The sequence below is a fragment of the Netta rufina genome (genome assembly GCF_964035555.1).
Source record: "Netta rufina genome assembly, chromosome: 4".
Taxonomy (NCBI): Eukaryota; Metazoa; Chordata; class Aves; order Anseriformes; family Anatidae; genus Netta; species Netta rufina.
In genome coordinates, this window is record NC_140127.1 from 10,929,288 (window position 1) to 11,993,138 (window position 1,063,851).

At 37.4% G+C, this 1,063,851-nt stretch overlaps 4 protein-coding genes across 4 annotated transcripts; 2 read left to right on the forward strand and 2 right to left on the reverse strand.

Annotated features, from left to right (window-relative positions):
* Nucleotides 1-40,565: 40,565 nt before the first annotated feature.
* Nucleotides 40,566-620,869, reverse strand: CCSER1 (coiled-coil serine rich protein 1; the record flags this gene model as incomplete). Its single annotated transcript, XM_084286653.1, has 9 exons — nt 40,566-41,048; nt 265,318-265,395; nt 310,726-310,809; nt 361,239-361,316; nt 412,757-412,967; nt 504,761-504,881; nt 558,386-558,479; nt 616,780-616,967; nt 619,549-620,869. 9 exons carry the CDS (start codon nt 620,867-620,869, stop codon nt 40,566-40,568), a joined length of 2,658 nt encoding a protein of 885 aa, XP_084142779.1.
* A 134,870-nt stretch (nt 620,870-755,739) lies between these two features.
* MMRN1 (multimerin 1) lies at nt 755,740-798,878 on the reverse strand (the record flags this gene model as incomplete). The annotated part of the gene is made up of 8 exons (XM_084285745.1): nt 755,740-756,161; nt 757,315-757,456; nt 766,947-768,931; nt 774,002-774,175; nt 776,940-777,038; nt 782,297-782,403; nt 784,874-784,993; nt 798,325-798,878. The coding sequence occupies 8 exons, from the start codon at nt 798,876-798,878 to the stop codon at nt 755,740-755,742; spliced, it is 3,603 nt and encodes a 1,200-aa protein (XP_084141871.1).
* Nucleotides 798,879-824,751: 25,873 nt separating this feature from the next.
* SNCA (synuclein alpha) lies at nt 824,752-894,054 on the forward strand. The gene is made up of 6 exons (XM_084285700.1): nt 824,752-824,860; nt 826,588-826,733; nt 833,265-833,306; nt 842,401-842,546; nt 892,354-892,443; nt 893,995-894,054. The coding sequence occupies exons 2-6, from the start codon at nt 826,613-826,615 to the stop codon at nt 894,025-894,027; spliced, it is 432 nt and encodes a 143-aa protein (XP_084141826.1). The 5' UTR covers nt 824,752-824,860; nt 826,588-826,612; the 3' UTR covers nt 894,028-894,054.
* A 131,585-nt stretch (nt 894,055-1,025,639) lies between these two features.
* On the forward strand, nt 1,025,640-1,027,913 carry GPRIN3 (GPRIN family member 3; the record flags this gene model as incomplete). The annotated part of the gene is made up of 1 exon (XM_084286025.1): nt 1,025,640-1,027,913. The coding sequence occupies one exon, from the start codon at nt 1,025,640-1,025,642 to the stop codon at nt 1,027,911-1,027,913; it is 2,274 nt and encodes a 757-aa protein (XP_084142151.1).
* Nucleotides 1,027,914-1,063,851: the final 35,938 nt, after the last annotated feature.

Here is a 1,063,851-nt window from a genome sequence, read left to right on the forward strand (position 1 = left end):
AAGAGTTGGACTTGATGATCCTTAAGGGTCCCTTCCAACTCAGGATATTCTATGATTCTATGATTCTAATTTACGTACTTCCCAGATAAATGACAGACAAATTATATATGACACATTTAGAGGTTGGTGTTGCCAGTAACAATAGCAAATATCTGTTTCAATAACTGAGACAATAAAATAGGTCAGAAAAGAGGGCATAGACTTTATCCAGTCTTCCAAGAAGGAAAAGGCAAGAAAAAAATTCCCAGTTGAAGTCACTGGTCTTTGACTTCTAACCAGGTATAAGTAAGTATAGCTCCTTGAAAGGACATAAATGACATGAATTTCATGTAAGCTCATTCTTGCCTTTTTTTTTTTTTTTTAGGTTAATCCAGCGACTCTAAGGTTAAATCATTTTTTTTTTTTAGGTATTGGTGGCTTAATATTTAAAAATATCTGTCTTACAGTTTTAAAATGGAGTAGTCTTATTTCACACAGGCACACTGCAAATTATGTGAATTTCACTTGTTATCAGTTTAGCTGTTATATTTTATGTGACATGCTGTCAGATGCCTTCCAGATTTTGAATATACACTGTCTACCATGCCAACTGTCATGTCTGTGATACTTCGAAAGAGCTAAGATTTCTCACAAATGCTTCAGCCTCTAGCCTCGGTGATCAAATCTCAAGATGCAAATCTGGAATACCTAGACATCTATATCTGGGATTTTTTGATTTTTCCTTCATGATGAAAAATTCCGGTCTTTTTATGTTGACTGAAAATATTTCAGACTAAAAAAAATCCCCCATATTACATACCAGAGTCTCACCATATAATTGAATGTGATTGATCTTCTGCCAAGGCCTGAAATAGCAGAAGAACTGCCTGCAGACATGTTTCACAATTTCTGTTGGTAAAGCACTTCACTCAGAACAGTTTCCTATTTTTGTGTGTCAAAACTTCATTATCAAGTTGTGAAAAAAAAAGAGAAAAAGAGTCTGATTCTTATATTAATAACAAAGTAAACAATTTGATCAAGACTGCAGTGCAGATCTGTCACCTACCTCATTACAATCTCAAATTTTTGCTAAATTAACTATAATTTGCTTTGGTGTTTTCTTACTCAGTTTTCTTCTTCTGCCAGTAAATTCATGGGTACTAGGGTGGCTTCAGGAGAATCAATGTCTTCTGAATGTGTAGTTGTTTCCTGAACAGAGCCAAAGCCAAGCCCCCCACATTGGATAGCTATGTTTCAGTTTACTTTTAATTCATGAACAATAATGTTATTATTAGTTCCGTCTCCCTTGTCCCCTCTTCTCCCCAGCACTGCCACTGCCACTTTCATCTTGAATTCTGAGCATGCAGGACAAATCTGGAATGCAGACACTGGTATGTAGTGGGCATACAACTCTAATTTGTGCTGTTCTATCCTGGAAATTTTAACCAAGAACTTTATATTCCAAACAAATCCTGTTAAATTGTTATATTCTACCCCTTATTGAAATGAACAACCTGAAACTGATCAAAGAAAGGGAAGAAGGATGCAGGTTTTCATTATGTGTGCCAATACTGAACAGGTATATAACACAAAATATTTTTAAAGTCAGTTTTGCACACCTACTCCTCAGTTCCAGTCACCCTCCTCCTCTTTTCCCAATAATCCAAACAAATAACCTACAATAGTATGGTGATTTTTAATGTTTTACAAGAAGGTTGGTTTATTTGACCTTGGTGCAAAACGAAGCAAACAAGGTGTTCCTAATGTCTTAATGAAGTATAACATACTGAAGAGCAGATGAATGCCCAATCCCAGTTCAATGTGAAGTTTTTCTTCAAACAACAAAACCTCAGATTATTTTTTTTTTAAAGAAAAACCACTGACACCACTTATGTAGAGCTATTGATACACTACTCCTGAACACATCTCCATAATCTTGTCATTTCCTTCTCATATCTGGAAAAAAATAAAACAAAACAAAAAACAAACAAACAAACAAACAAACATAAGCCTATGTCTATATCTTCACACTCTCTTATAAGATATTCTTTTTAGCCTGTAAGTGGCTAAGCCATAAACATCTGAGTAATGGGATTCAGAATACAAAGGCCACTAAAGTAGAAATGAATCTCAATCTTAGTGGTGTGAACAGGACCTACTATTATAATGAATCAAGGCAGTAATCCAGATAGTTTGAGAGTAACATGCCTTGCAGGTTTTGGATCATTTAATGAGGCCTATCATGTCTTTTCTATGCTTGAAATTTAAAGAGAATTATTCAACAATTTATAAGTGGGGATTTTAACTATTTCTAAAACCTCACTGCTGAATGTAATTTTATCATTATCCAAATTTATATTGTAAAATATCCTATTTTTTGTGAGACTTCTGCTACTATAATGGAACAAATCATGCTAGCTTTTCATTGCTATTACAGACATACACATGGATGAAGCAGGAAAAACAACATATTAGAAGCCAATTCTTAGAAAGACTTGTGAAAACTTATTCTAATGAGAGGAGAGCTTAAAGCACATTTTTACATCGATACATTGCACTTGAGGGAAGGCAAAACGACCAATTTTGTCTACACTTAATAACAGGTATTTGGATCTCAGTAGATCTGTATTCACTTGTTTAAAGGTTATATATACCAATTTGCATCCTAGAAATTACAGTGCACAAGATATAATTTCCCTTAAGTAGAGTAGATAAGTGGAGGATAAAAACTTTCTTTCTTACTACAGTATTCTTTATTTGACCTAATGTACATAAAAACAGCATAGATGAAGTTTTTTGCTACTTGCCATGGCCTCTGTTGTTGTCACTACTTCTGTTTCAAGGGCCTATTCTTGACTACATTGGATTTGCTAATACTCTACATTACTTGCTGCAGAGGCTTTTTTTTTTTTTTTTCCCTCACATCAATCCACATTCAGTTAATTTTATCCACAAGCTATAAAAAAATCAGGTGGGTCACAGAGATTTCTTTTACTTGGGTAGCACAGATAGAAACAAGTATAACACAAGTCCAAAAAATTCAAGGCCCTAGCTTCTCTTTATAAAAAATTCTAATTTGTAGTCCAGATCTCCTATCATGCATCTTTCCAAATTAAATTGTTACTTGTTTTTTAAGGGAAAAAATGTATAGAAAGTTCCTTATATGCTGCATAAGGACATTTGCCAGCTTGCACATTTCATAATGTCAGTACAACTCTTCATTAGGCTGTGAAATAGTAGCCTTAAATTAACAAATGGTTATCAGATGAGCTCCTGACTGAATTTTGTTTTATTATCAGTTAACTGATGAAAAATTCCAGTAGGCTTTGACTTCTGTTTCATTTGGTCTTTAGAGAGTTTGTTTCCTAGAAGCTATAAAATGACTCCATAAAATGTAAGCAGAATAAAGAAGGAATTCCTAATACATGCTATAACAAGAGATTTTGCTATTGCTTGCCTCTGTTGTGTACTGCAATAATTCAAAGCATTATTATATTGTATAGGTGGTTGGATTTCTTTGGTTACACACTTAGAAGAAAGAGGAAAAAAAAAAAAAGTTTTCTAGGGTAGTCAAAGGATAAGAAAAATAATAGTTCTAGCTTACTGTAGGGAAAACTGAGGTAGCAAATTGAAGAAGAATACCCTTTAAGACTTCAAGGAAATTCTACTTTTTGAAATAAATGACTTCACTACAGTAGGGGCTCAGAAGCCTTTAGAGTTTAGAAGAAGGTTATTTACTGTTGTCACTGCATTGCCACAACTACTAGACATCTCCCAATCTTTAAAGTCATGCAAGTGTGTGGGTGACTTCCACAGCAGACAAAGGACGTAATAAAAGATAAGAGAGGATGTAATAAAAGATAAGATATCTTGACAAGGTATAACAGATCTTTACCCTCAATTGTAATAATGACAAAAAAAAAAAAAAAAAAAAAACCACGCAACCCAACCAAACATCGAAATTTGTTAAAGTAGTTTGTTGGTTGAATAGGGTTTTTTTTAGGTAATATTTCATTAATTAAATCATTGTCTGGGCTTATATATTTAGTTAGGATCCAGTCCTTCTTCAATTTAGTCGGTAGCCGAGTAGAGTAAGCTGCACCTGGCCTTTTGATTTTGTAAGCGTACTTGAAAATTTATTTCTATTTTTATGTTTTTAGGTCAGCTGATTTGGACCCGATATATATATATATATATATGTGTGTGTGTGTGTGTGTGTGTGTGTGTGTGTGTGTGTGTATGGGTGTATAATATATATATGTATAATATATATATATGCACACATATATTTTCAAAGAGATATGATAATCTAAACAGTGATCCACACTCTGAATGGAAAAAGGAAAAATATATATAGTTAACTATAATTATATAGTTAAAATATATATAGTTAACTATATATATTTTTTAAAGTGTGTGTGTATATAAGCATGATATACATCACCATTCACAGCTAAAACTTATTTTCTGTTGAAGCACCTATAACAATTCATGAATACTACTGAACAAAGATCTTGTGTACACACAGTTAGCATGACCAGTTCAATTTGTGAAAGTTACTCCAAAGTCAACTGAAACAAGTAAAAATTCAGATTTTGACTTATATGAAAAAGACCTAATGACATTTCAAGTTCGTTTGTATTACATATAAAGGAAATACATATGCATGTGTGCAAGAGATGCTGAGGATAAGCGCTCATTGTAAAATGAGTATTTATTCCTTGTAGAACATTTATTTTGTTGATCTTAAAGACTTCTAAAATAACATATCCAACTCAATAAAGTGAAACATAGCACTTGAACATTGTAATTAAAATACTTGAGAAGTGCTAGAGGATTTTTTAACATAAGCATATTTAGACAGAAAAGCAATAGGAAAATGGTCACAAGAAATAAGGAGAAGTTTAACAATTTATTCAATAGTTGTCTTCTTTATAGACTGTGAGGAAGGATTGTCTACAAAGAATATAAATAAAGAAAATCAAGGGTCTCAAAATGCGTATGAAGAAAATTTCATCTCATCAAATAATGACCTTGTTTTTAAGTGATGAAAATGATAATGAATCCATTAGTAGTTCTGCTCTTAGGATTAGTAATGAAGATGGTGATTGTGAATGCAGTGTAGAAGAAATATTTCCATTCTACATGGACAATGATATAAACAACAGGTAAATGAGAGTTAACTAAGAAAGGCAAGAAGAAAAAAGATAAATGCTTATAACAAAGGAGTGACAGAAACTCCAAACACGTGAAAAATTTTAAAGCAGAATGTAGTATTATTAGCACCAAAATTGAAAGCTACACAAAGCAGATTAAATAACACATGAAAAATATGTAAGCAAACCTATCTTTTCTTATCTCAATTTGACTATTGCAACATTTTCTGAATGTCATCTATATGCTTTTAAATAAACCATGAACTCATAGGCTTTGCCTTTGAGTGTACCAGCGACATTGTTCCATATACCATGTTTTGATTTTTTTCATCTATTGGGTCTAAGAGGATACATAAGAAAATTATTTCCAAAGGAATGATGCATGAATTACCATTTTTTCTTTAGTAGTTATGTTTTCTTGAATTAACAGCTGGCATTTCCAAATCTATCCCGGGAGAATTTATATGTGTTTTTTTTTATTATAGCATTAAAAAAATAATAATAAAAAAAGATTTTGGAAAATGCATTATCTTTTTTTTTTCTTTTTTTTTTTCTTTTTTTTTTTTTTTTTTGTCCTGTAATAGAAAAGGTAATTTGTCTCTGCTGTAATTTAGAAGTTCCCTAAGTTCCCACAGCCAAAATCTGTTTACTGATCTAGACCTAGTTCCCCCACAGTGCTGTGCTGGGAAGCAAAAAGCTTGTTCTATGAGGTTTATTTTCTTACAAGGTATAAACACCAGATGATTAGGTCCTTCTTCATCCTTTCATTTGCAATTGAATGATTTAGATCAGTGACCCACTACTTCATTCAATCACCTGTTCAAATTGCCTCAAATTTATGCTGTTTTTTTCCTTTAAGTTCCTCTAAGGTGTCTTGGTCTTTTTACTCTTATATATATTGATCGATCAATTTAAAGAAATTTCAGCAACGTATTTATAATAAACTATGTTGCTTTCATTTTGTTACTATAACTATGGACTATTACACTACTGAAGCCAAAAATGTTTGGATTTTAATTTAATCAAAAAAAAAAATAAAAATCTTCCCCTCCTTGAAGCAGCTCTGGTCTGTGCATTTCAGGTTTATAATAATCTTATACGAAGTAATATTGCTCTGTTTCCCTAATGTATAAAGCAGACTACTTTGGGCTCATGTCTAGAATTTCAGACAGGAATAAGCATTCATTCTCAGAAAGCATTGTTATTATGTGATATATGGAAGAGTCAACCCTGCCCAAAGTACAGTGCCTTCTTCATTATTAGGTTTCATTACAGTTAAAGTCTACATAGCCAGCTTATGACATTTTGGAGGACGAGAGTAAATCAAGGTGTAGACTATGAAGTAAAATATTTATTTTACTTTTTTTTTTTTTTTTTTTTAGTAAGAAAAATGTTTTTTCTGCCATAAGAAATGTTAGGTGAATTTGATTACATGCATATCTATTTTGGTGAATAGATGCAGACTTCAATGTAATCATCTCAGAAAATGAATTAATATTTATTAATCAAAAAGGATTCTGTATATTAAATATGCATATCCCAACGTGGAATGTAGACTATCTGAGGCATGATGGCTGCAAGACTGGCTGCAACATGTTTCGTTCTGGCTAAAACAATCAGGCAGCTGGAGCTTATTCAATCTCAACACATTCACAGAAAACTGCTGGGCATTCTGCTCTTCTATAAAAAACATAAATCACTATTTCATAAATAAGTGACAGTGAATAAAATTAGCTGATGTTCTATATCTAGAAACATCCTCAGCAATCCATTATTCATTTACTGATACTATGGAAAGAACCTTTGGTACAGTTCATTTAAATTGACTTTCCATTTCTTACACAAATACAATAAAGGACTCACAATGCTTTAAAAATACCTTATATGCAGTATTCTAGTATTCTGTACAATTGACAGAAGCATATCCCTAGGTGAATAAAATGAGTGTAATATTCAAAATAATTTTAATGATACTGTCTCAAATCAACAATGGCAAGTTCAAGCAGAATCAGTTATAATGTAATAGGAGGCTCTACGTGGAAAACAGTCTAGAAAAACATCACTTAGAAGGCTTTTTTTTTTTTAATGGAATAGACATAAGAAAAAATAAGAGTTTTATCTGCAGAAGTATGCACTGAAGTGGCATCATGTCAGGGTATGTGAAGTAATTTCTACTTCTACTGTATCTCTATGCCCTTCACATGCACTGGTTAGCCACTGAAGTACTATTGTAGGCTTTAGATTTTGTTCTCTGCCCTTATTTTGAGTATCAGAAGTGTTACCACCAATGCCAGGCCCTGAAATCTATGCAACTCTTTTCTTCTGCAGTCTCCTTAGCCATCAACCCTTTTTCTTGGACCAGGACAGAGAAGAGAAACTGAAAAGCAACTGCATCTGCAACAGCTACATAAAAGTTCCTAGTTCCATATTAAAAAGAGCAAGTTGGTTATAGATGAGAAGAAATGGTTAGCTGAAGAGGCAAGAAACAGCCCTAGAAGATACAAATGTTCTCTTGTTCTTTCTCTGCAATAGTGTCTTAAACTTTTCCCTGCAATTTTTAAATCCATACCTTGTGTATTCAAACAAACTTCTGTCACTTACAAACTCTGGGAGAAACCCTGTGTTAACTTGACCAAGTCTCTTTCACATAACATCGTGTTTGCTTCTGTTCCCCACACCCTAAGTTCATTCAGCAGTTACTTCTACATGAAACCTGGACATTTTAATGCATACAATATCACTTTGTGGTTGTATGACCATAATCTCAGGAGTGCATGTCAAAAGCAATGACATCTCCAATTTCATCTAGTCACCCTATTTTTGAAGCAGGTTAACAACCTTTCAAATATATGCATGAGTTTTTGAAGAATTTATGAGCAATTTACAGGCACGGTATAAAGATGCCACTACTTAAGCGTTTATCTAGCTTTCAATTATGTGCACGTCTGAGGTGAGTTTATTGCGCATTAGGTAAGTAAAACAATTTTTGATTACAGAATGGTCTAAATACACAGAAATACCATGCTCTGGTATACTTGTATTCTGAGTCTCTTTTTTCTCTCCTCATACTTCCTTCTCACAAGAAGTGTGATAGAGTTTATTTCTTTGTATTTCCACATCTGCTATTTGTGAACATTCAGTTCTTCATTTGAACATATTCTCTTAAGGTTCCTAGTACATAATTGATAATTCCAGAAATAATTGAGCATATTTATAATTATCTCAAATTACTTTTACTTTAGCAAACTGTACTAATTAAAACCTTGCCACGGCAGTTGGCAAAATATACAGTAATAAATATTTCTTCTCAAATGTTGTACGACTGAACTTGTTAATCAATATCTAGTGAGAATCAGTTCATTCCAGTCCTGCAAACAGGGAAATCCTCTTAAAAGATTACCTCTTAAAATATTATCTCGGAATATAGAATGACTATTAGATAAATAGTGTTCATGCCTCAGAAATCAAACACAAACAATGCCATTAAAATACTTAGAGAAGTAATAGTATCTCTTCTGAATACACATTACAAGGAACAAAATTAAACACTTTAATACAAAAGATGAAATATAGCAAGTGATTACTGTATTCCCCCTGAGTTTTGTGAAATAAATTTTCATCAAATTGCAACTCCAAAACCACAAATGTACCTAGGAGCCCTCTGTCCCTCTGAACTGTTCTCTTTTCTTCCCTTGGCTTTGAGTTTGTTCTCTCACTTTCACTATTTTATTGTTTTTGTTGTGTTTCTTTTTTTTTTTTTTTTTTTTTGTGTGTGTGTGTGTGGTGGTTGTTTTTTCTTTTTGTTTTCCCTATGCCTATTGGGCTTCCCTTTCAACAATCCACTTTTTCACCTCTTTTCGTGCCCCAAACTACTCAGTTACTTTCTTCCTGGTTCTTACATACTCCTACTTTTCCTTAAGGATGCTTTTTAGCACGAAAAACCTACATGAACAGAGAATTGAGAAGGCCTATGGACAAGTTATTTCTCATTCACGCTATGTGTCATCCTCTGATTTAGATTAGATACTTCAAGCACTTTAGCCTTACTTTAGTTTTTCAGAAAAGGCAAGAAGTTCTTTCTTTTTCATGGTTCTTCCCCTTGTACTCAGGTAATTTTTAATGATATATAATAATTCACATGTTTAAATTTCTACATTCTGTGTGGTGATGGCAAATAAATACAAAGCTATATCAAATAAAGAACTTGGCAGACACAGCTAGCGTACATGTCACACCCATATTTCTTGCTTTCACCTCTTAAAACTGTGTACTTTCCTTTGATGGGCAGCCTTGGTAGTAAATATGTGCATTGAATATAAGAAAAAAAATAAACACCTTAAAACCATTAAAAAGTCTTAGCATATAACTTCCTTAAAAACAAACAAACACACAAACCAACTACAAGCCATATGTCAGCTTGCTCACTCACTGGGTTTAAAATTTTCACCAACATGTTAAAAATGAAGTTTCACTTAAAACTGAGTAGAATATCATCATCCTATTCTGTTGTGAAATTTATGCAGTGAAAATGGATTGGAAGAAACCTAGAAGTTATATAAAAATAAAATATTTCCTAGCTTAAATATAGTAAAGTCCACAGATTAGTTTCCCTTCCAAGAAATATGATTTGTATTAATATATTACTTCATTCCATTCACTCACCATGAAACAAACAAATAAACAAACAAATGCCATTATATATCAGAATATGTTTAATTACATATTCTAAGGGCATGTATAAGTATTTCTGTACTGGACTTCAGAGGCATAAACGTCAAAAACAAAACAAAGCAATTTCACTATTGCTGCATACTTAACAAGTAATAATTTGATAACAAATACTAAAGACATCACTTTTTGTGATTTTTTTCCTATTTTTTTCTGCATTATATTTTCATTTCTATCTTCAGAGGCATTCAGAACAGCAGCAAAGGAAGAAGTATGAATCCTAACAGAGAGTTTCTTCAGAACAGGAACTAGTAGGCAGACTGAGGCAACTGACTAAATGGAGATGTAAAAACAATGCATAGAAGAAAACGCAGCCAGATCACAAACACAAGAATTACAGAAGATAGCTCACAGGACAGCCACACGTTTCATATTTTGTGGGATGAATGACTGCAGGGTGAGTGAGCTGGTTTAGGGAACATCAGTTTTGTGTAGGAAGAGTAGTGTTCCATCGTAATAACAAGAGTGGGAGGACTGAACAATGGGGTCCCTGGCAATGAACCTCAGTCAGTGGTGTCTGAAACCTGTAGGAAAAAGTAGCATTGTGCCTTAATGCAAGCAGGAGAAATACAGTAAGAGGTAATCCATTCCATAAAATACCACAGAATTAGTGTGAGTTCAAATTTTTTATATTCTGTGTTTAAAGACTTGAAGAGCAACATGTAATAATTCAACTATGATCAGAAAATAAAAAGTGCAGAAGTTTTAAACAGCTGATTTTGTGCAAGAAACCAAGGAAACTAACACTGCACATTTATCAAAGATCATCCTTGTGAATATAGGGAGAGGGAAAAAATGAAAATAAAGCAGGAATTCAACTGCGAATGAGGCCTATTTAAAAAAAAGAAGTGCTTTCCATTATGGCAAATATTAATGTGATCATGCACAGAACCTAAGCTCAAGTAGTTCATATGAAAATAACATGTTCATGTGCTACTGCATTTTGTTTTTACAAATCTTTACCCACAATGAAACAAACAAACAAAACAACTAGGGCGTATAGAAAGAAATGATTACATCATTCATCAAAAGCAGATCTCCAACAAAGATAAGTTATCACTGGGGGAGGGAAATCTGATGAGAATAAAGATGACTGGTAGCGAGGTAACATTTAGACTGGGATTAATGTTGGTTCTCCTTCAAACATCAGCTATAAATAAGAAAAACATTGGAAACCAAAGCATGTATGTTTCTGTGCATGACATTGGAATTGGAACTTATACTTTACTGAGGAACAACCAAAGTGGGATTGGAGGGAGGAGAACAGACAGTAGCCGGACTAAAATCTGAACCTAAATAAATTGACATAAACTGTGAGATTTCTATCTTCTTCACCTTGATCAATATTATTCTATTAGCTTTACTATTACTTATGACTAAGTGGTGGCATTGCTGAACCTCTGATATTTCTACTTTCTTATGAATTCAGAGTTATCCACTATTCTTTTTATTATATTTATATATAAGTCAGAACATAGACCTTAAACAATTTTGTTATGTAATGATGTTTAGCTGCAAGATATTTTTGTAGCATAAATGAAATTGATGGTCTTGTTTGAACTCCAGATTACATTTATTGCAATAGTTGCTAATTCATATATGAGGGAGGCACCACAAATCTTCAAATATTTTCAGGTTTGTGTACCATCTCTTTCATTCCTCTTTCTGTAATACTATCTCCATCTGTCTTTTTAATTCCCACCATCACCACCACCCCACACTTGTGCACTTACTAAAGGTAAAAATATTGTTCAGTGGAGTATATTATAAATATACTTTTCTGTTACATGATTAATTTGTAGCTACATTTTCTAACCAAAAACAAACAAACAAACAAACTCCAAAATTATAGGTAACCAAAGACAACACATTAGATTAACATAAGATTCTACCTAAACAAAATTTGACATTTTAAAATGAAACTTTCCAATGACCAACTTCCACTGTCTATTAATAACTAATTTCTGTCAGACATAATTTCATCTGAAATGAATGGAGAAGAGATTTGAGTTTTTAGTAGATGCTTTTCTCTAACCGCTGATTATAAACGAGATAGACATATACATGCATGATGGCAACGTGGACTTAGAGCATACAAATATTTATTATTAATTGGAGTAACAGCCTGCCATGTGACACTAAAATTTTAACCTTAATGGAGAAGGTTAATTGAAATTATATATATATATATATATATATATATATATATATATGTCCAATCCTCTAAACTAAAAACGTCATTATACATATACATATTAACGTTTTTAGTTTAGAGAATTGGACAGTGCTCCCTTGTGTTTGGCTTTAAGCCTTCTGGAAGACTGAAAGTTAATTTACATATTTCTAAAACACAGATTTTGTAGAAGACCTATGATGCACATAAAGAAATAGAGCAGTGATACTGATACATTTTTTGACTTTCCTTTCCTCTCCCCTAAAAATCACGCATACCAGAAGAGAAGCAAAACATTATAAGCAGCTCTCAAACAACTAAACAAAATTAAAAACTGCTTAATACAAAGTTATGGAGTTATAAGACATATGTGCCAAGTGAAAGGCTCAATACGGTCAACAACAACAACAAATTCTATTCCACCATTTTTTTCCTTCCATTCATCTGAACACTTGCTTCAGTTGTCCAAGTCTGGCACTTTCTTTAATGAGTTGGATTGGCTTATGGAAGTGACAAAAAAAGTAATTGAGATAAAGTTCATATTTCCTGCAGGTTTATTGAGCAGAACCAGCTGATCAAGAGATGTGTTGGTGAAAGCCAATAAATGAAAATGTTTGGGACCTTGGAATATTTAGATTGTCCCTTTTTGACAGCACTGAGTTTGTTTCAGCCATCTCATAAACATCTTTCAAGATTAAACATGAGGGCTTGCCACCCTCACCTTTAGCCATATGGCCTGCTAACAGATACTTTCTTGACATCTCTCCCTCAGGATTTCCGTCTTTCTGTCTAATAAGAGCCTCTTCTTCAGTTGTATCCATTGGAGAAAACCACCACTTATCAGATCGTGTTTTATAGTTTTCTGAATGCCTCCAGGGGCTATAAATAGACTTGGTAACTGTCACTCTGAAGTTTATTTATCATCTGAAGATTATTTACCTTTAATTTACAAGAATCTTTCAAATTGTCTAATGGAAACATAATTGTCTCACTCTTCTGAAGGTGTGAATGTCCTTTCTTTAGACAGATATTATCTCACATACTTGGCTGCCTAATTAACAAATCTCCTGCTTCTGACTTTGAAGCAATGACTCATCCTGAGTATACAGTTTAATTCAGAGTGAAGTGACTCCATCTACTGAACCTGCTGTCAATACAGTAACAAACATTTGATACTAATATCTAAGAGCAATTACTCTTTTTATTGAAACTTCATTTAAATCATAATTTATACTAAGTGATAATTTATGCTGAATTAATAAGGGGTTAATAACTAACACTAAAATAGCCTAAGAATACCAAAATAGACGCATTTTATGTAATTCTTCTGTGGATTACTCTCCCAATTATGTCTGTTGCCTGTGTATCTTTCTACGCAGAGTTGACTAGAAAGAATACTTGATTGAATATCATGCCTTTTCCATACTGTAATATGTATTATGAACACTATTACAGATTACACTGTGAATGTCTGAGCTTAACAGTCTTACAATTTTTTCAAAACAACAACAAAACAAACAAAACAAAACAACATACAAACAAAAACAAACAATCAAACAAAAAAAAAACAACGTAATGATGAGCAACCGCAATTTCTTTTATTAGCAAAAGAAATTCCAAGTGCTTGGCAAAGCAGTAGTGACATTGACAATCATTGCTGTGTTTAGGCCCATTCTCATGTGCCTCGAGGTAGAATCAAAACTATCTATTACTAGCATTCTTAGAACTTCTGCAGAGTCTTTGATGGTGATAGCTTCCTCTGCTCTTACCATAATAAATTTATTCGTGAAAGTAGTGCTTTGGGGAAGAAAAAAAGAAAAACACAACAGTATGTAGAAAAAAATCCTCTTCTCCTTTGGGGCACCACAAATTTGCTAGTTATCTTTTCTCACCAAGCAATTCACAATCTTTATAGAGACATCAGTTCTTTTGGTAGAGGAATAGGAGAAGTTCTATGTAGTTTCTTGTTAAAGGAACATGGAAATTGTATGAATAAAAACTACAAACTCTGAGTCTATTAAAAACAAAACATTTGCAAAGAGCCCTAGTGCCATCTAATACATATATTATAGGGATGTATATCATTTCAGTGGACTCCAGGTGATACACTGAACTTTGCAGAAAACTTCCCTATGTAAAAACATCCTTTTCTGGTCTCCAGTTGGAATACACACACAAACACAAGCACATCAGTTGTAAACAGGCATCCAAGAGCATGGGTCTGAAATAAGCTTAGTAGAGTAGTGTTTAAGAAGTAGGACTTACTTTGATATATTTTCACGACTTAATTCGTATAAACCAAGCAATTATCAAAGCTCAGATTCCAACATCTTTTTTCATAAAATAATCCTGTTTTAATATTTGGAGAGTAAGGTACACAAGAATGTGCATTCAGGTGCAGTAGACATATTACCATCACTGCTATACTCTCAGTGTCTTATCAGATAACTATAAGAAAAAGCCACGGAAATGGCACTAAAGATGTTCTTAAAAATATTTCATTAAATAGCACTATGAAGGAAGAAGTCTTCTGCAACTAGGTGCAAACTCTTAGTTAAAGTTCACTGTAATATAAATCATAGAATATCCTGAATTGGAAGGGACACATAAGGATCATCAAGTCCAACTCCTGGCTCCACAAAGCTCTACCCAAAAATGAGAATTCAGACCATATGACTAAGAGCACAGTCCAAACACTGCTTAAACTCCAACAGGTTTGGTGCCATGACTAGGGAGCCTGCTTCAGTGGGTGACCACCCTCTCGGTGAAGAACCTTTTCCTGATATCCAACCTGAACCTCCCCTGTCACAGCTTGACTCCATTCCCTCACGTCCTATCGCTGGTCACCAGAGAGAATAGATTGGTGCCTGCCCCTCCACTCTCCCTCGTGATGAAGCTGCAGGCCGTGATGAGGTCTCCCCTCAGCCTCCTCATTTCCAGGCTGAACAAATCAAGTAACCTCAGCCACTCCTCATACATCTTCCCCTCTAGGCCCTTCACCATCTTTGTGGTGAAGTACCCTGCTTTTCTATTCTCTTTTTATTCAAAATAAGATCCAGAGGTGAATAGGTTTAATGCTCATAGACCTGAAAAATTTGTGTTCATAGATCACTTTTGGGTGATTTACAGCTATTGTTGATTTAACTTATATACAGGCATCTTTAAGGGGGTGAATATGATTTATCTTGTCTGACTTCCCCTCCTGAGGTTCACTTTTGCATCAAATTGAACTTTACCTCAGACTAAATAGCATTGGTTTTGCTAGCACAGCTTTTCAGACCAGTAAAAGAAGCAGTCTGCTGGATGCCTGCCACTCCTTAGATTTGGCCTTTCCAGAACTGTCTGGAAAGTTAAAGTTGGTAACAGTACAAACTTTTACCGTCACAGATATGTAGCCCTAATGTTAACATCCTAGTCCACAAAGAATACTGCAAGTATATCAAGACATGCCACACTTAATCAGAGGTTTTCCGTAATCTCCTGAACTTGACACACTTCTAGTTTTCTGTAAGTGAAAAGTAGCTTCTGCCGTTAAAAATCAGTTTACATTTTACTTTTAATTAAAACCATGCAACAGCATCTGTCTTTACTAATAAAAACCTTTTTAAAAGGTGTATTTCAATTATGACTATCTTGCTCAGGGGCTGACCCTGTTCCTATAGAGTATCTCCTGGATGTCCCTGAAACAATGCTTTTCTGAAGGAGCCAGTTAAATATGATCAGTCCTAAATAACTGTGTGAAGTGTGGAGCTTTCACTGAAGTCAGGAAGAGAGGAGTTAGCCTCTTCCAGGGTCTGGCTCTGAGTCATTGTTCTCTCCAGAGACCAAACAAAATAAACCCTCGAGGCATGGGAATTAATCAAAAAAGCAGTTTGCTCTCCATATCCCTTTGTGTTTCCATCACACTCTTGGAGTGCTTCTGATTTCCCAGATGGCTAGCTTCATGTTCAATTTGCATGTTGGAAGTTGGGTAAGGTGTTTTTTTTTTTTTTTTTTTTTTTTTTTTTTAACTTTGTGTCAGAAAGGTGACCTTAAGTTCCTCCCACAAATATGTGCTCATTATAACCGTCCCACTGAAGATATTCTCTCCTACATTCACATATTTCTTGGACTCCTTCCAGGTATTAAACTTTTTTAAGTTAAAGGCATTACTTTCCATGTCTATGTAAGACCACAATGGAGATTTCAATATATGATTGGGTACCATTTTTTTTTGCTGATCAGACCTCATTCCATGAGATTTGTCATTTATGTCTATATCATTACACAAGGAAGCTCCCTAAGGCCAACTTCCTTAACTGTTGCTGAACTTAAGCTTTCTACACCTCTGTTAACAGCTTGCTTTTGTCTCAAGTCAATCAATGTTCAGTATTCCATACCTTTATTTCCCATTTTATTCTGAACAAAGTTATTTAAGAAATTAATCCTTTCTTTTTGTATTACTCTGCTTTGACAGCTTCTGGTCAGTAATATATATCTATTAAAAACAAACAAAAAAAAACACCTCATACTTATAGTGTCTATAGTGTATACATAATTTGTTTGCCAAGAGGTATTACAAGCTTGTGTTTCAGTTGAGTTCCTCTAAACAAAAGGAATTCCCTTTCTGGGCATGAAATACGAGTATCTATTTAGATTGTTTGTCAGAGTTGTGCATTCATTCTCCTAATTTGGCATTTGATCTAAACAGTTATGAATTGTTTTGTAATCATTCTAATATGTGTTGTCCTTCTTTATTCTCCACTTGTTATTGTAACCTGAATAAATTGAGATGATACTCTTCAAAACTATCAAACCATGAGCTTTGCGGTTCAGGCTTCTTGGTAATCCATTCTGGTATACCTTTTAAAAGGTACAAAATGCACATTTGTGCACAGTCCAATAAATTTTCCTCTTACTTGCCAGAATTTCAGTGCATGACTTCAACAATTACTGATTACTAACGAGATCTGAAGACAAGGCTTCTGGATAGGCTTCTGAAAGGCTTCTTTCCAACATAAGTATTTTTCCCTCATGTTGCCTGGACTCGAGGTTAGTCAAAGAAATTCAGTTCCAACAAGATTATATTTTCATTTCAGGTCAGAATGCATTCCTGTTCCCAACTTCTCTATTTCATTCTTTTGCCTTTAGTTGCTTATTGCATTGCATTCCACAGCACTTGTAAACTAATATATAGATCAAATGCTTGTAAAATTAGGTTAAGTAAATCTAATGGTAAAGATGAGGTTCAGAAAGACTGCTGGAATAACTAGCTCTGGATACTGACAGTGAAAAATCCAGATTCATTATTTTGGTCGGAGGCTAGAAGATCAAAGGATTTCTCTTTTTGCCTGTTTCTACAATAAAGTGTGTAAATTCTTTACAAATACAAGCCTTGTACTATTACCTCCAGTCTACTGCTTCTTTAGCAACCTCTTAAATATCAAACTAGTTCTACTGATTTATGAATTGCTCACCAACAAGGCGTTCTTCAGAAATATCTATCTAGTCTAGTAACCAACACAACAGATTTTGGATCATTTCCAAGTCTGTTCCCTACTATTTACACTTCAGATGATCTGGCTGACTCTGCTCGGAAACTTCCAGAACGTATCTAATCCAGTCATTCTTTACAAGTCCTGAAGTGTATGTTTTGGTAAGTGGAAAAGAGACTTTCCCGTTGAAATGGGAACTTTCTGTTTTCGTTTCTGTGAAATGAGACTTTCTAATGCCCCCAAGGAGCAGAAAGACTAGACATAATGGAAACATTATTCAAGATGTGTGTTGGGGTGAGGGTTGGAGTGTGTGTTGGGAGGTGACGTCCCAAATAGGTGGAAAGGAACTTGGTTGGACTTTTAGATCACATTTAGCAATATTAGATGTAAATTATACCTTGTCTATGACAATAGCCAGAAGCTGGTTCATAGGAAACAGTAAGAGTCAGGTCATGAATTTGGTGAATCTTTACGTGGCATAAAAGCCTCACTGACAGATTAGGGACTTTGTAAGCATGGTCTAGTAGACCAGAGGGATGTGTTTTCTATTAATCAGTCTAATCCCAATCTGTATTCATTTAGAGTGTTGGCAAGCCTGCTTGGAAAGCAAACAAACAAATAAAAAGACCTCACAAGTTTGTGCGCTTCACTCCTGTAAAATGTTTCCAATATATCCAGATACAAGCTGAGTATTTTGAGTCATGAGTAAAAAAAAAAAAATCTGATCAAATAACTTAACCTCACAATGTACATCAATAGAACTGATGTTAATTGATACATACATTAGCGATTATTTTTTCAATTCCATGGATTCCTTGTAAGTATAAAGAATCTGAAGTATGCTACGGTGGTTTACAGATCCTCAATAAAGAACAATTTCTCCTCCAAGGTGCTCTTATTTTGATTTCCTTCAACACTCTTTTAGTCATTATGGGAAAGAGGGAAAACATATTGACAGTCAGTTAAGTTATTAGCCCTTGTCCCACGTTTTACGTCAGACTCAACCCTGGGTAGGCAAGGCTGCCTTTACAGCACGCGTCCACAGGAAAGCCTCCCAGGACCAGGAGAAAGACCAGGGTCCAGGCCATCTCTACAGGTGATAGCCAGCACTGCCAGAGCAAGACAGGTGGCAGTTTTTTTCAGGACTCACATTGAACTCCAGGAATGAAACCTGAGATTAAAGTTCAAAGCAATTACTAAGTGAACATAGCTCAAATTTGTCTTGAATTGTGACAAGGGTAAATTAGCTTAGCCCAGTTTAAGGCTTCACTGTTCCTTACTGAAAAATCAAAGCAACAAAAAATCCATCCAAAAAGATGCATGACTTTTTTAATGAAGAACGATCTTCTACTTCAGCAAGTAGTAGAGGTGGGAGCACATGCCATCCGGGAACCATAGCTATCAGAGATAAATGTCATGCTCCCAATGGAATAAAACAACTCATCATGGATTATCATTTCAAGCAGGTGTTCAGCATTCAGCTGTGTTTGTGCAAATGAGTCCTGCCCTCTGCATGTATTGAGCCTGCTGGGAAATCAGTAAGCAAGTTCTGCTGACTTTACAATAGGAGTATTTCTTTACTACATCTGGGATCAAGTAGCTGGAAATGACAACAATCTAAAATACAAGTTGAATTTACCCTCCTACAACAGCTTAAACACGTATGTAAGTAAAAGCTAATTCCTGGAACAGTCTGAAGAAATTAAAGTGAACTAAATAGTAGACTTTTGACCTTAAACAGGATAAAAGCAAAATTAAAACTTTTTTTTTTTTTTTTTTTTTCAAAATGACCATCCATACAAAGGATTATGGAAGGATGCACTTATTTATCAAAAGTACTGGGTAGTGACATACAGGAAAAACAGACCATACCAAATTAATGTATTGGAATAAAACTGTTATGAACTAAGCATAAGAAAAAAAAAAAAAAAAAAAAAAAAGAAACATACACATACACCCACCAGTGCTACAGCCAGCCCTGAAGAAGAGATCCTTCTTCTGAGAGCACTTTGTATGTTGTATGCGTGTTAATGAGTAAAGGTCATACTGCTTTTAACTAGGACCACTGTTAATGTCCTGCATTAGGCTTAAAACAGCTATAGATCATACGACTTTATGATCATACAGATCATAAGACTTTCCAAAAAAAAATTACCAATATGAAATAGGTAAATGAATTCCTGCTGAACAGACATATATATATATATCTTACAAATGTTTTTATAGTTTAAGGTGGTGTCAAAAAACCCCTGAGCCCTCTACAGTAAAAATGTATCTTTTCCTCAGGTGCCTTACTAACAAAAAGAACCCTTTGATAGCTTTTGTGAAAACATGATATATTTCCCTACCTGCATTTCTAACAGAAAAGAAAAACAAGACAGAAATGGGTCAGAACTAAAATACATATATTATAACAGGTACAGATTTTCTTAAATACAAGGAAAACTCCGCAGGCTTACACATTTTAGGATATCCTGGTGTGAATCAATTTACAGGTATCTGAGTGCATGAAAATAACAAACACTAACCACACAAATACTGAAAAAAAAGCCATGTGTTGAATTCTTGAATAAAAATAGAGTGAACCTGCTCTACTCTTACTGAAAAGAATTTTCAGAATTCACCTTTGCTGTTCTGTATAGGTACACTTGACAATGAAAGAAAGATCTAAATCATCCCAAAATGAATAGACAGACCAGCTGGACAGCACCATGGGCAAGCATAATTTCTGTAAAATAGTGTACTCAAGTAGCAGAGACAATTCCAAGTATTTTGTCATAATATTCACGGACAGGGGAAGAAAAAGGAGAAAGAAACTTCATGAGACAAATTCCAATGTCCCTGTGCCCCCCCTCACAAAGAGGCTCTCATTTTTCCATTGCAGGAGACAAGCCATTTGTTTTTTATTATAAACTTAAAATTGTGATAATAGTATGTTAGTATACAAAACCAATGAAAAAATCCTTCATAACACTTCACTACTTTTATAACAAAAGTTTTATTATTAAGCACTGCTAAGATGTCATTATTTTTATTTAAATCTTAGATACTCGTCTACTAAAAGGTTGAAGGCAATATTAAGATCATTTGGACTCATTTTTCTTGCACTGCTTTGTGCATTGGAGGTTTTTTTTTTTTTTTTTTTTTTTTTTTTTTGTTTGTTTTGTTTTGTTTTGTTTTTTTAAAGTAACATGCCTGTATGTAGGGATTAATACTTCATTGGAAAGCTGCCTCTAAACCTGTTAAAACTTATATAGTTTTGTTTTCTAGCCACTTTTCATTTGCAATGAATTTTAGTAAGTTTTTATTCAGTTTTGTTATGGACTAAAAAGCAAAATAAAATTCAAATTCTGATGTTAAGACAAATTAAAGGAATTGTAGTTCATCTGATTCCCTAAACACTGAACAGTGATACCTTAGGTCTCACTTCAGTACTGCATATTTATGTATTATGTCATGTAGCTGATGGAATTCAAAGCGTTAAAAGTGACTTGCAGAGTTTTGGCCATTCAGATGAGAAGCAAGCTCACATTCATCTGATTAGAACTAGATTTGACTTGTTACTTGTGACAAAAAAAAATAAATATTTTAAAAGCATCAAATCATGACCCTGAGCTACACCCTGGAATACACTTCAAACCCATGAGAAACTGAAGGAAACATTGATAATGTTTCTAGTAAATTCAAGTTCTAAGACATCATATGGGCTCCAATGATTACAAGAACTCACTGAAAAAAACATCCAAGCTACTTAATCAAAGCTAAGTTGTAGGTGCTTTGGTTCCCCTCATCTAGCATGAACTTGTAGAGGTTGTTCTCACAGACACTCTTAACCTGATAGTCTTTTATTGTTATTTTCTATTTCGTTTTTATTTGAACATGAGCAAAGCCACCAAGATATAGGCATTCTTACTCTCAAGTTGCAGGATATCCCTGTGTTCAAATAAAAGTAAGGCTTTTTTTTTTTTCCTTTTTTTTTTTTTTTTTTTTTTTTTCTAACCAATGCAAGCCTTTTGTAAGAAGGACTAATGAAATTTCTCTGGACTACGATAAACAGTGCATCCCGGTTTTACACAAAAACCAGGGATGAGGGAAGAGACAGTCGTATTCCACCCCCAACAATAACATCAAAACATCCAAACCGAAACTCCTTGTCTGTAATACAATTAAAAAAATATATATATATATTGGGGCAGAGAGGACACGAGATGGATGCTTCCCCTTGACAAACGGCACCAGCTTATGGAGTTTTTTTGCTCAACTTATTCCTTAAACAAACTTCACTATTTCCCCCACTCCTGTATTACAACTCACTCCAGCCTGTTTTCTAGCTCATCCTAAAAAAAAAAAAAAAAAAAAAAAAAAAAGGACAAAGCCTGAGGAAAAGATAATCCTATCACAGCAGGCATTTACAACATTTTTGATAGCTAGAACTTGAATTACTAAACAAATAAATGGTGAATTTCATTAAATGGCCTTATTATTCATTAAACGTTTCCCAAGAGTTAGAATACAAATAGAGTACAAGATCTTATTTGTAAGGATTACATGCCAGTATATTAAGGAAGAAATTTTGCCCTGTAAACTTTTACTATTTATCAAAGATGTGGTATATTTTGAATATTTCTTTTGTTTAGCATGCAGAAAATTTATGTTTATGTGTTTTTAAAAAGGCTTGATTAGCAAGTTTAGCAGTGGTTTTAAACAAAAATCATTCTTAGGTTTTCAGTTTTAGCCATCTGATTAAGCAATAACATAGCCAAGAAACTCAATGCAATATAATGTAGCATACTGTAAACAAAGTACTGTTTGCTGGATTTTTTTTTCCTCTAAGTCAAATTTTATAAATTGTAGAGAAAGATAGTTTAAATATGTTATATTTTGATTAGTAATGAAAGTACCTTCACCATGTTAATCTTCCACATACCATACTAATAGAATCATAGAATAACCATAAAGTTGGAAGAGACCCACAACTGATGCAGAACAGAGAGCATGCTATAAGAACTAAGAAATGTGTAATCCTTTGATTAAAAAAAGAATGGACATCTCAAAGCTGAAGCCTTTCATGAATTAGATGACACAGCACATGTCAATGCCTTAAATGCATTTACCTAAATAAATAAGCAAAAAGAGACAGACCATAACATATTATTACACATTCTTAAATCTTTGGCTTCACTCTGAGGAAAGGTCTCTAGACTGTCCAGAAAAGCAACCATTTTTCCTAAAAATGTGTAACAGAAGAGCAATGGCTGCAGCATCTGGCTACAGAATCCATTTCAGTGGTCCTAATTTATCAAGGAAATCACAATTTTTATTAGAAAATAAATGTGAGGCCAAAGGGCCCAGATATCTTCAACACTTACGTAAGAGATTGCCTGATATATGTCCTGAAGGATATTTTGCTATTAGTACCAAGTAGCAGCATGATTACTTAGCTAGACCAAAGTCAGGCACAGATGCAGCTGCCAGTCCTTCAGCATGTTCCAGTATGTTACAGGGTATTAACAGAGTACAGGAAAAGAAGTGGCTGTAATGGGGAATCTTTTCTAGGCACTGCTAAGTCATATCATTCTCTCATATACAAAAAAAACTGCTCAGAGAGTTTCAGCCTGCCCCATACCATCCACTACCACTGATAATGGTGATGTTAACTCATGGTGTACAAGAGGTGGTGATCAATCAATTCTGTACACCTGCTTTATGCTGTAGGGCAGCATTTCTGACAAGAATTCAAAATAATACTTCTGCAGTCATTTTTCTGACCCTCAAGCATTAATAGACTAACCCTGGTTGTCCTGTAAATTGATTATTTAAACTCTAAGTTACAAAATACATGTTAGTATGACTTTTTCTTTTAGAGTTCAAGGTGGACTTTTTTGCCCACCTACCCCCTACAAATAAATAAATGAATAACTAAATAGCTTACTTTCCTAGTGTGTCCTATGTATCATGGACATCACTTTCTAATTTTTTTTATATATGTACAAGTTCCTGAGCAATTTAGTTAATCCACACAGGTGAAAAACAAGTAGTTACTTCTCCACCCACCCTGACTTCCTCAGAGCACAACTTTCAAGTATTACAGATATTACCAGTACCATTTTTAATGACAGATGGAAATTGACATTATTTCTGTGAATATTTAAAATATCTTAAGCATTTTATAATTAATATTTAGCTGCTTTATAAATATTTCAGGTAATTTGCTAACTCAGTTGGCTGTATGTCCACAGCAAGTAAAATAAAGAATCAACATCCTCTATGGCATGCCTCCCAAACAGAAAGTGACTGTGGCTCTTGTTTTCCGATGTGTCATATTTTAATTAAACATATGTAAAGCCTACATAGTGATATATTTACCTCATCACCAGAATGTTTTATACTGATAAACATAGCACAGTTTCACTGATGCAGCATAAAATGCTTTTGTGGGCTAAAGGCTTGACGTTTGTGAAGTTATGCTACACATGGAGGCAAGGTTTGGGAAGTGCACAGAATCTGCAGCAATATTTCTTTATGCCAGCAGACAGAAGGTTAAAGCCACCTGACCAAATTAGACATCCATATGGCAACTCTGAATAATGCGATGTGACCCACTGGCCACATGCCCATACTGCTGTGGATCAGTCTGTGGCTATTTCAGAAAGCAGAATTTGAAATGATCCCACATCATTGTGGGATAGTGGCATTTTGGCAAGGTCAGGACTTGTACTGGGTAAGGGCATGTATGGGTAAGGGCATGTGTGCTATATATGCTCCTGTGGGTTCAGTACCTGTTTATTCATTCCCGTATCTGTAAGCTGCAGTGTAGAGATCTGCTCCACTGTGGTACCCAAGGCCAGAAGGAGAAGGGAACAGCCTGTTCCACCATGGTCATCTCCACAGGTCAACGGAGAACTTCAGCTCCAGCACCAGGAGCACCTCCTCCCCTTCTTTCTTCACTGACCTTCATGTCTACAAGGCTGTTTCTCATTCCTTGCTCTCCCAGCTGCTGTTGTCACAGCAGATTTTTTTTCCTTTCTGAAATATCCACACCCAGAGGTGCAAAAAAAAACACAGTTTATTGGCTCAGCTCTGGCCAACAGCAGGTTCCTTTGAAGCTGGCTGGAACCAGCCCTAATCTAACGTGGGGCAGCTGCTGGTCTCTTCTCACTGAGGCCACGCCTACAGCGCCAGCTACCAAAACCTTGCTAGATAAACCCAATACAGGTTTACAGCACAATCCTGGAGTTTATATGTAGGCAACTTCTTGAAAGGCTTTAGACCCATAGCAATGCATTCTCAAAACATTGGTTTGTGATGAAGCAGGCTGGTCTAGAAATGTACATTTTTGAATTCTTAAGAAAGAAAGAACATCCCTCAGTGGGACAGTCTGGCATTAACAGCTGGCCGTTTAAACATAAGCAGTTTAACTCTAAAGTATGGGTAAAGAATAATTTGATTCAGTTTGCATCTGTTGCCACAAGTGTAAAATAGTTTGAACATTTTTTTCTGGTACTTGGTACAGAATATGGAGCACTTGAGGTCTTCCCAAAATACAAAAATATTATTGAGCACGGTAAGTGCTCTAAACTAACTGTAGAGTATTTAGCTTGGCTATACAAAGGCTGGGTGTTTGGGATCTTACAGGAGTCTTGAGGAACACCTGTTGCCATCAGTGCCTGAAGTTTCCAGGTGTACCCTTGTGAGAGGTGAAGGAGTTCAAAACTGGAGACCTGAGATAATGCAAGACACTGAAGAGGGGATGTCTTAGCATTAAATGTGGAAGAGAGAAAAGATCCATGGCAAAAACAGCTCTTGGGTCTCGTGTCTATCAGCAATTTCTGTCCAACATCTTTGTTTTGCAGACCATTTGGACCGTATGATTAAAGCCCCTATAAGAACCAACATCCAGGATCGTGAGGCTACTTCCAGCTGCTTGTAGAAAGCCTCACTGACCTCCACCTGATCTGGTGACCTGTAGTACACCCCCACAACAGTGTCACCCATACCAGCCTGCCTCTTAATTCTCACCCACAATTCTCACACAATGACAGTAACAGAATAATAGTCCTCTGGTTTAATGAGCTGCGGCAGAGCCTTCCTAACTTCTCTGACACGCGCTCCAGGAAGATGACACACTTCTTTGGAGAGGTTATCCGGATGGCAAACAGGAGCCTTGGTGCCTCCCAGCAAGGAGTCCCCAGTCACTAAGACTCTGCCCTTTTTTTGTGGCACTGGTTTGGGTACAGTGCCTCGACGGGCCCTGCTCCCTGTGCTTGGTACTTCCCTCAACCTTGACATGCTTTTTGGGGCCTGGGTTCTGGCTGCTCTCCAGACCCTCATCCTTTTCCTGCCCAAGAGCCTCAAATCTATTGCCCAGGGACACCATGGGGGTTGGTGGCACTGTGAGTGTTGGGGGCAGATGCTTTCTTCTGCTTTGAGCAGGGACGAGGGTCCAGCCTCTTTCCTATTGTGGGCTGTCAAGCCCTCTGTCCTGCATGTGAGCAGCTGGATCAGGTACTACTATCCTTTGCAGGGACCTAGGAGGGGGCTGCTGGGCCTCAGTATGGGTAGGTTGACACCCCCTATCTGTCTCCCTCAGAGACTCCCAGGAGCCCCTCAGGATTTCTCCCTCAAGCAGTTCCTTGAGCAGGGCACACCTGCACCCATAAAAGCCCTCTCTTCCCTCAGGACCCAGGGCGGCCTCCAGATTCCAGAGCACCCCACAGTTTTCAGTCTGGACTGCCACTTCACCCCTCAGGGGATCCACATGGGTGCCCACACGAGCCCAGAGAGGCCGTGTCCCCTCAGCTTGGGTTGCTGCCTCGGCCCAGCCGCTGCGATGGGTGCCCACCACAGTGACTTATAACTTTTAAGAGGCAGAGTTCCCAAGGGAGAGGAAGAGAAAGGGAAGTGGGAAAGGGAGGAGAGGATCCTCTCTGCACTCCTCCCTGCCCTGTGCAAACTGCATGTGCTAACTGCGCTCCGTAGGGACTGCTTTTACATAGCCAGGGGGTTGGCTGCCTCAGAGAGTGGCTGCAAAATGCCGGCGATGCCCGATATAAACGCCCCGCTCCTGCCACCGCTGGCTCCGCCCGCGCCTCGTCAGCCTCCCTCGCGAGGGCTGCGGGCTCCTGACGGCTCCTTCAGCTGTCTCGAGTGGTGTCGATGACAGAAAAAAAACTCTGCCCGCCTCGATCCCCCGCTCCGCTGCAGAACACGTCTGCCCCGGGGCCGATCGCCTCGGCGAGTGGCTGCGAAATGGCGGCGACGGCCGACTTAAAAGAGCTGTGCTGGACTTCGTTCTCACCATAAGGAGGGGCTGGTGGGGAATCTAAAGCTCTAGGGCAGCTTTGGTCGCAGTCACCATGAAATGGTGCCGGTTTGCATTCAGAGGGCAGTAAGGAGTGAGCACAGCAAGCTTGCTACCCTAGGCTTTGTGAGAGAAAAAATTGCCCTCTCCAGGGATCTGCTTGTAAGAGTACCTTCAGACAATCCCTGGAGGTATGAGGAGTCCAAGAAAGATTATTAATATTCAAGTATCACCTCCTTCAAACTCAGGAGCGATGCATCCCAACAAAGAGGCCTGCAGGGATGAACAAGGAGCTCCTAGACAAACGTGCACACAAATAAATAAGCCTACAGAGGGTGAAAGAAGGACAGGTAGCCTGGGAGGAATAAAGAGAAATTCTACAAGAAGCCAGGGATCAGGTTAGGAAAACCAAAGTCCATTTAGAATTAAATTTGGCCAGGAACATTAAGGACAATAAGAAAGACTTACATAGGAACACTGGTGATAAAAAGAAGACTAGGGAAATTGTGGGCCCTCTCCAGAAGGGAACAGGAGACCTGGTTACCAGAGATACAGGGAAAGTTGAGGTACTCAATGACTTTTTTGCCTCAGTCTCCACTGGCAAGAGCTCTAGTCACATAGCCCAAGTCCCAGAAGGCAAAGGCAGGGACTGGAAGAATGAAGAACCACCCAGTGTAGAACACAATCAGGTTCAAGGCCATCAAAGGAACCTGAACAAATCCATGGGACCTGATGAGATACATCCACAGGCCCTGAGGGAATTAGCAGATGAAGTTGCTAAGCCCCTGTCCATCATATTTGAGAAGTTGTGGCAGTCTGGTGAAGTTCCCACTGACTGGAAGAGAGGACACATAACCCCCATTTTTAAAAAGGGGAAAAAAGGAAGACCCAGGGACATCCAGGCCAGTCAGTCTCACTTCTATGCCTGGCAAGATCATGGAGCAGATCGTCCTGGAAACAGTGCTGAGGCATATGGAAAGTAAGGAGGTGATTGGTAACAGCCAACATGGCTTCACTAAGGATTTGTCATGCCTGACAAACCTGGTGGCCTTTGATGATGAGGTTACAGCACTGGTGGACAGAACTGCTGATGTCGTCTACCTGGAGTTGTGCAAAGTATCTGACACTGCCACCATGATATCCTTGTTTCTAAAACACAGGGACATGGATCTGATGGATGGACCACTTGGTCGTAAGGAATTGGCTGGATGGTCATACTCAAAGAGCGGCAGTCAGTGGCTCAAGATGGAAGGTCCAAGTGGAAATTGGTGATGAGTGGTGTTCCTCAGAGGTCAGTACTGGGACCAGTGCTCTTTAACATCTTTGTTGGTTACATGGAGGGTGGGATCCAGTGCACCCTCAGCATGTTTGATGATGACACCAAGCTGTGTGGTGTGGTCAACACACTGGAGGGAAGAGATGCCAAGGGATATCCTCCAGAGGGACACAGACAAGCTTCAGAGGTGGGCCTGTGCTAACCTCATGAAGGTCAACAAGGACAAGTGCAGGGTCATGCAGCTGGGCTGGGACAATCCCAAGCACAAATATAGGTTGGACACAGAATGGGTTAAAAACAGGTCTGATGAAAATGTCATGGGTTGTCGGTTGGTAAGAAGCTCAACATAAGCTAGCAATATGCATTTGCAGCCCAGAAAGCTAACTGTATCCTGAGCTGTATCAAAAAAAGTGTAGCCAGCAGGTTGACGGAATTGATTCTCCCCCTCTACTCTGCTCTTGAGAGACCCCATCTGGAAGACTGTGTTCAGCTCTGGGGCCCCCAGCACAATAAGGACAGCATAAGGAAACATTAGAACAAGCCCAGAGGAGGGCCATGAATATGACCGGAGGGCTTTTCCTATGACCTTCACTTTTCCTATGAAGATAGTCCTGAGGGAATTGGGGTTGTTTATCCTGAACAAGAGAAGGCTCTAGGGAGACCTTATAGTCGCCTTCCAATACCTAAAGTGGGCCTACAGGAAAGCTGGGGAGGGACTCTTTGTCAGGGGGTGGAGTGATAAGACGAGGGGGAATGCCTTTAAACTAAAAGAGGGTAGATTTAGGTTAGATATAAGGAAGATATTCTTAACTGTGGGGGAATTAGAATTCATTATATGATTTTATGAAGTATTCTTTTGTGTTTTTCCTGATTTTGGATCTAAAATTGATCCGCTTGTTTTCAATTATTGAGTCATAGAAGAGCTGCTGTGAAGAAGCAGCTCTTCTGCATTCTTAGTGGTGTGTTTCCTTCTTCTCTTAAACTTCTTCCTACACAATTTACCATTTTTCAGGCTTTCTTTGAGCTAATTCATCATACAGTTTGCATCGTCTCCCCAGAAAATATACTTCCTCTAGATTCTTCTGTGTTTTTACTTAAGGAGGAACCTTGACATCAATAACTTCCTTTTAAATTCAGCCCTTTCTGAGGTCTGGTATTTATCTCAGGACCTGATACTTAAATCAGGCACAGGTGAAACTCAGTTCAAGAAGCTATCTTAAAGGACTCTGAATACCTTACATTACAGATCAAAATTTGTAACAACTGCAAAAGAGAATACAAAAAGTTAAGAAAGAAAAGAGAAAAGAAGAGAGAAAGGAAAGAATGATTAAAACAACAGAATTAATTTAAAGCAGAGCCTCGGTCTAGCTGGTGTAGCTAATAAGAGTGCGCATCTATATTATGCAGCACATCAGAGGTAGATGTGTGAGATGTATGCGTATTACTCTAAAATAGAATTGTGCATAACATCAGTTTGCTTAAAAGAGTGTCGCATGTAAATTCAATTATACTCACAGATAAGTTTACTTGAAGTCAGTCAGTACATGGAAGAGTTTTTATGGATCATAAAACTTAATTCTTAGATAAAGTAGTTCATGTTTGCCATTAAGAAAGGTGAATTGAAGGAACAATGCTGATTATTAGAGCTTTTTCAACACTTGAAATATGTTAGAGATTAATTTCCTATAATTAACAGATATTAGTGTTTTTATTTATTTTATTTTATTTTTTTAACCTGAAACGAAAAATTATAATTTACCTCATTCTCCTCCATGTGGTTTCCTCCAGCAACAATATCCATCATGTTTTTGAAGTTATTATAAAATAAAACATTACAAATAATAATGCTTTCCAATTTTTATTGTTTCCATTGCTTTTATTGCTTTTATTGCAAATGTTGCAAGTATGGTGCTGTATAACTGCAACAGAATGGTGATCTGTTTGCATCTCCCAGAGTATCTCCCAAAAATCATAATTTGAACTTCACATTAGGCAGTGAAACAACTAACAAATGACTTTGCTGCTTACAGAATACTGTTTCACTCTGAGTCATCAGTAGTTTTTGAGGTATTTATGTGTTCAGGAATAAATTCCTGTCCTGTTGTTCCTCATAAAAAATGAGCATTTAGAGGGAAGTAAGGAAACATCTGTAATATATAACCACTGAAAATTTCTCAGTCATTTTATAGACAATCACCATACAAAAGCTAAGCTGTCCATCATTTTGGCAACACAGCTAATCCTCCTCAAGCTTCAAAGAAGTGTTGTCACTTAGGGAAGTTTCCTTATTTCCTAAACATTCTGTATGACCTGTGCAAATTTCAAAGAAACTTCCTTCCAATTCAATTTAATTTGATTTTCATTTCATTGATTAGAAGACTAAATATACTGTAATTTAAATTCACAGGGAAATACCATCATTGAGTATAGATATGGACTGGTATAACGCTATCAGAGGTTAGAAAGTATTCTTCTACTGATATTTTTCCTTTGAAGATATTTACATATATTTTATATATATATATATGCATATATATATATATGTAAAATTTTAGGCTTCGTATTCCAGAAAGGCACTTAAATGCTAGAAGCATCACTATGTACACCACTGAGATGGAGCGGATACTGAACAATGTATGGTAATTAACAAAAAGTTTAGAGTAGGAGATATATTTTAGCATTATTACTGACAGAGTAATAGACATATAAATACTGTGAAATGAGGTACAACTATTTCTGGATGCAGAATTGGAGACCAGGCTGAGTCTTTCACAGTTGAGACTGAAAATTGCTTGCTGTTGGTCGTGTAAAATAAAGCCAAATAAACCTGCTGTACTGAGAGTCCAGTGTGTAGGAATTACTCACATGCAGAAATAAGCTGAAGTAGCATTTTTGCTGGCCACTAGATTATCAATTATTGCAGGATCATCAATCTTCTTGCTCTTCGTACTTTACTTATTAATAGAACACTGTTAGCAATGACAAATATTTTACAGCCTTGCGAATGTGATAATTTGCCTATTTCTTTATATATTTGAATCAAAGCAATAATAATGATTTTGGCCTTTGAAGGTTAAGAGAATTGTTTAAATATGCTACAGGGAAAATGAAGCAAAGTGGAGGACTATGTTATAACATCCTTACTTGAAACACTGTTATGGACAATAAGCAAACATACCTGCAATATAAGCAAAAGAATATAACACAACAAGAAGTTGCAGAGAAGAAATAAAATAAAATCAAGCCTTATTTGATTATGAAGATGAAAATTTTATAATAAGAACAATTGGGAAATGGTGTTGGGAACTGAGAACAGTTCTGGATGAAAAAACTACTTCAATACTCAGGAAATAGTATAGTAAAGAATTTACAAAATGCCAGGACAAAATGGAAAATTCCGGTGGTTTTACCAGTATTAGCACCGTAGATTTTTTAATTTTTGTATATGCCTTTTTGATTGTGTATAAAGTTCTGAAGATGTGCTTGCACTTGTGAGTTAGAGTAGTATCAAACAGCTTTAAAGTACAATTATCATCAAGTGATTAAAGAGATTAGGGGATAAATAATACAAGTCTTATTTATAACAGATTGCTAATAACTGCATTAAGATTCTAAAGTGTTTGTGTTTATTAACGTGCAACATGTATTTCACCAACAAAAGTATGAAGAAAAGTCAAATAAGTGTAAGATAGATACTTCAAAGAAAAACAACACAGGATCATCATAGAATAACACGATTTTTATTAACCAATTTGTATTTTTGGAAAAATAAAAGAAAGAAAAATTGTAAGAGCCCTTTATGTTCACTTCAGATATGGAAGTATCTGAATTTGCACCTCTACACAGGTTTAAACTTAGAAGTCCATATAAATATTGAAAAATAATATATATTTTTTTCCATCAAATGTAAAAGTAAAGATGCCAACTAGAAATAAGAACAAATATTCATTAAATGATATCAGTAAAATCCCATAGTACTGTTTAATGAAGTGCTATAACTCTTCGAAGTTTCGAAGTAACCCACAGAAATTATATCCTCAGTAATCTGATAAAAAAAAATAAAATAAAAAAATAAACAAACAAACAAAAAAAAACCAGAATGCAAACAGAATGCTGCTTGATATTCTTCAGAGGCAACAGTGTTTGTATCCAAAGGTGACATGTTTTTTGTTTTTTTCAGTTAGTGCACAAAAATTGAATCTGAAAATGTCCATGACAAAGCCTCAAAACTATTTTTAAAAACACAGAATTAAAAAAAAGAAAATCAGAGAAGAAACTGACACTAAAATCAAAGGTTAGAGTTATGCCTTGAACATTTTTGAATATTAAATAATATCTACTTGTTAAATAAGAATTAGAATTTAACTAATTTATGGCTTTGTAGGCTACACACAAAAAAATTACTAATAGACTTGTCCAATCAGATCTTAGATATGTTTTACAACTTTCTTTGAACTTAATTGGTAGTTACTGTAGGGCTAGATATCTTCGCTACTGTAAATTCTACTCCAAGACTGATCTAAAGTTCTTTTTTCAAGTCTGTTATCTCTTAGAAAAAAAAATATTTATTTCAAAATTACTTACAAAAAGTTACATTTAAAATCATCAGTGTGAAATCCTAGATTTCTTAACAGTAAAAAGTCTTCCACTGCCTCATGTAGAACTATTATTTTTTCTATGTTCTTCAACAGTGCATTATTTATATTTTATTTATAATATTTGTCAATATTTTCCTCTATTTCTCATCTTTGTTGCTACTTCAAAGCACCTTATTCAAAAGCACCTTATTCATGTAATACCAATGTTTTTGTCAATTACATTAAAAATTGTTTACAATGTTATGTAACGATTTGATTGTTGTTGAATTTAAATGGCTACTTGCATCATATAATGCAAAAATCAATGTCTAGTCCTTCAATTTTTTTAGTGGTCAGAAGTTTTAAAAAAATTAGACAATAACATAACTAATTTTAATACACAAAGTAGAACACCATATTTTAATAAAATTGCCTAAAAATATCTTATGATCATTGTCAGTATTAAAGAACATTCATAATTTTCAGAATCGCTCAGCTTTGGCCTAATTTTAATTCTCTCCAAATTAGTTGAAAGTCACATAGGCCAAACACCTTATATGGAGATATTTGTGTAAAATTTTCTCAAAAAAAATCATGGTCTTTCACTGGAAAGTAAAAAAAAATAAAAAATAAAACAAAACAAACAAACAAAAAACACACTACAAAACCAAACATGATGCTATTAACTAACTGCAGTTCTTTGACATTTGGTCTGGGTCATCTTCAATGTTTCCTCATTAGTTAGAGAACACCAGTACCTAGTATAAGGGTGCTACCATGTTTGCATGAAATACGATTATACAAATCTGCTTCAGATAGTTAGAAATGACTACACAAAGTGCAAGGCTTTAGAGATAGATCTTTTAGAGATAGACACTCTTTTTTCTTCTATTTTTTTTTTCCATGTTAAACTGCAATTGTGTTGTTCTGCTTACACTTCAGACCAATATAACACCGTAGTAATAAAATGATGTAAATTCTCTTGGATGTTATTAAATCAAAGTATGGAAGTACCTTGAACCATACTTTGTGGTGTTGAGTAATCAACTCCTTCTATTCCAAGAGGTTAATTGCCTAAATATTACTTCAGTATATTTAACAGAAAACAGCTATCAGAACAGAATAAAAGCTATAAATCTGTCACCTTTTACCCTTCCATCAGATTTTTCCCAGCTACAAAACATCTGTTCTCCACTTACATGGATTTTTATATACTGTTGAGCCTCTTACTTAAACAATGTCAGATGCATCACTGATTAAGAACTTCGATTTCTTATATTTTTCTTGTAATTATCTGTACACACAATGTGAAGAATGTGCACAAAACCCTTTTCTTTTTTTTTCTTTTTTTCTTTTTTTTATTTTTTTTTTTTACTTTTAACCATGAGAAACAAATAGATTAAAAAAATAAAAAATAAATAATGATTTGGAAAACAAAGACTGATGGTATAGCTGGACAAGGAACTTAAGCAGGAAGGCTGGTTTGTATCTTTTATAATTGAAAAAGTAGGGTTTTGATGAGTATTTATATATATATATCATATATATATATATATAATATATACATATATATATATGATATATATATATATCACATATATATATTTATATATCATATATATATATATATAAACCAAAAAAACAAAAAACTATGTAGATGTCATACCTTTCAAACAATAAATATGAATGAAATTATTTAAGTTAGACAAAAACATTATTTGTTTGTTACCTTTTCAAAGAATCAGAATTTGGTTGTTTTATGTTGATGGGATTGTTCACATGCTTAAACTTAACTAGAGAATTCTGAACCCTGTTGAAATTAAGTTTAGGTAAGAAAAAAGAATGCAGGCTACTTTGTAATTCACGTTAAGCCCTCATATAAAGTGCATTGACATAATGGAAAAATAAATATAAATTAAAATTCTACTATACTACTACCATTGTTACAGACATTAAAAAAATACCCTATCAGAGCTTCTTCAATGTGATAAAAACAGTCTCAAATCAGTATTTTACTATACAGGTGCTTAAATAAGTTTGAGATGCTTTTTGGTTAGATTAAATATCTTAGTGATCAGATAAAAGAATCTAGAGGAGGCGTTTTAAAGCAGAAATGGTACTGTGGTGTAGCTTGTCTACATAGTCAGCCTATGTACATACTAAAAGCTATTGTTTCTGAATTCCAGAGAGGCACAGCAAGGGTGGCAATATAAAATACAAGGCAGTATTATTTGTACACTAGAAAAACCTTCTCTGTGGAGTATTTTATCCTCTGTAACTTCTATAGGGATTTGGGAAAACAACAGATACGACATTTGTCACATCCATCAGACTCTCACAAATCTTTCCTTGTTCAGAACAATCTGAAAATCTTTCCTAGTTCAGATCAATCTGAAAAGGTTTTCCATCCCAAGGGATCACATAGATCACACAGGTAAGTTTATTTTTGCTCTGCTTTCATAAGGACAGGATTACTGCTACAGAAATCTTCAGAAGTCTTCTCTGTGCTTTAAGCACAGGACTGAGGGCAAAAAATAATAACAAGTAAGATTTGCTGGTATTGAATGCAACAAAAATGGCACATCCAAAATATTTTACAGCACTACAAAATGCAACTGGCAACTGTGGCTACTGAGAATTTATAAGAAATTTATGGTTATAAAAGTTATTTTTTTTTTCCTTTAAATACTGAGGAATATTTTAAGTATATTCAAACAAAAATTAAACAAATATTTCCAAAATAGATCAATGTTTCCTTACCATTACCTTTGCAACAACTGAAAATCCTTGAAGTTCACACTGATAATTAAATCTAGGCCGTTGTCTTAAACTGCAAATCTGAGCCTCTTAGAGGACAGACTTCCACCATCTTTTATACTGTAAGGAGTTAGTATCATATTCATCACGGTGTGTACACTCTTACAACTTGGACAGAAAATCAGCAATGAAGCAAGATCTGAACAGCTAATGTTGAAAGCAGCACATGGCATTTTTATCTTTAAGTTGGTTGGCTAAATACCAGCAAAACTCATTCTGCAGCTGCTGAAATTTCCAAACAATCTTAAGAATGCCTTATGTAGGATACATTAGAGTAAAGGCAGTTTAAAGGCAGTTATGGCCCTGCATGATTTAAGTATGTTCTTCTCCTGAGGGATCTCTGCCAACTTCTTGCTGACTGTGGAAGATACAAATGCCTCCCAGAAGAATGCTGGATGTTTCTCCAAGATGGGAGAAGGCCTCCACCATTTTCCTCAGCGTACTTTCTCGCTGCATTGTCTGTTTTATCTAGCACAGGCTTCAAACAATAATTTCTCTGCCAGAAATAAATAAATAAATAAATAAAATCATCTGTAGCGAGGCTGAAGGAGGAGAGGCTATAGGACATGTTTCATTAACACACTAAGATACAGACCTCATGGTTCCAAACAACTCCAAATGTCTGTAAGAAGACTCCACTGGATTTTTTGCTCCAGGTATTTATTTCAAAGTTTTGTTAGAAGTCACTGTTACTGTACTGCATTTAATTTATGATTTATGGAGATACATGAGGAGTTTTATAGGATTTTTTTTCCCCTAATGTGAAGGAAGAAAAAAAGGACAATTGCTCTAGATTGTGACTTGGTGTTTTAGTTATGTCAAGTCTTTTCTCATCCTTTTCTGTAAAACAGAAAAGATTTCAAAACTCAGAGATCGCCTTTTGCATAAACTAAGACAAGGTGGGCTGAAGTACACAATCCCAATCATCAGATGATGCAACTCAGTGTAGTCTAACAGAAGTCAATGATCAAACCAATGGAGACATGGTATAACTGTTGTCATATAAATGACAGTACTGATTTCTGGATAGCCTATTTTTATTAGTTTGCAGTGTATCCTGTATATTTAATAGTATCAAGTGAATCAGTAAGTGCAGCCAGAATTCGCTACTTCCAATTGGCTTTCAAGAAAGGGAAAATTATCAATTTTTAGGCAGTGAATGGAATGCACTTGTGGGACCAATGTGAATATCCTAGGTAAACTTTCAAATGCTTCAAACCCCGTGTGAAAAATTTTAGTCTGGAAATGCATTCTTCAAAAGAGGGAAGGGAAGGGAAGGGAAGGGAAGGGGAGGGGAGGGGAGGGGAGGGAAGGGAAGGGAAGGGAAGGGAAGGGAAGGGAAGGAAGGGAAGGGAAGGGAAGGGAAGGGAAGGGAAGGGAAGGGAAGGGAAGGGAAGGGAAGGGAAGGGAAGGGAAGGGAAGGGAAGGGAAGGGAAGGGAAGGGAAGGGAAGGGAAGGGAAGGGAAGGGAAGGGAAGGGAAGGGAAGGGAAGGGAAGGGAAGGGAAGGGAAGGGAAGGGAAGGGAAGGGAAGGGAAGGGAAGGGAAGGGAAGGGAAGGGAAGGGAAGGGAAGGGAAGGGAAGGGAAGGGAAGGGAAGGGAAGGGAACCCTTATAACGTTTTCATGGATGTGTGTATTTTGGAATTAAAAGCAATGAAGTTAAATGTAACAGTCTGGGTTTTAAAAAGGGAACCTATTCCATCTGTTTAATTTTGTATATAGAGGGATGAGCTATCTTTAAAAAGCAGCAGAAATTTATCTTACAGAATGTTTTCAAATGCTGTCAAATAGCCTAAATAAGAGTCAGGTTTCTGGAAAATCTTCTCCTTCCAATATATGCAAGCACAGTTTTTACTTCATTCATGTGCACAGGGTATACCAAAAATCCCTTCCTGTATGTTACTTTATGCTATTAATGCATCCTGTAGAATGAACTTATTCTAGTAGGGGAAGTAAGGATAATTACAGAGACAGTATACCATTCCAGATGTGGCTGTATTAAATTATTAAAAAAATATTTAGGGCACATACAATGTTACTTGTGCCAAGTAACTGTTTTGAAAAATGGGACACTGATTCAAATGGAAACAGCTTTTCTTTGGAGATTTCCTCCTCCTTAAAATGCCCTCTATAACACCAAAAAATATGGAAGTAACAAGACAAAATATTCAGTAAAAATTTTACAGTTATGGTTTGTATACAGAAGTATATTAGAAAAAACAAAAACAAAAAAAAAACACCTTCTGTGACAAAAATAACTTTTTTTTTTTTTTTTTTTTTTCCCCCCTAGTGTCATGTCTTTGGGTATGTACAGCCTTGGAGAAATGTATAAATCATTTTGTACATGAAACTCTTAAAAAACTAGAGATTTTTAGTACAAAGGAATCAATTCACTGAAAGAATGTCCACATGCTGTCACTTTATAATTTACTATATATACAAGAGGATCAAACAAAGGACCTCTGTTTTACAGTTGCTGCTGTACTGTACATTAACATGTGGCTAATACCCTTCTCTGGGTGTGATTTACACTTAGCATTACAAATAATATAACAACGCTGAAAATACTGATACAAAACAGCTTCAAGATGACATTTTAAAAATATCCCTTGCTTTAATTGAACTGTTTTCTCCAGATTTTTTTTTTTTTAAGTTTCAGATTTATAAAAGATTTTCCAAGAAAATAGTAATGTTTAAAATGTGTTTCTTGTTTTTTTTTTTTTTTTTTTTTTCCTTTTGAAATGTATAGTTGGATTTTTTTTTAATAAATTGTAATCCAAAAGTCCATTTTCCAGAAAAAAAAAAAAAAAAAAAAAACACCAACAACTATAGATACAGTAAGTAAGTTAAAATTGAAAAGGTTATGTTTTTTGTTTTTGTGTTTTTGTTTTTAAATGCACTTATAGTACATTTGTATCATAGGGAAAAAAAACCCTTATTACAGTGTATGTTAATTTATTTACAGATCTGAAATATAATTGCATACATCAGCTCTTGGGATGAACAAGACTGAAGTGTATTGTTAATAATAAACAACTGTACTTTTAATCTACCATAACCTTAAAGGATTGCTCAGATGAAAACACAATTCTGAATAGTGACATTCTGTTATTACTATATATATATATTTTTTGGTAGAATTTAAACTATGAGTTTCAGTGCAGGCCTGGGAGTCTTGAATACCCATAGTTCATTTGATCAAACTGTTTTTGCATATTTATTTTTTATTTTTTTTAAGTTTTGGCAGTAGCAACACACACCCACATGTATAAAAACATGAACACTTTTGGCAAATGTTTATATTGATTCGTATGTATCCAGCTCTGGACACACAAAATTACCCCCATATCATATGTAGACAAAACCTGCTCTCTTCAACATCAGATGATGTCATCAAATTTACTCTAACCAAATTAAAATCCTCAATAAATATAGTCCTAAAAGTTCAGACTGCTAAAATGGCTTTGCAGAGAATCTGTCAAGTTCATAATCTAATTGTTTCTTAATCTAACCAATTGTTGTATTCATCTGAATATTAACTAGTTAAGCAGATGTTTTTAAAACTAGTTAAAATATATGCTGTTAATTCATTTTATATGCCCTATGGGATTTACCTTTAAAAGTTACAGCATTATTAGTGGTTACAGAAGCTCCATTTTTCATTGTATGCTACTTCAGTTGTCACACTAGTTTGTTTCTTTGTGTGGGAACGTGCCATACTCTTGCCTTTCATTATTCATCGCCAGTTAAAGACAGAGGTGACTTTTATCTGATCTGCCTCTATCATACTTGAACATGCCAGATTATTTAAAAGCAACTAACTATACATGCTAGTATCATTCAAACAGATTACCTTCTGGAGGTTGCAAACTAAGTGTCAAGTTTAGTAAATGCCACATGTTTAGAACATCTTGTTTGAGATGCCTGTTTTCAATCCCTATGAAAGGGGAAAACAGGATCTTCTGGTATTGAAAAGTCTTCAGGTTCCGTAGCATGATCAGATGAATTCACATTCCCTTGAGACCAGCATGCTGCATGTCAGGTAGCATTAGATTCATCTCACTTGCATGTAATATATCAAGATGAGCAAACCTGCTGAGTTGGTATAAACTAGGTCATTAAGTGCAGATATGGTCTACAAATATCACAATTTACACAGGTAATTTGGACTGGGTAATAAGACAATTTCTCTTAACTTAGTCTTTCACCTTTTGTTTGATCATTTTTGTTTTTGTTTTGTTTTTCTGTTTTTGTTTTGGCAAGTGAAATGAAATTATATGATGCATTTTATATACATAGACTGTCAAATTGTGTCATGAGTGACAATGTCTGCAGAGCACAATCATCACCACAATGTGACATGTCTCCATAGAACAAAAAAGTAGAACAAATTTAGCCAGAAAAGGGCAGGGAGAAGGAAAGGAAAATCAAGAAATCAAGCTGCCATCCTCAGAATGTATTCCAATTATTCTGATTCAAACATCCAGCGAGCCTCTATGATTTCCTGTTAGAGGAAGAAAATCAGTTACTTCCTCTACTTATGGCATGAGGCATTCGTAAAATACATACAGCAAGAAGTGGTAACACACCTCTACAAGTGAGTAAATTTTATTGTAGTTTTAAGAGGAGGGTGGTCCTCAGAGATTTCTGACTGTTTCCCTAGTCCATATGAATTTCAAGAGGATTTACTAATTATGTACCTATTCATTCCTCACATCTACTTTAACAGTAACATTATTAAACATACATAGTATTAAGATCACCTTCTAGAACTTCAGGTTGTGTTGGTGGCTTATAAAGACAAAAGAAAAAAATACTTAGCCAATTTTGGACTATCAGTGCCAGGCAAATGATCCCATTTATTCTACCAATAGCGACTTTTGTGTGACAAATCAATCTAGTTATTTAACAATCTAATTCATCCGTATGCTACAGTCCTAGATGGGAAAGTATGAAACCTATACACAATGTTAATTTTTAGTTTATTTTTTTTTTTTATTTCAGCAGATGAAAACTTAAGACTGAGCTGTAGGTGAGCTTATGTTTCCTTTCAGTTGACACTCTTTCCATGGCAAGAATACACTGTTACCCATCTTGTTGACCTAAAGTCTGCAGCTCTGCTGTGTGCAAATTGTGGTGGAGGAAAACATTTTTTCTGCTGTACATGTGTAAAGAGATGGGTCCCCTTGGAGGCTGGCCAAGTCTCCCTGTGAAAGTGGTATGTTGCCGAGGTACAGCAGTTTGGTCTTTTGGAGCTCCTGAGAAGAGTGGGTAGCTGTCTGTCTTGGATGCTGGCTTTGCTGTGCTTGGTGTCGTGGTGGCCAAACCGTTCTGGGTGACCTCTGAAGTGAGGGTTTCATATGTGCCTCTAGTATGCTTGATGACTTCCACTATCTCCTTCTCTTTCAGGAGGTTGCTCAGACACAAATTAGACAGCTGACAGCTTTTGCTTTCATAGGTTGTTGCTCGGTTGCCTGAGTATCTAAAAGGGTCCTCTGTGGGAGTATGTACTGACTTTCTGTCCCTTGTGCTGAGATTTTGGTTCACCATTCTGTTTGGATATGTAACCTGTGGCAAAACAAACAAACAAAAGCCAGAAGTTTTAGCAACAGAACATATTAGCAGGAAAACAGCAGACGGTATATAAAAGACTCCTTATTACATATGTACAGAGGATGGGGCTGGAGAATTAAAATGAAAGATGAATCTCAAATACCGATAAAACTCCCAAAACATTGTTAGCATAAAATGGATGAAGTATTAATTTGTATTTAAAAACAACAACAACAGAAACACTGAAAAAAACTTATTAGATGTAAGGGTCTGGGGTAATTCCTTAAAAAATAGTTGAAATCAGAAAGTATTTTTTTTTTCCAGAACAATATAAAAGGATAATAAAGTTCTATGAACTGCTAACAGATTTTCAAAAGCATTTTATGTGATGAAACAAGAACTTTTATTGAATAGAGTTCAACACTTAATACTCTCAAATTATTAGAAAATGTTAATAATGTGTTTTAAGAATATCTTCATGCCTCATTTAAGCCCAGCTTTCCATGTCTGTTGAATCTAGGTGTTTCACAGTGTACTTAGCGTTAAATACATGTCGAAATGCTCTGCCAGAGCAGAACAGTAATTTTATACCAGCTGCCTGAAAAAAATACAGTGTAAGGATTCCAGAGTGTTAGTAAATTTTGATTAGCTGTGTGAGCATACAGGCATTTACATTTGTGTAAATAAAGGTGCTTTATCTATCCATGGTAAAGCAAATTACTATAGACTTCTGGTGTGCATATAGTGTGATGCTTCATTTTGATGTGCAGAACACCTGGCCTGAGAGGTTATGATTAGCCTGTGAGACCACATTTAATCCTTCTTCCACACATTTAGCAAACATTTGCATTGTCTGCTAAACAAATAGTTTAGACAAATTTGCATTGTCTAAACTAAAATAAAGTGTTGAGGGGAAAATATTAGTACAGTCAGAGCAAGATTTTGTCTGTTCTATGACAGGCTGTAATAGGCAAGTTCACTGGGAGATATGTTTCTGGCTGAGGAATTACACTAGCCAAGTATTGAATGTTCAGAAGTCTAGTGCCTAGAACCTGAGCTTTGAGTCTACATGACTTCATAAGAAAGCTTCATAAGAGATCTTTATAAATTGTTGCAAAGCATATATGACACCTTTTTGCAAAACAAAGCTTAAATATTTGGAAATGAGTTTCAAAAATCGTTAATGCAATCTACTTAAAATCTGTGTTATCTCTGCAATTATGTGAGGAAATAGTACTTTATTTTCTATGTTATTTTGGAATATGTGTTTTCCCTTGTCTTATCCCTGCCATGCTTTCTGTTGAAAGCACCAACTTCTGCCATTCATTTGAAAAAATAAATAAATAAATAAAATCTATATTATACCATGCAGTTTTTCTGCAACAGAACTCTAAGAAGACATAGTCACAGTTTCTAGACTTTTACATTGCTATATGCAGTATATATATATGTGTGTATATATATAAAATAAAGCAGAGGGAATCAAAAATACTCCCAAATCTTACAACAATATTTTGCTAAAAAACATTTCAGGATGTTTCCATGATTCCATTGGGAACATATGTATTGTTTTGGGACAATCTATATCATTTTGCATGCATGTCTTTTTTAAGCAACGCATAAGATTAATAGTTAATAGTAATGGCTTACAATTCTTTTTTTCTTTTTTTTTTAATGTGTGTGTAGTCAGGTTAATGGTCATGCTTCTATGCAGATTCATATGTAGGTTTGGATACAAGTACAAGTATTGCAGCACATTTTAGACATCAGAGTTGGTAGTTCTAGAAAAAAAAAATGGACTGGTGTAACATTTTTATTACTTTATTCAGTGCTGATTGTGCCTTGACTCATAAATGGGAGTAGAACACCTATAAAAAATATTGCTTAAGTTTTCATGCCTGCAGCCCATAGATGTTGAGAAGAAATTCAGTTTAATTTCTAGGGAGTCACTGCCAGGAAGACCTATCTGTAAGTTTAATCACTTATTTATTTATTTATTAATAAAAAATAAATAAAATCTTCCTACTGTGACAAGGGACTCAAATTCAATACCCTGCCAAAAATATATATTTAATATAATACTTATGTAAAAATATAATACTTGTGGTAAGAGAATGTTTCTGGAGTTACCATGTCTCACCCTATGCTTTTTGACAACCTAAAAATCGATGTTTCATTCCACAACAGCCATAAATATCCTAAGATTACCAATATGTCTGTTTGCACTTAAAATTACTAAATAAATTTAATGAAAATAAAAGAAAGTATTTCAAGCTTTTTTTATTCATTTTTTTTCTCATTTCAAGCATTTCCTTCATTTTTCTTAAATAATAATAATAAGAAAAACAACAACAACAACAAAGAAGCAAATGAACAATCAAACAAAACCTTTAGGAACTGCTGATGTAAATTAAAGTATTTAAATTGTTCCCTGAGGGAAGGAATCTTCTATGATATAAGAATAATCAAAGTTATAGAAAATATGAATACTCCATTGTACCATACCATAGTACCATAGTACTGGGAGGAGCTTCATGACGGGACATCTAGTCTGTTCTACACTTCTGGTCAGGATCAGCTTATCGCCATGCTGTTCCTGATAGAATTGCTATTTCATCTTTAAATAACTCTTTGTCTTTGAAGAATGCTGTCAAGCTACCCCTTACTCTTTGCTCTAGAACTTAAAATATCACATTGATTTTTTTTTTTCCTCATCTTTTAGATCTGAGTCATTTTCACTTGCCTTTTCTGTAGTAATTCTTTTCAGTAATTCCACGTTTTTTTTGTTTGTTTGTTTGTTTGTTTGTTTTTGTTTTTTTTTGTTTTCTTTTTTTTCTTGAAGTACATGGCTCAAGAGTATAGTACTTAAGGTAATTCCCTGGTCATCTGGCTGTCCACAATAGTTCCAAAACTTTTGTCTATAAAACCATTACAAAGTTCTTCAGCTGATTATTGTCAGATAGCCTATTTCCTCATTTGTCTTTGCTGAATTTTTTCGTTTTCCCTCTGACTTTTAATACATCAAGTTCAATCTGACTTCCAATTTTATCAATTAACACATTTTATTTCCCACCCAACTTCAGGTCATCTGTAAATTTAATAAATTTTTTCTCTAGTCCATAATCCAGATAGTAAATGAATATTACAGGACACTATAAAACCCTACTTAGTATAGCCTTCTGTTTTTGCACTGGGCCGTTGGTAAGTAATATCCAAGGATGGTTTTGCAGTTTGTTCTATATTTGTTTCATTTAGTTTGCATGGTATGTTTATAAAACAGTGTCAAAAGCCTTAAAAAAGTCTAAAAGCAAGAAATCTGATATCTACAGCTTTTCTTCTAGCCAGAAGGCCTGTTACTGTTCTATTAAATGAAATTAGATTGGTTTGGCAATTGATTTGATTTGTAATCCATGTTGGCTCTTGTTCATGTCGTTTTCTTCTCTGTGCTTAAAATTGTTTCATTATTTGCCTTTTTTTTTTTTTTTTCTTTGAGAATTGAAGTTAAACTGATGGAAAACATTACAGTACATTTAAGATGAATCATAACCTTGCCCAAACACTGACAAAAATAGACACTAATACTGCATTGATCTGCTTTAATAAAAATGCCTCAACTTTTCATGGTAGTGCATACTGCTCAGTGAAATGTCTAAGATTAAGTGCTTCCCTTTCTTACAGCTTCTATTGAAGTGCCCATGAAAGCATAATTTATCTGTTTAATAAGCAACTATCCCTTTAGTCCTCATTCAACGAGATTACTCAGTCAAAACCAATACAACCTGTGAATAATCAGAGTTTAAGCATTTTACTGCAGATGGTTGCATCCATGGATACTGAGGCCACTTCTAGTGATAAACAAGAAAATTGCTGGAGGTCTTGGATATGAGATGTCTTATAGTCTTAAGAATGGCTTAGCAGTTATTTTTGTCTCTTGATGGTGAAGAAGAAGAAAAAAGAAGAAGAGGAAGAGAAAGAAGTGGAAGAAGAAGAGGAAGAAGAGGAAGAAGAAGGAGGAGAAGGAGAAGCAGTGTAGGGAAATGATTATTATGAGTTATATTTACCATCAAGGTATGTTCTAAAATTAATACAGAGCAACCAATTGGTTTTGAAAATGAGTGCAGAAATATGTTCAAAGAAAGGCATATTATTGAACCTGGGTACCAGTAAAAGGTACAAGACATGATTACATTGTTTTGATCTAAATTACAGTATTAATCTAAATGAAATGCTCTATTGTGAATATCTGACACTATGGTGTCTCTTTCCTCTTCCTTCTCAGGGTTATATTTAACATATTTTCATTTTAGAAAACACATACTGGGTTTGTAAGTCTCCAAAATTTTGGCTTCAAGATGTTGGCTAATGGAGGGGTCACAGTGTGTGTGTATGTAACAACATGTCTAATAATTTGTATGTGGTTGGGGAAGGTCTTTCTCAGCTTTGTGAAGATGGAACTTGATGAAATTCCTCTTGTATTGAACAATTAAACAAAAAATGTGGTGACAAATTGAGAGATAATTTACCTAAATTTTAAAGCATCGATTGAAATTTACAATAAATCAACAGAATTGTATAACATTGGTTTGACTCTGTCTCCAGCAATAGGACAGAGGTTGTTAACAAGGTAAGACAGATTCATTCTATCAGATCTATAACTACCCACAGAATGAAGAGAGATTTTAATAGGAACATTGACAAAAAAACACTGGCATTGTTATTGACACTGAAGAACAGTTTCTGATCAGGAAAAGAGAGAACATTAGTCTGCTATTAGTCTCAAAAATATGACAGTAAAAAGAATGCAACAACATCCAATCATGCTTTGAAATTCTTGCATGTTTTCCTTTACTATCATTCAAACATTTATAAAAAAAATCAAAACTATGTATATAGTGGAAAATAATAGCCTATTCATTTTCTGAGTTCAGACTTGTAAGAATCTAATCCAACTGAGTTTTCTTACTGGTCTATTTTACAGTTATTCAGAATCCTCATAATCTATGCAGAATAAGAAAAAATATCCCAAAAAGAAAAAAAAAAATAAAACACTTTAGGAAAAAAAAATTGAAGTTTCATTTTTAACCTATTTCTCCTGTAAAAGTGTTATGCAAAATTCTCTGCTTTAGACTTGCAGGTACAAATGCATTCCATGAGCATTAGACATGAGTGAGCAAAGCCACAGTCCCAGCACATCTGTTTGCCAGTTTGAAGGCTGAGTTCTTGTCCAAAACTGAAGGTGGCTTCATGCCAAGTATGTTCCAGTCTAGCTTATAGCAGCTGCAAGGCTGCTGTAAACTGCTGCTTGGCAGTGCACCAAGAAGCTGATCTGCCAGCTGATGACTGCTGAGGCCAAAAAAAAATAAAATAAAATAAAAAAAAAAAATTAAAAAATCCATTCGTCTCTATCAGTAGCTTAGCTAGAACCACCAACTTCTCTGCTCCAGAAATCCCCAAAGGCCAACCTCTGCCTTCTCTGCCTAATGGTGGACCCAAGAAATAGGCTACAATTAGGATGCAAATGTGGCTCTGAAATTTATTTCAAAAGTTACACATACAGGGAATAAAGTAAAAGCCTCCCTTGATGCTTCAAATATGCCAAAATAAAACAATGTCTTAAACTAAGAGTTTTAAACATCTGAATTTCCTGATCAGATACATCCAAAAAAAGTGCATGCTCCCTTGCGTAAGGAGTCTATTTCTCTAAAATAAAACAAAACAAAATAAATGGATTTACAATACAATAAAATTTTGATAGATCTGAATCATGATCAACCCTGCATTAAAGTACATGAAAATGAGAAAGGTCCAAGTATTCTAGGTTTGATCATTTCACACTGATGCTAAATCCATGGAGACCGGGAACCCCAAACTGTAAATTAACGTTCTTAAGATGTTTGCTCAATAAGTTGTTTTGAGGGTTGCTCTGTGTAATTGTCACTCTGGCAGCCTTTTCTTATATTAAAAAGAAGAAAACAAATACAAAACCAAAAACCCTCAGCAACCCACTTTAAAGTAATGAAAATTGACTACCCTTATAGAAAACTCCAGAATGGGACATGTTATTAAAAAAACACTGCAGCCATTCATCACTTTCCATTTCCAAACCCAGCAAGTGAAATATGACAATAGTTAATGACAAGACAACATTGCTGCAGGACATTTGAGAATGGATTTTGCTGCTGAATGTCTTATGATGAAGCACCGATATAAAATGACAGAAAAAGATGTGAATTAAAAAAAACACCCCCCAAAAGTGAAGATTTTTAAGATGCCAATGCCCAGAGGCAACCCGGAGTCTTAAATGCCTATAATTCTTCCAAGTAGAGCAACTTTGTTAAATACACCATTCTGACAGCAGACAGAGAGTAAAAACACACAGAACCCTCTCAACAGTGCACCCAGTCTATCCTGACAACCAACTAACAACACTGCATTTGAAGAACAAGGTTTTACCACCCTAAAGGATTTTTGCTTTCAGAGGTGTTAAAAGAAGTGTACTCTAGGGAGAGTAATTATTCTGACAGGAGCCTATAGACTTTCTGGACTCTCTCAAGATTTCTACCACTTCCTCCTCTTGTGTTTGTGAGTACACAAGGAATGCAAAATGTAGTATTAACTACATGGCCCAGCAGAGCTCACTTGTCCCTTGTCAGGTCTCAGTTGAAGTGACTTCAGCACCTTTTGCAGGACTGTCTCCCTTCCCAGCTTAGGCCCAGATTCATAAAATAGAAAGCAACATAAAGAAGATAAAAACAACAACCAACCAACCAACCAACCAACCAACCAACCAACAACAACAACAACAACAAAAAAAAACAACAAACCAAACACTATACTTCTCCAAAGTATGGAAAAGATGAAGCCCTGAATCATGTGTTTGAATTTATAACCCTTCAGATGCCTTTTGTAGTTTTGACAGTTTATGTAAGTGCAGATCTAATTTACCAAAACACAGTTTAACTCAGTATTTTGGTATGCCACATCTGTCACTATGTCAGTTCTTTAATTTCTCCACCTCCTCACTATTGTGCTCGCAGCTTCCAGGCTAGAGATGATCCAATATGAAATGTGATTTTGTTGCAGTAGGTAATTGTTCTTCATTCAAGTCTCTCAAAAAGCACTTTTTCTTACTGATTTCAGCAGCACCTAAACCATAACTGCAGCTGTTAAACCCAGATCTGCACCTATTGATCAACTGATGCTGCCTTCTGGCAACATGTGATACATGAAAGAAGCAAAGCCCAGCGTGTCAAAATAAGGAATGGACTTGTATCAACAGGCAATGAGCAAGAACCAGCTCCTGATCAATTTGCAGGTTCTGCTGCCATCAGTTACAGAATGAATGCAGTCAACATAGATCAGAAGCATTTCTCTTTCTCCCTTTCAGCCTTCTGAAATCTTTATTTACTTACTGAAGGCAACAATTAAGATGCAGGCTAAAATGCACATCTCTTTCCTGTAACGCCCTTTTAATCAACAGTCCAGTTGAATACAAGTGACCTGGAGTGTTCAGCTAATGTCCTGGAAAGATTTTCTGATAGCAACAGTGTGGTAAGTACCCCACAGAGGGCTGAATTAAGATGCTCATCTTTTTAATGCATGGAATTATCCTTGAAAATTTCCATTCGTATAACTAATAAAACACAGTTATGTCATCAAGGTGTAAAAGGACGTAATTATTTTATAAAGTGGGAAGAAAACAGTAAAGAATTTCCAATTAATCTCCAGTAATTTGCAGTAACTCACTACTCTGCATTCTCAATACTGCATTTATAGGGCTAACTGAAAGATTTTTTTCTTTACTAAAGCTAATAGAAATTTTTACGTATTACAGCTGTTTATGATACCTTTCAAATTAAACATTTGGAACTTTGGAGCCATTCACCATTGTTAGTCATTCTTCCACAGAGATACAAAATTCATTTAGATACAGAGTACCCCTTGTCACAGTCTATGGCTTAAAATTCAGGTAACTATAAAAATTCAAATGAGAAACTACTAAGTAGTAAAGGTGTTCCAACAACATGACTACAGAACAGTAGGACATACTATGTAAAGTAACAAATCTTATCTAAGACCTCCTCAAGATCAGGAAGACAGTCTAGAGAAAGCAATTTTTACCAGACAGACTTTTCTTATTTTGGACCTTGGGACAAATTGTGATGAAGTGTAAGAAAGATGCAATGGACTCTTACTCCTGGTTTAAAAATATTTTAAATGCCTAATTGTGGAAACATCCCATGTTTAGCAAAAACAACTCCCCCAACCAACACCCCCACTTCCAGCAACTCTTATATAACTGTTCTCTCTTCTGAGTTCACCCAAGAGTTTGTCTTTGACACTTTGTTTTTTGTTCTCTAAATTACTTCCTTACTGATCTCCTGCCCCTTTATTCCTGATCTCCAACCCCTTCAGCTTCAATGGAAATTCAAGGTGACAGAATAGGCCCTGTGCTCACCCAGCACTTCGGGTCTCATTATCTTTGTCCAGACCAAGAAATAAGGGTCACTTGTGCCATGCTTTTAGCTACAGTGGTATAGAAAATCATAGGCTCTATCCTTGAGATCTTTTTGCATAACTGCAACCTAAGTGAATAGATAGCAAATGGAGACGTGAATCCATGGGAACACCAGGGGCATTTTAAGAGACCATATTTCATCCAGTATGAACAGTGAAGCATGACACAAAGGTCCCAAGGAAACAAGAGAGCTTGCTCTGGAATTACAAGCAGGAAACCTGCACAAGTGCTAATTAGCCCTTCTGAAGGATAGTGCTACTTAGCTGACATTTCTTGCTGTGCTGACACATTGTTCTGGCTTTGCAAGTGGAACCAGTATTTCTGCACAGTATTTGATGTCCCGTGTAGACATAATATGTTGTTCTAGGATCACCACCTTGTGCCTTATACATTTTTTATGACCAGCTGCCTGAAATTATGAAGTCCATTTCTAACCTCAAGTCCAGAATATGGTTACTAAAACCTGATTATTATATCTGTAGATCACCTGAATTAAAACTGACTTGTCAGTGGCAATGTTCATATACTTTTTTTATACATTTAGTTTTCACTATAAATATAAGTTAATATTTTTATAGTTATTTATTTTGCTACTCTAACATCACCTTCCTATACTTCCAGAAATTCCATTTGTAAAATGAAGCTCACATGACTATGCATTCAGTGAAATAAGATATCAGAATATAGTTGTCTTATAAGTAATAGACTCAAAAAGCTTTAAAGATACAATGTTAAATTGCATATATACTATATAGCTATGTACCTGTAGCATACCTTTAGGAAAGGAAAGAATAAATAAAATGTTCACATTGCTTATAAATACTCAGTTAAAAAGTGGAGGTATTTATTACACTTATAGAATGATAATCCTAAACATTTCAGCATATGAGGCTTTTGCTTTATCAGCTGGACTCAAATCTTTATCATGCCTCTGTATATTTTTGTTGTTCTACCTTCTAATTGTATACACTTATAAGGACTTTCCTGTACAATTTCAATGGATGAATGCCAGAAATCAGATATCTGCTGAAAATCTGCCTTCTGAAAAAGGCATTGTTTGCTTTTTCAAAAAAGCCAAACAAATAAATAATCAACAAAAAGAGGTTAATTGTACTTAGCCAATATCAATTTACATTCTTGTACAGTAATAATAATAATTATAATAATAATAAAATAATCTTCCATTAAAGTGAATTTCATATATTTCAGTAAGGTATATTTCATATACCTTACTTTTGACAGAAATAAGGACTCATAAGAACAAGGGAAATGCATACACTGTCAAATGGTGTTCAGCTACTGCCATATGCCAGTGACACTATCCCTCAGCTCAATATACAGTCTGCAAAGGAGAAATCAAAGGACTAAAAAAAGGGCAGATCGTATCCTGATTACAAGAAAAGAAAACCTAATTATCCTTTAATTGACTTGACTCTTTATTTTTATGACAAGATTACTGAGAGACAGACATCCCTGAAGAGAAAGAGAAAATAGTCTTTATATATATATATAGGAGGGCACCTGTTCTAGGAATGAAAGACCACAGAATAGACAGATTTCTTTTACTGCTAAAGTAAATTTCCACAGTTATTTTTTGTGGTTATACAAAAACATCATAACATACCTATAATGAATCCCTACACTTAACTAGTAATTCAACACCAGTAATTCAAAATTAGAGATGACAGCCATTATTATTATTGTTATTGTTTTTATTATTATTTTCTGTTAAAGCAACTGACTCAAGAATGTATTGGCTTTGTCAGTACGGAACTGGTGTATATAAACTCTGTTCTCTGATCTCCACCTGTCATTATCAAACATATTTACAGTAAGGAAGTCTTGTCAGATAAAGGAAGGGTACACACAGCCAAGAAATATAAATAGTTGTAGGAGAGATGTGACCTCCATAAGGAAGTCATATAACTGGTTTACCAGAAAAAGATGTTACTCTAACAAACAGTGTAGTTGAATGCTATAATTTTTCTCACATTCTAAAAAATTACAGAAACCAATCTCTTATCATTTCAAAATTGTTTAAAGTTGGTGGTGATGGAAAATTTCCTTTAATGCATAATTTCATACTAATCACATAGAAAAGATATTCCAATATATAAAATAACCCCATTAGTTCAGCTCTTTTAAAAACATCTAGTATATCATGGTGTTCATTACAACATGTACGGCTTACTCTTTTGTACTTGCTTTACTCTAACAAGGTAAAACTATTTCATACATCCCATGTATTTTAAGGCCATCAAAAAACATTACAATCATCTTGTGTGATCTTCTGTGCAGTAGGAGCTATATATTTCTCTTCTTGAAATCAAGGAACGCCAAAAAGATGTTAGAATTAAAGTATAACTTAAAAGATGTGAAGTAATTGAGGATGTATTTTAATTCTTCATCATCCAATAAAATCTTTTTCAAGCACTGCATTCCAGGTCCTCACTGGATAAATCACTGAATTACCTTTATCTATTTCTGCTTCTTTATTACCTACCATAAGGAAGTTTAGCAAGATTGTATTTCATATTATACCTCCAACTTTCTGCGATAATGCACATAGGGAAGCATTTACCTACTTCCTCTTGTAACATAACTTTTCCCCATAAATGTAGAAGTTTACATTTCATTTCCTTTATTGCCCATACCACAGGTCTTTCACTTTAAAAAAGTAATAAGGATGATTTTCTAACTTGTGTTTGTATGTTTTTCAGCTGTAAATTCATGTCATGTTGCTGACTTATCAGTTGCTGCATAATAGCTGCTAAAGTGGTCAAATTTTAGGCTTTTTTGTCAATTAGACATCAGCTTATCTGTTAACCCCACTGTTTACTATCCTATTTCATTAAGCACAATTTTAATGGAATCCCTAATGTTTGAAATATTTAAGTGAAATCACTATCCCATTGAATCCACTAGCAAAACTTCCACAGGCCAGGAATGAATACACACATGTGCCTGAAAGCTATTTACTGCTGTACACATTAGTGTTTTTTTTGTTTTTTTTTTTTTTTTGTTTTGTTTTTTTGTTTGTTTTTTTTTTTTTTCTTGTCTGACCACCTCATGCTTTTGTGTTTTGACAACCTTTTATCTTTTCCTCCCTCAAAGTTAAGGATTACTCCCTTAAAAATTACTTTAAATAACTCATAACCAATTTAATATGTTTAAACGTATTCAGTAAAACACTGTTTTGCAAAAAGAAGTCTTTTAAATACATTTTAAGAAAAAATAATGAAATATTTATCCTGATTAGCAGTCTTTAAAGACAAAAATCTGTTTTGCTGGAGTTGAATGTCAAAGAGACATTTTTGAAATACAAGGCATTTTGCTAATGTGGCATTCAAATGAGAGACAAATGAGAAGCAAAAGGCTTAATGAGATGGGCTTTAGGAAGTTACATACACATAAAGACTGCAGCTCACTTTCTACCTCTTTTTATCTAAACCCCACAGCCAGGGCTGCAGCTCTGAAGTATGTTGACCCACTGCATTGGTTGTAAATGGGAGCAGAAGAGCTTACAGCCAAATACGGCAAGGAAAACAAATTTCTCCTCATGTTGAGGTCTTCAGCCACCCCAAGACTTGGTACATGGCTTGCTGCCATGCTGTTCCAGCAACAGGTAGCTCTCCGGTCAGTCTTGAGATCTCCATCCCGTCTTTCTGTTTTAAGTTTAAATCCCCACTAAACTCCTCTATTCTGTAACATTGAGTGTTTTCCACGATTAGCCAAACCAGCACTGTTTTTGAAAAATATGTTTAATCTATAAAAAAAAATCACTAAGTTTACTCCAGAGGTAAAGAACCTGCTATTTGTTGAGAGGCTCCAACACTAATATTGGCTAAAAATTTAGCAAATGTAGCAAAAAAGGCACTATGCTTAAAACTCATGAGAGCTGGAGGACAGCAAAGCATTGCATAGACAATAAAGCTGTCTTGGACCATTCACTGAAAGATAAAAGATGACCAGTGTTTGAAATTCATGAAGGAGGACAATGTGCACACACGCACACCCACACCCTGATTGTGGATAAAAGATAGCTTCACTGACATCCTCTAAATCATAAAGGCTTGAAAAGCACACACAGGCAACTTCGCTAACTATCCCAAGTGCACGTTCAAAGTGAACTATGTAGGCTGTGCTTATAGTGCATCCTAGGTGGTCATTATTTGGGAAAGGATATCTTACAAGTTTCCCCTATAACCTCTGAATTCTTGCCTCTCAGCTGCTAGCAAACCTCTTCCATCACTTTCATAAACCTTGCAGGAAACAGTGAATACTATCATAACTCAGATCTGCTCTGCTGCCTCCAGGCATCCAGCTACCGCATGCCGTCTACCTTTCCAGTCTCTCAAACACAGTCTCTGTTATGGTCTGGAAGTTGCTTAAATGCCAGTTTGGCAGTTTCTTTTTCTGGTCCCAAAGTAAAGGGCTTTCTTATCTGTGAAAGAAGATTAAGGAGGGTATCCTGGAGTAAAAAAAGTATACTGACGCTATTTGTGCCTATGCTGCTAGACGTGCTGAAAAAGTGCTCTTTTCTCATTAGGAAAATCAAGCAAAATTTTTGAAAACTCCAGTTCACAAACATTTCCAGGCCAATCAAGTCTAAAAATAATATTGAGTTCTTCTTGGGCATTAGAGCAAAACTGAGCATATTCATCCTAACGTATAGCTAATTTACTGCTGCCAGGATAGTCCTGAAATTACATTTCCCTGCAACTGGCTGAACAATTCCATGCAGAACCACTGCTAACCTCCGGAAAATGCAAACAGTAGGACACATGCCAACTGCTACCTGCCACATGAAATAAACAGCACAAAGCCACCCCATCAAAGCAGTTCACCTTTCAGACCAAACAGGTTAACAGCTGACTTGTGGCTTTTCAGGCAGAAATAGTTACACACCTCTCAGCAAACTCCCATGATGATACACTGCCTCTGTGGCAGTGGGGAAGTACATCAAATGCTGGAGCTCTATCACCAAACATGATTGCTCCAAACCTGCAACAAAGCCCACTTTTTTCAACCACTCAGCAGTTGTTTCTTAGTGCACAGTATGTTGCTGCTTTGAGAAAATTCATGCTCAAACAGCAACTCTCTTTCTTCTTTCTCCTCCATGTCCTCTTTTTGCACTTACTCTTTTTCTTCGAGGTGCATCTACAAGGAAGAGGAGAATATAACAGCTGCTGCTATTCCAAAAATTGATTTGTTGAACAATCACAGTAACAATAAGTCAAAAAATGCCAACAGGAACTGTTGAATATGCCTGACTGCCAAGCTGCAGTGCAGAGAACTGCTGCTTCCCTGAGCTTTGAAGAATTCGAACAGTGGTGCCAGAAGAGCTACTAGAAGATTACTGAAGGAGGATCTTAACTTTTCAGACTAATGTCCATTAAAAGCATGTGTTAGAAAATAAATAGGATGTGGCTGCTATATGGAAAGTAAAGCACTCTCCTTTTAGTATCTGAAGATGAATGTTGAAAATGAAGTTGAGTACAAAGCTTTAAAAGGGAAGAAAAATATGCCTATGCAAAAAATCAAAATGCTTTTAAATAGCAGAAATGTATGTTCTCCTGAATTCACAGAAATTATGTAATTGAAAAAAATAGTCCACATTCAACACCTTTAATTTCAGCATGGAGCACCATTGCTTTGAAATCTTAATAGTGGATTTAACAAAATTTATGCTATAAATTGAACAAATACAGTTACTGGAATCTATAAACTGGATGTCTCATTTTGAATTCTCGATATTAAATGTCCTCCTGAAAGCTTTGATAAGGGCATCTAATCTTTTCTTATTTATTTTACCTTGTAACAATCACTAAGCTTTATCCAAATAGGATTTAAATCTCACAATATCTTCTTAAAATAAGATCAAGCAGGCTTGTATATCTATGTAGAGGAATATAAAACTAGAAGTATCTACTGTATAAACATAGTGTTTTTTTGTTTGTTTGGTTTCTGTAACACATATATATATTATATGGAAAAATAATTGTTATTTAAGATCCTATTTCATGAGAAAAATATTTCTACTTTCTTTCACAAAGCATTTGATATTAAATCCTTTTTAAATAATTTTCCAAAAATAAATCTCACAAATGCAAAATAACATGCATGTATAGATATTAACATAGATATAATTAGATATATAGGTATAGATATAATTAGGATATTATAGTATTAAGTATAATACTATAATTAGTATTAGATATAATATAATATAATAGTATTAGATATAATACTACAATTAGCATTAGATATAATAGAAATAGATATAATTAGATATATATAAATATATATATATAATTCCATATCCACAAGAAATGTTAGGACATGTCGGATCAGACTAAATTCATGTGTATGTACATATTTGAATTTGCATATATGACCTCATGAAAATATAGATGTCCCAGTCATGAAACCTTTACTTTGCACAGGTAATATTCCCACAATGTCCCTGGAAACATTGACATGGTGTATGGGCTGAATTTATATAGCTTTTGTAGGGGTGAAGTAAAAAGCATACTAAATCTAAGTAGTCCAAAATGCCATAAACAATAGCTATTATACTTCACACCTTTCTCTTAGGAAAAGAAATACCTTGTAATTTGCTAAGCTCTTCTCATTTAATTCTTAGCATTTATGGCTATTGCTAGCAGAAAGCAATAAGAACTTGACTTTTTAGCATCTAAAATGCTAGATCAGAAAAGGACATACAAAAGAAAAATACGTGCTACTCTCCATTTGTACTGTGTCAGCAAAACCTTAAATTAGGTTTTCTCAGTAGAATTTGCTAATTATAGGTGATTTCCAGTGCTTACAAATTGCCTGGGGAAGTCAAGGAAATAACGTATAAGAATAAGATAATTTATAGGGGTGTGGTATTAAAGAAAAGTATGATGAAAAGTATAATATCTTGCCAATATTTTAAACCTGAATTATAGCAAATGCACAGCATTCCAAAGCCTAGTTTAGAAATGTCCTCTGTTTAACAGCTGTGACTCTATTCAGATTGCATTCTGCTGGTTAACTGTGATCATTATTGTTTCTGTCTCCAATACAGAGGAGCAAGATGTCTACTTTGTAGGTACCTCAAGCTCGTACTAAAAACTGACTTTCACACAGCATTATTCAAACTTCTTTCAAAACTTTTTTTTGGCTAGACAATGGGAAATGAAAGTGAGATATGCAAAACAGTTTGGTGGGCATCCATCTGCTCCTCTGCTTAAGTGCCAGAATTGTCCCCGCATCTAACCATAGCCTTCACTCCTAGTGTAAAGTCACTGTCACCTCCACCCAGTTTGCCTGGCTTCAGTATTTGCTGCATTCCTCTCTGAGACTTGTTCCTAGTCCTGATCCAGCAAAGTGGAAGCAGATGCAAATATTGGCTAAATTTTCAACATTTTCACAAGCTCACCATCTATTATTATTTTTTAATGGAATTTCACTGGTTTATTATGATAAAGCCATACACATACATGTACACGTCTTAGGTCTTAATAGGCCATAAAATGAAACACTTCACCACAGTAAATTTTCTTGTCTTTAAAAAAAAAAAAAAAAAAAAAAAAAGAGAAAGAGGTAGAGAGAAAACAATCAAAACCTAAAACATATAAACTGAACATAATGCTTTAAAATAAACATATTTGCATGGGGTTTGCATGAGTCACACATCATCTCAACATGCTAAATGGCCAATTGACTTCCAGTCTGAGATCAGATTTGTTCAAAAGTAGGCAAAATACATTACTCTGTAAGGTGGGGGGCTGTTTGTTTTTGTTTTTCTAAAATAAAAACAACTACCTGAAAACATGTAATGTTCTTATATTTTCCAGGTTTAAATAAGAAAATGTGAAGTCAAAATTTATAACTAAATTTAAGAGACAAAATTCTTCAGTGAAGGTAGCTATGAAAATATATTGACCATCAGGGGACAAGAAAAGAAATTTTTTGGACACATTATGGAAGTGTCAACTGCAAGGGTGGTATCAGGAATAAAGGACTGAATGTCTCATATCTCAGCAGTTCAGCTTTGGTCATTTTTACTATTTCATTTTTTTTGCAATTTTTTTCCTCCACATGCAACCCTTTATAAGATCACTTCACAAACATGAATACAATTATTCTTATGACAATCAAAGGAGAAAAGGCAGAATTATGAGCTTATAGGACATGATAGACAAAGGATTAGTAACTCCTTAATTTTATACAAGGATCTTTTGATTCCAGGATTTGCTCTGTTTTTCTGGATTCCAGTCCAGAAGAATACAGTTGTCTCACTTTTGCTCCCTGAAGAAGATACTCACTTTTACACAAAGCCAATTTTTTATATTTGTACATATGTTTATTTTATATGATATGTTTACATTTTTTTTAAATGTAAATGTAAAAAATTTAAATTAAATGTAAATTTAAATGTAAAAAACAAATTTTTACATATGTTTATTTTATATGATATGTTTACATTTATGTATTTTATATGATACGTTTACATTTATTTTTATGTTTATATGATATGTTTATGATATGATATATTTATCATTTGTTATTGCAAAAAAAAAAAATAAATATATATATATATAAATGCTTTCATACTGCCATATCTGACTTCCTGGTTTATCTGTTTTGGTTTACCTAGTTTATCAGTTTTATTTGTTTGTTTGTTTAGGGGGTGGGGTGGGGAATATTCGCATTCCTTATAATGCAAATAGTTGTATGAAGTGATACAATGACTCGGACAAAGACTTTTTCACAAATATATATATGTTTATTCAACCTTCTTGTCTGAGAAATAAACTAAATTTCCTCCTCTGTCAGGAAAAAAATATATATATGGAGATTTTAAATCTAGACAAATGATTGCAGATGGTGATGTAAAACCATACAGAAGATGAATGGTAATTTAGCTATAGATAAATTTTATCCCTGGAAACAGAGCTTATCAAAAATTTAAGTCTTTTGTATACAATTATGCTAGCTGCTTACAAAGAGCAGTTGTTCATTAGATCTATTTCTGTAATCAAGCATCTACCTACATGACTCTTACTGAAGGTTTGGGGCTTGAAGTAATAAACCTAAAAGTCTTTATTATTATCATCATTATTATTACTTATTTTTTATACTTCCCCTCCTGATATCTTTTGGGTAGTGGAATATATGAGAGCTGCCAACTCCCAGAAGTATCAAGTATTGAGTGAAAATTTATTATCCCTACCTTTATACATAGCATATTAGATTACTTAAAAATAAGAAATTATTTTTTCTCTCAATTACATATAGTGAAATGTACAAATTCAGATTTTAGATGCAGATATTTTAAGGAATATCAGTAAGTACGCACTGTAGATTTTGAGTTTTTGAGCCAGATAGCAAAGCAGAAATCCTTGTTCACCTCCTACATTCTCCATTGTGATGGAAACTCAGATACTCTGCAGTGAGGAAATTACCACAATGGAGGAATTCTCTGCATTTTTATTTCAAGTCTCTGAACTCTGCACATAAGGCAACAGACTGGTTTACTGAGGTTGTTAAGAACACTTACATGCAGATATATATATTCCATATATTATCCTCTTTCCACTGTACATATTACAATCAAAACAATCTTACCAGCTTATTTGAATGTCACATGTTTAAGCTATGCATTTTCTGATAACCTTCTTGTCTGAGAAATAAACTAAAGCTCTCTGAAGTTTGGTGTAGATCTCAATCAATGGTCTGAGCAGATTTGTTAAAAAATTCTTTAATCCTTCTCTTCTAATGATTCCTATAATCTCAAACTACCTCCTCTTTTATTCAGGAATGCCTTTCTGTCTGAAATGGGTAACTTCTGAACTCTCCCCCCCCAGCACTGCTAACTATGCACACATTAACGTTAAAAAAAAATAATAAATAATCTAATTTAAATTTTCAGGTGCAGTTATATTAAGCTCTTAAGTCAATTCTTAGGCTCATACTCTGCCCTTAAATAATCCAACTCAGTAGTTTCTTACTAAAGAATTGGCAAACTGACCCACTCTCTACAGAGGGCTCTGTATTAGGCCCTTAGAAATTGGAAATTATTTCTGTATTTTTAAGTGTGTAAGGAGTCCCAGAGCACATTCGGTACCAGCTGGAAAGAAGATTCCTAAAAACTATATTAGTATGTAAGATATTTCAAAAGAGATGTTCATTTTTCTTCTATGATCCTGCAGTGATATCTCCTAAGTCAGATGGAGTGCATACCTATAAATAATAACCAAAATATCAAGCTTCAGTATTCTTGACAAAATATGCCATTTTCATGCAGCAGGACAGCAAGCTGAATTTGAGTGGAAATAATGTCTGTAGTAAAAAACATTATATTAAAGTAGCAAAACCTCAAAAGTTTCTTCTAATGATTGAGGTTTGAGCTTTGCCATATGAAAGCTCTAAATTAAAGTTTTGTACTAAGCATCAAGGAGTTTCTGGGGAAGTTATAAAGGATTTCCTGCAATTTCAGTAAGTTTGTGTAACCCAGCTGAACCTTTTTAAAAGGGAGATCATGGTATTTAGTCTTTTTGAAAAATCACAATAAATTGGAATTTAGTATTTAAATCCAATTCAGTTTGGAGACTAAGTCCTGGGGACTCTAACTAAACATTATTATTTTTTTTGTAATGTAATTTCCTTTTGTTGTTCCTGGAGCTAATTAATTTGCAACATAAAAGCATTTTAATTTTCTTAAATTTATTCACAAAGCTGCTTGTTCACATTTAACCTAATTCAATCCTTGTGGAAGAAAATGGAAAAAACTTCAATTGATTTTGCGGTGCTTTGGGTCAGGACCCAAGTGGGTTGCTGTAATTCTTTTGTCTTTGTTTCTTCCTTCTCTTTCAGCACAGACAAAAATGGAACAGGAAAAGATTGTGTGTAATGTAGAGCACAACAGTCTGTTAGATTCAATATAAATTTGAGATCACCATTTCAATGAAAACTGTTGCAGTTCTCTTAATTTACAGCCAACTGGTTTACAAACCAGTATTTTACTGACAGGTTTACAAGGTGTTGTTTTGTTGGCATATCATAATGTCTTTAAAATTAGATACCTTTAGAGGTTTCACATCTTAAAACTCTTGATCATGTTACCAAGATAGAGATATCTAACTACTTCAGAGGTTGGTAAAGCTAGAAAGAACTGCCTGTCCTAAGTCTGCAACAATTTGATGTATGAGTAGTGAAAAACTTAGCCACCAATTCCCTGTCATTCATTTTCCAGGGGAAGGAAAGTTGTTTAGAGCAGGAAGAATGGTGGAGAGATAATAATGCTTAAGGCTGTTTTCAATTGTATAAATTGAATTAAAATATGTGCATGTAGAAGATTTAAGCGGTAAGGTACTATGATTTCTGAAAAACACACATACACACACACACCCCTTCAAAGAATACATTTAACTTTGCCTTTACATTGAGTTTTAAATTTGTCAAGTTTTATAAATATTCTAAGGTCAGAAATAAATGTTGCTTTCCTCTATGAATCCAGGCATCTCCTTTTTAAATTATAGAGCTCTGGACCGCAGACTGAACACATTAAATTAGCTGGATAGCACTGATGGAGAATTCCCAGTGGTTATCTTAACACTCCTATTTCATTCTTTCCGTCAATTTTTAGGCACATAGTCTTTGTTTGTATTGCACATGCTTTTTAATTATGACTATGATTTGGCTGAAACTTGAGGGTGATTTCATGAGAGAGTTCTGCCAGTGTCTGCTTTTGCAGAAGGCTGGCAAATGTCAGAAATGCTCCAGGAAGAGGCCACGTGCTGTAGGACCTGAATAGGCTGGAACTTCATGGCACTCACACACAATGCAGAACTGAGAGCAGCCTTCCTGTTGCTGACACCAGATTGCTGTGGTCTCAGCAAGAAATTTGGCTCTGAAATTGCTCAAATCACAAAATGCTCGAAAATAGTACTGAAACTCTGGAAAAGAGGGAAAAAATGTAGAGGGACAACTGAAATGTGGTAGCAATCCCATGACAAACAGAAGCATATGATTAGTTATTTTTTCAAGTATATAAAAATTATCATCAAACTGTTTGAAATACCAATTTAGTTAGCACTATACTGCATTACAGAATGAAACTTTCTAAGTTCCATTTATAATAAAGCTATAGAATATTTTCAGCCCATTTCTTTCTCAGCAAGTGTACAAAGTGTCATGTTCTGTTGATAAGGATGCCGTACAGCAGCTTCCTCAATGGTCCTTGAAAGAAAACAACATGGATTTTAATGACAGAGTTTATATAAATTTTTACTGTAATTTTTACAGAGAAAAACAACAAACCTGTCATGTTGTGGGTGTCAGGATCAAATACAGATCAAAACTTTCTCAAAAACTGAGAGCTTTGGGCTCATATATCACTCATAGTATTCATTATGGAAAGCAGTATTCGCATTTCCTGTTTGACATCACAGTTTAGATTAGTGAGAGGAAAGATTGAAACAGAGCCTTTGTATTTTCAAAGGAACATGAAGACAGATTATAACTTACAGTAACTTATTTTGCTACTTTCTTAATTTTGTTCAGTCAAGCAATAATGAGAAACATATTGTAATTCTTATAACTAATCAATATTCTGTAATGATCTTGTGCAGAAAACCTCTTAATAAGAAAAAGTCCCAGTTAGCTTATGTTGCTTAGTAAAACGGTCAATCTAAACAATGCACACTATTTTCCATTTGTAGTCTTATAATAATGCATTACTAACAAAGCATCAGTAAAGATTACATTACATTGTGTTCTGCAGTATAATTAGGGAACATTTGTCTTTGAATCAGCAAAACCCAGTTTTTCTGCTTTCCACTGGCTGATGAATTTTTTTCTACCTGAGAAGGCAACACCAATGTGAAGCCTAAAGGATACCAAACTGGTGGCACCTCTCAGAAAACATAATTAAGAAAGGGGAATAAAACAACAGTCAGGCAGAGGAGTGGGGGAAAAAGCATGAAACAAAGGAGAGAACATCATGGTCAGAACAGGAGGTGCTGCAGTCAATGGAGCAGAGATTTCCCTGCAGCCCATGGAGAGACCACAGTGGAGAGAGATAACCAACCTACAGCAAACATGGAGAGGATCCTACACCAGAGCAGGGGGATATTTTCCGAATTAACCATGGCCTGTGGGGAACGCACAATGGTGCGGGAAAAGAGTGTGAGATGGAAGGAGGGGCAGGGAGAAACCACTACAGAACCACTATAGATCATATTCCCCCCACCCCACCACTCTCCTTTGCTGCTTGAGGCAGAGTGGGGTGTGTAGAGGAGTCAGGAGTTAAGTAGTGGAGTTCAAACTGTGAAATGTGAGGGGAGAGGAAAGGTGTTGTCTTAATGATTGTCTTTTAATTTCTCACTACCCAAATCTATTTTAATTGGCGATGCATTAAATTAATTTTTCCCGTGTCAAGTCTGTTTCGCCTGTGACTCGAACTGGTACGCTATTTCCCTATCCTAATCTTGACCCAGAAGTTTTCTCATCCTGTTTTCTCTGATGTCCCACTGAGAAGAAGTGAGTGAGCAGCTGTGTGGGCATTTGGATGTTAGGCAAGGTTAACTCTCCACAGCATCTTGAGGCAATAATATGAATTAAAAATATTTGCCTTTAATTGCTTTCCTAAATTCTCATGAACGTAAGGCTGGTAGCTGACTACATCACCTAAATGAGCATAAGATAAACTCTTCAGCCACGGAAGAAGTATCAAAGATTTTACGTAGTATTATAGAGAAATATGATGTATTTTTTACATCACAAACATGCAAAAGACAAAGTGTACCTATATAAATATACACCATATACTTCCATAATGGTAATTGTCAAAAGGAGAGAAATATAACATAAATGTCTAAATAGCTCAACTTCTAACCTACGTTATGTGTGTATCACTAATGTCATCAGACTAATAATATGCAAAAGAATTCCTAAATTAAAAAAAAGAAGCTCTGATTAGAAATGTCAAAACCTCCAAGAATTTCATAACTATAACTTTTTATGGTACTTTCATATATTTTGTATTATAAATGACAATTTGCCTAAAATAGTAAGATGATTCAATCAAATGTTAAATCCAGGCCACCAAAACTTAAAAAAAATTATATTATTTGATACAAAATTCAATATCTTCCCTGGAGGAAAAAAAAAAAAAAAAAAGAAAGAAAGAGGAAGTCACATAAAGAAAAATATATAGTATTATTATTAAATATTAAATAATTTATTAATAATTCAACAGAACTTTTTTCCATCCCTATGCCTCTTCATAAATCCATAAGTGAATATGCTTTGCTATTTACACAATGCTCAAAAATATTCTAAAAGTTGATCTTTGATCATGTTGATCACTTGCAATGAATAATGAGATGGGGTTTTGGTACATCTATAAATTCTATTTCTTTTACTTGAACTTAGTTAAAATGTTCAGAGAATGAACTGACTCAGTACTCTTCAAAACAGAAAAGATCAGTTGACTATCAGCACAAAATAGGTATTCCTTTACAGGAATTAAAGCATACTTCTCTGAAACATATTACTTATAGATTTAGTATCAGTGTCATTTAGTACAACCTAAAGTGCATTCTTAGCACCACAACTGACAAATTAATGTCTTTTAAGTTTGGTTGTATCATTCTAAATCTCACAGTTTCCTTGCCTTATTGGTGTGAAAAATAAATTAAAAAATAAGCTTACCATAAGGCTTCCATTCCTGACTTGGTGTTTTTTTTTTTATTTATTTTTATTTTTATTTTTATTTTTATTTTTATTTATTTCTTTTTTATTTTAGAAGAAAGAAATGTTGCAGCAATTCATTTAAGTATTGTGTATAGGTATTTGCGTTCCAGATTTGTTGCCTCAATAACGTATATTTTACTTTGATTTTCGGTTTTTCTTTCTCAATCTGAAAAGCAGTTTCAGTGCTCAGTGGATATGAAAATGATTCATAATGGAGAGGAGAACACTCTTGGGATATGAAATGCTTCAGGGGAAAAAATGCATGTACATGCAAAAAGTAAATAAATTCCCTTCACTACCCTTCAATTTGAATTTGTGTAAATATCCGCAACCTGCTCTGTCAATACTAATGTTCAGAACATGTATTAGACACGTGACACAGAAAAGAATGAACCCAAAGAAAACTCATTAAAAAATCTATTCTTCAGTCTAGACCAAAGAAAATCAAGCAATGACTTTCTTTTTAACAAAGTCATTCTCATGGTTCTCTGGTGGCTTCTTATTCCAGTGAGTGGTTTTCTAATCCAAAAAAATAACCAGACTATGGCTAAAACTCTAAAACTTTTTTTTTTTTTTTTTTTAATATCAGGCTAAAGAAATAACAGATGCAGCATTACAGAACTCTTTGCAGGTTCTACATCACAACATCTAATGACATAATACTCATGAAAAATAAACCTAAAATTGATGAAAATATAGAATAATTAATTCGCGTTAGTTTGCCACATATGATTTAAGCACAGTTTTCATGTGATTGTATGGGCTTTATAATCACTTAAATAGAATATACTTGTGTCTTTTTCAGATTAATGACAGGACTACACAGATTCTTAAGGCAAACTTTTGCTAAATTAATTCAGTTTATTAGGACCATACACCTGATATTAAGAGCGCATATATATAAGGTGCATATATAAGATATATAAGATATGATGCAACTTGACACTCAAAATCTTATGCATAAATCTTAGAGCTTCCTCAATACTTCCAACTCTGTTACACTCTGTAAAAGTTATTATTACCAAAGTATTTAAGAACTCAAAAAGACTAGCATAACTTCATATGTATTGTTTACATATATGTATGCATTAAAAATCAGTGCATGATCGTATTTGATTGTTTCTTTATTCCCCTTTCCGTTCTTATTTTATGAAACTCTTGGTGTCTTCTAATGAAAAATACTAGAGGATATACAGTTGATAAGATGCTCTAAAGGATAATCCTTATTTGTTTACTGCCTTCATGACACCCACGATAGAATATACGTCAAAGTACTGTGGATCTGTCACTTTGCTGTTTCATGTCTTGCAAATATACTTAAGGCTATGAAACTGCAGGCATACAAAAATGCATTTTAAAATTCCACCACTACTAATCTTAGCAATTCTCACAACATAAAAAACTTGAATAACTAATGCTTTACCTTTGTGGTGTCATTTGCTGAAATAACGAATATAAATACTTGTACTCCTGCTATGTGTCAAATATTTTAAATGTCCTTATACCTAGGAATTAAGTGAGCCTGTAAAATTTTAATGAAGGCTATACTGTGGAGCTACAAATATAGGTATAAGGACTTCAAAGGACAAATTAATCAAGGATTGCCATAAATATAAATTTTCTCGTTTTTATAGTAGGCATAAGGAAGCAGTAGTAGTTTTTCATAAGTAGGCAGAATCACAGCTATTAGACTATTTTATTTACATTGATAAAATTAATGTATTTTATTTTTTGATTGTCCTTTTTTTTTTCCAAAGTTTGCATTTTAATGCAATTATAAAATTTCTCTTTTTTTTTTTTTTTTTTTTTTTTTGTAACATTGATGTTAACTTGCTGCACTAAAACTTTAGCAAACTAAATTATATAAAATTTCAGCTTGTTGATTAAATAGATGTGGGCAACAAATTATGTTGCTGATATTACCTTTAAAATACATATAGTTTTGTTCCAAGTCATCCATTCAATGTAAAAGTTAGTTAAAAAGTTTGTCTAGTTTCTGAATTTTTAAAAGATATTTTTCAGAATTCTTGTGACTTTTTCAACTATACAGATTTGACAACAGCAATCTCCTTACAGAATTGAGATCCGTCATTTTTGCCAAAAACTTCTGCTTAGCAAAATTGAATTTTGACCTTTAAGGGCACTGAGAAATATTGCCATAGAGACCACCTATTTTTAGAAAGAATGATCAAATGTATAAGAGCTCTGCACTTGCTTTTTCTTGATCTGTATCTGCATTATGTGGAGAATAACATTTTGGAAGCCGAAAGGGAAATGCTGCTGGTATTGATGGCATTGAATATTGAGAGGAAAAAAAATAAATAAATCAAAAAGGGGAGGTAACTACTGTGGAACAATAGAATGGAAGAGAGGGATGCAATTCTTTGCGTTTCAATTTTAAAGGCACACTTTTGTCTCCTCACTAGTTTTAACAATATTACTTTCCTCAGGTGCAGAATTCTGATCTTTGCAGTTAAAATTCAACTCATTCTAATTCCATATTTCCAACCATTCATTTGAAGGAAAAGAATATGAATACTATTCCTTGAGTGGTAAACCAGTGGAATCTTTGCCATCATTTTCTGCTTTTATTTATTTATTTATTTACATTTTCCGTGTAATTTCTTTTCATCAGCTTTTCTGGCATCCATTCCACTGGAGTTTGATGGAGGAATGACACAAAAGACTTAGTAAGTATTAATAAGGAAACCTGTAGTGCTTGCAACCCCTGCAGTTTGAGACTTGCACAGCATAATTAATTATAAGCAGTTGGGCATTGCAACATGCCCCCTGTTGCCCTGGTTGGTTTAGCTTTGTGTTATGAGGATTTTCTGCAGCTCAAAATCTCCTCTAAGCTGATTTGTCTAACTACTCTTTTGCTTTTGGATGAAAAGTGATTTTCAACCATCTACACCATAAAAGTGTACATTTTACACTTTCTCTTCTCCTGTAAACAAAGAACACCAACAACACCAAGAAAAAATGATGCACAGGATAGAAAGACAATTAAATAAATCAGAAATTTCTTTTCATGTTTTATTCACTTAATAGAATGATGACGTATTAAATGCCAGCTGTGTCACATGATTGGTCTGAAAAATAAAAGCTTTCGAAAGTCTCATGGAATAATGAATCAGATCTATCTGTTCTAATATAAAGGTCTTTTAAAGAAAAACCCAAACCTTCCCATTTCATATTTTGTATTATTTGTCACCCACATATGTGGCATATTAACATCTATTTCTTGATGGAGCTAAGTATATAGAAAGACAGACTGGTATAGTGGCCCATAGCAACACAGATCTGAATTACTACTAATGTGATTTATCGTCCATGGTCTAAAATAATTCTAAGTTACTATATTCAGAGCTGCATTTACTTACTGTTGTTTTTAACCACCACGTGAATTACCTTTTGGTGTCTGAGATAATTCATAGACCAATAATAATTTTATTGTGCTTATCCTCTCATGCAAAAATCATTTTACAGTCATTTTGACTCAATGTCATTTTACTGGCTGTGAGTAAGTAAGTGTGTGTCATGAATTCAATGAGATCCAGTATACAGTAAGGTGTTACTTGATGTAAACAGAATAATACGATCTAGCTCCAGATTTTCATAGTTTCTGGTATATGTTTTAATCATCAAGATTGGATTTTTGTCTTCTGTTGCTCCTCTCTTAGTTAATATAAGAAAGTGCATAGGTCTTGCTAAGGTGGCAGGCATGGAGGATGACACAACTTATAATGAAACATTCAAGCATATCATGATGCACTTTAGTTAGAAGGACATCTAACATTGTTAATCACAGAAAAGTAAATTAATGGAAACAAAAGCATGACAAGACTGTAACCACTCTTTTACGCTGAAGAGCTGAGCTTTTAGGATCATAAATGGTCATTCTAAGGAAAATATTCAAAATACATGTATGTCAGTCTGCAAGCATCTCCTATCTAGAATCAGGTACTATCGAAAATACATTGGTTCAGAGAAGGTGTTCAGAAAATGTGATTTTTGATTAAAAACCTTTTCTACTGTAAAAGAGAAGGATTTCATCTGTGACGTATACCAGCTATTATGCAGATAATACAATCCATTACCCTTAGAGCTCTGGAATATAGACCTTCTCCGTGAAGATCAGTGTGACAGCAAGTTTTCACCAGATATACTGCACAGAACATCAAATTGTGCAGCACAGATTCTATGTTTTCCATATAGCAATAGCTGCATTTTGTTCTTAAAATATCATATAAAATGCACACTGCTGTTGCCAAGTGCTGTTCATAAATTCACAGAAGTGTTTTTTTCTTGGAGTGTCCTTTAAAATGTGTAAATTTGGGGCAAACATTAACAAATGCTGTATTTCTCATAAAACTAATCTACAGGATTAGCAGACATTGCATGTTTCAAAGGGACTCTGTGATAAAAGATAGATTCAGAGAATAAAGACACAAGCAGAATGTTATGAAAACATGTTATTAAGAAGGAAGACGTTAAAAATGATTGCAGGAAAAACAACAACAACAACCACCAACAAATGTCCATTTTAAGAGTGATAAGACTGTTTGTCTTAAATCTGGGATTAAACATAAAACGTCTTTAATAACAAATTATTATTACTATTATTATTATTATTGTGTGAAAATCTCATGCTAGTTTAGGGTTTTCATATACAAACTTTCAACTCAATTCAAAAATTGAGCTCAGAAATTTAACTCAAACCAAGTCTTGTTCTCCAATGGATTTGTGTTAAAAGATGGGAAACAGATACAGCAGTTCAAAGGCAGTATTTTGTTGCAGAGGCATAGCTGTGGGGAATGGGTATTCAGAAGATAAACAATGGACTGTAATGAAGACCAAATGTAATGCCTTAGCATCTTTGCATCTTGATTAACCATGACATCTTTGGCAGAAACCAAATCTTGTAATGATTCCTGTTGGTAACCTCTTCAGGTTCCAGCTTCACTCAGAACTATTATAATGCAATTTTACTTATATACCATACTTCTTTTAACATTATCTTTCCTCCCTCAAATAAATCCCCACTTATGTCAAGCTGCTGAGTTGCATAATGTTAGTTGGAAACCCTTTATGTAGTTTTTATAGTGACTTTTATAATATCCCCCCATTTTTCCTGATTTGTTGTGTCTTACAAGTTAACACATGCCTTGTTTACTTTTAGTCTTTGGAAAACTTATTTGTTTTTGCAGCATTAGTTCTTTTTAAACAAATGATTAGCTCTTAAGATTAAATATATACACAAATATTTGCTATCAGGTATTTACTACTGCAAATAAGGAACATTTCAAGTAAAAGCTAGACAAAATAAACACTGAGTATTAGTTACCGCCACTTCTTTATCTGTCTTTATCTTAGTTATTTTAATTAAATTGAAGTTTAGACAAAAGTCTATTAAGTACAGCTTGTTTGTTTGATTTATTTATTTTTAATTGCCCACATGGGTCATTTATTCCAGGTATCCCTTGCCATTATTATTATGAAATTTTAATTTTTGCTTGATATATATGATATGATGCTATTTAATAATGACTTAGTTCTAATCTAGAAAAACACTTAAGCAACATCCTTAATTTTAAGCATTTTAACAACTGTTTTTCACTTTAGGAAAACTACTTATGTGTTTAAGATTACAACAGAAATAGGATTAGATGAACTGGGAACTTCCCAGTCTGAAACTGGGAGAAGAACTCATGACAACAGCCTTGCAGAGAAAGACTTGGGAATCCTAGTGGAAGAAAAGCTTGACATGAGCCAGTAGGGCACCCTTGCAGCCCAGAATGCATCCTAGGCTGCATCAACAGAGGATTGGCCAACAGGTGGAGGGAAGGGATTGTCTTCCTCTACTCTGCCCTTGTAAGGCCCCACTTGGAGTACTTCATTCAGGTCTGGGGCACAAGGAGACTGATTTGTTAGAATGGGTCAAGAGGAGGGCTACGAAGATGATCAATGGGCCGGAGCACCTCTCCTATGAAAAAAAGGCTGAGAGAGCTGTGACTGCTCAGCCTTAAGAAGAGGAGGCTCTGGGATGACCTTATTTCAGTATTCAGTACTTAGAGGGGGTTTATAGAAAGGATGGGTAGCAACTTTTCTCTCAGTCAGATAAGGGAGGACAAGGGGGAATGGTTTTAAACTAAAAGAGGGGATAAACTAAAGGAGGGGATATTTAGATTAGAGGTTAGGAGGAAATTATTCACTCAGAGGGTGGTGAGGCACTAGAACAGGTTGTCCATAGAAGTCATAGGTGCCCCATCCCATCAAGACCAGGATGAGGCCCTGGGCAACCTGATCTGTTGGGTGGCATCCCTGCCCATGACAGGGGGATTGGAACTAGATGAACTTTAATGTCCCTTTCAACCTGAGCCATTCTATGATTCTACTTTCATACAATTTTTCTTGACAGAGAACATATGCCCTTCCTCAACTACTCAACTACATGGACCAGTTTTTAAAATTTTAACTTCTGCTATTGCTCCTCATTGATAGAGAAAAAAGATCAGAAAAAAAAATATTTATATAAATATATACACACACACATATATAAAAAGATTGTCTAATAATCATCACTACGCTGAATTACCCCATTTAGGGAGAGAATTCAAGTCTCCCTAAATTAAACTTCTGTCAGTGACAGCTCATAAAGAAGGCAAAGTCCTTTGATTCCTCAGTAATATAGGAAAAGAAGCGTGCAATTTCCTGACCTTCATATCAATGTTTTGTTAATCTGTTTGTATGAATTGATAACTGGCTGAATTTCATGCTAGATAAGTTAGTGGAAAAATAGACCCAAATCAAAAGTACTAAAACTCTGTTAACATTTCCTTGTATAATAAACCATTTACTTATCATGTCAAAACAGTTCACCTATGGATTTTTTCATTCCCTGGATATTTATTGGTCTGCATGTAGATTATGCAGGGGCATTTTCATGTCCTACTCAAAAGAGAAGAATGTACTGCAGCAATTTCTGTATCTAATGATTGCAGTAGGTGTACCATTATTGTGCCCTCTGGCATTTTTAAAAGCTGCTGTTACTAGTAACCTAAACTCTCTTATACATTACTGGAAAGGAGCTACAAGAAGGCGACATAGCTTTTTTAATGCTACTACAAAGTGAAACAAAGCACAAAGGAAGGCAGCGGAAGATAAGATTCCAAGCCCCATTAATAGCCAGATTATTTTTGTAATAAAGACAGTGGAAGCCTGTAAAAACAATGGGGTCCCTCGTTCAAAGAGCTATTTTCAAGAGAGTTTAATTAAAAACTGTCTAACATGCTCTGCTTTAAACACAGCTTTGATTTGTTTCAACTTTAGCAGCACAGCATTCACCTATGGCATAACTTTTTTTTTTCTTTTTTTTTTTTAAATAGAAGATTAGCTCCAAATGATGTGGTAAAATCCACGATTACAGTGCTCTTTTCAGAGACACAGAGAAATTTCAGACCAAAGCTCCTTCCATTGTGATCTTGTTATCCTTTCAAAGTCTAGAACCACTAGCTCAAAAACAAGTAGGAGAACTGAAAAAAATGTTCTCCACCACTGAAATGTTCATTACTGCACACAATACCTTACCTAACTTTTTGTTTAGCATACCTACTACCTTCTGTTTGGACCATAGCTTACACATTTATATGCTGAAGAGCTTTTGCCAGACACCCTTGTTTCCTTACTAAAGACAACCCTTGTCATTATTTAAATCAAATAAATTAATTAAAGGTAGAACAATGAAAGGCCATTATAACTAACTTTACAGTAAATAATGATTGCTGTGATGTAATGGCTCCACTGATCAAGACCATTATGACAAATGAACTCACTTCCAAAAACACTAAAGAAAGGGCACACATTTTTTGTTGCATTGTTCAAAGAGTCACTGGAAAATATGAAACTGTAGTGTAACACCTGTCTTGCTTACTGCATCATATTTTCTCCTTCCTAATGTATTAAAAATATATTCATCAGTGTTGTCCATTCCTCAATGAAAATATGGCCTCTCTTTTCCCTATCATTTTGAAAGAAAGATCCAAGCAAAAAGGGGATAAAATTATTAGTTATATGGAAATATTTAAACTATAAATCTGTCATAATTCAGAAATGTTAATTCACTCCTTCCCGTATTCTCCCATTCTCTCACAAGCCATACCTTTTCAGAGCTTGTCAAATCATCCTTTTATTCTCTAAAAGTATTCTGGAACAATACCTTTTGATGATAGTGACATTTAGTAATGACTGTAAAGCTGATAAACTGATTACTGTGTTGCTATCATGTTCTGTTCTCCTCCCTCACTTCTGGGAAGTGGAAAATCTAGTACCTGCACAGCAATAAGTAGTCCTTCTAGTCTGCACTGTAATATCAGTTTCAGTAAAACTAAACCAATTGCAAACTGAAAGAAAAAAGAGGCCATCAAGAACAGTTGTTTCTTGTCCATACAAAAGTACACTCATGCCTTCATTACATCAATGAAAATATTGCACCACTAATATTGTATTTCATGAGCAAACAATTCAAATCTGATTCTGCTATTTACAATTTACACGTTGGTTGTCTTTGTTCACAAGGAACTGCTCCTTTTAATGCTGGAACTTTCCACTAGCTACAGTTTGTGTACCTGTGAAGATTTAAGTCTCTTCTACCTTTTATGCAGTTGTCTATCTTCTTATCTATGACAACTATGACAACTATTCTTAAACCAGATAGAGCAATTAGCAAGCCAACTACTGTTGATTTCTGCCAAAAGACTGTTGATGTTCTATTCACAAATTCACCCTTTTTTCTTCCACTAAACTTAAGTTTCATTTTGTTCATAGTGAAAGAGGTATAGTAGATTGTAACCTAAGTTTTAAAGACAAATTAAATGTGTCAATAAAAACTGTCCAAAAGGACATATGTTATGTTTATGTTTATTAGGTAAACATTAGAAATTAGAAATCTTATTATGAAAATGCAGGCAGAAGGAGAAGCTGACTCAACCAGAGCAGTCTTCAAGGCAGTAGATTATCTCAGAACAGAACAAATTAATCCTAACTCCTGTTGTTTCCAAACTGTTACATAATGCACTGGTTGAGCTGTACATTCAAAGTGTTTGATTAATGGATGCATATGCAGGAATACTTAATGAAATATTCACTTTGCTTCATCTGGGTGAAGGCATTTGTATTTTGGCTGCTTGAACTTTCTTCCTCCATGGAGCACAAGGCAGGTGGGTGAGAAAAAAGCTGTGGCACTACTTGGCATTGTCCTCTTGTGTATCAGAAGACAGCGTTTCTCATAAGCACTTCTAAAAGCCTAACTCCACAGTCTTCTTAGTCAGTGAAAACCTCCACTTTCTAATGAAAGCACAATGATTTCTATCAGCTACAAGTCCACTCCAATACATTCAAATAGAAACAGAAGGCGGAAAAAGAAAAAGGAAAAAAAAAAAAAAAAAAAAAAAAAAAGCCTGTACCTGCTAATGGTAGGAATCCTAATTAGTATGAGATTTCTGTGTAACATGAAACTGTATCATTTATGGGCTCACAAAAGTTAACATATTATATTTTGTGTCATACGTTTACTAGAAAAGAAGATCCTATTTTACACTTTTTGACACCTTTAATTCTTATTTCTGTAGCAATATTGACTTTAGTGATATAACATACAGCTATTCAGGATATTGAAACTGGTGCTTTCTCAGAGCATCATACATCTCAGAGAAGTTCTAGTTATACACTTTAGCAGTTCCTCTACTCAAAAAAAAAAAAAAAAAAAAAATCTATAAAATTGTACAATGTAATTTTGATCAATTTTGCACTTAATAAATTATAGTAAATGTTCTACTTCTTTCTCATTTGAACAAAACCAGAAAAGGAGTATGTACTTTCCATGATGAAGGTGATGTGTCCATCTGAGCATCAAGCAGTCAAAAACACAAATTTCACACACACTGTAGGCTCTGAAGAGAAAACAGACCATATAGTCCTGTATATGGTCAGACATAGTGCACCTGTGTGCACTATGTCTGACCATTTCAGTTCAGCTTTTGGAAATTCTTTCCACTTTGCAGAAAAGGAAACTTGCTTGTTTCCCTTTCTATAATAAAAGTATTGGTGCTTTTAGGTTAAACTGATAGCTTTTCCCCTCAAGACAATTTCCCCTTGACAAATAAACAAAATATCTTCTGTTCCTTAGAACTCAGCTCTGCGTGTTAGAAAAAAAAATATACATATTTAAGCCTCTCTGTTTATACAAAACTGGCCCAATCAAGAAAGATGATGCCAATGCACAAACATACCGAGTAAAACCTTAAGTGACTTTATGCTGCTGGTTTTATATATCACTTTCACCGTATACCTGGAGAGAATTGGACAACACCTACTTCTCATGCACCTACTTCTTCATGTTCTTGAAGAACATGAAGAACAGATGACTTTTGAATTCCAACTCTGTTCAATTGCAAGAAGTTATTCTCTTTATCATACAATGACAAGAACTGTCCGGAAGATTTTCAGTATTATATTCCAGAAAGCCAGAATATAGAGATGCATTACACAGCTAACAACAAAGAATAAGAGTCTGATTTATCAGAGGACTTAGATATCTTTGATAAGGGAACAGCAGAGAAATGGGGACAGAAAATAATCCATATGGATGGTGGCTGAATATGCTTTAGACGGCAAGTTAGTTACAGGGATAGATTGTTGGCCTTATTCTCAGCAGAAAGAACAACTGCACTACAAAATGACTGTGCTAATAAAAAAGTATATTCAAAGATTGAAATGATCGTAGTGTAAAATTTAAATTATCCAGAGCAATAGAGCCTAGATTGCATCTATTTGAAGTAATAAGACCAGAGGGCACAATATGCTAGACTATCTAGAATGTGACTAAATTCAACATATACATCAAATTGCAAGTGAACAGCAAGAAAGTGACAGAATAGGTGTGACTACAGGCAGAGAAGAATCTTTCAGCAGCACAATTTTAATTAAAAAAGAAGTTAACTTAGGAATAAGAGAATTACTGACAAGGTTGGGTGCAGTTAAATCCATAAAATTGCCCCTACAAAAGTAAACAGAATGAGGCAGAAAAGTGAGAATAAGTGAAAAGGAAGGAATTGAGAATGATTAAGTGAACTTAAAGATAGTATTGACATTGATTATAGGAGCTGGAAAGTAAATAATACATTGCTGCAATGCCACAAGTCTGTGACATTTGGCTGCAAAGGCAGATTGACAAAAGGATTGAGAAAAAGTCTTACTGGAATGTATAAATATCAATAAAGGAGGCTGAGTGAAAGATACACAATCATAAATTAAATTAGAATCTCAGCATGGATAAGGAGGAATAGAAACAGTCAATGAAATAAATATAGCACAGAAAATGAAGATGAATTGCTGGCAAGTCTTTTAAATACATGAGGTATGAGCAGCTTGATAAAGAAACAATTGGACCATTAAGGGACATGAGTGATAACATGGTAAGAGATGAAGTGAAGTTCCTAAGAGGTTGCATGATTTCTGAAAACCAAAGGTTGTGCCTCAGAGAGAGATTTTTCTGATATAGATGTACTTTATTTACTAGTTTGATTACTGTAGTGTAAAAGAACACTTGAAACTTGGGCAAGACTACAGGTGCAGAGTAAATAATAACCTGGAATCAATTAAATAGTTCAGTGTGCTGATAACTGTGACCTGAAAGATACCCTCAAGCAATTAGAAGGGTGCAGGTCTAGAAATTCATGAGGGAAATAGGTAAACCATCTTCATTTGAAAGATGGTTTTGCCATTCACAGGACATTGAACAAGTTCTAGGAGATGGCCAGTATATCCCCATAGGTAAGAAAAACTGCAACAAGATCAAAGAACAATTCTGTCTTCAATTGGAATACACACTGCTGAGAGAAATGAATTATATACAACACTCAGTGAAGTCAGGGCCAGTTAGCCCAGATTCACAAAAAGAGGATCGCACCTGTCAGACATGCTTGAGTTCCTTCAAGCACATTATTGAACTGGAAGGAAAAACTGTGAACTAATGGGTACAATTTGTATGAAACGAAAATCAGGCTCCCACTGTAAAACTCATGTCTGCAGTGAGGTATGATTGCTCATGTTAGAGTGTCACAAGCAGAAAAGAATTATTAAAATGAATTAAGTCCTACTTACAATAGAAATCTTAGCAAAAATAAATTATTAGAAGTGGATAAAGATAATAGGTGGACCTACTTGTGCAACACAGTTCATATATGTGGGTCTGGGTTTTATTCCTTAAATATGAGTGACCTGGGAGATGACACAATTTCCAAATACCATGGAACAAAGCAAATAATTTCAAGAAGGGGATGCAGTGTCTTCATCAGCAAGAAGAGGTTACAAGGTGGACTGAAAATCTCTCTAAAACTGTGTTAATATGCAGATGATAAGTCTCACAATAAAATTTGCAGTAAATTGAAAATTATAACTGGACTACTACAAGCAAAAAAGAAAGAAAGTGACTTATGTAGGAACAGCAAAAGCCACTCTCAAAACAAAACATAGGTAAAATTGCTAAGGAGATGATTTTCTTCCTGCCAATTACAAAAGAGAAAACACCTACAGATACATACACCTCAAATCATTAGAATTATTCCCAGCTCATGCAAGTGCTACTGAGAGAATTCGGTCCTTTCTATAAAGCTCTTGTGAAACAGTTAACTGAAAAGTTGTGCTGAGTCTGCCTTGTTTTAACATATGCAAGCTACTTTTAAATTATTTAGAATAAGCATTAGTAGTTACAAAGCCACTATTTTCCTTAATCACAAGGAAACTTGTTCCCATTCATTAATATTATCATTACAAACACGGCCATTGAAGTTATGTTCATATTTTAGAGACATGAACAGCCAAGGGTTAAGACTCCCGAGACTATTTTTCAAATCTGGTCCATAAGTTTTAAATCACATTATGATTCAAATTCATTTCAACCACTGCAAATTTTTCAGTGCTTTATAGACTAGAGAGGAAAAAAATATTAATAGTAACAAAAGGGAAAAAAAAAAAAGAAAAAAGAGAGAGAGAAAGCTGTGGATCAATTTTTTAAGAACAGAGCTTCAGATACTATATTAAAAGAATCACTTCTTTTAAGGTTCTCAAATATATTTAAGAAACATTCCTTGGCAGCCTGAAGTCCCGTATCATCAAATAAGCCACATCTTTTATTTCTGTATTACTGTGTCCAAAGCACTTTTGAGAAAGGTTGTTATCTCAGGCTACCTGGCAAGAATGTTACCCAGGGTTTTCCTTCTCATTACATCTTTACAGGGTTTTCCTTTTCATTACATGTGGTAATAATTTTTGTAACATTCGTCATTAGAAAATCAAATGCAGCCCCATCAAAATAAACTGCTTTTAGGAAAATAGATTAATTACTTAATTTTAAAACCTAAAAAGTATAAATAAACTTCCGTTTCCTGATAATGTATTTTTTTTTTCAGATAATGTAATTCTGATCATTTAAACCATCATTTGGTTCAATCATCTTTTTTTGATTGCTGTAAAAGATGTATGTGTAACACTACATTAACGATTCTAGTGTAACACCAATGTGAAATAACTTTTTTTTTTTCTTTATGATTAAGCATATTCAGAAGTTTTGTTCCTTACAAAATTTAACATTATTCTTCCAATCTGGAATGGAAAGTAAAGTTTTCTGCATTTGACATTCCAGGTCATTCATACCCATGAACTTTGCTGCACAGTAGCAAAACTCTACATCACTGGCTTTCATGAAACTAGGATTTTATTGAATTATTCAAAGTACATTTTCATGTAGTCATGCTGGAAAACATTCAATCTTAAGAGTAAAATGAATGCTAAAATGCTTCTACTGAAAATATGCGGTATGACAAACAGATCAGGAACATGCTTGTGTTTTCTACTATATGTGGTGTTTCCCTTCTTGTGTCTTTTAGGTCACCTGAGTGTATCAAGAAATATGGCAATTACCAGCTTCTTCATCTTTTCTGTATGAACACTGCAACATTTCATCGCTGTTTACAGTTACAATAATTGAATATAATGAGACTTCACATATCATTCCCACATAGTTTTATAGTTACTCTCTCTCTCTCTCTCTATATATATATATATTCAAGAATATCATCGGCTTTAGAGCAAGTAAAGCTTTACTTCCCTTTTGAGAGAGAAACAGCTTTGATATATACAGTTCATCACTCCTCATCTGTACAAGCCTAGAGAGAAGTATCATTTTGCAGATTATCACCCAGTTAGAACAAGGAAGGAGAAAGTGTAATGTATCACAAATTATAAAATATAATTAAAGATTGCAAAGAAGAAACATCATTAAAATTATGTCAGCCTTCTGTAAAAAAAAAAAAAAAAAAAGAAAGAAAAGAAAAGAAAAGAAAAGAAAAGAAAAGAAAAGAAAAGAAAAGAAAAGAAAAGAAAAGAAAAGAAAAGAAAAGAAAAGAAAAGAAAAGAAAAGAAAAGAAAAGAAAAGAAAAGAAAAGAAAAGAAAAGAAAAAAGGTTCCCATTAATTACAATGAGACAGAGGAAAGAGAATGGCAAGTAACAAACTTATCTTTAGATGCTGCGATTAATTTCACCCATAAAACTGTCAGTACACCATGGCACATATAAATTCCACAAATATGATTTGGATGCCTTTGCAACGACTGCAGTCATGAATAATGTGAACACTATGTATCCTGGGGCCGCATAAGAAAATTGAAGCCTAAGGTCACAAGTTATAACTGCAGAGCAAGTACTAGTGGTATTTGCATAAATGCTAAAAAGAGTAGACTGACTTTGAGCCAGTGGTGAAAAGACTGAAACGAACATAGAGAAGAATCCCTGTAATAGGTAAAAATCTCTTTTCTGGCACAAAACAAGCCATCACATACATTATTGTATGTGATGCAAGCCATCACATACATTATTGTTACATTATTATATTATATTACATATTACATTACATTACAGTATTATATTACACATAACCTACTCCTATAGCAGCTGCTTTTAAATTTGAAGCAGATGACTACCAAACTAGAAGAAATGTATAGAAGGATGTTATGTAAGGATGAGTGCATACATCAAGCTTCTTTTCTTCCAGGAGGGAGGTGATCAGAAGAATTTCTTTTGAACTTGCTATGAAAAAATATTGTGAAGATTTACAAGTAACTACAAAAAGAAAAAAAAATAGGAAAATGAAACACTTAAATATGTTAAAGCATTTCTGAGAGAAAATGCTTCAAATAATTCTTTTAAATGTTGTACCACAAAAGCTGTCAAAACCTTGTCACCCTTCACTTTGATTTCATTTTTTCTACCTAGTTAAACTTTTGTTAGGAAGCCTTAACTTTTCTAATTTGCCACAATAATTTCAAAACACATCAAAAATTTAGCCGTACACTCTGGTAAACTGAGCATAAATTGAATGGAAATTTTTGAACACTGTATATTTATCTTTAAGGAAGCCTTATTTATCTGAGAAACTTTAGCCATGATGGTCCCTATCAGAGACAATACTCATCTTTCAACCTTGGAAAACAACAAAAAAAGTTGTTTAAATTTAAAACCAAACAAAACAACCCCACATATCACTTCAGAAGAAGATAACATTCAGGCACGTCTTTTGTTCAGCATGAAGTATTTGTTCCAAGAATAGCAGACTGTCAAGTAGCTCCAATTCAAGACAAAACAGATTTGAATCTCTGTATTAAAAAGAACATGAACTCCCATATCTAAGCAAGGGCTCTAACCACTGAGCTATACAATTTCTGAGATAAGTTTAATCATTTTCTCTTTATTTATTTATTTTTTTTTTAAACAAACAAAATACCACCATCATTTCTAACAACAAAAATACAACATGTGTATGTACTGGAATAAGGACTGAAATATAGGCATTGTTTTCCCAAGTGATCACTGCCACTTATATACCATCTTTTTCCTTCTTCCATGAGCAATAAACTAAACAAAATAAAACAAACAACAACCAAACAAACAAAACAATCATGCTTGAAACTACAGAAAAGAATCAACAGCAAAGCCTGAAAACAATGCAACCCATGATATTTTATGACTCTATGAATAGGATCTGATTTTAAATCTCTTCAATCAAGAAAAAAAAAAAAAAATCAGTCTGGATGCTCATTGCCTATGTTATACATTGGCTAAACTGCTTAATGTCCTCCTGCTTTCTGTCACTATGGCCCCACATTTCTATTGCTCTGTTTTTACGTATATATATAAAATCCTCAAACAAAACCAAAAACAACATCCTGTCTTAAATAAGCTTAAGATTTGTTTTTAATTTAAATAATTTCAAGGGTTTATTTCATGAAAAATATTAATTTTCATTGGATTAAAAAAAAAAAAAAAAGGAAAAAGCTTTCTTGCAGAAGAAGGAGAAAAAAAAAATACACTCTAGGCAACAAGGGCAAATGAGAAGGCAGCAAAAGAATTTCTGGAGTGATTATAAGGACATGCTTTTACAGCATAAAAATCCATACTGCTACAGAGGTATATCAGACGACACAAGCGCCCACAGAAAATAAGTATACAAACATATGAGATTTTAAATAGTTTTTCAGAGTAAGGAATAATTTAGCAAAATTACAAAATCCAGTCCTTATTTTTAAAGCAGTGAATAATTTAATGTTTCACTTCCATGTGATTATTCTCAAGTCCCAAAACACCGATCTCTCCCAAACAAGCTTTTATCTCAAATCAAAAATAATATGTATCAAACTTGCTTCTACAAACAGTTTAAATGGAACCCAAACTGTGATACACAGTGGACTTGTCTGTTCCCAATTTTTCTCTCCCAAAAACTCAAAACGATTTTCAGAAAATCTTCTATTTATTTATTTTTAATGAGCATGAAAGTGCTCATAGATGCTCCTTTAGAAGACTTTTCTAACTCAGAGATCTGAAGGGAGGTAATTACAATTCTCTAAGCTGGGATAATACTAAAGATAATATAATCACTGATAACATAATTCTCCAGATAACATAATCACTAGATAATAATCACTGCTAGAGCCGCCTCCCACATAGTTATTCTGAGAAAGACCTGTCAACATGGGACAATCTGCAGCACTCCTGTACTCCACACATCTTAATATTCCCCAGGGAAACAAGTGGCAACACTTGTTTCCCTGATGAGTACTCATCAGTACTACATATCTTCTACATACCTCCACAGCCCAGAGATGAGGTGCTGAAGAAGATGCCAGTGTGGTGAAGATGTAACAATACACATTTTTAAATGCAGTGCATACAGAGTATTGCTGTAGGGTGTCATATTTCTCATCTCACAATTTTTCTAAATTTCAATAAATTCTATAAAATTTTTGAATCTCTCCATACTGGCATCCTTTTATCTCCTCTGATCTGAGGAATGATACTAGTGCAACTAATCATTTGCCCAGCAAACACTGTTTTTGCTATATCAAGATATATGGCTGCCAAAAAGCTTTGCTTTTCTACAACTAGTGTGAGTATGGTATGCCAGTAAGATGAGTTACATAAATTAGGGCTAGATACATTACAAAACTGCTCCACCAGAAGACCTGAGTTAATTTGGGATAACTTCCTCAGCACAAGTGATTTCAAATCCTTTCTCTCTTCCTACCCCTCCTCTTTTTAGTCTATCTATAGGTTGACATGAAGATCTTTTTATTAGATAAATAATAGAAATAAATGAAACAAAACAAAATGGATGTATGTAAAGAAGGACTGGTGGGATATGTAGTGGTAGGGTCTTAGTCCAAACAACCATGAAATGGTAGAGTTCTCTATTCTTGGTGAAATCAGGGGGGGGGTCAGTAAAACTGCTACCTTGGACTTCCAGAGGGCAGACTTCAAACTGTTCAGGACACTGGTAGGGAGGGTCCCTTGGGAATCAGTCTTGAAGGGCCAGGAGGTCCAGGAAGGACAGACACTCCTCAAGAAGGAAGTCTGAAAGGTACAGGAGCAGGCTGTCCCTGTGTTCTCTAAGATGAGCTGGCATGGAAGAAGATAAGCATGGCTGAACAGGGAAATTTTGCTGACTATCCAGGAGAAAAAGAGTTTATGTCAGGTGGAAGAAGGGACAGGCAACTCAAGGAGAGTGCAAGGAAGTTGCAAGCATATGCAGAGAAAAAAATCAGGAAGGCCGAAACCCACCACATGCTCAGCTTGGCCACAATGGTAAAGGATAACAAAAAGTATTTTTACAAATATATTAATGGCAAGAGGAGGGCCAAGGAGAATCTCCATCCTTTACTGGACGCAGTGGGGAACATGAATACTAAGGATAAGGAAACGGCTGAGGTTCGTAATGTCTTCTTTACAACTGTCTTTACTAGCCAGACCACTTACCCTTGGAGTACTCAGCCTCCTGACTTGGAAGTCTGGGACAGGGAGCAGAAGAAATCCCCCACAGTTCAGGTAGAAACACTTAGAGACCTGCTGCTCCACCTGGACTGTCACAACTCCATGGGGCTAGATGGGATTCACCTGAGGGTGCTGAGGAAGCTGACAGATGTGATTGCTGGGCCATTTTCCATCATCTCTCAGCAGTTGGGGTCATGCAGGGAGGTCCCAGATGACTGGAGACTTGCTAATGTGATGCTCATCTATGAGAAGGGTCCAAAGGAGGACCTGGCGAACTATGAGCCTGACCTGTGCAAGGTCAAGCAGCTGATTTTTATGCTCCTAGACTAATACATATTCATTACTACTTCTAAAAAAAATATATTATTAAAATTAGCTTCCAGGGTGCAGTCCCTCCTACTGGAGCATGCGCAGTCTCCTCTGGGGTCTCTTCTGGGGGTCTCTAGGGGTCTTTCATGCTGAAGGCTCGTAGTCTTCCTCTCCCCCTTTGTACTTACTGGGCACCATACCAAGTTTACAGAACATCCTCTTCAAGTCTTGTCTCCCAGCCGTCCTTCAGCTTCTTTCTCCTTCCTCTTTATCTCTCGGCCCCCCCTAACCAGATACCAAAGATCCACATAGTATCCCATAACAGTCACCAGTTGTTATCAGTTGTTCTGAAACTCCCAGACACACGAGTAATTAAAACATTCTTCCCCAGCCATTCACAGACACATCTATAGCAGTGTTAGAAATAGAAGTCCGGAATAACAAAAGCAAACAGGTTCATAAATTTGAGAAGTGATAAATTGACTAGAATGAGGGGGAGACTGGGACACACTGCAGCTGTGGTTCAAGAATTGAATTGCCAGTGCAGGGCCCAGAGGCAGACAGGATTCAAACGATTCAAACAGAATTGTTCTTTATGGACACGAATTGTTAAAACATTCCTCACACAATCATGCAGCATATTTGGGACAATGTGGGATCAGGCCCAGTCAGCATGGGTTCATGAAATGCAAGTCCTGCCTGACCAACCTCATCGCCTTCTATGACTGGGTGACCAGCCTGGTGGATGAAGGAAAGGCTATTGATGTAGTCTGCCTAGACTTCAGGAAGGCCTTTGACACAGTCTCACACAGTGTTCTCCTGGAGGAGCTGGCAGCCCATGGCTAGGACAGGTACGCTCTTTGCTGGGTTAAAAACTGGCTGGATGGCTGGGCCCAGAGAGTGGTGGTGAATGGGGTGAAATCCAGCTGGCCACCGGTCGCCAGAGGTGTTCCTAAGGGGTTGGTTTTGGGGCCCATCCTCTTTAATATCTTTATTGACGATTTGGATGAGGGAATTGAGTGCATCCTTAGTAAGTTTGCAGAACACATCAAGCTGGGGGGAAGTGTCAATCTGCTGGAGGGTAGGAAGGCCCTGCAGAGGGATTTGGACAGGATGGGTCAATGGGCAGAGGCCAATGGGTTGAGGTTCAAGATGACTAAGTGCTAGGGCCTGTACTTTGGCCACAACAACCTCATGAAGTGCTACAAGCTTGGGAGAGAGCAGCTGGAAAGCTGTGCAGAGGAAAAGGATCTGAGGGCGCTAATTGATGCTTGCCCGAACATGAGCCAGCAGTGTGCCCAGGTAGCCAAGAAGGCCAACGGCATCCTGGCTTGTGTCAGGAATGGTGCAGCCAGCAGGACCAGGGAGGTGATCGTCCCCCTGTACTGTGCTCTGGTGAGGCCGCACCTCGAGTACTGTGTTCAGCTTTGGACCCATCAGTATAAGAAGGACATCAAGGCCCTGGAACATGTCCACAGAAGGGCTATGAAGCTGGTGCAGGGCCTGGAACACAAGCGGCTGAGGGAACTGGGGTTGTTTAGTCTGGAGAAGAGTAGAGGAGACCTTATTGCTCTCTACAACTACCTGAAAGGAAGGTGTGAGGAGCTGGAAGTTGGTTTATTCTCACAGGTAACCAGGGATAGGACTAGAGGTGGCCAGTAGATAGGACTCAAGTTGTGGCAAGAGAGGTTTAAGTTGGAAATGAGGAGACAATTCTTCTCAGAAAGAGTACTTAGGCATTGGAGTGAGTTGCCCAGGGAGGTGGTAGAGTCACCATCCCTGGGGTGTTGAAAGAAAGGTTGGACCTGGCACTTAGGGACATGGTTTAATGGGTGACATTGGTTGTAGGGTGATAGTTGGACCAGATGATTCTGTAGGTCTTTTCCAACCCTAATGATTCTATGATTCTATGTGTCTGAGGACAACAGGCATAGTGGAGTACCACAGCAGTTATAACTGCTATCATCATTTAAAAAGACAGCTCTCTAAGTCAGGGAGCTGTTGTAGGTAATTAAACTTGAAAATTAAAAAGTGTCTTCAATTACTATTAACTCTTAAATATGTTTTAACAGTGAGTACAAAATATAGACATTTACAAGTAACAAAAGTAATCAAAAGCTTATCAGTGTAACTGAAATTAACTCCCCTTTTTACCAGAGTGTACTCAGCATATTCCAGTGTTCCCTACAAGAGCAGCCCTTCATCATGTTAAATGTACTTTTACAATGCTCTTATCACAGCAGTATCCATCCATATTTACATTTTGTTTCAGTAAAAATCTGCTCTCCTGGAAAAAAATAGAAGGCATCCCTTTACTCTCTGTGGTGCTTTATAACAGTTATGTTTTAAGTAGTTTAGTAAGAACTTCTCTCCTGTTTTTGACTACATGAAGATATCTGCAAGAGCTAATAAAACCTCGAAACAGCAAACATAATCTTAAATTTAATACTAACTTACCAGTACAGGGATAATGTCATATGAAGCTCCTCTGCTTCAACAGAAAGAGATTACAACATTCATCATCTGACAGAGCCTTGTTTCTTCATGCTCTTATGTGGTCTTCATGGCACTGAGATACGAGTGACTAACATGTTGCACAATAGTGTTTGTCAAAGGATAAATTTTGGCTCAAGTATTAATGTATTTGGTTTTGTGTTAAGAAAACAGCAACAACAACAACAAAAGCTAAAGAAACAGTATCCTCTTACGGAGCTGTAAACTGAGAATCACAGATTCATAGAAAAGCTAGGGTTAGAAGGGACCTTGAAGATTATCTAGTTCCAATCCCCCTGCCACAGACAGGGATGGCACCCACTAGATCAGGTTGCCCAGGGCCTTATCCAACCTGGTCTTGACCACCTCCAGGGATGGGGCATCTACAACCTCTCTGAGCAACCTGTTCCAGTGACTCACCACCCTCTGAAGAATGAATAGTTGTCCCAGTCCACTTCTATGGAAAAAATAAAAAAAGGAGCTTTCCAATTAGAAGAGAGAACTTCCCTAATGCATACCTGTTTTTCTAATATTAAATCTGAGCATTTCAGTGACAACATGAACAGATAGACCTCCAAACGCATCCACCAAGGACATCTCAGTATTCATCTTTTTACCATCTGATAATACATGCACTTCAGCTATGGCAGGTGGAATGCATGATGCATGATTTCATACATAGTTCAAAGCCTTGTTGTGCTTCTATGCACCCTTTTTCTATTCATAGAATGACAGAATGGCTTGGGTTGGAAATGATCTTAAAGACCATCTAATTCCATCCCCCCTGCCATAAGCAGGGATGCCACACACTAGATTGGGTTGCCCAGGGCCTCATCAAACCTGGCTTTGAATAATTCCAGGGATGGGACATTCACAACTTCCATGGGCATCCTGTTCCAGTGTCTCACCATCCTCCTAACCTCTAAATCTCTGCTCTTTTAGTTTAAAACCATTCCCACTTGTCCTATCATTATCTGACTGAGAAAAAGTTGCTCTCCATCTCTTTTTATAAGCCCCCTTTAAGTACTGAATACTGAAATGAGGTCACCCCAGAGCCTTCTCTTCTTAAGGGTGAGCAGCCACAGCTCGCTCAGCCTTTCTTCATAGGAGAGGTGCTTCAGACCTCTCATCAACTTTGTGGCTCTATTCACACTATAAAAATAAAATGGTAGAGAAGACCATCCCATTAAGGATACAAGTAACAATTATGCAGCTACTGATCACATCTTTGAGCTGAGAACATCTTATAGTCCAATGTCTAGTAAATAATAATGTTTTCCTGCTATCATCTTTAATTCAAGTAACTCTCAAAAGCTGAAATTATTTTCTAGCAGAGTTCTGCCTACCTAAAAGACTTTTCTTTAAAATGCAAGTTTCCATGAGGCACTCTGAAAGTGTTTTTTACCCAAACAATGCTATAAACTAAATCTTCATTTTATTGCTGTGCTGGTACAGCTTTGTAGTTGGGTATAGCTAAAAAATTGAGGACAACACTTGGTTGTAGTCATTTTAGCCATCTCCAAGGTAATGAAGGCACCTGTTATGACAGAAGCTTTTTGCTGTGTGTTTTTTTTATTTTTTTATTTTTTCCTTTAAAAATTGTGAGATAAACACTGCATTCAAAAATACTTAAATTCACTGTCACACAGTATGATGAATCTCATTTTGACTGTTTTCAGTATAACCATATCAGCATTTGCCAATGAACAATACTACATTTGGTGGAGGACTGCTAAAGGCCTAGCATCAAGGAAGTTCTAAAACTCCCCAACATTAAACAGCAGTTTTACAGCAACAGATTTTTTTTCTTATTTTTAGCTTCAAAAATACATTCATATCAATTATTGTCAACATTTTTCACATTCCACTAGATTTGAAGTGCCTATAAAAATATGTTTTGGCAAATCATTGATTTATTTATTTTCTCTTTGCATTTTTCTGGACTTCTTTCAATCGCAGAAAAAATTCCATTTGTTTGTCCATGTTATCACCTATGCCGGTAACACGGAAATCTTATTCCAGTTTTGTGAGTCTGACACTTTTTACTAATGTTAATTGACCTAAACAAAGGAAAAGGCAGTAGCTTATAGCACCTGTTACAGATACTAATAATGGACAGATACTAATAATGGACATCATATTCTCATAACCTCATATATCCCCTTCTTTAAGAAGAAAGACTTAAAAATTGAAGTATTTGACTTAAGTCAAATTCATTTGACTTCATTTACATCTATTGGCTTTGCATTATGTAGTAACAAGAACAACAGGAAGCACTAAATGAAATGAAATCTGTTAAAGTTTAAATGAGTTTGTAATGAGTTTGTCACTCTTTTTTTTTTTTTTTTTTTTTTGGAAGACAACAAGAAGATCACCTAAGGGGTTGGTCAGGCTGGGTTTTTGTTGGCTTTATTACCCAGCAGATGGAACAGCAAATGTGTGACATACGGAGACAGCTATCTTCTATGCCAGTTTGTTAAACAGATTGTCTTCATCATCTGACCACCGTTAGAAAGGCAATTGAAAACCACAGGCTTCTTGCTTCTCCATAATGAATGTTAAAAATGCAAATATGGAGACATTTCTCACCCTTCAAATTGACTGTCAAATCCACACACAGTGAAAACTCTACATACATGTAAGCTTAGGTAGGCCAGTACCATCAACAATCCCCATCCTGAAACTCCTTCATGGGATCTGGTGAGAATTTACATGCTAAGAACTGGTCTTCAGTACTCTTCACATACATATACAGTGGAAAAAAGAAAGAAAAACAAAAAAAAAGAGAGAGAACCTGGTCCATATACAAGGTTTCTGTGTTGGGAAGTCAGTGAAAGCATTTCCAATGCATTATATGTGCTGATAATCACTTAGAGTGCCACACTGAGGGTTTCTGTGCATGAAGTGTGCTGCACTAAAACCCATCATTCTTATTATTCTATTATTGTTTGTAATATATCTATGTATTCTCATACACGCATATATTGTCTTTCAGTGTGTGCAGTCACTGTGATCATATGCAATAAATGTAACAAGGCAATATAAACATGATCAAATATTTTGATGCACTATATCTATACACAGTCTCATTTGCAATGTATTAAAACAGTATTGCAGTATATTTAGACTAGAAAATAGGAGAAAGAAATTCTGGCACTATTTTCCAAGCAGTGCAGCAAGGCAAGAATTTTTTTTTTTTTTTTAAGCTAGAACTTGAAAAACTTACAGGAAGGACTTCAAGAAAAGACCAAGAATTCCACAACATAAGTTAAAAAAAAAAAAAAAAAAAAAAAAAAAAAGTAATATGAGCTCACAGTTGTCTGAAGTGTTGACAACTCTGAAGGACAGCGAACAGTCATGAAGTGAACAGTCATGAAGGCAGTGTTGGAACTTTATGGCCTTCACTAGCCTTTTTCAGGGCACAGCATTCAGTAATGCATATATTCATTTTTGATCCTGTGTACCTATGCAATGTAATTATGGTTGTGCTGTTGCTGAAATTTATATTTACATACTTTGAAAAAGGGAAGGGAAGGGAAGGGAAGGGAAGGGAAGGGAAGGGAAGGGAAGGGAAGGGAAGGGAAGGGAAGGGAAGGGAAGGGAAGGGAAGGGAAGGGAAGGGAAGGGAAGGGAAGGGAAGGGAAGGGAAGGGAAGGGAAGGGAAGGGAAGGGAAGGGAAGGGAAGGGAAGGGAAGGGAAGGGAAGGGAAGGGAAGGGAAGGGAAGGGAAGGGAAGGGAAGGGAAGGGAAGGGAAGGGAAGGGAAGGGAAGGGAAGGGAAGGGAAGGGGAGTTTTCCTCATTAAGCACATTTTGTCTCCAAAGCTTCCTATTCCCATTAATCCAAGCTCAAGGAACTGACAGCAGCAAGTCCTGTGAGGTAAAAATGCACATATATGCTCCAAAAGGTACTTGGAAATATTAGTGTGAAAGAGATGAAACATTCCTGTGAGTCTACAGAAATCTCTCAATGCATATTTTGCTTAGCATGTGAACAGTTGTGATAAATTTTAAATCAAGAGCATAACACTTCCTCTCCCTTGGGGAATCTGAAAAGATAGCATGGCTTCAAACACTAGCAAAGTGAGCTACACACAGCTAACAGTCACTTAGATCACAGATGAACATAATGCTGGTTTAAGTGTCAGATGTATTATACTGAGAAATGTACCATTTCTTTCTAGCAACATTAAGCTAGGAATACAAGCAATTAGCAGAACAACTGCTAGAATCACGCTGTCTTACCATTTACATTAATATAGCCCAACACAGTTACATCCTGTGCCACTGGAAGGCATGCATTAATTTCGACTTCTACCCATTCACTTCACTCGTGCTCCTAGATTATATTATGATTTATTATTATTTTAATTCAGTACCATTCCCACATTGCTTGCTTTGGTAGATTATTTAACTGTGACTAGGCCTTGAGAAAAAAAGGGAAAAAAAAAAAGGAAAAGAAAAAAAACAGTTTAATTTGCCAGTTTGAAACCTACTGTTTTTAAAGATCTTTTCTTTAAGCTGTTTTCTGATTCCTCACAATATTTTGATACAATAAAGTGTGACTAGTTTGCCTTTAGAGAAGGGAAAAAAAGACAGAGAGACTTAGTGAGTGTCTCAAGGCGCTATCAATGGCAAAGAATTAATAAGAATTACGGTTAATGAGTATTTTGGAAGCTTTTTTCAAAGAAAAAGCTTTTTTGTTTTGTTTTGTTTAAAGAAAATACAATAATAATAATAATAAAGTATTTGCTTCCTGTGATTTTTTCTTGGGAAACTGAAAGCAAGAATTTTTTTGGGGACTACCGTGTGCCTTTGCTTTTCAGCTGAAATACTTTTTTGTTGTTAATGTTTTAATGAAGTGACACAATTTTCTGCTGTGTAATCAATATGGAGATATTTTCTGCCAAACTATGTTTAGATTTGCAGTTCCAGACCCCAGCTTCAGCTGCGTATTTGCAAGTCTTAAAGTAGAGATGCTTCAGTAAGATGCACAAACACATCAGCCACCCAAATACCTTCTCTTTCAAATATTAACCGATCACTTGTTTTCACCTATTTCTATGCTTGAGTGGAAACACCATTTGAAAACAACCTGTAAAAGAGCTCAGTAAATATAACAGGTGAACAAAAAAGCCTGGTGAAACCAATAACAGACTGCTAGGCTTGATGTGCACACTAAGAGAACCTCCTGTGTGCTCTTAGAAATTGCTGCATAGCAATTGGATCTCCTTGAAATAAAGGAAGTCAAAGAAAGACAGATATCCTTCTTAAGGATACAACAGAGAGAAAAATAAATATTATATGTACTGTTAGTTTTGATCCCAGTAGCCCAGTCTAGAGAAGTATGGAAAAATGGCAGTTAAATGCCATTTCTTATTTTGACTTCTTGTGCTGAACATTTCTTTTAATTCTTCTCCTGTGTTTAAAACCATTATAACTCCACCTCATTCAGATTCAAATCAGAAATCCCTAGTGCAGTTAGGACACAGCTTATTTCTCAGGTTCATTTCTACTGAGTTTCTTAGAATTATTTTGTAACATGATATTTACAACATAAAGATATAATAATCTAAAATATTATCAACTTCATAAAGAATTATGTTCATCAAAAAGAAGAACCAGTGGAGATCCCCAAGATTTGCATGAACAGTTTAAAGCATCTCAAAGACAGAAGAGGAAACCCAAAGGTAGAATGATTGTATTAATCTAGTATCCTAAATACAGGTAAATTCTAAGGTCATTTAACATACCTCAAAACATATCTTTTTCTTTTCTTTTCTTTTTTTTTTTTTTTTTTTTTTTTGGTATTCGTATGTAGAATCAGAAGTACTGCTTTGAGCAGCTCCCTTAATTGATATTGAAAACACTTGCTGACGGCTAGATTTTCAAAGAAGCCTGATTATGAATGTATCCAAATATCATGCAATAAATACAAACCGGGCACCCAAATTTCATGGGTTCTTTCAAAAAATTTTGTTAGAAAATTGAAACAGGAAGATTTGGATGATACAACTTACAAACTTTTTTTTTTTTTATAATGCTGTTCAGTGACTTGCATAAAAGTGGAGCAGTAGTAGAGCTCACTTGGAACATTAGAAGTTGAGTCAAACAGCGTATGCAGGAAGAAACCAGGTTACTCATCAGGGGGAAAAAAAAACTGTTTCTTCTGGTACCCTAATTTAGTAGAGGCCCCAGCAGGGAATATTTATTACTTCAAATGCATACTATTTTCTTGGAAGGAAATAAGGACACACTTTGTAACTTATATGGTAGATAGTGAAATACACCAGGTATTTGCCCCTCACTTTAACTGCAATACCTTTAATTTTAACTGTAAGTTATTGTTTCCGTCATAAAAGATGACCCATGCCAATTAACACAGCTGCAAGAAAACCTATTCTTGCTTAGAAGCTGGAAACATATGCTATGACAGAAGGATTTACATTTATGTTATGATGCTGCAAAGAACATACCCTTTTTCTAATTAGAATTTGAATTGTCTTTTTCCTCTTTAAAATTCCATTCTATGTGATATTTGCCAGTGTATTAACATGTGAAACTATAAATCACTCAGTCCACTCATGGACACACAACCCACCTCCTCCTCAAACCATACTTAAAGGATTCAGCAGAGGCTCAAATCTGGTCTTAAAGACATGGTTAGATGATTAGTGGTTAGTGATTTCAGTAGGAGCTGATTTAGGACAGTGTTGAACAAATTTGGAAATCTGACCTCAATTATTCATTATGAGACTCATTCAAAATTGTTATAGAAAAAAATCAAAAGCAAGAAAAATAAAATCTCATGGGTTTTGTTTAACTCCCATTGCACCTGCTAATGAATCTTCTGAATTGATATGCTTCTCTCAATACTGTTGATTTGACGTCTGCTCCTGTTGGACTAAGTCATTGTATCTTTCATCTGATTGTGGGCAGAATTTCACTCCACACCAACTAGTTACACAGATTTGATCTTTAGTGCCTGTATCTGTTTCCTGATAATATTTACCCTTCGCAAGCCCACTAAGGGTGGTAGGCACCAATATATACGTTTATGGATCTTTCCTTTCTAAGAAGCTTTTTAATATAAACCAATACACAAATGGTCTAATGGCAGTCCTAATTTGCTCTTGTACTCTGTCATACAGAGATTTCTCATCAATTTATCAGATTCATACCCTTCATCCCACTCACAAGCTGCCCACTTGTTACAGTAAATCATTGAATAAACCTAAAATTTGCTGTATCTGTTTTGCTGTGTAAAACATACTAGTTTAGAGACAATCTCCTATTTTAATAGAATTCTGATGAGTGCTTGAAAACTTGTTGAGGATAAGAGATGCTTTACTGACTCAGTTGATACCTTTACTTGCTTAATAACAATAAAATCCCATCAAAGACTGGTATAAAGGCCAAAAATAAACTATTGTAATGGGAACAGAAGTAACAGTTTGTTGACAAATACACACTTTAAAATATGTGAGGATATAATGACCTGCCACTGTAGTCATTTCAGTTTTGAATGAAGCTGCTACCATGAGCTGGTAATTCATGCTGTCCATGGGAACAGTGTTCAGAAATGATACTAATTTTGAAACATGCTGTTCTGTATCACTTATTTTAGAAGTGTTGTTTTTTCCATTGTTCATAATGACACATTATTTATTAAGTGTAATTTCTTAAATACCTCTTTCAAATCTGCTATTTAGTCTGGTTACCAACTGCACTGATAGAAGGTATAACGAAAATTCTCATGTGTGAGATACAAGTAAAGGAACCTATATTATGTATTGCCTTCCTCACAGATCAGAAAAACTATTTCAGATTCTTAAATTAGGAAGAAAATAATACGCTCAAAGTTCATTTGCATATGGAAACCAGCTTCTTGCTGTCCACAGTGACCATGCCACATGCTTCCTAACCACAGTGCTGTATCTGTGCTCTGGGGTTAACATTGTAGAAGATGCAGCACTGAGCACTGCTCTTGGTTTTCTGTGGAAGTGTGCTCACTGTTACAGGGACGTCACATTACTGTGTTACTAAAAGGTGCATCTCCTGTAGTAGCTGTGTCAGCATAGGTATGGCTATCAGCGACCACAATAATGGGTAACACAGCAGAGAGGTAAAGTGTATGGGAAAAGCCAGGCTAGTCAAAGTACATAAGCATGATTGCATTACTGGAAGTTAAATGTACAAATGTTGTAAACACAAAAAGCTTCAGAGAAAGAGAAAAAAAAAAAAAGTGAAACAAGGTGAAAAACAGGAATATAAATGGAATTCATGTACTCACTGAAGAGATTCATGTGACTCAACACATCCATAATAATTTTTTTTCTTTTTCTCACTGGCATATTTCTCACTGACCCATGTTCAGGATCTGCATTAAGGTCAGTAACAGTACACAAATCACAAGAAGTGAGGAGATCATTATCATAATGTTGTTCCCTGAAAAGCCAGTATTATTTAGAGGATAATCATTTTAAATAACTCTTTGAACAGAGATTTCATTATACTTCCATTGACGTCATTAAACAAAAAATGGCTAAAAAGATCAATCATACAAAAACATAATAGTAGCAGCCAGTGTAAAAACCTTGCAAATTTATTTTTATTACTGTATCAATTTGCTTCCTATGATTTCCTCTATCTCTGGCAGAATAAAGAATGACAGTAAATTGACTATTTACAGTTATTAAAATTGTGACTTCCATCTGCTAAAATTTGGAATTGCTGTCCCAACAACTTGCATGCTTGACGAGATATGAACAGTAGAATACAATTAGGTAGTTTAAGTGATGTATAAAAAGCCACTTTGTTCTAAAACACATGTATGCTTCCTTTTACTACTATGCCATCCTGACAGTATGTGCTAGGTACATAGAAAATCAGAAGATTTGAAAATTCTTGATACATTATCTGGAATATATCTCTTCCACTTTAGAAAGCTCTAGAGGAGTATCTCAGCACAGCCATCCACAAATGAGTGCATAGTCAGGATAAGCAGCAAGCAAGCTTTAATGATGTATAGTATTTAGACAATGATACTAAGCGTCTGGGCAAAATAACTAAGACTATAGCTGTTCCCATTTTTAGCCTATGGTATCTAAATAATAATAAAAAATTTAGATATGCTTACATGACACCTTATAGTACCATGTTCCCATTTTTTACGTAGTCCTATTCTTTCTTTATAGATATACTAATAGTAATTTAATTATCAACTGCAATATATATGACACACTCACTGTGGAGAAGTGAAGCTCTCGATGAAAATACAGCCAGCAAACCGGAGCATTCAGCCATGTTCAGGCACATCAACTGCACTTCATTTCTAAATGAGTGCATCTAAATTTGTGAACTAATATACTAAATAAACAAAGCTTCACACTTGTAGCTTCATACTTTACCTGCATGAGTATTTCCAATTAGAAAAACCTTAAGAAATTAAATCTCTTGGGGCTTACTGGGAGACATTGCTCTGCTAGCATTTCAATTTTAATTGTGCTTTAGAAAAGATTTTTCCTACAACTTTTGTAAATAATTTTTTTACATGGAAGAGAGGGAACATAAACTTATATTTAAATACACCTTGAGGTCTAGCAAATAATTTAGCAACAGAAGTCAGATGGCAGCACTGAGACAAAAACAAACAAAAACAACAACAACCATGGCTTCTCACAAATCTACAGACATTATAGTCAGCTCATCATTCGTAACCAGAGGTTTTGTTTATTTAGAAGAATCAAATCCATTTTCATATCATTATATATAGAAAAAAGAAAACCAACATAATTTTAATTTATACTTTGAGTGCTTCTTCAGATTTTCTCTTCAATCAATGTTAAAATTTATTTTTCATGAAGAGCACTTTTGTCTTTTTCTCTTGAGCAACTCCAACTTTACATTTGTCTGATAAGCTGGTAACTGAGCAAAATCAGAAATAATTTTATTTAAATTCCAACAGAATTTCAGCTTCAGAAGAGTCCAAATGATTGCTTCCTTGAAAAAAAAAAAAAAAAAAAAGAATAGCAAGCAAGCCCAGAGGTAATAAGTCCTTAAATAATCTTTTCCACTGTACAAGTATATCCCTCACTTATTCAACCACTGCAAAACATCACTCCTAATTAAGGCAAGGATGTTGAATATGCCTTATTATTCACTGAGGAAAATGAACCCTTCCATTTGTAATAATTTCAAATGGCTGTGGTTAATCCTCTCATCCACCTTCCTAGAAGAATGAAACTTGAACTCAACCTAGACTGCTAAATCCCACTAACTGCAAGGACACCGAGGTTCCTAAATATTTCTGGAACCTGAGAAGAAATTTTTCCTTTCTGGTGTAAAACTAGAAATGACTATCTTGACCACATTGAGGAATGAACCAGTTTTCACAGCATGCTTAGTAAAACAGTGCTCAATTTTCCAACGAGGGTAACTCTTCGTACAGAATAAGGTTAAAAAAACATTGTTTCCCCTGCTGAACCTCCAGTTATTTAGTACATAAATAGCTTTGAGTGACCTAAAGAATGTGAATTAACAACTTACAAGAACAGTTGACATAGGTACTGTGTTTGTTCAGATTTCGTCACCATGAGAAACTTAGAAGCACATGTGGGTGACTATATGACATCTGCCTGACTACTTGTCAATAACAGGCTTCCCACTGTTATATATATCTTATATATCATAAGTATACACACATGGAACTGAATGGTTCAATTTTTTACCAAAATATATGCTTTTCTTAGGTACATGTGCAGTGCTCATGGCCTTTAAAGATAGCATTTACAGTCCTATACAACTTCATTATATTTTTGTACTCTCAGCAACACATTGGCAAACGCAGTTTTAGTACAGAAGGGTTTACCCTGAAGAAAATATATAGGCTCCTTTTATCAATCTACTTTAGCTTAGGAAGTATGGGAAGGTCTTATTACATACATGTGAGTTTTGGTAAAGCAATTTGTACAGATATGTCCTTTCTTTGTTATTTATTTATGCTTGAATGTATCTTCAGAAAGTCCAAACATGAAATTAGAACTGTACAGCAAGTCAGAATTTATTGATATGACTCTGCTCTGAGAGCTCAATAGGTGTGCAGCAAAGCAAGAAGGGTAAAGGGGCTGAATTATTCATTGAACCTTTAAGCATCAACAAATAACACAGTGAAGAATGCCTGTTTTGCAAACAGTAGATGTGAGGTGTACACATAAAAGAAAACAGATGCTCCAGAAACTGTGTTATAAAGACATTACAGAACCTGCTTTTTATTAGTAATTATGTGGGAAAAGAACACTAGCAAGTTATTTACAGGAGGTGTGTAGTGCAATTTTATTATTATTATTAATTTATTTTACTTTGCATCTTGAACACTGCTTCTACTGTATCAGCCTAAAGAGAAAAGAAAAACTGATAAAACAAGTTGATAAAAAGGAAAAGACTATTTGCTATAAAGCAATTATAGTGATGGAATAAAGCAGTTGTTAGTAGAACAAATCTGCTACAAGAAATTAAACTATGTGAACTAGACTGAAAGAGTTATATTTATAAAACATATAGTATAATACAAGCAAGTTACTAGTTTAAAGTTTCAGTTTTCATTCTTAATTCTACCTCTTTTGGTTCCTCCAAAACACATTACACAGCTACAAATATGCCTTCCTGACTGCACTCCCTCAGCTTGTCACTGTTGTCAAAAAAGATTGCAGACAGAGCAGAGGCAGCAGGAATAAATGTGTGCCTTGGGTTTAATGATTGCAGCTCCCAGTCTGTATTAGAACAAAAATGACTAATTGGAGAGGGGACCACAAGCTAGGCATGCCTTTCTGTCTGCTGCTCCTGCTGTGGTGTTACTAACCCTGCCACAGGGGGAGGAACAGGTGTTGGTGGTGTATTAAACTGCAATAACTATAGCCAAAGGAATAATGCTGATGTTTGACACTATATATATGTCACTGAAGGCAGCTTTGGGCAAAAGCAGCTTCAAGCCCTATTCTGACACAGGCAGACAGATCTAGCCAGTCTGAAATTCAGGAGAAATACCCATGAAGTGGTATTTTGGATACGTCACATTAGATCATGTATTGAAAGGACCTTTAAGACACACAGCATTTTTTTTCTTTTCCAAAAAAACCCTTCACAAACTAGCTACAAACAGCATTTTCAAAAACACCTCCTCTATTTCAGCATGGCACAGCTTCCCTCCTGTGACACTGATTATTTCCTTAGTAAGTCATCAACTATAAACATCCACTTTCTCTTTTCCTATGCCAGGCCCACGTATCACCAAAAAGTACTAGGCAGTTTATAGTTTGAAGCTCTAAAAGAGGAATGCAAGGTTGTGATGCTTTCTTCTTTTGTTTCCTAATAACACATGTACACCTTATATGAAAATAAATTATCTTTCTTGTTTTGAAGTTTGTACAAAATAAATAGCTTTTCCAAAGAACGGAAGAATTCAATTGTACTTCTACTTTAATTAACTGCAGCAATTATTTATTATTTTGCTGTACTACAAAGAATGAGATCTATGTATGAAATCAAAGCCATGTAAAATAAAGCTTTAAATTTAAGTTAGCATTATTTCATCAGTGCAAGATTTGTAAACTCCTTGATACCAACATGAAAAGAAACAGCTGACTCTTACAGACAGATTCTGTGAATGAAAATAGTACATATACATCTCAAGCAAAACCGGAGTACTGTTGTGGTAGGACTTGTGTAAGTCATGGCAAGGAGCCATCCTTATCTGAATAAGTTCCAGTTTGGTAGCCAAGACAATACAAAGATGTGAAAGTGTAAACCAAAGTCAGAAAGCAAATCAGGAGTAAAAGAGTCCAATATGACCTTCAGTCTAAAATTTCTAATTATGAAATTCAGATATTTAAAGCTGAATTCCAAACAATTAACCAGACAACTTCTTCCACTCAGAGAGAAGTGGAAGTCAACCCAGAGAGGAGAGAATTCTCAACATTTCTCAAAATTTACTGTAGAAAATCCTCCAAAACTTCAAAGGAGTAAAAAGAATAAGAAAAAAATTACATGCGGCAAATCATTCACTGCCAGAGATGTCTATCAAAGGGATCACTCTTAAAGCTCCAGATGGCAGATCTCCTACAGGAAGCAGCTGGACCTTTGGCAGCATTTCCTTACAAGTGCCAATGGCTAAGTCCGTCTGTGGTAATTCAGGGCCACCATGGGAGCCTTATGCTGACATTACTTCAGCTGTACAAGCTAAGCCTTTGTTCTTCAGTGGACCAGAGAGGGCAGCCAAACCCACTGCTTTATCACGTACCACCCACCATGCCAGAGATGCTCTCTTCTCTGTGAGGGAGCATGCAGCTGTACCATGTGCTTTGAACTGCTTTCAACATAACCACTAAAGTGCAATGGTAAATTTGATTTATTAGTTGCAGTTCTTCAAGAACTGGTATGTATTACTGCCCATGCAAAATACAAACCTATGGTACTAGGGTCCGTAAGAATTATAGTATGTCATCTTTATCAGGGAGTGTAGTGATAGGACAAGGAGTAATGGCTTTAAAGAAACAAAAAAAGTAAAGTAAAGTAAAAGTAAAGTAAAAGTAAAGTAAAAGTAAAGTAAAAGTAAAGTAAAAGTAAAGTAAAAGTAAAGTAAAAGTAAAGTAAAAGTAAAAGTGATAGATTTAGATTAAATCTTAGGAAGAATTTTTTTATTGTAAGGGTGGTGAGGGAGAAGTTGTGGATGCTCCTTTCTCTAGAAGTGTTTAAGACCAGGTTGGACAGGGCTTTGAGCAACGAGGAAAATAGTTCTATGCAAAAGGTATTAATAAAAAAGACATTAAATTCACCTTAAAATAACCTGTTTGATAAAAGAAATCCACCTCATTTTCACAGTAAAAATTAATCGAGATGAAGATTTACAGAGTTTCATTCACTGGTAAAACATTATTTCATTACATCAATAAACTTGGTCTAACAAAATGAGCACATGTACATTTATTAGTTAAACTAACAGAGAGACAGGATACTACAGTACAGTTGTCAGCCTGTAAAATTCACAGATTAGTATTCTCTCATTAAAAATAAGAGCACTTATACTGAGTAATTGCTCTTATTTTTCTATGAGAAACTCTAGGGGAAGCTGTGGGACTGTATAGAGAATGCAAACAGTAAAAAATTAATTACACTATGAATGGCAGCCTTTTCAATTGTAGGCAATGTTTACCTTTATTGATATGACCAGCCAATACTATAGAGTATCACTGTCAGATAGTCAATTGCCTTATAAATGATTCTAATATACTAGCTGGCAACACAGCAGGTTTTCAGGTCATAAGAAGAAATTCATTAGTAATACCATTAATACTTACTCACTGAACAGTGAGTTTGTAATTATATAAGGTAACAAGAGTCCTACAAAATGGATAGGTTGATAAAGGAGAAACAGGTGTGTTGCAACACAAGAGTTCAAATAATCAAAATAATCAGAGTCCATGATACAAATGCATTTGGTAGACCACAAAACATTAGCTCCTAAAATAATCATTACAACAACTGCAGCATGATAATGTGGAACATTTTCAGACCCACAACTCCTTTACAATCTATCTACCTATTATGTCTAAATAACTAAATAAAACCAGCTTATTCTTGGATGTTATTTTTAATAGTTTAATTTTCTTGATGTGTTTTCAAATGAGAAAGATAAAGAATGGAAAAGCAAATTGCTCTTTAGTCATTTAACATAGGAGTGGAAGAAGTAAGTTGGCTCTAAAAGAGATTTTGCAAACTACGAGAAGTGGCTTGGAAAAGTTGTGATCCCAGCTAATAGAACTAATGCATTCAGCCACTTGTGAAATTTTACAGGTTTATTCTGTTAAAAAGCAAGAACGAAATAATGCAAGAGTAACAATACCTTGTGAACTAAAGCTGGAAAATGGTTCATGGAGTCCCTGGGACCAGAAGCCTAAGACTTGCACTGTGCTTTTGTTATGTCAGCATACATGACTGTTTACTGTTCGTGGCTACTGCATTTAATCACGGCTCTTTCACAGAGACAAAAAAAGAGGCATACAGTTCCACATACCCCCTCTGAAAAATCTATTCATATAAATTCTTTTTAATTCTTTATAAATTCATATAAATTCTTTTTATTTACCATAGAAGGCTTCCCCAGAAGCAGGATTAAAGCTTTCTGTCCTGAGCTCAGATCACACTTCCCCTTTGTAAATAGCTGATCTGAATTGCAATACTTATACAGGAAAAGATTTTCAAAGAAATACACATTATTTTTTTTTAAATGCTGTACACAGAAGTAATGATTCCTATCTCTCATTGCAGATGCTGCTTGATAAAGACTGTACTTGTGAACTACTTTCTTTTTTTTTTTTTTTTTTTTTTTTTTAAATAAGGTTGCGGGGAAATTGAAAACTGAATGCAAAAAGTCTTCAAAGCTTTTCAGAATATTTTGCAAGACTTCTGTTTACTGTATTGCTGATACAGATTTAGAGCCACTTAGGGAGCTCAATTTTCAAGAAGAATTTCACAGGCTGTACCTGTTCCCAGCAGGCCTGCAGGCTGTGGAAAGCCAATCCCGTAGACACCTCAGAACTTCTGCCTAGATTGGTGTGAAAAAGAAGCTTTTTTTTTTTTTTTTTTTTTTTTTTTTTTTTTTTTTTCTTTGAGAGAGAATACTACACAGGACTACTTCTGCTTTTTTTGCTTAAATGATCAAAATCATGTTTTCACAGAATGGCTGAGGTTGGAAGGAACCTCTGGGGGTAATGTGGTCCAACCCTGATCAAGTGGGACGCCCAGAGCAGGTTGCCCAGGACCATGTCCAAGCAGCTTTTGAAGATCTCCATGGGGGCAGACTCTACAACCTTGCTGGGCAATGTGTGCCCAGTGCTTCATCAACCACACAGAGAAGAAGTGCTACCTGATGTTTAGACTGAACCTCTTGTGTTCCAGTTTGTGCTCATCACATCACAGAGGTGAAAGCCAAGAGATAGCCAAAGCTGTCACAACAACTGTCATAAGTAGTGACATAATAAATAAGTTAATATAAATAAGTAGTGACATAAATAACGTAAGTTATTTATCGTTTGGAAGCACTGGTACACTGCTGAGGAGATGCAGCCTCCTAATGCCGCTTTCTGAAGCCACTCCAAATTAACAACTCTTGGGTCTAAAACCACACGTGATATTGGGGAGTAACTGGATGAAAAGTAACAAGGAAAGGAACTAATTTTTTCAACCTCTGAAATGCTTTCTTTTCTCTTGGTACCCTGTAAACCCAATAAATGCGTGCTGAACGGCACATGAAGCTGACATTTTCTGAGAACAAAATGCACAGACTTTGTTTTCCTGTTTTGCAAATTCATCAGATTTTGATAGCATGGCTGTAATCAATCCTAGACTTGGAATATCTCAGATGATGAAATTCTGGGTGCAGATGTGTCACTTGGCATTTTCACTAAAAAGGTCTATCAATAACACTAGTGAAAATTTTGGAGAAATTGTGTTAGAGTGAGAATATATTTTCTAAAATGTTGCAAGCACTAGGAAAGCACACAGTAAAGAAAAGCTTGAGATACACATAAGTATGCCACATTTCAAAAGTTTTATTACATATATATCACAATATAACTTACAGCTGCAAACGCCATATAAAATATATTGCTTTGTGGTTACTGTGTGATTATTATTATTATTATTATTTTGTCACAATTTATGAGCAAGTGCTAGAGAGGAGACAAGAAAATGTAGCTCAAAAGAGTTTAGTCATGATCCTCCAAAGCACAAGTGATGAAATGATTAGTATCAGCATTATGATGTTATAAATACTTCTTAATTAGTAGAAGATAAAAAAGCAAGTTCCATCGTTCAAAGTAATAACAAGGACCAAGGGAGCCTTTACTCCTACTTCCTTGTAGAGAGACACAGTAGCATGACAATTTGGCCCTTAATTTCAGGAACAAACTACTGTTTTCTCCTAGTTTCATTCCACTGGTCCAGAGGGCTTTTCTATAAAGGTTAGAGATGAAACAGATGGAGATGAAAATAAAAAATATAAATATAAATATAAATATAAAATATAAAAATCCTTCTGATCATGAGTATAATCAAGGTAGAACTCAACTGTAGAAAACCTTGAAAGGAATTAAAATGTTATAATGAGATTTCCTCCCCACACTCCCACCCCTCCTTATACAATAGTGGGTAATCCTCTGAATTACATGCCTCCTTTTACATTTAGTTATAAATTACATAGTTAAAATATTGATATAGCCAGACCTGGTTAATTCAAGATGGTTTTGCTTCTCGTTAAGATTTAACAGAGGCTGAAGTATTTCTCATATAATGTCACTCAGATTTTGTGAAAAAGGGAATACAGCAAGCATGAGTTGGGCTGGGATACAACAGCAAGTGAATTACATTAGAAATAAAGAGAATATTTGATGTGGAGAAAACATTTTGCTCTTGTACTGTGATGGTAAGGGATGGAAACAAAGCCTGCCAAATATCCAGTGTTTACATATGAGTAAGCCTTGGGTAGCCCCTTCTCATCTGTCACCTTCTTTGCTTGGCAGATGCCACCAGCATTTATCAGACCACCTCCCTGCACACCAGGCACATCTCATCATGCAGCTACAACCTGCAGGGCTGCCGGTTGCCACTTCAGCTATCCATCAGAGCTATATGGGGAGCCTAGACTGTGCAAATGGGCAATGTGATAAATCTACATGCACTTTTAAATCTATTGTGAAATGAAAGAGTAGTTCAGAGTAACTGCATTAAAACAACACTTTACAAAGTCATCACTTTGTAGAGCAGCAGTGTATACACTGTGGCTTTAGATCAATACAGAATCCAACTGTATTTAACCCAGAAGAAAAGCCAGCATGCAATAATGGTTACAAGAATAATAAATGTGTTTTTGAGAAGTGTTGAGAAGAAGTGACTTCTTTCCAGGCAACTGCTATTTGTCTGCACTATTGGAGAGTAATAGCAGCAAAATATCTTTTCATTCAGAAGTTCAATGAAGAAAAACATGCAAAAACATTTAAGAGCTCAGATCTTGTCCCTGGATATTCAGCAGAAGCATTACTGCGATGATGGTTGCTATTTACTATCAGAAAATTGCCCTAAAAAACTTAGACTAAATGACAAGATAGAAGAATTTAAGAAAAAAATATCAGGTTCTTCTTTCAACAGGGTACAAGTTCCCAATAATGAATAAAGATATTCAAAAGAAAATCCTTTGTTACAAAATATCTTGGATAGAAAACCCAAAAACCTTCAGAGAAAAAAATAGATATCCAACTACATTTCTGTAATATTGCATTTCTTGAAAATAAATAAATACATAAAATCTATAAATACAAATCAAGTATTAAAAACTGTAGGAAAGAGAACCTATTGGTCCACTTTGTGACCATGCATAATTACCACAACATAGTTGTAAATCCATGGGAAAATCAAGACAAGAATGATAAATATTCTTAATAGTGTTATGATTATAGTAACATGATGATGATGAAATTACAGAGCAAAACTCAAAATAGTATCTTTATCAATAGGCAAGTGGGAACTCCAGAAATATTTATTTAGGAATAACTTAGTACACTTATTTAGAAACAAAATTAGGGAGACTAACTTGTCTTAGTATTTCTGAAATCTTGGAAAAGATCTCTCCTTTGGGGTTCCAGAAACAAGAGTCAAACATGCAGAAAGTTTCACACACAATGCTTTAGAATGAGAAAATCTCTTTACCACACCTAAGTTTACCTGATACGTGCAGTTACAGATCCACTGTAGAAAGAATATATGTACATTTGGAATATCAGAGAATTTCTCAAATGAAATGACACAGCACTGCAAAGACAGACAGACTTACTGTCCAGCAGGAAAATAATTCTGCTTCCTCTCTGCAATGACAAAAACAGAATTTTCCTAATCATACATTTACCCTTAAACTATCATGTGGTGTTTTTACTATCAGAGAGGAGGAACAAATCCTCCCATATCATCAGAAAACACCGTCCATCTGACTACTAATTAAAGAGCAGATAAATGTCTCCTTTTTACTATACATCAGAAACGGAGTTGCTCAAATGTAAAAATCAAAGAATATAACTCATGTTCAGCATATTAAATCCAACTACCTTTGAAGGCATTTCCAGGTCTTACAGCAAAATTTAAATAAAACTTTTCAACCTGCTCCACAAAAGGAGCTCAATATATCTCCATCATATTCAAGTGTGGCAGCACTGCATATCTCTAAAGAAGCCAAGTGAGATAGAAACTAAAATTTGAGTAATTCCTCCATAAGAAAAAGATACACTGCTGCCATGGTTTAATTGCAATGAACTTAAGAAAATTTTATGGTGATATGATACTTTTTCCTTGCACTGCCACTTATGACAAACTCAGTGTGTATAAATAGTAAATAAATCACAGGTCTCCATTGTTTATCATGCAGCAACCTGGAACTGCCTTTTCTGCAATCAACAGAAAACTAGCTGAAATATTCACAAATGTCCTAGTTTACACACTACAACTACAGTGTGTAACTACAACTGCAACTGGGCTCTGCTGGTCTTGCACAGAAGATGCTTGAGGAACTTTGAAGAATGGTACCCTCAGCAAGGCACCATCAGAGGAATGATGTTCTCCAGGAACTGCCTCGTTGCAGTTCCTTTTGCTTCACTGGGCAATGGCATTTTTTACCAAAACGCAAATGGTAAGTTTAGGTAATGGTAAGTTTATGTTTGCACATTAAGAAATGTGCAAACATACTTCCTACTGTATGCTAAGTGGTATGAATGTATGTACATAGTAGAGGACAAGCAGTCTAAATCTTAGTTATAATACATTGATTACATGTCCTTACAGGACAGAGTCTCCAGCTTCAAACTGCCTTTTTTTTTTTCTTTCACTTTTTTTTTTTCCCCCCAGTTATTATTATTTAATCAAACCTTATTTTTACAAAGTAATTAAAGATAGGCAGAAAAGGCAACCTCTCAGTTCTGAAAAAGAGAGAGAAATGTGTTTGTAGCTGATGAGTAATGAAGGAGATTTGCCAAAGTATCGGAAAGCACTAAAATTTCAGGGTCATCTGTAGGAAGTTGTTGGCATGATAAATCTCATAAAGACAGTGATGTTACAGGACTAGCATTGAATGAGATGGCAAAATTAAGCTTCTTTCAAATTCAACCTGATTAGCCCAAAGATGGCTAAAAAGAAGGACTAGATTTTTTTGCAGGATTTACTAAATCAAAATGACAAGATGCGACTGAAAAAGTGTCTTCCAGAAATAATCTAGCATAACTTTTCCTTCTTTCCTTTTCTTTCTTTCAAGCTGGTGTAAGCTTGGTGCTATCTGCTAGTTCCTTTCCAAATCCTTGACTCTCAGCTCCTGGTCAGATAGGTTGTAGCTCTGTGACTGTTTTTAACAAGCATGAGGACTTTCAGACCACATTGTAAAAAAAAACTTGGTAAATACTTGAGTCCATCACTATATTTTATCTGAAATGCACGACGCAGAAGAAAAGTTATTTTTAACTACATAGTAAACAAATGTTGTTACACTTGCATTGTGCCAGTTAAGGTCAAGCAATGCTTGAACCCACCTGAGGCTTGCTGTGTTAAATGAATGCGTCAAGATTATTCAAATCAAACAGTGAGATTATACTCCATTGGCATTTTACTTGATATAACTTTGATCAGATACTACGAGGTCGACACACACCACTACAGTTTTCTGTCTATATAGAAGTTGACAGTTCAGAATCTGCTTGGGCAGGGATGTTTATCCAGGCTTCAGCCACTTTACTTAAGGAATTTTCCTTCACTGGTTGTTACTGTCCCCAAAGTGCTTGGTTTTGCATCTTCCAGAGACAAGGAAGTGCAGATGAAGAATGATTCACCATTTAGTTTCCCCCAAAGGGCTTAGTGTGATGAGACATGTAGAAGCACTAATAGACTGTGAAACAAGTGTGGGCTAAACTAATTGAATAGTATTGATCTACTTGTGCCAGGGAGATTATTATGCATGTTTACTTGCCTAGACACAAAGACATCATGATACAGAAGATTTCAGGTGCAGTGTGTGAATCAGGAAGAAATTCAACCCTCCAACCCACTCTCAACATTGCATTCAGCAACTCTGTTGCAGCAATACTTAACACACACACTGCATAGCCTGATTTATCTTCAGTTTCACAAATATTAGCTAATTAATCTTTCACCATTGTAGTTTCACTCCACAGCACATCTTAATTTTTCTTTATAATTGAAGCTAAAGACTTAGCTGGCACAGAACTATACACTATTTCTGAGGAGAGAGCTCCATGACCTCATCCTACTTAATTTGTATCATACCTGAGCTAAAAACTTTTAAAACGGATAGAAGAAATGTGCATATTTATAAAATGACCTGCAATTACTTTTCTGATTATGATTTAAAATAAAATGCATGCTCACAACCATAACAGTCAGTAATGCTGTTTTACTGGAAGTTTAATGAGGGATTTGTGGTTGAAGTTGTTACTTTTGAATTGCAGCTGGTTGAAGTGCTAAAATGTCAAGCACTGACTGATTGCTGCCTAATTACAGACCCATAAACAACTTTATATGGTTACACAATTGCTTCCTGAGGTCTTCACTGTGTTGCCATCAAGACTAATTTCAAGCAAGGTGCTTAACTCATGCACTACATTTTATTTATTCTTTTGTTGTTGTTGTTGTTGGACATTTTGATATATTTGCCAGTTAAAACACAGATAAAGCTTCCCCAGTAATCCTCACAACAAAATCTTCATTTTTTGCCTCTAAAATTATTATTATTTTTTTTTTTTTAACTATTTTTTATTTCTGGTTCCAGTTGTTATTGTAGTAGAAAACTGCATCAAGAGACACTTCAGTTTTCTGAAGAACTTGGTTGACTGAATAGCTTAAAAAGTTGCTGAGTATTTGAAACAAGTAGCCACTGTCACTGCAGTCAATACATGACAGTGTCCCATAAATCTACAGCTTTTATTTTAAGTCATCACAGTTCAGTAAATCTTTAAAATTATACCCCCCATTAGGCTGCATTACAACTCTGATAAGAAAACACAACTGGTGCTAACTACTGAACCTACACAGACAGATTTGTATGGAGTAGTTATGCCTACAGTGCTGTCACAACATTCCTATTTCAGTCTTATTCAATCTATTTTAATACTGGTAGCTTGGCTAAAGTCTCGTTTAGAGCTGACTGTCATTTTCTCTAAATCAATTATCTCTGTGGTACTTGGTACAATCTTACTCTATGTTTGTATACACAAATTAAAGGATTCCTCCCCCTCTCCCATCTGAAGATGTTAAAAAAAAAAAAAAGATGCTGTTTTTCTGACTGGCCATGAAACTGGATAAACAAGTCTCCCATCTGTCTGTCCTTTGGGTGTTCATCCACATCTTCAGGAATGTCAAAATTTCTCTCTTCCTGAGTTGAGAGAACTGAGTTTTGCAATTTATGGTACAGCTGTTCTGTTAACTAAATCCCTGATGTGCTATTGATTAAAAATAAACTTCAAATTTATTTAAAAAATGAACCCATTCTGTTTGTGCTGCTTCTATGAAATACAAAACAAGTATGAAAAATGATTCCAAAAAGCATTGTATGGGCATGTTTGACAGTGCAACAGCATCTTTTTTATATCAAAATGAACAAGCCTTCTGACTAATATTTTCTACTATGGTAAATGATAGAGTTATGCATTTATCATTGACCATTGTAGAAATTTACCGTTGCTTATATCTTCATTTGAAAGGTTATGTACATAATACCCTTCGTACTCAAAACTTCCTCCACTGGCCAGAGAATGCAGAAAACTGTTACTCCTATAATAAGATGCTCAACTGAGGGGTTAAAATAATCTGTAGAAGTATTTAAATGGCACATCTCTTTTTCTTCAGATTAGTGATATTAAATCCTAGTTTCTGTTCATCCAGCAATGGATATTAAAACAAAACAAAACAAAAACACACACCACACACAACCTGAAAGCTTACCATTATTATGGATGATAACGCTATCACAGATTCAGGTTACATACTGTATTTTACTTTTTAATATGAATGTTTTAAATCACCCAGGCTATGATTCCTGGGACTCCAACATTTTGAATAAAATGTGAATTTGTGAGCTCAAATTCTTTCTTTCCTTCATCTATTGCTTCACTCTCTTCTCAACTTTTGCAGTTTTTCCTTCCTGCTTACAGTGATTTCCTTGACAGTAACTAAAATCACTGACCTCTAAACATGCTGCTGAAATTTCTATAAAGCTGGATTTTCTTAAGTTAGTATATAAATATCATCTTTATGATCTGCATATATGCTTTTCAAATTCAAAGAAACAATGTGATTTTTTTTTTCTGAAGAGTACTGTGATAACCCTTTTCTCAAATATTGTCATCATAGCACCCTAGCACTTATCTGCTGCTGAGTAATGTACCATAGCATGATGTAATAAAACGTTTTGTTGCAAAAACAATGTTCTTCAAGAGTGCTACACAAGATAATTTTACTTACAAATATCATTTTAGAGTACCCAAACTCAGAATTAATTTTGCTCCCATTTTCTTTCTCTTCCTGTTCTTCTTTTCTCTTCCTGTTCCATTCTGCACCTGCCTTCAAGTTAAGAAACTACCAAGAATTCAGGCAAGTAAATGATGGACAAGGCAACAATTCATTTTCAAATGATTGGCCCTGGAGAAAAATCCATACCTCTTAATCAGGCACCTGGATTCCTTATTTATTACTTAAAAGAGTGCTTAGTAAACGGCCTGCTGAAGGACATAATTCATGCTACGGGGGAGAGAATAAAAGTTTGAATAACAGTATGGGTGTTCTGATCTTTGATACTACATAAAAAAACCCTCAACATACTTAAACCCATGATTTAATTGCATCTTTGTGTTTCTGATGATTACAAACTGTTTTCATTCTATAGTGGTTACTTGGATTACCAGTAATAACTTTCGCTGCATAGTGCTTGTTCTCAATCATATTCCTCAGTTCATTTCGGTATATTTTTCCTCATCTACTGACAAATCCATTTGATTGCATTTGAAAGTTTGATGTCTTATAGATTTCTCACCAACCTGTTGTTTATTTGAAGCAAGTGCTATATGTCTGAGCAGACGTGTCCCCCTAATGCGTACTATTATGTTAGTACCTATATGTACTATTTCCTTCTGTTTTAGAAATATGCATTAACATAGTTTAAGAAAAAAAGAAGTCTTAGTCAAGCTAGTTAAAGTACACATTTTTTTCTGGATTAAATATATGAAAACAAACAAGAATATGTTTAAGATTGATAGAAGATATTCTATTCTAAGATATTAAGATAGAAGAAATTAAGTTATCTATAATTGCTATTTTGAAAAATCACGTGATTTAAAAACCACCTGTGAACCACAGAGATACAAGCAAACAACTTCGGGGGAAAGCTTTTCATGTGCTCCTAAGCAGCATTTATATTGACAATTAGAATGTCAGAGTGGTGTCAAGAAAACACTGAAAAGATCAGAAATGGAGGTTATATGAGAAGCAGCAAAAGGCAAGGCTTTGTGCCTTGATGCATCTTTAAAATCTTTAAAATCTTTAACAGAAAATTGGGAACCCGCAACTGTAGCCAGTTTCAAAGGCCCATCAGCACTGTGTGAACTCTGAGTGGTGAGCATGAAACGTGTTGCACTCTCCCTGAATAAAGTTTTATTTATCTCGATCCTGCCTAGAGTCACTGCCTTCTTCAGGAAATTACTTGAAATTACAAACCACTATCACAAATAATAGTGGCACTATTGTTGTCTTAAAATATTAATTATTACTGAAAGCCAGAATGTCCCACTGAGGAACAGGAGACCTGGGGCCTTGAATGCAGACATCTTTGCCCATACTTTAAGACCTCAGGGGGGTATCACACATATGGAACTGCTGTTCTCCAGTGGAAAAAATCTCAATGGCTAATTAGCAATATGCATTAAAAAAATTGTGGCAAAGGCAAGTTTTGGAACTAGTAATTGGTAGGCTATCTTGCTTTGATTTGCAGTTATATTGCATGACAGATGTGGCTGGAAAGAAGAAAAATTCAATGCCTGAATCTATTGTAGCATCCTCTTATATAGCTCAGACAAGTGGAAATAGAAATAAAGTGATTATCCCAATTATCAAAGGCTTACAGGAATATATTGAACCATAAGAAATTTACCCTCATTTAATCAATTGCTTGAAATTAAAACTGTAGGAAGCAGGAAGAGAGTCAAAAGCTGCATCAAGTTCATCCAACCTAACTGCAGCAGTGTACTGAGCAAATGGGGACACATTTCTCTTCCCAGTCTGTGTTGACAAACACCAATTAAGATCTCCAAAGGACCTGGATTAGACTTAAAAACAACAACAGTGACATTTAAATTGACTTTGAATATCATTTATCTATTGTTTAGATTTACAGAAACACAGTGCCCTTTGCTTCTATCCTCTGGCATTTGTCCATTGAAGTACTGTGCCAGAAGTGAATTGTTCAATTTAAATCTGAAACAAAAGGGATTGGTTCTCTGAGTTACAAAAATTAATCTTTTTAAAAGATGATACTTGTTAATAAAGGACCTTGCTGTGATTCAGTGTCTGTGTTTAATTCCATTAAGCATTCATATTCCCAGTGCATTTCAAGTTTGCCCACAAGCACATTTTCACTGAAACCTCAGTATTTTTGTTTATAAAATTAAAATACAAATAGATTTCATTTATTGTTTTTGCACAAAATTACACATGTGTAGATTTTTAGTTGTTTCATGAGTGAAACTTGAGATATTTCCTTTAACTTAAGTCTTTGGGGGCCTGGGTTTTGTCTGTCAGATTTTTAATGATTTGAGAGAAAAATATGTTGTAAACTCACAATTTCATCATGGGATAACGTGTATATAACCTGAAATATGAGCAATACAGTGTTTAGTGAAAAATAATAATATTAACTCTATGGCATTTCGGTTTCATGAAAATATTTGTATTTCCTACATGTCTCAAAAATCAAATAAAAGAAGCATGGGTAAAAACAAAAAGAAATTATATGCCAATAGTCACATCCATATAATCTCAGTGAGGTAATTCAAATTGCCAAGATGTGATTGAAGAACAAGAATTTGAAAGTGAAAATAAATATAAACAGAAAACAAAGTTCAGTTACATTGACAAATACTACCACTTGCATGTCCTCATTAATTATTACATACAAAAAGTGCTAATGTCTAATTATCCTATTCTATGAATTCATTTAAGGGATATTTATGATAAATAATACAATACTAACTAAAGTAATCAGAGAATGCTTAAATAATCAGGGCTGGATTTTAAATAACAATAAAAACTTTTCATTTTCAAACTCTCTGCAAATTCACCATCAATACAGAATAATCATGCTTCCGTGTGAATTACCTAGGTTTTATTAGCACCTCTGCAAACAAAGGTTCTGTATGTTTTCAGACTATTCCCAGAAGCAAACTACAGGCCTATGTATTTCATTTAGATCCCCTTCTTCCCCTCAATTATCATATATCTTCACTTTCAAAATGACTCTCAATGCCTCAAATTTACTGAACTTTGACCAACAGACTAAAGGTTACACTAAAAAAGCTGCTGGAATAATATAGTCCTCATAAATCAAAAAGGCAGGAGCTTGAACTTCAAGAGTGATCTTGAGACTGCAAAAACCTAGTAAAAGTGGAATGTATAAATTCAGAAGCAGATTTAAATCTTGGTATTAGTAGGACATACTGTGTAGATATGTTACTGAAATAGTGTTTATAATGCAAAATTGTCTCTATTAATTTGAAACCAAGAATGCTGCAAAACCACTGGGCAAGCCTACCAGCGGGGTTAGACTCAGTCATTCAACTATTAGTCCATCCATTAAATCTACATCCAGTTACCTCACGTTTCCAGTTCTTTCTTCTCTAAGAAGCTCACTGTTCAAAACAGATCGATTTTTAATTATTTTAAATCAAATCCCATTTGTGCTTTTTCAAAATATAATTCTACAGTAGGTAACATAACAAAGCTATAACCCCATGTGATTACCATAACTGAGCCATGATCCTTATACATTAGCTTAATTGAGGCAATTAATATCTAATTTTAAATCCCTCATCTTTTACTTCACTAATAAGTAGGGAAAATCCATTAAGGTAATATAATTATACAGGTTGGAACATAACAGGAAAGAAATGATAGTTCATTTAGGTTTGACCTCTCAGTAATATACCTTGGAGACTGCATGCTATGAAGCCACAGCTTGCAACTCTTTAAGACCACATCTTATTTATGTTAATATACACCGTCAATACCTCTGTGTAAACTTGGGAATAAGGTATGGAGATCATCTTCACAAGTTCAAATATTAGCACTCAATACAAGAAAAAATTGTGCATATAAATCCAGCTTTCCAAAGTATTACTTTAAAAAGAAGTTTTGCCACTTCCTTTTTTTGAATAATATCTGACATCATTTTACAGTCTGAAGTTGAGGGGAAAGACAAAACACCTCCTTTAGCAAAAGAAGAGCTTACACAGAAAATTAATTATGTTTTCATTAGTGAAAATGCTTATGCTGTTCAATAGTTGTTTCAGAGACACTGCTACAACTGAAGAGCCTAGAAATGGTCACACAGAATAAAGTTTTTTTTTTTGTTTTTGTTTTTTGTTTGTTTGTTTGTTTGTTTTTTCCTCTCATTCTAAACAGTTATATTTCTAGGTACACTGCAGCTTACGGAATTATCAGGACTGTAAATTGTTTCAAGACAAATCTTAAATAGAAGAGACCTGCAACTCAAATGGTGAACAAGATGTATCATCATCAGAATCAGCTGAATTATACTCATTTTCATCAGCTCCAGAATTGGTACCTTGCATTTAAAGAGGACATTTGTGTGAAGGATAATGTATAGAAATACATTATTAATGTTTAACATGTGTATGTATAAAAATGCATAAGCTTATGAACTCACATTCACACTTATTTTTCTGAAAAAGAAGTTGCAAGACATAGTTTTCCACCATCACCAACAGTAGCTTATTTTCTTTGATGAAATTTTTCTTTAATGAAATTTTAGTCTGCCAATGCCAAAGTGTAAAATATATGGACTAATCAACCTACAAGCCAGTGATGTTCAGAAACATATTAGGAAATTAGAAAAATATGCATCTAAGTGAGCAGCTTTAGGTTCTTGCTCCCTTCTCAAAACCAAAAGAAAATCAGCTAGCCATATACCAATCTGTGCATAATATGTTTCTGAAGGCCACATCAATATTGATGAATTATGGTTTGGATACATAGAACTAGAACGATAAAGAACAATAAAAGTACATGTTTATTCATTGGTGTTTACCATTGCAAGGGTGGAAACTACAACTGAGCATCAAGCGTATATTCTGTTCACAAACACAATAAAATCTAAGTGATGCAGTTTAGGGGTTCTTCAAAACGAAAACCCATATAAAATATTAATCCACTCAAAATATTATGGGATTGAGGCTATGACCTAAGAATAATAATAAAGCTGTAGAGTATTGCTTTCTAAGCCACTAGGAAAGACAGAAACTCTTTGTTCCAGAGCATTAGATAAAATGTTAAAAAAAAAAAAAAAAAAAAAAAAAAAGGAAAAAAAAATCCTGTATGAATGCTAATTCAAATCTAATGGCAAAAGAAGAGAAGAAGAAAAGATGTTAATCTAAAGGAGTCTTGCTATGACAATGCACAACACAGAAAAGGTTTGAAAACACACATACATGTTTCCAGAGAAACGTAGCACTGTACCTGCTGATGTAGGGAATTTCCTTCACACAGTGGTAATGATTACACACACTGTAATCGAGAACGCAAGACATGATGAGGGATAGATAGAAGAAAAAAAAAAAGAGAACGAATGAGAATGGTGTCAGAACACATGAAATGAAGACAAACAACTAGAAAACTTCATGGCGATACTGAAGGACCCCTTCAACTTCACATAGTTCACAGAGTTTTGAAAACTCTGAACTAAGCTGATCACAGCCCATACTTTTGCAGATCTCACTCTAACACTTGTTTGCTTTATGTTTATAACCGTAGTAAAGAGAGACTGGTCTTCTGTGAATATAACATTTCAGCTGATACTATTGTCTGTTATTGGAGTATTACAAGCTGTGGTAACAAATCCCACCACTGTCACCAAAACCTTTTTTTTGTTGTTGTCGTCATCAAGTGTTTGAACCAATACATTGCATTAGGTTATGAACACATGGAGTGAGATGTTTAACACTTTTGCAGTCACTGAAGAGGAATGTCAATTGAATTGCTATGAGAAAACCCATCTAACATTTATCTTAAAATTCCAGACAAGGAACAGATAAATGTTTTTCCTCTTTAGTCCCAGTATTGACAGACAACCTCCACCTGAAAATGACCTAGTGTAGGCAGGGGGAGCAAGGATGGGAGGCAAAGGGAGGGGACCTCTGAAGTCAGGCAAGGCCTAAGCAGAAGCAAGACTGTTCACAACTCCCATACACAACCTTTCAAATGATATACAGTTAACCTCCAATCTTAATCACTCATTTTCATATATTGTTTTAATTACCTGTGTTAAAAAAGCAAAACAAAACAAAACAGAACCATAGGATTCACAATTTTTAAGTTACATTGGTTAATTTAAATAGTAAACCCAATTGCCAAGGTGTTATCAGAGAGAGGAACACCTCTCTGATGAGGACATGCTGAGGGAGTTGTGATTGTTCAGCCTGGAAAACAGAAGGTCCAGGATGACCTTACAGCAGACTGCCAGCACCTAAAGGGGGCCTAAAGGAAAGCTGGGTCTTTGTCGGTGAGTGTAGTGTTAGGACAAGGAATAGTGGCTTTAAATTGCAAAAAGTGGTAGAGTTAGATTAGATCATAGAAATAAATTCTTTACTGTGAGCTTGGTGAGGCACTGGAACAGGTTGTACAGAGAAACTGTGGATGCTCCCTCCATGGAAGTGTTTTAGGCCAGGTTGGATGGGATTTTGAGCAACCAGGTTGGATGGTGTTTTGAGCAACCAGGTCTAGAAGGTATCCCTGTGCATGGCAGAGGGGTTGGGACTAAATGACCGACCTGTAGGGTCCCTTCCAACCCCAGCCATTCTATGATTCTGAGCTTTATAAGATCACTGCTAAAAGCCATCCATAAAAAGAGATGTAAAATAAATTATATGTAAGGAACAGCTCTTAGTATTATTATTATTATTTTATTTTTTTTTTCTACATTTATACGTTTCTTTAACGATAAATAGCCAGCTTGTTAACTGTGGAGGGAGGGAGTGTTGCATTTTTACCTGCAATGCCCTCTTCTGCATAGGAACTAGGCAAAATGAAAGAAGATGGACTGAATTTCTGGACTCACAATAAGAGATACTTCTAAAAGAACTGAGATCCTAGCATGTTTTTGGTATTTAGAATACAACTTCATTAGAAACAACAGAAAAGATGTAAATATTACTTGGTTTCCTGAATCTTTGAATAATCTTTTCTTGTTCTGACCTTTTCATTTTCTTATAGAGGAAAATATTAGCCTAGGTATTGTTTAAAAAAATGCTAGTACATGTCCACAAAATAATAATTCATTGAATTGGGATTGCTTTGGTTACCATTATTGCCTATATAGCATCTGTTTATATCATACGTTATTGTATGTGTGTGTACTGTATGCATAGTATAAGGGACATGCTTTAGAGATAGGACTCAGTAAGAGAGGTTGATGGTTGGATTTGATGATGTGAAGATCTTCTCTAGCCTAGATGATTCTATAAACTGTTTACTTTTACATATTGTATATTCTATGTATGCACATATCATGTATGTATCTTCTGAGCAGTACTTAATTTGGAGATCAATGTAAAACTTTTGACGTGTATCCTTTAAGCTGACAAGCAAGGGAAAAATAAATTCAGTTAAACAATTCTATTTACTAAGAACTAAGTTTGTATCTACTTTATCCTACACATTTTATTTATTCATTTTAAGGAAACCATCTTTTAAGTACTATGTAGGGCTTTTGGTTCATGTATTTTACTGGTGTAGTTTGAACAGCATAACAAATGAAGCTGAGAAACCAAACACAACTTAAGTAACCATTTAATGATGAAAAACAGCATCATATTTTCCTGTTATTCAGCTGATTTATGTGAAAAATCATTAATACTATTTTCAAAATAATTTAAATTATGTTCTAAATCAGTAATAATTAGATGATAAACTGAAATCCCATGTTTCAAAGCAAAATTGCTCTATACTGTGCAGCCTGACTGCTGGCTCAAAGAAGAGAAATGCTGGAATTGCCGCAAGTTGGCTCTTCTATGTAACCATTCTCCTTAGTGCATCATCATAGCTTTCAATTACAGAGAAAATAGGTCTAAAAATAAAACACAGATATAAAACATAGATGCACACAGAAGTTTTGTTCTAAAGTCACATATAAATCAAAGAGCTGAAGGCCACAGCAATACATGAAGTTCAAAGCCGTAGAAAGAAACAGCAGTTGAATCCACCGGTACAGGCAGCAAAGTTCCGACATTATCCCACCTTTCCAAGCAGTTTCATTAAAATTTTAAAATTTATCAGTAGTTTCAGTTACAGATTTTGCTAAATTTTAGTACAGATAGTATATCAAGAAAGCCACGGTTAACTGACGGAAGATAAACACCTTCCAATACTAACTGGATATTGTTAAGGACTGAAAGAAAATCTTAAACAAATGGTGCTTAACCAAGATGCCTGTAATTGAAACACCATAAATCCTTTTCGAAAAGTCTACCAAGGACTGACAGACGAAAACCCTCATCATGAATAAAAATAATTCTAGTTGCAAAACACCAGAACCAAGATTCAAATTCAGCAGCTTCATAGCACAGGTTGTCCCACTGAAACCACCCAATACTCTGTCCCAGCTCATTTGACTACAACCTGTACTTGATGCAAGCACAGATGGACTCACAGTTTTTTAAAGACACATGCACATTCACAGCCCTAGGTTTTGGGTTTCACCTTAGATTTTTTTTTTTAACATTTTATTAAAATGATGAGACTGGGGAATAATTTAAAGAAGTGTCCATTGATCCCCCTACTCTTTCATCTTTTTCATGGGGACCGATATATCTGTATTCCCACATGGATATGTCAGTGCTCTAAAGGGGCTGGCACATTGCTTTGTCTGTCACTGGAGACGTTGTGCCACTTAAGCAGTGTTTTTAGTAATCAGAAGGAAGACTTGGAAGTCAGTTATTACTCTCTCCGTGCTGTCCTACAAAGTCTTGGGACAAATTGTAGTAACCGTTGAGATGGGCAAATAGTCTCATTAAGGTGGTGAGCATATTAATTTTAAGCTGACTCCCAGTTATGTACTGTGAGTATAAGTTAATAAATAACTGCTTTATAAACCTAGGTTGTGTATATACTGTGTACATAAATATTTTTTAAGAAGTTTGTAAATCTATGTGACCCCCTAAAAAGACACAAAGCAATCCGCCGCCTTTAATAAAATCATTTTTAACTGAAACAAAAACAAATACATCTACCACCAAAATTTATGTAAATTCAGTGCTCCCCTATTTTATTTTTTTTTTCATTGAACTATTTTTCTGGAAATATGAGATGGATTTCTGAAGTTTGTTTTTTTTTTTTTTTTTCTTGTGATGCCCTTCAATTTTGTCAGGCAGCAGTGCTCTGTGTTCAGTGCATCAAGTGACAATGTCTTTCATTGAATGGATCAACTCTGTTATTTCATGCCACTTCCTGTTCCTTTACACTGATTTCCACCTGTTTGCCTATGAATTACTTCAGAATCCTTGCACTGTACCCTACTTTGTAAACTACTTTTCACAGTTAAAATCATAAAAAGTGTTTTTCTCAAAAAAAAAAAAAAAAAAAAAAAAGAGGCTCTTTCCTGTTTTGGGAATTATTCTTTTCCTTCTTTAATCATGGTATGTCTAATTTGAGTGGTTCACAATTACCTTGGCTAATTCTCTTTTTTGGGGAAGAAAAACATTTTTTGTCTGCAAACGGCGAATAACCACTTGGAAAACTTTAAGAATTATATATAAATTATAGATAAAATAAATGTTATTAAAGAATTCCTTGATATAAATAGATTTCCTGACACTTTATAATAACCTAAAAATAAAAGATACAACCCTAAAGAATTATGTAATATATGATAAAACAATTAATCTCTCTCCAATGGAGCGTGTATAATAAGTCTTTTGGAATGAAAGGGAATACTTATGGTTATTTCTATTATGGTTATCCAGCATCCAAGTACTATGCATTAAATCACTTGTCAACAAATTTTATATGGCACTGTAAGAGTGTAAGAGAGATCGAGATTTATAGGAAGACTGGGAAAATACATCAGTAAACTCTCACTTTCTGTGCTATCTATGAAGATAGCACAGAGGCGGAAAGATAAGGAAAGGAATTTATGAATGTTTTGAATGCTTGGGGTAAGTGTCAGGACACAATTTAACAGAGGTAGACTCATGAGGGTTTGAATCCAACCTTGAGAATGAGGCTTTTGCATTTAATTCTCAAAGCAAGGGATCAAGAATTCCAGGACAATAACTTCTCATATATATCATGCTCAAGCACCTTACACCATGAGTAGACATACTGATTTTGATTAATCAATCCATTTACTTACAGTCATTTTGCTGACTGGAAAAAGGTTCCTTTCCAAATGAATTATTTCCTCATTTTATTTTGTATTAAATAAAATTAAGTAGGAATGCTTCGGGTATCACAGAGATTCATGCGCAAGATACCCTGTACTTAAGCACAGTCACATACTCAGCAAAACACAGCAGTCATCCAACTGTCCTGTAAAACAAGAGTTGGATGCCTTGGTACATTCAACAAATTGCAAGAGAAGCAAGCAGTCATTGTCATTTATACACGACTTTGCAAGCACCTGCATCCAACATCTTCTACAGGACCCTGTTGGAAGCCACAGGGTCTGCTGACATTACTGTATTAAAACCATATCTGAAATTTAAAGCTTTCTTAGCTGCTTCAACATGATAGTGACTAACATTTCTCTGGAGTTGTTCTGGCTGAAGAAAGAACATCCCTTTATTTCCTCCTGAAACCTCAAAGCTACTACCTAAATTCATAGGGACACTGCAGAAGCTTTTCAAGAGAATGAATTATTTTGCACAGACTTATAGGAATTTCTTTTCACCAGAATTATCCTCTCCACCCACTTAACACTAGTACATACTTTTCTACTGAAATTCCTGGTTACAGAAGAACCCACCACATCAGACTGAATGTCTGAGCTTCTGAGAGGTAACTTCACCTGAAGCAAGGGATGTTCACCATCTCAGTATACCTTGAAAAATTGGTCCTTTCAAGATTTTTGTATTTTTTGTTATAAAGAAAATTTCTAATTGGGACTGATTAATGTAATGGGGGCACAAGGGATCTTAATGGACAAATGTTGTACATATAACTTGTAAATGTGTCTACAAATTCAGCTAGCAACAATTATTTAATCATCTCTAGTACATGATCTTGCTTTATTACTGTGCTAATGAGTTGAGCAGAAGTAAATAAAAAAAAGTTATTGCTCAGAAATAATGTTTCACATCTCTCTCTGAGGATGCTGATCAGACAAGAAAAAAGTTCTTTCTTTGAACATTTTATTTAACTTACGTAATTCCTACTGGAAAGCTCTCCCCTTCCTATATTTATTCAACCTTACTACAGCATGAAGTCCTAGTTATGATTTTTAAGTTATGATTTTTTTTCAGGACTTTTGATATTGTATTGGTCATTGATCTTGCATTATTCATACGTAATAAGATTGAGGTATAAGAACATATAACTTTGATGTCTATAATTATGAAAAAAAGAGCAAGAAGAGAAGAAGAAGCTGAGAGCCTCACTGACAAAACTGAAAAGATTTTTTTTTTCTTGCAGATACCTTCCAAAAGATCATAAAATAACATTCAGAACAATTATCAATACAGAAGCATCATACATTTCAATTTACATGTGTATACCCCAAATTCTCCACTGGGGAGGTCAGAACGTGCCAATTAATTGAATCTGGAAAACTACATGGTTTTATGTACTACATCATGCTCTATTATTAGCCTAGTGGTTTTACTGATCTAAAATGTCGTAAAGGGAATGTTTGCTTTGTTACTGATATATATATGCATACTCACACTTATGATTTACCCTCCAAGTTTGGGCTTAAGCAAAAGCAATCTGGGGTTGCAAAGTCTTTTGACTTGTTTCTTTTAGTTGAAAAGAGTCAAGGTCTTTTATTTCATAATATGTAGCAGAGATTTGCAAAAGTGCAGGTACAAATTTGAGCCCTTATTTTGAGTTTTCCTACTGAAAATCATCTGTGAATTATGGCAATATGTACTTTGCACCATCTTCCTAGTTCTTCTGTTCAGACTCACAGCTAAGCAGAAGAGTTTGCAACGTCAAAGTTACAGAAACAGGCAATGTCCAAGAGTTTGAACTAAATAGCATTTCCATCCTCAATGATGCTGACAGTTTATGAGCTGTGGCACACACAGAATATCCTGCACACCTAAGAGCATGCTCAGCAGTATTATTTTAAAAGCATGCTAGATGTACAGCCTCAGTGTTATGGAAGCCATGGAAACCCTGTCATATAGCTGATCCCTTTGAGCAGGCAAAAATCTCACACAGAAAAAACAAAATACCCAAGTCCATACAACTCTTCCATCACTGGAAATGTGCAAGACTATGATGGATGGGGCTTTGGGAAACATGATCTAGTGGAAAGTGTTCCTGCCAAGGGCAGGGGGGTTGAAACTAGATGATCTCTAAGGTCCCTTCCAACCCAAAACATTCCATAATTCTACAGTTCTATTAAGTTCCTATGAAATAACAGCTTGACATCTACATTTCATTCCATAACTCTTAAGGTCTTCATGAAATTGAAACAATTATTATAAATACTTTTAATTTGCCAAATGCTCATCTGGAATACGATGAACAGAAGTATACAGAATAACACTATTTTTAATGTAAAAGCTTGAACATAACCTGGTATGACTATTTGACGAATATACCCAAAGTACTTTGAAGTTCACTGCCTTCATCTACTTGCAAATCCACTTCCTTCTTCAAGCCCAAGGTGGTGAGTGTGAATCTACTCTATATATCTCAAATAAATATTTGATGTAATCAGGTGCTAAGGTGGTTAAAGCATAAAATCCAAACTGTTACAATTGAATCATAGAATCATAGAATCATAGAATATCCTGAGTTGGAAGGGACCCTTAAGGATCATCAAGTCCAACTCTTGACACCGCACAGGTCTACCCAAAAGTTCAGACCATGTGACTAAGTGCACAGTCCAATCTCTTCTTAAATTCAGCCAGGCTCGGTGCAGTGACCACTTCCCTGGGGAGCCTGTTCCAGTGTGCAACCACCCTCTCTGTGAAGAACCCCCTCCTGACGTCCAGCCTAAATTTCCCCTGCCTCAGCTTAACCCCGTTCCCGCGGGTCCTGTCACTAGTGTTAATGGAGAAAAGGTCTCCTGCCTCTCGACACCCCCTTACGAGGAAGTTGTAGACTGTGATGAGGTCTCCCCTCAGCCTCCTCTTCTCCAGGCTGAACAGGCCCAGTGACCTCAGCCATTCCTCATACGTCTTCCCCTCCAGGCCTTTCACCATCTTCGTAGCCCTCCTCTGGACACTTTCCAACAGTTTCATGTCCTTTTTATACTGTGGTGCCCAGAACTGCACACAGTACTCAAGGTGAGGCCGCACCAGCGCAGAGTAGAGCGGGACAATCACCTCCCTTGACCTACTAGCGATGCCGTGCTTGATGCACCCCAGGACACGGTTGGCCCTCCTGGCTGCCAGGGCACACTGCTGGCTCATATTCAACTTGCTGTCTACCACGACCCCCAGATCCCACTCTTCCAGGCTGCTCTCCAGCGTCTCATCGCCCAGCCTGTACATGCAGCCAGGGTTTCCCCGTCCCAGGTGCAGGACCCGGCACTTACTCTTATTGAACTTCATGCGGTTGGTGATCGCCCAGCTCTCCAACCTGTCCAGATCCCTCTGTAAGGCCTTTACGCCCTCATTTGAGTCCACAACTCCTCCAAGTTTGGTGTCATCAGCAAACTTGCTCAAAATACCCTCTATTCCTACATCCAGATCGTTTATAAAAATATTGAAAAGTACCGGCCCTAAAATGGAGCCTTGAGGGACCCCACTGGTGACCGCCCGCCAGCCTGACGCAGCCCCATTTACCATAACCCTTTGGGCCAAGCCCGTTAGCCAATTGCTCACCCATCGTATGATGTTTTTATTTAGCTGTATGGTGGACATTTTGTCCAGTAGGATCCTATGGGAAACCGTGTCAAAAGCCTTGCTGAAGTCCAAAAAAATCACATCAGCTGGTTTCCCTTGGTCCACCATACGGGTGATCTTATCATAAAAGGAAATCAGGTTAGTTAGGCAGGACCTACCCTTCACAAACCCATGCTGGCTGGGACCAATGACTGCTCTGTCCCCCAGGTGCGCCTCAATAAGTCCGAGAACCAACTTCTCCATGATTTTACCAGGCACTGACGTGAGACTGACAGGCCTGTAATTGCTAGGGTCTTCTTTCTGACCCTTCTTGAAAATTGGCACAACATTTGCCAGCTTCCAGTCTACCGGGACCTCTCCAAATTCCCAGGATCGTTGAAAAATAATTGAAAGAGGTTCCGCGATGACATCCGCCAGCTCTTTCAGCACCCGGGGATGAATCCCATCCGGACCCATGGACTTGTAGGGATCCAGGTGGAGTAGCAAATCCCGCACACGTTCAGGGTCAGTTGGGAGTTTGTCATCCCCACCGTCCCGGCCCTCCAGCTCAGGGCACCCTGGGTCCCGAAGCCCATCATCGGCATTGAAGACAGAGGCAAAGAAGGCGTTAAGCGTCTCTGCTTTGCCTATGTCATCGTCTGTGAGGAGACCTTCCCTATCAAGGAGCGGCCCTATGTATTCTTTAGTTCTCCTTTTTCCATTTACATATCTAAAAAAACCCTTTTTATTTTCTCTCACAGACACAGCCAGCTTCAACTCTAGCTGTGCTTTGGCCACTCGAACTTTCTCCCTACAAACACGAACAGCATCCCTGTATTCCTGTATTCTTTCCATGACGCCTGGCCCTCCTTCCAGTAGCGAAACACTCTCTGTTTCCGCCTAATCTCCATTAGAACATTCCTGGTCAGCCACGCCGGCCTCCTTCCCCACCTGCCTGACTTGCGATATTTTGGAATTGCCTGATCTTGTGCTCCTAGGAGGCATCGCTTAAAGAGTGACCAGCACTGGTGGACATCGAGGCCTTCAAGAGCAGTTTCCCAGGGGACCTTGCTGACTAGTTCCCTGAGCAGCCTGAAGTCCGCTTTCCCCATATCTAGGGATGAGGTTTTGGTGGCACTTTTCCTTCTGTCACCATAAATATTGAACTCAACCACTTCATGGTCGCTATGGCCGAGGCGGCCACCAATCACCACATCTCCCACCAGACCCTCTCTGTTTACTAGCAACAGGTCTAGGAGGGCACCTTTCCTAGTTGGCTCCGTTAGCACCTGCACCAAGAAGTTATCATCTAGGTGCTTCATGAACCTCCTGGACTTGCTCATGTCAGCTGTGTGGCACTCCCAGTTAACGTCCGGCAAGTTGAAGTCCCCCATAAGGACAAGGGGAGTTAATCTCGAGGCCTCTCTTAGTTCTGTAAAGAATAATTTATTGGCGCTATCGTCCTGGCCAGGCGGTCTGTAATAGACTCCCACAACGACATCCCCTTTATTCGTTCGTCCCTTGATCCTTACCCAGAGGCTCTCAACTTTGCCATCGCCGACCTGAAGTTCCACACAGTCCAGCCCCTGCTTCACATACATCGCCACCCCACCACCTCGCCTACCCTGCCTGTCCCTCCTGAAGAGCCTGTAACCATCTATCGCAACACCCCAGTCACAGGACTCGTCCCACCAGGTTTCGCTTATGCCGATGATGTCGTAGTTGCGGGACTGGGCCAGGACTTCTAGCTCATCTATTTTATTCCTCATACTGCGTGCGTTCGTGTAAAAGCATTTCAAGTGCGTCTCCTAATTGAGAGAACATTGTTACACCTTTAGTTAGTACCTCCCATACTTTTTCTTTACTCATATACTAGAAGCTTTCTTAAAGATGGCATATCTAACTATACAAACAATAACCTTTATCTTCTGTTGAGAAAAATGAAAATGTGCATCTACATCTAGTTAAAATCCCTATGAGAAACAACCTAACCTTTTGACATGAGAGGTCTGTCATGACAAAACATTTATTTGGTGAGAAGTAGTAATTCTTTTTGAGAATTTTTCTAATTTTTCTAACCCAACAAACTTTCTCTTTTAAGCTGACTTTTCACATATGAAGGAAAAATGTCAACTATCTTTGCAATGTTAAGAGGCTTCTTTTATTATCTTTCTTTTTACTATTGCTTTGGATGTCTCTTCACAATCTGGAACTCTGCTTTTAAGATCAGGGAGTATTGTATTTCTTACGGAGATAGCAATATTGAAAAGGTACCTGCTGCAAAGCTGTTAATCTAAAAAGGTAGTAAATTAGACGGTAAATAATTTTCATAAGAAAACTGGTTTAAAGTTAAGAATACAATATAGACATTCCAGACGCATGAATAAGGTAACTTCCGCCAGTACCAAAGCAATTGAATTTGCACAGTAACAGTCAGAGACAAAACAATTGTGCTACTAGACCTTATACTATACAATTTTCACATATGCAGTCACAAAAATGCTAAAATTTGCAGGCCTAAGAGCTGTGTGTCATTTCAAGACTTTGGTTTGGGTTTTCAATGGTCAATTTTTATGAAGTAACACCACAGCTGTACTCCACTTCAATTTGTACTTCGTATTTGCAAAAAACAAAATTATAAAAAATTGAGATTTATTCAAAACTGGAGAAAGGTTCAAAATGCAGAGTTCAAAATCTAGAATGAATGACTTCAAGTGATAAGGGATGGAGGCACAGGACTAAATTCAGTTTTGACTCAGATGTACATACAGAAATATGATAAAGTTAGAATACTCATATGTTAGCTTTTCCAAAATTTGAGGAGCCTTCAAGTATTTTAACAGTTTTGTCTGTCAGCCAGAATTGCCTAAGTTACATCCAGAAAGCTTCTGCCAAGGTCCTGGCACCATCTGCTATCCCCTGAAGTACAGCCAAGATATCACATTATATAATTTCAGGTGAAAGTGGCATATGAAACTGGATCACTAGTGTGACTTTCAACTTTGCTGAACTACACTTCAGGAGGGATTGGTGGATTTCTGAATTTCAGAAATTTCACCAGTTAATTAGATACTCTCCATCCTTCAATAACAATCCTCAGCCAGGCAGACCTGCCATTTTACACCAGACTTCCTCTCATTTTCAAATACAAAAAAATAGGATGGTCCCAAGAGTACTGATCCCTAGACAGAGCTAGGGGTGGCAGTACAACTGCAAGGTCATACCCACGCTCTCCAAAGAATACATGGTTAAGAAGCAGCATTTATTGATTATAAGATTTTCCACAGCATAAGGTTTGTAAAATTTTGAAAGGAAAAAACATTCTTGCACTAAATTACAGGGTGTACAGAAAGAAGGGATTCACTCCACTGTAAAAACTGAATTGTAAATTTGAATCATGGGATGGAACTGCAGAATAAATTATTTTCAAAAAAATTTTTCCCCCTCTCGCTCTCAACACTGTGCTTTAATGAGTTAAAGAAATGTTGGTTGTATATTAGTGGTTTTTTTGTTTGTTTGTTTGTTTTTTCTTCCCCCCCAGGCTGGTAGTTGTTGAAGCTTTTCTCTAAATAGAGAAAATGTTGTATTCAAATTCTGTCATTGCTTCTTTGTACAAAGTGGATAAACACAAAGAAAGAAATGAAGAAATATCAAGCTCAACCCTTGTTACTATTTTCTCAAACAAATAGAAAAGGAATGAATAGTCACAAGCTTGTAATGTCTCCCTAGCTTACAGGTTAGTTTGAAAAGACTGCTTTCCCAATGCTGTATAATTTATTACTACAGTAACAAATACATATTTTCACTTAGATGCTTCTGAGGTGAACAAGTAAGAAGCTGACGTGCCAAGATAACTGATATAGGTTGTGTAGTACATGGTATTCAAAATTCTCTTCCTAGGCTATCAATCTAAGCATAATAGCATGTTTTAAAAACATGCACACTTGGAAAATTCCTCTGATAACAATAGTATCCCAAATGTTTATATGCAGCAAAGATGCTTTTTCTGACAAAGATGGCTGGTTACACAAAAGCATAAAGAAAAAATTTCCCTGTAATATAAGTATCTTTGATGATTTACTGATTCAAAAACTAGCTTAAAAGTGGTTTTGAAAATTTAGAAAAGTTTTCATTCAGGAAAAAAAAAGGTTACATATTATCAAGCCATATTTCATTCTGTACATTTTTTTTTTTTTTTTTAGAAAAAAAATATTAATTTTGGAAGATTTTATAAAAACAGTTTTAAACCTTAGTTTAACAATTAACACATCAAGAGAAAAATATAATAAGGATATTTTTAGCCTGTCAGACCACTTGTGTTCACTTTTGTTTTTTTGATAGCTTGTTTCTGATAATTTTTGGACAGCAACAGTAATAAGAGAATCAAGGCTACAGGAAAACTTAATATTGCCTGCCTTTAAATTACATCATATATGTTTGTTTTATTACTATTACAATTTCATAGTCATTTATGGGATGGGACTGAAAATTAAGATCAAGTTTTAAGTTCTAAAATAAGAGTCTAAAACTGATTAATCTAATTCTTTTTGTTAAGCAAAAATTAATTCGCATGTACTTTTTTTTTTTTTTAAGAAAAAGCAGGTTTTGTTTAAAATATATTACTTATTAGAGAAATAATTACAATATTTTTGTAGTTTAGACCTCAATAAACCTACCTCAGCCATGTAACTAAAATGTTAAAATTGAAAGCTAAAATGTTGTCATATAAAACAAATATGCTATTTGTTTTAGTTATTTTTAAATATAAAGCTAAAATATAAATATTTATTGATATAGTCTTCAGAGTAGCTCATGTTTGGTACTCTCACCTTTTTCAGTCTACAAGTCTTTCAAAACTTCAAAACTTGCAACAAGCTTTTGAATCTAAATTCTTTGAGATAAACTGAAAAACTCCCATAGAAGTTTTGAATCCTGCAGGGAAAACAAACAAACAAATAAACAAACAAACAAAAAAACCCCACAGTTTTTCAAGAACTGTAAAAAGAACATTTAAGAATATTTAAAGTAATTTCTCTTTCACTTTTGTGGTCTCAAAATAGCAAAACCCTCTGACTTAAGGGAGAAATAAAAACCATCAAAAAGAATTATGTCCAAGATCAGGTATTTTCACGTTTGTGATTGCCTCAATGCAGGCATCCAAATAAAGCAAAAAAGCTTGACATTGCTTTTCCAATTTGTACAAAGAAGCATTAACAGAATTTGAATATAATAATTTCTCTAATTAGTGAAAAAGCTTCGATACCTACCAGCCTGGAAAAACTAATATACAAGGAACCAAGAACTGCAGCACCAAGTCCATGATCTCTGATACTAATACATCACATACCGTTTTAAAGGCCTCTATGGAGCCATAAAACCTCATAAAAATATGTTCATTAGAATTTTCATATTGTATGTGACCAATACAATATGTTGATAGCCTTAAATTCTGAAGTATTTCAAAGAACTACAGCACTGCTTCTCTCAGATGAGAGCAACACACCTCTCCCGCACAAGGTAATGATCAGACCCCTTTCAAGAGCAGCAACCCATTTTATTGGTGTAAGAACATGTCTCAGCAGAAGTAGGTTTTCTTTTTGAAAGACACACAAAATCCACCTCCATACCAAAACCAAACAGATAAGTAGTCCAATAAATTGGAGTATTAAATTAAGAAAGGGCTGGACAAGGAAGGACATCTTGGAGAAAAGTGGGGGTAGAAATAACAGGATAGTGTCTGCCTAAAGGATGTGAGGGATGAAATAGCTAAATTACTACTTGCAGTATATATTTTCATGCTTAAAACAGACTTAGCATCTAAAGACTAAATGATAAATGTGATCTCAATGGAGAAAAAAAAAGTCACAGATATGGATACCTTCAGATCTTGTTAATGTCTTACTAGGCACGTGCTTCAAGACAGAAAGTCTAGAATTGGTGTACATCAGAATAAGTGTTTTCTACTTGAGAGCAGTTGGCTGGCTGACAGTTTGATACTGTGTTATTCGGGGCATATAGGGCAAAGGCTGACTGTTAAGAACTGCAGGCCATTATAAGACTGAGTGGATGGACAAAAAGTGGCCAGAGTGAGATCATCTCTGTATCATGATATGTGGCTCTGTGGTACATCAGTTCAGCACTCAGCAGCACTCAAGAAAGTAAACGGTACATTGGAAATTTTAGAAAGAAAATCCAAAGGGTAACAAGTACTATCAAAAGTATGGAAAAGTTTCCTGTACAAGGAGGCTAAATCAAGGAATACTGACTGCTAAGACAATACATGACTTTAAATAACATCAGGTTGTCACACCCGCACTGTAAATAAGAATCGTGATATGACTAATTTTCTGTGTGTGCATTTTAGCTAAAGAATTGTAAGCTCTGTTTCATAGCCTGAGTGAACTCTTCATTCAATTATATTCTTCAGTATAATTACGTTCTTCTGTTGGTTGCGTGTGTGAAAATACCCTGTCCTTTTCCTACACATGACTAAGCATACATGTATGAAAGAGGTAGTTACTTTTAGCTATTCTTACAAAAAAAAATAATCTGTTGTACTTAAAAGAGATGAATTTTAATCAAGATACAATAATGTCAAACAATTACTTTTCCAAGAAAAAACAAGATTAATTTCCCATTAAACTATCGATTCATAAAGTTGTGATTAATGAACAAACATCTTGGTTTTCTGAGATAAAACTAATGAATCATTTTGCCATCCTCAGTATTCTAAACTATTAATATTTAATTGTGATTTCAGCTTGTTTTTCTTGTTTAGGATTGAAAGAGAAACAGAACATGAACAAGTACTAAAGATGTGCAGGCACATTATTCATAGCAAAGAAAAATTAAAGTAATAGGGGAAGAAAGGACTGTGAATTGGCTCATGCATTAATAATGTGGAATGCTGCCAATCTAAGTAAGTAATGCTCAGTACAAAAAAATGGGCAAGACCACATGTGATTCAAGACACCACACTACAAAGCTGTGCCACTTTAATCTCTGCTTCTGTGTGGAATGCTAACAACTCTGAAAGCAATGTTGACTAACAGAATATTTCTGTCGTGGTCTTTTATCTGTCTTATAAAGTTTATGATAAAAAGACTCCTCAGTTTTCTGGCCTTATAATTAAAAAGGTGGTGGAAATGTTAGAACAGAGGATTATTTGAATGAAAGGATGGACAGTCTATCTAAAGCATCATTAACTTCTGTGGGCTGCCTTTGGTGCTCCATCACTGAGGTATCTTGCATTTTGAGCAGGTCAAGGAGAATACTCCTATCCCACAAATGTAAATTTGTCAGTGCCTCACTAAAGGGAGACACTAGTGAGTGTCTCCACCTCATTAACTCAATTTTAAATATATTGTGGGTATATATATATATATTTTTTTTTTTTTCCCCTGATGAAACTGCATGTCCTCTGCATGTATAGCAGGCTAAAAGCAGTCATGGTTCATGTACACATACTTACAGCTTTATTTGACTTAAAAATGCCGTATTGTCCAGACTCCCTCTCTAGTGATAATAAACTATTAGGAAGCACAGGAGAAGAAAAATTACTCCAAGGACTTGAGAAAATATGTAGGCAGAACCACCACAGGCCAGCAAATACTTTGGTGAATAACCTTTCACTTTCCTCTCCAAGAGACAGAAAATTAGCATGTATAAAACATTCGAAGGCATTGCTTCACTCTACCATGACCTATATAGAACATTTGAAAAATCTGCTCTGAAATCTACTGTAAAGAGCCTGACAGGAATGAAAGATGTTATCAGGTGGATCATGAAGACACAAGGAGTATTAGATCATTCATACAACCAGTATGTTAATAAAATAACATTAAATTTCTGCACATGAAGCTGCCATGAATACCTGCAAAGTAAGTGTAATTATCCACCAACACACCTGTTACATCACCCTTTGGGGTGTCTCTTAAATCTGTCCTAAACACTCCACAGTGTCAGTTTCCGGTTTGTTTTTGCTCTTTCCACCAAAGCTCACTGATATATATCACTGCCTCCCCTATTTAGAGCATTACAACATGAACCACACATATAAAATATTATTTGTGTATAAGAAGTATCTTATCAATTATCAAAAGCTTATAGTGATCAAATTCTATTACTAAAACATAAATGAACTTCTGGAACCAAACCAAATAATTAATTATGTTTGAACAATGATTTATTTATTTTTAGCATCTTCCATTGCCCATAAAAATATCGATGGTAATATTGAAACTTGAAATAAAGGTACAGTTTTACAAGTTGTATGAAAGGAAGCCTCCAAAGAGTAAGCCTTGGGGATTACTGTTTCTACCTGTTTCTGTGGTTCACTTATGTGATAGGTACTCAGAACTGTAATTACTGATATTTTCCTACCCTCAGGCCTATTCGAAATACCAAATTGCTCTGCGGCACTGGAGAGAAGAAAGAATTAAAATCCCTGTTTCAAGTTTTAAGGTAGCTATACAAGTTATGGGTTACTTTTTTTTTTTTTTTTTTTTTTTCCCCTAACTTGTAGTGAAGAATCTATACACTGGTAACTTGTGATAACTGTGATAATAGCACAAGTATGACTATGACCAGATTCATTCTCTGTCCTACGGTTACCTGGCTTTTTTTTTTTTTTTTTTTTTTTTTTTTTTTTTAAGTGAAAGGGGAAAAAGCATACCCCTATTGAAAAAACTTAATTATAAAACATACTCCATTATGCATTTGAGATAATAGAACTGTGTCAGACTTTTCACAGGTGGGTTTGTTCAAATTGGTGCCTGTAGAATACAGTACAGCAGCATCTGCTTTATATTTCCCCACCACATTATTCAAGACAGGTATATATTCTAAAAATAATCACAATAGAAGGAATTGCATTATGATCACATTAACAAAGGTTCAAGTAAAAGTTCAGTTACCTGTAATTTATAGCACAAACATTCACTAACTAATACAGACTGGTACATGTTGGTAATCTCCAACAGGTGAAATATGCTCATAGTTACATATGTGCTTATTTGTGTATAAGCATGTGCCTGTGCAGCTATCCATCTGTGCAAGCAGGGGAAGGAAATGTTACTTCAGAAATCTGATATAGTGGATTCAACATAGGTATTTCCAATTGGTTCTTATTAGGTAGCCTACAATTATTCGCACAAAGCAGGAACACAAAAAAAAAAAAAAAAAAAAAAAAAGTATGATAAAACTATGTGTATCTACACACCAAAAGGACATAAAATGCATCACAGAAAGTAATCAAGTCATGAAGAAATATGAGATACCTATACAGAATGCTTTCACAGCCTGGACTTCTGCGTGCCAGAAAATATTGCGTCTCCATAATCCTCTTTTAAGGCTACATAAATAGAAAGGTTGTTTTTATGGTCTTTTTTCACCCTGATATGGAAGAATTATTTATATTTTAAGCTGCAAAACTCATTACTCATTCTGTATAATCAGGTAAGTTTTATAACAATTTATTACCATAACTAATAAGTATTTTCAATATTTTATATGAAATTTATTATACTCATCCCGAAAAGTAATGGATTTTTTTTAACAAATCAAAGAAGTGCTGTCACTGAAAATTATTGGTTTGCAAATGCAATCATTACTTTATCACATTACTTTTTGCATTTACGATCAAGCTATTATATTGTTTTCAAATAAAATCCTTACACAAAAGTTCTCAACTCCCAGGCAAAAATAAATTAATAAAGTTAGTATTCCAGCAAGGCTTCGGAGCACCTGTATATTAACCAGCAAACACAGATGGACTCAGGCTCTGAAGTATTTGCTATATTTGTTAGCTGTGTTCCTAAAATGCAACAAATTTGAATGTTTATGTAAAACTTGTCTGCATAGCTTGTGTGACTGTTTCATGGCTTGAGTGTTTATATATATATGATTTTTTTCAGACTATATATTTATTTATTAGAGAAGTTAGCATCCAGAATTTGACTGGAGTGTTTGCAGCATACATTCATTAAAGGAAAGATACTGTAAGCTAAGTTAAACTAAGGTTTGTAACCTTTAAATCCATGTTCTCATTTTAAACACATAAATGAATAAATGAATGGATTTATGAAGAGTTGCTTCCGGTGAATGCATCAGGGCCAAAATAATTGAACTTTTTCTTTACCTCTGATGTTGTTTTATGTACGCAGTTGATAGGGACTAATTTTTCTGTCTGGACAGACCAGACAGAAAAAGGCAAAGTCTCTCAAATACATAGCTGCAAAACAGAAAACCATTGCATTTAGAGGTGATTTTTTTCTAGCCTTAGAAACTACAGGTGATTCCAGGATTTCTGAGAAACCTGATTCTAGCTCTCTCAAATTTATGTGAAAGTTCAAGAGGCTTCTAATAAATAAAATACATACTGGTATTGCAGCCTTATCTTCTGCAGGGGGAAGGTCATGTACTTCTCACGTATGTCTATCCAGTAGATTGATTGGATCAAACACACAGTGAATCAAACATCCAGTGGATTGTTTGATTTTTAACATGTACTTTAGCGAAATATTTTCATGGGATACAAGCTTTTTTGAAGAATGCTACACTTTGGAATATCATTTAATCTATAACAACTGCAGTTTCATTAAATGCACAGTTATATAAAAACTTTCACCAAATGGTTGATAAGGTAAAAAATTAAAAGACAGATTAGAATGATGTTTTCTTTTTTGTTTCTCATCATTTATTACAATACAGTATCTCATCTCCAAATCTTTAGTTTTATTTTGCAGTGAAATGTTTTTACTTTCTTAACACTACCATCACCCACAGTAATTTTTTTATTTAAAGTGTAATGAAAAGCTTCATCTCAAAGGCCACAAATAATTTTCACAGGAGTGTACTGAAAGTTAGATAATGCAAAATTATTATTGCTTTACAACTCTTATTCCTTTGCTAGGCAGACACAGTCCTCCATGTGCGTCAAGGTAGTACCTTAAAGCAAAACAGCTCATCCCTGGAGTCCAGGTGTGCTATTTATCCCTGCTTTCTTTTTTCATGTTCTTGGTCTCCCAAAGACAAAGTCTGGCACGATGCATATTCTTAAGGTGCCTACTACCATGACTTAACACTTCAGTGTACAGTTGAACAAGTTTATGAGCTGTATTATTTCTGGAAGTGGGAAATTTCTTAGAGCTGACTCAGGCACCGGTTCCCACAACACCTTACCCACCCTTCGTGTGTGGTTTATTTTATTCACTGGTTGCCATCAAATCAACGGGTTATATTTTGCCTGGAAACAACTTTTCCCTAGAACTCTAGGCCACAAAGCAACAAATTTTAATAATGTAATTAAGAAAAATATGGGATAAAGGAAAAAATATTAGGATTCTTATGCACTGCGGGTACATATGAAGCTGCAGAACTACATCCTACAGCACAGAAGGAGCAGTGCATGCTGGATACATTTATTCATCTATCCTATGGATGGTCTAACTGACTATCTAACTAATCATTCTAGGACGTAAGGAATATTCCAAGCTCTTCAGGCTTAACTGGAGATGTATAATCCTTCATAGGAATAGCTTGGTGAAAGGAGAGATTTATGAATCACATTACCACGATCAGTCTAGAAGTAAATATTCTTTACAAATCAAGCTCTTTGCTGCATTCACTGTCTGAGAAATCAGCACTGATAAAATCTACTACAAAAAAGGAATTAAAATGGCAGTATTTAAGCCCTTGCTTTATAAACTGACATTTGTGGACAGTGAAAAATGTCTTAAACTTCAGATGCCATTCATATTTTTGCTGTGCTACTTTGTACTTAAAAAAATACACAGCTCTAAGCAAATAAATGCACAATTAATACTGAGTACTTTGTGTTCTAGAAGTGCTATCTATGAAACACTCCTACAGGGAAGCAGGTAGTATGTTTCTAAGAGCCACCTGAATAATACGTAAGCATTTAATGTAATACACAATTAGTGAATGTACACCCTAGATGCCACATACTAGTCTACCTTAGCAGCAATACTAGAAGTGATTTAACAGTTAACTTCAAGCACCAGAAATGTTCAATCTTCAAGGAAATCTTTCCAGAGTCATGTTTGCTGTATTTCAAGCAACTCCCTTTACTTGCAAAGCTCATCATCAACAGCATATTCTGTGAGGACTAACACACCTCAAAGATAGGTAGGCCATGATTTCTTATATGTGCACAGCTTGTTGACCCATTTCCACAGTCATTGCAGTAAATACTTCCCAGACATTTCTCTTCCTTTTTCTCCCAGGAGATCCTCATATATACATAATATAATGATTTTCTTGTCTCCATAGTTAATGGAGACATACAATATTTTTTTGCCTATCTTCTCCTTAGATGCTACATCTTATCACATTTCTGCTACTAACATCTCCTGTATCATGGTAATACCAGTTTCCTTTCTACACACAAACTGATAAATGTCTACATGTACAACCAACATATTGGTTGGTTTCAGTTAATATTTTCATTTTTGAAATCTGCTGTGTCTGTGGAGCCTTCCATAGATTTAGAACGCTGTTGTTGAATACAATACCACCTTGATTCAAACAGGGACTAAATGCCAACCTCTGTTTCCCTTCAAAAACTAGTATTCAGTAAAGGTGTAATTTTAATGCTTAGGTTGATATTTAAAAGGGCAAATTCCCCTGAGAGATTGTCTTTCTGCTTTTCAGCATTAAAATCAATATTGTCAGCAATCTGTATTGCTTTCCACAGATGAAGAACACAGCCTTTTTTCAACTAAGTTCACTGCAGGATCAAATGATTGGCATAGACTTTGAAGCCTATGAGCAGTTGAATAACGCTATCTGAATATCACTTAATAACTGTATTATATCAGAACCTGCAATTTTCTTATATTAAAGTTCATACATCACATGCAATGTTGTTCCTCAGACACTGAGGCTTTCTAAATATAAAACAGTTATTTCCTAGGTGGCGATATAAAAAAAAAAAAAAAAAAAAAAAAGACACTTTTGTGTTCTTAAAAAACAAAGTATTTTACTTTAAACATTTTCCCTATATTCTATTTCCTCTTGTATTTATACCTTTTATGATAAAGAGTGCAAACAGCTTCCTTTTTAATAAACAGACTATTCCAGGACCACCTTCTGTGAGACACTACATCACTTGAACTTCACTCAAAGGTTTTGTGAGAGGTTTAGTTAATTATTACAATAAATGGAATCTAAAACTTCACAGATTCATTCAACTTCACAGACTATTCAAGATATTTTATAGCCTGTCATAGGACTTAAGTTCATGCCTTAAGGAGTTTCTGCTTTAAATCAACATGACAGAATACACAATGCAAACAAGAGAACAGGTGAATGACTAGAAGTATTACTATGTTTTTTGAGGACTATTCTGTCTGAGTTTATCAATCAATTCAATTTCTTGTTTTTCACAAAAGGAAAATGGAGGAAGAAATGGTGCACATTTACTAATGTAAACCTAAAATTAACTAATGCAACCTAAAACTGAGAATTCTGCTATTTAAAGAACCTGAAAGAGGAAGACACATGGAAGTTAGTTCACCATGCTCTATTACATCCTATCTGTGCTTTTGTACCATTTGCCTCACTCAGACATAACACAATGACTTAGGGTAGGAAGAAAATTTTGTCTTGTTTGGTAGAGTTGCACAAAAATAATAAAACTATGATCCATCTTTTAAGTCTTATAAGTAACAAGATGAGTTGGAGTCTGTCAGTAAATAGTTAACACTGGCCTTAAGGAACCAGAAGAGCTTCACAGGCAGGAGATAGCACTCATCTAGACCAGTCCAAACAATAGTATATGAGCATAAATCTATGCTTGTTCCAGGTCTTAATATCTGCCTGGTGTCTCGGTCTCAGAAGACAGCCCTCACAGCAGTGCTCAGTTCCCAAATAACAGCTCCAACTAAGATACTGTAGGAAATAAACAGGCATAGGAATGGAATGTTTCTAAAATGCATTAAAAGTGCAAATCCGAACCAATCTTCAGGTAGTGCAAAGATGACACAATCCAGTTACACTGAAATAAAGGAATCCATTAATTTTTCCATATATTACCATTCTTCATTCTTTAATACTGTGTATGATGGAAATCTTGTGTTGGTATTTATCACATTGAGAAGGAAATCTCTCTTGAGAATATAAAATGCTCTGGTTTGGAAGTTTCAATATTTTATCAAGAAAACTCTAAAAACACTGAATCCTCAGGTGAACTAGTTGAACTTCAATGACAACAAGAAATATTATTTCCACCAAAGCTATAAGTCTGCTTTACAAAATCCATGTATCTATAATGCATCATGTAAGATTTCATCGTATGCAATGTGTCTATTGCTTATACATACACTGTATGTGGGCTGTGTTATCTCAGACAGATCTGTGCTGAAGATATGAAATATGGTCTTCCATCTTTTTTCTCCCTTTTCATACTGTTAGACGACCACAGGTTAATGTATGTTTAATGGCATCCTACTATATCAAGTGATTTATAAGGGAGTGAGAAAGTACCTAAATTATTTCTCATGACAACAGACATTCAAGAGTAGTCATAGACACACTTTTCAGCCTCACCTTGGGCTGGGCACAATCTAGTAACACAATGTGAAGGTTTTAAGCCTCATCTATAATTGCGCTGAAATTATTTTATATAAGATGTGCTACCTTTCATACTTTAAAGAAAGTACAGCTCTAGTTTGTGTAAAATCTGTGCAGCTCTCCAGCTGAATCAGAAGGATAAGAATACTTTTAAAGTATCTATCCTTCAATCTAGCTGTTCAGAGAGAGAGAATAGACCTTGCTGAAAGTAGTCATTAAATAAACTGCATATTAATAGCAAACCTATAAATTGTAATTTAAATATAATCATAAGCCTATTCCAACTTTACAAAAAGATAACAATGTCTAATCATGATAACTATTATGAACCACAGTTGGTCCCATGCAGGTAGGTTATTGGAAACCTATAAAGTATGTATTTATAAATGTCAAGCATCACAAAATGACTCCCACAAATGAAAACAATCAAGGTAAAATTATAACTGCCAAAAATTAAAATACCCTGGTAAACTTAAAATCATTAATATCAGTGGATGAAATGCTAACATTATTAATCAGTGGACTAGCATTTCAGTGTCCAGAAAAGGCAATAGAACTAATCAAACTTTCTCATTCAGAAAATTATAGTTTATATTTCTATTCACTTCAGTCTAAAATGAGCTTATAATATTTAAAGTGAAATTAAAATCTGAGGCTACCTAAAAAACAAAAGTTAAGTGAAAAAAAAGCTGTTAAAAAGATTTCCTGAAGCACAAAGACACATTTGATGATCCTTAAGGGTCCCTTCCAACTCAGGATATTCTATGATTCTATGATTCTATGATTTAATACATTTGATGTCATGATCTCAGGGTAAAATTATAATGCAAAATTTTATAATGTGAATCACCCAAAGCCTTTGCAAATTGTGTCTTGGAAATATGATTATAACATATCTTTCTGGTTTTACAGATTGGCATTTGTACCACTGATTTCAGTTCATAATGGAGAACCATGTGATGTATTTCATGTTTTCCTTCAAAGGTTCTATTACATGCAATTATGTTTACCTATGAGAACTTGTTTATCATGGCTGATATCGAGGAGAAAAAAATCTTGTGACAAGGTGAAATAATCCCATTTTTACATAAGCCTAGGGAGGTCCCCTTTATAAATTTGGCCCTAAAATATCTTAAGTGGAAGACTGAAATGTAAAAATACAGATTTATTTCCTGCAACGATAATATACAGGGTTGTCAGCATTCACATGCAAAAATAGTTCTCAGGGGAACTTCTATAAAAAAAGAATAAGAGGTGATTCTGATGCCTGTCTTCATGCTTGCAGTACCTGCATCCCAGTATGTAGGTTTCAAGTTGACTGTATGAGCTATAGATACACTTCTTAAGCTACTTGAGCAGAACTCAAATTTGCTTAAATCTTGGTAAATGTAGTGAGACAGCTAGCTGACTGCAGCATGAAGTTAAAAAAAGGACTGTAATTATTTTTTTTTTTTAAAAGGAAAATGGTCACGTGCCCTGCTTTATAACCTCATCAGCTGTTTCCACAAGGCAGAGGATTTGACTTTACAGGACAAGACAGCTGTGGATCCAAAAGTACATCCACACAGATCTTGACTGAAGAGAATGAAAAGTGGCATTTTGCCTCTTTTCTTCCCTTTCAACTCAACCAAAAGGGCAAACCCTAACTTATTTCAATGCACTGAACTATATCAAGACGAACTTAATGCCAAGAGCCTAAACCTGTTGTTTTTGAGACATCAGCAAAAAAAAATAAATCATAATAAAGCAGTTCCATCTCTTATTTTAGTATTTTAAATGGGAAATGGAAATTAATTTATAGTAAAAAGTAAGCTTATCAAGACGGGCAAGTTTTTCTTCTGAAGCCATAGAGGTTGTCATGATTATGAGAATGAGAGTAAATAGATATTAACTTCCCTCATGACTTTTCTCATTGTTTTAATTAATTACATTTCTTCTCAGTGCACCCTACCAGGAAACACAAATGATAATGAGAACTTGGAAAGTTATTTCTTTAACAAAACATACTCTAACATGTACACTTCTTAAGCTGTAGAAGCTGATGTCATTCTGATTTTTCAACTTTATTTTCACTATTGATACAGAATGTTTAGCACATTATATGCAATATCTTTGAATGCATTAATGTCAAAGTGTACCAGAAAGGGAGTAAAAACAGCGATTGTGTCATTTTGAAAGCACTTGGTAAGGCTAGAAGGGTGATAGAGAGGGGAAGTAAATGGTCAAACTACCCAACGAATATTTTGCATTCTAATTTTTTTTATCTTCCTTACTTTTCCTCTTATAAGGTCATTGGCCCAATATTTCTCAATTTTCTGCTCAGACAGAACTACTTCAAAAATCATCTTCCATTAAGTTTTAATATGTATTTTGTTCCAGACTTCTCTCATTCAAATTCAAGTGAATATTTTATCACAAAATAGATGCTTTACTCCAAACAAAACTCTTTTGAGGACTCACATAAATATGTATTACAAATCTAAATGAAAAGCTCTGCTACCACACTAAGTACCAAAAGCAATAGTCTCACATTTCGAGTTATTTTAATTCTTATAATAGTGCTTCCATATATTCAAAAAAGCTTATTAGGAGTAAAATTACTCATTGCACTGTTTCTAACTGCAGTAGATGATTTCATCAATATATACTTTGTAACAAGCTACGCATTTATATAGCAATTCAACACTAAATGCTATTGCGTTATGTGCTCTGGTAGAGCAACATACCTTTTAGAGATTCTGAACATGTCTTCAGAAGACTGCAGAAGCAACAGGTCCCCAAAACAGGTCATGTAGGTCATGTATATATATATATATACACACACACACACACTTAAGCCACCTCAAATTACTGGGGAAAAAAAAAGTACTAAACAAAACAGAAATCTTACTGGATCATTCTAAGAACTATTTTCTACTTCAACTTTATTTTGTGGGCATATTTTCACAGACAAACCCTATTCACAGTCTATATACTGGTTGCCAACTATTTATTTATTTATTATTTATTTCAATACTACAATAGAGAGAAAATGTTTCAGAAAATCCTTCTATTCTTTGTTACATAATCCTGATGAATTAACTGAGGAGCCAAGAAAAGACATCAATAACATGATGGCAAAGCTGTAAGTTAGTTTTAAATGCAATTATTTAAATATACTTTGGCCAATGATGTCAAAGTAAATATATTTTCTTCAATAATATTTTCTTTAGCTTTAAAATGGCTCCAGATAGCTGTCAGTGCCCTTTCACAAAGGGGTCACTGTTAACTTAAGATTTAGCCAGAGAAACAAAAGGGTGTAAGAAAAGAAAGAAGTATCTAAACTGCAATTATTTCTTACTTCAACTTTAGATAGGCAGAAAATATCACTTGATTTTAAACATTTTTTTAAGTCATTTTCCTAATTTTACTTAGAGCTGCTGTATTTTTCTCAACCAAGATCAACTTGATTGGCTGAAACAGATCAGAATATACTTCGGAATTAAACTAAGCAGTACAAAAGCAGTGTTTTTTTCATGTAATTGCAGTATGACAAGTTCAGAGTTTTGAGGAAGACATCTGGTATATGTTCTTATTGAGATACTACTAACATAACGAAGCTTCTAACTTCGGAATTTTCATCAGCATTAGAAAGGTGATCCCAATTCTGAGATGAACCCTTTGTAACTTCAGTATTTATTCTGTTGGTAGCCTCCTACCTCAAAACCATTCAGCTATTTGCTAGGTAATGCTTTTTAACAAGAACAAAAGTTAGAGTTCAGTATGTTTGGTTTATTGGCAATAAAGGCATAGGACTACTTTATAATATGAAGAGGTCTGTTTGTTTTCCCCATATATATATATATATATATAATTGAAACTAGTCTAAAATCTATAAATAACGTCAGCAAATGAACATAGGCATTTAGGAATTAACATGACTAGAATATCAAGGGACTAGCCTAAAAATGTTCATTATTCCCCTCAAATAAGCATATTATTCTGTAAGCAAGTAATTTACAAAATCTGAGCAAATCCGTATGGACCATATATAAAAGGAATTATTATTTTCCGACTTGGTTATTTAATTTTTCTAATTTTATACCCCTCACCTACTTCACCCGGAAGTATGCACTTACAAACTATGGCTTATCTATTGGTTCATAAACAAAGTAGAGCTAGTGCCTAAAATCTGAGCAGAAGACTTCACACTGATTTTGCTCATCTGACTCCAGACTTTCTTTTATGAAGTAACTTTCCTTTTTTCTTCAAAACTTAGTGTAACCAGGCATTAAACTATACTTCTTCCACAACCTAGCTCTCACTAGGAGATACCTGTGAAGAAGTGATGCAAGATTGTGTTGTTCAACAAGTTGTAACATAGCATAAAATATAACTACACGGCTGCAGGACGCCATGGCAAAAAGATGACACACTGCATTTTGCATTTCCTGACTTTTTGATCCAGATTCCAGGGAAGCTGAGTAGTTATTTCACACCACACACTTGGCAAAATCCACTTGTACTAACTAGAGCCATACTGCCAATGATGAAATCAGTTAAGCACAGCATAGTCCCTGAGGTGTCATTGATTCTTCTCCAAGAAGTATTAAACAAAAAAACACAATAGGAAAAAGGGAAATTGCCTAGGGTGGGACTCCACATCATAAGCAATCACATAATTTATATCAATTATATATATGATATATATATATATATATATATATATATCAATCTAGCTCATCTTATTTAGGCTTTCATAGGTCACTGGGTCGTGATTCCTTTTTGCACCTTCCCAGAGGGAAGTTCTCAGGTTCTTTTCTAGCAAAAGAAAATTTGGCCACCTAAATCTGGATGTGGTAAAAGCAGTTTTGTAGAATCTCTTGGCATTTTATGTCAAATAAATACAGGGAAGTATAACAGTTCTTCTTCACAACTGAAACTAAAACTAGACCTCATACCTGCTAAGAGCCTTATTTGGATAGTGAGGGTCAGCATATGTGAATTCTTTAATGGGATCAGAATGTTAATTGCTACATGCTGAAATTACTTGATTTCAGTTACTTAAATATAATATCCATCAAAAATAAATTACAGTACTTAAATTGCTTTCTGCCTGTTGTTTTTCAAATGAAAAAAAAAAAAAAAAGCAGTCTTTGATTAGTTAGTTACAAAATAAATATTCAATATGAAAAATTACTTCATGTTTTCATTTCTTGGTGTTCCATCTAATTTAGGAAACAGAGTAACAGGTGTACTTGAAAAACTACAACACAATAGTCCCTCATTCTGTAATTATTTAATTAACTATTTTCAGCGAAGTAGTTTCCATGACATTCTAAGTTCATTAGGTAATCACATTACTACCTTGCTTTCCACAATGGTTCCTTTAGTACATTATACCACAATGCAAATGCGAAGGCAGAATCTGCAGCAACACACAGTACGTTCAGGGCAATGAAACATATTTGATATACTGAAGTACTCAGACTCAGTAGTTTTCCTTCTAAAATCAATCAATACTGCAGGGTATTTTTCATTCTATTGTTTTATTCCATATAACTTATTGTATAAAGTGCATTTATTTTAGTTCTGAAGTCAACTGTAACATATCCAGATGTGATACTCATTTTAGTATGTGGCTGTTTGTCAGTCTCTTTAAAAATATTTGAGATACTTATACTACCATAAACATAATATTTAGTATCGTGTTGAATAAACAATAAAAGGGATTGTGTTTGCAACCAAAGGCAGATTAGACACTTCACAAAGATGAATAGAATGATGACTTCTCAGAGCTCCTTTCATATTCAACCTGGGCATCTTACTGAAATGTATGTATTTTGATAAAGCTTTCAGCTATTAGTGGCTCCATTGCTCCTAATGGATCCTTTGGATGTACCAGTCACTGGGAAGTTTGAAAGCAGGAAGCAAGATCTTTCAAGTGTTTATAAGCATTTTATAAGAAAATTACTTCCCTGTCACAGGAGGTCCTCCTAAACGACATGGAGCTACCCCCAGCCCTGGTACTACTGCTGTGTGGGCCACCCTGAGGCAAGACAACACAAAATCCCTCACAGCGTGGACACACTGCCACCTCCACTTCAGAAACCCAGATATATTTAAACGTACACAAGAATGGCGTCATTTTGTTCAATCACACTTGTGAAGTTAAGCACAAGTTAGTGCCTGCCTGGTTAAAAGTTATGGACAAAAGAAATCTTTACCATCTTTTCCACAATACAGCTCAATTTTATTCTTTGAAATTTCCTGGCCAATGTGAATAAGATAAACAGAACCCTTTATCTCAGCTTTCTCTCACTGAACACAATATATGTCCCCATGTCATTGCCCAGGAAAGGGGTGAGATGGTCAATGAAGACAACAAAACTGTACAACAGTCTGTACAACTAGACTGTAACTTTGCTTACAGCCATAAACCAGCAAACAAGAATATTATCCGGTGTGCAGAAACAACCACAGACACCATAGTTGAGGACTGTCATATCAGACCAGACAGGAGACATAGTTCATAGAGTCATAGAATGAATCACAGAATCATTAAGGTTGGAAAAGACCTCCAAAATCATCTGGTCTAACCATCACCCTACCACCAATATCACCAACTAAACCATGTCCCTAAGCACCATGTCCAACCTTTCCTTAAACACCCCCAGGGACGGGGAATCCACCACCTCCCTGGGCAACTCACTCCAATGCCTAACTACTCTTTCTGAGAAGAAACATCTCCTCAGATCCAACCTAAAACTCCCCTGGCACAGCTTGAGAACATTCCCTCTTGTCCTATTACTAGTCACCTGTGAGAAGAAACCAACTCCCAGCTCCTCACACCTTCCTTTCAGGCAGTTGTAGAGAGCAATAAGGTCTCCCCTGATCCTCCTCTTCTCTAGACTAAACAGACCCAGTTCACTCAGCTGCTCCTCACAGGACTTGTGCTCCAGGCCCTTCACCAGCTTCATAGCCCTTCTCTGGGCACGCTTCAGGGGCACAATGTCCTTCTTGCAGTGAGGGGCCCAAAACTGAACACAGCACTTGAGGTGCAGCCTCACCAGAGCAGAGTACAGGGGGACGATCACTTCCCTGGTCCTGCTGGCTGCACTATTCCTTGTACAAGCCAGCATGCTGTTGGCCTTCTTGGCCACCCAGGCCCACTGCTGGCTCATGGTCAGGTGAGTACTGACAAACACCCTCAGATCCTTTTCCTCTGCACAGCTTTCCAGCTGCTCTCTCCCAGGCTTGTAGCACTTCATGAGGTTGTTGTGGCCAAAGTACAGGCCCTAGCACTTAGCCATGTTGAACCTCAACCCATTGGCCTCTGCCCATTGACCCATCCTGTCCAGGTCCCTCTGCATGGCCTTCCTACCCACTTCCCCCCAGCTTGATGTCTTCTGCAAACATACTGAGGGTGCACTCAATTCCCTCATCCAAATCATCAATAATGATATGAAAGAGGATCGGCCCCAAAACCAACCCCTTAGGAACACTGCTGGTGATCGGTGGCCAGCTAGATTTCACCCCATTCACCACCACTCTCTGGGCCCAGCCATCCAGCCAGTTTTTAACCAAGCAAAGAGCGTACCTGTCCTAGCCATGGGCTGCCAGCTCCTCCAGAACACTGTGTGAGACTGTGTCAAAGGCCTTCCTGAAGTCTAGGCAGACTACGTCAATAGCCTTTCCTTCATCCACCAGGCTGGTCACCCAGTCATTGAAGATGATGAGGTTGGTCAGGCAGGACTTGCATTTCATAAGCCCACGCTGACTGGGCCTAATCTCCACATTGTCCCACACATGCTGCGTGATTGCATTCAAGACAACCTGTTCCATCACCTTTCCTGGCACCAAGGTCAGACTGACAGGCCTGTAATTCCCGGGGACACTGTTCTCCTTAGGACCCTTCTCATAGATGGGCATCCCATTAGCAAGTCTCCAGTCATCTGGGACCTCTCCAGGTGATCATGACCACCAATAGATGATGGAAAGTGGCCCAGCAATCACATGTTAGGTCCCTCAGCACCCTCAGGTGGATCCCATCTGGCCACATGGAGTTGTGACAGTCCAGGTGGAGCAGCAGGTCTCTAAGTGTTTCCACCTGAACTGTGGGGGATTTCTTCTGCTCCCTGTCCCCAGAGGCTGAGTACTCCAAGGGTAAATGGTCTGGCTAGTAAAGACAGATGTAAAGAAGACATTACGAACCTCAGCCTTTTCTTTATCCTTAGTAGTCACGTTCCCCCCTGCGTCCAGTAAAGGATGGAGATTCTCCTTGGCCCTCCTCTTGCCATTAATATATTTGTAAAAACATTTTTTTTCCCTTTACTGTAGTGGCCAGGTTGAGCTTGTGTTTGTCTTTGGCCTTTCTGATTTTTCTCCCTGCATATGCTGGCAATTTCATTGTACTCTCCCAAAGTTGTTGGTCACTTCTTTCACTGGATGTAAACAATGTTTTTCTTCTGGATACTCATCAAAACTTCCCTGTTCAGCCAGGATAGTCTTCTTCCCTGCCGGTTCATCTTACTGCACAGCATGCTCCATACAGAATTACCCAAAGTGATTCTAGTAACGAGATTCTGTTCTAGTAACAAGAACAGACCAAGTATTTCCCAGTAGTATTATGTCTCTTCTCAGTATCCACAGATATATATATATACTAAAAGAAACTATGAATAAATTAAATAATTATAATAAATAACTATGAATAATGAATTAAATAATTTATTCATAGTTTCTTTTCACATAATTATTAATGCTAGAGGAGATCTAACACAGTCAGACATGACAGGTTGCTTTCAAGGAACAATCCACCAACAAACAGGAACACCTGAATTACAGGAGGAGGAAAGACTGAAAATGCTGACATGCTGTGGACTGTCCAGTACATAAAGATATGAGTTGGGCAAGCTGATCTAGCCTCAGCCTGACTGGTAGGAACACCAAAAGATATGAATTTATACCCCTGGATTACTTCTGTATCTAGCTAGTGAACTATGTGTCTTTTTTACTCCTGTCTATGCTTGTCTACCATACACTTATGTTTGCCTGGATGATGACATTTTTTCTTCAGTTTCTACAAGTTGTTTCTACAATTGCACTGGGAGACATGTTTCAGTTTGCTTAAGGCCCTGATCCCTTAATTTCAATGTATAAACATATACATAGAAAAACAAAAGCATTCCAGGGGTAACAATGAAAATCTGATGAGAAAAATATTAAACGCTGCTATAAATGTGAATTTATGTAGACAGTCACTATTCTAGCATATGAAGGTCTCTGTTAACCTTTCATACAATTTTAATTTAAAGGAATATTGTGTCATTTTATGAGTGAAGGAAAAGGAAACTCAATTACATGCACAATATTAGCATTTCTACTTTCTGTTTTTCCCATCCAAGTCTGAAGTAGCTTCTAGAATTAATTCAAGAGATCTGGCATAACACTGTGGTAGAACAAGAACAGTGACCACGTGACCCCAAAAGGTAAACAGAAAAATTATTTCAACTACAGGATTACTATTCAGTTTCTTCAGCTAGCTTGTTAGCACAGAGGATAAGATTTTAATTGTCAAGACTTGTAATTCTAAAACAAGTAATAAAATCCTAGCATATATTTATCATATGTGATAGAATTTATTTTTACAGCATTAATTTTTATGTTTATTTTCTTTGGAAGTATAAACTCTTAAAATCCAGGCAATGAGATATGCAGGCAAATGTAAAAAACAAACAAACAACAGTCATTCTTAAAATAAAATTCTGAAAGTAATAAACTTTATATAATATACTATTTTAACAACAAAACTAATGCAATTATTAGCATTTTGGAGAGAAATGATGTAAAAATGACTATTTTTTTTTATAGAAAAGCTGAACAAGGTTTTGTAGTGAGTGCTGCTTTTATTTTATTTTCTTATAATAAGCACTTGTAATGTGCAGAAAACATTCAGCACATATTTATCTCCCCAAAATAGTTGACTAAGTACATAAAAACCTCTCATTCTCTGTCTGTGTGTTTAAGTGTCAGTAGTATGACCAAATGACAACAGTGAATTGGCATTTATAGAAGAGTAAAGCAGTATATATTTTCCAGATGTTATAAAAGAGTGAATGAAAAGGAGGAAAAGCTAATCAGAAAATAACTGAAAGAGGAATGAACTTGAATAAACTGACTTGATACACTCATGTAAAGTATTATATACATTGCTATTTTAAGTTGCATAATATAATTTTTTTAAATTTTTATTTTTTAATAAACTATATTGCATTGTTTGTATTTGTAGTTTGTATGGGTGAGCTTGTATTATCCACGAATTATCCACGAATAATTCATGCATTAGCATCTTTGTCACATAAAAAAAAAAAAGGGTAATTCTAAATAGTGTTCTGTGTAGCATATAAAATCCATAGATTTCATAGGACAATGACTAAATGAACAAAATAAATGGAAAATTAGAAGGAATGACAGAATGAATAATTTGTCTAGCTTCTCTCTATAAGTATACATATTGTGTTATGTTATATGAGGGATAAAGGCAAAAGGTGCAAGCATATGTGTCACATGTGGTTTTCATTTCAACCTTTAACTTTTCCATCATCTGAAATAAAGTGCCTATCAGTATGCTTTTTCCTATGTTGATAAAATGCAGAAGTGATTGCAATGCTTAATGCAAGTGCACATAATCTTAGAAGGGATATCTGGGAACAATCATGCCTTCTGCAGCGGCAGTTCATTTAAAGTAGCATTTTTTTTGTCTATCCCATGGATTTAAACACAGTACAGAAAACAGTTAATAGTTTAATACCCATATCAGAAGAAAACACATCAAATGGCATCATTCGTAAATGAGCCTATCCACATCTGTAGTTAATGCCAAAGAAAAACATGTTCATATCTCTAGTTATATATTCAACAATCACTAGACTGCCAATAAATGCAGTTTCATAGGATTTCTTCACTGTTTAACAGACTCTAATGGAAATGGCTTGAAAACTTATTACTATTGACTTGGCTATTAAGCCATTCAGTAATTTAAATAACCGTCTTCACCAGTCCCAAATTACATTAATCTCATGAAGATAGAATTATCAACCAAAACAAAAAAAAAAAAATAGTTTTTTGATTTAACTGTGCTTGAAATAAAAGCAGTATCTATTACAATGATGAATTTAAAACCAAATACAGCCTCCATGATTGTAAACACTGAATGTCACCAAAGGTGACTAAGATAAACATGCATAGGCCGTAAATCTTCATCATAAAAAGAGGTTGCAATTCCTTATATTGTTAAATGACAGGATTACACATATTCTAAAACTGGAGAGAATGGCTGAATGTTTGATTTAGTTTAAATTTTGCCTGAGACCACTTTGCTTAAACTCGTTCCAACATCCACAAGAGGAATAGTACTTGAAGTCACGAAATCTCTGAAACTCAAAGGTCCTGACATAGAACATTTTAGCTGTACGTTTTACATTCTTTCAGCAGATGATGTCCATTGTTCATGCTCAACATAATTCAACCTTTCTCTATAGCAGTTTCTTTCATTGGAAGATTAAGATTAAATTTAAGATTATCTTGAACTCCAATATAATCTATTACCCTACTGTATTCATTAATGAGTTAAAGCATAGATTTTCTGCAAGTCTTTTTTCTTCCTTTTTCTGACACTCTCCATATATAAGCACTTAACAACAATTGAGTCACCAGGATCTTTATAATAACTGAACAACTACTCTGTCAGTATGATTTCCCCACCCCCACCCCGGAATATTTAACAATGGGCATGCATTGCTATAATTATAGCAGAGTAGGTGGTCATATGGAGAAAGAGAATGTTTTGCCTGGGAAAGAGTTCAGGAACAGCAGAAATATTACAGCGCTCAGAAGAAATACTGGATGAGGGATGTTACTCTGCAGACAAAGCATAAACTAATACACACGTATACTGACAATTCATTACAGTTCTAAAAATAATTTTAGAAGTATCACTGTCATCTTTTAGATAATTCACTAATAGTAAATAGGATTACTTTGACAGGTGATTTATTCAGAATAAATGAATTACTAGGTTAACTTCTGATGGAGAGCTATCAGAGATTCAATTTCAGTACTCAAAATAGAGTTAGGTAAATAATGGACACTTTAGTTTGAACCCTGCATGAAAAAAATTAAGATCAATCAGAAATATTTTGTTAAGCCTAAAATGAAATATTACTTAATTCAAGAATCATTTATCATATTAACTTTATTTTTAGGTTAAAATATGCATCGATCTTAAGAAAAGTCAATCTCATTTGCAAAAATTGAAACTAATCTCTAACTTCTTAAAAAAAAACAACCACCAAAAGCAGACTATAGTGGCAACTGAAGTGTCTTCAGCAGATTTACTGCACATGAATTTGCAAACACAAATTAAACTCTAAAGAAAAATACAGTTTCAGAGGACTGAGATTTTCCCTTCTTTTGGTCCCCACCAGTGTTGTGTTCCCCCCCTCCCCCAGTTACAGAATCAGAGAACCAGAAGCTGGAAGGTTCCTCTGGAGGCCATCTTGACTTGCCACTTTTCTACAGAAAAGTAGAATTTCATATAGAAATTATTTTAAAACACAATAAATAATATTTTACAAATGTTTTGTAGAAACTTGACAGAATATCCAAAAATATGCAATTACAGCTATTTGAAGCAGTTCAAAGTATTTGAGGTAATTCAAGAAGCTCAGAGAAGCACACTTTCTTTTTAAAATTTTGTAGTGCAAGTACAGCACAAGCACTTTATTAGCTTATTTCTTCTGCACTCTACTTTCCTTGATCAAGTCCATGAATGTAAAGCAGGAAAGGACAACTGATTATATGTGAATTTGGTGACTCTCAACCTGATAAACTATTTATTTCACAGAATCACAGACCATTTAGGTTGGAAGAGACCTCCAAGATCACCTATTCCAACCTATGACATAACATTAACAAATCCTCCACTAAACTATATCACTAAGCTCTACATCTAAACATCTTTGAAAGACTTCCAGGGATGGTGACTCAACCACTTCCCTGGGCAGCCCATTTCAATGCCTCACAACCCTTTCCGTAAAGAAGTTCTTCTTAATATCCAACCTAAACCTGCCCTGGTGCAACTTCAGCCCATTCCCTACCCCCAGTACCCTTGGGTGGATCCTCATCTTTTTCCTCATCTCTTCTCACTAAGTTTCCTCCCACATTCAGTAAAGGATGGAGATTCTCCTTAGACTTCCTTTTTTTTTTTTTTTTTCTTTTCTTTATTTTTATAACAACATTTTTGTTATCTTTAACAGCAGTAGCCAGATTGAGCTCCAGCTGAGCTTTGGCCTTTCTAATTTTGTCCCTTCACAGCCTCACAACATCCTTATAGTCCTCCTGAGTGGCCTGCCCTCTTTTCAAAATGTCATAAACCCTCTTTTTCTTCCTGAGCTCTCGCCACAGCTCTCTGTTCAACGAGGTGGTTCTTCTTCCACGCTGGCTCATCTTCTGGGGATGGTCTGTTCCTGAGCCTTCAAAATTTCCTACTTGAAGAATGCCCAGACTTCCTGGACTCCTCTGCCCTTCAGGACTGCCTCCCAAGGGACTCTGCCAACCAGTGTCATGAACGGCTCAAAATCTGCCCTCTGGAAATCCAAGATAGCAGTTTTACTGATCCCCCTCCTGACCTGGCCAAGAATAGAGAACTCTACCATATTGTGGTCACTCTGCCCAAGACAGCTCCCGACTACCCAGTCCTTTTCTGTTTGTGAACAGCAGGTCTAGCGGGGCACCCCCACTGGTAGGCTCACTAACCAGCTGTGTCAGGAAGCTATGTTCCACATGACCCAAGAGCCTCCTAGACTGCTTCTTCTGAGACATATTGTATTTCCAGGAGATATCTGGGAAGTGGAAGTCCCCCACAAGAAGAAGTGCTGGCAATTGCATGACTTCTGCCAGCTGCTTGTAGAATACCTCATCTGTCTCCTCGTTCTGGTTTGGTGGTCTATAACAAACCCCCTCCAGGATGCCTTGCTGGCCTTCCCTCTGATTCTAACCCATAGGGACTCCACTTTATCATTCCCAGCCTTGAGTTCTACTACATCAAAACACTGAGAGCTATGCTGCCGCCCCTTCTGTGCTACCCGTCTCTTCTGAAGAGCCTATAGCTTTTCATTGTAGCACTCCAGTCATGGGAGTGGTCCCACCACATTTTACTGATGGCAACCAAGTCATAGCTTGCCTGTCACAGCTCCTCCGGTTTGTTGCTGCATGCATTAGTATAGACGCACTTCAGTTTGGCCATCACCTTCTCCCTTGGCCCTGACATTGTTCCCCTGGCTCATCTCTAACAAGCCTCATTTCATCCTTTTCCCCCTTCTTACCTAGTTTAAAGCCCTCTCAATCAGCCCTGCCAGCTCCTGCGCCAGGATCGGTTTTCCCCTTAGAGATAGATGGGACTCATCTGCAGCTATCAAGCTAGGGCCGAGTAAAGTGCCCTGTGGTCAAAACAAACAAACAAAAAATAAAAAAAAATCTGTGTTGGCACCAGCCTCTGAGCTGTGTGGTTACCAGGTGAGCTTTCTGGATCTTCTCTGTACCCCTCCTTGCCACTGAAGGGATAGAGGAAAACATCTGTACTTCCACTCCATCTACTAATCTTCCAAGTCCCCTGAAGTCCCTTTTGATAGCCTTCAGGCTTCTCTCAGCAATTTCATCACTGCCAGCCTGGACTGTCAATAGAGGATAGTAATCAGAGGGGCGATCCAGGTTGGGAAGGTTTCAGGCAATGTCCCTGACCTGGGCCCCAGGGAGGCAGCTGACTTCACTACGGGTAGGGTCAGGCTGACATATAGGGCCCTCTGTTCCACTGAGAAGGGAGTTGCCTACAACGAGTACCCTTCTTTCTTTCTTTGTGGAGGTAGTCTTGAGGCGTGGAGTTGATTTCCTCACCCTAGGCAACCTCCTGGGGGGACTTTGGACCTCATCCTCACTCACCAGTCTTTCAAGCTCCAAGGCCTCAAACCTTTTGTGTAAGGGCACCTGGGAAGGTGAGGATGGTAGGGAGGGGGGTTTCCTGTGATGCTGAGCAGGGACCTGTTTCCATTCCTCCTCATCTCCTAGGTCCCCTCCATCTGTGTGACAAGGCAGGGGGTCCACCACTATTAGGGATTTCTTACCCTGGTGCCTTTCCTTCAGGCCTTGCAGGGAGTTGCTCCACCAGTCTATCTCCTGCTCACACTCCCTGGTAGCCCTCAACCTCTCTACCTCCTCCTCGAGCTCTGCCACCAGGCTGACCAGGTCATCCACTTGCTCACATCTCACACACATGGTGTCTCTACCACCCTCAGATGTCAGCAACAGGCTCAGGCACTCCCTGCATCCAGAGACCTGGACTGCTGCATTTTTGAGCAGGCAGTCAGTCTGGGTCACCACAGACTTTCTGGAAAGAGCTTTCTGCCTAGTGCAGACCATGGCTGGTTTTAGCTACAGGTAGACAGCCAGTAGATGAGCTATTCCCCTGAGGGGGAAGGGATGCTCAGCCCTGCCTGGGCACATTGCCGTACCATGTCCTGACTGATGCACTGTGCTGCGGGCCACTTGCACTCCTTAGGGTCTGCCTTTGTACTGGAGGCAGGGAACGGACACCTCTGCTAGCTACACCCATGCCTCACTGGCCCCTTTCATGAGGGCTGCTGGGCCCTGGCAGCCCCTTGGCTGCCTCGAGTGGCCTCGGAGCAGGAAAAACCCCTCACAGGCCGAGATCCCCCTGCTCTACTGCAGAATGTGTCTGCCCCAGAGCCAATCGCTTAAGTGATTTCATATGTCCATGATGAAAGACTACAGAGCAGCAAGTTTGCAGATGATGCAAAATTGGGAGGAGTGGCTGATACCCGAAAGGGCTGTGCTGCCACTCAGAGGGACCTCGACAGGCTGTAGCATTAGGTAGAGAGGAACCTCATGAAGTTCAGCAAAGGCAAATGAAGGGTCCTGCACCAAGGCTGGAATAACCCCATACACCTGTACAGGTTGTGGGCTGACCTGCTGTAAAGCAGCCCTGTGGAGAAGAACCTGGGGGTCATGATGGACAGCAGGTTAACCACAAGTGAGCAATGTGCCCTTGTGGCCAAGAAGGCCAATGGGACCCTGGGGTGCATTAGGAAGAATGTTGACAGCAGGTTGAGGGATCTGATCCTGCCCCTCTACTCAGCACTGGTGAGGCATCACCTGAAGTACTGTGTCCAGTTCTGGCTCCCCAGTATAAGAGGAAAATGGAGCTCCTAGAGTGAGTCAGAGGAGGGCTATAAAGATCGTTATTATATTGAAATTTTGAAAACTCAGTTTTTCTAAATTCCTCAATTCTCCTAGGTACAAAAACACATGCCACTGTGTAATACCCATCTTTGGGAGTTCTGCACTAGTACAATCTGCACTAGTACAATCTAAATGCAATATATATATATATATATATATTTTTTTTTTTTTGAGATATCCTGCCTTCTTTTTAAGAATGCAATTAAGAAACAAAGACAATTAAAAAACACATGCTGATCTATAATATAAAAACTTTTCATTTTTGTTCTCTATCTAAGCTCCGTGTTCTTTCTTTTTTTTTTTTTTTTCTTGTTTTGAATGGGTTCCAAATTTGCCTAAATGAATTCTCCAGTCCCTAATGTTTTAAAATAATCACTTTTTAAAAACTTTCACTATGCTAATGTTTGTTTCCATGGAAACAGAACTGAAAGCAGAAGCTGCCATTAAAAGAACTAGAATTCTCTCCCACAAATGAAAGACTTAAAAATAATAATATATTAATAAAACTATTGTCAGAATATATATTTTATAATTTTGAAAAATGGAGTCTAATCTTACATCCAGTAAAGTTAACAGGACTATAACTTCTGATTACAATAGAATAGGCCTAAATACCTAAGAATGTATTACTGAGTTAAAAAATCTGATCAAAAGCCTATTTTGTTAAATTGATAACTTCCTAATGAATTTTTAAATTAAATTTACCAGGTGACTGCCAGGTGAAACCATTTTTAGAAATACTGCAATGATGAATTATTATATAAAAATATAAAACAATAGATACTAATTAATATTCCTATTTACATAATTGATTTTTTATTACTCTTGATTCATTTTTAGAGAATGGGTTGAACGATTGAAAATCTTTTACAGTTATTCAGATAACTCCAGATATACAGTAAGTGAAACTGTGGACATCACCCTGGCATAAACCTAAACTTCTATAGAATTAAGAACCTACATATTTAATGGCAATTAAAGAGTTTGCATTTTTCCTAACAAAATTTGTTTTAAGTGCATGTTTCTGCATACCCTGTAAACATTTAGACATATCTTGCAATAAAACAAACATGTTAGAAAATCAGAAAATCTCTCTTTTTTAGGCATTAGTTTGACATATTACTTACAACTCTTGAATCCACATATTTTGTGCACTGTACAAGAACTGACTGCCAGTACTTTTCTATGAGAATCTATTTTCACTAGTAGATTAACTTAAGTTTCTGCAAGAAGATGTTTTAAATCTTCTAATCTGAAAATTCTACATTTATCATTACCTACTTAGGTTGTTCTCTGTATTAGAAAACCACTCCCAAGAAAAAGGTTTCTTCCTCCACAATGCACTATAACACAAGTAAACAGTTATCTTCTCAGCGTCATACCTATCTTCCTCATTTTCTCCATCTGGCTGACCAAAGAAATCATCAGCATCTTTGAAATATCTTGACAGTAGGCAAGTATATCACTGAGATTGTTTCACAGCTTGGATTATCTGTTCTAAGAATTTAACTCTTTTATTTTCTATTCTACATATTTTCTGCTGTAATTTATGCTTTAAAAATGCACCACAGGTGAATTTAAAACACTGAACTATTTATGTTTGCTCTAAGTAACTCGAGTTGTGAGATTAGAACATTAAAATGCTATTTATAAAGTAGCAAAGTATTTTTCTTCCTTTAGTTTTTATGTTAGTGCTTTCTAACAGGATACTCTGCTTTGTATGAAATCCCCTGCCTAAAGGTTAGTTTAATTGTGTAAGGTTTTGGCATTTTTTTATCATTAGATGGTATGAAATTCTTTGGATGTTATATGGCTATTTCAAGTGTCTGATCCAATTTGTTCTGTCTGTAAAGTTGATTGTCAGGTACCACATAACAGTATTGATTTTTGTTGAGATTCTACTGTCTTTCAGCAACATCTATTACAGCAAGGCTCTCTCTATGACTGGATATTCCTTCTCACTGATTTCTTCTTCCAGGTAGTGGAAGGTAATCAAATGCTCCATATTTGTCATTCCCCAAATTACATGTAAATTATAATACATTTTCTTAAAATGTGCTGCCATTGTTGCCTCTGTGACAACACACTGAAGAAAGGAAAAAGCTTCTGTGCACTGGGAGAATGAAGTGAGGAACTGAGAGAGAAAGAGCCTATTAGACACCGAGGTCAGTGCAGAGGGAAGGCAGGAGGTGCTCCGGGTACTGGAGCAGAAGTTCCCCTGTGGCCTGTGGAGAGGCATGGTGGAACAGGCTGTGCACCTGCAACCCATGGTATACTACATCAGAGCAGATCTCTTTGCTGCAGCCTGTGGAAGACCCCATGGTGGAGCAGGTGGATGTGGCCTGGAGGAGGCCACAGTCCATGTAAAGCCCTCATGGCAGCAGACTCCAGGCCAGAGCTGCAGCATGTGGAGAGGAACCCCCTCAGGAGCAGCAGGCCTAATAGAGCTGCCACCCATGGAGGACCCATACTGGGGAAGTCCATTCCTGAAGGATGGATCCCATGGTATGGAACCATATTGGAACAATTCTTGAAGAGCTGCTGCCTGTAGGAAGCAGCTTGGGAATGACAGCATCCTGTTGGAGGGACCTAAAACTGGAGCAGTGGAAGAGAGTGAAGATGAAGAAGCAGCAGATGATGAATGCTATGGACTGATCTCAACCCCCATTCCCTGTTCTGCACTGGAGAAGGAAGTGGATTTTTTTAGTTTGCTTTTAGTTTCTCTCACCACTAGTCTGTTGATGGTAATAGGCAATAAATTATACTAATCTCCCTACACTGAGTCTGTTTTGCCTGTGCATGATCTTCTGGCCTTATGCCAAACTTATCTAAACCTTTTGTCTCTTTATCTCAACCCTTAAGCTATTTTTCTTTTTAATATATATTCTCCCCTTGTTTCTCTGAGGAAGGTGATTGAGAGAGCAGTGTGGTGGAGGTTAGTTAGCCATCAGTTTCAAACCACCACAGCCATGTAGTGATAGGACACAATATGAAACCTTTTCTCTTGTTGAACAATTATATCAGTCTTTTGCCCCAAAATATTGAACTTCATTTTGTTTTGATACAGCATTTTATTTAGTTGTAATTGTATTTTGTAAATCTGTATTTTGCTTTCATGTCAGTGGTTCTCAAATGAACATTATACAATAATAGTATAGTTATCATTAGGATCCTCTGATGACATCTATATTCATTTTGGACTCCCCATTCACTTTATCCTATGTCTTTTCATCTTATTTTGTTACTACATACAGACCTTCTGAGACAGTTTAGACTGTATTTATTCCTTATTATTCCTTTATTCCCACTTATGTTGGTGTCTCACAGTCTATAGTACTTGAAATGGCAAGGTTTTATCTTTTGTTAAGGAGTCTTAACTCCCACATTGGATTTTTTTAAGTTATCTATTTATTCTTTGTCTGAGAGCCAGAATGTTGAAATATCCCATCAAAAAAAGCATGTTTTTTTTTGAAAATACTGTTTAAACAGCATCTTATTTTCGACCACTCATTACTTTGCCACATTTTGCCAGCAGCTTCTCTTGATTGCAGGCCACAAGAGGAAATGTCATAACACAGCACTACTGCAAATGATACTTGATGTCTTTGACATCTGATACCCAGAAGTGCATGACTTCCCAGTGACTTGCAACATTACCACTTAGTGGTGTGTCATCTACCCTGCCTACATGTGAGGTGATGTGGTTACAAGTCTCTGGCAATCTAAAACATCTTGGATCAAATTAATCTTGTTTATTCTATTGCAGAGGAATAATTGAAAGATCATTCATAACATCAATTAAAACAAAACAACAACAACAAAAACATAGCCTACTTTTAAATTTCTGCATACTAACACACTATTTTTTCAGTAGCATTGCTACTGAATGTGCTCTGGATTCTCAGACACTGTTCTGGATTCTCAGACATTCTCATTTCCCATTTTTCTAAGTAGAACAGAGTAATGTTCAACACTTTGCAAAGACCAGAAAAAATTGCCACCAATGGCTTGAGGATGAGTTTTGCCACAATATATTCAAAGTTCTGCATCATTATTGCCTTCTATTAAACATAAAAGCAGAAAATAGCTATCTGAAATAACATTTATTCTTCATTTATTCATGTGTTTCTTTTTCTTCTAATTGCTTCCCAGTCTACCTACTATCACATTCGATATAAGCAATTCTAAACTTACATCTTTCATCTCACCATTTTGGCGATGTTAGTTTTACCCTTATTTCATATATTGATCTTATTTCATAAGACTTTAATCACTCTTTCTTACCTATCTAACCATATATTTAACCCAAAGATTATCCATTACTCTTCATTTACTTTGTAGTTCTACATCTTTATTCCTATGTAAACCTTACCCTGACTTTGCCAGATAAAATACTTTCTGCCCTTCCCACATCTTCCCTTATGTTCAAGTCTCAGACACTTCATTGTGACGTACCATCATTCAAGCTCAAACAGGGATAACATGCAAGGAAGTAAGCTGTCAACTGTGATACAATACACACATTAGTATTTATAGCTAAGCATGTTGAAGCATGTTACCATGTAGGTGTGTTTCCAAAGTCTTCACCAATTTTGTTAGTCATGAAAAGCAGTAGTGAATTAGCCTAAATGAAGGTAAGCCAGACAGCAGTTTCCACCATATGTGGAAAGTAACCATAATAGGAGCACAATTATATTTAATGAACAGTATTTCACCTTGATATTTATATTTTTTTTCTCCCCTGAGATATGTCCCATAAAATAGATCTTAGACATTTGCACAAAAGAATGGACAGTGATACACAGATCATATTTTCCATTACCTTTGCAAGACCCACACTTATAGACAGATATTGTATGTTTTTCTATGAATACACAAGAGCAGCATTGGTGAATTTATGCAAGCAACACATTTCAAGACTGCCAACAATGAAGCATCATTCAAACTGCACTGTATTTTATGAATAAACCTGTAATGTTATATTATGATGAATCTATTTGACATTCAGTGGTGTGATGCAGTGCATAATAATTATAATAATGCAGGGCATGGCTGTAGATTATTATATGCACATGGAAGACACCAGTGTCTTTAGGATGGACATTTAACTCAAGCTAGGAGCAGAGACAGAAATAGACTCAAGGAATTCAAGGAAAGTCCTCATCTCAAAGTCTGATGGTATTGTGAGCATCTACATGTTCAATATACACAGACATGATTAAGCCAGCAGAGAGATCATCTTGACTTAGCATGTAGATTTTCCTTTTAAGAAAAATGATACAGACATTACATCTGTGATTTCTTGTGTTGCTTTTTTGGGAGGAACTAGGGGATTTTTTATTTTTATTTTTTTTCAAAGGACCTATTGATCTATTGTCAATACTTATAATGGATTTAAGAAAATATTGAAGGAAATCCCTCCAAAAAAGTCCCTGGCTTTGGGGACTGACTTGTTCTTCATATTAATTAGAAGAAAAGTCTTATAAGAAACAAAGCTGGTCTTAGTAACACCTGACTTACACCACGTTGCTTGATTTTCCATTTCTTATTTTTTTTTGAGATCCAGATTTCTTTTGTATTTGTTTACACAATTGAGAGATCAATTTGAAGAATGAAAAGAGATATCCTTTGGTTTTAACAATGCTGCTAATTACAAAGACATAATCTGGGGATATTATTTATATTCCCCTCCAGACTTTGAGCCATTATGTTATTTTCTTCCTTTCTTACAACTCTATAGTGCACATCACAGTCGCAATTAATGACGTGCTGGACAAAACAAAGAGAAAAAAATAAAAAGGGGGTGGTCAGTATAAGCCGTTAGCTACAAACACATTACAGGCAATATACAACACCAATGGTTGAATATTGACCTTAGGGCATTAACTCTATATCAGCATGCCATGCTACAGCACATGAACACATAGTCATCTTTACAACACAGAGCAGAATTTAAGAGACTCACATAATTGCCTGCGAGAAGGTACAGGAGCACTTCCAAATGCTGTGCCCTGTAAACAAAACACATTTTTTGGCTTTTTCTTTTCCTTTCTTTCAATTTTTTTATTTTTTATTTTTTGGAGCAAAGGATGTCAGTTTAACAGTGGTAGCAAATGAAAAAAAATGACACACAAAGAAAATGAAGGCACCGAAACAAAATAGAGACTGTTTCGATAGAGGAGCTTGTTATTACTAAAGAACTGCAGTTCCTATTTTCAGACAAACATACATTATAGTGGAGAACGCTCTTTAGTAATCCACCCATCAGTGGCCACAATGTGCCAGTAAGAGAGAAAAAAGAGAGAAGGAGAAATAGAGAGAAGGTAAGAAAAAAGTATCAGTGTAAGACAGGCATGCTCACACTTGTCAGTAATTAATTTTGATGGAGAGGACAATATATGGAGCATATATTAGAATGGATTATTTTACAAAAATAAGAAGATTCAATTACACCAATGTCTTAGCTGATACCGTCACTGTTTGAATGTAAAATATGTTTCAAACAGGTAGGAGAGAGAGTGCAGTGCAGTTTGGTTCCTGTCACTTCCTCCTCATATTCTCTCTATAATTATGTAACAAGTACTCACTAGGCACGTTTGATGACAGTTGATAGGAAGCAGGTTTATTAAATCCCTGATCAATATTTGCAGTGTGCTCTTTCAGTAGAGAGATTTATCTTTTCTGTATCATGCCAGTAATTGCCACATAGCTCTGAAATACCAGCTGTGCACATAAAGAAAATACAAATCAAAGGCCAAGCAAGTCATATTGGTTGGGATGTGTAGGTAAGCCTCTATCCCCTGTGATCCCCTACCCACCAAAACTCCATAAAACAAGCCCAGAAAAAAAGTAGAGAAAGAGACTGTAAAAAGGACTAGGTAAAAAGAAACTAGTGTATAACAACGGTGGAGCAGCATTAAGATAAACAATGTTGTCTCATTCTGAATCTAGATCATAAGCCAAGGCTTTGCTTTGAGTTTGTGTCCAAGGTTATGCTCATCTCCCAGTGTAAATGGACACTGATTTGGACTGAGTAGTTGAGGGTGAATAGTAACAGAAATATTTAGGTTGCACTTATTGTCTGAAAAAATAAAATTAAAAATAAATCAAACACATACACTTTATGAAACTGGACTGGAGAGTGACTTCCTTCGAAATAATTTCACTTCCACCATCCTTTTGAATTCCAGGCTGAGAAGTGATTTACCAGGCATTTGGATAGTGCTAGGCATTTGTTTCTTAAGGTCACTTTATTTTTTAGGTCTTGTAAAATTGTTTTTTCCTTTACCTATGTGCATACATATGTGTATCTAGCAAGCCCCACAAAGAAACCATCTGTTTCTCTGTGTTCCTCATACCATGTTATTTAATGAAAACCAGAATCACAAGAATTATTCATCATTTAAGCTGCTGTGGCTGTGCTACTGAGACAACAGCTTGCAACACATGGGCCATATGCAATGCTGTGTAGCTCTGCAGAAGCCATTTATCTCACTACAACCTGAATATGTCACTCCGTGACTAACTCCTTCCTTCAACTTTAGGAAGAGGTAACAGTCATCAAAACAAGGGGACAAGCTGGGGTCAACTCATGATAGTGAGGCAAAAGCACTCTAGCTTCCTTGTTTTTAGTGCTCCCCATGGTCTTTATGAAATGAAATACATGCTAAGATAACATAGATTCATCTAAGGCAAAGCAGAAGCTTTGAAGAATAGACTGTCTATTACTGTCTAATAATATATTTCTAATGACATAATTCTCCTGAAAAGAAAAATGCCAATGATTTTGAGTGCATTACATTTTCGTATTTCTGATTTCCAGAGTAAATAGCTCTGCAGGCGGAAAGACCAGGAGGAAAAGGCCCAGACCAGAGCTTATCTTTTTCCCCATTTCCTCCTTCAGAAATAAATGTTGTCCTTCAGTACAATCCAGCACAATAAGGTGCATTTTTGAACCCAAGACAAGTTAAAGACATTCTGCATGGCAAATCCAAACTCTGCTGGCACTCTTACTAGTTCAACAGTTTTAAACAGATATAGCTTCTTTTTCCATCCTCTCTGTGCATTAATGCCTTTTTTTTTTTTTTTTTTCTCAGTCCAAAGGTGTCTAGGCTTCTGTGATATCTTTAGGGGTGAATACCATATTAAGTTTTCCAAGTTCCCTATGATTCCTAGAAATGCAGAACCTTATGTAGCGACAAGATAAGGTTATTAATAGTGTAGAGGCATTGCAGACGAGTTACCTTGTTACTAATTCAACGATTTATAAAAATTGGTACACTCATTTAATGTTTCTAAGTAGCTGACCTTTCCCTATCTTTTTGCTGTTTAATTTTAATTAAGAGATCACTTACAGAATAAACTTCTCAAAGTACAGTTCTTAGTTTACTGCAAAATTTGAATTTGGATTCTGATTGGGATCATCTTTTAATACTGTTGCACACTTGAATAGGAGGACAGTGATGTGTGTTAAGCTTTTCCATGAATTCTAAATATATATTCTTCATTTACATTTAAAATCCTTTTAAGTTATTTTAAAGTGTACACGAAACATAACTGGCATTTTCTAAACCTTTATTATGGAAATGCACAGAACAGAGGTGTAGGTTCTAAGAGGTGTAGTTTCACAGGATCACTGTGCAAACGTTTTATTTTATTTGTTTTGGTTGAAAACTCCCTATAACAGCTCAAGGTCATTTAATTTTTAAATGTTAAAATCCCAGCCATTCTATATTATCACCAATGAGAAGAAGAGAAATAATTTTCACTGTATCATTTTTATTGTATTTTCTACTGTTTCTAACCAATTAGTTCTGAAGACCTTTTTTACTTAACAAATATAAAATAAATCTGTCTCTGCTGATTCACTTCACAGAATCGCAGAATAGGTTAGAAGGGACTTCTGGAGGTCATCTAGTCCAACCCCACTACTCAAGCAGGTTGTCCAGGACCATGACCAGGTGACTTTTGAAGATCTCCAAGGAGGAAGTCTCCACCATCCCTCTGAGCAACCTGTGCTAGTGCTTCACCACCCACACAGTTAATTTTTCCAGGTGTATTCTTGATATTGCTAAGTACATTATGTTTTCAACAATACTGAAATAGTTTAATGAGTACAGAAAGCTACAGTTCCTCATTAGCGATTTAATGTGCCAGTGTAGTGAAAGTGAAAACTAAGCTTGTGATCAAAGAGTTCCTGGAGGGAGGGTTTAAATATAAACAGCCCTTACATTTCACCTTTGAAAATGCAGGTGAGGAGAATACAGTCATCAATATCTGAAAAGTTAGAGTTCTGCAGCCAAGAAAGAATTAGTCAAGATCCGGAAGCCACTACAAGTGAATCTCTCAGGGTGCCTCATTTACAACACCTGGTCTCTTCAGTGGAACAATGAGGGAAATACACTTTTAAGGACTTCTTTGCACATCACCACAGAAGAATGAGAAAATACACCTACTCAGGATTTGGTTCCTGCCTCCTTCTTACATCTTATGCTTTATAGCAAAAGAAAAGACAAGGAAAGGTGAGGAAAGGAAATTGTGAGGAAAGGAAATGTGAGGAAAAATAAGGGAGAGGAGGGGAGGGGAAAGAAAGGGAAGGGGAAACAGAAAGGGAAGGCAAGGCAGTTTCTCACTGGTCTAGCCTGTTTGTAATAAATAATAAATTATATCAATCTCCCTATGCTGAGTCTGTTTTGCTTGTGATTATAATTGTTCAGTAATCTCCCTGTCCTTATCTCAACCCCTGAGTCCTTTCCATCCTATTTTCTCCCCCTTCTCCTTTGAGTGAGGGGAGTGAGGGGAGTTGCAGTGGAGTTCAGCTTCCCAGCTGTGTAAAACTGACACACAGGACATGGTCATTCAGCAATTTTGCCTTTCAGATTTATACATTTTTGATGGAAAAACTTTCTCTTTGTCAGGTGTCCTATTTTTGTGTAAGCTGATTCAATGCAACTACATTTATTAGGATTGTTCTGCCCAGTTTTCTACCTGAATTTCCATAATCAATATACTGCCTTTCAATTTTCACTCTGTCTCTCATTTAAACAAATTCTAAAATAAAATTTTAAGTGCTGACACCACTTCTACTCAGAGCTCACCCCCACTGTATAGACAAAATAAGACTTCAGGCTCCTTTTGACAAGTCAAAGAAATGAACAGTTGAATACACAGAGGTCTGGAGTTTGATAGTTTTAGAAGAGTAATCAACTGCATAAATGTACATGAAAAATGGTACTCAAAGCAGTCATATTAAAGAGGAAGGCTGAGGTGTTAAAGCAAAACACACGAAGAAGAATTCTTATTCTTTTTAGAAAGAGATTAGAAAATGCTAAATAAATAGTTTTCACATGCAATTGTTTATATCTTAATGTCTTTGATAGCATTATCCAACTTCAATAACAGCCAACATTCAGTCTTTACAATCCTTCTGATGAAAATCTGCATATCATTTGTGTTTTTTCCATTTATTAGATTTCAGATTATAATGTGTGTTGACTCAAAAAAAGAAACTATAAAAATATTTTGGTTCTACAGTGGGCTGAAATACAACATGGCCTTCACACAACTCCAAAATATTTACAGCTATGTGTAATTAAAGGTAACAGCAAATAATTTATTTTATTATTATTATTTTTTAGTGAAAGCTATGCCAGGCATGAACAAAATTACTAAAAGAAACAGCCTCAAGAGTGAATGCTGCTCCATAGTCTATAGATATAGTAATATAAATATGTTTCTCCTCCAAACATTTTTCAAACTTAAATTATAGCTCATTAAGGAAGACATATTTCCATCTTAAAGTTATCAGTAAATATTTTACTAGCAGTCTCTTGGCACATTTTCAACTCTGAATCAACATGTACACGCACTTGTCAGCAATCTGTTTCCACATGTAAGTGAAAGATCCTAAAATATACTTTAACACCACAGTTAGGATTGCAATCTCATAAGGCCAAACTAAGCATGCTACATTAGATCTAGTTACAACACTCAGACTAGGTAGTAACAGTCTTTCTGTGTACCTACAGTCCCTTATGTGATAGCAATACAATAATTTTTTTCAAATAAATAATCCAACTAATGCTACAGGACAGCTATATTTGGATGCTTTACTGCAACTACCTCACTAGCAACAACAACAATCTGCTCTGATTGCTTAGGTAGAAATTTCCGATGGATAATTTGTGAATTCCTGCATACTTCTACATCTGCTGAAATACTGTTCTGATTTAAAAAACACACATTTGTAAATGTAATAATAATAAAAATAAATAGAAAAATAGTAATTCATTTGCCCACATCTCATTCACATCAGTGATATTATGTTACATTAATTTTTTATTCACAGCATGACCTGATGTGTCTGATTCTTTATCCTCTCAGGGACTTAAGAAAACTTGAATTTAGCTATCCCTGCCTCCACACTTGTACAAGTTGTTTTAAAGCCTTCCTGCTTTGCACATTTAAGGCTTTCATGAGCTTGATCTTAGAGGCCTCTTAGGCATTATTGCCTACAATATCTTTCATTTATAGCAAATTAACTGTACTAACTGCAATAAAAGTATTTCTATTAGGGGGCTATGTGCTAGAAATTCAGGCTCAAACTGTTGGACAGTCTCAGTAGTTAGACAACTTCCACTACTTCTTTTGTTCTCATCAACCTCCTGTTCTTGCCAAAAGTCACCCTGCAGCTGACAGTCTTATCTGAGCTGATACAAAGTATATAGGTCCTCTTACCTGCAGTGATTTTTTTTATAAGTATGTTATCCAGTTCTGAATAGCAATGTTCAGTCGTTGTTTGCACATAATAGATCCCATTAAAACAAAACAAAACAAAACAAACAAACAAACAAAAGAGTCCATTGCATTATATACCAAGTCAGTTTGGCATACATTTTAAGGACAGTTCAAAACCTACTACGTGGTAAATTGTTACATACTTAAAAAATAATAATAATTAAAAAGTCACAGATAAACAAACAAACAAAAAGAACCATAGAAGTTTATTTAAGGTCTGAAAAATACTTTCTGCTTTTACATTTAATTAAGTACTGAAGGTGGCTTAAAGAGTAATGGGTACCTCACCACCTCTCAGAGTGTGTTAACTTTGCAAGTTGGGTGGATATCGTTTCTGATCTGAACCATTTGGCTCAACCCCTTTGGGTGAAGCCAATACAGTTCAACCATACACATAATGATTCTGAGTTATGGCTACGCATTTTTTTTTATCCCTAGGTCTACTTCCTGCTTTAACGATAAGAAAACTTCATTTGATTCAAAAGGACACAAAAAGGCAAATGATTCTGTTTGTGTAGTTCTTTTTCCTTTCCATTTTTAGTTGCTGTTTCTTCTGTCTACACAACTCTGTGTTCAGAATATACACATAACACTTCAAAAGATGCATATGTAGTTGTACGCACATCCTATCAATTGAGTATCACAGAATAAGTATTCATTGTGTTTGAAGGAGACCTAAGTTGATCACCTAGTTCCCCCTCCTGCTCAAAGCCAGGTCAGCAACAAATTCTAACTTAATCCACCCTTAAATTAAAAATTCAATATTGAAAAAGAGACCATAGATTATATCTAGATCAGAATATAATGCTGCAGTAAATGCTTGTACAAAATGAAACCGAATCACCAGGGAATCACATTCCAATTTTAATTTAGAGTCAGAACATAAAGCTAGAACATGCATTTATGGCCACCTTTGCACTAGAGCTCATTTATCTCGAAACAAAAACAAAAACAAAAATAAACAAACAACAACAACAAAAAGCAACAATCCAGTTCTTTCTTAAAAAATATTAATGGTTAAAAAGAAATATATGTCAATGAACAATGAAAGTGTGAAACTCATACATTTCTCCCTACTGCAAACTGCAAATTTATTCACATAGATAGAAAGTGCAGACCTGTAACATTTGCTTTGCCATATTAAATAAATACTCCTACAATTCTGTAAGGTATTTTCTGTAGTAGTGCCAGTCTGAAATATTCATATAAGGATGAATATGAAGTTTTAATATTTTTGTACAAATCACCATAAAGGTAATTACCACTGTATGTTTTGATGTGATTAATTATAGTTCTGACCAAAAGCCACTGGAAATCTTTCACATCCTGAAGTTCTTTCTCCTTGGGAAACTCAAATACATTATGGAGTCTTATATTACTTGCCCCCACAAATTCAGCCACAAGGAAACCTATTTGAGAAAGATTTCACTGCTGAGGTCTATGTTAATTTCTATCACTTTCAGACAGAAGACTTCTTTTCATCCTGTTGATTCAACTTTGCTTCAAAAACAAATTAAAATACACATAAAACACACACCACACAAGAAATAACACAATTCTGCATAAACCTTATTTTTATTTTACACTCAGTGTGACTAGCTATAAGAAATTAACTTCAAATAATATGTCTGTTAATCTCTTACTTGCTCTGCTCCTGTCTATTTGCTGTCTATTCTTTTCCCTTTAAAATAAAATATTTTTTTATTTTTAGTTAGTTAGATAAGCATCATGGCAGTTGAACCTTACAAATTGGACAGAAAAGAAAACAGAACATGTCACAAAATTTTCATTTTAGAGATTCCCATCTCTAAACCATTATCTGGTTGTGTTTGTGGATCAAAATCCACTTCTTTCAGAATTTAAGTTTGGAATTATACAATAAAATATGATACTTTGTTGAACAGATGGTTTATCATGGAAGCTTGTTATTAGATTTGCTGACTTATTCTTTTGTTTTGTCTTAATTTGACTTATGCTCACCGAAGTGAAATTGCATTTAAGGTCTTTTGGCACGTAATAAATCATGTTTTTACAGTAGCCCTTCAGCACAGTGTTTAAATAGCATCTTAACTGTTGAAGGAATTTACTGCAAGAACAACATAACATTATGTATGGTTGTAGGGAATCACTCTGTTAGTAACCTGAATGGTGTTACTAACTGAGTATTTCTGTTTGTACTTGATTTTATATTTTCTTCAGTCATGAGTGCTGGCACACCTTCCAGAAATAGTCTCTCTATTCCATTTAGTTCTGTCCCTTCCTCAAAATTCACCTACAAATAATCTGTTGAACTGTAGTGGGTTTAAATGGCAAGGTTTTGGTAGCAGGGGGCAAAGGGGTGGCTTCTGCAAGAAGAATCCAGAAACAGCCCCATGCTGGCTATAGCTGAGCCAATAAGCAATGTTGTTTGCCCCTCTGTGAAAGCAGATTTTAAGAAGTGAAAAACAAACAAACAAACAAAAACAAACACAAAAACAACAACAATGAAAAAAACACTGCTGTGGAACAGCAGCTGGGAGAGAGAGGGGTGAGAAACAGCCTTACAGATACCAAGGTCAGTGAAGAAGAGTGGGGAAGAGGTGCTCCAGGCACCAGAGCAGAACTTCCCCTGCAGCCTGTGGTGAGGCCCATGGTGAAGCAGGCTGTCCCCCTGCAGTGCATGGAGTACCACGGTGGAGCAGGTTTCCATGCTGCAGCCTGTGGAAAGGAGCCCACACAGGAGCAGGCAACTTGGCAGGAGCTGCTGCTCGTGGGGGACCCATGTTGGAGCAGTTTGCTCCTGATGGATGGACCCTGTGGTATGGACCTGTATATGGAGCAGTTCTTGAAGAGCTGCTGCCTGTGGGAAGCTCCCACAGGATCAGTTCAGGAAGGACAGCATCCCGTGGGAGGGGTCCCATGTTGGAACAGAGGAAGAGAATGACTGAGAAAGAGCAGTGAAGACGAAGTGCCATAGACTGACTGCAAACCCCATTTCCCCTGTTCCCCTGTGCTGCTTGGAGCAAGGAGGTGGAAGAGGGTGGATGGGGGAAAATGTTTTTGGTTTCTTTCCTTTGTTTCTCACTTCTCTAGCTTGTTAGTAATAGGCAGTAAATCTTACTGTCTCCTTACTCTGAGTCTGTTTTGCCCATCATGATAACTGTTGAGTAATCTCCCCATCCTTATCTCACACCTTGAGCCCTTTGCTTCGTATTTTCTCCCCCTTTCCCTTTGAGGAGGGGGAGTGAGAGAGAGGTTGTGGTGGAGCTCGGCTGCCCACCTAAGTAAAATCACCACATGAACAAAAGTGAATGCCTTGTAACTACATTAACACATTCTGAATGCAGCTCAGTTCCTTACCTTTGTTCTTTGCAGATGCCATGACATTTTGTTAATGGATATTTCCCTAAGAACACAATGTTGCATGCCCCACAGAAAGGGTATGTGGCATAGCAAAACCTAAATTGTTTTCAAACACTTCTTTCTTCCCATACTCTGCAATGGAACTAATATTTTTATAAAGACTTCTTTTATAAAGAAGTCTTTTAACTAGTTGGTGCATTAAAATTTATTACTATAATTAGATTTGCCAGTAGTGTATAAGCCATAATAAATTCCAACTTTATACTGAGTGGCTATGAGAAAAAAAAATGTGTTTTACTAAGTAGCTTCATCAATGAAGCATAAAACAAGAAAGAAAAATAGGGGCAAGAGAAACTAAAATGAAACAAATAAACAAATGGGTAAAAGTCCATAGGCTAAATGTCTGCTTCTCTTGTTAGAATCATCAACAATGGCAAGATCAAGAAAGTCTCAGCTGCAGCATATGTACCAGTTTAGTAGCTGTGTGGAAATGACTTCTTATACACAGCTCCAAATTAGATTAAAAATAAGTCAGGTGACTTTTCTACTTTGAACTCTAAGCCTCTGAATAAATTTTGGTTTTAGTCTTTGGGATCTTCAAAATTCTCACCTGATTAGAACTGATTTACAGCAATATCTGACCCAGCTTTGTTCATTTGGAGAAACATTCAAGCTGTGTCTAAGTCTTCTAACTGAAATTTCATAACCCCTCAAATCACAGATATAAATCTGCTTATTTACTGTATCATTGATGGTAATCACCATGACTTTTTCTTATTATTCAATATTGTGATTTTTTCTTTTTACATAGTCTGGAGGCTAACACATTTAGTTACTGTCAAAAACAAGGAAAACAGCCATTACAAACTCTTGATGGCAGTAAAAACTGACCTAGAGTGATAGTTGTTATAATAATGACAAGCATGGGTTTCAAAGTATTTCTCCTTTCCCCTTAGAGGACAAGTAAGGAAGTATTACCAAGAGCATAAAGTTTATATACAGCAACTTGTCTATGGACTGAGGGCACTTCTGTCTCTTATTTCAACAAACATTTAAACTGACAATTAAACTCCTTTACTTTTGCAAATGCTCTATGAATTACAACTCAAAAGTTCTTGTACGAGCACCAAGAGAGTATTTCTGTTCCTGCCAAGAAACTCATACATCTGAGTATTTGTTGTCAGAGTACTCATCTCGTTAAAAAAAAGAGTTAAACTGTCATAAATAAAAGTAAGTATTACAAATGCAAAAGCTATTAAAAAAGCTTTCCAGGTGTGATAACAAACATAACATTCAACAATCAAAACCTCATTTACAGTTTGTCCACTGCCTGAACAACACACCTCCAAATAAAGATCCCATCATTATTAAAGTGCTTTTATTTTTTATTTCATTTATTTTTTTATTTTTAAATAAAAGCCATATGATCAAAATGGTTTATTTCACCACCAAAATGTATAATTGAGAATAAAAATCTTTTCGCAATTTTATGGCTCACACCACTTTAGCATCCTGACATACAAGCACATAATTACCTTCCAGCGAAAAGAAGTACAGCTCTAAATGTACTTCCCAAGTAAGTTAAAATCTTTGAGATATTTCACTTGTATATGTTCACAGTGTTGCTTATGTACCCAAAACTCGCATTTTTATTTTTTTTTCTCCAGTGTACACTCACACTGCCTTCCTCAGTTAGACATAGAGCAAAGAAATATTCCACACTACCCTTGCTTCAAGAAACTCTTCAGCTACTTTTTCAGAAACTTGGAAATACTCTAATAAAGAAACAACAGAGAATGGATACTGAAAAGATAATACCTGTCAAGGAACCACAGTTGAGCAATTGTTCTTTCCCCTTTACATGGTACCTACAGCCACAAAAGGAAGAATGAATGGGAAGGCTTTGAAGGCAAACTATGCAATTCCTAAATACCAGTGTTGCAAAAAGTGTAGAAGGGAATTGAAAATAAATAACTAAGGAAAAAAATAAAAAGAAAGAAAAAAAAAAAAAAAAAAAGGAGATTTGAAACTGTTGTTCATTTTCTAAGCCTGCTAGCCTCCAGGACTTCAAAATCTTCTGGAAAAAAAGGCTTGGCAGAAAAATAAGAAAATGAAAATTGCATAGCAAGCTCTACTTTTCAAAGCCCAAAAAGTGAATTAGATGCTTAAAGTATGAAAATATTCCAGACTGCAGCATGACAGTGGAGCTTCATTCTACTGTGAAGCAGATGCAAAGGAGCACTCAAAGGAAAACATAAATCGCCCAGAAAATAAGTGTTACATTGTACATGGACAGTGCATTGCAGTTTGCTGACTCAAGCCCCAATAAATATTTTCCTACAGGAAATGAAGGAAAAAGCACATGATGCATCAAGGAAAAATAACTTCAAATGTTTTGGAGATCCAAAATGAAACACATTTATAAGCAACAATGCATTCACAATTGGAAAGGAGATGAATCCAGCTACAAAACAGTCTGAAAAGTGCATAATTTTTTTGACCCTGCTGTCATCCACACAGTCAAAACAGAAATGAAGAAAGAAAAATCTGGGCTATAGCTCAGAATGTCACCTGTTCCCTGTTCTCTTGTGCTTTAGCAACACAGGTGAGACCACCAGACTCAGATCCTGTAGACTCAGGCCCAGGAAGAACCTGGTTTATGCCCAGAGCCATAGACATAGAAGGTTAATGCACTAACTCACAACAAAGGCTCACCATTTTGACAGAAATCTTCACATGCCTCATTTGAATAGCTTTGTGTCTAGCTAAGCTAGTGCTACTTAAAATGTGCCAAAACCAATTAGCAAATAAAGATGTTGCTATAGCAACAGCATCTAATTTTCCAATTAGTAATAATTGCTGAAACACCTGCCATAACACACAAATACACTTGGATTGGAGGTCTCTGAAACAAACTTTAAAGTTTTTTTAATTGACCTTTGCCAGGATAATGAAAAAAAAAAAGTGCCAATTCTATTTTTCCTGCTGTAATACAAATAGACAAAATAGTGTTTATTTTTAAAATAGCCCAAAGAATGTATCCCAAAGTCTTAAATTCAGTAAGTGTTCTGTGCTTAGAGATTCCCAGGCAAGAAAAATTCCAGATGGCAGTCAGTTATGATGAAAAGCAGTAAAATAAATACAATATTGAAATACCACCTGTAGGATACAAATGGTCTAATTCACAGAGGAAAAGACAAAGAACATATTAGTGCTACAATGAGATCTGGAAAGATACGAATGATCATATTTAACCTAGGCAAGTTTGGATTTTTGAACATGAACTTTTGTGCCTAATTCTGAGTAAATCTTTACTGTCTATCTCCAATCCAAAATGAAAATGGGACTTACATTTACTTTGCATCCCACCCTGAACATTTTTTGCACCCTCTCAGAGCAGCCACTATCCAGCCACAAATTGGAAAGTATCTGAAGTCAGTCAGCTGATGTTTATTTCCATTCTTGGAAAACACCAGTGGTCTTCATGTATTTAAATTTCCGTATTTCAAATGTTTACCCTTATCCCCCACCCACGTAGCAGCATCATATAGCTCTCCAGCACTTCTAAAAGCTGATTTTTGAAATATTACTTTATTTTCCCCATTTTTTCATGTGATCCATCTGTCTACATAGACTTATATGTGATCACCTTCCTACATACGTTCTCATAGACACTGAATTTAGAATAATGTGAACAATGTAATGGAAACAAATGGCCATAATACACTGACATTTGTAAATAATTTCTGAAACACACGTAAATATGGAGAACATGCAACCATTGAGGAAAAAGGAGAAATGTATGTGTTCTTATTATTTCCCACACAAAACTGTTCCCTGACTGTTTTTTAAACATCAAAAACAACATTAACTCTATGATCAAGCTGTAGCAGGTTTCAAAGAGGTTGTTGGGAAAAGAATGTGTACTTCGCACTTTTTCTCCTCTCTAATGAAATGATCTTACAATAGCAGATCATTTTATATTGGTCAGCATATTAATTCATGTTGTAAAAGACCAGCCATCCATTAGTTCCCTGCCTGTAAAAGCTTAAAATCACAACTAAGGTTTCTCCTGTAGGCCTTTTCTAAAGTCCTAATTAAAGTGAATATGAACAGTTCATCAGGTTTCAGAATAAATGTAGCAAAGGCTGCCCAGGGAAGTGGTGGAGTCACCATCCCTGGAAGTCTTCAAAAGACGTTTAGATGTAGAGCTTAGGGAAATGGTTTAGTGTGGACTGTTAGTGTTAGGTCAGAGGTTGGACTCGATGATCTTGAGGTCTCTTCCAACCTAGAAAATTCTGTGTGATTCTGTGAAATTCCCAAATGGTCAAGCCCAGCCGTGCTTTCAGAAATACCAACAGCAGCAACTGCAGCAAATAGATGTTGTTGTTTCACAAAGTCAAGATAAGTTTCAACAAACATTTTAGGACATGACTCAAAAAACTATGTTGCTTATAACACAGCAGAGTCTTGAATTGCTTTTTGATTTGAATAGAAAAAGAGCAGAACAGTGGTAAAGACAAATCTACGCTTCTAGTGATGTACACTGCTCACTGTATTTACATCCTTTTGGACCACCACCACCATATATATATTTATGTATATATATATAGTATGGATATTTTTGACTGACAGAGGATAAGTTGCTCTTTAGTGTTTAAAAATAATAATAATAATTTAGTACTTAAAATTCAAATATTTGACATGGAAAAATAAACAGAAGTTTATTTTACCTGTCTACTAGAGTAGACAGCTAAATGGGGGAAAATACGAATGTTTTAATACACAATTACCCAGTTGATTTCTTACAAAAGATTTATTTAAGTTATGTATTAGTGCTTCAGAATTTTAGTGCAGTCTTAACTTAATTAATTTATATAAAATCACTGTTCTTGCCCTGTTATTATTCCTGAACACCAAAGGATAAAAGGACTTATCTAAAAATTACTATTTCATTAAGTAATTCACTTCACCTCTGATAGGTGATGTGTCAGTGACAAACACAATTTGAGAGAATATAGTTTGTGATAAATGTGAAAAATTAACTATGTCCAAACTCTGAATGCTTTAAAAAAAAAAAAAAAAAAAAAAAAAGGCTTCCTTTATACACTCAAATCATATTAAGACATAAGATGCCATGGAATATAGTAGAAATCTTCCCATTGAAAGGAAAACAAAATTGTATCGAGGTTGAAGAATTTTCTTCTAAGAATTCTAAGAATTTTCTTGCTCCATTTAAAAAGACAGAAATGAAAAGGCAGACATTGTTTCCTTTTTATTTTATAATCTGGATGAAAATTAAGGGTTCCTATATACAGTATGAGTTTATATACTCTGTTTTTATTTATGTATTTATTTATTTTAGCCCCTGCCAAACTGTTTTTTTATCCTGAAGCCTCTTCCTAGGTTTTCTATAAGCCATAAGAACATATAAGGTAAAAAAAAAAAAAAAAAAAAGAAAAAAAAAAGGGCAAAAAAAAATCACCGTCACCAAATACATATATATATAAAAATTAAAATCAACAACAGCCAACTAACCAAAAGCACAATATTTGTTCCCTATTTGTTATACAGCAAACTGAATCTTCTAGTCTGTAATTCAAGTTTATGACCAGCTTTTTGTATAAGGCCTTCCTCCTGTAGGAGAACAGGTGTGCTTGAAACACTAGGAGAACTCCTTCAACTAAAGTCTTGTAGTAGGCTTAAAAATAATTGTATTGATGACATTATTTTTGGTCATAAAATAATATAAATAGTTTCTGAATCTTCACACAACATGCACATATATGACAACTTGTTTACAAGCACTGGTAATCTCACTGACACTGATAAAATTATTCATGTTTTGAAAATTAAGTGATTAAGGATATTCCTAAACTTTTTCCTGGGCTGCACTTTTAGGTATTAGGCTTAACAGACTGCACATGGTTTCACATGATGGTGTATGATTCAAAACAAAAAGTGAAGTATAACATTTCTCTCTGGTCCTTTACAGCTTCTTAGTCTTTCAGGGGGACAGTTATGAATCCCAGTCTCTGGAAATGCTCAGGCTAGCATGAGAATTAGAGGAAGTGGAAGATAGCAATTACTTCATAAAAGGACAGATCTACATAGAATCAATGATGGGCTATACTGCAGGGAATGAGCAGAGTTAAGATTTGTATTGTGAATTAAAATTTAATGAATCCCCAGGCAAGTTTTATCAAAGAAACTAAAGGAAAGGCAAAAAGAAAAAGAAGGCTGCTTGATCATGGATTAGCTAAATGAAAATACTATGTAAGTTAAAAATAAAATACATCTAAGTGAAAGTGACCTTGAACATCTAGCTACAGTACTAATCATCAGGAGGTAAAATACTCTGTTATTTCAGGGTAACGATGAATTGATTGCCATGAAAAGAAATGTTGTAAGACTTTCAAAAACACACTGGTACTTTTGTAATATTCATTTTATACATTTTTCTAATTCGCAGAGATTGCAAAATATGCAAAAAAATATTTTTTTCTTTATGAAAATGTTAAAAAGCAGAACATCTTTCTAAAACAACTAAAATAATCAATTAAGTGTATAATTCTTTTTCAGCAGAAGAACATCGTCTTTCCTTATACCTCTCCTAGAGACAGTAATCTAAGATTAGAATGGTACCATAATCACATCCAGTACACAAATATAACTATCAAACATAATTATCTAAATGATAGTATGTGTTTACTGCACCATGTTTGTTTTTTTTTTCTTTTTTTTTCTTTTTTTTTTTTCCTTTGATAAGTATGCCAAAGGAACTGTTTTTCAGGGCATTGCAAATAGAAATTATGGACTGATGCAGATATATTATAGGCATAAAATGTTTATTTGTATAAACATTTTAATCAGTCTGTCACAAAAGTGGTTCCATTTCTGATTTCCGACTGATGATAATTTTAAAGGTAATTGAAGGCAAATTATTTGTAGAGCTGGGAACTAGACTTTCCAACCCATATAATAAATTTTCAGAACATTTTTCAACACTTCATGTTATATATTAGACATAAATTGCCATAAAGTACAGTGGGGAATGTTCCATTCCCAACAAATTGAACTCATCCGTGCAAGATATAATTATAGGCCCAAACTCAAGTACCAAAATTGCTGATTAAGCATGCACCTACCAAAGAGAAAAAGCATGATCCAGTGTCTTCTGAAAGATCAAACATTGCCCATTCCACAAAATAATAGTAAAAATGGCAATTTTATTCTGTTTAAGAGACAAAATGTTCTCCTCTGTGAAACTGCAGGACAGAAGAGTTTCTGTGGAAAGCTAGGTATTTCACAAGACCCAATTCCTGTAATTAGGGTTTTAGTCAAAGGTGATGTGAGAGGCAGTAAGCAAAAAGACTTGTCCCCGTGACTTGATAAAAGCCATAGGAACATATCTAACTGTACTCAAGCCCAGTAACAGGAAACTAGGTCCACCCCTGTGTTCCTTTATTCTGTTCATTATTTATCCCTTCTATTCATTTATTCTGTGATATACTTGGCACCGGTAAGAATCTAATTTTAAGGTACATAAATATTTTCAGAAACAATATTTTCAGAAATATTTGGAAAACAAACAAACAAACAAAAACTTATTTTTGTCAACAGCAAAATTTCTATTTCTGTGTGACCAATGCATTGTTTTCACATACTTCTCCAGACAGTGGTAAAGTTTTCTATCAGTGTCATGTCAAGTTAGAAAATATGCAAACCTGCTAGACTTCACATATGACAGTGAGCAAACCACACAGCTGCTATCCATTTCACCATTTGCAATGCGTCTGTAATAAGTATGGCTAATGTAGACTGCCATAGAATAACTGCAGTTCTTGATTTTGCCTTGTAAAAGGCAACAGTACAAACCCCAAATTATGAACATTGTAGTCCCATGCTAATAGGCAGGAGAAACTGGAAGATGATTGTCTACTTTTATAAGCATTGATTTTTATAGGGTACATATCACTTTATTACTTTGACACTCATTAAATATGGAGTTTCATAAGCAATTAACAAACCAAATACAAGAACAAATGGACCTTATATAAATGCCAGTAGCAGGCCTGATTTAAAGGTCAAAATGAAAGAAAGGCTAAATGTCAGAGACTCCTGAGTGCTTACAAATATTTAGAGGAAGCCTTTCTTTTAGTAACATATTCTCAATGTAAGAGAGTTCGTAGTTAATTATATACCTCAATGAACAATCTCCATGGATTTATAAATTCTACAAAAGAAAAAATAAATAAATTGCATGAGGCTCTTTTAGTGCATAGTATATTGCAGGAAACTGTAAAGAATAGCTAAGCACCCTCCTGCACATATCGAATGACTTTTGGAGCTTCTCTTGAAAACAAATGTAGTTCAGTAACTAATTATTTGTCACCAGCAATCTGGAAACCCCCACAGAGAAGCCAAAATAATGTCTGTGCAGTGCATAGATCTGCCTGTATAGGCATTTCCTGTATTTGCAGCCACAACTCCATTCTACAAGACACAGCTTATAATAAATTGTCATATTTTTTATTTGTAACCCCTCTATGGTTCTTTTCTCTCATTTGCTTATTAGTAATAATAAAGATACTTAGCTCTTAAAGATATTTAGCTCACTGGAACAGATTTCCCAGAGAGGTTGTGAATGTCCCATTCCTGGAGGTGTTTGAGACCAGATTAGATGAGGCCCTGAGAAACCTGATCTAGTGGGTGGTGCCCTTCCCTATGCAAGGGGGTTGGAATGGGATAAACTTTAAGGTTTATCCTTAAAGTTTTAAGGTTTATCCAACCTGAGCCATTCTATGATTCTTTGATTGATTCTGTTACACAGTGAAATGTTTACTAGAAGTCTTAAAATATCCAGCAGATCTCTCACAGCCTCTCTCTACACTACCCCATCCTGATGACCAGAAGCTGCTGACGAAAGGGCTTGTTTTTGTGCCATGGACCTGGGTTATCTAATCCACCAGATTATCTTGCTTTTATGTGACTTCTGGTGACATCACCAGACAAGGATATTCTTCATAGAGCTATTGCATACTGTATATGGCATGTCACCTACCTATCCTTTAACTACAAGTTCATTATTTACAAGAGTAGAAGACTGCTGATAGTCACTCCTAATAGCCAGCTAATAAGAAAAAAAATCAGGTCTTCTCCATCATGGGACTGTCATTATTAATAACAGTAGAGAATGGAGTAAACCACTGGAGATTGCCAAAGCAACTGTTAAAAGGGAAAAGAGAAAAATTAGTGAACAGATTTTTCTATCTTTTTGTATTTTTTCATGGAAACTAAGGTATAAATCAACATGGTCATTATTTTTACAACAGATTATTGTTCTTACAACAGATTAGTTTTAAAGTCTGCTGAAATTCACTCCAATCTCCACTCTGTTCCAGGTCACCACTATGCCCACTACATCATTTAAATCATGGGTGTCTATTGCCACTGAAAGCTGAGACACAATTTGATAGGGAGCAGAAGAAAAAGCAAGGAATAATAACATTTTAGAACAGCTTTTTCAGAGGAGAAATCATAATTTGATGCTTCTTCATACTGGCAAATGCAAAACACACTTACTGCAAAACATCAGAAGGGTTGCTGTAACTACCATACTGATCATAAAAAATAACAGCAACGTTGACATATACCTTTGTATGATGAGGCAATGATCAATGGTGTTTGCCACCTCATGGACAAAATGTAAAATACAGGCAGTGTTTATTCATGACTGGCAGCAACTGAAGGAGTGATTAGGGGCTTTCAGATGAACATTTGTGCTGTTCAGCTGAACAGGATTTGTAGTCTTCCATAATAGTCGTGAATACTGACTGCAACTATGTGTACTTAGATCTAGTATTTTCAACCCCCTTCTAAATAGAGGAAACTTATATCTTTGTTTCAAAGGACAAGGTATAGTAATATGAAACCACACACACACACAAAAAAGTAGAGGGATCACTTTCTAGCCTCCTGGATCACATATTTTTCTAATGTGCAAGTTTACTTACATACTGCTCAAGAAAAGAAAAAAATAATCTTCCATACTAAGACAGAAATTTTGTTTGTTTGTAAATAACTTCACAGCTCATCACAAATGACTTTTACCAGACAAGCTGACATATACGATTATTGAAAATCGGGAGAGAGCACGTGAGAGGAGTTCCTCTACGCCAACATTTAGTAGTATTTTTTCTTTCAATTTAACATCACATGAAAGGCATCAATCAACAAGCTCTGAATTCCTTACACTTGTTCTAAAACATTCCAAAACCTGGTCTGCTGCTTCTCATTCTGGTCACTATGACTGTGTAGGAAATGCATGTTCACCATCTTGCTCTTCTTCTCAGTCTGTGACTAGTCTGGTTGAAAAACCCACCCCAGCTGGGAACTTGTGCCATTTGTATTAAGAAAGGAGTTAACTTTGAAGGCCAACTGGAACTATTTGAATGCTAGTGCTGTTAAACTACCAGAGGAAATACAATGACTCAACCTGGGTCATTAAAAATTCATTATTTAGAAAAACAGATCAGATGGATTTGGTGTTAAATCTCAGGACCAATGCACACATAGAATAAGAACCAACAATACATTCAAAAATATATCCTATGAAGAATAATAAACCTCACAGTTTCAGGGGGATGAACCAGATGGTTTCAGTACTCCCTGTCTTATAGGGTTCTCTTCTGAATAACTGAGTGAGCATATCTCATTTTGTACACTAACTATTATTTTAGTTTGCATAAAAACTGGAGTAAGAGAACTGAGAGTAAGAGAATGTAAAGTGACACCTGTTCTTGGTAACTTAGTTAGAGTTACTCACTTCTAAACTTTTTACTGAGTATTTCCATTTGCCCTAATCAATGCTTAGAGGAGGAAGTCAGATGCTAAAGTCTGTTCTAGTCAAGTATAGACCAAGGCCTCTTCAAATGAACAGAGGAGTAACTGCACTTAACAAACATGGTATAAAAATACGAAATCTAGTGTCAGACAAACTGTCTGTCCATAACATATACTGAAAACATAAATCAACGGAATAAAAAATAAATAAATAAATAAAAACTCCACAAAACTTTTCTCCTCACTTCTATGTTTTGAGAGTTCACTGTACTAGGTTATACAATACTTTTGGCATGTTACAGAAGTTTGGAGATGGTTAGTGTGCTGAACAGCTGACCTTTCAAGTTAGAGGTCGTGGTTTTACCTCTTCAGATTCTGATGCACAAGTCAGATTTCCTTTTAACAATTAACTGATAAAAACAAAACCATGTCTCTGTGCTAAACTTAAAACACTGGATATTACATTCAGAACATTAGTGTAGTTTTTCTTCATTTTTTCAGTCTTTCAGGATTTTAAGTACAGTGTTTAATCAATAGAAAAACATTCCTTGAAGAGAGGGAGACCGAATAATAGTAAAACAAAAGTGTTTATGAGGCTTCAAAACATCAGTCTGCATCAGTGCTCTCCTGAATAGAGTATATACAGACTTTAATTTGTAGCAAGGTGGTGGAACTCACATACCTTTGATAAATCATTTCTTCCTTCCTTCTATATAAAAAGAAAACCAAGAGAATAAATATGATATATTTCACACATTACTTTAAAAGCCAGTTTTATGAAACCCATCAAGAAGGAAGATGAAACAAAGCTCTGAGACCTCTTTCCAAACGCGTCTCACCAAATTGAACTAAACTCCTGCAAGCAAGTAAGTTCTAGTGGGAGCACCATGTAGACAATTTCTGTTTCTCTTCTTATGTTCCTCATTTAAGGTGAGCTTATTAATGTTGATACAGAAACCCCCATAGAAACTTCAGTTCCTATGGGTTTTGGAGCAGATCCAATCTATTGGTTATTAATCTTACTTTCCTCCCTGTTTTCCCACTTGCTTTGGATATCCTATGAACCACCTCATTAAAAGACAAAATGAAAACACACCAGATTTATGTAAATAAGTGCAGTTTCTTAGTATTTTTTTCTTCTCAGAATGGAATACAAGAAGTTGGCTGGCTTTTATGCCAATTGTGTTTACGTTATTTTGTAATTTCATTACAGCTGCTGTTTACAGGTAAGTTACTATTAAATCACTAAGACTTTTAAAAGTAACAAAACACACAAGTGTAACTACAATGACCAGCAAAAACTTTTCAAATTCCATGAAACTGCAGGTGGAGAAGTCTCTTCACATAAAGCTAAGCTCTAGACACATATCCCAGTGTCTAGAGCTTAGACACTTAGAACTTGTCCATATTCCCGCCTCTAGACCACTATTCATGGAAGAAAATGGTCATTAGTCCATCCTGTTTTTCTGCAACCACCAGGTTACCAGCATTAAAAGTTTCTCCTCTGTCCTCAACCTCAGCCCTCAGATCTTGGCTGAACTGAGAATTCCCTCTTTTTCAGTCTTCACATACCTTAAGCAGACTTAACACTCTCTTCTACCCTACCAGAAAGACTGGAATGGGCAGCCTCTCCTCATCCACTATAAAATTTACTTTGATCTTGTTCTTAAACTCTCTGCTTCAAAACCTATAAATGACTTGGCTTTCTCTTTCTTCCAGTCTCCATTTTTTCTGTTAACTTTCTTGCTAACATTTTTGTTTGTTTTTCTGCCTGATTTATCCACAACCTGAATCCTTTCTGCATTGCTGAGTTTCTACAAGCAATCTAGCTCAAATCTGAGGACATTTCAGGCTTCCTGAAAAGTTTATCTGGATACCTTTCTAGATGTATGGGGACTGGGTAGCTACTTCTGTTAAAAGACATCTGTCAAGTCAAAGACAAGAACTCCCTTTTCTCCACAAAGTTCTTGAAAAAGTTGCCAACTTTGTCATGAGTTATGGCGCTTAGCTTAAAGCTAAGCTTTGGATGATGAAATATGGGAAATCTACTACAGCAAAGATAGGAAGGATCTTTCTTTCTGTAGCACTAATGATTATAGTGACAGAGTGACCACTCCCCCCCCCCCCCCACTTACTGGAACTACTGATTATAAAAATCATAAAAATCAGCATGATAAAAATGAATTAATCTGGGCAGCATTTTTTTTCCAAAGGAGTTTCTAGCACATTAGTACAAAAATAGGAAAAAGAAGATCACAGTCACAAGTGATCAGCCTTTACTGGGAAGCTGTTAGAAATAATTGTCCATTTTGCAAAGAAATCTAAATCAAATGCTTCCTCATGCACTGAAAAAAATACACTAATACCAGGCCTGAAGAATATATCTCCTTTCCATTTCTGAAACTCTCTAACACACTCTGCAGGTCACAAGGCATCATGTCGAGTTTCAATCTTGCTGGAACAGAGGAAAGCATATCAGGACCTAATGGACATGGAAGTACACTGTAAAAGCTTTTTGAGATTCAAACAAAAAGGAGAAAAGCTTAAAAGGAACAAACAAAAAAAAAACACTTTTTCATCAGGCATAATTCAAGAGTTTGGACTTCAAAGAACAGACAAACAATCAGCTCATGCAGAAATTTAAACAGTTTCAGTAGTTTAAAGAAATTGCCATGTGGACTTGGGGGTGCTGGTGGTTGAAAAGCCCCCTGTGGTCTGGCAATGTGTGCTTGCAGCCCAGAAAGCCAATTGTATCCTGGGCTGCATCAGATCATGGCCAGCAGGTTGAGGGAGGTGATTCTTCCCCTCTGCTCCATTCAGGAGACCTCACCTGGAGTAATTCATTCATCTCTGGGGCCCACAGCATAAGAAAGATATAGACCAGTTGGAGAAGAGGGCCATGAAGATGATCAGAGGGCTGGAGCACCTCTCCTATGAAGAAAGGCTGAGAAAGATAGGATTATTTAACCAAGAGAAGAGCTCCAGGAATACCTTATAGCAGTCTTCCAGTATTTAAAGGGGGCCTGCAGGAAAGCTGGAGAGAGACTCTTTATCAGGGGCTGTAGTGAGAGGACAAGGAGTGATGATTCTTACATAAGAAAGAGTAGGTTTAAATATAAGAAAGACATTCTTCACTGTGAGGATGGTGAGGCACTGGAACAGGTTACCCAAAGAAGTTGTGAACACCCAATCCCTGGAAGTGTTCAAGGCCAGGCTGGATGGAGTTTTGGCAGAGAGGTTAAAACTAGATTTAAGGTTCCTTCCAACCCAAACCAGTCTATGATTCCATAATTTTATGAAACACATTATTTTACTGTTAGGTTGGAATAATGGATTTCTTGTCCATTGCTGTGTCTCTCTCCTTGTCTCAGAGAAGCTCTAGGATGTTGAGTGAGGGGTGGATCAGTGCAGAACAGGCACAAAGGCACTCAGCAGAGCACAAAAAGAAGAAGGAGGAATAGGAACATGATTCTCCAATGGCAAAGCACAGAGTACTGCCAGTGGACAAGGGAACAGTTCCTGCAAAAATGTGAAAAGCCAACTACATCACTCCACAATGTTTGCAATGACACTTGCATTGGCCTGCATTCCTTTTACCCCACCAGGGCATCTTAGCTCTGGTAATGACCTTCTTTGCTTGCAATATATTCCACTAGTGTCAACATCCCTGTAAACAAACTGGTTAGTAAAGGAGGAAACACAAAGATACGCAGCACAGTATTGCTGATTTACTGCAATCACATGATTTAAAGGTAGATGTAATAGGGTCAGTGGGCAGGGGCAGCAAATTTAACAACACTGGGAGGGGTGAATGAACTTTCTGAAAGAGCTGTAATACTCACATTGATTTAAAACATTCCTGCGATGTAAACAAAGTCTACAATTACATCTGTAAGTTCCAGTAGTAGTTAGCTAAACATGTACTGCTAAACAGGTACTCGTAAGTGTAGATGTGAAATTTAAGACAATGGGCTACACCTTTGAATGAGCTCTCTTACCCCTGATGGCTGTATCCTTGTACTCTATAAAGCTGCTCTTCATTTAAGTGACAACTTTTCTACATCTCAACAGGAGTGATCCTTCAGGAATAGGGAGTAAAAAAGTTAAAATATTTTCAACTTCCTTACTAGTAATGGGGAAAAAAAAAATATAAGGGTTTATTTTACATTTTCAGCTTATTCAGGTCCTGAAATGTAAGTTGTGCTTTAAGCAGCTATTCACTTCCCTTATACTGAAAAACCAAGTTTTACAGACTGGATACTGAACAACCAAGTTTTACAGACTGGATGGTATCCCATTCACCCTTAATGATTTGTGTTTCAGGAGTACAAATTTCAAAATGTTCACAACCAATTATAAAGGTAATTTATAAACTTTATTTTGGGGGGAGGAGGTGCATGACATGTTCTAGCTATAAGGATTGCTCTTTTCATCAAATATATCTTGAAGAGACTTGCTAAACTTTGTCTTCCCCAGTGATTTCATTCAAGATCCCAACAGCCAAAATCTGTTATAAAAAAAGCAGGCACCCTCACATAACAGGATTCCTTTTCAAAAACTTGTTCCATACATATATTTCTCCCAGAAATGAAACCCTGGGCATGATGTTTCATTTATAATTTCAGAGATTATTTCATCTTGTCTTGGTGCCTGGTTAAAAAAAAAAAAAAAAAAAAAAAAAAAAAAAAAGTAAGATTGATATACTGGAAAGTTTGATTCAACCTTAAATACTGAGAGCTACTGCTGCATTATACAATCAAGATAGATAACTGGGTATATAAGTACTGAAAAAAATGCAAACAGGCTTATAGGAACTGAGCCAAACAATAATGTTGAAATAATGAAATCTAAGTCTTGCTGAATTACTGGAAAGAATAGAAAACTTATCTTTATGAAAACAAAATAAATCTAGATAGTAAAGATTATAAATAAAAATCATTAAAGGTGCCTTAATTCTTTTTTTCTAATGTTCAACAGTTTTATGATGTATATGTAATCATTTAAGAACATAATATTGGGATGTTTAAATTTAAACAGCACACCACATACAAATCTTGTCATAATTATTTCCTGTTCCCTCCAAGACCATCACACCTACATCTTCTGAATACATAAACAACTAAAATGTTACTTTTTCAAATGAAAGAAATAATTTGATTGCTAAAAGATTGTGTAAAAGTAACGAAAGTAAATTTTTTCATGGAAGCTTTTTAGGATATCTTATTTATTATATATTATGTAACTAGCATACTTAATTATGTTGGCAATCATTTAAGTAGGAGTGATCTAATCAGCTCAGTGATTATATTCTCTAATAACCATGACTTTGTTTGTTTGTTTCAGCATGTTTTCAGTATCAACTTGTGATGCATAACTCCTCCAGAGAAACCTTTACAGAAGTAAGGAACCAGCTGGCTAAAAGTTACTTTCTACTAAGCGATTATTTACATCAAACAACTAGGAACTATAATGTAAATAGTATTTCAGGCATCTAACTTCCTACATAGAATTACACATACACACAAGACCACAACACGCTCCAGATTATTTTTTTACAAGGAAAACCATTAGTGTCCATCCACAAAGTTAATTTCCTTATACAGCAGTAACGTTGGCAAGGCCGAGCACAACCTCTGTTTGGAAGTACTTCCTTATTCTTTAGTCATGCTGTCCAGTGCCAAATCTCATGGATGCTGGGGAAACTTAATGCTTACTGGGCTATACAGGGTTCACACATGCCATAGTTCCACCCTTTACTAGGCATAAAGAATTTGCAAACGTTATTGTGCTTTAAATGCATTGAGCTTTACACATGGAAAATCACAACTACGGCATTTCTTGAATATAGTTTATTTCTAAGAAATTTTCAGGTTCGACAGGGGACACAAAAACAAAATCAAAGAGCAATGTCTTGTTTTGACTATTTATTAGTCAAACAGACAAACGGGTGTGTGATTTAGCAGTTACATGGTTGCATAAGCATGCATTTAAACACACATTCAATTCAAAACCTCTACCCTCTGGGAATCTGTGCCCTAGTTTTCCTGGGAGCCTATGGTAGCGTATGCCAAATTTGAAATGGAAATATTTTCCTAATCAGCTAAATCTGAGTCAAAATGTCAACACAGCTTAGCCCCATGTCAATGCCACTCACAATCTCTGAAATGGTCATAATGCATACTTGTGCAGGGCGAGGGATTCCAGGAATGGCCACAATGAATACTTGTGTGATGTGAGGGACTCCAAACATCAACAGTTGGAATGGTATCCTAACAACTATCATAAAGCAGACAATATATACACACACCTTCCCCTGGGATGTGTCGATCCAAGCCCTTTGGGAAAGCAATCTCAAGGGCAGAAGCCTTTGTGACCTCCCAAAGGCTGCTTTTGACATTCTTGTCCCATTAAATGTCACTATGAGATCCTAATTCCTCTTGGGATGCAGTTAATCGTCACAGTAGCAGCTTTTCCATTATAGTTGTAGCAAATTAAAGCCAGCCAACTCATCTACCTTGACTAAAATACACAATCTACATAACATTTTCAAGGGGCAGACACAATACTTAACAGGAATTTCTCAATTGTGCTGAAGAGGAGGCCAATGACAACATCTGAACTTGGGGATGGTCTCACACTGAATGTACCAAGCTCCTCAGCATCTCTAGTCAGTGATATTGTCAGCTACTGATTTTTGCCCAGTTAAAATAGAGCAGCCATTATTAACTCTATCATCCTAATCACTTATATTGTATTAAAAAAATAAATTTGTTGTTAAAATAGAGTATTACACAAGAAAGCAAGGTCTTTACTCAGCATATAGACACTGACTGCTAAAAAAAGTGGTGATTAAAAAAAAGTGTGTTCATTTTTAAACAGTTATTGTCTTCAGCAGTTACTGTCTTCACCAAGTTATACAGATGAGGAGAAAAAAACTGAAGCCTTAAAGCTTAAAACTAAAGTCTTAAAGCTAGCAGATCTTCAGACATTACTAGGTCTATACAAATTTACGCCAGCAGTGTGCCTTACCCTTTATTAGGACACTACTATTCTTTTTATGCTACCAATGCACAATATCAGCATTAATTTCAGATAATTTTTCTACTCTGGAAAAATGCTGCATACATTCAGTGTGTATGAATATACGCGTATACACTTATCAATTATGCTATAAAGACACAATAGAAAAACTTGTATTGTGGTCAATCTACTCCTTTTGTAAACCACACCTCTTTTGATTTATTTGGCTGTTTAGTCAAGGGAAAGCAGACTGAGTACAGTAAAATTGCATTACTTGATCATCTTGGACTGCATCTACATACATATAGTTTGTATGTAAGAAACCACAAATCACAGGAGGCTATGCCATTTACCTAACCTGACATTTTTGCACTTTGTATATATTTTGTTGAAAATTGACTTTTGTGGGGAGATTTCTCAAGGCAATCCCCCAGAACCTCACTGCAGAAGCTGGTGCTGAGAGCAGGCAAGCAGCTCTATTAGTGACAATGAATACTGTTTCACTGGTTAATCATCAGGGACTGTTTGAACAGAGGGACATCTGGTGCACCTCTCCACAGAGACTAAACAAATCATTTCTAATATCCCTCCTGTATATCAGGGTCTGGGCTTCATCCCGTGTTAATTTGAAATTTTACTGAGCATTCCATCATTCCCACAATACCCTGTTGCTAAAACACTGAGCTTTACATTTATTCCAGCAGAGAGAATAAAAAAGCAACTGTAACCAGAAGAGTTTTAAACTGCTAGAAGGAAAAAAAAAAAGAAAAAAGTTTTATTTACTTTTTTTTTTTTAATTCTTTTTTTTGTTTGTTTGTTTTTTTTAAGTAGCACACGGCTAGATCTTTGGTATTGTTTTTAAGAATACATTTGTGGTATTTGGCAGAGCTACTGATATTGGGTAATGAGTAGTTTGAAGAATATACAGAATGAAATGTGGCAACACAAAACAGACACAACTTGAGATAATAGAAAGGGTGAAATGAAAAATGATACTCTTAGAAGTACCAGTTCTATAAAGTTTCAAACAATCAATTTTACTTATCCAAATGAATAAAACAATTCTATAAGCAAGGCAATTACTTATTTCTCTTTGTACTCTTTTTTCCTGTACAGGAAAAAAAAAAAAAAAAAAAAAAAAGAACTAGGCAAAAACATTGTTTTTGCATTGAGAAAATAAATGTGTAGTTTCATATGGGAAAAGGCTTTTGAGCCTACCATCTACTACCATTTTTTTTTTATTTTTATTTTTATTTTTATTTATTTTTATTTTTATTTTTATTTTTATTTTTATTTTTATTTTTATTTTTATTGTTCTGCTCTCACTTTTAATCTAAACATTTTAATGTCAATGAGTAAGAGCATCTTAGGTCTTCCACCAAGAGATCTTGGTAATTGAAATACACAGACAGAAATTTGATTAGGATTAAAATCCATTAAGATTTACTTGAAAGGTGAAGAGGTAAAAAGAAAAAAAAATACTCTGAGAAGTATATCACATGGCATCTGTGTCAAGCAGGGTAAGAAAAATGACTATATTACCAAGCTGTGATATGCAGACCATCATAAACTAATTTGAGATTCTATCTCCCACTTTTATCTGTTAGCATGTCCTGTTTTTCAAGGAATAACCTAATACAATACAAGTAATTTAGAGCTAATTAACTGTAAAAGCATTTGAATGGATTATCACTTCAACAAAGAAACCAAGTCATAGTCAGGGACTCTTTCATCATAGAGCAATATTACTACTACACATCTTCGGAGGTACATTGCATTTTAACATCTCTGTATGTATTTCAGCCCTAGGACAATAGCTTTATAATTTTTATAATTATATTCAAATTATATTTTCAAGTTGTTTTCATATACTGACAACGTTTTTGAAAAAAATAGGGGTGGGGGTGGAGGTGTTGATGATTTTGAAATGTTACTATTCTTTAATAGGAATTACGTGATGGTACAGAAACAGGCCAAGGGTATTAATAAACCCTCCACTGAATTCCAAATTTGTGGCTAAAACATCATTCAGTAAACAAAACTTTCAAGCATTTCTGAAAAACAGATTTTTGCTCCCAATCTAAACTGGAATCAACCTGGACGGTTTAAATATGGAAGAGTTGGTCAGTGAAGCCTCTACACTTGGTTTGTGGGCACATGTCCGATGCCCATTTTTTTTTAGTACTGGGAACAAGAAGTAACGATGATAATGATAAAATTTTAAGCTATCAAGATAATTACTTTTGGCAAAAACTTCTGTTGTAGCCCACAATATTCAATAAATTCCAATTACTTTTCAGGAGAAAGAAAAAGCATAATTCTGTTGCTGCAGTGACAATACACAAATATGTGATTTATCTAAGCTGGAATATTAAGTAGTGCTATGTTAGAACTGAAAAATGTATGAAAATAGCAATTATTATAATAAAACATGATATTTTTGTAACAGCCACACTGAGTTCAGTGTAAACTTTGTGACCAATTTTTTAGGCGAACCAGGGCTGGACATTCGTGTTTGAAAAGTTGTTGCATTCAGTAATTCCCGATGCTATTAAGGATTAAGTGTGACCAAGTGAAACAAGACCTAACATAAAAATCCTGATGACTCAAAAAGATTTTGTTATTATTGTTGTTATTAGTATCATATGAATTATTAATGTTTTTATGGTGCAAAACATCTAATGGAGACAAAGCAATTAAAAAGTATAATTGGCCTTTTTATCTACAGCCTAACACCTGCAATATCATAAAAGTAAACTGATCCAGGCAAAGCCCTACATTCACCTTGAAGAGGCCTAACCATTAAGTTATGCAAATATTACTGAACACAATTCAATCTCTTACTCATAATTCAGACTGAGAAGAACGAACAAAAGCCATAATATTATGATACTAAGATTCCAAAGTTGAAAAGATAAACTTAATTTACTCAGCAACACCACAGATTCTGTATATTTAATAACAGACATTAGAGAACCTGCCAACGTCTGCCAAGTGATATATTAAGCAGAAAATTGGTCAAGTTAAGAATACTAAGGGTTTGTTATTCAACCTTTGAAATGTCAGTATTACTGGAAAGTATTTATACACAGATAAATATAAACACGCCCAAATCGGCCTATGTAAGTGCCATACCAGTACTTGTCAGACCAGCTAATATTTTCGTGTCTGTACTGTCTACAAGAAGAAATGATTCACACCATTGTATTTATATTTCTATGGGTTTACATCTATAGCTTATTCACACATTATAAACATAAGGATGATTGCCAATAAACATTTTTTTCTGTCTATGCAATTATACCTCACATTATTTTTACATTATTTCTATTTATATATATACACACTCTAGACTATAAAAGTATATACATATAGGTATTACAAATAGAAATATGTTCATAGACAGTATGTCTTTATGTATTGTTGCTAATTCAGAGTGGGCCAGATCTCAGATAGTGTAGACAAGCAGAAATTTCTTAGAAGACTCATCAACTCTATTATCAAATTTGTGTCAATTACACCTTTAAATTATATTTTAATTTGGGAAACTCACAGAACAGTCACTGGCTATGGGACTACCTTGGACTATCTTGAAAAAGTAGAGCTGGTAGACAAGCATAATCTTTTTGTAAATATTTGTGATATCAGTTACTTCTCAAAAAAAAAAAAATCCATCCTGAAATCTTGGCATACCTAAATGAGTGACAGATTGTCTTCAAATCTTTAACTGTTATTAACATTATTTCTGTATATGTCTAAGCTAATTATACATCATTATGACCTAAAAGCTTTTGAACAGAACCATTTAAGTTCAATTTCTATAACTGGTAATGTCTTGGTTAGTAAGTTTCAGTAATGAGGGGTCACATTATTTTGAATTGGAAGTGTGTGGAAAGAAATGCAAAGACAGAGTCTTTAGCACAGAGGTATTTCATACAACTCTTTTACAGCTGTAAAACTGCAGCTATTTCAGCCACACTTTAAATTGTTTTATGTATTGGATACATACATATTGAAATACTTCATGCTATTGAGATATATATTAACATTTATATTGACTTTTAAAAATACCTGTATATACTTGGGAGCAATAAATATGAAAAAAAAAAAAAAAAAAGGCTTTTCTAAGATCATCCAACCTCATCTCAAAAAACAAAGTTTCCATTTCCCAGGGCTTTCTAAACAGCATCACAGAAAATGAAATTATATGGCTGTATTTCCTCTGACATAATCAGCCTACTAGTCATAGCAAGCATGATTCATTTAACAGGTGGTCTTTACCAGACTGAGAAACAAGAGGCCTAAACAAGTTAAATGGCATAATAATTGTGTGTAGGATTTTATCTCCTAGCTAGATGCATTTTTTTATTATTATTATTATTTTTTATTTTTTTAATCATCTGGAAGAGATCTATATGCATGATGACCTCAGACCTGGTACCACAAGCTGGTCATCTGGCTTGACATTTCATTTGCAATAAATGTTACATATTTCTGTAAAAGACCTTCTCATGGCCTCTGAATGTGGTTTCTGACATTACCATATAGATTGAGATATAAATATAAATGAACAAATGCAAATTTTTTGACTGGAATTCTATTATTTGTTTGGACAATTTGGATTTTGAAGGAATTACATTTCAAACCACAGTAAACTTATTCTGATGACCTTTTGGATACTAAAGTGATAGTAAAAATATAGCATTATAGATGCAATAACCTAAACAAACAGGTTCTTTCTCTGAAACTGTGACTAATTCTTTTATTCATAGATTCATACAATTCAGAGAAATTTAAACTCTTTTAAAACAAATCAAAGTTCTGAAAGGTAACTGAACAACTAGCTTGCTGATTTGTTCATTCAAAATGGGTTCAGTGTCCACTAGAGTATTTTTGAAATCCACTGAGAATGATATCAATGATATTGAAATCCACTGGAAGTGATTTGATTATTATTATTATTTTAAATGCTTCTTTATGAATAGTGTTAAGTTTTTGGTTAAGCCAAGATAAAAATGAATATTATTTCAATTACTGTTTCTTTTCTTCTACCATCTACAAATAAACAGAAGTATGCATAGTTCTGGAATGTTGACAGGATTTTCAGAAGACAGGCCTCTTTTTAAGTTAATGTTCCGTCCTTGGAGCATTAAACACTATCCATGGTTTCTAACTGACTGTCACAGCAATATTTTTTATACTCTGTGATGTCTTAGCACTACAGCATAGAACATAATGTAAGGGAAAAAAATACTAGGGAAGGTGTATGCTAGTATAGGAGCAGGTTTTTTAAGGGGCAGCTACATGAAATATGTAACAGAAGTAGAGACAAAAGTGAAGATGATACACTGACAAATTGCTTAGGCAAAATCCAAGCTACCACAGAAATGAAATTCCTTTGAAGCCTGAACTTGTGCTGAATATCTTGCTACATAATGATCATCAACTTAATTCTTTCCTCCCCTTAGGATGTAGTGTTGCTGTAGAATGGAGAGGCATTTTACCAATGTCAACACTTTGGAGGACCCACAGCTTTTTTTTTTTTTTTTTTTAAGCCTGTCAAGATATGCATTAAAAGTGAAAATGTGTTTTGTTTATGATGTAGAAAATATTCTGGTAGAGAGATGTACTTTAAGTTGTGTGTGCTCAGACCTTCAACTCATAAAACAGTGTAGCTTTAGTGAGTGAAATGGGGCAATGTTATGTTACAGTAGAGAAATACCTGCCTGTGAACTGTTAGGTTTTCTTGTTTCCTATTTCTTGAAAATGAGAACAAGAAGTAAGATTAAAGCGTGAACACTGGTGTGATGTAGCCTTACACCTCCCAGTTTTGCCACCATCTTTGGTCCTGTGTTGGTTACCAATTTACCTCCTTAGAGTAAGAGGGCATCCACAGAGCATCCAACACACGAAAATATAAGTCATTTACCTCCTAACAGGACCCAGTGATCTGCATCCAAACAGCAGTAGTCGGTTGTGAGGAGAACATAAAATGCATTTATTAATAAACTATTGAAGTTTATTCTGTCAGGGGCAGAAAGCCACTCATCTGATTTTATAATGCTAGACAAGAAACATTTTCTAAGTTGCCAGGTTCTGAAAAATGTCTTCTGAAGCCACAGGGAAGGTACTTCACAGACAGAAGATATGTCAACTACATCTGCCCACTCCTGGGAGATTACAAGAGTGCAGATAATATGTAAATAAATAAGAAGCAACTAAAAAGGTATCAAACTGGTCTGAATAAATCTACAGAAGCCGAATGCTCATTCCAGTAGCATACTTTGTGAGGTTGTGACTGCTGGAGAAACCAAACAACCTTATATTAGCCTTAGGAAAATACTTTAAAGTGCCTTTCCTAGGGGAAATAGTATTTGGGGGTTGATGAAAACCATGAAACAAAACCTGTTATAATAGGTTAACTAACTGGCTATATTTTTTCCAGAAGGCTTATTCCACCTGAAACTTACTCCTACATGAAACTTTCTCTGATATAATCCCATCTTCAACCATCAATTATACTTATCATTTTAAACAGATTAATTTAACTATATACATTTTTCATTTGAGCTTTCTACATCTGCAATGATTTTAAAGGTCCCTTCTTCTAAAAGTCTAGATCTGCAAAGGGTGGAACTGCATCCATTCTAACTGGCACTATATTTTACAGATCACCTGTAAAAATTTAACTATTGCTTGACATGACTTTTCTGATTTTCTGTGGCACATCTGCATGGACAGAAATTGGATTTAGATTAGTTAACAACAGGTTACAATAGTACTTCAGGAATATAGTTTATTTGAAAGAAGGAGGCCATCAAAAGCTACTAAAGCTACTAGTATGCTTAGCAGCTCACCCTCTTGGTATCGAGACTGGTGGCAACTCAAACAATAATCAAGGGATAATGTACACAGACTCTTTCATCACAAATGCTGGATTAGTACACATTTGCATTTCAAGAATTCTGTGTATTTTATTATTCTTTGAAAAACAACAGAAAAGAGAGTTGCTAAGAAATATGAAGCGTTATTTCATGAGCTGTAATGTTAGACAAAGCATCAAAGAACTTCATTTCCAAAACTGAACTCAACTCTTAAGAGGAGAATTATTAATCTATATGGCATTCATCTTTTACTATTGCTGCGACATCGTGCTAGCAGATTTTAGGAAGGGTGAGGAATGACTATTGAAACTGGGAAAATGCATTCATTTTGAAGTCTAAATTTGGAAGAAGTTGAGCAAATAGGTGAGACCATGGAACAGCCTTTAAAAATTCTTACATGTAAATAACTATCTCATTTTACATGGCAAAGTTTGGACCAGCTCTTCAAGGCCCTATAGCATTAGAAACGGGATAACACCAGCCACAGAAAGTTGACTAACTTTCTGTAATCTCACTACTTAACTAACTTTATGTAGTGAGATTTTACCATCACATGGCAAGCCTTCTAAGGAAGAAAAAGTGTGTATGTGTGCGTGTATGACATTTTGGGTGCTGTCACAATAAGAACATTGGATTCTCAAAGAATTTTTTATGTGATCTAAGTGGCAGGTTGAACTACCTTCTGGGGAAAAGGAAATCTATGCTTTAAAAGCTTAATATTTGCTTAAACAGTGATAACATCAACAGGATGTGAGCTTTGATTCTGAAAACAGATTGCAACTGCTTCAAGAATAAACATCTTGGCTTCATCTCAAAACTCACCTGTCAAAGTCTGATAACATTTAGAGAAACACGCATTGTATTCTATTAATCACATTCATAATTTTTATTCTGTCAGAAGGCACCATGTACATGATAGCTTTTAGTTTCTCCTAGAGTGGGATAGCTTGCTATGCATTTGACAACTGCAACAGGATATTGCTTATCTTCCCCTTTTTCCCCCCTTCCTTTCCCTTTCATACGTTAACAAAGAATATGGGACAAAAAAAAAAAAGTTATTTGAGACATTGTACCTCAATGCACCACTTGCAGGACAAAGGACTATGCAATTTCATGTAGAAATTGAGTGGAGAATTTGCATCCTGATGGGGCTTCCATTACTGTTACATTTTTCTTCTGATTTCTTTCACAGGCCTGTTTGTATCTGGTGGACTGTCAGCTGATAATATATTTCAATTCTCCAGTTTGGTTTCTTGCAAAAATATTACTCTGCTCTTTGTTTATGATTCCTGTCTTATTTTCTTATAAGGTCTTCCATGTAAATGCACAACGATACTAAACCATAATGGGACTGCCTAAACTCATTTCCTCAGGTTAAATTGCATCAGCACAAGGTAGTTTTACAGGCAAAAGAAAATATTATGGCATGTCTTACTGGCATACAGGCCACTGCTTTGACGTCCTAAAAAGGCATTTCCTTATAATGACTACTATGGCAAAATATATTTGCTAAAATAAGTAGAAAAAAAAAAAAAAGATCAGTGACTAAGTGATCGTCATTGTTTCAAGTGACTGTTTCTACCCACTATTGGATAGAAATACAAATACATATAAAAGTCCTATTAGAAAATGAAAGGTTTTTGCTAGTTTTACTTCTATTTATTTGCTACAGAAAAGGAAGGAATAATCCCTTAAAATTTTGAAGAGGGTCTGAGAAAGATTAAAGCAGTGAGGAATTTCTTAAATAGATTCTTATTTTATTCTTGCACAGTATCTAAAAGTAATAAATAAATAAATAAATAAATAAAATCTATCATGAAATTTGAGCTCAATTTGACAGTACAGTTCCTACGGAAATGAATAGCTAATATTATAGGAAATCTAAAGCCCTGGCAACCAGGGGGAGAGTGTAAGCATAACCAGCAGTGCAGCAGAATCTGGAATTGCAGAATCTGGAATCACAGAACTGATTCAAGTAGCAATTGGATTTCTTCAAGTAGCAATTTGGATTTCTTTCTTTCCGAGGATTTCTTTGAATATGTATTGGTTTCTTTAACTAAAGCATCCATTAAGGTAGTGAATAAATATATAGCTGGCCTGGGAAAACCAGAAGGTTTATGTATTAAACAAAAGGTTTAAAATTCACATAGGAAGTCCTAGAAAAAAAAAAAAAAAAACAAAACAAAGTGTTCCTAAATCATACTACCACAACTGTTCCTAAGTCCTAACTCCCAGAGAAAGTTACTGGGATTTGGCTGTAATATAAACTGATAACTTAAATTGCCTCAGCACTGGCTTATTCTCTTAAGTAATTACAGCAAACTGAAGCACCCTTTAGTGCTTCTCAAATAAGAAAATGTTTAGACTCAGTGATTCTATTCATATTCAATATAAACAGACTTGAATTGGAAATAATTCCTGAATATTTTATTATTTTTATGGATATCTCATTTAGTAAATACAAATGTGATCTACTGTCCTTCCTTAAAAAAAAAAAAAAAAAAAAAAAAAAGTTTTTAACCATATATTAAAGGAGTACTAAGAGGTAAGAGTACTTCTAGCTTGCCTCCATTTTGATGCCAAATAGTAGTAAATTTATAAGCACTGTAGAATATGCAGAACACTCACTACCTTTTTGGTATACACACACGCACGAGAATCAAACACACACACACACACAAATAAATCCTTTAGGCTGGGAAACAATACATAGGAATCTATACCCACAGCATAGAGGTAACATAGAGGTAACAGTGAAGGTTTCAAAAGGCTATATTTCAAAAATACATTTGCCTATAGGCTCCATATAACTGTGAAAAAAAAAGCAAGCAAGCAAACAAAAACCTTCTTAACAGAACATAATGTTTAATTTCAAGCCTTCTACTTCATCTAAGTTATTTACTAACGTACTACTCTTTCCTATTCCTTTGCCTCGTGAATTGTTTTGAATCTGTTTCAGAATGGCACTGGATTTTCAAGTCCTCTAACTTTTTCAGTTTCACTATAATCTCCTCAAAAAATAAGTAGTAGAAAAAAAGTATGATCATCCTCAGGAGAAAGGCAGTAGGGAGAAAAGAACAGAACTAATTGAGGTTATATGAGAAGCTGGCTGCTACCCAAGAATTCTACCAGCTGAACCACTGCATTAATTGATTGGCTTGAGTTCCTATTATATATTGCTTCAGAATTATACTGCCCTATTAGGTTCATTATCTAATATTCCAACTACACCTTACATTTTTGTACAGTCCTCAGCAGTGAATTCCAAGAACTAATTAGACAGTCAACTTGAATGCTTGTTGATATTTTTCATAACTTTTAACACATTTATTTCTGTTATTTTGCCGCTGTCTTAACTAAAAATCCCTTTTAATTCCTCCCTCCTTTCCAATTTGAAGAAACATGGTGGGAGGATGGCATATGACTGACATAAAAATATTTTGACAGAGTCTATGAATAATTCATTACTTCTTGGTCAACCATTCAAAATTACATTTCCAAGCTAATTGTCACTAACTTTTGGGATTTTATTGGAAAAACACTCAGATTAGAAACGTGCTCAATTATGAGATGCAGACATGGCAATTGTTAGCTACACAACAATATAATACACGTCTGTAAACAGTGACTGGAACTTTCTTGGATTGTGTTTGCTGTAGTAACAGCTCAGCAGCACACTTTTCCACTCCTCAAATAGATGCCTGTTAAATAATGTTTTAGTTCAGCATCTGGCCAGAAGTCAGATGCAATGTGTTAGTCTGTAAGGGCCACATGGTTACAAATGCATTTCCAAATGCTTGCTGACAATATGGCAAATGTCTCAAGTCTGTTAGCTACCTCTATCACAGAACATGAAGGCTCCTAACGGCAGTGGGAATGTAAGGTAAATGAAAACTGTCAATTCAAAATGACTTTTTCTTTTATAAATTAAATGCTGTATGAATTAATGGATTGGTGCTTGTTGTGTTCTTCTACACTTAGTCAACAGCTATACATCTGAGTTCTGGGCTGCAGGCAGACTGAGAGCAGTACAACAGGGAAGGGTTAAAAAAGAAGGATAGGAAAGAAAAAGGAAAAAAAAAAAAAAAAAAAAGTATTGTCTCCTTGCCTTGTTGCAACAGTCAGTCTTCAAAAATACTGAGTGTAACCCTTTTCCTACTAAGGTGCCTGCTGTACACTAGTCCTAATAGAAGACGTGTACCAGAATAAAACCTGAGTTGAATACACATTGTGGCCTAAAACACTAAAAACAACAGTGACAGACAATCCAGAGAATAAAGAAAAATACATAATGTAGAAATCAGAGTCCTGGCAGAGTTAAAATCTTGATTTTTAAGATAGCAAATCTAAACCCAATCAGCAGATCTGATGTGGTTCCAGACACAACACTGTGTGACAGAGCAGCTCAGAAATCCTGAGGCACATCAGTATGTTGATTATGGTAGTAGCTTATAGTCTAGCAGTGTGAGCAGGGGGCAATAAGGTGTCGAGCCCCCAAGAGTTTGCTCAGTACATTGTAACTGGAGTTACCCCATCCACAAAGCAGACCTTAAGAAAAGAATGATCCCAAAAATCTACAAGAATAGAACAGGTATTTTGATGAAAAGCCTTACTGGTCAAATGAAAACAGAAGTTCCTATCTTTTTTTCCAAGACTGGCTGATATTTTGCTCATCCTAGCGTGGTAGCACTTAGAATTAGAACATGGTGTCTTCTGTTAGGATGTCTATACATTAAGGGGGAAGGAAAAAACTTTGTTCTAAAATGAATTAAGTCAGGCAGGTATGTACAGGGGTGACACCTCAAGCATACTTGAGGTTGGAAAGGTTGGAAATTTAAGTAACAAAAAATGTAAAACCAAGGACTTTGTTATGCTTTACTCACGTACCAGGTCCAAGCACACAAGCCAAGAAATGAAGCATAATTTGTTTTCTGATACAAATTCTATATAGAAATTCATCACTCTGCAGCAGTCTCTTGCACTGTTGTGGCTTGTCTCTTTGCTAGTTTAAACTGCACTCTACTGCTAAGAGGAGAAAAGAAGCTGAAGCACTGGAGTAAATGCCAAAGATTAACTTAAAAATTAACAAACCAGCATTTGTAGCACTGTATAACAGCAAAGTGAATAATTCTATAAGGAACTTGCAGGAAAATATCAGTAAGAGAAATGCAGATCCTTCCAGGCTAGTAGTTTGTGACCCCCAGGGATAAGGGGGTCAAGTTATGGCATTGATGAGGGAAGAAATGAGTGGATTGGGCTAGGGGTGCTTCAGACTCTGAAATATGAAATCTCAAAAAATGAGAAAAATATGCTTGCTTGGATGTTTATCAAGAAACACAGCTGTCTGTTACAAATTTGAAAGAAAATAAGGCCAAAACGCTCAATTTTTATTTTTATTTTTTTTACCTTGTGCCATTTAGTCTGTATTTTGAGCTGAACTACTTTCAGGGGCCTTGAAAGGAAGAATACATCATGACTAGGACATACTTGGAAAACTCAAGGGAAATACTAGAGCTAAATAGAGCTAAATACTTGGTTTCCACCTTGAAAGAGCTGCAGAAGGCCACTCCTGCTGTCAGGAGTATGTGTGGAACAGACATTCAAAGGGATCTAAAGCAGCAGCTCATCTGAGGACTCCCAGGACTCCACATTGTACATACATAATGACTGAAGATAATTAGTCCATTGATCTCAGTTCAAAATGTCAAAAAAAAAAAAAAAAAAAAAAAAAAAAGTTTACTGTGAGATTTAGAAAATGCACATTAAAAAACATGTAGCTAAATTCGTTTTTTTTTGACACTGGATCCTACTGCACTTGGGTTGGGTTTACTCAAAGCCAAGCAACTTATCTTATTCATGACTTGCTTTGTGTCAATTCTTACCTAAGGTCAAGGCTAGCTTCTCAGATAGACATAGCAGGTAACAATCTAACAGGAAATGAAAACAGCAGAAGAGGCTAGACACGCTACCCTAGACACGCTAAACCTGCACAGATCAGATACAAACTACCTGAACCACCTTGCAAGCTGAGTAACAGACAGAGAGACCTCTTCTGCCTGTTCTTTTTATCTAGATGCTACAGCTGCCTTCACCCTTGCTACTCCTAGTAGAAATAGGCCATGACCGCCTTCACTTCAGCTACATCTTCTAAGTGAGAAAGTGATTTCAGTTCTAGTCTTAAGGAAGCAAACCCAGCTTTGTCTACATTGCTGGAAAGTCTTGAACCAGCTTTGGCAATAACCATTTTCCCCCAAACCAAAAACTAACTTGGTATCCTGTTGCAGTTGTACACTGTTTACAGCTGAAGCTCTAGGAGCCTATTTTGGTCATCCTCTTGTGTTTTACCTTTTTTTTAAAAAACAAAACAAAACAAAACAAAACAAAAACACAATGTATAACAGAAATGTAAAGGAGTGAAAATAATGTAAGAGAAGAAAAAATAACTTCAGTTCAAAATTCCAAGACATAATTGAATCGAAAATATTTTGTACATTATTCTTCTCATAACGTGGAGATGACACCAAGAGGCTGAACTACTTCATGGCTTTCTTCCTCCTTTCTGATCTGCAGTTGTGCTGGCATTACCACAAGGTCTATCCTATTTCAGCATCACACAGCATTTCCCCTAATCACTCTGTCCCACCCCCCACCAGTATTTCCATGGTGGGATACAGAGGCAAGGGAGCCTGAAGATGTGACTAGTCTATGTTAGTAGTTAAGACACAAGCAATCAGCCATCACAGGAACTGCTGGTGGGAAAAGAGCCCATGCAGATTACTGTTCTTCCACTGGTTGTCTCACTTAAGCTGTGACAGATGAAAAGCTCTGCAAACATCTGGCTCTAAAATGTAATGTTATTGGAAACTTCTGCTACAAGACATATGCAGAGAGTAAACAAATTAATGAAACCAGTGCTAAGCCGCAGGGACCATGTTTCCTCTGCAGTGTAAGTTGTGTTACCATTAATTAATAAATTGTAATACTTGCCTCCTGTATATCACCTCTCATCAGACATCATTTTCTTCACATGCATTATTCAAGTTCCACAACAAACTCAGAGTCCAGACTATTTAATTTTCAGTTTGTTTGACACAGCAAACTGATCTGACCATTTCCACAACCAGTTTCTAATGACACTCTTATTTGGTCACAAATTTTATTTGTTTTGTGTGAGAGCAGTGTAAATGAATGTAGAACTCTCTTGTGTATTGGTGGGAGATATTAATAGAATTCAAAGGGAAAAAAAAATCTCTTGAAGTATGTCTTCAGCAGTAGACAACAATAAAATTGCAGTATTGAAGATAAGAATCCAAAACCAAGAAAATGACAGCAGTTAACCATGGAGGCAGAGATGGACAAAAGAAACTTTCTACATATAAATGATGACTTTCTACATATAAATGATTACTTATCCATAGCTAACATCAATATAGTAACTTTTTCATGATCTTAAATAAACAAATATTTTTACTTCAAATAAAGAAAAATACTTTGAAAAACCTTTGAAAAAGCTTAGTAATGTAACTATGTGATCGGAATAGCTATTGCTAAAATTGTCCATTTCTATTAGATAAGGTACAAAACATCCAAATGCAAAAGGATTTCTCATGCATAATGAGAAATAATGGGATTTTTTTTTTTCTTTCCCAGAAGTTTGGTTATGCCTGAAAAGCAGCATCCATGAGTATTAGAGTCAGAGTATTAGATGACTATATTCTGATATTTCAGCAAAAGAGAAAAATAACTAAATTTTAAATTTGCTATTTTTTACCTCATGTTCCTTCCATATGCATATAAATATTATTATGTACTATCTACATAATACATTTAAATACTGAATTAAATACTACGATAGTCCTTATTTTCTGAAAAAGAAAAAAAAAATGAAAACAATGAAATTTTTCTACTATGTTATATAAAAAGTAACAAGTACTAAAAATGAATCACTGTATTGAGAGAATATTCAGGATTGAGACAAATATGTACGTGTAAAAAGTAAAAATGTACTGACTGAGGCACTTAATTATTCCTCTACATTCGGTTATAGAGTAATCACTTTGTATTGAGAGAATATTGTGGATTAAGATGAGTCTCTATGTAAACATAAAAAGTAAAAATGTACTGACTTGGGCATTTATTGATTTCTATACATTCAGTTACAGAGATTAGTAATTTAATACTGACTTGGATATATTTGTTTTAATTTAGACTTAGAAATTTCAGTAAACCTCACAAGTCTTGGTCAGCTACTATAAAAACTGATATAAAATGTACTGGACTGAGAAAACATGCAAGTATCCTGTTGATATTTTCTCCCTAAATTATGGCAATTACATGAAGAATGCATTGTTAAAAGGATGCCAATTTGAATGCTAGCTCCACTTGAAAAACATGTCAAAGTGCTGACTATTTTTACATAGCTTCAAAGAAAAATAAACTGTATGAGTTAACTTCTCATGCTCTTATCTGATGATTTCCATACTTAACTAGAGTTATTCCCCACAGTGAGACAACCGTTGTGTGCAGAAGGCTAACATGAAGGCTATACTTGCTTTTATCAGAGACCTATCGGAATCTGATGCTACAAAGAATGAAATATCTCAAGACAAAATTTAAGATACTATCATGGTAACCCATGAATGAACTATTCTCTACCCATGGAAAGACAAAACAGAAGCTTGTTAAAGGGTGGTGGGAGATATAAAGCAAAAATGATACAACGACCTTAGAATTTATGAAGGACTTTCACATTTACAGAGGTTTTTGGGGAGAAGGGGTGGTTTTCACTATGCAACAGCTAGAAAGTCAGTGTCAGTCTGCAGTTATCTGTAAGTCTCCAGGACACAAAGTAGAACTACACTAAAGAAATTCTTCTGTTAACCCCAACTTCTTGCTTGTGTGAAGAACAGAACTGAAATAAAACTCAGTATCCATACCAAAACTGAATGGAAAATAGAGATACTGATTTTAGGGCTTACAGTACTACAGTGAAAGCCTTTCACATTTCTAGGAAGGACACTATTCAACCAGCTCACAGATAATATGAAGACATAGAGAAACCTTTATTACTCCCAAAGTACCTGTATAATTATTATTTTTTGTCTTAGAAAGCAGAAGATCACTTTGCTTAGGACTGTAATGTAGCATAGTTCATCTTAAAATTACATTACACATAGGTATATAAAAACACATTATCTGTATATATTTTTCTAGACCAGGACAATACACCTAAATGAAAAATTGCGACAGTGAAGAAGCTGAGATAATGATTACATAGGTCAATTTTTATAGTGAGTTTTTAATTTTTTGTATCACAACAAATGCTATTAAATCCTTTTGTATTTGCATAGTAAAAAAAAACAAAAAAAAAAAAAAATCAAGAAGCAACAAGTATATAACAATGCAGCTTACTAATTTGTTGCTAAGGGAAAAAGTCTTAGCCAAAAGGGAGAAAAAATGGCTTAACCTGACAAGAGACATGAGACTTAAATCATCCATTTAAAAACAGTTCCGATTGACACCATTGGCTAGATTTTACTTTTTGCCACACAATGCCTTCTCTTACAACACTATTTACAAAATTGCGGCTGAGGCACTGTATGGGAAAGTCTGCTAATGACTAATTAAAGGGATAGCTTGTCAGAGGTGCCTCAATGACAGTTTGACCTGCCTCCCCCATTTTTATACTTCCCACAAACAAGTTGCTGCTTTTCTGATTTGTGTCATAACCATCATATCATTTAAATATAATTATATATGAAAGAAAATAATCTTTCCACAGCACGCATAAAGAAAGCATAAATATTAAAAAAAGCAGATGATTGCAAATGACTTGAAACAGCAAGTGATTAAGCTTAATGCTTGTAATTTAAAAGGCACAGGCAAAGCACATACACTTAGACACTTACAGAGCTCTCTTGAGCAAGTACAAGCCAAGATGGCTCCCTAGATAATTTTAGTGTGATCTGCCTTACAAAGAGCACTACAGAAGAGGAGGAAAGAAAAATATAAGAAAAATCCTTGCCTCCTATATTGGCCAAATTCTGATGGCATAATTTCATGAGAACTACCTGAATACCATCAGAAGCAATAAAAAACAGCTTTGAACTGACTATATGATAAATGTTTGTTTCAGGTGAGACTGTTATTTGAATATGTTTAAGCAGTACCTGCACTGAATTCTATATGCTGTTATACAGTAAAATATATCTAAAGCCATACATACCCCTGAGAGTAAGAACAATAGATTTGTTGTTAATGCAGAATATGATTTCATACATCACTGTGCATATTCAGTGTTCAGTATAGCTTTCTGTTGGCATTATTCTTTTTATTTACATTTCCTACTTTTTTCTTTACTTGCAATATCAAGGTGTATTAAGTGAATGTGGTTTGCATACAGTACAGCAGTAGTGCAGCACTTGCTATCTTGCTTTTCCCTAATCATTGGCTGCAGGTGGTCAGATCCCTCACTTGGTCCCAGCAGAATACTGTGGCAAAAGTGCTAGAAGTCACAACAATTAGTCACAGTCTGACAAGAGCAAAAGATGCATTTGTTTCATGACACCTTATTAATTAATTTATTTTTTCCTTAAGGGAAAGCTTGCTTCCAAACAAACTCCAAAAAATAAAAACTAAAAAAAAATCTCTGCATTTGGGAATTAGTTGGTTAGTTGGTTATTCACAAGCACACTTTTAGAAATAAACTGATCCAGCTGCAAAAAAGAACAGGAGAAAGCCCAGTGGCACAACAGGGCATGGATCTGAAACTGAGATTTACTACTTCAGCTCAACTTGTCAATTATTTCTGAAATAAGAAATTATAATAGAGAATGTACCTTGTTTACAGTGCGTATTTATTCAATAGAGAAGACAGCATAAATGTGTGTGTTTAATTGACCGTGCAGAAGTCTAAAAATAAACAAATAAAATGTTTTTTAAAAAAGCAATTTTTTTTCTGAGTAGCTTCCTCTGAATGAGCTCTGTGAGCTCAGATGGCTCAGTGTGTAAACGTTGAAGGTTTGAATCAAAATAAGTTTCTCTTTAATGATTAGATTGTAGGTTTAGACATACATGTATGTGAAAGTCAACAGGTTTGATTCAAAGTGCTTTGATTCAGTTTTTACATCCTTATTACTAGGTTAATAATGAGTTGTTCTCCTTAATACTGATCTAACTAGGTGTCTATGCAGAAGAGCTGAAATGGCCTCATTAGTGGTAGAAAGAAGCCAACCTACTACTGCAGTAAAGTCAGAAAGTATTCTTCTGAATTACAAATTATGCATATAGTTGAAATTAGCTCGGGTAATTGTCCATTTTATCCTTTGAATGTATTCACCTCTTGACTGGCAAGTCTGAGTGAAAATGTGCTCTATCATGGACCCTCCTGACTTGCACTAGTGTGGTTCTTAACCTTCTTTGGCCAAAGGCATCTACTGGTCTACTGGAGAATGAGTCACCTCTTTGGGTTGATGGTCTTTAAGGCTGGTGGCATATGTGAAATAGAAGATCATGGCTCCCTACTCAAACTTAACTGGCTGGCTTTTATATGGTAACCTCTCTCTCCTGTGCTTGACATTTTCCTTTTACTGAGTACTTGAGAGTACTCCTGATATCCGGTATCAGGAAGAGTCAAAGAAAGCAGTAAAATTGCCAAAAACATTGTCACTGATATCTATGTGCACAAAGAGATGAATATTATCTGTTAATACCAAATAGCCTTTAGGCATAAAAAATCAATTTTTCTTTTATTAAATAAGCCCTGCTTTGCCTAATTATCGTTATCTTTCTTAAACATCTGTCCAACTGAGGAACAGCAACAACACTGTGGAAAAATGAAGCACTGAACTACCAGACCAACATCAAGTACGGACAGATTTGGGGGCATCAGGAGCCCACAAAACTTGAACTGAGTTCACCTACAGTTTTGTAAGGCAGGACCTGATCCAGAACACAGAGGGGTAGATGCAGATGTCAACACGTTTCACATGAAGGCCTGCAATCTCAAAGTCATTCTCAAGCTGTCACTAATATAAATATAGGAAGAACCACGTGGATTTCTGAGATCATGTATACTTATTTAGAAGAGTTCAGAAAAAAGCAAAGCCCAGCTACAATCACAAGTAAAGCATCAATCAAAAGTTAAAAGAGGAGAAAGCAGCAAGTGGGCCACCATAATGTTAGTGGTTTAAACTGGGTCACCCACGTGGCAACTGAGGAACAAGTTGGTATGCTGCAGGCATTATTGTAGTGAAAAAGAGAGACTCAGTGCAAGCTACCTATCTTGCATGGGAATATCCATCCTAGAGGCCTCGATAATAGCAGGAAAGAAACCTGGAAGTATTTTTGCTAGCTCTCTTCTGGAATGGCTACAACTAAACAGTTACTGGACAGAATTTTTATTTTTATTTTCTATTATTCGAAAAAATCTTTTTTAGTAACATATGCTAATGCACAGGATAAAACATAGGTTGAGTTTATAGTTCTATATATTGCTCTAGTTGCTGAACATTTTCGTACATAAAAGCTTTTTCAAGTACTAAGTTTTAAACTACCTGGGCTTATATTTCCCAGGCCTCAAGATGATTTGTTAAAAACTTTAAGTTAAAATAAGTTGGCTAAATTTGAAAATGGTATCAAAGCAAAAATCTCTAGATTAGAGTTCCCAAACCAACATAATTCACTTCAAAGTTTTAGGGCCTCACAGTTAGGACTTAAGAAAGTCCTCTTGGTTTCTTGGATACACCCTTTGCCTCTTCTCATGGAAATTTGCCCTAGCTTGGGCAAATTGCAAGCCATTTTCATGCAGCTTAATGGAAGAAACATTGATATTTGGCCTCTACATTTATTTATAAGCACAAAATAAGCCCTACCTTCTCATGTCCCAGATATGACTCCATTGCCACAGGCAACCAAGCAGGACATCACTGGCACTTATTCTTCCCACCAGATGTCCAGGTTTCCTTCTGCAGTTCTTAATGTGCTGCCAACATTCCCCCCAACAATTATCCTCTTATTCTGCAGATGCTCACACAGTGGGGAAAGCAAAAAGTATTTCATTTAAAGACTAGGAATTGAAGGGAATGCCAGAAGACAGGCCACAGGACCCAGAGAGTCAGAAAACAGAGACACAGAGAAAGGGCAAGAAAAAAAAAAATAAAAAATGTGCAGACACAGTAGATAAGGATGAAAGAAATCAAAGAAATCAGAATCAGACTAAAGCCACAAAGATGAAAGAAGACGAAAAGAAGAGCCTACTACTATTCTATTCCCTATTCTGGGACAAAGAAGTGTCAGCAATCACCTGTGAAATTTCCTTATTCCAAGCAAATCTGTACCTTTGTTCATTGGTTAAATAAGAAGTTTTACCAGAAATCACTGAAGTTACAAAGGCAAACATGGAGAGAGGAGACACTGAATTTCAGGTTCTTGGTGTAGCCTGAATGTACAGCACAACTGGGTGAATTATTGCAGAACCTGATAAGCATGTATCTTTCCTTATAGCTTCTGTTTCAATCATTGGCCAGGGTAGATACTTCTTATTGAATTATCACGTCCATGCATTACATGAACCTTCTATCTAGACATATATTTGATTTGATAAGCAGAAACTGGAAGATGTGAAAGGAATGAGACAAAGAACTGCAAGAACAGAAAAACTAGTATAACTTACTAAAGAGTAACTATAGGAAATCTTATCCCTGCTTCCACCATCAAGTTTCTAATTAAGTGCAGTGACACCAACACGCCCTGAAGTTTTCACAGATATCCACTAGATTGTATATCCTACATTTTCAGGATTAGTTGAGACATTCAGGATTGCAAACTAAGTCAGTTGGGTCCATACTTTGAAAACTTTAAAACTAAGAAAAAAGAATACGCCAAAAATGTTTGCATACAAAACATGCATTTTTCACAATTTGAAGTGTTAGCATCTGTTAGAATCTGTAATAATCTTTCAGTTCAGCTGCTGAAATGCAATTTCTGAGCACATTAACACAGTAAACATAATAATGTGCCATTAGCCTTTTTAACCCAGGCATATTAATTAGATATACTTGCATATTCTAATAACGTGCCCTAATACAATCATCATTATATTCCATCACTAAAATCTACAGACAAGAATTTAAGCTAGTACCTAAGAACAAAGAAAAAACAAAACAAAACAAAACAAAAGTTTACCATCATGAAACAACAACAATTCTTTCCATTTGTACCAGGTTTCTGAATGTATATGGCATATTTCTACCTAAGATTTTCAAAGCGCTGCTTCTGAGGCCTCAGAATGGAAATGAAGTGATTGTTTTTTTTGGGGGGAAACCTCAAGTTTCATGAAAACCAGCACACTTTCAGGACTGTTTAGGAGAGGAAAAAGCCATCATAATCTGATTAGAAATTTAGTGAGATTATGTATGCACAAAAACATATTATTTCTATTTATGTGAGAAAAAAAGAGAAGAGATACATCTTAACACACATTGGAATGGGTTGCCCAGGGAGGTGGTGGCATCACCATCCCTGGGGGTGTTTAAGGAAAGGTTGGACCTGGTGCTTAGGGACATTGTTTAGTAGCGGTGGTAGTGGTGGTAGGGGGATGGTTGGACCAGATGATCTTGGAGGTCTTTTCCAGCCTTAATGATTGAATGATTAACACTGATACGTATCAAAGAAATATAATGAAATTTTCATTTACTTGTGTCTTTCCAAAAAAATTATCAAGAATTATATCATACATCCATCTGAAATTTCTGCTAAAGAACAAAATGACAATACAATTAATAGCTGTTCTAGCTGTCATAAACTGATTTTCAAATTGCCTTTTGTGGCATCAGCATCAAAATCTCTCTATATTCTCCAAGAACTATCTAGAAGGGCAAATAACTCAAGAATTTAAAACATATCACATGTCACTGATTAATTACAAAATGTCAGAGGTTCCCAGCTCACGTTTATTACTCTGGCTATGTAGAGTGTCACCTGCCTGTGAACAAGAACTGGAAAATAATGAATTTTCTCTCTGTTCTAGTGAAGGAAGATGAAGATGGAATATATGTTTAACTGCAGATGGTCAAGAGAAGGAAAAAAAGACAAGAAGAAATAACTAATGAAGCAACATAAAAAACAATCCAGCTCTAATGGTTAATGTTATATGAATGACTGTTAAATCCATAGTTTTTCTACAAATCCTACCAGAAAACTTTCAATTTTGAACATAGTGCTAAATGAAAATAATCATTTTTTCCCGCTTTTTGCAACCACATCAAATTGAAAATTATAGCAATATATAATATACATTATATAATATATATATTATTGTAATATAATATATAATATTATGTATATACATATATATTGTGGTTTTTTTTAGCACTATTTTTCAACAAATTAGTAAATTCATCTTGAATTTCAATCACACGCCGCTTAAGGTGCTGGAAAAGAAAACCAAAGACATGCATAAAACATTAATACTTAAAACTGTAGGATGACAACAAAATGTCACAATATAGTTAACATGAATTATTATCTAGTTATAAAAATGCCTAAGTTCATGGCATTACAAGATCAGAGTGCTTTTAAGTTTGATCTGAGGCAGTAATTCACATCTCTAAAATCATCTGCCTTGAAGAGCAAATCTTATGTGATCCAGTAGCCTCTTTTCAAGACTGTCTGCTTTAGTTGACCACAGCTCATCAAAGTTTGTACTTCATGTAACAGAAAGTACTTTCTGAGTGGAAGAGAAGAGGGAGGGTACTACCACCAGAGAGCAGGACAAATGGGCACAAGACCAGGAAAAGAACAGCAGAAAGGCATGGTGGTGAGTTATACCTCCAAAAAGGAGATAAAAGCTACAGAAAAACTGGTTTAAAATTTGATGGCTGTGAATCAGTTTCAACTGACAAAAATAAAAACATTAAAATCATGCTGTTGTTAGGAGAATAACTCACTGTATCAATGACTGTATTGGTGTGGAAAGTCACAGCACCCCAAAGAAGTTAACCAAGGTAAAAACCATGTATATAATAAACAATACAAAGGAAAATGAGTAGGAGGATGTAAACAGAAATTGTATTTTCCTGTTTCACAGTGCTATATATTGCACAGAGGAAACAAATCCAAGTGTTATGTACTCATGCACCAATACATGTGCCCCTACTTCAGTATGTTACAGTGATGCTAGGTGCTGAAACGTGTGCATTACTATGATCTGGTTCACATGTGACTATGGTGATTTTGGCTCTGAGGCTGGTAATCCTACTGTATATTTCTCCCATGTCCATTGCCTGTTAAAGGTCAAAGCAATACATATGATACTTAGAGTGATATACAAGCATATACAAGTGAATTTTCTGCTCTCTTCTTTTAAATAAGAAACATACACTGTGCTCTTCTTCACATATATATTCTCTTCCTAACAGCCACTAGAGTGCACGTGGCTGCTTCTACCACAAAAGAAGCAAGGACAGACACTCCAGTCCCCATTCTTCCTTTTGTATTTCCTCTGCTTTCATCCCAAATGAAGAAAAATATTCTGTTCCAAAAGGGTGCTCCTGGGCATGTAATTTCAATGTCCTTTCTCACTTCTGAAACCTTCCATTCTAAGCATAAGGGACAAAGCACTGATGGTGGATGCAATGCTATTACCTTTCAATCTATGAAACATGGGGTATCATCTACAATGTCAGTATAGTATAATTATGTGCTAAAATCCTAAAGCAGATAAACATGGGAATACTAAGCTAATCAGTGACAGAAAGCCATGTAAAAGTACCAGTTGGGCCACAAAACTTTATTTCCTTTTCTATATTTTAATGTCCCAAGAATCTGCCCAATTTCTGTAATTGCCACAGTGTTTTAATCATGGCAAACACGACGTTAGGTAAAGAAAGGTCCATGCAAATATTGTGAGCTTGCACTTTTACTGTTTTTGTCATAATCTTTTTTTTTTCCTTAAAAATATATTGCTTTTCCCTAAGTTTGAAATATTGTACTGTTTAAAGCTGTACTTATGTTTAAAGTGTATCATTTTCCATTACAGAGTAGAGGAACAGCTATCTAAAATGTAAAGTAGCTGTGTCTTTTTTTTTTTTTTTTTTTTCATATTTAGCTTGATTTGATACAGCAAAAAATGATTATTAAAACAATGGATAATCCCAAACCATAACATATTTTGAATTTCATTATTCTCACTCGAGGAATACCAAATGTTTTGCAAATAGTTAAATAGTTCATGCAAGTCTTTTTTTTTTACAGTGAAACATCTCTTCAAAGTACATGTACCAGCCTTTTTTTTTTTTTTTTTTTTTTTTTCCCCATCACTGGAAAGGAACACAGAGAATTTCTCTTTTGCATCAGCTCTCAGGATCAAATTGAAACGTCTGCTACCCTTGCTGAATGGGGATGGGTGTTGGTTTTAACTTTGAAATCTGGGTCTAAAGACTAAAAAGGTATTCCTTTGGCTGGGCTGAATTACTTACAGCACTTATGCTGTAACTTACAGATGATACTTCAAAGATATATATCTTAGGCCAGAATCTACAAGCTTCCAGGGAAATTTTCAGCTTAACCCATCTGAGTGTGTCATTAGCATTGCACTGAAAAAAAGTCAGATTATTAAGTGCAATAGACCTGAATAGAATTTTCTAAGCAAAAACATTGGGCTTATATCCTGTCGATTACCAGAGAAAGGTATGAGTTTCAAAGAAAGCATGACTGCTTAAATATAAATTTTATTATTTTGAACAAGATATATTAATATATCTTTTATTTAATTATTAATAAATAATTAATAGTTAATAAAGTAATAAAAAATTAATAAATTGAATATCTCAATATATTACATTTGCTTGCAATCATCACTTCTCTTGGAAAATCCAAGTACTGCCAAATTGTATCTTAAAGGACTAAAAAGAGAAAATCCTACAAATTAATTTTTTTTTAAGTTACTCTTCTAGGTTCTACATAATGACAGTTCATATAAGAAATATTACAGAGCCTGCACCTCAGCTTAAGTAGCTTTATCTATTAAAATCAATTATTTTCAGCTCTGTCACTTGTTGAGGTCTCATCTTAAGGGCTGTTACTGCTGGTAAGCAAATAGTATAAGGAAGTATTTCAGTCAAGACTTACTCTGAATATTAAGAATAAGGAACTTCTGGAAAAAAAAAAAATCCTGTTAAACCCTAAGTAATCTTTCTACTGTCCTACTGACCCTGCCAATATAATTCATTCTCCTAATGACAGTACTTAAGGATGAATGTCAGTGATATGAAAACAATTAAGTGGTTTTCCCTATAGCTCTCTCTCATAGCTCTTTAATTCTGTCCTCTCTTCTCGTTTTGGTAATGTTAGTCAAAAAATATATCTGCTTTACTAAATGACTTGAGCTCTGAATATCTGCTGAGATTTATCACAAGAGCCAGTGCTTGAACTTAAAACTTTAATGGTGCTCTTACAGTCTTATAATTCAGAGATAATTTCATTGAAGGTAATTTGCTAAGATCAATCTGATCTAAAAAAAGATGGGGAGGAAGAAAAAATAAAATGAAATCAGCAAGTAATGTACCGATGAGATACCCTTTATGAGAACACCTTTCATTAACGCAAATTTCTAATTAACCATTGAACACTTGCAAATCATGGACACTGAACACTTACAAATGAATTAATGAGAAAAAAAAAAAAAAAAGAAAAAGAAAAAAACACAAACACTGAGCTTGCCACAGAGATCATATCTATTCATCTATTAGTTTGTGTAATTTGACCTATTGTACTATATGCAGATTTGACCTGTTATACTACGTGCAGATGCTTCTGTGTATGTAGTAACCAAAAACTGATCGTCAAGCATCACCAAAGGTTTGCATTCTCATCTATCATTTTTTATGTCTGCATTAATTTTCTTCTCTAAATTATCCCTCTGTGTTTACTCTAAGATATGCATAATATCTTCCAAGTTGAAACAAGCTTAGCAGCATCCCTGCTGGTTTAGCCAGAGGCAGGCTTTGTTCCTGCTCACCTGGCAGAGCTGTACTGATGCCTATGCCTCAGGTAATGTGCAAATTGTACACTCTGTGGAGTTTGTGAAGGATACTGTAACCCAGATTATTACATGGTCAATCATTCCCCAGTACTCATCTCAAAAATGCTTGGTGTATCAGTTTTCTGCTATTACTTTATTTTGTTTTGACAACTGTAGCATAGATTTTACCCTGTATTTCCTCTATTGCGCTGCCTAAAAACAAAATTGCTTAATATTGAATCTTGACTTATACTGAAATTCTGAAATTCTAAATAGGAAAAGAGAAGTATTCAGAAACCTGTACTGGGCTGAAGAGAGAATAAAGGTGCACTGCCTGAGCAGAAGAACAGAACTAAAGCTTCTACAAACGTGACACATCTCACTGCACACATCAAACGTGGAACACAGACTCCTGCTACATCCACATAAGGAGGAGAGTGGAGAATAATATTTCTGCTCACTCTTAGAGAATCCCTAGATCAAATGAATTTTTTTCATCTCTTATCTGGACGGACTTTAGCAGAAGGGCAGCTGGCTATAGGAACTAACACTGGAAAAGTCTATGGAGTTTCACAGTCTGCCCACTGTTTTCTGGCCCCACAGAGCAAAAACAAGAGCCCAGAGATATCCCTTATACCCAATATGCTCCAGCTGTGGAGGCTTTTTGCATGCTTGCACTATGGATAAACATACTTGTAAACTTTGATTTTTCATATAATAACTAATTTTTTATTTAAAGAATTGAAAATGAGATACATTTTATAACTACAAACTTGTCATTATAGAAAGTGTGGCATTTTTCCTAAGGGAACGAAAGTTGATGTGTGCTGTTATGAATGAAGCACCCAGCTGTTAAGACTAGGGATGTTTTAATCCTATCTTGATTATTTTTTTAAACTTTAGGAGAGAATGGGTGGCAGAGTGATTTGCAACAAGGTTAACTTCATAAACCTATTTGCTCCTCTCTCTTCGTAACCCTGCTGGAAGCTCCTTCCCCACATACATCCATCCCAGGGGTTTAACAGTTTTCATAACAAGGACTCAAGCTCTGATGAGGCCCACCTACATAACCTTGTCTCAGAGAGCCACAAAAGAGCTGTTATAAAATCTGTAGAAAAGTAAAAAATACAGCCTGAGGGCAGACTTGTTGAGATGGGATTGTTAGTGGCTTTGTGTTTCAAGAGGCAAAACAGCAGCTCCCCACAGGGCAGCTGGGTCTGGCTGGGATGGAACCCATACAGAACTGCACTTTGTATTTGTGACTACAAGTGTTGATATTACCCAGTGTTTGGGCTATTTTGAGTAGTGACAAGGCTTTCTCTCCACTCCCATCCCATCAAGGAGGCTGAAGGTGCACAAGAAGTTAGCAGGGGACACGGCCAAGGCAGCTGACCCAAACGGACCAAAGGGATATATCCCATATGGCAGCATACCTTGCAATAGAAGCTCAGTGTAAGGAGGAAGTTTGTGATTGTGGCATCTGTCATCCCAAGCAACGGTTACATGTCCCGAGGCCCTGCTTCCCAGGAAAGTGGCTGGACATCTGCCTGCCAAGACGATAAATTCTTCTTTCTTTGCATGTGTGTTCATCTTTCCTTTTCCCTGTCAACCTGTTATTATCTTGATTGTTTCACTTTCCTCCTATTTTCTCCCAGTCCCACAGGAGAGGGGAGTGAGTAGGAGGCTGGGTGGGCAGTAGCAAGGGTCAACCTGCCACAAAAAGTATAAAATCCCAAAGTGAAAAAACAAACAAACAAACAAAGTAGTCTTATTTAGCTTGGGAACTAGTCAGGAAATGTCAGATCTGTTTATCTGTGCCAGTGGAGCTGGTGGGATAGGGCAACTCAACAACCTGAAGACAGCTGTCTGCAATCCAGACAGCTGAGCAAGCTCAGCCTTCCCTCCCTGCTTGATGCCTCCTGGCCAGCAAAATCTCTTTGGATGCTTTACTAGCAGTGGTGAAATTAAAAGCTCACTGAATCCTAGATGTTTTTGTATCTGTGTTAGCCAGTAAATATTTGCTTTAGATTTTAAGTTTTGTCTATCCTGGTTTCAGAATACTCTCTTCTAAAGATATTTGAACAAAATGACACATGCTGGTACATAAATCTCTGCTATTTTGACAAACTACAGGCAAAAATAATAATAATAAAAAAAAATCACACACATACAGGTGCTATGCAGTATAATTTGATCTATTTTTTTTTTTGCTGTTCTTTGCAGGCAGTAGCTACTGGGGGTTCTAGTTACTCAACAAACTAAATGGCCAAGTTACACACTTTCAGAGTAATCGATTAATAAACTGTATGACATTGTTTGCTGCAGGTCTTCTGTGATTGGAGTAATACACAAATTATTTAAGAATGTACCTAGCCCAAGCCTGATGACGATACTCTACAACTCTTAGCCTAATCAAACTACTCAACTTACTATCTCAGTAACAAAGCACCAACAGTGAAACAGAAAAACAAATTTTTCTTTTATGTCAATGTTTGTTTTAAGTCAGCTGAGAACCTCTTAATGAAGGGAAAAACAAAATAAACAACAACAACAAAACAAAAAACCAAAACACACACACAAAAACAAAACAAAACAAAACAAAACACAGAAGAAGCTTAAGCTGGGTAGGCAAAGCTCAGGACTCAAAACTTCCCTGGAAAAAAGAGCAGCTCCAATCTGCTCTATTGAGATACATACCACCCACACTCCAGAGGAGTCCTCTGGGACACAGCTACAGGATACTCAGAGGCAAATCCCAGTTTCTCCTGAGAGATCATTGAATATGCAAACTAATATTCATTAGAACAGAGAGTTGAATCTTATCTCCTGCTTTTAAGTGACTACTGTAAAAAGCAGTACCAGTTTCAAGTTATTAGCCTTTTTTCTTCCCAAGACTGGAGTTTGTGTCTGATTTACTCACTTGTAAGAGATCCATTTATTCTCCTGAGGCCATGGAAAGCTTCTGGCATGAAGAGAGCATGAGAGAAAGGTTTGACGAAGGCAGTAGTAGAAGAAAACTATTTTGCAGTTGAGATTTTTAAATCTTTCTATGGATTTGGACACAATTCCTGTTATTTTTTACAGCTTCTTAATGAAAATATTAGTTTAATCTCTTTGGAAAAACATTGTGTAATTTTCTATATATGCAGTTTGCACCATTCAATGAAGCTGAGTTCTCATAGGAGAAACAGTACTGTGATAAGCAAAGGAACGCACAGGAATTTACTTCCTGATTTATCCATATACTTTCTGTGCAAGCTTCTTGCATTTAGTCTGAACATAAATTTATATCTTCCCTTTTATAGATTGCAAATTTAAGCAAGGATATATTTTCATTTTCTCTAGACTACATATAGTCTATATAGTCTTTATATAGGCTTATAAAAGAAAAATCAGTATCTCACAAGGACTGTATTCAGCAGTCTAATAAGGCACTCAGGTTTATGGTAATGAAACAGGTAAGTTATACCACTATATAAACGACACAATTTTAACAAATTACATTTAAAGATATAATGACTAATAACAGAATTCCACTCAAATACTTAAGACATTATTGGTAATACTTTATATGGATATATCTTCATACTTAGAAGTTATAAGGCAAGGAATATTGAAAGCATAATTTAATGTTATTAAAATTGATACAGTAACAAGTCAATGTACTATTCTCCACTTTTAAAATAAATTATATTTTAATTGTTTCTTCTTAATTTACATTTGTACTCAGCATGCTATGTTCAAAGTTTGATATGCTGTCTAGTAATCTATCTGCCAATCTGTTGGCATGTTAACCAGTTAGCTAAATAGCATATTATTGCCTGCTTTTATTTTCAGGCATACCTCAGCTGTTGTCATTTCCTCCACTAAGCAAACATAACTTCTCTTTGCAGTGACATGGCCGGCAATTACCTTCTAAACATCTGGTAGTAGATACTTAGGAATGTACCTTAGGAAGTAGCTGCAGTTTGAACTAGAGTAAATCAGTGCACTATAGTAGGCAATTATTGCAAAAAACCTCTGAGTTTAAAACTTAAAATCTATGATGTGATAGCTTGCCCAAGTGTCAGGCCAGAGTCACATGCTGTTCAGCTCAAGATTTCTAGCAGGTTTGCACCTGCAGAACATCTAGATGGCAAGCTACAAACCAACTTAATGTATAGCTCAGCCAGTGTCCCAAAAGGAAATCTATCGGTAGATCTTGCATACATCAGGACACGAGAAACTGAGGCTTCCCATATAAAGACTTGTCCCCAGTTAATCCATCTTTTGGATATCAGGCCTACAATGCCACCCTCTGTGCATAGGCATTAAAGGTCACACTGCCAGAAATCAGAATTATGAATTACGGCTGGTTTATGTTATCAGTAAGCTACATCTGACTGATGGTCATTCCTGGATGAACTTCAATTTCCCATAATTGAGTCTCATATCTTCATCAGAGTTAGTGTTCCAGTGTCAGACTTCATAAATTATTTTAGCACCTTTCATTTTGCAGACTTCTTTTTAACAGATCTTTTAACATGGCAGCTCTAAATTACAATGGAGAAACTAAACTTTGTGAGTAGCAAAACATGTCTGGCTTTTGCCATTTTACTGCCTTGTTTTTTTTTTTTTTTTTTTTTTTTTTTTTTCCCAGATAAAGATATGACTGTGTAGAGCATACATGAGTCTGAATCTTGTGAAAAGCATCAATATAATACATACAATATAAAGGTGGTCTAAATGTGCTACAAGTCTTACACAGTCAGGATTCCTAAAGCTTTCTGCACAACCACAGGTAAGCTATATATCTTGAAAGTAGAAAGTCTTGTAGATACTTCCTAAAGGATCTTAATCATTGCATAAGAGTTGTGAAACCTGTAGGATTTCTGTATATCTAACGGTCTAGTCAGAACAGAAATCCTAAGTAAACACGCAAGGCTCTTGAAATCCTATCCAACCAAATTTTGGAAAGGGAAGAACCCTCCCTCCTCCTCTGACAAGATTGGGTAACCTCAATATTCCATGCTAAGAGAGCATCAGTTGTTAGAAACAATGATGAAGGGCCAAGACCTTGGAGATATGGAAGCACTCACATTCAATGTGGACCACCTTGTCAAAGGCTGCCTGTTACCAGACATGTTGCACTTCTCAGAAGTTTAGGAAACAAAGTCAGCAGAACTGTCAGCAAATTCCTGATTGCATTGTCAGAAAAGAGAAGTATTTAGAAATAAGTTTTAAAAGTGCAATGATAAAAGCAAACATTGCAGGAATTCTAATCTTCTGTTTCCCCTGTATGGAATGAACTAGACCTTCATGCCTTTATTCTATTTTCCTATATTCTGTCATTTTAAATAGAAATTAAACAATAGGGTAAATGGAAAGATGTATTCACAGGTGAAATGCTTTCATTAATTTATTTTCCCAATCTAATTAAAAAATCACTCTGAAACAATTAAAAGTCATGAGGACATTATGGATAATATCAAAGGAAATTTTAATTAAAATAGAAACACATTTGTGATATTGACAAATATCACAGTTTTATTTATATTTACAGTTTTGGCTGTAAAAAAACAAACCAAACCAACACTACAAAACACATTTATGTGCTAGTCTCACATGTGTTTTGTTCTCATGTTGTGATATGTCCTTATTGTGACTTGATCATCTCAAGAGTCTTTTCTAAACAATTCTATGATTTTATGTTGACTAAAAACCACCCCTATAACAATTATTTCCTTTATATCTACATTAGTAGTGGAGAGTAATTCTTTGCTCTGAAAGTTGGACCTAATTAAAATTTCAGAGAGGCCTGTGCACATGACTTTTACATATTCTTTTAAAAATTCTCTGTGTCCTGAACTATTTATGTCCTTTCTTCAAATGATATTTTGAGTTACCTGTACAGCTACATTTATGTAGTTGCCAAGATACGAACCACAAAGCCTTCACTAATACCAAAAAAAAAGATGGTCAGACCAGGGAGAGGAAGCATCTATAATAGCTTGTTAAGTCTATATTATATTTTGAACTGAAGTGAATTTTGTAACTGAAACACTTTGAACAAGAGGTTGTAACTAACCTCCAACAAAACAATGTCAGTCCATCTTTCAACTCAACATCTTTCACAGTATTTCAACTGTGAAAACAGAATCTAGTAAGTATCATAAGCCTATTCAGAAGAGTTTCAAATCCATATTAAGAACTTACCCACTTTCCCTAAAGCTATTGAAGTTCTTCTCCAGAACCATCTTCACCTCACCTTCAAGGCACTTGAATAAATTTATCAGAAAAAAAGTCATGACAAGCAGCACATGCATAGCTTAATGATAGCACTCCCATTACAGTGAAGAATGCTATAATGTCAGTTCCTGTGTTCTCACTGCTCCAAATCTATCAATCAGAGCTGTCTGGTCCATCACATAAACTAGGGCATAATTTAATCGGTCTATGCTTATGAAAAATAGACTACGATATTACCCACTTCTTCCACTGTCATATTTAAAGCAAATGGACTATAAATAAAAATAAATAAATAAAACAAAAATTAAAAAAGTGAAGACACTTATTATAAATTTTTAGTTTCTACTACAATACCTAATAAACAAAAAAGAAAGAAAAAGAAAGGAAATGTAGATTTTTTCACTGCATATTTGAAGATGAACTAGAACAACTTTAAACAATCTAAGCTCAGGAAGCACCAATTTTTAAAAAATATTACTGAACTGATTGGTATGATTTTTTTTTTATTTTTTTATTTATTTTTTTTATATTGTATGTCTGTATATGGAGAAGTTCCACTAAGAATAACATAAGGAGGATTCCCATTACACTGCATATTAAGACACAGTGTTTAGATGCTACATACAATACTGTATTTCAAAATAATTTCAAAAACAAATAAGTTTGCTAATAAAACAAAAATCTTTTGCCCAACAATGAAATAAAAGATTGTTTCACTTCTGTGTAATTTCAGATTGCAGTGCAATTTTTCATGACACTATCACACTCAGCCCACAGAAAAATATCACATCTCATTAAAGCAAATTACAGAAGATAAACAAGAAATCCAAATAATGGAAGAAGGAATCACTAACATACCATTTTCAGCAATTTAGATAACAAGGCCCAGAAATACTAAATCATTGACTAATGTCACACAGCAAGCCCACGGCAAATCTCAGATGTTACCACAGATATATCAGATCCTAGGTTGGTATACTACATTGTTCAGCCTGTACAGTATTTTAGATATTGCTTACCCTGCTTTGCTTGAATACTTTATTTCTTTTTGTTTTAAAAACACCTGTTTCAGGAAAACACTATTTTCACTTCAACTGATCACAGCTAGAACCTGTTCAGGAAAGGGTTTTATTAAACGACTCTAGGTGCGAAATATAGACATATATTTATTTATTCACCCTGTCCAATATGATCTTGTTAACTTTCTGTTTAAACAGGCAGACAAGAACTGTTCATATTTGTTACTCAGTGGGTAAAAGAGAAGAATGTTAACTTCTGCCAAATTTTTGCAAGTGTTATGAATTTACAACAGCTCAGAAGTATATACGTTTGAATACCTAATTTAAAAATAATGTTTTCTTTTGTTCCACACAATATCTTTTCCATTAAAAAAGTAAAAATTTGATGTCACAGTGTGAAAATAAAAATACAACAGACTGACTTTTGTAATCTATTATGTGCGACACTTACATGCTCATGATGAAAGCTTCAAACCACTGTTTGCATACACTTTAATTTTTCATGAATAGACAATGACTTATAGGTCTTGTCTGCAAGCAAGACCAATTCTGATAATTCTGAGCCAGAAATATTACCTAAATGAACTGACAAGGTACTGAGATGTTCCTTGTTTCTCCTCCCAATTTATCTTGAAAACAAAATCCTTTTTATCTTTCTCCACCATCACAACAACAAAGAAATTGGAGAGTTTATCTATAGCTTACTCTACAACTCCTTCTGCAATCAATATCAAACTTTCCACATGTCAGTTATATGAACAGATTCAGCAATTTTGAAAATGGCAGTGAAATGGCATTTCACTAACTTTAACTATATATATATATATATATATATAGTCAAACTTAGCTTTTAACTTGCATTTTTTGCTGTCAACATTAAACAGGCAAACACCAATGTAGGTAATGGATGAACCAACAAACAAACAAACACATACAAGCCAAACTAAACCAAAAACTAATCTGACAATGAATGTAATGTGTGAATGGATAACTAAAAGTTTTGATTCCACTCAGAGAAACACATAACAAGACTGATTTTTATATTTATGAATGCTATATTAAATTCTTCTATATGTAAAAACAATTTTTTAGGTAAGAATGGAGAATACAATTCACAAAGAAACACACTATTGTATAATGAGCTTTTCTGTATTCTTTCAGCGTTTTAAGTTTTACTTATTACAAATGCAGTTCTTTAAATACATATATATATGTATTTCTTAATAGAAATACTTCTTTGTTTTTAATAGTGTGAAGCATTCCCAAGATTCAGCTCACATTCCTGGGAGGGGGAGAGAGAGGGGGGGGAAAGAAAAAGATGGCAGGTAGAAATCCTTTCTGTATGTTGCTTACATTATAGAACATGAGAACAGCATGATGCAGGTTGCTTTGCTTAGGAATGAATCAATATTGGCCGGTGTGTGAGACCAATATATTGAGGTCATATTTATTGACTCATTCTTCTTTCTATCCTTACACAGCCATACCGTTTGCTGGTGCATCACAGCGAATTTATTTGTAAGGCAGATGCTGATAGCAGCAGCAGATTTCAACTTAAGCACAAGGTAACTGTTAAAGTAGCATTGTTCACCCTGGAAGGTGCCTTTGGCTGTGTCACCCTCCCTCCTACATCAACACCCACATAGTCTAAAGGCACTTCTATCTGCTTAATTTCCAGACAATCTAGTTTCTAAGATCATAGGCTAGAGAAAAGGCATGTGGCACATGGCATGTCTTACACTAGTTGCTTGCTTTTAGTTAATATGGAGGGATTACACATTTTGTAGTAGTTACATTTATATTTGTAATATTTAAAGATAACTATTTAATGGCCTAAGACAGCTAACAAGTAAGGTTGTGTCAAAACACAGCGACACCCACAAACAAAGCTACCAAACCTGGGCTGTGATTTTATATGCTCAAAGCCCAGAAAACTGGATAACCAATTCAAAAGCATGTTGATGACAGGGGAATATATATCTTACTGCCATTTTATAAAATACAGTGGCCATAATTTAAAACTATTTTGGCTACTGAAACTCAATGGAAAATTGACAAAAATGGAACAACTCAGTTCCATTGGGTTCCGCTGAATCCCAGTTCTCTTATGGCTTTGGTACAGCAGCAAAACACCACAACGTCCTGCACTGCCACTAATCAGAAGAACTATCAAGATAGCAGCAGCTCTCAACCTGTCTTCTAAGCCAAATTTGTACCAAGGGAGTTTGCTGGCAAAAACTTAAGAACCAGAGGAGGTTATATAATAGAGGACTGGGAACTTTAGACTATTACTGAACTAATTGTCAGACACTAGCACCACAAATCAGCAGTTGGATATATACATACATACATATATACATACATTATATATATATAAATATAGTGAACTGAGAATTACAACTAGTGACATTTGCCCTTTGTTTCAGCTAGAGATGGATGCTTGGCTGGTCCTATACAGGGTGACAGAGACAGCAACCCTAGATGCTGTCTTATTTGCTATATGTTAAAAGTTTATTAACTTGTGTTTACACAGATCTACAGCATACATGCATAGTAATGTTTGCCAGATAATCTTCTCCCTGCAGAAGCCTGTTGCTGTAGCAACCAATTGTAACAGCCACGATGCCAAAGCGACCGACCGTGCTGTACATTGCACACAACACAAAACAGTTCCAGGACAACAAAGTTAAAATTAAAGAACAAATCTGGATGTAGCACTGCTGGATGGAGTATTTAACTGAAGTACTTAAATCCACCAAGAATGAGTCTCTTATTACAGGCAAGAATATCAGAAGTTCCTTAACCCCAACTACAAAATGTAGCCCTGAATCCATCAGGCATGGGCTTATCACTTCAGTGATTTGTTTCAATTCCTTTGGCACCTACATGCTGTTTTGCAGCCAGGTTTTCAATGATCTTGATTATGTCATATTTATTGCATATTTCCAATGTTAGGTTTGAATATTGACTAGAACAATTTTCAGATAATGAAGTACAGTCTTAATTTGTACATTAATAAAACAACTGCAGTAAAACTCTAGCATGTTCTGGTGACTGGCATCAGTATACATGTAATTCAGATCATAAATAATATATCTTCCACTTATTAGCCAGTAAAATTACAATAATTTTCTAAGCATTTCTCGAGGTTGGTAAACTTGCATAAAAAAGGCCGTCTAAAGCAGTTTCTCCTTACAAATCATGACTTTGGATACTGCACTATGTTACTACGATACTATGATACTGACATAGTTGTCCTCTCTTGTTCAATTTGCATATGGAGGTTCTTTTTATGTTCTTTGTTTGTTTGTTTCTTTTGAGTTTTCTCAGTATCTCCCACTGATCACAATATTCAAGAGATGATTGCATATGCTTACACACTCAGGCAGATGCATGCATATGTACTTCTGAAACCATATTCTCTGTCTGCATTTATGTATGTACATATATGTTTAATGCGAAATATTCACACGTATAAGACAGGGATGAAAACACATACCAACATAGTACTGTGAGCACAAAGCACAATAATAGGGTTAAGACTTTAGTAAATTCTAATAGGTTTATAAGAAACATGCAGAAGAAAATATATATGTATTTGAATTGTAAGGTGTTAAATTGTTAAATGACTACATTGAATGTAATATGATCAAATATCTTTATTTAAAAAAAAAAAAAACAACAAACAGTAATATAAAACTTTAGATATATTTCCCTATGCAAGTGAGAGAAGAAATATGTTTCCATGTGCAAGTGAGAAGATACATCAGGATTATATCTAGCATTGCACCAGTGTCAACATCTGTACATACATTTTTAAATCAATATTTTAATAACATTAAAATCCTGATTAATTAAAATAGCACTGCTCAGTTGTTTGCCTTTTTTTTTTTTTTTTTTTTTTTCCTGAATTAGGTTACCAAAACTGCTTCTCAAACATCATTCCTAATATCTTGTTCAAATCTCTATAGAAAGGGCACTGCTCATTGAGAAATGGTGTCAGATCTGCACTGTCAAAGTTATTCACAGAGGACACATTTTACCATCCCATAATGTTTCTAAAACCTTTTGAAACATTTCTGTGGTCTCAAAGATTTCCCTTGATGCCCTGTAAACAAAAGGTCAGATCTGCATTTATCCAGGTCACACAGTTATTGCAGATTTATCACTGCAATATCTGTAGATATGGCATGGGCAAGCAAGCTGGAGCATTCTATTTCATCTCAAGCAGTTGTGGCCTCCAGCTTCTATTTTGCCTTTTTTTTTTTTTTTTTTTTTTTCTTGTCTGAGCAGAACTGAAAACAAGACTTGCTAGAACTTTTATGATGTGGTTGATATGTGGTTGATGTGGTTTTTTGTTTGCTTGCTTATAAAACCAAAGACATTCAAATAAAAAATTAGAGATTAAAAAAAAAAATAAAAAATCATGTACAGCAAATTTTGATTCTTTTGCTAGGCTTGTTGGATTAGCAGGCTTGAAATAAACTAGTTACCTCAAGATATATTTTTGGCACAGAAAGTAGCCCTGATTATCAAGCATTAAAGAAGCAGTAACTGTTTAAACACCACATGCAAGCCTTTGCATCGCATAGTACAGTTATTCTAAATCAAATATCAAAGAAACAATATTTGTACTTTCCCATTTGTTTATTTTGGGCATTTGACAGTACTTTCTGTGAAGTTTGTTTTCTCTGCAGTGTCAATTTTCTCTGGTGCCTGTACTGGCAGTGATCACCAGGCATAAGCGAAGTACCAGAAGCTATTTTTAAGTTTGTCTTCCATCCCTCTCCCTGCTTCTCTTAATTGGCTAAGTTCAGGTCCACATTTTTCCTTTAAGCTAGAAATTGCTTGAGCTGTTAGTGTTAGGTTTTAGCAACAGATGGTACACTTCCCTCTGAGTTAATTCTGAACCAGTATTCAGGGTTGAGATTGCTAGAGGTGTTATCTTTCAGCTGAGATCCTCATTTTACACCAATCCAAAGCCTACATTAAAGAAGAAGTTGTTAAGCTGTGTTGTGGCATTACTTTGTTACCAAAATGCTGAATATACAACAGTGAAACAGGGTATTAAATGAAGAACTATTTACTATTTTTCATTGCGTAAAATATACTCTCCCAAATTCTCTTACAAACTATTCCCAAATTTCTGCAAGTTCTTGTAATGCCACTGAACTCCAGTTTTCCTCAACCTGGAGTGCAGATTAAAGTACATAATAAATAAATATATATTACTATTATTAATAATAATAATAATGATGATGATGATGATGATGATAATAAAAGGGGAATAACTAATGGAATAGGGAAAAAGATGAAAGGTGTCTATGTAACAAAACATCCATAATGGACAAAGCTGTAGAGAAGGTTAAGACAACTTGGCTAAGCTGTCTTTTAACAGTTTCCTGTTAAAAGGAGAACAGTGATAGGGTTAAAAGGAGACAGTTCTTGGCCAATAAAAATGGGCAGAGCAATGCAGGAGTTCAAGGAATCCTGACAGGATGAGTATAACAATGAAAGAAAGATGCAATGAGAAGGACAGAAAGAAGAAAATTGTCTACTACAGGAAAATGCCGCTAGACCAAACTGTAAAACTGAGATTTGATGTTAGGAAATTCAAAAACTCTAGAAACATGTTGGCAATTTAGCACATGGACACAACAAATACATATTTTTAATTTAACATATTCTTACAGTAACTCCAGTATTAGCACCATGGGTGATGAATCTATTACAAATATGGAAATAAAGGGAAAATGAAAGGAAATGATCTTAGCTGTAAGTGCTCTTGATTCCTTGCATGAAGAGCGAAATTCAATTTAAATGTTTCCTGGGGCAGAGAAAAATTAAAAGAAATTTAATGGTACTCTACAGGCACAAAGAATGTTTCATAGGGTTTGTCTATGGTTATCATAGCTAAAGGCAAAATAACATATTAAGTTTGAGTGAAGGTTTGAATCATATGTTGATCAGCTGTTCTTACTTCTTCCTGTTGCATAAATAAATTCCATCACATCAATGAGTAAAGAGTAGTAACTGTAATGAGTCCTGTAGTAGTAACTGTAATGAGTCCTGTAGTACAGTACTACAGTAGTAACTGTAATGAGTCCTACTACTTTGACCTCCAACCAAAAATTCTATATTTAGGTATGAAAAAGTTAGAAAACCTGTGGTGTTTTTTTGTTGTTATTTGCTTTGTTTTGGTTTTCTTCCCCCAAGGGATTCTGTGGATGCTTAATTTGCAGAGATCTTTAACCTAGCAGTATCTGAATTCTATTAAAGGTGATCTTGTTTGCCCTTAAGCTACTGTCTTTTGAGCATATTGACCTCTATCCTTATTTATATCCAATACTTTCACACTAGCATAACATCACACAAAATTTATTTTCTAAGGAACCCTCAAATTTGTCTGCTGACTACAGTAATTTAAAATTTAAATTCAAACACTTATTCCCATTAATTAAATTTGTGGAGCAACTGGGAACTCTTAAATCACATATGGCGTGATGAATAACCTTTCCATTAAACATTATTCTCTGGTCTCCTTTACACTTTTCAACCCAAAATCACCATATCATCACTACTCCTTTCAGCAGTTATTCTCTTCATCTCTCTCCTTTCTTCCCTCCCCTGTTCATATATCCTGTAATTAATGTACTAATTCTGCCCTTTTTCTACACCACCCATAATTCAGAGAAATACCCCAAAAAAGAAAAACAAACAAACAAACAAACATTTTTTGTTTGATGTTAGAGTGGATCTGATTATTAGCTTTTTCTCTCTCTGGCAAGGCTTAGTATTTTCTGAGGGGAATAACGTCTATATATTAGTTGTCATTTTGTGATATAAACTGTTAAAATAGCAATGTTCATATTTTTGGTATAAAAGTGACCAATCCAATCATTGTCAAAAACACAGATTATAATCATAGCATTATGGAAATGTATATACTGTGAAATATCTTGTATAATTGTTCCTTGTACATGGAGAAGATTTAAGAATTATCATGGCTTCACTTACACCAAATTTTAAAGTTCATTTCTCAGTTCAGACATTAGACTGCATGCCAGCCAACTTTTGTCAGATAAACAACACAAACCTTAAAAGGATAACGTTTTCAGCTCCAGGTGTCAGGTCTTTCAAGCCTGATAATCTCTCCTCTCTGTATGTTGACCTTTTACGTCTAAAGTCATTAGGAGAAGTTCTGAATATGTAGGCGGAGCAAAAGACTAACTTTGACAACAATGCACTGCTTAACAACAGTTTTGTCTACAATATGTGCTTAAAGACAATTTTGTGCAATAATCTAATTCACCCTGCATATAGCTCAGGCCCAATCTTAAATGGAGTCTTTCCAGGACCAGACTCATCTTCTTCTATGGGTGTTTAGAATTTATTTGCCGGAATACATTTATTCCATAAAATAAAATAAAATAAAATAAAATAAAATAAAATAAAATAAAATAAAATAAAATAAAATAAAATAAAATAAAATAAAATAAAATAAAATAAATCATTGCAATGCTTAGAATATACATTAAACAAGTTATGTTAAAGCATAAAACTTACTTCCCAAAACTCATACACCATAAATCGAGTCTAGACTTAAATTTAACTACTCCTATGAAAGTATTCCCCTCTTCACTGTTTGACAAAGGAGTGCATCCCACAGTACTTAGATTCAGGAATGTATGTACCTGAAGAAAAATACAACAGCTAAGCAGGTATGTTTGGACTCCAATGTCCAAAGAAGAACCTTTTGTGGATCTCCATTCTGGTCTCCTACGTCTCAAGTGGCTCATGTTAAGCATCTGTCTATCTGACTACTGTGGCACAGGACTCAACAGTGCAAATAGTTGATACATAAGGATGTGAACCTCTGGAATTTTCAGTTAAGGGTTGATTAGTCAAGTCTACGGAGTGATTTGAGATTTTTCAATAGAAGATAAAAGGAAACACTTGCATTCATTATACTGATGCATAAATGCAAATGTGCTTAATGAGAATAAATACATATTACATATTTACAAAACTGGAAAAGTTCTTATATTGGAGCCTTCTGATAAGTATGAATGTAAGCATGCACACATGATTTTATGATGATGGCCCTAGGGAAACTGTAACAAATGGGTATTAAGAAGTAAATAGAAGTAAATAGTAAATAGAAGTATATGATGATGAAAACTTTTAAACATTATCCCATGTAATAGTGTTTTTGCTGTGTTTTATTTTTTTCTTCTTTTCCTTCCCCCCCCCCCTTTTTTTTCCTCTGCTTCTATGCTAAGTTATGGCACTTAGAAATTGAAACTTGTTTTGTAGTTTGACCTCTAAAGAGTCAAAACCTCAATTCCTTTAATTGTTATTTGTCACCGTGGGAACCAACCTGGCTTGCAAAGGAGGCCAGGTGAATCCCCAAGGTTTAGTGTTCTGTTTCATTTCGATACTCAGTCACTAACTGTGAGACCATTTGGCAGCAGCAGTCTATAAGCCTTCAAATAATCAGTTTTTGCTAAGATAGGTGGAGATAGCAGGAAGAACATAATATGGAAGACTATACCCAACCAGACAAACAAACAAACCCAACAAAATCACACTTCTGCAATGTGTCCCACTTAGAAACACTTGAAGAGAACTTTGTCAGCTAAGTTTGTATCTCTATATATGCTTTTATTACAATTAAAAGCAGGACAAGAGAAGGAAAAACCTTTCAGAACTTGGATGTGTAAAAAACACCATAAAAATGTGTAAACTGGGATGTGTAAAAAACACCATAAAAGGGAAGGAGTAAAGACAGCTCACTGCTAATGTTCTTCTGTATTTTAAGACTACAATTAAAAGGTGACTTATGCAATGGCAAATTCAAAAGACTAATTTACTTATCTTCTAAAATGAGCAGTAACTTGCATTCAAAATATCAATTTGCTTCCAAAACCCAGTGTTCAAACAGAGGTAACTTATCAGTAAGTATATTCATGGTAAAACCTGCCAGATTTTGTCTGTTTTTTATTAGTTTATTTGGAGACGGAGTGGGGTTTAAAGCATGTAAGATTCTTGCTATACTCTGCAGTCTTTCAGGATGTTACAGTCATAATTACATTCTATTTACATATTGGAAATGGAAGCAGTATTACAACCAGAAACTCTCTAGGCCCATATCAGTTACAAAAATTTATAACCAGAAAGTATAACTTTAAGCAACTCTTCCTTTGATAACAAATATCTCATCTAATTTATTCACAGTATCATAGAATCAGTTAGGTTGGAAAAGACTCTTAAGATCATCTAGTTCAACCATTAGCCAGCACTGCCAAGTCCACCATTAAACCATGTCCCTAAGCTCTACATCTACAAGTTTTTTGAAGACCTCAAGGGATGGTGACTCAACTACTTCCCAGGGCAGCCTGTTTCAATATTTCAGAACTCTTTCAGTGAAGAAATTTTTCCTAGTATCCAACCTAAACCTCCCCTGGTGCAGCTCAAGGTCATTTCCTCTTGTATCACTTGGTGCTTGGGAGAAAAGCCAATTGCCACCTTGATACAAACTCCTTTAAGATAATTGTAGAGTGTGATAAGGTCTCTCCTGAGCCTCCTTTTCTCCAGGCTATTGCTCCAGCATGAGCAAAACAACAGGTCTGTTCATGGATTTGTGATTCAATCTTGCTTTAAAGATGGTTATTTACCTACAACAATGTTAAATAAGAGTAGGCTCACACAGGGCTACACAAGTCAGGGTAACACAGGCTTCTGGTACAGGTCCACACAGAGGTCTCCTCCAAATGCATAAAATCATATTTATGCAGCCATTCCCACAAACATAAAAAGAATCTGTTTGCAAAGAAACGTATTCCTTTACTAAAATAGCTGATGGGCCAGGGATTAAATTTTGTCAGCTTTATGGTAGTTGTTTAGTGTTGATACTGTGCGAGTTCAGTTTTGGTAGATTCTGTTCTACTGAAGTGGAACCAAACAGCAGTTATTCCAAGGGGCAATATGAGCAGAGCTTGGCAGGTCTGTACTATGTTCTTCCAGAGATCACAAATACACTTAAATGTATTTTACATATGCATTTTGATTTGAGTCTGCTTTGTTTCCCATGCATCCCAGTTTCATAACCTCTTATTTAAATACAAATTCCTAGATTTCTGCATCAAGAAACATTAATATACTGTATTTTGTATAACACCCTTTAAAACAAAACAAAAGAAAAAACACCAATAGGTTGAGGTAACAGCTGTAAACTAGTGTGTTTCCGCCATACACTATATGGTCACAATAACATGGCTCTGGTGTAAAGGAACAGAGAAAGATGTTCCTGTTCCCCTTTTTAAATGCAGTAATACAAGAATTTAAGATGCTCTGGAGCATCATTTTAGAAGTTGGAACTGCAAAGAAACTTCATGTCCACTGGTCTGCAGGAGGAGGGTGGGGAGAAGTTTGCAGCAGCTTGCATTAGCATTGCAGAGATTCTCCAGCAGAAACAGCCTACTTTGCATGCTAAAAGCAAAGCGCAGGATAGCAAACAACCTGGAATTTATGCAGCTAAAAGCCAAAAGCCAAAAAGCCTTGAGGAAGTTTTATAATCACAACCTTATCAACTGACAGACACGATTTTATGAGAAATATCTGTGTAGGTGTGTATGGTTTCCAAAGAGAAAATAATGCAAGCCATTAAATATACTCTAGAAGAACTATACTATGCAGTTTGCAGAAAGCAGGTAATTTTAAAACAAGGTACTAATATAGTGAGTTGAGTTTCAAATAAGGTAATCTAATTTCTTCTCTCCTACATACATGAAAAAAATATTATAACTAGAAATATGCATACAAGTCTGACATTGTACTATAATGAGATATTAAATAATCAGTTATATTTTAGTATTCATTTTGTTGTAAGCATGTAAAAATAAGTACCAGTGTACAAGAGCTTTTCTATGCATGAAGCTTATGAAAAAACAGTAAGATCTGTGCCTGTACATTGGCAGCAAAACTGGGGAACAAAAGACATTTTAAATTGTTTACCTGTTTTAGGAAGCACACAAAGTTTGATGCTGGGGAAAAAAAAAAGTGCACATCTTACATACTTAAAGGACAACATTAGACATTTATCTCATTAACATAATGTATTTTTTTATCTCAAGTACACTCTAAGCATTTCTTTTTTTTTTTTTTCTTTTTTTTTTTTTTTTAATTAAATTAATCTCTTCACTTCCAGGAGTTTGGTTGAATTTCTGTTGTTATTGAGCAGATGCAACATTTATTTAAAAAAAAAAAAAAGTTTTAACTATGTTCAACTATCTTATCTTTCCTCTGCATTGAAACAAATGATCTAACCCTTAGCTACACAGCAGCTGGGATTTACTTTTCTAAACAGAAATTTTATGCTGGCAGCATCAGTTCTGCTTCATTTGTGATAGACCCTCAGATTTTTTTTGTGTGTGTGAAAACAAATAGAAAGGGAACACCTGGTAGCTGTCATGTCAAAATCATGTATTTCAACCCATGGCACCCTCCATACCTAGGGACTTCTTGCATAATGACATGGTAACTCTTCAGTTCTAGCCTTCTACCTCAAGAGCTTTGTTATAGAGACTGTTGCTCATAATTTACATAAATTCTAGGCAATTATTTCACCACTGTTATATTCAGGGATTTTCATCCAGTAACAAGTGCAAAAATAATAATAATAAAAAAATCATTCTATTGAGCCAGATGTTTGCAAATCTTGAAAAACTTTGTCTCATCTCTTAATTTTTCTCTTTACAAAGCTTTCAAAAACCATTTTAGAACATATTACTACCTATAACTTCTTGCCTCACAAAATACTTCCCCCCCCCCCCCCCCCACATAAATAAATAAATAAATAAATAAATAAATAAATAAAAGATTCTCCTGGTCAACAAATGCAAGTGAATTTCCCCAGAATTAGGACTACCACAAGTGCACAAGTGAGTGATGTTCCAGAGTTCAACAGTATGCCTCATGTTAGTCTCTTCATTTCCTGGATTCTCAATCTTATGATTTTACTCTTCATTTTCCTCCTTTTGTTATTCCACCCAGGATACATTTACTTTAGCAACCTAGAGAGTTCCTCTTCATTTCAGTGTTGTCTGATATATCACCAGCACATTCCCTCCAGTGCTTTCTTGATCTGATGTTAATGCAACATAACAGAATAAATGTATCTGTACTTCCCTCCTCGCTCCAGTATGTATGACTTTCTTAATCCAAAATGCAATACACAATATGAAATACTGCTTCTCCTAACTCATTTCTCAGTACTATAACCACTCTCCCTCCTGTGTTGGGTCTGTCTGAGCTGGAGTCACCTTTCCCTGCAGCAGCCCACACAGTGCTGTACTCTGCACTCGTAGCTGGAACAGCACCGATATCACTCCAGTGTTGTGTCTATTGCTGCGTAGTGCTGGCACAGCATCAGGACTCCTTCCAAGCCCCCAAGAGCCAGCAGGATGGGGGTGGGCAAGTGATGGGGAGGGGACATTGCCGGGGCAGCTGACCTAAACCAACCAAAGGGATATTCCATAACACCTGATGTCACACTCAGCAATAAAAGGGGGGGCTCTCGTGGGGGAGGGGGCTGTTCCTCCTGAACAACCACTATGCGTTTGAGGCCCTGCTTCCCAGGACGTGGCTGAACACCGCTCGTTGATGGGAAGTAGAGAATAATTTTTTTCTCTCTCTCTGTGCTTCCGCACAGATTGTTTCTTTTGTTTCTGTTTTTCCTCCCCATTCCCTTTCCCTTTAATTAAACCTTTCTCATCTCAAACCTCAAGTTCTCTGTGTTGTATTTTCTCCCCCTTCCTCTTTGAGGAGAGGGGGAGTGAGAGAGCGGTTGTGGTGGAGCTCGGCTGCTCACCTGAGTAAAACCACCACACCTCCTCAAAATATCTCTTCAGGCACAAAAGCAACATTTACCTGACTCCCTGGCAAAAAGTCAGGCGATTATTTAACTGTCCTTATTATTCTGTATTATTTTACCAGAAGGAATTAAAAAACAAACAAAACCTCTACCAACCCTTACGTGAACTACCCAACTTAACGTTATTGCATAAACACTGAAAGTAAATAAATCAATTAAATCTTCCATTCAGAAGACGAAAAATTTGGCTATTGTTCTTCACCTGTGGAGAATCTCACATTGAGACTACGCTTTGGGTTATACTGTGCATACAGAAAAATAAAGCTAACCATAAGAGGATGAAGTGAAACTTCCTTCCATCACCATTACTGCACAGAATTAATCATTTATTTCAAGCATTAAATGTTTAAAGGCCAAAAACATATTCCTTTCTTACTTGTTTAGACACTGCCTCCAAGGAACCTTATTTTACTCCATTAATTAGTCAGGAACCCTACTTGGGGTACCAACAAGTAGGATTTGTATCCTTTCACATACAAATGGTTTTGACATTTTCTCCTGATCTAAGTACAACCCCCAGGTGCAGACAGATGGAGAAATCTTGCGTTTTGTAAAGTGTTTTGTTGTCTGTATCACCCTGTAATGTGTTTTCTGAGGAAAGCCAATACAGAAGAACTAAGAAAGGGTTTCTTCCCTTCTCCACAAGATCACAAACACATGTCAAATGATCAGTCTTTACTGAACAGGCTGCTTTGACTTAATTAATTATTAATCGAACATCCTCCAGAATTGCTTCATATCAATGCTATTTTTAAGTAGCAAAATTTCCTGTGGCAGAGTGGTACAAGAGATGGTGTTTGGTTAAATTACAGAAGCATTTTAATTTAAAACAAAAAAGAAATGTATAGAGTGCAACATTCTACACTAAAAATACCCATGGCTCATGAATAGATACATGATCTGACATGAGATTTATCTGCACATATGAAGATTGAGTAACACAGATGGGATTATCCTCGTCTGCACAGTTAACTCTGAATTAAGAGAAAAAAACAACTACTATTATTTTTGTTTTATTTGGAATACTTTCTGACATGTGCCAGTCATTATTTACTTTGGCACAATGTAACTTGCATTTTTAACAAGCTAAAAAAAAAGGGAACATCAATTAGAAAGGATATAGTCATGCTATGCATAGTCATTCATGAGAAGTTTAAGTGCATGTCAGCGAAGAAAATCAAAGCAAGCATGGAAGTCACTAGATTTATAGTAGCATAATCTTTGTTTCACAGACAGCTAAACATGTCTTTTTCCACACTTTTTTAAAGCTGTCAGTATGGATCTGTGCTCTTTAGGTGTGACTCACTGCCAGTCTCATTAGTTGTTTTTTATTTTGTTGTTTGTTTGTTTTTTTGTAAGAATTCAGTTCCCTCCACCAGATTAAACTAACTTTATGTAACTTTCATTAAGCATCCTTTACATGATCTTTACATGATTATGAAAGACTAGTTTGATTATAGGATGAAAAACAGCAAACATCACACAACGTGTAAGCTAGAGGTAAGAATTTATAAGAAATGAAGCCTACCATAACCTCTTCATCTGTCACTGATCTCAGATGACTATTTTCTCTCTGCCACTATTTAGACACTTGTAACAGTGTTTGTCTGTTCCATATTAACTTTTTTTTTTTTTTTTCAGCTAACTCTTACTTCTGGAAATCCCTTCCATGTTTTGCTTCACAATACAAGTGAAGCACTTGTATTCAAGCGTAACACATGCTTCATTCTTACAAGTGATTTCCTCTCCAGGGTAAATAAAATCCCCATATTGACAACATATGTTAAAAATACTGGTTAAAAAATATAAATGCATCAAATCTTTTCCCCAGCTAAAAGTATCATCAAATTGGATTAGGAAAGAACATGTTAAGTCACCGAAATCAATACTTTAATACTTTTCTGATCTGTGATACCTTGGTTACAAACTTTGGAGAGCAGCAACTACCTCTGTTTTTTTTCACTTTCCTTTACATAAATTAATGAAGCATTAATTCAATCCAATAATATGCCACATAATTTATCATGTAAATATATTATTAATTAATCAAAATAAATGAAAATAATTACATGGCAGCTATCATGCATATGTATTTTAGGCTTTAATCCTCAAATGGGGATGAATAAAAAGCAAAAGTGTGATGTGGTTTGCAAATAACAGTGTTTATACAACAGTTTATATTGCCATCTTCAAAACAGAACTACTTTGAATTGCTAGCTTGTGAAGTGCTAGCTTTCCTTATTACCCTGTTGTAAAAAATCTTGAATAATAATAATAATGTTTCCTAGTTTACAACTAGTATACATGAATTAATTTTGAAACAGGTCTGAAATGAAAGAATTGACTATTTTACTGCCTACACTTCCATTTTCAATTTTGCATGATACAGTCCTTTATAAACACAAAGTGTTTGTGATGCAAGGAATATGCATGTGCTTATGGACAAAATTCCTTGCAGATACACCTCCCTCCCAATAGGACAGATGCATGCGTGAAAGCAACTGGGTGATAGACCAAATATGAGCAAGAAGGACAGACTAAAAATCTCATATTGGAAAGTCTCTTGAAAATAAAGGAAATTCCTTCACATCCCATCAAGTGAAATACAGTTTTATGGATCTTCACAGTCTCCTGTCCTTGTTCTTCCCTTACAGTCAGCAATTGAACATTAGCTGGCAGAGGCTGGCACTGACAGAGCAATGCAGAGATTTATATCTGACCTCCCTTCAGTTCTTTTCCGTCTTCACAGTTTTAATCAGCAGCACCCATGCTCACAAATTTTCAAAAATCAGTCCTTCTCCATCTCCATTGCCTGTACATTATTTTCCCATGTTTACAGCTCAAGTATAAATATCATAAACATTCTGCCACCCAAAAACCACACGGAACCATACCAACTTTGCACTATGGGTGAGAAGGAGCACTGAGGGTTTTCATCTGCTAACACAGTGTGATCTGAAGCACAATGAATATGGAGAAACTGAAGGGAAAGAATAAGTAGCTAATTCCATTTTATCAATAATTTCCGTATTAAACAAGTAACGCAAAAAATGCTCAGCCTTCCCACAAAGCTTATGAATCAGCTGGTCATTTGTGTTGGTTGCTGGCATACTAGTCAAGTAATGAACTCTCCCTACTTTAAAAAAACATTGTATTATTATTATTATTATTTTCTGATTTACAGTAATTGTAAAGTAAGCCTTGCTCTTAGTTAGTGTGGTGTCTGGAACTTTAACTTCTACCTACGGCTAATAACCATTTCTATCACATTAACAATGTGTATTAAAGACTCTTAGATGCTTAAATGGTTTGTTGTAATACTTTAAAAGCATTTGTCCTAGACCAAACTCCATCTTCCCAGAGCTAATAACATCATTTTCAAGTCTTTTGAAAGACAATGCACATCACATTCACCAAGATCAGAGACTACTGTCTTTATTTTCTATGCACAGAGAACTGTTGATTTGCATGAAGGCAAATATATATATATATATATATATATTTAGTAGTATAATAGTGTAATATATATATATATATTACACTATTAATATATTTATATATATATATATATATTACACTATTATACTACTAAATGTGGCTTCTGTAGTGGAAATAATTTAAATAAATAACTGACATCTATAAACAGTGTTTGTATGTGGTAAATTTTGTATATTTCATAGTTGCTACAGTTGTAGTTCATTCCTAACCCTTCTCTAATGGTAATTTTGTATTGAATTCTGTTTTATTATTTGAAATCAATTCATGAAATGGGATGAAACATAATGAAATAAAGATCCCTTTCCAATAACACACTGAAGGAACGCTACTTTGATAAATTTTTGTTTTTGACACATCACTGAAAGCATATTTAACAATACAATGAAAGGACAGATTTGGACATGCAATTATATGGATGATGATGATGGTCCTTATTATTATAAAAGGGAGAGACCTCTGGATGCAAGATGCATCTGTTTCTTACTGTGTATCACAGGAGGCTTGGTAGTCCCATAGGAGGTGATGTTGAGAATTGCAACAAGACATTGGTTTTGATGGATGTACTGTAGTGACAAACCTAGGCCACCCCTCCCTAAGGAAAAGATGTGACAAGGAAATCATGGAAACAACAACATTACTGGAAAGGGACCCTGAGCAGGATTCAGGTTCAAACAGGCTGGACTCCGGCTACAAGCCGAACACACACATGAACACATTTTACAAGAAATTAAAATAAATATCTTCTATTTTCATCATTACTGCCCAATAAACTCTACTTTTTATTACATACAGCTTCTAGCTAAATGGTGTGCAAAAACATGGCTTCTCACTTGAAATAGGAGAGCTTAAATCTGTTTAATAGCCTTTAAAACTTTATGATAGGTATTAAGTTAGAAAGTACTTACAAAGTTTTAAAATTCTGACAAAGTCAGATATAACTGAAGCACAACTTAAAAAATTGACCAGTCATTATATTTGTTGCTGTTTTTTTAAGGACTGGAATTTTTTTTAAAAGTCATATATAAAATTTTCAGCACTGTACACCCAGGCTAACATTCTAGCAGTGTTTTACACATACATATTGCAAGTCTTCTTGGACCTTAAGGCTGGGAGGACACAGTGGTTATACAGTGAGCATGTAAACAGCTATTACTGTCTCAAATGTGCAGTGAGAAAAGCATTTGTAATTCATTAAATTTCTTTATTGATAAATACCAAATAATAATACCGACTAAAACAACAACAACAAAAATGAATAATACAAACAAACAAACAAATAAATAAAAACAATTCAGCCTGGAGAAGAGGAGGCTCAGGAGCAACCTTATCGCACTCTGCATGTACATTAAAGGAGGTTGTAGCAAGGTGGGGGTTGGTCTATTCTTCCACGTGCCTGGTGACAGGACGAGGGGGAATGGGCTAAAGTTGTGCCAGGGGAGGTTTAGGTTGGATGTTAGGAAGAACTTCTTTACCGAAAGGGTTGTTAGGCATTGGAATGGGCTGCCCAGGGTAGTGGTGGAGTCACCATCCCTGGAGGTCTTTAAAAGACATTTAGATGTAGTGCTTAGTGATATGGTTTAGTGGAGGACTGGTTAGTGTTTGGTCAGAGGTTGGACTTGATGATCTTGAAGGTCTCTTCCAACCTAGACAATTCTGTGATTCTGTGAATCTACTGTTGGTGCAAATCTACAAGCTATGGTCAAATCTACATATTTCAACTCCAACTACATTTTGTGGACAGAAGTTCACAGTATGAAATTAGAAGGTAAAAAAAATGCAGTGCATGAAAGAAAGTGAAATACAGATCTTTTGCCTTCTTTGGGTAGTACACCTTGATTAATTGTCAAATAAAGTAAATGGGACAGCAGATGCTTCTCTCTTAGGAGCTGAGTAACATTTTAAAGTATTTTGGCTATATCCCTAGCTCTGCTATAAATTTCCCCTCTTGTCGTAGGATGGACAGTCTAGCATCTAGCATCCAACTCAACAAAACTCCAAAGACTACGGGTGCTTCTGTTTGACTTTTGTTTCTAGTACATTAACAAAGCTTACAAATATTAAATAAGTCACTGAATTACAGTCTCTGTTTATCTGAGACTTCTCCTACCTCTATGGGCTTCTTATGGACCTTCCTAAATGAGCAAGAATATGTGTATGCTCTCAACTCATTTAAGTTTTTGTTAATACATAACTAAATAATCAAATACCTTTGAGAAATAAATATATTTAAAATGTACCTACAAGAGGGAGAAATAGTTAACAGTTACAACTATAGTAAGATGCAGCTGCTAAAAACAGCAGAAAAGGGAAATATATATTTTTTTAAATAAATAAATAAAGGATTTATGCATAGATGCAGGACGGAGGGAACCTACTTGTTTATATGACTTAGATTTATTCAGGGGCAAAAAAGGTGCAACAAATTCTGGGAACTTTATTGGTAACATGTACCATACTTACAGAGAAAATAAGCTTTTGAGTGAGGTTCTTCAGCTTCCTGTATTTTCTTAGGTAAATAGGTAAATACTTGGTTTATTACTGTTAAGACGGGGGGGGAGGAAAAAAAAAAAGCTAATGCCACAGACTCAAGAAATAATTGCACATGACTGTTTTATCTGCTAAAACAACAGCTCACTTGTCTATTATGGTAATTAATTGGCATGTAATCTCTTTATGCATAAAATAAAAAATAGAGTAGTTTAGACTATTGAGTCTTATCAATTGAACTTTTTGAGTTAATGGGAAAAATAAAGAGCTTAAAATGTACACTAATGTAAATATAATTTATAAATATATAAAGCCTTCATAGAGATGGTCAGGAAACTTATGTGCTTTTTTTTTTTTCCTAGTATTACTTTGAGTCAATACAAAAAACAACACTGTCTTTATTAATGGTACATTTAAACAGGATAAATTGGGATAAATTTGGATTTTTTTAAATTGTTTTCTACCTAGGTGCTTCTAAAATGTTTAATGTTCATGAGTCACTTAAAAAGATGTAAAAACTCTGAATTACTGATGCTCTTTATGTATTTATTACATTCAATAAGCAATACAATCAAACTGGTAAATCATGTCAGAAAGCTTAATGACAAAATTAAACTAACATGGCTTGAGAGTATCACTAGATGAGTCACAACCAATGATAAACCGTAAATAATAGTGATCATAATAGAATTTCATCCTGTGTTGATGAGAAGCCAATTCTAGCAGTGTCTGAAAGAATGTTAAAATTTCAGTAGAGTTCTAAAAGTAGTCTTAAATTGAAGAAATCATTAATTAAACCTGCAAAAGATGCAATATGTGGGAAGATAGCTAAGTGCTAGATAGATGAAATCTATCATCAGCTAATGAAGCTTCAATAAAAATTCTGATATTGGGCTATGCTCTTGACTAGGATTCTCCTAGTATTTCCTTTAAGGAATGAGCAGAGACTCAATCCACAGACCCAATGCTAACAAATGAGCCAAAATTGCTCTTTCATATGGTTAATCTTTCTTATTTAAATATTTGTTTTTGTTATTTACAGAAAACTAGTTACTGGAATTAGGTAAACAAATTACTGCAAGAGGGAAAATAATTCTAACAATAATTTCTAAATATCTGTTGTCTGTTTATGGTGGAGTTTCACTGTCATGAAAATAACAGTATATAACATTTCTTAGCTTTTATTGTATGTTAATGTTTCTTTCTCTTTTATGGTGCAAGTCTGATTTTATAGGACATTACCATCCTGTGTTGCAAGAATAGCAACCAGATCTTCACCAATCCCCCACAGTGCCTCACATAAAGCTGCATATTTCATCATATCTTACTTGCCATTCATGCCCACCCACATGAGACACATTACTCCAAAGATTATAGCATTGCTATTCTGATGATACCTAGATTTATTTCTCCATTAAATATTAATGATGCAGGATCCTGGCATAAATTTAGAGTGCATTTTTAGATGCACTAACCTGAAGGTAGTTATGAAATGGATCTATTTTTTTGCAATACAAATTTCATACTGTCAATATACAGTTAACTGCTACTATTTTATCTTGTCATCTCAAATAATTACCCCCCGACCCCCCGAATTTCTATTTGTATTTTTAGATAATTCTAGTAACCCTGTAAATCAGCAGAAAAAAAAAGTAACTGAAAATACATTAAAAAAATTAATACTTCTGTAACAAGTACACAGAAATGAGTTGTGTACAGTTAGTTATGTTGAGGCTAGTACTCATGTTGTCACACTAATTCTTTCTTATCTTTCAATAACATAACTGGACTTTAGATAAGCACTAACATAAGATGGCAATTCTTTATCAAAAAAAAAAAAAAAAAAAAACTTTTGCAGAAGAAAACTTTAGCAATTAAATTAAAATTGAAACCTCAGACTCAATCAGCTACCCAAAGGACTAACTAGTACATTACTTTCCAGTCCTCTACCATTGAGCACAGCAGGAGAGACACAAGATACGTAAAAGCAGCACAAGCTGGTTTTGGATATATTAATTTCTAGCACTGTCAGTAGGGGACACTTGTTAAGATAATTCCTGTTATCTATCATTCAGCACATCTCTCTCAATTTAGCAACCTGTTGCCTCAGCAAAATGTTTTGCTGGCAGTTCACAGGCTCACATTCCCAATGTAGCTCATGCTCTCCACCATCTGATCAGTATCAATCTGAAAAAGTAGAGGTCATTGCAAAGCAAACAGTAAACAATGAAAAAAAGCAAAGAAAAGGAAATATGAGGTTATTGCCTTACACAGCATTTTAATTTGTATATATATATTTATGTCCCAAAAATATTGATGCAGAGGTCAGCTTTGGAATCACTGCATTTCCTGATGAAACAGGACGTTTCTTTTTGTATGCTACTATTAATACATGTATATACACTTAATATACACTTAATGTAAAGTTACGTTTCTCATTATACTGTCTGTTACATTAAGATATGCACTACAACAAATATTTGTTTGAAACACACAGATATAAGTATTTTTCTTTCTGATAGGAAGCCATGCTTTCCTTGGAATTAAATCCTCTTCTGATCTCTATACAATGTCTTCTTGAAAGGAACAAGGCAATAAGAAGCGCATGCAGGCTTTAGGTTTACAGTGCTTCTATTTGACTGGTGCAATAGTAGTATAAACTAGTCAGGGAAGCTGTGATCTGAGTTGGGCATGTCTGAAGATAATGAATCCTTCTACACTTCAAAGGAAAAAAGGAAACCCCAAATAACCCCACAAAACAGCCAGATGGCTCACTTAGAAAATTAAAGGAAGCATCTTGATATCTTTACAAGGTAACCCAAAACAGTGTCTATCTGCAACCAGAAAGTACTCAATTGACACACAATTCCAATTGATACTTTACAAAAACAAAATGGTACACCCTTAAATCAAATTCAAAAGGACCAGAATGTAAAAGTGCAATCCAATGGACTGATCATACAAAAATACAGCAGGACTCACTGGTTACAAGTCCTGTCTTTTTGAGATGTATTTCTCTATTTTGAGTTATTTTTCTCTATTTTTTTTCTTTAAAGCTTGATACGTTAGCTCAACCTTGCTATATATTAGTAGTAGGTTATGTCAACCCACAGGGAAAATGAGACATAGTGCATACCAAGAATGATTAATTTGGAAACATCTTAAGGCTCATATTGTAAGTTGCTGCTCCATATTTTGTGATGCTTTAATCAAAATAACAGTTTAAATAGGTAATTTTAAAACCCTTAGATGCTAATAACAATTTGATTAGCTAATGGCTTTCATATTTGTACTGGGTCTGTCTGGGATGGAGTTAACTTTCCCTGCAGCAGCCCATACAGTGCTGTGCTCTGCATTTGGAGCTAGAACAGCACTGGTATTACACCAGTGTTGTGTCTGCTGCACAGCAGTGCTGGCACAGCATCACGATGTGATTTTTTTTTTTTTTTTAAAAAAAGGAAAAGAAAAAAGGACAGTGTTGTCTTTAAGTTTACTCTTCTATAAATATTCCTAAATTTTATAAAAGCCTTCTCACATGCAAAGTTTGCTTTACAGTAGACCACTTCTGGCAGCGGTCATTCCACTAACCACCCCCAGAGCCAGCAGGCTGGGGATGGGCAAGAGGTGAGGAAGGAACATCACCAGGGCAGCTGACCTAAACCAATCAAAGGGATATTCCATGCCATATGGTGTCACACTCAGCAATAAAATGTGGAAAAAGGAAGAAGAGGTGAGGGGTGGGCTCTCGTGAAAACGTCTGTCCTCCCAAACATCAGCTATGCGCACCGAGGCCCTGCCTCAAGGATGTGGTCAAGCATTGCTCATTGGTGGGAAGTAGAGAGTAATTTCTTTTCTCTACACTTTCACACAGCCTTTGCTTGTCTGTTTTTTGTTTGTTTTTCCCTCTCCCCCTTTCCTTTTTTTCCTTTAGTTAAGTTATTTGATTAATAATAATTTTCCCTTAATAATTATTTTTCCTTAAATTAAATTATCCCTATCTCAACCCATGACTTGTTTCTTTCCTTTTCTTCTTCCCCTCCTCTTTTGAGAAGGAGGAGTGAGAGAGTGGTTGTGGTAGAGTTCAGCTGCCTAGCAAGGTAAAACCACCACAGTATTATAAACACTTCTTTTTATGTAAAATATGGACATCCAGCCATTGCACTTTTTACCTCTACTGAACATACATAAATCAATAATGCAGCATTTCAAATTTTATGCAAATAACAAAAGCTGGTACCATTTTCTAATAAAGAATAAATCTTGACATTCAAAAATTCAAAGCACTTCAGAAAATGGCAAATGAGGAAACTGAGGTACAAAAGGAAAAATAGCATATGTGAGATCATGCAGCAGCAGCACCATAAAGTCAGAAAACAGTTTTTCTTCCAACAAATTCAGAAGCTTTGGTGCTAAACAATGCTTGTGAGACAAATGCAAGTACAAAAAGGTAAAGGGAATGCCAGAATAATTCTCAATACACTAAGTGACATTACAGCTACGTATACAGAATAAGATGGCAATGACAATGAAAAAGCAAAAATACCAGTATTAAGATATCACTGATATATTGCTCCCTTCAGTGTCATAAGATTTATGACAGCATTTTATCTTCAACAAGTACCTAATTAACATGTAGAACTACTTCTACGTTTTTCCAAAAGCTATAAACTGATTCGGGTAGTAATTCTGTGAAGACAGTAAAATGAAAATGTTCATATACATGGTGCTTTGGTAATAGGACTTACAAAGCAGGCATGGACTATTTCTTTTTGTATAAGCTAATATAGACTTCTGTATCTTTTTGAGATGGAGTGAAATGCTCTTTATAAGACTGAGCTTCAATTGTACTATCCCAGTAAGTGTTTCTCCTCCTCCTAATCATGCTGTACATAGTTTTATTTTTTTACTTTATTTTCTGTTAGTTTGTTGTTTTTTAATTGATAGTGGTGTGCAAGGATTGTTTTTAAGCATCAAATTTATCAGAGAATAACTTTTAATGTTTGCATGTCTTTGAAATATCAAGCCATCATACTGTACCTTCTAGAGTTGTCCAAAACCAGACAAACTGGTCCAAAAACAGACAAGTAATCTTCTTGAAGGTATTTACATAATTTATTACATCGTCATCAAGAATGTGGGACATTAATTGCTCGTGTGTCAACTGCTCACCATTTGTAGCATGGCTCTCTAGGAACAAGCAACTTGCAACATTTTCTGTCAAGGCAGATCTGTAGCAGCACGAAACAAATTCTCTGACCAATCTAGGTATACCAACAGGTTTCTCCAAGACGTGCCACAGATGAAAGAATTCTGCTTATGATTAACCACCTGGAAAACTTCACATTAGAAGTGTTTAGAATTTGATACAAGATGAAGATCCCAAGCCCTTCACAGAATCATTAGTGCTCACCTGAGCTCAGGTGGCCTAGTGAGATGAATAACCTTACTACATCAGACAAATCCTATACACAGAATAAGGGAGAAGGTATAACCTGTTTTTAACAAATCTATTTGATAAAAATGTCAAAGTAGTAACCACAACCACCACATGTCTGGTCTCAATCAAGATCTTGTAACATACAGGTAATAATAACTAATTTAGAGAGCAATACACAATATTCTCTAAGGATCATTTTATACATTGCAACTCCACTGCATAGATTACTTGGCAAGCAAACAACAAGGGAGCAGGTGTTCAAAAATCTTGTACCAGGCTAGACAAACTTAGGAAGGAGACATCAGTTTCTCAATGTTTCTCCACTGGGATCTATCTCCACCTATCTCTTGTGTGTGCAAGTCATACCCACAGAAGTTGGATATGAATACTTTCACCACCTCTTCCTCATCTCTTTAATGTTTTTCATGGCTTTAGGTTACTGTTGGTTAGTTTATTTAAGGTTACTTTAGGTTACAACCAAAGCTAAATTTGCATAGCACACCAACACTAAATTTATGTGCCTTTTGCTAGTCACCTGTGAAAACATGATGAAATTCCTGTACTCTCCAAGAGTCATAGAAGCAAATGGAAGCAGAGATAAATATATTTACCACTGAATCTTCTAAAGGTCTTCCAGCTTATTAAGATAACATGGTATTGGTTGTTCACTTTGAGCACTCAGGATGCATCAACTGAAAAGATGCATCTTTTCATCTACTGTTACCTGAAGTAACAGCAGAAGGTTACGTCATGCATTTATCTACCTATACTTAGGAAAACTAGGCTTCAGTATATCCTCTTTCATGGAAATCCTCAACACATCATGACATTTCATTAAAGAGTCCATAGCACCTTGATAAGTCACCTCTTAGCTGAAACTATGCTGTCATCATGAATTGTATACTACAAAGAAGAATTAAAAAAAAAAAAAAAAGAAAAAAAAAAAAAGTGAGGTTTATACGTAACAAGGAGATCCAAACCTTGAAACTGCCAGTACTATAATTTAACAGCCACACCAGGTTGTTAGGAAACTAAAATAAAAAATCCCTTTCTGTAACTGTAAGTAACACTTTCCAAATGTTTTTAAACTTTCCTCTTGCACCATAATGACTAGGATATGGTATCTTACACCCTGGCATATCAAAGGCTAAGGCTGAAGCTACGTCCATAGAAGACTTCAGATCCATTTAGAGATACTCTTTAAATTCAGCAGTGGTGCTGATATCTGTGTTATTGACATACAAAACACCTTGATTAACCAATTCCCACCACAGAAAACCAGATATTACTGTCACTTACAGGCATAAAAAATATTTGCAAGTTGTATTGATTCATTAATCCTTTCTTCCCACATTTATTAAACCATCATCCCATAAGATCTAGTAACAGTTGATTGAATAGCTGTCAACAAGAGAGAAATGAACATTTGGAGCTAACATACTACATAAACATCTCACTCCTATACTTATGGGTTTGCAGGATGTTAGATTAAGGATGGAGCTCCAAGACACTTCAGTTCAGTTTAGGGAATAAATTTAATGATGGGTGCTTCTGAAAATGTTAAGATAAATTTGTCTGAATTAAATATTGATGAGTAGATGCATCTATCTTTTGCCAGTCTTCCACTAATAGCAATGAGTTTTCCTAGCAAACATTAAACTACCTCTTTCAATAGCTTCAGGGTTTCAGCACTATGGTACATATAGTAACTGAACTATTTTTAATAATCCAGTTAAAAACACAGTTCACAAAATTAGTAGTGTTGCTTTATTTCTAAAAGCAAGTCTATCAACTAACTACAATGTGCAACTCTGAGGTTGATTATTTAAGGATTTAAAACATTAGGCAGTGTCATGGTTTTTATTTATTTATGGCTGGGATAAGAGTTAATTTTCTTCATAGGGGCTTGTATGGTGCTGTATTTTGGATTTTTTAAGAGAACAGTGGTGACAAACCGATGTCTTTAGTTGTTGCACAGAAGTTGCTTACACAAAGACTTTCCTACTTCTCATGCTGTTTTGCCAGTAAGGAGGCTGAAGGGTGCACAAGAAGCTAGGAGGGGACACAGCCAGAATAGCTGACCCAGACTCACCAAAGAGATATTCCACACCATATGATATCATGCTTAACAATAAAAGCTGAGGTAAAGAAGGAGAAAGAGGGAAATGTTTGAAGTGATGGCATTTGTCTTCCCAAGAAACTGTTGGGTGTAGTGAGCCCTGCTTTCCTGAAAGAAACATCTGCCTTACAATGGGAAGTAGTGAATGAATTCCATGTTTCGCTTTGTTCCCTCCCCACCCCACCCACCCTGCTTCCTTTGAAGTTTCAAAGATTGATTTATCTCTGGTCTTGAAATGCATTCCCCAAAACACTGCAGCACACTCAGGAGATCAAACCAGTATTAAATGGATAATAAGGATTACTTTGTGTGCTTTGCCAATAAACTTCTGATTCACCTGTGTGTATATATATATACAAACTAAGGTGATTTCTTATTGAAATTAATCCAGTACATACAGCCATCACATCACGATTGTATCTGAACTTTCAAAAGGAGCAAGAAATAATGGAAAATGTAGGGAGTGGAAAATGAAGCAATCCAGGTTCTGGCAATAATTCCCTCCCTGCAGATAACTCATATTGCCACTACAATAATTCTGCTTTCTTAAGGCCTTGAAAAAGATGAAGCATTTAAATGTGACATTCAAGGGTCATGGGAACTCTAGTGAATATCCCAAATGAGGACATATACAGGGAGACTCAAACCAGACTCAAATCACCTCACCAGTGATTGCTTCTGGCTCTCTTAAGGCCCTGGCAGACATTATTACATACATTACCATTAGATCACATCTTGTGGACAGTTTTGGAAGTTTAACAGCAACATTATTTTAAGAAAAACATTACACAAATTACATTGTTTAAACTTTTAAAATTAAGGATAAATAAGGACCTAATAAAGAGCTGTAATTTGTTTAAATTAGATACCAGTGAAATGGATGGTGTTGTATTTAACATATGATACATTGCGATTTTGAAGATCTTTTTCCAGAAAGCCTTTAAACAGACAAACATACACTAATTTTAGGGTAATAATTGTTCAGTACCTAAAATCATATTTCCACATATGAATAAGAATAAATTAATATAAGAATAAATACGAATGAATAATAATGTCCTGGGCTGTTTCCAAGCTAGGACTTTGAGGAAATTATATTTTATATGTGAGGTAGGCAACTGCACAGAAAAAAATGCAGAAACTTCGGTGATACAACAGTACCACAACATGTGAGGTTGGATTAACATGCTTTCAGTAGACCTGAAGAATTAATATCAGGTGAAGAAGCAAAGGGCTTAATTTCACAGAACATGAAATGAGGGAAGAAACAGCCTATGGAAAGTAAAAATGTGTAGCTAGTAATAGCTACTAATGAAAACTTGCAAGCAGTGGATCAGTTCAAGTTTTCTGAAATAAATGCTATTTTAAAAATGCAATTATTTTGTCAGTATAGTTGTGACAATGTGCCTTTTAAGAAGTAATCTGTTAAAACCAAAATTACCTTGTAATTCTGAATCAGCTTGTAAACCAGCTGTAGTTTTCCTGGGTGCATTAGAAGAAATTTACTGTTCTCACTTGTCCTTGAAATGGATAGTAGAATGCAACTTACTTGTGTAAGTCACCTATAACAGAAAAGTATTCCCATACTTTTTTTTTCTTTTTTTTTTTTTTTTTTTGAGAAAAATGAGTCACTTCTCATATTCTGTTGGTGCAACAGTAAAGCGTTTTTGTAGCAAAATAGTTCCTTTAAATTGTTTAGAATGCAGGACCATTCTTGCTGCTTCAGTTTCAGTAATTTTTCTGTTGCATACAAGTTTAGTAAGGATTAACAGAAACTTTCTCTTCTTCTGACCCCAAAATGCATTACATCAAAAATTTTAAGAAGTAGAAAAATGCCTATTAAAATGCCTTAATAGTCTAAGTTGGATGAAGCACTATTAAGAAATCAAACCTGCTAAATCAGTTTGATCAGTTATCAGGTAAATCTCAGTAAATAAACACCTATGAACTTTTGCTGTTCTCTAGTAAATTCTTATTTTTCCCCAATAAGAATTATATTGTTTAACATCTGTAGACTCACTTGAAAATGAAAACCTCTCAGAAGATCTTCCCAGAGGCTTTTGTCAAGGAATTTATAAATAAATGATAAACCTACAGAAAGAAATCTGTCCATTAAACTGGTGCATATAAATTTTGATTCAGGGGAATGTGTAAAACCTGAAAAATAATAATTGAGTTGTCATCCTAGAAAAATTCTTTTTCAGAATTTTAGATTGCCCATCAAAGTGCAAAAGAAATATATTTCACTGCATATCTTGAGATACTTATTATTACACAACAAATTTCTTATATTGATAATTAAGCCACATATTATTTGTACACCATGATCAACTTTATTAGATGTTAAGCTTGCTAAGAAGAAAAAAGTATTTATCAAAATGACAAAAAATAAATAAAATAAAAACAAAAACAAAACAAAATCCAGAATCTCAACTAATTTATAACTTCAAAAGATGAATCTAGATTCAGAATCTGTTTTAAGATGTGTATTAGGAACCTGTGCCAAAAACTGTGTATTTTTTCCCTCTCTGTTCACAGAGCATCACGTTAAGTAATAAGAACAAAACCTGTTTGCAAACATAAATACAATGAAGCAGTACTTAATTAGTATATGTAAATGTATGTTTAAAATTAAAACTTCTATTTATACAAATTTAGAGATTATATTCTGTGTAATTAGGTGTAAATTTTAAGGACATGTATTAATCATAATTTGTCTTTGCAAATAGGATTAATTAGTGTTTGTAATAGCATACACAAGTGGAGATTAACTGTGAATAACACTTGCTCAAGTAATTGAATAAATGAAATTAGCATAACTTTTATCTGGGGGGAGAAGGGGAATGATAACAAGAGAGCTGTACTTCAACATAATTTTTGAAACTTTTGTAGTAAATGAAAATACACAAAGACACAGATCATGCCCATGTAAAAGACGCTGAAAATATTGCTTTGATGGACCTGTTTGCTTTGGTGTAGTGTTATTGGTATGCACAGATCAGGATCCCAAAGTTCAGTGTGCTAAAACATGAGACAAACAAGAAAACCAGACAGAATATTTACATCTTTTCTGCCTCAAAAATGATAAATACCCACAGTTCTGTAAAAAAACTGGATGTGATCAGATAATTATACTGAAAAAGTCATATGAAACCACACAGCCAAAGCCAAAACTATTTTCTGATAAAGTAGTGCCATATTGTACTATATGTAGACTTAAAATTTTATTGTCTTCATCAAGCACCTTGTAGATAGAAAAAATCAGTTTCATTTTACAAAGGAAATAAGATTTTCTAAACACCGAATACTCAGAGCCCCCTGCTCTCTCCAGTCACAAGGAATATTATTAATAATAAAAATAACTAATACCTATCTATCTCTTCCTAAATTCTTTGGATGGTAGCCTTTAAAGCCCAGAAAGGGTAACAAGGCATAACTCTGGTAATTTTTAAATTTGGATAGTTAGATAGAAAGAGGAAGCAATTGCTGTCCCCCTAGTTCTCAGATTTTTTATTTTTTTTTTTTTTTTATTTTTTCCAATCTTGATACATATGTTCTTATGAACTTTGCAAAAATAAATAAATAAATAAATCATGCTATCCCGTTTAGGCCATACAAATAACTGAACAAAATATTCAAATTTAGATTCCATTATGAAAAAAAAAAAAAAAGGATAGGTTCTCAACTCTGACACACTTCACAGCAACCTACTTGTACCTTTCAAAGGCAAAAAAGATTTCTATTTAAGCAATGGTGAAAGCCTCTTACAGGCAAATACAGCAGAAAATACTTACCAGGACATAACAATTTCATGCATTCATACAAAGTTACACAGCAATAAATACTAATTAGCACAATACAATTTTCACCATATTTAACTATAAAACGTTCACACTGGAAACCTCCATTATGCTAACTGAAAATACAACGATGAAAAAAAAATCACTACTGAAAAAGAACGTTCTTAAAAATAAACAAAAAAAACACGACAATACTATAATTATTATTATTTCTTCTACAAATCCTTAGGTCTCATATTTGCATCCAAATTTGCATTTGCATATTTGCAGAAGTTGTGACTGGGGCATTTACATTAAGAAAATATTTAAAATTACAACAGTTACCTTGATCCAAATCTAAAAAATATATTTAGTTTTTTGGAGGATGTTGAGCGCATCTGGAACTTAAATACTTGTAGGTATTTGGACTGATGTAGTATAAAAATTAACATACTAGGAGTTTTTTTTTGTAGGTTCCAGGTTTCTGCACAATCTTCAGTGAAGATGAGGATTCCTGTACCAATTTAACACTGCTCACCAACAAATGTCATGCTGATTGTTTTTAGAAACCAGTTTAATTACTTATGAAGATGCTGTTAAAGGCTTTTTGTTTGTTTGTGTTGTTGAACAGAGGCCCCAGATTTTAAGTATTCAATTACTGCAACCTTTGATTTGATCAGAGAAAGCTAATTATTTTCAAACAAGAACACTGCAGTAAGATATTAAGCTATGGAAGTTAATGTTTGTTGCATCAAGTAACTTAACCCTTTTGAAAATGTAGTATTATTAACACATATGGAAATAAGCACCTGGGATACCACGTTAGCATTATACTAGCATTTATGGTCCTTTGATAATCTATGTTGTGATTTGAGTTCTGTTGCCATTTACAGATAGTGATGAAATTATAATCCTTCTATATAAAGAATCAAAGAATCATTGAATAGCTTGGGTTGGAAGGAACTTTAAAGATCATCTAGTTTTAACTCCCCGCCAATGGGCAGGGATGTCACCCACTAGATCAGGTTGTCCAGGGTTTCATCCAACCTGGTCTTTGGCATTTCCAAGCATGTGGCATCCACAACTTCTCTGGGCAACCTGTTCCAGAGCCTTACCACCTTCTGAGTGAAGTATTTCCTCTTAATGTCTAATCTAAGTCTCCCCTCTTTTAGTTTATAACTATCATTGTCTGTCATTATCCACCTGAGCAAAACATTGCTCTCTTTCATTTTTATAAGACCCCTTTAAGTACTGAAAGGCTGCAGTGAGGTCACCCTGGAACCTTCCCTTCTTCAGGCTGAACATCCCCAGTGTTGACCTAGACTTCTGCCTTGGGAGAGGTAGAAGGATGAATAATTGTCCTATGCTAGGGGATGTTTCCCCACTAGCTATCTGAAACATCATTCTTGCACATACACATTGTAGAGCAAATCTATGTAAGTATGGGTTACAGAATAATGTCACGTTTGTGTTTTTATTTAATAAGTTATGGCAATGTGCTCTAGCAACAAGCAAACAAACAAATAAATTAAATCATTGTGTGAAAAGGAACCTAAATACTAAGAAAATGAGCAGAAGAGATATTGTGTTCTAATGGGCTCACCCTAATGCCTTCAGGATAGTTCAATACAACATTCTGGCATTCGAAATTGAACATGGAGGTTGTATCAGGGTGTTCACACTTCTTTGTTTTTCAATCAAGAGAGAGCTTCCTCTGGCTATAGATATTGAGCTGTACGCTGTAAATATTTCTGTAGAAGTTTTCTCTGAGTCTGCTGGATAAGAAAATCTAAAGTAGCAACATGCCAACCCTGGGCAAGAATTCTCTAGACAAAAGAATAGATAGTGATTTCTCTAACCTTAAGATACTGACCTTTAAAAAAAGCCTTGTGTGAAAAGGGGGAGAAATCCTGCCATGCAAAATCTTTAGTTAGTATGCTTTTTCGGGTTTATTCAATAATATTTGTATTTCATCTTGCCAGTGGTCTACCCAAATTAATTCAAGAATAAGCTGTGTATTTCACAAGCTCATGGCTTCAAGTCTCTGAAAATGTTTTTTATGCTCATGCAGAAATACTGGTACTAATAATAGATTAATTAAATTTATCAAGGGTAAAGCAGAGCATTAAAATCATTACTTACAACCAAAGAGTGATGGAAAGCAACAGTTGGAACAACACAGGACAGAAACAATGCTGAAATAAGTGTCTTAAGTAGAAGGAAAGCTGTCCAACATCATCAAAATATTAAAACTTTATTCTAACAGTAATTCACCTAGAGTTTCAGAAGTAAATTTTAAGAATTGTTTGCATACTTGCCTACAATAACAAGGATTATTTGTACTAAAGTGTGCAAATTAGTATTACAACAGTGGAATACATCATGTCAATGACCTCTCTGCACACTTGTATGCTATGATCTTTCACCAATGTGTGGTATGAAAAACATAAAAAAACCATTGTGTTTAGCCAGAAAAGTGGCAAGACCTACTGAAATTCATTGCATTATGAAATATAACATAATGCAAAACACTACTGAAAAGTAAGCTTTGTGGCAGACTAAGAAGTTTTCTGTAGATGCCCAAAAAAATGTGTAAGTATTTTAATTAAATCTTACATCTGCATTGTCAACTGAAAATAGCTGTTTTGTAGGCAGTCCAAGATCCATGTTAACAGCATACAGTAAAGCTCTCTTGATATTTGCCAATCAGAATCTGTTATGAATAGTTCAAGAAAACTGAAGTTTGCAAATTTCTTAATTGATACAAAACAGAATAAAACAATACAAATTTCTAGACATGTAAAGAGGTATCTAAAATGACCTTAATATCCAAATAATTCACAATAGCTTTATTTTCTTTGTGCAGGTTTTCATAATTGCAGCTAGCATCATTCTCAACTACAGGAAAAGGAAAAATATCATGTCCTACTCCCTAGAAACTATTCGGTATACGCCACCACCATATAAATGGTGGTATACACCACCACGAAGTAAATGTAAAAAAAAAAAGCTCTTCCATACTAGCAGTATTAAATGCTTTCTTGTGACTTGTTCTTTGGCAATTGCCAAAGACAGCCTTTGTACATGACAACAGCCAACTAGCAGTTTGCTCAGACACCACTACATTCTCTGAAGCAACATAGTAAGCCCCTCCATTTTAAAGCCCAACTAAAGAACAGGAAAGCTCTAATGACTCTGACTTCATAGCCCTACCGTGAGTTTACTGATATGCTCTAGTTGCAGAGTCCCACTAACAGTATTGCCTGTGGCTTCAGCTCTTATGTTCAGTTTTGCAATTCAGAAATGTTCTTGCATAAAAACAATGTGCTCACTTCTATTTACTACAATGATTAGAAATTCCTGGAATTATTTTGTTATACAAAACTATGTAAACAATCTTAGGTACACAACTAACATGTTAGCTACTGTTTCTCTAGTAAGCACCTCCTGGCTTCTGGAGATAGTCTCACAAGCCTCCAAAAAATCTTGTGAAAGCAGGAGTATGAGCAAATACGGAACAAACTCTGATCAGTTCATGTTAGTCTCAGGATTTTTGTTCACTTTCTGCAATTATGCAAGTTTTTTTTTCAGGGTATTTGGATGCTTGCAAAATACACAGAATCTTAAAAGTAAACTCCACTGGAGCCAGAAAGGCTCCACTTTCCTATTGAACCAGTCCTTTTGCAAACTTGCACTCTAATGGGGGAAACTTGTATTTCTTCATTTTGTCTTTCAATTTGGCCTGACATTAATATTTTCTTCTCTATCATTTAAACAACTGGAAGAAGAAGTACAGATGTACACAGATACACAAATGTATTCAGATGTACACTTTTAAATAACTGCACATTGGTAAACTCATATCTCCGATGTCTGAACTTAAAATTGTTTCATATACTTTAGGTGTGAAGATCCTACTGCCTCTGTGTGTTCATCATCTGCCCCCCTTATCCAGTTGTGGTTTGCTCTTGTTCGCTTAAAACCATAATATTTTGTCAGTGAAGGTGTTGGTATTTCTCCCCAAATATAGGTTAGTTTGTATGCATTATTACACAATATAGATCGAATCCTCTTATTTTAGTATCAAACACAAAGCTATAACTTAATTTCATCGTGATAGTCAACATTAGCAGCACTACCAAGTTTCTTCTGAATGTTTTTAGATGAATAAAAATCTCCCTGAAAGTAACGAAGCTGGTACTATACACAAGGTTGTAACATGATCTATGCACTTGCAACTTCAGCATCCATTGTGCACACACAAAATACATCTTTGCAAGTTTTTTAGGCAGTGCATTTGCTAATTAAAAACAAAACAAACAAACAAACAAAAAACCACTTTTTTCTTTTATTACTGTTACCCATATTCCGTTTTCAATTTAATACATTTTTGTACACTACAAAAGAAATGTGTTATTGTTCCCCAAATGTCATTTCTCATCCTTTCCCATCATCATGCTTCTTCTTGCTGCTTTATCATTAATGCTATTATTCTACTCTTAAGTAGAATTTTCCATTACTAATAATGAATAAATGAATGAGATGAACTAGAAAAGCACTGTATTGAAATAAAGGCATAGTACACAGCCTGGTTGCAGTTCTCACTGCATTTCTGTTGAGAAAATACTAGTAATAGAGTAGTAATATACATGACATTTTCTGTTTCTGTTATTGGTGTGTAACATAGGTTATACATTGTATGCTAAGGTTATCCTTCTAAACTCTTGAAGTTTATACAAAGGTCTAAATCATACTGAAGAATTTAAACTATAGTACAAATGACCAAATCATATATAAACACCTAAAAAGTTAGCACTGCATAAATTCAGCTCCAGAAGATATACCACAGGCATCCTAACTAAAAGCAGACTTTCCAACCCTGCCACTATGCACATATTACCTAACTACCTATGTTCTCAAACAGTCCCAGTGATTACGTTTCTTAATAGACATGTTGTACACTCTTTTTATTGGCACAAATGCGTATTGAGTTACAGCAGAATAATTTAGGTGCCAGCATTTACACTGTTCTTCAGGTTCCCATGTTTAATTGCTTCAGATTAGGTGGCTTTGTTTAAATAACAAACCAACCAACCAAACAACACCACAAAAAACAAATGACCACACACACTAAAAAATGAAACAATCTCCCTTCAGTTTAAGCAGCACATATCCTTTTTTTCATATGTATCCCACCCCAGGTTTTTGGAGATTTGTCTGTCTCCAATTGCTTGTCACTCTTAAAATTACTCTTGGTCCTTCTCAAATTCTCAACGTCTACCACAGAATATTTGCTCAAACTGTATCATTTTTGCACCCATGCATGTTTGTTTTGGTTTGTTTTTACATCCAGTGACACAATATCCACTTTTATCCCCCTCACACTATCTCAAACAGCACTACACACAGACCTTTGGAAATCCCTGGAGAAAAGTGCAGAAACTAAATTCAGGTTATTTGATACCTCTTGCAAAACATTAATTGGAAAAAGAAGGTGTGACTTGTAAATGTCAATGCTCACTATGAGAATAAAGTATTTTGCCAATAATATTTTAAAATTGTATATCTATAAACACCCAGTTGCCATTGCTTGTAACAAGCAATGTTTATTTATTTTTATTTATTTTATTTATCTTTTTATTTATTTTTATTTTTTTGTCTGGCCCTCCTAAAGATTTGCTTTAGCTTCTAAGAGCAATTATCTGATGAGCAGGTTATTATTATTACTTTTTCATAATCAGTTGTTTATCTTTGCAGCTAATAGTAGATGCTACGCCACACAAATGTACATTTATATCTTGCAGACACCAGCAACAAACACTTTTTCAGTGAAGAATGATCTTTAAACAAAAAGGAAACCAAAACATGTATAGGCATGGGTGACAGCTAATGCATTAAAAGCACAGACGCTGGATGATACCAGATGCCCCAGGGCTATGAACAACTCGGCAGCACTAGTTACTCACCATCAAAGGAAGGAAACCTTTGGAGCACAGTAAAACCGGTTGCAAAGATAACGTCATGTGGATAACGTCATAACAGAGACGTCATGTGGACTTGCAGATCAATGAGAAAAAGCAAGGTGTAGAACATGTTAGCAAACATATAAGAGAGATCCCAAGAGGACCCCCAAAAAGTGGAGTAGGAAAGAAATCAATGTTAACATCAGAGTCCTGACAAGGATCTGTGATACCGGATTTGCTGTAATGGTACCACTCACATGACCGACATGGAGCTATTGACCTTTATATCAAGAGAAGCTGTGCAATAGTGGGCATTACAAAAAAAGTTGTAGGTACTAGTATTTTTGTGTATATTTAATTTTATCTGTTTATAATTTGAAGCAGACATGTTAGTATCATTGTAACTGTAGTAATAAAAATAAAAAATATTTTATTAAATTGTTAAGACTTTAATTAGACTAACAAGGTTCTTGTCCATGCATATGAAGTGTGGGTTTTGCTCATGAAAAGATTTTGAATGTAACAGCCTGGTGTGAACTCTTACCAAACTACTCTGCAAGGTGGCAAAAATCATAAATGGATTAACTGCATATTTTCCATATTCAGTATTATTACAGCACTTGCTAAAATAGTTGTTTTCCTCACTACCATACATTCAAAAGAATTAATTGGTAGAGCAATTAAGACTTATTAGATTGTTTTATGTTTTCACACTAGAATTACTGCCTTGTCAACTATTTTTTGGTCTTCATCATAAGCATAAAATCTGAATACAACTTCTGTACTGGTAACTGCTACCAAGTAAAGAGAAAATCCACTGTATAGAGATATTCTAATAAGTTCTCCATTCACAGTAATTTATAAAACAAGTGACTTTTGTATGTTTATGACCTTAATAGATACTTTGATTTTTTCTCCCTGAAGTCTAAATATCTACTTATCTATCATGACTTTTTTCCAGGCCATTGGAATGACATGTGAGCAAAAAAACAACCCCAAGTAATTTTTTATTGGTTCATATGGTTAAGACTAGGGAAAAAAAAAAAAAAAAAAAAAAAAAAAAAAAAAAAAAAAAAGAAACGTAAAACTAAAACAAATTAAGAAAAGGGTAGTGGAAATTATGAGTAATTTCCTGGAAAAGTTAAAATCCCAACTCATGCTCATTATCACCAAAGTCATAGGACTGTGCTCAGTTTTGCAATGAAGTGACAGCTGCTAGCAACACCTCTACCACAAGAAAGTTTTAGAAATAGCTAGTATTTTACGTACACTTTTATAAACACTCAGGAGAAACAGGTACAAAGACTGATCATTTAGGAAGCAAAACTAGTTTTTCTTTCTTGCCTGAATCCTGAAATTATTTTTTTTCTTCTACGCTTCTTCTTTCACTGCCTTATGCAGTTTTTTTCACAACTTTCTTCATTCCCTAGATCTATTTCTTTAAGCAGCATACTAATCTCTCTGCCAAAGCACCACAATGAAAAATGCTTTCCCTATCCTCTTCCAGATAACGTTATCCTACACAGACTGAAAATATTAGCATAATAAAGACAGTGATGAAAAAAAAAGAGAAAGCATGACAAACAGCAAAAGGTAGGCAATTCTATGCTGAAAGATTATTAGAAGGATTCTCAAGTACCAAGGAAGAGAAGGAAGAATGGCAACAGATAAAGTTCAATAAGGAAGGTGAAATTCAAAAAGGGTAATATGTACATGTTTATTTCAGTTGTTTCTGTAAAGTATTTGCTACTTCTGACAAACAGAAAAAGAACTATGCAATTATATACACAAAAACTTCTCAGGAAAACTGACTGAAAGAATGAGAGCATGCTGAAGACTGCTGTTGTAAACAAAAGAAGATGAAATACGATTGGTAAATCGTAGCACCATGTTGAGTGGTACCATAATAAGCCAAGACAATGAAACATCACTTGTGAAGGTCTGTTCACTTTAAAGAGTTACAGGACTTTTTTAGTTACTTGATTTTATTTTCAGTTCAGATCCATTTCAGAATAACCGGTGAAATGTTACTTTTAAATGACAGTAATAGGGCTGCAGAAATTAAAGCCAAGGATGTTGAACAGTTGCTCAGGTTGAATAAATGTTCCTACTATACACTACGTGGCCTGATCAAAATGGCACAGTAAGAAGACTGAAGTATTACCTCTTGTTTGTACAAGAACATATTAGTAGGAAAGGTTTAAGCATACTGCTGGCACAGTTGCCTTCTTATCTTACCTGGTAAAGGTGGGTGAATGAAGTACATCCTCAGGTGAATTAAGTCAATCAGGGGTAAGGCAACACTGAAAGAAGTGGTGACAGGGTTTGTGCCAAACCCTCCATTTTGCTTCTCATTTCTTGAATAATAAGACCATAATCCAGCGATGACTTTTTTTTTTTTTTTTTTTTTTTTTTTTTTTTCCGAACTGCTCTAAGTAACACCTTCATGTCCAGGAAATACAATTTTTTTTTTTTTTGCTCACATGCAATGGTGGTGTCTTAGCAACAACTCTTAGAAGCCAAAGTACTCAAAAAATAACATAAAGAGTAGAGTAAAGCTGTGATTCAAATGGATTCAAAAATCACAGTGGATCAGCTCTCATTTCCTAGGATAAAGATGAGTAAGTTCTAACCTTATAAAAGGTTAAGAAATCCCCTGCACAGATGTCTCTTGAATCTCACATGTAAATTACAAATATGAATTCATCAAACAGAGCAAATACTGAAAGGCACTGACCCTGTATTTACAAACAGTGCAAAGGTATTATTACTGGAAGACAAAAATATAAGGTTGCAATACTAATAGTTTCCTTAGGTTTCCACATCTTGATGTATTTTCCAATCTCAGAGAGAAGCATCACTGAAGTATTTTCTTACTTGTTGTGAATCACCAATGGATGATTAAAGTACGTACAATAAGAATAAATGATTTTATTTCTGATAATAACTTCATGATATATTACTAATAATTTACTCATTAATACATTTAATAACGCATATATTGCTGACAAAAGAGTGATGTTTGGCTGTTGATAATGTAAATACAAAGTAATCCGATTTTGCCAATAATGGTAACTTGCAGCTCATTTCATATACAGCAGTATTTAATTAAATCCATAAGTGTGGAGTGTCCAGATGTTGTTTTTTTTTTTTTTTTTTTAATTTAATAATGATGGAACCAATGAGATGCTGATAGGTTTGTAAACTAAGCCTTCAGAACATGAAGAATTCCACAGGGCCTTTAAAAAAATAAAAAGAAGAAAAAGAAAAAAGAAAAGAAAAATGAAATGAAATCTTAAAGATGAATGGCTTGATGGCAACACAAAGTTATATGAACATTGCTCATTTCTGTTGTAAGCCAGTATGCAGGCAGCATGTAATAATAAAGTTTCTTTCACACCAATGATCAACATAACAATGAGTTAAATGACAATGCACACAAAAATGGAAATACAAATCTTCAGCTTGTGTACGACAGGACTAGTTAGAAAATATTTACAACAGATGCCATGTTTGTACAGGAAAAAGGTCACCAGAATGATACAGTTTATGCTAATAGAAGGAATCTATATGCAGCATGCACACATGAAAATATTTCCACATTATGTTAGAACTGTGTGAGTACTTCATTCTGCATTAAAAAACACTCATTTTAAACTCAGTAATATGTAAATAAAGTAAAATAAAGTAAAATTAAATTAAATTAAAACAAAACAAAATATATATTCTTAAAAATACATTGCTTTATAATACTGTGGTTATCCACTGTTAATTTCTGAAGCTTGCTCACTGATCTTTTCTTCCAGCTTTTATTCATTTTAATATATTTTTAAGAAAACATGCTCAAAAACAATTTCAAAACATTGCTATGTTAGAGAATTTCCATTTTACTAAGTACCAAATTCATTTACTTTTGATAAACTATTAAATTTTGAAATCAACTTTCCCTTTCTCATTTTACCTTTCTTTTTCACCAGTCATTATTTATAAAAGAACAAAATTCAAAAGCTTTCAGTGCTACTAAGATATTCCCAAACCATTCTCTGGCCTTATAAATAGGACACTAATAGTATTCAACGTAGTGCATGAACAAAATCAGTAAAGCATGACTTACTGAGATAAAGATGGCTTTTTTTTAAATTTTAACCAAGTAAAAACTATTGAAAGGTCTCATTTTTTAGTGTCCTACTAATCTCATTAGTGTAATAGAAGAAGCTTGTGACAGAGAAATACAGAGTAAGTAGGAAGATAGAAAAGTAAAAAGTCAAGAATATCTTATTACACTTATTACAGATGTATTACAGAAAGACTATGTTTTAAAAGATGCAGACACTACAGTATTATTCTAATTTTGGTCTACGAGGAGACTCCACTACTATATCAAGCCATGTTTTACAACAGATATTACAACTGATTTTATTTGTACAGAAACCAAGTTGAATTTCACAAATCACAACTGAAGAGCATTTTCACTTACTGAGCAACACTACATAATGCAAAGTAAACTAGTTAGTGGAAGCCTCTCTGATTTCCACACTGCAAGTCACCGTTTCTGTCCCAAAACCCAGTTTACTTTTAAACTAATAAATGTAACTACCCTTATCAAAACTCACAGAGCAAATAACCTAGGCTTTGATGGTTAGGCAATACGTTTGGAAAGGTTTGGTGGGAAGCAATCATTAAGAACAACAACAACAAAAAAGTTTCAGCAAAATATTTTGCAATCACCGGACGGAAAGTTTGAAATAATTTGCAGGAATAGGACAGCCTAGAACACATTTTGCCTAGAAGTTTTGGAATGGTGTACTGAAAATGGGGAAATGAAATGAGAAGATGAGAAAATGACTGATGGAGGAAGTTGTGGGAAATGAATATGCACTGTAAGAACAACTTATCCTTTTTTGGTTAGGTACACAGGAGTACAAGCAAAGCAAAGACTGAAATGCTTAACCACAGATCTGATTTCCAAGTGAACTTATTTTTTGAAGAATTGTTTTAGAGGTATATTAGGCATGATTTTGCATTATCTCACCATATAATTTAGAAAACAAACCCCAAGAGATAAAATAAGAAATAAGTAGAGAAAAGGTAGTAGTAACATACAATAGCAGATGGACATCAGTTTCCCAGGCTAAAAGAAAAAAGAAAAAAAGAAAAAGCAGAAGCATGATGATTTTTTGGTTTAGGTGGGATAATGAAATCCATTTCACACTGTAACAAACTATATGATACTGTGGACTACATATACATATTTAGATATATTCGGATTAAACTAGAGGATTTAAGTACATCAGTATTCTCTTCCCTTCCTAAAGGAGAAAACATAATGCATTGTAGTTCCTCACAGTATTCATAAAGCCTGGAAGCCAGAGAAGACAAGCAGGATTGGTAGGAGGTGGAGTGGAAGTTATAGCATCCAGATCTATATCTTCCACCCCCTCCTAGTGAAACAAAGAGGTTCTGTAGAGAGAGGTGCCCAAGTTTTGAGAGGGAAATGGCGTCCAAGGTGACGTAGAACAAGCTACAAGACAAATACCCTGAAAATGTATTAGTATGGACACCTATTAATTTTAATTTTGCATGGTAGTACAGGGTTTTGGAGTTAGTCTCTGCTTGTGTATCAGCCAGCACTGCTGTAAACATATGCAAATCAAATAGTAAGCAGACTCGTAGCAATAACATGCAAGTTTGTTGTCTGAGACTCTAGAAGCACAAGACAAAATGTCAGGTGATCACTAAGCTGGAATGGATACTCAATAAATGGGGAACGAGTTAAGAACCAGTCTAAAACCTGCTTACATCAGTTTCAGCATGAGAGAGAAAGCACAGAACAGCAGTTCAGGGTTGTGAAATCTGTAATATCAGCAATAAAGAAAACATAGAAAAGGCACTTTAGAAATCATGCCAACCCCTAGAAACTTCTAATCTAGATATATCAAAATTAAAGACAAATAATTTTCATCCAAAACCCGATAGACTGATCATGAGCTGCAATTCTTTTTCTGACTGAAATAGAGAACTGTACTGTGATTGTTTGATTCTGCTTTCAGGACACATTTTAAGGAAAACTCATTTGCAACAGCACATGCTTGCGTGCTTATGTGATGCCAGCATGATACTTAGGACTATTTCTTTAGCTCCATTACTAGAATTGTATCAGTTAACATGATATTGTAATCAGCCACAATGTTAGTTCTAAAGTAACTCGATTGGCATGTAAGAAATTATTTGTTACAATTGTTTAAGAAACTTCATCATTTTGCAGTCTCCCACATTAATCTGTTGTGCACATGGCTCTTTCTGCAAGACTCCCAAAAAGTTTTAAATGATTCTTAGTTCACATACTTTAAGAAATATTAATTTTAGGACTACTTACATAGAAATTCCTTGTCATTCTGCACTAGAAAGCAATTAACTTTCTATGAAACCTGGATTATTTTCTCATGTCTTTCCATGATACACATGGCAGCTAGCTTGATATTTTACTTTCAATGTAGTCAAGTAGCATAGTGGTTAAGCAAATGTTAAACATTAACTTAAGGATTTCAGAAATACTACAGTCTGAAGTATATTTTGTGTTTACAACATCAGTGAAATAATGCTATTATTGATAATATATTTATCTATCACTCGTTTTTGAAGTTGTATTAAGGGTTAAAATATTTGACTTTTTTGATTGCTTGTTTTGCTTTACAGTAGAGAATCTGTAGTGATGAGGGAATGAACTTAATTTTTCTGCTTACCTGTTGAACTACGTATCTTTAGTATTCAATGTATGCTGTGCTCAGAATGTGTGACCAATGTGCTGAAGATTCTCTCTTGCATTCTCTTTTGCATTTGACTATTTAATCTAATTTCACATTAGCACAGTACTCTTGTAGTTACACGTACACAAATCCTAGATAAAATGATGTACGGATACCACTTGCCAGGGTTACGTTTTGGTTTTGAAAATTTCATATACAAGCAAAGAATACCAATGTAATTGCTGCTTGGCTACAATGTAAACACAGCTGAACTAATTACCTGTAATAAACTACCTTTGAAGGAAAGCTGCATGATCTAACAAACGAATGAGCAAAAGTTTATAACACTAGTATTATGAAAAGTGTTAAAATTATTTATTTGTACATTCTTCTTCATTCTTGCATGGCTTGAATTCCCTTAATCATGGTCATAGTAAGCATGACTCATTCCTGTAGACCAGTTCAACTTTCTCTGTAATCTATTCCCAGTAACACAATTTCTGCAAGTGTTCTCTACAAGATATGTATGTGTTAATACAAAAATATTCCACATATCCTTTTGTTCTTCTGTTCCTGTGTACTATATAAGAAAACATACGATTTCAGCCATGACATGACAGAGACAATGTACTAGGGAAGGTTGAAAAATGTTTCACTACTGTTTAAAAGAATACTGCTAAAGAAAAGGATTTGTATTGTTATTGTTGTTATCTTCAATACTCAGACCTCATCTAGAAAACTGTATCTGTCTGGGGGAGGGTGGGGCATCTAATTTTACCACAGAATCAGCAACCCACTACCAACAGAAAAAATCCCCTCCTCCACAGGAAAAAAAATAAATTACTGGAAAAAGAAGAAAAACTCAGTTAACAGCATTAATCACTGCAGCATATTTGGTTTAGGGCAGGGTAGGGATAACAAACAAATGCATAAATCATAACTGTTAAATATATACATATATATATATATATATCCTAGAAATTGGTCACTGTCATTTGTAATCAAAGACTTTTACTTAACATCTGAGCTCTTGTTAGTACAGTAGCTATTAAGGATGAGGTACAGAATTATAACATTAACAGTTTTGAAGGTATTTCTGAATATTATGGGATTTTCACCATCAGTAGATACACCTCACAGTTTCAGTATGGCCAAATGACATTGTTGCTATTTCACAGATGAATACAGCAGAATACAAGAATGCAACAGAATACACAGGCTCATGTTCTGCAACCTATGCACAAGAAATCAGTGGAGGTAGGTACATTTAATAAAATATTGACATGTGCTCTACATGAAAAAATACTTAGAAGAAAGAAAACAAAAAGCCCACAAGTGTTAAAAGTAATATACACAAAAATAGTAATTAGTAAATATTTTTGTGCAAACTATTTTACTTACAATAATAATAATAAATCATACTCCTTGTTTGAATCAACTTTAAAAAAAATAAAAAAAAAGAAAAGCATACTTGGCTTCAATAACATTTCTGATTAAAATGTGAAAATCTTACTTTTTTTTTTTTTTTATCATCTTCACAAGTCTATCTGAAGACTTGGAAGACAAAAACTTTAATGCTCCACTGATATAAAAAAAAAAAAAAAAAAAAAAAAAAAACACAAAAAACATGCTGAAAGAAAGGTTTCAAAACCTGCTTTGATTCCAGTGTTTCTTTTATAAACTGGAAGCAGCATGTTGATATACATCAGTGCAGAAACACAGCCTTAGTTTGCAGAACAGTCTTTGGTGAGAAGTACTGTTAGATTCTACTCAAATGATAGAACAAAAGAACTGTCAATATACAACATTCTGGCATTTTTAATCACACATTATTTATGAATAATGAACAAGTAAATTTCTCACATATATTCAACTGATCTCCCAAAAAAAAAAAAAAAAAGATAACATTAAAAAAAAAAAAAAGCTGACAAAAATGTTTTCTACTATGTTCTTATGGTCTTCCATGGGGGTAAAAAGTATCATTTCACTTTCCAGCAGAAATTTTGAGTGACGCTCTACAAGAAATATAACTTTAACAATACTTGTCATTATTAGACCTCTTCCATTATCTTCCAAAATTCAAATTTTGTTTGGATAGCATATGGTGATTATAAACATAATAACCTAATTAATTTGTTAATAAGTGTGTAAATGACTGTTGACACTGAAAAAAATTACAATCCATTAATACATATCCTCTGCATTCATTTAAGCTAATTCTGAGCTGTTTGTAAAGCATAAAATTAACAGGGTATCGGTATGCTGGCAGGTAGCTGCAATTATCTTCTCATGCTGCAGAAGCCATTTAAAAATCATTTAAGAGCAAAGGATGAATGGTGTTCCAGTAAATCCCATTAAATCAGTGCACAGACACAACAGCAGCAGAAGCAAACAGGCTGATAGAACTGTGAAAACCCATAAAGATGAAAAAGAAAAAGGACTGCTCAATACAGCTACTTACATCATGGCCTACAAGTTCTGTCTGCGTGGATTTATCTGCTTGGGAAACAAAAGCCTTCTGCAAACACTGAGCCTTTTCCTGTAAAACAAAATAACATATCACAGGTGAGTCATCTTTTTGCTCACTGAGCTTTGCAGCTATCAAATAAGTACAAAACTCATGCACGGCCAGCTGTTCAGAAATGAATTTTACTAGGACACTATTCTGACTGTAAGGTTTATTTCCTTACTAGTATTTCCTACATTAACGTATCTTCCTCTTAAATAGACAGGAAAGTCCAACTCTGCAGAAGAGCTTCATCCACAGGAAGGATGTGGAAGAAGAAGAAATTGTCAGATTGTGAAGAGCCACTCCTGAGAAAACAGCCAAGAGTTGGTTGAGAGCCTGTGGGTAAAAATTAAGGACTGGACCAACAAAGGATGTCTTGTGGCTGGGGTCTGCTACAGGCCACCTAATCAGTGGGAGCCTGTGGATGAGGCCTTCTTGCTCCAACTTCAAGAAGCTTCTCGCTCACAGGCTCTCATCCCTCCTGGGAGATTTCAATCACCTGGATATTTGCTAGGAAAGCCATGTGGCAGGCAGTAAGCAATCCAGGAGACTCCTGGAGTCCACTGATAGTAACTTCCTCTTCCAGGTGTTAGACAAACATACCAGAGGAGAAGCATTACTGGGCTTGGTGCTCACCAATGTGGAAGAGCTCCTTGAAGAGGTTAAGACTGGAGGAAGTCTGGAGTTTAAGACTGGAGGAAGAAACTGTCATTTTTTTTTTCTCAAGGAAATTATACAACGAAAAAGTTGTAAATACATAGAATAAGGTAAGAAAAGGCACACAAGAGGGTAAGGTTTCATGAACACAGAATGCTAAAAGTCCTTTAGCGCACTGATTTATATTTTCTTATCTACCAAATCAGTTTTATTTTTCAGGTATACCCATAAAAAAATACTTAACTCATTTTATATGCAAATTCCTCAAGATCTACAAAAATATGTTTTCGTATGCTGTTGTTCCTGTAATATTAGTAAAACTAAATCTATGTAAATTGAAATTCAGTCTAAATGAATCTTGAGTTGAATGACACTCAGGTTTTACTTCAATAAAGATATAGAAACCTTACTATTTTCAGCTACTGTGTGTTGTTTTTCAAAAGTACCTATATATTTTTAAAATCAAATGTTGTTAATTTCAAGGCAGGACACACACCACTAAATTGAGTGAATTTTCACCCAAAGCTTGTAAATATCAGGAAGACAACTTCAAAATGGTCCTGTCTCTGGCATCTCAACTCTTCAAAAATAAATAAATAAATAAATAAATGAGTAAAAATCAGACCAAACACTTCACTGCACTGTGTTTCGTAGTGGTCCAGTGAAAGAAATCTCTCTAAAGACCAAAAAGGGACTTAATAATTTGTTTTTGAGATTCTTTCAGATTTTTAAGATCTTGTCTACAAACTACATGTAGGTGCATTTTTTAAATAGAGCATAAATGAACAGTTTTTCTTAACCATTCTGCATGTTGTCTTTCCTTCTTATTAAAATATATAGCATTAAGAGTACACTTGTATGGTGACAGGACTAACAGCACAAAAATTCTCCTTCACTGTGTTCATCCTAACTAATTAAAATAGGCAAGAAGAACTGTTGGAAGTTTTGAAGTCACATAGCAACTCCACAACACCACCATCAGCACTGATCATAAAAATGCCCTCTCATGAGTTTGTGCTTGTATTTTGTATTTTATGTTCACAGTAAGTTACTGAGAGGTGCTGTAATAGGAAGATAGGAGGCACCAGATGATCACAAGCATGTAAAAATATTCTATGTAAGAAAAATAAATAAATAAAAAATAAAGAAGGCAGACAAACGGATGTAAATAAAGAGAGAGACAAAACAGCAGTATTCCTTGAATTGTAATAAGGTGCCAAAGTGTTGACCAAAACAAGTTTAGTTCCAGAAAGACAACAAATAAGGAAGACTACTGCAGTCAGAATGATGGTAAAGACAGTCATTTGCATTAGAAACAGACAAGGAAAACAAAGTCACCCAGTGTGATTCTCAAGATTTATATATCCCCTAAATGTGCATGATTTACAACGTGTCAGCAAAAGCTACCTTGAGAATTTTTGGACTCATTACCCTGCTTTGCTATCACTACTGGAAGAAAAATAGAAAAGAATACAACTAAGGCCTACCCAAAACAAACCTCAGCACCTACATTAAAAGTTCTGCAGACAGGACTGGCAGGAGTTTTTCTGACACATGTCAGCAAGAGTTTTTCTGACATGATGACACATATATCATCAGACATCTCTTACTTACCTCACTTCTCTACTAACATGATTGTGAATTGAACTATCAGTTCACAAAGTACTTCATCCTAATATGAGATGATAGACATTAGAAGTAGCAATGCCTCAGAAGAAATTGTAAAAAGTGCACAAACCAAAGCCTGTCAAATCCTTTTAACATTTGTACATACCAGAATTGCCTTGCACACTACAAAAACTACATTTTTTATTGTTACAGTTTGGGCTTTGATATCTATCTATCTATCTATCTATCTATCTATCTAATTTTAACCTGCATGCTACAATATAAGTCAAGTAGCATAAAGCACTAATGGAACTACTCTTATTGCTAATGTTTTATTGTCAATATTCCACAGCAGAGGAATATGTGCATCAAACTGTACTTTAAATGTTACATACACACAGAAACTACCCAGGTCCAGTTTAAAGCTACATTCCCAACAAATCCACATGGAGTTACAAATATTCCGCATTGTTTGAACCACTGACCCCTCCCCCCCCGAGTTGTTTAGCCAATATCCCTTAATTAAGAGTAAATACATGAATATTGATGGTTTAAATTTGTCCAACTTAAATGAATACTGAACAAAACCTTTTTTTTTTTTTTTTTCTTTTTTTTTTTTTCTGAGGGTGGAAGTTTCACAGCCAAATTTGCATTCCAAACATGAACAAAAGTGGAATGTCAGCTGGGATACTGAAAAGCAGCATTTGGGGGCTACTTTAATTGTTTGGAATGGGAACTTCCAGAGTAAAAGTTGTGCTTAGCCTTCACAACTGCAAGACAGGTACTTGAGAAAGAGTAGAGTGAGTTACTAGCAGAATATTTATATTTAGAGAGTCAGTGCAGGCTAATACATCTCAAAACATTACTAGCTTTTTACTACATTTCTCCTCCAAGAAGGAAAATGCTAAAACAATTTTCATAGCTTTGATTGCGACTGGGTTAAAATTCTCATATCTAATTCCGTATCAGTGAAAGCATGGTGACCACTTGTGGCGTTTTGCTTAATTGCAAATTCCAAAATAAAATTTACCTTGAACAGACCACAATTTACCATACCGCCTGTTTTAGATGAATTAGAAGTTTGTTAATCCATACAGCTGTGGCTTTCCTCACTAAGTAAACTATTTCGTCCAGTTGGTAACATACTAAATGACTTCTTTTACCAAATACATTTTTTTCTAAAAGCTGCTCCACCTTTGTTGTCACCCAGATTAAAAGAATATTTATATATAAAAGTCCACAATTAACCATTTTGAATTCAAATCACTTCATCCTCAGATGACTCAACCTCTTTCTCTTATAGCCTGTACAGATTATTTTACTGCTTTATGAAGACAAATATGTTTCATTTGGGTTTACTCTCAGCATACAGCCAATGCATCAGCATTGCAGTCAGATTTACAATTTACATGCAATTGCTTCCCTTGCTTCAGGCATTTACCCCACTGCGAATAACAACTTATGTTTGTCAGGGAACCTGGGGACAAAAGCTTTCTTCAAAAGACTTACAAAATGCACAGCCTGTTAATTCTGATGTGCTGTGAGATTAAACTTAATCAACAGCAGCAGGAAGGCAGTGAGAGCAAAGGGATAACAAGCAGCACAAAAAACTGCTCTCCAACATCTATTCTGTTTAATTTACAAACTACAATAAGCAACAGAATTGGCTATATGATAGCTATTTCCACAGAAACTCAGTCCCTTTGGGCTCGAGTCTCAAGTTTGGAACAAAATATAACAAACAATGCATTGTTCTAGTGATCAGCCAAAGTACAGATGAATCACATCATGCTTGAAAGTGCTCTGTGAAGCCCATCAATCTTTCAAGCACAGTCAAAAAAAAGTGTTTAGAGGAAGTGTGGTCAAATAGTCTACACAAAGACAACATTTGGAGAGACCGATTGAACTAAGGTGCTGAAAAACAACAATAAAAATAGAAGCATTATTCTATAGTTACAGCAGTGGATGGGTACAATCATCCACGAGGGCATGAGCTCATCATCCAGGAGAAAAAAAATGAGGGATAACTTGGTGGAAATGCATACCAGCATGCAGAAATAGAGGTTTCATGGTGTCTTATAGTATTGTCAAATCAACAAAAATGACAAAGACCAAAGCAACATGGAATTTCAATGAATGTTTCATAGTTTTCACACATATTATTTTTCACACATAGCACTTACACAAACCAAAATAGTTTTTCAGTTACTGTAACATATTTTTATTTTAGGTTATTTTATTTTATTTGTAAAACACAAATGCAAAGTCCTATGTATGTGTTAAGTACATTTTCTGGAATGAAATTTGATCTCCATTTAACTTTCAAAACATAGTGTCCAGGTGTGAAGCAAGAAACACTAAGACAAGCCAGTCTCCAGGTAGTTTGAACTGCTTTAATAATTAGTGAAAAGTCTGAGACAAAAAAAAAAAAAAGTGCACCTTAGCACCTTCAAAGAGTTATCACAGAATCATAGAATATCCTGAGTTGGAAGGGACCCTTAAGGATCATCAAGTCCAACTCTTAATATAGTTATTATGTTAATTTTATGAAGTAATGTTAATATTATGAAGTGACTATATTTTTAAAAGATAACAATATTTAGGAAGATATCAAATCTTAATATAGTTATAGGCTTCGCTATAGTCATGCTAGCTACTCTTACAGTAATGCAAAAGTTTACTAGATCCTAGCTTGAGGGGGTTATTGCTGCTGTGGTTTTTGTTTTTTTTGTTTGTTTGTTTGTTTTTTAAGTTTTTAAAACCTCATAATCCAAGTATTTTCTTAAACTTTCTATCTCCAATCTCTACAAGCAAAAAATCATCTTTGTATTGCTAAGTGCTGCACAACCTTACCAAAAAATCAAGACTTCACACATTGAGAGCACAGGCTATCAAAAACCAGAACCAATCCACCAAAACCAGAAAAAAATCAATCAAAAACAAACAAACTGTGAACACATTATGCCACTGAGCTGATGAATGCCAGGGACAGAACTAGAACTTAAAAATCTGAATCTTCCAACTCCCATTTCTTTAAGTGGACCACTCAGTGTCCTAAACATTATTACCCTTATCATTTCTATATATATTACAAAATTAAAAGCAAATGTTTGCAGGGACATGAGACTACCACAGAATTTCAGGGTAAGTATTTTGCAAACACTGAGCTTTTCACTTTATATTTTTAAAGCATCTTTTGAAGATGCTTTAAGATACAACATTACATATACTGACAGATTATTTGTTTATGCTATGTTAAAAAAAAAAAAAAATAGCATTGCCATTCTTAACAGGGGATTTTTATTTTTTTCTTACATCAAAAAATGTGTCTTGATAAATTGTTTCCTATTTCTTCAGTTGCATCATCAGAAAGTAAATGACTCAATTTCTAGGTGTTATTACAATTTGTAATTTATATTTTAAAGCAATAACTAATTATTGTGTATTACAACTATTCTCACATTCAGTAAAGTTGTATAGCAATTACTCATTTTATTATTGCTTACATTTCCCAAAAGAAATCAGTACTGCTAAATTCATGCACACACAACCCTTGAAGTATTAGAACTTCCAGTCATCATGTCTCTAAAAGTAATTAAAAAAAAATAATAATTACAAATCACACATTCATATATGGCCCAAACATGTCCATGCATGCTTTACATAATTTAATATAATGAAAAATTTATATGGTCACATTCTATGAATAAGATGCTTCAAGAAGTGATGCCAGTCTTTAACAAAAACTGAGAAAACTATTGGAAGGGAAAAAAAAGAACAAGCAGTAATGCAGTTAAAAACCTCTAAAAAGTGGATATATCAAGCATAGCCATTCATGCAGAAATCAACTCTGCAAGTAAAGTTTTGAACTTTTTTATAAACGTTGTTAGTCTCATTGTTTTACAGTTCCATCCAGATGTCTAGGAGATGGGATGTCATCCCATGTCCTATACCAGCTCATCTAATAAAGAATGAGTTCTCTGTCAGCCCACATGTCTTTAGACTATCATAGCTACATCACCACTAGTACCACTGAGAGAAAGTTTTGTCCCAAAACACATCCAACAAACAAGCTAAGGAGACAACATAATCTCAAGTTTTATAAAACAAAAATCATGATACAGGGACATTAGACCTTAGAGCAGTAAACCAAAACAAATATTAAGCATCCATCTAGCACTATTGACTTGATCTTCCTACACATATTTAAAGAAAAATAGTCAATACGTTTTCAAGGTCATGTGTAAAAGCATCTGCAGAGTTATGGAGTGATTTATAGCTCCATGCTCCAAGTCTTATGTCCCATGCACAAAATCAGTCTTCCTCTTGCCATAAGGCTTCAAAATATTTGTATTAGATATGAATTTTATGTTCAGTTATCTTCTAAAAGTCCATGACAATGAACAGTATTCAGTAACATGCAAGGTTAGGGCGAAGCTCGAAATCACATTCAGTTTCAATGATCAAACTTGCAAACATTTGAGTGATAATATTTCAACATATTTCTAAATGGGCATCACAGGGCAGTGATATTACAGATCTCACTTAACTGCATAGAGTTAAATAACCACCACTGAAGATGTGAAATTGGTTACTGTTCTTTCACACAGCCATTCATTGTATCAGTTGTAAAGCACTTGATCACCAAGTCTAATATGGTTTTACCTCATTTAAGGTACACTTGTCCTAAGTTTACTAGCTGGAAATGAAACAAGCATGTAAAGTGGAAAATATTAAAAACGAGACAACAATAATTACATTTCTTGTAAGGCAAGCAAATTCGTGTTCAAGATTTTTAGAAATTTGCATGTTAGCAAAATAGTATCCTAAACCTTACATAAAGATATAAACTTAAAGATAAGTTCTGCATGGGTACAAGAATAGAATTTCAGAGCCTGTTCATGATTTTTTTTTTTGGTTACCAGCAGAAGGCATTGAAAGAAAACTCAGTTGGTTAAACAAGGACAATACGAACTAACATCAGTATGAAAATTCTGTAGCAATAACTGCAACACATTTAATATGAAGTACTACTTAGGGAAGTTATTTTATTAACTTTTTAAATTATCAAAGTACTCATTTACTTTTCTTCATGTTTTTCTTCCTTACAATGTTAAATACTGTTATGCACTTTGTCCTTTAGACCTCTAAGTGGAGATATTTCAGTACGTTGTTCATCAAACATTTCTGGTGTTTCCTGTTTCCTTCAGGATATCGGTGTGATGTGATTAATATCAGTGCTAGTCACTTAGTGCATAGATTTAATGGCACGTGCATTAGTCAGAGTGCAGAAATCAGTAACTCAGCACATTACAAATTGCAACTAATGTATATCGAAGGCTTCTGGCATTAATTAAACCTCACACAGCTAAGTGTTTACAGTAATTTTACAGATTGCTGTCCTGAGTAAAGAGATTCAAGACTGCAGCATTAACAGTGTACACTATAAACATATCAAAGCATCATACTCAATTAGTTCCAGTGACTTTTACACAGGGCAGATTTTGACCACTGTTGGTCAAAACAGAAAAAAAAATATCATAAAAATAAAATTTTTACTGCCACCATGGAAATCAAGAAGAACATATACTAATCTTTCCAATAAATAAGACCTTGGTTTTATTAATTTATTTGAAAAATGTATGACCTGTATATCACGAGAAATATATCCAGCAATACTGAAAACAAGCCACAGCTGCCTGTTTTTGAGTTGTTTCCTCTGTGCTACTATATCAATTACTCGATATTTTATTTGTACATCTCAGCAAATAGTTTGCACAGAACTTGGTTTGCACAGAGCTTAGCTTTACTGCTGATATGTGACACGATTTTGTCCTGCACTCATATGCAGACTATTACGCATGCACTAGAAGTGATCACACTGTCTGCCATCCTCAATAACAATTTTTGATTACAGTGATCAATACCAACTTGTCTAAGCAACAGAGGTGCTAATGAAATAAACTTTCTCTAAGTTTAATTACTGGACAGACGTGAAGGACCTAAAGTCAGCAAGGGGCTTCATCATGAGAATCAGGCTTTCTGCAAGGTCAGCCAGATGTGCACCCAGAAGACACAGTTGCTGAGCTACTTTTACTGAAAAAGTCTTAGTCACTAAAACCAGGCTCACAGATGCACTGCAAAGTTGTTTTTTGTTTGTTTGTTTGTTTTCAGTCAATTACTTGCATAAGCAAGTACCAAAAGGCACTTTCACTCTGTGTGAACCTGCTGTCAGGTGAAGCCACAGCATAGATTTTGCCAGCAATTGACACTGGAATGTTATTAAGATATACACTTTTTATTGTGAATTTAGGTTCATCACTCATGCCCTATGCTCTCATCTGTTCACCTTAACTGAGACACAGAAAATTAAAGGCAAAGTAACTTATATTTAAATTGATCAAACAAAACCAACATACTTTAATATGCATTATCCAAATACTTTTTTCCCACATCTATCCAAGGCCCAAAAATAATGCTCAGCAGCTTTTTGCTACTCTGCCAAAGCACAATAGTTTTGATAAGGCAACAAGATTTCAGTTTTCACTTTTACAATACAAAAGCATTCCAAAGCAGCCTGTGTATTTTCTATAATACTTGTCAGACTTTGACATAGCAATATTACAGAACAAGATGTAAGAGAAACGTGTCAAGTCTGCTTTTTTCCCAAACATTTCTTTAATTCATTCAGAAACTTTACCAGTGATTGGAGTTTGACTTCATGAAATTTTAAGACTTAAGAATTCTACAGCAAATTATTGTCATACTGGAACCAAGCTGTGCATTTACAGCACTGAAGTTTTGATTTCAATTGATGAAAGTAATGAAAGCCATAGCAAAATATTTTCATCACCATATTTTTTTTTTCTTTTCCAAGCCTCTACAAAAGATACTAAGAATTCTTATACTGTACATAGAACGCAGCCATTACAATCTAGTTTTTGTTATGATGAACATGCACAAAGAAGCAATAGCACCAAGAATCTGAAACATTTATAATACTTACAAAATAGTAAAGAATAAGATCTTGAGGAAAGAGCATTGAAACAAGATTTCTCATTTTTTTCTTCCTTTTAAAAATGTAACTTAAGGAAACAGTGACTAGAACTCCATTTCATACTGATATATATCATCTGCAAAACACGTTGCAATGGTCCCCAGATTACTGCTGTAATGGGACCACAAAGACAACTTAGAATCATGACCATAAGCAGCTGCAACATAAAACTGCTCAAAGAGGAGATATAACAACCCAAATTATGATCTATTCATAAAAGCACAATTCCATTACACAATTCTGAAGAGACACCCTGATACTATTTTATATAGCTTTTCAGGCAAAAGCAAAATAAATTCTAATTTTGCCTCAGAAAATGAGAAGTGAAAAAGAGATGAAGGAAAACCTATGGCACTTTAAAAACAGTAATAGTCAGTTTATACCATAATATCAATTCATTGTGCCAAATAAACCTCTTTATTGGCTCATAATCAGCTTGTTGGTACACCATTGTTGATAAAACTGTTTTGCTAAATTTTTTTAGTGTTCCTCAGTCCTGTCCCACTGCTGTCTTAGGTCATAATGCATACCTACCATCAAAAAAGAGTTTGTTTGCAAACACTGCCTTTACGCAAGTCAGCATTTCCTAGGAAGATGCCTCATTTCTCAACAGATAACAAATGCTATAACAGTATCTTGTGAAGATACAGAAGAGAAGATTTGGAATTCTATCTGTTGGCTAAAGACCAGGGCCTTCCTCTGATCTTTAGCTGTAAACAAGGGATTTCAAATTGTTGGTATATTAGAAGATGTAATGAATGGCTGAAGTAGAAAATGAAGGCATAAAGCTACTAGCACCCCAAAATCTCACAAGTTTGAGGGGGGATTGGATAAATGAGCAGTAGAGGTCTTTGAAGGGTTATGGAATAAACAGGCAACAAGAGGTTCAGGACATCCCTTGAACTGCAAAGTGATAGACTGGAAAGATCATTGAGGAAAATATCACATGCTTTCACAGTGCCAGCTTTTCTCTAAGCAGCTGCTTGTGGCCACCACTGGAGACAGACTGAAGGGCTTGCACAGCTTTTCTAACTTCATATCCTAAAGAATAAAACAAGCCCACTCCACTTCACAGAACAGTAGTATCAACCTCCCAGGCACATACAGTTTTCAAACAACAAGAAAACTGTTTGTCTTTACTTTTGGTCCAGTTACTTCTCATTTCTTAATAAGAGAAAAATACTTTGTGTAGGTTTTTCCCCCTTTCTTCAGTGAAGCTTGTAGTACTAGGAGCTAAGAATAAAATAAAAATGAGCAAAAGCTACTAAATGGCACATCCTAGGGAGAACTGTATAGATAATTAAAGCAAGATCAAACAAAATAAGTGTTCTCTGTGATTACACATTACAGTAATATTTGCCCATGTGGTCTAACAATAGTATGTATTTTCAAACTGGGTATTATACAGATATAGTGGTATCCACTTTGAAAAATAAGCCTTGTGTACGTTTTTCACATGTAAATTCAAAAATCCAAACCTGACTGTACTTTGAAGATTCAGGATCCAGAGTTTAAATCAGAAATACTTAAAGATATATTAAAAAAAAAACAACAAAGACCAATGTGGCAGAGAAGGGTAACATAATCTATAGGTCTTTTTCAACCTGAATAATTCTATGATTTATATGACTAAGTGACAGGGTGTAGATGGGAAGTAAACTTCAGTAACCAAAATTAATAGAGAGTGTACAAGAAAGGTACTAAGTGAATGTTACAGCCCATGGCTGATGTTACCAAGGCACAATGATGTCACATTTTAAAATGCCTCCACCAAAACAAAACAGTATCAGTTAGCTCATTGGATGGTTTGATCTTTAGTTACAAATATTTAGCAACTGCGCAGCATTGTCCAGGGACTAAGCACTGGTTAGAATTTTTAAGACGTGAGAAACACTTTAAAAAGAAAAAAAAAAAAAAAAAGGAACAAACAATCAAAAAATCCTACCATCTTCTTTTTTACCTGTTACATTGTACCCTCAACTACGTTCCATATGTCAGCTCTCAATTTTTAAAATCTCAAAGTAGATAACTGAAGTTATACAGCATGCTAAAGAAACAAGTGTCTTATTAATCTTGAAGAAAGATGAGACCAACAAGAGCCTCTGAAGTTCATCCAAAAGCTAGTGCAGAAGTATTTTAGAGTTCAGTTGTGAGACCTTCAGGTAGAGTAACAACCTGTTTCTCTACACCATACTGCTGCTATGTACACATATTCTTTCCTTTTTTGTACCCTTCTGTGAACCTTTCTTTTCCTGCTATAAATGACTAAGAAATTTCATTTTTCTCTGTTAGCAAGATACTTCGCTTTTCCCTTTAAACTTCAGCTTCTAAATGATGACTTAAATCCAAGGACCCTCCTCATTACAGGAATTTCAGTTTCAGAGTCAGTCACAACAAATTGGTTGCTAAAGTGCCAGGCTGGGTAACCTCTTCAGAGTTCTTACTGAAGTAGTAAAGATGTCACAGGAAGAACAAAAATAGAACTCAATTCATGACAAAAATTACCTTTGAACTGAAACTTCCACAGCCTTAGAACATCCTGACACATGGGAATACAAGATACACATAGCTTCTTGGTAATCCTCTTTACCATGTTTTTTTTGTTTGTTTGTTTACTTTCCCAAAGCAATGGCAACACCTGTTTTCTCCATCACAGAAAAGCTTGTTGACTGTATACATTTACCTGTACATTTTGACTGTATACACTATATCATATCCTAAATGTGCATCTCAATTTTTAGGTCAAGACCAGCAGTCCTCCAGAGGGTGAGGTGATACCCCTCAGTTTCTGCCTGATCTTTCAACCACTTCCAACAAACCAAGTCATGTAGAACAAGAGCTCTTCCATCTGGCAGAACTACAGGCAGCTACACTGCAACCAACAACCCATCTGCAACTAGATCTTTTTCTGTACCGAGGACTCCACAAAATCACCAAGAATACAGAACTCCCCAGTCACATTCACAGCAGAGCAGGATAGCCTTTACTACACTCTATCAGTCTTCATCCTACTTCCTTATGTCCCCAGAACACCTCTGAACTCAGCAAAGCAGTTCACACAGAACCAAAAAATATAAAAGGACTATTTTCTTAAGAAAAAATCACTAATTATATATACATATTTATATATGTATACATTTACACAGGTGAAAATGTTCCTCCCTCTGACGGTGGGTTACTTCCTTCCTGTTGCTCCCACTTAAAGAGAAAAACACTCCTGAACTTCCAGTCCAAATCGGTTTTAACTACAAAGGCATTGTTAGAGAATACAGTTGCACATGCATTGCTGCACTCTGTAAGATTACTACCTTTTTTAAGTTTTGCAGCCTTCTCACATGATGCTTTTTAAAAAGTATTATTGTTATTATTATTGGTCACTAATTACTCAGCTAAGGTGAGCCAGCAAGAGATGCACTCTGCAGTTCAAGTGCTTCTGGACAAGTGGAGTGAAATTTTGAGTGTATAATTAGGACAAAAATGTATTGCTGCACTGTGCTTTTACTGGTAGATGCAAGAAGTTTGGAAAACTTAGTTGCAGGGTCCAAAGAGACATAGAAGAAGCTTATGTGAATGCAACAGTCAATATCACAACAGTCTCAACTACATTATATCTGGTATAACGTAAGTATATCTTTTCACTCTACAAAAAGCCCAATGATTTTGTATTTAGTTTAACACACAATTTTAGTAATAAGATATTAGTAAAAAAAAAAATAAAATAATGTTCTGAATCACATTTCATGACTTGATTCTCTCTCTCCAGGGGAATCTTTAAATTGGACATAATAAGAGATTCAAGGTCAAAAGGGAGAAGGAGAGTCATGCTGTACCATACTTCTCTCATGCACCCTTTCCTCTTGTATTTTCATTCATTTTGCAGATCAAAAAGGAAGTCACCAGAAATTCAGTGTTCTATACCAATGATTCTTACCAAATTGCCTTGCAGTACAGGTCACATAGTTCATATACTCCCCACTGTTCTGTCTGCTCTTCAGTTTCAACTGACTGCTTTACACAGATGGCTACTTAATCCATCTCTGAACTTCTGTTCCCTACAGTTACTGAGTGTAGTATCAGGATGCTACTTTTCAAAGAACAATAATTCTGATTTCCCCAAGTTTACATAACAATCTGCTAGGTTTGCATATCCAATTTATCACTTCATTCCTTGTCTAGAAAGGATGCTTCAAAATCACCCTTTTAGACTTATTTTACAGATGTGAACAATGAACAGAAATTTCACTGCATTTCAGTCATAAACCCAAATGATGGAATACTTCATTGCAATACTAAATAATAAATATCTGTAGAAAATCCATAGAAAAACATTAACATCTCCCTGTCTATTTGAACAAATAATATTATTTATGCAATTCATAATTCCACGAAATTGGTTGTCTAGACTTTGTAAAGTACTGTGAAACTCTTTCATACCAATGTGTTAGCAGATACGCCTTAAAATTACTCTGGGACATGTGGAAAATCAGGCACAGCCAGCCACTAGTTCACATGCAATGTCCCAGTAAATCAGGTACCAAAGAAGAAATAGTAAAATAGAGTTCATTCATATTATACAAAGTTGTCGGAAGACTGATTTTGTATGTGATACAATTTTTCCATTATTACAGATAGAGATCACTGCTTTTAAATCTAGTTTGCTTTTTAATTGAACACTACCTTATAAATAATTGTCTAAGTTGTGCTTTCCCTTGGAAATAGCTTCTCAGTAGCATATTTCTTACCAGATATTTTGTCTTGGAACTTTTTTTAAAAAAAATGCTTAAAGTGTTATAAAAAAATAATCCATATAAAATATAGATTTTTAACTTTTTCCTTTATTTCTAAGGTCTCCATCCTTTCTGCAGTGACTTCTGGTAGGAAGGTGGAAATTTCTAAGGGGTAGACAAACTATTCCAAGGACATATCACCATGTTTAGATCAGGAAGAAACACATTTTGTGTCTGGCTAAAAAAAAAACAAAATCTGAATCATGCACAAACACTGGCTAAATTAAAAGCAATAAAATCTCTTCAGAACATTAATTCCTCTCTCTTTTGAGGACTGGGGTGGGGAGAGAGGATGCAGGAAGTAGGTCGCTGGAAATACTACCACTGCCAGCAGGAATACAAGCAGAAATGAAGGCAATCCTCACTACAGTAATTTCAACAGGAGTGATTTATTTTGCAGCCTACGTTTTCTTTCAAGGTTTTGAAATTATATTTCCATAATTTAGTCACATAAACAATATTTTGATTTAGGTATTTCTCTCTAATTCTGTCCCGTAAAAAAAAGACATCTGAATATTTGCTTCTCAGTGGTAACAGCTTGCTTTGCCCAGTGGCAAAACTAAGTGATAATAGGATATCCTTGCTTTCAGATTTTTATTATTATTTTTAAGAATAGAACAGAATAGAGTAGTTCAACTGGAAGGAACCTATACAGATCATCAAGTCCAAGTGCCTGACCACTTCAGGGCTAACCAAAAGTTAAAGCATATTATTAAGGGCATTACTGAAATGTCTCTCAAAAACTGACAGGCTTGAGTTGTTAACCATCTTGCTAGGCAGCTTGATCCAGTGTTTGACTACCCTCACCATAAAGAAATTTTTCGTAACGTCCAGTCTGAACATCCTCTGTGCAGCTTTGTGCTGTTTCTGCACATCCTGTCATCAGTTACCAGCATGAAGAGACTGGCACATCCCTCTCTGCTTCCCCTTCTCAGGAAGCTGTGGCGAGCAATAAGATCAATTCTTAGCCTTCTCTTTGGTTGACTCCACCACCTCCCTGGGCAACCTATTCCAAAGCCTAACCACTCCTTCTGAGAAGAAATTTCTTCTAATATTCAACCTGAACCTCCCCTGGCACAACTTGAAGACATTCCCTCTTGTCCTATCACTAGTTATCTGTGAGAAGAGGCCGACCCCTAGCTCTCTTTCAGGTGATTGTAGGGTCTCCTCTTCGCCAGACAAAACAACCCCAGTTCCCCCCGATGCTCCTCACACGCCTTGTGCTCCAGGCCCTTCACCAGCTTCATAACACTTCTCTGGGCATGCTCCAGGGCTTTGATGTCCTTCTTGCAGTGAGGGGACCAAAGCTGAACACAGTAATTGAGGTGCGACCTCAGCACAGCTGAGTACAGGGGGACAATCACCTCCCTGGTCCTGCTGGCAGCACTATTCCTGATACAAGCCAGGATGCCGTTGGCCTTCTTGACCACCTGGGCAAATTGCTGGCTCATGTTCAGGCGAGCATCAACCAACACCCCCAGATCCTTTTCCTCTGCACAGCTTTCCAGCCACTCTGCCCCAAGCCTGTAGTGCTGCATGGGGTTGCTGTGACCAAAATGCAGGACCTGGCAATTGGTTTTGCTGAACTTCATCCCATAATGGTGGCAACCTTTTAAATACAAACTTTTTTTTTTTTTCTCCTGATTCCATTTCCCTATTACTGAATCAAGGCTGTTCTCAATCATACTTCCCCATGGCTAACAGAAATTTATTATGCACAGACTAAGAGATGGGTTTTTAAAGAATTAAAAATATTTTTTTTTATGAAGTACTGTCAGCTAAACTATTTTCTTGAATGGGATGCCCAGCACTATATTTTTCCAAAGTAGCCACAGCTGCACCAAATTTTTTAAAACATTTCATTGAGTAGATGACACGTTCTTATGAATGCACTTACTGATATATTTTTAATAGAATGCAAATCTGGAGATAAGTTACTAAGCCCATAAACAACCCCTTTTTCAAATGCTGTAAGTACCCAGTGATTTGTATTAACTTCTGTAAGAAAACAAAATTTTTATTGTATTTGAAGACTCGTACAGTTTTCTAAGTAAGAAACTAGAAGCCTAAACCTAATAAGAAAAAATAAAAAATAAAAAAAAAAGCTCACACTGAGTCTCCAAAACTTGGCTCTATGATAAATTCATGCCTTTAAACCAAAACAGAGGAGAAACGCGAGTTAAGTACTTTATTTTCTATAGCATCAGATTAAAATAACATTTACATATTTGCAGCAGAAACATACTGTCACCAACTGAATTAAGTTTTCAAAAACCAATGAGCAACAATTGTTGCTGTCAACTTGTCAAGTAAAATGAAATTAAATGAAAACTTGCATTAGCACAGAAGTGGAGGGATTCAAAAAAAAAAAAAACAAACAACAAAACAAACATGAATATGAGAAATTTAGTTGTGGGAAGTGAAGGATATTTTTGAAAATATTATGAAAGTTGTATCATGGAGATTTGAGAACAGGTGCTTTGTGAAAAAAAAACTAATTCCAGTGAACATAACAGTCTGTTTATTTTTATTTATGTAAATATTTTGCAGATATTATTACAGATACATAACTTTTCTTTTACGGAGCAAAGTCAATCAAGTAATTACTTAAGTTAATGAACGTACCTTCTACTTCTTATTAACACAGTAACTTTCAATTAAGTTCTCCATAATTAAAATGGGAGAAAGAAAATGTTTTAATGTAGTACTGCCTTAGATTATTAATTCTTATTGTGGCAGAAAGTCATGAATCTACAAAGGCTAAAGCCAATCTTATGATAAATCCAATACTGAATTAGCACCGTATTTCATCTTGGGTGTCATAACGTGAATCCAGAAGTTATCAAATGAAATCACTACAACATCATTGGATTTTCAGGTGAAACACAGAAAAAGTAACACTTATTTTCACACAGGTGACAAAGTATTTCAAGGATCATGTTCCTAACTCCACATCAATATTAATGTGAAAGGACAAATTTGCATGCATTTGCAATAAGAAAGGCCTTATTTTATAATCAGAGGGTCTTAGTCTCTCAGTAATTATTGCTGCTATGTTTAAGTACCCACTGTTAATAATCTAACCACATTTTAATGTTTAATTAATGTTTTAATTTTAATGTTTCTTAAGATCTGTATACGATTGTGTATATTTGGGGAAAAACAGAAACCACACTTAGTTTTTCAAGGACAGAGAAATAGGTAAAAAGAAATCAAGTACAGAATTAACAAAGCAAAATGCAGTTTTAATTTTACAGGAATAAAAACTAAAATGAATGACTAAGTATCTGGAAATTCAGGCAACCATGGAAGATGGTAAAGGAGCAGATATAGCCGTTGCTTAATAACTGATTATATAAGGATATTCTACCAATATCACTATCTGCTAACAGCAGAAAGGCTATTATCAACAGTATTTGTATGGACGATATTTTGTAATAGAGAGTTGCTCCATGAACTGTGATATTTCAACAGATCAGCAGAGGTACTACAAATCGAAGACCACTGACAACTTCGATCAGAAGACCATATGATGAAAAAGACACGATTAAAATCTTGAGGTCTGGTGAAGATTTTAAAAAATCTGAATGAATATACATCTACAAGAAACAGAAAATCTGCAACACAAATGACAGCACCCATTTTTGTCTCAGACAAGCAGTGTAGTAACCAAAAACAAAACAGAAGAAAACAAAACAATATAAGCAAGCAAACTGAACCAATAGATTTCTGCAAGTTTTTATTCAATCTAAAGACCTCATAAAGCTTATTCCTTCTCATTATCATAGGTATTAATCAGATCAAACTCCTGAAGCACATAGAAATTAGAATTACCTACTGCTCAAGTAAGTGAAAACTGCTGGGCCATGTTTTTCAGTTCTGTATAGAGATATGAATACAAAGTACAGTTGCAGACAAATAACCACCTATGTGGATTTTGGGTGCCTATGGAAATGAAAAACCACAAACCAAACCAAAATCAATACAGCAACCTACAGAGTGGGTTTATATGGCAAGATTTTGGTAGCAGGGGGCCATAGGGGTGGCTTCTGTGAGAAGAATCCAGAAGCTGCCCCACATTAGATAAGGGCCCCACCAGTGGCCAGAGCTGGGCCAAAAAGAGATGTTGTTTGCACCTCTGTGAGAACAGATTTAAGAAAGGAAAAGGAAAAAAAAAAAAAAAAAAAAAAAAAAAAAAAAAAAAAAAAAGCTGCACAACAGCAGCTGGGAGAGAGAGAGGAGTGAGAAACAGCTTTGAAGACACCAAGGTCAGTGAAGAAAGAGAGCAGGAGGCACTCCAGGTACTGGAGCAGAAGTTCCACTGCAGCCTGTGGAGAGGACCATGGTAAAGCAGGTTGTCCCCCTGCAGCCCATGTAGTATCACTGTGGAATAAGCTTCCATGCTGCAGCCTGTGGAGGAGGCCTGAGGGAGGCTGCCGTCTGTGGAGGACCCCTGCTGGACCAGACTCTGGGCCAGAGCTGCAGCCCATGGAGAGGAGCCCATGCAGGAGCAGGGGGTCTGGCAGGAGCTGCTGCCCGTGGGGGACTAGGTTGGAGCAGATTGCTCCTGATGGATGGACCCTGTGGTATAGAGCCATATCTGGAGCAGCTCTTGAAGAGCTGCTGCCTGTGGGAAGGACGGCATCCCGTGGGAGGGACCCCCATGTGGAGCAGGGAAAGAGAGTGACCGAGAAGTGCTATAGACTGACCGCAACCCCCATTCCCCTGCACTGCTTGGGGGGAGGAGGTGGAAGAGGATGGATGGGGGGGAAGGTGTTCTTGGTTTCTTTCCTTCACTTCTCATTTCTCTAGCCTGTTAGTAATAGGCAATAATTTTTTTTTTTTTTTTTTTTTGTTGTCTCCCTATCTGAGTCATAATAATTGTTGAGCAATCTCCCCATCTTTATCTCAATGCTTGAGCCCTTTGCATTGTATTTCCTCTCCCTTTCCCCTTGAGGAGGGGGAATGAGAGAGTGGCTGAGGTGGAGCTTGGCTGCCCACCTGAATAAAACCATCACACAGAGAATTCTGAATTCGAGTTCAAAGTTTTCTATTACATCATTAAGAATTTTGAACACTCATACTAAATAAATAGGAATCAGCAGCAACCTATTTAAGTTACGGATCTTCTTGAATAGAAAAGATGCACTTTCTCAGTCAACATGAAATACAGCTACAGACTAGGTATCTCTAAGTTTCTCTTGTTTGACTAAGAAATTCGTTATACATGTATGTGGATGAGATAGCCATACTGAATAAAATGTTCTTAAGAAAAAAAATGTTTAATAGGATAAACTGATTACAGATAGAGACTATAAATTACATGAAATTCATTTTATATGTGGAAGAATCCAACAGATCTGGTTATCCAGATATTCATTATTTAATTTCTTTCTGAAAATTCAAGACAGCTATGTTGTTTTGGACTTCCTTATTATACCAGATTATTTTTAAACCAAACTGATTCAACATCTTTTGCTAATCTGTTCTATTCTGTCAAATTTCATTCCACTAAACAAAGTTGCACAGAATACATTTAATATATCCAAATAAAGAAAATTTGCAAATCACTAGGCACCATGTGCATTGACCTTCGCTCTTCCTCTGAATTTGCAGTATGGTTCATTTTAGTCAAGCTGTTGAAACATTTGTGCTATAATGCATTAAATTAAGGCAACCAGCTGTGATGTTTAATTTAAGCTAAAAGTTTATGATCTACAAATATACAATACCTTAGGGAATAACTGATATTTCATGTTACTAAACTAAATGCAGTTAAAAAAAAAATAATAATAAAATAACAACATGGTTACAAAGTTCCCCACATTTTACTTGGAACATATTTAGTCATTTAAGCTTTGGGTCTTTAAAGAGCACAAGCATTCTGTCAAAAATGTATATTATAGAGAATAAATGAGCTACCTTTTCTACCCTTCTCTGAATGAACAGATCTGATGCCTTCTGGTCTAATGTGCTGTTATACTGTTCCTATATTTTAGCCTTCATTATGTGCAATGGAGTTTCTCCATTTGTGAGAAAGCCAGAATTAGAAAAAGTCTTTTTTTTTTTTTTTTTTTTTTTCCTGTAATGCACCATTTTTAGCAGATATTTTGTCCAAATAGATATGGTATGTAGAGCTGAATAATAATTGGAACAAAAACAAAAACAATTTTCACAGATACAGTACATAGAGTTAAATAATTGGAACAAAACCAACCAAACAAGCAATTTTCTTTAACTATCAAACAGTCTTAAAGGAAATTTCCCTTCAACAATGTCTAAACCATTATACTGTTCTTGTCAAAGGTAATGTGTAACAGTAGAAAGATATAGCACTTTATGAATGATTGAGTAATGATGCCTTTGGAATGTTCTGAGAAGAGTATATAGAAGAGAATAAAACTAAGATACGGCTCTATATCAGATGCAACAAGTATGAAAACTAAAGTAATGGAAGTTGAAACTTCAGGTTATTGTTCTAGAATAGGAACAGTCCGGAACAAAGTCAGCAAGACTACTGATACATGGCAAAAAACATTGTCCATATTAACTAGCGGAATACTATGTTCATGAATGGACAACTGTTATTCTAAAAAGTGCAAGCTACAGATGTGATCGTTAATATAAAAAGAATACATAAAACATATATTCCAACTAATAGGATGCATCAATAACTCTTACTTAGTATGTGCCTCCAGTAAATTAGAAAGCTGATTTTCACTGATACCAAGCTGTTCAAGGAGAACTCTTTACATTTTCTTGGTTACACCTGAATTTATCCTCCTTAAGAGCCAAAACACCGACACAACATCAGCAAAACAGTAGATGGGATCTTTGTGCTTACTGCAAACCTTCCAGTCACAAGCAATGTCATGGGCAGAGAGTAAAAGGCTGTGCTGTAAGGGACAAAGCTCCACCAGAAGGGTAAAATGAAGCCCTTCACATTTGTAGCACAGGATATACATTAAGAAGGCAGCTATTGAAAAAGGAACTTTATTAAATCAAGAATTTTGTAGTTTTATTCTACTTTTCTTAGTGCATCTTCCCTTATTGGAAAGGAGAATAATTCTACTACAACAAAATCTCTCTCAGAGATTTTGCTTCTACTGAAAGACTTTTTTTTTTTTTTTTTGACAAACAGAATTCTCATTATTATTTTGACAAATAATGAGAAGATCTCCAGCTTTAATATCCAGGAGCTTCCCCAAATTTTAAATAAATTTAATTAAAAAAATATATATTCTATTTCTCTAAAATCATTTTAATCACCAGTCTCCTTTCCTACCATATTTCAATTATTCATGATTGCTGTTGGCAATTTCATCAGTCAAAGAACCGAGAAAGCGAACTATTTGAAAGGCGATTACTACTGCTTTGGTGATAAAAACTATAGAGATCTAGAGAAGGATGAAAGCAAGCCCAGAATCAACTGTTTTCAACTGCATTTTGATATTCATGCAATCAGATGAGATATTTTGGAAAATTTTGAGATTATTTTGGAAAACTGGAGATTACCTGATACCACATACATTTATGCTTTCTACAATATACATTTCAAAATCTTTCAGATTTAACAGGAAAAACAAAATCAACAACAGCAAACAAAAAACCTTAAAACAACTACAATAACAAAACCAACAACTTTAAAGTGAAATACTTGTGCTGAGTACTTGTCTGGATCTTCAGTAACATAATAATGAAGTGACAATCACTTAAACACTTGTATAAAAGTTCATGTAAACCATATAGTATTTGTATAATTTCAAGCAGACACTTTAATTCCACAGTAAAGAACAGAAATTATGAAAAAAGAAAGTACTACGTGGATGGAAGACCTTTGAAGGCAGAGCCCTAATATTTACAATCTTCAACTGGCTACAGTCTTTCTTTCAACCAGACACTAGTTACAACCAAGACAGGAATAAAAACAACACCCCAAAAAATCCTATAAAATAAAGGTCCATGATAATGGTACTTAAACGCAAAATCCTTGACAGAATTCCTTTGTTTGCCAACCAATTACTGAAGTCAGAATTTTATGTTACTCTGGTAACAGTGAATTAGATCTAGTGCCTGTAAAAGTAGGCTTTAAATCCTGTTACAAGAAATCACAACATCAAGAGTTCCAAAAAGCAGAAAAAGAATCTATAATTTAAGGTTTGCAAGGGAAAATAAATAAATATTAAAAAAAAAAAAAAGGCAAAAGTGAATCGAGTAACTTTTCTTCTGCTTTTAACTAGTTAATGATTAGTATTTCATTTGCAGTAACACTTTGCTTAATGTAAATACCAGCAAAAATTACTGAAATAACTCAATTTTATTTTTTTTCCCTAAGAACTCCGAGACTTTCCCTGAGACTTCCTAAAGACAATGAAGTCTTTAAAATTCAACCATAGCATTTTCCACGGAGCACCAAGAATGATTTCAGACTGCTGAAAATTCAATGATTTTTCTAGCATTTTCCTCTAAAGACACCAGAATAAAAGTAATAATAAAAAGGTAAAATGTAAGTATGCTGAGAAAACAGCTTACTTTATTTCCATGCTGGTACTTCAGATGTGCAAGATTGCTGCTTATAGAGCTGAACTCCTGCTACTAGGAATAGAAAGTGTTCTTTCAGTTAGTGGCTTCCAATCCATGAATAGAACCTCTAACTCTGAGTACAATTGAGTTTGTACGAGTATTATTTCTTTATTATTCCAGGTTAGCAAAGTAATAAAGCTCATGTTGAACAATGAATATATACCAGAATCTTACTTAAATTTCCTTTTCAAGTTGACCTCATCTTTTTCCCAATCTACACTGAGCATCAAGCCTCGTGGAACTTAATGGGATAAGCATTTTAAAATGGAAAACTGTCTTTCTCGTATAAAAATTATACATGTAGCACATAACTTCAGAAGTTTTCATTAAAAATATTTTTTTTTTTGGTGGACTTTAAATAGCATTTGAAGATGCATTTTGCAAGGCTGATGTAGTGTGTAAAATAGTATTTTCTATCAGAAACTTAGAATATTGATAGATGTACATACAGAAGACTGGAGGATGATATGGAATATACAGAATCATATATTCACAGAATGATTTGGGTTGGAAGTGACCTTAAAGATCATCTAATTTCAATTCTCCTGCCATGGGCAGGGACACTTTCCACTAAACCAGGTTGTTCTAAACTCCGTCCAACTAGGCCTTAAACACTTGCAGGGACAGAGACTTCACAAATTCTCTGGGCAAACATAGGCCTTCAAGGGTCTTGGTATATGTCCAGAACTACTGTGATAATTTATTTTCTATTTTCTCTTGTGGAACAAAACCAACAAGAACAACTACAACAACTATGAAACAATAAAGTTTTCTGGGAAAAATGCATCTTCTGCAACTTCTATAATAATTTAAAGCATTACTTAGCTTCTAACAAATAATTGTCATATTCTGAATTCAGCACTAAAACAGCTTGCTGACTAGAGGTTTTCCGAATGCTATCATGTAATACATAAATTTTGTACTTTTCCACCTTCTATTTCACTTTTACTTTCTAGAAGGACAATGGTTTTCATAATTTAAAGAATTTCCTACAAATTCATGTTAACTAAGTGTGTGTGTGTAACTTTTTCTTTTCCTACTAGTTTCCATTTTTCACAAATCAATTTGAATAAAATTCCTTGTATTCTGTTTTGATAATTATTAAATATTACCACTTAAGATTTGACCTCCCCTTTTTGGAGGAGAATGAAGCAGGAGAAAGAAGGTGGTAGAGGTGATAGTTTCCTCTAATCAGAAAAGATCTGATTAGAGGAAAATCATATCTGTTTTATCAGACCTCTAATCATATCTTTTTTATATGAAATGGCAGGGATATTTCAGGAAAATATAAGTTCTGGTAATACTAAGAAGTGCATAAACAAAGATTTTAGAGTAAACCAAAGTGAAAAATATTTAATCTTCTCACCATGGGCTATATTATACTCAGGACTAAAGTGACTTGTACTCATAATTCATGGAATCTCTTTCTAAAACACATTAGTGCTATGTTCTAAGAAGTCTTACTTTCTATACAGTTATGTTTGTTTTTTTCCATAAATCTCAAGAAACAAATAATTCCTAATAATGTAAAACTGGCCAACAGACTTTCTAAACACACACACATACTTACACGCACAGATTTGCAGCTTTAGAACTGTACTGCGCAGAACAAATTCCTGTAAGGAAACTCCTTTTTAATCATATAGTTTCAGGACACTGTCAAGTGCTGAAGTACTGAAGCAGTTTGCACATTCAATAAGAAATCAAGTCCCATAGAAATATTGATCCTTCTCTCTTTCAAAATACAAGCTTTGCTTATCATTAGACTTCTATTTCAGTTCAAGGGTTAATCAAACTACTTTTTAATTACAAGAAAGACTACTGTTATGTGAGTATGGATGTTTTTGTTGTTTTTTTTTTTTTGAAGAGAAGTGTTGTCATCACTGCAAGTTTTGTTTTAATGTTTGAAAACCCCCTTTCAAAGTCATTTATTACAAGCCACTGCAAAGTGGTTTGCCAAACAAAAACACATGGCCAAACATATAAAACACCTATCCTTCATAAGAAAAAAGATTTGAAGACTTCAGTACACTCTAGTGGCCAGCCTTTCTCACTTGCTCTTTCTGTAGTTCAAGGAGACCAAGAAAGCTCTAGGAAGGAGTGAGAAACAGCTCCTTGATCCATTAGGGACCACCTGGGAGACCTCCAGAGGGCTTCTTGGGAAGAGGGTAAAAGAAGACACAGCACCTGATACGAGTAATATTGTTTTGCATACACGACATTGTCACTGCAAAATGTAATAAACATTTCTAAGCACAGCATCATCAGCCTATAAGAGACATATCACAGTGAATTGCTAATGCTGATATTTCATTCTCATCTGCAGATCTGGAGGAAGATTAAAAATGCATTGGGAGAACATATGAATACTTATGAGACATGTTAGTACATATCATTACCCGTAGAGTCAGTGTTAATTTCTTAATTCCATATTAATAGAAGCAAGGAAATGGAAAGCGACAAAAATTAGTCATGCTGAATATTGATAGTCTTTTGGGTAGGAATATAAAGCAATATTTAAAGCATTTGCATATATATACAAATAAATAAATAATCGGTATCTAGGTTAACAGTATATTAAAAAGAAGGATTAAAAATGAATGAACTAATCAGATTTTTTTTACAGTTTATAAAATATGGATAACTGCAATATTTTAGGAAATTTACTTTGCTCATATTTAATTCTATTATGCTCAAGATCTAGAAATATATTATCTACAGTCAATATAATTTTTTTTTTTTTTCCTTTTTGTCTTACATACAATAAACAGTGAAAATACTAGAGGAATTTGATTTGTAGTTCAGTCTGCTAGACAGAGTACAGCTTTGCTTTTCTCTTATTTGGCCTCTGTGAAGATCAGTGTGTTTAACTAAACCACTGACATCTCTAAATACCCAATGACTTTGCTAATGTCCTGTCTTTACAGACTTACTGGACAGATATGTAGTGGGGTACAACACAACCAGTCTTTGGAATTGCACTCTGCAATGAGACTTTCTGAAGCCAAAATACAACACATCGTACTATTTCAGATAATGCCTCTGTGAAGAAAGTCCAGATGTTTACGAACACATGGAATTGAGAGAATAGGGAAACAATTTCCAAGCACTTCAGGAATACATCTGGAAAAAAAAAAGATGAATCAAAAAATAACCAGTTCATCTCAGACAATACTGGAAACCTTGAAAGGTGCCCTCAATGAAAATATGTTTTCTTCAGTATGCAGAGCATTAAAGAAACTCTGTAACTTGAAGACTTCTCTTAACCATAGGAGAAGAATCTTGATATATGACTTGTCTGAATACAAATTTTAGAAAGATTGGCAACCTATAGATATCTATGTCATACTGATATAAAAGAGTAGCACTGCTCTGCATGTCAGTGAAAAGAGACAGTTTATTACTACTTAGAAATCTGATGTTTATGTTAGAGTGATGGATGAGTTCCACATCACCCTATGAGGCATCCTTGTCTGTCCTTACTCTTCTCTCCCAAACCCCCAATGTACGGCTGTTCATTTACACTGCATCTCTTACATCCCATCTAGCACTTACATGGCCACACAATGAGCTGGATCAGCTCTTTGATACAAGAGTACACAGTATTTACTATTGTTGTATCAGTTTTCCATTATACTCGCATTGACAGTATTCAGTCATTAGAAAAATGCAAAAAGCAACAGTGCAGTATTTGTCCTTTCTTACTGTCTTTTCCAAGGTATCTGCTACTGACTGCTAGTGGAGACAGGACACTGTATGAGACCAACCTTTCAGTTGAACCAAATGATGACTGTTCTCAGATTTTTATAAGTTATTGTTCTTATATCCTTTTGGTTTTATGATCTGACTGAGAAAGGTGCAAGCATTAGAAGGGAGCAGGCGCTATAGCTTACAATGAAATTTCAGGGAAACTAAGGCCTATTTCTGACCAAGAACTTAAACATATGTTTAATTGGAAGGTTACGCATAATTAAAATTAGAAGAAAAGCACAGTACATATTTAAATCACGTGAAATGCTCAAGTGCTTTGCTGCAGTAGCAAATGACCCAGAGAAAGGTATGGGACTGCTCATAAGCTTCCTTAGTTTTCAGTTTTAGCTTAACATCTGGTTTATTATAAAGAAGAGTTTTTGCATACAATCGACTCTGTCATTATCTTAGACGTTGGATGTTGCTTTAACATACTTACAATATCAGTAATGCTTTTTGAAAATAAACTCCAATAATTTCTGACATTTCTGTGATAAAGTAGAGAGCACCAAAGTCATTAAATGAGAATATGATTATTTTGGTTGAATATGGTTAACATAGTCATTTCACAGATGTCAGTGTACAAATAGTGTTGAGTTATTCATCTGGTATTTTATATGTAGCTTATAATATGAAAAAAAGAAGTCTTATTTTCATTCCATGACAAATGTGTTTGGAAGCAGGTACTTCCTTTTTGGAAGAGAAATAAGCCAATACAACAAAACGTTTGCTTTTTGTTGTATGTTACAAAGCAGGCTATTTTGCTTTCTCCATGTGGATAATGAGACCTAAAATGTCAAAATGTTATTTCTCTTTAAGTTACAAGAAAGTATGAAAGTTGCGGAGATGTAAGAAATTTAAGTATCCAGAAACACGCCTGTTAGATAACTTCCTTGTGTTTCTCTACTTACCTCTCAGTGGCAAAATATATTTGCTGTCTTATTCATAATTTCATAAACTACCCTTCCCCACATTGCAGTAACCTTGTTATCCCTATAAGATAATAAGGACATGTTTTAATACCTCCCTAGAAAAATCAGTTTGATGAAATTTAATTCCTTGCTCCAGATACTATTTGGTAATTTATTAAACTTCCAAAATTAGTAAGTCTTTAATATGGTGACTGAAAGAGATATAGCACACCTTGACCAAAATACTTTGAATTCTGATGTTTCAGCTCCTTAGAATAGAGGCTGTTCATTACTGCACATCTGCACTCTAATACAGCTAGTATCTACTCTCAGATAGTCCCTCTCTATTGAAGTAAGGTAAATAAATAATAATCAAGTCTTCTGTGGAAAAAAAATGGCAAAAGTAACATCAGGTGCTTGTATAACCACTCTAAACATTTCTGGAAAAAAAATATTATTAATGTGTTTATTTTGATTAAAAAGAGCTACATGTATTCATATTGTTCAGTAAATAAGAAAATGTATAGTTTTATAATAGATTTCATTTCAGAATTTGTTTCCCAAGAGCTGAAACAAGGAAAAAAAAAAAAAAAGCATTCATCTTTGCAAACCACAGTCAAGAATGATCCTCATAGCATTAAATACTTAACAGTCACAGAATAACCCAAAATATTTTTTGCTGATATCAAAAGACACTAACAAAAGCTGTATACCTTGAATGAAACATATCATCTTCAGAACCATAAAACAGAAACATCTGAACAACTGATCAACTATACCTTGATTTCCAATATATTCTTTCCCTTATTTGACTGTAGATGAACTAAATTAGTTGCCATGCATAGTTTTTCCACAATAGTTTTTTGCACAGAGTATGTGAAAAGGTCTTAAACTGCTATGACATTTTATCACAAAAACTATCCTTAAAAATATGTCTTCTTTTCCAGTGCTACTAAATGTTCTTCCTCTTTGAACTGGCAGCAAATAGCCACTGAAAGAATTTAATTCCTATATAAGAATTTAATTCCTATAAAGAATTTAATTCCTGTATTCTGTGATATATTCAGACTAATTTCTTGTAACAAGGAAATTCCTCTTCATACACAAAAAAACAGTAACATTATTGGGAAAAGAACCAATTTTAAAATGTTCTACTTCTTTTGCTTGCTTTGTTAGTTATCATCTCCCCCTGAAATCCCATTTGCAGTCTGGAAGTAGGAACATAGAAGATCCAAGACAGTGTGAAGAGTTCAGCAGCTTTTCAGTAGCAACTAACTAACCTGTTCCTCAGAGATGGTGTTTTAGTTAGGAAAGCAGTTTTTTACCGAAGCAGATGGACCTGCATACTGTGCATCATGGCCTTTGCTATGACTTCATTTACACTGATAAATAAGCCAACTGGTTAATTTGGGTGGCTGACATTGATACAGCTCACAGTACCATGAGAGAAGCAGTCAGCCCTTGCTGACAGAACCTGCATGTATGCATATTATGCATACTTGGAATATAAAGTAACATCAGTTAATTTTACATCATATATTAGTTTGCTGCTGTAGGTAGAAGTCAGATGTACTCAGCAGATCCAGTATCCTTTAGAGACTTCTGCACACTCACAGTGCAATAAGAACTCTGCTGCGAACACCATTCCACTCAAAAAGCAAGCTCTGCTGGCATAAGAGATTTTGACTGAAGGTAAATGGATCCAAATTAGGATTTCTGTTATATAAAATTAAGTTTAATAATTTTATAGAGAAGAGAAACTGTAGGAGCACAACAAAGTTTCAAAGCAACAATACCCTCTGAATTGCAAAACACATCTCAGAGGGTTTAAGGGTACATCAATTTGGACTTTAGTTCACCGTACTAGATGAGTAGACCTGTACAAGCATGAAGTTAAACATTGCAGTCTAATGCAGTTTTTATTCTTTAACTCCATAATCATGGTCTTTTGACTTGTGGAGTTTGGTCATAAATATCTCCAGTAATCTCCAGATATGGCTATAGTTTAATAATATTTCTTTATAATGCTTTCTACACTAATAAAGAAAAATAAATGCATTTGTGAGCATTAAAGAAAACATTTATGAAATTATCTCAAAAATAAGACTCTAATGTTTTACACATTAAATTAACTGTTGGAACAGTGTGAGGATAGTCGGCTCTGCTTAGTAACAAGTGGCTAAATGGAAAATGTCACTTAATGGGAAGACAATTTTCTATCCCACTAACTCATTTTGCAGTAATTCAGTACCACTGTATATATTTAATATCAATTGTCATTAACAATATCCCATTTAATGTCAGTTGAAAAATCATAAGTTTCCTGCTTGTGGTAGTACTTAATGCTAGGTATTATATGCTACAGAGATATCTTTTTCAGCCTCTCAGTAAAACGTAGAGTCTATTCATGATTTCATAGAAGTTTTTTAATTTCAGTGAAATACTATTTGAAACAACAACTTCAAAGGACAGGACTGAGAAAAGCAATATATGATGATAATGCCTCTGTAACTATATTTCTAGTTCAAGAGCTGGCAATTAGTAATCCTGTATCACAGCAAAAATAAATACATAAATAAATAAATCCTATAACAATTACTTAATATTTTATCTGGTTCCCTAGCCAGTCTTCAGCAAATTCCACCACAGAACCACACTCTTCAGCTACTTGTTCACCCCTATCTCCCTGCATAAAAGCACTAGAATTCAGTAGATTTCTCTTTCTCTACTTGTAAAATAAGAATACTTTTTTCCTTTTTAGTGTTTAAGATGCGGAGTGAGTTTGCGCTACCAACCCATGCCATAGGTAAGAAAAAAGCTGGAAAATCTGCAATTCTTTCAAGGTGCTGTATGTTCAGCTTACTCAAATGTGCATAATTTAAATATTTTTAAAGTAGCCAGTTTCAAGAAAAATGAAATATTGAGAAAACATACCATTGAGTTAGCAGCATCCAACACATGGGGAACAGAGAGAAAACTTTATTTTTTCCTTAACCTTTTGTAAAAAGAAATAACTCACAACTACATGAACCCACCAGCACCATCACCTTTAAATGATAACAATATGACAGTTTGAAGACTGAACCTATTTCATTTAATTTTATAAAGGCTAATATGAATTCTCATATGTGTATTTCAAATATATTTCTGTGTTCTTAAAGCACATAAGAAATGAAATGACTGTGTTTTGAAGCCTTTCCCAAAACATGTCCTCCTAAGACTATCACTAAGGTCTATGTGTAAAAAATATACGTAGGTCTTCCAGTGACACCGCATTTTGTAATGAACTGTGTCCTAAGACAAGTGATTTCATTTTCTTCATAATCAAATGTTTCTAATGGTTGAGAAAATGTTAAGCTAAATCCTTGACCATGCTCCAGAGCATGACTTCCCATTTCAGAACTGTGAATCATGCAGGAAGACCAAAACTTTGACTCCATCACCTCTCTGGGAAATCTTTGCTAGTTTTCTGTCAAATGTACAGTAAAGAAGTGCTGCCCGATGTTCAAACAGAAGCTCTTGTGTTTCAGTTCGTGCCTATTGCTTCTTGTCCTGGCACAGGGCACCACTGAAAAGTTCCTGGCTCTGTCTTCTTCACCCCTCTTCCCCCCCCCCTTTCAGGAATTTATACACATTGATAAGATCCTCTGTGAGTTTTCTCTTCTCCAGGCTGAATAGTCCCAGCTCTCTCAGGCTCTTCTCACAGGATATGTGCTCTAATCCATTAACCATCTTGGTGACCCTCTGTTGAACCAGTATATTCAGGTCTTAAAGAGATTGCTCAGTTAGCAAGTCAAAGACCGAAGATGGCATTTACACTTGGATGTCCCAATCCCTAATATAAGTATCCCCAATCAAAACTAAGCAATGCTTGGTTATTCAAGGTCTTGGTTTAATTTATTGTTTCTGCTTAAGATCTGAACATATGTATTCTCCAATTTATACTAAACAGTAATTTATTCTACACACAGCATCACTTTTGGAATTAAACATCATTCAGTATAAACACAGAAATCAGAATTTGGCTCCAAGTTTTGAGAAATGTAAACAAAACAAAGATACAGAAGATCTATTTAATCAATGTACACAGAGGAAATGCACAATGAGAAACAACACTGATACTGATAGAAGGCAGAGCTATTTGAATGAAATGGAGTTTAAATGGGAGCAGAGCCCCATCATTACCACAAAATAGCAGTATAAATCTTTTCCACAGCAAATTTCTCTTCTTTGTATCTGTAATCACACAGGAAAAATCTGACCTAATCAAAGAGAATTTTTGTCATCAACTTCTAGAAGTGACTGGTATCTCCTGTTGGAAACTGTAGAACTACTGAGGTTTTTAATATGATGAATCATTCCAAAATAATCAGAGAGAATTGAATGAATTCTGTGCTAGTTCATTGATTAACAGCAAAATTTTATGCTATCACCCCATATTCAAGGTCCCATTCTCTCCTTAGATATACACTGATGATATCACAACAGCATGAACGCAAGAATAATGCAGCTAGCTGAATTTTTATAAACTGATTAGGTGCTGTAAGGAAGGAATATTTATATATTTATTTTTTTTTTTCTTTCAGGGATTTACAGTCAATGAAAAGCGGCAAAACATGGAGTTAATTTCAACTACCTCTTACAGAAAGAAGAAAACTTTAGAACACCAACAGAGCATTTTATAACCTTTATTTCTTCAAATATAGAAGAGAAAAATACTTTCACTGCTTACTGAATTTATACATCATGTGATAAAGTTATGCAAATAATCCATTTCAGTTCACCGTAAAAACTAAAACCAACCACATATGAGACTATATCTAAGTGGCTTATCTAAGAAGCATTTGAGTACATCCAATTCATATCATAGCCCCAGGAGAAAAATCATAATTTTTTAGTCTTTTGACAGAAGAAGTGCATTTTCACTTTATTCTATGATACATGCTTCCAAATGTAAGACCATATCCATACCATTTAGTTCACAAAACAAGTCACCAAAATCTGAACCAGACAAGGGATGTATGCACATCGACATTTGAGTTCAGACAGGGTTTCAAAATAAAAATTCCCAATTAAATGAGAACTCCCAATGTGGTTTATACCAGTTAATGGACCCTCAGCATATGAACTCAGCTCCTGTCAGATAAAACTGAATTAAAATATGTTTTTGAGGAACACACTTGGTGCTCGTCAACTCTTAATGAGGGCCCAGTCCAGAGGATGAGATTTAGGAGTAAACCCTCAGGACACTGCAGGTGGATACGGGATCAACAGAACCAGCTGTTAACAAATTTCAGATCCATTCATACTGAGTCACAGAATCACAGTTCACAGAATTTCTAGGTTGGAAGAGACCTCAAGATCACCTAGTCCAACCTCTGACCTAACGCTAACAGTCCCCACTAAACCATATCCCTAAGCTCTACATCTAAACATCTTTTAAAGACTTCCAGGGATGGTGACTCCACCACTTCCCTGGGCAGCCTGTTCCAGTGCCTCACAACCCTTTCGGTAAAGAAGTTCTTCCTAATATCTAACCTAAAACTCCCCTGGCGCAACTTTAGCCCATTCCCCCTCGTCCTGTCACTAGGCACGTGGGAGAACAGGCCAACCCCCACCTCACTACAGCCTCCTTTAAGGTATCTGTAGAGAGCAAAATGCTCTGATGCTGGTAAATGCTACTTTGTAGTACAGAAACAAACATTTACAGACTCATAACAAACATTTAAAGACTCATGACATAAGCAATACAGACAACTTATCAGGCTACAAATCACTGTTCTAATAACACAGAATTTTACTGTTAATCAATGAACTAGCACAGACTGAGAAAAAATAAAAATAAATAGTGATGTTGAAGTTAATTCTGAAAATTTCAAAGAACTTTAAACTGAAAAAAAAAAAGTTTTTTTTTTTTTTAATTTGAATTTAACCCAATTTCTGGCTGATAAATTATTTCTGTCCTGAAACAAGACAAGTTTGAATCTACATATTTCCCTTTTTGAGATCTTCAGGACAATTTTAACAGAAAGTTAACTGTGTGTTAATTTAGTCATAAAAGTGAAATCAAAGGTTCTTAAAACCACTAGATCTGCATTGCTGACCTGGAGGTACTCTTCTGGATTTTCATCTGAGCAAATTCAAAAGCTAACCTTGCTCTCACAGATGTTCTAAAAGAAAAGTTCATTTAAGAAAAAAGTTGCTTGTTGTGTAATGGATGGCCTTACAGAAGAATCTCAATACTCCATCAGTTCTTCCCAGTCCTACTTGAAATGAAAATGAGCTCTTCCAAAAACCCAACAAACAAAAACACAAATATTTTTCAATAAATATTATTTGCTACATAAAGGGTTGCACAGAAATTTTTTAGAATCTATGTATCTTGACAGCAGGGAGATAAAACATCAATTTCACTTCTAGAATTCAGCTGTAGAAAAGTACTAAACCCTTGTGGGACTGCACGCAAAAAGCCTAGTGCTGCCGAGCTTTCACCCCTATTGAAGTTCATACAGTGGTTTAAGTGTAATATAATACCATTATATTTAATGGTATTTTAAAAGAATGGTCTGAATGACATGGTATATTCAACTATACTCTTTTTTTTTTTTTTTTTTTTTTTTTTTTACAAAAATGAATAAAAATTTGTGTTAAATAGACTGCAGGGGCATCTCAGATGATCATTTGGAACTCTGTCTTCTAAAGCTTAAAGGGTAATGTACTGTTTTAAACCCCTGTGACACCACGTCGCACATCTCTCCATACTGAGCTAGCTTTATATCTCTCTGGGTACTCATTACAATATATTCTGTATATATACACAAAACACCCTGTCTGTTAAAGTATAAAATTGCACTTTGCTCTTGGTGTTTAACTGTCTCTGCCCCAAGAGGAAATACATATATTTCTTTCTTTCTTTGACAGTAAAATTGTAGACTACCAAATTCATAAATATAATGATACAGTTTTGGCAGGGTGAGACTCGTTTGGATGACCATGAAAAGTGAGAGATACAAAAGAGCATAAACTCTTTTTTTCTTTCATTCTCGTTCATCTCCCCTATGCCTGGGTAGACATAATACAGAAGTATATATACAACTATAATATCCCATCATCAAGAGAGTCAGCAATAAAAGGGGTGTCCAATTACTTTTCTCAGAAACAAATTACCTACTCTACTTAGGTTTTTGCTAACTCCTCTGTCAAAAGTCACATATTCTGACTTGATAAAACATTTTTTCAGAACAACAGAAACATACTTGCAAGCTGATGCAAGTGCCTGAATAAACACTGGAAGTCATTTACTACCTAAGTTTTGCTAGAGCTTAAATGTTTTTTAATGCACTTCTGATTCCTCTGGGTGACAAAAATATTACAGGATTCACAGCACTTGCAGTGAAACCTCCAACAGATGACTGTGAACAGAAATGAAAGTTTCTCTAGGATTCAAGCACATTTTTTTTTTTTTTTCAAATCTTCCCTAACGGCCATCTATCATTCTGGTTGATTTTGTGATTGTAATTTCATAGCTTCTATCATGTACTTCAGTTACCATAAACCAAAAAAGTTTCACAGAACAAGAAGGATTACTAACCTTCCAAATAATACTATTCTTTCTTCATTTTTACCATGTGAACACTGTTGTTATTTCACTTCAGAATGATTTTTTTTAAATTTTCTACACAAATAAAGGTGGGGGGAGTTGTGCATGTGAGATGGCAAAAAAAATATATATATTTTTTTTTTTTTTTCCCAGGCTGCTGTTAGACGTACAACCTCTTTCTTTTGCTTATGTTTCAGGAAGTCACAGCACTAATCATAGGAAGACACACAACTTAGGTAACATTAGCCTTTTTGCGCTTCCCTGTTTACAGTTCAGTACACAAATCTTCCTTAAATTAAAGTGCACAATCTGATCTAACAAACAACAAAGTAAGCTTCAAACAATCTTTATATGTCAAGTATTACAATAATATACCTGTCTATCAAAGCATGTTATTAAGTAAATTAAACATTCTATTATTCTACAAAATGGATACTTACACTCCTCCCCTCTAGGCATTCCATGACAGGACATGCTGTAAATCAGCAAGGCTCATCAGCACATCAAGTAGCTACACTTTTGTGCATCAGCTAAAGACATAGGTCTTATTGACAGATAAATCATGAGAGGAAACGAGAGCTTTCCTTCCTCTTCTCATTTCACATGGAAGTTTTGCACAGAAAAAGGGTATATCAACTCTGATTTCAGTCTCAAATATGTTCAGTCTTGCACTGAAAAATTAATAGGTTTTTGCTTTGCCATGGAGAGGATATTTGTTAACTGTAGTTTGAAGAGAAGAATGGAGTTAAAAGTTATAGTACAATGTAGAAACTACAACGTTTCATTGAGTGCCTACAGGGTTATGGAATGTTATTATTCTATGTTGTATTTACTCATGTAAGTGTATACAAGTACAAAGACTCTAACACTAAAAAACACAAAAAATATTCCAACAATTAATATAACTATGAAAAATAGATGAGAAAATCCTAACAAAATGTAAAATAACTGGGGTGGAAACTTCCTTAATATTCTTCACTTGTGAAGAATATTCACTTCCTTAATATTCTTAGTATTTTTATCAGAAGATTAAAAAAAAAAAAAAAAGTTCAGTAATAACAATATATGTGAAAAAAAGCCTTCTTGCTGGATACTACTTAAAATTTTCTGGCTAAGCAAAATGGTCCACATTTTAAGAGCCAAAAAAATCAAAAGAAACACACACATGCTACTAACTCCGATTTGACAATTAAAGATTAAATAGTACTAGTGAAGATGTCTCAACAAGCTACTGCAGGATAGAAGGCAAGGCATCATTCTAGTGATTCTGAACTGAAGGGAGATAAAAGCAAACATCTTTGTCCCTTAGGAACTGAATTCCATTTCCATAAATCAAAGAAGATGCATTAAAGAAGATGCAAAAAAATAAATTCTATGGAATGCCAGAAACTGATCTAGTCTTGCTTACTCACAGTGGCTAGTAAGGATCATTTGCATAGCAAGTTCTGTAAGCTGAGTACATCTATGTTTGCAGTGGTCTTAGAAAATAGGCCTATTGACAATATAAAAAATCCCCCATCCTCTTTATAAAACCCTTCCTTCAAAATCTATAGCTCTGCTTTTGCAAGTAGTATAATAAATATGCATCTCAGCTGAGCAACAATGAGCTCTCCCACTGCTTTAGATCATCCTTTAATTGCACCATTTTTTATTTTTCCAGCCTATTAACCTGAACTCCTCCAGATAAACAGCAAATATGCTGATACAAGTTCACAACACAACAGTATATTTATTCCTTTTCGTCACCATCAGGATTAGTACAATACATACACTTGTTCTTTCCAAAACTGTAATGAGACAGAACACTGTTGCACAACTAGCAATGTTTGGTGAAACACTCGTTTGTAAGCTGGAGCACAAATAACACACTGAGAAAGTCTGGCCATAGTCAGTGAATTCTGATAAATAATACAGCCTGCTAACTCTATTACTCTTCTGGTAAATCATGAGAGCTCCCTTTGAGAAAAACAATATAATCTGTAAGTCAAATTGGGAAACGTAAGACAAATGTCATGCATTATTGCCAGAAAACTCCGAAATATGTTAAGTACATTTCAAACATATTGAATAATTCATAAACAATAGCTCCAGAAAAAAAAAAAAAAAATCACTTTATATTCTGCGCTGAACAAAGACTGGTAAGCACCAGTTTATTGCTTTTTATTATATTAGGTATCCAAAGCAACCCAATGAGAAAATACTCAGAATTTAATATCCCAGGGGAAAATAAATAAATAAATAAAATAAATGTATAATGTGTGAGATTAAGTCAATTTAGTATTAACCAGCAACTTATTTTCTTTTCCTTGTGATTTAAAAGTAGTATGTGGTTAAAAGCTAGTAAGATCTTTGTCTTTAATTTGATTTTCTGATGATGACCATATATTACCTTATTTTCTTCTAAATCAAGGTATAAAGGAGTATAACAGCTCATCTAGTTAAATGATCAAAGAAACTAAAATATGAAAGGACATTACTTAAGTAATATATTTTTAAAAATAATTTATCAATGAAAGTACAATTTGTAAGCTAACTTTCTGGTATGAGTCTAGTCAGGTTTTTGTGTATAGTCTTGTAATATGCTTCCTTCCTGAAGGGTGATGAATCATGGAATGGCTCGGGTTGGAGGGGACCCCAAAGATAATCTAATTCCAACCCCCTTGTCATAGGCAGGGATGCCACCCACTAGATCAGGTTGGCCAAGACCCCATCCAGCCTGGCCTTGAACACCTTCAGGGATGGGGCATCCAAAGCATTTGGATAGTCTGTCACACCAAAACTCCAGTTTAAATGCTTTGCCACAGAATCCATCCCCTTCTGGGACAGTGCCAAAGGCACTGCAGCTGAACATTGGCCAGAATACTGAGCTTGAAAATAGTAGAACCAGAAACTGGAAACAGGCATCAAGTCCACCTTCTCAAACTGTGGATGAAATATGCACGGGACAACAAAATAATTGTACATTGTGCATTGTTTTTTATAGAAAGGAAGAGGGAACAATATTTCAAAAGACAAAGGAAGATGAAGGAAATCAAAATAGCAGAAACAAGACCTAAAATTGCAAATGTAGAACACAAACGTAGAAGAGCTGGATGGAAGAAAGAGACTTGGAACTGCATCCAAAGCCTACCTCTTTCTGACACAAAAACTGTCAGATTTCTACTGTGCACAAGAAAATCACATTTTATATAAAATCTGCTAAAAATATAGCACCAATTCCAGGACATATGTAAAACCAGCATCCTTTTCTTCCATCCTAGCAAAAATAACACAGGACATCTAAGGTGTTGATTAGCTGCTCAAATCCAGTCAATCAACAATACTTTATTCCATTCACTCACTTCTGCCAAGCATTGGAAAATGTCATGGGAAAATTTCATCTCTTGCCTGCTATCCTTCCTGGTCTCTAAATCAAATCAACCTTAAGCAGCCAGGAAAAGAACAGTTTTGCTATCCAAAAACTGGAAGAAAGAACATAAATTTTTTCCTAATTTCATAGTTAACACTTCACATGGATCAAACAGGTAAGCAGCAGTAATATCCTTCTGTGAAAGTTACAGTAAAACTCCACATACATATTACAGCTCTAATGCCGCTTAAAATCATTGCAGAACTTGTCTTAAAGAAACCAGAGCACTTGAAGAGGGGTGTTCATTTATGGACATAAAATTATGTAACGGACATTTATATGTCCATTAAAATACGTTAAGTCTTAAAATGCATGAATATACTGTGAGTGAAGGAAAAAATATTCAGCTAATTTATAGAAAAATTGAGGAGGAAAACAGCACAGTTCTCTTACAGCACTTCACTAGAACTTTAACAAAGTAATATTTTTGCTGTTAAAAAACAGCATTCTTCATTTGTGATGTTTGCTATACCAATTTGTATGCTCAGACATTTCCATGAATCATGCCCAGCATGGCAAGAAAAACTGGACAAGACACTAATTTATAACTGAAGAAGAAATAAACCCGTTTCTTATATTAGGTCTCTAGTGAATTGCACAGACAGACACCCTACATCGTCAAAAGCAAAAATATTTCCTCAGACAGAAAATTAGTTACTGAAAGAAACGGCAGTACCAGCTGATTCATTAAGCATTTCTGTGCAACACGGAGAATAAAGCACGTATTAATCTGAAACTCATCCACATCAGATGGCTGCAGTAAGAACATGTCACACAGATGCCTTTAGCAACATACAGAAGCTGTTAACATACAAATTTAACTGCTTATCTTAAGCAAAACAAGCTTTCCAGCATACATGTATTTGTTTTTAAGCAACATTACTTCTCTCTTCACTCCTATATATACAAATAACTTAATAGCATGTCAATGGATGATACCAACAGAAAACTATCTTGTAAACATTCATGTAACTCAAATAAGTAATGCTTTGAGAATGTATCTAATATCAGGAATATATGGCTATTTCAAGCAACAGGAAATTTCTGTGTTTTTAGTACCCTTGGCGTCAAAATATTAGTTATTCTGGAGTGGAAAGTAACTACCAAGAAACATACTGAGTAATAGAGACAGTATGTGTGTGCTGTACATTTTGATTAAGTGACCAAAACTATACAAAAATGACACTGGTGCTTTGCTGCCTTCCTCATATCTTTCATTTCTAGTATTTACAATGCTATATTGATTTAGCTTTATTTCAATTACCCACTAAGTATTGGTACAAATCCTGTTTTGCAGGACCAAAACTCCCTTTGCAAATCTTAAATGAGGAATGTTCCAGTCAGCTCCCCGTGCTCAGCCTGCAGAGCTTGGAGGACACCAGATAACACTCTAGTTCAATTGTGACATAGTTGTAGAATAAGACAAGCACAAAGTAACATGTTGCTACATAGGAAATATAATCTAATACTCACCATTCATTCAAGGTGAAATTTGAATCTCTAAAAATATGTTAGTTAAAAGCATAACATATTCCTCTTAGGCATACATAAAGATGATGGATTGCAACATATAAAGCATCACATCTCCAAGAAGCTGCCATTTCTGTTTGTCCTAAAATTAACCAGTAGCTATGTATTGCAATATATCTTGGTATTTTCTTGATAGCTGGTTCATGTAAATTGGTAAAAAAAAAAAAAAAAAAAAAAAAAAAAAAAAAAAAAAGGAAGTGAAACAGAGACCTACTTTGTCCTATACAAACCCAAAACTGAAGATCTCAGCGATCTCAGAGTAAAGTCAGGTCATATTTGCCTGCTTTTACTAAAAGGCCCATCAGTAAAATGCTGCATGTTTCAACGCTGGCAGTCTACAAGGGATGCTGTGTCAAAGATAAGCATATGTGGTGCATTATTATTAAAGGAACAAAAAGCTTTGTGTCTCAAGGGAGACTTAGGACAACTTTTTGTATTTCGGATTTGCTCATTTCTACAACATCCTTTTTATGACTTCAGGAGCAGCATTTCAGCAATATCTGGAAGACACTACTCTACATAAACGACATAATCATTTATTTATGCCAAACACCACAATATGACAATTGTTAGTGATAAGGATTTAAACTAACATGCGGAATTGCCTTCTCAAGTGTCAAGGAATATTAAAGATCATATCTTACTGGAAGCTTCTCATCGAAGGGACTGCCACAGACAAAGAATTGGAGGCTAATCCCCATTGTGTGTCATAGGATATTGCCACTTTCACACTCTGCGTCTGCCTTGTACAACTGATTCAGAGAGTAATTACAGCAGAGATAAGTCTTTTCCGGAATATACACAATTAATTCTCTTCTAAAAAGGGGGAAAGAAGCCTGACACTTCAATAACGTTTAAATACATCTAATCTCTTCCTGTTCTGCTCCTAGTATTTCCTAAATATGAGGAAGAAAGAAGATTTGAAAGTATTTAACAACTGTCTGTTCTTATGTAAATCACCCATGGATGTGTAATATCCCATCAGAAAACAGCCAACATGAAATAATACTACAAACCAGTAGAACATAAAGTGAGTGGGTAACCAGTACAAAGATGAACCTAGAATGTCACTTTTTTTTAATACGTAAGGACAATTATTCTTTACAAATAAGGTTATCTCGCTTCTTTAAAATTTGAGGAGTATATTTTTAAGTTTATAAAATAGATTGAACTAATCAAAATTTCTCCATTTTGCCAACAATTCCAAAAATTGTATTCACCATGAGTTCATTTTTTTTTTTTTTGCAAATTGATTTCCATTAATTTTGCCAAATCTCATTCTCAGCCTGTCAAAACAAGTTGTGATTCCAGTACTGCACATTCCAATGCATCTATATTGGCAGAACTATATTCTGAAGTGATTTTTACACTTAAACACAGTGTCCTTCAAAAACCATTTGTCAAGAGTATTCAAGTGCATCTCAGGCTTTCTGTAACACTTCAAACTTGGATAAGTCATATTTAGGATCCTTCAAAACCACAGCAACTGACTAATTGCCCATTATTGAAATCAGACCACAGAAAAGAACTAAGTTTGCCATCATTCTGCACTTCAGGATTATACAAGTTATACTTAGGAAAAGCAAAACAAATCAAAAAAAAAAAAAAAACGAAAAAAAAAAAAAACAACACACAAACACAAAGACAGAACAAAACAAACAACATCTATGATTCTATGATTCAAAAAAACACACACATGGCTTAACATAGATTTTAGACATGAAGACTGAACTCGTTTACAATTTGCAAAGATAAAAGAAAAAAATACATGTTTTGTTTTGGTGATTCTACAGTACATGGAACTAAAGCATTAATCTCTACAGTTTAAGGTAAAGCTCAATTAGCTATCACTGTGCCTAGCTAGTCCATAAATGTAAAAAAACTCCTTTTTACATTTGATAAGGAGCCAAAAAAAAACAAACATTTGATAAAGAGGCAACTCCACAGCAGAAAACTACCTCCAACTGCTGAGCTATAAAAAAGATTCATTACCTGACTTGACTTTGCCTCTTGCTCTACTCAGAATTCACACAAACTGCCCCACTACATTTTTTATTTCAATGGGACAACATGCATGACTCAAGTTACACAAGGACATTAAGGGTGAAAGGATAATGATGTTAGCAGTCATTTTTCAGTGTTAATGTTTCTGTACCAATGACAACGGTAAAATAAATATTACTGTAGGCAGCACTCAGTTATTTTTGTCACTATACCATGAAAATATTTTCTATTTGAAGTAGTTCTAAGTTATCAAACCAAACCAGGAAGAAAGATTTATTTTTAAAAAAATATATATAGAGAGATGCATATTCAATGTAGAGATGAATGGGAAACAGCTGATGTTTCACACATTTTCGTGTGCCCAGTGGAAACAGAGACTTCCATTTGGTTTGTATATTTTAGGTAAAAGGAAAAAAAAGAAAGTGCAAGTAAATAACTCCTTGTCATGAACCTACATGATGAACTCAATTTCTTTGATCTTCTGGATAAGAGGTCATTTTCACCAATGAGTACAGCACTGAGAGAAAGCCAAAGCTCTGAACCCAAATTTTAAGTTCACCATCTTCTAGGAGCTTTAGAGCAGTTTTGGGTGCCAGACATGTTGAAGGCCACTCTCCTCCAGCTCCTGAAGCAAGTATTTTTAAGGACATAATACGAGAACAGAGGAAGCAATTCCACTGCTCTGCCTACATATATTTATTTCATCAAAGACAGAAAGACACTTTTGGTTAATAAGAGCTACGGTGCAAAATTGTCCTTAAAAGAAAACAAAGCATTTGAAGAACTATGACTTATCTACTATAGCAGGTTGTTGTTTTTACAACTTTTAAATTTCCATATTCAGAATGACAGTGTTCTGAACTCTAAATACAAGGATAAAAATGATAGTTAACCACCAGTTGCCATGCCAGAAACATACTGTAGACAAATGAAAATGTACAATTTTATCAGCCAATAATTTCCATTCTACATTTTTTGTCTAGACATACTAATACTGACCATTTTACAAACATATAAATCACTGTGGGATTTACAGAACATTAAAGCATCTTTTGGCAAATTTTATATAAGCAAAGAAAATATTTTTATCAGAATTTTATAGCAAAAAGAATTTATAGCTGCTTCAGGCACCTCAGTAACAAGGAGCAAACTGCAGAAGGCTCCTCTTGGGAAAGCAGAGAAATGCAAAAAGGGGATTGTGACAACCATATGATGCCCAAAGTGGGTTATTGAGCCTTGCAGGTGTGCCACAGGGTGGAAGGTGAATCTGGGATGAGCAGCTGGGGCTTACCCTACCCAGCCCCACAAAAAGCCCCAAAGCAAACTGAAGTCCTCTGCTGCTTTTCAGAGGACTTCAAGATGCATTCTTAGCCTCATACAGGCTTGCTTAGGAAATGGTTTAGCAGGTAGTAGTGTGATGGTTGGACCAGATGATCTTGAAGGTCTTTTCCAACCTTTATGATTCTATGATCAGGGACACACTTGGCGATAACTTTAAGTACAGACTTTTTGGACAGTGAGACTTTTTGGATGCTTAAGATCAAAACTATGTTGGAAAGAGCTGCTCCAGAACCACTTAACATTAAAGAAGCCTAAGCTGACTGGGTGCCTCCCCTGTTTGATTGCTGAAGTCCTTCAACAAGTAAGTAGACTTTAGTGTAGTGATTCCACAGATGCTGACAAAGCAATAGTCACTTTGATCCAGAAGATTGCCAAAAAAGTTAAGTTTTGGCACAAGTTCTAAGTGTGTTTTTAGTGAGCTTTTATACTAGTCTGTCATTTAAATTCTAGCTGCTCTAGAAAATTCTGGCAGCTCTTACAACTGGTAAGAGGGGACAAAAAAACCCACACGCCTTCACAAGCAAAGCCCCCAACCTTTTGCAGATATATAGGATTGCAGGAGAAATTGAAAATAAATAAATAAATACACAGACGGCCAAAGCCAAGATGCTGACTCCATGATTATGCATCTGACACAAAAAAATCCCTTTCTCCCTCCAATTCTCTGGACATCTCCTACACTGTTTTATTTTATTTTATTTTAAAGTAGAGTATAAACCTTAAATGTAGCTTTATCTCCCAATCATGCTATATTTAATAGCAGTAAATGAGATATGTTGAATCCTTTCAAAATTACATGTCAAATCACTAAATGTGGTCTCAAGACTCTCACTTGTACTCTCCATTTTTTTGTTTTCTTTTTTAAACCCTAAAGTGTCAAAACTGAAGTCTGTTAAACATAGATTAAATACATAATAATCACTTTTACTCAAGGAAATCCTTATTTCATGACCCTAGGCAGACAAACTTTTCTGCCTCTTATGCCTTCAGAAGAACTGAAATCCCTATGGACCTTTTTTCCACAACTGGCAATATACACAGGTGAACTTTGACAACAGATACAGCAACAGGTAACTACAGCTCACTGTATCAACACGGGATAATTTAAAACTGACAAAGTTGTTGACCAGTTAATAGCATATGTTTTGAGCTAGGCTGATATAAAATTAATGCTCCAAGACTGTGCAGAAGCTTGATGTTTCCAATGTCTCATTTTGTCATTTAATTTTAGATAATAATTGCATAATACATCATTTTTTAATGTAGCCAAATATGAAACAAAGAATATTGATGACCTGTATTTATTTTGCAGATGTTACTATAACAAAGGAATCTTTCATTCTTTAGCAGCATTATATTACTCAATGCTAAACTTAGTTGTTTGTGCTGATGTAAAAACATATTATTTTTTGTTAGTATTTAAAAGATGCAGTGCAACTTTGCCACAGTCACAGGGCTAGAATTTCTGACCTCTTGTTTGAGCCTGACATTGTGTAGTGGGTTTACGTGGCAAGGTTTTGGTAGCAGAGGGCCATAGGGGCAGCTTCTGTTTTACCTCACTCAGCCACTTAAGGCTATTCTGCCTCATCTTAAAGTGTTAGTACTCAAGACTTGGTAGCTCGTATAAGATCAGCAAGCATAAGAATTCATTATTTTATTTAAATTAAAAATACATCTACTTAAGCTGGAAAAAAAAAATCTACCGGACAGTCTTGTAGACATGAAACAGCTCATTATTCCGTTAGTATTCATAATTTACCAGGAAATGTGCTAGACCCTTCAAGATTTCTGGCATATGCATACAGTACTGTGCTACTTCTCTGCCACTAATACTCTAAGACAACTTTAATACTATGATACTGTAAGACAACTGTCAATATAATCTTTTAAAAGAAACTTCTACTAGCAGTGCATCTAGATAGTAGCCAATTCAGAGGCTGTCAAGTCCCTAAAACCATTCAGTCAGTGCTCTCACAGTGTTAATCTGAATAGTTAACATAGCCTTAAGCTTGTTATTTTGCAGCTGGTGTGAAATTGTATTTCTTTTGTTTCTGGTCTTGAATAACATTATCAGACAAATGAACTTAAAAAAATAAAATAATAATAATAGTTTTCCCTCTTACCAACTCTTCGCGAAGTTGGGCTATGAGTTCGTCTCTCTCCTTCAGCTGCAACTTCAGCACCGAACATTCATCTTTAATTCCATCCTACAAAAAATATTAAAAGAGATGTTATAATAGGTTTAATGCTTTTACTTGGTCTTGACAAGAAAAGGCTGAGATGATTCACATAGTGTGAGATGATTACATTCAGGTAATGAAACTCAATTCTCCTTTGTCATCTGTTGTATTTTCAATAACACATTCTAAAGTTGTAGCATAAACAAATTAATGCATCCAAAGACATTACACAAAAATGTGAATAGTTCCCTGCACAGAAGTCCATTTCATTATTTTCTGATTATTCAAAGCCCTTTTTATTGAAGATCCCATCAGGTCATTCCCTTTCAGTTAAGGAATATCTACAAAATGTCATAATTTTTCTCATACAAAAGAACATTAGAGAAGTATCATTTCTGAAGCATTATTGTGGAGTTTATGATCTTGGAGAGGGCAAAAAAGAAATTAAAAAAGACATGCACAGGAAAAGTAAAGCTCCCTTCTCATGCATACCTCTTTTTTTCCCCCACATCATTCAAAACAACAGCAATTCTGATATTAGATGAGCAGAGAAAAAAAAACATTTTCCACTTAGTACTTAGTGATATAACCACTGACAACACCTCAATTTGATGTGCATGAAAATGAACCTAGTAGCTAAACTGTAGCCAAATCCAGATCCATGAGGCAGTCTGCAAACAATTCCATTGCAGTCTGCAGTTTTTGCAGCTTGCAAAAAATCTCCAGGCAATTTTGAGAATTCATGCAAATCTAAACACCTTTGGAGAAGAAATGTCTATCACATTTTTGTGTGTTGTTCTAGCAAACACCCAAGAGGAGAAACCCAAATTAAATTTCTGAAGTGTTGAAGACTAAAAACCCAACAAACTAACCAGTCCAAAAAAATACACATATATCATAATAATTGGTCTTACAACTATAAATGGAGAACTGCATCCTTATACCTTTCTAGTTCAAAGACTTATTTAAAACATTTATGAAATTTGCTGGTTTCTATTATTTTTGCCAAAGCAAAACAAAACAAAAGCAAGCCATAAGCCAAAGAAAACTTCTGGGAACTAACATATGTGTGTGTATATATATACAAACATTTATGTGTGTATATATACATAAATATATATATACACACACACACCACAGTTCTGTCCTTAGTTTAAGAGTATTCCAGTTTAAATGCATAACATTGTCAAGAGCACAAAATAAACATAAAAATGGTAACAAAAGAGTTGTCTCAGTAGTTCTCAATAAAGAGCAGGCTTAATGGGGAAAAATATATACAGGTATATATATTTTTATATATATGTGGCATGGCATGTCTGGCTGGTGATCCCTGTGTCAAGTGAGGTTGGGAAATTCTAACATATATTGCTTCTTGACAACTGAAGGGCAAATATATATTGATTTAAAAAACACCACTTAACCCTGCTTTGTACCCAGATTCCTGACCACAAACATCTTAACTGCAGAATCATTGTCAACAAAACGGATATTTCATCTGCCACCCAAGCATCTCAGAAAAGAATTTCTTGCAATTTGCTGTACATCAATTTGCATATGTATGCAAGTTACCCAGAACAGGCTAATAAAAGGCAAGCGCTAGCAATTCCCAGATTTTTATGTCACTGTTTAGTAAAATAAGTACTAATAAACAATCCACACCACACAGGGTTTGCAAGAAGCTAAGAGCTCTTTCTTACTGAACAGAGTGTAGAATCAAGATTTTGTAAACCTATTTGGCTGCACAGTATTTTTGTAGGCATCATTCGTTCTCAAAATGTAAGACAAAAGAGAAGAAAAATGCTGCTTGGTGCTTCTATGTATCTATTATATTTTGAAGACATTCCTACTATAATACCAACTGACAACAGGAATACAAGAAACACAGTATCATCCAGGAATAAAAGAGAAAAAAAGTAGAGCAGATTGCAGAAAGGCTTGGGTAATTTCAGTATCCCATATATCTGTCTGAATGTATTAGTAACAGAAGAACAAAACGCAATGGAACCAACTATCTGTTGCCACGACAATGACTACAGTTCTTCCAGAAAGCAACTTTTGAGAGCTAGAAAAGAAGAGAAGGCTCCACAATCACATTCTGTATAAGGACCATAAAATATTTCAATGAAGGATTGTATGGAGGATACCAACAAAATAACATATATTTGCAACATTTGGCGGCATGAAAAGCTGGTAGAATGCTGCATTATTTATTAGTCTAGAGGGCAAGCAGCAATGCATATCAAATTGTGTGAATTTGGAAACAGATTACCTTTACTCTCTGGTAATATTTCATTATCCACTGTGAAACTGTAGTACATTACAAGGCAGTCAAGGAAAGGCCAACACATTTGTTGAGGAAAGCTTCTCAAACTGAATGAGGAATAAAAGACACACTCCAATAGGAATTTATTGTAAAAATTAAACTACTTAAGAACCAGAGTACCCTTCTAAAGAACTGTCACAAAAGCAGACATTACAGAGGAATGGACTTGGAAAGGATCATCTGTTGTTAGTAGAGAGTGCAACCACTGCATTATCAGTCTATGCCGTAGTTATGGAGTCAAAAGAAATATCTCCCCCAATACAGTAGAGTATTAAAATATATGTATATATAAAATATATATAAAAAATGAGTACTGTAGGACTATATCATTCAGACTTTATTCAGACATACAAGATGCTTTGTCCATGTATTCCTATGTTTAGAAAAATAATCTTGCCTATAATGCTGGTTATTATAATGCTAATTATGATAATGTATGCAAAATATTTCTCACCTCATAGCATCCCTTATAGTATTTATAGAGCCTAAGAGAATAACAAATTTACATATAAGTGTACCTTAGTTCAAGTGCCAACCAGAATCAATTAAGAGATCAAACATTTAAAATTCTGCTAAGTAACAGTTACCATTTCTTAGCATTTACTATATCAACATCCCTGGACACTGTAGTTTCTTACCTTTCTGCGAAAAGATTTTAGAACTGTATATTTTATCAAGAATTCCAGACCAATGAGAACGTGGATGACATGAAAATATTAGTTACCATTCCAAATCATTTCATCATATATTCCATGCATGTGTTCATAAACTGTCTCACTACATTTTAGGCTTTTGAGGGTATTTTATTGAGTTTAATAAATTATGTACTACATATTAAAAACAGTATTACATACTATAATCTTATTCTCTTTTATAAATTTTCTTTATACTATTTTGAGGAAAAAAAAAAAAAAGAAAAAAAAAAAAAGGATAAGGTATCTGCTCTCCCATATAGTAAGCATGTTCATAACAGAGACTTTTCCAAAACTGCAAATACGTGATAAAAAGCAAAGTCAATTAACAGCTGGTTCTGAAAAAGCACTGTTAGACTGTAGGGGACACAGCATGCTCTGTAAATGAAGTGCTTTGTCTTCAAACTATTTTCTTTTGTTAAATTAAGGTAATCAAAGAAAAAAAAAAGTTTTTAGTCTGAATTTCAGCTCTCACCTTCTCAGCTCTTACAGAACTGGCTTCCAAGTATACTTCACACACACACACACACACACACACAAAAAAAAAAAAAAGCAAAATCTTCTCAGAAGAGCATCAGTCATATTTTTTGATTACATTCTCCGATACTGTTAAAAAAAATAAAAAATCCAGGATTTAGTTTATATTCAGTATGGATCTACTGTTGTAATTGTATGTGATTACTGTTGTAATTGTATGGTCAGGATGCTCTTCAAATCACCATCTTTTTACCTCTTCAGATTATCAGCCTTTCACTTATTTTCAGTCTTACTTTATGACAGCAATTGGTATGTCTCAGTGCTAGCATTCTCCTAGTTTAGTTTAATTCTGTCCATCTGGAAAACTGCTAAACATAATAGCAAACTTGTTTCTCATCAGATCAGGTCACAGGATGACAAACTGTACTGCACGTGTGAAGACAGCTGCAGTAGGTTACACATAAGTGCCAGAAAGCAAAATAATTTCCATTTTGAAAACTTTATACCTCTTCATTCTTAGGAGCCAATGGGCATATTGTACTTGTGGAAATCACAAAGTGCTATAAACAGAACTAAACAAGTATTATGGAAGATAAATGTAATGCAATCTGACTTCGATACAAAATGAATATGCTGCCAAAATAGCACTATAAAATTAGAATATTATAAAACTCATTTGATAAATGTGCTAGATTTCAGCTAAGTAGAAACTTAACCAACTTAGGGTCATACAAAAAATTAACAACTACTTAGCTTGTAGTTTCTTAAGAAAAATATCATCCTAAGTGGAACAATCCAAACTAAGAAATTTAGAACTGAGTGCCAGGTCCAGAAAGCTACATAAAGGCCGTGACAATTGAAGCTTCTTCTAAGTTATGCAGCAGACTCATACAGCAAATTCAGTGTTTCTGAATAACTATCAAGACCATTCAGAGAAAACACTGGTTACTTTAACATTAAGAGGATTTTTATGACAGCAGTATAGGAGTCTAGATTATGTACAGGGTTAGGGATGTCTTATGGTCCACTTTATACCACTTTGCATCTGAAAAGCAGCAATTACTTTTGAAGATCTTACCTGAAATTTGTAGAAAAGTACCATGTTGTATTTAGAAACTGAGATCCTACTTGTTTTAACATGTAGCATGTTTAAGGGGATGGGGAGCAGGATGTGGCCCTCACTATCCATGAAGAACTGGTTGGTGACCTGCTACGGCACTTGGATGTGCACAAGTCGACGGGGCCGGATGGGATCCACCCAAGGGTACTGAGAGAACTGGCAGAGGAGCTGGCCAAGTCACTGTCCATCATTTATCAGCAGTCCTGGCGATCGGGGGAGGTCCCAGTTGACTGGCAGCTAGCAAATGTGACGCCCATCTACAAGAAGGGCCGGAGGGCAGACCCGGGAAACTACAGGCCTGTCAGTTTGACCTCAGTGCCAGGGAAGCTCATGGAGCAGATCTTCCTGAGAGTCATCACACAGCACTTGCAGGGCAAGCAGGCAATCAGGCCTAGTCAGCATGGCTTTATGAAAGGCAGATCCTGCTTGACGAACCTGATCTCCTTCTATGACAAAGTGACGCGCTGGGTGGATGAGGGAAAGGCTGTGGACGTGGTCTACCTTGACTTCAGCAAGGCTTTTGACACCATCTCCCACAGCATTCTCCTCAAGAAACTGGCTGCTCTTGGCTTGGATTGGCACACGCTTCGTTGGGTTAGAAACTGGCTGGATAGCCAGGCCCAAAGAGTCGTGGTGAATGGAGCCAAGTCCAGTTGGAGGCCAGTCACTAGTGGAGTCCCCCAGGGCTCGGTGCTGGGGCCGGTCCTCTTTAATATCTTCATTGATGATCTGGACGAGGGCGTCGAGTGCACCCTCAGTAAGTTCGCAGATGACACCAAGTTAGGTGCGTGTGTTGATCTGCTTGAGGGTAGGAAAGCTCTGCAGGAGGATCTGGATAGGCTGCACCGATGGGCTGAGGTCAACTGCATGAAATTCAACAAGGCCAAGTGCCGGGTCCAGCACCTGGGGCGCAATAACCCCAAGCAGAGCTACAGGCTGGGAGAGGAATGGTTGGAGAGCTGCCAGGCAGAGAAGGACCTGGGAGTGATGGTGGATAGTCGGCTGAATATGAGCCAGCAGTGTGCTCAGGTGGCCAAGAAGGCCAACGGCATCCTGGCTTGTATCAGGAACAGTGTGACCAGCAGGGCTAGGGAGGTGATCGTCCCCCTGTACTCGGCTCTGGTGAGGCCGCACCTCGAGTACTGTGTTCAGTTTTGGGCCCCTCGCTACAAGAAGGACATCGAGGTGCTTGAGCGGGTGCAGAGAAGGGCGACGAAGCTGGTGAGGGGCCTGGAGAACAACTCCTACGAGGAGCGGCTGAGGGAGCTGGGCTTGTTCAGCCTGGAGAAGAGGAGGCTCAGGGGCGACCTTATCGCTCTCTACAGGTACCTCAAGGGAGGCTGTAGTGAGGTGGGGGTTGGCCTGTTCTCCTACGTGCCTGGTGACAGGACGAGGGGGAATGGGCTTAAGTTGAGCCAGGGGAGTTTTAGGTTAGATGTTAGGAAGAATTTCTTTACCAAAAGGGTTGTTAGGCATTGGAACAGGCTGCCCAGGGAAGTGGTGGAGTCACCATCCCTGGAAGTCTTCAAAAGACGTTTAGATGTAGAGCTTAGGGATATGGTTTAGTGGGGACTGTTAGCGTTAGGTCAGAGGTTGGACTCGATGATCTTGAGGTCTCTTCCAACCTAGAAATTCTGTGATTCTGTGATATGTCAAGATGTTGTTTTATTAACAAGAAAAAATATGTTTTTTTGGGATTAGTCTAGTAAGTAGAGTTCTGGATATTGCAGTTTGTGGTTTCAAAAGAGTCCTGTCCCATCCCCTCAGGTAATTGTTTTATTGGTTGCAATTGTTTATTGTTTTTTGTTGTTGTTGTTGTTTATTGCTGTTGTTATTTTTTTTTTTTTTTAAGATTATTTAAGTGTCATGAAGCAGAGAACCTGAGACTGTATTATTTGTTGAAGACATTTCAAAAGGTCCACCTTTGAGATGGCCCCTACATATATTTATACCAGAGTGTATTTATATCATGATATCTATGTACATATACAGTTCATTTTCCAGTGTTATTTTATTTTTTCCTTTCTAATTCACTCTAGCTCTATGCATTGTATCCATTTATATCTGTCATATCAATTCCTTTCAGTCCCTCTAAGAGAGGAATGAATTGTCTGGCTGCAATTCTTCACATATGCAAAGCACATTGAATGTGCTTCTTTGGCTTGTTTTTTATTTTGGCACTCAGTGCCAGGGCAGTTAGCCTTGGCAGGAGTCCTGACAACTCATAGCAGGCCATGGCCATACTTACTCGCCTGTTTCTCCCTTCACATGGCTGTACCAGCTGTTGCTCAGGCACAGCAAAAGGCTAAAGGCAAGTCCACACCTCAGGAATTCCCGTTAAAGCAGAACACAACAACTTGAAGTGATCCCCTGAGGCCACCCTGGCTCGATACCAGCAGTCTCACTATGGTGTATCTTTCCTTGTCCAGGATGGGAAAAAAATAAAAAATAAAAAATCATTTCAGAAGTTTTGGAATGAAAACATTTGGATGATGTGGTCGTATCAGAAACAAATGTTGTTTTGTACATCATCTTTTAATGCAACTACAGCATTCAAATGACTCTTCTATATAAGCAGCTCTACATTTCATTTACTGATCATGAAATCAAATGGAGTCTGAGGTGCACCCAAAAATGATAAATAAGGGTTATTAACAGTCATAAAGCATTCTGTGATTCTCTATTATATTCTACTTAAGTACAGTTACAAAGAATATGCGATCAAATATTTTACTGGAAGAATTTAGGATATATACATTAATTTGAATACTAGAATAGAATTGGTATTTTACTATGAAGGTAACAATCGAAAAGACTATGCAGGCTATGCTACTTTAGACTCAGATATTTATGAATATGGAGCTAAATAAACAATGTTTTCTTCACAGTGATCCAATTGTCGGTGAACTGTGAATTACAGATTGAGCAAATTAATGCTATTTTTGCTTCAGCTGAATTTTACTCTCTGCAGCAGTGAAAATAAACAGCATGGAGTTTAAAGGAATGCAATTTGATTAATAAACTGCAAAACATAAAACTGAATGATCATACCAGGTCAAGCTCAAGATACATCCAACCACCAGAAATCATGAACAGCAGCCAGGAGTGGAAATGTGTAACTGCATATAATGTATTTTTCCTGATATAACCACTCCATTTACTCTCTCCTTCTGGCTCTTCCTGAGCTAGCATGCTTCTTCACAGTACCATGCCTCTTTTGGTAATACACTCTAAATAAATCATACATTCACGAAAACAGACAAACCATAATAAGAAGACCCAAACCCCAAGTTTTCCTTTGGTTTCAAAGCTGCTGCTGAACAATGTCATTGTTTCCGTCATAAGAAAATAAGCATTTCTTATTCATGTTCCCCATGTCTTCCTTGGTTTTATATGACTACATGTTAACTGCACAACTTTTGTCATCTGTTTCAAGCTCAGGAATTGCTGTCTATATAACCTCACTTCTTATAATAGCCACCCTGTATCCCTGATCAAAAACTGTGATCCACCTTTTCTATTATTCACTAGACCTGGGTCATCTGAAGCACTCAAGCAGGGGGTAAACACATCCATTCACACAATTGCATTTTCTATTTTGTTTCATATTCCTTTCCAAATAATTGTTTTGAGTAACTCTTAAGGGACCAGATATATAGAAAATCCCTGTCTTCTATATTTTCTGTAGAAAGGGGAAAAAAATCAGTTGTGCACCCCTTCACAAACCTAGAATCAAAGTCACAAACTTAACAATAAACAGCATTTGGGAGCTTTGTCCATGTACTTAATTCACCAAGAGCCCTGCCTGTACTATTAATCATAGAATGGTTTGGATTGGAAGGGTCCTTAAAGATTATCAATTTCCAACTCCCCTGCCATGAGCAGGGACACCTACCACTAGACTAGGTCACTACAAGTGACCTCTAACCTGGTTTTGAACACCTCCAGGGATGGGGCATCCACAGCTTCTCTGGGCAACCTGTTCCAGTGCCTTACCACCCTCACAGTAAAATATATATATATATATATTCCTTATATCTAATCTAAATCTTCCTCCCTTTTAGTTTTAAACCATTATTCCTTGCCCTATCACTACATTCCCTAACAAAGAGCCCCTCTCCAGCTTTCCTGTAGGCCCCATTTAGGTACGAGAAGACCACCATTAGGTATCCTCAGAGCCTTCTTTTCTCCAGCCTGAACAACTACAACTCCTTCAGCCTGTCTTCATAGGAGACGTGCTCTAGCCATCTGATCATGGCCCTCCTCTGAACTTGTTCTAGTATGTCCATGTCCAGAATTATTCTTCCACATGCATTTTCATTTGTGTCTACTGACATTCAGTTTCAATTGCTTTTCATCTTTGAATCGTTTGGTGTGATGAAATCTTTCTGTAATACTTCATTTTAATTCTGATTATTCTTGATCCTTCTTGAAGTGTAATTCTTCCTTTAATAAGTACCTATTTATTCACACCTTTGGTACTTTACACCTAATTTCCCATTAATCCAAGAGAAGACTTTCCACCTCATCCTCTTATTTCTTCAAAAACAAAAACAAAAACAAAAACAAAACCTTGATGAAGGGCCTTGTTGAAATTTTTGAAATGGAGTTAACCACACAAACCAGATCATTCTAATTCACTCACTGACAGCTCTTTCTAAGGTACAATTAAAATCTCAAACTATCAGGTCTCCTCTTCCCCGTATTTTAATATTCATTCATAACCAATCCAGATGTATTTTCTATGTCAGTTTCTAGTAATTGGTCCCATAACAAAGTCAGATTAAAAGCCCTTAAAACAAACAAACAAAACAGTCAGCTTATGTCCATCTATCATTTTTCTGTGATGAAGACTGAAGCAATAGGTAATGGGCAAGAGTTAGTAGTTAGACATTCTTATTTCACTTTCTTCAGCTATCTTGAATGAGTAACTAGTAAGAGAGATTACTTACTCTATATTATTCCATTTTATTCTCACTTATCTTCAGCTCACACTGCAAGACTCATTCCTCAGATTTGAACCTCCAGTACTGCTGGTGTATCCACTTATGTGGAAACAAATGCAGATCATGTATTTACCTCTTTTTTACAATAGCCTTATTTGCCAAGAATGCTGTGTTACACAATTACCTTTCAGCCTTGCACACCCACTGAAAGACCTCATGACATTTATGAATTTGATACAACTTTTATAATCAGGGTGTTGATTTTATTTTTTGTTTTGTTTGTTTTAGTATGTTGGCTTTGCTTATTACATATTTACATTAGATATACCAAAGTTCACGCAAAAGAAAATGAATGACAAGCTTCTAAATCGGAAATGAAATAAAACAGGTTTGGACGATTTTCAGTCCATACTACTAATATATAGTTCATAAAGGACTGAAGGGAGATTTATATATAAATGCATATACATATATTTATTTATTTTCCTTAAAGCAGTATAGAAGAGTTCTGAATAAATTATAAACATTAAGTTGAGGAATTGAGTATTCTCCTGTCAACTCTTACTATCATCAGGGAAAAATGTCCCATTCATATTGAATTTTTTGCTGTAGTATTAAATCATCAAAACCTTTCATACTCTTACATGCAAATAACCTTAAATATGTAATATATATATTGACTGATTTATGTCAAAGATTACCCAGAAGACTTATAGCCCTCTACAGACATAATTTCATTCACAATTGAAATGCAAGCACATCTCAATTTCATTCTGCCAAGCAGCATGATAAAACCATTTAGACCAAGAAGTAAAAATATCTGCTAACTGCCATGTTTTCATAAAAATGTCTTTATCGGCATGCCCATAAATACAGTTCTTCATACACACTGAATAATGCTGTAGGCAAAGCCTCATTTCTCTAAATTGAAGAAGATGAATCCAAATCAGATCCTGCCTCCACTGAAAGCAAATCAATACCTAAGTTCCTTCCAAATCCAACACTACAAAGGGCACTGAGCTGAACTCTCCCCTCAACACATTGTAGTCTTCTGCTATTGGCTTGAAAATGAGGCACTATTTCTGTTATTTTTATGTTGAGTTCACATTTATGCTTTAAATTGTTCTGCCTCATACTCCTTGGAATCAAATGAAAGTTTTAGACAGGAAGACCTTAAAAAATAGTGACTTCAGCCAAAAGACATGGTATTTTTGTATGTTTTTTAGTTCTTTTTAAAGCTAAATCAAGACTTTCTTCGGGATCTGAATAAAAATGTTTGTTGGTTGACCAAGATGACTAAGGAAAGAAACAAATGAATAAACTTCTACAACTTCTGAACACACAGGAATTCACAAAAGTAAACTGAATGAACACTACCCAGAGAATAAGTTTTGGCTGCCACAATATAAGAAGGATATAAAACTATTAGAGCTCATCCAAAGAATGTCAACAAAGATAGTGAAAGCTCTAGAGGGGAAGGTGTATGAGGAGCTGCTGAAGTCATCATAGATGACTTGTGTTGTTCAGTTTTGAGGAGACAGAGGGGAGGCCTCATGGCAGCCTGCATTTAGAAAATGACTTTAAAAGAAAAAAATAATAGTAAAAAAATATTAAAGCAAAGCACAGTATACTTGCTGACCCTCAGCCCGCTCCAGCGTGGGCACATTCCACAGTAGAGCAGGGGTTTGCAGCATACAGGGGGGTTTCCTGAGCTGGGGAAGCCCCAGGGAAGCGGCCGACGAAATGTGGCTGGGGCTTGAAGTAACAGCACCCGTCTCACTCCCCAAAAAGTAGCTCCTAGGAGGGCACAAGCAACCAGGCACACGGTGCAGCAGTTTACATGTGAGGACTATTCTATTAACCAAGTGGGAGGCGTGAAGTATACTTTAACCCCAGAACCGGGCTCTGTTCTCTGACCATCTGTACAGGCCTAAGGCACTCACCCTACCTGATCTTCAAGGCAAAATGATGGATGCTCATCTCAAGGAAAAGGCTGTGGCTCTGTCTGGGTGGCCTGCACAATCTAACCCAACAGTGGCTGATGCCTCCACCCAGACAGAGTTACTGAGGGGTGAGGCCGCAGTGCAGACTTCAGACAGTAGAAAGTACCCTTTCCCTGGGGCAGGGACAAGTGGAAGACCTGCCTGTAATGGGTGTGCCCAGGTGAAAGAGATCACCTCCTGCACCAGGTGGCTGAGCTGCAGGAGACAGTGAGAAGGCTGCTGCTTCAGGGAGGCCAAAATTTTTTTGGCTTTTCTTTATAAAGCCAATAGCTAGGCTTTTCACTTACATAAAGGAAACTTCAGAGTAATGAAAAGACGTCATTTTCAATATGTATCTTATCAGAAGGATGATTAGCTGTGTTTAATTTTTTTTAATAAGATATAAACTAGATATTAAAACTATTAATGCTACTCCTGAATAGTGTGATGCTTTCAATGAAATATTTTGCTTCTTTTTTTTTCCTCTTCATGTGGTTACATCCCCATCAGCTCCTTGCGTTTTCTTCCAATAAACTTATGGGGAAATGGGGAAAACAGGAATAATTACGTGAGACCTTTAGAATACTTGCATTTCTAGAAGAGAACTCTGTTCCGTATTGACTTTAAGTTAGGAGGTCACAGAAATAAATAAATAAATAAATAAAAAGCTTTACTAGACTATACATTCAGTGCAACTGCTTCACAAAGTCCACACCCAATTACTTATTGATCTTAAATGGAAATGCATTTTCCATTTAAGAATAAACTTTTGTTCAACTAATGTGACATTCTTTGTGAGGTTTTACACAGTGAAATCAATTTTTAAATACCAATGTTTTTGCATACCGGTACAGTATCTAATTTCTGGACTGAAATAACAATCATTGCAAAAAGGAGACATCGTTATTTATTAAGTTTTTAAGCAAAACCAAAATAAAAATGGTTTTGTCAAATAACTGAAAGACAAAATCAAGCTATCAGAAAACTGTTGTGATGCCACACAAGATAATTACAAAAAACATGGGAAAAAATAAACCCCCAGACAATACAATGCCAAATAGAAATACCTACTGAGTTTGGCTAACACAGAAGACAGTACAGTCCAATTGGTATGCATTCATTGGCATAATCAACTTACTAATACATCTCTGCTGTTCCTTTTTGAGCTACTATGTATAGAGATATATCACTGCATTAAGCCACATAGAAATAGACTTCTATGCATTAATTTAAAAAAATATAGAAAGTTTTTTTTTTTTTTCCTATTACTTCTCTCCCTCTACATAGCACATTTTAAATCTGAGTATTTCAAGTATACAAATCTTTCAGAGTAACCTAAAAAAATATTGTTAATTTCCTAAAAAGTAACTAAAAATGTGTTTAGGAGCATTCTGTATATTTGGTGGATATTGTCTGTAAAAATTTCCTCTGTAAAAAGAAAGATACAAAACCCCTAATAATGGCAAGATACCACGGGAAAGGCTAATGGCCACGAAACAAAGAAATTCTCTTTATTTCTTTCTTTCTATTTGAGTGTCACATTAGTCAACTTTTTTTTTTTTTTTTTTTTTTTTTTTAATACTGAATCAAATTGGAGATTTTATAACAACATATCTGCTACTTCTCAAGCAGCCTACTGTTTTTCTTTCTACAGAAAAGTGAAGCAAAGCCTCAGTAGTTTACATAAAATGAACTCCTATTTCAAATGCATTATTACAGCTTCTTAATTACAATCTAGAAAGGAGTGCTGAGTCTGTGGTGGAGAAGACACCAACAGAAATTCGCTGTTGAGTACTGCTCCTGCTTGTGCTTTGGAACAGCATATTTGCTTTACTTCCTCTGTATAAACTGGAAACATACACTTTTTGGAACTTCTTTTATTAAAACACATGTAATGACTTAAAGTAAACTGAAGATTAATTTTTGTGGCAATAACATTGAAATTCAACACTCTGGGAGTAGAATCAAATCCTAGAAAAAATAGTGAACTCCAGGGGACAACTGTGATTAGCTATTACTAGACTTGATCTTTTAAAGATGAGGAAAATTACATGAGGAAATCTATGAAAACCAGGTGGTACTTCTGCATGGATATTCGTATGAATCATCTCTTTCCACTCCTAAGTCTTACCATTTAATTGTCTAACATTTGTTATTATGGAATTGGGAATTGTAACCTCACAACCCCTTTTCTGCTCATTTTGAACATAGAAAAATACCAAGGAAATTAGCCAAAACTGAGCTTGATATTATTTTCTTTAGGCAGTTTCCCAAAGATCTTCAAGTTATCAAAACATTATCTGTAAGTCACATTTTAAAGTGAATTGTGTGTGCCACAGAGGCATCAATCATCCTGTCATTTGCAGCCCAATATTACACATAGTTAAGTTGTTGCATGATTCTTCCTCTGCCCCTGTTACAAGGACTTAGCTATTTACCCCTTACTATTTCGTTTATTGAAAAGCATATTCCACTTGCAGTAGACCTCTGTCTCCTGTTTTCTTTTTTTTGTTTGTTTGTTTGTGTGTGTTTGGGTTGTGTTACTTTTTTTTTTTGTTTTGTTTTTGTTTCAAAGAAGGGAAAATGGGTGCTTTTTTTCAGTGTCCATTTCTTCTGGGCTAGAGTTCTTTCCCAACATATCCACAGAGAAGCCTAGCCAATACATGTGGCAAGTGAGAAGAGAGAGATTAATGAGCTCATTATAATTCATTGAAGAGTGATGTGGGGATGACTGCCCACTTCAATTAGTTTTATTACTGTAGGAAATTGTTTCATATGCCAAGCTCATCACCAAGCATGCCTGGAAAACATTAGAGTAGTAATCAGACTTGATACAAGAACTTTTCATTAGCCTGTAAGGCTAAGGGCACATATAATGACAAGGAAGGTATTAAAAAGGTGGGCATGAGAGTGGCTAGCATGCAATAATTTATCATGTCTGATAAACAGCACAATGGCAATCTTAAGTTAAAAATTTGGTAGAACAGCTGTGTTGCTACAGCACATCATGTACTCTTCCTGTAATCATGACATTAGCTGACAGTATTAGACTTAGAAGGATTAATAGGTCAGGTTTACTCAGACAATAAATCCTAGTGCAAATTAACTATGACTCAAATATTCTAATGAAAATGTTAATCAGTAACTCGGATTTTTACAGAACTATCCTCTTTTCCCAATCATCCCAAAAATTAACAAATGCATTTCTACGTATTTCTTGACAATTGGAAGTTGCAAAAAGACACACAAATTTAAAAGTGCTAAAAAGTTTAAGCATTAATTGTGTAAATGTATTGTGTTTTGTAGCTTTATGAAAGAAAACTGCAAGCACAAAAATCAGTCTTTTAAAATATCTCAGGGAAAATAACTTAAAATTGGTGTTAAACTAATATTATGTAACTGCCAATAAATAAAGCATACTTAGTAAAGAGAATGAAGCTTTTCTGAGAATTTGAACAGTAATGCAGATAGAAAGAGAGGGGAAAAAAAAAAAAAAAAAAAAGAAAAAAGAAATGTGCCTACTGACATACAGCATTTTCCTACCTCATTTCTCTCTAAAAATAAATTAAAATTCCCAAATGTGAGAATTCTTTTTGCTCCTCAGCCTACCCTGACAAACACAGATTTATAAATGATAAGGCTTTGAGTTAAAAGGCAAGATAACTTTCTTGCTAAACAAAACCATGAAACCAAATAGGTCTTACTCTGGGGCAGAAATAACTTCTTAATACATTGAAAAACTTTTCAGGCAAACAAATATAAAATAGCTTTTACATTAACTTTGTGTTATCAAATGCAATTATACTTCAAGTTCAGGGAAAAATCAATTCAAAGTAGCAAGACAGAGCTGCTCTGACACATCTCTTTTATGCTACTGCCTTATTTGAGATTTGATTCTTAATGCCAGTTCTACTCCACAGCTCCCAGAAAACTGCAAATAAGTATGTGATACAAGTGAGAACAAGGTGAGATGACAGTAATTTGGCAGCCTCCAAAATGTGTGCAGAATGATCAGCCTTCATGGATTAGCTAAACTGCAGCTACCTTTATATATATTTATATATATATGTAATATATATATTTATATATTTATATATATTTATTTATATACATAAATAATTGTGATGCTGAGCAAATTTTACTTGAACAGATTTATTTATTTATTTTTTTTTTGTATCTTTCATTGCTGAAACTACTCTTTTTTATTATTATTTTTTTTTTTTTCAGCTCTCATAAACCCACAATGTACAGTCATCAGATCTCTATCAGATCCTCCCATCCGTATCTGAAGGTGTGTGTTTTGTTTTGTTTCTCTTTTTGCTATTTCACACCTTAAGCTGTAGAAAATCAGTTCAAGATGGATTAGGTACTCCAGTTCAGTTGATAAGAATATTGTTTTGCCTCAAAAAGATAATAATTCAAAAGAGAAAAAAAAAAAGTGCAAATACTAACTTAATCGGAAATGTTAGTACTAATCATGCCTGAAAAAACACCCCCAAAATTCCTCTGTTTCAATGACTGAGAGTAGATGCAGTCATCTTATCAGTGAATATTCTCCATTTTGGCAATATTGGCTCACCCTATCCACTCTTATGTACTTAGAAAGCTTTAAGGAATATGAAATCCTAGGCTTAGAACCAGTGTAGCTAGGGAAAACTATGCAGCTCTTAATTATGCCTGACCTAGGAGTAATGCAAGGATAAGGGGGATCATGAGGTGTGGGAGTGACCCAGTAACAAGCAAAAGAGACTAGTTACGGCAACAAATGGAAGATAAAAACTTCCAGGTTTTATTCTGAGATTTTTCATCCTGTTTTGTGTTCAACTACCACTTCTGTAAGATCATAACAACAACATATGTCAAATGATTCTGTAAGATTTGTTTCAGTACCACGGTCCACAGTGCAGTGGCAAGGAATACCTTTAAGGTAACAGCAAGCAGGACTTTCACAGAAGACATCTGATAAAGCTACATGTGTTGGCACTCTTTCTGTTTCTTTTCGTTAGCCCTTCATTAGTAATATTTACATGTATCATACTGATGACAAGAAAAAAAATAAAAACAAAAATAAATCAGCCAGATTCTGCTGCCCTAAGTCATGTTTGACAATGTCATACTCAACTAAGAAACAGTTTGGCTGCTTGCCAAGGGGAATAGTGCAAAATTCATATAAAGAAATAAGGGGCCAATAGGGGCTAATGACATCTATTTTCTCACCAACCTCAAAATAACAATGTTGCTCTACTGTGTAATCAGAATGAAACTCTCTTTCACACTAGAAAATTCACATGTAACCAAGGATTTGCTTGCAAAATTTGAGAAAGAACAGCTTTGAAGTAGTGTATATTTGGAGTGGCTGAATACCACAAGGCACGAAAATGTAATGTGCTTGAGAATTAAGATAACTTCAGAAGCAGCTGTTATTTTACATTTTTTAATTGCAGCATATATTGGGGGTAAGACGGGGGCAAAGGAAGAAGAAAGAATTATCACATTATGCTACTCCAAAACCACCTGAAAATTACCTTAAGATGAAAAATATTCCTATCACTAAAGTTAGGCACAGTCATAATTTGCCACATGCTGTCATAATTTTCCATACTTCAAGTTTCTCAATAGTATGTCATATTAATGATCATCCATTGCCTATCACTGACCAATTTACAGTCCTAACACTGTCATTTTACATGAATAGGATTTCACAGAATCATCTAGGTAGGAAGAGACCTCCAAGATCACCTACTCCAGCCTCTGACCTAATGCTAACAAGTCCTCCACTAAAACATATCCCTAAGCTCTACATCTAAATATCTTGTAAAGACCTCCAGGGATGGTGACTCAACCACTTCCCTGGGCAGCCTATTCCAATGCCTAACAACCCTTTCAGTAAAGAATATATATTCCCCTAAGATTCATTTTAAAACAGATACCTAATTGCTGATAAGCCACAGAGCCTGATACTACTGAAAAATATATTCAACATACAACAACTAATCAGGAATGCAGCATTTAGGGTGATTTACTGCTGCTTAGAATAAGAAAGTATAATTAAAATAAGGTACTCATGATTGTTTTAAATTGAAATACAGAGATCAGACCATAAACCATTTTAGTAACGGCTAAGACATCTTCAATGTGAATATGTGGTAAGCCTTTTACGTAAAAAAAAAAAAAAAAAAAAAAAAAAATGTAATCCTTTCTTTGGTGGGACTCTGGAAGATTGAACAGTGCTGTTAAGCTAATTTCCATTTCTCTCCATCCAGATTCACTATTATTATACCTTTTCTGTTTAGATGTTTTGTAAATTGCTATGATGTACACCATAAAGACATAGTAGGAAAATAATTTATTTGTGAAGGGAATAATTTCAAAATCCTCACTGAACTGATCTTTGAATCTGTACATGGCGCTAATGTTGTTCCCTGTCATCACTGAATGTTTGTATCAGTTTGGCTGTAGAAAAAGTACAGTCACACTTCTATCACTCACTGTCAGCTGTTAGTACTAACAACAAAAGCTGTTGATGAAGTACTTGGCCAAATAAATGATTTTTTTTTTCTTTCTGAAAAATGAATAGCAATAGGATTCTTCAGATATTCAGAATTATACTATCATATACATACAGAACCATATAAGCTACACTTTCAAAATAAACTTACAATTTTCGTTCCTTCAGTTCTAGGGTACCTGATATGAAAATCCAAGCAGAGTTCCAGTCTAAAGAAAACACTCATAACCAGCCTTTCTACCTCCTGCACAATGTGAGTAAGCAGGAGTCAGCTAAAGTTATGTCATCTTTTGCTGTTTAGACAAAGTGCATTAATCTAGCCTATTATTCTGTAAAATATATATCCTTGTTTATTTGTTTGAAGAAACACAATCCACTTCTTTTAAAACAAATTATATGTGAAATCACAAAGCAAATTTTCCTGTATCTCAAGTTTTATTAAACTTTAATACCCAATTGCAATGGTTTTTAAATATGGTAATAGAATCTTTCAGTATGTTATTAGCGCTTCATTCACTGTAGTCAATTTCATTATATTTTCTCAGGCGTGTTCTTTTGAAATCTATATTAGAAAACAGGTTATCAACCATAGTGTTCTCCTCTCCTGAAAATGAGACCTACATTTTTCATCAGTATAACCTGCTCATGGCAAATGACTCCTTAGTTATCCAAATAGTACCTCTTATCTGTACCAATCTGTGTGTCAAATTTAGCCTTTGAGGCTCCCACTTCAAAAGACAGGCAAGACCTTAGCCATTTACTTTTGTTTAAAGGAAAGATGTTCTTTCTATCATACTCTTCCTACTTCCTACTCTTTCTACATACATTGAAAAAAAAAAAAAAAGAAAAAAAAAAGAAAAAAAAAAGTAAGAATTAAGCAACAGGTCCTTCAAAAAAAGACAAATATTAAAAACCACTTCTTTATGTATTTTAACTAAAAAGCACTACTACTATGGACCCTAACTTTGCTGGCACATAAATGTTTAAAAACTGTTAGCAGTGACTACACTCACACAAGTACAGCTAATTATGTGCTTTCATACTTAAAAGTTATTTCTCTTCTTGCTCAATTCAAATTTTATACAACAACTACCTTATGTCAGCAAGTTTGAAAGTGAAAAACAAGTATTTCCTTCTCAGTTAAGTTTTTCAATCGGAGCTTAAATTAAAACCTAAGGGGAGTTGATAGATCCCAGGGCTAACACCAGCTGACTGACACTAAGTACTGATACACTTCCTGAGAGTGTATCTGCTGTTGTCAATGCTTCAAACACTTGTCATTCAAAGATCTTTAGCCTGACAGAAAGGCAAGCAGAATTTAGACCTAAGTGTTCTTTGTCAGCTGCTGCTATATTTATGTACCCTTGGCATTCACTATGTCCTATAAAAGTCAGATGCTATTTCCTGAAAATACAAAATGGCTGATTTTGCAATAAATGAGCAGAAGTAAAAAATAAAAATGAAACTAATAATAATTGAAGAAAAATATCTACTAGAATTAGTAGAGAAAATCAGATGAGTGTGCGACTACTGTGGAAATACAGATGGTTTCATCTGATTTCCCCCATCCTCTCCCCAGGAAATTTAGGCATGTGAAATAGGGTTTTCATAAGTACAAGTATAGAACGTCACAAAAAATTGTGTAGTCCTGGAGACCCTGTCCTTCAGCACCTTTCAGATTGTGGACGAGAAACTTAATTAAGGCTATAAACTTGGGACAGAGATGACTTCCATATCTATCTATATGATTAAACACATGCCTTAATGAGGTCCTGATCTTTAATAATGGTATTAAGCACTCTATTTCATGGGTTAAAACTTTCAAGCAAACTTCACAATTTACTGTCATTGTTCACTGAATGACTCATTTCCACAGCAAGTTTTCATCATACTAAAAGCCGCTTCCAAAGATTATCTTCTGTATGCTATTGGAGACGCACTGCCTTGTTTCTTTTGTCTGCCAAATATATTATAAAAACTCATGGAAAATACTATGAACAACATTACAACAAATCTGTAGTCTGTAACCAAAAAGACAGTTACCTCCTCCAACTCTAAACAAAATTGCAAAACATAGAAAATTTACTGTCACTTCAATAAGTAATACAGAACCAAACAAAGGTCACGGACTCCATCTTCTTGTTGTTGCAAACTTTACAACTTTCAAAGCTAGACAAGTTTGCCTGTATGTTTAACAGATACAGCTTCACCCAATACGGAGCAGCACAACCTTCCTTCTATCTATGCTGAAGCTGATCCTGTGCAGGTGAACACTGCATTATCACTTACAAAAGAAAATAATTATTTTAACAGAACATTTATCCTCTGCCATTAAAAAACAGTTGCCGCAATACCTCTGTAACTAGATTCTCATCCTCTATATGTTTCCACAGCTGTGGGATTTGACCTACGCGTTTTCCCAGGAGCTGTTTTTGACTTCACAGTCACTGAGAGTCTGCACAAGGAAAGACAGGCTTAGTACTTACTACAGCATTATGAAAATTAATGGGACTATGCAAACTGGTAAGCCTGTGTTAAACACCTATGGGAGTGAGCAGTAATTTTTTATACCCTGCAGAGAGATGAGATTAGACTTCAGAGAACGGAAAAAGCCAGACTGAATTTGCAGAGATGTCAAATAGACTGAAAACCCTAGAGCAGAACTTCTCCATTAAAACATAGATGAAACAGATTTTCTTGATTCAATAGAAAGAAGCAATTTATGAAAGAAACACGATGGTATATGATGCTATAAAGATCAATTTGGGTAACCCCTCTTTTGCTCTCTACAAGACTAACGTGTCTTCTGCTAGGGATTTTATTGCTGTATTTATTTATTTATTTATTTACTCTCTTTATTTCTACTTTTTAAATTCCTGGTATGCAGCCAAACATATCAACAAAAGGATTAAATTATTACATTCCACAGAAGGCAGGAGATGGATTACTTACTGTTTAACCCTAAAAATCTGAACTTACTTTGGTCACGTACAACTTGTAATAAACAATAGCAAAACAGATACAGTAATATAAATAATGGCATATTGTATATAAATAGAATATAATTTTCTTGTACAAGAACCTAAAATTCTATGATTCTCTAAAAATGAATGCTTTATCAAATGTCCAAACTTTTGATGGGCAAGTAATTTGCTGAGAGACTGGCTGCAGTATTAATCTTTCATTCTTGCCTTCAAAAGAAAGGCAATCCTGTAGAAATCATCTAGAAGAAATAATGGCCTACAGAATGAAGTCAGAGTTACATCAAGAAATGCCCACGGTTGGAAAATTCTGAGTATTCAATAATTTTTAAAGAGGCAAGCCCAGCAAAAATCTGCTGTTCCAGCAGGAAAAAAAATACTCAAATCAGTGAAAAGTCAGCAAAGAGAATTTTGATGTTACAGATCATAAGAGATGAGACTTTAATGGAGGGGAAAAAAAAAAAAAAAAAAAAAAAAAAAGGATCTGGACCTGGTGTCTGGTCAGGAACATAACCTAAGCATCATTTTGCATGGGGGGAAGCGGAAAATTACAGATACAGAGAATAATGAGCCAGAACTAACAAGGCAGCATGAGGAGGTGAGGAGGCCAAACTTCTGGATGCTGAATGAAAAGTGTGGGGTTTGACAGAAGGGCAGATATGCCTAATACTTTTTATTCTTTCTTTTTTTTTTTTTTTTTCCTAGACAATACTATGATCACTATACATTATTTCTGTTTCACATTCAGTCTCCGGATTCAGATAAAAGCCCACACATGGCTGGCAAGGCACTTCTTCACCTATACCTCTTCAGTTCAGCCCATGTCTTAAAATAGCCATGCATTGTGCTCGTTCTTCTAAGACAGAAAGAATGGATCACCATTTCATATCAGCCTCCTTAGTGAAGATTTCATAAATGTTTTATAACTTTATGTTGTACTTATTTTAGTATCAACAGAATGATAATGAATCACATAATGAATGTGATTTAATGGAGGGATATGTATATCTTGAGACAGATTTGACAGAAAATAATATAAATCTACTCTAAGCTTCATATAATAATTGAAATGAAATACCAGATGGTATTACTTTTGTACTGACAAAAACATTCTGCCTGTGCTTCATGACACAATAATAATCTTCATGATTGAAAATAAATTAAGATATAGATTACATTTCTTTTTCTTTTTAATGCAGGTTAAACTATTGTAGGAATGGATCTGGCTTATTTTTAAGACAGAATGCCCAAAGAGCCATGTTGCTAATCACAGAAGTACTGAGATTCCAAACCTAAGAACCAAAAAAGGAATCACACCTCATTTTATTCCCTTCTCAAGCTTTCTACTGCTCTAAGTCAAATCACAGTCTCAGGATGGTATGGCTTATTCTCACCACTGTATGCAGCTATATCATTATATCAGTAGGCAGAAATACCTTCTCCTCTCCAACCATTCAAAATAGTTTTAAACTGTAAGGCATTCCTTTCTATTTCAGTTTTTCAATTGCTCACCAACATTTTGATAAAATCTAGACATTTTTAAAAGCACAGGATAAAACAATTGATGGATTACATTTTTAATGGTAAAAATCTGTTCATCAAAGATGTTTCCTAGTTAGGTCAATCAATAGCTTAAGTTCATATTTTGCAGAAGGAAAAAAGTTAAAGGACAACTAATTCTGCAAAGGACTGTTTATAATGTATACAAATAAACTAAAACACTTAAATGCAACAAATAAACTAAAACACTTAAATGCAACAAAAATACAAAATATTCATCTTATCTTTGGGGAACTGGCTTTTATTCAGGCTTCTGGGGAGTATGGTAGGATTATTCTTATAGCATATATGGGCTGGAAAAGCCCATAAACTGCTATTGAACTCAAATTATATATTCTAGAGCTGAGAATTATATAACAAAGCCCACTGGGAACTTTCTGGGGGGACTGGAGAGCCAGGTGAGGTAATGCTATCTCCAGAGCAGAACCTCCAGGGAGGGTGATGAAATGGACCACAGCCAGGAAAAACATACAGGTATGTTTTTGTAAAGGGTGGAGAGGTGGAAGAAGACATTAATTCAAAGGGTGGCTTCCCCCTTCAGAAGAGGACTAGCTAGGTAGCGCATAACCCAGTACTAAAAGGAAACACTATTATTACTCTGTCCAGAAAGAAAAGCAATTTGAAAGTTTCGTAAAACAGAAATAACCCAGCAAATGGAAAGTTGGGGATGCTACATGCCTTTCTTTTGAGGGTTTCCAGATCTCTAAGCCCACAAGAGGTTAGAGATCAGCTTCCTGGTTCCAGCCACACAAAAAAATGCAGTAACTTCTACTGTAGTGAAAAGGATAAGAGATTTACAAATATCTTGAATTTGTCTGCAGAAGGAAGGAGGCCAACAAAACTTTTGGTGTTTCACCATGGACATAGGAGGGAAAATGTGATTTTAACTTGTGACTCTCAAGGTATCTGTTGTCAGAGTGTGAGGAGGATTCAGGGACTAAACCATGCTAAGGGTGGAGTGTGTTTCTATAAGCCTTCAGGGAAGATATTATGCAGACTGAGTGGAGTGACATGTCACAGTGAAGGATACTCTGGATTACACCCTACTATGATCAGACAGAAAATATGACAAATAATTTTTAAAAGTTACAAGCTCATGGTCAGACAAAAAATTTGGTTTTCCATTATTTGAACTACAGCTAAACTGTTTTTAAAAGTGCACATAAAATAAATAAATCAGCTGTGTAATAAAATACTCTAAATTAAATATATGTATATATAATTTCAACATTCCAAAAAACATTAATGAATAAAACCTCAGGTAATAAAACCATAATAAATGCAAGAGTGAAATAGAAAGATGCCAGTATGCCATAAGTGAACAAATGCAGATTTGATATAATTTTGAAAAAAAAAAAAAAAACTTGGTAATAAATAAATAAATAAATAAATCAGAAGACTTTCTTAGTAAAAGTTACCTGACTAATCAGGATGAAATGAAGACAATTTATGCTCATTTAGACTGACAAGTCAAGCACTTTCTGAATGTAATGTTTAGTTTGTGAAATCTTTAGAAATTAATCATGATTTGGCAGACCTTTTACCTGTATAACTATGTTCCCAGTGCGTAAAATACATGTCATACATCACTCAAATTAAATAATATCGTATCCCCCCAAAAAACTACTAATCACATTGCTTTTCACTAATTGAAAAATGTATGTATCTTTTTTGAAATATTAGGTTGCAGCTGTACTCCTATCATAAAGGTTAAATAAATGTCTTGCATTTGTTTATTTGTTTATTTGTAGACAAATAGGATGGTTTTTATATTTATCAAATATTCCTTTGGGGATCACAGGTGTGTGCTTTCTTTTAGCAGCTATTCATAACTGCACACTTCCTTGGCAGATGTACAATATAGTTGCCATGTTATGGCTATACATTTTGAAATATCAAGTTTGTTAAAACGATTTCCTTACGTATCTGAATACATGAATACATGATCCCACTTTAGCTGCTTCTTTCATTTTCTTTTTTTTTTTTTTTTAATAGTTTGTATCCTAGATATATGTTTTTATACTGTTTGTGCCCTTTACACTATCATGTATGATTAGCCACAATTTCTTCTCAATTGGGCATGATAATATGATGAAAAAATGCTAGATAATCACTGTTTTTTAAGGAAGTAATTGCTTACAATCAGAATATTGCTGTTATAATAAATGCAAAAAAAAATTTCAGTTGCCAAATTGTACAATTGCTAGTGAATTCTACTTTTATGCATTATGTCTCTTAGGACTCTTCCGCTAGGAGGGACCCTTGTTCATTATGGCTTTCATTTTCAAGGGCACACTTGGATTCTATTTCTCCAGCACTGGAAAATATTGCTCAACACAAGCACATTTACAAAGATAGGCACACGCTTACATTAGACCTACATTTTAAGACCATAAAAGGAAGTTGTTGCAGTTGAAGTCACATTTTTCAAAATATGTATTAATTCAAAAAGTGTAGTATGTCATAGTGTCTTCAAAGACTTTGTGCAAAAAAACCTTATCCTTTCAAGCAAAACATCAGACGTATAGAAGTCATCTTTCATGAAAATTAAAGGATACTTGATTTATACGTTTGGGAAAACTGCTATAAAAATCACTATTTTGATGAAAACATCAAGGTTGTATGGACATTTCTAGCAACCTCTTGTATTTCTCGTACTGATAAATTCATACAGTAAAAAGTTGAAAATGTTTTACATATCGTGGTGAAAATATATATGAAATAGGCTTAAACAAGTTTTCCAAACAAATGAGTCAGTTTTATTGCAGTACTTCTTTAGAAATCTATTTTATGTCCTAAAATAAGTAGCCACCTTGAATATGTATTTGGTTCTACACTTTACAAACAGCGGATAATAGTTAAACTATTTCTTTTGACAAACCTTTTTCACCACTGTGTTGTGTAAATCGTGTGACTACTTTTTCTAATATAGACTCACTTTATATAAAATACCTACCATAACTACAGTCAGTTTTCTTCTATTTTAATTATCATTTATGACATGGCACAATGAATACTTTAAAGTGATACTAAGCAATTCTGCACAAATAGATCAGTAATAAGTTTTGCAGTAAATATTACATATACATTGGAAGCACTTGACAATATGTTTGCAGACCTGCCCATGAAGAAAAAGGTATATACCAACTAAAATTTAATAACTCTTGATGTTTTAATTTTCAGCTCCCTAGCTTGATTTCTAATTTTCAAACATTAAATTCCTGTACAAAGCTTCATTATGTACCAGAGCAGGCACTAATTGTTCTGAAGAGAAGCATTTCTATTTTGCACAGGAAATGCTTACAGTGGCTTTTAAGTAAATTTTGATTCTTAAAAGACCTGAGCTGAAGAAAGTGTTGTTGTTTTACACTTAAAATATCACTTTTTCATATCCTACGCAAAATAGGAAAAAATGAAATGCTTATATCAATGGGCACTTTTGAGAACCGTAGCTAAGAACAGATGATTTTAAATAACGTGTATTCACTACATCTGGAAAAGCTATGTTTAAGGAAAAAAAAAAAAATCATCTCCTTCCTGAAAGCAGCAAACTCTATCTACATGCTTTTGCATTACAGACACTCAGAAAAGGGTGGTGGTGATGAATTGAAAAACCAACCATTTCTTTTACTTCTAACAAGCCTGAAACTTCAGTTTCAGCTATACACTCATGGCGAATCTTCACACTGAATGACATGCTTGACTCTAAGCATTTTTTTAATCCTCAGTCCCTCAGCCCCTTTCTTCCCCCATGGAAAACCTAATGATGGAGAATTATGTTTTCAAGTTAGAAAATAATTTACTGATTTTCATTTGATTAGACAGAATGCTTTTTTTTTTTTTTTAGACACTGCTGATGCATCTTTTTTTTGCATATGCAGAATTTCACAGTTCAAGTGCAATGTTTTCCCAAGAGCAAGAGAAAATGAATGTTCCTTCAGAAGCTTACTGTAAAAGCTCCTGAAAGGAACTTTTGATTTTCTGAAGAATTAAATAAGAGACACAAAGAAAAATCTTTACCTTCCTATTATAGACAAAATACCCCCAATATGTTTTAGTTTGATTGGACAAAGAGCAGAGGAGGTGTTATTTGAAGTCACTCTTCATCAGCAAGATTTAGTAAATGCAAGGGCATTGCTACTATAATGGAAAGACACAATTTTTCCTCCACTAACATCACCACAAAATATAGAATTGAAAAAGGCAGCTGAAAACACACAGTTAATCTAGCCAGGTAAAACTTAGCAGTTAACCAAAACCCTCACTTCAAGTAATCTTTGTCCTTTAATTTGATCGTTTAGATCAGGGTTAGCCATTGGTTCTTGAAATGACATTCTGTTCAGGTGAATGTTGAGCAACCTGTCATTTCCCAAAGTGAAAGTGAATAGGTGGCATATCCCAACTGATTGGGAAAATACTGTTAGGTATGGAACTCATCAGTGAGAGAACCTGTAACTCAGGGAGGTTACAGAGACCCTATTCAAAACTCTGCCTAGGAGTGTTTTCCTTATGTTCCTAGTGCAGGTGCATTTCCAATGTAGTCAAGACCTTTTCCACAAAAAAAATTAGCAGAGTAACACTGCCTCCACGTGACTCCTGTAAGGGATACTGTCCTTCAACCCACCCAGTAGTCTCTTACTAGCCCTGTCCTCAAAAGCATTCCTAACACAGGCTAGCACAACCCATTCTTCCACCATGCAGAGAAATAACATAGCCAAGCATTTCCAATCCTTCCCATCCATATAACAGTAGCACACACAGTCACAACATAAGGGCACTAGGTTTCTCCAGATCTAGTCCTTGCTGCCTGAAGGGGTTCTAGCCCAGCCCAGCATCTTCCAGACACTATACGACAGAACTGGGAGAAGGCAATTTGGCAATAGAAAGCCTGTTGGTTTCCAGTAAGGCCTAAATTTTACATCAGAAAAGTAAACTTGCTCCAGAGAGTCCAACAGATATATGTTAAACTAGTGTTATTAAGCAGTTAGTCCATACCATTTCCATTCAGATTGGCCAATTGGCTAGAGAAGCAGCAAACTCACAGCCTCTCTTCTTCTATCTCCATTTATACTGTCTTGCAGATGTGTGGCTTACCTACTCTTGGGGGACTATTTCTAATTTAGACATATTCTGCTACTCTTTGCCACGTGGCTTTTCTGCAACTTATTAGCACTCTGCCTTTCTCAGAAAAATGTTTGACTTGTGAAGTGTATCATCATATACCAGTAAGCTTTCCGTTACAACACATTTAAAGTTTTCTTTTTCTCTCCAACTTGCTCATTGCTCTACGAAAATTTAATTTTGGCTGATTAACTGAAACATTGTTATCATGCTCTAATAACTACAGAAATCTCATGGATATATTTAGGAGCAAGAAATTAGTGTTGCTGTAACAGAATTAGAATGTGAATCTAGCCGTCTTCACAGGCAGTTTCATCTAACTGTCTAGTCATGTTCTATTCTTGTTTTTCATACAGGAATTATAACTGATCTTCCTCTAACTTTCAAGTGAATTATCAGCTCTAAGCTTATTTTCTACTGAAAATGTCCAAAATAGGACTAAGTCTTACTAAGGACTCGGGGTTTTTAAAATGAAATAATTGGAGAGATGAAACCATATGTCATCCTTACTATCATATTACTACTTTTTTACCCCACTGTGTCAGTCTGCCGTATGTTCCTAGCCTCTCATCAATTTGGGTAGCAGAAAAATGGAGGGATGAAAACAGCAATTTTCTTAATGTCGTAAATGACATTTTCATTATTATTTCAATTTCATTATCTGCTAATCAAGAAGTTACTGTTGGTTTCCTCTCGTAATATGAAGTGAGGTGAAGAGATTTGGAAAGAGAGGAAAACTGCTAATGAAATATGGCTTTGAATTCAACATTCTAAACAACAAAGACTAGTCCTAAATTTTCAGACTTTATGTACATAATCTATTAGATGACTACTAATAGATTAATATACAAAATTTTAAGGTTGGCAGCCTTTTCAAAACTGATTAATCTTATGTTATTTACAGCAGCACTCCTGATCCCATCTTAATTGCTAGGGAACAATGCTATTCACAGAGGAACGTAATTTTCATTGAAGCTGTCAAACAGGCATGTCATCATATGCATGAGATTAAAGAACTAGAGCAAGATGGTTCCAGCATGTTTCCTGTAATGTAAGGTGTCAGTCCTTCTCAATCTCTCTTATACTCATGGCAGGGAATTAAGACTAATTAAGACATAGCTGTATTAGGCAAGACATCACCCATCCCCTTCATGCATACCGGATCTAATCTTACCAATTTGATGGGATAACCTCAGACCTGCCTAAAAGTAGAAATTACATCATAACATTCATAACAGTGAGTCAGATGTCAGTGTGGACTACTTGATGTGGATTAATAGTTTTATTCCCAATTAGCACTCCCATGGTTTTTGGTACGTAGCCTGCAGTATCATGTTCACTGCCTTATTCTTATGTATTTTAGCATCTAGAGCATTTGCAAGAATTAATATTTTGCACATCTACCACAGCTGCCTACTGAGAATGTGCAAACCACTTCAAAGGATTAATAAAATTAGTCTCACTATACCACTAAAAAGAATAAATGTACTGTGGCAGTTCTGCAGCTAGAATTCAAATCACTGACGTTATTTCTCCTAGGAAAAGTATGCAGATTCTAGGACAGAAGTCTATATTCTCTGATATCCACTTTCCTCCCTTAAACCCAAGGCCATCTTTCCCAATAAAGAAACTACTGAAAAAGCACATGGCAACAACTATTTGCAATTTAAGCACATCATTATGAACCACAAATGGAAATTCCCACCCCTGAAATCTGCTCCCTTTTGTCCACCAAGGAATAGGAAAAAGAAAAAAAAAAAAAAAAAAAGCTACTTTTGAAAAAAAAAAATCACAGGTAAAAGCAGTGCCTTCCTCTGCCACCTTCCTTCACTTGTTAAGAAGCTTTGATTGACATTTGCTATTTTTTTCTCCCTTTTTTTTTTATTGACCTTTTCACTTCAGAAATAAAGGACAAGGGAAGGATGAGTAGGCTGATGGCATTGAGACCTACACAGATGCAGCTCTGAACAAGAGCAGGTGTAAATTAAAAAAAAAAGAAAAAAAAGTATGTTTACAGTAAGTATTTCTGTAAGAAATATGTACCTGCGTTTCTGTGTAGATATATATATCGGGCCAAAATCAGTTCTCAAGTGAGCTTGCAAGTGAACTTGGTAGTACAATAAACTTTATATTAAGCTCACTGTAAACTCCATAAGAAGGTCTGCCTCACAAATCCCAAAGGTGTTCTAAATAAATAAATAAATTTATTAAAAAAAAAAAAAAAAAGAAGAAGAAGATGACTTTTCAAATAGAGAAAACTCTATTTTTCTAGAGTTTTCTAGCAAAGAAAATTGCAGTCACCACTGAGCTATCCCTGTACACTGAACTTTGCTGGTCTGGCTTCAGCCCCTCCTCACATGAGCTTTGCCCCAGGGTCAGGGGACACAGGACTCCCTTTGGGTACCTGAGGGGTCCAGCTGCCTGCCCTCACCACAGCAGCTGCTCCATTAGTAAGTTCTTCACTTAGTCTTCAGGTCCCTGCATTCCCCTCCCCTGCCTGAACCTCCTTGCCCTGGTGCAGGCTTGCTAGCTCTCCCAAAGGCAGCGGTAATCTCCCCTTGTCTCCAGGATGGGTACTTCTCAACAGGAGACTTTGGTAGAACTTGTTCTACTTGCTCCAGCAGAAAAAAGCATCAATCACCTCATACAACACTCTCTCCTACTCTGCATGAGTAAATTGTATTTACTTTGTGACAGTGGTGAAAAGCTGAACTCTTTCTATTCCAGTCCTGCCACCCGTGACACTTCTCAGGTAAATCTTCTGAAGCTTCTCTTTATGTACTGAAGTCACATTATCTGAGAAACTATGTACTCATTGCTGGCATCTCTGATCTCTTTTGATTAGAAGGCTAGCAGCATCATATTCTAGTTGAAGCTGGATGCTTACACGTTCTTGACCAGACCAGAACATTGTCACACATAGGCTTACTGAAAGCCATATCATTCAGATAAGTTTGCTCGTGCTTGTTACACAAAGAAAAAAAAAAGTTTTGACTAAAAATGTACTTTACTGTACTTACTATACATCATGCACAATTTGTCTTGGAATTAATGTTCAATTAACAATTTACTAGGATGAGCTGGTTCTGCATCAAAGTCTTAGCCCTTTCTCTACCCTAGCTCTTGTTTCTCACCTGTATGCAAACTAGCCAAGTCAAACCAAAATGAGGTGTGATGGCAGAAGAGAAGTGAGACTGGTAATGTGACTGCTTCTTCTGGCATCTTGAAATTGTACCAAATTCAAAAAAGATTAAGCCTCAGCTAAAGAAACGCTGAGTTGTAAAGTGGAGGATCCTGAGATGTGGATTTTCTTTCTGTCACTGACACCTTCTTTAAGTCACAGAGAACTCTCTGCTGAAATTTTCTCTTTTGTTCTGTTACTTTACATTGAAAATTTTTGATTTTTTTTTTTTTTTTTTTTTTTTTTAATTGAAGAAGAATAGTCTACTTGTTAACAAAAAGAACTAGGGCAGCTCACACTTACTGGTTGGTTTATGACCTTGAGAAATCGACCCAACAATTCCATGCCTGTGTAACACAGCGTAGCCCTGCCAATCTGTACTATATATACATTGTTACAGTGACTTTTTCTTTTAAAATACTCTTAAGAATTTCACACATGTAATGAAGATTGACAAGCATAAGATTCATTCTGCAGGTCATCTGCTACATAAGTATTTTACATTCCCACTCAGAACAACTTTTTTTTTTTTTTGGTTAAAACAAGGTCATTTCAGATTATCAAATTCTATTCCAAATTATCAACTCTTTTCAGTACAAATTAGAATTAATGGTATCAAACCATGATCTTCACATTTACTTATTCTTATATACTTATTCACAGTGTTTTTCACACAGCTCAAAAATACAACGAAGAAAGCTGCCCTATTCCACTTCTGTGGGAAAACAGCATAGGTCTTTTACAAAACTAGGGATCCTTGCTTACATATAAAACATCCACTGTTGAACAGAGCTCATTAGAGAGTCACACAGCATGGAATATCACAGAGTGGGCCTGTATCTGTTAAGTTCATGAAGATTAAAAAAAATATAAAAAACGAGTTCAAGTATAGTAAATCCAACCTTATAATATTTTTAAAAAGTTTTAACCTAATAACTATTGAAATAAAAGTTCCAGAACTACATGGTATGAAATTTTATTTGATTCAGGTATGCAAGAATTCTGTTGCTCTACGTTATGTATTTTTACTTTTCCTGAATAATTCTCATTCATTGGCAATTCATTAGATACAGTCCCCCAACAAGGAAAGTAAGATAGTAAGTTAAACCAAATGGGACTGTACAGCATACAAAAGAAAAATCAGAAATGACAGAAATGAACTTTTATGTAACACCTGTTCAGTATCATGTTAGCTAATGTAACTTGACAATATGTCTTTTCTCCTAGCGAGAGATATACTCATATACTCATCCCATCTCATACGTCCATTAGCTTCTTTTCGCTTATATACTTGTTCCTTATAACAATCCCACCTGGCATATAAAAACAGCTGATACTTAAAAACAAAAAATACACCAGATTTTATGCAAATTTGTTATGCTTTCTGTATCTTTTTTTAAGATAAGGAATGAAACTATTTGCAACATGTCCTTTTCAACTGAATTTTAAAATGTCAGTGGGCATCCTCAGCTGACTCTTCATAGTGAGATGATAGCGGTTACACAAATACATACATATGTATATGCCATGCATATATTATCTGTACAAATCTATCATTCTTCTAGGTACATACATTTTACTAGAGCTGCAACACTGTCATCCCTAAGGAACTAACTTGGCTTTTGTACTACTATAGCTCTTTTGGGGTCATCTTATCCATCAAACTTTTATTCAGTGCTTTTAAATATTTTCACAGCTAAAGATGCATCTTAAATGTAACTTCTGTAAGGCGTTTCTTTGAAGTATGTTGCATCCCTTCTGTATTGCTTATCCACCATTATAACTGTAAATATTAATTTTCATGCCAAAGGGGTTTAATATCAGAAACAGCTATCACAATTTGTCAAGAAAATTAAGTGTGTTCTTTGCTGAGCAAAGTTCAACCATCTCTGCAGGAGATTCCTAGAACAACACTTTGTGGCCAAAAGAATTGAAGTCACAAATATAATCAGCTCTCCTGAAAACAAACAAAGCAAAGCAAAACAAAACAAAACAAAAAAGCCTCCAAAGCTCTTACTTTTAAAAATTCAATTACTGAAAAAAATGGAAAGGAATAAGAGCCAATCAACAAGAAGCTGATACGACAGTAAAATCTTGTCTGATGCTCATATTTTTCTTGACATTCTTTTGCAACATCTCTATTCATATTAGCAGTGTTTATGTCACATCATATACTGTACAAACATTTTAATTTAAAAGTGGGATTAACATCAACTGTCACACTGCAGACAATATTTAAGTCCTTTTGTAGGTATAATATTTATAGAGGAGAGATTTGCTGGTGTTAGCCATGTGATATTTCTGTGTGCAATAATTTTGTTCTGTACAAGTTAATTTCACAGAGACAAAACTGAGTCAAGAGAGTGATAAGATGAACATGCTGTTATTTAAGACTACGCAGGAAAAAACAGATGGAAAGAGCCAACTGATAAACTGAACTCATGCAGGGCAAAGAAAATATGGCTTCTGTTGATTTAACCTAACAATTGGCAAATTCCACTAAGCATTTTGATTGTAAACATTTTGGTTATGCTGCCAAATGCTTGGTTCTGCTGAAAAGTACAATGCTGCATTATTCACAGTAAGGCAGAATTTTTTTTTTTTTTTTTTTTTTTTTTACCCCTGCAACACCCCTGCACCAAGGAATTAAGATGTTACTTCAATCATTTAAAGAAAATGTACTTTCCTAACCCAAAGGATTCATAGGCTTAAGATGATTAAAGGATGACCTAAGTTGATCTTACAAAAACTACATCTAAACTGTAAAATAAACAAATAAATAAATACATAAAAATTCAGGATAACAGGTTGGTATGGCTGAAAAGTATGCAGTGCAGCTTATGTATATTGTATATCTCCAGGGATATCTTTTTCAGCTGAATGATGAATTTTGTGGCAGCACTCTGTAAATTTTGTAATGTAGAAAAGTCAGGTTAAAAGTCTCTCTTCTATATTAACCTGCCTTCAATATAATTTAATGCAGGTACAAAGTAGAACATCAGTCACCTTGATTAGGATGGTCATTTTAATTAATACTTCAGACACTGTTCCAAACTGTAGGTCAGTGGTGCCCCAAAGTGCACATTTATGCTTTGAAAGGGATCTGGGGAAGCATCACTCCTTTATCACACAGGACAGAACTGAGTAGTCCATCTGACATTATCTGTCCTTCTGTCCCTCCCCAACTCCAGCCATCAGAAGTGGACACCTTTGGGATTACTGACAGCTCGGAAATGCTCGAAGTGCAGGTCTCAGGCTTCCTTTCACTCTTGCTGTTTGAAATAACAAGCCCCAAGCCTCTAGGCTGTAAGAGCCTACAGAATCACCATTCCAAGCTCTCACAATAAAGCAGGCGCTTCATTTGCCTCTCATCTTGTGTTTGACTTGTCACATCACTCTTTCTTGACTATTTGTTTCTCTACCATTAGGCTTGCACTGACATTCAATACTACCTTTGTTTGCACTCCTATCTTTCTTATTTTTTTCCCTGACAAACCTCCTACAGTCAGAGAATACAAGTACCTGACAAAGCGATCGGCTGCACTCAAGTTCACAACATCATGTCTAGTTATATTTTTTCACCCTGCCAATACAGCCTGAAGGGATGAAGCTGCTGCAATTGGACAGTTAAACAGCAACCTCTTTAGATACATCACAAAAGAACATTTCATGCACTTTAAATCATAATCATAAGCCAATTTAACTTAATCTGTTCCCTGGTGAGGCATGTGCTTGCTTAAATTCAGTTAGTTTTGCCTTTTTGGACCCTTATGGGAATACACTTTTAAGTTAACTGCATCATGAAGATTGCCTGTGCTGTTGTGTTGAATGATTCATGGGGGTGCTAGACATTCTTGTGAGCAGGTGAGCGATTATGATTTCCATAAACCAAAAAGAAAAAAAAAAAAGCAAAAAGCATATGAAAATATCAGAGAAACAGAGTTGAGTAGAATTGGGCTCTTATACTTCATTTATACATCTGTTCATTTATACATCTATGACTAATTTTTTTTTAGCAAGTGTCTGCAAGTTATATTTCCTCACTATTTTTTAAGCCCTTTGTGTACAGACTCACAGAAGAGAAACAAATTACAGTGGAAAAAAGGTGAAACATCTCCATATCACATGGGAAGGACTACGTAGAGAGAAAATAATAAATAACTGTACAAAGGAATATTAACCACTTTACATTTCCTATCAAATAACATGATGTAAGCTTGAAATATACATTTTTAGAGTTATCTTTCCATCCCTATAAACAAATAATTTGTAACGCTATACAGAGAACTGACCCATCACAGTACCAGTCAACTCTCTGTTTAATACCATATTGAATGGAAAGTTATCTTAAAATATAATAAATATTCCTTAGGTACCACTTTTCTATTTAAACTAAAATTACAATTTCCCACATGTGCTTGTAACCAGGGAGATCTGTTGGCACAGCCAGCTTGGCTCCCTGGTTTGGCCAGCAAAGGAGCTGCAGAATCTTTCTTTGGAGCAAGATCAGCCCTTTGAGTAAAGCACAAGAATAACTTACAGCTGGAACTTGAATGCAGGAAATACAGAATCTCTTCCCCACCCTGAGACCAAGACTGTGGGTAATACCAGAAATACAATGGAAACTCTCTCAATGAAAGAAATAGAATAATAATGCCTACAGGAGTTGTATGGGAGTGCTGTGAGGATTAGTGTTTGCAAGATCATCAGCACCTCAGAACAAATTAATATTTATGATGATCAGTCCCCTCAAATTTACATTTTGAAACATGCCCGGACAGTATGTGTGTAGCATATATATGCTTGTGGTACAAAAAAAAAAAATAATAAATATGACAGCTTCATAACATTTGCTATTTTTTTCCAATTAATTTCATTTACTCTAAGGACATTTTTCTGTCTAAGAGGTACATACTGCTTTATAAAATGCATTAAACAATAATAGTGTTGTTTTAATTTATGGACAGTGTTTGTTTGTTGTTTTTTTCTTGTCATGATAATGAATTATCATTTTGCTATCAATTTTGCATGCATGCTCACACATCACCAAGAATAATTATAGAAATCAAATGAAGGCTAGTGGAATGAACCATTTTGAAGTTGTGGAGGGTGAAAAAACATTCAGAAGAAGAAAATAAAGCAGAAGGCTTAAAGGATTAGTAACCTAAAGGCCTGTATGCATTATTAATTCAAAAAGTATGGCAATAAACATAAAATATACAAAGTTGTAATGTAGGAGTGTCCTGAAGAATATACCACAGCACAAAACAAAATAATGATGATACCAAGAAGACACAAGTACCATTCTGGTCACTTTTAATTATGACACATACCTACTATCACAGCTAAAAGTCTTTGCTGCTTATTATTAGGGATGTGCAAATTATATGACTTATGATCTGCTTGTTTCCTGCCTGTGCAGAACAGGAGAACACCTGAAATACTTGAAATTTCCATGGACAGAAAAAGCATTTCTCATCCAAATTTAACTCCGTATTGATTTGATAAATGGAACCCAAGTGTTCTAGTTCAACACTCTCCTTTCTTATCCACAAAACCCTTGCTGGTAGTGTGCTGCTCCATCAGCAGAGCACAGTATGGGCAGAGCAGCAAACGTACATCCAGAATTGTGTATAGTAAGAAACTGTCCTACTGAGCTTTCAGATACAGGAACATTTACTGTCTGTACAAAGAGACTGAAAAGTTGATCAAGCAAAGAAAACTGACCTAAAAAAAAAGCCAAATAATCACACACAAATGGTAACAAGCTAACATTACATGGAAGTAATCTCATTTTACAGATTGATTTCAATTTGCAGATTGAAATCAATATTGGGAGTAGGAAGAATTAGGCCCATTTTCTTCAGACTTTTTTTTTTTTTTTTTTTTTTTTACAGAGTTAGTCTTTCATTAGTGTCAAACTCAACACAGAGAAACCAGTATGAAAATTCTTTTATCCATGCACAAGTCATAATTTTCCCACCAAATCAAATACTACCATAACCTCATCCCACTTTCCAGTCGCAACACAAGCATGAAAACAACATTCAGTATCTTCAGTTTCTCCTCATTCTAGTAAAAAAAAAAAAAAAAAAAAAAAAAAAGGGGGGGGGAATTAGTTTTTTTTTGTTTTGTTTTGTTTTTTTGTCAGTCATAGATTCTTTTACACTGACATTGCAAATTAGCTCACTAATGTTCTAGTATCTTTCTAAATCAAATATTTAATGCCACCAGTTTTCTTCCTATTTCTCTCTCATATATTTATCGTACCTATATTTTTTTTAGAAGATATGAAATTATATTTGGTAGATTTTTGCTCAGTGAAGGTTTCCCAGGAATTTTAAATTTAATGTAGTCATAGCAGTCTATGAAAGAGTTGTGGCTTTCAGTATTTTAGTGAAAGATAAAGGAAAAAAAAAAAAAAAAGAAAAGAAAATTCAGCAACAGAATTTGCTTGTGAAAGCGTGAAAGCTCGTTATTTAATTGACTTTGAAACCAACTCTATTCTTCAAATCTAGTCTTCCCTATGTTCAGTTTTAGATACTTTTTTTTTTTTTTTCCCCCTGAACCTTACACCTTACTACTACATGAAAGAAGATCATAGAATCACAGAATATCATAGAATAACATCAACTGGCTTCCCTTGGTCAACTAGATGGGTGACTTTGTCATAAAAGGAATTTGTTAAGTTTGTTAAGCAGGATTTTCCCCTTGTGAGCCCATGTAAGCTATAACCACATTGTCCATCAGGTGTTTTTTCAATGACTCCCAGTATTGTCTTCTTACCAGGCACTGAAGTAAAACTGATTTATTTAGGTCAACTGGATATTTAGGCATCCTGTTAGAAGCACCAGAAACCAAGATTCAGTCTGTATGTGGGGGATTATGTGCTTCTCCTTTTCACATAAATCATAGAATCTTAGAATCATAGAATATCCTGAGTTGGAAGGGACCCTTAAGGGTCATCAAGTCCAACTCTGGACACCGCACAGGTCTACCCAAAAGTTCAGACCATGTGACTAAGTGCACAGTCCAATCTCTTCTTAAATTCAGACAGGCTCGGTGCAGTGACCACTTCCCTGGGGAGCCTGTTCCAGTGTGCAACCACCCTCTCTGTGAAGAACCCCCTCCTGATATCAAGCCTAAATTTCCCCTGCCTCAGCTTAACCCCGTTCCCGCGGGTCCTGTCACTGGTGTTAATGGAGAAAAGGTCTCCTGCCTCTTGACACCCCCTCACGAGGAAGTTGTAGACTGTGATGAGGTCCCCCCTCAGCCTCCTCTTCTCCAGGCTGAACAGGCCCAGTGACCTCAGCCGTTCTTCGTACGTCTTCCCCTCCAGGCCTTTCACCATCTTCGTAGCCCTCCTCTGGACACTTTCCAACAGTTTCATGTCCTTTTTATACTGTGGTGCCCAGAACTGCACACAGTACTCAAGGTGAGGCCGCACCAGCGCAGAGTAGAGCGGGACAATCACCTCCCTTGACCTACTAGCGATGCCGTGCTTGATGCACCCCAGGACACGATTGGCCCTCCTGGCTGCCAGGGCACACTGCTGGCTCATATTCAACTTGCTGTCTACCACGACCCCCAGATCCCACTCTTCTAGGCTGCTCTCCAGCGTCTCATCGCCCAGTCTGTACGTGCAGCCAGGGTTTCCCCGTCCCAGGTGCAGGACCCGGCACTTGCTCTTATTGAACTTCATGCGGTTGGTGATCGCCCAGCTCTCCAACCTATCCAGATCCCTCTGCAAGGCCTTTACGCCCTCATTCGAGTCCACAACTCCTCCAAGTTTGGTGTCATCAGCAAACTTGCTCAAAATACCTTCTATTCCCACATCCAGATCGTTTATAAAAATATTGAAAAGTACCGGCCCTAAAATGGAGCCTTGAGGGACCCCACTGGTGACCGCCCGCCAGCCTGACGCAGCCCCATTTACCATAACCCTTTGGGCCCTGCCTGTTAGCCAATTGCTCACCCATCGTATGATGTTTTTATTTAGCTGTATGGTGGACATTTTGTCCAGTAGGATCCTATGCGAAACCGTGTCAAAAGCCTTGCTGAAGTCCAAAAAAATCACATCAGCTGGTTTCCCTTGGTCCACCATACGGGTGATCTTATCATAAAAGGAAATCAGGTTAGTTAGGCAGGACCTACCCTTCACAAACCCATGCTGGCTGGGACCAATGACTGCTTTGTCCCCCAGGTGCACCTCAATAAGTTTGAGAACCATCTTCTCCATGATTTTACCAGGCACTAACGTGAGACTGACAGGCCTGTAATTGCTAGGGTCTTCTTTCTGACCCTTCTTGAAAATCGGCACATTTGCCAGCTTCCAGTCTACCGGGACCTCTCCAAATTCCCAGGATCGTTGAAAAATAATTGAGAGAGGTTCCGCGATGACGTCCGCCAGCTCTTTCAGCACCCGGGGATCCGGGGATGAATCCCATCCGGACCCATGGACTTGTAGCGATCCAGGTGGAGTAGCAAATCCCGCACACGTTCAGGGTCAGTTGGGAGTTTGTCATCCCCACCGTCCTGGTCCTCCAGCTCAGGGCACCCTGGGTCCCAAAGCCCATCATCGGCATTAAAGACAGAGGCAAAGAAGGCGTTAAGCATCTCTGCTTTGCCTATGTCATTGTCTGTGAGGAGACCTTCCCTATCAAGGAGCGGCCCTATGTATTCTTTAGTTCTCCTAAAATATGAAATTTGTCTCTGTTTTGGAAGGATCCTGCAATGTGGAGGAAAAAAATCAACCACATTTGCTCATTCCTTTCGTGCTTTCTGAAGACATCCAGAAATGAAACAATTCTAGCAAACAGTAATGTTGATTTCAAGCAAGAGAGATCGTCAGACACCACTGGAACAGAACCATTAGGGGATGAAAACAGTGTTCTAAAGTGAAATTTATCAAATTATGATGATCGGGCCTGTACAATACTACTACCTACAAGAGTAAAGAACTGTCCTGGAGGTACAGGAAGTTTCTGTTATTCCTGATTCTTAATCAGGAACCACAGGAATTATGCTGCTGACAGTGATGAACTTAATTACCTGCTGTCTAGGAACTGAACTGAACTACTCAGCATCAAGGAAAAAGGATTTCTCCCAGCTCCTTTAAATCCCCAGTTCTGTACTTAAGGATACCTATCAAGGCATTGTTCATGTATCTGGATCTGCAATGCCTTGCCCTTAATCCTATCAAAATTTAGGATTATTTGATGTCAACGTTCATTGTCCTCTGCTCGTACTGTGCTTTTCCCCAAGATCAAAAGTGTCAGGAATTAACTGCAAAACTGGATCTAGTTAAGTGAAATTATGATTTAATCACATGCAAAGCTGCCTTTTCTGAGAGCAAACAAACACTGAGTTTCACAGATGCAGATATGGAATAAGATAAATCCACTAACCATTTTACACCTAAGAGAACTTTTTTTTCCACTGTGCACTCATTAAACCAATCTTTTAGAACTCCTCTTTCTAATTCTAAAATCTGTTATAAGACTACACATAATAGTGCACAGGTGTTCACTTCAGAGCAGTGTAAATTTAAAATACTTCAAAAACATTATCCAAAACAAATTGTGTTCCTCATTCTCATTTATAGAATTAATCTTGGTTTGAAGTTGTCATTTCTAAGAGGTAAGACAAGTTTCTGTTCCTCTTTTCATTAACTCCCCTTGAATTTCTGACAGATGATCTACTGACTGTTCTGTTCATTTTTCATTTGGTCAGAATCAAATTACTAAGTCTGCATAAGGGCTTTTTAGTCCTCCCATTGCCAACTCCTTCAGCCATGAAGGCACTATTTTTGGTGATTTTTTTTTCAACTGCAATTTATAGGCTTCAAGTGTTTATAGAATCTAAAAATTAAAATATTTGTTAAAAGCGTAAGTTATCAGTAATGTACATGAAGTAGAAATGCCATTTTATTCTTTCACAAAGGGGAAAACTGATTTTTTGCTCAAAAGTTAGAAGGGCTTAGTGAAAAAGCTTTAAAGTAGATTTGAAGGGAGAAAGGGATAATACCAGGCTTGCTGATGATAAGCCATAGGATGGCATGCCAATATTCAACAGACAATATGCCAGCATGGTCCTTCAATCTGCTCCATGACATGAGGGATACAGTGGAGCACGTTTGAAATGTTTCTACACCAATGCACACAGCATGAGGAATAAGCAAGAGGAGGTAGAAGCTTCAGCTCAATAACAGAGCCATGACACGATAGGCTTAAGCAAAACTTGATGGGAAGTCCTGCGAGTGGTGTACTGTGATGGATGGTTCTAGGCCCTTCAGAAGGGACAGACAGGGCGGTGCTGTATGTAAGGGAGAGGTACGATAGTTTTGGGAATACGAAACAGCTGATAAAAACAGGTCCAGGAAATTCCTGAGGCATGTTAATGATAGCTTCTTGGTACAGGTACTATGGGAGCTGACTAGGAAAGGTGCCGTCCTAGATTTTTTGCTTGTAAACAGAGAAGGTCTTGTGGGTGCAGTGGTGATTAGTGGTCATCCTGGCCACAGTAGCCATGAAGTAATCGAGTTTAAAATCTTTGGTAATAGGTAGAAAACTGCCACCAAAACTTCAACTCTGGATTTGGGGATAGCACAATTCAGGCTGCTGAGGGAACTAGTTAGTGAAGTCCCTTGGGATTCTGCTTTTGAAGGTCTTAGGGTACATCAGTGCTGGTCACTTTTTAAATGCTTGCTCCTCCTAAGAGCACAGGAGAAGGCTATTCTGAAATGCCACAAGCTGAGCAGGCAGGGCAGAAGGCCAATTTGGCTGAGCTGGGATGACCTTCTACAAAGATAGGGAATGGTCTAGAGAGCAAGAAGTATGAGAAGGGTCTGAGGTTACTTGGTTTGTTCATCTTAGAGAAGAGACTGAGGGGAGACCTCATGGCAGCCTACAGTTTCCTCACGAGGGGGAGCAGAACAGGAGGTACTGAGCTCTGCTCTCTGGTGACAACAGCAGGACCTGAAGGAAAGTCATGAAGCTGCATCAGTGAAGATTCAGATTGGATATCAGGAAAAGATTCTCCACTGTGAGGGTGGTTTGGCACTGGAACAGGCTGCCCATGGAAGTCGTCAAGGTATCAGTTCTGCTGGAGTACAAGAAGCATTTGTGTAACACTGTCAGACACGTCGTCTAATTTTTGGGTAGTCCTGCATGAAGCCAGGAGTAGGACTTCCCTGTGATCCTTGTGGGACCCTTCCAATGCAGGATTGTTTATGATTCTGTATTTCCCACACTGTTAATGCAACACACCAACAGCCTAAAGGGTATAGCCTTTTGACATTTTAAAGAGAAATAAATGACAATTGCTCTCCACTGCCTCCATCCCCAATACTCTTCAGCAGTCCCACTGATGTCTTATAAATAAAGAAGCCCAAATAGTTTTCTTATCCTACATATGTCAGGAGATATAGTTTTCCTAGACTACTAGAATAATCTGTTTCACTCCAACATATTTAAGAACTCTTTAAGAGATTAACATCCTTTTACTTATCCTATGCTTTTAGGATTTAGGGACAAAAGGAAACTTGAGGTATGAAAAGGTCACTGACATTTATTTCATTTATAGATAATTATCAACTTATTGAACTGTACTGGAAAAAAGGAGAAGGGCATAGAATAAATGGAATGAAGATAATACAGTTTAAAATCAGGGTACATCTCACATTTCAGAAACAAAAAACTTACCCCAGTTATACTATAACCATGTTATATTTCCAATATTTAAATATCGATTTTTTTTTTTTTGTTAATACTAATACTGAACTAGTACGAACACGACCCAGCCATGCACAGGGTTGGTGGAGAAGCAAAGAGTATTTGGAAAAGTCACAACCAAAAATTGCAAATCACATGGTTCAGTGGTACCACATGATAAAGTTCTCCTATATAGTTTCCTCGGGAAAATTAAATAACCCAACATAGACACTAGACTCAAACGCAAGATTAGAGATTATGAAGAGATACAGAACAAACAAAGGAACAGACCCAAAAGTGAGAACAGCAACATAAACATACAAAAGAAAAGGGAGAGGGGAAGAAAAAAAAAAAAAAGCATTCATCACATTGCAGTATATATATATATATATATATATATATATATACACGTATATATATATATATATATATATATATATATATATACACGTATATATATATATATATATATATATATATATATATATATTGCCTGCTCTACCAGGGAGGCAGCTGAAGGAAAGCCAGAATATAGCTGGGTTTCTTAAGTAGCACAAGGTGTTTATATTTCAGCAATTTAAATTTGCCCTTAATTTCAGGTGATTAAAATTAACAATATATCCCACTCTCTGTAATGGCTGTCTAAATTGCCTACTGAAATATCTGTCTTTTTAAGTTCTATGAGAGCGTTTTTGACACCAGTCGTTTATTTTTAGTGTTGTACTTTTCAGACATCCAACTTGATAAGAATTTCAAAATGACAACCCTGTAATTCCCCCAGTAAAGAATTATGTTTGAAAACTTGCCAGTGGGTCATTATTGTTACTAATTTAGATTGTGGGAATGTTTATACCCATTTTAATAGAACAATCAAATAAGTTTTTACCGGATGTTTTTCATTAGGAAATTTATTTGACAAAGCAATAACTTTTCTCAGACACATGTTGGTTTCCATGCAAGTCTCTTACAGAGGTTTTAGGATTGGAAAATACAATCAGTAGCCAGGAAAAAAAAAAAAAGAAAAAAAAAAAAAAAAAAAGAAAGAAAAGAGGGAGAAACCACCAGCTACTGTTAAAATACTCATCTGAGATGTTCAAATGTTGTTTTCAAGTCCATGAGCTTGTTTAATTTATTTTAGGGAGAAAATGTCTGTTGAATCCAATATATATCAGAAACTGTAAATTTCAATAAATGTATTCTGCTATTTTCAATAGTCCTAAATTTTAGTTACAATGAAGGAAATATATGGAAACACTCCAGTTTTCTCTCATTGATCTCATTGATGACAATACAACTCCAAAAATTTTTTGCTCTCCCATGGAGAGTCAAGAAAATTTTTCTACATTGTCTTAGTGATAACATGTTTTCAGCAACCTGTAATATTACAGATATTATGACTTTCTGATCTTTTTTGATCTTTTTTACTCAGCAGGAATCTTACCCTGTAGGTATGTATCAGAATTCAATATACGATAGCATATCTACCCGAAGGAATAAATCTGAATTGACCTATTATTTACCCTTGTAGTACTAAACATATTCATTTTCATGGTTTACTGGAAATACTGTTAACTAAAAAAAAATAACGATGATCATTCTGCATGCCTATGGTTGAAATATCATTCTAGTGGTTGAATCATTATTTGCATTTCTGGTAGCTTTTGGAGATTTCAGTAAGAAATATCCTATTTCTATATGTGGCTGGCAGAGAAAATAATTGACGATGCATTAAGAGCATCAGTTGTGACATAGCCAATGTTTATCAATGCTTTGAAATCTTGCACTGACCCTCATTTTATGAAGAAAATTTTGATAAATTAAGGAAAAAGTACTAAAAAAAAACCTAACACGTTCACAAAATTTGGGAAAGAAAGGCAGTTATGATCAAGGCATAGATAGAAGGAAGAGGAAAGAGATCTGGCAATACAGGTGCAGTTCCTAGTTTCATTTACAATTCTTTCAGTCATTATATTGGTGACACTAGGAAATTATTTATGTTGCATGAATGTTGAATGATTAAATCACATAGAGTATTCCTGAAGTTGTACAGCAGTATCTTCAGATCATACAGTACCTTCCATAACCCCTCCTTTCTAAAACTGCAAACTCCTACACTGAGCAGGGCAGCAGACGTAAGAACTGGGCTAGAAGGAGTGAAGTTGTACCTTCATTGCCCTTCATTCAAGTTGCCTGGGATAGAAGGGGAGTGTGCCAGGGAAGGTGTGTTTTTTTTTTTTTTTTTTTTTTTTTTTCCTATATCTTTGTCTACTTTTAACATTGATTGGCAATAAATTAAATAAATATCTCCCAGGTCAAGTTTGTTTTGCCCAAGACAGTAATTGAAGAGATCTTCCTGACCTTATCTTGACCTACAAGTTTTTCACCTCATTTTCTCCATCTGTTCTGCTGAGGAAGGGAATTGAGACAGTGGCTGGGTGGACACCTGGCAACCAGCCAAGGTCAACCCATCACACTCAGAAATTTTAAGTTACAATTGGAACCTTTTGTCAAAGGCAAAAAGCCATTTGATAATCTGAGCTACACAAATAAGACATGAGGAGACTTATAGAGAGGGAGTACCAATACAGGAAATAAAAGCAAAGAGTAGGAGGAATTAATCTACTGAAGATGAGAGACTGGTTTAAAATAAACCAGAGATCAGGGCATACAGATTGGGGGAGGTGGGATTGAGTGAGTCACGCTTTTATAATTCTCTTTACTTTAGTAGAAATACTGAAAACAGTTTTGTAACAGAAGAAAAACAAAACAAATAAACAAACAAACAAAAAGCAAAAGCAAATACCTAGATGCTTCAAAGCTCCCATTGCTGCTCAAAGGAGACAGAAACTCAGAGAGGGGGGTAGAACAAGAGGGACACGAGCTAATAGTCTCCAGCCCATGACTAAGAGTTACTGAAACCTGTTTTGTATCCGCTCATGAGTCATAACGCCCATGTGATTATTTCTAAATGTGATTTGAAAATGAAAAGAAACGATACATTAAAATGGTATTTTCCAAAGTGCCAGCAAATACTAAAAATATTGGAAACTGTATTTAAGGCAGAGTGCTTAAAGGGGTCTGTGTCAACTAGCATAGCCTTATGAAGTATAAACCCAATTTGTTGTCAACTTTGCTGACTAACTTCAGATTAGGACAAGACCTTATTCTACAGCTAGACAAGTCACACGCTGAAAGATAAATTAATTTGCATAAGAGGTGAATCTTATGGTGACTGTCTGATTATTCCAAACATCTGCACTAAAAATATTAGTCTGATAACTGACAGGAAATAAATTGTACCTCCTGATAGAGTTGTATACACAAATATCACAAGGTGCAAGAGTCATGCCCATTATTTCAAAGATCTGGGTCACAGAGCCTCTAGAGCTGTGGGACGATTGGATGAATTATAGCATTGACCTAATTTAACATCGACCTGTACCTTACCAGACCTACAGCAATGGTAACTGCTAAGGATTGTTAGCTTTTACTACTCATGTTGGCACTTCCATTTCTTACTCAGGGAATTAGGTTCAAGAATATTAATTACAGAAATCACAATGCTTTAAGATGATAAATGCTGAAGAAAATTCTCAGCTTCCTAAAAGCAAAAAGTACGTTTTTGTTTTGTTTTGTTTTTTTCTTATGTTTAATGTCAATTAGTAAAGCATGGTTGAGATTAATTGTGGAATTCAAATACAATTAAACATTTCTATAATAATTATTATGGTTAGCATTTGCAGTGTGGTTGTGGCTAATAACCAGTGAGACTGTTGCTCTTAATAACAGATGTTTAATAAGGCATTATAAGATATCTTATGGACTAAAGGGCTGTCTTCTTAAAAGTTCATGCCACTATACTGCAGAATATTATTAAAATAATGAAATATTTTTAGAATATTTTTAAAATAATGAAATACAATTATAAAAAAGCATGATATAGTGACTAGGAGAAAGAAACAGGTTCTCAAAAGTGGATGACACATTGCTTTGTAAGCTAACCTTTCAGAAATACCTCCCCTCCTTCACTGGTTTTCAAAATGAAAGGCAGCATTATTTTTAATTACAGATTATGAACACAGATATAAGTAGTCATAATTAAAAGTCTCTCACATTTGAGCCAGCTACAGTATTGTTGCTATAGCATAGAAGGACACTTGAGTTAAGGTTGCATGACAAATATCATTCTGTTCTGCTGGATTTCAGATTCTTAACTTGGAAATTTTTCAACTGTGACATCACTTCTTTTTTTTTTTTTTTTTTTTTTTTTTCCCCAAGGTAAGGTTCTAATTCTTCAAGGAATATTATAGAGCAACAGAAGGATAAAACCCTGTTCAAAGAAAGATAATTCCCTACTACAATGTTTAAGTACAAAACCACCAACAACAAAAAATATGTTCTTTTGTGAGAGAATAAACTTTTCTCATAATATAGGGAAAGATTTGTGGGTTTTTGTTTTGTTTTTTAATAACTTTAACCACAGAAGACAGCAAAGGATTGAAAGCTGAAATTTCACATCAAAATAACCCTCACAGAAAAGAGGTAACTTTGAGTGTTTCATCAAAAAATGGTTTAGAAAAGCTTTCCAAAAACACACTGTATGCATGCATGTCTGAACAGAATTTTTCTCTAAGCTTTTAAAAGAGCACAGCTATGGAAGGCTGCTCCAAATGCAAGTGTGTCACTAACTAAACAGGGAGAAAGAAATCTGAAGCCACAAGAAGAATTGGCTGTACTTTTGGCAACTGTGCAAAGTTGCTCTTTCCTCAAGCAAAAACAGCTTCCATTAGTATATCACTATTTGCAACAGTTACGGAGTGAAGGCTGCTGAATGGCATTTAAAATACTTTTATGTTTTCATTTTCTCAGGGGGTTAGGTTTAAATAGTGATGGGGTTGGCTAGTTTTATTTCTTACTCATATTCTTTCTATTCCTTTTGATACATATCACTTACACTCCTCCATTGGTACTTAACACGAACATAACAATTATCCTTTACAACTAATGGTATACAACGGATACAGGTGGAGCATCTGCTACTGTACTGGAAAAGACTTCCCTCTAAGTATTTCAGAGTATGGTCTCACATGGTTTGGATCTTTCTGGCAGTATTGCATGTCATAGCATGCACAATGTAATGTGAAAACAGTACCTGAGTTCACTGTCACTAGAACTGAGTTGCAACATGCAAGCACTCCCATGGGCATCATGCTTCCCACTTTCCTTGGATTAAATTCAATATCTTAAAATGTTTTTGAAGAAGCTTAAGTCCTCCTTCATATTTATAGAGCACATATCCTGTTGGTTTAAAAATCATAAGCATCTGCTTTGGTAAAGTTGGATGTAATAAGGGTATGATGGCAGGATTTGCATTCTTTCTTTATACAGAAATGCAATCTTTCAAAGATAAATGGATAAAATCCAAGAAGGGACAGTTCTCCTTCTTGCTATAGAAGCAGGTACGATTGAGAATAGGGGCTTGGATTCTTTTCACAGTCTAATACAAAAGCTCATTAGCGTAGAGATCTTCAACTAGCCCAAAGATATGCAGAGTTTATACTGCCCTGCTTCATTACACCTGTGTTTTCAGAATCACAGAATGGATTTTTTGTTTGTTTGTTTGTTTTTAATCTTTTCATTTCATACAGCAAGAAGTTGGGAAGGGTTATTATCATGTTGCTAAGGGAAATGCATCACCCTATCATCAAAGGCCAATATTACAGACTGACGTTTTTTGGAAAAGCTTATGGCTTGTAAAACCAGTCATTCATATTACTACTGGAGCAATATCGCTCTTCTGGAGTGAGCCAGGAAGGAATAACAGAAACAGTTACATTTTAAATTACTTTTACTTCTATTTAAAGGCATTGGCTTTGAGATGTATTTGACTTTCTCTTAGTCTGGCCTGCAATTCACTTAAATTCCATAGGAAAATGTAAAATGTATCCCATTTTGAAAATTGATTTAAAATTAAAGAATAAATAAAGCTTTCTGACACTTTTTTTTCCCTTTCTTGTTTCTTGTAACATTTTCTAATGTAAAAAATGGAAGGGGACTTTTAATATGTAGAAATGCCTTATTTTTTATTAGAGCAACTATTCCACTTCAAAGAAGCCATTTACAACCCATTTTCAGCTATACAAGCATGATTTCCTCTAAAAGCAAATAAAGGCACTATGATGTATTTGTCAGAAATCTCCTGATGCGAACAGACCAATGCTGCCTTACTTCAGCTGAGAATTTAAACATGAGAGTTTACTATTTCAGTCTAGATTTTCTTACCTCTTACAGCTTTATATAAGTTGAACAGCCCCTTACTCTGTCTGTGAAGTATCTTACAGATTTCCCAGGCAGAGGGAGAAATGATAACTACAGGATCTGCCTTAGAACGCTCAGCACTTTTCAATGTATTTTTCATGTGATTTCTCAAGGGGAAAAAAAAAAAAAAAAAAAGTATGCACTCTAGTATCTTGGCAACAAGAGACTCAATTTCAGCCAAATCTGACTGAGAGACAAGGATCTTGAAAATATTGAACACTTGAAGAAGAGGGAAAAATCTGTGGATAGTTGGCCACGAAGACCCCATGTGTATACCTACTGATTAAACCACTGAGCAAGCTTAACCTTTCCAGTAACAGGATTCATCTGACTAGCTAGTTGGTTATGAATATTAACTCTTCCAAAAACACAGAAAAAAAAATGGGAAAAACGGGGGGAGGGAGGAACTTGAAAAGAGATATGGGAAACTGAGTGGGCATAGCAACTGGAAGTAGGACATTAAGGGGACAGTGCAGGTGAGACAGGTCATAAGAAATGAGAAGAACTTTTATTTTTTTTTATTTTTATGGGCCTGGGCAGGCTGGGAGGAAGCTGGTATTTCCTGCACTGGAGATGTGTGCTGGAGAGGCACACATCCAAGATTATGAAAATTGATTAATTCAACTTCCTCAGTCTTAATTCAGTGTCATCACAAAGACATTGTAGACAGCTCAAGCTACTACCTGCTCTTATCCAGTAGGGAGGAACTTACTGGAGATATGGGAAATTTTGAAAGGGATGCTTTTTTAAATGTAGCTTTGACCATTATATGCCACACATTTGAGACACTGGTGCTGAAAACCCAAGTCCCCTCTTCCTTGTCTCAGTCAAAAACTGGCAATGAAACCACTTGGCTTGCAGCAGCAGCACTGCTCTGAACACATGGGTAGCCTCAGAAGATCTTGTACAGAGTCAGGCTCTGTCTAAAGCCATTTCATGTCCCTGGGCTGCTGGATACCAAAGAAGTGAAATGGAAAAATGACACAGGGCACCTTTTCCTCACAGCTGAAACCTTACAAAGCTGTGGATATTACCCCCTCATTTATTATTAAAATTAACTAAAATTACAAGCCTGTGGCTTACACTGGATTTACACTGAAACTGTACATTGAGGTATCTTTAACATCTCTTGTATCTTTGCAGTAATTGTTTCTTTAAAACATGTAGTTCAAATGCAATACAAAAGAGAAATGTGTTAAAGAAAATGAGATACACACATATATAGAAATGCATATATCAGAATGAATCACTAGCAGATGAGACGTATAAAAATATAGTCTTCTTTTTCTTAAACAACAGTTAATAGCTGTAGCCTCTTTTGTTACTGGAAGAATAATCCTCTCAAAACCAAGAATATTTTCTTCTAGTTACTTATTAAAATTTGCATGGTATTGTGATACATAAGACCTGACATCTGCTTACATCAGAGTAATTTAAAAAAAGGGAAGCAGTAGTAATAGCACTTTATAGTGCATCAGATAGCATGGACAGCCAAAGTGCAAATACAGTATTTATTATAAAATGAATTAACTGTACCTTGAAGAGTAACGGCTCCTCAGGAAGAGGGCTAACAGGGAGTGAGGTGGTGCTACTAGCCGGACTCATGTCTGTACTCTGAAAGAAAAGCATACATGAGTTTGCATTTGCAGTAGAATGTTGGAGACACCTTCTTGTATTTGGGGGAAAAAAAGAGCTCAAAAACAGCACTGAAAATCCAACAGAACAAGATTGACAAATCTTGTCAATTCTCGTCTGTACTATATTTATCAATAATTAGTTAAAAAAATTAAGTATTTCACAAATGGGTAAGTACTGAATATTTCATTTTGAATTAACACTCCATTCAAAGACTGAGCCACATGCACAAATATGCAAACATAACGCATCTACAAAAGAAAATATGAGATCACAGAATCACAGAATTTCTAGGTTGGATGATATATGAGAACAAAAAATGCTTTCATACAAAACAAACAACAATATACAATATATTTTATTTATTTAATTCAATGGTCTGATACTAAAGGTAAAATTACCATGAAAATATATTGCAGGAAAGTATTTGAATCGATGTTTTTTGTTTTTTAAAAAAAAGATCCCTTTCACATGAGTAAATATATCTTATAACTGAGCACTAATATACGAAAAGGAACCGTGAACAGCAATGTTAATAACTAGTATAAGTCATTATACCTCAATTGATGTATCAGGACAAAACGACTAAAAGACTGATATAAAAACCCAGTCTTATTTGGGTGATATTTTAGTAACCTGTTGGCTAACATAGTCATCATTTTTTATAGATGAGACAGGTGTGAAAATAAGTGACTGTGGAAACTCTTTTGAATTTGGAATGGTAATAATGACAGAAGAACAAAATCTAATTTAAGAAAATGCACATATGATACAAGAGTGTTCTGGAGAACAGTAGAATATATAATACTTCTTGTGAAACAAATTCTTGATTGCTAAAATGAAAGGAAAAACTTTAATAAGAAACAAAAAAAAAAAAAAAAAAAAGGACAAAAAAGAAAAGATGCAATAGAGACTACAAAAAACATATTTCCACGGGCAGCCAGAAAAATATATATTTTTTCACACTGTGGCTTTGCAAGGCACGATGATTTAATGAATTCAGCTTATGCAATTAGTTAATCATGTATCTGGTTTCACATCACTATAAATCTATGATGGGACTCTTTTGATAAGCACAAATTCTGCAAGTGAAGAACACACCTGTGAAGTTATAACTGTGTAGGAATCAGAAAAATTGTATGCAGAGATACTGTATTTTATTCAACCAACTGGTAAAGGATGAAAAATTAACAAAATTTTGGATACCAAATCCCTATGTTAGATCTGAAATAGAAAGCACAAACTTCAAAGTTAATACCTATTGAGAAAATCATGTAGTTTAATTAGGTCTGTGTCAGTTATACTATGCCTAAAAGAAAAGACAACAGTTGTTGAATAAAAGGGATATAAGTAAAGAAGGAAAGATACTATCTCTTAAGAGAAATATCTCTTAAGAGAAATAAGAGACTATTTCTTAAGAGAAATAATCACATGGTGATTATTCATAAAAGAGAGAGAGACACACTTTAAAATCTGTGCAACACACAAGAGGTTTTTGGGGAATGAGGAAGATTATAACACATCAGAAAGCCAGTATATTTGCTGAATCCATTGCTTTGGTTTCAGTAAAGTTACAAATATTAACACTTAGACTCCTGCCCTTGATCATCAAGGAAAATGACTGACAATATTTACTAAACAGAAAGGAAGCATGGCTCTTTTAGATTAAATTCAAAGTGCAGTCAAAACTAGAGACCTCCTCCTTGAGAATGTTCTGTCTTAAAGACAGACAGTTCAGCTAAGGACAGCTTGTCTTTTAATTTACACAGAATTGGAAAAAAAAAAAAAAAAAAAAAAAGTAGCTGTTTTCCAAACTAAATCAAGCACACTAATTTCCAATTAGAAGTGAGCAGAAAGACAGTCCAATCTTTTAAACAAACATTGAAACAGTCTCAGTATGAAAATCTGCAAAACAGATTGGTCCCCATACTCTACACGAGCTGCAAATTCTTCACCGATAGCTGGAATCTAAGCAAGGTCAAAAAACACCAAGGATGCCAAGGTGGCTTTGACAAGAATTCTCAGGACACGTCCACATGGTGGCCTCAGGGGAACGTCAGTTCCTCCTGCTGACTGGACACAAGCCAGCCCAGGTCTGGACACCATGTTGATGTGGCACCATGCCTGCACTAACAGGGCTGCCACGAGGCAGGTTACATTAGTATGGGCATAGTGACTTATATAGCTCCTGAACTGCAGCTGCTTTGAGTTCGGCCAGTTTGGAGCACTGTCAGAAGAGCCTGTGTGTGACTGCAGCTGTCCACGTTTACGTACCCTCAGTGACCCCTACAGCAACTTCAGTTATTTTCCTCTCTAAGGAATGCAGAACAGCCTCTCTGTCAGTGCAAATTAATTAAATCCAGCGGCATTAACACAGTTTGTTATAGCAGAGAATCGAGTGAGACAGCATCAAAATTGTTGTTGTTTCTTGAGCTATTAAAATGAAACAAAGCAAAACAACACACTTCCAAAATAATCACTGCTTTGAGAGGTGTTGTCAGCTTGTCCTCCTGAAGGGAAACATTAACCATTTCAAAACATGTAACACCTCCCACTTAAATTTGCTGACCATGGGGTATTTCTCTTAATCACACTTTGCAGTCTAAAGCTTCTCATAACCAAAAAAAACTACAACTGTGAGGAATTCATCCAATGAAGACCTTTAATATGACATTTCCTAAGCCCATTCTGTTCTCATAAAAGCAGGCTGTCTGTCTTAATTTTGATATATTTCATGTATAAATCAAGAAGAAAATGCTACACCATTTGGATATAGTAATGTCTTCTAAGTCAGAGTAGATATTAAACATCATTTGTATCATAATTACATGTATTAGGCAAAATCAGGGAAATTAGGACATTTTCTAATTTTGCAGTACCTTGCTCTGCAACCATAACATTCTTTATATACACTTTCAATGCACTGCATAACCACACAGATTTTGCAGACTTATCCTTTTCCCTTTACTGCTGGAAACTCCTGATTATCCTGGATGGCACGGAATTTTGCAAACCTTTAAATACCTAAACTCCATTTTTTAACAGATAGATATCTGAATATCAAGCAATTCAACTATTTCTCAAAAGAACAGCTAAGAAAAGTGTCTTGCCTGTGTCAAAAACAGTCTCATGATCTTTCAGTGTTTTTACACAATTTTTAATTTGGAGCAGGGTGTTAAAATCCAGCAAATGGATAACAATTTTGCTAACTGTTCCACATTTTCAGTGATCAATGCCATGCTTTCTTCCTATTACTTGAGCTGTAAATATATATCATCCTCATTGTGCAAGTGAACAGGCAGCCCAGAGTCACCGCTAGGCTGTGTTAATCATTTATGTCCAGAGATAAATATTCAAAAAAGTGATTAACTCTCAGGAAATTTCTTGAGAATGAAGCAAACAAAGGAAGAAAAGAAGTCTATGAGAACAAACATTTCCCACGTGTGTGTCTTGTTTGGTGACTGAGGGTTGGGATCCTCTTGAGGACAGAATCACACCAGTTTAGCTAGATGAAAGAAGCTCTATGGATCTGCTTTGAAGTAGTTGCAAGCTTGGCATTGTTTTGGTTTCTTCTACTTGTGTTTACCTGTCTCAAAGTACAGCGTTTCATAATAATGTATACTGGTTCTCTAAGAGAATGCAGACAATATTTTTCAAGCAATACAGTAGATCAAGAATATACAAATGCACATTATTAAGACCACGCTCTTTTAAAATCAATAGTCATCCTTAAGTCTTCAGTAATTGTTCTTTAAATGAAAATAGATTCACCTCACCACATAAACTGGGACTTTTCTCACTATAGAACCTTGTATTTAATCTGATCTTCTCTAGCAAGAGGCCTGTGTATCAACCTTAGTTAATTGTACCATAAAATATGGATCGTGCGCTATATATCACTCACAGACAGAAGCCAATTTAATTTGCTACAAGTGTTTTTCTACAAGGGTAAACACCACAAGGATAGTTGGCAGGCATTGACTTCTCTGGAGATCACTATCGTAATTTATTGATCCAAGAAGTTAATACTGACAGAGAAAACCTTCAGTGGATATTACAGCTAGAGACTAAATAAATCTTTATAATAACATATAAAAAGAATAGACAATGTGTGTACTTTATAGTTTTTGCTAAGGCTTAGTGCATGAGTGTTGATCTTACTTTTGGGATGATAGTTTTAGTTGTAATATGAATTATGCCACAAAGTATAATTTTATAATCTAGAAGTTGAGTACAAGTAGGAAATTAAATAAGTGCAGCAAGCAAGCTCAGCAGTGACATTTTGATATACTGAAGATAATCAAAGGGCTGTAAATAGATTTATTACTGGATCTACACAATATATCAGTATGAAATATTATGCTTAAATATTATTATCCTGTTATACCAAGGAGAGTGAAAAAAGAAAGGGAAGTGATTTTCTCAAAGGTAGAAACGAAAGTCAAGAATTCACAAGTCCAAGTACTCTGGTTTTTCACTCAGAGTGCGCAGGGTTTCCCTATGTGCTTTTGGACTGGTGTGACTTCTGTAGTTTCTATATTATTTAACACCATGAAGAGGTGGGTTTTGTTTATTTGTTTGATACACACACTTCCTGCAAGTAAAATTGCTTCAAACCATCAAAGCCAGCAAAATTAAAATTGGTTTTGGTAAGAAAAAATATCAGACACATTAAATGACCTTTCAACTTTTACCTCCCACCATCTTAGATTAATTTTCCCTCACATTTCTTATCTCACTCACTGACAAAGAATGGAAATGCCTACTTAAAATGCATTAGATCTACTTTCTAACACATTTGAATAAAATCCAGGTGGTTATTTATAATTGTATTTCACATGTTTTTTGTTTAGTTAATTGTTCTTACTGATTACTAATACTTGCAGTTATCAACTGAGACATTTGATTATTGTTTTCATGTTTGTTATTGTTTTAATTTATCTGGCACATTCTCTACTGTTTGCTACCCCCATAGCTTTGAAGGCTGCAAGTGTCTTGTGTCTCTGTCCCATGTTCTCTTAGCTCCCATCCCTGGGGAGAATCATAAACTACAGCTAATACCATTTTTTTGCGACTTCTTTTTATCCTAGTAAGTGAGGTGTGGATAGACAAACAAGTTTTTATTGGTTGAATTATGTAGTGATTTTCTACCTGCACTTTGGATACAGGCAGACAGATTAGGCTCAATTCCTCTTACAACCTAAGCAAAGGTAATCAGCTAAAATGTGAAGTGCTAGTGGGAAATTTCCCCTCATTTAAGATAAGATGCTGAATTATCACCTAACAACATTTGTATGTCTAGTACTGTTTATTTTAGAAATAAAGACGTTAAATATGATATTGTGCACATTAATTTTCTTAAACAAGGAGGGAGTAGGATGAAAGATATTTTGTTGACTGCTATTTATTGCTATGTTAAAAATATAGCTAGAAAGACCTAATATGCTTTGAGCCTATTAATTAGGCTAAATTAATTATACCAGCCAGTAACATAAACAGTAGATAACCAGCCCATAGTTGCAGGGCTACAGGCTACAGTGGTTAAAATAGCTTAGAATCAGATTAAACTTTCACATTATTTAATTTATATTTAATTTACTCAAAATATTTACATTTACTTCGGTATATCCACATTCCTTACATTAAATGCAGAAGTATAAAAACACTGAAGTACTGAGAGCAAGTTTCTATTATTATGTTTTCCAGTTGCTAGAAGAGGAAATGAAAATACCTAACATCTAAAACATCTGGCAGCTGGCACAAGGAAAACACCTTCTTACACATGCACTTAAATTTGTAAACAAAGTAGGAAGCTGAACTAAGTGTCTAAATAGAAGGTCAAGAATTGAAGGCTGCTGGCTTACAATTGAGTACCTGCAGGGGAAAAAAGCTCTCTTTTTATAAACACATTTCATTTTTCCTAATTAAAAAATAATAATAATAATAATAATAATACATACCACTACATAACTAATAGAGTTACATATTAACAAATATCCCCTCCTTAGTTCTCTTTACTTCCACCTTGATTTTTCATTGCTCATCCTTCCCAATTGTTTTTATTTCCTCCAAAATACCCCTAATAAACAGGAATATGAGTTTCATTGGCCAGGTAACTTCTTGGAACCTAGAGGTTAGGTGAACTGTCCAATTTTATGTTCATTAATTCACAGGGGAAAAACATATTCCCTAAATAGTGAATATTTCCTCAACATCAACCTAAACATCAAATTTATTCCTAGTTCATATCGAAAAACCCTGTTCAGTTCCATCCGCAGGTAGAATGCCATTTTGAAAGTAATTTGGACAATGATTTGACGGTTAACATGTCTTTATATTGAGAGCTGCAGGATCATTAATGATTGTCACTGCATGAGCTGGGAATGTTACTATGACATATTATATTAAATGCAACTCAAGTCATATTTTTATCCTAATGAATAAGGTGAATAGAGGGTTGCTTCCACAGACATAAATGTTTCGTTGACAACACAGTGGAGAACTGATTTCTTTTAGCAAAACTCTACTCCCCCTCCAGTTTCTATTGTTTCTTTCTTACTTCATTGATGATACTATCCAGCCTTGACATTTTGTTATTGTATATTCTTCTCTAATAATATCATATAACATCAGCTTTTTCTGCTCTTTCAGCAGTCGATTGAAAGAGCCAAGTACTCTCCAGGGATTTTAATCTGCAGGCTGCCTATTTCAATTTCTTTCTTTCTTTGCAGAAGACCCTTCAGGTACATATACAAGCTTTTTGGCTCTAACTGCATTCAGTTTTGCAGCAAATATGAAGGTTGTTTCACATAATGGCGTCAGTGATGTTTTATTTTCCCTTGAGTCCTAGAAACATTTTCTTTCTCCAAAACCTGCATCACAGCCCTAAGTGTAACTAGTAGTCCATACTAAAGCCATTGCCTGGATCTTGAAGAAACAAGTCTGCATCCAGTCGTGGAAGACCATACCAGCACAGTATGTCTGCCTGGGGCGTAGAGAATAGTCAGACTTGTTAGTGTCACTGGCACCAGCCTTGGGCAAAGGGGAATGGAGCAGCTTGTTCATGTTATCTCTTACAAAAACTTTGTGGAGGGAAGTCTGCAAGCTTGGTGTCAGAGGTTGCTGGAGGAGGGAGTTGTGTTGGTGGCAGAATAGAGTCTTGAAGGCCACGGTGCCCAACTGAAACCTTTTGCTTCATTATGTGTAAAAACAGATATTAAAGTTCACACCCTTGAACATGATAATGAGCTTACAGAAGTACATGCAAAACATATGACTACAATACTTAATTCTTCACCCAAATCATGCTAAATGTCACCCCAGAAAGGGAACAGATAAGGCTGGGATATAAAAAAGGAAAAGAAGGAAAAAAGAGAAGAAGCTGAAGCTAGAGTGAGGAAAAAAGAGGTAGGACGAGGAAGGAACGAAGAAATTGGAAACCTAGAAGAAGTTTCTCTTTCTCCTCCACCCAGACAGGGAAGCTTTCTTAGTATAAGCTCTGTGCCTTCACCCTTCAGTAAGGAATACCGAGGATAGCATTTTGCTAGCAATAATATCATATATTTACGCTATTGTAGTAATGTATTTATCAACAATTCCAAATCTGTTATATCTATTGCCTTATTAAATACATTCAACTTTGTGAAACTGTCTCAGTGAAAGTCCTAGCAGGCCTCTCAAATCGGCAAGGTTGGACTGCAATTGCTTTCAACTTTGTGAAGCTATTTCAGTGAAAGCTGTTAGAAGGGCTCTGAAACAGGCAAATGTTGAACTATAAATACTTTCAACTTTGTAAGACTGACTCAGTGAAAGCCCTTAGCAGGACTCTGAGACAGGCAAGACTGTGATAAATTTAACGTGACATGGGGCTCTCTCAAGTTCCTACTACTTCGCTGCATACAGGCCTGTCATTTCTCTGCACTAAGTAAAAAATGCTTAGAAAAGAAGTAATCAAACTGAGAAGTATCAAATTTGATAACAATCACCTCTTCCTTTTCTTTCCATTACATATTCATGCATATTTTGCATCATTACCATGTCATAACCTTTTGGGACAAAGATAGAAGGTGGAGCCAATAAGGAGCAGATCACAGCATTATAGAATCAGAGAAAAGTTTAGATTGGAAGGGAACTTAAAGATCATCAGTGACCGAGAAGGAGCAGCGAAGACAAAGTGCTATAGACTGACCTCAACCCCCGTATTCCTCTATTTCCCCGTGCTGCTCGGGAGAATGACATAGAAGAAGGTCAAGTAGGGGAAGGTGTTTTTAGCTTTTGTTTTGTTTTTGTCTTTTTCAGTTTCTCATTGCTCTAGTTTGTTAGCAATAGATAATAACTTACATTAATCTCCCCATACTGTGTTTGTTTTGATGTGACAATAGCTGTCAAGTGATGTCCCTGTCCTTATCTCAATCGTTGTGCTCTTTACATCATATTTTCTTCCTCTTTGCCTTTGAGGAGTCGTCGTGAGAGAGTGGTTATGGTGGAGCTCAAATGGCCAAGTGAGTAAAACCACCACACATTTAAAAAACATATAATTTTTTAATCTGAACTTAAATAAAGCCAGCTTGATTTTCATTAATAATTTGATGCTCAATTGTTTTCCACCTTTGGTTTTCATTGCAAGCATCAAGAACAATGTTGCCAGACTTTTGCACTGGTGTTTCTAATGCAAGGTTATATTTAATTTTTCTGCCTCTCTTGGAAAAGATTCAGATTCCTTGAATTGCTATGCATTTCACTTCAAACAAGCCACTTTGCACTTTCTAAATGTTGTGACTGCAATTATTCTCACTTCTTCATCAGTTCTCCAAAGGGTTTTTAAAATTTCAGTATGGAACCACTTCTGACAGGGTATTTTAACTTATTTAGATGCAGAGGCTTCATTCTCAGAACTGTCTTGAATTCCCCAATAACAACTTAAAGGAAACATCTTAAACATCTGTACATCTGCTGCTAAATCAAGGGAGTCAGATTATTTTCTCCACTGCAAGGAAAGAAGTGAGTGACATTTAACAATCTGAAGTATGGTTTCCCTGGCTACAATGCTTCTTCTGTATGATTTTGTAGAAATATAAAGTAAATGTTTACTAAGTAAGTTTCACCATGTTATTTACTTCACAGTGTCTGTAACAGTAAAGTTCTCTAATGTTTTCAGCAAGTTGAATACTTTTGTGTAATGAGGCAATCTTTCTGCTCTTGAAATGAAGAATTTCTGATTATCATTGACACGGTTTCAAAGCACGCTGAGCCTGGTTTTTGGCTCAGCGAACAGCTTTCAGAGTGGAGTCTGGCAAAGCAGAACAAGTACTCTTTGATTTTGTTAATATATGGGACACCAAGTTTCTTCTACCTTTTGACAGCAGCTGTAATTCTCAAGAGAAAGATTAAGAAGAGGAAGGCACAACACAACATTCAACTCCCACCCTGGCAGAGGCTTCAACGGAAATCATCCCTTCTGCACAGTCTCCACAATCTTTCTAGCTCTACTTGCTTTTCTTTACTTCTCTAGTCAAATATCTGCTCCTCTTCCCACCAGTATCTCACACAGTATCTTCTGTTTACAGTGATTCCCCCTCCCACATACATCCCATCACTACCACTACTCCTTTTATTCTGATCCAAACCAGAAAATCTTCCCACTTTGTCCTCTCCTTTGGCCTATGCCCACATCCTTCAACCCATATATATAGGCTGATATATATATATATACAAACATGCAAAAATTAAATGAAAATATCTCTATGTAATTGCTGTGATGCAATAGACATACAATTGGTTTGCTACTGAAAAAAAGATATGATGAAGCTAGTCAAATACCACACATCCAAAAAGTGTCAGGTTAACCTCTATTGGGCATAGCATCTCAGCCCCTAGCTCTGTACAATTTTGGGGAGGTTACAGTGCATTGCTTAAGAAATTGATGCAGCTTCCAAAGGAACAATGGATTTGAAGTTGCCTGTACTAGTACTTAGGCAATGTGTTATTTTTAGAGTCCTCACCTTTGTATTTTGTTTTCATTTTTGTGTTTATTAGTGGAATTATATATTAAACTTGCTGGGATATCTGAATAGCATTTTATAAAGCTATTAGCAATAAAATATTCCTTTTTCATTTATATTATGTCCACGAATACAAATGAGTATAATTTCTTTCTACCCTTCAACATTAATAGGGAAACCAGAGAGAAATTGAACACACCTTTCACATTCATCTAACTACAATAAAACACAAACAGCTTTTCAGATGAAAAATACTTTTTAAAAATAAATACTGTCTGTTTTCTTTGGAAGTGTTGTTATATCTCCACTATTTTGTGTATATATTTATTTATTTTGCAGTTGGGTAATTCTACAAAATGAGTTTAAGGTACTAGGCTCAGTCACCATGTGATAAATTGATATTCCTTGAAGTAGCTCTGGTAGAACTGTTACAAAAAGAAATCAGCAAGAATCAAAACAAATAAGTAGACATGTCAGCAAACTCCCAGGTTCATGCTACGAGATAGGAGTTTATTCATATTCATGTTAGGCTATAAAGCCACTGTCACCCTGGTTTATCTGACGGCAATCTAAGTGGCTCCATTGAGCTTCTTTCATCTGCTACTTTTTCCATCCCCCTGCTTACACCACTACAATTTTAGTCCTCAGCAGCTGTCACTGCTTACAAGAATTTCTGCAGGCTCTGTGATGGTAAAAACAAAAGTTTTCTTGGCATCATAGCTGCATCTTTCACTCCTCAGCACCACAGAGGTGATGGCAGGTGCTAACACCCCTTGGCTGCTGCAGGGAGGCTTTGTGGTTGTCACTCTCTCAGCTGCTTCCAGAGGCAAGCTTGCAAAGAGTGAACGACATGTGACTTTGTAGTCCTAGTCATGAGCTATCATCTGAGTTACAGGCAGAAGTTAGTTCTCCAACATCTTCCTAAAACTGGAAAGGCTGTTACATGTGGTGAGAACGGATTTTTTTTTTTTTTTTTTTGTAGCGCGTTTGCAGTAGAACTCAGGAAATAAACAGACAAAATATAATAAACTTTTAGCACATACAGTGCACATGCAAAAACATGTTTGTGATATACTGTGGTTTCAACAGAAGAAATCAACACTGGTGGAATGCTAAAATCAGTATGACCCATGTCTGTATATTATACTTTTTAATTAATGGCCATACTTTTTTTTTTTCTTAAACCACAAGTCCAGCCTCAGTCAGTGGACACGATGACAGCTTTTAAAAACTGCTCATGTTTTATTTATTTTACCATACCACATTCATATTGCAACACTGGGATGTTGCTAAGGGCCTCGAAGCTGACCACAGATGATCAGAAGAAAATTCTGCTGTCACGTTTCATTCCTTTCTAGCATGATGACTCCATTTCTTTCACTCAGTTATGTGTCTCCTTCAGTGGTATAAAGCCTAATTGGTTTCTGTATCAGAAGGGCAATGGGTAAGTGCCTGGAAGCAGTTTTAACTCTCATTATAGCCGGAGCTGTCCCTGAGACATCAAGTTTAGCATCAGGAGTGCTGGGAATCCGTATCATTTATTTGTTGCTATTCTAACTGCAAGGTCTAAAGGAAAAAAAAAATACACAGAGAAGCAATCTAGTAATTCATTACCCAATTCCCTATTTATTCTGTAACTGAAACATCATTTCACCAATCTGCATTAAAATAAAGCAGGATTCTTAAAAGTAACACAAAATTTCAATCCTAACTAATCAGATGTCAAATTCAACTAAGCAAACTTCATCCAGCTGATAAGCTATGAACCTTTTAACATACTGTAATCAGTACCAATACCTGAGATTAACCATAAACCACAGTCAAGTAGAGCTGGCAAGCAAAATGCATGCAAATACGGGTTTTGTTGTTATTGTTGTTGTTGCTTTGTATTGTTTCCCCCCAGATAAGTATATCAGGACTTAAAAACAACAAAATCTTGCTAAGGTAATCAGATGCTAATTTACAGTGACTAACAATTATGATTTATAAATTCTATGTCTGATCTATCATTTTTGAAAAGCCAAGTGTTATGCTTTTTCAATAAGCACATTCAATTATTCAGAAACTCTACACAATCACAGGAATAACCCTATTAAGCTTAACAACCAATAATTGCAGAATAAATGGAAAAGGTATCCAAAGGGTCATTTGTTGACTTGCAATACATAGCCTGTTATATTTGCACTCAGAAATATGATGTTTGCATAATCAGCAGCATCATTTACATCACAGCCAAACATTTCAATAGAGAACTCTTCCACTAAATGTTGAATAGGTTTGTTAAGGTCAAATTATGAGAATCAACAGAAGGGCTCATACAAAAGGCTCATACAGAGTATTATGCCAAATTAGGTCATTTGGAGGACTGGTCTTTGTATTTATCTATGTTTCTGTAAAGTTGCATGTAAAAAGGTAGCCATGGGGCTACATTCTCTTACTAATAACTGATTATTTCCAGTCTAAATATTCATAAGCAATTTTGGTAAGAAAAGAAAGATTTTGCTTGAACATAGGCTTCCATGTAATTCCAAATCTTCAGAAAGCCAAGCATGGACCTTCAACAGATTTCAACAGCAGTGATTTATACTCAACAGTCACAGATTTAAGTGATTGATGCCCCTGTTTTCAAAGTCATTTCAATCAGATGAAGTGAACAGCCTGCACTGAGCATTATACATAACTACATAAGTTAGGAATATGTAAAGAATATATATAGAAGTTATAAGAAAGAAGGGCCTGAAGTGGTGAACAGATATGAAGAATCATAAAGTGTAATCTATGGAATCAACACCAATGGGAAACGCAAAAGAAACATTAAGTTGGGGAAAAAAATGTAAAAATGCATGAGCATAAAAATAGCATTAATAACTTCATTTCCATTTTGAGCAGTATGATCACTTCAGCAATCTCATTTTAATACACTTATAATTAAAGTTGATTAATGGTTTATAGTAGGAAAATAATAAGAACTTCAATTGTCGTGATCATTTTAATATTTTCCAAGAGAAACAGGGCCTTCTCCCTCTTCCTGTCTTTTAAATCTCTGCTTGGGGTGCACAAATTTAAAGTTCAAGCATTTGTATAAGCTCGAAATTAACCTGTGAGCCAATGTTATCCAGTTCCTCCAGCACTGAATTGTCTTCTCTCCTGTGGATTGTCAACGAGGGGAGCTACTGCACAGGAAGTTAGGATGTGGACTCACATGGTAAATAACCCATTTTGGACTGACTTGTTACTCTTTCCCTAATCACCCGTGTGGAATATAAAACACTACTTTGAAATTGAAGGAAACCCATTGCTTGGTAAATGCAAATTGTTACTGTGCAGTAAATTTCTTCAAGATTTTCTCACTCTCTATAAAGAAAAATAGGAAAACTGGAGATTTCAAAGGTCAAAACCATCATCATGCAATTCTCCAGCTAAGAGTACTGTACTCTTAACAACTCTGCTTAAAGCCTCCTGAGTGATTGTTATCAGGATAATTTCTAAAAATAGCATCAATTGCTAAATGCTTGGAGGAAAGAGAACAGGGTATGATTGCTGAAAAACAAGCATGACAAAAATGAATGTCTCTTTTGTGCTTATTTTGACACTAGCCTTTAAGCATTTGACTTATTTCAGTTACCTATGCAAAGATACACCACTCATTTGATTTGCTTTGTGGAAATATGGCATCTCAGTTTTCTTGGTAATAAGTAGATTAAATAAAATTTAACAGTACGTCAAATAATAAAAAATACGATTCTGTGTTGCTATAGGAATCTGAAAAATGCACATCTCAGATTTCAATTGTATGTTGGATATTAAGAGTAATTTACACAAAGTACAGTATGAATTTTCATGCCTGACAAATTCATAAGTATAATCTTAAATAACTTATATTATTAAAAAAAAAAAAAAAAAAAAAAAGAACAAGAAAAAGCATCTCTACAGCTCTATATTCAATCAGGAGCTAGAATACCTAGCTGATTAATAATGCTAACTCTAAAGATCTCTGGTTTGCTCATGTTTTATGAAGAATTCTTTATGAAGAATGTTTGGCTTCTATTGTTGCACGGCTGCCTTGTGAAAAGAAATATCTTTCCAGAGGTATTCTTGAAGGCCACCAGACAAGAACAGATATATTTTGTTGCTGGTTGCCAAGGGATACAGAAGATCATTCTACATGATTTTCACACAGTGAATCATCATTGCATCTAAAAAATGGTGTTGGCAGGAATTTCTATCACAGAGATGTGGATGAGTCTTTCTGTCATCTTCAGTGATTCTGTGGTGAGCTACAATCCTGATGTAAGATGAGATACTTGTGGTTTGTTTGCATTTGGTTTATTATGCCTTTTTCAACAATTGTCATATCCCTGTGGGCATTACAAGGTGCTTGTTGCCATTGATACCTAGCAAAAACTCATATACATAGTTACAAAGCGGGTGAAAGTCTAAAAATACTTATTTGGAATAATTCACTAGCTACTCAATTCTTTAAGTATGTATAAATTCAGAGTAAGATCAAGTATAACTAAAATATCTGTGGTGTATCAACAACAGTTTTGGTACCCAATACAAAATATTGTATATTTTATTTTAAGAAAGAAGAATTAATAGATTCCTATATGGAAACATTAAAGAGACAATCTCTATTACGGCATCAGTTCAGATGATACCTGAACTGCTTGCTGTGAGTGTGCCCTTCCAATGAAGAATCACTCAGAGGAACTGGGAACTAAGTTATTTTACTGGAAGGGATGAGAAATCAGGAAGTCGAATGCATTCATATCATTTGTAAATCATCTGGTTTATAATAAATCTCAATGTGGAAAAAAATATTTTCTAAAAGATCAAAAAGCAAATGAAGTCACAGTTTGAGACCAAGGAATATCCTAGATCATAACAGAGAACACAAGCCATGATAGTTATTTGTACAGGTATTCATGTCCTTCGCAAAATTACCCAACTTAAAGCATAAAACTAAAAAGCACACGTATTAGGTAAAAGAGTTCTTTGATATCTTGCAACATAATACCAAACTTGCATTAGACAAGTTCTCAACATTTAATTTACATGGTTTTGTTCTAACAGCTGAAGGAAAGCCTGTAAACTAAAAATCTTACAAATGCTGAGAGATTTCAATTTGTCTTAGTGATTTGGCAGGTACACAATTGAAGTTACTCACATGTCTGCACTTAATTGTTTGCAAGACTAGGCCTCTGGGTACACACAATGCAGCTTGTAATGACACCTACAGGCAGCCTGCTTAATGTTTTTCATTATAAAGAATTCCCGTGACCTTTTCTTCAAAGCTTTCATGCACACCCTCTTCTCTGCAGGTCTTTTATATTTAGTGCAGAAAACAGCCTTGAACTGAAGAAGTGACTTTTCTTTGTCTCAAGAAATCTTGCTGAGGTAAAAAAGCATTTAGAAGTACAATTTTGCTACACTTCTTTGCATTTCTTGGGAAAATGTCAGCAGTCTACCTAAAACAGTAACCCATAAAAAAAAACAGAAAAGCAAATTACTTAGCCCATAATACTGCTAAAGTACTGTTGGGTGCTACTCACTCCACAAGAGAATAGCTGTGAGCTGTCAGCGAGAAGAACTCGTCAATTTGTTGTGTGAAGACCCATATTCTGAAAGCAAGGAAAAAAGGGTATCTGCACGCATCGCCAACGCTGCTACAATCACTGCCATGATTTTTGGGATTATAAATATTTTTAGAATTTCTGAAAAAAATCTATGCAAAATACTGCATGCATGCCCCTATGCATATATGCACAAACTAGCACCATGTACACCTCCTACCTCAACTATACACCTCTCTGTACAATGGGTAAATACTACAAAAGCAGCATCTGCTTTTAGGATCACCCCAATGGAACATGAAGAAGCATGGATTTGTTTTTAAACTAATACTGTTACTTTCTAGGCTTTTTTTTTTTTTTTTTTTTCCTTTTATGCACAATACTTTTCCCAATGTGGAAAAAATACTTTATTGAGATTTCTGTTAAGATATGAAAAAGAAGAGTCATTCCCAAAAGTTAAAAATTCTCATTTTAAAAAGCATCTCCTGGGAGGCAACAATGATTTTAAAACTTAAACAATGAGAGCTTCTACATACACTCTAGTTACAATTTCAATATCTGTACAGTCCAATGTATATGCTAACATGCTATTGTATAGTAGCAAGAAAGAGTTTTCTGTTTTATCTAAAATTTGTTCTATCAGTGAAATGATAATCTGATTTGCTTAACCACATGAAGCAGTGATACAATTTATGGCAGGAAACAAAATTTTTTTCACCTGAATAGAACTATATAGATAAATTCCTGGAAGCAGAAGAAAAATCCTTACACTGTAGATGCACCAAAGATACCATACCTAGAAGATATGGGCTGGCAAGTAATCTGTGTTACCTCGAACCGTAGCAGCATAGACTTAAAAGGAAAATATTCAGAACAGTTGTTCTGTGTTAAAAGGCATAACTGTTCAGGCTCTAACTGTACATGCTGACTGCTGATGTAGCTGACTTAATTACAAACGTGGACACCTCCTGTGAGAAAGCAGAAAGGAGATCCAGGAAATACATAGGAATCACACACAACACGTACAAGAAGATTATAAAAGCAGAAGTGCTCCACTGTATCTGTCAGCAGTTATTTATCCTTCTGTTATGGGATATATAATCCCTTTTCTTATGCACATCTGGGAACTTAGGAAGCAATTCTCTGAAGATGAATGCTACGGCAGTTCGTCATCAGTTGGTATAGAGAGACATCAATACTGCCTTGAACTAGAGACTGTAGTTTGAAAGGCAGCACTGGAAAAAGAGGCAGCAGTACACTGGCATTCCCCTGTGCCTCAATAGTGGTGACTCTCAGATCAAGAGCAGCAAAAACTTCTGTCCTACCCCTGCTCTTTTCATACAAAGACACCATTACACACACACACGCACACACTTGAAAGTTACACCTCAACTAACTGACAATGTTCCTTCAATGTCAAAATTCTGGTGAAATAATTAGACTAGGCCTGAAAGATCTCACAAGAGATAGACAAATGTTGCAAATACATAGAAAACAACCATACTGCTCTGTTATTATAGTTTAACGTTATTCAGCAAAGCCATTAACAGGCTCATTTATTCCGGACTGTAATTATTCATCCCTTGGTCTTGTAATACCTGAAACAGGTTGGTTATTTCATTACTTTTTCGGGATGAAATTGGTTACTACCAAGCCTTGTCTGCTGATCTGAATCCAGATGGTGATATTTATTGCAAGCTCAGGCTCTCAGGTGTGTGCTGGCTAGAAAGCTTTACCTGTTCACAGTATTTCTGGCTCCCAAGTTACAAGCTTTCTGGAAGCATCCTTGAGGACAGGGTGAGATACCAGGGGACAAAAAGGAAGCCTTCACCAGAGGAGTGATGGAGACTGATGGAGGTTTTTGGAGACAGACCCCAGCTCAAGGTGGCTTACAGCCTTGTTTACACAGACAGACTTAGCTTCCAACTTAGCAATGAAATGTACTTGCTAGGGGAATGGTTTCATATATACCATGGTTTCTATATGTAACAGAAGGGGCTAGAGAGAGTTATTCATACCAATCTCATCATGGGGACAATAATTTATTTTATTTTTGTAATTAATACTGCATGTTGCCCACCCTGACCACCCTCCTCAACATTAACTTTCCTTCTGCTACAAACAGCAGTATGGCACCACTCATAGTGAATACATATATATTTATATATATAAAGAACAACCTAAAACCTCTATGTAGCATGTTAAAAACACTATACTTATGCTTGCTTTCTTTAAAGCATAAACGGAAGTTGCTTTCCCTTCACAATGTATGCAGGTGGAAAATATAGTAATAGTGCATCTAATTCTCACATTCCAAATGCAGAACCTCTTCTCAGAGGTTGTATTGGCATCCTCCTCCAAAATCAGATACGCACCAGCAAATACATGAATGTTTTCAGCAAAGCATTTCTACAGTTCTGCAAGTAGCAACGTAAAGTAAATCAGGACACAATATAATGTTGCTTTATAGCTTGCATATAAACCTTTTATTTCCTCTCAAAAACACTCTTCTGTCTCTCCCTTCTTTCCCCAGAGACATTTGCTACAGTATCTTTAGCATCTCCACAAAGATTGGGCAAGAAAATATTCCATTTATGCATGGTGTTGCATACATCTACTTAAGTACAAATGTTTTTTGAACTGGTACATATAACAAATATGAGGACTCAAATACAGATTTATTTTGGTATGGTTTGTATTTAACTGCCTTGCAATGACTACTGTATTTCATCAAAAAGTATCCAAGAGGAACTGCCTCCTCAAGTGGTAGTAACAGGGAATAAAAGACACTTGTAAAGCATTGCAATGGACTGCAATCAATATTTAAGTATACATATAATTTTTCCTGCCTTTTTTTTTTTTATTCTTACCTAGAAGGCTACCCAGAAGTTACATGGCTTTATTAAGAACCGAAAGAAGCCAAGGAGAAAAAACAAAACAAAACGTTAATCCAGTAAGTCTTCATTGCAAGGAGTCTCAAGCAAACCAGCACAAGTCATAGATTTTGGAGGATGGTTTGGTGCTCTACTGTTTTTGCCCCACAGGATTTGTTAGGAGCAAAGATCAATATGAAAGTGGGTAAGTAAGAAGCAAACAGAGGCCAACTATTTTGACTAATTCCTATAGTACATTTGAGCAGCTCTTCAGATCTGCTAAAGGAAGATTTAGGCTCAAGTATCAATTACATACTGTAGATTCAAGCACTCTTGGCTGAGTGCTAGGGAAATGAGGAGAGTATGCCAGATGCACTACTATCCTAATCAATGCAGATCAACTCAAATAAACTGAATAACAGCTGCTTATGCCAAAACTGAATTCAGCCAACATCTTCAGACTGCTTCTTAGCTTACTGGAACTTATTGGTTCTTGTCTGTAAACATTTGAGAAAGTCAAAACCAATAACCCTTATCCTACTTGCTATCTGACTGATTAAGACAGGGCTATCTGAGCTACAAAAAGTAGAGAGATATTTAAGCCTAAGACCAATTAATTCTTTTTCATAACAATCTATGGCACTAAAATGCAAATAGTAAATAAATGGTCCCAAAGTTAAAGACTCTATGGCTGGTCCAGGTGCTAATCTGCTATTTGCCAGTATTTCAAATCCGAGCTTCACCCATGCCATCTTTTCTCACTCTTACCTACTTCAATCACTTGCTCACAGACCATAAGCAAAGAGTTTACAAAGAAAAAAGAAAAAAAAAAAAAAAAGAAAAAAACAGTAAGAGCAATGCAAACACATTGCTGTAGTATAAACACTTTCTTGTTGAAAAATATATATTTCACAGGGGTTACAGGCTAAAGTAGGAAACAAACAATTAAGGAGAATTAAAGCAAAAAAATGAGTGAGTGGAGAAAATGGGAAACATAGCAGTAGTAAACATCAGCTACACAGGTACCACAATGATACACTTTCATATCCTACTACCTCTATCAGACATTTTCTGACTGGGATGTTTTGTAATGAATTTCAAAAATTCAAATGTAATAACTAAAGTAACTGTAGGTACTCTCTGAGTAGAAAACACAAGTCACTGAAATATCTACCCCAGAAGTGCCAAGGAGAAAACAGAACCAAGGAGAGGGGGATTATAAAGGTCTACATCCCCTTCACCTCTTGATCAGGTCACAAACCATTTTGAAAGATCAGTTGCTAGGAAAAGTTAATGATACACTGCATTTTTCTGCACCATACATGCTGGAGAAATTTTATGGACAGATAAATTTTGAGATCCCAGACTCAAAGACATAACCTCAGAGCAGTAAATAAGGACCATGCTGATGTTCATCTCAGCAAATCTATGCACTCATCATGAAGTGTGCAGCCTCTACCTTGTAAAGGGTGATTAGTTAGCTTAAGCTCTTTTCAAATTAATGGTGCATAACATCACAATCACACTAGTTTTCTCAGGCTTTGGCATGACATTCTGCATGGTTCCTCCCAGAGTTTCAAAGTCTTTCCTCCAGCACTCATTTCCTGTAAATTATGAAACTCCTGCTCTTTTCTCCTGAGGCAGTCAGAGCTATGTTCCAACCATTTTGGCTCATCAAGGCAGCAGAGCCTTTCTTTCTCACTCTCATTCAGTTTTTTTGTTTGTTTGTTTGTTTTTTAAGATATACTTTCTTTTTTAAACATTAACAGCACTAAACCATTGGAGCAGAACCTACTGGGGTCCCTTCTCTTTAATATCTTTATTGATGATCTGGATGAGGGGATCAAGCGCACCCTTATTAAGTTTGCGGACGACACCAAGTTAGGTGTCAATCTGCTCAAGGGCAGAAAGGCTCCGCAGGAGAATCTGGATAGGCTGGATCGATAGGCTGAGGCCAACTGTATGAGGTTCAACAAGGCCAAGTGCTGGGTCCAACCTAGATGATTCTGTGATACTCATACAGGCCAATTAAAAACATAATATACAAATACATAGCATCATATAAAAACTATTAATTCTTTTAACTTCTTGACTTGATTCAATTAGATCTCAAAACCAAGTACTGACACAAAAGGAAAAATGTAAATACCTTATGTTATGGGAAATTCTGATGTTCTAGAGCCTGTTGCTCCTCTGCTTTCAACTGTTGATGCTGTTCTTAGGGATATATTAAAATTGTGAATTTCAATGATGGCCTGAGAAGAATATGTGTTTGGGTTTCAAGTGTCTTTGGCACAAATCAAAAGCACAAATATTTCACTTAGAAGTGATGCTTTTAGTCAGAGCTTTTGTGAAAAATTTGAAAAAAAAAAAACAAAAAACAAAAAACAAAACCACAAAAAAAAAAAAAAACTCCTTTCCCAGTCATGTCAAACCCATTTAAAAACTTCCGTTTTATCAAAACACCCCAGTAAACAGCTGGCATTAATTGTAGAACTAAACGCAGTGCAATTCAGCAAACATGTATGCACAAGTGCCATATCAAATTAAGCATAAACCCATTCTTGCGAGTCTTTAATCTAGGGCTCTACACAAGCTATTCTATCATTGTCTCCAGATTAGGGATACTCTTGGTACAAAATCAAGTGCATTGTCTTTTGCCCTGTCATATAAATGGCCTCTGTGACCACAGAACACTATACAAGGCTGGTATGCTCATGCAACCACAATGCTGTTTGAAACACCAAGGAAAATTGGGTCTTTTTTAAAAAACAAAAATATAACGAGTTTGATTTTCCATGAATTCTACCTAGAAAGAGCACAACAGGATGTCTGAATCTTGCTGTTTCACTCCCAGACTGACTGCAATCTCTACAAAATTTAACAATGCATTCTTACAGAAGAAGGGGAAAAGACAGAGAGACAGTTAGAATTATAAGAAGGAAAGGAAAATAAAGAAGGAAATAAAGTTCCAGAAATTTCATAGCATCAAGGAAAGTTCCTTATGAAAATAGTAGGCTTACAGAAGGGAGGAGAACATTAATAATTTTCAAGAACTTTGCTCCCAACTATTTGTAGATGTTATTATTTTTATTAAGTCTTTCCTTCTGTTGTACATCTCAATATTTATTACTGCACTATGCCAGAAAAATATCTCGTTTAAAAACTTATGGGGAAGTATAAAATTGTTCTGTGCCATGGAGAGATTGCAATAGGCCCTCTTTATCTGGATAGATATTTCACAAAAGCTCCACACAGCAGGTGTCTGCTTTCAACATTTAACACAGAATCATGGAATCACAGAACAGTTTGGGTAGGGGAGGACCTTAAAGACCATCTAGCTCCAACCTCCTGCCATGTGCAGGGACACTTTCCACTAGATCAGGTTGTCCAAATCCCCATCCACCATGGATTTAGATATCTAATCTAAATCTTCCCTCTTTTAGTTTAAAACCATTACTCCTTGTTCTGTCACTACACTCCCTGACAGAGTCCCAGCTTTCCTGTAGACCTCCCTTTAAGTACTGAAAGGCTGCTACAAGGTCTCTTCTCCAGTAACTCCAACTCTCTTAACCTGTCTTCATAGGAATGGTGAGCCCTCTGACCATCTTCATAGCTCTCCTCTGGAGACCCACCCTAACAGCTCTATGTGTGTCGTGTGCTGGGAACCCTGGAGCTGAATGCAGCACTCCAGGTGGGATCTCAGGAGTAGAGGGGGAGAATCACCTGCCTTGACCTGCTGTCATGCTTCTTATAATACAGCCCAGAATATAGTTAGCTTTCTGGACTGCAAGTGCACACTGCCAGTAGATAGCAACAAAATAAGATTTGGAAGGAACTATGCCCAAAGTGGATGCAATGCCAAGCATCATTCCAAGGGAGAGTATCTAGACAGATGGCCAATTGTACTTAAGTGAAATGGACTGTCAATGTGAAGCTATGAAGAGGAGCATAAAAATCATATATATAAAATTTCAAAGACATAAAATGCTGCTCCTCATTAAATTAAAAAAGGCACTATTTAAGGAGCATAACATAATATGTGAAAACGGAATGTTAAAACCATCACGTTTAGAAAATCAAAGTGCAAAAAAGTGGGTGTCATCAACTGGATCAAACTCATTTTCACCAGGATACTTGAAGACATCACTCTTTAATTTTAATATAAGAACTAAGGGTCTCAAATGCATTTTGAGAAGGTTCTCTTGTTATGTGCATTGGAAAAACATTAAGGACTGTATAACAGACCACATTATTATAAGAGGTCTATAGAAGTAGAAAGAAAAGATCAGGATATACAGAAGTCAGACATAAACTTGAAAACACAAAGATGGAACAGGAATGATGCCTTTAAATCCTGGTTTTCATTTAAAAATCCCTTTTTTTCTTTTTGATGAAAATTTGAGTGAAATAAACCTCCTACCTTTTCCATCAGAACTATACTAGCAAATATTAGCACTTAAATTTTAGTTAATTTTACAGGTACAAGCCCAGGATCTGTGTTTTCAAACAACTGCAGTCTACACACAATTTATGGAATATTATACAATCATTACAAAAATACATTATCAAAATGCAAGACTGCATGCATTTTTATTGCATGACAACATGGAATGTTATGTTATGCAACTTCTGCAACTCATATATCCAAAGAATAATGGCAAGAAGCTAATATATAATGTGACATTGTCTTGACTCCAACTTAAAAGAAAAATGAACATTCTAGTTCAATTTTTCTCTTACATTTCCACATCGCATTTATAATCTCTCTTTACTAATAAATCTGTTAATGCCATACTTCTGCTACACATTGCATATCCTAGGATATATAGCTTATGGTTATAATTTTTAGTTGTTCTGTTCAAACACGATACAGTCAGAATACTTCCCATATTTTACTATTTATAGAAGTAGACCCCAATTCCTAGGCAGGTCAGCTCTCATTTCCTCTCACTCTTGAACTGTGAAAAGTTCTGGGAAGAAGTATGTGGAGTGAATGATGTAATTGTAGTTAGACTACTTATTTTTCCTTTAAGAATCCAAATATGCTCAAATTGTATAGCAGTGTAACTCTGACTGTGCAAATGCCCCTAACGTTCTTTAACTTGCCTAATGAAAATGCCTTATCTTCACCAGAACTCTCATTTGGAGAAAAGGCAGAATTTTCCAAGAGAGCAAAGTGGATTTTTCTTTCAGCAACAGTAATCTTTTCCAGTGGACATCTAACAATGCTTATTTTCATGGTGAAGGACGCTGACCACAACCAGTAACATAATACATAGTTATCCCCACTTCTGTCTGTTTTTGTATCAGGCATGTAAATGCCTACGAGTTATGGGACAAACTGAGTACCTTTGGCAGATTTATATGCATATTATTTTATCTTCCTCCTCCCAGTCAACTAAATTCTGTACAAACTATTCAGTCCTTTGGGTTGTCCGTTTAGTAAAACGTGCATTACCACTACATCAAAAATAAAGCTCATGACCAAATCTCTGCTGGAAAATGCACATTGTGAAGTATTTTTCACTTCTTTAGGAACCTGAAATTCAATTTCAGTGACCAAGGTAGTGCTTCAGACTAGAAGAGACAGTAATTCTGCTAGAACTGATGAAACTGCCAAATGAATGAACATATCAGCTTGAGGCATCAGTCCTTAGGTGGAAGATAATGAAGTCAAGATCTTGACTTAAGTATTAGACTACATTCATAATACATAACCTGTGGTTTCCTAAGTGTCAAGGGAAAAAACCAGAAGGTGAAGCTAACTTTTATTTTATTTTTCTGGTATCCCTGTTTAGGAAACAAGAAACTCTTAAAATCCAGTTCTTAGAAGAGCAATTGTAAGTTTTATTATTATTATTCATCTCTCTAAAAAAGATGAATGTTTATTAACTCCCAGTGATGATATATTAACTTTTTACTTTGAGCTTGCTGTTTTCTACATTAGTCTAGCACAGTGAAAGAAAACTCTCTCTGCAATGCATCAGATGACTTCAGTATTTTCATGGTAACATTTCTTGTTAAATTAGTCATTCCTAAGAACGTAATTTACATAAAAAGCACAGAGATGATTTCTGGACCCAGAACCAAAACCAAAGTGTTTTTTATTTTTTTTCTTAGACAAGTGCTGAACAATGATAAATGCAAAATCATGCGCACTGTTACTCATACACTGCTTGGTGGGTTCCCCCCACCCCGAACTAATAAATACTCCTAGGTATAAGGAAGAAATTCTTTACTATGAGGGTTGTGAGGCACTGGAACAGGTTGCCCAAGAAGCTGTGGATGCCCCGTCCCTGGAAGTTTTCAAGGCCAGGTTGGACGGAGCTTTGAGCAACCTGGTCTAATGGAAGGTGTCCCTGTCCACAGGATTGGTGCTGGAACTAGTTGATCATTAAAGGTCCCTTTCAACCCAAGCTGTTCTATGATTCTGTGATTCCACTAGAATCTTGGCTAGTTCTTTTGCACAAATGAACAACATTGAAGGGACGAATAGAGAACCTTCAGAGATCTCTTACTTAATTGCAAGAAGTGGCTCTGATTTTCACTGGGTACTGAAAGTAGTGATTGTAGGCCTCAAGCACCCCTCTGCTAAAATTTTCCCTGGTTGTTTACTAAAAAGATCATCAGTGGGTTTGTTATGGTGTCCAAGGTTATTGTTGTTTGGTAAACGCGACCAAAACAAACATCTATGAGACAGACCCTTGAGTATAGTTAGATGAGCATGGGATTAATGCTTCAACCTTGAGATGTCCTTGCACATGCATTCTGGCAACTGCATAACATCGCAGAGAATATTTGCCAGACTCTGGTTTTGTATTTCAGCAACAGCATTCCTAAGCCCTTTTTATAGGATTTAAGTTTCTTCAAATCTGAACCGTTAACAGTTCTGCATGATCAGTCAGATCTAGATTTACAAAAACAGAAGCACTTACACCTATATGAATATATCTGCAAATGGTGAAATATATACGTGAATGTCAGTGCCTACCCAAACAAAGATTCTTGCTTTTCCACTCGACTAGTAAACTGTTCTAGCCATTTGGCAGGGCACATGTTTAGTTCAAAATACGCCTGTATAATCCAAACTCAAATATGTAATAAAAAGAACAGTTTAGTAATATTCCCAGCTACAAAGTTACCCACTTAAAATGGATAACTGAGATTTTCTAATACACCCGCGATGCAGGAAACAGTGTAGATCCTGTCCTGTAGTGGATTTTATAAGAACAAGAGTAACTTTGTGTGCATGCATGTGCACATACACAAACACACACTTGAATGCTGGTACACATGTTGTATACATATATAGTATATATATACACAGAGATGCACATACTTAAGTTTCAAATATATATTTCGTATTTTACTGAAAGGGTTGTTATGCATTGGAAGGGGCTGCCCAGGGAAGTGGTTGAGTCACCATCCCTGGAGGTCTTTACGAGACGTTTAGATGTAGAGCTTAGTGACATGGTTTAGCAGAGGACTGGTTAGTGTTAGGTCAGAAGTTGGACTCGGTGATCTTGGAGGTCTCTTCCTACCTATATGATTCTGTGATCTTTGAAATACACAACACAAGGAAATCAAAAATTAGTTTTCCTTTAGTCTAACTTAATTTACAAACTTGAACTGTTTCTTGGTTTTGAAATTAAATATGATAACCTTAAATGACGCTGGTCAACAACAGTTACATATTACACTGCTTTGAAGTCAACCAATTATAACTCAAAATAAATTAAATTTCTGCTTTGGATTTTTGATTCAACCTAATGAAATTTATATTAAAAATAATTTATTGAAGGGCCAGTAGATGGGTTACTATAAATAAGTGTCTGCTGACAGACCTGCATCAAATTTCTTTTTGTTTTAATACAGACACATTTTGCTTGCACTCTTTTGTTGAATAGTCAGCGATAGCTGTGATAGGTCTTAATCCTATACTCTTTAAAAACAAAAGATGAAGTCAAGATAAATCTTCATTCTAAAAGTAGCTGATGACTACATCATATTCATATCATTCACATATGCCATGGCAAAAAAAGAACTTCAACACAGTATCTCACAATCCTGGAGGGGCATGCTGAGGCAGAGTCTTCTCCATGACACATGGCACCATGACTCACATGGCACCAACAGAATATGGAGCCCTGTTTGCTCAGTGTTGCAAACCTATGATGGCTTGTAAACCCAAATTTCTAGAATTGTTGCCATTTTGACAGGTCAGTTCAGCAGGAATCAAGCATTCTTCCAGTCACCAGGGTAGCCTGGGACAAGAGCAAGGCATTTTCCAAGCTTGATGAATCATTAGGCTCTACAGAATACAAGACTGCAAAAATCACTTTTATACAATGCCTGGCAAAAGAGAAAGACCTCCAAATCTACCTGCCTTTTTTTGCAGGGCACTTGCATAACACTTTATAATTCCTGAAATAAGTAATAATTATTTCAGAAAGAAATGAGAAACATTTCAGTATTTCTGTAAAAGGAAGAGCCACTTTTACCAAGAATATTAGCATCACATTAAAGAATGTTTTCCATTACCTTCAAAAATAAACCTCAAGATAGAGAAGATGGATTTTGGCTTCTTCCTTGTATATACTACTATAAACAGAGACAGGCTTGGATAAATTTTTCCTGATATGCTGGTGGGTTTCACAACCCACATGTAACTCCCTTCCATTCCAGGTAAATAACCATCAATTCAGTGTCAGTACTTTACAGATATGCAATACTAACAAATACTTAATCCTGAAGTGCAATCACTACTGTGATTGCAGTGTTGTCATATTTTGACATCTGCAGAAAGCACTCTGAATTTTTGAGAGATGGGTAGATTTATCTGTGCTAACATATTCCTCTTAATTTCAGACAATTTTTTCCTAAAAAAAGATATTTCACTACTGACATTTCTAAACCATGCTAAAGAAGGAATGTAGGTAAAAGAAAATATAAAACTCCAGATAGATAATTACATTGATAAGCTCCCCTTCCTTCTTTTGCTGTATTACGTTAATTCCTACTGGCTGAAGTTAAAACAAGACGTTTACACTACTAATGTTCATATAAAGTAAGTGGGCAGACTTTTCCTGCCTGAATTCATAAACTGAGGTTTCCGTTCAAGAACACGTGTAAATTACTAATATCACTCCTTCTTAGATGAACAAATTAAATCTAAGCCGATGCTTGTAACCTGTTGACTTCCAAAAGACTTTAAAATGTACTTACACACTACTTCAAGCAACATTATTTTCCAGAATTGCATGGAACATGCATGGAGCCATGAAGCTGGCACAGGACATTTAATTTACCTCAGTGGTGTTATAAATGATGATCTAAACAACTCTGTGAATTCCACAGAAGAAATCTGAAAATAAACAAGGGTTTGAGTAGCAATTGCAAGTCTGCTCACTATTACCATTGCTTTGACCTTATATCTTCCCATCTCAAAAAGACAGAGAAAGACTGTTTAAAGTTAAAATCAGTGTAACACTGCTTTGGCTAGCAGTAATTTAAACAATGAACTAAAAAGCATTTTGGAGGGTCTAAGGAAGATCTTAATTCTGTATTAATCAGATTTTATTTTCAACAGAAAAACAGAAATTAAAAAGCAAGTTCCTGCCTTTCTGTCACATGTATAATGCAGGAAGGTGAACTATTAGATCAGAAATAAAAATGGTAACAGAAATAGATAAGATTAGAAACAACTACACATATTATTCAGATGAACTACTGAAAGATTCTCCCTCTGAACAATTGGATGGTCTGGCTTGAACCAGCTGTTGTCGTACTACCCAATGTTAATAGTACACACTTACTCTAATCGGCCAATGCCATCTGGCTGCTAATAGAGGTTAGAGGAGAGCACTGCTGTTTTTTTTTAACAAGCAGACACAAGGTGAGCTGGCATCATGAGTTGCAGAGCCTGATCCAAGCCCTGTGCCCACTCTTCCATGGAAGAGACAGGCTTTGACTTCAGAGTTGGAACGTATACTCAGAGAGGCTGAACTAGGAACAATTTTCAGATCAACATTCAAGCTACTGCATAATTCAAGATTGGATTTAGGAGACTGCTTTGGATTAATTTCTCAGAATAAATTTAAATGAAGTATTTGCACAAGTGCAACTATTTTGCTTTATATTACTCAGATAAATAATCATGAGAGGTCCTCAAAATAACTCAATATTGAATTCTTTCCATAAAACTATTTTAATCAAATCATTCAGTATTTAGAAAGACTATGAAAGCACAGAGATTTAAAAGACAAGGAGAGAGTGAGACAGACAACATGAGTTCATAGGCAGCTGCTGACAATCTAGACCTACACATCCTATAAAATTAGCAAAAAGATACTGTTTCCTTTTGGATATATGTTTGGATATAAAACATGTATGAATTACATTTGCCCTTTCAGAATTCTAATTTTAGACTTCTATATGGCAGGACAAGTTATCAATAACAAGACAACGCACATGAAAAGCTTTTCGAGCATGAAAACCGTATCTGTTATTTTAGACTTTTCTGTTGAAAAACATTTTTTGTCTTTCTTCCAAATGCTATTCAATGACACACTTGCACTCAAAAATATAAAACATTTTCACTCTTTTAGCAATCCGAAATGAATACACAAGGCCTCTGTTGTTCACAAGATGAAAAGTGAAGGTATACAACAAGAAACAGTTTCAGGACTTATTGACAAGCAACACTAAAACCATGATTTCATAATTTTCCCGAACTGCAAAGGTGTATGCTAAGCAAAAGACATCTAACCTATTATTGTGCCACACTGAATGATAGCAAAGGGCATTCGGGCAAGCTGAACATGAAACACATCCTTCATTTCAGCAGACAAGCCCTGTTTAGTAAAGAAGATGTGCTATCCTAGCATAGCACTAAAAATGAATGAAAATGATACTTATTTTTCAGGATCAAGAATAAAAGATGCCATCACAGAAACACATCATTTTCTAATTTAAAGTAATTTATACCCATAGCATTGGGATGGAGGATAAAAAAAGCTTTACTGTACAAATACACAGGGAAATGTCATTGCTGAATGCTTCAAATTTGACTTGACTTATGGCTAAACACTCAATTATCTTCCAGGAGTCTCTATCCTGAAATATTCAGAAGCAAATTACTCAAGATATCCATCTTGCTTACACGGGTAGTATGAGTTGCAAGAGATCTAGTTTAAAAGAAAACAAAACAACAAAACCACTTTGGGAATTGACCTGAATAAAGTTAAAACTCATAATCTGCATCCCTACAGGAAGCACTACTCCCCTCAGGATATTAATTCTTCCCTAATAACTTTTTTGTATGGCACGAATCCAGATTTCCTCATTGAAAGAGAGCATTTTGAATAAGAGAAATTTGCCAGCAGATGTACCAGTATTCAGACTCCTACAAATAACATATTAACATGTCTTACATCATGGTATGATGCTTTCTTGCTGTGGTACTTTTACACCGCTGACCCGCTGACTAGCTAAGCTCCACTACACCACTTTCTGACTCTGCCTCCTCAAAAGAACAGGTGGACAAAATACGGTGAAAAAAGACTTATGGTTTGAGATAAGGACAGGCAGATCACTCACCAATTAATGTCACAGGCAAAACAGACTCAGCACAGAGAGATAAATGTAATTTATTGCCTATTACTAACAAAAGACTAGAGCAACAAGAAATGAAAACTAAAAAACACCTTCCCCCCTCCACCACCCTCTTCCAAACCCTCTCTCTGCTGAGCACAGAGGAACAGGGAATGGGGGCTGTGATCAGTCCATAATGCTTTGTCTCCACCACTCTTTCATTTTAACTCTCTCACCTTGCTCCAGCATTGTCTCCTTCCATAAGGAGGCAGCTTCTGGACTTCTGTGATTCTCAGAAAGGCCACCCCTGCAGCCCCTCTGCTACCAAGACCTTGCCACATAAACCCAATACACTTGCTAAGCTGAGGTGTCCAGAGGAGGGAAAGCTGCCTCAAACTCACTCTGGATAGCACCAATGGTCAGGAATACAAACCCATTCCAGCTCACAGACAGCTATTAACCTATGAAACTATGAACCTTCACAAAATGCAACTGGTTGGCTTAAAACCACTAACTCACTTAAAAAAAAAAAAAAAAAAAAAAAGACACGTGTTTCAGAGGTAATAGGCAGAGGATGGTACAAGCCAATTTACTTCTACTTGGATTTTGTTTTGATTTATCAATTGTAACTTTTGGCCCGGTTTCTGGCCTTTACCCAGGACAGAGAAATGTAAGCTATTTTAGACATAATGTTACTTTGCACTACAGGCAATTAGCAATGCCAAGAGGCCACCAGAGAGCTGCATATGATGAAAGTAATTGCTAATGGGAAATCCTGGATAGTTTTTGATCTTGTTACTTTTTTTCTTTTTTGTAATATCCTGAAAAGATCACACAGCTGGGACAACATTGTTTCCTCAGAAGGAAATAAGGCAATTTGCTCACTGTGGAATTAATAGCTTTAGAGGTTAAAGAGTTTATAAACAAGAACATTAAAAAGATCTTGGTACCCATACATAGGAGATTGTTGAACTTGAAATTTCGTAGGCTTTATGTCCGTTGCCAAAAAAAAATACGAGTTTTGGAGAAGGGGAGTCAGTAACATACGCTGCTTGCATCCTGCAGAAGCGTAGACCAACATGAGGTGGAGAACACCTGTGCCTTCCGCATAACACTAGCCATCCCAGATGATAAAAAGAACCAAATTGAAGTACCTGCAATGAGTTCATACAATTCATTCTTATCTTCCTTTTCAAAAATGAGAAGGGAAGTTCTTTAAAAGAATATAGCATTACAACCCTTTGACTGCACTGCAATCACTCTTGCTCAGCCCCCAGATTACTGTGAGCTCACCTGGAGCAGCCTATACTTCATGTTGGTGCTAAAGCCACCTCTGAACCTCTTCAAAGTTTCAAGCAGCTTTTGAAGCTCATGCTGTGTTTAATAGTGTGGCAGCTATGTTACAAGATACTTCAAGTTTAGAACAAGGTCCACTGCATCTATACAAGTTGCAGTCACTGCACTGAAGATATATCCCATGTCTGTTCCTTTCCAGTTTAATGTTGACAGCTCTTGTAGATGGGTTTGTAATTTTTCTGTGCAGAGAGAGCTGCCCTGAGGAGGTTGTGTTGCCTATGCAGAAGGCAGGATTAACTGGCTGAAAGCAGTGCTCCTTCACTTGGCATTCAGAGAAACTGATAGAAACTTGTATTAGGCAAAAAAAAAACACATGGAATTCTAACAAGAATGACCTTCCTTGGGTAACCACCAGGAACACTCCAAGACTCACTGGATCTTGTCAACAGGTTCAGTGATAAATATGTATTCACAGAAATCACTATGTCCACACGGATGGATAATACTTTACTTCAGCTGCCTATTACACAAAACGTATTTCAACATCCTCTTGCAGAGCCTCAATAAAAGGAGCATCAAATGGAAGGTTTAATTTTTCATCATAGTATGAACACTCATTCCTGAGGGAGTACTCTCTGCAAAGGCAGGTGGATTGTACAGCCAGAAAAATGCCACAGACCTATGCCTTGTAATGAAATCAAACAGCTCACTAAATCTAATACACACTCTTGTTGAAATTGGAGCTTCAAAAGCAAAAGCCCACAACTTCAGAGATTAAACCTAGCAGATAAGCACTGATGGTGCTGATGTACTATTTTAGTGTCACTTTTGCCTCACATAAGAATTTTCTTCTGAAAAATACAGCCGAACTGTGTGGGCTTGATACTGGCATTAAGTCTTGTAACTGCATTATTTTACTGCAGGCTTAACAATGCTGAAAAATGGTAATTTAAGCTTTTAGGTAGGGATACTTGCACATAAGCTGCATTTTATTTATTTATTTTTTTTAAGTCTATTCCAGATTTAGAAAGAAAACAACAATGATGGTAGCATAAGATAAAACAATTCTCTTTTAATTTTCACACAAGAAAACAGGGTATATACTTCCACATTATTAGCCTTACAACAGCAGAAATAGAACAAACATTACGCCAGCTAAATATTCTGTCACTCCCTACAAAAATTGAATCATGGTTAGGTTGCAGTTGTCTTGACCCATTTGGTCTCAGGTTTGGGATTCTGAGGCTGCCTAAATATATAATACATATACACCTATAGATGTGAATACTATAAGATGTATTACGTGACATTCAACACCTACAGTAAAGCAACTGAATCAAGCCTTTTCAGTCTTAAAAAATGTTTATTTTATACCTTGTTAGTGTATATAACTTTGAAGGGTATAGTTTATGATATGGTGAAAATTTGCAAGAACCTTTGTAGCAAGGAGGTGTTCTTCACCTATGACTCCCTGCACTTGGAGGGAGGCTTTGCCAGCTCAGAAGGTGCATCAAAGAAGGTCTCATCAAAACTGAAACAACATGGGAAACTATGACACTGCTGACCTTTAAAAGAAGTCTTAAGAATAGTTAATCAAAAAGAATAATCCTTACAGAGGCTTATATTACATTATTCATCATTTCTTTATCTTTATCTCTGTTGTTTTTTTTTGTTTGTTTGTTTTTGTTTTCTTCTTGCTGTGTAGAGAATTATGAAAATTGAGTACAAAATTTTATCTTACTCACACTCTCTCTTCATTCCTTATATGCAGACATGCAGGGCCCACTTTACGCTCCAGAAGCCACTGGAAGACGAGAGGATCAGCTCTACGGCGGACACATTCCACAACAGAGCAGGGGATAGCATCGTGCAGGGGGTTCCCTACGTCAAGGGCCCTCGAGGCAGCTGAAGGAGCCGCCAGGACTCGGCATACCTCGTGAGGGTGGCTGACAAAGCACGGGCAGAGCCAGGAGTGTCCCCCTCTATCATACAAAGGCAGCCCCAGGGAAGCATGATGCATATACAACTGTGCATGTAGGAATAGCAGAGTACCTGTCCCTGATCAGGACAACAGCTCACCTAACAACTACCTCCTAGACAGCAAACCCAGCCACGGTCTCCACCAAGCCGGAAGCTCTCACCAAAATAACTGTGGCAACCCAGACTAACTGCCTATCCCAAAATGCATCTGTTCAGGTGGCCAGCTGCAGGGAGTGCCTGAACCTGTTGCTGCCAATGAAGGGTGGCAGAGATACCACCTGTGTGAGGTGTGAGCAGGTGGGGAATCTGACTAGACTGGTGGCAGAGAAAATCAGAAAGGCCAAAGCCCAGCACAAGCTCAATCTGGATGCTATGGTAAAAGATAACTAAAAGTGTTTTTACAAATATATTAATATATAATATATTGGCAAGAGGAGAACCAAAGAGAATTTCCATCCTTTGCTGGATGCAGGGGGAACATGACTACTGAGGATAAGAAAAAGGCTGAGGTTCTTTATGCCTTCTTTGCATCTGTCTTTATTAGCCAGACCACTTATCCTCAGGGTGCTCAGCCTCCTGAACTGGAAGTCTGGGACAGGGAGCAGAAGAACGCCCACCCCTCCCCACAGTTCAGGTGGAAACAGTTAGAGACCTTCTGCTCCAGCTGGACTGTCACAAGTCCATGTGGCCAGATGGGATCCACCTGAGGGTGCTGAGGGTGTTGGTGCATGTGATTGCTGGGCCACTCTCCCTCATCAGTCAACCATTATTTTCATCTGGAGAGGTCCCAGATGACTGGAGACTAGCTAATGTGACACCCATTTGTAAGAAGGGTCATAAGGAGGACCCAAGAAACTACAGGCCTCTCAGCCTGACCTTGGTGCCAGGAAAGGTGATGGAACAGGTCATTCTGAGTGCAATCACAAAGCATGTTGAAAGCAACCTGGAGACCAGGCCCAGCCAGCATGGGTTCATGAAAAGAAAGTCCTGCCTGACCAACCTGTAGTGGGTATATGTGGAAAGGTTTTTGTAGTGAGGGGCTGCAGGGTTGCCCACTGTGAAGAGAGTCTAGCAGCTTCCCCATGTAAGGTAAGGGTGAGAGGGTGAGTTTCAGCCCGCTCTGAAGGGACCTGCTGCTGCCCTGAGCTGAACCAATAAGTGATGTTGTTTGAGCCTCTGTGAGAGCATAGAGAGCATATTTAAGCAAGGGGGGTGGGGGGGAAGCTGAACAATAGCAGGGGTATGGACCCATATTTGGAGCAGTTCTCGAAGAGCTGCTGCCAGTGGGAAGCCCACACAGGATCAGTTTGGGAAGGATGGCATCGCATGGGAAGGACCCCACACTGGAGCAAGAACAGAGAGTGACTGAGAAGGAACGGTGGAGGAAAAACATTATAAACTGACTGCAGCCCCTATTTCCCCATTCCATTGTGCTGCTCAGGGGGAGGAGGTGGAAGAAGATGGTTGGAGGAAGGTGTTTTTAGTTTCTCACTTTCATTTCTCACTTCTCTAGCTTATTAGTAATAGGCAATAAATTTTACTAATCTTCTTATGCTGAGTCTGGAAATTAGGAGACATTTCTTCTCAGAAAGAGTGGTTAGGCTTTGGAATAGGTTGCCCAGGAAGGTGGTGGAGTCACCATCCCTGGGGGTGTTTAAGGAAGGGTTGGACGTGGTGCTTAGGGACATGGTTTAGTGGGTGACATAGGTGGTAGGGGGAAGGGTTAGACCAGATCATCTTGGAGGTCTTTTCTAACCTTAACAATTCTATGATTTCTAGAAGAAGTTTAACGTGCTGAACCAACAAAATGTTTGCTCAACTTTATATAATCATGGCTACAGCAAACCAGGGTTAATACCACCCAAATCTTTCAGAGTTCTAGCAGTAGCTAGAACAAGTACAATCAGTACCAGTACAGCATTTCTTAGAGATGAATAAAGTCAAACTGCCTCTGTCACTCAGTTTTATATGAAATCTTTTACTTACGGAACTCAAATTAGAAAGCTTGAGGAAGCACAACACCATCCCTAACATTGTGTTTCTCAGAACTCATGAATATATATTCAAATATATTTTGTCTGAATATAAACAAACCATTCCATGGAAGTCATTTAATTTCAAGTTCCTCTTACACCTTAATACTGTTTTGAAAAATCTTTCATCTCTTGTATTCTTATTTTCTTCCCCTGTACATAGAAAGCGCTTCAGGAAGGATGGCTTTTATTACTTACAGCCAGATACTGATGGACATATTTAATTTTCCATTTTCCACAGCTTATACTCCTATCCACCACCTGTAACAGTTGTTTCCCCCTCACATACACTTGAGTATTTTCCTCTCCGTTTTCTCCAATAGACGGAAACTATAGTTTACCATATTGAAAAGTGAACCCAAAGGTCCCCACATCTTTGGAAGATTCTTCCCAGTAAAGGAAGTAGCTATAAGAAAATCATTTACTTTTCTTGAACTTACCATTAAGAACAGCCAAAGATCTAATTGTAACCATAAAAAAAAAAAAAAAAAAAAGTTTGTATTCCATCTCCTAGCACAATTTTGATGTAGTATCAAAATTAAATATCCTTTCAACAATCTCTCCTATTGTCTGCCAGACAGCAGTACACATTATCTATTCCCTATCCTCCCTCACTGTACTACTTTATTAATGTGAACTCAAGGTCTCCTGCCCTCTTTCATAATTTCTAATTACCTATAGGCAATATTATAAGGAATGTCCATTAGCATAAAGATTATTTTGGCAAAATGAGACACATTTTAAGGCTATCAATCTTCCTGCAGAATGAAAAAGATGTATTTTGTGTCCTCTAGGTCTTTTATTAGAACTTTTTAAAAGTGGTATTCCATTCAAAGAGGTTAGCTTCACTATATTCTGTTTTAATTTTATTCCCAGCTATTTTTATTCCACTAAGTTCCAATTTAAAGTTTAAGAATTCCATCATGTGTAATGACTGACAAATTTTCAAAAAGATAATTTAATCTTCCCCTATGTTCAGCAACAGTGTTTAGTTTGGTCTGTCATGATGTGAAACTTCCTTGGCTCTGCAATCTGCAAATGCACTTCTAAGTAACAAAAAAAGTCTGTACAAGCATCAAGCAGGAAACATGTTCATCATTCAAAAGGGCTTGTCATTTGAAAATATAAGTAGGATGAATGTAATTCATAAATTCTAGTCCTCTTTTTAGGAAGAACTGTCTAGTTGTCTGTTTTAGCTTATGTAGTCTTCAATATTTAAAGCTAAATGTACACGTGACGAATCTCAGATTATCATTCACAGAGGCACTGTAAAAACTCACAAGTATTTTTATATTATGCATTCACAGGTAAATTCAAAAAAGCAGACTTTCATCGTCTATGTGTTTGCAAGTGACCTGCATGCTAGAAAATGCTGCCTAATTTGAACTTAAAGGCAGGTTGTACATGGAATCCTCAGAAGGAAGTCAGATTTTGCTGGTGCACTCTCAGTCATGTAGAAGAATAAATTATTTCCCCCTACAACCTTACTCGTCCTACCCAGAAATTGTTCTGATCTAATGACTCCCTTGGTGGCTGCCCAGTGAATTCTCCCTTCCTGCCAAAGTGGTGTTGAAGCCATATATCAAAAGAAGGCAGAACTTTAGTTACACCGATTTGAAGTCAGAGCAGCAGAACAGGCACAAGATAGGAAATGAGATTCTCTCTATGAAGAACTGGAGTAGTTTTCCTTCTCTTCCCTGACCTTCCCTAGACCAAAAGGAGAGTAAGGCAGGAAACAAGACATCATTTCTTTCTTAGGTTTCCTCTAAGAGAAGCAGTTACCAGCTGCTCATGTTGACATGTGCTGAAAGACTGACTATCCCAATTGATCTTCCATAGTCTGAGTATAGAGCAAAATATATTTTATATGAGAGAATGAGAAAGCACCAGATTTAAATCTCCTGGGTTTCTATCATACTTTTCAGAGTGAAAAACTAAAGCTACAGGAAACATTTGTCAGAATTTTTGAAACAAAGAAGCAGCAGCACAGTGGAAGAAGCTCTTGCCATCTTGTATATTGTTTCTAAAACAACAGCTTCTACTCCCTGAAGACATTTTATACTGAACATAGTTTAACAGCTGTTAAGCAGGTAAACCTGTCTACTTAAAATGTTTCTTGGAAGTTTTGCACAACTTGGTCAACTCCCACACATATTTCATAAAAAATAAATCTATTCCCACCAAGAAATCAGCTCAAAAGTAATCTCAGAAGCCTTTAGTCCTTTGCCTACTATATATTTTTGTCTTTCTTGTTTCCCAAGCTGTGTTTTTCTTTTCTTTTCAGATCTATTACTTCTTCTTATCAGCATCTGATTAAACCACCCTGCTGAAAAACTAACAGTACAAAAAGACAAATAAACATCTGCATTTTTTTTCAGATAGTGCTAAAATTCCTGCAGATGGTTATGTAATGTTTTCATCTACAGCTGTAAATTTAGTCAGATTATATACACCAACCCTTATCTCACTTTTACTGGAACTTCAGACAACCTTCTTTCTATTTCCAAAAATCATTTTACATGTATGCACACACTAGCTATCTTTAAAATTACACTTTTTGTCTTCAGAGGCAATTAATATGGTAATTTGTATTATATATAAAAAACCTACATGAATATTTTAGGAATATGACATTCAAAACCTAAAATTGTAAAGATTTTATAGGGTGCAATATTGTTAGGCATACAAACATGCACATGTCCTGAGCACAGAGCTGTATGTCCTTAGAGATTGATCTGTTTTTGACTTTTGACAATCAGTGAAGTTGAAAATACAACAAAAACAGTGTACAGGGTTCCTCAGTAAATGCTAAGTTTTTAACAGGTCTTTCAAATCATAAAACAAACAAACAAACAAACAAAAAAAACGCAGTTCCTGTAGAGTTTTTTGTTTGTTTGTTTGTTTTTTGGCAGATAAACCCGAACAGCCTAACAAAGGTTTAATCATTCTACATTAAACTCTATAGAATTTATTAAACAGGAGACAAAAGACTCTTTTGGAGTCTTCTCTAAATTGTTGCCTAAAAAGGTTAATGGAAAGACTTGAACTGACCTTTTATGTACCACACAGTCTGAAAAAGATGGACATTTCAAAAAACAATATGCATATGCAGAGCAAGAGGCCAGTGGTATACAGCAGCAGAAATTTTGACATATTAGTTCACCTCTGCATAAAGCAAATAAAAAGGAAAATACCAGTATTTTGCAGCGTTCACAAAATATTCCCAAATTTTGACGTCTAGCATGATTCATGTAAAAAAAAAAAAAAAAAAAAAAAAAAGGAACAGTTAAAGCACAAATGTAAGATGCAGATCAAGAACAGCACTATCCATACTTCTGAAAACAGACTTAATATGCCTTTTATCCAAAATGGCATCTGGAATACAAGGGTGCACTAGAAGTACAAGTGGGTAAGTGGGTGAGGAACCTTTTGAACAAATGTAACTTCAGGGATTGATCTGGCTTGAGAAAATCTTAAAATTGCATTAAAGCATGACAATAGTTATTTTAGTTATAGTTAAAAAATATTTTGATAAATAGTACTAGCTTGAGCTAACTTGTATTGCTCCAATTCTGTGCTACACAGTTGCAGTAACAGTTTTTTTTAATTTTCGCAGCCGAGGATTTTTTATAGTCTACTCAAAGACAACACAACTGCAACGGGCAGACTTTCAAAATAAAACTAATGACTGCACTATTCACTGCTAGCATGCAAAGAATGAAGTTACAAACAAACAGCACCGTGCAGGGACGCAGAAGATTCTCGTCGCCCAAAACAGCCTTGTGTGTGTCAAGCTGTTGAGATGCCTCGCTCTCAAAATTTAAACTACTGTAAAATTTAAACTTCAATGCTTTTTAAAAGTAGTTTTCAGGAGGGGAGAGAAAGTGTTTAGTAGCTCAGTGACTGTAATTGTAAATTAATAGTCATAATTTTCTTTCAGGCTACTGCAACAGAAGTTAAAGCACCACGGTAACTGTCTTAAGTTCATTATCTAATGTTACTGAAATCCAAGTTGATTCAAAAACATTCTCTTCTAGACACTCTATGTGGAGAAAAGCCAATGTGTATTTGCTTTAGATACAAGAATGAAAGTGGGCACCCCAGTTATTTCATGTCATGGTCCAGCTTGGATGGTTGATCCAAGTGGGCTCTCTAGGCCTTCTAGATGGTCAGTGCACAGGGCGGGCCTCCATATGCTGTGCACTCATTACTTTACAACTTGCTAGTTCAAGTTGTCAGATTGCCTTCAAGCTCTGTTTCAAGAAGGCCTGTACATCATTCTACAGTGGAGCTGCTACATGTTGGACTTCAGCAGAAAACGGGAAGTCAGACATCCAAGACAAGAACTATGCTAGTGATTATTTAATTACGTATGCTGTAAAACCATGACATGAAGCAGACTGCTGTTTGAAGCTGAGAATAATACTGACTTCTTGTTTGCAGTGAAAATTAAGATGATTTTCTTTTTAAATGAGTCCATGTAATATCAGGAAAAAAAAAAAAGTTGCTTCCTTTGTCTTGTTAAAATAATAAATCCAGTTTTCATTAATGTAATTTTAACTTCAGCTGTACTTTGCCAATCACAATATGAAACTTAACACTTCTTTGTTACAAACAGCCTTTCTGCTCATAGGCAGTGGTACATAACATGTACCTCTATCTGCCAATGTTACAAGCTATCAATGCACTCTGCTGGCTAAACACAGCTCTGCCTTAAAACCTAATATAGGAAGAAAAAAATTAATAATCTTGCTCTATGTTAATTCTCATGATTTTATTACTAGCACACTCCTAACTTGTAATAAATCCTGTATGTTACATAAATGTTTGTTGTTGGTTCTCCCCTCTACACACTTCTAAAATATTTTTCCTTCAAACAGTTGAGTCCATTTGTTGGCTTTAGTGGCTAGGAACAAGAAAGGCATGAATAATATCATGGGCCAAAGCACACTTTCCGAATTCCCACTGTACGCTTTTTCCTATGCTTTTTACTTCATTTTTAATTCATTTTCGGTACTATGCAGCCAATCTGACATGAAGACCATAGTAAAAGTCCCAGGTGTCACAATGGTTTTTTACTACTAGAATAGAGACCATTAGTGTAAAATTCCTGCTAATCTGCATGAGAGCAGATTTTCAGTGTAATTGTTTTGCTTGCTTTGGGTTTCTTGTTTTATTTTCCTAAGTGCCTTGGCACACCTGGGTCAAGGTACAGGGCAGGCAAACTTGCACTGCATTTGAGTACTGCAGATTTTGATTACTTAATGGCTTGAGGAAAACTTTTGCACATTAACTGCAAATCTGAGGATGAACTGGACAAATTATACATTGTACGTTGCTCACTTTGCTACATCAGTACATACCTCACTGAAACCCAGTATTTTACAGGAGATAACTTGAGAATTTCAGCAGTCAGTATATAAATAGTTTGGAGCAAAAGTGTTTGCTCCAAAAGCTGCCTGGAAGAGTAGTTAACCCATACTTTTGTTCTGCTTTCTGTTACAGCTGGAGCTCAAATTTTTACATCAGAAGATAGCATTTAAGAGAAAAAAAATAGTTCTCAACACTGGGAGTGTTTAGGGAGTAATTAGGGCAGCAAAGCAGAGAGAGGTTCAACTCTTACAAGATGCAATGTTGCCTTGTAACAAAAAAAAAAAAAAAAAAAGACTAAGATAAAAAGCTCAGCTAATAGATCTTATTACATGAGTTCATAAAAAAAAATTGCTAAAACATGCACACAGAAAACACAGCAAGAGCAGTAAGAGAGATGACAAGATGATCCAGAAACAAGTAATAAAGCGTATTTGTTCTTAGAAAGAAGGGAGAAGTTGTTAATCTTAGTGAAATGGGATTCTTGTAGCACTGGCAAAGTTACTGTCAGGATAAATTACTTGCTTCAGCAAACAGCAAATAGAGAAGCAAGCCTGTCATAGCGCCAGGCTAGCTCAAACAACAGCCCTTCCAGAGAAGCATTTATATTGCCCATATTGAGTTCTTAATTCATGGTTTTTCTCCTGTTCCCATTTTTTTTGTCTTTGCTTCCTTTGTGCAACCATATGTCAGAGCATGACAAGAATTTGAAATTTTACATTAAAACAAAGATGGATGCATTGAAGGGTTTTTTAGGTGTAACTTGCAAAGAATGACTTTCTAAATAACATATATGAATAAAGCTATTAATCACTGTTGGTACTGCACTTTCCCAAAAGCAGATATGAGTGACAAATACATTTATGACTGTGAAGCTTTTGATTATTCTGACATGTTGAAACAGCTTTAGAATAATACATATTTTCAGTTGCTGGCATTTCAAAAAGGATCATTTATATCTTTATTCTATAGAAAATGGAACAAAACTCTGAATTGTTAATGTGGCACAGGCAAAACTAAATGAGATCTTAAAAAATTCATCATGAGAATTATATGTTCTTGAACACTAGAATAGATGAATATATGTATAGTGATACATATATTTATATAATGGTCCTGTTAAAAGAACTAATGAGAAAAATGCAAATAAGCTTTGACTTTAAAGACCTGGGATGATTCTGCCACCATACTACACGGGCAAGGTGACTTCTCCAATTCTGATGGAAAAATCTTCTGTGAGACTATTAAGCCATCAAACTATCATAATCTCAATTGTTTTCCAGTAGCATCCATAAGACCATGCTATATTTTAGCTATCTGTACACATGAACATACCATTTTAAATACTATAGAGAATACTTAATTATGTTATGACAACAAAATAGGTCCAAACATAGTGCAAGTTTGTTTAAGGATACAATTCAAACAACTTCATTATTTCTATCTCTAAAAGCTTGTTAAGATATTAAAAAATGCTTCTCTAAGATCCTCTAAAATATTCCTATTCCTATGGGGATGTATGTAAAACAAATACGGAGGAAGGAAACTGAACAACATCAAAATAATGAGAAGAATATTGTATACTAATTCCAACACTAGCATATAACTGTACGCTAATTCTTACTAATTCTGTCCAATTAAATGATACATAATATAAGTCCCAAAGTGTATATGAGAAAAGTGAAGTGATTATGAGAAAAATAATCTATCCAAATAATACCACATAATAAACTTGGGATATAAATATTAAATAATTATATTTAGATTTAATATATTGCCCAAATAAATTGCTCAAGATATACTTATGAAGCCAACACTGTCAAAACATAACAGCATCTCAAAAAAAAACAAACGACATAACTAAGAAACATATAATTCACATGAATAAGAAAATAATATATAAGTCCATATTAATTACAAAAAACAGTCCAATAACAGACAAAATGAGTAGGAAAGATCAGTATCTAAACAGCCTGCTAAGAAAAACAGATTTTAAAAACATTTTATATTTGGAATAATATAATTTTAGTGTCGCAACAGTTTTTAGAAGCAAAATTCAGTATTAAAAAAAAAAAAAGTTCAAAATTACTCATGAGCTATTTTTAAGAACAGAGTATAATCAATTTATTCTACACACATTCTGAATTTCTTCTGTTGCTTGCTCATTATTTAGCATTACACTTTTCAGTATTTGCAGATATATCAGAAAACATAACTGGTGTTATCAACTCCATTGCCATGGAGGGTCAGGTGGGATTTAGCTGACTGACCTGCAACAATTTGATCAAAACCAAGTACTAAATAGGAAAATGGATTCTTTTTTGTAGCTTTATAATTTTATGGCCTTCAGCCACAATTTCATCACAGAAAATTGCACAGAACTGCTGATGTTGGGACATTACATATTAACAGTGTTGCTATTTTTCATGCTTCTCTGCAAGGTGCTGCCAATATTTGCCTGTTGAGGAGGCTGTGGCAGAGTACTATGCAGATCCATGCCAAACTCAAGCCCACCAAAGTGCCATATGAAAATGTTTCATTCAGGGAATCACTAGAGTAGCTTAATGTCAAAACCCAAGAAAGAAGCTAATCACTTGCCTGCTGAATACATGGAGTAGATACGTACACACCAACATGATCTGTACATGTGGGAAGACAAGGTATTTCACGGTGAATTACTTTCTGGCTTTAATAAATCTCTGGAACATAGACAAAAGTAGTCTACAAGGATTAAGCCACTAGGTCATCAGTGGAACAAACAGAATATAAAGGGGGAAGAGGAATTTTCAGTATTAAAGAGTAAAGTATTTATTTGAAACTGGTCTGAAATGTGGCTCAAAAGCAATCTGAATGTGGCCTGCAAAAGGACTTTGTAGTGAGTGCGAGTGTGAGCAATGGCATGAACTGGTAACTGAGCTGGATTATTTCAGAATAGCTTTTCATTGAGCTGAGACTGGTGTGGCTCTGCAGAATCCCAGAGCTGTTTGCCAGTCCCAGCCTGTAACCTCACACGCAGGAGTGTCAGCAAATGAACACAATCTGCTGTACTTTACAGCACTTGCTGCAAAGTACAAAGATACAGGCACATAGAATAGTCTTCTCAGCCCTTCATCTTTAAATTAATTCCCCAAATTGCTCAACTTCGACCACATGAGGCCTTCTAAGTAAGCAAGCATGCCTTGATTTGTGAGGTAAATGTTTATTCCAAGTACCATGAAATAATAGTTAATAATTTTGAGAAATTTTCAACTTTGCACACAATGAAACCTGCATTGTTTGCACTTAAATAGTCTAATGGTCCTCTTGCACATTTTTTTTTTTTTTATCATTTGAACTAAGGCTTATTCAGCTAAGAAACATACGCAATACGACTGAGACTGGAATTACAGTACTATTTCAAAGTATCATATGTTGGACACAGCACATATCAATGTTGGAGATAGTATTTGCTCTACATAACTTGCCTTAAAATTATAAGAGCAAAAAAAAATTTTCTGTTTTCTTGTACATTGAGGATGTTTAGCAAAGTAAACAATACTGGCAATGTATTTGTACTAGGGTATTCTGCTCTTTCTTTGCAAGCAGCTGGGCAAGGGTGTCCAAGGATATTTTCAAGTTAAAAAGCAATTTAATGTGATGAAGTTAAATCCTACTACTAAATCTGGTACATTTTTGTTATTAGTTATTTAAATCTATGGGTATATGCAATGTCAATATACCATGAAATGAAGGAATTACCAATTTCCAGCATGAATTACTTGATAAAGGAGACTGCACTGAATGCATATGTTGAACAAATTTGTAATGCTATACTGGTTAATTACAAACTTATCTAAAGGAAGAAAACCTGAAGTATTTTATAGTGTATTAGGCTTGCAATTGCTTCCTAAGTGGCTAACAATATTAGCAAACAATGCATTTCACAGTGGACTGTAGCAAATATTTTAATGTCTTTAAAAAACATAGTGCAAGGCCTATCCGATATTGCTTGGTAATTGGGTTGCAAAATATTGCAAACCACACTTTGCTATCTTAGTGTTTTCCATTCGTAGACTGGAAGTGCAGCACAGAAGAGAACTCTATAATTATGCTTATTTTACTGACAAGGTGAAAGATGCATGAGAAGTAATGTAGTCAGTGATACCTGACAAGCTAATTGCGGACTGAGTGGTCTGACTCTGTCCCCTTTCTCAGGGAACTGTCATGGCCTGTCTCACAATGATTCTGACATAATTTTCCAGAGTTCTCTTTTTTTTTTTTCAAACACAATCTAAAAACACTGCATTGGATGCATTAAGTTTTAATGACAGTCACAGACAGCTGCAATTCCCCTTAGTAAAATGAATGATTAATTAGTAAAACACAATATGCAATATATGTCCAGAGTGACTTATTCCTGTTGTTAATTGTAGCAATTAGCTTCAATTTCTAAAGCCCCACTGCCTGCATGGTGTTTTACAGAGCTGTTAAAAACTCATGGGTACTGCGCTGAACAATTTATTCTCCAAACGACACAAACAGATTGACAACACATCTTAATTTTCTAGATTAGCAGCAATCACTTTTGATAGCCTCATAAAAATATATAGAAGTGGAATTATATAGTGATAATCTATATATTTCATAAAGAATTTAAGGACATGTGGAAAAAAGCTTAAATGTAGACATGATTTTCTTTATGCTAGGATATTCAGTTTCAGCCCAAATTGATCAACAAGCTCAACATCTAAACTTTGAACAGCAACCCATTACCACTGAATAAATGGATTCCTTCCCAAAATAGCTTTATTTTTTCTACTATGTTTATTTCAGCATACAGACCCTCTCTTGCCAGGCACAAGCCCAAAATAGCTCTCTTCATATGTCTGTGACTGAAATGTTCTACAAATGACTTCAGCAAAAGCAAAGCCCTTAAATGTTCTCTCAATTAGCCAGCATCTGACAATCTCTCTGCTAGCTATATCTCAAACCATTAAAAAGTTAATAGATATAACTTCAGTCTTACCTGGAAGAGCTCAGGAAAACCCATATACTGTTTGGGAAAGAGGCATTCATTATTGTTGACAGCAATAACTGAGAAAGAACCTATGCTCTTATTTTTACAGGCTCACTGATTATATGCAATCAATTAATGGCCAGAAATGTAATAAAAAATAAAAATGGCCAGAAATGTAATAAAACTTAGGAAATATAGCACAGTATATGGAAAAGACAGTGACACAGATTCTGTGTTGGAGGTGAGTTCAGAGCAGAGAAGCTCATTTGAGGTCAGAAAGTAAATAAATCGTTCCCTAGGAGAGGACAGATCTACCAGTTTCATATATATGATTCCCCATCTTTCTTGTATGATTTTTTGTTTTGTTTTCTGAATGAGAGGAGCTATTACTTAATTAAGCCCAAAACCACATAGATCTGAAGGAAAAAAAAATACAGTTCAATAAACATAAGTGAGGTGAAGAGAAAAAGGAGACCAAGATCTTTCTGTGGGCTACACAGCAGCCTATACTGTCTTATATACTGAAGAGGTTTTTTTTAATCAACCTGCCTGTCACGCTAACCTCTGGTAGTGCTTTTTCAAAAATCATCTCTAACTTTGCAGATCATAGGTCTTGTCTGGCCCATTCACAGAATCACAGAATCACAGAATTTCTAGGTTGGAAGAGATTCATTGCAAAATTCTGTCAGAAATAGAACATACATGGGACAAAGCTACAGAACAGATTCAAAAATATTTTCTGAACTAATTTCTGGTGGATCACTGAGTTTCCCATGTGCTAGTCTGCCTTCAGTTTTGTTCACTGAGGTTCTCAAAACATTAGAGGACAATCTGTTGTATGAGACATGTATGGCCAAAGCTATTAAGAACCAAAACCAGACAATTCCAAGACTTTTTCAGTACAAGTGAAATGGTAATTAATTCATTTATTTTAACAATCATTCATTAGTCTTTTACTAAATACATTTCCTAATAACATTCTCAATCTTGCACGTTACTGTCATGTCTTCAATTTCCCTTTTCATGATAAGGCTAAAAACAAGCTAAATTTACAGCTTAATAAATCTGCAGCACAGGACAACATACATTGCATTCAGTTTTTCCATATAAATTCCTCAATTACAAGCAACTGCAACAACAAAAAAAAATTACATATCACTCTACCTAGTATTATATTTTGGCAGATCATAATTAAGTTGTTTCTTAGAAGTGGTGTGTAGTGCTTTAAAATAAGGCTTATTTTGAATAGCAGGGCTAGTATTTTAATTCAATTAATGTGTTATTGTTTTATAAAGAGGTATACACTACTCCGATTTGTTTTTCTACAGATAACATCAGCTATGAAATGGAAAAAGTGCAGCTTTTTTTCCAATCACTTGTATAATTTTCCCCATGTAGATTGTATGTTTTCTATATTTTTAGAAGTGGATGAAAACATGTGACATCTTATTAATTTTAAAAATCATTATAGTTATTTTATACTGTTACAGGCATAAAATATTTTGTTTCTATACCACATAAATCTACCAGAGGCTATGTTTGACATAGTCTAAAAATACAAGAGAGTTCAACAGTAAGGAACACATTTTTCTTTTATGTGTTTTAATTCCATACAGCTGTGTTTGATTTACACATAATATTGGTCGGGGCAGAAGTAGAATTCCTAAGAAAAAGAAATTACATCTAGTTACAATAGAAATAGGATACCTTCTCCATGGAAACTGCCTGCCAAATATGCTCAGATCAATTATTTATCAGATGCTTCATAAAATATTTCAATTTTATGGAATTATATTTTCCTAGAGTTTTTCACTCAAAATTTAAAAGTGACATAAATGTATAAATGTCCATACTTCTGAAGATAATCATTTCACTCGATTACCAAATTTTTAATACTTTTCAAGGTCATCTTCTCTTTGTTCACACCATCCATACTACGCTACTTAGAATCATTTAGGTTAGAAAAGACCTCTAAGATCATCAAGGCCTAATGTTAACCTAGTGCTGCTAAATCTACCACTAAACTGCATCCCTAAACACCACATCTATACATCTTTTTGATACCTCCAGGGATGGTGCCTCATCTACTTCCCTGGACAGCCTGTTCCAACACCTCACAACCCTTTCAGTGATTTTTTTTTTCCCCCCTAATATCCAACCAAAACATATCCTGGTGCAAATCAGGGCCATTTCCTCTTGTCCTGTTGTTTGTTGCTGGGAGAAGAGACCAACCCCCAACTTGCTACAACCTCCTTTGAGGTAGCTGTAGAGCAAGATCAGGTCTCCCCTGAGCCTCCTTTTCCCTAGGCTAAACAACCTCAGCTCCCTCAACCACTCCTCATAAGAGGAGTTCTCTAGACACTTCACCTGCTTTGTTGCCCTTCTTTGGGCATCCACTACACCTTGATGTCTGTGTTGTAGCAAGTACAACACAGTACTCAAGGTGTAGCCTCAGCAGAGCCAAATACAGGGGAACAATCACTTCGCTGGTTCTGCTGGCCACGCTATTTCTGATACAAACCAGGATGCTGTTGGCCTTCTTGGCCACCTGAGCACACTGCTGGCTCATATTCAGCCACCTATCGACCAATACCCCCAGGTCTCTTTTCTCCAGACAGCTTTCTAGCCACTCTTCCCACAGTCTGTAGCATTGCATGACATTGTTGTGCCCCAAGTGTAGGAGCCAGCACTTCACCTTGTTGAACCTCATGCACTTCGCCTCAGCCTATCGGTCCAGCCTATCCAGATCCCTCAGCAGAACCCTCCTACCCTCAAGCAGATCAACCTTCTTGCCCAACTTGGTGTCATCTGCAAATTTAGTGAGGGTGCACTTACTCCCCTCATCCAGATCATTGATAAAGATATTGAAGATAAGTGGCCCCAGTACTGAGCCCCTCTTGTAACTGGCTTCCAAGTGGATTTAACTACATTCACCACAACCTTTTGGGCCTGACTGCCCAGCCAGTTCCTCACCCAGTGAAGCATAAACCTGTCCAAGCCATGAGCATTGAGTTTCTCCAGAAGAATGCTGTGGGAAACAGCAAGATTAAGAGGAAGAGGAGGGCACACCCTGCAACCTGATGCCTGTGTAGCAGCACATTTCCCCTGGAGCTCTGCCTGACCTGCTGCAGCAGTTGTGGTGGGTGCAGAGCTGCAAGGCCATGGCCTTCTGCTGAGTGTATACCATTGCTCCCCGGTTGAGCTGGCCAAGCTTGTGCACTCCCTGTGTTCTCCCACACGAATTGCCCTGCAAACTGCCACACTACTCAGTATTATGATTCAGTATTATATTACTTATGATCTTTTGAATAATAACCCATTTTTGGTTTATTTCCTAGTATTTCAATGTGTTTAAGAGACTGTTTGAGAATATTTTCTTGTTACTGCTCTTTTGAACTCCTGCATTTATACCATGGATGAAGCCCATTGTGGACAGGTTTGCTAACTCCTTCATATACATAGGAAGTCTGAGTAGTTAAGGAACAAACTTGAAAAATTATTTTTTCTTTTAAGAATTAGTATGTGGTTTTATTAGCAGAACTGGGATACTGCTGTAAAAATCAAGAATCATTTCTCATTTAGGGCTACTAGAATTACATACCTGCACCATTTTACAGCATTTTCCAATATCATTGCTATTATGCATGTCAATCACTTAAAAAAAAAAACAAAACACTACTCAAGGCAGCAAAAAGTTTTAAATAATCATCAGCTGGGTGATTTATTTCTAACCAAATAATATTTTGGTTCAGCTTTGGAACAATGTCTGCTACTAGTGGGATATTCTACCTCAAAAGTGCTGAAAAAACAGGGAGATAAATTGCAGCACATATTTACTATATATGCACAGCAAATAATACCCAACTGTTAGAATTTTTTAAAGAAGTTGTTTTGATTTCATAAGGAAGGCAACACAAAAAGAGAAGGGACAGAATTATACTGTCACAGTCAGATGGGGAGACAGAAATTATACGGTACTAAGGAAGAAGTGAGAGTAATGTAATGAATAATAAGAAGAAATAAAATCAATATGAGTTACTTCAGAAGGTGTTAGTAACAGGGTCATATTAAATACCTTGCGTTCCTTTTGTGGAAATCAAATGGTGAATGCATTTAAACACAAAGTACTATAACGTACAATATATCACCATGCAGAATATCATAGTAGGGTCATACAAAAGTGTAATGGAATTTCTAAGTTAAAAAAATAAATGTTTATCCTTACCTTTATGGTAAAAAAGAATGGTTTTGAGCAAAACATAGAAGTAACAGAGCATGCTTCCAATGCTTAAGTGCAAATGATGCATTATGTAATATAATCCTTAGTATTTATTTGCATTTTTAATGCAGTTACAAATCCTGCTCAGTGGACAAGAACTTCTAAATCCACTCTCCTGACATCACATAAGCAGGAAGTGATAGAGAATTAATTATTTCTGTTCTGTGTTCAGCAAAACAGAAGTCCATTAAGAAGCATAATGGCGTAAAGCTCCATGTGAAGCAAACTGGAAGGTATGGGTCTCAACATCCAGAAAAAAAAATTAAAAAAAATGGACAACTATCATGGCTAAACCCTTAATAAACCTTCTCAGACAAGACTGCAGTTGGTTGACCTTATATACAGATGATCTAGAAATGAGCAGTAAAAACAAACAAACAAACAAACAAACAAACAAAAAAAACACTTGCTAAGGCCTTATTTAAATATCTCAGTCAATTAAATGGTATTTTATGGCATTTTACCATAGGAAAAAGTTATAAGGGAAATTCTGATTATATCTTAGGGAAAAAAACTGCAACAACATAGTTAAATATTGGCCTGGATGCCCCCAAGAGAAGTTCCCTGAAAGCCCTCCCAGTAAGATACTGAAAACTTAAGTGGACAAGGAAGGCCCTGAACAACCTGTTCTAAATTGGCCTTTCTTTGAGCAGGGGAGCTAAACCTCCAGAGAGTCCTCTAAACCTAAACTATTCTACAATTCTATGAACTATATAGATAAAAGCAAAAACAACAACAAAAATAATTCTTGTAGATCTCAAAGAACAAGCATGCTCTACTGTACTGACACCAAGATGAAAACTTTTCATAAATTTATCTGAGTCATAGTTCCATAGCTGGAAACTGTCAAAAAAAAAAAATCAAAGCAACACCAGCAGTCTATAGGAGAGGCAGAAGAATATAGCAGGACAGGAAAAGCACTCTTAAAGTTGTTATAATGGACTAAGAAATCTGACTTCATCCATCATTTACAAACCCAATAGTTGAATCTTTAATTTTAATACTCCCAGTTAGGTCTCTTTTTCCTTTTGCATCTCTCCTCTGAATAAATTGCATGGGACTTCATACTATTTGAGAAACTTGTGGAAAAAAAAAAAAAAAAAGCCACAAAATAGGAGGGGAAGACAATACAATTTATTTTGAACTAAAGTAGTCCATCTCCCTTGCCCCCTTTTTAGTGAAAGCTCAAAATCAGCTTTTTTCTCTGCACACCAAGATGGCAGTGTCCGTTAAACTCTGCTATGGTATAAACTTTCTGACCTTAGCAATGTTGGGGCAGGACTATTTACATTTCTGAATCAATTCCATAAATTCAAGACATATTAAAAGACATCAAGTTCATAAACTTTTCTGACCCTCTTCTGCTATCTGGCTCATTAATACTGAAAGCTATTAATTTATCAAATGAGTGGGTGATTACCTCCTGAAGAACCCTCTTCATTTTCAGTAGCAATGTCTTTACAGCTGTGCAATCTTGAAGCATCAGTCTGAAGGGCAAAGATTCAATGCCTCCGCCTTCTTCCAGACCAGTAAAAGGCCACTCCATGGATGGGCTGCCAGCCAGCTGGCTAACACGTGGGTACCTGGCTTCTCCTTGGTCTACCTCCTTTGACAGCTTCAGAGATAGGTTCCTTACAAGAGAAAACAGAGAGATCAACACTGAAATGTGAATGGTGAAAAAGAAAACACTACAGTTTTCAGCTTTTCCTTCATTTGAGAATAAAGACATCACTTTTTGAGCCTGCTAGCATGAATGGCTTTTTTAATATACATATGGCCATATGGCGTTAGCAATAAAATATGCATTTAGAAATTTACCATTTTCTCCAGGAATTGAAATCACGCTCTATTCTATGCCCTTCAGAAGAAAGGCATTTTCTTGAAACAAAATATCCTATGGGCAAGACCATGGCTCTATTATATTTCAGTTCTCCTTTACAAAAAAAGTAATCACATAATCTGTATGCACTTTGAAAAGCTAAATCACATTCTTTCATACCAAAAAAAAAGACAAAAAAAAAAAAAAACTCCTTTCTAGGCTACCCAGTGGTATAAGATGAACACATTATTATGTAAACTGGAATTTGAAACATAATTATTCTGTACACACTCTGACATTTAGTTATCATTGAAGCTAATTAAACTGAACACGACACAAAATAATGTTAATTGTGGTTGAGAATCCATTCAAGACAACAGAAAGACTCTGAAAGATTTAGAGGTAAAGGAATAATAGTATTTTGCTTTTTGCACCTGAAATCCTGTTCTGCATACATACAATCATCCTTTAATATCTGTAAGAATTTCCTATGCTGGAGCAAGTCTAGCAGAGACCAACAAGATGCTGAGAGAACTGGAGCATACAACATATGAGTAGAGGCTGTTCAGTCTTCCAAAGAGTGTCACAGACTCAATCAGCCCAAATCAGTCACAATTAGCTAGAAGTTTAACAGCACAGTAGCAAAATAATTTTAAAAGAGATTACTTGGCATTTTGATGGAATATAATGTTCCATCCACTAAGGGAAAATCATTCAAGTTTTTTTTAATTTTTATTTCTTTTTCAGGCATGAAATCAACCACAGTTATAACATTGCACCAATTTTACTTTCAACCAGTAGGAAAAGGACAAACCTGAAAAGAAAATAAATCTGTGAATATGGCTGCATTGTGCAATAATGTTATATTAATTACTACTAAATTACAAAAGGGTTGTAATAGCGGTGCATGACACCTATATTCATACTAAATTAATTCACTATAATTAAAAATTTTAGCATATGTGGTAAAGAAAAAGACAGCTATTATTAATTTAATGTATAGTTCCAATTTTCTGTTCCATTTGAATTTTCATGTAACACAGAACTAATTCTGAATTTTAAGTACTTGCATATTTTTGAAGAAGTAAGATATTTTTCCAAGTGTGATTTTCTTTAAAGTTTACTACAGGTTTCATTATAACCATATGCAAAAAGAGATTAACACGATTTCTCAGAACAAAGAATTCCCAAAGCCATACAACAAATGTGAAATGATGCTACTAGAGCTATCTTTTAATAGATGGTTTATTTTTGTATTTTGCAAGCTATGTAATGTGCAGTAGGGACAATGTGTTAGATCCGGAAATACACGAGAAATCATAGATATGGACAGGTGGTCGTGATGGCCAACAGAAATTAAATTTTCAAATCTAGGCTTTTCAAGACTAATAAAAGAATTAAATTACACTATTTTAATTTTAAAAATACATTGAAACAACTTTTAGTGTAATATTTTGCCTTTTAAAGTAACAGTCTGAAGTAGACAGTAAAGACATTTGATTGGAGGATATTAAGCTATTACTGATTCATAGCTTTTATTAAAGAAGACAAGGGTATAAATTATGCAAACAAAAATCACCTCTTAACCAAAGTTTCACAACATAAGGCACCTTTAAAGGTTCATAAGAGAAAAGCCGTGTCCAATCTATTGGAAGCTATGCTGGAGTAAGATTTATGTAGCCAGAAAATCTCATTATTTAATTTGAGCAAAACAAAACAACAAGGTCTTCTTTTTCCTTTTTTCCAGGGCTCACTGTCTGGGAGATTAAATATTGCTTATAATATTCTGCATCTTCACTTTGTGAGTCCCACAACAATTTTGGCATCATGCTCCTGAAGGGGCATCTTATGTGGATAACATTCTGACACTGAGAAAGGACCAACTGAGAGATAAAGCCTCCCAGAAGGAGTCTTCTACAGCTACATAATGTCATCAGGGAAGAGAAAAGAATCTGGCATCAACAGCAATACCCAGCTCCCTCTGTGACTAGATAAACCAACAGTACTCTTAGAGAACTATCATCCTCTGCTATGTGGAAAAGATATAGTATAAATCTTAATTTCAACTTCACTGAATTGTATGTTGACATCAAAGTGCTCAACACACAAAATTACTGTCTCTTCAAATACAGAACATTGTACTAAAGTATGAAAAGCACCATAGTAACACATTACCACTCACAACAATAAGAATTTAAAATCTAACTCAGTTGCTACTGGAAAATTGCTACTCAGAGTCTGCATACAGTAAGTGCTCGCATTGCATGGTAACTCTGAACTCTAACTACCTGAAGAGAATATAACTGATCTTTGACAGAAAAACTCTTCACAGTCTGATATAATCCCTATACTTGCTGCAGGAAAAAGCTAATTTTCAATTCATTCTATAACTGATACTTCATCAAGTCCATTATTAACAATGTCCAGGTGGTCTATTACAGTATTATTATGGTAATCCACTGCAATTCATCTCAAAGCAGCAGCAGAGATTTAGCAGGAAGAAGTTCTTACTAAAAATAGAAGTTTCCCCTTACCAGTAAAACACCTATGCCTCTGAAGTTGAAAAAGTGACTAGATCCTTGACCAGCAGTGGAAAAACCATGTACAGATTGTCAATCCCCTCTGCCTTCCAAAAAAAAGTGTTTAAAAACACCTCAGGTAAATGTTATCTGTTACAAACTTCTAGACCATGGATGAAAATCCTTAGAAGCTCATTTTTTTATGATTGAAGACAATGCATTTCATTTAAATGACAGTTTGTTTCTATAAAATTTTTAAAATAAAACATTTCACAAAAGTTAATTTTGTCACTATTGAATACAGTGCCTCTGTCTGAGCTCTAAGTTTGCCTGTCATACACATTTAGGTTATGCCTTTCCTAGTTAATGAAACTGTACCAGAAAACGTTCCTAGGCACTGAAAGTCAACAGTTCTGTCACTGTTAAAACACTTCTGAAATGGTTTGACCCAAGCCAAAAATCACTCTTTCAAATGACTCCCTGCCATGGTTTGGTTGCCAGTAAAGTTACTTTGGAAGGAGGCACTCCATTCTGGAGGATGCTAGTGGTACAAATGTGTACTGAAGAATATGTAGATTATGCATGTAGATGTTCTTCAGTGCACATCTGTCTTGAAACCCAGATAGACTTCTGGTCAAGAGAAGAGGCAGCCTTCTTCAGAGAAGTCTTGTATAAACTGTGGAGAGAGTGGCAAATCACAACTGAGAAGAGTGGTAGGAAGCTGCTCTTAATTTCCTTCCAGGTGTTATAGACTTCACTTCCCCTAACAAGTGCTAACAAATGATTCTCATGCTCTGATAATGATCAGATAAAGCCTGAAAGATGGCATACTAAAACTCTGCCCAGTCCTTTAGATCAATGTCATAGGATAATAGGGTAAATCAAATTGCACAAGCAGGGTATACCTGAAGCCTGTGGAATACAGCAGCATGTTATATCTAAGGGAACCACAACTGATAACTGAGAAAAGTAAGCTTAGTGTCAGTAGAATAAATGTCATTATAAGGTCTGAAAAGTCAGAAAAAAATGTTACAATTTCGTAAACATAAAAAAGGGTGAAAACCTGTGCAACTAGGTAGCATTTGGGGCCTATTGGCTTGTTTCTATTTTATCTGGACACACCCACTGAATACCATGAATACATATTTTTTTCATTTTGAATACATAAAAAATCAGAAGCTACAATATCCACATTTAGCAAAATGGCAATGTCACTAAGACAAAGCAGTTCTATTTGAAAAGCAATCTTTATTGAAATAGTGAGAGAGCACTAAAATAATCAATCAGTGATTCTTAGCATTTAAATAGCCTCCATAAATCCAGTGTAACTGCATGTTAACTGAGAACGAGGTAATATTGTGCAGCCCTTTTCAAAACTTCTTTCCCTTACGAAGGTAAAACAAGAAATTTCTTACTCTAAAGCATCTTTAAAGGGTTTTTACTGTAAAAGGAAAAGACACACAGATTTGCAACTTGAGCTAGTTTGAGTTATTTTTCCCTTCTTACTGGTCCACAAATCAATGATTTGAAGAGCTTATGGTAATTTGAACTTCACTTACATAAAGATCCCCAGATTATGTGGAATTTAATCTTCTTAGTTTTCATCAGCAGTGCCCAGGATGTTGCTAGTGCAGAATTAGCCTAAACTAATACAATTGGTCCCACAGAGTCTGCACTTCTTGATACCAGCTTAACAGAAGAGAGAACATGTAACTCTGTGGGTATCAGGAAGGCTCTACAAGCCAAGCAAAAAAACTCAGCCTCTACTGGAAGTACTGAAGATACCTTCTCTCCTCCCTGAGAGCATATCTTCTAAAGTAGCTACTTAGAGAAAGCCTTAAATAATTTATTTTTCAGTTTTGAATGTGCAACAGCAAATATTCATGTATATATACATATGATGTGCTTACATAAGGTGTATAGTTATAAAATTTATACTTCATTCATGAAGATTGTATGAAGTGTGATGAATATTTCAGAAAAACACAAAAACACCTACCTCACTTATTTGTTTAAAATTTGGCCCACCAGGAAACATTTATTCTTTTATACCAGAAAGATGCTATCAGTTTGATACATAGATTACATCAGAAATTATCCTTTTTTTTTTTTTTTTTTCCATACAGACACAGATAGTCTTCCAACCACACTTTTTCTCCTATCCATTCTTTTTTCTCACCAACTATAAATGAGGTATCCTCTTTTAGAAAAATAAAGGTCCCTTAGCTGAATCACATAAGACAAATAAGAACAATTATATTTGACTTTTAGAGAAAAATCTGCCTACCTCAACCACTTCCAAAACAGAGTTCAAGGAACTCTCTGGCACTCTTACTTACAATGATGTACATTACTTTCAAGTCCTACAGTCACCAGAGCGTGAATCTTAGACTCTGAGTAATCTCTTACTAATCTCACTATCCCAAACACTTAACAACTGAAATGTACAGATTCATATTTGTAAAAATGAAAGGCCCTACCCCATATTTAGCAAAACCAAGGCACGGACTTTTAAAGGCATGTGTCTAAATATTCCAATAGGCATATCAAATAGTTTACTGTTAGGGGCCTAAATATTCTCAAACTTGGATCAAGGAGTTTGACAGCAACCAAAACAGAAATATTTGGCTAATTACCTATATTAGTGTTCTTTGGCATCAAGTCTTTATACCTCTCTCTGTCTAGCCTCCTCACCCAATTTCTCAATGCTATATTTGTTCTTCAAAAAGTTCTGTTACTTCAAAACTTATAGGGATGACATCTGAGAAAATTAAACTGCACCATGTCATAAGGTACACGTTGTTTGTCATTTTACAGCTTTTAGAATGATGTATCATTTACTGGTACTCTGATACGATGATTTTTCAAGGTCAGCCTTTTGGAAAAATGATGTTCAGGATCTGTCATTATCAAACTATGCACCCTCACATATGTGCACACACACTGTAATGGCTAGTGCTGCTATAAGTTACCAGACTGTCAGACTTTTCTATTACAGCCCCTTTCCTTTCAAAGGTTTATATCACAGCCATAAAGATTTCCTTTGGGCTAGAACTCAGCAATCATGAAATACAGAATCAAATTTAAAAAAAAAAAAAAAAAAAAAAAAAGGGAGGGGAGGGGGATTCCATTTTCAGCTGCTGCTAAAAGTACAGCTCGTAAGGGCACATCAAGCATTTCTTTTCTTTTTCTACAGGAGTCAAGGGCTCTGTTTATATTGCTTGATCTCTAGCACACAAAAACATAACACTTGAGATTTTGGTCCTCTTCTTCCTTCTGGAATCTGTTATGAAAATTTAAATATGATAAAAATAAGATAATGTAATACAATACAGTAATCAGATAATGTCCAAACAAATGGCTACTTGGAAAAGACCAGTGGGACTTTCTTAATTTCAAGTGGTAGGAGTGCAGTAGTAAGTAGCCCATTACAACAAATAAAATAAAATAAAATAAAATAAAATAAAATAAAATAAAATAAAATAAAATAAAATAAAATAAAATAAAATAAGTGTATCTCTGCACTGACAGTTCTGCAAAATTTGCGTCTTTTTATTTTTAACAGTTCAGCAGGTGATCATTATTTGAGCTATTTTACCACTGGTCTACATAATAAAAAGTGCAGCTTACGTACAAAAGCAAGCAGTAATTTGTATTACATCTTTCACCAGCACATAAGCAAAACAAGATTTACCTTTTATCTGACTAAGGATAAATCTATCTGCAGTCTTTGCAGAGTTTGTAAACATTGCGTACTTCTGACTAGACACTCTCAGCATAGCTAAAGCTAAAGGCACTTGGAGTCTTCTCCAAATCTCACTCCAAACGTGCTCCACACAGTTGATTCACTCAGCTGACCTGGGACTAGAATGACACAATATATGAAAGAAGTTTACAAGTGTGCCAGGCAAATTTCTACAATATTGGAGAGAAGGAGAAAAGTACATCTGTTCTGACATTGCCACTTTTTGATTAAAATGTTTCTCCTCATCTTTGCTCTCTGCTCTAAATGCTTTGGATCTGCTTTGAGAAACCATGCAAATATAACATAAAACTTTAAAGTCCTGGTGAGGCCAAAAATACATACAAAAAAAAAAAAAAAAGAAAAAAAAAATGTGCTCTGTAGAAAGATATACATGTAGTATCACTAGTAGAGATTTCAGTGGGGAGACAAGTATGGTAACAGGTTAAATCTACTAAAAGACAAAAGCACAGCAGGGTTTACAACAATTGTTTGTTTAGTGCCAGGCTGAATTCACATACATGAGTCAGACAGGTAACACAGACTTCCAGTGAAAACAGAAAATTAAGTAGAAAATGCATATACTTTAGAAAGAAGCCATTTTCTTCAAGTCCTGTTTAACTTGGTTTTCAAGTGTTTGGGAAGCACCTAAGCACATTACTATTGTGTAAACCAAGATGCTATTTTTTGATGAAGCTATTAAGCATAAAGAGCACTTTTGTGAAGTAAGAAGGCAATTCATTATACCTTGAGTTGGTTGAACGGTTCACCTGAGATGTATAACAGTCAGTTTTAAGGATGTAATTAATATTTACTAAAATAACCCAAGTATTTCAGTACACTTCTAGCATTCTGCTTGCTTTCCTCACATCCCAGCCCCTTCAGAGGTGCCTTCATAGTGAGCAGGTGATTAACGGAATTCTTCCTGAACTCGGTCCAGTTACTGAATCGCCCTGGCTTCAGACTACACCAGGACTTGCGAACAGACAGAGGTCATAGTCACGCTATAGATTATCATGCTATAGTCACATGTTCCTCCACTAGAAAAATGCATACGCCTGGAAGACTGAATCACAGCTGAGCGCTGGAGACTAGAAGGAAGAGGACCAAGAGGGGACCTTAGCTGTTAGACTTAAGGAATTCCTGGTATGATGATTAGGTAGTTACAAATCTGTGAGTTCAAGAAATTCCAACTAGTAGTCCTAAACTTCATTATTAGCTCTTTGTTTTCACATAGTCCCCAAAACAATAAGTAATTATTAACACAGCTATGTGTGCATGTCCATATATTTGCTTGTTTTACATTATCACAAAGTTGTTGAACATCTAATGAAGAATACTGTTTTCAAGTGAGAAATTATAAAGAAATCTCCTTTAGTCTATTCGCTGATGTGAATCGCTGTTTCATGATTAACAGCTTCTGACAGAGTAAGACGGTGTCCCACATTGTCCCACAGTTAAATAACATTAAATTTCTGGATTCAAATCAACTAAAAACTAAATTAAGCATATAGAACACAAGAAATAAACTTCCTTTTAGAGTAACTGGCTATAAGCTATCTGAGATCTGTACTTCCAGCAGTATGAGCTAACTGTTGTTTGGATCTTGTCTATGAAGAGTGCCAGCTAAGAAAGGGGAAGTTAAATAGTTCCTATCCAGGTATATGTTACCTTAAAACATATGCAGGAAACAGGGAGTTTCTGCAGCACAGAGGTACCAGGAACCACATGTCTTCCAAATCTTCCTTTTCTCCCCTGAACACTACACAGCTCAACACATTGACTTGCAAAATACCACTGGCATAGAGGCTGATAAATTGAGAACAAATTCCCAGCTGTATGTGGGAATGAAAGCTTGTAAATTGTGGGATCTCTCAAACATTATTTCCTTGTGAGTGTCTCAAACTACTGGAGGGTTTGTATCCATTCAGGCAGGTTTCACTTAGGAGGCAGGTGTTGCAGTGTGTGCACTTGGATTTTAATTAGGGAAATTAAACCCCTCTAAAAGCACATGCTCAGTTGTATTTATTTTTTTAAGAAAGACATTAGAAACAAAACAAAAAGAAAGCAATAAACTAATTAATGTGTAAATTAACCTAATTGCTTTGTTCTTACATGATATAATGAATCACATAGTGCCACAGCAAAAACATGTTATTTTACCATGAAGTGAAACTATCCCACCTACAGGAGACTTCTCAGATTTTGGTTAGCATTTGGTTTAGGCCCGAAGCTCAGATCTATGAATTATATTTAAATATGTCTACATATTTCTTTGTACTCCAGCACATAGAAGAAAGCAGAATGCAAAAACTAAATAATAGCACTGAGCTGTTTGTTGCTTGCCTTATTTTTGTTGGTGCATTGTTACTTGATCAGTAAGTGCTTATGCCCCATCAGAAACTTTATCCTCTCTACAATGCTTCACCTCTCTTTCTGTAAGAGGAAATTAGGCCCCATGCCTTTTAAATTTGTTTTTTAATTTGTCACATTAAAATTAAGTGCTCATTTCAGTTGTTTATTCTGTGGTTGTTACATTCTCAATTTCTGGGACTCTGCTTGAATTACCTGAGTATCTGGAGTTACTATAATTGCTTCTAATTTGCAATGCCAGGCTAGTTTAAGGTTGAGAATAACATGAAGAGCACTTCTGTGCAAAACTATGCAAGTTTTGAAAGAGAGCATCTCATTCAAAACATACGGCCTATGATTTGATTTTCATGTCTCATGTCTGAATTCTTTGGCCTGCACATATTTGAATTTTGAGCACAAAATGAAAGTAGTATTTTGAACACAGTTTATTTCAACCTAACAATAATGTTATAACCTGTATCTTTAACACATTCAAAATTCAAACAAATATGTTAATTTAAAAAAAACAAAACAAAACAAAACATTTTGAAGTGTGCTTCAAGAAATTTATTAAAGTATTAGAAGGATTATTACTTTATCATAAAATTCAGAGCACTTCATCTGTGAAACATTAAATATACATCATATAAAAAGTAAGTAATATTATTATTAGTTACTAACTTTGCAAAATCTTTGTCATAAGTGCATTGATAAGAACATGCAGTCCTAGTAATTGTTGGAGCATATGTTAAAACTTACTGCCCAATGCTCCATCTAAACAGCTCTTTATTCTCAAGACACTTAGCAATACCACTGTAGCTTTTTTTTTTTTTTAAGAAGATTAAAAAAAAGTGGCATGAAATGTCAATTTCTGTCCTGTATTGCTGATTATACATACAGTTCATACAGTTTGATCTAAGCACAACCTATGGATTTTGAAAGCAGAAGACAAGGAACTCAAACGAGATGCCTGTACACATACAGACATTTTACAGCCTTCGCATTTTAGCATCGCTTGACTTATGAATCTGATTCTTTTGTGTTGCTAATGCAAGACCACATTCCTTGCTTTGCTTTCAGGACTGGAAATTCATCAGAGACTTGCATCAACATACATATTACTGTTCTGAGCGTCATTCTGTGTATGTGACACACAAACACTTATAAACTTTTTAGGGCATGCACGCTTGGGATGGTGTTGTGAAATGGGATATGGGATGCTTGCATTAGAGAACAGAGAAAAAAGAAAATAAAAGGGATTATTTAGGACAGGGTAATGGATGAAAAACAAGAATTTTATTAACAAAATAGTTGTTTTGGGTTTTGGCCTTTGGTTCAATAAAACAAGTTCTCCTTGTGCATTTGAACAAGCAATGAGACATTCTGAGAGCAACTGAGAAACAAACAACATGCTTAGCAATACAGACACTTTCTCTAGGCATAAACATAATCAGTTTGGGGGTTCTCTGTTTCAAGACTAATGTCACAACTTCAGTACAACCTGCGTCAGAACATATAGTGTTCAGAAGCGCACTGTGTGGCATTTGGATGGGTGTCCTTTGAAGGACTGCATAGAAGGTGTCAATACCAAGCTCCTCGAGCCCATAGCTCTGTTTCTAGCATGGGCCAATGGGAATGTTATCTCATCTTCTCTTTTGTGCACACTGAAGGGTGCTTGACATTTAAAACCAGATAACACTGGCTGGTAGCAAAGGGGAAGGTTTCTATTCACTCTAAGCTGCATAAACACTGATCACTATCTTCGTTCAATTGTCTTTGAAACAAAGCCCTGAATGCAAACAACTCCTATGTCCAAAAAAGAAAATGGTATAAGTTTTCCTCACTGCTGTGACATCTCCCAAGAGATACAAACTCATGCTGGTGAATACAGTGAAGAGCATTGGTCAAAAAGGGAAAAGTTCATTTTTTCTGACAAGACTGACAAATACTATAATGCTGTTTTTCACCTGTTTTGTGGGAATTGATAGAGAAAAATGAGGCAGATAACAAATTTACTCTTAAAAAATCTTGATATTACAAAACCCTAGGGAAGTTAGTACCATTCATTTTAAACCCACAATACTTAGGCCCCTCAAATAGAAATACTGTTCCTTCAGGTCTGCATCTAGCCATTTAAGGAACTTTTATGCCACATAACTAAAAATCTCTTTTATCGGATAAAATATCAAGCTGATGCAAATACTGGTCAAAGCTCCAGGCAGACAAGAGGGCACAAAGGACCTGTCACACGAACAGTTTGTATTGTTACTTGTTCCTTGGAGTAGCCAGGAATTGTTTACTTCCCTTTTGCTCAGCTTTATTATTTTTCAACACAGTGAAACAAAACCTCACAGTGCCCAGATCTGGTTCATCTATGGATGACCTTAGTTCATTTACAGATCCCTGGTACCTCGAATGTTTAGGTATCACTTTTCAGTCCTATTTCATCTCTCAAATGTCAAACAAAAAGATTTATTTTTTTTTTTTTCTTAAGAAATTTGACCAATTGAAATTACTTGAACTAAAACTTCGAATGTCTGAATGGGTAGTGTGATGTGTTGTGCTAGGTAGTAAATAGATCTACTCCTTTAAGTTAGATGGAACCATAGGATTTCATATTAAGTCTACAGAAAACATCACCCTCAAAATCTTTACTCAATGGTATATTGTGCAAAGTATCCACAGTTTGGGAAATATTTCTGTGGAATGACAATACAGAAAGGAGGACCTGCCTAAATCACCTTCCTGAAGACAAAACGAAACTATCAGTCCCACTCCTATAATTGCATGACTGGACCTGTCAAGTATAATTTTTTTCGTTTGCTACAGACGATTCCATACTGTTACGAATAGTCTACAATGTAATAAAGAAGAGTATGGGACATCTCTCATTGGTCTTTTTGATTCCATATCTTCTTTAGTTTCAAAGCATCCCTTCTCCAGCATTCTGCATACCTGTATCCTCCACTCTAACTCCTGGCAGCAACCTGTCAAAACTACAGAGGTGTTTACACAGGAGAAGGTGATTATCTCCCTTTATTATCACCCAAGATATTAACTTTCTTCTCCTGGAATAATTTATGCAGCCAGTATACTAAATAGGTATAACTAAGTATAGATAAGCTAAGCTGAAAACAGGCTGATCTAGAAGAACCTTTGACTTCATACCTTTGTCATTGGTATGAAGGTGTCAACAGAACTCCAGGCACAACCTACAGGCATTTCTCCTGCCCAACAGGACCACTGTCTATCTTTTGCTGAATTAACTTTTCAGCTTGGCCAGGGTCAGATAGCAAAACACAATGCTTGCCAGCAAAATCTGGCAGCATGCAATTAAATATTTTTTTTCAAAATGAATATTAAAAATGCATGGCAGTTGGTGGTTTTGTCATTCTGTGAATATCTGGTACATACTTGCTCTTTTATGCTTGATTTTGTCACTGAAAACAATTGGATCCTTGGACAGGTTCACTGTTTATTACAGTACACAAGTTAAACAAAATGCATAAACCTACTTGCTGTTGAAATACCAGTTTCTCTTCCTAGAGTAGAAAAAAAAATCTTTAAGTTTTTGAACACTACATTGCCTGACTTAAAGAAGAACTTCAGACACATACTTATCAAATACAAATAATATCTGGGGCTACTGTTCAAAAATGAGGAGCATCTGGACTTCTAATAACTTAATATAGGCAAGAATTCTACTTTACATCCCAGGTTAGGGTGGGATATTTTATCCTTATACTAAAATATTGAAATGTGAAAAGTACTGAGTCTCTCATTAACACTAGTGCCTACATAAGCAGTAACTTTCATGGCAGTTATACATACAAATGTTGGTCATAACACATAAAATATATCCTAAGAAGTTTTTAGAGAGGATGTGAAATAACGAAGGATAAAATTATATGGAAGTACTGTTGAAGGTTGTCATCATCCCAGCATGGGGGACACTATTTCACCTGTGTTCCAGCAGTCTATCTCTGTGCACATTCATTCATGTTCCAACTCAGCAGCACATCAAAAGCAATTTCATATTCTGCTGAGGCATTTCAGAGCTTATCACAGTTCCCGTGTAACTTCAACTGCGATCTCTCCTGACTCTCTCCACTGAATTTCAGATTTTAATATCTAAGTGGAAAAAAATCCATTTTCAGTTAGCTTTCCTCAAGTATTTGAAGGTTACAAAGCAGAGTCAAAGCAGGAGACTTGAAAAAAGAGCTACTTTCTTCTACTAAAAAAGCCATGAGGAGTAGGGGCAGCACTAGGGTCCATCCCTACTAGCATGTTAGTGGATCAGCTCAGTCAAGTATTTCTGAATTGTTTTCCTCTTCTGTAAAAGGCAGACAGCCCCAGGAGATGTGCCATCACCGAAGTCAACACCAGAGCACGCCTGAACCAGAAATATTCTGTGCCTGCACAGTGGCCTCAGGGCTGGGGAAGGCAGAGAAAGGGTGAATCCATCCCAGCTAAAAACCATACGAGTTCCCTGGGCTCTAGGATTGAATTAATTCTGACATATTTTTGAACAGATATTCTGAAGCTCTAGAGGAGTGTTCCTGCTAAATGTTTTCATTGCCTCCCTTTATCCAATGGTTACAGAAGTTCTGATAAACATTTAGATGCATAACAGAAAGATCTTCATGTAGCAGAGCACTGGGATCTATCTGGGGTGATGAAAGGGAACTTTTAGGGGGATAACCAATGTTCATTTATGTTAAGGTATGGGGTTTATCTCATCCTTCTGCAACATCTCAACAATTGGTATTCATTACATGAGGTAATTAACACTGTTTTTTGACTGATCCTGTACATGTATAAATTGCACTTAGGTGGTTAAAAACAGTAGGAAGCTCTGAGCCACTTCCAGGAACAATGCAACGAATCAGCCAAAAACATGCAGAACTGGTGAATAGGCACAGCATCAAAAAATACTCCTTTCCTCAAGGACTTGTATGTGAAGGCAGAAGATACAGAAAAGTTATCACCTTATTTTGTGCTGCAAATCCCCCAAACTACCCTTCCAAATACATTCCAGTAATGCCAAAGAGATGGCAAGGAGTGATTCCAGTGGTTCCAGGTGAACACATGCTGGCTAAAAGCCTTATTCATTTGTTTCCTTGATCCTTTCAAAGGTATTTCAAGAACTCTTTACCATTCAACTGTTTTCACTTTTGTATGCTGCCTCCTTTGCACTTGTTTTCAAGAGATGAAACCTTGCAAATAGACAAAAGAGATAGGAAGAGGTTTCTGCATTAAAAATCCCTGGGGCAGTAGAGTCATAAGGAAGTATAAATATTGTTCAAAGATGTTAGTGACCTTTTTTCCTGCTCTTTAGACAGTTACTTGGAAACAAAGGGGAACATTAAAGCCTGTTCTTCCATTTTCATATTCTTTCCAGACTTGTGATGACAAGACTTGTTATTGCTCTGAAAATCCTACCAAACACCAAAACCCAAGAGCCACACCATATCATTTCACTACTTGCAACTGTTTCCTAGTTGATATAAGGACTGGAAAGACAAATAAACATCATTATGACAGGCATGTCATAATGAAGCAGAGCATAGAAGCTGAAACACCTTCACTTAAGCACTAAAAAAAAAAATAAATACATGATAAACAATTCATGGAAAAGAAAATCAATAGCTGAAATGTGAAATTTACAATACAAGCAATTTGAGTCTAGCTTACAGAATGACAGGTCTGAAGACCAACAAAAAGAAATTGTAAATATGTACAATACATCAACTACCCAGTGATGTGAGGCAGCTGGACAGACATTCATATTTATGCTTTATCTATTCACATATGATCGCCTAAAATCCTCAAAGAAAGAATGATGATTATGCTTTACAAGCTGCATGTCCAGATCCTGTAGTTCAAGCACATGTATGTGGCAGGATAAAGCAGACTAAACATAAGTATTTGGAACTCAGCTTCAGTTTAGCACCATCTCGGTTTTACAGTAAACCCAAGAAGCCCAAGTGAGAGGAACTGCAGTGCAAGTACACAGCTTCAGGCAAGTCCTGACTGATAGTCGACGAACCCAAACAGGAAAGATAAGCAGTGTGCTTGGATGGTGAAGTACTGTCACCTGCATACTGATGGATCAGGCATAGACTGATTATGTTTCTCAACAAAGTTCATTTGAGGCTTGGTGTCAGACCTTGAAAATGAAACCAAAGCGTTTCAATAAGACAATTGGGTTAATTACTGAAAACTGGTTCACACAATTATTAGTGCTCATTTGTGCTTGTAGTTGAAACCAAAAAGGGGAGAGTTTAACTTGTGTGTACATATATATATATATATTATATATATAATTATATTATATATACACACACTTTTTCATCCATTCAGGAAAGAAAAGACAGAAAAAGGAAGAATAGTTCTTATTAGCACTGATTTATCTGGACTCATTGCTTTTGCAAAACTATTATTCTTAGATTTACTTGAGTTCATTATAAATCCTAGACATTTTCCAAAATTAATAAGTACTAAAAAAAAAAAAAAAACAATTGGGTACTATACTCAAAAAAAAAAAAAAAAAAAAAAAAAAAAAAACATGATATAGGTAAATCATAGAGGTTTTTTCCAGCCTGAATGGTTCTAAGATCATCTAGTCCAACCTTTCACAATGGAGATCTGAACTACACTAGGGATTAGTCCCTTTGCTAAGCTGTTAGTTAAGGTTTTTCTAACACGTCTCTTCTCCAGGTAAGGACTGCTATGATGCTTCTTCCTTGAGGAAGCAGCCTTTGGGAAAAGGTAAATTTTACTTCAGTCTAGCTTTAAACACCTTGCCTGGGCTACAGTGTTTAAAAGTGGGTCCTGGAATCACAGACTGAAACTCTCACCCTTCATGCTAATTAATTTTTAGTAAAAAAAAAAAAAATAAATATATATATTTATATATATATATATATGTGTGCTTAGGTCTAAGTATTTATAAGAATGCAAATACTAAGTTCATCCTTCTGCCTGTGAAGTTTATCAAAACACAGTCTCTCGGACTCACTCTTTCCCCAGTGACCTGCATAATAACTTGCTACTTGCATAGTATAAATAATAGTACGTATGCAACTCTTACAATGTTCTCAATTCAAGAAACAAAGCATTTGACACATTAAAAGTATACTACTGACTTAATATTTATCATGCATAGTACCTTCCCTATCCTTCCTTTGTTGTCATTTTTCTTATTACAGCCATTGCATTAATCTTCTAGATACGCTGTGATATTTTAACACATATCCAGAAACACTGAATTATACGTTTATTTTCTTTAAATACATTCCTGTATAGTAAAAACAAACAAAAACAACAAAAGATGGAGTACAAGTTGTACATCTATTCTGCATGGGCAAACTAGTAGAAGTAGCCAATTAAGTAAGGAGATTTTTTTTTTTTTTTTTTTTGAAATAGAAATAATATAGGGAGAAGAGAAGAAATATATGGAGTAATAACCTCAGAAAATTCAGTAAGTAGCTAATTCCTATGGCAGTTCTAATTGCATTATCATTAAAATATCTTAATTTCCTGAAGAAATTAATGGCAGACCACAGTGTCTGACATTAGAGACCCAGAAATTACATTTACACCTGTCTTTTAAATCTTTGTAGAGAAGATATTTGGATAAAAGCAATAATATGAGCTACTCTATACAATCTCATTCTGAACAAAATACAATGATTTTATTTCACTTAATGTGAAAATCCTTCCTAACTGTTAATGTTTTCATAAAGAGTTCAGTCTCCACAGTCAGAAAAATTTAAACCCCAGAGGGAACTTTGAAGCATAAACAGGATTAAGATTTCTTGATGCTTTCTATATAATACATTTCATACCCCTAAGATGAAAAATTTCAGTGAACAGTTCCCATAAGCCTTTTCTATGCAGATGCTTTTCCTTTTTATCCCAAAGCACAAATACAGTATAAATAGCAATGACAGAGTTTCAGCCTTCCTAATGTTGGTTTATAAAATAAATATTAAAGATCACATAAATGCACACTTCCCATTATAATAATGTACAGCAGACAGCAGGCTTTGGTTCACTCCCTATGGAAAATGTGCTAAACATGCTCTTCTGTATAAAGTACATAGTTGAGAAATTCAAATTGTGAAATCTTTGTTCTCCTGAATGTAAATTGCCTGCTCAGTACTGTGAGCCAGGAGGGCTTGCAATGCCAAAAGGAAAGCAGTCAGGAGGAAAAAGAAACAGCAGGAAGTGGGATGTGAATTTGGTGTTACTCTAAAATGCATAGAATATATTTAAAATATGAAAATTGATGAAACACTCAACTGCATAAGCTACTGCAGCAGCTACCAGAAATGGCAAGTGTCCCTGGAACTGGGGAAAGCTTGGCAAAATTGCTGCAATTCTCCCCAAGTGAGGCTCACAGGGCAATAACTATGCTTATTTGCTGGCAGAATACAAGGAATGGCTGCCTCCTGGTAATCTCCTTGCCTCCTTCAGAAATGCTCCATGAACAAGCATGGTCAACTATCTTTGTATGAAATACTTCCACCAGAACCCATTCTGATGGGACAGATTTCTCCCTAATCTGCACAACAGTTTGAGCTTAAAAGGGTTTAGCAAAATAAAAAATGAAACTTAAAATTTAAGGAAGGAACAGTAGTTGAGAAAAATGCCCATTTTATCTTGTAAAACAAACAAACAAACAAGCAACCAACCAAATAAATCTACTATTTAATTGGAAAAAAAAATAAAATTAAAAAATCAAGGTGATTCATGAATGGAAATTTCCCATTTTGATAGCTATAGCAGATCTGACAGTCTGGTATTCTTTGTTGTCATCATTGCCCTGGTGACAAGGTACTGCGACCACAGTTTGACTGAAACAAATTTCCACTTTAGATGTAAGGCCACAGGAGCAAGCAAAGAAAGCTCTTCAGAGCTTTCAACTCCTTGCTCAGCTTTATGTCATGTTCCTTGCAAAAAGAGACATGTTGTTTTCTTTCCTGGAAGAGAATGCTGGCATTTCCTAAATTGAAAGGTCTCCTTGATCATAGAAACATTTTTAGAGGGGATTTACCCCTACCAGGCTGACATTTTTGTTAATGGCATGGATATTACTTATATGACACAGAAATCCTAGCTGAAACACAGTCATTCAAGTGTTTAGCTGGAGTACTTTAAAATCTGGTGATCTTTGTTTCACAACTGTCAAAAACATTCCAGATGTATCTGGTATAAATTGGAGTACTTAAAAAAAAAAAAAAAAAAAAAAAAAAAAAGGGTATTTGACAGGTATTTGACAAAAGTATCTAGAGCATTTGCAAGAATGGACTTATTTAACTTTTTTTTTCATTAAGTAATTGTCATCATGTATGAAAAACACATAGAAGAACGACCGAGAAGAAGGAAACAAGTTGGTCAGAACAGAATCTGTATCAGCAGGATTTGTGTTTTGCTTTCAGCAGGAAAGCAAAAAGCTCCATTCATTAAGGAGCGAAACAAAAATAGGAAAAATAAATAAACTCTGAGCAATAGGCACAGGCCACACATGCTAACTTTGTGTATTTTAAAATTGAAGATATTTTTGCATGGAAAGGCATGGCTAAAATTGTAATTGCTCACAGAATTCGCTGAATAAACTCTCATGATGATATTTTTTCACTCAAGAAAACAGCTTACTAGTACTTAATATTTCTCAAAAAAAAAAAAAAAAGAGAGGGGGGGAGTGAAAGACAAAAAACTTCGCATCCTCTCCCCACTTCTTCAACAGTGTGAATTCACACTCCAAACTGTGTGGCTGTTTATTGTATACATGATAAATGAATAATTGAACCCTCTGTGCTGTACAGTAAAATGTAATTTTCTTTTAAGTAAGAACCCTTATAAAGCCACTTCACACACCTCTGGACATGCAGTAAAATCAAATTTTATAATGCAAGAAGCAAAATTCTACCCAAGCTTTATCCATGTAAAAACTGTGAATACAGTGGTTGATTTTCAAATCCAAACATATTTTGCCAAGAGCAAGAATGCCAGTCCTAATACTTTTTCATTATGAATGAGTTTATGTATTTGAGTTCTAGATTAACCCTCATGTCTTCAGATGCCCCATCTTATTTCTGAATAGATAAATGCATACATCAGTGATTATTATTACCTCTGAGAGACATAATAATTTCAGGAAATGAACCATTAAATTAGAATTTTTAATGCATTTTTTTTGCAAAATTTCCATGCAGCTGGTTTGGTGTGAAATGATGCGTAATGCTCCAAGAATAAAAATAAAAAGGATCCATTTATACTACATATCAGGAAGGGCAATTTGCTCAAATTTCTAACAATGAAAAAGTAAGAAATTGAGCATTTACTCAAAAACAGACAGAAACATATAAAATCTATCCATATAACATATAAAATCTATTTGGAGTACGTCCAAAGAAGGGCAACAAAGCTGGTGAAGGGTCTAGAGAACAAGTCTTGCGAGGAATGGCTGAGGGAACTGGGCTTATTTAGCCAAGAGAAAGGGAGGTTCTGGGGAGACGGTATCACTCTCTATAACTACCTCAAAGGAGGTTGTAGTAAGGGAAAATTTATGTTGGATATTAGGAAACACTTCTTCACTGAAAGTGTTGTGAAGCATTGGAACAGGCTGCTCAGGGAAGCAGTTGAGTCACCATCTCTGGAGGTATTCAAAAGACGTGTAGATGTGGTGCTTAGGGACATGGTTTAGTGGTAGGTTAACATTTGGACTCAGTTATCTTAGAGGAATTTTCCAACCTAAATCATTCTATAATTCTAGGAGAAAAAAGAGGTGACTCATTAAGATTGTAGATGTTTGAACTAGCTCTCTTCAGGAGTATCATTTGTTGGCAGTTATCTTTAAAAAAAAAAAAAAAAAAAAAAAAGTGTAGATTTTTTTTTGAAGTTATTTAAAAATAATTTTAGAAAGTTTCTTGTATGTGTATGAATTAAGATGAAATTGTTCCAATAAGAAGTTTGGAATTGATTTGTTTTTAACAAGCCAAAACGACAGCTTCAAAATTACTACATCTCTTTTTCCTGTAAATTTAGTTTTATTTTTCCAAGGAGCTTACTAGACCCTGGTTTGAAAGAGATCATAGGAAGGACGTAGCCGAAAGAACTCCAATGAGAGACAGTAAATCACTCACATCCTGTTTCCCATTTTGACACTTCTGAGAAAGGAATGAAAGAAAATGAGTTTGTGCTAGAGAAGAATTTAACCCTTAGCCTTATCTTTTAAAATCCATTTCTAGTCTTAGTTCCATAGTTTTTAATTAATCACCTCTTCTTTAAAGCTTTTTTGCTTTTTTTTTTTTTTTAGCTTTCTTTTCTTTTCCTTCTTCTATGTTCTCTACTTTCATCCATATCCTTTTGATTTCTTGCTTCATTTCACTTTCCTAGCTCTACCTAATCGTACTTCACATCATCCCTTATATTACCTGTCTTTATCTTGTGCCATCTGATGTCTTTCAAGAAAAAACATAAAGCAGCCTAAATGCCTGCCATTAGAAAGTCACTGGTCTTTCAGATGTGCTACCAGGTCTTTGACATTATCCTAGGCCAGACTGTGTCTACAACACCTATCATTTTTATGACCTTTCTTTTCACCTCCAGCTGCTACACTTCTCATACCTACAGCTTTCTATTTAAAAGTGCATAAATGCCTTTTAATTCAAGTTTGAATCCTCTCCTTTCATCATTGCACCCACTCCAACAAGTATCATATCCTCCTGCTTAGATACCAGCTGTGAAGTGTCTGCCCTGTTATACATGTAAATAAGCTCTGGTTACCTTACCATACAGTCCTAATTTAATTTTTCTCCTTCAGCCACCACACAGGCTATGGTATTCCATATTTTAAAAGGAATGTATATCATTTAATGTGACATCTCTCTTGATGGCTTGCTATTTGCTACATAGTACAGTAAAAAAGCTCTTCTTCATACCTCTTAGAGACCCAGGCATGACAGTGGAACTCCTGACCAACATCTCCATTCTACCTCCTCCTCTTTCTTAAGGGGAATTCTACCAAATTCCCCTTACCAAAGGCTTTTTATCAGACTTTTTTTTTTTTTTTCTTCTCACAGATGACAACTATATTCATCACAAGAAGCTGTCTTCCACTTTTTTTTTCTTAAATACCAAAATGTGCACAGTGCTCAAGCCTGGAGACATGTGCCCAGAAAAAACAGAAGTACCTTTCAGCCTGGGAGCTCTGGCCAGCAGGATTCCTCAGGGACATAAATGTTTTAAGATCAATTTAGATAACAGTTCTATATTAATTTTAAATAATTACTTTATCTGCAGCTAATTTTTACAACTGCACTGAGAAAGAACATCAATTTAAGACTGATTTGTGACTGTCTTGTAACCAGTGCTCCCCAATGTTCCCCAGTGAGATGTTTTCAGATAAAAAAAAAAAAAAAAAAAAAAAGAAAGACCAATCATTTTGGTCTGATGCCAGTTCAAAATTCTAACAGTGATATTTACTGCAACATTTAGCTAATCTTTAGCTTCTAGCTGTTTGTTGATCAAGTCCTCTTACTTTTCTGGTTTATATATCAGTATCAATAATGTCAGAGAGTAGAGATTTTACAGAGCTTCAATAAAAAGTGCTTTCTAACATTACCTTGCAAGTTCACATTTCAGAAAGTTCAGCAATTTATCTTGAAATAGAAAAACTAATCTAAACAAAGAAACCTACACATTAGTTTATAAAGAGATGCCTACAATAATACAATTACTGAAAAAAAAAAAAAAAAAAAAAAAAGAAATATCAGAAGTAGGTTTCTATATGCAGTAAAATAGCAGAAGTTTCAACAGGCTTTTCCTACCAGTATTTTAAAGACATCTACTATGTTTGATTACATATGTATTGTTAATGTATTAATAAGAGTTAAAATTTACACAACTACTCCCTTCCCAGGAGAAAAAAACATTCTCCTATTGTTCAGTTTAAAGTTTTAAATGTCCTGTCTTGAAATAGAAACTTTTGTGTAATTAAGCAATGGGTACATGGTGGAAACAAGGAAGACAAAATAACAACAACAAAAACATATATTGCTGAAAGTCGTTTTGTAGTAATACTGTAATTCAGGAAAACAAAACAAACAAACAAAAAAAAGACCCCTCATTAACACTCTTTCTTTCCAATAAGGTTTACACTACCAAACAGATGATTGAATTAAATTCCAGGCTATGTTCCAACAGGACTATGGTCTCACAGCAGAATTCAATTAGCTATTCACTAAGGATTCTTTTTTGATTTTTGACCTTTGTTTCTTTTTTTCTTTTTCCTTCTTGAATGGCATGTCATGGATGCTTAATATTTTTTACCACCACCACCTAAAGGATTATGAATCATAGCCAGTAAATTAACTCTGTAAGTGAAAGTTTTGCCCTAGAATTATCACAATTTTTCTCCTAATATATATATACACACATATATATATATTTTTTTTCATTTCATTAATATTTAGTATTTCTTCTAGGGCAGCTCAGTGAGTTGTGAGCTGCAGGCAGAAGCCCATTTAGGGAGGTATTGAACACATACCAAAAAAAAAAAAAAAAAAAAAAAAAAAAAAAAAAAAAAAACTGAACATGTAGTCTTTTAGTCATAAGTAATATTAATTGATCTTTCTTGATTCAACCTGACTTACCGAACAGATAGCTTCTTTGATTTTTAACTTGACCTTTTTTGTTTTTTCTCAGTATAAAATTCACTATCACTTATAAATCCTGCATCCTTTTAAGGGTTACTCAGGAGAAACACATGAGAGTGCACCAAAAGGCAGACTCCATGAGATGATGTGGGCAAATTAGGATGCTATGATCTAGCATCCAATCTGATTGGCATTAGTCTTCAGCAGAAAACAGACACTTCTAGATGAACCAGAATAAAAATAAAAAAGAAGGGTGATAATTATTGTTAATAAAACCAAAGCATCTGGGACACCAACAGTTATAAAAACTTCTTCTAAAGCTCAGCTATCATTGTATTTCCCTCTTAACTTCCTGTTAACACAAAAGGGGATGATTTTCAAAGGCTACAACTAATTCTTATTAAAAATGGAAATGAGTTATGCAAATGTCTTTAAAGATTTCTTTTAGTTGTCAGTGTGTAAAACTGTAAATCCCCGTAAAAGGACTAATGCAGTAGTGCAAAACAGTTCTTTGCTTTACTTTGCAAATGACAAACCACTATTTCTCAAGCTGTGCAGAGGCAAAGGATCTGGGGATGTTTGTCAGTGCTCACCTGAACATGAGCCGACAATGTGCCCAGGTGGCCAAGAAGGCCAACAGCATCCTGGCCTGTATCACAAATAGTGCAGCCAGCAGGAACAGGGAGGTGATCGTCCCCCTGTACTTGGCTCTGGTGAGGCTGCACCTCAAGCACTCAGCTTTGGGCCCCTCACTACAAGAAAGACATGGAGGCCCTGGAGTGTGTCTAGAGAAAAGCTGCAAAGCTCTTGAAGAGCCTGGAGCAGAAGTCCTGTGAGGAGCAGCTGGGGGAACCAAAGAGGAGTCTCAAGGGAGACCTTGTTGCTCTCTACAACTACCTGAAAGGAAGGTGTGGGGAGCTGGGGATTAGACTCTTCTCACAGACGACTAGTGATAGGACAAGAAGGAATGGCCTCAAGTTGTGTGAGGGGAGGTTGAGGTTGGAAATAAGGAGAAATTTCCTCTCATAAATAGCAGTCAAGCATTGGAAAGGGTGATCATCACAGAGGCGGTGGAGTCCCCTAAGGGTGTTTAAGGAAGGGTTGGACATGGAGCCTAGGGACGTGGTTTAGTGGGTGACAGTGGTGGGAGGAAGATGGTCGGACCAAATGATCTTGGAGGTCTTTTCTAAGTTTAATGATTTTATAATTCTATGGTGTGTAATTCTGAACAGAAGCAATTTCTTGCTGTTGATTTGAAACAGCTATAATGAATTAGAAAGATGGCTCTTAAAACATGCAATCACAGATTGTAACCTCATTATTATAAACCTAATCAACCTGTTCTAGCCTTCCAGTTGTTTTTAGTAATCTGTTCACATGAGACTAGTTGTTTCACTCTTTTGTATTGTGGCTAACTCAGAATTGTGTCAAATATATCATGAACTTCAGTCAGAAGTAATTCCACTGAGGTTTATCTGGATAGATATTATGTCATATGCCAGTAATATACATCTTACAGATTTCATCACATACTTGTGGCTTTTCAAAATTGCAGCACACACGCACACACAAATAAAACAATGTAATGATTTCTCTTCTTGCAAATTCTATTAAGACTCCTTATACAGGAAAATCAGACATGGTAGTAACACACCAGTTACTGAGTTCAAGTCTCTGCTATAACTGGCAATTCAAACAGTGAACAAAAAACAGCTGCACTAAGTATGGGGTAAAGGCAGACTTTTAACAACCACTATGTGCAATTATAGTCTTGCTGTGCTGGGTTCCCTAGTACTCAACTGGGCTGTGACTACTGATGTGGCACAGCACATTCTCTTAACATTACCTTTCACACATCGGTTGAAAGGCACAGATAACTTCCATTACATATTATCAACACAATCTGTTCCCCTCCTGTCACTGGTCAAGAAGCTGGGTTTTCACCAAATGACATGCAAACAATATTTAGTTTTTCATATGTAATGTAGTTTATCAAAGTCTATAGTCTAGAATGAAGGCCATGTATTTATTTTCTGCAGGGCACTCTTACGTCAACGGACATGACCATTGTCAAGCTGGGCAATGCTTCCAACAATATTTAGTATATAATACAATTCATTCAACACACCTAGGTGTGGTATGTAATGTTTAGAAGTTCTAGAAACGTGGGGTGGTTTTACCATGCTAGGCAGCTGAACACCCCAACTGCTCTCTCACTCCCCCCCCCTTAAAGGAGGAGGGGAACAAGTAATGGAAAGAACAACTCACGAGTTGATATAAGGATAATTTAATTAAAGGGAAAAAAAATAATTATTAAGGAAAGATTAATAACTAAACAATCTAACTAAAGGGGAAAAAAAGGAAAAGGGGGAAAGGGAAAAAAGGAAAAAAAGAAAAGTAAAGGCTATGTGGAAGTGCAGAGGAAAGAAATTACTCTCTACTTCCCACAAATGGGCTTGACCACGTCCTTGAAGCAGGGCCTCAATGCATGTAGCCAGTGTTTGGGAGGACAGACGTTTTCACAATGAGAGCCCACCCCTCCCCTCTTCTTCCTTTTTCCACCTTTTACTGCTGAGTGTGACATCACATGGTATGGAATATCCCTTTGGTTGGTTTAGGACAGCTGCTCTGGTGTTGTTTCTTTCTCATTTTTTTGCCCACCCCCTAGGAGAGTTAGAGAGAGTCCTGATGCTGTGCCAACACTGCTCAGCAGCAGACACAACAATCATGTGATACCAGTGCCGTTCTAGCTACAAACGCAGAGAACAGCACTGTATGGGCTGCTGCAAGGAAAGTTAACATCCCAGCCAGACAAAAGGAGATTGTTTTAATTTTATCTTACACTGATTACGGCTGCGAGGAGTTACTGTCTTTTGTCATGTGTGATAAGGGGGAAAATGTAGGTTCAAACATTGACTGTCTACTTACCAATCTATTTATAGTGAATGGAAAAGAGTTACTAGCCAGTAGCACAAAGAATAAAATTCAACTACAGAAAATTAATGACATTAAAACTGACTGGGAAAACAAATGAGATTAAAGCCAGAAAGGGTCTTGCACTTATTACAGAGCTCACTTTTGATTTCAAGTGCCATATGGTACAAAAAGTGCTCTTCTACTATTTCTTAAATAGCATCAAGTGCCTTTCTACAATGGACTTAAACAGCAAGCAATCCTAAAAGAAGCACCATGTGAATTTCATCAACAGTCCATGAGAAAATAGCACTGAATAGTAACATAAGAACCAATATTATAGAATAGTTTAAGTTCTTCAGCTGCTTATCAGGAAGTAATAAAAATTTGAATTAAACTGCCTGACACTATTTCTGACTCATGCCTGTATGACAACACAAACGAAAACCCTTCAAAATGCAAGCTTAATGCCCATCTAATTTAGACTAATTTTTTCATAATCTTACACAAACAACACTAATTAAGCCAAATGGCTGAATCATGATTCATTTTCATTTTAAAAAATCTTCATGTAAATGATGATATAAAGGCAAATGTTTCACAGCTAGAAATCTATGGTGGCATATCATTTTTATTAGCACAGTAAAAGGCTATAGTCATGTTATCCGTGTATAAAATGGTGATCTCCTTTTTAATGTCCATCTGCCCCTCCCCCTCCTATTATGAACCAGGCAAATCAGTATTTTGCTAGCTTTTGGACAATCAATAACTTTCTTTAGCTCAAAAATTTTTATTTACTGTCCTGGCACCCCTATAAACACTCCAGGAGCAGTTACAGGTTAGCATTTTGAATATTGTGGAGACTATTTATTTATCCACCTTATTGTTCACTTGTGTGCTCTTAAAGAATTTGTGTGCTGTTACTAAGGTACAATGAACCAAAAAATCAGCTTATCAAAATTAAACTATATAATAACACGTATCTGAAGCATCTGGCAGAACAAAGGGAAGAGAAGAGTTTTTATTGCTCAAGTGACTCAACACTTGGTTCTCCATGTCTGGAGTTGATGCTTTGTTCCTTTTCTGTGTGGTGGGAAGGGTGATGATGCCATCAGCCACATGGACAGCATCACACCACTGAGGTCTCCATCCACACAGCAGGACAACTCTCCAGAAGATGATTTAAACTCTTCCCTCCTCCAGCTACTCCTCTGGTACTTATTAGCTCTGTCAATCCAGCTACAGAAACTAGACAGGTTTCACCTGATCTGTAGCTACAAGACTACAAGACATGTCATGGCAACTTTTGGCCCCATTGCTTCAGGATTTTTTTTCTGTGACAGCAATGACCAGAAGAGAAATTATATTAGAAAAGATGAATAACACAGGCAATATGCCATAAGCTACTCTGCAGAAGACATGGCACTACTATTCCTGTGTGATCACCAACAAAAGGTCAGAAAATGTAATGCTAAAATTAAACCACTATTTCGATTTGCTATTAGTAAAATCATTGCTTTAGGAAAGTAATGAAGGCACAAGCATTCAAACGAATGATAAATAATGATGGCTTTGCAAAGCTGGGATCACTCTGTTCCATCTGTCCGGGGGTGAACTCAAAGAGGACACATTTTACTTTCCAAGACAGGATTAACAGCCTGGAAAGCACCATATGGATTTTGGCATTCCTGGTTTAAAAACAACAAACAAACAAACAATTTTAAGTGCGTAAAGTGTTAGAAAGAAAGTTTTTTTTTTTTTTTTTTTTTTTTTTTGGTGAAAAGGTATGCCTTGTTTATAGTAGCAAAGTTATTGCACGTTATTCTGAAAGAGCCCCAAATTTTTCTGCTACTCTTTTGACTTTTGTGAGCCTTACAGAGTTTGTAAACAAACAACCAACTATTATTTTTTAATATGTGGTTAAGGTTTGGTTAAGATTTTCATTAACTTTGTAAATAAAAATAATCTAAAGACATTTGTCTTTAGCACTTCATTTTTATTGAAATTCAAAATGCTAAATACCTATATGTTATACAAAGACTGAACATTAAGGGCTGAATGTAGCAAGATGAGCATAAAAAATGATATTTAGAACCCAGGATTAAGGAATTGTAGTAAAAAGAAGCAACGATTTATGCTTGTGAATTTTCTTTTCTAGGTCCAAGAAAAAAAATCAAAAATTATTCCAGGCCACAATACTCAAATGCATAATTATTTCTTCTTCTTTCCAAAGAGTAAAACATACATTCCAAAAGTTCCAAAGCTAGTAAAACATACATTTTTTGTTCCAGTGCACCTCCAGAAATAGTAGAATAAAATATATAACATTTGAAGCAATTCATGTAATGAATTCACGTAATGTATTATAATGGATGCTATTATATGCTATACTCAATTAGAGTACAGAATAGAAAGCACTTCATTTTGTTTATTATTTATAAAGACAATGAAATTAAAAAAAATGCTGAACATCACAAATAAATGTAAAATGAGTGCAAATAGCAAAATTTTCATTCTATAAGCAATAACAACACTCACATTGAAAATGGTAAACTCCAGTATAATTTGCATTCTTTTCTTTTGGCTTTCTTATTCAGACAAACTGTCTTTTAAAAATAAAACAGAAGTTATATATATAAACGTCTCTCTTCATTAGAGCTTGTACAGAAATGATAATTATATCACAAAGATTCTTGTTTCCACAGCTTAAAAAGTTCTTGGTGTTGTCGAGCACTTAGAACATTGATGTCAGGCTGCCTAACTTCTTCATAAAGGGAGATTAAGCACAGTTTCCTGATTATAAGTATTAATATGAAAAAAATTGTATGTAAAAGTAAAATGACCAACATCCTTTCCTGTTCGTTAAACATAATGATGACTTTGGCATCCTCATGCACTTCCAATACTTCGTATTTTCTACTGCTAGCATTCCTTGCCCCGAGATAGCCCATCAACATAGCAAAATAAATACCAGAGAAATCTTCACTATTCATTTTGCTGCCAAATAAATTTGCTAATCTAGAGAAATCTTGCTATAAAATAGTTTTTAGAATAAAGTATGACATATGCTGCCTAGGAGAACTAACTAGACAAGAAAAACCAGGCTAAAGTGAAAGAGAGACAAGGAAAGCTAATTGCCTCTTTTTCGTTTCTTTTTTTTTTTTTTTTTTCTTTGTAGGTTGACATTAAATAAGCTTTGGGAGCTAGATATTAAAATAAAAATTTAACGAGGAAATGTATTCTTCACTGAATTCAAATGAACAAAGCCCATTGCTAATATAAACCACTAGTCGTAGTGTATATCAAAAAGGTGAGTTTTAATAATTTAAGATAATTTTTTTCTTCCTGTTCTTTAGAAACAAACAACAAAAAAAAAAGAGACTGAAGGTAAGACTACAAATGTGAATTTTAAACTTTTAACATTTTTCTAAATTGGCCACTTTGGACACATAGAAATCTTTAGTTTGAAACTGATATAAAGAAAAATGAGTTTCTTTTCCTCAAAATGGTAGCACAGACAATCTTTATTTAGTGATAAGTATCTTGAAGAGTTGAAATTAATAAAAAAGCTTAAACCAATCCTGTTTTTTGAGTTACTATATATAGTATGTAATGCCTCAAACTTCAGATAAAATCATAATAAAGCTCTAAGAGACAAAGACAAGAAATTCTGTTTGGTAGGAGCAGTCTAGCAGTCTTACTTTATTTTCTTGGATGAGTACCTGTAGTACTACAGTTCTTATCTCTTAGTTTTATTCATGTTGGACATACTAAAAAATAAAGATGATACACAATAAAAAAAGCAGATAACTAAACCAAATAAAGCAAGGTATAGAATTGCAGGCAATGAGTTAGTGAAATTAAAATCTCATCAAGCTCTTTAATCCATGCAAGATATCATCAACATATACACCTAAAATACTTCAGGTATTTTTAGGTATTCGTTAGGGAGTATATTTTGATGTACTTCAGGTATATTACAAAAAAAAAAAAATCACAGAATCATCTAGGTTGGAAGAGAGCTCCAAGATCACCTAGTCCAACCTCTGATCTAACACTAACAAGTCCTCCACTAAACCATATAACTAAGCTCTACATCTAAACGTCTTTTGAAGACCTCCAGGGATGGTGACTCCACCACTTCACTGGGCAGCCCGTTCCAGTGCCTAACAACCCTTTCAATAAAGAAGTTCTTCCTAACATCTAACCTAAAACTCCCCTGGCGCAGCTTAAGCCCATTCCCCCTCGTCCTGTCACCAGGCACGTGGGAGAACAGGCCAACCCCCACCTCGCTACAGCCTCCTTTAAGGTATCTGTAGAGAGCGATAAGGTCACCCCTGAGCCTCCTTTTCTCCAGGCTGAACAAGCCCAGCTCCCTCAGCCGCTCCTCGTAGCACTTGTTCTCCAGGCCCCTCACCAGCTTCGTCGCCCTTCTCTGGACTTGCTCCAGCACCTCGATGTCCTTCTTGTAGCGAGGGGCCCAAAACTGAACACAGTACTTGAGGTGCGGCCTCACCAGAGCCGAGTACAGGGGGACGATCACCTCCCTAGCCCTGCTGGCCGCATTGCTTCTTATACAAGCCAGGATGCTGTTGGCCTTCTTGGCCACCTGAGCACACTGCTGGCTTATATTCAGCCGACTATCCACCATCACTCCCAGGTCCTTCTCTGCCTGGCAGCTCTCCAACCACTCATCTCCCAGCCTGTAGCTCTGCTTGGGGTTATTGCGCCCCAGGTGCTGGACCCAGCACTTGGCCTTGTTAAACTTCATACAGTTGGCCTCAGCCCATCGGTGCAGCCTATCCAGATCCTCCTGCAGAGCCTTCCTACCCTCGAGCAGATCAACACATGCACCTAGCTTGGTGTCATCTGCAGACTTACTGAGGGTGCACTCAATGCCCTCATCCAGATCACCGATGAAGTTATTAAAGAGGACCGGCCCCAGTACTGAGCCCTGGGGGACTCCACTAGTGACTGGCCTCAAACTGGACTTGACTCCATTCACCATGACTCTTTGCGCCTGGCTACCCAGCCAGTTTCTAACCCAACAAAGCGTGTGCCAATCCAAGCCAAGAACGGACAGTTTCTTGAGGAGAATGCTGTGGAAAATGGTGTCAAAAGCCTTGGTCAAAAGGTAGACCACGTCCACAGCCTTTCCCTCATCCACGAAGCGCGTCACTTTGTCATAGAAAGAGCGCAGGTTCATCAAGCAGGACCTGCCTTTCATAAACCCATGCTGACTGGGCCTGATCGCCTGCTTGCCCTGCAAGTACCCCATGATGACACTCATCAGCTTAAAAAACATACTTAGAATGAGACAACTGCACAAAAGAGAAGCTGTAAAATGTGTTCATTGTCAGTATGAAATCAGAAGCAATTTCTAGCACCAAAATACAACTTCAATCTTATGAATTTCAATTTTCCCCTATGTCTTATAAAGGTTGAGTTGACTTGGATTTTTTTTTTCCCTAAGTATTATTCTGCTTTCACAATCATATATTGGAAAAAAATAAATTCCTGAGAGATTAATTATAGCAAAATTATTTCCTCAGCATAGGAAGGAATAAGAATGGAATATAAACCTAGGATTTTTGTACATGCTTCTTTTTCCTGGCAGTACACTGATTTTAGATTTTAGTTTAAATCAGCATTAGCTAGTCCTAGCTGTTTTAAATTAGACTTTTCAGACTATACCTCCTGGCAATTTGCAAAAATTCATCCTAATGGCTTTTATAAAAATTAACATATAAGTCTATGTCTGTTTTTAAGCATGTGTGGCACTGACTACAGCTTAAAGGAACTTAGTCCTTGATGTATTAAGAAGCCATGGGGTACAGGGATCTTAACATCACATCCTTTCTTACTTTTAGATATCTGCTATCAGTTTCAAACATAAATATTCATTTTGTGAGCTTTTTTTTTTTTTTTTTCAATCTTTTTTTTGTTTGTTTTTGTTTTCATGATATTTTAGTGTCTCTGTATTATTTCAGAATGTATCACCTATCAGTCGCTTCTAGGGAAAGAAAATAAATTCTCAGGTGCTTACAGTCATAGAGACTGCTGACACCTTGGTCTGTTTACAAACATTAATTATCCTTGTCCATTCACTTATAATTCCCTTTGAAAATATAAAAGACATTCTCAAGACAAAATGAAGACATTTTGTCTAAACAGTTATATTTCACCTTTGAACTTTTTCAGTATATTTGAACTGAAATATTTTCAGTACATGAACTCATTCAGAACATTTTCAGAACCTTTGAACAACAATTACTCAGCAGACGCATAGTAATATTTTTATTTATTTATTTATTTTTTTTTTTAGCAATTCTGTCATTAAACTTTATACCACATCACTGGAAATGGGAATTATGTTATCATTTCAATGAAACCCACCAAGTAGGTGGTGTTTGCAAATTACATGGACCTTCACTAGATCCAGAATATTACAGTCCAAAGAACAGTAAAAAGCCTTCAGAATAATGATATCATTAAATGGCTTCTCTGCCAAAAGCTACCTAGCTTTTTCAAAGAGCAAGACCCAATTCAAGAACTATCAAATGCAAATGGAGGAGGGTCTGAAGTCCACTTAAAACTCTCGAAGTCATAAGCAGGTCTTTTAACTCAGCTATCAATGGGAAATTTTTAATGCAACAGGATTGTACTCAAGTTGCTCTAGAAACTGTAATTTAGGTGTTTTGTTTTGCAATTTTTGTCTCTACATTTTTAATGTGGCACTGGAAAAATAAAAAAATAATCTTTTGCCATCATGTATTTTTTGCTTTACATTTTTACACAGTGAAATCCACAGAATAAAACCTCAATAACAACACCTCTTCATATCTCTAAGGTTCACTTGTCAAGGCTGTGGTCATATTTTTCAGCTTTTTCAAAAACTCCAGCTGAAGCATTTTTCCTGTGTGACCTCCCAGTTTCAGCTGAAGTTCTTCAGATTATTATTTATAGCAACAGGTTTCCCAAAGTGAATGAAGTTTGATATGATGAGAGGGAAATTTTTCTTCAAATGCAAATGTTCTTTATATTCTTCCTCTGAATGGCAGATGCAGAGGCAAAATAGCATAAATTATGATTGACCTCAGCAGGAATAATTTATGCTCCTGAGCTACTGTGTGTGTGTAGCCAGGAGGGAACTGTCTGACTGTATGAATTTTTACACATCTTTCTGCTAATTTACAGATCCAGGGTAAAATCAAATGCTTAAGAACATCATAAATATTTGTGGCACTTTCTAAAGGACTTTGGGTTCATAAACCAATACATTGATTACACTGATCCATAAAAGCATTCCCTTCATCTCTGACAGATACGATCTTCATTTTATTGAAGTTCTTCAGAGCACCATAAGAGAAGACGGAACGCCATTCTCGTGGTATGAAATGTGTGTCTCAGTGCAACAAAAGATAAGCTACATGCTGACCTTTTCCAAGACACAAAGAATCTGTAATCACTAGTGTTAAATATGGGAAAATAGTAGGGGTATATATTATCTCTGATCCACTTCAGTTATCAGAAGTTTCATCTACGTATAGATTTCCATCTGTTAACGGTACTAAGTTTTATCTTTTTTCATCTTTCCATCTTCCAGAAACCATTGTATTTTTAACAATCACTAAAAATATCTGTCCTAACAATTATGATTAAATCTTCTAATGAATAATGAGGAACATCTTGAAAAGCAACATCAGACTCTCATGGTTTTGTTAGCTAAACTCCATAAATTTTGATTTCAAGAGGCTGATTTAACATTACCAAAAATTTGGACATTTACTTCAAAACACAACACATTAAAAAGATCTATATATAGGAGCGTTGCCACAAAACTTTCCCATGGATGACAAATTGTGTTTTCTGCCATCTTCTTGCAGATACCCTATTAGGGGAATCATCTTGAAAGAAGCCCCAAACACCAACAACGAGAACTTAAATGCCCATGGTGGATATGTTTTTTAGTTTTACATTTTAGTTTTCAGACTTTTTTTTTTTTTTTGAATCATCTATGTTACATTTAATTTACTCTGCAATTTACAAAGAAAGGCTGTAGTGTTCAGAATACAGCAAATGTCTAACAAATACATAATTAAAAAGAAAATAAACATGTTTGCTGTTTTTGTCTTTTTTTTTTCAGTACCTTTAAAAATGACCTGAAAAAGTGCCTTTAAAATACGACCTGTAGTCATATTATGTTAAAACATTTCAGAAAAACATTATTTTGAACTGCCATATTAAAACCACTGAAATGAAATCCCAAGAGTATTTAGATTTTTGTTGACTCTGTTGCTCGTAGTATTCTCTTAACACCTTGAAGTTAATACTGTTTCCTTCCATTTTAACACTCATGTTTTAGCACTTTAACAAACATTTCCCTACTCCTACACTGGCTGTGTAGTGGAGCAGAATCCATCAGTATTGTAGAAAAAGGAAATAGTTAATTTTAAACTGAATCAGATGAGAAATGTGGGAAGGTATCATACAAACAACACTCCAATCACCACATTAGATTAGCAGGATAATGCAATGCCAGTCTACATTCATTTTGTAGTCACAGGGTAATTATACAACATACTACAATGATCCCACAAAGAGACACATTACTGGAGCCAAGGTTATTATAAGAAATAGTAGCATGTGGTTGTGGGAACGTAAGGTGAAACAAGTTAATAACTTTCTATTATCTACTGGTAAAGCTGCTACCTCCTTATGTGGAAATAAATGACCTGAGAAAAAAGTTAAATTAAACTACTGATAATTTATGTGAGGTAGCAAAAGAGTACAGATGGTGACCCTTAGCTGCACATACCACGGTAACAACAAAAATCAGCTCCTCCTATTTGGAAGACACTCATTTAGATAGCATCTTTTGTGAAATTCATGCTAAGGTAGAAAACACTTTAAATCATTAGAGGAACATGAAATACTGGTACACATCAGCTGACAGAGAAATCCATGAGGTTCTATGCCTCTGTTCCAAAGCCTAATTGTATGAACTTATATAGAGCAGTTTGAAGTCCCTCCGCCATCCCTCCACAGCCTGACAGTTTTGACCTACATGTTTTTTACTCTTCCTCATGATTCAACCACAATGCTACAGGGAATCTTTCAGGAAGTGTTGGATGCTCCACTGGTTTTCTGACCATTTTAAATAGAAGAGCTTGAACAGATGGCAATGAAATATTCTCACAATACTGACTTAAGTCAAGAAGCTCTCCTTGGATGTCAGGTTTCACGTTCACTATGCCAGAAGGACTGAAATAGAGGCTTCCGGTTAGAGGCTAGTTTCCAGAGCACTGACTTCCACAAGTCTGTGATTCATCTTTTCCAAAATTTTCTGTCAGGTCAGTTATGGCCTTTTGTTCAGCAAAAAAACGGTATGTACAAATGGAGAAATATTATCTGACTGTCAAAACACTGGATAAAGAAACTGTTAGAAATACATCTGTCAAGTTTAAAGAGATGGTAGTAAGAAAGAATCAAGTGAAACTGCTCCTTAGTATTTTGTCAGTGGCTCTTTGAAAGAACACATCTAGCATATTCATACCAGCTGGTTCCACAGGTGAGGAAGTCAGGGCAATGTCAATTCTGTGAATCTCAAAGGAAATGAAAAACAAGCCAGATGTAGAGCAATTCCTGTCAAAACTAACTGGCTTTGAGCATGCCCAGAGGCATAAACTTGAGTACCACAAATTTGACAAAGATTTTGTGAATGCTAGAAGTGCCTGAAAGTCCTATTTACATTCTGTAAAAATATTCATCATAGATCTCCCCAGTCACTGTCTCAATTTGATTAACAGAGGGGATTTCTTCCTATCCTTTTTTTTTTTCCTGACTGGTATCATAAATACTATTCCTACTATTTATCACATAAATCCTATTTATTCAGTTCTGTGGATGGTTTGTAAATTCTGTAGAAAAGCAATAGCTCTCTTCTATGTTCTGCATGACTCTACAAAATAGTATTCACACAAATGGAAGTGATGTTAAATATCCTTAAACTCTGAAAAGTATCGGCAATAGATTTCCAATAGAGTATGAATTTTTTTTTTCCTGAAACATTCACCAAATACTGTTCAAACATCTCTAGACTTCACAGTTGAAAGCCTGAAGAGACTGCAATTCATCTTCTATCCTTTGTCATGTAGGCCAACTTAAAACAGATTCATTCCTTTCACACTAGTCTGAAAAAATTACTCGTCTTAGAAGCAACATGGCATTAATACATCACTGTATAACTATGCAACTAACACAAAGGTTTTACTGTGGAATTACTTCACAGAAATGAAATCTTGGCTATGTATACGTAAGTCAAGTTTTAAACTAGGTAAATACAGAGCTTAGCATGGGCTGCAAAACACCAAAACTGAGTAAATACCTAGGGAAATTTATTTAACAGAATGAACTGGAGAAATCAGTTTTGAAAAGAAAATGGACCATGCACACAACACCAGATGGAGCTAATATGGGAGGTATATTTCCTCTCCCCAGTGTGAGACCCCAGGTGTTACCCCTGATGCTAGCCAGACAGCTAGCAGTCACTGAGCTGAGTGGTTTGCAGCTAGCCCAAGGACACCTGCTCAAGCTGCAGCCACAGAATACATCCTCCTTATTGCAAACTCTTTAGATGAAATGCTCTATCTTTTACACTCATTTCATACTAGCACAGCTAGGTTATCTCTGATAAGGAGCTCTGTGAATGACCTGTTACAGTAAAAGAACAAAAAAAATTGTCCTCAGACTGAAAGAAATACAAGTCATCATTTCCAAATGACAGCGGTTGCAGAGATCGTGTATTTACTTTCCAAGAGCATAGAAAAAGTCAAAAAGTAAATCTTCAAGAAGCTACATCCTAGGTTAAAAAAGGCTCCCCCTTGATAAACATTATTATGTGACCGATAACAGCCCTAAGGCAAATGGCATACTATCGTGATATCAACAATTAAGGACTCCAGAAATCAGCGGAAAAGGTTAAGTGAAACCTAAATACATTATTAAATAAGCATTTGTATTTTAAAGAACCATGAACAGGTATTTTCGTTCTTCCTAATATTCCTGAAGAAGTGTGTACAGAAGAACTGGCTTGTCCATAGTCTGAGAAATCTGGTTTGAGAACGAGGTACATAACCTTTGCCTTCTATTTCCAGTACTGGCAGGAGCTCTCCATGAAAACCAAACAGAACATTTAACCTGAACATTATCACTGATTCAATGGTTAACACATAGTCTTCTCTCAAGGCTTTCACAATGTAAAATAAATAAATAAATAAATAAAAATAGAGCTCTATGTCCTTGTCAAGAAAGTAACCTAGATTGCTGCTGCAAAAGTAGGTAATTAGGTTGATACTGTATCTGCTTAAACTTACATCCTTCTGTCAAAATGTATATACTTGTTTACATGAACTTAATTCCTTCTTTCTCAACTTGCCCTAATGCCAAATGACTAGGTGATAGTATCTACAAATTAATCTAGCACTAAGACAACTGTGTTAAAACCTCATCACCTATAGTGTGGAAGTTTTCTGTGATGTTGCTGGGATCATCTGCCAGGAAAGCTGCTCTAAGTTTTCCAGTCCAAACTGAATTTTTTATGTCAAGCTTTTTGAACCTTAAAAATGACATCTACTAAATGAGTTGACATGTTCCGAAAAAGATTTTCAAATACATTCAGAAAATATTGTAAAAGAATAATACTTGTAAAGGAGTTAATTTCCAGCGTTTAGAAAACCCTTACGATCAACTAATTCTTTCCATCACAGATGTATTCTCCCTTCTGAATGAATTGCCATATACCTCTCCCTAATCTTCTTCATGTTCACAGCACCTTTAGACACCAAGTCCTTGTTCTCAAAGACAGAACAATACATCTTCCTCATGTACATTCTAATAACACCAGGCTTAAAAAAAATAAAGTAAAATAAAATAAAATAATGATAACAAACAACTTACCTGCTTTTTTTTTTTTTTTTTTAAATCATTATTACTTTCTCTATTGTATGGTTTTAAACACATACAAACTACAAAGCTAATATTAATTTGAGTAATCTTATTTTATTAAACTCACTACTCTTCTACTCTTCTGAGTCCATGCTTTTTGTCTTTTGGGAACAGTGAAAGAGAAATTAGCAATTATGGTAGCATTTCCTCTCAAATACAGAGTATGACACTACACATCATTAGGATTGCCAAATACAGATGCTTCTTAGAACTTACTAGCTGAGGGATTCTGAAAACAAACAAATGACAACAACAAACAACCTTTGAGTTTCTACATATCACTATATTCAATTATAAAATAACAATCAAGCCCAATTTAATGGTGTCTAGAGATCTATGAAGATAAATGGACCAATCTCCTTTTGCAACTCTATAAAAGTTGATGAGGTAACTACAGTTAAGTGAGATATGGTTCAGTCTTGCTGCAGGGATTTTGCCACTGGAACATTGTCTCATTTAAGCACTCAAGCCTAATAACTTGATACAACTTGATAGTACTTGATATTAAAGCATTTACAGAGGGAAAAAGCATTGAGGAGTGGCCTAAAATACTTAAAATACTGTTTTAACTATCACTCTGTTTACACAGTAGACATACCAAGCATACAAATAGGAAGATAAAAAGTAAGATGTACAATAGTTAACATGAAAACCCAAATTAGATTGCCTTATCTCTCCCTAAAAATTATCATCATTTCCATTACTATTGTGGTTTCTTGGTTTCTTTTTTTTTTTTTTTTTTTTTTCTCTGAAGTAATGATGCGTTAGTACTATACTCTGAAAACTCTCATTGCTGGGATATAAGTAGTAACAATACCACCAGAATTCAAATTTGTGTTACCCGTTGAAATCCCATACCTTTTCCATTTTTTCCCCCTCACGCTTCCAGATTTTCATCAGCATGTTTAACTGCATATTTATAGCCTAAGTCCTTTCAAAAAGGAAAATCACAATCATTTCTTTGGCTACACGGGCTAGTTGAAAACAGACGTAGGCTTGTTGACAGTGTGCCCAGTCTATATTCAGATGATGTTCTATAGTCAGGCCTTTCAACAGTTTTATTGGTAAAAATGATTACTAGTTGTGAACAAAACTACAACATAACACTTTGTGATTGGTGTCTTGACATTTTCCAACTCACTACTCTCCATAAGCCCCAAATGATTCACAAAAATCAATGGCTACTGGCAGAACAATACTTCACATAGGTGACAGGCGACAGGCAGTGTAATGTTATTGTTTTTAAAACCTGTGTGGCTGAACAGATTGTGTTACTTCTGTATTTTTAGGCAGATATGGCTTTTAATACATAGAAGTGTACATGGAACCATACAGATAAACAAATAGTTGTTGAATCAATGAGATTATAGTTCAGTGCATGTATACCGCCAGAGAAATAACAAGGAAAATGTACTTGACACTAGAGAAAATAAGGCTGTTCAAATGCATGAACACATCACTACTTTGTTATGTATTCCAGTTCTCTTCAGGAAAAAGACTCAAACAAATTTCAGGTAAAAATGTATATTTTAAAGTGAATGTTGGCTTTCATGTGAGACAATGGGTTATCTTGTTTTTATAATCATATCCCAACATGAAACCTAGCATCCATCAAGAAAAGTACAGGTTACTTATGAGATCATTTCTGGCAAAAGCTAAGCCCCTGTTCTAAGATATTTATATAAGTATATTTTTGCACTTTTATGCTTGTAGTACATAAATTCAACCATGTTATTTGTCACAAATACAGACTAGAAGAGGTAGAAATTAGCTGAAGTTTAAAAAGACAGAAATACAATGTATTGGAGAACAGCAACATTTTTAAAAATAGTAATTTCATAAATAATTGAAGAAAAATTGCTAAGATGGAGACGATAGAGTAAGATAACAGTCTGACTGACATTAGTAACTCAAAACTAACAAAGAATTCACATAGGCTCTGATATTCCAGGATTCCATACCAGCTTCTGCTGTTTTCATTTGGAGCCAAATGCCTAATCCTCTTACTGCTTCTAAAATACCTGTCAATTATAATATAAAACAAAACTAGTTTCCAGACTTGAATGGAATCCTACCTCAACCGTTCTTGCTATTTCCCATATTTCCAGGGCATGTATCAACATATCAGTGACTAAGTTCTAGCTGGTAGCAGCATTTTTAAAAAACATGAGCATGAAAGAGTTGTTTCAAAATTCAGTCACTGACACAGGTGGGAGGAAGTCTATGCTGCAAAGTCCTTGGTTTTAGAGACAAAGGGAAAAGGAAGTAAAAGTATGCTTACGCAATGAGGCAACCAAAGCAGATAACTGATTCAGTACTACATTCACTGATTCTGGAAAGTTATTACAGAAATATAGACAAAAGTGCTTTTTGTTTGCTTCTCTTGTTTATTTTTTATTTTCTAGAAATTTGTGTTTTCTTTGTATTTAATCACCTACAAAAAATAACTTCTTTATGTTTAGGATCTTAATATGTTTAATTAAGTACTGTATTCTATAATTTTAAAACAATTAGATGATGAGAGAGAATTAGAACGTGTGTAAAATACTCCTGGAAACTAGGATTATTACTAAAAAGTGCTTGAAGAATTTTAACCCTTGACACCATTACTAGTGACCTGCAACCTCTCCTGGTGCTTTCTCCCTTAGTATGCTAATTATATTGCTAAGTATCTTCAAGCCCTTCACATTGCACATTTTACCCCAGATAAGGTCCAAGCTTCCTAATACTTGAAATAAATGTTTACCTGTTTCACACAAGGCTTCATTACATAAAGAAAAGCGATTTTATCCATCTGGGATGAAGTAGCAAATTTGTTAATTATGAGTGACATATTATTTCATAGCCCTAATATTCCTAGAGAAAGACTTCCTGAATGAAATTCTTGTGCTTACTTTTTGGAAGAGGTCAGACATCATGACCTGCTGATCCCAGCCTGCTAGAAGAATCTATGAATTATTAAATATCATTACTATATGACCAGAATGGATATTTTCATTATTTGTATGGTTGGCCTTACCTTATTTTGTAAACTACAGTAAGAGTGAAAATCAACACATCGGGGTTTTATATCAGCATGAGTAGAAACAAAATAAAACAATAATCTGTAAACTGGAAGAAAAGCAGATTGGTTGGCAGGTTTTTGATCTAGAAGAAAATTGTGCTGTATTTTGAGGTTTTAACCTCTAATATAAAATTTCATCAATATTCAGTAATCTTGTATGTACACAGGAAAAAGGTCTCCAAATGGTTTAATTTATGAAAGACTTTTCTATTTGGTTTTCATGAAGTAGAGAACGAAGTATTAAAAAGAAACAGGAAAACTATTTCTTAACTTACTGTGGTGGTTTTACCGTGCTGGGCAGCTAAACCCCACAACCGCTCTCTCACTCCCCCTCCTTTAGATAAGGAGGGGGAGAAGTAAAGCAAAGAACAACTCACGGGTTGAGATAAGGATGATTTAATTAAAGGGAAATAATTATAATAATTAAATAAAGACTACCATGAACTAAACAATTTAACTAAGGGGAAATAAAAGGGAAAGGGGAAAAAGGGAGGAAAACAAACAAACAAAATAAATGAAAGCGATATGGAAGTGCAGAGGAAAGAAATTACTCTCTACTTCCCACAAATGAGCGATGATTGACCACGTCCTTGAAGCAAGGCCTCAACGCACGCAGCCGGTGTTCGAGAGGAGGACCGACGTCTTCTCAATGAGAGCCCACCCCTCCCCTCTTCTTCCTGTTTCCACCTTTTATTGCTGAGTGTGACACCACATGGTATGGAATATCCCTTTGATTGGTTTAGGTCAGCTGCCCTAGTGATGTTTCTCTCCTCACTTTTTTGCCCACCCCCTAGGAGGGTTAGAGAAAGGCCCAATGCTGTGCCACTGCTGCTCAGCAGTAGACACAACACTGGTGTGATAACACTGCTGTTCCAGCTACAAGTACAGAGTACGGCACTGAATGGGCTGCTGCCGGGAAAGTTAACATTCCAGCCAGACCCAGTACACTTACAAGCTATAGCTAAGACTTTCCTATGAAAATTATTTAAGTGTACACTGATTTATTTATATGACTAAATCCCTCTCATGTTTCATAAGAATATGACCTTATTTCTAGTGAAGAAGTAGAAATATATATAGTAGTTGTGTCATTCTACTGATGTTTAGTTACAGATATTTTCAAGAAGAAAATAGGGAAATTCTTTCTTCTCAGAGTTTCCTTCTCTCTGTGACATATTTATTAAGAAATTTTGATTGAATCCAAATGCGTTCAGTGCTTGTAGCCCTCACTGACCTCTGCAAAAGGCTACAGACCTTTTCAACAGCAATGACTTCAATAGTTTATAACAGATCTCATTTGCAATTTTGGCAAATTCCCTTCAAGCCACTGACTCGAATTTGTGTTTGGTCTCTCCCAAATAAATTGGGAAGTTTCTGTTCTAGTCTGTACCTGTGGTCTGATTCTCGCTTTGGCAGCACATATACTAAAATTGGAACGATACAGAGTACGGCACTGTATGGGCTGCTGCCGGGAAAGTTAACATTCCAGCCAGACCCAGTACACTATTTAGATAAAAGAAAACAAAGTGCCAAGCACAACTACAAAACTGTAGCTTTAATTTCTTGCAGTGCAACTGAAGCCCCCAGGGCTTACTCCTCAGCAAAGAGTACTGGATTCTGCAAATGAATCCAGCTGGAACTGCCTAATAGCACAAATAGTAGGAGATCATTAAGCCCTCAGCAGCCTTACACGGATTTTGAAAACTGTGGCAAGCAAATAGGAACCCAAAAGACTTCATCATTCAGGGAATGTCGGGATAAAGTACTGGGCACTTTCCAGGGCTTCTCCACACACATATGTATCTTAGAGGTATAAAACTACACCAAAGATATATGTATGTAACCATTCCACAGAGATGCATAGTTTCTCCGCATGCATGCGAAGCTGTGCTCTGACAAAACTTAATAAACACAAGTTTAACATTGACCTGGTCTGGCTCATTCACTGGAGCAAAAACAAGATCTGTATCATATTTTTGGGAAGAGTGCTGTCAGTATTTTGATCAGATTCCAATATCTTCAGAAACTTCTTCACTGCACAAGAATGCAGATTTGCTCACACTGCACAAGACTGCTCAGTAAGCAGACATGTAATAACAGTTCTCTGAGAGCTGTTAAGTGAAAATTGATTTGTCTAAAAATACTATTTTGATGAGGTAATCGGTCTCAGATTATTAATATACAATAATGTCAATATACAATAATAATACTTCACTCCTTACATTTATAAATATTACTTCTGTAAATATTTCTTCCATAAGGACTAAAATCTCAATAGTGTTAATGTATGCTGTTAAAATAAAATATACTAGGGTGTGAATTTTACTGCTTCGTTCCACCTCAGTTGATATAAGCACAATCCGCATAATTGTCTCACCTCAAGACCCAGTATATTTATGAAACAAAGTAGAATTACTTTGCAAACTTGTCTTTTTGCAAAGAAAATTGACAGCATTTTACGATTATTAGACTTAGTCACCTCCCTATTGAAACAGTATCTATATTACTTTATTTACATAATCCATTACAGCATTGAACTTTCCTCAGCACAAGCAGCACGAAGTCTATTTAAACCTCCCACTCTTTCCAGCCATTTCAAGCACGTCTGCTGTTATTTCATGAATAGTGCATGATTTATCATTTCTAGTTTAGGCAAAGCACTATTTAACACGGTATGTCAGAATAAGCTCTATTCTGCATGCCATTACTTCCAAATATTTTTCCCATCTCTTTTACTAGTTGGTCATAATGGGTTTTCTTGCTTCTATTTCACTTTCATATTGTGTTTTGTTTTTGTGTGTGGATATCTTCAATATTACTAAGCAATCACTTATTTCCCACCACCTTTAAGAGGGTACTGAAGTCATACTCCATACTCACATCCAGATTAGCTTTTCATCTGAATGTTCATCCTTTTGTTCAGCATTAACCTGTGAAGCACCAAGGCCCAAAAAGCCTCTAAAATTTAAAAAGGGCACAATATGTTACTCTATGCTATTGTAGCCCAATGCATCTTATGTATCTTAATATTTATTTCCTTCATATGACAGATGAATGAACAGTGGAAAAAAAGAAAAAAATAAAATCTTTCAACTAATCTAACTGCAACTCTACCCTTAACATAAAAGTAATAAAATTCCTTTATGAAATAGCATTTGCCTAGGTCAACTAATTGACAAAGATAAATTTTATTTATTTATTTAAAGCAAACTCCAAATTCTTTAAATCTCATTTTAGCAGCAGCAAACCAAAGACTTGTGGCAAGGGCCAAGGGGAGATCCCAAATCACCATCTGTACTTACATATGCCAACAAGTCCTCCCCAGGATATATTACTTGTACATTTTTAGTGAAATGTTCTTTCAATGATATAGTTTACATTTCTTCTAGGTTCAGACCACATAGCCTATCAATTTATTTCCCCCTCAAATTTGCTTCTTAATAAATTTCAACAGTAATGTACTCAGGTTTAATACCATTGAATAATACAAATACTACGTTGAAAAGATGGCTTAATACATAAAGCCATGTCCACAGTGTGTCAAGTAAGAGGCTGGTGTGGCTGATTACAGCACACACAACGACAGTACCTGCAGTATCTTCTGTAACAACTAATGAAATATAATAATTCCAATCTTGGAGGAAAAAAAAAAAAAGTTGCTAATTTGTTCCCTGCCTCTCCCCCCCCCCCCCCTTTTTTTTTTTTTTGGCCAATACAAGTTGGGGGATTTTCTGACAGTAGCTTGTGGATTAAGCAACATCAATACTTTTGAGGGAATAATTCTCATGCATATTTTCCCAGCTGGCTGTTGGCCTGGCACTAGGCTCTTGTTTCAGGAGCAGTGGTAGGTGTCTAAAAAATCCAGGAAACAGATTTATGGAAAGGATCAAAACACATTTCTGCGACACTAAAAGATGCTATAACAGAAATTCATATGCACTTTGCATACACTAGTTAATAAATATAGATTATATACATGCATAAACTCAAACAGACATATATAAAAATTCATTTCATTGAACACAAGCCAATAATTTAACTCAAATGTTTTTAGAAGCCTGGCCCTACTGAACACAGTAAGATTTTGCCATTATCTCTCCTGAATTAAGGATGCACCCAACAGCTATTTAATAAATACCATTGTTCCCTCTGTGTTTCTAATTAAGGCTTTCATCATAATGCTCACAGATTTCATATTTCAAACTGTATGTATAGACTTAAATTAAAACTAGACAAAGTTGTAATTCAATGAAATTGTTAATGTATATCTTATTGAACACAAGGCACAGAGTTCACAGGGTCAGTGACAGAAGGTATATTTGAACAGTGAGACACAATGTTAATATAGTCCTAGTGGAGGATTTACCCAGATAACTTAAAATACCACTCTGCATACCAGGGCAGCTCACTATCCAGTTTGTAAGTAAATCTCTTTGTGAAAGAGACTTCCACTCCAATATATGTTTTGTACTGCCATCCTACAGAGTGTAACTTTCACACTTCTCTTGTTTCATGAATTTTAAGCTTCAAATGACAAGAGAAACCTCTCTAGGAAAAGTAAAAATTACTTTCATATGCTTTTTGCTACTTCCTTTCACTTAAGTCCTGTATTTTCTGTGTGTTTGCTGCTGTGATTGTCTTTCCCTTTTTTGTTCTTGCTCTTTTCCTTAGCAATTACAATCATTCCATTGTTTAAAAAAATAATAATAATAATAAAAATTTCCTATTTTATCAAACATGTATTTCATCTCAAATATATAAGATGAAAGAAAAGTCTCTATGCAGACTTGTGAAACTTCCTCAAAGATTTTTAGCTTTTTATGAGTGCCTAATATTTTTAACCTTCGTAGCCTATAATAAACCGATCACATACAACAGATGCTGAGTTTTCATTAAATTCATCTCATCAATTAGAAATTAGATTAAAAGTATAGCATTGCTTCTCCTGGTCATCCTTTTGCACTTCAGTTTTGAGGCACAGACTAATCTTTTACTAGTCTGAAGACTTTTATTAGGATTTTTTTTTATTATTATTATTAACACAAAGCTTTGAGGATGTTTTAAGAGAAGAAATCCTGCTGGGCTTGGAAGCAAGAAAATTAGAGAAGTTAGGAAATCCCTTAATGTGAATGAACATAGATCATCTGCCTTCAGTCACAATTCCTGACAGGAATCAACCACCAAATGAACATTCCTGCTCCTGATAAACTCCGTTTTTTTAATTCAGAACTGGAGTCTTCAGAGCTATTGAAGACTAGGCTAACTTCCAAGTAACTATCCTATTAAATCTGGCTGAATCCAGTCAATTGCATAACAATCTTCAACTTGGCCATCCTCAGATCTTAAAACTGGAGTTTATACTGCAGAGAGCATGAGCTGAGTTAGCAAACACTCACTCAGGGATCCTTGTCCCCAAAGGGAGGAATTAAGAAACTTTCTTGTCTCATGACCTAACATTTCATCTTCTGGCATGCAAGAAAAGGGTAGAATGTGGCATAGAGGCACAAACTGAAGAGGTATAAGATGAAATAAGTCTACAAGCACAGGAGGCTCATGGTAGTTCTCCTGTGCTTTCTTTGACTTACAGTGAGATTAACAGAGAAAAATAAATAAATTAAACTTAGTGTTGTTTTATTGTACCTCTTTAAAAAAAAACAACATAGTAAAATATTTTTATTTTTTACAGCGTCTGATAATTATTACATTAACATTCCCCTGAATTTTGCTTTTATTTTCAACAAGCAAGAGAACAACAATATTGTTAAACTGGAATACAATTTTAAGATACAATGAACACAATGGTCTACCTCAAAACCTCTTCATATGAGATACTGGTAACTGAATTTGTTTTCCCATGAGTTGCAGATTGGGGTTGTTTCTGAATTCTCACAAGTATGTTACATGATGTATATTCAACCCAGCTATCTGATGGACATAACATCGTGCTATGGTTGATTGCAAAGGCAGGCAATGTATTGTACTCCTTACCGAAGCCATTAATCTTTATTAGGCAAACAGTCCCTCAAAAAATGTGCTTTTTATGCTCATTAGAAAACTTAGAGAATGTAAGATTAACACAGCAGCGTCTCATGGTCATTAGTAATGACTTAAAGGCTCATTTTACTTTATTAGACAAAACTGTGCAAAAATTATTCTGGTTTCAAAGGGATAAAGTACTAGGGGAGGAAAAAAACATCAAGTTAGTTGTTTGTTTGTTTTTGTTCAATTTTGTACATTTTACATGAACCCATCTTGACTAGACACACATTCCCCCCCCCCCCCCCCCTTTTTTTCCTACTGAAAATTGCATTTGTAGGTGGTAGAAAAGGGTGAAAATGTGAACATGAGAACTTCTGGACCTTTGACAAAAACTAAATCACCCAGAACACAGAAGAGTTACAATACTTACACATATAAGAGGAGCTACGTCCTCCTATACCAGCCAAGAGAACTTAGGGGTAGACAATGTAGTTTTATAAAGTATATTTTGGCAACGACAGTCTGAGCAAAGCTGCGAAATCTTCCATATCTATGTCTCTTCCAACACTTACCAAATGCAATACTTAGAATCAAATAGCAAAAAAAATAAGATGCAGACACCACGCAATGCAGACCCACCCATGATCCATTATACTTGCATATGACACTACTGAGCTCCTTTAAAAATACAAATACTTGAGAAAAAAAATAAAAATAAAAAAGTAATTACTCCTAAGTAACCCACATCACAGATAGCCAGAAACTGTGGTTTAGAAGAAATCAAAGAGCAAGATAGGGGGGGCATGGTTATGCAGCTATGGAAGATGGGTGATGGAATGTTAAGAGACAGAAGGCTCTCAAACTTTCTTTTTCAGAAGTTGAGCTGAGTTAATCATCATTTGTTAAACACAGAACCTATGAATAAAGTACAGAAAGCAGTACATATTAATTTTAATCAGAAATTTTAGAATCATTAGTATTTATCAGATAGTTACAAAAAAACAGATGGTATGTATGCCAGTAGAGGCATGTAAAAATACACATGGAAGTAATAACTGTTAGTTTTTACATTTAGTAAACTACATTATAGCTATACTTTCTCCAACACCTTTTTAGAAAAACAAATTCTTTCTTAATATACTAGTATGTTAGGTAAACTCTTACCTAAAGCTCACAGATTTTGTGACAGACCTTAGGTACCTTTAGGACAGACCTTTAGGACAAGCAAAAGAAGAGCAAGCAAAGTTTCGGAGTAAACAAGATTCAGTAAGTTGGTCATTAATTCCACAAAACTTGTGAAAAATTACCTCCTTACACACACTAAACTCTTTAAGTCTATTATCTCTCTAACCTTGCAAGAACTAACTATAAACTAAAAAAAAAAAAAAAGCAATATATCTTTTGCAAACAAAAGAAATAAAGTTTATATTTAATCAACATGTCTAATCCATGTTCAGAAGAAGCTTATGAAAGCTGCATAAAAACCCTTACAAACTAGTCTTAAAAACTAGCCTGTCTGCGAAAATGAGATCAAGTCATCATTTGGGCTAGATAGAGAAGCTAACAGTAAGAAACTAGGAGTTACAGGTATTAATAGAAATAAAATAGGGAAAAAGAATATCAAAATCTTGAAGAGAAAACCATCTCCTGACTAGGGTCTTCTGATATATTGTCACAGCATGTTGAAATCATCAAAAGAAGCTGCACACTTTCATTGCTGTAAAGGAGGCCATATTCAACACCACTTCATTAGCTCCAGCAGTCGAAACTCCACATGGTATGATTTAGTCAGTCACAAACTTAATATTATCCCAAAGCAATTGATTACCATTGGGTCTGGTCTCAGTCCAGAGCTATTAATAGGCTTCACACATTAATCCAATTTAGTTTCTTGTGTCATGTAGAGTTTAGGTTAATATAACTTCATAGTTTAATAAAAAAAAAAAAAAATGAAATATTAAGGCAGCAGAGAAACTTTACAATAAAGAGAAAATACTGAGTCAGCCAAAAATGGTGTTAAAGGGGATTTTTTTATTTTATTTTATTTTTTTTTTTACTGTCTTGAATCAAGGAATTACCATCACATTAGGCAACTACACCTGCTCAAAAAAAAAAAAAGTATTTGTACCTCCTGATACACAACTGTTCTTAATTTAGCACTGTCAAACCACCCTGCAGTAACAGAGCTTTCTGGCAGTGTTAATGCATCTGAATGGAGGTCCTGTGAAACTCCAACTAAAAGGTAAGTCATAAAAGTGAGTGTACATCTCAGAGTGATCAATTAACTGGTACAGCAAAGAAATTCCTGATGAGCTGGGTCAGGAATGCATCCGAAGAAAGTCAAAGAAATACAGGGAGAAAGATTGTGACGTTTGGCACATTAATTTATGTGCCATAAATTAAGCTTAATTTTCATGTACTTCCACACTTAAATTATTTATATATATATATATTTTTAATAAAGACAAAAATAAATATTTGAATTTGATCTGGAAGTTCTGTGAATGAAAGTTTTCAAGCTATTTTGCTAATATCAAGAATTTCACATCTGCAGACACAGCATACTGAAACTGAGAATGTAAGCCTTCAGAAGCTACATGATGTTGGAGGAAAAGAAGAATTCTTGAATGAAAACTGACTGTCGTAAAAACTCTAAAGCATTGAATAATGCATAGGTTGCCCACAGAAGTTGTGGATGCCCCATCCCTGGAAGTGTTTAAGGCCAGGTTGGATGGGACTTTGAGCAATCTGGTCTACTGGAGGGTGTCCCTGCCCCCGGCAGGGGACTTGGAATTAGGTGATGTTTAAGGTCCCTTCCAACCCAAACCATTCTGTGATTCTATGAGCCATGTCTAACTCATGCCAATATGAGTTGCCAACTCGTCTGAGCTGTCTTCAGACAAAATTTTAAGGAGACAATATGGGGCCTCCAAACAGACTCCAGCCTCTACTTAAGAAACAGCAGAAACAGGGCTACCATTTCTGAAAGACAGAGCTATGCCTTAGACCTTTAGATCTTATACATCTGTATATAACATACAGATGTATCTGATTGAATAGGTTAATGGGAAGAGAGAGAGAGGATTGCCCTGGCAACAAAAACTCAAGATAAATCACCTGAAACCAGTACAATATCCTTCCTACATAAAGGAAGGACCTGATCAAATAAGCTTACATATGTGGATATGCCTACACACACATATGTTACAATTTTGAAAATGCAATCTAGGAATTAAATGTGCAGCAAAGAATTTGGCTCTTTATTGCAGATTTGTAACTCTTAATCTATTAAAATCAAAGCATAAAAATGTTACTCAATTTATCTCCTCAGTCTTCATTTAGCAGAAAAGATTAAAAAAAAAAAAAAAACTAATTTTACTTGGATGCAAACAGATTAAATAAATGGGGAGAGGAGAGGCAGGAATAGTCTGAGTCAATTTTATTGGACTTCTCTTTTCCAAAAAAAATACTATGAATAGCCTGTTCTTATAATTAAAAAAAAAAAAAAAAAAAAAAAAAGTAAATTGGAAGTAGTTGTTCTTACTAAAATTGCATTTTATTTTTAAGTCAAGAAACCATTAAAAGCTCGAAACAGAAGCAAATATTTTTGAGGACACGCAGCTTACTCTTGTTTCCAAATCTGCCAATAAAAGCTGTAATTCCAAATTGGAAGAAAATAGTTTTAAATTGCCAAGTAACCAAAGCATAATCATGCAATTGTGTTATACCCAAGCTTTCTGAACCATTTATTCAAATGCTGTAAGCTGACTATGTTGAGTGTTGTGGAAAATGGTGAGAGTTAGGTGACTTAAGCATTTAGAACAGCATTTTTTCAGGGCAAATAACATTGATAGAACTGTCCAAGTAAGGAACAGCTACATCAGCCCATAATAGGGAAGTTATAAGACTACTATTTGAAAGAAATCTTCATTTATGAACTCTCAGTTTAAGTATATGCAATGGAAGAAAAAAAACAACTAAATTTATTGTTTTTAAATGTAGAGCAGATCCAGAAAAAGAGCTAACAATCTGACAGGTCACTATTCTAAATCTACAACACTCAGTCTTAATACATGTATAATAAGAAACCTTTGCGTCTGTCTTTACCACAGCTCTTTATCCAGTCATTTTTGCTTTAAACACTGATAAGGATTAAATAACAAAAAACAATGTTAATATTGTCAGAGTGGAAGTAAAATCCCAAGTTTTCTGAATTTAACTGGGACAAAGATTTAAGAAAAAAATGATTCCTCCCTTTTCTGAATGTTGGAAAGCCTTTTACTGGAAAACAAGTCTAAGTATTGGGCCAGCCTGTGCCCAGTATGACACCAACTTTGGTGAAAATTCTTCATCTGTGTGGCGAATGCTGCAGGCTGAAAAGCATAAATTTGAACACCACTGGCAAGGCACAGGAACATTTCCTTCCATGCTCAATAAACAAACTCATTTAGTGGTGTGAAGGTCCATAATACTGCTGACATACCCTTTAACATTGTGTGATTGTCAATATAAGGTGACAGAACCTATTTACTATGGGATTCTCAGGCTTTTTCTTCAACCTAATTAAGAAATGCCACCCACTAAGGTCTTGAAATGTTTATTTTCATTGATGACTGGATTTTCCAGACCTATTCTCTATCTGAAACTTCTAATTGCCAAGAGTCAGCCAGCAATTCAGCATTAAATTAACACTGGTGACCTGTATATACAAAAGCCTGTAAATATGTAAAATGATACACCTTAGCCCATTACAGTCTCCTGGGTAGGAACAAAACACTACACAGACTCAACTATGAAAAATGAAAGCATAGATTTAGACGGATGTGAAACTGTCTTGTGCTGGAGGAGAAACATTTGGAAGCTCCCTGTTAGAACTGTGCCAACAGTTATGCAGGAATGCCTACAGTCAAGTTTACTGCCTTTCTAGATGTTGTTAAAACCATCTTTTTCAGGAATGATAATCCCACAGAGGCATCAAGAATTGTTCTAGAAAGTGAGTGTTATACCACTGATAAAGTGATCGTGCCAACTAGCACATATTTTCACCGTGTTCCCAGACTGTCCCTCAAGGCTGCACATCTCTCTGTGGCCCAACTGACTGATTTTTGCTAGAACCAGAATTTAGTACTTAGTTTCCATCCAGAGTGACAAGATATTTATCACAATGCTGTTCAGGAAGCACTTCTTTACTGTGCAAGTGACTAAGTACTAGGACAGGTTGTCCTGAGAGGTTGTAGAGTCTTTTTCCTTTGAGATCTTCCAAAGCCATGGTCCTGAACTATCTGGGGCTTTAACTGGCTGTGATTCTCAGTCTGTCTAGCTTCTTTCGAAGGGTGTGAGCACAGCTGGTAATCCTGAATCATTTTGGATTTCATTTCAGAGAGTTACAGTTACAGAAAGCTGTTCCTCTAAAAATGTTACCCTAAAATGTATAATTTTCCTTTTAATTATGGGGGGAAAAAAAAAAAAAAATCCCTCAATGCAACTACTGAAGTCAACTTCTTTATCTTGCTTTACACATTTGCTTTCCAGCTTCAATTTGATTTATCGGGTTTGTTACTAAAGATTGTCACAAATGAGAAACTAAAGCAATTGGACCCTATTTGCATCAAAACAACTTCATTATGGAAGCATGAAGCTTAACTTGATAGCTTTCCTATCACTGATGCAATTGTTAGAAGGGGAGGGGGCTGGGAGAGACAATGAGGGAAGGGAAAAAAAAGTATAAGAAAGTACAATGTCTATAAGCTTGACGGGCGTAAATGCACTTCTCACTTTCTTCCTGCTGTGTTAGATGAAAACTCTTGTTTTCATCTAAGCTACAGAATATTTCAGAGAATCTAATGTGATCTGACAGCCTGTCTTCTATTGTGTCATTATATATAAAAGAGAGGGGAAAAAAAAGCCCACAGACACTCTATTACCTATCCTATTTTCAGGAAGTTTTATTTTTCTCATTTTCAAATCTAATACATAACAGAGGCATTCACTGAAAAGAATGCTTAATAATTTCTACTTTGCATCATGGTATTTCCTGAAACCCATCCTTTAGCAATTACAGATTTCTGGTGCAGCAGGTAATCATTGTACAGTTCTGAAGCACTGAGCCTTCTTTAGAGCTTATATACAGGCGTCTTGCTATCACGTGAAAGAATCACTCAGATCATTAAACAAAAACGCCTCACAAATATGTACACCCGCAGCTTGCCACAGTACTGTTCCCATGGACTGCCTTGTTAGAGAATGATTTCATAAACCAAAGTGCTCTGCTGAATACATCCTTCCTTCCACCTTACATGTTTCTAGTTGTCAAATAGAGACAAAAGCACTTCAAGTGATGTGGAGCACAGTGATAGACACCTGCAAACACATACGACTGAAGAGAACAATTTGACAAGTGGTTGAGAAACTAGCTGATTAAGTTTCCTGGGGCATAGGGGAAACTTTTAAATACTTTGGTGCCTAAAGAAGACTGGTCCAAGGTCAAAATTCAGAAGTCATCCTAACTCCTTGCTCACACTGAGAAAAGACAGTATTTTACAAGTGCTAATCTTTAAAAATCTGCTTTTTTAATGGATCTAATTTCCACACACGTTCAATAAGAATGACCAGACAAACTTAAAACTTTGAAGATGGGGAGGATATTCTGCCATTTCCAGAAGTACTTCAGTAGGGTAGTGATGACGTTTACTCACACCTAGAAGCTTGGTTGCTTTTGCAACCTCTCATTGCCCATAACACACATACAATGAAGTATGCACTCTAACCATACACCCTAAAGTGTCTTACATAACTGTAAGAATGAATTAGGATCTAGTATATGTCTGCACTGTGTACTTTGTTGTGTGCAAAGAAACCAAAGGTGGTATGAAACAGCTCAATTATTTTAAGTAGACTAATTTATTGTTTCTTTTACTTTCAGGCATTTCTGAAAACATTACCTTTAGCAACTGTAAAATATACTTTTTTATTTTAAAATCTGATTTTAAAATCGTTTTAGGAAACGATACGATTTTTACATCAACTAAAAAGAGATTTTTACATTAGAATCGTCCGTAATTGAGTTTGCAAGCAAACAATTCCCTTTTTGCCAGAAAACGATGCTAAATACAAAGAACACAAAATTAGACTAGGTTTCACACACAATACCTGCATGTAATGTACATCTGAAGCCAAACTAAGATGAATAAGAAAAAGATCTATGAATTTAATATAGTTTTCACTAACACTACATAAAAAGCAACCCTACTGTCATAAACAGTCTGTGTTACCTAGCGTACTTGTTCATCAAGACATGCTCAACAGCTACCCCTCTTTTTGAATACTGCTCTTTCAAAGATCTATTTCACTTAACACCAAGCACTGGTAAGAGTTGTCACAACATAACATATTAACTTCACAAACTGTTGTTCCTAAAAAACCTGTTAGATAGCATTATTAAACAGCATTTTGATTTTTTTTTTTTTTCTCCAAAAAGCTACAGCACTGAATACAAGCTGTTTCTCTGAACACAGCAAGCTGATTTGAATATATTTCAGCCTCCCACAAAAGGCTGGATATTTTGCCCATTTGCCAGCTTAAAATTTTGCCTTCAGTAGATCTTCAGATCTACTAAATTAAGTTCTTAAAAGCACAGATTTTTTTCAGACTGCCCACAGTGATTCATTTCATCTCCCACCAAAGATAGAAATAAATCATAAAAATTGAGCAAATACATACTGTAGCTGACATAGTGACTATATCCAGACTGGTTACCATTGAGGTTTTTTCCACAATTCTTTTGTTAGGTTTTGAAGGATACAGGAAACAGTAACTGCTCATGCATTTTTTGATTCTTTATTTTTTCCTTTTTTTTTTTTTTTTTTTTTTTAAACAAACTGTACCTTAGCACTACCCTCTTCTCAATCTTCCTTTTCCACTTATACAAAACAATCTTTCTGCTTTTTCTTCCATCCCTCATCCCAAATGGATCTTGGACATCCCCTTATATTTCATGTCTCGTTAGTGATGGAAAATGAATTGGCTCCTGGTATGGATTTGTTATTACATCATGCTTGTATTCAAAACCAAAAATAAAGAAACAAATGACTCCCCATGAGAAGTCATCTGAGACTTAGTGTTTTAATATTTATTAGCAAACACTATAAATTCCCCCCAATTATAGGGTTTAATAAGGAGTCTATGAAATCTCACTTTATCACATTATAATTATAACCTTGGAACTTTTATATATGTATGTATATTTATACACACAAATTATGAGACACCATAACTGTAAAAAAAAATCTAAGAAAAAAAATGCAAACCTCATCTAAGGTAGTCAAAGTTTATTCATGTAAGTGGGGATTCAATATAGTTTGTCAGTATCTAAAAAGTACAGTAATTCTTGTCATATCGAGTTATTAGTCTGCCAGTCAGGTCTGATTTATTTTGAATTTTTTAAAACATATATATATATATATTTTTTTTTTCCCTTGGACAGCTATCTATGTGCAATACGTATGCACTTGCATAGTGACAAAACTGTAAAGAGCAAAGGATGAAATACCCAGACCACACTTTGAAACAAGGAAGTGACATTAGAACATATTTTTTGTGAGGAATTTGGGCACTAACCTGTCTTTACTCTTTAAAATATGCTGTACTAGTTTGAGATTTTCAACCTGCAAGCACAGAAGATACATTAACACAGTAAAAGGAATATAGGCAGCAATGAAAGGAGTAAGGACAACTCGGCAAAGCAGCACACATTTTGAACCCAGGATATTAATTTCCTACAGTTAAACCTGTGATTCTAAAAACACTTGGCAAAACCATTCTTTGATGTTCTTCAGATAGCTCATTTAAAATGTACTTTTCACAAACATGAAGCAAGAAAAAACAAGCCAAATATGTCAAGTAAATTATGCAGAGTGATCCAGCCACTTGTGGTGAGATCTGGAAGACACTTAAAGGTTTTGACACTGAACATGGTAACAGATGCTGAGAACCTAGTTCCTGGGGCAGAAACCACAGGCCTCAGGCGCCTGAAGTTATTATAAAGTGGGTGGAGAAAAAGAAGTTGCCTAAAAGTAGACTAGACTCAGAACAGGAACCCCTAAGTAACCCATGTGAAATCCTCAACGCAGAAAAACATCTCAAATCTTTTCCATTTATAGTGACTAAATCAGATGGCAGAGACATACAAAACCATATTTTTGTATGTCAACGCAACTGACGTACGTATTTTTGTATGTAATACAATCCACAGCTACTATAGTACAGTTACAGCCACCAGATTGCAACTCACATTCTGTTTACTGTATTTAAGCATCTAAACCAGTAGAACATGCTTCACCATTCATTTTGCAAAAATAAGTGCAAGCCAGCAAAAGTAAATGAGAATACAGCTGTTTTCCTGTCCTGGTGCAATTTTCTTATGTACCAATACAGCGGGCTCTGGCTAGATTAAAAGCAGCTTTGCAGAAAAGGACTTCAGGGTCCTGGTGGACAGCAAGTGAACATCAGTCAGATCATGCCCAGCAGTGATGAAGATGGCCAGCTACATACTAGGCTGAAATAGTGAAGCCAGCAGGTTGAGGGAAATGATTCAAACTCTGTTTGGCACTGGTGAGACCACCACAGTGGTACTATTCCTAACTTGGGCCTGCTACTGTAAGAAAGACAGATATACTGAAATCAATGCACCAGATGGCCTTATCAAGAGAAGCTGAGAGAACAGGGCTTCTTCACCCTTAGAAAGTCTTATTACCCTCTAAAACTACATAATGCCAAGTGCAAGGAATATAGAACACACAGCAACATGCAGACGCAGAAGATGATATCTTCTAATTAGATATGGAAAAAGTCTTGTGGGAGTGGTCAAACACTAGAAGAGGGCCTTAGACAGGCTTTCAGACCTCCATCTTTGGAGATATTCACAACTCAAATGGACAAGGCTCCAACTGGACCTGCGCGGAGCAAAGGGTTGGAATACAAAGCTCCAGAGATCCCTTCCCACCTAAATTGTTCTATGACTGACCCCAGTGATAACTGTTCACATTCAGTATATGAATTATACTAAGTATATGTTCATATATTCATATAATATTCATATGCTGCTCACCCTGCCATTTCTCTCTTTTCCTTATTGACTTGCATCTCATAATTTCTACAGTCCAAGTACATAAAAATAGATCAAAATTATGGGATAACCATTCATTAGCTTACATTCCACAGAGGAACTGGTGAGGAAGAAGACCAGCCTGGCTGAACAGAGAAATGTGGCTACAGCTTAGGGAAAAACAAGATGGTTTATGATCTTTGGAAAAGAGAGCAGGACACTCAGATAGATTGTAAGGATGTTGTAAGGATGTCTAGGGACAAAATTAGAAAGGCCAAAGCTCATCTGGAGCTCAATCTGGCTACTGTTGCTGAAGACAATGGAAAATGTATTTATAAATATATTAACACAAAAAGGAGGACTAAGGAGAATCTCCAGCCTTTACTGGATGTGGGGAGGAAAGTTAGTGACAAGAGATAAGGAAAAGGCTGAGGTGCTTAATGCCTTCTTTTCCAAAATCTTTAGTGGCAAGACTAGTTGTTCTCTGGGTACCCAGTACCCTGAACTGGTGGAAGGGGATGGGAAGCACGATGTGGCCCTCACTATCCACGAGGAAATGGTTGGTGACCTGCTACAACACTTAGGTGTAAGCAAGTCAATGGGGCTGAATGGGATCTACCCGAGGGTGCTGAGAAACTGGTGGAAGAGCTGACCAAGCCCCTTTCCATCATTTATCAGCAGTCCTGGCTGTCAGGAAAGGTCCCAGTCGATTGGCGACTAGCAAAATCCCTTTTGGCCCCTATAAGAAGGGCCAAAAGATAGACCCCGGAAACTATAGGCCTGTTAGTTTGATCTCAGTGCAGATTATCTTGAGTGTCACCACGCAGCACTTGCAGGGCAACCAGGCGATCAGGCCCAGTCAGCATGGGTTTATGAAAGGCAGGTCCTGCTTGACGAACCTGGTCTCCTTCTATGAGGAAGTGCCATGCTTGGTGGATGAGGGAAAGGCTGTGGATGTGGTCTACCTTGATTTCAAGGAAGGCTTTTGACACCATTTTCCACAGCATTCTCCTAAAAAAACTGTCCGCTCTTGGCTTGGACTAGCGTAGGCTTTGTTGGGTTAGAAACTGGCTGGGTAGCCATTCTTGCAATAAGCTTACTAATGCTCCAGCTGGTATCAAGGACAGAACCACCACTGATTCCAAGCAACTGCTGCCAGGGGAATATCATAAAATCTTCCATGAGCATACATACACACACACACACACACAAAAAAAAAAAAAAAAAAAAAAAGTGATTTTCTTCGCTTTTCTTTGCGCACAATATAGTCTTTGCTTCTAAATCTCCTTTCAAGTGAGTTTAATGGAAAGAATGCTCAACAAAAAGAGTAAACACTTAGTGCAGCTCACAGAAATCAAAATTTACCACATTATATGGCAACAAGTATCCAAGTACAAGAAAAACAACTTAAAAATCCATAAATCCATGTCTAAACTGGACATTGCTTAACATCTCAAGCAGACAAAGGAAACCTTACCTAGCTCATGATGGTGAAGTCAATGAAAGACAAACCTAGATTCTGCTTCACACCTGTAAATGCTGTAATTTATTAACTTAGGTCCTTACATCATGACTCTCTCTCATTAGCCAGAAATTGTAGTCATATGAACCTTAGAAATCAATCATGTTGTTATTAGCAAGACAACTATGCTCACCTGAGAACTGTAAAATACTGACAAACAAAATACATTTTTATTTTAAATAAATGGAGGGAAAAAAATCAAATAGAAAAGTAAATCGATATGTCACATAAGCCAGCAGAGTAGATATAACAATTTATTTCACAGTTTTGCTTGGTAACTAATGACTTCTTTTAACACCCATAGGTTTTGCAATTTGTGACTCAAAGGCTTTCTGCACTACTGTCAACCAAGACTCAATAATTTAGCATTGGTTTGTCATATGACTCTGACAAGTAATGTTTGATCTTCATCATCCTGTCATATGATGCCAAGTGACATGATAAATTGGCAATAATACGCTAAAATGTAAGACATGAAAACATTTCCCTCTATCTTTAGTCTGTATGACCTTTAACATTACAGGGCACAAGATGTAATCTAAAAATATGGAAAAAAGAAAATGGAAACAAGAATACAGCTACAGATTCAAATCATAGTTGATGACAAAGACTGAGATACTTCCTCCAGCACAGGGCTCTTACCCAATATTGAAGTGAAACTCCACACGGGGACCAAACCAAAATATGTGAAAGAGTTCTGAATTTTTATTCAGACTAACGAGTTCTCCACTGGTAATGCCAATGCATTTAGAAACTTCTCAACTCAGTTCTTAGTTTCTAGATCTCTTTTACCTGCCCCCTCCCCCCCCCAAAAAAAAAAAAAATAAAAAATCTATGCTTCGCTGCAGAGACTCCTCTCCTTTATTAAATGTTTGTTTGTTTTTTAGATTTATAAAATGCCTTTTCCTACAGAAGATAAAATCCAGGATATTAGAAAAGCACATATATTTTAATTGAGCTAAATTTTATGCTATGGTGGCTTTGCAAGATAACAGACTGTTGAAGATTTATAGGAGGCGATGACAACCCTTTTCTTTAAATTATTGTGGAAGATTAGAATTTCCACTTGAGTATTTCTATTTCATAGTCTACATTCAGTGCCTCTACCTAATTACTCAAACAACTGATGCATATCATGCAACAGAGATGTACACCTCCACGAATCATTGGTTACATATACAACCTAACACATAGCGAGCTCAAAATGAATTTAAACAAAATTGTTAAAACATGTGCCATTTTATGTGTGATGGCAACATCATAGCAAACCACATTAAACTGGTATTGAAACGGATGCATTAAAAACAGTTCAGACAGAATTACCTAACTGGATGCTTACAGTGCTTGTGTAGAGCTAATCCAGGCACGGCAAAAAATTATTCATTTCATCTGAGCAGCTAAGCATATTGGCAATATAATGAGGAAGCTCAGCTAGTAGGCTAGTTAGCATTCCTTCCTTGAAGCACTGAAACTCCTATTAAAGTTGTACACTAGAAGACTTAAAAAAAAAATATATATATATATATATATAAAAAAATCTGATCCTAAATCTAAGTACCTTATGATTAACTGGTGCTTGGTATGGAAGGCACTGTAAAATCATCAGCTGCACTAGCACAGAAGACAAAATCTTAAAAATAAATAAATTAAAAGAAACCCACAGCAAGAGTGACCACATTTAGTAGAGAGCTGCATGCAGAAGCAAAAGGTCAAATACAATATTCTCCTATACCTTTCATGTGACAATAATAGCTGTTTTTAGGATGCTATTGCTTCTTGTAAGGCACAATAACACTGACCTAAGGCCCCATATTTTAAGAATGCAATTCTTGTATCAAAGACTGTCTTTCTCAGTGAGCACTTTTGAGCAGCATTTTATTAATTCACTATCACTTTGTAAAGCATTGGTCACAGACAAAAGGAGTTTGTAGAGGGTGTAAACTTGCTGGAGAAAAAAAAAAAAAAAAAAAAGAAAACATAGGTTTGTCAATAAGAAAGCTAATTCATTATGTCATCTTAGACTATGATTATTGAATGAGCAATCTTTCTCTTCAATATTCAGCAAATATTTTATAAGAATCCTAATCAGGACAGCACCTCAGCTAAAATAGCTTGGTATCATCTCCTCAACTCATAGATAGTCACATCATTATGTGATTTGAATTTGTATGTTTTAGTGATATGAAAACATTTTCTCTGGTAGAGAATCCCCCCAGGGAATGCATTCACTGGCATTCCAGACTAACAGTGCCAGAGGTCAGACTCCAACACAGCCACCCAGAGTTGCTGAAGCTTTTAATGTTCCACCCGTTTTTGACTGAATAACTGTTAAATGAATCACTTACACGCTAGCTGAAAAAAAAAAAAAAAAAAAAAAAAAAAAAAGTAGTACTGTCACAACATTAGTTTTGTAGGGTCAACTGATAATTAGGAGAAAGTGAGAAAGAAAATAAGAGACCCAAAAGCATCTAAATTTCTAAAACTTCAGCTGCTTACTTACACCTTTGTAAAGCTAAAAAAAAAAATCAACATAAGATGATTTTTTTTTTTTGTTTAAGACTCATGCTGGTGCTTTCTGTCTCAGTAAGTGCCAGAAACACCAACAAAAAAAGAAAAAAAAAAAGGAAAAAAAGCCCTTCTTGCATTTTGGCTTTTCAATTTTTCCTGGCCAGAAATCAACAAAACATGGCACAGAGCAGTCTCATATTTTCAAAAAAAAAAAAAAAAAAAAAAAAAAAAGAATTAATTTTTCCTCAATAAAACATGACAGGGATAGGATATTCCTTTCGCTATATGAAACACCTGTTAAATAAAGGTATCTAGTGTTAGGATGAGGAATTCCTCAAGTGGAATGGGATTGTAGGAAAACAAAAAAAAAAAGAAGGAAAAGAGAAAGAATTACACCACTCCATTTCTAATAGGTAAATCTTCAACAGCTGTGCCAACCTCCCATCTGTTGTAATAGACTCAGTTTTATGTGCAGTCTGGCCACTGTGTGCACTTTAGGAAAAAGGGAGGGGGTTGGGAAAAAAAAAAAAAAAAAAAAAAAAAGCCAGAATGGTTAAATATCAGTTTGACTTTATAAGGAATTATCATTTATAAGTAGGACAAGAAATTGTAATTGCATTATCTGCTATGCAACTGTATCCAGTTTTGCATTTATCTTGTTCTTTCTGCAACGAGCAGGCAGACTTTCATGTTTCAATAACAGACTCATAAAAAGTGCCTGATGGACTGCAGAAGGTATTTCTACTGCCCTAAAAAATTACGTAAATCAAATACTGCGTAATTGCCACTTTCCAGCTAAATACTATTATAAATAATTGTTTGCACGGCCTTATCATTTTTTCTGCCTGTCGACTACTGATAAAGATTCACTCCCTAAATCATTTTAATTTCCTTTTAGTTGTCAGAAAGGAGGTTTAATATGGTGATAAAGAAATATCTGGAAAAAAAAAGTGTTTTACTTTTTAAGAGTTGTATAATTTTGTGTAGTTGTTTCAAAAGCAATGTACTATCATTTTTTTTGGTTCATGCCCAATGACACCAATTTGTTGTGACATATGATATTCTCGTAGAAAGCTTTGAATATAAATATTTTGATTAAATTTTGTAATGTGGCATACATTAGCATAATGCCTTTTGTTCTGAGTACCTGAAAACTCAGGTTCTGTCAGAGACACATAAGTATTCCTGCATTTTCACCTAGTATCACAATACTAATGACTAGCAAAATTGTGCTCACTGGTCTAGTTTCACTCCTACATTCTCATATGACATTATTCAGATGGCAATAACTGACAGAGTAAAAGCTGATATTTTTTTCATCATCTAAAAATATATTATTTTTAAATTTACAAATCGAACCACAAGAAATGAATTCCACCATCCAATTTTATCTGCTAATTACACATAAAAATAGTGGACCCATCAAACTGTGGTTACCAAGAATTAATGCACACAAATATGGAATTAGTTGAGTTTTTGGCAGGAAGACATATATTTTTATATGTAAATAATACCTTTGAGCTACGATCGTATTTGGCAGCACCAAAATGGCATATGCAGTTGCTCAAGTCAACAGATTTTCTTCAAGAGCTATGCTGCTGATGTTTACTATTCAACTTTACGGAGATTAATTTCACAAAAACAGAGTTTTAATGTTGCAATATCCCTAGGGGTATGCAGTCATCAGTTTGCATAATGGTATTTTAGTAGGTAAAAGAATACCTCAAAGAGTCTTACAAAGAAACAAATACCACTTTTGCATGCAAAAGCAAACAAACAAACAAAAAATTTGGAGTATATTCATATGTATTTCTTTCCCTTTCAAGGGGCTGAAAGATTTCCACGTTCTACACTATATTTTAACATACTACCACAAGAAGCAAAAGGGACAACATTATTATTTGTTATGGTGTCAATTTAAATAACAAAAATAATAATAAAAATCACTCTGACAGCAGCATGAATGTTATTCATGCTGTAAAAGGATTGCTAACAATTAAAATGCTCTTTCAAACAAATACTTTGGTCAGATTTGCCTTCAAGAATAACCTTGTGTTTGGAAAAAGAAAAAATTAAAATGGCTGGCTAAGTCATTGCATCCCCTGTTATTCCAATGATTCACCACAGTTCCATATCATAATCCTTTGGGAAAGGTCTTCTTGAAACAATACGTTAAAGAAGAACCAGTTCCTGAACACTTATAACATTCTGTGATTTCAAATGTCCCAAAGGTACTTACCTCTTTATGTTTAAGTATCCAAAGGCTGAACAAAATAAAATAAAAGCTATCATAATGTCAAATTATTATAAGGAAAGCAAGAAGAAAGACAGCAAAACTTTTTAAATAACACGTTTTAAGAAGCTAGCTAGTCCTGATGTTCACAGTATCCATCTGTCAATAATAAGGCATAGGTACTGTGGACTAATTAAATGTTAATGAAATGTAAATAATCTGCTGGTCTCAAAGCATTAGCTAAGGAGCAGTAACTGCACAACAGCTGCTGCAGCTCACCAAAAGTGCTCATGTCAGCACCTCAAACAACATCTAAAATCTGGCTTCAAAACATCTGAATGAAATAATAATGACTTTTTCAAATAACTCACTGCAGAGGACTTGCAATTATTTCTGCTTGAGACAGAGGTGAAAGGTCCAAGTGATAGCAACAAAAGCTGAAGAGTTTCACTGAGGAATACAATTAGATAGATTTTTTCATCTACCGTTTTGTTGAAGTCTTTTTCAGTAAAGCACTGTGGTTGTAAAAGCAGTACTGCATGAAGATGTTAATGATATTGAAAAAAAGAAATTTATTCCAGAAATATTAATGTTAGATACAAAAAAAAATTGACTCCTCATCCACAGCATCATGGACAAAGGAGTGAAGCAGGTGAAGTTAAGACTTAAGCTCACTTCCCATTCAAAGCCTGAATTTTATTCTCAAAATTTTTGACTGGCCTCCAACTGAATTTAATTCTATTCATCTCAAGTCTTTAAGCCTGGCCACCCAGATAGCTTTTAACCCAAAAAAGCTAGAAACTTCCTCCTTGCCAGAAAGAAGGCTTACAGTTTGTGGGGACCCATCTGGGGAAGACAGAAAAGACTGGCACAGTGAGTGAAATCTCACACATGGGGCATACAGGAAGCTCAGTCAAGGCTTGAGGTAGAACACAGAAAGTGGTATAAGAGAAGGAAACACAGCACACCTTAACCATAGAAAGCATTTTAAAAGGCTAACACATTTGAATTGTATTCCTAAAATGGAAATTCTACTTAGGAATGGCAGAAGCGTTCCCTCAGTTCAGGTTGCATGCATACTCTTACAGCCTCTTTACAAAAATGTATTCTTTACAAGCATTACAAAAATATACCTGAAAACTAGAAAGGATTATAGATTGCTGACTTCTAGAGACCTAAGAAACCTATAAATATGTTGCTTTTATATCAAGAGAGCAGGATTTCTATCCCATACCAAAACCCATTCACCCAGAAAGACACAAGCCATTATTGCAAAGACATAATATTTTTAAGAGGTACTGCAAAAAAACTCTACAAATTCAGAGCAACAATACAGAAATGTTCTTTGATGAATGCCAACAAAGTCCATCAGACATACAAAATATGATTCTGAAACTATATGGGAAATGTTTTATTCTGCTCTTGAGTAATTTGGCATGTCTTCAGCAAGAAAGAATGTTGCTGGAAATTGAGAAACCTGATAATCAGTATGCTAGTCACGTTCATCTGCTTAAAATAACACAAAGGAAAATTAAACAAACTATAATGCTACAAAGAGATAGCATCAGAACTAATTCTGAACCTCAGTTTCTTTTGTGTTCTGGAATCAGGGGAGTGTTTGTTAAAAATAAGCAAAACAAAAAAAAAAAAATAAACAGAAAGAATAATTCAATTTACTGCAGACATGGCACATTGATGTCTGCGAAGTCCCTTTATACTAGGTGCATAAACACCTACATTTGCCATAACAAGTCTACACTTCTGTGTTCAGAAAAAAAAAAAATCAGTCCTGTTTTTGAACTAATAGTTAAGAAATTTCCAGCAACATTTGGAAAATATGAGTTTTTTTCAGGTCCTTGGCTAAGATTAGTACACACATCAGACACTGTCTGTGTACGCATGGTGTGTCTATCCTAAGAAATATGGTCGCCATTTCAATTAACTGAAATAGCCTTTAGTGTGAAACCCATTGAGCAAATAAAATCAAAGGAACTCTGAGCAGGATGGGAAGGGGGGAATGTCACATCTTATTGAAACTGCAAGGAGAATAAGCTAGGCACTACACAACTAAACATAATGAAACTTGGCCAGAATAGAAGAGCTAGGGGATCTTCAATGACCACAAATAGTCAGAATCATGATTTTACATCACGCTTTACAACCCAGCAGCACATCATGACTCTGGGTCCCTAAGATTTCAGTTTGAAATGAAGTAAATACTACCCGCTAGCTCACTGGTATCAATCTCCTTTTTCTTTAGCCTTACCTAACTTACATTTCCTAACAGAATTATTTCAAGTCAAACAAGATAGTATTTTTAGTCATTGTGCAGAAAAAAAAAAAAAAAAAAAGCAGAAGGAAGTCTTGCTTATCTGTGCTTTATATTACACCTTCTTATGTAGTCCTAAAAAACTTTATTAGGTGATATATGCACTCCAGATTTCAAAATGTGTCCTGGTTTTGGCTGGGATAGAGTTAATTTTCTTATATGGTGCTGTGTTTGTTTGTTAGGTCAAGAACAATGCTGATAACACACTGATGTTTTAGTTGTTACAGAGCAACAGTGTTTACACTAAGTCAAGAACTTCTTAGCTCCTCATACCACCCTGCCTGTAAAGAGGCTGGCGGTGAAGCAGGAGCTGGGAAGGGACAGTACCAGTTTGTTGACCCAAACTGGCCAAGGGAAGATTTCATTCCCTGGGGTGTCATGCTCAACAATTAATGTGTGGGGAGATGGCCGTGGTGGGGAGGCCACTGCTCAGGGTCTGGCTGGGCATCAGTCAGCAGGTGCTGAGCATTGTGCATCACTTGTTTTGAATATTCTTTTATTATTATTATTTTCCTTTCCCATCCTATTAAACTGTCTTTATCTCAACCCATGAGCTTTATCTTTTTTGCCAGTTGTCTCTCCCATCCCACTGGGGTGAAGTGAGCAAACGGCTGTGTGGTGCTTAGCTGCCAGCTGAGTTAAGGCAAAACAGTGACAGAAATGGAAAACAATGAAATGCTACTGTCATTTCCAAAGTTTTCCTACTAACTTGGAGAAAACACAAAGAGGTTTCAAGTTTCAAGCTTCCTTTTTTTTTTCTTTTAGATCATATCTTTACTCCTTTGATAAGTCATAATGCTTTTATAACTTGCTTCTTTTGTATTTTGAATCTTTATATTTTAATCTTTTATATTTCACTTCTTAAGCTCTTGTCCACATGCAGTGAGGCAATTAAGGAGGATTTTTTTGTGTGTGAGCAAGTGCAAATAGGTTTGAAAAGAGTCTCTCATACCACCGATTTCTCTGATGGAAGACAGGTTTGAGAATATATCAGAATGATTAAGTGAGTAACATTAAAAAAAAAAAAAGATACACATCACAGTTACTTCTGCAAAGCCGCAGCAAGAAAGGAGGCAATAACCACATTAAAATTTAAGTCTGTCTAAATTTCTCTGAAAACCCTAGAGGTTTTATTAACCTTTTTAATCAAAGCAACCAATAGGGAGAGTTGCAGACATGATGGGTTTGGAGTTTCCATATATTTTCTCTAAGCATTATGACAATATGAGAACTCTCAAAATTAGAAACTGACTTTTTACCTTGTATGCTTTTTACCTCTCAGCTGCACTCTGACCTCAGGCTTTGATAATTCTTTTTGCAATTAAATGAATGGGGCATATTCCTAAATCTTAATATGTTGTCTCCTCATTAATAAATACAAAAATACTTTCTGCTTCAGAGTATACATGAAAAGCAGGCCTTCAAAAGCAGCATTGGAGTAGAGTAGAAGCCCCCTTAAGGACTATTTAAGTATCACATTCATCCTGACAAAACAGCTAAAAGACATATTTAACTGACGAACCATCATTTCAAGCTTCATCTATATGTAGCAGTACAGAAATTTTGAATGTGAACACAGAATAGTTGTAAGCAGTATGGATAAAATAAATTTGAAAACACAGTGGAAAAGGTCAGTGTTCTCTGCAGCACTTCTGCTACTCTAATTGCTGCTCGTTCCTTCATGCAAGAAATAGAAAGTTACTGAGTCTGCACTCTGTCTCCAAAATTTCTTTTTATAAGCATGTTTCTAAAAAAAAAAAAAAAAAAAACAAACAAACCCTTTTCCCCTTCTTTGCCCACATTGTGGGGTTTTCAGTTTGTATTCTTAGGTGCATTTCACAGGTGTATCTTCTGTTCAGAGACAAAACAGTTCCTGATATTCAGACAGTACCATGAAGTGACATGAGGTTAGGAGCAAGAAGAGAACTGTAGACTCAACCTGTAACTCGGACACAAAACTGATGTTTTATGGCTTAGAGCACTGTACAAAATTTGCAGTATCATGTGAACAGATACTAAACAGGTATTTAAAAAACCTACAGAAGGCAGGTAGTTGTTTACTCAAAATATCTCTCCATTTGTTGATACACTGCACTTAAACTACAAAAGGATTTTAATCAGTTCAAGTGAATAATGATAATGAAAATGCTACTGAACTATGGGAATCCCCCAGCTCTTACAGTATTTTTCATTTTCTTCCTTTTTGTAAGACTTGAGTAGCTGAAGAGTCTTTAAAAAATGACAGACATTCAATACCCATTTATTTTCCAGCATTAAAGTTTATATCTTTCTCTCTTCCTGTTAAGAACTACATGGCAACACAAAGGAGAATACTGTAAGCAAACTGTTTAAATTCCAGCATACTGTGAGATTAATAAACCACAGAAATCTGGCATTACCACAGATGCAAAGCGTTAATTGCCTTCAGACAAAGCTTTAAAAAACACACTCCATAAGAGTGTACACAAAAAACTTCATCTTATTTGGGGGAAGGGAGCAAGATGAACTGTACACTTGAAAAGTACCTGCAGTTCCTGAAATCTACCTTATCTGTACAACGTAATTTATTTTTATTTTTGTCATTTAAAATAATTATAGCAGAAATAATTACAGAAAAGAAACAGCATGTCCACATCAGTAGAGTCAGGATTTGCAAAGCTGATCCTGAGACCACTCCCACAGCTCTGCCAGCATGCCCACTGCATTGCAACATACTGCTGTGCTGTCCTCCAGAGTCTCCAGCACTGCAGCAAAGCAGCTATCGCAACTACTCTCATCCACTTGCCCATGGCACATGTTGAAGGATGTAGATGCTACATTTTTAGTGGCCCTACCCCTTCCAGATGGTTGCTGCCCAGTACAATTTGTTTACTCTTTTTCTCTGGGAATCTTTTCTACAACTTGGCAAGGAAGGCAGCTCTAAATCAAACTCCTGTCATGAACTGAGACTGCACCTCAGAGAAGAGAGAGTTTAAGGTTTCATTTACTATATTTGCAAACATGAAAACCAGTATGTTAAGCCTGAAGTGAAACTCCATCATTGGAATTCTTTGTGAGTTGTGACAATATGCACCTGTAAATTGGGATTAAATGTAATCACTGACATTTCTTCTCAGAAAGAGCAGTCAGGCATTGGAATGGGTTGTCCAGTGAGGTTGTGGAGTCCCCGTCCCTGAGGGTGTTTAAGGAAAGGTTGGATGTGGTGCTTAGGGACATGGTTTAGTGGGTGACGTTGGTGGTAGGGGGATGGTTGGACCAGATGATCTTGAAGGTCTTTTCCAACCTTAATGATTCTAAGGAGATGACCTGTATTCATTCAGTTCACCTCACTCCCCTGTAAGAAAATATACACCAGAATAAACAGATAGAGCAGTACCAGAACAGAGAACAAGATGCTGCTCTAACATCAGTTCTGAAACACACAATGCTTTCAAAGGACAGGATGTTGATTGAGAAGTTCTGGACTGATGCACAAGCGTCATACTCTGCAGATATGTACATTAGCCTCCTGAATGGGTAATCTGGGTATTTGTAACATATGTGTATGTAAATACCTGCTATACAATCTTAAATTTTAGTTATGTGTCATGGACAGATTAGGTGGAGCTGAGAGGCAGGGCTGGAAGCGTGAAGTTGGACAAATAGGTATCTGTATCTTCAGTATCTGTACACTGGTTTCTAGCACACTTGGGATAAGGAGTCTGGAAACAGAAACCAGGGCCAGTGTCATCACAACATGTTTCAAAAACTAGTCAATATGAAAACAAGCTAATTCTCATCTGCAACAGTGTTTTACTGTCTGGGGTAAAGATCAGTTATGTACTTGCAGTAAGAAGACTGCTTGAGAACAGTCACGTTAAAAGCAGCAGATATTGGGGGACTCAGGATATATTTTATGATAAAGCTTGGGTCCTTTCATTCACTTTTGCTTGCCCAGTTCATGATAAAGACTATCAATTGGTCATGGCATTGTGCATGTACTTTAATGTTCACTAAAGTAATATTAAGTTCTCTGGTAATACCATATTTTTCCATTTACTGAATTTTGTAATACTGCAGAAATACCTTAATATATTACACCAATACAAATTTAAAAGCAGTAAAGTGTTTCAGTAAGAAAATGAAGCTTCTTGCCCAACTGCAGATTTGACAGTGAAAAAAAGTAATGGTTTATTTATCTTGTCTGATGTTAATCTTTGTTGGTATTCCCTAAAGTCAAATATATCCATATGAGCTAATGTTTTTTATATGAAATTATGATTATTGCACAAGAGATGATGTTTTACATTACTTTTATGAAGGGGAAAAAAGAAGCTAATTTTTATCAGACACTGAAATGGATCTTCAACAGTTTCCACTGCACTGCATATATCTGAACAAAAGCAGAACTTTTAGTAAGGATTTTTACTAGTGTAGGCATCTGTATCCTTGGCATCTAAAAAGGCAGAAACGGTTCTTCCTGTGATGCATCTTCTCATAATACACATAAAAGTTCTTTTTAAGTATATGCAAATTTGGAGATATTAACTTTACATTACATGTTAGTTACACAGAATCGTAGACTATCCTGAGTTGGAAGTAACCTACAAGTATCATCAATTCTTACTTCTGGCTCCACCCAGGACCACTGAAAAGTCAACTTGTGTGTCTGAAAGTGCCATCTAAATGCTTCTGGAACTCCGACTGGCTTGGTGCTGTGACCACTCTTATCCCAGTGTCCAACCACCCTCTGGGTGCAGCACCTTTCCCTAACCCCCAGCGTGACCCTCCCCTGTCCCAGTTCCATGTCGTTCCCTCGGGTCTTGGCGCTGTCCCTAGAGAGCAGAGTTCAGAGCTCATCAGGGATCTGCAGGCCACCATGAGGCATCCCCTCAGTCTGCTTGAGGCTGAACAAACCAAGGGATCTCAGCCACTCCTCATGTCTTCCCCTCTAGACCTTTCACCATCCTACATCCTAAACAACAACAAAATACAGTTTTCAAGAGATACTATCTGCTTACATGGCTCAACCTCTTTTTGACTTTGAATGTCTAAAGTATATTTCACCCTGCCTGGAAAAAAAAAAAAAAAAATCCTGGAGAAAAGGACAAGGTTTTTCTCTGGAGCAACATCAGGTTATACATCTGGTAATCTGAAACTCGATCATCAAAATTCTGTTGATGGACTCAGCAACCAGAAAACACATGTACAAGATCATGAAAACAGAAAAGCAAGCTAAAGACATTACATCATAACAACTAACTTTCATTAGCAGGACAGGGGGCACTAAACAACATCTGAAAGAAGCTTTTTTCTTTCCCCCAGTATAACATTTTTGTCGGTGTTATATACCATCTAAAAACCCTATGCAAAACTAATGAGTTTTTTTAGATTTTGCTGTGTTGGCAAATGACTTCTCTTCTCTTGAGATCTTGCACACCAGTGCATACTAACAATGCTAAAATCTTTCAAAAGGAACATTTTAACAACTCTTTTCTTGCTTAGTGATATAATCCATGCAAGACTTTTCTTTAATGTGTTTATAATAAAATGCTCACAACAGTGAGAAAATTGAGATTTAAAGCAATATTGTTGGACTTCAAACAGCATGAGTTCACTGGAATACACTGAAATAGTATCTTAACACAAGCACATTGTTTCAGTTCCAACTTAAAAACAAAACAAAACAAAACAAAACTAGTTTCCAGAGTGCAAGTAACAGTAAGTTTTTTTTTTTTTTTTTTTTCTGTTTGGATTTATAAAAGAGAGAGAAAGAAAAAAAGAAAAAACAAAAACAAGAAGTATAGGTAAGTTAAGTATGACATTACAGCAACGTTCTATACCATAAGCAATCAGCAAAATCAATGTTCTGGTATCTTTTCTTTTGCCCCCCAAAACCCATTTCAATACTGTAAATGAAATTATACATTTGTATTTCCTTGTTGAAGAATCATTTCAGCAAATACTACTTGTGCAATTACTTTCAAGCACATTGGACATTAACTGGAGCTTTGATTATGTTGTCAACACAGAACCCAGCCACAACAAGAATTAGTAGAAGTGATAGGTCTACCTTTCACTAAACACTGCGAAGGCAGTTCTATAGCTATAGCTGCTGTACCATCTCATTTTACATTTTATAAACCCAAACACAGACAAAAGTGAAATATATTCCAGAGGAAGCTGAGAAAAGAAAAAGCATCCATGTCCCACCCCACCCCTTCAAAATCCCTAAACTTACAGTGATTTCTCCACGGTTACTTCAGTAAATTAAATATGCTATGGAGTTCAGCAAATTAAATGATTGATAGCCTAACAACTAAAGGCGGTTCTCCGGCCTAATAACAAACCATCTCTACTGGGATTGCATTTTGGTTTTGTCAAACATACTGCATACAAATGTAGAATAGGAAACTTCCAACCACAGAATGTGGCTTTTTAGCAACTCTTAAAAAAACAAAACAAAAAAAAAACACCACCACCACCAATTTAATGCTGCTTAAATACCTTTCACTGATAAAGTCTTTTATTATCTGACTGATAGGATGTCATAGAAGTTTCCATAGAGGAAACCTGGAAGAATTACCCACAACATTGAGGGTGCAGATTAATTTCTGTATTATTTGAGCTCAGCATGAATAAATACTCCTCATGTTATTTTCTTGGGATATGCAGATTATGAGACTTCAAAATCAAAGCTGGTGTTTGTTCTGAAAAAAAAACAAAAAAAAAAAACAAAAAAAAACTCTTCCTTGAACCGACTGAAAAAAATGCATTATTTTGGTTAAAAGTATCATTACTTTTAAGAAAAAGATGACATCACATTCCCCGTCAGTAGAAAAGTAGCATATATATGCTTCTATAAGCCATATATGCAATCAGCGAGTTTCAAAGAATGTCTTGTCCACAAACTAAAACAGATATTAAAAAAAAGAGATACTAAGCTTTTAAAACCTTAGGAACATCTAGTAGAGTTTTAAATGCTTATCTCAAAATGAGCTAATACAAAAGTATTCTGTCTTTGACTGATGCCTTTTTTTCCAGAGCCATTCTTTTCTACAATATGTTTTATTAATTTTTGAAATTCATTGGTACAAGAAACTACAATGCATCATTAATTAAAGCCATCCATATAATTTATTTCCAGTGTAAATGAAGCTCTAGCATTATGCGTCTAACAATGCCTCTGGCTCCTTAGATCCCCCAAAGAACGGCTATTCTGCTGCTTAACTAGGTTTCTCATTCCTACATTGTACTAAATAAAGATTAGATCTGTTTTGCACTAAGACCACTACATTTAATTAAGCATAAATGGTTCTTGCTTTGCCCACAGTTATGCATGGGTAATTCTCATTCAGCTGAGCCACTGATTTCATCTCCCATTGACCAATTCCTTTTTTTTTTTTTTTTTTTTAAATCTAAAGAGCAGAACAATGGCCAACAGTTCCAAGTCCATTTGAGGTGAAGGTAAACTTAATGTGCAATGATTATGAACATTATACTTCAGACAAGATTTTGATCTAGAGAATCTAAAAGACACTTGGGAATTTTGATGTAATAATATTTTTTAAAGTGAAGAATTTGATTCCATAAAAGCTTTACTTGATGGTACCCCTAAATTATCAGTTCACTTTCAAGAGTAATTATAAAAAGCAAATAAATTATTAGTATCTTTTTTGAAAAAACTAAAAAAGTGAAGGCTTCATCTATAATAGCAAATACATGTGCAGCTTCTAAGCTTCTACATTACAGAATTATATCTATACAGTACGATTCTGGCCTGACTTGACTCAACACTTGTGTGGTTCTCTTCCAGACAGTGGCACAAACTATCAGCTATGGGAATGCTGTGTTAAGATGGTTCTGATCAGCTCATATAAAACCAACAAATACTTTCAAACTAGAAATCAGCTGGTAGATTAGGAAATAAGTGCAAATAAGACAACTCAGCAGCTACATGAGGAGTCTGCTTTTACTGATTTTTCTTTTCAGATGTCCTCACCTGTTTGCAGCCTGTATATTGGAATTCCTAGTGAGTTGAGACTTGTTTTAATGACTTTTCCTAAGGAATTGAGATTTGTTTTACTAATTGTCACAGAAGCATGAGTTTTACTTAGGAAAAGTAACGGAAAGATGTGAAAAACATGAAATTTGTTGGTCATTCTGTTTTGTTCTTCAACAGTGCCAACTCTGACAGGGACAGCTTCATACAAACTTCCACTTCTTACTAGCTCTACTGCAGCATGCTCTATTTTCTACATCATTTCTGTGCAACTCAAAAATGCTCTGGTAGACTTCAAGGCTGCAGCTGTAACCTCTTTCCTTGCTGGAAGGTTTCTGTGCAATGCTAAAGTACAATGATCAAGGTTTGCAACCTGCAAAAGGTGACAATAGCCTGGCAAAGCTACTATGCAAGGTGTAAAGCAACCATTTGATTCAACTAGAACGCCAGGAGTAATGTATTTGTTTTTTTCAAGGTTTGGGATCATTATCTATCACAAATGCTTAGGATCCAGATGAAGCATTCCATTTGGAAGAAGTCAGACCTTACATATCTAATAACTAATACTTTGTTAGAACCCCATTACCATGAAAGATTTCATCCTTACCTACTGAAATCACTATGGATAGCAAATGTATTTATAAGTATCATTAATATCTAAAGTGCATTTTAAATGTACATGTAATGAAGGACAGAAAAGGTAAGAGATCACCAAATTTCTTTTTAATAGCTGAAACTGTGCAAGAGTTTCTATTCTACAGTCTTTGCCTCAAAAGTAATAAATAATTTAAATTATTCAAAATAAAAATTAAGTCCCTTCTTTGTAAGGACACAACTTTCACCTCTGAATTACAGCTGTTTGTTGTCTCCTCCCATTGAATAGCTGAAAAAAATCTGACTAGTTTTGATGGAAATAAGAATTCTTTTATCTTTAATGTTTTTTTTTTTCAGTTTACAGTACTTATGTTCCTAAAGTTCTTTAAACATTGCTATGAAAAAAATATTTACATTTCACAAGACTATATAATCTGTTTGTTTTATGGAACGAACACTGGATAAAACTGCATAAGCTTGCCACAAAGACTATACAGAGGCTTAAAATTCAATGGACAAGTCATTTGCTTAAATTTGAATAAGTATGCAGATCTTCATAGCACTGTAGCTGAATTTTAAAAATATATTAACTTCATTACAGCACTTACAGACTTCAGATAAAAGTTCATTTATGTTAAGTCACATTTTCTGCTAAACTCAAACACCAGAATTTGTGTGTTTCAAAAAATGGGAAGAAAGAAAAGGTCCCAATTTTATGATCTCATATATGTATAAGGACAGGCATCCTCTACTAGTAGAGAAGGTAGTCAGAGCAGCAGACTTGGGCAGTACAAATTACTGGACAAAAGCATTTGGCATAATACAAGACATGGCATTTTAATCATTTATTGTTTTTAATGACAGGAAATTAAAGTCCACAAAGCAAATCTCAACTGTTAAACTGCTTTACCTATCTACACTGTATTGGCATTAACGTAAGAAATGTGAAGGGAGACTGTGATTAGTCTTCTGAAGACAATGTTACAGCTGCCGCAGTTTATAATTATTGATCTACGTAACTAATGATTATAAATTGCTTTTAACTACCTTAGTCTATCACTACCTAGAGGAATTAGCAACCTTAGGATAGGTATCATCTACAGTCAAAGTTTCCCTAAAAGTCTCGTCTGACCCAAGGTTTTCTATTATTTTAGTTTTGGCAGATTAATAATGCCATTGTGAACTAAATTTTAAAAAAATAGTCTTTGACCAATATGTGATGTGATGTGCTCACATAGCCAAGAGTCTGCATCCAAGGTGACAGCTATTTAGAATACATGAATTTTTTATAGGTGTGCTTGAATGAACAAGTTTATCCCTGTATCATCAATATACAATAGGATTCATAACCCCAAGAAACCTGAGGAGTAGACACCAAGATAGCAATGCTTTCTGCTCATCAGCATTCACAGAATAGACCGGGTGCATGTTTTCATTTTCAACAGCAGTTCTAATCACAAAGTACACAAGCCCATTACAAAAGACTGTCCTAATGTAAGCAAGTTCAAATTCAAGATTAGGCAGCTCACAAAATGTAGTAGCTGTATTGAAATGGACTGCAGCTAACCCCTCCTGTAGCAAAAGCATGATTGAACAGAGATAAGCATGTGTTCTTACATTCACTGTCAACAATGAAGAACATTCTGCGAGATATAAAACACCCAGCTTCATCCCTCTGATGTCAATAAAAAAAATCTATAGAAAGTGGACTACAATGTCAAAGAGAAATGCAGATTGTACTCGAAAAAAAAAAAAAACATCCAGAAAACACTGAACTATATCAACTAAAAAAAAAAAATAAATTAATCTGCCATTATTCCCAGAGAACTAGCTGACAGTAAGAAACTATGTACTTATGCCAACAGTGCTATGCAAACACACTTCCACCACATCAGGCAGTATTCCATTCAAGCTAAAATATTGTTTTTCAGTAAAACTAATGAGAGAAAATGAAAACACTAACTTTGTTATTTTTAGGGTTTAATGAAGGCTGATCAACACCTGTTTTAGGTTTCTTGTCATGGCACTGTATTGAACCACTGACACCTACATGCATAGCTGCAACTATTAATTCTTTGAGAAATATCTCTGTAGCTTCACTGTTACGAGGCATGACATCAAGCCATAGAACTGCCTTGATCAACCTGATTTATTCGCAAGGTACATAGGAATCCAGTACAGATGGCACAGGCATCCCATTTTATGTGCCATCTCTCTCCCCATTACAGGAATGAAAACAAAGCAAAAGAGTAGATGAGTATTATTTCTGCATTATCAGGAGCAATCTGAGCCTGTGTCATTTTGTTTTTATTCTGGTATAAGAAAAACATAGGAAACATGACTAAACGGTGCATAAATATAAACCTTCTGAAAGTCTGTTTTGCCTTGTACTTTGCAAATGTCTCTTCAGAAAACAGGTGAAGGTGGCAAATCAGGCCAATGCCATACTAATACTAATGGATGCAAGGCTGCTTTTACTTCATAGAAAATAAACTAATCATTCTATGATGATACATGGACTGCCCATATCACTGGAGTACCCAATCCTTCTTGATGGCTAAACTCAAGTTACTTGCGCAAATTCTAGTGAGAAAAACAAGCTATAAAAACATACTCATGTTTTTGTCAAAAGCCCGACTTTTTTTTTTTTTTTTTTTTGACAAAAAGGTCATCAAAAGACAAAAAGACAAAGAGGTCATCTTTGAAGCAGCTGTCAAAAAGTGAAATAAAAAAAAGACCTTGATTTCTTTCAATGCTACGAAAGGTATTTTCCTACCAGAGGACATACACCAGGAAAAGCTGCCCGTTCTTCCCAGATCTGTACAAACTCTCGCACAGACTGGCTGAGCAGTGCCTGTACTTGCTTTGCTTTCTGGCTACCAGTGACACTACCAGCCTATGTGATGTGAAACAGGGCTCAAGCAAGGAAGTATTTCAAAGAAGTGATGCTAAGCCGTAAACTTATTTCAGTTCTGTTAGCAATTTTGTCTTCAGGGAGCACAACAAATTTGTTTAAATTCCTATTGAAGGCAATTTCATGAGCTTTTCAGTACTGCTTCAAACAGGCTCAGGATGGTAAGGAGGCAGCATGTAATTATCATGGCAGCTACACGTTTGGAGCCAAGTGATGCTTGGTGGAAATTTGAGAAAGATTCATAAAGGGCTACTAGTGGTGATCAGGACAAAACTATCTATACCACAACTTACTACCTTCGCAAATCATCTTTATGGAGAAGGATGTCAGGGTCAGGAGTAACTGACATAATGATGCAGAAGCACTTCCCAGAACACAGAAACCTTTTTTCTCATATACAACTGTAACAAAATGCTTATGTCAGTATCATAAGAAATATTACATACTATACAAAAGAGTTAAGATGTTTACCTGTATCTTCAATAACACTGAATATTTATTTCTCAACTTACTGTATTCTTACTTCTGTAAGAAAAACAAGCATGCTGTACAGTACTTCACACTGAAAGGTATCCTTTTTCAATCCACAAGCAAGCACAAAAGGTTAGATGACATTTAGAACAGTTAATGTAACTGCTGGCTTGTAGTTCAATGTCAACACATTCCAATATCTACACTTGTAAAGATAAATGCAAAACCAATACATTATTGTTTAGCACATATTTAAATTATGGTTGATAATACATCTTCTGGGCATTTTCTTTTAAAAGACAGAATCTTCTCCTTTTAAAATCATGAAAGTAATGATTGGCTTCAGCTAGTTTCTCACTCTCAGGGACCAAATTTCAGATGTTCCCAACTCTAGCAGATTGTACTAGAGTCAGTACAGATCTCAACATTACTGATGATCAATTTTTTCAAGCAAATCTTTCTACATAGAACACACAAATTCTTTGATTTATATCAACCATAAAAGACACTTTAAATGCTTTGATTTATTATTTGCTCTACTGCAAACTTGATGCTGTAAGTACCCTCCTTTATTTCCTTTTCTTTAAGCAAATACCAAAATTAATGTACAGATGATGCGAAGAACCAAAAAGATAATAGAAATAAGAGAACATAAAAATACTAATAAATAATGGGCTAACACCTAGTTTAGCAATATTATTAAGCATGATATGCAGAATGTGGCTGTGCAATCTATTTTGAAAAAAACTTGAGCTTCAGTAAAATGCAAAACTGATAATTTTTTTCTTTTTTCTTCCTCCTCCAAATAATACATTATTTCCAGGTTAAGTGAATAAAGTCAAAATATGCCAAAGAAAGTATGAAACTATGGTTCAGATGCCTTAAACTAGATTATGTTTACGAGATAGGATTAGATCTTTTGTAAATAGACAATGGCTTCAGAAAGAAAATAATTTAAACCTGTTCCTTTTGCAAAGCATTAGTGAATGTAAAGTGCTTTTTGCTACACAACTCAAAATCCCAAACTCCAACAACCAGTGGCAAAAGAACAGGAAGATGGAAAAAACAAGTGCCATATTTTAGATAGATATTTGAAAGCTTTTGGTTCAAACATTTCGTATTATTTAATCTTTTCCTTGGAAACCTTTCATAGCTTCTTTGACTAAGAACGTGATTTCTCTTGTACACACATAGTGGTTTGCAATGCTGAAAAACCTTTAACTGTTCCCATAGTAACTAAATCCATTCTATTATATGTATTTAATTGTTGCTTTTTCAAGTACAATCTATTATAGTAGCTGGAGTCAGTGTGTTCTGTTGACATCTAAATATGGATTCCCCAAAGTTTATCAGCCATTCATTACAAATCTAAGTTTGTGTTCAATAATTTGGAATTTAAAGTATTCAGTACATTTTGCTACGTACTATCAGGTTAAAAAAATAAGCCATCAATAAGTATATACATAGTACAGAGTTGGAAGCATTAAATATCACAGGTGAAATTTTTAATTTAAAAAAAGAATAAACAAGCATCAGTAGAGCCAATATGAAAAGTCCCTACGTGAAAGGGCATATGACTCTTTTCTGAGACTTTCTGAACTATGTCTAAGCTTTGTAATTCATTCTTGCAACAGACTTGTACTGAATTCCAAGTTCTCTATATGTATTTCTGTTCAAAGACGATAAAGAAAAAATGAAATCTTTGAGAAACATACAAAATTTCTGTGAGGATAAATTAACAATGATGATTTGCCTTCTTACTCTTTCTTAAATAAAATGACCCGCTGCATTTCAGCACTGTATTTATTCTCTGGATTTTAGTGGTGGTATACAATTTTAAAATGCAACAGAGTTAAAGGATAGAGAACTTGAAAACCACTACAAATAGTATTTATTACATATCATAGTTTCATTACTCCATTTCAATTCCATCTGATATTAAAATATATTAAACATATTTTTATGTATATTTTCTCCTATAACGCCAGCACATAATTGAAAAAGTAAACTGGTAATGTTTTTTCCTTCCTCCTCCAAATAATACATTATTTCCAGGTTAAGTGAATAAAGTCAAAAGTATGCCAAAGAAAGTGAGGATGAAGGAAGCTTCAGAAGCAACTGCTTCTGAACAGTTGTACTTTCTCCCTGACCCATAAATGATGTTTTCAAGCTTCTCCATTAGTTATCCCTAACAGACTGTAATGTTCCTTGGACAAGAAACAAGGGTGGCTTTTATTTAGCTACGAAGAAAAAAGCTCATTTTAGAGTTCTGTAATACATTTTTCTCTATTGATATTTAATTATCAACTCTGACAATGTTTCCCTTGGCCTTATCTCCAAAAATGTTTAGGTAGACTACCTATTTTTTTCCAGTCAAAAATATTAATCCCTCTTATATTCAGATCCAGGTAAGGATTAGAAAAATAAAGTTATAAGATTAGATTAAAATATGATTACAAAGTTATGGCTCAAAGTACAGCCTCATTAATAGGGTCACCTAAGAAATCCTACTGCAGAACAAAGTAACTTGGAATTACTGTTCTACTTGTTCTTCTGGCAAAAAAAGGCAGGTTTCGCCTGTTTTGGCTTTATACTGTGAGCACGACACTTTTAGATTGATGAAATCAGAATTACATGACATTACTGAAAATACAGGAATGCCTTTTGTTCTCACACTCCTCATTCCTGGTGGTTTTGTAGCTCTGAGTTGAGGTCTCTGCCACCTGTGCTCCTAGTACTGCCAGGAGAGATGACTCCTTTTCAATTTAGTATCTTCCAAAGCAGTAAGCTCAGCACATACTAAAACTGTATACAAAGATGCATATTGTATTAAAGGACACAATAAAAAGCTGGAGGAGCAGGTCAGTACAACAAAGTTAAATGAACATGAAAATACTTCCAGGTAAACACCCTATAAGCTTCCTGTATACACAAATAAGTATTTTTACCAACACTGCACATAAGCATGAATGATTAACACATGCAAAAGTTTACCTGAAAACTACCTCTCTTCTTTTTCCCCTGCCTGTTCTTCCCTTGATTTTTACCTCAATAGCTCACTCTCTGTTATCTCTTTTATCTGTGTTTCTTTCATCCTCCTTGTCTTGTTCATCCCAGGAATCCTCCTGGGATCTGGGGGATTTGCTGAACATAGGAAACAGCCAATCTTGGAGTTAAAAAATGGAGAGAACTACAGGTTAATTTGCAACCTATGTCATACTTTGATGAATGCGTTTCCAAAAACCCCACCTCTTCTGTCGAACCTATGTATGCTTCTTTTTAGTCAGCTGTTTTAATTTGTACAGGTCAAAACATGGAGCTCTGTGAGACCTACAAAGGTCTGTATATTATTTAACCCCACTGCATTAATGCAATACCTAACATGACAGCTAGAACAAGTGCAAATAAATATTTACATCTTGCAACTTGTAAATATAATTAACTAAGTAGTTCAACACAGAAAGAAGCAGTTCTGGCACAAGCACTGGCCTCTTTTTCTTTCCCTGCTTCTATCTTTTTGGGAGGTTTATCAAAGTTGTGCACAGATGTTGTGAGCTGCTGTGATGTAATCTCTAAATCTGGATTATTAATAGGTAGATGTATTTCCAATACATACTGTTACATATTTAATCAATGTTGTAGCAGCAGCAAATAGTTTTGATTTGTAACAAAAACTATATACTACTTCATTGTGTAGCAATAAAGAGAAGATTTAAATACCAAAAGCAAAGCAAGTTGCAGTCATCTTTTGAGCAAAATCCTACAATATCCATAAAGAACTCGTAAACGGACCAGGTGCAGGAAACACATGAAATACTTACAGGTGTGATATGGGAAAAGAAAAAAGAACTTTCCCTCACAAACTTCAGTGAGGTGTTCTACAGTGGCTACTGCTGATAAAAAGAAGCCTGAGCAAGTAACCTCCTCATATATCTCAGCTGAATCCTGGTCCCAGAGCACACAAGGATGTAATCACATTTATACTCATTCCATATCTGTATGGATAACTTTGACAGCATCCAGCTAAAGTAAATTAACTGTTGCTTGCTACAATATTTTGTTTTTCAACTTCATTTCATTGTAGTTTCAAACTTCTGTCTCAAACAATCCACGTGCACTAACACTTCATGTGTTCTAACAGGTTAAAGCAGTAGCCTTTCACTTATCTCCTTTCTTCCTTCATCCTCATTTCCCAGCCATCCACCTCTGCTATTAGTAAATCCATAGAAGTAAATCACAATGTACTCAATTCTCAGTGTAAAACAGAGGTTTACATAAAACAGGGTCACAAAAATCCCTACTCCCAGAGATATTCTTAAGTACATGAAAATGCAAACACAGAAATAAGAGGGATATTGTCTCCATATCTTCCTTACCTCCAGGAAAAATAAATAAGAACAAAAGAAACAAACAAACCAAGGAGCTGGAGTTAAACATAAGGAGATTCTTAAAATTATTTCTACACTTTCCCTAATAACTCTTTTTACTCCACAAAACAGAACAAATCTTGCTCTTTAGTAATACTAGTATTGAGATTATGCACACTTCTGTAGCACCTCTTCCCACTTCGTTTTGTGAAATAAAAAGTGAAATCCCAGTGATGGTATGCTAAATGTACTATGCGGGTATACAGAGTTCTCATGTAATTTTCATATAATTCTTTCCCTGTACAACATTTCTGTATTTTAAAGCAGTGTGCTCATTGAATTGAGTTTACTCCAGCAGTATTCCTATTTAAGTCATGATAAGGTGACTCTCATTAGAGAAATATGTGCTAACAAAGGCGAATGCCACTGTAAGGATAATGCTTTTAGGAATGCTCTACAAAATACGTGGTTTAGAAAACCTCTCAATAAAACCAGTAATATCACCATCACAAGGCTATTGCTTTTCACTGATCACATTGAAAAGAACACCTGATAATATTTTCACTGGAAGTGTACAATGAGCTATAAAACTAAAAGCATAGTCCAATAGCTATACCACAAAATCAGAACTGTAGACCTACCTAGTTTTCCTCCTAATATTTCTCCTCTTTTCCCAATGTCTTCCAGGAAGAGTAAGAATTTACCAAAATACACTGTTCTTTGTTATGCTTCAGAGATATTATGAAATTACTGTGAAAGTGAAACAAATACATTACTGACACATAACCTGTTTTTTTTTTTTCCTAGTTTTAATCTACAATGCATTTGTCTAACCAAATTAAGTACTTCACAGTCTTAGCATTACATGTGCAAACGTATTTCCTTCATATTTGTTTTCCATTTTATGATACTTTAATTGTTCACAAGTAATAACATACTTGATTAATTTTTACATTTGAGCTGCAATTATGCTTTGAAATCTAATTTGTAAGAACCAGGGTTGTACTTTAATACAAGCAGCACAGGCTTCTAAATTACAAAACAAATTATCCTCTTGGTCCCTTCTCCCCTGCCATCACCCACCACCACCTCACACTCTTCAGCATTTACAGAACATTACCTCAAAGTGATGTTTCTGCTGCACAGAAGTATGGGCCCAAAACTGCCTTAAATTTCTAGCAAGATTATAAAACTCACACAATCACCAGCTGTGGCTCAAAAATTACTTTAATTACAGCTTTGCAACAGCAGATGCTTTTACACACTAGAAAGTACAATTCTGTTTCTGGAGTGCTTATCTAATGCTATGTACTTCCAGTTAATTTTGTGCAAACTTAGGTCAAAGAAGTCAAGTTCAACAAACATTTTTGCCCCAATTTTAAAGCAATGTAACTTCTGTAAAATCTTGGACATTTCAGACATACTAGTGTATAAGAAAAGGGAAAGAATGGGCACAGTTGGCACAACTTGAGACCATTCCCTCTATTCCTGTCTATTTATCCAGAAGAGGCTGACCCCCAGCTCCCCTTCAGGTAGCTGTAGAGAGCAATGAGTTCTCCCCTGAGCCTCCTCTTCTCCAGACCAAACACCCCCAGCTCCCTCAGCCACTCCTCACAGGACTCGTGTCCCAGGCCCTTCAACAGCTTCATAGCCCTTCTCTGGACATGCTCCAGAGCCCCAATGTCCTTCCTGTAGTGAGGGGCCCAAAGCTGAACACAGTGCTCGAGGTGCAGCCTCACCAGAGCAGAGTACAGGGGGATGATCACCTCCCTGCTCCTGCTGGCTGCACTATTTATGATACAGGCCAGGATGCTGTTGGCCTTCTTGGCCACCTGGGCACACTGCTGGCTCAAGGTCAGGTGAGCATCAATCAGCAACCCCAAGCCCTTTTCCTCTACACAGCTTTTGTTGTAACCAAACGGCAGGCCTTGGCACTTAGCCATAGTGAACTTCATCCCATTGGCCTTTGCCCATCCACCCAACCTGTCCAGGTCCCTCTGCAGGGCCTTCCTACCCTCTGGCAGATCAACACTTCCCTTCAGCTTGGTGTCTTCTGCAAACTTACTAAGGATGCACTCAATTCCTCATCCAAATCATCAACAGATATCACCAACACTCTGGGCCCAGCCGTCCAGCCAGTTTTTAACCAAGCAAAGAGCATACCTGTCCTAGCCATGGGCTGCCAGCTCCTCCAGGAGAACACTGTGGGAGACTGTGTCAAATGCCTTCCTGAAGTCTAGGCAGACTATGTCAATAGCCTTTCCCTCATCCATCAGGCTGGTCACCCAGTCATTGAAGACAATGAGGTTGGTAAGGCAGGACTTGCCTTTTATGAGCCCATGCTGACTGGGCCTGATCACCAGGTTGTCCCACACATGCCACGTGGTTGCATTCAAGACAACCTGTTCCATCACCTTTCCTGGCACCAAGGTCAGACTGACAGGCCTGTAGTTCCCTGGGTCCTCCTTAGGACCCTTCTTATAGATGGGCATCCCATTAGCAAGTCTCCAGTTATCTGGGACCTCTCCAGGTGATCACCAACAGATGATGGAAAGTGGCTCAGCAATCACATCCACCTGCTCCCTCAGCACCCTCAAGTGGATCCCATCTGGCCACATGGACTTGTGACAGTCCAGGTGGAGCAGCAGATCTTTAAATGTTTCCACCTGAACTTTGTGTGTATGGGGGGGGGCAGTGTTCTTCTGCTCCCTGTCCTAGACTTCCAGGTCAGGAGGCTGAGTACCCTGACAATAAATGGTCTGGCTAGTAAAGACAGATGTAAAGAAGGCATTAAGAACTTCAGCCTCATGTCAGTAACACTTTAAAGTACACACTCTAAATACCCTTTAAGCACAGACACAGGTTGCTCAGAGATGTTGATCTCCTTGGAGATCTTTAAAAGCCATTTGAATATGGTCCTGGGCCACTTTTTCTAGGCAGTCCTGCTTGAGCAGGGGGTTGGACAAGTATTTACCTCTGGAGGTCATCTGATCTGAATTAATTTTCAGTTGATCTTTTCTATGAGTAGTTGGTTGCTATGACTGAGAAGGAACATGAAAAGTGCTGATACACCCACTCTGTAACCAGATACAAAGTTTCTGCCATATTTGCTTTGCAGTACAATTTTATTTCATTTGCATAACCATTAGTTATTTTGTAATTGTACAAGATCCTTCTCGTTTTGGCAGTGGCAGGACACATAGAAAACAGTAGAAGCTTCAGAATTTGATATGTTATCACTTTTTATTTGAAGAAAGCCAAAAGAGGTTACCTGTCTGAGCAGCCTAGTGAAAACAAAATGTCATGTAGGAGTTTTAGCTAGCTGGGGTTATGGAATAGCAGACAATAGAAGAAATGTAAATATTCTGCTTTTTCTATTTTCTGAAATGGGAAACATTTCAGAAATGAGTTATTTTGCTCTACTTATGTACTCATTTTCCCATAATGTGGAAAAAGCAATAGAAGATATAAAGTGAGTCCACAGAACTGTTGTGGCCATGGGTTATGGTTTGTTTTCCCAATGTTTTATTGCAGAGGGATAGAGAATCAGAATAATTAAAAATGAGCTCTTAATCAAACATAACAGTTTAAAAGTGCCTTTTAAACAGGAGTTAGTTTGTTGTTTTTTACCCTGATTATGTTTTTATTATTTATGAATCCCTTCCAAAGTGAATATAGCCGGTTATATATTTTTAGTATGCTTTTCTCATCAGTATAAAAACTGAAGATTCAAAGATCTAGCAAAAAAAAATTTCCAAGAAATATTTGCTTTTTCAAAAAAAAAAAAAAAAAAATATTATTTCTCTAAGCGTATGTTTATTAAAGGAAACCAATATCCATTACTATGAAAAATGCAGTCCATCTATTTTTCACCTACGACATACAAAAATCTTCTGAAGAATATCTAACATTCAAAACCCATGTGCTCACTAGGGTCTTACAGTAAATCAAAGATTCTACCTTACTTCTGCTGTTACCTTCCTAGACACCCTTTACAGGTGGCCTGTCATAAAACTGAGACAGGCAGCACTTGTAACTATTTTCCACAGATATAAGAAGGAAACAGCACTGAAATTTCCGGTCTTGTGAGACATTATTGTATTTGAGCCATCCTTACATCTATACGAAGAACTGCACACCCACCAGCAAAAAACTGTAAACCATGTGGGCTGCACAGTCCTGTGAAGAGCACATGTGGCAGGGAGGAAGAGTGATGGCTGAGTTCCCCAGGAGTGCAGGGAGTAGATGCAGTGTGAAAAAGCAGAGGAAGCAGCCCATGCAGGAGATGCGTAGGAACTGGAAACATGAGGAGATCCTCATGTGCACACTCCTGACCCCTGAGGAGATAGGTTCTGGCCTTAGACCTTTGAACACAGCCCTTGCTGTTTTCCCAAGAAGGACCTCCTTCCACCTCATGTGTGTGAATCAGTTCTGAGAATGCATTTGGCCCTTGCAGAAACATCAGCAATTCCTACCAGTTCAGGAATTAATTTTGATGATGCATTTGACTATTGATGGCACGTGCATATTGTACTACAAATTCTTTCCACAATTTTGAAGTACTTGTTCTGAAGAAATTTATATAAATCCAACCTCCCCTACCTCTTACATATCACAAAAATGCTATGCTGGGTAGTATACTCTAGTTCATCTGACGTGTCTTTTGCTGCTTCTCAACTGAGTTGGAACCACAGCTTGAAAACCAATATATTTCCAGAGCAACAAGAGTCGCCCATATACTATTTGTATTATGCAAGGAATGATGTTTGCTTTCAGAGTGCATCATCACAGTTATCCAGGGAACTGAAATAGTTCAATCATCTTTTATCTGATTGTCCAAATGAGTCTGAAAAGCATTCATTTTTCACATTATCAAAACATGCCTTCTTGAATGGGGTGTCATACCAGATACAAATCTTGCAGTGGGGTATCACAGCCTGACAGCAGAAGACCGCTCTTCATGTCACCACTTAGGACCGGGGGAAAGCACAGAGGGGAAAGCAACACTGACACTTTGAGGGGAAAAAAATTCTTCACACAGACTTATCTAAACTAGAAAAAAACAAACAACAAAAAACAACAAACAAACAAACAAACAAAAACAAAACACAAACCTGCAAGTGAAAGAAATGGACAGTAGAATAGGAACATTTTCTTTCCAACTCCTTTTGAAAGGAATTGGGCAAGGCTACAAGAGTCAGAAAGGACCAGCAGCATCTTCACAAGAAACAATGACATTTTTGCTATTTGAAGATTGTAGAGAGGAATAAAAAAAACAACTCCTAAATTTAGTAAGCAAATGCAGGATAGACATAGACCAAAACCTTCTGAGATGTCAAACTAAATATCTGTACTAAACAGTGCAGTACGATACAGCCCTAAAGCTACAGTCCTCTACCTTACCTATCAGTAAGCACCCAACTAGTCACTGTGACTACCAGGAACCTACTCCTGGGATTTGAAATTGAACTCATACATAAGAATCTTGCTCAGGTAAGCAAAGTTGCAAAGTACAAATTAAACAGCTTTGGAACAGGTAATGTTAGAAAGCCTCACTACATAGGCCCATTCATACATTTATCAGAAGAAAAATTTGACTTGATTATTAAGAGCTTAAAAAACTGCCAAAGGAGCTGTAGCATTTACCAGGCATCTGCAACCTAAGGTAATGTCCCATAAAGTTCTGGAATTATTTCTGATATGGCAAACAGTTGGCACGTTACTATGGCTGCTTCATAACAATGGGGTCTGTAGCTCCAAAAAAAAATTAACTGAAATAATATCTTCAAAGAAAAATCAGAATCAGAAATGTGGCAAAAGATGTAGTAGAAATGAGCTTTATGCAGCTTTAAATTATCAAGCTCTGATGGTCACATTTTGTCATTGCTATTCTGGACTCCAGTGCCGTCATATGCAAAATATCAACTTTAAAAGTACATTAAAGTACATAATCACCCACTTAACAAAAATGAAAAATTAAATACCTGAAATTTCACTGTACTTTTTTCAAGCAATAGTAGCACATGAATGGTTTTCTCAGTGTTTAGATATAAACAGCCTGCAGCAGCAAAACAGTCTGCTCAGAGAGACATATGCCTAAGCAACTTCTTTTTTTCCACACTGTTCCTTGTAGTGTGAGCTTTCAGTTGATAATTTGATCACAGAAGTTGAAGCTTAAGTGGGTTTAAAGCATAAATTCAGTTCTCTAGCCTTGCTTTCTTTCCCATGCTTGTAAGAACTTGAAATGGAAGAGATAATTCCTTTTGTCATTGTTCTGCCTCAACAGTTGATTTATTTATATTTGAATTCAGATAGGAAGAACTAAAATTAAGACTACATAAACAGAATGAACTGCTCAAATTGTTTCTAGCATCTGTGCACCTTCAAGAGCAAGTGACTGATTTGCCACAAAAGCAACATCAAGAGGCCTTGATCACTTGAACTGTTGACAGCATGGGTTTTCTAAGTCTTGTATTTCTACAAAAGAAAATAAAATTAGTGCAATATCCCAGACGAAGTGGAGGCCACAAAGGACACAGTAAGGTACAGCTCACATTCTTTAGTTTTAATCCTGACCCCACACTGACATTCAGACTATACATTTCTTACAAGTCACAGTCTGTTGTGGAGTGGCAGGGCAAAAGCTAAAAAGCGGGGCTCTTGCTACTGCTAGCAGAACAAAAGTATACTTCGCTGAGTGCAGAAAATTTCTTGTCACTTTGACATCACAAAGGATGTCACTTCCAAGCTGCTCGAGATATGATATTTCCTTGGCCAGAGTCTTCTCCACTCTTTTTGCATCTGCGTTCTTACAGAGGTGGGGATTTTGCCCCCCACAGTACACGATCCCCTAGCTGTCATTAAAAATCTGCTTCCTGATTAAATATTTTACAATTTGAAGAAAAATACGGGGGAAAAAATGACCTCTAATCCTCTGATCCTGATATCTATTCACTGACACTTCGAAGAATCATTAAATTTTGCTACTACCATTTCTGGCATGATACTTTGCTGCTTACAGTAAAAATACATTAAGCAAATACAGTGCATTATTTAAAGCCACAAAACAGCTTTTTTTCTAAGATGAAACATCATTAGTCAAATATTATATGATTCACACTAAAGGCATTTTTCCTTCACCCACGCATCACAGTTTCTTGTGTCCTGAAGGTCTTGCATATAGTTCCACTGGGGTTTATAGTATAATTGTATTTAGTAATTAGTAACTGTTTATTATCAGTAATGTGTACTTTGTGTGTCTTGGATTGCTTTCATATGTAGTTCTAAACATACTCTGTGCAAGGCCCTAAACTAAGAAATGTTTTCTTTACAGGAATTATTCTTACAGAGTAGACCACTGCTTACCCCCTGTGATACTCAGTTTTGAGACACACAAGTCAAAACAACTGAGGTTCACAAAGGTAAGCATAAAAATCAAAGCATTTATGTTATTTTCAGTAAAGGTAATTTACAAATACCTGTAATTATAGTTCACCTGTGCAGATCAGACCGCACATGGAGTCTGTGCTAAAGTCAAGGGAACTGAAGGTGTGTCAAAGGCTTTTCCTTGCTTGATATTTACAATGCATAAAAACAGATGGCACTGGGGTATATAGAGACAGGAGCTGGGGTCTCTTTTGCTTCAGTTAAAACTGGGTATGGGGACAAAGATCTCCATGTAGAAAGCACAAGGTGAAAAGAAAAGCGAATGTGAAGCTGATGCTTCACAATGCTTGAGATGTCCTTGAAGCAGCATGCTTTTATCCCCCTGTAATTATTTTGAAATTTTATAGACCAACAGTTTACATAATTCCTGTTCTAACAACATGAAAAAGTTTTCCAGAAAGTTGTTTTGGTTTCATTTCCATTATATTTGTAATAAATGTTGGTTTAAAGATACTAATGCAGTGATGCTGTTCCATGTAAAAAAGTTCAAATATATGTAATCTGTCTAAGCAAAAACTTCTTTCTTTTTGAAAGAATGACAGAGCTACAAGTCATATTTTAAGACATGCAAATTGGAAGAGCAGCAGAGGCTAGTGCATATTTTTGAGACCACTGCATACATAAGAGAAGTATGATTTCAGTCTAAGTACTTAAATGATATCACTAGTCAGGTTGAAAAGCAAAAATAAATAAATAAAAAAACAACAACAACAAATAGAAAACAGGTTAATACACTTACTAATATCAATAAGGCAAAGGGAAAAACTATGTAAGAGATGGCATCATAAAACTTTCAAGTACATGTTAACCACAAACAAGACCTTACTTTGAATTTATAAGGAATTATGACATGCTGAAATTGCTGATAGTGGAGGGAAAAAGGAAATCAAACAACACTAAAGGATCACTTTTTAATGGACAGAAAGCAAAAATGGACTCTGGATTTCAGTGTAGCATTTTGTGGTATATTCCCTTCCCAATCCCTTAGTATTTAGAAAGCCATGACTGAAACATCAAATCAAACCGATGCTACCAGTATTTTGAACATCAATTCACTGTAAAAATACCAAGATGACAGACAATGTGCTGCATTAAATTTTTAAGTAAAGGTAGACTAGGAAGAAATGGTTTTCTGGCCAGATTGGAAAAGAGGCCACTGTCAGATACAGACTAAAGACACAGATCTGTACCAAGACTAGACTGACATGGGGAAAACAGACTTTACACTTCCTATTATCAGAACTAATAACAGATGAGATAGTACATATTTATTTTAATCTGGCTCAAAGTATTTGTACCTACATTTCAGGTATAATATATATTTTTTATTATTTTGTTTTATTTTATTTTTTGTGGTGGTGTGATGGGTACTCAGCTGAGCAGCCAGTCTCTACCACGCCTGCTCTCTTACTTCCCCTCCTCAAAAGAAGGTGTGTGGGGGAGGGGGGGGGAGGAGGGAGAAGAAAGCATGCTGCAAAGAAAAATAAAAGGTTCACAAACTGCGATAAGGATAATTTAATTAAAGGGGAAAGGAAGAGGGAAAAAAAAAAAAAAAAAAAGTAAAGGCCACGCAGAAGCAGAGAAAGAGAAAAATACATATATTCTCTACTTCTCATCAACAAGCAATGTTCAGCCACATCCTGAGAAGCAGGGCCTCGATATGCACAGCAGTTGTTTGGAAGGACAGGTGTCTTCATAATGAGAGCTCTCCCTCCTCTCCCCTTTTCCCACCCTTTATTGCTGAGTGTGACATCATATGGTATGGAACATCCCTTTGGTCTGGTTAGGTCAGCTGCCCTGGTGATGTTTCCTCTCCACTTCTCACCCACTCCCAGCCTGCTGGCTCTTGGCAGGGGGCTGGGGAGTAGGGGAGGCATTTGGAGGGTGCTGAGCCAGCTCTGCTCGCTGCTCATCGAAAGACAAAACACTGGTATGATAGCAATGCTGTTCTAGCTACAAGTGCAGAGTACAGCACTGTAAGCGCTGCTGCAGGGAAAGTTAATTCCATCCCAGCCAGACCCAGTACAGGCAGGGGTAAGTGTGTGTTTCATTTTCTTACAGTAATAGGTGTGCAAGATAGTTCTTCATAGAAATAAACCAACAGATAGACAATTTCAAAGCTAAACTTGCTTATACCCAGAGAAGCTGAGAACAAAGCATGAATTGTAAGGATCAATAATGACCTCATATTATCCATTTTCATACTTTTAATTACCTTCTACAATTTAAAAATGCATGGACCCCAACTTCATGTTGTGATTACTGTTTTCATGTTGTGATTTCTGTTATGTTTTCATTCTCCAAGAACTCAGTTGTTAAGGAACAACCATCCTGTCTGATATTGCAAGACAAGTGTTCCTACACATGCACTGGCTATGATTCTCATCTAAGGCAAGATATCAAATTACACTCTATTTAAGTTAATAGAATTTCTTTGGAAGACTACCATCCCACTTTTGAAGATGCCATCATATGTTATAACACAGCAATAAAAATAGTCACTGAAAAATACTGAAATATCTCAAATGAGCAGAGCATTTCAAAATTATGTTCTTTCTAAAAAGCAACTGCTGACTAAAAACATTATGCAAGAATGAAAGAACTATTTAAATAAAAGGAATCGCTCTATTAAGCCTGTTAAAAAGTCAATTTCTCAGAGTATAAATGCCCATTCTCTCTGTATACCTCATTACCAAAAGCCTTGGGAAAAAAAAAAAAAAAAAAAAGGCTAATGAGCAAAAGAAACAGCTTAGCCTCAGGCCAAGTTCTGCTTTTGGAAATGCAGATGTAACCCCTTGTGAAACAGAAAGGAGGTGTATATGCATATCCATGAGAATGAATCTGGCCTGATGTTTACACTGTATTTGTAAAAAATCATGTTATTTGAATAACTCACTGTTTAGACACATCAGGCATTATTGTCCGTTCTTTTTTGCTTGTATCCACTGTCGTCTCTACAGGGGTAAGTACTACAGCAGCACATGAGACTATTGACTGGTATGAGTCTTCCCGGCAAACTGCAAAGATAAAAATTTCAGTGTTAATCTCAGTGTATATTTTAAATGTTTAAATAAATATATATATATTATAATCAAGTCATATCGTGATAAAGAAAAATGCAAATGATTCTCCAAACTTCGATGCTGTCATTTGAAAACTTAATTGTTTCCTAACTGTTTGCTTGGCACTTTTATTTGCCATGGGTTGATATGTCCATCACCATTCTAAGTTTCACCTAGCACAAGATGTCACTCTGCTCTATCTCATTGGCTGGCTGAGTCCTTAAAAGGATCAATATGTCCTAGCATCATATCTTGCACTTCTTTTTTTCTTCACAAATCAAAAACCAGAGTGGAGATTAAGGAGGATTTTCAAATAAACCTCCCATCTTTAAAAAATTTAGACTTTGTAATAAACTATTTTTGAGAAACTGGTGATTTTTTGTACTCAACCATTACATCCCACACTTTAATCCAAAAACGCCAAATCCAAATGGTCTAGGAGTAATATATGATATTTTGATTCATGTGTTTTTCCATTAATACAAATTATTTATGCATTATTGTGCTTGTTGATATGACTCATGATATTTAGAGCTAGAATAATGATTATGTATTTCAGCTGAACATCTGGCTCAATTAACACTGATGAATGAATACTAGAAGTACCTGACCTCCAAACGGATAGCTGTATTTAAGTTATACATATTCTAAAATCTCAATTGCAAGTGTCACGAGTAATTTAGCACCTTGGCAGCCACTACTCATTGCTACTTGTTTTGAAGGTATAGAGTTTCAGCACAGCCAAGGTATACTTTTATGAGCCCAAACCACACACATATATATTTATGGTACTGTTATATGTCATATGTAAGTTAGAGGAAACATGGTAATTCATCTTTTAAGAAGAAAGTCACATGATATTTTATATGTTTAACATAGGAATTATTTTATAGGGTGTACATGCGCACATACACGGCCAATAACATACATGGTCACAAATTCTCAAGAATTCAAAGCTAGAAAGAACCTATTTTACAACTACAAACATTTGTGCAAGGTTGTGATAGCTGGGGATATTGAATGGTGACATCAATGGACAACTTGTTTCTGATGACATGCTAACCTTCTGTCCTCCACAATCATATGCTTCCTCAGACAACATACCTTTTGCAAAACTTATACTTACAAGAGAAGTAAAACTGGAGTAAAACTTCATTCATGTTGCCTTGACTGGATGCCAATCCAGAACAACTAATTATGGCATTTTACCCTGAGTTTTACTCAAATTACATTCAGCATGAACTCGATGTGCATGCCCAAAACATACCCTGGAGCAGTACCTGGTACTTTAAGGCAGGTAGGGAGTAGATTTTTAAGAACAGGGCAGACCATGCTTGGATATTTGCACAAAGGTCCGAAATGTCCCAAGGGCTTCTAGTTTTCAGAGCAATTCTGAGCCATTTAGCAAACAGCACATACATCCTGAGTATGGTCTGATTCCAGGAAGAAAATATTTTTGTGGGGTGCATGTAATCACATTTAATACATTTTATGCTCTCCAGGACTGTTTATGCATATATGTTTAATTATTAATGTGCAAGTTGTCCATGGATAGACGCATTAGATGACCAGGATTGAAACATTACCTTCTTTGTTTTGGAACCAGTGTTACTCACAACACAGTTGTTATCACAAACATCCATCTCCTAAACACGGTCATACCCACAGACAACTTGCTATATTGCCTACATATACACAAGTGGGATATACATTAGTTTCCTACATACAAAATGAAGGAGGGAAATAATGTAAAATACGCTGAACTAGAGAGACAAAGTAAGAAGAAAACCATTTTTTTTCTCATTTTTTATCCTACTATGTTGATACCATCTACCAAGTGATTTTTATCATACTGTTGCCTCACTCCAGTTGCAGGGAATGTTGAGGAGAGAAAAATAAAGAGGCAACAGATCAACTACCTGGCTCTGAGCCTGTGGTGGTTTTACTCAGGTGGGCAGCCAAGTTCCACCATGGCCGCTCTCTCACTCCCTGTCCTCAAAGAGGAATGGGGAGAAAATACAGTACAAAGGGTTGAGATAAGGATAGGGAGATCATTAAACAATTATCGTGACAGGCGAAACAGACTCAGAGTAGAGAGAGAGACAGATTTATTGTCTATTACTAACAAGCTAGAGAAACAAGGGAAAGAAACCAAAAACACCTTCCCCCATCCACCCTCTTCTACCTCCTTCCCCCCTGAGTGGTGCAGGGGAACAGGGACATGTGGATTGTGGTCAGTCTGTAGCACTTCGTCTCCACCACTTCTTCATGGTCACTCTCTGCCCCTGCATCGCGGGGTCCCTCCCACTGGATGCCGTCCTTCCCGATCTGAGTCTGTGGGGGCTTCCCACAAGCAGCAGCTCTTCCAGAACTGTTCCAGATATGGGTCCGTACCACGAGGTCCATCCCTCAGGAGCAAACTGCTCCAACCTGGCTCCCCCACGGGCAGCAGCTCCTGCCAGGTCACCTGCTCCTGCGTGGTCTCCACTCCACAGGTACAGGTCCAGCCCGGAATCTGTTCCGGCAGGGGTCTTCCACAGGCCGCAGCCTCCATCAGTGCAGGTCCATCTGCTCCACCGTGGTCTCCTCCATGAGCTGCAGTGCGGAACCCTGCTCCCCCATGGTACTCCATGGGCTGCAGGGGTACATCCTGCTTCACCATGGTCCTCACCACAGGCCGCAGGGGACTTCTGCTCCGGTTCCTGGAGCACCTCTCCCCCTCCTTCTTCACTGACCTTGGCTCCTGCAAGGCTGTTTCTCACTCTTCTCACTCTCTCCCAGCTGCTGCGTGGCAGCATTTTTTTCCCTTTCTTAAAACTGCTCTCACAGAGGTGCAAACAACATCGCTTATTGGCTCGGCTCTGGTCAGCAGTGGGGCCCTCACCTGACATGGGGCAACTTCTAGATTCTTCTCACAGAAGTCACCCCTATGCTCCCCTGCTACCAAAACCCTGCCACATAAACCCACGACAGAGCCTCATGTCACTGGCAGAATTATTATTTTTTTTTAAATCATGGGTCATTTTATACGACACTAGGCCTGCTGGCAACAGACAGGCTTTACTTGTCTCAAAAGGGGAAAAGGACCTTTGCTCAGGAGGCAGCAGGGCCTTTAAAGGCCTTTAAACTAAAAAAATACATAAAGCGTCTTTAAGACCTAAAAGGTCTTTAAACTAGATTTGAAGGGGGAAAGGGATAAAATCAGGCTTGCTAGAGATAAGCCTGAGGGCAGTAAGCCAGTGGTTGTGGAATGCTGGGCTAGCAAAGTCCCTTGGCCTGACACCTCAGTAGAGATAGGGGATGGAGAGCCAGGCAACAGCAAAGGCACAAAGGATATTGAGGGGCTAGAAATCATGTAAGTGCCTGAGGAAGGTCACAAAGGAATTAGGGCTTCTCCTCCAAAAAAGGTGACAGGATTGCTAGGCCAACTGAAGTGCATCTACACCAATGCATGCAGCATGGGCAAGAAACAAGAGGAGCTGGAAGCCACTGCACAGCAGGAGGGCTAAGACATAGTTGCCATCACAGAAACATGGTGGGATGACTCACATGACTGGAGTGCTGCAATGGATGTCTACAAACTCTTCAGAAGGGACAGGCTAGGAAGGAGAAGTGGTGGGGTAGTTCTGTATGTTAAGGAGTGTTTCGATTGTCTAGAGCTTAATACTGGTGACAACGTGTTTGAGTGTTTATAGAAAAGAATCAGGGGGAAGGCCAACGAGGCAGATGTCACAGTGAGACTTATTCACCAACCAACCGGGATGAAGAGGAAGATGAAATATTCTATATCCAAGCTGGTGAAGGGTCTGGAGAGCTCCTCTTATGAGGAGAAGTTGAGGGAACTGAGATTATTTAGCCAAGAGAAAAGGAGACTCAGGGGAGACCTTATCGTTACATTCTCTACAACTGCATCAAAGGGTTGTGAGGCATTAGAACAGGCTGTCCAGGGAAGTAATTGACTCACCATCCCTGGAGGTATTCAAAAAACGTGTAGATGTGGTCTTACGGACATGGTTTAGTGGTAGATGTGGCAGTACTAGGTTAACATTTGGACTTGATGATCTTAGAGGTCTTTTCCAAAATAAATGATTCTGTGATTCTGTACAACCAGCAGGCAATGTATTGGCAAGGTGCAATATGGTAGACACCAAGTAATGTATGAAGTAGTATCTTCTACCTACAATCAATTACTAAATATGTTCAAGGACATTTATATCTATTTAACTCTTGATTTAGAGTTGAGGAAATGTAAAAACGTAGCTTTATGAAAGGGTGGTATTGAAATTCAGGACCTGCATTTTAACCTGCTGATAAAAAGGGGGAGTAAAGGATGAAGCAAATGTAATTGTTTTTCTTTAGAAGAAAAATTGTGATATCACTTAACTATCTAGTCATTAATTTAGAACTTGCAAAAGTTACGAAAGCATCACAGAGTAGGATCATCCACTGTCCATCAAAGCAGTTAACAAAGAAAAATAAAACAGAAAACCCCAAGTAACAAAGATGACACCACTAGTCTCCTATCCTTTATAAAAATTTCATGAATGAATAACATTCTGAAATTTCTTTTGTTTAGTAATTAATGCTACATAGGGATTGTATAATCCCCTGATTTACAGCTGAAGAAAAACCCAGGTCATCTGGTGATCCATGTTCATGGAGTTAATTATCCTCCCATTCTAAACAGAGATATACTTTGGTATGGCTTTTGAAAACCACTGTGATTCCTCTCTTTTATCTCAAGACTCTGTGCACACAGTTATAAGTCATTATGGGAATAGTATAATTAACTAAAATGTCATGAAATAGTGACAGTATTTAATTTTTATCTACTGGAGTGCATTCTCTTATTATCTGTTCATAATGTTCATTAAAATAATGACAATGTGCTTGAATGCAGACTAACTCATTTTTGACACTGATAGGGATTGGCACACTTTTACTTAAGGAAACCATTTCCATGTGTCACTTCAAACTTCTCTTAAGTGTAGCTTCTTTCCTACCAGTTTATTTTCCTATGTACCGATGGGCTACATTATGCCCCAAAAAGACAATTAGTGATTTCTATATATTCTCTCTTCATTAATCTGAATCTCTTAGAGTCCCCAAATACTACAAGCCTCAGAATATCAACCCAATACACTAAAGGATTACCCTTTCTAATCGTAAATACTCTCAAGTGTCCAACGGTTATTTCAACAACCAGACAGAGCTTTAGAAATTTACCCATGCCACATAAATTGTCAAGAAAAACAGAGAAAAGTATTTTTTTTTTAAATTATCAGAGTCTATATTTTGCTGCCCCAGTCTACTACATTATTCCTGAAGTGAGTGTGAGAGTTAATTCTTCCTCTAGCACTACAGCTAATGGACAAAAAAGGAAAATGGGTACTTTTAATGTGGGAATGGTGCATGTATGTAGCTGGTTCCTGCATCTTTTAATTTGTATTTTCTAATCATTACTTTTTCATCATTTTCAATAGTATTGATGATGCTTAAATTTGACTGTTTTTTTTTTTTTTTTTTTTTTTTTAACTGAGGATTTTTCCAGGTAATTTTACTTGTATTCTTGGGTATTGAGTAGGAAGTTTCCATAACTCCTGCTTATAGTCATTCATCTTGTTCTCCAATTTTCCCTAACTCTTTGCTGTATAAAACCAAGCAGTTTTCTTCAGCCTATGAATAAAAACTATGCCCCTTGCCTATAGTATGTAGTAAGTGAAGTGAAACATGCTTAATCAAATCACAAATATTAAAATGATAATACAAGTGCCTCTGCGTTTATCAGACATTCCCAAAGCAGATTATGTTCTATGTGCATGTTCTGTGTACTCTATAGGATGTCTGTCAGCGTTCAGCACTTTACTTTTCAGCTGCTACAAAAGATACTGAAGTGGTAATAAAAATGGCCTTCTGAGGCTGAGCTGCTGCTACATTTGTATATGTCACCCTAAAACCAAAGCCCAGCTTCCTTGTTCACAGTGGGCAATAGTTTGCTCCACAGATGACATAAACAAAATAAAAAATATATACAATGTGCATACATCTGCCAATAAGACACTGGAAAATTTAAGTTATCATTTTTTTGTAATTAACAGTGGCTTCATTGGAGAAAAGTTGGTGATGCATTCATTACCTCTAGCTTGACCAGATTATTATGAAACCTCAATTTTACTTTACTCAATTTTCAGGGGAGGAAAAATAACTACTGTTTTGTTTCCAAACTATTTCTACAATAAAGTAGCAACCTCAGATTCACAGAAGCAAAAAATGGTTGAGGTTGAGGTTGGAAGGGATCTCTGGAAGTCATCTGGCCTTCTCTAGGCTGAACAATCCCATTTCTTTCATAGGAGAAATATTCCAATCCCTTCATCATCTTAGTAGACATTTAGTAGGCTCTGTTTAGTATTTCCATGTCTCTCTTGTGCTGAGGAGCCCAGAACTGGTCCCAGCACTCCAGGTGTGGCCTAACCAGTGCTAAGTAGAGGCGAAGGATCAGCTTCCTTGACCTGCTGGCAACACTGCTCCTGATAAAATCCAGAATACCATTGGCATTCTTTACCACAAGGGCACATTCCTAGGTCATATTGGTGTCCACAAGGATCTCCAGGGCCTTCTCTGCAAAGAGACCTTCCAGCTGACTGGCCCCTAGCATGCACTGGTGCCTTTTTTTTTTTTCTCCATAACTCCCAGGGTTGATTCTCCCCAGGTGCATGATTTGTCACTTCCCCTTGTTGAACTTCATAAGATTCCTCTCAGCCCATTGTTTCTCCAGCCTGTCCAGGTCCCTCTGGATGACAGCAAGACCCTCTGGCTTATCACCACTCTCTCCCAGTTGCGTGCCATCAGCACATTTGCTGAAGGTACACATTGCCCCAATCACCCAGCACATTAATGAAGACGTTAAAAAGAACTGGACCCAGTTTTGACCCCCTTGGTACCCTGCTAGCTACTGGCCTCCAATGAGACTTTCTGACATTGATCACCACCCTCTGGGACTGGCCAGTTCTCAGTCCACCTCACTGTCTGCTCATCCAGCCCATACGTCAACAGCTTCCCTCTGAGAGAGCATTAAAAACCTTACTGAAGTCAAGGTACACAATTTCCACTACTCCAATAAAGAAAAATTCTCCACATATGTGCTGCATTTTTACATTGGCACATAAATTTTAATTATATATTTTACACAGAGGTTCATTATCACATTTTTTGCTGCATACCTCTGAAACTGGAAAAAATGGTACAAGAAATCAGCATGAAGACAATCAGATAGCTTCATACTATCTGGAGCAATTCCTTTAACTTTAATAAACTAATATTAAGTCAGAATGTGTTATATGGTGAACATCTGCTGAAAAAAATAGGTAATTCACATGCAAGTGAGATGGTATTTTCTAGTACCACTACATCTGCTTTATTCACAATTCAACTATTAAAAGAGACAGACAATAATAGTGAATAGTGAATAGCCAGACAACAGTGAAATAATACAATTGGGGAACATCTTTACTATTTAGTATCTTTAACTAACATATTTCGCTTAAAGAAATAAAAGGTACATGATGACTGTAAATCTTATAAGACAACTCTACAGAAAAAGAAAAAAAAAATGGTTTAGTTTCATATAATACTGTTCTAAGAAATCAGTACTGCCTTCAAACGTACATAAGTCCTCCCTGGATTCTTCAATTTATACTTCAACACACTGTTTTCTTCCATTGCCAAATGTTTTTAAAGTCCCTCTTCTATTAATCACTAGCAGTGTTTGCTTTGACTGATCCTAGCTGGTTTAAACAGTCCCAGAACATCACTTACTATCAAAATATTTTTATTTTTTTTTTCATCTGGAGAAGAAAAACAAACTTTTTTTCCTTGATTATTTCTTTTGAGAACAATGAGAATGACTATTTTTAAGCAGTTTTCTTCTACTTTTCTTCTACTTTTGACCAACCAGTAAAAAAAAAAAAAAAAATTCCCCCAAAGTAGCCTTCAACAGCTACTAAATATAATATATATCTCTTGAGAACAAAAAGATATTAAGGTCTAGGGGTTTCATTTCCAGCAACTATTCAAACACTAATTAATTGTCCTTTTTTATTATTATTATTTTTCTCCTAAAGAGAGTAGAGAGAAAATCTGGCTATTAATACTGACTATGAAAAATAAGTCTCCCTTCTCCCTTGACACAAGATATAAGAGAATGTTTGATGAAATTAACAGTAAGTACTACCTGTTTAGAGAAGACAGAAGGGAATCGTTTATATGCAGCGTGCAATGAAGCGTAAGGCATTCATGATGCAGGACTTAAAAAAACCTCTAAAGTATTTCTGGATTTAAGAGCTAGACACTTATTCTGACAATTCAAGTATTTATACATGCAACTATAAAGTTTAGAAGAATCATCTGAAATCATTCAATAAACAGATCAGGTCTGGAAACAAGTGCTATTTTACAGAAAGAAAACATCTGCTTTGGTAAAACACCAAGCAACCTGCCAGGAGCAGGTACATACAAAGCGGTACATACATTCCCCTGAAATGTAAATTACAGATTCCAGTGTAAGAGACAGGGGACTGAAACATAGAGGAGCAACATCTGTATCCAAAGTATCTAATTGCACATTCCTTTTAACCACCAAAAGCCAGAAAATATGTTCTAATTACTGTAGAGCACCAACTCCCAGTGCAGGCATTTGCATTTTAGCATACTGTTTCTTTAGCTTAGCTTTGCCATGATGAGGCTCAGGAAATGAGCTGAGGTGCTCTGATCAAAGGGTAAGGAAGAACTGCAAGACCCCACCTATGTGTAGGTTCTTCAGATAAAGCAAATATGGGAGGACAAAGAATCATGATATACTCCTTCCAGGTTTTGCTAAAAAATGAACAAAAGCAAATAAACAAGCCAACAACCAAACAAAAAGGAAATAGAGTGGCTACTATAAATTTCCTCAGCAACTTAGTCCACTTTGGAGGACGAATGAAGAGCTGAGGGAAGAGCATTTAAAAGAGGAGCATTTAAAACCTGAAACTCAAGCTAATTTCCCATGAAAACTGCTGACTCTATAAATAGTTTATAAGAGAAGGTCTTTAAATGCAGTCTATTAGTTGTGGTGAATCCAGTAACAATATGGTTAGCCACTTTACTATCACCCTTCTCACCGCACAGATGTGTCCACTCATCTTCTCAATCTGTTCAGTGGGCTCAAAGAAAGAACCATTATTCAGGCCTATTTCTTTGCCAACTCCAAACATCACTGGCATTACAACAAAACCATGCATATGATTTCATTTTCACACCGCCCATACGTTTCTTACCCTCAGAAACACAACAAAATATTTTATTTCTTTAGTTTTTAACCTTTAAGCATTTAACCTTTAAGGTTCTCAGTCTACTTAAAGCAACACAAAAGGTCAAGGTACTTTGTGTGAAAGCCATTTTTGCCCCCAAACCCCATATATATATATATAAGAAATTAAAAACAAACAAACAAACAAACAAAAAACATAATAATAATAAAAAAGCTTAATTTTGCTGCTTCTTGATTCTGGATTTGACGATGGCATTTGGGAAAAGAAACTAAATGGATCTCTATTTTGTTATTAGTTCTACACTTATTCTAGTGCCTCTTGTCCCTTAGAAACAGCCGCGTTTCAAAATATTGGCCAGATGAATACTTTAGAGAATGAGACTATATGTTCACAGTCCCCAACGGTCTTACTGTAATAATTCCGCAATAAAACCACAGGCCCAATTCTTAAACACAGTGCAGTCACAATAAGAAATTTTGTAATAGAGACAATTACAGGGCCATTACAGGCAAATGAATTACATTCTACCAGGTTCGTATGTGTCCTTGCTCTTTTGTGGTATTCACAAAGGCTGCATATACCTATCTGCTTTGTGCTATCTATACTGGCACCCAGTTGTGAAGGTTACATAGCACAGCATTAATCAGAAGCCAGGGAATTCTTCTAAGACACTACAGCAGTGCTCTAGTGATTATCTGCATCCTTGCATTTGTAGCCCAAGTTTGTTTATTGTTACAAGCCACTGTAATAATAGGGTAATAGCCATATATGATATTTGTGCCTTCTGACTCATTCTCTGTGCATAAGAAATTAAACTATAAGAAGCAGCTAATATTGCTTCAGTTGATGCTAATGTTTAGAATGCTTCTTTTACTGTCAATATTTTGTGGAAGGCCATGTCCATGGTCACCTACGGACCTTGCTGAAATAGTAAGTGACTGATATGATAATCACCTATGTAACGGTGACACTGATGGCCAACTTCCCATATATTCCCTGTTAAGCACATTGCATTGACAGAATGATTGTAGTCTGGTCTCTCTTTTAAGAAGTAAAGTGCAGCACCTTCACTCCTATTTCAGTCTTCTCAAGCATCCTCCTTGAGCTTACAATGACTTGCAGACTTGCTTAACCAGAGGGGTTCTGTCTGTATTTACTAAATCCTTCTCAACGTTATGAATTTGTTCCATTACTTCTGCACTTGCACAATTTTTACCAACCACAACATCATGTACAATTCCAAAGCTGAACTATAGGTTACATGAAGGAATTTCTAAAGTCCATTTTAAACTTGCCACCAACTACCTACCTTTGACTTCCTCAGTGTTAGTATTGGAGAAGACAATGCATAGTTCCTCCCTTCACTTTCCACTCATGATTTCAAACACTTCTTTTGGATGCTTTGCTAGTCTTCTCTTTTACAGGCTGCAGAATCCGAGTCTGCTCCCACATAAAATCTGTTCTGTATGCCTGACCACCTTGTTACCCTCTCTGCAAACAACAATCTTTTGTGGTAAACCCTGCCATGATGGATCACTGTAGCAGCACTGGGAGAAACTATAATAGTATTCACAGGAAATAAAGTATGCTAGTTTTTCAACTGTGGCTACTCCATACCTAAAACATTTAAAGTAGACCTATTTATGCTTGAGGCTGCTTCTAAAATATTTCTTTATTCATAGTGAATTACTTAAAGCTAATATTGTTCCACACATCCTACACAGGAATTGAAAAAAAAAATCTTCAGAGTATAAAATAAAAGCATATTCTATTTTCAGTAGGTTGTTATTACTTCTCAGTATCAAAAAGCAGTGTTTTAGTGCAACATTAGGAGGTTTAAAACAGCAACCAAATTTCATTAGCTTTTGGCTAATCAGTCAGAATGATGTCACACGCTTATATTTTTAGCACTGCAGTATGTGACTTTTTGTGACATGGACATGAAGAAAAAGCATGTGTATAAGTGAGTAAAAGGTTGCAATGAAACACTAATGATCTGAGCCCAAATAATAATGTCTAATTCTGACAAATTGCAGGAAGTTGCGTAATTGGAAGGTATGAATATCCATTTAAAAAAAAAAGGAGAGGCTTAGTCATTCAGTCTAGGAGGTACGGTAATAATCAAGATGTGGTCCAAATAAGTGCAATGGTTTATTTATGGAGAGACTTTGAACATAACTGGTTAAATACTTTTTCTATAGAGAACAGTAAAACCTTTGTAAAATATATATGTATAGGTAGACATATGTGCATTTAAATACAATGCCTTTAAGAGGCTATTATGCTAAACTTAGATAAAATATAGGAATGCAAGTTAGTGGGAACTTGAATAAATGAGAACACCACAATAACTAAAAACTGTAATTTCCTAAAAGCTATCTTACTGAGTCATTCTAAATGAATAATTTGTATATATGTATATATATATATGGTATATATATGGTAATAGTTGGCAATGAATCACATTTCCTGATAATAATATCAAAGATTAAAGATATGAACCCAGGATCCAACATGCTGGAGTTACCAAACATAATGAATATGTGCCTGCCCAATGTGCTGCTCTAAGTGACTACGGACAGGTTTATGGGGCAAAAGATATTCACCCAGACCTCCTCTGATGGTAGAACATTCATGGTGCTTGGCCTATAAACAAGTCTGAAGAAAAATATACATTTACATGGCATCAGAAAGAGCAAAGTATTAGCTCTGAGATCTGTTTTTAGAGCTAAGCAAAGACTATGAAGGGATGAAAATAATTTAAAGTCTCACAGAATCACAGAATCACAGAATTTCTAGGTTGGAAGAGACCTCAAGATCATCGAGTCCAACCTCTGACCTAACACTAACAGTCCCCACTAAACCATATCCCTAAGCTAAGCTCCTATCCTGCCAAGAGGACAGGACTCACACATACTGCCTGATAACCTCTAAAATGAAAAACATCCATCTATTTCAAAATACTAACTCAAAGAATTCAAACAACATGACCTGGGATCCAACATGATCTTCCAGCCCCATCAGCAGGTCTGATGAGGACTGCTGGCTATGAGTGATCAGTGAGCAGGACTGGTAACTGCAGCACAAGGTCTAAAATGATCATTTCACTAGAAACTTTCATGTATTAGGCCCTCAGGAAGTACAGGATACAATGGATTTAGGCCAGGATCCCACCTACTATTGGGTTTCTGCAGCTTAAAAGAGTCATTTCATGCCAGCTGAGCTCATTCATGCCTGTGAGAGCACATTCAGCCTGTGGCAAACATAGGACAAAGCATCACCACATCTGACATCTCAGTCAAGAGGCTTAAGTTAATGGTCTTTACCTTGCAGCTATCAATGGCAAATTCATCTGGCTCATCAGCTGAAACAACAGATGAAGCTGCAGGAACCCTATGAATAAATTGAACCTGCAGATGCTATATGACGCAGAGTGCCCTCAGCCTCCTTGGTCCTTTATGGTAAACATTGTGACTGCAAAGGAGAAAGCTGCCTGCAAGAGTCAACCAGTGGCTAACACCAGGAAATAAGACAGAAAAACACCACAGTTGTGGATGGCACAAGAAAAATGGATAGCCAAAGCATCTGCTTTTCCAGAAGGAATGGAAAAAAGATACTATAAAAAGTGCCAATTTTATATGGAAGCATAAAGCCACACTCTGGTAATTGTCACAAGATACTAGAAACTGGGAAACCCTTGCCTCTTTTTTTTTTTTTTTTTCCAAAGAACACAGAGAAAACCCTAACAGTGTTTTTACCAGCCATAAGTACCAGCTGCTTCCATTTTCAGATTAAAAAAAAAAAAAAAAAAAAAAAAAAAGATGGTTTCACTTCAGTTTTGTGATCACTTCTGGGTTTGAGCTTTTATGTAAGCTGTGTGATGCCTTCAAGAAAAGAAGAAGAGAAGCAGGAGCAGCTGGTATCTTGAAAGGAGGAATATGAAAAGACCTGCAGGGCTTTTCTGTAGGCACAATAAAAGCCCCTGAAGGAACGTCTACTCTAACAACAATATCCTTGACTGTCACTTACCACAAGTAAAACTGTCAAAGCTCCACAGTAAGCATTTTTAGGAGCATAGTCTCTTGGCTTCACCTATCATTCTTGTTCTTGCTGAAATAAAGACTGACAAGGCAAGCAAGATTAATTTACTGTTGTTTGTATGGAAGGGCTGTTGTCACAAGAAATTAAACAATTAATACACAAATAAACTTCTACAAGCCCAATTTCCCAAGATAAGTTATTAAATAAAGCCACAATGTCAGTTCTACTTTCAGTTTCAAAAAACAAAAGCTCACCAGGAAAATGATGTGAGATACTTTTGTTTCACAAGAGTACAAGGCTGTTTGGCTTTCTGTTATAACCGTATCAGTACCTGCTAGCAGAAATGTAGGTATAACTGCCAGTAGAGCTGTACATCTTCCAAGTCGCAAAATGACAGCCCTTGACAACCTCTGTGACAAGCAACCCAGTGAGCAGCCCCCATAGCAGCACATTTGTCATAGCTACACCAAACTTACTCATTCTTTCACAGGAGCCACCCCTATGCTATGTATCGGAAATTTACATCAGACATGGAAACAAGTGGAGGATCCATAATGAAAATGCCCTTGCTTTTCTCACAGTATATATCTTCCACATTTCTTATAAAGTGCAAAGAAAATATTTCACACCTTTCCCCTCTCGAAGGTGGATTTTTTTGTTTTGTTTTGTTTTTGTTTTTTATTCTTGAGGGTGTAAATTTACTAGATTTCACAGCCAAATGAAACTATTACGGTCATCTGATCTGGCATGTGGCACAAGCACATGCTTTGGTTCTTCCAAAAGTGCGGTGTTATAGACCTGATGTTAAACTTTGAACAGAAGAGCTCAGTGCTGTGCCAGGTTTGCAAGTGATTTGCTGAGTTCTTCCAATTAACAGTCAAAATAACAGCATATTTTTTCCAATTGATTTTCAGAAGTACAGAATGCTAGCCAAACATCAATGAAGGAGATAAAGCATATGCCAAGCAAAATATATGCATCCATCTGAAAAGCAATAAAACAATTGATTATTCCACTAACTTTTTCACTTCCTCAAAAAATCTTAAATATTAAAACAAAAAAAGAAAAAAAAAGAAAAAAAGCAACCCTAATGCTTGAAGTCTAAGCAAGTTTTGAGGGCAATATATTGCACTTTAAATACAAGTAAATTGAAATATAAATAGATTACTGCTATGCTATAACTACTACACTAAAAAGGGTCAGGGTCAAAAATGACAAACAGGACAGGCAGGTCTTGAAAAGACATTAAACAAGAGGATTCTAACAAACCATGTTTGAATAGAGCCAAATGCAAGATAATAACCCTAGAAACAAAGAATGCAGATTATCGTTAGACCACCGAAGTAGCATTTTGGATCATAGCAAAACAGCAATGTGTTGCCTTTGCAAAAATGCCCAGCTCAAACTTGGTTCTACATAAGTGGCACTGAGGTCAGGTTCAACTTGGTTACCATCTCACCTTCTCATCCTGTGTGGCAAAAAGTCCCAAGCAAATTGAAAACCTCCTTGAATAAGACAAGAAGGTGTAACATAAACATAAATCCAGTGGATGTCTGTCTTTAGATAAGTTTAAAATTAAGACAAATACCTTTTTGAAATATGTGTGTTACGTATGTATTTCAAGGTTCATTACAAGTACAACTATGCAAAGTATAATCACTTTGCTGTTTAGGCGACGAAACATGATGAACTGAGCCTTTATTTAACTACAAAAGTCATAGTAGTTGGTTGCTCAAGGTCGCACAGCAAGCATGTGACACAGCTGCTTCAGATAACCTGACCTGTAAGCCACTTTCTAATTATTTGAGCAGTGAAATAACTTTAGGATGTTCAGAAGTATCTTGGAGGATGTTTTCCGTAAGAAAATTATCAAAATCATTTTTCTTTTTCTTGCCATTTTCAGATCTGATACATAATTTTACATTGCAGCCCCATAGAGCTGGCTGACGTCATAAAAGAACCATGTATTAGAAAATAAAAAATAAAGACCCATGTTTTTAATTTCTTTAAAATACATTTTCCTCTGCATGGGTTGTAACTGCTCAGCATGTTATCTGTACTCTGGTCTGTTATCTGACCATTAGATTGGCACAGACATGAAATGCAACTGAAACACTTCAGAGCAGGCTACCACAGGACAACGAAGCACCATGCAGATAGACTGGTTCTGGAAGCAGAATAGCCAGAACTCAACCCAGGCTTGCCTTAGATATGCTCTACTATCTTGTTAAACATCAGAAAATTCAGCAATAGGGAGTAATTCAAAATTCCTAACGAGTTCTCTTCTTTTGGGTTAAACATGAAGTTCATCACATACTCACTGTTACAAACCTACAAAACCCATGCAAGACCCAAACCCTTTACAAATTAATCAGTCTTTTCAGATTGTACTAGTCATAGCTACTTCAAAGCAAAGATTGAACAAATAAACCACTTTCCTCCTATTGGCAAGCAATGATTTTGAGACTTGATAATAAGGCAATATACATTTGTATATTATCTCTCTACCTTGATTAAGAACCTTTCCTCTGGTTTTGACTCTAAAAAGGAAAGAGTGCCATTTAGTGGCCAGGTAGATTTACTGCACCTTTTAAACAATGCATACTGGGCACTGGTAATAACATCAGTGAGAGAATTACAAATGCTAAGTAATACCGTTATTAATATTGTTGTTATTACTTGATGAAATATTGTAAATGTGTTTGGAAGGGAAGGATGATGTTTTATTTAAAGCATGACTTGGAACGTGAACTTAATCTTTTTGTGCCTTGGCTGCCCTGATAAGGAAGAACTCTGTGTGCTTTCTCCTACACCCCACCAAACGATAATCTAGGCTATAAATTTTGTGAATACAAAAGAGGATACTGGGAAATTCTGTAGGTACTGGCAGGAAGATAACTTGAAAATCTGTTTCAGAGAATGAGTCATTATGTTATAAAATGGCATAAGATGCACAGGAAATAGGAGTAAAACACATTACTGATTTCCACAGGATAACTCCATCTGTAAATAAAAAGTAAATGTCCAAATTCATTGCACATTTGGACTGGAGTTTTCTTTGGATTCATCAAGCTCAGGATTTCTGAACCAAGGTGAACCAGTTAAACAGAAGCAAAAAGATGAAAGCTCAATTCTCAAATTGCACCATTTGTCAAAGCAGATGAAGAGCGTTCATGAATATGGAAGACTGGTTGTGCATCTGTGAACGCAGCAGAATCTGGCCTAATGACTATTTAAATAGTGAGAACACATTCACAGCCTTACGTTCCATCTTCCCTTGGGAAATCTTCGATCTTTACTTCAGATGTCATGTCGGAAGCATCCACGGAACTAGTCAAGTACAACAGATCCTTTCAAAAATTAGCATACAGTGAAAATGGGCTGGATTTCTAGATGTATCTGAAAATGAAGACGAACCACTTTTCTTGTAATATGCAGTGATTTTGGACACATCTTTTACCTGTAAACAAATACCAGAGAATCTGGTCTTATATAAAATCATCTATATCTACTAGTGTCCACCACTTACATCCAAGGGACACTGGTCTCCTTTTCTATATATTTATGTAGATTGTCACTAAAGGATGTCACAGACAAACACCACACATACATTCATACACAAACATCCAGGTTCTGCAAAAATTGCAACCTACACCGCAAAGGTGGATAAATTAGCTTCCAAGCTGCTAAAATGCAGTAGGCGTAATGGCACTGTTCCATTCTCATCCAAATGTCAATAGCCTTCACCTCCACAACCTAATTTAAAATACTAGCATTCATTGGAAGAAGTCCCACCAACTTTGAGTGTACTCTAGACACCAGGGCACAAAGGTTATCCTTGTCTTCAAGGGGAGAGTGACTAATATGATTTACAATGTGCTTTTTTTTTAAAATGCATTTACTTGCACTTTGTTGTGCATGACCACCAACCCTGGAACTTCCTTCTTAGTAGTTCTTAAAGCTGCTGTGTATAAGAAGGTAATTTACTTCACTCTCTAGTGAACAATTATACTCTTAGCTGATTGGAATTTAAGAGCAGGCCTAAGATTAATACTTGACATTTGTTGAAAGCCCTCCAATTTAAAAACATGAATTAATTGGAAGTTACCCAATATTTTAAATATCACATGTATTAATGAAAATATAATTTCACTTCTGAAAAAAAGCTTAGATATGAATTTTATGTAATGCATTTAATCTACAGTTACTATTCAAAATATAATGATCCAATAATTGAAGGAAACATACTTAATACATCATTATCCTTAAAATCACCTCTCATAACTGTCTTACATAATTAATTTGTTGTTTCATTGGTGGCATTTGAGCCTGCTAAGTGCTTTACGCACTCGATAGCATGAAAATGGAGGAAAAACAACTATCTAAAGTAATGTTATTGCATATGAAAGAATAATCCTCCATTTCAGTTGAAATATCTTTCCAGAGTTCTGCAGTAAATACAAATAAAGCAACACTCTTCAGATGTGAGATGGCATGCATTAAAAGTGTTAAAGTTGCTATGCTCAGGCCATCAGCACCATTTTAGAATTAAAAAGCAGGCAGTGCATATTCTAATTAAAAAAACTTTCTCACAATATACTTTTAGTTTTCCTTTTAGTTTCCTTTAACATGATCAATTTCTCTTTACTAAGGCACTACAGCTTTGGTTTTAGACATACTGTCTAATATAACAATATAAAGCATAAAATACTGTTATGCTTTCCCTGGGATTCCCCCAACTGCAATCCCCTAGGATTAAACACTTGACCAAATTTTCATTTGAACACCACTCCCTGTTTGCCTTTGGATAACTGTAAAAGAAACGTGGACAGCAATGATTACATAAAGAACTGCTATCCACAGATGAAAAATGCTATAAAAGAGTAATATATTAAAATTTGATATTGAGACTACTTCTGATTTCTGGACATCTATTTTGATTTTTAGATCTACTAATGGGTTTGTTGCTCAAATGTGTTTTTAATATGAAGCAATATATTAAACATTTTACAACCTGTCAATGTGGAGCCAGAAGAGAGACTGTTCAATTTAACTACCAAATGATTCCCAGAGCTGTACTGTCAATATTAATGATGTCGGGCCACAAACATGAAAGAAAGGAATGATTACTTACTTTACAGAACCATGATTCCTTGTGATAGAGTAGGAAGCACAGATTGCACAGTAAGGTATGGTTCACTGCAGCTTCAGATTGGATATACTTAGACCTCCATGCCTCCCAAGCAAGGTCAAAAATGGCAGAAGGACCAGAAATCCTCCTCAGTCCTTGAAATTCAGAGATGTAACAAGTAGCTGAAGACTGACAACTATGTTTGAGAGTTGGGACAATTGTGGGATCAAGGCTGACCATGAAAATCTCAAAGACATACAATAGCTGTGGGGTACACAAAACCCTCCTTCCTCAGATACCTATTTTAGCTATTCTACTTACTAAAAAAAGCAGCTGACAAGAGGTGTCTTTTCGGGATGGTAGAATTCAAGATTTCTGAGTGCATCAGTCAGAAATAACAGCCCTCAGCTTGGTGTCTGACCTAGCATCTAAAGCCTAAGGTGTGGGTAGTTTGAAGCAATTCTGTGGGTCACAATTATGTTGCTCTTTGCATTTTTCTGATGTTGGCATAGTCCTGAAGGAGTTAGAGGAAGCACTTTGCATTCTACTTTCAAGAACATGTTGAGAGCAAGAGGAAAGCAAGTAATCCAGAAGAAAGCTGTGAGATACGAGAGTCTCCACTTCAGTACACTGCATGCACAAATGGCATAAAGTTTAAACCATCCAGCTATGCCTTTAAAATACAAGGAAACACATTGAAAAGTTGTATACAAACTGCATCTAATGTAAAACGTTATATGAAATCCAAGATACAGCTACTGTGCTCAGCTGCTGTTCTTAATAGAAGTTTCCCACAACTCACAGAGGAAGATGTGGAGCTTGCTGTGGAAGCTAGCAGGGATGAGGTCCCTGTGCTGATGTACAGAGAGCTGTACAATCAGTTACCCCACATATTAGTTCTGTTCCATCCCTTTTGTTATGGATTATCTAACTTAAAGAAGTCAGGAATATAAAGAGAATGAAGAAATATTTCTAAATATACTAATAAAAAGCGATTTGAAGTTCAGCTCACAGAAATGTATTAGGCAATTGCCAGGTTCTACACTGTTGGTATAAGGCTCAGAAAACAAGGGAGGTAATGACCATCTTGTTTTTTATAGTATTCACAGGACAACGAAATGTCACAAGAAATGTCTGGGGGCTAAGACACTGCTACTGATAACAATCTGGTCACGTGCATTTGCACTGACATGCAGATATATCTCCAGTGGCACATTACTGAAAGACAGCAAACTACAACCATCTTTTATGGTAACATACAAACACTGATACTTACACAACGTCTCTCAAATGAGTAAATGGGAGAAATGATGAACTGGTTTAAGAGAGATTTTCTAAGAGCGAGAGGTCCTTTGATTGGCTCCACAGTAAATGTTGTCTCAGCAAACAAGCCTCAAGAACCTAATGGGTTAGTGCTGTCTTCCAGTCTCTAGCTTCTTTGAAATCTAAGCAGGAATGGTGTTTTGATTGCTAGAGCTACTGAAAACAAGGGCAGGAATTCCTCTTGACGCACTGTCCAATTTTCTAGTGAATATAAGGCACCAAAATAAACACTTTGTTTTCATAAGTGCCATCTCAAACAAGTAACACTTTCATCTTTAGAAACTGAATGTTCTTTCTTTTAGAAAAGTAGTTCATTTATTCATTTACAGAGATTTGCTAGTGTTAGTTTAGACTCATACTAAGAAACAGAGAAAAGTCTACAGACAGGATTTCAATGCTACCAAATATATTTCTGAAGGCTGAACTGCTTCTGCCAGACTTAACCCAGACTTAACCCAGCATAAATCCCAGAAAACAACAAGGACTGAAAGGGACAGCAGGACCGACCATGTGCTGTAGTAACATTCAGTTGGATGTGCAGTGCCTGGGCTTTGGGAGAAACTTCCACGTCTAACACCCAATCCTGCTGGCAGGTGAGATGGGTGGACACAGTGCTAACAAGAGGTAAAGCAAGGGTGGGTATAGGAATAAATCCAGCTCCCAGCTTATCCCTAGCCCCACGAGCCAGCTGCCAGAGCCATGGTGACACGGGCTACAGGAAATTTCTCTGCACAGTTGAACAAAGGTAAATAAGGGGTCAGCTATTACTTTAAGTTTACAGTACTTCCCGAGGCACCTCTGGAAGAAATACAAGTGCTGAGCCACTTTATTACACATAGCTTCAAGTGAAGGCTCAGTCTGGCTCCTGTTTGTTTTCACAGGCTTATCTGTGACTGTGAGTGAAGTCAGAAAATATATGACTTCAGTGTATCAACAAAACTGGAAGGCAAGGGCAAAATACAAAATCTGCATTTTAAAACTCTCAGCACTTTTAGGCTAAATTATTTTTGACTATTTGAAGTTCACCCAAGTTGGTTGAGATGCCTGACAGCAGAGTCCTGTGTCTTGACTAAGGTCTGGGTGTTGACATAGCATGAATGACAACAGTAAACAGAATTTTATGCTTATCAGCACTACCTTTTTGTTGCTAATGATGGATGCGAAGCAAAAATTTAGCAAGCTGCTAGAAAAGCATATGGAAGATGTTTATCTATTTAATAATGTTTAATTTAGTAATACTTAATAGTTATGACATGTTTAAACTCCTGTAAGTTTATAGAAGTTCTACCTAACAAAAAAAAAAAAAAAGGATATGAAAGCTTTTTCTAAAGTAAGAACATCTGGAAATTGTACATGCAGTCTACACCCATGCATGCATATCATGACTTGAAGGCTAATATTGGGCACTCCTGTCTCCTGTTAACAGTGTATTATAGATGCTACCCCACACCTTAGAGTAATAAATATGCTGAACAGAAAACTAACAGCCCAGTTAACCTCTTCTTAATAATAAAGGGCTAAGGAGAAATAAGTATATGAGAAATCTCACAACTGTGAAGGAGCCTGTTGGGAAAAGGCTCTAATTCATATCTTGTACGTTATTTAGAATACTTAACAAAAAGAAAGTCATTTATTCCATAAATCACGTGATTCTCTCCTTCTTTCCCATACATAATCAGCTCTATAGCTAAATGAACTCACAACTTTCAAAACACCAGATGCTTTGGGCAGTGGTCTGTCTCCTTTTAGATTGTATTTCTGTGTACCAAAGTAGGCAACATCTTATTCCTTTTCAAAACAGATTTCCTCAAATTGCAGTGCTGCACTTCTTTTTTTGTTCCTCTCTCTACAAAATAGAAGGACCTATTCCCCTCTCAGACAAGGGAAGTCTTGATTTTTAGGAAAGTATGACTGCCTTTTTAAAACAGACTTTCTAATCTCTCACTGAGAAAAAAAAAAAAGAAAAAAAAAAAAGTCAAGGGCTGAAATCAATTTAGATGGAATCTCTTAGAAATGTTTCTACAGAGAAAATAAAAGTACTTCCTATGTTACAAGCTCAGTTTGCAGGTAAACTACTACCATGCTGTTAAACAGGTATTTCACAGTTTTGATTATGGAGCTCCATTCCCTTGAGAAGTATTTTCACAGTTTAGTTACTATTGTTATAGTATGAGAACACTGAAGTCCCATGTAGTGGAAGTCACCCTTGAATATAATTTGCAGGAATGAATTGTCATGTGTGTGAATTAGTAATGTTATTAAGACAGGAGTATTTAAACAAACGTATTCAACTTCACAAATTTTGCAGAGCAAAATTTACATTAGCACAGCCCCAGCTTTGCATTTTAAAGAACCAAGAAATCAATGAAGAAGCAAGCAGTCCACTTGAGTGGCTTACACTGTGTATTAAGGTGCACATTCAAGTGGGCAGCTATTTCAGAAAGCTCCATATCCCATTCAAATCAAGTGCAAAAGCTTAGTAGTAGTAACACAGCAAAGAGCGCACAGAACATGCATATATTGCATTTTATACACTGAATAATAATACGCTAGCAAATACACATTTCTGTAGAGGGCTGTGGTCTACTTTTCTATCTGAACATGAAGAACAGTTTGTAAAACCTCAAAAAATTAGCCGTTTATTTTCCTTGTGCCTTTGAAATTAATTTAATATTCAGTTAATTCATAAACCAGCTCTCGGGGCCCATAGCTAATCAGCACAGTTACTGCTAATGTCAAAAAGAATTTGGACTAACTAAGAAGAAATAGATATTCCCACCTTAAAATTTAATTCTTTTTCTAATCTTCTAAATGTCTTATATAGGCTTCAGATATGTACCACTGCCTCTTTGATAGAGCATGCACATACTACAGAGACCTCACATTGTAACAAAAATCCCACATGTTCTAGAAAAGGCGTAAACAGGGCCATGATCCTGAAATATAACAGGAATGATTACAGAGTTATACTTCATCGAAGAATTTGCTATTTAAGAATCTGATTATTGTTTATTAATTAGTTGACAGATAGAGAGGGATTATCATTCAATTTCTCAGTGACTTGTTTTGATGATTTTTTTTTCTTTTCACAATATGACCAAATCTGTTGTTGCTCTAAATGCAATACTCTTTTTTATTTCTGTTTTCAGTGGCATAGGTTTTTTTAGGTGTACTGATAAACATTCATATTAAAAAGTGAAAAGCGCAGCCTATATAGACATAATGACCTTGTTACCAGGTTACTAATTACTGCTGAAATTAATACTATATAAAATTTTAAAATAATTATATAATAAGCTGGAAAAGATTAAACTTGCTGACTTTAATAAAGTCAATAAATAAACCCAAGCAGAATTGTGCTGCCTGTAACACAGAATCACAGATCAAGTACAAAAACAATTCAACATGCCAACTGCATGATTTGGATGCTGGCCTCAGAGTACATATGAACAACAACTTTCATGGAGGGGCTGGAGAAAAAAGTGGTCATGAGAGTACAGAAGTATAGGATAGTTTCTCTAAATTTTGTAAAATATCATCATACAATTGAACGATAAAAGCTTTTCCCTAACACCTGTGAATACAATCGGAGTACAGAAAATTGTATGAGGGATGAATTTGGCATTTTGTGCTGTTATCTTAATCACAGAATCACAGAATTTCAAGGTTGGAAGAGACCTCAAGATCATCGAGTCCAACCTCTGACCTAAAAATGTTTTCAAGTAAATAAAATATTGAACTATACTTAGTCTTACTATAAAGGAAAAAAAAAAAAAAAAAAAAAAAAGTTTCTCCTCTCTATTGCTAAGGTCACCCAGGTAATAAAAAAAAAGAATGGATAAGAATAGAAATTGTCCTAATCCATACAAGAAACTATCGTTTTCATTATAATATCTATATACAAGAATTCCCTATACTTCAAAATCAATTTTTATGAAATAAATAATCATCTCTACTGTATTATAGTGTGTCATCCTTATCATCCCACATGCAGGTAGACTATAATCATAGGTAAAGTCAGAAATATTTAAGTAAAGTCAGAAAATAATTAAGAATTCCCAATTTTTCCCAAAGCATGCTGCTGCAGTACTTTTTCCTTGTGGCCTTAATTCACAGATTCCTTTAAAGCCCTTTATAGCCACTGAATCACCACTTTGTTTTTTTATCTATATATTTCCAAGCAATCCTCATAGTTGAAAATCTGTATTTGCACTATCATAAAAAATATTCCTTGATTAAGAACTGTTTTCAAACAGTTTTTTAAGCTCTAAGCATTTTTAAAAATACTTAAGCAAATGAGATATCACAGTTAACGTGAAAGTATATTTTGAAAGTATATTTTGAATGAACAGTCTCTTTCTGACAAAATTGGAGTGCAGATGAAGATGCTAGTCATAACAGAAAATGGATGGATTCCTAAATCCATCACTGCTGAAATCAGAACAAAGACCACAGTCCAAGAAGAGACACTGCATCTCACTGGAAGTCAAAAGGAAAACCCTGAAGTAACTATGTGATTTTATAAAATAAGACTGAGGTCAATTAGATCTTGCAGTGCTTACTACAACAATGTCTTTAAAAACCTGGATGGAGACCCTCAGCTGAGGAACACTGGAATAACTCAAAATGACCACTGACATCTTACACACAAGCGTTGCACAACATTGCTGTTTAATTGATCCTCTTGATAGCTTGGGAACAAAAGTGGTATAAAACATCCATGTACTGGAAGCAGAAATAGCCTATATAGCTAAAGCAGAGATGTGCAATAATACATTACAATGTACAATACAATAATCTCCGCGCAAGGTCAACATTTCTTCACAGATATATGAAATTGGAGAAGGAGAGGTCACCCTTTATTTGGGTGATTCTCTTACTACTATGCGTGTTTGGAAAGTAAATGCTAATTTTAGTTTTAACAACTTCTGAAGCCACCATTTATTACCCAGCTCTGCAAAGAAAAGCTAACACCTTAAAATGTTATAGCATTAATTATGCATAAAAATCACTACACAAAGGACACACAGTTAATTTTTAATCATTAATTAATTGTTTGCTGTTTTCATTACAAAGACTCAAGGCTTAATTAAGTACCACAGGAATAGTCTTTCATGTTTTCTGACAGCTACTGTCATAGATGAAAGTGTTCAGAGACTTTTTTTCTCCTCCTCCCAATTAGGCTTACATCCTCTACAGCCACCATGCCAATACAAGGCACTTAACGAAGTGTATGAAGAACCACCACACTGAGCAACATATGACAGAGAAAGCTACCTGCAGCTGACCACTTGTAGTGGGTTTACGTGGCAAGGTTTTGGTAGCAGGGAGCCATAGGGGTGGTTTCTGTGAGAAAGATCTAGAAGCTGCCCCATGTTTGGGAAGGGCCCCATTGTTTTCCAGATCCGAGCCAATAAGCGATGTTGTTTTGTGCCTCTGTGAGAGCATATTTAAGACAGGGAAAAAATGCTGCGCCACACAGCAGCCGGGAGAGTCAAGGGAGTGAGGCACAGCACCAAGGTCAGTGTAGAAGGAGGGGGGAGAGGTGCTCCAGGCGCCGGAGCAGAAGTCCCCTGTGGCCTGTGGTGAGGACCATGGTGAAGCAGGATGTCCCCCTGCAGCCCATGGAGTACCACGGTGGAGCAGGGTTCCACGCTGCAGCCCGTGGAGGAGACCACGGTGGAGCAGGTGGCCCTGCACCGACGGAGGCTGCCGCCTGTGGAAGACCCCTGCTGGAGCAGATTCCGGGCTGGACCTGTAGCCCGTGGAGAGGAGCCCACGCAGGAGCAGGTGACCCGGCAGGAGCTGCTGCCCGTGGGGGAGCCAGGTTGGAGCAGTTTTCTCCTGAGGGATGGACCCCGTGGTACGGACCCATATCTGGAGCAGTTCTGAAAGAGCTGCTGCCTGTGGGAAGCCCACGCCGGATCAGTTCATCAGGGACTGCATTCCGTGGGTGGGACCCCACAGCACAGGGGACAAGAGTGACCGAGAAGGAGCGGCAGAGAAGAAGTGCTGTAGACTGACCATAACCCCCATTCCCCGTTCCCCTGCGCCGCTCGGGGGGAGGAGGTGGAAGAGGGTGGATGGGGGGTGAAGGTGCTTTTGGGTTTTTTTCCTTTGTTTTCTCACTTCTCTTGCTTGTTAGTTGTAGGCAATAAATCTTACTATCTCCTTATGCCGAGTCTGTTTTGCCCGTTACAATAATTATTGCGTGATTTTCTCGTCCTTATCTCAATCCTTGAGCCCTTTTCACATATTTTCTCCCCATTCCTCTTTGAGGAGGGGGAGTGAGAGAGCGGCTGTGGTGGAGCTCGGCTGCCCACTCGAGCGGAACCGCGACACCACTCACCACCAGAGCTCTTCCCTTAAAAATTCCCAGTATTCACTCAAAACATTACACACCATTGTAACACTGTGCTGCACGTAGCTATACCCCTCATTTTCTATCTTTTACAGTTAAAGTATATTGAATTTGGAGATCTGGGCACTGCCAGAAACTCACTGCACTGCACTGTTCAGGTAATGTATTAAAAGAAAAAAAAAAAGTTACAACTTCTCTTACTAAAGAGTACACGATAAAACTATGCCAAACAGCTATACATGAAAGACAACAACAACAGAAGTGGTAATTAATTTAAAATAAAACAATAAAAAAACTGTGAAACTAAGGTAAGATTGTCCCTGTATGACATTGGTTATGTGCCAACCATTTCCAAACCAATATACTTAACCTGGTACAATTTGTCATACAAGCGGCATGATACAGTCTCAAATAAAACTTTTCTCTTTAACTAAAAATTTCATACAGGCAGTTAACAAATACAATTCTCTTGCTCTGGATCATCTGGAAGGAATATTATGTCCCTATTTTGCTTTTCCACACTGTAGTTGCCTATGTGAATTCTTCAGCTGTATCTAGATCTTTTCTTACAGTAAAATTACAAAAGCAGACATATGTTAAAGAGAGGGAATTGTTTCCTCATTTGGATGTTATTACCTATTTTATGTTTTATTTTATCATTTCCAAGCAGCAGAGAACTGTAAGGATCATGGCAAACAAATCAAAATGATGATTTCTAACACAGAGGCTGCTCAGTCAAAAGACCATTAACTGACATAGTACTGAATGAACAATTACTTGATGAACATACGATTGTGATGTGCATGGGCCCAGATGGGTAATTTGCACAACTTCACAACTTAGCTATGGATCTTCACCATTTCCTCTACAAGAGTGATGATGTTTCTGATCTTTAATATGCTCTTCTAGGGTCTCTGTCTTCACGAGACCAGCAGGCAGATGCAGGAGTCTATGCTTTCCACCAGTTTCTAGACGGTCGGTTGAGTTCTGTTACTATTTATTTTCCATGCAAACATGGAACACTTTGGGAAATATGCCTCACTGAGTAACAGCAAGAATGATAAAAACAAGTCTTTGTTTAAAACAACACGAGCACCAAAAACAAACTATTGGAATCGATGCTCTTAAAGTTTATGTTTAGGCACCTGCACTTGAGCACTGATGAATATAGAAACCAAAAGACTAAGAGACAATATTCAAATTAAAGTGCAAATTTAACTGCCCAAGGCCAAGCCACTTGCCTTCTCTGAGAGTTCTATTTAAACACCAACAGATATGTATTTGTATTATTATATTTGTATTATTTATGGGACTGACATTACTGAAAGCATCATCTCAGAATGACACTATACAGAATAGTCTCATGAGGCCCTGGATTTATTCTCAAAATGATTCTAGAGCAAATATGCTCCATTTATTACTAAAACTTTTTTTCTTCTCCCTTGTGGCAACATTAGAATGCTTAACATAGTCTCTGGGTTTCTTTTTAGGCTAATGAATAATCGTTAATAAAAATCAGAAGCAGCTCACAGTTCTGCTGATTGAAAAAAATGTTGATTACAACCAAGAAGAATTTTTTTTTATTTTCCTTTCTAAACTCTTTCCTCCACCAATGAAGCTAAAGATCAAACAAAGTTTTACAAATCTGGACATTTAGTTTTGGAAAAAAAAGTGAGCAGATCAAAATCAGAATACTCTACTAAAACTACTTTACTGAATGAGAAAGTATTTTATCTAGCCATTTTCCTTATGAAAATAAATAAAACATATTGCTTCCTAGAAGTCAAGAAAGAAAAGGAATATCATGTGGTAATTCCTTACTTTTCTGAACAATATCTCTGTAACAATGAGGTTTAAACTAACAGCTGATTAGTAATATGGCAGTTTCAAGATCACCTATTTTACTTGTTTTACATTATGTAAAAAACAGTTTAAATATCAATGTTTCCTAGATTAGGTAAAAGAAAAAAACATTATTTTTTTTAATTATTTTTTCCTCTCTCTAGGTGTATGTGTGGGATTTCCAAGTAATATGAATACCCCTATGAGTTCTAAATAAGTATCTGATACAGATAATCATTAAAACCCACATTTTTGATTAAGAATTAGGGTCACAGATGTAAGAAACACAACAGTGGAATTCTAGACATGCCTGTTGATTCCCTCATCTCACTGTCTACATACCTTCTGCATCACTTCAGGCACCATCTGGATCAATGAATGCTAGATAGAAATCAAAATAAGGAAAACTCCAAAATTTGGAAAACTCTCAGGGCAGCAGGCCATGGTCTCATAAATGAGTTAATGCAAAGCTAATTGGAAATACACCACAGGTAACCACCTGTATTGGCAGGAGAAAGGAAGAAAACAAGCAAAAATAGGCCAGATGAGGTAAATAGCTCTTCCCATCTGTAACTTCTGTGTTATTCAGCCCTACCAGGTAAACTGAATGCGTCTGGTGAAGTGACTAGCAGTAAAAGAGGTAAAGTTGGCATGTAATATTTCAACAATAAACTTTAGGGTTATTAGGGTTATTTGCCTACTGCTGTCAACATGCAGTTTATGATAGTTGGAGCAATCATGACACATTCTTTTTCAAATACATTAGCATTCGCTGCAGGTATTTGGAAACAACCTAGTAAGATGTGGCTTGTTAGGCATAGCTGGAGATTGAGTTTCTCTCATATTTAGGAAGTAATCTCTGTAGCTGTTCAAGTTAGCAACTTAATTTGCTTTGAATTTAAAAATTAAAATTAATGGAAAAAAAAAAAAACACTTTCAGCTCAATTTCAGGATAATGAACAAAAGCTGCATACATAAACAACAAAAGTGGTCTACATTTCAACATTGCACAGTGATCTTAATTCTACAACAGCTCTTCAAATGGAATTCCCATTTCAGTCAATTATAGACTGTTTACTCCATTGCTTTTTGATTCTTCAAACACCACTGGGTTTAATTAATTAAACAAATAGGCAACAGTTTGATTAATCAAGCACATATGCATAAGCCATTGAAAAATGAGGATCAAGGAAACTTTCCTAGCAACTTGAAGAGGCTTTGTGATCAGGCTCTGTAAGGTCACATAAATAATGGTCCACCAGAAAAACAAATAAATACAAGATAAAGAAGGAAACAAAGATTCTGAAGGCATGTATTCAAATGATGCTATCAGTAAGTGACTTCCTGTTAGACATGTCAGCTGGTTTCTGATGTGCTCCTGAGCACTGGAAACTAAGTTGTATCTAAATAACATACACTTTTAAATGCCTTTGTGATTTCTGAACCACAGAATCATCACAGAATGATTCGGGTTGGAAAGGACCTTAAATATTACCTAATTCCAACCCCCCTACCATGGGCAGGGACACTGCCTACCAGACCAGGTTGCTCGAAGCCCCATCCAACCTGGCCTTGAACATCTCCAGGGATGGGGCATCCACAGCTTATCTGGGCAACCTGTTCTACTGCCTCACCACCCTCAGAGTAAAGATTTTTTTCCTTAAATGTAATCTAAATCTACACTCTTTTAGTTTAAAGCCATTTCCCCTTGCCCTCTCACTCCACTCCCTGACAAAGAGCCCCTCCCCAGCTTTTCTGTTAGGCCCCCTTTAGGCACTGGAAGGCTGTTGTAAGGTCTCCCCAAAGCCTTCTCTTCTCCATGCTGAACTCCAGCTCTCTCAGCCTGTCTTCATAGGAGAGGTGTTTTAAACTAAAAATGTTAGTGGCTTTAAACTAAAAGAGGGTAGATTTAGATTACATTTAAGGAAGAAATTCACACACACTTCTGAGTGTGGTGAGGCACTGGCACAGGTTGCCCAGAGAAGCTGTGGATGCCCCATCCCTGGAGGTGTTCAAGGCCAGGCTGAATGGGGCTTTGATCATCCTGGTCTGGAAGGCAATGTCCCTGCCCATGGCAGGGGGGGTGGAATTAGGTAATATTTAAGGTCCTTTCCAACCCAAGCCATTCTGTGATGATTCTAGGATCTCCTGAACTATGTTTTAAGGAAAACTGCCATTGATCTTGATTTGTCTTAGACTGCTGTGTTGTAAACCACAGAGGCTCAGGAACTGATTCACTGACAGCTCAGACATCTGAGCAGAGAGCACAGGCTTAGCAGCAGGACAGTTTTCAGTAACAACTAAATCACAGAGTAGAGCAATGATTCTAAGTAGCTAGCTAGTAGTAAAATATATAGAGAATGTTAATATATAAGGATGTTTCCATGCCCTTCTATGTCTTCAAATATATGCAGTTTCTGCAAGTCAGATGGGCAACCAAGGCAGAGTCTTTGTGAGGAGATACTGGAATTAAAAACAAATAGATGTCTCCCAGCAGAAGTGAGATTGCAATTACAAAGTACCAAAAGAAAAACTGAAATAACAGCATGCTTTAAAAATTCTAAATACAAGCCATGGTGTAAGAGCAACATGGAAGGAGAAAAAAAAAAAAAAAAAAAAAAAAAAGGACAAAAAAGGAAAAAAACCTCTGAAAATTGAGAATTACAGTACACCAAAATGACTGACACTAATTATTGACAATGATATGAAACTGCAATGCATGAAGATATATTCATCCTACAAAAATTTTTCACACAACATAATTAGGCTACATTCATATATCAATAATTGACAACACTTATTTCTTCCAGCTAAGTGACTTTAAATGACTTCATATGAAACACAATGAATGTAGGTTACTATGGTGATCAGTTTAATTCAGGAATAATTGGCTTATATTTTAAACAAACATATTCAATTCTTCAACCTGAGGCTCAGAAAAGATTTAGTAACAGCTTTGAACTTCAGTTTTCCTGCTTAAAGCCTATGATGTACTTAAGAAACTACAACCTCCTTAAAGTGAACAATGCATTTATGATGATCAGACTACAATATTGAATTACGTATAAAACCATACTGTTCTGCCCTTGACTTCTGTGCAGAGATAATATGTGAAACTTATCACAAAAAGTATCGTGCCATTTGCCTGTAAATTGACAAGACTGCATTTAACAAACTAATTTTCAGGCGTGGTATTTCAGGCTGTCATCTCCCCATCACAACATAGTCCATATTAGGCCAGACCATTACTCAGATGAAAAACCACATGAAGAGCAGGAAACGCCTATGGCTTAGGGATTGATTCTGTTGCCTTGACAAGACCAATGGCTCTCTGTCTCAATATTGTGCAATAGGATATTATGCCTTTTCATATATATGGCATAGGAAGACAGATGCTTTGGTCATTAACATAAGCCCAGCACTACTGATTTATTCCAGAACTGAAGTGATTTATACTGGCTTATAAAATCTGTGTTTATTGGCCAGATGAAAGATGTCAAAATATTTTTTGCACAAATAGGGAGGATCCATTATGTGTCCTTTCAAGATTTTTGTACTTATTTTTGAACCCAGAAGAAACTATTTTTCCACTTCTCCACATAAACTGAAGTTAGCAGTACAATAACTAATAATTTCTATAGTGGAAGCCTCTAAATGCAAATACTAGTGGATACCAGGAAACAGTACAGAGGAGACAGTCATAACCACAGGATCCAAAAAAAAACACTAAACAATCTAGCTTACAATTGGATATAGGACATACCCATTCAGTGCAGATGATGCAAATGGCTCAATTTTTCATCTTGGTGTTGTTTTTGTTTGTTTGTTTTTGCTTTGCCGTTTATTTTATTTTATTATTTTATTATTATTATTTTATTTTATTTTACTTCATTTTTCTAAGAATACATTTAGTGATATAATTCCATTAATGTTGTCTGTAATGGTATAGAATGTTTGGAGATTCTTCACGATAGATGGCTTTGGTTAAAATATGGATGCATGTACAGAATAAATACTTGTGAACTAAATACATTTTATACACTGATACAACAGGCTTTGTGAGAGCACACATAAATTTGCCAAAGCAGAACAGCAGTGCAGAGCACTGGAGCCCTTGGATCAGCACCTTCTTCAGTGCAGGCTGAATTACACAGCCTGAGGATGCAGCTCTTGAGGATCCTCATTGCTGAAATTTCAGATCAGAAACTCCTGTTTGCTTTTATTCACTGTCAATCAAGATCCTCATAGAGAGTTTTGTTTCCTCATCATCACTTAAAACTTTCTATTTTATTAGAAGTAAACATCACTTGCAGAATTACAGCAGAAAAAAAAAATAAAAATAACAAAACCTTTCTTAACAATCAAGTTAATATCAGAATCTTATTTGCAAAACACTTACCGTAACTTATTGAACTGCAGAACATGTTATAGCACTCAGAATCACGTTATATAAATATCATTGAAATAAAGAATGCATCCCAACAGGATCTTTATGAGACAGTTAAATACTAATGAGTAAATAAAATAGAGTAGGTATCTTGCAAAGAATTAAATAGATCATCTGTTGTACATATACAAGCAGGCCTCAACCTTCCTGAATCCGGACTACATTCTTTTCCTGTAAACTGTTTGATTTATTTCTGCTTGTACAGAGTAAGGCTGCAATTCCATTACAGTTTCTGGGAAAAATATAAAACATACCAGAAGAGAAGCTGTTCAGAATACAATAGACAAACATATAAGCTGTTCAGAATACAATAGACAAACATAAGCTAATGGTGGTTTAATTTAGGATATTTATCAGGTAAAAGCAGTTAAAAATATGTTCATTTTTATTTGTTAATGTTTACACTGCATCTACCTGTATCTTGTTAAAATAAATAAATAAATAAAATAAAATAAAATAAAAATCCATAATCTACATACATAATATATAAGATACATATAATATGCTTATTATATTTAAAGACAGAGATTTATCTCCTTCTCACCTAGTCTTTCCTTTCTTCCTCCTCAACAAGCAGAAACCCAACAAACAAACCTACAACATTTTTGTGTCGGTCTAATTATTGATTTCTGGGCTGAAGGTACTGCAGGGAATCCACAAATATGTATGATGCCCTTGAGTGCTAGATGCACTGTTAGAATCTCTCTGAATTATGTGAAAGATATATGAGATCTCACATTACCAGACAGTCTCCTACTGGGTACAAATGCGAAGAGGAACACGAATCAAAGTCACTCTCTCCAAAGTCACTGGAAGTAAAATTCTTTCATCTGACTCAGTAGTCAACTATTTAAAATGATGGTACTTGACAGAATTAAACCTCTCAATGATATCTGGCATCCATTTATTTTAGTTTATGTAAAAGAATACATCTGTCAGGAAACTGGCTAGCCTACACTAAAAAACACAAACCCATGAAATTCAGGTTATCCTTGAACCTCTCCTGTTTCATTAGTTTTGAATCAACTCTAATATCATAAATCACTATGCAATAGACCACGGAGGAAAGTGTGAGACAATAATATAATTAAACAATTTTGCATTTGAAAAATGGAGGAAAAATAGGTCTTTACCAATGTATTTGCCAAGTATATTTTGAAAAGCAAAATGTAATTCTGCATTTATTTGGAAAGTAAAACCAAATTCCTAACAAATATATTTATTTAAAGCAGATCTGCTTATAAAATTATATTGTTAACACATTTTTGCTGCTCTCAAAGCCAATATGCATATAAGAAAGTTTATCACTACCTTACCAATCTGAGATTTTTTAAACCAAAAATGTTGGAAAACATCATCAAATATAAATAATGTATTTAATAACATTTTCCCTTTTAAACTACATCTCAAGTATTCAGCACATGATAGGGGCATTAAGAGATCCTTAGACCACAACCACAAAATCCCATTTTCGGTATCAATAAGAGCAAACTAACTCCTTGTAAGATGAGTGAAATTTAAGGTTACTTCTCAGTTAGAAATTCTAAAAGACTCTGGCATGGTGAACGAGAATGTCCTTTTAAAAACGTGGGTTGTGTCACCCACAAAGTATGTGAACTGCTTTTGTCCCATTTTGAACCCCATTTTCAAATGATAAAATGTACAAGCAATAATCAATCAGTAGTGACTCAGCAGTGTTGCTTTGCTGCCACCTGAAGAATTAAGAAAATAAAGACTTTACAGTGTTTTCAGCTTACAAGAAGGTTTGTTTCTGTAATACTATACTACTATCTCACATGAACTTAAGTCTTCTCAGGATAATACATTTTATTTTTTCAGAGTAAATCCCAATTAGGAAAAAGGATTTAAAAAAAAAAAAAAAAAAAAAAGGAGACGGTCTGAGGGTATACAATAAATATAGTGCAATTCTCCCTATGCTATTTACTGGGGAAATAGTAATTACACCTTTTAAGTTACTATGCTATATTCCAAGGTGGAACACTGCAAATATCAGATAAATATTTCTACCTCCTGTCCTCTGCTCAAGTAACACACTGACTATTATATTTTAAACACTTAGGTAAGCTAAAAAAGTGTGAAAAGTTATCAGTTTATTCTTGCAATCTGGACAGCTATACTACACAGAATGTTACATATGAATAGCAAGAAAAAATAAATAAATAAATACTGAGTTTGTTAAAGAGCAGAAGGCCAAGTCTGGCTGCATACTGAGTGGAGTATGAAAACCTGCATCAGCACATGAGAAATTACAGCTCACCACATTGTTGACAATCAAAAGAACAATGGCTTCACAGATTTACTTCTCCTGTAAACAGGCTTTATCTAAGCCACTTTATTTCTACATCCATACGCACCCCATTTACTACATGTAGGAATGCACTGCAGCATATTTATCAGATAAAGAAAATACAGACAGTATTTGGATTTTTTGCCAAATCATGACATCTGATACTTAAATAGTGAGTGCTCCGTAACTCCATAAAACCACTCTAATCAGTATGCAACATCTCTATCAATGAGGTGATTACTTGTTCCCTAACCAGCAGGGCAAGGAGCAGAGGTTAAAGCACTTACTGGCACAGACCACATACTCAGGCAGGAGGTAAGGTGCCATTAGAAGTCAATATATATGGCCTCCCCCTGTTAAGACAGAATTGCTTTTCCAGAAATTGTGATTTGACTTTACAACACAAAAGCTCTTTCAAAATAACTCAAAAACTACAGATCCCAGGTGTGAATCAAGGGTGACCTGTCAGCTACCTCATACAGAAGAGACCTCGCAGTCCCTTTCTGTGACACGTTCCTGTTGCCGCCCTATCTACTGCAGAGACAGAAGTGACATCACAGTCACTTCCACAGTCAAATTCAGGAGATCCTGAGATAGATGTGTCGACTTTCTTGTTCCCACAGGACTAGGGCTCACCTTTCTGGGTTAGAAATTAGCAAAGGCTTAATGGGAAACTTTGGTGTTCTTCTGTGGGTCTGTGGTTAGGGTATGGGCAAGCTCTGTGGTTTAGGGCTTTTTTTAGGTCTGCCAAGAACTTGTCTAGGGTTAAATAGAGCATTTTAATGCTATACATATATATATACACACACACACATATATATATGGTTGTATTATATATATATAATGCTATATATGTGCTATATTTTTATGTATATATAGCATTAAAATACAGCATTTATATACATATATATATATATATATATATATATATATATATATATATATGTCAGAACAAAACCGTGACATCATGCTCTTTGGTTTAGAAGGAAAAATCAAATATCTTCCTTAAGGATTGCTCTACTCAGACCAGTGCAGATTTGTATGAACCTGCTTGTATGATCAAGGTTAGAAAGAAGGACAAAGCTTCAGTTCATATGAAACCTAGACTGCAGCACCTTCTAGACAGAGTTGAAGCAGTATCAGTGGAACTGACTATGAGAGGAATTGACGTGGCCTAACAATTTCTCCTGTTAGACAGAGAATATTCAGACACTGTATTCATGGAAGAGAAACAAAATGAATTTATTTAAGAAGAGAGATAGTGAGGGAGCTAATCTCCTTCTAAGAGTTTCTGCTTTATTAAAGAACCAATCTCACTTCACTTCTTAAACAGGAGCCTAGCAGGTTAAAAGGCATGCTGAGATTTTAAATGAACTTCATCTAAATGAATCTTAAATAAGTTATTTTTGTTGTGAGTTTTCTCTCTCCCCCTACATAAATGTTTTAAAATCTCTTCAGACTACTGAGTGTAGAAAATTAGCAGGGATTAAAAAAAATAAAAAATCCATTAAAAATATATTTATTAGGAGTAAAATGTTTGTATTACCTATTACATTGCTTGAATGATTAAGAATGAGTCAGGACTGATTCTCTCATCATTTTGGGAAAACAGCAGAGTTTGTGCAGACTAATCCTCACCTTCCAAAGGATTTCTTTTTTTTCTTGAAAAGACATTAACATTTTAATTTAAATAAGCATACTGTGTTTTCCTACCAACTTCAATTTTCCTTGCAATATATACAACAACAAACAATTGTAGTATCTTCTGGTCCTTTTCTTACATTTCCATGCCTGGAAACTACATGAAATTAAGCAGCTGGATGGCATCGCTAAATTTATTTTTGGGAAAATAATAATTAATCATTTAATATGACTTTTTGCTCTTCTAACCTACACTGCTATTACTACCAAAATTTGGCAAAAATTAGTGTTTACATTTGCTATCTCTAACCATGTCTTCCTCAGCCAGACAACACAGTTTGGTCATGCACTACACCTATCAGCAATACCGTACTCATAGTTGTAGCCACATCATCATTGTATTTAAAACAAATAATGGCAACTAAATAACTACAAGATTCTGTCTCACAGGGTTACTATATGATATGAGTCCAAGCTATTAGGCCAAGGACACTTATGAATAAGCTTAAATCTAAGTAGTATGATCTCACTGACTTCAGATAGATAGTTACGTGTCTTAGGCTTAATACATGCTTAATGCCCCACTAAGAAGCTTTCAAAGCAAATTCTGTTCAGGACAGAATAATGACTGCTTCCCAAAGGAAAGATGCATTTTTTTCTACATACCCTGTGACACAACAGCAACATTTTTTCCATAAAACAGTGAACATGCATATGTACTAAACGAGTAAGGTCATAGAAGAGATCTGAATGTATAATGAACTTATAAAAAATAATAAATAAAAGTACAAGTGGTAAACGTAAAACGTGCTGAATCATCCTGGATACAGATCGGAATATGAATGAACCAGCACACACAGTGACCTAAATCCTGATGAGATACCAAAATTTCAAATATATTTTAGCAGCAATAAATATATAGACAGTTCATTCCCACACATAATTAAAATGGAGGCTGATCTCCAAGGGGTTCTGCCAACTCCAGCATGCCTAACCTATAATTTATAAATAAAACTAGCTTTATTAAATAATCATGGTGAATCTATTCCACAATACAAGAAACAAAATAGTCTACTGGGAAATAGGATTCTTCATTATTGTATCAGTAAAAATCTTGCAAACCTAGCTAATGTCTCAGTTGTGTAGACTTTTAAGCTTACACAGCGGCAAGAATTACAGTCATTGACTTACAGCTTCAAAAGAGAGTATTTAATGAATACACTTTTACCTGAAATGAAGAACTAATGGAAGGTTGAAAGATACAGGTTGTCTGTATCATATATCAATATGCAACTTGAACAAGAATGTAAAGCAGAAAGATGCCCATTAAAACACATTTCTTTTTAGTAGAAAGCAAACAGAACTAGGTCAAGAGAAAGACCAAAGATGAAGAACTAAGATTTTTGCATGACGCCTCCAAAATGAACTGCATCTAGAAAAGAAGAAACTCATTTTATAGGCTAATGTAGCTATCATAATAAATCCAATTGACATCCATGATAAGATGCTCCTATATATTCCAAGAAAGGACAAAAAGCTGATTAAGAAATAAGAGAGAAATGACACGCTACATATGAGTTAGAGGGTGATAAAAGCAAATCAACCTCACTTATATTAAGAAGGTTACATGACCAAAAGTGTCTTTTTTTTTTTTTTTTTTTTTTTAAACAGTTTCAAGATCTTGGAAATATAAATTATCACAGTGGAAGAAAGTTTCACCTTTTCAGTCAGCTCCTCTGACCCCACAGTGTTCCCACTGCCACCCTTCTATCACCTGCCACTGAGCTCACAAAATCACAGAATCATCTACGTTGGAAGAGAGCTCCAAGATCACCTAGTCCAACCTCTGACCTAACACTAACAAGTCCTCCACTAAACCATACAACTAAGCTCTACATCTAAACGTCTTTTGAAGACCTCCAGGGATGGTGACTCCACCACTTCCCTGGGCAGCCTGTTCCAATGTCTAACAACCCTTTCGGTAAAGAAGTTCTTCCTAACATCCAACCTAAAACTCCCCTGGCGCAACTTAAGCCCATTCCCCCTCGTCCTGTCACCAGGCACGTGGGAGAAAAGGCCAACCCCCACCTCGCTACAGCCTCCTTTAAGGTATCTGTAGAGAGCGATAAGGTCGCCCCTGAGCCTCCTCTTCTCCAGGCTGAAAAAGGCCAGCTCCCTCAGCCGCTCCTCATAGGACTTATTCTCCAGGCCCCTCACCAGCTTCATCGCCCTTCTCTGGACCCGCTCAAGCACCTCGATGTCCTTCTTGTAGCGAGGGGTCCAAAACTGAACACAGTACTCGAGGTGCGGCCTCACCAGAGCCGAGTACAGGGGGACGATCACCTCCCTAGCCCTGCTGGTCACACTGTTCCTGATACAAGCCAGGATGCCGTTGGCCTTCTTGGCCACCTGAGCACACTGCTGGCTCATATTCAGCCGACTATCCACCATCACTCCCAGGTCCTTCTCTGCCTGGCAGCTCTCCAACCACTCATCTCCCAGCCTGTAGCTCTGCTTGGGGTTATTGCGCCCCAGGTGGAGGACCCGGCACTTGGCCTTGTTAAACTTCATGCAGTTGACCTCAGCCCATTGGTGCAGCCTATCCAGATCCTCCTGCAGAGCCTTCCTACCCTCAAGCAGATCAACACATGCACCTAGCTTGGTGTCATCTGCAAACTTACTAAGGGTGCATCTCTCATTACAAAGTTGACCCCTGCATCCAGTAAACGATGGAGATTCTCCTTAGTCCTCTGTTTGGCATTGATGTATTTGTATCAACAATATTAGTGACATGGTTTAGTGGAGGACTTGTTAGTGTTAGGTCAGAGGTTGGACTTGATGATCTAGAGGTCTCTTCCAACCTAGAAATTCTGTGATTCTGTGAAATGCCAGGACTTTTCAACTAGGATGGAGAGAGGTTTGACAACTCCATCAGCCAGTTCCCTCAAGACCCTGGGGTTCATGTCATCAGGTCCCATAGACCTGTCCCTGCTGAGATCCATCAGGAGGTCTTGAACCTGCTCTTTACTTACAGTGGGTGGGACTTTGATCTCCCAGCCTCCACCTATGGGTTCAGGGCCATGAAAGACTTGGGAAGCCTGTCTACCAGTGCAGATGGAGGCAAAGAAATTGCTGAGTACCTCAGCCTTCTCCACGACTGTTGTTACCAATCACTCAGCTAGAGAAACCCATTCCTAGGAGAAGAATTTAGCCACCTATAATCGCTTACACACTCCTATTTTCACCCCTCCCTCGGACTATTTTCACAAATGTTAGAGGTGCATGGTGGCCCTCGGGGACTCCTGTCACTCCAGCGCAGCAGATCGAAGGCAGCTGGGTCCTCTCTTGTGCTCTTCCTCGAGGCTCTGTGCAGAAGGGATGGCACCTCTGGCACAAGGGCTGGGGGATGGGAGAGAAACATACACACACAACCCCTGAGAATTAGCAACAGAGTGGTTTATTGGTGGGACGTCTTGCAGGTAGGCATGTCCATGGTGTTTGGGGGCTCCATCACAAGCTAATGCTTGCGATGGAGCCGGCGCGACGACGAGTAGGGGACTAGGCGGGCACTCTTGCGACGCTCCTTGTGCGCTTGGAGAGTAGAGAGCAAGGACGCGCCGCGGGGGTCCCAGCTCAGTTCTGGCGGAGGTGGATCCACCTCCATCGGCTCCTCCATGTCTCCTGGCGGATCCAGCTCCATCGGCTCCACAGTGTTGGGCAGAAGGCAAAGCCAGTCCTTGCCTGGGACTGCCCAAACAGGCTGTCGTCCACTTGGCATGTTTTCAGGCCAGGGAGCAGATCCAGGGGCTCGTCCGCTTGCACTCCTTGGTGCAGTGCCTCCGTTGGCTTGATTTTCCTGTGCGCCACCACTGCCGGCATCTGATCTGTGGCCATGGCTGGGTCCTGCACTGGTTTCCCTGGGGTAGGAACGCCTGTGCTCCCCGTGTCTGTCTGCCCGATAGTCCTCCATTTGCCCCTTGCCACTGTGGTGGCTGTGGGAAGGTCCAGGGCCCCTGTCGCTGTGTGGTGGAGGGGATGGCCTGTTCCTCGCATCGCTGCGGTGCCAGTGGTACCGCCGGTAGGTGTCTGGGCTTGCTCGATGGGCACGCCTCTGCTCCGTGTGGCTGGCTGGCTGATGTTCCTGCCTTCGCCTTGTGCCATCGTGGCGTGAGCTGGAAGACCCATTCCCCGAGTCGCTGTCTTGTCTAGGGGAAGGGCGACTCACGGCTTGGACTTGCTGGTGTCGAAGCCTGTCCTTGCTTGGTCCTGGCTGCACGCGATGCCTTCGCTCAGGAGACCTTTCGGGCTGGGGTGCCGAGCCACGGGGTCGTTCACTTGCATGCCGAGGTCCCGTGCCACTGGGAGGTGGATTTGCTTTTGTGGCTCCAATGTTGCCGTCAGGTTTCTGGCCATACCTGGATCCCGCACTGTGCTGGGGACTCTGGGCACGCCTCTGCTCCATGTGGCTGTCTGCCCAATGGACGTGCCTTTGCCCCTTGCCACTGTGGCGGCTCTGGGAAGGTCCAGGCCCCCTGTCGCTGTGTGGTGGAGGGGATGGCCTCTTCCCCGCATCACTGCGGTGCCCATTGTGACGCTGATAGGAGTCTGGGCTTGCTCCATGGGTGTGCCTCTTCTCCGTGTGGCTGCCTGCCCGATGTTCCTGCCTTCGCCCCATCCCGTCGTTGGGTGAATTGGAAGGCCCATGGCCCAAGTCGCTGTCTCGTTTAGGAGAGGAAAGGCGCACGGCTTGGCCTTGCTGAAGTTTGAGCCTGTCCTTGACGAGTCCTGGCTCTATGTGATGCCTTTTTTCTGTGCATTTTCTCGGCTGGGGTGCTGAGCCATGCGGTGGTTCATTTTCACGCCCAGGTCCTGTTCCACTCTGCACCTCATTTCCATTTCTGGGCCCCACGATGCCGTCTTCTTTCTGGCCGTGCTTGGGCCCCATGCTGCGTTGCGCGTTGTTGTTGCGCCCGCGCTCCTGGCGGCGGTCTGGCCGCTGGTCCTGCCGGTTCCTCACGCCGCCATTTGGACTGGAAGAAGGCCCAGGCCCCCTGTCACTGTGTGGCTGGGGGGCCGGCCTGTTCCTCACATCCTTGCGGTACCCATGGTACCGCTTCAGGGTGTTGGTGGGCTGGGTGCCAGAGCTGCCTTGGGCACTGGTGTCTGTCGTGCTGCCGGCGCTCTGCCTCCACCCGTAACTCTCCTCCATCTCCTTCTCCTTAACAGCTGCCTTCGTTGCTGGTGATCACTGGGCCTGCAACGCTGCCCGCTCACACCAACGAGGGCCGCCTCTCGCCTTGCTGCTTTGGCTCTTCCTCCTGCCGCCAATGCCGGCTCTCAGAGGGCCTCGAAGCTCAGCGAGTGCCGGGCCAGCGGCGGGGGTCCGCTTTTATAGGGCCTGCAGCAAGGGCGGGGCAGTGGTAGCCACTGTGACCTCAGCAAGCCTCTGTGATGCAGGGGCCCGTGCGTGGCCAATTTGGGGTGGCTGAGGGCCCCTTGTGTGGGGCTGGCTCCCCCGGGCCATTTGGCTTGCCAGAGAGAAAGGCTGCCCCTCGGCCACAGGGATTGCCCTCCACCTCGCATCCTGTGCCCTGGGTTTATTTTGAACGCTGCTTTTTATGGAATTTCATTCTATTGTTTACAGAAAAGAACAGAAGCACGGTGCATCTTCAGCCCCAATGCCCATGTGTGCTTTATCCTCTGAGTGAAGAACTTCTTCCTCACGTGGCATCTAGTCTAAATCTCCCCTCCACTCAATGCCCTCATCCAGATCATTGATAAAGATATTAAAGAGGATTGGCCCCAGTACTGAGCCCTGGGGGACTCCACCAGTGACTGGCCTCCAACTGGATTTAATTCCATTTACCATGAGCTGATTCAATGGCTCATTATTCTGGAATTCCAGGAGGAGAAATCCTCAGGAACTTTTCTAGCAGGTTATGTAAGAATGAATAATATTGTGAGACTAGATATACCATGCAACACACCTCTCTATCACTTGTTATCCATATTCCCTTTGCTGTGGGGAGAGCAGCACACAAAGGATGCTTGTATTACAGCTAGCTCCTATTTATGCTCTCTGCAGTCTGAAGAACATATTCCTGGATTTCATTCAACTTGACTTCTTTTCAGACTAGAGGCATGGAATAATACTTCTGTTGATATCTGACGGCCAGGAGAGTTTGGTAAATTCTTTGAAGTCACTTGCTGTATATCATTCTAAACCAAATTTAAAACAACTTCATTCCAGACTATTCTATTTTTCCCAGACCTTCAAGGTGAGATTTTCCTGCACCATTTTTCCTTCTATTTCTATTTCTTCCTTTTCATCTTTCTACTTACCACTACCATTTACTACATGTGATAACTCAGGGTCCAAAGATTACTGTATGAGATTCCACAAAAGTAGTCAATACAAGCCTATGCATTTTGCATCAGACCTCCTTCTGCAGCCAAAATGAACTTTTCCAGATGCACAGTGATAGAGTCGCTAGTTTCTTCATGAGTAACTCCAGATAGCTTTGCAAAACCCAGTATCTGAACACATGCATGCTACATTTGCAAGCTGATGGCCTTAGACCAGAATTCCACAGAATCAGGAGCTCTTTGCATTTAATCTAATACACACTGAAAATAAGATGGTTAAAAAATGTATGTATGTCATTCTAGTCTAAAAACATAATTTACAACAAATACATGGTGTCAGGAATGTTACAGTAAGAAGCTAAAGGAACACCGTTTCCTGCAAGCACAATCCTGGAGGAAATAAATAAATAAATAAATAAATAAAATCCAAATAAAGTCAGAGAAGAAAAGATGGAGTATGGAAGAAAACAATGAAATTGAGCCTTAAAGTTATTCCATGTTTTATTCATGGAAAAAATGTATTAGAAATACAGAGAGTTGTCAAAACTATTTTCTGTGAAATTAGCAGTTTAGGGGAAAAAGCACAAAAATAATATTACAACACAGCTGTACTTTCTTTTTATCTACTGCCTCATTTTCAACCTCTAAATAAGTGTATTTTTATGGTAAATTGCATTTTTTTTTATATATATATAAAGAACAACTGTGAGAAAAACAATTGGTCAAGTCAGGAAGATCTTCAACTGGTTAATCATCTTGCTTGGGCTTTTGACAGTTAGCAAAATCACAATCATTATAATAAAGAGAATTTTGCCACTAGCAGTTTTTTTCCATGGAGATTTCTCTGGTCTCAGTGCCTCTGTAGTTTCGATATTTGTAAAGATACTCCTTTAATCTTAATTTCTAAAAAGAATATATGAATTGTGTTTGCAGTGCTGAAAATATTCGGACAGGAAAAAAAAAAAAAAAGAATGAGTATCTTACCCTTCCTGCAACCAAAAAGGACTACACTTATTTACTGACAATTTTCTATTTTATTTCTCACCCTTGCAGATTCAGCAGTTACCATGTGAAAATAAATAAATAAAATACCAAACAAATAAATGAATAAAACCACATGACACTGTTTCTGAAAAGTTGGGAGTTTTTTTTTGTTTGTTTGTTGGCCTGTTTGTTTTTTTCCTGAAGACTTCGTACTGTAAGAGGAACTCAGCATGTGAAACACTGAAATGCCCCAAAGAAATGCCCTTGGATTTTCAGATGTGTTACGCATGTCCACACTGCCTCCCGCACAGGCACACAGCAGCACTGGCTGAGGGATGTGGTACAGGACTATATTCAAAGAGAAAAAAAAAAAAAAAAAAAAAAAAAAAAAGAAGAAGAAGAAAAAGAAGAAAGAGAAGAAAAAGAAAGAGAAGAAGAAGAAGAAAACCGTGCTCTTATATTAGGTTCTCATCACATTTCTATTTTGGCAAGAGTCATTCTTTGTAAACTTACAAAGTGGGACAGAAAAAACAGCACTTAACATACTGCTTACACTTTACCATCTAAAAATGTAGAATTGCTTAAATAAGACAGTATGCTTTGATTTGTCATCATGTTTATTATTGCATTTATTTTCTGCCTGCAGATACTATTAAGGAAGATGTTTCATCTCAATATATGTATAAAATCAAAGGAACGAAGGAAGGCAGTATGACTAATTTAATTACTTTCCTGGTTCTTTCAATAAATGATGGCTGAGCATAGCAATATGAATAAGGATTTGTAACTAAATATCACACTGTAATTATGAAAGAGCAGGAAATTGAGATACAGATTCTGATTCTAATTGCTTCATGATAACCATTTAAATGCATCTCACTCAGAGTACTCTTTCATGACCCTGGAGTTCAGGACTCTGCTCTTTCACCTTTCTTGTCTATTTATGAGGCAAAAAGCTCTTGGCATCTAAATTATCGGTGTGGTTTCTGTGATGATGATCTTCTAACTGTTCCATTTAGGTGAATATTATTTACAAGCACTTATCATTATTAAAATTTGTATGAGATAGAAAGGAACTTAACTTACATTTACTACTTGGAAATATCAGTTCTTTACCCCTCTTTACACTGATGGGGAAAAAAAAATAAAATTGAAAAATAGTATTTCTTCAGAAAAACGATTATTTTCAATGATCTACTTTAAGTGCTCAGCACAGGCCAGATCTCTATAATATCTCAGAAGCACAGCAAAATGCCTATACCTATATGCCTCCCATAGAACTAGGCACATTTGCACCTCAACATTCAGATGAAACACACTGAAAGAGTTTTAGGATAATGTTAAATGGACAAAAATTTATGCTGTGATTTTTTTCCTCAATTAAAATTGAATGACTTCATTCATTTACATAAATAACGGAACAGAAACAGGACTCTCAATTCAGCACTTTTTTCCAGAACACGGATGAGGGTGCTCCGGGATGATGGTAGATTAACTTTACCTTAGTCTATGATTTCTATCTATAGTTGCATTCTAATTTAGTACTAACTTCTCTAGCGCTTTTTTCTTCCTCTCCTTACTGTCAATAAGTTAAGCTTTAGGACTCCTAATAACACCATTAGCCACAAGCATGTAATGGTTATTTTTAACTAACACAAATATGCCCTTCTAATTTGATAATACTACCTACTCTTTCATTGTAAAGCCCATAAAATACATTTCCTATGTGCCTGGTGCTCCTTCAGAAGCTATAGATCACAGTTAAAGAAGTTTAGAAGACAATTTTTGTTTCATTTCCCTGGATACCTGAAGTTACTCCATTATTGTGTCAGATTTATTAAACAATGCTTCAGGGCAAAATGTATAGACAGCTTTGTAGAAAAGGTTGTTCCAAAAATACAAAAATCCCTCTAACTCATCTAGCTATGGAGAAACTAGTTGCAGTCCTTTCTCAAATAGCAGGATGAAACTCTCCACTACATACATGTAAGCCATGCTGAAAGCTGAACATTCGATGTTACATGTGTCATCCAGCAGATTGAAGTCCTGACTCATGCTATGCTTCCTTCACAAGTTTCCTGGACAAATAGCATGCTTCTATTCAGGGCATTCTTCCCTTGCAAAATTAAAAACTAACAAGAACTTATCCTTTTAATTAGGCTATCTTTATAATGATATAATGAAGGAAGTGAAGTCACCTATTAGTTTTTGTCATGTTTATTATTAGTACTGATTATCTTTTTATTACCATCTTGTCTAAAATCTCTCATGACAATGGAAAGTGCTACTAAGTTAAATAACCCAAGAACCTAAATTTATCAGATGCAGAGGTCTTTGTTAATTTACTCTCACCATTTTTATTTTGTTCAAAACCTGTAAATATAAACTACAATATGATTACACACAGGAATTGCAAGCAGAAAATGGAAATGATGGTGTCCTAGTTTAACCTATGCAATGTATACATCTCTAAAGGGTGTCATTAGAGAATGATGAAGCTTTCAAAAGATCTCAAGGTGTTGGGTACCCAATTCTGATTAAAAATCAAAATACGTCACTGTTTTTATACATTGAGAGATAATTTGTTGCCAGTGGTATATCCATGAATATTGAGACAGAGGGAAAGAGAGAGAGAAAGAACATTTCCTATTCTATATTTAAAACACAGATTTAAAACACTGCAAAATTTATTTTCCTTAAAAGAACAAGAATGGATTACACAAAAGCTCTTTGTCAGACACTCAGAGACAGTAACTTCTCATTGGGAGCAGTACATCTGCTTCACTATCAATCTTTGGAAAAACATCCAACAAGTGTTATTTGCCCCTTTTGAGATTCTGTGTTGGTGTCAAGCACCAGTAAGACAGCAGCTAATTAGACAGCAGCTGAGGCAGTGCCAGAGCCCACACTCCTTCATAGCAAACAGTGATGACTTCAGGCTTCTGATCCTTCACTTGGCTGAGGACTGGCCTCAAAGGCACACTGTAACCTGCCACGTTCAAAGCAAAACACTTAGCTACTGCTGTTGGTTTCAGTGAATCAGAGCTGATGCACAGTAGCCAAGGAACAGGCAGTTGGCATTTTGTAGACAAGATGAACAGCATATTTTTCTATTCCTTTATTATATTTAGAAGATACTTCACATTCACTATGAAGCACATTTATAGTTTACAGTTTGTAACTATCTATGCTAATGACCTACTACCTGCATTGAATTTTTCTGTACTTTTTAATATCATCTGCATTTCCTCCACTCGTGGTCAAAAACAAACAAACAAATAATCAAACAAACAGATAAAACCAAAGGGAACAATCTGAACTTAAAGTTCCGATGAGCAATCCTATCCTCCATTAGAATTAATAAAAATAATTTAATTAATTAATTAATTTAATTGACATAGTAGTAGCTCCAAACCAGCCACAGAATTTTCATACAGGTTGTTCATCACATTTAGAGTAACTCAGCAACTACCTCATATCACTCTGTCATTACATCAGCTCTTAGGTTTGGCAGAGTACTGATGGCAATTGGCCTGCACGCTATCTGGATATAAAAGAAAAACCATAAAAATTCCATTTATGTTTTTTAATTTCCACAAAAACAAGCAAATTGCATTTTTGTTGGAGACATTGCTAATAAATAACATAATTATGTTACTAATAGATCATGATCTGGTATGGTGACAGCAATTTGACATTTAAAATAAACATGTTTATGTTGTGCATTCATTTCAAAAACCAATATGCTGTTTCTACCTTATCCTCAGAAGTCTGCAAAACTGAATCTGCCAAATTCATAACTATAACTATATATAAAAATTGATATATGTATATAATTGTTTTCTATGTACACAATGTTACTATGAACACTAACTATTTGTGTTGTGATGGAGTACTCCAACCCAGCCCTCTATGGTTTGGACCTCACTAGCGTGCATCAAATAAAGATCATCTAATAAGAATATGTATCAAAGGTAGAGCCCGTTGGTTCTAATCATCTCACTGATATGTGATTCTTCCTACTCAACAATTCTAGTGATAAACAGCATTGTCCTGCAGCATTACATTTTAGACACAAATAGTATATATGTAATAATTTTTTTTATGCTTTATTGGATCTACAGGAACACGTTACATTGTAAGAGAGATTGCTACATCAGAACTTCACAAGCTCATTCTTTATATTTATATTAATACAAAACTACACGAAGAGTAGGCCCTTCTTTCTGAATACCAACTAATAATATCTGTATATAGAGAGAGATATAGATATATATAAGGCACATCTCTGTCACTGCCACCATTTCAGACATTATTTGTCAAGTCATGTTTTCATGTATGTTGGATCATTGCTTTATAGATGAGGCTGAGGTATTAAATCCAAAATGGCTAAAGCTCTGACTGAAGACAAATCTCTTCCGAAACTTGTACCAAACTACATTATTCAAATCTATTCAGCAAACATTCAAGTAGCAACATGATAGATGCAGCAGGCCAACCTGGGTACACAGCTAATCAATATTGCATTTTTGAACAGCCATTGCATACTTCGGAGCCCTATGTGGAGATGTGGCATGTGTGTGCTTAATACCCAGTACTGTGAGGGCTCCCAACAACTTCAGCTGGGCTGCTCACTGCAAATCCCAGGTGTGCACATATATCTTTGTCTAAAGATGTAGCAGGGCCAGTTTTCTGACACCTATGGCAAATAGTTAAGAAATTACACAAGACCCTGCATAACTATGCGTTTGTGAATTCTTAGAAAAGGCTACTATTTACTGCAGTCATATTTGAACAACACAGCTAAACAGATAACACCAAATATTTTTTTTTCAATAGGCTACGCACAACATAAGCACACAACTCATCCGCGTGAATGTGTATTGCTTTCATAAATTCTCCACTGCTTATATCACTGAAAATAAAGGTCTTCATTATATATTTGAGTAATCAATACTTGTAAGTTATGTTTCACCAGGGAAAACAAAAATAAGTAAGGTTAAATTAATGCTGTCACTTTCTATAAACAGGTCATGGTTTCCTGCTATAGAAACTGCTAACTTCATTAGTTTACAACAGGAAATCAACACTGGAGCATATTTTAAAAGTCTAATTTACTTAGAGTAATAAAAAGCCCCCCTCAAGGCTCATCATGTATGTCATATTATGCTTAGCTTTAAACACCCTAGCTAGAGAACTGTATGGAAAAATCTCAGCAAATCAAGTTGATTAATATTCTGCATTTGTATGCAGTAATGCTCTCCACTCACTAAGTATACATAAATATTATTTTATTAGATTTGAAAGCAATTGTGTTAGGTGGGATAATAGAAAGTCTCTATTTTACATTATCTTTCTCAGCAATATAGTCTTAAAAACAAAAGGAAAAGAAGGAAATTACTACACTAAACTCACTAAAGGAAAGGTCAGAAATTAAGGATTCCAGACTTGTAAAGCCATGCTTAGACTCGCAGAGGACAGAATTCTCCATTCAATGTAGGAACATCTACACTAGGTTTGCAGGGATCTCCTTATCTTCAATCATATGGTTAGATAAAAAGCTAGGGATAGTTTGCAATTTCTAGTAGTCATCACAGTTCACAGCACCTTTCTGAAGGAACTCCATTTCATGAGGCTGCTGCTGGAGGGCAACCAGAGAACAGAACAAGAACACAAGCACAAATTTAATTGGAGTAATAAAAAAAATAAATAAATAATTGAAAGCAAACAAAAGAAGCGGCAAAAGATCTTGGCCTCTACATTTCTACCTTTCTAATTCTACATTATTACACATTAATTAACTACTAATTACACTAATTAATACACAGTGCTACTTTTTGGAGCAATGTTCCCTTGCCTGTCAACTGGCTTCTAGTTCCTGTTTTAAAATTCACTCCTTAATACACATTTCTCCCAGAAAATCTTCCAGCAGAGTTTCATTTTTCTATTCAAAATCAGACACCAAAATTAAAGGAGATCAACACATCATAATTGTTTCATTAAATTCTCAACTTACTGTCAACTTTGGTAGAAAAATCAGAAAGACGTATCCTCAGCCTATACTACTATACACCCTAACAAATACTATTCCTTTCAACCACAGCAGATAAACAACAGAAATCATTGCAAATCTGATTTTAACTAATATATTTTTAAAACTCTGGGGCTCCTAATGACAGTTAAGAGACTTTCTCAATTCGCCATTAACCAGCTCATCAACTGTATTTACACTAAGTGTGGCATTTCAATTGAGGATTGCTATGCTTCAATGTTAGAGCCTGCTGCATATAGCCTCCTAACCAAGGAACATTTTTTGGATATTCAAGTCAAGATGTCATGCTAGCGCTTATAACCATGTAATTTGTCATTTTTGAGATTTTTTTTAGGCTCTTGAAGAATAGGAACTTGCCCGATTCATTAGTTATCCCTCAGTAAGAACAGAAGAACTGAATTCTTTTCCAATTACACCTCTTCATATTTCAACATATTTATTAAATTACCAAGCAGAGCTTCTCTTGGAACATTTCCCATTATAGTAATTCCCCACAGATTTTCTTATAAGGAGACAAAGTGCAGTGTTGGGGCACAAGTAAATTGTAAGATGGCTGTAGGACTGATGGCTCTAACCTAATAAATGTTATTATCAGAATTATCATGTAGAACATAATAGGATATTTTTGCAGTACAATCACGCTAGTGTTGGTAAGTTTGATTTCCTGAAGACAACGTGAAGATTTTCATGCAAAAAGCAGCACATATTTCTCTATTTTCATGTCATATTTTTATACTAATCAACACTCTCATTTTTATAACAGATCTAAAAGCACTTGCATTAACTTCCAGCTGACTACACCTACAGTACAATACACGTGAATGTCACACATACAGAGCAACTTAGGGAACTTGTTATGAATATAAATAAATATTGCTACAAAACTGTTTAAATACATAAAGCTTATGCAGTGCAGGGATAAAGCCTATGTATGATGTACATACCAACAGGAAAAATGAGGTTCACAAATCTTCATGGCTGGGATTGTCTTCAATGACTTTTGGCAAAGGCCATAAGCAAGCCATTGCCTTAAAGAAGCTTTTACAAAAAGCCCAACAAATCAACTACTCACAAATACATGGAAAATTATTTACTCTGGTTTTCAGAAGAGTTACATGCTGAAAGAATTAAAATAACCCCTTGCATTAAATAAATCCTATTAGAATAAAAAAAAAAATCAAATACTGGTTTATCTTCAGCATGGTATCTGTGTATCATGTCTCCCTGTGATTCTATGAAAAGGGCAAGATTAAAGATCTTTCAGAAAATATATATTTTATCTGCTATCTTCTAAAAAAAAAAAAGTCTTGAAAATATATTATAATGTATTTGAATTGAAAAAGAATGCTATTTACGTATCAATGGAGATGGCTACTGGGATAAAACAAACAAACAAACAAGGCCAAAACAAACAAACAAAAGTCTGATATGGTATTACTAACGGGAATTCTGGCTGAAAAGATTTTATCCTGGAAGTAGGCCAAAGCTTAAGATAGCAGCCAGAACAGCAACCTGTCAAAAATGTTTAGATGGCTTTAGATGGCAGCATCTAACTTCAGGACTTTAAGTACTTCAGTAGTAAGCTGATAAAAGTCTCTGAAAATCAATCCATATTACAATGAGAAAAGACTTAAGACAATGACTTTTAAGCAAACACATATAACTATCTTGTGCCAGATCCTAACCCAGTATAAACAAAGACATCTTCTTTATCTGGTGAAATTCGTTCACCTTATACTGTTGATCTCTTCTTCCAATTCTTTCTTCTAACTGAACTATTGAATAAAACAAGTGATAACTAGGCCAATCCTAAATTTTCTGCAGCTAGCACCACCACCAGACAGACAAATCACCAAGCAAATGCTATTAAGAGAAACACCTTTGTGTTTAAAGATGACGTATATACTGCAACAAACATGTCTCTACATTACTGCTCAGAACAGAAATGGCTACCATTTTTCAAAGGCCTATGTAGATCTTTCCATTTTAAAGGCATCTCATTTGCTCCGGATAATGAGCCAAGAGTAGAAAGATTGTGTGTCATATCACATCTCCATCTTAATTACTTTTCCACAAAGAGAATGTAAAATAGGCATTATAATCCTAGCTTTTCCAGAACCTGCTACAAGTCTTTTTAATAATACACTGGGCATAACTTTTCCGTCACCATTAATTCAGTTCTTTAAAATATCAAAAAAAAAAAAAAAAAAAAAAAAGGAGGAAAACACACATGAGGCAAAGCACAACATGTTAGGAAATTTTATTTATGGAAAATGATTCTGCCAGTTAATTTGTTTCCAACAGGCCCAGGGAATAAGCAAGTCTAAACAATACAATTTCTTATAAAAAGCAAGGCTGGTCTCTGGAAATTTTTGACCCATGTTTTTTCACCCATGAGTTGACTTTCTGCAACCACTTAGCAGTGTTATTCATTATTGGTTTAAAAGGACCTTTCTGTGCAGTTAATTTATTGTACCCTCCAGCTTCCTAGCTCTTGACGATTTAGGAAACTATGATCATACACATTGCTGTTATAGCCCTCCATACTCTCTGGCAACTTTGCTTTCTACCAAATGCAATGGAGCTCATGTTTTATTCTAAAGGTAGGTGTGCAAACAGGTTTAAAATGGTATAACACAATGGTTAAATACAAACTTCAAGAATTATCATACAGAGAACAATGGAAACAGGAGCGTAATTCAAGCAGCAATGGTTTCTCTGTACTCGTTTGCTGCGTAAATTTTCATCAAAGGAGGGAGCAGAACTTAAAATAATACACACCTGCAGGGACATCTGTCATAAACCCACATCCACATGAGTCTTTATGAATGGGCAGTGTCGGTATATCCATGTGTGGATGAAGTAGTAAAGGGTCAGAAAAAAGCATGTGAAAGAGATAGTCAGAGATATTCCTACTTATAAGCATCCTTGTGATTATTAGAGTATCAAAAATATATATCAAGTCATAACAGAGTACAAATTCAGACCTCTACCTCTGATTAAGTATAAATTTCGCACACTTTACACTTCTCTTGAGTCCTTTGGAGCAAGCAGGACTTCTACTGTTTTTGGGAAAAGGAATGCAGGATTCCCCACTGCAGGTGTCATGGCTTGGGTAATCCTATTGTAAAATTATTCTGAATACACTGTAAGTTCACCTTGGCTATTGTGATTAATCAATGCAGTGCAACAGTGCCTTAACCAGCCATGAGTACATACCAACCATGAGTGAAAGATTCGAGTTGAACTCATGCCTGAAGACATGGAAGTCTTGTTTATTTGAAGCATCTTATTCTAGCACACACAAAATCAGGTTGCAGTTACATCAGAATGGTAACTGCCTGGTGGAAGAAGTCATTCTAAATATCTAGAAAATCAAATGGGTCAGCTCTTGGTGCTGTGCAGATGGAATTCTGTATCTATAAAAATGTCTTCCCTTTGATAACCCACCCATATGAAGACCGAATGCAGTATGTGAGAGCATCTTCCTAGCAAACAGCACAAGCATTTAGAAATCGTACTAAGAAATGCATACTGCTCTTCCCTTCTAAGAAAATGACTCTTCACTATTTCCAAGTAATTGTACTGAACTCATTTTCATCATATTTCTAAAATAATAGTCTCCTTGAAGATAGTCAGTATTTATCTGTCTTACCGGAACGATGGTGTTGTTGTTCTTCTACAAACTCCAAGTCAAGCATTAGGTCATCTTCATCCAACTCACAGGAACCCAAGTTATTCAAAACATCCTAATACATATTAAATTAAAAACAAACAACAAAAGAAAAATAAGCATTTAGACAAATGGGTTAACCAAACTCTTCTACACAACAGAATGAAGAGTCAGACCTGGAAAATATGTTTAAGTTGCTACAGGAAGTTTTTCTATTAACATTGGACTAGTGAGAAAATGTATGTAATAACCATCCAAGTAGGCCATGTATTTGTTATGTAAGTAGGACATGTATTTGTCACCATTCCCTGTTTTACAGGATCTTCAACATTTAACTGAAAAAAAAAAAAAAGTAATGCTGTCTGTATTACTATTTTTTTTAAACTGTTCAATGATACCTTTTGCATTTTCCCAAGTTTAAACATAACTTTTTGTGAAGCATAAATGTTATTTTTAGCACAATATACAATTATCACTATCTGTTTTTCATTACATTTTGGCATTGTCTGCCAATATTATCGGAACAGAGATTTACTATTCTATTTATCCAAGACATAAAGAGATACAAGTTCAGAATAAACAGCAAATTCAGACATGAGCAATCAATTCATGAATTTTAAGTATTCATATGGGTAGTATAGAATTACAATGACAGAGAAGAAAGCCTGACTGTAAGGTGTAGCTGCTTAGGTCCCTATTCCCTCTTTGTAATTCATTTTGTTTGCTAAGTTTCAAACACAGACAGGTAAGGGAGGCTTATATAATTCAATCTTTGGAATTTGTTTATTATTTTTAAATGGGGTTGGGTGTCTAAAATTAAAAGAAACTCAAGTTTAGTTTCTTTGCACTACACATTTCTCTCCAGGATTTGCTTCTTGGAAGGTAAAGTAAGTGATTGTGCCTCAGGTAGACATCTTTACTCTGTGAGCTTATATTCCATCAGTATCACTGTTCAGGTTTCATTTGTGGTCACGAAATGGCATTCAGTTTGGCCTCAATAAAGGCCTGTTCGGACAATCATTACTTGCAGCCATCCACAAGACAACAATCGGTCTCTAAGTAGGTGACCCACAAACGTAGACAGCTCCATACAGGGAGCCCTGGCTGAAGACAGCCTCTGCTCTCACCACTCAGAGAGGAACAAAGCGAACTGCTGGTAGCATGGCTGCAGGCAACCCACACCAGGACAGTTCACCTATTTATTGTTCTCCATTCCTATGCTCACCACAGGCAATTATGGAAAACAAAGAGAGGAGGCGATTGTTTTCTCTAGTCTCTACCAATTTAAAGATGCTATGCTCAACAGATGAAAATAGAGTTAGTAGTATCACATACAGTCAGGTAAGCATTTCTTCTGACATGATAATATCATGACATTCATAATCTTCTCCACAGTTCCAATGTCTAATCAAAAATACACATATTCTCCAGATAGTATTTTGTTTGAAAATCTACAAATCTACAACAGGCATGATCCGTAGCCTATTCCCCAGAGAAAAAAATCAGTAGACACCCCCCCCCCCCCTTTAATATGTTGGCACCCCAGACATCCCTTATGCTGCCCACTCAAATTTAAACCAAGGGACACTGGATTTCAGCATGCAAGAAGCCATGAATCAACCTGTTTGGGGGGCTAGAGATTGCTATAGAAATCTGCTGTAAAGAAAGCAGAAAAATATAAGAGTAGTATACCTCAGACTAGTAAAAGCCCTTCCTGACCTCACTTCCAACAGTATTTTTTTTTATGTTCCTTCTAATTCTTTCAAGTATTTTTCCCTCCATAAGAGATGTCAATTCTTATTCACACTCAAAGCTTACACTTATTCAACTCTCAAGTAATGATTTCTTTAAATTCTGTTTTCCACTATTTCAGAAACAGTGCACAGGCAACATAATAACTGTTTTTGCTTTCTTTCCCTAGCTTACTGCTAGCATGAGAATACCTCTTCTGAGATGCAGAACCCATTGTTAATGCTGTTATTGCATTTATAAATGCCGAGCACAGAAAGTGAGAATTATCAAGTGGAGAAACTTCCATACAAAGGAAAACACCCATCACATGTGACTACAGTCACATCAAGCACAGAACATCTTAATCCCTTTATCTTAACATTCAAAATTTAACTCAGAGATCTGCTAGCCAACCTTCTTCATAGTAACTATTTCTTTTCCTCAAGGTGACAAAACGTAGATATTCAATAATCAAATCATTTCTTACCATAGAAAACAAAAGCATACTAATGAAAATGCAGTATGCAGATGCATTGTATCAGGTTATGGTATCTGATACCTGCGTAGATACATACTTATCTAGTCTGCATTTATGTTAACATAGAACAAAAACCCAAAGTAAAACCAGTTTTCTGATATTAAAAATAAAATAATTAAAAAAAAAAAAAAACTGTCTTTTCTATTAAATGAAAGTGGGAGAACACCTATTGCTCAATGTTATAGATAACCACAAAATTAAATAACTTTTGAATCACTGTTGGAGCAAATGAAATACCAAAGACTACAAATCTCATTTAGGGCTTATGCAGATCCGTTAGCAGCTAAGTATCTTTCAAAATAGCAACAAGACACTACGAAAATTTGTTTTCTTTTCTTTTTCATATATTCCAAGAGACATGACTTAACCATCTGTCCAACTGTTTTTACAAGCTGTCTTCCAAAAGGAGAATCAAGGATTATAGCAAGGTAAGATCAGAAAAAAATTAATGAAATGGTGTCTAAACAAATTAAGAGCTTTTTCTTCTATTTTGAAATTCCATTTTTAAATTTAGACATTATTAGGCACTCAAGGTTCACCAAAATGATGTATTAAACAACTCAGAGAAGGTAAAACATATCTTGTTATATTGTTTTATTACTTAATAAAAGCATTCCAGTGAAAAGGTCCAGAACAATCCCTGCAATTTTTAAGCAGTATCTAAAAGTTTTTCATGCCAGTACTGGTTAAACGTAGAAAGCAAGTAGCACAAAGGTTTTTTCTTTAAGTTGGAAATATTGTTCATATTACAGTTGACCAACTGAACCCATATTGATATTAATGCTAAACATCCTTTGAGGAACCATAACAATAGCAATGAGCATGATTTCAAGGTAGTTCAGTATCTCCTACTCCTTGTGCATCATCATGCGTCATCAAAAGTCTTGTGAGATTGCCTGCAATTTCCTCGCAGTTACTGCAGAAATGTAGTCATTCACAGGCCTTGTCTTCTAAGCTGAAGAAACTCCACTGAGTAAGATGGACTAAAAATAAAATGTTGTGTACAAGTCTCCTCCTGTATAAAATTGCCTTTCAGGAAGGCCCTTGCTTCCAGTAACCTTCAGAGCAGAGAAAAATCATGCCCCATCTATCTGTTCTTGTCCTTGACTGGGAAGTTCTTCCATGTCCTGCAAGGCTGGTGTGTACCCTGCTCCTTACAGCGACATCTCTGCTTATCCACCTGATGTCTTCCCCATGCAGCTGTAACCCCCTTGTCTCCCCTTTCCTAAGCCTCTCTGACTGTGCCAACAACAGTAGACAAGATAAAAGTAATAAAGTTTTATTCTGATACTTATTTTTCTCAGAATTAACTAAACAAACAAACAAACACTCTTTCCTCAGGAGTTTGCTTGTTCTTTATAAAAGAACAATTCACAAAACTGGGAACAAACAAAGCAGCTGCTACCCACCACCACAGGAACGAACACTTGCCACGGTGAGCTTCTCTATCTGCTAGATGTGTCAACTCTGCCAGTTTAGTGGCTTCCTTCTTGTTATCCACCACTGAGGAGGAACATTTGCTTGCAAGGAATCACTCCCCAGAGGCAAAAGAGGTATAAACAAACTCATGAATGCATAAAAGCACATCCAAGCAGAGGAGCATTGGTAAAGTTCCAACTTCTGTCTTCACAGTAATATTTTCTGTAAATATATAGATATAAAACATAATAGAAGGTCCCTGGAAGGATCTGCTTAATGCCACAGTTCAGCAGTACTGCTCTGAGACATGCCAATGTATTCCACTCCTATGCCTCCTAGCTAGGAGTTTCATCACTCCTTGCAACTCCTTTGTTGATATGACAATTGGTAACATCTGTAATTTCTTAAGCTTAATACCTTTTGACCCTCTCCCTGCTCTCCCCCTCACTACTGCTACTACACTCTTTGAAGAGCAAGGCAATTAAATTAAAAAAACAAAACAAAACAAAAAAAAAAAAAAGAAAAATAATTAAAGAGGGACTGAGAAAATAAAAGAGAGAGATGAAGCCCTAAACCAGCATTCAAAGAGAATAGTTTTAAGGCATTGTTACATAAAGAAACGAACATTTCCATCAAGGTTCCAAGGAAAGGTTTGTTGTCTATTTATGGTGACATATTTATTTGTTCCAGAAGGTAAATCATTTAGCAAGGGCAGAAGCTCTGCAGCAAAACCTTCTTATTTAGTTTGTAATAGCCCCTTTATAAGCCCTGAGACATATTTCCTACTTCTGTGTCTGCTTCCCACTTGACTTCTAGCCCCATTCTGCCTTTAAAATGGATCAGGAAATCACATGGTGGTGTTTTTTTCCTTCCAATTTATCTAACCATTTTGTATACCTCAGCGTCTCTCCCTCTGTGGTGGTTGCATTAACAACTACAACACACCCCTGCATCAACGCAGGCTGATCAGCCACTGTGGAGGCAGCACTCAGCAGCATCTGCTTCCTTGAGCAGAACCTGTATGCAAAGCTCAGTATAAAGTAACTTTGAGCGCATCTCCATCCAGAGTCTTTACACGCTCTTTTTGTTACAGCACTCAAGTGTATCTATTCTGACCTCCATCGCTGTTATTTTAATAGACCAATACCTAAGATGCAGAAACCCAAAGGGAAGTTGGAATTTTCTTAGTTGGAAGAAGAGTAGAGAGAAATGGACCAACGGTATCTGAGAGAAGGTCAGGGTATACTGAAATTACCATTTGCCCATCTCTCAGGTGTCATTTTTCCAGTTTTCCTGTTTAAGACATGCTTCAGCCCCAGTTTCCATACTTTTCTAACTTTGACATGGTGAAATACTATGGCTATGCAAACAAGTTTATATTTAAACAAGAATTTAACAATTATATTTAAAATATTAATAATGTGGAAGAAAAAACAGTAACTTGTACACTGTTTCAGACTGCTTTTGATAAATGTAACAGTACATTTGTTCTTTGATGGCTGTAGCAGAACACAGCATTAACCCAAGAATATTTCAGTAGAATATTTCAGTAACTTTTCAGTAAGTATTTTTGCATTGAAAATTCTTTCATCAAAACAAAAGGCGTTTAGCTACAGTTTTCCATCCAACTATTAGGTATCTTACTCAAAGCTCATTGGCACCAGTGGGATTCAGTTTAGTTTTAACTTGGTCCAGATGTTCTTAATAAAGAAATAGGACTTCAAACTAGTTTAATTATAAAAGATATGCAGTAGTTTGTACAGATATAGCTCAGGAATAACTGAAACATTCCGGGAGTAGAAACATACTAGAAATATAAGTCCCATCCAGTAAGTTTACCCAGGATTGCTGAAGGAGGCTACCTACCTATCATAGTTCCTTCCCTATTTCTGTCTTTCTTCCTAGTTTTCTTTCTTGTATTCACTCCAAGGAAATCTTAAGTGTAATATATGTGTTCTTGGTCCTTTTCCAAAACAGTAAAGCATTTCAATGTTTTTAGCCCTACTCCAACCTAGAGTCTACAACTTTTAGAAAGTTTGAAAGCTGCAATAAATAAGAAGAGATTTAGTAATAAGTACATATTAAATTCCCAACATAACAGGTCTCACTTCTACTGTTAGGCTTAATTAAACAACAAAAACCAAATAACATTTTCTTTATGAAACCCCTTTTATTGTTGTTTATTATTATTATTACTCCAAATAACCAGTTTAAACATATAAATAGCTAGTAAAATTACTGCTTGTGGAATTAAACTATACTCATTTAAAAACTGACTACCCTGATATTCAAAAATGACAATAAGACATACATATGAATACACAAATGTACTAAAGCATATTATTTCATCAAACAATGCAATTCAGTTCCAAAATGGACCTTACAAAATCATATAAATTGCACAACGTATATAAACAAGGTAGGGCAAATCCATACAGAACTGAACATTAACAACTAATATTTGAATAATTGCTAATTTAGTAATTCAGTATATTAACTAATATACTGAACTCTCTAGGCTCTAGGTGTGAAATCTGCTCATTTAAAAAATCCAGAAATCAATGGAACCAAATCTAAAAAATCATTTATTTATGTTTACACACATTTTTATTCTTGACTTCCCTCTCAGACACCATTGAAATAATAAAGTAATAGCAATGTCCTAACTGCAGCTGACACAGGTTCTCTGCCATTACCAGCATCTTCAGAGAGTTGCATGCATTATTTTGTAATTTTATTTTAATTAACATGCAGTCCATAGTCAATATGGTGTTCAATAGCTTGTGTTTCCTTTCATTTTCTGTGCTGGTATCTTGAGGGAGATTCAGCTCTGACAACTTTTTTGTGTTTAAGCAAAGGGATGTAGGCTGTTCTCTGATCAGTACTTTTGTATATTCACACAAATGTTGCCACTGGGACCTGGCATTTTCCCATGGTTTTCACAGTTCTATTACACAGGTGCCAGAGATTTCCATTTCATTACAGTACGGTGATATTCCAACAAAATCTTGACTATTGCTTGGAGATTGTTCAAGACCTTTGAGATCTTGAGGTCCAGTAAGCAACTTAATGCTGCTACAAGACTGAAGTGCTTACATGTTCACAGTTACTCAGTTCATAGATATTTGTCAGACAAATATGGCTGAAGATGCCACCCACAGAAGTCACTGAATGCTAACTTGGGCAATACACACAATGATACAACCTTACTATCATGAGCTTGAATATACTGAATACATTTTGTTAACGTTGCTTTTGATTAAGCTTTGCATCTGTATTCCTGAAGAACAAACATGAGACCAAGACCTGCATTCATTTCTGTGTGTGCCTATGTAAAATACTGCTACCAGAATCCAAACCAAGAAGAGGAGCTTTGGTCATGGGAGTACCACTCTGAAACATAGTTCTGCAGCAGCAGCTACATCCTATATGGACATACATGTATTTTAGAAAATTCCTAAAATCCAGGAGAGTAACTTTTAAAACTTTTTTTTTTCCTGATACAATAGCCCATGTCTCATTTTCATAAGTGATTATGTGAGAATCACTGGAATTTCAAAGATAGTTTAGAACTACAAGAATGAAAACCACTTTTCAAAAAATACTTTGAGTTCTGTTTTGTTTTCCTGTCTCCCTGTGTTGGCCATCTTTCTGAATCATACTCTTCTGTGCTATTGTTCTTAGCCATTTTCTGAACACAGGTTTTCAAATCTTATTGTCTGTTTTTTTGTGTGTGTGTTGTTTTTTTTTTGTTTTGTTTTGTTTTCCAAAATATAAGGGCTTACTGCTCATGCCTCCCAGTACAAATGAGGCACTAAATGTGGTTTATTAAATTCCTCTTTGGAAGAAAAATAGCCTGTTATTATATCTATAGTACTATTTTTGTATTTAATATTATAGATTCCTTTTTTTTTCCCTCCGTAGAAATACATGTGGAAGGCTATTTGAGATCAATGCTTTTGAAAGAACACAAAGAAAACACACTCTAGGGAGAATAATTTGATTCTTTTGTAAGAACATATGTATGGCAATTCACCTGTATCTGCTCAGGGTCACTGCATATCTGATGCCGGAAAAGATCAGAATTAAATATTTCAAGTCTCAAATGATTTCTAGAGATTGCCAAAAGATATCACTTCATCAAAATTGTACTCTGCAAAGAAATGTGGTGTACAATCAGCATAAGAATGAAAACTCTGAGATATACTCAAGGAAATGAAAGACCTTGAGCTATTTAAAGTAATGTTAACTCCTAGAACCGTACCTGAATAATTCATGGACATAATGAAGTATTTCGCCTTCTGCACTCTCCCACATACTTCAAAAGGAAAATGAAAATACATGAAGCCTTGCAAACAGAAACCCTGCCAATGGTATAAACGTCTCTGCATCAAGTGTAAAGTTTCTGGGTAACTTTCATATACCAAGAGCAGCTTAAAAGTATTCTTTTCTTCTGAATAGCACCACCCAAAACGCTTATTATTCCCTAGTCACATATATGAGAGACATTAGAAAAGGTAAAAAAAAAAAAAAAATACATCTTGTAATGGTTGGCAAGAACACTCTTTTTGTAGCTAATGTGGAAATTCACTTATAATATAGATGAATGTGCCCTTCAGACCCAAAGACAGAGGATTATCAGTGGAGAAAATTGTCCAAGTACAGAGCTCAGATCCATTGTACTGCTCCTCAAAATATTTTTTGCACACAGTTCTGGCTGTGCAAGGGAAGCATACCATCTTCCATCCTACTCTTGTTTCTGCCCTTTTGATTCTCTTTGTGCATTAAATCAATGTCTGTAATGATGCTCCTTTTGCCTGATCGATTATAACTAATAACTAATGGACTCTCCTAACTTCTCAGTTTGCACTGACCCATATGGGGTTCACTACTGCAATACAGTCTTCCTGCTGAAGCCACAGAAATATAACACAACACAAAGCTTGAGCACCTCTGGTGGCAGGAGCTGACAGTGCTCCTGTCAGGCCATACACTGTGGAGTCAATCAGGATCAAACCAGAGGGAAGTGACATCTGCCTTCAGAAGTTCATGGGTGAAAGAGTGAGCAAATAACATGTTGATATACAGCACCAACAGTCACTCTACAGTATTAACCAACTTTCCTGTCATTAGAGAAGCACATACATGAACCATATTTCAGGGTACTGTGATGTGACCAGCACCTTCCTCGCCCTCCCATCATACACCTGCAGCTCTTCTTCCTGCATAGCACCTGGAGCTGCTGCCAGCCCACCTAAACACATTTTCTGCTGCTTGGTCATCCAAATGCTACAGTACTGCTGAGGATAATGTGCAGATGAAAGCCAGAAGTGGATGACCATACTACAGTACTGATCACAATGAAGCAGTGTTATCTGCCTCTACAAGAATACTTTTGAACACCAGTGGATTCACCTTTGCACATGTAACCAATTATACAATTAGTATTTTACTTGCACTCATATATATATATATACAAAAATAGAGAGGCAATGACCAGTGCATATGATTTTTGTAACACCATAACACCACTAAGAGTGTAATTAATAAGAGTGCATAAGTAACTTATAATGAACACATCAAGCAAAGGTATATAAATAATAAACATATAAGTAATAATCAACTCCAAATATTCAGAGACTTGTGGCATAGTTGCACAAACAGTGTACAGCAAAACACACAACCAGCTTGTAAGATAACAACAGAGGAGGCAGAACAGGCAGGAAAGGTGTGTGATGGAACAGGGCAAGTCCTGGTTCCAAAAATAAGATGACCTATGGGAGAGGCAGGCAAGGTCCTCACCCCTTCTTTTCAGAGAGGAGGCTGAGAAGCACAAAACCACCAAGGATAAGCAAGGTATGAGTGTGTATGTGGAAAGAAGAAGCTGCACACTTAGGTTCCAGTTTCCAACATCAGAGAACACAGGAGCTCGGTTGCCGCTGCCTCAGTAAGGGAGGTGCCAAGGACCATAACCATCACCAGTACCCACACCCTGGCAAAACTGGACTCATTTGCCAGTGTCTAAACAGCCCCCTTATAGCAACCTCTAATTCCCAAACTTGCAAACATGTATGTAAAGGTTCGTATACCCATTTGCAACACATGAGCTAGCTGCACAGGCAAACAGCTCTTAGAGAATCAGGAGGGAACAGATGCCCTCAGCCTTTAAAATTTACTATTTTTTATGATTCTGCTAAAGTATTCAAATGAATCCATCTTCAAGTCAACTACTAGATAAGAATCAGTTCTTAACAAAGCAGCACTCACTTAACATTGAATTAACTGTCAAGCAGTAGAATATCAAAGCAAAAGCCACATTTAAAATGTGTACATGCTTCTGTGCACCAGAAAGCTTGAGATTTGAGTCTGTGAATAAAAGAAAAAGAAAACAAAAACATTTCAGTCAGAGGCACTTTTTTGCTTGTTTGCCATTTTTTTTCCAAATAATTCTGAAGTGCTGAGGTTCACTTTCATTGTATCATGACAACAGGATTTTCTGCATTTGAAAGAAAAAAGGTGTGAACATTTTTCATACATCAATCTCTAATTTTCACTAACAGAACTCTAGAAAAAAAAAATCTTTTGTTGAGAAAGGATAAAAATGCATTCAAAGAAATGCAATAAAGCTTAAAATGACCAAATAAAGCCTTAATAGATTTTTTTTCCCCAGTCATACACACACATGCTTTTCTCTCAGCAGATGGATACATCTGCAGCACATAATTTGCTTTGTGGATTAGTTACTGCTTTTACAGCTTTTGTAATAGGCAAAGCACTATGCGAGCATTCTAGTACAGTCATTATCATCATATAGCTTTGGGAAAGTTTTCTACATCTCCTGTGCCAGATTTTTGTGCCAGACACAGAGAAAGCTCCTTAGGTATCTCTGTCCTGCATTTACATAGAACACAATTCAGACTGTTCTGTATTTGCATGCACTTAAGGGATGTGTGTTCAACAGGTCATTCAATGCATGGATTGGTCAGGTAAAACACTAAAAACATTGAAATTAAACACATAACTTACGGCTAAACCTTCTGGCAACTAGAGACTTCTCGCTCTGTCCTGACAACACCCAAGTCAATGCTTCAGCCAACATCTAAATAGTCAAAAATCAAATGTAATCAATCTTGGAATTAATTTTTGGCTTTTCTTTGCCAGTAGTATGCAGAGGGGAAAAAAAAAAAAAAAAAAAAAAAAAAAAAAAAAAAGGATGTAACCACATTACTAGTGAGGAGTTGTCCTCCCTAAAATAGAAACATTTAAATTCATGGGATACAAGAGGCAGAACCTAAGCATTACAATCCTGATAATCCACCACTGCTCACCACTGCTCGGAAAGGCAAACCTTGGCAATTTCTTTAGAGAATGTTGTTCTTCTGACAAAACACAAAATAACAATTCCCCCTCTGCCACCATCCCTGTATGGACAGTGGAATTTAAACCCCATTTCTCCAAACAAAACCAACATTGCTTACAATGTGTTTTCAGTATTTCTGAAAAGCAATGCAGAAAAAGGTATATGCAAAGGTATAGCAAGCTCAAGATTTGATCTGTTATTCTTGCACGTAATCTTCCCACAAAATGTCACCGTTCTAGTTGTGTCATCACAACTCTACTTGTGATGGAGTCAGGAATTTTGGATGCTAAATGAAGATAACCCATTTTATAGCTTGAGCATTAATTTATTTCTCATAAAAGACTATAATCTTGCCACGTATGAAAAACTCAAAAATCTCCTAAACATATGTTTAAATAAATATTTTTTTTCCAGTAACATGAAAATGTTACTTTTTTCCTCACAATACAAGCCAATTCGAGACTGAATCTTCTGTTTCTAATTCTAATTTGTAGCCTGTAATATTGGTGATAAATCACTAAAAACTGAGCCCTTTAAATCAAACCACAAGTGACCCTTTGCTATGGCATCATTAATGCAATAACATAATAGATATGCTATTGCTAATATTATTTGAATTCTTTCTGTTTCCATGGTAACTTTGGCCTACAGCTGCTCTGGTAAACAGGGTTTTAAATCATTCTTTGAGAAAGGCTTCTGCTGAAATGTCATTTTTCCGCTACCGAATATTTTCCCCAGTTTCTTTGTTCTGTTCTTTTTCACAAAGAAAAACTGTAAAGGCAATTACTGACTTTTTTTTTAGTTATTGCAGTTGAATGGGTAGTGAAGTGGGAACTTGAGGAAGCAAGGCATCCTATAACAAGATTCACCTAACATCAGATCAAAATGTAATATTCCACCTTGGAAAGGTACCTAAATCTCAGAGAGACTAAGAAACATGTCCCCTTGTCGGACATACTGCAATGCATAGATTTTACAGGCTTTGTTACTACTCCTCTGTACTTTTAAAATTTTAATGCTTAAAAGGACTCTCTCAGTACCTGTGTGCACATTTTCTTCTAACAAACATCTAGCTCCCTAAACATTAGAATGGAAGAAAAACATGAATACCTACAGAATGAGTGTAAAGCCTTTCCCCATGATTTATACAAGTGTTTAAATTGAATGGGTAAGGCTGGTTTGCCATGCATGTGCAGCTTAAGGAACAGAAAACTATAAGAGTATCAGTCACCTGGCTTTTATATCTGAATTCACAAATGGCCAAACCAGTAGATTCAGCTGCCAGACACCTTGCCAACCAAAACTACAGAAAACTTACAGAACCTGGCTGTGTCATAGTATTTGCCCCTACAAATTTGCTGATGAAGTCAGCATACAATTAGCTTTCTAGAAAATACACACTGGGCTTGCCACAAAGCAAAACACAAAACCTATTCTTCGTTCTGCTTATGGGTCTTTTACCTGCAATTCTATTTCCATTTATTTCTCCTCATTGTGTGGCTTTGCAGTTTAAATGGCATCTGCAAGATTTCTCCGACGGTGCCCATTCTTCTCATAAACTTAACAGAAATACTGTGCATATAATATAAAATGGCAATGAAACAGCATATTCTAGGTTTAAAAGGACAATGAATGAAAATATGCACTCACTTAATAAGCAAATCACTTATTCATTGAAGGCTCTCTGGATTGCCATTAAATATCATGTATCAAATCATAGAATTCTTCATCTTAAGCACACAAGTGTGCTATTTGAACAAATGGAGATGGACTGCTTATTACACTAACTGACAAGTTAGATGTCAGACCTTAGAAATTTAGGAAAGGCTTAGCTTTACTAGAAAGTACTCCAAAGCCCTTTGCCACTAATCAACATTTATGCATCTTCAGCACAGAAAGCAATTGAAACTCTTTGAGGTCACGGTGACACTGTCAGAAACTTTCTCAAATCATTACCAAAAAGGACTGTCATTATAATGATTTTCACTTGCCATTAATTCCCAGCTGCCTAATTTAGTAGGGTAGAAAGCAGTCCCCCCAGTACTAATTGGAATAAATTTTTAATTTAATAGTCTAATGCATTCCAGTTTTTTTCTCCTTTCAGTGAATCAATGCTCTCATTATTTGTTAGTAGCTAGGCAATGAATACATACTGTTGAGAGGCCTAAGATGACAGCTTCTTGGTCAAAAGTCTAAGTTTAAAAACAATCAGCAATACATACAGTATAGAGTAGGTTTCTTTAGAACAGTTATTATTTTCTTTTAGAAAGGGGTGAAATACAGTCTTCTGTTTTGAATAGAATAGCAGTATGTATAGGTTCAGTTAAAATAATGCTGTTGTTTCATTCCCACTCCAAATAGCAAAGACAAAAATTGCAGACTTGCTCAACATTAAGGACAGATTTTTAACCTATAATGTGAATAAATAGAATCCTCAAGTAATAAGCTTCAGCAAGGCCATTGCAACAAACTCACCTGGAGAATACTTACTAAGACAAGATAGGTTGGAAGAGACCTCAAGATCGTCGAGTCCAACCTCTGATCTAACACTAACAGTCCCCACTAAACCATATCCATGAGCTCTACATCTAAACATCTTTTAAAGACTTCCAGGGATGGTGACTCCACCACTTCCCTGGGCAGCCTGTTCCAATGCCTCACAACCCTTTCAGTAAAGAAGTTCTTCCTAACATCCAACCTAAAACTCCTCTGGCGCAACTTAAGCCCATTCCCCCTCATCCTGTCACCAGGCACGTGGGAGAACAGGCCAACCCCCACCTCGCTACAGCCTCCCTTGAGGTACCTATAGAGAGCGATAAGGTCGCCCCTGAGCCTCCTTTTCTCCAGGCTGAACAAGCCCAGCTCCCTCAGCCGCTCCTCGTAGGACTTGTTCTCCAGGCCCCTCACCAGCTTCATCGCCCTTCTCTGCACCCACTCAAGCACCTCGATGTCCTTCTTGTAGCGAGGGGCCCAAAACTGAACACAGTACTCGAGGTGCGGCCTCACCAGAGCTGAGTACAGGGGGACGATCACCTCCCTAGCCCTGCTGGTCACACTGTTCCTGATACAAGCCAGGATGCCGTTGGCCTTCTTGGCCACCGGAGCACACTGCTGGCTCATATTCAGCCAACTATCCACCATCACTCCCAGGTCCTTCTCTGCCTGGCAGCTTTCCAACCACTCATCTCCCAGCCTGTAGCTCTGCTTGGGGTTATTGCGCCCCAGGTGCTGGACCTGGCACTTGGCCTTATTAAACTTCATGCAGTTGACCTCAGCCCATCGGTGCAGCCTATCCAGATCCTCCTGCAGAGCCTTCCTACCCTCAAGCAGATCGACACATGCACCTAGCTTGGTGTCATCTGCAAACTTACTGAGGGTGCACTCAATGCCCTCGTCCAGATCATCAATGAAGATATTAAAAAGGACTGGCCCCAGCACCGAGCCCTGGGGGACGCCACTAGTGACTGGCCTCCAACTGGACTTGGCTCCATTCACCACGACTCTTCGGGCCCGGCTATCCAGCCAGTTTCTAACCCAACGAAGCGTGCGCCAGTCCAAGCCAAGAGCAGCCAGTTTCTTGAGGAGAATGCTGTGGGAGACGGTGTCAAAAGCCTTGCTGAAGTCAAGGTAGACCACATCCACAGCCTTTCCCTCATCCACCCAGTGCGTCACTTTGTCATAGAAGGAGATCAGGTTCGTCAAGCAGGATCTGCCTTTCATAAACCCATGCTGACTGGGCCTGATTGCCTGCTTGCCCTGCAAGTGCTGCGTGATGACTCTCAAGAGAATCTGCTCCATGAGCTTCCCTGGCACTGAGGTCAAACTGACAGGCCTGTAGTTTCCCGGGTCTGCCCTCCGGCCCTTCTTGTAGATGAGCGTCACGTTTGCTAGCTGCCAGTCAACTGGGACCTCCCCCGATAGCCAGGACTGCTGATAAATGATGGTAAGCGGCTTGGCCGGTTCCTCTGCCAGTTCTCTCGGTACCCTTGGGTGGATCCCATCCGGCCCCATCGACTTGTGCACATCCAAGTGCCCTAGCAGGTCGCCATCCATTTCTTCGTGGATACTGAGGGCCACATTCTGCTCCCCATCCCCTTCCGCCAGCTCAGGGTACTGGCTATCCAGAGAACAACCACCATTGCTGCTAAAGACTGGGGCAAAGAAGGCATTAAGCACCTCCGCCTTTTCCTCATCTCTCATTACAAAGTTGACCCCTGCATCCAGTAAAGGATGGAGATTCTCCTTAGTCCTCTGTTTGGCATTGATGTATTTGTATCAACAATATTAGTGATATGGTTTAGTGGAGGACTTGTTAGTGTTAGGTCAGAGGTTGGACTTGATGATCTAGAGGTCTCTTCCAACCTAGAAATTCTGTGATTCTGTGAAATGCCAGGACTTTTCAACTAGGATGGAGAGAGGTTTGACAACTCCATCAGCCAGTTCCCTCAAGACCCTGGGGTTCATGTCATCAGGTCCCATAGACCTGTCCCTGCTGAGATCCATCAGGAGGTCTTGAACCTGCTCTTTACTTACAGTGGGTGGGACTTTGATCTCCCAGCCTCCACCTATGGGTTCAGGGCCATGAAAGACTTGGGAAGCCTGTCTACCAGTGCAGATGGAGGCAAAGAAATTGCTGAGTACCTCAGCCTTCTCCACGACTGTTGTTACCAATCACTCAGCTAGAGAAACCCATTCCTAGGAGAAGAATTTAGCCACCTATAATCGCTTACACACTCCTATTTTCACCCCTCCCTCGGACTATTTTCACAAATGTTAGAGGTGCATGGTGGCCCTCGGGGACTCCTGTCACTCCAGCGCAGCAGATCGAAGGCAGCTGGGTCCTCTCTTGTGCTCTTCCTCGAGGCTCTGTGCAGAAGGGATGGCACCTCTGGCACAAGGGCTGGGGGATGGGAGAGAAACATACACACACAACCCCTGAGAATTAGCAACAGAGTGGTTTATTGGTGGGACGTCTTGCAGGTAGGCATGTCCATGGTGTTTGGGGGCTCCATCACAAGCTAATGCTTGCGATGGAGCCGGCGCGACGACGAGTAGGGGACTAGGCGGGCACTCTTGCGACGCTCCTTGTGCGCTTGGAGAGTAGAGAGCAAGGACGCGCCGCGGGGGTCCCAGCTCAGTTCTGGTGGAGGTGGATCCACCTCCATCGGCTCCTCCACGTCTCCTGGCGGATCCAGCTCCATCGGCTCCACAGTGTTGGGCAGAAGGCAAAGCCAGTCCTTGCCTGGGACTGCCCAAACGGGCTGTCGTCCACTTGGCATGTTTTCAGGCCAGGGAGCAGATCCAGGGGCTCGTCCGCTTGCACTCCTTGGTGCAGTGCCTCCGTTGGCTTGATTTTCCTGTGCGCCACCACTGCCGGCATCTGATCTGTGGCCATGGCTGGGTCCTGCACTGGTTTCCCTGGGGTAGGAACGCCTGTGCTCCCCGTGTCTGTCTGCCCGATAGTCCTCCATTTGCCCCTTGCCACTGTGGTGGCTGTGGGAAGGTCCAGGGCCCCTGTCGCTGCGTGGTGGAGGGGATGGCCTGTTCCTCGCATCGCTGCGGTGCCAGTGGTACCGCCGGTAGGTGTCTGGGCTTGCTCGATGGGCACGCCTCTGCTCCGTGTGGCTGGCTGGCTGATGTTCCTGCCTTCGCCTTGTGCCATCGTGGCGTGAGCTGGAAGACCCATTCCCCGAGTCGCTGTCTTGTCTAGGGGAAGGGCGACTCACGGCTTGGACTTGCTGGTGTCGAAGCCTGTCCTTGCTTGGTCCTGGCTGCACGCGATGCCTTCGCTCAGGAGACCTTTCGGGCTGGGGTGCCGAGCCACGGGGTCGTTCACTTGCATGCCGAGGTCCCGTGCCACTGGGAGGTGGATTTGCTTTTGTGGCTCCAAATTTGCCGTCAGGTTTCTGGCCATGCCTGGATCCCGCACTGTGCTGGGGACTCTGGGCACGCCTCTGCTCCATGTGGCTGTCTGCCCAATGGACGTGCCTTTGCCCCTTGCCACTGTGGCGGCTCTGGGAAGGTCCAGGCCCCCTGTCGCTGTGTGGTGGAGGGGATGGCCTCTTCCCCGCATCACTGCGGTGCCCATTGTGACGCTGATAGGAGTCTGGGCTTGCTCCATGGGTGTGCCTCTTCTCCGTGTGGCTGCCTGCCCGATGTTCCTGCCTTCGCCCCATCCCGTCGTTGGGTGAATTGGAAGGCCCATGGCCCAAGTCGCTGTCTCGTTTAGGAGAGGAAAGGTGCACGGCTTGGCCTTGCTGAAGTTTGAGCCTGTCCTTGACGAGTCCTGGCTCTATGTGATGCCTTTTTTCCGTGCACTTTCTCGGCTGGGGTGCTGAGCCATGCGGTGGTTCATTTTCACGCCCAGGTCCTGTTCCACTCTGCGCCTCATTTCCATTTCTGGGCCCCACGATGCCGTCTTCTTTCTGGCCGTGCTTGGGCCCCATGCTGCATTGCGCGTTGTTGTTGCGCCCGCGCTCCTGGCGGCGGTCTGGCCGCTGGTCCTGCCGGTTCCTCACGCCGCCATTTGGACTGGAAGAAGGCCCAGGCCCCCTGTCACTGTGTGGCTGGGGGGCTGGCCTGTTCATCACATCCTTGCGGTACCCATGGTACCGCTTCAGGGTGTTGGTGGGCTGGGTGCCAGAGCTGCCTTGGGCACTGGTGTCTGTCGTGCTGCCGGCGCTCTGCCTCCGCCCGTAACTCTCCTCCATCTCCTTCTCCTTAACAGCTGCCTTCGTTGCTGGTGATCACTGGGCCTGCAACGCTGCCCGCTCACACCAACGAGGGCTGCCTCTCGCCTTGCTGCTTTGGCTCTTCCTCCTGCCGCCAATGCCGGCTCTCAGAGGGCCTCGAAGCTCAGCGAGTGCCGGGCCAGCGGCGGGGGTCCGCTTTTATAGGGCCTGCAGCAAGGGCAGGGCAGTGGTAGCCACTGTGACCTCAACAAGCCTCTGTGATGCAGGGGCCCGTGCGTGGCCAGTTTGGGGTGGCTGAGGGCCCCTTGTGTGGGGCTGGTTCCCCCGGGCCATTTGGCTTGCCAGAGAGAAAGGCTGCCTCTCGGCCACAGGGATTGCCCTCCACCTCGCATCCTGTGCCCTGGGTTTATTTTGAACGCTGCTTTTTATGGAATTTCATTCTATTGTTTACGGAAAAGAACAGAAGCACGGTGCATCTTCAGCCCCAATGCCCATGTGTGCTTTATCCTCTGAGTGAAGAACTTCTTCCTCACATGGCATCTAGTCTAAATCTCCCCTCCATTTGTTCAAAGCCATTATTCCTTGTTCCATCACTACCCTCCCTGATAGAGCCCCTCTCCTGCTTTCTCTTAGGCCACTTTTATGGGTTAGGTTAGGTGGCAGAACTACAGGACATTGCAAATTGCGGCCTTATCTGCCTTGTTCCACATGACATTTTCCAGCTCAGGCCCTAGCCTCTCATCAGTGTAACACAGAATCACAATATCATTAGGGTTGGAAAAGACCTCCAAGATCATCTGTTCCAACCATCACCCAACCACCAATGTCACCCACTAAAGCATGTCCCTGTGCACCAGGTCCAACTTTTCCTTGAACACCCTCAGCGACAGTGACTTGACCGCTTCCCTGGGCAGCCTGTCCCAGTGCTTGTCTGCTCTTGCTGAGAAGAAATGTCTCCTAATTGTTTTAATTGTTGAAGAGTAGTGCTCTTTGTTCAATTCTTTGTTTTAATCGTTGAAGGGTAGGGCATGATGTTTCCATTTTTCCATCAGCAGGGACATTGCCCAAATTCTGCCAGTTTTTGCCCAAATTGCCGGTTTTCTCCTCACGAAACTGGCTGCTCATGGCTTGGACTGGCATACACTTCGTTGGGTTAGAAACTGGCTGGATAGCCGGGCCCAAAGAGTCGTGGTAAATGGAGTCAAATCCAGCTGGAGGCTGGTCACTAGTGGAGTCCCCCAGTGCTCAGTACTGGGGCCGGTCCTCTTTAATATCTTTATTGATGATCTGGGTGAGAGCTGAAACTTGAAATTGAAGTATTACATTAAAAAAAAAACTGTCTTAGGATGGCAGATTGCCTTTATTTTCAAATGTTTACTAGAACAAGGAAGTACTTGTAATATACTTCTAAATACAGCACTTCTATAGTACTTGTACTATACTGACATCAGTGCCAGTAGAACTACTTGATTTTCTCCTGTGCTGTGATTATCACTCAGATTCAAAGCTTGCTTCATCTAACAGATTCTAATAAAGCTTAAATATAAGGATTAGCTGACATCTTCACATATCCAAAGCAGGGTGACATGTTCTTTCTTGGTCAATATCCCTATTTTTAAGATGATACTCCTCATGTAAGAGTGTTCTAAAGCAGCTGTTGCTTTTAGCATAAAATACGAGGAAAATATAAAGGTAGAGATGTTTTAGAGATATGCAGTAGGATCTACATAAAGATTAGATACTACTGGATGTGTGAAGCAAAAGATGTCTGACCAGATTATCAATGCCCATACGTTCTACAGTCTTAATTCTGTATGTATAGACTGGATTATGCCAAAAAATAGATAAGGTTTTCTTTCTGCTTATTGGTACAATAAAGTAAATATAATAACTGTAATAAAGCCAATGTGTGTAAATACTGGACTAGTGTTCAGTCCTATTCAGTAATATTATTTCCAGCGCTTCTGTGGAAGTGAGCATATACTTTCATAGATGACAACTCATTAGCCTACTTTCCTAAAGGTTGATCCCATTGCGTAAGCGCATTTTGTTGTTGTTGTTCTTCTCCCAGGAATCTCTGAATCTCTTTACCTACATCAACTAAATTGGATCGGAAGGTGGCAGTCTTAAAGGCAAAATGCTGAAACTGAAGACAGCAGATATTTGGATGAAAGAGTGAGATTGCTGCAGTGCACCTGCTAGGAGTAAAACTGTGGTACAAACTCACACATTACAGAACTAGTTATGAAATAGTCCTTGATTACAGAAAAAATTTCAGATGAACCGTACATCTTTCTTTGATACTGACATTGATTAATCTGTCCCAAGACAAAAATCCATTTGCAGTCAGGTTCTCCTTTCTCAAAGATGTACATGTGCTTGCTATACAATTAAATAGTATTATGGAATTATTTTCCATATATTAATTAATACAGACCAATTCAACATCCTGTTGCTTTTAGGAGATAAATCAGAGAGAGGTGAAATTACTCCACAGACTGAGACTCTGGCTTCCACTCCAGCCTCATGTAGCCACACCAGGCTATTGTTTAATCTCATCATAGTGTTATTTGAGTAAACTTTCACCTGGTGGGACTAACTATAAATAAATAAATATAGAGAGAGATAAATTACAAAAGAGAGAAGGAAAAAGAGATCGATTTCTTTAAATTGCCAGAGACTCTTAGACAGGTTTGTCTGTGTTGCGATATTAGCTGCTGAACCCCATATGCTTTCTTATACCTCCTGAAACAATGAGTATGTACTGCCATAATCATGTGTAGACTGCTACTAACAGAAATGAGAGGATTTTCTTCCTTACTATTGCATTCTAACAGCTCTCCAGATAGGTGAGAACCCCAAATTGTTAGAAAACTATACACAGATTATCATACTCAGAGATTCTCTGTAATAAAGGTTATGTGTAAACACTGTGACTGTATTATAAAGGCACAATGATTGACACTGACTGAGGAACAGACATGGTCCTTTGGTACAGTCAAACTGATGTTTTGATGAAGACCAGCTTGTTTGCTTCAGCAACACCCATCACCACAAACACACAATTTCAGTATCTTCCTCCCTGCTCTGACTCACTGTGAAGGGCAACAGCCAGATAATAAAAGGTATAAGGAATAGCAAGGCCTGAGAGAAGGCCAGTTAGTTAGGACTTCAACCTCCTGAAATAGCTGTCTAGCTAAATAGCATAGACACAATACACTATTGACCAATTGGCAATGATTTAGGAGTGCAAGAGGCAGACTTTTGCAAGTTCTGGGCCAGGATACAACAATAGCAATGAAAAACAAACAAACAAACAAACAAAAACTACTCTCACAAGTATGAGCAAGATAAACCAATTTCTGTTTTCATCTGTTCTTTTAGGGATGAGAAAGGAAACAAAAATTAAAACTCTATATTCCCATTCTACTGGTGACTATCTGGGTAAGACTTCATTACTGCTGCAATGAGATTACACTGTTTCAGTTCCAGTTCTGTACTTCAGCCTCAAGATAACTGCTTTCTACAGTAAATAATTTTACAGCATGTACTTTTGTTTTTAAGATGATGCTTCTGACTATCACAGAAGTATGAAACGCAAAGATGTAATAGTTTTGTTGTTTTCCTTTCCCTCAGGATACACATGAAGCCAGGACTGAAAAATTTGAAAACACAGTGTATCAAGGAAAAGTCTGACGTTCTGATCCCTTGGGAAAAGCCCATTTTAATCTGTATGAAAGTAAACATGAAATAAATTTATTTTAAAAAAATGAATAAAAAATTGTGTGCAGAAAGATGTTATCATTATCTACAATAGAGTTCTTCACACACCAATCATGAACAGAGTGGTAACTGTTCATCTACATGATTTTCCATGCATTTTTCCATGCACTATCTAAAAAAAAAAAAAAAAAAGTAAAATATAACACTACAGATTCTTTGCCATTTTTAAATATTAAACAGAGAAAGGCTACCTATAAACATGTATTTGTCAAGAGCAAAATGGTTCTTTAAAATTAGCTATCATTACTATTTTATACAGTTACACTAGTTGACCCATGGTTTCTGGGCCATAATTAACCCAGCACTCAGACTTACAAAAATATGCTTGCATGGACCAAAGTAGCATCCTTCATATGCTCTACTTCCTGTATAGGATGGAATAAATGTCCAAGGAAAAGTAGATTTCATGCCTTTTGGAAGAAAAGCACATGATAACCTTTTACTCACTGACACACAGCTTAAAAAAAGGCCCGAAGCTGCTTGGAAGGGCATTTGCAGGGGAATTCAAGCCAGTGTATAATTTTCTTTGATACATATATTGCAAAAACCTTCTGAATTACTACAGATTATATTAAACTTGTATCTTTATCTAGTTTGGATATGAAATAAGAAAAACTTGTCAACTGGTTATATTTTGCTTTAATGTATTGAGTTTGACAAAGCTATAAACTAGGACTTAGGTATTAAACCCAAGCAGCAGCATAATCTAAAGGAACACCAGTCAACTGAGAAACTGTTAGTTTTGATACCTTTCTGTACATTCTGCTTCATTACCTCACATAATCTCTTCAACCTGAAAGTAGTTTCCTCTCATACTTCTTGTCTGTCTAGCTCATTCAAATAGTAACTCTCAGATTGCAGAGTAATAACTCTGCAAGTGACTTCACATTGACATTCAGATGGAGATTTAGCAGGGACAACTGAGATCAGCAACCCCAACTCTCTGCTCCAGCAGTCCTCCAATTTATTACGGTGTTACAACAACACGTGGGACAAGCAATCCATTCTGAACTTCCACAAATTACCACTAGGAGGGTCAAAATACATCTATTTTAGTTAGTTAATCTCAGCAGTCTGTGATACAAATGTTTATGACCCAGGAGCAGTCACGTCAAAGTCTGCTTTCCCAGCCAGAAAAGGAGCCAGGTGGAAAGCAGAGGGATGAAACTGCTTCAGACTTAATAGCTTATTTCACTTGCAGCTTTCTACGTCTATGCAGAATGCCAAGTTTTACTTCTGATTGGCTGCTTTATGCAAGTGTTCATATGATAAAATAACACAAATAAGGTCAAATCTGCCTAATACTATGCAAAGTACTATGAATAGTACTTCATAAAATATTATATGAAGAAAATTCACAAGACATCTTTACTTTCTTTCTTGCAGGGTAAATTTAGCTTATGAATTTAGCTCATGAAATTTAGCTCTTTCATTCGCAGACAGTGTCTATGTGCTATTATATAATTCTTTCCTGGAATGCCTTGAGACAACAGCAACAATACACTAGGATTTTATTGTTCCTTCCAGGTACTATTTGCATTTCTACTGAGCAACAACTTTGAATGCATGACAAATCCAGTTATAAAACATGTATGTTAAACTTCACACTGATGAAGGACTTTTGTATCATATTTTAATGAGAACATTATGGGATAATATGCTTTAAAATGGGTTTGGACAAATTACAGTGTAGTAAAAATAAACGGAAGTTTTGTTTTGTTTTTGACAGGTGAAAAAAATAAGAGAAGTTGTCTTTTTCTTCACTTAGCCTTCATACCCTCTTTGGAGCTCACCTCATATCAGAATTACATTGCTGCAGCTCCTTCCTCTGCTGGATAGTCTGCAGAGTTTGAGTAACTCAAAAAGTGACAAATTTCTTTTCCACCCTCTTGCTGCTTACAGAGGCAGAAGGAAAGGGTGCTGAGCTGGCCTGTCAATCACTGCGTTTAGAAGGCATTTCTCTGCCTCACCAGGTGAACTGCTCAGACTACCACAGTGCCTTTGGGTTTCACCTCCCTCTGCAACACACACCACGACTCTGAAGTTCAAGCCTGATGCCTGACCGTATTGAGGTGTAACATAAGGATTTGACTGGTCAGAGTAATTTATCTGTCAGGCTTGTTTACTCGTGAGTGATCTCAGGTACTTCTACTCTCAAGGACAACACACTGCATATTTCATAACTTCACAGGTTTACTGCTTTCTGGCTCTGACAATAATATCAGCAGTAATAAAAGCTAAAAGAGTCTTTCCTGTCATGGGCCTCAAATGGTGAGAAACAATAGTATTTCACTTGCTTTTCTCCCCATGCCATGAAACATTTTTCTATGATACAGTGTGTTATGCTTCTACCAAATGCTTCCAAAGCATTATCACACACAAATTGTTTTCCTTATTTTGTTCAAATAACTGTTTTAATTGAAATGCTTATCTTTCATGCAATAGAAGAAATCAAACAGCCTTCTACACTGAGAATCACTTTAAAGTCACATTTACTGTTACAAAGACAGCTACTGCCACCAAGCGGCTAAAAGAAAAGTAAATGTGTGCATAAAACTACTAGCTTTTAAAGGAGAGCTGCAAAGGTAAGTAGTGGTAGGTTTAGAGGGGAAGATGTACTAAGAGCAGCTGAGGTTTGCTCAGCCCAGAGCAGAGCAGGCCAAGGGGAGGCCTCATAGCGCCTTGCAGCTCCCTCAGGAGGGGAGCGGAGGGGCAGGCGCTGAGCTCTGCTCTCTGGGGACAGCGACAGGACCCGAGGGAACGGCATGGAGCTGGGACAGGGGAGGGTCAGGATGGGGGTTAGGGAAAGGGTCTGCACCCAGAGGGTGTTGGGGCACTGGGACAGGCTCCCCAGGGCAGTGGTCTTGTTACCATGCCTGTGGAGTTCAAGAAGCATTTGGACAACGCTCTCAGACATACAGTCTGATTTTGGGTGGTCCAATGCAGACCAAGGAGTTGGACTCCATGATTCCTGTGGGTCACTCCCAACTCAGAATGTTCTATGATTCTATGAAGTGTCTTAATGAAATGCACCAAGACTGCAGAAAGTTTGCAGATCCTAATTTTGATGCATCTCCCAAAAGAATGACCTTGAATTGGTGTCAATGGTCTGTTTGTGTTAAAAAAAAATAAATACAGTAATCAAAAGTTAATTTAGAGGCACAACAACAAACAGACATTCCTCCTGGATCACTGAAAGAGACAATGTATTGATACCTCAGTGTAATTGCCTTCAATTTTAGCCTCAGGGTTCATTATCATTAATTTAAACTGTAATGAAGAAACATACAAATTTAAATGTCAATGCTTCCTCCAATTTAAGAAGTACATCATTACTGCTGTTATCAGTGACAGACCTGATACCATTGGCATTCTTCTGAATTGATTCCACATGTAGAGGTCCCAGCTGCATTCTCTTCTATACTTAGATTTCAATCAAATCCATGCTTTCCTTTTGAGTTAAAAATAACAGGATGATACAATACTGCTTTTTGCCCTGTATATATACACTCTATATTTTAAAATTTCACTCAAAAAAAAAAAAAAAAAAAAAAGGAAAAAAAAGCTTTTAAAAAGTGATTTGAAAAGAATTATACTAAAAGGATTATTATTTTTTTAAATCCTCAGAACAAAGTCTACTTTAAGAAAGTCTCCTTATTTCTTCATGGGAGTTCTTACACTGGGCATAATCTTGTTATGAGTCTGTGGCCCTCTCATAGTGATTTGAAGGTACTATTAAAGAAGACATGCTGGCTGATCCTCTATTCTCTCATTTTCTCTGAATTATATTTAAAAAAGGTATAATAATCATAACAACTTTTTGTACCCATATACATTATATCACAGTTATGCATTATACTACAGAGTTGTTCTAAAACTCTCTGTTCCATTATCAACAACATAAATTGTTCAGGATGGCAAACAATTTCTATTTCATGTGATATACTGTACTAGAAACATGGACATTTTATAGCACCAGTTGATATTTTCAAATACACAAAGCTAAGAAAAATAATGTCTTCATTTTTACATACTTGAACTCCTTCTACTCATCTCAGAAGAAAAATAACAGCCTAACAGCCTCTTGCATAAGCCATCTTACTGTACTGTAAGTCAGCATTGGGCAAAAAGAAAAGTTGTTAAAGATTGTTTTTATTTTTGAATACTGAGTGGTAGTTAAATTCTCCATTAAGTGAACTCTAAGTTAACTCTACTCATACATTATCTATGCACTCACAAAAAAAAAAAAAAAAAAAAAAAAAAAAAAAAAAGCCTAATTAAGTCTATGCAGTCTAATTAAATAATCTCTCTGTTTTTAGCTGATAATATAACACGATGTGATAGAAATGAAAGTAGAAGATAGGCTCTAGGAGGAGCTAAAAGCAACTGCTACCAGGAGGTTAGTGAGAATACCTCACAGTAGGAGCATGGTACAAGGACAGGAGATAATAGAGGCATACATTGAAACAAGTTCAGACTAGGTATAAATATAAATGCATTACCCATGAGGACAGCCACATACTGTAACAGGACACCGAGTCAGCTCTGTAGACTTTCAATACCTATCCGGATTAAGCCACGAGCAGTCTGATTTCATACCTGGCCCTACTGTGAGCAGGAGGTTAGACTACAGTCCACAATGCAGTACACGCTCTGCAAAAACAACTCATTGAGTCTGCTATTTAGCAAACACAGGAGATCAATCAGAAGTTTAGATGTAGTTTCCCTCAAATTGTCCTGCCATCCCACAGACTTGCAAATTAAATACTTTCCCAAGACCACAATTTTCAACAATTCCTTACCCACAGACAGGAGTCATGAAGTTCCATTAAAGAAAATTTGACTCTCAGAAAATACATGTTAATCTTTAAATCCATCTTAAAATGCAAAGTGAATCGAATTTCATGTTTATTGCACTCGAACTATGCATTAACTAACAGAGGACAGGAACAAGACCAGAAAACATCCCTTTTGAAATTATTCACTTATTAACTAAATGACTGTACCAACAGTGCAGTCTCCTGTGAAAAAATAAAATAAAATAAAATAAAATAAAATAAAATAAAATAAAATAAAATAAAATAAAATAAAATAAAATAAAATAAAATAAAATAAAATAAAATAAAATAAAATAAAATAAAATAAAATAAAATAAAATAAAATAAAATCATTGAATGACTTGAGGTAAGCAAGCAGTAGAAATGTGCAGCTCAGCAGAGGTGTGATTATTCCAAAGTGTTTATTCTGAAATACATTTGTAATTGAGTATTTCAACATCACTGCCCTTCCCAGATGTTTTAGATGGGCTTCTTCCAGTGAAATATGTTGCATGACTTCAAGGAAGTTCCCATCAGTTGGGAATTGTGCCTGAGAGTTTTACTGTGTGAGTCAAGGTCCAATTCTGACATCTAGAATTATAAGGAAATCCCAGCAGAAATGATTTTTTTTTTTTTTTTTGAGAAAAGACACTGATGAACAATTTCATTTAACTCCCAGAAACTAAAACAGTTACGTAAATTCATTGAAATATAGTGGGTTTTTTTTTAGAACTCAAAACTTACAGTCTTCCCTTCTCCATTTCACTTCAGCTGGATATTCAGCCCTTGCTTCCTCAAATTCTTTACAGTCCAGTGTAGCCTTAAGCATATACAGTCTTCCCTTATTTTCATGATGACATTTTCCTTGCTGTTTTTTTTGTTTGTTTGTTTTCCATTTAGATGTTCTTTATTGGCAGCACAAACACAAGTTTGTTATTTTTAAAAGTGAAATCATAAACATACTATGCAAATCCAACATGAACACAAAGCAATTCCGTATCACTAGGAATCAGATCATCTGTTGTCTTTTTTTTTTTTTTTTTTTTTTTTTTTAAGTGTCAGAGGTCTTTATAAAGACGACATGGATGCCCCACGAATTCCACACCAAACAATTTGACTATTTGGAATCAGCATATAATGTTCCAGTTCTGACTGAACTTCATTACTATCCAACCTCAGTACCAGAAGAGAGAGAGCACAACGCTCTTGACAAATATATAGCTCAGCAGGCATTAATGTTTTGTACTTCTTCCATTTTTCATCTCAGATCCAGATAATTCAAGATATGCACTACAGTAAAAAGCTGGCAGAAATACTGTTCTTCGCAGACTCCCAGGGGCTTTTATTGACATAGCACAGTAAAAAAGAAATCAAAGTTCTCCATTCCTATGGTACAGCCAGTGGATCAGACTGCCTTCCCCTCTATGCATTCCTATCAAAATGGGCCTCTCACCAAGTTTTGAGTTGAGTGGGGAAAAGAAAGAAAAAAAAAAAAAAAAAAAAAAACTATTGTATTACTGTTTCAGACCAAGATACACTCCCAGTGAAAATACTACCTAGGCATAAAAAGTTACACTTTCATCATCAGTAGTTATCACAAATAAGACAAGGACTGCCTCCTTGACTAGCAGATGTATCAAGGTTAGGGGAACAAATCACCCACATACAGTATTACATCAGTATATCATTAAAGTGAGGTTCGGATCTGAAATTAATCGCATTCTCATAAGGTGGCATACTGACTAATAAGAAAAAGTATTTGCTGGAGGTAGCAATTTTTTCCTATTAGTGATGGTTCTGCTCATTCCAATTATTCTCATGAGCACCACGACATAGTATTTAATCTAGGTTAGAAAGATGAAAGAAATAGAAAAAGAAATGGTACATAGCAGGGAGAACACCTGTACCAAAGCAATCCTCCAACTTAAAATACTGGATATTTTCCTTCAAACCTGCAGACAGCATATTCAGTTAATACTAATACATTCTTTCAGTTAACTAAGTTGAAAGCTGCTGGAGAAATTTATTGCTGTAGGACTTTCAGGTAATCATTAAAAAAATAAATAAGAGATTAAACTTACAAGGTACTATTTGAGGAGGGGGGTGAGGGGTGTTAAACAGAACTTTGAAACATTTTGTCAATGGTTCTTTGGGAAGATAAACGATAATGATTGTATTTCTCAACACAGGGCCTGTTATTATCTTCACAGAATCACAGAATTTCTAGGTTGGAAGAGACCTCAAGATCATCGAGTCCAACCTCTGACCTAACGCTAACAGTCCCCACTAAACCATATCCCTAAGCTCTACATCTAAACATCTTTTAAAGACTTCCATCCTCGTTAAGGAAAGAATTAAAACTTTTTGTTTCACACACAGGCTCACTTCCAGAATGCTTTAATTCCATCCACGTTGCTTTTGCTGGTTGGCTTAAGGGTCTGCAATAGCCAATGGGATGCACTGAAGGCAGAAGGCACTAGTGGAATTTAATATGACTGGTCCTACCAGTACCACTTGAAATATTTAAAGCCTCAAACCAGAAGATTTTGCTCCTGGAAAAAGGAGAATGGGATGTCATTGGTTTGGGGAACAAAACTGACACTTAAGAGCTTTCCACTAGTTTTCTGATGTGCTAGCGTACCTTCATGTGTGTGTAACTGAAAGAAGTTTGTAAAATGTTACTGTAGGAAAAAAAAAAACCGATTGCTAAAGTTAAAAAAATATAAAAAGTATCTCCAAGACATTTCCAAAGTAGTTGATAATTGATATTTCTGGACATCTGAACCCATGACAAATCCATATAATTTAAACATGCATGTATGCCCACACTAGCTACTATAAAACTCAACCTTTCATATGCATACACACCCATAAAGCTCTTTCAGGCAGGAAGGCAATATAAGCCCAAAAAATTGATAATGATGCTACTAAATGAGAAAGATACTTCCAGTTAATGATGATTTCATAATGCTTTCAATGAGTATTTCAGGCTCTTGCTAATTCTCTGGTGTTGGTTCCTTTAATAACAGGATTTTTTCTTCCTTTACTCATGCAGAGAATAAATGAACTGCCTGTTGAAAATCCTGCATCTTTTGACTTTGTGCCTTCTACATACATCAACCTTACCTGCTGGCGAGTCATGCTGAAGCTTCACAACTGCCCAGAGAGAACATAGTACATAACTTAGTGTTGTTTGTGGAATCAGAAAGACTAAAGCACAGTAAAGGCAGTTACTAAGTCATGTCTGCTACCCAAAGACAGTTTGAAATATGTGTGTATAATTTTCAGACATTGCTTATACACAAAATATGGAGATTGCACAATACCCTTAGTTAAGCTAGCTCAGGTTTTTACTTCACTTTAACTATTAGAGAGCTTTTCCTGATACACATCCTAGACTCTCCTTAGAGCAAATTAAGACAATTACTTCTTGTCCTAGCCATTTTGGATACAGAGAACATTTTATCCATCTTTCCAGCAGACTTTAATGTATTGGAAATTAATTACTACCTCCTCCTCCAACTGCTCTTCTCAGTATAATTCAATGTCAAATCACTCAAATATTTCCCAGGGCTTTCTTTGATATTTCCTCTTGCTACCTCACCTCATGCTTCACAAATTTTTGATATATGGGTTCCTTAACCGAACACAGTACTCTCTGCTGAAAACCAAGTTCATATTTCTGCATCACAGAGTTGGGAATCATCTCTTCCAAGCACAAAGGGTTTTCCAGTAACAGCTATTCTGAGTTATACAATTTTCAAGACCGTGTTTAAAATACCTCTCTCTGAAGTATACCCTATGCACCAGGATATGGATATTAAAACTTATATAATTCAAAATATTTTTTCCAGTTCAGAAGATTGAGGACTAACAGATCCAAAGTTTTATGCTGAACTGGGGTCACACAGCACCACAAACTGAAGTATTCCCTTAAAATGCCTGGCAAACAGCCAGTTTTCAACACAACTTTTATCCCCAGTGTTAGAGCTCCACCACTACCCCAGTGCTATGTGGGCTTAAAGAAACTGAAAGCTACCTTCACTCAGTAAAAACATCTCTGACACTTTTGTACACTCCATAAGCATACAAATTATTTGAAGTTCTTCTCAATAAATACATAGGCAAACAATAAAAATAATACAATAATAATAATTAGTAAACAAAAAGCAAAAGGAAGAAGAGTAAAAGGAAACCTATCAAGAAACGTAACAGCACAACAGGATGAAAAAGAAACAAAAAGAAGAAAAAGAGAAAGCATAAACTGAAGAACAGAGGTATTAAGAGATCCAGGATGATACCGACAGCCTTCACCTCATGCTCTCAGCTGATTCAGATGAGAAAATACTATCTAAAATACTGGCAGATGTTCAGAGATATCAAGATCCATCAGGGAAAAGCCATGGAAAGGTGCCCAACTCCTTTTTTTTTTTTTTTTTTTGGTAGGTATTCCCAGACTGCCACCTATGAATCTCTCTCACGACTGTAACACCAGTGAGACTAAAGAAAGTGAGGTTTTAATACTTTCTAATTTAAATCCATCTTCTTCTGTCATTCAACTTACCCAGGCCTTTCATATTCAGAGAAATTTATTACTAGTCTTGTCTATACTCTAGTATAAGTTTATATTGAACTAACAATAAAAAAGGAATATGGAAGATTGCTGGTACTAATGGCATTACCAGCTAAAAACTAAACATAGACATTTCAATACAAAAGGCGTCTGTTGATGAGGTATAGGAGGATGTACCAGCAGAGGAGCTTACTTCTACTTCTCTCTTCCCCTTCTGCTACATATATATTCCCCAGCATTGGGCCTGGCTTTTCATACTTGGACAGACTTCTCTCCTTAATATAAGTGCAGGACACACAACCTCAAAGGGCTCACACTGCCTAACAGCAATGTGGTTTTGTCTGCTAGACCAAGTTTAATATAGCTGAAAAATATGTGTTCCAAAAACCACTATTTCATGATTTGTGCCTGAAGCATCAATATTTTTGTAGCACTTTATTTACCCGCAACAGGCTATATACAGCTCAGAACAGGTATCTTGGTATCTCTTCACCTATAAAAATGTGTTTTATTATTATACTGGTGAGTGAAAAACTAGCTACCTCACAGTATAATATACTCTCAGTACTGCAAAGCCAAACATGGGTTTCTCATCTGCGGTTTTGCAGTCCGTGCTGATCCTCAAGATTAGAGCAGAGCCCAGTCAGAGAAGATTGCTCCCCTGGTGACAGAGTTTCATTAACTTGATCAAGGGTTGTATTAAAGCATTAAGTAAAACCTTGAATCATTGTCTTTTGCAGATCTTGCAGACACTCACACACCTAATGTATATTTGTATGGGGAATGAAATGTATAAAGACAACATACACAACAGCAAGTAAACCCATATAAAACTGCTAGTTATAGCAGATCCTAAGCTTCTCAGTAAACATGCAGTGTTAACAGCAAATTATTTCTCCATGGAGAAATTTGAGTCATCTTCCTCCTCTTTTTCTTAATACTCCTCACTTTCTTTGTAAAAATAAACAAATAAAAGGCAAACAAACACTAACCACTACAGATCTATATAAATAAGTGAAAAAAAGTAAATGTTCCATACTATCAGTCCTTTTAGTATTATTCGGATATTAATTATTTAATGTCCATATGTAAAATGATCTAAAGATAAGAAGAAATAAATTTAGTATTGCAAAGGGGAGGAGTGAAAACCACCACATGTGTTTGCCACTGAAGTACTGCTCACAACAGTACTGCTACTGATCTCCATTCAAGCTATTTAAGTGAAAAAAAGGTTGATCTAGTAATCTGGAAAAAAATCACTCTTCCACTTTGAGCAAGAATCAATTAAGCCTAAAACTATAATATATAGTATATATATTATAATATATAATATATAATACAGAGAACAAGATATGCAACAGTCACTAGAAAATTATTATTAAAACAAAAACAACAAAACAACAAAACCTGGTACAAACTGTACCTCTGACAATATCATGAAATGTTCTAACAGAAAAAAATATGTACATATTAATTAGTTAATCTTCCTGGTACTTTGCTAACTTTCCCCTGTAGGTCTGCTTTGTCATATTTACTTTGCATACATGTAATTTTTTGTTTCAGATAAATAGCATAGCTTCATCGTAACAGTTCAACCTTACCTACAGGCTAACTGGAGATGGAGTTTCCATTTTCAACTTCAAGATTGGATGTGCTTGGCCGGGCATTGCACCACAGACTTCATTTTTTTTCTCTGGTAATATAAAGGCAATGAAGCCAGTCAAGTTAATGGAGGTTTGCACTACAGTAAAAACATGTAACTAGGTGCACAGGGCTGTCTGGTTAGAGGGTTGGTCATTTCCTAAGTGCAGCAGGAAGTTCATGCAAAGACATTTTTCTTCCTAGATGAACAAAAATCTGCAACTTTCCTTAAACAACTAACAAGTATCTCCTTCATTCATTAGAATATCAATCTTTTAAATAAATGTTTTCCTGAATAAAAAAGAGATTTCTGTTTATTGCTTGCAAGGCTAGCAGGAAAAAAAAAATGACTTTCCTCTTGAAAAATGCCACTGAGCTGAAATGTCAATAGTCTCATAAAATAAATTGATACCTATAATTGGCTATGACATCTTTAATTAATGGAAAATGAATTCTGAATAATATAATAATAGCTTTACTTGCTGAATCAATGTTTTCAAGTGTATTTCCAGTCTAAAAACATCAGAAATCTGTATCATTGTATCAATAATGAAATGAAAGATAGAACATGAAATAGCTACCTCATAATTACAATCATAAATCTTTGTTATCTTCCCTTTATCATGCATGTATACACAGCTACTTCTGATTCTATTCATTACAGCAAAAAAACAGAAGTCATAAAGGCTTTTAGTTCTTGCACACATTCAGATGAAAAGGACAGATTTTTCTGTCCTTTTTTAAGAGATAGCAAAATTTTAGTAAAATATCTCTCATCATCTTATGCTTCTGAGGAGATAATGCTTCATCAGCATCTTCACAGACAACATTATTTTTATTTTATAGATGGGGGGAAAAAAAGAAGGCTTTTAAGAGACTTAGCTAAAGCTCAGCCACCGAGAGAGGCTAAGGAAGAAACTCTGAGCTAACAGGTCCTTGGTCTCTTCACAAACTACAGTTCCAGGTACAGCAATAGCAAAGCAAAGTTTTTCTTCAACAAATGTGAGCTAAAAATATCTTCCCAGGTTTTATTACTCTCCTTTCACCATGGTATCTAAAAAAATCAATAAAGACTGATTCATACCATATTATACCATATGAACATTGAGTATATATATAAAAAAAATATTAATAATTAACTTCTCTCAATTACAGTAAATATAGCTATCCTACCCTAAGATCTAGAGCAAAATATCATATATATTTTTAAATGGGCACAATATATCAAGCATGCCATAAGCTTTGTACATATAGAAAAGCAATGCTGTGACTATAAAAGTCTACAAATTAAACAGGTAAGATAAATGGGGCTCTTCATTTCTCCTAGATACAGAAAACAGAAAGGAAAAATAAATGTGAATGATTAACAATGCTCCATTAACGATTCCAATGGAATGTTCTGAGTGATAAAATTATGAATGAGAATTTAAGCAAATAGTGACTACAGAACTTTCCAGAAAAAGGAATAGTATGATTTAATAACCATATTATAATTTTCTTCTTATAAAGTTAAGCTTCCACTTTATAATGCAAGTATTCATGATAAGGAGCCAAGCATTTACATTATATTCTCAGTGAACTGTAACTGTATGCTATGCTATGAGTATTACTGGAGATGTAGTCAACTATCAACGCCCTTTTCCTTATACACACACACACACACACACTTGTTTCTTGAAACACTTTTGTTTGCAGTTATAATACATTGCTGATTCTTCTTCTCTTCTCACACAGCTTATACTGTTGGAGGAAGGAATTTCTAATTCCTAAAGGTCCTATTTATGAGTTGGTGACTTGCAAAGACCTACAACCATTTGTCTTCCTTGAGAATGTAATGGGTGAAATGTAGTGTATCAAGCCTAAAACAGATTTCACCCTGGAATCAGTAGGCAGGAACATTGAAGAACATAATGTAGTGCTATATAATACTCATATATTTAGAAATAATTCCCAAAGGCAGCAGCAGACCAAATTACCCTAATACATCAATCAAGAGAGGGAAACAAGTAATGTCTGTACTCTAAATGTTAGGCTGCTCGTTCTTTATCTGTTCGACATTCTTTCCTTTTAGCTCCATCTGTATTTTCAGCTTATTGGGCAAATTGAGATAAACATTATTCTACCATTAAAAGATCTAGAATAGGAATCTAAAGGATCTAAAGGATTCCTACTCACAATCTCAATAATCTTCCTAGTCTTGATGATTCCTTATTTAACACTCAGTGAGGGGTCAATGGCACAGCATTCTTCATAGTAAGAACACATTCTTCCATCAGAAGTATTTACCATAACAAACCCTTTTCGGTCCTTTTGCAAAAATGAGAAAACTCTTGTAATACCACAGGCTTTCTTGAGAACAAAGCTACTTTTCAGTTTTTCTGACCCCTCTTTACTAAAGAGTATGCTAGGAAAAAATAAATAAATAAATAAAATAAGCCTGGCAGTACTAGGTTTGGAACAGATTTTTTTATTATTAATATTTTTTAACTTTCTCATGCAAAAAGGAATATATTTGCTCAGTGGCTAATATTTCAGTAGTTATGACATTAAAGCTTTGTTTACACACAACAAAAACCTACTGTTCTCTTTCACTCATTTCTCAGGTCATTAAAACCAGGATCATGTAAGATAAGAGTACATCATCACTTAGTTCATGTAAGAATTCAGTAAAATATAACCTCATAAAAAAAAAGTATTTTGAAATTTATACTAAGTAATCAATCTAATTACATATGTTTTCCAGTATTCAACAATAGAACTTATATCTGAGTATTATGAAGAATAATGTTGTGATCCTTGGCTATATCCAAGCTTTTAACCCTCATGCAAAATTTCTACTGATCTTAGTAGGAGTTTCCTAATAGCTCGCTTCTGTTCAAATAAAAAAATACACTCATATGACAAAAGGTATGTTTTGTGCACCATGATGGTCTAGAAAATAAAAAGGTAGGGTATGTTTTTTTCCAAGGTTAAAGAATCCATGTAATAAAGATAATATCAACAACTAAATCTCTTATATGTTCAGTTTGAAGTGTTTACTAAAAAACACTAATCTATCTACAGATTCCAGAACATCTGTAGAAGTCAGTCATGCTCTCTTCTTGCAAATCTGTGATGAGATATTTATGTCAAACAGATAATAGACTTCAGCTACTTTAGATCGATTGAAATCGGCAAGGACAGTATGAACAATATGTAATTTTGTAGTTACTGCACTTTTTTTTGTAAATTGCTAAATTTGAATGCATTTTTGAGTGTGAATACAGCCTCCTGACTTCAAGAATTACAGACTAAAGGGAACAGAATTGTCCTGAAAGAATGCTGTAATTTGCCAGGTTTTTTCATGGGTCCACTGGACAGGAAGCTAACCATAATTCTGTTTCTACCGTGCCTGTTAATAGTGAGTGACACCTTAGTGTAAGCACAATTTTCAAATTATTAGTTGTCGTTGATCTCAAAATACAGTATTAGTGCATAGAAAAGTCTCAGAGGTAAAGTCACTGACCAAAACATTCGATGGTCATCAGAAATTTTTTCAGTTAAATAAAGGCCACTGAGAATAAGAACTGAACTTCACAAAAACAAACAAACAAACAAAAACAACAAATCAAGAACAAGACAACATTGTTGTCTTCAGCTAGACCACACAGCCACAAAGATCCAAAAACCCTGGGAAGCCTTTTCCAGCCAAAGCTCCTTAGGGATTTTATTCCACCCTCATCCTATGTATAACAACAGACAGATTAAACAAAAAGACAAAGAGAGACCAATTCTGTTAGTGCACAAGTGTACTTATAAACACTAGTAAGGAATTTCTATTTTTTTTTCTATTTTTCTATTTTTTTTTTAATAAAAAAATAGAAAAGCTCACCAGTGAAAAAGAAAAAACTTTAAAGCTCTCTTCCTACGTGAAAACCATTAATTACTTATGGAGCTGACTGCAAAAGGCCCTGATTTATCACTGCCCGGAAGCTTCCTTCTGAAAATGCTCCCCAACAACACTAGTCGCAATTGTACATTCATACTTTCAGTGCTTTCTCTCTGTTACACACTGCTCTGGATATACCTGCTGTATATGAAATACAGAACAAAGAAACCTAACAGAGAGGACAGTTTTTGAAAAACGAAAGAACTATGAAAAACTTTTGATTATTCGGAGAAACCTACAACTATAAGTCTGTCATTGGGCAAGTAACCAAAATTTCTACTGACTTTAAATCAAAGAAAGGGGATGGTTCCACATTTGTAGAAGAATTCTACAATAAGAGAGCAGAAGATAGAGGTGGCTGAAATAGAACAGACTGACTCTTGAACACAAAACAAAACCACAAAAATTTGAATTTTATCATAAGACAAATTCCACCTCTACATTCTGGTAAATTATCTTCTGAAAGCCTGACTTTTCATAGACTCCTTAATAAAACAAAGAAAAAAAAATCCAAAAGAAGTAACAACATCCAGGTTATAGTATCAGTTCAGCTTATGGTATCAGCTATTATACTGAAACTGCACTGAGTGAGCCTCAAAACTAGAAAAATACAGAATAATCTGTATTTGACTGAGAGGCAAACATAGAACTTAATTTCTTAAAGAATTTTATAAACCAGTAATCCGTTTTTGAATATTTTGAAGATATGCTTATAACAGGCTTATTATTTTCTTACCCATAACATCCATAACATGTTGTCCATGTGAATGACTATTGGAATGAAAAAAAAAAAAAAAAAAAAAAAAAAGTCTGGCAGTTAGCCTGGCAGTTTTCCGGATCTTTAAGGATTTCCACAGGACACTGAAATTTCTGACTTACATCCACTCTTTAAAGCCTTTGTCTTCTACTCCAATCACTTTTCCAAAAGACCCTTTTGGAAATCAAATGAAAACCTGAAACTAATTATTTTCAACAACTTGCTGTTGCCGTTTGTGATGCCCTGTAATACCCTTCTAGCCAAGATTTGGGATACGTTTTTGGAAACATTTAGCAACAAGGCTACGACAACTGTGGGATGCAAAATCTCACGGCAAATAAAAGAAACATTTCCATAAGAAAATGCTGGCTCACATCTCCTGTACATGGCAGCACTAGTCAGTATGTATAGGAAAAAGACCTCTATAAGCTGTGCAAATAGAGTATTTATTTAGTAATATTAAACCAACTCCCACTTAATGAGAAATGTTGTGTACAGGCTCTCAAGTTAGACCTCAAACAGTATAAACTGGCTCAGATAGATGAAATGAAAAATCTGTCTTATTTACATAATGAAGATTCATATTTACATCCGAGTAATAAACACCAAGCTGATACTACAGAATCTGGCTATCCAAACCTGACTGAGAGTCAACAGGAGAAATGCTACCAGCTGAAATCTGTAACCATGTGGTACATTCACAAGTAACCAAACAGATCCTACCAGATACATGTTATATAAAATCACAGAGGAAAAACGTCCAGGGCTACGAGATGTTTGGTCAGATCAGAAAACATGAAAATCCATATGCAATGCAAGTAAGGCCAATATATGAGTAATTTATCAACCTTGAGTTAATATTAAATATTCTTAGGAGTTAGTCGAATCTTTTCTTCCTTTAGCTCTAGGCTCAAAGACTTGCTCACAATAAAAATCAGAGATGCAATCTTCAGTATATAAATGAGAAATGTTGGGAAGCTATGCAAAATATAATAAACTCTACTTGCTGTTTGCAAGACAACCCTGAAGGAATTAAGCTGTTCATGCCAAACCCTTGAAGCATTTCATTAAGGCCAAATTCATCAAGCCTTTAATCAAACCACATGGGAAAAGCAGCCAGGGAAATACTTTACTGTCAGAATCCTCCTACAAGACGTTAAAAGCACGAGGAATGGAAGAAACAACAGGTTTAGTGATGTTACATGTCTGATAAGGAAGATCTACGGGGCCAACACAGATCCTGAAGAGACAACAAATAGTCTGTCTCTTTTGTTCATTGACATGGACTTTTGTTTCTTAGGAGTAGAGGGGAGCATTTCGGGGTTCACAGAAAGAGAACTAAACAAGTTTACCATCAGTGCAAATCAAAGCAATTACAAGATAACCAGAGCTATCTACCCAACAGAAACAGCTCTCACTTCACATGCCCTTTTTTCAGAAAAGGGATAGAATGGCAGCCAAGCACAATAAGAAATTCAGTAGATTATGTCTTTGCTCTCTAAAGAGGTAATCAGAAACAACAAAATAAAACCAAATAGCCTACAGGTTCTCAACAACATCTGGTGCAGAAAACTTCATCTCTAGAAGCCATAAAAAGTTTATCCATCTTTTTATATGGCAATATATTATAAATGTTCGATCTTTGTGGTCTCTTCTTAGCATTCATTCCTGTGGTTATCTAATTTTTCTACTGTTCCTAGATAAAATGAATGCTTTTATAATACAGGCCTACAGCCACGACATCCACAACCAGAATAACCAGCTTAAGGCTGGGTTTTGATTCCTAACCATGAATGATGTGCCTATGATTAGCAGAAAAGCTTGCAATCAGCCCATAGAGATAGCATGCCTGCTCAGTTCTTCCTTGCTGTCTAACATCTCTTAGGGGAAGGAACCTGTCAGACACGGCCAGAACGATGGCAGCAGTCTCTGAAGCTATCCCAATAAGATACACAAAGCATTGTTAATTATAATACAATCAAAGCAGAAGTCCCTGAGCTCATCACTTCCACTATGCACAAACGAGATTTTCTGTTACCATCAACACCTTCTATTAGCTTATGTCACCTCTTGCAGCACCTCACGTGCAAACATTATAAGAGGACTTCAGAGGTTGACAGTTTGAGTTAATGACTGTACAGAAAAGAACTTGACAAGCATGAGGAAACAACACAAGTATCCCCCTGGTGAGCTGAGCCCCCTAATAAAACCTGGCAGCTTTTACCTAAAAATGTAAATGATTAAACTGTCAAATTAAGAAAGACATGATCTTCTGTTTAAATCAACAAAATAAGTATGAAGAAATGGGAGATGAGCAATAGCAATGGCATTACCTTTGTAAACATTAGGTATATAAAAAGTTTATCAAACTTTTATTGTTGTTGTTTGTTTTATGACGTATTTCTGCTACTCCAGACTTTTCCGTATTTTAAAAAATAGATACCCCACCTTCTGCTTGTGTCTGCTGCTGGGACATAGAAGTGGGGAGATAAGAAACAAAAAGCTACATTAGTAGAACTGTTGCAACCATGATTGACTGAAGATATAGGAGAGGTGAGGTTTATTAAAAGAAATATTTCTTCTTACTGGACCAATTTTATAGCTAGAAAAACCAGACAAGTTCCCTGGACACAAACACATCTTCCAGGATAATTATATAATACCTAAAGAACAGCCCCTGAAGGATTTATGTGCCAAAAGCCTGCTCATTTTTTTTCCTCCATTTCAATTAAACTAATAAAATACATTCCTTATATTGTTCACATCTGTTTGCACCACAGTGCAGCACATCTTTGATGAGAACAAATACCTCTTACAACATCTGTGTAATTCAGTGAAAATGGATGATACATGAATTAACTAGTGAATAACTTTCAATTAATGGCTAACAAATCAGCAGTTATGATCAGCAACCCTTCCAGAAAATACTTATGTAGCTCTTGGAAAAACACTAATAGCAGAACAGCTGCAACAAAGAAAATGTGAAGTCACATTTTTTTCTGTAACATACTGGAATAACTTCATGTGTCATCCCACTGAACTACCACAGGACTCCTACTTCAGTGACTACAGCTGATAACATGAAATGTGTGTTGCTGCCCACATGCTGTTTTCTTTAATGCGTAAATAGTTGCATTGGCTTTACAGAAAACAGCTACCACACTGGAAAATTGCCAGTTCTGCATGAATTTCGAAAAAGCTACTCTCTTCGCTAAGCAAAATGCTTAATGAGGGACAAGATGTTCAAATCATTTGCATGAGTAACATCTAGGCAAAGCCAACAAGCTTTGCAGGAAAGGGATTATCTTCCTGGGAGGCAAAGGGTATTTTACTCTGCAGAACTAAGATACTCACTGCTATTACAGCTATCATCCATAAAACAGTAAGACAAAAATGGGTATTTTTGATATCAGTTATTTTCACAAATGCTTCAGAGATTTTTTTTAATTTTATTTTGAGTACATGGATATTATTTATTTTATTGGAATCAAACGTGTTTTTTTTTTTTTTTTTTTTTCCCTGTAGAATGGTTTGTGTTGGAAGACACCCTAAAGATCATCTATTTCATACCCTCCTGCCAAAGGCAGGGAAAACTTCCACTAGATCAAATTTTGCTTCTGCTTAATCAACTTTTCCCCCCACCATTTCTTCATATAGCCAAGTAAAAAGCTATAGAAACAGAAGAAGTCACAAAATATTCCACTTAGCTATGTTAAAATTTCAATCTGTTCAAGTGAAGAAAAGATCAAGAAGGTATCCTTGTCTACAATTTACAAGCAACTTTAATGGACAGAAAAACACCAAATACTAAAAGATGTTCTTTATTGTAGCTACAGAAGATGAACTGAGGCCTAATGGGTGGAAGTATATTTACCATTAATTTAAAAGTTTGGATTTTTAAGAAAAAATGCAAAAAAAAAAAAAAAAAAAAAAAAAAAGCCTTTTAAATAACCTAGCAAGCAAAAAGGTAGCTGTTCCATTTCTTCATACTTTTGGTATCTTTATTTCAATGTTACATAGACCTTTATAGAGAGGTAACTGATAGAGTTTTATGACATAACCTTAAAAAAAAAAAAAAAAAAAAAAAAAAAAAGAGAGAGAGAGAGAGAGAGTCTAGCCAGAGAATCTAACCATCCTTTCTGCTTCTAGAAATCCATTAATATTTTTCTGTCAAAAGCTTTGGTTACATACGTAACAGGAAGCTGTTTGGCATCACCTCTTGTATACACACACGCCATTGTTCTGTTCTCTTTTCTGTGACCCCATCTTCTTTTAAGTTTTGTCATACCACATGCACTGATACTTGCCTTCTACTTGGAGACAGCACCACCTCCTATCTCAGTAAACACAAGTACAGAAAAATGCAAAAGTAATCTGGTTTTGCTCTAGAAACACTGTAAATAAAAGGAATTTCCAACAGGCTAAGAAAAAAAAAAAGCTACAAAAGACAGGCTCTTGCGCAATAGCAGACTATTTTTTCTTCTATTCATACACATACATCCTTTTAATTTATACTCCGGAATATTGTTACACACAAGTTTAGTCTTATTCAAACCTGTCATTATTGTGAAGACATTCATAAGAGTCAAAACTTCTGTGAGTTTGGTCTGCCCTGCATTACATATTTTTTTTATTCTTATAAGTACAACTATTCCTAACAAATACCTATTAGCATGTAAGTATTGTAATGTTAGTGTGCAAAATCTCCTTGCAGCAACAGCATATCAAAATGGAACGCAGGTCTGAAATTAAATCCTAATTCCCGTTAGGATATGCTAATCCTTTCCGTGAAAGGACTGAATATGAAAATAATTTGCAGTACATCTATACAAAAATGTTGCCTGAAGCTGCATCTTTGTACCTTTGAACATGTAGAATTAATGAAAACTGAAACTTCCTTTTCTGTTTGCCAAACTACTCTAAGCATGAACAAAGCCCTGGATCGACTCTATGTAGTGTTTATTCTTTTTTCGGTAAACAAATGACGTTTGCCATCACAGCAAAGAGACAGAATAACGAACAATGCATTTGTTCACCAACTTTTAAAACATGCCATAACGATTAAAGCATGCAATCATGAAACAGTTTTTAACTTACCCATAGGATTTTTTTTTATTTTTTTTTCCTGACAACAACCAGGCTCATGAACAATTTAGCATTGGCAGCTTCATGCATTAGCTCCAAAAAGAGAGCCCCATTAAACAAACTGAAATGTGCATTACCGAGACAGAGGATCTTAAAACCTTTTTATCAGACACCCTGCTGCATGGAATTTTTTAAAAATAAATATTGAACAACATCATGTATCTTTGAACTTCTCTAGTTAATAGACCTTACAGACCTCCTACAGTGCAGCAATAAATATGCCTCAAGAAATCAGTGTATCACTTCATACCATTTAATAATACCACAATTGCCTTTGTCATGCAGACTATATAGAAGGGTGAATGCTATCCGAGACCAAAACCATGCATTAATGTTGCTTTCCTTTCTTGTGTTAGAAAGCAAAGCATTCCTGCTCAGTTCTATTCTTTTCCACCTGTAAGTTCTTCCAGTAGACAGCTGAGTCCACTTAAAGCATCAAGTTCAGAATAGTTTGGCATCCAGTTTCCCAACTGAAGTTATTAAAACAAGAATTGCTGTGATTCATGAACCATGGCTGAACGGCTGGCTATTCCTTTCAACTCAAGTTCAGGACTTGTATTCATGTATCTGTATCTTTTGGAAATAAAAACCTCACAAAGACACCAACATGCTGAGATTCAATGCTTCAACTTATCAGAGCCTCATACATGCAATGAAGAACCTGATATTCAGAAACCCCCCATCCTAAATCTGTCTATTCTGAAGATTTCATTTGCACAAATAAGCTTTGTGCATCACTACTCACTTTTCAATAGATTATTTTACTCACAATTTTGCATTTAGGCACAGAAAAGTATTAAGGACATTTTAATTTTCCATGTTGTTCTTATTTTAGAAATACTGAAAGGTGATCCCAAAATTGAACTTGGATAAAAATGAAACATTAAGGAACAAATCCCAGCCATTTCCCTCTGTGTTCATCAATCATTAAAAATATTTTTGTAAGGAGTACAATAGGATGCAAACACTTTCTTTCATTCAATGTATTAAACAAACTCATGCAATACAACTAATGCATGCAAGGAACATTAGGAAGACATACATTTTGAAATCCTGAAGCACTTTCATGATACATATGCAAAATTCTTAGCATACAAGAAAACTTAGCATTCTGAAAGTATTTATGTTTTAAATACAGTGAAAATGAAGATTAAAAAAAAAAAAAAAAAAAAAAAGAGGACTGCTTTTGGAGTTGAGCTACACAAAGTTGTAGAGAAAAATAAGAATATATGCATATTTATGAATATATAAACTCACAATAACTCAGTAACACCTACTTAACATAAATTTGCCAGTTCTGATCATATTTTGTTACTAAACTATACCACTTTGTGGAATTTATTTTATTTCTGCTACCTTTCTACTCCTAGGAACCTGAAAAGCAGCATGAGTATTTCGGCACTTGAAACAGAGATATTTCTCAGACATTAATGAAGACTCTTTTTTCTTTAGAAGATACACACATTTTCCATGCTGAAATCAAGCAATAGAAAATAACTTTCTTTTTAACTTATTTCAATCAAATATTTAAAAAGCATAAAAACAAGTCAAACTGCATTCTACACTGTGGTTAAATAAGAACTATTTCACATTAAGTATAGATTATGTTACATAAAAAACAGATCCTTAACATGTCCCTGGACTTGAACAGCTTCTGAAGACCAGCCATTATTCTTTGTGAATTTCCTTTATTAATCTTCTCTTCCTACATTATCAGGCAGAAGATGAGAAGCATAGTGCTAAAACAGTAAGAATATGGTATGAATAAACAGGTGACACATCTTTTCATAATTCCCTTGGAAATATTGAATAATTAAAAAAAATAAAATAAAATAAATCATTTCAAAAGCTTACTTTTCTATCTGCAGGTATATGTTCTCTTGTATACAATTCTGTCCTTAACCAATTGTCAGTCTCTACATTTTTTTCCCCTCTTTGTCTAAATCCACTTAATATAGCCTCAGTCTTGCTCTGAAACTATTCATAGGTACATTTTAACATGTTGCACTACCATTTTTAAATATTGCCCTGAAGAATGCCAAATCATTTCGGGAATCAATTCATAACATAAGCCTTAATCACAGATTAAAGAAAAATACTATTTTCTGTGCCACATGCCTGTAACCTAAGGAACAGAAAGGTGGAGTCTAAACAACAGCTGTGAAAACAGTCACATCATGTGTCTCATGAACAACAGGTGAAAGGACAAATGATACAGAACAAGAAATATTGTGATTTATTGAAAAAAGCATAATTGTCATAAAATTGTCATAACAGAAGAATTTATATTGTATGAAGATTTAAATTAACAAAATGAAGAAAGATAACAGCGCTGTGGGTACCTTGCACTTTAACTTTTATCAGTAAACATGAATGAAAATTATAGGCATAAATTTCTATTTATCAAGATGCAAAAATATTCTTTTTTTTTTTCTTTACCTTATATGAGCCTGAAAAAGAAGAAAATGTTTCAAAGAAAAGACATAGCTTTGATAACAAGATCAAAATGTTTTCCATGTCATGCGTCATTAAAGAGAACAGAAAAAAAACCTTCTTATTCTAGTCTGGAGGAAAATCTCTTAAAATGTGACTAACTAAAATATGAAGAGACATCTACTGCCATGCACAGTGCCACATTTACAGCAGCAAAATTGCATTTCTTTCCTCTTTCAGAAATGTCTGACAGTTCATTGCCAACAAAGCATATTTAACGAGCTGTCTTAATTTCCTATGAACAATGTTCTTTAGAGAGAATATTTATAGAAAATAAAACTAACCCCTAGATTTCAGTATTTTAGGCAATTACAAGGTTACACATTTTTCTTGGCAACCATTTCTGTCAGCTCTTGACCTTCTTAGTTTCTTGCTTCTTAATTCCTGTGTAAATTACAATCAATAAATAAATAATAAAAGCTTCTCCACTCTCTTCCAGCTGCTTCCATTGACTGACTTCCCATCCTCTTACTTTCAGAGGCACCACAAAACCTGTTTTCTATAAACTTCCTTCCTTTCTGATGCCTAACCATTTCCTTTGCTACATTACCTGCAGTGAACATTACGCTGTTAACTCCACCACTTACCTAGTCCCAGTTTTCTTACCTTCAGCACTTTTGCTCTTATTATCAGCACTTGATAATCCTGCCCATTTTTCAGTGGGAACATAGCCCATCCTCCAGTAAGTCCTAACTTTTCTTTATCCTCCCCATTCCTTTCTGGATCAGTTCTCTCACTTTCCCACACTTCCACTTCATCCACTTCAGTCTGCAGATTTGAAAAAACAAAAGTCTGCCAAGATACAAGTCTGCCAAGTTGTAGTGGGTTTACGTGGCAAGGTTTTGGTAGCAGGGAGCCATAGGGGTGGTTTCTGTGAGAAAGATCTAGAAGCTGCCCCATGTTTGGGAAGGGCCCCATTGTTTTCCAGATCCGAGCCAATAAGCGATGTTGTTTTGCGCCTCTGTGAGAGCATATTTAAGACAGGGAAAAAAACGCTGCGCCACACAGCAGCCGGGAGAGTCAGTGGAGCGAGAGAACAGCCTTGCACCAAGGTCAGTGTAGAAGGAGGGGGAGAGGTGCTCCAGGCGCGGTAGCAGAAGTCCCCTGCGGCCTGTGGTGAGGACCATGGTGAAGCAGGATGTCCCCCTGCAGCCCATAGAGTACCACGGTGGAGCAGGGTTCCACGCTGCAGCCCGTGGAGGAGACCACGGTGGAGCAGGTGGCCCTGCACCGACGGAGGCTGCCGCCTGTGGAAGACCCCTGCCGGAGCAGATTCCGGGCCGGACCTGTAGCCCGTGGAGAGGAGCCCACGCAGGAGCAGGTGACCCGGCAGGAGCTGCTGCCCGTAGGGGAGCCAGGTTGGAGCAGTTTTCTCCTGAGGGATGGACCCCGTGGTACGGACCCATATCTGGGGCAGTTCTGGAAGAGCTGCTGCCTGTGGGAAGCCCACGCCGGATCAGTTCATCAGGGACTGCATCCCGTGGGTGGGACCCCACAGCACAGGGGACGAGAGTGACCGAGAAGGAGCGGCAGAGAAGAAGTGCTGTAGACTGACCATAACCCCCATTCCCCGTTCCCCTGCGCCGCTCGGGGGGAGGAGGTGGAAGAGGGTGGATGGGGGGGGAAGGTGCTTTTGTTTTTTTTTTTTCTTTGTTTTCTCACTTCTCTCGCTTGTTAGTTGTAGGCAATAAATCTTACTATCTCCTTATGCCGAGTCTGTTTTGCCCGTTACAATAATTATTGCGTGATTCTCTCGTCCTTATCTCAATCCTTGAGCCCTTTTCACATATTTTCTCCCCATTCCTCTTTGAGGAGGGGGAGTGAGAGAGCGGCTGTTGTGGAGCTCGGCTGCCCACTCGAGCGGAACCACGACACAAGTCTGCAGATTTATAAAGACAATTTCATTTCAGTAAGTGTTCCATCCCACTATTTATTCGTTTTACTTTGCACAACACTTATTTCATGATGCTTATTTTAAGATAATTTCTTCAAAATATATTCAAAATGCTTAAATTTTGATCATTTTAGGTTAGAATAATGAAGTCAAAACTGGTGGGTTTTACTTTTATCAACTGCAACATGCCAAAAAAGATGACAGGAGACTTTTCATGCAAATGCAAACTTCCGATTTATGGAACAGTCACAACTAGCCTCATTTCCTGTAATATATTCCAAAAAGTTACCCAGTGAAGAATCTTGTAGGAGTCATTTTTAGCAGACAACATGAGTTCTGCTACACTGCTGTCTACTTTACAAGATCAGATATAACAGGGTGGGTATGTGGGAGTAACTTAAAACATGCATACAAATAAAAAACAAAATTGAGTAAGAAAAATGGAAGCCCTCCTTTTTGTCCAAGCTATCTCAGTCTGAGCAAACAGAAGCAGACTTCGGTGAACAATCTTCCAGTAGTCTTGGATTGATTAAAACTCTCCTTCCCATCAAAGATGTTCAAGATCCTAAAGCAGACTTGTTTCTAAACATTTTAACTCTCCTCCCCAAGTTTTCTTTGGTATCAAAAATGGATTTTAAATAAACATCATACAATGAATTGGTCCACTGTATTACAAACTAACATTGCTCTATTATTGCTAACTAACTCTTAAGTGGCATGCTTCTCTGACTGCCCATCAGATCTGAATCATAACAGATTTACAGTCTGTTTATGCAACTGGAAATCCCAGACAATTATCTAACACTAAAATTCTTCAAGATCAGGAAAGCTTCCCAAAGTACAAAAAGTTCAAAATATCTTTCTTTTATCAAAAACTCAATTACAAAAATATAGACTTTTGTCCTGAATTTAAAGTGCAAAAGTTTCAGAAAAGTATGTGGTGTATGCTTGTGTGCGTGTGTGTGTTTGGTTTAGGTGTTTTGTTGTTGTTGTTTTATGAAAACATCCATCTAGTGAGCTATGAAAGTTCAGAAGGAAAGATATTAAACTATTCACCAGGCCTATATTATTTCAATGAATTCTATGAGCTTTATTGAGTGAATGGCATGAATACAGAAAACAATCTCCCAAGCAAAAACTAATAAAAAATAAATAAATAAATTTGCCTATGCTTCATTCCTTTTTTGAAGGATTTAATTATATTTTTCCTGCTCATCCTTTATAAGGTGCATTAACCTGGATTCCCAAACCTAATTTCCATATATCTATCAGTAATATACTGTGCAAAATGTGATCCTGAGTCTTTAATAGGTTAGCATTCACTTGACTCTAAATCAGAAAACATTCTAGACGGCAAGCATTGGGGTCTGCATCTAATTTTCCAGCCAGTGCCATGTTCTTAACCCAGGGCTCATCTAGGATTGCCTCCAGTAGCACGCTGACAAGACAAGGACTGCAGAAATAATGACCAAACAAGTGACCCAATAACATTTCAATTTCTTCCCCCATTATATTCTCTTTATCAATCAAAGAGATCAAAAGCATGGAAGCACCCTACCTTGAATTGTCTGGGGGAAAACAATAACATATTTATTCTGAGTTATGTATTCTGATTTATTTTCATAAATCTAAGTGAGTGGAAATTAGGGTATTGTTGTTTTTTTATTATTATTATTATTATTAAATACTTTAATTTATATTCACTAATCATAAACTTCAGCTCTAGTGAATAATATGTCTATTAACTGTCACCTTTAGAGAAATTTCATGATAATTTCAGTTCTCCTACTGTATTTGGTTAAATTTACTTGGATAAGCTAACCTGCTAGCGCTAAAGGCTTGCCTCAAAATAAAGATGTGATGGTAGTCTTCCAGTGCATAGAAGTAATTAAAATCATTTACCTTCTTTTTTAAGAAGGATTATTTTCTAACACAAATAACAGATAGAAAGATTTTTTCATGTAATTATTTTACTCATTGCATAATGACCTGTCTGTCATTTAAAATCCAAGTGTAGTCATTGAAATATAAAGATCCAATCAGCCACACAACATTACAAAGTCACATAGCCTGTCTCCATCAATAACAACTCCCAAGTTCTCCTGACTTGCGTCACAACTACACTGAGAAAGAGGAAAAGAGGGAAAGTGGACTTCCCCACCCACTCACCCACCCTTTTTCACCCTAAATCCTACCTGACTTTGTTTTGAGCACAGGCGTAGGACCATGCAAACTCCAGAGTCACCCTCAAAACTTGCTGACTGCGTCCCACTCCTACTACCAATTTAAGTATTGCAATAGTTGGTAGGGACCATCAATTAGTTTTGCCAGAAAACTGTTTAATGCACAGTAAAACCCTGTCCTCACCCACATTTTCAGAGTGTGAGAGACACCAAACAGAAGGTAAAGGTCTTCACCAAACTGAGTTGTCTCTTTGGACACATAGGTGGTGACATTCAGATTTCAGCAGCCTGCATGCACAGACTGAAGACAATAGAATGTTTTTTTTCAACCACACTACATAACAATATTGCTACAGTATTTGCCTGCACTCAGCATATGTGATAACAGAAAACGTGATGATGAACAGGAAAGTAAAATGTAGAAGTCTGAATAAAATAGAAAAAGAACAAGACTTCTTTGGCCTAACAAATATATAGTTGTTTAAACAGCATCAATCATTGTTGCATAGTTTAATACACAACTAGATCTCTGTGCAGAGAAAGAAATCCTAAAAAATAATACCAATTCTAAAAGATAAGCAGGCTCAGGAAAAGCTGCCTCTTCACATTAACAGGCAAAAATGTTAGTGGGATGTAGTGAGACTAAAAGAGAAGTGTGAGAAAAATCCATCCACTGTGTTTTACACTTCCATTTTTGTGTCTCGATAAACAGCTCAACGTTCCACAAAAACATGAAAACAGAAAAACAAACACAACACATTACAGAAGACACCTATCTGTAGTTTTAAAAGCCCAGTCCCCTGTGAATTAATTCAGGCAATACTTACAAGTACTCCCATATTAAAGCTTCAAAAGAAAAAGAAAATACCACATTGCCAATTGAACTAATTCTGTTCTATATTCTCTATGTAGCAACACTTTCATCCACTACTACGATTACTCTGGGACGTACAATTGCTAATAACTTCTTCTACCTTTTATTGGTACTAACATAACTATATTCCAATGAAAATTTTGTACTAATGTTAAAACAATAGTTTACCCTTTTCTTGGACTATAACGATTGTGTCCTTAAAAAGCGCATAGAACATTCATTTGTAAGTATTAAGTAAAGTCTAAATTAATTTTGGTTAGCTACTTGATCTCAAGAATGAATTCAAAGTGTATAACAACTGCAATCTGATTTTTTTACAAGCTCTTAATATGTTAAGAAATGAGTATTACACTACAGACATTAATTTCCCACAGGGTATTTAGCTGAAAAGCTTCTAGTTGACTTGACCTAAAAATTATAGACAAAATTCTTAAATCCCAATTTGCCCTTTCCAGTTTCTTTTTATGCTAACAGTATATGAAAGGCATTTTCTCTGTGCAAAATTAAGAACATAAATTGCTGCTTACCTACAATCAGCAGTTTATTCCTATTTACACAGTACTGTACAACACTTATACTATGAAAACGATCGTAACATTTCTTGCTTTAAGTGGCTTCCACAGTTTCCTTCTACAAGGAAGCTAAAGTCAAATGCATTGCAAATGGGGAAATTTTGTTACATGAGAGCAAAGCTAGTTATAAACGCATGCTGTCGAGTCCACTTCACATGAAGGGCGAACAGCTGCCTTACAGGGCTTTCTTGAACAGTTCAATAAAAATTGATGTTCCTAAGTGTTCTCCCTTGAGAAGAGGGAGATTCCTCTCAAATAGCAAAGACTAGTTTGAATTAAGCAGAAATATGACAATTGAATGACAGAAGAAAATGTAATGCCTAATTTAACTATGAAAAGAACTTGTATGAACATCACAGATACTAGACATAATACATGTATGGCAAGTTGACAACAGGTTGTGGTTATTCAGAGAAAACATAACCTTGTTAGTTCTAAAGAAGGTTGTATAGAAGATATTAAAGGAACGTAGACATTTTGCTTACCTGGTTCATGTTTGTTTGTTTGTTTGTTTGTTTTTCAAAAAAAAAAAAAAAACTTTTGGTATATCTGGAAAAGGAGGTTGTTTTGTTTTGTTTTTTAGAAGTGAAGCCCTGAAAACTCACATCCTCTCCATAATCTTTCATTCACTGCCTTCCCAGCACAGGCTTTCAAGAGAGAAGTTATTCTGCTGTTAACAGATTAAACATTAATGTGTCTCCAGTCTGTGGATGGAGAGGTGGTGTATCCCATAGGGCTGTCTCAGGCCTTTACAGGTTATAATAACAACCATCTTCAATTCCACTTTTAAGTCTCCTGGTCACCCACTGTAACTCATAAACCATTCAACTCATGTATTTTTACAGCATCTCCCACCTTATGTGTTGGCCAGAGATGCCTTAAAAATCTCATCTTCCAAATGGTCTCAGCACAGACTGTCAGAAGGTGTGAAGCAGAAGGTCAGGTCCACAGTCAGGGAGAAAAAAAAAAAAGTGGAAGAAAATAAGGTAGAAGCAACTTGGAGTGAATAGGAAAATCATTTCAATCTTCTCTAGACTACCAGCCAAGTTAGTTTTACCCATGCTCAGTGCTTCACCAGACACTAGAAAACATGATTACTATTCAGCGCAGATAAGAGAAAAATAGAAAAGTATTTTAGCCTTCATTCCTTCACTCTTCTAGCAGCCTCAGATGTACATTCAGCAAAGTCCATAGGGGCACAGTATCTTTTTGCTTCTCGTGATGTAGTAACTGGAGTACAACTGATGCTTAATAATAAGATTACTTGGGAAACACTAAAAACAAAGCTATCACACATTCACGAGTTTTCAGACTTCAATACTACTTTATAATGTACAATATCAAAGGCAAGGACAGATCTGAATACAGCGACTTGGAGAACTGCTCTTCGATAACAAGGGCTATTTCTAAAGTACACTAGGAATGTGACTATTAGTTGCTAAGGTACCCCAAATAACCCAATTAAAGTGAATGAACAGAATATTCAGGACATCTAACCAAAATGCAGACACCAGCTGCTAATGAGTGATAATTATCACAAATATGGTTCCTGTTTGGAATATGCAACACATTTCCATTAAAGTGTCCTGTGTTTTTACCATTCTGCTCCCTCCCAGGCTACATCAGGAATGTCAAATACTTGTAGTTAGTATTTCTTTTGATGGTACCTTTCTACTCCTGTGCCGATCATTTATTTTTGTCATGTCCTTCCAAAGTTTCAGACAGCCCTCTCTACACTAAATTTGTCAATCCTTAATTTTGCACATTTAGCTGACATTCTCAGAGCATGAGCACTTAGAATAGAATAGTTTTAGCTGGAAGGGACCTACAAAGATCATCAAGTACAACTAATTTACTACTTCAGGGCTAACCCATTAAGAGCATAATCTAAGTGCTTCTTAAATATAGGCAGCCATGAGGCACCTACCACTTCTCTAGGAAGCCTGTTCCAGTGTCTTAGTCCTCTCTTAGCTAGAAATATTATTCCTGATGTCTAGTCTGAATCTCTGCTGACACGGCTTTGAGCCACTGCCATGTGTCCAGTCACTAGATAGCAGGGGGAAGGATGAGCACCTCCCTCTTCACTTCCCCTCTTCAGGAAGCTGCAGAGAGCAATGAGGTCACCTCTCAGCCTCCATTTCTCCAAGCTTGACAAACCCAGTGTTCTCAGCCTCTCCTTATAGGACATGTCTTCTGGCCCTTTTACCAGCTTTGTTGCCCTCCTCAAGGCACAGGTACCTTAATATCTTCTTTATATTGTGGAGCCCATAACTGCATACAATATTAAAGGTGAGGTCAGATCAATGCTAAATACAGTGAGGTAATCAATTCTTTTGATCAGCTTGCCATGCTGTTTAATTCAACCCCTTCCATTATCAAATGGAAGCCTGCAATAGCTCATAAATAGCTCGTAAAATGGTCCCAACACAGGTTTTTGTATTCCAATGTTGTGGGTTTTTTTGCATATTTGTATATTGTAGATATATTTACTAAGACACTGGATACTCAAAGCATCCCTATGTAATAAGCATAGTGCAAACATGAAGAAAAGGGGACTCTGCTGAAGTGTTATCACTGGATGATTAAATAAAAAATCCTCAGAAACACAGTGCCAGTGTGCATCTTGATAAATGATCTTAGTTCACTATTGTGTTGTCATTTTTAAGCAAGGAAAAAGGTAAAGTGAAAGGAATAGAAGTGAAGAAAGTTTCACGACAACTGCAGTTACTCTAGTCAATGATAGGCAGTGTGGGAGAAAGCATGAATGCAACTATTTGATACTTGGACAAGTGGGCAATTAAGGTTTGCATCACTGTTTAAGCTGAAGAAAAAAAAAAAAAAAAGCTGGAGTTACTTTAGGCCATAAAAGTTGTTTAACTGGAAACACAATTTTTTTATCTAATGCATTGGAATCACGGAAAAGATGCAAAGCCACAATCTGGAAAAATAAATTTTACAGTTCTAATTGGACTGACACAAGTAGGCAAGGCTGCCTTGCCTGAGGTTAAAGAAGAATGCAGAACAGAGGGCAAACTTTTTCTTTTTTTTTTTTTTTTTTTTTTTTACCTACAAGGATGAAAACTCATATCTCAATTTAAGAAATGAAAAACTTTCAATGTTCAGACAACATTGAAATATGAGAAACTGGAGAAAAAACTGTGCCCAAGGGAAAACCCAGAAAAATTGGAGCCTGCAGAACACAAAGGCCACTGATAATGTTTACCTTCGAGTAAATGTAGTAATGTTTACCTCACTGAGAGAGAAAAAAGCAGAAAAATTAGGTCCATTTGAGGTAGCGCATATGCTGATAGGTAGGTGTGTACAAGGGAGCAGTTGCAAAGAAGGCCAGATATTTTCTGTGTAATGCAGAGCCACAGAGACAAAAAGGCAGATCAGTCAGAGACAAACATATGTGTACTGTCTCATTCCACTGCACACATACAGCCACATTTCTGTTCCTTCTAGATAGAATGAAAACACGTTTGTAGCACAGAATAGCTCACATGTTGGTCGCTGTGGTCTAAGAACTCCAACAGTCCTCTGAACTTTCTTTTTTTAAAACTTGTACAATGTACACCTATTTTCATCCACATCTCCCTTCAGTACTACTTGGTTTTAACAACTGACTGTAATTTAAGTTGGCATTTCAAAATCTTTATCAGCACTTTCTTTTTTATTATTATTTTTTAAACAGCAATTTCCATGTTTTGTTATTGTTTTGTTTTTTTTTTTGTTTGCTTCATTTGTTCAGTTTTGTCTTTTATTACTAGTAAAGGTGATATCTTGGGTAGTTACATTTCCACATCAAATACTACTCTTAAAAGTGATGGTTTATTTTGTTGCTTACACTCACCTCAATTTCTACTGTTAATTTTAAGTATTCCAGCACATTAATTCTTTATTTTTTACCTGGTAATCATTTCCCTGATGCTCTTAAAGAATTTACTCACACTGATTTGGGGGCTTGATCATAATTTTCAGTGTGGTTATTCTAATTCTTTCTTACATTTCAACTTCCCAGATTTATGTTCTTTCCATTAGTCTTGCAGGCCTGCGTATTTCAGGTCTTTCAGGTCTTTTACCAGGCTGTTTGCCTCCTTTCCATAATTCCTTCCTTCTTTCTTTCTTGCGTATTTTATATTTTCCAATCTTACACATTGGAAAAGAAAGGAAACTTAAATAGAGAATAAGAAGGATAGCCGTAGCCAATTGTCGCCATCTTATGTCTAAATATTTAAAGTTGTAACTGATGACTTAACATTTTAATGACCAGATTTTCAATAGAAATATGAACCTCTTTAAACCTCTAATCCATATCAGCCATGCGCATTTGAAAATATTTTATTATCCTGCACGGGCTAATCAGTTTCAAAGTGTTCCAAAAAATCTGTCCTGAATTTCAGTTTTCACCTTTTGTGTAACTAGGGAACACTAAAGTTTAAAACAATTTTTAGTGAAATACTGACATCTTGTGGCATAAATCAGTCACTGCAAGAATGACTGCTTCAAAACCGTTTATTCTGATGAAAACACACATAATTAGTAATCTAAGCAGTTAATCTCATGCATCTGCTTCAGTTCATTATTTACATTGCTGTAAAGTTGGCACATTTGCAGAGTTATTTTAATACTCTTTTTTTTTCCTTGCACGATATTTGCATTGCTCTCATCGAGATTAATTCACTTGCGAGGTTTTGAAAGTAAATAATGCCACTCTTTGTGGAGCTGGTGACCCTCTTTATAGGTTTTGACACATACAGTGGGAGATCCACCTATTTAAGCTTTTACCTATTGTACCTGTTGTACTGATCAAACAAGAATACTATGCTGAGTGAATTCTTTAGGAGGAAGAACAATTTCTCAAATGTAATCTCTTTTTTTTTGTGTGTTGTTTTTTTGTTTGTGTTTTTTTTTTGTTGTTTTTTTTTTCTTCATCTCCTGTAAAAATCTGGTATCCCCTCAGATCTTCTGGCTTCTGATTCCCTCTAGGCAGTCAGCAGAATAATCTCATGCTTTATGCCAACAAGAAAGAAAGCAAACAGTCTTGGAAGACTTTCTTCAGTTTGTGAGGAAAGGGTATTTGACAGGCTACAAAGCTTCTTCATCATAACATGACTTCTGGATGATGCCAGAATACCAGTATCCACAGCTACTACTGTTTGGTGCCACAGAAGCAATCTGAATAGCAACGCTGCCCTCCTCAGGGAAACCCAGGGAATCTCACATGAACCTTTAATTTTCTTCCAGAAGTGAAAATGAATATGAATAGCTACAGAAGAGTGATTAATGATTTTCTAGGCAAACAAGAAAGTTAGGTTAAGGTTTTTAATCATACTTGGTTTAGCAACTCCAATTCGTTAACGAGTATTTATTCTTCATTATGATCATTCACTGGCAACAGGCTGCTACTGTGGTGTTAAACATTAATTGCTTGTGACAAGTACTTTGAAGAGGCCTTTTTTCTCTTTAGCCTTATATTATTATTATTATGAACATTTAATTTGTTTCATTTTTAATTCCTTTTCCTTTTATGAATTTCTGCTATTTTATTTTATTTTTTTTTTTCGCCTTCTGTGTTTTTATTTCCTTCCCATTAAATCTCATTTTTTAAATATAAAATCTTTCATTTAGCATTTCTCTTCGTATAGAAAGATGGTAGCTGCATTTATTGGGGGGAAAACAAGAAGAACTTTACTTTCGCTCATGAGGGTGCACAATAATCCTGACACTGAAGTTCTTGGTCTGCGACCAAAATAAGCACAAACAAATTCTAGCAAATCTGTGGACAATATTGCTAATGAAAGTTAAAACAAACAACGAAAAATGTGGATTTCATACACAAAACATGAACAAAAAAAAAAATAAAAACCATCCCATGTTCACTTTGCTTTTTTCCAGTTGCTATAGTGTTGTCACTTCCCAGTTGCATCGTTAATACAGGACTTAATATAATGAAGTTAATACATCAGTTCTGTCTAGTATTTAAATAAACACAAAGATCTGCGTAATAGCTTGGGCCTGATGACCCAAATAGTATTTAAAGGCTTGAGCCAAGGTTAATGAGCTTTTTAGGGCAGAAACTATGCCTGCATAATGCCCTGTATGCCTACATGGAAACATGAGCTTCAAATGTCACAGTGTTCTGGTTTTGAAAAATAAGATATTATTCAGTGATATTTGGATATGAACTTACTGAATAAACATGTTGTACCTATACACTTTAATAACACAAATTATTTTTCTACTTTTTAGTCATTCTACATCTTTATTTCCATCCTGCATCTCTGTGTGTAATAATTCAGTGGATTTATTAAAAAAAGAAAAAAAAAAGAAAGAAAACAGGTGTGTGGTTTTTGTTGTTGACATAAATTTTGCTTTACATTACTACCACATCTGACAAGCTGGCAGCAATCTAGAAAAGAGGGAGAAAAGCAGATGTAGTGACTACTACTTAAGGACACTGGTACAACTGGAAAACCTGTTGTACCTTGGCCAGACACAGCATGAACACCTTCAGTACTGATGTAATTTCCTGCCATCCAAAGCAGTGTTGAACATGAGCAAAGGTTTAGAAGACTAACTTAGATGTGGGTGAGATTTACCGTGACCAAAGACAAATTTCACATGCTTTTTAGAAAACCTCAAATCACATTTTCCTGACACAGTTTTCCTAAGGAGAATTCATGCTAAATCATTTCGTTATTCAGGGACCTATTTTAAAATTACCAACCAAGAACCAGTATGGGTGAATCTGACAAAGGAAGACAAGTTTAGCCTTCCTTGGCTTCTTGGGTGAGAGGGAGATAAGATGTTACCTTTAAAGGCAGACAAGGTAGCACAGAGACATAAATATTACCTAAGTAATTGTATTAATTGCTGAGTTTTTGTGTTAGTCTGTAAAATCACGCCAAAAGAACATGTTGTTTTGTAATAATATGCTGTGGAAATCTGTCAGTTTACAACAATTAGTTTCACATCTTTGAAAAACTGCAAAAAAATTATCTTAGAAAAGGCAGTTGTGTTCACACCTGAGTCTCTTAGGAATGTGTTTGGTCCTAAAACATTATAATACAATTGCTATTAAGTGAACCTTAATAGGAAAAAAAAAAAACCACACATTTATTTATATATCTGTTTAACAGCACTGGACAAGGGTAAGAAACTTACAGCTTTTTACTTTCAGTGGTAAATACTATTTAAATATGAGTGCAAAATGATTTATTTATTTATTTATTTATTTATTTATTTTACAGTTAGCATGTTGAATGAAATACTTGAAACTCATAATACCTGTAAAACTTGCTTTAGTGATTTCCATAAACTGAAGAGTAGATACCACTGCTGTCAATGTTCAACCTTAGTATCTTCTTTTTCTCTCACTAGAGAGCATATGAATATGTATAAATTACACTCATCTTAAAACATTTTTTCTTGCTGGGTATAGGAAGGCACATACTTGTCAGTCAGTTACTTCTATTATTATTTCACCAGAAGAGGTTTCAGAAGTACTCTCCCACAGTGATCTGATCTGTCTTAGATTTCCTAGTCCTAGGCATTTTCAAGGGTTCTCAGAAGTGAACCTTTCCTTTCATCCTTAATTTGTGCTCAGTGTGAAAGCACTGAACCTTGTGACCAGCTTTCCATAATGAGCCTCTTCACCAACAACTTCCTCTCTACAAAACTTCTGGTCTGAATCTTGTAATATCCCAGGCAAATCAACAAAGCATGACTTCAACCTCCTCACAGCAAATATACAAACCTTTTCACAATGTTACATCGTTGAAAAAAAATATTTTTTATCTCTGCAGCTCAGCCTGGACCACATTTTGGAAGCCTGAGCTGGCTTTTTTTTTTTTTTTTTTTTTCTTTTAATTACCATCCATTACTTGTGAAGTTGCTGCTTAGTATAGTTACGCTTATCGTGGAAAAAACAAACAAACAAACAAACAAACAAACAAATACATATATTAACTCACCATGCTGTTCATTTTTGAAGAAGATGAGCTTGCTCTCTGCTTCCGTAGGCTGTTAAGCTCTTCTGAATTTCCATCCTTTGGTTTTATGATCAGCCGACTGCTTCCAGCAGTACCTTCTGAAGAGGACCTCAGTCGCTTCTCAATAAATCTGCCGTCTCGGTACGGACTGAAGCTATTGGCAAGATCAACTACAAATAGACAAGCAATCACCAATCATTACAGAGAATTATTCTCTACAAAAATTTTCTTAGGAAGAACAGCGCTTTGCTTTAAATGTTTACCACTGAATAGCAATCGTAAAAAAGTAAGAATAATTTCTTAGGTGTTCTGTAGAAAGCAGATCCTGTTTAGCTAGGCAAAGCAACCTGGGCCACCTGCTCACTGCTCAGTTCCTGCTGACTCACGTGCTCAGCATGCTACAGCCCAGCCCACAGTTCTTTAACAAATCCAGTGGGACCTTTGCCACTTTCCTTCCTTTCTCCCCTCATTCTCGGACACTTAGGAATTTCTTCACAGTAAAACCCACCAGAGAAACTATCACTAATTCCATGGTGCAAAAACCCAGCCTGCCTTATCCTGTCCTAAGCCAAGCCCATATCTTTTTAGGGCCAGTTCACAGTTTTGTTTCCAGCGCATAGCATCCTGATGCATACAGGTTTTAGTTTCTCTTTGGCCTTCCCACATTAGCTCTGTATCTGTGCTCTCAAAGCACAGCATGCAGGCTGCATCCCAGTCCCCAACACCTTTTAAACAATAACATATTGGAAAAGAGGAGAAAATTACATTTTGAAGTGTTGAGGAAAATTTAGAGATGAGGAAAAGAGAAAAGCATGATAGCATAATAGATGTAACATTAAAAAAAAAAAAAATTATTTTGCCTTTCGCAAGAGAACATTTCCTCAATGGCTTTTCAAAGAGGTTCATACCACTTAAAAATATATAAGCATATATTAAAAAATGTATGACATGACAAACCTTGTAATCTATCAATAAAATCTACTATGAGGCCTACCATGGAAAAGAAAGTATCTATTGCCAAAACATGCACAAAAATATTTTACATTTGCACCTGGTTTTAAATACTGTTATAGCAAAACCAATTGGTCCGAACAGCTTGTTGGCAAAATATATAACTACTTATACTATACCTTTCTGAACACCACAAACTTTTTCTATACTCTTTTCATTTCATATGGCAGGATTTTATGCTTTTTTCCAACAATCCCTATGTTTGCTTTCCAATTTTCTAATTTTAAATACATTCTTCACTGTACAAATTGAAAAAAATGCATTTGGAATAGAACTACATGTATAAACCCATGAAAATTAATCATCAACTTTTAAATAGTGTAACATTAGCTCTAGTGTTTCTGTGAATACCAAGCCTATTTACAAAAATCTCTCTATTGCAGTTTCAACTCCAGCTGCCTTACAGGCATGAAGATTAAATATATAGCTGCTGGTGCATGAGTTTCAAACACTATGTATTTCCAAACATCACTCTGAGCTGCTCACTGGTCTGCTCTATAACTACTCCACTCCAGTAAATTAAATTTAAAAGCATGAGCTTATTCACAGATGAGCCAAAGTTGCAAAGAAGACCAACCGAAGTGCTCCAGACAGATAATATACATAAATGGAAATATTTTTGTCCCAGCTGACTAATGTTCTGAGGCAAACAGTTTTCCTCTCATGAAAGATAATTTAGTGGATTAATTTTACTATACATAACTATTTATTTACAAGATATGCAACTAATACTGTGCAGAGACAAGTAACTCCAAAAGTGAGATTGTTTCCGATTGCTTATAATCTACATGACTACATCACCAAGCAAAAGGATGGGTATGGACTCATATGAATTTGCATTCATTCCTCTTTCAATACTAACAACATAACTGTGTTTTTGTTAACTGTCACAAATCTGGCCCCACCAGATACAGGCTCAGGATTATTCAACAAAGCATTGGTCTTCAGGTTAGTTGAGGAAGTAAACTGGCAGAGCTAAATGTCATTTGACAGGTGTCCTTCAATCAAAGGCTGGGTGTCTTTGATGAAAGATGAAGATCTGCGTGTCTATAGATGGTAATTCAAAGCATAGCCTTTCCACTTATTCTTGTTAATATTTCCAAACTCATTTTTATAAGCTAAAGACACAGTGTGAAATTTATTTGGTAGTGAACTTCCTATATTTCATAGGTTATGTAGTAAGAACTTGCACAGTGCTATTTCAGATGGAAACAGCAATATATTCTTGTCCTCTGCTCTTGTCCAAGCTGCTCTATAATGTATCTGAGAGTCACGAACCCAGATCAATGTAAGATAAAAGTATGTTATCTTTCATAACCAGACTAAAGGAAGTTTATTCTCTGGCAATCCTTCCTCCTCAAACAATGCAACTCTTTGGTTCAAGTCCAAAATTGGTATGCCTCAAAAATACCAGCTTCGGCTTTCAACAAGAGGTGAGAATCAATACTCTCTTAATTCATTTTCTATCAGAAGGAAACAGAATGACCAACAGCACTGATGGCTGTTATTACACTGAAAAACATCAACTAAAAAAATTCAAAGCATTTTGTTTTATTCCTTTTATAATTCTGAATTAAGCATCATCTTGGAAGGAGAGTAAAATTCCTAACTTTTGATCTTTCTAAGTACACAAAAACTTCATGACCAAACAATTCGTACAAAAGAACTACGGACAACAACAACAACAAAAAAGCATCCCCCAAGCCATCAAACCTCACAATGAAAAAGCGGAATACATACCTTTAGGATGGTTTGTTTCATATCCCAGTTGCGTTTTAAGGGACTGAGGTTCAGAACATTGAATAATCTTAGACTCCATTACAGGAACTGTTTCTTTTGTGTGCTTAGCTAGAGTGCTTTCATCTTGGTCCCTACTCAACCCCTGTGCCATTGGAGAGTGCATCACCGGTTCTTCTCTGTGCTGTAACCCAAAGGTTTCTAACTCTGTCTTTGCTGAGTTAACTTCTGCTATGTGCCTGGTATCTGTAATACATAGTTCATTGGCTTGCAATGATACTTTTATTTGATTAGCAGCTGAGGTTTTGAATAAGGTATTAGATTCAACACTACAAAAGCTTGTGCGGCTCACAGGAGATACACCACCAGCAGACTGGCACGTACTTTCCACGTAATCTGTTTCCCTCACCGGAGCAGCAGCAGGATTAAAGAAGATCTGAGAGGTAGAGACATTGTGGCCAAAATCCTCTGCCAGCAGCACTCCATTCCCACTGCTGGGCAGAGCATCAACCTCCGAAACAGAATCCTCTGTCAAGGCTATGAAGTCAGAGGGCGTCTGGGCAGCCGTGAGGTCGGCCGAGAGCAGTGGGGACTGCAACGTGCTTCCCACGCACTCCGTCGTCTCAGCCGAGCAGGGAGAAGAGGACCTGGCAATCACTGGTTCACTTTCAACATACGATTTAATCTCCAGCACGCATCCAGACTGCTGCACAGAGGAAATGGATTGACTCTGCGGAACTGGTTTGGAAAACTTGTAGTGCGATGAGAAAGATTTAGGGAGAAGTTTCCGTGTGGATTGTTTGACAGAGCATCGGCTTTGCTCCTCTGCAAAGCCAGAATCATCACCCTCATTTTTCCCAGAGCTTATACAATTTATAAAGACATTCTTATTAGCTGAGGGCTCCTTTCCCTTTTCAAAATCATCTGTCAAAGACCTTGTTATCTTCTTGCTACGTGAGCTGCCAAAGCCAACTGAATGCTTTCCTCTACTTTTAATGTGTTCGTCTAGGCTCAGTTTTTGAAAAGTGCTGAGAGAGGAGGACTGGGCACCATTTGAGATGTTAACATTTTGGCTGGTGGAGTCAGGCTTCTGTTCACTCCCCTTCCTGTTATGGAAGCTAATAGAAGGAGTCCGAAAAATACTCCGGCGCTTGCCTGTGCTCCCTGAGCTGGAGTTCGTGCTGGATGGGGAGGAGGTGTGGACACCCACGGCACTAGCAGAGGAAGGTGAGGAAGGAAGGGAGTCGTGTCTCCGGCTAATACTTCTCCTGAATATTGGCAACCGAGATACTAGAGTTGATCGTCTGGATCCTGAGTCCCCCATCAGGGCACGAAGCGTTTGCAATTCTTCACAGCCAATACACTAATCTGGGTTGAGAAAAAGAGAGAGAAATGATTCAGCCTCAAAGTCTATTTGAACAAGCTTTAAGTCAGCCAAAACACCCCAGATGCCAATATCTATTTTACGTATAGCTGCAAGTTGTTGCATATATATAGTGCTGAACATTTTCTTTTTTAGATTTTCAAAGTGATGTTTGATCTGTATCTCCAAAATCCTAGCAATTGAGCAAAGACATGGCTCAAAACATTTTACATGTGACATATATAATCTTATACATAATGCAATGCACATCATACTGGGTAACAGTATATATCTACATGATATACAAACATTTCACCCCAAAGTCCTTTGTTTCTGTAAGTTCTGGGGACAAGTCTTATAAACTGTACGCTTTCACAGTATAGATTTGATTTTTTATCATCTGAGTAAAGCAAAACATTATTTTGGCTTCCTAAATACTCATTTTTGCAAGGAACAACAGGATTTGAAGTCTCCAATCTTCATGTTCAGTTGGATTTTTAATTCCTTTGTATTCCCCCACTAAAGATGGTACATATTATCTTACAGCAGACAAAATGCTAGTGTTACAGTCATGCTAAAATATGCACCAACACCCATTCTTCCTAGAGAACTTGAAGTTCTTGGAATTTACTGTCAAAGTATGTGATCATGTTTCTAGATTTGAATTTGAAGCTTTCCTTTTAACTATTCTTTAAAATCGTTCTTGAAGCCTATTTTTCTTACTTATAACTAGATGTTTTCGGACTTCTTTGAAATTAGTGAAATGTGTTTCATACACAGGCATTTGGCAAATTTTAAGCAATAAAAACATTATCGGCTCAGCAGATACACTGGAAGAAAAATCATCTTTAAGAAATGTATGTCAGTTCCATCTCCTTTTTGTTCTTGTTATAATAAACTACTGCAGCGAGAGACAGGACCATGGAGAGAGCAATAAAACCAGGTGACGTATGATCAGAAGAACAAGAGGTATAATGCCTAAGCAAAACTTCCTCAGCAGCAAGTATTCAGCACATAGGAATAAATCAGGTCATTTATCTAAACAATATTTGTATGCCAAGCACAAAAACAAATTCGTTCATCTAAAAAGCAATTTAATGTGCTTTACATGGATATAACAAATGCCTATGAACAGTACATATATTTATGCAGTATGTATTATACATGTATACACACATGTATGCATATTCAAATAGATACTGAGTATTTAAGGAATAATGAAACTGCATACATGGCATATTACTGGAAAATCAAGGGTAAATTCAGAGATTATTTGTGACTCGACATTGAACTGCAGTTTCTGCTTTGATTTTTTTTTTCTTTGAAAGCAAGCATAGCTCTAATCTGAACATGCACTGCCAAGCAGCCACAATATAAGGAGTCACAAGCATCAGGAATCAATAAGCAATTTTGTCGTTTATGAAAGGAGGCACAGCTTGAAAACAGTCACTAATTTATAGAACTCACTGGGGATTTTTGATGACAAGCTAAAACCTGAGCTGTATGATGCTGAGGTCTTGCAATTGAAACACAAATTTGAATGTCAGTCTTACTGGGACAGAGCTGATGGTACAAGAACAGACATAGATTATCAAAGTAGCTTTGTATCCACTAAACAGACTGATGCAAGGCCAGTTGTTGTATTTCACTGAGATGCAAAGTAAACAAAAAGAGCAAGAGTGCAGCCAACGGTACAGAAAAGCCAAGGCCCTGCCAACTTGCACAGGAGCTTATGTTACACTAAATTGCTCATCTACCACAACTCAACCCACTGAAAACGTGTGTCAGAAAGCCACATGCAGCCCTCTCTACCCTCTCTCTCCCTCCAAACAAATCTATCCCGGTTGTTTAACCACTGATATATCATGGGATTTTTTGGCGGGTTTACAGATGTGTGCAGATATGCACATATGCACCACACAAGCATATTCATTTACAGATTGGGAAGGCTCTTCCTTGTATTTTAATCAGACATAACTACTGAAAAAGAGATTTTAGAATGCAATTTTACAGCTGCAGTAGGTAATATATATTTTTTTTAAATATATTAAATTACTATAGACTTTTTTATGCTCAGACAAAACATTATTGGCTCCCATTGTTCACTCTCATGCCCACATCGTATCACTTCTCTGTAGAACAAGCCATTATTATTAATCTATAATTAAGGAATTATTTGAACTAAGTAGAAAACTAAGCAAAAAGCACAGAACTCTATTTCCAATGGAAATAAGAAGTCTGTGTCTCAATAATAATAGAGATTATTCCTATCAACCGACCCATGGTACCATACAGGTGGTAACATTTTTTAAATAGAATACTTTCCCTGTAAAAACAACTGGCATAAATGGTGTTCATTCGTTCTTCCTTGCTTCTTGAAGGAAGAACACAAAGAAGCTGTCAACTCTTCCCCTATTGTCTAAGCAGCAGAAATCACACAAAATGTAAGTTCATTATAATAAAATATAAGCCCATTATAAAAATGCATAAGCTCATTATAATGAAGTACAAGCCCATTATAATATATACTGTTCTTTCTAAGTATACAAAGGCTATCAGAGGACATTTCTGAGAACAAACATCCACATATGTGTACATGTATATATGTATGCTTCTTTGCATGTATGGGACAGTGTTAAGTGACAAAGCTTGGCACTGAGTTAAAATGACAATCCTACTTGAAATACAGGAAAAAATAATACATACTTTAATATATCGATACCCTCAAACATTAGTTCCTTAAAATTTTATTTTTATTTTTTTATTTGCAGGGGGCTTATAAAATGCCATCTATGTCCTAACATTTTCGAAATAGGAAGTGCTTCCGTTCAGTCGTCATATTTCAAACACTGTGCTTACCACTTCATAGCTGTAACCCTTACAGAGTGAAATTCAGTTCAGCTACATTCTTATTCTCTGCACAGCTGTATACTCTCTCTCTACTAAACCTTTAATTTTCTATATACAACATTCTCATCCCTACCAACATAAATCTTAAAAGCCACAATAAAGGAAAAAGAAAACAGCAAAGAAACACACCTTTTCAAGGTCATAATGTCATTCCAGACTAATCTTTCAACCAAAGTGGACTTCTCTACAACAATCACAGCAATTTTGATCCTGCACGTTCTATCTAGGATCTACCACAAAACCCTGTTCATCTTAAAGAAACTGGAGCCTTGTTAAAATATTAGCACAAAGTCAAACGGACAAGAAGGATCCTGGAAAAAGACAGACGGACTCTCTGGGATGACTTCCAGTTATGTCAGGCTCCTCATTTAAGAGCAAAATTATTTTGCACCATTGTAATATTATGTGAATAGTCAAAATACTCCATGGTATTCTATTCTATATGGAAGTCATAATCCAACTACTCGGGACACCGTGGATCAAACCAGCCAGAATAATTAATATATACTTTTTGCATTCATTTTGAAATTATTGTTCATTTAAAAAAATATATTTATGTTCCAAATGATGCATGCATCTTGCCAAAAAAAAAAAAAAAAAGCATTAGGTTTTACTCTAATCATGTATTTGTTTGCTAATACAATAACTTAACACAGTAAATACATAAACCACTACTTTTAAAATGTATTTTAATTCTAAAACCCAAATAATACTGAAACTGCCGTAGTAGATAAAAGTTCAAATTTTGCTTTTTATGGGATGGCTTTCTGATGAGCCATTTTGCATATGGTATCATAAGAGAAAGTATGATACACTGGAAGAAATCAAGTAAACAATTTTTAAAACACTTAGTTGAAGCCAGAGCAACGGAAGGTTATTTCAGGATCTGCTTTTCCTCAAACACTTGGCTACAGCTCCAATGTTGAAACAAACGCAAATGAGAAACAGGCAAAGTGTGAGACAAAGTGCAAACAAGACATTTTCCTTCATATTAGCAATTTCAGAAGTTGATCAAATGGAAATAGGTTTGCTGGGCACCAAGATATTGCAGAAATGTGAATAAAACAACAATAAATAAATAAAATAAGCCTCTGCTTAATCTTTAAAATAATTTTAAGTGATATACTTCATTGCAAGAGAAAACAAAGATGCTGAATGCTTTAACTTGAAGGTTTACTCTTTCTTCACAGGAGTTCTTAGGAGGAATCATCCAACCACACAATATTAGAAGATGTGTGAGTATAAAATACGTAAACAGGCTAAGAATTTTACATGTTCTGTACTTCATATATTATGGCATCTTGCCAAAATAAACAATTTGGTCAACCTTTAGACAGTAAAAGTGGGGGAAAAAATATTAAAAGGGGTAAAATTATCAAAATATTACAAAATGTCTCTAGGGAAATCTACTCCATCAATTCACCAACTGAAAAATAAAAAACATTCTGAACCTTCTGCGAAGGGTTGTTCACAAAGCTGTGCCAAAGCACACAATGCATTCAATAGCATGCAGCTCTGCCTGGGGATTTTGAATTCCAGTAGATGGAGCAGTGGATCCACTCTTACATCGACTGCAAATATGAGAAAGCATTAGTCACTGCTTTTTGCATTTCCCGTGGCCTTTCAGACAAATTTAGGACTTGAAATTATTTAAGAATTTTGCAATTATCATAAATACATGTCCACACAGAAAGCTAGTAGATGCTTATTCAAGAAGTAACTGTGATGTATAGGCCTACACAAATGCTCCCTTTATAAAATACTACCTCTCAACATTTTCTATACTAATCTTTCCTACAGATGTTCTCTTTAAAGATACACCTCCTGGAAACATCAAACAGTATCCCCCAAACAAAGGAGAAAACTGTCTAATTCTGAATTGGAAGCTAACATAATACCTGAAAGGCCCTACTCTTCTGCTCCCTACCTCACTGCTCCACAGCAGTGTGATTTTTAAGCTGAGCTCACAGTTAGAAACGGGAAATGATACTTTTCTTTTTAAATGCTGTGAATCAGGAATCCTCTGGTATAGGAAACACACAGGACTATCATGTGGATACTATGAACTGCAAACGTGCTCAATCCTCACAAGCTACCACAGGGTAGGATGCAGGGGTCACACCACAGAGAAGTAAGTCTGAAGGGACTACTTGGCTCCAGACTTGCACAGAGCAGACATTTACCTCAGGGTAATACAGATACCTGAAATAACTCCCAAATAAACAAATACATGCAAAATGAATATATTTAATTAGTGGTGAGTCAACAGGAGTCCATTGCAAAGTCCTGTCCTTGAACCCAACAGGTAACATTACAGCCTGTGGCTCCCACACAAATCAGGAAACTCCACATTTGGATCTTTAGCAGCTAAGCATTACTGCCTTCAAAACTATTCCAATTTTATCAATTTTATTCCAATATAACTTGTTTCTCTAGCAAATTTGAAACACTTTTTTTTTTTAAATTTGCATAGCTTCCAGAAGTCAGTTATAACCTGTACCCAAGGTAAATAGAAGAGCCTAAGAAAGCCACTAAATTATTGTTTGCTTTTTTAAAGTGTAAAACTCTTATATATAAACCTCTAGAACTTTAGTCGTCATCCAGGATAACACAACTGGATTAAAATGACCTTGTTGAAAATAGTAGCAGAGATAAATGCCTTTAAAACAGAACACCTTCACAAGCTAAGAAAGGTTGGACTGTTGATATTGAAGCAATTTGTTTTTGCAAATGAAATGAATGCTACTCCTAACATTTAACATCTCCATCTGCTTTTCTGAATAACACTTTCTCCTTCTCTTTCTTTGTGCGTGTAACCCTTGTAGCATGTCACTGAGCTCAATCATTTATTTTGCAGAACAGTGACCACAGCTGTATTCTCCATGTGTGATTTTATAAGCTACGATGCTGTTTGCACGTTCTTAAAGCTTGATTTTTCCTCAACAGTTATTTATAAGCAAAGAGACTACCCAACATAAGGGGCTAAACCTCTGGAAAACTGCATGCACATACAACCCAATACTTTTTCCTCTCTGTATTGAAAGCTGATTGGGCAAACCAGCTTTTATGTATCTGGGGAAAAAATAATAATAATAATAATAAAAAAAAGTTAAAAAGAAAAAAAAAAAAAAAAAAAAAAAAAAAGACCACAGAATACAAGCACTGAGAGTGCAAGAAAAAGGCAAGAAATTTCATTTCCCTCCGGTTTACGTGTCCTGGAGTGCACACCTGTTTTTTTCAAATGTTCTGATGCTTTCAGGAAACGAGAGGAAGGAGTCAGATGAATTTTCAAGAAATAAAACTGAACACACACACATACCCCAACACCCCCTCTCCAGTTCAGACCAATCAATTACCAAGTGAAGACAGATATTTTATAAATTCCTAACTGCTATTCCCAGTGCTTTGATTAAATTAGAATTGTAACAAACATTCAAAGAAGAAAACATAGATAATTTATCTCTAATCACCTTTTGACTTTAAAAACGCCAGGAGGCAAATGTTAGCATGAGGTAAGTCAGAGATGCCTACTTCTTTTATTCATTATCACTAGGTATGTAAATCCAACCACTTATATCAGGTGAACTTGTGGGTTTACTAAAAGAGAAGCAGGGAAACTGATCTCCAGAAAGTTGCACACCACATTTCTTCCCTTCTTAAATTTAAAATGTCCACTAACTCAAATGTCTCTGTAGCATATGAAAAGGTATTTCAAAGAACTTCACTATAATACATGAAATACTGGGACATCAGTGAAACAATGTTACAGGCACTCTTTACATACAGTCAGCAAGCAGTTACTCTTCAGTAAGACCTGGTATCATCTACTAGCAAAAAGTTAACTGTATGAAGAAGTGAAACAACAGTTTTTCACCTGTCCCACAATCAGACACAAGTAGGTCAGAAATGACCTACTAGTAGTTACTAGTAGTTACTCCTACCCTGAGGAGTAACTGCTGAAGATAGGTTGAAAATACCAGTTTAGACCTTGAAAAGAATGACTTGTCTAGACCTAGTAACAGTGAGTGGCGTACAAGAGCTGTGCAAATGAGGACATCTCTTGACAGAATTGACAGAAGCAGTATGTGGACTGCTAGGGAGATGAAAGATTGCAGCTGTTCGAAAAGCTAGCATGATGTCATAAGCTGGTCTTCTCCTGCATGGATCCACTTGTTTGGTTTTACAGGTGTACAATTTAGCTTTTAATAAATTTGGCTAAAAAGAGTCAAAGGCTTATAATCTATTATCCTGAGGAAAAAAAAAAAAAAAAAAAAAAAAAGCCCAAATAATGCTCGCATAGAATGCTATAAGGTGATGATATGTTACCATTTTCCTAGCCACAAGGGCATAAAAGATAAGGGTTAGTTTCTAAGGTACAATCTGCCTTTTCAACTGCACTGTGTCCCAGCTTGATAGCTATTTAAAGAATTTCACAACCACTGTCACACCTCCCGTAACAAGGAGAGGATATTATAAGTGAGGCGTTTCTCTTATTGCTACTTAGATCCTATGAAAAATCATACAGAATGTCAGGCTTGACCTTATGGCACTGAAAAAGAACTTCACCATATTATCTCCTTGGAAATGCTGACTTTTTTTTTTTTTTATAGGGTACTTGTCCCCTCCAGTACAGGCTAGTCATGATATTCATTGAATTCTTAGCCTGCTGAAGGACAAAACAGTGTCAAAAGGGAAATTGTGTTGCCCAGCTGGACAGACAGTGTGTGGATCCCACCTTTCTACACTCTGGGCTTTATACTTCACTTTCAAATTATAGTTATCAACATATATGAAACTGAAAACAAGTAGCTCCTTATTGGAGCTTGACTGATACACACAGTTTTGTATTTCTAAGTAATTCCACTTTTACCTTGTAAAGGTACTCTTGGAAGAGAGGTAGTAAAAATAGGGATGAAAATGAATGCAGGAAATAAAGGAAAATAGAGAGAACTGTCCTCATAACTGTAGAGTACTTAGAGCAGTAGTTCACCTGAAGGGAAATAACTAGCTGGTTGTCAGTGAACAATTTGCTTTCATTGATCTCTTGGTTAAATATTGAAGACTTTGCCTGTGGGGTTCAATGAATGAGAATAAATTCCTTAATCAACCCCCCTTTTTTCTGCATATGCTTGCAAATCAAGAACTGTCACAAGAGGAGGACTGGCAATGTTTTCAAGAATGCTTTACCACTGTGAGCTGAGCCCTGCAGTTGCCCATGATATGAACTCAAATTCAACTGAAGTTTTCTAACTGTTCTGTAAAATACTAAGTCTACAGGAAGAAAAATATTATATGCAATTATTTATGTGGTCAGACAATATGCATGTTAAAGCACACGTTACAGCAAAGAGCTTGCTAAACTCTATTGTTCTCTTACTAACCTTTTAAAAGAATCTTTCTACATAAGATTTAAAAAAAAAAAAAAAAAAAGTAGAGCTTAGGGATATGGTTTAGTGGAGGGCTGTTAGCGTTAGGTTGGAGGTTGGACTCGATGACCTTGAGGTCTCTTCCAACCTAGAAATTCTGTGATTCTGTGATTCTGTGAAATGGGGCAAGGATCATACCACAGTGAGGTAGCAGCCATACTTGTGTGACTGTTTCTTGATGGGTTTGTCTGGAATAGAGCAGTAACTGCATTTCTCACCCTCATCTGTTATCTGATTCTGGAGATGTGTACAATGCATTTCTTACCAGTATCTGCTACTCACCATTATTTATGTAGCTTAATTAGAAACAGTTACAATTGTAAATAACCTGGTGTAAATCTCAAAGAGTTTATTCCTGCTTCGTGATTCACATGTCATGCCACCCACTTCTCTGACTACTATTTCTAAAAGTTTTCAAATGCAAGTGAATTATTCACTTGTAACAAGTGAAGTGGCCTTGACTTGCATAGGTCCCTGAGTGCAAATGGAAATTGAACCATGCCTGAACACATTGGCTAATGATGAGACACCTTTACTGGGCACAAAAACGGCAGTCTGGTAATCAGACAGGATTCAACAGCACTAAATGACATCCTTCTAACCTCCTCCCCTACACCCATGATGCTGATGGCAGTATTTTTATGACGCTTAGAAGTAACAGAGAATCTTGTGTAATTAAGACTTTACGAAAAATAAGTGCATTTGGACTTCACACTAAGTACTAGGATTTAGCCATAAACACAGGAGGTGTTCCTTTATAGATGGTGATTTGATTTCAAGCCCCATAGGTTAAGCCCCATTACTAACCTGTGTATACACAACACCCTGCTCCTCACTACGTGCAGTCTTTCCCTAGTTTTAATTATTTCAGCATGCATAAAAGTATCTAAAAAGGAAAAGCAATCAAGAAGACATCAAGGATCTTCTTGTTCCTTCATGCAGGAAAACCAGGTGTAACGTGCCCATGAGAGCACTGACCAGCTCATAAAGTTGTTTTCAGCATAAAACAACTGATTAACAACTCAGTCAGAATTAGAGTATATGAATATATTTAATAATTGTGAGAATTTTCATCTGGAGTTCTCCTTTCTTTCATTGTTTTTATTAGTAAAATGAGTCTAACAGGCAAACAGCAGAGCTGGCATTTCACTTGGCCCACAACATGAAAAGCGGGAGAGACTCCTTGCCAGCTCCTTGCTCTGCAATTGAAGTGGAACAGATCACTGCTGCACAAGCAAGCTGATATTCTCACAAGAAAATCACAGGAAATAACACAGCCCTAGCCCTATACCTACATTGCACTGTTCATGGCATAAAATCTGTCAGTAGCATGAAGCAAAGTGCCAATACTGGCTACAGCTCCCAGAGGCATTTAAAGGACCTCTATCTGCTCCCCCATGAAACAACTTAAAATATTCTGCTGGCTCACAAGACATTGTCAGTGTCTTTAGAGCACACCCTGGTTGATTTGCGTAGTCACTAGTGATTTCAAGCTCTGCTTTAATGTGTTCCTTCCAAAATCTCTTTCAATACATTACAAATTCATCTCTCTTGACACCTTTAAGCAACCATCTCACAACTGCCTTAGCTCTCTGTGGACCCATTAGGATCAAGTGTATTTTGTCCATATTCTCTCTTGTCTATTCCTCTTATCTTCCAGAATCACAACTTCATTGCCATCAGCAAATATCATAAGCATTTTTTATGCTAAAGCTTCCTGTATTTTTTCTAGTCTGGCTATTTGCAGTCTCAAGAGCTGCCTGCTTCTGCTGTGTATGTGGCAACCATAGTGACAACAAGAGCTACGGTCATTTATTACCTCTGTCACTGGCTGAATGTGCGACCTTAACTGCATTAAAAAGAAACAAATCCTCATCTGCTGTAAATTCATGGGGCTCCGCTGAAGTGAATCATGCTGATTTAAACCATTTGGCCTCTCCTCCTTATAAGCCTTGCTCACCCCACTGCTAATATTTCTTTAACTCTTGCAAAAGCAATCCTTAGACATGTATGATATAATCACCTGTAGTACACAGATTCCCAGCTTAACTGAATCAAAGCAGGGTTTTGTTTGTGTCTCTCTTTTTCTTGTTGGCAAAGTGCAAAAACCCTTTCATACCTCAATGGGCTATAATGAAAATTGACAAATCCCTTACAAATTAATTGTGCAGTTCTGAAGACTCATATTATATATGTATTCCATTCCCACTTTTCCTTAAGTGTCTGTTAAAACCAATACTAAGACAGAAGGATCCGTAGCCTACCTTACACCCTTACAGGAAAAAAGGACTGGGTGATACGAACTCTGCCAGGGGGTCCAGATAAATAGAAGGATTTAAAAAATAAAAATAAATCAATGTAGTTAATAGCATTCATAAAAGCAAATCATGATGGCTTTACCTAACATGATGCAGGCTAATTTATAGATCAGTCTTTGATTAACAATAAGGTAACTGTAGTACATCACTGTAGCAGCTGTTGACTATGTTCACATGAAATAATATATCATTAACAGCAACAGGAGAGAAAATGCTCTTTTCCAAATTCCCCTAAATTCAACAGAAGACAGAAACAATTCCCATGCTGTCCCTTGTAAGAAGATGAACTGAAAATCCTCAGACAATCCGCAGAAAATCCAGAGCTTGATGACTTCTAGTGAAAGGAACTGCACAATTCCTGCTCCCTGCAGGCTTTACCAGACATAAGATGTGTGCCTCATGGGGCTGAATATTAAATACATTAATAATTTCCACCTCCGATATTGTGTAATGTCAGCTGCAACCTAATTGCTTTGGTTTCTTTATATTTTCATGTACTCCACTGGACATCACTTTTGTAAGAACAACACATTTTTACAAATAAATCACACTATATTTAGAAATAAATCACATTTATCATGACGACTACATGACTATGAAGACTTCCATGAATCTTAGCAAAGACTCAGGAAATTCCATTTTTGATTTATTGAAAATAATAATAATAATATATTAGATGTATTAGACTCATTTTACTAATAAAAACAATGAAAGAAAGGAAAACTCCAGATGAAAATTCTCACAATTATTAAATATATTCATATACTCTAATTCTGACTGAGTTGTTAATCAGTTGTTTTATGCTGAAAACACAGTGGACCATATTTCTATGGCAGTGAGTCTCTTTAAGGACTATTCAATGATCTTCTGTGTGACCAGGGGCCCTGTGGAAACTCATCCTTCTCATCTAAAATGAGAATTGTACTGACCTATCACACTGGCATTTTAGTTTTGTCCTGTAAAAGCAAATTGGGACAGCTAGATGAAAGGCTATAGTAAAGTCTTATAGCATTATCAGAGAATTATGAAACATTATACCAGAAACAATATTTAATAAAGTTATTCACACCAACGTAACACCTTAAAAACTCACGACAATTCTAGTAGTTAGTACTGTATGAAATGAAAGAGAAGTGACCTACCTACAAATACTGTCAAAACAAGATTTAGCGTTCGGGTTAGCATTGTATTGAGATAAGGTGATGAGATGTGGTGAAAAACAACCCTTACAGAAGAATAACATGTAAGGGGTAATACTGCTTATAGCAAGTGAGATTGTTTCCTGAAAAGGGAAGCTGTATGGTGGCTCCTATGAACAAATGACAGTTTAGTTTCATTCAGATTGCTTGAGTATCAAAAAAGTGAATAAAGTAGGCTTCAAATGGGTAAAACCAGTTTAGGTGTTCAATTAATAATCTTTTACATTTGTTCTAAAGCTTATTGCCTCACAATACTGTCTCTCTCAATTGAGATCTGTTATCTGAACCTCCCTCCACTACCACTTTTTAACATTTTTGAACAATCATCCCCCAAATTGATAAAATCCTGAGATAGTTATTGTGCCTTGTCATCTTCAACCAAAATAAAGCTGTACAGTTTGAAAACATCTATCATCAGACTCCATCATAAATAATGTCTTCTAAGTTAGGATCATTTATTTCCCACTAGCATGAAAGGTAACTCTCAAAGCTAGCACAGTCTTCTGACCAATCAGGTATACCTGTGATGGCATTTTCATAAAAGCAAAAGTTTCAATTCAGTCCTGGTAGCCTAATCAAAAATTTAACTTCTTACCAGGGAACTGGAGAGGAAGACAAAGAGCAGAGGTGACTACATGAGGGCAGCAAGTCTGGCAGGAAGACCAATGCCTGTTTCTTTACAGAATGTCCCTTCACATCTTAAAAATACAGATCTGTCACCTGCGTTTTCTCTCCAACCACTTTCTACATACAAGAATTTTGAACTGAGCCCAAAGTCTGGTGAGCAAAGGAAGAAATAATGACAGAAGTCATCTCCTATGTGAAGTTCAAGTGGGCTGTTGCATTGGGGACCTACCTCAAGGCTAGGGAATACAGAGAATGAGGAAGATAGCACCAATTGGACAGATGCCCAGTGAAATACAGGACTGCTTGGAAACTCAAGGAAGAAATTCAACTCTTCTCTCAAGCTATAGAGAATGTAAATGGATAAAAGGGACAATTAAGAGAAAAAGCAGCTGGAAAATACAAGAAAGAGTGAACAGAAGATATAAAGATAGAAGAAATAAAAATTGGGTGATAAAACAAAGAGCGGGAAGAGTCCACAGGCAATCCTGACTTTTTTTTTTCCTCAGTTCCACAGAAAGATATCACGTAGAACCTCTTACTTATACTTATTGCTTAACAGCAGTACCTCAGAGCCAGTCAAATCCAATGGTACTAACAAAAGGGACCTTCTCCACAAGTATGTATACTGTTTTATCCTTGCGCTAGCTCACAGATGCTAACAAATTCAATTCAGCAAAGCACTTAAGCACATGCTTGACTTTAAGAATAATCCCATTCCTATTCAGTAAAACACTTAAATGCACACACTTAACTTTCAAAACATGAGTGGTCCCATTGACTTCAATGGGACATAAGCACAATTCTGAATGCTTTACTGGATCAGTGAACCAGGATATAATTTACCCCTCCTTCACTGGATGAGTTCGGCATCCTGTATCTTGCATTTCATAATAAAAGACAGAATATTAAACACAAACTTTAAAGGTTAAATTTGCTATATAACTGTAAACCAAATTGCCCTACTCTGAATGCTTTTTAGGGTAAAAGCTCTAATGAGTTCTCAGCATATTTTTTACAGCTAGAACAAATGAATCTATTATTTTCTTAAATTTATGCACAAGCTTAATTGCTATGCAAACACAGCTACGAAGATCTAAGAAATGTAAAAACAAGATATCATGTGATTCTCAGTTCCAAAAAATCAGAGACATAAAAGCAGCTTTCACACATTTGTGTGTGAACACAAAACTCCGATTAAAAGACAGCTAAATGCAGTAGATCTCTGTGCTTTCATGAGGTTCTGAAACACAATTTGCAATACATAAAAGGTGTCAAAAATCAAGCTTGGGTATTTTCCAATTACATCAATTGCTCTTAATAAGTTAACAGTTTGTACACTAATTTTTTATCACTTTATATTTGCAGGTGAAAAATTGATTCAGAGGCACATATTACTGCATCCCTGTGTAAATACTCATGAAATACTAACACATACATCACTGTCTAGCTCTATGCAAGATGGAAGGTTTTTCTGATCTAGTCATGCTGTTTTGGGACAAATGAGATAAGTAGTTTTGTATATCCTTTTGCACAAGCATGCTTTGGCTGATTTATTAGTATTGGTTAGTCTGAAGAAAACTTGCAGGGGGTGGAATATATTAGCAAACAGGAGGATAAACTCAGAAAATTAAACTGTATGATTTCATTTACTATGTTTGCTCTCACAACCGAGTCACTACAGGCCCACAGTTAGAAGATCTGAACAGCTTTAAGTATCAGTCCATGATAGTGTCTATTCATGTCTTACTTAATTACATCTGAGGTCTAAAATACTAAATAGCAGCGATGCTTCCGTAATTTCAAAGCAACCTGCAAATATTACAAAGTGTGCTAAGAGACGCGAAGTCTCTTAGCTGTTTTGAAAACAGCTGATCAAGAGCCATCCATTCTTCCATGTCCCTCAAGTGAACAGAAAATAAAGCTACCACTCCCAGCAGTGCCTTGTATTAAACCTGCAAGTATTTCCCAGTAAAAGGGCTTGCTTTTACATGTGCAATAATTCTACCTTATTCTTCTGTGTACATAGTTTAAATTGGAAAATGTCAGTCAGAAAGCTTTGTTGCACCTGAAAACGAAGCCAACTGATTCTGTCCAGTTCCCTGAGCCACGAAGGAACGTGGAAAGGGACGCAACTAACAGCACAGTTGACTGTGCACAAAGACTGCTAGAATAACTGCATGCCAAAGCAAAACACCTGGTAGACCTGAATGTTAAACCTGAATTCCAGGCGACTCACAAAGGTGGCCCCAAACTGATTTTAAGACCTGCAGCTTTGGGAAAGTTCTTTAATAAGAAAGGAAAAAAATAGAAATGTGCTGGGCCTTCTTCTATTGTAGCACAACACATGGATGTATTCCCAAGGCAGAGCACATTTACATTTGAATACAAAAACCAGCTGCAGATCTCCATGTATACTAGTTTTCATTCATTAGTTTTTATGGACTCTGTCATCTTTTTGCTTGTTACATAATGAAGCTTGCAAACTGGCACAAACTAGCAAGTTAAAAATCAGAATGGGGACACAAGCTATTGTTATTACCAGCTTCAGTGAATAAGCAGCACTTGAAACAAGTATACTTGTTTAACAGTTTCTCTCTTTCCATATTTGCAGGTTTTAAGTTTTAAGTTTACGTTTTAAACTGTACGTTTTAAGTTTAGTTTCCAGAAATTGAATGTGTTCTTTGGTTATCCTTCTTCAGGGGAAAAAAAAAGAAAAAAAAAAAAAGAAAAAAAAAAAAAGACCAAATCTTCAGATGAAAATACTATACTACTTACTAAATACACAAAGAATGTTTTGTTAGAAGATGTGAACTGAAACCACAACTTTAGGGGACATTACTTTATTCTCTTAATTCCAACAGCAGAAGTCAGTCCAAGCAATCTTAGTGTGAAAGCATGAAGCAACCTTGTAAATGCAGGTTTAGTACACTTGTTTGCTGTTCTTGTGCAGATACACAACGATAGCATAAACAAGATATAGACAGCACGAATCACAAACATGAGCCAGCAGTGTGCCCAGGTGGCCAAGAAGGCCAATGGCATCCCGGCCTGCATCAAACATATTGTGGCCAGCAGGATGAGGGAAGTGATTGTCCCTTTGTACTCCTTACTGGTGAGACTACATCTCAAGTACTGTGTTCAGTTTTGGGACCCTCACCACAACAATACTGAGTTGCTGGAATGCATTCAGAGAACAATGACTTGACTAGAAAACAAAGACATGTGAGGAGAGGTTGAGGGAACTGGGATTGTTCAGTGTTGAGTAAAGAAATCTGCAGGTAGACCTCATCACTCTCTACTTCAAACAAGATTGCAGCGAGGAGGGCGTCAGTCTCTTTTATTAGGTGACAAATAGTCACCAAGGACCCAAGGAAACAGCCTCAAGTTGCATCAGGGGAGGTTTAAACTGGGTATTAGGAAGAACTTATTCACAGAACATAGTGGTTAGGTATTGGGATGGGTTCCCCAGGGAAGTGGTTGGAGTCATCAACCCTGGGGGTCCTTAAGAGACATGAAGATGTGATGCTAAGTAGGACCTGGTAGTGTTGGGTGATGGTTGGACTTCATAACATCAGAGATCTTTTCCAACCTAGATGATTCTATGATTTAGGAGCAAGCCAATACATGGAACAAGTCCCGTCATGATGCTAAGTATATTAGTACTTAGCCTAGTATCTCTCATTAGTCCTAACCATCACCTGCACATCAGAAAATGAGCACTTGCTCTGCACTTCTAAATCACACATTTAAGTACATTGCATGAAGACTCTCTTTGCATCTTTGTAAAAACTGGGCCAACTTAAAGGTGCAAAATGAATTTAAATATAATGATATAGAAACTAAAGAGCTATTTTGTCATGGTATGAAGTTTTCTATTATGGTTCTAAGTTGGTCTTAAAAGCAATAATTATACCCAACGCAGCTGATGGAAGTCAGTATAAATGAGTCTTCTTTCTCTGCCTTGACTCTAAAGGTACTGTAGGTATTTTTTAACTTCAATTTACTACTACCTCTTCTTTCCTGTTGCATTTTTTTTTTTCTCACCACTTACAACTCATATTAGGATTTCTTATATGTCTGAAAGGAAGGTCTTAGACAAAGAAATAGTAACCTATGGACTGTGAGGCCAAAGTATGGGCTGCAAAGGGACACTAGAGGTCCCTCTGCACCAATGCATGAGCTAACGAGTCCTCCCAAAGGAAAAAAGGTGCTCCAAGCAAAGGCGCAGAAATCACAGAATCATAAGGTTGGAAAAGACCTCCAAGACCATCAGGTCCAACCATTAACCCAGCACTGCCAAGTCTACCACAGTGTCCCTAAGTACCACATCTACAAGTCTTTTAAATACCTCAGGGACGGCGTCGCAACCACTTGCCTGGTCTGCCTGTTCTAATGCCACACAATCCTTTCAGTGAATAAGGGTTTCCTAACATCCCACCTCAACCCTGGTAACACTTGATGCCATTTCTTCTTCGTCTACATCGCTGTTTTGACTGTCAAGTTCTAGAGCATCATACCTGTTATGTAAGGGTAGTCAGGAAGATGAGGCAGGCAGGGAGATGGCTCGCCTACCACCCCGAGCAGAAACCTGCTTCCATTCCCCCCCTTGACCTAGGTCCCTCCTACTGGCTGGTGGGATGTGGGAACCTTCATCTTTTTTGTAGTGGCTGACTGGTGGGATATGGGAACCTTTGTTTCTTGTGTGGTGGCTGGCTCCTGAGTCTGTCTCAGGCAGAGCAGAGTATGCTTTCACCAGTCAGGTTCCTTCTCTGACTCCCTGATGCTCCTCAGCCTGCTCACCTCCTCCAGAAGCTCCACCACCAGGCTGAGCAATTCTTCAACCCTGAAACACCTCCCACAGGCATACGCACTGCCACTACTGTCAGATGGCTCGGACACACCCTGCAGCCCAAGACTTACACAGCCGCTTGTTTCCCAAGACCTCTGTCTGGGTATCCACATCAGTGACAGTGGCTGGAGAGGCCACAAGAGATGCAGGTGCCATGGCTTTCTGTGGGGTGGATACCAAGGCTGGACTCTTCACGAGCAGGTCACAGCCACCAGTAGAAAAGAGCAGTGAGAGCGCCCTGCCTGCAGGCACTGCAGCACATGCCCTGGTCTCTGCGCTCCCTAGGGACCACCTTTGCAAGGCAGTGGAGGGGGCGCTGCGCTGCTGGCACTGCCCGCACCTCCTCAGCCTCCCTCGTGAGTGCTGCCAGGCCCTGGCAGCTGCCTCAAGTGGCCTCGATGCCGAAGCAAAAGCCCTGCCTGCAGAATGCATCTGCCCCGGAGCCCATCACCTCGGGGTCTGGCTGCAAAATGGCGGCGAGGCCTCATTTTAACAGCCCAGCCCTGCCGCTGCTGGCTCGGCCCATGCCTCCTCAGCCCCCCGGGCCCAGCTCGATGCAGCCTCTGGCATGGCGTTGCAACCACTTCCCTGGTCAGCCTGTTCTAATGCCACACAACCCTGTCAGTGAAGAAGGGTTTCCTAACATCCCACCTCAACCCTACTGCCACTTGATGCCGCTTCTTCTTGTCCTGTCACTTCGTGCCTGGGAGAAGAGACTGACCCCCACCTCCCGACAACCTCCTTTGAGGTAGCTGTAAAGAGCTACAAGGTCTCCCCTAAGCCTCTTCTTCTCTTGGCTAAATAAGCCCAGTTCCCTCAGCCTCTCCTCACAGGACTTGCTCTCTAGACCCTTCACCAGTTTCACAGCCCTTCTCCAGACATGCTCCAGTACCTCAGTGTCTTTCTTGCAGTGAGGGGCCCAAAACCAAACACTGGGTGTGGTGCAACCAGACCCAAGTACAGGGGGACAATCACTTCCCTGGGCCTGCTGGCCACACTACTTCTGATACAAGCCAACAAGCTGTTGGTCTTCTTGGCCATCTTCACCTATTAGCCAGCACACCGGCAATTCCCAAGAGACACAAAGCACTGCAACATGCTTGAGTTTGGCCTACATCTACCAAGCTGCACTCAACATGGATCCGCCTCCCACTGCAGGCCCTGCAGCCACTCCAACCCCAGAGGACCCCAACTGGGCCCACAATCTGCTCCTGCCTGTGTCACCAAAGCCCCTGAGCACCCCACCGGTGCTGTGGGCAATGCCACGGCTGCCATAGGAGCAGCCGGCTGAGAAATTTGGCTCCCCGGGCCCTGCCTCCCTGCCAAGACTGTCCCCTCTTGCTGGGTGCGCTGCGAAGACCTTGTGACATCGCAGGGCCATCGGTGACAGCACTGTGGGGCTGCTGGCACCATCACCCACTCAGCGTGCAGACAGCGGTGCTGCTGGTGACGGCCAGAGATCAAGCCCAGAGCAGGAGCAGCAAAATGCTCAGCCTGGGGCTCTCCCTCATCTTCCTGCTCTGCATGGCCTCTCAGCTCCCCAGCAGCCCTGGCTGTTCCAGCCGGCCCTCCTGGGCCACGGTTATGTGGGACGTGGCTCCTGAGGACCTGGAGCACCAGGGCATTGGCACGGGCAGCCAGTGCTCCTACCTGCCCTACCTTCTGGACCAGCTGTGGTCCTCCCTGGCCATGCTGGATGGAGCTTTTTGGTCCATGGAGGTGCTCTATAGGAGCAGCCCAGCCCTGTGCGTGCTCGGCGGGGTTTTCCTTTGGAGGATTTGCATATGGAGGAAAGCAAGGAGATGCCAGAGAGAGGTGAGTATGGAGGTCAGGCAGGTCAGACAGTGCCAGGTTGCTGGGACTGCCAGGCCTTGGACTTTGGGTCAGTAATGGGTAGGACAATGAGTAACAGCCCATGTGGTCATGAAGGACTCAATAGGACCCAAAGGTGCCCTGGTTCTTCCCTAAGGTGCCCTGGTTCTTCCCTGGACCTCCTTCCACCCCTGGGAGGCACAGGTGGGTCTCATCTTCAGAAGAAGAAACAGTGACATGCTGATGCCGGAGGGAGAAAAATACGGGGCCTGCCTGATGATTTCTTTGCACATCATGCTGCCTGGAGCAGCCCAGCAGGACCCAAAGTTCTCAAGAAGAGGCCAAGCCCAGCTGTAGATGTCTCTAACCCCCAAGGCCCATGTCCCATTCATCATACCCCTTTTGGCCTCTTGTTTCCAGGAGGTGAGCAAGACGTCATCAGCTTCCTCAGAGACGTGCTGCCACTGTGGGTACTCCTACGACAGCTATGGGGTGCTATGCCGGATGGAAAGAAACGTCATTCTGATGCAGAAGCACCTGAGAGAGCTGCTCCTCCACCACCCAAAAGCTGGCAGGACCCAGAGAACCAAGAAGAAGAGAAAGGTGGAAGACATGGAAGAGGAGGATAGCATTTTCTCTAGCTGCTTAGACAGCCACAGCTCCCAAGAAGCTCTGGGAGGGAATCAGGAGGGATTTCTCTCCAGTGAATAATGTGTGTGAAAAAAAACAATGGAGGTTGTGTGTATTGTCTACACCCACCCCTGGCACACATGTCCCCTGGGAAAGTGGGAGAGGAGAAGGAAAGAGAAAAAGAATATGAGAGGTAATCTGAAGTAGGGAGCCATCACTCACCGCCTCCCAGAAGCAGACCAATGGCCAGCCAGTGTCTGAGCAATGGCTACCCTGGAAGGCCAAACCCACAGGTTTTACTTCTGAGTATGACATTCCACAGTGCTCACTTTGGGTCATCTGCCCCAGCTACACCCTCCCTCCACTGTCATCTGCCCCCTCCAAAGCCTTCTCATGGTGCCTGTTTGTCTCAAGTCACATCCAAAACAGCATGGGGGTTCCGCTGGAGAAAGTCACCTCCCTCCCAGACAATCTCCACTACCTGCACTTTGCTCAGATCCTATGCTACCCAATGCATCCTCATCAGACACCACCCTTCCCCTCCATCCTTTGCTATTTACACAGCAATCTTTCACTTTGTCTATGGGCCACCCCCATCACAGGGCCCCATCACATGTCCAACAACCATGCAGATTGGTTCAGTTCATTTAGTCTGAGGCTTGGGGTGCCTATTACGGTGTTCGTTGAGTAAAGGGGGCCTGTTGGCTTGGGTCATTGGGTGCCAAAAACAGCTCAGGTTGGGTTTGCCAGCTGCATTTGCCTGGATCTTTACCACTAAACCATGTCCCTAAGTACCACATCTACACATCTTTTAAATATCTCGGGGATGGCGTCGCAACAACTTCCCTCATGGGACTTGCTCTCTAGACCCTACACCAGCTTCATGGTCCTTCTTCAGACCTGCTCCGGCACCTCAGTGTCTTTCTTGCAGTGAGGGGCCCAAAGCTGAACACAGATTGAGGTGCAACCAAGAGCCAGAGACAAGTACAAGGGGAAAATCACTTCCCTAGGCCTGCTGGCCACACTGCTTCTGATACAAGCCAACAAGCTGTTGGTCTTCTTGGCCACCCGCCCCTAGTAGCCAGCACACTGCTGTCTGATATTCAGCTGGCTGCTGACCAACATCCCCAGGTCCTTTTCCGACAGGCAGCTTTCCAGCACTCTTCCCACAGCGTTACATGGGGGTGCTGTGCTCCCACTGCAGGACCCTGCACTTGGCCTCGTTGAACCTCATGCACTTGGCCTCGGCCCATCCATCCAGCCTATCCAGATCCCTCTGCAGAGCCTTCCTACATAGCCTCAGGCAGATCGACACTCCCACAAAATAAAAGTCCTCTCATCGAGCATGTATAGCTTCCCAAGGGAAAGATTCACCGGTGCTTTAGAATGGTATGACCTTATCTGACAACACCACAACAAAAGCTACATATTGAACAGTGAAGAAAGGTGTGAAGAAGAAAGCAATCATCAGTCTACCATCAAATTTAACCACTGTGCAACACATTAAAGTCACGAGACTTATATCAGGAAGCAATGTGCCCCAGCAAGTTACATATTTTGAGTTTATGCCAATAAATGGACAAGGATAGGGAATGAAAACTTCTTCCATTTAATAAAGAATGATATTTGTGTCATCTCTATGCAATATTGACAAGTATGAGAATGATTGAATATATTAAAAATGTTAAGAAATGTATATAAAGTGTTATTTACTGCAGAAAAGTTCCAACCATAAGATTTTAAATTATTTCATTATTATAGTAAGAAAATAAACAAAAGCAAGTATATTGAACTAACATGGCACCTTTAACTTCCATCTAGGTTTCTGATTCAGGGTTCTCCAAAGTAAAAGCACGAAACAAGGAGTACTATATCAGCAGCAGTTAAAGCACTGTCAAAAAAATGAGACCTCTACTGCATGTGAATAACATTATTCCTATAATTAGTCCCACTGGGTTAAGCAAGGCTGCTTTCCCATGTAAAAATTCCCATCCAAATGCTTGCACAGACCAACATAAAATTTTGCCAATTCTTACTAGTCCCACTGCCCAAACACCTCCTTTGTTCCGCTCACCCTGCTACACATGCCTCTTCATTCACATAAAATGCACCTTTGTCCTCAGCCAAGGTCTCAGGTGTTGTAATTAACTATCTGTCTTTGCCATTCTAAGTATTACTACAAACCAAAGCAGGGATTTAGGAAAACAACCTTTTAAAAACTAACTTTCAAGTTAGGAAGGATTTCCTCACTCAAAGAAAGGGGTGCAGAAACCCATTTAACAAGAGGAGAGACTGGGAGGTAGATGCTAAGACCAAAGTAGGGTTGGGGTTTGAGACTCCCTGCTCTCTGACCAAGAATAAACTGGGCAGAATCCCATATGGATATGACCCATCAGGTCAGTATGAAACCTATAACATTTTTTTTATTATTATTTTTTGCACTTATTTTCTTATCATAATTCTGTTTCCAAGATGACTATTTTGAGATATACCTGTTACAGTTGGTTTGAGAGAAAACACCATTACTAAAGACAGTTGTTACCAACAGTGAAGTGATTACCTCCTCTTCTCTTCAGGCCATGACCGGAAAGTAATCCAATATAATTCCATACCCAATGGCCAAAAGAGTGACATTTTTATTCAAATAAAATTGATACACCTGTAACAGATGCAGGTATGGGACTTTAAGGCCAACCAAAGGATTCTGGAAGTAAAGGTATTTTGAGTTTAGGAAGGTGTTTCAAACTAGTAAAAAAGGTTTTAAGAGTAGTAGTTTTATACTTCTAGGGTAGCTAGTTGTCTTCAAATCTGAACCCTATGAACTTCATCTTTTATACAAATAAGGTGATTCAATCTTAGAAGAAAAAGCATAGAAGAAAAACAGATGTTTTTCAAAGCCATAGCTACCTGACTGTCCTGGAAAAACAAGTAGTACAGTGAAGGTCAAATTAACAAATGTCTTTAGCAGACAGAAAAGTTAAAGACAGATATGCTGAATGCCAAAATTAATGACTGTCTTCCTAGTGAAAAAAAATATCCATGCCTCACCACCAGAACCACAATGCATACTATGGGAAAGTACAGAATACTGATACAACTAATTCAGTCTTACACAGTTTGATCACTCATCCAGATATGACCAAGAAATACAAATGAACAGTGGTAGGATTTTTTGCTTGTGTTTTATTCTCACAGGACACTTTGAATACTGCAGCGGCTGGATAAGCTAAAATTATCTACAAGTATGATGTATGAAACAAATTATTAGAAATTTGTCCACATCCAAAAAAAAAAAACAACATGCCATTTGTTCCCGTTTATGGTGCTTCTGATAACTTTATGAACATCAAAAAGTAAGTATTCGGCATTGATTGGTTCTCAAATCAAACATCTACAGACTGCAGAATTTCTAAGGAAATACTTGACAATTATTGCTTGACTGAAGAAGAATGGAGAAAAAGAAACAAGTGGACATCTAATCCACTGTAAATAAAAACTGTAGAAAGAGACCATAACACATTGTACAGAAGATATCAAAGTCTGACATTTGACAAAACTACTACAAAAAGTTCAATGGTTAAAAGTATTGAATAGAAAGAGGTAACCTTTGCCTTTTCTTACAGATTTGGCATTGTTTTCAAGAACTCAAGAATCAAAGCCCGGTAAAATTACATACCTCTCTAACAAAGGGCTATATAAGAAAGTCATAAGATAATTTTCCACTGAAGGAAGGTTCATAAACAACATACACATTTCCATAGAAGTGAGGCTAAACTGGGAAAAGGGAAGTTAATTAAAACATTTCTCAGGAGGATATAAAGGCTAACATAGTATTCACAACAAACAATACAGGAAAACTAGGCTGGAACAATTTTAGCTTTTTTTTTTTTTTTTTTTTTTAATCTATCTTCTTAAGCTGGTCAACTCCTTCCCACAGCAAGGCTTATTCTAGCGGAATTTAATTTAGATTGTATCCTTCAGACTACTTCAGGGCTGAGAAGATCCATCAAAACTTGCAGTGGAAATCAGGCCATTTCCCCTGCTTCCATTATTTTGCATTCTATTCTGACATAATTTATACCTGCCTTCAACCTTCTCAGCATTCAGTGGTGTTACAAAGCAAGCAACACCCATCAGCAGAGAAAACTGGAATTAAAATCCAATACCTGGAATTCCTTTTATTAATGAAATATATAGTACTCAAAAGGTGTCAAGCGGCTGAAGAGACACTGCCATTCAGCACTAACTCCAAGGCGGTACCTTCTCAAAGAGCAGGTGCTGTGCCCCTGGGCAGCTCCCCATCAGCTCTGCAGCTGTGGATGTCTTGGCAGGAACATTATCCTTCAGGACACCTGTGGTCTTCCCCCAACATCTCTAGGGTGCTTTGTGCAATCTTGGGAAAGTCACCTCGTCATTCTTGCATTAAAGTGGCTAATCCTTTCAGGGTTATTGAAAAGATTTAATGCAGTGTCTATGTAAGAGCTCTAAAATTGTCAAGTGGCAAACCCTTTTGAAATATCACGTATGCACAGCAAATAGCGAGGACAAACAGTAACAAACAGAAGATCTGCCTTACGCATGGAGCACAAGTTAATTATGAATTATTTTGGTATTATCCCAAATCCTCAAGTGGGAAAGTTCTGTTGCTAATTGTTAGACTGTACATCTGCTGTTTTCTGAGAACATATGGTACAATTTTAACAGGAATTGCTGACTAAGGGAATATAGCACTATTTAGATAATAAAGCATAACATGAGATGTACTTGCACTGTTCATCTTCTTGCACTAACTACACAAAAGTTGCTGTAGCATTGAGTATCATAGCTTGAGCACATGCTTGCACTGCCATGTTTTGCACCGTTCACTTTGTCCTTGTGTTTTTTCCCCTTCTGAATGCGTAGCTATGGCCCTAACTCATTCAACAGACCAAACAGTATACGAAAATCTTTTTCTCTCTGGGTTAAGTGGCAGTAACAGGATAACCTCCAGAGAAAATAAATAGGTTCAGAATTACTTTTGTTTTGATATTAAAAAAAAAAAAAAAAAAAAAAACTCTGGGTTACAGCATCAGACTTACAATCTGTGCTGAACATCTGTACTAAACTCTGCAATCAAAATATGCCCATCAAAAACCTGCATGTGCTGGTGTAGTAAGTAATATGAGATGTATGAGTACATGTAAATGATTTCATATATCTGTGAACCTCTTACTACTCCCACTATCTCCAGTCCTCTACCACTACCCATTCTTCAGCGTGTAAAACACTCCTATGTTTATATGAGCAGATGAATCATCTAATTTAACACAAATGCAAGTGCACCTATCGTATACCAGGGATTAGTCCTACTGTGTTTCACCTGCTTTTAACATACAAAAAGGCTATTCAGCATCTTACTGCTCCTTTTACAACAGCTTCTGCTTTTTACATTTTCTTTGAAATGGATTACAAAATATACATTTCCCTCTTATTCAGCTTTGACAGAAGAGCAGCCTGAATTTGCCAAGCACAGTAGTTCAATGCTCCACAATTTTTCAATGAGGAAGTCATTAGCAGATCAAAGTTCAGATGCTGGAGTGACTGCTTGAAAATAGTTTAATTCTTATACAAATACTTCATAGGCATGCACATGGCACTTTGACATACCTGCCTATGTTGGATTTGAGGAAACTATGCAAGAAAATATTTACAATATTCAAGCCAATAGGTTATATTACATGCTATGGTCTCTTCTTGATCCACCATGACTCCAACTTTAAAAATCTCCTTTTATATTGAGTACCTGAAGAAAGCTGGAAGCAAATAAGCAGACACACCCATAAAATGGAGAAGGCAGCCAACTACTCAGACTTTAAACTTTGCCCAGGAAGATGGCTTATTATAAAACAAGGAACAAAATGCACAGGAATTTCAGCTGCATAGGAAGTACCAAGGAAAGTGAGGTTTAGTAAGAAGGTTACTAAAAACAGAGGTGGAGTCAAGCTACTTAAGTATTCCCAAAGTTTTGTAGAAGTCATGGCTAAACAGGCAATTGAGATTATACTGAAAATTTAACCACAAGTTATTTGATATAATAAAGCATTATAAATAGCATATTATGCCCCTCCCCCCCCCCCAAAAAAAAAAAAAAATCTTTCAGCCCTTGAAAATACAACACTACTGGGAATGTCCATGCCAAAGATACTAGTAAAAATCCAGATGTGATGTCAACATCAACCAACCTTTTTGCAGCTGATTTTAAGCTGTTACCTATCTGTACTTGCTATACATGTAACTCAGTTGCTGTATTCCAGACAAACCGAAGTTATACGGCAACAGCAAATCCGGAGGTGTTAAACCTAGCCCTGATCAGCAATTCACGTCATCTGCAATTGCTTAAGTTGCTGTGGAAGGATAAAACGTTGTTGGAAAGAAGAGATCAGTCTGTGCTTTTATTATTCTCTGCTCTCAAGACTCCTGCTCTGACCGTCCTAAGCTCAGGCCAGTCTATGCTATGAGAAGTTTTCACGCTATGGACAGCAGTAGAAGGCACATACCCGCACAGCTGCTCCTGGTGTGGCCCTGACCCTTGTCCACCTGTTGCAGCATGACTGGGAACCTGCTCCAAAACATCTCCCCAGCTTCAGACCGTGAACATCTAAAAGAACCAAAGCTTCTTGAATGAATAGCCAAAGTGACTACTGTAGTCCTCAAGCTCTGAGGAACAGAAACAACAGATGAATTGAATGAACAGCACAAACCTTATTTTCCCTCTGCAACTTCTGAAGTTGAGATTCACTGGGGACAGGGAAGGGAGAGGAAAGGGAAGACTGAAATAGGGCAGTACAGCGAGTGTCTGGAAAGGCAGTAAAAGCAACAGGTGCTGTAAGAAACTGAAAAGCAATACCTGGAGGCACTGAAATTTCAGTGCAGTGAGAAACATGTCCAGGTGACAGATAACTCAATGTTAGTAGCTCTTACTACTAAGAGAGATGTTCCAGACCCCCAATCATCTTTGTAGCTCTCCGCTGGACTCTCTCCAGGAACTCCATGTCCCTGTTGTACTGGGAAGCCGAGAAATGGGCACAGTGCTCCAGATGTGGAGTCACCAGGGCTGAATAGAGCAGAAGGATATCCTCTCAACCTCTCAGCCAAAAAAGGTGACACTGAATGAGAGACAGGAAGACTTGTAGGGTTAGCCAGGAATACTTACTTAAGTCATTCACACATTTAGGAATGGGCTATACAGGAACACAATACCAAACAGGAAACATTTAATTAGTCTCCTTCTTTGAAGGAGGGAAAATTACTCCAGAGAAGTAAAATCCCTCTAACAAGCTCCTCGTCTGATGACTTCTCATTATTCTGATTAAAATGCATGGGTAACCCCAACTGGAAGGTGTAACATATTTGGCTATAATTTACTATTTTGGGCAGTAAAAAGCCAAACTGACCTCTACTTCCCAAGGATGGAGGCATTCTTACTATGGGGAAGGAAAAAATATTCAGTATGCTGACAAACACGTAAGTATAACAGGCCAGATGCAGTGAGGGCACAATGGTACGAATAGCTACAACACCCCCAAGAAATGATGGCCACAGCTGTGCCACAGGAAGGTAACATGGACATAACTGAAATGCCAGCATCAGCCTGGAAGGATTCAGCACAATGGTCCTATGAAATGTCAGCCATGAACATAGCCCACAATTCACAACCGGAGCCACCTGAGGCACAACAAGATATGTAATAATGCAGTGTGCAACTCAGACCACCTTATGCAAAGACGGATTAATTAATGCCAATTATACCTTGCTTGCCCATTTGCCCAAATCATACACAGCAAAGTGTGCCATTATAACACTTCCATTTCCAAATGAGAAGAAGCTTTGTTCGTGTTCACACTTCACAAGTTCAACCACACTGAACTCTATCTGAAACACAGATGGTAATTATCCAATAGTTTGTTGTTGTTGTTTTTTGTTTGCTTGTTTTATTACATAAAAGACAATATAATACACCAACATCCTTTGACATCCCCCGCAGCAGCACTTGTTATTGCAATAGTGGCTATGACTGCCAGCATACTTGGGATTGAGTCAGAGATCAAGAATGAGAACAATTAAAGAATTTTTAGAGCAAAACCTTTGGCTGAAATCTGCACTGGTGAGGCTAGGCAGAAACGCAGTTCTTCCATAAGTGGAACCAAGAACCCACTGTCCACATACACTCACTAGAGGTAATTCCCCATTATCTGCCTCACTCAGAGGCCACTCAGCCCAAAATCTCTCTAACCTGCTTGTACCAAATATTCTAGGCACAACCTGGACCAATGTTACCAATTGGATATATTCCATAGCAAGGGGTAGGCTGGCATCCTCCCAGAGAAGGTAAAGAGTCAAAAGCAAAACAGACAGTAAATGAATCAAAGTTGCCAAGGTTTTGTTTAGACCAGAGATTAGCATCACATTTAGTAGCTAGCACGGTACAGACTTTCAAGAGTGCTTAAGTCAGAGATGTGACTCTACATGCACTATTTGCCTCACCAAAGAAATTCCCACTGCCAATTCCTGAGCACTGAAAATAAAACTCATTTGCTCTTTACATCAGTGATCTGAGCACTGCAGTAAGCAACGGGAAGAAAGTGCAGGCCAAAAAGGTGAAAAGCCTAATTCCAGGCAGTGCAGAGGGGGGGATTGAAAAGATGAGATAAGAGAAGGAACATATAATTATCCTTATCACCTGAAGATTAATCATTTTTGCTATTTTTCTTTCAGTTTTATTTCAGCCTTCTCTATCACAGATAAGCAAAAGAAAATAAGCAACTCAGAACAGAATGCAATAAAAAGTAATGGATTCAGATTTCAGATTAAGTTCAAAGAGGAACATGTGACAGTCAAACTGGTTTCATAAGTTAAGAGCCTTCCCAGACTCATGGATCACCACTGACATCTCACGATGAGCACTTTAAAACAATTGAAGTATGTTAGCTAGTGCTAAAATTGCTGAAAGAAATTGAGAAAGACCTATCCTTGCATTTTTCTTGCTATGATCTGAATTTTGAGATGCCACATTGCCACCATTAAGTGGCAAAAGTAGTAGGTTTCTTTAACGTTCTTTGTTTAATGCTTGTGTTATTAGTAAGATTTACACAGTACCCAACAGCCATTGATACCTGACAAACATAGGAAGAGTACAAAAACTGTACAGCAGTTGACAGTATGCGGTTTTATGGCATGGCAGAGATACCTGCATATCTCTATCTGAACTGTAATTTTGGTGATATCAGTATCAACGCTCTAGAAATGACTGAGTGCTATCAAATCGAACAGTGCAGGTGCACACACTCCCTAGCACCTAAAAATCAATACCATTATTTAGGTTAGTAACAATGAACTGCATGCTGTGTGCCTAGGCTAGACTCTCTAGGTAAATGTGGCTTTCCTACTGGTTTTTACAACAGCATAGAAACATTTGCAAGTCAAAGGCAGCTTACTGATGCCTCAGATGTCATTCTTCAGAGAGTGTTTCAATGACTTCACCTGTATGACCAGCTGTCTATGAGAATGCAAGGCTAAGGCTCCCAGCCTCAAATCTCTATTAAGCGTTTTTTAATTGCTCCCCACTCCAAATGAATATTAACAGGAAATGATGTCCAGTGTCATCAAAAACAGATTTATTTTTATAACAAAGTAAAAAAGAGTTTGTATTCTTACAGCCATATTTATGAAACCACCTGGAGAAAAAAAAAAAAAAAAAAAAAACAACAAAAAAAAGACTTGCTCCCTCCACATCTAAGATAGCCAAAGAAACTGTTTCACTTAGTTCTTGACTTCTTGTTATTAGGAGATATATATATATTATAAATACATATATATATATATATATATATATATAAATACATATGTATATAATTTATATATGTAATATATTGTATGTAATATAATATATAGTATATATATATATATTTTTTTTTTTGCTTATTCTTTACAAATGATGTAATGCTAACTAAATCCTTATAACTAATAAATATCAAATGAAACTGATTTTTGGAATATTTGTGATGCCTTTTTTTTCTCCACTTAAAAATACATCCCTTGAAAAATAAAACCGAAATCTATTTTATACAAGACTATTTATCCAAAGAGGTCTCATAATGTCACAAATCAATGCTCCAAGCACAGTGTATGTCTCAGTAGCACTGAAGTGATCAATACAGTCGGCTGAACAGCCATCAGAAAAGCCATTATAAAAAGATTAGCTCCTGGAAGACACATACAAACACTATTCCGACTGTTACCTCAGATGGTCTCTTCTCTACACAAAATGATTCTAAAAAATCTGCTTTTTCATCCCATATTTGAAATATGTTTTAGAAATCCTAGACAAATGCAGAAGATATTTGCTTGTTTCAGTGATTTCTTTTTTTATTCTTCCTGCTCCAAAAGTCTTGTTGCGGATGACACTGATATTTAAAGAGCAATTATACAAATTCTTGGATAGACAGTGACAAGAAAGGTTTCATCACTAACCCAAAATGAAGTATTTTTAGTAACAATGGAATACAATAGGTACCAATCACATCTAAACATTCATGTGTGCTTTTATGTGCTAGAAAACCCAAACCCAATAAATATTCATCTAAAATGACTGGTTTGGCATTATTGGGTATTCTACTGGCAAAGTGTTCATGATCTGGCAAAGAAAGGATGAATATCAGCTGGTTGTTAGAGACTAAAAATAACTGTGGTCTACCTATGGTAATGAGCGCAACCCAGTGCCCACTTCTGGATGGCAGCATACCTGGGAAAGGATTTTGTTCCCCAGCTGAGCTTTTCAGACACATGATGCCAGTTAAAGGCTCTTTCTCTCTTCAAATCTAATTTCATTGACTATTTTCTAAACTCTGAAGTAAGTTAGAAAAAATATTGGTTTATCACACAGCAGAATGAAAAATGAACACGTTATAAAATTAGGGTCACTGGTGTATCAGCCTTCTACAGTGCTATGAGCTTTCTAACAACAAAGAAAAAAAGAACAACTACCATTTTTACTTTTACCTGGCTTATTATTCCCCAGTTGCCTAGAACAGCACTAGCTTTTACCCAGTCTGAGGAAATGTTTTTTTTCTTGTAAAGAAGCAGAGACAACTACAGCTGTGTTAAGACATATTTCCAGCAGCAGGACATCAGCCAAGATGATCGGAAAGTGATGTTAAAGGCATTAGCTGACGTTCACTTGGAACAGCAGATGCAGGATGTCCTTGGAAGGCATTATACCGAATCCCTACTCAGAAAGGGATTTTTGTGAGTCTGGATCTGACAGCTGACACAGCAGCTTAACCAACTTAGGTGCTATCTTATTATTACAGGTTTTACTAGAATCACTGTAATTAAGGGACTGTCAGCATTTCCATTATGAATTCTTTTTCACGGTTTAATAGCCTGAGCTGTAAAATTTGCATTGGGATGGGACTTTACGTCTGGGTGTGAACACGTGTTTTAGTACAAGTGAAAAAGCACCTGGGTTCTTCCCCCTTTCTCAGAGTATAATCTATTGTATTGCTTAAAAGGTGTCTAAAAGCACTCTGAAAGGCAGAGCCTATAACAACAAGGCAGCGCTTTCAAAGTTCTTAAACTCAGTCAACATGAACGTCTTACTGTGGTTCAGTGGGCATAACACAGACAAGAGATTTATGAGATGTGGAGTCAGCTCCTGCCTGTCGACTCTCTTGTGACTTCAGGCAGGTAACTTAATGTCCCCGTGCTTTGCCTTCCCTGTCTCTGGAAGGAAGATAATTGGCATAACGATCTACACATGAAATGCACTCTCTAAAACCATGGGAATACACTGGGTAACTGACAAGTCCTCTCTAAACATAATATATGACTATTGGCCCTTGCACAACTACAAGCTCTACAGTCTACATACACATGGATGCTGTGCATACAATAAATCAGGCCACCTATGGGCATTGAATGTCAGCTTAATAAATGCACCTGTTCCACACAGCTAGTGAGAGGGCTAACAGCATACTTTGAACATCCTGATTACACCCAAATGCTGCAGGCTTAACCTCAGCAGTCTAGAGAGCTTCACATTCATATTACAACTGGTTGTAATACCCAGATTGCTCTACCAGGAAGCATATCTAAGCTGTTTAATCAAATACCAAACAAGTGAATGAGGCTTTTGTTTTCCCCAAGATTTTCAAAGTTACTACTTGTGGTACTACATTTTACCACTTCCCTATGTATACCTGATCAGGAATCTGTGGTATGAACATTGCTCTTTTTAAATCCTGGAGAACATTTTGCTTCTCGAAATCAGAATCTCACACACATGAAAGGAAACATGGAAAAGGAAAACAATGACAACAGAACAGTTCTTGGAAGAAGCATAATTAGAAAAATTGACCTACTTTCGAAACTCTGAACAAATTAATGCTTCTAGGCAGTATTTATAGGTATACTTCTTCCCTGAGGAGCTTTTAAATAGAAGGACTCACCAAGAGCCCTGTAACTACAGTTATGCTATTAACAGATCTCAGGACAGTCTGTGAACAAAAACATTGCAGTTAAATTCTCTTTTCTCTGCTTAACTTGATTCACAGTCAGTGAGGACTGCGGTATAACTGCCCAGGCCACAATATGGACCAGAACAAAGAATCATTTTATCTACATAGGGAAAGTGAGCTTTGGGCTTCAATGCATCTTTTCTAAGAGTAAAATAGTATCGTTCTGCATATAAAAGATTTCTGATTAAATAAATGAGTGATGGGCTTCCAAAGTTTTTGTAAAGAGGGAGCTCTGTAAAGTTCCTAAGGCACAAGTGAAATGTCAGTTGAGATCAGAATATGTAAATAGTTGCAACTTGCTTTTCATCATGCCAGTAACACTTACCCATTGTTCTTTTTATCTGAAGTGAGAACAGTATCTAGCCTCAATATACAGCTTCAGGAATCATTAAAAAAAAAAAAAAAAAAAAAAAAAAAAAAAAAAACCACCTTTGAGTCTATACTAGAATCACATTAGTCCTTCAAATAAACTCAAATAAAAAGATTGTTTTGCTCAATAGGTGTAAAGATTAAAAACCACATCCAAGTATACCTTTCTACCATGTGAAAGGATTTGAATCTCCAAATTCTTGGTACTTCTCAGAAGCCTGGAATCACAGGATGCAGAGAGGATCTATCAGTTGTTAAAACAGTTTTGGATACTTTAATACATAAAACATCCCTGTATTTCTTTTCATCCCTTTCTCATTAGAAAAACCTAAAATCAAGTAAATTAAACAAACAAACAAAAAAAATCTCAGGTAAGCTACCGTTTGCAACAAAAATCTACCATTCTCTTACGTATTTTATTTAGTAGAGATCAGCCAGAAACTAAATCCATGGTAGACTTTGTTTTTAAAAAAACAATGTTGAATTGTATAATTATCAAGGCAGAATTAATACGATCACATCTGTCTCTACTGAAAAAGCTGAAGGTCTCTCCCCTGTTCCCTTTCAACTCAAATGACAAATATTTCAATCAGGTCTTCTTGATGTTAATATATACCACTCAATACCACTCAATCACTACATGATGAAAAACCCTGCCCTAATCAAGTCATGAACTATACTGCACAACCTGGCAGACCACTAGCTTGTTTAAGCCTCTTTAGCACTTTCACCCAACCATACTAGAAAACCTGGAAGTGCTGAAATTTTCAGAATCAAATGCATTCATTCTGTCAAAAGCAGGAGTCAAATTTCAACTGCATGTATGTGGCTGTATGTAGATACGCTAAGTTAAATTTACTTCTCATTCAGCAAAGCACACTCAATTTTCCAGTATTTTCTTCCTTCTCCAAACTTAGAAAAAGCTCATTGAATCTTATTTGAGGAGTGCAAAGTTCAGACAGTTCATTTAGTCCATTACTAACATCACTAGTAAATCACAGCTGTAGCTCGAATGAAGGCAGCATGTACTGCCTGGCCTCTTCTTTTCCATAAGCAAATAAAGCACAAGAGTTCTATCTCCCCCGAATCAATATTAATCAAGAAAAAACATACTGGAAAATAAAGCTAATTTAGTGTGTATTTTACCAAGGGAAAAAAAAAAAAAAAAAAAGTCTATTTTTTATGTGAAAGGAAATAAACCAATTGTTTGCAGAATGAAAAATCTTGCCCTACTTCAAATTAGAAGAACCTACTTCAAAGCTGTACTGTAAATACTGTCATATAATACTCATCCGTCTCAAAAAATCTTGTAAAAATAAAAAAATAAAACAATTTTCAAACTCCATGGCCTTATCTATATTTCTCTTAAGCAAGCTGTCTGTCAGAAGAGTTACTACAGGATTTAGAACATGACAGTATATAAAGAAATAAATGAGTAGTTGGAATATGAAACAAAACGTAATGGAAAAAAAAAAATCATAGAAGCAAACTTTTAAATACTACTCAAAAAAAAAAAAAAGAATAAAAAGTAGAAGGGTATTACAAGAATTACACTGCTAAACTTCTGGTCCACTCCAATCGGTATACATGCTTAATTTTTTTTTCTTTACATGAAAAATAATATGTCTTAGAGGTTGATGTTCTGCTAATTGTTATCCCTTTAAGGCCACCCTAAAGCAAACATGTTAACAACTATTCCTCCACCTTTCAGCTCCAGCCATTCCAAACGTGTTTTGGGGTGCTGCCAGACAGGAGGACTGTAGAAATTAAAGAGTAACCTTTAGAAGCACAGTCATCAATCACAAGTTAGTGAGCAAAAATAGCAGAGGTAGCAGGGAAGGTTGTAGCCAAAAATCCTACAAGGACCCTTGGGAAAAAAAAGAGGCTTGAGGAAGACAGAGGGGAAAAAAAGATGATGATAAATGGAAATAAATTTCTAAGATGAAAGTAAATAGGCACAGAGGATAATCAGGAATATTAGAAGAGACAAACATCATGGCATTTGAGAGAGAGAAAAAAAAAACATCTTACTGCTAATAGAAATGCAGAAACAGAATTTTGCTTTTCCTCACTTGATTTTTGGACGTTCAATTATCTCCCATCCTGCTTCTTTCAGCTGCCCATGCACAGATCCTAACACTTAAATGGAGCTCAAACAAATTTAGCAGAACAATGCACCGCATCTGTACAGATTAGACCAAAGAAACATATCCCAACTCGCTTCCTGAAATCCACATCAATTTGATCCATTTTTAGAGCACAGAAGTCATTATTAAGACTGCATTAGAACATGATGTACTTCTCAGCTCCATACCATCCACAGCCTATTTGTTCACCTGCCATGTACTCCCATGCTTTCTCCTTCCCTCCAGCATCCTCACAGCACAGTAACTGCTTGTCATACCTATGCCCTTAAATTCCATGTTCTAAGTGGTCTTCTGTTCACCATCTTTTTAATCAATTACTTCACTGTAAAGGGTATAGCTCTTTAAAGTAAAAGCGGATCAAGTAAAATGCTTTTTTATGAGTTGTCAACTGCTTAGTGAGGAAACAAGAAGCGCTGTTCCCCCTTGCTGAAGGCCAGTGAGATTTCACTCGTTCCCTGTGTAGCACTCCCTACCTCTTCCCCCTTGCTTCTCACGCAGCATTTTCCCTAGCTAATTAGTGCAGTTACCCTCCATAAATAACCAAGCTGGTAAGAGAAGGTGACATCTGTTCAGAAAAGGTCTTAGGTCAGGGGAGAGCCATTGGCTAGGTTACCATAACCTTCGATGAAGGGGACTCTGATTCAGGACAGGGAAAACCTGGGCTGCCTCCTTCTGCTAGGAACCACACAGAGGGAATCTGAGCCAAGGCAGTGCCCCACACACCAGGTCCAAAAACCAGAACAAAACAAATAGACTTAGTGTCTCAATAAAACAGTTAATAATTAAAGTCAATTTAATTTAATAAAATTAATTTTCAGACCTCAGACTCTGTTTTAGTACTTGTTGAGGGATTTTTTGAAACAGCAAAAATCCCATGGCTTGCTGTAGCTGAGCAAACCAAGCTACCAGGGCAACTATGAGAAGTTCCCATGACAGTGTTCCCACATCACCCAATCGAGGAATTCAGAAAAATATTGTTACCAGCAGCTGGCTTCAAGGACAAGGTCTGTGTGACTGCTAATCACAAGGGGGTTGTTTTCTTGCAGGTGGGGTTGTTTTCTTGTAGTTGTTTGTCTGAGTGCTTTTGACCAATAATCTTGTGTGAGACACTGTCCGCCCCTGTTAAGTTCACTATAAAAGTTAGGCTATTCGGGCAATAAAATGGAGCATGATCTGACTCTACTGGTGTCTGTCATGCTTTCGGCCGTGCTTCCTGCAACAAGTACTTTAATACAGCTCCTACTGCTGTCAAAGATTAAGACATTAAGCCAAAGATCAATTATTTGTTGAAAGCCTCACCTGTGTTAACAACACATGGAGCTTTTTTGTTTGTTTATTTGTTCAGCTCCTTGGAAGAAGCATGTTCTATATTAACCAAAAGCAATTAGAACTGACACATATGTTGCACAAATACATTAAGAAATATAAACAACATTGCTTCTGCAACAAATATTAACAAAACCAATTCCACTTATTTCTTCAATCCTAGCAATCCTCTTAGCTAATTCTTTAAAATACATAAAGCTTGTGATTTAATATGTAAGCATTGTCAACTTTCATCAAAATACATTCCATTTTCAATAGTTAATAAGCACACAGTAAAAGCAAAATAACATCTCTACCACATGGGCTTGACATCCCTTTTGCTGCAGAGATGTTTTTCTGAAAAAGAGCAAAAATCTCAAATACAACTAAGTGGAAAGGACCACGTAACATTTTTAGATGCAGTTATACTTTTTGAAGTCAACAGGCTCCAATACACAGAGAGATAGTCATTAATTTAACGGAAAATAAATCACAATCTAGATCCATGGGCAAATAGAATGATCCTTAGTTTAACTAAACTGTGTGTGCTGAACACAATTAAGAAACAGAAAAGAATCCTTGCCCATTTTCCATTTATCAATACAAAGAACCACCTGCTGTAGATGCATTCTTGAAGATAATTTCTAATGAATTGTGGCAGCAATGCAAATTTAAACAATAGAAGAGCCTGGTACCAGGAAAATTTCAGCTCAAGCATGTACAAATTCACTTTCCTACCTTGCCAAGCTGTAAGCAAACCTAGTATTGAAATATATCTTCATATTCATCAAGCAGATCTTGCACAAAAACTACTGAAATCATGAACTGGATTTGCAGATTTGTACTCCCTACAAGGTTTCTAATGCAATAAATAAATAAATAAATAAATAAAAATAAAAAAAATGTAAAGACCTGACTGGGAGGCACTGTGCATCACCAGCTGTCATCCACCCAAAAATCAAGTTACGTGTATTAGCAAATGCATGAACACAAACCTAACGCTGAAGAACTTTCACTTCTGGCTAAAGTATAATCTGAGATCACTAGAACTGAGATTCACACCCCCAGTTCAGAAATCACCACATTTCCACAGCTGGACAATGGCTTTTAATCTTGGAGATTTTGTTTTTCTGAACTTGTATGGCAACTGCAGCTTTAAGATGCAATATAACTGCTTGTAGCAGAAGCATAAATCATCTCCTTCGTTGATATATATACAAAAGCTTGAAACAAGGATTTTTAAAACAGTAATATGTATTTTCTGCTCAGTGGTAAGTATATCACTTTAATGCATAAGTAAAGGAGCCACTTCAGTGTTTTCTTTAATGATCAACATAAGAACCATTCTCATACTAAAAACATGGTGTTAAGACTTTTGCTTGCCCATTTGTAGGAGCTTTTACATATTTTTCTAAAACATAGTTTCTCCATGTCCTGTACCATTCATACATCCAGAAAAAAAAAAAAAAGAAAAAAAAAAGTTCTTCTCAGTTTTAGTCAGGAATCTGTGAAAAGGTACAAACAAGAGACTCTGAATATCAATTATCAATTAATTTTATCATAATACAGCAAAATGTAGCTGTGTTTCTAAGAGAAAGCATCTCCAGGAATGAGAAGAGAGGTAGCAATTCTAATAAAAAAAAAAAAAATCATGAATGTCACCAGTGCAGTCTATGTATGTCCTGAGAATGCAATTAGAATGGTTTCACCATACAATAGGTCTGAACTATTGAACTGTAATTAGCAAAAACCCTTTTTCAAATGTGCTGTATGGACAGAAAAAAGGTACAGGATGCATACCAGATTTACAAATGGACAGTGCTTAGTAAAGTACTAAATTAACTGGAAAAATACATGAGCTAACTCAAGAGCCTGTTTACTATGTGTTAAATACATTTTATACAACTTCACTGAGCTGTTAAAACCGAGTCCTCAAAGGAAGAAATGGGAATGCTACCTGGCAGCAGCACTTCAGCCACACAGCAGAACAGTGATGGGCTTGGCAGTGCCCTCTAAAAGAACAAACACACGGGCCAGACAATCCCCCAGTTCTCAAAAAGGGAAATTCCCCGTGGAGCAGAACATCCCTGTGCTGTAATCCTTTGCAGAAGTTCAGCCAAGGGAGGGCTTTTAAAGATCAGCATTTAGGAGTTCAGCTCAAATGGGAATTGCAGAGGGACTCAGAGCAACACCTGGAACAGGGGGCACAGCCTGCATCCTCACCAATTTATGCTGTTTGCTGGTACACTAGCATATTGTGTGCCAGCTGGAAATTCCTCATGGCTGTCAATCACACTGCTGCCTAGACATGCTGCTTTCCGTAAGAAAGCTTTAGCTTTAGTGTGTGCCTCAGTAACAATCAAAAAAGTAAAGAAATTGTGATTGCACACCAAATCTAGTAGTATAAATCCATTCATTGCTTGCAACATTAAGAGAAATACATAAATCATTTTCTCCTTCCCTCCTCTCACCCCCCTTGAAATATTTTCTAAGAGCAGAAACAAAATCCAATGTTTAGTTTCCCTTTTTTGCTTTTTTTGTTTTGTTTGTTTGTTTTCATGCATGCCAAATACCCCAGCAAACAGCTGCAAGTCACTTCAACCCATTTGGTCACTGCATATGGACTCTGGCCTCCTCTCCCACCTCATCCTTTCCTGCCACCATGGCTGCTATTAGAGCAGGGAATAAACCGAATCAGAGAACGTAACAGGTTGAAAATTAACTAGAAAAAAAAGCAAAGCAAGTTTCCCACAAGCTACGGTAAGGAACAGCCACCCAACGTTAATGCCTGGAACAAAGATAATGGCAGGATCATCCCACTGGTAGCAACATGGACGCCCTCAATTTCAGTATACCCAGTCATGACTACAGCATTTAAGAATGCCCAGCACTCAAGACTGCAGTGTCAGTGTACTGTCTACTCATAATTTTGCTCAGTTTAGTTCTAAAACATGTCTCAAATGATGTATTTCACTCTGTAGGAGATGACTTATCAGGCTTTGTCTGAGGTGCTAAGGACCTATACTATTGCTGCTAACTTGCTAGCCTTATGAAAAGCATCCCTGTCCTTCCTTGAGACTTGTGTTGATGAAAAACTGTTTTAACAAAACGAGGAACGCTGATGTTAGAAATATCCAGTGTGCACTGTGGCTGAAAAGCTGTTTATACTACTTCCACAACTGCAAGGCTAAGGAAAACAAAATTCATTCACCTATTTTGCTCCAGAGAATGCCAAAGACATGCAAAGCTATATGCTAATTTATGGATATATCACATTCAATGCAGGAAACACCTGTGTGTGTATGTAAGGGAACTCTACCATTTCCGCAGAGTTTCAGACAAATTATTCCTTCCTTCCTTTTGGGGCAAATGACTAAAATTTGTTCTCTTGTGAGATGAGCAAAGGATAACATTTGAACCTTCATATGTTTCCAAATTTTTGCAGGAAGCTTTCATACTACTCCCAACATCTTTTTCCTGTAAGCACAAAGCTACACAAAGGCCTCTCCCTTCTTCATGTGTGTTCTGCAGCAGCAAGATTTTGCCAAGTAATCTGTGCTGCTTTGCAAACCAAACTTCCGCACACATGGAAGGCTGCCCTGTCACCCCTAATTGCATGGCAGAAAAAATAACTGTACATCAAGCAGTAGTCAAACCTAGGACATGCACATCCTTGCACTTGCCCATATATCATAATTTGAGTGGCGGTCAAATATTTCCCTCTGTTTATCTCACACCTTCAACAGGGACTTTAAGGGGTAGTACGTGGAAGACTTCATAAATTTTCACATAATTTCCTAGTAAGGCTGGTCTCTGCTCACACTACCTCAAGATAACAGTATTTATCCCCCTAGACACAGCATTATGGAGCAATATGTGAGGATGTGGTGCTTATTATAAGCCTTCCAGACTTTAGGGATGAACACAGAAGAAAATCTGTATTTTCTAAGTCTAACTTTATGGCTCACTTCTGTGCTTCCTCTACAGAGAAGGACTGAAGAACTTCCCAGAGTAGTTTTGCTCCCAGGATTTGAGGGTAAGATGTGTATGGCATTTAAGGCTTTGACCTCCTTTCATAGAAAAGAAAAATACCTGGGAAGATAATAGGAAAATTAATTCCTCTATGAGGTTTAATTTTAAATTGGCCATACCGTTCATTTCTAAGGTCTTGAAACAGCAATTCCCGTTTGTCAGCATGGATAAACAAACAGTCTGATTACTTGATACCTGGCAGCTTTCCAAAACAATCACCTTTTTGCTCCAGGGGAATCAGCTCTCTAAAGAAAAAGGAACACCACAAAGAAAAAGCAGTCTTTCTCTTACCTATGTTCTCAACGTCAATCTTCGTTTTTTGACCCATTTTCACCCCTTCTTCTCCAATTTCTACTGCACTGTGACAGCAGATGCATTTGATGAATAATTTGCTGGACCTGAATCTAAAGCATAAACGAAGGCTATTTTCTTGCAGGCCATTTGCCAGAGAAAGACACAGGCCAAAAACCATGCCCTGGCCAAAGCTTCAGCTTCCCTGGGCTCACACTGAGCATAATAGAAAGATGGTACAAGATCTGTTTCAAACTGAGATATCTGGAAGCTTTTACCATCTCAGAAATGTGGTAAAAAGGCTCCAAAATTGAAGGAATATATTCTGAAGTACGTCCTTCTCTTTCTGTGCTATCTACTCAGCTGTAAGAAAACCTCCCTACACCTGTACACAATCTGAAAGGTTAATCAGTATATGAATGTTTCCACTTACTCTTTTGATTACTGCCCCCAAAACATTTCCAGTAAGTCAGAAGAACCTAATCAAAATTCCAAATCTTATGACCAGCTCCTAAATGCTTTTTTTTTTGTTTGTTTGTTTACTATGTTTTCAGAGCCTTTTTCCCCCCATTTTTAGTCTAGATCTACATTTCTAGGGCTTCTACTGAAATTGCTTAAAGAAAGAAACTCACAAGGATTCTACAGCATTCTTTTCTTTCTTAAAATTGCTCTTAAAATTATTTTTTAATATTTTCAAAGGTATTTTGTTAACAACAAATGTGAATATGAGTTAATAACACAGGATTCCCACCAATCATCGATCTAGTATGTATTAGATGCTGCTGAGAGAAGATGCTTCTGTTGAATGGTCGTTTCATAGCACGTGTTAACAACACAAGCTCACCTGCATGCAAAGAAATAAGCTAGGGGCATCAGTTTATCTTCACCTGTCACTCAATAGCTGACAGACGGTGCCAACTACAAGCTGATGCTCACAACACGTTAAAAAATAATAATAAAATAAATAAAATATAAACCAGATGCAGTATCAACTGTACAAACAGCTTAGTTCAAAACAGTGGATTTCATTCTGGAAGCTATACAGCCTATTATCATAAATGGAAAATACTCCAAGAGCTGTATCTACTGTAACAGTGCCTTTAATTTTACTGTTCAGCATTCACCTATTCTTTCTGAAGGAAGGTGAGTGGCTCCATGTCATACCCATCAGGAGAGTATTTTTTGTAAAGTTGGAAACAGCTGGTTTAAGCCCACAAAAGCATTACACGGAATTGGTGGCACTTACTTTCAAATACATACCTCCCAATTGTATCAAGGCATTTCAGTGAAGAAAAAAAAAAAAAAAAAAAACACATAATGTTGTAGGGGTGCTTGAGGAGCATGGCGCTTCCACCGCCTGGTTAGCAAATTTGTATCATTAGCTACACTTGATCAATCCCCACATCTCAATGCACTGTACCAAACAGAACTGACACCATTTGATGCTAATGCTTCTTGAGGGGGAAAGAATCCTGCGAAGAAATGGGTTTGAAGTTACAGGGCAATGAACTGACAATATTTAACACAAGCTGAGCTCTGCAGGAAAAAATGTTTAACAATTACCTTGCTAGTATCTCTGTCCTTTGTAAACCAGGACACTAGCTTTCTCTTACCTATGTGCTGCAACACCCAGCAGCTAGCTAAACAGCAAGAGCTGTAGCTGACTTTTATTGATTCTGCACCATTTCACCATTGCATTTCTGTGTTCAGGCTGCATTTTAAATACGTATTTGATGTAACATGCACATCTTTATGATTGATTTGGACCACTAAAGAAAAAGCTAGAAGGTCACAGTGTGAGATTCGGTTTTCACTCGTTATTATCTTAAGAAGCCGAGAGGCTGAGAAAATGCATTGGAAAAAAAGGCAACTTAATTTAATAGACACAGCTTTAAACTAAATGAATACAAGAAAAATAACCCAGAAATAGGTCCCAGTAAAAGGATTACAAATCACTCTGAATTGCATTTTAAGAGTCCTCTCAATCTCAATACCGGCTACATACGCTTACAGATGTGATCTGACATGCCACTTCAAGGAGGGGACAGATGCCCTCAGGGTACACGCATCCACCCTGAGTATAATTCAGGCTTATCAGAGTCTAGCTATCACTCTGTGAAAGTCTGATACTTCACCGTACTGAGAATATGATTATAGGAGGTGATTTCAGCTGCTTGTCCATCGCTAGTAGAGGCCTTATATAGCATATTTGCATAGCGGTTTAAAAAAAAAAAAAAAAAAAAAAAAGGGACAAAAACCAGGACAAGATCAGTCAACAACTAAGTTTAATTAATCCGCCATTCATCAACTTTTGTATGGAAGCAATATCTGTCCTACTGCACAGTAATAGTAGAGTGGCTGTATTTTTACTGACAGACAATCTATAACAAAATCAAAATATTACACATGACAGTGAGAATAACCATCAAGTCCTTCCAGGAACTATGAGAAGTTATGTTGATGGTAAGATCCAAGAAAGCCTTTATATAACTTCTGGGACTCCAGTTAAAAAAATGAAAAGCCATACACCTCACTTGAAAAAGGTGTCAGCTTTTCAAACCTCAGCTACCTCCAGATGAAAAGCAGAAGCACACTTGTGCACTTCAACATCCCTGCCAGCCCACGCTTGTTGCTTTCAAAGTTACCAGAAATAGAATGAGAGACCTAAGTGGTTTTTGCAACGTACTCTTTCTCCTGATTTTATTCAAAATTTCCCAAGCATCTCTAGAACACATTAAACATTTCTGAGCAAATATATCTTTCTTGAGTGCAATGCACCTTGAATTTTACACTAGCAAACACTGTACATGGATGAGTAAGCCCAAGAGACTCCAGTTAGCCTTGTCACTCCCTGTTCTGGCTTCACGTGGTGGCATAAAATCAGCAGCAGGCTATACATTTGAATTTTATATGGACTGACTACTTTGCAAATTATGAAAAGAATATTCCACAGACATGGGGTGAACATTTCCACTTAAATTTAATCAAAGCAATGCCCTTCAAAGACAAAATGTTCTTATTTGCAGAAATACCTGTTCCTGAGAAAATGCTGGTGTTTTAAATTTGAAGACAGAAAAGGTCTGTTAATCTGCCTTCACTTCTATGAAAAAAAAAAAAAAAAAAAATCTGTTTTTCATTAAAACCTAGAATAATTGCTTTTCAAGTAACAAATGAAAGCACCCATAAAATTACTTATGAAAATATCAATATATATCTGCACAAATGGCATAGAAAAATGCTTGTGTGTGCCATTGTATATTATCAGCAGGTAAGCTTCAAGCAGGTCACTATTAGCCTAATAATCCAATTCAGACAGCTTTGTGAACTCCTCCTCTACGACCACATAAGAAGCAGTGCACAGAAAGCAAGGCAGCTCAGGCTTGCTCCTGAAGTGATGCCAAGTGAAGGCTGAGCCGAGCTGGAAGGAGCACTGATGCATCCATCACTGAGCACCGACCGCCCCATGCAGCCACACACCAGAGCTGCAGGGCTCTCCAGCTAGCCCAGAGCATACTCCTGCTCATTGCCAAGCTGCTGTCCTAGCTCTCAGGCCATTTTCCAGAACTAAACACCTTGCTTTGTTGGTGTAAACTATTTAAGAGTGGAAGCAAGCAAGGAATAAAACCAGAGGCTGAGCTAAGTACAGATATACAACATTCTTACTTCTTAGTGAGCAGCTTCCTTACTTTCAGTTACTTACTGAATTTACAGATTTGCGCTTCTGACAATAGGACAGCTCCTAAAATCAGTCATTCAGACAGTTAAGTATTTTTTATCTCCAGATACATGTATGTATGATCTGCTGAAGGAATGAAGCCTTAGAAGTCCATGGAGCCCACTAACTTACCTTCATGGAAATTACTCTGTGAGAATTTTATTTATGTTTGCCTCTATTCTAAACCCAAACATTCACAGGAAAGAGTTATAATTCATTAAAATATTTCTCTATTTTATGTCCCTTCTGACAAGCCACACTTGCAACTGAATGTACTAGTCTGATTTATACGTGTGATTTTACTTTCATTATGGGGTTATAAAGAGATGTAGCTCCATATTTCAAACACACTACGTATCCTTCCAAACATTTTCTCATTCAATAGTGTCGTCTAATCTCAGCCAAAGCATCTCTGGCCACACTGCTGCTCTCCTTGGCATGTTTCTTTTTGTATGGAAACAGCACCTGCTGTTTGATTAAGAACACTGAGAACAGCTACTGCAAGAGAAAGAAAACTGTGTTCAGTTTTGGGCCCCTCGCTACAAGAAGGACATCGAGGTGCTTGAGCGGGTACAGAGAAGGGCAACAAAGCTGGTGAGGGGCCTGGAGAACAAGTGCTACGAGGAGCGGCTGAGGGAGCTGGGCTTGTTCAGCCTGGAGAAGAGGAGGCTCAGGGGTGACCTTATCGCTCTCTATGGGTACCTCAAGGGAGGCTGTAGCGAGGTGGGGGTTGGCCTGTTCTCCCACGTGCCTGGTGACAGGACGAGGGGGAATGGGCTTAAGTTGAGCCAGGGGAGTTTTAGGTTAGATGTTAGAAAGAACTTCTTCACTGAAAGGGTTGTGAGGCACTGGAACAGGCTGCCCAGGGAAGTGGTGGAGTCACCATCCCTGGAAGTCTTCAAAAGAGGTTTAGATGTAGAGCTTAGGGAAATGGTTTAGTGGGGACTGTTAGCGTTAGGTCAGAGGTTGGACTCGATGATCTTGAGGTCTCTTCCAACCTAGAAAATTCTGTGATTCTGTGGTTCTGTGAAAGGGCCATCAGACAGTGTAAATATTGTTGATTTGGGACAAATTTTTAATAGTTCTTATTTCATTTGAAAATCACAGAGGCAAGAAGTTCCAAAAATGTATTTTGAGATTTCACTATGTTTTATTTTCAGCTTAGTGAGCAATTGTTCTGTTTAACCCAAATAATTGAATCAAGATGCATGCATGCTCAAGTAACTGTGGGATCTGACTGCAGGAGCCCTCACGCTCCCTGCCCCAGCCCAGCTGAACACCACCTCGCTTTCTCACGTTGCCTCTTATCAGGCTGCAGGTTCCTTCCACCAGGAGCTTTCTCCTTCTTGCTTGTACTTTAGGAAACATAGAAGAACAATACAGAATAAAGCAGCATCAAATGCCGACACTGAGATGACCTGTTTGAATTTTAAAAAGTCCCCCTTAACTTGGAAACGATAGACTGAAAAACAGATTAAAATAAATAGAGGCGGGGTCCTTGAGGAAGGGAGCGCCTTGGCCCTGATCCAACAAAGCACTTAGCTAATGATTAACTTCAAGCACTCCAAGTGATCCTAGGAAACTTGCAATTAAAAAAAAAATAAATAAATAACTGCTTAACCCTCAGTCTGACTGCTTGCAGTTATTCTTGCAGCTGTCCACCAACACCGCTGGTCAATAACGGAGAACAAAGCACTATTACTCCTACAGCTGTAATGTCACCATGTTGATGGTTAAGTAAATAAATAGAATTAAAAACATTTTTTTGTTCTCCTTGTCATAATTAATATTGTTAACTATGTAGCACACTACATAGTATGCTAGTGTATCTTGACGGTATCAGGAAATACTCCAGAAACTCCCTGAAGCATCTAAGAGGGGATTAGACTCTGAAATGTAACCCCTTTGGATATACCACAGTTCAGTGTGCGTTAAGCTAACCACCTGCCTTTTAACGGACGGAATAATGAAAAATACCAATGCACATTAAAATCTGAAAGAAATAAATCTATACATACCATTTTACCAAAATGCAACAACAAAAAAAAAACAACATACCCCATCACATAAAAATTCTCATTTGTTACACACACTAACAAGCTCTTTAAATAAGGCTAAACTAAAACATTTCTTCTGCCAAAACATTTCAAGGAACAACATTACAATAAACAAATACAAGGAAGTGGAATTTCCATGGCAGAAAATTGGGAAACTTCCTTTCAGAGGCGGTTTCTGAGCAAATAACACGAAGAACTCAATGTCAATTTTCAAGCTGTAATTTCACTTGTTTTGGAGGGGAGGTTGTTTGTTAAACAACAGCAGATACTTTAGGAGGGAAAGTCTTATTTTCACTTCTTATTTTCATCTTATTGTCATTTCATTTGAAACAAGCTAATCAAGGCCTTTGGACCCCTTGTTCTTGCCTCCCTGAAAGTAACCTGCATGTTTTATCATAATCGATTCCACTCCAACCAGAGCTTTTACCTGTACCTATTTTCTAGAAGCCAGGTTGGCTTTCACAAGTGACAGTTCCTTCAGGTATCAGATGAACCACTAAAGGGCAGGCGGGCAGGCTTCCTTACTGCCCATGAACTTGTATAGCATTATAAACAGTTCCCACTGCCTGAAAGCTAGACTGGTTTCTTGAGTGTGGTAACTACACAGTGACTGCAACCTCTGATCATGTTAAAAGAGAAGAAAAGCCCATTTACTAAAGCCCTCTAGCCCATTTACTATTATTTCCAAGGGATGAGCACTTGTGCATAAAAAGATGTACTAACCATTATCACAAATTTCCACATAACCTTCTGATGGGCACCTCCAGCACAGGCCTTCAGCTAATATATTACACTTAGTCTTTTCGATTAAAAAAGATTTGGCATAAACAAAGAACACACTGTAACCTATTCAAATACAGAATTAACAAAAGCTCTACTTAGTATTTTTTCCAACAGTAAAACCACAGCTGAGGGCTTTTCTGATGAAAAAAAAAAAAAATCACTTAGATGTTGCACCTAACACTATATACTAATACATCTGTGTTTTCTGCTTTCCAAAGTTGTGCAATCCTTGTGTTTATTGAATTTCACTATCCGTGGATTACTCAGTTTCTCCCTTCCTGACAAAGCACAAGGAGCTGAAAAGCCTTTCCAGTTTTTAAAGATTTCTTTAAATCATTATGTATTAAAAATACATAAATATTTTAACAAAAATTGTTTTAAAAATAATTCAAGTATACCATGCTCTATAATACTACACCACTGGTAATTAGAAAACCTCAAAATGATCACTTGAGTTATTTAATTAACTCTATTATCTCCATACCTGCTTATGAACACTTCCTGATTTTCACTAAGTTATCACTTATCAAAGGGAATAAAAGAACAAACGTTTGCATCACAGGGGGATTGATGTGTACAGACACAACCAACCCTCAAAATTAAACTTTCCTTCTGTCCTACGCCTATAATCTCAGCAACCAGATTTAAAAGGTCACCACAATTTCACGAAGTCAGGTAAAAATGTTTGCTGAAATCCTAATTTCTGTGCACTGTTCCTGACATTTAACAATGACACCAGACAAACTGCCTACACTCTGAAAGATCAGTCACGGTTACACAGGGACTCATTTATCGTTTCCCTTCCAGATTCCTACACCAACTTCAGTAGATGCGAACTGCAGTAACCTCCAGCACGAAAAGCAGTTAGATATTCAGTTAGATGAGGGGATTGTTTTTTCCTCTGCTGCTTGAGATTGAGAAGGGGGAGGGAATCCCTGTTATTGGCAACTCAAGGCATCCCTGGCTTTTGTGACTATAAACTACAAGACTGGAAAAGACAGAAGAATGGAGGGAAAAAAATAACACCAAAAAAAGTCCCTGAAGTCTTCCACCTTTGTAAAATGAAACTAGAGAACTATGCACATTTTTTTTCTCCTTGTTTTAAGATTCCCATGTTTGAATGCAATACAAGGACAATGCACAGTTAACACTAACTCAACATTTCCAGTACTCCTCCATCTTCCCATTAATTAGGGAAGTGTAGAAGAAATAAGAAAATGTAAATAAGTACTTCCAAGAAAAGAGGGAAACAAAGTAGAAATAGAAAGGGAGGAACAGAATATGAGAACAAATATTATAAGTGACAAGATAATTATATTTGAAGTTAATAGCTCCTCCCTCAGAATTAAAAGTCTAACTGTAATGAAATCTTCTATATACCCAGACCGGTATTAGAGCACAATATGTTTCAGCACACACTCAACTGCTGCCTCGGTGTGCTTGACCATCAAGTAACAATCCCACTCAAAATGTGTTCCTTCTGTTCAATATTCACTCATGAAGTCCAGATCAAGAGGCATACTTGAAATTGCTGCCAGTCCTGAATAAATAGATACTAAAAAGTAGATTTTTTTTCCTAGTCGAGCGTGTCTGGCTAGCATACTCTACATTCTTCTCTCATAACACTAATTGGCTATGAGTTTTGTTCAAAAGAACTATGCTAAATCAACAAACAAGAAATATTTTATTACCTTTCAAATGCTATTTTTATTCCATGTTTCCTTGTGTGCACACTTGCACTACTAAGCAAGCAGACTAAAGCTGTTCAGTTCTGATTAGCTCTTCTAATAGTCTCAGTATGGCTGTTATGAACATCTTTTCCCAAAAGCTTACCAGATTCTCTCTATTGAGGTATCCATCTGGACCGACATGGAGATTAAAAATTCCTAATCCACTTCAAAATTCTCTGACTCATAACAAGCTGCTCCTATTACTTCACCCTAGTAATATTTTTGGCAATAGAATAAGACTCAGCATTTTACCTCCTAGTGGTGCTGCATCAACATTAACCAACCCTCATGCAACACTTACTTTGCAAATATCTCATTGGCACAGACAAAGCAAAGTAAGATTACAAATTGAGATCATTGAATATTTAAACCCACTATCCTTCTTGTTTTCAAAGTTGATTCAACTTTAAGAAAACCCTTCTACCTCTTCAATGCCATTAGCTCTTGTGTTGTTCTAAAGTCAGCAGAGGTAAGAAGCGGCACCACAGGTCCCTACAACAATCAGCTTAGGGAGCAAAGCATGATAACCTTTATCTTAGCATGCATAACTACTAATGCTTTTACGGGTTATTAAATTACCCGGTCCTGTTTGAATCCAACTCCAATATTTAACTCCCTGACCTCCAGCAGTCAGTCTGCAGTGACATTTCATAGAATATATGCCACTATTTATATTGCAAGAACTGCTTGGGTAAACAATGTTCATTTCATGTTCAATGCTTCCATGAAGAATGTTCCTATATAGATGAAAAATGCCCATCACAGCATTATACTGAAACTAACAACAAGAACATCTGGTTGTTTTTTTAAATATATATATATAGGGAAGTGATAGCAGCAGCCCCCATTCACTCCATTCATTTAATCTGGATTACTAAATGTGGATTTCAACATCACCTTTATAAAGCCAAAAAATCTTTCAGCTCATTGGTTTCTAAGTAGCCTTTGTGTTATACTCTATACTCAGCTAATTGGATAATTGGATATTCACCTTTATTATTATTACTACTACTCTTACGTAATGTGGAAACTCAGCTTAATAAGCAACAATCAGGACGCTGTATTTTCAAGAACTCTAGAGTTTCTGCTCTGATTACAGGATTAACCATTCCTGCAAGACCTAGGCTGCCAAAAATACAGATAAAGCCCTATGTTTCCAAGATAAGTTTCTTACTACAAGTAGACAGAAACCAAAGCAGAGTTATTTCTCTGCTTGAAGACTATAAATATAGCCCTATGTGTGACACTGAACTGCAACTGTTCATAAAAACAATGCATAACCTAGTAATCTAAATATCAAGTTAAGAATTTTTTCATTGATCAATTCAGATAACGTGTTCAGATAACATCTTAATCAAGTGTCACCAGACACAGTGCAGTGAGACATTAGAACAAGAGTAGAATTGCTACCTGCTGAGGTGATGAACTGGGAGTCTAATTACACCTTATCAGACCTGCCTAAAAAAAGGAAAGAAACAAGGAAATGAAAAGAAAAGAAAATCCAAAAATCCACTGTACTAGCTCTTTCAGTCCTATGTCCCTGAAGAATTCCTCAACGTTAATGTACACTCTCATACAGCAAACTGCAAACATACAAATGGAGAGGACTTCAAAGGAAGTGAAGAGCATAATTAAGCAAAGATGTGTACTCAAAATCTTGAAAGAAAAAGTCAACTCTTACTTAAAACTGACCTGTGTATACACATTAGCTCTCCAGGTCATTACAATTTAAACTAACACAAGGTGCCTCTAACATTGGATATTCGTCCATTTTTAGCTGCCTCAAAGTAAGAGCACAAATAGACTGTCAGCACTGAATATACACTGTGCTGACTAGGCTATTAGAGTCTAGCTGTCCATTTTTCTAAAGCAATCCCTCTGCCATTTAAGAGGCATTGATTCACTGTGCATATAATGATCAAAATTTGTAATTCTGTGGGATTTTAGCACATCCACAGATGCTTTGCACCAATTGTCATCTATGTTCCCAGCTCTCGTTGCTTGATGGGCTACCAAGACTGCAGAAACCTGGCGCATACCAGTTGTAAAGGCGAGAATCTGAAATGAAACAGAAACCACGTGTCCAATTTCATGGAGAAGATGATGCTGATGACTGTGGTACGCAACATTAACAACCTGTCCAAATATTTTGTTACATCATCTTTCAGCTTCACAAAATCTTGAAAGTGCAAGAAACACCTGTAACTCCTCCTGGAGCACTTGCTGTTCTTTCCTGTGCAAGGTAGTATACTGGATTAAATAGGCCACAGAATGACCTATTTCAGCCATAGGTATGTTCTAACTTTGCAAAATGCCCCATAGGAAGTCCAAACCTTAACTAAGATGTGCAGTGAAAGACAGCGAGAGAGGCAATAGTATACGGGACTGATTGTTATCTAGTAGACAAGGATGATAAATAATTATCATCTGAACTGAGTCTGTTTGACTTCTCAGGAGATCATCATTTATCATAATCATCAGCTAATTGAGTTTCTGCTTCTGAAGGGTCAAGAAAACATATTAAATAAAAAACAAAACAAATCATTTTTTTAATCTTTCATCTGCCAATACCATTTCCTGAAACTGCAGCAGACATTGCTCTACAAAAACCTTATTCCAGCTAAACAGCAGGTTTCAACACGGTTAAACATGAAGCTTCTTTCCTGATTTCATCTGCCTTTTTCATTCTTTCCTGACACCTTCTTCCCTTCCTTAATCAACTTTTCAACTAAGATCCTGTGGGATCACTGCAAATGCCATCCTGTTACCCTGGAATAGGATGGGGCAAGGTATAAAGAAAGGTGCACTCAAACTTGACAAGCTATAGTCCAGACAACTATTTACACAAACTCAGTGGGCTGCCAGAGCCTAGGGCACATGTTACAATCTAGAGGACTACAGCTTAATGTGCTTGGTAGTAAAACTGGGATTTCAACAAAGCTGTGCCAGTTCCCCTGATGACAGAAGTCATCATTGGTCTGTATCTCAAGTGCATGAAGCAATGGCAATAGGTGTGGTTGGAGACAGTATTTTTTGCTGTTATTAAGTAGTAATTATTAAGTGGTGGTAGTTAAGTGGTTATTAAGTTAGCTTACTTGGCCATTGCCAAGCAATCTGCTAATGAAATTAACTAACAATAGTAGACATTATTTCTATACACAAATACCCAAGGGTATGCACTACCTTACCATGAACTCAATTTGACAAGCATAGTTATACTGGCTTTCCCTTTCCTCTGACTTAGGCACAGGATGTGAAAATATATTGCACCTTTTAAGTCCTCTATTCTTGTTCTATTTCAGAATTCAAAGCATTTGTTTTCCATATTTAGACGATATTACATATTCACTTATGGAGCAACTTGCCAGGAGACCAATTTGTTATTTCCAGTTCTGTCCTCTCTGAGTTTTAATTTTTACACATCTGCAAAACAGAGAAATGCCAACTTCATTACAGTCCTTAGGATCACCACCTGGATGTACCACACAAATGCTCATCATTCCTAGTTTGAGGTATACTAAGAGAATATAGCTATACCAGCTAGTTCCTGTGGAAACCTCAGTGGGCCTGCAAGCATACAGGAGGCAAAACTTTGTTGTGCATTGTCAGAGGAGAGATTTGCTATGAAATACGCAAGATGAAATTCTCAAGGTAAAAGCTCTCAGAAGGGAACAACCATGAAAGAAGGCTGGCACCTCTGTCAATAGTCTACAACAGGAAATAACAAGGTGTAGCTAGGTGCTTTCTGTCCTCCTGGCATGGCTGCTCCCACTGTTCCTGCCCACAGTGTTCACTGTGTGGCTTTTTCAATCTCAGGAAACAATTAATTAATGTTTGTAAAGTACTTTTCGAAAGGTCAAGCACTGTGTAAGCACCAAATTCTGTTGCTGTGGTAAGGAGACAGAAAAGGTTTTAAATTAGTCAAAAGCTATATGCTATTAGTTTTAATAAAGCACTATATATTCTTGTAGCAGGGCAGATATTTATTAAGTTTTAATCCATCTTGCTTTTACTTATAACCAACATCACAAAAAAAAAAAAAAAAAAATGAAATAGAACTGAAGATCACTACTGCAGAAATCTCTTGACAGAAACATTTAGTCAGAGCACACAGCTTTCATCAGACTCTAGTAAATAATTGTATCATCCTGCACCATAGAAATTATGCTGGAAAAGGACAGCAGCGTACATAGATGTTTCACATACCCCACACGCATATACGCAATGTATGTATGTTCCAATTTTTTTTATTTTATTATTTATTTTTTACACACACACCCAAAATTTTTTTTTAAAATTGGCATTCACTGTCAGACTGTCCATCTGACATCAGTGCTGCTGCCTCCTCTGAAACCCAGTCCTGGTCTCCAGCCAAACAGGTTCATCCAAAAGAGAACAGCTGTAGAGCTGTCATTTGGCAAAAGGAGCATCATTCAACATTGGCAGTCCTATTGTCATCTTTAACATACTGTCAAGTGCCTGGCACACTACCTGAATGCTGACACACAAAATACCATTCTTCCCACAGCACTGGAGTTCTTCATTCCCTGTTCACAGGCCCTCAGTGCTATCCCTCTACTGATATTACTCAGCATTCAGTTTTCCATGAAGGCATGTTTCCATTTCAGGGGCAGGCACCATCAAAGTCTTTCGTTGCCTTATGATCTTTTGCTATAACTGGAGCTGGAACATGGCATTGAAGTGGCTGACACAAACCATTCCAGGAACACGTCTGCTACAGCTGACTGGGCAGAAACAAAGCCAGTCCTCAGCACAGGGCATCCCCACCCAAATCCTTCAGTCATCAGACACTTACCTAGCCTCTTGTTCAGCAATCAGTGCTCCCACTATAGCCTGCTACTGTAACCTGGCATCACTGTAATCCTTTCTGCATCAACTACAACAGCCTTGGAGCACACCCTTTACTTGCAATATCCTGTGTATCTATGGTTCAGCTTCTTCATAGACATTTTACGCTTGTGTTTATTAAACCACTTTCATTTTTATCACAGAATCACAGAATTATTTAGGTTGGAAAAGAACTTGAAGATCATCAAGTCCAACTTTCATACTTAATTCACATACATTTTCACATGATTAAGAATTATATAATGTTTTTAATAAAGGGGGGGGGGGGAGGCGCAGCAGGCTTTACGCCTCAAAGTCATTAAAATACTTAATTTCCCACTACGTCATTAGCTGTGCATGTCTGCTGAGGCTTTAATCATATTTTGAAGAACAAGAAATCGCAGACAGGGAAACCACATGAAAGAAAGGGCCTCAATCCAAAAGGAAATAATGTATCATCCTAAACCACACAACTCAGTAGTAGTTTAATTATAGCTTGCCTTATTATACCTTATGACACTCTATGATATTGTAGTATAAAATCAACTCCCATAGACACACATACACAAAACCTATATTAAAAAAGCATTATGTCTGTGCTATATACAGTGAAAGTCAGAAGTTCATGGCTAGCTAAGAAACATGCCATATGTTCTCCATACACCCAGTGTTTTGGCTGCCTTGACAATCTTCTGAAGAAGCCAGCTGTGGTAAAGTGGGTGACAACACACAATATACCTCAATTACCTATAAACTTTTGCAGTTTGCTTTCCTTTTGAAATGCATGAGTTTGAACACCACTCTTCGCATAAACATTTCTTCGGAAAGGCACTGTTTCTAAGAATGTAAGACAAAAATCATATACTGAAGCCCTATAAATACAGAGTGTTTTATTTTAACAGAGAATCATAGTGGAAATAAATGAGAGAAACCCGGTTACATTAGAGCCTTTTTAAATTTACTTATTATTATTTGTAAAATTTACTTATGCAATAAGTAAAACTCATTTAAAACATAAAATTCCAAGTCAGCAATGAACACTATAGAAGTACTAAGCCAATACACTAACATACAGGAAAGTATAAATATTTCCCCCTTTAATCTCCAGATGATGATGGATCTTATTAAACAGATGCCACCCATCTTTCATTTAAGCTAGCTGAAGGAACCAATTAGATGCACGTTTCCATAATGAAAACGTGAATTCAGTGTGAAGCTTTGTCTAACAACAGGCTTGTACAGCAAAGCCTAAGAAGAGTTAAGCCATGGTCTCTGAGGGCTCCTCTTGGCATGGAGTGCTAATGTAGGATAGAGGGTGACTGCAACCACATGCAGCCACAGATGTAAGAGGCAAAAGGCCAGCAAACAGCAAGGAAAGCAGTTGCAGTCATAGCTTGGGAGAGGGGAAGAAACATCAATTTCTGGTTAGCAAAATCCATAGCCACTCCATTTCTGAGTTAGAAAAAACACCTGATCTTTTTCATTACTATCATTGTTCTAAAAAAAAAGCAAAGTTAAGCACAGCAGAACTGCAACCTTTTAGAAAACCTGCTTATGCTAGTACAAAATACCTATCACAAGAGCTATGAACACAGGCTAACCATTTGGATCATCTGGAGGACTGCCTGTGGATGGTCCCGGGCATGTGGGGGCACTTCCATCTGGACGATCACCTGGAGGAGACGCAGAACAGTTGCTTGAGCAATGAATGCAGACGCAGCAGCTGAACACCTCCTCCTGAACACAGGCTGGCATGCAACATAGAAGTCACTTCTGCAGTAGCCTGGGGAAGGACATTTGTTACCAAGAATGGAAAGAAGCACTCTTCTTGTCCTCTTTTTACTCCCCAAACACTTGTGCTTAGACCATACCAAAAACAGATCCTCCAAACAGATTCTAAGCTAAATTTAATTCAATATATAGGCTTACAGAAAACAGTCCTCTCTGAAAAAATGAACTGTATCCATATTTATTTTTCAAATCCCATTGAAACTAATTAAAGGAATTAACCTCTCTCCATCAACTTCCTTATTAAATCTGCCCTAGTGCGCAAGAACATGAAGATGGAAGAGGCTAGACCATTTTTCTACTTGCCTTGTCTAGAAAAAAAAAAAAAAAAGAAAAAAAAAAAGTAAACTAATATGAGCAGTGAAAAATACTTCTGTATTAAAAATACTGTAGTTCTATACAGAAGACATCTGGGCTGAATACTCCGAAAACAACCACTTTTTTAATCCATTCAACCCAGAGTTTTAAAATAAAGTTTCTGTGTGATCACGTGCATCCAAAGAATAACTCTTATTTTCAGATTTCAAGGAGAGAGCAACCAAGATGATTGTCAGACCTCCTACATAACAGCACACAAAACCTCATTGCCTGTATGCAATGGGGATTGCCCACCCACCACTTCAGTAAGTCACTGTTTTTCAAACAGTTTAAGGGTGACCTAAAATCTCTGTTTCCTATTCATATGATGCTTCATTTAGCTTACTAAAATGAATCCTGTACAAGTGAGTTCACCTTGTTAATACAGTTCAGATCACTCTTTGAAATTGAATTTCTCATTTTATTCGCTAACAACCTTTTTATTCATCTACAGTCTGGAGTTTAAGAACTGATCTTTATTTAAAAAAAAAAAAAAAAAAAAAAAAGCAATGCTAACATCATGGCCACAACGCTTCTCACGCAGCTACCCATTAAGGGGTCAAACTGACAAACACACTGCATAAGAAAGAGAGCAAGATCAGATCTAAAACATAAATGTTTCAGAGGGAGGACTTTTTTTTTTCCCCTTCCTTTCAACAGAGTTCAGAGGCTAAAATACCATTACCTGTGAGAAATCAAATGTTAATCTGAAGTCATGTTATAGAATATAAAATAAATTCAGCTGCCAGGAAATCGTTGCCATCATTTGATACACAGAAAACAAGAACTCACATGTTTGGCACATGGGACAGCAGATTATTAGAGTTCAAAAAAAATAAAAAAAAATCAGCTAGATTCCCTTAGCTCCCAGAATAATGTTGTCAGCTAGTGTGATTTGCATCATCTTGGGCACTGTGTTCATAACTAGCTCTCACAGAGACTTCCAAGTTCCTCATTTCCACAAATCTACACACTTGGAATTTGAGGAAATTTTGCCAATTAAGAACTTTGATCTGGCCATTCCTAAAATGCAGGCAGCCTGCAATCCTGCCTCAGGCACTATCAAAATGTTATGTTCATGAACAATATAGGATACTTCATTTAAAAATAGATTAAGGGGAAAAAAAAATCATACCTGGAACTTCTATCATGAAACATTTAGAAAGAAAAAAAAAATAAGAAAGCAAGAGTTGTTGAAACGGTGTTTTAAACAATACTTTAAATATTGAAAATATTTTACATACTTTAATAAATTATTAATTCATATTTAAAAATGCATGGATTGGTTTTCAGATATTGCGTCTGTAGATTATGTTCTTGATCTCCATCACTTGACCAGTCTGTGCTTTCTAGGGAAAAGTGCTGAAACCACAGTAACAGCCTGAATTACTTAGGGATTTAGGGAGAGATTAATCCAGCCTTTCAGTAAAGGTAGTATTTTTTCAAAAGTCCATGGAGGTCATGACTAGCTTTAACGACATACTGTTTATTACATTCAATACAATGATGAAATGTGATTTAGATGAATGAGGTACTTCAATATGGCAAAAACACTGCTGTGAATTCCACACCTTACCCAGCTCTTCAAAAGACAACAGCCTGTTCTTCCACAGCAATCACGAGTGATCATATTCCTTTCAACTACAGGAGCTCACACACACTGCAAAGTAGGCCAGGAGTTGCCAGAAAGCTATTGTCTTGCCGAAAGCACATGCCAACCCCCTCCTGTGGTTTCAAGTCTGGCAAGATCCCTACAGAAACAGTGAAGTGTCAGATGAGGAGAAAGGATGAACACAATCCATAAAGGTAGCTAAAGGGCATGGTCACTTAAGTGGTAAGGATTTGGAGAAGCACTCAGCTAAAAAGGCAAGCAGGGTAAAACTAGCCTGGGAGCAGTAACACCCCAAGGGTGGATGGGCTGGAAAGCACACACTTCTACTTGCTGCTGTTTCTACAGCAGACCCAGAAGACCAGTTGCGTGTGAAAACTTCACTGTGGAAGGTGTCATTTTAGATAGAGTATAGAAAGAAGGTCCCAAACACAAAGCTGCTACACTGAGAGACTGAAGAGGATCTGAGGTTATGTATCATTCTGGTGGTGAAACACATGACCCATACGCTGCTCTGTTAGAACAGACAGAGCAGAAAAGACAGAAGGTAAAACTGCATATAGAAGGTTGCAATACACTGGGAGCCTGTCAAGCTGCTGACAATACATCCTTATGGCAAATGAAGGGTAAGCACCAGGACAGATGGCAGAAACTTTTAAAGCCTACTGGTGGCTTTTTTTTTTTTTTTTTCCTTTTGTAATCAGATGTAGCTGTAGAGATTAGCACAACAGTTTGAGGATTACACTGAAATTCATCTCTCTTTGTATCTATTCCTAGGCAAATAAACACATAGAAAATATATTCTGTTTCACCTCCAGACAGTTATATCATTCTGGTTTCCATCAAATCTGCCTTCTCCAGTAAATGCCACTCAGCAGGAAAACCCTAAGGGTATTAAATAGACAAAGTGAGACATGCAAACACTCCATGTTAGCAGAGCATGGTGAAACACTGCACTCTTCAAAAAAATCTTTGCAGAGTGATACAAGACTATGACCTAGCTAGCACTCACTACAGGAAAAACACTAATAATTTTTAATGCATTAATTAACAAATGGCACCGACCTAGTAAATAGAGAAAAAAAGTGATGGCAAAGTATATTCTGAAATAATGGAACATATTTTGCACCTGCACACACCACAGTGACGGTGTCTTTCCCTTACTACTATGAATGGATACAGAATATGATTCTGCAGTTATACTGACTTTACTTCACTTGGAGCATACTTCAAGTAAAGATTATAGGACAGGGAATAAAGAGAATTATATTGTGTTCATAATAGCTTTTGGCTCGGGAATCCAAAAAACATCTAAGCAGCACATTCTGCTTAATTTACTTTGATATGGGAAGATTAACTCCAGGGAAATAAAATTAATGCATTCAAGGATTCTTTCCACCACCTCTGTAATTGTTTCTATTGTCCCAGATTCATTAAATCCCTCTGGTAAATCTCTAAATATTATAGATTTGTGGTATTCAAGATAATAAAACAGCCCTTGAAATACAGCTTTCCTGAACAATTCATACATAACAATTCATAACAATTCATAATTGATAAACTACAAAAGGTCTAATACACATGTAGAGTAACCTGAATACAACTAACACTGACTGAAGTGCAACTAACACGAACAAATACAAAACTATCTCAGTGCCAAAGCAAGAATTTCAGCTTCAAAAGGATGCTTCACCCTGGAGTCACTTTGTGGTACCCTGCATACCAGTTTATCTCAGCTGAAATTTGGTTTCCAATAAATAGGTGCTTTTTCTGCACACAGGCCAAGTGAGTGGTTTTACTGGAACATGGCAACATACACCTGTCTGACAGAGCAATCCTAGCTCACAGTATGTACAAACATGCTCTTGAATAATTTGTATCAAGCAATCTGCCCAACCTGTTCTTCAAAACAAATAACCACACAAGTAGGTTTTTGCTTTTGTAACTGTGCCAAGCACTCATACCTTACGATCATTTTTCAAAGTCTAGGGCAAACACCTCTTCCGTATTTATTCTATACATTGTTCTTCATCATAAATTGTGACCAGCTACAGTTAAAAATGTAATACGCTTTGTAAATTTTAGCACAAAGAGTGAAGTACTGAAATTTATGCTTCCACGCGTATGTTAAGCTTCTATTGGCACAAAGACTCTTTTGCTTTATTTTTAAGCTCATTTGCTACTAGAGCAACTAATCACTGAAAACTCTGGTAGGATCACATACTCTGTGTATTTGGATTTTGCCTTGACTACTAATTGCTATGTGTTTTGCTATTGCACAGAAAAATGCATATTTCTACTTGAAGTTTCTCCTGATTCTCTACTTCTGATGTGGCTCCTTACACTGACTGACAACATCGCACAGTTTACTTTAGCTTGCCATTCTCAGCTGGGTACCCGTAACTGGGGTCTTTCATTCAGTTACTTACACTATGGCCAGTTCAGTATGTTGGCATGTTTTCTATTCTCCTTCCAAGCATTTTGGTGCATTAGTTCAAAACAAAAACAGTTAATCTGTACCTTCCTGACAACAGGGTTTGTTTGGGCTTTCTCCATCCTCTTCTGACACCACACAACAGACAGAAATCAAGTCTGGCCTTCTTTGTCTCTGCTGATAGACTCACTGGATGTCAATGAAAACAGACTAACTTAGGAATACAATATCTGTTGTCCTTTTAGTCAAAAGCAGAGTTTAACAAAAACTCCACACCTGCAACATGCTTCCTTGAGAACTTCAGGTAAGCAAGCATTAAAAACAAAAACAAATCTTTTGATGGTGTAAACAAATACAGCATACGGGCTCAAACAAATCAACTCTCTTAAGGCAGGCGTCAGTCCGATGCCCTGAACGAGTGCTCCACCCTACACTTTTAGAAAAAGTTATACGAAAATAACCTAGGGGAAGGGAGGAAGACCATAAAAAAAAAAAAATAATTAAGAAAATCGCTCAGGCTTTTTTCTTGCATATCATAATGAACACCAGATCTAACAAGACCTAGTTTCCTATATATTTGCATATTGTGGTTAGTTCATTTTAATGCCTAGGAAGCTCCCAGCAGCCAGGACACGTACAAGAATCCTCTTCTAGCTCAACTCTTTGCTGTTTAACATAGAATGAGCTTACCAGGCATCTTTTCTCTCAGTTGAAGAACTTAGTCTCTACCTCTCCTCAGATTTCATAAACCTTATTAAAACTTTAATTAAGCTTGGAGATCTCCAACCTTTTGTCAAATACTGCTGAAAGCAACTAATAAATTCAAAAATTCTGGTGCAGATTAATGCAGAAACAATACACAAGGACACTAGGATAGCAGGTATTGGTTTTGTAAGAAATCAGGACAAGCTTTGTCATGCTACTGTGTTTTCATTTATCCTCTGAGTATCATAATTTACCAAAGCTTTGCAAGCTTCGTTTTCTAATTCTGGGACAGAGAACCAGTTTCAAGACGAATGGAGGAGAACCAACAATATAACAGTGCTCAAGGCGCTATAGTTCAGCATCAGCAGACACCGCTCGGTATAATAAATACAAGGCCAACAGGAGCTATTGGCAATAGGTACATTTGGCTCCATCAAAGGAAGTAATACTATAATACTGGCTGAGCATCCAGACCCACAAGCTACTTTTATTTATTACTTCATTATTTAATACCATGTAGATTTAAAAAAAAAAACAAAAAACAAACAACAACAACAACAAAAAAAACTCTCATGTATTTACTGCTTTATTATCTAAATACAAAGAAATAGTGGTTTCTGCAAACCAGTAATAAAAACCTCACAGGGACAACGAGTTCAAAGTTTGTGGGTGTTTGTTTGTTTGGCTGTTTTTTGTTTTGTTTTGTTTTGGCGGGGGGGGGGGGGGGGGGGGGGGGGGGGGGGGGGGGAGGGATGAACATTTTCACTGTCCATTCAAGCCTTCCTCAAATTCTTGACTTAAAAGAGTTCTTCCATTCCCTTACCAATAGCTCTCATGTGCCCTCAGGCTTCTCAAACTGCTCTGTGTCACGTCATGTCTTATTTTATTTAAAGTACACAAACTCTTTACGACAAGGACTTAGACTATATTTAGAAAATGCTGTATAAAGATACAGTGCTGCATAAGTGTTTTATAATTTCCCTGGTGTTCAGCTTCAGCATTTTGGAAGTTAAAGGTATTGTCCCAACCAATGGCAAACTATAAGGAAAAGAGAACCATTAACCTGAACATACAACTTCTTTTTTTCCTTGACTATTTTCAAAGCATACAGAATCACAATAAAATAGCTACACTGTAGGATCCCAATCCAATAAACATGAAAGCACGAAAAAACAGGAACTCTATAATTCTCACAGCATTTTCCAATACTAACTTCTTGCTTACCTTCTTCAATGAACAAAAATGTCCCTGAGGACATTTTTAAAGAAAGCTGTAACGTGAACAGTGCTAATATACAGATTTCAGAAGCACCTGCACACAAGATGTTAAACTCCCTAAAAACAGAATGAGAAGTATTTTTTTTGTTTTTGTTTTGTTATTTTCTCCCCTCCCCAATTACTAAATATTTAGTGATGTGGGAGTAGATTTTATAAGCTTATCTGTGAACATACTTTTGGATTTTATTGCAATAAAGCAAGCAAATGAAAGAAAACCTTTTTTTCTGAACTATTGCACAACACTCACTACTCTACACCTCAAACAGGGCCTAGCTTTCAACTGAAAGCAACGTAACTTACCTTCTAACTTCCATGAATGCTTACATATAAGTATATGCTTGCACGCAGTATTTACCCCAGAAAATTGATCCCTGTGTTGTCTGGGGAATATTAGGTATCCTTCTAAACAGCACACAGGATATGTTAGTTAAAAACCTCATTGATGTCTCATTAATGCCCTAGCCTTCATCATTTGTTAGCATTCCTAATTTGAAACTACTACAGATATAAATGATATGCGTCTGTTGGCAAAGACGTTTCAGATGGATAATCAAGTTACTAGGCCTTAGTTATGCCTCATAAGGGAACTGCATGAATGCTCTTAGCTCATGTCAAACACTAAACAAAACAAATTCTAGCTAACATCTCTGTACATAAAAAATATACATATTTTTTATATATGCGTAGCAGAGCTGCAGATCTGACAGTCTAGGACAGCTTTCTTCTGGTTCCAATTTCTGCCTGTTAAAAGTTCGATCTAAAACAAAACCTACATTAACAGACAAAACTCTCAACCTGTACATTACCCCCTTATTGCTAGCCATGAGCCAGTACTAAAGACTGGTGTGAAATTCACTGAGACCTTGCCACAGGCAGTCAGCCACCAAAAACCCATTTGACCAAGATCAGGATGTTAATATGAGGGCTTAGAGAGGATTGAGATTACCTTGCCGCTCATGTGACTAATCCCTGTATTTCTTCTAACAGCCTTTTTGTGGAGGTGTAGAACAAAGACAGAGCCAAGAGAACACAACAGCTGATTTTTCTTTCATTTCCCAAACATTTCTCCTCTGCTTCTTTCGCTTCCCCCCTCTCAACAGATGCCCAACTTTACTAGCTATGAAGCAGAACAGCAGATAAAGAGAAACCATTTGTAGTGTCAGCTCCTAGCAGTTGACAAACTTACTCATCTATGTTCCTTCTATTTCTTCCCCATGTACTCCATATGCGTGTTTTCCATAACTCTCCTCATCTTTATGTTTTGATACAACTCTTCTAAATCCTGTATGCTTCCTTTTACTTTCCCGTATTTCCTCTCTGAATATTTAAGATCCAGGCAAGCATTTTAGCATCCCCATTTTGCTCCACCTGAACTTTGTAAAAAAAAAAAAAAACAAACAAACAAACAAAAAAAAACCTCTAAATATCCTGTTTCCCACTTGGTCTTGTGCCCATGCATAACTGCCACTAGCTGCCTCTAGGTACAGATCAGTTTATTTTCAGACATACTGAACTTACTCACATCAATTGTATGTGCAGCATTTTGGCCATTCTAAACAACATCATAAAAAAAAAAAAAGTGGTGATAATCTTATTTTCAGAGGTGTTAAGAATGCAATGATGTTAAATAAATAAATAAAAACAAGACTAAAAGTTACATGCCCACTAACTTTTGAAATATGTCCATGGGAAAAAAAAATACATGTCATACAAAGTGATCTAACAGATTCTAAGATATTATTTAAGGATATAATCAAGGCATCATTAAAATCAATAGCAGTTTAACCACTGGCTTACAGAGCCAACTTTTCTTAAAGAACTTATAGCCAACACATTTAAAACAAAACAAAAAATGTGTTGAAAACGCTAAAAAAAAAAAAAAAAAAAAAAAAAAGATGCTAAAAAGATGCTTCAGTTTTCTACTCACCGTATAGTCATCACACTAACTACAGCTACCAGACACTAGATAATTCACACAAAATGAAAATACTTTATTTTGCTACTCACGGTGAGGGCAGAGGCTGCCATCCATCACCTTTGCACACCACATTCCTTCTACCATCACATCTACTTTTACATTGGAAAACAGCAAAACCAAAATAGAATAGAAGGTACCTACATGGTTCACCCACTCAAAGCTCATTAGAGCTCAATCTCAAACAGAAAAGATGTACATGAACAATTAGCATTCCTTCTCGGAGTGTCTCTGGAAGATGAGCAGGTGTGCTTTCATGTTATAAGATTATTTTTTTTTCAAATAGCACAGTAATGCAACAAGGGATTATAACACAATGTTTGCATTTCTATAGGCATACCAAAACTAACATGTGTGCTACATTAGGTCAGTTTGCAAATGTCATTTCCTATAAATGCTATGTGTCCCAAACAATACTCAAATATAGAGAAATATTAAATAAATAAATAAAAAGAATATGTATCAATATTTATCACCTATGGCTACTTTATCATTTTAAGTACAACTGATAGCTCACACTCAGCTGAAAGCATGATCTGCTCTCACAGTATTTTAGGAGGTCTGTGAATCTGAAAGAATCAACACCAACTTACAGCATCACTTTGCTCTACATAAGCATGCAGAAAGCCATATCATTTTCTGTATTATCATTTTCTGCCAGTCACCTCCCTTCAGCAATATGAAGAGAAAAAAAAAAATAATAATAATAATATAACATTGGAAGAACTTGCTTACCAAGGCAATTTATTAATGTATCTGAATACTGCAAATGAAATTAACTTGTTAGCACTTTCATTGTTTTGGTAGACACATTAAATTCTTACTTAAGGCTTTTGTGTTAACAGAATAAATATTGCTTTTCTTGTATAGACTGAAGTAATAAGTATGAAGACAATTAATAGAGAAAATTAAAGGCAATCTTCTTTTTCGCAGGACTGTTATTCTATTATCTTTGTACTCATTGTATGGTTGGTCATCAAGAATCCAACCTGCATATGCATATTTTAATAACCTTTTTTAAAGTTATACAAGCTGTTTAAATAGTCACTGAGGCTCCCATTCAAATCAGTAGCAGTTCCACCACTGGACAAAAATTCTGCAAGAATGTATTGCAAAACTTCACTCTTCCCCTCCCACCCCTCACCAGGCACACAATGAAAAATGGATGCAAAACACTAGAGTAACTTAAAAAAATAATAAATAAAGGAGAGTTCAGATATACATCACCAGTATAATCATTGCACTACATATAATTATGAGGCACTAATGAATACTGGTGTATTTGGTTACTGATGGAGGGTGCAGAAGCTGCCATTGTAACCTGCACAGCCCACACACCTTACACCACGTTCCAGCTGACTCAGGTTACTCCATCTTTCTTAGGGCCTGAGATTATGTGCTGGCCACCAGGACAGGCCAACATCATTAAGAGGTGGCATTTGCACAAATGTCATTATTTCACAGGTTCTGCTTCAAGGTTTAATCCATGTCACAAGCAAAACACAGATAAGGAACCTGTAGGCATGTGTGCATATATATGTATGTATATTTCTATCCTAAATACCACAGTGCTACAAAAAAAAAAAATAATAATAATAAAATAAATCACTGGAGAACAGATATTTTCTCATCAAAACATTTCAAAAGATCACATCAAGATGGCATGTCATAAGGAAGCAGCAGGAAAGAGGCCAAAAAACAAGAGTGAGAACACGAAAGCTGGGAGTGCACTGGAACCAATATATTTTTCTGAAGCAATGATTTGCACTATAAAAATTTACAGGCAAAGAGTATTTTTTAAAGCTTCCTACCAATCTGTCACAACTGGTTCTTCTCACTAGAAGGCAGCTGGGACCCTCAGAAGCATTACTGATCGTTGGATCTCCAATTCCTGATATGCTAGAGCATTATAAAAAATTAAGTGGCATTTTCTTAAATAATGTAAAAGTGTCATTACATTCTAGGAGCAACTGAACTACTTTCTCTCATACTTACAACAAAACAAAATCCTGGAAAAGCTTTTTCTCCTAGACTGAAAAAAACGGTTTGCTAGTAATGAATCTTTACAGAGAAAATGCTGCATAATTTCATGTCCAAATCCTTCAACCATATCTGCAGGAGATTTCCACATCTATGCCAAATCATAATAATAATAAAAAAGCTATACTAAGACAGATGAGTCATTAAGATAATACTGTGAAACTTGAGATACGTATTCCAGTTCAACTGTCTTTTTCTATCACAAATCAATTGTGTGACTTCAGCCCAAACACTGGCTCAATTTCCCATCTGTGAAGATAATAATTACAGATTCACACTTCAAAACTCACAAGGGATTTAATAGTAATAAGTAGGAGAAAAAAAAAAAAAAAAGTAATGTAACTTAGTACTTTTGGATATTACAAGTTTCTGGAATGTCATTAAGGTCAGGTGAAAACATTGTTGATACTCTGTGTCAGCATCAACATTCAGATCTTTATAATACACCTCAATAGTGTATTTACTTTTTTCTTTTATTGCTTTTGTGTAGAATCACAAAATGCCAACAACATACAATCCATTTTTCTAATGTCATGATTTTTCTAATGTAACGTCATTTTCTACTTACTGCTTGCTTGTTCTCTTATACTATACTTGTATCTTAGTATAAAACAAGTATCCTGCACAGGGCAGACCCCTCTTTCAGATAGAAGCAGTAGTCTCTGTAGGAAACACTAACATTTCGTTGCCACACAATGAAGAACAAACTACACTCTTCAGTCACAGAGTGTGTGCATTTACAATACCTAAGTGATACACCCTACTGTCCAGTAGAAATCAAAAAGCAGTAAATAAAAATAACCAGACAGTTAACTAGTGAACTGCTATACAGGCTTTTCATACAGCTGCATGTAAAATATATGGCTGCATCTTCCATAACCTCACTGTTACAGGCCCTTCCTGAAGCATAAAAATCAACATGCAATGGTACAGGCACAAATCATGCTACGCATTTTAAGCGCTTACAAGTGCTGTATTTGACATGCCATCCCACACAGCCAAAACACTCGATAGTTAAGGTCTAATACAAAAGTGTACTTACTTGGTCAACGTAATGCCATTTACTGTCATTGTAGAAAATGGCCAAATAAACGCAACGAGACAAAAGCACAGTGAAGCTGCAAAATTATTTCTCAGAAAAATATGCATATGCAGTGGCAAGCAGGGTCTGTTGTTTTTGTTTGTTTGTTTGTTTGTTTTTTTTTTTTGTTTTTTTCCTTTTTTTTTTTTTTTTCTCCCCTCCCTCTGTGACTAGCCCCTCCAGTTTCAACAAAGTTGCTCACAAGGTAGAAGACCTGAGGCACTGAATCTTATAACAAGTATTAATGTCTGCAAGATAGAGAGTAGAATTCTAAATTCCTGCCCCTAACAAGCTGGTAGTTATTCTAAAAATAAACTATGCCTATTAATTTGATTTGAAGTGTCTATAAGATTTCCTTTCCATGAATACTTTCACTGATCTTTCACTGATACACAAATGCCATTTCATCCAACCTGTTTTAATCAACCACAGAAAAACAATTGTACAGTTTTCAGTTCCAACCTTGCCTCAGAGGTTGGTAACACCTGGTAAACACACAGCCTCCCTAAACTAGGACATCTCTGGAAGTGCAGTGAAAGCACTAGATGATCCATGAACTAAAACGGTATGGAAATGTCACATCCTGAGAACAGGCAGGTTTTTTAGGCTTCTCAAAATCTACCATTAAGTTTATTTTCACTAAACACTTTTCTCAGAGATTTGTATTTGTATAATTTGTAACCACATGTGAAAACCATACATGGACCTTATGCAATTGTGAGCTTCCAACTGCTCCAGATGAGCTAATCCAATAAAGCCATAGAAGAACCAAAGCCCAAGAACCTTCACGGACGAGTAGGAATTTGACCACATGGAGCAACAGCTTTACACCCCTCTTGTAATTTATAAAACAATCCAACTAAAAAACAGAAATATTGCCAAATGTATTTTAAAATTGTTCAATGTTCAGCTACTGACTACAAAGCTGATTTAAGGCATTAGGCTTGAATCAGAAACTCAACCACAGCTTATGCAGCACAACAGACTGTACTCTCACACAACCATATGCTTAGGCCTGAAGATACAAGACTTCACCTTCTCAGCATTTTGTGACTAACAGACAAATATCAAATGCTCTCTTTCCACATAACCCAGATATGGAACATACCTGCATACTATTTGAGGTCCTCCTTCTGGTATGACTCTACACCCATCTCCTTACTCAGGCCTGCACAAAGCCCTCTAGAAGATAGGCCTTGCACAAGATATTCCAAAAAGTCCTGCCAGGGAGCAAGGTCAGGGCTATGGTACTCCACACTGCAGACTGACAGACAACTTGCCTACTGAACTAAATTCTCCCAACAAGCTGCCTGAGAGAGCTACCGCAAGAATTCAGAATTTAGCAGAAAGTGGATCAGCCTCCAGTAAGAAGAGACCTAAGCTCCTCTCCATAACCTTTCCCAGTAGGATTGGGTAAAGCTTTCATCTTTATCTGCTTCTTTCTAAGAACTAATTAAAAATAAATAAATAAACACACACACAACACACCACAACAACAAACGGGAATATCCTGGCAAGCCAGAGATGAATCTTTATAGAAAGCAAACAAAAATTGAACTAAAAGGAAAACAGTGTAAATGGACAGCTGCTCTTTCCATTTCCCAGTGGCTGAACTAGTGAGATTGAGGTAGTCTTTACCAGAGCAAGGGATCTTAATTTGCCTGTACTGTTTCTCAGTAAGTATAGTCACTCACAGATGTATAAAACAACCCAGAAGTTGGAAATGCATGTTAGGACTCCAGACTGAAAGACCAAAGGGACCACCGCACTCCAGACTCCAGCAAGTAAAGGAACTCCAACCTGCAGGACATATCCCTTGTTTGCATGACACGCTTCCAGCATAGCCTGGACAGCCACAATATTACCTTCTCCTGAAACGGTGCTGCCTATTTTTCGGGTGTTGCTTTCTGCTTGCGATCCTAGAGAACAATAACTTCAGAGTGAAAAGTCATTATCATGTCTCTGAGAGGACTTTCGAAGGCTAATCCTTCCTCTGAGTTATTCTAGGACTGAGTCAGCCTTTCACATTTCCATTTCTAAGAAAACATTCTTGACATATTTTTTTTTCACTGTTCCTGTAATAATACTCTGTTCTACAGCAGCCTCAGAAATCATGGGCAAAGCAAGCCTCAAGAGATAATCACCAATGCAAAACAAGGTTTATGCATTATTATTACTTCTAGCTAGATAAATACAAATCTTGCCGTCCTTTATACTAATTGCATTTGTACTACAGAGACACATAAAATGTGGAATTGTAAGGAGGACGAGAACCCCCCTAAATGATTAGGCGCAATGTCTTACTATCTAAGCTTTTCCAGTTCATTAATATTTCACTTTTATATATTCCTCAGCTGCTTTTACAACATGTTCCTTTCTCTCCTTCTTAAGTGTGAGCACAGAGAATTGTTTGAAGTAACTAGTAGACCTTGCCTCACATCCCCACCTCCCTGCCCCCTGAGAGTTTAACACTTCAAGTGCAATATATACTAGATGGAAAAAACGCATCTGGCATAGAAGAGAATAAGAAGGGATTTTGAGTCTCCCTTCTGGTTACGTTCCCCTATAAAGGTGTGCGATAGGAAAACAAAGCGGACCACGTTTCTCTAAGCTGAGAAACTTACTGCTGTCAGTTTCAAAGGCAAGACAGACACAAAGCTCTGAAGGGTTCAACTCTCTGCGGAAAAGCAGGACTGCTGCATTCCCTCGCAAAATAACAGAACTCACTGCAACTTTCTTTCCCTTGCAGGAAAGTGAAAGATCACCTCCTTCAGCCAGGAGAAAACGCACAAATTATCGAGAGGAGAGGTGGGATTTTCACAAACCTTTCCCATAATAAGCGGCACCACCGCCATCTGCTCCACCTCTCGAGCCTGCCGTGTGTTTCTGGAGAGCTGTCAGCATCCTCCAGCTCCTTTCCCCCAAACCCAGCCCCGCGCAAAGGCCCCGCAGCACCCCCACGGCGCTGCTCACGCTGCTGAGAAGGCTCCTGCCTCTCACCCCCACGGGTCGCGGGCAGATTCCTCGATAGCCAGGGCAAGGAGAAGGAGAAGAATGAGGAGAGGAGCCCCGAGGCGAGGCTCCAGACAAAAAACACCGCGTCTCCCCACCGACCTGCGGGGCTCACACCCCTCTGCAGGCGCAGCCCGGCTCCGCGGGGTGGAGGGGGGGGGGGGGGGGTTGCAGCCGCCACACGGCAGCCCCGGGGCCACCTGCGGGCTGCCCCCCGCCACCTCCCCGCCGGCTCCTCGCCCCCCGGCACCGAGCTGCGGCACCGGCAGCGCCCAGCCAAGGGCGCAGGGCGGCCGGGAGCCGCCGCCCCGCCAGCGCTGAGACGAGGCGAAGCGAGGCCGGGCCGCCGCGGGGCGCCACCCTCGGCATCCCCTCAGCACCTGGCGCCCCCCGCCACCCGCCCGGGGGTCGCGCTATAGGGAGGGGACGCGTTACCTGGCCGGGCTCCACCGGCGGGGGCTGGGGACCCCTGCGGCGGCCACCGCCGCCACCTCCCCGCCCGCCTTGCTGCTGGCTCGCCGGGCGAACGATGCGGCCGGGGCCGCTCGCCCCAGCCGGTGTCAATCCGTCTGTCCGTCGGTGTCAGTCGGTCATGCTGCGGCTGTGGGGTGTGCGTGCGGGTGGGCGGCGTGCGGGGACAGAGAGAGGGAGGCAGCGGGCGGAGGGGGGGGGGGCGGGCCGGGGCGGCGCTTCCGCGTGTGTGTGTGTGTGTGTGTCGGGGCCGGGGGGGGCCGGCTGCGATCGCGTGGGGGGCTGCGGGGGGCACGGCTGCACACGCGGGTGGGTGGGTGTCCCTGCGTGGGTGGGTGGCTGTGGGTGTCCCTGCGTGGCAGCCTCCGCGGCCGGCAGGGGTTGGAGCAGCGCTGGGGGGGTTGGGGTGGGGGGGGTGAAAGTCCGGGTCTGCCGGGCAGGAATTCAGCGCTGCCCCGGTGTGTTTACACTCACCATCTGCTCAAGGATTTCGCGTTTGTTTGTTTATTTATTTACCTATTCATTTATTTTTTTCCCTCCCCCGCACGCTAGGGGAACCAGCTGATTTCACTTCCTCATCTCCTTTTTTCTGATAACGCGCTTCGTAATTATTATTTTTTTTTTTCTTGTGAGCCCGTCACAGTCCAGGCACATTGCCATACGTAAAAATAAAATAAAATAAAATAAAATAAAATAAAATAAAATAAAATAAAATAAAATAAAATAAAATAAAATAAAATAAAATAAAATAAAATAAAATAAAATAAAAAGGACCGTGTAAAGGGCACTTAAAAAGCAGTTACGGTACCAAAGGCAAGGTCTCATCCACACCGGTGTGAAAACGGAAATAATCCACCTGGAATATTGGTCAGGGCAGCAGCCAGTTACAGGGCATTTGCTGTAAGGAATGAAGTTCCCTTCCCAACCCAGAAAGGAAGGGCAAAACAGAGGAATAGTCATGCTCTATGCAACTAATATTTAAGGGATAAAGTTTTCATATTATGTTCTTTCTTGCCAATTTATACAGCACCATTCCCACATCCCTTATCAAAGCAACCTCGCTGGAGTAAAATGGGTGACAATTCACGTGGATGGCAGGCTGCAGATAGGCACCACCTCACCTCATCTTACAAAAGCTAACATGCATAACTCCGCCACAGAGTATTACATTGGCTTTGCAACCTAACTAGCAAAATAACTTCATTTTGTAAACATCATCGCTGTTTCTGAAACTGAAGAACTCAAATAAATGTTAAGAACTAGACTTATATAGTGAAGTGTAGATCAAAATTAAGCCAATGAGAGTTTTGAAGAATTCTGAGTAAAACACATTTCCGTAAAATGCAGGCAGCTACAACTTAACAGCAACAATGAGGCCAATTTCAGCTGAAATCCTGAAAATACTTCTGTGAAAATAGAGGGAGTTATGTCTGTGTCAGATTTCGTTTGAAACTGACAGGAATCTGGAGGGTTTTAAATATGTCTTTACAAAATCTAAATTTTCAAACAAGGCCGTCTGACATACACGATTATCTTTAGATATAATAGTCAGTCAGTCAAACAAGTTCACCACTATGCTGTATGAAATGTAATGACCAAACCAAAAGGTGTTTGTTTCTGTTTCTACTTGGGCTTGGGGCAGAGTGGCTAGAAAGCTGTGCAGAGGCAAAGGGACTTGGGAGTGCTGGTGGATGCTCGTCTGAACATGAGCCAGCAGTGTGCCCAATGTGGCTAAGAAGGCCAGCGGCATTCTGGCTTGTGTCAGGAATGGTGCAGCCAGCAGGAGCAGGGAGGTGATCGTCCCCCTGTGCTCTGCTCTGGTGAGGCCGCACCTCGAGCACTGTGTTCAGCTTTGGGCCCCTCACTACCAGAAGGACATCGAGGCCCTGGAGCGTGTCCAGAGCAGGGCTACGAAGCTGGTGAAGGGCCTGGAGCACAAGGCCTGTGAGGAGCGGCTGAGGGAGCTGGGGGTGTTTGGTCTGGAGAAGAGGAGGCTCAGGGGAGACCTCATTGCTCTCTGCAACTGCCTGAAAGGAAGGTGTGGGGAGCTGGGGGTCGGCCTCTTCTCACAGGTAACTAGTGATGGGGCCAGAGGGAATGGCCTTGAGTTGTGCAAGGGGGGTTCAGGTTGGAAATTAAGAGACATTTCTTCTCAGAAAGAGTAGTCAGGAATTGGAACAGGTTGCCCAGGGAGGTGATGTAGTCACTGTCTCTGGGGGTGTTCAAGGAAAGGTTGGATGTGGTGCTTGGGGACATGGTTTAGTGGGTGACAGTGGTGGCAGGACAATGGTTGGACCAGATGATCTTTGAGATCTTTTCCAACCTTTACGATTCTATAATTCTCGGCCAGATAGTAACAGATAAAATGTTCTACAGTCACAGAGAAACAGTTGGAGTATGCTGAACACAACAGTACCATAATGATGCTAGACAGACATTTTTAGTAACTTGTCATCCACATTTTAAAATGGTCAAAAATCTCATGGGACACCACCTCAAGAGTAGATATTCATTATTCAAAGTGCCTATATTCTCAATGTGGGAATTTCAAACAAGAAGACATGGTGGCAAAATAGTTCTACTGAGTACTGGTTCAAAACCCATCCAAGCATTTAAGCATGTATACAGCTCTATGTGCATGAATTGTCTCAATGAAGACTAGGATTTTTTGCCATAATTAAAATTACATGTCTGCTTAGCCACTTTATTAAGTTTAGACAGCCTTGAAGTTAAAGACAGAGGAATCTGTGATTTGCTGAACTAGGGTTCTCCCAAGAGCCTTGCATGGTTTCTGAATTCCATCTCTCACCCTTCTTCCTCCTGCCTATGTTCAGTAGAAGATTCTCACAGCCTCCTAATGGTTAACTCTGACTTTCTGGCATGTTTCTCTAAGCTCTCCTGCCTGCTGTTGCCCTGAAAGGTTAGCCCCTGTGATTAAGTGGCACTTCCAGACACACTCACAACTGATGCTTCCAGTGAAGTCAGAAAGGCTTTGATCAGCCCAGTGACACAGGCAGAAGAACAGCCAGCAGCTAGAGATTGTAAAGAATAATGGCAGCTTTTCAAAAATTACATTTCATTCTAGTGGGGGGGGGGGGGAGAACAAAACATTGTAATTATTTTAAGCATCAAACAATACCTGTTTTGAAGTGGCTTTGCTAACGGAGACCTCAGCAGATAGCTATGGGAGCTACAGGAGGAAGAAAATTTATGGCCACCACACCCAGGACCTTCCCAAGCATAAGTAACCTGATTCTAGTCTCCCACCCATTTCCTGCTAGTGTGGCCCCAGTGACTTTTGCAGAAAACCTCTCTGTATGACAGGTATTACACCAAAATAATCATCAGGCTTTGCTAACACAATCAAGTCTTATCAGAAAATTCCAGGTTTGCAGAGATGTGGATTCATCAGGAAGAATACATTCTTCTTGCTGGGGTATAAATGTCCTGAAAATTACTACAGCAGACATGTCTGATCCCCTTGCATTGTCTATCAGCTATTTCTATTCCCTCTCAGTTTGAGTTCATTCCTTGTTTCCTGACTAATCATTTCACATGATCCCCCGTGCTTGATGCTGCTGCCTACTTAATAAAAAAGAGGGCTGTGTTTTTTACCACATTTTTTTTCACTTTTTCTCCACCTCAGTGTGGATTCATTTCAGGGTAAGAATGGAGGGAGCTGAGGCACGTGAGATCAAATCAGTTTCGACAGCCACGTCCATCAGGGTTCAGTGTGCATCCCTGTGTAACCTTCTTTAAGACCTTAAGATCTCTGGATACAAGCCATCAGTGCAGAGAAGAGCTGCTCTGCCTTATTCAGCAGTCAGGACAGTCGGTGATTCTCTGCACGAGTGACCCTAACTGCGGAGATTTAGGGGCTGGACATAGCTATAAAACAAAATACTTGGGAGGAGGAGGGCAGGTAAAACACCGGAGGGGGGCGTGTAAAACAGGTTCATCTCTGTTTTGGAGGAGCATTTAATGAATCTTAAAGGAACCGGTTCTGTGAGAGCAACTCTGCTTGCCAAGCTGTGACTCACAGCCACATGCTGGCAGAGTAAACTAACCTCAGCACTTGGATACTCTGGGGCATCTTGGGAGGGGATGCAAAGCTGCATTGACTTCGCTGCAGGTTTTTCTCAAACAATACTGTTTGAGCCAGGATGGCATTGGGAGTGTTGCTGCCCCACAGTAACCATGAAGCAGACTGGTCAAGTCCCAGTTTACCATCACAGGACAGAGCAAAGGAGGCCTCCTGTACCAAATTGCTTCCACTATCTTTTCAGGAAACATCTGTTCAGTGGAGCAGTGCCATACTGATCAATATGTATTGCTTTTGTGTTGTGTGCCATCATATCCACTTATACCTTTGGAGCCAGGATTAACTGAGTGACCTTCCGTTTGCTGTGTAGTGCCATGTATGTGCAATGTACTGGATAAATACTGTCACTGACACTGGTCAGTTTGTTAAATGTGATGGATTTCATCACACTAACATTAAAATCTCAAAGGAGATCAAAGTGCGCTTTAGTTAATAAAAAATAATGGTGGTCTGAAGCAGATTTTAAATTAATGTTCATGGGTTTTGTCCACTGCTTTTAAATTTCTTGTAAATTGATTTATAGTCTCTGTCATTGGACTCCCACAGTGTCAATGGCACAAATGACACCACTTTTTTGCAAGATGATCACCGCCACTACTAGGGTCAGAAAGAGCAATGACAATTAGAAGTGTAGAATTTCTATTCACTCAAAAAGAGAAATGCTCATTACAATCTCAAAATTTAGCTTGTTAACTTGAATGAAAAACTTTTTTCTTTCTACTATCTCACCAGTGAGGTATCTGGAAGAGAGGAGAGGAGAGGAGAGGAGAGGAGAGGAGAGGAGAGGAGAGGAGAGGAGAGGAGAGGAGAGGAGAGGAGAGGAGAGGAGAGGAGAGGAGAGGAGAGGAGAGGAGAGGAGAGGAGAGGAGAGGAGAGGAGAGGAGAGGAGAGGAGAGGAGAGGAGAGGAGAGGAGAGGAGAGGAGAGGAGAGGAGAGGAGAGGAGAGGAGAGGAGAGGAGAGGAGAGGAGAGGAGAGGAGAGGAGAGGAGAGGAGAGGAGAGGAGTTCAGGTTGGAAGAGACCTACAAAGAACATCAAGTCCAAGTGACTGACCACTTCAGGGCTAACCCAAAGTTAAAACATATTAAGGGCATTATCCAAATGTCTCTTAAATATATACAGGCATGAGGCACCTATCACCTCTCTAGGAAGCCTGTTCCAATGTCTGAGTCCCCTCTAGGTAAACAAGTTTTTCCTGATGTCTAGTCTGAATCTCTGCTGACACAGCTTTGAGCCACTGCCATGTGTCCGGTCACTAGATAGCAGGGGGAAAGGATGAGCACCTCCCTCTCCACTTTGCCTCCTCAGGAAGCTGTAGAGAGCAATGAGGTCACCGCTCAGCCTCCATTTCTCTAAGCTTGACAAACTCAGTGTTCTCAGCCTCTCCTCATAGGACTTCCAGCCCTTTTACCAGCTTTGTTGCCCTCCTCAGAGCACATTCAAGTACCTTAACATTTTCTTTACATTGTGGAGCCCCAAACTGCACACAATAGTCAAAGTGAGGCCACACCAACACTAAATACAGAGGGAGAATCATCTCTTTTGAGCGTCTGGCTATGCAATTTTTAATACATCCCAAAACGTGGTTTGCCCTTTTGGCTGCCAAGGCACACCATTCACTGACTCATGTTGAGCCTACTGTCAGCCAGCAACCCCAGGTCCCTTTCTGCAGGGGTGCTCTCCAATCACTCATTAACCAATCTGTAGATATGCCCAGTATTATTCCTATCCAAGTGCAGAATCTAGCATTCAAACTGTTAATGCAGATATTGGCATCATCCAATTGGGATGACAATGAATGTGTAACTGGACCACAGTTATCAGTTCTAATCAGCTCTATTATTTATATAAATGAGCTTAGTGGTACAGTTTGTTTACATTTCCATATAGAAAAATGCCATAACTGGAGAACGTAGTTCTGTAGAAGCATAAAGGAATTTCTTTCAGTGATCCACTGGCAAAAATGTCTTGGTGAAAAAATTGTCACTCCTAACTCAGAGTATTTTTGCAGTAAAATCTGTTCACACCAGGTGGCTGGGGGGCTGATCCTGCAGTAGGTGAACAAACTCCTGGTTTGCTCCTGAAGCAATCCCCAAAGCTCCATGTGGTTATAGAAATCTGAAGGACTCCAAAGGACTTGGGCACTATATTTTTACAGACAACAGCTTAATGAAAACGTAATTCGTGCTTTGTGTGTTTGCATTGCTTTTTATTTGTACAACAAAAGCCCGTATAAAGTCAGTTTTACTTTTCATTCTGAGCTTTTTCCCTTTGAGGATCCCCATGTCAGAATATTTTGGTTCTCCAGGCTAATAGGCTTTTTTTCCTTGTAATTTGTCTGTTCAGACTTGCATTCTTTGTATTTAAATTGTGGAAATATTTTGGTTTGTCTAGGGAATTTTTTTAAGTTTATTTTTATAACATTTACATATTTGGCAAAATTAAAGCTGACAAGCATTCCTTTCGGTGTTGTTATTTATCCATTGTACAAAATGGGAATAGGAAGGAAACCTGCTGGGAAGGGAAAACTGCATTTCTATTTGAAACAGAATGATTGTTAACAGTGAAAACATAGTCTGAGGGTGGTATTCTGTACCAGGAATAAAGGATTGTTAAAAAAGTAATGTATGCCTCATTTTATCATATCTGCGACTCTAATGTATCATCACAGCAGGAGCTTTCCACCAGTACCACTGATCCTGGGGGTCTGAAAAAATTCAGCCTTTAAGTTTAATTAATTAGGTTTGCCTTAGGCCTAAGCAATGCCTAAGGTTGTTCAGTTAGTGTGGAATTATAAAAGTTTTCATCATAGGTTTAGTGAGCAGCAACTTCTGTGCCTTGCAGACAAAAGACCATATATGAGGCATGTAAGAGGTAGAAATCACCTGAGATAATGCAGAGGAATGCAGGATGTCCAGGCATATGTATTAATACATAAAACATACACGGTGCAATATTATGCACATATTATGCAGTGTAACACCTAAAAGAAAAATTAATGAAAAAGCTTCCATCACGGATAGACTAAGGCCCTGCAGTCCATCTTTACAGCTATTACAGGAACTCCTTATCAGAGGTTTTGCTTGGTAATATTTAACGAGGTAGAGCAATGCCAGATTTTCAGCATTTCCTTTCCAAACTTTCTCTTTCACTTCTGCTGTTATAGACCACATTTTTCTCCTGAAATACCTGTTCTTCATGCTTCACTCAATCTATACTGACAATCACTGAGGAGAAAACATTGGTTTCTCTACTTCTTTAGCTTGGTAAATTAAAAAATAATAATAATAATTGAAAAAAACAAAAACAAAAACAAAAACAAAAACAAAAAACCTTAGATAATGGTCAAAGAACTAGAACTAATATATGTAATGAATTTTATTTTATTCAACTGTTACCCACTTGTATTACTTATAGCTAGCATCCTGGCCACACCCAGAAAAAATATAAACTTATTCACTTACTGATGTTCTTCCAAGCAGCCTTTCAGTTAGATCTTCAGTTGGAGGAATCTACCTGGAAAAACATCCTGCAGATAAACACACAAAACCTTTTGAGCACCCTCAGTGTGGTATCTCTGTCTATTGGCTATTTAGCAGCCACAGTGGCAAGAACTCAGAGAGTTGTACAGGGATGATCACTAGTGCTCCCTAGTACTTTTCCAGTAAGGCAAAGCTTGTGGTGTTCATAAACAAACAAATAAAGAAATAAATATCAGCTCCATATTTCCTCAAAACCACATTAGTTTTTTAGACCTTTAGCAGTCACATCAGGTTAAAAAAAAAAAAAAAATGTAGCTAACAAATGCCAATAAAACAGTAAAAATGTACTCAAGTAAAAACTAAGGTATTAACTACACATCAATTTCTTTATTTATTTTTTAATCTTAGAGGCAGACTATTTATGAGCTACTACAATATGGTGTGCCTGAGTATTTAGCAAGCATGTTCCTGTGCCCTGTCTGAGCTGGCATTTGGAGAGTGGACATACAGGATTAAATGAATTGGCAGTGCTGTGTTGGAAACCCCTTGCTGAGCTGGAGTTAGAAGAAGGCCTGTTGCCTTTTCCACAGAAGCACCCTTACTTTATATTTGCTACCACAAGTAGTACAATCTCAGGCAGGTGAGTGCAAATGTGAGTTAGCAGTTTTGTAGAGTACTACTTGTGATGAAAATTTGCAAAATTTTTAACAAAATATGCAAGAGATTGGTGCCTTGCATTTTACTTCAAAGTGCTGCTGTGGCAGGGACAGATTGTCTTCACCAGATGTTGCACTGGCTTGTATGATCATGAGGCTTCATGAGAGAGAAAGTAGCACACCTCAAGCTCTCATAATGTGCAATCAAACTGAGATGCAAAGATGTGCTAAGATGTATCCATTTCCACATTCATGCCCATTGTGCCTACCCTCATATTTAGTATTTATGGAAGAAAGAGCCATTCAAAAGCTTTATTCAAAAATCTCATTTTAAAGTCAGATCCTGAAATTTTCTAGACACTGTTAGAGACTAACTGTGGCTGAAATCCATATTGTAATTCTGATGTAAGTGCAAGGTCTGCTGCTTGTGGCTGGAAATCTAGTATGCTTAATGAATTTACTGGGCTTTGGCTTAGATCCTAAAGGATACTTACCACTCCATTACATACTCTATTATTACACAATATTATTGTTATGAGCTTCACAAACACCCATGATATATATCTCTATCACAGTCAATATGAGAAAAAAAATCGGCACACTTCCCCAAATATAGAAATGCTCAGTGTTGCCTCATGCTCTGAATATTTGAACAGGCTCACATCTTGGCTCAGGTCCCTGAAGCATATATCCCTTCCTAGAGAACATGCATCAGGAGAAGATGATCTATGATAAGGGGACAAGTCCAAGGCAGTTTCCCCACCCTGAGTCAGAAAGCCTGAAGGCTTTCAGAGAAAGACACCACTGCCACAGAGCTGACAGCTGCCATTCTGCCATGCACCTTCCTCTCTCAGGTGGCATTCAGTTTAAATGACCTGAAGAATGACACTAGAAAGGTCTGTTAACTTGTCCTCCATAATTTAACTAATTATGCTATTCATAGTCTTGTAAATGTGATAACTGGCATTAAACAGCCAAATCTTGAGTAGCGTGGATTTCAAAAGCAGTAGCAAACAGAGTAGCATAATGGATGCATGCAAAAATGTACCAGAAATTTGAGTTCAGTGGTGCCCAAACATTGCCTAATATACACACTTCAAAACCAAATCAATAACAAAAACTGTTCAGAGAGCAGAACTTATTTCGCTAATATACAGTGATAATAATTCATGTGTCAGGTTTGCTGACTTTTATATCCCTATTTACTCTCCCCCTGAGTATCATTTTATTTTTACCATGACAATCTGTGAATCATATACAGATAATAAATAAGCTCCTTCTGAGATACATGTTAGAGCAGTTATGAAATAAACATAGATATTTGCTACCAGCTCTATATAGTTTTCAGAGTTTTTGAGATTTCTTTAATTCATCTGTTCCTACAACCCAGACAATTAAATGCTATTGAAATGGATGTTATATAAAAATATAAAATGAAAACCCGAGTTTCACAGCAAATAAAATGCTCTGGTATATTAAATGTGTGTTCATTAACACACACACAAATACAGTGCGTTTTTCCCTCCCAAGGGCAACAGTAAGTTATGCCTCAACAAGCAGCATGGATTTATGTCCCTAAATGATTCTGTCTTCAATAAACATTTGTATACTTGCCATGAAACCTTAGGAATCATATGTACTTTAATTAATTCCAAGATACTGAATTAATCTTTGAGAAAAAATGTATTAGATAATTATATTCATTAAATGATGATTCAAAAAAACATTGGGTCAAGCCAAAATAACCCCAACATGTGTTAATATTTTTTTCTGTATTGTTGGAATGAGACATTTCTACCCAAACCTATGGGCTCTTATTTCCTTTTTATATTTTTATTTTTTTTAAGAAATTGATACTTCTTATGTGTTTGTGTGCTGTTTTTTAGCTGGATTCTGGTCTTCCTTTGAGATTTTGGGGAATAAGATTTTGGGTAGTGTCTGAGATATTCTAGAGGGTATATAGGAGTTAGGGATTTAAGTCCTACTAAATATTAGAAATTAGATGCTGGCTCCCACAGGCTTCCCCAGATATTCCATACTAAATGGGTTCCATGCTAAATTGAGCCTATAAGATTTGTAAGTCTATTTTATTTTATATAAAAAAATAAGACCTTCCAAATGATGTCCACAGATTTTATTTAGAAATTAAGACTTGTAACTACCTTGCATTACACCAGACCACTGATGAACATGAAATTTCAGCCCTATAGAAGGTATATTAACTCATGAGCTTGCTATGGAAGCTCATGAGTAGATATGTGTATATTTTGCTAATACTTAAATGAAGACCACAAACTTCTATCTGCTGAACCTGATAGCAAATGTCCCAGTAATTTTAACGGGACCAGCACCGGAGTCGTTTCAGTGGGTGAACTGACTATAAGCACAATGCTAAACACATGCCCCATGTAAGGGGGTGCTTCTATGTAAAGTTCCAAGTTTCTTTCTGCCTCTTTGCCAGAAAGAGAATGTGGGGCATTAACTAATAGGAACGGAACAGCTAAGGAAGGAAGGAAGGAAGAATACAGCTATGTATTTTAAAGCATCTATATAGCATTAATAGCCAGAACATGAAATGCAGGTGGGAGGATGACTACACTATAATGGCTTTTTACAGAGAAAGGTATTTACAAATATTTGGGGTCTGATCTAAATACTGTTAAAAACATGTCAAGAAAAAAGCAGTTCTCTGCAGCAAGCACACTGTTACTGAGATGCCATTCCTTAACAGCTGCTCCCACAGTACTAGAGGTAGCAATAAAGACTGAATATTTAAATTTGTTCTTCTACAATAACATATTTTTAATAAAAAGGTGTAATAAGGTAAAAACAGTTTTTTAAAATACTATAGTCTTAATCTACAGGTACATGGAGTGCATCCCTGTGAGCAGAGAGAGGATTTTATGCTGTTCCAACATCTACCACCTTGTTTTTCTATAAATACATGATCTTGGAAGCAGTAAACTGAAAAAATGATTTATTATTTGTAAATGCTGAAATGTGTCTTTAAGAGTTACTTAAACTGGCATTCAAAATGTATGCAGACATTTCTGAATTATCATTGATAGTATATGTTGTGTTCAAACAAAACTTGCTACTAGGTTCAACTATCAACACCACTCTGCTTTAGCTTTTAAATAGTGTGAAAAAAGAGGGTGGGAGAAGAAAGGCAGTAGAAGTGCTAATGCAATTGTTTGATGTGTGCATGAGAGAGGCAAAGAGGAGGAGGCAGACATTCTGCCACTCAGGCTGCCAGCACTGAACTACATTGTTCTTTATGTTTCTCCCTTTCATGCAACCTTTTTAGTGGAAAATAATTATAGCTGTACATAAAAACCATAATGTTTATTTTATTGATCTAATAATGCTATGGCTTACGTCTCCACTGAACTGTCCATTTTTCACTGACGTTTTTTCTATTTCCCTCACAATATGCTCTATGCAGCTAGGAGTGCTGTGAATGAGCCCACCCCTGCACGATTCAGTGTGGCATTTTGCCAATAGAGACTGACTGACTTCACTTCAAAATGTTTTCCCTTTAATTAGTGTGAAAAAAATAATAATAATACAGCAACCCATTTATCTAAAAGAACTGTGTGGATTCTCATCACAGTGAAGAAAACGATGCCACAGATGTCCTCTAGTTCAGGAACACCTAGGCTGTTTTATCAGAAGACTGGTGAGATAACAGATTTGGCTATCAAGCCTTGAGTTTCATGACTGGACTACTAGGAGCCTGCTATATTAGTACTTGAACACTTAAATCAACCATTTTCTCTGGAAAACAACAAAACAATAATATTGAACTACTTGGGTGATGAAAAGGAGCTGCCAGCATTTGGATATTTCTTTGCAGTACTTTGCATGCGGACCCTGGACCCTGACTGAGAAGTTCAAGATGCCCCACACTGGAGCTCTGGCTCTGCTCAACAGGCAACACCTGGGGCCCGCAGCTCTGCCAAGCTGCCGTGCCCACTGCCTGCTCCTTCCCCACATGCCTGCACAGCTTCAAAAACTCCAAGCAAGATTTGATTAAACCCATTAAGAGAATCAGGACTGAGTACTATCAAATGGGTGAGGTATCTGAAGCAGACAGATCCTCAGCACAGAACTAATAATAGAAATAATGTCAGTTTTTACAGCATCCTGCTAGGCTCCAACAGCTGTCTGTACCAAAATCAATGACAGAATTACCTTTAACTTCAACATTGGGTTCACTGCAATTTATTTTTCCTTGGACTTGATCCAAGTTCACATATCAATTCCACTAACATTAATCTATGTGCAGAAGTTCATCTGAAGCTGAAGCTGGTTTTGCAGAACAGTCCCTTTTACTACAATAAAAGGCCTAAAAATGCTATTTCTCGGTGTTGTACCTAAACTTGTTCAGTGATTCATGATTTATGTAAAGTGCCTAATTTGAAATGCACACTGACTTGTTTAACTTCTACAAACCAGAGGCAAAAAATATGTACTTTTTTATCTTTTGCAACAGAAATTCCATTACGCCAACATAATTTTATGTGTGCATGCCTGTAGAAATTAAGTGTTTTGTATAAATTATCTGGATCTTAATTACAGTGTTTTAGGAATATGATCAGACCCTACAGTAGGGTAAATATCTAGAAACCTAGATTCTAGTATTTACTCAATACTTCGAGGAAATGTGATGTTCAGCACTGGTTGGGAAACTCATTTGTGCATTATTTATAGAAGAAAGCCTCCTGACACTGATTGTAGAATAAGATTTTCGTGAAGAAAAAAACAAACAAACAAACAAACAAACAAACAAAAAAAAAAAAAAAAAAAAAAACAGATAAGGCCTCCAGGGCCTTTCTGTTGTTGCACCAGGGGCCGGATTTGTAGAGACACAAGGGCACCTTCCAGCTTCATTCAGGAACTGCTGGTATCTCCTCAATGTTAGGATGGTTGCTGCCAAGCCCTGTTTGTAAACATGTTTTTGGCACTGGTGTGCATTTAACTGCATAAATAGAAATGCTGTCTAAAGAGATAAAAACCTGCTGGAAGCCAAAGCAGCTACTGGTGCTGTGAATGGGCTGAGCCGGGAGGTCAGAATCATGTTCAAACAGTTTCAATCTAGCTGGCCAACACTGCAGGTGAGCACAGGAACCTGGAAGCTGTTTTCTATTCCTCTCATCTACGCTGCATTAATAACTACATATTTATTAACTGGGTGTGTGTGCAGGACAGTCCCTTTGAGAAGTAAATCACAGGGATGCACATTTTTGTGAAACAGGCTGAGTGGGAACATGAACTTGGGCCTCTCACATGTGGCTGCTTTAGTCACAAGCCATTGGAAATGTAGCAACATTGTGCTATTTCCCTCCACCCAGTCCCCATGGGGCAGGAATAATTTAGGTTGGATGGGATCTAAGGAGGTCATCTGCTCCAATGCCTGCTCAAAGCAGGGCCAGCTTCAAAGATGTATCCAACTGCCATCACAGCTTGGAGTGAAATTGAGGCAAAGGCTGACCCTCTAGATGCCATGTGAAGAGGCAGTGAGGGGCACATAAGCTCCAACTCTTCTGATTTTCACTTCCCAGCTGGTTCAGGCAACAGGGGATTTTCTGATTTCAGAGGATCACTTCCTCAGACTTTTGTTTCACTTCTTTGTGCATTGTACAGGGAGTCTGCATGCCCGATTTAGGCTTAAATGTTAAATATACATCGAGTATTGAGACACATGGGGAAGCCCTCAGAAGGTGGCATTGGCATGCTGAGCACCCTGCCTCTTCTGGAAACACTGCAGTGCAGTTCTGTAGCACCTTTACCATGATGCCATTTTTCTGCTGACCCTACAAGACGTCAAATCAGCCTCTGTAAAAGGGGCATTGCCACAGAAAGTCACGAGTCAAAGAAGAGATCAGAATCCACAGTGGCTCTGCCACCAGAGCACTAAAATTCCTTTTACCTCCGAAAATAGTAGAGATGCCCCAATATCAGCTATATAAAATAATAATAATAAAAAGGCTAAGAGCTACTCTTTTGGAAATGGACTCAAACAAAATCCCATTAGTGTGTGAATTATTATTTGAATAAAGAAAATGAATATGGATTAAGATGACTGTGATAGAAACACTATGGTTACAGTAGAAGAAATCACGTTGCAATACCGGTCCCCCTAACACAAGGTACAGCTTTTGATGTGGTAGAACTGTGGGGAGAAAGGCTCTGGACTAACCTGACTCTTCACAAGGTGAGAAAAATTCTAAGGAAAGCATGAGAAAATGAACAAATAAAACCCTATGAACATCAGAATAGTAGCTATGCCGTTAATCAATTGCAATAGGTTAGGACCAAGGGTTAGATAGTTTCTAACTTCCACATAAACATCTTTTTTTTTTCAGTCACAGAGCCCAGGCAACACTGGTCAGTGCCAAAGAGGTAATTGTGGGTAGTTAGGGTCTGGCGGCCGGAGGATGTGGCGCTGTATGGAAAGGTGGAGCCCCTCCCTTGATGGACAGTAGCGTGTGGTCTGTGATGTAAGCAAGCGGAAGCGACGCTGTGGGCCTCGGGTATATAACCCCATGTGACTTGACAATAAACGCCATTTGCCATCCACCACGTTGGGGTCTGTCAGCCGATGGACCGAGCGGCCTGGGGTTGGTCGCCACTGTCCCCTGAAGGCAACTGGTAATGATTCACCTGGGTAGCTCAGCAGAGCCTAAACTCTGAGCTGAATCAAACCATATTTTATAGCATGACCTTAGAGGAATCAGTCGATTGCCTTGTTTCACAATTATTCTGCTTGGATGCCTGGAAATTTCAGTCAATTTGATATGTGACGCAACTATCAAAAACAGAAAAAAAAAAAAACCACAACCAAGACAATTTGGTGTTACAGAGTATTACAAACTAATTAATAGGGAAACTTGGTCTGTAGCTAAAACATTTTTTTTCCAAAAGGGACAAAGAGGGATGGTGAAGTTTTGGTGTGGCAACAGTGAACACAGCGGTCAGGGAGCTCATCCATGCTCTGCTGACACAGCTGGAGGGAGCTGTGTCAGTATTGTGCTAGAAATAAATACGCTTTGATCTCTTCAGTGAGCAGACCTTGTGAACCATGATGGAACCAGATATTCGAGTCTATCCACCTCCCGAGAAACTGAATACCTTCTCTTTGACCACCCCCACCTCCTCTCCTTGCAGGAGAGGCCAGGCTAGATGCACAGACAGGTGCTCAAGGAGAGAGGAAAGAAGGATCCTGGCCAGCCCCGAAAAGCTCTTTGGCCCTGGCTGTGCTCTCACTGCTACAACCTCCTCCAAGCACCGCTGTGACGGAAGAAAGCCTGGGCACGGCTTCTCATTTTCCTATTTCTTCCTTCTCCCTGGTCTGGTCCTGCTCTCGGTAAGCACAACATGAAACCAGCACCTGGGGCAGACCCTCAGAACAGGGGCCAAAATTTCGCGAGTCTTTTGCAGCATTTCTGGTCTATTTGCACCTGAACAAATGAAGAATGCATACATCCATGGGTAAGAGCTGTCAAGCAATGTTCTCAAAATAGTAAGCCAGCAAGCACCTGAATAGTTTTGTACAGACAGGGAGAAGAGGTGTACAGGTAACACAAGTCTCTAACCACAATATGACAGCAGCATGTTATTAACATGGGGAACTTTAACATCAGTTTTAATTTGTTCCCTCGCCTCTCTGCAGCTGAAGAATAAAGACAGCAAAGCCCTTTGTTTGCCAGCACTGAACACCTGCAGAAACACTCCAGCCCCACGCAGCAGCCTCCCCTGTGTGTGCTCAGCAACAGAGTAAGGGGAAGTAACCCCATCATGAGAGGAGCAAGGTGCAAAGACAAGGAAAGCCTTCAGGAAATCCTGAGAATGGGAAAGAGGAAAAGATTTCACAAGATTTCACTCTGTTGTTGTTTTTTTGCTTGTTGTTTTTGTTTTGTTTTGTTTTGTTTTGTTTTTTACCAAACCCTAAGGAGGGGACTTTAAGAAACAGCTCAAGTTTACCTTTCAAATGAGGTAAACCTTCTACATGACCTTTCCATAGGATCTTTTATTTCTTCTTAAATAACTTATGACACCTACACTTGAATTTCATTCATATTCCATTCATGAAAAAAAAAAAATCCTTTGCTGATCATCATGTCTTTTTTTAGGAGAAAATAAATATTTCTGCTATACATTACAGCAGCTCATTGAACTAATGCAAAACCATGTTTATAAGTAATATCTAGTAATAACGTTGCACATGTAAGATGTTTTATTTTGTCTGCTAACCATAATGCAGAGACAAATGAAATACTGTTCTGTGATACAACCCCAAAATATCACTTAAGCTAGAATTTCACATTAAGCTAGCAAGCTTACATAGAAAAGCTTATGTATTTAGTTATTCTTTGCCATTGTGCATTCAATCAAATCTTCTATCATAGTTGACAAGGCCAACTTTGCACTTTCCTGTTGTTTTGTCATATAAAAACAGGATGTCATTCCATGGGGGACAATAATTGCCAACAATAAAGAGGTGGTTTCTTTGACATTTGCTAGGATATTGTTGAAAAATCTCTTTAGTATGGATCACTTCACCTCACTGACTAAGGGAACTGACTGGAAACTAAGCTCTAAAACCTGAGGCTTGCCACTGTGCCTGATATGAAAATGCAATATCCACATTCTCCATAACTTAGCAAAGGACATACCCCCTGCCAGGCAAAATACCCATATACATGCTCCGCTCTCTCTGCCTCAAGTTTGCTCTGCAACCTAACAAATGGCTGTTCACAGATACTTAAAATCCAAGCAGATGCAACTGAAATATGAAATAGATGCATTATTAAATATAATAATAATAATAAACTGCCACACTGGGAAAATAAAAAGGAAAAATACCACTAAGATCAATAGCACTCAGGACGTGTCTGCAACACCAGCATTATTGTTAGACTGGTCCAGAATGATAATCTTGAAACCACATTGGCAGCTTCGCATCCATAAAGGTACGGAATATTTTTGGTTAAAACAGACTGGAATATAGCCCATGTCTCAAGGGTGTATAGGCTGTAGGGGAGGCTTTTGGTGTAGAGGGAGAAGGATTCTCAGTCAGACTTCTTGACCTGATTCTTATTTTCCTGCATTGCACGTAATTCATTCCAAATAAAAGCCACAACTCTGTAGGAATCTTGAGTTTTCTTAATTTCTTGAGAAAAATGTTACACATTAGACTATGAAGCAAGCAGTTAGCTAGTTAGTCAATGGTTATCTGATAATGAATGACGTCTTGCAGGGATGGTCTACAGAGCTAAACATTTGCAATGTCATCAAAATTAATTGCTGAGGTTTTATTTGACATGCAAATTAAGAAGCATAAAATTAAGAAGAAAGATACTATAATTTATTTATTTTTTTAAAGAATACCTAGGCAAAAAGAATCTTGGAATGTGTTTCATCTTCTTCTTTTTTTTTTTTTTTTTAAATCACCAGCATGATTAAATTGTACGTGCACTTCCTCAGTCTACACAAGAATAACTATTTCGTCTCAGTGCCTCCAACACTGCACCAGTGAGTCTGAGTCAGCGGGTGCTTAAAAGGAGCTAGCGAGGTGGTACACCTTCCTTCAGTTTTCCCTGGGGTTTGAAGCTGTCAGATTCAAACCTGTCCCTGGCTCCTGCTGCAGGTTGTGGGAGGTGATGATGGTTTCAAAGTTTGCACAACTTGCACCCATGACAATGCCACTGCAGTCACTGAAGCATCCTTTGTGACTTCCTGGAAGGAGCAGGAATAACTGGTGGAGGGCAGCCATCAGCACCCTGCAGATGCTGGAGATTTCATCACGTTAAGGAGAACTTGCATGTTGTCTCTGCACAGTGTCAGACCCCAGTTGTAGAGGGGAGATGAAGAGGGGAAGAGCTGGGAGATTAGAGGTTATCTGGTGATTCTGCTTATCCCAGCTGCACAACATCATGAGAGTGAAGGCCACCGGTCCCAAACAATCTGCCTCTTTCTGGAGGCAACAGGCACCTCTACTACAGAAATGGTTTCTGTGGCTGGCTGTCGTGATGTTAATGTTGGTCACTCTTCCTGTTCCTGCTTGCTGAAGTCTCACCACTAAAAGTGCTTCCACACCCTCTAACACTCCTTGACATACATGAAAGCGTGCTCTTCCAAATCCATTTCCAATCCACGGCCAGACAACTGCTCTGATTTGAATGAGATTATTAAAGCATGGCCTAATCCCATGGAGACAGAACAGACGGAGAGAACAGAGGCCCCCATCCAGTGGTGTGTGGCTGGTGCACCAACTTTTCCTTTTGGGTTGTGCTGTGCCCATGGGAGTTGTATCTCTTCTGCCTTCCCAGCATGGTTTCCAAACATATGGAGATGGACTGGAAAAACAGCCCTGGTATCCCATCCCATTCCTGGAGAAAGCAGGAGTTGCTTTTGTATTCTGACCTGAAGCCATACATTTAATTGCTTTCTGTCTTCCACCTTCTTTTGCAATTTGATGTTTCTTCAGTGTTTGTCCGTGCCCTTAAAAATTAACTCAGTAACAAAAGCTGTGTACCAGCCATGTTTCCTTTAGCAGTTATTAAAAATCCTACCTTTTCTAGAAAGCTTCGTTGCTCAGCTTTGCAAAGGTGCTATGTATTGTTTCGTCCACATTAAAATGACTCTTGCAGATTCTGGCTCACAAAAGAACTGAATTTAACATCATATGAGCAGGATTGGGCCACGCTCCAGGTGTTTCCTTTTAAGTTGTGTGTATGCTAAACAGTCAAGCATTGCCTGCATCTCTGTAGGTTATTAACAACAACAACAAAAAGTGTTTCTATTATTCACTTTTAGCCACTTATTTTACTGAAAGCTCAGGTCTTAATTTTTTTTTCCAAGAACTACCCATCTATACATGTATGTATTTTTATGAATGTCTGTGGTATGCAGAAAGCTACCACGAGATTGGTAATAATTAAAACTAATTGTGGAACTTAATTACAATGGAACAGAAAAAAACACTGATAGTAATATGTGCATTAAAATGCACTATCAGTAGTTGTGTGCATTTAAACACTCACAAACAACATCAGTTATTTTTTGCTGCATATGGTTTTACCATCTAAGCAGTTCGCATTATGTGTGAATTCATACTAAACAATTTTAAAAGTGCAGTGATAAATACCACTAGATAATTGTACAGGACAAATGGCAGTATAGCTGGTGTCCATGTAACTGGGAAAAAAAAAAATCATAACCATCAGTAACAACTGAATACTTATTGTTGGAATTTACTCTGCTCAATACTCAGCTTTTTGTAAAGCCCACAGCTTCTCTTCATTCCTGAAGTATCCCAGTATAAATCAGATGACCCTTGAATGAGCATTTTTTTTTATTTCATCTGTTTAGTGAAACAGAACGTCAGCTGGCAAAGATTGGTAGGTCAATACGAGAATGTGCATAAACGATAGGAAGTGTATCCTTAGAAAACATGGTCAACCCCTTCTGTTGTTATTTTGAACCTGCAAGAAGACAGACCTGTATGTCACTTAACCTGTTTACACTCCATTTTATGTTTATGAAATTGAACTTCTGGGTGTGGATGGCTGCAGGGTGATTTGTGGTATCAAGCACAAGCAAGGGCCAGGAGCTTGGTTCATGTGGATCTTCCACTGGGACCATCAGTGAGCTTCATGCACTCAGGGTGCTCCTGCCTGGCTCTCCTCTCTGTTTAAAATTGAACAGAGAAACTGCCCCATCTCGGCAAAGCTTTCTGTGTTAATTAAGAACAAAGGCAATATGTTTAAAATAGTACTTGAACTTGCAGTTTTTCATTGATTGGAATTTAGTCCTGGCATGTCTTCACTGACTGGTGTATTAGATGTGTGACATGTTTAGCATATACCTCGCATCCTTACATTGTTTTTCTTTCCCATGGAAAACAACACAACAATACAGACAGGCAAGAAAAAAATATCTCATTTTAGGGCAGTCCTGAGTAGCAACAGAAAGTAAAATTGCTGTGATTTTACTGTTCTTTATCTACTACTTGGCTACAATACAACATAAAAGAAAGTCAGCCAAGGATCAGATTATCACATTTTAGGTAGTCCCATGTGCCAAGGCACTGGAAATATACCACCATACAGAACAAATAAGTGGAAGTAATGGTACCAAAGGGTAAGTTTTCATTTGAAAGTTTTACCAGGAATTGTAAAATAAGAAATTTACTCTTCCTCCTCATTTCACCCACCTCCAAGAGAATTTTCTATTGCCAAATACCAAGTAGTTTAATTTCTACCTACTAAAAGAAGCTTTCAGGATATATGGAATGTCTGTGCCTGTTAACAAGCCTGTAATTGATAAATCCAGATGTGCCCACTCTGCTTCTGTTATGAGAACAATGCAGGACAGCTTAGGAGACTTCACCTTTCAAACAGAAGCATCTTGCTGAGCAATGTCAGTTGCTCCTAGACTTCCCATAGCAAGCCAACTCCCAGCACTCTCCAAGGAGGGGCAAAAAGATTTAAAAACTTCATCCATATCACCGCATTAGGCTTCCCCAGGGCTCTCTCATAGATCAAACTTGGAGGCTGTACAACAGCGCTGCCTCAAGCAGGACCCCAAGCATAACAAGAGGCCACCTGTCAAATTACAGACATTTGTCTCCTGCAACAAGAGGCAACTTAAAACAGACACAGACAGACATTTGCAGACTGACTGTCAGCATCAGGGTGCCAGGAGGCAGGCTCTAAGGAAACCTTGATCGTGGGAGGAGGTTGGCAATAGAGCACACACGTCTATGGCCATTCCTGCTTTTTCCTGTGATCACCATTCAGATACTTTGGTGATGAGTGCTATCAGAAGCACATGTGTTTGCAGAAGCATTAGCAATAATGAACCTGAGGATCAGCAACACAGAGAAGGAGGGGGGCTGGGTTTTACCAATCTTGTCATCTTTCCATTGAGCTCTACCCTCCTTTCCATGAGCAGCACAGGATTACAGCTCACATTAGTAGCTGTTACTCAGTTTTCACAAAGAAAACTGAGTCCTTTATCTTCTCAGCAGACTCCTGTTTTACTTTCTTCTGTGATGTAGCAGAGATTTTGCATAGCCTATATTATAAAGCTAATGTTTAAACTATTCTATCAGTTCTCAGAGCCTTGAAAATCTGCAGTGAACAGTCAGCAACAGCAAAGTACAACAGTTTTTATTTGCTTTGCACAAATGAGGTTTGCATTAAAGACAGAAGCAGGGGAAGATTTGTTAAATGTTTGGGTCCAGCTGCAAGCAGCTTTGTAAGTGGGGCTCTGCATTACACTTGAGACAGTTCTCTGCTAAGGGTAATGGCACTAAAAGGAAAAAGGCTCTGCACTTCCTACATCTCTTCTGCCAAAGTACAGTTAGCTCCTCCTGAGGCTGTTTCAGCCTATAATATATGAGTAGAAACATTTGTGTAGGCCTCACTGAATATTCATGTAGATGGCTGAGATTTATTTCACTCTTTCCTGATGCATTCAGAAATTACTCTAGTCTACCAGTCAACAGAGGGCTACATCAGCCCTAACCGTAGATGTTAACACGCGAGCATCTGATAACGCAAAAATTTCCTTAATGAAGTTCTTTCAAGTAACAGGCAGTATTCAGTGTTGAAAAGAAGCATAAAAATAATTATCCTGAGCCTGACTACATTGCTGAATAGAAGTATGCAGGGCAAGTGTGGGTCTATACAGAAAAAGTTTTAAAAAAATTCCACATCTTGTAACTACTAGGGAGACTCCTCAAGTTTATGGCCCTCACATAGCTGTCACAGCATTGATTCAGACTGAAGGATTCAGGGAATTTCAGTGCTCTTCACTTCTGCCTGCTCTCAGAGAGGTCAATGGCAGATGAAATACTGTGCCAACATGACAATGTGACTTACGGCAGCACCTACACACCACAAAGGAGAATCTGTATCTTGTTCTATGGGGACAAGCACCAAATATCTTAAAAAGACCCATCTCCATGTCTGATCTGTCAAATAGTCAGTGATGAACAGGGTCATATAACCATAATAAAAACGTATTCACCAGAGAAAGCCCAGTCAGTGAAATGTTTCAACCAGGTAACATAGTTCAATCATCCTTTTTGAACTGCAGAATGTATTTCAGAGTTTGTTACGATGCCTCTAGTTTCCAAGTTCAGGAAAGGGTCCTGCTTTAACTGAAGCCATCTCACACAATGCCTTTTCCTAAGTGTTGCCAAGATTTGAATCACATAATTGCTTCTTACAACACTTTTTTTATTGACCTCAGCAGATGATTCCACCTCTCTGACGGCTGTTGTAAGAATAAGAAACAGCATTTAATCCTGCTCTAAGCGTGCAATCTGGTGGTCCTTTTCATGTGCCAAAGAACAAATGTTCCCTCTGATATTTGTAAGCACACCAGGTAAAAGGATGTTATATTGTATACTTAACTAAAGTAGGTGTTAAAATCTAATCTAGAAACATCTACATTAAAACTAAATTCGGTTTGAGCTATAGCTTCTCTTTTAAAAAGATAGCCAGATCTTAGGACAGCAAAAGAAGAAAAACCCAGTTTTTCTCCAGGCATTTTTATTTCAATGGCTAATTGCTCTTAAAAGTAAATATTAAAACTCATAATTAGCTTTCTTGATTACTCAGAATAATTTGACACTCCTGCTATTCATTTTTCATGTTGCTTTTAATAAGCAATAGGCAGGGGGCTGTGGAGGGGAAGCAATCTACTTTTTCTGCAGGGGTGAGGAATGGAAATGAGAAGAACCCAGGGAAACACATATCCACCACTGAATGGCAAAATTTTCACAATATGAAAATCTAGAGAGTTCCATTGAGCTCACTAATTGTACCAATTAAGATTAGTTGATAACCAGATTTTCTTTTTAATGCTTAAATATTTCATCTTAACTTATTCAGGTTTCTGCAATTTCCTATCAATAGACTAAATATCTGAGCAGAGTCTAAAAAAGAAAGCTTGCAGCTTTTCTGACAATAATTTTGTGACTTGCAGAAATACGCTCCCAAGAATCGTTTACGTTCTCTACAGGTAGAAATTTTACATTTAGATCTATGAAGGACTCTAGTTCTAGCATACAGAATACAGATGCACACACAAGATGCATTCATAACCGTACTTAAAGTCTGCTTACAGAACTCTGAAAACACAGATTAGAACTTGAGGGATGTGACTTCATAGGTTTTAAATCTTATGCTATCAAACAGTAATTCACTCTCTCAAACAAAGCTATATAATTAAGTCGTGCACCACTGTAGAACCTGAAGGCTGTGGGGAGGCTGAAAATAATATTTACCTCTCTACAGCAGGAAGCCAATGGAGTAGTGGGGAAGGGATCAGCAGCTTTGTCACTTACTGAAACAGAGGTATCTGTGATAATTAGTGGTTGTATATTCTCGAGCTTGAGCAGTCTTCCACAGAGCAGTATTTAAAAAAAAAATCAAAAAAAAATCATGCTCTTATTTAATATATGTCTGCATACGCACTTAACATCAGAGGAATGTTTTACTATGCGTTAGAATACAGACAGTAGCATCACATTTTCAAAATAGGAATAAAATTCTAGCAGGGACATAAGCAATATACCAAGATATCTGATATATCCAAGATACCAAGACATCTGTTGTTACTGACATGGCCTGTCTTTGCAGGGCACAAATGGGCAGAAAATGGAAAGTTTGGTCTCACTGAGCTGGTGGTATATTCATATTGTGCATCTCAGGGTGACATGACATTGCAAAGAAAGTGATATACTTTAATGCCAATCGACATAGTTCAGGCTTAAATCCAGATTTGTACAAGAAGTTACTAACACTTTTTCACCTATATTTTTTTGATGGTTATAGGAGAGAGTATCTTTTACCCACATTAACTTTAGAGCTCACTAGCAAGGACAGATGCTTGATGCTCAGATTTATGGCCTATTTGTCACCTAAAATAGAGGATTTGATAATTAGAGCCAACATCTTCAGAGTGCCCAGCCACCTGCTGGGAAAGCCTCATGTTTGCTGCTCAGCAACTATCCAAGGTCTCTCACAGTCTCTGGAAGGGCAACCTGGCAGCAGTGGCAATACTTGTCTCTACCTTCCTTCAGGTTTCCAGTGCTATCTGAGGGGGTTGAGAGGTGACTTTGCTAACATCAGTCACCCCTCAGATTCACATGGCAGGCAACAGTTTGTCAATTGTCAGAAACACTTGTCAAAAGAGGCACTCATTCCCTGGATACATCTCTCTCATGATGCATCGGTTCCTTTTTTGTTTCTGACTGCAGAGCCTCAGGCTTCAAATGAAAACAATAAAGCAATAAATCAGCTTTTTTCCCCAGTGAAGCAGTTATTTTGTGTAATTCACCTCCAAACTGTGCAAACAGCCTTTTTGGAGGCAACTTATCATACCAACGTGTATGTATTTGTGTTAGGCTGAAGAAATAGAAATACTTCTGTGGAAAGTAGACTAACACTACAAGCAAGAGTGGATGATACCACATGAAATATTTTTGCCAGAACCTATAGAATAGGTAGTGTTTTCTTAATGAGTTTAGAAGCTAAAGTTGAAATCACTAGAAAAATAATTCCTACCTTGTATGGTTCAGTAGATGATAGTATGCACCCCTAGCTTTGGACATTAGCAACACGACAGCTGCTGCACCACAGCAATCATAAAGACTGAGAAGTCCTTGACAGAATACAGGAAGACTCGCACTGCCTTTTGCTGACTTCTTGGATGTCACAAATCCCTGGAACAAAAACAAACAAAAAAAATTGTACCTTCCTATAAATGGTAAGGAACATTATTTATTTTTTTTTGACTTAACAGTGAGTTACATTTCTACAGTTACTATGCAGAAATAATCTTGAAAAAGAGCCATAATTTAAAAAAATATATGCTATAACAGGTAATAGTAATATTTCATTACTAGAAATGGAATCTGCTAAATAAGAATTTCCATCACTATCTTACAATACATAGCAGAAAATACCCCCCTTTCTCCCTTGGGGGAAATACACATATTTCATTCTCTTAATTTCTAGGAATATCAAGTTTCTTTACCTAAAACTATCTACCTTCAAAACAAATTTTAATGGCGGTAAGCATGGCACATAGGAAATAAAGAAACCTAAGTGGAAAGTTTTAGGAAAAGCTATTGAATCTCTTATCATCAGTTTTCCACAAATGTGTCTGCAGAAAGCAACATACATCCATCATTTTAAACCTAATCATCTGCTGTATACACCACGGGGGTGGAGGACAAACCAAGTGTGCAAGAGGAAGGAAATTCACTAAGTCCCTGAATGCTAGGATAACATTGGGTTGGGTAGGAAGAACCTGGGACACAAGCCTTGGTTGAATAGGCTATAGAGTGATGCCCACAAATATGTATAAGGACCTGTATATGTATGCGCTGTACATAGTAAATAGTAAACGTTTTGTACACATACATGATTGGAGTAAAAAACAGGTATCTTTTAATTCTTTTGGTTTAAGGGATACAAGAATGACCAAAATACCTGTAGTGAGACACATAATTCACAACTACTTTGTCTTGTGAATGTTTGCTTCATCAACAAGTGTTTTGAGTAGTTTAGTTGCATAGATGCAAAACATTTCTTTTTCTAGAACCAGCCTTTTGAAGCTATGATATTTATATTAATAGTATTAAGTTCACAGTAAAGACCACATAATTACTTCTACGGGAACATGAGCTTAAACAGCTTTTAATGAATGGCTATTCCCTAAGCTAGCTTTCCAATATCTAGATCTAACTGCTGCAGTTAAAAAACAGTTTAAAGAAAGATAGAATGCTAAGTTCCAATACTTTTCACTATGTGATTCTTTTGTGTACTGATTTTCACCCCTCTAGATAAGTATGCATTTTAATTTCACATTCTCTTAGCTATTATCACAATATCTAGAATATTATGGATCAAGCTGTGATTATAGTGTGAAATTTCATATCTCCCTTGTGTACCAATTTGAAAATGAGGCAGAATGTTAGCACAAGACTGCATGGCAATTGCACAAACATTTCACACTGAAAACAGTTTTATGTAAAAAATGAAATGAATGCAAGGTCTCTTTAAGAAAGCTTTACTGTTTGCTATCTTATGTAGTCATTTTGCACCAAGCTGAGCAGTTAAAATCCAGTCCATGCAAACTGATGAAATTCACTCTCTTACTTGCTCCTTTTCTGCTCATCAAAAGAAGCACTTTTCTTTTCATAGCATTTTTGAATTTACCTCTGCACTGCTGCCTCAGTCATTTTTCACCACAAAACAAACGAAAGGAAGGAATAGGACAGGTATACATTCTGAAAGAGGGAGAGAAGAGGGAGGGAGGGAAGGAGGGTACAAGTAAGCCCTGGATCCAACCCCAAAGACTTCTCACCTGAATCAGAAACCTGTGCAAATCTCTCAGCTACACTGATTCAAAGCATCTGGGGTTTATTTTATTAGAGAGCAGGACTAGCAATTCAGGGACAATTTCAGCTTAAGGAGATAGGAGAAAATGTTCCAAGAACAAAATGGTTTTGTGCCCTCAAGTTGGATTTAACAAATATGTTTGTTTCAAAATAGAAGAGGAAGAGGAGAAGATTTTTGGAAAGGATTAAATTTTTCAGACCACTTCACTTGGAGATAACACATTTGTTTTATTAACAAAGATGATTAAAAAGGCTGAAAGTGAAAGTCTTTATCCCAAGTAAAAGAAATGTTTGATATTGGTCAATGTTTTTATTCTTAATTTTTTCTGGACTTTTGAACATATGTAATTTTTTCTAAGGGGTGCATACTAAAATAAAAATAAGAATCAGTAAAAGAGAATGGAATCAGATATAACAGAAAGTTGGGGGGGGGGTGAGGATTAGAATCTCATTACCCTAATACCTGGGTGTATTGCAAAAATTAATTAATTTTCATTGCACTCTTTGTGAGATGAGTGGATGATATTATCTCTGTCATGCAGAAAAGGAACTGAAGCACAGGCAAGAGAAAAAAAAAAGACACTATCAATGTAGGGATGTTATTTGATAGACATAGCACATGATTTTTCAGAGCACACAGCTTCATATAGCACTTAGTATAGCTAATGCACAACCTTTAAACACTAGTTTTGGTTTAAAACAAAACAGTATAACACAATTAGCTCCTGTAAATAGTCTTTTCAGAGCATTTTCATGCAAGGGTATGAATTAGTGGTTAATAAATGGCTTTGCCTCATTCTCAAAATAAAATAAGATTGTACAAATCCCTCCACAGTTTCTGTAACATCTGAGATTATGAAGCACTTCCAGGACAAATCATTATAAGAGCAGACACAAACTTTTGCAAATCAAATAGTCTGTATGTGAATTTATGCTGGGTGATTTGTTTTCACCATCCTCTAGCCTCCATTTCCCAAAATCTAGATTTAATATTAATGATATAACAGGAGCTAATTATTGAATAGTCAAGTGTGTCCTAGACAACATGCAGTTGGTCTTGTCTGATTCCTGAAAAGATGTCTAAAAAGAGACCAGTGTGATTAAGTGGCATTTGGCATATGCCATTCTAAAAGGAACTGGCAGGAAATGCCATTGATTGATCAGTCAATAATCATTAAATCTTCCTCAACAAATCCTTTTTTGCAACTTAAAGGAAATTTGGATAGAGGTTAAAAAAGTGATCTAAACTCTGCTCTTCAGCTTTGTCTACCTTTCCTTTTCATTAACTTTCATGTTTTAATTTTCTAAATCCAGTGGCTTTTAAATAAATCTACTGTTATTTTGCATACCTCCACACTACGTTAAAGCATTTTCTCAGATACATTAGTAAACATTTTAGGGATTCAGCACACTCAGAGTGTCTCAAGAGCAGATGAATTAACTGAGCACAGGCAGTAAGAGAACAGCTTTGGCAGAAATTTGGGCAGGCTCCTATGCAGCTGCAGATCAATCACATATAGAGGTTGCAGTTTCTGTATAATGAAGAATTTCACAAAATTCCTGTAACCTTTAGTATTAACAGATGTTAGCAGTTTGCATGTCACTTCAACATCTTCTTCCAACTCAGTACAAATCACCAGTGGTGTAGGGGATGTATTTTTCACTACAGGAGCAACATCCAACATATTGTGAATGGGAGTTGGCCAATCTGATCTTAACCTGCATATGTGGTGGGCTGAGATGTTTTCCTGTGTTTTGTCATTGTTGTTGTTCTGATTTGTTTCTTTTTATTCTCTAGTAGTTTCCTGAAGAGATTGGTGGCTGTGATAAGCTCCAAAAGTATCAAAGAACTTAAAAAAAAAAAAAAAAAAAAAAAAACGCATGGAAATAACTTAATAGTTAAGAAAAAGACACCTGAAGGTTCACAAATAATTTTCGCCTGAGATGATGAACACACTTGTGGCTAAGACAGTGGTAGCGTACAAGGTCTGGGAAGCACTGTCAAGCTCCCCAGAGGAGCCAGCAGCAAGCCCAAGATCCATCTGTTATGCTGCTTCTCAGGAAGGGCTGAAGCTGAGGGAAAGACACCTCAAAACTCCCACTAAAACAATCCCCTTAAGTGCATTTTCAGTATCATGTCCCACACACTCCATCACAAAATATAGCTGAAATGAAAGCATTGGATAGGAGCCACTTGCTCTGTGCAATGGACACACATTTGCAGAACCAGATGAAATGAGCCCATGTGGGGTTATTGTGGGGCATAAGGTTCAGAGGGAGTTGCTCTCACTTTCCCAACAAACCATGATTTGAAAGAAAGCTCAGCTCTCATAATAATCCCTGAATTTAAAAAAGCCTTAATCTGTATTCACAAAGAAATCACTTATGCACACACCATTGACAGGACAAAATGCAAAGTTGCGTTTAACTCAGGCCAGCTGCACATTTTTCTTTTCATACTTCAGGCTCTACAAATAAACTTCAACATCTCCAGGAAAAATAATGTATCATACGGGTTCGTATAAAATCAAGTCAAGGATTTTCAGCGTGTAGAAAACACACCTGGCATGTGACAGATCCTTCAGCAGCATAAAATGAAATATTGCAATGCTTGCAAGGACCCATATTTAACACATGACCAATCACTGTGGATTGTTCTGGGTGACAGGCAGGAAATTATGCATCCAGTGCACTGGGACTGCTACCACAATTGAAGCGAGCAGATGGGTAAAGGGCTGGGCAGCTAGTGGAAATGCAACCAGCCAGCACGTGAATGGCTTTAGGAAGAATTTGTGCTCCACGGGCTGCAGACCCCAGCCAGAGCCATGAGCAGGTCTGTGCCTGTGTGGAGAAACAAGTGTGAAGAAATAGTCCTTTAGGATTAAGGTTAAACCTAAAGAATCTGATTCCGAAGAACAAAAACAGTGGCTCACGTTCCTGAAGTCTTACCACAAATTTGATGTGTTTTGGGCTCCTTTTTACAGTAATTATTAAATACATGCATTTATTAATGAAGATGTATTTGTTTGACAGGAGCAGTGTCTTTCAAGACTCAGAAGGAAATACAGAGTTTCCCATTGCAAATATCAAGATAACATAATTTGTCCTGGGTATTTTTCTGTTACCACAGTCCAGACACACCAGATGCGAGAATAATGAATATTTTTCTAAATAATATTTTTTCCTAAAGATTTTTTTTTTCTAAAGAATATTTTTCATTCTATTACACATCTACATTTACACAGATATTTTTTTCTCTTTGTTATCTGCTGAGGCTGGCTTAAGACCCTTTGGTTGAGACTCAACAGCTCATAGAGAGCATTGGAGTGACATTTCTATCTCATTCTCAGATCTGGTTCATCATGAGCCCAAGGCAACAAAAGCCCAACAAGCACTGTGAGACAATGAGATATGGGAAAATATCATTGTCAACCATTTAATTTTCAGTCAACTGCAGTCCCAAAAGACAAGATGGAACATATATTTTTTTTCATCTGTGACCTGGCCACTTGGCTGCAATCTATCAGCTACTCTTATCAGTCTAGGATATTTGTTCTTTGACTCCAAAATAAAATATTCTTGCATCTAATTCCACACAGGTACACTCCTTCTTCTTAATTTCAGGTCAAGGAAAGCAGTAGCTACACTGTACACAATAGAAGTCTTGGAATTGCTATGTAAGCTGTTACAAAAATTAATGTATTCAAGTCTCTGCAAACATCCTTCTCCCTTAATCCTCATTTCTGGATTGGCAAATCTTCTTTTCCTTGGTGAATCAACCTCTCTCATGGAATATGTAACTTTAATTACATTTTGCTATACATAATCCAAGCCATCCAGCATCATATATGTGACAACACAGATAGAAATCAGTTTTGTAGCTAGGATGGTGGTAAAGCCAAAGGAAGGCTGTCAGGAATAAAAAATAAATAAATACATAATAATAATTAAAAAAAAAAAAACTGTCTGTTTTTTCCTGTATTTTACAAGATTTAAGGGTTGTAGTTTAAAAAAAATAAAATTACAACATCGTTTTATATTTTACTTACATGACTGCTAACTTGATAATGAAAGAGAGCAGCAAAAAGCAAAATAGACTTCAAAATTACTGTGCAACTGTGAGACCTGCTATAAAATTATGTTCACTTTCTCTGTAGATTTTTACAAATCACTTATCTCATTCTTTAATTCTCAGACAGTATTATCTTTTTCTTTGAGTCTGCACAACATACTTCACAACCAGGTCCGCAGCTGCTGGGGCTTTTCAGTGGCACAGAAAAAAAATCAGTTTAAAACTAGTGTTGTGAAAGAAAAAACACTCTTCATAGGTATTACTATAGCAGTCATACACCACGGCTAATCTGAATCATGAATACATGAGAAAACAAATGGTCTCTAAGGGCTGCAGTAGTAATCAAAGGAATTGCCTGGGTTGGATAAGGAATCAAAAGCAGTGATGTATATAAAGTGATGGCCCACTGCCCATACAGACAGAACACGATACTTGAAAGTTGTTTTTACATCTATTAAGATGATGGAAGACTTCTATCCCAGATGAGATAAATTTCTGGAGTACCACTTGGGAACAAGCAGCATCTGGATTTATCTTGTCTTTTGCCTCATGTATACCCTCCTCTGAGCAAGTCAGGGGTGCCTTGATTTTTGGAAAGTCTAACTTACTCCACCTTGGAATAATTAATTACTGCTTATAGTCACCAAAAAATCATCCCCTTTGGAGGTACTGCAAGATGGACAGACAGAAAAATCAAGATATCCCTAATAACTAAATAATTTTCAAAAATGTTAGCCAAATGTTTTTAAATGCAAAGCCATATTACAAGTATTTTGACAATGCCAGGAATTTTCAGATTTGCCTTGGTTCCTATATGCCATTAAAACATTTGATGGGCAGCCCCTTAAATATGATCCTTTTTTCATGCTGTCTGTTGCTTTATTTCTGCCTTAGATAATTAAGTAAGAAATTTCATTTTTTTCCTGTCTTTACTAAATTAGACTCTGCTCACATTAATCTGCTCCATATGGTCATTAGCTGAGTTATATTTCATACACAGGATAATAAGATGGGATTTATTGTAGACATCCCACAATTCCAGATGTGGCTCCGTGGTCATGGGTTGAAAAAGTCAATTTGCCTTTCTACCCCCACTTCACTCTGGTGTCAGATAATGCTTCTTAGTAGCCAAATAATATGCCACTGCAATCTGACAAAGAGCACAGAAGAATGCACACCATAAATGACAAATGAATAAAACTGGTGTTTTTCTCTGATGAAAAACAAAATAAAACAAAAAATCTCTAAGCTTATTTTCAGCGATGGAGAGGCAAATACAATACAAGTGAACAATAGGTATGGATGGAAGGATCACAAATTTCCCATTTCTAAACAAATTATCTTAATTAGACAAGTCATTCTTCTCTCTTCATTTCTCCCTTTTTAATTTTTTCCCCTGCAATTATTCTGCTTAGCAGTGAATATTATGCTCTGCATGCTATGGAGTAATGAAAAAGTGCAGCTGTGTGTCTATAGTTCCTCAACAATTGAGGAAATAGGCAAATATACTTTTTATATACTTTTTTTTTTTTTTTTTTTTTTTGCAATCATACACTTCCGATATGAGAGGTGGATTTTAGGCATTCAGCCCAGTGGATGTCAAGAATGTTACAGTGATTAAATATTATCTTGTCACATCTGTTTAGGGGCAATATATAACTAAAAAAATCTAGGTCATGTTAACTTATTAGCCACCCTGTCAAGATATACTAACTTATATAAGACTAAGATCCATGCTGGAGACAGAAAGTAAAAGAGAGATGTGGGAGCTGTTAATGATAGCTCCAAGAGGAAATCTTGTATCCACAAGCAGAGGTCTCCTGTGTCTCCCCATTTCCCCTCTTACTCACCCTCATCCCTAGTCCCAATCCCCTTGTTGCTGCAGTGTCCCAGCTGGCATGCAAGTGGGGCTTTAGAAAAGAGAATGCAAGGGAAAAAATTCACAGTGAGAGTATTAAGCAAATATTGATCTTCTTATAAGTGGCATGAAGCTATGTCACATTTTACAGTACTCTGTGGAAAAAATTAAGAGAGAAAAATACACTTCTGATAAGAGTCAAAAGAGTGTGGGAGCTCTGAGTTAGGGTCTTTTGTCATTCATATGGTTAATTTCTCCAAAACTGTTTTTATATGGAGTAGATACTATGAGCTATTCTATATATGGCTGAGATCTACAAACAATGCAAAACAAAATTATTGTTTGTTCCTGATGGCTATAAAATGTTGAATAGCATATGTCATTAAAACATTTAATTTGTTTAGGAATGGGAGCTGGAAGTATACTCCTCAGAACAACTCGGGAGTTCATGCATTAAGCATGCATCATGCATAACCTGTCGGTATTCTAGATTGTCCTGCTAATCATGATTTTCTGTGAACAATGAATACAAGTATTAAGCATCAGCTTCACAGTACTTTCAAATTTGGGGAGGGGGCTTTTATTTATTTTGAGCATCTTTTCTCTTCAGGGTCCCCACATCAGAGGAGGTGAGCAAGAATTTTTTCCAGTGAAAAGGAGAAAACTTTCTTTCTAAGCAGTCTTCTCTCAGCTTAACCTACAGTCTAACACATCTGTGAAGGTGAACTCTTGTGCCTGAAGAGCCTTGATCTATAGAGGGATGGACCGGATTTAAAGATTACAAGCTCTGCCTTCTTATTAATTTGTATAAAGCCCTGCACATATTTTGACTCTTTGGGGTCTTGTCATAGAAAAGTATTCACTAAGACATTATAGAAGAGACTAAATGCTTTGGAAAGGGTAAGTTTTCCTTTCTACAAGAGTAGGAACCAGCATTTGCCTACTTGGTTTTTAGCCAGCAATGTGGCTAAAAACCAATGTATAAGCAGAACATTTAGAAATCTTTGCCAGAGATAAATATTTAAATAGGAGATGCTGACATGGATCCAGCTGATACAGCTGTGGGTTTTCTTCCATTCAAGTTGGTGGGGTTTATCTTTGTTCTTCTGTGATTTGTTCTTCTCCAGCTACCAATCTGAGAAAGTGGGAAGTTTAAACATTATGAGGGCTCTAGGGAAACAAGCAATAGAGTTGTTTTTGCCATTCCTGCTGGGACTACTTCAGTGTTTTTACTTTAATCCTAGTGCTTTAGTAACATAAATAGAGATTATGTGTAAGAGTACAAAAGATGTTAAGCTCCAGACTTTCCTTCCCCTTGTGAGCACAAACTGGCAACACCCTGGTCATGAATCTTCCAAATGTAGGAAATCAGGGGAGCATAAAGGAGGTTTCTTTTGGGTGACGTTGGCTGGGTTTCTTTTGAACTACAGTCACTCAGGTAAATAGCAAAGAATTAGCAATGCTTGAGGGAGCATTGATTGCAAAAACCTGTTTAATGGAAGAGGCATAAAAAAAGAACCAGAGAAAAACAGGTCCACTGATAAATGAGGGAGATGATCAAATTAACAAGAATTTTATAATGGCAGGGTTAATGAACTGTTATCTTTTACCAGTCACCCTGAAGAGGAAAAAAGCGAAGAAGTATGAGCAATATGCATTATTAAGGACTTAGATAATAGAAATAGTCATAGAAGTAGTAGAATAATATTGTAAAATTTTTAGGAGGAGATTTAAGAGACAGGAAAAACAAAGTTGTGTTGAAATCTCCATCTCTCCCATCCTTCAAATTTAAGAAACAAAGTGTTCGGGAAAGCTAAGAAAAAATGCTGCAGTGAAAGAGCCTTGTTCAAAGGCTGATGAAGATAACAATGTCCATTAACAGTGAGAGAGTCCCTGACTTCAATGAGTTTGGGCTCAGACCTGGGCAGGTGAGCAGGTTACGTGTGTGCTCAGTCCTGCAAAGTGGTAAGAACTCTGGACTCTGTCCAAAAAAGCACTTAAACATGTGATAAATTTTAAGTATAAATGTTGCTTTCTTATCTGCCATGTGACTCTGAATTTGCTTGTAGTTACACAAGTGCTTTGTTGAACTTGGGCCTCACTGCCCTGCAGTTTTCAAGACTGGCCCCATCTGAACTCGATATTCCCACCTTCTGAGCTTTATAGAATGAAATTAGAATGAAATTGTTGGTATCCAGTGCACGGGAGCTGAAGTGTTTTGCAATAAGCCTTTCCCAACAGGGAAGGAATGAACTAGATCCATAAATACATTGTTACAAGAGAAGAATTCAAATGAAGCTTGTTCATTTTGCAGAGGATTCATCCTTTTTTTTTTTTTTAAATTAATAATAAATAAATAAATTCCATGTGTCCAAAGTAGGAAACCATCAGATTCTGATCAAGGAAAAAGCCAGGAAAAAAAAAAAAGTAATTAGTCCTTGTACTAATACTCTGTAGAATACCTGCAGTTCTCGACGTACATTATAAGTGAACACTGAAACCACTGTTTCTGGGGGCATAGGTTTATACCTGCCTTAAGATAAGAAAAATGCTGATTTTTTTTTTACTCATTGTCACACAAAAAGGTTTGTGCATTCAAATCACAAATGCACAAAACAGACAAGAGTAAGACTACAAGAATGCTTTCTAGCCTGATACTTATTTTATACATAGAACTGACAGAATCATGATTGCTAATTAGGAAGGGGACAATTCCTTAGCTAGGAGGACATTTCTATTCAAATTAATGCATTCCCACATTCAAAAAGAATTAAAATTATTAACCTTTCCATATTCCAGTTAGCAATCATATTTCCTAGCACCTCAACATACAAATTCAGAAGATATTTATGCACTGCCTGGAAAATGATTTGTATAAATAGTTTTTCTTTTATAAATTGTCTTAGAAATAAGACAGCCAGACTTTCTGCTGTTGGCAAGAGGTAATTCAAATCATTACAGTCCTTCTCATCCAGTTGTCTGCTTATGGAGGAAAAAGGGTATGTAGGCACCTTGTGTCCCCAGCAGGTTAAGGCTGCTAGAACTGGAGGGTGTTTTGTCTATGGATCTTGGCTATTCCTAAAATGTGGGCTTTCCAGTAATGCATTAGAGCTATTCTTGGTAGGAAGAATGTTGAAAGTTTCCCATGGAACTGAAGTTGTGAACATAGTGGGTGCTCTGTGGCTTCTGGCACTGGTGACAGCCAGCAAATCCCTTCCCTCTGCTACCATCCTCCTGGCCGGAATGGAAATTGGAGACAAATCCACTTCTCTCTACCTGTAGTGGTTGTGCTATATGCTCTTTTATTTTTTTTTTCACTCCACAGGCCTATCAGGAAGGACCTGTGTTAATGCCTAGATGTCTCTGGCTTTGTCACTGTGTTGTAGATCTGCTGTGTTACCAGACCTCTGACATCTGTTTAGTGATGAAGGACTATGTATCTCATACACTAATATAAGGCCTCAGTCCTGCAAGACTGTTTTCACCCTCTTCCCCTTACTTTCATTTCCAGTAACTCATCTCCAAGACAGAACAACCTTTCTTGCTTCCTGTTTCCTATTATTTTACATGAAATCTAAGTAGTAATTACATTCGCTAAGAACACGTACTAAAAGGTAGTCATGCTGAAAAGCAGAAAAACTTGAGCAGCTTTAGCAAAGGCCAGAAACGTATGCAGTTTTTCTGAGCAGTGGAACTTGTGGAAACAGATTTCTTCCTACAAGAAGTCTCAAGTTAATTCAATATTAGCTTCATGTGAAATGTGAGTTTTCTGGGAGTGGACAAATGGATATAAGTTACACAGTTTTATACTTGAGCCTTTTTTAAAAATCATCTAATGATTTGTCTGCTTGCATGCATTAAGAGTGCTGTAGAACACAAGGTTGATTCTTAACAGTCTAAGAGAAATGGGCTGATTTAACTCCTTACTGTTTTGAATACCTGACCATCTAAGGAGCTATTCCTTCCTGCCCAACATGACTTCTATTTTTCAAGCAACCTTCTCATGAAATAATTGTATAGTTTCTCTGTGAGAAATATTAATTCATTTCCACTGTCCTTTTTTTTTTTTGGTTAGAAGTGCTCTCAAAGAGAATCTCAGAGATTACTTTTCTTTCTAGAGTGGCAGAAAGAGCTTTCACCAACATGCACTATCCTTGTTACCTGATCTGAAAGCAAAGTGACACAAGAAATTTTTGGAATAAAATTTGAATATGACTTTCATATTACTTTTTTTGTGTGTATGATTTACACTGAATTCACTCATCTAAATTTCTAAAATAACTGATATATATTGCTTATCCAAATTCATCTTAACTTTCTATTTGAACTCTTATTTTGGTATTCCCCCGATGACATTTGTAATTTCTGTTGTAGACCTTGTTTGACAGTCGTGTGCTTTTAAACATCAACACATACGTGATGAGCCTGGGGAGATAGTTCAGATAACATGGTAATATAAGTAGGAGAGACACATTGCATGCATTCATAAAAGCCATTCATTAAAATGTTGGTGTCTTTCTCCCCACAATACAGGGCACAGCTTATTTCAACACACCATGAAGACTGAGTGTTGAAGCTTAAGCAGTGCTAAAGCAAGTTCCTCATGTTTAATTTCTAGGTAAAGCTTTTCAAAGGTATAATGGATGCATCTACCAGAACCCGCATCTGCATTTTTGAAATTACCCACATCTGGACATTACCTGCAGGCCTGATTCTAAAAGATTTGAGTCCTCATGCTTTGTAACACTCTTGGTAATTTCAAATACTACTTTTTATTTCTACTTGAAAGCAGAGAAACCAACAGTTTAAGTAATATTTCTATAACAGAAAAAGGCAGTATACATCCAGTTTTTCCATTTCACTCCAGATGATAATTTTTATGCAGCTAATTTTGATTATCTTGGTTAGGGATTTTATGATTTCAGAATATTTTGAAGGAGTTCTAAATGTGACAGAGCAGAGAATATAAAGGCAAGACCTCTGCAGAGAGACGCTAATAAGACAGTATGTGTAAAACTTACACCTAGAAACTGTATTGATCAGAGAAGATCACCTTAATCATAAATGAAAGAATGCCAATAGTAGTTAAACACAAAGAATGATTAGTAGAAAGTGGAATGATGCTTACATATTACATAAATGTATAAACCAAGGGTCTGGAAATTTTACAAGATAATAGCTACATCAATAACTACAGCACCAAATGTTTCCAAAAGTACATAACTTAAGAACAATGGTACTGTGATAAAATTCTTCAGCATGGTTTTTGAGCCTTTAGGGAAAGACAGAAATAAGGATTGTAATAGTCATGCAATAAAAATTAACTAAAGAAGCAGTGAAATAAAGTTACAGGCCAAGATGAGGACACACACTTGTTTAATGTCTTACATAACAGCGGTAGGGATGCATATAACACAAGATCTCTTCTGCTGCTGTTTTGTTACAAGCCTGGACTAGACTTGGCAAAAGGATGAATATATTATTTGGCAAAGGCTTCAGTTAATTCAAAAACTGTCTTGGCTTCAATATAAGTTACAATAAACATGCTAATTTTGAAATCCCTAGGGAAGAAATATTCTGGGAAGAATATTATTTTGCTTGGAAACTTATTTTTTGAATAAAGAAAACATTTTGTACTTTAAATACTAGAAGATACAATAACAGCAAACTAGAAAATGAAAGAATAATTGTGTAAGTCATAACTAATTCATTACAAAATGGCATTCCCTTTAATATTTTTAGCATCACTATTGAGAACATGAGAGTTCAGGAGAACACCTGTGCTCTTGAGGAGAAGCAAACCAATAGGAAGAGGAAGATTAGAGGGCTTTTGGCCATACCAGCTGAAGTGAGTTCTGTTTGCTGAGAAGGCCAGGGTTGCATAATCAGAAATATCACCAGATGAGGCCTATTTTGTTCTTCTCAGCAAGTGCCTTTCTCTACCCCCACCCCCTTCCCCCAGCCTCTGGTTTAGCTTGTACGGTGGTCTGCTTTCCCTCCCATGCTCTCATTAACAAGATCTTCAGTTCATGCTTGCATCTCTCACTTAGTATAGCTGCTGTCACCAATAATATATTCTCTTTGATTCCATTCCTCACTTTCTTCCCTCCACGGCCATCCAGATGACATCAGGAAATTTGCATTTCTATCTTAAGAGTGCACAACACAGGAACAACGAAGATAATTCATGACACACGCAACTGGGAATGGCATCACAAGCAAGTCTTATTTGACATATATGCAGGCATGACTTACAAAGCTCTTTTGGCAAAGCACTGCTCCCAGATCAGTCATATTTCTCGTATGATTTTAGCCATTCAGCTAGGGCTTTCAAAGCAATCTCTGCATACCTTTAGCAAAAAGGCAAAAATCAGTACATTTCTTGCCATCTTACCCCCACCCCCAGAGGGATTAACATGTAAACACGTTTTTTAAAAATTAAACATTCAAACAGGCAACATTGGAAATGTTAACTTATCTGTACAATACATGTTATTGTGCACTTCTTTGACATCCAAAGTGGTTTCAGGCATGCCTATATTACTCAACATGAGACATTTGCTGATTGGAAAGCTAGTGTTTGGTCTTATTTTTTCATATCCTTCATTTTTCAAGTTAAACCATGTATTTGTTTTAAAACACTGCTTGAAAGAATTTTTTGTCTTGGTACATTATTTGGTTCAGAATATTTTCTAGATGTCACTGGTTGCATCCAAGAGCCTCATCAGTCTGCCAACATAAGGCTAAAGCAACCAAAGCATTTAGTCAGTACAGTACAGACAGGTGTGACTAAAATTAATCTTCTCCTACTGTTTTTTATGCTTAAGCTGGTGACAGAGCACAAAGCATCTTCAAAGAGTCAAGCCACAATTTCAGCGTACGTTCTCTGGCAGATGTTGCTTCTTAGATTATTCAGTAAAACAAGAGACTTATCCACTTTGTTTCTCCAACATATGTTGATTAATTTTTAAATAAAGATTGCTAGAATGATGTCTTTGTACTTCTCAGATTCATAATAATATAATGGATGACTTGTCAGCAGAAGGGAGTAATGAGTCACAAATGGTGTGACAATAGGGAAAACACGTCAGCTTATGAGAGGATTAAATCTGAGGTGACGCTCTTTGCCAGTGAGGAAGATTTGACAGCAGGTGCAAAGCAAACCAAAAATTATAACCTCATAAGAAAGTTAAAGACAAACAGTCCTAATACAGCCACACTTCAAATGTCCAGTATTCAAAAAGTAAAGATCTAGCTCAAACACTATATAAATACAGGTGAGCTCAGTGTGAGGAGTAAAATGTAATTGTATCAACAGACATAGGACCCCTAAAGGATGACAAATAAAGAACTTCTTTTTGATCACAAACAATTAGCAGCTGGCTGGTGTCCCACAGCATGAAGACTGGCATCTTTTTTTTTTTTTTTTTTTTAACATTTTATTCTAATGAATGCCACTGTGGAAATAACACTATTATTTATGTAGGCCCCAGTCAAAGACATCCTTTAATCTTATCAGCAGGAATTTTGACCCCAACATACGGCTGAGGCAAATAGGCTAGTAAGATTAAAAAGTGATTAGCTGCTCACAGCCATGGTTTGAGAAAAGCATTTGTGTGTGCAAAGAGCACATTGCGTATGTTCTGGGGACACCCAGCTGAAGCTTTTCTAGTAGCATTCCTCTGAGAAGGAGGAAGGAGAAAAGGGAAGTACCTACCCAACGAGGTAGCTTCCCCAGGGACAGTGCAGGCACTTGGAAATGGTAGAAACAGGCAAACACAAAACGAGCCAAAAGAGCAAGTGGTTCAAAGTTACTTTCTTCTGCCTCTCCCTTTGTTTGCCTTGCAAAGACCAGCTTGGTCATGCTGATAACTGTTTCAGCAGTTTAAGAAAGTGTAGCTCAAGCTATGCAGACTTCACACCATTCACTCACTCATCCTTTGGAGGCTTTGTAGCAATGCAAAGAAATCACCAAGAAAATAAAATTATGCACTTCCTTCCACTTTGGATGTGTATTGTATTTATTAATCTCAACAGGAAATGTGATGAAAAGCAAATGAAAAAATGGAAGTGAGGCTACCAACAATACAGTGATTTCTTTTGGTGAAAGGCTATATGGTCAGTAAAGCTTAGTTTTCCCTTCTGTGTTGCAGAATCTCCTGGAGTGATATATTGACTTGTAATAGCTTCAGAAATGATCTTTTCTTTAGTAGCTGTGCATTTTAAGCTGTGCTACTTTTCTTTTTTTTCTCTTGAAAATGTAGTCCTCCGTATACACTGTTTGTTTTAATTTACTGCATGGCTACCTTTACCTGACCAAAGGCAAAGGTCTAGCTGAAACAATACTGAAAAAGCCGTGCTTGAATGTTTTACACTTACAAACTCTTTTTCCAAACCCCTTTCATAACTAATTTTTTTTTTTTTTTTTTTTTTTCACAGACATTTAAAGTTCTTAGCTTTGTTTGACCTTGTAAAAGCCTTAGTCTTTTAAGTTTTTGCTCCAATTTTTATGCATGGAAGAACCATAATTATTGAAAATAGAGGAAAAGCCTTAAATAAATCATGTGTCTTGCTATTTTAGCCTTCTTACACAGTTCTGCAGTATTATTTGTAGTCTTTCTTCTGCTTTATAAACATGATTATGTTGAGGAAAACTGGAGTGGTTTAAAGAGTTGCTGCCCAATCACTCCACTGGAACACCCCAGCTAAGCAGCTTTTGCTGTCTGTGTGAAGGCTTTGAGCGCACTCAGTGAAGTTAGCCAGATTATTCTGAAACACCTTCAGTGGTGATTTAAATTAATTTGGCTGACTGCCTTGAAACAGGGTAAAAAAAGTCCCTGAGTCCATCGAGAAGCACCATGTCTGGGAAAGGTGGCTGCACAGACTGGTAGAACAAGCATCTGTTTAGCTACACCATCACAGAGAGGCAAGTCAAATTGCCTTCACAAAGCCATCAGTGTTCCCATGCATACATCCACTCTGAAATAGATTTCTACTGACATTTTTGTTTTATTTGTCATCAGGGCCTCTGTTCTATATGTTAACAGATACATGTTTGATATGTAGCATTTGAAAGAGTTTTCATTAGGTATTATTTATCTCAAGTCAAAGGAACATAATACATAACCAGTATAGGTACATCCAGGTCAAAGCAACATCTCCTGACATTAATTACAATCTGTAAAAGCCTGTGGCACATATACCAGTCCATAACATAGCATTCATCACCATTTTACTTAATTAGAGATGCCTGTTGATTCTGTATTTTTCCCATGAAAATACACTGAAAAATGTCTTATTTTCTCTTTTTGACACCTGTAACATTACAGGGTTATATTTCCAGTTGCATCATTAACTATGTTATTTAAAGCTTAGCTTGTGAACTTGCATAAAATCAAAAGAAAAAAAAAGATACTAGTTGCAGATAATCATTAAATCATTAGAGGACTAGACCCTTACCTGTGGTGAAAATCCAGACCCTATTGATATGATTTGGTGATGTCACTATTTACTTGTCACTGCTTTAAGAACAAGCTAGTCTTCCGCATTGTGTTAAACTGTCCTTCCCAGAACTTGGTTATGGGGAGACAGATCTTCAGCAGGTCAGATATGTGATAAAATTAAAAAAAATTATCTGAGTTTGAAGGCTGAAGTGTTTTGACATTATGTTTGTCCATATATGCATACTTTAATAATAAAAACCACTATTTGATTCACAATCCTTAACTCTCAAACACAGTATGTTGTCATAGCGTTTTGCCAAACACTTGAATACTACATGATGTTCTCTGTTCTGAAAAGGATAAATCTGCAGTTTTGACAGTGATGTAAGCACCTGTGTATTCACATCACCTTGAGAGTGGCTGAAGGTGCACAGAAGTCTTGGCACACCTTCCCATATCCTTGCACATTTCACAACAAATGTTCTTGACACAGGAAGGGCCAGTCACATGCTATAATTACCTAAAGGTGTTTGTGTTTGACACACAACAAGGGGTGCCAAAAATTTAAGTTTCTTAGACCAGCCCAAAGGTATCATTGAATGCATATAGCACTGCAGAAGATATTCATCCCCATTGTGGAGATGTTAGGATGCATTAAACAGGGTCTTGTACAAAGCCCATGTATGGAGGCACCTTTAACTTAAGAAAACATCTGATCCAACATCCTAGAAGTACAATTTGGCCTGGAATAAAAAAAATAAAAATAAATAAAAATTCTCCACTACCTGCCTTAATAACCAAGACATTTCACTTGCCATTTGCAATACCAAACCAATGTCATCTGTACTTCTTTTTTCTGCCAACAAAGTTATCAAACCAGCTTTGATATTTATTGCTGCTGATGTAGAAGGAAAAATTGCTGTGGGGTGTTCATACTATCTCAAACTCAATTTGCAGCACAGGCTGCAAAGCTCACAAAACCATCATTTCTTCCTTATAGCAAATTTAATTCCCACTGGATTTCTTACATTTTCTTTCCTCCTCTCCAGAGAAGTTAACGGGGTGCATCACCCATTCAAGTTTTTCATCCAGAGCTCCAGCTCTGCCCTGCACTTCTGTTAGGTCTCCTTGAGTAGAGCAAGTTCTGTTCCAGGGTGAATCATCTTCCATGGAGGATCCTCAAATGGACAAGGAAAAGGGGTCTCTCTAAGAGCCTGCGTTTGAAAGCGCACATGTACACTCTCTCAAGCGGTTGTCTTCTACAGTTGTATAAGACAAGGATGATGCTGAAGTAAAAGAGCCTTGTACGGGGGAGATCTCTGCTTTCAGCATTGGTAAAAAACACTCAGCACAAGGACTGAAAACAATTTGGGCCTTGCTCTGAAAGTTACTAGAAGAAATTATGTGGTACATCTGTTCATTTTTGAAATTATTTCAAATGTATATTTTGCTAGTAAAATGTTTTACTGTTAATACACATCTTGAGGATTCTAAAAACATCTGAATCCTTAGATTCTTTAAAAAAGTTCATATTGATCAAAGTGTGGCGAGTATTGCAAGAAGGGTTCATTTTAAATTATGCAGTGAAATCAGTTTGAAAATTTCAAAGCACATCCTGAGATGCTTTGAAAATGTTTCACTCAACCTTCCTACAGATGAAAACTCCCTCCATTCTGATTTTGCATAAACAAGCTCACCCTGTCCATACTGAAGTTGTAAGGACTACCAATAAAGTGCTAATGAGGACTTTTTTTTGTGAGTGCAGATATCTCCTAACAAAGAATTTTACTAGTCTGACAAGGTCACTTCGATACAAGCATTCCAACACCTGTCAGCCTGTAATGACTTCTTCTGATCAATAATGACATGGCCAGGTTTGAAACTGGCAACCTAGAGGCAAAAGGCTTTGTACCCTGTTACTAATCTCCTGAGCTTTCCAGCCTCCTCTGAGGTGCTGCTTTCTAATGAATACATTCTACATTCAAAACGACAAATGGCTTCAATTAAAGAGAGATCTTTGGGAAAACATTCCCATTGTTGAGCGGGCAACCCTACGGTATTACTCATTTATTCTTTTAGGCCAGTGGAGTTAATATGTCAGCTCTGTAAATTAAATGTTTCTGTGTGACTCATGAAGAAAGATGCCTAGTAGCCACGCCACCCTGGGACACCAGCAGCTCCTCCTCCTGCACTCATGATGAGGTGAGAAGCACGGGTTGGACAAGGCTGGGAGAGAGGTGTGCCTTCATGAGTGCTGTTATTTACAGAATTGAAGCTGTGCCTCTATAAAGACATTATACAGCTGTTACAAGTGTCAATTATAAAGACAGCAAGGCTTTGCAGACTGCAATAGCAAGGGAACTCAGTGAGCTCAGTCACCAGGGGAGAGAAAGTCAGCTGCTTCAAAGGTGCAGAACTGAGGTGGGAAGGGCAACCCCTGCCAAACTGAGCATTTCAGAAGGAGTTTTGCTTCTTTTCCCTCATCAGATTATTGTTCCTACTGTTACCTGGTGCTGTGGAACACAAGCTCTTTCTTTCAGCCCTGGTTGCTGGCAGCAGATGGAAAGCTAGTGCAGGGCCCAAGTGCACAATAACCTGCTTTGTGTGCCACGCAGGCCTCCTGGCCACTTCTTCAATGGCTTCCTTTTAAAAATTAAGCCTTTAATTCAGATATTCAGGGTCCAGCCCTGACATTCTGTCTTAGACCTGAGGTCAGGTGAAAGCTCTGCAGATCACAATATTCCCTGCAGATATATACTGCAGGCAGCCTGAAGTCCACCTGAGCCTAGGAGCAGCAGCTCCATAAGGAGGTGAAGAAGCAGGAAGATAAACTATACTGAAAGAATTAAAAGATCCTTACCTTGATTTTAAGCAACAAACAAAAATAAAAGCACACAATTGTGGTAGGGCAACAGGAAATGCAGCAAAATTTACTGGCTCACATAACTCGATTAAGTGTACACTTCGCCGCTTACGCACACTTGAGTGGGCTGAATGGGGGCAGAAGACAACTTTATAACAACACTGAAGCTTTTGGGCCTGAGCTCTTCATTGCTGAGGCTTATGGAGGATTTGCATCCACACTGCAGCCCCCTAAATCCTCGCAGTTACTCAGGCTGTGACACCAGTTCTCCCAGCATGACCTTGTCCAGCCCCACCAACTTCCACCCTACTTCTGTCTCACATGCCTTTGGGACAGCTTCACTCAGCGTATGCTGCCCTGAGCTCCACTGTGCAAAGAGGTCTTCATCTTGCTCTTCACCATTCTTACAAGTGCCCCAGTCTTGCTGTATCAGATCACCATTTGAATCTTTGCTGGTTTGCAGGCCTATTATCTGTGCATTACATTTCACTAGTGTCTTAAGCTTAATAATGAGAGGCAAATTCTGTATAATTTTAGCATCTGGGCTGTTCTAAAATGGCTCATAACTTCTACTAGCATAAAATACAGACCCAGAAGACTGTGGGAAAGCAGACCAGAAATTTTGAAGTGGTTAGAAGCTAATCTGGAAGGCTATATTGTCTGTAAAAATCCTCCCAGGCAAAAAAGACTGTAAAAAAGACTCTCAGGCAAGAAACAACATGATAGCATTGGGACCTCTTCCATTTGTGATGTTGCAGTGAAATAAAAGCTTTCACTCCCCCTCTCCAAATTGTTGTTAGAGTTTTCTATAATTTGACTTCAGTAAAAGGTCATACCAGTGACTGGACTCACTAATTTCCATCTTCTTCTCTTTCAAGTTCAGGGGCTGCCACCTCCATACTCATCTCAGCTCTCTGTAAAGCTTTGAGAGGTCATATTGAGTGAATTCAATTTGTATCAAGGAGTTTTTTTTAAACCTAATGAGCTTCAACAGAAACAAGTCAGAAATACTAAAAGGACAGAAGATGATTCTTGTTGTCAACTGAATATCTGAAGAGGGCCCTGTATAGACGAACTGATGCTGTTCTGCCTCCCTGTTATGTTCATTTCTATAGGAGCCCAGAGTATAAAACTGCATTATCAGTTCAAGTGGGATCCTAACCAACTGAAATCCTCTAGACTTTCTCACTTGATTACACTTTGAATTCAGAAGAATTAGTATCTACAGGTCTTGTTCATTAGCAGTAATGCCATTACTTAAGAGATTCTTTAAGTGGGAGAGCATTTGTGCAAATTGAATATCTAGAATGACACAAAATTAGGTGTTACAATAGCACATGCTAGATGTTCAGGTATTACTGTATTCAGAAATGTGAAATTAACTACCTCAACTTTCACTAGGAAAGCTCTAGCTATCATATAATCAAGTGGCAAAAGATTTTAGTACTAAAAAAGCAGTGAACAAATAGTAGAAGACCACACGCTTTAGTCCTTTTTTTTTTTTTTTTTTTCCTGTGTGTCATGCTCTGTGGTTTCTAATTGTAACAAAGTCAAATACACAATAAAGCTTTCCACTAATGATTTAAGATTCAACACAATGGGGGAACAGTTTGACTTTTGGCCTAGCTTGTTGTTCGTGTACAAAGTGATTCTACACCATACCATTGACTGAATACAGGGTATTCAGCACAGTAAACATCAGCCTCCATTTACAGAAGTCCGTTCAAATGAGAACTTCAGAGGTTCATCCAGCGATCTATTATATCACTCAGTTTAATATGTCTAGCACCTGCAGCACTACAGTAGGCAGATATAAAACCTTGACCTGAAGGGGTTTTCTCATTCTGACATTGAAGATCTGGAGCTTAAAAGCTAGTTTAGCAAGCTTTCTTTGTGCTATGATTTATTTTAGTTTTGTTACAAATTTGATTTCTATGATACTTCTCTTCTACCGTTCGAAATACTGAGGAGTCTGTTCAGATTTACAGTTCACTGATCTGTGCTGAAAGTATCTATTATGATAAGCACAGGAATGAATGGAAAGGAAAATTGTCTATCAGCACTTTCAGAGGGGTGAAGTTCTCAAGAACATCAATCTTGAAAGTTATAAAACAGCTACATTTTGCAAGCATAGGTCTGAGAACATTTCCCCATCAGCTCTAGTAAATTACACCATACTTGGGTGTATGTCACTATATTGTCACAGACAGAAACAAGGCATCTACAGAATTTGAGAGTGAGAGAAATGAATGCCAGTGATAAGACAGCAATTCAATAGTAAATGCATTCACTTCCATCTGGAAGCAACTACACAAAACAATCTGAACTGCAATTCAGAGATCTTGGGATCATCCAGAGGGCTTTAGCCTGAAGAAGCACCAGACAGCCTACGGTTACTTAAATAGCAGTTCAAACAGAAAAGAGGTTATTTAAAGGTTTAAGGTAATTTAAGGATTTTCTTGAGGTTTACACTGATATTGCCATGGCACCTGATTTATTGTTCACTACTGCTTTTCACATCATTTTTATAAAGATAATTCAAAATTCTAACCTTAACCTAAACAGAAAAAAGTAAAAACAAACAAAACCCACCAAAAATAAAAAAAACATACTTTGTATTGATTGATGCAAACTTTTGCACAAGCTTCAGTCCTATAGTTTTGTATTGCATGTACTGGTATGGCTAATTGGGTAATTGATACGACCTGGAGTACGAAGACAAAAAGTCAACCTGCTGGCTAGCTTGTCTGTCTCCCTAAATGCATTCTCAGAGTTAGGACTCAGAAGACATACTTTTTAAAATTCTATTTTATTCTTGTAAATTCTGCAGAGTTAGCAAGAGAAGCACAAGGGACTGTCCTGGCTCTGACATTGTGCCATACACTGCAGAATCTTCATCAATGTACTTCAGTACATGTACTTCATTGATGAAGTACATTGATGAAGTACATGTACTTCATTGATGAAGTACATCTCTGTACTTCAGCTGCACCTTAGCACCTGGGATCACAATTACTGGCAACAACTACTGATTTATTTGATTGTTATTATGCTTGGGCATGGTCTCCTTCCATGTCTGTCAGCACTTAACACACAATAATTGTTAATTGTAATTAGTAACCACCACTATACCTGTGCCAAAAAAAAAAAAAAAAGACTTCAGATTCCTGACTGAAACACTAGCAGCATGTACAATTTGGTTTTACTCAGGTGGGCAGCCAAATTCCACCATGGCCGCTCTCTCACTCCCCCTCCTCAAAGAGGAGCAGGGAGAAAATACGATGAAAAGGGTTGAGATAAGGACAGAGATCACTCAACAATTACCATGATGGGCAAAACAGACTCAGAGTAGGGAGATAGCAAGATTTATTGCCTATTACTAACAAGCTAGAGAAGTGAGAAACAAAGGGAAAAAATAAAAAAAAGTCTTCTCCCCATCTACCTCCTCCCCCCAAGCAGCACAGGGGCTGAGGTCAGTCTATAGCACTTTGCCTCCACCAATCCTTCTTGGTCACTCTCTGTCCCTGCTCCACACGAGGTCCCTCCCACGGGATGCTGTCCTTCCTGAAATGATCTTGTGTGGGCTTCCCACAGGCAGCAGCTCTTTAAGAACTGCTCCCACATGGCTCTGTACCACAGGGTCCATCCCCCAGGAGCAAACTGCTCCATCACAGGTCCCCCACGGGTGGGTGGCAACTCACCCCAGACCCCCTGCTCCTGCGTGGGCTCCTCTCCACAGGCTGCAGCTCCGGCCCGGGGCCTGCTCCTGCGGGGGCTCTCCATGGGCCACAGCCTCCTCCAGGCCACATCCACCTGCTCCACTGGGGACTCCTCCACCCATGGGGGGGCTGCAGCGTGGAGATCTGCTCCATGTGGGACCCATGGGCTGCAGAGGGACAGCCTGCTCCACCAGGGGCCTCTCCACAGGCTGCAGAGGAACTTTGGCTCCGGCACATGGAGCACCTCTCTCCCTCCTTCTGCACTGACCTTGATGTCTGCAAGGCTGTTTCTCACTCCTCTCACTCTCCCAGCTGTTGTGTGGCAGTGTTCCCCCCCCCCCCTTTCTTAAATCTGTTCTCACAGAGGTGCAAACAACATGCCCTGTTGGTTCAGCTCTGGTCAAGCAGCAGGGCCCTTACCTAACATGAGGAAGCTTCTAGATTCTTCTCACAGAAGCCACCCCTGTGGCTCTCTGCTAACAAAACCTTGCCACGTAAACCTACTACAACATGGAAACATCTCAGGGATTTAGCTGAGAGAGCTGACAATGTAATTGTGCTGCTGAAAAGCAGGGCTAATTACCATAGAAAAAACAGGGTCATACTCCAACCACCACATATCTGCTGCTGAAGGCCAGGCAGCCTGTGGCTGGTACAGGCAACAGCCAGTCAGTTTTGTGATCAAAACACCCATAAATTAAAGGAGTAGTTGCTATCGTGTAATTAAATTCCCTTATCTTTTTTTCTGCTTAGGAAGTAGCTTGGGAAATAGAAGGTGAAGTAAACAAGGACATTACCAGGATCAAGGAACAGGGCAGGGGAGGGAAACAAGGTGGCAAAAGCAAAAATGTTGTTTACAACTTGAACATTGTAACTTTCAGTACTTACCCATATTTACAGCTGAATCAGAGATGACTGCTCTTTCCCTGCATGATACCTTGTCTCTAAATTGGAGAGATGTGGATTTGACTGATGAACCTCCCAGGGGAGAAGGCGTTGGTTAGATGGTTGCATTCAAAGAATTGCAGTCAACAGCTCAAAGACCAGGTGGAGATCAGTAATGAGGAGGTGGTATTGGGACCAGCACTATTTAACATCTTTGTCAGTGACTTGGACAATGAAATTGAGTGCACCTGTAGCAAGCATGCTGATGATACTAAGCTGTGTAGTGTGGTTGGCCCGCTATAGGGAAGGGTTGCCATCCAGAGGGACCTGAACAGGCCTGAGAGGTGGGCCTCTGTTCAACTAGGCCACGTGCAAGGTTCTGCACTGGGGATGGGGCAATCCCAAGTACAAATACAGGCCCAATAGATGCAGAAAGCCAACCGCATCCTGGGCTACATCAATCAACACCCCCAGGTCCTTCCCATCTGGGCTGCTCTCACTCCATTTTCCATCCAGCCTGTATTTGTGTTTGGGATTGCCCTGAGCCAGGTGCAGGATCTTATACTTGGTCTTGTTGAACTTGATGAGGTTTTCACAGGCCCACAGCTCAAGCCTGTCCAGGTCTCAGTGGTGGAGAGCAGCCTCCCCTTTCTGCTGCTGCTTCTGACAAGCTGCAAAACACTTCTCCATCTGGAGTTCCAGTAGCTACTGAGGAACCTCTCACACCCTTGAAAGCCAAGCAGTATGTGATAATTGCCTTATGCCTGCTCAAATGTCTAGAGCTGATTGCCCAACATGGTGCCACTCCCACTCTCTTTAGTCTTATTGATAGGGTAAAAAGAGTGAACCCCTGTCTACCGCCTCCTTGTTAAGGCCCACAGTGTGGTGCCCTTAAATAACACCTTTTTTTTGTGTAGGTCTAATTGGCCAATATATAGTAGCTTCTATTGGCTCCTTTTGAGTGCTTACACTGCACACTGGGCGTGCATGCATGTAATTTATCATGTCAAACTCATTTTCTTTTACACAGTGTTGCTGCTGCCTTTCTTCTTCCAGAGACTTATTATTCTGCGTGAATTTCCTTTGTAATTAAGTGACATGGTTGCAGTTCTGAGCTTTGTAAACTGACAAAAGGAAAACTGGAATCACTGCTGCCTCAAATTGTTTTGCATTCAGCAGGGTTGCCTACCATTTGCGTAGACCAGCAGATGTCAGCCTAAATTGAAAAATGGAAAAGAAATACTGTATCATAATGTTAGTGTCTCACATGCCAGATGGGAGTCTCACACAAGATGACAGGAGCAGTTAGCCAGCAGTGGTTAAAATTCAGTGTTGGAACAAGTATGGTTACACTGCATGCACTGATAGCGTATTTTGATTATAGAACTTAATTGTATCATAGATCAATGATAGTTTAATTTATGAGGATTGATTTTGTTAATTCAAGCAGTTCAAAAGGTACTGTTAAAGCTTCAGTTCATTTAACTGTGTTAGTCTTAAGCTTTGCTCATGTTATCAGAAGATAAATGACTATATATAAATGAATACCTTAATGCTCCCCCCCTCCCCAAACACACAGACACACTTGTATATTTATTTCAGCATCTGTCACTAACTGTGAGTTACATTTAAATGTAAAGTGTTGGTGGGACTGGATACAGTGTTGGGCTTTGAATACATAAGATCCAGTAAAAAAAAAGCATTGCATGATTATTTGCACATGCACACGTACTGATCCTTCTGTCATTTTATTAGTGCCACAGCCCTGAATTTTGTAATAGATAATTGTTGCAGTCTTATTGAATGGTAACAGGATAGTCATGAATGTTGTATTAGAATAAAAAGAAGGATGGAGAATCCTATTCAAGACTGGTTTATATAAACCACAACTTCTCAGGCTGCAGCTGTGGTATGCAAGCCTGACATTCAGTACAAACAAATGTAATCATAAGTTTCCTTGACTCTCCCAGTACTCCTTCTTGAATGTCCAGATCATAAAGCCAGGGTTTACATGATAACCTTAACTTTTACTCAAAATTAATACCTCCACCTTCAGCCCTCCTTTCTACCCCTTAATTTTCAGCTAATAGATCTCAGTGTTGGAAACGTAGACAAATAAAATCCGCCCCCCTGCCCCCCCCAAAAAAAAAATTAAAAAAAAATTGCTTTTGTTCCTGGTTTTTATGACAGTAGAGTGAATTTTTGAGCCCTGAGTATTCCTAGCCAAATATGAAAACAGTTTCCAGAAACAAGTCAAATCACAAGGAAGGACTGCTTTTTCAGCTTTAATAGACTGTTTTCAAAGGAAAGCATACACAGACTCACCTTAACTTCACATTGATTCTTGCTTCTTCCTGTTTCTTGCTTCATCTGATATAATCAGTCAACCTTCACTCCTCTCTTATGCTGCCTGTGGCAAGCCAAATCTACTTAGGACACACCTTGTGGCAACCTCTGTGCTTCCGAATGTCTGAGTAGACTTTTGTCACCACAACCAAGCAACCAATGAGGACAAAATTTTGCATCTTTAATTTTTAATCCCATGTTTGTCCTGTATCACTTGCAATACAGTTGGGGAAGAAAGTATGTATCTTATGAAAAAGGAAGAAAAAGAGATGCATTTTTTCTACAGAAACACTGAATCAGGAAGACTTCACCATGTGACAAGCATGAATTCTGCAGAGATGGTGGAAAAGCAAATAAATCATCTTTCTGTCAACAGAGCGTCATATCAAATGAGAATAGAAAATGGAAAGCTTTACTAGTATCTGTTCAGATTCAACAGTCTTGGTGAAAAATTAAGAACAGCATCATTTCTATCACTATTAATTTTGTGTTGAAATACTAGGGTAAAGTTCCCCCTCTCCCCACCCTCCCACCATACCACATTCACCTGTTTGCAAATCAATTGAACAGTGCCAATTCAGACCATATCATGCTTTAGATGTTTTTTTGAGCTTTAGAAAGAATAGCAGAAAAAAAATATATATAGTTCACAAAAAACATTGTATAGTTCACAGCATTGCCAGAAACACATTACAAAATTAAGAGCATGAGGATAGAAAGGCACACAAGGAAATCACCTGCAAATTGCAAGTTGCATTGAAAACAGCTATAATGAGTAAGAGCAATAAAAAATCAAAATATTAATAATAATAATAAAAAATAATCCAAACCTCATTCTTTGAGTTCATGTCTGTCCCCTATTTCTATAGCATATCTTTCATAATTAAAACTAATACATACATAGGATACTATCTTGTTCTGTTCTACCCCCCCCCCAGTATTCACCTTGTCTCTCCCTCTCCTGCTTTGTGCAGCACATGCTATTACAGCATGCCTCTGTGAGGAAACAAAACCAAAACAAAAACAAGTAGCAGTGAGTTGTAGTAGGTTTACACAGCATGAGGACAAATTGGTCTACCTTGAAAAAATCAGGAATATAGGAAAGCATATTCTGCTCACCACTAAATAATAATAATAAATTAAACAGTTCTTCTCATAGCATTAATCTGGTAAATATGGTTCCTTCCTTCCTGAACTTTTTTTTTTTTTTTTTTTTTTTTTTCTTTCCCAGTTCTACTTTCATTTCCTAGTGACATTCCTTGGCTCGGATCCTGCTGTACAGCCACCTGTTACAAAGCAGAGGCCAGGAACCTCTGGGGAATGGGTCTATCATATTTATCTGTTTGGCACTAAGTTAGGGTGGTGGGCAGGTGGTATGCAATTCATCAGTGCACGAACACAAATATTTTAGATGGGTAGCAATGTTACAACCATTTAAGGGCTGTGGATCCCATAAGAGATGGAAATTGGAAAGCTGAAATAGAACAACATGTCTACCAGAGGAACATAAATGAACACTTGACAGTTTAATTATACTCTGACAGTGTAATTATACTCAGCAGAGGAAGAGAAGAGAAGAGAAGAGAAGAGAAGAGAAGAGAAGAGAAGAGAAGAGAAGAGAAGAGAAGAGAAGAGAAGAGAAGAGAAGAGAAGAGAAGAGAAGAGAAGAGAAGAGAAGAGAAGAGAAGAGAAGAGAAGAGAAGAGAAGAGAAGAGAAGAGAAGAGAAGAGAAGAGAAGAGAAGAGAAGAGAAGAGAAGAGAAGAGAAGAGAAGAGAAGAGAAGGAGAATTGCTATCTTTAAGAATCAGGCTTCTTGTTTCAATCTTAATTGGAAAAAACTGTTTTAGTTAGTATTAGAATAAAGGAATGAAACAAAGAACAAAGCAAGATGATTTCCTTTTGTTTTCTGTTTTTTTGTTTTGTTTTGTTTTGTTTTGTTTTTTTTAATGTCTCGTTACCATTCTGTATTATTGCACAATGTAATAATTATCAAATTAGCAGTTATAAATCCCAAACTCATCCTATATGGTGGGATGAAAGGACCATGAACGCACATGCATACTAAAGACATTTTGTTTGGAAGATTTTAGATTTGCAGGAGTATCTGGTAATTCATGTAAAACTGGCAACCTATGAGTAAATGAGAGTGAGTTTCTAAAGTAAAAAATTCACTATTTTCTGAAAGATTATGAAACTTCAACAATCTGCATATTTTCACAGAGGGATTGTGTTCACAGCTCCTAGTACAAGAAAGCTTTGTGACTTCAAAATGCGCAGTTAAGATCTGCAAGCTGCAACATGAATTCAGGGTGGAAAATGAGGGAATGTTTTAAAAGGGCTTCAACTGCTCCTATGAAAGCATTTTTTATCTATGTATTTGAGCAAAGCCCCTTTGATTTGTAAAGTGTTTAGCTTCAAATGTTTTGGGGACTCCAGAGGAATATATAGTTTCAAGTGAACTTTTTTGAAATGCTGTGGCGAATAGTTCCTCTCCAACAAGAAAAGTACCAGACATCAAAGTGATCCCAGGAGGAGAGAAAAATAGAAGAATTCAGTGTATTTTAAATTGCTTTTCACAAACAAAATGTATAAAACTAGACATGATACCAGATTAGGAACTAGTTCTCTACAGCTTCCAATGTGTAGCTCTACTGAAGTTAGTTTTTATCCTCAGAGACTTAGAAGTCTTTGCCTCTGGGTATTGGCAGCAGGATCCTGACAACATTTTCAGTTCCACGTGAAATCCATTGTATAGAAATTACTCTTATTCATACAGCTCCCAAGCCTGGTGTCCCTGGACAGGGTAGGCAAGCCCAGACTGGTCAGATGAGAATTGAGTACCAATACTATGTTATATAAAGAGGCACATCTGTGAAAGAAGTGGGGAAAGGAAAACTATTGAAGTGCAGCCTTGAAGGGAATTTACCCTGAAGAGATAGTTAATTGCTTAAGGCACGTGTGAATCAACTTACTGGGGCTGACTGAAGCAGCATTCTCACAGACCATGCTTTAAGCAGGTGCACAGGAACACACTGATGTTTTTAAATTTTGTAAACCAAAGTGGTTCGGAGATCACACAACACAAAAAAAAAAAAAAACGCGTAAAAACAAATGCGGACTTATACTGAGGTGGTACAAAAAGAAACTATTCACAAGGTAATTCCTTTTATGCTTCCTAGATTATAGAAGTAATAGGATTTGAAGTCACACCCCTGGGCAGTTGATTAATAAACCAATGAATCATCAGCATAACAATGAGAGTGGAAATTATATTGTAGAGTGCTTGTTCTTGAAAGAAATACAGAAGCTCAGAGAAGCGTGGATGTAAAAATTGAGTCCTCATGAGATTTCACAGTGTATATGGAGTGAAGTGGCAAGAAATAAAAGCAAGTTAAAAGTACAAAATTGTATGGGATTCTCTACAGAAAGGCTGAGATATTGCAGAAGTATTGAACACTGCAGATGTGAACTCCTGTGATCAATTCTGTCAGGTTCAGGAGACAGGTCCAACAACATCAGCACTTGCAGCATGCTGTTATCAGCATACATAAGCACATAACTGGCATTGTAACTTTGCAATGGATAGTCATCATGCTGAGAAAAGATCAAAACCCAAACAAGAATTTCTCATTAAAGGTGTTAGCTGGGAAGCAGCTTCCTAACCAAGTTGTCTTTGTCAGCATTTTTGAAAATCATGGTGAGAAGAAAAGTAGCAAATTGGATGGTGATGAAAGATTACTCCAGGACAGTCCCTTTACCACTGAACATCATAGTTGAGAAGCAAGAGCTTTCTAATTTACAAAGACAGCAGCATAACTAGTTATAGGCAACACTCCAACATGAAGGCAGTGGTCCACACTAACACTAGGTGGTTTTGAAACAAGTTACCAGAATTCACTGGTTCTGGTCATGCTCTTGATAGACAGAAAACAGATATTGCTGTTTATAATGAACACACTGGTTGTAGGCTATGAGGCGCATGATCATATCTTACAGTAGCATGAAGGTGGAAAGGTACAAACAGATGATGAGCAAGAAAACTTTACTTGAGCAGGAGCCTGGCTTTCAGTCTTTCAGTACTATCAGGCACTTACCCTACTTCTACTTCTCTGGTACTTCAGCATTTTCATGCCTCCTATAAATGTTATTTTTATTCTGTCAGACATATCACTCTTTTATACATCATTGCACTGGAGTACCTACTATGTACATGTTACTCTACATAGCTCTAACCCATTAGACAAGAACAACTACACATATATAGTCCAGTATTTATTCATACATACCTGTCCTCACCCATTACTGTAACCACCTAAGCTCAAGATTTTAACTTTTTTAACTTTTTTTTTCTCACACTAATACTGCCACTAATACTGCTCCATGTGCAGGAAGAATTTCTTTCCTCCCTCCAACAAGTTTAATGAGGCTAGCAGAACTGAAGGCTACAAAACCAACTCCCCCTTTTAACTTCCTTCAGTATTCAGGGAAAAACTGTCCAACCTTTTTTGCTACAATTTTTAAAGCCTGTCTTGGGAGTTTAACTGCAAAACATAATGTCATTACCATCTTAAATAAATATTTATGCAACAGTTATTACTTGGCTTAAATTTGAACAAGCAGTTCTCATTTAGATAAGGATTCAATTTTTTTTTCCTAAGGTAAGTTAGGTCAAAATTCTATTCAGAATCGTATAAACCAGGTAATTTGAAATGAGATAGACACTTCATTTAATGAGTTTATTTTTATCAGTGTTCATAAGCCAAGGGAAGCTCTGTATGTATGCAACAGTGTACAAGGTGGAATTAGGCTTGTTACACACCTGTTGTAAGTTATACTGTACGTTTGATCTAATAGTTGGAGATACTACAATAAGAGCAGCTCCCAGTTTATTCACATTATTTCCAGTAACAAAACAAAGTCTGAAAGGATCTCCTTGAATTTTTATAACATATCTATTATTTTTCCCTGCCATTGAAGAGCCTTTCACATACACATGTTATCTTACTATCAGTTACTGGGAAAATAACCACAGAGAGTATCATCTGCAGACAGAGATATGAAACAAGCCAACAAATGAATAGTCAAAATGTATATGTATCTGTAAAAGAGAAAAGAATGGCATGAAGTTTTGAACATGAAACTACTAGACAGTTTCTCAGACATGCACTTTCTCCTCTAACAAAAGTGTACATCACTGGATTGAAAAGCCATTTTTTCCCCACCAGCTTTTTTTCTGTTTCTACCTGGAAAAACAAACCAAAACAAAACACAGACACAGACACAAACAATAACAACAAAATATTGTCTCTGTGTACAAATTGATTGAAAAAAATACTCTACCCATTATTCTACACAAACTTTTGGGATTTTTCAGTGTAGTATAGCAGAACTAAAATAACAGTAATACGGTTGACTATAGGAATTAGCAAAATTAATTATTTAATTAATTAATTAATTAAATAAATAAATATTTGGGTTTATGGCTCAGAAGAAATCTGACACAAAGATACTGCATCATAAAAAAAATCCAAATTCACTGAAGTCCAGTTGTTCTCAAAACTAGCAGGGAAGTAGAAAGAAATGCATTGTATAAGACAGGAAAGCCTTAGAAAAGTCATGACTGATTCAGTTTAAAATCATAGGAAATGTACACTCATACTGCAAGAAAATGAGTAGCGTGGAGCACACCGGGTCAGGCTGCTCTAACAAAGTGTCCTTCAAAATAAAAAGCACATTCTCTAAAGAAGTTGTTTTTATTATGTGTGTTTTATTGATATTTGCTGTATGAGGAAAGTCTGAAAGACATACCTGGGAAATGTGTGTACTGAGTACACCTGTCACATGGCTTCAAAGGAGCAGTAGTTCAAGCTGTCCACCCTCTACAAAATTTTAAGTGAAGTTTTTTACTTGTGTAGTAACATTGTGCACTCGGCAAATAAGCTTTCTTTCAAACCACAGAGGTGAAGTCCCACAAGAAAATCTGCTTCATACAGTGAAACATGAAAATGATTTTCCAAGACAATAATCATGAGGAAAGATAGTTTCTATTCTGAAATCATTCAGAATTAAGCCTTTCTATGGGTTAGGTGATGAGCACTCTCATTTATTGGTCAAGTATATTAAAATATATTAATTTCATCTTATTTTTCTCTTCATCATTATTTAGATAGGTTTATGTATTGTTGTTCATACATTTTCTTTAAAGCCATCATTTGTTTTATTTTCCAGATATTTGCTAGATAAAAAACAACTTGTAGACTGTTCACTACACGGTTGGTTGTACAGGACATCAAACAAGAAAAAGGGTAAAAGTTTATTTTATTATTTACTCCCTACAAACAGGGCCTGTGTTATTTCCCTAAATTACAAATCTGTGTCTTTACTTCATGATTATTTAAGCATTTGAACTTTCTTTGGGGAAAATGGCCATACAAGTCCAAACCTATGCAAACAAGACAAACCCATCGACATATTGAAAAATTTACCTAGTATCTTCTGCTCTAGAAACTAACAGTTCCTCATTGCTACCTTCATATTTCTGTTTAGCTCATGCAAATAATTCAACATCTAAAGAGATAGCCATTAACAGCTTTTGGTTAAGTCTGGTGGTTTCACCTTGCTACGCAGCTATTCTCCACCACTAACTCCCTCTCACTCCCACTCCTCATAGAGAAAGGAAGAGAAAATATGATTGATCTGCTCCATGTGGGACCCATGGGCTGCAGGGGGACAGCCTGCTCCACCAGGGGCCTCTCCACGGGCCGCAGGGGAACTTTAGTTCTGGTGCTTGGAGCACCTCCTGTCCTCTTTCTTCTTGGTGTCTGCTGTTTCTTACTCCTCTCTCTCCCATCTGCTGTTGCACAGCACTTTTTTCCTTTTCTTAAAGTTGCTCTCTCAGCAGGCTTATTGGCTCGGCCCTTGACACCAGCAGGTCTCTTTGAAGCCAACTGAAGCTGGCCCTTATGGAGCTGCTTCTGGACTCCTCAGACAGGCCACTCCTATAGGCACTGCTACCAAAATTTTGCCACATAATCCCAACACACCCATATTATCTGTATTTAATGCATTCCATGATTTTCTTTGGTTCCCTTTAGCTTTTAGTAGGCTCTCTCTCCATTTCATGTAAGTGTAGCTCCTTTTTTTTTTTTTATTTTTTCCAGAATAAAATATATTATTGGTAGTGTGTATCTCTTAAAAAGCTATAGCAATGCCCAGGTGTTGGGGCCAAGTCAACAGGATGTTGAGCTTAGACACTAAAAATTATTGTGGAAAAACATACATGAGGCCTACTATGTTCCTCTTGACTGTGTCTAAACACTGTCTGAAAATTGTCTCCTGCTTGTATAAGCTGGTAGTGGCACTTCCTTTGTAAGGAAGTGAACTTATACAACTTCCTCCCATGTGTTTTTTCATTTCATAAGTGCATTTTTTCACTTCACAGAAGCATATAAGAAGCCTAAATGATTTCATCTTTTTTGTTCCCTTCTAAGGTAATTTCTGGAAGATTCAGAGTAGTCAAACACAGCTGAGGATAATTCTCTGTCTAAACAGATCCATAATTTTAGTCAGTTTTGTTTGCTTTTTTTTTTTTTTCTTTTTTAAAATCATGATCATTCTTTACTTTTACACTAGATAAGATGGAAGTAGACATTTAGTGTCAAATGTATGACTTCATCTGAGACAACAAAGCCTTCATGATGCTAAATCTACATGGATGAGATATACTGGTTTTCAATAATGGCTTCACAGATCATTCAGAAGGTTTTTGGTATTTGTAAAGAACTTCTGGGCACTTCATATCATTTGTATGGTACATCCCAACTCTTGCAGATCCACATAGCAAGCTTCCTGGAAGCACTTGTCCACTGTTTGTAAAAAGCCATGATCTATTCTCTTTGCAAGTTGCTTTCTGTAAAATAAGAATCTTCAACAGCAACCTCCAAAATAAATATTTTCAGAAACACTTCAGTGTGTTTACATGGAATATGTGAATGCAGAAGACTGTTTTCATTTAGCAGCCACCACCACAGATTTAAGCAGGGCAATGAAGTTCATTACAAGTCAGTATGTTCAGTGTTAACATGTCTATAGCAACTTCAGCTAGGAAGCAGCTTGATAATAAAGTTTTATTTCTAAGCTCCCTTGACTGGAATTCCATTTAAAGATTGTGTTTTCTTATATCTAATTCTTGTCAACTCTCCTGCCATTACTGCTCTCATACAAAAAGGAGAATGACAGCTTTACAAATAACAAATGACTAGAACTAGACTTTTACTGAATATTTTAAATACAAAGTGGTAATAAATACTTGTATTTCTTATAGAACTCTGCTGAAAACATAATTACATTGGGAAGGCTTAGTCAATACAAAGACTTCCTCTACTGTAAATCAAGAAGCCTTCTCCTTTTGATAACACTGTAGCATGGGGACAGTGTTATGTATGTGGCTCTTGCTTTCTAGAAGTCAGTTGAGTGTACAAAGAAGAATTAAGCAAGTTAAAACAGGATGAAAAAATGTAGACCGTGTTAACTCTGTGACACATCTGATGGCCTAAAAGGGTTAATGAAATCCATGAAGCTTCTAGGCTTCCTGCAGTCATGTAGTAGCAGTCTGTTAATATTTTATTAACTGATCTTTGCAATGTGTGTGCAGAGTTTTGTGTCATATAAAATGTTAGGCCAGTCATTACAACTTGATAAGGAAAATGTGTAAATCTATGGTCTTTCTGGGGACATTTTTGCATGCAGTTTCTTTGTAAATGCCACAAGTATATTTTTGTTTCTTTTTAATAGTTTTGAGCTTTTCTTCTCATGTGTCCAGATACAGCTGCTAGGAAGATTCACTTTCACAACTGTCTTAAAACACTTGCAATCACACTGCAAAGGTACTTAATCATGAGGCACCAAACCATTTGGTGGGGTTTAGCTGCATTGTTCCTTCTAATAGGTACATTCACATCAATGCATAAATTCAGAAATAACACCTCTCTTTACACTTCCTGTAAATGTCGGTAATTATTTTTTTCCCCAGAAAGAAAAAAAAAAATTGAACAAAAATATCCCAGATGCATGGACAGAAGGCAATACTCATAAGTCAGCATCAGACAGGCATGTGTTAACAGAGGGATTTGGCATGAGCTGGAAGGAAGCAGAGTTGTGCTGCCTATTCAACTAGAAAAGGTATGTGAGGAAAATAAACTGCTAATCTCAACATGAATGCAAAGTATATGATGGGCTGGGGAATGCATTTAGTGATAACTTGGTTGGTATAGGTGAGGAAATGATAATGCAAGCTTCAAAGTAAATTGGATGGGCTTGTCAAAGCCAAACCAGACCAAACGTTGCCATGGTTATTGAATCACCCAAATAAAGAGAACACCGCTCACTCTAAAGTACAAAGGCTCAGGATGTCTTTGTGGTCCCTCACAGGAGCTGTGGGTAGAGATGAACATTCAGATTTGCTGCCTGCTATTATTAGGGAATGCAAATCAGACAGCGAAAATGAAAGTAGAGGGGTGACAAAGTACCTTAGGAATGACCTTTCTTGGTTGTTTCCTAAAAAGTTCTCCTGGGAGTTCAGACTGATTAATTTATCATTGTCTATTCTGCATAATGGTTTCAGATTTTATTGATCTTCAGTTATTTTTCAATATTATGTGCTTCATTAGTCTACGCAGTCAATGTACAGAGCCACAGTCCCATAAATAAGCCTCAAGTCCCTCAATAAGCCTCAAACCTATATGCATAGTGAAGAATCTGTACTTTGTTTTTTAACAACAGACAACGTCCAGTGTACTCAGTTTTAATACATCTGTGGAAAGATTTTGATGGATTATTGCAGAGTAAAATTGTATAGGGTACATTTATTATGTGTGTTTTTTTTTTTTTTTTTAATTTTTTTTTTTCTTCCATATTTTAAATAATAAGCTTCAGTGCTATTTTGAATTAAGGAAATGATATTTCTATGTGTTACAGCTACAGACATGGCTTTAATCAGAATCCTTACACTACTACTAATGAATCTGGAGTTGAGAAAGAGAGAAAAAAAATGGGGGGGGGTGGTGAAAGTGAGAGGGGGAAAGGGAGAGGGAGAGACGGAGGAAGGGAGGGAGGATGGGAGGCAGAGAGGAAGAGAGGGAGAGAAGGAGAGAGGAAAGAAAACCAATACCATGACCTGGAAAGTTTCTGGCTCTGGGGGGAAAAATAGTGCCTATGAAGATGAGGAGCCAGATTGAATGATTTAGTGGCAAGAGAAGCAAGGGCAAAGAAAGTTACATTAAAACAGAGATGCAGTCTCTGATGGGTCATTTGAATTTCATCTGCAGAGTAATTTTCATGCCATTTAGCCATAGCCATAGCAGGAATAAAGAAGACTAAACAGATTAAAATGACAAAATCATACAAGGGGGGATTGCGGCACGTGGTCATTATGTTTGATAAAATTCAATGATATGGAAGGCTGAGTTAGTGCCATACCAAGGACTTTGAGTATTTACAGAAAAATATAGTATGCAACAGGAGAAAGGTCTGTAGCATGTTCATTCAGCGTTCATGGTATATTGAGAATCCACTGGGCATGAAAGTGAAAGGATTTCTGGCCTCAGAAATAATAAATAAATAAATAAATAAAAGAAAAATACAAGCAACAGCAAAACATTCCAACCTGTTAATGAGATTTGCAGTTGACCTTTAGTACAGTGGCTCTATTTATTTCAGATCCTTTAAGGAAACATAGGATATTTTGTATGATTAATGATGCGCTGCAGGATCCATTAACAATTAATTAGTGGATTTAAGGCTTCAGAAAATAGGCTTTTATCTAAAGTTTTCATCTCCCTTGGAATCTCGATAAGTCTTTCAGAACAGAAAATAAGCCTCTGACATGTAACCAACTAGCTAATGTAGGCAAAGAAATGATAAGGGGCTTTCTTTCAGATAACAGTGTTCAGAGAAAAAAGAAATGCAATAGGAAAACTTGGCCTGCAGTAGGCTGTATCCATTTCCCTAGGTCAAATAGACTTCATATTCCACAGCAGGATTAAACCAAGGTTAGAGCAGATGGTAAAATCACTGTTTGCCCTCCCTTGGGTTTTCCAGCATTTAAGAGCAGCGTTAAATTTGAGGTCATGTTATGCATGACACGCTGCTGGTGTTTGCTGTTACAGGACACTTTGAATAACTTCCCTTCCCAAGAAGATAAGCAACTTCACAGCTCAGCAGAAGTTGAATCCTGGACACTGGCCTGGGCTCGAGCAGGAAGAGTCCTGGGCTAGGGCTGCTGGTCAAAGTGGCTGCTCTTAGTATCCCTTAAGAATGAAGAAATAGTCTACCGTCTAGCAGTGAAAATATTTAATAAACTCAATAGGGGCAGGGCGGGGGGGTGGACACACAGGACAGGACAGAGAGAGCACTACAGGATGTGTTCTTTTGTTTGACTTTACTGTAAAATTTTACTAGGACATAATTCCCAATTCATATACATCAGTAGTAGCATTTTTCTAGAATAAGCATGTAAAATTCAGTTATATTATTTTTATCCACATGTATGTTCAAGCTGTTACTTTATGAGGCAATGTGATCCGCTATTGCATACAGGCAGTCATATGTGAAAATATGTTGTTTTTTATTGTATTGATGCTTGGAAATCACATTTTGGATTATGCAGATCAAAGTTCATTTTATCTTGCATTAACAGTTAGCGAATATGATGCAGAAAAAAATAAAATAATAGATTTATAGAATTCAAACTTGGAAAGGACTATTATGATTATCTCATTTAACATTTTATACATAGGCCAAAGTTTGTACAGCAAAATGTATATGTATATATACCCATATAATCATGCTTACTCAAACAAATGTCACCTAAGGAAAATCTCTCAGTGGTTTAAATGCTTCAAACAGTAGAAAGAGTCCATCAAATCCATTGTAATGTTTTTGCCATGACTAATTATATTCACTGGGAAAAATGACCACCTTATTTCTGATTTGAGTATATAAATATGCAACTTCTAAGTATTCCCTGTTTTATTTCTGCTAGACAAAAAAAAAAATAAATAAAAATACAGTTTGTTATCATACTGATTACATACAAAATTTTGAAACAATTAAATGCAGAATTCTCTAGGTATGTGGTCAATGATGTCAGGCAAAATGAAAAATATATATATATTTTTTTTCCAAACAATATATACATGACTATCACTTGATACAATGAGCTACACAGTAACCCAACATCTGAATCAACAAATCTATCCATCACTTAGGTGTGCACTCAGGTTGTAAAGTGATCATCAAAACCAGCTTTGATTTTTCTTGAGAACTGATTCTCAGCTTCCTTATGTAAGTATATTTATGAGATGTAAATGTAGAAAATAATTATATTTGTGTTTCTCACTCATAGAAGGAGGATGCTTACTTTTCCCCTATCCCCAGCCTCTGGATTCTTTGTAGGTGTGTACATGCTACACACAAGCAACTTGGAGAATCAGGCACAAATGCCAATGCCATTGCTGTGGTTACTTTCAGAAACTTATTGAAGTGAAAGAAATTAAGTATTTTAAAAGCAAAGATAAATTTATATGCCAGTTGTTTCATTTGATAATTACTTTATACATTTATGAGTGACTTATGTACGATACAACAAGTAACCACTAAAGGTAGTGACTGGTGGATACTTGGCTGGTATAGAGCCAGCTGCCAGTCTGAGCCAGACTTCTTGACCATAATTTAATTCTAATAAGGCATTTCCAGTAATTACTCTGTCAGTGTACTTGTTGCTGTTAATATTTTCAGCCTGAAAACTAAGTTTGTCTATTCCATCAATGACCAGATAGCCAGAGGCACGGGGACTAAATGATTCAATGGTATATTCAAAAACATACACCCCAAGATATGGAACATGGAACTTCCCACTTGCGGGGGCAAATGAAGCTCCGTAGTTGACATCCAGATTGTTAAATCTGATGGGTCCTGGAGTTGTCATCCCATATGTATGAGAGGCAAAAAAAGCCACCATAGGTGCATATCTGTATGATCCCTTTGAAAAATCTGGAAAGGAATAAAGAACAATTTCAAGTAATATCCATGGCATTTCCCTCTCATTCTTCCTGTTATATTGTAGACTTGGATTAGTGAGAAGATCAGAAAAAGCTTTTCTGAAGTCACATAATTGAGTAATTTGAGCAACTAAAACAGTATTTCTACATAAGCACACAGTTTTTCCGTAATGTATAAAAAAACATTTTTCTTCAGAATTAGTGCCAGGTGTATCCACAAAAGAAGAAATTTAGAAAAAAGCAAGGTAACTGTGATGGACTATGCTAAGTTAACATGAAGAGAGGTGCTATTTTTCTTTTCTTTCTTCTTTTCCCCTCTCTACCCCCATCCCATGATATCTTTCATTGTTCATCTGTGTGTGCTGAAGCCAAGAATTTTCTCCACAAATCTTAGACAAATAGTGGAGAGGTTTAGTACTCCCGACGTTAAATGAGGGAGTAAAAGTATATGTGTTTCTCTTCCAGCTGAGCATGCACACTGTGATTCCCTGCCACTGTAAAAATGATTTTATTCACTATTCATATGCTGTCATGAATGAGAATCAGCCAAACAGCTGCTGAAAGCTGCATTAAATTCTCATTCCATGCAGCCTAGATGTAAATTATTTATTTGTTTTCTGGGCTGAATAAGCACAGTTTGCACTTTTCTTCTTTGAAATATCTTTCAAGGGATGTATGGTTTGCTACTGAAAATCAGAGGTATGCCTAAAATGACTCCTCCAGGCTATAGTCCCATATATTATGGTAGCTAGTGGTATTTATAGGGCATTTCATGCAGTGTTGAAGCTAGTATTCCCAAGTGATGTGATTTCACCTCCCCCCTTGAATTCCATGATGTCATGTTCAGCTACATCTATTGCATTCCCTCCTTCAGCAGCCTTCTGCACAAGTCAGCAGGGAGCTTTCCAGCTATTATGGCTGGTCCCAACCCAATTTAATCCTATTGTCTGGTCATATTAAAGAAAGAGATCGAGAGTCACCCACAGGAATTGATGTCTTCAGCACCAAAACACAGGACATTACTTCTTCAGTTGGTACTCATTAAAGTGAAATGTGAGACCTTTGACCAGCGAATGCTCTCTAATTAGACCTTGGGGCAAATGCCCATGCTGCTAGCATATTGCACTACTAAATTTTTTACTTGCCAACACTCAGAGAATTGTCGTTCACCAGCTTCGTACTGCAGTTGACTCCTCCAAAGGGGTGGCGACAAGCACAAATAAAATTCTCTCTGTCATTGATACAGGTTCCTCCATTCTGGCATGGGGAGCTGACACAAGCTGAATACTGCCCTGTGATAGAGAGGGAGGAAAACCAACAACCTTAAGTTTCAATGGCATGTACATACCCAAACAGTCATTACAGTGACATTGCCCAAATTTTCAATATTTTGGATTTTGGATGGTCTTTTCATCAATTCATAAAGCTGGTGTCATTTCTGCTGAGGTTCTGTGTGAAGGCTAACTTCAGATCCTGTCCAGGTCGTTCAGCATCTCTGCTAATTCAGCCTGCCTGTTTCCCTGAACATAGCATATCCTGAGCTGGTCTCCAAATTATTCAGAAATACCTATAAAAGCTTAGTTCTGCTTGTCTCTGGGGGTCAGATACATGTAATAAGATGAAAGATATTATAAATCTACCTTTTTTGGAGCATCTTGCATGCCACACATGAGAAGCATTAAAAGACTGAGATATCTGAACAGCTGTGACTGCGTAGTCCAAGAGAGTCCTGTCAAGAAATAGCAACCTTTCCTTGCTCATTTCTCCCCATTCCTTCCTCCTTAAATTTAATGACCTCCCTCCTCGTAATAAAAGTTTAAAGCCAGCAAAGCCTGGTTACAGCCGAACATTAGGAAATGTTCCTTCTGCTGTTCCTGACACGAGTCTTTCTATAACAATTTAAGGCAGGGTGGACCTACAGATGGTCCTTGGGACAGGTTCAATTTGGAAGATACTCATTCCCATAAGGAGGTGAAGGTGCTGAGAATCCGCCCTTTCTGGCACAGAGACCTGCAGTCTGTCCAGCATCAACTGGCAGTTGACTTTCTCTGCTGACTATCGCACAGCTGGCTCAGTCCTCATCCTCTCTTACTGTATTGTAGCTCTTAGACACTGCAACAAAACAAGACACCGTGAAAATCAGGCAGTCTGTGATCGTGTGATTAAAGAAGTAGGCTGGATAAGCTTATTAATGGGAATGTGCTGAGAGGTTTGGAGCTGACTGCAGGAGCCCCTCAGAAACAAACAGCAAAACTTGGAAAGGCAACGCTGACATATCCAATTTTATTTCCTTCTTTTGGTAAGACAAATGAAATTATTTTTTTTTCTGTTGCTTCAAGCAAATCTGTGTCTTGATTTGGTTTCACTAATGCAAGCACAGAAAGTTGTTCTCAAAGGGCATATTCAATTCATTGTTGGGCATAGCAAAACACAGATTTTGTACTTCTGGTGTTGAGGATAGGCTGTCCTGTCTATGACATTATTCATCCAAATGTGTCACAACCACTGGGGGTGAGCCAGATACTGGAGATGAAAGATCTTAAAAGCTATCTAAACCACTTCCAGTACTGGTTCTTTGTCCATAAATAAACTCAGTTCCAGAATATCCACCAAAATTGCTGTAAAAAAATCGTATTTCAAGCAATAAAAATTATTGATGATTTTGCAGAGCATCTTCACTGAGGCTGTCCTTACCTCTCTTCCTATGTATGTGCTGGCCAAATCATGCTCAACCGATATGGAGAAATCTGTAATTCCAGTGCTTCTGACCTCTGAGGCAGTAATTACTGAGTGCAATTATATAATGTTTTGTCATGGCCGTTTGGAGGAACAACATTCAGGCTATGTTAAAAATTAAACATCACTATGAAAAATTTGAAACACAAAGTATTCCCAAACTATACATTTTTATTTTTTTTTTTTCCTTTGCTTTAGTCAAATAAAAGTCAGATGTTTTAGAAAATGAAACTTTTCTTTGCCAGCAACTACCAGTAGAGCTGTGGAAAGAGAACTCCATATAGTCCTGTGATAAATCTAGATTGGTAGGTAGGAACTGAAAAAGCCTTTTGTGAAAGAGTTTACTTATTGCCAAGGAAGTATTAAACTGGATCTTCACATAGGTATTCCAGTAATGCCCACAGTTAGCTAAGATTCCTATCGGACTATTTCACAGACTGCTGCATTAAGGCAACTAAATTCCACAGGAAATTTTAGTTCAGAGACTAGAATGCTAAAGCACACTGAACTGTGCCACTTGAACTTGCACTGATGAACCATATAGACCTAAAAACACAGCAGTAATTTTTTTCACAGAAAATGGTGTTCACCCTATAATGCCTAAAATAAAGGAACTCAGTAATTCATGATGGAGGTCACAGCACAGGCAACTGGACACGAGGAAATTATGCTTTTCTTCCTAGATTATAGTTTTGCTGTAAATTTAATTGAAGTTATTTTTCACTCATATTTGCCAAGTGTCCACAACGGTTTAGAAGTTGTGTGAAAGGAAAGCAGAAAAGGAAGGAAAACAGCTGATTGTGTCGACTGTATCATATTCCCAAAATACCATAGAATGCTTTGTGTAGGAACACAGCTCATTCTCTGCTAATTGTCCTCTGCTTATCATAAGCAAGTATATCCAAGAAACAGGAAAAAGATCACATGAAAGGAAATGATAATGAGACTGAGACCAGTGTTTTAGCAGTCTGCAGAGGGATGATTTTGCCTGAATTTAACCTTGGAGTTAAACCAAATTCAGACATAGCTTTACTTTTGTAAATTAACTTACTTTTTGTAAATTAACCCTCATGGAGCAGCATTGCTTGGGTTTATGCTTTACTTTCTACAAGCTAGGAGAATCTGTGGAGACTAGAGTCAAATAAGGAGTTTTAGAGTAAGAGGCCAATGCCCTAGACCTCCAAGGAATAAGCAATTTATGTGTAACATCTGTGTGTTTTACAATAGCATATATTTGTTGTCATTTCTGGAAGATGCTGCTCATCTCCCCTGCATTTTCTTTTTGTTCTTTGCTGAAGGGCATTCTGGAACACTGTGTCCATGTGACAGATACTCTAGTTGGGGTAAAGATGCCAAAAGTTTCAGGTTAGGAAAAGATTTCTTACTATTGTACACATCCTATTTTTAATTAATCCTTCACAGTTTAGTAGTGTAGATGAGGAAGAAGAAACACTTTAGAAATGTCCTGGTTTCAGTTAGCACAGAATTAATTTTCTTCCTAGTAGCTGGTGGAATGCTGTGTTTTGGCTTAGAATGAGAAGAGTGCTGATAACACCCCGATGCTTTAATTGTTGCAGAGCAGTGCTTATACTAAGCCAAGGACATCTCAGCCTTTGCTCTGTCCTGCCAACGGGCAGGCTGGGGGGTGCAGTAAGAGCTGGGAGGGGACAGACCCAGGACAGGTGACCCAAACTAGCCAAAGGGGTATTCCATACCATCTGACGTCATGCTAAACAATATATAGGGGTGGCTAGCCGGGGGGAGGGGGCCGGACTGCTCGGGGTTAGGCTGGGCATCGGTCAGCGGGTGGTGAGCAATTGCATTGTGCATCACTTGTTTGTACATACTATTATTACTTTCGTATTATCCCCATTGTATCATCATTATTATTATTGTTATTATTATTTTTGTTATTTTTTTTTTTCCCTGTCTTATTAAACTGTCTTTATCTCAACTCACGGGCTTCACTTTCCATTTCTCTCCCCCGTCCCAGAGAGGGAGGGGGGAGGGTGAGCGAATGGCTGCGTGGTGTTTAGCTGCCGGTCGGGTTAAACCACGACAGTCTTTTTTGGAGCGGCTGCAGGAGCTGGGACTGGAGCGGCTGCAGGAGCTGGGACTGGAGCGGCTGCAGAATCCACCGTAGGGGTCACAGTGGCCGTTGGATCTGTCACAGGGTTTGGAGTGGCCGCAGGGTCTGTCACTAAGTTGACAGCAGTATCAATGGCAGCTCGATAGGCATGAGCCAGGCCCCAGCACGTTACAATGATTTGTGTTACTTTGGAACTGCCAGAATCATTACACCTTTTTTTCAAGCATTCTGCCAGTTTTTGAGGATTTTGCCATTGTTCAGGGGTGAATTTCCAACACACTGGGGGTGCCAACTGCTCTAGATGCCTGCCCATATCCACCCATACTCCCTGCCACCCACAACTATACTGCCTCCGGGCAGATCTCCGGATGAGCTTCATAAGTAGTTGTTTAACTTTAAGCAGAATCTGAAGTGCATTCATGAGGCAGAACAACAAGACTATGGTATTCTGAGTATTCCAGAAATATTCAATATCTTGGAGAGCTATTGTGACAAGCTCAGGGGATAAGAGGGTGGTGAAGGAGGAAGGCAGAGTGACCCAGGAGGATACAGGGGTGGTGAAGGAGAAAGGGAGAGTAAGCAAGTAAGGAAAAATATCCTCCCCTTTCCCCTCCACAGATTGACTCTCTAATGGAGAAAAACAATAGGTATAATTGCTAATAGTTCCCAAGATGCTGTTTCCAAAGTACAGAGTCCACGATGTTACTGAGTATAAATACCAAGTTAGAGTCATGACCAGATATCTTATCGTCTCATAAGCCATTGCTATAACACTTAGTACCATAATGGTCTGAAACCAGGGCCCGGAGAGGAGAAACAACACTACAGAGAGCAAATACGGAAAATAATGTACTATAATACTCAATTTGGAAAACAGGCGCAGCAGAGTTGTGATTAAAGCAATCAGCATCATGACAAGTGACTATTAAGCAGGTCTAATCCTTACACCAATTTTAGTTTAACACACTCTGATCAGATCTGCCGTTATCTCAACCTTTCGGGCCCCACGTTGGGCGCCAAAAAGACTGTCGTGGTTTAACCCGACCGGCAGCTAAACACCACGCAGCCGTTCGCTCACCCTCCCCCCTCCCTCTCTGGGACGGGGGAGAGAAATGGAAAGTGAAGCCCGTGAGTTGAGATAAAGACAGTTTAATAAGACAGGGAAAAAAAAAAAATAACAAAAATAATAATAACAATAATAATAATGATGATACAATGGGGATAATACGAAAGTAATAATAGTATGTACAAACAAGTGATGCACAATGCAATTGCTCACCACCCGCTGACCGATGCCCAGCCTAACCCCGAGCAGTCCGGCCCCCTCCCCCCGGCTAGCCACCCCTATATATTGTTTAGCATGACGTCAGATGGTATGGAATACCCCTTTGGCTAGTTTGGGTCACCTGTCCTGGGTCTGTCCCCTCCCAGCTCTTACTGCACCCCCCAGCCTGCCCGTTGGCAGGACAGAGCAAAGGCTGAGATGTCCTTGGCTTAGTATAAGCACTGCTCTGCAACAATTAAAGCATCGGGGTGTTATCAGCACTCTTCTCATTCTAAGCCAAAACACAGCATTCCACCAGCTACTAGGAAGAAAATTAATTCTGTGCTAACTGAAACCAGGACAAGAAAATAATGAAAAACTTTAATTGCAGCTATGAATAGTGGAGAACAAATGAAATGCAGTTGTTATTTACACTTAGAACAGTAAGAGTGGAGATAGCATATTAATGCCAAGTTTTTCTACTCTTTGGGAGGGCAAGCAGCCAGAAACTCTTCTGGGAAATAGGCTGCCAATGCTGTACAAACAACTCTTCAAACAAATAATGAAGATTTGTCAGTATCTACTGCAGCATTGTTTAGAAGTAAATGAAATATTTAGCAATCTAATAGTCTCCCTATGGAAAGAAGTGACTCCAGTGGTTCAGTTTGGAAGTGTCTGAACAAGAAATGACTTTCCAGTGTTTTCTCAATATTTGGTTATCTGTAGCTGTCTCTGTGGAAGCCTTAAGAGATTGGAAATCTGAGAGCGATAAAAGCAGTGAGCATCCTCAGTAGTCAGGATGCAAGGAGTGACATGGGGCTGCAGGTGAGGGGTTGCCCACCAGGGCAGGCAGGCACGAGCAGAAGGTGACAGCAGAGCTAGAGCATGAGCATTACCTGGAGAGGTGACGAGCAGAGTGAGGCAGGTCAATCACATCAACCGGGATCAGCCGCAGCCCAGCATGACTCACAAAAGACCAGATCATGAAGCCTGGCCTGAGCTGGACTGGGGCTCTCAGTCATATGGGTAGGGGGTGCAGTGTGAGGGATAGGTCAGGCTGCCTGGGGCAATGCAGGCTATTGGTGCCCTCAGTGACTTGGTAGGGAATTTGGTTGCAAGTGCTCTATGAAGTTACAAGTTATCCAAGTTACAAAAAGGCACACTCACCACACAGTGATCTTGGACAAAAAGTGAGGATGACAGGAGGCCTTTTCATCACTGCAGCTGTTCTCCCCAGCTTTAGGTGGAGGCAGTTTGTCAAACTTGACCTGAACTACTTTGACCTGAACTACTTAGACTCTGGCAACTCTGTTGAGGTGCTTCTTTGTTAAACAGAGATATCTAACACTTCAACCATGATGTTTTTCAGGTTTACTAAATTAAATACAACAAAGAAGTTTCATCCACCTGTTAGTCTGAAGTGTAATTATGCAAAATGGAGGTGTGCGCCATCAAACTGAACTAGAATAATAATCAAACTAGTGGAATTAAAACACAGGATCAAAATACTTAATTTGTTTAAATTCACTGCAGGATTTAGTGAAAGAGTGGCAATGGAGGCTTGCATTTATGTCAGGAGTCAGAAATCATGAGAAACTATAATCTGACAGAAAAAAAAAAAAAAATGATTTCCACATATACAACTGCAAACACTCTGACTTAGCCCTCAGTTTCAGTGTGTAGTCCCTGCTGAAACAGACAAATGTGAGCTTGGATTAAAACTAAAAGATAGAATGCAGCCTATTGAAAGTTAGGAGTATTGACCATCGTTTCAGTACAGGGAGTTGTCTTGCTTTGCTGAGTTTTTGACAGAAGCAAGAAGATAGGAGATAAAACGTAACTATTATTGAAATCTTAAATACACTTTAACTCCTTTGGTACTTCATTCTCCGGTATACTAAGAACACTGATTTTGGTCATTCCCATGTGAGTATACTAAGATACGTAAGATGAGTGTACTAAGATGAGTGTATTAAGATGTACTAAGGGTGTACTAAGATCTGGAGTGAGATCAAAAGAAGATGAAGAATGAAATGACCTTTATCTTACAATGATGCGCTGTTTTAAATACATAAATATAACACAGTTGCACTCTCAGTTATTCATGTTGATGGGAGGGCAGAATAATCTGAATAAGGCATAGCCACAACTAACATAAGACATGCCCCAAGAGTGCATTCAACTTTGAAAACTGTGACAGCCTCTAGGTTCTCTAGAGAACAAAACCAACACTAAATGGCAATGGGAAAATTGGAATTTAGCTAAGTTGTCCTTGCTCTGCATCGTGCATTTTTGCAGTAGAATAGTGTACTGGAGGATAGGACCAGACATAATCCATAACAAAGGCTAATGAAGAGTTTACTACTTTTTTTTTTTTTCTTTAAAGGATGTCTTTGCCCCTATGTTAGATACTTGAGGGTATCTTAAGATCCTAATTGCTTTTTTATCCACTCCACATAGCTATTAAGTTATTATCAGGTGAGAGAGATATTCAGTACTTCTCACACGTATTCTACCCTCTAGCTGACAAAAAGCTTTCCTTTTGTTCAATCTACAACTTGAGAAGTCTTCAAACTTGCATGTACCTGCATACATAGTGGAAACTCACAGTGTTTCTCCTTGATGTCAAATGATTGTTGTGGAAAGTGTTACCTCAGGGCCAAATCCTGAACACACTAAAGCCAATGAAAAATTTCAGTCTGTTAGAGTAGAATAGAATATTGAACATTTTAGAATCAATGAGAATTGACATTCACCTTTTTACTGTTTATAGAATATGATTTTAATCTTTGTGGATTAAAATAATGGTCTAAGAGCTAATGCATTTTATAATTAGCCGACTGTACCTTAGGATTTCTTCTAGAAACTTTAGTAGGGTCAGCACATATTTCTGGATGGTCTCCTGGAACTTAGAGAGAAAAAGCTTTCCTGGAGAAGTAAAATCTACTGATGTAGAAGATGGATATTTGTTAATTAAGACAATGGTCTTACTTCTTTAACTTATGGAAATGTAATGTATGACTTTGCTAGGCAACAAACTTCATTGAGTGCAAAAGTTCATTACTGCTGGAAAACTGCATAAACACTGCTATGTAAAGACCTTGCTTAAAAATATGGCTTTGTTATGTCTGCAATGATCTGCACTTTTTGTAAGTGCGAGCACATAGTTAATGTTATCAAGTAAGCTATTTAATAAATTTGGCATGAGATAAATAATAAATAGGAAAGACATTAATTCACTAATGCAGGTGGCAACTTTGCGTGCTCCAGGCAGGTGGCACTGGTGACAGTTTCCAAAACAGTAGAAGACTCAGGAGGGATCAAGGACATCAGATCTCATTTTCACCTAGTTTTAATTGTGATCAAGGGTTTTGAATTTCCATCCCGTGCAGTGGTAAGAACAGGCAGAAAACAGAAATGACCAAGAAAGAATTGCTGTTTCAATATGTTAAAATAACCAAATTACTTTCTTGGTAGCAAGTGCATTTTTAAGTGTGACTGCTTGTTGGAATAGCTGTGTGTTCCCTCTAATTGAAGTGTGTTAAGTCTTTCAGTGGGGATGGAGTTCATCATAAGTCAGATACTTGTGGGATTAGAGCTTTAATGAGCATCCTTTCCATTGATTACTGAAAAGTGCTGTATATAGGACAGGAGGAAAAAAGGAGGGATGGAGGGCAAGACCGCCCCATAACAAGAGCCATAGCCCTTTCCACCACCACGTCTGTTTACAATAGGGACGAAATATGCTTTCAGAAATGTTCATACATTTAAGAATGCTGTATAGAAAAGATTTGTCTTGACATTCAAAACTATCTGGACATTCACGTGTCATTTAGGAGTCTGTCTCACTTGTTTTAATGTGAATTAGTCTCCTCTAGGATTATTTTTTTTTCCAGAAACTATATTTCCATAAAACATCAGCTTGTGCTATTGATTTTCACTCAAATATGATGCCAAAAGGCATAACTTTTGTATTTCTATGAATTCATCCATATAAATGAATTTCATGTGATGATGAAGTAAGGAAGCCAATCACACTCAGAATGGCAGCTTCTACTCAGTTGAGCCATTCTCTAGATGAATTCAAGAGTCAAATACACTTTATTAGCTGGACTACTGATTCTGCAAGAACACTGTTATTATTTTAACTTATCTTAATGAATTCAAGTAAGAGCTGTCAAAAGCTTCTTTGCAATCATTTGGTGTATTCACTTGCTTAGGTATTTAATACCTTTCATCCCCATTGATGCTGCAAAGGACTGATGAAACTCCAGATATCTCTCCCAAGTTTCACATTTCTACTGAAATTGCTAATTGAGAGGCAGGCACAAAATTATTATAGTTTAGATTTTCTCTAAATTGATGGTTAGGTTTGAAAGGTCAGGTCCTCAGCTGAGTGTGTGCGTACACATATATCTTAAACTGATTAGATGTGAATTTATTAAGGAAAATTACATGGAGCTTCTGGGATGTCTTTATTGCAAAGTCTCCTCATAAGAAAAATAAACCTTCTTAGAAGAGTAACCTCAAGTTCCTCCAAAACACTATGGCATTCTCTGAGTTTTTATTCTCCTTCTCCTTAAATTATTATGTCACCTGTTAAGACTACTCTCTTACTCACTTCATCTCACTGATTACATAATACCCTTTATTACAAAAGAGACTAATTTTTCTTAACACTAAAACACATTACCTGAATCTATAGTATTATCTGTGTTTCTCTGACTTCGGCTTGCCAGGCTCATGGTGATGTTTGTTGTCCCTTTCTTCACTGGAGCTGGTTTCTTTATAGTTGGTTTCACTTGCTTCTGAAGTTTGGTGATGTTGTTCATTGCACTTGCCACCAATATGTCAACATGCTCAGTTAAATTCATCAGGATAGTCCCTGCTTTTATTTCAAGCACAGATTCAATAAGCTCTTTGAGGCCTCTTTGCAGTAGGGGAATATCTGGCTGAGCAAGTTTAATTAGCACAGGTATACTTGCATTCACTTTTTGGATGGTGCTGTTGGCATCCTGACACAGCCCCCAGGCTTCATGAGCAGTCCTGTTCAGAAGTGGAATGTTGTTTGAGAAGCGGATTGACTTGGCTTCCAGAGCCTTAATCCTGGAATTCAGTGCCTGGAGCTGAAGTGAGATCATTTGTTCTTTCTCCGTTGAGGCAGCCTTGTTTTTCTTCAGTGAGACACAGTTATTTGCCAAAAACTTAGAAATTTTTGACTCCACACCCAGGAGGCGAACCTCATGGTCCCTAGATTCCTCCACAGAGTCAAATATTTTTTCTTCCAGTCGGGTGATTTCTTTTTGTTGACTGTCCACTTTTGATGATGTTTCATTTAAAATATAGTAAATTCTTCTGAAATTGTGGAGCATAATTTTGTCTGACTCTACATAAGGAAGATCAGAAATGGATGTAACTACTTGTGAAGTGAATTCCTGTTTCTTGCCAGTAAGCAGTGTCCAGAGGGTTTCATTCAACTGTTGAAACTGGGAAATTAGAGCCATCAGGCTGTCCAGCTTCTCCACTCTGCCACAGCAGACCTCAGTCTCATTTTTCAGGGCATGTAGCGTATGTTTCAGTACATAGTTATCTTGAATAGAATCAATAGCACTGTTTATTACTGTCATGGTCTTGTTTAATCCATCCTCTATTTCCATAGAGCATTCATTAATACGACTGTCAAAGAGTTCCTGATAAGCCTGAGATTCATTTTTAAGTCCTTCCTGAGTTTTAGAAAGTCCCTTGATTGTAGAACTCATTCTGTTAATGGCAGTTGTGAGGTTTTCAAGCTTTTCATTGATTGCTTCAGCTTGAATTTGATGTTCATAGTCTGAAGTCAGACTAAAAGGTGCCCCTTGTTCAATCAAGGGTTGCAGGATCTCCATGTCATAGCACAAATCATTAATTTGCTCATTCATTTTATTAATCTTACTGTCCAATGGAAGGACCATGTCAGAGAGACTTCTGTTTAGGATAAGCACATTCTCTTGGGTTGCTGCCAGCTGCATTTGGAAATCCTTTCTGCTCTCTGACAACATGTCATCACAGACTCCCAGAACAGAATCTCTCTGAATTTCCAGTTCAACACTGAGATTGCTGATTTTGCTGTCCTGGATTCTTAAGTCATCGTAAATCTGCAGCACCATCAGGCCCTGTTTCTTTACTTTCTCATTCAGTGTGAACATGTACTCTGTAATGTTGTACTCTGTGACTTGATCTGTTGAAGGGATGTTTTGATTTGAAGACTGTTCAGCTGATAAAAGTTGTTCATGAGCATCTTTCATTTCAGTAAGGGTCCTATTTAAAGATTCAAAATAAATGACACATCTTGACTGTTGATGTTCCAAGTTCTCTTCCAAGGATTTCTGCTTTTTCTGTAAAGCTTTCACAGGCTTGTCACAAGTTAGGGTCATTTCCTCTTTCATCTGCACCATATGACTTTTTAGCTCCAGAATGTCAAGCTTTGTTGGCCCACTCTCTTTCTCTTGAGCAAATTTTTGTTGGGTTTCATTCAGATGTTTGACTGACTCTTTTGTATTTTCAAGATCTTCTGATAAACTAGACACAGTCTTGAAAATTTGAGCAATGCTCTCTTGCATTTCTCTTCGAAATCCTTCTAACTGTTCTCTGACAATGTCTTTGACTAACATATTAATACTCTTGGATTTGAGACCTTTGGGAGAAAGGATAAATATGGAAACAATCAAATCAATAGTCAGCAATATTTTTTTTTTCCACAATGTGAGCACAGCGCTATAAGGAAGTGAAATGCCCACTTTGGTTACCCACCCACAGAGGAAAATGTGCAGCTGAGGAACACAGAAGATGACTACTTGTATGAAGTCTCATCCCTGCTTCTAATGAAATCAGAGGGAATTTTGCTATTATTTTGAAAATGCAAACTCATCTGCTGTATATATAGTTTCAGTTTTGATTGCCTAGATAAGCTGTCTCTGAGCACTGAAATTGGGAGAGTTGTATGCTTTTGTGGCTTGCTCGGAAGAAAACAAGGTGTCCTTTTTCCATTTGGAATGTAAGAAAAAAATGGCTTTAACAACATTACGGTCAAGAAGAAGTAATAGCAGAGATTATTATTACCTTCCTATTCTATCATGTATGATAAGTGATCATATGACACACTATAGTGAGAAAGAAGAAAATAAAAGTAATAGCCTTATTACATATCTAAAATTAAGGTATGATAAAAATGTTGCAAAAGACAGACTTTTAAGGTACACATTTTAAGTTAGTCTTGAATACTAACTTCTTTAATAGCTCCTAGGAATTCTGATCCTGAAAAGCAATGGTTAAAGGTAATTATGTGGGAATTCTGCTCCTGTGTAGAATATCAAAATATGACTCCTGTATAGCCTTAAGTGGGTAAAAGCAGTCATAAAATACTGTCCATCAAGACTGCTGCATAAAAATATTGAATTAATTAGAGCAATAATTCTGCTCCATTATGAGATTAGAAGGACTTTTTCTTTCTTTTTTTTTTTTTTTTTTTCTTTTTTCTTTTTTTCTCCAAAGGTAGCCCCTGTGTCCAGTTAAAGCACTGAAACATTCTTTGCACAAACACCAATGACCCTGTAGCCAGCTTGCCGTATAATGATTATACTCTTCAAGCTCTATAATACTTTGATGACTATCAGTTTTCAGATTAAAAATTATTGGTAAAGATAGAAACTCTTCCTTTGCCTTTCTCTGTTTTCCTCTAAATTACTTCTATAGCCTGGAATGCTATATCCAGTCTGAGGGCTGGAGCCTTCATCTCTAAAACAGCAAGGCAAACTCTGAAACCTTATTTGAAAATACATTCTCAGCAAGAGCAATATAAGTGGCAGGAAATCAGACCCATAAAACATAAGGACAATAAATGCCAATACAGCTCTGGGCCCCAAGGGTGCAAAAGAAAGTCCCAATAAAAATGGTTTTGTTCTGAAAGCTAGAAACATAGTACTTTTTCTATTCAGGAAATCCATTTGAATTATGTGTGTCCTTCCAGCTGTAAACAGGCTAATGTAACTGATAATGGCTGCTTTCTATGAACTATAAATGAGTTTCAGTCTTCATTATGTCTGATAAAATGGACAGTAAACATCTCTGATGCTTAGGGGAGAAATCTGTCACTTGTTCAAGTGTTTTTTTCAAGGTAGGATATAATAGACAGGTGCAGTAAATTTGATAGCATAGAAAAAAGCCACTTCAGAAATATGAAATGAAGTTTCCCAGGCAATACATTCAGTTACTGTCAACTGTGGTCACAGATGTTACAGCATTTTTTTTTTACATACAATATGGAAAACAACAAAGTGATAATATTGAGATTGCCTCTATTTTTTCACTTTTGACTACCCAAACAGCAAGTAAATGACTAGACAAATATATACACATGAATGTGCACTCACATATGCAGAGTTTTGTCAATGAACTTCACTAAAAGAAAAACAGCAAGATATTCGAAAATGAGGATATACTGGCAGCTGAGGGGAGGATCCAAGATATGAATGAAGAATAAAATAATTTACGTGTAAAGGAAACCATTATCACTGATGATTTGGTCAGGATACTTGAAGGTGCTAGAAAATATTTTGTAGTTTTAAGAGTCACAAGGAGTGAAGAGAAGTTTAATGGCTGTGGAAAAAAACAAAGTTACTCTATGCCTTCTATGAGGAATTCATTCCATTTCTTCATGTCAGCAACATATTTGGATGAAAATCCATCCTGCTGCAAGAATTATTCTATGGGATCTACACTGGCCTTTTGTTTCTGTGACAGTCAAGAAACTGCCAGCCTCTCCTCTCCCATTCCTACTCTATTTAGCTGGATCATGGGTGTTTTGTGGATCTCAGCTCTGTTTTTCAGGTGTTCTTGTTATTACCAAGATGATGAAACCTGACAAAACAAACAACTTGGGGTTTCTCTCCATTGTTTCCTGGCTAGGATAACTAGGTACTTGGTAAGCAAGTACTGTTTTTATTGCTCCCTGAGGCTGTGGGAGCATACTTCACAGGAAAACCTGAACCAAATTCCTGCTGTTGGTGACAATCTTAAGCTTGAGCTAAGAATACATGTGAGTACATTCATGGATGCAACTCGATCTTTCTGTTGCTCATTTTGAAATGGAAAGTTCCAAACTACCTGTGATCACTAAGGATCTCTTGAACTTTTTATGAGATTATGAATTTTAATTTTAACTCCCTGGCTGAAATCCACAGTGCGTAATTACTCTGTGTCAACATATACTCCCTCTGCAGTTTCAATTACTATTTGAAGAATAGTGTGCAAAATAAATGTATGTACACAGGAGACTGAGCTGAGGTTATACATCCAGCTGTAAATGACATTTCTGACTTGGAAGTGATTAACTCTCCATTGCTGAGTTCATTTTTAAAGGAGTGTGCATTTTAATAATGAAGAGGAAAGGAGTATATAAAAGGGCTTGATGTGGATGAAAGAAGGAAGAAAGAATAGCAAAAAATAAGCAGAGTTTATTAAATGAAAGGGAGAACGCCAAATCATTTTCTCAAGACAAGTAAAAAAGTAGGATGAGTCTCCTGAGTATTGAAAGCAGTCTTTTTAAATGCATAGAAGACTTCAATAATCAAATTAGAGGAGCATATCAGTTACTACAGTGTCACCTTGTATCAACAGATGACAGATTTGTGGGACCAAAGTCTATTTACAGATAAAAACAAGAAATAAAGACTTTGTAAACTGTATTGAATTGTTTGTTCAAAGAAAAAGACTTCACTCCAAACAAACCTTGATACAAATCTGGGTAGCCATTAGAATTTCTGATATGAAAAAAGGTGAATAATGTATGTGAGAAAGGAGGTGGGCATCATGCAAAGAAAATGCAAAGGCAGGAGGAAGAAGGAAGAAACCTGAATAACATGAAGGAAATACAGTCTTAGCTATTCTTTGAAAGCATATTGCTTCAGCAGGCAGTGGTAGTGGGGAAGCTTGTGAAGTGTTTTGCTTCAGGTGAGCTTCTAACAGTAATTTTTAGCAACTCTGATGTATGCTCTGCGTCTGTACTGAGCTAGAGGACAGCATGGAACTCTTGACAGTTTCAGTTTCTTTAGAATATTCTTTGCCCACTTGGGATATGACAGAGTGATACTCCCCGGGCAGAAACTGCAGTTGCCCTTTAATGTTATTACATGAGCCAACAGAAACACGAAGCTTGTCCTCTCTCCCCTGTTCCATTCATTCCTGCTGTTTACCTATGTACAAGCCAAGAATAACCTGTATTGGAGTGCCCATAATGAGAGTTAAGGAAAGTAGCTGATGGCAGCATTTTCATTACAGCTACCTGATTAAGAGGTAGATCAAGGACATAAATCAAAAAAAGGCCAGCAAGAAGGGATTTCATTGAAGCAGGTATAAAATAGAACATGGTAGATAAAAACAATAAAGACTTAAACCACATTTACAGACAAGTAGGAAATAATGTGTTGGGTTTTGTTTGTTTGTTTGTTTGTTTGTTTGTTTTGTTTTTTTAACTGTGCATTTTAATTAGGACTTGGGCCCCTAAATATAGATAGGGAATGGAGAAGCAGGAGCACAGCAAATGACCTCTTGGAATAGCATCAAAATGACAGCTAGAATGAGTGGAATATAAAAAAGAATGAAGAGAAAGCAAAAGGGAAATGGGAAATATTCAAAGACAAATTAAATGTATGCCCAAGGGTCAAGAATGCCATCTAGCAATATGTGGAGAGGTGAAAGCAGGTCACAAAGTGAGAGATGGGATAAATGTGATCCAGGGTACAAGAGAGCCATCTAGCATTTGGCATGAGCAACTTGGGAAACAAAAGAGAACTGAAAATACATGAAATGGGACAACACCAGATAATTGTAAGGGAAATACGAAAGCACTTATTGCTTCATTTAGTTTTATCTCTATGAAAAAGTTTCAATTCCCCCATGTTATTTTTAATCAATAGAAAGTTCTCTGGATTCTGTAACATATTATACAATCAGTTTGGGAAAAATCCTGAAAAAAATAGGAAAGTATTGCATATCAAGGAAATGAAAGCTTCTGTCCCAGTCTGTTTCTTAAGCACTGTTTCTAGATAAGTATCGAACAGATCTTGCTGTGGGATTTACAAAGAATGGATGCATAATTTTGCTGATAAAAATCTGCCCAACCTTCTGATCCCTGTCTATGTCTTTCTCATTCATCCAATAGAATAAGAAGGATAATTTCTTACTTGATTTTTAGCTCATGAGCACAGATCTTTATCAAAGTTAGCCTAATGTTATCACAGAGGCGAATTATTCAGTGGGATGTTTGACATGTTATAAATGCAACTACAGAAATCCTTATATGTTTCCTCTGCATATGTGAATTATGTGTTAAAGAATATTGCTTGAACTTAGTATAAAAGCAAATGCTACCTCCTTTAGCAGCTGTCAGGTAAATTAAAAGCAGAGATAAGAAAGTTTGCAGAAGCTCTAAGTAAGAGAAAATGCGTTGATAGTAGCTTAAGTTACCATATAGATGATATAGTACATAAGAATGTAAGTCCCTTTTGTTACTATAAAAGATACCATAAGAAATGCTTAAATGAAAAAAAAAAAAAAATCTTTCTGTTATGAAACAAGAGTTCTCCTTCCAAATGTTGAACAATAGAATAAGACAGCCGATAATTGTTTTTTCCCTTTTTTTTTTTTTTTTTTTTTTCTCCTGGCACCTTTAACTGGGTGAGTGATTACATTAATTTATTTTTCTTACCTTTTAGAAAAGACTGGAGGTCTCTGCCCTTATCTTCATTGATTTTGCCTTCCAGAGAAGAAAGAGTCTTGCTTGCATCATTCATGGCAGCAGTAATGTTGTCAACCTTCTTCTGTAGAAAAGTCAGTTTCATCTCCTGGCTGCTAATCTTCTCGTTCATTTTTTGCGTGAGTGCTTGTTCACAAAACAAAATGAGCAGAAGAAAAAAAAGAAAAAAAAAAAAAGTAGCATTACAAAATTGTGAAGGTAAAAATAAAATGTAATTGACTTGAGAGACATTAGCTGAGAGTGCAGTGAAAAGTTTCTGAATTATTAGCCTGGAGTGAATCATCTTGATTTTTGTCATGTATCATGTATTAGTGACATTCAGCAGCACAGCAGTAAATAATTACTGAAGCATCTGTATCCATTATAAAGCATTTATAATTCCAGAAGAGTACTTTGAATGGTTAGCATATTTTAATCAGCATAATGTCATTCTCCACCTAGCACCCTAAGGGTATTCAGTTAACTCTCATTTACCCTACCTCCTTTAACACAATCACAAAAGCATTGATTTTTACTTTCCATTTATAGCATAACTTCATGAATTTCCAAGGCTTGTTTCTGAAGAAACACATCATATTTTCAGTGTTGGGATCAAAATAAAGACTTGTTCAACAGAGCAGCAAGGGGAAAAACTATCAGAAAAACAGCTAATAGATAAATGACTTCAGAATAATTAGTCTGTCACTAAGAAAAGATATCCAACCTGTTCAGTCAATTTTTTTCAAAACCTGCCCAAATTTTTCCTGGCATTTGTAGTCTCTTCAGGTGCAAAAAGGCCTATCTGGATGCTTTTAAGATAGTGGTAAAGAAGGCCTTGATCTTGCGAACTGAAACTTCATGAAACATCAGCTATCCACCAGTGTTTCACAGCTGACAGGAATGAGACTAAGTCTGAAATTTTCAGAAATGTTGAGAAAATTAAATGATTAAATTCCTGTAAGCAAAGCTTTAAAATCTCTTCAACAATTGAGTTCAAATGGCCTATACACATACGTTATACGCATAATATACTACACCACATTATCCAAACTATACCATGACTTAACAAATTGCTATGCATAAGATTCTTAAGCAATACAGATAAATATTTATTAGTGCAAATTTACAGTATTGCTATTGATCTTTAGTCACTTTTCATTATGGGATTAGTGTCTTTTCTCATGGCAGTACACTTATAATCAGAAATCATGTAGGCACAGGCTTAGTGTAAAATACAGGCTGTAGGCACAGGGTCCTGAAGACAAGAAAAAGCAAGTTTGAAACCTGAATGTTCTGACTAGAATTTGATTCTTAAATATTCTAATATGTTTAAAAAAAAATGTATCATATCTAACTCAATAGCATGTGGGAAAATACAGAGAATTCACCAAATGCATCAAGTCGGTACAGATGAATTGTGCCAAAACCCACAAGAATGCTTTCCTGTAGAGACACTTTGACTGTAAAACTCTTAATAGGTATAGCTTGATGAGTAACCTGTTTTAAGTTAGAGTGTTAGCATCTCCAGCTGTTTACTTTCCCACTTGGTGTCCACTTAGACAGAAAACTGTGATTATATCTCAACTAAGTAGTTTAGAGTCTGGCAATTCTCCTCAGCTTTCCTCAGCATCATTGTGGAGACAAGCCGTTGGTGGTTCTTTTTGAATGCTCCATGGCATAATACTACTCTCTGACAAAGACAAAAAGACAAGTCTGGATATTTCTGCTCTTTGAAGGAGTATCTCTCTTATTTGAATTACCACCATAATAAACTGAGTTGTTTTCAGTACTGGCTCATGTATAGTCATCAGATCTAATAACTGAATGATAATTAATTTGCGGAGTGCAACACTTTCTTCAGTTACATTTCTGTCAGTCTTACTAAAGGGAGTAGAGAAGCTTCAAAAATTAACTTGAAACTGTGGTTTATAAATGCTATGACAGATGGAAATAGAAGCTGGCTTGTTGAGTTCTGACAGCAGCTTACGGAGTGGCAGACCAGGGTAGTCAAATACTCCTGACCCCAGGTTGTGTTTGCAGAGTTGGCAACTAGAACAGGTATCTCTTTATACTCTAAACTGATCCTATCAATTAACATGGAGTGCTGAGATTTCAGTTTTAGAGTTATTTTTCAGGCCAGAATTGCTACTAAGAGAAGTGGCTCTATTTAACGCTATTGATCAGGCTCACTTTTTCATATGGGCCCTCTCTATACACACCCACAGAGGAAAACACTGATCAATATGTTCCAAAACCTTATGGCTTAAAATGAACAAAGGTGGACAAAATATGGACATAGTGAGCAAATGAGTAGTGCAATAAGACGTGGTCTCAAACATTTGTGGTTTGGAGTGGTATATCGTCCCTGTGTTGCTTAGTTATTTGATCATCATAGATGGAGTAGTTTAAAAAACATCTAAACTGCCATTACCAAAGTTCAAAGAGTCACTGTACTGATTTTGAATAACAACAATTTTTTTGAGCAACAATTTTTATAAGCAAATACATAACAGAATTGTGTATTCAGGTAATATAATTAACATCACTACATTTTCTTTCAAAGTGCAAAGGTAGTCTACACTACTAGATTTTTTGTTTGTTTGTTCTTCTGTTAATTCATCTAACTCAGTAATGCAGTGGTTTAAATATTTTTTATTCTTTTTTTTTTTTCTTTTTTTTTTTTTTTTCTGGTTTTAGCTTTGTCATGGACAAAGCTATAGTTCTGTCCTGATTTCAGCTGGGATAGAGTTAATTTTCTTCCTAGGAGGTGTTATGGTGCTGTGTTTTGGACTTAGGATGAGAAGAATGTTGATAACACATTGATGTTTTAGTTGTTGCAGTGCTTACACTAAGTCAAAGACTTTTCAGCTTCTCACACTGCCCCACGGTGAAATTAGCTATAAGAACTGACCTGGACCACTGGGGTCCTGTGAAACTCCTGGTGTCCTCTCACTGAGAGTTCTGCTGCTTTCAGCCTGATTGCTGTGTAGAAAAGGTTGTTGTTCTTGAGCTAAAAGACAGACAAAAAGGAAAGGATGCAAGTGAAATACTGAATGTGCCTAAATGAGGATTCTGAATCAATTGCTTTCAAAAACAAAACAAAACAATACAAAACAAAAAAACAGTGCAGTTTACTCTTCTGCTTAGTACATATGTAACAGAGTGCAGAACCACATATTTATTAACATAGTGAACAGCTTTATAAATGTCTTCCTGACATTGGTGAGGGTTGGTGTTAATACTATAAGGTCAGAACTTGTCCTAGAATGAACAGAACATGGAAATATACAGGGCTAAAAATTCTAGATGAACATTTTAGATCAATATAAAACAGCAATACAAATACAATACAAAGATTGCTAGCTATAAAATTATTTACTTGCAGCTATAAGATTATTTTTTTCCTAGGTGAAAGGGATAAAAGTAAAGTTTGTTGAAATTATTTTTAAATTATTTTTTATTTTTCACAGATTACATAAATCTTCAAATTATAATAAGCTTCTCATTAATGTGATGCTTGCAGCACCTAAAAAAAAAATGAAAAAAAATTATAAAGAGTAATCAGATTCCGGATTCCAACAACTATTATCTGAGATTTTCAACTGGTACCTACATTAATAATTAAACTTAGGAAGGTGGTAAGTTTGTAAATACTTCCTCTGGTCATGGTAGATGAGGTTTTTCTGTGCTTGTTTTACCTCTCAATCCCAAGATACAAAAGCACTTTGTAAAAAGCTGGACTAACATTACTATTTCAGTACTACTGTTGGGGATACTGTCACCCACAAAACATAGGAAACAGCTGATGGTTCTGGGAAATGAAATGAGATTTCCACCTTCAGGACTTAATTCTCTTTCAATTCACTTTCATTTCATGGTAGTGGGGGAAAAATGAAATATGTACAAAGCAGGTTGTAAACTTGTTAGTGTAAATTCAGACCAATTTTTACATGTTTGTTAAGTTCATGAAGCATTTTGTATTGGCTGTTGTTCCATCTTGAGCACATCTGAGGAATGACACTTCAGCTGATGTGATTTCCAGCCTTTTAGTACAGTAAAAGAAGAACTTGGATATGGCAACATTATTCTCCAGTTCAAATATTAAAACAGAGTACGACCATAATGTGAGTTTCCAGGGAAACAGAACAAAATGCTGAATCAAGAAATTCTCTATTTTTCACCAGTCTTTTTGCAATGTATATGAGGATCAATAGATTTCATTTAAGCATAAAGTGTTTGAGTTTGTAAATTAATGGGGGAAGTAACAATTAGAATGGGAAAACATCAAAGGAAATTATTAAATGGACTGAAATTTTCATAGAATTTGCTGAAATGGTCTGATAAAAAATACAAAATCCTTAGTAACCATTTCAGTAGCTTCTGTTATTTTTCCGTGGCATGATTATTGACAGGAGTTAAATACTTGCATTCACCCCAATTCATTACACAGCATTTACCAGTTGCTGATGTGATGATATAATCTATGACAAAGGAGTCAGTTACTTGCCCATGATAAAGACCAACTGATCGATGTCCTTTTATTCTTTCATTTCACTGATCCTTCTGTTGCTCTAAACGTATTCAGCACCACTGTTACAGATATCAGATTTTTTATACTATCCATCTTATCTTTCATTCTCCCTATTAAATTAAGTGCCTTACATTGAAGAACACCTAAATGCTTATAGTCAGTTTTATTTGCTTTTAGAGTTTCAAGGACATGTATGTATTGCTGCATGATTGTTTTACTAATGCTTTGAACTGCTCAGATAGCTTAATCCCTGTAAAACCCAGGACATAGATATCACCCTGTTGGAGTAAACCAGTAATGGAGCAAACCACTAATGCATTGTACTGCTTCTAACAGCAGCAAGTACTGTAGCCAGCAATTCACACACATACACACACAGAAAACCAATCCAGCTACCAAATAAAAAAATATATATATAAATAAATAAATAAAATAGAGAGAGAGAAAAAGAGAATTCCCTGGATTGTACATTTATGGAATTTCATCACTGTATAGGAAAGGCACTTCTCATACAGCCCTAGAAATTCAGGAATTTTATTGGTGAAACAAATTCAGAACAGTCAGTGGCAATATAACTTCTCCTTTATTATTCCTCTAGGCTAGCTCAGCCCTTTTCCAAAGGAACCACTTTGGAATCACAAAGGATCACAAAGTAATTAGGTCTTAGGTGCTGATTGGTCCCACAGCTGATATCCCCATCCTAGATCCCAAACAGCAGCAGATGGGACAGGAGCACCAAACTGAAATACCAACACACACATTCTGTAGGTTCAAAATAGCCATCAAATAACTTGAAATGGGATATGCTATGCTCATTTTAAGCTAAAATAGAAAATATAAATTCAAAATTAGACTTCCAGTCCACCCTACAGATGACATTTACAATAAGAAGCTCAAGGAACTTGAAGGTTCCTAGCACTTCCAAATACGTTACGCACATAGGAATCCAACACTAGGTTCCTGTTGTTGAATATATTGGCCTAGATGTATAATTTTTAAATACATGGGACAAAATTATGTGCAAAATGATTTCAGGGAATATTAAAAATATGAAAATTGTATCTTTTTCTCTCAATATACTTTTGATGGAGCAGAAGTGTTTCAAGAGAAATCCGTGTGGGGAATTAGGTAGTTTCCTCCCACTCCCTCTCAGAGCACTCCTGTGTTTAAAGGTGAATTGCTACCTTTTGTGTCTGAATCTCACCCCACGCTGAGGACGGCACTTGCTCCTGTGCAGAACATTTTACAGCCATCTGCTGGAGAAATGACATCGCTACCAGGCAAGAGAATTCAGTGCTAACAATGGCTACTGTATTGTCAGCAATTTCAATAACAAGCCCTTTGCTCTAAACCACAGCCAGGATAGATGGAAACAAATTACCACACATTAAGTTACCTCACTCCAAAGCAAAGCTGAATGCAGCATGACCTATATTTGAAGATGTATTTTCCAGTTCTTGAAGTTATTTGTGACACATCATGTAGTATCCACTAACCTTATGTCCAAAAATGAAATGAGATTTCCCTCCCACCCCAAAACATTACCACAGACAAATTGTTTTCTCTAACTTAAGGATAAATAGTTAAAATAAAGCTGTGCTTAGCAATAATAATATGTCACAAACTGTGTAACTCAGAACTGACAAGCTCTTTAATTTCAGCAGTTTTGCTCACAGTCAAACATTTGATATTTCTGAATTAAAATACTGTCATTTTGTTTGTTGAATTGTCCGTATTCTGCTGTTCCGTGAGATTTATAATAAAGAATTCATGTCTATAGTTTTTCTTTATTAAATGACAACAACAACAACAACCTTTCTTGTAAAGTTGCGCTGTCCATGCTACGCCAGGATACATGTATTACCCAATTTAGGAATGTGTAGCCACATGGGAAGTAGAGCTGGAAATAGTGATATGAACACCACTTTCTTTCCAGAGGCTCTTCTGTGTCACTCAGTACTGTTACCCACAGAAGTATCTGTAGCCAGTTATAATGAGGATACCAAGTACAGTTTACAAATGTCTAGAAATTGCTGTCAGATGGAAACAAGTTTTTCTGCTGCCTAGAATGTTGTACTGAAATCATTATGTATGGGTTAACTTGGTTTGAGAGGGAAACTAAAGCAGGAGTTTTGAATTAGCGTTTGCTACAACCAATCCACATCACACTAATGGTGCCTTCCCAAGATCCAAAACAAATCATTAGAATACCCTGATTCCCTTAGCACAGAAATCCTTCAATAAATGGTTCTGTTGTTAAGCAGATCAAGCGCAGACAGGCCACGTGGAGGCCTCAGGGACTCTGGAGAGCCACTGTCAGAGCTTACAACATCTCTCTCCCTACCATTGTAGAGATAGAGTGCCTGAAGACAGGGCTCTTGGACTCCCAGTTGTTCAAGTTCATTAGCTGATGTCCCTTCATGGGAATTGAATAATACAGGCAGGGCTTGTGCTGGTGGTCTGCCTCTCATGGGAGGGAGGATTCCAGTAGCAGGGAAGAGGAGCATTTCTGACATAACACCTTTCATCCCAGTCTCTTTAAACACTTCTACAAGCATTAATTAATTAAATATCCCAGTGCCCCTGTGAGATAAATGTCATCTCAATTTTCTAGATGGGTAAACTTGGGTATGCAGATTATAAGTAGCTTCCCCAAGTTATTCAGCAAGTCAGAAGGGGCTTGAAAACAGTACCCGGGAGATGTAATTTCAAACCCAGTCCTGTAACACTTGACAATGCATTCCTTTATTCTTGTTTTTACATAGATACCACTACAAATTGAATTAATAGCTTTTTTTTCCTGGTCAGTGCTTCCATGTTGTTTTGATGTCATTTCCATTTTATCAACTGTATTCTGACCCCTTTATAAGCATTTTTGAAATTTATTTTTGCTAATGTTTGAGTTTTTTAAATGCAAATCTTTAAAACATCTGATCCATGCTCATTGGACAGCCTTGCTGACTGACTGTGTCCCCTGTTAATATCTGACTCCATACTCAGCTACACAGAAGAGAGTTCTGTGCCTGCTGAGGTTCTGGCTCTTCAGCATTAAAATTTCCCTCCTGGATGTGAATAACAGTGATTTCTCTTCATTCCTGTACATTAATTTTTAATCACAACCCCTACTTTACCACTGCTGATTGAATTCCCTACCACATCTAATGGCCTTTCTTGTAATATTCATTCATTTAAAATATGTATGCTGATGCCAGATCTTATTTTTCAAGGGCAGCTTGTTTAAGGCCAGCAGCAAAGAAATAGCTATTACACAGATGTTAACCTACAGTATATTGTCATATGTTTGATCACCAGGGCAGAGGTAAAATGTTCTATTTTATTGAAAAAGGACACAGCTATATATGGATCACATGTAATACTGAGTAAAATTCAGTCACCATTGAACTGAGCAAAATTCCTGCTCGATTCAGAGAGAAACAATGTTGGTACATTATTTTATCATACGTGTGAAACATATTCTTAGATACTGAAACTGAAAGCCAAGGGGTCACAGTGCTGCAGATGAATTTTACAGTAAGCATTCAATACAGGACCTGGGCTTAATATCCTAGCACTGTAATACTCAATAATTGAAAGGTTGAAAGAAGAGAAGCACTGAATGCAAACTCCATATTTCAGCAAAATGGAATCAGGCTGAAGATTTTGTGAGTTTTAGACGGGAAGAAAGGAAGTGATGTTCTGCTTAAGCTGATCTGGAAATTAGTACAACTCTCACCTACCCATGGATTGGCAGTTTTGCCCACTGTACCCAGGACAGCACTTCCACTCCAGTGATGTTACTATTTTATGCTTAGTTCTGTAGGCCACGTGCGTTGTTGTCTGGGACCTGCAAAACAAAAAACTTTTTAAACCTGTTTTAGGTGACCAAGGAGGAGTTGTAGGATACCTGTACATCAACAATATGTTTTCTTATGTATTCTTATGTTTTCATTAACCCATTGAAACTGAAAGTGAAGCCTAACTAGGATTTGGTGTTTCAATAGCAATCAGTGTTAGAATTGCACCCTTCATCTGCATAGGTTTTAAAGAAAACTGATGGCTGCTTAGGGCTGTCAGATTTCTTCCCTGAATATCTTATTCAGGAGTCAAATCTTAATAACTGTTATGTTATTATAATTAATACATACTACACTGGACAAAGTGAGACAAAAATAAAATTGTGGAATCCTGTTTACTTTGAAATCAGTAACAAAAAGCACTTATGATGAATCTGTGCCATGCCAGTTAATATTAAGTACATACCAGAAGCCTTCCATTCTGATTATTTTTTTGTAGGTTTATAGATGCATTATTCTGATAAAATATGAAAATTTCCACTCTGTAAGTTGCTGAAAGGAGGGTATAGCTATGTAGTTGTGACACCTCTGTTTTTACTGTAGGTAACTGCAGAGTCAGCAGCAATTTTGTTTCTGTGTTCTATCACATTCTGTATGTCCTGGCTACACCATCACTTCTTTTAGCTTTCTGAAGTTCAGAGAAGTTAGTTTAGAATGAGCATGCTGCAACAGAAACAAACTACAGCAACTCCACTTGTCTATTTTAAATAAAAAGTTTGAGTAAAAAGTGTATCAAATGGTTCTGCTAGTTGCTAAACACTACCATGAAGAATACTTTAAATCTCAGAAAATACAAAAATATAATGTCTACAGAACTCTTGGACATACAATCCCTGTCTAAATCATGCAAAAGGTGGCATATTTAAAGACTGGCAGACCAAAAAATACCTTCCCATTGAATTAAAAAAACATGCCATCTTGTTTTATACAGTTGTTAATCTTGTCAGCCTTTCACAAGGAATGCAGTATGGTATATTAAAATTTGTATCAACTTTTGGGAGCTTTGCATGTGTCCCCAAACAGCTTTGCCTCTGAGAAAAGGCTTTTCAGCTGCAAGAACTCAATAAAAATTAAGGTGAACTGAAATCAAGGGATTTCTTCTCAATTCTTTCACCGTATGGATGCTCTTATTTTATGGTACAACTGCATTGTTCTGCATTAGTATAACTGATTCCTGAAAGCAACCTTAAAAACAAATGTCCCTAAAAGAAGTTAATCAGAAATAAATACTACAAAAATTACTTTCCATGTAGACAAAACCAAGAAGCGTATATAGCAGAGACTTATTTACAGGAACAGCCCAATTAGCTCATTTTCCTTAAAATAATAATAATAATCAGAGATATTGTGTATCTTCCAGATTTAATTAGAAAAAAAAGCTGGCAACATTGCAACCACAGGGCTCATCCCACAGTTTTGTGATGCAATTCATTATATTTCAGAGTTCACAAATCCTAAGGACACTTCTGTTCCAGGTTTCACCTCAAAGCTTTAAGCATGTTCAGTCCTACCACCTAGAGGGCAATTCTCAGAACAAGCTGGTTTGTAAGAAGCTTCTGAAGTTTTTCAAGGGAAGAAATGTATTACAGCCTCTGTTTTGCTGGTGCTATTTCAGGATGCCATTTTCCAGTCTCAGGCACTAAAATCAAACTTCATTTACTATTGAAATCTAATGCGTGAGAATCCAATGAGGCACTCAAATCACAAAGGACAATCTGAATATGTTTAGCAGTTGTTATTTACACATTGCATTCAGGCCAATTACTTTTCTAGGTTCACTGCCTGAGCAACAAAGCTGTGCCACAAATAAGCACCCAGCAAAGATAGTAACAAAAATATTTATGCCATTCTGAGAAAGCCTTTTGCTCCAACAATGCACTAGCCTAGAAAACTGCACAGGAAAGAGTTTCATTCCCATACGTGCTTTAAAGCCTTGTACCTTCTCTTGTAATACTTCAGAAGAGAGGAGAAGGCAGTGGGCTTACTTGAAGGCTTTGAACAGATCAGAGGATGCCAGAGTGAGGGCGTACCAAGCCCATATGGCAGAGCTCAAGGATACTCCCAGTCATGAGCTTTTTCACTTGCTATGTTGTTTACTTGCTATGTTTACTTGCTTTACTAGCAACACGTTATGATGAAAATTCAAAACACACTCTCTGCTCCCTCCTGTGGTTGGTGTTTTGTTTTTTTGTTTGTTTGGTTTTGCTTGGTTGGTTGGTTTTGTTTGTTTGCTTGTTGTTTTGTTGTTGTTGTTGTTGTTGTTTGTTTCATTTGGTTTGGTTTGCTTTATTTATTTATTTATTTATTTATTTATTTATTTTGTGTGTTTTGTGAATGTGTGGGTTTTTCTTTGTTGTTGTTGTTGTGTTCTGTTTTTAAATTTCTGAAGTTGTGGTTGTATTCATTAAGCATATGTGTCACTCTTAACCTCAAGTACTCTTTGTTCTGTTGTCTACACACCTCTGAGCACAGGATCCAATAAGCCAAGTGCAAGGCTTCGCTCTGCCTGATGAGAAGGTTTCCAGGTTGTCCACTACTACTGTAGGTAATAGTCTGGTATGGACATAAGCGCACCAGTTTCTGTAAGAAAGAAAATGTAAATATAATTAAAGTACAAATAACATTTCACACAATATGATATGATACTTAGAGGGGAAGTCAAACTCATAATTTAGGGATAGGAAAGTTATGAAAATAAAATTTGTTTTCTCTCAGACTGACAGTGTAATCTTAGGCAAATTACTTAGTTTTTTGTGCTTCAGCTACTCATTAGCAAAGAAAGCAATCATTTTTACACCTCTACATCTTTTTATATGGTATAACAGATTTTTTCTTTGTAAATGTTTGTGGAACACCAAGGCAAAAAAGCCTTTCTGGACTGCAGTAATCACAGATCTTATAATACACCTACATTTCCGACCATAGAAACTGTCTCTCCAGTAGTCAAAGGATTCTTTAACAAGGTTCCTAATCACCTATAGGTTCCATTTTGCAGATAGATATTTCAACTCTTCCTCCCTTTTCCTGGAAATATTGTCAGTACAATTAGACTGTGTTTTTGAGTGCACTTTGAGGTCAAAGACACGCATGACTATATTGTGCCTTAGCACTGCCTTTGCCTGTGCCTTTTTTTTCCACACCCTTTCCTAGAGGGAAGTTACATATGAAACAACCAAACTGCTAACGGCAGTACAGAATTATGGGAGCTGAAAAGTGTAAGGCCACTTTCTTTTAAAAGTAATTTCAGGTAATATCAGTAATTGCTCCGTCAGACTTCAAGAAGCATGTGGAGAACACTCTCAGACATATGGTTTGATTTTTGGGTGGTTCTGTGTTGACCACAACAATCCACTTTCTAGTTCACTCAGGATGTTCTGTAATTCTGTACAGGTATGAAGCCTCCTCTATTTCATAGCTGTAGTAAGGGTTCTGCATATTCATACCTGATATTATAAAACATAATTTTCTCTGAATTGCAGTACTGAGATTTAAATTAAAAAACAAACAAGCAAACAAATCAGAAATCTATCAACACATGAATGTCATAGTAAACAATTCTTAATAGATGAATAAAGTGAGGCTGGTCCAGACTGGCAGTGTTCTATTTGGGGCGGGGGGGGGGAGGACCCCTGACTAAAGATGGTGATTTGCTTACGATTTGCTTATGATTTAAACTCAATATACAAAATATAAACATCTAAGTTTCTGAATAACTTTCAGCAATTAACTGATAGCATATAAAGTCTGATCAGAAGACATCTGAAGTGATAAATACACCTCAGTTCAGTACCACACCTCTTTTACTGTAGCAAGTTATCTGTCTAGAAAGTGAGGGACTTAGAGTAAACAGCAGAAAGGTGTCTTACCACGTCTACAAATCAAGACCCAAAAATAGGAGTCAGATTTTAAAATCTGGGCAGAAGTGGATCATCTCAACCTGCCAGTGCTATGGTTAGGACCTGAGCTCCTGGCTCCCTCTCCTGCACTCTACCCTCACATGCAGACCTGACAGCTCACCAGAGCTGGACTAATAAGAGGAAATACAGCAATGTTGTCAGTGTTGGTCTTTTATGCAGTGTATGTGGAGGTACAGGTTTTAGTAACTGGATTCCATTTCACATCAAAGTAAATGTGATCGATGAGAAGATAAAACAATGAAAACAGGCGTAAAAAGCAGCTGTAAAATATATGAAAGTCCTGGAATACAGAGAGGTCAGTTAAAAAAAAATAAAAAGCTACTTTTTAAAATTCATAATGTAAGTCCAACAATTATCATTACTATTGAAAGCAGCCAACTTCAGTGTAACAGCTACTGGAACATGCCCATTTGGAGATGCCCTCAAGGAAAGATCAGTACAATACATTCCAAACTTAACAGTTAAGGATTGCTGTTTGTTTTTAAAAATAGCCTAAACTCAGTCTCTGATTTCCATCAAAAATTTAACTCAACTTGAATAGATTGTTTCTGTTTAAAATATTTAACTCATTCTTAAGCTCTGTGAGTACAATGGTTGTAGCTGTTCTCACATGACCCAGCAATCTTTGATCAGGCTAAATTGGAGGAAATATCCACAGAGCCCCTGGTGTGACTTATAATTAGGTTTATGCTACCAATGAAATAAGCTCATTAAGAGATGTTAAGAATGTAAATATAATTTTGAAATCAAATTGTCTGAAAAAATGTAGATTTGAAAATAGAAGATGAAGCATAGCGGAAGAACTATGACAAGCTGTGTTAATGCAAAGGCAGAATGGAAAACAACTCTTTTGCATAACAGGAACTTAAACCTGAAAATCTTCTTTACTCCATGGAATAATATGTTTCAGATCAGCAACACAAGCTTCTAACATGTAGATTTTATTGAAAGCTGCAGGAGTTTCTTGTTTGTTTTGCATTGGGTCTGATTTCAATCAGGAAAACTGTATTTAAAACCAAAACAACATCTTCATGGTGTACAACAGAAATCCAGCCTGAAGAGTGTAGTGCAAGTCTTGACAGGCGTAAAGACAATGCAACAGATTTCATCCTTTTCTGTCATGTGCTGACCAGCAAAACTCACTCATAGCAAGGTGTCAAAGAATACCTTTGAGTCCTCAGACTTTTGAAATAGCCTCTTTGCTTGTGATATTTGCCACAGTATTTCCAGCTCAAATATAAATATTGCTACACCAAATATACATCAAGTGGTGTTTGACCCTATCTGAGAAGTTGGGCATAATATGAAGAGCAACATTTTTTTTTCTTGTGCAAGCAATAAGCATACAAGCTCTGCAACTCCAGCTGGCCTGAATCTTGGGGAGTTTATGGACATTGCAAATTCAAGGTCTGTGTAGCTTACAACCTGTGGAGCCTGCACACATGGCTGGAGTAAAATACCTACAACTGACAGTGCTAATGGAACCTAGATGGTGCCCATAAGCCTCTCTTTGCCTTTTGGGATCTTGCATGTCCTGTAAGGCTCATTTGAATCTTGTATTAATACCCTACTAGATAAGTTCTCTTCTCTTTTGCTTATAGCACTCCTATTTCTTTTTCAACAGAGAAAACATTCCTGTGAGGCATTCCTTCCTTTCCACAATTGGTCAGAAAATAGGTTGGAGATAACTGTGAAATAGAAGATTTTTCAGAGCAGTCATAAGGAAGGTCTGCCCACACTGTGTTTCCTCCATGGCAAGAAGCCCCATGCCCAGGCTACATGAGTATGTATGTGTGTACATGTCCTTCTGTCAGCTGGGAAAATAAATAAATAAATAAATAAATATATTCTGAAATATGGGACAAATTACTGGAGTGTTTCCCTGTGTTTAGCTGACTCATCCTAGGTGATTTACTTCAGTGTCCAGTTACGAAGCTATACAGCCTGAATTACTGGACATTTTGCAACTTTAATGGGACTCGATTCTCAGCAAAGAGCAAGTTCCTTGTCTGTGTCATAAACCTGTGGAGCCTGGGGAGGTCTGCCCTTTGGTGCACAGTTTCTTAATTTACTACGCAGATTTCCAAAGCTGGACTGGAGGGTATATGAAGGAAAACACCCCAGCTGGTCTGAAGCAACTGTATCGCCATGTCCTGTTACACGTATTTCTGGGCGCAGAATCAGGCGACTGGCAGTCATGCCTGACTGCAAACAAGAGCCCCTAAACTCATTAGTTCTCCGCTGGCGCATTGCCAGCGCTCTTAAAACCCTCTCAAATTTTTAATTTTTTAATTAGCAAAGCCTCTGCTCCGCTTCGACAGCAGCCCGGCAGCCCTGCCCGAGCGGCCCGCTGCCGCCAGGAGGAGCTGCGTGAGGCGAGGCGAGGCGGGCGGCGCTGCCGGGAGGCGCCGGCAGGTGGCGGCCGTTGCCCGCAGCGGCGGGAAAGCTGTGGCCGTTAACGCCTCTGTGCGGGCTCCCGAGGCTGCTGAGGGAGGGCAGAGAGTCTGTTGACAGGAATAGTGGCCAAAGGAGGAAATAAATTTATGTTCGCTTCCAAATCCTGAAGAATGAGAGTGCTCTGACTTCTGTCCCTTTCTCTCTTTTTGTCCTTGAGGATGTGCTCTTCATTCACTTTTTAGGTGAAAATAAATCCTCTGGTTTTGAGAAATTAGGTGATGAGGATACGCTGGCTTGCTGGTAGTTATCCAGTCTATACAAGGATTGTTGTTAATACTTTTGCAGTCAGTGGAAATATTTCTACAGCAGCAGGCGTGGTGTTGGTAAAAGGGGAAGTACAACTTACTCTATCATCAAAAAATGATAATTTCCTGAAGGTGAGAGGGTGAGTGGGAGTTATGAGACTTCAGTGACCCCTTCCACAGCACACCACTGGTATAAGCTGTTCCTTGGGTAATTGAACAACAACACACTGCTGGCTAGAGATCAAGTGTAGCTGTACACAATTTCTTCCCTTTGCTTCTAAGCACAGATCATACTTTCAGACAATCCTTGTGTAATAGTCCTAAAGACACACAGAAGGAATACCAGTGGTAGTTGGGACGTGAAGGGTAGAGTTTTCATTCTGTACCTTTCATATTATATCTGAAAATGAGTTATTTTTATCCATAAGTAAATTAGATTACCTGACTTTTAATAGAAATGCTATTGAATCAGCACAGCTGAACATCATTGAATCATGAAAATGAGATTATTGTGTTGCTGAAGGAAGACAGCAGGACACAGAGCTGGAGACACTGTTAAAGCCAGAGCATGGCTTGGTGGCCATGCCTCATTCAGATTATATGCAGCTGATGGGTATTTCATAGAACAGTTAATGAAATACAAATCCCAATTCTACACCTGTTTTCATTTAGTGTCTTCCTTTACACCTAGGCAAGGAGAATGTAGAAAGATGCTATGAGCAGCTATAGTCAGTGCCTTGGAAGGAAAGGCTGAGGAACTGTGGCATGTTCAGTTGGAGGAAGGAAGGCCTTCAGGGGCACCCAACAGCAGCTCTGCCCCAGCTCCACCCCAAGGATCTACAGGGACCTTGTTGAGAGGTTGGTCCTAGAGCAATGTGTGGCAGGAGAATGAGAGGAAACCTGCACAAATTCAAACAAGAGATGGTCAAACTGAATATAAGAAGCTTGCTCCCCACAAGGACAACCATGCATTGGAGCAGGGCCTAAAGGTTGTACAATCACCAGCCTTGAACAGGTGAGCCTTGGAACACAAGATCTGACTAGATCAGGCTTTGAGTAACCTGGTCTGATCTCATAACTCACCCAGGTGTGAGCAGGAGGTTGGACTAGAGACCTCCTAAGGTTCTTTCTAACCTGACTGATCCTATGATTCTGTGAACCTATGCTCTTTGCTTATGCACAAATACAGTTTAGGTGGTATGATTGTTCTTCTTAATATGGTACCATACAAGCATTCATATGGAAGAACACGTACTGACGTTGTGTGGAAGAAGCCAATCTTTTTCTAGTTTTTCTTAAGATAGGACATTTCCAAGTATGAAAGTGTTACACAGAGGCCCTGGATTTAGGTTGTATAAAGTACGTTGCTGTCATATATTTTCAGCTTCCTTTAACTATTCTGCCAAGTTTTGATGAGGAGAGATAATCTTGATTGACAAAATGTTAACACTCAGATTTAAGAGGAGAGAAAGCATCCTTGAAACCTTTGTGTTTCTTTGTTTGGTTTGGTTGGTTTCTTGGTACTGCACGGGAGACCAGATTTTGGCTTCAGAAACTTCTTTTGAACTCTACTAGGTGACAAAGGAGACCTCTGACCTTTCCAATACTAGTCAATCATAGCCTTTTGGCTACATTTAAAGAAGTGTGGCTAACAAGTTGAAGGAGGTGATTCTCCCTTTCTCAGTGAAACCTCATCTGGAGTGCTGCATTCAGCCCTAGGGCCCACGGCATAAGTGAGACATGGACCTGCTGGAGCAAGTCCAGAGGAGGGCCACAAAGATGTTCGGAGGGCTGGAGCACCTCTCCTGTGAAAAGAGAGACAGTTGGTGTTGTTTAGCTTAGAGAAGGCTGTGGGAGACCTTCTAGTGGACTTCCAGCCCATAAAAGGGGCTTACAGGAAAGATGGGAAGAGACTCCACCAGAGAGTGTACTGATAGGACAAGGAGTAATGGTTTTAAAATGAAAGAGGGTAGGTATAGACTATGTATTAGGAAGAAATTATTTACTGTGAGGGTGGTGAGGCAGTGGAACAGGTTGCCCAGAGAAGCTGTGGATGCCCCATCAAGTGTTCAAGGCCAGGTTGGATGAGGCTTTGGGCAACCTGATCTACTGGGAGGTGTCCCTGCCCACTGCAGGGGCTGGAATTAGATGATCCCTTCCAACCCAAGCCATTCTGTGATTCTATGATTCTATAGCAAATTCTGTATCTTTAAATGAACATCAGATATCTTTCTGAAGTATAAGCTCTACTTCAAACAGAAGTTATAAAACTGAGTCAAAATTGGTTATTTTTCTCTGTTTTCTACTCAGCTTCCTTAGTTCTGAAATATATGAATTTACTAATCTCAGCTGAAATGAAAACTCACTAGAAAGTGGGGAAAAAAAAAAAAAAAAAAAAAAAAACATAAACAAAAATCAGATTGGGAAATCTGTTTTATGTCCTGATTGGAATGACAAACCTGGATGACCTCTGAAAATTACATTTTTGATAGGCAATACAGTACAGTAAGTGATGTTAAATATTTTATAGGATATGGTTTTTGACCCTGAGAAACAGTTGACTTGTTGACACTGAAGTATCATCTGGGGCAGTTGTACCATTTATTCCATGTTTTTTGTAGGATTTGGGGTCTTGACATTTTGTCCTGCCTGTTACAAAATACAAATTCTACTGTCATCATTCATTTCCTTTTTTTGTATGTACTGTGCTGAAACCTTGGACTGTGAATAGCCTCTTTGTCTCACTCAAATTTTTATTTACTGTTGTGACCAGTTGTGTTTTTTGTCTTGTGCTACAAAAATTAATTCACATTTTCCACTTGGCTAGCATTTTACCCATCAGTTTTAGCATTAAAAAAGATGGCTTGCTGCATATCGCATTAGGTCTTTTAGAACTTATTTCACTGTGTTTGAAGCCCCTCAAAATAATCAAACTTTTCTAAAGATGAAATTTAAAATTTTAAGAAGATTTCCATTAATCTGGATTGAGAATCATCAAGTAAAACATTTTTGAAAATACAGTTGAACCGATTTACATTTGAAAATCCAGTCAAACCGATTTTTGTTTGTTTGAAGTGTCTTAATTTTTCTTGTTCCCCCCCCCCCCCTGGAATATAGATTTGTTTTCCATCATCTATCTGGCACAGACTACAGAATTCATGGTCTAATTTAATCTAACTCTGGTCTAATTTACTGACACTGCTTCTCAGATGACCTTCAGTGGTACTGGTTTTTGCTATTTTGTTAGTCCTTTTCTAATCTACAGAAAAGGATATTGCAGTATGTCAGTAATGACTTCACTCTGAGAAATGTTGAAAAAGAAAAAGTGACACAAAATGAAAATGTTAAAATAGAAGATCCCATCCCAGTTCCCAGGACAAATGTTATTCTTTTTTAATTTGTTTAGAGTATTTGGGCAGTTTTTCTTTTCTTATTTAGCTTCATTCAATGGCTAAATTGCCTCACTAGTTGCTTTGTACCTGATTTGCCACTTACTCATGCAGAGCTGTCTCTACTCACTGATTTCTGTGGAGCTTTTTCACAAAAAGAATCCAAGCACAAGTCCATTAAATTATATTTTATTTTCCCCAGGTTTTTCCTCATGACCTATGGTATTACTTGCTAGGAGTATAATACAGCATAGATGTTATGAGATCTGGCAAAAGAAGTGTCTTCATGAATCACTTACATTCTCTAACTAGCAACACAAAGAATGCCTTTGGAAAACATACAGGGACACCTTGCCACTGTTCTTTTCCTTGCCACATCTACTCCACGAATTAGAGTGTCAGTTTTCTAAAATAATATTTGGGTTTGTGATAATGCAAATTTTCTGTGGAAATTTGAGCAGATATTTCCGGTGTACCTTAGGTGGAATTATGTTTTTTTAAAAAAATACCTTTTGCAGTTACCGGGAGCTAAATCCTAACACCCTGTCCAGTTTGTTAAAGTAATTCTAATCTATTCAGTGAGATGGAGAGATATAAATAGGGATGGAAAGCATTCTCTTCTTAATCCTCACTGTTTCCATGGCAGATGAAGCAAAGAGCAACAGCAAGGATAAGCATGAGCATTGATGCAGTAGTCAGTGTAATTAAAATAATGAAAATTAATGGAAACCTTTATTAACTTCATTAAAGTATTTCAGAAGTCATATGCATAGTAGTGCTTTATCTAAATCTGATCATAAAAAAACTAAGTAACCAAACTCTGAGGAAGCAAAGAAGTAAGGGACTAAGGGGCTGGGACTTTCCCTCTCTTTTAAGTACAATGTGAGTGTCTCAAAAGCAGTGTGGGTGGAGATGTATTTTTTCTTTTCCAGCGCTATATTTCCTGGGCTACTGAAAAGTCTGTCATGATTGTGCCAAGCCATCATTGCTGAAAGGCTGTCTGAGAAAACCAAAACTATGGATTTTGTTACTTTGAAATTTTTGTCTAGTTTTCAGAAATTACAATTTTATCACCTATATTCCAGAATTGCATGAGCATATATTTACCATTTCTTCTCTCCCTGAAAGACAAAATATCCTATAGGGTCACTCTGGGAGACAGTACAAGCTGGGTCTCCCTCAATGATTTCTTTCAGGTACTGGAACTACTTGAAATGTGAACATTGCAGAGTTTCGCATTTAAACAAACTCTAATTCTTTCTGTGCATGGGACATCAGCAGTGGGAAAGATTTCCTCAGTGCATGGGATATGTGATATAAACTGATATAAAGAATATGTCTGTGAATTGCATGAACCCTCTGCACCTGCTGCCCTATACCAGTGTTTCTGTACAGCTTGCAGTAGTATGTGATCTGCACGATGTGGTAAGGCACTTGGCTACTTCACACCAGCGCCCTCAGCCACCTGTTAATCACCGATCTCTAAATACTTGTGTTAAAATTCTCTTTGGGGTTACATTTTCTTGGTGCCATGCCTCATGCATCATTATGGAAGTGCATAATTATGTATTTCGCTCCCCTGTACTGAATACCAGTTCCTGGATTACTGATTTCATTTATTATTAGTAGTAGTAGTTATTATTACTATTACTATTTTTCCAGGAGTGCAATGGGAGCAATGCTGTGTTCAGCATATGCAGGGAAATTAGATTGTGGACTCATAGCCATACTTAAGAAGTATGTTCAAGATGCTGCTGGAGAAGAAGATATCATTGTAAATGTCTTCTGCATGGCTGGAGTACAACATTGTGAGGGCAAAGCGCTGTCAAACATTTTCTGACATTTAGCCACCAAGGCAGCCTAAGTAGTAGTGTAAGGGATTCTTTCTTCCAGGTCCTATTGAATACACCTAGTGAGGCAGAAACTTAAGTCATACATGAGTTTTATTTATTGTAAATGCACAGTGATGCAAAATCCTAAGGAATCCATTTAAGAATTGTTCTCTCTGCTCCATTAAAAAGTGACATGATCAAAAGAGACAGTGGACCTTACATTAGCCAGGCAGTTAAATCAGTTTCTATGTTTCTTCTGTATTAGAAACATCTGCTGAACTTAACCATTCATTTCAATTCACCACTACACTAGAAATTCTACCAAGCCAGTAAAAGTAAAAGCAATTTCTGGGGAGAAATCCAGAGCTCTGGTCTTGAGAATGAAATATTTCAGCACTCCTATCACATATGACAGTTAAGTAAATCTGTCCCTGGTGCTGACTTTATTAAATCTTTCTGTGCTTAGTAATAAAATACTGTCACCTCACCACTACCCATGGTAATGGCAGGGGAAGTCAGTGAAGACCCTCAGTGGATTCATGATAATTGGAAAATGTGGAATATACATGTACTAAGAGAAATGAGTAATACAGAGCCATCCAACAGTGTGGAGGTAGTATGGTTAATTTACAGCCTGAATGAATGTCTCATGTATTCAGAAGCTGCCTTGAATAATAATTAATAAAATTGGCTTCAGAATGAAAGGAGACTGTGCTCATCCCAAGACTCAGCCTCAAACTCGCTCCAGAGTCTCATAGTTACTTGGTCTGTTTCATACAGCAAAATCCTTCAATTAAGTCCTTTCTGCAGGCTGAAAAAGATGTATCTCACATGAAGTCAGTTGAAAACAATGTATCATCAATTCTCTTCTTTGACACTAAATTGGTGCTCACATTTAATTTAACTCAACACTGGAAAAAAACTCTGCTGCTGAAGCACAGCTTTAGTTTTCCAGCATTACTCATCCTAGAGGGGTGCCCAAGTAGTAAACAATTAGGAGTAGGGAAGTTTTTAAGAGCTAGCATATTTAGATTCCTCTGAGATACATTTTTTTTTTTTCCTCTGTAAATTCTGAAATAATAAGTCACCATCACCAGGCCTGATCTGCACTCACTGACTTGCCGTCCTGGCTTGACGTCTACCTTGAAGCCTCACCACAGCAGCACTTTGTGATTTGGCCTCTGGGCTGATGCTAGTTGCCATATCTGAGTCTGCCCTGCCTGCATTTGTTTGTCAGTTGTCAGAAATATTCTTCAGGCGCAGACTTTGAAAATGCATAAAATATTTCCAAATCATACTATTTTAACGTTTTCATGGGAATTTTGCCAAAATAGAATGAACCAGAAGAACTTTATTTTTAAATCTAGTTCTAGCATGTGCATGATATATGTACATAGTCTTATCCTCAGATAACATAGAGCAGAGACAACTGAGGGAAATCTCTTTATAATTAAGCCAATTGAGTACACAATCTTTTTCCTTCAGAAAGAGGGTATTTTGGTAATTAATCTTGTACAATGAGCACATACTGTATCTTTTGGGTAACCTGACAGCCGTGGAGACTCTCTAATAAAGCATATTACTTTATTATTTTTTAATTATAAATGTATATATTTTAAATTGCTTTCCTTTATTTTTCTTACTCTTGTCTCTCTGACTTCTTTATTTTGGTCCTTCTGTATGGAATCTTTTAACATCAGCATTTCTGCACATATGTTAGCACAATGGGTTGTCATAAAGGAGAACAGAATCATGCAGTTTCTACAAAGTCACCTCAAAATTCAGGCTGGGATAGGGACTATCACTACACAGTTGCTTCAATTCAAAATAAAACCAAAACGCAAATAGTGCTTCCAAATTTCCTCAGAGGTAGTATGCTTTACAATTGTGAAATCTGCTACTGACTCATTCAAGATGCACTCAGGAATTAGAGAAGTAAACCTCAAAGGTAGCTGCATGTATTTATTGGAAACTTTAGTGCATCTCTTTCACTTTATTTGCAATAAAGATGCAAAAGGGCAAAAAAAATAAAATAGGAAATGTGCTAGAAATTAATGTAATGTGTAGTCAATAACACCTGCACATAATAAATATAAATAGTTGTTTTCTTATGCATAGTTTCTCAGCAGTAGTTTTCCAGATGCTTCACAGCAGTGATTGGTAATATTGAGCACACCAGACATTTTTTTTCATGACTTTACTGAAAAAAAGTCGAATTGCAAAAGACTTTCTTATTTATCCAAGTCTAATTCACAGGGAAAGGGAGAAAGAACAGTGAAGTGACTCAAGTCACAGTGACAAAGGTCAGTGACAAAACTGCAAGATAAGCTCAAATCACCCTATCTGGCTGCAAAAGCACTTGTATGGAGTAGGAGGACAAGAGTTGTAAGGCAAACATCTTAATGTGTGAAGGATAAACCACCCCAGGAACAGTTTAAAAAAGAGAGTGGGGGTTTAGCATTTGGTTTTATGCTGGGGTTTCACACTGTTACTCAATCCTGTAATATCATATGTAAACCTTGCTTTGTGTCTAACTTGCTTAAAGCACTCAAACAAAATAGGACCTTTATGCAGGCTGCACAGCAGGTTGCTCCTCAACCACTCATGAAATAAGGTGGTAGCCCACACAAAATTGCTTTTTTTCCTCTCCACAGTTGCAACCACATCCCATTGTGATAAGTAAAATGTGAGTTCTTCTTCACCAGAGACTGATTTTTCACTTTCTGCTTTTGTACCTCATGTAAAGGGTAGAAACAATACTTGCCAATTCACAGAGTTTTTCTGAAGATTAATTTCACTGGAATATTATTCTTGAGAGAAGCTGAGAAAGTTAAAGTCCCTAGCTTAGCATATTCTAAGGCTTATTTAAATGGTGTATAGGCTCTAACAGATAAAGAGAGCCCACATAAGCCAGGTTATCTCAGACACTGCCAAAAACTGTGATAAGGTGTTGTAAGAGATGACATTCGCTTCTAAAGGAGTATGCTAGGAGAGCAGCCTGGGAAGCATTGCTTCTTACTGGGTATTTCTTCTGCGCCGAGGTGAAGAACTCCTTTGCTTTGCATCTTTCTGGCATCACTTCATCTATGCATGATCCAAAAGACACTCAGGTCTATAGGAATCTTTTCTTTGCCTTGGAGGAATATTAGCTCACAGTCTTGCATTGCAACGTAATTGTAGGAGTGTTTCTAAGGAGTGCTTTATTCCCTTTTTGTGAACTTAAGAGAAAGAGTTTTTCCATATTTTGGATGTTAGCATTTGTCAACTACAATCAAAAGAAGAAATCTATATTCTGAAAGCCCTCTATCCTTAAATATGACAGAACACCACCAGTCTTTTGTGTCTTCCATTTACATCAGTATCTGAATATATATCAGTAATTACGTGAAGCTTATGACAACTCCAAAGTCAGTATTAACATCCCCATTTGAGTTAAAGATATGGGAGCTCAAAGAAAATAATTGAGTGTTTAGAGCTATAAAGCTAGCCAGTACAAGTTGATATACTCCATTAAGCATAGCTATTATGTATTAAGCTATACAATTCTGAATGCACATTCACCTGCAGCACTATTTGCTATAAGTTTTTGTCACAGAATAAAATACTGCAATTGTCATACACTGTTGTATCTTTAATTGTTTGTAATTTCAGAGTAGTGAGGAAGTTTAGAAACACAATCATTTTTAACAGAATGACATCTTGCATTTAAAATTTCTTTTACCCACAACAAAGAAAACAACGAAATTTTAGTATGCACAAAACAGAGACACCTATTGTAGTCCTTTTTTATCCATATGTGTTAATGACTTTCCTGCTGGTTTTGAGATAAGCACCACGAGGAAATAAATATTTCAGTCTTTACTCTGTCACAATGGTTTTGACTGAGTAAATACTGTAGGTTTGGTCCCTTGCTTGTTTTTTCATGATCTTCCTAAAGCTCAGAAAGCAGTTTTACTTGAAATTACTAGGACACTTGCCATTTATTTCACTGGAAATTAATGAATAACATTGCTAAACAGTATATAGAAGACAAGAGAAAAAAAAAAAAAAAAAAAGTTTAGTTTTCCTTACTTTCCCCTGGTAGTTTGAGAGCCAGATGTTTTAGAGTTGGCATCGCTTTGGGTGTTGGTGATATCAGGGCTGTAGGATGACTGCTTGAGAGCTCTGTTCCCTGCTGCTCTATCCTGGCTTGGAGTGACCTCTTGCTGGAGAGGGGCCTCTCTTGCATTGCTCTGTAGAGATGTCATTTCGTTGCTAGATGAGCTTCTCATCTTATCTTTGTCAGAGTCCCCATCACTTTGTCCATTTGACTGGCTTGCAGGGATGGAGCCTGTAGAATTAGAAGTTTTCTTCACTGCTTTAATTCCCAGAGTCTTGCCTGAAGATGCAGAAGTGGATGCCTGTGATGCACTCTCCTTGGCAACTTGTATCTCTGAATTGGGTGACCCTGCAGTTGTCACTGCATTCACAGAGCCAGGCACTGCAGTTGGAGATGGGGTCATGTCTGAGTAAGTTGTTGGGCTTTCACCACGTTCCTCTGTGTTCCAAAGCTTTCCTGGAGTATTAAATCCAAGGTTGCCACTCTGGAAGTGCAAAAGTAACAGCAAGAAGATAACCTCCTTCATTCTGCTAGTTTATAAATGCTAAGGATGTCTCACATTTATTTCCCAAGCAAGAACCCTGTGGCTTTTCTCTCCTCCTGAGCTGCTACTCATACAGCAAAGAGCCTACCCAGAGAATGTCCTGCTGGGATTTATTTTTTGTAGAAAGGAAACAGGTTTTGGTGTTTCAAAACTGACAGAGGAAGCTTGGTTTCCTGTTTCTGTGGATTCCTCTGCAACCTTTGACCCCTTAGAGAGCAGGAGCCTGGCAGCCTGTGTAGAAGGAAAAAAAGAAGTTTTTTGCAGAAGGCACAGGATAAAGATTAATGGCACAATAGAAATGTGGAAAAATATGTACTGTGAAGTAATCCTGAGGGATAAAAACTGAAATTGGTAGGTAATTTTCCTTTCACGTGTACATGTGCAGAGAACAGAAGTGACTTGTCACATGCACTTTGAATGATTTGTACTTGTGACCTTGTTATTGAAAAATGACTTGGAAAACTGGTGTGCTACATAAAGCTCAAAGTTTGCTGTGTCTTCTCTTCTGCTTTGAATAATTAAGCACACTGCTGCCAAACATAGGGAGGTGTTGAAAAATAGGATCATGCTATACTCATTGTTGTAGTACAAGCTTTTTTATGTAATCACTTACCTGTAGGTCATTGGCTATGTATGCCACATCCTGGTCCTATAACATTACTCCCACCACTCAAAACAACCTGACACCCTCCCTTAGGGTATTTCACAGAATCACAGAATTTTCTAGGTTGGAAGAGACCTCAAGGTCATCGAGTCCAACCTCCAACCTAACACTAACAGTCCCCACTAAACCATATCCCTAAGCTCTACATCTAAACGTCTTTTGAAGACTTCCAGGGATGGTGACTCCACCACTTCCCTGGGCAGCCTGTTCCAGTGCCTCACAACCCTTTCAGTGAAGAAGTTCTTCCTAACATCTAACCTAAAACTCCCCTGGCTCAACTTAAGCCCATTCCCCCTCATCCTGTCACCAGGCACGTGGGAGAACAGGCCAACCGCCACCTCGCTACAGCCTCCCTTGAGGTACCTAAAAAGAGCGATAAGGTCACCCCTGAGCCTCCTCTTCTCCAGGCTGAACAAGTCCAGCTCCCTCAGCCGCTCCTCGTAGGACTTGTTCTCCAGGCCCCTCACCAGCTTCGTCGCCCTTCTCTGCACCCGCTCAAGCACCTCGATGTCCTTCTTGTAGCGAGGGGCCCAAAACTGAACTATCTTTTCTCTTGCCTGAAGAGTCCCAGCTCTCTCAGCTTTTCCTCACAGGAGAGATGTTTCAGTCCCTGTATTATTTTTGTGGGCTTTCACTGCGCTCCCACCAGTATCTTCGTAGCTCTCTTGTACTGGGGAGCCTAGAATTGGTGCCAGCACTCCTGGTGTGGCCTCAGCAGTGCTGAATAGAGGGGAAACATCACCTCATTGAACCTGCTGGTAACTCTCCTCCTAAGACAGCCCAAGATACTCTTAGCTTGCTTTGCATCAAGGACACATTGCTGGCTCATGGTCAACTTGGCATTCACCAGAACTCCCAGGTACTTCTGTGCAAAGCTGCTTTCCAGCCAGCAGGCCCCAGCATGTACTGGTTCCTCCCCAGGTGCTGGACTTTGCAGTTCCCCTTGTGGAACTTCACATGCCCTTGTGGACGTTCCTATCATCTCATAGCAGAATGATCCTCTGGTGTATCAGGGACTCTTCCGAGTTTTTTATCATCTGCAGACTTGCTGAGGGCACACTCTGTCCCATTATCCATGTCATTAATGAAGATGGACCTTGTAGTACTACCTGACTAAATGGAGGCTCCTATTTTAGGATGATCAAAAGAGTTCTTTAGACTTATTGACTTATTGACTGTCTTGATTAGGAGCTCGGTTTTGCTGCTTACACACAAGCATAAGCTTGGATGTCATCTTGCACAATGTGCTCTAGGTGATCCTGCTCTACAGAGGGGTTGGGCTAGATGATCTTCAGAAGTCCCTTCCAATCTCAACCAGTCTGTGATTCTGTGTCTGGTGTCTTTAAGATTGTCTTGGATGGAAGAGACATCTACATGGTCCTGGCAGAGATGGTGTATAATCTATGGGAGATATGTGTCCTTCAGGGGCAGGATATTTGAGAGCATTTGAAATGGTGTTAGAAGCTTACAAACTGAAGTTTAGACCCCTAGTTCAAATACAGACTCATATTTATGGACACTTAAATCCATATTCCTAATTCTGCTAGCTCAATCCCACATACAGACAAGACTTAAATGAATATCCTGAATCAATGAATAAAAAGGAATTCCTTCCCTTTTACTGCACACTTTAAATTCCTGTAACCTCTTTCGTAAAACTTTCAAGATTGATCTTAAAATTAAGGTCATTTTGTATTTTTTTTCCTACATCTTTTACTTGTAAGTTGTTTCAATACCTCACAGGGCATTAAGTTATTTCCACAATGGAGTCTGAGTAATATAAGATGATATTCTAAACCAGCATCAATTGCAGCCTTAGCATGATATTGGGAATTTTACATAAATGATCAGACGGAGATGGTGGATGTTCAATATAAAGAGTGAAATATATATATATTTTTTTATTTTTTTTTACACCAGAAAGGTAAACAAATACTGAATCAGATTACCCAGAGAAGTTGTGGGATCTCTGTGCCTCGATATATTCAAAACTCAACTAGTTCTTATTGAAGTCAATTAAATTTCTGTAATAGCGGCTCATGTTTTGTGGTGTTTGGATTAACAGTGTCTTGCTTTCAGTTTCCAGTTGATAGTCTGGCCTTTTAGGTGTGCCAAAAGTTTGGGTTTTCCATTTGTTATCATTTTATTTTACTGTTTTATTGTATCTTTAATGTGTAGGATTCTACTGTGCAAGTGAAACCCCTGCCATTTTGTGATATAACATGTTAAAGAAGAAATGCAGCTGTGCTCCCTTTCAGAGACTTTATTTCCCTCTTCTTCTCATTCATAATAAAAGCCTGTAAAACCTTTTGTATGTAGACCACAGTCTAATGAGCAATCTCATTGAAAGGCTAACATAAACTATTTCATGTGAGTGCTTCTCTTTCTGAGCTCTACATTTGCGATTTTGAATTAATACCATTACCTGAATTAGCATCTGTCATTCCCTATTTTTAGAAATCCCAAGATAAAAAGAGAGGTAAATTACTCTTGACCATATTTGCAAATTAAATGCAAGCTGGCTTTAAAAAAATAGTAGCAGCTGGTATATAGAGTGTTTATTTATTCAATCAACTTGCCTAATAACAAAAAAAAAGCTTGTATTCTTCCTTCTATTACCCCACTGCAAGTGTTAATTATGCCTCTGCAGTCAACACAGCAACTGCAGATTTCCACCAATGCAGAGAAAAGCAATGTAGAAGAATCTGGCTTTTGGTGGCTGGAAAATTTCATTACAACAGTGCTTTTTCCCTCTTTGAATACCCTTAAATTAACATTTATTATTAATATAATTTTATTAATAAATGTCTGGGCTGTTGATCACAAGTTAAAATTAGTTGAAGTTGTTTTTATTCAGCAGAATAACCTTGGACTGTAAGAAACACTGGGTATCAGTTTTCAGATTGCTGCATGCTGGATCTAAATCCCAAGTTCCTCGTAAATAGTATTTCAGCATTAGTTCACATCCAAGTGCTGCTTGTCTCACTGCAAACTGAAGATAGGGAAAGATAAGCGCTTAGACGCATTTGGTAAAACTTAGGTAGAAATACATGTAGGTTCAAAATTATCCTGAAAACTCCTACTCAACACACTGCTTACTCCCTTATGCGTAAATCCACAGATGCCACTGTTTTTTCAGTAGTTGTATTAAAGTGCTACTGAAATCCCTGAATATTGGGCTAGCCACATGGATTTTTATTGTAAAATTTAAATGTTGGTATTGGAGCAGAAACTGAACCTCAGGTTCCGAGTTCATGGATTACTAAGTGACCCCTCCTGGAGTCTACATTCATTACTGCTGCACACATATTCTTCCATTCAGTGAATCTTAAATTTAATATATATTGGCATACTGAGCAGGAGGGATGGAAGAGTTCCTTCTTCTCCTATGAGAACACAGGGTGGTAAAAAACACTGCTGGGAGGTGGAAGATATGGTCTGAAGATGTAGCTGACCTCCTGGTGGGCATTCAAATCAACAGTCTACATTACTTTAGAAGAGCAGCACCCTTCTCCTCACAGAAGAGCTATCACTTCTTAGTTCTCTAGAAGAAAGAGAAGAGCCTTTATCTTCAGGGTCTCAACTGTGGCTCTCGTGATGGGGCAAGCACTTTGCAGAAGCCTGAGTAAACTGTTCAAAGCTGGGATTTTAGAAACACTTTTGTACTTAACATCTGGTTACGGCACTCATTCAGTTCTGTGACTTTAGACAAATCCTTGCTCATGTCATTGAATAATTTTAGTCATCTCTGGGGACTTTAAACTCTCCCCAAGCAAAGTGAAGGGAGTATCGGGTTTGCTCTGTTCTGCAGTTAGACGGCACATTCACTTTGGCAGAGCTAGTGTTCATTCTTCAGATTATTAAACAGCTTCTATAAGCTCACCTCTGCTACACTGCTGTGGTCTGTCTCACTGCTTTTTATCATCCTCACTCTTGGAGGTTTACTAGTAGTAAGGCTGTCCTTAGCCTTAGAGTAGTCTGAAGCTGCCAGAATCTGTAGGGGCTGGCCAGCCAAGAATAAGTGAGGTCAAGGATTGCACAGCCAGATCATTTTCTCCAACTATGCCGGCAGCTACAGCATCTGTAAAACACTGCTCAGCCCATGGGCTGTTTGTCTGCTTAGCATGCAGTGTCAAAAGCAAAATGGGTAAAAAATATGAGTTTTTATATGAGAAAGCTGCCATTTGGTAGCATTTTACATGTATTCCACTAGCATGGCTGCTGCTGGGAGAATTTAGCTTTCCTGTGTCTCAGATAAATTACATTTGTGTTGAGATAGTATTTCACATTACTTCCAGTACCAGGTCCAGTGAAACAACCACTTTGTTTTCTTCTCTCATATACAGACAGGATAGGGCAGCACTAAGATCATGAAAATAGACATAGAATCAGGAAGAAGAAATAACTTCTGTAACTCTGCCATGGTGGAAAAAGTTCTCATCAATTTATATAAGCTCTAAACCTGCTCTATATAAGAAGAGAAAGCAAAGTCTCCTTTTCTTCTCATATTTTCCCTATCAGCTCCCAAAGTAAGCACTAGGCTTCTGAGCAGTTCTGAATTCCCATATTCATTGTTTTAAAAGTTAACAGCATGTATCCAATGTATATGGCTGGTTAGCATGAATTGATAGAACATGCCATATAAGAGATGCCATCATGCTCAAAGTGGCTACATACAGAATCATAGAAATCATAGAATGGCTTGGGCTGGAAGAGACTTCAAAGATCATCCAGTTCCAACTCCCCTGCCTTAGGCAGGGACACCACCCACTAGATCAGGTTGCTCAGGACCTCATCTAACATGGTCTGGAACACCTCCAGGAATGGGGCATCCAAGACCTCTCTGGGCAACCTGTTCCAGTGCCTCACCACCCTCCGAGTGAAAAATTTCCTTTTAACCTCTAATGTAAATCTCCCCTCTTTTAGTTTAAAACCATTCCCCCTTGTCCTATCATTATCTACCTGACTAAAGATTCTTATCCATCTTTTTTTATAAGACCCCTTTATGTATTAAAAGGCCACAATGTGATGTCCCCAGAGCCTTCTCTTCTCCAGGCTGAACACTCCCGGCTCTCTCAGCCTATCTTCATAGGAGAGGTGCTCCTATATAACTGATATAAGCATTGTGTAGAATATTTTTCCAGAAAAATGAACATTGTATGTTCACATTATAAATCTAAAATAAGATTCAGTGAATAAATAAGATTCCTTTAGGTTTATTTTGACTGTGAAACACCACTATATCCCTCTCAAAAACAACTCCTTTGAATCTTTACTTAGAATATTCGTAAAAGGAAAAATCATTACCTTATGTGGAAGGAGATAACAGCACAGGGATTTTCAAATTAAAGGTCAGTATGTGCAGTTTGCATGGTTACTGCATGAGTTCTTAGTGGTTTTGATGACTCAGATACAATCTAGGTGCTAAGAGTCATATTCCATCTTTAGCATCATCCTTGATCAAACTGAACAATAGTCCATAGTATCTGAGCAAACCTTTCCTATAGTATCATGTCAGAGCTGTGATTTGAAAGTAATTCTGATACGTTTTTCTTCTTTGACTGTGAGTAAGATTTTAGCCCCAAAGGCACATTTTTAGGCATAAATATATATATTTTCGTATTGAAAATATCTTCATGTGGGAACTGTGGCAGCTGGTGAGGGAGATTGCTCTCTGCTTTGCTCTCTCTAACTTCAGCCTATCCTTAAGACAAAGGTGACATCAAGCAAGTGGGAATTGATGTGGTCTGGCTTCTAGAGTTTTCTTCCCAAAATAGATATTAATATGCAAATAAAGCAAAAAAGCACTAGGATTTCCTAGAACAAAATAAATAACTTGCTGCAGAGCTCTAATCTTGGACATTTCCTTCTCTGTATTACTTCCCAAGTATGATGGAGACAGTGATCTTTGGTGAGCATCATGGCCTCTTTTAGCAGCCTCCACCAGATTCAGATAAAAGTCAGTTTAGCTTAGGAAATGCCTGCAATATTCCGGTGACCAAACCATTTGCATGGGCCTAGAAATCAGCAAAGATAAAGGAAAACAACAGTTACTTTTATAGCTTTCAGAACCAACACTAAGAAAAGCTTGGCTAACCCCCAGAGTCAAGGCTTTGCCTTACTTGCATTTAATTCAGGAGACTGTGGCAAGCTGTGGAAAAAGTAAACATTTCTGAAGGACAGAAATTTCCTGGATGCACTTTTAATCTGTCTGGTGGTGTGACATTCCCACGCATATCTGCTAGTGAGAAAGCTTTGTTAGCAACACTCTGTGAAAAACAAACCGTGCTGCTAGAGACAAGCTCCGAGAAGCTCCCATGCTAGTTCATTTCCTAGTATATTGATCAATAATATTCTGTGGAAACCAGGGCTGTGACAAAAAAATAAAATAAAAAAGAGCAGTAAGAAATTCCTCTGTTGGTACCATCCATTTAGATCTACAGTGGGCTGCTTTCTCACAGTGAAGGATGGCACCACAAAGAGAGATCATGAGGAACCTCGTGAACATTAGAGCTGCAGGTGCATGGAAGAATGACATTCCCATGAAAACTAGAAGTAACTGAACCCCTTTCTTACAATGGCAGGTCATCAAATTCCTAAGACCTCCAGGACATGAATTATCTCTGTTTTGCAAATTGCATTCAACATGTGTTTCTCTTCCCTTTAGCAAAAAATGGTCACTTGGTTTGGCTGTATTTTTGCTTTACACTGGTGGAGATGAGAAGAGAGATCAGAATGCTTCCATAATCCTTTTGCTGCAAAAAGAAGGGAACAGCTAAGGGACAGGTGACTGAAGAGAAACAAGGCATCAAGCAGAAAGGAAACTGAAAGAGGCAAAGAACAAAGAGCTGACAATTAAGGAGATAGTGGCAGTCCTGAAAAGGGAACTTTTATTAAGTTTTGAATTTGCATCTTTGATTAGGCTGATTTAGACCTCGGAGTTTCTTTTAATTCCAAGCTTTTCTTGACAAGGATGAAACAAGAAATTGCAACAAGTAGAACACCAGAATGAGACCTATGCTCCTTTGTCTCCTGGTTGTCTCCACAGAGGCCCCTCTCTTTCCTTATACTGCATGCCACTGCCAGGTCATATAGAAACAGGCAGATGAAACCTGGTAAATGAAATGTGCCTCGTGTCTTTTTCTAGCCTCACAAACATGAGCAGAGTGTTCAGTGAGGGGCCTTCCCAACTTTGTTTCCTCCTTTCCATTTAATTCATTGTATTTCCTGAATATAACAAAGGATACCTAGGGCATTTCAAAAGTTACAGCCAGAAACAACCCAAAATTACCAAGTTACTGGTGGATCTGTCAGACTGTGCAAGGAGCAACCCGCAGTTGCCTATGCCTGCATACTGGAATAATCAGATTGAAGCAATAGTTGATATCCCTCCCATCACTGTTTCTTTTAACTGCTGTTTCCATGACAAATATACAGTCTTGGCTTTCTACAAGCACACTCTTTTATCACTTCTCTTGTAGATATGTATTTCAAGGAAAAAATAGATTTTTTTTCTCCCTCTTGAGCACCTCAGTCTGGAGTGAGAGTCTCAGATACTTAAAGGGACAGTGAAAGGCCCTTTACTTTTTTTTAAGCATAATTCATGTGCAAGATACACAAAGAGCAAGTCTTAATGAATGCAATCAATGAAAAATGCTCTATGAAAATCCTCATGTGATTTCCTAAGACTGTAAGCATTCTGATCATTATGTTTTATTTTTCTACATTTTGCTTATTTGATTCACCTACGTGTCAATTTTCTTCTCTGTATTTTATGCACAGAATCAACCTGTTTCCATTTTCCAGCACTGAGGCCCCAGTCTTGCAGATGGAAGTGCAGATAGATGTGAAGGCCCTCCATCATGCATGTGACTCAGTGCCAAACTGCCTGAGGTGCTAGTGGAATAGTGGAAAAGGGAAGGTGAGGATACAGCTGTTGACCCTTCAGTCTGCATAAATTTAAATCCAAGTTTATCCATAATCCTGCTTCCTAATTTTTGGTGTTGTGCTTGATGTTGTGCTTGATGTATCCAGCTTTGGCTGGATACATGGCTGAAGCTTGTTGCTGCTCATAGCAAAACTGCACTTACAAACTGCACAGGAATAAACATGACAGTCTCTGTTTTTTGAAATGAGCTTTGGTTTGATAATCACATTGTAGTTCAGTAGGGAAAGAACTGATTTGCCTGGTGTTTCCCAGCTGGCATCTCTGTGACTTGAAGTATCTCCAGAAGTCCCTTCTAACCCCTACAATTCTGTGATCCTGTGAAGTACATTAGGTCAAGATATAGTAGTGTCATAATTTCACTCACCTGTGAATCAGGGGTAAGCTGGGTATCCCTGAGCTGCACGTAACAGAGGAATCTGTAAAAGGAGCTATCTCCAGATCAGAGTAGTCCTGTGGCAGAGAGGTATTTTGTCTAGCTGGATCTTTAAGCAGGTTTTTATATGAATAAGATTGGTAGAAGAGATGAATATGCTGAATGCCTTCACAAGAGATTAATATGATTTGTAATGACTGGCTGGAGCCAGTTTCCAACACTGATTTTCATTTAAGCTGCTCAGTTTCTTTCACAGAATTTATCATGTTTTTCTCCATTTTTCTCTACTTATAAAAATACTTGGGGATCTATGTTCCTTAAAACTGAGCATTTGAGGATAGGGCAAATTACCTCTGGATGTGTCCAGTGAGATCAAATTTTAAGTTTCCAGTCAGAAAATGGTTTATGGCCATGGGGAAAGCCTAAAAACCTGAATTTATTTTGTCAGAAAAGACATGACAAACCAGCTGAAACTCACCCTTCGTTGTAGCCTTTGAAGAAAGATTTTGAAAATATCTTTCATATCCAGATTTTAAACCTTATATTCTGTCACTCTGTACATTGCTACTATTTAAAGCTGTCCTTTGTTTTTCCAGAAACCTTAGTTATGTGTGAAGCTTGTGTATGCTGAAGGTTTTTCAAAGCACATTGTTGTTTCAAGGAGAAGGTTACTGTTCCAAGACCTAGGAACAAGCCCTCTCTTATTTACAGAGAAGCTTTCACCATCATATGGAAAATAGATTCGTGAGACTTTTCCCTGGACCATACAATTAACTCTATTCCTAGAAAATTAGCTAGAAGACCTGACATGCCCTGAGAGAAAAAATGAAGGAGGGCAAGAGGAACCTTTGTGTGTAATCTCCAATTTGAACAATTGTCGATCTGTCGTAGTGACTAATTTTTTCCTTGGAACCAAAAAGCAAAGGAGTTGACTAATGTACTGTGCAACGGTTGCTGCAGCTGGGAGTTTAGATTTGGATTGGAGCCTGAAGAAGCTTAATTTAGAAAATAATGAGCTTTGGGAGTAAGTGTTATATCTAAATATATGTATGTATGCTCATGTATAGTAGCCATGGCACAGTAAGTACACGAGCTCTTGGATTTCAAGGGTCTCTTTCCTGGCTGCATCAATAAGAGGGAAATGGGAGGTTAAGAGAGAGTCAAAGGAGATAGGAGCAAGTAGTAATGGTCACCAGCTACTAATTTCAAATGAAAGAGCTGGAAAACCTTGTACTAAGTGAATAAGCATGATTTCTAATTTCACACCTGGCCTCTTGGTTTTGTTTACACTTTCAGATTGAATCACCAGGAGCGTGCCAGTAAATCTACAGAAAAGGTTTATTTATTTTTAAAAAATAGAAATAATAATAATGTCCCATTTCATCAAAATGCTTTTCCTTTTCTTATGTTAGAAAACCCACAAATTAATAACTGTATTTTTCATTTCCACACCAGTCACCAGTGGTGAAAAGATGAAAGGGAAATAAAAAGAAGAGAAACAGATTGAGTAACTGAGAAAAGGCTTTCAAAATAAAAATCCCTCACAGAATAAAACAAAAGTGAATGTAAAATTGCTCCACTTTATCAGCTAAGAAATTTAAATTTCAAAGCTTCTTATGAAACCCTTTTTCTCTCTTCTATCAACTCTGCTTAGAGCTACACTGGAGATGAATTGAACCCAATACGTTTTATCATTTGTAGCTGAAAGGTAAGACCTGCTACCACCTCTTTTAGCAACTGAGGAATGTAAGATCTCAGTGTGACACTGAGCACAGTGTTCCTACAGGAGGTACAGCAATATGAGCCTGTCTGATCTATATTCTGAGTGGCTTTAAATCCTTCTGAAAAGATCAGGCAGCCTCCCTGATCCTTGGCAGGAAGGCACTGAGATTTGCTCAAGCCCTCTACATCACATTCAGACATTGAAAAAGAAAAGGAAAAGACGTTTTCCAAGCATTGAGCAATTGGATTATTCAAACCTGGTGCAGGTGTAGCAAAAGGGCTTTGGGAACATGGCCTGTTAGTGCCCAAGGTGAACCCATTTGGGAATGAATACCCAGAGGAATTAGGAGTGACCAAGGCTTCACCTTCCCTTTAAGAAGTTAAATGGTTGATCCATCATTTCCATTTTTCAAGGGAACAGGAAGCATCTATTATGAAAAACACCAGGCTTTTCATTGGAAGTCACATTGTTGGGCCATAGTGCCAGGATCCTTCAGAGACCTAGAAACAACAAAGGAGCCACTAATTTGACCGGCTGCTTCTTGGCCTGGGTGGGAGCTTACCTTGACTTCATATATTGTATTGCAGTGAATATCACTGGTGAGAAAGGCTCTGTAAAATTTCTGCATGATTTTGAGCTCTTCCAATCTAATTTTGCTGGAGAGAGAAATCCTGCTCTTTCAACATCTGCAGAACTTCTTTCTCCAGCTGATCCCACTGCATGTGCGTGTTACTCTCCACTCCTGGGGAATACCAGAGCTCTGAGGCCTTTGGAGGCTGATTATTTTTATCTCCCCCAGCTCTTTTCTATTTAGAGGAAAGGGAGTGGTGTAGGTGCTTCTTCTCCTCTCCCTATTTGTACCAAACAGCCTTTCTGAAATGTCTGGACTTTTTCTGGCTTCCCTGAAGCTTTGTTTTAGATTGTTTGGTTGCAACAGTTGCCTAATGACCAGGTAACTATAGCTAACCTGATTTTAGTGTTTGCTAGCTTTGTAAAATGGTGTGATATATCACTGACTGTTATCTGTAATTAACACACAGCAATAGCAAGTAGATATTATGTATAGAATGAATTATCTGTGACCCTCAAATAAAATGCAGCATAAAGGACCACGGGCATGGGATTAGAGTGGAAAATTTAAAGGATCGGCACAGGATATCAGAGGTCCCAGGACTGTGAACAGCTCATCTCTGGTCAGTTATTGGTTTTACACATAAGGTGTGTTCCCCTTTCTGCTCATAACAGGATTTGAAGTATATCAACCTGATGGAGAATTCGAGTAATCTGGTCTTTAATTTGGATGCAACATGCTGGTAACATGCGGAACAGAATCTGTAGTGCTGGTAGCAAACTGGAAGTAGCAGGAGAAAAAAAAAAATCTCTATGTGCTGCAGTGCAGCACAAGGCTTGCCAGTAAGCAGGGCCGTTAATCAGGGGTGTTTCCAACTGCTGGAGGGGCAGTCTCATTTCTTGTAAAAGGACGCTCTGTTAATGACATGAGTTGTGGATGAAAACCCAAAGAAAATGTAACAGAACAGAGCGGGTTACACCGTGCCTGGCTGCCTGGGCAGCTCTCTGGGTTTATGGAATGGGTTGCAAGGTCTGCTGGGAAGTGCAGGCTTGGCAAATTTACAAGGCATAGTAAAATGAAATGACAATGGCTAATTACTGGCTTTGCAAACTGCTTGAACTGAACAGCACATTTTACTGTCATGTGGCAGGAGGGGCCCCAAGACATTTGCTTACGATTGAGTGTGAGCCATGCTCACCCCTTGCAATAATAAAATTTTCCCTATGAGCCCCGTTTCAATTTTTACATGTTCTGCTTCACTGTTGGTTTGCCACAGCCACATTTGCTGAGTTTCAGTCAGTCCTAGCTGATAAATTTGTGAGACAGAGGGGTAGAAAAGACAGCGGTACTTTGGGATGGTAGCTGTTGCTGTGCGACAAAATATACTTACCTAAAGCAGTAGGGCACAGCCTTCGTGAAGTCATTCAGGGAATCACTGCAGGTTATATAAAAGAATACAGGAACGCCTGACTGAAGGTGCATCATGACGTTGAATAACCCACAGTAGAAGGCATATAATACATTTAGGGGAATGACAGGCTCTGTGTTCACTGCCTGCAGCATGCCTCAGCATTCAGTCCTGCTGTTGTCTGGATCAGGTGTGGGGTGGCATATGTATTCATATGCACGGATCCATTAGCCTGAGCACTGGATCTCCTTCCTAGGGCCACCAGCAAACTGGTGGAAAGGCTGGGAGGTAAGTAGGGGCCCCCACTTTGATATTTTGATGTCTTTTTCCCTTTTCCCAGAAATAACTTTACTCTGGTGAAGAATCTGTGTCTTGTGCTCCCTTGTAAATCTGGAGGTATTACAGAGCTTAGATATCAAAATGAAATTGCATACTGAAGATGGTGATGGCTTGAGTGTACACAAAGAAAATAACGTATTCTAGCATGCAGCATTGACCTGAGTGCTAATGGTGCAGTCAGGCTAACCTGTAATGCAGGGTTTGAGACTTTCTTCATCTGCTGTTGTGATTACAGATTTCAGACAGACAGTCTATTGATGGCAGAGAAAGAAAATTGGGAGAACCAGAGCTGCTTGAGAGACCAGGGCTACTTGAGAGAGCAATGCATTTAGCAGTCATGATAGAAACAATAAAATAAGGTTAAGCAAGTTGCAGTATTTTATATATATATAGTAATTGTAAGGAGAGAACAAGGTATTTCTTGCAATAAAACTGTCGGTATAAGTCCACAAAGGCAATTCTTTCCATCTGAGAAACTGATGAAGATCAAATGTGTTTTTATCAACATTCCTGCATAGGCACACGTAGAAAGACTTGAATGTGTTGGAGTGAGGAAACTCAGTCTGGGAGTCTGCGTAGCTGAACAGATATAAAATTCAGCTCTGCTAAAAGGCTCCGTGTAATGTACAGCTTCCAGATATAAATGTACATGCAAACAAAATGGCCCTCTCCAACCATTCCACCCTGACAGGCCTAGCTAAGGAAGGCTTTCATTTGCCTATGTTGATGCAGCCTAGATGAGGCACTTAGCGAGTCTCATTTACAGAGTAGGTCAACAGCCTGCTTGCCTCCTCCAAGCTACTGTCTCCATGCTTTGACTTAGTTGTTGAATCATCCTTCACTCTAGTTTGCAACCTTTCTGGCCTTCTTTCTAGATGCGTGAACTGCAGTTAACATTAGGAACTTGACTCCACATTTGTTTACCAGGTTCTAAGCTCTGAGATGCTGTCCAGTGTCCTTACGTTTCCTATCCTCTATTATACTCTGTCAGTTACAACCTTGTCTCTCTCTTTTCAATGTACAAAATTTGCAGAGAGGGACATGAAGAATATGTCATTATGTTGTGGCAGAAGAAGTGGTCCAGTAACTTAGCATACTCATCAAACTGTTTTCTCTAATGGATTAATGCTTCTCAGTGTTCAACCTCTTGCTATGTTCTTTATAGTTTTTAGATAATGAACTCTTCAGTCAAGCAAAATGCATCGAGTTCAATGAGAATTAGACTTAAATGAAAATTTCTCTTGGTTCCTTATTCTGTTACCTTAACAACCAGTACATATACCTCACAACTAAAATTTCCTTTGGAAGTGCCTCTCTGTTCCACATATATTTCTGTTCTGAATATTCAATTAAGAATAATACTAGATATCAAATATTGACATAATTTGTATGTGACTGTTTTCACATAGGAATTCATAATGTCAGATAACGAGCAGTTTGCCTGCAAAGTAGGATTTTTTTTTTTAATTTATCCAAAAAAAAAAAAAAAAAAGGTCAAAAAGGGAAAACTTCCTGTTTAAGAAATATAACACCAAAGACAAGATTACAAAATGGATGAAATTAATAAGAAATTCTCAATTTTCTCCAACAAGCTTTACATAAGACAGGTGTGTTTTTCAAAAATAATTTCCTTGCGAAGCAACCAGTAACCAAAGCAGAATTAATAACTCTCAATTTCTTTTTAAGATTTTTCTTTTTCTTCTTTATGAAGTAGTTTCTCTAAACAAAACAACTCGTAGCTCAGGCTCAGCTATGCAGTTTGCTGCTTACTTAGCAAAACTCTTAAACTCTTAAAATGTTTTTGAACATCTTAGATTTAAAAAATAAAAAATAAAAAAAAAAAAAACTCAGTGTCCTTCTCTTTTGGGAAATAAAGCAACAAATACTACACTAGGAGTACCAGAATTCCTTTATCATCACTGAAAATCTTTTCTTCATATTAATTGGTATGACTTTTACACAGGACTTGAAGCTAGCAATGCCAGTTATCTTTAATACTAACCCCTATTTCCTCTGTTAGTAGTAGTAAAATTAACTCAGACATGGAAGAGGTATTATTGTCACAGAATTATAATACAATAGTTATTTTTTCTGCAAATATTGGAAATACTACCATAAAGCCGTACTGAATTTATCATGCAGTACAGGGACATTATCTTCTACAATCCCAATCCCACATTTTTACCAACAAAATAGACCATATAGAGACATTCCGTAAGTGATAAGAAATGAACCTTTTCTCATTCTGTAGCTGTGCCCATTTGTACAACTCAGAAGAAAAGGAAAGTGAGTTGTACAAAGTACATCGATGGATTCATTGTTTCATTGCTGGAGAACAGCATTCAAATTAGTTTAGGCCATATGACAATACATATTTTTTCTTTTATTCACAATTGCATTAGGGGAGATTTGCCTCAGTGAATCTACATTACTGTTCTAAATCAGATCAGGAGAGCACTCCTGGAGCAGACCTCCCACTCTTCCTGACTTACTGACTTGCATCACAGACCTGTCTCAGGGTACACAAACTTTTTCACTTGGGTGAAAGTAAACAAAAAGATGTGCTCATTGCACTCATGGGTATTCTGTCCATGGGACAAATTAGAGTTAACCTAGAATACCTTTATCTGAAATACATATGGTTGGTATGTATTTGGTATAACATTTGGTTGGTTGGTTTGCCCTTCCCTCCTTCCTTCCTTCCTTCCTTCCTTCCTTCCTTCCTTCCTTCCTTCCTTCCTTCCTTCCTTCCTTCCTTCCTTCCTTCCTTCCTTCCTTCCTTCCTTCCTTCCTTCCTTCCTTCCTTCCTTCCTTCCTTCCTTCCTTCCTTCCTTCCTTCCTTCCTTCCTTCCTTTCTTCCCTCCTTCTGCTGTACTAACTGGTAGCCCCAATTACACAAGTGCAGTCAAACGGGGATCACTGAAGTTAAAAGCAGCCAAAGATGGTTTGGGATGACAAAAATATGTCAAAACTACAAAATTATAACACTGTGTTTGTTCAGAAGGTTCTGGATAGGAGCAATATAACTGACTTGTGAAAAAAAAATATGTATAGACACTGGAAATGCTGTTCTCAGGCTGAGATGGCTTAATGAGGCGTCAAAGTCTCATTTTCTTATTGATGGTGTTAGTATCTCACAGCACAGATGACCCCCACAGACTGAATTATTATCCACAGTAGACAAGAATAGCAATGACAGAAATGCAATCTTCTAAAATCGCTAAATGGAAATATAATACCCATCATTTCTTTAAGGTGTTCAGCACACTGATTTTAAGTGAAGAACATCAGTCAAATTGTAGTCAGCTTCCCAAATGAGCCGAAAAGTATGTCAGCAGATACATTTCAAATTGAAACACAAGTTGCTCATGATGGGGAATGTTTTCCTTCAGCAGAGCGTTCAAGCTAGTCATAGAACAAAGAAAGATGAATTTGGCTTGTGAATAGCAAGGGAAATTATTTACAGTTATGATTTATGCCCTTTTCAAGTACTTCTGAAAGAGTTTAATATTTGAAGGGAGTTTCAGAAGTACCTAGAAATGTGGTTATAAGGACACCAGCAGAAGACAGTACTGATGAGTTTATGCCACAGGTATGAACAATTTACTGCTTGGTTAGACATTAACAGTAAATAATTATTATTAACAATTGATTCAAACATTGAAAACACATTAGCTTTTTATAAACAGTTTACATACAAATTCTTAGCATAGATTGTAGACAAAACAGTCTTATTTATGAGAGGGTCCTGATCAGGGCCATAAACCCTGATGCTAGCCTCTGCTGTTCCTAACCAAACCAAAGCAGCACTGTTGCTGACAGCATGGAAAGGAAGATATTGAATGGGGGTGTGTGGTGTATGAAAGGATGCATCAGGATCAATGCATCTTGACATCGATATTTTTGAGCAACTGCGTAAGCAAGAATCTTTTAATTGTGTAGCAAATCAAATCAATCTCTATCAGAGAAGCTTGAAATTAACAGCAACAAAGGCAGCATCTTGTGGTGTGTTAGCCATGGGTTGAACACATGCAAACCTGGACAGCAAACAGCAGAGAAAATTGCAGTGGAAGCTGGAGAGAAACAACTCCATCTCTAATCTAAGTTCACTGAGGAAGGGAAAAAATATAAATAAATAAATAAATAAATAAATAAATAAATAAATAAAAGCAAGCTACAGTGATGCTAAACTCTCATTTTGCAGGGCAGTTGGTACCTAGGCAGGCAGTGATCTGTGATTATTGGTTGCTGTGAATGGTTCACCTGTTTCACTCTTACTTGTCCTTCTCACATCCTTCATCTATGCTTTATGTGTCTGTTTGTACCTTGTCACGAAACAAGGTCTTCTGGGAAAAAAAAAAAAAAAAAAAAAGATATTTTCTGGTCTTTCTAGATATTTTGAATAAAGAAGTATCATAAGATGCAGATGACCTCCTGAGACACACTGATTCTGTAAAAGTCCTGTTATCTTTCAAAACACAAAAAGGAAATTTGTATTTTGGCCCAGGGAAAGATGCAGATGCCCAGTATGAAAGCAGAGCACTCTTTACATAGAGTGCAAATATCAAGGAATTAACTACTTGTTTTAAAAAGTGAGATCCAGCTGTTTCAGGCAAGATTGTCTGGATTTCTTACACAGAGCACAAAGCAGGGGAATGGCTACTGATGAGTCTGAGCCGCAACAATAAGTGTTGAATGCACCCTAAGGACAGAGCAAAGTGAATCATTGAGAACAATTTATTTCTTACAGCTTCTGTGTTTGTGATAACCTGAACAAAATCTAGGGATCTGAAACAACTTCAGACTTTTAGAGAGCCTTGATTTGGATTTTGTGTTCATTATTTCCACACTCCATAGTCCAGGCAGTGCCTGATTTCTCTCACTGTTACTCCTTTTTCCTTCTAAAATCCCCAAGAAAGTGTATATTTGTCTTGGTAGCAAGTTAAGACAAGAACATTTAAATTTAAATTTGAATCAAATCCTAATCTTTAGTGGCTAAAATGAAAAACAGTACTTTAGGGAGGTTAGTGTCTGCCAAATCAGTATAATCTGAATCTGAATCTTACTAATATTTAATGTTTAATAGTGATATTATCATTAACAGTGATGAAAGTTGTATACAATTTGGTTTAAAAACAAAAACAAAAACAAAAAACAACAATAAAACAATAGTAAAAACCAAGCAGTATAGCTGTCCTACAGTTTCATTACTCTGGCCTTTGTGTCACAGAGAGATTATGAAATTATGTCAAAATTCCTAGACTTAACTGTTGAAATGAAAAATCCTATTTAGACAAATAAAACAGTAGTGCTGGTTCTGGAGAAAGCTGAGTTTCATCTGTTACAGGCAGAAATTTTGCAAACCTGGACCCTTGTCTAGATGCTTTGGGTGGTTGACCTCACTCACCCAAGCATTAAATTCTGAGTATTTCTCTGTCTGACAGTGAGTCACCTTACAGTCACCGATAGTACAAATGATCTGGAAAGCAAGTGCTCCTACAGTCTGGTCTGACAAACTTTTATCCTAGCAGAGGCTGAACATGATTGCTGTAACTTGCTGGGTTGGAGCACTTCAGATGATCTGATTGTCTGACAGCTTGTAGGATAGGCCTTGGCAAATACAGCTTCTACTCTGACTTTGACAAATATTTCCTTTTTCCACTCATATCACCTCCATAAGCTGCTATAGAAATCATTTTCCTAGGGCATTGCTTCCACCATGTCACCACTCTTTTCACAGTTCCGCACTGTCCCTTGCTTTTCTTGGACAGCACTCCTTGTGGCCTGTCCTTGCAGAACCTGTTTTTACCGCCACCTGTTTGCTGCCAACACATCGGTTCTTGCCTCCCTTCTGCCAGGTGTCTGTGGCATCCAAAGCTAATGACTGAAAATATTTCATTCCTTCTTCCCGATCAACCTCAATGCAAGAGAAGTTATTCCCCAGACACGTCTATTTATACCACTGACAACTTGAATTGAGGCCTCCTGTGACCTTTTGTTGGGACTGCTGCCACCACATTGCTGCTTTGTACACCTGTGTTCTGGGTGGCCTTGTTCTCCCTTTGTCTCTTCCCTAACCAACTTATTGCATACTTAAGTGGTCTTTTGAGTCTTCTTCTCCTACCTTTTATTCATCACTATAAATATGAATGCTTCAAACTACTTGTGAACTGAAACAAATCAGAGAACCTAACAAAAACTAAGTGTTGCTAATGTAGATATTTTTCAAGATCTAAGCCTGAGGCTGTTCCTGAAATGGTAATTTAAATTAAATTTAATTTACAGGTGCATTTATTTTGTGCAAGAATAAGAGGAAAAATAATCTTATTATTATTATTATTATTTGTCTCCAGTGCTCAAGCTTAAGACTAGATCCCCTTGTGAAGAACTGTGAAACTGCTCTCTGCAGCCACTGTGTGCCCTGAGCTGCATATAGATAAATATTAATACCCTAGTTATTGCCTTAAAGATAAGGATTTTTAATCAAGACAGGTACCTAAATGTTTTGTGGCAATAAAAACATAGACATAAGGTACAGTGTGGGATGGAGATAGGATACCACTAATTGATTCCATGTCATTAAAAAAAAAAAATGGAGGCAGAGAAAATTGAATATAAGTTCTTATACAGACATTTTCCTTCATATTCTTGCTCTTCTTGACTCTTTCTGAGGAAATCTCTGGATTTGTTTCAGAGTAAATGAGAATTGAATTGGACTCACAGTTAATGTTACAAAAAGTGCTAGCAATTCATGACCATGTAATGAGGTTTTGGTGATTGTACCTGTCCTAGCAAAGAGTATGTATCTAAGGGACCTAGCTGGTTGGGAATCTTGCATGTTGGAATCAAAGAAATGAGAAGGGAATAACGTGTTGCCTTTTCCAGAGAAGACTTTAGCTTTTCCTTATGACTTAATAAGGCAAAACGTAATAAAGCAAGCTATGTAGTCTTTACCTACTTTTTCTGTATATCTTTATATAGACTTTTTTTTTCTTCTTTTTTTTTCTTTTTTTTTTTTTCCAGACATGGAATATTCAATAACAAAATCTTCTTTCTGCATAACAGCTGTTGGGGAACATCAGTTACATAACTTGCTTTTGTTTATTAAAAGTGTCAGATAAAAGACTTGTAGCAATAAAGGAAACGTTTTCAGAAGCAACATGAAAAACAGGAATTTCTGTGTGAAGGTGCAATCATGTGCTTGGATTGCTTATATGTTTACCACCTCTAGGCTATTAATACCTCTGGTGACAAAACTGCAACCTGTTTGAAAATTGACACTTTTCTTTTGTGTGATGTCTGCCTCCCCTTAAAAATTGTAGAAAGAAGACAGTTGGATAGAATATAATATTGTCCTGCCTGGGTTTTACACTTGTTTAAACAGTTTAAACAGTTTGCTGGCTCCTAACATTAGTGTCTAATTAAAGCTGCTGCCTTCCTGGTGTATCTCCTGAGAATGCTGCCAGGTAATTAATGTGTTGTGCCTCCACCAGCTCGGATACATAGGTTCGTGGCAGGTTACTTCAGAGCATACAGTATTATCGTTGACCTTGGATGCATCTGGTGCTGACCTCTAGCTGAAACAGGATTTGGGACTACACAGGCATCAGACATGATCCTGCATGACGAGTCCCACTTTTCTAGTATTAGCTTGTCAGTTATATCAGGTAGTGCTAACATGTTGCATCACATGGGAGGAAGATGATTCTTTCCCTCATTTACAGTCATCTTGTTGGTGCTATGTAATGGGAAACATCTTAAAGAACAATCAGCATTGGCTTTGCCAGACACCCTCTGGTCAGCCTGATCTGATGTCTGAGTAGAAACATGCTGCCAGATGACCTCCTTGGCACTTGAGCTGTTGCTTTTCAGAGTACAGCTTCACCTAAGGTCACAGGTGGAACAAACAGGGTTGCTTTCCTCTTATGCACTGAGTTTCTAGCCCAGATAAATTCATTAATTTACAAAATGTTGCCATTGCTTATGCAAAATGTGGTATCTCTGTAACTTCAGCCTTGACTGCAAGTAAAGTAGGTGAAGGTCTAGCAGGCTTTGCATGTAACAGAGATGGTGTAAAGCTATGAGGCCCCTCTTTCCATTGGCTAAAGATACATCAGGATTGTGTATTTGAGCTGATATTTATTAGGTCAGAGAGTTACCTCTGGTCATCTCTGCCTTCTTTAAATATATATATGTATACATACATACCTACTCACACACACATATGTGTATACATACACCCAACATGGTATTTTTGTATGTTTATTGGTCCCAGTTGAAAGATTCTAATTTACGCACTTTATATATATTCCCTCTCTCTTTTATATATATAAATATACATATGCACAATAATAAGTAATTGCCTAAAATGGCTGATCTAAGTCTGAGGTGATGGGGACAAATCTTATGTTTTACCTATGAAATTTTGTTTTGAGAATGTTTATACTGTTCATGTTTGAAAGAAAGAATTTGAGGGTTAGCAATCACAGCTGGGATACATATGTGGGTATTTATATATTTATTTATTTTTCTGACATGCTTTTTGTTCCAGTGAAATTTGTTCAAGTGTTAAGACATAGGGAAAAACCCCTCCTTCTAGGCTTTATGTGCCCAGGCATAGACCTTTTTCTTGGTTAGATCTCTAATGAATCCACCTGCACTGACAATCAAAGCACCCCGGAGAATACTAAGTATTAAAAAAATGATGTACTAAGACTCAGACTCACTTGTAAGCAAATGAGAGGTCGTACTCAACTTTTTTTTTTTTTTGAAATTGAACATGTTTCTGAGTTCTCAAAAAATTGCTCATGCACATACAGCGATGTCCCACACAGGGAAGTGAGCGTGTACAGAAATGCAAATGGTGTGATGATTAAGGCAGTTTTCATATTATGTGCAACCATTAAAAAAAACACCCTGTAGTGGAATAATAAATGTCACCTGTGAATAGCCTGCCCATTTTCTCTCATTTTGCAGTGTTATATAGATTAGGACAGCTTCCTTTCATATTGCAGCTTTTCTGGTTTTCAAAGGTACCCCTCTACTGAGTAACATCATATACCAGTTTTGTGGCAACAGGGAACATTTGTGAGTCACTTTGAATAAACAGGACAGTGCTTTCAGTTTAATATATGGTCTTCAAGGGGGACATCTTTCCAGTGTTTCTGCGTGAAGAGTTTTACATTCTGATTTTTTCATCTAAAGAGAGCAAATTCTGATAAATTTTACTCTGCAATATCAGTCAGTTGTCAATAACTCTGTAACTGTTCTTTTCATAGTGATGAAGTAGATTTACTTGATCACTAGCAGGTAAACCAAGAAGTTAGCTCACAATGCAAGATTGATTGAAGGAACTTTTATTACAACTTAATTGATTTTTACTCTAAATGCTCATGCAAAGTAAACAGTGCCATTAAATAAAGATTTGCTTTAAATGTGATCAGTGGGCAATCTGCTTGCTATAATCCTCTCTTCAGACAGGAAAGGCTTCAGGGGAAAACTTATTGTTATAGTAATAGCGCTGAGGAGACAACCTAAAAAAGCCAGCTGTTGTAGACAATGTGATTTAAATAGGTATTACCTTGGAGATACAGTGCTAATTCCCTACCATAGTTAATTATGTTTTCCACTAAGTCCCACCCATTTTCAGAATGAATTTCAGATTTTTATTTTTTTTTTTTTTACCTTCTCTGCCTCTCACCCTCTGATCTAGAACTTAACAACTGCCTTTTTTGATCACTACAGCTGAATTTTTAAGTTTTATTTCTGCTCTGGAAACTGATATCTCTTGTATCTAGCCCTCTATATCTAGCTGCATGATTTTATTAACCCACAAGCTGTTACTTTGTCGAACAGTAGAGCATCGTGCCTCCCTCTAATAAATCAATGGGAAAAAAATAACCTCTGAATGCTAAAGAAACAGAAAGGTGCTTTAAACTTGGATAATACTCACATAAGGAGTGCAATATTCACTCTTTATAAGGGCATACTAATTCATCTAAGCTTCCTGGCTTCAGTAGTAAGTAGAGAATGCTTGACTGACTGGCTTTCCCTAAGCTGTATGAATTGCTGGACCTGCTGTCACTAAAAGGTAGTACCTTGAGTAAACCTAAGCAAACCTGGAGCTCTTCTAACATCTCTGGATTTGTTTTTAGAAGCTGGCTTTCCACCAAGTGTGAAGTTTTTCTCTCTCAGTCTTTAGCAGCGAGAGCAGTTGTTCTCTAGGTACCCAGCTCCATGGCTTGATAGATGGGAACAGAGAGCCTTATGAAGCCTTAGTGATATGCAAGTATATGGAGACAGGTGGGATCCACCCAAGGGTAATGAAGGGGCTGACAGAAGTGCTCACCAACCTGCTTTACATCATTAATTAGCAGTCCTGGCTATCAGGTGAGGTCCCAGCAAATGTGACTCCTATATATAAGGAGGGCCAGAAGGAGGATGTTGGAAACTACAGGTTTGTCAGTCTGACTTTGGTGCTAGGGAAGGTTATGAAGCAGATCATCTTGAGTGTCATCATACAGCACCTACAGGTCAACCAAGTGATCAGGCCCAGTCAGCATGGGTTTGACAAAAGGCAGGTCTTGCTTGAGGAACCTGATCTCCTTCTATGACAAGGTGATGACTTGTAGATGAGAGAAAGGCTGTGGATATTATCTACTTAGACTTTAGTAAAGCTTTTAACACCATTTCCCATAAGCATTCCTCTGGAGGAACTGACTGTGCATGGGCTGGTTGGGCACATGCTTTGGTGGATAAAGAACTGCCTGTGTGACTGGGTCTAAAGAGTTCTGAATGGAATCACAGAATCATAGAACAGCCTGGGTTGGAAGGGTTTGATGATCTTAGAGGTCTTTTTCAATTGAAGTGATTCTATGATTCTAAAGGGTGAGGTGTAGCACAATGTCTATTACAGCATGTTTGAGCTTTCTGCAATACAGCTAGAAAATCCTATTGTAATAAGGTTTTGATAGTTAATACTTTATTATTTTAGTGGCAGAACAAGAGAGAGAATCTGAGGTAAGCCTGTTACTATAGGAGATCATCTCAAATGGGAGTTGCTCTTCTTTTTCTGCCCCCTAAATGCAAGGGTGAGCCAAAGGGCCATAGAAGTTGAATGAGGAAAAAGTATAGCAAAAAGGAACCACAGTGCTTTGACTCCAGCAAGTCTCCTGGGCTTATTAGAGGCACCCAACTTAGTGTGGAGGAAGGATAGGGGAAAGAAGGAATGGGGGAAATGAACAGTACTGTTAATATTGTCTTTTAATTATTGGACCCAGTATTAAAAACAAGATAAGTGTTAATTGGCATTAAATTAAGTAAAATTTCCTGCATGCTTTTGTCACATACGGAAAGAAAAATCATTGCCTCCATGCAGAAAGTGTATGATTTTGATTTACTTGGATTTACTGTCTAAAACTGTACTTGTGTTCCTTCCCCAAAACTGGAGGGAAATAACGCGATCTAGCTGTTGCACTACTAAGTGCGAATGTGCTGCACATGATGAATGGGATGAGGCACCTTATGCAATGCAGTTCTTGGATAAATTTTAAGGCATTTCTGGGGGGCAGAATTACAAAGGAATGATTTGTTTTCTGTCAGCATCTTCTTACACAAAGAATTAAAATATATTGCCAAATGCTTGTTTGATTAAAGCTAGTAGTGGGGTGAAACAAGAAATTTTACCAAGCAGTAGAGAAATATTAAGGCTTATAAAGAAACCTGAAAGGCTGAAAACTCTGCACTACGTGTTCAGAATGGAAATAAAACCAGGGGCGCATCAGCTGCCTGCACAGGATGATGGATGGAAGATGATCCATACAACTCCCATCCTTGTGTCTCATCTATACCATATTCTGTTTCTCTTTTGGAGTGCGATAAAAAAACAAACTGTTTCTGCAGGTCTTGAAGGATTTCATACAGCATGCTAACTGATGTATGATGTACTGAAGCTGAAAGTCCATCTGTTCTGATACCTTGTCTCCTACTGATCTTGGCTTTTTATGACTAAATTCTGAAACCAAAATAGAGAAGTCTGACAGCTTTCCCTCTCTGGAGGAAAAGTGACTTCAGGGTATCCAGAGAGGAAGGAGTAGCAGTTGCCCTGGGGGTAAGAGGATGGATGGAGAGGTGGAGGATGTTAGGAGAGGTGCAGGGATCTGACAGGAGTAAGGTTGGGTTTCTCTTCCTGGTCTGGGATGTAGAGTTAATTATTTAGTGTGTGTGGTAGTGTTAACACACATTACACTCGCAAGACCATCTCCTGCCATCCTTAAAAATGCACCGGGATCATAAATCTTGAGAGAACAGCATCATTTAACTCGAGACGTTGAGGCGTGATGATTTGGAAGGGAAAGAAAAAGTAACTAAGAGATTGAAGAAAATTTCCCGAGCCGTCGGTGAAGCGAAACATGGCTGTGCTGCTGAAATCGCCATCAACAGCTCGCGGAGCTCCTGCTTTTGGAAAGAGCGGGGGGGAGAGGGCGAGATGCCTGCTCTCCCCCTTTTGCTCCCGTGCCCCCCGCGGTCTGCGGAGCCCGGACGGGGGCTCCCACCCCATCGCGCCCCCCGGCAACCTTCGTTCAGCCGGGGCTGGAGACAGGGGGAAGGCGGGGGGGATCCTCCCTACCTTCCTCCGCTCCTCCTTCCCGCTCCCTGCCTGCCTCCCCGCGGCGCATCCTCCCTCCTCTCCTCTCCTCGCCCTGCCTCTCCCTCACACTCGCTCCCCGCTGCGCTGCCGTCGGGGCGGCGCCAGGAGACCCAGCCCGCGCTCCCCCGCCCCGGGGATGTGCTGAGAAGGGGCCCTCTCCGCGCATCGCTCTTCTCCTCCTCCTCATCATCATCATCCTCCTCCTTCACCACCTCCTCCTCTTCCTCCTTTTCCCCCCGCCCACAGCCTCCTCGCAGCGGCCCGGAGCCGGCGGCGGTGGAGCCCGGCGGTAAGCGGCGGGGAGGGCGCCCTGGGGCAGGGCAGGGCTGGGTCGGGTCGGGTCGGGTTGGGTTGGGTCGGGGAGGGAGCGAGCGGAGCCTTTCCTTCGCCCCTACATCGCTCTTCCCTCTCGGTAGTGCCTGGAGCTGGGCTTTTTTGGCTGGGCAGCCATAGGTGTGCGTGGGTACGAGGTGTGCGCGCATGCATATAGGTGTGTGTACGTGGGTATGCATATATACATTTAACCTTGAACACGAATCCTTGAATCCCCTGTACATTTATCCTTTGGCCACGGGGGAGGGAGGGAAGCCGGGCGCTGTGGCCACCTTGTGCCGACGGCGGGTCAGCCGGAGCCTCTGGGTGCCCATCTGGTCACGTCGCCCTGCATCCCTCTCGGTAGGCAGCTATATATTTATACACGTATATATGGTCGCGACGCCCTGCCCTCTGCCTCCTTCCCTCCACAAGTGCCCGTTATTTGATTTACATAGGGATATATAGTTATGTATAGATATCTTCTCTCCTTGCTGCCCCCGGGTGTCCCCGCACCTGGCCGCGGCGCTGCCCCGGGGATCGTCCCGGGGATCCCTCAGTGTCGGCGGAGCTGGGATCTGCCTGCCCCCAAACGTGTGTGCACAAGGCGCCCCGCAGCCCCAGGGGGACAGGTACCGTGGGCAGTGTGCCTGGAGCACTAATCCTGCCCTTCTTCAAATGCTCGTCACAAGTTAGTAGAAAGCTGAGGCAGCGCAGATGCCTTCCTAGACATCCATTCCTCCTACTTGGCCTCCGGCAGAGGAAAGGAAATAGCAGGCACCACATCTTTCTGTGTCGGTGGAAGAAGAGAAAGGATTATTGGTAATAGATTCGTTGAAGGAACCCTGACTTCTTGGTTTTAATTACTATTAATTAGCTAGTAGTTTAAATGCAGTCCTGGCTTGTATACCTGCTGCAGAACTCCCTTGCTAGCTTTAGTGCAGCACTGTTAAAATTGTGTATTTCTGCTTCTGCTTTTTAGTAAAATCTTTCTCAGTCCTGATACAAGTGGAGAATCCATTTGGGAAAACTCAGTTTCTAGAAGAGTGATATGGACAGTGCACAATCTAATGGGCTACTGGAAAAGCAGCATTTTGTATTTGCTCCAGTCCTTTTGGGTTATGGCAGAAGGTTCTTTTAACAATAGCAAATTAACATTTGTCATTTAGAAGGGGTGTTTTTAAAGTTGATAGTGTTTAAGTTGGTCTCTGGATGAGATGGAGTATCACCAAATCACAGGACTAAATCTTGCAGTCTGTACATGCACAGAACTGTCCTTTGGATGAAATGGTGGTAGGCAAGGGAAGGCCTTATATCAATGAATCCATCATCCAACCAGCACTATGTTATCAGCAACCCCACGGTAGGTTTCTGTGGAAACTCCTAAGCCTTTCTTGGACCATTCTTGCAGTGCTGTTTGACTTGCTATATATGGCAGCATGTGAGAAAACATAAAGGCAATTTGTGTAACTGTACTCCTTGGTTTTCTATGTAACTGTTTATTTGAAATACTGAATGCAACATGGTATGTGTATTGCTAAACTTTAATAGAGATGTAGATCAAAGCTACATAGTATATGGATATAAATAATATTCTAAAATAATGGATATGTTAATTAGTTTGAATGAAGTCTTTCTTTTCTGAGAAAAAAAAAAAAAGTAAGCTGAAAAACTGTTATTCAGAGTGTTCTCTCTTTTTTCTAGTGTTGTGTGAAGAAATTCTTCAGCCATGGATGTGTTCATGAAAGGACTTAACAAGGCGAAGGAGGGAGTCGTAGCAGCAGCAGAAAAAACCAAGCAGGGTGTAGCAGAAGCAGCAGGAAAGACGAAAGAAGGCGTCCTCTATGTGGGTAGGTGGACAGTAGAGTTCATGCTTCTGGTTGGTGTACCCTGACCTTCATGTTCATCTGAAAGAAAGATCTGGATTCTCATCAGACCCATTCTTCTGGGGGGAAAAAAAAAAAAAAAAGTGTAACCACTCGTAGGAGACTATTGCAATGTAGACAAGATGAGAGTTGAGCCTTTCTGAGCTCCAAGTCTTTTAAGCATTTGCTTGTTGGTTCTTATGTGACTTGATGGTTCATATGTTGCCGTGTTTTTCTGGCCGTGCATGACTGTACTATGGAGCCATACTTGTAGCAGCATCCAGGACAAGATTGTGCTGTAGAAGGGGTCTTACAATACAGGTGACTAGCTGACACTGTATCCAATACATTTGCTAGGTTAAGGCTGAAGAGGTAAAAAACAGTGTAAAAAAACACTCCTGTAGAAATCATAGGTTTTAAGCAGGGTTTTGAGAGAAGAAACTTGAGAGGTTAATTCAGGAGCTGAGCCTAAGACATGCCCATGGCTTTTCCTGGAATAAAATGAAGATAAGTGGAAAAGTGTACACTCCATAGAAAGGAGACTATTCTCTTCTTTCACAAATTGTACATACAGATCCTCAGTGGTAATGTTTTGTGTACCAAAGTATCAGCTCCTTGTCTTCTGAAGTTAAATTTTTAAATTAATGTTCTGTACTTAATATTGCATATCCATACCAGTTATTTTCCATAGGTCCTCCAAGAAGTACCTTTATAGTCAGTGAGGTAGAGCAGGTAGCCCCACAAGGCAGCAATGGAGAAAACGGGAAACAGTTGTTAATTGACTTATCTAGGCCACACAATAATTTTGTACAGAGCCAGGGATAAGATAATCTTCAAATCCCAGATTGGTATGTTGACTGCATGATCGTCATCTTCACTTAGCAAGTATCAGGTTTTAGAAGACTCTCTTGCAAATGCCACCATGAAAAATTCACAGGAAAAGAATCTTCTGAACCATATGAATAAATGATCATTTAAAAAAAAAATGATGGAACCTTATTCTCTGTTCGTCAAATTAATTTGTATTGTAGCAGAATGGAAAATATACTGTTTTCTGTAGGTCCTTTATGCTCTCATGGTTTTACAGCAGGTCAGTTCTGTAATGGATGCTATTTGAGCCTAGGGAGATGCACACAGATATCAAAGAGAGATTGAATGGAGTTGAAAACTGGAGACATTTCTTTTAAATGGGAGCACTGGGGTTTCTTCAATTCCTATGTATTTCCAGGATTCCCTCTGCCCTTGCAGGCTAATGTCAGTCCGTAAAAAATTATTTCTGCTCCAGATAGTTTGGACTACTTATTTGGAATATACTTTTCTCCTGCTGAGCTGTAGCAAAGCTTCGTGCTCTTGCCAACAGAGATGGAAGTCATTTTGAAAACTAGTTGTAAGATGAGTCTATTTTAAAATGAGCGTCTGCTCATTTTCAGTATCAAAATAGCTGTTCTTTCACTGCACATTGTGCTTGATAGTGGAGTTAGTTTTCGGAGTATGGCTTTCTTTTTTTTTTAATTTAATTTTCTTGTCATTCCTGAACATGCTTTTAGACTCATTGATTTCTTTGTATTAAAAACCTGCATTGTGTACTGAAATAATCTTTGTGCCTGACATGTTCTCCTGATCATAATAACATTTGAACTTAGTTCTCCTCCCAAAGGCAACAGGTTTCCTATTTTCATGAGGTTGAACTTTGGAGGGCAGGTTTGCTATATATTCCAAAAACAATAAGACAGCAGAGCCCTAAGCCGTAATAGAGGTCTGTGCATGTGACTGCAGTAATGGTGAAGGACCCTTCCTGAAGCAGATGGCTGCTTTTCAGGAGGAAAGAGCTATATGCATAGTTTCAGTCATGCAGGCAAAAGAGCCTTTCTTTCATCACATCAGAAGCTCTTCCCCAGATTTCTGGCAGGTAATCTATCTGGGTGTGCGCCTGGGTCTAGCAAGCCAGCTTCCATAGAGGAATTTTCAAGACAATCAGCAATAGTGTATGGACCACAGTGATAAGCCCGCTGGGTTATTTCTTCCTCAGGTTTTCCAGCCGTAAATGGAAAAGACAGAAATAAAACTAAGAGAGCAAACATCGGAGCAGAAATCATTGAAGTGTTGTAGTGGTGTTAGGGGACTTCTGTGAGGGCTTGGGTCTGGCAGAGGCCAGCTGAAAGTAGGTCACATCCCTATGCTCCCTGCCAAAGCAGCATTTTCAGGCTGCCCTGAACACCCTTCAATTTCTGAACTGGGTATATCTCTTTCTGCTTCCCTAGCACACAGCAGGGGCAACTCATCTCTTGAAAAACATTAGCAAAGGCTGATGTGATAATCTCTTGGTTCTGTAGGCTGATAATGGTTGCAGCCTGAAAGATGGTGAAAACCCTTTATAATCACAGGGAAGGAACAGGGTACTGCATTAGGGCTTCTAAAGGTTTCTCTCTCCTTGCCTTTGTAGGTGGATTTTCAGATACAAATTTCACAGCCAGATTGTGAAAGCTACTTGACATCTTGCAAAGAAGAGCCTGACAAAACTGGGCTAAGAGGGACCTGCTAATCATTTTCAGTTTTGACAGTCACCTCCATGACATTCAGCCTTCCACTGTGATTAAAGAATTAATAAAATACAAAATTGCTGGCACCCCAAGGTGCGATGGCCTTTCATTTAAGAGAGGAATTTTATTAGTAGAATTTGAGGAATTTAAGAGTGTTATTTAAGTAAATAATGAAAACATCTGGACCTTTCTGTCTGGGGTATGGTTAGCTATATGGTTAAACTAAAAGGCTGAAACATACTTCTACATAATACAGGTCTATTAACAAAAGCTAGAGTCAAATGTGGTCATTGGGGGGGGAAGTTCCCTTTTGCAAAGGGGAAACTCACCGCTCTGAGGGTGTCTATTGGAGGATATACTTTGGATTCTTTCTCTTTTTCATGTAAAAGTCCATTTTCTTCCCTCTTACCACGTTTGTCCTGCTTTTTAATAACCTAAAAAAAACCTAATACAGTCAATACAGACAGTTCAATACAATCTATAGTGTGCTTATATGCTTTCAGTTAGCTTTTCCCTAATTTCCTCTGCTGATGTACTTGAGCACTGGCCAGCTGAAATGCAGTGGTTTTGTAGGGGCCAGTACAGCACCGGGACTTTTCTCTATGTCGAAGAAGCACCTTGTCATTAATTAGAAAGGAGGACAGCGACTCAGCAGTCTTGTGCTGGATCATGAATGCCATAAATTCAGAACTGGGTCTCCATGTATCTTTCAAAACTTGTTGGTGCGATGCGGTAAGAAAGAGTGGCAATGCCTACCCACGCTTATTTTGAAACCAGGAACTGTGAGGATAATGCTCTTGCATGCTATCAGTGATATACTGCTAAATAATTCATTTGAGCTCTGTGTTGGTACTGGGGAGCTACAGTTTGTACTCAGTTGACTCCTGAGTGCATGTTTAGTTCTCAGGAAAGAAAGTTTCCAATCTGATCATTCTGGCTGTTGTAAATCATAGCAGAATGGAGAAATAGCTTATCAGGTGAGGAATGGGTACCAGAAGAATTTATTATATCCTGTATTAACTGCCCTTAGAGTAGATAAGTACAGTCATGACCTGTTTGGCAAGACCATCCAAATTCCTCTATTGCACTTTGTTTTCTTAAGATTTCTTATTTTCCTTTGGTAATAGCAGCTGGTAGAGTAGTAAATGGGACTCAAGGTCCATCTGGTGGAATAATGGGCTTCAGTACTTGTGAAAAAGTATTTTCCTTAGACAATGACTTTTTCTTCCCCTAATTTGGGTTTATGTCTCCCTGTCTTCATCTAGCTCTTACTAAGTGGCCTGAATCTCAATAAAGGCTTGCTTGGAATATTCTGCTCATCTCTCAGAGGGCCCAGAAATGAGTATACTGCCAAACTGCTGATAGATGCTTTCTTTTTTGGAATAATGATACTGATCATGATAAATAATGAAATGAAGAGAGGCTGTTGTATTTTGGATAATTACATAAAGGCAAAAAATGGGGATTTGGTTCCCTCCAGCTCACACAATTGTGTATTATAGCAAGGAAAAGTAGCATTGCATGTACAGCTATTGGCCTAGATTCACCCAAGTAGTGCTGGTCAGTGTCAGGTGTTTTTTTTTGTCTTTATATTACCCATATTCTGATTCTTCCAATCATAGAATCATGGAATGATTTGGATTGGAAGGGACCTTAAAGATCATTTAGTTCCAAACCCTCTGCCATAGGCAGTCTTTCTTTTATACATGGTATAAAGAGAAAGATTGTCAATGTTTTGGAAATGGCGTAATGAAAGACAGTTTCTATGAGAAACTATGCGGATGACCAGCTTTTATTTGTTCCTAGCCAGAAGCCATCCTACCAAATTCAGCTGTTGCATTTATAGGCCAGTTCTGTCAAGTCCCAATGTACTTACAGGTCCTGTTGTAGCTCTAACTGGAGAAACAGCTACTTCCACGTAAGTATGCAGTAATGGGACAAATAATGCTTAGCTCTAATGTATGCTGTGAGGTCTGGACCACTGCTTGGCTGGTTATTTACACACACATATATACATATATGTGTGTGTGTGTGTGTCCTATACAGGTCTGCAAGTTGTGTTTTCACTAAAACAAAGCCTATCAGTGGAAAGAGACTAACATTTCTAGATTAGCTGTGGTTATAGCAGTTTTACATGAAATAGTAATCAATTCTGGATGTTCCTTGGAGATACGTGCATTGCAGAAGGCCCCAGGGAGTTCTGTCATGCCATCAATCTCTTACCCTCATCCATCTCAGCCCTAGGGAACTGCATACTTGCTATTCACAGGTTTGGATTTGCTAATGGCTTGGATTGCAGGCAATAACTTCAACAAGATGAATGAGATTTGGTCAGATCTAACAAAGAAGTTAAAAGTACATCCTCAATGTCAAACTTTCCAACAGACATATTGTAAGCCTAAAATGGTTTTTAGTCTCTTTCTAGCAGTCAGTAGAGCTAGTCATCTGCTTGTATTCCAGTATGTGTTTGAAATACTGTGCTTGTTCTGCTCCCATGGTGCTGCCAGATTGAGAATCAAAATTCTAAAACAAGTCCTTAGACACTAGCACCTTGTATTTAATAAAACTAATGTCTCATTCAGTGGTAAATATTTTCAATGACAGAAAACAAGCTACTGCTTTTTAAAGAGAAAATCAAAATAAGGAGGAAGGAATATTTCTCAACTGTTTATCATTAGCTAAAGAAGAGGAAGTCATTTTACTTGATGCAACAATTTTTTATTTTTTATAATGGAATAATGCTCTTGCTTATAGATAACAGAGCCTTTTCAATGCTGTAACCAATCTGATAGAGACATGGCTTAAGCTCTACAAGTTGGCACTAGCAGCAAATAAGACACGTTGATGAATGAGCTTATATGTTATTTCAGTGTTTAATTGTGTTATATAGAATTGTGGAAAAAGTATTTTTTCTTCTAATATGTTTCTGTTGGTTTATTATTATCCTCTAATATATTTCTGCTCATAGCAAGTTGTGTATGTTTATATTTATACATAGTGATAATGCTAAAATTTTATAGAGACTGGAAGTGTAAAGTCAGAACCACAAATTATGATATCTGAAATACTGAATGGCATACAAACTAAAAGTTGTATAACAAATAAGGTAACTTCTGATAGGTTTGGTTTTTTTTTTGTTTGTTTGTTTTTTAAAGTCATATTATCATGATACTTTCACATAGGCATTCCAGAATATGTTTTGGTTTCAGTGTGGCAGAATTACATTGCTCACACAAGTCTTATGTTATATCTGAGTACAGCACAAGTTCTAAATTTTGGTCTGTAGAGTCTTTATGTTGATTGTTTTGTCTGTGACAAGGAAACGAACTGAATTAGGCAGACCTTGGGTTTGACTCCAGTGGCATTTTCATGTTTGAGAACTGTCTACTACCTTATATGTCCCTTTCAGATTCCTTCTGTCTAAATCTGGCTATCCTACAAGCTCCCCGTGATTTTAACCACTGGGTCTTTCCACAGGCTCAGTAATGCTTGTTAACCCCTGCAAACTAAGATCTAAGTAAGAGGTATTACAAGAAGTAATAAGGATTTTCTGGGAACTTTGGCTCTAATCTTATAAAAATGCATACACGAGTCTCATCAGAATGTTAACAGTAAGATGACTTCTGTGCAAAGTTGTCCATGTGAGTTTACAGAATGGCAGGCTTAATTAATGTGACTATTAAAAGAATGGCAATGAAGTCAATATATACAAGACATAAGCTGCATCAGTGTTTCCAGTGTTACTCACTTCTATAGTGAATCTACATTCACACAGTTGCTCTTCATTGATAGTGTTGGCCTTTCCATTAGACTAAATAGCTCTTGAATTAATTTCACTTGAATTAATTTTAATCGTTTTAGGAAATGCTGTCTGCAACTGTATGTAATCTATCTATTCACTTTGCTTTATTATCCATCTTACCTTTACCAGTACTTAAGAACAAGTATTTTCGACCTAATATTGTTCTCTGTTTAGGTTCCAGGACCAAGGAAGGAGTTGTTCATGGTGTCACAACAGGTAAGATAATTATCTCTCAATTTCAACTGCTTCCCTATTTCTGTTTAACCAACCATTTATCTGTTAAAAATTTAGGTATTTTTCTTTGACAGCACTCCAATATTTGAAGGATTGAAAAATGTCGTCAAACTGAGAGGCAGAAAGCAACTTTCATTTTCTCAAAAATACATAAAGTTTTACAGTTGAAAATGTAAATTTAATATAGCTGTTTATGTGTGAGGAGAGTTTTCTAAGCAATATTCTGAATTGAAGTCAAGTAATACCAGGATGAGCCAGGAGGTTAATGAAACCAGATTCCTTAACAGAAGGAAATAGCGTGTGTTTGTAGAAGTAGAAAAATCAAGGGTCTTTCTGTTCTTTGTTTATTGCCAAAGGTAAAATATTCGATGCCAGAAGTTATGAACTAGTTGACATAAAATAATGATTTTTTTTTCCTGTGAAGAACTTCTTGTAGAAACAGAAAGCCTGGTTTCTGACAGACTATGCCCAAGTCTGTCTCCTTGTGATCTGAGGAGGAACAGTGGTGTCTGGAGGTGGGAGTGGAGGAGTGCCACTAAAGGAGGAATGTGGAAGGCAAAGTGTATAGGGACTTGGACATATGTTGGGAGGACTTTAATCTTTTGCTTTAGGACTTCATAGAAACAGTCAGACAGGAGTGATGCTCGTGGAACAGACAGGAACTACTGCGATACATGAAGGAGAGAAAATATTGTGGAAGGAACCTCCTTTATACAGTTAGGATTGTAAGAGCTGGGTAGAAAGGAAAAATCACTGGGAGTGTTTGCAGTTAAGGCAAACAGCAGTGTCAGTAGCTTGTCCATGCCTGTCTTTTTGAGTATCCACAGTGAAACAGTGATGCAAAATGGAGTTTTACCTCTGCAGTCATTAACAGCTCTGCAGTGTAATCACTGCTGTTATCTGCAGCCTGCATGATTATACCCAAGCTACCATTAAGCTGGCTGTCTCTAGTATAGCTAAGTATAACTATAGTATAGTATAACTATACTATGACTGTATCTGTGGCAGCACAGAATTCCACTTGAACTTAATACCTGAATATCATTGGTATTCTTAGTGGTTCTTCATCCTTGATTGAGATCTATAAATAATGTGGTTTCAGGTAAAGTCATGCTACAATGACAGTATGGGCATGCCCCATCACTCCTTCCATTCCTGAAAGATTCTTGTGACTCATTAATATGTCTCCCTGGAACTGGTTGGGTGGGAAGAAAAGAGGGAAATAGCTTACAGGAAAGAAACACATTTCAGAATTCTGATAAACTAATTTGAATTTGTCACAGTTATGAAGGTTTCATTTTTTTTTATTTTTTTTTATATATATATTTTTTTTAGAACTGCATAATTTCTCAGTAGCAACAACACTTTGAAACTTTGAAGTTAATGCTGGGCATATATGTTCACATTGGTATTTCTACACTGAAAAAGAGTAAATTTGCATTTCAAATTGATTTGCAAGGTTCATTTTAGATAAGAACTGAAACAACTAACCAATAATTTGGAGTGATAAATGGGTGGCAAAATTAATGGATGCCTTATATCTATACAGAGTGCAGGAAAACCTGAGCTAACCGTAGTGCATAGAGTCAAATGTGAAATCTTCTGCTACAGATTATGGGACATCTAGCGATGTGAAGAAAATGCTTGGTCAAGAAGTTGAAGGTTTTTTTGCCTTAAGAAAATAGAAAACAAATGAGAGTGGGATTAGAAAAGGATTTCTTCTTTCTTTTGATTTGGGTACAACCAGTGTGCCATTCATCTGTGCTCACACAGGCCAATACCAAGGATAAACGACGGTAGTTGGACTTAACTTGGCAGTACAAAATATCACAATGCAAATAATCAGTTGAGAAATAAACCAGTAGTATTTTTAGTAACAAAACTGATCGGAACATCCCTCACAGGCCCTCAGAACTTAGCCGCAGGCTAAACAGATCTATGCTCTTTTTGCGAGGTTTGAAATCTCATAATGGTAAACCTCAATTAAGAGAAATACTCAGAGGGATCATTACTGTAACCAGTAGATGATTGCAGTAGAATGAGATTTGAGGCATGTATATCCCATATTATCACAGATGTGGGAACAGCAGTGGATAGCACCAGCAAGCAAGTTAATAGAGGTGATGTTAACTAAGCTAGGCTTTGTGTTAGAATAAAAGTCAAGGCCATTTGCACATGTGTGAAACTTGCTGAAGAGGTGGGTTTCTCTACCAGGCTAGCTTACTGAGGGAGTTCTTTCCTTCCATCTCGATCTGCTATAATATGTGGAGCAAGACAGGAAATCTTAGGTAGGAGAACAAAGTTTTTGAAAAGATGTTAAATTTTGTTCTGCAAGATATAAAACAGACTACAAAGCAAAACATAAGGAGAACACATCTGTTCTGTACTGCAACTATGAATAGAATGTTCAACAATGTTACTGAGAATTTAAAGCAAAATTTGTTTTAGGCAAAAAGCTCCTCTTCCACTTCAGGAAAAGGGTGACTCAAAGTGAAACACCCAAAGCTTGAGAATAATGGTTATTGTGCCACAACTTCAATAATTCTGGCCCATTAAACTGGTTGAAAGGAGTTTAGCTGTTGAATGAAAATGGATAGAGGGCAGACTGAAATGTGGCAGTGAGGAGAAGGGACCTAATGCAAAATCTAAAGAGTGTAATTTCTAAAATGAAACAGTATGGGCTTGATAGTAAAAGAATAGAGGAATTGCTCTATTTTTAGACATATTTTAAAATAAATAAATAAAACAAATCTATGAGTTGTTCTGGAAAGCAGAGAAGGTAAGTGAAAAGAGATTTGGGTTCACTGTAGTGATGCTCTGAGATATAATGTAAAGACACTGAGAAATGCTAGTGAAGTTGTCCTATAAATCTAATCCATTTAAATAAATGCTTTTAAAGTTGCTGTGTTAACTGTCTTTTAGGATACTTATAAAGACCTGCTTGTCTTTTTTTCATAGGACTAGGAGTTTGCCAATTCTGGTGATCTTATGATGCTCTAGGGTGTTGATATGTGAAACCTGAAGTGCAATAACACATTTTGTTACATGAAGAAAAATGATTCAAGAGGCTAGAGACAGTCAAATGTGAACTAGAATCACAGATCCAAATAAATGTGTGTTGACAGTTATTCAATCAACCATTTCTTACTGTTTGAGCTCTAAAGTTCTGCTAGTTTTGCTATTTTTGAATAGTTTATGGTGTAAAACCCTTGGCTGGTAAGGGTACTGACACACCTCAAAGTGCTGAACTAAATATGCTTTTCAGTTAGTGACTTTCCAAACTCAGGAATACTAGACTGAGGAGTTCCTTGTTTTAAGGTATGACCCGATTGCACTAGGTTTAGTTGCATCAAGACACTAAAATGAGGATACCTGGCTGTGATTCACAGGAATACAGAGAGCATGCTATTTGTCAGGTTGCCTTTTCTCAGAACTTCTGTAGGGGAAGAAGTGTTGCTTTTTGGTCTTACAGAGTGTTAGCTTATGTATCTAACTTGCCTATCTAATTAACATGTCTACTGGCCTTTGGCTATAATAATTCATCCATTTTCTTTGACTGTGCATAATTCATCCATCTTGTTCATCTCCCAGGGATAAACGGCTACAAATGTACAGTTTCAAAGATGGAATATTTACAGAGCATATCCTGATAGCCAAAGAAAAGCAATGGTTTGTGGAAAGCTCAAGGTGAAAAAGCCCCCTAACTCAGTACTTCAAGCAGATGTCAGTTTCCTGAAGTGAAATGAGGGCATGGTCTCAACAGTTATGAACCTTAGTGAACCTTTTTCTTAATTCTTTTATCTGATCATTCTTGTGGTTTTTGTTTGTTTGTTTTCCTTAATATACTTAGTCATTGGTATTCCAGTTGTATTTGTTTTAACTTTACCAGGTGTCTTATAGTGAATGAATAAATTAAAGAACCCACAACATACTTATGACTTCTTTGTAAATGAATTCTTCAAGTACCTAAGGCAATATGATCATCTAAAATTAATATTCAAAAGTGTATTTAGTGCAGTCAGAGTAATGTTATTAATCTAGAGAAAGCATGTAGTTTTCATCTACTTCTAGTGCTCAAAGTAGAAAGCAGCAAGTTCTCATTTTGAAATGTTCTAGAAGTTTCATGTTAAAAGCTTGTATTACCCAGTTATCTATGACAAGTAGGGACAAAGAAACCTTAAAAGCCATTAATTTTTTTAGTATGCTCTAGTCAGTATTAGAACTTCTATTTCAATGTTAGCCTTTGTACACCATTCCAGATCACTTACTCCACAGGTGGACACAAGTAGTCGGGCTATAGCAGAGTCAAGCTATACACAAGCTGATTTATTCTGTTTCTCAGCACTGTGATGCAAAGCAGACATCAACTTTACAAAGACTTAATGGCTTAAGATCATTAAACAACCTAGTATTCAGATTAATTTAATTAGTTGGTATTAACTCCCTGCATTCTGAACTGATTTGTTTGTGTGCATTAAATGCTTTTCCCTTGATACTACTTAGTGTAATCAATAAAACACATAAGACTGGAAACCTATTTTGTTTTTCCTTCTCTTGTTATTAGGGTTACAGAGTTGAAGGTTTACAAAGTTGGAGCTTATTTACAGAATCGCTCTGGTAATAGAACTTTGATGTTTTTGTATTCCTTAGAAATAGGAAAGTAGAGTTTCTCCTGCTAGTATTAGTGCTTTTGCAGATCTGTGCTATGTGTATAGTTTTCTGGATTTATCTTAATGACTCTGATTTCTGAACGACAGTATCTAACTAAAAAGCCAGCTTATTGGTTTGGTACCCAATGATAAGTTCTTATGAGATACATGACATAGTAGGAACTTGTTAGCATCTTCAGACACTTAGAAAGCCTCAGAGTTTAAATTATATATAGACAGGCTTGTAAACTTAAACTCAAATTTAATTTGAGGCCCTCAGTTTTGCTGAAGTTTTCAGCTAAGAATAATACCTAAATCTGTGTTTGGCAGAACCACTTAGGTAGGAGCTGCAGTTTTGAGCTGGAAGATGCAGCTTAGATGCCACTCTTTGTTCTTTCTCTACATAGAACTGCTTGCTTTATTCTTTCAGGGCAGAACCACTTCAAGTTAGGAGTTGTCTCTTGTATGCAGCTTTCCTTAAAAATACGTCTGTCTAGCTGTTGAGCAGCTTCTCTTAGTGGTGACAGTGTGGGTCAGTGATTCCTACAGAATCACAGAATGGTTAATGTTGGAAGGGACCTCTGCAGGTCATCTGGTCCAACTTCCAGGTTGCCCAAGACCATGATGAGGTGGCTTTTGAAGATCTCCAAGAAGGGAGACTGCTCAGCTTCACTGGTCTACCTGCTCCCTTGCTCCAACACCTGCACAGTGAAGAAGTGCTTCCTGGTGTTTAGACTAGGTGGAACCTCTTGTGTTCCAGTTTGTGCCCATCGGCTCTTGTCCTGGCACTGAACACCACTGAAAAGACCATGGATCCCTCTTTGCACCCTCCTTCCACAGTAAGGCCAGTAACAGCGTTAACGACCTGATTCTTGTTTGTTTGTTTGTTTTGTTTGTTGTTTTGTGTGCAGTATTGAGCCTTTCCTAGAGAAATCTTTTTTCTGGTAGGAAAAAACAGACTTCAGAAAGAGCTTTCCCAAAACATACTGATAGCAGGAACTGTAACCACTAGGTAGTGTGCTTGGTAGGTGGTCATACTTGCCATGACAACGTAGTATGAGAAATGTGGTTTTAATACAATATTAAAATTCATCAGTAATCGGGCATTTTATATTGCAGCTGAACTGAAGCATCTATGGTGCACCAAATTTCACTCTATTTCTTTATACATAGCTTTTGAGGTGCACTTTTTGAAGATCTTGAGATAATGACACTAATTATGACTACTGACAATGGAGCATAGTGCAACTGTGCTTTGTCAGAGGGAGGAGTCTGCTTCGGATCAGCTGAGCATGTGAGCCACTGCCAATATCAAACCTTCTGAACTGGTTTGTTTTTAAAAGTTCTGACATTTGAGGCATTTTGGAAAAAGGGAGAATTTTTCAAAAAACATATATCACTTCCATACAGGAATGAGGAAAAAAAGGAATATATATATACATGTACATACGTAATATATATATATACACACACACACACACAAAGGATCTTGATTTATACTTTTTTTTTTTTTGGCTTTTTCTTCTTCTTCCTTCTGTCCTCTGGGACAGAAGAAAAAGAATGAGATAGGTGTGGTGGTTTACTCAGGCGGGCAGCTGAGCTACACCATAACCACTCTCTCACTCCCCCTCCTCAAAGGGAAAGGGGGAGAAAATACAATGAAAAGGCTCAAGGGTTGAGATAAGGACAGGGAGATTGCACAACAGTTATCATGTTGGGCTAAACAGATTCAGAGTAGGGAGATTAGTAAAACTTACTGCCTATTACTAACAAGCTAGAGAAGTGAGAAACAAAGGAAAGAAATTAAAAACGCCTTCCGTCTACCCTCGACCACCACCTCCCCTCAAACAGTGCAGGAGAATGGGGAAATGGGGGCTGCAGTCAGTCTATAGCACTTCATCTCCACCGCTCCTTCTCAGTCACTCTCTTCCCCTGCTCCATGTGGGGTCTCTCCCACAGGATGCTGTCCTTCCTGAACTGATCCAGCAGGGGCTGCCCACAGGCAGCAGCTCTTCAAGAACTGCTCCAGATATGGATCTGTACCATGGGGTCTGTCCATCCCCAAGGAGTAAACTACTCCAGCACTGGTCCCCCATGGGTGGCAGCTCCCTCCAGACCCCCTGCTCCTGCATGGGCTCCTCTCCATGGGCTGCAGCCTCCTCCACGCCACATCCACCTGCTCCACTGGGGTCTCCTCCACAGGCTGCAGTGTGGAGATCTGCTCCATGTGGGACCCACAGGCTGCAGGGGGACAGCCTGCTCCACCAGGGGCCTCTCCACAGGCTACAGGGAACTGCTGCTGCATGCCTGGAGCACCTCTTGCCCTCCTTGTGCACTGACCTTGGTGTCTGCAAGGCTGCTTCTCACTCCTCACTCTCCTAGCTGTTGTTGTGCAGCAGTTTGTTTTTTTTTGTTTGTTTGTTTATTTATTTTTCCCCTTTCTTAAATCTGTTCCCACAGAGGCACAAACAACATCAATTGTTGTCTCGGCTCTGGCCAGCAGCGAGCCCCTTATCTAACATGGGGCTGCTTCTGGATTCATCTCAGAGAAGCCACGCCGATGGACCCTGCTACCCAAACCTTGCCACATAAACCCACTACAATAAGAAATGAAAAGCAAGAGTAAAACTTACTCAAAATTCACTTATCCATTTACTGTTTTGTTGTTGTTAATTTCTTGGAGAATAGTACTTTAACACATATTTTTGCAATGTACTGCTTTTTTACATAGCTCTGAGATTTCTTTCTACCCTTCTAAATAATATGGAAGCAGTACCTATTTCCATCTCAGCACGTTATTCATTTTGTTTCTGAAAGACTCAATGCACAATTTTAGATCTTAATGTTATCTGAAAGTTATGATGTGTTACTAGAACAAAGACCTTAAGACAAGCATTTTCAAGAACTGGTGAAAAACTTCCTATAGAGACTTCTGTAGAATCCTGAGCTTTTGTACTCTGTAGCTGGTAATAATCAAATGTGGGATCTTCACAAATGCTATCTTGCACCTGCTAGCACTAAATCAAACCTTCCCTGAGGATGATGTTTGTTTTTCAGCAAAACGCACTTTTTTCTGGAAAAAGTATGGGGTTAGAGTACTGGATGGATACAATGATGTTTGTTGCCAATTTGTATATTATTAGCATGTATATGTTGAAAGATCTTTGGAACAGACTATTTTTCTATGTCAATTATAGCAATATAGCATGCCCTCTGATATGGACAGCTGATAAGAAATTCTGTCAGGAATTAAATCTAATTTATCTATAGAAAGTCATCTCTTAGTATATGTTTCCAAAAGCAGTCTCTGAAAGGGTTGCCTATCTGCTAAGTAAAATCCAGCCTGTGCTCACAAGGGGTGTAACTAGAGCTATGAATACAATTTATGGGTCAGATGGAATTTTGTCTGGAGGAAAATTAGAAGGAAAGATTAGTTGAAATTACAAAGCTGTGTTCTGGATGTCTTTTAAGAACAGTTCTTTGTTTAGATAAGTAAATGAGGGGTTTTTGGTTGTTTGTGTTTTGTTGTTGTTGTTGTTGTTTTGTTTTGTTTTGTTTTTTCCTTTTTCCCTGAAAATCTGGCCCTGTAACTTGAAGGCATGAAGTCATTTGTTCTCTTTATTCTTAGAGTGGTTTCACAAGCTTCTGGCAGGGAAGAGCACTTGGGAATGAATGAGCAGAAAGAATTCAGTAATACTCTGAAAGGTAGAAACGCAACCACTGATGTATATGTAGGCTAAATGAGTTGTTGTTTCCCTGGGGCTTCGAAGTGAGCTATTAATCCAGTTTGCTTTAGCATTTTTGGCATTCAATCTTTTTGTAGATTAGTATGTTATGGATGGAAACATCAGCTGTTGGGCAGAAATCTCAGAAAGTCAGATAAGATGTTGTATTAGAAATCCTCTGGTCAAGCACCAGTAGCTCTGCTTATTAATCAAGTTTATATTAAAAAAAAAAAAAAAAAAAGTAAAAAAGAACAATCAATAGCTTTTGTGTCTAAAGTAAAAAATGTCTTCCATGCCATGTAAAATGCAGCAAGTGTGTTTGATGAACTAATTGGAATGCATTTCCAAACTGTGCTATATTGAATGTGATTACTAGACATTGCACAGTGAGCTGGGCATAATCAGGGCCCTTAAGTAATGAGTTTTCTTCCCTAAAGTACGGCTAGATGTGAATGCACATGTTGAATGTCTTTCACATGAAAGAAATTGAGCCACAGATGAAGCTTATTTTTACCTTTGGTGCTCCAGTATGATCAGATTGAGAGTCTCATTTCTGAAGATCCACTTGGGGTTCACACAGTGTAATGGCCCAATAGTTTTTCATGACAATGAGCTGTTAGTCATAAATATGACTCTGAAAACGTCAGGAACTTAAAGTTCCCAGAGCTGTAATGCGTTTTTCTGTCTTCTGCTTCTCCTCAGTGGCTGAGAAGACCAAAGAGCAAGTATCTAATGTTGGGGGAGCTGTGGTGACAGGAGTGACGGCAGTGGCCCAGAAGACAGTGGAAGGTGCAGGGAACATTGCTGCAGCCACTGGCTTGGTGAAGAAGGATCAGTTGGCTAAACAGGTTGGTTTGTTTACACTTTTTTCCAAATGATGAAGTAAATGATGAGTGGCTTCTGTACCAAGGGGCAGATGGAGTGATTACTTTTGCACATGTAAATAGTATGAATAGAGGATGGTTTGTGTTAGGCTAAACAAACAATCAGCAAAGAAAATATCTGCATTTTGTAGCTTGTATTTTGAATGACACAGAGGATTTAAGAACTTGAGTAGGATTGGGCATCTAACTTTAAAGCCTTCATATATTTGAAGTGTTATCTAATGATGATGCTGAACTCAGTAGCTTCTAGTAGGGCCCAGCAGTTGTACTGCTGCTGTTCAGTTGAATGGGAAGATAACTGTTTTTCCAAATAACTCAGGACTGAAAAGGAACCTGCGAGAGCTGAGAAGTCAAACAGCTGAATCTCAAGTTTAACAGCACAGTTTGTATCCTCTGCAGATGAAAAGCAGAAGGGGTCATGTACCAGTTCACTGATACATTGCATCTTAAGTCAAGATGTAGCTGGAGAGTCCCTATTTTCCATGATTATAATGACATGAACTCAAGAATGCCTTCAAACCATCCTGAAGTCATCAGATTAAATTTGTTCTAGCTTATCATATTAAAAAAAAAAAAAAAAAAAAAAAAAAAAAAAAAAACACGAACCCTGTAGGTATTTTTATTTCAGCACAGAGGTGAACATTATATATTTGCTCAATACCAAGATTCACATTTTATTGTTGATCTACTACAGTCATACTCTTCCACTTACACTAGATGAAACGTGACCTCTTATAGCTGGTGGGAATTATACTTCCCAAAACACGTATATTTGTGTTTGGAGACAAAAATAACCCAGAAGAGACAAATATCTCCTTTCATACTGTTTTATGTATGAACATTTGTGTGTTCATAATAGCAAAATGGGGTTATGAAGAATACTAGTATTTGCACAGAAATATGTCATATTGATTTAGAATTTAGTTGTTCTATGGCATATCTTTTTTTCCACTTAGAGTCCAGAAGTGCTGTTAAAATTGAATCCTTAAATGCTCTTCTTTATCCTTATCTGTTTTATTTCTGTCTATCTTACAAATTCGTTGGTGCTTAATTCAGATGAAGAAAGTGGTATTACATTGTGGTAGGCATTCACTCTGCTGCAGTAGAATGGTCTTGAAAATATGATGGTTTTGTTCTTTTTCAAAGGAGTTTTCGGGGGGGGGGGTGCTTTTAGTCCCTTTTTGTTCAGATATAAAGAAAATCTTGCTTTTGATGTGCTCACAGCCCATTGTAAAAGCTATTTTGAAGATTTATAGATTTGAGTATCTAATGAACATGCCAGGGGACACATGAGTATGGAATGACCATACCATAATCTAATGTTCACCAATAGCCCTTCAGTCATTTTATGTTGAGAATATTCTTTTCTGTTGGTAGCTCTTTGAATCCTTTAGTGGGGTGTCATAAGAATCATCATTGTTTGAATATGCAATCACCTACTTTAGTATTGACTATAACTAAGATTTTTTCTTGTTAATATTAATATATACTTATAGTGCCTTATAATTATAAAATGTGATACGAATCTCAACAGACTTTCATTTAGTTCTATTCTGTATATTGTAATGCTTAAATATGCGTCGTGATGGTTATAATAGAATAAAATCACATCTGTGAAATTAAAGAATATCCATAATGTGCATATATATTATTTTATAGTCCTATAAACACCATCATTATTTTGAACCAATGCTTTGTTCTTTAGGTACACTAAGCCATACATTTGATTTTTGACACTGGTATTTTCAGACTGAGATGCTCAGTTGTGTGTTCAGTATGGCCACCTAGCTGATTAGTACTTACGGCTCTGAAGAGACTACTCTGCATTTCTGTGTCTTACTGTTTTTGCAAGGGATGAACAGGCATTTCAAAAACGTTGACATGTAAATTTAGTCATCTAAAGGTATTGTAAAACCTAGTATTTTTTGCATTCATTTGCAGTTCAGAGATACATAAGATTGATTTTTGCTTTGGTTTTTCAAGTATAGTGATGTTTGGGTGGGGACCAGTTGAAGGCATTCAGAATACCAGCTATGCATATGAGATAGTTTGGTTTCTGTGATTATATCCACACTGGAAGTGGGACATAGGTCCCTTTAGGAAAGAGGATGGAATTTCCTGAAATAACAGAAGGTACAAAAGAAGCATGCAATGTGAATCTTAATGTAACTTTGTTTATATATCTCTATAACATGATGTCTCTTAAGGCTGTGTTATCCCTAGTCTACTGTAAACTGGGAATATGCAACTATGACTAGCAAATTCATTCCTTGAGCTTGAGTGTGGCTAGCCAGTGCCTTTTACAGATTGTTCTTCCTATGAACATCTATTTGAGTTTGTCCTAAAGCAAATGACTGTGTATCCCACGTGCAAGAACATTTGCTCACACAGTGCAAGTCACGAGATTTGACAGGAAAATGCAAATTATCCATCAAAAGAGGATAGAAATGTCATTACAGGTTGATCTTTCTTTTATTTTTCTCCACAGAAGACTAAAAGGCATTAGCTAGTGATCTGTTTTAGTTGGATTCTAAATTTGCGATGAATTGTTTCTTCCAGTCCATGTGGACCTGCAAAATCAGGTCCAACTGAATTATGCTGTAAACTCAGAAGGCTGATAAACCCAGCCTCTGTGCAACCAGAGGCCTTCAGTTACAGGATCAGGGACTGTGAATTAAATGTGATCAGCTGTTTCCCAATGTGTCTGGAAGCCCATATAAACTAACAGTCATTGCTGGGATTTTCCACTAGTGATTTGTGTGCAAGTGTGAAAGCCTGTAATCTTGCATTGTGACTGGCATTATTCTTGTGCCATGATGGCACTCTGGTTTTGACTTTAAATTCATTGAAAACAGTTTCAGTGTTTACCTGTGGATAAAATGGTATTTGTGCAAATGAAATATTGAGCAAATTCTTGGTAAAATGCTTTCTAGAGACATTTGTATGAGGTTTGCTCCTATAGCTTTTAATACTGGCTGTGAGGCTTTTTGCACAGCATGTGGACCATGACGAGCAGGCATAGCCATCCAGCCGAGGCCAGCCTGGAGGGCTGCTGTCACACCATGCTGTCAGCCAACATGACAGCTGAGACTAGTGAGTGACAGGGATGACTTGATAGTGCCATTCAGAGAACTGCTCCAGGGGGTTTACACGTTGGCAGAAACTCAGTACTTAACACAGTGAGGATTGTTGCAGTTAGTAGGCTTGCATTAGCATTAAAAGGGCTAATGCACCACGAGTAATGCTTTAATAAATGGCAAAACAATTCTTAAGATTATCTAGAATTCTAAACTTTTTAATGCTTTGCCAGCCTGCATCGACCCAGATTTTTTTTCTAGTTTGTACTAGCTTTTAGCACAGAACCTATTAAAAGCATATTAACTCTTATAAAGTACTTATAAATTCATCTTAATTTTAAAGTCTACGAGCAATAATAATTTTATTTTTAATCATTTTAACTCCTGGAATCAGAAATGAACTTCTTTTCATGCTTCCTCCTTTCTGTTAAGAGAAGACAATAGAAAGAAATACTGCAGTATAGATACAAGATGTGTTCCACATTTTTACATTTATTCTGTGCCTGTTCATTATTTACTTCTGTATAGTGTGAGTATGCTTCTATGCTTCTAAATTAACCATGTAAAAGTTTTTTTTTTTTTTTAAAAAAAAAAAAAGGAAGATTAATACTGATTACATTTGCTGTAGAAATCAACATGCTTTTTTTTTTCCTAAGTCAAGAAAACCGTAAAATCCTTTGAGTACTCTATTTTCAGCTCAACATAGATGTACAGATCCAGTTAATGTGAAGGGGTACTAGCTAGTGATTTGCTATAATACAGAAAAGAAAATATGGATTACAAAGTTTTTTACTTTAAAAGGGGCAATTAAATATTGGAAGTTCTTAACCTCACTAAATTCATGTCTTGTTTTGTTTCTCTAACATTTTGGACATAAATCTGTTTGTAAGTTCACTGATTTCTATGACAAATAATTTTATTCATACTATTCTAGCACCAAAACAAACATACAAACAAACAACCACCACCACCAAAACGCAGTTAAGCTCAAACCTCAAGTTACTTGGAGAATGATGCAAAGATTTAGACAGTGAGATGTGCAACACAGAAAATTTAAGGCAAACAGTAACAGGCCTCATCCTAAAGATCGTGCTTGGTATCTGTATGCCCCAAATCCTTTTTTTTTTTTATTAAAGTGTCTCTTAATTTAACATGTTACATACTGAATTATACTTGTGAAAACAAAATTACAATAGCAGATAATATAATAGTTATCATATAAACAAAATATAGTTAGAGAGCAGGTAATAGTCCTTCTATACATTATCTTATACTGAAATATCTAAAAGCATTTTAATAGTTATCTTGGGAAGTTCAAACGGACATTTTCTCATTTTGTCTATTTATAACTTTTGAAATATAATGTGCATAATTCCTTCTGTGAGTTAATACTGATATGACACTTGTAAAAAGCTTGGAACTGTTAAAATTGATTTTTAATGTACTTTTTTTTTTTTTTTTTTTGTGAGTAACATTCCAGAAATAGGTCTAATCATTGTAAAATTTGGTTTTAAAGTCTGCATTTTGATGGAATATAAATATCTCCTAGGGTTCTGACCACCTTCATATGCAGTGTACACAGAATGCTTGTCTTATTGAAAGATCACTGTTCCTTGCCTTCTTACCAGTCTGTACATGAGTCAATTAGTCTTAAAAAGTTTAGCTCAGAAACATAAAGGAAGAGCTACTGAGCATAGATATAGAATTCCCTCATTCAGAAATGGAATTACGGAGGGTTTTTGTTTGTTTGTTTTTACCACCTTTCCATTACATTTCATGCTTTTAAACAGCTGATGTCCCTAAACACTATTAGACCCCAACAAATAGCAGGACAGTAAGTGTGAGATACATGATACTTAAGCTTCTGTCCTCTTGTTGTAATGAGCAGGTTTATTCCTTTCCCCTGGAGCTTATTATGGCTAAAACATAAAGTCATAAATTAAGGAAACTGTAGTGAGATTTGCCACTGAAGTGGCAAATGCAGAAATGACTTATATCTTATTAACTTCCAGACCGGGTGCTTTTCTACAGATACTGTAGAACAAGTAGTCTAAGAGGATGCAGTATCATCTAATTGCCTTTCTTAACTACTTCACTCCATTACTTCTTGCCATTTCTGGCTCTAATAGAAGGCCACATCAGAGAATGGACACATTTGTGATTAAGTATATGTAATCTAGATCCCTGTTGAGCCTGACAAGCAGCCAGAAGTCTAACCCTCGGCTGTGGTTTAAGCTGGCACGCAGCTAAGCACCACAGCCATTCGCTCACTCTTCTCCCTGCCCTGCCATGGGATGGGGCAGAGAATTGGGGAAAAAGATAAATCTCATAGGTTGAGATAAAGACAGTTTAATAGGACAAAAAAAAAAAAAAAAAAAGGAAACAATAATAACAGTAATAATGATAGAAGTATACAAAATAAGTGATGAATAATGCAGTTGCTTATCACCCACTGAACAATGCCCTGCCTGTCCCTGAGCAGAAGCAAGTTCCCTGTCCTCCCCTCCACTCTCTTTCCCTCCCACTAACTCCCCCTCTACATTTTATCATTCATCGTGATTCCCTATGGTATGGAACATCCCTTTGGCCAGTTGGGGTCAGCTATCCTGGTTCTGTCTCCTCCCAGCTCCTGCTGCACCCTCAGCCTCCTCACTGTCAGAACAGTGTGAGAAGCTGAGAAGTCCTCGGCTTAGTGTAAGCACTGCTCTGCCACAACAAGCCTAACCAAGCCATGCCAGTTCTGCCTAGTGGTGCAATACAGAGGGTGGAATTTTTGGCTGTTCAGAATTGGCCTGGCTGTGGTTCTGATGGTGACACTTATGCTTTGTCTGCGGAAGCAATTGCAGCATTAGACTCTGCTTTTGGAAAGCTTTCATTGGTGATTTGCGGTAGAAAAACTACCAGATAGTGTTGTCTTCGGGGAAACCAGATGTGATAGATGACATATATAAGCAGGCCTGCTCATGTAGTTGCAACTGAGCATCCATCAGACAATACTTGCTTTCAGATTTCTATTTAAATTATAAAAAAGAGCATCTAGTTTGAGATAGGGTTGTTTTTTCCCTTATCATTTTATTTCTTTTTCTGTGAATAATGTATGAACGACTGCTGCAAAACAGAGAGGGTATTTATCAGGAATTAGTGTTGTTTCCTTTTTTAATGCATGTAGATGGATTGAGAGTAAAAGAACAAGGGAAGAGATTAATCCCCATGAGGGGATCCACATTGTTCACAAGCTGAATCACTGAAAGGCCCTCTTAAGAGAAACCATTTGTTAGTTTTTTCTTCAAATTCACAAAGTAAGTGGGATTGCCAAGTGAACTGAGATCTGTTTTTCGTTACAGTAGAGCTGGACTGATTTTGGCTGGGCCTTTTGTACAGGGGATTGAACTCTTCAAGTCTCAGAGTAACCAGCAGATTATGGTATAACAAAACACTTCTGAAAATCTAATCCATATTTCTGAAACAAGTAACACAGGAAACTTGAGTTTCTTCTAAAATATAAGGCACTTCCAGGTAGACAATATTAAGATTTTGAATCTGCTTTTTTTTTTTTTTTTTGAATCTGCACAGTCAAATCTCTATTTGAACACTGAGACATTGAAACACTATTTGAAATATTTATGAGGCTGGGGAATATAGAGATGAATATGCACAGGAAAATAACAAAAACTTTGGAAAAATGGGTGATGCCTGACTCCAGTTAGGAGTGCTGGAGTTTTAGTGTTTGTTGACCAGAGTGGTGAAGTGCTAGGAGGATTTTGAATTGTGACCTGTTCCTAGCCTCCCTGGTTAGCTGAGAAAATGCCTTTCCTGTTGTGGGGCTCATCGTCAGTATTTTTCCTCAAAGGGCAAAAGAGCAGTGTTTAAAGGCAGACTGTTCTCCGTGTTAAAGCATTTCCATGTATTGACATCTGTGACTCAAACAGAACAGGAGTTGTTTGAGTCGCAGAGCAGGATAACTTGTGTGGTATTAGCTAGATGTCCTGGAGTTTATTGCTCTTCATTAATTCAGAAACAACTATCAGTTTAATGTAAAGGTCTCATGGGTTTTCCTGGCTTCCTGCTGTGGGATAACATTTTAGTGCAGACTGATGTTCCCAGTCTACCTGCTGCCTTCTGGCCATAAAGTGTTCCTAATTATCTGCAGAGGAATTTAGATTGTGGAGCTTTTGTGTAGCTTCATACTGATCTTTCTTTTCTAGCAATTGCTCAACTGCAGATTTAGCTTTGACCCTAGAAAAAAAAAACTACCCTCCTCACCCCGATCCTAAAAACTCTTTGCTAGCTAATAAAAGGATGAATGCATTCTGCAATATAAATTTTTCATATGTAATGAACATTTATAAATCTATCTACAGTAGTAAAATACATCTTTAATTTGTGAAGGAGAAACAAAAGACCTTTCCCATGCTTTCATCAGGTGAGTGACGTCTACATTTATTGTAAGGGTTTGCTTGTTTGCAGTCTATGTTTGTTTGTTTGTTTGTTTTTTCCTCTCTGCTGTGTTCTTTACTCTCATCCGCATTCCAATTCTTCCATTTCCAATTTTCTTTCTAACCTAATATATGCCCCCATAGCATGTTCCAGGTTGCTGTGTTCCTCTCTCCTGATCCTGGTTGATTGTGTACACAGAGACTTAGCTGTGCAAGTCCCCAAGGCTCATGCGGCACCAGTTCTGTTTCACAGTGTTCCAGTCTTTCCTATGCATCCATCTGTGGGATTTCATGCAGTGTTCACAGTCATATATTTTTCCCTGTTCTAAATAGTTGCCAAACCCATGTTAAATATTCAGGAAAGTGCTGCTTGCTTAGAGCAATATGTTTAAGTTCGTTTGGGGATGATTCATGTTCATGCCAACTATTCCTGTTCGTGCCCACTGTTGCACAAAAGATTTTGCTGTTTCAGATAGGAGACAGTTTTATGTAACCCATGATAGCTGTGCAGACATAATAGTGGTATTTTTGTAAAGCTTAAGGTACGGGTTTGATAATCTGTAAGTCTCCTTCTGCTGTGTTTTAGTCTTTCTTTTCTCTGCTGGCCAATATCATGTGTTTAAGCATAACTCAGTTACCCTGGAAAGGCATGGAGTTTAAATGTGATTCATTTGGTGCCTATCTGGAAGTCATCTTCAGAAGGTTTGTGAAGATAGCTGGTGCCATTTGCTGATATAGTACACGCCAAACATTGCAGTTGACAGTTTTTAGCTAGCAAAAAGTTTCTGACAGGTGCTGAAGTGACATTTTTGGCAAAGCACTGCTACATTTGTTTATGTCTGCCAGTCTCTGTTCAGCACAGCACTGCAGTGAGGTGCTTGATAGGTATGAGTGGCAAATTGAGGTCCTGGATTGCTGTGCTGATGAGAGTAATAGAAACTTGAAAATGTCTTGAGACTGAAGTGTAGAGGAAGTTTCTCTCTGTGGAGTAATAAGGTGATCTGTCTTTTCAGAATATCGTCTAAAAAGCTAAACAAACTAAAAACACCTGTAAAAGAGAGGAGGCAGGAAGAAAGAGGCAGAATGCTTTGGTTAGGATTACCTACTTATTGGCAATGTGGTTGTTATTACTATTAGTAGAGGGGACTTTATATAAGGAGTGGTGATAATCAGCAAGTATCAGTGGCATATGATATACCCCATGTTGATGGCTATTTTGACCATAGATGAAAGTTCCTAAAGAGTCTACATGTGTCTGCGATTTCTCCAAAGCTGCCAGATTATTACTGAAGAGAAAGGAAGCCATGATGACCCATCTTTTCTACACTAAATTAACATCTGGCTTTCACCTGCTTTCAGCTGTGTTAAATCTGCCCCTTAGAGGAATTTAAGAGGCCTGTATAAGGATTATTGATAACCATTTTAGTTGCAAATTACTTGTCGCTAAGTACTTGTTTCAAAAGCTTCTAGCTTCTAGTCTAGATATCAGAATTTGTTACTGAAGAAAGCTAAATTGAATATTTTTTTATTTTTTTTTTTTTGCCAGTGGCTTGTCTAATGCAGAGTGTTTCCTTTGAGGAAACTGGAGGTGTGTGTGAGCTGCTACTAAAGATGTCCTCCAAGAACTGATTTTTGCAAGAGTGAAGCAAACCCAGATATGGATTTTGAAATGTACTGGACATGCTAATTGCCCTCTAAGGTTTTGGTGTTTGCTTTCAGAGCTGTTTGCTTATGTTTTGTCAGAACATAACCAGCTAATAAAGAATTTCTTTTGCCCTGCTTAGTAGATCAGCCATAAACAGAAAGAGGAGCAGGCTGTAACTGTACTTCCTTCACAAATGCATAAAATAGGATTTGTGCCTTTGAGGCTGCTTAGGCCCTCTTCCCCACATCCTACTCTGTCCTGTGAAGAAAGGATATCACCTAGAGCGGCTGACACTGCCAGTATAATTTCAGCCATGCCTGTTTCTTCTCAGGGGCTATGGGATGAAGCAAATGCTCAAGGCTTTTTTATTTATTTTTTATTTTCTTACAACTTGGTATTGTGAAATGTAATCCTTTCTTCATGCACTATTATATGTAAAGGAGATACAGGGATTTTTCTCTTACCAATTCACTGTGATAGGTTAAGTGTCCAAAGGATGCACTCTGGTCTAAACAAAAGCGTATGTTTCCCACCATAGAGTGGTGGGAAAAAATCAATTAGTGTGTCATAATGAGTGTCACTCACAAGAAATGTGTTCTTAACCATAGTGACAGCTTTTGTAACATGGACGGTCCATTCCTGATGAAGAAGGGAAGGTGCCAGTAGCTGAAAAAGCTATCAAACTTTTCAGTTCAATACTTAACACCTGGTATATCCTAGCCATGTAAGAATTACATTCTAACATGCCTGTTTAACCCACCTGACTTTGCTAATGCTTTGTGTCATTGACCTGAACAAATGCTTCTTTTCAGGTTCCTAGTTGTATCAGGTTTAAGGGTTGCTTTTAATTTTGTGCTCACAATATTTTATCTTACAAGTCCCTCAAGGTATAAATTACAGAGTTCAGATAGACATACTGTATTTAAATGATTTTGTAGAGAAAGATCAGAGATTGATCAGAGCTGAAGGCTGAATTAATTTCCCTCTGTGGAAATAGTTCTTCAAGCAGGTCAAGAGAGAAGTCACTGGAAAGGTGATATCAATTTGAGTGTGTTTCATGCTGGCAATCACACTGAAGAAAGATTTCTCCCCCTCCTCCTCATCCCCACCATGTTCTTAGAAATTTATCTGAAGTGTATTTTCTGTATTTGGTCATGCTGGACCAAGGCATTTAGCAGCTAAATATTTGTCCTTGTACACAGCATCAAGACAGCATATGCACTGCCCTGTTGTTGGTTACTCTTGTTAGCTTAGAATTTATAAAATGGATTTTTGAAACAAGGATGAGGTTCTTTTTCTGAATATCATTATTTCAGATAAATTTCAGGCCTTTACTTAAATAAATAAATAAGAAGGAATTACTAGTAACTTTGAAGGAGGAAATGTGTTTGAATATAGCTGACTGGCTGTCTAAACCAGTATAGTGAATTTGCTTTTCATGGTCATCAGAATAATGTTTCCTTCACAGTCTATTTTTGGAAGGGGTGGCGTGCTCATCATTTACAGGAAAGGTAACAGATTTAGTAATGCTTCTTTCCACCTCCTACACACTATCTATACATCTATGAAATAAGAATTTAAAGTCTTAATTCTCTTTGCAGATTTTTCCCTAAGCTTCATTTCAGAGGTGTGTTTATAATGCAGCTGGTAGGAATTCTGTAAATGCTTGCTGTATTCCAACCTGGGGAAACAAAGGAAGAATTAATGAAACCACAATTAAAAAAATAAATAAAAAAATAGGTCTTCCTCTGAAGTCTGTTTGGGAGTGGAACAAACCTTGATGTTGGTTTAGATGAAGGTAGTTGATTTGTTTGTTCATCATGTTCCTGGGTTCTTTGTTCCTTAGCTCAATTTTTTTTAACTCTAGATTTCACGTGTGGTACGTTACAGGCAGTGAAGTAACTACATAGAGTCCTTCACTGGCTTCTTGAAGGGGAATCAAACCTGGCAGTTCATGTCTGTATGCAGGCAACGAGAAGAGATCAGGGAGGACTATAGGTCATACTTCAAATAACGTGGGTGAATATAACTGGTCAAGATATCTATAGCGATGGCAATCACCTCCAAGCTACATTGTTCTTCTAGCTCAGGCTGTTAAGAGCATTCTGGTACCTGAAGTTCTGTGTGTGCTAAGGAACACTTCACATTTAAAATTTGCCTGAGAAGAAGGTAGCTGTTTTAACCAGGACAGACAGCTCTAAACCCATTCTGGCAGCATCCATTGACGAGATGCTGTTGAAAGTTGCTGTCACACTTTGTTTGTGCTGGTAGATCTTGTTAACCTGGCAGTGTATTCTTTGCAGTAATTATTACAAAGCTAAGTACATAACTGTGTTATTGCAGATGGATTACAACAGTGCCCATGAAAGCAAAACAGGGTTAGTTTGCAGGTAAAGTTTTCTCTTTAACTCTGCTGCCGCTACTCCCTGCAGCTCTGAAATGTGTGCTACTGCTGTATGCAACACAATGATCTGCTCCTCTGTGGTCTTTGGCAGTTGCTCAGATCAGCTACCAGGCCATTAAAGGTTGCAGATTTTAGATCTGGAGGTCTCTAAGGTCTCTGGTGAGAGCAACTGTAGTTTTGCAAAAGCAGCATGAAGGCTGGTCATGTATCAATTACTGCAGTAGCTGGGTGCTTACAGCTAAGATTGCACTGATGGCAGCAGCTTAGTTTCTGGGCTCTGGTAGGCTTTGTAAGCGTGTATATTAAAACCATTTAGTTGATACCCTTTACAGGGAGAAATCAGAAGGAAAATGACACATCAGGTATTGTGTGAAGTTCACAGGCTGTAATGTGCATCCCATGTCAGAACTTGGCTACCATTTTAGAAATCATATACAGATTTAGCTAAAGATTAATCATAGCTGTGGATGGTCTGCAAAGGTTTTTCTGACGTTAGAAGGATAAGGCACTAGTCACTGTTGTCTGTGGAATGATAATGCTTCAAGTCTTCAGCTTTTCAAGCGCTGATTTGTTTTAATCATTTTTTTTAATATTTATTTATTTATTTTGGAGAGTTTGTGAAAGTACCCAAATCACTTAGGTGAATGAAAGCAAGTCTGTGCAACAATGCTTAGAGTAACTCTGTGCACAGGGTTTGGCATTCACAATCATATGCGTCTTAGTACCTCTGCCACCCCTTATTATTTTCAGCCTGTGGTGGAAGGGAAAAGTTACTACAAAAATGTCCTTTGGGGAAAGAAGAGGCAGAAGTCTTAGATCAGCTCTTAGATCTAGAAGCATGCATTGCTGTTCTAGGACATGCAGCTGTAGGTTTTTTTTTCTCACATTTTATTGGTATCTCCTCTGAAATGCTTTGAGGTTTTTTCTCTGCATCACCTGGTAGGAAAACTCATTTTTTACTTTGTGGAGACAAAGCTTACAGTGGGGGCAGGTTGGGTTCAGGAAATATGAAAAGGCTGGAGAAGTGAAAAAAGAGGATGACCATGCCTGAAAGAGGGTAGCTCTCTTATTTCCTTAATGCTCAAAACATTATGAGGCAACCTCTTATTCCTGTTTCTTTTGGGATATGGGATGCTGGCTTCAAATTCCACCTAAATCTCTGCTGCTGCAGAGATTCCCAGTGTGCTGGGAACAGGGAAGAAAGAGGGCTCAGCCAGTGGTACTGTGTGTGCAATGGTTTCTACCTTTCTCTTACACCCAGTTTGTTATTTTTTGCTGGGTAAATAGTAGCTCTGAAGTCTAGCTGCCCTGGAATTTGAATATTTCAGCTTGATGTTTTGCCTTTTTTTTTTCAGTGTTAGGCATTAACATAAATCCTACGGGAAGAAGAGATTGTGTCTTAGATTCTTTATTTCTGCAGCCACCTTATGTTGGTAGACACTGGCCTGCCCTTCACTAGGATGGCAAGGGAACTCTCATGTAGCCCGATAGATCAGAACTGGATTGATGCGTTCTTGCTTTTCTTCTGAATCATAACCTTACAAGTCAAGTTTTTTATTACCCTTATGCTCAATTTCAGTTATTTAAACTGAAGACTAACTTGCTTGCCCAGATGTGAATAGGTATGGGATTTTTATCCTATGGGTCTATGCAGGAGGAACTGAAGATGTAATTTTTCTGGAAACATCTCTATAAATGGTGATGATTCAAGGGAAATAAGATCTTATCTTGACTTAGTGGCTTTTCTTTACATTTAGATGAGCATATCTGGTATTCAGAGAGAAAAACACACCTGTCATAGCGTTTACTAAAGATTCCTTAGAAGGAAGAAAACTTGAAATAACTTGTAATTTTTGTTGTGACATGAACTGTCCCTTGCTTGCAAAAATCATGTCAACATTGCTGTTAAAATCATGATTGAGTTTCAAACTACAGTATGCATTATAGTAATGAAGAGCTACTGTGTTAGCGTCTCGTCTGTGATGTCCCTTATTGTAAGACTGTCATGTAATTTCAGATCCACATCTGAGACATACGTGTATTGAATAGTTTTGTTTGTTTAAATCTCTTCTGAAGGGGAAGAAGGAATTTGCCTGGCTTATCACCAGACACTGTGGCCTGTCCTTTCGAACAGGGTAGATGGGTATCTGTCTGTTGATTGCTGGCTGTTTGTTAACAGAATGCATAAACATCTGACATGATGCCATTCAGCATGTGCCACAGTCTGAGACTGATTAGAGGGGTGGGGACAAAGAAATACAGCTGTCCTGTTTCCTTTTGCCTAAGAGCAGCCATCTTCCTCACAGTGAGGCATGGCACAAAGTTTTCTCACTTGTTTTGGGGTAAGAAGCTAACAGAAGAGGAGTTTGAAAGGTCTACTAGTAGGAACCAAGTACATCTTAGGAGTGAGGGAGCCTTTGCTGATGTTTGAATTGAACTATGGATGTGAAGAAGCACGACTTCAAGTCCAAACTCAAAAGACTAGACAATAGTTCAACAATTGCGTGCTCTATGGAATAGCACTGCGGGAGACTCGGCACACACTTGTCAGTGAGTTATGCATGAGAAAGTAGCATTCACCGAAAACATATGACTGTGCTTGACTGCATGCTACTCATTATCAGCTATGTCTGGGTGTGCTAGATAGGGTTAATTACTGTAATATGCTAACATTAAAATTGGAAGTGCATCATCTGAGCAGGTGCTGTATTCCAGAGACATCAAGCAATAGGTGAATAACATCCAAATAACACAGCTGCAAGAAACATTTGTACCATGAAAGAGTGGTATTGGGATCTGGTAAAATCATCCCTTGATCCCGTTTCATTTGAGACTGCCTCATGAAGAAGGATTGTTTTAAGCCTGTTGACTGTTATTTCAGTTTGTATCATTGTTTCATTGATCACCCTGGTATGTCTTAAAGATTGGTAAGATTTTAAAGAAACTACAATTTATTAGGAATGAGAGGGTAAGGCTAGTATGGTGTCAGCTGGACAAAGGTGGCAGTTCAGTTTTGTTCACTTCCTTTGACAGTAAGCTTTAGCTCATTTTTTCCTCAGCCATGTCAAGCGTGGACTGACACTCCTTGAGGGTGAGTTCAGAAGGGAAGGATGGGGAAAGACAGGAAGGAACAATGCTGTTACTTAAGCCTAAAACACTTGTGTTCCATTCACTTGTCATTTGCTTCAGGATTACTCTGGCCTTAAATATGCCATATCAACAGTTTTGTTCTTATAGATTGTGCAGAGACTAAACAGCTGAGAATCTGAGATAATTTGGTACAAGGCCAATTTCAAACTGAATACTGTATTCCACTTCTTGATCATCAGTACTGATGTAATTGTGATACTAGTAACAAGGTGAAGAAGCACAGAAGCCAGAGAGTAGGATGCTTTTGTCATCTGTTTTGTTCTTTAGCAGTGAATATATGAAATAATGTTCAGTGAAGCACTGTACGGAACTGCTTCACAATTAAAAAATAAATAAAAAGTAAACACAGATGTGAGTAGTTCTATTACACAGAACTTCCCGACTGTCATATATTTGCTTACCTAAAGTAGAATTGTATCAATATCCAGTTAGTCTATAGTTAGTCTATTATTTGTGCTTTGGTCAGTGACAAGCATACATAGCCTTTTAGTTTATTTTCCCCTACTAGTATATTTACTCCTCTGTACACAGACTTTTGAATTCTGTAGTAAGTGATAACAATTTAGAATTATTCTATCTTTTTTTTCCACTTTCCACTCCTCTTTTTTTTTTTTTTCTTCCCAGCTCATGCAGTTTGTGTCTTCAGCAACATTTTCTTAGTAATACAATAAACTCTCAGACCCTTCTTCAAATTGCCAGAGAAGCAGACAATTTTTGCACAGTGATGGAGTCTTTGTATAGCTGCTGAGCATATCAGATAGAGCAATTGTAAGGCTGGTCAAATTGCAATGCAATTCAGTTCTTGAACAGTTATTTTGGGAGGACAGGGTGGTAGAATACTGTATATTCTAGCCTTTGTCCTTCACTACATGTCCATCACTGGAAGGAAAAGTGCTTAGGCAGAAAGGGAGCAGAGCTTTTGTCTCCTTTGTAGTTTGGATTCATTGAAAATTATCCAATCTTATTACTGTTAGTGATCGCAGGTGGAGCCACATTTACACCAGGGAAACATTTCAGAAAAATAGAGCTGCAGCTATTAAAATTTCAGTGAGACGTATGTGAGATTTTGCACCATGGTGATTATACTTTAAATTTCAGAGAGAGAACTTCTCCTGGCTTACTTTTGCTATATCTTCCAATGCATAGTAATCCTTTCATCCTTGTGATTTAAGTATTAGCCTAGTACTTGGACTGTATTTGAAATGTTCCCTACACAAACTCATATCCAGTAGGATGAACTATGATAGCAGCATTGTTCTATGTGTGTTTTTCTTGACTTTCTTCTTCTGTGTCATATTGTTTAGACAGGACTGTCTCAAATCTTGCATATAAATGTCTAGTTCTGTTTGAGGTAAGAGCTGAGAAACTGAATGAAGTGTTCAGTGTTGGTTAATATTTAAAGATGCAGTTTAAAAGTACATATTCAGACATCCTGAACTGAAAACAGTGGGCTCATATGTGACTTCTTACAGTCAGTCCAGATATGATAGATATAGATGTTGCATAAACAACCGGATTTGCATGGTCCAGCTCCATTCTAGAAGACAGTGAGCAACATGAGGTCCTGGTCAGTCTCTCCACATTGACTGCAGTAGCTTTGAGACAGCTCCTTGTGGAAAATGAAAGGTTACCCCTTCTTTGGCTGGGGCAGAGGATTCCTTATGCCTTAATGGGTGTCGTTGAGGAGGACGTGTGCACATGGCAGTGCTAATCCCGAAGATAATCATGCTGATACTTCTCTTTCTGTACTTCTAATACTGGACCAGATTCATTAGAAAAAACTCCCCAGTCACAAGGGATTGACTGCTAAGTGCCTCCTTCAAATCCATTATGAATTGAAATAAAAGCTTGTGAGTGGAACATTATGTTTATATATTTTAGTAGTCTTTGGGTGAAGAGTCCTATGCTGTTGCCTGAAGTTGAACTGTATCCTGAGGAGTGTATAATTTAGATGGATGGAGTAATACAGTACTCCAGATTTTGTAGGTGTGCTGCTTTTTGCTCTTGCTTTAGTTTAGTGTAGTTGTGTTTTGTTTTGTTTTGTTTTTTACATTTTATACAGAAAAATGCAGAAATGCAGAAGTGTAGAACACTAGAACAAGAAAGACAAACTTTCAAACTGACAAAAATCATTTGTTCTTACACTCCAAAGAGCATGCAGATTATTAAAAATAAAAAATCTTAAAAGCCAAATGTTGCTTTTCATCTTTAGAGCAGATGCTTCTAGTCTGTTGGAAAGCTGAGTCTTAGCTTAGATTCCTCTCACCATTTGGAAGGCAGAAGAAGGTACTCTACTACTTAACCCAATTAGTAATGCTGATGTCAGAGGTGGGAACCTGAACTGGCCAGTTGTCTACCAGATGTAGACCTGTAGATTCACTGCCTCAGTTTCAATTTAGGCACATACAGGTAGTGTTCAGATGGTTTATTAGAGCATTCTCTGTGACTTCAGCACCAGTCTAAGGATCAAAAATCTTTTTCATGCTGAAAACTACCACAGATCTGTCCCTCTTCCTGAGAGTGCAGAACAACCCAGGAACATGACTGCAGGGTGCTTGACTTCATGATGTGAAAATTAAGTTGCAGGTCTGTCCCAGAGGGAGACAGGGCTGATTTTGGAGGCCAGAGTTGGACAATCAGTATCATATTCCTCTACAAAAATTATTTGTATTAATTAAAATTTGCCAGCACTCCTAAAGCATTTTAGAAACCATGCTGTCAACAGCTTCTGAATGCTGAAAGAAATGTTGACACCAGCTGTCTACTCATGCACAGCCCAACCCCCATGAATCACTTGTCCTCTCAAATTCAAACTAATTAAAATTTTATTTGGGTGATGACAGTTTGTCTTAAGCTTTTTGAAGATTAAGGTGCTTACAGTAACAGGAAAACAAAGCTCAGCAGCACTCTCTTTGGACAACGTTTCTATTTAATATCTTTTAATATAAAGACAAAGGGTAGTCTCACATAGCAATGTGAAATTCAGACGTGACACTGTTTTTTTCAGATTCAGAAATGCATCTTTTTATATTACTGCTTCGAAGGGTTCAGAGTTGGATTACACCTACAACATAAGATTTAAATTCTTTATTGTGCTTGGTGAAATTACAACAGTCACTGAATTCTTTGATGTTGCTTATGATATTAAATATTCAGTGAATTTTGAAAGGAAAAAATGGTGGCTTTTTTGCCTTCTACACTGTTGAATTAAAATGAAATGTTTGAATTAAAAGATACTTAAGTGGCTAGATCTTCAGTTAACATTTGCTGCCATAGCTTTGTTTTTTTCTCAGTCCTGAAATGTCTAAAAATGAAAGTATTAGAATATAATTTGTAGTTTGTATATAAATTATTCTGCATAGATGTTGTTGTAGGGTTTTTGTTGTGTTTTGTTTTATTGACCTTCATGAACCAGCTCAGAGGGAAGGTATGTTTTGATTTGGGATGCACTAGTGGGCTGAGAAATCATTCTGTCTAGAATGATATTTTTTTAACACTAGACTGTTTCATACTCAGTAGGCAAGATCATCCTGTTTGCTCTAGAAGAGCAAATGATATAACTCCTGATTATAAATACCCAAATAGTTCCTGGGGACGACAACAATGAATATTCAGTATTGAGGGCAGGAATCATTTTTTACCTCATAGAGAAGAGAGGAGAATGTGGAGGAAAAAAATAAAAATAATAATAATAATAAAAAAAAGGTGCGGTGGGTGAGTGGGGTTTTCCTGTAACTCCCTTCTCTATACCCAACAAGGGTATTTTTCTTACTTGGTGGTGGCACTGTGATTTCAACTGCTATTAGCTGTAACCATTTGTGACACCAGACACTAGCAAAAGATACGTGTCTGGACTTCAGTAAGCTGTCGTGAATTGAGGCCAAACGTATGTCAGAAGGGTGAGGGTTCACCCCAGTGGCCAAGCAGCTTGAGTAGACATTGATCCTGCAGTCAAAAATTAGAAAAGCACCTAATGACACACACATACAGCGATACTCACTCTCAGGAAAGTATGGTAAGTACCAGGGGGAAAAAAAAAAAAAGCCAAAGCAGTCACTACCTTTGTGAGAAGTTCCCTCCAACACCCAACATAGTCAAGTAAATCCTGTGGTAGAAACGTTTGTAAAAGCCATAAGGCTGTAAATGATCATAGCTCTTTTCATAGCCACAGATGACAGAAATGGCCTTTGATGCTTTCTGAGGTTCTAGCCACTTGTGCTTTCCCTTCCACACCTATTTGAACATGTTGCAAATGTGTAAGGAAGCCATCCCTGGCCACTTTTTTTTTTTTTTTAACCTTCCCAGTACATGCTGACTTTGAGAAAACTTTCCCATCTATACAGTGTCACATTGACTCCTCTGGAGCATGAGTAGTTGCTGGAACAGTTACCCATCCTCCCCCCCTTGGAAATCAGCATTAGGTGTTTTAGTCCTGTTGTTTATAAATGCATCAGTCAGAAGAATATAAGAAGAGTTATAAACATTGGTGTGGCATGGGCTCCCATCTTGAAGATGCAGGACACATGGAGCAGAGTATTGCTCCACAGTATTCCCCCTTTGCCAGCAGGGATTTAAATCTGAGAAACTTTGACACTCAGAAGTACCAGCAGACAATATGAAGGGTGCCATGTTTCTATGTGATACCCCTCATTTTGTCCAGTAGTCTTTTAAATGCATGTGACCCTCTTCAGCCACACTGTCCTATAGAGGAGGAGTACCACAGCTTAACTAAAATGCTCTGTGAGAAAGTACTTTTTGTCTGTTTGGTCGTGACACTGGTGATTTCATATTGTCTTTCAGTTTTCATCTATGAAGATAGCTGACCTATTATTCCCTATCATCCCTGTGCTGTTTATCATGTAAAGGTCATGTTGATCAAAAAAAAAAAAAAAAAAAAAATCAAATCTGAGCTCTTTCAGTTGCTCTTCATGCTGATATATTTTTTGATGTTAACTGGGCTTCTGTTCTTATTTGTGCTCACTGAAAAATATTCACATTGTAATAAAATGGGAGAGAAGAGGAAAACCTACATTTTTCTGTAACTTAATCAATAGAACTGTGTTTTGTTGTAATAGAAAGACTGAATAATAAAAAAAAAATTGAAAAGAGAAATGAAAACCAACCATCTCAGTACTGGTAGAGATCTTTTTTTTCGTATATTACGTTTGCCCATGCTTAGTTCAAATCTTTGTTTAAAAAAAAAAAAAAAAAAAGATTTTTCAGCAGTTACGTCCATAAATGGTGTATGAACAGACTTCAGTTTCCATGAATTTGCCCATTATTCAAAATTATTTGGCTGTTCCAGACTGTTGATTGCTCTGTCTTTGTTATTTTCAGTTTGTTATTTGTACTATGCATTTGGCCACTGGTTATGCAGTAATGTTTCTGCTTTTGGATTGGCTGTCTTCCAAACTCACAAAGCCTTTCTGAAGGGACTGTGCAAATACTCTGGCAAATACATTACTTCATGTGTATTTGCAGTGGTTTTTCATATGTATGATAATAGAATGTAAATAAATGAATGGTGAGCACAATTGAAATGGTTATAAGAATTGTATTTGTACAAGTGTCCTGGAATATTTTGTGATGGATTAGCATTCTAACACATTCTCCTGGATACTTTAAAATGGGTGTTGTAAGGACACTGTCTTCAAATTTCTCTTTTCTATGCACCATTGAGATAGAAATTCGTATTATTTTTTTTTCATCTTTAGTTATTCTATACTTTATTAAGAAAAAAATTGTAACTGAAAGTACAACATAGTCCCAGATAAATTGTACACAACTACTTCTATCTCAGGAATGCTGTAGTGCAAAAATTTGGAGATATCCTTCACTAAAGAATAAAAAATAAAAAAATACTTAACAGTGTACCTCCATATGGACATAATCATCATAGCTGATACTGGAAATCCTTGTAGGAAAGGGAATCTGCCATTGTGGGTATATATATGAGCATTAGCTGGATGTTTCTTTTGTGGTGAAACTTAGATAGGTAATCATGCTGACCTTTAAACTGTTGTTGGGTTTCAGACTTGACAGCCTGAAGTGAATTGGAGACGTACCATCTCTGAGCTATAATTTGGATCTTAATGTTGTTTTAAACACAGTTCTATGGAACAGTTACACTTGGCTCATGTTGTCAAGGTTTCCTTCTAACAAGTGCTAGAAATATTTTTTTTTGTTTGTTTGTTTTAAGTGACTTAAATGAATACATGTCTTGAACAAGACTCTTGAACAAATACAGATACTGCTGCTAGGGTGAACTATGTAGTTTTTGTTCTTGGAATTCAGCTTCTAGATGTTTGTGTTCCTGTTCTGTTGCCAGTATTCAGAATTCCTTCCACTTCATTACCATTTCTAAATTAGTGAATACTATACTGTCTTTTCTGCCACAGATCACTATGAACATTTTTAAGAAGATCCCTTTAGTAAATGGTGAGGCACCTACTCTCAGACTGAAATAGTTATTTTTTAGCATTCTTTCTTTCCTGGCTTTCAGTTTTACTTGAAAAGACCTCATTTTATTCAAATCAATCATTCTTTTAATTAAAATTTTGAGTTGCAACACTAAATGCTTCATAAAAATCTAAATATACAAATTCCTCGTTAATCCCCACATTTTGCATTTCTCTGAAAAAGAAGAAATCTTGTCAGACAAGATTTGCTCTTAACAGGTCTATGCGTTTTATTGCTCATGAATCTGCTTCCCTCCAGGCCTAGAATTTTCAGCTGTGCATAGTGGTGTCCTACATCTTTTATCCATGCAGTCAGCTGGAGATTTACTGATCTCGTCTGCAAGAACAGCTTTAAGGCTTGAGTGGAGTGGTTCTTAAATGCCTACCCTGGATGTCTACTTATTTGACAGAATATTTGTGGTTGTCTGACGATATTCACTGATCCTTATTTTAGACCACCTGGTTTGGTCAAAGTATTCGCTAGAACATTTGGTAGGAGGGTAACTAAATTTAAGAAAGAAAAAAAAAAAAAGCATTTCATTTCTTGTTGTCTTTTGGTTTGTTTTTGTTTGTTTATTTGTTTACGGTTGTGGGTTTTCTAGGTTACAGAAGCTGTTTCCTGTTGTTTGCATCTCTGTAGGAAAGATGGAACATTTGTGATTCTGTTAGTCTTCAAAGGAAAAAATTAGTATAGGTACTAATCCTCATCTTGCAGTAAAATCAACTTCAGCTTATCAAGAGTTCATAAAGGTATTATAGGCAAGAAAGAGACCCATTTCGTCTGACAGACTTGACTTACTCCTTAGGATTATTCACCTGTCTATGGTAAGTTCACACAGAAAAACAAATGAAAATAAGCTCCCCAAAACCTACCACATAAGAGATAATGTAGGCTTGTCCTGGTTCTTTTACTCCATTCTCTGAGATGACTGGAAGGAATATTGCTTTTGGATGTGATGTTTGTACTCTAACGTTATGAAAGAGGAGAAAGAGGGTTTGTTTGAAAAAGTGGAACAATATACCCGTTTTAGCTTTCTATTGATGCAGTTCTCCCGTCTCCTGGTGTTGTCTTTGTGCAATGGGAGCCTATCCATGGCAGTGGAGAAATTAACTCAGTGAAGCCTTATTTGCAGATAACTGTACAATTTTGAATATTTCCAGGTGGAAAGGAAACTTAAATTGCTGGTTAGAAGACCACAACTAATAACTTTGTTTCCTTCTAAACACCTATAAAATAAGTTGTGTCAATTTTGAACTAAAAATTAAGACACCCTTCACAGGAATAGTTGAGTGACCCATAATTAGGTTTCTAATTATGATTAATTAAGACATAATTAGACAAATTAAGTGTCTAATTTATGATTAATTAAAAGTGCCCTAAAATAGGTGTTTCGCATGTGCGTCCCACTGGGCTTTTCAGTGTTACGAAGTCTGAACCACTCTTAAATGATTGCAGTCTTGGTCAAAATGTCCCACAACAAAAATTCCTCAAGTTGATGATTAAAACCCCACACTCCACCCAAATGCATACCATAAATAATTGACATCCTCCTACCATGACAAAGTCAGTTGAGGAGAAAAAAGGCTCATGTTGAAACTCATAAATGTCGTCTTTGTTAGCATGGTGCGTGTAGGAACCTCTTCTGAAAAGGAGGATTCAGTACAATGTGAATAGACAATAACAGTATGTTAAGACTCATGAAAAACATAATAAATCTCTGAATCTTGCATTATGCACTATGTTGCTGGAAAAGCTATTTCTCACTGTTTAATTAGCAAGACATACCGTTCCACAAACTACAACGCAGCCCTGAAATTAGTGCTCTTTTTAGGAAAAGGAAACTAAATAAGATCATTTGTTTCATTTCTTTGAGCCTCTGAGAAAGATACCGTTTTTATGAAAACAAACATGGCACAGAGTAATAGACAAAGCAGAGAAAGGAATTTTAAACCATAAGGTTTTGCCAAAATCTGTACCTAGAATAGCTAAGGAATTACCTCTATTTGGGGAGTTTGGGAATTGTATCGTTCACTATTTTGGTCTAATAAATTTTCTGTGGAGTGTTCAGCACCTCTTACGTTTCAGTTAACTCGTTCTCCGTTCTAATACATTTTGATACATCATTCTGCAAGAAAGTTGTTCTATTACAGTTCTCTGATTTCTTAAAATGACCTGAGAAATACCAAGGATTCTGACTGAAAGAAAGAATCAAAAGACAAGCTGAGAGTTAGAATGGGGATTACAGGAAAATGAAAATCATCTATGATGCACCATCAGATAACTTTTCTCTGAACATCCTAAAAGGAGTTATGATTCCTACTAGAAACTGACAGACTATTCACAGCATCACCAAAATCTGGGATTGCATGTTCTGTCAGCAAAATCCTGCTCTGAACAACATGGTATTGGCATCAGCTACCTGGTGAAGACTTGTCCTAGAGCTTCACTTTGGTGACATACCTACCAAATCTCCCAAGGAGGAGCTCACGAATGACAAGTGATATGCTTAGCTACACTTCAAGGGCTCAGCTTCAATTCATATATTTTATGGGCACATTCTTAGGCAAACTCTTGAGCTTAAAATGCCAGGGATGCATTTTGAAGTGTTTTGAAATTTGCATCAGAAGAATGGTTCTGCTCCGTCATAAACTTCCTGTGACTGTGCATTGAATCACTGAGGATCTGATAAGCAAATCTCTTTCCCTACCTGTATAGTGTGTAATATATCTATGCTTTGTCTATAGAGAACATAAGAGCTTGTGACATTGCTGTTTTAAGCAAGTTGAAGGCTTTTGCAGAGGTGAATATATCATCAGCCCACTGTAAAGCATTCAGAACAAGACAACGAATGGATTCAGTAGACATTGATATATAGACTTTAATTCTACTGCAAACCTGAAGCACTACTCTTCCCAAAAAGTATTCCTGTGCAAGACAGGTTCATTCTGGATGTTTTATTCTGTATATTCTGTTTGCTAGAAGGTGATTAAGTGAAGACAAAGTCCCCACAATAATGGAAGCTCATAAGTAACATGGCTGTTACCATAATTGTAGCATTAGCAAAAAGTTAATGAAATGAAATGTTACATGAAAGTGGTGGAAAGAAGGTTTGATGAATGTAGGAATCTTTCTGAAGCTGTCTTATTACCTCTGTGGGTTGTTTTGTTTTGTTTTGTTTTTCCCTCTGTTTCCTTATTGGTTGAGAAATGATTTTTGAGTAGTTGAGATATCTGTTTCCCCATTTAGTTCACACATTTCCCATCAGAAACTGCAGAGGAACAGGGGTATCACAAACGAGGACTTAATAGTTTCACCAAAGCTGCCATGAGACATTTCTTTCATTGCACCATAGAAGTTGGTTTAGTAATGACAGCTTTGCTGGTTTATTCCTCTTTCATACAGATTTTACACAGTAGGATCTTCAGGTACCGTCTCACTTGCAATTTGTGTATTTTGTCTGGAAGTGTTTTGTTTTGTTCTTTATTTTTATACAAAATTCTTAGATGCCAAATAACATAAATAGAGTTATTTTCTGTATTTAAATAAATCATCTGTGGTATTATAGATTGTTTTATTCACCCCGCATTTTATAAGTAGGAAAGGAAAAATAAATCCACAGTACTAATCTGAACAACACTGTAGAAATGTGAATGCCAGGATCAACTTTTTTTTTTTTTTTTTTTTTTTTTAAAGGGGCTGGGGGGCAGGTGCATGTTAGGAGTAGGAGAAAAGGTTACTCTTCTCCATAATACAAGTGTTGCTGGGAAATAATGTATAGCATCCCTAGTTATTCCCAGGCAAGAAGAGCAGGATACCTGGTTAGTGAATACTAACCTTTGGCCTCAGGAAAACTTTCCTAAACCTTTGGCCTCAGGAAAGGCCACTATAAAGAGACAGGACAGTAGGTTTTTGCCTGTGGCAGTGATTCATTCTCTCTGTCTCTCTCTCTTTTCTTTTTTTTTTTTTTTTTTTTTTTTTTTTTTCCAGTTCTTCTGTAGCTATCTGCTAATTGCTTACTCTGCTTACATGGTTACTCTTGAAAACTATTTCCTCTAATAATCTTCACTGTCTGCCCACCTCTCTTCTACCTCTCAGAAGCAAGGATGAAATTTCCCCGTTAACTGCAGGGTAATTGAAAGCTTGGCAACATGGAAATAGATAGTGCCACTGTTGTTTTCTTTATATTCCTGACTCTGTCGACAGTTGCTGCAGTACTGTTTGCTGAAATGATGATACTTTCCAACATCACTGCAATTTGCTAACTACTTTCACCTCCACTTTTTGTGGGCATATAACTTAAGGATTTTTGTAATACTAGAGGGATCCACATGACCTAGATAAGATGTGATAAGTCTGACAGCCTCACATTTTGCTTTTCGTTGTCATTGCTAAGATTCCAACAGTATAAACCTAAGAGGTGAATGACAGCTCTAGTCTTGAAAACCTTGCAGCCACAAAGCATGATGAAAAAATGACTGGGCCAAATAATGCCACTGACTCAGGATCTAGGCCTTTTGCTTAATTCCAAGTACTTTGGCCTTATGTGTTTTTGACTGGGTAAAATATAAACTTGAAATTATGCCAACATAATAGATGCTTGGTTAATTTTTAGAAAGATATTGCAGTCTGGGAGTTCAGTGATTAGTTCAAAGACATCTGAGCATGCATTAGTGACCACTGCTATCATAGTGGCTACAGGTGTAGTGTATAATAGCTATTAAATTCTGCTCAGGTGGTCATTTGCTCTGATTTGTAGTAAACAAGAGGATGGCTTCCTGTATGTGTTAAATGTTTGCACTCCCCCAACACCTGTAATGGCAGTAGCAGTTGGAGGTCAACAAATGAGATCAACCTGTGCTCTGTCCTATCCCTTCTAGTTTTTAAAATTAATGGCTTAAAAGTAAGCATAGTTTAAATAATTTCTTCATATAATCTGCCCTGACATCCAAGAAGGCATGATTTTCAGAGAAGACTAATTTCATATTCCTTCAAAAATAGGTTCCTGAAAGCTGTCTTGTTTTGAATATCCAAATACCCTGTGAACATTTTTCTAAAATAAGCCCTTAAAGGCCAATGATAAATTATTGCCTTCTCCAGTAGAATTACATGTAATGAAAAAACAGTAATGATGTAATTGCCTAATGTTTAGGCAATTCTGCTTTATGGTACACAGCTTCTATAGCAAAATGTTATATACCTGATAATGTCTCAAAGCACAGTCATATTCAATCAATAATTTTTCATTTCCAGTATATATTTTCAATATATACACCTTTTGTCCATATTTTCTTACTCTGGTGTAATACAACTAACAGCTTCTGGGATTGGTGCTGTAGGTTTGATTTGACATATGAAATAAATGTTTTAATATTAATTTTAATACCGCCGTTCTATCATTTTCTTCCTTTCCTACTGTGAAGAAACATGTCTCACTCCACAAGACACCTGGGAAATCTCTATGCACAAAATTTGGTAATAAAAATGACAAAAAAAGTTGATACTTGGAAAATAGGCTGAGGCTTGCAGCTGTGCAACAGAAAAGCACAAAAATCATTAAGTAATTAATGAACTCTGTGGTTTTAAGTGTGGGGGAGGAATTACTTTGTTTTATTAAGGCTGGTGTCTCAGCAGTGAACAAGAGAGGGAGGTAACTTTATAAGAAATGTTCAAATGTACTGAAATCCTGTTTTTCCTCATGGCTCAGCTGGGGAAAAAACTTGTAACAGTAGTAAGGAAATTACTAAGTGCAGTATTTCCTATTGGAAAATATAGAAAGAAAAAGATAAGCAACTCTGTGAATTGCCTCCCCAAAATCACACTGAAAGAAACATTTTAGCTCATGCAAAGGATGCATGCTTGGGTTTGTTCTTGGGTGTGACTATGTAAACTTAAGCATGTGTATGTAAAATCCTGAGCAGGATCAGGACATCAGGGTGCTGATCTTGAAATATGTTGAGATGGGGGGTTATTGTCAACTAAAACTTCCACAATTTGTGTATTTGGTGTTTAAAGTAATAAGAAACGAGGGATTTAAAAACCTGAGTACCCTGAGAAGCTGATCCTTAATTTTCTTATCCCTGAGTTTGTGAAAGGGGGGTGATGCTCCAAGGAGTGTTGTTTGGTGCATTAAAAAACCGTCAGGTACGCAGATACTTTGTAACGGGAGAAATAAGAGACTTTCCAATTGTTTTCTTTCCTCTTTACTCCTTAGTTCCCAGTTTTGTGAAGAATTTAAGGGCAGCCATAAGGCTCCAAAACAGTTTCATCAACAAGTCTGAGGTACCTGGTGTGAGGGGAGCATCCTGGCTTGAGGCCCTCGCTATCTGCGCCCAAGCTCCCATGGAAACTCTGGTGCTTTGTCTAGGCCAGGTTCATAGGGAGCATGTTAACATCATGTTCTCACAAGACTCCCTTGCACTATCCCAAGCTATTTGGGCTTGTGAATGTTTCTTCCTTATCACATATAACTTCAAAATAGCTTCTAAACTGAGGGAAAATACCCTGTTTTGTCACTGTGGCATATACTGTTAATGATACAGGCCTTCAGTGAGTCAGATTATCAATCACAGAGCACAGCACTCTTCCAAAGATCATAGAATTGCCTGGATTGGAAGGGACCTTAAAAATCATTCGATTCCAACCACCCAGCCATAGGCAGGGATGCCACCCACTAGGCCAGGTTTTCCAGGACTTTTCCCAACCTGGTCTTGAACACCTCCATGGATGGGGCATCCATAGGCTCTCTGGATAACCTGTGCCAGTGCCTCCCCAACACTCTGAGTGAACAATTTCCTCCTCACCTCTAATCTAAATCTCTCCTCTTTTAGTTTAAAGCCATTAACCATGTCTGTAACTTAGCATGGAGAACACTAACTGGTTTTACATAGTTCAGCCTATACTGCCCAATTTGAAGAGATGAGCAGAATGACAGGGTTAAAGACTTTGGTGATTACTGCAAGCCTAGGCTGGGGATGATGTTTTGGTTGACACTATCCTAGGGATGAAGCTGGGGGACGGCATGGGTGCCACCTGTATTTCTCAGGTGCCAGAGCAGTTCTTGGCTTGTGGTTCACTCTACACCAAAAGGAACTGAAATCTCTCCAGTCTTGTCCATTCTGCATCTGACTAAAAGCACGTGTGAGCAGCTCAGCTTGGGCTGCCTTCTCCTGCCTGACAGCCAAGGATGTGCTAGTACCTTGCTGGAGCACAGCACCCAGAGCACTCGTTGACATTAGCAGGCAGTGCCTGTGACATACTTTCTGTTTAAGAATAGCAGAACTCTTCTTCACTTTGCATAAAAATAAAGATGGTGTGAGGCAGCTGAGTCACACATAATGCTGATAGTGTAAAGTTGGCAGGAAAGGCAGAGCTTTCACTCCTCTCTCCCAGACACTAACACAGCCTGTGCTTGGATGAGCAGGATGTGAGGCCTGTGATTGATGAGTGGCTTTGCACTTGAGTGTTGTGGCTTCCAGAGGTAGGGTGTTCAACTAACTTCACTGTCACAATCCAAACCAATATTAAAATAGGGTTAGGAATGGGTTTTTCAAATATTCTGTGGTTGGAGAAAAAAATCTGATTTTTGAAAGATGCAGTACCCTGAATCTCAAGTCTGATTATTTCTTTGGTGCCCTGCGGAAACTCAGCTGCTTTGAAAAATACTCCCCGGTGTACAGTTATTATCATAACAAGTCCCTGAGTCCAAATCTGTCTAAATAACTTGCTTTTAACTTGCTTTTTTTTGAGCTTCTGGCTTTACTTTTTGCGCTAGTTTTCTCAGGCAGCAGGTGAACTGGAAATTTTAAATTAAAATGCAGTTGTGTAATTTTGATTATGGGAGCTGAGAGCGTAAGAAAAACACCCGGTATCATGAAGAGGGTGACTAATGTTGGCAATATTGGTAATACCAGTACATATTAGGAGATAAAGCAGAGCAGATGGTGTTTCATGATTTTTGAGTGCTTTGCTTATCTTAGCATCTGTAATATAGCCCTTTGAAGAATATTACCTGAAGCATAACCTTCCCCTCCCCACAAAAAATAAAAAAAAAAAATAAAAAAGAATAAAAAGAATAATTAGAATTTTTTCAAAGCAGAGACTGTTATGTTCAGTTATGGTCATATCTGATCATGTCAAAGCATGATACCTTAAGCATCTCTTCATGCATACAAATATTTGTTTGTACTTTCTGTTTGCACTTGGAAGGCACTCCTTTATATCAGCAGTGAGTGTTTTATTTTTAACTTTTCCCTCCAAAACTTTCTGAAAGAAACAGAAATTGAAAGTAAACACGGTGTGCTCCTGACTTCAAAGCCATGGTAGCCTCTGGGACCGTTTGGCTTTGTAGTGGTGCAAAGCTCATCACTCCACACTTCAAATGGACCTCAAGAAGCAGTCTGTGAAACTGAGAGGTTGTTCAGGGAAGGGACTAGGAGCTGGTTCTTGCTGTGTAGTTCTTCCTGAAGAGGAGCAAGCATCAAAGCACAGTTTTTGCTTATGAACTGTACAGACTTTGAAAAAGGCTCGTTCTCAGCAGTCATGTTGCACTGGGAAGAAAAAACTAACCACACAATTTAATAATTGACAGAAAAGAAAAAAAGTGTTGTTAGAGAAGTGCTGACAGATCTATACAACCCAAATCTGGCAAAAGCAAGGTTAAATTGGTCACTGAATGTATAGAAAGTATGAACAGGTTCAGTGTGTCCATGAGAGGTTCTGATAGATGTCTGAGGAGCAGATTATATTTCTAGGGTAGAGAGACACTGCTACAGCTCTGAAGAATTTCATCTCAAACATCAACACAGCTTTTATAGTTAAAAAACAAACCAAAAAATTAGTATGTGAAAGTTTCTCAGAGCATGCCATACCAGTAAAGAAACTGTGTTATGGGAGTTGTTGCTGGCATGGCCTCATAAATAAAGACAGACTAGTTTTGTGATACCAATACATACAATTGTTCCAGCAAAACTTACCAGTGGAAATTCAGTCTAGGTTTTCTCTGTGGTGATTTCACTCTGAATTTTGGCAAGCTCAGCATCTAGAGTTAATTACTTTGTTAAACTCCTGTGTAGAAAGACAACTTTAATTTGCAAATGGTTGAATATGGGCTATTGAGCGGCGTCAGTTTGCCGTGACTAAAGCAAGGAAATGTATTGTGGAAAATTTGTTTAATTTGAACTGGAAAGCTCCTTTAGTATTTTGATAAGTACACCAGTGTGTTAAGAGTACTTAAACACCTAGTGGATAGTTCACTGGCATTTTAAGTCTAAGAGTTAGTTAAAATGTAGAATTTAAGTGGCAGAGCAGAAACAGTAATGTCCCCTGCATTAAGAGTGTTGATAAGTTTTGCATATTTGGTCAATACTGCATTTTTTCTTCTTTATCAATACTGTTTACCAAATGCTATTTGGTCAGTACCACATTTTTTCTTCCTTATCTTCCTTAGTTTTCAGCTACCAGGCCTGCATGTTGGAGGAGTTGTCCTGCAAGACATGAGGCAGTGATATTCAGGTTGCCAGGGTATGCGCCTCTCTCAGGACATGGAGGAGAGAAGTCCAGTCACTTCCAAGGGTCTTGCCCCTTGAGCCAGGACATCTTCTTGTGTAATGACCCAGGACCATTCATTGTATCAGTCAGTGTTGCAGTTTTCACTGTTCTCGTGGGGTGAGAACTGCCCTTAGTGGACAGCAGTTACCAAATCGAAAAGCACAGTGGGACTGCGACTGAGGTCCTCACTGAGGGGCCACCCAGCAGAAGAGCTGTGACTTTGAGGGGCAGGCAACAAATAGATGCTGGATTTGTGGTCTGCAATCCTAAAGCATTAAATAAACAAAATAAATAAATAAATAAATTCAAAAGCAGAAGGGGAAACAAAATGTATTTTAGGCAGAAAAACAAACCCCCTTGAGAAGTGAGCCCAGATGGGCTGGGAGTTTTGTCAACTGTGGGCAGCCTTTTTTGTGATGAGCTCGGGTCTGAGGCTACCGTCTGACAGTGAAATGTATCATCTGTAAGCAACACTAGTAAAAGTAGGTTGTTTTCTGTGCTCAGACACCTCTGTGCCAGAAAGGTATTTATTTAGGTAGACTAGAGGAGGAATGAACACTTCCTTCAGGAAAGCTGCAGGTGCTTGTTCTCTAGAAGGAAACTGTGTGGTGTTTCAAAGATGCAAATGTTAGGGAATTACCCATTTAGCCTAATACGTCCAGTCTTAATTCTGTTTTTGTGGCTTGATTCCAGTAGCCACAGTCAGGAGACAGGCATTCCCCTTTCCTTTGCAGAGGGAGCCATACCTTTGACTTGGCTGAAGCAAACTGCTTGAGCAGAAGTTAACTGAACTCTGTGAGAGCTAGTGCCTGTAAAGATGTGAATAAGCTTCTTCACTTATGTCCACATTACTTTGTCAATATACACGTATTTTTATACTCAGAAGGTCATTTATTTCCATCTGTCAAGCTTTCCACACCACTGGGAAATATTCCTGAAATTAAACTTTGCTAGTTTCTCATTGCAGAGTGACAAGTGAGTTACTGGTTGGTGCTGTAAAACTTTCAGATAAAGCTGCAAACATTCTGGCTTGACTGCATGAAGGAAGCAAAAGTGATGAGTATTAACTAAGGCCAAAAATATCTGAGAATTTCTTGGTGGGGTCAAGACAAATTTTCTTCAGTACTTTAGAACAGATGTTCAATGACATCAATATTTTTCTGCCCCATGGTTATGAAATTTACATCCCTCCCAAACAGATACACCTTGTAATAGTTTTGTTGGTTGTTTTTTTCCCCTCTGAATTTATGCACTGAAATTTCTAAGACAAATACTGGGACTGTAAGCGCTCAGTTTAATAATTTGGAGGTCAAAATTGCTCATCAGTTTTTTTAAAAGAAAAATACAACCATTGTTTTAAGTAAGATTTAAACTGTCTCATTGAAAAGCAGTTATGATGGAATGACAAAAGAAGATAAAATTAAGGAAAGATTACTATGCCACACCAGCCAAAACCTAATATGCAAATAACAGTTTCAGGCATGGTTACCAAGAAGGGAGATATGAGATTTCCACATTATTATTATCTTTGTTTCACAGAGTAAAGCCAAGAAAGTGATGAACAGTTGCAGTTGTAAGCCCTCACAGATGGACAGAATGAACATATTTCCTCTCCTAGGATCACTGTCATCATTGTACTTTTACATGGTACAAGTTACTTTTCCTACAATATTGTAGAGATTCATCAGCTTTAAAATACTAAGAAAATACTTACTGTTCTGTCAAGAACTTCTATATACCTGTATGATTGACCAGACCTTCTCTGAAAATGTATCAGTGCTCCAGTTAACTAAATCTTACATCCAACAGTTCACTTAGGACTATGTGAAAACTTACCTGAAAGGATTTTGTAGCCTTAACGAATTTTGCATTTAGAGTTGTAATGATTTGGGGTATATACAGTCTTGATAGGTAAGCAGTGATTGATCATGGTAGATAAACAGTGGTCAAGTCAGTGCAAGTGCTCTGATATACACCTGCTGACTGTGTGTTTCTCAGTACCTAGAAAATACATATTTTAAGAATGCTGTATGTCAAGTTGTTGTACAGCCTTGACGTATCACTTAATATCTAAGTGATAAATATCTTATCACTTAAATATCTATAAAATTTCTTGTGCTACTGTTTGTTCTTGGCTCAAATCTGTACATCAAATAGTACATTAATCAGTGTAAGGAGTTAGAAGGGAGAATTATTCTGTTAGTCTCAGTGATAAAGCCTCTCGGGATGTTGAAATGACTGACAGTAGTTTTGAAGCTTCAGCAGAAAACAAATTGATGGCCTAACTCATGGGTGGACATAAATTTGAATCAGTTACATGTATGTTTTGCTAACACTGCACTTTGCCCTAGTGTTTATTTCTGTAAAACCTGTTTGATGTACAGTATGATGCCAAGTTATTTTGTCATTAGCAGTAATAAAAAGAAGCCATTTGTCAAATGGAATAAAATGAAGTTGTTTCAGAAATAATTAAGAAACAGATAATTGTAATTCAAAGAGATGTAAAGAAGCTGTGAATCTAATCTAATCTAATATGATCTATCTGTGTGCTGTGGAGAAAGATCATGTTAGATGTGAGACTTCTCTTTGTAGTAGCATTTGTGTTTCTCCTTTGTGGATGATTGCCAGCACCAGACTAAGGCTTGGAAGACTACAGCCATAGCAGGCAGAAGGAAGCAATAGAGGAGCTGGTATGGTGTCAGTGACCCCCGAGGCTCTGGTTTGGAATTGACAGTATCTGACTCCATAGGCTGTGTTCTGGCTGCTGCCAGAGCCATCTCTACTTCCCTTGTGAAACTGAGATTGCTGCAGACCATGTGGGCTGGCCTCCTCCCCCTTGTTTTCCAACAACTTGAAAGTAAGTGTAGTCTGCCTACTGCAAGGGAGAGACCTTAGCCTTGTAAGCCTTGCTTCTGGAAACCCTTAGGTCTGTGTAAACCACATTTTTAACTTGCTTATGGGGGTGATGTTTGCTTTCTTGCTTATCCTACTCAGTAACAGAAAGGAAAAAATGTCTCTTCAAAGCAGCTGCCCAGTTTCTTTCACAGTTGTGGTAGCATCAATATAATTGTGGGAGAAAAGTGCAAGAGTCCATTAAAAGTAAACACTCCTCCCCACATCTTGCAATGTTTTTCCGTACCTTTTTCATTCACATAAAACATACAATGCCTCTTGCAGTATATTTGGATGGAGACTTTTTACTTTCTCATCCATTTACAGTACAGTGAATTTATTATTTACTCTAGGTTTTTCATACTGTTGAACAAGCTATAGTCAGTTACTTTTCTCCAGGAAGCTTAGGCTAGGCAGTGATTTATGCTAATTCTCTGCACAATTATGTCACCAGAGGTGACTGCCTGGCCATTCACCCAATTTAACAATCACATTCTGCAAGCAATATTTTGGCTGATAACAAATAAGCAGGAATATACCCAGTAGTGGAATGGAAAAAAGGAATATGACCAAAAGGTGGTGGGGTTTTGTTTATTTGTTTTGTTTAGTTTTGTGAACTTACATAGTCGTTGCTGAAGTACTATTCCTGTTCTGAGGTACCCAAATGCCTTCCCTGTGTGTGTAAGGCTCAAACCTGAATTATTCATATAGTAGGGATTCCAACAGGCTTTGAGCAAACTGCAAAACCCAGCGTGCTTAAGGTGGTTAAAGAAGTGTCTGAACTGGTGCTCTGCAATGTAGATGAGTTGTTAAAGCAGCAGGCATGTAGCAAGCAGGGGAATGCACTTGTGTGGGCAGGTGAAGGATCCACCTCTCCTTACCTTGCTAGAAGGAGAGGCTGACCAACGGAGTGGGTTTGGTCACAGTCCCCCCAGGTATTAATTTCAGCTCATTGGTTAGAGACAGATATCCTAATAGCGAGTGATTAATATTACGATGAAACACAATCACCTACACTTCAATGGGATTAACACGGTTAAGTGCTTTAGTGTATCGGTGCCAGCAGGACCAACATCCTACACTTTTGAAGAAGTAGCATTAATTCTGCATTCAATGAGCATGTCTCCAGCCACTATTAGCAAGGCACTTAGCTTTGAACAGAGACACAACAGCTAAAATGTATTTCATGGAAGCCCCAAGATACACACATGTTCTGTGCATAGAGATTGCATAGCTTATGGGGTTCACAACCCCATCTTCTGCCTGTTTATATTAATTTTGTTTTCTCTTTTCATTTAAGTTGAAAAGAAACATTGATTTTTAAATTGAGGAGTTTATTTATGAATTTATTTTGTGATGGAAAAAAAGCAGAAACAGTAATGCATGGTATTCATGTGAAGAAATATTACATTTGAAAGCACTTAAACACTTGCAGAAATCTTTGCAAAAAAATCCTCTCTTCCCGACTACTAAATATTTAACAGATCGTTGAACGATCAAAGTCCCTTTTACAATTTTAAAATAACATGATAAAAATGAGTTTAAATTCTCTAACATTTGCATTTGTGACAGCAAGAATATGAGAAGCAATGTCAAATGCTTGAAGTCCTCCCACTTATGCAGTGATCACTGAGTCATTGTACTGATACAAGCCAATTTAGAACACTTTACCTCTGCTATAAACGTTGGGTCTAACTCAATTGGGAAATGGGAGTATCACCCACACAACACACAGCTCTGGAGCATTTTTCTTTTGCCTAAGGTAATCAGCAGCAGTATAAAAAACAACTTCAGTGATCAAGGCTTTCTGTTTCTGCAATCGGAGGAATATTGTCTCGAAATCCTGTTCTGAGAGTCTTCTTTGACTTGTATAAATCTTGTTTCCACAGGGCCTTGGAAAATGTCTTAGGAACACACTTTGAGTTCTGTCCCTTTATGTGTGAATCTTTAAGCTTCTATTGCATAGAGGATGCAGTAGAAAAGCTCTCTTATCACTGATTTAATTATGGAATTACAGATGGGTGGATAAATACTGAGCCTGTCTGTCTCACTGGATAAAAGTGATAGGCATCAGATTTCAAAGAAATCATAGCTTATATTAAGTGGTATGATTTGGCACATGAAATACTTCAGGTTTCTTCAGTTGCTTCTTGATTCACTATGGAGTTATTTTGGCATTAAACCTACATAAAATCTTCCACTCTCATGGAAGCTTGCTATTTGCTTAAGTATATGCTTTAAAATCTTTTGCTAAATCAAGGCTTATATGAATTTAAATGAGTAAAAATAATTCAAGTTCAAGTAGATCAGCTTTTAAGCTTTAACTGCCAATATTATTTTAGACTTCACTTATCAGAATGCTAAAATAAAATATACATTTGTTGTCATTGTTGCAAAGAGTGCACCGAATAATAAAACAACCTCAGCTCCCTCAAATACTCCTCTTAAGATTTTTTCTCTAGACCCTTCACCATCTTTGCTGCCCTTCTCTGGACACACTTCAAGATCCTTGTGGTGAGGGGTCCAAAACTGAATTTGATATTCTAGGTGCAGCCTCACCAGAGGCAAGTACAGGGGGACAATCACTTCCATGGTCCTGTTGGCCCCACTATTTCTGATGCAGGCCAAGATGCCATTCATCATTATTTTCAGTAGTATGGTTTCTTGTTGAATCTGCTTGTTGATTTTATTTTTTATATAAAATAGTAAACACATCAACTAGCTTCATGCTAAATCTCTGCAAAAATTGCCATACTTTATTGACAGCTGTTGAAGTATCTCCATGATGGGAAAACACAAACATTTATCATAGACAACTGGAACAAAATGGAGATGAATAATTTGGAAATCATGATTAAAAGATGATATAGCGTACTGCAAAATGTTATTTATTTTTTTCATTCATGGCAAACTACATTTACTTTTAGCTTCTTATTCCACCTAATTATTTTCTAACTTGGCTCATTTTTAAAATGGCATTTGTGCATAAATTGACCAGCTGGGCATCTAACTGATGATATAGCTTGAGCATTTGCAAACGCTTCAGCATCCAGCTGTGGTAATCATGCAAGTGCATTGTTCGTGTTGAGTTCTGCATGAGTGATTCTCAAGATCTGGCTCTTGTTCATATCTAAATGCTCACCAAAAAGAGTGCGCGTAGAGGAGTGTCTCTATAAGTGGTAGCAGATAGGTTCTTGTGTTGTTTTCAAACTGCAAGGAGCCATGTCAGAAACACACCATCTTTTTCTGAAACATGGACCAGTCCTGGCAGCCTTTTTGCATCATCCTCAGTGCTGAAAATCTCTGTAAAGCTGTAAAATATGAAAGAGCTCTACAACAGTGAGAACCTAAATGCTGAAAATGTTGTATTCTTTTGGGCAGCATATCAATGTTGATCACAGAAACTGCAAATGTGAATTGTAGGAGAAAGAACCGTAGCAACTATCATTTGCTGCTTGTGAACTGTATGTTCTTTCAGCTCCTTCTTTGTGTTTTAACTGAACCCCTTCATTAAGATGGAATAAACTTTGATAATTATTCTCATTGGCATGACATACATAAAAGTGTTCTTTCTCTACTTCAACTGAGCTTCTGTAAATAACAGGTAAATGATTTACAATTTGAAGAAAAGTAGGTTTATTTATTTTTTTCTATATATGAATAGTCGAAAGTTGAGGGTAAAATGAGTGCAATTGCTATGCTAGTAATATTTCATTCAGAATTTCCAGACGTAAATGTTTGTTTGTTTTTTTTTGTTTGTTTGTTTGTTTCTGTTTATCTGGATGAAGTGGACAGAATGAATACTTTACCTCAACTGCTCTTTTGAATATTACCTGAATGGTGACTATGCACCATTTTTTTTCCTCTTGTATGCTTAAATCACACAGAATCACAGAATTTCTAGGTTGGAAGAGACCTCAGGATCATCAAGTCCAACCTCTGACCTAAATATTAGTGGGGCAGTGCCTCTAACATATTTAGAGTTCCCTCTCTCAAGCCATAAAGTCATCTGTGAAGAAGAGGGTATTTCGCTTTTGTTATGCTCCTTGTGGTTGTGGCACCAACTCATACTTGTGAATTGTGGCAGTTTATGGTGATCATTTTGCTGTGTCACAACACTGTGACTGCAGTTCCTTCCCAGTACAGAGAGCAAACCTCTGCCGAACAGGCAAAACTTTGTTGAACTACTGTGGTTAATAATAAAGAAGGACCAGAGGGAAAAAAAACAATTCTGATAACCTATTTTCCATGTTTGTTTGTTTGTTTTGTTTGTTTGTTTGTTTTTGTTGGATTTTTATTTATTTATTTATTTATTTTTGATCACTTATGAGCAGGTCTGCATTTTAATTTCAAATGATTTGACAGTTTATCAATAGAAGTTTCTTTGTGGTAAAAGCAGTGCAGTAACAATTCCCCTATGAAGCTGCATCAGTGGCTGAGGAGATCATCAGCCCACATTAGTTAAGGTGGCTTTCCTGCTTTATACCCCACTGGGGCTTGGCCTCCTTTTCCTGTAGCAGCCCAATGACTGCCTCTCAGACCTACTTGATTCCGTTCCAAATACCAAGCAGCCACATCCTTACTATAGCAAGAGATACCTTACGTGTGACTCTGAAACAAGCAACAGAGATACAGGGCAGTGGATACTCAACCAATCAGCAAACTGTATTGTATGAACAGAAACAGGTTGTTTAGCCCAGGGAAAAGGAGACTGAAAGGAGTCAGGATAATGGTCTGTCCTGTATCAGACAGCTGCTACAGAGAGAAAGGGGATTGTGCCCAGTGGGAATAGGACTAGAAATACTAACATTAAATGGCTGTGAAGGAGATTGAGGTTGGGCACCAGGTAAGACACTAATGCTAACAGCAATTAAGTGCAGGAATAGATTGCCTGGCCATGCTGTGGAACTTCTGTCACAGGAGGCTTTTAAGTCAGCTTTTCCCAAACATCTGTTGGAAATGATATAGGGAAAGCTGAACCTGCGTAAAGCAGACACTTAGGTGACTCAAGGCCCTTCCAAACTTGCACTCTTGTGATTTTCTATATATGAAGAAGTAATAAAGATTTGTGTGGTATGTATCACTTTCAGAACAGCAGATGTCTGAAAACAGGGTCATAATTTTGCCTTGAACTCCCTTCTCACAAAGTCTAGAGGACAGGAGACTTCAGACTGATCTTTCCTTCTAAGCCAAAAGGAAAAGCAATGGTAACAGTACCAAATTCCAGGGAGGACGGAAAGAAACCACAGATACTCAAGTATCATATATTTAGGAACTAGTCCTGTAATATTCTCCTTGCCTTCTATGGCCTTATTAAATAACTCCTTCCACTTAGCTAAAAGGAATTATTCCCCTTTTATAGGAGAAAAGTTAAGAGTTTAGGTTAAGTTTGTGTTTCATGCCAGTGAACTAAGTAATCTTTCCCAATGCAAGTGAGAGATCTGAATAGTTACATGCTTGCTTCCACATGAAGAGGGATACTTCAGGACTCTAAATTTTAAAATGCATCCTGACTTTCTAGTCATTTGTAGTGTTTGATCTGCAGCTGAATAGATCACAATTGCAGGAAATACACCCAAAATCTTTATAGTTCAAATAATTGCTGCAGGCATTTTTCAGAGCAATTGCTTATTTCTTTCTTAGATAAAGCATTTTAAAATTCCCCATCTAGTAAAGTGCTGTAATATGTTGGAATTGAAGGAACACTTTGAAGAGAGATGCTCACTGCTAATAGCTGAGAGTTAACTCCTTCACTAGCAGCACGTCCTGCCCATCAGTTACAGCCTCTGAGTGTGACCATACTGCCACTAGCTCTCCTGTCAACCCCCAGCTCAATATGCTGGAGAGTAAAAGCAAATGAGTGCATGCTTGTTGCAGTGGTTTATCCACTCATACCCTCCTGGAATGAAGTACCGTGTGACATGTATAAACACATCAGAGTCTGACACTACATTTACAATGTTTTGCTTTTTGGAAAGGTTCAATTAGATGAAAAGAAAATGGGATTTTATTAATCTCTCTGCCTGCACTCATGAGCACATACATGTGCATGTGTGTGCCTGTATCTGTGTACATTTCTACTTATTTATATTTTGTTGTTTAAATTGCATTTTTTAGTAGGCAGTTTGGAAATGAGTGAAGTTAGAATAGAATACAATAGTTTCATTTGGAAGGGACCTACAAAGATTGCATGTTATTTTATTTCTTGGTGATTACATTCACATAAGATGTGATACAGAACTGAAACGTGTGCTGTCTCTGGGGTTACATCTAACAGTGTCAGAACTAGTGCTGTTCACGATGCTAGAGCGTTGCTGTTCCTGCAGCTCTGTAAGGGGATTGTTTTCTAATAAGAGAAATTATTATGTTTTAGAGATTGTTTTTTCAAGTAATACAGCACTGGATGAACTATTTGCATGAGGTGAGATCTTTTTTAGGGTGAACTTATTTTCCTAATCTAAATTTTTCTATTAGGAAATAGAATGTATACTTACAATGAGTAAGTATAGCCTGTTCAATGAGTTTTGGAATTTATCTGCACTAAAAATTTATATTACTTTGAAATGTGATTATGATCTTCATGCGGTCTTAAATAAAGTATAATAACTTTGAAGCTTTGAGTGGGACCATGTTATTTTAAATCATCTTTATTAACATCAACAGTGAAGCCACATCTGAAGATGATTGCTTATTTCTATGCTGACTGCAAAGTCATTGGTTTACTTAACATGATCAATCAATGTTATTTACCATTATGTTCTGTTTTTATTTAATGAAGACAAAGCTCAGGTATCATACCGGGAGGTCGTTCTTGATAATAGGTTCATATGGATCAGACACTCCTTCACTGCAGGAGAGGAGGTCAGACGTGTTTGGATAATCCCATGGAGCTCCTGCAAGATGTAGGGGTATCCTGTTCTAAAAGACTTCTAATCAAGGTGATTGCTTTAGGGTTATATGAGCCTATAAGTTCCTTTATACTTTCCTGACAGGTCTCTTCATCTCTCCTCTCTATCTTAGGACATAATCATTCCTGCCGTTCTCCTTTGGGATCTCCCAACATCCTTTTTAACATGCATTGTGTAGACTGAATTCTGGATTTAGGAGAAGGCATGCTTGTAATTGACCAAGCCGATTACCTCACAGACCTTGTTAAAATGTAAAAGAATGGTCTGCATTTCTTGCAATAGCATGACATCACTGGCTAATGTTATTCTTTGACATTGTAATTCATTTCTGTGCACTATTTGCCCATCTTCTTCAATTTGTTGAGTGCCTAAATGCAGTATCTTAACACTTTTTCCCATTGAGCTGCATCTTATTTATTTCAGTCACTTATTCAGTTTTGTTCTGCTCACTTTGAATTGTAGTAAATATAACAAAAATAAATTCAGGCTATAAATTGTCCCTGTATTATGCTGAAGGCCAAACATATCGTCTTTGGTCCTTCTTCCAAATCCTTAATGAAGTTATTGGTGTTACTGAATTGTGTGTCCGGTGTCTGTGAAATTTTACTTGATAGAGACTTCAGTTTTGGGAATGATCCGCTTGAGTAATGTCCAGTATCAACAAGGCTACGTACAGTCACCCTAAAATATTTTTATTGACCTATGAATCTCTACCTTGTTCAGAAGAATATCAAGTGTGACACAGCAAAGCCTGTAGTAAATTAAAGTTATCTGACCTCCATGAGGAGAGTTACACTGACCCAGGAGAAAAAAAAAAAAGTAGTTTGTTTTGTCATGTTTTGTTTTGATTTTGGCTTGAATCCATTTCCCTGTTTTCTCTAGCTGGTTTCAAAAAGTTTTCTGTTTATTTGGGTATTTTATTTGTTTGGGCACTTAGCTGACTGTCTGTGTTCCTGCTCCACTTTTTTTTTTCATTGTGAGGAAGAGCACAAGTTGGCTCTTTTCCAAAATTCAAGTCTCTCATCCCTCTTCAGTAAAGGTTTTGGTTTTGCCTTGCAGCTGAGAGAGTTTGGAGCTTTTTGGCAGCCTGCCCCTGACTTGATGTTTAGCTAGCATGTGTCATTCCTGGTACTTCACAATCAGATGGAGTGAGTCCTAGCTTTTTCTTTCCCTAGCTGTGGAGTTTTCAATGTCAATGTTCAATGTTTTCAGTGGAGTTTTCAATGGTTCAAAGGTGAAAAGGATGAAGGTGGAAGGATTGTGTGTTCTGGATGCATTTACATGCATTATGGATGGCACATCAAACCAGCCCCTATGCAATTTATTACTTCACATCATCAGTAATTAATGCACGTGTCTGTGACTTTCAAATGTATTCCACTTGTTAGTAGGACCTGTAAACTACATACATTTATCAATGAATAACAAAAGTAACAGCAGCTCTAACTAGGTAATTTTACTGGCCTGGTTAATGCAAAACATGAATATGGGTTTTAGGAAAGTTGATTGCCCACAAAAATGTTCGCGTAGTACTCTGAACTGAATTTGATTTCATCTTTACAAGTTAACATTAAATGGGGAAATTTTAAAGCAATAATATACACATTCTGTATTGTATTAAGATTTTTTTATTTTTTTTAAGAAATTTGCAACAGTTCATAAATTTTTGTAAACAGCCACTATTTGTACTCACTTGCAGACACCATGATGGGCATGTAACTGCAGACATTTAGACAGTCATCACATTTCTTCCTCTCTCCATAGGCCTCAGTCTTTATCCTTTTCACTTCTTTGTCATTAGCAACTGGAGGGCATAAAAACATGAATCTAAATGCAGCCTGGAGCACTTGCAGGCACTATGTTAGCATTTTGTTGGACTTCCGCTGTTGCCCTGACATTTATTTGTTTAATTAAATGCCTCTTCTTCACTTACACTCTCTATTTAAGGAGGAAAACAGTGGCCCCATTTCACTATTAACATTCTGAGTCATGAATGAGGACAGCTAGATTCCTTCACATCTCAGGCTGCATGTAAGCAATAGTGCTTTCTTGAAATTTTCTTTACATAGGTGTTTAGTGTAGGGATAATTAAAAGCTTTTTTTTTTTTTCTATGCAGTGTATAGGTATGTTTGCTCTCTGTGTCTCCCTGTCACTGGAATAAAACCACTAGACTGCTGCTAGTGCTTTTTCATTCCCAGATGAGGCTTCCAGCCACAGGCAGGAGGGGAGGCACTGGCTGTTTCAGTGAGTGAGCAGGAGCTTGAGGGCATCCTAAACTGACCTGACAACTCAGTTATAACCAATCAGCCCCACACAATGAATACATTAGGACTAGGAAACCAAATAAATCAAGGCCATTTTGGCACCTCTTTCTTTTGCACGCAATTTGTGATTTTGTGTTTTGTTTGTGGATTTTTCTCCCTTTTGGGTAAGTTGGGCTTTATGTTCAAAATATCTGTAAAAGGTAAGTTGCCACATGGAAAAGGCAGTTACTTGTTCTCTTAGCTCTGGTATCTAGCCCCAAAAGTATCTTGACATTTGGTAGAGAAGAAAGAGTACACATGATTTTTCATTTCAAAGGGGAATTTTAATCCCACTGGCAGAGCAAATTGCAATTCAGCTTGTAGTAAGAAATTAAATTGGGCAGCAGGCAAAATAGCTGCACTGAGGGTGTGCAAAAAGTAATCTTCTAATCAGGAATCCCCAGATTTTTCTGCAAGCTCTGCCATATAATGATGGTTATATGGGGGAAGTTCTTGCAGAGCGTGTAATATCAAAATGAAATGGGCTTAGTCAGGTGGAAGGGATATTCAGTTACCAGTGGTAAGGACTTAAGGCAGCCCTGCCTGTTTATAGGTTTGGGATATGGTAACAGACATGAGACTAACAGCTTTAGCTGTTAACCAAGTTAACAGCTGTTAACCTTGCCCACCAAGTATCACATCCCACCCCACCTCTGTTCCAGTTCTGTCCTTCATGTGCACAGGATCTGGAAATACAGTAGAGGGCAATACTAGCCTTACACCAGTTTAGCACTACATGGAAATTTGCAATGTAATAATGCCACTGGATGTAATTTATTTCTTTTTTTTTACAGTCTTATTTTTATTTTGAGCCTCCCAGTTTGCACCTGATCCATATGCACAAATGTCTGGACTGCATCAACAGTGCTCTGTGTGGGATGTTTCTGTGAGGTTTTCAAAGATTTACATAATGGACTTTAAAGGCCTTTACAAAAGAGCCATACCAAAATTACCCTGTAAAACAGTTCCTTACATATTCTTGTTCACTGCCTTCTCCATAGAGCCTTTTAGTTCACAACTAGCCATTATTTATAAAATACTCAATAACAGACTGGCAGGTGATGTGATGTGACCAGAGCTAAGGAGTTTATAATATTCTATTTTCTTTAAAATAATTATGATGTCTCATTTTACTTTAATTTGTTAGGTGTTTGGGGAAAACACCTTATTGTTTGTCTTATTTTTATGTATATAGCAGTTTGTGGACAGTAGAGCTTTCTGCTAGAGAAATAATCCTCCCACGTTATCTGCATGGGAATTATCTGCATGGGAAGTTTCATAAGAATATAAGAACAGTCTGTTTCATAAGAACAGACAGAAAACCAGCATGTGTTAAATAACATGAACGTGAACATTTTGGGGTGTGGAGCTTACAGTGTATATTAATACCTGATGGGGGTGGTGGTAAAGAAGATTGAACCAGACTCTTAGGCAATGCCCAGTGAAATGACAGGGGGCACAGTCAACACTAACTGAAATGCAGGAAACTCCATTTAAACATAGGGGAAAACTGCTTCACTGCGAGAGTGGTCAAATGCTGGACCACAATATCCAGTATTGTGGGGAGATTGTGGGGAGGATGGTCAAAACCTGACTGGACATATTCCTGAGCAGCCTGCTGTAAGTAACCCTGCTGTGAGCAGAGCAGAGGGCTGGACTAGATGATCTCCAGAGGTGCCTTCCTGCCTTGGTGATTAGTAGAACTGACTTCCAAGGTGATCTCCTCTTGCCGGTATAAATAGTTGAAGACCTAACACTTAAATACTCTGCTTTACTTATCTCAGAATATGGAACCACTCCAGAAGGAATTACTTTGCAGTAATCATGAGAATATTTATGATTGTAAGACATTTTTAGCATTCATATTGGAAAGAAAAAATGTGTTACTAGCCAGAGAGATAGTAAATTACACTGCACAGAACTACTGCTAGGTTATAATTACACTGCTTCCTTTTAAAGTTGCTTTTGTCTTTGCCTTGAGGTGAAATAATTTATTTCTGATTTAAATAACTCAGCATTCAAAGATATTTCAGTGAGAAAATCAAATGCACACTCCAGTACCCAGTAGGGGACCATTTTGGTACCCAGTGCTGACCAAAGTGTAGTAGCACAAGCAGATAGCTTGGTCAGTTTTCAATGAGTAGAGCATCTTAAACAGTCTCTTTCCTTCTACGAAGAGTGTTATAACGTGAAAAAAAAAATGAGTAAAGGGAAGGAATGGGTTGCTATTTTTCACTGAAAACAATGAAATAAGAGAAACCCATTAGTTTTCTTTTTCCTGGTAAAAAGGTTAAGCCTGAAGTTTTGTCAAATACTTCTATAATTTAAACAGGGCTGGTTAGGTTGCCTGATGGTGTGCAGGTCTTGGGCTGTCCAAGTCTGATAATCACAAAGCTTTGTCAAGGTAGGAATTCCTTAATTCCGTAATTTAGGTTAGGGTCTGAGACAAGACTAGAGAATGCAAAAGTACTAGTCTAACCCAGAGCAATCTGGTTTTAAACCAAGATACAAGCAGGCACTTTTTCTTCAGGGAAGCCTCGGGAGACAAGCATCTCTCTTCACTTCACCTTTTAACACCTTGATTATTGCATGATTTGCAATTTTCCATTTTTAAGTGTTTTGCCTGCCAAAGAGTTCAAATTCCCTATTTCAGAACTGACGTAATCTCTCAGAAATTTAATGTTTAGCTTTTCAGATCTTCTAATAAAAACTGTCCCTCTGGAATTACCCTTCTATATGGTTTTAAAAAAATAATAAATAAAAGAGGTGGCAGCTTGAAGGGAAAAATATCTTTCATAATATGAAAAAAATTGTTCTCTAAGGTGCTTTTCCTCTTCTGTAACTAAGTTAGGATATGGAATTATTGATCATGAGAAAGTAAAATTGCATTTCTTTGTTTTAATGGAAGTAAGTAATGATATAATGTGTACCTTAAATGGGTCTCTGTTACTAGGGGTGGTTGTTTACCTTCATGATATTCTAACCTTAGAGGAATTGTACATTAGAAGCAGAGAGAACAACCATTAAAACTGTGATATGGTGATCTGTGCTATACTTTACTTGTGACAAATGTGACATTGAGTAACAGCATTCTCATGTGATCAGCAGTGACATCAAGATGAAGGGTAGTGTTTGGGTTACTGTTTACAACTAGACAAAGGTGACAAGCCACTCCAAAACAGAGTTCCCATGGTGGTTTGGTACGGTCTGTGAGTTGCTTCATTTCAAAGAAATACTGATGTTGTGATCACTGTATTTTACTGGTGCTGTTGGTTCTTTTATTTGAGGCCTTATAGAACTTGCCATTAGTACTTGCTAAAGGAAGTTGGGAAGATGATAAATTCTGCCTTTTTGAGGCATTGTGTCTCTGTAACCCTGATGGGCAGCTCAGAGGTTCCTAACAACAACAACAAAAAACATAGCATATGAGCTATGAAGCTCTTTTCTGAAATTCTGCTGGCAAATCTTTTGTTTCATCATTACTAAAGGTCCTGGTGGTTTTACTTGCCGCCTGTTTTCCTGCTGCAGATAACATTAAGCTTCACTCTTTCTTTCTCATGCAACCTCCAGGCTGATTTTTGAGCACCGTTTTTTTACTTGATGTACCAATTGTTAGCCAAAGCTGTTCTTTAATGATAGGGAGAAGCAGAAATCAAATAGTATTTTGTAATAAAAGAGTGAGCACTAGACAAGAGCTGTAGGCCGTTAGAGCTGATACGTTAGATGAGGTGCACTGTAACAGCTTTAAAATTTGCATCACACACATGGTGTAGCTAATTCAGCCAGAGCTGATAGGGATTAATTCTACTTCTCAGAGAAGTAACCAGGCAAAAACACTTCTAAAAATGTGCTTAAAAGCTAGGATAATTAAATATTGCACATCAAATAATCTCAGGAGCTTAAGCATTTTGATAAGCCAGGGTAGGACTGTAAATGGGCCTGTTTTTTCTGATAGTTTCATGCCTGAGAAATTGCATGTCATGGTGAACATCCAAAAATATTAGTTCTCCTAGAAAACACAGGGCTAAATAAAGATATTAGCAGCTCTATTCATCAGTGTCCCTTCGATTGTGGAATTTGTCTATGTTAACTGTACCACAGAGCAGTGCAGAATACTAATTAGCAGGCATTGTGTGAAGGGAGCTCAGCAGATTACCAGGTGTTGACTCCACATAAACTATTCTGTTTACCTCTAAAGGAAGAAGGATATCTGGTCCCATTTAGGAGCAATGTATGTCTTCATGCTGGACCTTTTATATTACACTGGTGACTTGTCCTATGTATAATCTTTTTCACTTAGGTATACTTGAGGAATTTACCAAAAGACTGTATACTTCTATCCCAAAAAACAGGCACAACCAATTGAAATTTTTCTGAGATAAGAAAATAAGACTCCAGCAGAGCTGCTGACTGATAATGTGTCACTATTATAACAGTAGTCTGTAGTAAGAGCAAGAGAGAAGAATTCACACTATAGAAATAAATTCTGCACATCATGGGCTTATATGATGAGGGTGAAAATAGTGTGTGCATGCAAGTGCGCGAGTGCCAAAATGAATATACATGTATGACTGAACTAAGGAAGAAAGGGATTTGTATCTGGCAGATAAATTTGCGGTCAGTGCATGGAAAGATACAGCAAGTGAGGAATGGAAAGTGACTGTGGTTACCTGGTTAGACCACAGAAAGAGCTGATATGTGGCAAACAGTGAACAGCAGAAGTGTGAGGCTAAGATGAAATAGTGAAAGGGAGTAACAGCAAAAGGAGGGAGCAGAACATCAGAATAAGCATGAAAGTCAGTGCTAAAAGCTATACAGGGGGACAAGGAAAAGATGGCGGGTGTGAAAGAGAGGTAATCATTAAAGTCACATCTGAAGTATGAACAATGTGCAGAATAAAATGTGTTCAGTGGTAAGTGTCTGAAATGGAAATGTGCAAGGCCTATCTCCTTTTCCTGTGTTTGCAGAATGTAAGTATTATACGGTTGTTATTACTACTGAACACTTATTATTAGGATGTACAAATTCTTGTACAAAGAAGCTAAGAGAAGATAATACAAGAAAACTTAAAAAAAAAAAAAAAAAAAGAAAGAAAAAAAAAGGATGAGGAAGCATTAAAAAGAGCAAAGAGGGATTGATTGAATTCAGCTATGATTTTGGAGAAACTTTGTTCATGTGTTAAGCATTTGCAACTTCAGTCTGAATTACTGGGTTTAGTTGTGTGAAATCTCAGTGTATTGTTGAGGATGTCCCATGTAACATTTTAGGAATATGTCCCCTTATTTCAAGTAATTTATAGAAATATCATAGAATCATAGAGTGGTTTGGGTTGGAAGGGACCTTAAAGATCATTAATTTTATATTCCTTTTCATGGTACTCATCTGCAGGGTTTTTTTTTTTAGTGAATTTCTTCCTAAGTTTCATAGTTTTTCTTTAGTACATTTCTGTCTAGACTGGCAAATGGAATAATTCAGCATAGTCACAATACTGCCATTGAGCTAGTCTTCTGGTTTTCATATCAATTTTCTTACAGTTTAGTACTAACTCCAGCAGTCTATATGCTAGGCAAAACTCATATTTCTTCTCCATGACCTTCTGCATTAACAGCTACTACAGGAATTGGCCCAATTGGCATGGTTTTTATTTGGTTTTATTTTGTTTTCTTTCAGAATATGTGTTTGGTTTAGATGATAAATAGTATATACAGTTCTAGGAAAACACACAGTTTTACTCAGCAATTTAGTCCTTATACCTGTGCAATCCCATTAATTCTGAGAGGTTCTTGTAAAAATTACCATAGAAAGTAGAAGCACTTCTATAATTGTCAATAACAGATGCCTAGAGAAGAGTGTAACAAGTCTTGCATCACGTCGTGCCTCATGTCATATACTAATACTGCATAGTGTTACGTGCTAATTGACGTAAGAAAGCATATAAAAATGTGACTCATTAAGGAAAAAAAAAGACTTTTCCCAATATGGTTAGGTTCTAAAACTGTAAGAAAAAAACAAAACAAAACAAAACAAAACACACAGCATGCAGAAGTCTGAATTATAATTCAGACTCCCTCCTTTAGCCACTTTGAAATAGTGGTAAAACTAGAAAATAAGCAATGATTTATGAGAGTTATTGATCTGTCTATAATATAACAAAATATCTAATAGAATTACTGTATCATTCTGTCTTGATACCACTCAATTCTTTTTGCCTGCTCTTACGATTACTTTTGCACACCGGTGACTTTATTCCCCCAACTAGATAATAATAATTATTATTACATAATATTAGATAATAGATTATTCGATTATATAGTAGTAATTAGATAATAGATAATAATTCACTCAACAGATGTAAATGGGATAATCAACTTGAACAAGTTATGTGGGACTGTATTTACCCTTAAGGAGCAAAAGCTTGTTTTGTTTTGCCTTATGACTTGTCCAACACATTTGCAATGGGTTTAACTTGGTGGTGGTATCATTCTTTAGTTTAGACTGACTTCTTGGCTTGTCCATGGCAAGAGAGAAGTGGGATAGCAGCACTTCAGCTGTACAATAAGATAATGGTAGTCATTCACATGGACACCCACATGGAAACTGGAGGAGATCTCTCTGGAGTTGATGTTCTCTAGTACTTCACAACCCCTGGCAACATCCTTGAGACACAGTAACTGCACTGACTCAGTTAAATGGAAACAGGATGGTACTTAAGCAGGCAAAATTTACAGCAGAGCTACGAAACAGAGGTCCAGACTCAAGGAGAGGGGTCACTTAGGATCCAAAATCCATTATGGGCTTTTATTGTCGTGCATATTTCTCAAGATTTTGTCTATACTTTGTAAAATCCCTTTACAGTCAGTAGGTACTGCCTGGGGAGGAAGGACATGCTTTGGAATAAATGATGAAGCAAGCAGTTTGTCTGACACTTTTCTTCTCTATTTTAAATGTAGAATGAAGAAGGTTTCCTGCAGGAAGGAATGGTGAACAATACAGATGTTCCTGTGGATCCTGAGAATGAGGCTTATGAAATGCCTCCAGAGGTAAATCTGTTGTGGTATTTGCTGTGCATGCACACAGGAGAAAAGCAAGGGTGGGGAGCCACATGCTTGAGTGGTGTTACTGTGGCACACGATGGTGTGTGCTCCAGCACAACAAAGACATTGATGTGCTGGAGTGTGTTCAAAGAAGGGCAATCAAGTTGGTAAAAGGTCTAGAGGAAAAGTCTTATGAAGAGCAGCTGAGGGAGCTGGTGTTGTTTAGCTTGGAGAAGAGAAGGCTCGGGGAGACATTATACAATTACCTTAAAGAAGGTTGTAGTGAGGTAGGGGTTGTTTTTTTCTCCCAAGCACCAAATGATAAGATGAGCGGAAATGGCCTCAAGTTGTGCCAGGGGAGGTTTAGGTTGGATATTAGGAAAAATGTCTTCACTGAAAGGGTTGTGAAGCATTGGAATGGGCTGTCCAGGGAAGCAGCTGAGTCACCATCCCTGGCGGTCAACAAGAAACATGTAGATTTTGAATTTAGCAGCATGGTTTAGTGGTGGACTTGTCAGTACTAGGTTAAAGGTTGGGCTAGATTGTCTTAGAGGTCTTTTCCAATCCAAATGATTCTATGATTAGTCTGAAAATCAGAAATATAAAACATCTAGGCCATGATGCAGTAAAACTTGCTTGATCTTTAACACCATGAATATAACTGAAAATATGGATGCTTCTCAAGTACCTGGAGTTAAACACATGTTTAAATGATTTACTAGCTCTTATCAGTACGTGCAGCACCTGGTTTGTTGTTCAGCCCGAAGGTTCTTCTCCTCCCATCTGTGGCAAGTGAATTGCTGTGAGTGGCCTCATGGGCTCCAGGCAATATCAGTGGGGACTAGAAGAGATCCATCTGTAATTCTGACCGTGCCGGGTCAAGTCCTGTATCAGTACAGATAACATGCCTGAAATATGTATGTTAACAGTTCAGCCACAGATAAGGTTCACCTGCCTCTGGTGTTTAAGTAAACCGTTTAAGGCATGAAGTGTTTCACAATGGCCCTTTGTAAGACAGCCTACAGTCCTGATTCTTCAGCGACAGGTTCATGTAAGTCACTGTAAGCAGACATAAGAGCCCAGTTGCAAGTATTCAGATATTCATGGTCTTTATTGTTGAAGCACACATCCAAGTGTTTTGCTGGATCCCAGATAAAGTGTAGCAGCTTGCTTCCACTCAGATGAACAGGATTTAAAAAAAAAAAAATGCCGAAGAGTTATATATGTAGACTTCACACACACAAAGCCAATGTTCCCCTTCTTCCCTAGATCATTATGCCTGCTGAGAATTACTCACAAGTTCATTGCTGTGAGTCTTTCTGGTAATTGAATTGTATGTTAACCACTGTGAAAGCCTATTCTGTAAACACCACGGTTTGTAAGACAGAGTATCTGGAAGATGTAACAAAATAATAATAAAAGGCAATATCCTTATCACATGAAAATCCATATTTTTTCACTGTATCTAGTATGACTAGGACAAGCAGTAAAAGTTAGATTATATGTTAGGTTGTATTTATCTGAAATAGTAGCACTGATGTCTGCTCTTCTCATTAGGAAGAGTATCAAGACTATGAACCCGAAGCATGAGAGACCTTTCCTTCCTTTGTATCTCCTGAAACCTACTAACAAAGACGTCACATGCTGTACAAGTGCTGAGTTCCAATGTGCCCAGTCGTAAAATTTTTTTACAGTTTTTACAGTGTATTTTGAAGTCTTCCATCAGCAATGATTGGAGTATCTGTGACTGCATCCACCTTGTTTCAGCATTTCCCTCCTGCTGAAATGAAAGCTGGTTGGCAAGGTCATTGTTGTGCTGTGGATATTGTGGCTTCAAGTTTAAAAATTAAAAAGAAAATACTAAATAAAAACACCTAAGTGTCTACTGCTTATTTTTAACTCTGTACATGTTTTGTTGATAGGCTGTCAGTAATTTGATATTGTTTATGATACAGTTTTTATTTGTTTCCAATGACTATTCTTTCTGTGCAGAGATGACTTATTGTGAGAGCTTTATATATATGTGTATGTATTATATATAGAAAAAAGTAACTGAGCATGAACTATGCACCTATAAATATTAGTTGTTGAAATTTTATTGTTTTGTGATGTGTTTTGTTAACTTGTGTCTGTAAATAATAGTGTTCAACTGAAGCAAATAAAATATAACCCATTAAAAATGAGCTTACAAGTTAGTGATGGTTTGTAACACCTTATTTTCTCTGCAATAGCACATGGTGAAAAATTCAGGCTGCATTGCTTCCTGTGAAAGAACTGGAGGAACAAAACAAGCAAGCAGATATCTGGTTTGTCCCAAAATCAGGATGAAGGATGAGAGTATCAGGGCTGGTTCCTCAGCTGGAGTAAATTGTTTGACAAAAGAGATTTATTTGTAGGGCTAATGAACTTTCCACTGTAAGGAGAACCTAAGAGTGAATGGAGCCATTAATAATGGGTTACAGAAGGCTATCAGGGTATTGTGAGGCTCTTTAAAGAATTACCTTTTCAAGGTTGTTAACACACTGGGCTACAAGAGTACAGAAGAGTGATGGATTAGTTGCAATCAAGTTGTCTTGTATAAAGTCTCATTTAGTAAAAGTACAGTTTAGAGTCTGTTTTTATAGGTGGTAATTTTAGTTATTATGTTGCCTGGATACTTTTCCATACATTAAAAAGATATAAACATGAGATGTTTTTACTTCTCTCATGTTTTACTGTCTGATAGCTATTCTGAATCAAATGTTGCCTCTAACTCTGAACAGTACATTTTTTTTTCATTTAACATTCTGTAGCCCTAAGTAGGATTTTAAACTACCCTTAAAGTCTTTCCAGTGTTCTGGGGCATTCCCAGTGTGGAACAGATTATGTGCAGGTATGTGCTCATCTCATTTGTATACTGTGGGAGCTGACAGTGTTGTGTCGTACTTTCAGCCAAAATCACATGAACATGATGTTTTCATGGTGCTTTGAGAACTGGTGTTTCAATTTCCAATGTCACCTTCAAGTCCCAACCCTATATTTCTAGAGAAATTCATTTATTTCAGAAGAATTGCTACCAAACTCTTTTTCAAAAGCAATTAAAAATCCCCTTGATCATTCAAACAACTTGTGGATATTTTCATCAATAGTTAAATTGCTTAATGAAGCTTAAAGCCCTGTGTTCTTTTGCAGAATTCTTTTATGGTAATCTACAACAAACCATTGTCAATTTTCAGTCTCCTTCACAGATGATGTGTCAAGAGAATCTCTTGACCCGGACATACTGTTAAATTCTTAATGCCTCAGTGGTAAATCTATTGATTGCTTCCATGTAAAATTAGTATCAGGACAGCATATAATGTAAGATCACACTTTTATAATTGTTAATGTTGTTTAAAGATCTTTCTTTTCTAACAGAAGGAATTGGGAGAAAAGCACAATGTTGTAGTGTGATTTTTTTACCTAGTGTGCTAGCAGAGACTCAGCCACCAAAAGCAATAACAGAGAGTTGCTTTCCTAATGACCAGCCAAATGTGCGATACTGCAGGAAACACTGGAAATAGCAGCCTAAGTGTAGTACAAATCTCTGTTGTTCATCTTCTCTTCCACAGGTCTCAACTGCTGTATTGTTTCTCTATTAGGAACTCAAATTAAATTGTTTTGTTACTCAGACGTTGCAAATAAGTTGCACACTTCTTAAATAAGCTGCGGGAGTATTATGTCATAAAAAGCAGCACTGAGAATAAATTGGCTCCTGAGACAGACCCATTGTCTGAGCATATAGGGGTTAATTATTTTCTTTTGTAGGCTAACATCAGTAAGTCATTCAGACTTTTCAGGTCATTCATTTAAAATGTATCATAAGTGATCGGTGTGGTTCTCGTGCCTCTTGCAAACATGCCCTCAGATGGCCCTGAAGGTCCATGGGACCCCTGGTTTCTATGGCAGCACAGTGTGATGCACGGCTCTGGTAACAAGCTGCATTTTAATTAGATTCCTTAAAGGCTGTCCAGCCACCCTTTCCAGGTACAATAAATGCCATTTTGTCTTATTTCCTGCAGTGAAATGAATGCTGAAATGTGGATTGCAAATGTCAGAATTGTGCTGGATGCTGAAGTTGAGCTGAATAGCTTTTGCTGTATTCACATTTTTAAAAGTGTTCTGGGTATTAAAAAGTGCTTCTACCATGTTGTGATAATCTTTGCTTAAGCAATGTCTGCCAGAGAGGAATATACCTCAGAGCTCTCTTTTCTGCAAGAGCCTAGATTTCAACTCAACTGGAAGCAATCTTCTGTCCTCAAATTATGAGTTAATAATGAGTCTCACCATGTCCCAGTCCTCCAGGGAAAAAAACACGTGTTGCTTTTTTTCTATTTTGACAGCCTTAATTGGTCCTATAATGGCTTCTAATTAGACACATTGTAATATCGTTTTTATTACTGTAAATCATAGTATTAATACTTGTGTTACATGCCCTTGGTTTAATGACTTTCAAGCTATTGTATCTGTCTGAGACATAAGGCAAGAAATGCCCTCTTGCCCCTAACGAGACTTTCCTTTATTCCCTTAACACAGTTGTAGGTGATTTAAGGTAAGTTACGTCTTGAACTTGAGGAGAAGTTACACGCCTGCATCATTTAAGTAAGTACCTACTCAGCTCATCCTAGCTTTCCTATCTTGTGCACTCTGGTCTCTGTGTTCTCATTTAGAAGCATGTGACATGGACAGAGGATCAATCAGCTTGGACATGCAGGGCTGTGCATTTAGTGGCTGAAATTCATCCAAGAGCAAAACAGTAGGCAGGCAGAGAATGGCTACCTACACATAAAATCTTGATATACCACATAGGACTACTTAATTACCTCTAAGATTTTATGCAAAGTTGCTTGAAAGATCCCTACTGTCTTCACATGGCTGTTTTAGGACACCCATAGCTACAATATACGTTTGCTCGTCTCACAAAAACGAGGTTTGGCAGTGCATACTGATGTGATGAATTTCCCATTCTTCTTCCTATGCTCAGAAGGCAGAAAACTCCTGAAATCTTTACTTCTAGGGTTTCCCAGAACACTGATGGCACAGCATCTTATTTTTGTCAGATAGATGGTGCACAGTGGAGTTGATAATCCAGAACTCTGATCCCCAACTCACTGAAAACGAAGGGAGTTTTTCCATTGATTGTCATGGGTGTGAATGATTCCTGGTACCTCTCTTAAGTCTGCAGAGCAATTAGAAATAGCAGAGATCAGATGATCATAAGTCCCTTGTCAGACTATGTAAAATTGGCAAAAGTAGCAGAAAAACAAAGATCACCATAAAATCCCACAGCCAAGCCCTCACAAGGCTTTCTCAGATGTGATCTTACACATTGGCAGAATTCTGTAAATGCTGCATGGTAAAGCATACCTCAAATGTTGAGTTTGTATGGAGTAGTTGTCCTTAGGTATTGCAACCACAAAGGTTGTACATCCTTCAGCTAATTGATACTTAATGACCTATTAATGCAAACTAAATCTTTGTCTTCTGCTCTGGAATTGCTTAGAAGGTAAGTGGGAAAGGATAGATGGTTGCTTGATGCTGGATTTGGGTTTGATTTCAGTCCACACAAGGCTTCCAGTAGCATTGGCTGAGTTATCTTATTCTTTTTAGTCCCCAGCTCAAGGCTTTGAATATTACTGGAAAAGACACTAATAATAGTCTTCACAGGGTATCATTCTGCTTGGATGACCACGAGTCTGAACCAATAGCATCAGTTTGCACAAAAGCAGACTTGCTCGAGAGTGAAGGTAACCAAAAGCAAATGAGATCTTAGCCTTTAGCGCCTCTATGCTGCATTTTTAATGGAAAATATTATCTGTTTAAAAGTAGAAATAAACAATTTTTCTCAAGCCTGCCTGACATTTAATGTGTAACTCAGAAGGTTCATCTGATCTAAAAAAGGCTGGCAGATGGAGAAACAGCAGGTGGAACCTCAGATGAGACAGCCGAGAGGTAACAAACAGGGTAGAAAATTAGGTCAGATGAGATTTCTTCCATGTTAGAAGAAATGCTTTGAAAATGCTTCCTCCAATGGAGGCCTAAAAGTAGGTTTTCAGCATTTTCTGTTAATATTTGCATCTCTGAATAGGTCAGAGTCATCAGAGTCTATCAGCATCTGACACCTAACTGGCATGTTTCTGTGGAAAAAGGGAATGTGAGATTTACATCTGGGCTTGAGGAGACCTGTCTTTAAAAAATAATAAAAAAAAATAAATAAAAAAAAATCTACCTTACCAAGAAGATAGGACACTGTTGAGTGAAAGAGAACAAATCTGTTAGCAGGGAAAACATAAAGGACAACAATTTACAAATAATATGACCAAAAAGATAGGAAATCTTATCTCAGGCCACTAAGTGTCACTAAGTGACAATTTTCATTGACAAGAAAAGGTGATGGCGGCTCCCAAGAAACACTTAAAATAAAATTCACTATTCATAAAAGCTTCTACCATTTATTCAGCCTCCTCACTCCAAAATCTACTTCCATTCCTGGCCCAGATTTGCAGCAAAACAGTGATATGTTTCATTTGAATAAATGGATGTTCTTAGGTGTGAAATAAATGAAAATTCAAAGCCTTCATCTGATGGAGACCCGCTATTCAGAAAATGTTTGAAGGAAGGAAAGGAATCTCTGGAAGCCATATTTTCTCTATTTTTTTTATTTTTTTTTTAATTTTCATGTACTTTAATATGTGTCTGTGGAACATGATTTTACACATGCTCACAAGGACACCACCATCTTAGACCACATCGTGTATGTCCTTTTTTTTCTCATTTGCCCATGTTGCTTTGGAAGCTTTTCAAAGTATCTTGCCTTAGAAAAGAGTTCTATGAGTTTGTCTTACAAATATATATACAAATACACACACACACATATATATTAATGTATATTCTATGTGTGCATCCATGTACACAGGTAACTGTACACAGTATGTATGGGCGTTACCATTACATATTGTAAAGTGCTACAATTCTAATAATGATCTTCCTTGGGAGGTGGAGATAGCAGCAGGGCAGAAGGATTATGACAAAATTTAAGGAATGCATTTTTAAGTCATTTATTATAAATACTAGGTAAAATATTTGAAAGCTTCAGAATCCTAGCCTCACAGTGAACAGGCCAAGTCTGCATTAACAGAGTTTTGCTGGTGAAGCCGCATAGCCATGCAAACCTAGTTTTGGTTTCTTTGCTGCAGAACAAGGTTACCAACATTGTTCATTCCATACACCCACTACAGTGAAATGTGCCATATTTATTTAAAAAAAAAAAAAAAAAAAAGAAAAAAAGAAAAAGAAAGCATAGCTGCCCCTATACTTCTGGACTAGGTGTTCTTGATAGTACATCTACATCAGAAGAGAATCACTTTTATTCTTCCCCTCTTGTGTACAGTGCTCTTTCAGAGCCTGAAGCTCTTGTCATGGTGCCAGTTCCACTTGACTGAGTGTGATAATAAAAGCACCCTACCCAGAAACCCTGGCACTGCTTAATTACACAAGGGATTTCTTGGCAAACCTTTATTAATGTGGAGTTGGCCTTCTGAAGTGCTTCTAGGAGCAGTGTGTTTTTTCTGAACCACTGGCTGCCAGTAGGATGATGGCTCCTCTGTGACCATGAGCAAGCTCTTCATGTCAACCATTCTCTGGTGAGCCCATGCTCAAACTAGCATGCTAAATGCAGGGTCATCTGTTTCTGTCTCACGAAGAGATAATCATGCTGCTTGAATAAAGGGAATCATCCTAAGATTGAATAAATGATTGTTAGCAGCTCAGCTCTGATGCGGAGTAGCTTGTTTGTGTGTCAGCTTATGGCTCAATTCACATGAAATCCTCCCATAATTTCCACTTGTGATGCTTGTGGCACCTATGAAATGACCAGCTTGATTGCAAGGCAGCTCTATGCAGACATTAGCTGGCTAATGCGAGTCGTCTAGAGGAAATGAAATCAAAAGTGCATGTTCCCTCAGGAGCATGGGTAGTTCTGAAAAAAACCTGGGTTAATAAAACACTGAAGGGAATTGGCTGGGGGCTGGAGTGAGGAGAATGGGCTGTGAGAAGATTGCACTTTGGGGAGAAACGACATTTAATGTGTTGATAAATCACCCATCTATTTTCTCTCTTTAATTACTTTGTCTTGTCTTCCTTGCTACAAGATTGCTGGAGAAAAGGTCATTGCCTGTTCCATAACTGTTCACCGCCTAGCGCAACAGGACCCTAGACATTTCTGAATCAAAGATGAAGTGTGAGGATAATACTGTTGAACTGGAGGTTCATGAGCTGTTGCCTCTGGAGACCCTTTTGAGAACTGCTGGAGAATGGTGTGGGTGGCATTGGATCAGAGTTCAGCTCTCGGCCCCTACAAGGTACCCCAGCTTGTCATAATCTGTTGCCAGACTTCTCAACAGCCTTCTAATTACAGAAAACACCAGCAATGCCATGGAAAATAAAGTTTTGGTTTACTCAATAGTGAAGAATTTTGGCGTTGTCCAAAGTGATTGACCTGTGTTTGCCCAGCTCCCATTGCTGAGTATCTAAAGGCAGTTCTTCCTCCATCTGGCCAACAGGGATGTCATTTTCAGAGAATGGTTTAGGCTGGAGGGGATCTCTGAACGTCATCTGTCCAAACCAACTGCTCAAACAGGGTAGAACTATGCCCACATGAATTGAAGCATCTAGGTAGTGAGGAATACTGCTTTGCCATCAGTCCCTGAAGTGTATCTAATATAGGGCAACGTCTTCTCCTCTTCTGTCTGTGATGGGCATGAAGGTCTGCCACTAGAAAAAATAAATGGGCAACTGCATATCCTACAACACGGTAGCATGGCAAGGACATCCTTTGGTATTGTAAGATATAAAAGCAGATCTTAATTCAAATTCTGCTAATTGCTTATTGTGTCATTGTATGAAAGTCACCCCAGCTGCATTTACAACCCTAACTGTAAAACAGAAATAGCTCTGCTTCTGAAATGCTCGCAGATCTGGGAGGTGTTATTATTGCCAGATCTAAAGCTAATCTAATGTCCTTGACTAATATGAAAAGACAAACAACTGGAAATTAATTTCTAGCTAGGTACCACAGTTTGATGTTGTTGGGTTTTGTTTTTTTCCTCTGCCTTGGAATGGCCTGTCACACATTTTTAGGCCTTTTACCAGAGCCAAATTGCTATCTTGACTTGGGAAGTACATATCACAATATCAAGAAAACAAGTGAACTGCAAGTACCAAAAAATGAGATAGCAGGCTCTCCTGTGTCATGCAGATACTACTGCTAAAGTGCCCAAAAATCCTAAAAGAAACCATTTCTTCCTACTCCACCAAGAGCATCCTGGCTTCAGATTTCTTACTCTCTCAGGTAGAAATGAGGTCTAACTTTTCCCAAAGGAGTTTGCTACAGTTTTTGTGTATGTGCAAGGCTTTATCTATTGCTTGAGAAAAGATTCCTAAGCACAGAGAGACTTACCACTTTTCCGTTGGCGCTTACACAGTGATGACATTTCACTGACACTTTTAATAACATTATTTTTAAGGAAAATTATATTTGTGACTGTCACGTAGAGTTTATTGGCTAACTCACTGGTGCCATTTCACTGTTTTCTGATTAGACTGTAAATTCTCTGGGCAGGCCTGCAGCTTATTTCAGATCTTACTTTTGTAGCAGTTATGTATCCATGAAATCCCAGGTGCTTTGGGTATTATTATTTATTGTCTCTGTTAGGAGAGCATCCATGGGCCCTAGACATGATTGGGCCAGGGGCTCTAAAATATCAGATTGAAGAAACAGAGCTGACAGAGTATAAATGGATTTGCAAAGCTGAAGGGGAGATGAAATTTTGGTGACTTTTTAGAACATCTGGTACATCCCCAGTGTCATGCAAACAAACAACAATATTGCAGGGAAAGACTTCAAAATATTTAAGTTTCGAATGCCATCAGTAACCCCATTTGCCTGAAATTACTGATGTTTGAGGGTGAGGGAGATGTTTTTTTCAGAATCTATTAGAAAAAAAATACATTGCAGACTGACCCATTGGGGATTGAGTACTGGCCTTCCACAAAGTATTCTTGTAGCCCTGCATTATCTCTATTTGTGGCACTCACATTCATCTATATTGTGTTTTCTGATGAAAGAACAGGTAAACTGGAGAGTATTTTTTTGTGACTGAGCAGCAAGTAACATGGCAAGCCAGCACTTGGTGTACTCCTCTTTTTGTTAGGATGTCACAGCAAGGTCTGGGCTGAGAGTTACCATTCCTGAGCTTTGTGAACACACCTTGACTCTTGAATGCTGGAATAAGAATGCTCTACAGGGTATCTGTGCTTCACTGCTCAAGCAGTGCTGCTGGAAAACACATGCTCACCCTGCACTGCAGAGAGCAAACTGGGATGCAACTCAAAGGCCTCCCAGTGGTGTGGATGCATTGACTGAGAACCAGTAATCTCTCCACCTGTTACCCCAGCACTTGGTGCTTGAGCTGTATGACTGCTAACGATCAGCTGTGTTTGATTATAAACAACCTAAATAATCAGATTGACTTTAAAGACTGTCCTATTACTTCTGATAGTTAATTAAAGGTTTGTTACGCTCTCTACAGGTGCTCAAGAATAGGGCAGAAAACTGTATGAATTCCAAGCTATCAGCATGAGTTATCTATGAGCAAATTACTAAAAACTAGTGTGGTTCCACTGGTCCTGAATAAACTACTCGCCAAACCTCTAAAATAAAAGAGCTGAGGAAACATTTCATTTTACAATACAGTTTAAGTTTATTAAGCTGGAAGGTTTCAGAACAGAAATAAAATTCACACATATTTCCGAAGATGTTAGCAATTTAGGTGTGGGGTTTTTTTTCTGCTCAGTGAGATATTGGCAAAGTCACTCAGTCCCATGAGGGATTTAAATTTGGGTGGAAATTTGTAAGGTTTTTCATATTCTAGCACCACATACTTTAAAAATACCTTGCCAGAATTTCAACTGAAATACTGTAATATCTTAGGCCTGCCCTCAGCACTCTGCTCCTCAACTGATTCTGGCTCTGTATATTTATCATTGCTATTATTTTAGATAAAGGCCTCCCAACTTCTAAGACTAATTCTCTTATATCTTTAAGACCAGTATTATCTTTCAGCAGCATGTATGAAAACACCTTAAAAGTTACCTATTCCATACAGTTTTTGAATAGGTTCTTCTTAAGAACTTAAAATCATCTGACTCATAGCACCAACATGCCTATTTATCTTTTATTAAACATTAATTATCACTCAGGCCATCAGACGAGGAGCTGAGGAGCAGAGAATCTGATTAAATGTAAGATTATTTTTTTTTTTGGAATGAATAATTAATCAAATCATCATGCACTGTTTACTTTTTTAGTGATATCTAGTGATAAAATGGTATATATTTAATTCCCGGTAGGTCAGGCTCTCGGTAAGGTAAGGCAATGCATCTGAATTTCCGTGCCTGTTCACCCCTGACTCATTGCTGCTTCATCTGCCCCACATTTCCTGTTGTTTTTGCTACATGTGCACACACAACAGCTGATGAAGCCTTGAAAAGCCTGATGAAGGGCGTTTCCAGGTCAAGGCCTTAGATCATTTGCTGGTGGACAAAGAAATAAAAATAACAGTGTTACAGACAAATACTATCATTTGTCAAATGTTCCTGTGTGTTATTGTGCTGCAACCTAAAACATTTCACATGTACGTAAGTAACAGATTTTTGTGGATACTTTTAAAAACCTTATCTCATGATTTTTTGTCTCTGACACAAGCAAGTATGATGAAGATGACTAGTACAACTTTCTTGTTTTTCACTTTTTTTCTGGGAGGAGGTTACTCTCTTTGAAGCCTGCTCAGTACTTGTAGGAAAACAGTCACATTAAAGAGTCTGTGCTTGATTTTTTTTATATTGCCATTGATTAGAAGTCATGATCCTTTTGTCACATGTCATCTGCAACTCAGATGGAAAGGAACATCTACTAGAATGGAAGAAGACAGCCAGGTGCTGTTTAAGCAGCTCTAAAAATACTCACTTAACTCAGCATTAAGTGTGTCAAAAGTCTTTATTTCATATTAGTGGATTCATATTTCTTGCATCAGTTCTTGACTTTCAGCAGTCTCTTCCATGTCACACTCACATTGGGTACTTGACTCTCAAATGTCATGTTAGGTGTGAGGTGGTGGTGGGTGCTGATTTTAATTTTAAATCTGAGTTTTGAATTTCTACTTTCAAAGAGGGGAGAGGAAAAAAAAAAAAAAAAACAAAAAAAAAAAAACAGTGACAAATCCCTCAAGGGAAGTGAAAGAAAAATTCTGTTCTTCCTCCTCTGGTTTCACGGAAAAGTACTGTAGAAATGTCCAGCAAGACAAGTCTTCCAGTCTATCCTTTTCACAGAAGAAGGCCCCTCTATTTTTTTCATCCCTTTTCACACACTCCTGCTTTCTCTTCTTACCCACACTGAAGCACGACAATATCTTAGTTGTTTGGGGATATGACAGAATGCACTGATCCTTCACAGCATCCAACTGTGGCTTCTAAAAAATGACTGGTCAGATGTGGCACCAACTGACCAAGGACTGGGACAAACGAAGCGTGCACAGAAGATAGTAAAATAAATAAATAATAAAAGTGGCAAGAGAAATGTCTGTTGTGAAGAAAGAAAGAATGCAGATGGAGGGATGGTCCACTTTTTCTGTCCTTAGTTGCTGGTGATCATGCTCTGTGTGCTTGAAAATCTGCCCCTCCCAGTTCAGAAAGACATGGCCAGGGGCCACACATATGGCCACTATCATGACAGATAAAACAGGTGTCTATTTTATGGCAATACCACTAACAAAACCAAGCTGGGCTCAGCGTAAGATAGCACACTGCAATTATGTCATGCCATTCATTTCTAATCCTCCTGCTGCTTGTTTGTATTTATTTGTTTAATATTTCTTTATTCATACATTGCACCACCCTTCTCCATTCTTCTCTAAAATTATATTGCTGATGATTAACTGCATGTGGCATTCCCGCAGTGCTGTGATCAGCACTGGGTTATTTCATGCAGTGCTGTAGTGAAACAGCAAGTGAGAAAATTCAAGCCTAGAAAAGCAGTAATTTATTACAGTACAAATGAGTCATGCTGCTGACAGATTCTGACATGCAACCAATCTATTAGAGGTTTTCCTTTCTGCAAGTTTTGTCTCCCTCTCTGCTCCAGATGTGCTCTTCTTAAAGTCTGAACAGACCAATATTCACTCAGTCTGTTCTCGTCTACAAAAGCTTTGGGAAAAAAAATAAAAAAGATCCTAAACCTGAAAATTGGTAAATGTGTGAAGGCGTAGCAGAGGTTTTTTTCTGTCTTGTGATACTTTGATATTGTTAGCAGAAGACGAACGTTAACAGCAGGTATTTGGGGACTGTAAAATACAACCTGGAGGCTGATAACTATCCAGTCTGTGAAAAGATATTTATACTACCCAAGTTTTTCCATGTTGTGATCAGTTGCCTTGGACTTTTGGGTATTTTCTCAGTGCCAAAATATAAAAACTTAGATTAAGGCAGCGCTTTGAGGTGTCTTTATTCCCAGCTATGTATTAAAAATGGGTCAAGCATCCCTTACATCCCAGTGGCAAGTACTAATCCCAATGAGTAGGCTTGAGCAGGTTATTGAAACTTGCTGGGATATACTTTGGGAGTGATGCCTGTGTGATTTGGCACTTCACGAGTTAGAAACTCTGCTCATCTTCCTGCTCACAGAGTAGTTCTTTGATCTTGGGGAAGAGCTGGGCGAAGGGGCAAAAAACAGGAATGCTCCTGTAGAAAGTGCAGTTTGGCGCTTCATCCTCCATAGATAAATGATAAGTATTTTACACAACCAGTCAGTCTTCTACTCAGACTTCAATTGTATTTTACATTGTGGACTGATAAGAGGTTGATGAATGAGAGTTAATTAGTAATCCTCAAATGCAAATATTTCTGAATCTCAGCAGGACTTGCTTTTAAAAAAAATACAACAGTACAAATAATGTTTGAATGTTGACAGTGACAAGGACTCCATAATGCTTTAATTGCTGACACTTCCTCAGCCTTGGATTGTTCCTTAAATGAAAGGAAAGATACACAAAAAATGTTACATATTCAGCTCTGCATATAGATGCAAACAATGTTGAGAGACTTGATCAAGTCTATCCAAGAGAGGAAGAATGATTTATGTTTAAATTCAGTGTTCATCTGGTAGCTTTAATAACTTGTTGGGGGGAGGTAAGCTTGCTGTCTAATTTGATGCCACCATAGAAACCCCTTATAAAGGCCAAGGTGAGGTACTGGAGGTGATCAGATTCAACTGTTGAATTGTCGGAGTGAACTGTTTTACATGTCCCTATTGGATTGCTGGAGCTGCTAACAGAAATGTTTACCTTGGTCTGCAATATGCATTTAGAGAACAGAAACAAACCTGGGAAATTTTTGTATGTGTTTCTATTTTTGAGTATGTACCTTTACCTGAGTTGCGTTGTTAAATTCATAGAAATTGCTTCTTAAAAAGAGGTTTTGCCATTTAAAAAAAAAAAAAAAAAAAAAAAAGGCTCCAGGGCTCTGGTCATAGGTCAGATCAGAGAAACCAAAGAAAGGGGCAAAGGTGAAGTCTGGCAAAGATCCTACAAAAGGTGGGCTTGGAGTGTTTCTCTTTGGTGACACAAATATTCAAAGAAACGAGCACAATAGAAGCCAAGGGCCAGCGTGACAGATGCTTTGAGAGCTCTTTGGGCAGAAAAGGGAGGACAGATGCTCGACCAAGGAAAATCAATGGCAGAAAGGAGGAAAGAGTTCAGACACATGCTTGGTGGGCTCCAAGAAGATAGGACAGTGGGGAAACAGCAGCAGGGGATGGCCTCAGCAGGAAATTGTACGCAACACGGGGACAGAGCTGAAATGTTTCATTGTAAAACCCCACCTTCCAAAAGTGCTATTAATTAAAGCCTATTAAAATTAAAAAGGCAGGTGTGAGACTTACTGCTTCTAGAGAGCTGTTGATGGACTGATTTATTTTATTTTTTTAAACTTCATCCAAAAGATCTGTCTTGTTGCCAGCTTCACCTTAACTGTCTTGAGAGGGAGTTATTTAAGGCAACACTCACTCTGGCAGACACAGCTGGTGGTTCGAAGATGCTTGCAGAAAGGGAAGCTGTTAGCTTAAACTGTTTTATCTGCAAAGACTTTGCTTCTCACCAGAGACCTTGTGGACAGCATTTAAATCTTAGGTGCACTGTTAAGAACAAGTGAATATAAAAGAAAAGCAAACAATCTTTAAATACATCCCAGCATGCACACCCGTTCTGTGAAATTGCCCTTTCGTGCTCAGTCACCTCCCAGGAAGCCTCCTACTCCTTCAGCACTGGCAGATTTCTGTACACAGCTCAGTGGGTTTTTTTTAGATGAGCCTTGAAATGTGGCTGTCTGCAGTCCTGCTGCAGTGGTTATGCACACAGCCCACGCTTTGGGCTGCATTTCTGTTTTTCTCTGCAAGGTGGCGGGGCACCAGGGTGAACCAGTCTGCATCTCTCTGACTGCAAGTTTCTGGAGATGGAGAGGCACAGGTTCATCATGGCCCACCGGGCCAGCACAGGACTTCATTCTGCCAGCACTTTGGCTATGGAGTGGTATTACTCCACTCAAACCTGAAAATTGTTCTTAACTGCTGCTAAAATAAAACATGTGAGACCTGGAGAATGGGAAATCTTCCTAAAGGACAAGAAGAAAGGTGTAACAAATGACAGTTATTTCCATTTTAACTCTCAAAATAAGCAGCTCGGTCTCTGCACTATATACAGTTATGACATTTGAGGAGAAATTTTGAAGCAGTAATAAGTACTGGAGCTGGGATGATAGAAGAGAAGAGATGAAGTGCAGTGTGAGCAGAAAATGGTTGCTTTGGACAGGCGATGCTTGCAGTTAAAAGCACCTGTAAGGAAGGATTAATAAAAGAGAAGTCAGCTGGTACAGCTAGTGTCTCAGTGCAGTAGATAGACAAGTCAAATATTCCCCTCTCTGGAGAGCTCAGCATGCCGTCCCAGACAGTGGCTGTGCAGCTCGGTGGGAAAGAAGCTGCTGGAGCAGCAGAGGTGATGATGACCCTGCCTTTGCCAGGAACTTTGTTGAGAGCTTGTGGGCTCAAGCCCTGTGTAGGGAGGTCTTCTGTGATGCTCAGGGGCCTGCCCACTAAAAGCAAGCAGGTTTCATTCATTTACTTGTGTACAGAAGTTGTTTCCCTCTAGTTGGCCAGACGCTTACACCTGATCTTGGTATTGTAAAAGGTACAGCTCATTCTGCAAAAGAATACAGGAAGAAACCAGCTCAGTAAAAACAGTTTCTGCAGAACGGCAATAATCCTTTTCCAGAGACCCATGATTTCCTTACGCTTTTCAGTCTAATGAGGAAAAAAATACTGAAGTACCATACAGGGCCTTGTCACCATAATATTTGCCTAGTGAATGGAGATTGATGCTGCCAGAATGTTTCTAGCCTTGCAGTACCTTGGATTAAATCTCTTTGGTGGATAGAAGTGCAGATACTTGTCACTTATTTCTGTTCCTGAGAGAAATAAAAATTTCTTCCCTCATACATGCATGATAGTTCCTTTATTTTCCTGTAGGGAAGCTTTTACATTGGTATCATGATAGTAAAGAATTTTGGTTTTGTTTTTAATTATCTTTGTTTTCTCATTGCCGCCATAAAATTCATTATTTTTTTCCTAACATTTTATGGCTGCTTTCTGAAGACAGACTTTTTAAAGGGAGTACCATTGTTTTCCTCCCCCATTATAATTTTTTCTCACCGTTTCCAGTTTTGGCTAATGAGTTTATTTCTATCTGGAGAGAGGAGAGGACTGGAGGGTTGTAACAAAAACAAACAAACAACAAGAACAAAAAAATAATGGGGGGAGAGAGGGGATTGTAGGTGGTTAATCCTAGCACAACTGATGAGTTTCTCATGTGGTGTTTGATTTGTCAGGTCTAAATAGTGCTCCAGGTCAGTAATAGAACTCAATTCTGCCTTTTGCCTTGTCAATATAATGCAGATTTCTCCTGTTACACAGGTCCCATATGCATCTTTGTTGGAACTTGGTCAAGAAACGATGGAAACAAAAAGGCTTCTCTTACTTTAGTTCAGGTTTAAGCCCTTTCACAAGTTCTTGTTGCTGTATTATATTTCCAGCCTGGTCTGGTTCTTTAAGGTGCATCTTCAAGGTCTGGTACGTAAAGGCAGTTGTACCAAAATTTTAATTCCCAAAAGGAGTAAAAAATAAGTAAAATATGTCGGGTACTTGTTCAGATAGAACATTCAGACTTCCTAAGGTTTTTCCATCATTGCACGTGGGCAAAGGAGAAACTACTGTCAGTTCTGGGCTGCAATACTTGCCATGGTGCCAAGCAGGTCGAATGGAGGGCTGGGAATCCCAAACCCCGGAATAATCTGGAGAACATGAGGTTGCAGTGACAGGACATGCTTCTGTGCTGGCAGCCTTGCTTACTGACTTAAATCTCTCTGTGTGGCATACTAAGATATTATAAAGAAAATGTTACATGATTAGCCTGGCTACTGGAAGGCTGCCCATCAAGTATAAATAGTAAATTAGCTTTCCAAACAAAGCCTGTATTGAGCATAGCCTGTTGCTCAAAGCACTGGCATGACTTTTATACTTCTGTCTTCAGCTGAGTTAGAATTCTGTCTTGGTTGCTGGTATTCCTTCTTTCCAGATCTGCTTTTATCTGCCATTTTCCAGAAAACAATGAGAGACATTTTAGTCAATCAAAATGGCTGAAATAGAGGCACTGTCAAGCTCATCGTTCTTTTCTACTCACACGCTTTCTTAAAAACATGAATTCCTTTTTTTTTTTTTTCTTGTATTTTTATGAAGACCAATCATTTATTAGCTCTTTCTTTATGATGCTCAGCTTCAGTTTCATTGCAAATCCATGAGTCTCCCCTGCTAAACGAGCCTATTGTGATTATTAAGCACCACTTTAAGTTATGTCATGAATCTTATACACTGACCTGGTAGTTAAAAGATGGCTTAAATTACAACCTTCCCTACCCATTTAGCCAACTATGTCTCCCATGTCTGTTGGACAGGACTTGGAAAGACAAGTAGATAGTTATTAATATATACATTACAGATAGAATATCATGTATCCATGGGCTGCAAATCTACTGCTGAAACTACAGGAAATATATAGACTTAGAATCTATAGTACTTGAAATAAAATAAAATAGTCATTGCAATTCCCATGTACTGCAATATTCTTATGCTGAGAAACATCTGCAAACTACTATGTGTAAATATTTTTATATTCCTTCAGTCTAGTTTTAGTATATCCATGTCCTCTGCTTGTTAGCTTAAGATTCAGTGTATTCTCATTACCAAGGATAATGTTTTGCTCTGTGTTAAATAATGGCCACCAAGGGGTACTTGGTTGTTTAGTCCTGGATGAAAAATATTCCTAGTCAATGACACTTAAATACATATAAAATTCAGAGTAATAAAAGAAGAAGACTTGCTAGCTACTGTTCTAATATAGCATGGGATTTTTTAAAGGAGCCTATGGGGTTTAGATACCCACCAGTCTTTGTAATAGATAAACTTGTGTAGTTTACTTCATCTAACTCTTACAATGCTCACGCTCTTACAGTCTTCTCTTCACATTTCAGGCATAACTCGAAGCCCAAGGTAAAATGTTGAAGTCTCCTTCGAGGGGAGCTCGCAGGCAGGGAAAAGAACTGATTTTACTGATGATGGTGTTTTTAAATGTAATACTACATGTAGCTTTTAATAACTTTTTTTTTTTTTTTCCTGTCTGTCTTGCAAAGGTTTTCTAGATGTATACTCTGAGGTTTTGGGGCTATATAAGACTTTATTCTTCTGAAAAGTTTCCATAACCTATAGGGTTTAAATTAATATTAATGTATTTCTCTATACTGTCCACGGGGAAAGAAAAGTATAAGCCATTACTGGGATGGGAATGGAGAGACGTGCAATTCATTAGGCATCTGCTTTAGAAATCCAGCTGCTCATCTGGGGGGCAGCACAGCTCTTGACTGTGTGACTGTGCTTCAGCACATCGTAAGACTGAGAGCTGGTGTGTAAATGTTGTAAAAGCATGTCTTTAAAAAATCACAAAGTATTTCAAAAGAAAGTGTTCTGCTTAGGATTTAAATACTGTAGTGATGACTCTGGTGAAAAGATATGACATACTGGGACAGAAAAAAAAATGATAGAATGAGAGTTCCAGACATAATTCTGAGGGAAAATCAACACAGGAGCATGTGAGCACAAAAAATTAATGCCTTCAAAACCACCAGAATGTTTCCTGTATAAAACATTAATCACTTCTGCTGGATGATAGCTCCTGGTACGCATGAGGAAATTTCCAGTAGCTGCAAGACTAATACAAACAGAAATCAGCAAAGGTCTCTTAGGTACAAGTGCAACTGAAGGACTGTCAGGAAGGCAATCCCATGAGAAATTGCTGATACAGGTTTCTGTCAGAAGATGAAAGCAAGCCTCCTCTCTGGAGATGAACTGCTTCGTGTGGAAAGAAAAGCAAAAACATTTCTATTCCCTTCAGCTCATTTCCTTTCTGAACTAACGCATTCATTTCCTGGGCCTCTCCAGCGTCATTCTATTCATTTTTTCTGCAAATTGCTTAATTCTGCTTCTTCTCCACTTCACAGAGGCAAACAGTCTAAGACTACTTTCAAATACAATGCCTACTCAACTAGTGAAAGACACTGCAATTAATCAACAGGTTGAATATAATAGAAAAGTTGCATTAAAACCTCAGAAACTGCTGAGAAAGTGATTGTCACAGATCCTGAGGGGACTAAAAATAATAAAGAAACAAAAAACATTTAGCCTGTTAACAAAAAGTATGACTATGTACCAAACTGGATTAAAAAAAAAATAAAAATCAAAACCAAACATTCAAAACCAATGAAATATTTGGCATTGTTTTGCCCCCTTTGCGTTAGTGCATAGTCATTCATATTTCAGTTAAATGTGCATCTTATTTTCTGCCTGACCTCCATCTCATTCAGAAATATTGTCCCTATGAAACCTTCACATTCTCCTGCCTTACAGATTGATATAGTTTTGATCCTATTCTGCCAGTATCTAGAAGAGGTACCCCTAAGGAAAACACTAAAAGTAAGGGCAAATGCTTGCAATTTGGAGCACAGTACTTCAAATATCTCCTCTACAACAGTTCACCAGCTCCCCTATCACTAATGCTGCTGGTGAAGTGGGGATAACAGCAGTTTATTCCTGCCTTGTTCAGTGCACAGGATTGTCATTCAGGGTTCAGTATGTACAGCAGCAGGGTTCTGACATCTTTTAACATTTCCAGGCATCGTATGACATATGTGGAGCAGCCAATGTGTTTATGTCAGGCTGGGAGAAGGTGTGGGTGCCATGAGACATGAGGCTGGAGTGGGTTACCACAAAGGTTGTCCCCAGAATCACTGAATCATTGAATGGTTTGGGTTGGAAGGGACCTTAAAGATGATCTACTTCCAAACTCCCTGCCATGGTCAGGTACACCTACCAATAGACCAGGTTGCTCAAAGCCCCAGCCAGACAGGCCTTAGATACGTCCAGGGGTGGAGGTTCTCTGGGCAACCTGTTCCAGTGCCTCACCACCCTCACAATAAAGAAATTCTTCTTTATATGTAATCAAAATCTACCTTTTATTAGTTTAAAAGTATTACTCCTGAACCTGAAAAGGGATGAGGGATCGAAGTCCCTCCCACTGTAAGCGAAGAGCAGGTTCAAGATCTCTGCCCATGAACCCATCCTATCTAAGTCCCTCTGTAGGGCCTTCCTACCCACCTAGGTAGACAACATCAACAGCCTTTCCCTCATCCACCAGGCAAGTCATCCTGTCATAGAAGGAGATGAGGTTGGTCAGGCAGGTCTTGCATTTCATGAACTCATGTGGACTGGACCTGATCCCCCTGTTTCACTTGTCCAAGAACAAAATCCTTTTGTGAACTCTATACTGTTGTCTTGCACAAAACTGTATTTCCTTTTACCCTTATTCTGCCTTTTTTTCTTTTTTTTTTCTTTTTTTTTTCTTTTTTTTTTTTTTCTAGACTGTAATGGAGGTTTGAAAGCACTCAGATGCTATGATGTTGTTTGTATTAAATACAGACAAAAAAATCACTGTGACTTCTCAAGACTGACTGATGAATGTCTTAAACTGTCTGACAAATAACATGTGTCACAAAGCAAGTCCCTCCAGATTTTTTGCTGCTAATACAGACATGATCATTCCAGTTAGCCTGGATACTTCCTCTGGGGGAGGGAAAAAAAAAAAAAAAAAAAAAGGATTTTGTGAGTAAGATTGATTAAGACTGCTTTAACTTGGAGGGTTTTTTTGTTTGTTTGTTTGTTTGTTTTTTTCTTGTTTTCCTTCAAAATCAATTGAAATCAGGGCTAAGCATCCCCTAGGTTTCAGCTGGCTCTAGGTCAACTGGTGCCTCAGTAAACTGGAGTCGGCCACAGAGTTTCACAAGCCTGGTGCCCTAGTAGAAGTGGCCACCTTCCCCTAGGTAACAGTACAGCATAGGCAGAGTCAGGAACAGTGCCAAATGCTCTGATCCAGATGGTGTTGTGGTGACAAAAGGAAGTCCACAGATCATCTTGCTCTCCCAGATGCATCTCTGCCTTCATGGTATATAAATTTTCAATGAATGGCAGCACTTTTTTGAGAGACCTTAAATCATTTATCTTTATGTAGCATACAGCTTTCATTTTCTAACCAGAAGTGACAGGGATGTGGTTTGTCTCAAGGCAGTAGGTTCATGCATTTAAAAGATTTAAAATTAGCAAGCATATTCACCCACATTCTGTGTTTGTTTTTTTGTTTGTTTTATTTTTTTCACTTCATGTTTCTTCTTCTTCCAATCCTGTTCATAGTTACAAAGGAAAATTTATTAGTCAAGGTAAATGCAAGTACTAAAGCAGTTATACTTCCTGCTGCCTGACCAAGCAAGGCTTTCTCTCCCCCCCGCTTCCCCCTTTTTTTTTATTTTTAAAGAAATCCAATTTATTTTTGTAATTAATTTTAGGCTACTTTCCTTTATACCATTCCCAACTATGGCCTGCTGTTCAAGAGGGCATACATGTGTGCCTACAGGACACCCAACAGGTAGGCAGCATGTCCATGGAAAAATCTAAAGAGCTCATTTGCTTTGGGGGCAGTTCAGCATTCACTGATCTGCCTGCCTGTGCTACATTACAACTGCCTTTGTCTGAACGCTTCCCAGCCCGCCCTTCACTGCTGTGGGCTGATGTTTTCCACTAGATTTCCTGCTTTGAAACGCATCACAGCCCCAGCTCTCCTGAGTCCCGGTGAGCCATGGAAGCTGTGTTCATGCAGTTATACTGTGTGATCTAGCCTGTAGAACAGTCAGACAAACCACAACTGAAACTGAACATGACAGGAGTGGTTAGTAAGGATATTAAACCATAGGCTTTAGGCCTTAAGCCACTCTCTAGTTGACTGGGATCGGGATGGGGTGAACAAGATTGGGTTTTTTTGTTTTTTGTATTTTTTTTGCATCTTGTGGTCTGGTCCTAACATCGCTGTGATGAGTTAGAGGGGTGGTCCTTGGGTACTGCATCTGAGCAGCACAGAGCAACTTCCTTGGCTCCTTCCTTGGAGGAATGTATCACCTACCTGCCAATAAGTGTTGTGCTGTCTGCCTGCAGAACCATTGCTGACACTGTCACTTCTGATAATGGTTACCTAGTTAGTATTTGTCATGCTTCAGTTTGTGGAAAACAGGGCAATATGACATATGTGTAAAGGCCTCAAACTACCTTGTCATCTCAGTACTGGGTAAGACCTGGATTCGGCTTTAGCACAGCACTGGTGAACCTGGCAAACATCAGATATCAATACCAATATCCTTAAATCTGTCACCTGCTTAGAAGTTTAGTAGTTATGAAACATAAATGACTGCTATCCATATCACTCATGGCTGTTCTTAACCTGTCATACCTGGGGGCTCTTGAGGAATCAAATATAACCTGTGGAGCAAGGATGTTCAACCGGAAGAGATCTAGAAGACGTGAGCTCATAGTTCAGGTTGAACCATGAGCATCCCTTCAACGTTGCATGTCCAGTGTTTTGGCCCAGGAATGAGTGCATACAACTTTAAGCTTGCCCTAAGTGTTTTTCACAGATGGGAGAGATGGTAAGGCAACTTCAAGTGTTATTCCAGGTGAACTTGACATAATTCTGTCCCTGATAACTTCAGTGACATGGATGAAGGCTTGATCTAGGTGCTTAATAAGCATTACATGGCACCCTTTTACATTACCACAACTTTCTTCTGCTGTCAGCAGAATATCTTCTATGGATTTGTGCGTGAAGTAGATAACATCCAGGAAAGAAAAAAGTAGAAACAAAGGAGTAGAAATGAAGCAAAAGGACACAGTGATTAAACGTGAATTTACAAAGAACCTTACTACTCAGGGTAAAGATTTGGCTGCCACCTAGTATTTAGTTGCTTTTTCAGAATAAGATGGCAAGAGAACTTTTTTACCTGTTCTCCTGCTCACATACACAGGCTACCAACTCCCACTATTATTCTTGCACAAGAGCAAGAATATTTGCTTTAGCAAAGAACAGCTGACCAAAAATTGAATTTGTATAAGCAAAACTCTGCTATGTGTTTCAGAGATGGAAGCATTCCTAATCTCCTCCTGTGTGGCAGGCAAACCTTCACAGCTCAATCTGTCTGTGGAAGAGGAAAGAAGCCATTGCTGCCTTTGACTCTTCAGGCAGGCTTTCTGAAAATGTAAAATACATTCATGCCTGATCCCTCTGTTTGTGTTTTGGATCATCAGCATCTCCCTCTTACTGTAGGACTCCAAGGCAAATGGCATGTAGTTGGGAGGATGAATGAGAGTGGGATGGGGGAGGGTTTTGTATAGATGCCAAATCTCTGCTGGTCATTGGTCCCTTAGTGGTCCTAATTGGTTGTGTGCTCTGACTTACTGCCAGGGCCAGAACTGGAGCTTCTGTGGCTGAAAGCTGCCCCCTGAGACTCTTACCGCCTTGCCATCTGCTAAGGTACCATTCAAGATCTGATCTAGCCCTTGGATATGCCACTGGAGAACAATGCAGGGAAACCATGTCAAGAAGGGATTAGCCAAGAGGCTGGAGAGGCAGAAATCTGAAACAGTGCAGTGCAGGGTAATATTTCATCCTCAAATCTCCTCTCAGCATTAACCATTTCCATCTGTAGCATGCGCTGTTGTCTCTCTCTGAGTTAATCCTTGTTCTGTTGGCTGTTGCAGCTGTTGCACAATTTGCCAGATTTTCTCAGAAGCCAAGATCATTAATGCCATGAATCACACAGCCTCAGCTGGCTCAAATCACAGGGCTTTGTTTCAGATACCTGTGTTCATGCAGTTTCTCTTTTCTTGTTCACCTTGAGAAATGCAGTAGGGCTTACACTGCTGTGTCTACCCCCTTTCCTATGAAAAGTTTATCCTTATTATTGTGACACATTTAACTTCTTAGCTGATGTGCTGTTTTCTATTGGTATCTACAGCAGATCCATGTCAATACTGTAGAAAAATGGGAATGCTTATTTCCACTTGACTGTACATAGGCATCTATTGTGTCTATGTTCTTTAATTTCCAGAGATAAGGGATGCTACGATTTGCCTTGTGTTTATGAAGCACTGGCAACGTAGCAGGGTGTTCAGGTCCCTGAAGCCATTTTAGACACTGTGTTCTGCTGCATTCATGTATGCTTCTGAAGAGCACCTGGTCTTGATGAAGACATCCAGCACTGCAGAATCGATTGCTTTTGTTCATAATTTGCTTCAATGATTAATGACTGTCACAATGAAGGGTTGTACTTTACTCTCAGTTTGAGTTTATCTGGCATCAGCTTGCATCAAGTGATCTAAGTTATGCCTTTCCTTGCTAGATTAAAAAGCACTTGAGGAAATTCTTGTTCCCCTCCAGGGATGTACTTGTATATCGTAATCACATCACCTTTCACTCTTCATTTTGATATGCAGTAGACGTTGTCTTCCTCAAGCCTTTCAAGTGCAAGGTGTATTCCTTGTCTCCTAAGTCAATGTGGAAACTCTTTTCTGCACCTTCTCCAAATCTTTGGAAAGGAATTTGTAACATCTAGCTCAGTGCTACTAGCATACACTCCTTTTCCCATTGCAAGACTTGTTTTGTTTTGGGTTATACTATGACACTGTGACCTCAGGTTGAGATTTTTGGGCATCATGCAGAGCCTTCCCTGAGCTTCTACAAAAGAGTGGAGACCACCATCCTCTAAGCTTGTCCTGTCATCGGTGCATCTAAATGCGGTGCTTTGCACTGAAGCCTATTAAGGTGAAAATTTCATGGCTAGGCCCAACTTACAAATTGTTTCTGCTGCTCTCTAAAACTGCTCATATGTCACAATATTTTCATTCTACCCTTCTTTGTCACCTGAAAATTTGATCATCAAAGTTTTTGAAAGTACTTCTGGATTACTGGTGGAAAAATATATATATATCAGACCTAATATAGTCCATGCAAAAATATCACTAGAAACAATGTGACTTCAATTACAATTCCTTCATATAATTGTGTTCTTGAAATCTGTCAGCCTGTCATGTCAGATCCATTTATATGAGCTAGTTCTTATCCATTTTTCCTAATCTGCTGCAAAGCTAAACTGAGCACTTGAACAAGGTCTATGTAGGCTACACTATACATATGAAATTTTCTCCATTAAACAAGCCATAGATCCTCAAGGATCTTCTCCATAAAGATGCGTTGATGTTATTAATTGCATCCTTAACTACCTATTGGTCAAACCTCGTAGCAATTCTCCTGTGACTTTATTTGGGACTGATGTTGAATTAATTGGTCTGTTGTTATCTAGATAATCTTCCTGCTTTTTGAATTTTGGCCTGAAAAAAATCACTAGTTGGTCAAGCTGAAATTAATATATATATATTTATATTTCATTCTATGTGGTGGCATCCACAGAAATAACTCATTACAGTATTCATGTGAGTGTTGCAGGCAGCAGATTATTGTTGACTCACTTCTCCTGAAAACAGAAACAAATAACCATTGTTTCTTGACAAACTATATATATATGTCTGCGTGTATATATTTATATGTATAGTTTATATATATATAAAGCACCTATAGTAGGTGCTTTTAGTAGTTTATATGTATATATAAACTACACCTGTCTGAGAAAGTGCTCTCCATTCTACTTAGGAGCGGAAAGAAAATGAAATTCGTCAGCTAAACACCTGGTTCTGGCACATTTTCATGTGTTCATATTCCTTTTTTTCAGTAATTCTTTGACAGAAATTATCAGGAAGAAAATATTGGCAGGAAATAAAAGGGGATACAGTAGGGTTAGCAATATCTGTTCTTTGCAGAAAAAAAAAAAAAAAAAAACATTCTGCTCACTTAGAATTAAAGATATTTTGCAAAGTAGCAGATGAAAGTATATATATTTTAACAGTTTCTGCCATCTGTTTACTAAAAAAGATGATTTTTTCATTTTGTCTTTATTTTATTATATATTTATTGTTAAATATAATTGTTCAATATAATATATATAATGTATACATGTATATTATATTATATAAAAATATATTTTATATAATTTGTTTTATTTGATTATATATTTATTATTTTTTATTTAAAAGCTAATAACATAAATACACACATAGCTTTTTGATTCTTTTGCCCTCAGAATTTTCTTAACCTTGTTGTGACTGGACAACTACAGATTTGGTGTCACAAAATATACCAAAAATAAAGGATAACCAGATTCTGGTTCCCTGGTGACTGAACAGAGGTCAGAAAGCTTCTTTCCCTCTAGTCTTGTGTATAAATTGTAAAAAGGCATTAGTACTAAAACCGTTTAATTTGTTTAGCTCCAGCTCTTCAGCATTGAGTTGCTGTAATTGCATTTGAGAATAAAGTCACTCATATTTGCATTATTATGTCTTTCCATTTTAGTTTCTTATTCCCAACAAGATAGTACATGCAGAAAAGAAATCAGATCATAATTCTAAATGCATAGTCTAAAGTTTACAACAAAGTCTGCCAATAATTTGAATCTTTACTACCTTACAGTAACTGTAACTTGGAAACTACAAACATACGGGCTTCAGCATCACTGGCATACAAATATACCAATTATAGAAATAGAAAAGGTACTACATGAGGAAATAGAGCTTGACTGATTTTTATGCTCTTCAGTTTTCTTCAACAATTCTCATGTGATTGGAAAGTATGCTGAAATATGCTGGAAGTGCAGAGTGTAAGGCTGCTTAATGCAGGGAAAAACAACAAAAAAGAATATGAGGTAGGGAGACAATTTAAAAAAAAAAAAAAAAAAAATGAAAAATCATGTTGCCTTGGCTTGTACTTTATCTCACAGCTACCAGCTTTTTGTATACTCTTGTTAGGCAGATAACATGTTGACACAGCCCAGACTACATAATCCTACATCAAAAAGCACGATTTTTAATTAAACTCACTCTTTCTTTTTCATAGTGACAAGCTTGCTGCAATTTACACTGTTGTTCATTCTCTTTTATTCTGAATTTCTTATATATATTTTTTCCTAATCAAGAGCTTTCCTTCTTAAATTGGTAACATTCTCTGCAGTATTTGATTTGTTGTTCTGGTTGATAAGATCATTGTCATATTAAGGTTTCTTAGTTTTCCTTACAAATCTGGGTTTCGGTTAGATCTCATAAAAGTACTCTGGTAATTTTTCACTTCAGCTACTGCAACAAGGCCAAAGGGTCACTCTGCTGCAGCCCAATAGCACAATGTAACGCAGATCACTGGTAGTTGTGGGGTCTTCTCAGACAAAGGTGTAATCTAATACACAGGCTGGAAGACAAAGCCAAAATAAAGGCAGTTTCAGTTTGAGCTGGTTGGAAGGAAACTGTGGTTATTTTGTTCTTTAATTTTATTTTTAATTTTTAATTAAAGGCAAAATAGGCTTCCAGTATACTTATTACAGAAATATTTTTCTTATTGTGAAAATCTGTTGTTTTGCTGAACCCACTCACAGCTAAATCCTACACGTCTGGTACATTTTAGGAGTTACCAGAAACACCTACAGAGTTTTCATAGGTGTTTCTCCTCTCTTTTTGAAGATGCGTGAAGTACCATGTGAGACATGTTCTGATTAATTCACTTAGTTTACAAAGAAAAGTGAGACATGGAAGTATCTAAACCACTACTGTCTTGGGATACCATAGTGGCATTTTCAAAATAGAATGTTTTGGGGGATGGAAAAAAAAGTAATTATTATAGGCGTGAGGAAGACAATGATTTACCATTAATTTTCAACTAATGATGTATTTCAGTAAAAAGGTTAATTTAAAAAGATATCTCCACTGTCACAGTGGGTTCTATATTACATCAAATCTCTGGAATGAGGATATGTTCTGTGAGGTGTAGTCTAGCTCATTCAGAAACCACAGGACCAGCATAGCACTCTTTGATATATATCATATATTGTCGAATGATTGTAATCTATGAGTCATCTTCCTCAGCCTTGCATTTCATAACTCTCTTCATTTGATATAATCTAAAACTTTATTACAAAAAAAAAGTATCATTTTTCTCTTCCCCTCACAATGCTGCCCTTTGTCCTCAAGAAATTGCTCTTTCAGTTTCCTTACCTATGAGTGAGTTCACCACATACAGGGCTTTGTAAATTATGCTCCTCTATAAGAGGTTGAATGGTCTCTTTTTTTTCCACTCTCACTTCCAAATACCTGGCACTGCACCTGTGCCCCAAGCATCGCATCTCCTATTTGCTCCTGTAACTTTCTCACCCTCCATGGGCTCTTCTGTGATGCCATCAATAGTTCCTGGAGAGACGAAATTGCTTTAGATTTACTCTTTTTTTTTTTTTTGTATATTTAAATTAATTTTTATGAGACATTTTGCATTGTCAATACAAGTAAGGGATGAAATAATAAAATTAATATAGTTTATTTACATATTTCTCTTTTTACCATTTTTACACTTGCTCACTTTCCAAGCACAGAAGAATGATTTCACTGCACTTAGAAAACTGTTAGATTTTTATGGTTTTATAAGTAGATTTCCTCACTAAACCTTCTTCTGAATTCCACTGCTTAAATAGCGTCAAGAAAGGAATTAATCAAAAGTACAATACTTGCTGTTTTGCTTTCAGCTTGCTGAAATGAGAACAATACCATTTTTTTTCATCTGAAAATGCAATGTATTTTATATTTTATATTGGCTCAGTATAAACTTTGATACCTCACTCTCCTTGGAAATTCACTTTAACAAATAATGTGATATCCCTGATGTCATCAGAGTCACTCTGGATTCTTCGGATTTGTAGGTGGTATTAGACCTTCAAAGCTGTTTCTTTGGATGAGAAAGTCGGGTCATTTAGAATGCAGAGGAACTCCTACTTAGACTGGGGACGAAGACAACGATGAGATGGGCTACTCCACAGTGGCTGGACCATCACACAAAGAGGAAGATGAAGAGGAAGATATCATAAAAGCATCAATAACTACCCAAGGCCTATCCCAGCATGAGGTACAAGATATGCAAAAGGATTTGGGTTGTTGTCCAGGTGAGCACTTTGTCTCCTGGCTGCCCTGGTGCTGGGACAATAGAGCCAATAGTCTGGTATTAGAGGGCAGGGAAGCCAAGCAGCTGGGATCCCTTGACAAAGCAATTGGAAATGGAGCACAAGTCTTCACCCTCTAGAGGCATCTCCTGTCAGGTGTGAAGGAAAGGTATCCCTTCAAGGAAGGTCTTGTATGTCAACCAGGCAAATGGACCATCATGGAGAAGGGAATCCATTACCTGAGGGAATTAGCTGAACGGGAGGTGATTTATGATGACCTACATAATGACCAGCTATCCAAAGATCCAGACGAAGCCAAGTGTATATGACCCACATGGTGGAACTTTGTATGGAATTTGCACCATCATCCCATCATCATATGGCAATTCACTGGCAGTAATGACCTGGAAAGACCATGAGGAACCCACAGTGGATGAATTGGCTAAACTCCAGTGGTACAAAGAAAGTCTCTCTTCCCTACAGGCCTGCATCTTGGATGTGGAAAAACTTTCTGAAGAGTTCCACCAACTAAAAGAGGATACTTTGGAGAAACTTTCTGAAGTTTCCAACCAAGTTAGAGAGAATTCACCTTCCTCCCCACCTGTACAAACCAGTGTCTCAGCTATCAGGGGCAAGTGTCCTGTTCAAGGAAGAAGATGTAGTGGGTACAAACCCTGTGACACCCTGTGGTTTTACCTACGGAGAGGACATGAGAAAATGGGATGGAAGACCTATCTCAACCCTAAAGGCAGGGGTATGAGAGTTGCAGGGAAAAACAAAACAATCACAAAAGGGAGGTTTTCTGAGAAACTTGCTGCTCCTATTTCCAGCAGGCAGACCCCAGACAGTGATGAATATTATGACCAGGATTAGGGGGGCCCCGCCTCCAGCCAGGGGAATGAAAGGGACAATTGGGTTTATTGGAATGTATTGGGAAGTGTGGGACCTAGGCATGACATAAACAGAACTCTACTACAAGTCTGAAAACAAACTATTCAGAATACCCTTCTAAATTAGTCTCCCAAACTGTTACAAATGTGTTTATGGTACTATGTAGCACTTAAATAGGGGCGTTCATCTTCAAGGTAATGTACACACATCACCTAGTGAATTCAACTAATTAAGTATCATCAAAACATCACAAATTACAAACTTCTTAGCACAGGCTTTTACAGTTTAATTGGAGACAGATGTTCAATTAAACTATTAATAGAACCCTTAATCAAATTTGTTCACCCTCTTTAAATGGGAAAAATAAAAATAAAAAAATTAAAACTATTCTGAATCCGACAATGTTATTAACTGAAGATTTAGCAAGCAAGTTGAAACAAAGGCAGAATGTTTACGTTCTTTTGTAAATTCTAGCTATTGCCTGAGGATTAGTGTATGAAAGCTATGTCTTTTTTTGAATTATTCTCTTTAAATTAGAATCATAGAACCAAAGAAACACTGAATCATAGAATCATAGTATATATCCTGAGTTGGAAGGAGCCCACAAAGATCATCATGTCTAACTCCTGAGTCTGCACAGCAGCACTCAAAAATCAGCACATGTATATGTCTGAGAGCATTGTTCAAATTGCTCCATCAGGCTCGGTGCCATGGCCACTGCCCCAGGGGGCCTGTCCCAGTGCCCGACCACCCTCTGGGTGCAGAACCTTTCCCTAACCCCCAGCCTGACCCTCCCCTGTCCCAGCTCCATGCCGTTCCCTCGGGAACAGTCTCTGTCCGCAGAGGGCAGAGCTCCTCCCTTGTGAGGGAGCTGCAGGCTGCCATGAGGCCTCCCCTCAGCCTCCTCTTCTTTAAATTATATTAACTGTTTATAGGAAACATTTTAATATTGGGGTAGTATTACTGATCTTCCCCTCTGCCTTTCATAATGAAGTATACAAGCCCAAAGACCACTTTCAGCTGTGCAAAGGCATTTTACAGGCTTTCTAACAGCCCAGAACTAGCAGGATTCATTTTTCTCAGAAAATCCGGAATAAAAGCATCACAAAGTTGTTCATTTAATATAAGTGTACTTTGGGGTTTAAAAGTAAATCTGACCTGAAAACAGTATTCATGAATCATAGTCCCCAGACATCTGTGCCAACAGTGAGGCAAAGTGAAGCAAAAATACATTTGCAAATTATGTCCTTATCTCTAATTTATATAATTTAATGAATGTTTATTATAGTTTTATTGAATCTAGTAATTCAACTTAAAAATGCTTATGGAACTAATTTTCCAAAGCAATTAGAGCCAAATATTTTGTTTAATATTTTATTGTATCAGTACTCAAAATAACATTTCCAAATCGTCAGGGAAATATTGAGCCACAACCAAAGGCAATGTGGAGATGTTCACCCTGGGATCAACACCTTGTTTAGGGGGCCATGCTGATCACAAGGGTGCTGCAACCCAGCAGCACTTGCTCACACCTGTATCTGACCTGAGCAATACACATGGGTGTTGCACTGTGCATCTTCTCTAGGCACTTGATATTGCATTTGTATGAGACTGCTGTATGGAGAAAAGACTCTTTCTTTAGAGAGCAGACTGTGGTCAGGCACTTGAGGCAGGCAGTCAGGACTGCTGTTGTCTGTCATAAGCAGTAGAAATCTCTTCCTACAGAGGAAGAGTTATGTTATCCTTTCTTAGGTTACACGTGTTTATAACTAGTAAGGAGAGACTGAGCACAGTTCTATTCCTGTTTAGAGCAGAAATACATGTTAAAATAAGAAGCCAATATGTGAAAACAAACCATTACTGAGTTCTCACCTTACCCCATACCAAATCCTATTATGTACAAAACAGCACATGCTCTTGTTGCCTGCTTGACCTCTCTGCACTTTAAACAACAAACAAAACTTTATCTTAAACATCATTTGGCTAAAGAGGATGCACACCAGCAGGTTGCAAGAGCAGCAGCAGGTTGCAGCATGCTGCTCACAAGAGACAGGAAGGTGAGCAGCTGGAACACAATTCCCCAGTCACCTTGCTTGCATAGAAATCATTTGACTGAGTTGTTACTGAGCAGGAAACTGAAATCCTTTAGGGGTGTGACATGCTTCAGAAGAAGAGGAAAGCAGAATGCCTGTTGGTGATCCCTGTAGAGGTTTACCAAATCGGCCACTTCATAAGGGGAAACTAACAGCCACAGATGTAACTTCATTGCTCTCCCTCCTTCTTTGCTCTGTGAGAGGTTGCTTCAGGTGATGTTTTCAAAATGAGTATATTATTTGAGTGAACACAGTGATGGATCAGAGCTGCAATGCTTCCTACTCCCACTTCGCATAATTGTTTTAAAGATTCCTGCTTTGATTGATGTTGGCAAAACTGTGCATAGTTGTTGCATGCACAGGTGTTAAGACTGTGGTTCTCATGCTATTTGTGTAACTAAAAAAGCTACAATACAGCTAAATCCAGCATCCATGTTATTATTTTATCTACCAGCAGGAAGGCAAGGGGAAATGTCCTCAAATTAACTTTTATTCTACAGAACAGTGCCACACAGACAGCGTCCACCATTTATGAGACATTATTTGATTCTTTTAATTTGATTTGTTCTATTTCAAGCAGAAATCTGTGAAACAGAAATCAAAGAAAATCTGATTTCAGAAGCACTTGAACACAGTGCATTTGAACCAAAATATTTCACTCACTCAGCAGCTGCTGCAGGGGACAATAATATCCTCGATGTCAGCAATGAGGTCCACGAAGCAGTGAGGGAGTCCCCAGGGTACCCCTGCTGGACACAGTTTACAAGCAGCCCAAAACTTCCAGCTCCTCCATCTCAGCTCTCCTATGGGAATGCTGGCATTCACATGTCTGGCTGTGGTTTAGGGATTTCGGTATATTCCTCTAGATGCTGGAGCAGAGTGTTGGCAGATTCTGGCTACATGATGGGAGACAGGTGCTGCATGAGAGCCTTGTGACTGTTGTCCCACCAAAAGCGTGATGCAGGGCAAGGGATTGAGGACTTCTGAGGTGAGACAGGAGCCCCATCAAGCCTAGAGACTGCAAGGGTGTTGGGAAATGCATTGCCTGCAGTAGGCCTTAGCCCTGAGGTGGTCAAACAATAACGTCTTCATGCAAAATCCTCCAGGCCTGGCTTCCTAAACACATGGGGATTCTAGTAAGATATTTTGGGCTTGCTGAATTGCTTGTTTTCTTGGAACATTTTTGATTCATTAATAGAGTACCCAGAAACCCTGCAATGTCTTCAAAATATCAGAATCTTAAAATAGCTGGACAAGAGTGAAATGTCAGACTTTTATGTTTCTGAATTACTTGGTATGGGCTTTCTGTGGAGAGCATTTTAAATTATTTAATTCAGAAGAGAATATGCATGTTATCAACTGGGAATGTTTATGCAGTCTTAGATATACCAGGCATAGCTTTTTATTTCCAATGAGATTTACAAAACAAACCAGTTAGCTCCAAACATAGCACAGGGGCATTCCTCTTCTCTGAATAATTCCAACTCAGCCCTATCAGGGATGACTGATTTTAAAGATAATTCTGAAACATTATTTGATTTTGGTTTTCTTTCGCAGTGTCCAAACTGTAGGTGCTTGACAAAAATCTTCCCAAGGTAAATCTTGCTATTCATGGTCCCTAGGTTCCCTTTTCAAATTACTCACTGATGAGAGTGATAGGAAAAAAAATATGTGTGAAGATATGGTGAAGATATTGACATCTTGTAGCTGATGCCCAGCGTGGGCCAGGATATTAAATTGTGCTGTGTCACAATCTGACCCATGAGAAAGGCAAGATGTGTTTGCCCGAGACTGGCACAATACTCATGTAGTGTGGTGGTTTCCAGGCATCCCAAGAAGACATAGTTCATACCAGTTCATAAAAGATTTTCAGCACAAACATCGCAGTACCCCCTTTATGTACAAATGGCCTAGGAGCCTAGGTTACAAATGTATGTCCAAAGGACAGAGAGGAAGAGTGAAAGAAATGGGAAGTTGAAAATGTGCAACATGACAGAGCAGTAAAGTCACGTTATCACCCCTTACTCTGGTCCATTGCAAAGGCAGTATTAAATTGGGCTTGAAATTTGGGGACATTTGTTTATAATAACATTGTACATTTAGTTTCTCTCTTACTGATGGCATTCTCAGGTTTATAAAATGACTAAATCTTTTCCAGACCTTCCTGTATGGCTAAGAGAAGTCCTTCCAGCCTCTCATTACTGACTTACAAAAAGCACGATAGACTGATTATTCTAATAGGTGGCTTGGATTATGACTTAGAGGTTTTCCTACTTTAATTTATATGCATACAATATAGAGTGTAAGAAGCACACAATTACACAGATTCGTTCTTAGAAATTGCCCAGCAGGGATGGATGAACCCCATTCAAATTTTCTGTTGAAAATAACAAATGCATGAGCAGAACTGCAGTTTCAGTTTCTCTCTATTCTTTGAACAGCTGAGGAATGTGCTTGTAAACCTCAGGAGACATTCATGTGTCTGGATTTACTTTTTTTTTTGTCCATAGAGCTAAACTGAGTTTCCATTATACAATAAGACTCTGAGGCACAACACTAATGATCTCTGCTTATAACAAGAAGAATCCTGCAAATGCCAAAGGTCTATATTCTGAGTAATTTTGGGGGTGTTCATGTAGTTTCAGAAATCTCAAGGCAAAATTGTATTCCAAAGGGCAAAAATTACTGATGCCACATTACTGGATATCATGTTCTTTGGATGATGCTTTAATATTTCATTGGTAAGGTTTAGTTAGTATTAGTTATTTTCATATTGTAGTAGTTTAATTTTTTCTGTTCCAGACCAGATGAAGCAACAATCTTACAGTGGAAAATCTGATCAGCCTGACACAATCTAAGCAGGGATTTAGATATATATAGTCCTGACTGACGTTCATGTGCTCACCTGTGTGTGCATCCTGTGCTTGTCTGCTGGTCATCACATAGTACCTGCTTTTGTCTTTGGAACAACTACCTGGTTGATTGTTTTCATTTGCTCTGGAAAGGCAGAATATTTTCTTCTCTCCTCTGGGACACTTTTACCCATTCTTTGGCTTTTCGAGCTGCTTCTTTGAACAGAAATCCCTGCAGGCAGTTCATGAAAGTTTAGTTCAGCTTTAAAAAAAAAAAAAAAAAAAAAAAAAAAGAGAGAGAGAGAGAGAGAGAGAGAAAAGAAAGGCAGCAATTCTTATCCAGCTACTTCCCAATAGTTATTTGACACTTGTGAATTTCTATTTTGGATGAGATGACCCCCAGAGGTCTCTTCCAACCTCAAATATTCTGTGATTTTTCCCCCACTCATATCTGCTTTGTCCATTTCTGTTACATTTCAGGTAAGGGAATGCTGGAAATCCGGGGGCAGCTCATGCATTGCACTGAGAGCAGGTTATGACATGTGTGTTTATCATTTTCTGCAGATGGGGCTCACAGAATAATCTCTCTTTACACTTGTATGGCATTTCCAGGCCCTGGAAGCATCTTACTAGTGATTCCTGCCTTTGTTTAGGCATATGAAGCTCATTTGTTTAAGGTAAATTAACTTGGCAATTTCAGTCCTCCTGTGCATAGCATATAACAGCATAGTGTGTTAGGCAAACAAAAGTCCTCTTCCAAATCAGAAACTAACTCATTTAAAGACCTAACTGGAGGACACAACTTGAGGAGGTAAATGGTTGTCTGTGTCTTCATAACAGCTCTGTGATGACATCTTCAGTGCCCACGAGCTGGATTTCTGTGCTAGTTTCCCAGATGTTTGCATAGGTAGACTTCAGGAGTTCAGGAATGTTACTGAATTCTTGCAGCTTATTCTGACTTTGACTTAAAAAACAGTTTGTACTTTCTTTTAAAATAGAGCTGTAATCAGGAATGCAGTTCTGTTTGCAGATTTAGCAGATAATGGGCTTGTTTCTCTCCTCCTCCTCTTCAGCTGCATAAAAACTGTACATTATACTGGCTGCAGGTGGCAAAAGCCAAAGAGATACATTTTGCCTTTTGTTTTCTCAGCAATCAGTGTGATGACACTCACAGTTAAACTCATTGCAAACTCACTGGGCTCAAATTCTATGGCTAATGTTTGTATTCTGAGAGTCTGTATGATCTCTGTAGCTCTGGGCTCAGTTCTCCCCTTCCTTTCTGTCTCTTCTCTCACAGCACGTAATGCAATGCTCTTTGCTCATTTTACTTTTAACTTCATAAGATTTCAAGATAGATCAGAGTTTGGCTGAAATCATCTTGTGGCAGCTTCTGGTTTTAATGAGTACCACCAGCACAGATGGAGACATCATGAAGGGAATCCCAGCCACACATAGAAAATATAAATTCCCTGTCCTGATAATGTTAATTTTCTTTCTCCTGGTGACGTCCTTTTATTTCTTCCCCCACTTGCAACTCAAACTCCCACTCTATAGAAGCTTCTTTTGTGCATGGTTAGTCACTGCTTCTTCCTGCCAAAATAAACCTACCTACATTTTTCTTGTTATTATGTCTGAGAGGGCCCTGAAACACTCTCCAACCTTCTTTGTCTGAACAATTCATGCCTTTTCATTTCTTTTCTCTTCTTTTGGCATTAGTAAGTACTTAGTGAAGGGCTTGACAAGCAAGAGAAACCAGGAGGACGGGAAAAGTTGTATATGCTGTTTCAATATACAACTGTGTCCTAAAGGCAGGCAATTTTTTTTGCAAAGAATTGTGCTCAATACTAAACCCCTTCAGTGTAGCTTTAGAAATTGTGAAGCTTTTGTGAATTTGGCTTTACAGTTGGTGGTCAAACAGAGCTTTATCAAGTAAAAATGAGATGAATTTAACAAAAATATTTCATTCTGAGACACTGACATTTCACAAGTCACACGGGTTTAAAGGGAGTTCATGATTATGATGGTACTGCAGAGCCATGCTGCCTTACAGAATGTATTAAAAAGTATTACAACTAATTTACAAAGCATTTCCTTTTAAATATTAGAAAAAAATGTCACCTTCTTTGGTGTTCTTACTCTCACATCTTAAATGGCCCAAAAGACTACCTAGTCAATACAAGACCTCAGCCAGACAATGTGTAGGAAAAATAGATGCTTTAGTTCTGGTTAGGTTTTAGAACACAAGTGGGAAAATAAAGCTGGGACAAGAGTCAAGAAGAAATGTTGCACGTTTCAGAACAGCACTTGCAAGCTCATACACCAGTAAGTAGAGAATTATCCACAGGATAGGGTTTGTGGGGAGAGGGAGACCTAATGAAGGGAATTTCTGACATTATCAAGTATTTAACCGCTCAAGCTGCTTGCAGAAAGGCGGTGTTCATGATGCCAGTCAGCCAGGGAACATCTCCAAGAGACATCTCCAAGCTTCCAGGAGAGGCTGGTTTTGCCGACATTACATCGCCACCTGCTGACTTGATGGGGAGAAGCTCCCTCAAACCCGACGTTTACCATTATCAAACGTCACTGAAATGTTGATAATCACTTTCCAAAACGGATTTAAAGTATTGGTTTTGGACAAGAGAGTGTAGAAGATCTTGGGCTCAACACTGGTACTGTGCCACCATATCTTCTAAAAACTAGGGAAAAGATGAATGGATACACAAGCCGATCATTACTGAAGGGCTTGTTGAAGCTGGAAAAAATGATTCCCTTACTTTTATTTATGTGATATTTTCATTTGTATAAAAAAAAAAAAAAAAAGCATAAAGTAAATAAAATGAGAAATTACATGAATAACAATAACAACAATAAAAGTGCACAGTTTAGTTCATGCATCACAGATAATGACAAACTACATCAACAGAGAGACAAGGGCTACTTAAATTGTGAAAAATCTAACTTGAGATAAAAAATAATGATCTAACTTCAAATCTAACTTCAAAATGTAACATCAAAGTGCTCAGTCTTCAGCTCCTTCTAACTACTAGAGGTGGCTCCTTCTAACTACCAAAATGACTCAGAATATCCATGATCTGTGCAGAATCAGGAAAACAAAACAAAGCAAACAAACAAACAAAGCCAACCCAGGGGTGATGAATATGGTGAAATTAAGAAACAAGTCAATCTTTGGGGTGCTTATGTGAGTCACTAGAACCAGCAAATAGTCATCAGATGGTGGAGATTCAGCAAACAGAATAAGAACTCAATACAGTAACTGAGTATACTGGTTATTTTTGCTAAAAGTATCTTTCTACCTGTGAGAATGAAAGGAAAACACTTTGAGGGTTGAAGAATTACTACTACCTGTTAGAAAAAGTAAAGCTATAACTGTAAGAGCTATCTATACATTTAATAATGGTTTTATCTAAGCAAAGAGTAGAACGAACATTCCCTATGTTAATTGCACTTAATTTTGAGCACATACATTACACTAATTAGAAAGTCAGAATGATGAGTTATTAAAAACTAGTGTATTGTAATAAAACAATGAAATGCTGATCTGAGCCCCAGCAAATTTTGTATATTATATAATTAAACATGATTCTAATGTTTATCTGGAATTATTTCTTGAAGTATAACTTTAGCAAATCTCTATTTTAACTTGCATAAAGTTCCCCTAAGCACCTACATTCAGTGTACCCGTTGCTGAATAGGCTTAAAATAATGGTCAGTGTTTCATACACTCTTTGGGAAACCAGAACAAAAGAACCCACCCCCATTTGAACTGTATAAACACAAGACCAATACAACAGAAGGCTCTATTGTGAGGAAACAATGCACAGAAAAAAACATACTTGGAAGAGATTAGTTCTAATTTAGAATGAACTAAGAAGAAACAATAATCTATAAATAATATTATTTATTCTGGCTTGAAAAACAGATACATCTGTTCACTGCTGCGATGCATAAGCAAGTAATGTTAGAGAACTAAAATCTGGTTATATAAGTAAAAATAATTATTTATGGACCTGTGAGGAAGTCTATGTAGTATGTAATTCTTATGTATAATGCTTAATTTTGCAAGTCCTGCATTTTGTTAATGGCAATTATTAAGTTCAACATTTTATATAACTGCAAAAGAAAGCAAAGTTATATTTCACTCCATAACTCACAAATCTTATAGACAATATAGAAAGCATTTAAAATATGCTGAACACAAGTACACATGGTTTGACCAATAATAGGTAAACAGCACATTGCATTTCAAAGAAACTGCAAAACAGACTCTTTAGAAAATAGGACTTGAATCATTTGCAGACATTCTGTTCTGTATTTCTGTTTGCAAACCTGTTTTTTAAAACTAAGTGAAGACTCTATTGTTTCCCCTAGTGAAGAAGCAGAGAAAAATGGCTTTTGTAAGACACCTTGATGACTAAGGGTGAGTGGGATGAACACTGTCTAAGATGAACAGTGAATGTGCTAAGTGAATGGATGACCACAGGCTCAGGGAGGCTTTAAGGAGTTCATTTCACATCAGTGAGCTGGGTGAAGGTCACCAGCACATCATAGGTTGTCTTGTGCAGTGGCACTTTTGTCATGATCTGTCTTTAAATGTTATGGAGGTTTAATAGCTGAGGTCAGTCATAAAGAAAAGAACCTCCTGCATGTAATTTGCTCAGTAAGTTAGTATATTTAAATAGCTGATCATTATACTCAGCACAACAGTATTGCTTCCTCTTAATTCAGCTTAAATTTACAAGAGTACACCTATTTGCAATTATAATCCTTAGACACTGACTATCTAGTACTATCCTGTATTTGTATTAAGGACATAGGACAAGTCTCTAAAACATCTAAGAGCTGGTTCTCCACTCTGAAAGTATCTGCTGGGGTCCCTTGTTATCACTGCCCTCCCAGTTTCTTGATTTTACTGATATTCCGACTGTGACTGAAGCAAGCATGCAAATATACATCCCACCTCATCCAGGAGAATACATACAGTGATTTCGCCAAAAAATAAAAGTCTCTTTCTGTCCCTAATGGTAGACACCACTTGTTTTCAGGTGGTCAGGCTGCTCAGTTGTCCAGTCTTGAGGCTGTTCATCATGAGCCTAACAGATAAATGGACTCGTGTTCCTCAGGAAGAGCCAAAAGTGCTCACCTAAACGGCTTGCTGTGCTGTGTTTCCTTCTCAGCTTTTTCCATTTCACAGCTTTACATTAAGAGTAATCATATTTTGCTGTCTTTCTGCTGGAACACCAAGGAATGTAAAAGATATATCAAAGCCAGAACAAAATTGTCATTCAGGAGTGAAACTAGAAAGTTCTTTTTCTGTTTCTGTTTTTTTCAATTCTCTTCTAACAATGGTTCCTATGAGGCAAAGTTTCAAGATCAAAAGTAACAAGCCGACCCAAAAGCAATTAGGGCTATTCTGGGGAAAAATAAATAAATAAATAAATCTTAATGGGATGGGAACCTGTAATTCAAGCCATTTATAGACCAATGACACTTGCTATTTTGCTGTTGGAAGATCATTTTCTAGTGGTGGTTTAAGTCCCATTTTCTTTTGTGAAGACCAAATGTGCATCATTGCACGAGTGTGCCATCATGTATCAGAGCACTTGGAGCTTGGACTGTGACCCTCACTTGGAGGGACATCATTGCTGTCAGGCGACAACTGGTGGAGTAGCTACACAGTTTACCGTAGGTAGGAAGGCTGTAGTTTCCCTTGTCTTGAAGCTGAATCAGTGCTTCCACAGAAAGAAATGAAGCTACCCACCTACAGTCATTTACTCTGGCCTCAAACCTACCTTGCCTTTGAGCTAGAACAAATCAGCTGTGCCATCAAGTGACAAGGCAAGACCCAAGGAACTAAAATATAACCTGACCAAAACTAAAGAAAGAGGTTTATTTTTCAGCTAGCTAATTCCCCAGTATATTCTCAGAAAACTTTGTGCTAGCACAAGGAAGGAAATGAATGAAAATAAATGATCAGGGAAAAGGGCAGTACTGCTTCTTTCAATGGCTGTGCTTGTTTATGTAGGTTGAAAGTGTTTTTTGAAGTATAGCCAAAGGATAGTCATCTGAAAATGTCTGAGTCACTGTACTACCTGGATTGATTCCCTTTCCTTTGGAAAAGACAGCTCAGATTGTTCATGCTGTTGGGGATTCACAAATTTGGACAGTTTCCCCTCATCTGGATACTTACTGTGGGAGGTAACCTTGAGCAGTCTGGGGAAAAACAAAGAAATTGAGTGGCACACAATGAACAGTGTTGATTGAGTTAAAGTCATTGTGAGTTTAATAATGCACAGAGAAATCTGGTCCGTAAATCTGGCTCACCTGTGCTGGCCAGCATAGCAGAAATAGGAAAGGGATGATACACACAGTGAATTGCTATTGGCAACTGGCTCTCAAGGCCATGAAATTGTTATGCATTTCTCTTTCTGGAATACATAAGGACTGGATTACAAGGATGCTTCTTCATTGCATGAGAAGGAACTGAGACATGAGACATGTTGGGCTGCTCTGATGTCTACAATTTTCTGAAGACATTTTCAAGACAACTGTGTCATTTACTGTATTGTTAAAGTGAAGGTAATGGAAATATAAATGTGTTGATGTCCTTCTACTAGAATCATTTTTACTCAAGTGGACTGGTGGGATAAAAGCTTATAGCTTCCTTTAAATTAGCAGGTAAATTACCTTGTTTAAGCCATTGAAATGCATGGCTTTTTTGACAGTTATTTTGAATTCTGTCCTGAGTGATACATTTAACGAGTGTCAATACCTTCATCTGTTGGGCCTCAGAAATTATGAATTTGAAAGGACAAACAAGCTGTTATCAAGGCTTTAATTTATGATTTTGTCACCAGATTCAAAGGTTTCTGATGAAGTGAATCGGTGCTATTCTGTAATAATTCCACTGTCAGCAATGAAACAAGCAAAAAATGGCTGGCATTAACTAAGTCCGATCTAGCCTGGTGGTCAACGAGATGCAGCAGACCAATGGAGAAAATTAGCTGGAGGTATGGAGGATGTGAAACAGATGACTGAAATACAGCAAACTGCAGTAGCAGCAGCAGCAGCTGAGCAAACTGCTCTAGTACAAGCACTGACAAGACCAGAGACAGGCTGAAGACATTTATAATGAATTAGTCTGGGATGAAAAGATAAAGAGAACCTTGTAAAATCACTGAAGAAGTGAGAACAAACTGCTCCAAGGAAAGCATTACCTGCAAGGAGTGATATCATAGCAAGGAAAATCAAGGTTATTCTAACCTTGCAGCAAAGATGTACTCATTTTAATAAATGCAGCAAAATCCCTTGTATGTGAAGTATGTTATAAAGGTTTTGACAAGCACTGTGAAAGCTAAAAGCTGTTTAACGTAAGCTGGTGAATAGGGAAAGGATTTATAAGATCCATACCCATTAGTTGCCATTTTAATGGTCGAAATATGATCAGAAGTGACCGAGTTACAAGACTTATACTCACTCACCAGTTGAACTGGTAAATTATGTGGAAGTTGCCAGTCATCATGACTGATTGTACAAATTGCTTCCTCTCTAACTTCACTATGCTGGGGCTTTGAAGCTGTCCCACTCACAGAATCATAGAAGGTTAAGGCTTTATTTACAATGAATACACATAATAAATAAATAAATAAATTTACAATAAGGCTTTATTTACAATAAATTCCTTGAATTCATGAATATGTTTCCATTTAACCACTTCAGAGTTATCTAACATCCCCATGATAGGGATACCTACTGAGTGGTTACATAATTGGATAGACTAGTGGGTGACGGTTCATATCACCATAAGCACCACTCTTGCTGCACCTCACTGGATACTGTCTAAAACAGCATCAACTAATTCCTCTCACTTCAGTTCAAAAAACATGAACATATTTGACCATTACTAAGAAATTATACACCCGGGAAACAGCCAGTCAAAACAGGTTTCATATTAGGGAATGAATCTGCTTTCCTTACCCTTCCTATTTTGAGGGGATCATACTCATGCAGATGCAGGCCATAGAAGAACACTACCTTGCGGATGGACTGGGCAACACTCTAGGTTATATTGTGCTGCATATTATTTGGTGAAAGTAACATACAAGTAAGAGGCAGACAGAAAAGAACAGTCTTGAATCCACCCGTTGAAGGAAATTCTGCATGACATCACCTTAGGATGCTTTTCTCTCTTGTCTGGAAGTGAGTGAACTAGAAAATGTCACAGTAAATCTTTCTATTGCGAGGGAAGAAATGGGAAACTATATGGGAAGCTATGATCTCATACTTCTTTTTTTTTTTTTTTTTGCCTTTTTTTTTCCTACTAAATTATGCACTAAGTACAACCCTAGCTGCTTCCCATATATTCAGTCAAGTTTCTACCATGTCCTCAGAGCTCTTTACTGACTTAAGTTTTTTGTTGTTCTGGCCTTAATCAGAATTTCATTAAAAATTAAAAATATATTAGAAAAGGTGTTTTCATCTTGTCTATGTACCTTGTCTATACAACCCTAGAAAGAGTGATCCACAACAGTATAACACGATGTGGTGTCTAACACACAAGGCTGTACAAGAGCATCGGTACTCAGAATCTCCATTCAGAAATATTTCATGCCAAGATTTTTTTTTCTGGGTGGCAGTCTAATATTAGCTCAGGCAAATATGGTTAGTAGAAAAGGGTAAGGCAAAGCTGTTCATTCATAGCTCAGAACACGCTAAGCTGGGAAAAACTATAAAATGTAAAATGATAGAAAGTTGCTGTGACAGGTGTAATTGTTAATTAGAAGCTAATTATCTTCTATTGGTAAGTGATCCACAGGTGTTCTGAGCCTTACAAAAAGAGGCAGAGATTCTTAAGGCAATTCTGACAGCATTATGACTTTGTTGCAAAATCTATGTGTTACTGTCTTGTAGTTCAGTGTATTAATTTAATTAATGGACTGTTAGTCCTTTTTGGAATGGAAGGCTTGGGAAAACAAGGTAGTGGTCCTGTACCACTGATGGGCAAATACGTAGGGCTTTACTTCCTTTTGAGGAAAACAGAGATGAACTTCTTCTCTGAACTACCCTCTATTATCCATTTTTAGATAACCTACTATAAGCTTTTGGGGGCAAGTATAACTTTGTGGAAAGCAAATCAAGCTCACCTTGAAGACTTTGCATGCTGTAAGTTCTGTTGCTAGTGGATGCAGTCTACCTGAAACTAATCTGCGTAAAGAAGAGAAATGGAAGAAATAACACCTGTCAGCATCAGCATGTAAGTTCACACCAAGAAACCTCCTGTGGAGGCATCTGTCCCATGCCAAACCATTTTTATAGTGGCTTTAAACCATTTTGGAATACAGTTGTGGTGGGTTATTTTCATGATTCTGCTGAAAAACTATTCTGGAACCTCAGTCCCATAACTAAATATTTGAAATGTGTAAGTGAAATTCATTTCTGAGCAGTTAGTGCCAAGAATCTAAAAAAGGCTTGGGTATACCAAGAAATAGCTGCTGTCTGTCTCCATGTACAAGACCATCGTGCTATGCTTCTTCAGTCCTACCAAACTCTGCTAAGTTATTGTAGCAGGCCCTTGTAGAGTTGACCTTGTGTATTCATTTTTTCAGCCATAGAAAATCAGAAGTTCATTTTTATTGCTTTCTATTATTCCTAAGCAAGAAACAAACGAGCAAGGGTGATTAGTATCAGTGCTTGTTGATCTCTTCCTATTCACACCATGACTGACTACTCTACAGTGAGGTTGCTGGAGATTTTTACAACTGTAATTTTTCTAAGTGCTTGAACTTGTGTATTTGGGCTAACAGGTTTGACTGTACTAGGTGACAAAACACTATAAACTCAGATTAAAAACAGACAAACTAAGTTATGGACTCAATTTTTTCTTTTCTCCATATCGTGCTTTTGTGATTGCTGGTTTGGACTGGCTGCTGGTTTATTATGCCATATGCTACCATCACTATGTTGTTTAAATGTATGTCACGCAGAGCAAGGACAGCCATGCCAACTGTTCTGCTTTTAAAAACAATTACAAAAGCTTTGATCGTTTGTATACAAGGAGAGGATTCCTAACCTGAAATCTTGCTTAGAAGTAGATTAGCCTTCAAAAATATGGTGAAAACCAGGTTGTTGCCACCAAGCATTTCACACTGATTTGCTTGAAAATAGCGTTTAGATTTTATTTCAGTTGTATTTATCTGCTTATTCTTTTTTTAAATATTAAAATGTAGCAGTAGTATTCTAATTGTTGTTTATTTTAATAGAAAGAATAAAAAACTTGCAGTAGGGGGATATTAAAAAAGATATCAGGAGATCATAAAATAATGATAAAGCAAAAATTGCTGCTGCTTAGGCAGATAGTGACCATGGAAAGGAAATTAGAACAAAGTCTTGTGGAGAGAAAAAGAAAAGATGAAACTGAGAGAATGGGATTAAATTCAGCACAGTTTACATAAGTGTTCACAAAGGTTGCAGCAGAAGCTAGTTTGACCTATAGAAATAAATAGTTAAATAAGGAAACTAGAAGTAGAATAGGACCCTAAGGGTTATAAAAGACACAGGGACCAGAAAAACAGGGTCTCCTCCTTCCCAGATCTCAAGGTGTCAAAGATTTTTATATACACGTATACATAATATTGAATAAACATCAGATTGAGGTACCTTTAATGTCATAACCAGGGAATAACAAATGAATCAATTTTACTTTTAAAAAGTGAGTTGTTCAAATATTACTTTATCATATGGCCTCAGGATACACAAAATTCTGAAAACAACTGGAAAAAATAGAAATATTCTACAACTGTAGATAGCAGACTGGAGCAAATTAAACTCTGGATCAGTAAGACTGATTTTTCTTATGACAGGAAAGTAAAACAGTCTTCATCTAATTACACTTAAGCACAGTATTTTCTTATGACAGGAAAGTAAAACAGTCTTCATCTAATTACACTTAAGCACAGTATTTTATATGGTACCACCAATTTAAATGCATATATATACATATATTTAAAACAAGTGAGGCAATATTTAATAGAAATAGCTTGCTAGTTTAGAAATAGTTGCTGCTAGTTTGGCAGGGAAGAAACTTTTCCTAATCCCTCTGTTTAGATGAACAAAGTTATCCAAATGAATACCAAATAAACAAATAGAATGTAATAAATAAAAGCTAGTGCCACTGAGCTTGGATTTTAAGAAACGTAAAAATGAGAAAAGACAAATTATTAAGTCTATCTAAATGACTGTTCTTATTTCTATTCTAATAATCTATTCTAACTCCATGTAATCATAGTATTGCATTGATTAGCTCACTGAAATGTAATCTGATTAGTGGTTCACTAGGTTGCATTTAATCTAACTGATTATGCTAGTGCACAGCATCTCTGAGTAGTTTGTTCTGTGTAGTTGTTACTCTAATGCACAGACAGTTCATTAGAAATTCTACAAATAAAAATGATTACCTAGCTCATTGTGATTTTTTTTTTCTAGTCTTCTGCACACCCTGGTCACTAAACACAACAGGCCACTAAAATGCATACAGTATGCATCTTATGTCTGTCATCTATTTTCAGTCTTCATAACTAAAAAGTAATCATGTATTGTGTGCATATGTATCTTATATATATATATATATATATATATATATATATATATATCATATATATATATATATATATATATATATATCTCCCATGAATACTATTATAGCTTGGTTTTGCACTTAAACTCTGTTGGTAACCTCCCTGGTGAAGAGTGCCCAATTTGTTTAGTAGCTTCACAGCTCTATTTGCAGGAGGAAATTACAGCTGCAACACAGGATTTGCAATGGTTTCAGTTTCTTTCCGTAATGGATTAGTTCTTATATTAATTCCTATTAAGACAAGTAATTGTTTATAGACAGAAGCTTTAATAGCAGGTTTTCACTCTGCTTTTGTCTTCTTATTGAAAGTCATTCAGCCATGAAAGATTACTCTTTCATCTGGGGACTTGTGGCAAAGGGAAAAGGAAGGTCACCTCTTGCAAATGGACAACAAAAGCATTTTATACAGCAATTGTTGTTTTGGTAGAAGAGTTAAAAGCCAGAACAATGGAGTTATGGCAGTCAGGAAAAAGGAAACGTGGAACGAAGGAACAATTTTAGCCTGGTTGTAAGGAGTTTGTAACCCCTCAGAAAATGTACAGAAGCTAAATTAACCAATAATGTATTTAATGAAACAACCTGTATCTATGAAGAATAAAAAGTGTAAATATTTGATAGAGCCATTAGAAAGCAAACAATGACATCTTTATCTATTTCACTCTTCAGCAGTTAGTACCATGGAAAGCTGAGAGGGTGAAACACTTTTATTTTTCTGCTATCCTCTTCACTAACTGTCCATTTTACTTTCCTATATCATGGAAAGAATCATTTTTGTTCTATCCTGTCCAGAAGAAGCTCAGTTTTGCTTATGTCTCTAAAGGGGGATTAGGACTGTAAATCTGGAGCTGTACGGTAGAGATGGGGATGCTGGTATATACTTTCCAGGTATTAATTGTCCAGGTGTCTAAGGCCATGTTTGCTGTGACAAATCCTGGAGTTGTTTTATACCCATCTGATAGGATGAAGATTTTAAAAGTCTTAATTGCAGTTTGCAGCCAGTGGAAAGTGAAAGGACCTGGGGGATGGGCCTGGAATTGAACTGTGAATTTCAAGGGCAGCCTTGGCTGCAGTGCCCATGAAATGGTGCAGTTTAGGATTCTGAGGGCAGCAAGGAGGGTGCACAGCTAGCTCATTACCCTGGACTTCGGAAGAGCAAACTTTGGCCTCTTTGGGGATCTGACAAAGCCCTGGAGGGAAGAGAGACTAAGAAAATCTGTTTAATATTCAAGGATAATCTCCTCCAAACTCAGCTATTTACAAAGGAACAGAAAGTGGACACAATAGAAGTAATAATCTGGCTGATCAAGAAATCAAATATTACTTCCAGATCCTCAGTCAGGTACTTGTCTGGGACCAGTCAATATCCAGTCAGAAGTCTGTGGTCCATTCCTTTGTTTTAATGACTACCCTGGCTGATAAGACAGATCAATGTTTTCAGAGTGGAAAGAGGCTTTAATGTTTGTTCTCCCTCTTTCTACATGTTTTTGAAAACTACCTTGAAAATCATGAGGAAAAACTCTACCTGGCATATCTCTAATGCCATTTGAGGAAATCAAATTACACAATGCCCAGCTTCGTGCTTAGTCCCAAGCACGCCATCAGGGAGCCAAAAGGGCAATAGTGTATGACCTTACTGTAGCTCCTGTATTCGCTGTCCAAGCACTCTCCACAGGAGAGGCAGAAATATACCTCTGTTTTCCCTAAATGAGCTAGACAAAGTCTGCTTGCAACAAGCATGGAACTACGGGCATGTCTCTCCATGTTGATTAAATGTCTGCTTCTTATTCGTGGCTCCTTCCATGCTGATAAACATCAGGAACTGCCTAATTATGTATTTCACGTATCTTATGTATTTATGTATTACACATATCTTCACCCCGTAGAGACTTGGAGTCAGATTTTCGAAGGTTTTAAGCACTGTATTCACAATCATTTCAATGAACTATGACAAGGATATTTCCTATGAACTGAGCCCTCTCTCTGGGACCCCTTGAAACAGTTTTAGCTCCAGCCTTGTAAATACTCATCTTTCCATATAGTCATGGCAATATGGACACTTGTGCCCCTTCCTTCTTTCTATAAAAATTCATCTCTAGAAATGCTCTGAACAAAGAAAGAAGAAACAACAAGATTTTTTCATTGCAGCAGCCATTGGTTTAAAGGTGCTCAACAAATCCATAAGACTGAAATATCACAAGGCTTAAGGGCTGGCAAAGATGTCACTGTGAAGAGTAGCACAGGTGTTAGCAACAGACATTTCTCACATCTTTAAGCTGTAGATCCTATATGGGACTTCAGGGATAGCTTCAAATTTTGGAGGTGAGGTACTCAGAAAAGTGTGTATATGCTCAAGAGCAGAAAGCTCTAGATTTTCCATTGAAAGCATGAAGGTATTGCTCAATCAGGAGTTTTGTGAGCCTCTGCTAAAACGTGACAATTCTGATAAGCCTCAGTAGCAGAAGGATTTCTGTTTGGGTAAAAGTTGCCTGCTACACAACTATCAAGTGTAACATGATAGTTGTTCCTAGTGTGCAGAGAGAACAGCATGAATTTGCCCCATGATAACAGAGTGAGCAACAGAGACTCTGCACTTCAAACAACAGAAAAAATCCAGGCAGGATGTGTCCTTTTCTTGGCTCAGTATTACATTGTTCATAGAACCCCAGAATCACAGAATGGTTTGGGTTGGTAGGGGCTTTAAAGGTCATCTAATTCCACAGTCCCTTGCCATGGACAGGGACACCTTCCTCTAAACCAGGTTTAAACCAGGTTTAAACTCCCTGGCACTTTTTATTTATTTATTCATTTATTTATTTATTTATTTTCCTGTAATGTTAACTCTCTTTGCTCACACTTTTAAGATTTTGACTACAAAACACTCCCTAAACACAACATTGAATTATTTAAACTCCTAAACTACTTGTTTACTTAACTCAGAAAATGCAGGACTTCTAATGTGGAGAGGGGGAAAAAAAAAATTACCGAACATCTGCCTGCTGATGGAAAGTAGCAAGTGGAATTCATTGTTTTGCTTTGCTTGCAAGCACAGCTTTTGCTTTACCTAATGAGCTGTCCTTACCTCAATCCATGAGTTCTCACACTCTTACTTTTCCAGTTCTGTCCCCCATCCCACTTGGGGAGAGTGAGTAAGTGGTTGTGTGGCGCTGAAATGCCTGTTGGGTTAAACAACAATACTGGAATAATTGATTGGCCAGGTATTTTTGAGGACCATAAAGACATTCTTCAGAATAATAAAATATTGAATTATTTTTAGATGTGAGAAAAATGCAGCTAAGCGGAGCCTGGAGCATTCACTTTGTCAAGTGTTGGTGGAGGAAACAAGTCAGCTGCTGGTGAAAACATTTTGTTTTAGAAGAAACCAATTCAGAGTGTTCATCCAGAACAGCAGAAGGAAGAATAGCATGTATGCTGTCAGATCCAGTCTCTTCAGCTCTCTGTGCTTTGAGTGTCAGATCATAGCCATAAATTTGTGTGGAAGAGGGATGGGTGAGCTTTGTCTTTAATACATGGTCCAAGGATACATGACTAGAAGAGAGACTATGGATCTTCTTTCCAGTGTGCCTGTCATTATGATGAATTTCCTTAGTTACAGAAAAAAGGAAGATCACGTGGATCAGCTGCTGCAGTGCTCCTTTGCCAGCCAAGAGAGTTTTTCCTGTGCTGTTATTAAGTAGCTTTATATTTTCTTTTATGTTGGAAATCTGCCCCATGAAAGGAAATCGGTGTCAAAAAAGATAATGCATAGTAGTGTGGTGTTTCCCATCCAGGTGGGAAAGAAATATGTATTATTTGTGAAGGAAATTGAAACCTTCATGAATGAGGAACAGCAAAGAGCATCTAACATCCTAGAACCATAAATATGGCAATGATTTCCAGAGTTACCATTTAACACTGTATCCCATCATCTGAGAATAAAAAGTTCATGATTGTTTTCAGGTACTCAAGATAATTTCAGATTATTTTCTAACCTTTGAGACAGTCACTTGACTGACAACAGAGCTCTTTGTTTAAAGTGACTTTTAATTTCTGTAGGATAAACATTTTTAATGCTTAAGATGAGAATCCATAATTAATTTAATTCAGTTAGCCACCATTTGATCAGTTTACATGTATATCCATGCGATGGAGCTGTCAAAAAATAGGACTGTGGAAAGATTTTAATGAATGCTTCACCCACTGGATGGTTTTCTGCTTAATTGCAGAGGTAATTTCCATCCCACAGTGGAGCAGATCTCTACACTGCAGCCCATGGAGGAGCCCCCAGTGGAGCAGGTGGATGTGGCCTGGAGGAGGCTGCAGCCCATGGAGAGCCCCCGTAGGAGCAGGCCCTGGGCGGGAGCTGCAGCCCGTGGAGAGGAGCCCACGCAGGAGTAGGGGATCCTACCTCTTTGAAGTTCCTGTGGCACACTCTATAGCTTTCACTCAAAAGATTTTTGTGATAGTTTGTTAGCAGTGCTCAGATACTAAAAATGTTAACAGTAGCCAAGCACTTGGGTTTAGGCAGTGGGCTAGTCATGACATGGGGAGAAAAGGTGTTAAAAATGATTCTGATGACAGGTGTTTATTTAAAAGAAATGTGGGGAGCCCATAAGCAACTACCAACTCAAATCACATTATGACAGGATGGATAAACACCATGCTTACTCACCATGGGCTGTAAGGTACATCAGTGTGAAAATATTGCTGAGTACTGCATTTGAGGCCCCCAAAAATGCATGTAACAGTTGGCTTGCAAAACTGGAGTGCTCTGATGGATGGCTACAAACTCTTCAGAAGGGATGGGCTAGGAAGGAGCAGCAGGGATAGCCCTGTAGGTTAGGGAAAAACAGGAGCTCCTGGGGCTATCAGGAAGGTCATTCTAGGTAACTGCAAGAATTTCAGCTCCTTTGGTATGATGATATTGCTGGTTTTCTGATGTATCCCTACTAGAGAAAACAAAAGTTTTTAGACAATCATTTCCTAGTAGGTACAATCATTTACTAGTAGGTACAAGTATTACATCTTACCTATTACTGAGCTATAAAACCTCTAAGACATTTATTTAATTTGAAACATGTTTCAAGCAATGTTTATTTTACAAAGCTCTTTTCTTTATGGTCAGGTATGCTCTCTGTAAAACAGGAAATTATTTAAACTTTATCTGTCAATAAAATCCCAACCGTATGTTTATGATGTCTCATTCAATTCATGTGATGCTTGCCCACTGTGTTAAATAAACAATCTGCACCTGTCAGTTGTTACAACTCTTACTGGAAAACTTGGTAATGAGTAACATAAAAATCTGCATTTGATAGGAATACTATTCTATTGTTATTATGGTATAATTTATTAAATAATGGATTCCAGTCACCCTTTGAAGCTTTATATTAAACAGTATCCTGGGAGATGAATGGCCAAAGCTTTAAAATGCAGGTTATAAACAATACTGTAGCTGGTACTTCATAATTTGTGCAGTCTTTGTGAGCTACAGTAGCAGTTCAGATAAAATTTCAAAAAAAAATATGGATTATATTTAACTTAAAAAAAATAAACAAATAAAAAATTGTTACTCTAGTAAATTGCTGATTTATTCCAAACAAATTATATGTGCTTTCTTACTATATATTGGTTTCTTTTCTTCATAAATTCAGGAAACATCTTCTCAGCTATTCTGCAAAGCCTTTGTACCACTCCAACTCCTGGCAGAAAGAGCTAGCAGCAAGGATGCATTTCCACAGTTCACTGGTTTCTTCATGGAATCGCATCAGAAAAAAGGCCTTCTATGAACTTTTTAAACAGTATTTGTGCCTCTGTGCTCAGTGAGCTTGCCCAGGCCCTTGGAAACTGACCTGTTAGTTTGTGTGGTTTGGTTTGGGGCAAGGAGATTTTTAGCACAGAAATACTGAAAGTTTTAAGTCATTCTCTAAGGATATGGACACCTGTCTAACTAAAGCTTTTTGTAAGATTGGTTAGGCTGGCATTTGTAGCCGCTTATAAGCCTCAGCTATACTAAAAACTCTGTCTGAGACCTTTGCAAGGGTGTTAGCTCAGCAGATTTGTCTGCTTGGTCTAAATAGTAGCCACAATCCTTGTATTGCACTGCTTTGATTTTTTCCATCAAGGAAAGCTAGAGAAACAGGGTAACGAAATCAGGTTTCTTTTACTTTGCTAAAACAGATGATTTTGTCTTTTCCCTGAAGATCTGTAATTCAAATTTCCAGGAGCAGGGAGATTATAATATGATAATAATATTTGTAAAGTGCAAAAGCTACAAAGAAGACACACAAGAAGGAAGAAATTAAGGTATGGAAACAACTGGGAAGACTACAGGAGAAGAGTTTTAGTAAACAGAGGTAAATACAAGTAAAGTAAAACAAAATCTCAATAGAATTGGCATAACAAGGTGACAAAACCAGTGGCAAAATACAGACATGGAGATGTCTGAAATATATATTAGGAGAGGAGATGTTAGGTGGAATTGATTTATTTCTTAATGGATGGCAGTCTTTAGGTTAGGAAGAAATTATCTATTCAAACAGTTCCCTCTGACTTTCACTTCATTTTCTGTAGGTGTAGCCTATTTACTTATTGAGGTAGATTGGCCTCATTCCAAGACTTGTTTGCATGCCACAAAATTAGTGGCAAGAGAGCTTTCTTTCCATGCTAATTATGTTCTTTTAAAAGACTTGCTCCACCTATATGGGTGAGAGCCTGCTTAATGATTCGTATCACAGAGGTGAGTAAAAAGAGGAAAAAAGCCAAGCAGTCGTTGAGAATGTGGTGAGATTTCTGACATGATTAACTCAGATTCATTCCAGGCAAAATGTTTGACCTCATAATTTCCTCAGCTGAGCCAGTGTGAGGCCAACCTATCTCCAGGAGAGTGTCTGAACATTCGTTTTACTGAAAATATTAATGAGTTACAGTCCTGCTTAGCTAACAGCTTCACACCTGAATCCTTCCTCAATCAGGTATGAATGTAAAAATTCCAAAAATTTTAAGGCAACCAGTTTCCTAATAATGATAAACAAAGGAAGTCAGAGGCCAAAACCTAATGGAATACTAATAATATATTGCAATATATTCTGTTTTCCTGCCATATCTGACATCTTAATGTAATACTGGTCTGCCAGAGTTACTGGAGGCAGTAACTTTATCTGCTCTTCCTCACAAAAGCACTTTGTGCAACACCAGGTCTTAATGCAAGAGCAGAGCAGCCCTGTTACTGGTACAGATAATTTTTCTCATCACCTTTCCACAGAAGCCATGGGCTTTAGTGAGACACTGTACATGTGTAGAATACCATTCAAAGAAATGTAATTCTCAGTCAAGGGAAAAGGAAATACCTATATATATAGCTGAAGAGGGAGTGCAAAGAGGATGGAGTCAGGATCTATTTAGTGGTGACCAGTTGCAGGACAAGATTATCAATTACTTGCTAATAATCCCTATTTCTTTACTTCATATACTAAAGAGCAGAGAGTCTCCTTGGCAGAGAGTCAAAGCTGAGGCCTCTGAGCACACTTCATCAGCACAACGGTCTGATAACAACCCTGAAGCCTCAATGAAATTAGCAGTTCAACAGTCCCAGATTGTTATAGGGCATGAGGCACCTGTATGGTCTCTTTCTCAGCACATTTCAGTCACATACCTAAATCCAGGCTCACATAATGGCTGCGAGACATCACTCCCACTTGCCTGGTCAGTATTTCTGAGGTTTCTGGCACAGCCTGAGGTGGCAAAATGACAGACATGTTTTGGATGCTCTTTACAGACCCATTCAGCAGAATAAAAATTTTCTTACTTAAGCAAGAGGAAGAGTGGATCTTTGTTACTGCAGAAGCTTCACCAAATGGGATGGACAAAGCAGGGCCATGGAGTAACTGCTATGAGAAGACGTTGTGGCCTCATGCACACAAGGAATTTCAGAGATGCTACGATCTATTATAGGTGGGCAGAAAGGAGGAAGATCATTCCTTCTGAGATGCCTCTAGTTAACTAGAATTGTATGTTGGAAGGAATCGTCCTGACAGACAGCTTGATGTCTCTTATGTCACTTTTACTGAAGCTTCAAGTCTGGAAGCAATTGGAAATCTCTGATATTTCTATGATCTTGGCTGCTAACAGGGTTGTTCATTCAAATGGCAACAGCATGTCAGAGCTTTGAAATGTATCAGTTATGCTCAGCAGCTGAGGCTGAGAAGCAAAATTGCCATTATTACATCCATGAGGAAGAATAGAGAAAGATTTCAATGACAATTTTGTCACCCTTTAGCAATGCTGTTTATATGCAGCTTAAAACATAGTTTACAATTTCCATGATATTCAGCCTTTCCTGATCTGATTCACAGGGTTATAAACTTTCTAGAAGACCAGTGGTACACAACAGGTATGAACCAGACCCAACAGATGCCTGTAGTAAAGTGGCACCAGATGGATGAAGCCCATGTGAAACTCAAAGCCAAAATAACTGAAATCCTACAAGTTACCAGTTACTACACCCCAGACTGATTTCAAATACGTGTTTTGTTTTTGGTTTTGCTTTTTAATTAGAGCAATGGATGTTTTGCTTTGGGATTTTATATATATTTCTATGTTAGTTCATGGTATCCAGAAAATAAAAACAAAACAAATCAACAACAACAAAATGGGCACACAGTTTATAGCTGTGCCTATGCTTCAGAGGTAAGGTAAAATGTGTACTGAATGCTATGAATCACATGTAATTATAATTATATAAAATTACATCTAGGAACTACAATGGGAATTTCTTAAAAAAATAATTCAGTGATGAGTGTAAGTCAAAATAAGGCTTTCTCCTGCCTTTCTCCGGAAAACATACATTTTAAAAATATTCATCTATAATTCTGCAGACATTGATTTTATTGACTATGTGCAATGTTAATTAATTGCTGTTAGCTAACAGTGCAGCATGCCACATCCAGCACAGTATGCTGTCAGTGCATAAGCATCAGGTTGGTAGTAGCCTAAATCCCTTGCACAGAAAGAGCTTTCTACTGTACTTCACAATGACTGTCTTGAGACAATGTTGAGACAGTGGTGTCTTCTAATGAAGCCCTAGCTTACTCAGTTTGTCTCTTCCAGGTCCCCACATAGTATATTTCTTTTCATTTGAGGAATCCAGAGAGAAAACTGGCCTTTGTCAGGAAGTCAACAAACAATTTAATTTAAATGAACCCCAAGCAATCTTGTGACCCTGACTTCTGCTTCAGCTCAGAGCCATCTGGCTGAGTTCATGTGTTTGGCACTCTGGGATGAGTGTCCAGGTTCTCCAGGTAATTCCAAGCTCTAGTTGAGAGGATGCTATTGGGGAGAGGAGTTTGTGTGACCCATGACTGATTCATTTATCTGAGAGAAGCTGTGAGTTCATAACTCACACCACAGACTTTAAAAGCTAAATTACATGTTCAAATAATAACAGTGTTGTTTATAATTAAACTACCTTGCACTGTGACTCAGTCAGAAAACAAGAAAGAAATTAAACACACAAAACTTGAAAGATCCTTACCACGTACAAAATATTGACACAACATGATGCCACTAAGTTGGTGAGACTGTTCATGGTATTTGAGTTTAGTATTAAATGCAGATTTAAAGAAAAGATTTAGAAGAAAAACTTCCTCTAACAAGGACTTGATGCCTGTTAGGTGTTCATTTAGGGTATGGCAGTACTGATCATAACAAAACTTGGACAAGTTTGGGGGCTAGACTACCACAACTGTAAATGAATTATACGTGGTTACTACAGTGGATAACTGAAGAACTGCAGAACCAGAACTGGAAGCAGGATATAGCTCACAGAGCTTACAGGGTAGCAAAGAGAAAGGAGGGAAAAGTCAGACAAATGGCAATAAAGAAAACCTCTGGAGAACGCTGACGAATGTGGATTGCTACTGCCAATGCTTCACACAGCTGTGAAATAGAACAACACAAAAGGCAGCCTTGCATATTTTTTTATATAAACAGAAACACCATTTGGTCTATAGATGAGAAGTAGGAATGAAAATTGTCTTAAAACTGCTTATGAGAATGGACAGAATATTTTATACGAATCTGTCTTTTGTACTGATGTCTGTAAATACTGGTGCTTACATCTTTGAATCCCCATTTATTCTATTCTGGCTTTATTATCTCTCCATCATTACCAACAAATACGGAGTTAGCCAGCTGGAAAAAGTGTATATTCTGAATTATGTTTCTTTCTCAACTGTCATGTGATTATTAACTCAGATAAATAAATTTAAGCTATTCTAGGGCCCATTGGCAATATACTAGAAAATGACAGTAAATTACACTCTACCTTTTAAAAAATGTTTCGAGATTCATGGAATAAGAGCACCAATAGTAATTCACCATTTTGAGCAACAATATTGGTTATTACAGTACCCATTCTCACACTTTCATCCATGAGTCAGAACTGCGGCTTGCCACAGCTTTTCCCAATGATCTACAGGGAGAGGTGTTTTGGGAAAAATGTTTATTTTCTGATTATGTGATAAGTGATTTCAGAAGTGATTGTGAAATGAATCATATTTTGTCTGTCAGTTCTCTGCCTATCGAATTTATTTTACTGCTGACCAAGCAAAGCACAGATATGCTGGTCTGTATCACCTAAAGCCGGTCTGTAACGTTGTTGCTCAGATTAAGTACAGCCTTCAAGGGGATTGCACAGGTACAACCTTGGAAAGTAATATTCCATGATTTATCTGATAATTCTGGTTGCATCTCATTCTGTCTTGGAAACAGGAACTCTTCCTATCTTGTACAAATAAAACAGTAATACTGTAGTCATCAGATACAAACACAGAGAAAAGTTGTTGACTATGAAAAATCTGTTTTGAGACAATTGTTTTTTAGTTTAGATGAGTATTAAAGATGTCTCCTATCTGAGATGTTATACATAATTTTTGTTCATTTTTCAGGGACTTCTGAGAGGTTATTGCTTAGAGACATCAGTATGTGCCTAGATTTGCTTACGAACAATGAGCTATACCTTTACAAATTGAAAATGAACATGTTTACATACAAAAACGTAAGTTATTTCCCTATTTATTTCCCTTCTTCTCCTTTTGAAATACATATTTTCCATCTTATTTTAGATGTATAGAAATAGATAGTATATGTAGATGCAGTATATATACAGTATAGAGACACTGTGTATATAGAGAGACAGGCTATATATAGAGACTGCTGGAACAGGTATATATATATATATATATTTTTTTTTTTTCCCTGAGGAAACTGTCTGCTTGTGGCCTAGACAGGTATACTCTTCTCTGGGTAAAGAACTGGTTGGAGGGCCATGCCCAGTGGGTAGTGGTTAATGGAATTAAGTCCAGCTGGTGTCCCATTACAAGTGGCGTCCCCCAGGTGTCAGTACTGGGGCCTATCTTGTTTAATATCTTTATTGATGATCTAGATGAGGAGATTGAGTGCACCTTCAGTAAATTTGCAGATGACAAGAAGTTTGGAGGTAGTGTTGATTTGCCTCAAGGTAAGGTGGCACTTCAGAGGGATATGGATAGGCTGGGCTGCTGAGCTGAGGTGAATGGGATGAGGTTCAACAAGACCAAGTGCCAGGTCCTGCACTTTGGCCACAATAACTCCATGCAGCACTATAGGCCTGGGGCAAAATGGCTAGAAGACTGTGGAGAGGAAAGGGATCTGGGAGTGTTGATCGATGCTTGTCTGAACGTGACCTGGCAGTGTGTCCAGTTGGCCAAGAAGGTCAACTGCAGCCTGACTTGTGTCAGGAATAGTGTAGCCAGCAGGACCAGGGGGGTGATCGTCTCTCTGTACTCAGCTCTGGTGAGGCCACACCTCGAGTACTATGATCAGTGAAAAAGATCTGAAAAAAGATCAAAGAAAAAAAAAAAAAAAAGCTCACAGTTAGTAATTCTACCCTGGAAGAAAAGAGGGGCAAAGATTAATATGACATTCTCTTTGTACGTGCCTATGTGTATGAATGGGAAGAGTGATTACATCCCATAATGAAACTGGACAAAGTTATGCATTTTTACACACAGAAAAAAAAAGTCTTTCTTATTGAACTACATTTTCTAAGACAGTAAATTAGTGCATTCCTAAATCACTAGCAATATTTCTAAAGTTCTAGCAATATTTCTCTATAATTTATTTCATTTCTTTTTTTTTTTCTCTTGTAATATTTATTCTTGCATATTTATCTGTATATCAGGCAAATCTATGTACTAGGTTTATCTGTTTATTTGCTTATACAGACTTTGAGGAAAGATTCATATCTATCAATACTTCTGAAATCACTATCCAGCCCTGTTGTGAAGGGTAACACTTTTTTGGCTTCAATAAGATGGAAAAATATATTTTTAACTCACTAGTTATCTGTGAGAAGAGGCCAACCCCAGCTTGCCACAGCTTCCCTTCAGGTAGCTGTAGAGAGCAATGAGGTCTCCCCTGAGCCTCCTCTTCTCCAGACTAATCACCCCCAGCTCCCTCAGCCGTTCCTTGTGCTCAAGGCCGTTCACCAGCTTCGTAGCCCTTCTCTGAATATGCTCCAGGGCCTCGATGCCTTTCTTGTAGTGAGGGGCCCAAAGCTGAATACAGCACTCGAGGTGCAGCCTCACCAGAGCAGAGTACAGGGGGATGATCACCTCCCTGCTCCTGCTGGCTGCACTACTCCTGATACAAGCCAGGATGCCATTGGCCTTCTTGTTCACCTTGAGCACACTGATGGCTTCTACCCCCAGGCCCCCTTCTTCTGGGCAGCTTTTCAGACTCTTCTCCAAGCCTGCAGTGTTGCACGGGCTTGTTGTGCCCAAGTACAGGCCAGGCACTTGGCCTTCTTGAAAACTGCTGGAATATTTATGTTAAGTTTGTTGTACTGGTAAGGAATAGAAACAATAGTTCTGCATTGGCTCTTGCAGATCCCCTAGAGATTCTAGTCAGGTCGGTGTAAATTAATACATATATATATTAAACTATATTATGATTTCAGAGTAAAAAAAAATCAAGTAAGGTAACTATTTTTACAAAACATACGCACAGAGCTCAAGACCAGGCAGTCACCTCCAGTCCTCCTCCAGTGCTAGATGGCTACCAGGAATGGTGATGATTCATTTGCTACCTATTGAGCACAAAGATAGGCTGTACAGAGCTGTACAGAAACCAAGATCTGGATGTGATGCATGTCTCAGAATAATTACAATCCATGTCAGAGTGACGTACTTCCTGCTCAATTCATGTTTGACCCTTATTGTCATTCTTCTTGATCTTTCTCTGTCTGGTGTGAATTCAGTATTGTACTAACAAAATGTGAAGAAAATGTCTGAGTTTAATTTGCTCCACTTTTTTTGCATCAGTCACTCTTCTCTCAGCAGCCTATTCATAATCACTGCTAACACAGAAAACAGGCCCACAGCTGTGATGTACCTTTTGAGTCAAGCAGGCTTCGTTCTTACTATATTTTCATTCTCCATTTCCTTCCTGCCCAGCAGAACAAAAGAAAATATTTTCCTCTTTGTTGGTCTGTTTGGAAGAAGTGTTATTTTTCTGCAGTTCTCATGGAATATTTCAAAATCCTTTTCCACTGGGTAATGGACCTGAAAACTGCCAGACACCAACTGCACTGCAGAAAAGCACATGTGCAGATACTAAAGTTTAAGCCTGCATTTAAGTGTTTTGTAGGATCAGGGCCTGCATCAGCAGTATTTTACTATACAAACGATCACAAATTCCGCAAAACATTGACTGCTCTTGAGTGGATGTCCTAAACCTGAATTTTCAGAGGAACTGGATTTTATTCACATTGTATTCACATTGTATGAAGCAGGCTTAAGTGTTTTCCCAGGTTTCAGAATCTTGCTCCTATGAGCTAATAGCAAACACTAAAATAAAATAAAAAAATAAAAAACAAAAATCAAAACCCCTCCTTTCTTGAGTTTTGCACCCCTTTTACAGCATCATAGATGTTCACAGCAGAGTGCAGTACTGAAGTCTCTGCTGTGCCAAATGAAATAGGAGAGTCTAACAAGAGAGTTGCTCTCAGGACCCCTAAGGAAAAAAACATATATAAATATGATAGGTAAAATTAAATGGGTATCCTGCAAGCCATATCTTACTGGCCTGTTTAGAGGATACATAGACATAATCAGTCCTTGACTAACAACTTATTAATCCTACAAATAGTATTTATAATCACCTGTCATGTAGCAAGTCATTGCGCTGAGTTTCACCAAATTACCACTTTTTTTAAAAAACTGACTACTAAAATATCAGCTCAAAATAAATGTAATTATACCCAAAAGGCCAACTATAAGAAATTAGTTCAATGAATTATCATTCTCTCTGTTTCACTGAGGAAATATATAACTTCTCAGCTTGTCTTACTTTGAGTGTTCCTCACATTTCAAAATGTTTCCTCTATTTGGAAGTTGCATAGTAGAATATCTACTGGGGAAAGAATGGCTAATCGTTTTTTAAGAGAGAAAGAAAAGATTAGAAAGAGAGCAAGGATAATCAGTGATAATTCTTTTTAAATGGAATGTGGAAACTGAATTTTTACTTATCAAAGTAATGGACACTCCTTCCCTTGTGAAATAATTTGGAATGAAGCAATGGGTAGTGTTATTTTCTCTCTGTAACTGTAAGTCATACTTTATTTTGTTTTAATTTTAAATGGTAAGAAATTTCTAATAGTGTTCTATGAAAAACTGTAATAAAAAAAAAAAAGAAAAAAAAAAAAAGAAATAACAAAGAAAAAAAAAGTTCATTGCAGGAGCTACAAACATGAGAATAAAGTACCATAGAATAATCTAGATAAATACAGAGAGGCTGGGAAGTTGGAGGCTGATTTGGTCCACGAGTCAAAGATAAAGATGTGCCTAGAGCAATCATTTCCTTTTGAATTATGGAAGAACAACAACAGTATTTTTCCACGCTCATGATCATAGCCATAGAATCATGTGAAATACTGGGAGGTGAGAACTTTTGTCCTGTATAGACATATTATTTAAATATTGGCATAAAACACTTTGGCTCAAGTGTGCCTGCACATTTTCTCTTTTCCTGCAGGTTCGTAAGGATGTTCTTTACAGATCCTGCTGACACCCTGTTGTTAGCCTACACATACGCAGAGTTGAAAAGTGAGTAAAATTAGTCACCAGAGGGTCTTGACATCCTTGTTGCGCTGAGTGCTGAGCAGAAATGGGCTGAATGGCAGAACTGTAGTAGTCAAGATTTTAGTGGAGCACAGCAACAGTTCATGCTACAGAAGCTAGTGTTCTGTTAAATACCTGTGAATGATCACTGCCCAGCCTGAGAAATGGAAAGCAAGGAAATATTGATATTCTGTTATCCTGGCAAATATCCTTTGGGATTTTTATAAGAAAATATTTAAATGGGTGCCGTATCACTTTGCTAGACAGTTAGGATCTTGCTCTCTCCATGATATCTAATCTCATATGATGTACTAAGAATAATTTTGTTAGAGAAAAAAATAAAAGGAAGAAAGGATTTGCTACCGAAGCCTTTAAAATAATTTAGTAAGAACGGCAGTGCTGTTTGGATAGGAGTCAGCAAGACAGGAAATTAAATGTTCACAAGTCCTCCCTCCAAGCCAGATGGGTAGATCCCGGAGTGAATCTACACAGCACAGCTTGTATTTCAAATAAGCAGCACAGTGGTGAATAAATACAGTGGATCAAAACAGAGCTGCTGGGTAGTAGATGGACAAAGCTGCCACGAGGCTACCTGCTGTAAATATTAGAAACTTCCCTGAACAATCAGCTAATAAAATAGGGCATGGAGGGAAGGAGCAAAGCCTGTTGAAATATGCCAGAATGTATCAGCTCCCTTATGACTTTAACAGCCCACTTAAAAACAAACAAACATATAGAAATATTTGGAAATTTTATTAAGTAGATATTATTTTATTATTGTCTCCTTATTGTCACTGCAATTGCTGAGAGCCTACCTGTAATTCTAGGATCTTATCACAAATAAAAATGAGTGATTCTGTGGAACTGGCTCTATAACCTTACTGGTGTAACCACAGGAGATGGAGAGTTTTAGCAATTTGAAGTTTATGAAGATGCTTGCAGCTTAATGAATACAATGTTGGAAATGCATACATCAATAACAGAAAATTAAAACAAACAAAAAACAAAACCTATTTTGAAGACTCCATCATGGCCCACATTTTCAGTTTACAGTTCCAATATCTCTAATACCAAGTTTAAATTGTGTTCTACGTCATTTGTAAAGATTACCTATTCTAGGGATTTGCTCTCCAGAGAGCAAAGCCTGATCTTTCCAGTCTAGTCTTTCCTATTGCTATTCTATTTTTTTAATTCATCATCAAAAGTTCATTGTCAACTCCTGTCTTCTTTGCGAGTGGTTATGAAGAGGGTGCTCCTTACTAGGAACTGGAAACAGTCTCTCACCTAAGACAGTTTAACTCAGAGAAAATAAGAACAAACAGTTCTTAAAAAAATGCTTTTTGATGCTATGAGAACACTCGGACAGCAGGAGCGCAGCTGAGATTAATGATGCTCCTTTTGCTTCCTTGAACCATTTCTTAGAGGCTCCAGTCTTTTACTGACTTCACGAAAGCATGCGTATACACATAGCAAGGAGAAGTGTGTTGTGGTGTAGCTTTGCCCTCTCTTCTTGCATTAATGGAACAGCTTGTCCTGACTTGCACCCAAAGCTGACTGAGAGTACAAAAAAATTTTTGAAAAATTATCCAAAAATTCTTTTTCTTCTTTTTTCAACTGCTCACGAAATTATGTAAATAGGCAAAACAAATCCATCCAAACAGAGCAGCACAAATCTTTAAAGTCTTGACTTAAATGTTTAAATACTGGTGTTCTGTTTGGCTCTGCAAGACAAATTCTGACAACTGTGACCATGGCAGCCATAAAACTGTTGATATCCTGATCCTAGGATGCCTTCTACTCTGTTCCTGACAAATCCCCTTTAGCCTTCATCCTGTGTTCAGGGCTACACATATGTATTTTCAGCAAGCATATCTGCACATTTTTAAAATCTGTTTTCCTCTTCTCCCCGGATAGTACTAGTATAACCTGGCACCTCTGTTTGGGTGAGCATAACTCCAGCTGAGGTACCTCATACACCTTTTGCTTCCTACCACAGTTCAGCAGTTGATCTTTTTTTTGTACAGTGAGAAAAGCAACTACCACACAGTATGTAAAAGCTTTGGTGTCTTAGAGAGAAGAAAACGTATTAGGAAAAGCAAAAGAATTCTCTGAAAGCTCAACTACTCAGTCAAGAGCATTAGCTCATCTTGATCTGATAATGGCTAAGTAAGGTAAAGAGGCCTTATAATTACAGTAAAAGAAGCATAGAAGAAGAAAAAAAAAAAAAAAAAAAAAAAAAAGACAGAGAACAAAAGCAAAAGAAACCTGTTCCCTGTTAATCTTATAGTTTCCTACTTGTTGGCATTTTAGCTCACACCTTCCCATCAAATCCCTTCCTATCAAATTACTGACCACTCTAGGTCAGCCTTTCAGAGGTGCTAAATAGAGCTCTCCATTTTCACTTAAGCCTTTCAACTTGCCAAAAAGGTCGACCACCCAATTAGTAAAATGATTATTGGTGCCCAGGTGCATTAATAAAGCCTTCTCTGAGATGCATACTAGAGTTGCTATTCTACAGGTTAAGGGAAGCTGTGATCGCTCAACCAAAGTTTTTGTATGGCTCAAACCTCTGCAATGCAAATACCTTGGGAATACCTGACAGACTGCAACTTATTTCAGATCTTCTTGGGTAAATAACCTGAAGCCTTTCATTCTCACTGTGTTTGTCATTTCAGCATAAATCACAGAACTGGTTCATAAAGACAACCTGATTAACTGGGTTTTAGTCAAGGCTGCAGCAACTGCTGATTATGTTAAGTGGGAAGGGTTTCCAGGTGTATAGAGCTACTGGGTGAGTCTTTGTGTTTATAAAGATAAGCCCTGGCTCCTCCCTGTGCTGCCAGGACTGTTAGAAGATGGACTAAGGGCTGGAATGGTAGTCTGGATTCACCTTGTTACCAGAGCACAGCATGAAGATATATTTTGGGGAATCTCTGTGTATGTTGAGAGTTAATGATGAGACCACCATCTACAGGTATGTGAAGATACTGGCCCATCTTAAGTACTGTAATATTCCTTCCACCCTTTTTCTGTCTTCTGATCTGTTCAGATCCTTTTGAATTGGCAACCAGCAGAAGCTGGGATCCTCTGTTGGGTCTCTGATCCCTAGTATTATCTTCCATTTGCTAGAAGGCCGGACATGGCACAGCAACTCACCATTTAAATTGTGTGTGGAGGAGTAATAATTAATGGATTTGAATTGTTTTCTTCTTCTTTAAAGACTTGGCTGTGAAACAAGAATTACTGTACACTGAAATGACAGGCACACACTCAGAACAAGACACAGCTGAGAAACAACTTTATAAAATTTTAAATGAGAGAGAAGCAGTGACTTTGAGGACCCCACAGCTGCATGAAACCTGACTGTAGACCATCCTTTCTTTTAGGAGGCTACTCAGCTGCAGCATTTAGATTTATTTTTTCCCCCAGAGATCTGGATGCAGTGAGGCAGTGCAATTTAATCACAGGGAAAAGATCTCTGTGCAGTGGGCTATGCTAGCTGTTTTCCCTGCTGCAAGCACAAAATCCCACTTATAGGCCAACACTTCTATATTTTGGTTCATATAGTTTGATTCCTATAGCCAGCTTATGTTCTCTGTGGAAACCTGGGAACTCTCATCACCTTTGAACCAGGCTACCCTAATTTCCCTGTCTTCGAGTGTTTAACCAGAACTGCTTGAGCAGGCCCATGGATTCCTAGAACTTCCCTGAGCTGAGAGAAAGCTAGAAAATTAAAAAGGGGGAGGAAATCTTCAGTATTTAAAGATTCTGCAAGTGTTGTTGTCCTACATCTTGCAGTTTTAGTGAGTTATCCCTCTAACGAATTACCAGGAAGAAGAGCCCACCATCTCCCTTCTGTATGGCAGCACACAGTAAAAATGTGAGTATCCACTACTTGCCTATCTTGGTTGCATTTTGTTTGGATATGAAGGTTTCAGGAGGGATGCACAGTAGATAGAATCACACTTCTATGGCTCATGTGTTGCTTTTACTTTATCTTCTGCTGCAACTGACTTCCCATGGGGAGATGTCATAGACAATAATGTTTTTGACTCTCTCATGGGACATCTTCCATAGCTGGCTAGGGGAAGTACCACAGAACATAAATAATGGTTGGGAAATTATGCATAGGAGAATACTTACTGGTTGGATCATCACTGAAATGCTGTACCAAGCAGGATGCTGCCAGGGTATGTGTTAGGTCTGGTTCTTCTTGTCTGTATTTTCTGTTAAAAAGGTGATATGTCAGATTTTCAAGTGAAAGAAATCTGAAAATATGTGCAAATAGAGGATATCATTAGCTGGTCAAAATTATCCTGACAAATTGGCATAATGGCTTGGAAAAACAGGATGCAATTCAACAACAAGCAAAAAGTGACTATTATTTCTATTTAGTAAGGAGTTATCACTACCATATAGCAAGATGGCACTGGGTGTAGCTGGTTTAGTAGCACTTCTGTTTTGCTGAAGTTTAAAACCTACCTGCAATGAAGTAGTGTTCAACTTTACTTATGACTGGCAGTATTTGAACTCTTCATCAGGGAGTGTAGTGATAGGACAAGGGGTAATGGCTTTAAACTAAAAAAGGGTAAATTTAGTTTAAATAACAAATTCTTCATTCAGAGGGTGGTGAGGCACTGGCATAGGTTGCCCATAGAAGCTGTGGATGTCCTATCCCTGGAAGTGTTCAAGACCAGATTGGATGGGGCTTTGGGGCCAACCTGATATTGTGAAAAGTGTCCCTGCCCATGGCAGAGGGGTTGGATATAGAGGATCTTTAACATCCCTTCCAACTTAAATCATTCTGTGATGATTCTATGACCCTGTAATTCTATATAGAGCAATATAATAACTGGAGCATGGGACTAGTTTTACATGAAACATTGCAAGACAGATGAGGACCAGCAGAGGTGGTGGCATAACCACCATTAAAATTTTTAAGCACTGGCTTTGAAATGTCTATCACGGTAACATCAGTACAGCTATTCCTGACTTGAGGCTGGAGATGGGCTGGCTCTTTCAGCCCAGATTTTCTTTGCTTCCATGCCACCTATTAGCATCAAGAGAAAGGGTCAGGTAGCATACAGCTAAAAGAGGTCTGTCTGTGTTTGTCTCCAAGGTGGCTTAGTGGGGCTATAGCTGACACAGATGTATGGCTTTAGCTCTGGGCTGAATTCCAGCTCATTAGCTCTCCTGAAAACTAAATTTCTGCCCAGGCTACAGGCACTGTAACCCAAAGACAATAGTGAGAGCAACACAAAGCACAAACAAGGGCAAAAGATAGACCTGCTGCTTTAGTCCTACCTATAGTATTTGTTACCCATAATATTGCAAAGAATGTGTTCATCTTAGAAGACAAAGAGGAATACAATCAATTTAGCAGCTAAAACACAAATGCTCCTAATTCTATCTCTAAGGCACCTGCTGTCAGCAGCAGTTGCAGGAGCTGCAGCTAGGATTTAAAGTTGTATGAAACATTTAAAGGAATTAAGCCATTTATATACCAAAATTCATATTACTAAAATAACCTTAGGGATATTTCAAAGGCATGGATAATTGCAATTAAAGCAAAATAAATAAAAATCAGGGTTTGGCTTTTTTTTTTTTTTTTGACTGAAGGATGCAGGGCTTGAGAGGACAGACTACAAAATCCTGTACTGGATTTTTCAAGGGTATTTTCAAGGGTGCTCAAGCCTCCAGAATGTGCATATCGTTAATCAGTGAATGTTTTCTGAAATGGCTAAGTAAACCAGGAACCAGCCTTTTGTTGGCTTTCACTAGCATCCATGTTTACACATTGATTTGTGAGCAGAAACAAAAAGCAAGAGCCTTATAGGAAAGAGAAGTCAAATGTAAGATACGTGATGATACAAAGTGAGGAGGGAAATGCTTGACTTCACTTCTCTGGCTGGTATCAATCTATACGTGGAATTATCTGCTTCTGTGAACTATGACTTGTAATTCAATCTTGTATGGCAGATGGGGCTCTGGGAGGCAGTAATGCTGAAGGACACAAGGCTAATTGTGGATAAATCAGATAATTTTGCTTGCTGTGGGGAATGCAGCAGACTATTTACTTTTTTTGGCTTCACACAGTGGTTTGCCATCATACAGCAAGAACATAAAGAGACAACAGGCAAAAACTGGTATTCCTGAGTAGGAGGTGAATCTCACTTGGCATCTCATCGGAATCTCACAACTAAAATATTTAAGTGATCATCATTCTTTAATATTTTTATTTTCCTTTTGAGACCGAATACAATTTCCCTGTCTTACAGACCTGTGTTACAGCAAAATTAAGATACCTCTCACATTTACTAGACTGGAACTTGCTGCAGATTTACATTATACTGTTCTAACAACTTTGTGGACTGCGGATATGCCCTCTAAGTAAAGTCTTTGAACCTCTTTCTGCATGGAATTACTTAGGCATCCCTGAAAGCTACAGTTCCATGGACAACCATATCCCCATGGAGACAGAAAGAAATTGTTTTTCACACCACTGAACCATCACAGCTCTGCTATGCTTTTACAAAGCAATACTTTGAATTTACGGACCAGGAATGCTATGCATTTTTCTCACAAATGGCAACATCATTGAAAAGGGTCTTTGACAACATCAACATGTTCTTTCTGTGAGAACCAGGACCTTCAAATACACTTCCAGCAGCAGTATTAGAATGGAAGATAGCTTCTAATTTATCATTGCTGGAGAAAATTCTCAGCTGTATTTTCACAGCCAGCTCACCATAAATCCTAGTTGTGTTCATCCCCCTGCAAAGTAACTGGAACAGAAGCTGTCACACACAGATTTTCTATTTTACAGTGACACCTGCAGTGTTAAGGGGAAAATGTCACTAGGAAGAGCAGTGCTGTTTGGTTGTTTGGTGCTGGGACTCATGCTCTGATAAGTTTGAGGGCAGCACACATGGTCAGTCTTGAAAGACAGTTTCCAAAGAGCACTGGTCCACCACAAGTCATACAGTTCTATTATAGGTTTGCTCAGTGCTACTAAGCAAGCCAGAATGTATCCTCTCTGCTCCCCACAGTAAGGTGAAATCATCTCATTTTGAAGCAGTGGTAGTCTACAAGGTTTCCTTGGATTTCACTCTTTATACCTTTAATTATGAATATGTGATTCCTGTGTTTTTAAACAAGATAGTGTTTGAAAGGTAGCTGGTGAAAATAAGCAGCAATTCAAAATCTAAAGTATAGTCCCTTCTGTGTGTTGGGGAAAATAAATTCAGGGAGTGACTTCATTGTCTACATCGCAGGTACGAGTTACTGAGAACTCCACACAATGTTATTTTTATATCTCTGGTGATGTTTCTGAAAGTCTACAAATTTTTAAAAATGACAATTCTGTCTTTTAATTTTGCTTGTGGTTTTTTTTTTTTTTTTTTTGTTGTTGTTGTTGTGTTTTTTTTTTTCTTCCTAGCCCAATTCAACCCTCACCTCAAACACACAGGTTCTGGCAATCCTTCTCATAAAGAAAAACTAAGATTTTTTTCCTGGAAGGAGAAATTTATTAAGTTGGTTAAAAAAAACAATCTTCAACACAGACAAGTATGGTTCAGAATAAGCTTTTGTATTGTCCCCAAGCTGTAACTGTGCTATTCAGGTTGCAACTGCTGAGGTGCTGTGAATGTATAATCTCATAAGATATGCTCTTGAAGAAAGGGAATGTTTCCTGAAAGAGGATCTGTGATCAACACCTCTTGTACATTTGAAGGAATGGGGCATTAGTTTCCAGATGGAGCTGACGGCTATGTTTCATGCTTGTTACAATTCATTGCCAAAGATTCAAGATCTGTCTTCTACTTTCCCTCCTTTGATATGTCATAATGAGCTTTTTGTGTACAGAAACAGAATTTTATGGAATTGTATATTAGAACAGCAATGACAACCATTTTTTTACCTTGTATTCCTCTTGGAGGTGGAAGAATGAAACAGGATCTTAAAAGAAAAGGACTAGATCAAATCTTGCATAGCTATAATACATATATTTTCCTCCTGTGCTGCAGAACTTCATTTCTCACTGCTTCCATCTTCACCTTTCTGTGGGGAGGTTGATTTATGTTCAGCCAGAGTGTGTAGAGAGAAGGGGGTTTGAAGCTGTGACTGAACAATGACTGGGGGAGAGGGAGGAGCATATGAATTATATTTTAGCCATCTTATTTGTCTTAAACAGCAGACATGCATAAGAGGAAATATGGGTATCCCTTCACTAGAGGGACAAAGAGCAGTGCATGAAGACAATTGAAATAGATATATGAAAATCCTAATGTCTTCTGGAGAGACCAGGGCATGAAAAAGATGTTCTAGGCTAGAAAACACAATTTACATTATGAAGTTGCCCAAATTTCTCTAGAGGCATGGTCTTGTTCTGTGATCACTCTTCATGTTGTTGCTATTATTATTCCTTCCCGTGATTTTCTTTCATCAGGCAAGTCACAAAGCAGGAAAGACTTTCATATCAGCTAAAGGAAGTATGATCAACAGGATAGGATCACGGATGAGGATTTGAGAAGCTTGTCACTGTTCCTAGCTTTAGTGGTAATACATTTAATTGCACTGAGTAATGTTATTTCTGCTGCTTGCCCCACCTCTTATCTACAGTGCCTGTTTAGCCTCAAAACCCTCAGGTTCAATGATGCTTTGCATGCTTATACAGCATGCAGTAGGTTGGTGCCCTTATCTCCATCTGGGCTTCTAGGTGAAGACAAATCATTAGCAAGTATAATAATAATCTAAAAGTAATGACTCTTGCTGCTATCGCTCATTTTTCTTGTGAAATCTGGACCTGTTTGATAATATTCATTTTGGTATTTAACTTTTGGAGACACCATGCCTAAGTCACTACCTATACCAACTGAAAAGCAAGTGTGAGAACAATTTTTCCATGTTACCTTGGTTCTTCCATTTTCAGCCTCTAAGAACAGAGCAGATGTTTTCGACACCTGGAGCCAATGTTTAAATCTTCCAGTAAAGCCCATTTAAACTTCCAGTGAGGACTGTCAAGTGACAAATGAAGCTTTAAATTCTTTTTTTATTTTGCCTACACCAACTCTCCTCACCTCACCGTCATCTAGAGCTTGCAGCTGATGTCTTTTGATGAATTCTCAGAAACCAGAGTAAAGCTTACTAAGTGGCTTCCCGAACACATGTTGAATGAATGATGCTAATGGGTTATTTCTCATAGCAATAACACTTCATTTGAACCCTTTATTTTTTTTTTTTCTTTTAAACTTGATTCCACACGGAGTGAGGTGACAGCTCAAATAACAAACGCTGCACTCTGATAGTCACTTGGTAACAGTCACCTTCTGCCTGACTTTTTTTCCTCTGGGAGCCAAATGACACAGAGCAGTGCTCTGCAGATCAGTGGGGAGAAAATCAGGAGCAGAGGGCATTTAATGTGGAGGCAAATCATGAAGGGGCAGGTTGTAGAAGGGTTATCTGACTATTTCTAGATGGTGAGAATGCTACGTGTGACAAAGCCTTGTTGTTTGCTGTTTCATCTATTAACAGGTACCTCTGTCCACAGAAGCACGGAATTTTTGGTAGATATGTGCCCTCATTTCTGTAAATCACCAATGGATGTAAACTGAAACAGGAAAGAAAACCTTGATCAGCACATTCAGACTGTAAAGGCAGTGCATTTTAATGGTGTTTAGTATAATTCATGCAAGTGCACGCAGTGCTGTGCCTTTTTGCTGTGCTAGAGCAGGACCACCAGGCACCAAGTCTGCCAGAAGCAGGTCCTACTGTCTGGGGGCTGCGGCAGATATCCTGTAAGGCTTTAGCAGGAGCATGGAAACATGCATACCAAATTCCTCTAGATGGCACAGCACCTTGACAAATCCATCAGTAAACAAGCTCCAGCTTCTGGTGGTTCCCTGAGAACACTTTTCCTGTCTAATTGTAGTTAATCATGTTAATTCCACTGTGATGCTGAAGCTCTTTCTTAAGGCAAGGTGGGCTGTAGTGTCCAAAGCCCAGCTTTGTCTATCTGACACTGAAGACTGGTATAATATCACACTCATGGTATCTGCTCTGGGCATTCACCCACGGACGGAGCACATCACACTGAAGGGTTTACCTTATATGAGAGCTGGAAAAGAGGAAGCAGGAAAATGTGAGTGGTGTCTGTTTCTTCTTATTCTGCAGCACTTTTGGGGAGGGTGTACTTTTCCAACAAAGAACTGTGTTTTCAGGACTCCACAGTGAGCTGCGCAATTCACTTGGATTAATTCCTTGCTAACACAGACATATTTTTCATGAGAAAACAGCTTTCATGAAGCCACTAAGTGGCATTGCTGTTCTGTTGTACCCTAAGAGGATCCTACCAGATTGTTCCTACAGAGCCACAAGCCAGGCTGTTCCTGGAATTCACTGAAAGAAAGCAATCTGAGCAAGCACATTCAGCTTTCAGTAACGTGACCTCACCAGGATTAAAGTCACTCACACTGTTTTCACTCATCTGGTAAGTCTCAACTCTTTCTGCTGCTGCTTCTGTCTTATTTATAGGATTGGATCACAAATTGCTTCAACTCTTCCTTCCTACAACACTCACCTTCCTTGTGAGGACAGAGTGGGTTTTTTTTGTTTTGTTTTTGTTTTGTTTTTTTAACTTCAGCTAAGGACAGATTCTGATGATAGATTTCCTTGGTTTTGTGTCAAACCCTGGTTGGCAGCTATGCCTCTGCACCCCAGTAAACAAGCACCTCCTTTTGCCTCCAAGAACGGTCCTAGGGACTAGTCTTGATTAAGCAGCTAATAACTATAATGATTATAACAACTATACTTCCTGGCAGGCTTCCCACCAGGCTCTCTGCCTCCTCAGGTGTTGTGTTTACAGTAAAAACCACAGTAATCTGGGGGAAGGATCTAATCCTTACGATAAACAGGCTTATTGATGCTCACATTGATACAGCACACAAGATTTACAGAAAGCTGAGCAAATTGAGATATACACCAAGAGGGTGTATTTCTCTTGGTACATTTCCCCTGACCACTCAGTGCCCATCAAAAGATAATGAATATGCAAACACTTTCTGATATGCACAGAAAGTTGTAGGCCCAGATTGTGCCAGCTGTACTTGAGCGGCGTTTCCCCACAAAGTCACCTTGGCTGCCTTGCTAGGCTGAGAGTGTGTATAAATACAAATGAGCAAAACTGTTCTTCACCAAGGCCACTGCTGCTTTTTAACGTGTGAAATATTACAGATCATTTCCAGAACACTGTGCACAAAGCAAGCTGAGGATCTTAACAGAGAGTATTTTTAGATGTAATATTTTTCAAGACACAATAGATCTGGAGTCAAAACCAAGCAGAGATCATTAATTTGTGATTGTACTGACTTCCTTGAGGGTGGCAGTTTGCTAAGGTAAAGAGACAGTTTGTGTGATCTAAGATCATGTTGATTGCTTCTAGCTTACACTGTTGACTTATTTTGCACTGGATGTGCTACACAGGCACAAAGAAAATCTGAATAAATGCAAACTGGGCAGAAAAAAAGAGTGACTAACCAAAGACTCCGTCTACTTTGCGCAGATGAATTCTTCAAAGATTCCCAAGTTTTGCTGTTCTGTGTGCACTATCCCTAGTAATGCTGAGAACCATAGAACAGGGCGACTTTGCTTACCAGTGTTATTTTGCATCTGTAATTGCTTGGGTTGCACGTACAAAGTCAGTCTGCAGCTCTGAAGAGCTCAGCCTGCTGCCTCCCTGGGTTATCAAAGAGACTCAGGGATTTAAAAACAACACTTCTGTTAGGAGGCTTTGCACTTGTTATTGTCGTAAGTAGCAGCTAACATCACATGGGCAGGCCAGTGTATACTGCAGCAGCCATGTCAAGGGCTGAATTAGCCCATGTCGGGCTCTGGTGAGAGAACAGATGGCTTTCAAGCCTCATTTCTCCTTACCTGCCAGTCTTCAGCCATGCACAGCTTGGGTCATATGGCCTGGGCTCAGTGGTTTTATCTGGAAAGAAGCAAAGCCCAGTGACTCTGTGCTGTGCCCTCCCTCTACCCCCATGCTGAAGGCAGTAGGAGACAGGTGAGCTCTGTACCTGGCAGGGTTAGATCATTAATGCATGTAAATGAAGCAGTGGAAAGGAAAAGAAGATGGACAGATGCATGCTGCTTCAGCCTAACTTTGACTAGAAGGGACTCTCCGATGGTAAACTGTGCTGCAAAGGTTATTCACCAGCACACTGATTGAGACAGGGAGCATCTATTTTGTGTATTGCATCCTTCTTGCCTGGTCTTTAGCAGTGCCATAATAAAATGGATTAATAATAATAACTCAGAGCCAATGCACATTTATAGTTTAAATCTTATGCTAATCCTAGCAGTACAGTCTATTGTACCTGAGAGGAAGGGAGGGGAACAACCCTGGCTCCAAGCTAAACGAGTCTATCCTCTGGAAAGGTAATTAACAGCTGGTCTCCATGGAGCCTTTATCACAAAATCAATAGTAGTCAGTTCTGATTTCCCTCGTTCTTCTTTACTTTGTGCTGCTTTCACTGTTTATAGAAATGTTTGTGGGTCTGGCTGTTGGACTGGCATTGGAAAAAATGGAGCTAAGAGGATTGTGTCAACTGAAATCAAGTAAGTTTGCTTTGTCCAGAGATTTTGGCAAATCTTATTTCAAGATTTTACCCTCTCTTCACTTTCTGACCTTCCTATTTCAAAATGCCTATTTGATCTTCTGTTGTGATTTCTGTGATGACACAATGATTTATGACTTTTCCATTGTTTTTAAGCTCAACAATACAATTTCAGACTTTTCTTAAAACAACCATGACAGCAGCTGCCCTAAACACAAGATTTAGGGATAAAACCAGTATCAAAATGCAAGATGGACATATTCCTATAGTTGTGCACACAGAACTGCTGAGGCTTCCTCTAGGATCATGTGGAAAGGATATAGATGCCTGGAGGGGATTCAGGGAAGAATCACAAATAATGAGACCTGGTAATCATGTACTTAAATGCAGATATTTTATCAAAAAGGGAAAGAGTAGATGGACATATGAAGATACTCTTGCAAGAGAGGAACTGAACAGGAAAAAATGACAGATTTGTTGTCAAATGGGTGTTTAAATGATATCAGATGGTGTTCTAAAAGTTTTACCATGGACAGCTCAAAAGCTGTTGGGCCTGACGCAAAAATCACTGGATAGATTTCTCAGGCTGGTGCTGTGAAGGGCAATAGAGTAGATACATACAGTGTATACTCCTGATCTAGTCACAGGAGTGTTTTAATCTTTGGGCTGCCCAATAGGGTCAGCATGGCTTGTAGCTCTCACGTGCCTTCTGAGAGAAGGGCTCTTTCTCAGATAGCTTGCACTAACTTTATGGAGGACTCAGAAGTGAAGTCTGATTTCCCACCCCATTTGAGATGGCTAACCTCTCATTACCTTTCTTTCTACACTTCACTTGGCTTTTCCCATTCTCATTTACCCTCACCTCCAGGGCCATAATAATAAGGGAATTGAAAGTGGAATATGTCCCCTTATCTGTTGGCTGCATCCCAAGAGAGCAGAGCTGCCTGGGAACATAGGCTTTATGGGGTTCCAGGGTGCTGACTATCCATCTCTCTTGGCAACTGCTTCACGCCTTCAAACAGCTTCCCTGTCCCCTTCTCTGAGCAGGCAGGTCAAGGACATTTATTATAAAATGTGCAGCCTACACACCGTAAAGCCCTCCTTTCCTTCCTGTCCTCCTTTTCACCTTTGTTTTCACCCCTAATAAACTTGTGAGGTTATAAACAGGAAAAAAAGGACTCCATGCATGTGTTTTCCTATGGATTTCCATTTTTCCTATGGATTCCATACTGTTTTTTCCCCTTACTGTTTGTAATAGTATGGGGAAATAAGATTAAAAACTCAATACTGAATGCAAACAGATCATTTAGGTTATACTTTGTTCAGTAGTGCTTCATGTTTACTTTACCGATATAACCTTCCAGACGTTGGCCACTTCTGGTGTGATAAATAAATATTGTCTTTAAAATAGAAGTCTTACATCACCACATACCTAACAGATTGGAAAACACAGACCATAATAACCATAAATAACAAATAGCCACCTATAGACAGCAAGCTGCCTGTCATGCCATAAGCTTTTATATCCACAGGAAGATGAGGAGTGAGATGGATGGGGAGAATATGTTGACCCAAAATCACACTTGTAAAAGCAGTCTTCATAGATTTCTAGGCAATAGAAGTTCTTCAAAGGCATTCTTAGATCATTCTTAGATCCTTCCTGACATTCTCACAGCCCTCAAAATGAATTCAACCTAGTTCCACAAAGAGTATTGAAAGGAAGTGTGTCTACAGATTTAGACATACATGTATTTTTAGCTTTTTTGGGGAAAAGCAGTGGTATATACACAGTGGGCATTAATAAGGTTTTCTGGGCCAGGGTTCAACCTGCCATTGCACAGGAGACTACTTGGGAATAGAAGCTGAAACAAAGGAACAGTCCCATTTTATCACTGACCCTGGATTCCAAGGGCTCTAATCCCAGCACTGTTAGACTGGGCTCCCAATTGCAAGAAATACAAAACACCAGTGAATGAGGCTCTGTCCTTTCTAAAGTCAATTAAAAGATGTTTATGCATCCAAATGCAACGCAGCCAAAATGAGTTGAAATCACCAGATTTCTCTTTATTCATGGTAAATTATGGAGCTCTTTTAATAAATTCATCTCTGAATACTTGAATACTGTAAGATCTGAAAGCTTTCATATAAACTTGTATCCTTCTATAGCTGATAAGAAAATGCAAGCACTTTCTACATTACCCGCACAATGCTGAAACAGTCACAGATCTCTTTTTTTGTCATGCAAAAGTATTTGGCTAGGCAGATCATTTCTGAAGGTGCTGAATGTACAGTTGATTCTTTTAATTTGCTGGCTAAACTGGTAAATGACTACAAAGAAGAAAAAAATACTACTGAGAAACGTACCCTCACAAAAAGAAGTCTGTGTTTAGTGATCTGCAGATCTCACATACAGATAAATATTTCTCTGTATTTACTTTCACATCCTATGATAGGGTAGCTACTCCCTATGCGTTAGCTGGAGGAAGTGACAAAATAAACTTTCATTTAAGAAAAAGAATGTCTTGCTTTCCTCTCTATTAAGCTGATTCTTCATACTCCTTTTCTAGTGTAAAACTTTCAGGGATGCTTATGCCTTGAGTAGGTGTATGATTTGATGGGTGAAAAGGCTGTCTGGGTGGCCGGAATCAAAGAATTGTGGTGAATGGAGTTAAATCCAGTTGGAGACCAGTCACAAGTGGTATCTCCCAGGACTCAGTATTGGGGCCACTTCTCTTCAGTATCTTTACCAATGATCTGTACTACTCACTGATCTGTTAATACAAGTCTATGGTAGATACCTGGACCAAGCAAAACCAGCTCTCCTGCGTATATCTAAATCTATGTGAAGTTTGTACGTGGATCCATTCCATAGCTGGTTTTGCATCCTCTGGCCTTGACCACCAGGCATGTGATGAGTTGAAGGTAGAAAGAAAAGCACATTATTGTTGTTGTTTTCCTAGAACCATCTAACTGAGCTATAAAAGGAATATGCAAATGGATAGAATGGCATCAAAGAAAGGCAAAATGTGGATTTCTATCTATTGTCTCCCTCTCCAGATTTTGCAAGGGTACCTCTAAAAGCTATCTTGCATTGCTTTTATTATGTAAAGGGGCTGGTGTGCAGAAAGACTTGGGTTGTTCGTCACAAACATAATTCAGACCTGAGGACACGCTGTACTGCATTTAAGCACAGCCTTGTCACTTTATGCAGCCCTAGTATCTCCATGCCATTAATGTTTCTGTGTACTTCTCAGAGCTGCTGTTACTGCAGCTCTTGTGGGACAAATATTTTTTGTTCTTTATTCAGGAAGTGAATTTATCCTGAAGTCCATGTACAGTTGCCTGAATAGGACTAAAGTTGTAGGTTTGCTAGAGCCTGACTGAAAGAGAATTCAAATGAATGGACACTCTTTAATTGACTTCCAAGGGCATTCAGTTGGGTGGTGGTTAAGATGGTGCTTAGCAAGGATATGTATAACATTAAATACATCTTTGGCTACTGAGAACACTGCAGATAATGACTCAGTGAGGCTACACCAGCTTGTGCCAATAAGTTTTTCTCTCTGTGTGAAGATACAGGAAGAAAAAGCCTCACACGTGGACAGAGACTGTAAGGACACAGGAAATTGACTGGAACCATGAGAAAATTTGAAAATATGAGAAAATAATCTCATCAATGTTTCGTTGGGAAATGGAAAATACCTCCTAATAATACCTCCAGCTGATTGTTTTCAAGCACTCATATGATGGTGTGTGAAAAGATGGGAAACTTCTCTTCAGAGTCCTGTGGTTGTGCTATTACATCCATACATTACAAATATTACATACATACATGTATAACATACATTACAAATATTACAGGAAATATTTGAAGGGGTGTTTAAAACTGGTTGACAAATTTTATTTTTAATCTCTAAGATTATTCTCCGTTCACATAGAGCTAACTACTCCTTCCCAAAATTCAGATACTGATAACTAAATAAGTAATTGTTATTTACTTTATTCATCCTATTATTCCCACTGGGGAAAAATCAAGCCTCTCTGCATGAAAACTGTACTTCTTTAGTAATGTTGAGGGAAAAAAAAAAAAGCCCAGTCTACATATGACTGAAGGAGACATTCGTGTTGGCTAATGATAACTTAACACATCTACCCCCAAGCTAACCAGAGGCTGAATGAGTCTTCTCATGGGACCTCTATCCAGGTAAAATCCTTACTGAAGTTATGACGCTTCCTTTCTGGAATAATACTAAAAATACCAATACAGCTGCAGGCTGATCTTTGCCTTCCTTTTAAAACCTGATCTGATAAATGGAAATATTTAGAATATCCAAAGTATTATAACTTTGGATGCGTGTAGGGGAATGAAGTAGATAAATAGTCCTTGTTTTTTCTACTAGTGTTAGGCTGCCCCAAGTCACACACTGTAATTGCAAGGACAAGGTGTTTCAGAGGATGAGTTTTCTTATGAAATAAAAGCCATGATTCCCAAGTCTGCATTTTTCTCTAAGATTCAGGACAAAAAACGTCATTCAAGACTTACAAGAAAACCTGTAGAAAGGAGAGGCGTAAAACTTGTAGAGGTGTCTCTGAGACCCTGTGTAAGTCAGGGCTGTTCCAGGTATGCTATGCCCAAAGTACAGACTTACAGTTCAGGCACAGTTTAACCAAACTATATATATATATATATAGTTATATATATATATAATTGTCTTTATTCAATGTTACTAATTGATTCAAGTGTTCCTAATGTTATGTGGAATTCTGACTTACATTCTGACATCTTTTGAGGAATGACTGAGGACCTTCATCCATAATTCAGAAGAACAACACAGTAAGAAATGAGTGAGCTTTTGACACATCGCAGATGAGCTCAAGAACTTTAGAATTCTAAATCCTAAACTTGTCCCAGTGACTGACAGCTTTACAAAGCAATGAGGAGGCAGTCTGGGATAAATTGGGTCTGAACTAGAATGGTAGTGGCTCTCCCAAATCTGCCTGGGGCTGTGGAGGGGTGTTCTGCACTTTTGTTAGCACCACTACTGCTGCGTCTGAGAGCAGTTACATCTTCTGACATAGCCAAATTAATCATTTATTAAGTATGATACATTCCTCTATGCCTGTGGGATGAAAAAAAAATAAAAGTGCATTAACAAAGTAGTCTAAAGCGCACTAGCCTAAACATACTACAAATGTTTCTTTAGCTTCCCCACTGTCACTCAGGAGTACCATCAGACGGTGAGGAGCTGGTGGAAGAAACTGAGGCAGATCGTTTCTCAGACCTTCTTTCATCCTAAGGGTTTTAAGTCCTTGGGTTTCTCTGTAAATCTGTCTGCTTTTCCATTCCCCAGTAGGGAATAAAGAGGAGCCATGTCAGCTACTGCTGTATTCTCCCACAGCTGCATCCCATCAGGAATCGCTGCTTGGCAAAACCCTGTCTTTTATCCTCTAAAAAGGAGAAACACATGGAGGCCTCCTGCATCACCAGCCTGTCTTGTTTCCACCTCGCACCTTCCCACTCATTTTCCTCTAGCCTTTCCACTGCTTTCCTAGCTTTGTACAAATACCTCAAAACCTGTTTCAAGTGCACAGCGATGCCAGGACTGGCCAGGGTTATCAGCAGGAAGTCTTGAATCCTGCACCAGATGGCTGCGAGACACCAGTAGCTCTTAACAGCGGGGGAGGCAGAGGAGAACAACCTGACATGGCTACGAGGAAATGTTTTTTTGCTCCACAGTACATTTGTCTCACCATTTGCAGAGTCGCTAAGCCATCCGGTATTGCTGTCAGAAGAAACAAGCTCCAGGAAGGGAAGTGGGGAGCACTGCTAAAGATGATGTGCCAACTTCCTGCAGGAAATTTTTCCCTTTATTTCCCTGCTTTCTTGCCTTTCATGCAGGCTATTGCAGAAGTGAGGGGTTCACGAAGGAATGTTTCTGTTTCTTTCAATGTTTCTGAGGTAAAAAGAATGATGGAGTGAGGTGACTGAAAATGAACTCCAGGGTTTTTGTTGTTATTTTTATTATGGGATACTTTGGAGTCAGGGAATGGTTCTGGGAAAGGGGCTTGCTGAGGATGACAGCCATTTTTTGTCTATCATTACAACAGATGACAAAAAGAATAACTGCTTATCCACTCTTTTCTTTAGCCTTCAAAGCCCTTGCTTGCTTGTGCTGATGAGACAAACTGTAGCTTGTCCACATTGCTTGGACCTGACCTGAAATAAAACAAAGCAGATTGTGACATTGGTAAGTCATTTTCTCCCCACACCACACGGGATGTAAGAGCAAGCCACTGTAATGCTTCAAAAGTAGACCTCTTGTGCTATTGGGCTACAGAAACATACAAAAGGTGCATGCACACTGCACAGTGTATAGATAAATTAGATAGATGAGATACTCTCTGGCAACTAGGAGCTAGCTGTGCTTGTGGCTGTACAGTGCCAAGCAGGGTGTGCTACTTGGCACTCTCAGCTGAGCTGCTCCACACAGCCTGATCAGGACAACCTGGCTATCTCCCTCCCTGCGCTATTGCAGCAATGCAGCGGGGGTGTACCTTTGGAGGTTGTTCCTAATGCCAAGTACTGAAAGTCATATCAAAGAATAGGAGGAGGGAAGTAGAAGCAGATCTCCCACAAATCTCCCCTTGTCCACTCTCCCTTAGATGAAAGAAATCTCGTGAGTATCAAAACCCCTGTTCTGTTTCCTTTGTGTTCTTTAGATGTGTTGTTCAGAATCTCTATAAACCTTTTAGGCAGGTGACAGTTTATCTGCATATCTAACCAGGAGAAAGGGTATTTGGCTATCTTGAAATTACTTACTTTTTCTTCACCTTTCAATGTTTTTGCCAGACAACAAGGGAATCTAAACAGTGCCATCTGATAGAGGGGATTGAATCACACTTTGCAAACACAGAACAGGTGGAGCAAATAGCACACATTCAAGCTGTAGGCTGAAATACATTTACATATACATCTGAAAACTCACCAGTCATCCCTAGGGCATTGATACAGAGAAGAAAAATTTTAAAATGCCATCAAATACAGTATTTTCTATGAACAGCTCACCCCAGTTTTTTTTAAGAATAAAATAGCTTTAAAAAATAATTAAAGAGTTCTTTAAAAATAGAAACAGCTTAAGAAAGAGAAATAGAGGATTTGGAGAATTCCTACTTGTTTGACATTTTACTGGTAAGTACTGTTATTTTTCATTAGGTATTTATTACATGTTTGAAAGAACTTGTTTTTTTTTCCCCTTAAGTCACCGCAAAAACAAACAAGCAATGTTGTTATTATTCTTATAGTAACAAGTACAAACAAATAAACACATCTCTTCCTATTTTAGTCAGCTAAATTAAATTTGTAGTTAATTGTTTCTCTAATGACTTTGGACCTGGGGAAAAGTGTTGGTGGAAGGAAGGCAATTATATACTAGATGACTGCTGAATAGCTAGTTACAATAGTTGTAGTAAGGAAAAGAACCTATTTTGTAATAAGTATAGCCAAAACATGCTGAGAAGGAAAAACACAATTCTGAATGAGCTTGTTCCTGTTTGCTTTTGGGGTTGTGGTTGTCACACAAAAAGGTAAACTCAGGTCCTTTGCAAATGGCCCTGCTGCGATTGCGATCTGTTTTGAGGATGCACATGGAGGCACAGGATCCTCCTGAACTGCCTGGGAGCTGGGGTGAGCTGACCTGTAAGCAATGGGATGTCTCTGGATGAACTGTAAAGCCAGCATGAGCAGGGTAGTGCTAGGGCATCTTCTAGTTCACATCAAAGCCCTGAGAGGAAACACAACAGACTATGGAGATTCGGGTCAATTTTGGGGAGGAGGAATTATAGCCATATCATATCATTCTCTTCCTAAGCCCACCACCCCTTCTTCATGGTTCATTTTCTTGGGCTATCATGTATTAGTGCTGCTCTGTAGCTGAGGTCACATCAAGCTATGAAGGACTTAAGCTTGACTCTCTCTGAAGTGTAAAGAACTGATTACTGGTATCAGTCTGTATTGTCTGTCATGTGCAACTCTACTTAGAAACCAAATCCTTTTTTCTGCTGAGAGACAAGCAAATGAAAATGTATTCTCTTTTCCTGTACATTTCTTTTAAAATGACTTGGTTTCTTTTTGAGTGGAATGTGCAAAGAATAAAAACAAGCATTTTCAGATAAAAAATGAGCATATTAAGTCTTCACTTTCTTAATGAGAAATTGAGGCTGGTGCAACTTAAGTGCAAAGGGGGGAGAGAGACAGCAAAACTACCAATACAGCAAGAGTAAACTGTGGTGTTTGCAAACCACTACATTTTCTTAGACAGTCTCACGCACTGTGGGTATCTATACCCATGTTTCATACTGCACTGTGACATGTGCAAGGTTATTGTGCAGTATCCACCCAGGATGATGAGAGAGGGTCTGAACTGGTTGAGGATTTTCACTGCCAGAAACAATAAGAACAAGATGGCCCTAAATGTTGCTGCTTGGCCCTAGCCGTGTTCATGGTAGAAGCTGTTATTCATTTTTTGGCCTCCTGCCCAAAAACATAAACATGCAATTAATGTTAAAAGTAAAATGGGATCAAACCAAGCCCTCCTCCTCTGAGCAGCTATATAACTGGAAGGTTTTCCTCCTTCTGTTCTCCCAGATCCTGGTACAAAGCCAGAATAATAACAGGCAGCTGGTATGGAGCCAGAGTTTAAGCTTTATATCTGACAAGACTTTTATAAAAACTAATACGCCCTTAGTAGTATCCCTTATTATACCTAGAGATGAGAAGAAGGCTAGTGATTAGGTGTTCATGGCATGTAAAGGCAGGAGCCCTTCTTGAAGAGATTGCATGTGTGGTGTGTATATTTATTTAGCATCTATTGACTTATACTGATTTTTAGCATCACATTTTGATTTCTTGCTTGTCAGTGCCATGGTTATGGACCTACTGCAGGTGAATGCTACAAAGCATTATATATTTCAGCAATTACTTATTTTAATGTTAAAGTATAAAAAAGGAAAATAAGGATGTGTGCAACTCCCTAGTCCTGCAGGGTCTGCTTGCTGCAGAGCTGCACCGAGAATATATCCCAGACTGCCTTGTAATAATGACCCACAGCTCAGTGAAGTCGGCCTGAACTGTCCCTCTCAGCCTTCCTTGGTTATTATCAAGTCAGATTGTTGTGCAGTCCATCTGTAATCTGTGCTGCAACTGGCACAAGATTAGCTGGGGGAGGGCAGAGGGTTGGATGAGTTGAGAAAGGCTGTAGACAAAAATACAGGTGCCCCAAAATAACCACTTTTCTGAGGCCCATTCTATCCATTTTTGACCTGGGGGGGGAAGCCTGGTTTAAGGCATGATTTTCCTCATTTGATTGAACTGTTGTATCTGACTGTGAGGCTATTTTGTTTTAAACTAGTCTGTATGGAATTAAGCCAAATGGTGTAACTATAAATCTTAAATCAGATACAAAATTGAGACCACCAGGTGTAAAGGACCATAGAATCATTAAGGTTGAAAGAGACCTGCCAGATCATCTGGTCCAACCATCACTCTACCACCAATGTCACCCACTTTCTTCCTCTGCACAACACACAGACATAGCATTGAGTAACTAACTTGATATCTTTGGATTACTCCCAAACTTTATTCGACTTCATTACACACCCACAAAGGAATGACTGCTTCTGCTTCCATCAATGTCAAGACTGTGCAGTCAAGTCCTATACTGATTCTGTGGATTACAGGCTGGCTTTTCTAGGATTCCAAATTGCTGGTATATTCTGAAGCTAGAATCTTCTCTTGCTCTCAGTTTCTCACAAGTTACCTGCCTCATGGTTTAACTCAGCTCCAGTTCTCTCTTGGTTGGAAAGAAGTGGGTAAGCTCTACTAGGAAAAAAAAACCTTCAGGACAGCTGGCCCTGTAGACTTTGGCTATGAACTGCATATGGTGATTATACGACATACTAACCCCTGAAAATGTATAAGAATCTAGCAGACAAAGAATCAAGTTCTTCCTGTGCAATAACTTACTATACAAAAGGAAAAAAAGCTCATTATCTACTGTCCCAAGATAAAAAAAAAAAAAAAAGTGGGGGGGGGGGGGCAAGCAAAAACCCTGGTGTTTCAGTCATCAGTATTAACTATGTGAGACTGAGTCAATCAGGCAAGATAAGGCCTTGAAACTCTGACATCTCACACACTGGCAAGTGATAGAACACAGGACACAGGAGGGACAATCTTGTTCATGATCTCTGTGGTCAGTGAAGAGTTAGCTGATAGGGCATGAAAGAGCTCTAGTTGAAGAGAACAGACTACAGAATAGCAAAGGAGATGAACAAACTTCAAGTTCTTTTTAATCTTTTAGAGGAAGATCTGGATCGCTTGCATCACAGAACAGTCTTGGGTCTGGGGCTCATTTAATTAAAGGAAAGGCTGACTTTTTTTTTCTTTTGCTTTGTTTCATTCAAAAATGCCTTTTTTTTTTTTTTTTTTTTTTTTTTTTTTCCTAAGAACTCCAGCTTTTCTCTTTAGGAAGTGAAATACTTCATTAAAGTTGTGATTCTGTTTAGTCTTAAATCAGAGGAAATCCTAAGTATATTCACAGTAATCTCCTGAGCAAGGTATGTCCTAAAGTAAATGCAGATGACAAACCCTGGCCAAAGACAAGCAACAAAATCTGTGTCTGCACATCATTGTGTACTTTCAGTCATTTAGTGTAGGTGTATTTGCACACAGATCTTTACTTCCTATTTAAGCGCAAGCATAAAGAGAGGCATGCTAAGAACTGTGCAAATACCTACTCATGTATGTGGTTGTCAGACATAAATATCAGGAATATTTCACAATCATTTGAAAGCGTAAACTACATTAATGAGCATAAGAATTTAAATTTTGAGCTCTCAGAAAATACAGCAATTGAGGTTGTGTAATTTCTATTTAGGTCCTTGTGAATATCTCTTGTGTTATACAGTTACCATCAAATAGCAAGCCTGCACTTGACCAAAACCTTTAACTAATTTTGTAATGTTTTAAGCTTAGAAAAAAAGAATCATTCTTTTCTTTCAGTTCTTCCTCATGCACTGCTCACTCTGTGCACTCCATGAGCTAACAACATTCCGGGGCCCCTGGTAAGATTGGGCTGATATATTATTGGAAAAGGTGGATTTAGAATCATCACACAGACTACTAACATTTAAACTAGGGAAGTAACTAATAGAAAAGAAATAGCAAAGCAATTGAATCATAGAACATCCTGAGCTGGAAGGGATCCACAAGGATCATTACATCCAACTCCAGGCTCCACACAGGACCATCAAAAATCAGACCATATGCCTGAGAGTGCTGTCCAAATGCTTCTTGAACTCCATCAGGCTACACGGATAGCCTTCAGTATTCTCTCGGGTCCTATCACTGGTCACTAAAGAGAACAGATCAGCGCCTGCCCCTTCACTCCCCTCGTGAGGGAGCTGCAGTCTGCCATGAGGCCTCCCCTCAGCCTGCTCTGCTGTAAGCTGAACAAAACAAGGGACCTCAGTTGCTCCTCATACGTCTTGCCCTCTAGACCCTTCACCATCTTTGTTGCCCTCCTTTGGACACTTATAGTTTTATATCTTTCTTAGACACAGAGTACTCAAGGTGAGGCTGCACTGGGCCAAACGGAGCAGGGCAATCCCTTCCCTTGACCGATTAGCAGTGCTGTGCTGTCTCATTCCCAGTCTGTACATATATCCAGGGCTGCCCTATCCTGGGTGCAGAATTCAGCGTTTGTTCTTGTTAAATTTCCTGTGGTTGGTACAGTGTTTGGTTTATGCAGACCACCTGCTAGGGGCTGCTGTGTATGTGATCCTGCCATCTTACGGACCCATGTCTAATTTAAGGTACAGACCACAGCCTTCATGCTATTCTAGCAACCTACAAGTCAAGTAAAGTGAGCTGGGCAGCAACTGAGGCATTTACCCCACTGCATGGTCCCCATGGGTATTTAACTGTTATGTTAAAGAACTAGCAGCGTAGTTCCCTAAATATGCTTAGGAAGGTAACTTCAGGGCTGAGGCCAAAAAAAAAAAAAAAAAAATTGTACTTTGGTGGAATAATTAAGCAGAACTTTTTACTATCTGGCTTCCTCATCCAGATCAGCTTGTCTAGCATCTGTGTTTATGGTTTAGCACAGCCTAAAAAAAAATGCTGTGTAAGTTACTGTACAAATTCTTATCAAAGAAGGCAGATGTTAACTGATGCCTGGTGCAAAATTTCTGAGAGAAGAGATCTTAGCTCTAAACAGAGTCTTTCTTAGTGCAAGAAGGGCAGTGCTAAGAGCAATGGGTGCTGCATGGCAGGTGAAAATGTGAAGTGAGACGTTTATTGACCCCTATTCAGTTACCATATTGAAAAGTTTAAGTGGGTGTTTCAGTACATATCTTGAAGCATTGCTAGTGGTGATTGTAAGGATGTTGGAGCAATATTTATCTGAAAGCATTACAGTCAGTGGGAAAGGCAGCAGAAGGAATTAGAAGACCAGTAAAGCAGAAAGGGTGTTGTTGCAGAGAAATAGTTGACTGCACTCCACAAATATTTTTGATCAACCTAGGAGCTGACGACTGATGGGAGACTGAGTAAAGTTGGCAGCTGAAGCGTCACAAACCCCACAACCTGAATTAGAGAAGCTGACCCAGTACACTCTGGTTTCACACACAGATAACTGGAAAAGCTTGATCCCTGCTGTGTGGCTCAGAGAATGGCTTCCTCCATGCCCTTTCCCTCATTTTTTTTAGCCTATGAGCCCTTCAGGCCAGGGGTTGTCTCACACATTGGCCAGCTGGGCATTATTGTAACACAGATTATAGTAACTATGCAGGGTTGTACTGAGGGATGTTACTGATTCTCAAAATCTCATCATGATTCCTGAACAAAGTTTGTATTTTCTTTCAACAAAAATACTTCTTTCCATTCTTAGAGCAGGGCAAGGCTAATCATTATTATTATCTTGTAAGCGAGTGATAAAACACAGTGACATACACGAAGCAGCTGTCACAGCTTCCCTCAGCCAGCACATCAGCCCTGTCTGCCTCTTTATAACAGTAATAATGACAGTGCCATGCTGATGTCAGAGACAGGAAGCACTGTAGGAGGGTCAGAGCATCACTGAGTTTGTCCCGTTGCCCAAGGCGACTCTGAGTATACACAGACCTTTGCAAGCTGCGTGAAAAGACATTATTTTCATGGCCCTTGTCTTGCTTAATTATCACTTCACAAGATAACTTTTTTTTTTTTTTTTTCTTGCCTATTCTTTATAAAGATCTCTCTGGAGTAGAAAAGGTCAGCTATGGAAAAAATCATAGCAGAAACTAATGCTAAATAAAGGTTAGGTTATTTGATTTGACTCCTATGTAAACAGCAATTATGTTTTCTTCTTTGTGATTTATTAGAGAGGAAGCTGATAGAAATATCTATATTTAGATTGTCTGAAAGATTTCATTATAATGGGCACTTGAGGCTTTTTCTTTGCTTGAATAAGCCCGATGTTTGACAGAAGGACAGCCCTGGAGCTGCAGGATGTCTCTGCTTCACTTATGAAGCTCCATTCAGTTTCTGTCCATGGGAATGAGGTGTGTATCCAGAAAGGTACATGGTCAAACAGGCCACCTCTTGAAATCAGCAAACAAAATGTCAATCCAGCCAAGGAGATCAGTGATTTTTAAAGAGATGTAAGCTCTGCGTTTACAGGAGGAGGACAAAAGAGGTTTGACCATTAAACTTTATCTCTGTTTGCTGTCATCTGATAAATACAAATTTTTACGACGTCCCATATTCCCTATTTGATTCCTAGGAGTAACTGTAGCTACTCCAGACCTAAACAGATACAAGTTAGGAAGAATATATACATAAGGACTATGAAGTAAAAATAGGAAGAAATTTTATGTGTTGCTCTGAAAGCACAAAGAGAAGCCCAGGAAAAAAAAATAAAATAAAATAAATAAGTTTAAGTGATGAACCCTTAGGCCTCCTGTTACTTGCTTTGTTTGTTAGTTTACCTAATACAGATCTTATACCTTCTAGCCAGTCAGCATGGGAAGTTGTAAGACTTAAGAATCCCTTGCATCTAGCTACATGTGCTTACTGATACTACACTTACACCAGCTGTCATATCACCTTCTGTTTGGTCTAATGAACTGTAATGAAGCTCAGGTGGTCTGTCTCCACTCCAAAAAGTATGCAAGATAAAGCTTCTTGGATAAATGTGCTATCAAGTAATACTGCAAATGGGAAGCGTAGGTGGCTGGAAAGGGAGGAGTTGTTGAAAAAGATTGGTCTAAAGGAAGATTTGAGGTATAAGGCTGGAGGAGTAAAGGAATATCACTTCAGTTGCAGAAACCTGATTGCTGATGAGGACCAGAAAGCCAGTCATTTTTCACAAACAAACTTTTGCTTTCTCCTGTCCATTTGTATGCAACACATCATACGTTCATGCTCATGGAGAAAGTGACCTTACACAAGGGAAAGCAGGAGTGAGCTCAACCACTGTGCTGCTCCAGGGCAGCCAATCCACAACCGATTCCTTGTTGCTAAATTAAGCAACAGGCCAGGGTCTGTAGCAGACATGGAATCAAGGCTTCATAAATCAAATTTCCCTGCAGAAATAGAAGCTTGCAGAGAAAAAGCAAACAGTGCTTTTGTAAACCCATTGCTGTCTCTATTTTTTTTTTTTTTTTTTTTTTTGGTTCTTTCTGAACAGTTCAGGGCTATTAGTAAATAAATGTTGCAACAGACTTTTACTACATGATAATGGATCATTTATATTATTACTGAAATATTTGCTGAAACTAAACAGTATTATGTATGCAAAACCCAAATCTCATCTGCAAGAAAACTGAAACAGAAGCAATATAAATGTTGGATCGTAATTATCCTTAATTGCAAAAGCTTTAAAGGAGAAGAAAAAAAAAAAAGAAAAGAATTGAATCCTTCCACTTGCTGGGCTTGATTTAGCACTTCGTTAGTGAGGTTTTGCACTGGTTACAGAGCTGATTTGGAATTCAATTGGAGTAGCACAGTGATGAATAATGGGCATGCTTTATATACGTACTACTTGTGGAACTGGAGATTTTTGGGTGCTTCTAATGTTCACTTTTAAATGGCTGCCAACTAGGCATTACCTGAACTTCCTCTCAAGGGGAGAATCTTAGTGCCACCACTTTCAAAAATAAAATTTGAATGGTGTGTTCACGTTATCAAGCTGTCCTGGAGGGAGGGATGCTAGACCCACTTGAAGTGCTCAGCTGGAAATGATTTTGGTGAATCTTGTAAAGGCAAATGTCTTTCAGTGTCAGTCCAGAGAAAGGCAGGATCCTGGAGCCATTTGCCTGGTTTCTGCAAGGAAGTGTGCCATTTTGCTTCTTGAGCTGCTCTGGGACATACTCAGCCTGCGCTTCAATAGCCTTCTAGCAGATGTAACAGCATGGAGATAGTTCCAGATTTCTGAAGGTCCTTTTCATCTCCAGAAATCATTTGCTGCAGAAAATGGCTTCCAAAAAGCTTTGACTGTACCAGCGCTTTGTTTCCCAGTTTCTGGAGGCCTGGCCCTTTTGGCTATAGCATGGGGAGCAGACATGGGGAAGCATAAAGGAGGCTCCTAGGTGAGTTCTTGCCTTCCAGGAAAAAAAGAAAAAAAAAAAAAAAACATTGTTGTTAGGGCTTCCAGATTTCACAGCTGTAGTACAGTCTTCTGGGTAAACTTCCCTACAGCAGCTGTATCTGGAACTTCACCTTCTGTAGGTTAAATGGGAAAGTAATTCAAAATTACAGGTTAGAGGAAACTCAACATACAAACTGTCAGATACTGTAACTGGATTGAAGCCTTTCATCACACAATTCTGCTAGTTATGTGCATTTGGTATACTTTATTTGTAGCATTTAAATGTTCTTATTTATATGTATGTGTTTATATATATTAGTATCTGTATGACAAATGGCAACCTAAGTATGTCCTGACTAACATCACCACAAACCTTCTTGGCAAGAAAACTCTACCCAGAGTCTCCTAACAGAGTGATTTCTGGCAATGATTCTGTTGGTGTATAGCATGCTGTGGCATTGCCTATGAGTCCATAACAAAGAAGGTTTCATTGTTTAAAGCCTTGTGCAAATATGCAGATATGCAACAAGGAACAGCACATGCCAAATGAGCTTACAGTAACCATCACAAGTTATTCTCTTGTAGGCAACCATTCAGCTTTTCCATGAGTCTGTTTTCCTAGGGCCACTGTTTTTATGAGTTTCTTGCTGCAATAGTAACCACTATGTGGTAAGATCCATTAAAATATTTCTTTAATATTTCAGCCTTTGAAGAAGCCACCCTTTCTTTTCAATAAACCTTGGAGTACTGTGTCTTATTGTAAAAAAGGCTTGTTTTTATTTATAGAAACTGAAAGGCCTACTTCTTCTTTCTGAAGCAGAACCGAGAAACAATTGACTTTCATATCAATGTTGAAAAGAGAAGTGATAGAGAACTGGGACCTTATCTATGATTTAGGTACAGTTCCACAAAAGCTCAGGCCAGTTGAAGTCCATGATCTGGGGGCTTCACTCCTGTATCTGCACGTCACTTGAGGTGATGGGAGTTCTGTAGGCACTTGGGGTGAGGTGGTTTGGAAAGCTGTTACAATTACAATTAAGAGTTTGTAGAGTGACAGATTATGCCTGGATTAGCCCTCCGTTCCACCTCACAATGAAGGTAGTTTGGGAGTTTATGCTGCTCTGGGGAGAGGCAGAAGTGTGCAGTTGGGAGAGGGAGTGAGGCAGGCAGAGCTGTAGCCAGTTTGTACTGCCCTGAAACAGCACTCCTGCACGTCCTTCTGGCAGCCCTCAAGCAAAGGCTGAGTCTGTGCTCCCTTTACCAAAGGATGAGTCCAAATAGCATGAAGCAAACTGCATTGAATTTTGTAAATTCTCATATCCTCTACAACAGGATGATTGCATGGAAATTGCTGTTAGGGGTGGATCTGGAGCATCCTACCTGCCAGCCATTCATGCCCAGGAATTGCCTGGGAGACTGCTAGATGGCACTAATAAAATCTTGAAATACATGAAGGCGTGATCGTGATCAACTCACACTGGAGTGTTGCAGTGGATGGCTATAAACTTTTCAGAAGGGATAGCCTGTCTTATAGGAAGCCTCTGGGTTGCATGATTTTCAGAAAATCTTATAAAGGGAGAAAAATATCTTAGGTAACTGTCTTGTTTTCTTCGTTGAATTCCCTCTGTGTCTTTGTTTTATGTTTCTGGAAAGGCTGTCCTTGCTCCTGCATCATACAGGCAGGGAAATTCTTCCTGCATGAGGCTCCCAGGGGAAACATCCTGGAGGAGACTGGACGAAGCCTGAGCTCTGTGGCTATGGAAAGCAAGCATATTGCTCTCCTCTATGGAAACAAGATTAAAACGAGTCAGTAAACAATACATGCAGCACAAGAAAAATCCACATATTGCTGACTTACATGGAAAAGCAACGTGTTGATTAGTCCTCAAATACACTGCATCTCTCTGGTTCAAGAGACTTGAAATTAACTCATTTGTCTCAATTCACTTCACAATTTTCTTTAACTTCTGAAGAGTCAGTTAGATAAAGCTGGCTATTAAGTCATAGCCCATGCAAGGAGCTATTTGTTAGAAATGCCCGTGTAAATGTATCCAGCTTATTTCCCACATACAGGTCCAACATTTTCTTGAACTATTTTTTAGAGGGTGGGAGCTATTTTGTTTTGTTTTATTATTTATTTTTTTAAAAAGGGACTCAGTTCTGCTCCCTCTAGATTATTACACAACTCTCAGTGACTTTCAGAGAGGAATAGACTTTGTTTTATCTCTTCCTAGCATGGGATGTGTCTTCCTGCATCTTCTTTCCCTAAGATACTCTTGCCTTACGCAAGGGTAGCCTGAGCCAAGCAGTTAAAAAACTTTAAAGAAATACGAATCTCAACTTTAGCCAATTTTGCAAAGAGCAATATATCTAGCCTAATTTTATAAAGGTGTCAAATTCTCACAGACGCTTTGTCCAAGTTTAGGTCATCTGTGCTGTTTTATTTGAAAAATGAGGTACAGCATGATTCAGGACACTGCTTGAAACGTCTGGTCCTAGGACCTGCTCCTGACCCTGGGAAAAGCATTGCTGAGCAGGGAGAAGGCACACTGGATCCCAGTTTTTGACAGCAAGATACTGTTTGTGGGGGCCAGAGGAAGAAACCTCTCAAACTGAAGGAGAAACCTTGCATTTCTGAAAGGCTGGCCTTGCTGAGGAAGCCCAGCTGGGTGCTAATGACTTGACCCAGTAATTTGTAACCAAGGCTATAGGGTATGTATGTCAAGATGCTTGTCGTCTAACAGAAGTTCTGATCAGCACCACCATGCCCTTAATGGCAGTCATACAGCAGCCCATGGCAAACAGGCAAGCACATACAAATTCCCCTGTGCCCTACTGTGACTCAAATCCATGGGGATTTGCCTCTGGAGGTGGAATGGTTAAACTGTGCAGTTGTGCGATACAAATGAACACAGGAGGGAATATCGCTTTCATTTATCTAGCCTTTTCTCATCAACCTCAGTACATAAATAGTTGTGTGTTTTTTTTCTTCAGTCCACATTTCTCTTAATATAAGTAAATGAGACTAAAAAGAATCTGCCTCTGACTGTGCTCAGCTGAAGCTGAGTCCCTTCTTAGCACTGCTGTTGAGAAGTATTGCCAACCATTAACCTAGACTGAGAGCACAATGGGATCTATCTTTGATTACAGTTTTTAATAAAAAGCCTCAAACTCTTTGATAGATTCTTTATTGCAATTGAGATTTTCCTTTTTCTTCCCCACCTCTATTTCAAGAGAGCCATTCAGTACATTGGTAATATCCAATTTATTCTTCTAATTGTGAGTGATATCCCCTGTTAGTGGTATAAATTGTACCCTTTGCCCTTGGCAGAATTCACAACAATTCTCCTGCTGCCTATTACAGCACTTTCATAGATAGACACGCTTCATTAATACACACTTCTTCAAGGACTAATTGAATCTTTCCAATATATCCCTGAACGGCCATTGAATTATCTAGCTAGTGGTGGATGTGTGTAAACTCATGGGCAGTGTTGTTTAAAAGTCACCAGTGGTTAAAAGAAAGAACAGGATGTGCTGTACTTAAGTACAGGCTGAGATGCTTCAGAAGGCTGCATTCCTGAGAAAGCAGGCGAAATAGGAAGCTCTTCTCGTCAGCATCGTCTTGCTGTGGCAGTGATGCCTGCTCGTAGAGCAGAAGATTGTCAAAATCATCTCATGAGAATGCACTGAGAAAGAGTAAGGCAACCTAGGCTGAAAAGAGGAGGAACATCAGAGAACTTTAAAAGAAAAGATAAGCTTTAGAGCTTTTTATTAAAATCACAATGAAGATGGCTTTAAGCATGTCACTCGGCATGGAAGCAGCTGAGGTGAAGCACAAGTACCCTTTTTCTTCCACAGACCTGGGGATGGCAATTCCTGTTGGGAAGGATTAACCTTCAGTCTTGTTTGATTAAACCAGGGCTCATTTGTCAAATTTCCAAACATTCTGTCATTTATTCCAGGACAAAAGAATTCAGCTGGCTCAAAATAAAATAAAATAGAGAGGGGTTGAATCATGTGAACAGGTTCAGAAGTAGGTTTTCTCCATATGTGTCTATGCCAATGTGACTTATTCATACTGCTCTTCAACTAATATCAATTTATTTTTTTTTACATTTTTTTCCTCTTGGCAATATGAATTCTTTGCATGTATATGCACAATAGAAAATTGTTTATGTGTACAGGTAGATAACCATGTTGCTGTTAGTATCAAATGCAAACTCATTCATCTTAGTGGAAGTTAATCCCGTTAAGATTTACTTTAAAAGATATTTGCTGATCTTCTTTACCATCTTCAGTAATTACTGAAGTTATTGTTTATCTTTGTCTATGTTAAAGGTTGATGTTGTGTTGGGTTCAAGACAAGTTACACGGGCGCAGAGGTTCTTCTAGAGGACCCGCAACATATGAGACTGTTATTGACTATATTGCCAAAATTGCTGTACACCATCTGTTACAGGCTTCAGCCTTTTTGTCCATTAGCACAATCCACTTAAAGACTAGGCTCAACCAAATTTCCTGTGCTGAAGAGAGTTTACGGACTGCTTTTCCAATAAACAATGTAGCTCTTTCCAAAGAAAAGCAGGAAAAAATGTGAAGTAACTGCAAGATCTGATAGATCTGGGGACATCCCCATGGAAAAAATCGCACTGGTGCCTACTGAAACAGGGTATTGGTGTCTCCTGGAACAGAGTACTTCCGCATATACATGTGAGTTAAAAGGAATTGGAGGAAATCTGAAATGATTGTGGGTGCAAATAACATTTACGAAATATAAATCATTTCTTTCAGTTAGGTTGATGATATTATTTCAGCAAAGAATTCACTGCCTTAAAAAAAATGGTTTTGAATAGTAAACCATTCTCTAGCAAATTTAAATGGCCATGAGCCTCTCAAACATGATAATCTTCTGTGGAGAATATGGGTTGTATGATAGTCATGTCAAAGTAAAGTGACTAATAGCAGAGTCTTAGCCACCCTTTGCAATCTGGTAGTTAATATACTGTAGCTTTATGGAGATGGCTATAGCTTCACTTACGTCTCTCATATATGTACGTATGGTAAGCTGACTTTCTCTCTATGAGTCCCTTAACTACAGAATGTTTCCCAGAGAACAATGCAATAAATCTTCTGGCTGAGGACTGAGTAGGTGATAAGAATGCCAAGTCATATTTATGCTTTTATTCCCCCGTAACAAGTAAAAGTGATTTATATGTGGACAAAGAGCTGATAGAAAAAGACCCCTATAAATTTTATTATTTTTTTTTATTATTCTAGTGACATTAAAGTACCCTATTTTGCTGGAAGTAAGAAACATTCTTTTTCCATGTATTCTAAAGAGTCAACACCAAGAGAGAGTTAAAATTTCAAGTTATTTTTTAGCATTCAGAAACCTTTCTTTTTTTTCTGTCTGAACTTCAGTGTGTCTTCCTGGGATCCAGGCTGCCTCATGTCACTACCTCATTCTCAGAGTCTTTGCAGCTCTCAATACCCAGCAAAAGGAGGGCCAGTTTTATGACTACTTGAAGCTGCAGCCATTTGCTTTGTATCTCAGGGCTTTTTGAAGCATGTGCTGTACCTGGCAATGCTGCCTCATTCTAAATCACCAGATTGCCCACTTAACCCGTTATGACAGCTTTATGACTGCTGAAGATTTCTGTGTCTTACTGGGCATTTTAGATCAGCTTTAAGTCTTTATCTATTGCTAAAGGCAGATTCTTATCCATTATAAATTGCCAAAAATCCATTGATTTCAGCTTACTGACAATGATTTCTTCTTGCAGTATAACCAGTAGGCCTCATTTTGATTAAGAGCCTGGCTCAGAAAATAAATAAATAAGTACAATTCTCTCATTTAAATCCAACATGATTATGTTAGGAGGACTAAATATTAAAATAATAATAATAATTAAATAATTAAAAGGGGAGGTCCAGCTCCTTTGAAGAAAGCACTCATGCAGCATTAAAAGTTAGCTTTTATGCTAGCCTTTGCCTAGAAGGATATATCTCATTGTGTTTGTTTGTGTATATACCCACAGAAAACATTGACCATAATGGCTGAGAGCTTTGCTGTTTTTCATCTATAGTACGGAAGTAGTAGAGGAAAGAGGACTTTGGTTTGCTTTATTCTCCCTCAGCTTTGGCATCACACTCAGTGACCCCATCCAGGACCTCACACCATCTGAATCTGATGATGAGCAGGAAGGCAGGACTAGCCCCAGGCTTCAGGTTTTGTAGTCACCCCGTCAATATGCCCTCTGAGAAAAACTGGCAGCTGGCTCAGAAACATTTAGCACAATTATGGAAAAGATGGGAGGGTGAAAGATGCCATCACATGAGGCTTGAGGTCATTCCCAGTGGGAGAGTGGGGAAATGTGTTCCAGTGGAGACTCATAAGGGTGAGCCCAATGCTAGGTCTGAAAAAGCAAATCTAGACAGAGTCCTCTTTGTCAGCTCTTGCGATCATACCTCTGGGTATGTCCATTGCAAGCTTAGCAAAGAAATTCAACCCTGTTTTTCAATGAGAATATTCAGCCTTTCAGTTAGTAATCTGGGTGTTTTCTCTCTGTTATATTTTTGGGGGTGTGAGGGAGGAGAGAGGATTGGTTTTGATTTGTTTTTGCTCTTTATGTGCAGGTGGTTCAGCATTGTTGATGTTGACAGTAAGTGCTATTTAATGCTTTCGTCTATGCACTCAGCATTGATCTTAACACTCTTTAGCTACACATAGTAGTACTAAATATTCAACTAGGAACAGTGGCAAATAACAAAAGTAAGAGAGTAAACAAAAGGTGGATCTACGGTCATGTATTTTAGACACAGTCTTCTCTAAAATAGTGTCTGTTTCTAAAAATTTTTGAGCTTTCACTACTGTTAGTACCTAAGCATTGGGATGATAATAATTACATGAACTATTTTGACTAATATTTGTAATGTTTCCTGGATATTGATATAACAAAATTCACCCATGTTTTATTTTTTCTCATGTACATTCTGAGAATTAATATCTGCTGTCTTACTCTTATACTGTGGGAAAAGAAACTGAAGTCATTTGGTCAGATTTAGTGCCTGAATTTATTTCACAGAGCCAACTGTGAAATGCACTTTTTGTTATCCCAAATATGTCTGAAATGCTCAACTGACTTTCAGTGAGAAAATTGTCCTACCTGTGCTATCTGAAGGAGAGACGTTATGATTCTTACAACAATTTTATCTGGTAATCCTCACTATAATGCGCATTTGCATTCATGGTCAGATGAGATTAACATCTGTTGAGAAAAGCTTCCAAAAAAAAAAAAAAAAGAGAGTTAAAACATCTTTCCTAGTAGAATATGTAAAATACTCTACCCACTGTTGGAGGAAAAGACAGAGGAGGTGACTGGGCTCACACAGGCATATGACATGTTGAGACAGAATTGGAAGAGGAAAGGCTCATCATCATCATAAAATGGTTTGGGTTGGAAGGGATCTTTGACCTGCCATGGTCAGGGACACCTTCCACCAGACCAGGTTGCTCAAAGCCTCATCCAACCTGGCCTTGAACACTTCTGTTGTCTGTAGGTCACTTGGCCTTGTGAAACTTCGTAAGTCTTCCAGGGACCTACCTTTCAAATCTGTTCAGGTTCCTCTTTCCTCCAGTATGTCAACAGCAACGTGCAGCTTAGTTACATAAGGTTACTTGAGCTTGCAAGAGTTTTGTAATTTATTCCTGATGTGGAATAAAGAGGAGATCCTACTGTGAGCACCTCATTTTGACTTGTCTTGAATGTCTTTACATGTCTTATATTTTGGAAATAAGTGGTTTTCTACATTTTTGTTGATGTTGTTGTTGTTGTTCCAGTCTTCTCACAGTAGAACTTAAAACCAACCAAAAAAGCCTATCCTGATCTTTCATATAAAGGGAAAACTCTACAGCACAAAAGCAGTGAAATGTCATGGCATTGATCTTAATGCTCTTTAACTACACATAATTGATATGTATAGTTGTGCTACTTCATCTAGTATGCAAGTAGTCTCAGGAGCCTCTGGATTGAAGTTTAGCTTTGCAAATTGAACAAAATTCACATTCATTCATTCTGAATATTTTTCAAATATTTCAAATATTCAAATACTTTTTGTTACATATTTGTAACAAAAGTTACAAGTCCCAGAATGATTGAAAGTTACACCAAGACTTCTACATAGTAGTGTGAAATCTAGCGCATGTGGCCATAGCTAAGGATGTGTGGTTGTGACTACTGATAATGTATACCTGTATTTTCTTGGCTCTGAATTCTGGAGGAATATACCAAAAAGAAGAAATAAGCAGTCTTAGTAATTTTGAGTTTATCAGCTTTCTAGAGCTGAGATAAGATCACAGACCACCAACTTTTGAGTTCAGAATGGTGATAGTTAATCAAAGGTTCTGACACAAAGCAATGTGTCATTAAGCTCCCATTAGATGTGGATGGAAAAATGTCTTATTTTTTTCCTATGCTGAACACCACTCAAATATGTTATCAGCAGGCAAGATAATATAAAATAATTAGAATTATTTTTAGTTAATTCTCCCTGATTCTTTTCCCTGTTTTCTAGAATTCTGAAGATTTTTGAACTCAAAGACAAGCTCTTCTGAAATTATTTTAAGGGATGTTGGCTTCAAAAGGACAGTAACCATTTGTAAGCTCACTGGCTCATCTGCTGTCTGTGGCTTACTCCTTTATTTTTGCCTCATCCATTGAAATCAGTAAGAAACCACCTAGAAACTTCAGTGTTAGTCATATTGAACCCAAAGACAATTCTTGGTACCCATGCATTTCCTTAGAAACAGCTGGAAAATACCTCCTTGCTCTGCAACTGTGAGATGTATCTTGCAAGGCTGCCCATGACTCACAAAACCTTGACTAGCTCTTTTTGTGGAGAGACACCCCAGATTCCAAAGGAAAAAAATATATATTTTAAGAATATGCAGGTAAAGAACCTTACAACCATATTGATATTCTTAATGCATTCACCCAAACCAAAATGGATATGTTTTTAGCTAGAATTTACACAGGGAACATTGATGATTATTACTGCAGAAAATCTATCTCAAAATGCTTTCCATAGGTTTGCAGGTCACAGAGGGCTGGAATCACACAGAACGGGTCCTGCATGTACCCCAGAGGAACCAGGACAGTCCTGGCTTGAACAGGTCATGTCTAACTCTTTGGTGTCAGTGACAGAGTTTGGATGCTGCCTGCAGCAAGAAAATACTTTAAGGGGGTAGCAACTAGGAAACAGTGGAAAAATCAGCCTTGCAGAAAGTTATAAGGCCAAAGAGGGAAGGAGAAACTCCCAGGCAAACCTTGTCCATTCAAGTGAAACTAAACTGGTGTAAACTCCTTGGTGAGCACTGTTCTGGTGGAGTCCATGGGGAAGGTGCAGTGAGGTCATTTGGCCAGCCTGCTGCACATGAGAGTGTCCAGTGTGAATGGACTGAGCTGTTTACAGCATGCACGGATGCTTTAACATAAAATAATCCTGAAAAGCAGAAGAAAAGGTCTGACTTACTGCAAATTGAGGAAATGTAAAAGTAGTTGGTTTGATTGAATGGAGATAATTACTTCTGTGTTAAGAGAAAGAGAAAAAATAAAAGCAAAGTCAACTTTTCGAAAAGAGCAACCTCAGCTTCTAGAAGGAGCTACACTGAGCTGCATTTGAGCTACAACTGAGCTTTCTTAGCAAAAGATTTTGTCCCTATTTATTTAGATAAATAGAGGATCTAAATTTTATTAGACATGTGGCTGAGCAGGAGGTGCAATAGGGGCATGAAAAGGCAAAAAAAAAAAAAAAAAAAAAAGGAAACATTGGACTTCTACACTTTAGATAAAATAACATAATAGATAGATGATGATGATAGATAAAACAACACAAAGAATGGCCAAGGGAAAGTAAATCAGATTTTTTTTTAATAATTCAAGAGTAATGGGTGCACAGGCAAATTTAAAGATGACACAAGAATGTCACTTCGCAATGCAGAAATACATCACAGTATCATTGTATCATAATACGTTGATACCGCATGTTGGTAGGATTCTGGTTAGAATTAGTGAATACATACTAGAAACAGGAACAACCACGTTTTCATTTTATCAACTGTCTTGACTGAATGTAAAGCTTTCTGTTTCAGGGCAGTATTGATGTGTTTAGAGATCATATTGACAGGTGATTTAATTCCAGACTTTTTTTTTTTTATCTTTTCAGGGAGCTGGTTCTAGACTGAGATACATTGTACATAGTTGTTTGTTATATCATATTCTTTATATTTAAACAAGAAATTCTGTTTCTCCTCGGTTCTTTTCGTCTGCACTCCTTGCTGTTCTTGGTATTTATTCTCCATGCTTACACCTATCCATCTTTTATCTACTCACCTTGCCAATTCTATTATATCTGCATTTCATCTCCCCTATTGTATGAATCAGCTTAAAACTCCATGTTATAAGGAAAGCAACTGTGAGACATAAACAGCCTTGGTGGTTGCCCAGGAGAGGATTCTTTTGGTAGCATGAGGAGAAGATCCTGTCTTGTGTGACAAAATGTGAAAACATAAAAATGGCTGCAGTAGCCCTGCCAAAGGATGTTTCCCTCTGGAATAACATCTTACAGAGCCAGCCGATGACATCCAAGGACATTGGCAGAACTAGACTTGCAATTGGAACAAATAGGTTCTTAAAATCTGTACAAATGTGCAAGCCATATAGCAGTCCAGCCTCACAGAACTGCATTGGGAAGAGAATTTAGGTTTGATTTACATTTACCTGCAACACTCACAAACAGTCCTTAAAAGAAACTCAGACTTATTTTCTTATTTCCTGAACTTGTGAAGATACCAAAAACATTTGGTAGATACATACAGTCAACATAGCTTAACTGGAGACAGGGCTCTGAATCCAGAGCCCCCATGTGTCTGGTACCCCATTAGCTTAATTTATTGTTCACAGTAGGCAGTGGTTATCTGAGCAAATAGGTTTTCTGGTTGTGTTATTTGACATCATTACTGTTGAATATACACCAGAATACCATGTGGTGAGTACGTAATAAATCAGCTCGTTATGCCTATAATCATTATGATTATGTGTTGTTCCAGATCTCAGTTTTGTTGACATAAAAGGAGGTAAACAGCATAAATTACTGACTCATCAAATGGTTGTTTTAATTTGTTGAGAAGGCAGGGGGCGGATGGGGGAAGTTGTTTGTGTGTGTGTGGTTTTCTTTTGTTTGTTTGTTTGTTGTGCGTGGCTTGTTTCACATTTAGAATCACAGTAATGAATAAATAGAATATGTGTGAAATGGGAATAGGAGATGGTGAAATTAATCATACCCAAATGTACTATGGAGACACTAAGGGGGAAAATATAATTATTACAACGCATCAACCAAAAGTTTCCAATTTCAAATGCTGACTACTCCTGATGATTTTCTTGTCATTCATGTGCCTGGAAATGTTTTTCAGGACTAGCTGCTGCACCCCCTTCCCAGGGATCAAGGTGAGGCTGACTGGCCTGTAGTTTTCCTCCTTCTTGCCCTTCTGAAGATAGGAGTGAAATTTGCTTTCTTCCAGTCTCCAGGCACTTCTCCCAGTTTCCATGATCAAGCAAAGATTATAAAGAGTTGTCTCACAGGTACATCTGCCAGCTCCCTCAGCACTCATGGGTGTATACCATCAGGACTCATGGATGTCCAATTTGCTTAAGTAATCCCTGACCTAATTCTCTTCCACAATGGGTACATCTTCTTTGCTCCAGATTTTCCTCTTGCTCTCTGGGGCCTGAGATTCCTGAAAGCTGGTCTTGTTACTTAAATAATGAGGTGAAGGTATTGGGTTTATGTGGCAAGGGTTTGATAGTAGGAGGGTTGCAGGAGTGGCAGACCTCATCCTTATGGCTGATGAAATCTCTCATGTTTTCTTGCAACAGGCTTAAGAGCAGTCAGGAAAATTGTGTAAACTGGTGTATTGGGTTTATATGGTAAGGTTTTTTATGGGGGGATGCGGGGTGGCCTCTGTGAGAAGAGTCCAGAAGCTGCCCCATGTTAGATGAGGGACAGATTTGACCAGTTCTAAAAAGGACCCATCTCTGGCCAGAGCCAAGCCAATAAGTGATGTTGTATGTGCCTCTGTGATAACAGATTTAAGAAAGATGGAAAAAAAAAGGAGAGGGAAAAAAAATAATAATAAAGCACCTTCTGCACAACAGCAGCTCAGAGAGTTAAATGAGTGATAAAGATCCCTGAGAGTTGATGAGTGATAAAGATCCCTGCAGACACCCAGGTCAATGCAGAAGGAGTGTAGAAGGTGCTCCAGACACACAGCAGCAGTTCCCCTGAGGCCTATGAAGAGGCCCCTATGAGCTTACTTTATAACCTCCTCCTTTTCTTCAGGATCCCCATCTCCACTATCTCATAGCCACTGCCTTTGGCCTTCACATACCCAATGAGCCCCTCATTAGTGATGAGTACGAGATCCAGTGGAACACCTCTCTTCATTGGCTCCTCTATCACTTGGGTGAGGAGGTTGTCATTGATGCACTTTAGGAACATCCTGGATTGCTTATGCCCTGCTGTGTTGTCCTTCTTGTAGGTATTTCTGTAGCTGAAGTTCCCCATGAGGGCTAGGATGTTCACAGCACACTCTGAAACAAAAACTGTCAAGCAAAAACTGTGCATGGTAAATGTCAAGGACATTTTCATAATGCTGTAGAAACTCGCATCTACATATTTGCAAGTGAAATTTGACACAGCTGTCTGAGGTATTGCAACTAGCATATGGATTTGTAGTGCCTTGGAACCACCATGAAATTGAAAAACATCCATTCACGCACAATGGTATATTATTCGCTCTTTATATTCCTTTTTTGTATATATCTATATTTATGTAGACTATAATGTTAAAAGAACACAGTCTTAGAGGAAATATGACCAAGAAATCCTTATCTCTCTAGTCATAGTGTCATCAGAGCCAATCTAATGATCCAGGAGTGTTATTGCTCTGGCTGAACAGAGCATCCATTTATGAGATGCCCAGTACAGCCCATTAGGTATGTGAGAGGTAACGGGAGACAGAGATGCTGTGTAACATGGAATTACTGTTTGCTCTGCTCTGTTGGTTGTACTGGAAGTGCGTGATCACAAAACACACACATCACGTCACCTTGTGTATGTTTCTTCGCTGATATGTTTGTCTCTAGTTGTACAGCTACTTAATGCAGCTATCATACCAGAGGACTATATCTTTTGTGGCTTGGTTCCCAGTCCAAAATAAGCATGTTCATTCAGTCCTTCAATATTTTTTAATGAGAAATGAAGGTGTAAATGCATTCACAAAACTACAAATGTTAAATGATTGTATTAGCGAGTTTGCTCTTCATTGCTCTTCTCAGCCCAGTCATCAGTTGTTTTGCCTATAAAAGCTGTTTTATTTACTTTTTTGAAATATTTATAGCTCTTTTTCATGAAGAAGACATGAAACATGAAATATGCCATGTAAAAACTGCTTCTACAGAATTTATATTCAGTATCAATGTCATTAAAATTGAAAATATATTAAGGGATATGCTATAAGGAGTGCAAAAAGCAACAGGGCGAATCTATACCAATGTAAATCTGTATATTGCTACTGAAGTAAATGAAAATATGCTAGCTTAGGGCAACTGCAAATCTTCTCCACATGTCGTGGTGCTTCTCATTTTAAATAGTCATCAGCTCTATTTTTTCAGCTCCAGGAAAGAACTTTCTTTAGCAAGATGGTGATATAGTTTTAAAATGATGTTCTTTCCAGCCTGTCAAAAAATATTAAAGCAATCTACAGGAGTCTTCGAAGGCACTGTAGAAGTGCGGTTGTCATTTCTGATGATTACTTGTATTTTGGCAGCACCTTGAAAATCCATCATCCTATTGCCCTGAGCTCTGGCCTAATACATATCAGAAAACAATTCCTCTACAGTTAAACATTAGCAAGTTAGAGAGGTTTAATTCTGTATCAGTCTTGATATTATAGAGACCTATGTACACATTTATTTTTAAGCATGTTCCATTGACTTCAGTAAGTGCTAAGCACAGTGCTTAAAACTATGCAAATGTCTGTGTGCTGCCCTCAGTATGAATGCTTCTCTACATTAACACCTACAAGAAATTAACATAAAACAAATATTTATAGCTGGAGATTGAAGCAGACAAAAGGATGGGGAAAAATTGTAGAATATTGGCCGTGACTCACAGGTGATTAAGCAAATGAGGTAAAAATTCTGGTAGACCAGCATATTCATCTCAATATCTGGTTTGTACTGATACGGTGATGCATTGATATGTTGACATATGATGGCCTCCTTAGCATATCAGTACAGAAGCTAGTGGAGTACAGGGCTCATAGCTGGCTTTAGAAGATGGTTTAAAGATATTTAATATTAATATCGCATGGGGTACCAAATGAAACCATTCTGTGGTAGGCTGGGATTCAGTAAAGAGAGGTAGGAGACAAAACATGTACATTAGAAGACTACGTAAATAAAGCGGCCATGCCCTTTGTGCATGTGTGCACTTTGTCACCTTAACCAATTCCTGCAATGATCCAAATCTCGTGATGCCTCTACTCAGCTTTCCAGAGGCATCAATGCATTCAGAAATGAAACACTTGTGCCCTACCGGGCATGGCAAAGAGATTACTAATTGAGCTGTATTTCAGTCATATTACTGCTTCATTCCTCTTTGATTTTCTTGCCATCAGACCCAGAGCTCAGTCATGACCACTAAGAGCAGCAAAGGAATTTTCAGTAATGCTGCACAGACATAAAGAGAGAAATGTTTATCTGAACTCAGCAGGAAAACATTTAGGCACTGGTTTTGAAGCGCATCAGCATGAAGAGGCTTAGAGCAAAGAAAGATTCCTAGTCAACTATTTTTGTCCTCAGAATTACAGTTGCTCTTTTCTGGCAGGGTTTCTCTACCTGCTCTGAAGGTGCTTGACAACCCTAAAACAGGAAGGGTGCAATAGCCTGTAGAAAGTCTTCCCAGCCTTTCCAGCTGAAGCTGTATGGCTCTTACTGCTGTGACTTTCAAGGCTTTCAGGTTGACCATCCAGTCAGCTGCATGTCTTGCATGCCTTTGAAAATCCTACTATGTTTCCATTTCAATTAATTCTGAAGTTGATTTCCAAAGAAGTCAAATGTATTAGCTATAAATACTAAAACAACTGAAATTCCTTCCTTTGTAAATAGTGCCAGAGTCATGTAAGGACTGCCAGGTGACAAACCTGAATCTCACCTTTCCACAGTGTCTTATATCTTCCGGGGCAGGGAAAGTTGCTGTAGAAGGGACTAGAGATATTATTTTGGGGATTTGGAACTGGGGAGAAAGATGCACAAAGGAAAACCTGGATCCGATGACACAAGTTTACAGAATTATCTGAGTTAATTGGTTAACTGAGTGCCAAGACTGTGATTTTAGTATCTTGGGCTAAGGAGTCTCAAGAATCTAGATAAGGAACCTTCTGTCTAGCAAAGTTTAGGAAAACTATAATAACTGAAGTCCAGAGAAGTCCTCATAGCAGCAAGGTCTGTTAAGTGTCTATAGCTACCTCTTCATAAAAGCACAATTGCTGACAAAGGAAATTGAATCATCCAGTCTTTCTTCTTTTTTAACACAAAAGTGGAAGCTGCACTGTAGTAATGTTAATGGTAGTGGGATTAATTCTAGGAAGTCTGGCAGTGCTTCTGTAAAAAATAGTTCCTTTTGGAGAATAATGAAGAGGAGTTGGTTAGCCTGACCTTGAATTCCTGACTCAGACATGACCAGGGTGAAGACTAGGCTCTATACAAGTCTTTCAAAGCACCAAAAAAGAAGTGAGATTGTAAAGACAGCAAAGTAGATTTGAACTACCAGGAAACCCCGGTTGTTAATGCTGTTCATCTTTGCCTTTCCTGATAAAGTCTGATGCTTTCCTCACTCTCTCCCTCCAGTGAGATTCCCCAGTGTTTGAATGTTTAAGTTCTTAAAAGTACTGTTACGATTTTGGCACAGGTAAGGAAGCAGCTATTGTCGGTGATTATTGAAAATCTCTCTTTATTTAATCACAGAAAAAATCAGCCACATTCAAGCATTGATACTACATATGTGCTGATCTCACTGGCCAGTGTTGGGGAAGAAATTGCATATACCATGGTAGGAGACATGAGAAGAGTTTCATGATCCAGCAATGATCAATGATCACTTAACTCAGGAGTCAAAGAGATTTAGGATCAGTAACTGAGCCTGAGGGTGTTTTGCAGAACAGTAAATAAAATACGGATCCACTAACACGGATTGTGAGGACATGATTTATTGATGTTTTTGATGATAAGAGATTTAAAAAAAAAAAAAAAAAAAGATGATTTGTTAGGTCCTCTAGTCCACTGTTCTTTCTGTTTCCCAATCTTTTCCAGATTGCAAAGCCAGGGTGAGAACAGGAGTTCTCCTTGCAGCTTGTCCTATGGTTTTGGAAACCTTGTTCCTATATGCCTATTAAGTAAAGTAGAGGAGTTGGAATCTTCCTGGTTGGAAACCTGTACTTTACTTGAACCTCCTGGCACTGCAGAACCATTTCCTGTGATTGCAGCAGATAAAATTCCTCGCTGGTGGGAATGCACTGCAATTAGATCAAAGCTTTCCAGACAAGTGTGAGTCCTAACGCAAAGCACTTCTGTTGCTGTTATTTTTGCGGGGATCTATTTTTCTGATGGCTAGCCGCAGGCAGGCCGGCCAGCTTCATAGCGGAAGCCAGATTTCCGTCTCAAAAGCAGCAAGCAGCCCGAACTGAACGCGTGACAGGAGCCCGTCACCATTTGCATCCGCTGCAATGCCCCACGCAAATTTGGATGATGGCTCGTCGGGTGCCTGGATAGCTAAGCTAAGCGACACACGGAGGAGGGCTGGATGGGACCGGAGGATTTCCTCCCGATGTGCTGCAGGTCTGGTGGCTCTTGTACCGCGGAGGAGCAGGCGGTTTCCCCCTCCGAGCACGTAGTTTTTGCTCCGGGAGCGGCTCCGAGGTGGGCTCGGCGCGGGGGATGCCTGCGCCGAAACCGGGGGCCCGGGGCGGGCTGGCGGGGGCTCGGGGCTGCCCCGCTCCGCCGGCGGCCGCCGGGGGGAGCGCTGCCCGGGTCCTTGGCTCCCCGGCTCCCCGCCTCCCACCGCCGCAGCTCCGAGCGGCCCGGAGCCTCCCGGTGCCTCTTGCGAGCCCGCCCGGGTTGCCTCTCCCTGCCGCCGCGGCGGGGAGGGCACCCCGGCGCAGCCCTCCTCCCTCTCTCCATCCCTTCTTTCTTCCCTCCCTCCCTCCTTCCCTCCCTCCGCCGCACACCCCGAGGACGGGCTTGTTTTCCTGCCCGGATGATGAATTTCTCCGCAAGGTCATCCCTGCCCGCGGCGGCGGCGCGCCCGCAGCTTCCCGGGCGCCGCCGCGGAGGTAAGGGGCGGGGGGGGGAGCTGGGGGGCAGCGGGAGCACCTCCACCCCCCGGCAAGTCCTTACGGAGCCGGTGAGGAGCGGGCTCAGTGCGAGGGCAGGTGCCCGGGGGGCTACGGATTATTATTATTAATAATAAACCCCCGCTCGGCCGGCCCGGGGAGGGAGGGATGCGCGGTGCGGTCGCCACGGCAGCGGAGAGGTCGCCACGGCCACGTCCCGCGGTGGTGCAGAGCGGGGGACCCCCCCGCGGGTAGGGGCAGCCCTCGACCCCACCTTTGGTCCCCCCCGGGGGTTTCCATGCGAAGGGGAGACCCCCACGGCCCGTTCCTGCAGGGTGGATGTCAGCAGAGCGCACGCCTTGATGTGCCCAGGTACTAGGGGCTGGGGGTCCTAATGCCAGGGCTCCCAAAATTTGCTCTCTGGGTGCAGGGCCAAGAGCAGGAGGCTCACCCGCTGGGTTTCCAAGCTGTTGAGTTGCATCCAAATAACAGGACACCTTAAAGACTTGCCTGATGCTGCTTACCCCTTCTAACCACCGTTAGTTGTGCAGTAAGTTTGCTGGAGACACTTGGAGCAACCTGGCTTGGGGTCATAAATCCCTAACAGGCCTTTTCTTTTTGCTGCTGAAATTATTGGCAAAACTCTGGATGATCTTACCCATTCTTAGTCTGTGAACGTGTCTGCTGTCCACAGATTAACCTACTTTTTTTTGCCCTCCACAAGTCTTGGCTCCCTTAACGTTTTTTTCTTTCATCCTTCTTTCTGTTTTTCCCAGGCAAAGATAACAGTGCTGCTAGTGGGTCTCACAGAGTCATAAGGAATTGTTATGGCCCTGTAGTCTAAGCTCTTGCATAACATAAAACACAGACTATTCCCCAAAAAGTCCAAAAGGTGGGCTCTGGCCCACCAGCCTCTTCACACCGTCTTGATCTAATGACCTCAAAAGATTGGGAATTTACTACTTTCACAGATAATTGGCTGCAATTGTTAATCTCATAGCTAAACGTTTGCATCTCACTTCCAATTTGAACTTTTCTGACTTCATCTTCCAGCTACTGGATCTGGTAATGTCTTTTTCTGTCAGATTAAATAGCTATCTAGTTTCAGATAGTCTCTCTGTGCAAGTATTTAAGGACGGTAATTAAATAGCCACTTAACGTTGTCTCTGATGAGATAAATAGACTGAGCTCCTTCGGTTTCTCCCAAGAATGTAAATGCTCCAGAGGAAAAAAGGCCCATCTGCTCTTCTCTGGGCCCCCAAAGTGGCCGCTTGCAAAGCGTGGCCACCGGCACAGCACAGTGGATTCCAGGAAGGCTCCCATTAATGTCACGTGCAGAGATAATAACATCGTGCTCAGTATTCCCCTGTCTATTCCCCCAACGATACGAACTTTTCTTTCCCACGACTGCACGGTGGGAACTTGTATTCCGTTAGTCGCATGCAGTGATCCCTGCATTTCCCTACAATCCACTCTTTTCTCAGAAGTTGGTTGCCAATCCTGTAAGGGGTGTTTAAATTAAGATTTCCTACACACATAACTTTGGATCTCTCTATTCTCTCTCTTTTTTTTTTTTTTTTTTTCCCACTCCTATAACTTTACTTCCAGGGTGTTCGCAGCTTGGTAATGAGGGTCAAGCTCTGGTATTTCTCCCTCTGCAAGTAAACTGAATTTTTCCTCAGACCTCCATGATAAAATTGTCTTTTTGGTAGCATTTGGTCCATGTGAGCTTTAAGTTATTTGAAGTTTAGTGGGAGAGAAGTTCTACTGGGTAATACAAAAACTGAGAACTGAAAGCACACAGGAGAGTTTCATAGCTGTTTTAATTCAGCTGTGCTTCTGAGTGATGGTGGGAGAGAAATTTGCTTTCCTGCACTACAGAGCTGTAAATCCCTTGCTTGGTATGATGCCTAAGCTGATACGTGCATAGTCACTGCGTTGCAAATATTGAACTTGAATTTTCTGAATTTTGTTCACTTTGAAGTGTGCTCATGCCTGGATTTATAGCTCTCTTCAGAAAGTACAGAGTCTGAGAGTAAGGGCCAGAGGCGGGTGTTTCTTACAGGGTATTGTCAAGTGCTCTGATAACGTGTAGCAGCCCCAAAGGGGACTGAAATGCTGTGAATGGATATAACAGTCTGAAGATGCCTGGTGTGTCAGAGATGTTCTCTGAAGTGTTGTTTTGGTTGTGTTTTCTGTGTTTTGCTGGTTTTTTGAGGGTTGGGGGAGACTCCTTTGTAACATCACATCTGCTTAGTAAAGGCAACTGTAGCTTGCTTAAGAGCTCAGCGCACGCCGAGGGAGGGTGATGTAAGAAAGGTAGAGGTCACACGGTGTTGTACGGGTGTTTTTGTGTGTGCTTGCTGAGTGCAGCATGCAGAGCACTGAGTCAGGCACTTCCCAGCTAATAACACTTCAAGAATTGTTTCCGGTAGCCTCATGAAGAAATTCTGAGTCTGCAAACAAATGTAATGCCTGAAAAACTCCTGCTGGGTTCGATTGTGGTACTTTTGCAGCACAGAATAGCAGGATATTTGCCCTTTTACAGCAAAGGCATAAAAATGCCCCTTATAGTCTCCCAACATGTCCCACATTCATTGGTATGGAGCTTGGTGACAATACCATACAAGCCTGTACTTTCAGGGGATTGGAGGTCAGAAGCAAACATTGTTTTAGGTTAGAGGCAACTATATTTTTGCAGACAATGAAGAACAGGCTGTATATAAATAGTAAGGTTAAAAATAAATTAAAAAAAAAAAAGTCCTGTCCCAGGGTTAAATACTGTTCCATTCTTTTCCTCCTTTGAGGTGTTTCAGTATGCAAAATTGATGACCTTATCTGAACACGTACACCATCCCATGAAGTAAAGTGATTCCTATGACTAACATTTGTTTGTGTGAACAAATATAGCAGGGTTTAGCCCTTTGAAGTAATGTATTCAGAGTGTTAGAATTTAGAAAATGTTCATTCTGATCAGGTGATGATTTAAGTATTAGTACAGGGGCTTTCTTGAAATTCCGCAAAGAAATTTTTTGTTTTGCTTTTCCAGTCCCTGAAAATATGTCTATACAAAATACTGCAGTAGGTATCAGCTATGATGGATGAGTGAGGTGCCCATAAAAAATCTAAAAATAATTACTGAGCTAAGATATCAAAGCTGATTGAATACAGTAACCCGGTGAGCCTTAGAACTGCAGTGAATTCTGTTCGCATTAGTGTCAGCATCTTAGAATTTGTTTATTGGGCATTTAATTGTAAATTTTCCCCAAATTACCTGGCAGTTAACTTCACCCATCCATTCAAACTCTTTTTCTCTCCCAGACTTGGCTAACTTATTTGATTTTTTTTGATATGTACTTTTCCTTCTCAAGGTTGCATCTGCTCTTTAACTTCTTTTGCAACTAGAAGAATATGCCCCTCTCTCCATAGTGTGACTGGTCCCAAAAATCATCTCTTTTTGCATTATGATGATCACACTGGGTCAGTACAGCACTAAGAACAGTGGCTGTTAGTTAATCCTACAGGCCCAAGCTGGACAGAAGATAGTATTTGTATGAGTCTCAGAGTTACAGTGTCAGCTGCAGAGTGTTCAACAAGGAGTGACAAGCTCTAGGTTACACATGGTTGGATTTCATTAGCAAATGTGGTGGCAGTAGTAAAATTTGTCAAATAGGCCCTACAACCATTAGTGTCACCTTTATTTTTGAACAACATAAACACCATCCATCAAATGCAGTTGAAACTAAGAAGCTGATTATGCTAAGAACAATATCCTGCGTGTGATTTGCTTCTGAAATCTGATGCTGGAGTAAAAGCAAGCTGCTTGCAGTCTTACAGCTACCGACAGAGGAAAATTTTGTAACCTGCATGACTCTTCTTCTAGATGTGCATCATTCCTTAATTTATAAAACCCATATTAAAGACGGAGGTGACATATAGGCTGATTCTGTTGCCATTGTGGATTTAAGAGCAATCTTGGATTTATAGCTGATGTTATTTAGAAAATAATGTTATTTAGTGACATCTAACAATTTCATATGTGATAAAACTTTGATACATCTTGCAGGGTTATAAGCAGGTTTCATTTGTGCAAAAAAAAAATTAACTATGCAACTATTTTTGAAGTAAGTGGAACAGCATCTTGACTAGGCTTCTGGAAAAATTTAGCTGAAGAACCAAGACAGAGGCATCAGCCTTTTCCTCAGTCTAGACCTCTGCACATATGTGGATAGAATAACTGGCCAAAAATATGATCAATATGGGGAATTGTATTGGCAATACTTCAGTATTATTATGGAAGATTAGAAAGCTACCAAAAGTCACCTAGTACTGTTTATGTATTAACCATGCATCCAACCAAATTGGATGCACTGACTGTAAGCTCCTATACTATGTGACAAGATGTCTAAACTGATCCTATTTGGGGGGATTCATCAGCTCATTTGGGTAAACATCAACTTCTTAAGAGACAGAAAAAGTAAAGACTGATAATATTTATTGGGGAAAAAAATTGTGGGGGGAGGTCTGGGTACATTCTGAATCAATTAAAATTACCTTACAGTAGGAAAAGCTTTTGAGAGTGTATCTGACCACAGTTTGCTTTTGCAAACAGCAATACCAGAAAAGAGCTACATATATCTTTTATTATACATGTATACATGGACTTTGAACTCATTAGTAGTTCTATAGAAACAAAGACTTGTACTGTTTAATTTTTTAATCATGGAACATCAGTCACTTATTAAGGTTGAGTGACTTGTTTCTCGGAGGCAGTGGTTAAGTATTCACATTTGTAAATCATGCACATATGAAAATGCAGAGGTGTCAGCATGCTGTTGAGTAAATACGAGAAAAGCACATCACTGACACTTGCAACTCCATGCAGTGTATGGGTGAAAGAGAAAGCAGTGAAGATGGAGACCAAAAAAGTAAAGATTAGGAACCAGCATAATAGCATTTTGCCCCCTGCTTTGTCCTTTGCCAGCAGTGGACACGTGTATGTGGGAAAAATAATTAAGTAGAGGGAAGAATGCCAACAATCACAAATATTGCAATGAATTACTCTAGCAGCCTCTGACAGGGTGCTACAGTCTAAGCAATGAGGCAAGTCCACAGAGGACAAACTGTATTCTTTTTTTCCCCTCTATCTCTAACTCCATGATCTTATGTTACAAAACTTATCAGCAGGTAAGGAAGCTATTCCCATAGCCAATATCGAACAGACATACATAAAAGATTCTTTTTTCTTTTTTTTTTTTTTTTAAAGATCCAGGATCAAGAGTCCCTATCTATTAATATCTATGTTTGTAATTGTCAGCAACATCCATTACTTTAAATGTTCATTTTGTTATATCTATGATAAAATAGTGAAATGTGGCATTATTTGAGCTTGCCCACTTTCCTCCCTCAGTCCGCTTAGAAAGACAAGAAGGGATTAATCAAGGGGGACACAAACAAACATGATGGTTTCTGTGCATACAGTGCCTAGCACAGTGGAGACTAGCTCTCAGATGAGACTCCAAGTTTGTGTCATTTGGCAGATGATGAAAATTCATTTTCCCAGCTGAGCTATATCACTGTTTAGCTCTGGAGATGAAACTGTTTTCCTGAGGGAGTGGAAAAGAAATTTTTTTAGAAAAGGATCTTTAACAGTGTATTCTGAGCTGAGATGTTCTCATCACACTCTTGGGCAACCTTCACAGTCACTACGAGGGAGACAAACAAAAAGGTTATAAAAAAGATATGAAGCCCATTGTTAGACAGGAATCTTAACCGTAGTCTGATGAGCTTCTGATCCAGGAAGTTGTAGCATTGTTCGATATAAAATCATTCATATTGTCCATGGACTGATCATAGGTCCTGCCCATTGGGCACAGAATTTCCGAAGCCAGGCCAGAGGAGTCCATCAGCACATTGTACGAAAGTGTGAAGAGATGTAAGGAGGGAGGACAGGCTATAGTGTTAGCATTCTGCCAGGCTCTTCGCATACAGATGTCCCCAGTTAGCAGTCAGTTTAATGATAACAAGCACACCTTTAGAAATGCCATGGGGTTTACCTGCTTCCCCTTCTCCTTTTCTTTCTGGATGATTTATTACCTGCTAGCAGCAGCCTAGCTCAGGTGAACCTGCACTAATATATATGGTTTCTGTGTGTAAAGTGTCTGCCAAGACTGCTGTGTGAAACACATGCGTTGTGATTTGGCAGCCAGTATGTCTGAGCCAAGGAAGCCCAGAGAGCAGTCAGTACTGCAGATTGTGCCATTACATGCCATATTGATCCTATTTATAGATTTAACATTTGTATGCCAGTGCTGCTTTATAGTTAAATACTATAAAACAAATACAAAAATATCAAAAGTTGCATACTGAGTACATACACACACTCGTTTGTGTGCATATACATTAATGTATCCACACAAATGGGAGGAAGATTAGTGTGTTCCAAAGGGCTGGTAGTCTGGCAAGACTGGCAAGTAGATCAGTTAGCTACAGCTACGTATTTGTTCAATTGAAGCGTATTTGTTCAACTGAAGCATAAATTAAGACTGAAGTAAACCGTATGAAAGGCTGCTTGAAGAAAGCCTGAAGTTAGAAGTAACCTGGCCTTTCTGTCTCAGAACAAAACACTAATATGCATATCACAGGCATAAAGTAGTGAAGAAACATTCAGTTTTGGAAAGGAAGATCTCATTATCTGCCCTTTTTTCTGACCTATTTTTTTCTGCTAAAAAGTTTTTTCTAGAATCTTGTACCAGGTGTTTCTAGACTCTTGAAAAAAAATCAATGTTTACCTGGATTCTCTCTTTGACACCTGTACTTTTAGATCCTGCTGTAGATCGACAGTAATTGAGATTGTCAGCTCTTCAAGATCATCATGCAATTGGTATTTTGTCACGAAGAAGAGGATGATTTTCCATACATAGTTTTCTTTTCTTTTGGAAAAATATTTGTTATCATGATCAGGATCCCAGATTGCATTCTAGTGTTGAAAGCTTTCCCCCCCAGTGATGCTAATATGCAAAGAGCTCAGCTTATGAAAGGGATCTCAAGATAAAAAGATGAAACAAGCGACTTGTGCAAGGTGCTATGCATTTTTTTACTGTTCATGCAAAAAAGACAGCAGATTCAAACAGAGAACATGAATGAGTAGAGAACACAAATACAGTGCTACATTAAGACTAGTCTTAAAAAGTTACTGTCAAAAGAAATGGCTTATCTCAGATGATGACAGTGAGCAGTTAGTCTTTTAACCTAAAGCCAGACTGACCGAAACTGATTTTCTACTCTTGGGTAGCCATTTTGCCTTCATAAAGAAACTACAACATTTTGAAGTCAAAGGACTGATACGTTACCTCTAGTGTGTCCTTATTTTGCCAGTGTGATCTTAACCCAAAAAACAGCATGTCTGCTAATTGCTCCTGGAAAGGTACCTCCCCTTCAGTAGGGCCCCATGACTCCCATCATGGAGTATTTCCAAAAGCAGGGTTGAGCAGCAGAGTAAATCTGTAATGGACTAGATAGGAAATCTTCTACCATAGCAGTGTGCAGCAAAGATGAAGTGGACAAGGGTCCTGTTGCATTTTAGCACTCCTAATTTTCTCAGGCTACCAGAGCTACAAGCCAGCAGCTTTTAGGGTGGCCTTTGTGCACTGAGAATAAATGGGATATCACCAGGTCCCAAGCTCAGAGAATAAGGAGGTAGAAAAGTCCTGTAAATCTTCCCCGCTCAGCTCTCCCAGAAATAATCTGGCTAGTGGGGATTGTCTAGCCCTTAACCTAGAAAGGGTTGAAGGATAATCAGTGTTTGCTGTTTAACTTCTTGATGGAACTAAAGAACCCCTATTGTTAATGTCACTCTCCTTTCTCTGAAGCATCAGTTCCATGAAAGACTTCACAGTTGATAGGCTTAGCTTTAGAGATGAGTCATTAGGGAAATGATACAACATAAGAAGCATGCTGGGTGGCATTGGAAGGGGTAGAAGTAATGTGATAAAACATTTTTCAGAAAGAAGAACTGTATGGAAACAAGCTGACAGAATTATTCCACCCTGAAAGTCTGGTACTTCAAAACAAGATCTGAAAGTTCTCTAACACTGCAGCACACCACAGCACCTCCATACTTATTTAAAAGAAAATGTTAGTCTTCCCCTTGAGGTTAATAATTAGGTAGTATCTGTTAAAAGCCAGTGAGCAGGCTATAAATATCTGCATAAGTTTATGAGAACCCAGATTTCTACTCAAGCTGAGCAACAGCTTTACAAGATCCTCTGTTTCAATACTCTCTAAAATATCTTCTTATCTTCCACCCAATCCATGGGGACAGGTATTCCAATTATAAACGTAACTGTGATAACACTAGATGATTCTTGGTTAGAGCACCAAAGACATTTTCACAGAAAGGGTAAGTGGTATTTCTGAGGATCACCCCAGTCAGTGGTTGTGGCAGGAGGAAGTGACCAAACCTTCAGGCCCCTGCTTGCCTTCCTGTTCTTCATGTGGTCCTGCTTATGCGAGAAGCATTAGGGCTATGAATTGCAAATGCATATTCTCCTATGTTTCATACCTGAGAACATAAAATTCATAAAACTGAATTCAGCTTATAGTTTTGGCTGATAATGCTAGAAATGCATGAGGATGTGCAAAATATGACTGAGGAATAAAACTTATTTCTTCTTTTCCTGAGAAGTAAGGCAACTCCAGCAGGAGAAGCAGAGGAAAGTTCGAACAAACGAGGATTACAGGATTAACTTCGTTAATTTAGCTGCTTGTGCTCTTTGACACTCAGGAATGAATCCAGCCTTAATTTTTTAGGCTTGATGCCTAAGAAATGGAAAGGACAATCAGCTTTCTCCTGCCTGTATCAGACATACAAACTAACGCAGAGGTGGTCCTCACTTTGGTGAGGAGGGTAGCCATTACCTCCTGACCGAGGTCAGTGTATATGCTAACTTCAGGGGAGCAATTCAAACCTCGAGTCATGGGGCCACTTTTTACAATTGGTGGAGCAATAAAATCAGCCAGATATAATCCCATCATAAGGCCTAGAAGCCTTCCCTGGGAAATATTCCCGTATTAAGTGGTGTACTTTGAAAGTTGCTTCCAGCTAGACCATGCTGGGCCATTATCATAGAAATATGTGCAGTTGATACTGGGAAATAGCAGAACAATATTTATCCAATTCAAAAGATACTCTTATTATGAAGGGCCTCAGGGGAATGCTGCTTGGGAAATGTATTTTTATAATAAAGTGACCTATTTTAGAATTACAGTTTTCCATGCTGGAGGAGGCAGGAAGGTGGCAGAAGGCTTGCCAAAGAGCTGGACAATAAGCACACTCACACTTGCTCCCTAACAAAGAGATAAGTGGACTGAATGTATTAATAATATAGAACACAGGATTTTTTTTTAGGTAAGTTCCTGCATACAGTGTATTTGTAGGTGTCTGTCACATTCAGAGCAATGTGCCTTCATGTGAGCAGACATTCCTATCAGCAGCCAACCCAAACAGACAGATGATAGGAAGAGAGCCCACGCAATTAACTGTTCGAGCCACTCCTCAAAAAGACTTAGGAGAAGAAAAAGAAAAAAATGAGGACAAAGCTAATAATAGTTTTGGTAAGTAGCTAACTAGAAAGAAAGCTTCTATTCCATTCAGTTTCTGACAGGATGATCCCTGATAGTGAGCTGTGTAACAAGTGTTATTTGCTCTTACTCACCACTTCCATCTGCACTAATGCTCCAAGACAACCCACATGTTGTTGCTTCCCCAGTAACACAGCCTGAATCCCACCTACTCACCTTCAGTTTGTCTCATATTTTGTCTGTTTAAACCTTTCAACTTTTTCAATGTGTTATATAATATAACTTCAGCAATCAAATTAGTCTTTAACCACTACATGAGTTAAACTAGTCAGCAAAGACATACCTGTTACTGTAAAAATCAGATTAGTCAGTAGCTAAAACACTGCTCAGAAAAGCAACAAACAAACAAACAATACCTGAATTAGATGGGTGAAATGTGACCCTAGTAAAAGTCTGTAATTTCATTGATGCAAACCCCATCAATGGAGCTGCTGAAGTTTATCTGAGGCATAAATATAGCCTTTAATAGCAGTATCCAAACAGAGAGATTAAATAGATGTGATTTTTTTTTTCCAAATGCCATAGTTGTCATTCTGACATGAAAGCAAACAACAACATCCTTTCAATCATCCAGTCTGTAGGCAGCTGATTCAGAATGAAATTAGGGCAGATGAGTTAAAGATGAATGAGCAGAATATTTAGTTGAGGTACTTCATTCTGCCAGAAGAACGTCCTTTTAAATTCTTGTCCTCTAAAGTCCTTAGGGATGGTCCTGAAGTGCTCCTGGCCTGTACAGAACAACGTTGCCATCCCAAAGAGCAGATAATGATGGTAATGAACTCCCAAAAGAATGCTAAAATGCACAGAAAGAAAACTTACAGAGAAAAAGACACTGAAGAGGTCTTGTGATGACCTTCTCAGTTCTGTGTCTGTTTGCAGAAAGTTTTCCAATCACTTTTATGCAGTTTTCCTTGAACCTTTTGTGACATGGTTTATGATTCAACTTGTCCACGTATCTTGAATGAAAGCAAGAGTGCAAAGGTACCTGTTTTCTAGCAGATTGTATTGTGGCTCTTGCTATGATTTTTAACAACATCAAAAAAAGAAAATGGAATAAATACCCATCAGAGACAGAGGAATGTTTATGACATTCCAGTTGAGTATGTAACGTGGGGTAGCAAGAAGTGTGACTACAGTCACCTTCACAAATACTTAAACACTATTGAAACTGTCTTTCAGAAGGATGATATATCATGGTGCAAAACATCGTTTAAAAGCATACATTTTTTGTGAACAGTTTCCTGGCCTTGAGCTATATGAGGCTGAGAAATGGTCTGGCAAGGAGCATGCAGCAAGTGACAGATGGGCAGTCAGTGCTGGAAGACCATTCAAGCCTAGGTTGAGGACACAGAGGGACAACAAAATTCCCTATCACATGAATCAACCAACTTTCTCCTGCATATCTTCTTTTTGTAAGTGAGCAGATCTCACCTTTGCCTCTTATCATCTACTGCCTTCTTACCAAGCTGAAATTCACTTTGTTGTTCTAGCGATAAGCCTGTGTAATGAGTGGAATAAAGTCATTGAGTCCATGTGGGAGAAGGATAGGGTAACAAGAATCAGCATTTCTAGACTAGCTTCATTTTCCAGTTTTGTGGGAGAAACTTTAGGGTGAGGCACACTAACCTGGAAATAACTAACAGCTGAGCAGCTTGATCTAGTTGCTGCCCAGGGAAAAGATCAAGGGGCTAGCAAGTTTCCAGCCTTTCCCTGAAATCCAAGGGCAAAGTCCACACATATTAGGGGGGAAAAAAAATAATAAAAATAAAGATTAAAAAAAAAAAAAAGTTTTCTGTCCTCCTGGGAGAGGAAAAGGGTGAAAGGTTTGAAGTAGTGATGTGGGATTTTCCAGCCCATCTGCAGTGCTAGCTGAACATCTGTCTCTCTCTAACCACCTCCCACAGCAGTCTGCATTTGAAAAGACTTTTTTTTTTTTTTTTTTCTGTTGACTTGTAATAGTATGAACCCAACAGTTTTCCAGTGGCTATCCAGGCCTGTGATTTGTGGCTGTTAATAAGTGAGTAGATTAGGTGCCAGAGTGAACAGCGCTGAGGTAGTGAGGATCAAGCTGTAGTAATGATCTGGAATATCGCTGAGCAGGTCTGGAGGGGAAGTCATATGGCAGACTCCTCACCGTAGTGACAGCTGAGTTTCTTGGGCGAGGCCTAAGTTTTAAATAATACAATTATACAAGGAAAACCTAATGATCTCTTAGTTTCCTAGCTCTGTAGTCTGGACTTGCCTGATCTTATACCTCTGACATTATTTGACTCTCTGCTCACATACTTGCTCTATTTCCTTTTTGTCTGATTTGTGTCCCCCTGTTCTTGCACACAGACTAGGTTTATAGGAAAAGGTGTTCCGAACAAATTGCCCCCCCCTTGCTCTAGGGAAAAGAAACAGCTTACCTTTATGAAGAAAAAAGACAATCAAGTAGAGTCACTTGTTGAGTATCTCACCACCTGCTGCCCTGTTCACATTGGACATCATCCTCTCCATGATCAAACATCCATGCTCAATTTGATCCAACAGTCATCCTAAATTTTCTGAAGAGCAGGGACATTAACAGAGCCTTTTTCAGAAGTGCTTACCTCCTAGTATGAACACGTACAGATCTGCAATTTTTTGCAAGTCTTTTTCTTGAGTGAAAACCTTCCTAGGGCTTGTTCATCTTTAAGGTGGCATTTGTTAGGCTTTGTTGTTGTTTTTTTGTGTGTGTGTGTGTTTGTTTTTGCAAATGCTGGCAATAGCAAATTCTGTACACTTTTTTTGTTTTTTTTTCTAGTTTGTGCTTGAGCAAAGGTATCTGACTGCTTCACCTCTGTATGGATTCAAGACTTGATGTATGGCGGTAATCCAGCAAGGGGATGCCCCTTTTCATATTTTTGATAGTCTTTAAAAAGTGGATCTCTTAAGCCAGATTCCTAAGCTAATGATTGCAAAGAGTTTTTAGGAGTAGGTGAAGAGATGCAGAAGTTCTTCTGTTGTTAAATCACTGGCATTAGACACTGATTATATATCATATTTTTCTCCGTGATCTTTTTCTGCATTAGCTTCTAAATATGAAATAGAACAACTTTCAATTCCTCCTCTTTGCCTGTAGGTATCTCTATGCCCATATATAGCATCCAGTAAAATGGCAAAATATTTTCTGGGATTTCCTATGTAAGAGCAAAAACAAAAGGAACTAAAAGGAATTCAAAAATATTGAGCAGCTTTTGATTCCTGCTGGCTTTACTGGTATTTCTGGCTATTCAGCAGTTTTGAGAATCAGACTTATTTGATTTCAGAGGCTAGCTTCAATCATCCTGTTTATGCAGGACGCCTGTCATTACATTAGCATACATCAAATTTTATTTTTATATGTACATCTGCCCGCAATCATATATGTGTGCCTAGTTTGTGGTAATAAAGAAAACGTGTCCATAAATAGGATGTCAGAGAAAACAAATTGTGGTAGGAAGCCTACTGTGCATCCACAGCTGGTGAAGTATCCAGCACTTATCTTCAAGAAGATCCCATGTGGAAATAAATCATCTTGCCTGGGTTTTCATATTGTCTGAAGGGTTGCTGTGTGTTTTCTCATTCCCTCAAGTAGTCATCTGTGCATCAGGCATCTACATTCAATGCAAGTCCGGTAATCACGCTCTAAGCTGTGAATGATTGGTTTTCACGCCCTCCAGCTGACTTGGAAACAAGGACAAAGCTGTCACAGAGCCCTGCTTGCTCACAGCTGCCCTGGCAAGGTACAGCCTGACCTCCACTCACTTCTAAGATTTGCAGGTTAAACATGCTGGCAATCTGAGCAAGGACAGCTGAAACCGTTCCAAAAGAGGAATTTGTTCCTCCAAAGAGGAATGCAGACCAGTGTGAGGAGTAGGGTGCTAGGTAATAAATTCAATAATTGCACTGTAACATCTCAACTTTTTTTTTTCTCTATCAGTTCTTGGAGGCATACTTTGCTCTTTTACTGTGAAGCAGCGGTGTGTAGGATGAGATGGTACATGCAGGGGTAGCTGCATGGTGAGTGCCAGTCACACTGCCCAGGACGTAGCCTTGGCTAGGTGGTTGAGGCAGCCAGTTGCAGTACACCTGAGACTTTGCTAAACCCAGACATCATATATCTTGTTTGAGCCACTGCTTCAATTAGTGCTAATTATAGTAATTAAGTAATTTTGCTACCACCCTGAGAGGCAGTAATTCAAATCAAAGCTGATGTCCTTCACCAGTCCTTCCCTCATGGTGTGTGTTGTTTCACTCACGTGATAAATGTAAGGCTAAATATCCCTTACTCAAGTCCAGTAGAAATGAGAAATCCAGAAGAAACCCTAGGTCTGGAAAATCCTAACCCATGACAGGAGTGGGGATGTTGCAACAGCTGGTGTAAGTCAGCATGGCCCTGCAGAGGGCTAGGGCACTGTGCCATGTCGCAACAGGCAGAATTTTGGCTTGTGTATGGCTCCAGTAATTGACTCTTGATATTATTATTAGCTTTGAAGAGAATTATGAGGTAAGACATGCTGGGTCTGTTTCCAGTGCAGTTAGATTGTAAATACTGTAAAATAGCTGAGAAGAGAGTTTTATTGAACTAATTTCCAGATTTTGCATTGCTATCTCTTTAATATTTGCTGTCTTAAGGAAGTATGTCTGGTTTTAGTTTGGTTCTGACACAGATGAGGTTTCCTGAGTCTCAGACACTAAATAAGAATTTGTCAAATTTATCTTATAAGTTTTGTGATTTCTGAGAATTTGGAAGAAGAAAATGAAATTATTCTTAAGGCCATGAAAATCCACGTTTAAAGCAGTGTAAAAAACTGTAGGCAGGTGGGTTCCTTAGCTGCCCTTGGTGGGGCTGGAAGAATAGAAGTGCATCAAATCTAAGGATATAAATACATGTTTTGAATAATCCATTGTTAGGGGACAAATCTAATAGGAGAAAGGAGGATGGTTCCTGAAATTGTGAAGTATGAGAGATTTTTATGCACCTGTGTTGGCTGCTAGAGCAATTCTGAAAAGCTATTACCATCAGACACCTGTGGGATAGACTACATATAACAAGCTGTTCCCAAAATAGGCCATTGTACAGCACAGCTGTTGGTGCTTTGCTTTGCTGCAGAAAGGCTGTGGTGTTGACTTTGTGAATGAGTTGGCTTCTTTACCCACGGAAATCACTACGGTTTCTTTGTTCAAGCACATCCACATGATAGCTGAAGAAGACTTAAGAACTTCTTTGTCTTGAAGGGCTCTCTGGTCATACAGTGGATTTCAGGACTCAAAGGTTGGGGTCTATTTTTACCAATACAGAGTTGGTATTGGTACCAAGCCACCTTTTTTTTCAAGGTAAGAGCCAGAACGTTTTCCCCTCAATTTTACTTGATCAGATATGCCACAGTGGTAGTCACTGTAATCTGGGAGGTTTTCTTAGATGTGTTTTTTTTTAACACCGTCTGTCAGCTCTGGGTGGAGATGGAAGAAAATGTGGTGTGAGTTATAGGTGTAAGTTTCCCAACATGTTCTTATCTAGTATTTGCCTTCATTTTGGTTAGGTGGTTGGAAGCCCAGATAGATGTTCTGTTGTGTATGCTGTTAAGCTGTTCTTTTTTTTTTTTTTTTTTTTTTTTTTGATATAAAAAAACAATGACAAATGTTTTCCCAGGCATCGCAAGGTGCTATTTAACATGTATCATCCCATCCTTGGTTGGTTGGCTTCCTACCCTCCCCATGTTCCACATGCAGGCAATTACAATAATAATTATGAATAATAAAAATAATGAATGAGGCTATCTTAAGCTTGTCTATGGTTTGGTCCAATTCCACCAGGGTCTAAGTTCAAAATAAAGTATATAGCCTCAGGTAAAGAAAAAGAAAGGAGTTTGAGACTAAGACAGCAGCTTTTCCTGTAACAGGAAGACAAGAGTTTTCCTGTAACAGCCTCACGTACAGTCATACTGTAAGCTCTTGTGACTGAGGTGAGCAGGTTGGAGTCCTTGACTGAATGTACAGGTTTGTGTCACTGCCCTCAAAGGAGCCTTTAGTAGCATTACATACATACCAGTGGATTGCTCCGATTTTATCTCTGAACACTGATGGCTTCTGGCTTCCTGCAGAGCCTCAGCACATCAGACAAAAAGTAGCTGTAGCACACTGCTTCCTCTCGTTTTTTGAGAAGGTGTTTAGCAGGAACCAGGGAGGTTGTTTTGTCCCTTTTACCGTGCTTATTGTCAATGGTAGTCAGTAGCGTGGCAGAGAGAGAACTTGAAGAAACAGGAAGCAAGTGCTGAGGTGGAGGCAGGAAGAAGGGGAGATATTTTTAACTTTTTTTAAAAAAGCCACAGTGACAGTTGTTTCAGCTGCCAGCCTCTTTATTCACATTAGTTGTCTTTCTTATAGCCAGGAGGCAAGAGTAGACATGGTGAGATCATCATCGTGCCTTTCTTAGGTTAATCACATGCCACAGCAAATTTTTGTTACTGTAATGAATGGTTATACTCTGCATCCTTCTTCTCTAATTACATGCCGCTTGGAGTAGTTCTTTTCCATTAGGACAATACTTGTAAGCAACAATGGATATGCCCTTTGCTGGGTGCCTGTTATGTATGGATCTATTCTCTTCTCTAGTATTGAGCCCGGTGTCTTCATTAAAATAATATGATATATGAGGAGAGCATAATTTCTCAGGAGTTAAAAAGTTGTAGTTGGCTCTTACTTTATACACGCACAAAAAAAAAAAAAAATTCCTCCTCTTGTAGGTTCACTGAGGCAAAATTTCCTTCCCTGATAGGTTGGTGAAGTAACGATGCTGCCACAACACACTTCTCTGAGCACCAATAATATGGTTCATCTGCATCAAGTCAGGCTTGATTAATGGGGGTGCTACCACCACTACTAGGGCTGCTTCTGCCACACAAATGGTGTTTGCATGCAGTGTGCTGGGGGAATGATCTTATGGGAAAGGTTGTGATGGAATTGTGGAAATTTGCATTAAAGGAACTGAAAGCACGTCAGGTAACATCCTTTGCCCCATAGAGCCACCCTTTCCAGACAGGCGTACTTAGCAGTAGCTAGGTTTTCCTAGCTGCACAAAACGTGGGTTTCATGTTGGTCCAGCTCACAGTAGACGTATGTCTGTGTAAACTGCACCATCACAGCTGTCACTAGTTGACTGGGACTCTTAGCACAGAAAGCAAGAATTGTATGGGCACTAAGCCAGCACTATGCTTTCATCTCCGAAGATGATTGTTCTGCTTTAAAATGAAGTCACATTGGCATTATTGTGTAGGAAAGGGGTATTTATCATTAGCTATTGTTAAATTGCTCTCTCAAAAAACAGTGCTTTTGTTTGTCAGTGGTCGATGTTCAAAGGCATTCAGTTGTATGAAATGCATTAATGAGGGGTTAGGTTTCACTGTAGTTGTACCAGGCAGAAAAAGATAGCAGGATATGTAAGGACTGAAATTCCCCCTTGTATGATGGGCAGTGTTCTTACTTTCCACATCAAAGGTGGAAGTGGTGTTTGGAGGGTTCATACAACCCTCCTGGCAACCTTCAAACACCACTGTCTTGTTATTCAACAATAAGCTAAAGGAACCTAACGTGACATGAGCTATGTGAAATGGAGTCATCTACCTGATGTGGACAGCAGACTTCTGGTTTCCTTCCACATGTGTGTGTGACAGGAGTGTGCATGCACATGTTCCTCTTGAAATAAGGCTTACCCTTGAAGTCAGGCAGCAACTTCCTCAAAAGTCACCTCCAGCATCAGGTACTGAAATTTTAAAAATGCTCTGATAAGTAATGAGGTTAAACATAACATGCCATTAAAGAAAAAAATATATATAACAACAACAACAAAAGCATATAGCCCTGTGGCTTTTGTCAACATGTTGTGTCCCCTCTAGAGTGACCCACGTTATGAGCTGGGATCACAGCCATGCCTTATGTAACTGTTAGAGCTGGCTGCCAGCTAGGGTCGCTGCTGTTTGATTTGGCTGTTTTCACAGAGCCATTTCTCCTTCCTTTTCACCTTGGAGAAGAAAGACTGCCAGGCTCTTGGTGGAACTCTGCAGCAAGCCTGTTTTTCATCAGGGGAATTTTATATCAGGGTATATACAGGGGTATGAAGGCAGGACAGGCAGTGGGGCAGCGAGGGGACAGGCAGCATGGGGAGGAGGACATGGGGTGGCACTTGTGGAAGATGAGCTCGGGATGGGACAGAAGAGGGCTGCTTTCCTGGAAAGGCAGCTGGCACCCAGCCCTCCTGCTTGCCTGTCCTGCTGGACTCACCCTTCATGGGGCTGTTTTGGGAGCTCCTGGAGGTCTGTAATTTCAGGCTTCCCCAGAAAAGGCTTTTAATCTATGAGAAGGAGGTTGACTTTGAGGGACTCAAAACTTCAAGAGCCACAGAAGATGCCGAAATCCTTAATTTAAATCAGGACATTCAAAATCCTTTCCAAGTGCTGATTCCCAGTACACCACTCAAGGCTGTATTTTTTAACATTTATAAATATTGTTTTGAACTGGTTTGAAGTGTTTGAATGCAAAGCAACCCTTCTGAAAACTTGACAGAGTTCTGCAAAATTGTGGTGTCCCCATAAATCCATAGCCACTTTGGCTTTATTCCCATGAAAACAAGCTGTTCTCTCGACACCACCACTGTACGTATCAACCTTTGGCTGTGGCTGGGGAAAGTGTCCTCTTCAGAGCAGCCAGCCCAGCCTTGCAGTTCAGTGCTGCGGGGCCTTCGAAGGAAGGTCACTGTAGCTGTATCAAGGTAAAGAAACCTAAACTGCATCTCTTCCAATACGATTTTTCACTGACAGAGATTACAAGCCAAGTGAAAACAGGAATGAGACCTGAGCCAGTTTACAGTACTGTATTCTCTAGCAATCTGGAGGTCATGCTAAGGCTGCTGTGACTGATGCTTGTTTTTAAACTAGGGTAAACACTGCAGAATTAAAATTATAGATGGGCAATCGTTTGTGCTCACTGCTAAGTACTAGAGAGTACTTAAGAGAGGTCCAGTCTCTGTTAGCCTCTTCTGCAACCATCTGGGCACAGCACTTTCTGGACCACCAGGAGAACAGCAAGAGTTTAGAGAGTACAGGGACCTTAGATTTATAGAGGGGAAAAAAAAAAAAAAGCAATAGCTACCCACAGAAACAAAATCTGGCAATGGTATCTGCATGCTGCAGTGAAAAAAATATTTTATTTTACGTGAAGGAAGATGCAAAGCAGTCTGCCTTGCTTTGGGTTAAGTCTAGAGACCACCAGTCCATCCGGTGGGACTTGTGTAACCCATGTCCTCGTTTGTAGGTTGAGGGCAACAAGTTAAGCTGGGCTTTGCTCTTCCAAATGCAGAGCTCCCGTGCTCCACACTATGCAAAGTTAAAGCCTACACCTGGCCTGGAGATGCAAGATGAGAGGAGTCAGCAACCAGAAACCTGTGTTTCTTTAGTGTGTATAAAATCTCCCTCAGATAAACTTCTAGTGGCTGTTAGACTGATTGGCAGCCATCTCTTTCTGGGAAAAAAAAAAAAAAAAAGGCAGTGGTATTTAACCACATCCTCACCTTAATTTTTCACCTAGTTTTCCTGTGTTTATTACCATCACAAAGCAAGCACAAGCACAGCCTGATGCTGTTCTTCAGCATTTTCTCTGTTTTTCCCTTTGGATTCATATCCCATTTTCCCTCTGTTCATTCCGTTTTTCATCACTCTGTCCTGGCACCTGTGCTGCCAGACCTGCTAGGTGCTGCAGGTGCTCATACCTTGTGCCCAGGAGGAATAGTGCTCGAGGCTTTGTGAAGAGGCCAGTCTGCTCTGGGAGAGCCCTGGCAGGAGCTGTTTTTTCTCTGGGGCTGTTCATGTGATTTTGTTGGTAGTTTTTTTGTAGGTAGCGTTGGGGATTAATAAACAGATGTGCATTAATTTCCAATAGTGATTAAAGCATGTCCTTCGGTTTAGAAAATCCTTATCCTCCTGATCGTCAGGAACTGGGTGAGCAGAAGGAGATCAGGGTGTGTTTCTGGGCCAGGACTTGAGGTTGGCCAGAGCTTTCAAGTGATTGTGGAGTTTTTCTAAAGCAAACTTCCCTGCCCCCAGCAAGAATGAGACTGAAAACCTTTCAGAATAAAACCCCAGACATTTAGAATTAGGAACTCAAGAATTAGAAATGTAATTTTTAATATAGAGAAAAATGAAAATAAATAAGCAAGATAAGAGTCTGTGCAGCCAGACCAAAGGCTTCTGAGTTGCAAGAGGCTCTGCCTTATCCCCTCTGGTCCCTGGGACATCCTTCCTGTTGCCCTTGGTGCCTGTCTGGATGCTCCCTGTGTGGCTTCTGCCACAGGGTTTTCCATGTCTGGCTTCTTCTCAGCTTTTTCCACCATTTGCTCTGTGGCCCACCAGGCTGAGCTGTCTTCCCTCCTTCTAGAGGTGTGCAACTTACCAGTCAGCCTTTTAGGGGAACAGAATAGCAAATGTGCAAATATGACACATGCCACTATCACATCTTGCCCAGTTTCTGTCCTCAAGGCAAATGTAATAGAGCCAAACAAAGCTCTGAGCTGGCTTGGTGTGACCTTCGTACAACAGCAAGCACAGCAGAAAACAAATAGCCTTGTGCTGGGTGTGACACACTTGTGGTGGTGGTGGGAGTGCGATAATCTTTCCACAAATGAGATCACAGAAAGAGTGATGCTCTGGCACCACCTGCAATAACAGGTGCTGTCCCCAGCTGCAGAAAGGGAAGTGGGACTTCAGTTCTTACTTTCTGACCATTTGCCTTTGAGTTTTGGACAAAAGACTGCAAAATGGGAGTTGTGCACCGCATTCTTGAAATCCCAACCCCACCTTTTTTGGAAACCATAAGTACACAAGTTATATCCCCTCTACATGGGGATGCAAAAGTCCTATCTCCTTTCAGCATCCCAAAGCACGCTGAGAGACAGAAGCTGTGTATATCTTGTATCTTCCCTCTTTGGGCCATCTCTTTTGTATTTTAATGAATATTAAAAGGCAATTTTATCTTTTACAGATAATTAGGAGGAAATAACCAATTAAGCAAATTTTTCATGAATGGAATAACTAAGACCCTTTGACACAAAGGAAAAAGCCACAACGTTTTACAGAGAACAGAATAAAGAGATAGAAAAAAAAAATGGGGGGAAAAAATGAAAGAAAGAAAAAAATGCAAAATCAGAAGGATGCATGTGCCTGTGTATATATAAAATTAAAAGAAATGTGCTTCATGATCTGTCTACTCAGTGGTCTAATATGAGTTAGAGTGTTCCATAGTTTTTTCCTCAGATTATAAGACAAGAAGGGAGGCTGAATTCCCACTTTAGCAGGTGTTCATCTGCAGCATTAACCTGTGCCACTCAACAATGATTTTCATTATAATTTGACAAACCATAGGACAAGATTAGAAATTTTAAGAATAAATACTTAGTTCTTTTACTTATAGAGACAAAGCCAAACAAAGGGCTCGAAGAATGTGGATCTCAGTGACTGGAAAGCTGATAAGAATCTAGATGAGGGAGTGGGTACTTGATTTGTCTGGGAACTGGATTTTAATTGTTATTCATTATTCATCTTTAAACTACTTCAAAATTGAGAGTAGTTAGAAATGCTGGTGGTCTTATGTGTGCTTTTGCAGATTTTCAGAATTTTTCAAAGGAAATGGTAGTCAGAATCTTATGTTAAAATTTCCTGGAAATTATTTTTAATTTTATTTATTTATTTATTTATTTTAGTAAATTGCAGATATTCTGGTTTTGTTGACATTCCAGTAAGCAGTGAGAGGGAAATTTGCAATATTGTTTTACTGGGAAAGGGTGTTACCAAAATAAATAGGAGTTTCTTTGCATTGTAGCTTCAGGTTAATAACATTAAGTCGCCTGGAAACTTCTTAGTGTTTTCTGTTTGCTCGCTTTTGTTTTTCTCTTTAAGCACATAAAGAAAACATGCTCAGTGACACAAGTGTGTGAAGGTCTGCTGGCCATGCAGGGACTCTGCCAGGCTATATAAGCTGAACATAGACTGTGCCAAATTAAAAACTTCTTGTTGTAAAGGTCCAGAAAAAAAATCTACATTGAGATAAGATTGACATAGTCAGGCAGACAAATGTGGTCTGAATGCATATGATGTAGGAGAGTTGTATTCATGTCAAAAATCTGTTCTTATTATTAAAAGAATGATTTTGACCTTTGGGGAGATATTAATTTCGCTGCCTTATGAAAGAAAATTTGGGATGATTGCTCCAGGTCAGGCATACAACACTTGCAACATTCACCAGCAATCTTAATTTGTTTTGACATGTTTTTTGGCTGTCCACTGAGTTTTGTTTTTCTTTTTTCTTGCAGTCAGTGTTGCTTGTTGGTTTGAATCCTTACTGCCTTGACAGTTGAGTAGTGTGTGTACTCTGTGCCCACAGGTCTCAGCATTGTTCTTCACTCCGAGGAATAATAAAAATGCCTTTCCGATACTGTAATTAGCTAGTTTTGCTGCTTTTCTCTTGCATAAGACTTACATCCTGATTTTTATTAATTTTTGAGAAAGCATAGTCTAAATAAATGTGGTAACTTTTGACAATCACAGGGCCATTGGTTCCTGTCATTGGGCTATCTTAGTAAAGAGTCTAGCAATAAGATAGCTCCCATGACTGCGGCAGCAAAGAAGTATTTAATATATATATCACATATATTTATTTTTTTTTTCATAATCTAATGAATTTTCAAGCTGGTCTCATGCAGGGGAATGACCTGGCCCCCCACTCTGTGTTTAGAGGTCGAGGGAAATGTCTAGGTTATACTCTGTTATCCCATATCTCAGAATAGGGCTGCATGGGTTTATTGGGGCATAATTTCCCCTCTTGGCATGACATGTCTAGGGCTAAGTAGCAGAATCACTTTTAATTAGTACTTGTGGCATATAAATGTAGGCTTCAAAAATAAGCTTTCTTAACCACACTTTCTAGTGATGCTGCTGAAGAGACACTAAGCAGGTGTGGGGTTCATGTGGGAGTTCAGGTCAGAACTAATTTACTGAATTGAAAAAGGAGGAATTGTTCCATCACTGAGCAGGTTTGAGTGAAGGACAGTGCTCCGTTGTTCAGAGTGCCTTTCACGGCTGCTTCTGACTGCCAGCACGCAGACCTGTGCTGGCATCAGTGCTGCTGTAGGATTTTCATGTGATGACACAAGCAATCTGTTTCCATCGAGAGCACTGGATTTTGGGTGCCGCTCTTTCAGAGGTTTTTATATAGTGAGGAGGCAAGCAGATTTGCTCTGCCTTCTTTTTTTTTTTTTTGTTCCAAAGCTTTCACCATGTAGTATGGCACATATTAAGAGTTCGGTTTGGTTTTGTTCCATTGCTTGTTTGTTTGTTTTAAATAAACTCTTGACCTAAAAAATGTGACCTGCCCAATTGTATATGCCGGTTTAGTTTGCACTGATACTTGGAAAAGCAAAGAAGAGAGTACCACAGTTTAGAAACAGATGCCCAAAGCCATCTGCTCCTCTGCTCACGGTTATTAGACGTTCGGTCATGGTACAACAGCAGGAACTTGGAATGGATCTCCTCTTCAGGACTCCGCTAACTGGCATTAAAGTGAGCACAAAATGAAGCAAACATCTTGTAGGCGGTCACAAAGTTGTGCAGATTTGCAATCTGGTTTCCATAAACTCAGTGTGGCTTCAAAAGCTCAGCCGTCGTTAGCCTTGGAGGAGACCCACTTTGGAGTGATACACGGCTGCGACCACAGATTGCAGCTCAGTGTCCTCCAGGGGCAGGATCACAGCTTATCAGGGCTGACTTAACCCAGCAGGCTCTGTGTATCTGTGGTTGGAGAGAGCCCAAAGATACTGTATAAAAAATAATGAATTATTAATATTCGGAAGACATAAAGTTTAATGAATAAGTAATAAGTTGCAGAGGTTTCCTTTTCTTAGAAAAAATAGGTTGTCTGTATTCTTTCAATTTTCCTCTCGTTGAGCACTTTTCTTCTGTCATTCTTTCTATGTACCCTGAGATGCTGAAATATAGGGTGAATCTTACAGAAACTGAGAAAGTTATAGCACTGCCATTATGGTTGAAAGAGAGGAGAAGGGTAGGGATCTATCCTTTCGGGAGCAGGCTTGTACTGACACTGCCAGTGGGTAGGGAGGGTCTGGGACATCACAGCTCCTGCCAGCAGCATCTCCCAAGTCATTTTGCAAAGGACACCCCTCTATGTGTCTTCAGGGACATGGACACACAGGTAATTTTCCCAGCACCATCCCTCTGCTTAACATACAGCTAAATGTTAGGAGTGACTCCCAGGTCTCACGCCGGTGTTTTGCTGGCAGCATGGGCTGTGAGAAGCTTTTAAAAGAAGCTGTTCAGCTAGCATAGGCAACCTGCAGTAAGGGTGGAGTGAGACTTAATCACCATCACCACTGCTCTTCTGGCACTGACAGACCAAGCTGTTGACCTTTAGCAGGACCTGAGCTGGGCAGTGCCGAGTCCTTTTGAAAGCTCCAGTCAAGAAGCAGGTTTTTGAGGTCGCCTCTTGCTTGAAGTCACGGTTTCCCTGCGGTTTTGGCCAGGTTTCAGCCTGGATAACTCTGCTCCACCTGCTTAAAATTCCTCCCCGCTGTTCCGCTGGCTGTGGCATTCACTGCTGCTTTGAGCCCCTCCTGTTCAGTGGTGCAGGTGGTGCAGCTATGTTTTCCCCTCCAGTTTCATGTCACCTCTTCATAAACTGATTTTAAGATTGTCTGTGCCTGTGTTTATTGACCGGGCTATCCAGCAGGTTGCCTTTCCTCCATCTTCCTTTTACCAGTGAGGTAAACTCCGTGCACGTTAGGCTGAACTGACCCGTGTCAGCATTTCCTTGCTGGTGGTGGAGGGAAGGAAGGGCTCTCCGTGAGAGGAAGGGGACACCAGTCGGCAGCAAAGTGGGGAGATCACTCGTGTCACAGGGGAGTCCAGGGGGAATCATATCTTGTCTTCATGTACGCATAACAGGCAAGGCAGCAGCTGCTCAGTCACCTTCCACAGGTGGCTTGACACAGGGTTTTATCACTTTATTTTCTGACCTCTTGCTGCTAAGTATTTTCCCCCAAAACTTCCAGACACAGTCTGCTCCCCTTTCTGTGCTTCCCACTTTCTCTTCGTATTTCTTGTTTTACAGTCCTTGTTATGTCATTACATTTTCATTAATGTATCCACGGCAGGGCAGCTGTTACTGCTTTGTCCCTAGCATTGTCTTCTCCATCCAGACCTTGGAGTTGGGACATTCCTGAAATCTGTCTTTAATGTGATTTTTAAGCAGAACTGGGTGCTTCACTTTCCCCCTTACATGCAAGTATTTCTCTCCAAGCTGTAAAATAAATACATTTTGTACTTCTTATTCTTAAAACTGAATACAGCTTACACTGTGTTTCTTTTGTTGACAGATTAACTATACAGGAGAACGGTTGCTGGAAGCCTGCTCTGTTGGACCCGCCACCCTGCAAGAGCCCTCTGAGGAGGAGCTGACAGTGAGCTGCATCCCTGAGGCAGTCCATGGGGACTGTACCACATCCCCTGGGACCTGCCAAGCTCTCCCTAGCTTCCCCTCCCGAGGAGAAGGACTGCCCAGGAGACCTGCTGCCTGCTAAGCACCAGCCCAAGGTTGCTGCTGAAGAGAGGGCCAGCAATGGCTTCCCCTGCTCCGTGCCAGGCTCCGCAGCCACCCGCACCTGCAGCCTGAAGTGCACCAGCACCCAGGAGGCATGCTGCAAGGAGGATGCTAACCAGCAAGCTGTGCTCCTTCCCAGCCTCTCCAGCCAGGCTGTGGAGGGGTGTCTGGCAGGCATAGGGCCAGCCCCGGCGGTGGAGGCGGCAGGGTGTGGGCCAGACATGATGCCAGCTCCCCAGAGCTCCCAGCAGTTTGTGCAGGGCAGCCAGGCGAAAGCAAGCCCCCTGGCGCAGGTGGAGGACTCTGCCTTGAAACCTCAGGGGACTGAGGAGCAGCCAGCTCTCCAGGTGTTGCAGTGCTCCTCTCCGGGCAGCCCGACCAGGGGTAACGAGTCGTGTCTCCCCTCTCAGGCAAGCCTTCTGCAAAAAGAGGGCAAAGAGAGGGAAGCAGAAGCCAACGCTGCTGCCTGCCAGCCCACCTCTCCAGTGAGGGACAGGGATGCTGCCACTGATGCTGGGAGAGATCCACAGGCGACTGTGGTGGCAAAAAGTGGGTCTGCAGGTCCTGAGCAGCTGTGTCCTGCTGATCAGACTGAGGTGACGCAGAGCAGCACAGCAGCGGCCCAGCTCAGCTCTGAGGGCACACATCCCCTGTGTGATGCAGACACTGAGCCGGGGAGCTCAGGCCCGACCCAGCTCTCCAAATTCAAAGAAACGGGTACAATGACGGTTCAGTCAGAGAGCAGCTCTTTAACTCAGGAAGCAGCAAGCAGAACGTGGCGAGATGCTGAGGTTCAGGCCGTGGCCACTGTGGAGAATAAATCAGCTTCCACCAGCCCCAGTATCCTCGCTGCCTTCTTAAAAGGGAACCCTCCTCCAGAGGAGAAGGAAGAACTGCACATCATTTACCAAGGCAGCGGGGGGCTGAGCCAGTCTGAACTTGTTAACAGCTTCTCCTCGCAGCAGAAGCCCCCGTGTTCTCCTGGTACAGTGTCAAAATTGACTGTTGTTACGGCTGGGGCTGCTACAGCCCAAAGCCAGCCTGCCGGGCTGCCTGCTGCCCCACCTGACGCAGTGTCCCCAGGCTCAGCAGACAATGCAGAACCTACTGTCCCCTTCTCCCCTGCAGCCATCACCTCCCAAGGTATAGCTGTGGATAATACTGAAGGGATGGGTCCAGCCAGCGGTGAGGCTGCTTCTGCACTGCCGACAGATGCTGCGGCCCTGTCGAAGCCAGTACCTGCCCAGCAGCTTGCCATCAGCCCCAGTGATCAACCTGCAGCACTGTCTGCTGCTGGTGAAATAAACGTCGCTGCTGCCAGAACCGAGAGCAAGGTGCAGTGTCTTGTGCATGACACGGGAAGCAGCCAGTTACCTTCACTCTGTAACCTGCAGAGTGAAACCAAGCAGAACGAGGCCCCGGGCGGCTCTGAGCAAAAGCCAGTGCCATGTAAGGGTGTGAACGAAGTGGAGGCGATTCCTCAATCTGTGGTAAAACCAAAGGGAGAAAGCTTGATGGTGCTTGATGCCCAGGCAGGGGCAAATGCTGGCAGAGAGTCCATCAGTGGAAAGGCTTGCTCAGAGGAGGTGGGTGAGAAGGAGCAGAGCGGCCACCAGGGTGAGATGAGGCCGACTCTGCCAGCCAGCAGGCAGGCTCTGCCGGTGGGACCAGTGGCTGCTCCGAGCTCTGGACATGTCACCCCTCTCCTGGAGGTTTCGGCAGTTCCCCAGCAAGCCAAGGAGTCCAAGCGTGAGCTCCATGCTGCAGCTCTTCCTTCTTCGGTTCAGGCCTTGCCAAACCGCGGGGAAAACAAGAAGCAGACCGCCTCCGCCATGGAGGCGAAAGTGCAGGTGAAGCAATCCAAGCACGTTAGGGATGTTGTCTGGGACGAGCAAGGCATGACGTGGGAGGTCTACGGTGCTTCCCTCGACCCCGAGTCCTTGGGAATCGCTATCCAGAACCACTTACAGAGACAAATCCGGGAACATGAGAAACTGATCCGGGCTCAGAACAGTCAGAACCGGAAATCCATTTCCTCAGACACATCCTCAAATAAGAAACTGAAAGGGAGGCAGCATAACATATTCCAGTCCATGCTGCAGAATTTTAGGCGTCCCAATTGCTGTGTCCGACCTGCTCCGTCATCTGTGTTAGACTGAAGTGGTCCACAGGGGTGGGTGGATATCTGCAGTGGTAGTGAGAATCCTTCCCCTCGAGTCTCAAGTCCTGCTGTTCAGTTGTGTTATTGGGGTTGCAGTGCAGCAACAGTGGAAATTATTGCCCTTTGTTTTCTGAGTAGCCACTCACCCCGTCATGCCTTTGTCATTGCCACAGCTGGTGTATTTCCACATGGTGCCCCCATCCCGTCCACCCTCAGAAGAGAAGCTAGGCACTTAGCAAAAGCACAAATTTGCATTGCCACCTTGTGGCAGGGAGAACAGCATCTTCTGATAAAGCAAGAAGCAGAGGGATTATCAGGATTGTTGTCAGAAATTACTGGTATGCATCGCAAGGTCTTATGCAGAGGGATAGGCTGGGGGAAGCTGGATGAGGTGAAACTGAGGTTAAACAGCTGTTTAACTGAGCTGTGAAGCAAGACAACTTTCCTTATGTTTAAGTTACCCACAATGAGGCATGTCTGTAAAAAGGCTATGAACTGTTGATGCAGTGGCGCACAGTTTTTAGGTGAGCTTAAGTGAGACGGTTCTTCTTTTCCTCTTGAAATGGAGAATGAAGGAAAGAGTGAGGATCAGGGCTGAAGAACTCTCTTTGGGAGAAGAAGTTGAGTAAAAGGGGTTTTGATGGCTGGAAGGGGAGGTGAAAGAGGAGTGTGCAAGGTGTGTGCAAGCAGGCAATGCCTGCAGGTGAGGCCAGCCACAAGAGGACACGCAGCCAGGTCTCCTGGCACAGTGACACACCAGCCCAGGCTCTCAGCAGCCTCCAGAAGTGCTGAATGCTGCTCCTGTAAAACACTTTTTAAAGTGGTGTGGGTCTTTTTTCTCTCTCTAGAGATGCACGGAGATGTTTTAATGTAGGAGCAGGCTGTGCTGTGCACCTAGGTCCATGAGCCTACATGTCTACTGTGTTACACTGCTCTGACTTTTTAAGCCCTTATCTGAATCTGCTCCTTTTTTTTTTTTTTTTTCTGCAGTATATTGGTGCTTTTCTCGCTGCCTTTCATAAACTTAATACCATTTATTTAGCCTGTGCATATCTTGTTTTACCAAATGTTCTCTATATTATAAATCGTTGTATTGTTAACTTGAAGCATTTACTTTACACAAGTATTGAAATCTTGAGACAATCTTTACTGTATTTCTAATGTTAGAGAAGTTGTAGCATCTGCCAATAAAAGGTAGCTTAGTGACTGTTTCTCCAGAAGTGTGATATACAATAATGTCTCAAATGTACATTTGTCACATTTCTCAGCTTAACAACGTTTTTCAACCTAGGAAATGTTTCTCACTAGTTCTTCATTCCGTCCACCAGTGCTTATAGTAGGCTGGGGAACTCCTGCAGTTTATAGAAAGTTTATTTTTCAAGGGATTGGGATATTGTAATCCTGCCAAGTGCTAGAGTTAAATAGGAGTTACTTTTATTCCATTAAAGATTTTTTATAAATCATGATGATAATTTATTTCTGTCTGTAGTACCACACATCTGACTTACTCTGTAGATCTTACAACACAGTGTAAACAAACATGAATATCCTTTCTTTTTTCTTTTTCTGTGAAGCAGCCATGAGGTGGTCCACTTGTATTTAGGAGGCCAGGCTTTTTGAGTGTATTGACTGCCAAGCTTTCAAAGCAGCTGTTTCAGGGCTTTTTTTTTTCCCCCAGTTGGGAGGTAAAACACTGTAAGGTTTCTGTAATGGACAATATTTCAACCTACTTCAATGAAAGTTGTTGCCCCTATGCTTGGTACTCCTAATTGACTCCTAATTTTCCTCTGGTATGTATTTGGAGTTTTATGGCACCTCCTCATTCCATGTCTGTACATTATTTCAAGTTGTCTGCCGCCTGATGCTGAACTGGTGAATCTGAAATACCGTATCAGAGTGTCTTCCCAGGTCCGCCTACTAGGAGGAAAGTCTCCCGTCTCTTTTTTGTTAGTACTGCTGTTTCCTTTACCTTCCTAGCAGTGTCTGAGATGCGAGTTTCCTGTGAAATCTTGTGTGGGATTAATCTCGGCAGCATCATTAGGTTAGTTGACAAGTTCGGTGTCTTACCATGTTGTGTCTGTGTCAGCCATGAAGAAGTTCCCAGAGTTTTCTGTGGTGTTTGCTGTCTCCTGTCCAGGTACAAAGCTTTGCGCAGCTCCTTCCTACACCTTCACCTCCCTTCTGCCAGCTCCCTCTTTAGCTGTTGCCCAGCCTGTCCTCCTGTGAAACTGTGTCCCTTGACTGAGCTCGCGTCCCTCCCTCCACTGCCCTCCTCATTGCCAGCTTGCTCTGAATTGTCCCTTTACAAATGTGTCTGGTCTGAATATATAAATGGATTGTCATATTCTTCCCGAGGAGAATAAACGGATATCATGCACTCAGCAATTTCCATGAGCTTTATCCTTTAGCTCCAGCGCTCCTAAATGTTTCTACAGGATGGGTATGAATGGCTTTCTGGAGGCCAAACTGGACTTAGCAATGAGGAAGCACTGCAATTAACACTTCTTCACAAAGGAACCAGAGATCTCCAGGTACCCTGCAGCTGCTCCAAGCTGTGAGCCTGCACCAGCTGGTCCACTCCCACCTTCCCCCCACACCCACCACCCTTTCTTCCAGGGAAATTTCACCAATACAAAATGCTGGTGGGTAGATTACCAACTGGATGCATCTAAATAACTGCATGGGCATAGCTGGCTACACCACGGTGCTCAGCAGAATGGTGTGGTTTTGTGTTCTGTGAGAATACTCATGCACAGACAACTTGCAACACGTCAGCAACACCGTCTTGTGGACACAGAGATCCTGCAGGTGTGCATTCACAGCCAAGCAATATCGTGCCAAAAACACACAAAAAATGAGTCAGTAATCACCAGCACATCTCATGTGAAATATTTTATGTTTTTACTTTGCCCTGTTAGTGCAGACTGTAGGCAACCTGCTAGCTTTCCACTGGCAATTTGTGCTTTCTCATGCATACAATGTTTAGATGACTTACGTGAATCCTCAGAAGAATGATGCATGTTTCACCAGAAGGAAAACATGTTTTGGGTAGCAATTAGCAAATATGTGTGTGAATAGTCCTTTAGCAGCCAAGAAAGACTGTTCTTGGTGTCACATCAGTGTCAAAAACAGAAGTTACTGTATGGCAGAGAGTAGGGAGAGGTGATCCACATGCCTTCATCCTCTTCTTTTTCCCTGCCCTGTGAGTCAGCACCACAGAGTGTCAGTTCAGTGGTTAACAACCCAGGAAATCAATTTGGGATAATAAAAAGAGGGTTCAAAACAGAAATTACTTTGTCATTCCCAAGAGAAATCTGTACAAGGAAAAATAAAAACAAAGGACCTGTGCTTATTGTCAGAGAAACTGTCAGTGCATCTTCTGGGGAGGTTGGTGTGGCCAGAACCAAAACCAGAACAGTTAATAGGAACATAAATCTATATTTCAATGTTTCCAATATGAATTGAAGGAGAGCCTGGTTGCAGGCAGTTTGCAGCATGGCCCCAGATTTTGTGTTGGCTCAGGAAAAAAAAAAAAAAAAAAAAAAAAGAGTGAGGAAAGATTTGGAGACAAGGAGGAAGATACCTGTCCTCCCTATTTCAGAGGTAGGAACCCTCCCTTTGAACATATAGGAAGGAATTGCTGAGAAAAATGAGGAAGAAAGGAGCAAATGAAAACTAAAACGTAGGTGACATAGGTTCTTCATGAGGATATTTCTGTTCCTATGTCCATAAAGCCACTGTTTTACTAAATTTTTGCAGTTGTCCCCACTTGTTCATTCTGACCTCACAGATTTTTCATGTTCTTGGTGACCAATGTTTTTTAGGAAGATGAACATTTCTGAAGGCTGTATATATTGCTGGTGTGTATAGCTATGTCCAAATACAATTCAACAAAACTGATCTGAGGAACTAACTGGTGATCGCAGTAGGTGAACAGCCTCAGTTTATTACCACTACTGTCACATATGAGCTTGTAAAATGCATTGTTTGGAGAAGTACCTTCAAGGAATTCAGAAAAAGTGAATATATGCTCTAAAGATAATGCTGTTTTGTCTTGAAAGTCATGACTGCTTTGAAATGTTAAAGTTGGAAGCGGAAATGCAAATGAAAATTAGAGTTGAAGTTGATGGGAGATTTCTTTGTGATGCTACTGGTTTTCAGTTTGGAAATTTGGTGGAATCTACCACATCAGCATTTTATTACTTAGTGCAGTTTGTATAAGCATAAAAGTAAAATATGTATTAGTTTATTAGGCTGGTTTTCCATTGCCTTTTTTCCATGTCTATCTCTTTACACCTTTTAAAAATGAATGTAGAAGGCAGAGTAAACCTTTCACAGGCAGCTTATGGAGATGGTGGCTCCAAATGAGAGACCTGTTCATCAAGCTCCATGGCCTGGAGTAATACAAAGCCTCTTGTAACCTTTTTTTCTTTTTTTTTCCTGTTGTAGTAGCATCTCAGACTTTGCTTATTTACTTTTCTAGTCACTGTGTGATGCTCCTACAAGTGGTCAGTGTCTTCACAGTCATCCCAAAGGTATGCAGACAGATTCCTATCTAAATGCTGCACACTACCAAATACCTCTGGAGTTGTGAGATGCTGCAGTGGCCCATGAGCCTGGAGGTCAGTTCCTGTACATTAAAATGGCTGAAATGTTCTCGTAGGGGCCTAAATTTCATTATTTCACCTGAGTTAGTACAGATATTTAAAGTTCTGATCAGCTGAACTGATCTGAACTGAAATGAACAATATTCATTTCTTTGAAGCTCTGACATTTATTAATTTATCTGCTCTGTCCTTTTCTGACTAGCTCTTCCTTCCCAGTATTCATAATATGGATTTTGAATCAAATCCTGGCAAGGAATATTTTGTGATGTGAAACTTATCCTTCATCATTGAGGCTTTTCTTAACACAGAAACTGATAGAGTCCAAACACACAGAGAGGAAATATTTTTTCCTTTAGGAAAAAGTTTGCTGTAGGTCACCTTGTGTGTGCATACATGTACATGTACATGTTTAAAAGGGCTGTACATGTGTGCAGGTCTCATGCATTACTCACACTCTAAGATTTTTTCCCTTTCCCCTTTCTGACTAAATGCTGGAGGGTCAGCATTTTCTACAACTTTGAGGCAAGTTTAGGTTATTCTTCAGTAGACACACAAGGATTTTATCTTTATTTGGTCTCTAAAAAAAATCCCATTGCTCTTGCTAAAATAAAAGAGTTGGCCAACCTCTGTGTCTAGACTGTCAACAGAAAGCACAGTGGCTGGGTGTACAGAGATACACACTGACTCCAGAACTTTGTGGGTATCCACACAGTATATACAAATGAGTTTCTGCACAAAGACAGATAGCAGATGGGTGATAGCAAGTAGCTGAGCTCATGAGGGGCAGAATCACATGAAACAAGTCCTTCCTGACGTACTAGACCTTGAGGTTTTGTTAGGTTTCTGCTGAGACTGACAACCTCTGGGGTAGAAATATATGACAGCAAAGTCTCCAGCAGCTGTGTGCTGCAGAATCCAAGAGTCTTGAGATGTTTCTCAGCAGCTCATCTAGCTGATCCATCTGTTAGAGGGTTCTCCCCAAAACACATCCTCTAGCTCAGTTCCCAGTAAGTAGTTTCAAGTACATCAAACCCAAGTGTAGACACTGACCTGAGGAGTTTCAGTAGCAGGGAAGAGAAAAATCCAAGTGTTCGTGGTACATAAAATCAAGCCTCAAGCCTGAAGTTAAGGTCTCAGTAGCACACTGGAAAGTGATGGGAGTTTGTACCCAGGGCTAAAGGGAGAGAGGGTGGATGACCTCTGAATTCCTGGCTGTTGCAAACACCATAAAAATGATGGCCATAAATCAGTCAGCAGAAGAAGAAAACCAATTCTGGGGCTTCTAATGATGACTAATATTATTGTGGCTTTATTATTTTTATAGTTATACTGACTGAATGTGGTGTACTGTACAAAGTAAAGCTAGTTTTAGGCTTCCAGATGTACTGTAGCATTTATTTGAGACATATCAAGAGAAGTTTGCATGTGAAGAAGTCTTACAATGATATAAAGCAATGTTACCCACCTGATTGACTTCCTTAGGAATTTAATGTTTTGCTGTTTTACATCTTCTGGTTTCCATGCTGAGTACAATAAAATTAACACTGTCTTAATTACTCTGGGTCTCTGTTTGTAGGGTAAAAAGGGCAGGATTTTAGGTTTGTAGTGACACTGTCTAGTAAATTGTCATCCCCCACATCTAACACTCATGCACAACATGCACCAAGTGGTGTGAGGTGAGGTGCTGGTAGTATCAGCATCAGAATAACTTTGAACCCTCTTCTGCCCCTAAAGGAAACAGAAGTTTTATCTCATGGTACGAATGAGCATAACAGAGAATGGCAGAGTAGTATTTTGGTCTGATGGTGTTACAGGTGTAGTATTTCAACATGCCTGTCTCCTACTGGAGGACACAGCGACCCTACCTAGACTTACTCTTTACTATGGCTATGGCTTGGAAAATAGGGAAAATCATTTCCTACCTTCCTAAATTGCCATGCTCTGAGAGGTAAGAGGAGTGAAACAGGTCCTGGGAAAATGTGGTTATGCAGTGTCTCTGCTGCTGGGGAAACTCTGGCTTTCCACCCAGAGTTGGAGCTCTCTTTCCCAAAATAATAATTAGCTATTTCCTTAAATGTGTTTCTATACTCTTTGTACCTTGTGGTTGGCTATGAGAGTTCAGGCTACTTCAGCTAAGTGCTCAGTGTTTTGGGCAATCACACAGGGTAATTTATTAATGAGCTTTGCTGGATTCTTTGTCATGCGGTTCAGGTTTCTGCATGCCAGTAGCTGCCAAAGATCACTCTTGAATCCAAATTGCTAGGAGCATGGTGTTCCCCTGCATTTGGTGGGTCCGTTCAGCTGCATGCTGCAATTGACAGTCTTCCTTTCCAGGCAGGAAAACCTCTGAGAGCTCTTCCTACTTCATCCATGTAGCCTCACTGCAGCAAGGAAAAATCCTAGAGATCCCCTGCCCAGCAAAAAACTGACTAGTGCTCAATTCTGCAAAAGAAATAGAGTTAGCATCCTATCAAACCAGTCATCGCCGGTGCACCATTTCCACCTGACACAGATTTAAAACCATATAACATAACAGTGAGATAGTGCCAGCATGTATAAAGAATAAATATGGCTTCTTGTTCATGTATAAATTGATTTACTGAGTACGTGAGATTTCCTACCAGCAGCACTACAACCCAGGATATCTGCTTAGCTTCTTTAACCTGATAAGGAAACTGAAATGCCTTCAGAGATTCAAATGCTATCAAAACCACTCTGCAGTTAGTGGCAGAATTGTGAGTGGAGACCTTAAGACTCCCTCATCAAATTTCAGATTGCTCCTTTGAGAGCCATAAATTGCTATTTTCACAAACCAATGTTTTAAAATGTAGGCACTTACATCTGCAGCTGAGTATGTAGATAAATATGGCCTAATTTGTGAGAAGTAGAGAGTGCTTTTTTACTCCTGCTGAGGCCAGGTCATGGAGACCTGTGGACTCCTGATGTCTCTGCAAAGAAAGCTACTGTTAATTAGACACCTATATCCAGTACTGTAGTAGGTAAGTATTAGTAGTATCCAACTATGAATAAAAATGTAAAAATGACAGTCTGCATGTTTGGACTGACAGAAAGTTGCCAGCACAAGTCAGGAAATGGTAATGCATACACTATTGTTTGTATTCCAGCAGTGCTTGTATGAGTGAGGGTCCAGCTGCTTGCATGGCAGAGCACCCAGTTCAATAAAGCATCGTCCTTTGCACTTGCAATAGTCAAACTAGTTAAGCCCAGCAACTTGGGAGTGTGGTTGCCAGCCTGCAAAGGAGTTTGCCTTTGTTGTTCCATCTTAGTGATGAATTAACTTTAAAAAGATAAAAATTAAAACTTTTCTAATAGCCTGCAGTGGACTGCAGCACAAGGAAGGGATTTGGGTCACTCAAGCTGGGGTTCTGCCTTAATTCCATAATTCCATTTATTTATTTTCCTAATTAGAAACTTGCTCATGGCAGTGCTTTTCCTCTAAATCCACTTACATAACATCAGAAAGGTATAAGCTACTACTGAGCTATCAAATAATGAGACAAATTGCTAAGGTTTCAGTAGGTCTAAAACGAAGGGAGAAGCCTCTGTACAGATACTGGATCCATGCACCGGGTTACTTGTCCTCCTGAAATGCCCCATTAAGTTATGAGTGCTTTGAGCAGAGCTTGGTGGACAGGCTTCTCTGATGTTCCCTGGCTCTGCACCTTCATCAGAGAACAAATAGGAAATAAATGGGGCTGGCATTTGCTCAGGTTGCATCTGAATGTCTCCCTTACCCTACCCAATGTGACCATCATATGTTTATTTATACCAGCCATCTAAAGAGAAATGCTGGCTAAGAAAGCTGAGATCTATACCATAATTTTAAGCAAGACAGTGTAATCAGAAGAGTCCTACAAAGTGACAAAAGTGAATGTAAATGCAGTACAGCTCCAGTTTTGGTTAATGTGAAGTATTCTTTTTTCTGGGTTTATCTCATTGTCTTTATTGACGTTGCTCCACATGCTTACATACTTCTCTACCGGGAAAGTTTTCCTGGTATTCTCCCTAGCTTCCCTGTCATACAGCTTATGATACAGCAGTCTACACCGTCTTCATCTGCCCATCTTAAGCAGTGCTTTCTCTCTCCTCTCAACCTCATGGACCACCTTGACCCAGTCAATGCTGAAGGACAGTTTGGAGGGGTGAGGTAGCTCCCAGCTGTACAGCTCTTTCTCATGCTAGCTCTCTCTCATCTATTTTTCACTTCTTGGACGTTGCTGCGAGTGATACCAGCAACTGTGCTGGATTTTCTTAATGTGGTTTCCTATGCTTTGGGTCATGTCCTGAGGTCACCAAACTGAGTGCAAGCAATGCAGCCAGGATGTGGCTTCTGCTCCTCAGACAGACAGTGGGTGAGCAGCCTTTCCCCTGTCTGCCACTCACTTCTCACATCTCCCTCTTTCCTTGTAAAGCCAAAGCCAGCTTCTCTGGCCTGTTCCACCATGGCAGCACAGGTGGAGCACAAAGCAGTCACATTTTCTCCACTGGATGTTTCCCTAATAAGACTTCACACAGAGCTGCAGTAACTGTCTCATAGTGGCCACTGCTTTGCTTGCAGAGAGTAAATCTATCCAGTTTCTTCCATGCATTTTTTTCTCACCTGGTTGGAACAGCTATTGCAAACTAATTGATGACAGTGTGGACAACGGCAATGGTCCTAATCTCTTTTGATAAAATAAGCTGGAGCTTCCATAAAACCTTAGAACCTAATCCTTGAAAAAAAGAAGAAAAAAAAAAAAAAAAAAGAAAAATCACAGCTTTTTTTAAACTAGCTACAGATGTGGAGGCCGAAGCTGATCCCTTCTGTCTCTAGTGCAGGTTAAAGAAGAATAATAAACTAAAAACAATATTTGTGCAACCTGATCTAGTGGAAGGTGTCCCTGCCCATGGAGGTTGGAACTAGAGGACCTTTAAGGTTACTTCCAGCCCAGGCTGTTCAATGATTCAATGACTTAAGCCTCTATGAACTGGGACCCACTTCTCTGTATTATTCACCCAAGCACATACAGAGGTACCTTGCTATTACCTGCTCGTCTGCACTGACTGCACACTTCACTACTATTGCAAAACGTCCAATATCAACTCCAGAAAAAAAAAAAAAAAAAAAAAAAAAAAAAAAAAAAAAGGCTTCATACTTCTTTAGTTTGTTTTGCAAGCTTTGCTTGAATAAATTATTTGTGCCTTTCAATGTTGTGGCTTATTTCCTTAGAAGGGCCCACACTTAATAAACAAATAAAATCCAATCACTTTTCCAGATACTAGGAAGAAAAAGATGTTTGGTTCTAGTGTTCCTGTCCAAGAGTGTGTTATATTCAGCAGGAAATTGGGAGGAAAAACACAGAGCAGAGATTTGTTTGGAGAGAAAGAATATCCTGTGTTGGAAGGGAGCTACAAGGATCATCAAGTCCAACTCCTGGCTCTACACAAGACCACCCAAAAATCAGACCCTATGTCTGAGAGCATTGTTCCAAACACTCCTTGAACTCCAGCAGGCCTGATGCTGTGACCACTGCCCTGGGGAGCCTGTCCCAGTGCCCAACCACCCTCTGGGTGCAGAACCTTTCCCTAACCCCCAGCCTGACCCTCCCCTGTCCCAGCTCCATGCCGTCCCCTCGGGTCCTGTCGCTGTCCCCAGAGAGCAGAGCTCAGCGCCTGCCCCTCCGCTCCCCTCATGAGGGAGCTGCAGGCTGCCATGAGGCCTCCTCTCAGCCTGCTCTGCTCTGGGCTGAACAAACCAAGGGGCCTCAGGCACTCCTTGCCCTCTAGACCCTTCAGCATCTTTGTAGCCCTCCTTTGGACACTCTTTAACAGTTATGCATCCTTCTTACATTGTGATGTTCAAAATTGCACACAGTACTTGAGGTGAGGCCTCGAGTACTCACCAGTGCAATAGCTCATTAACAGAAAATGGGTGGGAGAAGGGACAACCGCTTACATCATCACCTAGGCTAAAAGGGATTTTCTGCTATGTAATTGACGTTAACAGAACAAATGTAGTGAGCTGATGCTCCAGCAAATGGACAACGTTGCTGGTTGCTTGTGTTCCTGCAGCATCTAGCATGGTAAGGCCTTCCTGCAGCTGAATTTGAGGAGTTACTCTGATTTAGAATAGAAAAACTTTGCTGGTTAGAGTCAGGGCAGACATTTATGTATTGTTATATGTAAATGGAAGCAGCTGTGAGTGTTTTGTTTGTTGTTTTTTTTTTCTTGCATCTGGAGAAAGGGAGGTGAAATCAAGCTAAAGGATAGGAAGGAGTTTACAGTGACAGCTGAGTAGTGATTGCATTGCCAAAAGGTATAAAAGTGGGCAAGTCTCCCTCTCAGAAGGGATGTCAAAGTATTCAGTGGTGGCTTGATAAGATTGCTTACCCTGTAGGACAGTTCAGAGGATCAGGGGAGCTGCAAGCAATGAAAGACATGGAATCCTTGCCTGTGTGGTGAACGTATTTGAGGTTAGTTCAAAGGATTGTGAAACCTGAACCTGGTGGGTGGAGAACCTGTAGGGCCTGGGTTGAAAGGAAGGATCCAGAGATAAGGCACCACACTTCCTGGAGTGTCTTGTGTATTTATTGCATAGCAAGGGAAAGGTGCATCTTCTTTGGAAGACTTTGGTTCTTTAAGAAAGTGAAGAGATTTGGGATGCCGCACTGGATTTGCGGCTCTTGCTTTGCAAGAACAGGCAGGGTTAGAGCCATATAAAAGAAGAACATAAAGGAGATAAGCCTGTGGTGTGTTTCTGTCCTCCTGCCATCCAGGGAAGCCCAGGGAGTGCAAAATAGCACTGCTGTCTGGACTTAACAGAGGGGCACACAAAACCCTGTAAGGCTAGGATTTCTCCTAGAGGTTTTATTGCTTCCTTCTCTTTTCATGCCAAGAGGCACAGAACTGCAGAAAGAAATATGAAGTTCCTGGTAGATACTTTATTGTAAGTCTTCATTGATTTTTGTGGGAAGAATTATGTCAGCTGGATTTTGATAGATACAAGCAGCAGATATACATTGACCGGGTAACCTCCCAGAGCATTAGAGAAATGCCAATCAAAAATGTTTACTTATGTAAACGGAGATTGTCTCTTCTCATGCATTAGGATTCCAATAGAGGAATGAAAAATGTGCTCTGGCAATTTGGATGTTCTTGGCATGTTATGTGAGATTGCCACCTGTCTTAAATGAGATGCCTTTTAAATGGAGCTCTGCCTCAGCTCTCATCCTTGCTTTGCACGTGTTGTTTACTGGGAACAAAACATTGGCTGCTGGAATACTCAGCACACATCTATTTAAGTGTCTTGCTAACACACTGCACGTAAACAAAATAAAAGCTCTTGTAAGCAGCACCAGCCATGGTGTTGTAGGGATAGCTGACTCTTTCTCACTCGCCCTGGGCCTTTGGCATACAGGGCCTGAAGTAGTGTGTCTGGCCTTGCAGAGTGTCTATTTCTGTTTGAGGAAAAGGGGGGAGAAAAAAAGCTCTCTAAGCTGCATAGATTGCTTTGAAATTGTGCCTTCAGTGTAAACTGGTACAGCTGTATGCTTTAAATCTGCAGGCAGCAGACTTCCATTTCTTGCAATGCAAATTAATATCTGATTGGAGAATCAATTTTATGCCCCAAAAGATCATTGCCAATAACTGTGCACTGAATTTGGTCCTCCCCTGACATTAGCTATGGCATAGCATAGAAAAACTGGTGAAATTGAGTCATTTTTTCTTCTTTACTTAGGCAAAAGGGAAAAAAACTCTTTCTCTTGGAAGCAAAGCAAGTATTTTTTCCTTCCTAACTTCTAATGAGCTATCATAGAATCATTCAGGTTGGAAAACACCTCTAAAATCATCTAGTCCAACCTTTAATCTAGTACTGAAGTCCGCCACTAAACCATGCTAGTAAGCTCTAAGTCTACATGTTTTTTGAAAACCTCCAGGGATAGTGATTCAAAATCTAATTCTGCTCATTTTTCTACGAAGTATTGATAGAATCACAGAATGGTTTGGATTGGAAGAGATCTTAAAGGTCATGTAATTCCAACCCCCACACACACCATGGGCAGGGACACAACTAAGAGGGGAACAGCTGATCTTGGCAGGACTCTTGCACTGTAAAGCTACAGGTCTCCTGTGAAGAGTGCCCCTCCTTATGTCTACACAGCTATGCAACACAATTACCAAATTTACATCCTCCTTAATAAATTATTTCAGCAAACTAACGATTAAACTGTACTTAGAGCCCAGGAGAATCAGAAGTGCCACACAACTGTACAACTTGCATGCTGCTAGTGTCAAAACATCACAGCCTGGTAAATGTGTTTTCTTAGCAAAGGAAATGCCTTCATATTTGAGTGCCCACTGCCACAGCTCATGCCTGGCATACTTAATGGCTGAGCTCCCCCTTCTTCCAAGATGACTTTTCTGAAGAATTTTGCAAATGTATCGCTCTACCTTAAGAAAACCATTGAAACCCAAGGGAGCATCAGCCAAGCGTGAATTCCTAGCTTGTGGTGAAATAGTGATTGTATACAGCCTCTTGCTCACAAGATCAATAACTTTGCAGTAAATTGGACAAACATGTTGGTCCAGGGTTTGATTCTCAGATGTCTCTGGTGATGCTCGCAAGCCCCAGAAGAGCTCTCTGCCTAGTGGAGTAGAAAGGGAGTAGTTAGTCATGGGACCATAGTTCTTCCTAAGGATACCACTTTGTATAAATTGACAGCGAAATGGCTAACCTGGCTATTGTGAAGATAGTCTTGATTCTTACATACTTAGGCACACCTCTTATTACAGGCTATCCCAAAGCCATCAGGCAAAAGAGTTTTGGGCACTGCTGTGTGGGTAGATTTCAGCTGGTGATCTAGGCAAGTGGGGCTCTGTACCCTAGCACTAGACTTCTGAATTCTTGCCTTAGTGTCTGTGAAAGGCTCCTTGAGAGAAAACCTTCCATGTCACTTAGCAAATGCCTAAACCCTCTGTTACCTCTGGTCCAAGAGAACATTTTTCTCTATGCTGCTCTGGTACCAGATGACCCAGAATATGCTGAACTCACACAGTGGATGCATTGCACAATATTTTACCTCTCCTCTACTGAGCCCAAGCATTTTAACCTTGTTGCCTTCACCACATGAAGCACTCAAAGATGGTTCTGGTGTTTTTTAAAGCCACTCAGCTGTTCACCACCTCATGGTCTGGCCAGGATATGATGCATGGAAGTCATAGTGAGACAAAGCTGGCTGGCAAGAATCAAATAGCATCAGTGCCAGTGTTTAGGAGCATGGCCCAAGTGAATCACTTGGGAGTGTCTCAGACAAGACCAGCAATTTCCAGCCCTGTCAAGTGGATGCAGAAATTAGCTAACATGTTTCTCTGGCATATATTAGGCAGACAGTCTGGGTGGGTGACTGATAGGTTCCCTTCTGGTGATAAAGCCTCCAGAAGAATGGCTCTTCACTGAGATTTTCTATGTCTGAAAGATGTAGCCTTGCTACAGTTCCTTCCAGAGGCTGAGCTCACTTGCTCACAGAGCTCAGCCAAAAGCAAAGCGCTCCAGACTGGGTCCCCAGTAAGTGGAGGCAGAGAGCCCTCATATCCTTTTGCTAAGCAGCCAAAACGAGCAGGGAACCTCTATTAATTAAATGCATTAAATGATGCTGCTTTCTGGAAGGGTTCATAAATCAATGCTTGTCTGTGGATCTGCCTAAGCATCAGCATCTTCCAGACAAATCTGCAATAGCATCACTAAAAGACATATGACACAGCTCAGAGCTGCCCGTGGCACCTCTAAATCTTTGGTGGTGTTGTGCAGGGATACATTACAGTACGGCCTGTTCAGAAGGGTTGCCTTCATGTTGGGCTTTGGTTGAACTGTCCTTATACAGGATGGAAAAAGCCCAGCTGCTGGGCACCAGCCAGCTCTGCCTGGGACCACCACCTTGCCCAAGAAGCCCCAGCTCTCTCCTGCCCAGGCCAGGTGGGATGTCCTATTAAATCCGTTCTCCTAGTAACACGTGTAGGGGGCATAGAGAATGGGATTTCCTTCAGCTTTATCCCACCCATACATCATCTTCTCAGTAGGACTGCCCTCTGGAAGTCCTATCGCTCCTTCTGATCCTTGTCCATGAGACGGTCAGATTAAAGAAGTTCCCAAACTGTGGGAGCTCCTGGAGGACCTCTGGCACCAACACGCATCAACATTGTTCTGTGGGGAGATTCTTACCAGGAAATCAAATTAAGTGATTTAATTTCCTTCTGAATGCCAGAGGAATCTGCATTCTGCATTTACCTATTCCCCAGCATCATATTTGGCTTTTAGTTCAGCCAGCCCCTGGTCCGCAGTGATGAACACTCTGAGCATTGCAATCGACTCAGACAGCTCCCTTGGAATGTAATGAGAGTGCAGCGTATCAAGAATAATAATGGGCATCGTACTCCTCAGCTGCACTGCATTGCTTCTGTGTACAAGGACAGGGACTCCGGTTTGTGTAGCTTGCTCTGAAGAGACATCCTGGGCTTAACTGCTGTTAGATTAGAAATTAAAAACAATGTAGCTGATAAAAATACATGGAAAAAGTCACCTCTTTCTTCCTGTTCTTATTGATGGGCTCTCCACAAATACATCTGCAGCTTCTCGTGTGGTTTTTAGTTGATTAAAGATTTGTGTCTGAATCAAGCCCCAAGGGCTAGATTATCAGCTGCTGTTAATGAACACAGCACTAGCGACTGCAGCAATGCCATCACTCACGTTATAGAGGCTGATGAACTGACTTTGATTCTGAATAACTCCGTACACTACTGCACCTACTACCTGAATCCAAATTGCAAAGCTGCTGTCCTGTGGATAGTGAAGAATGAGCCACAGACTCCATGTGCTTTGGGGGAGGTACTACCTACACTGTTACATTTTGAGGTTTATCTTAACGGATCTTTTGCCATAAATTCAGTGTTCGGAGTCAGTGGAGCCCATCTTATTGACTATTTTTTTTCACTTTCTGGCTGTGAGTATTTTCATTTAATTCTTCTGTCTCATTCCAGTCCTAAACTGCAGGCACAGAAAGGTAGGGAAAACTGCCACAGAGACAGCACCTAGCACAAAGGGGCTCAGCCTCCTGAGTGAGCTTCTTCTGGAGACCCAAGCACAGAGAATGAGCATTTACAAGAGGCTGATAGGGCTATTAGTGCTACCCACAGGGGCAAAATAGGTACAGACTCTGCAAAGTCTCTGCCCCTTCTTTTAATTAGTTCCCCACGTAGCATGCTGTTTCTACCCAGGTTTTGTTGGAGCTTGTTTGCTGTGTCTGTTTGAACACCTGGAATCTTCACACCACAGGAGGCAGACACGGAGCCCAGCCTCTGATCTCCCTCTGATCCCCAAAGCCTCCTGCCTCACCTCCCCAAGCTCCCCAACATGGAGGAGTAGCAGAGTCTGTTCCCTGGTGGCAGTCCTAAGCCCTGAGGCGACAAGAAGCTCAAGGTTTCAGTGTTTAAGCAGCCAGAAGATTTGAGCACCTGGAAGCTAAGGTACTTCAAACATAGGCTAAATTATGTTTATTCCATGGGCAAGTGGGTTTGGGATGATTCTTTCAATATCTCCTACTTCCTACCCATTAGCACATTGATTTCTAAAGCTTTCTGTCTTCTACTGCAGATCTTCAGCTTGTTGCAGAAGTGTCTGTGGTCCATGATTGTGTGTGAAAGAGGGTGTTTCAAGGCTGAATTATATAGCCACTCTGCAGAAAATTTCACTGGATTATCAATTTATTTATTTACTGCATTTGTCTCCATGGGAAGGAAGGAGTGTACTACTGCATTAGCTCTTAGTTGCATCTTTGATACTCCTTAAATCTACCGGCTAATTGCTTCTCCAACTACTCAAGAAAGCACGTAGAAATAATTAGATGAGTGAACATAAGTCATTAACAGCACGTCTTTAACTCCTCTAGTATATCTATATTCAGGAAAAAATGATGTGAGCAACGGGAAATTCAATGAGTCTTGACAGGTCACTTTGATTTACTTGTTTTTTAATTGAACAAACTGAGGATGTCTGTTTAGTGTTATTACTATTGAGCATAAAGCAAATGTTATGAGGGTCTCCTCTGCACCTTTCCCTGCAGTGGTTTAATGAAGTTATCCTGCTGCTTTAACACCTAGTAAGATTTTCATTTAGTCTATCTTTATAAAGAGTTAAGTGTCTTGCAGTGAATCTATAGCCTTAAGGTAGCAGTTTCAGGGAGGGCTAAAGGAAGAGCAAGCCCATCATTTTCCTCAGGCAGAACTTTACTATGATGAAACAGAAAGTGAGGGTATAAATAGCTGCATTTGGATTAATTTATAATATTGTTGTTTCTGGTGTACAGGGCCTGAAAATATTAGAAATTGATATAAAAAAAAAAAAAAAAAAAAAAGAGGCATGGCCTGAAAGTTATGTTAATACCCTGAGATCACAGAAAAAATCCTGGCCTTTTTGAAGTCATTGAAAAAATATCCAAACACAAACTTTTTTTTCCTTGTGTCTTTCCCTTAAAAAGACATGTTGTCTTTCCCTTAAATTTTCACCAGAATAAAAGTCAGGAACAAGACTTTGTCAGCTTAAGGCTCAATTAAAAACCAGATAACTCGTAAGTGGCTTCCTATGGTGACAGTAGTCAGGTGTCTGACCTGTGGTGTGTGCAAGATGAACCTGCAGGCAGCAACACATCATCTGAGTAGTGTGTTTCAAAAATAAACAAGGACATTTATGGGTTAACATGTGGGTTAACAACATTTATGGGTTAGCCCTAACTTCAGCCTTGCCCACCCATGCCTTCCCAGGCAGAGATGCCTGTACCTGATATTTCTTTGGGGAGAGCATCCTTCAGGTTACAAAGGCTTCCTTCCTGCTCGTTTTAAGCTTCCATGGAGCACTGAAAGAAGCTGTGTCCAGGGGATATAAATAGACAACCTTTCTGAATGAAAACATGTTCTGTCATCTTTAAAACAACAGAAGTGAGAAACAGCCCCGGGATATTTGTGACAGATGTCCTGTTATAGATACGGCAGCAGCCATCCATCAGCACATGTCAGTGGCTGTCCACTGTTGTATCTGGAGTGCTTTGGAAACTAGACAAAATATTTTATTTTGATAAAAGATCCCAGAGCAAAATTTATTTAAAATTTATTTAAAACTCTTATGGTTTGAATCAGATACATATTCATTACAAACAGAGCTCAGACCTCATTTCATGATCACCAAATCTGACTCTTCTCTGCTTCCTGGAAGTGTCTCTTACACTTCAGGTTGTTTTTCCATCATTATGACTTCCCTAAATATTCCCATCAGTTTCGAGGTTTGGTTCCAAGAAGGATTTTAAGACAGTACCCAGCCTTAATGCCAAGGCATGCTCTGTAACATGTTGATCCTCAGAGGTACACTGAAGTGTGCACAGGACAGTGAGCACATGCTTGTGTGGTTTTCGCATTGAAATTCCTGTTTTCTTAATATCATGAAAACTGTTCCACCCCCCCACCCCCCCCACCCCCGAAACACTGTTCTTTAGAGGTCATTTTCCAAAAAAGATACAAAAGCTGTAGAAATCAAAGAAACCAATTTGGATAGAATATGTGCTGTTCTGCGTATTAATTAATACTTTCAAAACAGTGTTTGTTAGCTGCTTGCTTTTAAAAGACTATTTAAAGTATCATCATCCTCATCTTATATTTTGAAGGCCACACTACATCATCATGGTCAGTGATGTTTTTATAAATATTATTTCAGTTTGAGCTAGGCCATTTATTTTTGCAATAGGATCTCTTGCATAAACCAAGAAGATGAGTTTCTTGGTCTCTCACTAGAAGAAGGAAAAAGCATGATTCAGATACTGAACACAAGTGCCACCAAATCAGTGAGCCCAGGAAAATGATAAACATTTAGTAATTGTTTAAAACTCTTATTTCTAGCCAGACAAGTGAGTTATGGAAAGAAGTTATAAACACTGCTAACGTTTTTTTTGTTTTGTTTTGTTGTTTTTTAGAAGTGTACCCTTGCAGTGCTTCAGTTCTGTCTCCACCCCTGAAACCATGAGCTATGCTATTTCAGCAGCATTTTCAGTTCATTAAATGCTGTCACTCTTTTCGTGCATATTCTAAGTCCTTTTATACTCAGCCTCTTCCTACTTACCCTGCTGCAGAGGCATTGGCTGCAGTGGGCTGTGCAAACACAATCGTTTCTCATTTTCAAACATTTGGCAATTAAAATTTTGAAGTGATTGATAGAAAAGCACTACAATGGTATCAAGGCTTTGCTCATGCCTCATGTGTTGCCTTTTTTGAAATGACACCAATACCTGACAGCAGCTCTGACAGGTCAGTGTCATCCAGACCCAGTACTTTGGACCTTGGCTTGGCTGTGGAAGAGACACAAACTACTGTGATTTATGGTTTGATGCGCAGGCACTTATGAGCAAAAAATTTAATAAATCAGCTATGATAGGAAGAGATACAGTACCTACACAGTGATCAACTTCATGGCTAAGCAGAACAAGTGTCCAGTGGGTATACAAAGCTAATCCTGTATAGTTTTCCATTTATTTTGTGTCAGTACTGCCCATCCCAAGCATTTAAAGCAATGTCAGAAAATCATTACATCTCCATGATGGTGCATATAAACTACTTTTCACTATTTTCTAATTTGTGTGCCTCTATATTTTTTCCTACGTGATTCAGAAACCTGTAATCAGGATGTAAAATATTGTGCATAACTGCAAAGCCACTTAGAATATTTCAGACAGGTCAAATACAGTCAAATAATTGCTCGTGTTAAGTGAAGAGGCAACATGCACACTGTGACACTTCTCTAAATCCTTCTTCATTCAGTGTAGCAAACTTTGTTCCTACTCTTCCCTCTGTAGAAATGAATAGCTGAAACTGAAATTAAAACTGATGAACAAGGAAAAGCAAGCACTGAACTTACTATTGTACTGAGCAGAAATGTAGCTGATTGCCTAACATTTGCTTCAGTGGAACTACATCCATTCAGTACCTGGAAGGTTATTCTCTCAGACTGCTTAGCCATGACATTTAGAGTTAGAAAACAGTTTTTGTCTTGCTGGACTGACTCCACAAAATGTCGACTGCACAAAGCCCAGCCTCTATGTAGTTCAGCTCAGCAATGGCTCAACTGATACTCAATGCTGGCAGAGTTAGGCTACAATGCATGCTATTAATGTTTATTTGCAAGTGCTATGATTCAGCTGGGGCTCAGCCTAGCTTTTTCTTTGTTCTGGTTTGCTTATATCACTGGGAATTCGGAGGGGGGAAAAAAGAAACATTAGGTGGGAGTTCTCTCTAATATTGACTCCTCTTTTGAATTAAGGGTAGGGCAATATTCAGCATTGTTCATGAGTACAAGTATCTTTTAAATGAAGAGTAGCTTCAAACTGCAACTCAAATTTTGGCTCCTAAACTCCAGGGCCTGAGAAAATCAAGTTTACTGACTCACTTCTCAACAATGTTTGAGGCTCCCAAAGATGAAAACAATTGTACGGGCATTGGTGCCAGCAGAGGGAGCATTCATATTGATGGAACAAAATCTCCTAGTGCTTGTTTTTGTGTGGTCTTCTGCACACAAAAGAGAGAGCTGCTGTTGGCAGCACCCATTTTCCATGCTGATAGTGTAACAAAATCACAAGCCACTCTGCCTTAAGTAGTGGTGGACCACCTCTGTGTTAGGCCACAAAGGAAAAATGAAGCCCCTAACAGCCAACCTGAAGGCTGCTAATCTGGTCACTTCACAAAGGGCCTTTCTGTAGACATGCTAGCAATGTTTCTTATTTTCAGTTTCCCTGCAAAAGATGCTGGTTTTGACTTACAGAAGTAAATGTTGATTCAAATATTTTGTTGCTAATGCCGGGCTTGCATGGGTACTAGTCTGATACTTCTGGTGTTGTGAAGGTTTAGGGCAAAATTCAGTATTCGTGAAAATAACACACACATACACTTCGTATACAACAGATGTTAGAATTAGAGACTGAACTGAATGGGTATGGCTGTAAAATGTCTGAGATGAGTTTGAGGGTACTCACTGAAACCTGTCAAAGACTAATACTCTTACAATGGCTGCTTTGCCATAGAAACCTTCCTTTCTTTCTCTTCTGAGATTCTGCACAGCTTCATCAGTTTAAACCTTCCTCCAGATGGTGAGGGAGGCCTGCAGAAAGCTGATGATTAGTCACGTCTGGAGAACTTGGCCTTTGATTCACCAATAAATACAGTATTTCTAAGACCACTTCAGGCTTCCAAGCGTCTTGGTGTTAATATGATTCAACCTTTACTAGAGGGACCGAAAGTACTCTAGGAGTTTTACTGGCATTTCCTGCAAGTTTAAAAGGTATTTGCTGCCTTAGTGAAAGAAGAGGAAACTACAGAACCATCCTTAGTGTAGTTGTCAACAGAAATGACTCTTGCACAAAAACAAGCATCTGAGAATGGCAGAATGAGCAGAATGTCTTCCTTGCTCTAGTTTCCTTCAGGTCTCAGGGGACTTATTGCTGAAGATTGGTCTTATTGGTAAAGAACAAGACAAAGAAGAGTTTAAGTACCTCAGCCTTTTCTATGTCCTTTGTCACTAGGTCCCTTACCGCTTGAAAAAACATGTTTCCAACCTATTTACCTTCTGTAGTCTTATTTTGAAAAAAAACATAGAACAACCTCATGAATATCACTCAAGCCATTTGTATTGTCTGCACAGCTGTTGGGCAGCAATACAGCAAAGCACATGAATTATCCCCTTGTTATCAATAGCATTACTCATGTGCCCAAAGTTAAACACATATTTAAAAGCTTCAGGAAATAGGTCTTTAATTTCCGTCAATGTGAAATGCTTGAAACACAATCTGCTGCTATTTAAATCTTCTCTGAGACATCTACAGAGTACAAAATTGTACACATTCAAAGATCAATTTAAAGAATTGCTGCTAGCAAAGGAAAATGATAGAAAATAAGAGAACACCTAAGAGTGGTGACTTTAAGGAGAACTAGGAGCTGGACCAGACTGACCCTCCCATGCTTGGTATGCAGTTTACAAAGCTGGATGTGTCTGTTTGGATTCATTTGGAAAGCCTGAAGCACTGATTTTAGAACACAGAAGACTTAAGGTGGGCAGACAAGCTGAAACTCAACTCTGAGCATCTCTTTCTCTCAGATAAGTGTTGTCTTTCCTACAGGCACTGACATGGGGCCTCCGATGTCTTTCTCTAAGCCTGATTATACAAAACACTTTGCAGAGTGTCTTGGTGCTTTGTGTGCTCGTTCCATATTACTCAGGGACAATTCTTTGTGTGTGTACCTTGGCCCATTCCTTCATTAGCCTCTCTGCTAGAATGCACATTTCTTGATTGTAATGACAGCTTTGTAAGGGTAGAAAAGCTTATCTGGTTCCTGTAAATATGACCGATCTGGGAGTCAGAAATGAGTGGTTTCAACGTTTTGATACTGCTGATGTTGTTTCACTTCTGCAGGCTGGGGTGGGGAGGAGGGTTGCCTTTGTAAATTGTTTCCGGCAAAAGCTGTGTCTTTGCACAGCATCTGCCCCACTGGGATCCAGGGCTTTTCCCTAATCTGCTACTTTGTGAGTAATAATAGTCAATTACTGTAATGAGACCAAGACCACAAGTCCCTTTTCTGAAAAGCAGCAGAGCAGCCCTCATGTACCAACGGGGTAATCAGTGCAGCCTTTTGAGAGCAGCACTTCCCAAGTGATTATGGAGATGACAGCCTGACCTCAAATTGTTAAAGACTCTCTTGTAAAACTGGGAGATTAGTTTCACTTAGATTAGCCCTGCCATTAGTTTCACTTAGATTAGCCCTGCCAGATTCTGACCTGGCTGTTTGCACCTTGCTGAAATTGTCCTTAAAGTCTCAGTGAGACTCAGTGTAACAAGGCTCTTTGCTACTTATCAGCAGTCTGTTATCATTCCCTGTTTTCTCTCTGGAGCAGGTCTGTGGGGGGACACAAAAGGGCAGCTGCACCAAGGTCAAGCATGGCCTGACACAAAAATGCTATTTTTGAACTTGTGCAAGTGCCCCGAGGTTCCCTGGGATGATGAACACGAGGAAAACATGAAGCATTTTATATTAGTCATCTGAGTATACTTTCATTGATAAACATACGCATGAATAGTGCTATCAATAGCACCATCTACTGTCTTCAGGACAGCAGGACACGAGCTCTGCGTTGTAACAGTGGGCTTGATGAGTGAAATGAGAAGAGGGCAGTAAAAGAGGTTCACCCTGCTCCTCTCCTGCCAGCAGCAGCAGTGCAGGAGAGCTGCTGCATCTACCTGTGCTGGTGACACAGGCAACCTCCTGGGAGCCAGCATGGCAAATCTCTGACAGTGTTCTGGAGCCTTGTTTTCAAGCTGCTGTGGCCCTCTATGAGTGTTGCCAAAACATAGCATCCGAATTGTCAACAAACACCAGGAATATTATTTTCTCCAGTGCTTTGACTATTCTTCCCTGCTTGCCCTTGACAGTCTTGAAGTCCATTCTGGGGGAAGTTGCTATCCTTGGCTCAATTTCCATGAGAGACCATAGGCCAGAGAGCCACAGAAGGCTTCCGTCAAGACAAAATCATATTTTGTGTAGCTTTTATTCACAGAATTTAAGCCATAACTGCGTTCTCAGTCTGACCACATCAGAAACAGAGGTAAAAACCCAAAGGCCCTATGAACTGAGACATAGTACTTGACGTGGGACCTCACAAGGACAGAGTAGAGGACAATCCCCTCCCTCCACCTGCTGGCCACCCCTCTGATGATCCAGCCCAGGATGCAGTTGGCCTTCTAGCCACAAGCACGTACTGATGGCTCATGTCAAACCTTTCGTCCACCAGAACCCCCAAGCTCTCTGCAGGGCTGCATCCAGGTGCAGCACCTCACACTTAGACTTGTTGAACTTCATTAGGTTCACATGGACCCACTTTTCTAGCTTCTCTAGGTCCCTTTGGATGGCATCCCTTCCTTCTGATGTGCTAACTGGGGATGACAAGATTCCCGTTCTTGGCACATGTCAGAATAATGGTGATCAGCAAATGCTGCAGTCTTTAATTTCTTTCCCTAATGCCTCCTGAGAATACCATGAGACTTTGGACCTCTTTGCTCTGCAGAGCCATTATCCCTTTTCTAGCCCATCAAGAGGGAGCTTTACCACAAAGTTCCTGCATGCTCCAGCCCCAGAGCCACCCATGGGGGTTCATCGTGAGAAGCCATCTTACTATTCGCTGCAGATTTGGCCTTTTGTCAGAAGGAATAAACTCCACACTGCTCTGCCCCAGGGAGATGAAAGAAAAAAAAAATATTGACAAGGAAACCAAATAAACAGAAGTGGCCAGCTTTAACATGGCAATGAGGAATACCAAGATAAACCAGACATTTCCAGCACAGAACAGCAAAGGACACTTGTATGCAGTTTTGGAAACCAAAACATAAGGAGGATATAAAGTTATCAGAGACCATTGGAAGGAGGGCACCAAAATGGTGAAAGGTCTAGAGGGTAAGATATGTGAGGAGCTGCTGAGGTTGTTTTGCTCAGCTTAGAGAAGAGGTGACTAAGGAGAGTCCTCACGGCAGCCTGCAGCTCCCTCACGAGGGGAGCGGAGGGGCAGGCACTGAGCTCTGCTCTCTGGGGACAGCGACAGGACCCGAGGGGACGGCACGGAGCTGGGACGGGGGAGGTTCAAGCTGAGGGTTAGGGAAAGGTTCTGCACCCAGAGGGTGGCCGGGCACTGGGACAGGCTCCTCAGAGTGGTGGTCATGGCACAGAGCCTGTGGGAGTTCAAGAAGTATTTGGACAACACTCTCAGGCACGTGGTCTGATTTTTGGGTGGTCTTGTGTAGAGCCAGGAGTTGGACTTGATGATCCTTCTGGTTTCCTTCCAACTCAATATATCCTGTGCCAGTGTTTACTTGGTTCTATGCATAAGGACATGGATTTCTGAGGGGAGTATCTGGTGTCTGTGAAGGGGCAAGTGTGTGTGACTGTCCTTGCAGGAGGGCATTAAAAATACTTCTTCCCCCCCTTTTCAGTCAACTGTAGGAACCAAGTGTATTTGGGGCTTCTAACCATCTCCAGGCTTTGGTAAAAAGCAACTGGGTATACCTGGGGTCAGTGGTAAGGGATGGAATGGGACAAACAGAGGTGGTCCTTCCACAGTCCTCCAACTGAATCTTGTGCAGCAAATAAGTCAGTCTGATGGCCCCACACAAGGCTCAGACTCAGACGCTTAGCAACAGAAATGAAAGCGCTCCTCAAGTGGTAAATTACTCAGGAGTTCTCTGGAGAAAAATAGTGTATGATCATGTCATTGTAAAATGATGGATCTGCCTTTGGGGTCAAGTTAAAGCTTTAGAGACAGCCCTCATTATAGCTCCTCCTTACTTATGACTTTTTGGCTATGCAGATTAAATAGCATTCTTTTGCTGCAGGGTTTGGGGATGTTGTACAAATTTATGCCATGAGAAGGTCAATAAATGACAGCAGTTTGAAGATATGCTCAACAGAAAAATTAAAATGAAAAACAAAAAATTACTGAAGCAAAAACAAACAAAAACAGTTGAAGAACACACAAGTTCTGTCTGTATTTGAAGATTAGATAGCTAACTAACTAGGATCATAACTAACATCCAAGAGGAGAAAAAAAATCCAAGTGCTTACAAGACACTCAGGACCGTGTCTGAATATTAATTATGAGGCTGACTCAAAAACTGAGATGTTTCTATTTGATTAATTGCAGTAACAGTCTTATGGGGCAGCAGAGAAGCTGAAAATGAGCACCTTAGCCGCTGGGAAGGTCAGGGATCCTACTTGTAAGGATTTTTCTATCCATTGCTAACCTCTGTAAAAAGCAAATGATAGCAAAGATCGACATGGTTGCCCCAAGACAAACTCCAGTCCCCTTATTTTTACTCCTGGACAGGTAAAAATGTCTTCACCCTGTAGGCAGTGACCTGTAAGTTTTCTCTGAGACTCTGCTGACAGAGCGAGGAGGGATCATTTTTCCATTCTACTCTGAATAGAGAAGAGTCCCTATGGACTGTAAAACATAAACAGGATTATCTGTGCATGGAGACTTCCCTGTCTCTGCTGAGGACAGGCACAGCAAGTGGCAGCAATTCCCACTGCTTTATGTTCCCTTTTATAGGCAAGGGTGCTGCGACTCCAAATCATTAGGCACAGTGTGGGAGAGAGACAGTAAAAATGACCTTACAGTCTCTCTGAGCCAGCACAGACCACTAAATCAGTTGGCAGCTACAGCAGGAAAAGCAGAGTGTGGAGGGGGGAAAAAAATAAAAAGAAAAAACAACGCCAAGGATAAATCAGAGCAATCAATCATGTCTGAGTCGGATCTGCACACATTCTTTTTGTTCAGCCAGGATCCGAGATGCAGGGATGCACTGAAAGAGAGCTGCTGCCTATGCTGCTTCCCACAGAAACTTCCAGGCATGGAGAATCCTGTTTCCTTCTGCAGCAGGAAGCATGTTGTACATCTGTGTATATGTACATGGGCTTGTTTTTTTTGACTAGCTGACATCACCTAAAATCTGCATTGCAACCCAGAATTATGGAACATTTTTGGAGCAACTCCTGACCAGTGGGCAGTATGAGATCACAAACTGAATCTGATTTTTGTGGCTGAGATCCCTGTGTAAAAGTGAAACTTTTAAAAAGCTGTTTGAAATAAAGCACAGCTGAATTCTGTGCTAACTCAAGCTTGTTGAACTACATTTCCCAAGGCACATGTAGGTGACAAAAATGTGGAAGATGTCAGAGGACGCAAGAAGAAGAAATTTTATTCCAGATGCATAAGATGTACAGAGCTTTCTGTGACTCACAGGGTGAGAGAACAGGCGAGTAGGAGAAAAGGAATATGCTGCAGTGGATAAAACTCCATTTCTTCTTTTATATTTATGTATACATACATATATATAGTGATCGAAACAATTGAAAAACAGTAAAAACTGACTCTCCAGACCCTTTTTCCTTCTCTTGAGTAGGGGCATGACATTTCCTTTTTTCCACTCACCAGGGACATCGCCCGAACGCCTGTTTAGATTCTTCAGGTGGTGTCGAACCTGCTCTTCACTTACAGTGGGTGGGACTTTGATCCCACAGCTTCCATCTGCAGGTTCAGGGAAATTAATGACTTGGGAAGCCCGCCTACCAGTGCAGACAAAGGCAAAGAAGTTGTTGAGTGTTGAGGGATTTCTTGAAACAGCAAAAATCCCATGGCTTGCTGTAGCTGAGCAAACCAAGCTACCAGGGCAACTATGAGAAGTTCCCATGACAGTGTTCCCACATCGCCCAATTGAGGAATTCAGAAAAATATTGTTTTCAAGGCTTCAAGGACAAGGTCTATGTGACTGCTAATCACAAGGGAGTTGTTTTCTTGTAGTTGTTTTTCTGAGTGCTTTTGACCAATAATCTTGTGTAAAACACTGTCTGCCCCTGTTAAGTTCACTATAGAAGTTAGGCTATCCGGACAATAAAGTTGAACTGTGCTTTATCACTCATATTGAGTTGGCTGTATTGTTCCTTCAGCCACGAACCGACAGTTGAGTACCTCAGCCTTCTCCATGTCTGTCATTAGCAATTACTCAGCTATAGAAACTCACTCCTAATATAAGAAATTAGCCACCTATAATCGCTTACACACTACTATTTTCACCCCTCAGTCTATTTTCACAAGTGTTAAAGGTGCATGGTGGCCCTCAGGGACTCCTGTCACCCCAGCGCAGCATCCCGAAGGGAGCTGGGTGTTCTTCCTTGAGGCTCTGTGCAGAAGGGATGCCACCTCTCGCACAAGGGCTGGAGGATGGGAAGAAGCACTCCCACAGAGAATTGGCAACAGAGTTCTTTATTGGCAGGGTCCTGCACTGTGTTCTGGACGATGAGCATGCCTCTGCTCCGCCTGGCTGTCTGCCTGATGCTGCTGCCTTCATCCCACATCACCGTTGCTCTTATGGCAAGGCCAGCCTGTTCCCCGCATCACTGTGGTGCCAGTGGTACCACCTGTATGTGTCTGTGGGCTGGGCGCCAGAGGTCCCTTGGGCACTGGTGTCTCTTGTGCCACTGGTGCCATTCCTCCACCCATGACACCTCTCCTTCTGGTCAGGTACATTCCTTCTTGGTGCTTCACCGGACTGCATGGCTGTCCTCACACACCAAGAGGTGTGCTGCTCGCCTTGCTCTCCTGGTCTCCTTCCTGCTACGCGAGCTGACAGTCAGAGGGCTGAGATGCTCAGCAAGTGGTGGGCCAGTGGCAGGGGGCCTGTTTTATAGGGCCCAGACCAAAGGTGGGGCAGTGGTGGCTGCTTTGACCTCAGCAAGCCTCTGCGACGGGGTGGCCCACGCATGGCCAAAGGCGGCTGTGTTGGGAGCTGCCTGGAAGATGCCCTCCTGTGGACAAAGAGGAGGGCTGGGGGGCTGAGGGCCCCTTTTCTGCAGCTGGCTTCCCCGGGCCATTTGGCTTGCCAGAGAGAAAGGCTGCCCGTCGGCCACAGGCACTGCCCTCCACCTCCCATCCTGTACCCTGGGTTTATTTTTAACACTGTTTTTTCTAGTCCAAACACCTCACGACAGCACCCTTTCCCCTCCTGAGACTTTTAATCCTGGCAGGATGTGTAGGTCCAGCAGCCTGAGGCCCAACCGCACCCCGACGGTTCCATTTCCCCTCACTTTTACCCTCAGCAGCCTGTTTCCACGAACATGCTCATTTAGTCAAGAAATTAACATGTCCATGGAACCTGTCTGCTTCCCATGGATAATTCCTCTTTTGTTGAAAAGGGGGAAGTCCCAAACTCAAAAATTCTCAATTTGTACACTCATTCCCCATTAATCACTGTGATCTGGGGTTGCTGTGTCATGTGTCTTTCATTGCTGCACCTGCCCTTGGACAGGGGACAGGAAGAAATCTGCTGGGTCCCCTGAGCTCCTTCCTGCTGCTATGGCAGACCTATCACATAATCCATTTTCAGACTTATTGGGTTTCTTGTATTTATTGATCCATTCAAAAAACTGCTCCAGAACTCTGCTTTTTTCTGATGTTTTTAAAATTTTCTTATTATTTCCACCCCAATATTAATCATGGGCCATTTAGATCAATTCAATGTTTTCTGCTAATATCATTCCATACGTTATAGGTCTCTTCTTTCTCTTCTTCTTCCCTCTACTGTGCTGCAGCAGTAAGCAATTAAAATTTATTTTCATTCTTCATTTTGTAACATTTAACTGAGCTATCCTGTCCTTATTTCATCTTGCTAGTTCTTTTCTGCACTTGTCCTCATGTGAAATAATCTTTTATGAAGCAGAAATTTTGCACACTGTGTTGTAGATGAGCTTGTGTCAGTGCCTCAGACAAGAGAATAGGTATTTCTTTGAACCTGCTGGGAAGACCTCACATCACACACCTCAGATTGTCAGCAAGGTTATAATCAAGTTAAGCAAATAGGAACAATAATCATCTGGCCAAAATGCCAGTGAGACATGGTGAGACATTATTTCAACATTTCAGAGTTGAAATAATTGTTTTTCAGTTGAAATGGTGTGTGTGTGTTGAAATTTCACCAAAAAAAAAAAAAAAAAATCTATACTTTTTTTCTGAAGAAATCTCTTTCCCTGACCAGCTCTGCTGAGCTCCAGATCTCTCCTAGGCAATAGCCTTCATAGCAGTGAACAAGCCCAGTAAAGAAGTCTGTAAAAACTAGTCAAAACAAGATTTGCAAAACATGCCTCTGCTGTGACTCTTGAGTTTTTCTGGGCTCCAGAAAGCAGAATTTCCAAATAGAGCAGCTAATCAAGAGCTTTGCTGCAGCTATATTTTTTAAGTACATCTGAACAACTTTCAGCTGGGATGTTAATTTTTGTGATAAATCAATTTGTCAAATGCCATTCACTCTCAAAGTGCTTATTTAACACAGTTGGTAAATGCCTAAGAAATTAATAAATTTATAGGGCAGTAGGACCCAATATGAGAAGATCTTCCTTCCCAAGTAAGGGAATAACTCTGCAGAGCAGCTAGACAACCACAAGACAGCCTTTACCATGAAGGCTAAATTTTGCTCTCTTTGTAGCTAGTGACAAACCTCTCATGGTAGAGCAAAGATTCCTACAGCAAGATTAATGTAAATGTTATAGGTTTTGTAACACAGAGCCTAGGTGCAAATTTCCCATTGTGTGGTTTTCATCTTCAGTCCAATAACACACATTTTTATAATGTTCAGAGCTGGTAAGGACAATCACGTGGATGATAAAAAACAGAAAGTTGCTGAATAGGGGAAGTCTGGGCTTTTCTGAGTAGCCAACCTTGCTTCCTTGTGTTGCTTTCACTGCCAGCCATCTCCTGGACAGGCAGCAGTGCAGACACGGCTGCCAGCTTTCTCTGAGAATGGGCTGTGAGTTCATAACCACAGTCTGCTCTGGAAGAGCACAGTCTGCTCTTAGTGAATACTAAGATCTCACAGTATTTTGGATTGGGTTGGGAGCTGTGAGATTAAGTTCATGCACATAATGAATGAAATTTCCAGGCAAAAGAATTAACTTGGTTGGTTGCATGTAGTTGATCAATAAGAGTTGAACATTTTAAATATGAAATACTGGAGATATTTTCCTTGCCTTCTGTGCTTTGTGAAGAGGCAGTTTTAACAATAAACGATAACAAAAAATCATTTTCTACACTGTTCTTGTCCCTACATGTCTTTAAACGTGATGCAGTCCTGCCAGCTGCTGTTTGGATTCTGCCTGGTTTTAAAAGTGTATGAAAGTTTCGCTAAGCAGCATTTTTAGGACCAGATAGCTTATTGTGGGATAGGGTGGCAAAGCCATTCTCTCTCTTTGTACAGCTGTTGATCTTTAGCAGTTTCATTGCTAAGCCCACACCCTGAAGTGGAGGCTGAGATACAAAGAAAAAGGAGGGCAAAGATTGCTTGTTTGTTAGTAGAGCTCATCAGTGTTCTCATGGGCCATTCTAGTGAGGTGTTGCTATTTGGCACTCTGACCTTCCTATGTCTTCCTAATTAAACTGATTTTGTTGCTTCTGGGCATCCCAGCAGCTGATGTTGGGTTAAATACATAACCCTCTGTAATGCTTGGGACACGACATGCTGCACTTCTCTGTTCTGCGCTAGTATGACTACATACATCACCCAGTGTAAGTAATAACCAGCCTGGTATAGCCATCTCCTGGAGGTGAAACAATGCATGCAGTGGGGGCGTTAAAAATTGTATGCTCAAAATAACGCACCCAGAAACAGTGTGTGTATAGAGGCTGCTGTGACAGAGAGAGGCTGGCTTGGCTGGTAAAGTTCAGCTGCATTTTGTTTCGTTTTGCACTCCCTGAGATTTGCCCTCCCTAATTGATAAGTATATTTAAAGATATCTCTGACAAATAGCAACTGGAAAAAATAAATAAATAAATAAGGAGAAAGAACTTTTACAAGAGTGTATCACCAAAATTAGAAAATACTTTCTTCTGAAGTGAAGGGGGAAAAAAAAATCTCTGGGACTAACCAAGTAGAGACCAGTGCAAATATAATGTCATGTAATCCTCAGTGTCAATTCTCACCATAAGCTCTAAGTGGTGTGTATAAAAACTTCATAAAGACATTGTCTGTACAGCCTGAGCAATCAAGCCATGGTCAAGAAGGCTTTGCTGTAGAAAAGAAAAAAGACTTTGCTATTTCTCAAGAAAATGCCTTTGGTAAAAAAATAGGCAGTTTTCCCTTTCTGATCTTCACAGCAGCCCACACCTCCTACCTCCTGTTTTCCTTATAGTCCTGATCCAAAATTTACCAGCAGGGTCTATGAAACTAACAGATTTATGTTCAGTTTCTCCTGCAGAGGCAAGATTGAAAAGCAGATGTTGTTCCTACAATACGACAAGCAGATTTCCTAAACTGGCTGTGGAGTAGAGTGCTGGAGCAGAGGTTCTTTCTGTAGTGTCCTAAATAAAGTCTTTGGAATGTTATTATGCTGAGGTGCTGGAAACAAGTACACTTTTTTATTATTTTGACAAGGACGGGATTTTCTTTGAGCCCTTTTTCTTTGTTATGGCAGGAGAACTGGAGGCAGGGAATCCGGTGTGAGATTAGAAACTTGATGACAAGGGTTACCATGCCAAGAGGACATGCCTTATGCATCCCTGCTGAGTGGCTGTCGAACCATGCCCAGCCACAAGGCATTCCTTTTCTGCCTTGCAACCAGTATCTGTTGCCACTAGATGGGGTCGTAAGTACGAGTTTAGTCTCAGGTGCTAAGTCCCAGGTGGATTTGATGTTTCTCAAATTTGGGGGAGGCTGCATGTTGCTTGTACATGACAGTAAACTGTCACACTCCAAGTGTGCCCGGTATCACGTTCAGAGAGTGACCATACGTCAGTATAGTGGTCTCTACACAATGGGATTGGTTGGTGGACCTCAAGATTGGTAGACCACTTTGACAGATGAGAAAACTGAATTGGAGGCAATTGCTAGACTAACATTGTCACTGTGTTCCTGTTTCATTTCCTCATAGTGTCTGACAGACTGCTTGGAAATGATAAATGTTATTGCTAGCTACCACCTTTGGTATTTTGAACAACTCACAAAATGGGAAGAAAAAAAAAAAAAGGAAGAAAAAAAAAAGTCTTTTCCTTTCTTAAATATTTCTTAATTATACTCTCACAGAGGCACAAACAACATCACTTACTGGCTCAGCTCTGGCCAGCAGCAGGTCCCTTTGAAGCCAGCTAAAACTGGCCCTCATCTAACATGGAGCAGCTTCTGGACTCTTCTCAGAGGCCACCCCTGCAACCCCCAGCTACCAAAACCTTGCCACATTAAACCAATACAGCGATCAAAGGCTGCCCTCACAAGCTCAGGCAGGTTTTAGCTTGGGATCTTTCTTTGTTAATTTTGGTTTTCCCCTGTTTGGCTATTGCTTAAGAGTAAAATGCTCACGAGCAGTTAGGCTGCCACACAGCTTGCGCTGCATTTGGACAGAAATTGTGTAATGTACTTCTTGCTCTTGATCTCCCACATATGTTTAGCAATCACCTTGATTTTAGTATGACTTCAAGCAGTGATTTGCCCGGGCAAAAGTTAATTGTTATGTTATAGTTTCAGTTTGGGGAGGGGCATGACTCTATCACATCACTAGTGTTTTATAAACCCAAAGTGAGTGCAGTAGCAACAACACTATTGCTGCCATTTTACAACTCCAACTTTCCCTGGGTTTTAAGCTAAATTATGGCACTGTTCTGCAGTGATGCTGTTTCTCCACACATCAAAACTTCTTAGATCATCAAGTCCTCACATGCCAAGAAGTTTTGCATGGCCATGTTTGACGTTGTAATTAGGTAAGCCTGGAGAAGCCTTGTGTTATTTTTAATAATTTTTTAATTAGTGTAACTGTCTCCATCTCATTGACTCAGTAGGCTGGTAAACCTGCTGCTTAAGTATATGTTAACTTTGTACTCAGCTATTTGTCTTCATTTAGTTGCTTATCCTTATAGTTGGCATTTTATTGAGCCAAACCATTTCAGTAATGCTTCAGTAATTCAAGTAAGTAGGTGTCTTGACTGAAATGAATAACATGCCCTCCCCCCCCCCCCCCCCCCCTTTTTTTTTTTAGAAAAAGTTTCTTTTTACTGCTTTTTGGATGAGAAGTTCTGTTTAGTTACACTGTGGTAGAGAAACCTGTCTGCCAGATGTCTGGCAATTTCCATCTGCTCTCATGCATGATGCACGATTTGTCTCCTTTTCTCACCTGCAGCAGCCAGCTCTAACACCACATTCTTCACTTGAAAATACCCCACTACACCTCTATCTACAGCTTTGTCTAAAGAATCATGGGTTCACCTCTATCCTTTCTGTGTCTCTGAGAAGAAGGAGCTTTTCATGGACTGTAGTGGAAAGGGGAGGCCTTACACCAAGTGCTGACATTCAAAGCACATTTATTTGGACTGGCCTTGAGAGTGGGCTGGAAGGTCACATCAAGCATCCTGTAGCTGGCTACTTGGCCAGCCAGGAAAGAACGGAGTCATACTCTGATGTCATGGTAGAAATGATGAATAATGGTCAGGTTAAAGCAACATGTTGCATACCAGGGATAATGGGATTATTCACAGATGTGGTGTGAAGAAATTCCTTTGGACTTCTAACGGCATCCTCACTGTTCTTTCCCTCTGGGAATGTTGTTTCAACATCTGAGGTCAAATGTCTTGTTTGTAAACAAGTGTAAGGGCTTTTTCTTTCTTTCTTTCTTGATTCATTGCGTGATTTTATTAGCCTGTCCTTTGAGGTGTTTTTATATTAGCTTTTAGCTATTATGTGGAGTTAGAGGGTGTCTGGTATAGGTGTGTATCTCAGCCAAAGAAAGTATTCTGCTAGCCCCCTTTAAAAGGTAGGTAGTTTTGAAAGTCATCAAACAATTCTTGCAGATGGATGGTAAGAGTATAGCTGAGAACTGTAGGAAACAACTGTGTGATCAAAAGTGGGTAGGCATGGCATGACATAAAAGCTAGTGATACTCAACTACTGGGTCTCATAGGCCTTCATCGATCTTTCAGGATGTATTTGCTCTGATTTGAGCACTCTAGGCAAATTTATAAGAAGTATCACAAATATTCACCCATGCAGTATAAAATTCTTCAGGGGTATAAAAAAGACAGCAAAGACAGCAAAAGGTAGCATTGTCTCTGACAGCAAGATAGAAAAATACAAAATTAACACTGTGGAATTTGCTGTTTCTACTTGTGTGTATAACTCTGATGTGGTGGTTTGATACAACACCTTAGACAGAGAACATGAAGCAACATAATGAGGGATTTTCTACTACTGGATTTTTGGATTTTGTTTGTTTGTTTCCCTGTCATAGACCTGACTAATTCTGATTTGTTTGTTTGTTTTGTTTTCTACGGTTTTGTTTTGGTTTTGGAATTGCTTACAGGAAAACAGTGAAAGTTTCCAAAGTAGGATGCAGCATACAGTCAGACACCACAACATGTGTCTTGGATGATTTCTACAGTGCCAGAGGTACTGGCATTCCACATTTATAACACCTTTCTTTCCAACACAGTCATCCTGAAGGGCAGTGGTTTGGTGAAAGGAGAGTGGGGAGATGAGGATATAAAGAAGCATGTCTCTGTGGGAAGGGTAGAAGGTTCTGGAAGGAATCCACTCACTTCTAAGCTGGGGATAAGGAAAAGTTCAGCTAAATCTTAGTGTGCCCTTCACAGGGGAAGCTGGTTGTGTTTGGTGCTGATTAGGAAAAGTTAGGTTGGGACAAAGGCATTGAGGATGTTTCACTCATTTCTATTCTTCTGTCACATAGGAGCCTTCACCTCTCCTAAGACTTCCAGCAAATACAGAAGCTTCTTTATTAACTCAGAGAAAATATGACATATCCCCAGGTGTTCCAGTGACTTCATAGAAGAGTGAATTTCCTGACTTGAGCAAGTATCCCTCAGCTGTGGTTGGGAAAAAAAAAATAAAAAATAGCCAGAGTACTGGCTTGGGTGCTGCTGGTGCTTGTATTCTGTTCCTGCATTATATAAAATAAGAATGTACATGATGCTTCTGAAACTTTGTTTATAAAAGCCTTAATTCTGTAGCTGTTATTCACTACAGGTTCATGTCTGAACTCTTCACCCCTAAAAGTTACCAGAGAGTGTCAGTTGTGTCAGTTTCTCATCACTTTCTATCCAGGTTACAGTTTGAAGCATGTCATTGTGTTTTCCTGTGGAGCTGTGATTCGGCCTAAGAACATAGCTTTGTGTGATTTATGTGAAAAGCATGTTAGTGGCTTACGGTAGAGAGGGTGATAGAGGAGAAGGAGGATGTTACATCAACTCTGAGTCTCACAGTATAGGAAGCAGGAAACTTAGAAAATGCTAAGAGACTTAGAAAATGCTAAAGCCAAAGTCTAACTTTCTGCTATTCAAAGTGGGAAAGTAATCATTTTGGGTCAGGTTGGTTTAACTGAGCTTAGACAGGAAACAGAAACCGAGTATGAAGGAAATTCTGATTAAAACACCTAATAAAAATACATTATGAATGAAAGTTGAAATCTGCAGGTAACATTTTCCATCTGACACATAGTTCAGTCCCTTCCCATCTGCCTCCAGGAAAATGTTCTTTTTCCTCATTTTTTCTCTAGCTGTACAGCCTTCCTTTTCTTCCCGTACCAGACGCAGGTACTTCTGAGAGGCAGACTTTCCAAAGACCTTGTCTTCTACTCACATGCTAAGGCACTGCCGAGTAACACTTGCACCTGAAAGGATACAGAAATAAGTATGTGTATGTGCTTCTCTTCCACCAAAAA

Excerpts from the sequence above, each read along its gene's own strand:
- SNCA (XM_084285700.1), top strand. The coding sequence starts at position 826,613 with ATGGATGTGTTCATGAAAGGACTTAACAAGGCGAAGGAGGGAGTCGTA. Across the intron at positions 826,734-833,264 it reads AGAAGGCGTCCTCTATGTGG|GTTCCAGGACCAAGGAAGGA; the intron begins GTAGGTGGACAG and ends TTCTCTGTTTAG. Across the intron at positions 892,444-893,994 it reads CTTATGAAATGCCTCCAGAG|GAAGAGTATCAAGACTATGA; the intron begins GTAAATCTGTTG and ends TCTTCTCATTAG.